Source organism: Aspergillus melleus (genome assembly GCF_016097325.1).
Source record: "Aspergillus melleus strain CBS 546.65 chromosome Unknown contig2, whole genome shotgun sequence".
NCBI lineage: Eukaryota > Fungi > Ascomycota > Eurotiomycetes > Eurotiales > Aspergillaceae > Aspergillus > Aspergillus melleus.
The window spans coordinates 437,886-1,505,346 of record NW_025763371.1 but is presented as its reverse complement, the minus strand read 5'-3'; the positions used below and the strand labels follow the sequence as shown (position 1 = coordinate 1,505,346).

Here is a 1,067,461-nt window from a genome sequence, read left to right as displayed (position 1 = left end):
AATAATGCGAAGACTCCCTGTCCTACAACACCAATGCCATAAGCTTATGTTAGTCCGGGCTTTCCTCCTGAAACGGTTGCCGCATGCTCGATGGTGAGCTTACAGCTCTCCCCGGCCATGGCACGTTGTACAGCCCCTCGACCTAAGCATCGTGAGGTTTCATCTGCCCATTGATCGACATCAAATGACCAAATTTTTTACTTTGCGCATTGTCTTCCTAGTTCTAGATCAAGTCCATGAAAAAGGCCTATGCATTCCCCTACTGACTGTTTATGCAGGCCTCACGCCAGTGGGCTGTGAGCCTGAGAAAGAACGTCGGCCCCCGTCGGCCCCAACGAGCTTGGACTTCCCTGTCCACATTTCGGATACGACGGGAAACGAGCGTGAATCCTCACTGAGGGAAATAGGCAATATCCTCGGTTCTATCAAAAAGCCGCAAGATATCTCGGCCGAGAAGTTCGAAGCTTTCAATCTGAGGGTAGAGCATGATGTCCCTGCCTCGGCTATCGTACGGCAGGATATCCCCAACTCCTCCCCCCTGCTGCCGTGGGAGGACGACTCCCCAAACCCGTCGCCGTCAACAGACGATGGGTCCCCTATCTTACTGGAAAACGGTAACCCGTATCCGCCGAAGGAGAGATTCGAGGTGCTGAAGGACGAGCTGCTTCTTGACAACGACGATGCCTTCCGAGAGGTTGGCAGGCTACCTCCGCGGGATGGCCGCCAAAGGGTCCGGGTGACGCAGGCGAGAAAGTTCTGGATGGGGTTGGAACGCATGTCGCAATATTGGGATACGAGTTTAGATCGCTACTACGAACGTCCTGCAACACCTCGAAGCAGCACCCCACAGACAGGTCCCGAGGATGCTATGCAAACAGATAGCAAGGTGCCGCCACCCCAGGCCGAGGACCAGACGGGCACAGAAATGAACCTTGACAATCAATCCAATGGCAATGACCTGAAAGACGGACAAGCGGAACTCGTGACGATGTATCAAGGCCGACGTATCGGAACTGGTCATGAGATGCCCGAAGATGTTCGCGAGGAGACGATTCGAGCGTTGACCGAAATGGCCGCTTGGCCCTTCGGGTGCCAGGTAGCCCTTCCCATCATGCCTCCGCGACTCACCCTCGGTACGCTTCTTTTCCCCATTCGGCAGACCTTTGAGGTTGCCAGATCTCCCAAGGATCGACAATTGGCCCGAAGCGGCGTCATGGAAGGGCCTCTACTTGCAGCCCAGTGCCGACCCGAAACCTCCTTTCGAGCACCGCAAGAAGCCGCGGGGTCAGGAATTGGGGAGGTGTGCGATCTCTTTCGAGAGCTAGGAAGCATGCTTCTAGCCGCCCAAGAGCGACTGCGCCAGGGAGCGGTTGAAGTCAAGCCCGGCGAGGGGAAATGGTGGACGATGACCCCCCGGTGGGGTGGCGCCTTCAACGACGTTGTGGGTGACAGTGGCAACTTTAGCCACGGCGAGGATACACCAGCCCTAGACGCCGGCAATTCTCGCAAACGATCGAAATACGACCATCCATTCTTTGCGGCCCGAAGACCAAACGGTGCACGCCGACTGAGCAACGCCGAGAGGTGGAGACTCGTTCAACCAGGGCCTAGTCTTTGGGACCGACGGATGAGGTATATTCAAATCGGGAAGAGCCAGGACAGCGCTTTTGACGATGTAAGTCATTGTGAGAAGGTATCCGCAGAACGACTTGACTAACCCGAAGCGTCATTGAACAGATCTACATGCTCTCCTCGATAAACCACCATCTTGCCATCCTGCATTTGCGCGTGCATCGTCGGTACATTGAGGTCTTGACAACAGGCGACAGCGACTTCCCTCCAGACTCCGATACAGAAGATCAACCGTGGTATGTCCTTAAGATGCGGCGGACCAAATGGTACGATTTGTTCGATGCTCAGGAGCGCCTGGAGGTATTCAAGGGAATATGGACCATATTCCATTACATGCTTCGTCGGCCTTGAGATTATTTGCTGTCACCCTATCTAGCATCTTTGTCTTTTCAGCCAGTTTGTCGCAATGAAAGACTTGTTATATAAACTGGTATTCCCATTTATGTTATTCACATTCTGATCACCCGTACAGACAAGCTGGGTCGTCGAAGCAGTTGAAGTATATAGACAGAGGATTACGACTCGCACAGCAGTCAGATGAAAGATTTATTGAAATTGCATATATAAAGACTACGCCGCGTAGACTTCAGCTTGCTTGCTCGCAAATCAGCTGTTACAGGACTCGGGACTCTTTAATCCACAACACGAGACTCGGAAATCATTTCAAGGTTCTATCTTTCTTCTTGCCTCCGTGCTCCAGCTGTCCTTACCCCTACTTATATCAATAGACCATCACTACCATAGACGATCAAAACCAATGCACAAACAAACAATCTACCCCTATCCAACCAACCCATAAACCATCCCAGCCCCTTTCCAGCATACACTCGGATGGGATGACGGCCAATCAACCGCCCTCCTAAGCGCCATGCATCCCGTCCCTTCCCTCCCTTCAAACCCGCCCCTTTCTCATCCCTTCCGATGGCCAGATCGTGACGCCATGATTGGCAAATCGACAGAACGACGTTTTTGATCTAATCCCAACCCAGTAGACAGATGTGTTTCTCCACACGAATCCTTCCCTCCTTTTCCCTCAACATTGGAGAGTAAATCGACCAGTCGATTAGGTATAGGTAGCCTCCTCGACCTGAATCTCTGGTTTAGAATATTGAGGCCCTTACGTGCAGGAGCTGCCTAGTTTTCTGGGATTTCCGCCACAATAGAATATTCGTGTGGATATTATATCCGTATTCTTCTCTGCATGGGCAGGGAAGTGCCACATTCATTGTGGAAGCCTCCCACCTTTCCCTGTCATTTCCCCTGTCGGTCTCGTTTGCAATTCTGTTCCGTTTACACTACCTTATTTCATCGTACCGGCTGGCTTACCTACACCGGAGTAACTACCTACTTAGGTTGTCCATAGAGCAACCAACCCATGTAGGCAGAGTCATGCGCGTGGAGGGTCCAAGCTCCAGCTCTATCCACCTTCCTCCCGAAAGAGCCCATTCATTCTTTACAGTATACACAGACATAACTACATCGTACACGTTATACAAACGGCAAGCCGCCCTAACCGACCTACGGAGGTAGTAGCAGATGCTGTCAGAGGGTACGCACGTATGAACTTCATCCTAAGGCGTAGGTCAGGTCGTACAGAAATCCGTGGACACCCCAGCCGCCAAAGCCGAGGGAAACGCCCACTTCCTTCCTCTCTCTCTTCTCCCTGCTTCGACGTGGAGTGCATATGTGTATGTGCGTGTATACCTGGTACATACATACATACATGCATAAGATACATACGTGGATACGTACACGGCGGCGGCGACGGCGGGGGCTGCGTTTGCAGTTGTGGGTTTCCATGGATGTCTCGGTGTGGCCGGTGCCTGTCTAGGTAGCTACGGAGTACGGAGTACATGTCTTGCTGCTTCTGATTCTTTGGGTTGGTGGAGATGTGTCAATGTCACTACCTATTCAGCTAGTGACACAGACAATCGGGCATATGGTATGGATTTGTTCGGTTGGATACTTGGGATACTTACATGTCTATATGGAATGCCTGGTAGACACCTACTCCGTACTTAGGTAGTGTTTTGTTTGTATTGCCCTTCCCCTTTGTGTTCTGTCTATGGGTATTGTGAGATACGTAGATACCCACAGCAATATCCTATTCAGTATTAGCAACAATGAAGTACATACGTACAGACATCTCAGGTCGGTTAGGTAGGTAGGTAGCAGACACCTACCCTACAGAGTATCCTCTAGTGTACCGTAGACAGTCATCAATTAGTTAACCACTATGATAATACCTGCTCCTGACCAGCCTCACTTTCTCCAATCGATCATCTCCCATCCCTGGAGCAGATGAAATAGAAGACACCTACCTAACCTACCAACCAAGCAACCAACCAGGACCGTATCCAGACCAAAACAGCAATGTTGAACGCAGATTGGCGAAACCTCCCCAGCGAACAGACCCCGAAACCAACCAGTCAGGATGCTCCGTGCAGTGAGGCTCCCCAAGGTTTTCTGATCATCCCCCCGGGACGGGCGTCTGTGCGTGGGGATAGACATTGACAGATACTGTATCTAGAGAGATAGGCAGACATACAAATACAGGAGAGGACAGAAAAAAAAGAAAATATATCCATGCACTGTAGTTAGCTAGGCAGTGCGGAGATGATATCCGACCTTAGGCAAGATAAACGAAAGCCGTAGAGAGGGAAAGAGGGGGCGGAAAACGCAAGAAACATGGAAGCGACCAACAAAAAACAAGGCGGGAGAAATTATTCGATATGGCTGCCTTGCATCGACTTGGCTCCACTATACATCCACACATAGCATAGCTTTCTCATATACCCCGTATATGAACAAGGTATGATGGCTGACACGGGAGAATATTGATGGGGTAGCTACTGTCTAGGTAGCTATTTGCTGTTTTAGGTCTGACTGACTACCTACACACTACACAGTACGTATTCGTCTACTTTTGATTTACTGTATGTAGATAATATTCACTCGGTAGATCCAGACCTAGTAGTTACTTCACCACACAGGTATATCTAGTAAGATCATCTTCCAGATAAATCTCTCTAGAGAAAACGATTATGGAGATTCCCGTCCGAAAGGCTCGACCGTTCATCGGGATTGCTGATCAGGGGAAGCGGACGGAATCCACAAGACCGGGAGAGGTACTTTTGCAAGAGGGACGATGCCCAACCCAGTAAATGCTTGACGACGGTCTGGTTGGTCTTGAATGTCAGACAACGGGGAGTCCGAGTGACCATCCTGTTTGCAATCTCTCTTTTTTTTTCTTCAGCCGGATGGATATTCCAGACCAATCTATCGCTCTGAAGACATGACTTAAATAGGCATGTCGGTCTGCACATCACTCACGTCTTCAGGAAGTGTTTCATCAGGCTAACTTTCAATCACTCACTCGTATAACACCCCCCGTCCGCCTAACTACTAATGAATACTACCTACTACCTACGATCCGTACCGACCACCCAGCACGCTATCCGAGCCCTCCTCCAAGCCCGTGTCTTCTGCCTGAACGGTGCGCAAATGAACCATTAGGCAAACAACGTCCTCCGTATTCCACGACACCAAGAGACTAGATAGGTAGGTAGGCTCGGGACGCTTTCCTTCACCTGCCTGCTGATGCTGATCGATTCCCCCTCTCGTGTCCTGTCCTCAATTGACGAGCGCGACAATGGGTAACAATAATGTGTGTAACTCCCCATGTAACTATCTATCTACTTTGGTATTGTACCTACTGTACTCTGTACATGCACGGATTGCTAATTATTCGGTCATTTGGAATACTACCCTATTACCCAACCAAACACAAAGTTGCATCTTTGGGTGCAAAAAAACTTCTTACATCGGGCTTTTTGCAGGTCTCGGTACCAGAGAATTATATGGTCTTTCCTTGCACCTATCTACATAGTACAGGATGTATCCATGGATGCATGTGTGTGTATAGTAGGTACATACTGTGTACGTACTCGGTATGTATGTCCCTAGAATGTTCGCTATCCGGACCTTATAAGTCGAAGTGATGTACGGGTATGTATATGTACATGACATGTGTCAATGTCAATTTCCACCAGTGTATCTATCGCGTTCGTACATGCATAGACAGCCATATATAACAATATGATTATGAGACATAGACCTAGATGAAGGACTGGTCGACTGCGCGGTAAGTGGTATACTACACATAGAATGCCAGAGTGTCAAATATTCAAATAATAGATCAATACCACCAAGAAAACCATTGTGGAGCGAACAACGACCACACTGCATATGACATGAGAATCGCCAGCTCTGGTATGTGAAAGTCGATCCAACGAAGCCTACTATAGGAGCATGGCTCTCCACTCGAGTCTAGCGCCATCGCGGACATGTTCGGTGTGGAGGAAGCCCTAGATCAATGGACACTGAACAGTAATCGTAATCCAGGCAATTAATTAAAAGGGGCGGGAGCGGAGCAACGAGTCAAGAGGCAGAGAAGAGAGGAGAACGAAAAGGAAAGGAGATTAATTGAGGTTCCAGATCAATGGAAATGTGATAGATCCAGTGGCATCCCGGGAAACGCCACGGGAGAGCAGAACAGACACACTGAGAGCGAGTGAGAGAGGAAGAGAACTCGGACTTACCTTCACTTTTGGTATCGCGGCAGGCAAAAAGGTGTCATGCATTTTGCCTTAGTGGGCTTTTTCTACTTGCTTCTCCCGTTTGCCATGCAATGATAAGGCAAGTAACGAAGTACGACTCCATACGGAGTACTAATGACCAAGATAAAAATAAATCGACAGGGTAGGTTCTCCGTACTCCGTACGGATACGGAGTTATACAGAATAAGAAAAAGAAAAATAGATAAATGGAAGAAAAAAAAAAAAAAAAGGAAAGGAAATGAAAAGCACAATGTTGCCGAATGACAATAGCCAAATTGTGGTCAGCCCGCGTGTTCGGCCCCAACAGACCAGATATTGGCCCTTTCATTTCTCGTTTTCTCTCCGCTCAACGAGCTGTTCGTCAGGGGGGTGGAAGCCATACCGAGAAGCCTCCCGATCCCGTCAACCAGGCCCATGGGTACGGACGGTATGGAAGTTAGAATCCTAACTTCGCATTGACCTGGGGGTCAAGAATAATTTTTGACTTTACTCCGCGTATGCAAGCGGAGGATGATAATTTGATGGGGAAGATTTGTCCGTCTGGGCCTCCTTCCACTCTGTCTGGGTAGGATCGACTCTGCCACAGAGCTGCTCTTGGGTGAGAGTAACAGCGTCAAGAGAAGGGCAGCCGCAAGGGAAAGAGCGACCGTAGGAATAGATGGAGAATTCCACTGTCTCAATCCTGACCACGACAACTTTGTATGGCCGCCATCTCTCTCCTCTGTTTCTGTTTATGTTTCCGGTTCAATCTGGATGGATCGGAGAGATTAAATTCGGTATTCTACTTAAAGGATGAGAACGCAGAAAACATAGAGCTTCACCCTATATCAGGCTAGGTTGTATGCAGGAGGCCCTCCAACCACAGCTAGTGCTTGCATCTGCAGAGAGGAGAATCACCACCCTTGGCGGATTGAAGATTCGGCGAAGAAGAGAGTTTCGGGTCATTTGGACCTGCAACTGGGGTTACATCAGTTATGTATGTAGTTATGGGTTGTAGCACCCAGACAAATATCGATTATGTATGTTTTGATAGCCCTAGCAACTCCTGTTTCAGCTCTCTTAGCACCCTATCTTAGTGCTTGCGCCCTTGATCGTATGATCCTCCAACTTATGTAATTCTGGCACACGAGCCAACATATTCAATCTAATTATCTTTTTTCAATTGCGTAGCACATTTGACGCAGTGCGACTCTCGAGGCTGCACTACACATGCCGGTTGCAAGATCATAAGGTCTGTTCCTGGCTGACTGGCGATATACTGTGTTATGGTTTGGACGGTAGACGCATTTATAGAGTACACATGAGTAAATTGAATCTTTGCTCGCACAGATTTTACGTGGTGGGGTCTGTGCAAGGAGTTGCCTAAGGGATTGATTAGACTTTGAATACTGAAACGACTAACGTAGACACAAATGGTGTGTATCGTTTCTCTTGATAAAGTGCCTGTGGATACTCTGGAGCAGTACGGAGTACAGAGTACATCGTAGACAAAGAGTTCTTCAAGCACCCAGAATATCACTTGAAAATAAAATGAGTTCGGCCGAGCATATCTTCAATATCATGCTGTCAAGACACGCCGACCACGTGGGTATTACACGCATTAGTTGTGGTGGCATATACCTGTTACAATACCGATGTTATGATATCATAAACTTGGACGACGACGTTGATCAACCACCGCGGGAATATCAACAAGCAAAAGGGATGGGCGCAATGAATATCTTTACCTGGGAGAGAAGGTATATGCACAATGTAAAGAGAAGGCCTTGAGTTTTACAAGAGCATATCGCAAAAACATCTCTGATGTCATCGTATTCTCCTCGTATTAATTATTCTCCTCGTATTAATCATTGGTTTGGAGTGTTGGATTGAAAGCAACAATCAAAGACAATATAACCGCAAGGCAACTGGAATCATTCGGGAAGTATGCATCCCGTTTACTTAGTCTAGAAATACCAGAAACCAAAAGGTCTAATATCGCAGGATGCTAACCAGATAAACAAGGCAACTGATGAACCCCCTCTCAATGAACCCCCTCCAACAACTTAGTTCAAAGTAGTGCCTCGGAGTTTGAATATTCCTTCCTGTTTGAGATATCACTCGCATCCGACTGATGTAACTAATTGCCACTTCATATTAAATTAGGTGGCATTCCATAACCCGGAGAGCCCATAACCGCGCCTTATTTCCCAGCGAAATTCCCCGAAATTGTCAGCCTCACTTTCTATTGAGGGAAAGGAGGGAGGCTTTCACCCGCGCAGTCACAGTAGAATTATGATCCGCCAGCGTACCACCCCCTCGGAGTCACAGGGCGGGCGGTCCCGCTGTCAGGCCCTCCCATGCCAGAACCAATACGGGGGATGACCTACCTGCGGTTGCTATCAGCTGCTCCGTCAATCATTCTTATTTATTGGTATGAGCATGCGTACTCCGCACTATGTAACTTGATGCGATATCACTTCACATTGTATACTGTGCCATAAGACGACCAGATCTCGGCCCCTGACACTTAAGGATCTCAGAATGGTGAAGATTACGAAGACAAAAGCCCCATGACTGTGACCATGAGCTCTGGAATTGATCTACATCGTCCTCGTGATGACTTGGGGTTCAATGCTCCATTCCAGTAGTTATTGGCTGGGGTTCAGCAGTAGCACCAATGTCCTTGGCTGGTAACCGAATAAGCCATCCCGTATATCCAGTTCAACGTCTGGTAGGTTATATAGATTTCATTGTCTGAGACTAATAACAAGATCCAGGAGATATTCAAACAGCGATGGCACCCATTTAGAGTCCAGATACACTACACCTACGGCCTTGCCACCGACAACGACAACGACGTAAGGACTCCGTGCCTAGGGGTTTCAAAACAATAGAGTTAAAGAAGCGTGTCAGGCGATCTGTAAGAACTGCCAATCATGTTACTTCGCCATGACCCTTTCTGAAAGGGGCAGGGCAACCTTTGGAGGGAGTACCTCCGTTGTCACCGTCCAGGAATGTGGTTCTTGTGCAACCCACTGTATCACTTTCAAGGACTGGCCATTTATCGACAGGGCTATCCCTTGCATCGAGTGCTTGTTCATAGCATCAGCCCACATACATCACGCGCAGGAAGCTTTGGCAGTAGAAATCACCCACCTTGCAGGGGGGAGAGAGAGGGAGGGGGCTATACACTCTTAAGGTGGAGGGAGGGATTTTGGGGAGGGGAGAGGGACTTTGCTTACTCCGTACAAAAACAAAAGAAGCCTACCTACCATTCTCATCACAATTCAAGCCAATTAATTCGTGTAACTACAGTATCCGCAAGGATTAGGCATCCAGATGGATGATAAGGGAGGAAACCATTTAGTTACTCAGTAAATTGGCGCATTTCTACACCGTCTAATCACCATAACTATAATTGTCCTTTAGTCTCACCTAACTAAACGCGAGATCTAACAAACACGCTGCCATCCAACCGAATCAAGGGGTCGCTCCAAAAAGACGGGAACGTGAAAAAGTTAGATTTGCGGATCAAACCAACATAACATACCGAATAGGATCTTGGTGAGCTCTCGCAAATGGGGTGGGAAGGATGGAATCTATTGGCGGTGTTCGTAAAATCGAAAACATAAAAAATAGGTGTAGGATTTCCCCACCCGGGCAGCCTACTCCGTAGTAGGTACTCCGTTGTAGGTACTCCGTTACCTGGATAATACCGCAATGGACTTGTGGCCGGAGTACCTAGGTACGGTACCCAGCTGGGTATTGTAGATGACTGGATGTATAGAAAATAACCATCCCTGTTCTCCCGTTATTCTATCATACAACGCAACGATTTGACGACTTCCCCCCCACACTTTACGCCATTGGAGTACAGGGTCCTCAACTCCTCAGCAGTTAAATGTGATAAAGGCCGCCCGGAGAAAGCATGTCACTTGGAAGTTTTGCTGATCAAACCGCGAACATGTACGTACATGGATCCCGCCCCTCCCTACCGTAGTTTTGTTTTTTTTTTTTCCCCCGAAGACCGAGAAAATTCCAGCCAAACTTTTGAGACTTGTGGGAACTGGAAGGAAGTGATTGATAGTCGGCGCTTGCAACGGAGAACAGCGTAAGCCGCTTACCTACACCTAAGAATCAGATCCTCTTCTCATCCCCACTAATAATTGTCTTCGGGCTCTGGTCACGATTTACCATGTTCCACTTCCATCGGTATATATCGGTATTTTGAAACCTCCTCACCGTAGGAATTCCGTGGATAGCTTGGCTCCAAACTCTACTCCGTCGGCGTAAGGTGCTCACGGCTCAGCCAAATGCTACCTCGCGTCCGCCAGTGGGTAATCACTAATCAGCAAACCGAGCTATTTTGGTAAGAATTAAAGATGTTTCTGACGAAAAGAAATCATGGAATTTATTTTGGACCACACTGTTCGGAGTACTCACCTGGACTGTTCTGTTCAGAGGGGAATTACTTCTAACCGCCCACTTTGTTATCTGGGGACTCTTTTTTTTTTTCAAATCGGTAGACTCGTGATTTCCTTTGTCCCACACAAGTTCCGTTGGAATGTCGCCGCCCGGAACGCGAGGGATGCCGGCTTGTAAATCATTCCCGGAATTTGTCACCATGTACCGTGTTAAGGTATCGGGTTACCGTACACAGTATTCCATTGTACACGATACGTATTTGTCTCTGATGATACGGAGTAGGGACCTAATAATGGGATAATGGTGGACATGTAGGTACTTCGTACATACTAATCAAATATCAACGAGCACAAATCAAGAGTTCTATATATATATACCCGGAAGTTTATATCGGCGTCAATGTCATACTGAATGGTAGGGCAGTACGATCCAAGTATCAAGGGTGCTCCCGTCACTTACCATACGTTGACCTACCATGGACAGCCCGGCAGTTGATCCTGAATTCTACCTGGCTCCGGCTTGGTACAGATGAATCTGGAACCAGGGAACAGCTGGCGGCTGTGGAGTTTGATGTATGTCACTTTCTACGTGTATAATCTGTATGTATGTAAATAGATAACAGGGATATCTGAATAGATGATCTCACCTTCCCCCCCTCTTTCATGCCTTAACTAGTGGGGAGGGTTTAACCTGAGGCTTATCCTTTTTGAAGAGACTATTACCAAATGATCTACTCTAGTATTGAGGCGAGAGTAAACTTAACCTTGAGAAAGAGAGGGAGTTCCATCGATTCAAGCAGCGGTGGGGAATATACTATTTGATTTCTGAGGATTTTGATAGTTAACGTTTGGTATCCCGTTTACCTACATATCTCCGCCTTTTTGAGGATGCGCTTGCCCCCCCCCTTCCCACCCCCAACAGCTTTCTATGCTGTATGCAGAAAGCTATGTCGGCGGGCTGTGATTTGCTGCAGAGCACATATTCATCGGGTATGTACGGCGTAGGTCTGTTTAGCCTGGGGGGGTGGGAAAGCCATGACCCATGGTCCAAAACCAAGGGAAAGACCTCGGGATTCTCACCGTCTTCTTTGTTTCGCGCCAATCTCCGTCGCGATTTCCAGGATCTTGATATTTTAGTATGACCTACTTTCGAGCTAGGCAGCTGGCTACTGATCCGTATCTATCCTGAAGATTTGCTCTCTGATGTAGGCTGATTCGTCGATCTTTGATCGGGCTCTTTGAATCGGAACTGATTCATCCCCGTGGTGGCATCTGGTTGTACTCCGTAGTTGGATCCTTCTAGCACTGGACAATATGCCTGACGACAGTCAACTACCGGTTAAGAGGAGAGCGAAGAGATACAAGGTCAACCGCCCCTGTCCATAACATGCCAGGTTAAACTGGGCCGCTATGCAAATGGGCGCCCAACCTGCCTAAGCACTGGCGCTGAGAGGCTGAATCTGTAGACAGCAAGCATGGCCTGAGCATGTCAGAATCTGTCGGTTTCCGCGCATTCGTCCAGTCAGGTGTTTTGTTTGCCGTGATTGCCTGGGGATGAATCATGGTTGTATATTTTCTTTATCCATATCCATAAATTCTGTTCGGCTTGAGAGTCCTTGTATTTGATTGTGTATATGGTCTGTATATATATATCTATTTCACCCACCGGTTTGTTTAATTATGTATGTAACCCGCCTCTCGGCAGTTGATACTGCTGTATTTTCCAATAGGAGGGAGGGATGTAGATATGTTTCATGTCCTCCCTAATGGTGCACCTCATCTCCACGGTGTTTGACATCAGAGACTCGGCAGCGTCTCTCTATCTATGGTCCGACGTCCTGACCGTCGACCGACCAGATTACCCCTCCTGATTTTGGGCACCGACCACTCCCTGATCAATAAATCTCACTTATCCCATCCGAGAACACCATCGGTCAGGATCCAACAGCAACCACCTGCTATCTGCCAACGGTGCATCCTCCGTCAATGAAATTGGGGTAGTGGAAATTTGTGTGACACCGTTATCCCACTTATCTGCCTACACCGAGTCCGGAGGCACTCGCCCCCCCCCCCCCCCCCTCCCTCTCTCCACGATAAACCAAACCATTAACCAACCCATGTGGCACTTGGAAAATCCAAAGGATGGAGCGAATTGCGGGACCCCGTTGACAGAATTGGAAACTGGAGTCGGTAATAAAAAGCTTCCCAGGATCGCTCGTTTTTCGATTTTCTTCCATTTCTTCCACCGCCCTTCTGGCTTTTTTTTTTTGAGATCGCTCCGAATTATTACCCTCGTCGTTAATATCGCCATCTTTTTTCTGCTTCTCAAATCCTTTTCAGCCCGTCCCGGCACGGCTGCCATCTTGGCTCCACTGCTGGGTTTCTTTGGTTTTCGGTTTATTGATCATTGATTCTTATTCAGTTATTTTTTGTTTAATTTTAATTTCTATCATTTTTTTCCAGATATCTTTTGACACTATTCCGTAAGGTCACCTTACCGACAGTGTACGGTACAGCATAGACCAGTGTATTGAAAAGCGGAACCCACACCGAAATCTAAGGTCAGAAGAAGGAACGAAGCCCAAACAAAAGAGCCGGGTAAAATAAAACGATCTGTCAATTCGTGGCTTGTGTTAACTCCTGCAAACCAGGATCCCGGTTCAGGGTGGCAGGTCTCTCTCTCTCTCTCTCTGTCCATCAATCAATCTGTCAGAAGGAGGCGCGCGTCAAACCAAGACAGAGCGAAGACGTCGAAGAACGACCAGAAACCGGGAAAGAGATCCCAACGCATTTCTTTCCCATCATCATAACTCTAACTTATACGGATGCCTCTTAGAAAAAAATAACTAGAGAGACAAACAGAGCGAGAAGGAAAAGGAAGTATCGGAAAAGCAACTATCCATTCATACTAGTATTAGATCGGGTACGACCAAATTCCCTCTCCTTCCCACGGCCGAATCCCTCCACCAGCAGGGGGTAAAAAAATCGAAGGAAAAAAAAAAAAAAAGAAAAAAAAGAAAAAGACAGAAGAGAAAGAAAAGAGGACAGAGCAAGTAAGTGTGAGAAAAAAGAGGGGCAAACCCGGCATTTCATCGTCCACGATCAAATCAATAATCATCACAATCACACGCTTTTTTGTTTGTTGTCTGTGTGTTGCTTTCTTTTCTTCCTGCCTCCTTCCCCCTTTCCTTCTTTCCTTGTTTTCATTTCTTGAATTTTTCGATCGATGTTCACGGTGGTTGTCCATCCTTCATCCTTCCTGCGAGCATTTCATCATCCGACCAACCTCCCCGCCCTTTCACTTTCAGTACTCCGATAGTAACGAGACGGAATTTTACCACTACTCACGGCCTAGATATACGTGCTCTGATTATTGGATTTGATTTATTACTCTTGTTCTATTTCTTTTCTTTTTTTCTTCTTCCACGCGATCCCAACTCGGGAAAGCACTGCTAGTATTTACCTTTTCCTTTCTATTATTCCACTGTCTATCTGTCCCTCTTGACCTGGGAGCCCGTCTCCATTTCCCCGGCGCGAGCTCATGACCTGCTTTGATTTCTCCCCCCATTTCTCTCTCTAATAAACCGAGAAGGCCCTTTCTAGGCTTTCTTTGACTTTCCCACCGTTCGATCTACCTTTGGCACCAGGCGACCCGACAGCTTGGCTTAGCTATCTCCCCCCAATTGATCGGAAAACAAAAAACAAGTGCCAATCGCGCGTCTTGTTTTATTTGACAGCATCGTTACCAACGTATCCAACCGGTGTTTGGTGCCGATACAGCGTACGTACTACCTTGACCTACTACCTCTTTCTTTTTCCTTCAACACGATGCACCATTATTATGACTGATGGGTTATGATCATTATTATACATTCTGTATCATTTACTACCTGACTCCTTACCCCCAATTGCGCGCCTCGTTCCCCTGATTTGATTTCCAACGAACCATGTTTAATCTGTGATTTATTGCCTCTTTGCCTCCCCCTGGTTTGACTTGCTTCCCTGTGCGCTTTTTTTTTTTTTTTTTTTTTCCCTCTCCCTTCTTTTGGGTTTCGGTGTTTCAAGAAGAAGAGCAGGCAGGAACCAAACAACAAAATTTCAGCAGGCCAGAACGACTGGAACCCAGGATTACCGCTACTCGCTAGGTTCAAAGTCGGGCGTGTCCACTTCAGCGATTTTAGTAGCTGTGCGGATCTCCTGCTCTGTTTTTCTCGCCTCCCTCTCTCTGCCAGAGTTACCTTTACCTGCCTAGTGCTCCGAGCTTCGTCCTGATACCCGCCCTAATATTACTTCGTACCGTCGCCTTGGGATTCTCGTTTGCATTAGCTTTCTCCTTTATTTCCGCTGCTGTCACCCTCCCCTCCTCTGTCATTCCTGGACCTCTTTGATTTTTTTATTTTATTTTTGTTATTATTTGTATTTCTTTCCCTGTTGATTTTCCTTTATGACTTCTGGTACCCCGAGCTGGCGGATCGCTCCGTCTTGTGCCGCCTACCGCTGACTCCTTTCAACGATAGCCAACTAATTATTGGAAAGCTACCGGTCCGTGGCCTTTGTCAGGCACCTTTTCCTGGCCGATCCCTCTCGCCCCTCTTTGTGTGACGCAACAAGGAGAATCTACTAAACGTCTCTCCGTTCCCCGACAGGCCACGCAAAAAGCAAAATTACCACTGAAAAAATAGGAGCCAGACAAAGAAGTTGCAAGTGGCGAGGTCGTTGTTCAATTTCCCCGCGCCCCGAGGCTAAAGCTGTTTACCGCTTTGGGTATTTCTCGTGAAGGTGAACGATTCTAGGTTCTGTTCGCCGTCGCACGCCCAAAACCAACCGGGACCGCCTGCCGCGTTCTCTGAGGACATCACCATGTCCACATGATTGCATGACTCTCCCGCCGAATCGAATGTCTACTGCGCACTTGCGACGAGCTGGAGTTCCTGATCGTAGCCGCGGACTCTCGATCATGGAAATCAGTGCAACGGACGACAAACCGACCCCCATGCCCGCATATTCCGGTCCTGCGCCACCGATGCATCATCGCATACCCCATCCCGACGGCGGACATGGTCCGCCGAGCGACTCGGTCATGTATGAAGCCCCTCCGTGGCGCCCTTATCCGGCCTCCTTCGAAGGTCGACGAACCTCCAACGCCCCCCAGCCTCCGTTGCCGCCTCCTGGGTACCCTGTCCACCCAAATCGCGAGCTGCCACAGCTCCCTCCGGAAGTCCCATATAACCGACAAGGAAGCCTGCCCGGCGCATTCCACACCATCTCCGACGCGCACCCGCCGCCGCATCCACCCTACCGCCCCATGAATGGAACGCCGCACGAGGCGGCTTCTCATTCCGCGCCCCCTGACTATCGGCCTCGTATGTCTTTTCCGCCGCCAGAAAGCCAAACCAACGGCGACCCGCCACCTCCGCCTCCGCCTCCGCACTCTCTTCCTCCGGCTCAGTATGGGACCCCCGTCCCGCCGCACATATCGCATACTCCCGCGCCGTATGATCCCGCTTATTACCAGAACCAGGCTTATGGACGTCAGCGCAAGGCTGCTAGAGCTCAACAGGTAGATTTCTTCACCTATTCTGGACATGTGTTCATTGCGATACCGATCGCGAGAAACAAAAACCCTCAAACAGAGATGACTAACAATGTGTGTTTTCGCAAATTGAGAAGGCGTGTGATCAATGCCGAGCCCGAAAAGCAAAATGTGATGAGGGACGACCGGCGTGCAGCCATTGCAAGGAGAATAACATGATCTGTGTCTATAAAGAAGTCCCGCCGCATAAGTAGGTGGCCCAGACACTCTTGCTCGCCTTCCGGAGAGGTGCTAACGGTACCAAATTAGACAAGAAAAGAGCACGCAGATGCTAATAGACAGACTTGCACATCTTGAGGACATTATTTACGAGAAGACGGATATCATACAGAAGGTTCAAGTGGAGCATGGGAACCAACTTACGCAAATCATCAAGAACTTCCCGCGGGAACCCAAAGTGAAGATGAACAAAGAGTCCCAGAAGCCGACGGTCCAACATTTACTGAAGCAGGACAGCTCGATGACCCAGCAGGAGTCGGCACCGAAGGAGGAAAGTGTCCCCGTGCCCGTGGGACAAGAGTTGACTTCGAGTGAGACCACGGAAGCGGGTACGGTCACTGTAACCACACAGGAAACGCTGGAACCCGGGGAGGATGGCGAACTTTCGATCCCAGTTGAACACACGACTGCGGCGCATAAGCTACTGATGTGGCCGTCAATCAAGGAGCTCCTTCTTCCGAGGGAGTATGATGAAGATTACGTGATGAGGCTGGAGGAAAAGCGAGGATTGATTCGTGTTTACGGTCGGGGAGAAGGCGACGACACGAGCGACGACGTGGGTCCATTCCCGCCGCCCACGAGGCCGGACTACAGCCCCGAAGAGCACCATACGCAGACCGCGCCGACCAGCGGTCCCTGGGGAGTAGGCGCTACGCCGCCTCCCACCCGACTCCCGGACAACGGCCTTGACGAGAGTGGTTTTCTGACTACGGATCCGGAAACGCTGCGGCGGTACCATCGCAGCTATATGGACCACATTCACAGGCTCCACCCGTTTCTCAACCAGAGCGAGCTGGACGCAAAGATCGGGCAATTCATCAAAACCTACTGCCCACGATCCGCCTCGGATTCGCCGTCTGTTCTGAGCAACAGCACTGCCGGGGACATACCCAGAGGAGCAAAGCGCAAACGCTCCTGTGAGAACTTGCAAGGTGCGGCGTGTGATATGCAATCCCCAACGGGCAGCAAGACTGGGCGGATTTACGGCCGCCGCATTGAGAGATCTGTTGGCAATGCCATCATCCTGCTCGTTTTTGCGATCGGGAGTATTTGTGAGGTCTCAATCGTTCCTGGACCCGTGATGGATGACCCGGTGGACTTCCGGAAGGAACGCATCCCCGGGCCCACGACTCGAAGTGTTCAATCTCCTGCAGGGTCCGATTCCATTCTACAGACCCAAGGCAACGTCTACGCTCCCAGGGGACGCGCATTTCCATCCCCGTCGGTGATAGACGGTCGGAAATCCGCATCGGGGCGATCAGGCTATATGGACACCCGCAACCTGAGGAACCTGGATGTTATCCCGGGCTTGGCGTATTATGCTTATGCCACCCAAATCATCGGCAGCCTTCAAGGTGCCAATGGACTGTTTCATGTCCAAGCAGCTTTACTCGCCGGTCTCTATGCCGGTCAATTGGCACATCCGTTCCAGAGTCACGGATGGATCTATCAAGCCGCTCGAGCTTGCCAAGTTCTTGTCCGAACGTAAGTTGGATGAAGAATTTGCCCGCAAGAGACCCTCTAACGCGTTGATGTAGGAAACGGTATGAGCAATTGGAAGATGGCCCCATGAAAGATCTCTATGATTTTGCATACTGGACTTGTTTGCAGCTGGAAAGGTATGCGAGTGCGAATGTTTGCCGGGTCCATCGGGAAATGCTAACTATAACCCCAACATCTCAGCGATATATTAGCGGAACTCGATCTTCCAGCCAGCGGCATATCTCGTTCCGAGGCCCGCATATCTTTGCCCAAGGGTCTTTTCACACTTTCTCTTCCCAATGAGATTTCTGCACCAAGCACCATGATGATGTTCTTCTACTCTGCTCAGATTCATCTCAGGAAAGTTCTTAATCGAGTTCATACGGATCTGTATAAGGTTGAAAGTAAGAATTTCCCGCCCAAATCATTTTTTCTTTCATGTTGGTGATGGCACTAATAAATGGTCCGAAGAACAAGGTCAGAACCGCTGGTCTTCCAACGTGCAAGAGATTCTGAGTATGAATCTTGAGCTCTGGCGGACAAGCCTGCCTGATATTATGAAATGGAAGGACAATGACCCACCTCCAAAGGAGATCAACGTCGCTCGCATGCGAGCGAAGTATTACGGCGCACGATACATCATCCACCGACCCCTCCTCTACCACGCTCTGCATTATGCCGCCGCAAGCCCTGACTCGCTCCCGCCAGTAGACTCACCTACTGCACCCCCCTTATCGGGTTCCAAGTCCCAACAGGTCTCGCCGTCGATGACACACAGTCAGCGTGCCTCAAATATGGTGCGCCTCGGTAGTGATTTAGGCACCATGGGTCGGAATTCTGTTTCTTCTGCGCCAGGTAGAAGCATCACTTACCGTGATCTGCCGACCAAGCTGCGAAGAGCTTGTAAAGTGTGTGTCGACTCCGCCATTCTGAGTACGGAAGCTTTTGATGGCATTGAGGGTCGTCCAGTTGTGACAAACATTTTTGGAACCGCACACGCGTATGTTATATCTCACTTTTGTTGAGTCCGATAATCTGCTAACATTTCTGTTACTCTAGCCAATTCGGCAATATGTTGGTCTTGTCCGCTACGTACATGTCGAACCTCACCGAGCTTGTTGATCGGAATGACCTGGAGCGACTTCTCAAGCGAACGATCGCGTTTCTCCTGCAAAGTCGCTACATCTCACCCAGTCTACGCGCTGATGCGCGAATATTGACCGAAATATACGAGAAGATATTTGGTGAGCCGGTAGGAAGCTTCTCAAGTGTGGACTAGGTTGCTTTCAAATATATAATGCACCCGTTTCCCTGCCTGTGTCCCAGGCCAGGCCGCATTGTAACTCCCTGCCTTCGGCTGACTTCATACCTCAGAAGCAAGCTAAGGCCGGGGTAGTTCTTTAATATATGGCTTTCGTCTCCTTGCAGGCATACGTCATGACGATCGCTCCTCTACTTCCGATAGTCCTGTCTTTTTATTTTTTTGAAAGGCTGAACAGCTCTCTTGAACAGATATCTTGCCCTTACATCTCATACGGTCGCATGGGGGCTCCTTGATTTTGCTTTTTGTTTGTTTGCTGAAATATCACCTGCATTCTGGGGGGTTGAGCATCTGATATGTTTTGTTGTGCATAAGGGAGGAAATGGTGGCTTTTTCTGATCGAAATCTGTCTGTTAGTTTTCATTTTCTGGGGTTTTGCTTGATTTTGCACTCGGTACTAAACTTGCTGTCTTTTTTGGACTGGGAGTTGAATTGGCGTTTATTATATCTCGTTGGTTTTAGCGGACCAGGCATCTGGGCGTGGGAGGTAATCTTTCGTTGCATTTACTGTGGACCACGGAGAATGGCCTCCTTTCTTACATTTTCGAGGCGTTCAAATTGGATGGCTGTACAGTGGCCGTCTAGGCCTTAAGAGCGGTGTCTTGAAATTGTTTCATTTCTTTGTCTCCTGAATGTAGACCATGAGTGCTATTGCTTCCCTCAATACATGGTAGCAAACCCAATGAATTGAAACGGTCATTATTTTTGGTTATGCACGGGCTTTTGGGGATGTGAAAATGCAGGGGCTGCTGCATTGGCAATGGCACTAACTAAAGCAGTGACGGAACAAAGGGGGTTTGGATCCGTCAATCATTGCTATTTCCCTCCCCCAGTCAGCCTCGGTTGCCCATGATTCCGTCCGTGCCTTTTCCCCGCAAATGGGGTTCGGATGAGGCTGCCCTGTGAACCTTGAACCATCTTTATAAAGCCGACCCTCTCTGGAAGGGGAATCAAGTGGTCGACTTTGGCGGAACCTGGTTCTTATTCTCCACTACACTTGCATAAACCTCCCCACGCGCGTGTAGACGAAATGGCTCCCGGGGCGCTTCGCCTCTCTCGAGAAGGTAAGTACAGTCGGTACCTTTGGCGCTCTCTTCACCACACGCTAGGTTTTGGCCAGACCCGCTAAACTTCACCCCGGACAGGGTTTACCGCTGATGTGACCGGCAAATTTATCCAGCGAACGCTGCTGAGCCCCTGGAAGACGGTGCCCCTGATCCTGCTGGCATATTATACGGCCAAAGGCAAAGAGATCGCTCGGAACCACCCGCGAAGCCTCCAGGTCCTCCAACTGCTTGCCTCGCTTGCGGTCCTCCGTCGCATCAACGCATGGGTCAATCGGCGCGTTTTGAACAATGGCACTTCGGACCGGTACTACTGGAATCGCGAAGTGGTGGTGTTGACGGGCGGTAGCAACGGAATCGGCAAACAGGTAGCCATTCTGCTAGGACATCGCGGGATCAAAGTCGCCGTGCTCGATATCAATCCGCCCGAAGACGAGCTCCCTCCTACGGTCCGCTACCACCAGTGCGATATCACCTCACCGGCGGCGATCGCAGAGGCAGCGACCAAGATCCGCACCACGATGGGCGACCCGACCGTCCTGATCAACAACGCTGGTTTGTGCAGCGGCCGTACCATCCTCAACAGTACCGAGGCGCAGACTCGTCTGCAGTTCGACGTCAACACGCTGGCGCACTACTGGCTGGCCCGCGAGTTCTTGCCCGCCATGGTCCAGCGCAACCACGGCATGGTGGTCACCGTGGCCTCGCAGGCGGGATACACCGTTACGCCGAACATGGTGGACTACTCGGCCACGAAGGCGGCGGCCATCGCGTTTCATGAAGGGCTGGGCGCGGAGCTGGTGACGAGGTATCAGGCGCCGCGGGTCCGCACCGTGCTTATCACCCAGGGCTTCACTAAGACGGCGTTCATCAAGGACCTGACTCCTGAGGATACGTGGTTGAATCCGCTACTGCATCCCGAGACGGTCGCTGAGGAGATCGTGAATCAGGTTCTCACCGGCTCGAGTGGACATGTTGTCGTGCCGGGGTCGAGTGGATGGTTGGCGAAGAATCTTCGTGGATTTCCATTGTGGTTTCAGCATCTGTTGAGATTGCGGTTGGAGCGCCTGATGCGGACTTCTGATTAGTTGGGGGAATTGGTGCTTAGGCTTTTGTACCTGGAAATTTCACTTTTGCTGGGGATCTGGATCTGGGGGAAATTGTGCCTGGTACCATACTTGCCTGGTATTTGTATCCATAATTTGGTTCTAGCGTTTTACTTGGTTTGACTCTTAATGCGGATCTGAGGATCGCGGATGGGGTGTTCTTTTCTGCATCGAATCACAATTTTGCTTCAAGATAGTCGAATCATGCGTAAGATGCACGATGCTGCAATTGGCACCTCCGGCGTACATAATTCAATCAGCGTGAAGGTCCAGACAGATCGACCGACCGACTCGGAGGGAATCCTGAGGCCTCCCATTCGTCCAACTGGCTGGCGGGACCCGGCAAGCATGTCTTGTTGAGCCACATCATCATCCATCACACATGGCCGACAGCTCGGGAGGGGGTGCCGGTGATTGAGCTCTGACGACAGATAGATTGAATTCAGATTGAGTAGATTGAATCATGACTGCCTAGTAAGTAATCCTTAGTGAGTACGGAGTACATAGTAGTGAATAATATCTACCTAGGAGAGGGGGGCTGGCTGGTCATGGCCAGTCCAGTCCAGCCTCTTGTGTTTGTTTTGCTTGCCCTCTCGACGGCACGTGCGGCCCCACCGCCTCACCGCGACTTTTTTTCTTTCTTCATCTTCAATTTCCGTCGCATTCCTCATCGTCGCCTTTTTTTCCCCGACCGAAGGGTTGCTTGTTGTCCATCCCCATCTGATCTGGAACCATTCCCTGCATCTTGTTCATCTTCCATTTTTGCATCTTTCTTCTTTGATACCCCACATTCCTCATCAATATTGCTTATTTTTAATTCCCTTCCCTTCCCTCCTCCCCACCTCCATTGATTGATTCCCCGCCGTCCTGCCACGGAATAAATCTGAACTCATACCTGGGCCATCCTTGCCTCAGGCGCTAAGGTCACTGGATCGCCCTAGCGGCCGATTGTCTGGAGCAACCAAACTAAAAGTTGGGGCCCTCCGATTCCCGAGTGAGAAGGAACCACGGTTCAGCTCCGTCGTTGTTTACTGCGCTTTGCCGCCCAGCAAAAACAACTCGTTCCACGGGCTGAGCTGAACCTGACGGCCACTTTATTCTTGCTTGCCTTGCCTACCTTAGTGGTCCCATCCTCTTTCAGCCGTCCCTTCTCTCTCTCTCTCTCTCACACACTTCTCTTTCTCTCCCTGTCTCTTGTTCATATCCTCCCCTCCACTCTCATAAGTATTATCTTAATTCTCTGATTCTACTGTATTTTATTTCGCTCCTTTTGTTTATTACATCTTATTCCCCATTGTTTTCCTTTCCCAGGTTATTTCCCCCCCCTTCCATACTGTCTAATATTTAGGTTTTGCGGATTCTATCTCCTTCGCTTCGCCCCAGATTCCGCGATTGACATTCCACATGTCCGTCTGAATCGCTAGAGCATTGCTCGGATCGCTCTCTGCCCATCATGTTCAAGGCTCTCATGGGCGGGAACCGCTCCTCCTCCGATGTGCGCAGCAACTCGAGCTCCAAGAGCAAGAGCCGTCGCAGGACCAACTCGAAGGGTTCAACAGTGAGCCGCAAGTCCTCACGGGGTGACGACCGTGACCGTGGCTTGGGCGACCTGTCGGCGTATCCGTCTTCGAGTAGCCGGAGTCGGCGCAATGCATCGAGTGTCGCCGGCGAATCCGTCGCCTCGAGCTATGCGACGGCCGAACCGGGTGTTTCGGGCGACCCCGATCCCCTTCTTATCGAACGAGCCCCTAGACGCCGCGATTACGATGACTCCGACCGCCGCGACCGATACCGCGATGATTACGACGAAGTGGAGGATGGACCACGCAGGCGCAATCGGGCGCGCTCACCGAGCCGAGAGCGTGAACGCCCTAGAACAAGCCGATACAGTGAAGACAATGATGACCATGACGACGGTAACGATGATTACGATGATAGTAGGCGCAATCCTCGCCGAACCCGGTCGGGCGATGCGTATTATCCGCCTGTCTCGGGTGCACCCGATATGACATCTCCTCACCTGCCTCAATTTCCGCCGCAATTCCACAATGCGAGTCCCGATAGTCCGTTGGTGTCCTCTCCCCATGCGCCCGGAAACTACGACCCTCATGTCCAACAACAATTTCCCGGCCAGTTTCCGGCATACGTGCCAGAGCCTTACAGCCCGCCCAATCCCGCAGGCGAAGCAGCAGATTACTACGGTGACCAGGGCCAATCGGTCGCGCACCAGCCCGGTGTCCGGCCAAAACCTCCGCTAGTCGCTTCTCATGACCAGGCGCATTTGATGACCGCGTCGCCAACCGCCAATCCACCGCCGGAGCCGAGTAGTATGGGACAAGTCGGCGCTGCCGCTGGCTATTATACTGACGATGTTCCCGATACCGCCGCCGCTGAACAACCCAGCAGCTCATCTGCCCCTGCACCAAAGCCGCCCCGACCGTCCAAGCCATCTATACACACTTCCGGGCCAGCAGCTGCCGCCGCTACGTATGGAGTAGGAGAGGTACTGCACGATAGCAGTGCTTCTTCGTCGCCTGTCCACGTTGAATCGCCAACCTCAATTCATGATCCGCCGGCTGCTGGTAATTCCCAGAAGCCCCCGCATTCCCATGGTATGGGTGCTTCGTTTGGCGCAGCCGCAGCGGGTGCAGCGGCCGGCTACGCGATGGCTTCCCATCACCATTCGTCTAGTGCCGACCACACCTCCCAATATACCATGCAAAATTATGAGGAGCTCTCTCCAAATCCCACGGGGCAGCCTGGTCCGTCCATCTACCCGCCCTATTCGAATGCGCCCGCATATGCGGCTGGTGGTGCTGCACTGGCTGGGTACGCCACTGATCCCTCGCATCCTCATCATGCTGCGATCTACCATAGCCCTCCGCTACACGGCGGAGAGCTGGCCTTCCAACGGCCTCAGCGCGGCCCCATGGACAAGTTTATCGATTTTTGGCGTGATCCCGAAGGCGTGGGCATGTTCGAAGACTACACAGAGGCAATCGGAGTCTGTAAATATTGTTTTGAACCCGGTACAACCTCGCGTGACGCACCTCGCAAGCATCATTATAAAGCACGCCGCAATTCTGGAGATCGATACAGTAACGGGTCTCGGGTTGATAAACTGATTCGGTACGGGTCTTCCGATGACGAGAGCCGACGACGCAAGAAATCTTCGAGAAACTCATGGCTGCCTGGGGTGCTTGCTGGCTACGGAGTCAAGTCGCTCTTCAACAACAAAGATTTTGATGATACTTATAGCGTTCGATCTGGCCGCGTAATCTCGTCGCATGACACTGAGAGTGTTTCAACCGCACGCAAGAGCCAGACCTCACGAGGGGTTTACAGGCGCTCGTCGCGGAGCCGATCTGGAGATCGCTCCCATCGCTCTCACCGGAGCTATCATACGGACTCGAAAGTTGGTAAAGGCGAGATGCTTCGAATTAGGTCTCGCTCTCGCTCGCGCTCGCGCTCTTCATCGCGAACCCACAGTCACTCTGCTCTCAGGGACGCTGCTCTGGGTGCTGCAGTAGGTACGGCAGCCGTGTCAGTAGCAAAGTCTCGCCACAGAAGCAGCAGCCGAAGTCGATCACCGCGCAAAGCGCGCAGCAGAACCTCTTCTTCATCCGACTCCTCTGTTCTAAACATCTCGGGGCCTCCTGAAAAGCCCGCGGCCAGTGGTATTGGCTCATTCTTTTCTGCGTCTTCGGAAAACCGCAAGAAGCGCCGCACGAAAAAGCAAGGCAGCATCTTCTCTTTCAAAAACAATTCGTCTTCCTCCTCACTCGATGCCGATCTGGCTTTTGGAAACGGGTACTCGAAATTGCCGCCTGGTAAATCAAAGAAAAAGAAGAGCAAGAAGGACAAAAAAGACCTCGAAGCGAGACTTCTCGGGATGGGTGCAGTTGCAACTGCCCTTGTGGCAGCTCGCAAACACCACCGCCGACCAGGTGAAATCCTCGCTGGCAAAGACTCTCGCTCAGGTCGCTCGGACTATACCTCTTCCGCTTCCAATGATGAGGGATGGGAGGACCTAGACTCGGGTGACCAGTCTCCCGCAAGTGTCAGTTCGGGGCTTGCTTTTGGTGGAGATGACTCCCATTCTTCAGATTCTGGGAAGTCTATCTGGGGCTGGAGGTGGGGAAGCAAGAAGGGTAAGAAGAAGGCGAAGAAGAGGTCTGACTCGAAGGACGACCATCTGCCAAGTGCTGCTGCCCTGGGCGCTGGTGCTCTAGGAACAGCCGCACTTGCTTCGGCCTACTCCAAGAGTGGTAGAACGACCAGCCAGGACGCCATCAGCAGTACTGGGAGTCTTCAGCATGTAGCTCCAGTCCCCACCAGCGACCCGTCCCGGTTTGATGCCATCAGGGTATCGTCGATACCCCCCGCCCAGCCAACTTTTGTGCGCCCGGGACCTATACCTCTTCAACAACCCCAACCTGTGACACCGGTCTCTCAAGCGGTATACACCTCACAAGGCGAGCCGATTCATGCGTACAGTGCACCCGCGACCGGAGACCTCGCATTCGCAGGGGCACCTTTTGCTCCATATGAACAGCAGCCGCCCGAAACATTCAAAAAAGGACCGTGGAGTCAGGGGGGCCCTCCGTATCCCGATGATAGAGATGAGCCTATCATTAGACCGCCTCGACGAAGTGACTCTTCTCCCGTGTTTCCCACGGAGTCTCTAGAAGGGTCTCAGATTTCCGCGCTGAAGCGTCGATCCACTACTAAAGACCAGGCGTCGGTCTCGTTTGACCTGACACAGGAACAGGAGGACAAGGAGCGACGTGCGGATCGGCTCGACAGGTTGAGGCGCAACGCTGAGTACGATGGAGGCGTCCAACTTATTGACCGAGAAAGTGACATGGGGTCGTCGCGGGATTATGATTGCCGTTCTAGACGCAATAAACAACGGGATTCTGAATCAGTCCGGGACGATGGCTACAACGACGATCGAAGAGACTATGAGCGGGACCCTCCAAAGAGCTCGGACTCCTCGTCATGGATCGGCCCAGCAGCAGTAGGTGCCGTAAGCGCCGCGGCGGCAGTATCGGCACTCTCCAGCAGAGCTTCCCATGACGATTCCTCAGAGACGAGTCGACGCAGTGAGGAGCGCCGAGAGAAACGTCGAGCACAAAGACGCGGCGCGTCTGAGCCCGGCTCGACCGTTTCAAGTGCACCTATGTCTGACGTCGCTGACGATCGCTCGTTCTCGCCACATGAGGCAGAACATATCAAAACTTCCGCTTTCCGCGATGTGTATCGTCGTAAACAGTCGGTCCACGACGACTACGCGCAGTTCTTCGCCCCCGAAGTGCAACGCTACAGCCCTGATACATACCATCGCCGCGAGCCTACCTCCATGCCTACAATCATAGAAGTAGAGCCGACTAACCAGCGTGTCCGCACGCTGAGCGAAGGCCCGCATCCAGAATATGACAATCTGCCTTGGCCCGTACCGACTCTCAAGCTTATTGAACCCACACCACCGCAAAGCTTAAGCGGATCCGTTAGAGACCTCGCATCGCCGGTCATGTCAACTCCTGAGATCATCGAGGCAGAAAGCCCACCAGAGCGACCTACAACAGGCTCAAGGGTCTCTTGGGGCGAACATGAGATGCACGAGTACGAGGTTCCTTCTACGTCTTCCGATCACGAGTCTGTCGATCATGATCTTCCAAGCCGAAGTAGATCGAGTCGGAAAGATGATCTTGGTGATGAAGAACTGAGCCGAAATATCAGAGACGCCTCGCCCAAGAATACCTCCAGCAACGTCGAAGGTGATATCGATTTTGCCGCAACGGTGGCTGCGGCCACTGCAGCTGCGGGCTTCGATCCTTCACTCGTGACAGATGATCCGACCTATCACACGCGGTCGTCACCCCCTGGATCGGGGATCCAATTCGTTTCCCCTTGGACTCGGGCGCCTGTTGAACCCAGAGAGCCGCATGGGTTTGTCGAAGGCGAAGTGGAGACACCGGATGATAGGCGGAGGGATGGGTCGCCGCCAAGACAATTCATGGACAATGAACCACTTTTTTCAGAGCCTGAGCCCGTCACTCGGGAAAAGGATGTAATCTACGAGAACAAACCTCGATCGACTATTGCACAAGAGGTCATTGAGCAACTGGGGGGGCGTCGCGATGACCGTCGTAGATCTCAATCTCCCCCAGACGAGGCCCTTTCTATGCCAGGTGGATTCGGTCAGGAGGATTCACCTATTAGGCGCTCGCATGATATGCCCAAGGACGGTTTCCAATCGACACCTGCAGACTTTGAGACTCCGACACACTCACGATCCCGGTCTAGTACCGACGATTTGAAGCTGCAGGAAGATGACACTGCATCTTTAGCCGATAACGGCTCCGAAGGGAAAAAGAAACGGCGCAAGAGGCGCTCCAAGCGAGACACCGATGACTTCGAAGATTCTGCTTCTGTGACATCCTCGCCGGCCAGAATTGGGGAAAGCCGTGACAAATCCAGAAGCACAGACGAGAAGACGGAAAAGAAGCCGGGCAGCTTCTTAAGCAGTATCTTCGGCTCTAAAGTGTCTGAGCCAGTAGACAGCACAGGATCCTCTTCTTCAGATAGACGCACGTCTCGTGAAGTCCAATCGGATATCGGAACCCGGTCATCGGAGAGGTCGAGACATCGGCGGAAGGACAAGTCTTCTAGCCGTCGCAGCTCTAGCCGTGCCGATACACTAGAGGGTGACTCTGCTGATGAGGACAGTACGGTTGCGGAAAAGGAGAACATTAACGTCGAAGGCTACAAGTCGAGCAGACAGCGAAGGGAAGAACGCCGGCGGCAAAGACACGAGGGCATTCTGGAATCTGGTAACGGAAGGGGAGATGAGAAGGTATAGTTTTAGCTGTTTTTCATTTTTTTCTTTCTTCTGTAAACTTTGTGTGGTTTGCCTGATCTGATCTATTCCCGGACTTTGATGATTTGTGAATATTTTATATGACTCATGTACTAAATGCTTTATTGCTTCTATTTTTCTCCGTACAGGCCCGAGATTCATCTGAAGACAACGATGAAGAAACCAGAGGTCTGGGGCTAGATCTTCTAGAGCAGCGGTCAAGAAGCCGTTCAGAATCGCTTCCTCTATCAGCCAAGACCTTCGACCTGGAACCCAAATCGCAGAGTAGACCAACATCTCCTGAATTGGCCCAAAGACAGGGCGAGAACGAAGATCTCTTTGCATCGCAATCGGTCGTGTCGCGCTCGAATGATTCGCCTACTGCAGTGCCCCTGCATTTCCGCCGGCCCCCAACCTCCCCGGGTCTCTCGCGTTCACCTTCTGCCAATTTCCCGATAGCCCCGTCTCCTGGATCTCCGACTCAAACGCGCCCGCGCCGGCCCAACTCAACCGAGTTCAGAACCTCGCGCGAGATCCGCCCGCTGTGGCTCGTGGAGCGCCATGGTTCCAGCAAAGTAGAAGCACAGCCCGATGAGCCCTTGCCTTCGCTCCCATCCAGCAAGAGCTCGTCCGCGAACGCATCGGTCGAGGACCTAACTGCTCTGTCAGATGAGAAGAGCTGGGAGATGCTTGACTACAGTCACTATGTCCACGGCGCACCTCAGGCTCGAGGCTTCGACCAGACCTCTCCTGCAACGCACGCAGGGGAGAACAACATCCATCACGATTTCCTCGGTTCTCAGGAAGGGACACCCACCGCGGCAACTTTCGGCCAAACCAGTGCCCCCTCTTCAGCCAAGAAGAGCAAACCCAAGTACGAATTCCACTCCCCGTCGGAACTCCTCCAAGATCCTAGTGTATATGGCGAATTGCCGCCATCCCCGACGATGGGATCCCTACCTTCGGCCGAAGGCTCTGCGGTTGGGATGAAGAAGGAAGATGAACATCGACCTTCGACTCCGGAGAACAAATCTTTCGATATACCGGAAACAGCACAGTCGACTCCTACTCAACGCAAGACCGCTCCGCTGGCGGAGCCTGCGGAGTCGTCAAAGGGAATGGGCATCGCTGGCGCTGTTGGCGCTGTAGTCACTGCTGCAGTTGGATTAGATAGACATGCACCATCTGGTCTATCAGGGAAGAACGACGAAGCGATTGCAGAAAGGAAGGAGGCGGATAAATCGCTGTCGAACGGCGAAGATACCGCGCAGACCCATGATACTCTTTCGCGTGATCTTCCGCCAGGCTCTTTTCCATTGGACAAGGGCCTTGAAGCGTCTCAGCCTGCATTGAGTGCTCAGGACGGTTCGAAAGAAGTTGTTGATCCCGCCGACTCACCTGTTGCAGGACCTACCGATGAAAAGCGTGAAATCGCCAATGAAACTACGACGGCTGAGCCGGGTAGAGAATCAATGGCAGATGAGCACTTTGCGGTTGGTGACGACAAAGCAGCGGAAGAAAAGAGAGACCAGGCATCTGAAGAGATCAAGCCAATTGGGGAAGGCCCTGAAGTTCAAAAGGAGTCAAGAGATCTTGCTGCTACCGACAAAGCGAAGGAACCCGAAGCCAGTGCCGTTCCAGATACAGTGAAAGACATTTCTCGGGAACCTTTCCAAGACGAGTCGGATGTCTTTGGACCCTCAACTGCTGAGCGAAGCGCGGAACCGGTACCTGAAGCCACGCCTCAAGAAGAAAGCGACATTGTTCAGACACAACCGGAAGAACTAACTGCTGAAGCTGCCGCACCGGTCTTATCGAAGAAGCAAAAGAAGAAAGAGCGGAAGAACAAGAAGAAGGCGGGGTCGAATGAACTTGAACCCGTTCTTCCTATCGAGGAATCAACGCCTGTGGAAACCCCTTCTGCTCTAGATCAACCAACCCCTGTGGAAACCGAGAAGCCCGAGGCGGCCGCGAAGCCAGAAGAATCACTTTCTCAAGAGCCTGCACCGGAAACCGTTCCTAATGATTTTGAAGCCAGTCGTTCGTTAGAGCCTGAAGTGCTACCGGCTGCGGACGCTGAAGGAACATCTGCCGAGACAACCGAAACCGCAGTGTCTTCTAAGAAGTCGAAGCGTGACAAGAAGAAGAAAAAGAAGAGCAAGAGCTCTGCTGCGGAAGAGGTTCCTGAGGAACCGACTACCATCGAGTCTACGCAGCCTTCAGTCGAGACCCCAACTGATGACAATGACTTCAGATCGGCTGAGGAGAGCACGGAGCAAAATGTGGAGGAGTCGCCAGTCCAAGACATTTTTGAAGATTCTCAGGAACATCTTTCCCCTACCACTCGGGGGCTAGATGAAATTACTCCAGAAGTTACTGACAGCGTCGCGCATGAAGCCTCGAACCTACCCGAGCAGCGTCCTCTGGAAGCAACAGAGACTAAAGAAGAAGACAAGGGACTGTCGGAAACCCCAGAGCAGCTACAGGGCCTGACGACTGAGCCTACCTTCGCCCAAGAGGAATCTCCAGAATCCATTCAAGCCACTGGCGAGAACGCTGCAGATGACCCAACTGCGGAGCAGAGTAAAACGCTCCCTGGTCAGCTCGAGGCAACCGACGCAGTCCCCACCGCCGATACTTCAGAGGTAGTCTCAGCGCAGGCAGATTCGACCGCGCCAGAGCCAATTGAAGAAGGGAAAGCAGAGAAACTCGAGGAGAAGGAAACGGAAATTCCTACCGACCAGGCAGCAGAGCCAGCAACAGTCGATGTACAAACTCAGGATATTGAGCCAAGCACAGTTGTCGAGGACGACCAGACGCGCGAAATTCAGGACAATGCCACCGACAAGAGCGTTGCCGAGCCACTCGAAGAGGCCGGAGCCACAGCTGCGCCTTCAGAGCCTGTGCTCGAGGGAACTGCCGAGGCTGCCGTTACCGGTGATGGTGAAACCGACGTGAAGGGATCAGGAGAGACGCACCCGCAAAGCGAGGAAACTTCTCAGGATCTAACAAAGCCCGAGGATCCAACTCCTGAGGGCCATGCTTCGACAATGGAATCTCAGGCAATAGACCAGAACGAAGCTACACCGAAAGAGAGCCCTGAAGAAGTAGCCGAAGAAACCCCCAAGAAGAAGGGCAAGAAGAACAAGAAGAAGCGCAAGTCTACCGTCTCATCGTCCGACCCTCCAGCTGAGCTGGAGAACGAGTCCGAGGCAGCCAAACCCGAGGAGTCTGCCCCCGAGCAAGAAGCCACTGAGACTGCTTCCCCGGCGCAACCCGATGACCAAGACCCCACAGCTGTTGCTGAAAGCCAGGATGTTCGCGAGGAGCAGCCCTCTGAACCAAAAGAGGAAGACGCCGTGCCCGAAGCAATGGAGAGCGAGACAATTATCCCGGTGGTGAAAATTCCGAGCCTTGACGCCAATGATGCCGAGCAGCCCATGCCCGTTCTCGAGGAGAAGCCGGCCGAACCTGAATCTATGCCTGAACCCGAGTCGCAGCCCCTGTCCCAGCCCGAAGTGGAAGAAGAGAAGGAGAAGGAGCCGACGGGCAAAAAGGGCAAGAAAAAGAAGTCGAAGAAGAAGAGTATCGCTGCCGTGCCGGACGAGACCGAGGCTGCACCTGAGCCCTCTCCGGACAGTGCTGTCGCTGATGTTTCCAAGGATGTGGAGGCAAGCGCTTCTCCTGAATCTATTGTACCCGGGAATAACCAAGAACTTGCTCAAGAGAAGACAACAGCCGAAAGCGAGCCTGCTTTGGAAACTACCGATATATCTAAAGATGTGGATCTAGGTGATTCTCTCGAAGCCAATGTTCCCGGGGACAGCCAAGAGCCAGCCCAAGATAAGCCCGTGGAAGCTGAGCCATCGGCCGAGACAGCTGTAGAGGGCACAAAAGACATCGAGGACCAACCTGAAGAGTCTAAACCTGAGTCCCTGGAGCAGCCTCAAGAACAATCTACGGAACAACCCCTGGGGCAACCGACTGAAGAGCCCCTCGAACAACCCAAGGAGTCCGAGCCAGCCGAATCCGAAGTCCCCATGACCGCCGCTCAAAGAAAGAAGGCGAAGAAACAGAAGAAAAAGAAGGATCGCCAATCTGCTTCCCTAGAGGAGGCGGGCACGGAGACGACTCCCATTGAGGTCTCTGCAGAAACAGACCCTAGTTCTACTGCAGAGCCGCCTACAGGGACTCAAGAGTCTGAAGATGCCCGGGTTGTTTCCGAGGAGGCGCCAGTCGTGGATGACAAGCAAGAGAAGCAGGTGGAGGACATTGCGCCTACTACAGAAGACTCGGAAGGTCCACGGGCTGTTTCAGATGACCTACCTAAATCAGATGACAAGGTTATGCAGCCGGATGGGGAGATGCAGGGAATTGCGGAATCGAACATCCCAACTGAGGAGTCTATTCCGTCTACTGAGCCTCTGCCTCAGCCCGAGCATGAGCAGCAAGAATCCGCAGGTACTACTCACGAGGCTACGCCTACGACCTTGCCTACGGATGACCAAGAGAGTTTCCAACCTGCACAGGAACAACCTACAGAGGAAGCAGCTGCTGTAGAGACCCAGGAGCCGATTTCAGTGCCCGAAGAGTCCCCGGAGACTGTGACTCAACCTGCCGATATCGACCCCAAGGATGAGGATGTTGCAGTCGGTGCTGAAAAGGACGAGCGTACAAAGTCGGACCCCGATGAGATTGCGGAAGGGGTATCCAAGGACGTTGTGTCGCCCGCTCAGGAACTCCTCGAGGGAGAGACACAGGAGGAGCCTGTCAAAGAGCCAGCAACTCAAGAGGGAGCTGCCAAGGAAGAGCCAGTCAATGAATCAGCCCTGGAAAAACCCGTGCAAGATTCCGCACGAGCGGTCTCAGAAAAAGTCAAGGACGAGCCGGTCGTGGATGAACACGCACAACAAGAGCCCGCACAGCAGGCAACACAGTCGGAAGAGTTGAAGGAGGAGACAGCTCAAGAACATACTCCAACCGATATTGATCCGATCAGTACGGAAGCTTCCTCCGAGCAAGTCGAAGGCCAAGACAACACCACTACCACTGAAAAGAACGTCCCTGAATCTGCGCCAGAGGAGATCCAGTCTGAGCCTTCTACAAAGTCTAAGAAGTCCAAGAAAAAGAAGAAGAAGTCTCAGTCTGGTCAGGCCACCCTTGAAGAGGTCAAGGAGTCCGTGGCTGAGGAGCCAGTGGCAGAGGAACCGGCGGCAGAGGAACCAGTTCAAGTGGAGCCATCAGAAAAAGAACCAGAGAAGGAGCAGCAGGTGCAAGAACCAGCTCCCGAAACTTCTGAACAGACCCAAGTCGACCCGATCAGCACCGAAGACTCCGAAAAGGTGCCAGGCGAAGAAGATACCGCTCCTGTTGACACGGAGAAGGGCATCACTGTAGCTACACCTGAAGACACTCAGCCCGACGACACCCCTGCGACTTCCAAGAAGTCAAAGAAAAAGAAGAAGAAGTCAAAATCGGGACAGGCTACACCGGATGAAGTCAATGAGTTAACGCAAGAGGAACCGGTGAACGAGAAGCAGGAGGCAGTTCAAGAGCCAGTTCAAGAGCCAGTTCAAGAGCCAGTTCAAGAGCCAGTTCAAGAGCCAGTAAATGAGGTCGTTCAGGAGCAGCTCCCAGCTGACCTGACCAGCGCATCCGAGCAGGCCCAACGCGAAGATGCCCTTCCTGCCGAGGAAAACGACACGGCAACCACACCTGCGGAGACCCAACCTGAAACCCCACCTATGTCCAAGAAAGAGAAGAAAAAGAGAAAGAAGAAGTCTCAATCAGGACAGACTACTCCTATAAGCGAGGTTGCCCCAGAGGTTGCCCCAGAGGCCTCATCTGATGCAAAGCAGGAGTCCTCCGATACCCCTGAAGACAAGCAAGATCCTCCTGTCTCTGATACACAGGAACCCGCGCCTGAGGAGCTACACGAATCGGCGCAGGAACCCACGGTCGATGAGCGTCAAGCTGATGAAGCCAAGACCAAGGAGGTACCCACGGTCGAAGATTTCAAAACTGAAGAACCTAAGGCCGACGAATTCAAGACTGAGGAGAAGCCCAAGGCAGAGGAGCCAAAGCTCGAGGAGCTCAATACCAAAGAGGAGCCCAAGGCCGAAGACGAGACGCCAATTGAGTCTGAGCCGATAGACCTAGCAACTCCGACCAATTGGCAACCTCTCCCCGAGCCAACAGAGTCTACCCCTGTTTCCGAGTCCACTGAGGGACCCCAGCCTTCCACTTCCAAGAAAAAGAAGAAGGACAAGAAGAAGAAGCGTCAGTCAACTTCAGTTGATGAGAGTCTCCCTTCTCCTACGACCGAACAAACAAGCGAAACTCTGTCTGAGAAGCCACTCGAATCCGAACCCGCTCTTGAACCTTCACAGGAGATATCTTCCACTGATGTCGAAAAGTCTGAAGAGAAGGTGGTGCCTGAAGATCTTACTCAAGAGTCAAATGGCGATGACACCAATCCTGCAGAGTCCGCGGGCATTGAAGAGACCGCTAAGACCCCAGAAGTCGTCGAATCTCAAGAGACTGTGGAGACTGCTGAAGCTGTTCCGGAACCTCAAGAAGGATCTTCTAAGAAGAAGAAGAAAGACAAAAAGAAACGCAAGTCCGTTAGCTTTGCCACTGAGGAGCCATTAACGCAAGAACCTGAGCAGTCTACATCCGAGGTCATAGAGCCAGTTACTGCGACCGTTGGCTCTTCAGGCACGCCCGTTGAACATGACCTCGGGGATTCTCTCCAGCAACCGAGCCAAGAGAGTCAGGATGGTGCGCCTACGGATGAACCTCGCCAGAAGGAGTCCCTGTCTACTGAGTCCACGCAAGAGACTCTCGCCGCCTGCGAGTTGGAGAATGAGAAGCCCAGCGAGGTCTCCACTCCACAAGAAGAGCAACCTCAATTGCAAGCCGACTCTACACCCGAGGAGTTAGGGCACGCCACGGAGTCTTCTGAGCCCGTCCACGTACCAATCGAGGAAAAGGTACCTGCAGAAGAAACCACTGGTGCTACGGCAAAAGAATATCCCCTCGGTGATGCTGAGGTATTCCTTAAGCCTGATCATGAGAAGACAGAAACAGACTTTGTCTCTTCGGATGAAACTCAACAACAGCCCGACGCTGAAACTCCTGCTGAGCAGACTACTCCTGAAACAGTGCCCCAGGCTGCAGAAAACGGTGTCGATGAAGTGACCGAGACTCCTAAATCCAAGAAGTCGAAGAAAAAGAAGAAGAAGGCTTCTGAAGTAAGCGAAGAAGCTCCTGCAGAGACTCCAGAATCTAGCAGCAAAAAGGCTCCGGTGGAAACGGAGAAGGTCCCTGATACCCCGACTTCCGAAGATGTCGCCGAGCCTGCCGCGGATCCAGTTATAGAACCTGTTGCGGAGCCCGTTGCGGAGCCCTTTGCTGAGCCCGTTGCTGAGCCCGTTGCTGAGCCCGTTGCTGAGACTGTCGCAGAGCAGGTCGCGGAGCCTGTGACCGAGCCTGAGAAGCCAGAGGACAATGAATTCGCAAACATGTCTGCCAAGGAAAAAAGAAAGGCTAAAAAGAAGAAGAAGGCTTCGGCAGTAATCGAAGAAGCTCCCACAGAAATTCCAGAACCCAGCAGCGAAAACACTCCGGCGGAAACGGAGAAAATTCCTGATACCCTGGCCTACGAAGAGATCACCGCAGAACCCGCTATAGAGCCTGCCACGGAATCTGCTGCGGAATCAACCGCTGAGCCCGTCGCTGAACCTAAAAAGCCAGAGGATGATGAGTTCGCAAACATGTCCGCCAAGGAAAAGAGGAAAGCCAAAAAGAAGAAGAAGGCTTTAGGAGTCGCAGAGGCTCCAGAGCCTAGCAGTGAAAATACTCCGGTAGAAACGGAAAAGGTTCCTGATACACCGGCAGACGAGGAGATTACCCCTGAGCCTGTCGCTGAGCCTGTCGCTGAGCCTGTCGCTGAGCCTGTCGCTGAGCCTGTCGCTGAGCCTGTCGCTGAGCCTGTCGTTGAGCCTGTCGCTGAGCCTGTCGCTGAGCCTGTCGCTGAGCCTGTCGCTGAGCCTGTCACTGAGCCTGTCACTGAGCCTGTCACTGAGCCTATCAATGAGGCCGAAAAGTCAGAGGATGAATTCGCAAACATGTCCGCCAAGGAAAAAAAGAAGGCCAAAAAGAAGAAGAAGCGGCAGTCGAAAAGTATAGATGTGGGAAATGATGGGAGTGCGCGAGAAACAAGCGAAGTCGAGACTCCTGCCGAAGTTGAACATTCAGACCCTTCTCTTGAGACGGCAACTGCACCTGCTGAAGATGACGGTAAACACAATCAGTCCCACGACACCGGCGTACACGGCAAGAACGATAAAGATCTGACTTGGACTGATGACAAAGTATCTTCGCAGGTAGAGCAACGGCCACCGACTCCACCCGCTGATAGTCCCCAGCCCGTGCCTGAACCCAACGATCCCGATTTGTCATTTGCGTTGCCCAGTGTTGAGGGAAAGATTGCTGATCATGATGATACGGGTGAACAAATCCAAGCGTTCACAGGAAACGAAGAGGAAAGTGGTCAGGGAGGGCAGACAATCGAATCTAAAATGTCTGCCGAGGGCTTCGAAAACAACGCCACCCAAACGACTGATGCGGTAGCACCTACGCATGAGGAGGCAGATGGACCTATACCTGAGCCTACAGTTACGGGGAAGTCTGAAGAACAACCGAAATTAGAAACTTCCGATCAACTATCGGCGGGGGAAGCTGTGCAGGAAGAAAAGCTGGATACGATTGAGACACTACCCATCACTGGCGAAAAGGAAGACGATTCAGTGGCTATCCCAGCCCCGAAGGTTCAAGAAGATGTTGTTCTCGAGCCTACCGGTGATAAATCTGTGGGTGAAACGGAAGCGACAAGCGAGACCGCCCCGCCAGACACTGATGCGCTTGAATCCGCCGTGCCGTCAAGAAAGTTGAGTAAGAAGGAGCGGAAGAAGAAACAGCGCGAGGCGCAGAAGGAAGCAGACTTGTCTAAGGAATCGGACACGCAGGGTCTTCCCGAGGTCAAGAACCACTCGGCTGCTTCGGTTGCTCCTGACACCGGTGACGGTGCAGAGACATTGCCTGAAGCCTCCATGCAGGAACCAAGAGAAGGGTTAATTTCACAGGAGCACGTCGAGGACCAGCACGCCTCTGTTGAGGATACGCTTCTCTCCGCCGGTGATCAGCCAATTAATCCGCGGGCTTCCGAGGGCAAGGAAGATACGGAGACATTGTCCGAAGCTCCCGTACAGGAAGCCAGGGAGGAGCACGTCGAGGAAGCATCTAAGCCAACTTCTACAGAAATGGAGCTTCCCTCCTCCGATGCCCAGACAATCGATTCAACGGCTTCTGATGGCATCAAGGATACGGAAACATTGCCTCAAGCGCCTGGGCCGAAGCTGGACCAAGAGAAGCACCTAGAAGTACAGCCTGACTTTGCAGAGAGCAAGGTGGAACCCGAAGCGGTCACGGAGGCACCTGAGACGGTTGCAAATGAAGTACCTTTAGACTCAAACACTCCTACCGCTGCCGAGGTACCTCGCGAGGGTCATATGAAAAACAATCTGGCTCCAGAGCCTACAGAGATGGAGATCCTTCCCGAGAACAACAATGATGACTCCGGGGCCGTGACTTCATATAAGGGGAAGAGCGAAGAGAACGAGACTGCTCAGGAGGGAACAAGGGAGCTTCCTCAGATCGAAGATGCGTTAGCACAGGCCGAAACTGCAATTGACGAGGGAAAGACCATGCAAATTGAGACGGGATTCGCCGAGCACATGCAGTCACCTGAGGCGGACCGTGGGTTACTCTCCGAAGAGAAACAACCCACCCAGGACGAGACAATCACTGCACCTGAAGTGGCATCTAGTGAGCAGCCACAGCCAATTACGGATAACCAGCTTCCCGAAGAAAGTGCCCCGTCGGAGCCGTTAAGTCGAAAGGAGTCTAAGAAAAAGAAGAAGAAGGCGAAGAAAGACAGCAAGAAACACTCTGAGGATGTTCCTCCTCCTTCTACTCCTGTTCCTGCTGAAACCAAGGAAACCGCGGCAGAGACAAATACGACGGCGGCATCTCCTGAAACCGACCTGCCTCTCGAAGAACCAGGGCCGGAACCAAAGGAGATATCTGAACGCGAAGTGCCCTTAGAGGGTGCGGTGGAGCCTCAAGATTCTACGCCGATATTTGAATCAGTTCCTGTTGAGGCACCTCTTCAAACAGACGAAAAAGCTCAAGAGGTGGCCGCAATTACTCCAGATCAAACCGTTCAGGATCCCATGGAAGAGCAGCAAGAGGCGTCTCGAGAAGACGACAGACTGGAAGATGACGAAAAGCGTGTGCCAGCAGAGAGTGAAGCTGCTGGAAAGGGCAATCTCCATGCCGTTGAAGAACATGTAGTTGGTGATGATTCTAAGAACATCGAACCTGCAGAGTCTCTCTCTAGGAAGCAGTCGAAAAAGGATAAGAGAAAGGCGAAGAAGAAGGCCAAGCAAGAGGTTGGGGAGACAGCGCCACAGTCGGAGCAAGTTCCAGAAGCTCTTCCGGAACCCATTGAAGAGCAACAGCCTAAGCCCGAACCCGAGGTAGTTCCAGTGGCTCCTAAAGGCCTTACCGAAGAGCAGCCTGAGCCTAAACTCAACCCAGAGGGCATGGGGGAACCAACCGAAGAACCGCCTGACGCCACTGAAACAGCCATGGAGGGCTCAGAGGAACAGCCAACTGTTCAGCCTGTACCTGAGTATGAACCGGCCCTTAGGTCTCCACGGGACATTATCGAAGAGCAGCCTACCGTCGAGAAAGCGCTTGTGGAGGATGCGAAGCCCGAGGAAGCAGAACAGCCCGAGCCTGAGACAGTTGTGGAGACTACGAAAGAACTCACTGAAGAACAACCTGCCGTCCCGGAAACAGTATTAGATGAGAAGTCCCAGGAAGCAGGACGCTCTGAGCCCGAGGCAGCTGTGGAGGCTACTTGGGAGATTGTTCAAGAGTACGAAACGCCGAAGGATTCGGGGAAGATGAGGGATGAGCAACCGGAGCCCGAAGCGGCTCTGGATGCTACGAAAGAACTTAGTGGAGAGCAGCCTGCCGTTCCGGAAACAGCGGCAGAGGAAAAGTCACAGGAGGCAGAACAGGCCCAGCTTGATTCAGCCTCAGAGGCCCCCAAAGAAACTGTCGAAGGTCAACCTGCCACCACGGAGACACCAACTCAGGATCCGGGGCTAGGATCTATCGAGGATAACAACCTGGATGAGAACCCTCCTTCGAGGACATTGTCTAAGAAAGAGAAGAAAAAGAAGCGCAAGACAAACCATAGCCAGGAGGCCAATTCATCGGAGATTGGTGTTCCCAGCGAGCCTGCGACCGATCTCGTCTCTAAACTATTCCGTGCACCGGAAGAATCGGAGGTTTCAGACCCCCGATACTATGCCCTTGATGATGACTTTTTGCCGTCCATTGATTGGGAGAAAGGTAAGATCGATTCCAACGAACCATCTCCCCAGTCGTCGCCTGAGACTCGAGCTTCTGTTCCATTTGAGCCAGGCATTGCTGAATTCGACGAATCTGCTATTCCAGAAGGTCTAACCGTACGAGTAGACAACTTGGCCGCTAAAAGGGGAATGAGGGAAGCGCCAAGGGATTTGGGACATGAAGCGATGAGCTCGATCCCAGAAAAGCGAAGCAAGAAAGATCTTGATGTTTTACCACACAAGCACCCCAAAGTCACAAGCGTGTTCCCCGATCTTGAACGAGGCTCATTCCAACTTCCCCCACCCATCCAATTGTCCCAGCCAGTAAAAGATGAGGCCGAGGATGAGACCATCGCCCACAAGCAGGTCTCGGAGGCGTCCATTCCCACTGCCGACGACAAAGTTAGCGGTCACGCCCAGGATTATATCACCTCCCGGGAGCCACAGATCGAAAGTGTGGATCGTGAGCTCTCGGAGGGCCCTACACTCGACGATCGTCAATCCACTGCCATTGAAAGGCCCTCCGTTGAAGTCGAGACCGAGCAATCAGGCCAGAAAGCCGAAGAAAGCTCTCGTTCAATTGCGACGCAACCCTCGATCGAGAAGAACCTTGGCGCTGTGGAAACCAAACAGCCCGAAGGAGACATTTCAGATCCGTTCGCCAGCAGCGAAACTCCTTTGTTTGCACCGAAGCCCGTCCACGAGATCCCTTCCTCTATCTTCGGTCCCACCGATGTAGAGCGACGACTTCCTAGCCCTGAAACCTGCGAGCTTCGACGCAGTCCATCCATTCATGGGCGGCCCAACCATCCTCCCCGATCATGGTCTCTGGAGGATACTGCTCCCATTACAGACCCTAGAACAACGTCGCCTTCCGGCTTCGGTGGGCAACTAGGAACCAGCAAGGACATGGGGTCCCCTCCTCGGACCCCCTTACAGACCATTACTGAGCAAGAGCCAGGGGAAGGCAGCCGGGGCAGGGGCACCACAGGCCCTGAGGGCGGCACGCCTCGTCTGGAGATAAAGCCCGAGCATATCCTCCCCCGACCTGAGACTCCGGTGCGCAAGTTTACAGACAACGCGCTATCCCGCCAGGCGTGGCCTACGCCAGAGAAAGGTACGCCTACCAGCGAAGATGGAGGGGATGTCGCCGTGAGAAAACCGCGACAGGCGGGCAAGAAATTCTCGGCGGAAATCCTACAGACTCCGGAGCAAGGCATGCCGATCCTGAGGCCCACCGACAGCGTGAACAGCCTTCGGAGCGCGCAGAGCCAGCGATCGCTGCGACGAATGAACCGAAGCACTAGCGGCGATTTGCGGGCGGCGGCCAACCAACCGGCGGGAAGTCCCCAACCTCCCGCAGCCGCTTCGCCCCCTCTTCCGTCCGACGTGAACTTCGAGCGCATCGCTTCCTCTTCTTCCTACGACCCCGTCACGGACAAGGGCAAACGCCCCCTGCGAACCATGACGGATGTCTATGTAAGCCTTTCTCTAAAAATCTCTCCCCACAGATCTATTAGTCCGTTCTCAAAATGATGATCATCAACGATGCTGACTTTTTTTGTTTATTTAGGAGGGATGGGGGGAGACGCCGAGCTCACCCCGGTCGCCTAGCCGACCGCCCAGCGTCCGGCACCGTCGCAGCATGCAACACCTCCAAGAACTCGAATCTCGTCTCGATCAACTCGTCTCGGAAAATCGCCTTCTCATAGCTGCGCGTGAATCGGCCGAGGAAAAATTGCAGAAAACCAGTGTCGCTCGTCGCAGGAGCGACCGTGCCCTCGATACACGCGATGCTGACCTGCGGGACAGGGAAGCTGAGGTGGAACAGCTCAGGAGCTCGGTGGACTGGCTTCAGAAGGAAGTCTCTCGATTGAATCAGGAAAATGAAGGGCTGAACTCCTCCAATTCTCACCTCGTTGCCCTCCATGCGACCGAGATTCAGACGGTGCGAGAATCATCCGTTCGCGAACTGGACGACTTGCGCCTACAAAACAGACAGCTGTCGAAGAACATGCAAGACAAGATACGACAAGAAGTCGATGCTGCATTGGCTCAGAAAAACATGGAACTGCGCCGACTACGTGAGGAGCTCGAAAATGCGCGCGACAAAGTGAAAGAGCTACAGCAACAGATCGCCGCCTCGATGAACGAAAACGTCCTGGTCTTCCGCGACGAAGACTACTTCGATGCCGCCTGTCAGAAGCTGTGCGGCCACGTGCAACAATGGGTACTACGATTCTCCAAGCACTCCGACCATCGCCGCTGCCGCAAGCTTGGTGACCTACAAGACGAGAAGATTGCCGACCGCTTTGACAATGCTATCCTGGACGGCTCGGATGTCGACGCGTACCTTGCCGACCGGGTACGACGGCGCGACGTATTTATGTCGGTTGTAATGACAATGGTGTGGGAGTTTGTCTTCACGCGATATCTATTCGGCATGGATCGGGAACAGCGACAAAAGCTCAAGTCTCTGGAGAAACAATTGACGGAGGTTGGTCAGCGCGGCGCCATTCACCGATGGCGTGCCACCACCCTCACTCTCCTGTCGAAGCGTCCCACCTTTTCCCGCCAGCGCGACAACGACACCGAAGCTGTCGCGTTGGAGATCTTCGATACCTTGTCGCGTCTACTGCCCCCGCCCACGAACGTGGAATCTCAACTCCTTGACTCGCTACGCAAGGTGCTCCGGGTGGCAGTCAATTTGTCCATTGAGATGCGCACGCAGCTCGCCGAATATATCATGCTGCCTCCGCTGCAACCCGAGTACGACACGAACGGCGACCTCGCCCGACAAGTCTTCTTCAATGCATCTCTCATGAATGAGCGCAGCGGGGAGACCACTTCGAACGAGGAATTGGAATCCCAACAGGCCGTGGTCCGGGTTGTCCTGTTCCCCCTCGTGGTGAAGAAGGGCAATGATACGGGCGACGGCGAAGACGAAGTAGTCGTCTGTCCAGCACAAGTGCTTACTGCGCGCCCATTTAAAGACAAAAGGGTGTCAAAGATGATGAGTGGGGACCGCATGTCCCTAGATGCCAACAAATCCGTCCACAGTGTCGCCCCGTCATCTAATTTAGACATGAGCAATGTGATCTGAGGCGTCACACTCGGATCATGAATATGACATGTCAACGGGACTGCACTGACAGTTGTTGGTGTCTTGTGTTTTTCTTTTTGATTTCATTCTCCTTTTCTTCAGACTGGAGTGGTAATGGACCATGACCAAAATACGGATCACAAAAATTTACTGGGTAATGGGTAATTCTGCGAGGTAAAGGGCCTACGGGTCTCTGTTGTTGTTTTTTGGTTTTCATTGTGTTCTATTAACGATGCTTATGATGATGTCAACATCTAGAATTGATGATGTGACGGCCCTATCTATCATTTTGTTGATTGGGATTTGCATGTACATGAGATATGATTTTCAGGTCTATTTTCCTTGTCTGTTATTGTTTTTTGAGGAACGATGATCGGGGATGAAATGTTCATAATTGTTGCTGCCTGTATGTAGCATGTACCGATACCAAATTTTATTAGTTCTCATGGCTGTCTCGGCGCGTACCTGTACTCCGCAGTCGTACCAAATCGCTAGGGCGAGACCTTCCCTTATCGCCCGGCGGTGACCTCATCAGCAGCCTGAGGCAGGTGCCCCACGAGTGATGATGACAGGATTCCGTCCTTCCCTTCCTTCCTTCCTTTCTTTCTGCTCTTCTCCTGATGCCCGCAGCGTTGAATCATTCGCTAAGTCCTGACCGATCTTTCTCCTGAACCGGTCTTTGATCCTCCCCAATCCAATAGCCGCCGTTTTAGCTCTTGCAGCTCCCGCCTTACCTTCAGTCTTACCGACTCCTTTCCCGCTAGCTCGGGTTTCAAACCATCGCTCACGGTCAGTTCCTTGATTCTCGTTAGTGTCTCCGATGTCCCAGACTCTACTACCAGCTCGCCACGCACATTCGGCCGGCTAGCTGCGACTCTTCGCCCTGCAACTCGATGAATTGTCCGTGACAATGCTGAAGTCTGCTTCCTTCGACCTCCTGCAGCTACATGGACGTTAGGACAACACTTTACCCCTTTTCGCCCTCTCATGTGTATCTTTTTCCCGTGTTTTCTTTTTACTTGCTATCTTTGATGCGTCCCTTTTTGGGCTGCCACCAGCAAGCAGCGTGTACCGGGGCTGTGTGAGATAAGCGATTTGGACCTCGATCCTTCTATCAATAATCGTGCATATTATTGGTCTTATTTCCCCGGTTTTTCGCATTTATTTTTATCTATTCCAACATGCCCCCATCGCCATCCACTCCTAAAATTCCCTCCTCCAATGGTCGCTCGAGCGGACAACGACCACCCAGCACGCGCGATTCAGCCAACTCCGGAGCTGGCAATTCGGAGAGACGGCAGGATTTCCCTACGGGATCTACCGTGACTACTGGTAAATCATCCAAGCGAAAGAAGAATCGTCATCGAAAACGTCGGAATCGTCGACAATCGTTTCTTGGTCCCGAGGAACCGTCTTCTGTCGTTGCTTCTGCTTCCGTCCCCGATACGGAGGGTTTGGCCCCAATGGCCACGGATCAGACCAAGTCGCGGGCGGCTCTTCCGTTCTACAAGCTGGGCCGAGATTTAAGCAGTACAAGCTTGGAGAGCGAGGCCTTGTTGGATCATCGGTATGTTTTAACTTCTGGGGGTTCGATGCTTGGTCGTATGCGGGGCCCCATGGCTAATTTCTGTCCTTGTGACGCTTGTGCAGGAACCAACCTTTGATGCGGCCTCGCAGAGACAGTCGCCTGGCTCAATCGTTTCGTCCCGGAACTTCGTTGACTGGATACCACCCTGGCGATTCCAACACTCGTTTCCCACTGTCGAGTGCTTTGCTGGGGGGCGAGGATAGCGATGGCGCAGAGGCGGTGGACGATCGGACACCATTGATAAGGCCCGTCTCGGAACACAAGCCGAATCTACCGCGATATGGGACCGATTCGAAGTCGAGTCCGTTCTCCTTTCGCCAGAGAAGGAAGTCTAATGGCACAACATCCTCCCGATGCTCTCCCCGTGCCCTTACGAGTCCAGCGTTCCCCGAGGCGGATCGCGAATATGATATCAACAACCCGCCGTCGATACCGACAACGCCGAAAATCGGTCCCGAGCTTGGCTACGACGATGCTGTGGTGACGGGGACGGAGTTTGGTTTTCCGATGGCTGCATCCATCGACCACCGCAGGGATTCCATGCACCGGCCTCATGATATGGTCATTGATATGGATGATAGCAACCGCAGACAGGGTACCCCGCCTTCGCCTCATTCACCGCAGGATGCCCGTCGACGACGAACTCTCGCGCCCGAAGAGGACGTTTGCTTCCCGGTCGAGGAGGCATCTGAGCTGGCTGAGGAGGATGGCTTAAGAATGTCTCGCGATGAGCGTCGGAGGCGGCGGCGGCGAGAGTGGCCCGATCTATCCGTTCTGGAGGAATGGAGTCGTGAGGAGAAAGAGGACCGCACGGGTGACTTTCGCACGAAGAAGATCAGCGAGCCTATGCTTATCGAGGGCCGCCTGCGCCCTCAATATCGACTATGGCGGCGTGATGAAGACGATGTCCCGTACCGCTTCACCTACTTCAATGAGGAGTTTCACAGCACGATACATGCCCAGACGATCTCGGAACTGGTTCAGCCTGGGGGTAGCTTCCGAGAGCTTTTCATTCCCAACCCACCCGAACTAGAGGATTCATCCGATGAGGAAGAGGAAGAAGAGCCTGAGCACCATGTTACTGGGGAGAATACGGCGGCCGCCAACATCAACAACCTTCATGCCGCTGGCGAAGGGGAACGGCTGCCACCCACTAATGGCACCAATCATGACAGCGTAAATGATCGGAAGCAAGTGCCTCGGGCCTCCATTATCAGTGAAGCGGTCTCGGAAGCACGCACATCAGCGGATGTGTCGCCGGCGCGCCGGCCGCCCTTGGTAGCCCCTCCCAAACCGAAGCGCTACGGACCTCGACCAACATTCTGGCTCGACGTTCTCTCTCCGACGGACGCAGAAATGCGCGTGATCGCAAAGGCATTTGGCATCCACGCGCTCACCGCCGAGGATATCATGATGCAGGAGGCTCGCGAAAAGGTTGAACTGTTCCGCAACTACTATTTCGTCAATTACCGAACTTTTGAACAGGACGTCAATAGCGAAAATTATCTGCAGCCAGTCAACATGTACGTGGTCGTGTTCCGTGATGGCATCATTTCTTTCCACTTCTCGCAGACTCCCCACCCGGCCAACGTGCGGCGACGCATCCGACAGTTGATGGACTACTTGATCCTCAGCTCCGATTGGATTTCGTACGCTTTGATCGACGACATCACCGACGTTTTTGGTCCTCTGATTCAGTCCATCGAGGACGAGGTCGACGAGATTGACGAGATGATCATGAAGATGCATTCGGCAGTGCCTGGGTCCGGGTCCAACGAGAAAGAAGAATCCAGCGGTGATGAATCTAATACGGTAGCGCCGGGTGAGATGCTGCGACGAGTCGGGGTGTGCCGCAAGAAAGTGATGGGAATGTACCGATTGCTGAGCAATAAGGCCGATGTCGTCAAGGGCTTTGCCAAGCGATGCAACGAGCAGTGGGAGGTTGCTCCCAAATCGGAGATTGGTCTCTATTTGGGTGATATTCAGGACCACATCATGACCATGACCAGTAGTCTGACCTACTACGAAACGTATGTTTCTCTCAATGACCTGAAACTTGCGGTGATGCATACTTACTAAATCCAATTTCCAGGCTTTTGTCACGTGCTCACTCCAACTATTTGGCGCAAATCAATATCTTGATGAACGAGCGCCAGGAACAGACCGCCGATGTGCTTGGCAAGCTGACCGTTCTGGGAACGATCGTGTTGCCGTTGAACATCATCTGCGGTATGTGGGGGATGAACGTCAAGGTCCCGGGGCAGGATGTGGATAGTTTAACGTGGTTTTGGTCTAGTAAGAACTTCTTTTCCTTTTTTTTTTTTTTTTCTTCCTTGTTCACAACGTGCCCTATATCGTGATGCTAACGAACCATGTGTCTAGTTACGGCGGGAATCGTGCTCTTTGCCTTTATATCATTCCTTATTGCGAAGCGAGTCTACAAGATTGTATAGATTTCTGTGTGGTCTTTGGACGATCCATCTCGACGACTATGTTCATATACCCCCTACCTTACTTTTGCTGTTGCTTTATATGTATGTACCTTTTTCGTATACTTGCTCTGTACGTTGGTTGCTTGCTGTGGATTGGAGTGGCTTGGTTTAGACTTGCTGTTTCGTGTACACAAATAAGGAATGGTGATTGGTGGTCTCTCTTAAGCGAGATTGCTTACACCTTGATAGCTATCAATAAGAGCAGGATTTGGCGAGATTCCTTCCCCTTTAAGATGAGGTCATTGTGATGACGCTGACGGAGCGTAACGGAGAGACGTAATGACGTGACGAGGTATGACCGGAGATGCCACCTCTGAAGAGCGTAATATTACCGTATTTGGGTCACAGCCGGTACCCGCGGCATTTCCCACCCAGTTCCCTGCCTTCTGCCTGCCTTCTTCCGCTTCTCTTCTCCCTCTCTTGATCATTTCCCACCTTTTCTCATCTTCATCCATCCTCGTTTTGTTAATCTGAAGCCCACTCTGTCTCCAGCGTTCGTTGCCTGACGACAGGGAAAGGGAATTTTCCCGCCTGTGCGCAGACCCCCCAAGAGATCTTGACGTGGGCCGCTGTCATTGGACCTTAACCTCCCTCCCCTGAAGCACCTACCCTACCACTACTCCGTAAAGTATTCCACTGGGATCGCCGGTTACCGACTCTTTCCTCGACTTTCCTAACCGTTGTCCGTCTTGATATTCCTTGCATCTTGCTCCTTCCGTCTACTGGACCGTTTCATCCACCGCCAATCTTCCCACGAGAAGACAAGAATTCAACCTTGCTCGGTCGTTCCACCCTCGTCGCACATCTTCGATCGGCAGCGCTCTGGTCCTCGTTGGCTAACCGGCGCTGGGCGTGGGTGTTCTAGACGTTCCATTCCCCCGTCGCCTGATCAAGTTATGTGCCCTATTGCGTCCACCTCTCTGGCTTCGGTCTATCTACATTTGGATTCCTACCTGGCTGCTGCTGCTGCTGCTTTCCTCTCCCTCGCGCGATCAGATATTCTCCTCCCTTGATATCTGCCCTGCAGCATGTGGCCGTCCTCTATTCGTCCTTCGACTTTGTCATTCGTGTAACGTGTTTCTGTGCAACGGATGATCATTTGGGTTTCTAGCGCGTCGACCGCTTACCTGTCTCTATCCGGGATCTCCTGACGCCGCTTTTCGCCTTTTTATTTCCCTTTACATTTTTTTTATTGCCTTGCTTTCTAGGCAGATCCTTTGCCCTCGGCCTCTGCCCCATTTGGGCCTTGAGCGTATTGGCTTTTGCCCGGGGATTCCTCTCTTCCTTCAGGAAGAAGAAAAAAAAAATTTATCTACGGAAAGGCTGAGGGGAGAAATCTTCCTCTTTTCACTTCCTCTATCCCGGTACCCTCTCGGATCTTCTGACTTCCTCTCAGTCCTGTCCACAAAGGTGCTGACTCGACCGAGACCATGGCAGCGGAGTCCGAGAGGTCGCCTTACCCCAATGGTCACTCTGGTGGATCCAGAGTGGCCCAAAACGATGAGGCTGCATCAACTGCATCCCGGCGGTCTGCCAGCGGAAGTGACATGAAAGAACTGCCACGTTCAACCTTTAACCCTCAGACTCAAGCCACCATTACATCTCAGTTGCCTAAATTATCACCTGGCTTCTCCGCTCCCCCTTCCGCCACGAATTCGACCTTCTCCTCCCGCGAGTCCTCTCCGGTTCGATCCGCACATCGCCCCAGCAACTCGACTTCAAAATCCCGTGTCTCCTCCCGGTCACGCAAAGGCAGTCAGGATCGCAGTCCCGTACGATCCAATACCACAAGTCAACCTGCTGGAACGGGTGCCCCTCCATCCGCGTCCGCTGTACAAAAGGCGCCGCCCAAGCCTATTGTTCTCAACCCTACTCCCAATGTCGAACCGTCGGCCGATGTACTCAACCCGGAAAAGCCTACCATGCCTCTATGGGCCGCCTCTCGACGACCGGAGCAAGAGACTCATCTTGCCAATACTTCCAGCAAACGATCGATCCTCCTGCCCCCCGATGACCCTGCGATAAAGCCCGACCGGAGCGCTCCCCGCGCCGTGAACAGAAACAATGGACCCGTTTCTGCCCTCGAGACTGTTCAGGAAATGGCCAGCGACCAGTCGACTCCGTCCACGGACACGATCTTGAATCAACCTTTCCCGGAAGAGCCTCGACTGCAGATAATCGACGAAGATCCGACCACCCCGAAAGGCCCCAAGCCGAATGTCGAAAGTGGCAGCGAGAGTGGAGGGAATAAAAGCTCGGAGCATGTTGGTGAGAGCCGCCGGCGTGCTTCGTCGGGACCTAAAGGATCAGAGACTATCATGCCGAAACGCTCAACCACGTCGCTGAGTGGCGCTCGCAACAAGCCGGCAGATGGATCCGTTCGCAATATGATTGTCGAGACCGAGACGGTCAGCTCCATTCCTCAAGTCTCCTTGGGCGTTGTGACCGGCGATCGAGGCGGCTCCGGCCGTGTCGACCCCGGTACTCTGCGCATGAAACCCAGCACAGAGACGATTCGTCCGAAGAAGGAGAAGAAAAGGGCTCGCAAGCCTGCCGCTCTCTCAAGTGGCGCTGCGTCTTCCAAGGCTGACATTTTTGAAGCCAAGGTCGCCAGCGCCGTGGATGAGGCCGATGTGTCCGACTCGGATGAAACCTTTGTCTACGAGTCCAACCCTCCGGATCCATATCCTGCCCGACAGCCCCGATATCACTCGCGGACCCCCAGTACAACTTCCATGGCTAGCCAGGTCGATCAATTAGCCGGTCGTAGCCGTGCTGCAGGCCTGCGAGACGGCAACCATAGCGTAACGGGGAAGCGAAGCATGAAATTCACCAACAATGCTTACGCTGGTAGCGCCGATGGGGATGCCGGTGAAGAAAGCGGTCGCAGTCACTCTAGAGTCGATGCCAGCGGATCACATACTCCCCGCCATCACCATATTGGGCGATACGGACGCAACAACATCTACCCGTCCCTCTTCGATCATGAGTCGTCGCCGTTTTCCCAACATCACGGTCATGTCAAATCTCCTCGCCACTTCATGGGGAGTGGGATGCGGCAGACACGCCACCCCAGCTCCCGAGGAGTTCCCAACTATCGTACTATCTCCAACTCGAAAAAGGCGGGTGAAATCTACGGATACGACTTCGATGCGGAAGGTGCCGACGACGAACGGACTCCTCTGGTAGGGTCTCCCCGTTTGGCGCGGAGCCGCCATGGTAACCGACGACCCAACAGCGCGAGTCTGCGACAGATGGAGTACATGCAGCAACGCCAGCGCAACTGGTTCTCGCGATACGGTGCCTGCGTTGTCATTGGTCTTTTGCTATTAGTTGTCATTGGAGGCGCCACCTCGTTTATCGTTGCCATCACTAAGCCGCTCCTAGACGTCGAGGTCCTTGCCATTCAGAACGTGCTCGCATCGGAGCAGGAAATCATGCTAGACCTCAACGTGCAAGCAGTAAATCCGAACCTCTTCCCCGTGGCAATCGACGACGTGGACATCAACATCTTCGCCAAAAGCCGATTTGTGGGTACGGACAAATTCTGGCGCGATCATGGTTCCGACGGCAGTCAATTTCCGCGGATCGAGGAGAGCAAGAAACGGTCAGAATTGGCACGTCTGGCACGTTGCTCAGGTAGCGGTGCGGCGGATTGTCTGGTGAATGAGACTCGCTCGGACGATCCAGTCATGCACACTCGCGATGGCGTTGACAAGGGAACGGATCCTATACCAAGCGATCCCGCTGGCGATCCTCAGACGATGCTGCTCGGTCGTGTATTCCGCTTCGACTCTCCTCTGACATTTGAAGCGTCACCGTGGAATCATTCGCCGTCCGTTTCTCAAGGGCAAATCCGCCTTGCTCGACCCGGAAACAAGACCGAAGAAGGCGGCACGGAACGATGGGAGCGGGTTCTGCAGCATCAGTTTGATTTGATCGTTCGCGGTGTTGTCAAATATCAGCTGCCTTTGAGTTCCCGACTCCATTCGGCCTCGGTCAGTTCCAGCGTCAAAGTAACACCGGACAGCAACGGCAATGATCCTGAGGATGGCGATAATCCGAACCCTTCTCCTGGTGGGAACGAAACTGCCAGTATCTCCACAACGAGACTGTATCGCCGAGACCTCCCAAGGCCTCGTCGACTGGAGATCCGACAATCAGCGATAGAGTCTGTACGAGCACGGCTTGGGATGGCTGGACGAGCTTTTACGGCTTGATTATACGTCACATCCCCTTACCCCTTTTGATTGCACCTACTTCTTATTCTCCCTATTTTTGGTAATATCTCTTTTTTGACCTTGGGTATTAGATCATTCTTGGTCTACCTTTTGTCAGTCTCGGCATCCATCTTCGCCCCCCTTACACATTCTTCCCGTCATGGTTCTAACAATTGGATCATGCGGTTGTATATTGATTGGTTTCTGTTACATTACTTTGGGCAGTTTCTCGGATGGAATTGCAGGATTGGTTAGAATCCGTCAGTCAGTTGATCTCTGCGATTTACATGATCGGTCCTCCTATTCAGATACTGTCTTTTTTTACCTCTTTCTATCCCTCTTTTGCCTTCGTTATATTTGCTTTCTTTTCCCCTCCTTGAACTACCCGAACGACGTGACGATGATTTGACATTCTACTTTATGAAACGGGCTGCAACAAAAAGCGCACAACGGAGAAACGGCACATCTTTTTTTCCTAAAAAGACACTTTGATTCAGGGTATGCATTAGCACGGCGCTTTCTTACACACTTTTTTATCATTTATTTCTTCAATTTCTGGATGATGGTTTGACCTTTTTGCGTCGTTCTTGAAACTTTCTGTTCAACTTAGAGGATGCATACATACCCTGGATGGGACTATTAGTAAGGGGTGCACTTGTTCCTGGGATCTCGGGGAGATTCATGATTGCTTGGATAGCGAGACCTATGCCACTGATTAACCAATGGTCTAGATGACTTTCTGATGGCTTTTTCTTATTCCGTCTCAGATTGGTGATGTCATTATGGGCTGATGCGCTAGCTGCGCTGGATTGATTCCTGCCTTTTCTTTTCTTATTACTTTTTCTTATGACTCCATTGATTTCTTTCTACGCCTAGATTTCCAGTCAACCTGATCTGGCTATGTATGTATTTCTTTTTATGTCTTGTACATAATTCTTTTGGCTTTGTATCATGTCATAATATTTAACTTTGGTTTCAAGATTTTGGGGTCTAAGAAACGGTCTTTGTTTTGTTGAACAGAATAGATCGAGAAATAGTAGGTATATTTCGATTTATACATAGTAACCGGCATGTGTATCTTGAGATAGACATTTAGAATCATAAAGATAACTTGGATGTACTACTTCCCTCAACTCTATTTTATACCGTTCATCCATTCAATGGTCCAACTACTCTGGTGGCCATTTCACTATACTATCCTTGTCTACATGAGATCGACAGATTTAATCAGTAGTTGACATTCATTCAATCTAATCAAAGAAAAGAAATAACATCACATCATAAATAGTTCATGAGTAGAAAATCATAAAAGAGCATAACAGATCAGCACATTTCAAATCATCATTAGGGTCATCAATGAATCAAAAGTCAAAGCAATATTTCAAACAAACCAGGTGGATAGAGGACTGAGTATCGTTCTTCCAATTTATCCTCCTCATATTCCATGGGGGATTCCATGAAAAGACCAAAAAAAGCAGAAAGAAACTCCCACCCAATTGAGAGCCGAAACACGAAAAATAAATAAACGAATATCTCGAAGTTGCCGAGAATTCCAGAGGAAATCCGAAAAGGGAGAATGGGAAAAATCAAGCATAAACCTTATCACCGAACCGTTTCAGAAGATCCTCGAATCGATCCGCTAACGGGTTGTCTCCGCGCTGAGGCAGGAGTCGTCCGTGAGAGTCGAAGCGATCGGGGAGGTCAATGGTCGCGTCAGAGTCGTTTTCGGGGCTATGGGTCTTTTTCTCGTCTTCCGGGGCAACATAGTGTTTGTGGCTGTGAATATGGCTACGGCTGTGGTCATGGGTATAAATGTCTGCGGGTCTGTATCCATGTGCATGCCGGAAATCATGGCCCTCGCTAGGTCTAGGTCGTGAAGAATGAGGTGCAGATGAAGAATGGCGACGTTGAGAAGGACGACGATGAACATGGCTTCTCCCACTGAGTGAATCGATGGTCGAGTCGCTGTCGTCGGATTCATAGCCCGGATCCATGGGCCGGGCAGTTTCAGGATGCAGGTCGAACGCAACGGACTTGGGCTGGGGTGGCTGACTGCGCGCGCGTGATCTCCGTCTCCTACCGGCGCGCGGAGTGCTCATTGGGGAACGTGGGTTTAGACCTGGATGATGCGGGTTAGCTGGTTTTGTGATCTGCGCGAATCTGGTCGCTCGTTTGTGTCCCTGCACCCACCATCGTATGCGTGTGATCGGGCATTAGGAGGGGAATTATTCCGTGCGGCACTCACATTCTCATCTGCTCTTCGGGGTCGCGGGGCGTAGGGCTCGGGTGCCGGGGGAGCATAACCGTATGGCTGCACAGGCGGCACCGCTCCGGGGGGTGGTGGATAGTCGGCCGGGTTGTATGGTGCCGCAGTCTCAGCCTGGCGGGGAGCAGAGCCTGGGGGTGGCGGGAAGTAATTGCTGTTGGGGTAATATTGATTGTCAATTGGCGGAGGAGCTGTCGAAGGCGAAGGCGAGTAGGGCTCATGACGATAAGGGTCTTCATATGAGTCTCTTTCATCGAATCCTAGATCGAGACCCAGTTAGTGACCATAAATCCTGGCAGGGAGAGGATATGGCTTACTCGGCCTCTCCCTGCTTCTCTCCCTACTTCTTTCCCTGCTCCTCTCCTTGTCCTTGCGATCCTTGCGGTGCGAGGAATACTTGTGAGCGGCATAGCCGACTCCGGTGGCAGCCAGGGCTGCTTCAGCGAGATCACGAGAGCGACTGCGGAGCCCGCCGCCGTCCTTCTTTCTTCTCCTATGTGAGTCGGAATCAGAGCTGCTGAATCGTCCGCGGCTGCGGCTGCGGCTGCGACTACGGTCTCGTCCACGGTGTCTTGAGCCGAAACCCGCTGCTCCGCTAGCCACTGGGTCAGATGCGTCGGAATAGTATCCATGGGAGCTCACGGGACGACCATAGTAATGGGCCGCGGGAATGCTTCCATGCACCGGGTCTTCGCCGTACTCGATTAGGCCAGCCGAGTCCCTAGCAGGGTCGGGGTAGAAGTCGGAGGGCGCCCTGCTGCGGGATCTTGATCTAGAACGTCGGCGTTCTCGATGTCTCGATTCGCCTCTTCCTTCTTCCTCTTCTTTCTTCTTGTCCCTCTGTTTTTCATACAGTCCCGTGGCAGCAGCCGTTCCCAAGCCGGCTGCCACAACCGGGAGAGCTTTTCTCAATCTGCTATGAGACTGAGACCGTGCGTGGCGGCCAGAGCGCGAATGGCTGCGAGCCCTTTCCACCAATCCAGCTACCGCTGCACCGGCCAGCCCAGCACCTGCCATATGTTTTCTCCGCTGCGACTCGCTACGATTCTCGGCGTCGGGCGCTCCCCTGGACCGCACAGAATCAGAACGGCGGTGTCGAGATCGACTGCGTCTCCCGTCCTTCTCCTTTTCCTTATTCGAATACTGTTTGGCCAAGGCCACGGCACCAGCAATGGCGGCCGCTCCAAGACCCAGTTCTGTGAATGTTCGGGCGCGGGAGCGCGAGTGGGAACGGCTGCGGCTGCGGCGGGAATGGCTGTAACTGTGGTGATGATGGCGATGGTGGGAGCGAGAGCTGCGGTCGTCGTCGAACGAGTGGGCGCGGTGTCGGCTCTTGCTGCGATAGTAGTCTCTGGCGCGAGAGGCCGCATTCACGGCAACGGCACCCAACGCACCGGCGCCAACATCACGACCGACACGACCCAGACCACCAGACACCTCTTCTCCTCCCTTCTTGCGACGACTCCGGAGTAACTCTGCGGCGCCCACTCCGACCAGTGCACCCTCGGCCAAATGTCGTCGATGGTGCGGGTGGTCGTCGACTTCACGGGTCTCTTTGCGGATGTAGACCATACTGTCATCGCTGCTGTAGTCCTGATCATCGCGTCGACGGGTTGCTTGAGAGACCGAATCGCTGGGACTTAGCTCCCGACGGAGGCGACGGTCATCATCATACTCGCGAACACGGCGATGATAGTAGTAACCGGGGTCGCGATCCACCTCGGAACGGTGGACAATTTCATAGTCAGACTCACGGGGCGGTGCATAGACGGGGGCTCGAGCTGCATGATACTTAATGGCTTGTCCTTTTGTGCGACGAGGTACAGATAATATACTTACGTTCATAGTAGTCTCTCTCGGAACGATAGTCATAACCACCGCGTGAGTCGTAGTCGACGTCACGCTCGTAGCGTTGCACCATGACGGGTTCTTCTCGTTCAGCGGGCCGCCGAACTACCAATTCGCGGTCACCGGTAATGGGGTCTTCGCGACGATATAGCGAGTCCCTCTCGCGTCGATCGTCCTCGGGGGGTATGACGTAACGCTTGATGGTAACAGGCGAGGAACGAGGTTCGTCCCAATCGCGGTCTCGTTCACGCTCTTTGTAGATGTATGACATGAGGAAATGAAATCGGAAGCGGGGGGAAGTTAAGAGGAATAGTTTCGAGAGAATGAGAAGAATCGAACAAAGAAAGGTGGAGAGGAGATCAAGCTGAAACTTGGGGGAAAGAAACAGGAGGAGGGATGGTGGAAAAGGTAGGAGAAAAAGGGAAGTGGGGTAGAAAAGTGAGAGCAAGGCTGAGGCTGTGACGAAGGCAACGAGCAATTGATCGACTAGTGGTGGGATGGGTGGGGAGGCGATGGAAGAAGATTCGAGTTGATCGAGTCAACAGGAATAGGAAGTCGATGGCAAACAGATGGAAAAAGAAAGGATAGAAAAAGAAAAGAAAGGAGGGGCAGAAGTACAGCTCTTGTCCGACCGGATGATACGGATGCTTGACCCGCGTGGCTGAACAACTCTTCTAATGAAAGAAAGAGAGAAGCGAAGCGAAGAGAAGAAAGGAAGAAGATTGCGGAGACTTACAAGGTACGAGGTGGTTTTCTCCAGCCAGAAAGGCCACGTGAATCTCGTGACGAAGAGGTTCAATTCTTTTCTTTTTGATTTTCCCACTCGCGCAACGGCAGATCCTCGACAGCAGTCAGAATGCAAGTCATACAAAGACCTCCGGCCTCTCTGCAGGGCAGATCCTTTATCTTTCCAATAGGAAGAAATCCCCTCGATGCAACGGGACAAGAGCTATTTATGCTACCTAATGATGACCTCATGGGGTCACGGATACAAAGAAAATGAGGCAGTGCAAAGGGTGCCCCGTTTTGCCCGTCTCTATGGCCTCGAACTTTGTTTCCCGTTGGGCACTGATGTTGATTCTCTACTTGTTCTTATGTCGCGAGTCTGGAACGAGTGGAGATCGTTTCCATGGAATCCGCACTCTGTTCCGTCCGCCGACCATGGATGGAGCCTGATATCTCAACGACCCCGGAGTACCTGGTATTGTTCTGTGTTAACATTATTGGCAATCGATCCACAGCTTACTTCTGAGTATTGACTCCCTTGGGTGCAATACATAAAGTACCATGTCTCATGGATGATTCACCCCGCCATCCTTGATTCAATCTGTGGTCGACGTCGTACCTCAGCTTGTGCAAGCTTCCTTCCCTGATTTTTTCTTCTTCTTTCGGCCTTCTGCCTCAAACGTGAGAGGAAAAGCAAAAAGCAAAAAAAAAAAAAGAGAGGAAACCCCCTTGACAAGCACATACGGTGTGTGTAGCACCCTCATATCAAACCCACACTGTGTCATACCTGCCAGACCATGCCAATTCCCCACTATTGTTGGACAACTTTCGCCACCCTGCAGCGCCAGCAGCATGCAAGGCGCGTCTAAGCCACCCTCGGAGTAACTATCTTTTTCTAGAATCATTCGGTCGACGCTTGGAAACATGTCTCAAGCCTTGTTTTGCTTCCTAATTCCCGCTGGGCCGTCCTATGCCGTATCTGGGCCAAGGCTCTGGGTGCTTTGGGCTCGAATGGTTGAGGCTAGGGATGTTCTGGCTCGGGACGGCCATCAGGTAATCATATAGGAAGAAAGAAGTCTCCGATTTGATGGATGTAGGAAGGAGGTCTTCTAAGGAAGGGCATGGTGGCAAACGGTGAAATGCTTGGCACTAGCACCTGAGGCATCTACAGGAACTCGTTGCCTGAATATTCTGGCCTTAATTATGTTGCCTCAGGTGGAAATCGGAATGGTCGATCTATAGTTATTTACTCCATACGATTAGATGCAAGCACGAGCATCAACGTTAAATATCTAATTCTGATGGTTTTTTGGTCCCAGCCGATCGATTCAATTCCATCCTCATCCCTCCACCTCCTTCACCCGAGGCTTCGTATCTCCGTCATCCCCTTCATCCTCATCAACAACACACCCATCCACCCCACGATCTTCCGGCGCGATCACCTTGTCGCCGAACGATGCCGCGATCTCTTCGAGTGTCTTGCGCTTCGTCTCCCTAAAAATCAAATATCAGATCAGTAAACTTCATCCCACCATGAACTCCAATGCAATGGATATGTTTGGTGCAACGTACGGGAAATAAAAGTACGCCACGACCAAGAAAAAGAGCGAGCAGGCCACGAATACATAATAGTAGTTCTCGTGGATGTTGGCGAAGGCGCTGGGTCCTGCTTCGGTGACTATAGTTTTGGTTCTTTAGTTAAAATTCATTTCACTTTTGGGTAATCGGAGGGACTTACTTGCGACGTTCACGATAAAGTGCGAAGCTGCTGCCAGACCCATGACCTTGCTGCGCAGAGCGATGGGTAGGACTTCGGCACCGTAGAGCCAGGTAGTGCTGTTAAGCATGCCGTCTATATCACAGTTTTATACTGCGTTAGCCCAATGTACATACTGAGCTCGATAGGGAGGACATACAGTAAGCCACCACGAAAAGATAGATCCCCAGAATGGCGAACCCCTTCCCGACTCTATTGTCCGTGTTTTGGTACACACGTTGCATGACGGCGGCGTAGATTTCGACGACTACGATGCCGGCGAGACCGGAGATAAGCATCCTGGTTTTGAGTTTCCGTTAGTCTAGAGAGGGGTATGAGGACGAGGGAATGCTAACTTTCGACGTCCCCATTGATCAGTCAGGTACTTTGTCGTGAGACTGTTGACGAGGAAGGCCACGGTGCCGTAGACCGCTGCTAGGGCTAGAATGGTGTGGGAATCAATACCCAGGGACTTGTATAAGATTGCTGTGGTTTGTTAGTCACTGGCTATGTTAGACGTTGATGGATGAACAAGTGACGACGCACTTTGGTAATACTAGATCACCCCGTGTTACCATTATCCAGCAAGTTCTCTACCCCAGAAGACCTACCTGAATCACATTCACACCAGTCAGACTGGTCATCGTCTGAACGGCAATCGACCTAAAAGATTTTAATATTAGCCTTCTCCATCCCAAACGGTCCCCTAACCCAATTCCGACAAACTCACACCAGCACTCGATGTCGAAACAACCTGAAAATCTCGCGATACGACGTAATCTCCCTCTCTTTCTCATACTCGATCTGAGCCAACATGACCTCAAATTCCCGATGCACCTCATCCGACTGCAAGTCCCTCCGGATCCGCTTAAACTCGTTGCGCGCCTGCTCGACCTTCCCGCTTCGGATCAGGTGGCGCGGCGAATTAGGCATGAAACTGATCAGCCCGAAAAACATAATGACACCCCAGGGAATCTGGATGCCCAGGGGCAGTCTCCACTGTACGGGGCCGTAGGGGGCATAGCTGCAGGCGTACCCGACCCAGTTGGATGCCATGGTGCCGAAGGAGATGCCACAGCCAGAGATGCCGCCGATTAGGCCGCGGATTTGCGGATCGGATATTTCGCTGAGGTAGATCGGTACGGTGGAAACCATTCCCCTGTTGGATCTGTTAACTGGGGCTCCTTTTATCTCAACCTTTCCTTCCTAGCCTCCAGCTGCATGCATGGTCAAGGAACTCACCCCACAGCATAACCCGCCAGTACACGACCAGCGAGAAACATGCCGATGTTGACCGATGCCGTCTGGATAACGGTTCCAATGGTAACAATCACACACATCAACTCCATGAACCGCAAGCGACCCAGTTTATCACCAATCGCCGTCTGTGTCAACGCCCCGACAGCTTCGCCTGCAATGTAAACGGCGACCACCTGCACCAAGTGGATCAACATCAGCTCGGTTTCGACAAGACAACTCCGCCAACCCGGCTCGAACTGGACTTACAGCTCCGGTCAAACCCTCGGAAGGTTTATCCATGTAATCGATCCAACTTTGGTGCGCGATAGCTGCCAATAACCGGTTAGACGGATTTGAAAAAAAGACCCGCCCGGTCTGACTTTCAAACGACAAAACAGCTCGTTTCACATCATCGCATGTACTTACTTGTCGTCGCGATACCGGTATCGAATCCCTGTCTCCGTTAGAACGACTACCTTCGCATCACCAGGAAAGTCCAGCCCCCCAGAATCGACCGAAAGGCAAATCTCTTACAAAAAGAAACGTGCCGATAGCGGCAAAGAACGCAACGCCGTAGGAATACCAGGCAGTCATGATTGCGAACCGTAGACCGAGAAAGCGACTCGAAACCGTGCCAGGCTCAACTCACGCAATGACCAAAGACGGGCTGGCACCGAGTATTTATAATCTTGCCGTAGCCGTATATATTCGCACGGAAACGTGCATATCACACCGTCTACACCATAGAGCACCACAGTGACTTAATCTGCGGGACCAGTCCGACAGGACAAGCCGAGGGAGCGTGACGAGAGACAAGCAAGCCACTCGGAGAAGGGCCGACCTTCAACCCCGGTGTCCATTAGGGGGTGATGAAGAGACGACGATCCTGGGGAAAGCGATGTCCGTAGCTGGCAATCCCGGGGGAATCTCCACCGAGGCTGCAGGAAGAGAGTTGTCTGTCTGGTGGTTACCCCGCAGCAGTCTTGGTTCAGTCTCGTATCAACGGATCATCGAGTCGAATATTGATAGATGGCCAGATGTTTGATTCGTGGGGGTGGATCTTATTTATCGGGCATGATCTAGCACATTCAAGGAGTTATCTGACAGGATATACTATGGTCCATGATTCAATGATCATTAGTGTCTAGTAGGTAGTCGGCAAGAAGGTACCGTACAAACTCACGTGAATTGACAAGGTCATTAAATAGTCAAAGAGCTTTAGCAGACACACAAGGCTGATTAATCGGCCAATACTGCTGGGATCTAATACTGCTAGAAGCCTTGGCTCCAGGATGTACTACTAGCACCTGAAGGGAATAGTGTGGGGAGACAAGTCAAGTAACCCTTGACACTGCCAGTCAAGCATAAACCACTTTGACCAGTCCGATAAGAACATACACCAGCTACAGGCTAGATAAGACAGCCATGACACAGAGCTTACTCGTTCAATCCGGGAATTCAATTCGTGAAGAGACTCATAAACTAGGAGCCATATGCTTTCTTTGGTATTTTTTTTCTTGAGTATGAAATCCTATTTCATTTATCCATTGCCGAAGTCGTATGCCCTCCGCCGGAGCAGCTGCCTGTGCAACAGGAAACCCAGAGCCGAACAAGAAAAACGCTAATTTAGAAAACAAGAGCAGCACCCTTGGTCTTCTTGTCGCCACTGTGGAATCACGATCATTAGCATCGGCAACTTCTAATAAAGTGATCTTTGGGGGGAAACGTACCCAAGCTCGAAGTGCTTGCAACGCTTCAGAGAGAGCTGCTTCTTGGCCTTGCAGGCAGTGCACTCCAGACGCAAGACGATCTTCTTGGTGGTCTTGGCCTTCTTGTGGAAGACGGGCTTGGTCTGACCACCGTAACCGCTCTGCTTCCGGTCGTAACGACGCTTACCCTGGGCGGACAGCGAGGCCTATAGAAATTCACACCATGAGTTATATGTCGCGGGACCAAACATCGGGGTCGGGCGCATTCACCTTTCCAGCCTTGTACTGGGTAACCTTGTGCTGCTGGTGCTTGTGGCAGTCCTTGGACTTGCAGTACGTCCGGCGGGTTTTCGGAACGTTGACCTGGTTGCAAGAAATCACTGATCAGTGTCTGCTTTTGAAAGCATTCGTCCATATGCTTGCAGCCTTTTTCCCCTGGTCTTCGAGTCCCGTCCATCGGAGAAAAATGTCGACTGGTAAAGTTCAGTGTCGGGGTAGTTCGTTGCAAGGTGAAGTCGCTGAATGCAGATCAAGATTCTCGATGACGATGGCGTTCGGGTGTTTGAAAGAAAAATCTTAATATGCGATCGCACTTTCCTTAGGTCGTTGGTATGTCGTATCGAGATGTTGCTCTTTAAACCAAACGCCCAGCGTCGTCGATTCATCGCTTTCTTTTCTTTCAAATTGAAAGCGGATTCGTGGCTGATCGTTCGATTGCATCGGTATTTTCGATATCCCTCTCATCATGCTGGTCGTTTGCCCGAACAATTATCTCTCGGCCCCCCCCATCGCATCCCCGATTGTTCGACCACATTTTTCTCCAAAGTCCGGAATTCCAGTAGAAAAAAAGCTGCAAGCATAAATGACAACGAGGATCAATATCTTACCATTTTGACTGACTTGGCCGGATCGGAAGGTGCTGGTCGATGGATGTCTCTTGTCGGGGAAGAGCAAGTCGGTTGGCCGTGGGTTGTGGGATTTCGTTCGCTTAGACCCTATTTCGGTGGGCGCTAACCCGATCTGGTGTGTCGCGCCAAGACTGCCCGTTAGTGCCCCAGGCATCACAGGGCTCGCTAGTCATCGAATACGTCAACGGAGTTGCAAGTCTAGGTCTATCTTAGTGTCTAGCGGTCTTCTGGTTATCAGACATTCTTCTCATATCAAAACCCCTTCCCCTCAAACACCTTCTCTCCTCCCCCATACCACGACATCCCCTTCTTGAACACCAACCCTATCTCCTGTCCAACGACCCAGTCCCCCTCCGCCGGAGCATGTCCATCCTTCTCGCGCGACCAATATCTCTCCCGCAATTTCTCGTTGATCTGCTCGATCCTCTCCACCAATTCCGCCACACGCTCTCCATCAACACCTCGTTCCGCATCCGTCCCCGATCCCTCCCTTAGAAACCCCTCCTGTGTGATAAATCTCGCAATGGTGATATGCGCCGAGGGAACTACATACCTCGAGGCCGGAGATATGCCTGTCGCCGCCACACTGTTACAGAGATCCCGTCGCAGGTGGTGATAGGTATACTCGTTATCCGCGGCCGTGACAAAACTCAAGGCCATTGCGGACGCATCGTAGCTGACAATCGGGTTGATCAACCGCGTCCGATGATGAAAAGCGTAGTCCGCCAGCTCTGGAAGCGCGCCGGTCGCCTGGATTCGAGTCACCAGGCTCTCAATCTCCTCCTCGGTTCGTCCGGGGGCTATCTCCAGCGTCGTCATGTGCAAATGGTCTGCCGGGGCAAACCACATCGCTAGTTAAGGATCAGTATCTAGCCCAGCCCCTCGTAGAATTGCCCACACCAAATCCGACGCACTACCTAGCCGCTGCATGAAGCGCCCCGCTCAAAGAAAGACAGGGAAAAGGGAAGGAAGAAAACTAACACGGCGCAATATCGCGGATATCCCCCTGAATCTCTGCCACCAAGTCGCGAATATGCTGTGGCGGCAAAGCCGAGATATTGAGATTGTGTCGGGGATCAACGAAGTTTTCGCTGTCCGAACCAGCTGCTTCCGTCTCCTGCGCGTGCAACTTTCGTAGAATCTCGTCGGTCTGCCATCCGTTGAAGTCTCGGCTCAGGAGGGTGGTCTTGAACCGTTCGTTTCTAGTCCGGCGGTGGGTTTCGTATCGGCTTTGGATTTCATTCTGGAGTGGTTTGCTGTTTAATTGGGGGGTGTCTATCTGAGTTATGAGACGTTCAGGGGTAAAGTACCGGGTCATTTTGGCATTCTAGAATGAGTTGGTCAAATGGGTTGGCTGTTGGGGCTGTCATGTTGAAATTGTAATTGTAGTTGCTATGTCTATGATGTAGCGGAATGTTCAGGGAATTGAATAGATGCAATGGCTAGATTGAATCCCTGATGCGAATGAGAACATAAGACGGGGCCATCCGTGATATATAAATAGAAGGCGCTTGGAGCCGGTTACGGGCAACATGGAATATCGAAGGCAACGACAAAAGATGAAGCAGGAAAGTGTATAAAACTGTCTCAACGCTCTCAGTCCTCATCCAGAAATCATATCTTTCCCTAAATTATAGAATTCTTGAGAGAATCAAGCCGTACAGCAGGGTCATTAAAGCACAGCAAAGCAAGTGAATGATTGAAGCGCCCCACCAAGTTCAACCCCGCTACGGCGAAGCTTTCCGTCACTGACCATCCCCGTCCGTTCCCAGTTTAACTGCCTTTCTGCTCCCTCTACTATTCTCATACTACTCGACTACCTATCCATTCAACATTCTCTCCGTCTCAGTGACTCCTGCTCAAGATGTTGATCAAGTAAATTTTGCCTCCTTTCACATACCCCTTGCATACCCCGCTTGAAAAAGCAACTGTGACTGACTGGTATCTTCCAATGACGCAGAGTTCGCACCCTCACCGGCAAGGAGATCGAGTTGGACATCGAGCCTGATTACAAGGTACCTACACACCTACCTACACATCCTACCTCCACCTGTCTCGTGGCTCGACGGAGGCTACACTGCGTATCGGAACCGTCGACGTGCTGGGAACTCCGGACGCAACGCAAGGCTGGACGAGACGATCGCAGCGCCCAACCCGACTCTCGACGACCTGAAAACCCAACGTACTAAATGATCTCCAACTCTAGGTGTCCCGGATAAAGGAGCGTGTCGAAGAGAAAGAGGGTATTCCTCCGGTCCAGCAGCGCCTGATCTTCGGCGGAAAGCAAATGTACGTGACATGACTTGACGTGATGTGATCCTTCTCGGCGAGCTCATGCGGGGGCCCTTTCCTACCAACCCGAAGACACTTGACCGGGTCTTATTCGATCTCCGCTAACACCGATAACCAGGGCCGACGACAAAACCGCTTCAGAATATAACCTGGAAGGTGGCGCGACGCTACATCTCGTCCTTGCTCTTCGCGGTGGCTCCGATCTGTAATTTACCTCCTACCAACCAACCAACAAACCGACCTACCTACGACCCTTGACTCGATTCCTCGACGGCGATACCAATCGCAAGCAATAGAACCGAAACAAAAGGGTGTCGGATGTTAGGTAGTCAATGACCAGGAAAATGAGGTTTGGAAAACGGAGAAATTAACTCAACTCGTCTCGTCTCTTTTGAGAAAAGGTAGTGGTGGATGCGATGCAGCTATAGAGAGAGAGAGAGCTCTTTCGTCTCGCGCAGTAGTTATACCCGATGAGCTGCGTGTGTGCGCGTGCGTGCAAGGAAATGGCCTTACCCCTTGAACTTTTCGGGCTGGTTTCCTGACTATTTGATTTCCTTTCTTTTCATTACTCTTTACTCTCTCCTACCCATATCCTCTACCTAGGCATGCTTTATGTTGCATAAGTCTCTCTTGAAGTTATTAACACTATTAGTTGTGCTATACCAATGCAGTAACGACAATTCATTTGGAAGAAGTTATGAATGAATTTAAGGTGTAGAGTAGTCAATAGGGGGTAATCTATTTTGAGAGACGAATACTCCAATGTAACAAGAGTGAAAGACCCATTTCTCATAGTGTGCCCGACAGTTGATAACACAATGAGAAGATAAGTATTCCCGTTCACACGTAAACATCTATTGATAAAAAACCCCGACCATAAACCTCACGGTCAATTTTGATTTACATTGACAAGAAACCTCGTTCTATTGAACACAGACCATATGTATGAGGATAACTATTCCCTAAAGTTAATGATAATAATGATAGTAATGATCAAGAAACAAACAAATAAGAAGACAATGCCGTCATAGCTTCCTTCGTTTTGGTTGAACGAAGACACTAGGAGGCGGTCTTTTCCGAAGGGGCGCAGGGCGTGGAGTTTGTTCTGGAGGAGTGTTGGGCTGGCTAGGTGCAGCTCTAGCTGCACCAAGGGGACTGGACACCACTGACTTGGTCGGAGAACTCGTCGCCCCCGACAAATGTTCAGAGTCAATCGAGGGTGGAGGTCTCGACGTATTTGGTAGGGCAGGGCGGGTTCTTGTAGAAGACGCTTCTGTTTCCGCTCTAGGCGTAGCAGGTCCTGGGGTATGCGAGGTTGACCGTTGCCCCGAGGCTATTGCTCGTAGCCTTGCCTCCTTTTCTTGCAAGGCCGGAGGTACAGCGAGGCTGGCGGCGGGTGTGCTATGAAGCCCCGATCGACCCGGCGCTCTCAAGGCTGGAGTCGCAGGTGCCTTTCGACGAGTAGCAGGCGGGCCCGCTACTGGCCTATGCTCCTCGATCAACGAGCGTGGCGCTTGCCTGACCTGTGAAGCCCGATTATTGAGTTGTTTCGTAGGGACGGCGAGCACACTATTCCGCTTCGTTGCGGTGAATATGCTATTTTTCTTCTTGCCCTCTGGTCGCGGGGGCCGCGCAAAGGGGCTGATAGATGTCCCCGTGAAGACAGGACCAATGCCACCCATTTTCCGGTCATGCGAAGCGTAGCGCTGCCTGGCCGTTGGTTTTTCGCGATGCCGCCGCTCCACCAATTTGGCGCTGTGCTTGGCTCGCTCCGAGCTGATCCCGTCGAGGGCCATCTTCAAGTTGCGGGCATCCTCATCCACAGCTCTTTGTACCTGCTCTCGGAGGTCGCAGTATAGATCGTAGGAACACTCGGACGACGACTTGGGGAGTTCGTATTGGTCCCATTTCGGTATATCACGTTTGATAAACTCGTACCATAGTTCGCCGTCGTCATCGAGGATATGGGGGGATTGCGATTCTATTAATCTCTATGTTAAGGGAAGGTGGTTAGCGAGCGATACTAAACAAGGGTGCGGAGAGGCGACAAACCAATCGTTCAGGACTTTCAATCTTTACAAGAAAAGGGCGGGCAAGAACATAAGGGATGTTGCCTATATCGCTTAGATCTGAAGTGAATATTAAAGTCAGTGGTAGGCATCGAGGGAAGGAGTTGGGGGTGTACTGACACTTCACGTTTCTGATAGCAGTCGCCGTGCAGAGCTGTCGGAGGGACGGCGCCGGCATTGTCGAGATTCAGAACACAAACCCAACAACAACGGTGACATGGATGATTCAAAGCAGCATATTGGGGATATAGTCGCAAGTGAATTCAGACTTAATAGCGGCATGTGATATGGCCTCCAGCGTTGAGACGGGTTCATCGGGTTTAAATACACAATGTGGTCAATGATGAATGGAGAAGAATGAATAGAGGGAGGCGGATGACGCCAATCACCTGATTTTACTGTTAAATTGGCTGGTGGATCTTCCCGCTGGACGGTGCCTAATCGACGGATGAACTACGGAGTACTCCATACACAGTACGGACTGCTACTTACTACTATTTCTCATCATGATAGAGAGGGTCACTCCGTCTATTTTTCGAAGCAAATAATCATCAATAGTTCGCCAATAACCGCCACGCCGGAAAGCAACAACACTGAAATTAATGAGAAAAAAAAAGAAAGGAACGAAAATAGCCACGAGCGCATCGCACACTGCCATCCATAGGACTCGAGTCAATCAGTTCGCTTGATTCGAGCCAACTGTGGAGCCGACTGAGTGCTCATGAGAGCGCCCCTTGACTGCTTTGGCGTTGTGACCCGTTGACATGGCCCTTGGGCGGCATTTGGGCTAACCATGATGGAGGGCTAATCCCAGTCTGATCATGGATGGTACTGAGCAGAGGCGGAAGGCTCTGCATAATGTTTTGGATAGATCCCAACCCTTCGCCGGGCTCGTCTGTCTTGCCTAAAATGAAGGATTAGTGATGACTAACGATGAAATGCAGGGTCGAGTTTATGTGCATGCATTGGAGTGCTAACCTCCCGTAGTCCAAGTGGTGATTTTGGGTTGAAGGCCATTAATAGCAGCGCCATTTGCTTTGGCCAGCTTCTCATACGTGCCCGTTTCCAGCATGCGGTATTGCAAGAAGGCCTGAGGTCCCCCAAGGACGTTGACAAGAGACCCGTAAGCTTTGGACATCTCCATGATTCCTTCAGCCTCACGTTTCTGCTGGTAGAAGGCTGCGTCGGCATCCTGCTTTTGGCGATAAACTAGAGCAAGGGTCAGCTAGCTTGGTTGTATTTGGGAAATGAATCATACAGGCCGCATCTGCTTCTATCTTCTGCCTGTACAAGCGCGCATCGGCTGCCTTCTGCTCCGTGTAAAATGAAGCATCTGCTTTTTCCTGAGCAGATTCACGTTCAACTTTGCTTTTCGTCACTTGATCAGCTCTAAGACGCTCGAGCTCGGTTTCGGCACGCGTGCTCTCGACCTTTTTCTTCAACTCTGCATCTCTCGCCTCCGTCTCGCGCTGTGCTACGATCTGAGCAAGCTTGACACTTGTGTCCAGTTCTGTCTGACGATTCTTGAGCTCCGAATCTGCCTTGGCCTTTTCGGCTTTTCGTTTGGTTTCCAGAACGGCAGTGTCTGCGTCGATCTTGGAGATCTCTTGCTTCGTTCTTCCTTTCTTTTCGGCCTCTCCTATCTCACCCCTCATCCGTGCCTCGGCAACGTCGATCTTGGCCTGGTTGAGGGCTCCTTCATGGGCTTTTCGGCTCAGAAACGCAAAGTATTCGCTGCCGGGCGTATCTTGGAGCTCCTTGACGTTGGCGTTGTAACTGGCACTCTATCAGCACAGATCTATGACAGCTGCGACGGGTAATCACTTACATCTTCAAGCCGAACTGTTTCAGCTCCTTCTGGACATTATCAATGACTGCCCGGCGAAATATTAGCAAAGACTTGGAAAGTACTCAAATCAGCACAGACCATTGTTCTTGAAAACCAGTCTCTCCTTGAAGATCTCCTCCATCGTCATGCTGGAGACAATAACACGAGTCTCGCCTTCAATGATTCCCTTGACGATGTCCTGCACGTGGTCTTTTCTCTCCTGGGAATTAATATTCTCCCTCCTGGCCATATTGTGCTCCTCCGTGCTCCCGGACAGAAGCAGCGCATACTTCCTCAGAGCCTCGTGGTCATTTTCGGGCCCAATGGTGAATACTGCTGGTAGGGCAAACTGGAGTTTTTCGACGGTCATCGCTTGAAGGTTAAGCGAGAAATCGAAAGGCGCTACCGAGAACCTTGCGCACTATGAGAAGAGAAGCGTCAGCCAGAACCATAACTCCTATCTGATTAAAGGCAAAGTGGAAGTGCAGACATACCCGCTGCCATGGCATCACGATGGCTTTTTTGGCGATGCGAATATCATCGATCCCGGCTCCCGTGAGCACGAGATACTCGCTTGGTCGAGCGATCGCATACCTGAATCAAATGTCAGCCACGAACATCTCAATACTGCCATCTCAGCAACATACCGCATTTTGGCTTCTAGTGATAAATAGGCCAAGTACTAGAATATATGATAGATGGTTGACGGAAAGTACGAGCCATCACGGAGCAAAAGCGCCCATTTATACCTACGAACTCATCGAAAAAGTCAAACCCCATGTCATGGGATACTGTAGGCGTCACAATGTCGGCATCCATCGCCGGGCAAAAGCGCTTACCCAAACAAGACGTAATAAATGAAAAAGCAGAGTCATGATACCCTCCCGTAAAGAGAAAAGATCAAACATACCTTACCATCCAGAGGAACGAACGCCTCTGCAAACGACGGACGGGGCAATGCTCCTACGCCCGACGGGGAGCCTTGGATGGAAGAGGCTGTGGCTAGGCAAAATGCCTCGTTCCTGTCCTCCGTAGGCAAACGCAAATGGGAGGCTATGCTACGGCGAGGCTGAAGAAAGTATAAAATGTAAAAGTACTCCGTAAAGGAGACCGAATTACCCGATGAGTAGAACATGCCATCATTTTGGATATCGGAACGTGAAGATCATGGTTGGCTCCGATTGGTTCTTGGACTATGGTGTCTGGAGCTTTGTTTCTTGAGTAGTTTTCACGTTGTGTGATATTTTTCTTTCTTTTTGCTCTCTCTTGTTTTAGGTCTTACTTCCGAGCCAGGTGCGTCTCGTATAAGTCACCTGGTACCTAAGTGAGACCGAAACATTTCCTTATAAGGGGACTTAGAAGTGTAAGTACTTCGCAGCACTTCATAGGTCAAAAAGGGATAAGGAAGACCAAAGAGATAAATAAGATCACGAGAGAGATGATACATTATCTCGCTCCAAGACTTTCCAAAGAAGGGTCGCTGTGAACTGATTATTCCAACTGCTACTGGGCGCTGGGATGTGAGACCGCATCGCCTAGTCTATCAGACCTCCTTTAGCTCATTGGATTTGTGATCCTCGTATCTGGGCCAGCTCCCTTGTACTGCATAAATTGGCGCATCGATTGTCATGGCCGATGTATGCCAGACGATGGGCTCATAACATGAGTGAGGCTATTCAAAAGGATTTATTTCAATCATGTTTACCTGCATCCAGATTGTGAATCTTTTTTACAAGCTTCCAATCCAGTTGATTCCATTGTATAGTCTTGAATTTGACCGCTGATTGGGCACCTGGATGATTATCACGTGTAGCTGACCCACTAAAGCAAACGGTGCAAAATGTCCCTTTTTGGATAGCAGCATCATGTCTAATCGATAGTGGAGGGGCCGCGGGGAGCTTTCAACTCTTTGATTCTGCTAGTTGTCAAACACCTCAGTCAATTCCAACATTTGCGCACTCATCTGAATCACACATTAAACTCTCTACCAGACCGAGCAGAGCCATCCTTTGGTATGTATTGAAAGCACCGATCTCTACAAATCCCCACCACCTTCATATGTCACCTGGAGGGGCTGTAGTTGCCGCATAGGCTCCCCGTGTCTCGCTTCAATGGATTTACAATGCCATCAAAGGTGTCATGTTTTAAAGACCTTCCTGTGCTGTGTCTTTGCCTTCTATTCTTTATTTGTGGACGAAAATATCCCCTATATAAACATGACATCATCCTTTCCTCATCTCATCCCTCCTCTACCTTTGACCTCATTTCCCTATACTGATCGTCTCTCTCACACAAGATCACCATGGCACCCCGTTCTCAGCTAGAGATCACCACGCAGTCCGTCCTGCGCCTGGTCAAGGAAGAAGCGTCCTACCACAACGAGCTGAAAGAGCAAACCAACCGCATCCAGCGCCTAGAGACCCAAGAGAACACCGGCGACGAGAACCAGGAATACACGCTGCGACAAGAGGTATGTGTCTGTTGGGCAACTCTGATTGCAACGCGCCCGCCGCCCTTCATGGTTGGAGAACATGGACATGGGCATGGCTAATCGGGGCTTTACTAAACAGCGTCTCGCGCTCGAGGAGACCAAGAAGGTTCTGCCTACGCTGAAGCAGAAGATCGATGATTCGATAGCCAAGTTGGAGTCTCTGCTGGTGAGTCGCATAAGGAAAAGAAAGGCTGGGTGGGTGGGGATGTTTGCCGGAGATTGGGCTAACGATTTATGCTTCATTAGACCGAGGAGGGCCAGAAGGGTGCGGAGAGCAATGTCGAGCTTATCAATGCTGGGAAGGAGGCTATTGCTAAGGCTAGAACTGCGGAGCGGGAGATTGCTTGAGTTTGAGCTTGAGAATGTGTGAAAAGGAGCTGATAGTTGAGTACAATGAGTATTTCGATTCATGAAAATGTAATCTGTTGCTTTGAGACCATAGTCAAATAGATAATTCCGTTTCTCCTAGAAACCAAGTAATAAGAAAATAAAAGAGCAAACTCAAAGATGCCCTCGCTCACATAGTCAACGCCGCTTAGCCTAACTCCTTGCTCTATGGATTGATTTTGGTTAGTGCACCCCATGGCCCCTTTACGTCATGTCCATTCGGTCAGCGTTACGGTCATCCGGGACCTCTTCCCCCTCTTCCAATTCATCCGCTCGATCGGCATCTTCGTCGGCGGTGACTTCGCCTTCATCCACCATGGTAGCATCTTCTTTGTCGGGGGACTGTTTCTTCTCGTCATCCGCAGTCGTAACTTGCCGCAACGGCGACGCCGCGCCCGTTGTGGCGGAATATTTCTCGGCTTGAAGACCCGCGGCAGGTGAGCGAGCGGTGTCATCCTGGCCCTGTTGAGAGGGCGTGACGCTATCGCCGTCTGGCCGCGGAGTGTTAGCACCACTGGACTTGCCCTTTGACGGCACGTCCGCGTCATCCCCATCCTCGTCTTCCTGCATGCCCTCCCTGCGCTCCACTTCCTCTTTCTCGTCGCGAATCAGTCGTCGCAGCTGCATGCCCTCGTCGACGATGCGGCCAAACTGCTCCCTTCGCTCCGCCCACGTCGTAGCGTAGTCCTTACTCTCCTTCTCCAAGTCGGTGATCTCCGCCTGCAGCTTCTGCAGATTCGCCTGCTGATCCTCCCGCGGCTTCAAGAGCCGGTTGCTCGTGATTCGCTCGGCCAGCTCGTCGTAGCTTTTGCGCAAAGCCAGCAGACGCTGTGCTTCTTCTAGCTGGACACGCAAGTCTGCCGTGTTCTCCCGCACGGATTGCATGGTGGCGAGGATGCGCAGTTTCTCGGCGGCGTAGCGTTCACGTTCCTTCTCGTTGCTCGTGAGCAGGAACTGGATGCGGGCAATGCTTCCTTCGAAGGCGGCGAAATCCAACGTGACGTCCTCGCGGAAATGGCGCCATTCGTCCAGCCGTTTCTGCTTCTCTGCCTCGGTCGTTGCGGCCGCGCTGCTGGCATCGTCGTCGGTTCCTTCGGGAGGCGGGGTGGGAGGGAGTGTCGCATTGGAGACCACGAGCGATTCGGGATTGAGAAGACGCTTGGAGACACGTTTAAAGGGTTTCTCTTCGACGTTTAGAAGACGCGACTTGTGGAGGGTATCTGGAAGGGGTTAGTGAGGTGAGACGAAGAGTGGAGGGAAAATTCCAGCCTGACCTTCCTCTGGTTGATCGAGTAAGCCATAAGACGCCATCTTTGCTTGGGGAAACCAGGCAGCCAGGGTTGATTAATTTTTTTTTTATTATTAGTATGATTATTTCTCAAATGCACAATTATAAACTCCGAGGGATCAAGGGAGAACAAGAGCCCATCAGTCGGTGCTTTGCTTCGGTCGCCGAGGAGGGAAAGGGTGGCTTTCGAAAAAGGCCGATGCGAGCGGTCTGGGGAGCAATTTGGCGCTAGGCGGAACCAGGTCTTGGAGAACGTGATCTCCCTCCCCTTCTCTCCGCAGCCTTTCTCAGTCCGAATTTCTTTTTTTTAATCTTTCATTTTAATTTTCTTATTTACTTCTTTCTGTGATAGGGGGTTGGATCTTTCTCAATTGTCCGTGGTCGCCCGGCTCTTACTACCGTTCCAATCAATACGCACAGTCCTTCTGGTGTTTACCTCTCGGAGCTCAATCGCTTTCCCTTTCTCTCTTTCTCTCTCCCTGACTTGTTTTCTTTTTGGTTACCAAGGCGTCCTTGCTGTCGGTCGTTGCACTAAACCAGCGATGCCAATTGCTCCTTTCCACCCTGTATGCTTGGGCGGCGTTCCATTTGAACTCAGCTCTAGGGGTAGGGAGTCATCGTGTGCATGACGCCACGTCGTTCTTCTACACCCACCCTCGACGCAACTTGCCCAACCCCTACCAACTAGTTAGTTTAATTATGACTTACTGATGGCATCTACGCCCACGATCGACTCGCTCGCTTGTCCTGTTCCGTGGCGTCTTCCCCCCTTTCTGTTATGGCGGAAATGTACTCGGGCCTCCATGTGGGCCAGCGGTTCGGCTCCTTGGAGGAGTTCAAGGCTTTGGTACGAAGTATATCTGTCCGACAGCACTGGGAGCTCCGAGTGACGCGGAGCAATAAGAAGAGCGTGGTAATAGGGTGTCGATCGTCAGCCAATTGCTTCTTCCGCGTCGTGTGCCGGGCGAACAAGAACGCAACCTATATCAGCAGCCTTCAAGACAGTCATAGCTGTCGGCGCAATGCGACCTCTACCCCTAAAACACCAGTTCGCTCGGAGGTCTCGCACGTTCGATTTCTCCTAACCGAGATCCCCAAGCTGTTCGACATGAGGAACAACATCAAGGCCCAGGAGGTCGTCGACGCCGTCAAGCGCTATCATGGATACGAGATCTCCACGAGACAAGCCCAGCGGGCTCTCATCCGACTAGAACAGCAGCAGTCACAGACCCAGGAAGAGAGGGCCAACACCCTCGACTCCAGCGGCGATGACCAGCCGGACCTTCAAGCCGCGTCCGAAGAGCAGGCCGAGGGTTCGACGTACAGCGGTCTTTCCGGACAGAGATGGCTCCCGGACAGTATCCAGAACAGCCTCATGGAGCCGAGTAACCCGGATCTTCAAGCTTCGCAGCTTCCTGGAGAGACATTGCAACCGCATCATCCCCATATCCAACACCAGCACCATTCGGTTCAGCACCCGTCGGGCCTCCACTCGCAGGGGCAACCGTCTCCCGGCTTCTCCGTTCATCACCACCCGACAGCCACCTCTCATCAGTCTGCCTTTGGAGTGCCGACCTCCAATCAACCATCCACCCCGCAAACCGCACACCCCAAGCCTCAGCGACGATACTCCAGCGGCGGCCACCCGGCCGCGGCGCAACTAGTCCTGACTAACTTCAAAATCGAATTCACCTGCACCACGTGCGGCGCTCTAAACCAGAGCTTCTTCCCTAATCACGGCAACGTCACCGGCGGGAACTATCTGCCTCAGCACGCCGTATCAAACACGGCCGGCGCAGCAGACGTAGCCGGGCCACCTAGAGAAACCGTTCCGGGTAATGCGGGACATGAACGTGTTGACGATACGCACGGGTTCGGAGTCGACACGACGGGCGGAGCGCGAGGAGTACAATCATCCCCATGGGCCCCCGGGAGTCTGGAAGTCCCTATGCCGTCTGCACACAGCTAGTTCACGTAGATATTTCCATTAGACGGTTTCTGACTGGCTGACTAGATGTTGGGGGTCGATGTGAAAGAAGTTTTTATTTTCTTTTCCTTTCTTTTCTTTTTATTCAGCCGCAGCTACATACATGTTAGGATGACCTGAGTTCTAGAACCACATCTTATTTATTCTCCGAAGTGGCTTTGGTGCCGACGCCTCCTGGCGTAGGATTGTAGGCCCTAGTAACCAATGGGATCATAGTGGTTACAGCTGTCAGATAAGATTCCCCTGTCTAACCATCCAGTTAACTTAGATATAATGGCTTATAAGGGGCTCCCTACGGTGTATTCCGCAGTCAAAGAATTCATTCCTCAATGTCGGACCTCCGATGTCGATCGCCGACCGCTGACGTTCCGCCCGGTGAAGATGCCGCTGCTACACGTGACCGCGTGCTCGGAATTAATCCGACGCACAGTTGAGGGCTGTTTGCCACCAATGACCTTAGCAAGTGACTACTGAGTTCTCCATACTTACATGACTCTTGCTAATTCATCGGACCCCCCGAACCAGAGTCCGTCGGCACCTGCGCCGATATCTTTGTAAGAAAGACATCACTGGGAGAAAAACCTGCTGTTCCTCCCTGCAGGATGTGCCTGGCAACTGAGAGGCATGCGGCAATTGTCTTATCTAGATGGTTTTGCAATTATTTTTTCTGTGACTTGAAGAGATTGGGTATCGATTAGGGCTGCTACACTGAATTTAGCATTCGGTTCGTCTTGACAGGTACTCGCCTGTAGTTATCTCGAATCTTCCTATGTTCACATCACCAAGGCGGATATCGACCTGGTTCATAGGATGAACCGGCAGCAAGCTGCAGAGAAGGCATTGCATGACCAGACAAACATCCTTCCCAAGGGTCAGCTGCTGGTTGTCTTCGCGGGTCTCGCCTGCTCCCTGCTCATCACGTTCGTGGATCAAAATGGCATCAGCGTCACGCTTCCCACGATCGCCAAGGATCTTGATGCCCAGAACACGATCTCCTGGGCGGGCACCTCCTCGCTCATCGCCAACACCATGTTCACGGTGCTATACGGCCGTCTGTCAGACATCTTCGGCCGCAAGATTGTGTACCTGTTCGCGCTGGCGCTGCTCTGCATCGCCGACCTACTGTGCGGTCTGTCCCAGAACGCGGCCATGTTCTACGTCTTTCGAGGCCTGGCCGGTGTAGCAGGCGGCGGCGTGACGTCGCTCACCATGATCATTGTGTCGGACGTGGTGTCGCTGCGAGAACGAGGCAAGTACCAAGGTATTCTGGGTGCGTCGCTGGGACTGGGGAATGTAATCGGCCCGTTCATCGCGGCCGCGTTCATCATGAAGTCGACGTGGCGAGGGTTCTTCTGGCTGATCTCGCCGCTGTCGGCCTGCTCGATCGTTGTGGGCTACTTTCTAATCCCGAATAATACGCGCAAAGACGGCCTTCGGGAGAACCTGCGCCGGATTGACTTCTTCGGCATCATCGCGTCCTCGGTCGGTATCATCTTCTTGCTGATTCCCATCTCTGGCGGCGGGTCCTATTTTGAATGGAACTCGCCAATGGTGATTAGTATGCTGGTGATCGGCGGCTGCTCTTTAATTGCATTTATTTTCATCGAATGGAAAGTGGCGATACTGCCCATGCTTCCTGGTATGTTATTCCCTGTACCTATTTCTGGCACTGTACGGTTGGCTTACGTTTAGGCAGTGGTGTTTTTCAAGAATAAAGTCATCTGCGCTCTTTTCCTGCAAAGTTTCCTGCTCGGCGCGGTGTATCAATCCTACCTCTACTATTTGCCGCTTTACTACCAGAATGCCCGCCAGTGGTCGCCTGTCATATCTGCCGCATTGACATGCCCCCTTGTCATCTGCCAGTCGCTCGTATCCATTCTGTCCGGCCAGTATATCTCCCGACGCAAGCGCTACGGCGAGGTCATCTGGGGTGGATTCGGATTTTGGACCCTGTAAGTACCTAGTCAATACATCAGACTCCGTCAACCCTAACCACCAATCCAGCGGCGCCGGCCTCATCCTCCTCTTCGACCCGACCACCAACCCAGGCGTCATCGCCGTCATCGTCGCCATCGTCGGCATTGGCGTCGGCGGCGTCTTCCAACCAACCCTCGTGGCCTTCCAAGCGCACTGCACCAAATCGCAACGCGCCGTCGTCATCTCCGACCGCAACTTCTTCCGCTGCCTCGGCGGTGCCTGTGGACTCGCCGTCTCCGCGGCCCTGTTGCAGGCGACGCTCAAGTCGAACCTGCCGAGTGGGTTCGAGCATCTGGCTCATTCGACGTACTCGTTGCCGGCGCGAGAGGGCGTCTCGGATGCAGACTGGTCGCAGATCTTGAATGCTTATGCGAAGGCGTCGCGGAGCGTGTTTATTCTGCAGGTGCCGCTTATCGGGGTGTGTTTTATCGCTTGTCTACTGATTCGGGATCGGGGGTTGGAGAGGCCGAAAGAGCCTGGGGAGGAAGAGGAAGAGAAGAAGGATCGAGAGGGGGCGCAGGTGCCTGAGAATCGTGTCGAGGGACAGGAACTGCGGCCGTCTGATCCTGAAACAGGTGATCAAGGGCCTGCACGCCCTCAGAGGCCAGGGTTGGATCCGGAGAAGCATGCTTCGCCCGGAGGGGGACGCGTTCAATTGGGTCTGACCGCCGCTGACCGGACTGCAACAACTTAGACTCTAGACGTCACTTCGAAAATCACATATAAAAAGCAATACTATTTAGCATATTATCTCGAACATTCTACATACACCTCCAAATCTAGTAAATGATAGCGTCCGTGACACGCGATACCCTTATCGATAAGCCGGCCCGATGCGTCTTGGCGCATCCACCAATCTCCCTCCATCTTCCATCTCCATCCCATTCCATCCTATCCCATCCCAATCCATCTCTCTCGCAATACCTCATAAAACTCTCTTCCCATCAATCCATCGAAATGATGGACCCCAGAAATCTCCAATGCAATGGACATCCCTGAATCAACGCCCCGAACCAGCGCCTCGCCCTCCCGAGACCATAATCCCCGAAAGCGCGGCCGAACCGCCTGCACGCGCTGCAAAACGAGAAAGCAGAAAGTATGAGCCCTCACCCGGCTCTAAGACTAAATAGCAATTGCTGAGAATTGCCAGTGCGATAATGACTATCCTGTCTGCTCGAACTGCCATAAGGCGGGCGCCGTGTGCGATAAGGACTCGGTGAGACAGGACACTGCGCAGCAGAACGAGTGGGTTGCTTCATCGTCTCTGTTGTTCGATTTGCAGGCTGAGTATAGGACAGGTACACGCATGCGCTGGAACAGCGGATCAAGGATCTCGAATCCCAGTTAATTTCCAAGCAACTCGGGGCGAATGGCACTGCGACCAATGTAGCGCCCGCGGAGACACCGCCGCTTTTCCCGGCCCGGAATGCAGAGAGCGCGCAGCCGGGCCTCAGTCCCGCCACGGGCATCGACCACAATGCCGTCGGCGAGCTGGTCGGGTTTCTGGCGCTGAACTCCTACGAGGCGCCGGCGTATGTGGGCTCGAGCTCGGGGTTGTCGTTGGCGGCGAATCTGGGCGAGATGGTGCAGGCGACGGTGTGGAATCAGGTTCTGACGCCGTCGCGGGGACAGCAGAATCCGTTGAATTTTTCGGGGGGTGTGTCAGGGGGAGGAGGCGCTTCGGCGAACGGGCCGCGGGGTGTAGGGGGTCAGTCGCGGTCGCTGAGAATGGAGGATTTGATTGCGAAGAGTACGGAGCCGCCGAATGATGAGATGGGAGCTCGTATCCTGCAGGCATATTTGAGGCGGTTGCATGTGCGGTATACGTTTCTGGATCGGCGTGAGTTGTGGAGGCTGCACGAGGATCGGTTTCGGCTTTCTAAGACGAAACGCGAGGAGCTTTCGCAGGCGGAGAGATTCGGGCTTTTCAAATTGTATCTGGTGTATGCAATTGGGGCGACGACTTTGGATCTGAGTGAGAAGTACACTTATGTTCCACCAGAGGTATGTTTCCTATGCAAAGGGAGAGGGCAGTGCTAATCTATATTCGTAGCGATTTTACATGACTGCCCTGCAGCAAGTCCCCACGATGTGCGAAGCCCGATCCATCGAAAACATCGAAGCCATGACCCTCCTGGTGGTATATCATCTGCGATCCGCCTCCAGCCAGGGGGTTTGGTACATGGTTGGACTGGCGATGCGCACGGCCATCGATCTCGGACTGCACCGAAAGGCCAACGAGACCAACCTCGACCCGATCACCGCGCAGATGAGACGTCGGCTGTTTTGGACGGTCTACTACCTCGAGCGGGTCGTGTCCATGTCGCTCGGCCGTCCGTTCAGCATCGCAGACCGACACATCGATCTGCCCCTACCTTTAGATGTTGACGACGACGTGCGCGACCCAGCCCTTTTGTCTACCAGCAGCAGCACCTCGCCGGCACCGCCCAACCGTAACACCACCCTCACCTTCGCCATCTACCTCATCCAACTGCGCCGCATCGACTCCAAAATCCAACACAAGATCTACCGCGCTGACCGGCCACTCCACTCCCTCCGCTCCAAGATGGACTCCCTCTTCCTGGAGCTCGAACAGTGGAAAGAATCCGCCCTTCTGCGCTTCCACGGCCCCGACCTCGACTATCCCATGCTCCACTACAACCGCGCGCTCCGCCTCCTCATCCAGCCCTTCCTCCCCTCCCTCCCCCTCACAGACCCATACTATCACGTCTGCCTGCGCGCCGCCGGCAACATCTGCAAAACGCACAAGCGACTCCACCAGACGCTCGAATACGGACATTCCTTCCTCGCCGTGCAGACAGTCTTCATGGCCGGCATCACACTGCTGTACGCGCTGTGGACGCACGCCCACGACGTCTGGTCCGTGCAAATGAGCAACGACATCCGCGCATGCTCGACGGTGCTCTTCGTAATGAGCGAGCGCGCCGTCTGGGTCAAGAAGTACCGCGATGCGTTTGAGCTGCTGGTCAACGCCGCCATGGAGAAGTTGGAAGTCAACGATCCGAGTCGGAAGATCGGGATGGCGGAGTTGATGACGGCTCAGCACTCGGGGGGTCTTTCCACGAACCCATACCTCTCTTCGTCTCCTACGCCGGGACTATTCCAACATCCGTACCCGAACTTGAACCAAACCTCGACATCCACCTCCACCTCTCACTCTACAGGCCTTGCCCCAGCCCCGTCTTCTTCCAACCTAAATCCCAATCCATACCCCAACCCCAACTCCGGAATCGCAGCAACCATAGACCAACATCAACAACACCTTAACGCCAACCCCAACCCAGGGAAACCAGCAAACCCAGGAAATCCCACAGACACGCAAAACCACGGCATGCGCATGGCCTTCCAACTCGCCCCATGGATCGACCTCGAAGAAGACAGCCCGTTCTGGATGCCGGACTTTGAGACCCTGGAGAGTTTATCCGGGAATTTGGATTTCTGGAATGTGGGGGCCCCGGGACCTTTTGAGCCGTGATCATAGCCATAATTCCTATTTTGGGTGAGGGGCTGGGGGGGTTATTGTAGATAGAGTAGAGTGGAGGATGGGGTTAGTTGGAGATGGTAGATATGGGGTAGTGTATAAAGGGGTGGAGTTAGATGGTGTGACATTTAATGAAATTGGAACTTGTATATACATACAACCTCTCTCTCTCTCTCTCTCTGAGTATTTGTGAATGTTTGTAAAACCTACCCCAGAATAGACTTATAGTTATAGTCAGTTACTAAATAGAATGATTCCTTCGGTCTGATCCCGTTAACCCGATGCTCTAGCGATAAGTTGATGGAATAAGATGGCAAGAAGCATATCATAGGTAACATAGCATAGCATGTAACATTCAATAATTAAGTATTTAACATCCAGTCCAGTCCAGTCCAGTCCAGTCCAAGCACAGAAATAAGATTAAAAACAAAACAAGAGAGACAAAAGATACAGTTTTCATATCGTCGTATCATATCAAATCAGATCAGATCAAACTAACCAAAATCAGAATCATGTCAATAGAGAACACAGCCCAAAAGGACACTTCCGTCCCAGATCACCGTCTCGGAACATCAAAGATATCATTCCGCCATGTCCGTCCTAGTCGTTGAGTTTCGTCCCCGTCTTCAATCGCCTCCTGGGCCCGGAGCGCTTCCTCGTGCCACACCTTCGCCAGACTCCCCGGGGTATAGACGCCCTTGAAGACGCCGTGGCCCGGCGCGTCCAGAGCGATGCGGGTTTCCACGTCCGACACGGGCTTCAAGCGAGCGAGGATGGCCCGCACCAGACTGGCCAGGTCGCGGGGATTGGCGATCTGAGCGGCGCGCAGGCGTTCCCGGGCGAAGACCAGCTCGCGGTTCAGGGTAAATGCAGCCTGGACGATCTGTTCGGCGATTTTCTTTTCCAGAACCCGTCGGAACATGTGCTTGAGGAAAGGCTTGGTCAGCCAGAGAAGGAAGCGCCATCGGCTGCGGTGGACCGTGTAGTTCAGCTTGTGGATGACGACGCGCACGCCGCGCAGGGTGAAGATCTGCTCGAGCCGTTCGCGGCCGACTTCGATGTCTAGCGAGATGTCGACGCCTCGGCGGTCGAGGAAGAAGCTGGCGATGCCTTCGTCTTTGAAGAGGCAGAACGGGCCGGTGTGCGTGCGCAGCCAGTATCCGAATTCCGCGGCGCTGATGTTGAGGCCCATGACGGTGGCGGTGAAGGTGGTCTTGAGGTCGGTCTCGGTCCGTTTCGAGTGTCGCTTCAGGATGTCGATGTCGTTGCGCGTGGTGACATGCATGCGATAGGGAAGGAAAGAAGAGTATTGGACCCCGTGGCCCGGCTCCAGGATCAAGTTCTCCAGCAGAAGATCAAGTTCCGGCGCTGAGATCTCCAGCCGTGGGATTGGGATGTACTGGAGGTGGCGGAGGACGATAGGGAAGAGTACCTCGAGAATATCCACCGGCAATCGGCTTTTCTGGTCCTGATAGCCGGTCCATGCGTCCTTGTAGATTTTGCTGGTGACATCCACCAGCTTAGACACCGAGGTATCCTCCGGGACTGTTCGCAGCGTCCGTTTGGCCTGCACCAGGAAGGCATCCACATCCTGGCGCAAACTAGACCCCGCGCCCACTTGCTTAGACTTGCCTTCCAGCTCGCTGATCTTCTCTGAAGCACTGTCGAAAAATTCAGGGTTCGTCAGCATCTCCTGGATAGAGTACCCAATTTCCGACATCAACTTCTCGAACTCGGGATCTTTGTTCGCATGCTGCAGCACTTGGGAGAAGTCCTGCTCCAGCACCTTCCACTCCTCAGCGTCGCCAAACGACCGAAGCAACACCCAGAACTTCTCCATCGCCTCCTTGAGATCCGCGTTGATGTCCACCTCCTCCTCGGCGGTGGTGACCACATCGGCGGCCGCATTGGCATAGATCGCGGCATACCGATTCACCAGCGGCCCTAGCGCGGCGACGGAATCCGTATAGTCTGGTCTTTTTCGCAGCGTCAAGACGGCCTGTTTCAGCCGATAGAACAGCGTGTCTTTCTCCCGTTCGCCGAGATGCTGTTTGGCGCTATCAACGGCGTCCCTGCCGGTCCGCACCACCCCACGGCCGGTGGCATCGACGACTTCTTCCGCCTCGTGGCGCAAGTCCTCCTTGGTCGGCGCACGACCCTCGTCTGCGCCTGCTTCCTGCACAGCCTGGACATCATTCTCCGACGGTTTCAGCTGCTCGCCCACCTGCTGCGAGGCATTGGACAACGAGAACGCCGTGTCCGAGAAAATTTGTCGACCGACGGTGGTCAGATCATCGACGAAAAGCCGGAAATCGGCATTGGTCAGCAGGAGCTGTCCAATGGTTCGAAGACTATCATACGCTGCATCCTTGTCAGCCGGGGGTCACAATCACAGAATATCCCCACCCGTCGGGAAGCATATACCGGCCTTGGTGTCCGCCCTCGCCTTCACCTGCGCCGCATGTTGCGAGATATGACTCGGGTCTAGGGAGGCGCGCGATCGGGCCAGATGCCACAGAAACTCCTGCAGCTGGTCGGAGCCGTTCTTGTCCCGCAGGAGCTCGATGAATACCTGGATCCAGAGACGGCAATCCCGAATCAATTGGCGACCGACGGAGCCGATCTCCTGAGACCGCGGGTTGAGAATGTCGGAGGCCAATAGGGTGCGCAGGTTGGCGATGACTTGGTCGGTCGACGGCATGTAGCCCTCCGAAAGGGCGCGGAGCATCTGATAGGAGTGTAGTTTCTGATGCAGGCGGCGCTGGAGGGTCGTGTCCTCCTCGTAGCGAGGGAGGAGCGGCTCGGTCTCCCCGTGCGGCATGGTGGGCGATGGGCCGACCGTTGACGTGGCTATCTGGCTGGACTGGTTTCTGGAGGGTGTGATGCCCGATGGTGGATGGGTTGTCCGAAGGGAAAGGAGAGAACCACGGTCATGAAGGAGGAGAGGGACAGGGAAAGCGGAGGCCGTTGGAATGGCATGTCATGGAGGGCGGCTAACTGCTTTGAGCCTCTTCGTTGGCATCGTCCTTCACTCTTGCGTCACCCCCGCCGCTTTTACATCAGGTGATCTTATCTACAGAATGATAATAATAGAACGATTGTCTGATCAGAGTTGATGCTACCAGCATCACCCGATCTACAGGGCGATGGTATCTACGGAGTACGTTTCAAGCTCCAGGATCAATGCATTCAATTGAGTCAATGGACCGATCCATCTCACGACTTCAGATCACCAGATGAACAGTAACTACTAAGTTAGCTGTGATAACTAATTGACCCCGAAACAATTGATTGAGTCTACCCTCTTCTTCCCTGGCTCTGGGCCATCTTGATGATCGACGTGTGACGTCAGAACGTCGACTCGACGCCTGAGAGGTCAGGCATCCTCGAAACAGCAGATTACCCGGAATGGACTAGCGCATATCATATTCCAATCTATTCTGGCTCAAGTTTGAAGATATTCGACTGAATGAATACTGCCTTGCTCTATTTCGGTCCACTGGTCCAGCCATCCAAGATAAAGAGCGAGCCAGCCGCGATGAGAACGCCGTGAAGGGACTAATGAGCTCAGCCCGCAGACAAAACGCAGCCGTTGAGGACCACAATCTGAAAAACTCTGACATATCTACAGAGTAGGATCATTAAGGGAATCGAAAACAGGAAAATCATACAGACATATACCCAATAAATAAGATAGTCGAGACGTTCTGGACTCCATAAGACGAACCAACCATCCTGCACGTCACATGGATGTGGAGACTTTCGCGATGCGGCGTACAGTACTCCGAACAGTCCACATCCCAGCCCTGCCAGCCCTGCGCGGTCCAATTATTCCATTGCAAAATTTAAAATCCGGGGGTGGCTCAAGGTCCCCATAACCTATCCCATTAATGTCGCTCGATGGGAACTATCCCCCTTGAGGTTTGAAGGGTTAAACGGCTCACCCCTGAGTGTGGGAAAGAAAGGGAAAATCCGGGGAGAGCTACTTACCTCCTACGATCAAGTGGCTTTTCATTCCTTCGGATCAGTCAGAACTCAAGTCTGACAGTGGTTTAGACTTTGATGGGCTTTTGGTGTGACTCGCTTTTTTTTTTCGTTCTCATTCCCAACGCATTTTCTGCTGGGGAGGTTGGTCTTGGTTATGACTCTGAATACGCAGTGTTATCCAGCACAGGTCGGAAGGAACTCGGTGTCAGGGACCGATTGCAGATTGATCGACTAGGCCTTGGAAGGGCTTGGACCTCCTCCAGTTCCGAATCTACCTCGTCCTGCAGGGGTGCTGGACTGTACACCGTACACAGAGTCACAGTATGTACATGTTGCCCGCGTGAGGAATTCGCCGGATACGGTATTCTCCTGCGGATGCACATACTGTGAAAGGAGAAAAGATACGAGGGACAGGGGGGGAATGAATCATAATCACAATCATCATGGCTGCCTAGGTTGAGTAGAAAGTACTCGTACGCCCTTCCTTCCTATGTGCTCCGTAGGACAGCTCCCCAGGGCAACGATCAGCAATTCAGGCCGCGACCAAGCTTTCCTGTGATCCATGCAGTGCATGAATTGGGTGAAACTCCGGGGGAAGGTTCAAGGAACGGAGGAGATCGGAATGGACTACGGAATGGACTACGGAGACTGGAGTACAGGTTGAATGCTCGGGGGTGGATAAAGGAGCTCGTATAGAGGGGGAACTATGCAGTATGGAGTATGGGATAGGATGGGATGGAGTGTACGGAGTAGTCCGCAGCACTACGTGTAGATCCGACTAGACTCTTCAATGAATGGAGTAGATGACATGACATGACATGACGTGTGTATACTGTACGAGTATACAGTAGACTTTAGCGAAGAGGTCTAGAAAATACTCTGTATATCTGAGTACTCTAATTCCCGATCGACACAAAGAAGGGGCGGTAAGCGCAAAGATGAGGCCCAAGTATGAGGGCTACTCCGTATATTCCATCCCCCTTGACGAGGTGCATAAATGACTCAACGTGGCGGCGGGATTTTGTTGGTGTATCTCTTTATCTATTTTTAATCTATTGACCCTTTTCGTGTTATTATTATGTTCTTCAATCCTGACTAATCGGTACTTTCTGATCGCAAAGGCTGGACCGTTCCAAACCCCGATCCATCACTAATCACGACTTAACGAACTAACGACGGAGGGTAACGCCGAAACCAGCCCTAAGTCTGACTCGGCCGTCGCGACGGTCAGGTAGGAATGGCAGATAGTTGATTAATATTATCGTCTGGGCGTTGGTCGAGCGAAGCTACGGAGCAGCTAGGGGAGGTTGACTCCATCCGAAGGCTCCATCGGCCGGGCCCGATCGGCGCGGAGGCATCGTGGTTTCGGCTGTCATTGGACCAGGGCTTTGCTATTTGGAGAGGTTTTGGAGAGGTTCCGACGAAATGAAACACGGCGAGGGACTAGGACATTTGGGAAAATGTCGCAACTGAATTCCTAGTTCCCACAGGGAGTTGCACACAGATGTACAGACATGCTCGGAGTATGCAGGTAGGTAACTAGGTATGTACCTGTAGGACTCGGTCAGGGGATGCAAGGCACACTGGTGTACATTACGGAGTACAGACTACAGACTGCAGACTACAGACACGGTAAATGCCTCAAAAGTGCAACAGGTCGCGTGTCTACCGACTCTGAGAGACAGTAACTACCTGAGATAGGATTAATAACGAGGCAGCCGACGCTGAGTCAAGAACCCGAACTCGGCCAGCCTCCGGGCCGCGCTGACTGTGCGGGGACGCGATGAAGAATCTCTCAGCTGGAAAAAACCGTCTGGAACCCTTCCTCTCGCAGTTTAGTCTATCTAGCAGCTCTGGCTAAGCCTAATTGCTGCCACATGAGACCGGCTCCACCGAAGGGTCCCTCTAAGTGACTAGTCTAAGTAGTCTTACCTCCGTAGTGAGAGTTCCCTTGCAATGTTTGGTACTGCTCCACCGTCCGCCAGAAGGAAAGAACGGATTACAAAAAGAAAAGATGATCGGGATGTTATATCGGATGCTGCCCGCGGAGACTTTTTTTTTTCTTTTCTTTTTTCTCTTCTAGAGAGTGCGACGGGATAAGAATTCATAGTACGACGAGAGACGGAGTCCGGAGTATATGATTTGATTCTGGTTTTGGGGTGATTCTCTCAACGAGAAAGAAGTACTGTACTAGTAATAACCAGTAAACTGTGAAGAAAAAGAAATATCTCGCTTACTTCGCTCAACAAAAATTAAATCGAAAACCAAACAAGGGGCAGGATGTGTTCAAATGGCAATTCTCAACAAAACAGTAAGAATAGGCACCACGGAGTACTCATACTTCACAATCACCAATAGACGGACGAGAATCAATCCAATTCCAATTGATTTCCAATAAATTCAAAATGCAATAAAAAAAATCCCCCACTGGACAGATCAAGTCCCATTAATTGCGATATCTCTCGTACTCCGTGCTACACGGTAGTTATCGTCCTGGTGTCAACGAAAATTGCCTCACTCTCCGATCCGCAATCCTGTTGTGATTCTCGACTTTCTTGTCTTTGCCTGGTATTTGCTGACGATTCATTTGATTTTATTTTTTCTCTTTCAGGTTTTTTTTATTATTTTCATTTCTTTTTCTATTTCCAATCTCTCCGCATTTGTCGCATTTCGCTTTCGCCTCTCGGAGAGTCTCCCGTTTTTTCTCGCCTTTTTCTCCACACGGCAGTCCAAAAATCGTTTCGTCCATTGTCCACTTTCCTCCCCAATTTCCCAAAAAGCTTCGTATCCCATTCCCACCGTGACTCGGTCGAAACGGTTCGCTGCCATGTAACCGCCGCCCCCGATATCCACCGTCCCAACCCCGATGCCTCTGACTGGCTCCTTACTCCCCGACTCTTCCCGATCGCTGAGCCATCGTCTTCCTCCTTCCCATCCACAGCCTGGCTCTTTAGTCCTGGCGACGACCTCGTTGGAGATCACAACGGGTGCTGCGTTCTGACCGTCGGAATGTGGTGGATTCGTGCTCAGGGGGGTTCGATGTTAGTGCGCCTACATAAAATCAGACTGCCACCTGTGGCCTCGAGATCTTTTTCTTCTACAATTCTCTCTTCATCCCTCTCGACTGCTTCTACTTCTTCTTCTTCTTCTTGTACTTCATCTCGTTCTATCACCTCGTCTACCTCTTCCTCTTCATTCGGAATTCGTTCTAAATCCGGTTTGGACGTCCCCCAGCTTGCCACCATGGCTCGTTATCCCGCGCAACAAGGCCGGCCGGTCCACGCGACCCCTAACGTGAGCCACGCTGCTCCAGTGTACGTTCAATTCTTTGCCAGACATTGTCTACCCTATCTTTATGATTGTCTATGAATGATGCTGATTCAATTGGTCCACGTAGGGAGTCGAATTACGATACCGCCAACCCTCCCTACATTCGCAAGTATCTCCGCACCTACGGTCTGACTCCCCCGCGTGCGGAGTCCTACGAGGTTCAGAAGACGCGCTGTTCGTATACCCGCCACCACCACAATATCCAGTCCGGAACTAATTTCCTGGCAGGTCTGGCTCAGTTGGCCCTGAAGCAGTCGCCCATCGATAAATTTCTCTACCTGAGTACCCTCCGCAAGAACAATGTGCACCTGTTCTACCGTCTCGTGACGGATCACCTGAGGGTATGGCAACATGAATACCAATTTGGAGAAAATAATTCTAAATGAAAACAGGAATTGACTCCCCTCATCTACACCCCCGTGGTGGGTGAAGCTTGTCAGAGATGGTCCGAGATCTACCAGCAGCCAGAGGGTAAGTTTTTAGCAACCCTTGTCAACAGCTTTCCCCATTCCCCACCCTTCCGAAAACTTGGCGTGCTAATCTCGGAAATCACAGGCATGTACCTGAGCTGGGAAGATCGCGGCAATCTGGCCGCCGTCATTGCCAACTGGCCGCAGCCCAATGTGGAGATCACATGCATCACCGATGGCTCCCGAATTCTTGGCCTGGGTGATCTTGGCGTCGGAGGCATGGGAATCCCCATTGGCAAGTTGGCCCTGTACACTGCATGTGCCGGCATTCGTCCCGAGGCCACCCTGCCTCTGACCCTGGATCTGGGTACCAGCAACAAGACTCTCCGGGAAGACCCGCTCTACATGGGTAGCCGTCGTGACAAGGTCACCCCCGAGCAGGAGCTGGAGTTCATGGATGAGTTGATGACCGCTCTCACCGAGCGCTGGCCCGGTATTGTCATCCAGTTCGAGGATTTCAAGAACCCCTTCCCCGCTCTGGAGCGTTACCGTGACATCTACACCTGCTTCAACGACGACATCCAGGGCACTGGTGCCGTCATCCTCGGCGGTGTTATCAACGCCGTCAAGCGCTCGGGTCTTCCCTGCAAGGAGCACCGTGCCGTTTTCTTCGGTGCGGGAAGTGCCGGCGTGGGTGTTGCCAAGCAGATCGTGGACTTCTTCGTGCGCGAAGGTATGACCGAGGATGAGGCCCGTGCTTGCTTCTACCTCGTCGACACCAAGGGTCTCGTCACCCTGGACCGCGGTGACAAGCTCGCCGATCACAAGGTGTACTTTGCCCGGTCGGACAACCAGGGCCAGCAGTGGAAGAGCCTCGAGGAGGTCGTTGACCACGTGAAGCCCACCATCCTGATGGGTCTGTCGACCCAGGGCGGCGTCTTCACCCCCCAGATCCTGGGCAAGATGGCCGAGTGGAACACCAGCCCCATCATCTTCCCTCTGTCTAACCCCTCCTCCAAGTCGGAGTGTGACTACGAGAGCGCCGTCGTCAACACGGACGGCCGTGCCCTCTTCGCCTCCGGTTCCCCCTTCCAGCCCATGTCGTTCACCAACTCGGCCGGCGAGACCCGCACCTACTACCCCGGCCAGGGCAACAACATGTACGTCTTCCCTGGTATCGGTATGGGTACCATTCTGTCCAAGGCCGTCAAGGTCACCGACAGCATGATCTACGCTTCTGGCGAGGCCCTGTCTCAGGCTCTTACCGCGGAGGAGATCGAACGGGGTCTTCTCTACCCCGACCTGACCCGCATCCGCTCCGTCAGCGTGGTGGTGGCCCGCAAGGTCATCCGCGCGGCCCAGGAGGACAAGGTGGACCGCGAGACACCCCTCCGCGCCATGACGGACGAGGCCCTGGACGCCTGGATCAAGGCCCGCATGTACGATCCCCACACCGAGGTGCTGGCTCTGGAGCGGGAGGTCGGCGCTCTGCTGTCCAGCATTGGACCTGCTTCTTTCGCTCTGAACGCACTGTCGAGCGAGGAGGACAAGAACGCTAAGCTGTAAGCTTAATGATCCAGCGTTCTTTCGTTTATTTTGGTCACATTTCTTTGGTCAGCCACATATGCCTTCCGTTCTGTTTCTTGAAGCGTTTCTCTTGCCCTGTTGGAAGAAAGACCCGATGTTTTTTTCACCCAGTTATACCCCGTTCTTTTTTCGGAATCTGCAAATATTCTTTAATTGGCCAAAAGCTTCCTCCGTCCGATGCAGAACCAGGTTTTGGTTCTAGATGGTTTAGATGGGCGGATTGGAATTAGCAATTTAGATGAATCAATGAATCTCGGATTTTCACTCACTACACTTGCCTTTTAGTAAGCACTTGTGTCTACAATATTGATTACTATACAATCTAGATGTGGAGTAAACGGAGAGACTCAAATCGCCGGCCGACCACAAAATAAACTCTGCAGCTCGCAACGCTTGTCCTTTTGAGTCAAGTTTGATGGCTCAAGTCTTGTCAACTCTCCCTTACATTGACTAGTTTGGCCGATCGTCTCCACTAGGTTCGGTGCCGAGGTTTCTCTCTCCGCTACCCCCGAACATATCTATATAGGTTCTGTCTGCAAGACTATAGAATTCTTTCTACTCACTTTCATTATACAGGAAGGTACTGATATACACATCATTGAGAAACCAAAATGCCGTCGCCATTGACTGAACCGGTGAGACTCCCCTGCGGATTGGTGTTTCCGAATCGACTGGTCAAGGTATGTATGCTGCATCCATTGTTTCAACTAGAAGAGCCTGGCTAATGCAGATACCTGTAGGCTGCTATGGCTGAGATGCTCGCCGACAGGAATACCAACCTCCCGACGCCGGATCTTGTCGAGGCGTATCATAAATGGGGACAGGGTGGATGGGGAGGTCTTTTGACCGGTTCGTCTCCATGCCATTTACTTCACACACACACACACACACACACACACACCCACCCACCCACCAAAAACCTCAACTGACAAAAACGAGATTAGGAAACGTCCAAGTCGACATCTCCCACCTCGGCACGCCCTTCGACCCATCCCTCCCCGCCGACCCCTACACTTCCAAACACGCCAACACCGACCTCATCAATTCCTACTCCCGCATCGCCCAAGCCGCCCAAGAACACTCCAGCACGCCATGCATCGTGCAACTCTGCCACCCGGGACGCCAGTCTTTCCGAGGCGCCGGCCACCGCGGCCTCTGCGCGCCGACGATCGCGCCGAGTGCGATCCCCCTGACGATGGGCGACGGGTACCTGGAACGGCTGGTGAGTTGGGTCACGTTTCCGGCGCCGAGGGAGATGAGTAGCGCGGATATCGAGGCGGTTACGGCGCGGTTTGTGGATGCTGCGAGGGTGATGGCAGATGCGGGGTTTGCGGGGGTTGAGTTGCATGGGGCGCATGGGTATTTGATTGGTAGGTTTGATTTCCTTCCTCAGGTTTGGGGTGAGAGGGAGAGATGCATGATTGGCTAACTGAAGTTCTATAGATCAGTTTCTTAACTCTAAGGTCTGCCCCTCATCTACATCCATATCTACAAATAACCTAACAACTAACAAACTATGTTCATCAAGACAAACCACAGAACAGACGCCTACGGCGGCTCCGCCACAAACCGCGCCAAATTCATACTCGACATCATCGCGCAGATCCGCGCCGTCGTGCCGTCTTCCTTCTGCGTCGGCATCAAGTTGAACTCAGCGGACCATGACCACGACGACCCGGGAGCTTTCGAAGACACCATGACACAGATCGGACTGCTCGTGGACGCGGGGATTGATTTCTTGGAGATCTCGGGGGGGAGTTATTCGGATCCAAAAGTTAGTATTTCCCTTCCATTATACATCATCCAATTAATCCGTTATCATCTATCATTCACACTTCTTATCTGATCTATCTATCCATTTACTCTTCTACCCTACCTCTTCCCCCATGTATATTCATACCTACCTACCTACCCACCTTCCCAACCCCAAACCTACTAACAAAAAAAAAAAAAAAAAACCAGATGATGGGCACCGATTCATCCCCCCAAACACAACCCTCAAGCACCAAAAACCGCGAAGCCTTCTTCCTCACCTTCTCCCACGAAACCCGCAACCGCCACCCCACCCTCACCCTCCTCCTAACCGGCGGTTTCCGCACGCGCGCCGGCGCCGAAGCCGCACTATCCCAGAACGCCTGCGACCTGATCGGCATCGGACGACCGGCGGCCATCGCGCCGCATTTCCCGGCCTTGATGCTAGACGAAGCGACGGGGGCGGATGAGGCGGGGTTGACGCTGGGGAGGGTCAGGGATCAGTATCAGGGGGGTTGGGTTGGGAGGATGGTTGGGAAGGTTGTGGGGGTTGTGCTTGGGGGGATGGTGAAGGGGGTGGGGGCGGGGATGGAGAGTGTAAGTTTTTCCTTCCTTTTCTTTCTCTTTTCATTTCATTCCTTTCTCTTTATTCGAAGGGAGATGGTTCTGTCGTTGCGTGGCTGCTTTCAACTCTATGTTTGGATTGGTGAGCTGATATGAGATGATCTGTTCTGATGATTATAGGCGTATTATTCAGGGCAGATTGCTAGGATGGCGAGGGGGTTGAAGACGGTTGTGCCTGGGTTATGAGAGCTTTTCTTGTTGTTCAGCGTGATATGGTATTAGGATTTGTTTGCGGGGTGTTTGCCAGGTACAGTACATAGGTCATTATTCCTAGTATTTGACTCAGTTTTGGGGAATTGTGTGTGTGTAGTTAGTCTAGCTAGAGAGGTTTTATCAAGGAACTGATATAGATACACCCACAACCCCATTCTACGTACTCCGTAGTCAGCCACCGATCCCGGGAACAGATTAACCGGACAGAGAGAGGGTCGTAGCTCGTCGTGGTCAGAAAGAATCATAAATTTATTATACATCTATACTTGGTTCTGTATGACAACTAGATACTTCGTACCTATTTAGAGCCTCTTAGCGATCGATTAGAGTTACTAACTATAGAATAAATCTTAAGATAGTAAAGCGATGTAAAACTACATTTGTTTAATATGTCTTAGGGGTGCAGACTTGCTGAATTTTTCTATAGAAATAACCGCTTTCTAAAAAGGGACTTACTTTCGAAGCAGCGGCTGTTCCGTTGACCGGTTCCCTGGAAAGTCACATGGCAAGGGCATCGAAGGAGGAATGCAATACCGGCCTCTTGTCGATCCAGGTCCTCATTTCGGCTCTCAAGGTACTTAGGCATTACTTTAGGGGTTATTATCGTCCGACAAACTCGAACTGGAGCAACCCAACTAACGCATGGAGACATCAAACCAAGGAAAGACGATGAAGGAAGTCGATTCTAACTATCTATATTCAAGTGATTAAAGATCATAACTCGTCCTTCTCGGCGTGTGCATGTGCATGTGCAGGCCGGTTCCCATCCGCCGCGAGATCGACTCCGATCTTCTTCCTCCATTTCTGCCATAGAGCAAAGAACTCCTTCTCCATGCCGGACTCCATCTGATCCGGCAGGATGACGGTGTACTCGACGTAGAGATTGCCCGGAACGTCATCGTCCTCGTCGGATTGATCGTGGAGATGACCCTCCGAGTACGGCGGCATGCCCTGTCCCACAACGGTCTCGACGGAGAGCGGCTGAACGACCTGGCCCCGGGGACGGGAGAGGTGCACGACGTGACCGTCGAGATGCGTGATGTTGCGCGACCAATCGCCCATCCAGGCCTCGCGCAGCGAGAGAGCCTCTTTCCAGAACAGATCGCGACCCTTGCGCCGGAAAAAGGTACCGTCAGTGCGCTGCTCCTCGGACTTGCCCAGCTCGGGCTCCCGCTCCTCCAGCACCAGCACCAGGTCACCGGCGATCCAATCGGGGCTCTCGTCAGCCTCGTTCTCGAACACGATCTTCTGCCCCTTATCCATGCCCGGCTCGACGGTAAAAGCGGTCTCGACGTCGCGCCGCACCACCCGGTGTCCCCCACACACGCCACACGGCTTCTTCACCATCTTCCCCTGTCCGCCGCACTTGTCGCACTGCATCTGCACCTGCTGGAACATGCCCGGCGCGAGCATATGTTTCTGGATATACGCGCCCCGCCCGGAACACTTGTCGCACGTGATGACCCCCTTGTCCGCGGACCCCGTGCCCTCGCAGGCGTCGCAGATCTGCTGCTTCTCGAGCACGATCTCGACCTCGCGGCCATTGTAGAAGTCGCGCAGGGGCAGGCCTACGCGGAACTCCATGTCCGGGCCGCGACGGTGGCCCGGCGCGTGGCCGAAGTGTCCGCCGCCGCCGAAGAATCGTGAGAAGAGGTCGAATGGGTCGTGTGCTTGTCGCCCGGCCGTGCCGCCGGACCGGTGCTGCTCGATGCCTTCGTGGCCGTATTGGTCGTAGATCTTGCGTGTCGTGGCGGTGGAGAGCACGTCGTAGGCGTCGGCGATTTCGACGAATTTTTCGCGCGCCGTTTCATCGCCTCTGTTGTGGTCACGTCAGTCGTCAGTCGGACGGGTCGTGTCCGTCGATCGAGGATGGATGGAATTGAACGTACGGGTTCTTATCCGGATGATACTTCTTGCTCAACGTGCGATACGCCCGCTTGATGTCCCTTTCGGAGGCGGATTTATCCAACCCTAGGATCTTGTAGTAATCCTCGGCCGCGAGGACCTGCAGCAGACATACTGCGAGGACGAGGAAAAGACAGAGAAGACGCATTGTGAGGGTGTAAGCTGCGGACCATGCGCTGTCGCAGGTCCGATATCAGTCGGAGATAGTATTCGTTCTTATTAGGTGTTCGAGAATGGTGATCAACAATAAACGAGGAACGGTAGATAGATAGTTGTGCTATGACAATCGCAAGTCGCAAACGTCGCAAATAAGGTATGGTATAACACCGAGACCGATTTATGGCAGCTGTTGAGATCGGAATGAGGACATTCGAGTGACTCGAGATCAGCCAAGATCTCAAGTTGTGTAAGGAAGCTGCCGCAGGATAGATGTTGCCAGTCAGGCCGGTAGTATATTCGCCTGGATAAGTAAACGATGGGTCTCGCATAGGTGGCCTACGGAGGTGGGTTTTTCCGGTCACGTGTGTAGATCTGTGGTGAGGAGTACTGAGTGGTGCAGGGTAAATGCGTGCGTTACTTTTTCTGAAGATATTGTACCCTGCTTATCACAGTATATCCAGAGCGATAGCTGCTCTCAGAGTATTTTAGATCTACCAATATAGACAAAGGAATTGTAGAAACAGAAGCCAGCGATCGGGACCAACCTACATCGTAGGTGCTCCATTTCACCGCCTACCCGCCAAGCCAATAACCCCGGCAGAATACCGACACCGATCCACCGCCCATCGCAATTTTATCTTCATTTTCATTATCTCCGTCCTCATTCATCCAGTGCAGTACAGCGCAGAATCCCCCCCTCAACACCGCCAAAATGGTCCGACAACTCAAACATCACGAGAAAAAGTACCCCTCCCTCCTTCCTCAACCACTCTTCCCAGATCCCAACCCCCATCCCACATCCAAACCATCTGATTATTCTAACCAAAAAACCACAGACTCCTCCGCAAACACAACTTCGAAACCTACAAATCCGACAACGACCACCGCGAAACCACCATCCGCGCCCGCTACTACCTCCAACACCCCCTCGACTACAAAAAATACAACTCGCTCTGCGGCTCCCTGCGCCAACTCGCCCACAAGCTGTCCCAGCTGGACCCGAGCTCGGACCCGCTGCGCAAGAAGATCGAAGCCGAGATGCTGGATAAGTTGTGGCGGATGGGGATCTTGAAACAGAGTCGGGAGCAGGGGGCCGGGCTGTCGCGGGTTGAGAGGGAGGTTACGGTTTCGGCGTTTTGTAGGAGACGGTTGGGGGTTGTTATGGCGCGGAATGGGATGGTGGAGAATATTAAGACGGTGTGTCCCCCTCTCTCTTCCCTCTCCCCTCTTTCTCTTTATCCTTTCCTACCAGGTTCTTTTCTGGTTAAGTTGCGCGCGTCGTATTCTCTTCCCTTCCGTTTGACCTTGACTTCAAGTTCAAGATGGATAAGAGAAACGAAACTGAGCCGGGCAAGAGAAAAATATGTCAAAGTGGAAAAGCTAACAAAATCTAGGCCGTCACATTCATCGAACAAGGCCATGTACGTGTCGGCACGGAAGTCGTCACAGACTCGGCGTTCCTGGTCACCCGGAACATGGAGGACTATGTCACCTGGGTGGACAGCAGCAAGATCAAGCGGAATATCATGCAGTATCGGGATAAGCTGGATGATTTCGATATGTTGTGATTTGGTTTCATTTCGTCTTTATCATCTTGTTAAGGTACCCGAACTGGGGTGTCTTCACTGCGTCTTAAGTTGCTGGACTTGAGGGTCTTGGTGTGGTCTTGCTTGTCTGTGTGTCAAGTTCTAGATTAGGACGACATTTGTTTAGACTTGCATTTTATGTTATTGACCAGTGGTGGTGGTGGTGGTGTGGATATGCACGTGGGGAAGCTGTTCTCTTGATATACCCTATCTTTCAGATTTATTTATTTGCTGGGTCTGGTTCTGTATATGATGATGTCGGCGTTTTGTTTCTATCTTTTTTAGGGGTTGATTTTAGTATAGATTAAAAAAGTTTATTACCTTTTGACACATTCTACGACATATACGCGCACGCACTTTCTGGTTCATGTAAAGATCACAAGTCAAAAAGGTCAGTCTATTGCAATTTTCAGGGGTATCATAATTTGAAATCACGGAGCCAACCCAATCCAACAACCGAAAACCCAGCCGGTCGGTCACTCACTTTGTCCACTTCCTCTGTTTGTCGTCTCGTCCACGAGGTTTTGTATTTGCATACCTCTCTCTAGGAAGGTAGGCAGGCAGGTTGGTGGTGTGCTCAACACACAAACACATCCCATCCATCCGTCATCTATCAGCCAGCTGTTCTATCCAGCAGAGCAGTCATCCATATTCTTTCTGGGGAAGACTGTCTGGAAGCCCCAGGCTTCATCTTTTTCGTGTGGTGTTCCTTTGTCGCTAGGCTATTCTCGCCGGCGCCGAATAGCCTGCTCTATCGTGTCCTCCCGAATTACGATATCCAAGTCCATCCTCCAATCAAGTAGAATCACTTCGTGACCGCCCCATCCCACCGACAAGTTTCCTCTTCAGCTTCAATCCGCGCATAGATCCGACCGTCCTCTCCGAGTGAGGGACTTCATCCGGTAAATCCATCCGGAAGCGACGCACACTACCATCGTAGTTCCCCTTGCCGTCTTTCTCCTCGAAGAACGGGGTACGGTCGTCGCCGCCGAACCGGGCCCAGCGCGGTGCGACGCGACGCCAGAACCCGCGCACGCCACTGCTGGCGCGGTCGATTTTCTTGTACTCGCGGCGGCGAGTCGACGGGGAGGTCCAGTCGATGACGGTGGCGGAGGGGTGGATGGGGATCGGGGAGATAGGATCCGAGTCGGACGGGGTGAAGGCGGAGCAGATGCGGAGAGGCGGGGGAAAGTGTGGGCGCTGAGAAGTGCTGGTCATGGAGTTAAGGATTGGAGAGAGAGGTGGCGTGCTGAGGTCTGAGTAGGCGCGCACGGTGCGGGGAGGTGTCGGCATGGTTGCAGTGGAGGAGGATGGCGACGGTGCGCTGCCTTCGCTGTCCCTGACTCGACCGTTGTTCTGGAAGAGGCGACAAGACTCGCGGTGCAGGGCGAGGAGGTTCTGGCGTCTGGTTTCGGGGTCGCTGGGACTAGGATGCGAGGACGGGGTGAGAGAAGAGGTCGTCACCGCGCGGCGGTGCGAATGGAGAGAGCCAGGACGGCTGCTGGGCGGAGCAGAGCGTCGCGTGCTGCGCGAGGCGGAACGGACATGTTGGGAGGGAGTGGTCGAGGCAGGCGAAGGAGGCGAGGCAGTTCGCTTTCGCTTCGGAGTGCGATGTTTGGCAGACGCAGGCGAGGAAGTTGTTGCTGGCGCTTCTAGTTCGACGGACGGCACTTCCTCCACCGTCTCCATTGTTGGAGATGAGGGCTCGATGACGGCGAGGTCCGGGGCGGTCTCCATCGGAAGTTCAGTAACGTGCAGCATGGTATCTTTGGCACCCATGATATTCAAAGCAGAGATGGATTGCGAAGCAAGATCGACTTCGACAGTAGAAAAGGTCGACGAGACATCTCCGAGATTTGTAGTTGTTCTAGGTGGAGACGACGCAAGGGTAGTGGGAGGAACTATACGCAGCGGGCGGTTATGGCTGCTATTAATATGAACCCCCTGAGGTGGAGCATTGTCACAGTAGGCGCCGTGAAGAGAATGGCCGGAGCATGTGGAGGCAGCAGCCATCAGGAGGGACTGAACAGGAGAATGATTCACTCGGACCCAAGCATTCACATGCTCGAGTGGCTGCTCGAATGCCTGAAGACAGCGAAGCCGGTCAGAAGAGCGAATAATTGGCGGAGATCAGCCGACCAGGAGAAGCGGGAGGGATATGAATAATAGATAACAATAATAACAATAAAGGTAAGGATAGCGATGATCAATCAATCTTTAGGGGAGTCGAAGGAGGGGAATCGAGGGGGTTTAAATGAATACGATCGATAAGATTAGGGTTCCGAAGAGGGGAGGAGGCCAGAAGGAGCAGGCAGTCGGCACCAAGTACGGAGTAAACAAGGACAAGGAAATGAAGACGGTGATTGATTCTTTGTGGAGGGTGGGGAGGATTTTCAAAGACGAGGTATTCTTAGTGGACAAAAGGAAGGCAAAGATGGAAATAAAAGAAAGAAAGACGAGGCAAGGGAACGAGAGACAAGCACGAATGACCGGTCAGGTGGACGAGTCTGGAGGGCATCGGACATGCCTTTTAAAGTGGCCAAGGGATGGTGTGATGATCGATCCTGCGTCTCACCGACTGGGGGGAATCATTCAGTTAGTTTTTCTCAACAGTAGTGCTAACTACGTACTGTGTAGACTCGCACTTTAGTTGACTTTTCCGTCGATTTAGCGGTGGTTTAGCAATTTAGCGTTCTACACCGACAGACGATGGAGAAGCCCCTCCGGCTGGTCTGGACCGATTCAGCAGGGATTGACCACCATGTCAAATTCGACTGAAGTTGGAAGAAGGCCATCAAACCGGTTCTCCCTGTCTCCCTGTCTTCCCTGTCTTACTCCGAGGACTGGAGGACTGCCCCTGCATTGAGGCGAGTCTAGATCGCCCGTGCCTGCAGCCGGCCAGGCACTCGATGCCTGAGGCAGGAACATCGATCCTCAGTTTCTGGAATTCATTCAGAGTCTCAGGATGGGCTGGTGAATATCCCCTCATCTGAGCGAACGCGATCGGGCCTTCGAGAAAACGCGAAGGAAGACCAAAGTCAAAAAGGAAGGATCACTTGCAGAGGCCAAGAGGGTCACTGACAAGAAGAACCTAAGGCACCCACCTTCCCCAATCCGGTAGTCTCCAGAGGCACGCCCCGCCAGCCTCGCCGTGACTGGTCGATTGGGTTGACCGCCAGTTTCCAGGCGGGAAAGCGGTAACTTCCGAGTCTAGTGGCTGCTTAACTTCTTAGTTGGGATATCTAACAATGAGTACTCCGTATCCTGAGAATGTATGAGCTCCTCTCTCTCTACTGACTACTCCGGAGCTGACCTCACCGGACGAGTTACACACCAGATTGACCACCAGACCAGGTAACACCCAGTCATGTGCTCGGAGATGTTCACCATGCCGTATGACGGGTCAGAATTACACAACTTTTCCCGCGTCGGATTCTCCTTCCTCTTTCCTTCTTTCTTTTTTGGATCTCAGGAGAAAGTAGAAGAAAGAGTTCGAAGTACACAGCGCAATCATTTACACATACTCACTTTTCTTAATGTGATTATCCTCCCAGCTAAATGTCAATTGCCCAGGTAGATCCTTGTTTCCATGGTACTCGACGTTGCGACAATATTGGGTCGGCGGCCACGCGAGTATGACGTACGGAACCCCTTCGGCTTCCTCAGGCGCACCTGGCTCGACGTTCGGCACGTGCTGATCGGACCGTGGTCTGTACGTTCATGCAGCTATCCTTGTCGGCAGCCGAGATATATCTGTATGGAAGTACACAGATTCGGTCAGGTTTTGGGCGGATGAGCTGTCGACAGAGAATGGGATTGCTGACACCGCGTTGACACGACGGTGGTGGATGGTAGGGCTGTACTACGGTCACTCTCAGCCCTAGAAAGCTTAATGAGCTAGCCCTAAACAGAATCAAGGCCTTCATTGTCCTGCGGCTCTCTATTCCGTAGTGATGGTGACTGACTCCTGGGTTGATCTACGTTCGGGCAGGGTAGCATTTTGCAGTTGCAGGTCTTGACTGTTGCTGCCTAGTTGCATGCTACCCTACCCTTAGTCTGACGACACTCTTACCGCAGAAGATGCTATATCAAGAGTGGCCAAAGCTTGCCAGTCACCCACCCCCAAAGAGCAAATGCTACGGAACTGTTATGCAATTTTGACGAGATGCCTAGTCCTTCAATGGGACGATGGAAAAGGATGACATGGTGGAAGATGTGAGTCACAGTGTACATCTCCTTTGTACCTAGGTTGCATCGAAGAGCTTCATCCTAGATATCAAATGCTGTAGAGTAGGCGTTTGCTCGGCTCCTCATGCCATTCTGCTCTTCTGCAGTACGGGAGCTAGTCTCTCTATACTTCCTCACATAGACCCTTTCTCTAGGCACTCAAGCTCGATTCTCGAGCATCCCGTCACGACAGCTAATCCCCTGACTCACCCCGAAGTATAACTGCTTCATCAGACTTCGACCTGCTCCAATCCAGTGAATCTCACCAGCAGGCGACTACTAAACCAAACTTGACGGGGCCCTTTCCCCGGAAGCTCCCTCGCGCTCCAATCCGCGCTCCCATTCCCTCCCAGCGCTTCACCCCCAACCACGGAACTTTTTATTCACCACCATCATTCACGACAACATCGCTCGTCATCCTAAACTAGAGCATAACAATTTGCTATACAATTCTCATGCTCTTTTCGCCACCGAATGACTCCTCGCTTGCTGCTAGCGCCGTTCCCTCCCCTATAAATTCCTTCCCTCTCTCCCCCGTCTCCCTCCTCTTCTTTCCTTCGTCAACTCCCCTCCCTCGTAGCCCAGCTGCAGGGAGAGTTGCGACAGAGGATGCATCAGGGCAACCAGATGCATCCCTCTTGTCAGCTTGGTCGACCTGCTCTTTTCTGTTCTTTTGACTTGTCTTATTTCTTTCCTTGCTGTTTGCATTGCTAGCATCTTTCCCTTCTGCTGCTTCTGCTGCTTCTTCTGCTTCTTCTGCTTCTTCTGCTTCTTCTGCTTCTTCTGCTTCTTCTGCTTCTTCTGCTTCTTCTGCTTCTTCTGCTTCTTCTGCTTCTTCTGCTTCTTCTGCTTCTTCTGCTTCTTCTGCTTCTTCTGCTTCTTCTGCTTCTTCTGCTTCTTCTGCTTCTTCTGCTTCTTCTGCTTCTTCTGCTTCTTCTGCTTCTTCTGCTTCTTCTGCTTCTTCTGCTTCTTCTGCTTCTTCTGCTTCTTCTGCTTCTCTTCTTCTTCTGTAGCTGCTGCTGCCTAGCCTTATTCCTTTCCTTGCTGTTCGCATTACCAGCACCTGCTTTTCTTCTTCCCTTTGACTTGTCTTATCTCTTTCCTTGCTGTCTGTTCCACACATCGATCATTTGATCAACCAGAAAAACACAGAAAAAACAATAGGGCGGGTTACGGATGGGCACTTCTCTTTCCTTCTTTCTCTTTCTTTTTCTTCCACTGCACAGAAAAAACGATAGGGCGGGTTTCGGATGGGTTTTTTCTTTCCCTTTTCACACTACACTGCACATTCCTCTTCCCCTTCACAGAAAAAAAAAAAGAAGAAGAAAAGAGAAAAAGCATAGGGCGGGTTTCGGATGGGCATATTCCTTTCTTCTTCTTCATTACACTGCACAGAAAAAACAATAGGGCGGGTTTCGGATGGCACTTCCCCTTTCACACTGCACTGCACACATTCCCCTTTCCCCCTTCCCCTTCTTCAGCCCCAGACTCACTACGAGGAGGTGGCATTTCGGGACACACCCAGCTGACGTTTGTTTTTCTACCTTACCAAGAATCACAATTTCCAGGTCCCAAGGTTGGGCGGTTGGGAACGGGCCTGGGTTATCAGACCCCCGTGATGAGCTTGTTGCTCTTTACGGCCTCTGATAACGAACTTCAGTTATGAGCTGGAGTGAAACTGGTGAGTCTTTTGTCTTTTGTCTTTGTTTTGACTTGGGTTGGATGTGGCTGACTTTTGCTTGCTGGGGGGGTAGGGGAGGGAGTGGGATGGGGATAGAGGGGGGTTTCTTTTTGTTCTGTGCTTCCTGTTCTCTGTTGCCTGTCTGATTTCAATTGTCCTCATCACAAGCTGTTGTTTCCTTTTGTTTGTCATTTTTGTTGATGGTGAACTGCATCGGTGAACTGGAACGGTGTCCTGACCTGGAGAGCATGGCAAGACAAGGCATGGCATGGATAGCCTGGATAGCCTGGATGACATGGAGGACATGGAGGACATGGAGGACATGGAGAGCAAGCCAAGGAAGACAAGGCCAAGCAAGGACATGTACAAGGCTAGACAACGAGACACTTCATCTTTCTTCAATCCCATCGTAGCTGAGCTTGAGTGTAGATGATATAAATAGAGTATGGTACGGGTACGGAGAATAACAGACAAAGCAGAGTTGTGTATAGAGAAGGGAGAGGAGGAAGAATAGAGTGGAGTAGATGATTCCACAAAGCAAACCCCTTAAGGTGTAGTTGTAGCTTATAGGTCCCTGATTTCACTTCCTTCCCGGGTCTTTATCCTATTCGGTTTTTCTCGGCTCTGGTCCATATTCTTTATTTATCTACTGTTTCTATTACTATTGTCATTGTCTGGCCCTTTACTCTCAGTCTCACGAGTCTAGCGTCTCGAACTATTCTCTCCCCCCTCCCTTTCTTTCTTCATTCAATTATCCTCTCACTAAAACTTCACCCTAACAGCAGAGGATTTCATACTTCGGTCTACATCCCGACCATGCAGCGGTCCGACCCAGTTAACGTTGAAGGAGAGTGCATGCGAAACCTACGAATTCGATGAGAATTGTCGTTCTATCGAATCATTGCATGTACCATACATGCGGCCACCTCGGAGAGATAATGAGATAATCAATATCAATCGAAACCCGTGTACGAGACTACAGAGGTAAGTGAATAGTTAAGCAGCTAGACGGAAGTTCACACGTGCATTAATTTCTACTATCCTTCCATTCCATATCCGCTCATTTTACTATACAGCAACCTCCCAACGAACAGCTACCGTCCAAACCGCTCAGGGCAAAGGGGAATCAAACACACCAAACGTCAAATGAGTCACTTCCCGCATCAGGAACCAGCAGCTACCACTTCAACGGTCTATACTTGGGTATATAGGACGTCGGAATGACATGGTTCGAAGCGTTCCTCAAAACTGGAACTACAATTCCCAACATCGACCTTCTCCACCGGGTTCTTGATTTCGGGGCAGACCCTAATACTCTCTACCCTGGCGTCTCTGTCTGGACACCCTTTCTCTCCTCAATGGTAGACTGGTTGCATATGGGATTTAACACTTCCGCTATCAAAAAGCAAGCATACCTACTTGTACTTCGGATGATGATTAATAAGAGGTGCGGTGCTGGTTTTCCCCGCTCTCCTAGACTTCGAGCGATGGTCCCTCTCAATTGTACCGATTTAGATACTTTTCAGAAATCAAAAAGCACGACCGATGGCAAGGGAAATCGCCAACAGTTGAGCAGGCCGTGACTGGGCTATCGCAGCCGTAATTATGCTGTCACCGATCTTCTCGAGAACTTTTTCGGGTTTCATTAGGGTCCAGATTGTTGAGGACTTAATTTTGCACTCGCGAAGCAGGGACTCCGCTCTCCGTACTAACCCGAGTTTTTCCATTTCCATGGCCTTGGGGGATGGAAATCTACGTTTGTTGTGTAGATTCCGGGTTGTATAGGTACATGCATACCCATGGATTTAGTTTATACGCACTGCATCTATCCAGAGAAGGTAAGAAGGAGAAGGGAAGGGGGTCATTTATTTAGGGGAGTTTGTGTTCTTCTAGGGTGGGTTGTAGTTAGATCGGTTTATTTCATACATTCATTCATCCATTATATATCAGACCATGTTAGGAGGAATTGGTGCCGTGGGTTATAGTTTCGTAACGAGGATAAAATGGAAAGACATAGGCAGGATAGAAAAATATCAACAAGTCTCCAACAAATAAGACATCCAAAGCAAATCACAACGAATATACAAACTCGCTATTCTCGCGATCGGTCAGGTCCAGCCATCTAGAATCAGTTGCAATTATCAGTCAGTAGCTGTATCTGTATCTGTATCCAAATCCCCATGCATCTGAACCCAAATATGTACGCATGGATATGTTGCAGATCGACAGAAGACTCCAATTGACAAGTCCAAGTCGATCAAACAAGACAACAGGGATAGGGCTAGGGCCAGTGACAGATAGGGAAAAGGGAAGGGAAACATACTCTTGATTCTCCAACCTGACGTACTCCGGACTCGCGCGGACGCGAGCCTTCCGCTCATTCTCCTTCTTATACCACCACCAGATAAAACCAAGCAGGATGAGGCAAACGCCCCAGCAGACGATGATGGTGATTTCGGCGGGGACGTAGCGCGGGGCGTCTTCTGGGCGGAAGACTTGGGGGCCTATTTCATCTCCCCATATATTGGGGTGAATGTTAGATAGGAAAACGTTTAAGATGAGAATGTATGGAAGTCTGGGAGCGCGAAGATAGGAGGAGAAAGGGACAGACGCACCGATGATATTCCCCGCACAATATCCAATAAGGTAGAATGCAGCGACTGTAGTTTTCTTTGTATAACCCGCGACATTGGACGAGATCATCGAAAGAAGCGCAACGAACGGCGTAGGACTAGCTTGCGTCATGTAGTACCCGATCAGACGGCCGACGTTGTTATCCAACGGCAGCGCGACGATGAGGACCATTCCGACGATGGCGGCGATCATGCCACCGAAGCTGCAGAGGATGCGTTGGTTGGTGATCTGGCCGATGTAGCCGTTTAGCAGGAGAGCGACGATCTCGACGGCGCCGCCGGGGGTGCCGTAGAGGAGGCTTTGTTTTTCGGTGTAGCCGAAGCTGGTGATCTAGTTTCCATTATGTTTAGATGGGAGATGAAGAGAGTTTAGGGAAAGACTGACCAGTTGGTTGAAGAAGTTGGTGATGCCGCCGTTGGGAATGTTGGCTATGATGGCAAAGAAGAAGAATGCCCAGGTCATGGGGTCCAGGATCGACTCTTTGACCTGGTAGAGCTTGAAGTGCTTGTTGCCGATGCCTTGCTGGTTGATGCGCACGCGGGCGATGGCGAGAATGCGATCTTCCTGTTTGAGCCAGCGGCAGTTTAGCTGGCTGTCTGGGACGATCCAGAGAAAGATGACCCCGAGGGTCACCGTGAGGAGACCGGTTACGAGGAAGACGATCTTCCATGGCTCGATGGCGGAGCCGTGTCTCTCGGTGCCGACTGCAATGCCATATGCCACGAAACCACCTAGGATTTGTCCCCAGCCGTTGAAACTAAACCATATGTTGACCCGACTGCCTTGTTCTTGTTTGGTATACCACTGAGGTTTGTCAGTGGGTGATCAGGGAAATGATCAGGAAGACAATAAAGATTAGACAAACCTGCGAAGTCAACAAAGCAAACCCCGGCGTGACGGAGGCTTCAAAAACACCCAGAAAGAAGCTAGAATCATCTGGTCAGAAAGAATTGTGCACTCAAGTCCAACCAACTCACCGAATAGCAACCGCCCCAGGAAAGTTATGAACCGCAGCAAAGCAGCAAAGGATCGAACCCCAGATGATGATACACGCCGCCGAGTACTTCCCCAGCGGAAGAAGCTGGAGCAGTCGATTCGTCGGATATTCCCACGCCAAGTACCCTGGTTTCTGTCAGTCTCGTCCATCATCTATTGTTGACTGCACCCAAACTGACCGAAGTAGAACAAACTGCCCAGCCACTGGTACTGATCGCCTTCTAATCCCAAATCTGGCTTGAGGCCCATGACACTGGCGTAGGAGAGCGTTGTTTCTAGAAGATAAACCATCGATTAGTATAGACCCCCCACGCTAGAAGACAAAACTCACTATCCAGATAGTTCATGCCATATACGAAACACATGATCGGCATCATATGCCAGTCGATAATCCGCAGCAGCCGTTTGTTCGTCTCCGCGTCTAACGTGATCGATTCACCTTGGAGCTCCTGGATAGCTTTCATCGCCTCGTCGGCATCATGCGCATGTTTCTCCAGCGAGGGGTCGACATTCTTCTTCATGTCTACCGCCACGTCCTCGGCCGTGGGACCTGTCGCTTTCTCTTCCGTCATAGTCTGTGCTTTACGCTGAAACAGCGTCTTCAATAATTATCAAGGCCAAAGAGGGGGGAAAGATAACGCAGTCGGCGCGTCACGATCTCATAAGTAGGGAAGAAGGAGACAGGAAGAGCCGGCAGACCGCAATTTGAGGGACAGTTGGCCAGGATTTTAAGAAGATACGCTCACTGGCCGCATGGCATCATAGCGGAATACAGCGGAATTAACCAACGAGCTGCCTGATCAGGCCTCGTCTGCATGCGAAGGAACACACGCCTCCTCCCGATAAGCAGCTGATATCTGGGGTAGACCGAACTAAAGGCCCTAGTGCAGGCAAGCTTATCGACGGGGACCAATATACTTGCGAATCGGGGCGACACTGATCCACTCATCCTGCGGGCGACAAGGATGGCAGGGACAGCAGCAGAGTGAGGGGAAAGAGGCCAAAGTAAGCGATGAGGAGAAACCCACGCCACGACGGCTTATCCATTGGAGATAAATTGGCCGGATGGGAGGATAACTCCACCAGATGAGTATCTAGGTTTTTGCCGACGGGGCGAATGACGGTCGACGTGCTTCCTTCCCTATCAGGTCCGAGTTTGGTTTCTCCTCGGTTTGACAATGCCAAGGGAGCTTGCGATCCTGGACTGTCGATCAGGCTGACGGTTGGCTTTGCGGGGAGGCTTGTCTGGTGGCACAGGACTCAGAAGACAGACTGTCCAAGACAAGTGGACTACGTGGATTGGTCTGGTTTATCCTTCGTGAGGTTAAATTTCCGATGGGAAACCATCACTCGGTGCCAGATGTATATCCGACGTCTCCTGTTGAGGTCAAAATGTTCAATGTTCAAGATATCGTTATCTCGTTATCATCTTATCGGTGACTAAATATTTATCATCTCATGCAGGCCAAAATAGCTGCTCTGCATGACGGCTGTTATCTCTCTAGCCGAGCTCATCAGCCCATACTCACTGCCCGAGAGATCCATCCAGATAATCACCGAACTTCATATCACCCCCAACTATTTATATCAAACCAACCCCACTAATTACCCCCAACACGCGCCAAGTACGCCTTCCACCCCTCCTCCTGATAACGCTTGGCCGCCTCCACCGGATCATCCGCCTTGTAGATACCCCGACCCGCGATAATGAAATCCGCCCCGCGACCAACCGCCGACTCAGGAGTCTGATACTGCTGTCCCAACTTATCCCCCTTCGACGACAGATTCACACCCGTCGTAAACACCACGAAATCCTCCCCGTCCACGGGCGCGCTATTCTCCGACACGACCTCCCCCAACGCCCTCGTCGACACGAACCCCATCACGAACTCCTTGTACTTCCGCGCGTAGTCGACCGACGCGGTCGTGTAGGCGCCTGTCGCCAGGGACCCCTTGGAGGTCATCTCGGCGAGGATGAGCAGTCCGCGGCCCTCCGCGGCGTAAGGGAAGTCCGAGGCGGCGGCGGTCTGGGCCAGGGCCTCGACGATGCCTTCGCCGGGCAGGACGCTGCAGTTGATGATGTGGGCCCATTCGGAGATGCGGAGGGTGCCGCGGTGGTACTGTTTCTGGACGGTGTTGCCGATGTCGATGAATTTGCGGTCTTCGAAGATCAGGAAGTTGTGTTTCTCCGAGAGGGCCTTGAGTCCCGTGATGGTTTCTTCGCTGAAGTCGGAGAGGATGTCGATGTGGGTTTTGATGACGGCGATGTAGGGACCGAGGCCTGAATTTCGGTTATGTCAGTCTAATGGTATTCTTCGCTTCATAGGACGTTGTGAAATGGCAACGCAAGGACATACGGTCGGCTAGATCCAGCAACTCCTTGGTGGTCGTCACGTCGGCGGACACCGTGACGTTGGACTTCTTGGCCTCAGCGACCTCGAAGAGCTTCTTGGCCAGCGCATTGGGGTGCTTGCTGGCCCGCTCGGAGTATGTCAATTGCGACTTGGAAGACATGTCAATATCGGATGGAGGGGTAATGCGGGGTGTGGAGATGGAGGAAAGATGTAGCTGGGGTAGTGGATTTCGTAGTATCCCAGTGATATGTCTCTGAGATCAATGATATGATATTATAAGAGAAAATAAGACAGTCCAATCGAAACGCTCCTGAAATGTCCAGAGTATCTCGTCGGCAAAAAATATCAAGCGTCAATGGAGGGGAAGCACCAGCCACAGCGGCCGAGTGTGGGTCAGCCACATGATCGACCGCCAACGCCAGCCTGACCGCCTTGAGCAGGACGACTCCGCAAACCTCGATCGCAAGAAAAACAGTCAAACAAGCTGTAGCATCTTCAATCACCCCTTACAGCCGCAAAAATCATGCTAACGTAATGTTGAGTACACCGCTAGATAGCTAGTAGATCTGTTTCTATACCTCTATATTTATCTGCACGGAATTGACGTTTTGACAGGGCCAGTGGCATCCAAAGATTGGTGCCCATACAAATTCTGTTATTCTCGGACAGCCAAAAAGCCATGTGAAATCTGTGGTTTTTTATACTTTTAGTCACATGACTGTACTTTCTTGACGGGCACAGGACAGCACCTGACCGTCAGCGCTGCCGAGGTTATCCCAGGTATGAGGAGCACCATGTAACCATGTAAGATATGTAGATTGTAGAGTAATGTATGATTCACAGCACCAAGATTAACGAAGGAACCACTCCACATATGACATGAACAATAAACAAAGCCACCATTTTAGCCCTACCGAAACAGCCATCCTAATAGGTAATATTGTACATTTGGCCGTAATTTCCTCGAAACTTTACCTACCTACAACCCGACAAGTACATCTACCAAGAAATCAAATCCTTCGCGACCCCGAAAACAGTCAATCCCCAGAGAATACCCTGAATGGGCCAGAACCACGACCCCAGGTACCGTCCCTGACCCTGCGGTTTACCCGAGTAGACGTATCCGTAGAGGAAGAGACCGCGGCAGACCGTCCACGCCGCGCCGAGGCCTGTCGCCAGCTGGGGGTATTTCAGTCCTGCGACCAGGATGAAGAGCATGGCTTGTGTTGCGTTCTCGAGGAAGTTCGAGTGGGCGCGTTGGGCGCAGTTGAATTGTTCGGCTTTGGGCTGGATGGGGGAGAGGTTAGTTATGTTGGTTTGGTCTGGGGGTTGGTTTCTTTTGTTTGCTTGGTGTGGGGGCTGAGGGTCCGTGTAGCCCGGAGGTACGGAGTACTCCGTATGGTGATAGGCAATGTAACTGCAGAGAGCATGGGGTACGGAGTAGACAGATCATACATTCTCCTTGCATTGTTCCACGGTCGCGTAAGTGTGCGGGTACGGCACCTTGGCCGGCTTCCGAAGACTGGTGACCACGTTGCCGTGAACGAAGCCCATGATAGGGATGGCACCGAGGGCGATGGCAATGGCAGCGCTGCATTCCATTAGAAAGAGAACCAAAAGCCGTGCAATTGAGGCATACTCACCCGTAGTTGTCGGGGACGGTCAGAGTAGTAACCATTGTGATTGCTGTGACAGTGCTGTGGAGGATATAAGATGGTGGGTGGACTGTATGTAAAACTGCAATTGCAATTGAGGTATATTTGAATATGTAAATGTATGAGTAAAGAGAGAGATCAATGCAATTTATATCAATCGCAGTTGGAGTTCTGTTAGATGAATGGAGAAAGATCTCCGCTTACGTCACGGTTCTCGGAATCCGGGGAAAGCAGTTCCAGTCGGAACGGGGGCTTTCCGCGGCCCGGTAGGTATGCTTTTTGCTGTGCCTGAGTTGATCAAACATTGACTAATGCCTCGTGTTGAGTTAAATGCGTTCGTGGACAGTGCTGCCTAATAGTAGGAAAGAGAATCTGATGGAACTTGTAGGCAAAAGAACACGTTGCAATTGAATCCGCCAATCTATGCGTGTATATATCTGCGAGGTAGGTTGAAACGATCAGCCACCCATGCAACACTTCCAGACAAAGGCCTGCTACAAACCACTAATCTAATGCCCTGATAACAGCCCTGAAATCTATGCCCAAACCACCCATTACATCCTACTCACACTGCCGTATTTCGCCTGCCAGGCAAAGAAGTACAGCAGTGCCCCCAGAGGCTGCCCTACAAGGCAAAAACTCACCCAGAAGATGGAGTTCCCGATAACCTTACCCAGTGGATCCTTCATCTTCTCCATTGGAGCGGTGATGGCGATCAGTGGCAGCTGAAACAACATCCCGGCAAGTGCGACGCCTAGACGTGGTCAGTAAGAGTAACATGTGACAGCCCCCTTTTTAGATTGACCTAGAAACAGTTCCACTTACCAATGACATTGTGGGTGGGAATGCCCACAAGTAATTCATGTAAAAGAGCGGAGAGCGTAAAGACAACCACGCTTGCCGCAAAAGGACTGTACCCCCTTCCAACCATGGGAGAAAACACGTGTCGCTTCATGAAGAGGTACACAGGCCGGTTCCATGACCGCCAGTAAGCACCAAGACTCGAGCTGTTCCACCAATCCGTGTAGAACTCGCGGTCGCCAAATCGCATAATCTCCGCCAATGCATTCAAGAAAGACTGGAAAAGGGCGAAGAACCCAGCAAGCCAGATGACGAGAGAGATCGTGGACAGTTTCATGACCCGCTCCAGAATTGACGCGATATCCATCACGGCGATCTTTTCAATCGAGTTTCGAAGTACCGGGGCAGCATACTGGGCGGAGAGAAGCCAGATAAACACGGAGAGGCCGACGAATTCGAACATACGTTTGGCGACAAAGGACCAGCGGATGCGCGGCGACCGGGGATAGACCGGCTGGTAGACCAATGTCGGTGCGAGCCAAAAGTACGTCAGGTTGCCCAGAGTGATGTTCCTGGGATAGGGAAGGGATGAGTATAAATCGGGGATGGCCGACTCCGCCGACGGATGGAGCATCGCCTCGCGGAGGTCGCGGTTGGTGAAGGCATAGGACCAATTTTTGAGCGCAACGATGAGCGCGTGGACTTCGCAGACGGTGCCAATTCCGGGATGATGGATGTAGTAGTAGACGACAAAGCTGGTCACGGCGAGATTAAGTAGAGCGTTCACGATATGGAAGAATAATGCAAATCGCCAGATGGTGCGAAACGCGCGCTGGTCTCGCTCGTCTCCGTCGGCTGACCCGTCCTTCTTCTTTCGTCCGACGGTCTGCTTAGCTCGTCCAGCGGCAGCCAATTCAAGAACGTAGGCGATGAACAATTGGCAGGGGACCAATGAGAAGAGCATGGTGCCCAGCACGACATCCTGTTTTCGATAATCGTGGCATTTGATACAAATGAGAACTCCGTACTATTCGGAGATCGGGATTAGCCTGGAACTCCACGAACCGACCTCCAGGGCACTCACTTTCATGAAGTTTTCAATAATCAATCGAAGGTTCATCGCCACTGGTCGGGGAGAGTAAGTGTAAGTTTTCGGTGCGGAAAGACAGGGATAGGTCTCCTACCTAGAACGATGACCATGAGGTTCCGGAACCCTAGGAAGCTGGTCGAGGCATCGGAATCACGACTCAGGCTCGAATGTCGCACCTCCGAGTGATACGCTGCGACATGGCGATATTTACTTCTTCTCTTCCCTTTACTACCCTTGGAGCTCTCGGTGGTCACGGAAGAAGCGTCGGGACGAACAGAAGTGCCGTTCACGGGTTTGGAGTATGAAACCCCACTGCTCGAGGCATTATCATCGTGAGGGGACGCAGACGTCTTGAGTTCACTCATTGTCGTACATGTACGTCCTAAAGACCGACGTGCCCAGGTCAATGGTAATTGTAATCAACTCCGTGGCGCGGAATAGAAATACCCACGGCCACCAGGCGACAGCTCACGATCTAGCTGATTCTCGACTCAATTGCGGAGATAGCTCGGAAGATAGGACAGGAATCCCTCGGGGCAGACCTCGGTCGGGGCACTCATGACAAGAAAGGATTACGAAAAGGGGGAAGAGAGGGGAGAGGGGAAGGGGGGGGGGGAAGTGAGCAGGTAATTATAGCATAAAAAGCCAACAAAACGACGGCGGGGTTGGCACGTAGCGCATTGTAACGGCGAAGGAGCAAAGGCCTCGACAAGAATGACCGGGGGGTGGGAAGGTTGTTTGATGCGCGCCGTTTGGCACTAAGCATCATTGGGCAACTGATGACCGCCCGCCCGGCCCAGCTCAATATTCTTGCCGACCTCAAAGAAACCCAGCATCAATGCTAGGTCCCTTTTGTTTGACCTGCATGCACGCCATGTCCACTTCGTTTTAGCGACTCTTTGGACCATTCTACGCGTGTCTCATTTGTCTAATCTCTTCGCCACTATCTCCCTCACCCCCGTCTCCCCTGTCATGATCGCAAACCTCTCGGAATCCCCCGTTAACTACGTTCCCTCCCTTGTGATTTGAATACGAGAGACCCGGCTTTGTTGCGATGGCCTATTACGACGAATCGGGCGGTGATGCCCCGCCATATTCAAGGTCGCAAAAGACTTTTGAAGGTGGAATGGCAGGCCCGCGACGACCCAGTATGTTTTTCTCTGTCTGTTTTTGCGGTGGTGAAATCACCGCCGTCCTATGGTTTCTGCCGATGATAAACTAACCGATCTTCCAGGACTGGTCACGGATTATAGCTCCTCGCTCGTACAATGGATGCGTACACGACGACCGCACTACACGGGAGGTCATCGGATGGAGGTAGAAAGGCCGAGTGCGAGCTATGTGGTAGATGTAAGTTGAGACCGCGTTCTGTTGACACGGCTGCTTGACCAAAGACTAACCGCCTGGCTTCCCTCAGATGCTCCCCCCATTAGCGCGCGTTCATTCCCCGGCAGACACCATTCCCGTGCGCCATCTACATCAATCTATTGGAAAGTCGAAAAAGCCGATCACCGTCGTGCGATGGACTCCGGAAGGCAGGCGTCTTTTGACGGGTGGACATACCGGAGAGTTTATGCTGTGGAATGGAACGGCCTTCAACTTTGAGACGGTGATGGATGTATGTTTTCCATGTGACTACATGCGACGAGGATCGCCTCATGCTGATCGCGAGATAGGCTCATTACGATCAACTGCAAGCGGGAGTGACTTCTTTGTCATGGTCTCACAGCCATGATTGGCTGATTTCCGGAGGACAAAAAGGTGATGTGAAATACTGGCGACCGAACTTTAACAACGTCGAAACCATCGACGATGCGCACCATGATGCCGTTCGAGACCTGGCATGGTCTCCTAGCGACAGCAAATTTCTCACGGCCTCCGACGATACGACCTTGAAGATCTTCGACTTTACCTCTCGAACGGCCGACACTGTCCTTACCGGCCATAACTGGGATGTCAAGTCCTGCGATTGGCATCCCACCAAGGGATTGCTGGTTTCGGGGTCTAAAGACCACCAGGTTAAGTTCTGGGATCCCCGCACGACAAGATGTTTGACCACCCTGCACAGCCATAAGAATACAGTCACCGCAACGAGGTTCTCGCCGGTCAACAGCAATCTTTTGGCAACGTCGTCGCGTGACCAGACGGCAAGGATCTTCGATCTACGTATGATGCGAGACATCTGCATTCTTCGAGGCCATGAGAAGCCGGTCTCGTCTCTCACATGGCATCCTATTCACGCTACGCTCGTGTCGACGGGCAGTGAGGACGGATCCCTGTACCATTGGTTGCTTGACGAGCCAAATATGCCTTCGGGACAAGCGCCCACGGTCGCACCGTACGACAGCACCGATCCTGCGAACACGCCCGCGCAAGTAATTCACCCGGCCCACAAGGTCCAATATGCGCATGGCGCAACGATTTGGTCATTGGACTGGCATCCGCTCGGACATATACTTGCGTCCGGTTCTAAAGATAATTTCACGCGGTTCTGGTCGCGGACTAGACCTGGCGAGACTAGCTACATGAAAGACAGGTTTCATATCGGAGAAGATGCCGCGGAGGCTCAAGGCACATGGAACCGGGGTTTTGGAAAGCGACAGATGCGGGAAGAGGAAGAGCAGGAAATGCAGGACGAAGCCGAAAGCTTGGTCGATCAGCGGAAACCTGCCGGCTCATTTCTGCCCGGGATACAAAGCGCACCTCCGGGCAGCGGGCCCCAGCAGAACGGGCCTGCGCCATTGTTGCCCGGCATTGGCGCCCCCCAACCGCCGCCGCCGCAGGGAATGCCAGCCGGGATGCCTCAGATGGATCCTGGCCGTCTGGCCGCCCTGCTCTCTACCCAGCAACCGCCTCAAGCAAACAATTTCCCACCAGGCGCTGGTATGCCTGGGTTCAGTATGCCTCCCGGTATGCCGGGAACGCCACCTGTGAATGTCGACCTCGCCGAGCTACAAAAGCAGCTGATGTCTCAAGGCGTCTCTTTGCCCCCGAATTTCCCACCTGCAAACTTTGGCCCGATTCCTCCGTCCATGGGCCCTGGAGGCCTTCCTGGGTTGGGTGGTGGTATGCCGGATAATGGATATGGCAGGTGATTTCTTTCGAGTATCTGTTCGATCTTACTGAAAATTTGTTTGGAGATATCGGCGTAGATATAGGTAGCTTTTCGCGGGATTTGCTTTTTTTCTGCATGGATTTCAAGAGCACCGGGTTCTTCACTGGATGTATTTTAACTCGGATATTTTAAGGATCTCAAGCCTATACAATAGTACAGACCAGCTGTGGTTGGCTTTATCCCCGAAGAAATGCGCGTTTGCTGAGAGAACCGGTGGCGGCAAGGCTGCGATATTTTGTTCGTTGTCATACAATACTCATAGCCCTCCTTGCATAGGGAAACTAGACAGTATCAAGACCAAAACATTAATCCCACCCCAGATGATGGGTATCCAAGTCGACATTCGAAAGTTGCCAGCTTCGTAGACACTACCTAGACTGGAAAACGGATTAATGCTCCTTTCCTGAAGCACAGCCAAAAGGACCAAGACTTACACAAGACCGATGATGCTTCCAGCCATCAGCGCCTCCAAGCCCGCGATAGCAACATAAATGATCGGAACGGCCAGGCAGATCCGCCAATTCCGGCCTTGCATCAATAGCGCAAAAGCAGCGACCAATATGTGGCTGGCTGCGTAGAAAATCAAGGTCCAGTATAGTGTGAAGCGCCAGATGTCGCGGGTATAGTACAGGTAGTAAGCGACACCATTGCGACGGGGAAAGGGATCGTAGAGCGATGGGAACGGAGGCGTTTGATAATTGATGGGGACACGGTTGTTGGCCATGAGCTTTTGACAGGCGTGTTCTTGCCTTGTCAACTGGGGTCACGGTTGTACGAAGTGGGATGAGGAATCATGATATCCCGGATGTTGGAGGGTAAACAATAAAGTGCTGTACCGGATGTCAAGGCCAGACTTGAGGCATTGAGCGGAGGAGCTACCAGCTAGCTAGTTGTTTGCAGTGTTTGCAATCTTGTTATCATTTCCGGATTAACCTCGGCAGGTGATCTGGGGTTCTCCGCGGCAAGTCGTTCTATTAGACTTCCGTCTGTCCTACGGTCTTTTGGTCGCCTCCCATGCGCCATCGTTTGGTTGCTTGTTTAAACGTTGCATTCTAAAGATGGCGACCGAGCGTTCTCTCGGCGCCCTGTTGCGGTCGCTTCAGTCGCCATCCGATCTCCAAGATGCCTTTGCGTGAGATAACCAGCCCAGCCCCCGGCCGCAGCTCAGCCATCTCGACTGACCATCTCCCATCAGATTGCTTCCCACGGCGACCGGACTTCTGTACACCCTTGCGAATCCCTTAAATCTGAGTCTCCTGTCGTCACAGTTGCTTGCGGCACCCGCGATATGGGACCACGCGGTCGATCTACACGCTTGCCGGAAGATCCTCAGCGTCTTCAATACAGCTGCCATCGCGTTCGTGCAGAATGAGACATCTGACGACCCGAGGATACCTTATGTCAAGCCCAAGAAGATCGAGCGGGATGCGTGGGTGAAAGCCGTTGTCAGTGGAGCGGATGACAAGTCGCCGCGATGGCGACACGTGCTACTGATCGGGGGACTCTTGCTGGGCTTCGAAGGTCAGAACAGACAGGGGCTATCGTGGAATGTCCGAAAGAAGGTGGAAATGGCGCTTGTGACGGCTGCGCAGCTGGCGCTGGAAGAATTGAATCCCGACAATGAAATCGAGGGTCTTTGCATCACCATGGTCCTGAATTATTCCTTTGAATTGCTCTCGGATTACGAACGGACGATGATCAACTATGACCGCTTGCTCCCTGTGCTGATGCAGAGTGTCTATTCGTCCTCGGAGGGTCTCGAGGGGGGTTACTTCCTGGGCACGGTGGACAAGGACATTGTGGAGGCGGCCGGAAAACGATTCCAATGGCCGGAGCACTCTATCACCTTCGCTCGTGTCACCGCAATCTCATCCAGTCCGCTTGTGTCTGCGCTGGGTCCGCTGTCCCGGCTTATCTCACATGCAATTGAGAATGTCCGTGATCCAGGCCTGGTGGCCCGATCTGTCGATCATCTTGCGGATTTCGTCCGTACCTTGATGGTGCAGTGGCGCCAGAATAAGTTGTCAGAGGTTGATCGAGCAGAGGAGGCCGAGTTTTTGGATGCCGAGTCTCTGAAAACTACGATCCCGAGCCTGTGGAAATTGCTCCGGAATTGCTTGTACTCCGTTGTGATTGTGCTTCGAGCCGTTCTCGGACGGGTGCTCAATGATCATGTGTTGGCAGCTAATAGAAGTAAGCACCCACATATTTTATGCTTAATGCTTTGAGCCGAACTCCGTTGCTGATTGATCAGGTGCACCGTTTCTGTCTATGCAATCTCTCCACATCCTCCGGAATCTCTACTTTATCTCTTCGCGCATCGGCCCGAATGCCTCTTCTCAGCACATGTTTGTGACTTTGACCGCGGTGGATATTCTCGCACAGTACCCCGATATTGCCGAGAATTTCCTCAAAAGCATCAAGCCGAATGAACTAGGCCAGATCCCCGCCCATCCACTTGAACGGTGCCTTGATCTGTATTTCCTCAACACAGCCGAACTGTTCACCCCTATCCTGTCGCCAAAGTTCAGCGAGGACCTCCTCATTTGCGCCGCAGTTCCATACCTCCCCGCCGGTGGGAACAACCATCTTCTTGAGATCTTTGAAGCGGCGCACAGCGTGGTTCTCGCCGTGTTTGCGATCCCAGATAACGCCAGCGTAGCAGCCTCGCATCTACCATTCTACATCGACAACCTCTTTGCCGTAAGCCCAACACAGCCCCCTTCCCCGAATCCCCACAACTAACAACTCTCCAGGTCTTCCCGGACAACCTCTCCATCCGCCAATTCCGCCTCGCCTTCAAAACCGTCCTCCAAGTCACCGCACCCCCATCCCCCATCGCAAACAAACAACCTCTCCTCCCATCCATCCTCCTCGAAGTCCTCCACGACCGCGCCCTCCACGCATCCACCAACGTCCTCCCCCAGCCCTCCTCAACCACTACCCCCCTCGACATGGAACGCCCCCCACCTCCCCTCTCCGAACAAGCCGCCCTCACCCTCTCCCTGATCGACGGCCTCTGCTTCCTCCGCGTCGAAGACCTCCAGGAATGGCTCCCTCTCACAGCATCCCTCATCAACGTCATCCCTGACGCCGAAATGCGCGCCGCCTGCGTCGAACGGTTCTGGGAGGCCCTGAGTAGCGGCGAGATGGACGTCGAGAGGGCCCATTACTGCGTTACGTGGTGGAGTACGTTGGGGGGTCGGGAATTGGTGCTTTTTGGTCCTGAGGGCGCTGCGGTGGATGGGTCTGCGCAGGATGATCCCCAGGGCGCGTTTATGAGTGGTGCTGTTGGGGGTGTTGCGCCGGAGAGTAAACTCTAGGCTGGATGGGGGTTACCTAAGTACGTAGGTATCTGAGTCCGTGAAGGGTGTGGTGTGATTGAATGAGCGATCGAGTGGTTGATTCGAGTGGGTTTGTTGATCTTGGGGTTTGTTTTGCTTTTAGAGCGATCTTCTTTCTTTCAAGATGTGATGTTGATACCAGGTGTGAGTTATTCGATTTTCGTGTATATAGGTAATGTTACTAGGTTTACACCTTGAGTATATCCAGGTTCCGAGTCCATATTTACTCCGTTTATTGAAGGGGTTTGAAACTTAGGTAGACGGTCCCCGCGTACATGCTTTTTGATTTATTCTACAACCATGCTAGGTATCTAGCTAGCTATTATCGACCGGTAAAATGTCCGTCTGTTCAATTTACATATTTTGTAGAGGCCCTAGGCACCCCGTACCCAGACCTAGATATTTTCTCACCAGATTCCAGGGATCCCTACAGTGGATCTCTTCTTATACTGTACGTATTCGTCCCCGAAGAAGGCAATCAGGAATCGTTCCTCTCCTGGACAAAAGCAGGATCGTTAGCATGCGCGTATAGCTATTACCTCAACCGCACTTCGATATGGCAAATCCAAGGCCAAAGAAGGGAAACGTACTCTGAATGCGACTATGAAAGAACTTCCACAACACGACAAAATACCCCACGAAGCAGACGACATTCCCCAGCACGAGCTGGGTACCGAGTCCCCACCAAAAGAACCCGAAGTAGCTGGGATGACGCAGGACCGCGTACACGCCGTGCGTGACCAGCATGTGTCCGTTCTTGCGCTCCACCTGGACCGTGTGGTTGAAGTTACTCCCCGCTTGGGCCATGGCGAGCGTGCGGATCGTCTGGCCGACGGCCATGAAGAGGAGGCCTAGGACGAGCTGGATCTTGAGGCCGCCGAGGGCGGCGACGGGGCCGGACCAAGTGAAGTAGCTCTCGCGTGGGTAAAAGAAGTATGCGAGGAGGCATTCGAGGGCGGCGGAGGTGTGGGCGATGTTGTAGGCCCAGCCGTTGGAGGAGAGGAGGAAGGCGGAGACGGAGGCGTAGCGCGTGTTGTGGGCGGCGGTGACGTGGTATTCGAGGAAGTGGAAGACGCAGAGCGAGGCGAGGAAGAAGGGGACGCGCCAGAGGGGCGTGTCGGAGAAGAGGCGCAGCGTGAGGGTCAGCGAGGCGGAGAGCCCGAGGGTGGTGCCGATGAGAAAGGCGCGCAGGGAGATGCCAGCCAGCGACTTTTTGCCGCCGGGGTAGTTGGAGGCGTCGAGGGGTGGTGAGTTGGAGGACATGTTTTCGGCTGCGGGTGGTGGTGTTGTTGTTGTGTTTGGTCGTGGGGGACGCCAGGTGGGGGGTTCGTCGGCGGCGACGTGAGAGGTGGTGGTGGATGAGGAGCTGAATTCGGGGGACGAGGACATTGTTCTAGGATGGTTAGGAATAGGGGGGTTCTTTTGGTGTCGTGGTGTTTGTTGGATTTGGGGGTGTTTTTCTGTTCGGGGATGAGGAAAGGGGAGGATGGGAGGGAAGAAGAAGTAAAGATTGAATGCTAGGAGCGTGTCATTGCCAATGTGCAAAATGTGCAGACGATTGATCCGAAGAGACAGCTCGACCAAGCGTCCTCGCAAGGGTGGAGGAACAATAGGCACCAGCGGGGAGAAGAATCAACTCCGACGGATTGTATTGTTTGATCGTCACGGGATTCCTCCGCGGTCTCCACCCTGCTGACTCATTCGCTCTTTGTTGTTTCCCCGCATTCAATGTTACTGATCGTAAGCATACATTCATATCAACTTTACGTAGATAGTCGGAGCTCGAAATGACGTCTAGCAACCCCTCTGTCCCGACCGAGAGAGACAAGATGCTCCGGGGTGAGCTCTACTGCGCCTTCACCCCGGACTTGATCGCCGCGCGGGCTCGCTGTAGCCGTGCGACTCGCCGGTTCAACAGCGCGGGGGATGTCTCTCGTCGGCGGCTGGCCGAGCTCTGGAAAGAGTGAGTACGATGGCAACGGTAAGCAAGAGCAGCGCTCTCTTGTCTATACCATCTGTCTACATCTGTCTCACTTTGACCTTATCCCCTGCGGGTGCCGATGCAGCCTACTAACATGACGCCGGCAGTGTTACGGAGGATCAAACCCCTCTGCCGCCCCCGAAGGAGGACCCCGCCGAGGACGACGCTCTCTTGGAGCAAGAGCCATGGATCGAGCCCCCAGTTCGAATCGACTACGGATTCAACGTGCGAGTCGGCGAAGGGGTTTTCATCAACTCAAACTGTGTGATTCTTGACACTTGTCCGGTGACTATCGGAGCGCGCACCCTGTTCGGCCCCAACGTGCACTTGTACAGCGGGACTCATCCGTTGGATCCGGAGCTGCGCAACGGCACCAAGGGCCCCGAGATGGGAGCAGACGTTGTGATCGGCGAGGATTGCTGGCTAGGGGGCAACGTCACGGTCCTTCCGGGGGTGACGATCGGGAAAGGCGCGGTTATTGGGGCGGGAAGCGTGGTCACCAAGGTAGTCCTTTCAGACTGACTCTTGCATACAGTGTGCTGACGGAGAGATCTAGGATGTTCCTGCCTTCCACGTGGCTGCGGGCAATCCGGCAAGAGTACTTCGCAAGATTGAGACGGCGATGAAGGAATAATAAGAACGACGTATAGAAGTAGAAGACATATATCTTCTGTCTCCTTTTCTTCATTGTCTTGAGTAATGCTACCCAGGTCCCGACATCAGCTCCGCCAATCAGCATATACGCATAAAATGAATTAATAGTTCCTGTAATTCTGGATGCGGCGATTCGTATTCAACTTTGCTTTGCTTTGTTGTCTAGGGCAAGATGGTGCCGGTTCCATGGATTTAGTTCCAGACACCCCTTTGAGTAGCGGGGGAGGAGCAGAAAAGACGTAGAGAGGCTCCCAATATCGAACACAGAATGCCGGGAAGGTACGTTAGTTAAATGCAGGATGAGCGGATGGACAGCGATTGAATGCAGGATGAGCGGATGGACAGCGATTGAATGCAGGATAGCTGCATTCAAGGGTTTGGCACGAACACGCTAGAAGGCGTGGAAGGTTGAAGTGGAGTTTGGGCGGAGGTTTTAAGGTTGAGGGGAAAATCATCAACTACTCCGTAGTGAGGTATTATGTCATGCCGGTCTAGAATGGCGACCACTACGGAGTACTAGAGAGTAAGAGTAGAGAGTCGAGACACTTGATGTCTGTCAGGATAATTCTAATCTAGCAAGTTTTGTTCATGTGGGAAATAGATAGGACGGACTGAGTGGTGGCGCTTCATAGCTAACTCCCATCCCTTAGGCTGGATCGCAAAGACTATACTCATTCCTTTTTTTTTTCTTTTTACCAATTATTTATTATTTGACATAGTATAGATCTACTGATCTATTGTGATGATTCTATTGGGCTGGATTTCCCCGTCAATTTCCCGCGTGGGAGAATTGGAATCATAGCGACATCCTGCATTGATTATGAATCAGACTTGCTGGATGTTAGTTGAAGGACTGGTATTCAACCCTAATATTAAGAAATTATTCAAGGCGGACTATGCCAGCCATGCCGGGGAAACAAATACTTGATAACTGAATGACCGAAATTCCTGGTAGCGCCGCGGCATCAGCGTGCAGAACCAACCAACGGGCGGACGCGACTCCACCGCAACGTCAGAGCTTCACTTCTTAAAGATTGGGAAAAGCTCAGCTCAACCAACTCTTTCTTCCCCCCTCACGTCCCTTCAGGAACCTTGCCTTGCCTGACCTTCGCGGAGTCCAGACTCACCGACTGCTGCAGCTCCTCTGGTCGCAGCTGCCTTCCTGATCTCCGACTGGTCCCCACAACCACCTTTCTCTCCTTCCTTCTCACTTCTCACTTCTTGCTTCCTCTTTTCTTTTCTTGTGACAACCCTGCGTTTGCTTCTTCTTCTTCTTCTTCCCTTTCCACTGCCCCTTCCTGCATCGCTCGTGCTCCTGCTTTCCTCACCCACATCACTCTTGCCCTTTCAATTTCTTGTTGCAAATCCTCACCTCCGACCGCTTTTCCGGTCACATTTTTTTTTTTTATTTCATTTTATTTTTCTTAATTTACTAGCCTCAACTGTACTCTCCTTCCCTTTTCTACCTATATTCCGCGCAGGTAAATATATTTATCTATCTTCTTTTTCTTCTGTTCAGGTGGTCCGCTCCGAGGAAAGGACCAGGGAGAAAATGTCATGGCCGCTGCCCCGCTAGAGAGCTCTAGCACCACCCCGCCTGACGTTAAATCAATCGACTCGACGCGTTCCCCCGGCGATCCCATGGAAGATAACGACCCTCACTCTACCCGGAAACGCCCTCGTCTTGACAGCGGAAGTGGCATTCGAGAGAACTGGTCTTCCGATAAGACCGACCCTGCTCGCATGTCCGACCAGGCGTCGGACGCTCCTGCTGCCGCCGAGCGCGAAGCTCTGGCGTCAACCCGCCCGGCCAGCAGGGTCACAATCAACGTCAAATCCCCAACCACGACTACCGTCCCGGCCGACGATATGGCCTCCGTTTCCGCCGTCCCCGAAGATCCCCCCGCCGCGCAACCCGACCCGACCGGCCCCTCGCAAACCGCTGAAGATGCCGGAACCCACGCTTCCAAGGCCATCTCGTTATCGTCGTCCCCTGCGCAGAGCCCGGAGATTGAGGTGGCGGAGTTGGAGGATATGGACCAGGACCCCAACACCTCAAATTGGAAGCCACTGGGGGAGGCGCTGGGAGACGGGGACGTTGTACAGCTACAGGACCAACCTCCGTTGACGGAGACCTTCCCTAAACTCCGTCCTGACCATGACATTCGCGACAACTTGGAAGAAATTTGTACCATCATCGAGAAGGGTAAGGGAGCCGAAACGCTGATAGTCCCCGGTAGCATTCGATTTCATCTAATCAAACAATCTCGCAGGGCCTCCACACAACGTGACTGTTTTTCTGGCGGCAAAGGCTTGGCTCGACGACGTTGCGACCAATTTGGACCAGTTGACCTACGAGGTCTTGGTGGTGGATCGTGACTTTTGGGAGGAACTTCCTAGCCTAGTGGAAAGCTTGTTACGCAGAGTGTGAGTGAAGCTGTTGCATTTGCTCTTTTCTCTTTAACGATGGAGCTTCTTTGAGTAACACCTCGACTTATAGACAGGATCTCCCCGCCGATGAAGGCCAAGGGCCCTGGGTTTGTCTGGAAGAGTTCTTCCTTAGTTTTGCTCGCCTCGCGCTACATTTGATCACAATGGATGCACTGGTGCTGGACCAATTCATCGAAGACACGGAGCTCCGCGTGGCGACAGAATTGATCTCGAGAACCTATGTGTCGGCATTGTGTTGGATGGTACAGATCAACAACATCCCTCTCTACCGTACCATGGAAAGAATCTATGGCGCAGAGGTTCCGAACATGGTAGCGCGCATCAGCGATCAGATTGCCTCCCCTCCTCTCGACTACGTGCAGCGCATGTCCGATTTTGCCTCGCGCATCCTAACTCTGATTCCTCGATGGCCTCAACTCGCATCTCCCTTGGCGTCAGCTGTCGCCCTCGTTCATAGCATTGTCGAATCGGGGAACGAGCGTCGGAAGTGGGGAGCAGATGATGCCGTTATCCACTCTAGCGCCTACGTGCACATCCTTCAAGCGGCCTACAGTACGATCCAGTCCGTAGACGAAAGGTACCAAGACGGAATCACCAAGAAATCTCCTTGGGTAACTAGTGATATTAGCGAGGCGTTGCTCCAACACATTGCGGGCGTGTATCTCACTGCTTCCTTGCGAATCCCTGCCATCGCGCAGCAGATGGCCAGAGATCTTGAAATCGACGTCCCGGAAACTGCAATGGCTGAGGAACGCGCTTTCATCATACATTATGCCTGGAAGTTTGCGGCCCTGAAAAAGCACATCATGGATGGTCGTATGGAGATAAGGGTCCAAGGGGTCGAGGCCATGCAATCGAGCCTTGTTTCGGTGTGGAGACGGTATATCCAACATGATCCGTCGGGGATGGAGAATCCCGTTGTCCAGTACCTCGTGCGGTTCCTGAGAGAGCATCAGATCGTCGAGTATTTGGTTGGAATCGACTCTCATCCTCAATTGATCAGTAGAAGCGGAAACATCGTCGGCTTCTTGATTGTTACCGGCACGTACGCTGATTCGGACACGGATACCATCTGGACGGCCGCGAGAGAGAGCCCGGACCCCAGAACCGTATCGGAGATCTTGGGCATGCTCATTCGAACATTCCACATGCATCTGTCCGCCTCTCCATCCCTAATTTACCTGTGCTCGAAGCTGCTCGATCTTCCGCTAGCTCGCTTCGATGCGCGGATGGTAGAGTTCTGCGAACAGCTGCTCCATCACATACGCGAAAAGCATACGGAAAGGCACCCATTATTGGATGCGCCGCATGTGGACGTCATCCCGCTACGTTTGTGTGTACGTCTGATCCGCGAGAGCGCAGCGGCCGCGGATTTCTCCGTGGAGCACAAGGCCCTGTTGCAGAAATTTGCAAGCTCCCAGCTGCGCTTGATTATGGATGCCGGACTCAGTGACGCGGATAAAATGGAGACGTATGAACGATGCATCCAGGACATCGCCGAGATGAACGATTTTGCAGTGGGAAGTATTCAGGCGCTGGGCGCCCTCCTCCCGAGCTACGATTCCCGCGAGATCCACCAGCTGGCCACCGAGTTCGACCTGATCCGCCTGGTGTTCAACAACATCGTCCGTGCGGTGGACCAGAACGGCACCGACTTTCTACAGGATTCATTTGCAAAGACCGCCTTCGTTTCGCGCATTAATTTGCTGAATCGCATTATCGACCAGGTCGCAGAGCTTATCACACCCGATCTTGCCGACTTGTTGTGGCAGGATGTGTTCATGTCCAAGAAGCTTTCGCAGCAGGGGAGACGCGCCTTTTGGGACATGCTCTCGAGTCTCACGAGACAAAGCGCCAAGCCGAATCCGTTCATCGAGCGCTGCATCCACGAGTACCTTCCAGGGCTCTCGCCTAGCGAGGGCTGCTTCCCCGAGATTCTTCTGTTTGCGAAGCACACCATCAGCTACGAAGTTCGCTTCAACCCCCCACCCATTGCGGGTGAGAATGAGGTTGTCTCGATTCCGGGCATAGACCGCATATGGCGTTTCATTTTGACGTCTCCCCCGGGCTCCATTGAAACTGACGCGACCAACTTTGCTATTGAGGTCTACCTGGATCATAACATCATCCACCGGTCACCCCGATCGGCCGTCGAGGCTACGCACATTGCCCTAGTGGACCGCTGTGTGGAACAGCTGAAGTCTGCGGCGTCCAGTCTAAAGTCCACGCCTCGCGATGATACCAATGGCGTGGAGGAGACGGGCAAGGAACCAGGGGTGGAAGTTTCCAAGCCGGACCTTCCGGCTGAAGAGCTGAGATTCAGTCGCTCACTTCTCTTTCTGCGCCAGTTCTTGCAGGGGCTTCGAAGCCGGCCCCAGTACAGTCCCCCGCAAAATTCGCCGCCGGGGTTACCGGACAGGCCGGTGAAAGGCGAACCGATCAGCCTCCGATATCAAGCTTTTGACGGTAGTGCGCAGTCCAAAGTTCGTTGTTTGCAGATTGGGGATCTCTCGACTGCGTCGGAGCTTTACGATCAATTTGCGCAGTTGACTGGCTTCTCTAAGATGAATATCATCTTTAGTGGACGTAGAGTTGACCTGCTTGAGAAGCCCGAGTCAAGCATCCGCGAACTAAGACTCAATGCTGGATTAGTGCTTATCCGTCGTCATCCGGATAGCCGGGAGGCAACATCGCGGGGAGGACGGCGCCAATCCTTGACGTCTGTTGACTCCGAAGTGCTCAAGCATTTTGATGATCTCTATGACCTTCTCAGTCTACCCGACAACTTGGCTCGGGAAATATACGACTTTCTTATGGTGTTTCCCCCACAGGAGAGGGTTCTCCAGTTGGTCAAGTCCACCTCCAACACCGAAGACGATATGTTCCCTATGGACAAACCATATAACTTCCTCTATTCAACGAATGCCCTCATGATCTGTCTGAGAGAGGAGAATGTCGAGGTTAGTTGGATTTCAATTCATTCATGTAGGCCGCTTTTCCTCGCTGACACGATTCAAAAACAGTCATCGCCAAATCAGACATTCGTGTCCCATAGTATTCATGTCTTGGTCGCCGCCTTAACACGCCCCGATATGCGCGAGTCTCTGGAGGACCATCCGAGACTTCTGTTCGTGACAACCCTCGTCGAATGCCTTGGCCAGGCGCTGCTAGGTAAGGCCCCTTTCTTCTATTTGCCCTGGGAACAATCTAACAGCCTATGTTTTATTCCTAGCGAAACACCCCGTGGCAGATGAACCATCGCCGATCCCAAATGCAGTGGCGCTAGTCCAACAATTGCGGCATCTAATGGAAATTGGACGCAAGATGAACGAGTCCCAACTCCCAGGAAACACTAGACAAAAGTTGATATGCTACTCATTCGACAGTTTACTCGAAGCCTCTGCACGCGACCATGAGTTTTGGGACGTGGTTAAACAACAAGTGCAGTTCTCTGAGCTGCTGTTTTCGCTCCTCCTCGAAGAGAGCCACCCGCCGATTCGGAAATGCATCAGAGAGACCATCAATGCTGCCATTATCTACTCCAAATCTTCCAAAAAACAGGCTAAACCCTTGGATACCGACGCCCTTGAAGCGCGCGATGATTCTCCCCTCGAAAGCCCGGTTAGAGTCGATATTCTGGCAACCATCTGGGATGCCTTTTTGCAGAACTTTTCACGTACTTTGGAATACGTACACCAGTCCCCGGAGTTCTTCGAAGTGGCCACCGAGGTATTTTTCCCAGTTGCCGAGAAGTCCCCGGGTGACCTCATCCTTGGCGAATATCTCAGGCAATGGAGTGACATCATGTTCAGCCATCCGGCCAAGGAGCTCGTTGGCCGTGAATTGATAGACAATGTAATCCATGGCTTCATCCGTCTAATCCGGCTGTGCCTTGAGGCGGCCAGTGTACACGGTATCCGAGTGGACACGCTCAACTTAGCCGAGGATTTGTTCGACAAATATCTATTCCCTGACCTGTCGTCGTCCCCATCGTCAAACCAGGCAATTGTTCCTCGAACGCCTGTCCTGCACCCGCACACTCGCCAGGAGCTCTACACTGTCATTATCTTGCTCTGCGGCCAAGAAGAGAACTACATTAGAATTCTCGACCGCATGGACGAGATCATTCCCCAGGGCTATACTTTCTCGGCTAATTGGGCTTACGACCGCTACAAGATGATCCGGTCACCGGAAGGGTATGCTGGGCTCAAGAACCTGTCCAACACCTGCTACATGAACTCTCTCCTGAGTCAACTCTTTATGAACGTGGGCTTCCGTGACTTTATGATGCAGCTCCGCCTAGGAAATCCGGAGTCGTCACAGAGACTATTGGATGAGACGAAGAAGGTCTTTGGCTATATGCAGGAAACATGGCTTAAGAGTGTCGACCCGCAAGGCCTGGTGGACTCTATCTGCACGTACGACAACGAACCGGTCGATGTTACTGTGCAGATGGACGTTGATGAATTTTATAACTTATTGTTCGACCGGTGGGAGGCTCAGATATCGGACCCGCGGGACAAGAAAACGTTCCGGTCGTTTTACGGCGGCCAGCTAGTCCAGCAAATCAAATCTAAAGAGTGCCCTCATATCTCGGAACGCCTAGAACCTTTCTCTGCCATTCAGTGCGATATCAAGGGAAAGGCGAGCCTCGAGGAAAGTCTCCAGGCTTATGTGGAAGGAGAGATCATGCAGGGAGACAATAAGTATTCTTGCACTTCCTGTGGGCGACACGTCGATGCCGTCAAGAGGGCTTGCCTGAAAGAAGTGCCCGACAACCTCATCTTCCACCTCAAGCGGTTCGACTTCGATATGGTTTCGATGCTCCGCAGTAAAATCAACGACGAGTTTCATTTTCCTGAGCGGGTGGACATGAGTCCTTTCAAAGTTGAATACCTTTCCGAGCAGGACCCTGAAGTGAAGGAGGATATCTTCGAGCTGGTCGGTGTTTTGGTTCATAGTGGCACGGCCGAGTCTGGCCACTATTACTCCTATATCCGCGAAAGACCTGCAGCTGCTGGCACTGGTGGCTCGTGGGTGGAGTTCAACGACTCGGAAGTCAGTCGATTTGATCCTAAACGGATCCCAGACCAATGTTTTGGAGGTTACAACGACAATGCCAACCACACCGCCATGGGCCAAGTGCGTTACTGCAAGGCCTGGAACGCTTACATGCTCTTCTATCAGCGCGTGTCGGATGCCGAGTCGGCCAGATCGGAATACCAGCCCATAACAGAGCAGTATCCCGTGCGCGTGCAGCTCCCTGTGCCACTTGCGAATCACATCACGATGGAAAATGAGATCTTCATTCGGACATATTGCCTGATGGACCCGCCTTACGTCACGTTTGTCCGATACTTGCTTTTGGAGCTGCCAAAGGTTCAGTCTAAGCAGGGGGATTCTTCTAATATAGACCGGAAGGCCATTTTCATTGTGATGGATACACTGGAGCAGCTGGTGTCGAGAGCGAAGGAGCCAGTGGGATTGGATCTGATCATGAATCAGATCGGCCGATCGATTGAAGAGATTCCCAGAACGGCCTACAGGATCCTCCAGTGGGTGGTACATCGACCAGCGGGCATCCGCAACCTGTTGAGGAGCCCCCATGCTTCTGTTCGCAACAGCTCAGTCAGAATTTTCATCTGTGCCCTCTCCAAATTGCAGAGGCTTGCTATCAATAATGACGCGGAACCTGAGAGTCTCGAGAGCCAGAAGTGGCGCGTGCGATATTTGGATGGCGTCGAAAACGTGGTCGCTACGCTCGAAGGCGCTTGGGCGACACTGCATACGATGTTCCGAGCCTGGGACGATTACTTTGAGTTTTTGTTGCTCCTTGCAAATTTGGGGACCGAGGAAGCGGGAATGGTCCTCAATTACGGGTTCCTACTCAAGTCTTTGGAAATTTTGTGGATTGACCTAGAAGACACGAAGCGACTCAAGCGCCAGTACCTTGGTTACTTTAAGCTCGTGGAGAAGGGCCGGAGATTCTCCCACAGAAAGATGATGGATCTTCTGGCCTCGTTGCTGACGCGCATTGATTTCCATGCTCCGCCCACCCCTGATGACGAGCGACGGGTCTTGCCCGAAGGCACCTACCATCTGACCGTCTCGGAAAATGATCTCCTCCGATCTGTTGGGAGAAACGACGAGCTATCTATCCTGAAAAGGATTCTTCACTCATATAGTAACCCTCTAGCATGTCGAAACATCGTCGGCCTACTGTTGGATGCCGAACCCCAGGCCGGCCTGCTCGATCCCATCTGTAAGGTCCTCGAGGATGGCCTTCGCGTCGCCCCGGCCGACCTTTGCACGCCATTCTTGGAGGCGACCCTGACCTTCTGTCGACGCGGTCCTGATGAAGACCGAATTGCCGCCATGATTGACTATGTTGCAAAGGGGCTTGACTCCATCAATGATCGCGGCGGCAAAGAGCACCTCGCCTTTTTCAGGAGTGTCATGGTCTGCAGCAACGACCGACTCGGCCTTGACGAGCGGTGGTTCCTCTCTCATCTGATCAATAGAATTCCCGATTGGGCTCCGACGTTGCTCATGTTTCCGGACAGAACCGTGAGAAACATGACGATGGAAATATTACGTGGCATCCTATTTACGAGGGAAAATGTAGGCGAGGATGACTGGCAGTCACGCCATGCCCAGGTTGCTAGAGATCTGGTCTCGTCTAGTGTGGACAGGTTAAGAAATCTATACATGGGTGCTCATGACACGGGTCTCGAAACAAAGCTCCTGGAGACGATGAAAGCCGTCATGGACCACTGCTTGGCCACCTATTTTGACGACAGTGAAGAGGATCAGCAGGCTATTGAACAGGCTCGCAGTATGTTCCCCCAGCCAGTTGATGCATGGATTCTTATCAGCTAACACGGGCTCCTAGTGGTGTTGGCGGCTGTCGAGGATTTAGCAGTCGATGTTCCCGAGGAGCTAGGATCGGGTAAGTTTCCCCTTTTTCCCCTCCCCCCCCCCCCCCCCCCCCCCTTTTTTTCTTACCTTTCCTTCCGTCTAATTCCACTCCTGCGGGCCACCCAGAGTCTGACGTACCTTCTGCAGAGGAATGGGAAGACAATTCCGTCGTGAGCGATTCGGAAATGGGAATGGCAGGCTCTCCCTAGGTCAACAACCCCCCAACCGGTGAATCTACGAAACGAAAAGTAAAGAAGCAAGACACCGTGATTGTATCACATATGAGAAACGACTTGATGATCAAAACTCCCCTATTTCTGTTATCTGTTGGCTGCGCCCAATGTCCCTGCATCGGTTGGCGTTTCCGTTGCCTCTGTTAGACATCTATCAGTTCTGTTGCTGGTCTTGCTCACGTTCTTGCATGGAATAGAAGGCTACCCGCTGTAGCAGGGCAGGACTTTTACTCAATAGATTGATTTATTGGTTGTTTTCCTTCTCTGCAGCGTTATTTCATAGCTATAATACAGGATGAAGCAATATCCGTGTTGACAGGCCAAGGTAGCCCTTGCATTATTCTCTCTTGACCGTCATCCTTTCCAGTTCTTCGTGTAAACCGAAAAATGTAGGCGTTTGTATGCATGAAACACATGATATGCCAAACATTTCACCGTTTATTTTAGATAGGCAACAGTGAAAGACCTCGTTTCTTCCTGCATCAATCAATCAATCAACAAACCAACCCAGTACTGATTGATAGAGGGTACTTTCCATCATCGATTCGATCACCGCGGTGCGTGAAGCCCTTAGAGCTGCAGAGCTTCTACATATAGTCCTATAGGGAAAGATCGAGAAGAAACTTATAAGAATCTCTCACTATACTCGGTATGGAGATAGTAAGAGCCCTATACCGCAAGTCGAAGCGCGCGTTAACCTAAGCGGCCGGCTACACCACCCACCAACAGGGACGAGGCCATCGCCTACCTGAGCAACCCTCTCCCACCTGGATTTCGGCGAGTGCCTACAGCTCACCGGGCTCTACCCCTATCCCCTTACCCTCTACTCTCTTAATTATCGCTCTGCAAATCCTCCGCTCTACCCTCTCTCTCCGCCACCCAGCCATACGTAGGGCATAGGTGATGCATACACCACCGACGGCCACGCGCACGCAATAATATGTATAAAGTATTAAGAATAATATTTTTGAATTTCTGTATAAGAATATACTGCCCGTATCTATAGTCTGGTGACTCTAGCGTGGCCCTGCAATCAATGGGAGCCAAAATAGAGTATAATTGAATGGCACAGATGCCTTCCTTTCGTGCTTCATATATGAGATTCGGTCCTTGGCGCCAGCGCCCAATTGCGGCTTTGGGAGATCCTGGTGAGAGACTTGATATGCGTATCCGGTTGCCATCAAACATCCTCGAATTCCTCCTCGTCATCCTCATCCGACTCCTCTTTCTTGACTTCCGGTTCCACCTTGATCTTCTTCGCCGCCGGGCCGTCCTCGAACGCCGTAGTCGACGGTGTAGCAGACGCTGTCGGCACACCACTCGTCCCCGAATCCGCATCCAACTCACGCTTGATCCCCGGGGCTGACGGAACACTCGTCGGGCCTCCGTTTCCTAGACTCCCGCTGCCGACCGCCGGAGACGCCGTCTCGCTGGCCGACACGCCCACGTCCTCGAACTCGTCGAACTCATCCGAGTCTTCGTCCACGCTGCTTGCGTCCTCCTGGGCCTGCAGGGCCCGCTCGCGCTCCATCTCAGCGTAGTATGCAGCCAATTTATCGTCCAGCGCATCGACAGCGGGCTTCTGCTCGTCGTCTTCGTCCTTGATCTCGGACTTGATAGCCACTCCGCCTTCGGATTTGATGGTGCCCCCGCCCGCCGCAGGGCCCGTCGACACCGTCGAATGCGTATGCCACACCGGCAGAGCATTCTGTTTCTCAACGGCCGCCTTCCGCGCCACCTCCTCCGCCTGCTCCGCGGCACTCTTCTCTTCGGAAGACGTCAACGAGATCTCCAACGCCCCCGCATCCGTCTTCGTATTGCCTCGCACCGCCTCCGTCTTCGACGGCACGACCACAGCCGCGCGCGTCGGATTAATCGCCTGATTCCGCACCACATCGACCTTATGATCCCACGCGGTATCGAAATCATTCGGCGGAATCTCCACCGAATCGATCTGCTTCAGCAGCTTCAACATCGCATCCAACTGCGCCATCAATTTACTATTCTTCTCATGTCCCGTCCGATCGATCCCCTCCGTGCCTTTCACATCCTCGGTCCGTTCCAAAATCGCCCCGCAGTTCTGACACTCGAAGCCCTCTTCGCTGTAGAGGCTCAGCACGTCCAGTTCCGTCCATTCGGCCCCGCAGCGCAGGCAAACGTATTCTTTGCGTTCTTCGCTGGGCGTGTATTGCGCTTTTATGGTCGCTGTGAGTCGGGACACTTTGTATTTTATGGCGTCGATTACCGGGTGAAGGGGGATGTAGTAGTATTCGCGGTTGACGGGGCGCGTGGAGCCGTCGCGAATTTCGGCGCGGGTGTTTCTATCCCAAGGGGGGTGTTGTTAGTTTTGGTTGGATTGGGAAAGGTAAAGCAAGCATACACAGAAATCAATCTGTCTTCGCGCAACTTGGCGCATAACTTTCGGAGATCTTTCTGTTGCATGCCCAGTAGGAAAGCGAGGTCTTCGACGTGGAGACTATTCGGTATATTAAATTAGAGCTTCGTTTAACCTGCAGACAAGGAGGAAGGGAAACACCTACACAGAATGAATAAACAGCGCATCGACAACCAGGATGTGGCGCGTTTCGTAGAACGCGCGCGCCACGCTGCGGATGAGGGTATTTGCGAGATCCATGTTGACTTTGCCTGTCTGTGTTGCTTGGTGATTTTTAGATAGCGGTTGGCACCGTTGGTTCGATCTCCGTCCAGGTCTCAAGGGAAACGGTTATGCGATGAAATAAGGGAGGCGTATGCGGTGTTGGTGTGAGGTCTATATCGGGTTCTGGTTGTAGAGAAGAATTGGTTGGTGGTTGGCTTTTCGGCGCGATTGCGATTGCGATTTCGATGCTTGTTCCGTCTGAGCTTACTTTAGCTCGAGATGAGCTGCATGGCTTTTTTTATACGGGAGGAGTGGTTCGCTGGAATTATAGAGTAATAGATGGAGTATCCCAGTTCGTGAATTGAGTCTTCGACAGAGGTAAGACAGCGACGGGACGAAAGAACGGATAAAGTGAAGGACAAAGCAATGAAGGAATGAAAGAAGTGAAGAGATCCGGAGCGGGTTTGTTGCCTGAGGCTGAAGAGCTTGGCAGCCTGAGGCTAGAGGTGTGCAGGACAGACTAGCCTTTTTGGGAATAACGTGGGATGAAGGGACTAGGCCGGATGGGGTTAGGGTGCGGCGACAACGGGTGGGGTTATTCCGATGTCGTGCCCTAATTTGCATGACGGACTTTCAACGATTGGGTTGATTTTGGGTTTGGAATGGGTTAATGTTTTATGATTTACAGATGCTGTTATCGTGGGTTGCTTCTCTGTTTATATGTGTGTTTTTACGGCAGTGGAACCCTCATATTGAGTATCTGGTTGATGTTCTGGATTTGCAATCCGGTGGGATCTGGAACCATAAAGCCACCGCCTACTTCTACTCGTAACGCTTGTCTGACTTGAGCTTTGAACAAACTCGACATTCAAGAGGATCAACCTAGCTTACGGTCTGCATCCACCCAACCCGGCAAATACCATTGGTTACTCTGCTGAATCCCTCTAGTGGAGCTTCAAACGTCCTTCCGGAGACAACATTGGTTCCAGCAATCTCCGTGAATCTTATCTGAACAATCCATCCACCTCGACTGCCATCCAACCAACACAATCAACTTACCTCCTACATCCTCCAAAATGGCCTCCCGCGATGCCCTCACTTTCTCCGAATCCGACCGTACATTCCTAACCCCCCACCTTCCCCCTGATCACGAAGACCCCAAACCCTCCTCCCCCCTCCCCTTCACAACCCTCACCTTCGCAACCTCCCTGGACTCCTCCCTCGCGCTCTCCCCAGGCACCCGCACCACGCTCTCTGGTCCACAGTCCAAAGCCATGACCCACTACCTACGCTCCCGCCACGACGCCATTCTCATCGGCGTCGGCACCGCCATCGCCGACAACCCGGGCCTGAACTGCCGCATCGCCGGAGTCGGCGGATACGGCGGCGAGGGACTGACCGGCCAACCACGGCCCATCGTCATCGATCCTACCGCGCGCTGGGACTTCACAGTGGAATCGAAGATCTTGGCCCTTGCGCGCGCCAAGCAAGGTCTGGCGCCGTTCATTATCACAGGAACGCATGCCCCTCCTCCTTTGTCTGAGAAGAAAGCGTTACTAGAGCGTCATGGGGGGAAGTACATCGCGCTGGATGTTAGCGTGGTCAATGCGCCTTCCAACGAGGACGACAACGATGACGACGAGATGGGAACCCGACGACCGACACATCGCATCGACTGGACGGCACTGTTGAGGTGTCTGCGCGAGCAGGGTCTACGGAGCGTCATGATCGAAGGGGGCGGGTCGATTATCAACTCGTTACTGGAGCCGCGGACGCAGCACCTGATTGACTCAGTGGTGGTGACGATTGCGCCGACGTGGTTGGGTCGTGGCGGGGTCGTGGTTTCGCCGGAAAGGAGGGTTGATGGGCATGGGGCGGTGATCCCGGTATCTAGGTTGACAGATGTCAAGTGGTATCCGCTCGGCGAGGATGTAGTGCTTTGTGGGAGGATTAAGGGGGAGTGATTAGAGAGGTTTGGTTATGAGTTGAGGTTGGGGTTTTTGGCAGGGTGGTTAGTTTATGGGGTATGTTGTTATAGTCGTGGAGATAATGAGATCGACAAATTTATATAATTGCGAGGGAATATGTGATGAGGAGAATGAATGGACTTTTTATACAATGGCGTATGGTTAATGCTGGTGGTTGTTGTTGCTGAAGTATAGCAGGGTCGAGATGTTGACTTTGTCATTAAGCTTATGACGCGGGGAAGAACTGTACAGTGTGCATGTGCTGTAAACAGTATCTATGACATCCTAGATTCCGCTGCTAAAGTCGGTGATATCTGATCCTCCTGTCATACTTTTTTGTAAATTGCAGACCCACCTGGAATTGCCTATCTTGCTCCACTTTAAGAAACATTCGGACATCCGATGACCGGGATTGAAGTGAGATGTACTGTACCTACGACGACACCACGCAGTCAATTGCCATTCTCTGTACAACGCAACAGAATTGGCAAGATTCACGTCGATAATAGATATAGAAAAAAAATTCAAGATCGACCATCTTATCAGCGCCATGAAGAAACTAATCATGCATGAGGACCTTCGGCGCTCGCTTAGGGCCCGCACGTGAGTGACTAATGCAAAGCCTTGGACTGGACGGAACGACGACCCCGCCATGCTGCTGTCTATAAATTATGGAATTTCGGAACTTCTCGTCGCAAAGGCCCTCTGCACAATGATCGGTATTTCCCGATAATCGGATTCGTTGAGGTCATGGCCGGCCGTGCGGACAAATGCACCACTCTGGTCCAGTCTCTTCCCGCCTCTTCAGTCGAAGAGGCTGAATTGTCGTTCCAGTTTAGTAAAGAGGAGCACACCCAGGGCTTTTGGGTGGCTCTTCGACGCCACTGGCCGGCAGTCGCTTGGGGTCTGTTTATGAATCTGGTATGCATGGCCCTGGAACTGGACGTGGATCATGGAACTGACATCGTCGAGTAGGCGACTATCCTGAAAGGTATCGATGGCGGCGTCGTCAAAGGCCTGGTCGGTCTCGACACTTTCAAAGAGACCTACGGATATCAGTACAAAGGCACCTACATTATCGCCGCGCAGTGGCTGTCCGCCTTCCAGTATGCCAATCTGCTGGGTGCGATCGTGGGCGCTCTCTGCTCCGGGTTCGCCTACGATCGCTTCGGTCCGCGCTGGATGATCGCAGCCTGCTCGGTGCTGTCCATTGCATTTATCTTCATTCAATTCTTCAGCCATACCCCGGCCCAGCTGTTTGTCGGCCAACTCGTCAACGGCGCCATCATCGCCTTTTACCCGATCTGTGCGTCGGCATACGTCGGCGAAGTCACGCCGCTCGTGCTTCGGGGCTTCGCGGCTACCATGACAAATTTGGCCTTTTCTATAGGCTCGCTGATCGCATCCGGGATTCTCAAGGGCACTGAGTCCATGCAAAGCACCTTGGCGTATAAGATCCCCATTGCGACGCAATGGGCGTTGCCCTGCATCATGCTATTCCTAGTCGGGTTCTGTCCCGACCCACCGTACTGGCTCTGCCGCAAGGGCCGAGATGATGCGGCCGCGGCATCGTTGCAGCGGCTGACTACGCGAGGGGTGGATGTGTCGCGCAAGTTGGCGCACATTCGAGAGACGCTGCGACTGGAGGAGAGTTTCCAGGGAGACCGGCCACACTACCTCGAGTGTTTCCGGGGACCTAATCGCCGGCGACTCCTCATCTGTGTAATGGCATATAGCATGCAGGCGTTCACCGGAAATGTGTTCTTCATCAACTACGCCGTGCACTTCATGGAAGTCGCGGGCCTCGATTCGTCCGACGCCTTTTCCATGAACCTGGGGCTCACGGGCATCGGATTCCTGGGGACGTGTATCTCCTGGCCGTTATTGTCGTACGTGGGGCGTCGCATCATGTACATCTTCGGCTGTTCGACGTTAGCGATCCTATTGTTCATCATCGGGGCGGTTGATCTCGCCCCGCGAGATACGCAGACGACATGGGCGCAGTGTGGCATCATGCTCGTCTGTACGCTGGTGTACGATGTCAGTCTCGGGCCTTTCTGCTACGTGCTGCTGGCGGAAGTGTCATCGGCGCGTCTGCGCGGCTTCACGATTGCGCTGGCCACCGTCAGCTGTTTCGTGTGGTCGGTGGTGTTCGCCGTGGTGATTCCGTACGCCATGAACGAAGATCAAGGGGACTGGAGAGGCAAGATAGGCTTTCTCTTCGCCGGCACGAGCGTCCTCTGCGCCGTGTATTGCTTCTGCTGCATGCCCGAGACGAAAGGCCGGACATTTGAGGAGCTGGATATCTTGTTTGAACGGAAGGTGCCGAGTCGGCGGTTTCAGTCGTATAAGATTGACTTGGATGTCGACGGGAGAAGACTTGAGGAGTAGATTGTAGATATCATCTCGGTCGATGTACATACAGAACAGGCACATATGAATCTATCCCTAGCGATGAGGTAGACATTTAATGAACATACCTTTAGTAGGTAGTTGATATAGTAATGTACTGGGGATACCGTACCAAATGTATTATACCTGCCAGATTTCCGGATCCCCGGTACGGTATGGTAACGCAAGTGCCGACGGATTCGGCCCGGTATCGGCGGTAGTGGCGGCCAATCAGGGCGAGGCTAAAGCAAGAAAAAAGAGTCATCGGCAGCAGAACGAACTCGCTCGCTTTTCCTCTCTCTTTGTGCACTCAACATTGCTGGGAAATCATGGTGAGGCAACTTGTTTGGCAGCGGGCGACCGCCTCTCAGAGGGTATGTTGGCGTGGACATGGCTCCTTCCCTTCCAATCCGTTCTCTGGCCCCTGGCTAACCCTGCAATCTTGAAGCTGGCCCCGAAATGTCTCTCCCCACAGCGACTGTTTGGCCGCCGTGGTCTGGCCACGGAGGCCTCCTCCGCCGCCGCTTCCTCCCGGATGCCCCCGTACCCCAGGATCGTGCGCAACTTGGAAGAAGTACGACGAGTCCTGGGTGCCTCTCGCACCCTCACCCTCGCAGAGAAGATTTTGTACGCCCATCTTGCCAACCCGGAGGAGTCCCTGTTGACGGGCACGGAGAATGGACGCGACATTCGTGGCAAGGCCAATTTGAAATTGAAGCCCGATCGCGTTGCTATGCAGGATGCGTCTGCCCAGATGGCCCTGCTGCAGTTCATGTCGTGCGGTCTGCCTTCGACCGCCGTCCCTGCCAGTATTCATTGCGACCATATGATTGTGGGAGAGCGCGGTGCCGATACGGATTTGCCCGAGTCGATCAAGGGCAACAGCGAGGTGTTCGATTTCCTGGAGAGTGCCGCCAAGCGGTACGGCATTGAGTTCTGGCCTCCCGGTGCCGGTATCATCCACCAGAGCGTGCTTGAGAACTATGCCGCCCCCGGATTGATGATGCTGGGGACCGACAGTCACACCCCCAACGCGGGCGGTCTGGGGGCTATTGCCATCGGTGTCGGTGGTGCAGATGCTGTCGATGCGCTGGTGGATGCGCCCTGGGAGCTGAAGGCGCCGCGCGTCTTGGGAGTGCGACTGGAGGGCAAGCTGAACGGCTGGGCCGCGCCCAAGGACATTATCCTGCACCTCGCCGGTAAATTGACCGTGCGTGGTGGCACGGGTTTCGTGATCGAGTACCACGGTCCCGGCGTGGAGACGCTGAGCTGCACGGGCATGGCGACCATCTGTAACATGGGCGCCGAAGTGGGCGCGACCACGTCGGTGTTCCCCTTCTCCCCCAGCATGGTCCCTTACCTGCAGGCAACGCACCGCGGCGACGTGGCCCAGGCGGCCTCGGCCATCGCTGCTTCGGGCCCTCAGAACCTGCTCCGGGCGGATACTGGCGCCGAGTACGACCAGCTGATCACTATCGACCTGTCGACTCTTGAGCCTCACATCAATGGTCCCTTCACCCCGGACCTGTCCGTGCCGCTGTCCGCCTTTGCCGACACCGTCCGCGAGAAACAGTGGCCCGAGACGTTCGGCGCCGGTCTGATCGGCAGCTGCACGAACAGCTCCTACGAGGACATGACCCGTGCCGAACACCTCGTCAAGCAGGCCTCCGCCGCCGGACTCCAGCCCGCAGCCGATTTCTTTATCACCCCCGGTAGTGAGCAGATCCGCGCCACTTTGGACCGGGACCAGACGCTCTCGACCTTTACCAAGGCTGGTGGCACCGTGCTGGCCAATGCCTGCGGTCCCTGCATCGGACAGTGGAAGCGTACGGACGGTGTGTCCAAGGGCGAAGACAACGCCATCTTCACCTCGTACAACCGCAATTTCCCCGGCCGTAACGACGGCAACCGCCGCACCATGAACTTCCTGGCCTCGCCGGAACTCGTCACCGCGCTCGCGTACTCCGGCAAGACCACTTTCAACCCTATGACTGACAGCTTGAAGACGCCCTCCGGCGAGGAATTCCGCTTCCAGCCCCCGTCCGGTCACTCCCTGCCCGGTGAAGGGTTCGCCGACGGCAACCCGTCCTTCCAACCGACCGCCGCCGTGCCCGATGCCAGTTGCGAGGTCATCGTCTCGCCCACCTCGGACCGCCTGGCGCTGCTCGAGCCCTTCGCCCCTTTCCCCGAGGGCGAGCTCTCGGGTCTCAAGGTCCTGTACAAGGTGCGCGGGCAGTGCACCACGGACACGATCTCCGCCGCGGGCCCCTGGCTTAAATACAAGGGCCACCTGCCCAATATCTCGGCCAACACGCTCATCGGCGCCGTGAACGCCGCCACCGGCGAGACCAACGTTGCCTACGACGACGCCGGCAAGCAGCACGGCATCCCCGAGCTGGCCGAGCAGTGGAAGTCGCAGGGTCTCGAATGGCTCGTCGTCGCGGAAGAGAACTATGGCGAGGGCAGTGCCCGCGAGCACGCCGCCCTGCAGCCCCGCTACCTCGGCGGCCGCATCATCGTGGCCAAGAGCTTCGCGCGCATCCACGAAACCAACCTCAAGAAGCAGGGTGTGGTTCCCCTCACCTTCGCCAACCCGTCTGACTATGAGCTCATCGACGCCTGTGACTCTGTCGACACCATCGGCTTATACGACGTCCTGAAGGCCGGCGGCAAGGGCGAGATCCAGCTACGCGTGCAGAAGAAGAGCACCGGCGAGACGGTGCAGATCCCTGTGCGCCACACGCTGAGCCCGGATCAATGTGCATTCGTCCTGGCGGGAAGTGCGTTGAATCTGTTGGCACAGAAGGCAGGACAAAACTAGAACGGCGTCTCTGGGGCTTTCGTGTCGCGTGGGAGACTTGTAAATAGAATTTTTCATTTGGCATCGTGTAATTGTAGCAAAAAGAGCTTTCTTCATTCTGTGTCTTTCTTCCTCATCTCTCTCTCACCTCTCTCTCACCTCTCTCTCACCTCTCTCTCACCTCTCTCTCACCTCTCTCTCACCTCTCTCTCACCTCTCTCTCACCTCTCTCTCACCTCTCTCTCACCTCTCCCTCATCTCTTCCTCAGTCTTGTGGCTGCTCTCTTCGTAAGGCTGTTAGAAATGATGGAATGAACGAGGTTGTAAGAGGATGCAATGGTTTGGGACAATGACCAGCGAGATCACGTGGCAGAGACAACCACCCGCTCACCTCAGATGGCTCACTACAAGGAACTTCCCAATCTGTGCAGAAACTCCTTCTGTCAATCCAGTCACTTGTCGGGGTGGTCCCATGCATGGTTCAGCAGACAATTGCATCACCAGGAGCGGCCTGTCATTGGTCCTCTGCGACCTTACGGAATAGGGCATGACGGCTTCCCTTACCATCAAGGGAAATCCCGACTGTCGCCATGCTTTACATGAAAGTGCCCGTATACAAGTGGCGTTGGAAGGATCACGATAGACGAACAGCCCGCATATAACGAGGCACGAATCCAGACATCACGCAGACATCGCTCCTCATCCTTCAATCTGGAGAGCAAATCAGAAGCTACAGCACTTAGACAACTACAATGTCTTCCCGCGGATTCCACAATCTCCCTGTGGAACTCGCCTTGGGATGTGTGCGGTTCATGGACCCTGTCAGTATCAGCAGGTTCTCGCGGATCTGCAAGAGTCTGTACCATGTTTTGCATGATAAAAGACAGGAGGCAGCAAAGGAGTTTGCTTTACTCCCCACAGGACGTGCCCCAAGATGCCCCGAAATGCCAGAGTTTCAGAATTGGCGCTTTACCCAGCGTTGGTTCACTCACCCAAAGCCGTCCGAATCACATGTCGAAATGGCCATTATTGAGAACCGCATGGACTCCCTACGAGCGTTTCTAGCTGCAGGAGTCGACCCGAACTCTTTCGGCACCGGCGGACGTCGCTTGCTAGGTACGGCTATTTGGTATGGCCGACTTGACGCTATGAGTGTGCTTTTCGAGTATAAGGTTGACATAGACCTACTCCTATATCAGGACCCTCCAGAGGGGACCTTGAATATCTCGAGTGCTATACGCTACGCTTGCGCCTATGGAATGTGTAGTATCGGTATTCATATTAGCTGGGAAGAAGAGTTTGATTATGAAATTGATCTTATATCGCCACTTCTTCATGCGGGGTGTAAACTTGATGCTATAGGCTATGAAGCGATACGTGAGAGGCGTGATCTCTGCCAAATTCTACAATTATCAATCGACCATGGATTCATGCTAGAGAATTTAGTTCTAGAGGACTCGGATTTGTTATATCCAGCCGGCGTGGGTTATCCTTCCCTCAATTGTGCTTTCCTCGGCTTTGCCCATGATCTGACGGGTCAGGAAGTTTCTCCAGTCGATAGGATAAGTTGTCTGACTCAACTTCTCGCAAGGCAGCCTCAACTATTAACTGACGAACTATACAAAGCCACCGGCGACTATACCCTCCTTCATGGTTGTATAACAGGGAGTATTTGGGAGGGTGTGTTAGCCCTACTAGAGAGCGGCGCCGAGGTCGGCAAGTCTTGCCCCTGTTTGGATTTTGAGGGAAATGAATTAGAGGTAGTGGAGTTTTTGGAAGTCTACTTGGCGGCACGGAGATCGTCTGAAGATGTGAAACTCATATACCGGGAAGTGGAGCTGCTGGAGGATCTGAAGATAAAGTCTCGCCTCGAAATGAGGCTCCAGTTGACTTATTACAGTTTTTAAGGGCAGGGTTTGACAGATAACAAGGAAAGCCACCTGGTTATGGAATGAATTTGGCTCAGGCTTGTTCATTCGATCTATATGTTGTGTTTCTTCATCCCCTGTTCTCTTTGTTCTTCGGGCTTTTGTAAAGCTCGTCATTCAGTTATGACTGAATGAGCTCCGAGCATCACCCACAGATATAGGAATGCCCGATATAACGACCACTCTTCCAAGGATGTATGGGGCCAACTACCGGCTGGGACTAAGGACCGAGTAGGCCCCCGTTGCCTACAAGAAGGAGCGGTCTTGAATCCTGATTTTGTCGAGCGAGAGGGATCGGAGGCGGACTCGGGGTCAGAGTGGGAGGATAAGGCACCCTAAGGAGGCGAGCGGAAGGCGCTAGAAGTGATAGACACCTGGGCCGCACCCTATCCCATACCTCCGGGGTTCGTGGCAGCCAGAGCTCCGCAATAACCCAAGGAGGAGTGATCTGGCACGGTTCGATTTCATGTCTACGGCACCTGGCGGCAAACGGCACCTCCGCGGCGTTGATATACACCACCGGTTTAGTTTAGGCCCCTGCCGAAATCAAAAACAATTCTTGCTGCAAGGCTCTTCATTCAGTTGCCTGTTTCTACCCTTTGGGTTTCCTTTGTTTCCTTCTCGGTTGAGCCGGTCGATTTTCTCCATTTTCCCGGGGGCTCGACATCTGGTGCTAGTCGACTCGTGCTCGGTTTTGCTGCAAGACTGGTACCGGATACCGAGTGACTTGCAGAAAGTTGTTGCTAGGGTCGGGACGAAAGCCGCGGGCGATTGCTCTGTGAAGCGCAGATTTCAACGCTTCCAGGTGGCCCCGGTAGCGAGTTCCCTCCAGGACCTCTAAGGAGACCTCAAACCACTGTACACCCAAAAGCTCCGGTCGTGTAGGGGCATAGCCCAGGAATCTTCGACGTTCACCAGGTATTTCCAGTTCCCTACAGACTTGACGTAGGATTTCGTTATAGATATATATGTTACCATGGCCCGAGTCTGTATGGATACGGATATAAAGGGTGGCGCGGTGCTGGAAACGGCTATAGCTCACGAGTCAGTTGGAACTGTTTTGGCTCATCTGGAAACAGGACGTGCTAACTTTGGATAGTCGTACTGTCTATTTCTAGAAGGACTCATCGTGAATCAGGGTCGGGATAGTTTTCGTTTAGATAGATGGAAGATATCTGGAGGGCGATCGAAGGTTGAAGGTGGCTGATGAGGGAAAGAAACTGAAGCCGGGGGAACTGAAGGCAGTGGTATGTCCAGAGCACCTGTGGAAAAGCCTACCCTGGCTAAGGCAAACCACCAAACATCTCGCTAAAAGTCTCCAGACAAAAAGAATATCCCATGGAGTTTGATCCTTCCAGCACGCAGGAATAGTGGCTTCCCTTCCTTGGTTAGTTGGTAATTTATCATTTAGTTTCTAGCAACCTTATTTGATTGGTTTGGTCGCTCTGGATTGATTGCCCATACAAACGGCATTATTAGAACATTTTTGTTCCATCGTGACTATCATGCGCACTAGACAAAGTTATGGCCCTCATTAGCAAGCAGCCGGGCACGTGTAAGGAACATAAACCATTGAACGTAGGTATGTATTAGCAAAGAATAAGCTGCATGGGATGCAGCAGCTGGGTGTGGGCAGAAGCCCCTATTTATGATACTGCCTACTACCAACATGACTGCCAGGAATCGGGAGATTCCTGGCGGGAAGTTCCATACGGAGGGATCCTACCGGCAAGTTCCTGGGAACAAGCCGGAAGGTTCCTGACAGCACGAGAGAAGACCAGACGGGGCTTGGTAGACTAAACCATTCTACATTCATGGAGCAATGTAACTCCAAAAGCTTATAATTTGATGATATATGGACCTTTTTCTAAGCTTAGTTACAAAAGAGTCTGTTTATTCAACAAAAAGATTCATGCAATAGGTTTGACAGTACTTGCCCTGTCTCTTGTAATTTGAAAACTCAAAATACTAACTACATCTTAATAGTCTTACAGTAGCTTTCATTACCAAGCTAGTCTAGATCATCCAATTTCCGTGTTGACCTTCACAATGAGATTGATCGTTGAGAGAAAAATGATCTGCAAGCCTGCGGCTGCAGTAGGGTCGGTGCCATGTGGCACACTAGAGCCAATTCGGTCCGGCAAAAGTCAGCCCTCAGCCTTACTAAGAAGCTTAAACAAACCACTGCCAAACACAGCATCGAACGTTCTTGTTTCTTTCTTTTTCTTCCATTTTTTTTTAGAAAAAAAAATAATAATCTAACACTTTTGTGGAACGGTGCACTTCTTTTACATTATGGATTGGGAATACAGCTGTCGATTGATGTGTTTCCTGGTGTCCAAATACAGATCACCTTGATATATTTGTAGTTGTATCACTTCAGATAAACTAGATACGAAAGGAAAAAGCAAACAGCCAATAAACAATTAGTTTGTTTAAGTACCTACTACTACCTGCACTGTGTAGTGTCAGGCTGCCAGCACTGAAGCTGGCGGTGGGGAGACTGATGCCATCTGCCGAAAGCATTTGCCGTGTGCTTGGATGACGTCAGTCAACATGGCCCGTCGGGAAACGATTCAAGTGTACACAGCTCACGCGAGTTCGATTTTGAACACGCGTGAGTTCACCCCACTTTTTCCCGCTTCGACTCGCGCGAGTTCATGCTTATTAAGCAGAACGACTCGCGCGAAATTTTTGAATTTAGATTTCATGTATTTAATTAGTATTTTTTAAGTATCTTAATCACTATTTAAGTACTATCTAGCTACTTCCCAACTACTTCCCAACTACTTAAGAATATATAAGATATTCTCTAAAGAACCCTAATAATCCCTAAAGAACCCTACTACCCTACTACCCTACCCTACGTAATCCCTAATTACCCTACGTAATTCCTAATATATACTCTACAAGTACTTGCTAAGTACTTGGAAACTGTTTTCTAAGTACTTTCTATACTAAGTAGTTAGTAACTACTTACTAAGTACTTGTAAAATGTTGAAAAAGTTCGCGCGAGTCGAAATTTTGAGACTCTCGGGTGTGGGTCACGTGATCCACTAGCGCCATTTTCGACTCGCGGCACTAAAAAACGGGCCTATCCGAGCTGCAACCTGACGATTCAACGCTCAATACTCTGCTGTAGGACTATGAGGTTGTATATGGGTTATTCACCAGTGTCTGGAGATAGATAGACGAAGCAAGCAAAAGAGCGCAACTAATCATATTCTTATATTGAAGCGACAATCGTTAGTCGGCAGGGTAAGCAACTGAAATAAGATAGTGATTCCGGCTTGTCCCGCCCGGATAAAAGCATAGTCCAACTCCAACCACAAACAACGATGCTGCCGTGGACGGTACGGGGAAGCCAGAGACTAGAGACCCTGCACTGTCTGCACATATATAGCGGCACCCGAAGAGCGTTACTCAAATCCCCGACTTTCAATATCCCACGATTCTCAACCCAAAACCCCGGACTGAAAATGCGTCTCCCATACGCCCCCACCGAACCTGCCTCTCCGGACGCGGACACGGCCGATATTTACGCCCGCATTGCTGCCCGCCGCCATCCCCGCCCGCTCATTCCCCTCGATCTGTCGCTCCTGCACTCACCACCCGTCGCGGACGGCTGGAACAGCTTCCTCGGTGCCATCCGCACGCGTACGATCATCGATCAAGGGTTGCTAGAACTGGCTGTGTGTCGCGTGGCGGTTCTCACGAATGCCGTTTACGAATGGAACGCCCACGCCCCGCTCGCTCTACGCGGGGGGATCCGGCCTGAGGAGCTGCAGGCCGTGCGTACGCTGTCTTCGGTGGCTGTCGGCACATCAGAAGAGCTGGCCGCTAGTATTGAGTCCCTGGGGCGGAGTTCGTTGACTACGCGGCAGCGTGCTATCGTTCAGTACGCAGATGAGATGACCCAGACGGTGCGGGTGCAGGACGCCACGTTTGCGCGTTTGCAGGACGAGGGGTTTTCGGATCGAGAGATCGTCGAATTGACGACAGGCATCGCGGGTTATAATTGCGTGAGTCGCGTGTTGGTGGCTCTCGATGTCGGAGAGAATAACGGACGCGAAATGAAGAGTGTGGATGAGCTAGTGGCCCAACTAGGCCGTTGATTCGGGCGTTTACTTCCACGGTCAGAACTATCGGACGTCAGTTACAAATCTCATGGTCAGGACGCTTCCAGTTTTACGAAAGGAATTTATGATGCAGCGAGCGAGACAAAAGACATTGGCAGTAAATTGTGTTACAAAGCTAAAAATAAATTGGTGAATTCGCACGTGAGCGCTCGGTCACCTGTGCAGTGTGATGCTTTTAGCACGAGGGGCACCGCCGCACTCATAAGTAGCCAGCATGGTATGATGATCCAGAGCCATAATCCCCGGCCAGTGGCTGGCATGCGGGCAGATGACAGTCGGTCGAGTCCAAGCGATCTGGCCGTTTTGTGGGGGTCCGGCAAAGACCACCTTGATGGCCGCGTGCTTGGTCCATTGAACTTGGGCCGAGTCCTCGTCGGTCATGAAGATCACCGCCAAGGATCCATCAGCAAACGAGGCAATTTGGGGAGATCCCGCATTGTGGCCCCGAGGAGGCACGTACACTTGATGCCGATGGCCCCAGGTGTACCCGTCGTCGTAGGAAATGAGCGCCTCCAGACAAAACGTGCCAGTGGTTGTCGTCTCAAATACCATAACCAAGGCTTCCCTCCCGTTGTCAAATGTTGGGGCAATCCCATTCATGCCATCCCGGAACAGATCCTTTTCCCCATGAAGGCATTGAGGGGGAGACCACGTCGCCCCCTGATCGAATGACCGCACTAGCATGGTGCACTGGTTGTTATGCGCAAACTCTTGCGAGTAGGTCAACTGCACCTCGCCTTGTCGACCCAGACGCATGAAAGGCTCCCAAATTCCAAGGGGAGCGCGCTTTTCGGCGGCCTGCGATACAAAGCGCCAGTGTCGACCGCCGTCTGTGGAACGACAAACCGTGATGCGGAAATGCGTTGGGCCGTTTGGCCCCCGGTCGTGGTTCCGAAACGCTGCTAACACGGTTGATGGAGCCACTTCCAGCAGGAACATGTTATCAACGTCTCCTTCACCCTGCGTGACTTCCCCGATATCCTCAAATGTCCGACCGCCATCAACGCTCTTGGAAACGCAGAGAATCCGCCGCTTGCCCTCGAAACGTGTAAAGGATCCCAGGATCGATCCGTCACTCAGACAGGCAAGACGGGGATACGTCCCGCGCGGATGAGGTGATAGAATGCGCTCATCGTTGTTGATGACCCGGTTGCCAGACAAACGATACTCCTGATGCGAAGGTTGAGGGTGAGGGGTCGATTGAGGAGGATGCTGATGTTGCTGCTCGTCCAAGCCGAGTGTTTTGAGAATTTTTTGACCGAAATGTCCGGGCATGATGAAATGGACGAAGAATAGTCGATTTAGAGTTGACTGTCGAGACGGGGAAGGATAAGGCAAGTAGAGAAGTAGAAATCGACCAGTCCAGAGTACGGAAAAGGTAAATAAAGATGGGGTGGGGTGGGGTGACGTCAGCCTGCGGAATGTTGCTGCCTGAGGACATGAGCTTATATAATTCACGTTCTCATGCCAAGCTTTAGCGGCTCGGGCGGTCAACTATGCTTAAGAGTTTACAACTATACCTTCATGTTGTCTAATACGCAAACTTCGCTCATGTGTATCTCATCGATTCTACTGGCCGTTATGGAGGCATAAATTTGATAGATAGACCCCATAGAGAGATGTCCAGCCCGGCTTCGCGGACACGCGAGTAGATCGATTCTCTATATACAAACTCGGGACGGAAGGTTAACCTCCCTCCTCACCACCGTCCGGAATGTTGGCCTCATTATCAGAATCCGCCTCGACTATAGCCAAAGCTTCCCGCTGGGATTTGCGACCTGCTTGATCGTCCTCTTTGCGAACTTCAGCTGAGCCCTGCTGTATAGGCTTCGCGGCTGTAATGCCACCGGATGTGATGTAGAGGAATTCTTCCTGAGGAAAGTGATCGACATGGTTGAAGAAAGACGAGAAGCTATAGACTCGGTTAGCCAGGTCTAGACGAGAACGAATTCGAGTAGCTCCAACTTACGCATTAGACTCTTCCTCCTCACGGAAGATTCGGTCATAAATCTCGCGCTGCTTGAACTCGCCAATTTCCTTGGCATAGTTGTCGAAGTTGATGTGCTGTTTGTTTGTTTCACTAGCCTTTTTGTTATACACATCAAAGACCGGACGTTCTAGTAGAAGACCCAGACCAGGAGCTTTGGGAATCGCGATCTTCGTGGGGCCATAGCTATCCACGATGCGCTGAGGGTCACAGCCGCATCGTACAATCAAGGCGACCATGGCGACCATTTTGCGGATTTGATGCATCATGAAGCTTTGACCGTGTACCTTCAAGCTGAGCCATTCGGTGCCGTTGATTATGACAGGATTGGGGTCGACCTTGAATGATTTAATGTGACGTTTGGCGGAGGGGTCGCTGTGCATCTTTTGGATGGTGTAATTGTAGAAATTCCTTGTGCCGACATACTTGTCTAAAGTTTCTTGTATGCGGGCCATACGAGCGGCAGGAATGCGATAAGCCCGCTTGGCTGTGTTGTATGCTGCCTTGACAGCCTTGACGGTCTCATAGATCTCTTTTCTCTGAGCTTCCTGGGCCTCATCAAGTTCCATATTTTGGCCCTGCTCGTCTGGGTTTTCTGTTGCTGTAGACATCTCGGGGTTGGTGCCATTCTCAGGTGTCCCAGTCGACTGCGTAGCATCCTTATCAACTGACTGGGCCTCAGCAGATTTTTCTTCGTCAAAATACAGCGCCTTTTGCACGAGTTTACGAATGTCCTCGTTGACCTTTTCGAGAATAGGTCGAACGTGCTTCTCATCGGTCTCAGCCCAGTAGTCTGCCACTTCCGCCTGGCGAGTGGCCAATCCCTCCAAATCTCCGTATTTCTCGGCGATTTCCGATACTTTCTTTCCGAGGTAGGTACTGGGATGTGGCGGCAGGAAGCAATAGGACGGGATGAGATATTCGTAAATTCGGGAGTCGCACATTTGGTAACTGCTGAACGATTTGTTCGCAACTAGAATGTCCCAGATGCGAATCTGCGAGCTGAGCTGCTCGTTGATTTTTTGAACCGTAGCCGGACCCTCCAGAATCATCTTCAGCGAGACGATGTTACCGGCAGCATGGACGCCCTTGTCTGTGCGCGCGCATCGAACCAATGACGATTTCTTCGGGTCCGCGGCGTTCGCTTTAGAGATGGCCCCGGCAGCCACAAAGGCGGCGAAAAGCTCTCCTTCGATGGTTTTCTCGGTATCGCTCCTAGTAAAAAGGGGGAACATGTGAGTCGCGATATGATTGAGAGGAGAATAAGAAGGAACGCGCGAAATCCATACAATTGCATGCCCTTGTAGCCTGTTCCGGAGTACCCCAATAGCACGGCAACCTTCTTTTTCGGGCGACGTTGCTCATTGTCGATGTCTTCCTGGGAGAAATGGGTGGCATAAACCGGGGTTTTAACGTCCTCGCCATTCTCGATTTTCCGTCGTTTAGCCTCGACCTGCTGTTCGTTTCGCGCTCTCTTGTCTATTGTTTGCCGGCTTGCTTGGTTAGCTCCAGGCGGTCGCAATTGGATTCTTCTGCATCAACATACCTCCACTCTGCCCTTCCCATATTCCTCTTCTTAGGCTTTCGATCAGCTTCTCCGGATCCTCCAGCTCTTCCTTCGTTATTGTCCATGGCGACCGTGGGCCTCGTTGCCAATATTGACGACAGGACGGGATATGTCGTTGCAAATGCGCAGCAAGGATAGATGGGCGGCGACAATTTTGCCCTGCAAAGATTCTGTGCTTGCAAGAGCTGTGAATACCGGCCGAATATTGACGCAAGAAGACGGACGGGGGCATAGTCGCTCTCCACTTTTGGGGATTTTTTTTTTCTTTTCTTCTCCTCTTTTTTTCGTCCTAGTGTTCTAACCCGATGAAGGAGCGGTGTGACCTTTCTGCCACTTCATCTAATCGGTGCTTAGGTGCCTCAGGCATGGTTTTGCGGGACAACGAATAATGATAGTAGTATTCACTCCAAGATTCATTGGAAACGTGTCTCAGCCAACAATTCATGCAGCATATGGATTACCTCTTGTCTAGCTTTGTATTAATCTTAAGCACCAAATAATAATATCATGATACCTTCTCTCCGACAGGCCAGTGTGATCTGCCCGCCAGAGCTTGGCTGTTCCGGCGTCTTTCAGCTAAGTCAAATCTGCGTGGATATGGCAGTGCTAACTCATTATCAGCAGTCAATCAATCGAGATCAAAGTCCTTGACGCTACGGTGATCATCGTTGAATACTGCCATCTTGCACTCGTCCTTGTCCCCCTAGCCAAGCCTGCATCACAGGGATAACGGCGCAGCAGCTCGTTATTGTTTGCTACTATTTGGGAACACCGAAAGATCAGCCATCTCCATGACCGAGCAAGTAAGCGACCTGAGATTGGCCGAGACCCACCGCTGGTTCAAAAGTACGTACGAAGTAGCACGAGTGCCGTGACAAGGCTAGCCACAAAGTGGGGAAGACTTGGGATTATCTCAGGCAAATTAGAAGGAGAATAGGAAACCTAGCAGCCAGTACCACCTTGGGTAGTAGTACATCAAGGCCTAGGGGCCCTCTCTTTGTGAGCACCTTCAACTATTGGTTGTGTGGTTACGTCCCGGTTGGGAGTCATTTTTGGGCATGCGGAAAACCTCCAAATCAAGTGGTTGAGGGAGGGGAGGGAGCGAGCTTCCATGTATCTGTCCCACAAAGCCTGCACACCCTCACCAGTCCTCCTGAGATGCGACTATGCTCACGGAATCCGACCGAATCTATCTGCTAGAAGCCGTCAGCAGTGCCCAAGGAATTCCTCCAACACTGCATTCGACTTGCAAAGTTCCGTCAACCAGATCATGATCCCGCTTCATATCGGGATAGGTGCAGATGGAGTATGCAAGTGATACTGCTCCTCTCATGGCGTCAGCCGGGGAGAATAGTCACTCAGTTCGGAAACCCCTCGCTCGCAGAAATTCGAAGATTTAATGGCGCATCCACAACTTCGTCACGTTGTAAGAGCCTGGAGGGAAATGCGTAAAATGAGTATCATAAGAGGAACGGCAACTGCAATGACACCTGAAGTGGTATGAATGGTTGATGAGCTCTCTTTTGTGGCCGTCGACAGTTTCGGTGTCTCCTACAATGCACTCATCCACGGTTTCATCGTCTGGTTGTGGAAGATCCTGGTATCTTCATAAGAACTGGTGTTTCGCACCTTTTTGACCGCGAGATCCTGGTTCGAAAATAAAAGATATTTCAATCAAACTAATTGTAGAATTATTGCTATAGATAGATTACCATTAGGATAATTACTTTTTCATAAGGTTCTTGATCAGTTTTGTTGCTGCATCTGTCTTTGATCACTACATGAGTCTCCATACCGTACGATCAAACCCTCCAGCCATCTCTGGACATTATCTGACAGTGAAAATAGGGGCCCGGTCTTGTTATGCTCGGTGGACTCTATTGAAGCAGAGACCTCGAGGAATGCATGGTCTTCACACACATTAAAGTATTCTGCGTGGCCGTACTTGTCCATGCAATCAATGCATAAATCAACGTCTGGGCAAGTTTTGCAAACAAATCGAGGACCCTCAATCCGATCGATATGCTGAATGTTACAGGCCACTTCGTGATGTACAGATCCGTCTTCGACCGGTGGCGATATTTGTTGCCGGAAGCTCATGAGAGCCCCGTCCAGATCTTCTAAAAACATCAGGCAGTGGCCCAATCCATGAAAGTAAATAGGGTCCTTGCTTGACTTTGAACTCAAGATCCTCTTCGACAAGTCACACACAGATTGCTTTAAGGCACTCGCTTGGATCTCCTGAGGAGTGGGCGCATGCGAAGAACAGATTTCCTTGAATATGTCGGGTTGATTTTGAGGATCAGCACGAAGCCAGTCGACACTACTTCTTCCGTACCCGTCCAGGGTGTGAGGGTCTGCGCCCCGTCTGAAGAGAAGTTCGGCCATATCCAGGTGTTTATAATGAATGGCCCCATGGATGGGGGACTTCCCAAAGCAATCCTTTTCATTGATCAAAATATCGACCCTCTTCAAACGTTCAACAAGGTGAAACTTCCCGCACTCTGCCATAAGATGGAGTGCATTTCGGTCATACCTGTCACATCTGGAAGGGTCCGCGCCATGCTGGAACAGAATCCGCACAATTTCATCGCTTGAAAGCTCTATAGCAGCTTGGAGAGGAGATTGGTACTCCTCTATTGTGGTGGGATTGGCTTCCACGCCGTCTTTCAACAATGACTTGACAACTTCGTATTTTTGGCGTCGAACAGCTTCGAGCAGGGCGCTATCCCTCTGGACTTTGGTCATGGCACCCGAGCTTAAGAGGAGCTTGACTACCTGGTCATGTCCCCACCTTGCCGCTTCCATTAAGGCGCTTGGGGCTGCTTCGTCTGGCAAAGCTTCACCCAGGTTGACCCCCTCTAGCAGAAGCCACTTGATAAAACGGACTTGCCCATGCTGCGCGGCGTACGTCAGAGGCGTTTCGTTGTATTTGTTTCTGGCCCGGAGGTCTGCCCCTGCCCTCGAGAGCACACCGGCAACCCCCTCATGTCCTCCTATAGCGGCATAGTGCAACGCAGTGTCTCCCTTATCGTCCTTCGTGCTAACCTGCGCACCCCTGGAGATAAGGCCTTCGACCATCTTAACGAGATTTGCAGCGGAGGCCTCATGTAAAAGAGTACTTCCCGGGCGCGTATATACCCACGAATTTCCGTAAATCTTCTGATGTATACTCAACCATTGGTCCATCATCTTCTGCAGGGCCTTGGTTTCGTCCTCTAGATTCGTAGACTGGTCGGCCATGGCCTTTTCCGCGTGGTAAAAAAGATTGTTGGCGCTATACTCTATGAGAGGGATTTCCTCCAAGAGCTCCTCTCTCTCATATCGTTCCAGTCGTATTTGGCCAACTTCTGTGACCAGATAATTCAAGCACGACCGATAAAGTGTTAGGTGGTGTTCGGGTTGGAGGTCGTGGCTTCTTTCAATCGCAGATCTGGGGACTGCTCGAGCCGCCAACTGATCGAGGCCTTGCGTCATGACGAAATCCTTGACGGTCTGGTGGATGGGTCGGACAAAGTCTTGGTCTCCCGGAATGATTTCCAGTAGACCCCCGGACCATGCATTGATCTTTGAAGCCATCAGCCGGTTATCTTTCACAAGTCTGCAAGGTTCATTCCCTATGCTTCCCTGAGGTGTGAAGACGGCGCGACTTGAAGCCATTGCATACCGCAGCTCTGTCACAGACAGGGGTTGTTCAGCCAGAAAAACCCATTGGAATAGCACCAATGAATCGACCAAGTAACTCTCATCGATTACGGACTCAAGGATATAACCATAGGTATCTGCCAGCTCCCTGGGAGCCTGCCCTAGCCAAAGGTAGACCTCTTCCAAGCACTGGCCATCTCTGACCCGTTTTTTCACTAAGGGCACAATGAGGTCGACCCAGAGAAACACGCCATGGGCCATTTCAGTCAAGTTCAGAGCCAGGTTTTGCCACGCGTCTTGGTCTTTGGGGTAATTGTGGTCCACAAAACTCTTCCACCCGAGGCGGTCGTTTATGAAAAGCGCGATGTCGTGGCCATTATGGGCCTCCATGTGAATCTCAAGCCCCGGGGAATCAGATAATACGGGATAGTGACAGGAAGAGATACAGAACTTTGCTTTGGCATCAACTGCAGCGAGCTCTTCCTCTAGCTGATTGAAATACGTCACGAGCTCAGACGCAGATTTTTCTCCTGCCTCATCCAGTGCGTCTACGATGATTGTCACCGGTTTGCGCTGGGCGGAAGCGACAATTGCTTCCCGGAAATACCGTTCTAGCTCCGGCTGTTTCCATTCCCAGTTCTGCTTTCGGGCACCGACTGCGCTACCCTTTTGCAGATAAACCTGTCGCATCATATCGCAGACGTAGGAATCCTCGCGACACAATTGGGCTAGCAGGGACCGAAGCATGCCCAGTGGTGTACGCTGGAGTGCTTGGCCTCGAGCATTGAAAAAGAAATTGAGAATGACCCTCTCCTCGCGTGGTGTATGTTGCGGTCTGTCCCACAGAAAAGCCATCAATATGGGCTTCCCGGACCCCGGCTTTCCCTTGATCCACAAAACACCCCGAGTCTGCTTTTTCCAGCTCTGGAAAACATCCTGTTCTATGATCCATTCACAAGTGCCCCTGTGTGGGCGTCGAATGCTATGGTGGGTCTCGTGCATTTCTGCAAATGCGAGTGATCTTAGAAGATCTGTGGTGAATCGTTAGACCTGTGTTCCGCAGCACAAAAGTGATCACTCTGACTGACCGTTTGCATCGTCCCTTGTAGGTGCAGATGTGCTGGACATTGGAGAGGAGCTTATATTGACCACGACTGGCCCATGGAACGTCTGTGCACCCCCTTGATTCAAGACGAGTGTCTTCTCGTTGGTGAAGGTTGCACCAGCTGGTCCTCGTTTCTCCATGATGCGAGGGGGGTAAAAGATGCGAAGGAAGCTACACGGGGCGTGGTTCTGGCTGGGTCGGTCGCAAACGTGTCGCGGACTCGCAGCTAAGTCAGTCTGGTCTGTGTCAGGGGTTGAAGATCAGAGAGGGGGGGGGACGGCTCTTTTGCACCTTCACGTATTTTTGTAGCCAATCTCTGGGGTCTTTCGCTCAATCCCTGAAAGCTTCCTTCCTCTTCTAAACGAGATCTCTAGAACAGGTCTTCGGCGGAAGATTTGGTGGACTGCCTCAAGCATGAAGGTTTCCCATATCAAAAACTTACTTCTGGATTACGGAAACGACATCATCCATCATTAATACTCCACGTGTCATTCCTTCGTTATTAGCTACAGCCTTAGGAAAAATCTGCAATCTAAGAAGCAAACAGATTGCCCAACCGTCCCACACGAATTTGGGATACCATGGTAGACAACAAGTTACAGCGGCGCAGCATCTGGTGGTACAAACCGGGATGCTCATAGCAATTGGCTGGATGGCCCGATCTATATGCCAGTTGCCGCTTCAGAGCGGGTGAGCGAAGACTGCCATTTGCTCGTGGCACCACTTGTCTAGAGATGAACGTCGTCAGCCCAAGTTCAGAGACACCAGTCTTGTCCAGACCGGTCTTTTCTTGTCTCACTCGGGACAGACGTCTTTCTACTACCACACCCTGTACGATGAAAATGTCCGAATGACCATGTTTTGGACTGGTAACCAATGGATTTGGCTCTGGGATGTATTTTCCCCCTCATACGCCGGTTCTTTCGGCACAGTGGATGCGTTATACGGGGCAAATTCATAGATTTATCAAGCACTCAAGCACCGGGGCAGACATACCGGGCCTCCGATTCGTCAAACGCGACGAAGACACCAAAATAATTCGGACGTCGATGCTAAATCCTTCGTGTACCAGAAGTCGGGCACTCAAGCATTTAAAGCGAGTCCTGATCGCTTGAGAATTTCTACGTCTCCAAACACCACCATCTGCCAAACCACCACCACAACACTGCGAAGCAGATCTACCGTGATTAAAACACATGGACCCACGTGACTTTCATATCGCAATCATTTGCGCAGTGGATCCTGAATTTCGGTCAGCGTTAGCGTTATTCGATGAGGAATGGGGCGACTGCGGCAAGGCCGATGGTGACCGAAACACCTACCGGACGGGAAAAATCGGTCAGCATCCCGTTGTTATTCTGCCCTCTTCTGCGATAGGTAAAGTAGATGCGGCGAGCGCAGCTGCGAGCATATCCTCCAGCTTTCCCAATATTAATGTTTGCTTTCTTGTCGGTATCTGCGGCGGCGTTCCCAAGCCAAAGCAGGGTTCGGAGATCTTTCTGGGGGATGTTGTCATCAGTAACGGCATCGTTCAACTTGATTTTGGGCGGCTAGTCGGAAATCATATCGTCCGTAAGGATACCCTCCTGGATGTCCCTGGACGTCCATGTGGGCCCGTGCGGATGTTTCTCAAAGTGATCGAACAATGAAAGAACGCCCCGAGTTCGAAAGATCGATATCTGCGTGCATGCAAGCCCTCCACAGCAAAGCTCCCATGACGGAAATTGAACCGCCGGGGGAGGATGAAGCGTACCCCGCGAGCCATCGGCACATGCACCGCTATCCTCCCGCCGCCTGCTCGACGTGCGCAAGATGCAGAGAGTCAACTGACCTTCTTCCCTGTGAAAGGTCAATGGAGCAGTCTTGCGAAGAACTCCAGTGCAAAGTAGGGACAGAACCACGCTCACCTCGTCCCGAAAGAGTCAGAGCGGTGCATATAGGGCTCTTCGGAAGTAGTGACCAGGTAATCAGATCAGGAGAGTACCGCGATGCATTTGCGGACAGCCATGGCATCCTCGCCTATGAGATGGAGGCGCTCGGAGTCTGGGATTCTATCCCAACAATCATCGTCAAGGGCGTTTGTGACTACGCCGACAGTCACAAAAACAAGAACTGGCAGAACTTTGCCGCTTGCAGGGCCGCTGCTTGCGTCAAAACTATGATTCCCATGTGGAATAAGACGAGGTCAGATGAGGAATCAAGCCACGTAAGTAAACCTGAGGGATCTCCTATTTTATTTCACCTGTTCCTGAAGCCTCATTGTTCATCGGATAGTTGCTAACAGAGAGAAGCCAGGGGGAGGGTATTCTTTTAGTAATACCAATTCCCGCATTTTTAATCAGGGCGGCAATGCCAGCTTTTCTGGCTTTTTTGACCTCAATATGCAATAATTTTCCCTTTTCTCTTTCCCCATTTCCCCAATCATACTATGTGATAGTCTTACCTTCCTGTTGTTGCCCATTCAATTGCCAAAGCTCGGGCCTGAATCTTCATACTGATTGCTCAATACCTCTTCATCAAACTTCATAAGCAATTCAATTTGTAGAACTAGTAACAATGCACGATAACTGTAAAAGCGTACGACTGGACCCTTACAACAAAACGACTAACCAGCTATGGAAGCAACCACAGCCCGTTTCGATTGAACATAGTCGGCTTTGCTCGAATTGGGCACGCACTGGAAATGAAACAGAAAGTTGGATCTGTAGTGGTCCTGATTTTACTTTGCGTTCCTATTATAATTGCAACTCCCTCTTCCCTGCAGTACATCTAATCGTGAATTCGAATCACAAGAAAGCGCGTGTGGTTCAGAGATACCAAAAGCCAGCGGGGGAAGGACATAAAGGACATACCAACGCCGGTCTCCGGCCACGACAAGTCTCAGTTATCGTTAGAAATTCATTGCGAGACGTCTAGCCGTCATTTTCAGTACTTCTCCCTGAATCTGTCTTTCATAATTCGCTCCGTTCGGACGCTCGCGCGAGAGTTTGTCAGTCATGACACAAATATCCTCTGCGTCGGGTTGGAAGGCCGGATGTTCGAGAATCATCCTTGCGGTTTCAATATCAGCGCGAACAAAAGCGGCTATCAGCGGTTTTTCAACCTTTCCCGAGTACGACATGCTAGCAGTGTTGAGGTCGACTTGGGGGTGCGCCAAAAGTTTCACTATGATAGTGCGCCTGATGCTGTCAGTCTCGCGAATACGTGCGGGGTTTGCCTTCCAGCCATGGATTTCGTGCCCTCGTCTAAGATCAATGGCGTCTTGTAGCTCTCCACCACGTAGGTCAATTCCTCGGTCGAGGAAGTAAATGGCGTTCCTCGGCTCAATGGGACTTGCCAGAACGTATTTGAGGACTGTTCCGTAGCGATCATCGCAGCTATTGAGAAGCTCCGGCCACTTTTCCAAGATCATATCACCTAAACACACGGTGAGCAAGTCGACGTTGGATGCCGAAAGAGCGTAGAGAACTGATAGGTCCCCATAATCAGTTCGAATCCTTTTGAAATTGGAACCATTCGCCAGTGCCTGTTCCAGGTGTTTCGCGGGATTCTGGTGGTCAAAAAGCCATCTCCAAAGCTCGATACCCTCGGCCTTGGCTCCTGCGTTAAGCAGTGGTTCGATCATGCAATTGCTGGGGCCCGTATAGCGAACTGCATAATGAAGCGGGGTTGTGCACCAATACCAGCACCCACCGCATGGATCAGCCCCATACTCGAGCAACAGCTTGGCGGCGTCTACCCGTTGATACATTAGCGCCTCAGAGAGTAGCGGCAATCGATTGGGAGTCATCAAAGAGGGACTCATTCCAGCTTCCAGAAACCCTCGGAGAGCACCAACGCGCCCCCTATCAATGGCTATTTTCATCGGCGATGTAAGGGGCAAGAAAGTCTTTTTACCAACATAACTAAAGTCCGTGCATAAAAGTTGCCCTTCTTGTATTCTTCTGTCGTGCTCGGGGCCTGTTGGAGACCAAGCAAACTCCCGTGCTCTCTCCTTAAGAATATCTCTCAAGACCACGGTGAGGCTCTTGCAAGTGCGAGAGAATCGGCTGATAGATATGTGATCCATGTAATCGACACACATCAAAAGGAGCTCAACTGGAAATTTGAAGATAGCCCCTTTTTGATACGGAACTTCCGCTCCCTCTGGATACTCAGAATGTGGCGACATGAGGGCAGATCTTTGCAATCTGATACAACGAGGCTAGTTACTGCACCAACACACGTTCCTCCTGTCTTCTCGCCCTCTTTATATACCCATCTTCGAGGCAATGGAAGTCCCCTTCAAATTTGACATCCAAATCGCGTGACCCTGTATTCTGCACCGAGACCCGAGGATTCCCGCTGTCGGCGTCAACATTTGGAACCGCGATGTTCATGATTTGATGAAAAGCAGTGCTCTTCCCTCTTGGGCCCTAGACCGAAGATGACGGACCATCGGATTATCGGCTTTGCTGTAACTGATATGTGTCCCTATTTTTTGTTATTGACGGAACCTACCTGATAGATAGTTTGACGCTCTTTGTCTCCCAAGGAACCTCTCTATCTATAGAAAAAGTGCATATTATAGTTAACTACACGGTGTAGTTAGACCAGCCTTGGCGATGACTAAACAGGACTCATACCCCGCCATCGCACACTGACCAGCGCTGCTATCCTTCACTGTCTCCTCTTCTCATCATCATCCTCTCCTCTCTCTTATACATCGGTGTCTATAGCTCACGTGATTATCCTCTCTACGGGTATACTCCAGATAGGATTTCCCGACTTTGATGGCGATGACTTCACCCGCCCACGCATCGGCTATGTTGTCGGCAGTTCGTCGGCCTTGAACTGATCCGGGGAAGTGCAACCACCAAAACGATCTCTCTTTATTGTAATTACTCGGTCAATCTCTTCCTCGTCTTCCCAGACTCGATCCAGGCTCTGCTCTACTGTTCTCTGAACGAAACTTCCTACATTGTCTACCAGGTAGAACGAAACATCATGGCGACCCCCGGCCTTCTCTATGTGACGATGCACCCCCGCGATTCGCTTCCCGCGGCCCAGTTCCACGACTGGTACAACTCCGAACACGGTCCCTTGCGTTTGCGCCTGCCATTCGTTACCAATGGCTTCCGTTATCGAGCCACCGATGGCCTGGAGCCCGAATGGGTAGCACTCTATGATATTACGGACATGGTTGAGCTGACCCGCGAGACCTACCTGGCTCTCCGTGGGGACGGCATCAAGACCCCGCGCGAGAAAGCCACCATGGCCCAGATCGCCGTCGATCGTCGCCTATACGACCTTCTCGATGATCAAAAAGTCTCCGACTACCAGCCCCTCGAAACTCAACCCGATTCCTCTTCCGCCGGCTCCGTCCTCGTTGCCATCTCGCTGACCGTGCCTGCCGACGCCGCCAAAGAGGGCGAACTGAACCGCTGGTACCGCGAAGAACACATCCCAATGCTGGCCCGCGTGCCCGGCTGGCGGCGCACTCGTCGCTTCGTCACCGCCGCCATCGATCCCAACGCCCCCCGAGAATTCCTGGCCCTACACGAGTACAGCGCAACTAATGGGCTGGGAGGACCTGAACACAAGGCCAGCATGGATACCCCCTGGCACCATCGCCTCATGAACGAGGCGGTGACCGACAAGAAACGCCGCGTATACCAATGGACCTACACCTTTGGCCCGGCACCTCGCGAGCTCTCGTCTCTCGCCTCCCCCGATGTGGGCGGACCTTGGGCCTCCAACGACGGTCGCACGCGCACCTTACCGTCGACCTCCCGCCCGGCTGTCGAATCTTTCGTCACCACCCCCGACGGCGTAGACCTTCCTTACCGTCTCGAAGGAAGTACGGACCCGCAGAGCCCGGTGATCGTGCTTAGTAACTCGATCCTGGTCGACTACACCATCTGGGACGGCTTCGTCGACGCCTTCTTTGCCAACCCTAAGAACCAGTCTTTCCGCATCCTCCGCTACCTCACGCGGGGCCGTCTCCAGGAATGCGGCACGGCTCCCGTCAACATCGACCTCCTCGCGTCGGACATCATTGCGCTCCTCGATGCCCTGCGCATCCCCGCCGCCACGCTCATCGGCGTGAGTCTCGGCGGCGTGACGGTGCTCAACACCGCCCTGCTCCACCCCTCCCGCATCACCCGATTCATCGCCTGCGACACCAACAGCGCCGCGCCCGAATCCAACCGCAAAGCGTGGAATGACCGCGCTGCGCTGGCTGAAAGCGACCGCGCCGTGTCGTCTACCACGGGGGAGCCGATCATCGGCGAACAGCTGGCCGAAGCCACCACGCGGCGCTGGTTCGTCTCGGAATCATACACCACGCAGCCCGCGGTGCCGGCCCGCGTCAAGGAAATCGTCCGCACCAACAGCCTGCACGGCTTCCGCACCGCCATGCAGGCGCTGTGCGCGTATGACGTGCGCGACCGCATGGCCGAGGCCCAGGTTCCCGGTCTCTTCGTGGCCGGAGAAGGCGACGGCGTCCTGCCGCAGACGATGCAGCAGATGGCCAAGGACTTGAAGGGCGACGCGGAGCTGAAGGTGATTCCCAAGGCGGGACATTTGCCGATGGTCGAGCAGCCGAGTGCGTTTGCTGAGGTGGTGAATGGGTTTTTACATGCTTAGTTCGATAAGATTGATTGATTGATTTATGGACTCGATTTATTATTCTTTCTTTACATCCTTTCGGTCTTCGGAGGTTATTTATATCCCTGTAGATCCTCTCGTAGTTCCGACCACCATCATACAGTTCGTCCTAGGCTCAAAGTCCGTTATATATACCTACCCGTCCACCATTATATCTATCTCGCCACGAAACCTCCTTAACCGTCCCAAATTAACCGTAAGAAAAGTCCCTTGAATATACTCCATATAGTCCATTCGGTTGCCAGGACAACCACGACACCCGCCACCAGATACAGCCAAAATATATCCGAGTGCAGCCAGGCCCGTCAGGCACAACTACTCCGTAATGGCCTATCTACCACCTACCTACGTATGTACGTACGACAAAAGTGAGTAGATCATCCCCACCTGCCCACATCATCCACGAATTGAAGAAGGGGTAGTAAATCAGTACATTCATCCATGAATCCGTACAGAAAAATATACTATACGCAGATACCCAGGTAACATTAATGTTTTGCCGAAACTTTGGACATAGGTAGAGAGCAACGAAGACCGAGATATATATGTACATAAACATGAAAGATAACCAAACGGAGCCGAGCATGAGTCTCACCCCTGTACAAGGATACCCACGGTGGACAACTACATTCGAAACCAGTTCAGATCTCAGGAAAGAGAAATCCTAGCCTCTCAGAAAGGATAATACAAGAACGAGAGCAGGACTAGAGTTCAAGAAAACAATTGAATTATTGACTCAGGAAAGAAAGAAAAGGCGCTATGTATCATTAATGTACGACAGAATTCCAAGGGACAATCAACGGCAAGGCTAGGGACGACGACGAAAAAGAAAGAGAAAGAGAAGAAGAGCATGCTGTGGATGCGCAAGAGAGATGAAGAACAAAGAAAAAACAAAGATAGAAGGGACAACGCGGGAAAAGCTGACAATTGTACATCAACGTCGCAAGTAGAAGGGAAATGAGTTAAAACATCAAGGAGCGAGCCTTGTTGCGCCGAGCATCCGCGCTGCGAACTTCGGGCTGGGACTGGGTGTGGCGGTGACGAGGCCGCGACGAGGCGGGCGGACCCGGAACGCGGGAGGCGGAGGAAGGCGGAGGCGGAGGCGCGTCTTTGCGTGGGGGCGGAGGTCCGCCTAGGGACGATGTCGACGTCGACGCCTCCGGCTCCCGCCGTGCCTTGACGCTGCGTTCATGCTTCAGCACGAAATCGGTCCATGGCTTCGTCTGATTGCTGCCGCCCGAGCCTTTGCCTACAGCATCGGCTAGCACTTTCATCCATCCGTCCTTTTCGGCTGCGCTGTCGGCATAGAAGTCAATCACCTCGCCGTTGCCGAAGCGAATCCGGAATCCCTCCTCCACAAACATGTATCCCTCCTCTTCTTCGGCGAAGGCGGATTTGCGGCGTCCACCACCGCGCGTGGTCGTCTCCTTCTGGGTCAACGAAGACCGGTCGTCAATAAGCTTTGCGGCTTTCGACAAGTTGATCGTGGCACGAGGCTGTCGCGTGGTCTCGTGGAACGCGGTGAGTTTGGACCCCTGAAGCTTAAAGAAACGACGCCGCCAGTACTGTGTGTCGCACAAAAATGTTAGTCACAACGTCCAGCCTGAGGGGTGAGGGTCACACAGGGGCAAAGGAACTTACCGGACAATCTCCTCCCTGTTGGGAAAGGAACCCTTCGTAGCTGCGAGCCGAGACACTTTCGGCATCTCGCATTTCCCGGATACAAGCGTTCATGCTCTTGGGCATGTCGTCGTCCTTGGTGCCCTTGGGGCGGGGAACAAACAGTAGCTGCAGCTCCAACTTGCCGATCTTGTAAGGCGGTCGACGCTGAGATGCCGAGCTGGCGGTGCTCTTTTTGCTCTTGACGCTACTCGGCTGCTCCTCAACCGCCCATTCGTTGAAGCAGGCGATATCGACGGTGTACGGTCGCCCGAAAGCATGTTTTTCGTGGTCGCTGAGAGCGACGTATGCGCGAGCAAAGCTGCCGTCCCGGGCGATGAGACTCCTTAATCGATCCCACACCCCGGCGTTGGCATCTTTGCCCTTTTGTTGCTGCGAGGCCAGCTGCTGCTTCATATCAAGCTCCTTACGCTTCCGGGGCGACGCGAAAACTCGACTAAACGTCGATGCCTTTTGCCGGGTTGGCGAGGCCTGAGGGGCCGGCTCCGGGGTGCGGAAGCGCTCGTCATCAACCTTCATCTGCAGAGTAAGCTGGAATTCGAGATCATTCTGGACGATGAGTTCGAATTCTTGTCCGATCGGAGCGGACTTTCCGAGTTCCAGCCACGCTGTGGTCACGCAGTGCAACCCGTTGTCCAATGTCAGAGAGAAATACGATCGCTCGCCTGCCATTTGAGTTAGTTGGTGCATATGGGCAAAGGGTTGAGGACACCTACCTCGCGGAACTGGCAGATCCAGGTACTTCAGGCCGACGACCTTAACAAAAAGACGACCGCGCTCTTCGCCTTCTTCCAAGGCTCCGTTTAGTGCAGGCTCGCTTTCTTCGATAGTGGCGGGCGTCTCTTGAACGTTACTCTGCTGTCCGGGGAGAGGAGGCACGGGGCCTGAGACGGGCTTCTTGCGAATGGCGCTCGAGGAAGTGCGGATGCTTGAACGCCGGGGCTGACCATTCCAAGGGACCGTCGTCCACGTCTGCTGGCTTGCTTTGCGCGGGGAGGGTGCGGGGGATCTGGCGGCACGGGCATCGCTGGGACCTTCGGCGGGGACAGGGGCAGGCTCTTCTTCGGGGCGACTGCTGGCGATGATCACCTTGGTGTTCTGTCGCATGAGATAGCCTCTCTGTTTGGGGGGTCGGGGGTCAGCAAATGAAACATGGGGTTCTTGGGCCTGGGGAGGTCTCGTTGCACGAGAATACAATTGGGACAGGGACAGCTCAAACGCAACCTTTTGGGTTTCGATCACTCGATCGAATTCTTTATCCAGGCCAAAACCAAGGCTCTCCTCCTGGATGCTGAACGGGATATCTAACTGCATCAGGCTACTCTGTCGCTGGGCAGCCTCCTTGGGTGCTTGGGGAGCGGCGAGGAGTCCTTCGGAGGGGGGATTGTTTTCGGACGGGTCAGCTTCCTGCTGCTGGGTGTGAGTGTGGTGAGGCATCGGTGGAATATGTTGCCCGCTGACTTGACGTCGGGTAGCGGCCATCGAGTCGACGTCCGCGGGGGTCAACGAGGGCCGTGTTTTGAGTCCGGCTCCGTGGGCCTTGATGGTTGCAACAGGGTCGGGGATAGCTTCGTCGGCGGGTGATACGTCGCGATCACTCTCATCGCCATTCATGGGATGTCTAATAACAGAGTCAGGGGTGGATGGCTCCGACACCTGATCATGGTCATCCTCAGGAGTCCTAGGCCGTTGAAGAGACTCTCGGAGAGCTGCCATCTTGGGTGCGCAATCAGCCTCGTTGGGGGTCAAGTCCTGGTGCTCTGGGCTTGCTGTCTTGTTTTCAGTCTGCTCGTTGCGTTCCCCTGGGACAGGGGTCGACTGTCCGTCAGATTGCGACCCGCGTGACTGAGTGAAGTCTTCAGGGGTTTGACTCGAGTATTTGTTCTCGCCATCAAGGACATGCTTGTCCTGCAAACTCTTAAAGGACGAGTCCTTGGAGGGAACATTTTCATAATAGTCGGGTATGTCATAAAGGTCATGGTCGGGTTCTTCTTGTTTGACAATAACGCTGTTAGTGTCGTCGTCATCATCATAGTCGTTATCGTTTTCAAGCGACGGAATTGGAACGTCGGGGTCATAATGCATGTATTCTTCGTTGTCGGACTCGATCTGCGAGGACGTTTCGAACGAGTCGTCCATAAAGCTCTCGCTCTTCCGGAGATCTCTCAAAATCGAATCGCGAGAGATGTGAGGCGGCGAGTATCTCCCCGACGCATCCTCTGCAGTTTCTTCATTCTCCTGATTTTCGGTCTCCTCATTGTCCTTTTTCTCCACGTGTTCAGCCTGGGGCTCCACCACGTTGGAGTGTCGCTCGTCATCTTCCTCAATCTGGGGCTGCTGCTGCTGCTGCTCCTCATCATGACCTTTACGTTCATTTTCCTGAATCATCATTAATCGGAGTCTGTCCTCCAGCGACATGGAAGGGTGGCTCAGGTCCGTGATGTCAGACTTGCTGTAGGTAGCTGGGCCAGGAGGGGGAGGCAGACCCCGTTGACTACCGCCGCCACTACCACGCTCAAATGCAGCGGCCAGTTTACCGGGAGACGAAGGGCGCGGGGAGAACGACGTCCGACCTGCAGCGGGCAACGGTGGTAACGGTCGGCGCTCCTCGTTCGAGTCTATGGACTCGACACGGGCATGGGTTGCTGGCAACTCCTGGCGCGATGACGGCCGCACATCACCACTCTCGCTCTCGTCCTCCGTGAAGGGGTCCTCGTCTTCTTTCACCAAGTCCTCGTTCGCGTTGGCTGGGCTCATGTAGCGCCAATCCTCGGGCAGCACGACGGGGGTCTTTTCGAGGTCCTCCAACGAGGCATCGAAGCTATCATCGCGGTCCATGGATGATTCACGGTCGAAACTGATATCGGCCTCGTCCTCTTCGGAGTCATAGCTGCCGTCGCGCGATCCTGATGCGATCGAGGATGGATCGGGGGTAGTCATCTCATATTCATTGACCTGAGGTGGCGCAGCATCGAACGTCACGCTCTTCTGGTATCGATTGTCGAAGTCCGACCAAATCTCGTTCTCCGGATCGAAGCCCATATCTTTAACACCGAAGCGGCTCGCTCTAGATAAGGAGGACTTGGCCGGGGGCACTTGATCCTTGCTAGGCGATGGTGGTCGGGGCCCAATCTGCTGGGCAGCATCTCGATCATGGGCTCCCTGCGATTGCTTCTGCGGCGACTTGCTCGTGGACAATGGTCGCTGGGGCACGTAAACCTGGGCGGGATCGTACTCTTGATTGTGGTCACGGAACATGTGGCTGTTCTTGACGCGCGACTGCCGCTTGAGATTCTCGAGAGAGGGCCGCTTTGACGGAGTAAAAGATGACTCCGGGTCATAAGGTGCCTGATTCTCCGAGCTCCTGTGGAAAGGAGAGCCAGATTCGCGACCTTGCCAGAAGAGACGCGGTGAAGCAGGGGCGTCGTAGGGCGACGACTCAATGTTTCTCGTTGCCTGCGTGGATCTCGTTAGTCAAGATGGTCTTTGTCTGCGCGTAAGCGACAGGGGAGTGATGCTCACTTTCATGGTTTGATTCCAGATCGGTGAATTTCTCCTTTGAGCCATGGGACTCACTTCTGATAATGGCCGCTGGCCGGGTCCAGAACTCATGTTGAGATTCGGGAGACGAGAAGAAATTTACAAACACAAAGACAAAGAAAACACACCGCTAGAGACGGAAAATAATTAGCACAGCTCGTTTCATCATCGCACAAGGATCGAAGTCCGTGGGCTCTTTCTCCCCACCCCCTTACTGGAATGTTGCGCATTACCTGTTTGGGATAAACAACAACAACAGAAGTTGAATGGAAAATTCGATGCGAAAAATGCCCGAAGAATTGAAGTCCCCAAAGTCAATCGGGGCAATTGGATGTGCGGAGGGGAAAAAGCAGCTCGTTCAGATCATCAGACAGAGGAAAACGGATACGTCACAAGAGGCAGATCATCTACAACGATGACCGATTCGTCAAGAATGTCTCTCTTTGTTTGGACCTGGTTTCACAGGATACAAGTGCGACAAAAGCGAAAGAATGTAGAAGGTAAAGAGAAGAAAAGGGAAAAGAGCAAATGGGAATACAACGAAGGGGAAGGAGGGTCAACAGCACGCCGTCCACCACCGGAGCGGAAACCAAGACAAAGGGGAGAAACAAACGAGGAACGGGACGTAAGGGACGGGGGGGGAGGAGGGAGGGAAGAGAAGAGGAAGGATGTTAAGTAAGTGCCGGGCGTGTGCGTCAGTTGAAACCCGTGGGCGCGTAGAAACCGGATGCCAGGCGACTGGAGCTGGCGATGGAGACAAGCGACGATGTTGACATTCGCCGGCGGGAGTCTCCATAGCAACCGCTTCCGCTCGAGGGCCTCGATGCCTGGGTGCCTGCCCGCTCAGGCCCCATCGCGGCTGCGGCTCCGATCGCTTTAGTCCCGGGTAGGCTTAGCGCGATGATCGCCCGCCAGCGTCACTTTTTCCGCTTTTTCTTTTCGGCTGCCAACTTTCTGGCCTTCTCCAGTTGCCATCCACCACCTGCCCTCCCACCCTTCTGTGGCATCATGAATCGATTCGGCAAGCTGTCTTTACAGCTGCCTCCTTCGGTATGCCTTTTCTGTCAGAGTCGAAATGCCTTCCTCCCGTCCGCTCTCGGCGCTCAGTCCGTTCGCACCATGGCTGGCGGTCGCCTCCGCCGCAGAGAAGTTGCCCGTAAAGCGCTGTCTGCCGATGTGGCCAAACCTTCCTTGAAACAGGATCGATCCAGGAACGAAAAACGTGGCCCCTTCGCCGGAATGAATCAGACCGAGGCTCGCTTTCGTGATGCTCCTCGACCGCGATCCGCCGCCGCCGTAAAACGCTCGGGGGAGCCCGAAAGCAAGAACCAGAAAAGCGACAGCCCGCTATACAAAGCCCTGAAGATGCAAACCACGTTGACTCCGATGACATACGGCCGTCGGACGGCGATCAAAGCGAAGCTCGCTGAGATCACCAGTTTCGACCAATTCCCTCTGCTGCCCGTTGTTCGACACTCGATTTTTTCCCAGGCCCTACCGGGTCTACTTGACGTCACTCCGACCCCGATTCAACGTTTGGCGATACCTGAGCTTCTTAAGGAAACGGAGGACGACGGCAAATCACGACGTAAGAACGATCTCGAGGCGCAATACGACCAATACCTTCTCGCCGCGGAGACCGGGTCCGGAAAGACTCTGGCCTACCTGGTCCCCTTGATCGATGCCGTCAAGCGCCTGGAGGCGGAAGATAAAGAGACCGAGAAGCTTGAGCAGGAGAAACAGGCGAAAGAAAGAGAGGAGCGGTTGAAGAAGCAGGCCTTCGACATCGAGCCCGAGCTTCCTCCGCTTTCAAATGCCGGCAGACCTCGCGCGATCATACTCGTGCCCACGGCTGAACTAGTGGCGCAAGTGGGCGTCAAAGTCAAGGCATTCGCGCACACAGTCAAATATCGCTCGGGCATGATCTCATCGAACCTGTCGCCCCGCCGGATCAAAAACATCCTGTTCAACCCGGATGGGATCGATATCCTCGTCACCACCCCTCACCTTCTCGGATCCATCGCCAAGACCGAACCCTACGTGCTCAGCCGCGTCAGCCATTTGGTCCTCGACGAGGCCGACTCGCTGATGGACCGGTCTTTCCTGCCGACCACCTCGGATATCATTAGCAAGACGGCGCCGTCACTGCGCAAACTCATACTGTGCTCAGCCACCATCCCTCGCAGTCTCGACAACCTTCTGCGGAAGCGCTACCCGGACATCAAGCGGCTTACCACGCCCCAACTACATGCCATCCCGCGTCGCGTGCAACTCGGAGTAGTGGATATTCAGAAGGACCCCTACCGCGGCAACCGCAGTCTAGCCTGCGCGGACGTGATCTGGTCCATCGGCAAGGCCGGCGACAGCGAGCCTGTCGGACCATTCGCGTCGTACATGGAGCCGAACGTCAAGAAGATCCTTGTCTTTGTCAACGAGCGCGAGGAAGCCGATGAGGTGGCCGAGTTCCTCCGATCCAAGGGCATCGACGCTCAATCGCTCTCTCGCGATTCCAGCGCCCGCCAGCAGGAGGAGACTCTCGCCGAGTTCACCGAAACGCCCCCGCCCCCGAGCCCGGAGGAGATCATGCTCGCTCAGAAGCGCCGCCGCGAGGAGAACGCCATCCCCTTCGAAATGCCGCGGTCCCCCACGTCGGACCGAAGCCGCCGTCTGCCCAACACCAAAGTTCTCGTCACCACGGACATTGCGTCCCGCGGTATTGACACTCTCGCGGTCAAGACCGTCATCCTGTACCATGTTCCTCACACGACCATCGACTTTATCCACCGTCTCGGACGTCTGGGGCGGATGGGCAAGCGTGGTCGTGGAATCGTTCTCGTGGGGAAGAAGGACCGCAAGGATGTGGTGAAGGAGGTGCGCGAGGGTATGTTCCGCGGACAGGCTTTGATTTAGCGATTGCATATAGAGCACGCACGAGATCAAGTGTCGTCAGGGAAGGACATGCCTCTTATGTCTGCATTTCATGTACAACAGATATCATATCGATGTATATTATCTATCATTCTGTATAATAAACGACGAACCCAGCAGTATAGACATTCAATCTAACCATCGTATATAAATCCCATCCGCCGCGGAGGAGATGCCGTTCGCAACCAGGCGCCGCGCACATGGAATTGAAACGTCATGGCTTGATGAGATTGCTCGATTCTTTAATGAGCGGAATGGAGGCAGGCAGTAGGCTTCTGAATGATTTCAAGACTGTTCTGGAGGGAAAGAGACTGCTGCAGTTACTCAAGGCCCCGGGATTCCATCATCCAACCCGCTATATATAGTGCCATACAAACTTGGGCTGAACTCACCCACCTGTCGACCCTCGGTGACATTTATACTTTTGTTGGAACTAGAGGTATAGGAAACAGTAAAACTGATGTAGAACTTGATGAATGGATGATAGACATGTCTACTTCTTATGCAGATACTGGTTGCTTTTCTGCGTCGGCCTACCCACCAACCCCAACAAACACCTCCAATCATCGAGATAAGAACCCTCCCACCAGTTCCCCCCCCAAAAAATCAAACAGGAACCCTTCCCCCCATCCCCCTCCAAAACGCACATCTCTCCTTCAATCCGTTCAACTTCACATTCTCGAACCCCGTCTCCCTCACCACGAACTCCGACTCCGGTCCTGATCCCCGCAACTTCAACAACCCTGGCACGTCCTCTGCTGTTACCTTGTGCGCGTTTGGATCCCCCGTTTGAATAAAACTTGCGAATGCGCCTGCGTAACCGTCATAGACGAGGGGGTTTGTTTGCTGGATTGGGTTGAGGCGATTCCACTATTTTTGGGGTTATTTGTTAGTTAGAGCGCGCGCGCACACATATACACACGGCGAAGTAGGCAAGAAAAAAGAAGGAGAAGGACGGCGAAAGAAGGCAGAACAACATACATAAATCGTATCACTAGCATGCTTCGCCGGCGCGATCGTATACTCGGCCAAGTAACCCTTCTCGCCTGCCGCGTTGGCAATCCAATACGCCGGACAAGCGAGGACGAGATCCCGATAGACGAGGCCGGCGCGGACGAGAGTGGAGTTATAATTTGTCAGAGTTTCGGTGGTCCCAGTGGGCGGGTAATAGATTGATTCGAGACGGTGGATGTCTCTTGGAGTGAGGTCGGGGAGGAAGTCATTGAGCCAGGTCGAGAATGCAGTGGTGTTGGACTGGGCGTCTGCGGTGCTGAGACCCGGGGGTAGGAAGTTCTCGCCCTCGTGGGTGTTGTAGACGCCGAAGATCGAAGAGGTGGGAAGGCGCGAGGTAGAGGTTGCTTGGGAGAGAGAGTCAACGAGGAACGAGCCGTCGATAACAGGCGCCCAGGTGTATGAGGATGTGGTCCATTGGTGGGAAGCGCTGATAGTGAGGCTGGCGTCGCGGATGGTCTGGACGTCAACGGATTTGATGCAAGAGAGTGAGTCTTTCGCGGTAGCGCAGCCGGTCAGGTTGACGAATGTGTCGTAGATTTCTTCAGCCTCGGGGTCATTGTAGCGGTAGGTTTTAGGCCAGAAGGGCGAGCTGGCGAGGGCTTTGGAGAAGAGCTTCGGGTTCCCGTGGCGGCCGTTGGCAAGGACTTGCGCGACGACGGACCCTGCGCCTGCGGACTGGCCCCAAATCGTCACATTGTGGGGATCGCCGCCGAAGTGGTGGATGTGCGATTGGACCCATTTCAAGACGAATTGTTGATCGAGGAGGCCTGGGTTGAGGTCGGCAGTGGGGGAGTCTTTGATGGCTGTTCCGGGTAGGAAGCCAAACGCGTTGACGCGGTAGTTGGGGTAGATGACGACATAGTCGTTGAGGTTGGTCACGTTGAGGACGGGGTAGGAGGATGGAGGGAGGGTGAAGGAGGCGCTGCCTTGGATGAAAGCGCCGCCGTAGAAGACGACGAGGACGGGCCTACGCGCAGATGAAGGATTCCAAGGCCGCGAGAAGAGACCGAGGTAGAGACAGTCTTCGGAGCCGTTGACGGTGCGCTGAGGGCACATGTCGAAGTCTTGGTCCGTGTTGTAGATGCCATTGGATATGCGCTGGGGTGGCTGAGGCGCTCGAAAGCGGTTGATTCCTGTCGGAGGGCGGGCATATGGGATCTTGCGGAAGTATGAAAGACTGTAGGTTGCATCGTACTTGCCTTGGAAGGCTCCGTAGTCCAAACGGATCAAGGGATCGTTGTAGGCGCTGACAGGTGAAATGATGCAGAGCAAGCTGAGTGCCTGCAGAGTGAGGGAGAAGAGCCGCATGTTTATAAAGGCCGATCTTCACCCCCCTGGGGGATTGCAGGGAAGGCCAAAGCCAAAGCCAAAGCCATGATTTTATAAGTTGAATCAGTTAACACCAAGTCTGGGGATCGGGATGATACTGACCGAGATTTAGATTGAGATTGCACCGGTCCGGCCAAGCGAGGACTGCGATTGGTGCAGTTATAAATTCTCCATGGTGAAGGATGACAGAAGGAGAGAATGTGGAGACTGGAGATGGAGAAAGCGGGGGAGAAGCAGCAACAAGACTGGCATTTCTTCATGGCACATACAAATACACTCCGGGAACCTGGTTGCCATGAGCAGGGTGCTCTATATGCAGAATACCCAGGAAGGGACCAGAAAAGAAGAGAAAAAAAAAGATAGACCAACAGGCATTTATTACTCCCTTCGCAACCATGCCAATGACCCAAAACCCAACCCGAGCACAAGAAACGCCCTCCAAAGTGTACAAAGAAAAGGGTGATGAAGGTGTACAAAACGGAAAAGAAAACCCCATAGAATGCTCCCCTCTTCCAAACTCCTAGCTCGACAATCCGCCATTACGTACGAAACAAGAATGAAGAAAGAAAATCCAACCGATGATACAGAGTGTGAAAATCATTACATGGTCATGCGAAGCGAGCGAGTCCGTCGTCGGCTCGCGCGAGTGTTGCGACGGTGCTCCTCGCACGTCTCGCTGTCCTCGGTCTCCGTGCGAGGCTCTGACAGCTCCGGCGTCGGGGTGATTCCAAAGCTCACTCCGCGGTCCTTGCGGGAGACGCGCGCCTCTTCTTCGGGATAGAGGAATCGATGCACAGTGCGATGATCCATCACGCGTTCCTCGTCATCGGACGGTCCCTCGCGCTCTGTCTTGGGCCAGCGGAACCCGTATAGCATCGAGTGGCGCTCGCAACGAGGGCATTCGCGACGGGTGAGATACGAGTTGGGCTGTACAAACCATGCATTGCATGTATGGCAATCTACCCACCGATCGTAGGCCTGCGCGAGTAGCTTGGAGGTTTTGGTGTAGTCACCAGGAACGCGGGCTCGACGTGAATCGGCCTCCACGGACGGAACGACGGCGTGCCTACCCCTCGAGCGTCTCGAGCCTTTCGTCCGCTCGACCACGGTGCCTAGCTTTTCGTCTAGCTCCAGCGAGTCAGACAGATCGGACAGTGCGTCGTTGTCGCTACCCCTACGCAGACGTTCCTTCTCGGGTAGCTCCGGACCGGGCTCAACAGTCGCCGTCGGTGTCGACATCGGCATCGGGTCGTCAGGTTCGCGAGGCGAAACTTCGATAGTTTCCTCCACTTTAATCTTGACCTCACATACCGACGTCGCGGTTGTTGAAGTCGAGGAGCCGTGCGATTCGCTGGCCTCCAGCGAGGACGAAGGCGATTCACAACCGGCCACAGCAGGGGGTGGAGGCAACCCGGTGGTTTCTACATTGATTTTGTGTTCCGAAACGATTTTCATTACGGTTGTGGAGTCCGCCGCCGCGACTTCGACAGGGGGCAGTGCTGATGGTAATTCCGTGGAACAAGGCAGCGCGACACCATTCTGAGCAGATTGATCCGACGTCGAGTCCACCGTCGTCGGCTCTACCGTAGTGGTGATTTCAGTCAGCGACACTTCGGATCGCAATTTGGAACTTTGCGGCATGAATTTGGCACGCTTGCGAGGGGTGGACGAAGGCGAGGTGTCCTGGTCCGGATCGGCCCCCTGTTTGCGTTTCCTGGGCGAGCAGTGGCTGTCCAACGATAGCGCGTCGTCGGGCAAGGCTGGCGTCGACGCGGGGCTCGAGTCCTCGGAATCGACATGCGGCGACCACCCATTGCGAACGGCTCGCTCGCACGTCAGACAGAGACATTCGCAGTTGTCAATCCCAAAGTAGTCGTCGCCGTAAGACACTGTGATTTCTTCTCCGATGTAGATATCGCGCGTAGCTACCACCAACATGCCCTCGGAACCACGAGTGACCAGTCGCCCGTTCGCATTACAGTCATGGTTGGCAAACCGAGCCGGTCCCAGGAAGAAGGAGGGGGTTTTGCGTCGGCTCGACATCACGATGCTAAAGTCCTTTCTCTTCAAATCCAGGTCCTGCTCTTCCTCGCGAGTGACGGGGACCAGCGTCCCGCCGAGATATTTAATCTCCTCGCCCTGCTTGATGAACTTGCGGGCGCATATGGCCGCTTCGTGTTCGGTGATCGTGTAGCGATTGGTGGTCATGACCTCGAATGGCGAGTCCGGGAGGTACATGTGGATGTACTTGCGTAGGTGTCGACGAAACCATTCCTTCTCGCGGTCGCTCGAGAGCTTCGCCAGATACTTCTTGAGACCGGAAGTGGACAGCAGCTGCCGTTCCGCCTTCACGGTGTCCTTGGCGACAATGACATCGTGGAGGATGATGCGGGCGATATCATCTTCGACGATCCCGCGGATGGGGTTGTATTTGGTTCGATTCTTGCGCGTGTTCGTCCAGAAGTAGGCCTGTCCTCGTGATCCGTCAGACGCGGTGAATATTCAAACACATTGAAATTCAGAACATACCCGATCCACCAGCGCATCGGTCGCAACGTCGTCGTAGCTGGCCAACTTCGCAAGCGTAAGACGGTCGCGCCGCTCAACGGACGGACTATCTCTCGCTTTTGAAGGCGGCATGTCACTCTCGTGTCAAATTCCGATTCCTCATTCAATGGTTGTTCGGTTTCTGTCGGACCCAATCGTCCAAATTGCCCCGACTGCAAGTGACGAATCTAAGGCTAAAAGGGAGACAATGGGCGGAAGAGCAAGGCCGCAGAAGGACTCGATCTATCGGAAAATAGAGAAAGGGACCCTAAAAAAGGAATGTGAACGACCAGCTAGACAAAAACTGGAGCAAGCAGGGTCAGACCACGTAACATTATGGTACGAAAAGAAAAAAGAAAAAAGAGGGAGTGAAGAGCGACACAAAAGAAAGAAAAACCCCCTGAGGGAAATTAGCGCGCACCAGAGAGGAACAAGAGATATCCAAGGCGCAAGTGCAGAGAGGATGAGCTGCCGCAGCGCCTCCGTCTGGGGTCGGCGCTCGGCGAAACCTTTCCCGTCCGCCTTTGCTGGTTTTCTTTCCGACTCTCACTTCCCGGTGATCCCTTTGGTTCGGGTTTGGCTCATGCGATCAAGATGATTCAACTAAAGGTATGTCTTAATTGAGATGTCCTTCGAATCCTTTGGTTTTTGTTCTCACTAACGCGTTGGTTTCCCTCTTAGACGTTGCTAAACTGTATCGACAACTCCGGTGCTGCGGTTGTCGAATGCGTGAATGTCCTGAAGAAGGAGCGAGCTGCCACTGTTGGTGCGTATTTTCGGTCCAATCAATTGATTCACTAGCGCCGTCTAATCGATTTACTCGTGTCGGTGTTCCAGGCGATAAAATCGTGGTGGTGGTCCAGAAACAGCGAAACTTCGGTCCCGACACCGCGCAGAGCAGTGGTATTGCGAACAAGGTCCGTCGAGGAGATATTCGGCATGCCGTGATCGTCCGAGCAGCCAAGGAGACGCAACGATCCGATGGCTCCCTGGTCAAGTTTGACGACAACGCCTGTGTGTTGGTGAACAAATCTGGTGACCCGATCGGAACGCGAATGAACGGTCAGTGATGCGCAACCCTTCCCTCTCTATATATTGTTACTGACCGGGTTGACAGGAGTCGTGGCTACGGAACTACGAGGAAAGCAGTGGTCTAAGATCTTGTCGTTGGCGCCGATGCATGTATAAATATCCCCCATGAAAGCGAATCGTTTATTACACATATCTAGTCTGTATCAATAGAAATATTTCCTTTTCCCCTTGCCCCTGCAAAACCTTCAATCGCAATAAAATAAACTCCAGGACTATGCAACAAGATATAATTGGGTATCGGACATCACGGTGGTGATAAGACATCAAGAATCAAACGAAGACATTACCGCAGGAACAGCAGACGTAGTAAAGTTTCTAGACGACACGTTAGTCAAGTTAATCTTCTGTTGGCTCGGCATATGCAAGCTCACCATTCCGGTTTCCGCAGATCGCTGCTGGGACTGGAAGAAGACCGCTTCTTTTTCGTGGCAGGTCGGGCATTCCTTGTTGGACCGGGGAAGCTAAAGTCGTAGAAAAAAAAGAGCATGTTAGCCACGGAAATTGCAAGCAATTCTCTCCATGACGCGACATCGGGCTTGGCCCGCTCCTTTTAAACCGGCAAAACCTCCTCCTGGTCATCTTCAAACCACGCATCTTCAGGGGCCTCTCCACAGACAAAACATGTGATTTCTTCTCCGCAGTGGGTGCAGAAACCAGGGAGACAAACCGTAGGATCAGATCCCACATCCTGAGTCACACCAGCGGTGTCTCCGACTTGGGTATTCAGCTTGTTCTGATAGACGCAGTACGAGGTGGCGGGCTCTCCGACGTGGCAGGTTCGGCAGGTGAACATCAACTGGTTGTTGACACGGTCCTCTTTCGGGTAAAGTAAGTTGGAACTGGGAGTCGTTAGCAAGGGATCCGGCGTAGGATTCAAGATGGGAAATACACACCATTCGCGACAGAACCGAAAATGAACTTGCTCGGCGGCCTTTGTCTCGCCACCGGCAGACGGAGATGGACTGGCAGACATTTCGCGGAGGTCTGACAGGTGGATATGAGGAAATAAGAGGGGGAGATCAGTGAAAGGCAAAGGTGAAATGGTAGTAAAGTAATCCGAGCAACAAAAGAAGAGGCAAGAAGCGGCGCTGCAGAAGCGATGGAAGTTCAAAGAAGTCCGCACGCTAAGCCCCATCGGGCAGCACAGCGGCGACCGGCGTCATCACGGGGATGTTTGTGCAGTTGGCCCTGTTTGCATGGTTGGCAGACTGTCCCTCCCCCGCAATTCTTCTCCATGTCGTCGGACTCGTGTTTCTCCCCTCTTGGCACTTTGCATTCATCATAGAACTCACTGCCTGTTGAGAGACTCGTGCAATTGCATTCTGTCTGCTTTCTGTCACATTTCTTTGTCTCCCCGTTCCTTTGTACCCACATCATCATCACCATGGTTTGTGTTCCCGCAACTCTGTGAAACTGAACAATGCTTATTCATGGAGCTTGATATAGGTAGAGACAGGTCTTCCAGCCGGATGGGAGGTCCGCCACTCCAACTCCAAGAACCTCCCTTACTACTTCAACCCGTCGATTAAAGAGTCTCGCTGGGAACCGCCCGCCGGCACGGACACCGAAACCCTCAAAGTCTACATGGCAAACTACCACAGCGGCCCCGCAGGTCGGCCTGACGGTGTCAGCCAGGGCGAGGGGAAGATCCGCTGCAGCCATCTTCTCGTGAAGCACAGAGACAGCAGACGACCTAGCAGTTGGCGCGAGGCGGAGATCACTCGGTCCAAGGAGGAAGCTATCGAGATTCTTCGGGGCCACGAGCAGCGCATTCAGTCGGGCGAAGCGACTTTGGGAGATATTGCGATGTCGGAATCGGATTGCAGCAGTGCCCGGAAGAGGGGCGATTTGTATGTTCTGGACTTGCAAAAAAAAATAATTTTGTAGCGATGAAACTAACCCTGCTGCAGGGGCTTTTTCGGACGCGGCGAGATGCAGAAGGAATTCGAAGATGCGGCTTTCGCCTTGCAGCCGGGCCAGGTCAGCGGTATTGTGGAGACGGCTTCTGGCGCGCATCTTATTGAACGGTATGCTATCTGTGCAGAAGTCTTGATTTCAGTGCTAATCCAATTGAGTACAGCGTCCAGTAAACTTGAACTTACGGATATTATGCATACTAAATATGAGATTAGAAACTTGGAATAAATTTGTCAATTCATCCCTGTTTTCCTTTTGCTAGAAGCAGTCAATGATATCTGAATGAGCAGTTCAGCCCAACAATCATTACATACCATCCAACTACAAGCCAATGATGATGATTGCATTATACTCGAATATCAGTTCCCTGATAAGGCCCTTACCGAGTTACTAACGGCCAGAAGGCCGCAGCAGAACTAGTAAAGAAATAAATATACCTTCTCATTACATTAAGGTAAAGCTGCTTCGACACCCTGAATACAGAGCGCCTAGGCCTCTCTTCCCTCGGCAGCTCGCGTGTGCAGGCGACTGTTGCGGCATAAATGCCAAGGTATTACTTCCCTACTACTGCACCGCTGCAGTCATGCAGATCGCTTACCACCTGTTCTGAGGGGTCTTCAACCGCTCTGCTGCACCCCCGCGAGGGAACTATTGTCGCTATCGGTGTCAATATGGCCGCGGTTGTTGTTTTCGCTGCTCGATCCCGGATCCGAGCGCCAATCTATCTCCTCCTCTTGCGTGTCGCCAGCCCGAGCATCCTCAGAAATTGGAGGCGGGGGCAGCAGGTAGGTCAAACAACGATTGCAGGAGGAGCTCGGCCATCCTGACTACATGTTTCTCCTGCGTCAGTGCGGCTTTCATGTCCCGAGGGCACCATGTCTTCTTCCTGGGGTCCTGCCGCGCCTGACACCAGAGAACGATGTGCTCCACCGACTCGGGCCCCCTTTTGCAGCTCGGACATCGGTACAGTACAACAAGCCAATGACTCTGCATTTGGTGTATCAACAAGCTGTATCTTTCACATTGCAGAAATTCCAGACCAGTCTTGTGGGATCTGTGTGAACAACCAACTAGTAGGAGTAGTATTAATACCCTTTCAGCGTGCCTAACTACGCCGGCTATGCTGGCGGAGGCCGTCCTACCCACCTGACCTAGCCCTATACACACCAAACTCCAACCAGTGAGACCTCTATAGAGCGAACAGGCACCCTGGTGGCTGGCCTCTGAAAGAACACAGAAGGCTCAAAAAGCAAGAACTCAGGCGCAAAACTGGCTTAAACAGCAAGATAAAGGGTGCACGATGGCTCTTGGCATCTATAGAGGACCTAACAAGGAGTGTATGGGGTGCTGTGCCAGCCGGTTGTCCGGCTGGCTGCGTGTACCGTATACTGAACTATCTTCTATCTCAATACTCATTGCCCAAGTCAGATGCTTCACCTTCTACCGGTAGGCGTGTGTGTTTGCCTTTGACTGCTTGTTACCCCCAACGCCTCATACCTGAAGATCCTCCAATATCCACGCCTCAAACACCTTTATACACAACAAACAAAAAGCCCTCCATCTACCAACCCACAATGTTCTGCCCAAACTGCCATCCCAATCACATCTACGTCGAAGCCTCCATCCCCATGACACGCTTTCAAATCAACGAAATCCACGTCGCGATGGCCTCAGACCCAAAGTTCCTCAGCCTGACAACCTTCGACCAAGCACAACTCAAGCTCGCCCAGCATCTCAGCGCGATTCTTCCACATGAGTGCCGTCATTCATTCAAGGCATGCCGCATCGCCGCCCTGAAAGCCTATGCCGGGTTCGTAAAACTCACTGATCTCCCCTCTCTTCGCTACATGGCCATGTGTCCGCAGGATGAAGGCGCCGATGACGCCGATGAAATCGACTCCAGAGCTCACGCTGGCGCTGGCGCTGACAATCCATACGAGACAGGCGCACGGTCTCCGGTCGCAAGTTCTAGGAAGACGGGCGAACGAGCTCTTGGATCAGCTTCTCTGTGCCGATGCACTTTTGTACATAGACCCTCAATCGAGAATAAGGCTATTACGAGAAGGATAATAGACTGCTAACATCCTGGATAGCGCAGTGAGAGTAGGCAGTGTTTACCTGGCGGTGATAGGGCTTCTTTCACACCTGACGTTGCTGTTGTGCAACAATGGTTGTATCGTCAGGTATCCCTAAGTAGCTGATTCTCATTTGTGCCTCCCTAGGTCCGGTGCTTTGAACACAGGTCAGACGGAGAGAGATCTAGGTAGGTACATCCATAGAAAAAAAAACAATAGCTATCATGTTCATGTCAACAAGGAAACTGTATATGATTTCAAGGAATTGCTTTAGTAAAATGTGAATCTACTCAAAGAGCCACATGGAATCGTTCATTCATGGCCGGTATCCAAATCTAGATTGGTTGCAATCCTTTTGATCTCAACCTCAACAATCACTAGTTCGCTTGATATGAAACCTGTTTTCTTTCCAGATGTAAAGCAGCACAACATCATAGACCTCAATGTAGAAATCACCACCTAAGGACCTTTTCCAAACTGTGCAACACACCTTACACCAGTGCGATATCTTCCACCACAGAGCTGACTGCATCATAGCTCGAGAAGCTACCTAGAACGGGGTCAGTAAGTGATCATTTATACCCTCACAAAGAGCACTCACCTCTATCACCATCATCACCCTCCTCACCACCCTCGCCCTCCCTCTCAGAAGCCTGCAACAAACCCATCATTCTCTCGGCCCCTTCAATCCTCTCCAGAATAGCCTGATTCAACTCATCCACAACTTCATCCCACTGCGGCAACACCACATTCTTCAAATCCGCCTCCCATTTCTCATTCTCCGCCAAGAACCTCTCCTCCCAGAACTGTCTCCACATGCGAATGTTCATCTCCCCCATCTCTGATTTCCGAGTTGTCTCATCCAAGTTCTTCTTCGCTTTCACATATGATTCGTAAACGCCTGTGATGTACCGGTCCACCTCATCCTGGAACTCATCCACATATGTCTCGTACGCGGACTGATTCACCGTGAAGGAGAGTACCTCGGGGGGTATCTTGGGCGGGTGGATGACGGCTAGGGCGCCTTGGTGATGAAGAGCGGGCCAGTTGAGGAGGTGGTCGATAGAGGCGCAGTGTAGAGAGAACGTGGAGAAGGAAGCACGGACAGGAGAGATGCCGGGCTGTTCTGGTTCGCATCCAGCTTGTGTTTCGTGTTGTCAAGGACTCCATGGTCCATGGAGGGCAAGGATCCAGACCTGCGTTTCTTGTTCACACCGTAATCGTCATTTACGGTGCGGTATATCCCAGGGGACGCAAAAGACATGGGTTCGGGCCACTGATATGAGTTAGTTCAGCCATGCAGAAATGAGTTGTAGTAGAGGTATAGGGACTTGCTGACCTAGCTCATTGGGGCCATGCCGGAGGTGGTGCTGATACATCGCCCTCGGGGATGAAGCGAGGTCGGACGAGTGTTCGAACCCCAGTATACTGACATTGAGGGAGGATCTTTGACCGGGAGAGTTGCATATGAACATGGTTAGCCAGTCCAACTGCTGGATGTGGATACTCTCACCTTGAATGATACTTCATGGAGTTTCCCAAGCCCGGCCCAACCACCCATCCATCAGGCAAGGGTTGCGATAAAAAATAATAATAAAAGCAAATAATAAAAGCAAACAATAAAAGCCAATTTTTTTTTTGGTTTTTTTTTTTTCATATTCTTTTTTTGTTTTTTGATAGTAATACGGGACAGATCGCGAAGTGCTGGACATCGAGACACCATGGCATCAACGGGAATGATCCACCGGACTACAGGCCCCTATGGCTCCTGCAACCGCCTTCACAGGTGAGAGACGATGTCCGCCGGAATACAGGCCCCTATGGCTCCTGTAACCGCCTTAATCGAAAGCACATCTTGGCTGTCCAACCGCAATGAACTCATCCAACGTTGAGAAGCATCAGCTCCTCTGCCGTCGGACCACTCAGCGACGGTCTGTTGACCACCCGAGGTGCAAGCACCCCGGGTGTTTGAGGTTGGCCGCGTGCAGCTCGCTCCCTCCATTTAGACCACTCTGCCGCTCCGGAGATGGCCACCCCAACCCACCGCGCGTGGGCCGGATGGTAGTAAAGGTGCCTCAGCACTGGAAAACGACGAAAGAACATAAATGGCATGATTTCGCGACTTCGATATGGGGAGAAAAAGAAGAGAACTTTCTTGGGGCATACGATCTTCATTTTGTCACTCCCTTAATCTCTATATGGAAGGCGCGGCGTTAAGTTCAAAGACGGCAGGTGGCAGGCAAAGGGTAGGAAAGGTAGGAAGGGTCGTGTTGTCAAGTATCTGGAAGAAGCCAAGTGAATTGGCTTTCGTAGAGATAGAAAGAATGGTATTCCACAGCTATCGATTGTAATCCTTTCCTACGCCTGTTGAAGACAGTTTCATCATATAGCAGGACATCCGAGCGAGTCCAGGTGGCGTGAGGTCAGAAACGACCAAGTGATACCTTATTGCGTGGTGCTCGCTTTGACTGTATTGCCTTGTCTAAGAAGTGGAGGAGATGCGGAGGCGCAATGATAAGTACACATTATATCATTGCTGATAATGCTTGGTCTCTTTGTTTATGTCTTCATACTATCTCAATCGGACTGTTATATAGCAATACATTCTTGCGAAGTCTTTGCTTTTTCTTTTCCCCCATAAATTGCGTATTAAATGGAAGGAACTTTCCAAACGGGCTACTAGGGTTCTACGTCATAATAATATAGATCATCTCCATGTAGAATAATCCTAAACATACGGGCAATTATTGATAACAGACACCCCTTTAGACGCTGACACTATGGGGACAAGAGGAGTGCAATTTCTGTTCGAATGAATTCTATTTCCATCGTCCGACCACTTCGGCTGGCAAGACGAGGGGAAGAAAGGAACCATTTGCCGCGTCATCGAAAGCTGCCTAGACTGAATTTCTTGCATAAAAGAGCACAAAATGTCTCGAAATAACCAGTCCATTTCCTCGTTAAACAAGCAATATGAAAGCAATATGAAATCAAAAGCATCCCTTTCTTCCTTCCTTCAGGTTATCACTGGAACCAGCCATACTTTCCTGACATACCTAAGTTGGATCCTTGCCTCTTGGAGACGTCCTAGAAGTCATCAAGCCCGCATCCTCTGTCTCTCTGATACCCATTCGCAGCAATGCCCCGTTCCAGACGGCGACATGAGCCAGACCGGCAGCGCGGCCGACATCCAAGAAACAATCAATTGGTTGAACACCCTGCCGCATAGACATAAGGTCGTGGTAATGGTATTGGTAGTGGTTGAGGACGAGAGATGCGTAGTCTTGAAGAGGAATAAGAAAGTAGAGTCTATTCCTTCTTGCGCTGTTCTTCATCCTTAGCGATTTTTAGCTGCGCTAATTGTTCTTCGAGAAGGCTTATTCTTTGAAAGCTCTCACTCATGTCGCTCGAAAGAAGCACCTGGTGAAGTATAATTATAGTAGGCAATAGAAATCTTGGTGGGTTTGGAAGAGGCATTCTGAAAGTAGTGAAGTAGTGAAGTAGTCAGGTAGTAAGTGTGTGATAAGAAAGATATAGCAGTCTCCTTATATAGAGCTTCAGGAGATAAAAGTGAGAAGAGGTACGTGAGTCTCCAACACGAGAGCGCAGCAGCCTAGGACTAGGAGAGAGGATATGTAAAAACTAGCGTCGGATGGTAATGGGAGAATTATTTTATAGTATGAGTCATTTATATTTGCGTAATGATGATGCCGGAACCCAGGCCAGGCAACTAAGGTAGATTAAACAATGTTGGAGAAATCTTTCGCTGGCTTCTATATTAGAGATAGATTCATCTTATAGAGAGATAGAGGAATTCAAGTATTTCTATCCAGATTAAGCGCAGCTATATAAACCTCTGTCTATCAGATTAAGAGCCACAGAGCTCAGTAATAGCTTTATTTAATTATAATCCTTGTCCTTCAGGTAATCTATGAGCCATTCTGCTATCCATTTCTTACCGAGAGGACCATTTTACTAATCCCTTCTACAATTCGAGTCTCTGAGAAAACTGTTTGACGTGATTCAAAGCCTTTCTCGGATGGGTCGTCTTTGCATGAGATCCTTGAAGTTGAAGACTCTCAAATGGATATTGATGTAGACTACAGTGTATGTATATTGGAAATTCCGTCCAATTCTCGTCGCTTTGAAAGCTTTCTTCGGAAAGCAGCCGCTAGAGACGAGGTTGGAGCACAGGGGAGGAGGGCATGGCCCGGCCACCCAGGCGAGGGGCCACCGGCGATGAACTTGCACTTCTACGCAGTGGCGGTGACTAGTAAGCCTTCGGGTGAAGCCAAGACGAGTTCAAGTTTTATCTTCCTTTTCACTTTACTCCAGTTGCCACATCCCCTCTGTGCCGCTCATAATTGAAGGAGGTCAAGGCGGGCTCGGTTTCATGCCCGGAGATGATAAATACCAGGGGTCAGTTGTACGGAAGATGGGGATTGATACTGAATCTGTGAGAAGTTATTAGATCGTGGAGTGATTTTCGGATGTTTTCAGCTTTTCTAGAATGTATCCGACAACAAACACCCTCGGATATCTCACCACATGTACCTGAAACCCAGTAAACAAAGCAAAGACATAGAGCCCAGTACTCAATCCAACAAATCCAATCTAGATGTCACAATCTGATAAGATATCATCATTACCATCTTCACTATCATCCTCCACTTTCACAGAATCCAGCTTTAAGCTCCATGATTTTGGAGTACTATTGTCCATCTCCACAGCAGTCCTTTGACTAAACGCAGGATGGTCACTCTTAAGACCCCGACTCTGACAAACATACCCCATTGGCGTGTGAGAATATTCCCTTCCCTTCCTGGTCACGGACAGCCATTCTTGAAGGAAAGCGAGGAATTTATCATCCCTGGTCGTTGAAGTTTCACGTTGCATGGCGCCCTGTGTAGGACTCTCTCTCTCCAAGCCACTGTGGTGAGCCGAATCTTGTCCCAGGTAATCTAGAATCTCCACATATTCATCATACGAAAAGAAGAGACGGCCAGACAGAAGTCCAAGCTCGATTTTGAGGCTGGTAGGGAATGTGTGACCCTTGGGTAAGGTGGGATATGCGTAGAAATCCAGAGAGTTGAAATGAAGCATGCTTTTGGCGGATGGCGCGGCGTATACTAAGAGGTGCGTGGGCGAGAGTTGCATCGGCGAGCGATGTTGGGCTCTGATGATTGAGAGCACGCGCTCCGCTTCCTCAGGGATCAGGATCATGGCGGTGGATGTGCTCGGGGCCCAGAGTATCCAGTGGACAGGGCGCTGGTAACAGGTTAGTCTAAGATATACGAAATATTGCGTGGTAAGCTATTTTGTTGTGGTGCATACCAGGAAATCCTCACGCCAGCGGTTTCCTTTCCGAAGCAGGATTGTCTTTGTGAATTCGTCTGAGATGAAAAGCCTTGATTGCTGTTCAATCCGCAGGCCGTGTTTCTTGCCCAGTGTTGTTCTTCTGAGCGCCGTGAACGCCGCCTCATGGCCGGCTGTTCTTCTGAGATGACCCGTTAGTGCAAATGTTTCGATGGATTCATGTAATCCGGGAAAGCTGTAGTGTGGAAGACGAGTAGGTCGTTGGATTTCTCGAACTTCTTCAACGTGCAACATGCATTCGCGTTCCTGCTCAACTTCAGCAAACGCTAAAGCTAAAGTAGACGCAGTAGCCGAGAACTCATCATGACCGAGGCGTTGGTTATCAAGATCCAGACCGAACTTCGCAATTGCTGGATACATGTATTGATCGCTCGTGAAGGTGTTGAGCTTTGGTCTGGGTCTGTAAATCTCTTCCAACGAATGTTCCTCTTTTTGCAGCAAGGTATTAAGAAGCGTCTTTCGGTGCTCTGTGTTCGTTAGAAACTTGTCGTTCACGAAAGCGGCATTGGTCCGGCGACAGAAATCGTATCCCTGCGCCAGATACAGTGATTTAAGCTGCTGCTGGTGGCAACAGGTTTGCTCGAGAAGCCATGCAACCACGTCAGCCGAGTCAATTGCATCTGTGGAGCACTTTCGACGCAGATCCAAGATGCTCTGGTGAACCTCGGGCGCAGAAATAAATACTACAGACTGCGAGGTCCCTAACTGACGGAGCCTCATTGCAGCTTGCACTGTATGGTCCTTGGTCTGACCCAAACTCAACGTCAGCGCTCCGCGTGAAGACGGCGGAAATTTCAAATCCGTCCCTCTTGTATGCGCCTCGTCCAGAAACACAAGACATCCATCAAGGTCATTCGCGAAAGAAGAAGCGAGCAGCGGCACCTCTTTGTAATTACGATCTATTACCCAGGGCTTGCTGCCCCGGTCAAAGTACACCGCGGCAGGGGCTCTGTAATCAATCTCCAGCCATTTTCGCGCAAGAGATTGATTATCGAGCTCCAGAATATGCGCACCGGCATCAATGAGAATGCGAATATTCATATGGAAGAGCTTGCGGATAAATTCTTCCTCTGAGAGATGTTTGCCATTCTTATGAGCGGCCACATCATAAGATCGATTTCGGGGATGCAGCAGATAGGAAAGGACCTCCGCATTTGTGTGGGATAATGCAGCAAGGTCGTTCTGTTTAATTGTTAGTGGAAGCAGGAAACGATCGTCATTTGTTCCGCTGAACCCCGTTGTGAGCATCTTCGATCCTGCCTCCTGTGTTGGGAACATTGGGATATCCCAACCGGACAACTGGAGTCTCTGAGAGAACTGTTTGGCGTGAACGGGAAAGACACAATGATCCAGGAAGTAGTTGATGACGATCACCCCATATCGAAGATAGGTCCAGATCTCTCGGACCTGCATATCATCGTCAATGCTGATCAGATTCCAGTGCCTCAGGGAGTCGGGAAGGCTTTGCGCATAAGCTCCCCACCGGTCGTATTCTCCTGATGGATCGTCAGATTGTGACAAACTGTGCAAGCATTGATGCAGCTGGTCGACTGATAACCCGTCATAATAGAAGGCTAAACAGGTCAGCAGAATAGCTACATCGGGATGTCCCCATTCGGCTTGCTCAGAAGGAACCCCTTTGGCATGGAATGGAACAGCGATTGGGCTCCGGGCTGGGTGTAGACCATATTGCACGTTCCACCGTTTCTTCAAACACAGGAGTAGAGTCTCGTGGCATATCATTCCGCGAAGCAGATGCAAGTTCTTAAGTGCGACGGGGTTGTCACTGAAGATCTGCACCGCATCTTCACATACCGATTGCTCGGCCTTAGCATTGCACATAAACTCCTTTACGGCCCTTTGATCGGGTGGCTGAATGGACGGCAGGATGTTGGTTTTACCAGAGCACAGATCACTGACTAGCTTTGTGTACAAAGCTTCCTCCACATCCGAGCGTAGAATATAGATGAGTGGGAAGCCACCGTTAGGGCGTCTCACTACATCGATGCTTCCTGGGAAATTCCTCTCAAGGTCCGCTAGTTGCTCTTCAACCATCCCTAATAAGGCGTGGGCCATTCTCCATCGATGTGGATGACCATCCAAAGTCAGCTGAGATCCACTGGGGTAAATCAGCTGTGTTTTAGGAGCCAACGAGAGATCGGATTCGTCTATGACGTCTCGGCAAACGCGTCTCAACCAAGAGTCCGTAGGTAAGATAGCACCAGCGGACTTGAGCTTGGAGTCTGAAAGGCATTGGAACCCACTCAGCCTGAATGAAAGAAAATGTTCGGGAAGCGTCAAAATGATCCCTGATTTCTGTAATATCTCTTCGTGAAGCAGCCGGTACTCTTGGATTGTTGCTGGCTCAACTGGAGACTTTCGGGTAAAAGGGATATGGAGCACCTCACGGCCCACCAAATCTCCAAGCCTGGATTGAATGGTTTGTGCTGTCTGTAATAGAAGAGACTTTGGAACTATCAGGCGCCCAAGGGTTTTTCCGTTGCCGAGGACGCACAGAGCCATAGGCATGACCACTGATGTTTTACCTAGATATATAGAATGGTCAATAATGAAAGGAATGTTTCCCAAACTAGAGAGTTCTCACCTTGGCCCATGTTCATCTGAAGCACGGAATTCGACCCTGACGCCGGCAGGATTGTGGCAAGTGCAACATCCACTTGCCTTTTTCGGATGAGAATGTTCCCATCGATTTCCATGAGCAGCCAGTCTGGATAGTCTTCCGGTTTCCAGTTTTCATGGCCGACATTCTCGTACTCATCCCTGGAGCGCTGAGAGTCGTTTTTCTTCATGGCATCGCAGATTCGAAGTAGCTGTTGGAATTGTGTGATTGACACACCATAATCCAGCAGCGCCTCCTTCATTTCAGGTCCAAAATATTGCTGACTAGAAGATCGTAGATGCTGGAGCATATTGACGGGAGTCATGCAAGGCCAGAGCTGTCCTGCGCAGAGCCACTTGTAACGCACATCAAACTTTGTGAATGAGTCAACTAAGGCTGAAAGCTGCTGCTCTACTGCATGTCGAACTTGGGGAACCTTCCCTTCCATCTTCTCAAGGCTAGTCAATTTTGCACTCGGACCCTGGTGCGCTTGATAGTCCTCTAAGGCCTCTACGCTCTTCTTCAAGTCGCAGGCATATGCTTGTTTTTCTTTAGACGGTGAAGCCACCATCTCGTCAACCAGTGCTTTGAGCGTCTGGATCTCGCGAGGGCCATTGACCATAGCTGCAAGTTTCGATATATCGGCCATCGAATGGGATGTGTCCGCGTCTGACTCGTTACGCCACAAATGCTCAGACGCCGAATTTGACCTGGTCTGTGTATCTGGTCCAGGTTTTGAAAGAAGATGTCCTAATGTCGGAACTGCTGATGTCCGAGGAAGGATCGGATATAGTTTTGCGGCATCAATACATCCAGGGATAGCAGTTTCAGAACCAGCTTGGTGCATGTCAAGCACCCTCTGGACATTGCCAAGATATCCTTCTAGCTCAAAGTTTCTGAAAAGACGCCTCCAGCCCCGGTTGATTGAGTCCAATGCACTTTGGGTATCAAAACATTTTATCCGAATCGGAGGACGGATAACGCTCCCGCAAGGCCACTGCTTCAGAATACCTTTGGCAAATTGGTGCGCCTCTTGCTGGAACAAGGCATAAAATTCCTCCAAGGTTGTAGAAGAATGTACCCTCTTTTCCTGGATTGCCTGCTGAAGTGTATCAGATGATATCTCAAAGGGGTGAATTTGGTTCTTGATAAACTGCAATGACGGTCTCCTTTTCAGCTCGATGTCAAAGTACTCTGCGTGCGCTGGGATGCGGCAATTGCGGAGGTCGTCATAAATGCAGATCGCAGCCAGTGTTCGCAGAAGATCCATATTCACGTTTTTTGAAAATGCAATCGTGGCAAGCTTGAACATCGTGCCATACTGTTCTTCGTTATATTGGTGGCATAGCTCGGTCAGCGGTCCCCATTCCTGGATCATGTCGACTTCGAGGACTTCGCTCAGCGATGACTTATTGAAAATCCCTGTACGACCCATGATCCAGGCCGCTTGATCAAAGAATTTTGCTAGCGACGATGGAACTTGAATATTTGATGGCCGGTGTACCAGATTATACACAATTTCGTAAACATTCTTTCTCCCAATATTCGGCTCACGCTGGTGGCGAGCAAAGTAAGATGCATCGACTGGCTGTGCTAATCCGTCGACGAGACAGTCACCTGGCTCAAAGTTTCGACGACGAAGATGGTTCCTATCTCTCAGGTAAGACACACCACCTGCCTCAAGCTGCAAATGATGACAACCATCCAAAGCAAAGGGTTTCAGCCGCTCTAACTGGGTCGCCACAGCCTCGATGATAGGACGATAGAGGTCACTTTGAATGGCCACAGTGAGATCTTTATCCCAAAGGACTTGTTGTTGGCGCTTCAAATGCTCGGGATAGTAAAATCGCTTGGCAGTAAGCCGCGCTAAAGAAATGAGAGGCGCAGTTTGAGACACCCCGACAGGGTTCCATGGCTTACTCAAGGCAGATGTCAGGCAGGCCAGAGCTTCTTCAGCTCCCGTACGCCCGGTGAGAGTGTCAGGTAGCGGAAAAGACGTAACTGCATGCAGCAAAGACTTAGTGTAAACCAGCAGTGGCTCTGGTTCACACTTCAACCGACCCAGTGTGCTATCAATCGAATATCGACCGTACCTACCCTCGTTCATGACATCAACCAAGACATGTGACCCATGCCGACGGTAGCGGAGGGTTCCAATAGGTACAACAATGCTCCGTTGCATGCGGTTGGAGGTCTCGCGCATAACAAGTTTGCTGCGCAATCCGTACCATGTACCGGCATCCTGGTCTGGATCAATTTCTGCGTGCAGTTGCTGGCATACTAGATAACCCCCGCCGTTAACGCTGAAATTCAAGTCCATCCGTTTCATTTCAACAGAGAGATTTCTCGACAGTGGCTGAGTAACTGTGATATTCTGTCGCTCTTCGAACCCTTCAAATATTTTTGACACCTGGCGAAAGAGTTTGCCATGGGGGTCGACAAGATGAGCGGTCCTACGAGAGGCCTGACGAGCGGAGAAGTCTATCACCCAATTGCCTCGGCGATTGAACCACCACATATGCTTCTTTGCTCGAATGTCGACCTCCTTCTTCTTCAAATTCAGCCAATGGAAACAATCGGATATTAGCGGCGCTGGGAGATCTGCTTGCGCCCCTTGCCCAAATTGATCTCTGTTGACTAGATGCAACACATTTCCTTTGACATATGCGCGGACAATTATTTCATTTTTGCTTCGACCGAAGTGGACAATATGGCCGCCTCTTGGCGCTGCAAGAGTGAATTCCATACCTCGCATGGCGGACGGAAATACCAAAAGATGCTCGTTCCCGAATAGCTCTTGCACAATCGGCGCACTGCGGTACTCTGGCGGAAGCTTGCCAACGGGCCTTCCGTCCACAAGAAGGTGACCATCTATTGGATGGTAGTGGATTATCTGGGACTGAAACAAATCTGTCTCGGTGATTCGCGATTGAATCCACCCACTCGACCCTGATACAACATCCCACTTGCTGTATGTTCTTTGACCACTGGTTGCACTGGGCCAAACTGCTTCAATAGCAAGTTCTATGCTTCTTGGGTTACGCATAATGCACGCGCGCAGCGTCGGGGTCATGGAGTATGTCATTCGAAAATCACGCACTAATATTGCCTGAGTTGTCGATGGAAGCTGGGCAGGATCTTGTAGGTTTTCCTGGATTGTTAGACATGCTGCAAGAAAGGTCTGCAAGTTGTTGGAGTCAAAGTCTTCAGCTTGTGGGTTTGAAAAGGTCCGTTTGCATATCAGCGCGGCTCGTAATGCGTACATACTTAGCCTGTCAGCTGCTTCAGTAGTAACTCCGCTTTGGATCTCGTGACGTAGATTCTGAGTCCATGTCACAGTGATATGCCGGACCTTGTGTAAAAGTCGAAGACCTTCGGTTTCAACGGACTTCGGCCCAAGATTGAGGATGCGTAGAATCAACGTTAGCAACATATCCATACAAAATGATTCGCGCCAGTTATTAGAGATCCTGTTGAGAATATTCTCCGTTTGGGTCGTCAGCTGATGACAGAAGTCGGCCTCTTCAAACACTTGGTGCACTAAACGCAAAGGTCCCTTGGATGGGTCTGGCCCAGCCTGTAATGCTACATAATTCACAAGGTACATTGTCGCCTCGAGACTAAAATTGAGATTCGACGAGCCAAGTTCACGCATAAGTGAGAACCACCTAGTCGCCTGCTCTCTCAGGAGGCTTTGGCACGCAGTGTATTCGTGCACCGTAAGATTGACAGGGCACTCGTTTTGCCTAGTCATTATCTCATATGAAGACCGATTCCCGGCAGTCGCCGCAAAACTGGGATCGCCCTGGACATTCAAAAGAGCTAGGATAGAAGGGTCTGGGGAGAAGTGATGAGCAAAAGTCACTCTTTCTGGTAGTTCAGTAGCCCATTGGCTCTCGCTTGTGTCGTAATAATAAAAGTCCGGACCAAAAGGCAGTAATACCTGCTTGCGGGAGACTGGAAGGGCGGAACCTTTGTAGTGTGAAACAAGGAAGGACTTTGTTTTTGAAGCCAAGTGAAATTTCAGCGCTTTGTGCTGATTGTATGGCACTAATGATTTATATTGACGCAATAGCCCTCTGCATGGAGGGCCTTTGGATACCACGTTATGCTCAGGCCTCCCGAAGCTGCTCAAGATCCTCCAAGTCGTGTCACGATATGCTGCTAATTCAGCTGGCATAGCAAGCTCAAAAAGAATCGCTCTTTGGTGTACGCAGGATGAAGGTGTATTCCCCTTAGGTAAGAAGTCTTCGTGTGCAGAGATTGTCAACTTTTTCCGCTCCTTCTTGGCTTTACAATGAGAGCAAAGGCTTCGTCTCTGTCCATGTTCCCGTGTACATGGTAACAGAACCTGCGTAGACAGGAAGGAGTAACTCTCATTAACTTTCTTAAGCTCGGTTTCTTTCAACTGCCGGGCGTGCTGGGAGGCTTGTTCTATTTCATGCCGTAGCTTGCCAAGGCGATCTTTGTCGGGAGAAAGCCGTACATACTGGTCCGAAAAGCCTCCTGGACCAGGATCCGAGAAGATTGTGACAGACTTAAACCGTGACTGATTCTCACGTTTCATAAGATACTGCTGGATCATTTGCAAACGAACCAGGTCCTCTCGAGAGGCAAGCTGCAACACGTCCAGTAATCCCGGCTGGAGCCCAGAGCTATACTCCGCCAATAGGGGAAATTGTCGCACGGCATTCATGTCCATCATAACCCACAGTTCAAAGAGATCAACCATCATCACGCTTTTTTCCTCAACGTTGTTTTCAAGCAAATTAGACACAGTGTCAAGATAGGAGTCTATCCAAGCCGCAAATTGTATACAGCTTGTTTTCTTGTCGCGTGGCACGGTCCATTCGGTTTGTAATTGATGCTGTAACTTATGCAATGCGTAGTAGCGCTGTGAGAACAGTTGATAGTCCGGGTTGACAAGCCCTGGTAGGCGGTTTGCAATCGTTTTTGGATTCGGTAACGGTCTCTTTTTTAGCGGTGACTGAAGAATATCCCTCAAGTGGTCATAGCTGTTTGGAAGTTGGAGGCACATATCATCTCTATCTGCCCGGAGTGGCAGGGAGGGTAAGCGCCTTTGAGTAGAGTCTTTGAATTTCTTCCATTCTTCCTCCATAGCTAAGGTGGCGCTCTTGATCATTATCGAAAATTGCGGAGAGCAGATATATAGCAGCTGGGTGTAAGTACCGCACGATATCCTGCATCGGTCGGCTTCCAGTTTGCTGAGACGTCGACAAAGCTTGGCCCGAAGAAAGTGACAGGATTCAACTGGCAAAACTCCGGTTACGTTTTGAAGAAGACGAGCGTGCATCATGGCAATAAAGATCTTGTAGTATGCCCTGCCTTTATCGCTTCCATACACAAAGTAGAGCAACCTCTGGATACAAACCCGTATGACCAAGTAGAACGGGCTTCGTCGCCATGGAAGATAAGCATTGTTCCAACAAACGTCATCACGAATTCTCTTTCGAAGGACCGGCGAGGCATGTTGTGATCCATGTGCTTCCAACAGTGACATGAGCATCTCAGTGATGAGGTGCGGGGTAGCGGTATTTCGACGTTCGACAACGGACTTCCCTGCTTTTCTTGACTTCGCTGCAAAACGCTCGATCAACTCTTCACTAGCCTGCTCGAGAAAGGCTGCTAGAGATTCCTGGAAGGACGTGTTCCGGAACACCTGTAGCGGAATCGTGACAGCGTTGCCAGGATAATCGCATTCTAAAGCACCGGTGCAGGCGAGCACACTGTCAGGGGCAGGCGACACTTCAAAGGACTCCAGGACAACTTCTTGCGTGCTTTGATCTCGTTCACTTCGGTTGTATGTCAGCATAACGGCTATTTATCAACGAAGCGGAATACTGACTCGCGGACAGGGAGGAACAAAAGTCCAGCATTCTGCTCAGTAATATGTAATATCAGAGCTGTCCCCTCCTCTATCGCTCCAAATGCATTCATCAGCCTGCATCGGTCGACGTGGCCGTCTTCGTGGATTGACCTGCATCGATTTAGCGATCTTTTGATGAGCTCCCACGCATTCTGGCACTCATCCAGTGAAAGAAGTGCTTCCGCAGCCTCGATGACATGGCAGATAATTCCACTGTTTACCAGGCCTACGTCCTTATCGCTGTGGTCAGGAAGACGAGGCGGTAGCACAATATGGTTGAAAACTTCCTCCAACATGCTTGCGGTCGAGCCTGACATCGTGTGACTAGATAGAAAACATATGAAGATACTGATAGAAGATGGGTATAATTCAGTGGCACTTTTGTGAAAGAAAAAGGCGAAGAGGAAGGGTCCTAGGGAAGGGTGCCTGAAGGATGAAGGGGCTGCGTTAGGCGCAGGTGAGACGTTGGCGGCAATACGCCAGTACCCCACCGGCTGAGCCACCGCAGCGACCAGGATAAACAAAAAAGAGAGTCCAGTGAATAGAATGAACCTCCCTATATTTATCATCAAGGCTTTTCTTGCTTTGCGATTACTCTCACTCCTTGTAAGGGAGCTCAAATGTTTCAGCTCAAGAAGGATCTTGTATGACTCTTTGTCAGGTGACTATCGTGGATTATATCATTGTGACCACCGATTCTCTCAAATGGTGATATGCCCTCATCCTTTGCAGCCGTAATACTAACCCTCAGAGTTCATCCTCTGGGGAGTCGAGCACCCGTGGATTACCCGGGCTTAGAACTATATCCAAATATTGTTATACTGACTAGGCGAAATGGGGTGGCATCGTTCAGAAAGTCCAGTGTCTAGCATTTCTGTATAGGGACATTCGTCATGGTGACAGAACCACTATAGCTGAGTCACACTCGTGCTAATGGGCCGATTTCTCTCTTTTCCGTCTGTCTGGAAGTCTTTCTCTATTGTTCTCCTCCTATATTGCATTTCTATCTTCATACACCCAAAACAGAAATGGCTTCTCTAACCACGATGCTCTCTTCTCTGGCCGACTGGCTCACCCAGGAACCAGAGCCCAGCATCTTGCAAATCCCCAACGAAATTCTATTGATGATTCTTTCTCAACTCCCACTTCCGTCGCAAGCCTGTCTAGCACTGAGCTGCAAGACACTATACCATCTCCTATCTCCCCTCATCTTCCAACACAAGAGCCTCGCCTGGCCAAAGCTTTTAGCTTCGAGGACATTCGACATCCCCATGGCTCAAATCTCTCTACCACGAAATCAACTTCTCCTGCAGCTGGAAAACGATCGTTGGCTTTACTGTTCGAGGTGTTTCAAGCTTCACCCACGCGGCGCATTCACCTGGTATTGGCGTTCAGCCCATTCCGCATTCAGGAGATGCAACCACATGGCGTCAGTGGTCGATCTGTGTCCTTGCATCGCGTTGACTCTCTCCGACATAGAGCAACTTGCCACCTGGCTGCAGACAGGAACCCTAAATCATAAGACGCGCTCCAGCGAGGCATTCCAGCTTCAGGATCAAGGTGGATCACGCGAGCTTCACCATTACTGTTCGATAACAGACCATGCGGACGTATCAGTGAACCTCCTCAGGGTGAAGTTGGACCTGTGGAACGATCATATATACGCCAGGTTGAGATATCAAATACACATGCAAACTGAGGCGTCAGTCGCCCGAGAAACTCGCTCCTATACTGGACCAGCGCGTGCTCAGATGGAACCTATATTTGTCTGTCCGCACCTTGATCTCGTCAATTATATACATATCTTGTCTAAGTCAGTAAAAACCGTAAGCTTCTTGCATTCTTATTGATTGTTGATTGCTGATTGTTTATGAATAATTCTGTTGTTTTATTTCAACAAAACTCGTTCTCGTTGTGATGATAATAATAATAGCTTTTTTTTAATCATTTTTGAATATTTTGCCGTTTTATTTTATCAAATCCTTTATTTTCTGTTTTGATAACGTGTTGATTTTTTATTAATTGTTTGTTATAATATTTTAATTGTTTATTTAAGTCTTTTTATGTTATATTTGTGTTTCTTTTTTTGTGAAAAAAGATTAATGTTATGATTTTTTATTTTTATTGTTATTTTTTTTTCAAATTCTGCGTTTAAATTTGATATGCAATTTATTTTTCTATTTTTTTTTATTATTTTTTTACAACAATTAATATTTGTTTATTCATTTTATATATATTTTTGTTTTTATTAATCATTTTTTAATTAATAAATTAATAATATATCTTTATATTTAAGTCATACAAAGCTTGCAGAACTTTTATAATTTAAATATAGATTTTTTTAAATAATTATCGATAACAATGAAATCTTTTTTAATAAAAATATTCATATTAAGAAAAATCTTTTTATTTAAATATTCATTTTTATATTGAATAATTATAAATTGATTTTATATTTTATTTTAATTAATTTTTTTTATTTGTTTTTTATAATTTTAAAATTATCCGTGCGAGATTTTTTGACTTAAAATATAAGATTTTGAAATTAAATGTGATTAATAAATCAATTAATAAAAAAATTATTCTATTTTTTAATAAATATCATATTTAATTAAATAATCTGTTTTTTGTGTCTCATATTAACAAGAATGAAAATAATAATTATGGGAATAATAATGATAAAGATAATAATAATAATAATAATAAAAATGATAAATGTGATAATATTAATATAAAATATTATATTTTTATTGAATAAACATATATTAATTATTGTTTTGTTTTTTTTTTTTTTTTTAAATTGAATCTGTTCATTTTTTTTGTGATTTTAATTTTTGTGTTTTTGAATGATTTAATTAATATATTTTTGTTTTTATAACATTTGTTTTATTTTTTGTTTTGCTAACACGCATATTTAGAATGTTGTTATTTTGATTTAATTTTTTTTTTGTTTGTTGCTTTTATTTTGATTTGTTTTTTTTATCATTTTTAATTATTATTGCATTTATTTAAAGAAATGATTCATTATCTCTTTTGAAATCTTTCAATATTCATATTTAAATTTTTTATATCTTTATTTTCATTTTTTTTCATTAATATAAAATGTTGTTAATAATCAATAAATTGTTGTATTATATTTTCATTGATCTATCTTATATTGATATTGTTTTTATTTATATAAAAATGTTTGATTTATCGATATGCATATTATTTTCTTTTTATAATAATAATCACATTCTTTGTTGTCACGGTGCGAATCTAAGGATGATTACCGCATCTATTAGCGTGATCACCTGACTCTACAACCTCCTATCTATGGCAGTTTGGAGGGCTTGGCAGGGATGACTAAAGCACTGAATTACGTGATCTCCACGGATTCGATTGAAGGTCTTGATTTTCTAACTATGCGATACAGCTCGTATTTATGCAATCCCTAGAGCTTCAAAATGATGATCAATCAACTCAACAGGAAGAAGCAATTATGTTGAATAATTGACTGGTCGATTATTTCGGCTGAGCAAGGCGATGAAATGCCGGCTTAGTCAACTCCCGCGGCCACACTATCTTACCGCTGCCCCAAGATCCTGTTGTAGCTCTCCGAGCTACGTCTTGTCTATCAGCCTGTATATAGCTTGATCTTGTAGCAATTGAGTACCTGATATTTAGGAACCTGTCGGCCTGCCTGCCCACCTGTCATCAGCTCTACCACCCCCACCAGTCCGCACCTTGACACTACATAGCTCCCACTCATAGAGCTGGTGTTGATCCGACATGTCTGAAATCCCGAAACCCCCGTCCTTGCCTGAAGGCCCCGAACAATTCGCTCAGCATGTCGCCGAACACGCTGAGAAGTGATATCTATATTGCGAACAAATCTACGGATTTGCCATCAATGCGGACGCTGAGCGAACCCGTCTTCAGAAGAATATAACGATTGTCACAGCTGTTACTTTTTACCAGGCCCAGCAGAATGTAAATCTGAACTCACGATTAATCGAGGCCACGGCTATCCAGAAGATTCTGATAAAGGAATGCGATTAAGTCATTCAAACTGCTACTCCTGGAATTAGCACCCCGGACCAGACCCCTGAATTTGTTATTAAGGAACTTTCAGCTGCTCCGATGGGAGCGCCTGCGTCGATTAATCCCGGATCTTTCGCCTTCGCCTGTCTTTTTAAACGTCTGCCCGATCCTGACAAGTTTGAAAATGTTCGATCAGATCTTTGTCGTTTTGTTTCCCAGATTAAAGAGAAGATGACCATGAACCGTGACCGTTTTCCGACTCTCGAGACCCGCATGATCTATGTTATTAACCGTTTAAAAGAACTACCCTACGCCCAAATCCTATCGTACATCAAAGAGGGAGTCTGCCAGTTGAACAATTATACTGACATCCTGGACATACTGGACAGGGCCTATGGCGATCCCAATCGTGTTTGTAACGTCTGTAACGCTCTCTTTGCTCTAAGACAAAAGAACCAGGAGTTTTCCATCTTTTTTGTCGAATTCCAATGTCTAATCATGGAAAGTGAGATGGCCGAAGACGGTCTCGCAACATTATTAGAACATGTGATTAATCAAAAATTAAAGAATATGCTACTTCATCACGAACCTTTCGCCGGTTCTTATATCGATCTCGTCCTCTTTCTGCAAAAATTAGAGAATTGCCGGATCCAATATGCCCGCATCCGGCCATGGAGACCTACATCGACTAAAAACCTAAAGAATCGATCACTCGCTGATTTCTCTAAGAGTCTTTTGCGAAAGGCTTCCCCAGATATCTTTAGAAATCAACCAACTTCTCCTGATCTCAAACCTATGGATCTATCGCTATCCTGCCGTCGATCATTTAGCCCGCGTGGTTCTATCTGTTGTGATCGTGGGAAATGCTTCCGATGCGGCTCAAACAAACATTTAATTAGAGATTGCCCCGAATCTGATAATCGCATTCGTTGGATCAATTACATTAACTATTCGGATGCCCCGCGAGCAATCTCTTTTTCTCGGAAATTATCTTTCTCGACATCCTTTCCTTACCGCACCCCCGGGAATCTACCCCAATCGCCCCCGTTACATGCCCCCCAGTCCCGGACGGAGTTTCAGCCCGAACGCCTGTACTCACCCGACCCGAACGAGCAGTTAAAAGGAGTCTGCCTGATCTAAGTCGCGATCAGACAGACGAACCCGCGCAATTCTATCGAATATCCAAGACTGCTGCTAAAGGGATTCTAATCGAAGAGAAATTCCGAAAGAACGACTTACTGGTTACCGCTATAACACTAAACCCAGGCGAGAACGAGATCGCTAGTTACGCCTTATTAAACACCGGCTGCTCCATGTCCCGCGCAATGGATAATAATTGGGCCGAGGCTCACCACTTCACTCTGCATCCCCTGAAGAGACCCAAGCCGCTAGTGGGCTTTGACAGTACAAAAAGTGAAGTCGACAAGATTATCCACTACACATATATGACTCTGAAGATACACGACTATGTTGAAAAAGATATCCCGTTCTTGATTACACAACTAGCCCACTTTCCGGTAATAATCAGCCTACCGTGATTTAAACTACACGACCCACGGGTGAGCTTCGCTGAACACACTCTTCAGTTTATCAGTCTGTACTGTCAGAAACACTGCAACGTTCCAGGACATCCTGAAAAGATCCGAGCGCTACACGATGTTCCAGTCTGAGCCCGTTCCGAGAACCTGAAAGCCCCTGTAATCCTACGCCATAAAGACATCTATCAAATATCGCTTAACGTCTGCGCTGCGTACGCCCGCTGAGGAGACCAGATCTACATCACGACGGTGGAACAAATTAATCTTGCTATTGAAGACATATCGGATATATCTGAGCCTAAGTTATCTGAAGAATTCAAAGACTTTATAGACGTTTTCTTTCCTAAAGAAACGAAAAAACTATCATCACATCAAGATTACGACCACACCATTACTCTGGAACCAGAAAAGAAACCCCCGTTCGGCCCGCTCTACAGCATGTCAAGAGAAGAGTTGACAGCCCTTAGAGAATGGCTACTAGAAAATCTACGAAAAGACTTCATCCGCCCTAACTCCTCACCCGCCGCATCTTCTGTTCTATTCGTTAAAAAATCAGATGGAAGCCTGCGTTTCTGTGTGGGTTATCGTACCCTAAATGCGATTACTGTTAAAAACCGCTATCCACTCCTGCTCGTGAAGGAAACCCTGAATAACCTGAAAGAAATGCGCTATTTTACTAAGATCGATATTGTCAACGCATTTAATAATCTCCGTGTTAAGAAAAAGCAAGAATGGCTGACAGCCTTCCGCACACGTATGGGACTCTACAAATCTCTAATAATGCTGTTTGGCTTAACAGGAGCACCTGAGACCTTCCAACGCTATATCAACAACGTTTTACGCGATTATTTCGATATTTTTTGTACCGCTTATCTTGACAATATCCTAATTTACAGTCGCACCCGTTCTGAACATACTGAACATGTCTGACGCGTTTTCGCGAGATTGCGGGACGCGGACCTGTATGGAAAATTATCAAAGTGTGAATTTGCAGTATCGGAAACAAAGTTCCTGGGCCTAATTATTGACTGTAACGGTATCCGAATGGATCCCGATAAGATAAAGATTGTAATAAATTGGCTCACGCCCGTCTGCGTGATCGATGTGCAAGCCTTCTTAGGGTTTAACAATTTCTATTGACGATTTATTCGAGACTTCTCTAAAATTATTGCACTGTTGGTCGCCCTGACTAAGAAGGATACGTTATGGAAATAGACACCCGTCTGCCAGATAGCTATAGACACCCTGAAAAGGCTTTTACAGACTCCCCTATACTGCAACCATTTGACTGGACCCGATCTGTGATCCTAGAGACCGACGCGTCTGATTATGTGTCTGCCGGAATAATATCTCAATATGGTGAAGATGGTATACTACATCCAGTCGCCTTCTTTTCTAAGAAACATTCGCCCGCCGAGTGTAACTATGAGATCTACGATAAAGAACTACTCGCTATTATTCGCTGCTTTGAAGAATGGCGCCTAGAACTTGAAAGATCCCCATCCCCGATCCAAATTATCTCTAATCATCGCAATCTGGAATACTTTACGTCCACTAAGCTTCTAAACCGCCGCCAAGCCCGATGGTCCGAGTTCCTCTCCCGCTTTGATTTCAAGATTGTCTACCGGCCTGAAAAATATGGAACGAAACCCAACAGCCTGACCAGAAGGTCAGAGAATCTCCCTAAAGAGGGGGATGAGCGCCTGTTACACCAAAGCCAGACTGTCCTAAAACGCGAAAATTTCGACCTGTCTGACCCGCCTGAACCAACTAGCCCGCCTGAATCGATAAACCCGCCCGAACCAAACCGACCCCGGTCAAAATCATCAGAAAAACTCCCTGCTTTGATGGCTCCGGTTACCCGATCCTGTAAAAGAATTAGTTTCGAGGATGAACAAGATCTGCAACTACCACCCGAAATTCAGACCAACTTAAGAGATGCCTACGAAAGAGACAATCTAATCCGTGAAATCCAGAAAGCCCTAGCCACGGGAAAAGACCGCCACCCGAAAATCACTCTAGCCGCCTGTGAGAGACGAAGCAGTTTCTTATTCTACGAGAACCGCTTATGGATCCCAGATAACGAACAGTTAAAAGCCGATCTAACCCGACTAGCCCACGACAAGCCCGCTTCCGGACATTCTGGGAGAAGCCGAACCTACAAACTACTATTCCGAGAATATTACTGGTCTAATATGTACCGCTACGTGGTTCAATGGGTCCAGAACTGCCGTATATGCCGTCGTACTATCCCGTCGCGAGAAGTGAGACAAGGCATTCTAAAGTCCCTACCAGTACCTGAACGTGCGAGGCAAGATGTGTCCATGGACTTCATTATCCACCTCCCTATGAGCCAGGGCTACGATGCCATACTCGTGGTGGTGGACCGACTAATTAAGATGAAACATCTGATCTTGTGTAATGCGACAGTTAATGCTCAAAACGTGGCGATGATGTATACCCAATATATCTGGAAACTACATGGCCTATCCCGAACCGTTATATCAGATAGAGGGTCCCAGTTCGTTGCTGAATTCTGGAAACATCTAATTAAACGCCTTAATATAACAAACAAGCTGTCGACCGCATACTATCCCGAGACAGACGGCCAGACTGAGCGTGTGAACGCTATGATAGAGCAATATCTGCGAGCCTACGTGAACTATTTACAAGATGACTGGAACGTCTGGTTCCCGTTAGCCGAGTTCGCATTAAACGACACATACTCAGATATTATCAAGATCACTCCGTTCTTCGCAAACTACAGTTTTCACCCCCGCATAGGCTTTGAACCGATGCTTGCAGAAGATCATCATGTACAGAACCGATCTGCTATCCGAGACGCTGAACAGTTCGTTATCAGAATGCAAGCTATTACTGAATTCGCTCGCGCGGAAATGGCAGCCGCTTAAGCTCGACATGCTGAACAGGCGGACCGGAAACGCCGTCCTGTCAAAAAGTTTAGAGAGAACCAACTGATATGGTTAAACGTCCGATATATCAAGACCCTGCGTTCCAGCAAGAAACTCGACTGGAATACGCTAGGCCCGTATCGAATCGAAAAAGTCATCAATCCGCATGCCTATCGCCTAGAACTACCGCCCAGCATGAAGATCCATCCCGTGTTTAATGTTAGCCTGCTCATACCCGCTAGCCAGAATCCCCTATCAGGTCAAATCCAACCTCTCCCGTCACACGTGGAGGTCGAAGAGCTCGAAGAATGGAAGATAGAAGATATTCTCGATTCCTTTTGGGACCGCCGAAGGCGCGGCCGTCCCCGTCTGATATATATTGTGAAATGGATAGGATATCTAGATCCAACCGCAGAACCCGCAGAATATCTAAAACACGCAGAGCAGATTGTCCGCAACTACCACCGCAGATACCCGGATAAGCCTGGCCCCCGACGGCCTTGACGGAGCTCGGCCATAGAAAGGGGACGTACTGTCACGGTGCGAATCTAAGGATGATTACCGCATCTACTAGCGTGATCACATGACTCTACAACCTCCTATCTTACCGCTGCCCCAAGATCCTGTTGTAGCTCTCCGAGCTACGTCTTGTCTATCAGCCTGTATATAGCTTGACCCTGTAGCAATCGAGTACCTGATATTTAGGAACCTGTCGGCCTGCCTGCCCACCTGCCATCAGCTCTACCACCCCCGCCAGCCCGCACCTTGACAAAACTTTTGTTTTATTAATAATTTTTGTTCTATCAATAGACTTTTTACATTAAAATTTTGCGCGAATTAATATTTTTAATTTTCTTATTTGATATTTTTTAATCATTCTTGTTCCATTTATGATTTTTGAATCTATTATTCAATTTGTTTTATTTATTTTGTAATTTATCGTTCGCATAAATTTTTCAATCTGTTATATATGCGATATTTGATGTGATTTTATTATTATTAATGTTACGACACCAACACCAGTCACTTAGGTGAGGGCGGCTACGCTAGGCAGAACATCGGGCAAACAACAATCAATTAAGTCCCGCAACAAAGAGATACCCATTGTTTATCTCAATGCTCAGTGAACATACTCTGAGCATTAGATCAAGAACGGCAAGAATGTTAGGAATCATGATATGTATGTATTTATGCGTATTTGAGTTTTTATACGCACTGCATGTGATTACATAATATATAGATAAACAATATATGATTATAATTTATATATCAATATATCTTTTATTAGTTATGAAGAGTTCAAAGAGAAGAAATATAAAAACATTTATTATTACATATTTAAAATAATTTTTGTTTAGTTTTTTGCGTTTAATACAATTATTATTTTTGATAATTACGAAAGTTACATTATTAATATGATTCGTTTATATTTTATCACAAAAAAATATATATATTAATCTGATTTTATTTTTATTTTAATTATTTAGAGATTTTTCAATCATTGAGTTAATTTATTGAAATTTAGATTTAAATTTTAAACATAATTTTTAATTATTTAAAAATAACAATGTTTTTTGAATAAATATTATTTATTTTTAAGATTAATCAGATTGATCATCAGAGATTTGAATTATATTTTAATAGTATAATATAATATAATTTAAACAGATTTTAGGATTTGATATATTGAACATTAAATTAATATAAATTAAATCTAAACAATATGTTGATCATTTTGAACAATAACAAAATTTTTCAATCTTTATTGGAAGAATTAGATTAAAATCAGAAACAAACAACAATTATATATAATTTTGAAGATATAATTGATCAATTATAATAGTAAATTATAATTTTAAAAAATTATTTGATTGTCAAATCAATCAAGATTAGATTATTTGAAATATTCGATAATATTAAATCTAAATTATAAGTTTTTACAATTCAATTAAATATGTATTTTTAAATGAATTGTGAAAAATTAACGCATGAAACAAATAAAAATTTTTTTGCATTAATTTATTTTATTTGTTTAATGTTCGATTGATTTGAATCTTTTATTAAAAATTATTAAAAAAAAATAAAGATTATTAAAATAATAATATTAAAAAGTTTTTCATTAATTATAACAAATTCAAAAAATGTTTTTAAATGATATTTAGAAATATCAATGTATTGTGAAATGTAGAATAAAGATTGTGATAATTTAAATAAAACAATTTAATTGTTAAATATGTATCGAAATTTTAACAAATTATATTTCATTTGGATTGGAATGATAACGTTTATATTACATGATTTGAAAAAGATTTAAAAAGTGAAGTTTAAAAGAAATTGATTTAAATAAAAAGATCAAATATATTCAATAAAATAATTGAATAAACAATCAAGATTGATAATAAATTTTATAATTTTAATAATTGAAAAAGAAAAAATCGATTCGGAATACAATTTCAAAAAAATTTAAGAATGAATAATTATTATATTAACAATAGATGATTAATATAATTAAGAAATCAAAAATATAACTATTTTTATGATTTATAATCAATAAAATTTAACATTATCGATAAATGACAACAGAATTTATTAAAAGACAAGATTGAATGTTAATAAAAAAAATAATTATATTTTAATTATGAAAAAATAGAACATATGTTTTGACAATGTAAGATTTCAAAAAAATAAAATAATAAAAATAAATAAAATAATTAAAAAAAATTTTGAATTATAAAAGAATTCAATAAATCAATTATTAATGTTTGAAAAATATATGATTTAAATAAATTGTCAATATTCGCATTATGGATAATTTAGACATTATACAATAAAGAAAAAATATTTAAAAAAAGTGAATTTAAAGAGAATAATTAATGTGTAAGATTAGCATATGATATTCATGAATTATTGAACAATATGAAAGAAATCAAAGATTTAAATTTAGTATAATTGTTTATAAAGAAAACAAGAAAGTTTTCTAATGCAATATATTATAATGATGATTGATTGAAAAAATAATTTCAAAATTTACAAATATCGGACAACAACAATTATGATTAATTTATTGAATAGAAGATAAATGAAATTTTTAAATTTATTAACAACAAGTTAGATTCAATGAATAATGATTTAATCTTAATGTTAAAAAATTTTGATTTTTTGAATAAACAATACAAAATTCAATGAATTAATTGTAATCTCAATACGGAAGAATTTCACGAAATATCTGAATTGTTTGATAAAATTTTTTATAAAATTACATTTGATTAAAACAACATTGGCAGCATTGATTTGAAAAATAATTAAACAATTAAAAATGTTTTTAATTATAATCAAATGAAAAATGAAATTTTTAATTTGAAAAATAACATTGCAATCAATCAACATGTCATTTAATTGATATAAATAATTGAAAAAAAATAATCAATAAATCAATTGATTTAAAGATTGAAAAAAAATTTAATATAATTTATCAAAGAATTGCAAAACATTTTTGCACAATGTTTATATTAAAAGTTAGATTGTTAAGATTTACGAGTAAAAAATTGGAAAATATATTATTTGAAATATGCGAATCACAAAATTAGATATAAAACATGTAATTAATAAAATTACAATTATAATCAAATTATTATTATAAAAAACAATGTTATCGAATATATTAAATTATTATATAAATGCTGAAAAAATAATTGCGAATATTTATATTAAAAAACACATTTAAAATATTATTATATTTCATGGATTGTATGTTATAATGAAGACTATAATTATTCAATATATAAAATATTAAAAACAATTATTTAAAAATATTAAAACTTAGAGAAATAACAATGTTTCTGCAAAAAGTCCAAATGTATTTATATTAGATATTTAATTCATCTAAAATATGACACACAACATTAAAAAAAATGTTATAAAAACTATTGTTCAATGCATTATAACATTAAATTAAAACAATATTTTTTACAACAATCACAAAGATTACACAAATCTCATTAAGTAATAAATTTATCAATAATAATTTAAAAAAGATTACATTTAAAATTGATAGTTAAGATTTTGAATCAGAATGTTCGAATTATAATGGACTTTGAAACAATAAACAACTTTATAAATCTAAGATTTCAAAAAAGACTGAAAATCTTAGAAATTACAAAAACAAAACTAAAATCTATTTCAAAATTAAATAACAAATTATTGAAAAAAAATTTCACAATTAAATTGAGATTGGTATTCATAATTGTAAAGAATTATTTCAAATATATAAATTTTGATGTAATATTTTTAAAATAATATGATATAATGTTAGAAATTTTATAGTTTGAAAATTACAATTCAGAAATTAATTAAAAAACAGAAAATCTTTAATTCACATGATGTGAACGTCTATGAAAAAGTCAAATGTTGAAAATATTTGAGATTAAATGACACATTTAAAGTAACAATTGTTAGAATTAATGTTAAAAGATTACAAAATAAATCTATAAATATATTGATTAATAATAATGAATATGATGTTGTAAATGTAATTATAACAATAATCGATTTTATCAATAAAAAATGATTAATACAATTATTTGATTGAACATTAAACACAAAAGAATAATATATTTAAACAATAATTATTGTTGAATATCATGTAGATTTTTATAAAAAGATCGAATCATAACAAATGATCGATATTATAGATTTAATAATTAATGAAAACTTAAGCAAATTATCGCGTGAATATGAAAGATTTCAGAAATTTTTCGAACAATCAAAAAAATTTGAATTATTAAAGCATGACAAGTACAATCATCATATTTTAATTAAGAATAAAAACAAAATTATAACGTAATCCACAAGCGAGCTGCGAATCTAAGCGAGCTGCGAATTTTCAATCAAAACTCCACCCTCTTTATTCAACGCGTCATATCTTCAACACCAAATACAACATGCCTCCTTCTAAAGAATCACGTATTCAAATGGCTGTTTCAGCTTATCGAAAGGGCCAAATTAAATCGGTATTACGCGCTGCGCAGGTTTTTGCGATCTCTGAAAGTACTCTACGCAATCGACTCAACGGTGCAACACCACGATCAGAAACACGCGCCAATAATCATAAACTTACTCAGTTTGAAGAAGAAACGATTCTTAAGCAATTACTAGATGCAGATATGCGAGGATTTCCAATGCGGCCCGAATTCTTACGCGAAATAGCAGGAATCCTACTTCGCGCGCGTCTTCGAAATCCTACAGCAAATGTTGGTTCTAACTGGCCATATAATTTCACCAAACGTCATCCTCAACTACGCACACGATATAATAGACGAATTACATATCAACGTGCAAAACAAGAGGATCCAAAGGTTATAATACCATGGTTTCAACTGGTCCACAAGACTATTCAAGAACACGGCATACACGAGAACGATATCTGGAATTTTGATGAAACTGGCTTTGCAATGGGGCTCTGCTCAACTGCTAAAGTAATTACCGCAGTGGAGCGTAGTGAGCGACCACGCAAGGTTATTCAGGGTAATCGTGAATGGGTTACAATCATCGAAACAGTCAGCTCAAACGGCGTACATATACCACCCATTCTTATACTGAAAGGGACCCAACAACAAGCTGCTTGGTTCCAAGAACCTAAGCTTGCTGGAGACTGGTGGATTGCAACAAGTCAAAATGGCTGGACTACCGATGAAATAGGTCTTCTTTGGCTAAAAAATGTCTTTGAACCCTCTTCCAGGCGTTATATGACTGGTGCAAAACGCCTACTCATTCTGGATGGCCATAGTAGTCATTTGACTGCTAAATTCGACGATTTTTGCAAACAAAATGCAATAATATGTCTTTGCATGCCTGCCCACGCTTCACACCTTCTTCAACCGCTTGATGTGGGTGTTTTTGGCCCGCTTAAACGCGCATATGGAAAGCTGCTTGAGGGACGTATGGTTGCGGGTAATAACCATATTGATAAAGAAGACTTTTTATCGCTTTATCCAGACGCCCGGGCTCAAGTATTTACTCCTACGAATATCTGCAGTGGCTTTGCAGGAGCAGGACTTAAACCACTTGATCAAGAACGAGTTCTTTCGAAGCTTACCTTTCGACTACATACACCTACACCTGCACCGTCACTAGTTGAAGGATCAATTTCTTCTGCTTTCCAGACTCCACAGAATACTCGTCAGCTAGATCGAGAGATACGCAGCTTACAGAACAGCCTTAGTGCTAAACGAAAGCTTTCTAGTAGCCCAATTGCTCATATTCAACATCTTGAAAAGGCTGCTCAAATGGCGATGCAAACCAACCTTCTTTTACAGCAAGAAATCAAGTCTCTACGAGCCGAAAACGAGCGAAAATACAAAAAGAAAGCAAGAAGACGTGCTCTACTAGGAGAGAATACTCTTTTATCTGTACAAGAAGGCCAAAATCGCGTTCAGCAGCTGGATATGCAGTTTAATGAGCAGTCTGAGGAATCTACTCCGGTGCCTCGTCGACGAGCTCCTGCCCGCTGTAGTGGCTGTGGAATAGTAGGACATACTATACGAAATTGTCCTAGTAAATAGCTACTTTTTCATATATTTAGTTAGTCAAATCTAATGGAGTTAGTGGTTAAATAGCTTCAAGTAGTGGTTGCATTGATTGAAAATTCGCAGCTCGCTTAGATTCGCAGCTCGCTTGTGGATTACGTTATGCAAAAAGATTTATTTAATATCAAAAAAAATTATAAATTTTACTCATTGACAATTTGGGTTTACCAAATGGCTGCCACTTTCGGCCTCGGTCGACGCCTCTTTCGGCCGTCATTTGGTAACACGTGACCTTGTCCTGCCCACACACTTCCATCCTCACTATCACCACGCACTAATCAAACTCGCTCTTAGCGCCCTACCACCGTGGACATTTCATCGATCAAGTTGTGATCTTTCAGTCTTGTCCTTCCAACCAGAAGCTGTATAAAAGAGCCGAGGATGGCTTCACTTCACCCCTTTAAATGGGCCTGGGCTCCGGCCAGGCCACGGGGATACCAACTCATTTAACGTGGCCCCCTTTTTCCAGATTTGTTCTTTTTCTATTATCCTTCCATCAGGATCCATCTGCCCAACTTATAATCTTTAAGAAGCTCATTTTTTTGTCTTAAGGCCTTTTCTTGCACCTGCAAGAATTCATTTCACTCTTTAATACTCGCGCCACTAGATTTTATGATGTCGTTTCCCGCTTCTTCATTCTCATAAATCCCGTGCCTTTCATTTAGATATCCGTCCCTCTTTTTCTGTGAACACAACGATGAAGCGTACCCGTGTGCGACAGAATCGTTTTTTTCTGACAGGGAGTGACAGCAGTGAGAACGATATTGCCGGTAGCAGCACTGACTTGAACGAGCAGTGGGATGTCTTTTATGGGACAGATGTGAATGAGCCAGATGTCAACGAACTGAATAATCGCCCGAGTTCATGAAAATGCCTTCGGTCGGATAAGAACCATGTTGTTTTGAAGCCAAATATATCCAATGATGAAAATGAATTCAGTAACGATCTCTTTGATGACACTAAAATCGATCTTTGTGAGATCGACGAGGATTTTGACAAAGTAAAAGACATCATTGAATGACGGGAGCGGATTGAATCTCGATGGAAATAGTCAGTGACATAGACCGAATGTTATCTTTGCTGTTTTCTGCTAATGCAGACATAGATATTGTAACAGCAAAATCAGGTTTGAGTTTAATGTGTAAAAATGATGGGATCCTAAAAAGGCTCTACATCAAACATCGAACAACAACCTATATCGATTCTTGGGCTGGTCTCTCAAACTCGAGCGAGAAAAGGACGATCGATATAATAAGAACATATACAAATCTAGCTCGTTGAACATTGACTGAAAAAATCTTTGTAAGTATTACCAAAAACTGATCAAGATTAAAATCGACGACAAAGATGGGTCAAAAATGCGGAAAGTTAGTAGCATAAATCATTATTTTTTTTATTTGTTTGATTATCTTGTTTAACCGTCCAATTTATAGGGTATTAAGTACTTGGTTGTAGAACATGGATTAGATATGTAATTGAAAAAGAAAACGCCAGTTTACATAGAAGATATCGGTTCATTGAATGAAATGATTCTCTTGATTCAGCAAAAGAAATGTTATCTTAGATTTTAACGTGTCCAAGTCTGTATTTTTAATTTGTTGGGTCTGTTCATTGTACATTGCAGAAATGTCTTATTGAGTTTTCAATTCAAAAATCTACAAATCTTGTTGCAGAAGGATCCTCGCAACAGATTTTCTATCCCTTTGATTAAACTGACATTAGATAGATGTAAAAAGTTTCTTGGACTGATTAAATTGCAAGAACATTGTCTTTATTTTTTTTTTTATTTTACAAACTTCAAATCTTTCTGAATCCGCCAACACGAGTTTAACTAGATAATATGGATTAATTGACAATAAGATTACATTTGCATTCTTTGAAGTGGTTTATGGATCATCTTTGGTGATATGTTCCCATACGTTATTATTCGGAGTCTTATTTCATGCCAAGGCATTCCGAAATAATTTGATATTAAAGGCCCAGCTGTGGAAGCTTTTTGTTAATAAAGATTGCCAACAGTTCCTTGTGTTTTTGGATCGGAAGAAGGCGGATTGGTATATCTTTTGCAAAACAGAATTGATCAAAGAGATTTCAAACATTCAGCGGACCCAATCCATGTCGAAGTCTGCCATATCCAGTCTACTGGTCATGTTTGGGGAGATTCGCGGATGGCTCAGGGCATTTCATGTCCATTAATTCCGGTACGGAGGTGGAAAAGTGATTAATGAAAGTGATAAGCAACCTTTTTCATATTATCACTTTTCAGAGTCCTTTTCGTTGTTGACATTTAATTTCAGGATGAATTAGCAAGAAATAACATATGTTGATTATGAAGCACATTAGTTTCCGGACTTTTTTTAATTATTATCATTTTTTGGAGATCGACATAAACATGATTTGGATTATCTGTGGCTTTGATCCAGACGTGGAATTGATGCGGGCTGTCACGCGCCAGAATTGTTGACAAGACCCACGACATCTGAGATATTTAACGGAGCAGCAGAAGGCACAGATAAAAGATCATTTTGAATTGGAAGAAGCCCGCCGAAAGTTAAACGATATTGATGTTCAATATAATAAGATCTAGTGATTAGATCTGTTCGCTCGGATCGAGAAATAAAAGAAAAAAATGAAAAATACACGAAAACGATTGTTGAAGACATTGCGGCATCAGATCTAAGAGAACTTTGATAAAAAACAGACATTCCTGGATATTGAGGCGCAGCTGTCTGGCACTACAATTAAGGAGAAGAAAGAGGACAAATCGTTTGAGAATGCAATATCTTTTTCTCAGCTACATCTTTTACAATGTCTTTTATTCTATCCGATCTCCAACTCGTTGAAGGATGAATGGAATCGGCGTGATGCAGCTGCGGATGCTGTAATGCAATATTGTGACATCTTTGAAGGAGGCTCTTTGAGAGACCGGCCCAGGCGAGAAGTTCCGACCTTCATTGCATCGGATAAACCCATTGTTCACCTTCATAATGCACCCCAAGTTCAAAACAATGTTAGCGCATGTGAAGTTGAACCCTTTATTGTACACAGGAAGCTGTCGCGTGCTACTAAGGAATACTTGGAGAATTCGGAACAATTAAAGGCCTGCTTTTAATGCTTTGCGAATAAGAAGCTACCTGATAAGGTTTGTTTCTAGATGTTTCATGATACTGACTGTGTTATGCGCCACTTTGATGCCATTCATCTGAAAAAAGAGCCGCTCAAGTGCAACTAGTGTGAAATGTCCTTGTTGCATAAAATGACATTTCAATGCCACGCGATTGATCAGCATTAGATGCTCAGTTGCTGGCGTCAGCCGGATTCGGAGATTTGAACGGGATAACAACGACTTGACACTGTCTGACTTGTGCTTTATGAGATTCTAAACCCTGCAATTATCCATAATACATTCCTGTTCCAGTTTACTGGTCGAGGACTTTTTAATAAAATGTATCCACCCCCCGCCATAAAAGAAATGCCACTATTGTCTAGGAACCCTAAAACTACAATGTGTAGAAAGCTGAGTTTCTGAACACGTTAGCTTTAAACAATGTCCTTACTTTCATTCAGGAAGTCGTTGAGGCTGACAAGCTCTGCTCTTTGTTGTCTAAGTATGCGAAAACCAAGTGGAATGCTTCCTCGATGGTCTTCTAGATTGCAATCTAATTTATTTTCGTGAACCCAAATCCTTTCTGAAGTCCCCCCTATCGCAGGAACGTTAATGAGTGTCGTTCAATGTCTGTTAAAATGGATCATGCGAACAAAAGGGAGAAGATAACGAATCTGCTTTATTGCTAGATTACCATTCTTCTATCCAAGATAGTTAGATTCAGGGGATTATAGTCTGGAAGTCTATTGTGTTTGGAATACTATTTCATTTGAAAGCGCATGATTCATACCTTAGCACGTTCATTTTCATGTCTTGGGCATGCAAGTTATTGCGACTATGAAAAAGGTTCGTAAAGATCTACATTTCTATGCTCTGCGCACCTCTGCGACCACGAAAACGTGCGTAAAGTGAAAATTATGTTTTTAATATCAAATTGGATCTTACTTTCTGAAAATTGAAGTTCATATGACAGTCTAAATTTGAATCTAATTGAAATCATCTCATACCGCGATAGCGATTCTAGCCAAATTGACAAATCTTTTTTAACATGCGAAAAAACTGCATTCGGCAATAATCAAGAATAGGAAGAGCCTTGCTAGATCATACAGAAACATTTCGAGAGTACATCACAAAAACACAAAAAATATTTGGCCGTCAAAAGCTTTAATGAAGGTTTTTTATATTATACACAATCGCATTTATTAAAACATAAATATTGAAAACTGACCCACGCAATCGGCTTGACATTTTAAAAGCAATAATTGCTCTCTTAAATAATCCAAATAGGCATCAAAAACTGTACAAGTACTAATTGACCTTTTTCATTTAAGCTTTCCATCGGAGGTATCCATGTCAAGTTCCTTTGTCATTCTATTTAACACGTTTTTCAAATCATTTACGATGCGGCAAATGGCAGAGTTGAATGAGTCCGGATTCCTTTTTTGGAAATGATCCATTAACATAAGAAGTATACCGAAAAGTGAATGGAGTTGCCAAGACTATTCAAATTGTATAAGGCTTGACTGGTTATTTAATCATTCTTCTGTTAGAGTTTGAAAAGCTTGGATAAAAATAAGCAATATGTTGTACAGACTCGACCGATCACTCTGAAAGCCTACCCAATAGACCGTGCGCATCTCATCATGAAAAAGATGCAGGTCCTGCAAAAAGAATGCTGCCTGGACTTGCCGCGGGAGTACTAAGCCACAGGCTATCTCGTGGCTTGCATCGCATAATCGTCTATTTCCATAATTTCAGATGTGCTCAGTCGCCGTACAGACCGGTGAGAATGTTTCTGGTATGTCTAGCTGTGCTAAGCATATTTGGAGGAATTTTCGAGACTCTTTTGATGCGCGATTTGGTTCCTTCACAGCATATGCGGCCAGCTTTATCAAAACGCCCATAGCAGAAAGCTCAGGAATATCTGTACCCCTAATAGTGTGATGCAAGTCCTGCATTACACGATAAGGATTTTAGAAATTCGCCGTAGAGACGATGGTCAACATTGACATGGTAAGTCGTATTCCAATTCCCTCGAGAAACTTGGATGGATTGATATTTTCAAGAAAGACCGCGGATAGTTGACGACCAAGTAATTGAAAAGTATGTTGGTTTATATGGTAGCTTGCAACCCCGGATAGTCGATCAGACAAAAGTTTGACTGTTTCAAGCAATAGGCCTGGGATGGCTTCGATAAGATCCCTGGGAGTCTGTCAATAAACTGCTATTATGCAGCTGCCTGCGGTGAACCTACTGTATATTTTCACACATCTTATTTCTCAGCTAGGAGAAAGAATGTTCGATTTTGAGTCTAGAATTGGGATGCCTAGCTATCTTTATATGCTTTTGCTTCATTGTGAGACTTTTCACAACCGAAATTAAAATACGCAAGGCCGGCAAAAGCTAGATCCAAGAAAACCAGCCTCCTTTTCTCTTGATGCCTATGCACGCACTAGACCAGGGCTGGCATATATTTGATTCCAGGTAATGAACCCCTTTTTCTTCTGTTCGTTTCCGTCCACTGATGAGTAGTGGAATCTGGTCAGATGGCCACACCGATCATTCCTAGATAATATACCCTAATTTCTATCCACACATAGACTGGCCTTGCAAAATGGCGCTCCTGACTGCTCCATGCCAGCATATGAGGATGTTTCCTTCTTTTTCTGGTCACCGGTTGTGAAATTTAGAATAAACTGTTAAACTCTGCTTCGAATATAAGTAATTTCATTTCACTGTTTTTGTCTCTTTTTTTTTTCTTTTTCTTTTTTTCAACTCGGTACTGCTATTAAATCAATAAAATAATCAAAGGCGCCCCCTGAACCAGATGACTATATCAAGATATAGTATTTAACCAAAACCCAGATATTAATGCACCCCATGCCTTTTTTTAAGAAGTGTGTTAGTGGCATATCCACGGGACGATAGAAGGAGGATAACTTTCCACAAAGTTTATCTCCAGAACTGTATCAAGTGAACTAAGCGGACGGTTGGTTCATCGTCTTCATTATAGCCTAGTTCTTCTAAGAAAGACGCCGCTTCAATGACTCGTGTTTCGGGCCATGTATATTCCCAGATCATCAACCGTGGTTTTGTTGGAATGGTGGCGAACGAAACCTGCGACTTGTTACGGACATTTCAACAGCATGTCCCTGTCTTTGTGCCATCTCTACCTCATTCTCTCACCTTGAACGGTCGCTATCTTTTCTTGGGCGCTTCCATGGCACGATGCCGTTGTTCTAACTATGATAAATTTAACCAATTGCAGATAGTTCGATGGTCTTGAGATGGTCAAACCATTCAATAATATCATCCTGACTGCGGAGATGAAAGGCTTATTGGATTATATTGGGGAGATCTCCTAGTTTTTAATATTTACAGAACGCGTCTTAGCTTGCCCTGTCCTTAAGTTATGTAAGTGGAACGAGCATCTTATCCACGCACACTCGAGTATTCGCATCACAACCCTGTTGCCTGAATTTCCAAGAGACAGACTAGTCGTATTTTCTTTATTTGAGAGCCAAGGAGGCCAGGCCCTACGGCTAGTGCATCTAGGAGTGGTCTTCGCCCGAACAGTCTAGATTTTAGGTGCCAAGAGCGAAGGCTGCGTGACGTTCCCCGACACTATTCCGAAATTTGTACCGTTTTAATGCAGCCAAAAAACTATCATTTAAATGCACCTAAATTGGTATCAAATGTGTGCACAAGACTAAAGTAATACAGTCATTCGTTGCCTGTAAACATTTTCTTGGTTCAGAAAAATTGGATATCGATGATCTTGTTTTCTAGCTAATAAGCGTCAAATAATTCGGTCACGTCTGTATGGGACTTGAACTAATGAGCGCCATCCTAACTTACAACAAAGAAACCGTGGGAATAGATTCATACTTGGGGCCAGGAAAGCCTGAAAGAACTGAACAGCTAAATGTCATTCGCCTCACGCGCTCTCAGAAGGGGGGCGCTGGCTTTCTCGCCATAAACCTGGTTCCTGGTGGCTATATCTGGTAAAAAGGGCGGGCCATGGTTGTCTAGCACCAACGCCAAATTCACGCTTCCGAACAGCCTGTCCAGCACTGTGACTAAGTATGTCCAGCCTACCGTTGAAAACTATTCTACTCACCGCCGAAGCCAAGACCCTTGGGACCAGCACTCGCTTCTCGTTTCCCTCTTGATCTAGACAGGCCAGCGGACGTGTCAGCGCGTACGCTTATGCACCAACCTCCAGGTTGAAGGCCGTCCAGCACTCTCCCCTACGATGATACACGCGTCATGTCCATAATACTAAATAACACACTCCACCGAAAAATGAAAATCCCCTAAGCTTGTAATCTTTCCGCCACGGATGGACAAAGAACAGCAAAGGAAACTGTTAGCCCTGGTGATCTCGAAATCACCCTGATCAAGGAATGGATAAATCATTTTCCAACTCCGTTGCCAAGCTAATAGCGTGTGCTATTCATTGTAAGGTCGTTGGCCAAGGACACGAAAGCCTTTCGTCTTGAAAGGACGATAAATGGCACCTGTGCAGTTCAATTAAAACATATTTCCTGTACTACCTGGCTATATACACCCTAGGTCAGAAGTAGTATCGACAAAGTCCTAATGCCAACTCACCCTAAACTGTATCTGGCGAATTTCAGATAGACATTTACACAGCGAAATATCAGTTAACTACGAACAAATGCGCTATTGTTAACAGGGCATGGGCAGATGTGGACAGAACTCGATAATGAATATTGAGTCCTGAAGCGCCTCTTTGTCTGACAGGGTCCGTAGACCAATGATAGGCGTGGAATCGATCGGCGGCTGAATACGTGCGTGATAGGCCATTTACAGTTTGCATGCCGCCAGCTCAGATAGTAGGCCAATGCGTTCAGCCGTTCGTACTTTCGTGTTGGGGCAGACATCTTGGCAAAGGCCTCACATGTCGATGATCACGCTAATGCATTGGATGTCACTTTCACGCATCGGATCGTCTTATTTTGTGGCAGATTTGCTTGCCAGCAGCCAATGATGAACGGCTTTAGATAAGTGTTGTAGAGGGCAGAATAGTCGCGCTGCACTGGAAGCCCATGCGGTAATATCTGGCCAGGTCTTCTAGACAGGGTTCCCCGCTTGCTTCGGCGATTTTGACAAAGATTGGATCCAGAGCGTCTCTCCTGTCAGCAAAATAAAACCAGACGACTAGCTGATTGTTCTCTAGGTAACGTAATCGGACAGCGAACCGCCGCGACACCGAACCGCCGTTTCTCACTATAACTACCACTATAAAAATTGGAACTCTATAATTTATGTGAAATAGAAGATTTTCTTTCGAAGACTATTTCAGCTATATAAATTAAATATATTTTACATTAAAACAGATAAAATAATCCAAAGGTTACTTGGTTTTATAGAAAGTAAACTTCATATTACAATATTTAATTTCCGAATGCGATAGTTCTTATACTTGAATATGGAAGTATTTTATATTGTAATGAGAATAAAAAGAGACTATTAAAATTGTATTTTTTATAAAGTCTTGATAGAATGATTAAATATAATATAATTTATTATTTTATTCTTATTATTTATCAATATCTATATCTGTTGTAAATTTTCAATTTTTATAGTGGTAGTTATAGTGAGAAACGGCGGTTCGGTGTCGCGGCGGTTCGCTGTCCGATTACGTTATCCGTGACATCGGATTACTGATCAGTAATATCCGATCACCACGGCTACAGAGCTAATGCAAGGCATATACAGATGCACCAAAATACGAAATAATAAGACCCAACCAGCGGGATTGCATTCCACGTCCTTTGCATAAGCGAAGTTACTGTATCGTAATATAGCATCCTTGCCGAGAATGGTAACAGACGAGGCTCTAGGACCTGTAATGCTGCATTTTTCTAACAAGACTCCCTGTATATCTCAGCGATTGGATAGTGTAATTTGGTGCTCAGACCTTATCCATGGTACAGGCGGTCTTGAAATTCCTCTGACTTTCAGACACATGACTATTGTTTCCCAGCCCCACTGCCAAGAGCTTAGCGCGAGCCGATTATCTGAGTAATTTTCGAAACAATACAGTCTGTATTTGTCGGTAACTGTTGAGACAGTTTGGTTGTCTATTACGTGAGATTCTTACACATAACGTTTTCAACCACCGAGCGGTCTAAACCCCCGAGCGGTCCGTTTTCTTCCGCACCCCCATCTAAATCGACCTTTAAAACCACCAACGCTATTAGAATTGATTAATTAAAATACATGAAATAATAGCTATTTACTAGGGCAATTCCGAATTGTATGTCCGATTGTTCCACATCAACTACAGCGTTGCGGAGCTCGTCGACGAGGCGCCGGAGTAGATTCCGCAGACTGCTCATTAAGCTGCGTGTTAAGCTGCTGAACGCGATTTTCACCTTTTTGGACATTAAGAAGGCGGTCATTTCCTATTTCAGCACGTTTTCTTGCCTTTTTCTGGCGTTGTCGTCCATTTTCAGCACGTATAGCCCTAATTTCTTGCTCTAAAAGTAGCTGGGTTTGCATTGCCATTTGCGCCGCTTTCTCAAGATGTTGAATATGCGCAATAGGACTGCTAGAAAGCTGCCGCTTTCTATTAAGGCTGTTCTGCAGGCTTCGAACCTTTCGATCTAGCTGGCGAGTATTCTGCGGAGTCTGAAAAGCAGAAGAAATTGAGCCTTCAACTAGTGGTGGTGTAGGCGTACGTAGTTGAAAGGTAAGCGTAGAGAGAACATGCTCTGGATTAAGCGGCTTAAGTCCTGTTCCTCTAAAACCGCTGCAGATATTAGATGAAGTAAAGACTTCCTTGTGTGCATCTAGATATAGCGATAGAAAGTCTTCTTTATCAATATGATTGTTGCCGACTTTCATACGATGTTCAAGAAGCTTTCCGTACGCTCTCTTAAGCGGACTAAAGACACCCACATCAAGCGGTTGAAGAAGATGCGAAGCATGGGCAGGCATGCAGAGACAGATTATTGCATGCTGCTTGCAGAAATTATCGAATTCAGCAGTTAGATGGCTGCTATGGCCGTCAAAAATAAGTAATCGCTTAACACCAATCATATAGCGCTTAGAAAGCGGTTCAAAGACATTTTTCAACCAAAGAAGGCCTATTTCATCAGTCGTCCAGCCATTCTGACTAGTAGAAATCCACCAGTCGCGAGGAAGCTTAGATTCTTGGAACCAGGCAGCCTGTTGGACGCTTGCTTTCAATATAATAACTGGCGGTAGATATACATCTTTTGACCCGATTGTCTCGATAACTGTGGCCCATTCACGATTGCCTTGAATAACTCTGCGCGGCCGCTCGCTTCGCTCAACTGCAGTAATCACTTTTGAAGTAGAGCAGAGTCCCATTGCAAAGCCAGTCTCGTCGAAGTTCCAGATATCGTCTTCATGTATGCCGTGTTCTTGAATAGTTGCTTGTACAGTCTCAAACCACGGTTTTATAACCTTTGGATCTTCCTGCTTTGCGCGCTGATAAGTAATACGTCTAGTATATCGCGTACGAAGCTCAGAATGACGCTTAACGAATTTATAAGGCCAGTTGATTCCGAGGGCTGCAGACATGTCTTGTAGGCGATTATCAAGCAATACCTGAGCCATTCCACGCAGAAATTCGGGCCGAATTGGGAATCCTCGCTTCTCTGCATCTAGTAATTGCTTTAAAAGCAATTGCTCTTCGATTTCGGTCAGTTTGTGGCCATTAGCGCGTGTTTCCGATCGTGGTTTGATTCCATTAAGCCGTCGCAGTAAAGTCGTTTTTGAAACACTAAATAGATCTGCCGTACGCGTTTTTGATCGAATTTTTTTTGATTTAGAGGCAGATACTGCCATCTGAATTCGACTCTCCTTAGAAAGATGCATTTCCGATGATAGTGGTGGAAAAAAGACGCGTCGAAGTTGAAGTTCTGAATTAGATAGGGGGTGGTGGAGAAAACGGACCGCTCGGGGGTTTAGACCGCTCGGTGGTTGAAAACGTTAACCTCGGGCCAGGAGAGTTCCAGCACATGGGACAAAAGCAGTCACATGACTTGAGTACCGGAAAAGCAGGGCGAGTCAACGGCTTTTTTCGCTGCTCTCTAGAAGTATCGGTGCTTTGCCACCACCTACTGAAGGGTTCCGAACTATCGCGAAAATCCTGGTAATTCTATAGATAGTTATATGAAGCCCCGGTCTCCCTTACCCTTCTTTTGAAAAGAGAGTTGAATATAAGAGAGCTAGAAATGCAGTCCACAACAGGATACCTCACATGATTGAGAACGCAATTATGGCAACTCTGCCGCTCCTGCTACCAAATGCAATCGTGCTGTTTTTAACCGTTGACGATGAAGGATAGTAACTTGGAGGTAGCCATAGCTCTCTTTGACCCTGAATAGTAACCCATCGATCTGCTCTCAGAGATACCTCTGCCACCTTCTCGGAGGAAGTTGAGAAGCTTTCATAGCAGTTTCGGATATCAAAAGCTCCTATGTTTGTAATCAGTAGTGGCAGGTGCTCTGAAAATCTAACGTCGGTAGCAACATTGCCAGTGCTTATATCATGCTTGAGAGCGCCCGTGGCTGTATCCCACAGCTTGATGATGCTGTCGAGCGAGGCAGATGCCAGCAGCTGGCCGTCGCCTGCGAAGGCGACCGAGTAAACCTCGTCAGAATGGCCCTCCAGTGTATGCTTGAGAGCGCCCGTAGTTGTATCCCACAGCTTGATGGTATTATCATACGAGCCAGATGCCAGCAGCTGGCCGTCGCCTGTGAAGGCGACTGAGGTAACCGAGTCAGAATGGCTCTCCAGTGTATGCTTGAGAGCGCCCGTGGCCGTATCCCATAGCTTAATGGTGTTATCATACGAGCCGGATGCCAGCAGCTGGCTATCGCCTGCGAAGGCGACCGAGGTAATCCAGCCAAAATGGCTCTTCAATGTATGCTTAAGAGCGCCCGTAACTGTATTCCACAGCTTGATAGTATTATCATACGAGCCAGATGCCAGTAGCTGGCCGTCGCCTGCGAAGGCGACCGAGGTAACCGAGTCAGAATGGCCCTCTAGTGTATACTTGAGAGTGCCCGTGGTTGCATTCCACAGCTTAATAGTGTTATCATCTGAGCCGGATGCCAGCAGCTGGCCGTCATCTGCGAAGGCGACTGAGTAAACCCAGTCAGAATAGCTCTTCAATGTATGCTTAAGAGCGCCCGTGACTGTATCCCATAGCTTGATAGTGTTATCGCGCGAGCCGGATGCCAGCAGCTGGCCGTCGCCTGCGAAGGCGATCGAGTAAACCCAGTCAGAATGGCCCTCTAGTGTATACTTGAGAGCGCCCGTGGCCGCATCCCACAGCTTAATGGTGTTGTCGTGCGAGCCGGATGCCAGCAGCTGGCCATTGCCTGCGAAGGCGACCGAGGTAACCGATTCAGAATGGCCCTCCAGTGTTTGCATCTCTGGATCCCAATACTCTTCTACCTTTGGACCTCTGCATAACCAAGCAGGAAGTTCCTTCTTAAAGATTTCTCTGATCAACGCTTTATGTGGTGCGAAAATTAGGCCAGAGCTGTACAGTTGCAGTGGTACCGTATCAACAATTCGTGCGGATTTTAGGATAAATCTGCGTGCATCTAATATGAAGACATGCATCTCATTACTGGATTTATCCTAGATTTTCCACCATTGTTAGTCGGTCAGCTGCCACTAGCTAGTTTATTACTCACTTTGGTCAGTTGGAGCAATGAATTCACTGCAACTATGGCTTCAGGTATCATCCCCATAATGCCCATGGCTTCAAACCAATGAAGCAAGTGTTTTTTCAGGAATGTGAGCACTTTGTCAAGGATTCTGGCTGGTGCTGGGCTTTGAGATAGATGGTAAACCCAGTAACGACAGGCGTACTGAAGGGCGGGTGGAAGAAATCTTGCTATAGAATCAGGGTGGATTTCTGTTCGGCTGGTCCCATAGCTTGGCATTTCGCATATATTTTTTTTGAGATAACGGCCCATAACAGTAAGACATTGGCTGGCTAAGAGCTCGTGCTTTGCCTTTTTATCCACCCAAAATTGAGACGTGGCCACTTGGTCTTTTGTACGATCATCCACCAGATAATCATGGAAGGACAAATGCAGGGTCCGTATAGGGAGTTTTGCATCGCTGGGTATAGACAGGACTGAATGAAATAAATCCAGATGAGCGCTGATTTGACGTTCTAGACGAGTACGAAGTTCCAGATGAATGCTGGAATTGTGTTCTGGTGTGTCAAGCAACAGCTCCGCAAGAGAGTTCAATGAGAGCGGAGTAGCAAGAAGAATGCTTACACCAATGATTCTCTGAAACTCTTCAATCAGCTTAGTCCTGTCCGTAGCATCCTGGACAAGGAGTTGGTTCAGAACCGGTCGGTATGTGTCATCCATCTTTGATCCTGTAGAACCAGTAGAAAATTCCCGAAGCCGCTTATCCGGGTCAAAATGCCTATCCGCCACGAAACGACACACCGTGGCTGCAAAGATAAAGAGCGGACAAGCCATCATTGTTAAGGCTTCGATTCTTTCCTCTCCAGGCCAGCCAGGGGAGAGAGCATGCCGGCGCTTCTGCTGTATTTTGGAGAATTCTTCTCTGAGATATAAGGCGATATCATGTTTGATCACATCTTCATCCAGATTTTGCAGGGTAGTATTCTGGTACTTGCTCTTATCGATCTGATCAAACCCACAACGGATGGGTATCTCCGGCCGGCTGGTTAGGAAGAATCGGATTGCCATATTTGTTGCCGTCTCAATCTCGGGTAGAAGGTCGAGAATGATCTCCACGTCTTCCTCTGGTTCGCATTCGTCGAGGGCGTCGATAACAATCACGGTGAAATTCATGGCTTCACCATGATTGGTAGCGCGTAATGGCTGCAACATGAGCTTATTAAACTGCTCTCGAAGCGATTTTCCTGGAATCGTAGGATCTTCTCCAAGAGCTTTTTGGATTCCGGGGACCATCTGAGGTATGTGGACTGCCAATTGCTTGACTATTGTTGAGAAAAACTTTGCAGCTGAGCCCCGATCTCCCTCGCCCCTCTTGAAAAAGAAACTTGCCCCGAGGATGCCATCCTCTTTAAAAGTTCGGGCTACCGTCCTTGCAATGGTGGACTTGCCAGTGCCTGCCATTCCACTCAGCCAGAATATATGTCTATCACTGAATCTTCCCCAGTCCTGCACCTGCTGAAGCAATTCTATCCGCGTTCCAGGTAGGCATTTATCCTCATGCTGGTCCTCGAAGGAGTCAAAAAATGCACCCTTGGCAAAAGGGAGGTTTAACATATTAACTGCATCGCGCACTTTTTGGATATCCACAGTTAACTGATCGAGGTGATTTAGAATAGCCTCTGCTTCCCTTTTCCGGTGTAAATGCTGGTCCAGGACCAGCCACTGATACAAGTGGGATTCCTCTTCCTTGATCGAGGCCTTGAGCTGCGTAAGTGACTGGCTGGTTATAGCTGTTATACTCTTCACAATGTCCTTTCCCTTGTTAGACTGTTGTACTCTCCGTACTTCGACGGAGTATCGCAGTATTGCCACGTACACCCGGACGATCGATTGCTCCTTTTCGACATTTGCTATGACGGGATCTCTATCCCCATAAAACTGTTCTTCGATGAAGGCACAACGAGTCAACAGATCCGCCAGATATCCCGACGAGTCAAATAGAGCCCCCTGGAGGTCTGTGTGATTCTTAGCCATCTAAGTCATTAGCTGATTGTCTGGCTTCATTGATGCAAGGACCATACCGTCAATCCAAGAGAGACTATTGCCCAAGCACTGGAAGCGTACCCGGTCGGATCAAATTTCGCAATATTACTGACAACGTCTTGAAAAGACAGGGCCGAATTTAATATTTTGTGGACTGTAGCCCGAATGCCATCCTTTATCCCCCTCTCCCTGTACTGCGCCTCTGTCGCCTTGACTACCTCGTCCAATATCTCTTTCGTTCGCGCATCGCTGGCGTCCTGAGGCTTGATTCCGGTCGCCGGGAAGAGTGTTGCTACACTGTTCGGGTCGCTCTCTGTTAACTCGTCGTACGCCATCTGCGAAAGGCCCTTTGCGTTGTGGTCGTGGATTTTGAAAATATCATTTTTGGGGTTGCCAGGGCCACTCTTTGCGTCTGGATCCGCCGTGACGTTTGAAGTACTTGGTTTTGGGGCAGTTAAATGCGTATCTTTGTCTCTTTTCCGCCTCTTGAAAACAGTCTTCAAGTGTCCTAACAAACCATGCGTCTTATTTTGGACGTAATCCGCAGAAGTGTCCATAGTTGAACCGGTGGAATTGATTTGTAATGAGACTTGGTCGCAGGACTGCGTAGGGAAGTTCGCTGAAAAAATGAGTGAGACAGAAAGAGGAGAAAGGGGCATAGCTAATCTGGTTATTTTTGGAAAAACTATTGGTCAAGACAGGGCAGCGGGCTTCAGCCAGCCATTGGCCGCAGAGAGGCCAGTGTTGACACCGCATACTTGTTTACTTTTTCTCTAGCTGACGTTCGGGGTCATCCTTGGGACTTGAATAACTTCCGACGGTGAAACCTAGTTGAAATCGGAAGTTGAACAATGAAAATTTTTACACGTGAATGTTCGTGCAGCTCCCTTAAGTCTGAGAGGAGGGGAGCTGGTCTAAATTTTCACCTCCGGTGGTTTCCCAAATTACGTGGTTACTGTACCAGCGCCCATGTCCCCGCCAGGATTAGGCTCGGGGCGAAGAAGCCTAGTCTCCGGGGAGGGGTCACCAACAACATTGTCCAAACAGAGCGAGCCACGATCGAGGTTCAGCAGTCTGGCTGGCAGATTGCTGCACGTGACATAACGTAAGCGTAATCCAACCTCCGGAGTCATCATCGGGCCGTGCTGATGATCACGAGCTTCGTTCCGCAAACACCACGTAGCAGTTGCGCTCCCTACCACAGAGCTTCATTCCATATTAATCGAAGATGCCGGCACATCTGAAATCCCAGCAACTCGAACAGATTTAGCATATGATGAGAACGGGTCGTCAAAGAGAGTTGAAATCGCCTTTGCCACTGGTTGTAGCAAGCAAGCCGTAACATATATATCCGCCAGAACACCCCGGGACGGCGTTGGACACCCTCAAAGTATCACGCCCTCAATGCTTAAAACCATCCTGGAACGCTTGAAGGAAAGCTAACTCTATATCTGGATAAATTAGTAATTGTTATATACGATAATTTTGGAAGGCGCGTAACCAGAGTCTAAGCAGGACACTTGTACACTCAGAAGGGTGTCCTCCTATCTCGAGTCTTTCAACGCTCAACTGATTCCCGTATGCTTGAGGATTTCATTAAGCAACTCCTCCACTGCAATAACCGACCCCTCCGGAAACCTGCGGGATCGCGCCCTTAGCGCGATCCCGCCAGCCAAACGGCCAGACGGGCCATACGGCCAATTTTAATGCTTGAAGCTATTCAAACTCGAATATCTCAACGAATATTGAAGCTATTGAAATAAAAATAAATACAAATGAAACCTCTATTCCTCCGCTTTCCGACGCACTTTTCGAATTTTCTTTTGAATGATTCCTCGCTCCAAACACGCGTCAATAAGTTCGGGAAGCACTTGAGCATATTTTCGCTTCCACTTCTTTTTTTCATTGCTAATATCGATATTCATCTCTCGGCGCTTCATTGACTGCATAGAATGACTTGATACAACTCCTCCAGAGCGAAGACGACGTTTAGAAGCCTTTGCACGCTCTGCACGTTGTCTAGAGGGCTCTGTATAGCGTCGTACCTCTTCCTGCATGGTCTCTGCATACGAGACTAATTGAGTTGCTCCATTAATGATCTTATTCAGACCATCATGTAAGAATGAAGGCTCAATATCATGTAAATGAAGAATCTTATTCTGCAATATTTTGAAGCGCTCAACCGTTTTTGGTGTACTGCCAACTGACATGATATCATGACTGCTAGGCGTTGAAGGAGTTGCTGGCCGCGCAGGTTCAGCAAGATGATCAAGAACGATTGCTGGATTGAATGGCGATATTCCCGTTTCTTTGAAGCCATGCCGGATAGTCGTTTTCTTAAGAGTTTTGGTGCGAATCGTCGAAAGAGCATGTAAAAACTCATTTTTGTTGAAATGACCACATCCCGAATATGTTGCATTGAGTACTGCTTCGGAATGCCAGTGCTTCATTGCATGAAATACACCAACGTCAAGAGGCTGTAGAATATGGCTTGAATGAGGCGGAAGAAAGAATAGAATAATATTGTGATTCTCGCAGAATTCAACAAACTCTTTCTTACAATGAGATTCGAAGCCGTCACAAATAAGCAGTGTATATTGACCTTTTCGCTTATTTTTAATGTCACGCCAAAAGTTTTGAATCCATTGAAAGCCTAATTCATCTGTCATGAAGCCATTTTCGGACGTAGCGATATAGTATTGACCTTCAATAGTGGTGACGTCAAACCATCCTTGAATGATACTATTCCCGCGTAGAATAATGAGTGGCGGAGCGCTCCATCCACCGGTTGAAATAGCTTCAACTACCGTGATCGATTCTCGCTCGGAAGAGATACCAATATAAGGCTTATCTCCAGGAAGATCTCGAGTAACTACCCATTGATCTCTGCCCATTCCTATACGGAAGCCTGTCTCATCAAAGTTCCATATATCATCTTGTATAATCCCGTTGATTTCGATGACCTTTTTCAACGATTCAAACCAAGCAGCGATATTGGTTTTATCTTGAGCTTGTTTTCGCTCGATTTCAATTGCTCGAAAGCGTTGTTTTTTGTATTGAGGATGGCGTTTAAGCCAGCGTTGAAGCCAGTGTTCTCCTACTACCGGCGGAGGAGTTGTTGAATCGGTATGAGACCTTTTTAGAATGACATTGGCTGCATTCACGATCATTCGAGGCAATGGACGAACGAGATAGCCTTCTAAAGTGTTTAAATATTGACAGAGAGCTTTATCTTCCTCTGAATTCAACTTCAAGTTGGTGGGTGCTCGCTGAACAAGAGAGACTCTACCCTTCCATCTTGCATCGAGAGTTCGTCGATTGAGGTTAAATTCTCGCGCAGTTTTTGAGACATTCGGTTTTTTTTGATTGCGTAACGCGCTGATAGCTGCGAGGATTCTATCTTCAACTTCCTGATTGAATTTGGCCATGTTGTGGTGGAATAATGACGCGTTGAAGTAGGAGGGTGCAATTATTGAAGAAATTGGCCGTATGGCCCGTCTGGCCGTTTGGCTGGCGGGATCGCGCTAAGGGCGCGATCCCGCAGGTTTCCGGAGGGGTCGGTTAACTGGTCAGAGCCAAGTCCGTAATTATCATGGATCATGCATCCTTCCACTGTACAGAGCGGGTTGAACAGGGTGCTTGAGTGCGGGAGTTAAGCTGCTATATCTACCACCCTACTCTCCAGATCTCAACCCCATTTAGCTGAGCTTAAGTAATTCATCAAGCGGGAGTATGAGTACGAAGGAAACCTAGGTCAAGGTTTCGACGCTTTTCTTGAATGGTGTGTTGGAGTTGTTGGTTCAAGGGTGCAGAGTGCTTAAGGCCATTCTCAGCATGCAGGTGTGCTCGTAGATGAATGTATACAGCATTTCTCGGCTGTACCACACATACAGGAAGATAGACTATGGAGAATAAAGGCAACCCAGTTGTCTATTTTATTAATCCGACTCCCTACTATCCACATAACATTAAAAGCTGTTTACCCAGTATCTAATATGTATTTCTGACGAATCGACGAGCAATACCCCATTTCACTCCCTGATTCATGCAGTATGTCACTTAATTGGTCGATCTGGCCCAGGTCTAACCTATCAGTTAGAGCCGCGTCACGCGTCGCGAAATTCATCCTTTTACGACTCATTCTCAAGTTGTGACTGTTGCCAGTTACAGTGGGCTTGGACATTGGCGACACGAAAACCTGTTATTTTAAGTCGCGAAGCCTTGGTTGCACAAACGGACGTATCTTTCGAAGTGGGTGGCGACAATGGCATACCCTGCTGTTTCAATTTCTTGCCAGCAAGAAACTTATGATCCCATTCGAGAAGCTGTTTCTCAATATCAGGCCAGTCAATATCTGTCTTATCAAACTTTCGAGTCACACCGAGGAACTGTCACCACAATGGACGTGTCGTCTACTATAATTTTTTTATGTGGCTATTTGAGGCATAGCTTCTCTTTAAATTTTGGTTAGAGGAACAGTCTCCAATAAAACTCAGGGGTAAGAACCAGATCTTGCTCTGTATCTTTGATCACAATCTTTGTGTTGAGAGTAACCTTCCACTCAATTTAATATTGACTACAGGCTGGTGGGCCCTCATCATACGCCTCTCCTTCAAACCAGTCTCCGTACCGTACTTGATCACCTGACGCACATTTTCCCATTGAACCGTAGCCTGCAAGTGGGGAACTAAATTTTCGAGAGGCCCGTTCTCTCGTAATAGTCTCAAGTTGGCGGCCTCGCAGGACGGGTGGGGTGGTAAATATATATCTCAGCTCGCCCAAGGGTAGAGGCTGTCAGTGAAACGTCGCATTTTGGTTATATAGACTTTCTCCTCCCCTGCATTTTCAATTCGATTGACAAAGCTGTTTATTGTCGGATTAGATAGGCTCCGGTATCGTCTTGGAATTGGTACTTACAATGAACCATCCTGGGCTCGGCGAACACGATATGCCTCATGCGGAACCGTCTTCATATCTGGCTCACTAATCATATCCTTCTCCAGATCAAGGACGATATGAAAACTTTTCTGCTTCATGCTTGGGTCTTGGAAAGGCTCAATGTGGGGCTGGTGGAGGCGCTTGGTAAGTTCGTCCGGACGACGACCCACAGACTCGAGATAGGCTATAATAGCACGGTCGAATTCCGTCGGATGGCAGGAAATGAACTCATCCACACGCAGCCGTAGAATGATTCGCTTAGGGTGTCTTTCTTCCTCACCGACATGGGTTGCCAGTGTCGAAGCTGCTTGGTCGGGTCCATTGTGGACCATGACTTCTGTATGAGTTCAAAAATGAATATGGAGAGCGCAGAATTGTTCGAAGTTCAGACACGAGTCCTTGATGATGTATGTGGTCTAGTTCACGTCCCTGTTTCCCCACCGTCATTTAACGGTGAGGTGAATTTGCAGATCCTTGCGTCATATAATGTGCTGTCGTGCCCGTGAAGGTGGGATGATGTAGGTGGCCAAGTTCCACGTCTTTGTTTCGCCCTCTGTTCCCGGTCACGTGAACGTGCCACCGTCGATCCGTATGTCATATGATGTGCTGTTATACCCCTGAAGGCGGGGTTGCGCTCCACCTCGAATACCCACTTCACCCACGTTGCTCAATCACAACCGAAATGTGTGAACAGCTTTGCATGCGTTTCGCCGACTGTGGTCATTTATATGCCTATGACTACCAAAGATGCCGTCAGGCTCTCGCTCGTCCAAACCAGACGCTCTGTGTTCCTACTTCGGGAAACTTGAGAGATCTTCCAAGAGTTCTTGATGTGCGTGACAGAGATCTTGTTGGCCTGTGCCCCATGTGCACGCGCTTTTCCCCTCCGAGTTCCGAGCATTCCCATGAGGGCTGAGCCCTCCCTAAACGTGAGAAGACGAGTGTTCATTCTACACAATTAGACTGAGAGTTAATATACATCCTAGGCGCTAGCCGCTAATACTGAATCTACATATACTTTATGATTCTATAATTTGACACATGTGACCTTTCATTGAACTGTGCAAGTTGAGATTTTTCTGCACGTAGATGGATGTTAGGGATCTACAACTGGAACCCGATATTTTAGCTACGAAGTGAAGGTGCAATATGGCAAATGAATTATATTTCCGAGATACCCCAGTCATCTTTCCGGCGCGTGGATAGAAGGGTCATCGTGTAAGTCTATTGTGTGCCACAGTAGATTGAAAACCTGCTTTAATTCGTGAACCTACTCCGTTCTGCAGAGAAGAATCCGCCCCTGGGGTTATATATTTGGCATTCGGAGGCAGGCACCCACTGCCCGGACTCTGCGAATTGAACCGGGATGCCAATGAGTGAGGAAGGGTTAAATAAATCTCCTGTTCGGTATCCTTCGTCGGCACGGTACTACACAAAACTTCCACCCGCAATGGTCTACCTACAGTTTTATCTCATTTCCATGGTCCTCGGCACAATTGTCGGGTATGTAACGATCTGCCCATCTTAATTACTGTAACATAGCTGACTTCTTTTTAAGGACCTCCAACGCATCATATAGCCTTCTAACCGCAGTCCCCTCGGTACCCAATTACCTTGTCGATGTGTCCTATCGCGATGACGGACAATTGGAATTTACGCCGAACGAACTTCGGGGGGTGACAGCGGGCGCATTGCTCCTTTTTGAAGCCCCTCCGAATGCACCCTTCTATCTGCATGAAACCCCTTATGGCCCATCAGACGATACATGCAAGGTGCACAGTAGCTTTACGGGCCAAGCGGTTACTTTGGAGAGATGTGTCGCTCCACAGGCTTCTGCGGCTTATTTCGCTTGCCCTGCGCTGCTAGATACCTGCGTTTGTGATGGACGATCCTTGTTCCTTCTAAATCCAGGCCCAGATCTAGACCGGGCAGGCATCCAAAGCCACAAGATCATGCCCGGGCCTGCGGCGCCGTCTTCTAGTTATAACAACGGCCATTACACGGGCTTGTACCCTTCTACAACGAGTTCTATATTCTACCAATCTGTTAACCCGATGTCGCCCCGCCCCCCAAGCCCGTTTCCTGGAGGGACTGTACAGGAATGCGATTAATAAAAGGACCGCAGCCACTCGCTAACATTCTGTATGGAATTCTTGCTAAATTGCCAATGTACCAAAGTTATTAGGGAGAAAGCGATAAAACATGCTACGGTTTCACGCTCGGGCTTGCTGTAGGGAAAATATTAGCAGTGATTGAAAACTGGGCCAGTCTGTTTAGACTTATTTACACACGACCGCGACTGTGTTAAAGTTGTATGGGAACTATTTTGGACTGAATTATGTAGTATCACTGGGTAGCTAGCCGACGATTATGGCTTATGAACTCACTGAGCATCGCCTGCGGGTTGATAGTTCATTTCTGAAAATCGCACACCCTGGTGTGCATGACGCCGCACCGCATCCCGCACAGAATTCCGCAAGCTATCCACCGCAGCAACTGTCGAAGTTTAGCACTGACCCATAGATATAGTATGTACACGTACCCATCACTAGCAACTGGTCTTGCGCTGACCTCCTGTTTGATGATCGTGTCAACCAAACACCAGACACTTCTCCCAAAACAATGATTTGCGAGTCCGGTATGCCAGTGTAGAAACAAACTCGATTATTGTTTCCAAATGACAATTGATTGTGTCCAAATCTCGTCTTCACATAAATCGAAATAGCCAAAATCTAAGATCAACGTCAGTGGCCAGATAGTACCTTAAAAAGCAAAGACCTCACGAACATAACCTTTTTCCACAATATCATCTTTCAAGATATCGTTCAATGATTCCTCGACAATCTTAATTTCGTCAATCATATCAACCTACCACACCAAGTGAAATCGACAAACCTGCGAAATGCAGATAAAATGGCCGCGGATGATCTTCTTCGAGTACGGTATCGCATCAGCAATTCCGAACCCACTGACTACTATCAGGATGCCTCCAAAGCGGTCAACCGGCTTACTGATTCCGTGTGAACCGCTGAATAAAACTAGAAACACCATCGATTTGTCCACAGTCATGGAAGCGTAGCGACTAAACTGGGCAATCAAACCACCGCGAGACTGAACAAGAAGCTCCATGGAATCCCGTCGAACATCAGACCAGAACACGACCGTAAAAAGATGAGTTTGTGCCCACGAAAGAAGGCTGATTGACAATATCCATATATTAATGTATTGTCCGGCTTCTACTCTGATCGATCGCGATAAAACAACGCGGAATCGACAGACAATCATGTCTCTATTATCACCTCTGGTCACAAAGAATGACACAACAGCCTTGAAACAGCCTAGATCTGTAAACAACCCGTTATTATATAAGATGATCCCCAGCTGAATTATGGAAATGAGCCCGAATGTTCCCGCGGCAGCCAGAAGATATAGCTTTGGGTAATAGCCGCGCGATGGAATATGTTGCCAAATGCTGTAAACAAAGAGCAGCGCGTGAGCTTGATGCGTCCGGAGAAAGAGCTCATATGACCATTGATGGAACCACGGGATGAAAAGTAGAATAAGGACACCTAGCGCCAGGGCCCCCTACTGACTATTAGTGAAGATGCAATTCCCTCAGCGAGGAAGCGTACAATTAACGCCCACAGACTGTGGGAGTTGTCGAGTGAGAGCGCGGATCTCTGCGTGACCGTAAGTGCATGGAAGAGAACCAAGGCAGCTATTGTCCAACTCGTCGCTCGATGCGCTCCACGGCATGTCTCCCGCGTAATGCCGAGTAAATCAGCAAGATGACTTAGGTGCATGGCGGATAAAGGAAAGACGAGGTTGGCTGTAGCCAGTTCTCCTGCCAGACGGCCCGCGTCAACCAGCTTCCTTGAGCGGAATAGAAGAAGAAAGATATTTGTTCCCAAGTAAAGAACATGAACGAGAACACCCGCTCGTGTCCACGGACCCCATATCCGGTGCCTGCGGACGAGAAAAGGTAGCGTTAGGCGCTGGAAGACAAGCGCGGAAAGCAGATGAATCCCATCGGTGATAATAGCGACAGCCTGGCTGACCCAGTGGACAATAGAAACAGTCCGTAATAGGAACAGAGTTATCATTAGAGCGTAAATCGCAACGGCGTAAATCGCTGATATATTCATTATTTGCACAGCCCTAGATGGACCAGGATTTGATTCGATCTCGATCGAGCGCAATTAAAGCAGGAGGGTATGGACTGTAGTTTTGGCCGAAGAGTCACTCCCACCCTTCTGAGGGGGCGCTCAACAAGTATCATGGAATTAATACGCACTCACCTTTCTTCAGGGGCCCACTAGGCTAGATTGAGCGGCCAAATCATGGAGTTGACGTGAGTTATGAACCCATTTCCTATCGCCTTCCCCAGCGGACAGTCCCAATAGGATGACACGCTCCTTTCTGAGGCCCTTCAGGCCATGCCAAGAACGCAGATAATAGATACTGCATCTCTTCTTATAAATGGAAATGTGAACTTCTTGTGTCGTTGGTACCCCTCTTTGAATACTATGTCCACACTGACACCAGGCAACATGTTCGTCGGTGCAGTATCCCAAGAACCATTGGCCATTCGGACGCGGCATACTCTTCCCGAAAATGCCCTGGTAAGAACAGGTCAGGCGCTGCCTTCGGTTGAAAATGGCATTTCCGAGTCCACTATGAGTGGGAGCTCCCGTGGAATAGGGCACCCCAAGGCTGAGGAGATACATAAAAGAATCGTGAGCTCTACTTCCGTTGCTCATCCGTCCGAGCTGCCTCAAGCCCAAGCGGCCTCCTTTGCTGACACCCATGAATACAATTCCCCCCCTGGACACCCTGACGGCCACGAAGTGATCAGCGAAACAGACTCTGCCAGCAGTATCTACAACGCGACGTTACGGAGCAGAGAGAACGAGACAGTAGATCCTGGCACTAATCAATGATCACCATCCATTTCTTTTAATAATTCCGCTTTCAGGCCCCGCTATCGCAACCACAATCACTCCAAAGAGGCAATTCATCTTCGTCAGTCATGGAAGGCCACTCCTCGTCGTGCTGGCAACCTCGAAGAAGACACCACTACGCTGGTTTGTTTAAGCGGCGGGCATTCCTAAAACGCCCCAGCGATGGCGGAAGTGATATCCTGGTCCCTTCGGCTGAAGACGGAAGGGGGGGATATAAAGAAAACCTCTGGGGAAGCGGTACGGCAGCTTCGACGGGGAAATTATCGACATCGTGATATTTATCGTACCTGCTCGGATACTGAGAGCGATTGTTCCCGGAAGCCGTAAGAGAATTACGTCCTCGACAGAAGAACGAAGTCACTTTGGTGGAGTGTGGGTTTGTCCAGGATCGATTTTGCTGAAGACAAGTTGCAATACCAGGGTACTGTAGACAGTTCATTGAGAATTCTAGCAAGACGACTTCAAAGAAAGCGCCGCACATCCTGCCGTTGAGCGATTCATGTTCCTTTATGGAGACAGTACTGTACAGCACTTAGAATGAAACAAAGTCGAACGGCTCCATTAACTCCTTGATATATACTTTACCGCAACTTGGGCGTAGCTCCTTGAAGGGCTCTGACAATTTTGGCTCATGCTGCTATACCTCGCATCACGGCGTACCATGGCCTGCCAGGTGGAAGCTTCCACAATAGTGTACTGTCTCCATCGGTTTTAAAATCGGTTGTACCGTCGGGTGTGAAATGTAGTCTAGGCACGGAGCTTACAACCCCAGGATGTCATGAACACAAGGGACTTCGCTTCGCCTTCTAGGGACCTAGGTCACATGTAACATGAGTCGCGGATCTAGCTCTGACCAGGCAGATGGCACGGAAAATGGTCGCGTTCGTGGGCGCCTTAATATAAATACACCGATTACTCTTGCTCGTTTGGAACTTAGCCATCGTTTCTATCCACTCAACAGTGTTAGAATTTAGCTAGCGAAAATGCCCCCGACCGTTTCGTTTGAAAAGGACAAACCGCTTCCCGATTCAGGCAGTGAAACCTCAGTATAGTCACTTCCCATGTTCATGATACAGCCGTCTCTTGAACAATATCACATGGACCTGCATGAGCGAGTCAGTCCAATTATTGCTCAGCTATTCAACGCCACACCGGCCGAAAAGCCTTCTCTCCTAACCAAGATAGACTCAGCCAACAACGATTTGCATCAAATGAACGGTGAACGCTCGCTTGCTGAAGATATGGGTACAATCGACATTGGCATGTTCTTGTATTCATGAAAGCATGAGAACACCGACGAGACTTTGTCGCAATTCTGTACAAGGCATGGCTACCCAATTAACTGGACACAGCGGCCACCGATGGGAGGGCGTAAATATCAAACACAGGACCTCAAAGACCTGAAAAAACATTACTGAAGACTACCTGACATTCTTCTATCCGCCATCTGACAACTGCAGAAAACAAAAATAACTGAATATACAATACAAAAATAAGAAATGATCCTCTTGGAACTAGAAAATGAGTTTAACATATACCCTGATCCATCCTCTGAACAAGAAATCCGTCCTCTCCGGTCCCAGCCCCTATTAAACCTTTATTGTGAACTGACCAATTACTTAGCGACTGGAAATCAAGAACGCTACAAGAAGAAAAGGGAGACTCTTAGAAGAAAGTGCGCCCTAAATGAATACCCAGACACGTGGATTCCGGGACCATACAACAATGAAAAGCAGACGGCATGAGTGCAGAGCACAATTTTACCGGTGATAGTCAGGACCTATTGTACCCCCACAGCGACTGCTTCCATCGCCAGGGCACCACTCATCAAATACGATACACAGGTCGAAGAGGTTGAATATAAAATGATGTCATAGAAAAGAATATTCAGATCGTTTGGAATTAGCCTGTAGACATTCAGCTCTCGTAGAGTAGCTGCATTACACTCAGATCGGTTGCTATTATCGTCTGCAAAGAAACGTGTTTTGAGTCCAGAAATGGAAACATAAGCAAGATGGCAATTTCAGTGCAATACGTGGACTAAGAAAACAGGGCCTTTCCCTTTTCCATACGTTGAGTATGGCCAAATTCCCAGTCACCATGAAGGGGAAAATGGAAAGAAAAGTCATGCGTATGTAGCGCGAGGCCGACCCGTGCCCAAGCTGTTGGTTGGGCATGGTGCGTTCAATCCCTGCTGCAACATTGCAAGCCCTGCGGGTGCAAGTTCATCGACAGTATTCTCAGATAGAACAACGCCCACATAGGAATTGAAGTTGTACACTCCGCAAATGCAAGTGTTGACAATGTCCTTGAGACTGATGTCACTCTGTACCGTCTTGCCGTTGCGCGCAAATGAGAATTTCTGCTGGCCCACCCCCATGGGCACCGTAAAGGAACTGACCCCGGCCCGGACTTCAAACTTCTGGTTGTTCTACCCCAAAATGACTTCTACCATCGCCGAAAACTTGAACAAAGACACTACAAAGACTTGGTCCTGCATAATCTCCCAACCATTCGAACGGTCGCGAAAGAAATTGCCAGTGCTATTGTCAAGACTCCCGCGCATGATAAAATCCGTATTGTTACAGTTTAATGTCCGCGACATGAATCGATACCAATAAACAAGCTTCTCATCTTCGATATGGCTATCGACAGCCCTGTCACCGGCTTTATAAACGAAAATAAAGGGCTTAGACATCTGCAGCCAGCCCCCATGTGACCTGGGAGTAACAAACATATCAGAATTCTCCCCATCCATGACGGTGTCACAAAAATGCTCACATATCCATAACCCATTCCGATGCACCATCATCCGTGTGAGAAGATGCTAGTGATCCAATATAATGCGATTCTCCGTAATCATTCCAGATAATGATTTCGATGAAGCGAGGACCAAGATTCAAGATATCCTTCCACCGCGTGTACCACAAAAGATCACTGAGAAACACCCAATTCTTGCTATAAGACACCTCGCTTCCAAAATGAGTAAAGAACCATCCCGAAACGGCTGGTACAGTCAGCCCGGAAAATGACATAGCTTAAATAAAGCCGAAACTCACGCACAACATACAACTTGCCCTTGAGCGCATCGATATACATCATATCACCCTCAGCGACAGAGATATTATGCCCCGGAGTCAACACCTTGTTGTTGCCATTATTGTCCCAAGCCATCCAGTTCAATACACCATCTATGATATTGAAGCATCCCTGATTCGGATAAAAATTGAAAACAAAGAACACTTCCAAGCCGACCGCAGATTTCATTTGGCCAATATCAAGACCGTCGCCAGCAAACGAAGACGCAAAGATCTTACCATCAACCCTGAACTGCGCAAACAGGCTAATGTACTATCTGATCTTCTGGCCAACGGCCGTCGCCTGCCCAACATTGTATCAATTAAAGTCAAAAAAAATAAAAACCTTCATGTTATTCCGAAAGACTGATTCGTATGCCAAATTCAGCTGCTGATCAATGTAAAGATCTATGCCAATGTTTAACGCAAAAGCATCGATACCCAATGCTTTTGCGCGCTTCATGTCGTCGTCATAATCAGCCACGCTGTTGCGATTGCTGCAGATGCCAATCTGCGGTTTTGATGTTAGCTGGTATACCCCTTAAGGCCTTAACTGTCTATAATGACAACCTACCATGAAGTGGCAGAATACAAGACGATCAATGGCCGTCGCAAGTGATCCATTCTTCGGCACCTGAATGGCGACGGCTATTACCGGGAGTATCACAAGTATAAATGGGATGAATTTAGACAGCATAATACTGAATTCGTAGTCAAGACCTTCGTCCGGGGTACGCTTCAATCACAGTAATAATGATGAGCACTAATATCAAATGGCCTTACAGAGACCAATGCGACATTATATATAATAAGTCAGAGAGGGCCCAAGGCTAATATGAAAATACATCTACACCTACTGTGAGTAGTACACGGTACGTAGGTAATCATTCACACAAAGAAAAACCTTATGTTGATACATGCAGTCTGTCCGATTAGCCTGTCGCTCTCACACGGGACGATATGATTCTGAAACAAAGAGATAGGAAGATGAAAAAAAAAAAAAAAAAAAAAAAAAAAAAAACAGGAATTCCTAGCATGCCATTAACATACCCTGAGCCGCCCAAAGTTTGCGGGTCCCTAAACCGAGTTCTAAGCGATAAATGAATAGTCATCTCCGATGATGAGCATAAAAGGCTGCAATTCGGACCACAAGAAAATATAACCATAGGTATAATGATTCCTCACGCGGCACGTATTGTTGACACTGCCTACCGGATCTAATAAATCCCCGCACCGCCTTTGAATGGAATAGGTGTTCTATGCACAGGTATTAATATCTTCCTCAAAATCTATGTTGAGACAGATCTCATGGCTGATTTTTAACAACATCACATACGAAATTGCAGAGGAAGATCGATGAAACGCCCTGATGAGACAACCTCGAGCAGTGAGCAGCCGACACGCTGCATGTAATATCCTTCACGTCAGACAGATGGGCTATGTTGGATATTGTCTCATTTTGCCGTGCTAGTCCATAATCAATAGAACAGACGGGTTCCCAGGACTTTCAACTAGTTAGCATACAGATGCCGAGATTCATATTCGCTAAAAATACCTGCGCTCTCTTCGAGTGTCGATTTCCTCTGTCATATTTGATTGCTGGGAATGTGGGAACATTCAACACCTTTAGTGATTAGATCACACCTCCACATACGGCGCATTTTGTTTTATCCTACCATCTTTTCAATGCTGGGATCAAATACGATGGGAGATCCCTCCTGCGCACGTGCCTAAAGATATCAGGCTGTGTGATGAAGGCGCAAATTAACCACTTACTGCCATCACGAGAATGGAAAGGATAATGGTTAATCCTATCATCGCGCTGCGACGTCAAAAGCGTTAGAAATAAAGGGTTCGGGTTCCCAGATCGTTCTCCTATTCGGTAGTTCTCTCTGCGTATAGAATAGTTTTAGGAAGACGTTCCCAATCAAGTCTTAGGCTTGTTAGGACCGAGTCTCAAAGGAAGCCAGTCGTGGTAGATTGTAAGCAAATCTCTTGATTCGATAGATACCAAGGATTCACTTTGCACAAGAAGTCAATGGAAATTGCTTATATAGTGCCTCGCAAGTATTTTAGCACAATATCCAGTTTGGGATTCATGCGCTCTTTTCCACGAACCTACAATCCCCATGGCGGTCCATCTTAGTGGCAAAGGCTACCATAACACGTATCCATATCAATATATATAAACAAGGACACAATCATCTTGTGCACGATGCTTTATCCTTGGGAAGTCCAGTCAACACTATCCAGAAGATATTACGATGTCGATGTCAAGCCATGACATTAGAAAACGGGAGCTAGCCTGGTATACGCGACCGAGCTATCACACAAGTTGCTTTCATGATGTATATGCGATGTGCCGACCGCCAAAACCTGATCTGAAACCGAATCCTCATTACCAGCCTACTGATCCCAGGCACCTGCCCACATTAGGACAGCTACTGCCGCATGCTGCAATTTCGTCCTCTTATAGATGGGCCCGAATTGCGTAACAAGCCATTTGAACCTAACACTGTTACCACAGGGGTTAAAATCCTCTAAGGAGCCGGAAGGCTAGCAGCCAAAACTCGCTTCCCTTCAGATAAAGCGGACCCTTTTCCGGTAGACTGTGGGCTTCTGTATCGAGCTGCCTTTCCGGTAGATTTTCAGATCACACGACCTGCATTCACTACGCGCCAGTAGATCCTGCGGGCTAGTGACAGCACAGCCAAAGGAATCCAGCCCTTGTCTCTCGAGCAGCCAGCCCAAGGATGTCGGAAACCCAGCTACGGGCCTTGCATTGTGACCATCGAACTGAATAAAGAAGGAAATCTAGATTTCCGGATTGTTGACGGCCAGACGAACCGGAACGCGGTATCGAGCACAATGTAGACAAATGGCGTCATCGTATGGCAATATATTGAACACCTCGCCATCCAGAATATACGACGAGGCCCGAGGATGAAGCCTTCTCAAGATAGAAACAAAGATCCTACCCTGTACACGGCACCTGATTGTCCCTATGCAATGATACCGTCCATTTTCCCAACGGGGAGCCGACAATAACTTCAGAAAGAGACTGACGAGGAGGACCGAGATCAAGGCCGGTGACACCTGATCTGCAGCGATCTTGTCAACAAGACTGACCATCCATCGCATCTGCGCGAATACATTTGAAAACGACTCCTGGCCAGGGAAGGTGATGTTGAGTCAGTGATAGTCTTTCTTCCTTGCTGGATGGATTTGATTCAGAAAGTCTTCCCAGGCCTGCTCGGCGTCCGTGGACGCCACAAACGCGTTGTATAGACGGAACGCAAACCCTCAGATCCAGATCAAACGCGTGTGACCGCCACGTGATACATGCCTGAAAAAGCAACCTGTGCCGAGAAAAACAAAGCAGACAGGCTCCGATCTCGCCGACCACATGAACCTGGTCTCGAAGCGGCAGAACGTGAACGGGTTATCGAACTTGGAGCCGCCATATTCACAGTTCCCGATGCCCGCTAGCTGAATGGGCGAAAAGAGACTGAGATGGGTCAGTTCGTGTTCGAGACGTGAGGCGGAAGGGATCTGACGCAGGGACAGCAGTAATCGCTCGTGCACTATTGAATGAATCAGAACCGTTCTGCAGAACTCATTCGACAAACGCGAAAGTCAGAACCAACCATTGCCATAATTTTGGGTCCTGGCTCAGATTCGTAGGCAGATGTACTTGATAGATCCCTAAACAGAAGACTGTTATCTAACGTGCGGTCACCGAAAGCATCAAACCCACCTTGATCAGCTACCGCTCGCGTCCTTCAATGATTGACCAGCAGCACCGGGCGCTTGCCTGCGACTGTTACTACCGCCACTTTCACCCCTGATACCGACTGCACATCAAACATACGTGTTTCGGAGTCGAACTGCTCTTGCAGAAGCTCGTCTCACTTTTTCGCACTGTACCATCCGCCAGTCCACCAGCATTTAACCGCACGGAAGAACCTTTCCCAATACGATAGGGGCGATGGTTCCTGGAAGAACCGTTCCATCATGTACAAAAACCCTTGCGCACATTCGCCAACGGAACAATGCTGATGGAAAATCTTCAAGACTACAATACCACCTGTCGATCGTCAATGCTTGCTGACAGGCGCGATGTTCGTTGCGGGGACGGGAGGGAAAAACAACCCACCTGATCGCGTGCCAAAAGCAACGTCAAATAGATTCGATAAAGGACATTCCGGGCCGACTTGCCGTTGGAGACAATCCAGGAAACGCAGAGAAATGAAGCCGCGAACGCCACCGCCATCCACGGCAATTGCTCACACACAGCCCATCGAGGGCAGCACGTTGACGATGTTCCCACAAGGCCTTTGGCAGATGATGCAGTCCCGGATCAGGTACTAGTATTCCCCCCCTTCAACAGGCACCCCATACCCGGCGACACATGTATCGCAATAAGCGTGTTCACACGAAAGCGGATGCTGCGGGGGACGCAATAGACATGCGAGGCAGGTTTGGCAAGAAACAACGCCTAAAAAAATATCGGTCATTCGAGCAAGGTTTGCTTCATGGATCCTGCGTGACGGCTCTTGGTCAAGTAAAAGCTGGCGATAGAACCCAATTAACTGGTACTCCACCAGCTGCCATCGTAAAGTTGGCGCGGCGGAGACGCTGAACGCCTCCCCACATAATTTACGGTAGAGCGAGTCAAAAACCGCCGCTGTATTAAAGTCTAAAAGACAAAGTCGATTAGCGTATGTTGGGTGCGGATACGGTCACGAATATGTTCTGACAGTGCGCTCCAGAGCGGTACGCGTCGACCAGAAACGCGGACGCGATTACCGTGGCCCGACTCTCTGCGTTCCAACCGCACGTCAGATTCATGAAATCTACCAAATGTGACAGTGGATCACATTCGTCCACCGTACCCCCCCGTGCTCCCCGAACGAAGTCGAACGGTACATCCGGCGCGCGGCAGACATGCTGCAGTACCCGATGAAATAAGCTGTCCAAATGCGCTGCCGAAAACAGATATTCATCTTCACATCGTTGATTCTGGCTGCCTTCAAGTCCTTCGTTTATTCCGTCTTGTAGAATCCTATTCTGGACGGCACCCGCGTCTGCATCATCATACCACGCTAAATGCACAACCCTTGATGTACAGAAAACGTCGAAGATATCCAAGCTGTAATAGTCGAAATCGTACTTCATGAATATATCCTGCGTGATGCTCGCGCTGTCTTCGACAATGGCCAGAATCCATAACTGATAATCTAGACTGGATCCCTTTCGCGAGAACCTTGCCCATGTCGCCAACACGGTCTGTACCGCGTGCGCGCCACCCACATCGTCCGCGAAGATGCAGATAACATCAGCAAACAGGCTAAAGACACGAGAAAGTATGATATCATGAATGTAACACGCCAGGTCCGATGCCCAGAGAACAATAAATTTCTCGCTAAACGGAACATCATCGTCTTCGTCCTCCAAGAGTATGGTGTTGGGATCACAATCTGCAAATAAAACAGGATAGTCGCCGAACCAGGTGCTGTTATCCACCCGGAGGTGGAGATTTGGCCTTTGAGATGTGATAATATTGGCTATGAAAAGATGCCTGAGAGCAGCATGCATGCGGTGCTCGCCCAGAAAAAGCACAAGGCTCGAGAATTGCGTCTCGGGTGAAGTGAGATGTTTCTTTATACTACTCAGGAGCCTTTCGTGCTGAACAAATGTACCCGTGGCTCGGCTGACAAGCCTGATCCAGATGACGTCGGGCTCTGCAGCCATGGTGCTTGCCATTGCGACACGGTCAAGGTTGGGGATCTTGCATGTTATCTTATATCGCCCGCATCATGTATCCCATCAGCGAGGGTTTGGCAGACTGGACTAAGCCTCGAAAACCAGGCACTCTAACTTGTTGCGCCCGTCTACACAAGCCCCACCGTCCCGGCTTGCTTAGCTTTCGGCGCGTAAAGTCCGGTTTAATGCCTATCTCGAGACCTCGCTCCCATTCGTCCACGCAGAGAACGAATCGTTTTACACTCTTCATATTCCCAACACCGCCATGGAGAAATAGGCCGTACATCATATCGGATACTTCCCTGCTTGCACTTCGCAAATCGATAATTGCTAGTTCGATTGCAGGGACCAGCCAGACGCTCTATTTCACCGTGAAAGCAGCGACAGAGATATAGAATTATCGAACAAATCTTCCGATCGGCCGGGCACACCAAGTTCATTCGAATACCATATCCTTCTTCAGGGTGGACACAGCTCCGCAACGGACCTGTCCCCCCGTGAGCTCCAGCGGACAAAGAATGAGCGTCTCACCGAGCGCGAGAAATACCATCGAGCTCTTTCCAACAAGTCTGTTTTGCAAACGAAAAATACATGGCTTCGAGAGATCCACAACTCTGCTACAGCTCTCCAACAAAATACAATAAAGCGTGCGACAGAATTACTCTGTCGCGGTGCGGAGGAGATCCAAAACACTCTTGTGCAATTTTATATACTCTTTGAGACTACAAACTCTGGCCATCGGTCTAACAGCCTCATAACGCCCGAGTTTGATGCGATTGCAGAACTTAGGCCCGCTTTTGAGACATATCGAAAGGGACTTGATAGAATACATAACGCGCGCTGGATGTTAGAAGATGGCGAAAGAACCTTCGCTTCCCAGATTCAAGAATCAAATGCCAACTATGAAAGGTTTTTTGGAATAAATGACAGGTAGTGGCTTGCTTTTATCAACCCAATATTCCGACATGTCCTAGAAAGTGCCATACGTAACGTACGTCGATAATCGTCGCCATGACGCGTCTGCTTCTCAATCAAAGTTTTCACTCGCCGCAGGCTTCGCCTCCAGGACGTCTGTACCAGGCCTACCCCCTTTCTAATCCAGCCACCATTTGATACCGGTGAGGCGGCCCTCGTCCGGATCAAAGAGCTCCGAGAAGAAGTGACGCGAAATATCAATCGAGGTCAAGGAACAGCCCATGCACTTGTCGACCACCCTCCCGGTCTTGACCATACCTCTGTAACTGATGGTCAGAGCACGTCCGCAATCGTGATCTTTCATAAACAGATGTGACAATGCCGCAACATTCTCAGACAAGCCATCGTTGGTCCAGCCGCAGCTGCCAGGGTTATCCGAAGAAGTGACAGTATCATAAAAGATCACATCATCAAAGCAGGGAGCATCCTTATTGCAAATCAGACCGTATCCGCTACGGACTGCAGTGGTGTGCGATGACGGGGTTGCCAGATCCACAGTAATCTCTATAGTCTCTATAGTGGTGGATATATTAAGCGAACCGGCGTTCGTTGTCGGGATAACATCTGGAGCATTAGAATGCAATAATACCACATTGGGAGGCCTGTTCAGAATATATGTTTTATTGCACGAGCTCGTACTCGGAAGAAAGGACTGATGTTGATAATTGACGCGAGATAAGGCTTTGACGAATCGAAACATTCTGAAACTCTTTGAAGATTCTAATGTTTTTCTTGTCGGCTGCAATAGTGATTGCAATTTTACCTTTCCAGTTCTGATGAGCAAGGTTGACCCCACTCCTCTTCAATAACGCTGTCAAAAATCGATATTGATCCGCTCGAATGGCTTGCATGAGCGATATATATCTCAATAATGTTTCACAGTCCAAGTCCAGTTGGGGTATTTGAAGCAGCCTGATTGCGAAAACTTCTTCCTCACAGAGTAGCGCTGTTAGAAGCGGAACAGGGGCCTTTGAACCTCCACGGTTGAAATCCACGCGGTCGGTGATTGAGAAGATATCAAAGATCTGCGTATCACTCTTCGATGCGGCAAGAATGAGCGGGAAATATCCTGTGTCTTCAGAGCCCAGATTGGAATTAACCCTGACATCCGCAAGTAGTAATTTCACCACGCCGTAGAACCGGCCTTTCACTGCAATATATAATGGTGTCTGGCCATGGTTGTCGCCCAAATTAGGGTTGATATCGCTATGCGCTAATAATGGACTCACCAGCGACAGACGACCTTTCCCGGCGGTGTATAATAAAGGCGTCTAACCACAAAAATCGGTTACGTTGGGATTCACGTGTTGTTGACAAAGTATAATTTTTAACATGTCGTAATGCCCCTTTCGACACGCTATATGGAGCGCATTTAAACCATTCTCGTCTATCACATTCACGTTCACTCGCCGAAGTTGAAAAAAGAATGCCGCCAACGGTACATTTCCGCGCTCAACAACCCAAAGAAACGCAGAGCTCTGCTGGTAATCGATGTTGAATTGATATAGTCTTGACTGAAGCAGCTCATATAACCAATGGCAAGTTTGCATCAGTGCGCATATGTCCTTTACGTGATCTAGTCCCTGAACTATCTCGAGTACAAGCTCATTCGGCAAATATCGGAATGTCATAATGACTGGATTTGGAATGGAAAGCAAGATAATGCCATAGAAGACAAGCATGAACCTAAATAAGTGTCAGGTCACGAGAAGTACTTCCGTGGATAATAAAGTTGCAGTTTATAAATATGACGATCTCATAACTCCCGTAAATCATGGAATGGGTGTAGTCCTCGGACTCCGAGCTGGCTAGCCCTGCGATGCAACAATTCTCATAATCAAACCACAGACAGCTACACCTAGCGCAGCTATAATGTGACATCTAATCTGTAACAACTTCCCACGATATGATATCCCGCCAGGGTGACATAAGGCACAGTACAGCTTCTCCGTTGTGACCAAAGGTCAGAAAATAATTCCCAGATGCAGTTTTGCTAGGAGGGACCGAGGCCTCCGTCTCACTATCCAGGAGAAAGTCACCAGAACCACACCTTCAAAATCATCGCTGTTAGATATTTGGGGCTCTCAGCCCATCTCACCCCGGATCCAGAACCTGATCAGAGACATGAAAGTCTTCTACCGTCATATGCCCAACTGGTTGGTTGGTTGATTTCATTTACCCTGGCCCATCGAATCAGAAGCGATGAGCAGACTACCATAACTATATATACCCCTGTATGTACTGTGCCGCTTCCCAAAACGAACTTCGAGCCTCGCCAAGGCCTATCGTGGTCTAATTGCTCTTTGGCTGCCCCCGTGGCGCGCGGCTACGGAACCGTTGCGATGCTTCTGCAAAGCCCAGCACTGCTTCGATCGTACTGACGCGCGGGACCGTATCTACTTGCCTTGTCCTACCTTGGTCGCTGCCGGGTATCCAATGGAGGTGGAGCGTAATTCCCCTGGCTCTGGCTTCGCTGGCTGCCCGTAGGGCGATACGGATAATTCGTTGTGTTAGAATGTTCCCCAGACTCTGTAGCACTTGAAGAGTGGATACGCTGTCGCAAAGAGTTGCTGACAATGGGTGTCGATTCGATCTTTGGCGTCTGCCACTTAGTTCTGCCGCGTGGGTCGATCACTGACCTGCGGGTCCGACTTGAGTCTGGCGATGCTCGGTGATCTCTATATTGTTGTTGAGAGCTACAGCAGTGGGGCCTAGGTGACCGTGACGGACAGACGCATTTGAATAGGCGACGATATCAGAGTCAATTCTTATGTTCACTGAATTCATTTCGCCCTTTCTCGGTCCTATTGATTTCGATTTGTTTGAACTCGGGGGATCTGGGGGAAGCAGCTTTCGAACGATCTTTTCCGGTCTGTCCAGTCTTTCTAGCCGCATTCTCTTCAGAGCTTCTGCAAGGGGAAACCTAGAGAATGTGCTGTCCGTGTCAGTTATGGCATTCCGTGCAGGGTCATGGAGGCGGAGATGGGTGGGGAGAACATTCGCCTCTGCCTCTAGCGTCGCGGTTGCTAACGTCTTGGAGACGGGGAGAATGCATATCTGTGCGGGTCACTCAACTGGCCCTAGCAATCGCAGCTGGGTTTTATCGCGGGAAGGGTCGTGCCAGATGGTCGATGGGTAGTCTAGTACTGGGACCACACATACTCGGTATATCTCTCTCATCTGCTCAGGCCGTAGCTGCCTGAGTCCGCTGAGGGCGATGGTGACTTTCGTTGCTCGTTTAACCACCTGCTGCAAATGCTCCTACCACTTCCAGGGGCCGTGCCGATTCGGATGGCTCAATCTTCTTAGTATTCATGAAAATGTTCCCTTTCTGTTGCTGACCTTCCTTTCCGGTACAGTGTAGAAGTTCCGTTTTCTCGGCCGTTATATATGCGAAGGATGGCTTCAGACTGGATCTTCGAAGTTTGCCTGTGCTGATGGCCCCGCTCGCCACCGGAAGTGGTCATCCATGAAGGCCGATGCACCTCCGTGGAGGTCGACCGGTTGGTCCACCAGATCAGAGTTGAAGAATGTAAATAGGGTTGGAGACAGCAGCGATCTGTGTCCGCATTCGGCATTTTCCGGAGATGTCACATTAGTTGAGAATGTCAAATCCAATACTGGTAAACGGTCACTCATTAAGCTAGCGATCCAGTCCGTGCGGCCGCCGGAACGCGCTTATATTATAAGCGAGCTTCAAGACCGACCTTGGTGACTCCGTTAAAGGCACAATATGCTAAGAGAGATACTCCAACGTAGATAAGGTAGGGTTGGGTACAAGATGCCTCGCAGAACACTAATGTCCTATAGACCGTGCGGATCGAACGACGAAAAGATTAAGTGATCAATGTGCGCTTCCTGCCCGCCCCCGGACGACAGTAGTTCACATCAGTGTAAAGTAGTGAGTGCATTGCAGTCGTCTATGCTTACTCAATGAGAGAATTCATATCAACTACGCGGCCTTCTACTGTGAATGCGGAAAATATTAACATACTGAGCGGATATTGCCATTGCGGCATTAACTCACTCCATGACGGAAAATCGCTCAAATCTTGGGGATGGACGTCATAGTGGTCCATCGCGCAGTCTAGATCCATTCTTGTGAGATACACACGGATTTTGACACCGTGTGTAAACACACCGTGTGACTCTATTGACCGGCCAATAGGCTATCGTCCTGAGATTCGAGTAAACGTCATAGCGGTCTATCGCGCAGTCTAGATCCATTCTTGTGAGATACACACGGGTGTTGACACCGTGTGTATACACAAGTGTGTAAACACTCTGTGACTCTATTGACCGACCAATAGGCCATTGTCCTGAGGTTCGAGCAAATGTCATAGCAGTCTATCGTCCCGTCTAGAAACTCTAGATCCGTTCTTGTGAAATACACACGAGCGGCCCCTGCCCAGCGGCTGAAACGTCCACGTGTGTATACGCAGCTATGTGCGCCCGACAACTCTCCAATGGAACGAGCTGGACTTTGTAAAACAAGTTATTTGGCGGCTCTAAAACCGTAAAAGAGGCTTGGGACAAGGCGGATTCATCTGTAATGTGGGCTGGAATCACTTCTAGCGTCCATTTTTCTCTGTCTGCATTAGCATGTCTTAGTGAGATTCCGTCCTCATATGGTTAGTCCTTTCTTGGCACTATTGGTCTGTATATCTTAGTGCTTGCCTAACCTTTACAAGAGTGGAAAAGAAAGACAGTAATAGATATCGATGCCACTTCCGGATCGCTTGTACAGAAAGAAAAGGCGCTTCGCCTTCTGTCCTTTTGCCTAGCAGCCACGATGTCCCAAGCAGGCTTGGGATTTGGTGCTTCGACGTACTATATAGTCCCTTCTATATATATCATCATTCAGTGGGGAGGATCCAGTCAGTAGTCGCACATAATCCCTTAGTTCACCCAACGTACATATCGGAGATTCTACCGGCCAAGGATCGTTAACTGCGTACCTAAGGAGACCAAAAAAATAAATCGAGCGTTCTCCATCGATCTACAGTACGTATGCTTCTACGCAGCTAGAACCACGCGTATATACCTGCATGAGTTGAGGATATAAATGCGCTTAGAATATCTGGCAGAGGGAGGGCCTATGACTACACCCTTAACTCCTACGAAAAGTATGATAAATTCCCTATTGATTGGCATACTGTATCTAGTTTATGAGACATTAATCTCCGCAGCTGACTTCCACGTTCCGATTATTACACAAGACTTACATATCCCCTATTGTCTCAGACTAGCCCTTCTTGCCAAATGTCTGACGATGACCGGAAAGAGTCACCTAGTTATCCAGTGGTCCACGGCGAAAAACTAAAGGTCTGATGGAAGACATCTTGCTTCGGTAACATACTAGAACTGAATAAGCGATTTCTTCGAGGCGAAACCCACAATTCGCCCTACTGTATCGGCGATTTGAATGAAACAAGAGCAATGATACCGGGATTACTTGCTCTGAACGACAAGAAGCTCCTTACGAACGGATGTGAACCATATATAGATAAGGTGACGCAAGGGTATGCTGCCGAGGACGACGGCATCTAGTATCATTGTCGCCAACTGCCTGTGGTTGAATTTATCATGTCATCAGAGGACAACCCAGACAAATTGTTTGAGGAACTTAAAAGAGCTCGACAGACCGAGAGCATCGAGGTCTACGTACGCGAGATATAGCACCTAGATCGGGTCAAGGCGGGCGCTTGCACAAAAGAGATAACTATTGATAAAATCTGTCTCTCAGATTCGAGAAAGACTCTGGAGGAATCATCTTGGCACGATTTTGCGAGCGTGCACGCAGCACCTGGTCCGGATGAGGACTTCAGTCTGTACCCAGCGGTTAAAGCGGTAGATCCGTGGTCATTTGTTATCATCGGAACCTCTTGGGAGAAGGAAATCTACCTCCCCGGTCTACTCCTAAAGGCTCTTGAAAATACCACTCCAGACTGATCATGTTGTATTTATTCAACTTTGCAGATTACTCCCGTTTGCGCGAGAATGTCCGACAGGTACAATGGATAGAGGCCTGTTTAACAATTGAAATATAGGAGTTGCGAAAGCTACAAGAGTGGGAACTTGCTTTGTTTCTTGTTGCCTTTGCCCAGTTGATTTCGTACACTCCATGCATGCCGATGTGACAGATGGAAATAATGGCGAGGGAATTCAGGACTCATAGAATGTAATAAGCATATATACTTGGACGCTCAGAATTGGCATTAATGATGGTTGGATGGGTTCATACACTTGACCCCTTGACTGTTGGCGATATACGGGGAGCTACTACCGCTAACTATCTTTCCTAACCGGACATGTAGCCTGATGTGGCCTCCGCGCCGCGATTCCCTTCCTGGCAGCCCCCTTGTCACGCGACTTCAAAGCCTATCGTATGCTTCTGTAAAAAACAGCATAGCCGGAAGACTGGCTTTTGTGCAGATTCTTCCGAGGCGCCTGAGCATGACCGTAGCGTCATTGATTCCGTCCCCTATGTCCTTGCGTGGGTTCTATCTCAGGGCCCGCAATCTTGGACAGTCTATCGGTACATGCACCACCGTTTCTATGGCCCCACATTCGTATTTAGTGCTCTTCGTTAAATATCAAATCGTCGAAGGAAAACGCCGTTATTGTAATGTCGGACCTCCTTCGATGTGTCACACATACGGGCTTGTCATTGAACTTTCACCACAGTCTGTTGTTAAAAAGGAGGAAGCGACATAACTCGTCATAATGACGATGAAGGCATTCTGAAAGTGTCCGCGGAAGAGAGGCATCAAAAGAACCAACTCGAAACATTCGAGGATGGGCTTGGCCGTTGAACCTGTCAGAGAACACCATACTCTCTGCGGATTTCATCAAGACTTGGACTGCCCGCATAGGGATTTACGACCGAGGCTACTTTAAATCCTCGGGAATTCCCCAATCGGCTGCTCTAATCTCTTCGCACGAACACCCTGAACCCGCTGAATCCAACATTACTAATCTCATCCCAACACAAATCCCTAAACGTTCCATGCAAAACGACTGTATACTTTTACAAGAGAATACATTGGTTGTTTATTCTCCTGCCAAACCCGTATACATATCCCCACTGTTGGCTTTGGTGTTTCCCTGACAGGTTCAACCACGACCGCCACCATGTCCGCTTCGTGAGCAAGTCTATTAGGCGACGGTAGGTTGTGATTGTTAGCTGGCGAATGGACTCACGGGTGGATTGCCTGTCATGGAGCTTCACAGAATATATGTCCCTCGTATGGCAACAGGTCGATTGGACCCTTTCCATGTTCAATACTTCTAATGCGCCTGCCTTTACTGTTTGCTGGCGGCGATAGCAAGGGAATAGAGGATTGGGAGCACTGTACTAGGATCCACCTTCAAATATCTGGCGACTAAATCTCTTATTGTAGGTATAACACTACCGCAGTCACAAATAGTCTATAATACAGCCGAAATGCTCTCAATCAGGGATCCAGCCACTGCAGGATCCTTAGGACTCCCACATGCCTCGCAGGTTTCCCCTCTCGACTTCCTATTCGCATTCCAATGTATCGGAGACAGGCTCGTATTAAGGACAGGCTCAATGTCATGGGCCGCTGTGAGTAGCCTACCCATCCCATTTGGAGAGAGGTGGGCAGTCAAGGCGCCACATTGGCCGAACGATAGGTTTTTGCCTGGGTCACCTGAATACATTGGAAGCGTGTCTTGCTTCCTGGAACGGAAGTTTTCGATCCACCTTTCTCCGAGGCGGCGTCCCTGCTTCAACCCCCAACCACATAGAAACCCCCGATAGTTAATGACGCCCAGTGGGCCAGGTAATATTGGCGAATTCGGGAATTGATATTCCCCGGCTCGCTAACCGCCCCTTCTGTCCTCTCGCCTTCGGCAGGGTCCAAAGTATAGTGCACCTCAGAACAAGCGACCCTCAAAGATGCGATCTCCTTGGTTCACCATCCGCTGTATCAAGCGGTCTGGAACTTCTTGGCCCAATTCACTGCCTTCTCCATCTTCTCCATCTGTCCCTTCATCTCCTTCATCTGTTTCTCATGTACGTAGAGCACGTTGACGACTTCGGACTGACTAAGAGGTTCCGTAGCTTCTCTGATATTCGATATTTGCTTGGGCATTCGGACCATCGGTCGCTCGAAGTCGGTCCTAGTATTACCGCTGCTCCCCCTCACTTCGTTGAGGGGTTCTTGGCCATTCTCCTCGAAGAACTCCACAATATCATGATCCGCGTCCTTACCGTTCCGAAGTTTACGATATTCGATTCGTGTGAGCAGCGGCTTGTCAATCTTGACCAAACTCCCGTCTTTCAACTGATCCGCCAGTAATGGCATCACCCAAATCTATGGGGCACGCTGTTTCTTCCCCCCATGCCCTTCGTCATTCTTGCCGCGTGGACGCACAAAGACGGCCTCTAACCTCTGCCACCGGACCCTGTCGTTCTTTCCAGCCTTTCTCAACTCCTTTTTGCCGTCCCAATTTAGATATTCATCCCTCACCGTATACCCTATCTGACTAACAGATCTTAGCTCGCCGATCAGAGCTCCACTATCCGATAGAATTGCAAATACGTATGCGTGGCTGGCGAACGCGTCCCATTCCTCATCCATTAGCTGCCGTCCAAATTCATTTTCCCTTTTTGCTTTATCGCCAAAGTGGCGAATTATGTGTTTGTAGCCACATATAATCTCTCCGGCTCTTGTGGTTGGGACTTTATAACCCGCTGCACCGGCTTTTGTCCCAGGCCCTGCAGTCACAGCTATAGTGTCCGCGGCTCCTGTGGGTGGGGCTTCACCAATCACTGCATCTGTCCCAGGTTCCGAGCTAGCCTTTCTGCTTCTCCTTGCAAATGGAGCTCTCATTGCCCAAGAGAGAGGGTAGTGATTTGTCTCAAGGAAGTCCTCTAGCTGGAGGTGGAGCTCGTGATCAGCTTGACTATCCGGCATGATGGAAGCCAATTGATTGTAGAAACCGATGAGCTCGTCCCATGATCCCATTTGCTGGTTTGAATTGAACCAGGTTTGAAGCCGGACGTCCAGGTCTCGCACTTTGGCTTTGGCTTCTTTGTTTTTGGGATCACTCTTTAAGACATGGATGTAAGGATCGGCCATTGCACCGAAGGCCACAAAGACCGCCTCGTCAGACTCTCGAAGATTCCAATCCCTTGACCATCCGTCGTACCGTCTCTAACATTCAAAGGTAACCAAAGCTTCTGTATATCTGCACTTTTCGAGCATGTCTTGTGGGTTTTCAAGTAACCTTTCGTGGCAGGCAATAATGCATCTGACTACATCGCGTAGATATTCGACATTGAGATTGAAAGCTTTCTTCTGACGCTGGATTTTCATTTGATACGCCAATAATTGTTGAAATACCTCCTCGTTTTCCGGATCAGCCAAAAATTCTTTGACCTTGTCGAACGCATCTTGATAATGTTTCATTATACCCTTCAATGCTTCTCGCATCGTACTATCGCCAAGGCGGGTTTCAATCTGACGCAATACACCTTGTATATGTACTTTCTTCTGGTCATCCTCAGATAACGCCGACTCATCGTTTTCATCGCCGCGGTAATACAACTCATCTATATCCATGACTTCGCCGGGCTCGTATCCGGGCATAGATGTCTCTAGATTCTTGAGTTCGAAGAAAGCTGTCCAAACCTCTTCGGCACCTGTCAGTATCAGATGGCTACACTTGTGCACAAGCTCTTACTTTCATATGCCTCTTCTGCTTTAAAGACTTGTTCTTGTGGACCATGCCGCGCTGGATAAAGTATTTTGGCCAAAGAATCCAGTGCAGTCTTCTTTTCTCTCTCACTCGCTGTTCTTGAAACCCCTAAGATGCGTTCGTAGTCTAAACCATCGCACCGTAATAAAGTCTCGATGGTTTTCCCGGCAATATCTGTTGTTGTTGTTGTTGCTGCTGACTTGGACTGTTTACCAACTCGATACTGGGACCCTTGGCGGTTAGACTGATTATCCCCCGTCCTCGGTTTTCCAGTACTTTTCTTGTTTTGAGCCATGACAGTCTCTTGTGCGGTTTGTCTCAAATGGCCGCTCCAGGAATTTCAGAGATAGAATTTGGCCGAAGGGTGGCTCGGCTGGTCTTATATAAATTATAGCACCGGCAAGTAAAAAGTATATCTCATGGAGAGAGGTGGACATGAGCTTCGTAATACTGGCGGCGAAGTGTTAATGAACATCATACTTGGCTAACGTGCCGTTAGCCAAAGTGTGGATTAATTGGGATCAGGTATTGAGGCAGCCGGAGTCTCGAGCCACGGTAGGCTTGGGGAGTACGCTCAATCACGCCCCTAAAATGTTGCTCCAGGAGACTGGTTTTTTCAGGGTTGTTTTATTTTTCCGCAGTGCCATGATTTTGTGCTTCGCCATTGTTTTATGTGGTATGCAAGCTTAATGGAATTAGTGAAGATGCTAGTCCTAAGGCATTCGAGGTATTCCAGATATTTCTATATTAATATCGATAGGACGCCTTCATCCGGTACTATACATTATTCTACTACTTGAATAGATGACTAAATCTCTAACTGAGTACTAGATCGCTACGAGAGTAGTGAATCCGGCTAGGCGAGTTCTCCATGGTTCGTTTGTTTAAGGAAAGCCATTTAAAAGGTCTACGCCTTTATGCTGGTTAGTTCTATAGCAAGTGACTTCTAGATTGGGATATGATTTAAGTATCTCGTGGTGTCATACATTGCTGCCTTCCAGGGTTTTCCTTCCCTGGCTCGGTTAAAGATCTAAGTATCTCTAGTGCGTCTTTTACGTTATGCAGATCTCTCTGAAGGAAGAAATAGAGCAGGATCGCTTGCGTCCGTGTTCCGCACATATTTGTTGCCATTTTCGGCACCGATGGTTGACCTCTACGTGTTGTTTTCAGGTTATGGACTGAGTCAGTGTTTCGGAGTATGACGCTGGCTGCAGGCCGAGGGTATATTTCTCGACCGGCATTGCCGTTGCCTCAGTAAGTCTTGCAACTGCCTTATGTAGCGCTGACCTTGTTCACACTTCTTTCCCTAAGCTCATCCGTTCGAGCACCTCATTGCCAATCCGGTTCCGGTCGGACCGGTCAAAGGCTTTTCTTGCTGGAACATGGCTTTGCGCTGGGTCTTTATGTTTCATTTGGAGTGTGCGGTGCTTTAATCTGTGACCATTATAGTAGAGACTAGAGATAGCTTCTAACGAAGTCGGTCCCGTAGGTCTGCCACGTCCCTCAAGGTAGACAGCGGTGTAAGGCGTGGGATTGGAAGTAAATCAGCTCACTTGCTTCTTTAACAAACCGTAATCGCACGTGATTGCCAAAAGTTCCGATTATATAGTGCTTGTTGATCTTCACTGACTCTGGAGAATACTGGTTATTGTATTGTGGACGGCTGTTAGAGCTGCTTTTGCATACGTACCTTCGGATGCATATGGCGGAATTGGTGGGAGGTAGACTGAGAAGAGACGAATTTGGGAGTTGGCTAACTAGATCCTAACTACCGTTAGGTCTGGATGATCGTAGGGATCTGTTAGTGTGAGGTGGCTGAGGCTCTCCGGCCAACGTAAAATAGGTTGCGGAATCGGCCCGTTTCGCCCCCAAAGGGGGTCGATACATGGGTTTAGTCCTCGGATTGCGTTGATCTTTTTCGTCCATAAACGCTCGATATTTTTCCAACTTCTGATGACTGTCCAAGGTCACATCATACCCTAATAACTAGTAATTGTTCGGGGATTCAGCTCGCGAGTGGACGATATGATAGGGTTTTGTATTTGTTGTATATCTTACGTTAATGAATTAACAGTAGATCTTGCTCTGGGATTGGACGAAATCCGCAAACCGACGTACGCCATTAGGCTACCTCTGCACCTAGAGCACTTCTGGGGAAAGGGTTACTCCTTGCTTTGGGAAGAAAACGTTGGTCGCCGTTCTTCTTAGACGTAGCCACCCCACAACTCTTCGCACCATTCCGCAGCATTCCTGCTACAGTAGCACCCATATAGATGTAGGTGTGCTCTGAAACATCTTTGCTCCGCGGTCTTTCGGGATTTGCCACCGCACTGTTTGAAGGAAGAGAGTCGGCCGTGTGCCCTATCGTGTAGGAATCAGATGGAGGAATCGTTAAAAATAATTCACTGGCGGGTACAAAAATCTTTGACCATTTTTGTAAAGTGAATGCTTCACAATACCTGATCCGTTTGGTGCATCCCCGGTCAATGAGGGAGAAAATGCCGTTCAGCTTAATGGTCTGCCCGGGCGATTAAGGTACCCAATTTCCGAGGCCTTGAAGGGTTCACAGAAGTGTCAGGTCGGAATACCACAGCATCACATTGTGTTTTGAAGCTCAGCTTAGAACATACATCACCAACCACAAACGCTACAAGACAATCTAGGTGCCCACTACCTGTTTGACCTTCGGCCCGAAGACCATAATATAGGCGATTGGTATAAGAAGACACGCCAGACCGTCTTTGAATTGCCATGTACCGGAACAAAAGTAAAGAAAAACTCCGAAAGCATTATGTTGATTGCCAATGTCTATCGCCAACCCGCTGTGACCTATCAGCACACAGCAATGGAAATTCGCTGGCATTTGTCAAGATTCTGACTTGCGTGAAGCCATGCCCTAAAAGAGGGACAAAATACAAGTGGCTGTAAGAGCGATACGGTCCCCAACCAGGTGCCGATCTGAAAACTAATAGCAGATGTTTAGGGTAGAGAGCTTCCAATCAGGTGTAAATTCCATGCTATCAAAAACCGATTGCCACGAAGGACTGACAGTAGTGACCAGTTAGTGCTGCTGGCTCCGACCCGGGAATGCTGGCAGGTTTGAACGCACAAACCGTCTCTTGAGAATCTGATCAATTGGTGGTATCACCTGAAGACCGGTGTCAGGGTTGCTCGGGAGCGGCAATCTATTGACCGCTGCTAAAACTCCTCGACCGTCTGGCGTATCTTGTCCAGATACGAAGGCTGGAGGACCGGGGCTGACCAAACTTCCATTTGATGGCATCCAGGGAGTGCCTTCGTTGGCAGCACGCACGCTGTGTTGCTGGCCGGAGAGTCCATGATAACCGACAGAGCTGTTCCCTTCCACAGCGTGCTCGATGGAATCAACCGGGCCGTAATGATGGGGAGTGTCATCTTGTGGAGACTGGTTTCCCGGCAGCTGTGGAGTAGATGAATCGTTTGGTCTTGTGGGTTTCTGCGAATTATGACCCTTGTACGGTAGCTTTCTAAAGCAACTATCGCCTTAACAGAAGTATCAGCACTAGGATTACGCCCATAATGCCATTCGGCGAGTTGCGTCAAATTTAAAAAGGAAAAAGGGACATACATCTCGGAGACCGTCCGTCGCATACTGTGGTTCTGCGACGACAAGTAACACAACTCGCTCCAGCTCCTGTTCCCTGAGATGGAGCTCTAGGATTCTGAGAATGTTTGACCCGAGCAGTGGTTTTCGCTGAAGAAGACGTCGGCGATGCTTCTTGTTCCTTGTGAGCAGGTAATAAAGACGCTGGATCGTCGCGAGCTCCACAATCATTTTGAGTCGAACTCGCTGCATTCACGCCGCGAGGCAAACAATGCATATTAGTAGTAGGTGTTATCGACTCGACAACCACTTGCTGATGATCCGGCACCCGCGCTCTCGGGAGCTACTGCGGGGGCATTTAAACCACCTGAGTTGATCTGACAGTGTGAATTTGCCGGTGGAGCGGGTATAACGCTGTCTGCTCCACACACGCCCTGGAGTCGGTCGGATTTGTTTCCCTCTCGAGTATCGGTAGCGCAGTGTTGGATCGACTGTTGGTCTCTTCCTGACGATATTTCGTGGCTTGTGATCGGCTCGGGGTTCAGGACCCCGCTATCCGTTGGATCGAAATCTACCTCGGCCCTTGAAGCGCTGAGAGAAGGGCAATTGTTCCATAAAGGCCTTTCTTCCATGTCTCGAGGAGTTACTCCTGCTACGTGTGCGGTTCGGTGGGACTCTGTACATTCCTTCTCGGTGGTTCCATCCGTTGATGTTCTCGGACTGCTGACGCCTCTGAGAGGAGCCAGAAATGGAACGGAAGATCTGAGTTCAGAATCGGACGCCAGTGAGAATGGATCGATGCGGCCGGGTATGGCAACAGGAGCGGATTTAATGGCCGTTGATGGTGGTAAGGAGTCACCGGGGGGCAGTTTCCGCTTCGAACCTCCACAACGGGTTCCATACCCATTTCGTGCCCGATAATTTGCGGTTACGATCGCACCAAAGGTTCGGAATCTACCAAAGTCCTGCTGGAATCTCGCCTCGACCTCATTCCTCGTTAGATGCTTGTGGTCCCGAAATCACCGAGGTAAACGATCCAGTTCCTCCGGCTCCCACGGATGCATAATGGAAGACGCTAACGAAAAATATCAGGTTGTTTTCATAACTAAGGTTTTCAGAAGTCCTGACTCACGCTTGCGTTTCCTAGCTCCTTTTGGTGTCGCCGGTTCAGGGGCCTCAGTAGTATTCTGCAGGCCTACATGATTCGATTGATCCTGGGTCCGATTGTTTTGAGGGTAGCCGGCACTAAGTTGCTTGAGACTCTCAAGCCTTTCGCCTATTTTTGTCCGGCATTTGTTGTTCAACTCGATGACTTTGCCCATGTTAATACGTAAGGTAAAGCATGGGGGCAGAGAAATGGCAAGAACAGCTGATGATTTGAAGCGGACACTTACTCTGTAAGGCAAGATTGTTCAAATTCAGTAAGAACCCCTGAACTGACCGCATCGTCTCTGCCTCAGACTGTACATCGCTTGGATATAAGCGTGGATTAATGAGCTTTTGGGGAAGGCCAGACTCGATAAAGTTGTGGTTTGCTTCCGACATCCGAACTAATACTCTGCGTCCATCAAGTCGTAAGTAATAATAGCCATCTTCCCGACGCGTTGACTTATACGAAGGAGCGAGAATCACATCGAGCCAGCAAATACTATTGTCGACTTCCCCTTCATCGTCTTTCATAAGTTGAAGTTGGCCAAATAATTGGTCAATCTTCCCTGTCATAGAGTCACTCGCTAGAGGAATCCTAAAATGACGCGCAACGCTATTATCGCCGTCGATAACAGCTGCCAGTGACCGCGACAGCTCGAGTGTTAACTCCAGCCTTTGCTGTGTAGAAGAAAATTGACTGTGGAGCGCTTTCCCGCAATTTGTCAAAGCCGAACTGCAATCGACGTCTGAGACCTTTTCTTGACAGGGATTCATTTTAAACAAGATCTTCAAACAGGTGCGGTTTCCAGCGGAACGTGGAGAGTGGGAAGTCGGCTGGAGGAAGGTTGGGATTTAAATTAGTCCTCCAGAATCAGCCACTAAACGCCAGCACGACCATGGAATAGAGTTATTGAAAGTCTCAGATCAGCTTAACCGATGAGAAATCTCATGGCGCAGCGCCCTGGGTTGCCAAACCTGGACAGGATTGGTCCGGCCCCTCACTTTTGTCACTAGCAGGGATTACGATCCATCTCTTTGTTTCCAGGACGGTATATGAATGTTGGGCAGGCGAGGCTATCTGGGTGGTTATATTGCTCGGCACTCGATACCGACTTTATTGGGTATTTGGAAATAAATTGGAATCAATACTAAAGTCCACGAAATGTAATTTTGGTCTCCAGGCATTGGGTCGAGGTGTAGGTTGTTTGTAGCTCCCAACACACCGGCGAATGATAATTTATACACATATTTTGCTTCAACCTACGTGAAAAGGAGCTTGGGCACGCCACGTCCTCCCCTTGAGACAATTGTAGTGCAGTATTGCGTAATATATGGTAATGAAACAAGCATAAGCTGCGAGAGAAATAGATCAAATCCCCCTTCCATCCGTGGCAGAAAGTTTACACTTAGGGGATTTCGGTTTTTCGGTGGATGGTCTTATTTTAGTATCATGAATGTGACGCTTGTATCGTCGCAGGGGAGACCGCTGGACGGCCTTCAACCTGGAGGCTGGTGTATGAGCGTATGAGCGTATGTGCTGTCACGTCCGCTGACCTGCCTAGATCAAGAGGGAAACGAGAAGTGAGTGCGGGTCCCAAGGGTCTTGATCTTTAGCAGTGAATAGAATAGTTTTCAACGGTAGGTTGAGTATACTCAGTCACAGTGCTGCATAAGCTGTTCGACAGATAGCTCGTTTGCTACCACGATAAATGAGTTCTCTTTGCGGCGGTCAAGCCGATCTGAGGCAAGTGTGCCTTTCTCGTGAATTTCGCGTTGGCGCTAGGCAACCTGGGCCCGCACCTTTTACCAGATATAGCCATCAGGAACCAGGTTTATAGCGAGAAGGCCGGTGCTCCGCTTCTGAGAGTGCATAGGGCCAATAATATTTAACTTCTCTTTCAGGGTTCGTGGCTCTAACTAGGAAACTATCAGCACGATTTCTTTGTTGAAATTTATGGTGGCGTACATTAGTGCGAGTCTCACAGATGTGACCGAATTATGTGTCGCTTATTAGCTTGAAAACAAGATCATCGACACCCAATGTTCCTGAACCAGGTAAGATTCTAATAGCTGTGTTACTTCGTTCTGTGCACATATTTGAAGCTGATGTAGGTGCATTTAAATACACGGTCAGTTTTGAGGGTTGGGGTTTTCTAGAAATAACTAGTACTATTTTGTTATAAATAAACTTAACTATGTAATGGCATAAATAAAGATCAGCGCTGGTGTGTTCTTGAGACATACGTTCCGGTGAAGTCAATTCCTTGCGCGAAGATGGTCGTTTGGCTGCATCAAAACGGTACAATATTCGGAATAGAGTATGCAGCCTTCGCTCTTGGCACCTAAAATCTAGACTGTTCGGGCGAAGACCACTCCTTAGATGCACTAACCGCAGGGTCCGGCCTCCTTGGCTCTCATAAAGAGAAAATACAATTCGTCCATCTCGTGGCAATCCAGCAACAGGATTGTGATGCGGATACTCGAGTGTGTCTGGATAAGATGCTTGTTTAGTTTATATAACTTAAGGCTCAACAGGACAAGTTAAGCCGCATTCTGTAAATGTTAAAATCTAGGAGGTTCCCCCAGTATAATCCAATAAGACTTTCATCCCGCAGTTAGAATGACACTATTCCATGGTTCGACCCTTCCAAGACGATCGAACGATCTGCAATTGGCTAAATCTATCATAGTTAACCACAACGGGATCGTTCCATGGAAGCGCCCAAGGAAATATAGCGACCCGTCAAGGCGGGAGAGTGAGGTAGAGATGGCCCAAACAGAGGGACATGCTGTTGAAATGTCTTCAATAACTCGAAGGGCTTCCCTCATCGCCCTTCCAACAGAACTGCGCTTGATGATCTGGGAATATACATGGCCCGAACCGCGAGTCATTGAAGCGACGTCTGTCTTCGACGATCGAGGAGACGATGAATACGGTGAACCGACAATTCTGCGCCCGCTTGGTGGCCTTCATACAGTTCTGGAGATAGACTTTACTTCGAGAATCGTGGAATGCAGTTCCACCATTGAAGATTGTCCTCCTCCTATCGCCCTGCGGATATGTCACGAGTCCCGTATGCACACACTCAAACACTACATACCTATTCAACATCCAAGCTTTCCCGAGACCTCTTTCTACATGAACCTGCAGCGAGATCTTTTATGGCTCAGTAGCGATATGACAAGTGATTACGAACGCCTAGAGGAACTAGGTGCATCATACGGCCCAATGCTTGATAGCGTCCAGGCTCTCCTTGTCGAAGATACGGAATGGGAAATCTTTTGGGATCAAAATCAATCCACTTCGCCAATTCTGTCAATGTTCCCCGCTCTCCGAACTATTGTGCTCATGGCACTGGATTTTGAAGATGGTTCACCACTCCACCCGTCGGCACTTATTACGTATGATGCCGAGGAGTACCAGAAGCTTGCCGTTGAGTATCGACAGAAATATTCCACGTTCTGCAAGAGCATGAATATTGATACACCATTGAAGATCGAATATATAGACTGTCAAGGCAACTTCTATTAGGTCAAATAACAGCCAAAGTCTCAAGTCGTCGGACCTGGTGGTACGCTATTTGGAATTTCATTAAGCAGCATTCTCGTATGATAGAAGTTTGCAAGGAAATATCAAAGTCATTAATGAGGAGAAGCTTGTTCACTGATGGGGCGCACAGCATTCTTAATTGGCACAAACTGTAGAGTGGTTCGCAATGAATTCAACGGATACTTATGGTTAATCACTGTAGTACCGGAATACCATCGAATAGAACAGGAAGCTGCCCGGTTAGCTTGAGAGCAAATTGCCTGAACCTGGAATGCTTTAATATGAAACACAGCGGTTTTCATACCCGAAGATTGATTAAGCGATGAGCTCGTAGTCATATGTTGTGGCTCCAAAGCATCGGAACTTTGCGGTTTATCAAGGTTCAGATAGTAAAGACTCCAGATAGGCTGGCATGTGGCGGTTCCCCTCGTTCTTGAATTTATGATATTTAGAAACATTTCAAATGATGGGAGTCCTCATTCATGACCCCATTGAGGGACTCTCGTTTCTACCGTCACTAGTGAATATAGTATATAATATTCCGGCGGCTGAGCCTCACCTGATAGCAAAGGGTGACGTTAGATTATAAATATTTACCGTGCCTTCCCCTACGTATTCTATGTCCCCAATTGCAAGTTGCCTTTTGGGGAATCGTCAATGGCTAACACTGCGCCTGATGGCTTTCTGAATCCTATCGTCATTAATGATAGTAGCGCCGCCCAACCGCAAAAGACCCAACCGGCATTCTTTCACGCCCCAATCGACACACAAACAGAAGATGGATTCTCGGGAAATAATACGATTCCGAACACACCGTGCGATACCTCGTACAGAATTTATCAGGATGCCGGCAGAGAATACGGCAACCTGTCGATTCCTTGTACAGGTCCGATTGCTCTAACAGGCTGGATGGTGGAAGGCGTAGCTGCGTTGGTAAGTATTGTAACCTTATTTAGTTACTCAATTACTGACATTTTGATAAGCTTCGCATTGGTACCATTGTGGAAAGCGCGCTATTCTAGTGGGAGCCCGCAGGTATCAGAGACGCGATTGATGGATGGTAAGACGGTGCCTTCTGGTTTGTGCTACGGATAAGGCTAAGGAATTTTGTAGGCGCCCGGATTTCCCAGAATTCCATTATTATGTTGCCAATTGGGGCCAAGGACCTCGCAGGGCCGTAGTTGGTTGTGTGGCTTAAAAGCAACTGCCCAACGGCGACATGGTGTATGAAACTGAAGTGATTCTTGTAATCTGAATAACATCAGTGGAGAAAGCAATCTTACTGCAGGAGGATATTTCTAAACTCTCTGTGTCTTTTAAGCTCCATTGTGTCTCGTCCTTCTCGCGCTCAAGATAGCAGGCTTAGCCGCCCGTATTTCCAGTCTAGTAGAGTCAGAAACAGTACAAAGTACATTTGTTGGCTCACCAACAAGAATCAGCGATGTCGAGGACTCAAACCGAAAGAATGCAAGCGAGTGGTTGCAGTTAATATAATCTTCCGTTCGAACACAGCGTTTCACATTTCATACGTTATTGGAGCCTCCCTTGTATTTATCTGAGCAGCCGCTGGAATGCAGATATGGGTGGATACTGTTGGGTTCACTTGTACAATAAGAATGAAATCAAGTGCAATGAGCTTCTTTTAAATACATCCGAATACCTACACATTTTGACGGTCCTTTCTTTCTTCCCCTGAATCACTAAAGCCCAGTGACGCACCGCCAAACCTACTAGATCTACTCGTTATCGACGGAAAGTCCTAGCTCTTAACAGGCAGGTGTTTTGCACCCAAAAAGACTTGTTCTCAGATGGTTTCAGCAGGAAAACGCTCCAATCGGGTGATCTAAGCGCTACCAGTTTCCCTCAACATATTCGGGTCAAACGACAGCAACGAACCATTCTGCAGAAGGGATTCATTGCTTGTTTCCTCAAGCGGGTAAAGACCCCCGGGGGGTCTCATGCGGAGTAAAACACTTGGTAGGTTCCTATCCATGCATAAAAACATTTGGCGCTTTAAGCTCCACAGGAGCTCCCCTAAAATTGCTTTCTCAGCGATGGGCATGTCTCGATACGCGGTAGCACCGAATTTGCGCCTCCAGGGAGGGGGGCCGATAACAAGAGGAGGAATGAGGCATAGGATATTCGGGCTTTGGTGACCAGCGGCCTCCACCAGATTATCCCAGTAGACTCCTTTTTTATGTGCTGCAAGAACACCCTGGATCTCTGCAGACGTAGGCACTGCTTTTCCGGGCGGAATGGAACGGACGATGTCCTCCGAAATGGATTCCGAATATTTTTTCATCCGATACAACCTCCACTGGGCCAATCTCAGTCCTACCTTGGAGACGTGGCCTTCCTTGGAAAAGACCTGTAGCGCACGAAAGACCCCACCGGCCGTCTCTGCGTAACTCTCTGGTGGTGGAGATTGCGACCTTAACTCGCGCAGGCATTCTTTGAGCATTATCAGAGCCTGCGGTGAAGCGATACCGATTGCGAGTTGAAACAGTTCGGCGGCGCGCCGGAGACCCAATTGCTGATGTCCAGATCTGTGTGACTGGCTATTAGCCAACTGCTTTACTATTCTCCACAGTCTATCGCCGCACGCGTTCTCTGCGCCCATTCCCATATAAAAATCCTGGAGCGTCTGCTCATCATCAGGTAGGAGGAAAGGTTGCAGAGACACGCTGACATTCCAAGAACGGCTCACCGGGGTAGTGGCTTGGGCTGAAGAAATAGATGCCGGCGATGGTTCTTGTTCGTGATGAACGGGTAATAAAGCCATTTGGCCTGGATGGTCATGACACTTCGATAGGATTCTTCTGCAGTGGGGTCGAGCTCCGGTTACCTCAAAGCCATTTTGAATCGAACTCGCTGCATCCGATGATCCGGCACCTGCATTTAAACCACCTGAGTTGAGCTGATAGTGTGGATCTGCCGGCTGAGTGCTTGCAACACTATCTGTCTCATACGTGCCCTGGAAGTCTACGTCAGGCTTACTCCCCTCTTGAGTATGATCAGGACACGGTTGGGTCGACTGGTCGCGTCCTGATCGTCTGCCGTCCTTTGTGGTCTGCTTGGGGTTGAGGACAGCGCTAGCAGTTGGACCGAAATATTCTACTTCGGCTCTTGAAGTGTTAAGCGAGGAGAATACTTCTCGCAAGGGCCCTTCTGCCGTGTCTCCAGTAGTTACTGTTTCGAAGTGTGTGGTTTCGTGGGACGATTCGGTAGACTGCTCCTCAGTGGTTCCACTGTTCGATGTTCCCAGATTGCCGAGGCTTCTGACAGGAGCCAAAAAGGAAACGGAAGGTCTGGGACCTGAATCGGACGCCGATAAGAATGGCTCGATGCGGTCGGGTATTGTAACATGGGCGGATTCAATGGCCGTTGATGGTGATAGGGAATCATCGGAGTGGAGTTTCCGTTTCAAACCTACATGACGCGCTCCATGCCCATTTCTTGCCCGATATTGTGCGGTCGTGATCGCACCAAAAGTTCGAGATATACCAAAGTCCTTTTCGAATTTAGCCTCGACTTGTTCCTTCGTTAGATGCCTGTTATCCTGGAACCACCGGGGTAAACGATCCAGTTCCTCCGGCTCCCATGGAGGCATAATAGAAGGCGCTAACGAAAAATATCAGGTTGTTTTCATAACTAAGGTTTTCGGAAACGCTGACCTACGCTTGCGTTTTCGGACTCCTTTTGGTGTCGCCGGTTCTGGAGGCTCAGTAAACTGCAGGTCTACATGATTCGATTTATCGTGGATCTGCCGAGTGTTTGCAGAGTAGTTACCGGGAAGTTGTGTAAGAGCCCTAAGCCTTTGGCCCATTTTTGCGTGGCATTCGTTGTTCATGTCGATGACTACATCCAAATTGATATGTAAAGCTAAAAGCATGAGGTATAGCAACCGATGATTGAAGAGGATACTCACTCTGTGAGGCAAGTTCGTTTGAACTTAATAACAACCGCTCGACTAGCCGCGTCGTCTCTGCCTCGGATTGTAGATAGCTTGGATATGAGCATGGATTAATGAGCTTTTGGGGAAGGCCAGACTCGATAAAGTTGTAATCTGCTTCCGACACTCGAATCAATCCACTGCGTCCATCAAGCCGTAAGTAATAATAGCCATCTTCCCGACGCACTGGCTTATATGAAGGAGCGAGGATAATATCGAGCCAGCAAATACCATTGTCAATTTCCCTTTCATCGTCTTTTATAAGTTGAAGTTGGCCAAATAATTGGTCAATCTTTCCTGCCATAGAGTCACTAGCCAGAGGAACACCAAAATGTCGCGCAAGGCTATTATCGCCCTCGATAACAGCTACAAGTGACTGCGATAGCTCGAGTGTTAACTCCAGCCTTTGCTGCGTAGGAGAAAATTGAGCGCGGAGCGTTTTACCGCAATCCGCCAGGATCGAATTGCAACCGACATCTGAGACTTCTTGAAGACAGGAGTCAGGACAGGAGTCCATCTTCAAAAAGGTACAGTTGCCAATGAAACATGGAGAATGGGACGTCTACTGGAGAAGGGTTGAGGGGAGTGAGGTTTTAAATTAGCCCCCTAGAGAGCGACTAAACGCCAGCTCGACTAGGTACTCGAGTCATTCAAAGCCTCAGATCAGCGACGCCAATGAACGGTCTCATGGAGTGGCGCTGAGTGGGTCGCCAAGCCCAGACGCGATTGGTTCGGTCCGTCACCTTTCTCCCTGTCAAGGGTTGTGGCTCAATGCCTCCTGCGGGCACCAAACAGATAAAGGAATATGGCAGTTTGGAGGCTTGGCAGAGATGACTAAAGCACTGAATTACGTGATCTCCACGGATTCGATTGAAGGTCTTGATATTCTAACTATGCGATATAGCTCGTATTTATGCAATCCCTGGAGCTTCAAAATGATGATCAATCAACTCAACAGGAAGAAGCAATTATGTTGAATAATTGACTGGTCGATTATTTCGGCTGAGCAAGGCGATGAAATGCCGGCTTAGTCAACTCCCGCGGCCACAAGGAAACCCTTCCAGACCACAAAGTCTAACGCGTCCGTTAATGGATTGATCGTTCCGGACTAGTCCAGACATGGCTGAATTCGCTTCCGCTTCACCTGTTTCCAGCCAATTGAACTGCGCTAGGGCCGATAGATTTGGAAAACTAATATTATTGATCCAGGATCCTGTTAGAGGAGACAAAGAACGTGGGAAACGTACAGTGTAGACTACGGCTGCTAGTTTCCCGCGCCAGCCCATGACCAATTTTTACACATAATGTGCCTCACAGACAAAGGAATGCTTTTTACAGTATTGTTCCGGGTGGGATTTGAAAAAGGAAAAGGGGGTAGGGCTATGCGGTAATATCTATGGCGGGGTAGACACAGCCAAGCTGAAAGAAAATCTGTGGAAGGGCGAAGGCTTGGCAAGCAGAATGACTAAGGATCCGGATGGATTGGATCACTAAAACGGTCGAATGAAGTAATTGAATTGGCTATATCAAACGAGCGGATTGAAGGTGTTGAAGACCTCCTTTCTGGCTAGCTAAGAGGTCTATTTATAATGATAGAATCGCTTATTTTGACCGCTATTCTATAGCTTCATATTGCAATATTGCAGAATACGCAATACCGCAATTTCGCTGCCGAGCAAGGCGATGATCGTCTTAGTTAACGTAATCGGCACCCGAGCGAGCCACAACTGCTGCGAAGGAACCACCGAGAACGAGTCCAGGAGGCCACCCGGTCACCCCAGGGACTCTGGAAACTAGTTAAATGGGTAAAAAATCGAGAGCAGCGCCAATTATTTATCCCTCCGTTACGAGATGGGCAAGGACGGCTGAGACCAGAACTAGAAGATAAGATACGGCTGCTTAAAGACAGCTTCTTCCCATAAACCAAAGACGCGGACCTCTCTGACTTGCAGGAATACGACTACCCCACTCCGGTCGAATGGCCGCTGTTCATATAGTAAGAAGTACGGGCCACCATTAGGACGGTGGCCACACGGAAAGCCCCCGGTCTGGATGGCATATCTAACCTCGCCCTAAAGCTCCTGGGAGAAGTCCTTATGCCGATACTTACCCCCCTCTTCAACGCATGTATCGACTTGGGATATTGCCCACAGCACTTTCGGGTCGCAGAAACGGTGGCTCTCTGTAAACCCGGCAAGGAGGACTACATCCAGGTGAAGTCCTACCAGCCGGTCGCGCTGCTCAGCACACTCGGGAAGATTTTAGAAAAGGTAGTCGCCCGCCGGCTATCGGAGCTAGTGGAGAGGTATGCCCTGCTGCCCATAAACTATCTTGGCGGAAGAAAAGGTATCTCCACGAATCACGCGCTACACTGGCTGCTGGAGAAAATAAACGTGCAACACAAAGGCCAGGCAGAAAAGAAGATTGTCTTTATTCTCTCACTCGACGTATCAGGGGCCTTTAAGAATGTCTTTTATCTCTGGCTCGCATATAACCTCCGGAAACGAAGAGTCGACCCTCGAGTAGTCCGCTGGGTGACAAGTTTCCTCCGTGACCGGCAAACCACGATCCGACTCCCTGAAGCGACGTCCGAACTTATGAACGTTGAAACCGGCATCTTTTAAGGATCCCCGATGTCGCTGATACTGTACCTGTTCTTTAACGCGGACTTAATTGACACATACTGCTGCCCGACACGTCACACCGAGGCGGTTGGCTGGGTCGACAACGTGAACATTATTACCTGGAGCACATCTGCGGAAGAAAATTGCAAGAATCTCGAAATCATCTATGAAAGATGTAGAGAGTGGGAAATGAAACACGCGTCTTAATTCAACCCCGCCAAGTTCAGCCTCATTTACCTGGCGGATAAAACCATGAGAGATATGAACCTAAACATGTCGATCTGTCTAGACGGTAAGGAGGTGACTCCGGTCGCAAAGTGTAGAGTCCTTGGGCTCATCCTGGACAGTCGGCTTAACTGGAACAGCCACATGGATCACATCGAAGCCAAGACCACAAAGTCGCTGGCGGCACTCAACAGCCTAGGCGGCTTAATATGGGGAACCAGTTATCAAGGGCTCCGCCAGATCTACCAAGCCATCATTCTTCCGTAGATCACGTATGTAGCGTCGGTCTGGTTCGCACCGGCCGCAGCAGGAGACGGATATCGAATAAAGGCTATCCGAAAACTCGAGACTATTCAGAAAAAGGCGGCCCGGATTATCACGGGAGCGTTCCGTAATGTGTCCGGATCAGCACTAGATATCGAGGCATATCTCCTACCGCTCCGACTATATCTCGAGAGAATCATCACCGAGATATATCTCCGAATCCGAACGATACCCTTCCACAACACCCTCGAATAAATTTGAGACGAGGGCCTCTGGACGGGGTACCGTAACTATTAGAAGGACCTTCCCAGCCGATGGGGACCGTTAGAACGACACAAACATCGATGCGAGGGACTGTTAGGAACAGAGATCCTCCATTAGTTGGAAGGCCGACGACCCTACCTCACGCCGACCTGGTGGGCGCCACCAGAAACGCACATCCGGGAAGACGCAGAAGTTGCCCGTAGGGCCCATGACCATATCCTCTAACGCAACACCCGGACTCGTCTTTTACACAGACGGGAGCGCCATTAATGATAGAATAGGCTCGGCTGTGGTCTAGCATGAGTAAAGACAAACTAAACAAATATTTCTAGGCTGGAAAACGGAGGCCACGGTCTTCACAGTAGAGCTCGTGAGAATTTAAATGGCGATGCAGCTCGCACAATAATACGACAGCACCAATGTAATCATCTTTTCTGACAGCCAGGCAGCCATCAAGGCCATCACCGGCCCCCACCGTACAGGATAACAGATCCTCCAGATGATTATCAAGACATGTGAGAACTCCAGAAAAGAGAGATCCACGTTGCTATCCACTGGATCCCCGCGCACCAAGGGATCGAGGGCAACGAACTCGCGGACCAGGCTGCCAAGGAGGCCACGGGATGGAGACAGGTAACGGATACCCGAGGACGGACGAGGAAAACCGACACTGACATGACGGCTTCCCGTCTGGCCGACCTCAAACAGCCACTCTCGGTATTAAAGCGAAAGCTATAACAGCAAGCACATGGATAATAGGAGCGACAGTGGCAAGCGGACACCCGGAACCGAGCACTATTCCGGATCGTGAACACACCCACCAAGAAAACGGAGGAACTCCACGCCAGTCTGACCAAGCCCCTCTCAACAGTAGTCACCCAGATGCGAACCGGACATATCGGACTGCGACATTTCCTCTACAGCCGGAGAATCCCGGATATCGATAGCGGACATCCTCTTCGCGTGTCCGATGTTCCGGGAGGAACGACAGGCCTGGAGGCGAGAGGAGATATGGTCGTGCGATCTGAAGGCCGTCCTCACGGACGGGAAACGGGCGGCGGGAGCCGCTACATTCATGCTGGCGACCAAGCTCCTGGGCCAATTTAGGAGCGTTAACATAGAACGCTAGCGGAGCTTTGAGTCCCTAATCGTAGACGGAAGCACAAATAAGCAAGACAGAAGCGATGTACATAAGCCTGAGAGGGCCAGTTTAGTTAGGACACCTGCCGCATAGCTGCCTCAGGGGCGGCTGGGACGGTGAATGCTGACGTAACCTGAACATGAACCTGAACGGGGGGTGTGCCGGTAGAGGGTTCCACGCGGGGGAGCCTCAAGCCACGTTTCCCTTGCAGATCGCAAAGGCCGTTGGACATGCAGGCATCGTTTGTGTTGCAGCAATTCGAGGTCTCATCCTGGCGGCAAGGAACATCGGCTTTTGGCCTGAGTGCCGTCAAGGTTATAGCAAGGCCGGGTGGCTAGCACGGGCAGGGCCAGGGTCAGCCAGCACAGGAGCGCTGAAATGGAAATCATGATTAGACCTGCTGGCGGCAGGGACAGGAGCAGGACGCGGAGCCCCGCGTAGAAATCGACAGCGTGGGGCATCCTTTGATCTTCACGATGGGTCGACCTGCTACGTGGGGTCTAGTGCGATACTGGTCTTCTGCGACACTGCGACACTTCCACCAGATGGCGGCCTATCCGAGAAGGATGCGAGGGGAATCGGCCTCTTGTCCGCATTCTTGGCCGGGTTGTGGTCTGCCGTTCGGATGTTGATGTCGGTATTTGGATGCTAGGTACTACCGAGGCGGATGGTTAGTTGTTGACTATATATTGTGCATATAGTCTCGGGTCGTGAATTGCAGCATCTAAAATGCCCTCTCTTATCCAGCTGATTAACTTTGTCAGTCGCAAGTCATCTGTCACGGCCGAAAGTCTCAAGGATTACGAAGATCTTATCGTAACAGTCAAAGCAGATCTTGAGGCTCATCTTGAAACCATCGATGGAAAGCTTGAGCATATATTTCGGAAGACTGTTGCAGGACCCAACTCAGATGCATCTGAGCTACGTCTAATCGAAGAGGAACGACTAAGCACGGAAAAATGCCTGCAAATCTGTACCCAGTTGTCCAACCATATTAGCCAAATCCAGGCCACAAGTGAATCCGGTAACAGTGCTCCCGGACCGCTCGATTTCCATTCCTTGCCCGAAAGAGTCACGAGCGAGAGTTTATAGGACTGTAAAAAGAGATTGACTCTCACTGCTGCGAAGCTTGAAGGACACATGAAGGATCTCATGGACAAATTATTGGCAAAATCACGAGTGAATATGTTATCCGACGAGGAACTTGCCGACCTTGCTAGGCTGCGAGAAGAGTGGAAGACAGCCCGTCAGTGCATGGATATCTGCTCCAGGGCAGACGATCACTTAAAGAAGAATATCAGCAAGATTGATAATTATGCCACCGGTGACGCCGTACAATTCATGATTTCGACAAACGACACAATTATCCACAGTAAAAATCAAGGAATCAATTGGAGATCGAGACAGATTGAAGGCCATCTTAGCGATGTTTCTCTCCAACAATTATCAAGAGATTTTACAAGTATCAACCTAAGAAATACTCTGCGCCCTTCTTCACAAGACAGCCCGCCGTACACTCCTAATGACGAAATATTAAGCGAAACCACCTCCGAATTTAAAAAACGATATGAACAAGGTTTCCGACTCTTGTCTAAATCTTCTCAGAACATACCTATTAATGTGACCGCTGGCGTGAAGGGGCGAAGAAATTCACCGAAAAAATAAGATAACTAGAGCTGCCGATTAGCTGAATTCTGCTTCTTTTTATCAGGTCCATCTTTCTTTCTAGCCCTTAGTATATATCATCGTCGCTTCCATTTCAAAAATAATTCAATGACACTTCTGATGACTCTACACAATGATAATTTTACGTTTACATTATTAGAGCTGTGTGCTGCTAGATCTGTCTCAACAGCAATAATATCTTTTTGTAAAAACAGCCTGTTTCGCGAAGAAAACTGTCTGTATGATGAGATCTACCTTAGCTCTATCCCTTATTGATACCCATATCTTTAGACATCTTTTTAATCGTCTGAGCTAACTCTTTATTGGAGTCCTCAAGGACGCCTACTCTTTCCGTCAGGTTGTTAAGGAGAGCGTGTATCATTTTTTCCCGTTGAAGAGAACCCTCAAGTATAGGCTTCTGGCCTTTTAACCCTTGATGTACCTCTTTCCATAGCTCATATATGGACGGGGACTCTTTATCGTCTTACATTGAAGGCGAATGGCTACCACGTCGCGTCAATGTTCTATCTCGCAGGAATAGACCGGGATCTTATAACAAATTTAGATGAGCGTCATGGAAACGTATAAAATTATGTTGACCCGAGAGTGCTTTTATACCGAATTAAAGGTATCTTGAGCTTTGTGCAATCTTTTTAAGTAATCGGAGGCCGCCATGACGGATTTCGTATTGTCGAGGTTCTTTGTAGGCATGGGAAAATCTATAGAAGGTGAAAATGAAGAGGTGATCATTTGACATAAAAGATGGATTCCAACTGTATATAGGACTACCGATGCTTTAGACCAAAGGACCATTAGAACACATTAAATAGAAGCAGATGATGCTGTCGATTGTCTCTCAAAGGCATTTCTTTGGCCTTGCTGTCATCGCACAATCCATAACGTGTGACTTCGTGTTTCAAACGCCCATCCGCGCGAAAATATGCGCGAACCAGTTCTTTTTGTCTCACAGCATCGTTTGTAGCCGTTTTGGGGTAGGTCTCGCTAGGGACTAGTGTAACTAGTCCATGACAGCCTCTTCAAAAGGTAGCATCGCCTAATCGCCTAGGTTAGCCCGATAGCTAGCAGAACAAAAATCCCTATGTAGCACGCTACACTTCGTCACTGTCACTGGTCAACGTGAGTCGTCAATTCTAATTTCTTTGTTGTTTAGGCGGCATCCATATTTTCCCCTTGGGGGGGGAGGGGGCGGTGGGGAAAGAAAGCCAGGCCGAGTGTGTTCTGACCCAAACACTACAAAACATTTAGACGGCGACCCTCATTTCACTTACGTCAACCTACATTAATTAAAATAGCCAGGTTTAATCATTCTAGATTCATTTACCCTGAACCGTCGCCAAAGCGATATGCAGGTAACCACGACAACAAATCTATGTGCGTATAGCTGAGTGTATCAGTCCTTGAAAACCATTACAGGGCTTTTCAGGTACATGCTCAGATTATCCTACGTGGTGACGCCTCTTTTGAGTCTAGCCCAGTCTCGACTGCACGAGCCCGCGACGCACCGCCTGGTTAACACCTCGTTTCTTTTGATCTTCCCAGCAGACGTGTTGCGCTATCGAATCTACACCGACCATAATTTATGACAGTTAAGCCGTTTGTTTTTGGACCAAGACCTGAAGACTGAGAACCCAGCATTATTTAACTTTTTCAATATGCTTTCTTTCATCCGTGAAACTATACAAGTTTCCGGTTACGTCTATTTGCCCGGCCACATGAATTTTAGGATAGTCTCACCCGCTTTCTCATAGGTCGGCAATCTAATTCGGAACGATAAAATTCAATAATCCGAAATCGTTCTAGCATTGCACAGGATACTATCCGCTTAAATATCCTGACGGAAGAATTTAAGACAATGTACTACATTACTAGATACTAAGATATTGGATGTGAATTTTTTCGATTGGCATGCCTCTGCAGGCCGTAAGTCTCCGGCCTCATGAAAGAAATAAATTTTGTCTGAGTCGATCGTTCCAAGAAACACTAGAACCATCTAGCCCGGTACTTGGAAGAGAATCCAACAGATATCTGCCTCGTGCGCCACTTCCTTCTAGAGACATGTAGTTCCTTTGCTGATAGCAATATACCCATACGCAGCACAAGTGATCTTGAATGACGGCCCGGTTGCTACACAGTCTTCTATAGATATACAGTTGTCGATATAATTATCAAGCTGCTACTTAAAACTGCTTGGCAAAAAACTGGGTGATGATAAGATGCCGACCGTCATCTTTCCTTTTCTGATGGAGTGTTACATTCGAGCAATACTTATCCAGCAGGCCGCCCTGCTGCAGGCCAAGTAATCATAGTTGTTATAAAATCGTGCGCAATAGTGTTTGCTCTGATCGCTTGTAACATGTCCAGAGCCTGTTTGGCGTACTGATCGTTATACGAATGAGGATAAGGAAGACAAGGCCATTTGAACGGAGCGACGCTTCTACTCTTTAGCGCTGAATCTTTATTAGAATCCGAAGAATTGTCACGAAGGCTTAGATCCGAAATTGCCCCCCATTGAGCTTGAGATCGAGTTGACGGTCGACGTCTTCCTGCAGGGCTATCAATGGAGATGGCGCAAACTTCGAATCAGTGCGGTCGGAGCTAGTATATACAGACGAAGCATATTGTTCATCTAGAATATTGGAACGTTCATGATCGAGACTTATTGCCCTTGCCGGAACTATCTTGAGCGCATTATTTCGCCGCCTCTGGCCAGTAACCGCGAATCGGAGCTCATCAGACAGAGGCATAACACTCGAGCAATACTTTTTCATTTTTTCTAAAAGCTGTGATCGTCCTCGGGATTGACTTCCTTCCATGTTGAGCTCGCAGTGATAATACAAAGTGGTCGGGTCATTAAGGGACTCGCAATAGAACCACCGCCATTCCGTTTGTCAAATAAGAATATTCGAGTTTTTTCTGGATTATCACCTGGATATTCTTGGACTAACATCGAGCCCCTTAGCCGGGTTGCATTGTATCTCAATTTTTTTTATTTTTTTGTAAGGGCGGAGTTGGGTCTAACGACTTCTTCCTATAAACGCATCGGTCGCTGTCCAGGCTAAGGTTATCGACCGTTATAAGAAAAGTTCTCGAATCATCACTAATACGGCGTATACAATATTGGTTCGGTCTCTAGCGGCGGGAGGTCGTCGATTCGTTTGGTTGGGATAGGTCAACCTGATCGGGGTTAGAGGCATTAGCATGATTGTTAAAGCTACATCTAAGTGGGGATCACCTTGAGCGGCAGGTTTAGCGTTCAAATATTTCTGAGGTGAAGTTCAGATCAGACATCATCTAATGGATTTGAAAAAGTATAGACGCAACAGATCGAGGGAGGCAGACTTGGGGCATACTTATGGATTTCCAGCTTTGGTTGCCGAAATGCTCAGGAGTGGATTGACAGGACCCATGACTTATCGATGTCCACTTTGAGTCTTGCGCAGGTGGTCGATGTTCGGGGAAAGTATTTAACCGAACTGGCACCTCGAACCCGATCTCACAGGGATGCCAGTCAATTTATGGTCACAATGATTAATCCAGCACGAACATCTAGTGAATGTTCTCCACCCTCGAAAAATAGTGCTGTTGCGAATACGAATATTCGCAAGTATTAATGTTTAAATTAGTGATAGTTGTATTGATTGTCTTAAGTATCTGTTTTCTGTAGAGGCGGGAAATCTGATATATACTTGTTCCCATTTCCTGCAGCAAGGCTCAGTCACCACGACACTCGACACAGCAACCCTGATTCTCAACAGATCCTGCGAATAATATTCGCAGTTTTTAATCTCAACCAAAAAATCTTACATATAATTCTCCGCTACGAATATCCGTAACAGCCCTAATTATCCTCGCCAGTAGAGATTCAAAAGGTGTTGACCGGGTTTACGTTCTACCATAGTCTTATCTACTTATATAATAGGTAAACGTGTTCCTGGCCTGACTATCATGGGCTCCCCAGTGTGAGTACGGCCGCTTTGTTGCTCGTTAGTAGCGTGATTATGTATAGTTTCAGTACTGGTAGCGTCTTTAGTGCGTGTTCCATTGCTGCCAGCTCTTTCGAATATGAGTTCTACTCCAATCTTACGTTGAATGTACCGGGAAAAGCCTTGCCTTTAATTTCGGCAATTATACTTGAGCGGCGGCTTCTGGATGAATTCCACCACATTCTATCACCTTATTCCGTGCTGAGTTATTAACTGTAATCTGTATAAATCTACCGATCTCTATCTATGACTCTAAAGTTTCCCCCATATTGATTTACACTCATTACTTCTATAGTGCTAATGTAAATGGATTAATAGTTTTAAGTATTTTCATCTTTATATTTCTTAATGCGCGTGCCACCTAATGCCGCAGAACGGACAGCGACGAGCAGTAAAATCTTCGAGCCGTGTTTCTGCGGAGCGAATTAGTTTCTAATAAGATGTGGATGTCTGTCCACATCTTCAACGCCCGTTTCCAGAACCGGCTTTGTGCAGTGACAATGTGAGTTTCTGCTTCTGCCATACTAATTGCGACAGTGAGGAACATTCCCACAATCGCTTGAACTCTTACCCTTTAAACCCGATTGATGTGTCCGATTGCCTTGTCTTTGAAAGCGTGCCACTAGGCATTAGAGGCATAGTCCACCACTGGGGTAACGGTCAAGTCTGACTGTGAGATTATCACTGCCGAGAGCTATTTGCTCGTTCAACAATAATATCCTCAGAATCTCATGTACAATCAGCCCTATAGTTCAACAGCCAGCTCTGAATTATTCTGCCAGTTCAATCAAGGTCGATTGTCTAGCGACCCTCACGTTGTATCCAATGCTTCATCATAGCCTATCTCAGCAGATTCATGTTCTGACATGGCGTCACAGTGCAAAAATGATGCTCTACAACGCTTTCAGTCCTCTTGTGCGCCCCGTAGAATAGCTTTCATCCGATCATACAATCCTGAGTCTTCCTTCGTCCATCTCCTTCCATTAGGAAAGACCACCTTGCGAAGTGTTTTGATGCATGAAATCAGCGGCTGATAGTACTCTGTGAAATACTCATTCGCGGATCTTACGAAGTCCGCTTCATCCGATATCTCGCCTTTCTTCATGCCAGCTAACTCGTCCATATCCACAAAGTTCCACTTGTCAAACCTTGCAACGACTCGTCCTTTACCTGGCCCCTCATAGTGGATGCATATCCAAAAGATCACCCAGAAGAATGATTCAAGATCATGCATGAAAGAATACTTCTCGCCCAGAAGTGAGCCAATTGCCATAAAGGCCCTCGTACCAGTCTTTCCATCTGCCCCAGAAACACCATCCCGCTTCTCTCTGACCGCCAGATCAAGGTCAATCAAGAATGATAGCCATAAAGGGTTCTCTTTATCCTCGTTTATCATGAGGTTGTTGACTGAGATATCTCGATGAAGGATCCCTGCTTGTTGCAAAGACTGATGCCCTGCAATACAGCCTTCTAACGCAGCAAGCAGGGCCTGGCGAGTGCTTGCCTTGTAAATCGGTTCCCCATAGTCATGCAGGATGACACGCCGATGAACTCGATTTGGCAATGTGTTGCTGGATGCTTTGGTAGAAGATGCCGAACAAGATCGCTTATTAGGTGGCAGAGAGGCACCTGTTTGACTAGAAGAGCGTTTCACACCGGACCTGCCGCTGTTCCGACCCCTTCGCGGTGCATCAGCTACATCTGTACCACTCGAGAGAGCCAATCGGTTCGGTCGATAATTGCTCGCGGTCCTGATGTCCAAGCAGATAACAGTTCTCCATGGGTTGTCTGGCCAAACCGCCATCACATAATTACTTGTCAACGGTGCCGTAATGCTCATAAGGATGATGTTCTCATATTATCAAAGTTAACCACACACTCACAGGGCATCCATCGTTGAGCACCGCGGTCATGAGGGACTTCGAAAACCATGAGCCCTTTCTTTTTGGCATATAAATTCCACCTGTTCTTCGCTTGATCTCTACTCAGAGGCAATAGGATTCATCTCATACTGTATAGTAACCAGACACCATTCTATTCTTTTTCTTTTCTATAACACCCGAGGAAATGAAAACAAAAAATTCCCCAAACGGAAGCAAGGAAAAAAAAACCTCTGCCTTAAAGAAGTCTATGCGGCAAAAAAGGGATCGACGGATGAAGGGCATGATGAGAAACGCCTCTCAATACAGCAAGCTGTGTGGAGCGGATGTTTGTCTCGGTATCCGACTAAGGGATTCTGGCCGAGTATACACGTTGCTAGCTGACCCGAGCGGATTTTGGTCCCATCTTGAGTCACCATTGGTATGAGCTCAATTTTACGTGGCAATACCAATACTAAAGTCCTACAGGAAAGATATTATCCCACGCCAATTCGGAGAACTGCTTAGCACTGCGAGAATTTGCACAATGCTTAACGAAGCAAATATGAAAGATGCGAGAAGGGCTCCTCCTCGTCATGGGCATAGATCCGTTTTCTTCTGCCACGCCATAGTGTCATAGGAATCTAAGTGTGTTTACGTCTCACAAATGAAGAATGATTTTAAGACCGGAAATCCCACGAACCCCAGAACCGCTTAGTATGCTCGACCCTCACTAATTGCGTAAGACCTGTCAATGCGTACTGGACGCATCGACGAGGGACATGTAAGGGCAGGCCTCTGGCATTGCAAAATAGATCGTAGTTTGTAGAGTTTCCAGCTGTTTCTAGATACACAAGCTATAAAATCACGTTAGGCCACTCAATGAACAAAAGAACATCGACTTTCAGATACTTGCGCTGTCAGCTCTTTGGGTAATTCAGTGGTATATTGTATGTATTACGTGCCCTCTAATGCCCAGGTTGACCGAGTATTTCTTAAGCGCTGAAGGGTATGATTAAGATAATTATGGGTTAACGTTCTTGCCCGCCACCCTGTGCACACAGCGGGCGAATAGACTTTACCGTGGGATCTTCCTTTGGCCCTTCAGTTGAACCTGGTCTTCTCTGGTTTTTCTGGGACTCAGGTAAGAGAAAACCCATGAGAAGTTATATGAGGCTCTCCTAGATCTCCAATATACTGTTGGAGACGAAAATTTTCCGTGCATCCGCATCAACCTGCCTTACAAGAAGCGTCTGCCCGTACCTGGCTCAATGCCCTCGGCAGGACCTCAAGTCCGCTGTCATTGGCCAGCATTACTCCTTTCTCCACTTTGGAGTCGACAAACTTCTGGAAACTCGCAGGTACCCATGGAAGCAGCAATTTATATATGGACTGGACAAATGAGAAAATAGAGGGAATATTTACGCTCTGTATTCAGCATCTCGGCCCAACTCTTTGAGTGCTTGCCGACTTGATTCGTAAGTCATGGATTTGCGACGGCATTTTTTTGTCTCTTCGATCTCCTGGTGCTCATAGAAGAGACAGACTTAGCAGCGGCCATTGCGAACTGTAGCCTTGCTCTTTGAGTTGCTAAGGGTCGGAATTAATCTTGATAAAACTGAGATCGGTATTGTTCGTATAAACATTGATATCTCAATCAGGGAAGGCATGAGAAAATGGTATTGCTGAAAATATTAGGTAGAAGATTGGCCTTTGTACATGCTCTGTTCATTGAAAGAAAGACGATAGTGATCATTTGCAGGCACCAACTAGGTGTAGCAATGGTGAAAGTCACAGCAGATTTGCAAATCCTGCTCAAATACGCCATAAGCTTTGGTCGGGGATCAACGTAAAGATCATATATTTGCGGGTTATAATTCCAAATAGGTGAGTTGGTCAACCAGAAAATATAGGAAAATACGGCCCAGTGGGCCCACTTATCGTTGCGTGGTCAACTACGGTAAGTCGACCGTTGAACAGGGTGTTTTGTGGTTGAACATGGCCATTTGAATTGGATGCCCGCAAGTTTTTGCTCGTGTACTACATGAGTAATATATTACAAAAAGATAATTTAGTAGAGATTGCTTAAGGTACCGTATCAAAAATACATCGTCATACCTTACTGGGGTAGTCAACTATCCATTTGCGTTCATCGGCCTGTCCAAACATTCTCACTTCACCAGGTTTCTATCACCCGACCGTGGCAATCTTTGCCCGCTTTGCGTTGATTAAAGCTTTATGCAAATAGCCAACCATTTTCTACACCTTTGATGTTCAATCAGATTATCACTTGATCATGCAGACAACCCACTATGCATAAGCAAATAATAGGAACAGGTAGTTTGATTCGGAGACATCCAAGCATAAACGCCAAGCGGTCAGGAGCGCCTTCTATTCATCTCCGCGAAACGGTCAGACTATTTATTTCACCCTTCCTCGGCCGTCTAGCCGATTCGTTCCCTTTTCTGTCTTCCACTTGGAAGCTAACGCACCAGATGTCCAATTGGAATTCTCAGTCGAACCATGCCCCGGGCCCTTCGTTTAAGAGACTTAAAGCGCTTCGAGAGGTACTAGAAACGCGCCCTCGACAGGTCGATCAACTATCGAACCAGCTACGCGCAGGTTGGTCCGTCGAAGAGCCTGCCGATCCCGGAGAATATCAATGGTTCGATAGCGTTCAAAACGAGGGAAATGAGGTTGTCAATCAAGTGAACGATGTCGGAGATCATCAGGGGGAGTTCTCGTTACTCCTGAAAGAGTATAGCTTCCCTAGACCTCGACAAAACCCGTCATGGGTCCAAGGTCAGGACCCATACCCGTTTATGACCTGAAGTCCTCTTATCTGCCTAATTCAGTGGAAGAGCCCATGGGAACCTGAACAGACCTACCTGCAAAGTATAACTGGGAACAAACTGGGCGAGAATAAGGATGATGGCCCACGATGAAAAGAACCTCCGGGAGTCAGAATATTTCATTTTGCTCTTTTGGGTCGGTTTCAAGTAGAAAGGAGACAATTTGGGGCGATAACGCGGAACGGTATTTTCGCTGGTCTTCACGCCACTTTAATAGGATTTCCTTGAAGTCACGGGCAAAAAGGTGGCCTGGGTTGAAAGCTCCAAGATCCGCGTTCTCTTTTGAAACACGTGTGCGTGTATATGTATGTGTGTGTGCGCGTTTACGCTTGAAATAAATCGCCATTTAGTTGCCCTCCAGTGTTCTCTTCTCCCGGACCTTTTGCGCTGAGCAGGCGTTGAATGGCACTTCATTGCTATCGATCCGGGACTTATAAATCAATCCATTTTTATGGAGGCTGTGGTGAGAAATGAACAGCATTGTTGGCAAATCTGTCGAGATCATGCAAAAAATAGAGGGTTATCTTGACGAAATATGAGCGTTTAGTATTCTGCGGGGGAGTGACGACCAAGCAATGTAATTTCCAGTAAGCTTCAGTGCGTATGTGTTTAAAGTTGGTTGAGCTTTTGCTGTACTGTGTTCCAAATCCCAAACCTGTTCGCGTGAACCTGCTATTTCGTTCTGCTGCTTAGGTATCGGTTTGGCGACCGAGGATAACAAAGCACGGTTGGGTCCAACGATCCCATTCAACATTACCTAACTGATTTACACACACTGGTAAGCTCATCCGATCGATAGGTTTAACCATTAACTTGTAGCCGGTATCAATAACCTGAGGATAGCTGGAAACCCCAACATTGCCCTCCCCTTAATCAATCATTATTACTTTTTTCCTTCAAGGGAAAGGAAGACCATTTCCATTTAATGTCCCGATGGCTATGGCATGCGATCATTTGTACGAACAAAGTCAGCTGGACAGAAGGTGCCTGAAGTGCTGAAATCAACCCCATTGGAATACTCAAACCATACTTGGAGCTTGGATTGTTGACTGGTCCATGAACTACTATTTTGAACTACTGGCACTCTCATCCCATCTTTGGGCATCGAATCTGATGGATTTGTTGGCATTAATAGGTGGCATGACAGTGAAGAGCAATTCCCAAAATCTTACTCGCACCGCTTTAGGTTGGGAAATAAACCCAGCAAATTTAGCATGCAGGGCTCCGGCGCTCCGTGGCAAAATATGCGTATCTCTTGGACAAATTGCAGCGACACGCCTAAGGGTTGGAAAGGTTTCATCGCCGGTAGGTCTCTGCGCTGATTTCAACTTGTCGAAAGAGAGTCCCGGCAACGCTGCTCTGTAAAATCTTGGAGGTATTAAACAACGCCCATAGATCGCAGTTCTTTAGCTATTAAGAAATATTGGAGGATGGCACCTTCGAAAGGTTCAGCGTCACATCCCAATCATCCACCTTTCGGTACGGCAAAGCCACAGAGCAGGCGCGAGAGCAGATTGGCGCGGTCACACTTTACGTTGGGGATGGCGAGACTGTGAGCAGCTTCTTCGAAGATGTTCAGACGCGGATCCGCAAGTTGCACAAATTTTCTCTGGGCTCCAGGCCAGCGCAGCCACAGATAGACGATATTAAGGTGACTCGGCTAGTGCACGACATCCTTCAGCCCGCAGCACTCGATGTAATTCACGAAAGAGAGGGGCGAGATCGCTCTATGAATGCGACGCAGACATATTCTATCTTTATTATTTATATCAAACGCTCGAGGACACGGCGTATCTCGCTCGAGCCGACGAGTATTGCGTCATGAGTTCCTATCGACTTTTGCACTTGATATATGAATAGTAGGTGTGGTTCGTTGGAGCAACGTTGCAATATCAGGATGATACAATAGCACATTTATAATTCTATGGGCGCTTGCTTTGTTAGGAGCTGGTATGTACACGACCTCTGTTAAGCATGTAATGCAGAGTAATATCTTCACCAAGGGTGAAACCGACCGGGCTAGAAGCGATCGCGCTGGCGCAGCTCAGTCCTTTAGGGACAGAAAGAGCTGATCTCGCAACAAAGTCACAGGGCTCATCGTATCATTCCCATTTAAGCGATCATCCAGCCTCATGACACATTCACATCGAGCCTGGAGCACTCCTTGCAAGACCTGATCCTCTCCATATCCTACTTTTGTCGCAATATGCCTTGTAGGTTTCACCCCGACAGTCAACACCAACCCAGCAATATCAAGGGCCGCGTTCCCGATGCCAATATCTGCCCAATCGAGGATCCCAGTGATCCGGCCGCTTTGGGAATTCACGAGGAAATGTTCGCCTTTGATGTCGTTGTGAACCAGCATCGGCTGGTATTCTGAAGATAGGTGCTGTATCTTCTCCAACATGGTGGTTTTCCTCTCCAGGAACCCGTCTATGGGGCCTTCACTTTCGATATCCTTCGCAGTTATTTGTCCCCGCTCTACCAGCCTCGCCCATGCTTTGATCGCAGACTCTCTGTGAGCCTTCAAATCGGGGTATTTAACCGAAGGAATTTTCATCCCCAGCCTTTCCTCTAACCCTCCCACGTCGACACCCTTCAACACAGAAAGAAAATCCTCCAGCCCTTGCACAGTCAACTCGGAAACAGGAGCGTGTTGCAAGTCCGACCCTTGGAGCTTGGTTTCAAGCGAAGCTAAATAGTTCCCATCATTGCTCAGCGTCCATGTTCCGATAGACCGTGGGATGACATGTTCATCTAGACAGCGAGCTCGATACTGGTCTCGGATGAACCTGCGCAGTGAGATATCACGGGTTTGCATCTCTTGGCCATTGTAGGAGCGGGAACCATCTTCGCGCGGCTTGGTGACTCGGACTATGTATTCGGGCTGGGAGTCTATGAGGAAAATCATGTGGTCATCGCCTTCGATGGTGGGCTGACGAATCAGGGATATAGAGTCCGGAGAGGATTGTAGGGCTATCGCTATGCATTCTTCCAGTCTGGAGATTGGGAATGGAAGAGTGTCGTGCATGATCAACCAGTTGTATTTGCTTTTGTAGCTTGTAGAGTAGAAGGAGAATTGGAAGTGGGTGGTATATTATATTTATATCCTTCTCGTGTGGGGCTTGGCTTGGACGTCGGGGTCCCAAAAGAGTATACGAGACGGATCTACTAGACTCGCACATGAAACCAATGAGCTAATAAACAAATTCATTGTCATAGGTAGACACGAAATAGCCTATACTATTGCTACTGAAGTGACTAAAGTCCAAAAGGGCCAAGTTCGGTGCCGTTTTTACTGCACAGCTTTCAACACCGGAACCATCAATGGGAGAAACATGAGAACGATAACAAAAGCAAGAAAATGAAAATGAAAATCAGAAAGCCAGTCTAAATCCACATGAGCGTCATATCCATAATGAGCCTCACTTGGTAGCAGCAAATATATCGAAATGGAGTTTTCCTTTAACCTCATTTGCCAACCGCTGGCCTGTGCTTAATCTAAACATCCATTGAGAGGCAGGACGGCCAGTGGAATAACGCCGGAGGAGGTGGTCTCTGGTTATCGTAGACCTTGGTTAGAAGTGAAAAATATAACGCCACAACGTGTACTGGGCAATGAATATTACGTTATATAGCAATGAGAGCCTTGTTTCTATGTGCCCAAGTATTATTATTTTAATTGTTAGACCCAGTTGCTTACAGTGGTTTACCAATAGTTGGATGCTGCACTTTATGTTAATGCTTCCTGCATATCATTTTTCCCATGTGCCGTGTTGGTTCAATTCTAGCGCCCTGCATGTATGTGTTGGTGTATTTTGGTCCGGAGCGATTCAGGCGCACACAGAGAGTGAAGGCTTGAAAACCAAATGCAAATAAAAGAAACGCTAGAGGTTATAGGTACCCACTCAATTCTCTGATTTGACCTCAGTTATTATAAGCGGTGAACGTTGACATGAAGACGCCGTCAGGTTAAGCCGGTTTAGCCTCGACCTTCAGCTATTCTGGAGTTGACCCATTTGAGGTGGTTCGATGCTCCAGCAGTGTCCCGCACTGGGCCCATGTCCAACCACCGGTGATATGGCTCCACGTCGATGTCCATGAGTCGGAGCTCATCGGTCATCTTTGGCTGAACGATCGCCCTCACCTGGTCGCGGATAGTCTGTCGAGCACACACTGCAGACGAGCGATTAGTTAGTATGGCTTGAACGGGAGCAACCAACATGGGCTCGATCGTCTATAAATGGAAAGGAAAAGTTCATCACCCAGCGTAAATCAACAAGCAGCCAGCGTTTTGTATCTGCCCTCAGTAAATAACAAACACTTGCCCAGTATCAAACTGTTCTGCGGAAAACCCCCTGCGGTGTGTTTTGTACCAGATGCCATGGTTTACTGAAAGTCGAACCGTGGTGTCCTTAGCTTACAGACGGCAACAATAAAAAGCTCTATAGGGCCTCCGCATTACGAGTCTACTCCGTCTTCCTTTGCAAAATATTGCATCCACACGACATTGATCTCCATTAAACATCTAGCTGTCTGTTTTGTGTCGTTTACGCCCTTTAATCAGCTAAAGATGAGGACTTTACAAAAATCAGATAAGAAATCCATCCGTCAGAAAACGGATCGGCGGAAGAAAGGTCTGATGAAGAAAGCATTAGAATACAGTAAGATCTGTGGAGCCGATGTTTTTGTTGGGGTCAGGTTAAAAGGATCGGGCCGACTCTATATCTTGCTTGCTGAAACTTCGGGGTTCTGGTCTCCCTTGGTCTCGCAATTCGTGGGTTCATGTGGCCCGGAACTACCTCCAACCACTAACGATTGTAGGACTCGTATTATCCAACGCCCATCCACCAAACAGATAAAGATTTTGATGCGATTTCTGAAAGCAAGACGACTACCCTTCCAGATTCCTCTGAAAAAGGGGCTGATACAATGAGAACATAAAGAAACGGTTCATCGAATGATTCTCTGACTTGTGGTGAATATATATTTGCCTAGGTTTGGTCGGATGGTTTCCTGTATATAGTCTAAAGAAAGCTCGCATTTTTTTTGCCCACTATATATCAATTATTACGAAGGTGGGCTATAATTGCAAGTATTAAGATCTACTCTGGAAAGAGGCATATTGGATGTCGTGATATCTAATTGTAACTCTTGCTCGAGCGTTGATACTTAACTGCTGTATATTTGCTCAGCCTCCTCTGTTTCCTCCTGTTGTACGGTTCCAAATTGCTGAAATGGGGCATATGTCAGCTGACAGCAGCGGTCGGCCAAAGCGATAGCCCGTGTTATAACATCATAACGTATATGAATGTGGAAGGTCTAAAAGGGCAGACTTTAGACTTGAACTATCTTGCTACAGGAGGTATGATGCGCAGTAAAAAAAATAGAAATGATTATTTGAGATTAACCGTGGGTCTTCCTTCACATTCCAGCTTTTTAGACCAGGGTGAGGCTAGTATGCTACGGCTGACACCACCAACCAGCGAATCTACGGTGTCTCGTTCCTTTTCATAAAACCTTCTCGTGCAGATTCCGCTGACTGATGCAAAAAATATTGCTCCTCGTGAGGAGCTGCTCGAATGATCTCCTCAAAAGGCGCAATGTGCCTTGTAGCCCTGACTGAGACCCTCCACGACCACCGTGGCTCGGCTATATCCTCACCGAACAGCTCCCAGTGGAGTTGCACATTAGCAGGACCACCGGGTTGTGAAACTCGCATCTGGTTTAGCGTCCCAGTAACCCGCGAGTAATCTAGCCAGAGTCTCTGGTCGGGGCCACGGATCCCCCACTGTGGCTCGAAATCCCGCGAAAAGCGAATACTTCCAGAAAATACTCCTAGAAAGTCGCCTTCACGCAGCGGAATGAGAGGACGCACAGAAAGGAATCTATCATCACTAGGTGTAAGAAGTATAAAGATAGACTTATCTCTTTCGTCTTCCAGGAGTGATCTGCCACCGAATGCAACTCCGAGGTTGTCGGGCGACACCGCTCTAGCCTCGGCTGTCTGCCTGAAGCTACGTTCTTCATCAACGCATATTTTATATTTAATTTTATAATTCGCATATTTCAAATAATATGTTTTTTAATTTTTTGTTATAAATCCCAACAAATTAATTTCTAATATAAATATTATATAAAAATGTTTTATAATTTTTTGATAAATCATACTGGATTTCTTTCTAATCTTTAAATTAATTAATTCATTTATTGTTTTTTTTTTGATTTTTTATATTAATTAAATGACATATTAATTAATTATAATGTTATCTTTTAAATTAAAGGCTTTGTTTTTCGTTTAATTATAATTAAAAACATTTTTAATTGTTTGATCATTTTCTAAATTAATATTGTCAATGTTATCTTGATCAAATGTGATTTTATAAAAAATTTCATCAAATGTTTCAGATATTTTGTAAAATCTTTTTGTATTAAAATTATAATCAATCTATTAAATTTCATATTATTTATTTAAAAGATTAAAATTTCTTGACATTATAATCAAATCACAATTTATTAGATCTGATTTGTTGTCGATAAATTTGAAAAATTTATTTGTTTTTTGTTTAATAAATTAATTATAATTGTTATTTTTTAATGTTTGTGAGTTTTAGAATTGTTTTTTTAATTAATTATCATTGTAATGTGCTGCATTGAAGAATTTTTTTGTTTTTTTTATAAATAATTTATAATAAATTTAAATCTTTATTTTTTTTATATTGTTCAACAATTTATAAATATTGTATATTAATCTTATATATTAATTGTTTTTTTTAGATTTATTTTTTTGAATGTCTTTTCTTTGTCGTGTAATATCTAGATTATTCATAATACAGATGTTAGCAATTTATTCAAATTATATGTTTTTTGAATATTAACAATTAGTTCATTGAATTCTTTTATGATTCAAAATTCTTTTTAATTGTTTTGTTTATTTTTGTTGTTTTGTTTTTTTAAGATTTTGCATTGTCAAAATATGTGTTTTGTTTTTTTGCAATTAAAATATAATTATTTTTTTATTAATATTTAATTTTAGTTTTTAATAAATTTTGTTGTTGTTTATTGATAATGTCGAATTTTATTAATTATAAATTATAAAGATTGCTGTATTCTTAATTTTTTAATTATATTAATTGTTTATTATTAACATGGTAATTATCCATTTTTAGATTTTTTTAAAATTGTATTTCAAATCGATTTTTTTTTAAATGTTAAAATCATAAAATTGATTGTTAATGTCAGGGTGCGGGCTGGCGGGGGTGGTAGAGCTGATGGCAGGTAGGCAGACAGGCAGGCAGGTCCTTAGATATCAGGTACTCGATTGCTACAGGGTCAAGCTATATACAGGCTGATAGACAAGACGTAGCTCGAAGAGCTACAACAGGATCTTGGGATAGCGGGGAGATAGGAGGTGACGTGGTCATGTGATCACACTAGTGGGTGCCTGGGGTTATGGCCCGAGGGCCAATACCGCTATCGCCCCTGGGCCAAAACTCTTAGGATTCGCACCGTGACAGTTAATCTTGATTATTTATTCAATTATTTTATTAAATATATTTGATTTTTTTATTCAAATCAATTTTTTTTAAATTTTATTTTTTAGATTTTTTTTTGAATTGTGCGATATAAACGTCATTATTTTAATTTAAATAAAATATAATTTGTTAAAATTTCAATATATATTTAATAATTAAATCGTTTTGCTTAAATTGTTATAATTTTCGTTTTATATTTCGCAATGCGTCAATATTTTTAAATGTTGTTTGAAAATGTTTTTTGAATTTATTATAATTGATAAAAATTTTTTAATATTATTATTTTGATAATTTTCATTCTTTTCTGATAATTTTTAATAAAAAATTCAAATCAATTAAATGCTAAATCAATAAAATAAATTAATATGAAAAAATTTTTATTTATTTTATGCGTCAATTTTTCATGATTTATTTGAAAATACATGTTTAATTAAATTATGAAAATTTGTAATTTAGATCTGATATTATTGAATGTTTTAGATAATTTGATTTTGATTAATTTAACAGTTAAATAATTTTTCAAAATTATGATTTGTTGTTGTAATTGATCAATTATGTTTTTGAAATTATATATAATTGTTGTTTGTTTTTGATTTTGATTTGATTTTTTTGATGAAAATTAAAAAATTTTTATTTAAAATGATTGACATGTTGTTTAAACTCAATTTATATTAATTTGACATTTAATGTGTTAAATTTTAAAATTTGTTTAAGTTATGTTGTATTGCATTGTTGAAATATAATTTAGATTTTTAATGATCAATCCGATTAATTTTAAAAATAGATAATATTTATTTGAAGAATATTATTGCTCTTGAATGATTGAAAATTATGTTTAAAACTCAAATCTAGATTTTAATAAATTAATTTGATGATTGAAAGATCTTTAAATAATTAAAATAAAATTAAAATTAAATTGATATGTATATTTTTTTATGATAGAATGTGAACGAATTGTATTAAGAATATAATTTTTGTAATTATTAAAGACAGTGATTGTATTGAATGCGAAAAATTAAATAAGAATTATTTTAAATATATAATAATAAATATTTTTATATTTTTTTTGAGTCTTTTATAATTGATAGAGAATATAATAATATACAAATTATGATTGTATATTATTTATTTATATATCATATAATCACGTGTAATGTATGTAGAAACCCAAATATGCATAAATATATATGTATTATAATTTTTAGTATCTTTGTCATTTTTGGTTTAATATTTAAGATATGCTTATTGAGCATTGAGATGAACAGCGGGCATCTCTTTGTTACAGGGCTTGGTTGGTTGTCATTTGCCCGGTGTTCTGTCTAGCGTAGCCACCCTCACCTAAGTGACTGGTATTGGTGTCGTAACAGTAGATAGATCATCATCAGAATAATCAATCTTCAATTCATGAAGTTCTTGATCACCTTTACTGCTTCTAGTACCCAGTATTCCAACAAATAATAATTAACATGTTGTTATCAAATAATATTAATTAGATATAATATATATTATGCAAAATCTGTTTTTGGATTTTATTAAAAAAATTAAATTAGATAATCTTTGCATTATTTTTTTTTTGTTTTTGTGTTTCATTGATGATTGTTTAGAGTGTTTTTACGAATTTATTATGTAATGAAAAAGATATTGTATTATTTTAATTTTTTTATGAAGTCTTTATAATAACAATTGGATAGATGATTTTGTTTATTTTATGATAAGATTATTTGATTGATTATTTACATGAGCCCGCACGAATGCACGGGCCTAAATGCTTGTATCATATACCATGAGAATTACCGATTGGACCGACCGTGTACCAAGTGCTTTACAAAAGTGACCTACTTCACGGGTGACGACCCCGATATTGAAATGTGCGTTTCGCGAGATCTAGGAGATATCAATCGACTTCTCGCCTACGCGTGGATCATGATCTCCGGGCGTGGTATATTAAGAATGGCGTGAAACTTGACGACGAGCCTTTTGAGCCAACGCCGGAAGCCCTTGAGAGATGGTATGGTAGTGACGGTGTAGAGGATAGATCTTCCTGGAGGTTCGAAAGAAGATGGCAAGTATATCAATTGCTCTCTATCTTTTGGAATGATATCCCCCCCACACACCAATGGGTAGAATGAGGTGAAACACCGGTTCTTCAAAATATCCCGATTGTGTCGGTCCAGGTTACTTGATTATTTTGATCATATAGTTATGCTAGCTCGTTCGAATTCAAAGATTTTGCTATAATTGATGAATCTGCCGAAGCTACGTGCAAGAGTGCGTCTCCAAGAACGTAAAAGAAGGTATGATCATCAGATTGTTGTAGACGTTATAGGATTCTACCTGAAGGGCAAGCAGCCAAGGGCGAAGCCCTTGGTTCCCTTTATGTATGGATGCAACAGCAGAAAGTTATTTATCTGTTTAGATTATATCGTTGGAGAGGCCTCTCTACATCTAGAACTTTCATGATGGTCAATTAGTTTTGGTTGACATGGCTACCAAGATGTGTACTCGGGAGGCTATCTACTGTTGTACAGATAGAGTCCAAACTCAGTCAAGTCTTGCTCACGTACTATATGCTAGTAACTAACTGGTAGGTAGGCAGTAGATAGGAGACCTGTGATAGAGATAGAACCACAATAATAATCATAAAAATGAAAACGCAGAAGGGGGTATTATTGGATTGGACTGAACAAGACAAACAAAAAGATACAAGGAACCAGGAAAGGAAAGGGTTTCCTATCGGCTCGTTCATAGGTCATTCATATAAACGTGAAGCAAAATTAGACCAGGGGTAATATTTTGTAGGAAAGGAAGGTGGATGAGCATGTGGTATATGTTCTTCCCGCATAGGGGACAAGGTAAGTAAGTACTTGGCGAAGTAAGGAGAGATATGGATCGAAGGAGCGAGTAGGTATGTCCAAGTCCTCACGCAATTTGTCTTTCTAGACTGCGTGGTTGGGTCAATATAGGCGGCATGCCCCGATACGGGACCTCTCGTAGACCACGACTGGTATTGACAGGCCCCATGCTGGGATCGTCGATGCGGAGTCGCCCGATGTCAACGGGAATCTGATCCGGGAGTGGAAGGGGATTGCGGTAGCGCGGGTTCTGAGGCTCCAGGGTGTTCGAATGAGGCATGGCGTAGGCAAGCGACCCATCTGGGCCCCCTGGGAGGGCAACGTAGGATGCGTTGAGAGTGCGCGCGATATCCTCGAGGAGGACCTCCATGGGCGCTATATAGGCCGTGTGGCTTTTGTCGGACCAGGCTAGAACGTGGCCACAGACACGGCCGGTCGACCGCTCGAAGACCCATGCGCCTGAATCGCCGGGGACTAAAGCAAGACGAGTTAGCATGTGGTTGCTTGGATAAATGACCAGAGTGCGTAGTGAACTGTGGTGTGCTTACTTACCCCCGAAATTCCCATCCACACAAAAGCTCGTCGAGAAGGTCTGTCGACCGTGCAGCTTGACGATTGTCATTGCCCGTGAGATCTGTCCCGTTTGCAGGCCGCTCGTTCGACCGCAACAGTGCACATTTAAGCCGCCGATATCTTCTAACCGTGCAATGTCATTCAAGTAGATGACTTCGCCTTGGGGAAGTGGACTGCGGTCACCGTATCGTCGCCTGGATGCATTCGGCCTGGATGCTGACGCTTTGTCATAAACAATGTTGCGAACATCGATCCGATCTTCGTTGATTTTGATCAATGCCCAATCAATCTCGTGTTTAATCCCTTTTCGTGTCCAACGTCGAACACCAGATGACGCATGAACGAACCCGAAAGAGTGAGAGGCCAAGTGTTCATCGTCGCGGTCTTCGGGAGATGGAAAGAAGTCTTCTCGAACATCATCAATCGCGGGCTGCGTGACGAATAAAGGTGGCTCATCGCCGGGTTCGATGCCCGCCGTGTCACCGATGGATGCTGCATCCTCATCTTCGTACTCGTCGTCGTCAAGCCCGAACGCGTCCTCGTCCGATGAATAGCCCTCCGACAGGCAGAACTCCTCGTAATTCCCATCTAAGGAATGCCCATCTCCGTCCTCATCTTCCGAGATTTCAAATTCAAGGTCGAAATCAGACGGCCCTTCCTCATCAGCCCAGCTGTACATGAATTCCGCATCTTGCGGACCTGACGGTTGCGGCCAATTACCAGCCGACCGCAAAGGCCCGCCAGAGTCTTCATCCTCATCCTCCTGGTCACTGGGTGCTTCGAGCATGTGGTGAACGGTCATCCCATAGGGCATGCCATCTACCAGTATGGCGCCACCGTATGTCACCGGAGGCAGATGCTCCTCGTTCAGGAATGCCCCCATGGATGCGCCGCACAGAGGCCGTTGCTGATGACAAGGGTTTGGGTCTTGGTAAGAAGGGCCATGCGGGTCTGCTCTCTCCGGTCCAGTCTTCGCCGGCCTGCGGCGCTTCTTGCGTGGGACTTTGGACCGTTGGATGTCGCCCCGGAGCACAAGAAGATCCCAATCTTCGCTCTCCAGCGGGAAATACTTCTTTAACGCCGCACGGACCTTCTTTGCGCTAGCGCAAGTCACACAGATCGTGGTCCGAGCGTTTTCCGGCGCATCGCCGGTCATCATGAGAGTAACACCACACGATTCGGAGGAGTCTTTCAAGATTTTCTGTAGGAGCTTTCGGAGTCGGGGAAGCATCTGGAAATTCCACACATTCAGATGTTCCTGTGGGATTTCAACGTTGGTGAGCTTTTTGAAAGTTCTTTTACGAGTTTGTGGCTCGTCGAGACCCATTTTGCCTCGAAGAGCCTTCATGTCGGCATGGGGCAATATGGGAAATGGCTCCGCAATAGGAACGGATTGGGTATGCGCGGGTTCAAATTCTCTCATTGCCGCTTTCGAATCCTGCACGTCAGGTCTAGGAACAAGAGCAAGGGGCAGGCAATCATCCAGCTCGTCGGCATTCGGCGCCGAAAATAGATCAATTCGGCAGCAGGACCAGGCGATCTTGGACATGGTGTAGATGAAATTCATCGAGAACGAAAAGATGCTGTCGGGCTCGGAGAGATCCAGCACTGGGTAGTGGAAGGTTTGAGGCACTCGTAGATTCAGGTCGTCGAAAGGCTGCGTGGAGAGGTGGAAGTTCGGCGCATCTAGACATAGCTGCACCACGTGAAGGTAGGCACTGCCGCATTTGGGGCCCAGTTTCTGCAGGTAGACGTTCTCGATCCTCTGCTTGAACATGGAGTTGTTGTACTTCATCTTCCACAGGCGGCTTACAGGCGCCCACAATCCGATTTCCATCAAGACCAGGCCCAGCGAGTACAGGTCGTAAGCCCAGGCAGCATCGTCCTCAAGTGACCGCTTGTCGTCGGGATGACGGTACATACTTGACGACAAAGGTTCGGGCGTAGACCCGTTAGCAGAAAATTGCGCGAAAGACGTCAGGTAGGGGTGTTGAAGGTTCTCCGTTAGGCTAACTTCGTCGTTGTTAGAGTTCGTCAGTCCCGGAAAGATGAGAACGTTGCTGCTATTGATGTTGCCGTGCACCAGATTCTGGCTCCTTAATTGGAGTACGGCCATCAGTAGGTCGTAGGCCAAACGGAACCTCGTTTCCAGATTGGGAATCTGGTTATCTTCTTTGGTCTGGAATAGAGACACCAGTTGCTTCGGTTTCAGACCCTGCAACAGATCGGTGGGGTTGCGAAGGAACGGGAAATAGTCCATTGGCATCTGGTAGATGAAAGCATAGCGGGAGTTGGGCATGTCAATATAATAACCCAGGAACTTCAACAAACCCAGGTGAGAAACCCGCGCATTCTGAACCAGCTGGTCGAGGGTCTGGTTGACGTGATCAAGACGTTTGTTACTGGGGACCGCGACAGCGCCCGACGACTCCAGAATCATGGGTGTGAATTCAACGAGAATAGTGGCTGTCGAGTCCTTGGAACCGCGCAAAAATGGAGATGCCGAGGTCTTGATGCGACCAATAGCGCGAGAATTAGTGGAAGCGGCGACCATTTCATACGGCGGAGGGCTGTTGTCGTGGGATGCACCAGAGAGCTGCAGCGCCGAGCGATCGATGAGGTAGTTCTGCGAGTTCTCCAGCCTTGGCTTATCCAGATTATGGGTGGGGTAGGGCGAGTATTCGAAGGGGTCTTGTTTCGTGGTGGAGCTAGCATACATCTGCTTCGAGTCGTAGGAAGGACCGTGATAGGATTTGGAGTCCGTGGTAGGTGTTTGGGAGGCGGAGTACTGCCGCGACCAGCCCGACTGCCCACTGGAGGCCATAGTGCGCCGCGAACGAGACAGGTCATAGAGTGTATCAATGCAAGAGGTCAAGTCGGAGAGCAGGGTCTTCGATCGATTGATATCCTCGTTGGTCCAGTGCGTCTTGACCGGCAGACGGCTCAGGGCATCTTTCGCATCCTTGTCGGCTCGGCCACCTTTGGGCGGTAGGAGGTCGGAGGTTCCCGTGTGCTGCAAGCGTTCGGCTTCGTTGAGGAGTTCTTGAATTGACGACATAACACTGGCAACGACGTCGCTGAAGCCAGCCTGGGTCAGCGACTCGTCGATATCGTTCGGCTGGGCTGCGCTAGCATCGCTCCAGTCGAGACCCCATGCCAACAGTCGGTCTCGCTGGGTTCTGAAATTCCGGTGGAGGGTGACTAATTCGGGGTCGTCGACAGCCTTGGACGCGGTGGTGACGCTCTCACACGATGTTTTGGTGTCGGTATACATCTTGGTGAGGCGTCGCTGGAGGTAGGACCCCCCATGATGACGGAGAACGGACATCTTGGCGCGCAAGAGTGCGAACGGGGATCAAGATGAGTCGATATTAGCGGGGATTGGGGATCATTTCAATCGAGTGGGACGAAATGAGCACCGAAATCAGGGGGAATACATGATCTGGGGCAGGGGGGGGGAAGAAAGAGAATGAATTAGAAGCGAAGTCTGCAGAGCGCGGTGTTAGTCCATCGGCGAGAGAGTGATAAGAGGGGCAAAAAGGCGACGGGAGGAATAAGAATAGAAAGGCCGGTGGGCAAGGAATTCTGTTGCCTAACCAATAGGGAGTGGCGAGTGAAGCAAAGCCTCATCTGCCAAGCCACACCTCCGCGCCGCCTTGGCACGGTCACGTGGCAGGCAGCCGCGATTCGGCGATAGTCGTTTGCTGATTGGTCGTACCGGCAGAGGGCACGTGCATTGGCCCCGCCTGGCTGCAGGCTGACTCAGCGGTGCCTTGCTCGTTGCGAGCTTAAACGGCTGAAAGGGTTAGACTGAAAGCATTAAAAACATTAAAAGTATTGAAGATTAATGAGTAAATACTTCATGATCCTGCGTCGAGGCTGAGTTGCGAGAACGAACACGACGGATTCCTGATCTTCTAACCAACATGCAGCCATTCATTATTATTGTCCTCTACTCGGCCCGATACCTCCAATGCTACTGTGTACGTAGGCTTCACCATTTCTGCGAAAATCTCGCACGGGATTCCACTCTGTAGTAGGCAGAAAGAAACTTCATCAGGCAACCACCATTTACCTTCGATCGCTAGATCCCGCTAACTCCAACGATCTACGTAATTTGAAGGATCTGCTTTGAATTTCTTTTATTTATCTTTGGTTTTTCTTCTTAAACATTCTGTTCATGAATCATCATAATAAAATAGATAAATAATAATAATAATAATGTTCACAATCGTTTGCGACGAGTACGTTAAAAGAAACAAGACCAAACAACCAAAATGTTGCTACAAGTGTTTTGAATTACCACTCCTGCGTGCCTCTCTTGTACCTCATCAAGTCGCAACCCATTTATCCCGTAATGACCTGTCGAGGCACGCCGACATCCCTTGCGCGTTTCTCTCGGAAATTATGGAGACGCTCCCCAATCAAATAGACATCGTCTCGAATGTTGACTCGCCAGATCTCCACCTGTCGACGAACAAGATAAGCCAGCCAAAGCAGTAGGCTCATGAACAACGTCGCCGGGTACGCATAGCGGTAAACTTTAGACTGCACCTCGGGGGCCGAGTGGAACATGCTCGCGTTCAAGATGAATCCTAAACAGAGGGGCAAAGACACCGCAACAGCTGCGAGAAGCGTGATTGGGAGCAACAATGCCCGCGTGGCAAGGTTCACGTTGGGTTTCAACCAGCTGTCCCGGAAGATGCCGTTCAGGGCGGCCGCAGGGCGAGAGGCTGAATTCCACAGAACAAATTTGACTGCCATTTGAACATAGAGCACCCCTAGCGTCCAGTCCTGCACGAAGTGGATGACATGGGCCTGGGTACCGCCCAAGTATGTGTGCACTGGGACCAGCACATAAAGCTCCACCACCAGAGCGAACAGGGACGGCAGCACCACGGAGAAGGCCGTGAAAATGTAGATGAGACGAAGACCGTTCATGGCTACATTGGTTAATCCGAGGCAGGCCTGTCGAGGGGACTGCAAATACGGGCCCAGGCGGTCTTTGACCGAGGCAGCACGGTTCTTGCAGTACCAGGCAACAAACACCACCCCGCCGACTATACAGATACCAATCGAAAAGGCATATATGTCGTTCAGTGGCCGGTTGGGGAAATATGACGACATCAACTTGCGTCCAACAATCAGTGGGATAATGGTGGTGCCTACGCCAGTGGCAGCTGCAAATACCCAAATCAAGAGGATGAAGGCGGCAATCCTGCTTCGGAAGAACGGAGGGACGTAAACCTTCGTGAACATGTCATTTTTTCGGCCATGCAGACCCTCATCCACGTCGGTGGCCCCGTCAACCCGCTCGTTCGATTCGGATACTTCCAAGAAAACCTGGCTGCCTTTGGGAATGCGGACCTGGTCGGAAGCGGGGGCACGAACGAATCTCCCGTCTCGAGCAAAATAGACGTCCGTAGTCTTGTCAGCTGCCGCCTTCTGGTCGTCCTTATTAGTATGCACAGGCTCCGTAGTGTCCCCTTTGGCTAGCGTTAACTTTTGCCACCATGTTCGCCGCACATGATATCCTTCTTCGTCAATTTGTCTGTCGCCGAAGAAGAACTCAGTCAGGCGCAAGAAGCGGGCACATTTGTGGAACCACCAATTGTAGAGGCCGTGTAGGCCGTCGGAAGGTTTGATGGAGCGAATTGCAAGCGGCATGACGAAATTGTAGAACAGCAGGTCAACCGGGAACTCAAGGACCGGAATAGTGGCAGACCAGTGGATCGGTAAAATCCCGTCGAAGGCAAAGGACAGCCCCCACACAACACCTCCAAGACAGACGATCACCAGAGCACCATAAACCAAGGCACTGAATGCGATCTTGCGTAGTTGGGTGGTGATGTTGCGCTCCAGCACGTCACGCACGGGATGGAAGGTCGGGTCATCCGGATCGCGAATGAAATCTGGACCAAGTTAGTCATTTCCACGCTGAGAATAGAATAGGCAGCACTTACACAACACACCACTCCTCATGATCTTTCGGCACATGGCAACGAAAAGAGCAAAGTGGAACATGTAGCAGGTGCCGATGAACCAATGGACGAAGAGCGAAGTGAGGGGCGATGAGGAGGTGAATTCAATTCGGGAGGTAATGGATGCGCCTTCGAAAAGAGGCAATAATGCAATGTCTAGCAAGGATCCACAATAAAGGGGGAAGACAATCATCTCAATTCCGATTATGAGGATTACTTTCATAACTCCCCCGGCTTGATTGAGTACCTCGGCAATGATGCCTTCAACCCTCTGTCCTCGAGCCACACCAGAGATCAGAGCAGTAGCACGTAGGTAGAGAAGGCCCAGGGCCGAGACAAGAAGATATCCCATGACGATGGCAATGACACGATCTTGGGTATCCCACACAGCGAGATCAGTATCGAGGGTTATACTAGCTGCCGGTGGCAGGCCCATCATGTTGGCTTTGAACCACTTTGTGCCATTGAAGGACAGCGGGATGCGTTCCATGAAATGTTTGATTTGATACTGAGTTTGAAGCAACCAACCATTTAGATCAAGGGACTCACGATCAAACGCAAAGGCACCAATGACCCCGTGGGAGACCAATCGAAGTGGCATATCATGCAATACAAACCTGACCACGACGACAATGGATCGTAGGAGGGCGGCAATCCGTGCTTGGTGAATTTTCAAGGCTTGGTGAGAGAGAACGGAAAACATAGGAACATCCGCTTCATGAAATACGAAAAATGCGCTAGCAACATTCTTCAATCGGTGGCTGCTAGCATCAATGAGCGAAAGCGAGGCGCTGGTGATGGATTTGGTGTGTGGGATCCAGTCTCCGATAGGCAACAGAGCACCGAGAGGGCTAAGGAACACCTTGCATAGAAGAGTGACCCAGTACATGACATAGCCCAGGCTACCAATTAATGTATCGAGCGTAACATCGGCGAAAACTGATACGGCAGTCATTGGCACACCAAAGACAAGCTGTATGGGGTTTGCTAGGAGAACAAGCGCAATTTTTCCCCACAGGTAGGGGAGCCAGATTCCAATTGCCACGGTAAACGAGATCAGGAGGGCACTGAAGACACCGTTTTGCAGGAGACCAAAGATCGGACCGTGCATACCAATAAGCTCAAGTATTCCTTCCAGGTCGTCGCCGTCCTCAATAGCTTCAATATCGTTTGGATCGAGTCCGGCATCCGCAAGGAGACCTTGGTTATCCTGTGCAGCATTGTTGATGGCGCGTTGATTGTTTTGCACGGGCACAAAAGGCGGTTCCAAGGCGGGGTCTTCAATTATATGCTCTCCATCTTCATGCGGAGGTTCTTCAGCCGGTTCATCTGGAGTGATATCGGCCCAAAACCAATCGAGAACTCGAGTAGCCATCGCTTTGGGAGGAGTAGGAACAGCCGGGTTGTCATTGGGAACCGATGACGGGGCGCTTTCCGGTATGTCGCCCGCCCTATCGGCAAAAGAATCATTGGCCCCGAAAGGTTCGGCTGGAACAGGGGCTGGAGCAACAGCTACAACAGGGGTAGCGACAGGAGCTTCATGGACATAAGGTTCGCCATCGTAGGCTTGGGTGGGATTGATATCATCCTCAGGCTGGCCCAAAGCATTTGATCCCGGATCTGGAAAGTTGAAAGCGAAAGGACTCTGTGATCGCTCTGTGTGGTCAGAACCCTCAGGTTCTGGGTTGAATGAGTTTGAAGCATCCCAATGCGTTGTGTAATCCTCCGGCCGTTCATATCCATATGCCGGCTGAGAGGATTCCGAGATCACAGGCTGCGGGTCATACGTGTGTGCATCATATGCATCCGTGCCGGGAGCCATCTCATTCCGTTGCGTCGCCGTTCCACGGCCAAAGAAGTCAGGAGGTCGATTTTGGCGCAAGTTGGTCATCGCAGTCACGATCCAGTCCAATTCTACCTCCCGGTTCTCTTCTCTGATGAGCCTAAGGACCTGTTCAGGATCACCCTGAGCGCGCGACCACAAGTCCCGAAAAATATCAGTACCGGGCCAGACCTGACCTATCTGGGAATACTGTTGTCCCGTTGAAGGATCGACATCTTCACCATAATCGTTGCCGTCGTAATGCTGGGTACTAAAATCTTCGGCGGCTTCTGGGTGGGCCAAATTATCATCTCGGATGAATGTATGGCCATGGAAGGGCCTTGGGCTCTCCTGGGGAGGTGCTACCCCGTCTGCGTCATCGAACCCACGGGCATTTCCCTGTAGTCCTGCTTCTTCCTGTTCTAGAGCAGGCTGCTGACCGGGTATCGGTCTATCTTCGTTTTGATTTGGACGATTATTAGCGATTAACTGGACAGCCGCCTCCCGTTCCCCTTCCGCGATGTTGGCCGTTGGTTGCTGTTGAACCACCCACTCCCGGATCAAAAATATCAGTATGCAGGAGACCACAACTAAGATAGTAATGAGTTGTCCTTCCAATGTGTCGATCAGAATGTTGTTGAATGTGGGAGATGGCGTTAGAGAGTTGAGGAATTTAACGTCGGAAAGCCATGAGGAGCGCCGGGGTTTGGACAGCCCAAGAGTAGCGTTCGATGATGCCGCGTCCGAATGGCCAGCCCCCGACGACATCGCGGGGAAGAAAAGGCTCGAAAAAGCGTTCTTGATCAAGCTGAACATCAAAGGTTCACCAGATGAGAAACCAAACATTGACGGTACCGGCGCCGAAGCATCACTCGAGCCTGGCAAGATAGCAGCCGGCACTGCGGACGCCGTACCGGCCGCTCCACTGCTGAGCGAACCGGTTACACCTTCCACGGAATGAGAACCATGGCCAGGGACGGATCCTTGACGAGGCATATCACTCCCTGACCAACGGCCATCTGCCAACCAGAAGAGAGCCCGCCAAATTGCCCTCATCGACCACGGCAGCCATCCAAGCCAAACAAACGCGACAAGGACGAACCGAAACCATGTCACCATTGTCCGAAAGCTATGTATGAAGAGCTGCTTCATGAACAGCGGCGCGGGGAGATTTCGAGGCATGTTCGGGTCGTACAGTTTGGTAAATCGGAACGGCGTTTTACACAGCTCGCAATGCTTCTTCTGGGAATGCGACAGCCACTCAACCAAGCAGGCCTGGTGGACAAACTTGATGCTGCCACTGCATTTGCACGGATAGAAGAGCTGCTCTTCCTCCGTCCCTTCCCCGCGACATATTCTGCAAGTATCTGGATCCTCGACGTCCCTCCCCTTTCCTTTGGTGTTGGTAGCATAGGCCGGATCATTCATCAGGTCTGGAAAAGACGCCGTGCCCGAGTAGTCCGGGAATTGATGTTCTGGACCCTCCATGTTGACGACAACGTCGTTCGACGGTCCGATCGTCTTCAGTAGTGATAGCCAGATGTCATGTTCATAGAACCGCAGAGGGCGCGACTTTCGATATAAGGGGCACGTGAGTCGAGCACAACGGTGTTTCCGCAGGTAGTTCCGTTTTAAAGCAAGACGCCGCTGGTCGTGAAGTTCAAGGTGAAGACTTTCTGAAGTCGACCGTAACCAACTTGTGGCAAGTTGCCCAGGTTGATAACAGTTATGGAAACAACCGTCGAAATGTGGTTCAGGTCAAAGAGCGCGATGACTCAGCTGGAATGACCTCGCCCCGTCACTGACACGTGACATTACCGTACGGTGTACAGCGGCGGAATTACCGCGGATTCGGCGCAGAAATTGAGAATATTCTGCGTATTCTGCGTATTCTGCGTATTGAGAACGGAGGGGCGCCACTTGCAGCCATGAGGTCACCGATCGAAGCAGGAAAAACGCAATGCATCATCTTTCCCTCCTTAGTTGGTGCCGCCAGCTGCAGGGGATGCAACTGGACGAGTCTGCTGTAGTAGTTATTTAGGGCTCCTCCTGTCATACATAGTTCTCCCTGATTTACATTCTTTCGACCCAAGGGGTATTTCTTGTGCACAACTTCTGGGAGAAAGCTTTTGCTTGAAAAAATTAATGAAAAAATAATAATAAAAATAAAAATAAAAATAAAAGTTCGTGCCAAGACTTTCAAGGTTGCATAGTCGCGTGTGGTGTCCCTTCGAATACTCCCGCGGCCTCTCTTCTTGCTCCGTTGCGAACCCGCTTACAACCGACCAACCCTCGGCCAGTGAGTCTCACCGCATTCTTTGTGCCTACTGAGGCCTTTATGAGTGCCATGCTTCGAGGGCTATTCAAATCATAAAGCATCTTCTAATCAGTGTCATCAGATTCGAGACACGACGCGAGCTAGGACTGACTAGCCTGACGGAGCATCGCCCCGGTCAGTATGACCACCACCGTCGACGATGCGCGCCCCGCGGAGGCCGTCGAAAAAAGTGCTGGCACTCATGAGAACCGCGTGAACTCTACACGGAGAAGTCCTCTCCGGTGGACCCTCGGGGTGTTCGTGCGGTATGTTCGATACTTCATATGATTTTTTTGTTCGCGATGTCGGACTGACCAACTCTTGCTTTCTAGCCTGTGTATCTGGTATGCGCTACTGACTCCTATCTTCCGATGCCCGTCTCATCTGTCCGAACTGAACGAATCCTCCCCGCGAGTTTGCAAACCATACCTGGTCGCTCGGTCCTACGTTGAGCCCCATATTACTCCCTACTACAATGCCTACGGCGCACCTTATGTCGAACTTGCCCGCCCCTACGCGCGCACGGTAAATGAAAAGGTCTACACTCCCGCCGCAAATGTTGGCAGATGGGGTTATGACAAGTACGGCGCCCCGGCTTTGGACCAGGCTCAGCAGTTCACTCAACAGCAGTGGGAGAGACAGGTTGTTCCCCACTTGCAGTCCGCCCAGGATAGTGCGACTAGTTTGTACAAGGCTAATGTCGCACCCCACGTTGAGAGGGTGGAAATCGCGCTGTCGCCGTATTATCAGAAAACCAACGCCGCTTTCAGCTCGGTGCTCCAGGGATATGTGTTACCCTTCTGCGCCCAGTCAAGGCCATTCATCGGCAAGACCTACACTTCTGGTCAGGATATACTCACAACTACTGTTATGCCTTATGCGCAAACCACCTGGTCTTCTGTGATCTACTTTGCGAACAGCTCATTATGGCCGAAGATTACGGGCCTCTATTCGGAGAATGTCGAGCCTCAGCTAGTGAAAATTGGGCAGAGACTGGCTAGCTACCGTGAGGGGAAACGACTACGACAGGTTGTGGATGACGTTGATAAGTGAGTTTTTTACATGTGGTATTGTGTATGCTCAATTGGCTAATCTTTGTGATTTGGTAGTTCTTCAGACCAGCCCGAATCAACCACATCGTCCGTTCAGCAAGTCGAGTCGCCAGTTACAACTACCGCGTCAGAGACTCCGTCGGAATCAAAGGTTCTTTCTCCCACCGAACTAGCAGCGCAAACTCGTGAAAAAATTGAATCCGATCTTCGTACATGGCAGCAAAAATTCGCCGTTGCCGCCGACAAAGGCCTGGAGGATCTGGAAGAGCGCGTCAAGACGATTGTTGACAGCTATATAGAGAGTGGAGCGAAAGGCCACGGGGAAAGCCTTTTCATAGCCTTGGAAGAAGTTGTGCAGCATGAACTGGCTGAGGTCAAGCAACGTATCACCTCGTTAACCACTCCTCTGCCCGTTGAAGAGGCCCCCGAAGAGGAGGAAGTGGCCCAGGCAAAGCTTTCGGCGGACATCAAGGAAGCTGCAATTGCCATCCGTGATCGCGCTCAGGCGCTCCGCCAGTGGCATAGGACGTTCGACGAAGAGATTGAGCGTCGAGTCTCTGATGCCGTGAAGACCACCCTAGCCGTGTTAGACAGTGTCCGCGACTTGGGACTTCAAGAGATTGGGATCCGCTGGGCCTGGATGGATGGGGTCACTTACAAGGATTGGGAAAAATACCATGCCCTCAAGGCACAGTTTGATGACTGGAGGGCTCAGTTCCGCGCCGTCGGCCTGCAACACATCAAGGTGGAGGAGGCTAGAGTGCTGTCGGACGACATTTTGGGCCGCGGAATGGATGCCGCTGAAAGCGCTGCAAAAGAACTGGCCCGGCTCAAGGACGTTGGCAAGTGGAAAATTGCCGCTCGTGAAGTGAGTGAAGATTTTGAGACACGGTCTGACCCGCCACCCGCTCTTCCCAAACGCAACGCAACCTCCGATGAGATTCCGGGAGAGCAAATTCTTGATCATCACGACGCCGAAGATCGTGATGCCGGTGCTACGAGCTCTTACACCGAGGAGCAGGATATAGGCCTGGACGACGCGCCTCTTTCCGATGATCTGGATTCTGCGAGTTCATCCGAACACAGTTTCCAGCCGACGTCGGGCGACAAAGATGAAGTTCCGAGCGCGAATGAGCAAACCCACGATGCAGGGCATGCCGAGCGGCCGTCTTGGGGCGTTTCTGCGGCTGATGTTGAAACAAGCACCGACGAGCCGAGTATTGACGAACCTATTGAAATGTTACACGGCATTTTAAATGCCGCCGATGAGCAAGTCCCTGTCAAACAAGTCAGCGAATCTCAGGCTCCTGCCCCGTCTGAAGCGTCAGCTCAGCCCGCTCCCAGCCACGCAGCGATTGACGATCTTGTCTCTCAACTACTTGACGGCAAGGATTCTTCTTATGCCGAAGAAGTTATCAAACGGTTGCAAGCTATCTATGGTAAATCGTCTCCAGCTGTTGCATCACCGACTGGTGCCGATGGAACCGACAGGACTACACCCACGGAACCGTCCACGCCTGCGACGGAGACCCCTGTAGTTGTGGATGTTGTTGAGGATGCTATTGATACCACGCAGACCGGCATTCAGGAGGAATCGATTGAGTCTGGGCATCCCGAGGTTTCCGAGGAGGACTCTTCATTCTCCGAGTCGCAAACCGAGGATGTATCCAGCGATGCGAACGAAAACACCAGCAAGGAAGATCTATAATCGCCAACATCGAAAAGCAAGATATCTTTTTTTTCTGGATTTGATACTGCTTCAATTGTCTAATCTAGCTACCTTTACATGCGTGATATCCCCAGTCGCACTTTTCTGGTTTCAATGTTCTGAGAATGCCCACGACCATGCTTATTCCCCATATAGTTTACCACGAGCACGTCACGATATACCATGTTGCCTTGATCCGTTTTTCTGTTCTTTTTTCTGTTTGCTCCTCCTTTCTAACTGCTATTTCTCCCACTCTATCTGTTGTCCTGTATCTTAGTTATCTCAAAAGAACACATATCTCATATTCCAAAGACAAAGTATTACGAATATCTGCATTCAGTAACCAACGTGTCCTAAAATATCTAACATTTTATGCTCCCGCTTTATACCTACTCATCGGTACTGCACTCGTCCTCCGCGCTTCTCCATCTTCTTCTGCCTCTTGCTCTCAGCCCCAGCAGGCTCGGCATCACCGGCACCGCCCATTCCGGCAAATCCGCTCTTCATCCCGGTGACAGTGGTATATGCAAGCCACACCGAGTACAGTGGAATGACGGTCCACAGCCACCAACCCCGATCGCCAAACACGCAGACGGCGCCAATACAGCCCCAGGTCCAGTACAAGACATCCCACATGTACTCCGTCAGCCCCGCAGCGCCTAGATCCTCCCCAGGCGAGCGCAGAGATCCGTCGGCGGCGTTGAATTGCGGACGACCCAATCGGTCGAGGTAGAATTCGATGGCGAGCGTCGGGCAGGCCAGTAGATAGTACGGGGTCATGGAGCGAGGACGGTTAAAGGTCCAGTGGAGAATGAGGAAGACGGCATGTAGACCGACGGTTATGATGTGGGTGCGCAGTAAAAGGGAGGCATTACGCGCGGCGAGGGTTTTGGCTGCTTTCTGGGAGAGAGTGAGCTAGTTGCATCATGGAGTTCTTGATTAAGTGTGTTTCGCGGGTCCAGAGTGAGAGGGAACAACACAAGACAAGATAGAAGCAAGACTAACCTGAGCCATGGTGTCTGTCAGGGAGCAAGATAAAGAGGGGGTATGAAGCCTAGACACAAGTAACTTATGAGAACTCCGTAAGTTCAACGTGGGCAGAGTGAGAGCACTGAAGCAGCGGCCGCTTAGGGAATGGCGTTGCCCACCACAACGGGACAAGCGCCCGCACCCTTCACCAGCCACTCACGGGACTACCGAACAGTTGACGGGCCAAAACATCGACAAAGAGACAAGTCGTGACGACAGTCTGCATCGCCTGCTCTATCGCACCCTGCATCTTGTCCCCCCTCCCCCTACGGCTTCCTGACAAGCTCTGTTGTGTGCTCTTGGTCCCTGTCCCCACTCTCTTCTGTCATCCTCGATATGCAATTTGTCTTTCTCTGAGCTCCTGCTTGGCCCAAAGGGGCGTCACGAGCCCGCCCGCATCGATCGATCGTTCGCTCCCCTAGACAAGACAAGCCCTGATTAGATTCACGGTCGCCTCCTCCGTCCGTTTCAGATTGGGAACCAGTGTACGGGAAGGAAAGGAAGCAATAAATAATTCTCGTGAAAGGGGTATTTTGACCAGCTATCTTTCACCGGATTGGGACCTTTTTCTCTTGCAGTTTTCTCGCCGCCATCGCGCTTTCCTCACCTTCGTCTCGCGGTACCTTCCAGAAAGTCAGACGAAAGAACACAAGACCCGACTTGCGATTTATTCACCTGATGCGTCTCCCATGCTGAGAAGTCTTGGATCTTTCGACTTTTTTGACCAGCTCATCTTCCCAACGCTTTCCGTTCTTGGATCTTTTTCACATTCCTTGTCCCCGAGGAGGGCAAACGACACCGCTTCTTGCTCTCGGACCCTGCGAATCTTTCCTCGGAGACCAAATCCTTTCCAGCTTTATCCGCGACCATGTCGCCATCTACATCTCACATCTCGAGCCAGCTGCGGCAACTAATATACTACCATTTGGACAACAACCTAATACGCACTGCCTTGTTTCTCGCCGGTCGTCTACACGCGTACGAGCCACGAACGTCGGAAGCCTCATATCTACTCGCTCTATGCCATCTGTTGAATGGTCAAGTGAAATCGGCGTTGGATTACAGCAGGAATTTCGGATCGCGGGGTACTCACTTAGGCTGTTCCTATGTCTACGCGCAAGCCTGCTTGGATCTGGGGAAAGAGCTGGACGGAATCACGGCGCTGGAACGGAGCAAGAGCCTATGGGCTTCGAAAAACCATTGGAGTAAGCTTCTGGAGTCGCTTTACGAACAATCTGCTCTCGGCGCGATGCCTATTCTGCTCATTCAAGACTAACTTTCGTTCTTCTTGAAATTTTAGACAAGCACAATGAAACGCGCAGACAACATTTACCGGACGCAGCTGCAGTAATGTGCTTGCTGGGTAAACTGTGGTACGCGCATAAAGAGAACAACAAGGCGGTAGACTGTTATGTCGAGGCTTTAAGGTTGAATCCGTTTATGTGGGATGCATTTATGGGCTTATGTGAAACTGGTGAGCTTTGACGCCGGGGGAGTGCAATCGCAATGACTGACTGGAATTCGAAGGTGTCAACGTCCGTGTTCCTAACATCTACAAACTAAACTCCGATCTGCTCGCGGTAGTCACTTCCTCTATGCAAGAGGACGCCGATCTTGCCACCTCCGATAAAGCCACCCCTGCAGCCGGCCCGCTGCAATCGCAGGCAAATACGAATTCAACCATGGACCCGTTTACAGCTGCAACGTCCCGAGCCGACTCGAATCTTACGCACGGGAGCTCTGTTTTATGGGAGAAGTTAAACGGAAGTACGGTCAGCGTGGTTTCCACAGGAGCATCGGCGCCGATAGTACATGAAGGGACGGAAACGCCGGGAGGCCAAAGCAGTGAATCTGACGAGTTCCGCATCGGTCATGGCGCGGGGAATACGGACGCCCCGATGGAGCCGCCCCTTGCTCCCGCACGGAAGAATCGCACGATTCAGTCAGTAGGTGCCGATCATGGAATGGACCCGCCTCCCAAGATGAAACCCACGGGTATCAGGCAAAGAACAAGGACGAAGCCGGAATCGGAAGAGCACGTAGCCACCCAGACAGAGAAGGAAACCGTCCCCAGTTCGCGAGTCGGGGACCGCAAACGCACAGTTTCTGGTCAGGTCGCTCACTCCTCAACGTCACAGCCCACCGAGCCGGGGGCCCCGCAGCGCCGCAGCGTACGGCTTTTCAATCAGATCAAGCCGACAACAAGCAAATTCTCGGGGACGGCGCTAGGCATGAAAGACGGCCGCGAGCTGAAGAAGGTCAAAGCCACCGGAGCGAAGGGGCGTAGTACAACGGCGCCGACCATGGGTCGCGTGGTCAGCGGCAGTAGGAAGCCGGCCGGTGACATTCATGACAGTGACGGTCGAGAACACCGAACCACTTCCACACATGGCGGGACCCAGCATGCATCGTCTCGCACCGCCGCGCTTGAAAAGTCCAAGTCGATAGAGGCCCTCACGTGGCTGCTAGAACTGTTTGCCAAGTTAGCCTCCGGACATTTCGCCCTGACTCGGTACAGGTGCTCCGAGTCCATCCAGATCTTCAACGCGCTTTCGCAAGGTCAACGCGAGACGCCGTGGGTTCTTTCACAGATTGGTCGCGCGTACTACGAACAAGCAATGTACTCCGACGCCGAGAAATACTTCGTCCGGGTGCGCACAATGGTGCCGTCCCGCCTGGAAGATATGGAGATCTACTCTACCGTCCTGTGGCATTTGAAGAATGACGTCGAATTAGCATATCTGGCGCATGAACTGATGGATGTTGATCGCCTGTCACCCCAGGCATGGTGTGCGATTGGTAACTCCTTCTCCCACCAACGGGATCATGACCAAGCGTTGAAGTGCTTCAAGCGGGCCACTCAATTAGATCCTCAATTCGCATATGGGTTCACCCTACAGGGACACGAGTATGTCGCCAACGAGGAATACGACAAGGCACTCGATGCGTACCGACATGGCATCAGTGCCGACAACAGGCACTATAATGCGTGGTACGGCTTGGCAACGGTATACGATAAGATGGGCAAACTCGATTTCGCCGAACAACACTTCCGCAATGCGGCCACGATCAACCCCACCAATGCCGTGCTGATCTGCTGCATCGGTCTCGTGTTGGAAAAGATGAACAATCCCCGGGGTGCACTGACCCAGTATGGACGAGCTTGCGTGTTAGCGCCGCACTCTGTGCTCGCCCGATTCCGCAAGGCTCGCGTGTGCATGAAGCTCCACGAGCTGAAATCCGCTCTGACGGAACTGAAGATTCTCAAAGACATGGCGCCGGACGAGCCTAATGTGCATTACCTCCTGGGCAAACTCTACAAGATGCTGCACGACAAGGGGAACGCCATCAAACACTTTACGACGGCTTTGAATCTTGATCCCAAGGTAAGGGTACCCGAATAATTTGCGACAATCGTCCACCTTGCTAACTTTTGATGTTGTTACAGGCGGCACAGTATATTAAGGACGCCATGGAGTCCCTGGATGACGATGAAGAGGACGATGAAGATATGGCATGATTTGGTTTTCTCATGCATTTCCGTCTTCCGGGGAACTCATTATACTCATGACGGCTGGCGTTCCTTGTCTGTACTTTTTTTTCTTACTTTTTTGGTTTCATATTCTTCTGATTTTGGCTGGATTCCTTTCCTGGGTGTCCATTTACGCACGCATCAGCATTCTCCGGGCGTTAGCTGGCTGGTTGGGTAGAGGGTGCATATTTGCTGTGCATCCAGCTCTCGAGGACTCGAGGCACATTGATTCTGTATATTAGCGTGGGTTGGCATTGTCGTAGCAGGGCATTTGGCTGCATATGAGAGACGAGAAGGCCGGGCGACGGAAGTTATGAACATATGGTCTGTTGGACCGGGCACTTTCGCATAAAGCAAATCCATCGATATTGATATTGATATAACTGTTGAACGTTGCCTCAGGCATGCATGTTGAGTGACGTAGGGCCACCTTCTTCCTCGGTTGGGGACGTCGCGGCAAAGGCGGTGAGGCGCCCAACAACCACCGGGGCGAAGAAAATCCCGTCTACGCTGCTCTTCTTCTTGCGTATCTTTATTGCCGGCTGCCCCGTCCTCTCTCCCATTTCCTTCTTTGTCTCTTTTCCCTTGTCATGACCCAGCGTCCCTGGTGAATCACCGTTGTGATCATCCCCGAGCGTCTGCCGCCTGACCGCATCATTCACGGGTTCTCCGAGGCACATCAGAAGGCACCAGTAAGAAGCTCCTCCCCTTTCCCCGTATTTAATGGATTCTCTAACCCCGGACCCCAGCTGGAGAAACTCACTCCCTAAATTCGATCCTTCCCTTGCCTTCTCCCTCTCTTTTCGCCTCGTCATGTCGGTCTTCTCATACATCGCCTCGGGCATCAGCTCGTTTGTCGTCGTCACGCTGTCCCTCTTCGCCATCGGCCAGAAGGTTCCCCGCGCCGCGTTCGTCGCTCGCTGCCTGGCTGCCTACGGCTCGCTTCTCCTCTGCGCGACGTACGGAGTCATCGCTTCGATTATCCTGCGTCTTGTCGGCTACGGCCGAGTCTCCCAATGGGCCACCGCGCGCAGCTTCAAGTGGGTCATGCGCTGCACCACCGGCGTGCAGTTCAAGATCGTCTCCGGCAACGAACACCTCTCCACCCGGCCCGCTGTCTTCATTTCCAACCACCAGTCAGAGCTGGACGTGCTCATGCTAGGCGCCGTCTTCCCGCCCTACTGCAGCGTCACGGCCAAGAAATCCTTGCGCCATGTGCCCGTCCTGGGGTGGTTCATGGCCCTCTCCCGTACCGTCTTCATTGACCGTGCCAACCGCGAGACGGCCGTCAAGGCCTTTGATAGCGCCGCCGATGAAATGCGCACCCACCGTCAGAGCGTCTTCATCTTCCCCGAGGGCACGAGAAGCTACTCCGACGACCCGGAGATGTTGCCGTTCAAGAAGGGTGCGTTCCATCTCGCCGTGAAGGCTGGTGTGCCGATCGTTCCTGTCGTGGTGGAGAGCTACTCGCATATTCTGTCGCCTCGGAATATGCGATTCAATGCGGGCACCATCGATATCAAGGGTATGTTTTTACTTCCATGTCCTCGCTTGCTCCAGTACACGCAGAAATCCAACTGACATAACTCCAGTCCTTCCCCCAATCAGCACCGAAGGCTTGACCCCCGCCGACGTCGACGACCTGACCAAATCGACTCAACAATCGATGCTCAAGACCCTCCTCGCGATGTCGCAAAAGGATAAGACGCAAGACGAAATCAACGGCACCGCCAAGGCTACTTCCTCCGCGGTTGAGATCTAGACGGTCTACACACAGTCCTTATCGTTAGGACTTCGTTTACTCGGCGAGTATCATTTCAATACGACACCCATTCGCAGTCCGGGTTGTGCACATTGTCTTTACCACGACATTCATATCCGTATTCATATATCATCCTTCACTCCTTCCTTCCTTCCTTCCCTCTTTCTTGAACGACGGCTCCGGCTCCCTAAATACCTGCACGTGTGAACCGGTCGAAGAGACCACGCGAAATGAGATATGAATTGCATCTTGGCATTTTTATTTCCTTCTCTCTGCTCCTATTTCATATCCTCTCTTTCCCTGCCGTCTCGTACCGAGTACTCAGTCTTAGGACAGCCTACTCCTCCTTGCTTTTTATCACCTTGATCCTAAACTCGAGAATTAATTCCCATAAACTACACCATTCTTCGTCTGCAGACAGGCAGGTAGGCAAGCAGGCAGACGAGCAGACAGACAAACTGAACAACTGAACCCAGAAACACAGAAAACCAGAAACCAGAAAAAGACAGATAAATTAGAATAATCAGACCCCTTGCCTCGAAAGATCAAATACAGGCTTCTCTTTCTTGCTCTTGCTAGATATAGACCGTGAAGAATTATTCATAGATGGAAGGAGTGGAGTCGTGGAGTTCGAACTCTTTTTACTCTATTTGTACTTCATATATGGGTCTGCGTCCATTGATGTAGGAGGGAAGAGGGGCTAGTTTGGATTGTCTAGCTATAGAAATTATATATAAAAATGGTATTGGGATTCTTTCTCGTTTTATTTTGTTTTATTCTCCTATGTGAGCAGGGTTAGGATTCTAGTGAGATGCTTTCTTAACTTATTTGTGGGGCTTGTTTGGGTCTTGGTGACGCTATCCGCGATATATCGGGCATCTATACAGATGAGTATACCCGTGTTCAACTCGACTCACCCAACACCTAAATAACTGAAACGCCAAATCTACTCACGCCAAACAGCTACACCTCCCTAACGCACAATCCCTCACATCCCGCTCAACTTCAATCTCCTGCATCGCCAACCACCTCCCCTCCTCATCCCCACCATCCCCACCATTAGCACCAGCAGCACCAACACCCGCTCCCCTCGTCGCGGTGGCAATTAGATAATCCTCCTGAAAAGCAAGCACCTCTATCCTGACACCCTCCACCTTCTTCCCATCCAACCACGTCTGCACACCTGTATACGGACCATTCCAACACCCCCCCTCTCCACGCGTGGCCGCCGCGGGATCCAAAACCTTAACATCAGTAAACTCCAACGACCTCAACCACGGCGCCAGCAGCGCTTCCCCTGTCATTTTGATATACGCCTCCTTAAGAGCCCAGTACGTGTAGAACAGACGGTAGCCGTAGGCGACGCGCTGTGCGTCCGTGGTGTTCTGGTGCGCCGGGATGCCATGCAGGGATTTGATGGTGAAGAGTTCGCGCGCGGAGAACACTTCGCTGAAGATGTCCACGAAGGAGGTGAATTCGGAGATGCTAGTTGGTGGGGGCTGAGAGCGCGTGTTCCGTCGTTCGTTGACGCAGGTGATGTCGATGCCTACTTCGGGGGTGTTTCCTCCGGGGTGGGACTGCGTGGAGGGGGAGGGGGTGATGGTGGCCTCTAGGGCTGGGGCGAGGGTGGGGATGGTTGTCCCTGCGAGCGCGACGAGGGAGGCTTGATGGCTGACGTTAAATTCGATGGCGGGGATGGGTTTACCGGTGTTTGCGGTGGTGTCGGCGTCCGGGATGAAGCAGGGTCGTTTGTGCGGTGCCGGGGTACGGCTGATCTTCACTTTTGACCAGGGGATGCGGCATGCGCGGTGGATGAAGAGGTACTTGAGTAGGTAGGAGGCTAGGGACATGTGTCTGTCGCGCAGGTGGTAGAAGCGTTTGACGGTTTCCTGGTCGTCGGGTTGTAGGGTCTCGAGGAGGGGGAGGATCGAGATGGTGGATGTAAGTGGCCGAGTGTCGATGTACCATCTGGTAAGGGGGTGGTGGGCTTCATGTTGTTCTGTCGCCATTGTGTTTATCGTATGTGGGTGGGAATTGGAGATGGGGAGGTGGTGTTTGCGGTGCCGTGGATATAATGCGGGGTTAAGGGTGATGAGAGGAGATATGTTTCCGGTCTGGTCATCGGCTCATTATTGGGAGAATCAGCGGTGAAGCGTCCGAAGGAGAAGCGCAATTCTGTCGACAAGAGACTGCAATTGGATGCAGGATGGATTCTTACATGGAAGAAGTAGGAAGTCAGCCAACACAAGCATAACCATAACAGGCAGCAGACAGACATGTGACTTATCCACCGGAAAACCTTATCAGTGCGGGGCAGCACGTGCCGATAGGACAGGAACAATGTTGATCCAGTTACATAAGCAGGCCTATTTAGATGCTCTTCGGCCAGTCGGAGTGGCCAATTCGTGACTCAGTCGGACAATTCAATTCTACGAGTGTCAATGAGCATCACCGTCGGGGTTCTCGCCTTACAAGGCGCTTTCTACGAGCATGTCCAGCTGCTGAAACAGGCAGCGACTGATCTGGCATCCTCGTCGCAATGGGAGTTCATCGAAGTGCGAACCCCGCCGGAGTTGGAGAGATGCGACGCTCTGATCCTGCCTGGTGGCGAGAGCACCACTATGTCCCTGGTCGCCGCCCGGTCGAATCTCCTGGAGCCGTTGAGAGAGTTTGTGAAGTATGTCGCATCGTTCCCTTCATCTGATCCATAGAGGTCTGTTGGACTGACAGGACACTCTCCGGTAGGGTTCATCGCAAACCGACTTGGGGCACCTGCGCTGGTCTGATCCTGCTCGCCGAGTCTGCTAATCGGACGAAGAAAGGAGGCCAGGAACTGATTGGTGGTCTTGATGTGCGCGTGAATCGGAACCATTTCGGCCGGCAGACAGAGAGTTTCCAAGCACCGTTGGATCTCCCGTTCTTGGATCCTTCGGGTCCTCAATCCTCTTTCCCGGCCGTCTTCATCCGTGCGCCGGTGGTAGAGAAGATTCTACCGCACCAGGAAGGCGTGCAGGTGGACGAAATCCAGCGAGACGAAACGGTGGTAGCACCTTCGAAGCACGCCAAGGATGCTGCAGCTCGAGACGCAGTGGCCACCGATGTTGAGATCTTGGCCACTCTTCCGGGCAGAGCTGCCAAGTTGGCCAGCGAGGGCAGAAACATCGATGCAGAAAAGGAGGCCGGAGATATCATCGCTGTCCGACAGGGCAACGTCTTCGGAACGAGCTTCCATCCCGAGCTCACCGGCGATGCCAGAATCCATTCATGGTGGCTGCGCCAAGTGGAGGATTCCATCCGGCGTCGACACAAGTTAGAACAGTGTTAATACCCTGCATTTACTCTTTGCACGAGTTGTGCATCTGGGAGACGTTGAGCGGTCTGGATTAAGCTTTTGTTTGATGCGCCAATTGTTTGATAGAATAGATATGATGCAAACGCCGTACATGCGCCACTTGAAATAGAAAGCGTTCCCACTTCACCTACCTTGCCCGTACTCCTCTTCCTCTCGTTGTCGTTGGTCGTCGGCATATGCCCGACCGTAGCCTCCGCGGCCCGGGTCGTATTCTTCTCTGTACTCATCACGGACCTGTCCACCAGACTTGCCCCGACTAGAGCAGCGTTAGAAGTCACTCTGTCTGAATGGAAGAGAGATCCAACATACCCATACTGCCGGCCCTCTTCAAACCCAGGGTCTAGATCCGTCCGGATGATTCTCTCGTCGAGCTTGGTACCTCCAACGTATTTCAAACAATCCAAAGCATCTTGATGGGTGTAGTACTCCACAAAGCAGAATCCACAGGGCGTTTTGTTGAATCGGTCGAGGCCCATCACGAGCCGTTTAACTTCACCGCATCTATGATGGTGTATTAGCGCATGCAGGTAACCCGCGAAACGAGGACAAGGGTGTCTCACTTCGAGAAAAGTTCATGAATCTGCTCCTCGGTCGTATAGAACGAACTTGAAACGGTTAGCGACAAAGCCACGGGGAATCGGGGCCGAAGAAGAACTTACAGATTACCGACATAGAGCGTTGTCGCACCTCTGAGCTTGGCATTGGGATCCTCCTGCTCCTCCTGTTCTTCCTGGTATCTGCGCTTCTTCTGCAAGCCGAAACAAGTCAATGGCTGAGGTCAAACGGCTGGTAGCCAATTGGGAGGTGCAGCTTGGGTGGATACCGACCTTTCCAACGTAATAGGCACTGGGGCGATCCAGCCTGTCCACCGTGTTGTAGAGTAACGTGCTCATGTTGTGTGTAGGGGATTCAGCTGACTGATCAGTGAGTGGCAGGGACCGTCTGAAGGGAGGATGAGTGTTTGGCAGAGCTTCACTCGGGGAACGCAAGGAAACTTGCGCCGCTCTTGGCGGGCGCTCGGACCAGCTTCCCGCCAAAATTTCCCCGAAGCTCCTCTCTGTCTTTGTCCCTTGTCGCTGCTCGCCTTTGGGACCATCTCTCTCTTGAATCCCGCACACTCCAGGGCAGTAATGAGCTCGTCCTAATCATATCGACACAATGCCAAAAGTCATCAGCTATACCCCCCCTTGGCTCTCGCGCCCCTCCCCCGGCGCTTCGCTCTTTGCCGACACAGCTACCAAAGGCGTCGAGACCACCTCCCAGAAGCTTCGAAAGGATTTCGACTACACCGGACCTTCGCGCACCTTGGCTCAGCGAGGCAATGAGGTCTTCGCGGTTGTCAACAACCGCATCCGCTGGTCCGACCTGACGCGATTGAAGGACCAGTGGCAACAGCAAACAAGGTCCCAGGAAAAGACAGATTCCAGTCGCGATGTACACTACAGGGTATGGGAACGTACATCTTTTGTTTGATTTGAAATGGGCCTAAAATATGTTAATGGTGACATTTGTAGGAGCTATTGGTCCCTGTCTACGACAACATTCGCCAGCTTATTCCCTCCCCGGACGGCGTCTTTCTAGCGGTTGTGGCAGACCACACTGTTTACATCGTCGTGCTCCCGGATCCGTCGCATCTCTCCGGCACTGACAGCAACCCTATCCGTGTGAAATACTACCAGCTTGGTCCGACGACGCATGTCATCCCGGAGTCGCCTGTCGCATCCGCGCTCTGGCATCCACTTGGCGCAAACAGTACTTCGGCCGCCTGCATTGTGACCGTCACAGTAGATGCGGCGGTGCGGGTCTGGGAATTGGACCGAAACGACCATTGGTCTTTTGACCGTCCCTCTCTTGCGATCGACCTGCGAAAGCTGGTGGATGGCACTTCGTCCGACCAGGATTTCGCTCCCTCGGGTTTCGGGAAGAACAAGGGGTTTTCTGCCGACTACGTCGATATGGAAGTGGCATCTGCTTGCTTTGGCGGTAGCGGCAGTGAGAAGGAAGATGCTTGGGCGCCGATGACCTTGTGGATCGCCATGAAGCCCGGAGATCTCTACGCCCTGTGCCCTTTGCTTCCGTCGAAATGGAGGGCGCCTGCCACCACTGTTCCTTCGCTATCCGCAGATATCATCCCGAAATTGGCAGCATCGCAAGAAGATCCTTCCGAAGCCGAGGATGAGCTCGTGGCATGTCAGCAGCAGTATGACTGGCTGGCAGAAATCGACAATCAGGACCCGTTACACGTTCAATCCGATCCAGAAACCGGAGCATCGTCTGAAATCCTCACTCGACCCGCCAATCCCAGCGCCATTCCTAGGTTGCAGGGACCTTTCCGTATCGATACCGGCGATGAGGTTGAGGATTTGGACCTCTGCGATATCCTTGTGACCGCGTCTAAACTCGACACTGATACGCTCATGAAGGGTGAAGACGTTGACCTTGCGTTAGATGACAATGGAGATGAAAAGTTGTCAGCCACCATAATCTGTCTATCGACCGGAAGTGGTAGGGTCCATATCTGTCTGGAACTCGATGGCGTGGAGGGACAATGGCTCCCAAGAGCCAAAAAGAACGCATTCCGAACGCCAACCTCCGACCCGTCTGACTTGCTCTTGGTGGAGTCTTTGGACACCGTCAAGGGAGGGCAAGCATCAATCAAAAACTGGCCCACATTTACGCGGGATGCTCACTCGCCATACAGCTTTTTTGTTACCAACGAAAAGAATGTCGTGTTCCTTTCGCTTTCTTCCTGGGTGCAGAGGCTGGAAGCAGAGCTTGCATCCGAGGACACGTCAGGCTCGGCCTTCCGCCTGGAGGTTCTCTGCGAAGGCACGGTGTCGTTGAGGGAGCAGATCCTTGAACTAGATGGAGTGCACGGTGGCGCCACAGAACAAGCACACCACTTCCCGTCTTCCCTTGTGTATGATGATTACGGCCTTGGTTACCTATTACTTACCTACCACACATCCCACCCCTACGCCGCTGTCATGGATGCTCCGGTGGTTTCCCTACCATCGGTGGCTGATCGACGACCGTTTGATCTGACAGACCACACCCCTTGGTCTCCTGTCTTCCCACCTCGACGACCCCCTTACCAGGTTCCCGCTGTCTTCTACTCGGAGTCTCCATTGGAGTTCTTTGTTGATAAGCACGTTCCTCACCGCGAGCGTGTTCATCTGAAAGAACAGGTCCGTCTGTCTCCGGCAACCTTGGACATCGTGGCTGCCGCCCATAGAATCTTGTCTGCTCACACGAATGCTCTCGAACGAGCGGCGTCGGATCTGTTCCGTCGCTGTGAAAGGTTGCAGGGAGAGATGCGGGACCAGCTGAAACAATTCGCCCACACCGCCCAACAGATCAAGGAGGTTTCAAGTAAGGATGCCGAAAAACGCAATGGAGAATCCCGGAACGAAGCCCTCGATAAGCGGATGCAGGCTGCAAAGGACCGACAGGAACAGCTCGTGAAGCGATACGAAGCTTTGCGTACCCGAGTTCTTCGGTCAGGCGGTCGACCACTTAGCGAGAAGGAGAAATCGTGGGTCTCTGAGGTCCAGACGCTTTCCGAATCTTTCGAGAGTGCTCCGTCTGAAAGTCGGGAGAATGGCCAGCAAATAACTCAACGAATTGATTCTGTAAGTTGAAACCGTTATATTCGGGTAAACATGCTAATTGTAACTACAGGTCAAAGATCTTGCAAGCGATCTCGTGGCTGATGCCAAATCCATCGCGGCCAAGACTCCGGTGTCGGTTGACCCTGGAAGCCCAGCGTCTCCAGGTGGTTCGCAGCCGAGAGTGCCGCATAGACTCCAGCGCGCCAAGGTGGCCGATGCCATGCAGATGGTGGAACTCGAGTGAGTATTATGACAACTATGTCAACTATGTTGAATGTCACGGTAAATGCTAATGGTATTTTACAGATCTGCTATGATTGATGCAATCACATCGCGATTGGGACGATTGAATGCCAGCGTTTGATACATACTTGTTTGATTTAGGCTTTGCCTATGAGTTACTATAAGAAGTCAGAATAAGAATTGTGGAAGTACGATATCACTTCATTGAACTAGCTCTGTTTCTTAGGATAAGTAGATGTTCCCGCCGTACTGAACGAGCACCGAAAACGAGAAGAAAGAGAAAAGAAGAACCACAGAGTTCAAATTCCCTCATAATAATCCTCGCCATACAACATCTTCAACTTCTCCACTTCCGCCTCTCTCCGCTCCTCCTTTCTCTGCTGGAGAGCCGCCAAAGTTATGGCAGCAGGAGGATAACAATCCCTCGAAACGTCCACCCCAAAGTCGAGTTCTGGAAGCCCTGCCTTGTCTTTCTTCTTGTCGGGACTCTCCTCGTCCTCTTCTTCCCCTTCTTCATCTGAATATTCAGATTTTTCAGATTCTTCAGAATGGCTTTGACCTTGATCCTTTTCCATTCCCTCTTCTTCCTCATCCCCATCCTCTTCCTTCAATCCCTCATCCACTTCCTCAACGTCAATATCCAACTTCTTCAATAGACCCCACCACCGAACCTGTCCCCCAGCGTTCGTAAAACACTCAAGACAAAGACTGTCTTCCTCGGCAATCTTCATTTTGTTGTGTGAGGGGCACGACTCGCCTAGCTCGCAGACCATAGGTGCCTTGGATACGATGCATCCGCAGAGGGTGTATTTGGTGGTTTGGGAGTTGCACATCTTGGGCTGTGGTGAGTTGTAAGTGATGTAAGTGGGTGGGTAGGGTGATGTGGCCAGGATGGGGGCTTGTATAGGTAAGTTAGGTAAGTAGGGGGAGTAGGCTAGGTAGGTATGTAGTAGGGAGTAGGGAGTAGTGCTGTTTTGGGAGTATGTAAATGTATGTGGGCGTTGGGTATGTGCTCTTCAAGTACTAGGGATCAGGACTACGTAGGTCAAATGGTAAATGGGAGAGAGAAACAAAGAATAGGACAATGGCATTGTATTTGTTTCTTGTCTCAAAGAGGATATGTGGGATATTGTCGCGTACGAGGGTGGGTTTCTCCAGTGTGTGTGATATTGGCATTGGCCTCTCGTTGATTCTCTTGATTGGGGCTCGGGAGGCTTCTATTTAGGCGCAATGCGAGGAGACTGTAACAGTGGGCAAGGTGCAGGTCAGGTTCCAAAGGAGATTATACCAAGATGTATATGTAAGTAGATATAGATATAGGCGTGATGGGGAGGCTATTAGTGACATGAGCACTTGGAAATTGCTCAGTCTAGACATGGTAGGCGTTCTAGTGGCCTGAGATAACTAGATATATGCAAAAGTCAATGATGTTCGTCTGGAGTAAAAGTCGGACTCCTATTACTAGTACCCTGTCAGCAGGTCCCCATTGGGTGTGGAAACAAATGATAGCGAACTACGGTAGCTAAGTTTCTTTCTAATGTATCAGTATTTGATCACCAAGTGGGCCGAACCACCAGACGATTGTGCCACATCGGGGGAGTTTTTGCACTTGATCGTGTTCCGTGCTAAGCTCAGGGCGATGGGTCTCGGTTCGGACATCCTTGATATAGTTCTTTCCATCGAAGGTACCGTGTTCGATCAACGTAGGCCTTTGAACCTCCTGTGTCAAGTCACGGTCCCAACGTATCTGCCCAAGCGATTCAATATGATCGTCACTGTAGAACAAGAGGAGACCCAGATAAGGGCAATGTGGCCGATCCCGGTCCTTGCAGACCTGTACCTTGATAAGGCCTTTAAGTGAGGCTCTTGTAACGTACCAGCACCTTGGCCTTATCTCTTGGCTGGGAGGGAGCGTTGGAGGTTGGATGTCCATATCCATAGGCGGCGATTCCAGAGCATTTCTGAGATGCAGGCCACTGCAGGTCACTCCAAATTCTGTGATATATTTGGAGTCTGGATCAAGTCCATCATGGAAGACCCCCGAAATAGCACCATCGTCATCGTTAACCAAATTACAAAACTTGTATTGGTTTATGCTTTCGCCCAGAGGCCGAGGCCCAAACGTGACGGTTCTTGCTAGAGATGTTCGAATCTGTCTTGTCAGACATAGAAGAGATATTTTAGAGCGTACACTTACAACCAAGACAGGCTTTGACGCTTTAACGTTTCCGAAAGTGAACCTCCTGATCCAAGCTGATGTAATATATTCACTTTCGTTCAATGGGAAGTATATCCAATACTTATGGCTTTGAGGCGCACGCTTATACATTATGTGAATAAACTCCCATAATGCTTTGGAATCCTTTGAGAAACCGTGAAGTCCAACCATCTGATCATTAGTACAGCAAGCAAGAAGACCTTGGACATGGGTATCGAGCTTTATGTAGTGTAGTCGAGCGTTATATCGAGCGTGGTGGCAGTTGCTTATTCGGAAACTCGGGATAATAGGTGAGCTCCAGATCCTATATGTAGAAGATGGGTTGTCTGGGACAAGCTTGATCCCTTTTATAAAAAGTCCCTAGCTGAGTTAGCGGTTATATGCGCATGAATAGCTGGTATACATACATTGTATTTGACATCGATATTCAGTTGGGAGCCTTTAACTTCATGGATTTCATACCAAGGTGACCCATCCGATGATGGATTAGAATCACAACCGACAAATTGTATTTCGCGTAGGCCGATAAAGTCAACTGACAGAACTACCTTCACAACCTTATCAGGCAGCTCTATCCATGATTGGTCGGAGATGCTTATTGGCTTTTTGAGGGGTTCAGTGCCGAGTCTCGATAGATAAGGAATGCCCCTATAAGTGATTCTGGAAATCCACAGTTTTCGTGTTATAGTGAGTCTTGCGCATGGTATTTCATAACTGACACGCAGCTGTTCAATCAATCGGCGAGTTTCTCCAAGCAAAATCAAATACCAACACGGAGCGACCAACTCGGAGATCATGATTCTCAGTTCAAGCGGTAATTGGCAAAGCAAATCCTGTCTGAAACTGTCCTGAATGATGCCACTGGTATATTTGCTACTAAGACCTTCCCAAGCCGAATCTGTTTCTCCATTGTCCTCATATGTAGTTTTATAAGAGGGTTTGGTTGTCTCTGCAAACCTCCTTAGATCTTCGAGGGTAGGTTTCTCGCCGGGCTCGTAGGTTCCCTGTAGGATGTCGTAGCAGCTTTTATGAAACCAAACTAGAGGATATGGTGAAAGCGAACAGTCAACACATGGTATTTTACACACAGTGGCTTCCAGCAGCTTTTCGGTCAAATCTGGCAATCGGTTAGATGGGCACAGATCATTGCAAAGGGAGGGCGAACCAAGGATATGATCTCCCGCGGTAGGGCGTTGCCTGCAAAGGAGACATGGAGTCTGTCGTAGGTGAACTTTCTGTTTGCACAAATTTGGAGGAGAATGTAACTGGAGCTCCTTTGATATCACCATGGCTATTTGCGAAGGGATAGAGTGTGTTACCGAGTACTTTCGGGCCACTAGAAGGGAGACCCGTCGTCCCTCAGCCCCAGCCCCAGGCCCAGCCTGTAGACTACGGCGGGCCATAGCCGCCACGCCGCAACAAAAAAAATAATGTATGGTTTCTCGCGATTTTGTTCCAAGTAAATAAATAATAAATATAATATACTGTAGCAAATTTATCATTCTCCTAACTACCTACAAGCACACCCGCGAAAGAACTAATATGGGGATCCCGTAGGGATTCCGCTATCCAACCTGCCATATCTAGTACTATGCTACGTTGGAACAAGCTCACCCACTATGAACCCAACAGCGTCCAATGACACCTCTGTAAGGACAAATAGTAGATCATCAACTCTCTCACATAAGCCATAAAGACCAACATAAATCCCATAGGGATTGCACCATCCAACCTACTATCTATAGTACTATACAAACTTGGAGCAAACTCACCCATCTCTCAACCCTCATAGTCGCGATAACGGGTGCCCTTAAGACTCCGGTATCAACCTCTACCTACAGCCCGCGCGCAATACAACTTAATTCAAATATTATTCAATTATATTACTTCAATATTACTTAAATTAAGCAATCTCACTGGATGTAGAGTGCCTACGTGGTAATAGAGGTTGCAGAAGGTGCTCGCTCTACTATACGGAACCAACTGATCCCGATCTGATCAGATAAGATAACAAACACGTGCCCCGCTAAGCCAAAACGTCATCAAGAGCACCTCAACTCAAACCGCCAACTTCCATCCGCGCCTCATTGAGTCAATTTTCTCTTTTCAGCCGCTATCTTGTCTTTGTTATAACATACGAGCGGCCTTCCAGACAATTCGACACCGTGGCTCCTCTCCGCCCCACCACCACCATCCTGCGACGACTCGCCCTTCTGAATCCCCAGCTATCTCGAGTTCCAAGCGCAAGCCCTCTTTCAACATCAACAATGCCCTCCCCTGCTCCCTGGCGCTCCCCATTCGAATCCCACCTCAACACCAACTCCTCCACCTCATTCACACTCTCCACGATCGCCTTCGACACCCAAAACCGACCCGTCCCGCGCGCCCGAACCTGCGAATTCCGCGGCTTCTGGCCCACCCCCAAACTCCACCCTAGCGCCATCGACGCCCTCAACGACCAAGATGTCGGTCTGAACCCCTCTGTCTGCGTCAGCGACTGTATCTCCGCGACGACGGATGTCCGGATGGAGAAGGTCGAGCAGCTGCGCGCGTCGGGCGGGGTGGTCGAGTGTGTGTTCTGGCTGGCGGACGTGAAGACGCAGTGGCGGGTTCGTGGGACTGCGCATATCATTGGGGATCCGGAGGGTGGGGAAGAGGAAGATGAGGCGAGGAAGAAGGTGCTTGAGGTTTCGGAATTTACCGGGGATGCGAAGGGGTGGGATGTTGAGAGGCAGGTGACGGCTTATTTTGCGAATCATTCGCCGGTTATGAGAGGTTTGTTCTTTCCCCCCCCCCATCCTATATGGCTTTCTATTTTTTGGTCAAGGCGGTCTACGTTATACTGGATATGTCGATACTAATAGTATTCCTTCAATTGACAGGATCATTCAAAAACCCAACCCCCGGTCAACCCAAACCCAAATCAAACGCGGAGCAGGAAGAATCCAAACTCGGCCAGAAAGTGACCCAGCTGGATGACCCCGCCGCGCGGGCGAATTTCCGCGTCATGGTAATTGCGCCAAACGAGGTAGAAAGTCTGAATATTGAAACGATGGAGCGCAAGAAGTGGACGTTGGAAGGCGGAGTGCAGTCGCAGAAAACATGGAAAGAGGTGGAGTTGTGGCCGTAGACAGACATTAATCAGTGGATTGGGGGAGGGTGGCTGGTGAGGTAGAGATTCTCTATATTTGGGAGGGAGCATGTATGGGGGCAGGTCAGTATGATCTGTTTGCAGATAGTTTGTAACCTAGAAAGAAACAAACAAAAGACATAATAGAATTATTTGACTAGTGCCCTTGTCTCTCTTTGTTATGGTCTCCAGTGAAGGAAAGAATCGCCAGACAACAACAAGCCACCTTTATGGGACGCCGGTTTCTACGGTTGACATGCTGTGAATAAAGAAAATCGTTTCCTTAGAAACAAACAAGCACAAATCCATTGCTTTCAATCATTATTTCAAAGAAAACAGTGCCTTTCATTCATATTTTCCTGTGTGTTCTTTTTATCTGACTTACCATTTTGCCTCTGTCTCCCGGTCTATATAAGGTACTTACCGGGACTTGCCTTTCGTCGCCAACTCTGTGGGAAACGACTATTCTCCAGAGACTTCTGCACCCGCCGCACATACGTTGAGCGTATCTTTAGTAGAGTTGCGAGTTTTTGGTATTTTCAGTTTATCTTCACTTTCATCTCATTTTATTCTCATTCTCTGTCGTGAGAGTTTTTGTCGCGTTTTGGAATCTTTTGAAGAGCGTTGGGACTTTTTGGATATCCACACATTGCCTCCCGATCTATTACTCGATCACAGCACTGGACGAGAGCAACGAACACAAGCTACCTCAGTGTCAGAGTTGTGTATGAAGTCATGAGTGACCAAGAATACCAGGTAAGTATCACCCAGCAGGAGTTTGATACTCTTATCCAACCAGTCAATCTACTGACCAACCGCTTCACAGTCCGCGTCGGAAGACGTCCCCCCCTCGACCCAGCCCAACCCCGCAACCCAAACATCAGAATCCGAGGACAGGCCCAGAACCAGAAAGGCCAGCAAAACGCCCCTACCGACAATCGCCGAAGAGGAAACCGAAGAGAATCCCGGCCTGCAAGATGTGACTTCTGGCGACAACGAGGTAAGCGCTGGATATGCTTAAACGTCCCCTGTTAGTAGTCTCATCTGTAAATTAATCTTATGTCTTCTAGACGGCCAACGCGTCCGAGTCTGTCGTGCTTAGATTGGGCCGTGCGTGCTCCCCATGTAGGAAGAAGAAGACCAGGTGTAAACATCGTGTTGGGATCAGTGAAGATAACGAAGGTAAACCAATCCCTAGGAAATTTCGTTCCGTGCCTGTGACCAAATAAGCTGACTCTATCAGTCTCTCTAGGACCAACCACTCCCCCGAAAACGCGCAAACGCAAAGCCGAGGTTGTCCCAGAAAAGGAAGCAGAAGAACAGGTAGAGCCAGAGCCTCAGACCAAGGTGAAAAAGATTAAGCTTACTCTAAGCAAGAACAAGGACAAAGGCAAAGACCCAACTGAGGAAGCGGCAGAGTCAGCCACAGCCACTAAAAGAACCCGTGGAAGGCCTCGAAAGCGTCCCGTCGAGGAGATGGCTGCCGGGGAGAACGAAGACAGCAATCCCCCGGCGGTCAAGCGGCCCAAGGATAACAGATCGCAGGAGCAGACAGTGTCTGCTGAGTCTGGCGAGGCATCAACAGCTCCCGCCCGGAGGAAAAACACTGCCTTGAGAAACATGGAGGACGCGGCGAGTCTGTCTTACTTTCGGGTGATGATGCGCGAGGCAGAAAGAAAACTTGAAGATGTTGAGAACAGGTTGGAGACGTCCAAGAAAGGATTCCAGGAGGCCCTGGAATTATTTGATAGGGCCAAGCAAAGTTTTCGGGAGGCCAAGGGGGTGATGGACGCCATTGAAGCGAAATATGTGAATGGCGAGTGATCAATGGAGACATAATACATACATTAGAAGATAGAGATCTTCCTATTCCCTGTTAAAGTAGAGGAAATCGGAAAAGCACACCGAAAAACAGCGTTATAAGATCTTTATCAAATCATAAGATTTATTGTAGTGTCGATCCCACACATACAGTAGACAGTATCTCAAGGCAGCTGCATGTCAGGTGTGGGTGACATTTTCCTGCAGAGGCACTGGCCTACAAAGTACGACCCTTACGGCGCAGTGTAACGCGGCCGCTATGTTTGCTCGCCGAGAAAGGGCAGGTCGTTCGTTTGTCTGTCTTATAATTGTTCCGAGCGGATAAACGATGACTGCTACGATTTCACGAGCAAAATCCCGATGCTCGTGAAATGGCATCAGCTGATTGATTGATCGACTGACATCGAAGCAGCCGTATCCCTGTTGCCTCGCAGTGTCCTACCGAAAATGTGGATGTGCAAAAGCAAATAAGTCGGCAAATCACTTAGTTCATGCGAAAAGGGCAGTTCTGAGTTCTGACTCGCCAGCAGACGAGTCGACAGGTGGTGGGTCGCAACGGAAATATCAATTCAATATCCAATATCCACTCTCACCGAGGATTCTGGAGGGTGGAAAACATTTCTGACGGTTCTTTTGTTCTTTAAATTAAAGAGTGACAGCGCGGCCTCTCATTGATCGTTCGCAATGTTCCAAAAAGGCAATAAACCTGCAACCACGGGCTGTCCGACGATCGGGCCCAGGGTGAACTCCACCAGCTTAGACCGTCCCCGTCTTAGCTCTGACCGTCGCAAGGCCACCTCCGAGCGAGTCCGTAGGACACCAATCAATGAGAATCAAGAATTCCGAACGGCAAGATTTATCCTTCGTCTACTCCGTAGTCCGTATGTTATGCTTAGATATTCCCGTGGATGCATCGCCTAGCTTCTTAGGTGACGTGCCCTCTTCTGGGTCTTTTCCAATGAGCAGTGCGGATGGCGCGGGAGGACCGTTACGTGTCAAGCCCGTTCTGGGGCAAGAGACCGTTTGGGATGCAGGTATTTCCTGTCTGTTTGTCACAATGACGGGGAAGGGGGGTTGTCGATCGTTGAATTCTTCAAGAATCAGGAAATCAGGATGCGGAGAGGCCGAGAGAGTATCGAGAAGATGGAGCAGGCTCATCCAGTTGCCTCGTCCGAGCGCAGCCGGCCGTTGGTTCGAGGACAGCTTGTGCGATGTAGGTCGTTGCCCTCGAGGAGGTCATCTTGCTGAGAAGTGAGAAGTCTGAGCAAACGGAGGGTGGTGTGATAAACAGGAATATACAGAAGCACTGACCGGTTCGAAGCAATCAAACACACCGCTTCTTTGCGACGCATCGACCAGGATGAGGGATTGAACGAAGCGAGCGCCGAGGACGATCGAGTGACTTCCCAACCAGGAAAGTAAAGATTACGGTACGGTAATTCCCGGGCTTCTCGTAATTTTCCCTCCTTTCCTTTCCTTTCGCCCCGGTCGCTCCTCAGCCCTTTTTTCTCTCTTCCTCCGTCATTCTTTGCTCTTTGTTTCTTTCTCTTCTCCCCCTTTGTTTTTACCCTCCTTTCTCCTCTTTAGTTTTCTTTCGTATTTACCTCTCCCACGACCCCTCCCCTTCGTGGTTCACCCCCTGAGAACTTCCATCGGCATTCCACGATTTCACTCTCTAGCGACCCGAATTGGGTTTGGGATGCCGCTACTACTAGTCACTGCGGACTAGATCACCGACTCCGTACTCCGTATACCCTGATCACTTTACAGACGACTCTACGACAACACGACCCCCTTTCGGATCTAAGAGATCCCACCTGAACATATATTCCATCTTTACAACTTATCGTAATTCGGACGACGACCGGAACGCAGAAGAATTCGAAATTCTGAGACATGCCGGCCGGTCCCATGGACGCTTTGGGGGCCTTTTCCCATCTCTCGGAAAATTTACCTCAATGGATCACGCGATTGTCTGAGCTGGCCACCTACACCGCCGCCAAACATGCCGAATATGCCGAGGACTTCAAGAAACATGCCGTGGTGAGGCCACGCCGTCGCAAGAACAGCTCGATCTACTCCATTCGCACCGACGAGTGCGTGCAAGATGGCCCGACTCCAGCGGCCGCCGACTCGAAAAACATTGCTTCGCGAATTCCCCGAAAGCGCGGGACTGACGAGGCCTCGATCGAGGATGACGACCGGTATTCGTATGTGAGCCCACGACACAACCTGATCATCCAGTATGACGGCCACACCCAGAAGTCTTTGGAGGAAATGGTACGACACATTGGAACGGCGAGGAACAACATCCGTCGGGGCCGCATGTCGCAGCTCCCGCTGGCGGGCTTTAGCAGCGGCGCGGGCTCATTCGGACGGAGCGCACGGCGGAATGAAGCACCGCGATTAATGTCCTCGACGGCGGATGCTTCAGAAGATCAACTGCTTTCGAACATTCGCAGTGCCCGAGCTCGAAACCCGCCCGGGCCTTCAAGCATGACAAATCCGACTCCGAAAGACTCCTCCTTCGATATCGCGGAGAAACATCTGGAGATCGCCCACAGCATGTGTGAAACGGCAGCCTATCAGGTTCTGCGCTCGGGTGATTGCTCGAGTCAGCTGGGTAGCGTTGAAGATAAATTCAAGAGCTTACTGGATCTGGCCAACAAGGAGGTCAAACGTCTCAAGGCTGAACAGAGCAACACAGAGTCTGAAGATGAAGCGGAAGCAGAAGCAGAAGAGCTTGCGCCGGTCGAGCCGATCAAGACCGAAGACCGACCTCCCGCCTTCAGCGGAGAGATCGAGGTCGACGACGGTTCTGCGTCTGTCGAGTCATTGGACCTGACGACTTTCCGAGCCACCCGGCTGAGGCGCTGCTAGAGATGACAGCGTCACGTCCGATACCGTCCACCGAAGGATTATTTTTAGCCTTTTCATACCCATATATCCCCTTTCACACTGAATTTAGCGTTGCAGAGAATTGGTTTACAGTCCTTCATCAACATCAATCATCTGACCACGAAAAAGCGTTTCTTTTTCTATGGGTCGGCGGCGAATTTTCTCTTCGACTTTTGCAGATTTGGGTTTAGCGAACGATACCTTGGTCACTTTGATCACTCCATTCATTGCATTCCATTTTCTTCCTGTCCATTCTTGTGCGTTATATGATTTCCTCTCCTTGACTGGGTTGACTGTTCCTGTCTCTTCATATCCCTGATGAGTACTTACGTTGTTGGCATTATCTGATTGAAGAGCATGGCGTTGGCGTTATCTTGTTCCAATTTCTTCTTTACCTAGCCATTTGAGCGGGTCATCTCACATCTGTCGATATTGAATATATTATCTATATCATAATATACTGCATCTCTCCATCTCTGTCTACATCCACAATGACATCTATCTAAAAGCACGAACCGAGGTCCAATTCCCGCCGTCACCTGACCCTCCGTCCCGGTATCCACCGCGGTAACTTACCCGTAAGATTACATCCCGACTCCACTCTCGGGGACCAGATTAGTCCCCTAGACGGCCCTGAGTGGTCGCTTACCCCGCGAGGTCCCCGAAGGCCGTCGGGGACGTGCCCCGCTTGTCTGCAGCGTTGCTTGCATGGGTCCGGTCGAGACTCGGTGCGAGGTGGAGTCGGGATGGACTGGGTGCGGTTTCATCTATACTCCGTAGATATGGAAGTATGCGTACTTTAGGTATCTCCTAGTCAATTAATTGGGTAGGTAGTATTGATGACATTGAGTAATTCGTGCTCATGGGTGTGTAGGACTAGGGGGACTGGGTATGGTTGGTTGGTTGTAGCGGGTCGGGCCTTCTGCGGATAGAAATAAAGTTAGGTTTGGCTAAGCGGGTTAGTCTCACTGTCTCAGTTTTAGTTGGAGTGGAATTGAAATGAAGTGAAGTTGAGGTCGGGTTTTGCACTTGGTGATGATGTGTTGCTGTATAGCTTGGAGTGGCGCAAGGCTTTTCTCTCGCAGCCTGCTGTGCTGGCACGATATATATTTTGGAGTAGTTTGGATTTGTGCTGCAAGAGAGTATCAGCTCTCGATGTTGACGCCAATCAGAGGGAAGACTGAAAGTCGACCTATGCATCTAGATAGGTAATGAGCTTCGTTCGTTTTTTGAGGGAAATATCAAATAAAGAATAGTGTGAGAATTTGAATGGTATACTCAGCATCGACTCATTAACCCCTCCATTCACAGCTCTCTCTCTCTCTCTCTCTCTCTCTCTCTCTCTCTCTCCTCGTTGCGGGAATACAACGCCGAGAAGATCGAGTATCTCTGACATGCAAGCCGTTTGTCTGTGAATGTGATGTACAGACGAATGTGTGCTGGGATTCTGAGAAGATAGCCACAAGAGTATAACTGATGGTCCCGGACGAAGACCATAGAAACTTCTATTGCTACTGCGGATGTTGAATTGCGTTTGTGGAAGCTCGGGAAATCTGTTCTGCATCTATTGATCACTGATCAGTATTGGATTGAAAAGAGACTGGAAGGTCCATAAACTCCGTAGCTTGAAATTCTCTAAACATGATGAACCAACTGATCCAGAAGAGGGTTAGGGATGGCTGACAAGAATGTAAAAGCGATCAATTTGAGCAATTGCGGTCTCTAGGAGAGGTAGAGAGATGCGGGAATTGGTCGTGGAGGAAGACTATCTGATCGGTGACGGGAGAAGCCGGCCTCAGTGACTTTGGCTATCATTGCAGTCATGGTGGGACATGCTACCGGGAAATGCAATCTGCACTCCAGCTTCAACTGCGCTATGACGTCTGCTCGGGGCTACCGATGAAAAACGGACTGAGTCGACCTGATCTCTGCATATTACCTGACCGTCCCTTGACCGTGCCATCAAGTCGAACGTACCGACACCACAGTAGGATAGGAGTTTGTTCAACAACAAACCCCTCACTCAAGTCGCTGGATACTCAAACAAGGCAGGCACATCAAACGGAGCAGAGAACCCCGGTTGTGCATACTTCCTGTGTGTATACTTCCTGTCAATCATCCTCAAGCATACCCCAAAAGACACCGGTATGAATCTGTACAAGCAAGCAAGTAGGGATTACCACGCGATTAGCCGAGCTCAGTTTGTAACCCATCTGGCCAAGGATGGATCCAGTACGTACTTATATTAAAAGCCCGATGGACGGTGGACCTCGGAATCCCACCTCCGATGGGGCGAGATTTCACTCGCAACCGAGATCGTCGTTAATGGAGACAGGCTGTGCAGATCGAATGGCCGGACAATAGACGGAACTGAAATATCAAAGCGGAGAAAAAAAAAGAAGCTAAGCCAGTCGGTGTAGAGATGGAATCGGGATTGGCGGGACCAGAATCCGTTGGATACCCAGGTGAGCTGGGCCTGGGGGTCACTTCGAGGTACAGGAGAATGTGTATCTGGATCGGAGATAGAGGTTGCCGCGGCTCCGAGTCTTGATATATGCGTTTTGACTGTGAGAAGGTTCAGCAGGTTGAAAACCGTGTCATGTCGGTAGGGCAGAAACATTGGACGTTGTTGTGGAGTGAAATGGGATGGATGTTCCTTTCGGAGGTTTGAAGGAATTCTAATCAAGACTGCCGACTGACCGAAACCGAAACAGGAAATCTTGATGACTTAATGCACGACTACGGTAGAGGCTAAAGGACAATTCTACGAGCATCAACGAAACAGATCTGCTCCACTACAAGTGAATGCTACGGTCTTCATTCTTCAGCAACGGCTGCATTCAGAGTCTAGGGCTAGATCAGCCTATGTTACTCTAAGGTGGCGACTCTTCTCTTCCACGGTTGGAGTCCATCGATCATGTCGTGAGCCGTTGACGAGGTTCGTCCTCCAAAGAGATGAGATCGCTCGGGCAAGTTGAACCGTCGATCTGACCACCGTCGAACTCAATTCACGCACTGAAGTCCAACGCATTCTAGCCTCAAAAGAAGCAATCATGCCTACAGCTATAGCAGAGCTGATCGGAGCTTTCGGATCAATGGCACCACGGTAATGTACCTGAGGGTAAGGACACCAGCATGGCTAGAACTATTCGGACAGACACAAACCAACAGAAAAGCTAGCCCGTGCTTTGAACACCAAGTAAGCACAAGGTAAGCAGCAGCAACAGTGCCCAAATTCTCACCAAACGCACCGTTCCGTCGAAGCCTCTCAGCGTCATCAAGGTCGATGATCCACCGTCCAGACCATCCCACGGCTAGATAAGACCAGAAAACATGAACCTCGGGCGAGGTTTGCGCAGATATACGTACCTCCCTCAAAGTTCCCATCTAGTCTGGGGTTCACACCGGGGACTTGCATTATTGGACCAAGCGCAAGGAAGGGAGGGGGACAAATGGGTGTCTAAATATCTGATCTGAGATATTCGTGGTACCCCTTAGAAAAGAAACGCCGTTGTCCGTGTTGGCTGGATATGTCCTACCGTGGCCCTGGCCTGGAGTTCCGATTCAATGCTGGTGAACTAAGCCGATGCTTTGACCCGTACCGTTTGATTCTCAATTGTCCATCTATAAGGCCGGGATGGAGTGGTACAGCATCTGGTGCTGCCTAGAGGTGCTGTCCGTGGCTTGGCTGGAATTGATTTGAGCAGAGATCCGCGGTGGTGGCGAGATAGGCGACGTTTGTTCGAAACGAACAAAAAAGCTTTTTTCATGAATTGAAAGAGATGGAGAATGGTATGAAGGAGGAAGAGAGTCGGTCTGGTACGATGGGTTAGACCGCCATCGACCCCGTGCGCTTTAAAACTGGCGGGACAAGGCATTCTGCCGTTGTTTCTTCCCTCGTCATCATCCATTCAAGCTGTCTTCACAATGGCCTGTGCTGCCTCCCCACTCTATTTTTATCGCCCACCGCAAGAACAGAATCCCCGTCTGCCAAATCGTATCAGATCACTGACGTTTAGGTTTCCATGCATCCGATTGCAGTGCATTCTGGACCGGAGAGATGGGAGGGGGGCTTGCGTGGATCGTCCCTCCCAACTGACTGGGATCTAGGGATTCCGATGACCGGTTTAGGTACCGTGATAGGCGTCGTTATTCTCCATGCCTTCCCTGATACATAAGTATAATGGAAGATACGTGGACATCGCTGGTCGCTGGTCTCGTTGGCTTCGGCGGGTTTCAATTCCTCGCGGACAGTTTGGATTCTCCTGGCCATTGGCTCCGTTGAGGATTGTCGGAGAAAATTGTGCCCAACGGACTCTTTTCTGACTATGGCATCGTGAGTCTCCTTTCCCTGTCATGCTTAGGCTTTCCCAGTCTGACTCTGTCAGCAGAGCATGCACTACGGCCAAACGACCCCCAAAGCTCCGGGCGGCCTGCAACGAGTGTCACGCGGCCAAGGCGAGTGATTTTAGGTCTTCAAGCTTATTCTCCCTGCCTAACTTTTGTCGTAGGTTCGTTGCTCGGGTGAAAAGTCGGGATGCCAACGGTGTGCCAATCTGGGATTGGTCTGTATCTTCTCCATCTCGAGAATCGGCAAAGTCCCGGGGAAGCGAAGCAAAGCAAATCGAGCGGCGGCGGCAGCAGCAGCTCTGGCGGCCTCCTCGTCTTCATCAACGCTTAACTCAGCTTCATCAACGTCTCTTCCCTCGCCCACGAACCTGATCCCGCCGAACGAAGCTTTGCATTCATTCCGATCTCTACAACATCCAGAAGATGAGACTAACGTCTCTCGACCACCACCCCCGGTTACGGTCTTGACAGGGTTTCCTCGAGAACCTTCCTCCATGATCACCCCGGTACATGACTATACCAGCAACATCCCATTCTACGCCGGCGATGATGTCCATCCTGAGCCCGTTCCTCTACCGGATGCTCTTCCATCCAATGCACCCTATATCTTACCCACCAACGTCGACATCGGTCTTTCCGATCTCAATCAACTCTCTTGGACTGCAGAGCTCGATCAACTGAGCGCCTATGGTCTACCAACCCCAGGCCTCGAGATCCCTAGCATAGCCAAAGCCCCACCTTTGCCCTTCAGCGATCGGGAAATAAACCATGCGCAAGCCCAAAATTTAACCCACACCCAGACTCAGGAATGGGATCTTGACTCCGGTAGCAACACCAGCAGTGTTGATCCCCGTCGAACCAGCATAACTTCGATCCGCGCGCCCATCACACCTCCAGACTACAATGTTCTTGACGACCCAATCCCGTCCAAATCTCACATGCGTCCCCTTGATCCCCTCAGCAGCTCTGCGTACCTACAGCTCCTCCACGACATCGAGCAGACCACTGCTCTCGGTCACACACATACGGTGGACTCCGTCCTCGCAGCCAACCAACGCTACCTTAGCACGTTGCTCCGTATGACGGAAACCCCTGGCTTCGAGTACGGCTACGACACGCACCTCCTATTCACTGTGGCGTTGAGGAAAATCATTGCGCTATTCACTGCGGGGTATCGCGATTTCGTGATGCGTATGGAGGGGCCGGAGACTTGTCACATAAACGGCACCAACAACTACCCTAATAGCCACAACAGCAGCAACAATGTGGCCACAGGTATTAATGGCAGCGGCAGTATTGGTGTCGAGCGACTCATCCGCTTCGGAGTTTTTGAAATTGATCTCGTTGAGCAAAAGGCCATCTGTCGCAGTATCCTTCTGCGAGAGTTGAAGCGTGCAAGACTCTGTCTCATGCGACTGGTCGATGTTTTGGAGAGGGATAGTGGTGGATGCGGTGGTGCTGGACGCCACGAGGGAATGTGTGAGGAGATGAGTCGGCGGCTGGATTTATTGGTTGGGTCGTTGGAGGGAGAGTAGGTCTTTTCCCGCGGACATAGCATCTTATTCTCCCTTTGCCTTTTCCCAGTGTCTCTTGATTCAGGCAATCTCACGTTATTTCTGGGTGGCCTCTCAATGCTGGACCATCTATCTCTGCTTTATATTTGACAATTCTTATTCTTGGGCTGCATTTTCTGTTCTAGCTTTTATTTTTCTGTCTTCTCCTTTTCCCTTCATTATCCTCAAGCACTCTGCATCCCCTACATCAAAAAGATCTAATAGTTTAGGAAGTGGACCATGCTCACGAAGATACGCTAAACACACAACAAAAATGATTAGGTAGTTATACATGATATATGACAGGCTCGATACTAAATTCAATCCGTTGAGTCAACAAATTCAGTCTCCCTACGTACGTACATTCTCAATGTAAGTGGCGAGAAGAATCCTATCCGTGCTAAGATTAAATCGAGTGGCGTAGTACCCACCTACCCACCTACCCATCTATGATCTGAGTAACAAGACAGAGAAAAATAGAGAAAAGGTGCGTTGTCCATGTCCGATTAACATTGCATCGAGTTCGGTTGACGTGTATTCCCTCTCCTCCTTCGAGCTTTACCATTCCATCCCTCGGCGGCCGAAGGGAGGCATATATCCATTGTAGTGCACCATGGCAGTATGTAGGTATACGTATGCGGGTATACCCAGGCGCAGTATGTACCTCTACCTACTCGGTAAGTAGATTGAAGAAAGGCCTAGATGGGGCTGGGGTGTGGTATGATGTCGTCTTGGCTTTTAGGGTCTGGATTGATCGATAAGTTGATCCCTCTCACACACTCACACACACACACACTCTCTCTCTCTCCATATGTGTGTATGTTTGATTCGAGTGTGATGGAGGACGTGGAAACGAGATAAAGATTGACCGTAAAACGTGCCAAGTTCCGCTTAATATCTCAAATGAAGGATAGGGACCTCGATATAAACGGAGGAAGGGAAAAAAAAACAGTATCTGAGTCCTATGGAAGCCCTACCACCGAGATGCGCAGTAGGCCTCGGTCCTTACACGTATGTAAAATCTACTGCATTCGCATAATTTGGATCTGGAGCTTTCTTCTTACAAGGTATAGTCGATGTGCCCCCTCCTAGACCCCGACCCAGACATATGTCAGTACAGTTGGAATCAAAAAGCCGAACCAACAGGCTCCGCGGCCGTAAACTAGATGTAAAAGACCAAATGAGAATACGGTCTCTATCAGTTAATAAAGGGAAAATATTCAGCCAAATATAGATGCAGCAAAAGCGACACGGTGGTGGCAGCAATGGTAACTAAGGACTGGGTGGCACAGAGTGAGAATATTCGCATTTACCGATAGAGTACTAGTCTCATCAAAGTTCCATTTATCTCGATCTTCGAGCCTGTGGGCTTCATTGATGAGGTTTGATGGTTATACTACAGGTGCACGACCACAGGATCCCCTCCCCCTCTTGATGGTCTGCTTCCATAATCTCCCGTTTCTTATCGAAGTACTCAGAATCTCACTTCATGAAACGATATGGCCAATAGTCTGAGACTTGGTGGTGGATTTGAACGATCTATATGATTCCGCTCAAGGATAGGATCTCATTGGCAACCTTCCGAGCCCCGTGGTGACCCAACCGGGCGTTTATAACATCAAAAAGATCGATTCCAGGATAGGACGCCTCCCAATCAAGTGATTGCCGTGTATGTTGCCGCGCTGAATTACTCGCTTTTCCATGGATTCGGCGGTAGGGGCGATAATAGAATACAATAAATTGTGGCAAGATTTCACCGACACTGCCGTCTTTGTTTCACCTCTTTTTTCTTGCCCCGTCATATTTGGGCACAGCAATTAGTATAACCTCTTGCTCACTTGCGGAGGTCAATTGCAGCATTATGATAGTGGAAATGGCTTCAAATATAATCCATACACGGTTTTTGCACTGAGATGGAGCAGAGCAGAGAAGCCGAAGAGATGGGTAATGCGTATGAATTGTTTGCATATCAATGAATTTAGTGGTTACTTGGCTGTAGTGGCAGTAAAAGGTGCACAGAAATATACCTGTCATTTTCGTGGTGAGCTGAAGTGCTGGGATCAGCGCGAGTCTTATGCAAGATTTGTTGTCAAGTCACATGGTGTGCGAGTCAAGCTGAAAACCTTCAAAGATGTCCAACATCAGCACAGGCCTTGCAGCCAGTATCCAAAACCCAAATGCACAATGCTCAAGAAATTGCGCAAAATACTTTGTTGCTCCGCAGGGGACACAGAATATGGCGTGGAAGAATGCATTCGTCCTATTCGCGTGTCCCAAAATGGTAATAGCGAAGCTGAACTCAAAGCCATCTCTAAAGAAGAGGTACAACCAGATGACAGCAAGATCGCGGACAAAGCCGACGGCAAGGCGACAACCGAAACCACTGGCAAGGCATCTTCTACCAACACGGAACACGCCGATGGAACGGTCGACACGATTGTGAAATGCAATACGAGGGGGTCTCTCTGGAAAAGAGCCTTTGACGAACTGGACGACGATCGCAAAAGGCACCTTCCCCAAGAAGACGAAATAAAGTCCCCAAAACAAGCGATTCAAGAGGTTATAAGCAAGACGGAAGAGAGCTTCAAAAAATACAACAGTGGAGGATTCAAGATCAAGACCCAAAGCGGAAAAGAGGTCAACGTTCGTGATATGACCAAGAACATACTCAACTCAGCAATGCACTGTTCCGACATAGTCAAAGGGATCGTGGCTTTTGATGCTACTAGCTACGGTCAGTTCTCTTATATCCCGGGTAGAATCAGTTGTTATTAACGATAAACATAGCATCGAGTGCATGGACGATCATCTCTTTCGGATTAGGGGTAAACATGGCGCCGTTCCTACGCAGTAAGATAGGCAGGGCTAACTCATCGTGCAGATGGTCAAGAACTATCAAGATCAGCAAGAAGCAATCTATGAATCCTCTGCCTTTCTTGCAAACATCCTCGCCCGATATTCCATACTAGAGAGTCTCTATCTCAAGGGCCAGCTTCAGACGCAAGACGCCATTGTAAGGGTGTATAAAGCTATTCTCGAATACGCCTCAGAGGTAAACAAGCGCCAGGAAGCGAGTAGGATGAGTATGTAGTCTGCCTCTTTCCACTCAGTTTACCTGATACTTACGTCGGCCTAGAAAACATTGTGAATGGCATATTTCCCGTCTCCGACACACAACTGACAACGCTGAAATCTACTGTGAAGGAACAAGACCAGACAGTTCGGGATTGGAGTGTAGTCGAAGACAAGCTAGGTGAGATCAATATTTTACCCCCTTTCATACCTCTGTCAAATTCTTTTACATTCCTCTGGGAAAAGGACACCTCTTTGCTAATCATAACACGGTAAAGCTCAAACTGAGCTGGCTGAAAAAGCGTTGACCAGAATAGAAAATACTTTCCAAAACACCGAGACTATTAAATACGAAGTTGATGGTAAAGTAACTTTCTCCACCCAGGCCATCACTTCTGGCTCTCCTAGGGACAAAAAGACAGAGATTATTGGACTGGCTCTCCACCACACGGTATTCACAGACACAGAACGACAACCAAGATATTCGATCAGACCAGACTGGTGATTGGTTGCTGTCTTCAAATGAGTATCTCCGGTGGAAAGCCACTCCTGGAGAGACTCTCTGGCTGCATGGGCCTGGTAAGTCAAGTCAAACTAAGGGAAAGAACTGCACTAATAGATCGAAAATAGCGGGTTGTGGGAAGTCGATTCTATGGTAAGTAATATGCCAGGGAATTTAACTCCACTAACTAGTTTCAGCTCCACCGTGATAAAGGACCTCATCCATAGCTGCGATGTCGACAACTCGAAAAAATGCGCATACTGGTACTTCCAATTCAGCAACCAAGAAACACAAGATGTCAAACAGATGACAAGATCAATCATTAGACAGCTTGTATCTGAGGGAATTCCGGCATCACTTTTTAATTTGTGGAAAACGCATGATGGCCCCAATCGTGATCCAGACCAAGAAAAGCTGCTGTCAATTTTTGACGAGGTCCTTAGCAGTATCACAGCCAACAGCACATATATTGTATTGGATGCACTTGACGAGTATCCCGAACAGAAAAACTATGGAAGGAGACCATTGTTCACAGTATTCGAGCAGCTTATGAAACATGACCACAAGGTTCATTTACTTGTCAAAAGTCGGTTTCAAGAAGACATTGAATTGCAGCTACATGGAGAAACAAGACTAGATCTTGGACAAAGGATTAACGAAGATGTGGAGAGGTTTATCCGCAAAGCACTTGAGAAGGAAAAGTTCACCATCTTGTCTCAAACAGTGAAAGACCAGATTGTGCAGAGACTACTAGAGACAGAGGAGCGGTGAGTGGCTGTGCCCTTGACATAGGTCTCATATTAATTTAATCTCATTTCTAGACGCTTTCGATGGGCTGACTTGCAATTGCAAGAACTGAACGACTGCACGAATGAGGAACAGATTCTTGAAGCACTTAATGCAGTCCCTCAGACACCGGAAGAAAATTATCAAAGGGTCCTTGAGAAAGTATCAAAGCGACATGAGAAGAATGTTCGTTCAATTCTCACTTGGCTGAGCTATGCAGTTGTACCTCTTGATCTGAAGACTGTTGCCCAAGTGGTCCATTTCCTAAATCCTGAAGACGTTGTGAAAGTCTGTACTACCTCTCTTGTTACACGCAGCGAGTCTGGCAGAACTATTAAACTCGCCCACTTCTCTGTCAAGGAATTCCTAACTGCTCAAGATACTAATCACCCGAGTCACTGGTGGCAGCTGAGCGAAATTGAAGGGCATCCAAGCATAGCAACTCGCGCTCTCGAGGATATGCTTGAGAAAACCGAACCTCTTACCGAAGAATGCTTACACACTCTTCCATTATTTTGCTATGCCGCAAAGCATTGGGTTGAGCACTTCCATAAGCTCAGTGACTCTGCTACCGAACCCACAATCCTGACAAAAGACGTGTTTTCTCTGTTTGAACGTCGTATAGTACGAGAACTGGTCTAACATGACCCTGCCATTGGGAAGACCTGGTATGAAGCCGAAACTTCCCCTCTACTTGGCCTCTCAACTCGGGCTAGGCCAACTGCTATTCTAATGACACCGGGGTTGGTACGTACAATCGCTGAGAATAGTGATATCAATCCTTTTATGGCTGTTTTCATCTTGAAAGAACTTGGATCTGGAATTCCATTAGATGAAGACGTCCCATTGACCTTTGCAATGGTTGCTCCATTAGAGGTATTGGAAACACACTTCCACGTTCGTGGAAGTGAAATGGCAATTCAAGAGCGGTTGTTGAGCCTTGCAGGCCGGCATAATGACAATCCGACTGTTTCTCCTTCTTATGGACAAAAAGAGCGCCAGGTGTGGAAATCACCCGGAAGATTCTGTTCAGCATCGCAAAGGGGCGTACGGGCTTGACATCCCTAGACTTTCTCTTTGAACAGTGTCATAATGAATGTTTCCTTGATGAAGATTGCATTTGCACTGTCGCAAGAAACTTGGGAAAAGGAATGAGCTTGATGAAAATGCTTCTGGAAAAGCGGGAAACGGGACGTGTTGCCTTGGATGTCACAGAGGCCGTTCTGGTGGCGGGTGCCTTCAAATGGGTCGATTTGAGAGCGACGATAACGGGGAATCCAATGTTCCCATCACAGAAAGAATACTATGCTCAGCAGCAGCAAACCAGACGTTTGAAGCCATTGAATACCTGCAGGCTACTAGAGAAGGTGAATAAAATGATGGTAAAGTAGCATAGGTAAGGTACATACATAGAGAAAGTAGGGTAGGTAGGATAAGAAGGAACTGCGTGCCCATATCACAGAAATAGAAGAGATCCTGTATTCAAAGGTAGTAGAAGTATTCGCTTCCAGTAGAGTAATCGAATTTAAGCTATCGTAAGATCATCAACCCGCTTCTGTTCTAAAGGCGTACCTACAGAACAGCCCTGCCGGACAAGAAATCCACCACATCCTGCAATCCTTCCCACGCCTTCTTCTCCGCATCTCCCTCGCCATTCCCATTTCCATTCCCATCTTTAATATCGCCCAATTCCTCCAACAGAACCCTACTTCCTCTGATCCCGATCCGCGCGACTCCCTCCCCATCAATACCCACAGGTCGACCAGCCCATCCCTCAAGGAACTCCATACATTTAACAGCCAACCGGAACGCCCTGATACGATCAATCGGGGAGACCTTCCCGCCCTGTTGGAAATGTCCCGGCACGACGCCCTTCGCCTCAAACCGTCCATGAGCCTCGTCTTGAATGATCCGCGCGATCATGTCGGTGCTGTATTGCGGGGAGGTGTTTTCAGTGCGAATGATCAGTTTGCCGGCTCGGGGCGCGCCGTGCTCATTTGCGAATTGGGAGCGGAGGTACGAGATATCGTTGGAGAGGCGATCGAGGGTGACTGGGTTTGTGGGTGTGTAGACAGTCATGGCGCCGGCGGTCAGGGCGGCTGCTGTGGCGAGGTATGCGGAGTTGGGTTCTTGTTCCGGAAGGGACACGCCGGAGCCTTGGGCTTCGACGACGAACACGCGGCGCCGAGACGAGGAAGCAGATTGTCGGAGGACGTCGCAGAAGTAGACGAGGGTGTTGAGACTGGTGTCGCAGCCGAGACTGTACTCGGTTCCGGGGACGTTGTTGGCCATGCTGGCGGGGAGGAGGATCATGGGAATGCGGAAGGATGGGTAGGTGGATCTGGCGGCGCGGAGTTGGTGGATTGCAGCGTGGGCTTCGGGGCCGCCGATGACGAGAAGGGCGTCGAAGGAGTGCGATTCGAAGCAACGTGCGGTGGTGGGTAGGTCAGCATCGGGCAGGCCGATGTTCGTGCCGATATCTGAGCCGCCGTCGGTGATCCAGTCTTCGCAGTCTTCCCAACGTAGGACTCGCACGCTGGAGACGGGCGTGTCGGCGTGGTGACGACAGAGACCAGGGAAGCCATTGTGGATAGCGATGGGAGTGTGTCCTTTGGTCAGGCAGTAGGCAACGGCAGCGCGCGTGGCGGCGTTCATGCCAGCGGCGGGATTTCCGACGTGAACGATGGCGATGCGCATCCTCTGTCAAATGATCAGTATAGACGGTCAGAGGGTGGGGAGAGATGACGTACCTTCTCCTCTGGCAGCATCGTACGCGGATGATCTGCCGTGCTCAGTCGTCGATATGCCCGGTGATGTTCCATGAACTCGGGATCTCGCAGCTGCATCGCTTTGTCAAAGTCCTTTGCCTGCAGACTCGCATTGGCCTCTTTAGTGAGAGCCACCGTCTCAGCCAACGAGGAGGTTTTAATCCGCGCCTCCTGAATTGTCACGACTGGCGACGGAGAGTCGGGCGTCATATCAAGCACCGCTTTGACGGCCTCAATGCCCTGCAGGGTGGCGAGCCAACGGTCGTAGGCGCAGGGACTGCCACCGCGCTGAATATGACCAAGCACGGTAACACGCGTGTCGAGATCCAACCGGCTACTGAGGACGTTTTTGACCATTTCGGAGGAAATGCGCTGCAAATTATGATCCTGGGCACCTTCAGCCATGATGACAATGGTGCGTCGTTTGCCACGGTTTCGATTCTGCGACACGTTAGCCCTAAACCCCTGCTTGACGCCTCATCTCAGTTTATTGTAACCGAAAAGAGAAGACGAACCTTCATAATAATCTCACACATATCGTCCTCCCAGCCCTGCCTCGGTGGTCTCTCCGGAATAAACAACCAATCGGCCCCGGTAGCAATAGCGGCCATGAGCGCCAACCATCCACAATGCCTACCCATCACCTCAATCACAAATCCCCTGCGATGGGAGCTCGCCGTATCAAAGACATCATCCACGGCCTCGCAGATCCTCGTCAACGCCGAATAACAACCGATCGTAGCATCCGTGCCCGAAAAATCATTATCAATGGAACCCAACAGACCCACGACACTTAGATTCTCATGACCCTTGACCTGCTCAGGTTCCAATTCGCCCTCCTCCACTAGTTCGGCCAGTAGACCCGACCACTCGCCGCGAAAGACATCTGCTCCTGTTAAGCTGCCGTCTCCGCCGCAGATCACCAGCGCGTCGATCGCGTTGAGAATCAGGTTCTTGGCTGCCTGTAGACGCCCCTCGCGCTGCATGAAGGGTTTGCATCGCACAGATCCGATCAAGGTGCCTCCTCGGGGGAGGTAACCGCGCACGTCTTCCCAGACGAGAGGGTGAATGCTAGCGGGTCCACCGGTGATTAGGCCGTCGTAGCCTTCGTGGATGGCGTAGGGGGTGCAGGAGAAGCGGATGGCGGTGCGGACGACGGCGCGGATGGCGGCGTTCATGCCGGGGGCATCGCCGCCGGAGGTGAGGATACCGATATTACGGGTGGGCATGATGGCTTGGAGGATTAATACTTGTAGAGAAGACAAAAGATGGTGTGAGAGATGTAAAAGATTGAGAAAGGTAGATAAAAGGTTAAGGAAAGGGAAGGTGTAGGGAAATACAAGGAGTGATGATGAAACAAAGTGATGAAAGTGAAAATGGAAATTCCCAGCTTTTATTCACTCGACAGCCTTGGGCGTCATACCTGCCCAGAAAGATCACCTGCAGCTGTCAAAGAACGGATGGGCTGATGCCGCCGATTGTCCGACGCGTGGCGGAATTCGGGTCTCGTTATAGGTTGCCGGTGCTGGGATGCTCGGTTGGAAGTGGGAAAGAGGAGAATTAACAAAGAATATCAGGATATTGAAGTGGTGATGTGATGCGATGCGATGCGATCTTATCATCGGATCAGACAATGCTGACGTAGGTCGGATCTACAGCAGGACGAACATTCTGTCGACTCTAAGACACCATCTACAAAAGGGTTTCATCATCAATAATTTAGGTACAGGTCATCGGAACACGGCCAACTTACATACTAACCCCATCGGACCATCAGCAAGCAAACAATGCCTTCATTCAGACAATCGATCGGTCTTCTTTTGACCTGTTAGGATGCATACAGTTGACCAAAATATACGTGTCAACAAGACTCCCAAAGATGGCAGAGATATCACAAAAGAACGTAAATCCACACACTGCCAAAACGCCATGGAGATCCCCTTTCATTCAACGCCAACAACACCCTCATTTCAAATCAATCAGTCCAACATCAATCAACTAACTCGCCAATCTCCAGATTCACAGCCTTCATCCCCCTCCGCACCGCTCCCACCCCACAAAGTCGATTATACCACGCCGTCAACTCCGTAAACCGCTCCAGATCGATGTCGAGGGATCCAGCGGCCGCGACGGCTGGGAAGTGAATTAGATCCGCCAGGGTGCTGTTGCATCAAATGGTCAGCTTCACCTAGTCATTTCCCTCGAACCTCAGGGAAAGAGCTGAAAGACTCACCATTTCCTCCCCACCAAATACCCCCCGCTCTTCCGATCCTGCAACCGTCCTTCCATTAGGAGGTACAGGTGTAACATCTTCCGCACTACCTGCACCCGACTCTCCCGGGCTTGTGCATCGTCCGATGGCGAGGAGCGTCGTGTCTGTGCCTTCCGTTGGGCCTGTGCCTGTGCCGGCGTCTTGGACCGCTCAGACAAAAGTCCCACCCAGCCCTGGATCTCCGCGGCTTCTTTGGTCCCGTTCCTGTAGGAGATGGCTCTCTGTTCTTTGTCGTACTGGGCGACGAGGTACGACGCGATCGAGACGACGTCGCTCAGACCGATTTGTGCCCCGTTGGAATGGGTGTCCGTTAGATGAGGAACTTGAGGGACGTGACTGTCTGTGAGGTGTAGTTCATATGGGAGTCTATATCCTAGGTCAGTCCTAATGAGATGTGATGTGATGGGCTGGATGGGCCCTGTTTACCGTAGCTCCTCCAGCAGGATGGCGATCACGGCGGAATCGTGCGAGCGTGGACGCGCTTCGAGCGTGATTAAGCTGGGTCGATCGGGGAAGACGTTCATGGTGAACAACAAGTACCTTAGAATAGGTAGCAAGTATAGGTATTCAGTTTCTGAGGAGACTAGAGCGGACTAGATAGAAATGAAGCGATGGGTGTCGATCGAGTATGATTCACAAGGCTAAGTCCTGGAATAAGGATCCGAGTGACTTCATCATTTATCATTGCTTAGTGCATAGTGCTTAGTTTATCTGCATTGTCTGAGTCAAAGTTAGTAGACGGTAAAAGTCAGGACATGGAAATTTCCACGTCCAGGACCATGGGTAAGGAGTCTTTAGTGTAACCTACCGGAGGAAAGATCGAGGAAATCGTAGAGAGTTATACGTTGACTCAGTCACTGTTTAAAATCAAAAACGTCGACGAGAGATATAGAGCTGACCGCAAGGATGGTTCCGTGTGCCTGTGCCTGCGCCACTTCAGATCACATTGGCGGATCGTCTGATCGGGATCGGCCTGGTTGAGGTTTCGGTGCCTACCGTGGCACGCCTGGGAGGGGCGGCGCGGATCTCCGCACCGAGTAGGTGCGATAGATTGTAGATTGTTTGATGATACATTAAGTCCTTCCAGAAGGCGTATTTCAAATAGTATACCTTTAGATCTATATCCAGCGAGTATGACCCAAAATTGAAAACTGGCAGATAGAGTGAATATCTGACAGTCTGAGAGAAAACAACTAATTAGAACCAGTTTCAATTTGGTATGTTGATAGTAACATATATCACTTTGCAGTAACTGCCAAGGGAAACACTCTGCGATTATCTCTTTACTAGTTGCTCCGTACTCTAGCAGAGTGCCATTAATATACATCCGATCTCAGTTCAAATTAGGGCTTTTCTGTTGCTATGCTAGTCGTGAACGAACCTAGGTGCCTTACGACTCAGAGCTCATTTCAATAACAGTAGGATATAGGTAGAAGTCCCAGTGAGACAAGGAAAAAAGAAGACGAGAAGAAACAACAATATCCCTCGAGTATACTGACTGATGGTTTCTGATGTGGGTTCCTCAGGCAACAGCCTAACCCCAAACTAACACGTGACTCACCGCCCACCGCCCTCCAAGATTTTTGCCACCGCCCAGTCTCCCTACCAATCAGCACGCCGAGAAAAATGAAAAAAAGCCCTCCGGCGGCCCAAATAATCCTTATCGAGAGATTCCCATCCAATCTTTCCAACTCCGCAACCTTCACATTTCTGAGGAAAGCCCGCCACCATGCCTCAGAACGAATACGTCGAGAGATGGCAGAAGCTGCACGGAAAGCGGTACGCATCAATCCCTTTCTTCCATTACCTCTACCTGATGGCTGACGTCTAACCCACCACAGATTTGACGCCGACGAGAAGGCTCGCAAGAAGCAGGCCCGTGAAGGCCACAAGGCCTCTAAGGATGCACAGAACCTGCGCGGTCTGCGGGCCAAGCTGCACCAGCAGCAGCGCCACAAGGAGAAGATCCAGATGCGCAAGCGCATCAAGGCCCAGGAGGAGAAGAACGTCAAGTCCAACACCGAAGCCGCCGATTTGTCGTCCGCCGTGCCGCACTACCTGCTCGACCGCTCCGAGGCCACCAACGCCAAGGCCCTGTCCTCCGCCATCAAGGACAAGCGTAACGAGAAGGCCGCCAAGTTCGCCGTGCCCATTCCTAAAGTGCGCGGTATCTCGGAGGAGGAGATGTTCAAGGTGGTGAACACAGGAAAGAAGACCCATAAGAAGGCGTGGAAGCGGATGATCACGAAACCCACTTTCGTCGGTCAGGATTTCACGAGACAGAATGTGAAATACGAGCGATTCATCCGGTATGGCTTGTCGATCGGATTCGTGATGGATGATGATGGATGATGACGGCTGACTTTCTTCCTAGACCCATGGGTTTGCGTTACAAGAAGGCCAATGTCACCCACCCCAAGCTCGGCGTTACGATTCAGGTCCCTATCCTCAATGTCCAGAAGAACCCCAACAACCCGCTGTACACTCGTCTTGGAGTTTTGAGTCGGGGTACCATCATCGAAGTCAACGTCAGTGACCTGGGAATGGTCACTACGTCAGGCAAGGTGGTTTGGGGTAAATGGGCACAGGTTACCAGTAAGTGTGTCGTCTGAATGTCGATGGCGAAAGCTAATTGTGTGTTAGACAACCCCGAGAACGACGGTTGCGTGAATGCGTAAGTCATCCATCTTTTACTTTCCGGGGCATCCCACTAACGGACGCAGGGTTCTTCTTGTTTAAAATATGGATAGCGATTTGATTTTACTGGCAGGGCTTCTGACGGATACCTTTGTTATTGTTCGGTTTTTAGACGCATTGAGTTCAAATAAAATTTGATAATTCTCGCCATTGCTTTTACTACGACCAGCCTCCGGAAGGCTACTTGAGACACCATTCCAATGGGATAGCTTGTTATCGTACTTTCGTAGCAAGGTGGTTGTTATCTGGAGGGGCCTCGTGTAGCAATTGGGCGTTGATATTCCTGAATCAAGACAATTGCTGCCGTGTTCGGACGTCAAGGGACCAAAGTTCTCAGCGGAGGGATGATCCCCGCATTCCATCCACTCTACTCCGTACATCCTCCGTATCCTTGTCCAGGAATATATTGAGAGGATTCAAATCCCGCCTCGTCGACAACTGAAACCAGAAACGGTGCAGATCATCAATCAGGATCGACTTCAACTAGAATCAACCTTGCTTTGGGCGCCGACAGCGCATAGCATGAATTAGAACCCGCGATGCACGCTGCATGGCTTGTGGGTCACGGCTTGCTACCCACCACCGAAATTGACATTGAGGCCACTCTCCGGCGACCGTCCCTGCGATGTCGATGTACATCGGTACATTGCCTTCCGATGACTGGTTTAGAATCCCTCGGGCCCCGGAGAGGTACAAGCAGTAGCTTGCTTCCCCGAGTGGCGAGACAGAGCTCAGTCCTCCTCGGGTTACGAACAATGTGCGGGGAAGGACGATGCGCGGTGTCATGGCGAGTCTAGATTCGTTGGTGGCTATCAGGCCTGGATGATGCGATCTTTCTTGATAATGGATCTTGATCATAATCAAATACTCCGTATACTGGATATTGATTCCTACCTTCACTGATAGTGATGCTGACAAAGCCAGGGCAATGGACGCGTGACAGTCCACGTGTGATGAGGAATGAAGATCCATGGTTCAAAACTCTTGATTCCCATTGCCATGCCATCAACACGGAGATAGTGTCAGAGTCAGACCGGTCGTGCTGCAACAGCCCAAGTCCTGATGGCCAACGGGGATCTTCATCAGATGATGTGCTTTTAGCGCCCCCCGATGAGCGGGTCATCTGCCTGCACCCCAAGATGCACTATTCTTCGCATTGTTCGTCTGCCATCTTAATCCCGGACTAGTCTCCAACTCCTTTAATACTGCCCCTCTTTGTTGATTCTCATTTTATCTTTCCGTCTTTCCCTCATCCCACTCCCCCTTTTGTTCAGTCTCGAGGGTCATCGTCCTCGACTCTTCAACTTCGGGCTCTCCTCGCTATTGGAGAATTGCGGGGAATCTGTCTGTATCATTCATTGCGGTCGGACTTTTGCTTGCCCATCACATCACCACTCCTTTCTGATCTGTCTGTCCGACTGTTTTCTCATCTGGAGATGAGAAATGTTTGTCGGTGCGTGATTGTTTAGGCCCCTTTAGGCTGCCGAGGACCGTCCTAACACAAGGTCATAGCGCGTTGGATTTAAACTCCGAGGCAACCCCGACTTTCGTCACCGCCATCTCTAAAAAATAATATCATGCCTCGCTCGATTTCCTCCTATTTCCCGCACCTCCCTCCGGACGAGGACCAAAATTCCGCTGACCCTCCGGATCGTCCTATGTCCGCCTCGCGAACCGCTCCGCCCTCCCCTGCGGCTTTCCGACGAAGCCACAGCCTTCTGTCCGAGTCCCATACCCAGTATGAATCGCTCGATACGCCGCTGGAGGTCGGGGAGACTACTAGTCTGTTAGGGAAGCAGCAGGAAGGACGCAAAGGAGCTCTGCGACGGTCTTATACCAATCTATCCGGCGGTTCCGGCACTGACATTCCGTTTCGACATTCGCTGCTAGCCGGGAGTTTGCGTCGATCCCGACATCATAGCCGCGCCAATTCGCAGAATATTCGATTCAGTCGGCGGAGTAGTCTGGATGGAGAACACGCGGATAGTCTCGCTGCGTCGGCGAAAGATGGCATGACGGCGTCGTTTCTGGACGAACGCACCTGGTACGATCAGTTCACCTCCACGGACTGGGTGCATGACAGCATCGCCGACGGCGCTCGTCTGCGCGAATTGCGCAGGCGGAAGGACATTCGGGGTCGACTCTTAGCATGGTTCGACGGGGCTCAGGGCTGGATTCTGGTGGCTCTTATCGGCTGCATAACAGCGGCTATCGCGTACTTTGTGGACGTTACAGAGGACTTTGTTTTTGATCTGAAAGAGGGCTTTTGCACGACGCGGTGGTTCCACAGTCGGCAGAGCTGCTGTCTCGACGAGTCGGATTGTGCGGCATGGCGGTCATGGTCGAGGATGCTTCGACCGTCGCGGACGGAAAGTCAGGGCGTGGACTTTGCCATGTTCGTGTTTTGGGTGCTCCTCTTGTCTATGATCTCTTGCTCTCTGACTTTGCTTACCAAAACGGTGGTTCCCTCGTCCGTCTCGTTGACGACGTTGGACGAGGATCTCGGGGCTGCCTCGTCGCGCGGAACAAAGCGCAACGCGGAGGACTCGCCTGAGTCGGAAGACCGGCCACAGTCTTACTATCCGATTCGCACTCGTCCCGACATGGTCTACTACTCCGCCGCCGGTAGCGGGGTGGCCGAGGTGAAGGTCATCAACAGTGGCTTTGTGCTGCACGGCTACCTCGGCTTCAAGACGCTGGTGATCAAAACTATTGCGCTTGTGTTCAGCGTCTCATCTGGTCTGAGTCTCGGCAAGGAGGGTCCCTACGTACATATCGCCACGTGCGTGGGGAATATCTGCTGTCGATTGTTTGCCAAGTACAGTCACAATGACGGGAAGCGACGAGAGGTGCTGAGTGCGAGCGCTGCAGGCGGCGTGGCTGTTGCGTTTGGAGCTCCTATCGGTGGTGTTCTGTTCAGTCTCGAGGAAGTTAGCTACTACTTCCCGCCCAAGACTCTGTTCAGAACCTTCTTCTGCTGTATTGCGGCGACGCTGTCTCTCAAGTTTCTGAACCCCTATGGCACGGGTAAGGTTGTTCTCTTCGAGGTGCGGTACCTCGGGGACTGGGAACTCTTCGAGATGGCCATCTTCATCTTGCTGGGCGTGATGGGAGGCGTCTTGGGCGCTCTCTTCATCAAGGCATCTAGTTTTTGGGCACGATCCTTCCGCCGAATCCCCATCATCAAGCGGCGGCCAATGCTCGAGGTAATGCTCGTAGCGCTGCTCACCGGAGTGACCAGCTTCTGGAACCGGTATACCAAGCTGCCCGTTTCGGAGCTTCTGTTCGAGCTGGCCAGTCCGTGTAAGCGTGAATCCACATCGCGCACGGGGCTGTGTCCGGGCGAGGATGGCATCGGCGAGATCATCAGCTATCTTTCCGTGGCGTTTGTTATCAAGAGCATTCTCACCGTGGTGACCTTCGGGATCAAGGCTCCGGCGGGAATTTACGTGCCGTCGATGGTTGTTGGCGGCCTCATGGGACGCATTGTCGGCCATGTTGCACAGTACCTGGTGGTGAAGTATCCCAGCTTTTTCCTCTTCGGGTCCTCCTGTCCCGCCACCTCGGGCATGGAATCCTGCGTGACCCCGGGCGTATACGCTATGGTGGCTGCGGGAGCCACGATGTGCGGTGTGACCCGGTTGTCGGTGACCTTGGCTGTGATCCTGTTCGAACTGACCGGCAGTCTGGACCATGTGCTGCCTTTCTCGATTGCCGTTTTGTGCGCCAAGTGGACAGCGGATGCGATCGAGCCGCGCAGCATCTACGTACGTACTCCGATATCTTGAGGCAGGATGAATACTGACTTCAGCAGGATCTTCTCACCGACATGAACTCCTACCCGTTCTTGGACAACAAGATCCAAGTGATGTCCGACGCAGCATTAGGGGATATCGTCCGGCCGGTCCGCAAGAGCCGGGTGATCGATATTTCCGACTCCCCATTCGTCCCCGCCACGGAGCTTCGCTCGAAACTGCAGAACCTGCTCGTAGCAGGCGAACTGGACAGCGGTCTTCCCATCCTACGCGACAACATTCTCACGGGGCTGATTCCGGCTCCAGAGCTTGAGTTCGCCTTGGATGATCTCGAGGACGAGGATAATACGCTGTGTCTGATGGCGCTGGATGCGTCTTCGGTTCTGTCGGACGGCGAAGGAGACGAGACGGATCATGTGGATTTTGGGCAATATATTGACCCTGTAGGTCTCCCCTTCCCATGTCTAGTGTGTGTCATTCAATACTGACCTGCTTTCCAGGCACCTATCTCTCTTGACATCCACTCTCCGATTGACCTTGTATATCAATGCTTTGCCAAGCTGGGGCTGCGGTATCTGTGCGTTCTTCAGAACGGACAATACGCTGGCCTGGTGCATAAGAAGGCGTTCGTGAAGTTCATGAAACAGAACGAGTGATAGCCTGATATCGCTTTTGGCTCTATTGTTCTTGGCTTGTAAATTGTGGCCCTGAACTTTGGTCTGTTCATATTCCTCTTCTGGTGGTGGTAAGGTATGCATATTTTGACGCTGCTATTCCCAGCTCGCATATATTTTGTTTCATTGCGTTTCTATCTTTCTTTCTTTCTTATACCATACTTGTTGGTGTATATTAGCCTGGCCTAGCTTGTCTTCTTGTTTTGAGCGATTGCATTACTTGTCCATTGGATGGACTGATAGCTTATTAGAAAGAGTTGGTTTTATTGCCGAATGCATAGACTATTTACAGTGAACGTGAGCCCTATTACCAGTAGACAGGTTTTTCCCTACACCCCATCCTCCCATTCCACCCTCCCTGGTCATCTCACAACCCAGTGCATTCAATTCCTAGATAAAAGAAACTAAACCCTCTCATACCCAACCATCCGAACCCTCACATCCCCCTCCTCCTTCCACTCCCCAGTAACCTCCTCGCCCACCCACGCGCTCACTTCCTCCGCACCAACCTTCCTCCAGCCCCTCTCCTCCTCCAATTCCTCGTCCACAGGGAAGAACGTATCGCAGTCGAACGTCTCCCCCGGGTTCAACTTCTCCACGTTCGTCATCACGATCCGCACCGGTTGCGTCGCGGGGAGGTCCAGCGCCGAGGCATAGATCTCTGCACCGCCGATGATATACACGTGGCCGAGTTCGGGGAGGCCGGTTGTCGAGGGAGGTTGGGCGAGGGTTTCGAGTGCTTGGGGGAGGGAGGTGGAGATGTGCGCGGAGGTTTGTTTGCCGGGTTGCTCTTCCTTGTTTTCCGAGGTGTTGGCTTGCGATCCGGACTGTGCTTGTCCCTGTCCATCTGCCTGTCCCTGTACTTCTGCCTGTTGCTTCTTCTGCTCCAGCTGCTCCCTCTCCTTATTTAACTTCCTCTCCAAGTCCCCCCTCACCCTCTCCCCAAGCCCACCTTTGCCTCCCTCCCCACCCGTCGAAAGAATCACACTCAACCTCTTCCCCAACGGTCTCAACCCCGCCGGAACGGAGTCATACGTCTTCCGTCCCATGACGATCGCGTTCGTGGACCCTGGGATAGAAGCGGGTGGACGCGTCGTGACGCGCGCGAAGAATGACATGTCGGTTTTGATGCGTGGCCAAGGGAGGGTGCCGTTGAGGCCGATACCGAGACGTGTCTTGGCGGGGTTGGAGGCGGAGGAAGAGGGGATTGGGGTTGTTGCGACGATGAGCGTTAGGGGGTTTTGTTTCCCTAGGAGGGGTGGGTGCGTGGGTGGTGATGGGGGCATTTTGCTTTTGGTCTTTTGGTGGTGGTGGTGGTGGTTGTTAAGAGCTGGTTTACCCAGTGAAGAGTATTGTATATAGATGTTGGTTGTGGGTGTGGGTGTTCAGATAGCTAGGTTCGTTGGTTGGTTCGTAGTTCGAGGAATGGAGGATGGAGAGAGAAGGTGAAGTTGAGATTGCGATAGATATGATGACTGACTTGCCCCGCCGCGGAGTTACAATAACCATGGGTTTTCAATGTCATTTACCAATCCCAATTCCCAACAGATACACAAATAAAAATCTAACAGAAACGCCAATCGCAATCTCAACCGAATTGCTTAATCAAATGCACTAATCATAATACACCATCCACCCAACCAGACCCATATCTAAAGAAGAACCAGTCTAACGCCATCCCCAAAACACCTCGCCAGGAGCCAAATCAACCAATCAGCCCAATATACATACAAAATACAACCCATTCCCTCAAAAAGAACACCCATAGCCTACGCAGGTATAAACCCAGCAAGATAAAGACTACTTCGCAGCCTTCAACAACCCGCCATCCTCAACAGCCTTCTGAATCGCATCCGCGTCTTGCTCTAGCTTCTCCCGACGTTTCACATCCGCCTCGTCTTCACCAAGCGTGTCCAGTTTCCCAAAAAGCCATGTTTCTTTCATCGTGCGGGTCAGGGAGAGGATGTCTTCTGCGGCGCGGACCTGTTGTTTCACCGGGGGTTGTGAGCTGGGTTGCGTTCGTCTTTCGTTTGGGTGGAGTTGGTTAAATTGGCAAGGAGCAGTATAGGCAGGGCAGAGATAGTTAGGCTAGTTAGTTGGTGGTAAACGCACTAGAGCTGTGGATTCGACATCAAGCTGGTAAGTTTCGACGGCGGTGGATGTGTGGCTTGTGCTTTCGACCTGGATGGTTGGTTCTGTTAGTATCTCTACATGCATCGGTCTATCTTCCCGTGCCCAAATTGATCGGTCAAATAACTGACAAGGAAATACGTACAGTAGCTGTCGCCATGATATTTTCGAATCGCTGCAGTAATTGCGATACGTCGGTGTTGATGCGGTCTAACGAGTTGTTTAGTACGTTTGCCGTTGTCGGTCGATTCCGAGGGAGCAGGCGGGGATGGTTCAGGTAGCGTACTGTGCAATGCTTTCGATGACGGTTGAGAGTCCATGTTATCGATCTTGTCCAGCAATTTTTCCTGATTGACTCGGTGGTTTGGTGAATTGATGGACAATGCAAGAGGGATTGTCGGTCGGTGGTCGGCTGGTGAGGGCGGGCGGTGGAGAGGAGGGGATGTTTTGCCGGCAATTTGGAGTCGGTGGGATGGTTTGGAGGTTATTTCACGACTACAAAGCTATGTTTATACTTGTACAGGCCATTTTGGAGGTAAGTCCGCTACATCAATGATCTAGGTACAAATCGACAAGCATTATGTCTGGGGCTACAGCCCCGGCATCCTGAAGCACCTCTGTTGGGCATAGCCATGCTCGAGATAGGCAAGCAGATGCGTTCACTTGAGCTGTTTATAAGTTTGCCCCGATGCTATGGTTCTGGGAGGGACTCAGCCTTCGAGAAAGTCCGCCCTGTTGAAATTTGTCTTCCTAAGAATGCGCTCGAGAAGTAGTATTGAAGTGTAGTTAGATAGCAGCGGCAACTCGCAATCTACCGGACATATTTGGACTATACTTCATTAGTAGACATCCATTTAGATTGCTCAGTCAACTTACCATAAAGCGCTTGTGAAAGTCAGATCGCAGCAAGTCCTAGAAGTCATTAGCTCAAGATCGTGTCAGCAGTTCCAGCGCACGTACGTTGACAAATTCCTTGTTGCCCTTGTTCTCGGTCCCCCGAGCTTGGTTCTTGAAAACGACGTCATCGTCCCATCTCCGCTTCAAGTTGAAGTCCTGGGCGTTCAGCAGGGGATTGCCTCGCGCAATATCCACCTCCCGCTGCTCCTCCTCCTCAGCGGCGCGTTCTTGTTCCTAGAAACCGTAAGCGACAATCTCGTCATCTCTCACGCGATACATACCTCTTTCTCTTTCTGCTGCTGTCGCTCTTTTTTGATCTTCTCCAGCTCTCGCATTAACTCGGCAGCCTCGTCCTCGTCGTCATCACTAGAGCCAGTCAGCGAATTCCTTCATACGCGAACGACCAACTAACCTGTCATCATCACTACTGTCTTCTTCTGACCCGTCCGAATCTGCATCAATATCTCGCGTTTCTTCTAATATTCGCCGCCGTTTCGCTTCCGGGTCTTCTTCCTCTAGTCCCTCTTCACTGGTCGGCGCTCCTTCTAGCTGACGTTTCGGCGCGGCATTCTCAAGGGCGGGCGTATCGACAGGGACACCGTTCTTCTTAGCGAAGTGAGCGGCTTCGGCCTGGAGCAGTTCGGCGCGCAGGTCGCGTTGCTGGGATTCGTTTTCGCCGCCTTGTCCGAGTTGTCTGGAAGTTGTTAGCTAGTTCGGCGGAGGAAGTGTGCAACATACCGAGTCTTTAGGTGCGTGTGCGCCGGGAGAAGTCGCTGGTGGTATGCCGGGCCGCGGAGGGCCTCTTTCCCTTGCGCCTGTAATTGTGGTCAGTCGACGCAGCGATGAACGGAGTCAGCGAACATACGGGATCAAATGTGGGTCTGTGGGCTGATGGAATATTAGCGCATGATGCAAATGACCGAGATCTGGAACTTCATACCGGTAGTCATGGTGGCTGTAGTCTGTGGTAGCAGAGAAGCCGAGAATCGAGACTGAATGAACGGTCCTGGCAGATCACTCACACCGCCTTGGTTTATTGCCCCTTGCCTAGTTAGAGAAAGCTGATCACGTGCAGACCTGCAGCCAAGCTCTACACTAGTCCGTCTTGGGCAAGCGGTCGGTCATAGCCAACCTGCCTTCTCATGGCTCACCGCCTGAGTTGTCCCATCTCTAATTGGCGGACACCCCAATTTCCGGGAACAACGATAACCCGCTTTATGACGCCGCCGCGGAGGAGCAAAAATCCCAAGTCGCAACACTCAAGATCAAAGTCCCCGCCGGGGCCGATTCCGCCTCAATCATGAACAAAGAAGCACCGCTCTCCATTTCTGAGCGCGATTTCATCGTCAATGCTCTGCGCGAAAATGTGAGACTGGACGGCCGCCATCTCGACCAGTTCCGTTCTTTGAGCGTTTCCTTTGGCGAGGAGTACGGACATGTGAAGGTGCAGCTTGGCAAGACGAGGTTGATCGTGCGTATCTCCTCGGAAGTTACAAAACCTCACGATGACCGTCCCTTCGATGGGACCTTTACCATCGCCCTGGAGCTGACTGCAATGGGCTCCCCGGCTTGGGATAATGGCCGGTAAGCTACCTACATGCTCCTGTCCTGGATGCCCAGACGAACTTCTTCCTTGTTCCGGCTTTACATTGTGCACTCCCGCAATATTGATGGCGTCGCTCATGATTTCTAGGCAAGGAGATCTCGAAACCTACGTTACGAATGTCCTCGACCGAGTTGTCCGCCACTCGAACGCCCTCGATACGGAATCGCTATGCATCCTCAAAGGTGTGAGTTGCTGGGGCGTTCGCGCGGACGTCCACATCACCGACTACGATGGAAACCTGATTGATGCGGCCTGCATCGGCGTTATGGCGGGACTGCAGCATTTCCGTCGTCCCGATGCGGTGGTGAAGGACGGCCAAGTGATCGTCTACGGACTCGACGAACGGGTTCCGGTTCCTCTGAACATCACGCACAAGCCGCTCTCCGTCACATTCCATACATTCGACGAGGGCAAGGTGGTGATCGTAGACGCCACGCGGAAGGAAGAACAAGCGTCGGAAGCGGACGTCATCATCGGTATGAACGGCGCCGGCGACGTCTGCTTCTTGTCCAAATTCTCCGGCTCGCCCGTGGAAGCGATGGTGTTCGTCAAGAAAACCGATTTGGCGCTGGAGAAGGTCAAGGAGATCAACGCGATCGTCGACAAGGCTCTTCAGGCCGATCTTGCGAAACGGGCCAAGGGCGGTCTCGCGGAGCAATCCCGCGCAGAGAATGATCGGTGAGCAGTTTTTGGTGAACAGGGGATGGAATAGTAGAGAAAATCGATTTAAGCAATTGATGTATGATAACCAATAATGCGCAATGACTGGATCTGAGGGTCGAAACCGACAGAGTCTAGACACTCAACATCGAATCCTTCTTTCACAAATCTGAAACCACGAGGCCTTGTGGTCTCCTTTGTTTGGCGTGCGGCAGTTCTAGACGGGCATTCAGGCCAGTTCCGAAGGACGTCATAACTGCACGAGATTCCATTATCGGACGATCCAGACGTCTCCTGCCATTACGGTGTAAAAAGATCTTCTAGATGCCCTCCAGATTTATAAATTAATTCCAGCGATAATAGAGATCTCCACCCTTCCGCTCTCTAAAAATACCCCAAAGCTAAGAAAGCCAAACCGCGACACCCCAGCCACAGACGGAGATCCATAAATCAGCACCGCCCGGACTCGTTAGTGCCAAAACGCATCTCCCCCCCGAAGGCAGTCAGAATTCATCCTTCCCTTCCTCTCCTGTTGGCCCCGATAATATTCTCTCCCTTTTCTTTTCTGCTTTTCTGACCTTTTTCTCCCGCGCATTAATATTCACCGTCCTCGTGCTCCCACATCCCCCCCCTCCCTCTCCTCCCCCCTATCAATGCTCCAGGGGCATTCCATCGCTTTGACGGTGTCTATCCGCCCCCATCATCATGGCCAGCGGTAGGCCTCCAGGACTTCATCCAGCCGCTGGCCGCGATGACGATCTGCTGCAGCTGGAGGAACCAACTCCCTTGTATAATCCGGGACAGGGCCCACCGGTCAACGATGAACACTTGTTGCGACAATTCAACATCAACGACTCCGATGAACCTCAACCGCGACCTTCCGTCTCCTACGATAGTTTCGTCGGCGGCAGCGGCGGACATCAACCGCCGCCGCATCTCCAGCAGCAACACCCCGGCGCCCGTGCGATGACCTCCGCGCACCCTCCCGTCCAGTCGGGAGCCTACATGACCGATCCGTATATGGGAACCGACGTCTCGAGGACCTATTCGCAGACTTCCGGGCTGAGCAACTACCGTCGCTATTCCGTTGACGACTACGAGGACGACCATGGATACTACAACATGGACGATGGGGACGACCCCTTACACTCCAGCCATCGCGTACGGCAAGCCACCGAGCGGAATAGCATTCTGGGCCTGGGAGGCGGGCTGATGGGCCGAGCAAAGCACATGCTGGGCATGGCTCCCGAATACTCGGAGATGGATCTCCCGCTGACGGAGCACGGCGCGAGGGCGGCTCGCATCGACAGCGCTGACCCGGACGAAACGAACGCGGCCGCTGCTCCCCGGTCCAAGAAGCCCAAGAAGCCCAGCTTCAAGTTTGGCTTTGGCCGCGGTAAGGTCGACCCGTCTACGCTGGGCCCTCGCATGATCGTGTTAAATAATCCTCCGGCCAACGCGGTGCACAAATTCGTCGACAACCACGTGTCCACGGCCAAATACAATATCATCACCTTCCTGCCGAAGTTCCTCTACGAGCAGTTCTCCAAATACGCCAACCTGTTTTTCTTGTTTACGGCTGTTCTGCAGCAGATCCCGAACGTGTCTCCGACCAATCGATACACCACCATCGGTCCGCTGTTGATTGTGTTGCTCGTCTCCGCTATCAAAGAACTCGTCGAAGATTATAAGCGGAGGACGTCAGACAAGAGTCTGAACTACTCGAAAACTCAGGTGCTGAAAGGGTCTGCGTTCCACGATACGAAATGGATTGATGTAGCGGTGGGCGATATTGTCCGGGTGGAGTCCGAACAGCCTTTCCCGGCCGATCTGGTGCTCTTGGCATCTTCAGAACCGGAAGGGTTGTGCTATATCGAGACGGCCAATCTGGACGGAGAGACCAATCTGAAAATCAAGCAGGCCATTCCCGAAACCGCCCACCTCGTAAGTCCGGCCGACCTCAGCCGACTGAGCGGCCGCGTTCGCTCCGAACAACCGAACAGCAGTCTCTACACCTACGAGGCGACGTTGACCATGCACGCCGGAGGGGGAGAGAAGGAGCTTCCTCTAGCTCCGGATCAGCTTCTTCTGCGAGGTGCGACGCTGCGAAACACGCCGTGGGTGCACGGAATCGTTGTCTTCACCGGTCACGAAACGAAACTGATGCGCAATGCAACGGCAACTCCGATCAAGCGGACCGCGGTCGAGCGCATGGTCAACGTCCAGATTTTGATGCTGGTCGGCATTCTGATCGCTCTTTCTGTGATTAGTTCCGTGGGTGACCTGATCATCCGGCAGACCCAGGCCGACCGACTTCAGTATCTGGCCTACGGCAGCGTCAACCCGGTGAAGCAATTTGTACTCGATATTTTCACCTACTGGGTTCTCTACTCGAATCTTGTTCCCATTTCGCTTTTCGTGACGATAGAGATCGTCAAGTATGCACAGGCGTTCTTGATCAATTCCGATATGGATATTTACTACGACAAAACCGACACTCCGGCAACCTGTCGAACGTCTTCACTGGTCGAGGAATTGGGCCAGATCGAGTATATCTTCTCCGACAAGACGGGCACACTGACCTGCAACATGATGGAGTTCAAGCAGTGCACGATCGGTGGGATTCAATACGGCGAGGATATTCCAGAAGACCGACGAGCCACAGTCGAAGACGGCGTCGAAGTCGGAGTCCACAACTTCAAACAACTGCGCGATAACCTGCAGTCCCATCGGACCAGGGACGCGATGCACCACTTCCTGACTCTACTTGCTACATGTCATACCGTCATCCCAGAGCGAAACGACGAAAAGCCGGGCGAGATCAAGTATCAGGCCGCGTCTCCAGACGAGGGAGCTCTGGTTGAGGGTGCTGCCCAGCTTGGTTATCAATTCACCAACCGAAAGCCGCGATCGGTGCTCATCACCGTGGGTGGTCAGGAGTATGAGTATGAGCTCCTTGCTGTCTGCGAATTTAACTCCACCCGAAAGCGAATGTCAACGATTTTCCGCTGCCCCGATGGCAAGGTCCGTATCTATACGAAAGGTGCCGACACGGTCATCCTGGAGCGTCTGAATTCAGATAATCCCATCGTTGAAGCAACCTTGCAACATCTGGAAGACTATGCCTCGGAGGGTCTTCGAACTCTGTGTTTGGCCATGCGTGAGATTCCGGAGGAGGAGTTCCAGCAGTGGTACCAGATCTACGACAAGGCGTCAACGACGGTCGGCGGCAACCGGGCAGATGAGCTGGACAAGGCGTCAGAGCTAATCGAGAAGGACTTCTACCTGCTGGGCGCCACGGCTATCGAGGATCGTCTGCAGGATGGGGTTCCGGATACCATACACACGTTGCAGACTGCTGGAATCAAGGTCTGGGTTTTGACTGGTGACCGACAGGAAACGGCTATCAATATTGGCATGTCGTGCAAGCTGATCTCGGAAGATATGACCCTTTTGGTTATCAACGAGGAAACAGCGCAAGCTACGAGGGACAACATAACTAAGAAACTGCAGGCCGTTCAAAGCCAGGCAGCCTCCGGGGAAACCGAACCGTTGGCCCTTGTGATTGACGGACGGTCCTTAACTTTTGCTTTGGAGAAGGATATGGAGAAGCTGTTCTTGGACTTGGCGGTTCAGTGTAAGGCAGTGGTTTGCTGGTAAGTCTCACGTTCCATCTCGGTAGGAAAATTCTAACTCTTTTAGTCGTGTTTCTCCCCTTCAAAAGGCTCTGGTGGTCAAGCTGGTCAAGCGTCATCTCAAGTCGCTACTGCTTGCTATTGGTGATGGCGCCAACGACGTGTCTATGATCCAGGCCGCTCATGTCGGCGTCGGTATCAGTGGTGTCGAGGGTCTTCAAGCCGCTCGGTCCGCCGATGTGTCGATTGCCCAGTTCCGCTTCCTTCGCAAACTGCTTCTGGTGCATGGCGCGTGGAGTTATCATCGTATCAGTCGGGTTATTCTGTACTCGTTCTACAAGAACATTGCGCTCTATATGACCCAGTTTTGGGTATGTCAGGCACTTTCTTATCGTTTGCCGTTTACTAACGAGTACAGTACTCTTTCCAAAACGCGTTCTCCGGTGAAGTCATCTACGAATCATGGACTCTTTCCTTCTATAACGTCTTCTTCACCGTGCTCCCTCCGTTTGCCATGGGCATCTGCGACCAGTTTATTTCTGCCCGATTGTTAGATCGATATCCCCAACTGTACCAGCTTGGACAGAAAGGGATGTTCTTCAAGAGGCACAGTTTCTGGTCGTGGGTTCTGAACGGTTTCTACCATTCGCTGCTACTCTACATCGTCTCCGAATTGATCTACTACTCGGATCTGCCCCAAGCGGACGGTATGGTCTCCGGCCACTGGGTCTGGGGTTCAGCTCTGTACACAGCCGTGTTGGCGACTGTGCTTGGCAAGGCTGCGCTGATCACCAACATTTGGACGAAGTACACGTTTATCGCCATCCCAGGCTCCATGGTCATCTGGTTGGCGTTCCTGCCGGCGTACGGGTACGCCGCGCCGGCCATCGGCTTCTCGACCGAATACTACGGTACGATCCCGCGGCTGTTCAAATCTCCCGTCTTCTACCTCATGGTGGTGGTGCTACCTTGTGTTTGCCTCCTGCGTGACTACGCCTGGAAATACGCCAAACGGATGTACTACCCGCAGCACTACCATCACGTGCAGGAGATCCAGAAATATAATGTCCAGGACTACCGGCCGCGCATGGAGCAGTTCCAGAAGGCAATTCGCAAGGTCCGGCAGGTGCAGCGCATGCGCAAGCAGCGTGGGTATGCATTCAGTCAGGCCGACGAGGGCGGGCAGCAGATGCGCGTTGTCAACGCTTACGATACCACGAGGGGAAGAGGTAGATATGGTGAAATGACTAGTTCCAGGGCCCTGGTTTAATGATTTCTTTTTCTGTGTGATTATTGTTCTAACATTTTTTTTTGACCTTTTAACCTTGAACCTTCCATTCTTCGATCTTCTGTCTCTGTCTCTTGCTCTTGAGCTAACCCCTGACTGAGCCTTGATTCCGACTTTGATCCAATCTATGTTATCATGTGTATTAGTTCGCTTGCTTGTTGCTATTATGCCTAACCTGCTGTTGCATTTCTGGCGGTGATTCGTTGATTGATTGACTCGATTGATTGAGTATTTACTTATTCATTTCTTCTTGTTGGTTGTTGGGCGGATTGATTTGATTTTATATCTGAATCTATATCTGATCCGATTGGATTGGATGGGATTTGTGACCTTTGTTTGATTTTTTTATATTCCGAATATCTATATGAATGAAGTCAATGTGAAAAATACGTTTTATCTCAACTTTGAACTCTTATCATACATCTTCGTGGTGGATTTGGGGGTTATGATTGGTTCTGAGTGAATTTAACTTGGTCTACATGTGTTTGGTTACGAAGAGGAATCCTATGTGAATAGGTCATCTGGGGTGAATTTAGGACTTTATGATATGATAAACTATGAATAGGAAAGCCAGATGCGCAGTCCTTGGTGTAGGCATTTGGATGCCTGAGGCAAGATTTCAAACATGTCACCAATTACCTTCTAGATAGGCAACACCATAGGAAACCTCATCTCTTCCTATATCGATCAATCAACCAATTCAGTATTAATCATAATCGTTCTAAACCACTGCGGTATACCTAGTCCCTGAAACGTCTACACTTGGTCGGTGGAAATTAGCAAGAACCACACGGAAGATTATATATAGAGAGCACGGCCGGAGAATTATGCGACATCAAAACTTTCTGCGCGAAGCACACCTTTAAATTGTCGAAAGCAGGGCCTTATTATAGTTACCGAAGTCTAAAAGTACATTCGAAAACGAAGTGAGTTTATAGACATCTAGTTACGCGATGGGGTGTAGATGTTCTTGTTGCCTGAGGTTTCAATCTGCCAAGCGTTCACCGTTTGCCTAAAGAAGGTCCTCTTCTCCCTCATCAACCGTCTACTTGATCAGCTCATCTCGTTGGGATAGTTGAATACATTCAATTGTTTATCCTCAACAGTTTCGTATCTCGCCGATATCTTACAAATCTGGTGACACCCATCGTCTGAGTCAGATGGAGAACCGTTTGAGCAGATTACAAGGATCGACATGAGTCGTCTCTCACCTGAGAGCAATCGGAACGGTAGGGCAAGGATTTGATTTTCTTTCAACTTCAGATTTACTACTTTTTGGCTGGTTATTGAACAGACAAGCGGGGCTAGTGTCACTGAACGTCCTTTAGCTTAAGGGAACAACCAAGCAGAAGCACTTTCAATCAATTTTCCTTCCACAAACAACTTTTGCAATGGCCAAGCCGGCATACAAAACACTCCACATAACGGGAGGGTCTTGTCTGGCTTTCGAAAGCCCAACGCACCTGCAAAACATCACATAGAAAACCCATCGCCTGGACCCTACAGCTCAGCCCACCGATCCTTCCGGACCTTCACTTGGATAGGGTCCCGAAACTTAGTGAACATGTGCTCCACCCATTCCACGCTCCTTTCGTCGGTCTGGAAGAGCTCGAGATCAAAGCGCAGGAAAAGATGCGCGATGAAGCTGTGGATCTCATTCAAAGCGAGACTTAACGAGCGGTGTCAGCTGTATGGAACAGAGAAGAAAAAGGGGTTTCTACGGAAGATTGAGATTGATTACGTACTATTGTCCGATGCAAGAGCGAGTTCCTCTGCTGAACGGGTTCCACCACTCGGTGAGCTTAGTGCCTTGCTCTCCGAGCCATCGCTCCGGTTTGAAGCTTTCTGGGTCCGGGAAGATGTCGGGGTTGTGGTGCAAACTTTGGAGACTGTGGGATACGATGGTCTGAACCCAGGCCGGGGATGTTAGCATGGGTGAGTGGGATATGAACAAGGGGGAGGGAAACATACACCGCCAGGAAGGAAATAGGGGCCCACTTGAACACCCTCAGGAGGGACTTCGCGAGGCAGCGGACCAGGAGTGGGAGTGAATAGACGCATCGTCTCTTTGATCACGGCGCTCTAGGAAAAAGAACAGTTAACCGGGCACATGGGACAGAGAAGAGCCAGAGAACATACGAGCCACGGCAGTCTCAAGATGGCCTGAATATCGAAATCATCCTTGATAATGGATGAAGCTGCGTCGAGCTCCTCGCGCAAGCGCTGGAAGACACCGGGGTACTTCAGGACGGTGTAGGTGACGGCTTCGATGGTGAAGCCGGTGGTATCGCTGCCGCCCACGATGAAAGCGCATCCCTCATCGACCATGGCCGCCGCATCTGGGGGCTTGTAACCTTTCTTGGGGTTCGGTCTCAGCAGCAATTCGAAGATAAATCCGGCGCCCTCGGTGTACTCCTCCTGGGAGCGGTTTTGGTTTTTGCGTTCTTCGATCAGTTCGTTGACGCAGTCCAAGGCTTTCTAGATGGAGTCAGTTTGAATACAGGGTCCATTTTAGCGGACGAAAAATTTTACCTCACGGAGATCAAAGTATCCCGGCATGAGCTGTTTTGATAGGCCACCCGGAAGGTTGGTGAGCAACCATCTCCAGGCGGGAATGTGTTTCACTATTTCTCCAGGTTAGACGGATTTATTCCCAGTGACAGCAGAAAAACTCATACCCATGTGGAATTGGCTCATAAATGCCGACAGATCTCGCAGCACGATTGGCTCCTCGTCAAGAGAGCCAATGAGGCCCAAGGGCCGACCAAAGGTCACTTCAGATACGACGTCGACCTGGCCATTGGTCAGTGAGAAGGTCATTCCAGCGAGGAGAGACAGGACGAACGGTCAGAGACTTCGCATGGCGGGGCACGATGATGGCCATTCCCTTGCGCCCGCGAGCCGCAATGTCATCCATTGATCCACGAGTATGTCGAAGAATCGTCGGGGTGAACGAGGCCAAGGACTTCGGGGAGAAACCCGGGTTCATGGCGGCACGGTGACGGTGGTGGGTTTTAGGATCCCACTCCGATCCGATGGCACTGGATAAGCCGAACGCATGATAGAAGCAACGAGCTTTTCGAAACGGAGATCCGATGGCGAAGAGCCTGCTAAAGTCAGCATTGTGCCCACGATCTCAGAAAAGGGGGTAGCCGCTTACTTCTTGTAGAACTCAGGGTCGTTGACGTGGACATGGTTGGGTGACACCCGGATAATAGACGAATCTGGGCCAAATCAGCTTCTACCAAGAGTCAAACCGACTTCACATCATACTATAAGATTTGTGCCAGTCGTCCCAATAGTGAATGTACGTTCCATTGCGGATGACATCAAAGTAAAACTCATACCACGAGGTCAAGCCGGCGAACCAGAGGCCAGGGACATTGCGGAGTGGGTGCAGCACGGTGTTCTTGAGCACCACATGCAGCGAGACGGCAATCGTGGTCGCGAAAACCGCCCCGAGGACCAAGGTAGAAGGGGAATGGGCGTGGATGAAGTCATCTACGGCCGTGACGACCCGCGCTGCCGGACCGGAATCCTGGGAGGCGTTTTGCGCCATGAAGTGGTTGACGACGTGCCGTTGAAGGAACGCCATGTTGCAAACTAGGCAGCCGAGAAAGTAACTTGGCTGTTACTCTTGTCCCTGCACCGGATCAGAGTGCTGTTTCGGTTTATATCTACATTAATATTCCATCTTACGTGCATCCATAATGCAAGGGATGAGACCGCCAGGCCACCACCAGCGCGCTGCAATTGGGGCTGGGACGTCAGGGTCGGATTCCCAATTTGGTTGGAAGGAAACATGAATGCTGCAGTGATATGTTGTAACCAAGGACTAGGGGCCAGGAGACGCTAGAAAACCGTGCCTGGAAATGCCAACGACAAGGACATGCATGGGCGCCGGTGCTCGTCATGGCACGAAACCACTCGCAAGCGTGGGGAAGGATGTTTTTGACCAAAGGGGGTGCTTCCATGATCGACCATGGCTCCTTTATGCATGTTTCTGGCCAAGGGTGCTTCTAATTGGCCACCAGAGCAACTGCAAGGCAGCCCCGACTCTCCCAGCTGATCTGGGAAAAGCAATATCCACCCCGAACCACACTTGGAAGGCTGTCTGCAAGGCGTCAACCTCTCTCCCTATGCACGCCACCGTGCTTACCCCACTGATGAGCATATCCCTGATGTTGAGGGTGGTACTGGTGTTGTTGCCACGGCGGCAACATTCCTGGCTCGGGGTCTCGCATGCCTCAAAAATGGATTATCCCCTGCTGTCGGTGCCCCATCGCCATTTTCCTAATGGTATTCTATAATTATAATCTGTGCATTGATTTTCAGTGCTTGGTTTCTCATTTTTCTTCCCTGCTGAGCGAGTGGTTTGGCTCGAGAGCCGTGATATTTATGTGCCTTGATCCTCCAGGCCGCATAAGCGCTGCGCGAAATAGTCTCGGCCTTTCCTCACCTTGCGTTATCAGACAAGATCATCTGCTGGATCGAGGCTTGGTTTCTGTTCGCTGGTTCTGGCCTTTGCTTTCGGCTCTCTGTTATTATTTTTTGTTCGTAATTGTTTGCCCCCTCTGTCCCACGAGCAGTTGACTGGTATGTTATGCGCCTGTGACCGGGCCTCCCGCAATAGTGTGATCGAGAACACGTTTCCTGAGGCCCAAGCCTAGCTCTAACTTTTCGGTGAGCTATACCTATCGCCATGGGTGCCCGAAAGCATGCCGAAGTTTCCACGGATGATATTGGGTTGTTGACCTTGGGGCGTTCGTCCCAGTCGGAGGAGCCCACGGGTAATGGCTCGACGCTGTCCAGGGGCTCGGGTGAGACAGAACGACGAGAAGACCCCGAAGGCCAGGCACAAGATAGGGATGAGCGGATGTCAAACCAACAGGTCACGCAACTCGCTCGCACGTTCTCCGTCCAGTCGAAACACCAGACCGTGGAGGGTTTGAACAGCAACGACTCTCGACTGGACCCCTTTAGCCCGGACTTCGATGCCAAACGCTGGGCAAGAGCCTTCTACCAGACGCGACACGATGGGGAGGGTGGAACTTTGCGACGCGTTGCTGGATTCGCCGCAAGACACTTGGAGGTTGGAGGTTACGGAGTTGGGATCGACTACCAGATGAGCGTGGGAAACGCACCTTTGAAGCTATTGTCAACGCTCACGAACTCCATTCGGAAGCACGTAACTACGGCTCAGCGAGTGAGCATTCTGCGCGATGTCGATGCCTTGGTTTTGCCAGGTGAACAGCTCTGTGTTCTGGGCCCGCCAGGATCTGGGTGCTCAACTTTCCTGAAATCCATTGCCGGCGATACCTATGGCCTTGAGGTGGCCCCGACGTCCTACATAAACTATCACGGCATCACGGCGCGACAGATGTCCCATGAGTTCCGCGGAGAAGCAACGTACACTGCAGAGGTTGATCATCACCTGCCGGAACTCACTGTTGGCGACACATTGTATTTTGCGGCCCTCGCCCGCGCTCCTCGCATCATTCCTGGAGGAATGAGTCGCGTGGATTACGCCCGCCACCAGCGCGATGTTATCATGGCAATGTTCGGTATTAGCCATACGATGAACACGAAAGTGGGTAACGACTTCGTGCGTGGCGTCAGTGGAGGTGAAAGAAAACGAGTCACGATCGCCGAAGCAGCATTGAGCTACGCGCCGCTGCAATGCTGGGATAACAGTACGCGTGGCCTGGATAGCGCCAACGCCGTGGAGTTTTGCAAAACCCTGCGGACGCAAAGTGATGTCTTTGGCATCACGTCATGCGTGGCCATCTATCAGGCACCGCAAGCTGCCTATGACTTGTTCGACAAGGTCACCGTGTTCTATGAAGGCAGGCAGATTTATTTCGGCAGAGCTTCTGACGCCAAAGCCTACTTCGAGCGTCTCGGATTCCAGTGCCCTGAATCTCAAACTACCCCGGACTTCCTGACCTCGATGACTAGTCCTTCAGAGCGCATCGCTCGACCTGGAATGGAGGAGGCTGTGCCCCGTTCTCCTGACGAATTCGCCGACCTTTGGAAGAATAGCAAGGAGTATAAAAAGCTGCTGGATGAGATCGAGCAATTCGCTACTGAGCATCCGTACAACAGTAATGATCTCCAGGACTTCTCCCGGTCCATGAAAGACGACAAGTCGCGATTGCAGCGCAAGAAGTCCCCATATACCATCTCATACTGGGAACAGGTTCGCCTCTGCTTGTGGCGAGGCATGGTCCTGACCAAGTCCTCGATCTCGGTGCCTATCAGCATGCTCATTATCAATTCGATCCAGATTTTACTTGTGTCCAGTCTGTACTACAACCTCCCAGCGGACACTTCGTCTTTCTTCCTCCGTGGCTCATTCATCTTTATCATGGTTCTGCTCAACACATTCACCTGTATGCTTGAGATCATGACCCTATATGCCAAGCGAGACACGGTCGAGAAGCATAATCGGTACGCGTTTTACCATCCCAGCGCCGAGGCCCTAGCGGCCATGGTAATCGACCTGCCTTACAAGATCTCTCTGTCAATCTGTATGAATATTGTCGGTTACTTCATGGCCAACCTTCGTCGCGAGCCGGGAGCGTTCTTTTTCTATCTATTGATATCATTTTCGTGCATGATGTGTCTGTCTATGGTCTTCCGCCTGCTAGGCTCGATGACCAAGACTGTTGCTCAGGCTATGGTTCCTGCCTCACTCGTGATTCTCGCCATTACCCTATACACCGGCTTTGCAATCCCAATTTCCCATATGCGAGGGTGGGCATCGTGGATCCGTTGGATCAATCCGGTTGCCTACGCATTCGAAGCTCTGATCACGAATGAATTCCACGATCGCGAGTTTGCCTGTGCCCTATCAGCTTTTGTTCCAGCAGGCCCCGGGTACGAGAACACCCCTAGGTCGCTCCAGACCTGCAATGCGAAAGGCTCCTTGCCCGGTAGTACAACGGTGAGCGGCACCGCGTTTTACGAGACTTCCTACTCGTATAACTATGCGCACCGCTGGCGCAACTGGGCTATAATCATCGCGTTTACGGTGTTGTTTGCCGCCGTCCACTTGGGATTGTCTGACTTGATTGCGGCACAACGCTCGAAGGGAGAAGTTTTGGTGCTGCCACGAGACAAGGCCAAAAAGAAGGGCCGCAGTCGCAAAGGCGACCTGGAGCACATGGCCACTGGCGATGAGCGAATCGGTCACTCTGAAGAAACTGGGCACTCGGCACATGTACAAAAGCAAACCTCTGTGTTCCACTGGGAAAACGTATGCTACGATATCACCATTAAAGGCGAGCCTCGACGAATCCTCGATAACGTTGATGGATGGATCAAACCTGGGACGTTGACTGCACTCATGGTAAGAAGCATACATCCTCCATTCCAGCCATACCCCTCAGACCCCGCCACTGAGTCGCAGCGTTAAAGCTGGATATACTGACGTAAGACAAACTAGGGGGTGTCCGGAGCGGGCAAAACGACGTTGCTGGATGTGCTCGCCGACCGTGTATCTACCGGAGTTATCACCGGTGATATGCTGGTTGACGGCCGCCAGCGTGATGAATCCTTCCAGAGAAAAACCGGCTACGTTCAACAGCAGGACCTTCATCTACATACGTCGACTGTCCGTGAAGCTCTGCAATTCAGCGCGTTACTACGACAGCCTCGAAATCACACTCGCCAGGAAAAGCTCGACTACGTTGAACAGGTTCTCTCCTTGTTGGAAATGCACGATTATGCGGATGCCGTCGTAGGCATTCCGGGCGAAGGACTGAATGTCGAGCAACGCAAGCGTCTGACAATCGGAGTAGAATTGGTCGCCCGACCCAAGTTGCTGATCTTCCTCGATGAGCCTACTTCTGGTCTGGACAGTCAAACATCGTGGTCGATCTGCAATCTGATGGAAAAGTTAACGAACAGCGGCCAGGCAATCCTCTGCACCATCCACCAGCCCTCTGCCATGCTTTTCCAGCGGTTTGACCGGTTGCTGCTCCTTGGCAAGGGCGGAAAAACGATGTACTTTGGAGACATCGGTAAGAACTCAGCCACGCTTCTGGACTATTTCGCTCGTAACGGGGGTCACCCATGCCCACCAGAGGCGAACCCGGCCGAATATATGTTGGAGGTCATTGGGGCCGCCCCGGGGACGCACACCAAGGTCGACTGGCACTCGGCGTGGCGTAATAGCCCCGAGTATGAAGAGGTACAGCGTGAATTGGGTCGGCTGCGACACTCGCCTAACCGAGAGTCTGCGATGCTGGATTCGCAAGACAAGTCCAACTACCAGGAGTTCGCCGCCCCAATGTCGACTCAATTCCTGGTGGTCTGCCATCGTGTTTTCCAGCAGTATTGGCGATCGCCAGGCTACATCTATGCCAAAGCCGAGCTGGTTATCGTTTCGGTATGTGACTGCCACCCGCTTTCGTATTTCACTTTCATTTCACTAACCACGTAATCATTCCAGGCATTATTCATCGGGTTCTCTTTCTTCATGGGAGAGAACACCCAACAGGGCCTGCAGAATCAGATGTTTGGTGTCTTCATTGTCCTGATTGTCCTGATGCAGTTGATCTTCCAGACGCTGCCCTCCTTCGTGACACAGCGAACATTGTACGAAGCCCGCGAGCGCCAGTCCAAGACATATGCCTGGCAGGCTTTTGTTCTGAGCAATATGTTTGTTGAATTAGTCTGGGCCATGGTGAGATTAACTCTGCCTTACAGCAGGCGCTTATGTTGCTAACCATCTGTCCCTCTAGTTTCTATCAGTCTTCACCTTCCTGTGCTGGTACTACCCTCTTGGTTGCTATCGCAATGCTGAACTCACGGGTGCGGTGCATTCGCGCAGTACTCTTATCTTCTTGCTCATCTGGGTGACATTCATCTGGGCCAGCACCTTTGGCAACATGCTTATCTCAGGACTCGACACAGTTGACCTGGCCTCGTCTATGTCTACATTCCTTGTCTTCCTCTGCTACAGCTTCTGCGGGCTGCTCGTCTCCCCAACCGCAATGCCGGGCTTCTGGATCTGGATGTACCGCGTGAACCCTTTCACCTACCTGGCCACCGGGTTTCTCTCAACCAGTCTTGGCCGGGCGCCCATGCATTGCGATAACAATGAATACCAAATCATCCGCATCCCGCCCAACCAGACCTGCGGGGTGTACATGCGTGACTATCTCGATAGCAATGGCGGCTCGATCTCTGACCCGAATGCAACTAGTCAGTGTCAGTACTGCCAGTACACCCAGACGGACCAGTTCCTTGCTACTTTTGGTGCCCATTTCTCGGAGCGGTGGATGGACTTTGGGCTTCTCTTGGTGTATGCCGCGTTCAACGCGTTCATGGCCGTCTTTTTGTACTGGGCCCTGCGAGTTCCTAAACGCAAGAAGAGGAAGACTGCATAGGTCGTTGGAACTGGGTATTGCTGGGCTTTAGGACGGGTATTTCTGTTGGACAAAGGTGTAGACTGTTTCGAATATCGAGGAGGGGCAGTAGGTAGATCGATTGAGTTGTAATACTATTTTGCTTTTTTATTTTCATCCAATGATTCTGTCTCCATATATGTGCGCTACATGGCCTGGAATTATACAATATTCAAGTTAACGAATGGAAGAACATGATCTTTGCACACTGTTCAAAGGAGAAGGCTGCCTTCTTGTATGGGGAAAAGGCTTGTCGGTCTACATCTCAACACTATACTGCCCGAAATTTTACACAAATCCAATCCAGCATCCAATATTCTGCCATCTTGAGCTCTTCTGCCTCCTAAAGAACAACATGCTTTTCAAAGAAAGAGGTTCGTCTTCTTGTCTTTATCAAAGCTTTCACCCGCACACCAAATTGAGTAAGACAGACTGTAGGAGACTAAAAGCCTGAGGCATTCTGCCAAGAAATTCGCCGGTTGCACCTCATCGAAGGCCTCGATCCTTTTCAATTTCATCATGACTTTTGACCAGAGCATCCACTCGTTCATTCACGTTCATCCTTTTTATCGTCTTCGACCACTACGGCGAGCTGCCAACGCCTAAAACGTCTACATGAATTAACTCCAAAATCCAAACAGCGGCCATGTGGAGCTCTTCCTGACGAACGTCGTGCTTGTCAAGCAAAGAGGAAACCAACTTGGCTCCTTGGTAAATGCATCCATGAGGCAGGGGTTGTTTATGCTTTGACACCCCTGCCTCTCTGGACTAGCGGTGTCGCCATACCAGGTTGTGAAGACCGGCACCGGCAATCTTCGGACCTGAAGTCGCCCTCCATCCCTTCCATCTTAGAGCCCGTAAGGGGGAACGTGCCCTTCCCGCACGAGTCTACGGGCCGCCAGGAGTATCCCTGGATGAATGACAAGCATTTAAACGAGGGACGTCAAGTCGGCACAGCCAAAACAGGCATTGTCCAGCAGTTGCTGTGGGCACGGCTGGCTGATCATGGTAGTTCTTGTTAGCGGCAAGGGCTCCAGGTAGGGGGCGATCACGCCCGATGAGAATCGGCACGTTCCTCAACTCTGTTCTGTGGATACTAACTCCGGAACTGTCAGTGCTTCTGGTGCAATATTAGCAAAAGAGATGACAATCAAGGAGAGAATGCGATAAAGCGAGGGATGGGCCAGCTTCCCAACAACGGATTATGTCGATCAATGGAGCTTAGACTTGAAGTCATGTAACCTCATGAGCTTTCACTCTGCTTTCGGAAGCTAGTGAGGTCTAGCTAATCCTTGGCTTGTGCATTCCAGCTGAGTTTGATGCAAGGCGTTGCATTCTCCTTACGGTTACCCTCAGACTGCACCGCGTCGATGTATAATCCTGATCGGACATACTGCCGAGTCATCCAGCAGGTACTCGTTGCGATGAAGAATCTGCCTGCTCTTATAAAGTTATCTTCATATATCGCTACTTCTTCACGAGGGGGGTGTTTACTAACAACATACCCTGTTTATTCATCTTAATGCAAGTCGAGAGGCGCAGAAGCCACCATTCCCGCCATCCGACACGCAGCAGCCACTATACACACAATGTCCTCATGGCAGGACCCATGCCTTTTTCCTATCCTCGCGGCAGATGCTGCGCGCGACGGCTCTTGCAGTTGCTCCGAAGTCGAACTAGACGACGCAATACTTGAATTAGAGCTTCGCAACCGAGAGATCGCGGAGTTGCTCCCACTTGTCAGGGCTTCCTGGTCATTGGTTCTGAACAAGTTTTGTGAAGTGGACCAAGTGAGCTTTGGACTTAACCTGAACGCCGGAAACATTCGCAGTGGCGCCTCAGCCGAAAGGACAGGTGCCTGTCATGACGCATCATGCGCGAGCGTTTCGATTACACCGGAGACGACTTTGGACGAATTGAACCGCGGCGCGAACTCTCGAACCCTCCCGATCCCCTCCCAGAGCAGAGAACTGTTCAACACCTCCTTGAATATCGTGATTACAAAGCCATGTGTGATATCGGACCTCTTGTCCCTAGCACGACCTACAGGCGAAAACGAAACGAACCCTCCCCCGGACTATGTCCTGCAATTTCAAGTGAAAATACATCAAGACACCATCGAACTTGGCTTGAGGTATGAGACACATGTTTTATCCGAAAAGCAGGCGCACGATGTCGCCAGCACTATTCAACATGCTATGATATGTCTTATCAGGGCGCCAGGACACACCGTTGGGCAAACGAGCTTGACTAGTAAGCGCAACCACGACGACATAGCGCGCTGGAACGATGCCACAATATCCGAATCTCGCAGGTTAATCCACGAGATCATTTACGAGCGATGCACGGAGGCCCCGTCGAGTCTAGCCGTGCGATCATGGGATGGCGACCTCTCATACCGGGAGTTGGATTCGATATCGGATCGAATCGCGGCCCATTTGGCCAGTCTCGGAGTTGTCGCAGGTGTTTTCGTTCCCGTCTGCTATGAGAAGTCCAAATGGTTTGTGGTGGCAGCTCTGGCGGTGCTGAAGACAGGTGGTTGCTACGTGCCCCTCGACCCATCCAGTCCAATCAAACGATTACATGGCATCATTCACGAAGTGAAGGCGAATATTATCCTGACCTCGAGCAAGACGGCGGAACTTCTTCACGAAGTGGCAGACTGCGCACTCATTCTCAACGAGACAACCTTCGCTAGTTTGCCAAATCTCAGACTTGAACTCCCCCAACCGACCCCCGGTAGCGCCCCAGGATACGCCCTTTTTACGTCAGGAAGCACCGGTGTACCAAAAGGGTGCCTGGTGAGCCATGTGGCGTTTGCCAGTGTGGCCTCATCCCATAGTGAGGCCCTTGGGATAGAACGGGATAGTGGGGTTCTTCAGTTCGCATCCGTCGGCTTTGGTATGGGCCTAATCGAGATCTTCTGTACCCTTACCACAGGGGGAACCATTTGCATCCCATCGGATAGCGAACGAAACGCCGATCTCGTTGGAGCTATCAACAGGCTCCAAGCTACATGGGCCATCCTGACACCGTCGGTAATCCAGACTATCAACCACTTGGAGGTCCAATGCCTTCGTACACTGGCAGTCGCAGGCGAGCCGCTCCCACGTAGTCTTGTCCCTGTCTGGGCAGCTCGGGTTCAGCTTATCCAAGCCTATGGGCTCACGGAATGGGCCGGCATCTGCGCCGTCTCCAGCGCTCTTGCCCCGTCAACTGGCAATACCAACATCGGTCGCCCTCCCAATGCGCGCTTTTGGCTTGTGGAGCCAGGAGACCCCCAGAAGCTTGTACCTGTTGGTGCAGTAGGTGAGCTGCTCCTGGAGGGTCCTTGCCTGGCCTATGGATATCTCAACCAGCCCGAGCAAACGGCGCGGGGATTCATTCCTCCACCGTCCTGGCGCAAGACCTTTCAATCTCCACTTGCTTCACAGCGCCTCTATCGAACAGGCGACCTTTTGCGATACCGGGAAGATGGGTGTTGCGACTACATCGGCAGGACGGGGACGCAAGTCAAGATTCGTGGCCAACGCGTAGAGCTAGGCGAGGTAGAGTATCATACTAGGCAGCATTTCGAACAGGCCAAGACCGTGATCGCGGAGATGATTCTCCCTAAAGGCGACAAGACTCCCAGCTTGGTGGCCTTTGTCTGCTTGCGCCCAAAAGACGCCCCCGTCAACGATGTCCCATACATGGCGCCGCCGTCGGACTCCTTTCGAGCCAGTGCCCAAGCAGCCCACGCGTCGCTATCTCCTATCCTGCCGCGCTACATGCTGCCTGACCTGTATGTAGAGATGACCCGGATCCCCCTGACCGTCAGCGGTAAGATAAGTCGCAAAGATCTGCGTCAAATGGGCGGCGAAAAAACAAGAGAAGAACTGAACATGTACCTGGCCGAGCGGAAGGAGACTCGAATGCCGCAAACCCAGTTGCAGCGCCTGCTGCATGAAGTTTTCGCGAAAGCTCTCAACAAGGATCCTGCTTCTGTCGGTATCGACGACAACTTCTTTCGGCTAGGAGGAGACTCTATTATCGGAATGCAAGCCTGTGCCTTGTGCCGCAAACAAAAAGTCACTCTCACCATTCAGGATATCTTTCGGCACAGGACGATAGCGGAACTGTCCAAGCACATCCGAGTCAAAGACGCAGGCCAAGCACCCGAGCTAGATGCAGTGAACCTATCGGCTGCTCAGAAGGCATTCCTGTATTCCAACAATCCCGACAACCGCAATAGGGCCAACCAGCAGCTGGTACTCCGGCTCAGTGGCTCCGCAGATGTCGACACGGTCCGTTACGCAGTGTCGGATCTAGTCGAACGGCATGCTAGTCTACGGAGCCGGTTCCGTCTAGACTCCCAGGGCAACTGGACGCAACACACGCAAAAGCACGGATCCATGGCGTTCGGGTTCCGCGCGGAACTGATTCCGGATATCACAGCCATTCCCGATCTCATTGCAGAAATGGAAGCCAGCCTCAGTATTGAGAACGGACCGCTTTTCACAGCTGCTCTGACAGAGTCCGATAACCGTGACCGCCATATCGTTCTTGTCGCCCACTGCCTCGTCGTCGACAAGCCGTCCTGGGCGACCATCTGCGGGGACCTGGAAATGGTGCTGGAGGGCCAAGCGCAATCACTCGACTCGACGCCTTCTTTCCGATCATGGTGCCAGACACAAAAGGAGCAATCGCCAGCCTTGGACTTACTACGACACGCTGCCAACGCTCATGATGGCTTGGATTCTGTCGACGACACCGTATGGCAAGCCAAGCTTGACCTGGACGAACAGCTGACTCAGACGCTGGTGGGTAAAGCTAACCACGCCTTTCGTACTCAACCGGTCGACATCTTTCACGGTGCACTACGTCACGCTTGCGGCAAGATCCCGGACGCACCGGCTACGGCATACTTCCTCGAGATCCCAAGTCGTGGAACCTCCGATGTGGAGACGTCAAACATGGTCGGATGGCTCAGCACAATCATTCCAGCGAATGTCATGATGGGTAGTGGGAATCAGGATATAGTCGACGTGATCCGAGGGGCAAAGGACGCTCGCGTGCGCAAAGTGGTGTCTCAGCATGACGGGGACAAGCGCGATTTGAACAACGACCAGGGCCCCCAGCCTCTGACCGTCCTGCTGAGGTTTGACGCTGGCGACCCTTTGGCGGGGTGGCAAGGAAAGACCCTGGAGCGAGAGGATCTCTTTGGCAACGACATCGGCGTGTCAGCGTCTCCTCTGGCGAAGCTCGAAATCGTTATAGGTATGGTGCAGGGCAAAGTGCGACTGACCTTCCGCTCACAACTCCCCGCGCTGTTCACGACTGTCGAGCAGTGGGTTGCCCAGCTGGACGCCTCGTTGCTGGAGGCGGCGGTCAAATTGGTCAACAGCGACAGCGGATATACTCTGGCTGACCTCGCACTACCATCCTTGAGCTATGAGAAGCTGCAGGAGGCACTTCCATGCGCCCCGATGCAACAAGGAATTCTCCTTTCACAGGCACGGGATCCCAAGACGTATCAGATTCAATCGATCTGGAAGGCAACCCCTGCGCGCTCTCTTCCGGCTGAGCAGATGTTGTGGCGCTTCCGGGATGCCTGGAGACAAGTTGTGGAACGACATGGCTTACTCCGCACGGTGCTGGTGGAGAGTCAGCTCAACGAGGGAGGCTTTGATCAGGTTGTCCTTAAATCAATCGCTCCGAGGGTCGATGGCATCTGCTTGCCTCGAGGCGATCCCTTCGCTGTCGTGCTCCGGCGTAACCTGGAGGCTGAATTTACCGCGGAGGAGCCACCCCATAAGCTGACGATCTGCGTCACAGGGCACTCTATCTACCTGGGCCTCAGTATCAGTCATGCACTTGTTGACGCGTCGTCAATTTCCATTTTAATGCGCGATTTGGGTCTCGCGTATGACGGATGCCTTCCCAAGGGACAAGGCCCGTATTATGGTAAATATCTTTCCTATCTTCAGGGGTTGGAGATCGACCAGTCCGCGAAGTTTTGGGCCAGCTATCTCGAAGATATCAGTCCCTGCGTGCTTCCACATCTCGATTATTGGAGTCCTGCGGTGGAGTATAAACGGGAGCTGAAGACTGTAGAGTTTGAGATGGCCCTGGTTGAAGACTTGGAACGGTTTTGCGCTCAGGAAGGCGTCACAATTTCCAATGTGTTCCAACTTGCTTGGGCCTTGGTGCTCCGCTGTTATGCGGAAACAGATGATGTCTGCTTTGGATATCTCGCTGCTGGTCGCGATATTCCGGTTGAAGGCGTGGAGGATGCGGTGGGACCTTATATCAACATGATGATTACACGGGTTCAGTTCGGAAGCGGCCAGACTCTCAGGGAAGAACTACGGAAGACTTTGAATAACTTCATTGAGAGCTGTGCTCACCAGCATGTGCCGCTCAGCCAAATCCTCGGTTCCTTGAACCTAGCAGGGCCATTGTTCAATACGATTATCTCGTTGCGAAGGCCGTCTTCCCATGGAGTGACGAGTGCGTCGTCACTGCAGTTAGATAATATCTATGAGATTGATCCCACGGAGGTAGGTACCTTGTTCGACTTCATCTGGTTTTAATCGCTAACCGGTGGGCTTCACTGAACAGTTTGATCTTGCTGCCAACGTCCATGTATCTCCGAAGACGGTCCACGTTTCGATATCTCACTGGACCTCCACATTGTCGACGGAACAAGCGCAAAATTTCGCATTTACCCTGCAGAAGGCCCTAAGCACTATTCTCAGCCACGTCGATTGTGCCCCAGAGCAGCTCGACCTCTTTAGCGAGCAAAACCATGCTCTTGTCCAAAGGCTAAATTCTCAAGCGCCTGGGCGAGTAGCCGATTGTGCACACCATCTGTTCAGTCGACAGGCTGAAGCTCAGCCCCAAGCTCCGGCTGTCTGCGCTTGGGATGGCGACCTCACGTATAGCGAGCTCGATCGTCTTTCGTCCCTGCTCGCCACAGGTCTAGCTCAGCACGGAGTAGGGCCCGAGACGTTTGTTCCTATCCACTGTGAACGATCAAAATGGGTCTTGGTGGCCATCATGGCCATCGCGAAGGCTGGGGCAGCATTCGTTCTGCTCGATCCATCCCACCCCCCGAGTCGACTGCGTGCGATCTGCGACGACGCACGAGCAGCGACAATCATCTCCTCCGAGACTCTGTTCCCCATTAGTGAACAACTCGTGCCATCTGTGATGGTGGTCGGGAACAACGCCGCCAACGTAACTGCCTTTGCTGCTCCAGCTGTTCCCGATACGAGCGTTCGGCCATCCAATGCTCTATACGCTGTCTTCACGTCCGGTTCCACTGGTAACCCTAAGGGAGTTGTTATCGAGCATTCCACGTTCTGCACCAGTGCGCAGGCCCATGGAGGGATCATCGCCCTCGGGCCAACATCTCGTGTCCTGTCGTTCTCATCCTTCGCGTTTGACGTGTGCATTGCCGAGCTGCTGACCACACTTTGTTACGGTGGCTGCGTATGCGTCCCTTCAGAGGACGAGCGCCTCAATGACTTGTCTGGCGCGATCAACCGCCTGAGGGCCAACACCGCTTGTATCACTCCCACGGTCCTTCGGATCCTTGACGCCAAACAGGTCCCCAGTCTGCGCACCGTCGTCCTTGCCGGAGAACCTATTGCCCAGGCCGACGTCGACGCCTGGGCCGAGCAAGCGACCTTGATGAACGCGTTTGGGCCGGCGGAGTGCTGCATCTACTGCGTCATACAACCGAACATCGATTCTCACTCCGACCCGCGGAACATCGGGTACGGTGCAAACTGTCTCCCGTGGGTGGTGGACCCGAATGACCACGATCGACTCGCTCCGGTAGGCACTGTGGGCGAACTGCTGATCGAGGGGCCATTAGTGGCGCGCGAGTATCTGCACCAGCCTGAAAAGACCGCGGAAGCATTCATACAACCTCCGGAATGGCGCTCCAGCTTCCCGGTCCGTCAGGCCGGCCGGCTCTACAAGACCGGTGACCTGGTCCGATACGGCCCCAAGGGTACCTTGCGCTTCGTGGGACGAAAGGGTACGCAGGTCAAGATCCACGGACAGCGGCTGGAGCTGGCCGACGTGGAGCACCATCTCCGACAACATGTTGGGCAGTCTATCGATGTGCTAGTCGACGTAGTACCCTTCGACGGCCGCGTCGACCATCCGACCCTGACTGCGTTCTTCAAACCCCGTCACGGCCAGGGTTCCGGCGGCCTGTCGGCATTCATGGCTGATCTTCCGTCCATGGTTTCGAGCCTGAAAGCCCGCCTCCGGAGCTCTCTGCCTCAGTACATGGTGCCCATGGCGTATATCCCACTCGAGAACTTTGCCGTCGGCAAGACACACAAGACCGACCGAACCAAGCTGCGTCAGTTGGCCATTGAGATGCGACAGAAGGAGGTTGCCACCGGGGGCCGCGAGGAGAAGCGGCCACCACGCACAGAAGCAGAGCGAAAGCTGCAGAACCTGGTGGCGACGGTGTTGAATCTTCCCACGGACCGCGTTGGGCTCGACGACAACTTCTTCATGCTCGGCGGTGATTCGGCCTACGCCGTTAGACTCGTTTCCCTCGCACGGCAAGAGGAGCTGCAGCTGTCAGTAAAGGACATTCTACGGCAGCCCCTACTAAAGGATCTCGTCGCCCACGAAGAAGACAACGCTACGTCTCCCTCTACTTCACCTAATGCTGACGACGAGGCGACTGAAGTGCCCACTGCCGCGGCGCCGTCCCCCTACGGGCTTCTGAATGTCGATGACACTGACGCGTTCATTGACAAGGTCGTCGCACCCAAGATGGGCGTACCCGCCGAGCAAATCCAGGATGTCCTTCCCACCACCGACTTCCAGGCCGAGTGCATCCTCGACTGGCCCTTGACCTATTTCCTCGTCACCATGCACGGTGCCCTCGACAAGGCGCGCCTTCGAGCCGCTTGTCAGTCCCTAGTTGAACGGCATGAGATCTACCGTACAGGCTATGTTCGTGACGGACCGCATGTCCGGCAGGTGGTGCTGAAGCAGATGCCCGTGCCACTCTTCGAGTATACCGGGAATCCTGAGGACGACCTGGACGCTCTCTGTGAGACCGTATGCCGCGCAGACTCCCGTCGTGGCCTACCTCTGGGCCACGTTCCCACGCAATTCACTCTATTCTCTCACGGCGATCCGAACTACCACATTCTCGCGCTGCGCTTCTCTCACGCCCAATACGACGGGTTCTGTTTGCCCTTGATTTTCAAGGATCTGGCGGCCTTATACGAGGACAGTGGCTCTCTCGGTCCCGTGACTAATTTCTCGACCTATATCCACCATCTCGCATCACAGGGGACCTCTGACGCTCAGACCTTCTGGCAACAGACTTTGAAGGGCTGTTCGCCTCCCACGAGTCTCCGCCACCTGTCCATGGGCACACCCGACCATGATCGCCAGGATTCGCTTGTCGAACTCACGCGTGAAGTTGGCGCTCCCACCCCGCCCGCCACCATCACTATCGCCAGCTTGATGAAGAGTGCCACGGCGCTGCTCTTAATGCGCCTGACCAGCGAGACCGATCTGGTCTTCGGCCAGGTCGTCAGCGGACGCAACACGCCTCTCGCCGGCGTCGAAAGTATCCTCGGAGTCTGCGCCAACATCGTCCCGGTGCGCGTGCAAAGCCACGCGAAATGGACGGTGCTGGATCTCCTCCAGAGCGTCCAGGCACAGCACATCGACGCGCTGGACCACGAAACGCTCGGTCTCGGTGCGATCCAAAGGAATTGTACCGCGTGGCAGGAGGGCACGAAGCTAGGTTGTTTAATCCAGCATCAGAACCTGGACCTGAAGCCCGAGTTCTCGCTGGGTGGGGTAGAGTGCACGACGCGTATCTTTGGCGGCGAGTTCAAGCGCGAATTCTTGCATATCTGCACGCTGCCTCGCGGGAACCGCCTCGTGGTTCAGCTCTTCGCTCCGGAGGGTCTGCTGCGTCCGGAGGCTTGTCAGAGGGTGTTGGATCAGCTGTGTGATACGGCGGCGTGGTTGGCGAGCCACCCTCATCATTTGTTGACGGAGTGTCCTAATTCTGTTCTTGCTAATTAGCATCAGCCTTTCCTTGTTTTGCCATCTCTTTTTTCTTCGTCCAGTTCTCTCAATGTTTCGACTTTCTCGGGGTATCGGGGCTTCGCCCAGCTTGGATTATCTATTTCATAGACATAGTAATAATGAAGGAGTTATGGTTGACGTTATAGAATTTTGACACAACTATCCTAATGTACAATACGATCGTACCCAGGCAAGGCAGGTGCGTCATTGCACCTGTCTACAGTTAATGCAACAATTCCCCTGGATAATTTACTATGAAAAAACATAGATATATAGGCGCTTCTAACTTAACAGACATATACATACCCTGTTCCGCGTCCTGTTGTATAGAGACAAAGTAGCAACGACCGCTTCCAAAGGGAGCAAACAGCAGGCAACGAGGAACATGAGGAGCAAGGGAGTCATCGGAGGGTAATCATCAGGAGATGACATGGCTTCAACTTGCAATGAAAAAACTGCCGGACTTACAGCTTGACTTTCTCAAAGTCAGAAGATTTACTCTATCAGCTAGCCTGCGTCTGTTCTCACGGACTTGGAATATGGTCAGAATTAATGGTGGAATTTATAACGGTAATATCATGGAGGTGATAGTCGATAATGAGGATAGCTTACGGTTCGGGCCATTAAAGCTGGCTCTATGAGCTCTAGTATATTGTCTACAAGAAAAGACGAAAGAAAAAGTAATAAGGAAAAGAAAGAAATCCTAAGGCCCATTATACCTAGGAAACTGGTAAGAGAAGACACAAAATAGCAAACCTTGCGCTGAAATATTTGGAAGAAACGGAGCCATGACACAGCCAATTCATAAAACAAGCAAAAAGGCAACACAGAAGGATCTTTTTCCATACTCTCTATCCACGTCTTCCCCGTTATCAGAAGGCACTTGATCGAAGATCTGCAAGGGTATGACCAGGCTGGGAGTATTCATCCAACTGCCTTATACATCTCTCCCGTGGGTACTAATCCCGTTGGCGGAAGGTTCGGATGGGGGATGTATTCCTGCTTGATGGAAATACAACAGGGGCATTCGGACGTGCAGTGGCCATAAACTCCACTTGCCTCCGCGGCCCCAAAATGTTCCAAGGGTCGATTATAGACCAACAAGGGCTTTTCACAGCACTTACATTCCCTACCGCAACATCCACCCAAATCGGCACATCTGGTACGATCTACAAACCCAAGCATAGGAACGCCCATGTCGGTCTCTGCGGTCACAGAAAAGCACGACGCACTGCGTCCATATATTGCTAGACGTGTCGTCAATCATATTGAGAAGCTTCGAGTTGCCTTCCTAGAATGCGGCCGTCAGCGTCCGAATTTCGTTGGTCCAGTCGGCGTCCGATAGCCCGCAAATAGTGCTATAGTCGGGAGGCGCCTCCTGGGGGGAGGAGTCATGGTGCGCTTCCTTGGGTTCCACCGAGGGGAGTTGCATCAAACGACGTCGCCGCTGTAGGGTTGCATGGCCACGGTTTCTTTCGTCGTTGTAGGGTTTGACCCATTCCTCCATAGCCTTGTCATGGGTCTCTTTGGTTTCGGACTGTACATCGTATCTCTTCCGCCTTTGGAGAATTCACGCTCGCATTTGGGCTGGCGCTTCCAACTCAAAAGACCCATCGTGTTTCAGTAAGGAAAACACAGTCTGAAATCCTGACTTGCACTCTAGGTTGTTCTGCCGTTGGCTGAACTGATCTCTGAGTCGTCGATGATGTTGTCGGTCACGGCCTGAGGTGTCAGAGGGTTATTCTTACTATTTTCTTTCCTTTGTTTCTCCTTGTCATTATCATCATGTTTTTCTTGTCTCTTATCACTGTCATCTTTCCTCCGTTTTATCTTTCCTGACCTTGGCTCTCTCGATCCTTTCCTCTGTTCTTGACTATCACTATCGACCTTCCTTCCTCTGAGGAGGGTGGGCGGGCGTTCATATCTTATTTCCTGTATACCTCCTTCTGTATTACTACAGGGTTGGTGTTGTACATAGAGAAATGTCTCGTTTTCTATCACCATCGCATTGCTTTTGTTCTTGGCGATTTTCAGAAAGCGGGCTGCGAGGTGCTGCAGTTGGACTGATAGAATCACTATCTCGCACCATCCGGGCAATCGAATGTATGAAAGATAGCCAGACTAGCTTATATGTGATTTTAAAATGAGCACCTCCCCTCTGGTCCAATCCACGTCCCACTGCCCACAATGCCCTCAAAAACCAATCTCTCTCTCTCCTCCCACGTCCTGCCCTTGGCCTCTAGTTCTAGAACTCTCCCTTTGCCGTCTCGCTCACGGACCCCGCTAGACTCGAACTTCCAGTTGTGTCGCTTCTTCGCCAGACGACGCAGATCGCGCTCGAAAGTCGTGTCGCCGGTCCAGCCCAGGACAGCGCATCCGATGCTACGCCAGGGAGAGACAATGATATCGACGCGATGGTGGGTGTTAGTATTCTTCTTCTTCGTATCTTCGGTAGGTGCCTCAGCAGGGCTCGCAGGAAGAGGATCCTGCCAGACCACCAGTGCTTTATCCAAAGTATCAAAATGGCGAGCTCCGTCAACAGCGTCACCCCGATACGGCAAGGCCTGTTGATCGCGATCTGAGGTCGAGAGGTTCAAATGCAACGTGTGTGTAATGAAGCGCTCCGATTCCAAACTCCCCAGCACATCGACGATCAAATCCTTGGTGACAGACTCGTCTCGATGCGTGAGGATGACGTCGACATCGCCGCATTTCTCTTTCCCGCGACGGTATCCCCCCACGATTATACATTCAACACCGACGCCGTCGTATTGCGCGTGTGGACGGACTCGGTTCGCGTGGCGCTGGATGATGGATGCGATGGTTTCGACTTGTGAGCGCGTCATGCCGAGTAGGAACTCGTCGTAGTATTTTACGCCGATTTGTTGCACGCGGGAGAGTCCGTTCCAGCCGTGGAGGATTATGTCGTCGAGATCGCGCCATTGGCGCGTGTAGTAGAAGTCTCGGGCGGTTTTGGGACCTACACCCCAGATTTGAGAGAAGGTGTGGAGGGTACGGAGGGTGGGGTCCTTGTCGAGGTCAGAAGCGGCGACGAGGGAGCCCGAGGAGCTGGATTGGTATTCGGAGAAGAGGTGCGCGATCTTAGCGTCGCAGCCGGGTAGGGAGAGGATTTCCGACGCGCGCCGGAACTTGTATGGGTATGCTGCGATGGCGGCGATGGAGGTGCTATAGGCGCGCACGCCGATCTCGTCAAGGGTGAGTTGGCGGATTTGGCGGATCTTGAGGAGTTGGTGGATGAAGGCTTCGTTTGGGGGGTGCAGGGGGGAACGCCGTTGGCAGGCGTAGGGGAGGCGGTTGAGGACCCAGTCTGGGGGTGGTGGGAGGGTGGTTTTGTCTTCTTCGGCTTCGGAGGTGGTCGTGCGGTGGAGTTTGGGTGGTGGGTGAGGTGGTATAGAGGGGTCTTGTCGTGCTCGTTGGAGGATGCTTGTTGGTTTGGTGATTGGTGGTGGTGGTGGTGGTCGTGCTTCTGCTGGACGAGAAACCTTGCGAGCTTGGTATATCTGGTATGGATGCATAGGGAGGAGGGTGTTGGTGGCGATACATTCATCGAGCCAGGCTAATTTAACGACCCGAATAGTGTTTGGATCTGCCTTTGCCCTTTCCGCTGAAGGAATAGTCGACTCGGACTCCGGTCTCTGTAAATGCTTCTCAACCCGATGTCCTTCCATCCCGTCCTCCTCGCTCTCCGTCTCGGTATCCATCTCGTTCGTAGCACCGCTCATAGTAGAGGGCAACCCACTCGACACATCTCCCCCAGACACCCTCGCTCTTTTCGCCGGCGGCTCTTCCCCTTTCCCATCCCTCGTCCCATCAGATGTAGATGAACGAGAAGCAGGAACCTCCTCAGTCCACACCCCTCTAGCCCTCAACTCCAACGCCGCCCTCTTACCATGACTCAGTCGTCCGAGAACAAGACCCGCCTCGGAGATGTCATACGTTAGATGAGCGGCGCCGCGCACCAGATGATCTTCGATCTGGTGGAGTGCGTCGAGGGATAGATTGGTTGGGAGGACGAAGATGGGAGGGAGATATTGTAGGTGCAGGGGCGGTTGCGATCCGGCTTCTGTTTGGCTTTGAGATTGAAGTTGCGGTTGGGTTTGGGTTTGCGTCTGAGTGTCAGAGCTGATTTGTGACGCTGCCTGTGCTGGCTGTGAGATTTGATGGGTTGAAGATGCCGTGGCCATTTTGTCACTGCCAGTCCATAGATCGTGATAGTGAATGTATATATAGTCGTAAGATATTCATATAGAGTATATTTATAAACGCAGGCCAAGTTGACAAGAATAGGCCTGCTAGAGAAATAGTTTTGAACCCTGAGGATATGACTCTAGATAGAACATGTCGGATTCTGCTAGCTCCACGATAGAGTCTAGCTGGTCTTGGGTCCACTTATCCAAGAAAGAAGCAAATGATCAACCTGCAGAATCTGTCATTTCAAAAATCCCAGAAAATCGTAAACCACCTGACTAACCTTTATCTTTGAGATAAACCTAAAGATGAATCACTCATCACGCTTGAACTCCAATTCACGATGAGTCGGTCCTATGAACATGATGGCAGTTGCTCCGTGTGTCAACGGTTCGCTCGTCAAGGTAATCGTAGACTGAGCTAATATGGTATGGAGTGACGGAGATCGACCCTCGAGGTCGGAATCGATTTCGTGTTCGGATTGTTTGATGGAAAATGACGTCACGTCACCCACTAAATACCTCAATGAGTAACTATTCATGCCTGAGGTGTCGTATATCATATCAATGGATTGTTCTTGGCATCCGTATTTCATATCTAACAATGTATGGATGAAGTTATCGATTTTATTGGATTGGGTTTCGCTGCTGCGTCGCTATAATCTAGGTTAATCCTCAGCAGTAAGCTCGGATTTGGCTTGTCCTAGGAGGTATTGTCGTGATTCCATGATACATAGAGTAAATAAGTTGATGGCCTCGTCGGCGGTAGCATGTATATCTCTTAGGCATGGCTTGACTAGATGGGACTCCTTTGATTCGGTATGTTTTGGTTCTCTGGTTAGTAGTTAGCATTTATCTAGTATCGAACGAGTCTCGTATATATGGGGATTGGAAGGAAACAACCTGGGTCTACTTAATAAATCAAGGTATAACTTAGATTGAGACTATGTCACCATAACTACCAAACCGGAGTTCGAATCACCATCCGTTATAGATCCGAATGTACCACACTCACGGCCAAACACGGTACCCTTCTTTAAACTAAGCACATCCAATCACCCCTAAGCCGGCCCATCATTCCTCTCCGCAACCGCAACTCTCGTCTGTCCCTTCGCCTTCCCATCCACAGCTCCATAGTTCGCCCCGACCGAAGCCCCCCTCTCCTCGTTCAAAATCGGGGTATCAGGTCTCAACCGCCCCTCATCGTGACCATCACCATGGCCATGGCCTTGTTCATCCGCCACAAACGTCTTCCCATGCCGTCTGGCAATCCATCTTCTCCACGGCTTATACACAAACACACTCAGGGTTCCGAAAATGAGGAAACATCCACAGATGCCTCCGCCGATGGCATCATAGTAATCGCCGGCTGTTTGAACGCCGTCCCAGAATCGACCCGTCGGTTCCGCGACGTTCAAGACGAGCGTCAGCAGCTGGATGATGCCGATCACGATGGCAACGATCACGGTCAGCGTGGTCAGTACGATCGAGTAGTATAGGAAGGCGATGGGGTCGCGGTGGTTTTGGGATTCGACTTCCTCGGGCTGGGAGTCGGTTTCGGGGATGCCTTCTTCTAACAGTGGCGAGGATGCGCTTTCGCGCTTGGGCGGGAGGAAGTTTGTCGCCGGTTGGATGTACAAGGAGAGCATGAGGGCTCCGTCAGTGGTGTCGAGGAGACACATTCCGGCTGGCCGGTTTGTTAATGGATTTCGCTCCTAGAGATATGGAGGATGGAGGATGGCGGAGGATACATACCAGTGAAAAGAATCGGGAAGATAAGAATAACCCAGAAATCAGTCCCGCGGGCCGCTTCAATCGACGAGATTCCCAAAAGAGCAATCTCAGAGGACGTGTCGAAGCCAAGACCGAACAGGATTCCAAGCGGATACATTTTCCACGGACTAGCCATGATCATCAGCTCTGTCTTGTATTTGGGTATGTATGCCTCCACTCACCGATCAATCAATTTGAACATGCGCTTCAACACCGAGAATAAAACACCCCCGCCCTCGATCTTCCACGCCTCATCTTCCTGACCCTCGGGAAGATCCAGCACTTTCTGCATCTGCTTGTACAGCTTATACAGAATGTACCCGTTCATCAGACCCAGGAGGATCAAGAAGGCGGCGCTGACCGACGTGCCGATGATACCGCCGACGGTGCTGAAGCTGTCGAAGCGCGAGGACACGGCTGCGGCGGTGGCGGCGACTACGATGGATGTGATGATGACGATTCTATTGATGTTTAGTGTCAGGTTTGTATCACCCATTGCATGTCGAATGACACTTACGTCGAGTGTCCGAGAGAAAAGAACGTGCCGACAGTGACAGGGCGCTGGCCAGTTGCCAGCAGTCTCCGAGTCATCAGGTCGATGGCCTATGCAATCGTTAGTCTCACTATCAACTATTCAGTCCATCCCATGAAGAGCAACTCACCGAAATATGATCCGCATCAAACGCATGTCTCAAACCAAGGGTATACGAAAGCACGGCATTCGAAACCAACGACCTAACACCTCCATAATTAGCCCTATCTCCCAGCAAAGAACCTTCCTAAACATACGGATAATAACGCTACATTCAAATTAGCCCAATCCACTCCCATAACCAACCAACCAAGTAATTTCAAAAAAGAACATACCAACAAAATCGCCGCGGCAATCCAAACCACCACATTCATCAACGCCACAAACAAGATCACCGCGATCGCGCGCAACGGGATCTTCCGAATCCCTGGCATACGATTATGCGAGCGCTCAGCATGTCTGATCAGGGCCCTGGGCGACCATTTCGTCTTGGTGTCGGCCGGGCGGGAAGGATGCGGGGATGTCGGGTCGTCCGGGGAGGACTCGAGGATGGTGGCGGAGTTTCGCATGGGTATTCAAATATAGTGATCTAGCAATTAATGATTATGTTGTATGTAGATGAAAGAAATGACGAAGTTGAGGATAAGAGATGGCGTGATGTGCAAATTGACAGCGATTAGGAGTCGTTGTCAATATTGGAGATTGTAGAGGAGCGAGGGGCTCTTTTTTTTTCTTCCTGGCGGGGAGCACAACGATAAGAGATAAGGATGACCAATATCTATCGATTAATGTGAGTTGGATAAATCAAAAAATCCCAACCCATCAGATGGTCCGTCGGGCACTATGGAGTATTAAGAATTTATAAATTAATTCGGTGGTGCTGGAAAAGCTTGTCTTAGCACCGCCGTGAGGAGGCCGACGTCGTCTTGATGGCCGTCGGCATCGGCGAGGGGGTTCCCTTGCTTGCAGTGGTCTACGGTGTAGCACTATGCGTTTGCGGTAAAGGACTATGTTATAAGTCATTATTCATTATCATTATCATTATCATTATCATCACTCATGTCCCTCTACAAGGGATGTAACTATATACTACCAAGACAAAATCTTCTCCGTCTGTTGGAGTCGGCATCTTTGTGCCTCTGGACTCTGGATATTTTCAATCCTCGCCTGATGCTTCCTGTCGGGGCAGTTCGCCGACTGGACGACGCAGCCCCACCTGTCGGCAACGACCTCTCAGATATTGTCGATGCTGCAGGACGCTATACTGAGAACGTCTACCCGACGTCGCCGTGGGTCCTGGCGCGGTGGATCGCTCGGGGCCCCGTCGGACTGTGGAATAATGTGAATTATAAAGAGAAAATGCCCGCCGCAGGTCTGGCTGTCGAGTGCCGACTGCATGTGATTCGGCATCATTCGACAGAGTAACCCACGAGATAGGTTACCCAAAACCGGCAGTCATGTCATCCAAACCATGAATCAAGCTGCTGCCAGCACGGTCGGCGAAGGCGTCCACTTCGTCACGGTCGGCTTCATGTGTCGGAAATCCGTCCCGACCAGCATGTTCCACTCGTTTCGCGTGATGGGCGTCACGTCCGACGCGGACTGCGGCGTCTTGGGGCCTCGTTTGGTCGGCATGCGTGATCGTGGCGGGCCCGCCTCGCGAGGAGAGCGGATGGCGCCGCGCAGGGGAGATTTACGCACCGGTCGCGTTGTGGAGGTTGGTTTGGCGGGCAGCGGCTTGTTGGCGGGGGCTGGCTTTACGGGAAGAATCTTGATGGCAGGGGTAGTAGTAGTTGTGGTCGATGTCGTGGCCGGCTTTATGCATTCAACTTCAGGAACGGACTGCATCACCGGCTTCATGGCAGCGCCTTTGCCCATCCGCGATGCCGACCTTTTCTTCGACACCGGGGCCCTCGTCGCCGTCTGCTCGGCAACACCACCCCTCTCAGGCAGCACGATGCCCTCGACGCCAAAGCTCTTCCGATAGACGTCCGCGATGTGCATCAGCAACTCGTCCCGCACGTCGAGCTGCTCGTACACGCGATGAAAGAATGCCTTGCTGAACGGCCGGCCCTGGAAGTCTTGGATGGTACGATGCAGCAGACTGACGCACGAACCGACATACTCTTCCTCGACGTGCGGGCCCCTCGAGGACAGCATGCACAGTCGGCGCTTGAACGTATAGATGCGGTCGACGTTCAGCAGGGTGAGACCCTCGCGACTGAAGACGACCTCGTTCTGCATGATGGATTGCTGGATGAGGTATTCGTTGGTGTGGCGCTCGTACTGGGCGCGGGCCAGCGCGTCGGTCCAGCTGGCTCCCAGGGAGAATTTGGCGGCGCCCTTGGCGACGGTGCGGTGCACGATCCGCAGGGAGATCGGGTCCAGAGGACTGATGGGGATGACCATTAGGTCGGATGGTGCGCCGGTGGGGTAGGGCTTTCCGCGGCCGACGAGCAGCGTGACGTGCATCATTTTCTGTTGTAGTTTGCGGGAGATGTATTCGAGGGCTGGCAGGCTGGAGGCCGGCAAAGTCTCCGAGTCGAAGGTGAAGTCTGGGGAGAGCGGCGGAGAGATCATGTCGGGGGTGAGGGTGCGTGTTGATGAGGAAGCAGAGGATGAAGGAGATGGGGGGGAGTTGGGGACGTAGAGAGCTGTAGGACGGGGGAGACGGATGACGCCCATGGTGACGGTGTATAGGAGTGATCAATATGAAGATGAAGACAGATAAAATGTGGTATGAGTGTGGTGGTGAACCACAACAACAACAACAACCCAGGATACACTGGTCGTTGAAGAAGTAGAAAGATCAGGATGGAGAGGAATGAGTCGAGATAAATAGATCCGTTCATCACACCATCCCGAATGCTGGGCAGCTGGAAGAGGAAGAAGAGAAAAGAGGGGAACCCAGCCAAATTAGCAGCTGCAGGACGTTCTAATCATAGCAAAATAGGGCTCTCCACATCCCAGTTACCACCAATAGCCCTTGTCCCGACAGAGTGGAAGCCAATGCCTCCCCTGGATATAAATACCTTTAAGCGCCGACGTCTGCCATCTCCTGCATATCACACCCCGTCATTGGCCAATGTGACCACCAAAATAGCATCAATTAAGACCAAGTCGATCCCTAATTTCCCTCCACTCCCCTCCACCGAGGACACGGAGAAACGGACCTCCACCACGGAGTCACTGGAATTTGCCCTCTTTTCGACCCATACAACACCCCCTGTTTATCGCCCACCCCCGCTTCTTGCAGCCCGCGTCCCGTCGTCAGGCATGACCTAGCGTTGCGTGCCATGTCATGTTCAGCCTTGCATCGCAAAATAGGAGGGGAGGGACTGGTCCCCAAACGCCCGCCATAAGCACTTATTCCGAACTATTGAATCTCTGCATAGATTGCGCGCTTGATCGGGGATTTTGACAGGCGGCTTTGACCAGCTCCGTTCGGGCCGGCGGTCGAAGATGGCTCGATTGGGCTTCTGGATTCCTAGGATTTCTTTGTGTTCTGCTGGATTCTGACAGGTGTCGGTCCAGACTGTGGCCGTTGGACTCTCGTGGGCGATCGAGCTGAACGTTGAGCGGGGGAGGGATTTATTTATCTGCGCGTGAAGAACCGACTATTGGATTTCGGCGGTAGATTTGCGCGGTCTGATTCGTTTGGCTTTAAGGATGTCTTGATTTTGAGGATTTCAGTGGTTGACCCGTTGCGTTGGTATGTAGACGTGTTCACGTTGGATGGGTATTCATGATTCATGGCAATGGCACATATGAGGGATTTTGATCCATCGGATGACCGTCTACAGCAGAGCCGGAGATACCAATCGTGTGATCAATTTGCAGCGGTTGCATCTATTGACACCCAGATCAGCCTCACAACCTAACAAAGCCACCATCCTATGGGATGCATATCCATCGTATCAACGAGGCCAGGACATCCACAAACCAAACCCAAGGTCGATGCCGATACAGAGCACCCTGCTATCGTTCACGAGCCTCCATTACCTAGCGTATACTGCACTGACTGTACACCCCGCGCAACGTTCAAGTGTGGGGGCCGAATCACCGCTAGGAAAGATACTCCAGTGGGCAACAGATAGACCGACATAGTCTAACCCATGTGGGAATAGGAGACTAGGAGTGCTATGGATGGAGATGGGTGTGCCCCATCTCCCCTTTCTTCCTCTACCGAGCCCGCTCGGCTATTACCCTGCTTTTGTTATTCAATCGCCTCCTCCCTGGTCCTCTCCTACCTTCTAATCGGCTTATGTGTCTCATACAGCCGTACAGAGGAGGTTTTACGCAAGCGAATATTCTACAAATTTCCCCAGACATTCAGATACCAATCTAGACCTAGGTCTGAGAGGATAGACGTGTGGTCGGTTGTTACCTGGATACAGCGCTTTCAGAGAAATAAGACTAGACATGTTGCAGTTTTTCCAAATCTGTGAATCGTGACAGGTGGGGGGAACATCGAACAGGTCTAGAGTGATAAGCAAATGTAGCTACATGTCTCCACCGTTCTTCCCTACTACACATATTTTTCCGATACATCATTCGGGGAAGTTCGAGAGCCCATAGAATATCCATGTGCAAGTCATAGTAGGTTGAATATACAAGTTTGAGTGGGCACTTGAGATAGTTTGAAGTTCAAGCTATTTAGTAGTCGTAGATACGAACTGACGAAGACTTAAAGTCGTTCCTGCAGGTTTCTAACTTGGCTCACTTGAGTTCACCTAACGGGTCTCCCCTCGGGCAGGGGGGCTCGGTCGATAATGGCCGACAGAATCCGCTCGTACAGTCCAGGGCATATACCTAGCCCACTTGGTAGGACGGGGTAGTACGGAGTAATCACTTAATCAGTGAACCTATCTAGCCCAATGGATCGGGTCAGTGTCACCAAAGACACCCCTTCTCTCCGTTCTAGCTTGCTTCTAAGTATGTACCTAGCCTAGGTCCTAGGCTAGCCTGGTTTGAATGTCAATGTGATGATATCGGGGTCGAGCTGTCGAGTACGCCTAGCCTCTACGAGAGTTCCCCATCACCTGCGCCGCCAGTGGTGCATGATGGGGTGCTTCTAGAAGGGAGGAGGAAGAGGATAGCGGGCAGGGGAAAGGAATGGGGAGAAGTCAGATGCGGCTTGTACTATTTCACGAATGAAGAGTTGTGTGAGGGTGTGAAAGGCAATAAATCTCCGAGGACGGAGAACGTGGCATTGAAGGGATGCAGGACTTCGGCTGAGTAGGACAGGTCTCACCAAGGTGCAGGGAGGTTTAATATCCATGTGTTCCTGGGTCTGGGACACATGGAAAGATGCCCATGCCAGAGATCCGTGCAACCAGAGACCGTTGTCACGCGAGGATGCAGGGAGCGTCTGACCTTACCGCATCCAGCACCGGAGCGCTGAGTAGCTCCGGTGCATCTGGCCTGATAGACTGGCATCCCCGAGATAACGGACCCAATCATCAGTCAAACTTTCGACCGCAGATGTATCTTCCTGGAAAATAAGACTTGGCAATCTCCTGACACGCGCGAATCCCGCTCCTACTAGCATTCCGCCTGCCCTCCTATTGGGCGGAGTCTTATCGGGTGTTCGTTCGACTGTTGTTGTCCCATTCACCTTGTTTAGACAATGACCTGATATCAGGGCTACGAAAGGAGAAAAAAGCTCTCGGATCCGGTAGCTGCCGAGAAACTGACGATATCAGGATATCTCAGTTCTCCTCCTCCTTCCAGGGTTATCCACCGGCAGGCGGCATTGAGCCGATAAGAATCCGGGGGAAAGCGGATTCCATTACCTAACGAATTCCCCGGGAGTCACGGTCTAAGTAATATAGCCCGACTCCCCACTTATGTCGTGCGAATCCTTTGGGAGGCAGGGCCGGGTTGAGGGGGAGTCTTGGGATATATAGTTACGGCGTCGGGGAGGGGATCACGAAGTCAAATTGCTGATTTCCTCCGAATCGGTCGGAGAATTCTCACGGGTTGTAAGGGAAAATGCAGCGACAGAACAACTTCCAGCACTTCCACATGGCCGAAGGGTTCTAGAAAACCCCCTGGACAACCGAGGAGATAAGCGGTGCGTGCTGATTGGCAGGCTGGGGGTGACGAGATAAACCCCGTGATAGCGGTCTTGGCATGGCCCAAGTAGGGGAGGGTTGCATTGGCCGGGCAGCCATCGCCGCCACGGTGACAGCCAAGCCGCGCCAAGACCACCAGGACCCCCGTCCCCATTGGTTTGGCTTCTGCGGGGGTGGCCGCGAAGGTTTTCCCCTTCGCTTTGCGTCGGCTTCGTCGTGCTTATTTTCGAAGGCAGGTGTGCAGCAGAGAGAGAGAACCAGAGTGGAAGTTGGCGAGAATACCTTGGTCGGACTCTGTCCCTGGACTCCCTGGACAGTACCTAAGGTACTACCTACGGAGGTCCAACGCCGGAACCTTGGGGCGGTTCTTACCCCGGATAACAGCCAGTTTCCGTGACTAACAGCAAAGGCTAATCTCGACCCAAGCCTTTCGCTTTCCCCGGGTGGGTCTTTGACTAAAGTAGGTAACTGAAGTAACTACTCCGTAGACAGGCCTCCCCTTCCATGGAAGTCGGGCATCCGGGCCAAGCCTCTCCGCCTCTTTCCTTCTGAATCCAATGGTCGCATGGCAATTATCTTTTCTGGCCCCTGCAGTCTAAAAGTCTGACCGTGTAGTTTACCTCCTTCCAGGCTCCCACCATTCCCACTCCGGCCAAGTCACCATCGACTCTGCCGTCCGTATACGGGGAGGGGCAAATCATACCGACCCTGTCGAGCTAACTGTTAGTCCACCGGTGGCTAATCATCATTTCGGAATTCTGATGGTGTAATTGTCCCATTTCACACGTTGTCGTGATAGCTTCCCCGCTTATCTCACGGTAGAATTATCATTCCAATTATTTTATCTTTATTTGCCATCCGCATGCTGCCTCCCGACGCCTAAATACTCCTCCCCTCCCCGTTACCTGCAACCCCATAATTTTTTCTCCGTCCTCTTCCCTCTTCCTCCTTCTCCTCTGTCTATCCTGTCGCTCCCTCCCATTCTAACTGCTCCGAGTTCGAAGGAAGTGCTTCCATCCCGTCGCCAACCGACGGTAGAGCGTGCCTGCCTGTCTGCGCACGCGAGTCGCTTCTTTCTTCCCTCCCGCAGTTGGCTGTGAAATCGTAGTCTGCGCACTATGGGAGTGATGGACTACAAGAATGACGGGCTCTCTACGGAGATGCCCATCAAAAATGAACTGTCCGCGACGGAGGAGGGCACGATGACCCACGGTCACAATACCAGCCTTCACCGCGACCTCAAAGCCCGTCACATTACGATGATTGGTACGCTCCCGCTTTAGGTCTCCGCGTCGACGAGCGATTAAACTAACTCTCCGCAGCCATTGGTGGCGCTATTGGTACTGGTCTGATTATCGGAACGGGTTCGGCTCTGGCAAAGGCTGGCGTATGTGCAGTCCCGACGAGAAAGACAATCGAATGAGCTGACTCCGTATACCTAGCCCGCTTCCATCCTCATCTCCTACTCCGTCGTCGGTTTCGTCGTTTACCTCGTCATGTGCGGTCTCGGTGAGATGGCCTCTTGGCTACCTCTTCCTTCGGGCTTCACTGGTTATGCCACGCGTTTCGTTGATCCTGCCATGGGTTTTGCTATTGGTTACACGTACGTTCCCTGTTTTGGGGCTTTCTACTCTTGATGTTGCAAGAAAGCCTTACTAACTACCCACCTCGGTAGATACTGGTTTAAATATATAATCGTCACGCCAAATCAGTTAACAGCCGGCGCGTTGGTCATACAGTATTGGATAGATGCAGAAAGGGTCAATCCCGGCGTATGGATCACGGTGTTCCTTGTGTGCATCGTCTGCATCAACTACTTCGGAGTCAAGTTCTTCGGAGAGTTTGAATTCTGGTTGTCCTCCTTCAAAGTCATCGTCATTCTCGGCCTGATTCTGCTGTCCTTCATCCTGATGCTCGGAGGAGGCCCCGACCATGACCGTAAAGGTTTCCGCTACTGGAAGGAGCCCGGCGCGTTCAACACCTACATCGACGATGGCGCGGCCGGCCGATTCTACGCCTTCTGGGCCACCATGGTCTCTGCCACCTTCGCCTACCTCGGTACCGAGTTGGTCGGTGTGACCGTCGGCGAGGCGCAGAATCCTCGCAAGACCATCCCCCGCGCTATCAAGTTGACCTTCTACCGGATCGTCGTCTTCTACGTGGTCAGCGTCCTGCTCGTGGGCACGCTCGTCCCGTACAACTCCGATGAACTCATTTTCGCCGCCAAGCAGAGCAACTCGGCGGCCGCCTCTCCCTTTGTTGTGGCCATCCAGCTGGCCAAGATCCCCGTCCTCCCTCACATCCTGAATGCCTGCATTCTGCTCTTCGTCTTCTCCGCCGCCAACTCCGATCTATACATCGCCACTCGTACTATCTACGGTCTCGCGAAGGAGGGCAAGGCGCCCGCCCTCCTCGCCCGCACCGACAAGCGCGGTGTGCCCGTCATTGCGCTCGGCCTGTGCTCCGCCATCGCCTGTCTCGCCTACATGAATGTGTCTAGCGACTCCAAGACTGTGTTCGGCTACTTTGTCGACCTGGTCACCATCTTCGGTCTGCTGACCTGGGTTTCGCTGCTCGTCACGCACATCTATTTCGTGCGGGCCCGCAAGGCCCAGCGCGTCCCGGAATCGGACCTTGCCTACAAGGCTCCGTTCGGCGTCATCGGATCCTACGGCGCCCTTGCCTTCTGCATCCTCATCTGCTTTACCAAGAGCTACGACGTCTTCACCTACAACGAGGAATGGGGCCACTTCAACTACAAGAAGTTCATCACCGCCTACCTCGGTATCCCACTTTACCTGATTCTCATCTTCGGCTACAAGTTCACTACCGGCTCCAAGGGCGTCAACCCGCATGAGGCCGACCTCTGGACCGGCAAGGAGGAGATCGACCGCGAGGAACAGGAGTTTCTGGCCTGGAAGGCGGCTCACGAGGAGCAGCATGCCGGTGCGAACTGGTTCTATCGGAAGTTCGTATCGTGGCTGTTCTAGGGAGTTGGATGACAGTGATGATATATGTATCTTATATGTTATGCTTGGTAATGTGATGTCTCACGAACTGTGGTTCTTATCTTCATTTCCTTTTCTGGGTTTCGGATAGATGACGCGTAGTTGAGAGAATGTAGATCTAGATTCTAATGTTAGGTAGCAAAGTAAGAAAAAATGAGGGGAAGAGGAGTGAGCAGGCGAGGAGGATAACCCCAAACAGATAAATTACATACCTACTTACCATGGAACAAGCAACCTCATTAAGTCGGTCATTTACCTATAGACCCGACCACCTAGTTACAAGATTATGTTTAGTTAAAAGGGCCACGATACGATGTTGGTGGAAAGAAAGAACATGGAAGAAGAAAGGCCAATTATACCTAGGGAAATAGGCCTTGTGTCGTATCAAAGTCATATCGTCAATTTCGTTCGTCCCAATCTAACCTATCCTATCCTATCCTAACGTAACCTAACCTAACTAGCTAATTCAATGCATGCTTGTATATCCAGAAACATAGATGAAAACACGAGATGTCAAAATCATGAATGAGCATCAGCAAACAAATGACGAGAGAGCGCACGCAAGATATAAAGAGAGACGGAGAGATGTTACAAAGTTCACGCAATTAGGTTGTTTAAAGGTCAAAGGTCCCAAGAATGAGGTTCCTCGGTCCAGTCAACAAGTTCCCAATCTTCCTCTTCGTCTTCCGCGTCGACAGCCTGGACGGGCGAGATCCCCGCATCTGAACCGTCCGTCGGAGCGGGGTTCTCGTCCTCTGGTTCGTCCGGATTCTCAAGGTCAATATCCTGGAAGAACTCCTGGCTTGCGACTTTCTCGCCCGCGAGGAATTCGCCGAGCTTGAGAACCACGTTGTACGTCTCCTTGCCTGTGGGGATGATGTACGTGGACGGAAGGAGGAAGCCGTAGCTGCCTCGGTCGCGTAGCTTGATCTGATAGGCGTACGTGGCGTGGAGTTGGTGGTAGAACCAGTCGAGGGCGCTGCCGCCGGAACTGCCTCCGACGGGGAAGAAGCTTTTCAGCGCCCCGCGGTCCATGGGCGTGACGGTCCCTTCGCAGGCGGAGGTGACGTCGTAGACCTCATGGGTGGTTTGTCGGATGATCTTGGCGAGGCCCAGACCGAGCTCCTCGAGACTCTCCAGCGTGGGCGGCACGGAGGAGCAGGAGAAGGAGAAAGGGTAGAGGATCTGCTGCGAGTAGGAGTGGAGATCCAGGAAGCCGACGATCTTGACATTGTTGGTTTCGGTCTCGTTAAGAGCCCATTGGGCCAATTGCTGCGCCTCCGTCGCCTCAAAGGGCTCGTCGCCCGCGTAGGTCTCCGAGCAGGGATTGGAGCGTGTGGGCTCGCCGTCCCATTCGAAGCTCCATGCCCGGTCTAGGTCAATGCCTGGGCAGAATCGCAGGCTTGTCGGCTGTCGATTCTTCCGCCAGAGACGGTCGGATTCCCACGTGTAGACGTATCCGTCCGGGTTGATGGTGGGAACGAGCACCCAATCATACTCCTCTAGTAGGCTAGTGACCGCAGGCGACTTGCCGAATCGGGTGATTAGGTTGTATGCGACGTAGGTCACTGTGGACGTACTGATCCATTCGCGCGCGTGGCTTCCGCCTGTGATGATCACGGTCTTCCGAGGCTTGGAGGAGCCATCACCGCGACCAGACCCGAGCCGGAAAGCGGGGATATCGCGGCCTTCGTGCGACACCCCGACGCTGATCAGCTGAGCGTGCGACGAGAACATGGATGCCATCAACCGCATCCAGGGAGCAATCACCGACAACGGCTGGTAGTCCTGGAAGAATATATCCCCCACCTGCGACGAGTGCCGGGATGATCCCAATCCGGCCGGATGCTCGAGTCCGATCGGTTGCCGACTGGGGTACGAGGTGTAAATCATTTCGGCCAGGTTATCAATGAGAGGTGTATAAGCGGTCCGAAGGGAGTCTGGCAATAGGCCCAGCAAAGACGGAATCTATCGAAGAATCACAACACATTAGGGCCGAGTTCCAAAACGCATGTGATCACAATCGAGACCTGAACTCACCACATCTTCTGCCAGACGGATGTCGACAAATTCCGGCGTCGACGCCCATACATCGAGAAAGAGAATTTCAGTGGCCTGGGCCAAGGCCTCGGCTTCCTGTGTATCGCGCAAGTAGAATCGAAGGACGATGTCGCTGCCATAGCGGGCCAGCACTCGGGACGGGGGCGTGCGGTCGCGCGAGGCATCCTTGAAGGCGGAGCGAGGGGAGCTGGGTTTCGGAAGCCCCCAGATGGATTCAATGACCCAGTCTCGAAGTCGGATCCATGGCCGACGAGGGCTAGATGGTTGCGACAACAGTCGGACGGGTTCGATGGGTGGCGGTGGAGTGATGCTGGAGCCGGCGGGGACGGCGGAGACGATGGAGAAGAGGGTGGTCGATGCGACCAGAACAAGGAGGAGGGAGAGAAGTTGACGCATTGTCCAATTGTGATCGCCGATGTACTAAGTTAGCATAGTTCTGAAATGAAAGAAAGATTTCCTTGAAAAGGAAAAGGACAAGAGGTGTGTGAAAGGTGAGAGAGAAGTGAAGGGAAGAGAGGATGCGGCCGTTGGGGATGCGGAGGTTGACTCGATGGTGCCTCAGGCAGAAGCCTGCGCTGGACGCCGGAAATGGCAGCCTCAGTCCTCCGGTGTACAGCGTAGGTAGTAAGTATCATTATTCGGTCGGAATACAACTGCCGTTGCCAACACGAGAATATTGTGCATATTAAGATCATGGACACTTTTCCCTGGCCAGGGTTACCCTGCACGATCAGTATACTCTACAGGTATATATTCCGGACTCACTTCCATATCGCATCGACCAGTCTCATCCCCTCCCATCAATCCACCGAGGTACCAAGCCAGTACTCCGTATCAACCCCAAAGATCAACATTCAACGTGAACGATTCATAAATCATAACTCATCATATTATTAAGACCGATCGATCCATCTGTCAATGAGCCTCTCATCCCCCACCGGCTCCACTTTCGATTAAGTTTCCGGCCCTTCTGGAACGTCGTCGCCGACTTGCCTTCGCTCCCTGCCATCCTCGTCTTCTGGCTCGGCTGACGACGCAGGCAAGGAGCCCTTGCAACCATTTCTCCAATGTTCCAGGTACTCTGAAGCTGCAAAGGTTCTGGCCAAGTGCCTGTCTTTCCAACCCGTCGGTCTTACGCGTCGGATATCTCCGCCGTGCAGGTTAAGCGCGCTTGTCATTTTTTTTATGAAGCGAACATCAAGTCGGACAGGCCGGAGAGGGGTACACCGTACGAAAAAGGGTCAAGGGTTGATGTGACTGTGACTGGTTATCGACATGGTTTGTGGCAAGTCGCAGACCCCTGCTGTTATATGTAGGGATTATATATTAGGCTTCCACACTTGCAGGCGGGCAACCAGTGCTCACTAACGCAGTCGATCTTCGATATCCTGGAAGGGCCGATGACTTACTCCGTATGTTCGATGGATGGCTGCGTGAATGTCTGAATGAAATCAAGATTCCACCGAGTGAGATCATCGTCCCCAGGAAATTTGGCTGCCTGGGGCAGGAACGGGTTAGTCATCGCCGGACTGTTTAGCATCCTGGAGATCTATTCCTGGAACTTGGATGTCAATAAATAATAACGATTCAAGAGAGACAACGGAAAATATCAATTTGGTGGAATCTCGCCGAATGAGCGTAACCACCGTAAAAGTGTACAAGTGTAGCGAGTGGTGGTGCGTAAGAACAAGAAAAAAAGAAAAAAAAAAGGCCCAGCCAAGTCGCGAAACACGTGCTCGTCATCCGTCATCGTCGCACTTCCTGTTCGCTTTCTTGGCCGTTGCGCTCCTCTTCTCCATCCCGCCGCTCTTTTCCTTTCGTTCTTTTGGTATCATCAATCATCCCACTCTTCTGCTTCTCTCCCTAATAGTTCTGGTTTTTTTCTTTCTCTATTCCCTCCGTGGATTCTCTCACCTCGGACGCTTGAGTCTCCCCGTATCTCTTGGCCTTTTTCCTTTTTTCACTTTTTTCCCTGGACCCCGGTGTTTCATAAACACCATTCGTCAGCCGTTCTGCAATCAATCTCTTCCCTCCATCTACTCCAGATGGAAATGTAAAAGAATAGTTTCTTCATTTTCTGGCTCCTGCTTCTCATCTGGACAAGCCGAAATATTCACGATTTACTCTTTGTTGATGATCGACCCCTACCGTCCCCCTTTTTAAATCGCGCCTCCACCTCCCATCGGTGTCCGTTCTTTCGCTCGCCGCCTTGCGACTGGCCTCCCTCCCTCCACCAGTTCGATCGCAATGCCAATTGATTCCAATTAAGGGTGACGCCTTCAGAGAACCCTCTCGCCCCCCTGGAATCCGTCCCGAACGGGAATCGCCCCGACCTCTTTCGCATCTCTGTCGTCCCCCTCCCCTCCCCACTCGGCGAGAACAAAACCCATCCCTTCCCCTGGATCTACCCTGGAGTCAAAATAATACACCGTCATATCAATCGCTCGGTGTCGGTTGCATCCCTTGTCGAATGGGTTACACTTGGGGAACACAACAGACCTTCTCTCTGCAGTCCTTTCCTTAACCCTCCTAGTCATGCATTGGAAAGGGCTACGGATTGGTACCTCGGACGGCATCGACAAAAGACGAAGCCTACTTGAGCCCCAATCGCAATCCCGGCACAGTGAACAATTGCCTCGTCCGACGCTTTCGACTTCCAACCTTGCTCCCAGAAGATCCGAATCCGCCCCTCGTTCTCCGTCGCTGGTCGGTCCGGATGAGGGTCATGAGACGGATAATGATGGGTCGCAGCTTGCCGCAACTCGTTCTCATAACTTACCGGCCCCCACACCGAGAGTTCGAACAGGGTTGGCCCCTGGTGATAATTCGAGCTGGCGAAGGAATCGATTCAGTTTTATGAGGCTGCGTCATGCGTCCGATCCGCAGCTCTCGCAAACATATGCAAAGGGAGAGGAGGATGTTCCTCCCGTCCCGTCACTACCCCGTAAGATCGATCGCCGTTTAGTTTCTCAGAGGGTTTGCGATGCTAATCATTGGTTGCGTGACATAGCCCCGACCATCATCACCACGGCACCTACGAGCCACGAAGTAGACCAACCTATCAAACGCACCAAGACCAAGTTCAAGTTTTTCTCCGATTCTAAGAAGCCGTCCGTCGAAGAACTCCCTGCACAGCAGCCTAAGCAACAGCCGGATTCGAATGAGAAGCCCCGGCATGCCTCTAACGGGTCGACCGAGACCCAGCGGGCGGATCCCGCTCTGTCGACGTCTCAGACCAACAACAATGAAGAACCCGGGCGGTTATCGACGACGTCCATTCGCAGTAGTCGCGATCAGACGAACGACTCCCAGCGCTCTTCGGTGACGGACGCGCGGTTCTCCGAGTCCTCTCGTTCCGACCAGAGCCTCGGCGATCACGTTTCAAACCGCGAGTCAACCGCGTCCTCCGTCAGCAAGCGATTTCGGATGCCACGCTTGAAACGCAACCGCAACCCGCTTTTCCCCTTGCCCCCGAAGCCCACCGCAGCGCAATTTGCGGCTCAGGACAGATCCGTACCCAAACCTGACAATTCCGACGAACCCGATCATGTTTCGCCGCTTCCTTCTCCATCCCGGTCCTCGGTGGGCGTTGCGCCGGCGCGACCTGGCTTGCCCCGGAAGGACTCCGCTAACTCGACGCACTCCCTCCGCTCGACCCCCTCTAATGCCAGCCGAAACAAAGCTACCACCCGAGCGAGATCGTCAACTCTCGATTCTTTGGCCAACGCGCAGGATGGCGGACGTCTGTCCCCTCATCTCAGCGCATCTGGGCGGACCTCTACCTCTACGAGCGGGCGGAAGAGTTTCGGTGATATCTTTAACATCACGCAGCGACTGAGGCAGAATTCCGAGCCGCCTTTTCCTCGGAACGGATCGCCCGGTGCAAATGGGTCGGGGACACCGCCGGCGAAGCCCAGCCCTCCCTCTTATCCCGAGAGACAGGAAAATGATACGCCCGCGACGTATCTGGCCCGACTTGAGGAGACCGTCTCGAAAAGTGTGATTGCCGGAGTGTTGGCCCAGTCAAACGATGAATTCTACAAGACCGCTCTACGAAAGTACATGCGAAGTTTCTCATTCTTTGGTGATCCCATCGATATGGCAATCCGCAAACTTTTGATGGAGGTGGAATTGCCGAAAGAAACGCAGCAAATAGACCGTTTTCTCCAGAGCTTCGCTGACCGGTATCACGAGTGTAACCCAGGGATTTTTGCCTCAACCGGTAGGTCATGCTTCTTCCCCTCTTTATGCACGTGTAACTAAATTCTTGCGCAGATCAAGCCTATTTCATCGCTTTTTCTATCCTGATCCTGCATACGGATGTGTTCAACAAAAACAACAAACGGAAGATGCAAAAACCTGACTATGTCAAGAATTGTCGAGGTGAAGGGCTTGCAGAAGATATTCTGGAGTGTTTCTACGAGAACATCTCTTACACCCCTTTCATCCACATTGAAGATGGTAATGCGACTGGGCGCAATCTCTCGAAACCCCGACGAACTCTATTGAAAACGGCCAGCTCCGACCATCTTTCTCGGGTTTCTCGCGAACCCGTTGACCCTTACACTCTGATCATGGACGGCAAGTTAGATTCCCTACGACCCAGCCTCAAGGACGTCATGAATCTGGACGACACCTACCGCTGCGACGGCACGGAAGGACCGCCTGACATGAACGCGCTGCATCATGCTTTTGCCAAATCCGGTATCCTACAGATCTTGTCTCCGCGATCGCGGCCAGATGCTTTCATGCCGGCCAGCATGGAGAACCCGGCCGACTCCAATCCGGGCTTGGTGGACATCAAGGTGGCCAAGGTTGGGTTGCTCTGGCGAAAGGATCCCAAGAAGAAGAGGGCCCGATCGCCCTGGCAGGAATGGGGCGCGCTTCTGACCCTTTCGCAACTCTATCTTTTCAGAGACGTCACTTGGATCAAATCCTTGATGGCTCAGCACGAGGCTCATCACAAGGACGGGCCCCGGCGCGCGGTCGTATTTAGGCCTCCTCTAACGGATTTCAAACCCGACGGCATCATGTCGACGGATAGTGCGGTGTCTCTGCTGGACACTGGCTACAAGAAGCACAAACACGCCTTTGTCTTCGTGCGCCACAATGCCTTGGAGGAAGTTTTCTTGGCTAACACTGAAGGGGACATGAATGATTGGCTGGCCAAACTCAATTATGCCTCAACATTCCGGACGACCGGAGTACGGACACAGGGCATGATCGCTACGAACTATGAAGCCCAGCGAAACCGAATGAGCCGCAGAGGCTCGTCGGATTCTGCTAAATCCCATTTCTCGGCCGATCGTGAACCGCCGTCGCCTAACCCTGATACTGATGTCTCCCGAGACGTGGTTTTAGCCCGCAGGCATCTGATCCGACAAAGAATTCGTGAAGCCAATGAAAAGCTGTTTGTTGCTCAACGCCAGCTGGATGATCTTCTGCGGAACGCGAGACATCTCCAGGTTCTGACGCCAGTGCACGCCCGAGCCCGCGAACACGTCATCATGGCGGCCGGGCGCATGGCTGCGAAACTCAAATGGGTGAGACAGGATATCTGGCGGACCAAGTGTTACAGGGAGGTCCTTGTTCGGGACCTGGGTGAAGATCTTGAGGACGAAAAGCCGCGGCCGCCGCCCCTGGATCCCAAAGCGTTGCATTTACAGATCCCTACCACCAATGTCGTGCCATCAACGCCGGATTTGAACGAGAGAACTCCAACCGAGAAGCTAGCATCTCCTGTGGATGATGTTGTGGTGGCTTCACCGTTGGGGACCGAGACAGCGGTAGTGGCCGAGAGTCCTACGGCGTCCGCCCATACGATTCCCGTGCCACAATCGCCGCCGACGCAGCAGCAGCAGCAGGCGCCAGCCACCGAAACTCGCAGGCCGAGTGTTCCGGTGTCTATTACCTCGTCCGAGATCGCTCCTCGGGCCGGTCGACGACTCTCTGCGGACAACTCGAAAGACCGGGCAGAGTCCTGGTCACCGGCGCCGACTAATAGGCTGGAGCGTGAAGCTTCCGTGCTTAGCGCTACCAGCAGATTGGATGTTGCCAGCCTGGGATCGCGGACTTCGAAGCTCACCGCTCCCGGCAGCTTCGAAGAGGGTGAAGAGCGTCTGCTTCGCGAGACGGGACTGTTGGACGTCAATGGCTCTCCCCAGTCCCGAAAGCCATCCTCGGTCATTGGCTTTGAAGGTGATCTCGAACCTACACACGAAGAAGCACACCAACAGGACGGCTCGTCTTCTCAGGCCGGAGGAGAGAGGATGGGACGAGTCCGTCGCAGTCTGCATCGTACTCTCCGCGATTCTTCCAGCGGTCGTGGAAACTATCCCCGGAGCAAGAAATCCCGCGACTCTGCATCTAGTATGGCTGCGCTTGAAGACGAGCACCATCGACCCAAGGAAGGAAGCGGCCGGGGAGAAGGTCTATCACGGAAATCAGCCAGCTTCACGGTGCATGGCAAGAAGGCATCCATCGTGACATTTGGGTCTGAGTGGCAGAACATGCCACCGGAGGAGCGTCTCAAGTTGCGCAAGCCTACGCCCTCTGATGAGCCGAGAGCGCGCGAAGCAGGGCTCGGTAGCAGTGCCGACTCGATCATGTCGGAGCCTACGCATCTCGCGGATGTTGAGTCTCAGCGTAGTCCCAGCACGGCCACGCGTAAGAGTTTCCAGACGGCGGAGGAGCCAGAGGCAGAAGAAGACCCGAAGGAAGCGGCCGGTCGACTCTACGGAGGAATCAAAGCCAAGAGTGATGACGCTCTTGGAATGGAATCCAATCTCCCCGAGCCGACGAGCGCAGCGTCCTCGCTTTTTTCCCCCATCTCGCCCTTCCGAGAGGCAGCCAGCGCCCCGAATGAAGAGCGAGTGCCACCGCACTCGAGCATGGACGGGAATCCCACCGTCGACGAGAACACGCCACAAAAGATGCCCCCGAGTTCACCGGAACAGGCAGTCAATGCATGATATACCCATTCTCTGTTTCATTCTTTATCTTTCACGTAGCTAACAAAATCGGGTTTTTCTCATTTATGACGTTATACCCCTTGTTTTTCCCCTGTCGTGTTATTGTCTCATTGCGGGGCCTTTTCTCATTTAGAATAGCGGGTTACGGAATGTGATGATTGCATTGGTTAGCGTATGGTTTTAGAATATTGTCGGTGCAATGGAAGTGGAGTTTTTCTTATTGAGTCCGGAACAGAAGGAGTGTTAGTTTTATAGATTGGGGCCAAATCGAGCCAGCTTAGCCTGTTTGGGCCTCAGGCTCGCAAGCCCACCCCGGATGGGTTAGCTGCCCTGGAGATCCACTGTATACATCGCTTTCTGAATTCTTTAAGTTGGTTCTGTCCAGTCTCTTTCTCTACTGTCTCCTGTCTACTACGCTATCCAATATGACGGAATCACGGGCTACGACGACTGCGCGTTCTTCCAAGAGACGTCGTTGGACTCGAGAGGCGAAGCTGTCACATCAATCTCCATCATCGGTATTGTCCAGTCCAAATTGCTTGAGAACATTTCTAACCAGATCATCGATTAGCCATTATCTCCTTTCCAATCGATCTCACCATATCTCCGCAAATGGAAGGAAACGTCCCTCCAACATACCTGGCTCAGTCCCCTGTGCCTCTGTCTGGCAATTGTATCCCTCTACCGTCTCAACCCTACGCAGAGTAATCCTCTGCACGCATGTCTCTTCCCCTCCTATATGGTTCCAAGCACTGCACCGGAACATTCAGAGTCTATCCACTCCTGGGACAGCCAGATCCAATATGCCAAAGGCTCCACAGACATCATATTCGTGTCCTTCTACACCATCGTCTTCACCTTTACCCGCGAACTCCTCATCTCATCTCTCCTCCCTCTCCTAGCCGAACGCGCAGGGATCGCCTCGCCTAGCAAACAGGCCCGGTTCAGCGAACAGCTCTACACAGCCTTATACACGTTCGTCTCGACTCTACTCGGCATGTACCTTCTCATCGACACCGGGATCCTAAGCCTCCTGTTCACGCCTACTCTCCAGTCCTTGCCATCCGCCATCATGAACATGCGCCTGAATACCGAAATCATGTATCAGGACTATCCGCACCTCACGCACTCACTTCTCTTCAAAGCGTACTACCTCCTCCAGGCGAGCTTCTGGGCCCAGCAAATGCTCGTGCTGGTGTTGGGGCTGGAGGTCCCTCGACGGGATTTCAAGGAATTGGTGATGCATCATTTCGTCACGGTGGGGTTGATTGCGTTGAGTTGGCGGTTCCATTTTACGTATCTCGGGTTGCTGGTGTTTGTGACTCATGATGGGAGTGACTTTTTCCTTGCTGTGAGTCTGCCTTGTTTCGCATGATGCCTATCCTTTTGGCACTACCCCAACATCAACTCTCATCCGCAAGTCTCAACCGAACACAAAAGCGAAATCCAATGAAGCTAACGAATACCCCAAACCCAGACCTCCAAACTCCTCAACTACCTCAACAACCCCCTCCAAATCCCCTACTTCATCCTCTTCACGCTCGTCTGGATCCAAACGCGCCACGTGACTAATCTACGCGCACTATACTCCCTTCTCACGGACTTCCAAACCACAGGACCATGGGGTCTCAATTGGGAGCGGCAGGAGTATAAATGCCGGATTAGCCAGGTCATTACGTTTGTGTTGTTGGCTGCGTTGCAGGGGTTGAATCTCGTTTGGCTTTCTTGGATACTGAGAACGGGATGGCGGTTTTTGAGCTCTGGGGGTGAGGTTATTAGAGATGATAGGGAGGGGGATGAGGACTGAGCGGTAGGTCAGGGTTTGGGGGGGTTCATTTCTACTTTGTATTTGTATGGGTTTTTAATACATAGAATTTTAATTTGAAAATAGAGAGATGTTTGGCTACATTCTTGAATGCTTCCTCTCGGGCTATCATTGGGCTTCCCGGTTTCCCCCTTGTTACCGTTTCTAACCACCAGAATAGAAGGCACGACGAACCTGGCCGCGCGATGCGCTCTGCAACTGACAATTCTACTCTGTACCTAGGTTTTGCAGCTCCTCGACCGACGGGCTGTGTCGTCTATCGAAGTCCGCTTCCAGCTGGCGTCTTTTCATGCGCCTCATTTTACGTCTAAACGCGGAATCGTGTCGGGTAGGGAATGGCTGGTCATGTCTGGAGGGTCCAGGGAGAAGAGTAATTAGGAGCGAGATGATTGAGTTACTCTAGAACCGTGAGCTCCTTCGATAAAATGTAATGACACCATGACGGTCTTGGTGGCAAAAGGGCCTGTTCAGGGGTAGAAAGGTCGAGGCTCGATGATTATAGAAGACACAAAGAACTATGCTAGTTGTACGCAAGCTTTTGGTCTTTCTTTTCAAAGTTTGCGATGCTCTAGCTGACTACTAATGCTGGTATCTTGTACCTAAAGAGCTGACTTTTATTCCGACATATGTCTGTCGACTGCTTTTGCTATTGAATTGTCTGATTATTCTTGAATTATTAAAATGCTCATATGACCAGCCCTGGGAAAGTGCAGCGTAAGGATATGCAAAAATGATACTTTACTGTAGGGCTTGTCTCTTGTTCACCTGGACATCTTAAATCTAATACCATTTGATTGTCTGGTACATTTTCGAAGTATTGAAATTTTCCTATCTAGGCACTCTAAATATGTACAATATGTAATAACCGATATCAGATCTAGTGTGCTGCGGCTAATCCCCCCTGCATTTTGCTCACTGCTATCCTTGAACAAGCACAACACTTAATGGCTTAGTCGTTTAGGCACCGCAGTACAACACGCAGGCAGTCGACGCCGAGAAAGCCGTTCACCCAATCCCATGCAATATTCTCAGGTGTGATGTGCTGTGTTTATCTTTTTTCTCCTACCCTTTCCCCTTTCTATTCTTCCCTTCTTGACTATCTTTCCTTTACACGTCCTCTTTCGCCTTCTCGTGCGCATGAACACCACTCTTCCTCCAGTCCCTTTTGTTATTCAATCTGGTAAGTGTCTGGTTGATATTATACTCTACAGTTTCTCACTTCTATACTGTGCATGATTTCTTTGTGCTCTGCTTTTCTGTGAATTGTGGTGTTGTTGTGACTCCGAACCGGTGATGAAGGAAGCTGTGTCTAACTCATCCGACCAACAACCCACTCACTCACTCATTTTCTCTCAATTTTACTTAGAACGTCTGCCATTCAAAGCTAACAAGCTACTAATCTAATCAGCTACACAGAAAAACATCAAATCCAAAAAAGCAATGACTGATAAGCCCAGAAAATGGGAGCCGGCTCGCCGCCAGAGTCGCCGGGTGCTCTCGTCGTTAGGTCTCAGACCGTCACGTGAGTCCATCACCATCTCCTTTGTTTTGCTTCATTTTCTCGCACGTTTGTGTGCTTGTGTGCTTTTTTGTATGTCTGTTGTGCTCTTTTGAATGTGATCTGTCTATTATATAATGATTCTGTGTGTTTTGTTTTCGTCTTCTGGGCTTCTTGTTTTGATGCTTTGATGCTCTTCCCTTTTCCTGTTCAGTACATGAGCAAAATACATACTACCTACCTGCATGACACCCACATGCTGGACATCAAATTCCCAAAGAGATATCAACATTAGGTATATATCAAAGCTAACCATCCCTATATTCTAGCTGGTCAACAACCCCCCAACCCCGAAGATCGAACCACGCCTCCACACACCGCCGCGGCCGGTATCATGGCTGCATTGAACTATGCCTCTGAGTCGAGAGCTGTCACGATTCCTGAGATCGAGTCTATGCCAGCGTCGGAATCGACATTGACATTGACATCGGCATCGTCCTCAGCTGCGGCGTCAGAGTCTTTAGGTGCTACTGCTGCTGATGCTCCTGCTGTTGTTGCTGTTGCTGCTCCATCTACTGGGCCAACAACCATCAGCGGTGCTGTATCGTCTTCAAGTGCGCCTATTGCTACTAGTTTATTGTCGTTGCCGTTTTTTACTTCTTCTGTTTCTTCTGCTTCTGCACCTTTTTTCGCGTCTATTGGATCATCAGAGAGAGGAGGTTCTGTTGTTGCTTCGAGTGCGCCTGCTCGTGCTGCTACTCCTGCGTCTGCGTCAATGTCTACGACTACCCCGACCGCAAGGTTTACATTCGTTTCGTCTACTTCTACTTCTACACCTAGCATGTCAGAGAGTGATGTTTTCTCGTCTTTGCCAACAGTTTCTGTCCCTGTTCGTGTCCGTTCCCGTCTCCCTGCTACTTCTACTTCTACATCTACCTCACACACCACTACCAACACCCCCACTCCTATTACCATCGCCACAAACCCCATTCCCTCAACCGCAACCGCAACTCCCACCTCCATCGCAAGTGCAGCTACAAGTGCAAGCATAACCGCCCCCCTCCAACCCATCAACCCCTTCTACCGTCCCCGACAACGCTCCCTCTCGTTCTACGACGCAAGCACCTCCGAAGACGCCGCGCTGCCTCAGAATCGCCATCTCGTGCAGAGCCAGATCCACGGGGGTGTTGGATCGTCGAGGTATGTCGCTGCAATTAGGGATGCGGCGTTGGGGGTTTCGGAGGAGGAGGAATCGGAGTCTGAAAGGGAGTCGGAATCTGAAACGTCGGAGGAGGAGTTGATCAGGAGGAGGCTTCCTTTTCGTCGAAGTGAGAGGGAGGGGTCTGCGTTTGGTCGGGATCCGTTTTTCTTTGCGACGCAGAGGCATACGGGTTCTGGTGCTGCTGTTGTGGGTTTCTCTTCTTCGGTGTTGGGTTTGGCTTCGGCTTCGGCTTCGGCTGGGGTGGTTGGGTCGTCTGTGTCTGCGTCTGCGTCTTTGCCTTCTCAAAGACAGGCGAAGACTTCTGCTTCGGTACAGAAAAGTACCTCCTACCCGTTCCGCTCTGAGGACCTCGATGCGGCGTATCGTCGTGCGTCATTCGGTTCCGGCTTCAACTCCTCGATTGATTCGCACGTGCACTCCGGCGGTGAGTCGCCGTTGAAGGGGATTTTGAAGAGACGATACGCGGCGCCGTCGAAGAGCCCTTCTGCACGTGAGAAGAGGGTGAGTTTCATGGAAGGTTCTGGAGCGGGTGAGGATGAGGGGGATGTGTTTGGTGATGATAATGAGGGTTTGCCTAGGGAGGTGGTGGAGTTTGTGGGGAAGTTGGTTGAAGATGAGGATGTGGGTGAGGGTGAGGTTGGTGGTGAGGTCGCTGCTACTGCTGTGGTGGATGAGGTGGGTGCTGAGAGTGATACTGTTTCTGTTACTGTGAGGAAAGATGGTGGTGATGATGTTGTTGGCGAGAAGTCATCGGATAGTGGGAACTGAAGTCTCTTTGCAAGCTGCAGGCTGCATGTGTAATGGGTGTGCTTCTCGAACTAGTTTCCAGATTGGAGGGGAAGATGACGTGGAAATGAACTGTTCTGGATTTGAAAGTGATAATATGACTGGGTCATATTAAGAGTATTAGTGAAGACCTGATCTGGCGCATTCAAGATGATCGCACTTGAAAGTAGATGTGAAGCCATGGAAGGCTAGGATTTCTGAGGCGGAAGGTCCCGTCAAAATTCTCGTTATTCTGAGGCATACCGTGATTATCCAGGATAATGAATAGTCGTAACGTGCTTAAAAGAAACCACTTTGCACAAAGCTCTCATCATGCATTTAACCATCATATGGCCATTACAAAGGACTACCTCCACTGTCCTCGCCATATCGATTTCTTTCCTTTCTCACGAGTGTACCTTTGTCAGAAGTACTTTGTTCTCCACTGAAGGGAATACCACTGGAACGGCTCTCTGGGGTATTGAACATCCCTCAACAAACATACATACCTCGACTCAAGCCTCAGCCAAAATGGACTCGGCTCCCGCAAGCAGCTCCTCTGCTTCTAATCTGCCCCCTAAAGGAACTTCCCCAATCAAAAAGAAGCACCTACCTTTGCGTCGTCGCTGCAAGGCTCCATGCACATGTCCTCTTCGCACGATGCCCTCCAATCCTGAGACCGAATTCGAGCAGCTCCTAAGCCGCGATAGACAAGTGCGTGTCCCTACATTCGAGGAAGATATCGAGAAGGGACCTAGTATGAACAATACCGGAATGGGGTTGATCGCGAGAAAAGCCATCCCTTCGGGCAGCGTCGTGTTCTCCGAAAAGGTATTGTGCATGGACACCAAGGAATCAATGACGAACCGAGACCTCAAAGATGTCGAAGGAGTGCTGAATCGGTTGACCAAAGACATGGGTCCCGAATGGTATTCCAAGTTCCTCGAGATGGGTGCCGGCTATGAGCCTAGTGATCATGTCGATGAGGATGCAGAGATAGGACAAAGAGCCGGAGGAGTGCATACACATATCTGGTACAAGCACCAGATGTGGGCGAAGGTGGATGACCAGCTTGCAGGCTTGTTGGGGCTGAAGCTTGCGTGGTTGAATCATTCGTGCCTGCCAAATTGTACACTGACTCTGGTCAAAAGGTATCCTTATCGAGGCAGCGAGAAGGCAGCTGTGGCAAAAGGGGGCGACTTTTTGATGCCAGAAGAACCGGTGGTGACATGTGTTGTGGTGAAAGCCCTCAGAGACATTGCCAAAGACGAAGAACTTACCATTTCCTACTTCCGGATTCGAGGCGCGCAGATGCAGAGAAATTTGACGGCTGGTGTGGCTGGCCCATTCTCCTGCGCCTGTTACTGGTGTTCGCACCCGGCCCACATAGTCGAAATGACGTATGAGTTGCAGCAAGATGTTGATATTCTGTTGAGTTGTCCTCGAATCATCAAGCAGCGGCCAGCAGTGTTATTCCAAGCGGTGCGCGATCTTATGATCAATCTAGACTTGATTCGAAACCGTGACGCCTACATCGCGCAGGTCTGGGCGCACTGTGCTGTAGTTGCCGGGTTCCATTCAGACATTGCACGCGCCACCGTCTTTCTAAACAAAGCGATGACAATAATTCGAGCCCTGCGCCCTGCTCAAGATCCGTTTCGGCGATGGTATACTCGCTGGCGACATCACCTTGAGGAAATGCCAGGATACGGGGCCTCATCCTGGGGCCTGTCATCCGAGGACGAAGGCATCTCCTTGTCCGAGAACCTCGACATTCTATTCATGGTCGTCGCCGAGCCAGACGAATACCTGCGCGTGGGACAATATCACCGCCTCACCGGCACCATGAAGGCGCGAATCGGACCGAGGGTAGGTAAGGCCACCTTCTTTGTGAGTCCTGACGAGGATTCTGATGAGACATGCGAGGACCACAATTGGGAAGCTTTCCCAGAAACGTATCTCCGGTCCCCTGAGACGGCCATGGGTACCAAGCGGAATGAGAGAGTAACTGAGGTGATAAAGCTGCTCGAGGAACAATTCAAGGCGCCTTCCGAGGATCCCCGGAACTGCCGGAAGTTCGATGAAGAAATGAGGCAGCTGTATCTGAGCTTTGCGGAAGACCGCCCTCATTTGGTTTCCGAACGGTCAAAATATGATACCGGCGCCATGGGACTGGAATCACTAGATGACAGTTGGAATATGGACGAAGTATCGGATACGGGTTCGGTATCAAACCATAACGCCCTATAATCAAGAACGCAAGATGCAGAAGAAGAAGAAGAAGAAGAAGAAGAGTAAGAAGAAGAGCAAGGGCAAGAAGGCTCCGATCGAGACCGATGAAACTAAAGGCAATTAATTAGTTGATCTTGCCAGTGACTCTCTACCTCGCGATGAGATGAGCCCCATGAGCTTCACCATGAGTGTTCCGCATTGCCGATGATGTATAACTCTGTCAGTTTTACATTTTGATAATAATTGGTTTGGCTGTCCAGCCGTAGAATAATGAAGTAGAAAGTAGACAAGAGGACGAACGGAGAAAGAAAGGCGGAGATGATTATGTCATTCCAACATTTTCTCCAACGCCGAATCTCGAGTCCTTCGAGTTTACCTTACTTCCTAACACGCTTCAATGCAATCCATTTTCTGCAATTCCTCACTCCCAACTCTCTAAATCCTCAGATAAAACCCCTTCCATTTCTATAAACCTACCCAACCGACCATCCATGCCATAAACCCAACCTCACCTAAAAGAATGGCCCACTCCAAACGCAACACCTCCCTCCCACACTTCACCTCCTACGAGCGCGGCCTCCTACGCGCATCATGGGGCACACAACGCGGCGTCATCGGCCGCGACTCGTTCCTCCCCTTCGCCTCGTGCCGACTGTGTCTGCACCCGGCGCGCGCCCCCGTCGTCGCGTGCGCCACGAACGGCGACCTCTTCTGTCGCGAATGCGCCATCAACGACCTCCTCGCGCAACGGCAGGAGATCAAACGACTCGAGAAGCAGCGCGACGACGCGAAGAAACGGCTAGCGGAGGACGAGGAGCGCACGCTTGAGGAGGCCAAAGAGCGCGATCTGCGAGACTTCGAACTTGTTAGTATGGGCCTGGAGGCGGGGAAGAAGGGCCCTGGGACGGGGACGGAGAGAGATAAAGATGGGGCGGGGAAGAAGAGGAAGGCAGAGGAGGCGGAGCGGGCGGTTGCTGCGTTCAAGGCGCGCGAGGTCGAGGTGGATGGAAAGCGGAAGAAGGTGTTCGAGTTGGATGAGAAGGAGATGGCGAGGGTTGCGAGGGAGGAACAGGAGCGGTTGAAGGAGGAGTTGAAGAAAGAGAAGGTTGGTCTTTGATATAACAGGCCTGGTCTAACTCTCTCGATCTGAGAGCTGGCCTGGCTGCTGGATGTGTTGGCTAACGGACGGCTTGAATACAGTCGGAAACGAGTAAATCGGCATTGCCCTCCTTCTGGGTTCCCTCGTTAACGCCGACGACGGATCCCAACGAAATCGCCGCCAATAAAGCCGTCAAACTGACCCCGATCTGTCCGGCGTCGACGGACTCCAACCGCCACGCCTATTCGCTCAAGTCGCTGGTCGACGTGCACTTCACGGAAGAGAAAACGGACGACGGCACGTTAGCCCGTGTATGTCCGAGCTGCAAGAAGACGCTTACGAATGGATTGAAGGCGATGCGTATGTTCTATCGGTACTCCTTTGCGAGATAAGGATCATTCACTGACCATTAAACAGTAACGAAACCCTGCGGTCATGTTATTTGTCAACCGTGCGTCACGAAATTCATGACACCTCACGATGCGCCGGATCCCCATGCTACGAAGGAAGAACAGGAGCAGACTGCCGCGCTTCATGGGCGGATTCTTTGCTACGTCTGTGAAACGGACGTCACGGAATCGAAAGGGAAAGACGAATCCGGGACGGGGAAGAAGAAGAAGAAAGATAAGGAAGGCATCCGCCCTGGTTTGGTGGAGGTGAGCTCGGAGGGAACGGGTTTTGCTGGGCGTGGAGGAAACGTTGCAACCAAGACGGGCGTTGCGTTCCAATGTTGAACTCGGAGACCTTATGGAAAGTGTGTAGAAGATATGGATGGCAAAGCCAAGTCTATAGAAACAGTTATGTATAGGTACAATGTCTGACGCAAGCGAGTCTACAAACGCCACGACGGATAAAAATATAAACCGAACGAAAGTTAAAACCCCGAAACGAAGGCCCGTCCATCATAAGCAGATGCCCTCGTTCCTCCCCCCAGACTACTCCAACCCTCTCACAACTATTTAGTTCCGCTTGGAAGCATTGTTGAACTCCCGAATAGTCACCTCGCACTTCACCTCCTGGCACAGCTTCTTCCGACGGCTAGGCTCCAGCTTGGCTGCAAACTCCAGTCCACTCGCGCGCTCCACGGCCTCCAACGGCACCTCGAACTCGGCCAATCGCTTCTCATTGGGAATGCGAGCATTCGGCAAGACAAACGCACCCAGCGCAACCTTTCCGGCGGCCGAAGCCGGACCCTCCTCTGCGTAGATCACCTTGTAGAAGTGCGTGGGCACGGCCACATTGGGCGGAGAGCCAATGACTTCATAAGAAACGCGCCACTTGCCGTCGGCGTCACGCTGGGGCAGATACAGAGGGCCGGTCACGACGCGCACGGACGGGTACTTCTTGGCCAAATTACGGCAGAAGTCCTCGAAGTGAGCCCAGTAGTCGCGGTTGAATCCCTCGCCGACCTGCGGGCACATGTTGGTCAGAGCAAACGTGGCGTCCATAGCACCCTGCGACCATTTGGCATCAGCGGCGGGCACCTGGTGTCCTCGATCGTAGCCGGAACGGAAGTAGTCGGACAGTTTCGCGCGGAAAGCGGCCGGGATGGTGGTATCTTCGTAGAAGGTGCTGTGCTTGCGATCCGCATTCTTGAGAGCGAGCGATGCGGGCGTGATGTGTTCAGCGACCCAGGAGGGATTGCGCGTGCGACGGTCGTAGGCGCCGGCCAGCGTGAGTGATATGAGGGTGTCGGCTACCGGGCCGGGGAAGCCATATTGGTAGATGCCGGACGGGTCGACGGGGGAGCCGCCGGAGGGTTTAGGAGCGAGAGAAGGCGGCGCAGGTTGCGAGGCGGGGGTTCTCGTAGAAGTGAGAGGAGTTGGCGGAGGGAGTTGTTGCTGATGTTGCTGTTGAGGTTGAGGGGGTTGAGGGCGAGCGGAATAGACCAGGGCTGTCAAGCCAGCTCCTGTGGCCGCACTGGCCGCAGCGATGGCGGCGAAGGTGGCCTTGGACATGGCGAAGGAGAATGAGAGAGGAGTAGGAGGAAGGGAGGGGAGGAGAGGCGGAGAGGCGGAGAGAAGAGAGGAAGTGGAGATGAGGGAGGTTGAAGAAGCAGAAGAGAATAAAAAGAAAGAAATGCCAAACAGAGCAACTCCGAGGCTCGTCCAATCAGGTGACCGGATCCGAACTCCACTCCACTTGAAGAAGTATACAGCCTGAGATCATGGAGAATTCTTCCATCCCGATGTAAAAGATCAATCAGGTTCGAGGCTGGGCAATATATAACCACTCTCTAGCCAGAATTCCAATCATGGAACGTAAATATCATCTGGTGACCTGTGCAGCTGAGCCATTCAGATGATCAGTATTCTTGGCATTGTTGCACCGTCTGGCCCTCCATGGCCAATTGGACAGTATAAACTAGAAAGTCTCCCGCCTGAGCGAACTCGGAGGGAAGAATGTTCTGATCAATACTGGACTGATTAATTGATTGATAGGAAGAATCGAGACCTCCATCCTTAGAATAAGCAAACGGCGAAATGCTTGGCATCTTGCCTCAGGCATCCAGACGCCTTCAACTTTTACATATCCAGAGGTCACTAAATCCAGCGATAAGTCAATTGACGCCATGACTGAACTGGGATGTACCTCGGTGTAGGTACGGAGAACTCCCCATATCCAAATGTTCAGTATTGACTATTGAGTCCCTTCGGGGCACTCCATACTTAGGGCTGCAGTTGGCCGTCGACCAGTCAGAAGGCAGGCATTTCCACAACATGAGAAACAAAGACATGGCCAAGACAAGACCAAGGGTATCATGATCCTTTGACTGTGATTCACAATCGATCAATGTTCAATGAACCTATGCAGAAAGGGAGATGTTCTAAAGCATCCCAGCTAGTCTGAGATGCCCGCCGAGACGCTCCACTCATGAGATCATGGGATTTTCCCCCAAGGTTCTCACGCCTTTCTTCTCCGCCTTTTCCTTCTCGCCGCTTATCTCCTTCGCGGCTCCCCCGGTCCTCTCTCTCTCTTCCTCTCTCTTCTCCACCTCTCCCACTTTCCCCTTCTATCATGGCAGCCAGCAATGATCTCCGGGGCTGGGTTATGAGCGCCGTCTCCGGCGTTGGTCAGTCTTCCTCACTCAATGCCAGTTCCGGCGCCACCATGCTAACTCACATTCCAGCTTGCGTTCTAGGTTCCTCCGTCATATGTATCGATGTAATTCTCCGCCATTTCTCTCACCGCAAGAACTTCCAGATTGTGAGCCACAATGGTTTTTTATCGGCTTCGCTGGGTCTCAGTGCCGGCGTCATGGTACCGCCCCTAATTCGAGCTTCTAGTCTGATCGATGCAAGCCGCTAATAATCGCCCCAGCTCTTTACCTCTCTTTATAGCATGCTTCCCACCTCCCTCAAATACCTGACGCGTGCCGGATTGGCTCCCTCGCCCGCCGCATATACGTTGATTGGTCTCTTCCTGGCCGGTGTCATCATAATCCGCTTTCTTTCGGCCTTCCTCCATCATTATATTCCCTCCCACGTCGTGGATTGTGCCCACTCCCACGAGCCACACCCCGCTTCCGATCTCGAACATGGTCACCATGACCACCACGAAGGTCACTCACATCCTCCGGGAACAACCGAAGGGTCAACGGAACGTACACCTCTGCTGACTCGACCGCACAAAAATACGACCATTGTCCCGCTAGCTCGCTCCGAGGAAGAGGCCGAGCGAACCGTGTTCCGTGAATCGTGGCGCGGCCGGCTGGTCCGGCGCGTAAGTCGCCTGGTGGGTGGTGTCAAGGCACAATGCGATGAGTATGGTCCGTGTTATGGGATCTCGCAAGCTTGTGGGCATGAATGCTCGAAAACTCTTGTTGGTCCGGGCGACGAAGGCCTCCGCCCCGCCATCCCGCGCTCCGTCTCCGTTCCCGTGCAGCAAGATGCGGAACGATTGGTTTTTGCAGCCACCGATCTACCGGACTCGCAACAGATGCCGAAGCACAAGGCTAACACGGCTTCGTCGTCTTCCTCGCATACCGGGTTTCCCGAAGGTGACGCAGACGCAGAGGACGCCGTCAAGTCGCAGCCGGTCGGAAGCGGTCAGCACCATCACCACGTGCCCCAGAACGCATTCCTCTCCATCGGTCTCCAGACGTCGGTGGCCATTGCCTTGCATAAACTACCCGAGGGCTTTATCACGTATGCCACCAACCATGCCAGTCCCTCTCTTGGTCTCACGGTGTTTCTCGCCCTCTTCATCCATAACATCAGCGAAGGGTTTGCCATGGCGTTGCCGCTGTACCTTGCTCTTCACTCGCGAGGAAAGGCCATGTTTTGGTCTAGTCTTCTCGGCGGCATCAGTCAGCCAGCCGGCGCTGCGCTCGCCGCGCTTTGGATTTGGGGTTCTCGTCATACTGGCGGGCCCGGTGACGACGGCTCCGGTCCATCCTGGGGGGTGTACGGAGGCATGTTTGCGGCGACGGCCGGTGTCATGACCTCGGTAGCCTTGCAATTATTCAGCGAAGGTCTCGCGTTAACTCATCGTCGCGAAATGTGCATCGGATTTGCCATCGGAGGGATGGGTCTCATGGGCCTCAGTTTCGCCTTGACCGCATAGACTTTTACTACCTGGGATCGTGCGGCGTTTCATTGGGTATATGTTTTTTTTTTTTTCTCTCTTTTGCTTATTCACTTCTGTGCGATTGGAATAGCTCGCAGGCCGACATAGAATTCGCCAAGGAAAAACGGTAGCATTCTGAGGAGTTTTTATTACTATATTCTTCCAACGAGTCACGACTGCTTTCGGGGAAATACCACTGTCACTAGAATCGCCATGATCAATTATTTTCAGCAGCCAATATCTTGTGTTAGACTGGTCTATATACATATTACTATATTTGCTCAATTGGGCTGTTCTGAGCCGTCTCCTGGTATTTTCATATGGTACACCCTGAACAGAGCGCCGCACACCAAATGCAGTAACTGAAACCACCTGTTGAAACAAGTAGATCATGAAGATGCGCCCCCTTTGGCGGCCGCCTCTCGTTCCCTCTTTCTCGCCAGGTATCGCTCCTTGGCACTCGAAACGTCGGTCGCCGTCTTCTGGCTGCGGCTGCGCTCGGCGATTTCCTTCTGTCTGGCCGCCTCGGCCTCTTCTTCCTGCCGGGCCTGCGCCTCCAGTTGCGCGGCGATCATCTCCGTCTGGCGCGCGCGCTGACCAGCCCGGCCGCCCGACTGCTGGCCGGAGTCGAATCTTGGTCGAGCCGCCGGACGAGCCGTCTTCGCGGCGGCAGCCTCGCCCTGCACCTTCGGTTTCGGCGCCACGTTCAGACCGGCAGATAGCAACTGTCGCTTATCAACCACCTGGCCCTCCTCGTTCACCGCGATGCGCGCGCCCCGTTCATTCAGCTCAGCCGCCTTCTGCGCCTCCGTCTTCTCCTTGCTCTCAGTCTCCGTCTCTGCCGGCACCTCACCCGCCTGCACCTTCCGAGCCGTCTCCTCCGCCGCCTTCACGGCGGCCTCGTGCCGCTCTTCGCCCCGTGACAACACATCCCGATAGAACCCAATCATGCCGGACCCACCGTTCTGCCTCCGTCGTTCCTCCTCCTGTCTCTCCCGCTCCGCTTCCTCCTCCTCCACCTTCCGCAGTTCCTCCTGCTGCGCCTTATACGCCGACGTCACGAACTTCTCCTTGTCCGCGAACTCGTCGCCCTCGGCCTCGCGCTCCTTCGCGAGCAATCGGTCCCGAGCCCGTAGCTGATCCCGCTTACGGATCTCCGCGCTGCGCAGCAAACTCGTCATGTACCGCGGTACGTCGCCGGATCCTTGCTCCGCGGCTTTGCTCTTCTCCGGCTTGGCGTGGAGGCTCTCGTACACGGCGTCGTAGGAGTATATCGAGGGATCGAGCTCTGAGGCTTCCTGGGCGTGTTTGCGACTGCTGTGAAGGGCCGATAGGTTCGTGTAGGCCTTTGTGTCATTTTTCTGGGTCTGTCCTTTCGCGGTGTTCAAGCCATATGATCCGCTTCCCGGTCCGCCAATCCCTAATTGTTCCTCATCATTCCCACCGTCTTCATCTTCGTCGTCGTCGTCCGCAAATATCGACTTTTTGCTGAGAGGCTTCACGTTCGGTTTTCCGCTCCCGCTGGCGCCATTGAACGGTACTTTTCGTTTCGGCGGTGGTGGTTGCGAGGATGTGCTGGATTTGGGTTTGATGCTTAGTCCTGATGGGGCTGGTTTTGTGGGGGCTGGCTCATCGTCGAGGCCCCCGATTGTGCCGATTTCTATCGCGCCATCTTGGTTTTGCGTTGTCTCGTCGGAGTCGGAGTCGTCGAAAATTGTCTTCTTGCGCTTTTGGCCGAGTGCGCCGGGGGGTTTTTTGTTGGGGAGGTTGAGGCCGTAGGTGGATTTTGGCGGGGGCATAGTTTGTCAATCAAGGGGAGTTTGATGGGAGGGTTGAATGCGTGGGTAAGGAGGTGGTGAGAGGTGAATGGTTGTACAGTAGATGGTCCACGGCAGACGGACGGAGAAAGATGCGGTTCGAGAGCAGAGGAGCTGCCATTATCTTATCGCCACGTGATACAGCGCATCTCTATGCAAACTGTCCAAACAAACCAAACATCGAATATCTCCGGAGACAATCTGGAGTAGAGGATACATACTCCGACAACATACAACACGGCCTCACTCTCCTCCTGCGTTAATCGCACCACAACACCAACTCTTCTCCACATTCGACCCCCTTATCGACTACCGAATCCTGGCAGAACCACATCACACCGAACCAGAATCGAGCAGAGCAGAAAGCACGGCCTAGATCAGGCAGAACACCAACAATGTCCTACTACTTCACCATCCTCTCCCCCACCGACGTCCCGCTCTTCAACCTCGCCTTCGGCACCTCCAAGAGTGGCGGCGACGGGATCGCGCGCTTCCGATTCCCAGATACAGCGCAGTACATGAACCAGTTCATCATCCACTCTAGTCTGGATATACTGGAGGAGGCGCAGTGGATGAACGCGAACATGTACGTCTTTACATACATACCTCCCCCTCTTCCCTCCACACTCTCCCCCTTCCACCTGAAAAATCTACCACTCCAATCCACGCTCCACACTCCAAATCTAACCGTCCCCAACAAAATAGGTACCTAAAACACATCGACACCTACCCCCCCTCCAGCGCCTACATAACCGCCTTCCTAACCCCCTCCGGCGCCCGCTTCCTCCTCCTACACCAACCGCCCCAACTCCCCTCCACCTCCGGCCCCGGCGGCTCCAGCACCAACAACACCTCCTCCTCCCTCCTCGGCTCCTCGTTCTCCTCCTCCGGCATCGGCAGCGGAACCTCCTCGCGGGCCTCGGCCTCCAGCATCGCTGCGAACCCGACGTCCCCGCAGACCGAGGAGGCCGTGCGCCAGTTCATGAACGAGGTGTATGAGAATTATGTGAAGACGGTTATGAGTCCGTTTTATCGGCAGGGAGGGGAGATTAAGTCGCCTGTTTTCAGGGGGAGGGTTGTGGGGGCTGGGAGGAAGTGGCTTTAGTCTCCCTACCTACCTCTCCTTGTCTTTTTTTTTAGGGAAAGAAAATTAGGGTTCTGTGAAGGGGGATAGTTATTTGGTGGGTTGGTTGAGTGAGATAGGATGGGATCAGATATGATGGAGTGTAGATTGATGGGTTGGACATTGCCAGGTGGAAAGAGGCTGTATATGCATACATATTGTTTGCTTGTCTTTGAGCGTATGGCGTTGGGTTGGTACATTACTTCAGAATACTTTACAATTTACTTGTTCGACTAGATAAAGTAAAACATGATAAACAAAGATCGTTTCGTTCATTCTCGTAATGTCTTGTCGCGTCCGAGGTCCTTGAGTAACGTTAACTAGCTAATTGTCTAGACAATTAAATGACGGCTTCAAAAAGTATAAAATGAACGCTGCTCTAATCACTCCCTTCAAGTCGCTGAATGTGCAGATCAAACAAGAAATCGAAGAAAAACAAAAGATATGTCTGCTCAATAAAGTCCAATGCCAAAGTCATGCTTCCTCTCTCGTCTCGCCTCGTCTCGGCCCATAACTTCATGGGTCCCATATGCTCATTCCAATTCACAAGATAGGTCACTAAACAGTCATCTGCGGAGCCAGCTTCTTCACAGTGACGGATTTAAAGTTTTCCACGGCTGTAATCACATCTTCCATCTTGGCCACCGCGCCAAAGATCCCGCCCTCCATCTTCACCGACTCCATCGTGCTGACGTGCAGGCTGGGATCGGTGGCCGCCGTGCCGTCGTCTAGAACGACACAGTCGAAGCCGCGGTCGTTCGCTTCTCGCATGGTAGTGGAAACACAAACGTCCGTACTAACGCCGACAATGACTAGATTCTTGATGCCTTTATTTCGCAGCAGAAGTTCAAAGTCGGTGTGCGCGAATGCGCCCCGTCCCGGTTTGTCGATGACCGGTTCCCCGGGAATCGGATACAATTCGTCGACGGTATCGTGGCCAACCTCTCCCCGGATGAGAAGACGACCGAGAGGGCCGGGCGAGCCGATTCCCAGTCCGGAAGCATTGTTTCGTGATCGGTAGGCTTCTCTGCTGGAAAGCGTGGAAAGATCGGGTCGGTGGCCTAGTGGGTCAGCAGTTGCTCTCGGTGTCAGACAGGCGGAACGTACCCTCGCGAGTGTGGTAGACCGGGAACCCGGACGCACGGAATATTGATAAAAGATGCTGAAGTTTGACGATTAGTGCCTGGGTTGCTGAGATGTCGTAGCCCTGGTATTCCAGGTATCCACCCGGCGAGCAGACTGCGATGAGTTAGTATGATCCAACCGATGAAGATAGTGGGCACTGACAATCCTTCTGCATGTCTACAATCACCAAGGCGGTCGTATATGGCGTTAAAGTGGCATCATGTGGCCAGTCATAAGGTACGGCGGCAATCTGACCCTTCCGGACCTTGTGATGAGGAACTTGCCGCGGCTTCTCAATCACCGGACCATGGTTGTGCGTCGGATTCAAGACGGTCAACGTCCAAATGCCAGGAGTTCCTGCTGCAACTAGCATGAACGGGCAGTCCATCAGCCGGGACGTTCGCCGCCGTTTTCGAGTCTCTTCCGTCAGTCCGTTCCGAGGACGATAATGCCCACCCCGATCGCATCGAAGCCACACTTTGGCCGTGCGACCCGGTTTCTTTTCGGTGGGGGTACTGGAAGATTTGACGACGACATTATATCCATGTGCTTTGCCGTGTGTCTGGACTGCTGCCAGTAGAGATGCCCTTGATGTTATGGTCAGTGGAAGCATATGAATTCGTGGAGAAAAACATCTTAAATACAGATATGATTTAATGGAGCTGGCAGGCACGCCAAGAAATCGAGCTAGGCAACTTACTTGTCAGGATACGTCCCTTCCGGAGGGGGAATCAGTTGCATGGACATCTCCGGGATGTCCTGAAGATCGCTCGGCGCATCGAGATTCAGATCGGTGGGGTCAGCCATTGCGATCAAGTCGAGTGGATCTCCACTTGGAAAGACAAAAGAGGTCTGAATCGGGCATCAGCATGAGGGACTTCAGTCCAAGTCATCGCGACAGGTGCAGGTAGAAAAATGAGGATAAATCAATCGAATCCATCAAACACCAAGACAGTATAGATCCATAAGATCCATAAGTGCGTGGAAGCAATCTACTTTCCAAACTGTAGAACCCAAATATTGTGCTGTGAACCGGGGATCCTATTGTGCGTGGACATAGGAGGAAGACCAGCGACGCCCAAGCCAGCGTCGGGAAGGCGGATCTCCCTCCAACCACGATGAGGAGGGGGAGGGGAAGGATAGACGATCGCAGAGAGCGAACTTCCAAGGAACGGGAGACAAACGGCTGCAAGAGCACTGACAGGGGGACCAGGAAACAAGCATCAACTTACAGGAGGAACAGGCGATCCGACAACGATCAGAGAAGGCCAAACATGGACGACGGGCGAGTCACTCACAGCGGCTCCTCGGAAGACGCACAGCGCAGGCGGTGAGCACGAGCCTCCAGGAGCCCGTGTGTCAGCTGTCACTAGACCCCGTTGGGCTTAGCTGTATGGATATCGTTATGACGACGGTGTAAGGGAAAGTGGTACCTCTGAGGTACGAGTCCCGCCTATCGTCTTACGGTTGGTGCCTAAGTGCCCTGCCCGAACCCAGCCCTGTTCCCGTATGTAACAGTCACAGTCAGGTACCTGAAGTTCAAGGCTGCTTGTTTGTTCCCGTGGACACCGGCCCATCATAGTTTGCATCACTAACTTACTCCCTCTCTCTTCCTTCCACACCCCCCCATCAACATCCCACAACAACTGACCCATCCTGGCCCCTCTGTGAGGGACTGTTTGGTTCTCTCTCTAGGTAAGTCATATCGCAAAGAGTATTGGTCTTATTCAAAGTCCTCTACTCTTTCTTTTTTCTCCCTTTTCTTTTTTGTTTGTTCTCCTTGGCCTGGTCCTCTGGTTCAAGTCCACGCTTGCGTCGCGATCCCGACTTATCTGCGACACCGCCTCCCCTTGGGAGATTCCACCCCCCTCCACCACGACCACCACCTGTTCACGCACGGTTACTTGAACTCTATCCCCGGTGGATAGTTCTCCTGGGGAATCTCTGGGTCACGCTTTCAACCCTTTCTGCGGATTAGGTTGACGGCGCGCGCAAAGTTCCCCCCTTCTTCCGGCGGTGACGATCTCCCAACGTGGTCCTCTCAAACGTGTCTCTCTCCCTCGCCGGCGTCGGTGCCCGGCACGGCAACAATGCCCTCAGCCGACGTCTCGTCCTCTTCCGCGAAACCCAATGGTACCAGCTCGAGCCGTGAAGAGCTGGCATACTACAAGGCGCAATATGAACAACTCGAATCGGAGTTGTCGGAGTTCCAGGCCTCCAGTCGGGAGTTGGAGGCGGAGCTGGAAAAGGACATCGAGGCATCGGAGAAGCGCGAGCGACAACTGAAGGAGAAGGTGGATGTCATGAAGTATCAGGTGGAGGAATGGAAGGTATGTTTCGCCTTACCCTCATTTCTTGTCTCGCTCTGTCAGGGCAAATTGCGCCGCTCGTAGACCTATCTCGGCTAATATTTGTTTATATCTAGTCCAAATACAAGCAGTCCAAGTCGGAGGGCGACGCCGCCCAGAATCGCCTACAGAAAGAAATCACCTCGTTGCGCGATGTCAATCGAACCCTTCAGCTGAAGTTACGAGACATCGAAGTTGCGAATGATGATTACGAACGCCAGGCTCGCCATACCACTTCATCCCTGGAGGATCTGGAGTTCAAGTACAACATGGCCATCGAAAGAGGAGTCCTCCTGGAGGAGGAAATCAAGACGGGAGAACAGGAGCGAGAAGATCTCCGTATTCAGAATCAACGCCTCCTCAGTGATCTATCGGAGCAGAGGATCGAAACCGAAATCGTCCAGGAGAAGCTCCGCAATATGGACATGAATGGCGGCCGCCGCAGAAAACCCGCTCCATTGGGCCGCAGTCCGTCCACGCCGCAGACTCCCGAGATCTTCGATCGCTCCCCGTCGACATCCATCGTGTCTTCGCCTTTGTTTGCCACGCCTCCGATGAAATCGTCGCTGATCTCCGCCGCTGCGACTCCCCCCTCGCCACCCATTTCCGAGTCGTCCATCAGCATGCGCAAGTCCATCACTGCAACACCTGGCTTCCCTTTCCAACGGGCTTCGGCTTCCGAACTTGGGTCTCGGTCGTTGCATGGATCCAGGACGCAGAGATACAACTCTCACTCTTACTCCAATCACAACGGCAACACGAACAGCCATCACAATACCAATCACTCTCGTGCAACTTCCTTTGCTTTTAGCACTGGCCGCAATAACTCGTCGATCACCTCCCGTCCCGGTCTACCGAAAGCGAACACGGCCGCCACTCGATCGGCGGCTGGAGGACTCCCCAAGTCGGGATCTTTGTGCCAGATCCGCGGCCTGATCGGCAAGATGCAAAAGCTGGAAGAGAGGGTCCAATCGGCCAAATCCAAGCTACCGCCACCCTCAAGCTCCCCATCTCGGGCCTCGTCGCGCTCGGGATCGGTGGTGGGCGAAAGTCCCGTCGCTTCTACTATTACGGCTCGCAGAAACTCCCGCAAGCGATTGAGCGGCAGCAGCTTCAACTCCTCGGTTCACGGCGACAGCGCCTCGTCCTATATGACGCACAATCGACCTTCTCTTAGCGCTCGGACTCAGGGCGACAGCCGACCTAGTAGCCGCACGAGCTACTCTAGCTCTTTCAGCCAGAGTACCCACCCAAGTATCACGCCGTCCAACCGTCCCGAAAGTCGCCAGAGTCGCACCAAGACGCCGCTCGGACATTATTCGACCAACCCGACTACGGAAAGTCGGCGACCTCGGTCTTCCCTCAGCAACCCGTCGGCTCATGGTGCTCCTGTCAACGGAATGGCTCACATTGACGAAGACGAGGATCTGGCGTTCCGCATGTCTGTGCGGGCTAAGATTAGTGAGGCTCGCGAGACCCGTCTCGGCTCGTTCTCCTCTTCCCCCACCACCCCTACTACGAATGGAATTAACGGGGTAAATGGGGTGAATGGCATCAATGGGCTGAAGAAGCGCACTCCCAGTGGAATCTCCGCCATCCCAGCACCTCGAAGCCTTCGGGCCAATAGCGGGCTGGAACGGGGAAAAATCAACATGGGGCCGCTATCCGAGCCGCAACCCCAGGCCCAAGACTTGGGCGAAACGTTCTAAACGTTTTCGATGTGCCTCATTCTATATTTCATCCACCCCACAGAATAAGGCTTTGCTTTTACTGTCTTCCCTTTTACGACGTTCACGGCTGGTACGCGGGTATCTTTTTCGCACTTCAACTTCATACCATATTCAGATTGCTATCTTTCTTGTCATTCCTTGCATTCCCACCATTTTTCTTTCTGTTTCTTTTGATTACCCCTTTTGCAAAGCTCATTGTATTTGTTTGAAACGCTTCAGTTCTGAGGACCGGGGCATCTATTATTGGAGGACTGTTATTCGGGAAACGGGTTGTTCATAGAATTTGGGAGAAATCGTTCCCCTTCTTCTTCTGGGCGCTGTCGTGTGTTTTCTGCTTCGATATCGATAATCGTCATACCTACCTAGTCTGTACAATCAGGTTTTCGGCGGACGGCGGAGTTGGCGAATGTGTCTGGTCTATTTACATGGCGCATCGATTGTGTTGTTCCGGCCGGGGGTCCTTCAGATGAGTTCCCCATCGGCGTCCAAGCTGTTACTCAGCAAATGTCACATTTTCTTTTCTTTTTTCGCCTTTTTTTTTGGTTGTCTACTCTTAGACCCTGTTGTGTTTGTTGCCTTTAGGCGTTGCACAATAGCCAGTATACAATTTCGTGGCTTGGGTTCTAGAAGTCGTGGTTGGCTGCTACAACGGGATATGATCTGATTTGATAGGTTACTATGGTGAATATATGCTTCAATCTGTCTTTTAATTTCTGGATGTAGCATTCTGTAGTTTCTGATGCTTGCTTGGCAGACGTAAAAGCTGACAATCACAGCTCGGAGTCCCCATGAACGAGATTCTTGTCATTTTCACGAATACCGCCACCTACCAGATAGTGTCATGGTTCTGATACATATGTCGCATGTAGTTGCATCCACTGACCAATACGTTTAAGCCGTCTGTCCGTGGGCCAGGGCCCAATGGGCGCTTTCAGCACTTCTTCATGTACACCTGAGAACCCACGTTGTCCGTCTTTTCTGCCAGTTGTTCAACCACCCGGTCTAATATGTTGGAACGCTTGGCGGAAGAGACAATCCCAATCAGAGATCGCACCGATCATATGGCGTTGAACGTAATCGAACAGCTCTGTGTTGGGATATGGCAGACGTCTTATTGAAATTGCGGCCACCGCCCGTGACCCCGGCGGCAAAAACACACAGGCCTCCATTCCTACTACCTCTACTTCCTTCTCTTTCTCTCCTTTGACCACTTTCTCGAACCCAGATATCACATTTATTCCATCAAGATGTCTCTTCCTGTTCCCCCAGAGCTTCCTCAGCGTACGGAAATGCGCAAAGCCCTACATAGCCTCATCAACCATATTGCCTCCCTATCTCCCGTTGATGAGATCAAAATACCCTCGAAGATCGACCAGCTTCGATTTGAGCCTATGGTCCTGGATGAAAATTCCGAAAATAGGCCATCCTTCTTGGCTCCACTGCCTGCATCCCTCTTGATTGATCCAGATGAGCATCACGACAGGAAATATGGCATGGAATACGTTACCTTCGATTCTTTGCCCGAAGATTCGAATGACCCGAAGATCTGCGCACGCGCGATTGACAATTACTTCTCTCATTATGCCTGGCATTGTTCCTATGACATTCCTAAGGAAGACCTCGTCTGGTCTTCAGTGAAGTAAGCCTTAATGTCCACGTGATGGACTTTCCATTTGATGCTGACTCGAGCTGTTAGCGTTGGTGAGGGCCCCTATGTCAACCTATATCGATATGAGTATCCTGAGTTTGGACCAACATGGGTTGAACAGGTCCAAAAGGGACCTTATTCACACGCGAACGCCACAATCTACAACGACCTGAATGCCAATGATGGGAGTATCCTCCAGGGCGAGCTGCTTTTCGCCTTACGTCTCATCATGGCCCAAATGCGAAGGGCCCGCTTCATCGATCATATGGTAACACCCGTGAGTACTCCTTCCACTTCCCACACCCAGCCCAGGAGCTCAGGTATCAACCGTCGACATGATAGATTATCGTCTTTTCATTCATGGGCCCTCAGCATGCTCGCGTTATTGAAGCCTACATGGATGGCCATACTGTCGTGGTACGCCCTACCAAGCTGTATGACCTTCGTACCAAAGACGAGGCAGCCTTGAAGACATTGGCTCAGTGGTACTTTTCAAAGCCACTTAAGCCCACGGGATCTTCCCAGTAGATCTGGTTTGTCTTGTTTCCTTTTGTTCAGGGAGCGCTGGAGTTGAGAAGGGATGTTGAATTATTACGGTTTGGCGTTTTGGTTCTTTTGGTTTGGGTGACTGGTTATTTATGGATTGAAAATATCTTGTTATCGCTACAGTTTTTACTTGTGAATAATACCCCAATGAGCAATATGACTTTTGATCTCTGCAACGCTCGACAGCTACACTCCGTCGTGCATTGGCTGTTGTTTCTTTCTTCTTGAAACAAAGGCCAAGACCCCGCTTACACCGTCGTCGCACCATCTCTATCTATTAAAGTTCAACCAGTTGAAGTAGCAGTTTTCTTACTGCTTTCGTTAGTTCATTGGCCTCTGCAGTGGCTTGGCTCTTCTGACAGCTAAAATCTTCGAGATCTGTCTTTTCTTCGGATAGATCCTGCTGCGCTGCAGGGAACATCTCCAACGATATTGGCTAATAGCTGAGTCAATGTCCCAATATCATCCACTAATGTGAAGCGATTGATCAGGCAGCGTCTAAGATTGCCATCCTTGTCCTGTACGACCAGAATTCCGTCCGAGGCGTATAGAACAATCGCAAATTCTGGACCAATCTTTCCACTATTTTCTTCCTTTTGCATAATCGATGCCATAGTGCTGAGTCTCACAGCCTTCTCCATACAGAAGATCGGATACTCTCTCAATGCCACGAGCAATGGGCAAATGTCTTGATTTCTCGCAGCATACATGCTTTGCGGTGGCGTTTTCGTTGCTAATAGCAGGACGGTTAGGAGACCATCTGGGCTACAAGTATGTCCTTTTTGTGGGTTAGATCTGGATGGCTATCTGGTTCTTGATTAGCGGGTTCGCATACAATATTGTGCTCTGTATCTTCGCCCAAGCCATGACAGACATCAGCAATGGCATTCTCGTTCCCAAATTATTTGCATTTCTCGCGCGCTTTTGACTATTGTGCAGTATTCAATTGTGATTGGGCTGGGCGTTGTAAAGACTGTTGAGTGAGAAATAAATTGAAGTAGAAAAAAAATTATATGTGGATATTGTAGAACATAATGACTTAAATTGGGCTTGCAAAGGCTGTATGTTTGATAGTTGTTGCGTTTGTGAGAGAAGAGGTTTGAGGGGAGCAGAGATGAAGAGAAAGGTGTGCAGGAATAAATGATGGTTGATCTGTTTTAGATGTGATATATTCCTTGATTCGGAGGATAAAAAGAGAGCGTTTCCGAGGTTGTATATCTGAGTTTTTGTTTTTTTCTGGGGGGGTGGGGTGAAAGGCGCTTCTTAGATAGGGATATGTGCTTCATCCATAAGGGTATATACAGTGACGGATTAGCAGTCAATAGACCGCAGAGAGTTAGTTTACGGGTTTATCCATAGCAGGGATTTTGCACATAGATATAGGATTCAAGTGATGAATCTTATGACATAACAAACAACACCAGCTGTACTACTCCAGGTCTGTCTAAAATTGCTATCCAATATTGGAAAGTGGAATATGAACTTAAAATTGACTCACCGACGAAGTGCAGGAATGCAATGAAGGCCAGAAAGTCCAGTAATCAAAGTAGAATTAGAATCAGCCATGTCAAAACTGAAAAGTATCCGATAAACATCCACAATGTTAGAAGATAAGAAGATCGCTCCATTTACAGACCATGGCAAAGACCTAGATGCCATACTACACAACACCGCAGAGATCTTTGTTTCGGACTATAATCAGTATATTCACTTATATGCTTATTGTTAATCTTTGCATTTATAGAATCCGAATGCTCATTTCCACTTACTATGTAGTCTTGCCAAGAGTATATGTCTCCTGGAGTCTTGGTTACAATATGGCTTGTTTTGCACCACGCGGCAATGACGATAAATTAATGATGGCATAGGTATCATGCTTTCTGTTGAATCTGGAAGGAATTTCAGGACGGTAATCGGGCGTGCGTTCAGGGTTTCCCAGTCCGGTAGCTACAGGGGAGCGACTGCTCGAAGCATCGATTACACGGCTGGGAGCCATCACAGCGGACCTTGCGCATCCGACAGCACTCACAGGCGCGGGAAATACGAGTCAGGGCCCGGGCGACCTCGCCTTGGACCCGCGGAGGCGCTTCCATTTGGTATGTATCCCTGGTGGCGGAGTTGTCAGATGTATATCCGTGCGTGATAACAGACAGTCAAGATGCTACGAGGAGAGAAAGCAGACCGCTGAGTCAGAAGAAGGGTCTAGAGTCCGCTCTCGGAGTTGCGGAATTATCGTCCAGAATTACAAGAACAACGTCATGGAAGAGCATAGAATGGGCAAATCTTTGATAAGCTCTAACATCTCTCTATACCTGGGACCGGAATACACCCAGGCTCCAGATAGTGCAAAGTATAGAGCTGTTTCTTCTTTATCAATGTGCAATAAGTTCATTGCGCTGCCTATATCTTTGTGGTACTTCTCATCGTCACGTAAATTCTTCATCATAACTCCATGTCTTCAATCTGCTCATGTCTCTCGTTCTTCGCTGATATACAACATGGACAGGAAGATCACCAGGACCTGCCTTGTTCCCTACATGTGAAATCCGAATGATATCTCATTCGATTGAAAAAGAAGAAGAAGAAGAAAAAAAAAATAAAAATAAAAACCGAGTTCCTAACATCTGTGTTGATCTTGTAGATATGCTTGATTCTACAAGAAATCCTACAAGAAATTCATAAACTCAACAAATCTTGACCTATTCAAGGTACAGCACTCATAAGGTTAGTATAAGATGCTACTTTACTTAAAGGTCTAAACTTCTAGATTTCATGTGTTGTGTTAATTTCTTCTTCCCACAACACTTGTTATTTTACAAGGTAACTATGCTTAGTAGAATTAGTAATTATCATGAATCTTTCAAGGAAATCATCATTAAGAGAACATATATTAGGTTTTGCTTTGCCGAAGCAACTGGATTGTTACATTCATGATGGAGTATTGTATTAGGTGCATAAATCTTAGGTGTAGCAAGAATTTCATCTTCAAGAAGACAATTATTCACATATACTCTGTTAGGCTCACCGTATCCTTTCTGCATATGATCAAATCTACTCCAATATGTGCTCTCTGCCCACCCGTACACCTCTGGCCAGAGGTCAACGCCTACCCTATTCCTGCTTAGCCCCTTGTATCGGTTTCTGTTTCCGATGGGTGAAGATCTCCTGGCTCGGAGGTGAGATATCGTCAAAAAGCGCGGCTTCGACCAAAACTATTCCTGGAAACTCTAGGCTCTTGGTGGAAACGGGGCTGGTCGGAGATCCAAATCAATACGAGACAAAAGAGAACAAACCAGGGAAGAAAAGGAAGGAGAATTACCTGTGGCAATTTCCGCAGAATTGTCGCTAAGGTTGTACCATGATTTGGTTCTCTATATCTATTGGGGAAAGGAAGATCGGGACAAAGGGATAGTATGTGACGAACTTGAACACGAACACGGTTTCCACTCATGGTATGCGAGCCTGCGAATGTTTTGAGCGCGTTGGATTCGTTTACTTGGAAATCGGCCTCATTAACGACGTAATTGATTGAGGCTCCTCGAGTGGTGGTTAGCTGGTTAAAAACCTGGGTGGGGGGTTGTTTGACGAACTTTTCGTTGGTCTTTGTTGCTACTTTGGCTTTATAGGGTTAAGGTGAAGGAAGCAGCTGAAGAAAAGGTTTGGTAGAATGGGGGAGGGAGAAAATCCCATTATCCTCCATTTCGGCACCAATTGGCTTATGCTAGAGTTACGGCAAGTCCGCTTTCACTGAATAGATATAGGCGCTACGTTGTTGTGTAAGTCATCATAGAAGAACACAATTCTGTCTTTGGTATCACAGCTGGCTGGGGTGTATAGATATAAACGTGTGTTGGAAAAAGCCCCGAGGGCGAACAGCCTATAGAGATCTCTACTACGCTCGGTGTAGAGAGCATTGAGAAGATGTACGTCCCTGAAGGTTATGCTCTATCTTGGTAGTTGAGATAGTTGAATTAATTCACTCGATCGGCTTCGGTAGCTATCTCGTAGAGCGTTTACAGTTTTTATGTTGTTGTATTCAAATGCGTACCCTCATCTCAATTATATATGTCTACTTTGGCCCCAACAACAATATATAGCGACGACAAGTGATAAAATATATATCAAGCCACCAGCGTCTGCCGACGAGGGATGCTCCCTACGTCAAGTCTTCTTATCGGAACGAAGGAATTTGCCTGTTTAGGTAGTTTGGATTACGGAATGGGGGACCAAAAGTAATCAGACTGCCACTAGTAATATTCACAGCCAAGCAGAAAGATTTTGTAAAGTAATATAACTTTTATGTGATATATCATATTATTCTATATCTAATTGAGTAATGGTTCATATTATAAAGCTATGTAAAGCCTCCACTAAGCCAAAAATGCTTATTCCGGTAGTAAATTCAATCATTTTAGGTGAATATTATGTTATAATCAAAGGCATTAATATACCCTGAAAGAGTATCTTTATATGAGGCATCATATATATAAAACACTCTTTACCAACTCTTTCTGCTTGGCCGTGAATATTACTAGTGGCAGTCCGATTACTTTTGGTCCCCACCTCCGTACTTTCACGGTACAGAGTAAGCGTGCAGTAGTAGGTAAGGTAGCCTGATAGTTCTAGGTATCTACGCCAACAACAAACTCGAAGAGCTGCTGCTCCCTTTTGGCTTCTAGGCTTTCTAGTGACAATCCTGACTAGGCAAACTATCAATGATCCCCGCATTGCTCGCAACCATCCCAGAGCATCTCCACTCTATTGTTCAGTGTTGGACCGCCTGTTGTAATTTGTACGGAGTATGGCCTCGCTTGCCCGATGTGGTTTAGTGCCAGGTTACCGTAGTCAGCGGTCTTCGAGACCATCAATTCAGCGCACTCTACTCCGTACACCTCTGCAAGTTCATCAACTACCAATGATGACAATGAATACTCTATTCCAAGTGCAAAAACTGAGTCGTAACCGGAAGCTCGGAACGGCAGATGTGCGAGAAAACTGGAGTCTGGAATTTCCCGTTGCAAATTGCTGAGGTCGATCCGCCCAACGGGGCAACGGCCACTTTTTCTAGAATCTCGAGGCGCCCGCGGATTGGCCGGAGACGGAGGGAAATGGAGTTTGGTTGAGCCTTCATTCCACTCTTTGGAATATCCAGGAGGTTCCAGGTACGGACTCAGACTCATTTTGAGGTCTGCTCTGGTCTGGGGGTCATTGGGCTACGATGGCGTTAGGTATCTAACCATCTATATCTGACAGCGCGGTCGGGTCAGTCATTAATGATCATCGTCTTACTCGTGTCGGCGGGTCACGGCGAGTTTTTTTATTTTTTGTTATTTTTGACCGGAGGGTTTTGTTGATTTATTCTGTGAAATGGTGCATGCTGACAGACTAGACCGTAATGCACTGCTTCCTTTTCAAGTTAATTATTATGATCATAGGCTGTTCTTCTTTTGTTCAGATACCCCTGACAAGAAATCCATGAGGTTCTGTCATCTTCGACAAGGCAATCTTCTGTGGGTTCGTCTCCTGCCAAGTAGGGGACACCGTCGATCGCGGAGGGTTTTGGGAGAGGTGATATTGCGATGGTCGGTGTTTCGGACCGAAAGGCTGAAAAGGGTTCCAAGCCTTATGAATTAGTACTCCGTACATATTATTACGGAGAGCTGAACAAGAGGGATTTGAAGAAAGGGTGGATCAGTATCCAGAGCCATCCATTTCAGGAGTTGGGGATATCTCTACTCTTTATAGAGGCAAGATGGAAAAAGTCCCGGAGTAATCCATGCGGAGTTTTAGACGGAACCTTTTTTCTTTTTTTTTTCTTTGGTTTGTTGTCTTCAAGTTGAGATCTTCCCCGACGGGATTAATTAAAGACCAAGACACTCATAGGCCCGTGGGAAGATTAGCTCTCTTCCTGCGTAGCGCTCCGATTACCGAAGGGGACATTTGGCCAGGCCAGTGCAGCCGATAGGGCCATTAGTATGGCTAACCTCCTTTTCCGGACGGAACCAAGTTCGCAGGAACGAGTTACCGATACGGTGAGAGTGAAGGGACCGGCAGTTCGTCGAGGGTGGGAATGGGGCCAAAGACCACGTCCCAACTCCCCGTGAATGTTGACCCAAAGGGCCAAAAGTGGTGGGAAAGAAAGTGGGAAATGGACGTCAGCGGGGCCCAACAACCTGTCTCACCGCCTTCCGTTTTGCCGATTGAGAAGAAGTTGGGGATTTTTCATCTTGGCTTGTGTACGTACTGTACTGTGTAGTTGCTGGATACTTGCAATCCGTCAATTATAATATTGATCATATTATAGTACTATGTAGCAATTGTAACATCTTCTCCTATCTAGATCTCCTAGAGTATATAATCATACCATTATAATATGATAATATGATAATATCCAGATAATACTGTATCTTCAGATCCCACTAGCGCCCGCATCGATGGTGGCCACCCCTTTCGGGACTAGCGCTCGGTGACATTTCCGCCTTGCCCGGTCTTGCTTGTCCGCTTTGGTCGGTCTGTCTGTCTGCGCTGTCCCTGCCGACTCCATTCGATCTGCTTTTCTTCTCTTCTTCTCCCATTCGGTCTCTGCTTCTTTTCTTCTTCTTTTTTCTTTTCCTTCTTGCTTCACAAACTCCAGTTTGCTGACCTCTCCTCCCTCTCTCTCTAAAACAGCTGGGGTAATTCCTCTCTTCCTAGCCCCCACTTCTTCCCGTTCTTACGACTTAGATAATTCCTCCTGACACCGTGTGAACCACGACTTGGAGAAGGTCTCGTTTCTGCCTCTTCTCTTCACCTTCCTGCTCCTTTTCTCTCTTGTCTATTCTTCTCTTAGACTTGTATCACTACGAGCGAGACGATTCTTTCTTTGCGACTTCATCTCTCCTCTCATACGTCACTAATTCTCTTCTCGGCTTTTTTTTCTCTTCTCACCCCGATTACCAACTTTTTATTATACGAGAAGTTTATGATATTCTAATTGATCGATTCAATCATGGCCTCTGCCAACGGTTCCGCCAACGGGCACGGCACCTCGAAGCCCGAAATCCCCTCACATTTCATCGGTGGCAACCACCTCGACGCCGCGCCGCCGAGTAGCGTCAAGGATTTCGTGGCCAAGCACGATGGCCACTCCGTCATCAGTTCCGTAAGTTTGCTCGCCCCTGGGCCTGAGCCTAATGTACTTTTTGATCACATTGTGGAGATCTAACTCAATCGTCCCTCGCAGGTCCTCATTGCCAACAACGGTATTGCCGCAGTAAAAGAAATCCGTTCCGTACGAAAATGGGCCTACGAAACGTTTGGCAACGAGCGTGCCATCCAATTCACAGTCATGGCCACTCCCGAAGATTTGCACGCCAACGCGGACTACATTCGGATGGCGGATCAGTATGTCGAGGTATGTACTGTGTTTGCGGTCATGGCCTGATACATAATTGCTGATATTAGCTGGTTCTAGGTGCCCGGTGGTACGAATAACAACAACTACGCCAACGTTGAGTTGATCGTGGATGTTGCCGAGCGAATGGATGTCCACGCCGTGTGGGCTGGATGGGGTCACGCTTCGGAAAACCCTCGACTTCCCGAATCCTTGGCTGCCTCGCCCAAGAAGATCATCTTCATCGGTCCCCCCTCGTCTGCCATGCGCTCGCTTGGTGACAAGATCTCCTCGACGATCGTTGCCCAGCACGCTGGCGTCCCTTGTATTCCCTGGTCCGGAACGGGCGTCGACGATGTGGAGATCGACAAGCATGGTATCGTCACCGTCAAGGACGAGATCTACAACAAGGGTTGCACCTTCTCGCCCGAGGAGGGTCTGGTCAAGGCCAAGGAGATTGGTTTCCCTGTCATGATCAAGGCCTCCGAAGGTGGTGGTGGTAAGGGTATCCGTAAGGTCGAGAAGGAAGAGGACTTCATCAGTCTGTACAACGCCGCCGCCAACGAAATCCCCGGTTCGCCCATCTTCATCATGAAGCTCGCCGGTAACGCTCGTCACCTGGAAGTCCAGCTGCTGGCCGATCAGTACGGCAACAACATCTCTCTGTTCGGCAGAGATTGCTCGGTCCAACGACGACACCAGAAGATTATCGAGGAGGCTCCCGTGACGATCGCTAAGCCCATCACCTTCCAAGCCATGGAGAAGGCCGCCGTGAGCCTGGGTCGCCTGGTCGGTTACGTGTCTGCCGGTACCGTCGAGTACCTGTACTCGCACGCCGACGACAAGTTCTACTTCCTGGAACTGAACCCCCGTCTCCAGGTCGAGCACCCCACCACCGAGATGGTGTCGGGCGTCAACCTGCCCGCTGCTCAGCTTCAGATTGCCATGGGTATCCCCCTGCATCGCATCCGTGACATTCGTCTCCTCTACGGCGTTGACCCCAACACCTCCTCCGAAATTGACTTCGACTTCTCCAACGAGGAGAGCTTTAAGGTCCAGCGTCGTCCCCAGCCCAAGGGTCACACGACCGCTTGCCGTATCACCTCCGAAGATCCCGGCGAGGGATTCAAGCCCTCCAGCGGTACCATGCACGAGCTGAATTTCCGTAGTTCGTCCAACGTCTGGGGTTACTTCTCCGTCGGTACGTCCGGAGGTATCCACAACTTCTCGGACAGTCAGTTCGGTCACATTTTCGCCTACGGTGAGAACCGTTCCGCTTCCCGGAAGCACATGGTTATCGCACTGAAGGAACTGAGCATTCGTGGTGATTTCCGTACCACCATCGAGTACTTGATCAAGCTGCTGGAGACGCCCGCCTTCGAGGACAACACCATCACGACCGGCTGGCTCGATCAGCTTATCTCCAACAAGCTGACCGCCGAGCGTCCTAACACCGTAGTCGCCGTTCTCTGCGGAGCTGTCACCAAGGCTCACCAGGCCAGTGAGGCCGGCATGGAGGAATACCGCAAGGGTCTCGAGAAGGGTCAGGTTCCTTCCAAGGACGTCCTGAAGACCGTCTTCCCCGTGGATTTCATCTACGAGGGCCAGCGGTACAAGTTCACCGCCACGCGGGCCTCTCTGGACAGCTACCACCTGTTCATCAACGGCTCCAAGTGCTCCGTGGGTGTCCGTGCCCTGGCTGACGGTGGTCTGCTCGTTCTTCTGAACGGCCGCAGCCACAACGTCTACTGGAAGGAGGAGGCGGCTGCCATCCGTATCAGTGTGGACGGCAAGACGTGCTTATTGGAGCAGGAGAATGACCCGACGCAGCTTCGCTCGCCCTCTCCCGGTAAGCTCGTCAAGTTCACGGTGGAGACTGGTGACCACGTTCGCGCCGGTCAGGCCTACGCCGAGGTCGAGGTGATGAAGATGTACATGCCTCTGATCGCGCAGGAAGATGGTGTCGTTCAGTTGATCAAGCAGCCTGGTGCTACGCTGGAGGCCGGTGATATCCTCGGTATCCTGGCTCTGGATGACCCGTCCCGTGTTAAGCACGCCCAGCCCTTCACTGGCCAGCTTCCCGACTTGGGTCCTCCCCAGGTTGTCGGTAACAAGCCCCCACAGCGGTTCTTCCTTCTGCACAGCATTCTGGAGAACATCCTGCGAGGATTCGACAACCAGGTCATCATGGGATCTACCCTCAAGGAGCTCGTGGAGGTGCTTCGCAACCCGGAGTTGCCCTACGGCGAGTGGAACGCCCAGTCGTCTGCCTTGCATTCTCGTATGCCCCAGAGACTGGACTCCCAGCTTCAGAACGTTGTCGACCGCGCCCGGTCTCGCAAGGCTGAGTTCCCCGCCAAGCAGCTGCAGAAGACCATCTCCCGATTCATCGAGGAGAACGTCAACCCCGCCGACGGTGAAATCTTGAAGACCACCCTGCTGCCCCTGTTGCAGGTGATCAACAAGTACATGGACGGCCTGAAGACCCATGAATTCAACGTCTTCATCGGCCTGCTGGAGCAGTACTACGAGGTGGAGAAGCTCTTCGGTGCCCGCAACGCCCGTGACGAGGACGCTATTCTCAAGTTGCGTGACGAGAACAAGGACGACATCACCAGCGTTGTCCAGAAGGTCCTCTCTCATAGCCGTATCGGGTCCAAGAACAACCTCATCCTCGCCATCTTGGCTATGTACCGCCCCAACCAGCCCGGTGTCGGCAACGTCGGCAAGCACTTCAAGCCTATCCTCAAGAAGTTGACGGAGCTCGAGTCGCGCTCTGCTGCTAAGGTCACCCTGAAGGCCCGTGAAGTGCTCATCCAGTGCGCCCTTCCTTCTCTGGAGGAGCGTCTGTCCCAGATGGAGCTCATCCTGCGCTCTTCCGTCGTCGAGTCCCAGTACGGCGAGACTGGTTGGGATCACCGGGAGCCCGACTTCTCGGTCCTGAAGGAGGTCGTTGACTCCAAGTACACCGTCTTCGACGTGCTGCCGCGCTTCTTCGTCCACCAAGACGCCTGGGTGACTCTGGCCGCCCTCGAGGTCTATGTTCGCCGTGCGTACCGCGCGTACACCCTGAAGAGCATTCAGTACAGCGCTGCCGGCGAGCAGCCCTTGCTTTCGTGGGACTTCACTCTCGACAAGCTCGGCCAGCCCGAATTCGGCCCCGTTTCGTCGACGCAGCCCTCGGCCCCCAGCACCCCGACCACTGAGGCCCACAACCCCCTGACGAGAATCAACTCCATCAGCGACATGTCGTATCTGGTCAGCCCTGGCAGCGGTGATACCCGGAAGGGTGTCATCCTGCCCATCCAGTATCTGGAGGATGCCGAGGAGTTCCTTCCCCGGGCTCTCGAGATGTTCCCCCGCACTGGAAAGGCCAAGAAGCCCGCCGACGGCCTCATCGCCGACCTGGAGGGCAAGCGTCGCCCTACGGTCCGCACCGAGGCTGACAGCGAGCTGACCGGTGTTCTCAACATCGCCATCCGTGACGTTGAGGATATGGACGACAACCAGATCGTCGCTCAGATCAACGGTCTTCTCGCCGATGTCAAGGAGGAGCTGCTCGCCCGTCGCGTTCGTCGCGTGACGTTCATCTGTGGTAAGAACGGTATCTACCCCGGCTACTACACCTTCCGTGGACCCCTCTACCAGGAGGATGAGAGCATTCGTCACAGCGAGCCCGCTCTGGCCTTCCAGTTGGAACTTAGCCGCCTGTCGAAATTCCGCATCAAGCCCGTCTTCACGGAGAACCGGAACATCCACGTGTACGAGGCCATCGGCAAGGGCCCCGAGAACGACAAGGCCGTCGACAAGCGCTACTTCGTCCGTGCCGTCGTGCGTCCAGGTCGCCTGCGTGACGACATCCCCACGGCTGAGTATCTGATCTCGGAGGCCGACCGGTTGATGAACGACATTCTCGATGCCCTGGAGATCATTGGCAACAACAACTCTGATCTGAACCACATCTTCATCAACTTCTCCCCCGTGTTCAACCTGCAGCCCAAGGACGTGGAGGAGGCCCTGGCCGGATTCTTGGACCGCTTCGGCCGTCGTTTGTGGCGCCTGCGTGTGACCGGTGCCGAAATCCGCATTCTGTGCACCGACCCTGCCACCGGACTGCCCTACCCTCTGCGGGTGATCATCACCAACACTTACGGTTTCATCATCCAGGTGGAGCTGTACATTGAGAAGAAGTCCGAGAAGGGCGAGTATATCTTCCAGAGCATCGGCGGCACCAACAAGCTCGGCTCCATGCACCTGCGCCCCGTAGCCACCCCCTACCCCACCAAGGAATGGCTCCAGCCCAAGCGTTACAAGGCCCACCTCATGGGTACCCAGTACGTGTACGACTTCCCCGAGCTCTTCCGCCAGGCCTTCCAGAACAGCTGGACCAGCGCCATCGCCAAGGTTCCCTCGCTGGCCGAGCGTCGTCCTCCCGTGGGCGAGTGCATTGACTACACCGAACTTGTCCTCGATGACACCGACAACTTGGTCGAGATCCAGAGAGGCCCCGGCACCAACACTCACGGTATGGTGGGATGGCTCGTGACCGCTCGTACTCCTGAGTACCCCCGTGGCCGTCGCTTCATCATCGTGGCCAACGACATCACCTTCCAGATCGGTTCGTTCGGTCCTCTGGAAGACCGATTCTTCAACAAGTGTACCGAACTGGCCCGCAAGCTCGGTATCCCTCGCATCTACCTCTCTGCCAACTCCGGTGCCCGTATCGGTATGGCCGACGAGCTCATCCCCTACTTCTCGGTTGCCTGGAACAACCCCGAGAAGCCCGAGGCCGGCTTCAAGTACCTGTACTTGACCCCTGAGGTCAAGCAGCAGTTTGACGCCAGCCGCAAGAACGAGGTCATCACCGAGCAGATCTTCGACGAGGGCGAGGAGCGCCACAAGATCACCACCGTCATCGGTGCCAAGGACGGACTGGGTGTCGAGTGTCTGAAGGGATCCGGTCTCATTGCCGGTGCCACCTCCAAGGCCTACGAAGACATCTTCACCATTACCTTGGTCACTTGCCGATCCGTCGGTATCGGTGCCTACCTGGTCCGCCTGGGACAGCGTGCCATCCAGGTTGAGGGCCAGCCCATCATCCTGACTGGTGCCCCTGCCATCAACAAGCTGCTGGGTCGTGAGGTCTACACCTCCAACCTGCAGCTCGGTGGCACCCAGATCATGTACAAGAACGGTGTTTCTCACATGACCGCCAACGATGACTTTGAGGGTGTGCAGAAGATCGTCGAGTGGATGGCTTTCGTTCCCGAGAGCAAGGGCAGCCCCAGCCCTGTCCGTCCCTGGTCCGACACCTGGGATCGGGACGTTGCCTACTACCCTCCTCCCAAGCAGACCTATGACCCCAGATGGCTCATCAACGGTAAGGAGGACGAGGAAGGCTTCCTGCCCGGTCTGTTCGACGCCAACTCCTTCGAGGAGGCTCTCGGTGGATGGGCTCGCTCCGTCGTTGTTGGTCGTGCTCGCTTGGGTGGTATCCCTATGGGTGTCATTGCTGTCGAGACTCGCTCTGTCGAGAACGTCACCCCTGCCGACCCTGCCAACCCTGACTCCATGGAGATGATCAGCACCGAGGCCGGTGGCGTGTGGTACCCCAACTCCGCCTACAAGACCGCCCAGGCTCTCCGTGACTTCAACAACGGTGAGCAGCTGCCTGTGATGATCCTCGCCAACTGGAGAGGTTTCTCTGGTGGACAGCGTGACATGTACAACGAGGTCCTCAAGTACGGATCGTACATCGTCGACGCGTTGGTCAAGTACGAGCAGCCCGTCTTCGTCTACATCCCGCCCTTCGGTGAGCTCCGTGGTGGTTCGTGGGTTGTCATCGACCCCACCATCAACCCCGACCAGATGGAGATGTACGCCGACGAGGATGCCCGTGGTGGTGTTCTCGAGCCCGAGGGTATCGTCGGCATCAAGTATCGCCGTGACAAGCAGCTGGATACCATGGCTCGTCTGGACCCCACCTACGGCGAGCTGCGTCGCTCCCTGGAGGATACGTCCCTCAGCAAGGAGCAGCTCTCCGAGATCAAGACTCGCATGGCCGCCCGCGAGGAGCAGCTCCTGCCCGTCTACACGCAGATCGCCCTGCAGTTCGCTGACCTCCACGATCGCGCCGGCCGTATGCAGGCCAAGAACACCATCCGCCGTCCTCTCACCTGGAAGAACGCCCGTCGCTTCTTCTACTGGCGTCTGCGCCGCCGTCTCAGCGAGGAGCTCATTGTCAAGCGCATGGTCGCCGCCGTGCCCTCTCCCGACTACCGCGAGGGCAGCGGCGCCGTCCCCACCCCCGCTCCTACTGGTCGTCTGACCGACACCACCGAGTCTGCCCGCGCCGCGCACCTCCGTATGCTGCGCTCATGGACTGGTCTGCTGGAAGACGAGCTGGAGAACGACGACCAGCGCGTTGCCACCTGGTTCGAGGAGAACAAGACCCTCATCCAGGACAAGGTCGAGGCGCTGCAGACCGAGCGCGTGGCATCGGATGTTGCCCAGCTATTGATCAGCGACAAGGACGGTGGTCTGAAGGGTGTGAAGCAGGTGTTGAGCATGCTTCCTGTCGAGGAGAAGGAAGCCGTTCTCAAGCTTTTGGGATCGTCTTAGATCTGTTGATTTCTTTTATTCTTTTGACAATACCCAAGTCAGAGAGAGGGGGGACTTTCAAAGAAGAGTGTTCAATTTTGGACGGAAAAACTATTTCATTCTATTACATTTTTTTCATCTTATACCTTGATTTTTCATTCAAGTTTTCCGGGTTCGGATGGAACAGCTGGTTCGGTTCTGGTTTTGTTTACACTGATTGATGCATTGTCTATGTCATGTTAATGTCTTTTTTGTCTTTTGTTCATTATACACGGTGGTTTCTTTATGTTTTTCTTGTAATTAAGCATTCATCTATTCAATTGATTGAGAGATTATATTATATTCATTTTCTGGCAGTCCCTCGTTTTGATTGGATATTACTTTACTTGTAGTAAATGTTTGTACGCAAGTCGGAGATAAGACTTCCGTTCTTAGGTACTGCATACCTTTCCTGACCTAGTCATTGCTACATACAATAGAGAGAGCAGGGAAGCAGGACTGGCCTGCCTAAGTTGCCTCACTGTAGAGTGGTATCTAGTGTGTCATGATCGATGCAGTCTGATACGGATAAGGAACTGTTTGCTCTCGATGCAATAACATCATCGATACCGAGCGAATCGACTCACCTGTCGCAATACAATATCATATATCATCTACACTGTGACCGACAGAGCAACCCTCCAATGTGACCTGACCCCTCGAGTCGACGTCTGTGGACCTGTGGGCCTTGTAGTTTGCCAACCCCGGAATCCCAATAAGGAGAATAGAATCGATCGTGGCGCGGCTCTCTCGCTGCTCTTCTATAAACTGAGATATGCACCCAGCCAACTAGCCAGCCAGCCACAGCCGGACTGACGCTGCAAAAAAAACTTATAGACCGGGGGTTCACAGAAGCAGCGACGGATCGCGCGGATTAGTATACAAGGGTGGCCCGGCTGTATAGTCCGCAACGAAGGGCGGGAAGCTACCGATCCCGTTATCGTTGTGTGCGCGCGCGACGTCCCGATTCACCTTGTTTTGCGCGGGCTGGTTCGCCGCATATGCGTGGACGGTCTCGGCTTGACCGAGCGAGCCGGACAATCGCCACAGGGAGGTTGTTTTGTTCGGGTAGATGGCCCGTGGCAGGGTCGTAGGCTGGGTTTTGAGATGTCCAGGACTAGGAAGATGCGGGTTTGCCAGCGCTGCTTGGCGAGGAGGGTCATCTTGGGTAGGTGTTGCTGCTGGTGGTTGCGGTTGTTGTTGTTGATGTTGTTGCTGGGTGGTGATGGTGGGTCCTGGATGAGATGGTACTTCTGAAGGACTTGGTAACTAGGCTAGGGGGAGTAATGTTTCTTCCGAAGCAGACCATGATTGCTCCCAGTGGGCATTTTTGTGGGAGATGATGATGAGAACACGGAGTGGTTGATGTCGGTTCTTCTCTACCATCTGGGCGTCTGATGGGGTGTTATCTTTACTCCTATATGTAGTGGGTTTACGATGAACTCACGTTCTAAAGCTTGACTTTGAGGACTATAAAGCGCGTCTGGGTAGCTAGGCTGTGTTTTGATGCTTGGTGTGGTTGTCTCTTTACCTACAGGTATGTACATTCGTACACCTCCTTGGATGTAGTTGACATGGACTCGGCACCGGATTTAATGAAAATCCGTCCGCGTCTCACTTTGTTCTCATAGTCAATCGGAATCATCCAAACATAAGCAAGCATCGGCAAATAGCCAAACCATCCATGAAGTGCACATTGTCGAATGATAAAATATAGTAATAAAAAATCAGACCAAAACACCATATAACCCCCATACAGCTTTTCTTTAATACTCTTCACCAGAACCAGCGAACCCGGTCCCAGCTCCGCATCTTCCCCAAACTTCAGCGAAGTATCGACTCATCACATCTGCATCTGCGCATCCTCCTCATCGTAGCCCACATCGAACGCACCCCCAGGTATCCGGCCCTCGTTCAGCTCTTTCTCCAACCTCGAGATCTCCTGTAAGCTCCTCGCCTCGCGGATCAGCTTCTCAACTCGCTTCCGCTCTTGCTCGGTCAGTTGCACCCGCACCGCCTTGTCGGCAGGGGCCCGGTCTGCAGGACCGCCCGAGGGAACATCGAAGGTGCGCGACTTGATTCCGATGATCTTGGATGCCAGGGCGGAGGGCTCTTCAGCGGTTCCGAATAGTTCCTTGGCTTTTTCGCGCTCGGCCTCTTTCACTTTCTGGTAGTCGAGGAAACGCACGCTGGGGAGTCGCCAGATCACCCAGTATCGGTAGTTCTGTGGGATGTTAGTATACGAGAGTCGAGCCAATAGTATCGGGGACTTCGCATCCAGGGATTTGTTTGTGGGTGTGCGCGCAAGAATAGGATGTATACCTCTTTCCTCGTAATTGGGTTCTCCAACAACACCAGATGCGTCAACTTGGACAAGTTGCGCAACGGGTCCAGATCGGCCAACTCCGTCACGTTATTCGAGTGCAGCACCAACGTGCTCAGATTCGGGATCGAGGAAGCTAGCGTCGGCTGGATCTGCTTGATACGGTTGCGCGCGAGGAGAAGCGTGTGAAGGCGGGGGAAGAAGGGGAAGTTTCCGAGCGAGGAAATGCTGTTATCTGTGAGGTCGATTGCATCTTGTTCCTGTTACCTCGTCAGTTAATCATTCCTGCTTCAGATCCTCCCGGGAAAGAAGGACGCAATGCAAGATCAACATACCCTGGCAATACCCAAGTTCTCAATAGCGGGTATCTTGTGTCCTATAACGGCGCAAACCACAAAACGATATCAATCCAGCTCTTTTTCAAAAGTGTAGTATCTGTCCTTTTCAGGCCCTTATGTAAAACGCACCTCGGAGATCTAGCTCTCGATCCTTCAATGGGTTGATGTACGAGAGGGAATTCTGGATGAGTTCGACGGTCAATCGCATGGTGGCGTGTGGGTGGGGTGTTCTATTGGGGTATCATGCAAAGTAAGAAATGTAAATAAGAGGCAGGAATAGACGATCCGTAAAGACAGGACCGGATCGAGCAAGTTCAACAGAGCAAAGACAACGGATGATAAAATGAAGCTGGAGCTCTTTGCGCACGCCCAATCGTCGGAGCCGCAATTCTCCCAGGATTTTGCCCGGGCGGTGAGAGTATCAGTCAGCGGCTGTCACGTGCTTTTGCCGCAGGTATCCAGAAGCGGTAAAGCGTGCTTTGCTACTGACTAGACCCAGAAAGGCTAGACTGATTTGTATAGTAGACATAAACCAACAGCCTCCAGCCCATCTTCGATTCTTCACATCCTTGCGCAGGTCTCTACTTCACGGCTCCAATTTCAGTCTCATTCACTAAATTCTTCTATTCATGACACTTAATGGCATAACAAAGATTATAGGTCTATTTGTAAGCATCAACCAAGTCGCCAATTCATAGTGTGAGTTACTCTTGGCCTGGATCCATCTGACGATATAAGCATGAGACTCTTCTAGCAATGATTACTATATAGAGGTACTATTTGGGATCAATCACCAATAAGGAATCTTCCCATTTAAAAAGCGGGTTCCAATTCTCAAATTGGCCTCGAATACCCCCAACATAACGACACCAGGAGGAAACTCCATATCATCGCAGCTTAAGAACTTTACTTTCTTGCCAGGACCTAGCACCATGCCTCAGGTAATCTCCAATCTCCAGCTCTCCAAAGCTACTCAATCCATAACCTGTCTACACATCAAACTCCCAATCATATTATTCATGCCCTCCATATTCAGATCATCAAATGCACCACGCATGTCCGACCGCATCGGGCTACCTACACAATTAGAGTTCCTGGGACATATCAGTAACATGAATCAAACGCCGAGAATAAATTGTCTATCATACCCCCACGCAGTGCAAGAATACCCATCATTCACCATCATGGACGAGATAGTGTTGTTCCTAGAAGTAGAAGGGCGGTTCAGCTTGGGTTACTTATTCGGTTTTGTCTGCAAGGTAGACAACTGATCTACCTACCATTCATTTCCAGGTGGGAACTCTACGCACTTGTTCAAGTCACATAGACCCATTTTGTCGCCGGTGCGGTTGGTTTCTTGCCAGATGGTGACCTTGTATAAATATACTATGTCAGATCATGTCTGAGAATATGCAGGGGAATCGAATGGGAAGAAGCAGGTGGATCTTAAAGTGGAGCTCTTGGGTAATGAGGCAGACATCCACTTACAACATCAACTTCCTGTCCGTCGTGTATGAAAATCGGTCGAGCTGAGGCGGCCATGGCGAAAAGCGCAAGCAGGCTGGCTGCGGCGTGGATGGAGAGCATCTCGTCAGAGGGTGTGGTGTTTGTATGGGGGTATGGGCAGAACTAAACACAAAATCCTATGAATGGAATGAGAAAATAACGAAGGAGAATGGACAGTTGTCATGAGCTTCTTATGGAGCGAATGCCTGGAAACATTCTCTTGTACAAAATCTTCCGAAATATAAATTTTCTGCTATACTCGCATTTGGTACTACAATTATCGTAATCTCGGTGTCAATAAGAGATATCATCCATGATGCAATTGCAGTATTGTCCAAGTAGACGGTAGTGTAACCTTCCCCGGACCGGGAGGTTGAATTGTCATGCAAAAGCAAGTTTCACGGCATGATAATCGAAGGATAATATAAGTCTCATGATCAATCCTCTACCCGGAATCTAGACATCGGATTTGAATGAAGGTTGGAATTCTATATTGTCAGTAGTACTGAGTCCTATCAGATCTCGGTCACCGAAATGGTTAAAGTAAAAAGCAACGGATGCCGACATCAGAATATATGTATGACCTTGGGGGGTGGGGGTTGTCTTCCTAAACCAGCAGTTCTATGCTAGACAATTGATAGCGCTAGTGTTCGAGTCAAGTATCCAGTACATCCACCTCTAGAACTTTGCCCAAGCCATGGCCAGAACGGGCACGTTACTGTGTTCTCGTACTCAATGAGTGGAGTAGACAGTCAAGGGCTATTCCATAATACGTAGGTTTTAGTATGATCTCTACAAACCATCTAAATTAATTAATACTCTATGCTCAAGTCTTCCTTGTGTGTGGGTGGGGGTTGGCAGACATACCAAGGGCCGCAAGGTACGTAAAGAAAAGCAGTAAGGGGTTATGGATATCCCTGGTGTAGAAATTGTACCTAAATTTAGGGCTAAACATTGTTGTGAGGATCACTGTTCCTTACAGTTACGAGTCAATGTTCTGAGGATATTTGGAGAGCCCACCCTTGCTTTAAAGTCTTGGCTTGAGAGCTTTTATCTCTGAATATAATACAAGCCGAAACAGACTGGACTACGCAGTAGTCTGAGTTCTATGGTCTCATTTCATCAATTAAAGGGTCGGTTTTGATGGCTGCCAGAGATTTTGGGCCCTCGACTTCCTCGTTCTGGTTTGCGGGAATTTCAAGGCTCTGGTTGTAGGCCAGCTTGGATTCATAAATGATGCAGCTGAGAATGAAATGACGTCTGATATTCCCACAGTCTAGGTGTGTTGCGGCATTTTGCATAACAATTCAAAACGCAGCTTATCGGATACATCTAATTCGCTTCGCATCCGAACTGTTTTATCAATGAGCACGAGTAAATAATTGAGACCTCGTATGGCATTTAGATTGATTATCCACTGTCTCAAATCAGCTTTCACAATGCAGGGGACTCACAGTAACAACCAAAAGCATGTGAGATCATCACTATACAGACAGCGACGCCAGGTTCATGCAGACTGCAGCTCTGCAGGAGCTGTTATCTCCCACCAATAAGCCACTCCTCAAGGCGCGCAGAGCTAAACTCCCCAGGGATGCTCGATCCGGGGTTCAGCTCTAGACCAATAGTAACCCGTCACAGAATCCCTATCTTATCAGGGCTCGTGATGATCGCCCGCTATGGATGATAACCGCGCGAAAGGGTTGAAGTTGGTTATATTCGGGGTTCTTGGCTCTCTATGATAAGGTGGAATGAGATCAGTTTTGCGAATGCATGTCGGAATGGACTCCACCAAGATATTGCAGTTCAGCCCTGGGCGGAGGAGGGGGGGTAGATAAAGGTGATGGAGATCGTGTTCATTCAATCGAAAGGGTGTCGATCAGCTTCGCGATCCTCCTCGAGAGCAACGCTGCGATTTCTTTCGTTCTCGCGAGTAATTCCACCAGCAAATCGCCATGTCCGAGGTGAGTGGTTTTGCACATAGTTCCTCAGGATGTGTAACTTACACATTGTGAATAGCCAGTGTTCAATGCCTCCATGGCGCAGGGCGGCAATCCAAAGGAGATCGACGTGAACGCTCAATATTCAGGATTCGAGTACAACTACGTCTATATCCTCGCATGCACCTTCATAGTCTTCCTCATCCTTCCCGGCATCTCGCTGCTCTACGCCGGCCTCGCTCGCAGAAAGTCGGCACTAGCATTCCTCTTCCAGGCATTTATGATCCTTGCGATGTAAGCGTCCTTTCGCAGAAGCGTATCAAGTCAAAATACTGATCGCAGGGTAGAACCACATTTCAGTGGTTATTCTGGGGATATTCTCTGACATACTCTCGCGATGGAGGCCCCTTCATCGGCACGTTGCAGAATTTCGGACTGAGGAACGTCATGGTGGCACCCTCTCCTGGGTCAGCGGTGCTCCCGGAAATTGTGTTCTGCTTGTTCCAACTTCTTTTTTGTGCCTGCACGGTAAGTCCTTTTACTTTGTTGATGCAGCGACACCTATTCATTGATATATGCAGGTGATGATCGTCGCAGGCGGTGCCTTTGAGCGAGGACGCATCCTCCCATCATTGATCTTCGGCTTCTGCTGGGCGACCATTGTTTACTGTCCCTTGGCCCGGTGGACATGGAGCGAGCACGGATGGCTATACAACCTTCCCGCGATCGACTTCGCCGGTGGTGGTCCCGTCCACATCGCGTCGGGCTGTTCCGCGTTGGCATACGCCATCGTGCTCGGAAAGCGGAAACATTATGGCGATCCGTCGCTGCGGAAGCCGCACAACACCACGCTGGTATTTCTGGGCACCGTACTGCTATGGACAGGATGGCTTGGCTTTAATGTATGTAATCCACATGCATGTTCTTTCTACCACAGGGGCTGATCAAAGACAGGGAGGGTCGAGCCTTAACGCTAGTATGCGTGCGATGATGGCTGTCTTCAACACTAACACCGCCGCGTGCATGGGTATCCTAGGGTGGGTCCTAGTCGACATGGTTAAGCACAAGGGAAAGTTTTCCGTCATGGGAGCTTGTGAGGGCGCGATTGCCGGGCTGGTTGGAATCACTCCAGCTGCGGGCTGCGTGTCCATCTGGCTGGCGGCCTGCATTGGATTCGTCACCGGCATCGTGTGCTCCCTGCTGCAAGACATCAACGACTGGATGGGCATCGACGAGGGGATGGACGTCTTCAAACTGCACGGAATTGGCGGTATGGTGGGAGCCTTTCTCACGGGGATTTTTGCAAGCGATTCGATCTCGTCGCTCGACGGCTCTTCTCTGGCGAGCGGAGGCATCGACGGCAACGGGGCGCAAGTGGGAAGACAACTGGCCGAGATCTGTGCCATCTCGGGCTACTCGTTCACCGTGTCCTGCATTCTACTGCTGATCCTCAAATACATTCCCGGGCTGCATCTGCGGGTGGACGAGGCATCGGAGATGGTGGGGCTCGATCGAGCGCAGTTCTTTGACGAACAGATTGGCGACTGGTCCATGACGCCGGAGCACAGCACCCCAACCCTGTTGGGAGTGTCGACAGAGCCATCCGAGTCCAAGGATGAGCAGATCGGGTCACGGGAGACGAAAGCAGGTGACATCTAGAGTTAACATAGAAAGAGTCACGTCATGCCTCATTGCGTACGGTGAATAGCTTGGGATCCGTCATCCCACATCCGATAGCGCGATATGGTCTCGGCTGACCTCGCCTATAGTAATAGCAATTATAAGGATACCACGATATCTTATCTTCTCCGATTCGTTACCGATGAGTTGTGCTCAAGAATCTCCTTCCGTATGCTACAGACAAGTATAAACGTGGTGGATGGCGTCATGGTCGACCGAGCGCGGTGGTTTACTGACCAACAGCTGCAGTCGACCTGCATGAAGCTAAAGGGGGGATGACGAATGCACCAAGCTTGGCTGGGAGTGTTTTGGTCGCACGGCAGCAGAATATTTTATTTATTTTTGTTATTCAATATTTAATTTTATTAGCTGCAGTTGCCAATCTGGTTTGGCTTGGCACCTGCGCCAATCAAAGGACGGGAGGGACCCAACTTGCATGGGCTCTGGACTCTGGAGGACCCGAAGCTTACGTCAATACGACCAGGGTATGCCCCCATTTGGACTTTTTTTTTTTTTTTTTTTAGTTACTTTTGCCTTTTCCCTCTTTAATGGTTTTTCTGGTGGCGGCGTTCTTATCGCGGCCCTATCAAAACCCTTTCCATTCTATTATTATTTCAATTTCAAGACATCGGCTGTCTTCTGATCTAGGGACAACCTGCCCACTTGCAGCCCGTAGGGCAAAGGGTTAATCTGGTCGGAATGCCGATCGCGAGGTCGATGGCAGATGGTGCGACTGACACGGGCTGGACCGTCGACTGAATTCAGGTGTACACTACTGAGTAAGTTATAACTAGGAACTATTGACTACGAAAGTTCAGGGGCATTTGGTCTCTCCAGATTCAGGGAGGATTCAGGATTCTAGACTTTCTGACGGGGTACCGCGCCGAGTTCCTTTGGTTTAATGAAAGTGGATTGAAGAAGGGCGTCGATATTGCCAATGTTACCCCGACTTATCTACATCCTGGTAAGAGGTCCCGCCCCGGGTGTAACTAAGCCTGGTTTGTCCTAGCCCGGTACTGTCACTGCCCGGTATCATTTCGTGTACTTATTTTAGTAGTATACAACGATCCGACAGACAAGATGTAGGAATCCTTTGCGAACGCAACTTGACTTGGAAAAACCAAAGTTGGTAAATATGCCAGATAGATATCTCATTCTGACAACTTTTCCGACTTAAATAGCTCCCCCCCCTGGCAGTCTGTCCACGCCAAGGCAGAAGTCACCATATCATCTCCGGTAATTTACCCGTGTAAAGGGTCCGTAAGCAGGATAAAACCAGACCCTCCCGTGGGTTGCGCGCTTTACCACATGCGGCATGAGCCATGCCTTAGGCTCCCCGCTGTCGCGTCCATTGCTGTCGCCATCCGCTGCCGTCCGTTTTCTCGTCTTATCTTTATTCAACTGTCACTTTTCCTTTCTCTCTTTCCCTCCTCCCCTCCGCCTCCGCATTCTCCCTCTTCCTCCCGCCCCGTACAGCGAGGTACCACGCTACCGTCGTTGCTGACAGTAAAAGGGTCCTCATCGTGCTTTGGCTTCTTTCCTTTTCTCCCTGCTGTGTCTTATCTTGCTCCCTTGAGCAAGGCCATTCGTTTGGATCCAACCTCTCCCCTCCTCGCCGCCCCCAACCTCGCATTCCTCCCCCGACAACTCGTCTTCGCCGTTGCAGAACCGTTTCTGATCTCGACACTGGCAATTGATAAAACTGATCGCTACCCTTCCACTCGCTCAACTCGTCTGTCCGGTGGTCATGCTCATCGGTAAAATACAATAATCATAATCTTTAATATCCTTCCCAATGGGCAAATGTAACCAGACCTTCCCCTTTTGCGCTCAGCCTTGTCAATGCTGACCTCTCTTTAATAGGGCATTATGGAGTTGTCCTGGACGCAGGATCGTCTGTAAGTTAGACAAAATTAGTCTGTCGGTCGTCTTCTAACCCCTTGCGATAGGGGACTCGAGTACATGTTTATCGCTGGTTGAACAACAACGTTGCGCGAAAAGAGGCCGATGCGAAAGACCTCAAGTCTCTGCCGGAAATCAAAACAAAATCTGACTGGACCAAGAAAATACGACCTGGTAAGATCGGGCACATGGTACGGGGGAGAGCGGGAATGCGCCGATTTTCTAACACAGTGGTCATCAGGAGTATCGTCTTTCGCTGATCGCCCCGAAGAAGTCGGACCTGAACACCTCGCGGAACTCTTGGAACACGCTAGCAAGATTGTGCCGGAAGATGCTATCAAGGAAACGCCTATCTTCCTTCTCGCCACCGCGGGAATGCGACTACTCCCCGACGTGAAACGAAACCTACTATTGGATCAGATCTGCTCGTACGCCCGCGCCAACTCCGACTTCATGCTACCCGACTGCGACGTTCATATCCAAGTGATTCCGGGGGTGACAGAGGGTCTCTACGGATGGGTGGCATCCAATTATCTGCTAGGAAGCTTCGACGCCCCTGAAAAGCATGATCATGGAAAGGGCCATCACACGTACGGTTTCCTAGACATGGGAGGCGCATCAGCGCAGATTGCATTTGCGCCAAACGCCACTGAGAGCAAGAAGCATGCGAACGACCTGACGCTGCTGCGTTTGCGCAATGTCGACGGATCGGACCAAGAGCACCGGGTCTTCGTCACTTCTTGGCTTGAGTTTGGAGTGCGGGAGGCTCGTCGACGTTATCTGGAGTCGCTTCAGGCAGCCAGCGCAGTCGATACTATCAAGGAGCTCCCCGACCCATGTCTGCCAGCCGGACTGCGAACCACTCTTGAGGGACAGACGATATCGACAGAAGAAGCGAAGGCGGCGGAAAAGTATCTACTAGGAACCGGAAAGTTTGATGAATGTCTTCGACAGACTTTCCCGTTACTAGACAAGGATGCCCCGTGTCCTGATGCTCCCTGTCTCCTACACGGAGTCCATGTTCCAGCCATTGACTTTGACGTGAATCATTTTATCGGCATCAGCGAATACTGGCATACGACGCACGACATCTTCGAAATGGGACACAAGGACAAAACGTACGACTTTAATACCTATCAAGACCGCGTCCTAGCGTTTTGCTCGCAAGATTGGAGCACTATCGAGGACGGCATCATCCAGCATAAGTGGGGAAAAAAGCTGGATATCGACAAGGCTCATGAGCTCTGCTTCAAGGCATCGTGGATCATCAACGTGCTGCACGATGGGATTGGAGTTCCCCGTGTGGGACTCGAGGATACAACAGGGTCTGGTCACAACGGAACGGAAGAAGTCATTCAAAAGGGCCAAGACAAGGGCTACCTTGATCCTTTCCAGGCAGTGAACAAGATTGACTCGACCGAAGTTAGTTGGACTTTGGGAAAGATGGTTCTGTACGCATCGTCACAGGTGCCTGTGGAGACGGAAGAATTCCTGCCTGTTGGATTTGGAAGCAACGTTGCCGGCGTTCCCAACGATTTCCAGTACCCGAGTGCTGAGTTGATGCCCACGCCTCAGGGCCCTCACAACACCTCGTGGCATGATGCCTTGTTCGAAGAAGCCTCCTCTCGCAGGGCTCCAGGTTTTATTCTGTTCTTGCTAATCGTTGTCATGGCGTTATTCTTCCTTTGTGGGCGGAGCCGTCGCCTGCGAGTATACCACAAGATTAACACTTGCCTCCACCGTCGCGGTCCATCGCATCCGAACCATCCCAAGAAGCGAAAGTTTTTCGGTGGCAAGCTACCGTTCTTTGGCGGTCCGCGCAGCCCTTCATACGAGCGTGTCCTCGAAGACGGCGCCCACGAATTCGACCTCGGAGCCACCCACTCTGGCCGAAGCTCCTTGGACGACAGCCGTTCCTCTGACGCCGGTTCGGGCTTCATGCCACCCAAACGAGCCGCCAGTTGGGGCAGCAGCACGCCCAGCCTGAAGTTCGGCCTGGATAACTCATCCACGGGGACCATCGGTCTCGGGATTACGGCGGGGTCTGCAATGGATCGAGCGGGTTTGGTCGTGAGGACGGAGAGTCGAGATCATCTGGCCCCGATAGCATTGGGACCTACGACTAACGGCCGCCGTTCACGAACTGGCAGTCCTTCTCGATCTCACCCACTTCGATCACCAATCACGACCCCTTTGACGCAAGATTAATGCCTTATATAATGATTTTCTTTTCCTTATTCCCATGCATTTCACGAGGAGTTATATTCATTTTTTTTGGCGCCAGGAACTCATTGGCGAGGGACAGTTGACGTCAGACACGTGGCTATTTTAAAGTCCTCCAGCTGTCTCGACCATTATTCTTCATTGTTTGAATGATTATTGATGAGCCACCACCTCAGCTGCATGTTACTCTGGAGTTCCATGCCCTGACTGACTGACTGGTTGACTCATCATTATCCCCTTTTCCCCCCATTTCCCCTACATTGACATCCGACCTTTTTGCTTCCCCCCGGAGTCAATTGTTTCCCTGTTTCAAGATATATACGTTTAATGATGTTGTATGTATCATAGACTTACTTCTTTTGTGTCTCGAATTTGACCCTTCACTTGGTAGCCTGCTGGTTTTCCGGATTGGATGAACTGAGTTCAGGTGAAGAGATGAAATAAATATGAATATTGGATTAAAAATAATCTTCTAGTAGTATCATTTTGTAGAGATTGTAAGGGAAGATAAAGCGTAGAAGTATATTAAACTAGTCAACGAGGTTTATTATCTATGTATACAAATACACCTTCACTATAAGTAGTAACCATGGTATAGTTAATTAAACAGTAATAGGCGACAGGGGTATGAATATATAATGTATGAATGAACTGAAACAAAAAAGTAGGGTATACACAAAAGACACAGAAAAAAAACCACAAAATCAGCAAAACAAGCACCCTCCACGCAGGCACGTAGGATATACGGCAGGCAGGTACATACATACCATATGCATGAAATCGGAAATCCAAAGCACAATAATATGCCTTCCATACCTTTTGCCTTGAGTGCGTATGGTATGCAATATGTATTGTAGGAATGGGATATTACAACTTCGCCCCCGACCCTGTCGTAATATCCTTTCTTCGTTTCTGTCGCGACGACACGTCCACGCTATCTTCTGGGTTCGGGCTCGCCGCGCTCTGGAATAGGATGCGGCCGACGGCGTCAGACATGATGAGGACGCGGGAGGATACGGTTGCACCGTCGCGGCGGTTTTTGCTGTGGGTGGGGCGTTAGCAAATCCTGTTGAGAATCTGTTTTTTTGGTCGGGTTGGAAAAGAAAAGGAAAGGAGTTGAAATAAATTAAAAGAGACAGAAGATGAAAAGAAAGGGTAACGGGAAGTGAAGGAAAAGGGGAGGATAACTCACCCCTCACGTCTAGATTGAGCAATCAACTCCGTAAAGTCCCATAGACGCCCCCGGGCCAGGAGCTTCCCCGTGGCGGGGTCTCGTTCCGGAGTCCATTCCGGAGCGATGCGCATGACGGGGGCGGCGCGGGATTCTTTGCCCCGGACGACGTGGATGATGCCTTCTTCAGCGAAGCGCTGGTAAGAGTTCTTGAGGGTTTCTTTGTTGACGGCTTCAAAGTAGGAGAGGTCGCCTTGGTGGTAGAGGGTTTTGCCGAGCTGGTGGGTTGTTAGTTTATAGGCGTTATTTAAGGGGGTAGTGAAAGGGTGAGGGAAGAGAAAGGCATACAAGTTGGGCGTTATCTTGTGCTTTTTTCAGGTCAATCCAGATTTCTTTCGGTCCGTCGAGAGGAGGGGTAAGTCCTAGGAGAGATACGGTGCCGAGCCAGGATGCTTCGATGAAGGGCCAGATGAGGAAGCAGTAGAAGTCGTAGTTCTCTCTTCCGCATTTGCGTTCAGATTCGCTCAGCTCGACGTACAGAGGTGTTCCTGAGGGTTCGCGGGTGACTGTGATGACGTCGTCTTTTTCGAGTCCTTGAATCGTACGCTCCAGGTTGGTGGTCAATCCCTCCGGGGGGAAGATGAATTCGCCACGGAAGAGCTGGCAGGGTTAGCAGAGTCTGGATGTTTGTGTCGTGGAACATACCTGGGACAAGAAGGAAACTTGGCTTAGGAGATCCGAGTAGGTAATGCGTTGGTAGGAGGGACCGCCGCCCTGCTTGATCCGGGTGTACATGGCTGCGGAGACCAATGCCTCCGTGATAAACAGGTGGATGGTCATGTTGCGGTAGAAGGAGAGTTGAAAGCGGTCGACAGCATAGTAGGTGGGTTCCACCAGGCCATCGATTTCGCCCACAATCTGATGTCCCAATACTTCGATTGCGCGGTCAACGACCACTTCCGTCGGATATCGGTAGAAATGTGCCACTCGGCCTCCTTTCGCGCGAACCCGCTCGCAGAGCCATTCGACTCGTCGCACCAGTTCTCCCTTGCCGACTCCACGCCCGCGAAGCGTCAACAGGACAGTTCCCACCAGGGCAGTAGGCATCATGACAGACACGTCGTTGATATCGGAAAGGACTCGGTAACCCAAGGTACGAAGTATCCGGCCCCGTTCCTTTTGGTTCAATTGTGTGCCACCGTTGGGACCGATCTGGTTCGGCAACCGGGTTAATTGCTGGCCAATGAATTCTTTGAGACTCCACGGCTCGTGGAAACGGACATCCACCCGTCCTAGTTGCAGCGACAGGACCGAGGATGCGGAGAGGAAATCAGCAAGGTTCTCTTTGGGTTTCGGCTGACCGAGCAGTTCACTGATATATGACCTAGAAGATGTCAATATCAGCAAGACAGGTGAAGAAGTAGTGACTTACTCGGTCTCAATGACCTTGTCGTACTGCGTACTGACAGGACAGATTATCGTGTCGTCTACACGCCCAGATATAACGCTGTCTAAAATAAAACTGAGGATTCCAAACTTCGGGGACAACAGCTTTCCAGTCCTAGATCTTCCACCTTCGATGAAACACTCGAAATTGAACCCTTCCTGCAGAAGCGTGTCGATATACGCCTGAACAACAGTATGATACAACGGATCGTTTCCGAAACTTCTCCGAATCCACATGGCCCCTGCAATAGTCAGCAAGAGTACACTCCACCCCGCAGTCAACCATACCTGCGTGCTGCAAAAATGGCCCCAACATGGGGATATTGAGGTTGTCGCCGGCCACAACCACGGGCAAACCAATTCCCAGACGATAACAAATCAGTTGGAGGGAAACGTAGTCCACGTGGGACTTATGACACGGTAAAAAGACGATGGACTGCTTCTTCCTGGCGGCCTCCTCGGCGACCGATCTTAACCGCAGCACTTCCTCACTCGACACATGGATTCCTAGCAGTAACAAATCAGCAACCGACCACCTAGAACACCGACCGACACCAACCTTGATGGTACGCGCGCGTAAGCAGCTGCGTACACAAATAATACGCGCCGCGAATGAACCGCTTGCTCTCCATCTTGCAGATCATATTATCCAGCATCGAATCCACCACTTCTTTCAAATTACTCTCGAGCTCATTCCGGCGCTGCACTCTGCGCTTATCCAGCGGCCCCTCTTGAGCCTGTAGTAGCCCTTCCTTCTCTTCGACCGCCAGTCGTACTTCGGCTAGTTCCGTGACCTTCCCGCGCAGCATCGGACTCGCTAAGATGTTCGCCTTCATGCGCTCCGAGAATCCATTGTAGAAGATCGGTTGGCCGATCACATCGTCGTAGGCGCGCCACCCGGTCCCGGACATGTAGAGGCTCACTTCGCGCAGGAAGTCGAACGGATTCTCGCGAAAGCGCGCCATGTGGTGCACGAGATTGCGCTCGGTGATCTGGTCATCTTGGGGCTCCGGTCCGCCGGTGAATCCGCTCGGGTGGATGGTGAGCTGGTTGCCGACTATCTCGAGGTCCGGGGCCGACTGTTCGACCGGGGGCTTTTCCGACGGCATCGTGGTCGGCTGGGTGGCGGCAAACGAACGGGGAGTTGAGTAGGAAGGGTGGAAGCAGGAAAGGTGGTCGTCAGTCAGGGCAGACGGGGAGGAGATCGAGGGCCATTGATGGGGGATGGGTGAGAGGTCTAAGCCGGTAGGGGTAGGGAGTAGAATCAAGGTCGTAGTCAACTGAGGGGAAACATGGCGATCAACGTTCCCAACAAAACGTACGATCATCCCCGGCTTTTTCCCCGGACGGAGCCTCGGTTGGAGTCACGTGGGTCGCCCTGTATCTGGTATCTGGTATTTTACCCGTCTCGGTATCCGTAGAATCAACCATGCCCGATCGGGTAATCAGCATAAAGATTGCATCGTCCTTTTTCACTTCTCCCTTTGGGGGCCGAGTTTCTGCTGCCACCTTCAGATTTTGGGGGTTTGATGACAATAAACCACAGGTAAGGCTCTATGCCCTTGCTCACCACTTCTTCCATTCTGAACAATTCCCTTTGTCCCCATTTACCTTCCTTTTCTCCTAACATAAAAACAATACTAAACATTCACCAGAAAACCAAAAACCAATATGAAACTGAGCGCAGCAGCAATCCCCCTAATCCTAGCCAGCTCGGCTCAGGCCTATGAATACCAGCAACAAGCCTGTTACCGCCGTCTAGGAGATGACATGCGCGCCGACAACACATTCACCTTCCAGACGCCCTATCTCTGTATGAGACGATGCGGAAACCTGGGTCTGAACTATGCGGCTCTTCGAGGCGTGGAATGCTTCTGTGGCAGCGAAAAACCACTCGAAAAGTACGAGATTTCCTTGGATAACTGTGATACTCCATGTGCGGGATGGGCGAAAGAGATTTGTAAGTTCATACACTACGCCATCTAGGAAAGGACTACTCTGGATGGATTACAGAGGGGAGTATGATCTTAGACATTCCAGCTGACAATTCAATAGGTGGCGGCTATAAGGCTTGGTCTCTGTACAGCTTGGATAGTGATCTAGATCTCTCTTCGTCTATGACTGCACCGAGCAGTACTGAGATCACTAGCAGCTCGACCTCAGGGACTCAGTCTACGGCTGCATCTGAATTGGACGCTGTGACTACAAGCTCCGCCGGGGTGTCAAACTCTGCATCTATGTCTTTGTCGCCCGCGGAATCTACAAAGATTATGTTCAGCGCATCGTCACAGGTGGCGTCGACGGCTTCCATGACACCATCAAGTTATTCACCAAGCGTTCTAGGCAGTAGCTCATTGACTGCCGTGACTCCTACTTCCTCCACCTCCGGGGCAAACCGCAGATACAGCTTTTTGTTTTAGAAGCTGGCTGGAGTCGAGGTGACCGGGGTTTCCTTCGAGTTTTTTCTGAACTGATATATATAATAGCCGCCAAGCAAGAACCAGGCTTGTTCTATAGAGATAGCATGTATATACCGTTTCAGTCAAGTAGATAATATTTCTCACGCGAAGAAAAATCCAGAGCAGTCATTAGTCTTCATCCTGTAGAAGTCGTCGTTAGAAAGAAGGATGCATGCAACGAAAAGATGTAAACACAATGCAAAATTACAGAACAAAACATACCGTACATGCCACGACTTATCACCACGTGACCTTATCAGCTGACCGAGCTTTCCGGCTGCGCCCAAAGCGGCGCTGTTTGCTCTGCGCAGTGCAAACATCAAAGCAGCAAACAGCAAACCGTTGAGAGTTTCCACGGAGACTTTCGACTCTCCTTTTCTCTCTACAAGAATCACGATGTTTCGCTGGACGAGGGCCTTTTCAAGTATGATCCCCGATTCAATTCTACTCAGGCCACCCACACCATCTGATCCATTCCCTTCCACCCCCTCCCACTCCCCTCCATTGAACCCAATAAACCCAATCCATCAAATCTAACATATCCAAAAGCCACCACCTCGCGCCTCACTACAAAACAACCTACCATGGCCTCCACCATCGCCTCCTCCTCGTCCACCTCCCCCTCCATCCAAGTCTTCCGCGACCCGTCCCCCCTCCGCCAATGGCGTCGCCAACTCCTCCTCTCCAATAAATCCCTCGGCTTCGTGCCCACCATGGGCGCTCTGCACGAAGGCCACCTCTCGCTGATGCGCCAAGCCGCCGCCGAGAACACCGACATCCTCGTCAGCATCTACGTGAACCCGACACAGTTCGGCGTCTCCGAGGATCTATCCAGCTACCCGCGCACATGGGACAGCGACGTCGCGAAACTACAAGCCCTCAATGCCGAACTCGACGCCCAAAGCAAGAGCGGGGGCCGAGTGACGGCGATTCTCGCGCCGACTAGTCACGTTATGTATCCGAGTTTACCGCCCACATCGGAGATTGACGGCGATGGGTCGTTTGTCACGATTACCCCCATTTCGAGACGGCTCGAGGGCGCGTCCCGGCCGGTGTTCTTTCGGGGCGTGGCGACGGTGTGCATGAAGTTGTTTAATATTGCGGGGGCGGATCGCGCGTATTTCGGACAGAAGGACGTGCAGCAGACGGTGGTGATTAAGCGCATGGTGAAGGATTTTCATGTCGATACGGAGATTCGCATTGGGGAGACCGTGAGGGAGGTGGATGGGTTGGCGATGAGTTCGAGGAATGTGTATCTTGGCGAGAGGAGGAGGGGTGTTGGGTTGGTGTTGTATCGGGCGTTGAGGGCCGCTGAGGAGGCGTATGGCTCTGGGAAGCTGGGGAGGGGGGAGATTCTGGAAGCGGCGAATCAAGTGACGAGGAGGGTGCTAGCGGAGCAGCAGGCTCTGGCGCCGGAGGAGAGAGCGCTCTACGAGGTGGATTATATCTCGTTGGCTGATCCGGAGAGTCTGGATGAGCTGGAGGTGGTGGATCCGGCCAAGGGGGCGATTCTGAGCGGCGCGATCAAGATGGCACCGTTGGAAGCGTCCAAGGAGGGTGAGGATTGCGGGCTAGGCGATGGGAAGGTGCCGGTCAGGTTGATTGACAATTTGATCATGAAGCCTCGCTCTACTTAGTGGACCAGTCTATGGTCGTGTACAAAATAGACACATAATAATACCCAAGTTCAAACCGCCATTCCTTGTCGATATCTGTCATATCACTGTATAGTTCACATACCAAAAAGGAAATTAGGGCAGAATGCCAGGGCTCGGAAGCAAACCGGCCCGGCAGAAATTTCCCGTCTTGCCAGCCTGAGGCCTCAGGCCCAGGCCCGTAAAAAAAAGTTACTCCAGCGCCGAGCATCTACAAACACCACCTCCCCATTTCCCCTTCCCCTTCCCCCGTTCCTTATATATAACCAAGGAAGGAAAGGAAACCGAAGAATCACAATGGCCGACGACGGCCTCCTCCTCAACTTCTCCCTCCCGGGAGACAACGACTTCTCGAAACCCGAACCCAAGCTAAAAGGCGGCACCTGGAAGGACCGACTCAGCGCGAAGAAGAAAGCGCAGCATCGCGCAAAGAAGCCGCGCGATGGCGATGACTCGAACGCGCACGGCGACCGCCCGGTGCGCAATCCCAATCGCATCCAGGTGAATCCCGGATCCCGACCGCAGAAACGACAGCGTACCGATGGGGGATTTGAGTCGGGGAAGCCGCAGGGACACGGACACGGGCAGAAGGGACAGCACAACCAGCACCCACGACAGTTTATTTCCTCGCTATTCTCGAAGAACCCGGAGTCGCAGAACGTGGATGCCGAGGAAAACGCCCAGAACCAGGAGGCAGTGGAGGACGCCAAGCCGACGAATGCGCCGCTGATCGATGGACTTGATACCTTTACGAATCTGGGACTGTCGCCGACTCTGGCGGCGCATTTGCTTACGAAACTGGAATTGAAGGCGCCGACGGCGATTCAGAAGGCGTCGATATCGCAGCTGCTGAAGGACGAGGACAGCGATGCCTTTATCCAGGCGGAGACCGGTTCCGGAAAGACGTTGGCTTATTTACTGCCCTTGGTGCAGCGGATCATGGCACTCTCGCAGTCCCAGAAGAAGCGGACGGCGAGCCAGGCGGAGGAGGGCGAAGCGGACGGAAACGTGCACCGCGACAGTGGGCTGTTTGCGATCATTCTGGCGCCGACGCGCGAGCTGTGTAAGCAGATTTCGGTGGTGCTGGAGGGGCTGTTGCGGTGCGCGCATTGGATCGTGGCAGGGACGGTGATCGGAGGAGAGAAGAAGAAGTCGGAGAAGGCGCGGTTGCGGAAGGGGTTGAATATCCTGGTGGCGACGCCCGGTCGGTTGGCGGATCATTTGGACAACACGCAGGTGCTGGATGTTAGTAATGTGCGGTGGTTGGTGCTCGATGAGGGAGATCGATTGATGGAGTTGGGCTTCGAGCAGGAGCTACAGGGCATCATCCAGAAACTGGACGCGCGACAACGACCCAGTCGCATCCCCGGAGTTCCGACGAAGCGGACGACGATTCTTTGCTCGGCTACGTTGAAGATGAACGTGCAAAAGCTGGGTGAGATCAGTCTGAAGGATGCGATTCACGTCAAGGCCGATCCCGCCGACGAGGACGGAGATGTCAAGAAGGACGACAAGGACGAGGCCTTCCGGGTGCCGGCGCAGCTGAAGCAATCCTACGCGATTACGCCGGCCAAGCTGAGACTGGTTACACTTACGGCTTTCTTGAAACGGACATTCATGCGAAAGGGCTCGGTCATGAAGGCCATTGTGTTCGTCACCTGCGCGGACTCCGTGGATTTCCATTTCGAGCTATTCACAAGGAACCATTACTCCCGTAAGGACGCCAAAAAAGAAAGCGAGTCCAGCGAAAAGGACGACGAAGATGAAGACGAAGACAAAGACGACAACGACAACGACACCACCAAAGAGAAACTCTCCCCCCACGGCACGATCGCCCCCGCCACTGCCTTCTCGACCAAATCCAATCCCGTCACTCTGCACAAGCTGCACGGTTCTCTCCCCCAGCACGTCCGAACCTCCACCCTCACCTCGTTCGCGCGTAGCCGCGACCCCTCCGTCCTGATCTGTACCGACGTCGCCTCGCGAGGTCTGGATCTCCCCAACGTCGACCTCGTCGTGGAATACGACCCTGCCTTTAGCGCCGACGACCACACACACCGAATTGGTCGAACGGCGCGTCTCGGCCGCGACGGCCGCGCCCTCGTTTTCCTGATGCCCGGCTGCGAGGAGAACTACGTGGAGGTGTTGAAGCGCGGATACCGCGACGGTGGCAAGGCGCTGACCCGCACCACAGCCGAGGATATCATCAAGCGTGGATTCAGCGGCAACATCCAATCCGAGAGCAAGAACTGGGAGGAAAAAGCCACCGACTTCCAGATGGACATTGAGCGTTGGGCGCTCGATAACCCGGAGTATCTGGAGATGGCGCGTCGGGCGTATCAATCGCATATTCGTGCATATGCCACCCATATCGCCAATGAGCGGAGCATGTTCAATATCAAGGAGCTGCATCTGGGTCATTTGGCCAAGGCATTTGCGTTGCGGGATCGGCCCAGCAAGATTAATGTGCCGGGTCTAAGGCCGGGACAGGAGGACACGAAGAAGGATTTCAAGGCGGAGCGGAAGACGGCCTCCGCTGGGAAGAAGAGGAAGGCTGGTGGTGCCGGTGGCCGGGATGATGACGACGATGTCGCTCGCTCTCAGGATACGGCCAGCGCGGCGCGCATCATGAGAGCCAAGGTGAAGGAGCAGATGGCGGGTGCTAATGAATTCAACCTGGCTTGATCGATTCAGGTGCCTGGTGGGTGGAATCGGTTGGGTTGGGTTATTAGTTTTGACTTGTACATGTACATAGGTTATAGCATTTGACGACGCCTCCCCAAAAAGCAATTTCTTCTTTCGTTCAATAGATGTCCCATAATGAGATCTTCCCATCTTTAGACCCGGCCGCTAACCAGTGTGTTTTCTGTACTTTCTGATTTCTCTGCTGCTGGACAGTCGCAAGGGAGAATTCTGTGCGTTTGATCAGTTCACCTGTGGAAATGTTGTCGTCACTCTGTATCCCTGCCTCCGACTCTGATATCTGCTCCCTAGAACGATCTAGAGCGCTAGCGGCCTCGACATGCGCAAACGCCACCGCATAACACCCGTCTTTATGCCATTTCAAAACAGCCACCTCCTTCATCGTCTTGCACGAATACACCCGCACCCTGGAATCCCACCCCGCCGTAGCGAAGATCTTTCCGTCATCCCGGATCCGAAGACCCTGCTGGCCTGCATGTTTCGTGTTCACCGTCTTGAGCGCTCTCTCGGAGGGTTCTCCAGCAGCACCGGCAATAGTACCAGCACCATCCCGCCCGGGAACAGGATATTTCACAAGCATCGCATCCGCCCCCGATGAGAGAACATATCCCCCTGTCTTTGAGACATCGATCGACAATGCCGGTTGCGTGTGAATGCGCGATACATATAGCGTTTCCCAGTCCCATTTTCGATTCCACGGCTCTGTACTCGTGTCTCGATCTTTTAGAACCCCGCGACATCTGAACACCATCACGTGTCCGTCCTCATAGCCGGACGCTACGTTGACGTCGCCTTTCGTGGAATCCCTAAATAGCTCCACGGCCATCACCATCCCGGGCTTGATGCCTGCTGGGGGCGGAATCGTACAGACTCGTCGTTCGAGCGGGAGATGGAAGATGTCCACTGCGCCGGAGTCGAGGGCGTTTGGGGCCGCTAGGAGACGAGTAACGGCTTTATCTGTAGAAGTAGTAGGGGGTACTTCCTCGCTGCCTGGAGGTGTTGTGTCTGTCCCTAATTCTTCGTGTACTCCTGAATGCGTCCGCGCACGGCGTCCCTCATTTGAGCCATCCCCCAAAGACGAGGGAAAAGGACCATCCACGAACAAGATCGAAAACGCACAGAAATTCAACGCGTTGACCGGTAGCGAATGAACCATCCATGGCTGGCTCCCGCTCTGTCCCTGGGTTCCTGATTCTGTTTGCACATCAACAGGGAGAGTCTTCTGCATGACCGCCTCGTCTTGTGGTCGGATCTTCCACATGCGAAGTCTATGGTCTCGGCCGTGGCTGGTGTGTTGTTAGCATATCCCTTATCCATTCTCAAACATAACATTCAGAGACAGAAAATCAAACATGGAGAAATATGGCGATAACAGACATGGGAAAAAAATACCTATAAACCTGCACCCCCTCCCCATCTACCCAGAACGCCCTGACCTGAAGAATCGCCCCCTCATGACCCTTCCATACCGCGACGGGGCGTTTCGAAACCAAGTCCCAGACAACGATCCATCCGTCTGCGTCCGCGGAGATCAGACGGAGATTGGACTGGAAAATGTGGAGGCTGTGGATGGCGGATGCGTGGCCGCGGAGAATGTATGTTGGTGTTAGGGGGGGATGATTCATTGGATCTTTTTCGTTATTGGTAGCGAGGAGTAATGAATTGCAGGTGGGTAGTTTACACAAGGGGAATAGAGGTAGGGAGAGGAGGGCTGAGTTTCTGGTTATTTGATAGTTTGATATTGGAGTGGAAGAGATGGAGGATAGATGGATGGAAGCAGACGGGAAGAAGATCTTAAGAGGCGGATGTCTTGGCATTGCTTTGCGGGTCGTGCTACTACTGCATACCAGCCAGATGTACAAGGGCAAAGCGTTTAAGATATTTACATTGGGGCACTTTGGACTATCTGTAATCCATCTGATGCCATTCTTTGCGGTTGTTATTAATTTGTTGGCTTTCTAAGTCCGGATATCTAGTAAATACTAAGTTATGCCCGGTCAACATTTCTCAGTCTATCATCACCCTCAGGAAATTCAGAAACACATACATTATGGTATCTTAGCTATACAAGACAAAAAGCCCAAACGCCACCCATGACATCCATATTTTATATATACAGACAAGAATTTTAAACTCATCTCCCACATCACTGCTCCCGCGGCTTAACATAAAACCCCTGATACGGATGATTCTCCATCTCGAAATCCGCGAAAGCGAGAAGTGGGTTCGACACGACCGCAGGATGCATTTTTAAGATCGATGACGACGGATCCGGATCCGGGTTGAATGCGTGATCGCCGAAGAGACTGTCGACTTCGACTCCGACGGCGACGTCGTGGCCATGGCTATGAGGATGCAGGGTCCAGCCCCACGCCTCTTGTAGCTCGTCTTTGAGGTGCTCGACGCGGCACCCAGTCTCCTTGATGCGGTCGATTGTGTTGAGGATTTCGTCCTGCGCGTCTCGCGTGGCGAGGCAGGATGCGGCGATGAAGAGGAAACGGGTGCAGAGGGTGGAGATACCGCTGATACAGGGCCTATAGGTTAATTGAATTCTGGGAGAAGGGTGGAGAGAGGGAGAGACGTACCGATCTTTGGTATGTGCTACGATCCCGCATATATCGTGCGCGTGACTCTGCTGTAGGCTCTGCATCTCGGGACTGAATTCGGATTCGAGCGGATGGATCTTTGTCAACAAGATGCGAGCGGTATGGTAGAAGAGTCGCGCGATGATGGACGATCGCTTGATGAGCCTAGGCATTACTGATGAGAAAGACAAGTTCCAAATCCTATAAAAGAATCACGTACCATATCTCCGGGAACACGGATTTCGAATTCGTCTGCCACGGCTGCAGGTAGCCAAGCGGCGTCATGGAACGTGGCACGGCATTTGCCCACTGGTCGCACCACTCATTATACACGCACCAGTCCCGATACCATTGGTCGATCTGCGCAGTCGAGTGATCTAGACCATGGACGTGCGAGAAGGTCGACCGGAAGTTCGTGACCTTCGCGCAGATGTAGACCATGCGATGGGTCCAGAGTTCCTCGTTCCCCGCCACGCTGGGCTGCGTTTGCTCCATGTTCATGTCGACGCCCCAGGTGTCCGGGTCCCAGGCTAATGTCCAATTGAAGTGTAGACAGCTGAGTAGCTCCATGCTGACGTTCAGCCAGAAGCATGCCCCGCCGAGACCTGGGCTTGTTGCGTCCCATCGACATTCCTTGATTAGGGCCCTTGCGCCGGCGATGTGGTTCATGCCGTGGACTGATATCATCGACCTGGAGGTCATCGATTCGTAGATATTCAATATGACAGCCGCCGTCGCACACAGGACAGAGTCGCGATCTGGATCCTGCAACAACCCTAAAAGATCCTGTGATGCCAAGTCATGGAAATACGAGGCCTTCCCCTCGCCATACGAAGGGTTGACCTGGAACAGATGGCGAGCACCACAGGCCATGAACGCCTTGAGAAGCATCGGTTCCTCCAGCGCATGAAACGGCAGGATATTCGTAAACTTTGAAGGTTAGCAAATGAAGCCTAGACCAGCCTAACCGACTTACATGCTTCATTTCATCCATCGCATCCATCCACGGCCCCACCTCCTCGACAAACGTCTGCACCAAAAACACCTCCTCCGGGTTACTCAGACAGGCATTACTAGGTCCCACTCGCCCCTGCTTCGCCGATTTGAAGGGCGCAAAAGACGCTCTCCGATCGGGCAGCAACTGAGGCGTCGAAATCGAACGCCCATTCGGCGAGTAACCGAGTCCATCAGACTGACCCATCCCCGAGCCTGATCTCCCCGAAACCCCCGTCGTATTATACCGCGAGGACAACGGCGGACTCACAAGACTCCCCGAGTCCAACTGCGGTTCCACCATTGGGGGAGGATATCTTTCAAACCCGCCCACATACTCCGACGCTATATGTCTCGACTCATCCCGGAACGTGACCCGATGTCCCGGAGACGGGGTTAAGTCATGAGGCGGCGCGACGACCTGCGTGTCGATGAAATTAAGCCTCACGCCGCGGCGACATACGCGGCCTGACTTCCGACAGTTCTGGCACCGATGCAGCGCCTCGTCGCATTTCAGGTGCCGCTCGCGACAGGTCAGACAGCCGGTGCGCACGCGTCGGGACTTCCTGATCACGGCCTCGCGGCGCCGTCGTCGCGGGGTGTCGCTTCCGGGGGTGCGTGACGCGCTCAACGACCCGCTGTTGGGTGTCGGGATGTCGTCTTCCTCGCCCTCGCGAGTATTGCTGTCACCTGGGGGATTGTCCGATAACGAGACGTTGTCGTTCGATGTTTCTAGGCCGAGGATGTCCCCTGCGCCGAGCAGGTCTGTGGCGATGTCTAGATCCAAGGCGGGGAAGATGTGGTCTTCCACGGCAGACGTCATGGTGGAATACACCAGCCTGTCCTCGGACGATAAGATACCCGGAACCGCGAGTCTCTTGGTTTTATGCCTCGCAATCAGCCCTTTAAGCTATGATGCTTGCGCATCTTGACGACCGGGGATGTCCTATCTGTCGCAAGAAGCTCCGATGACTGGGTGGGAGATCCGTGTACGTAGGAAGGAAGAGTCGGAAAGGAATCGAAGGAGGAATAGCGACGAGAAGAAACAATGGGAGTATAGCGTTTAATCGATGCGCTCATTGAAGGACGACAATGGGGGTCGAAAGCTGGAAAAAGTCCGGTTAGCACGGCTGCAGGGATGCTACGTTTGGCGGAACAGTATCACCAACAGACTCACTTACAGGTATCAAAGACAGTATGTGTCAATCGGCGCCTTGAGATCCAACGGAGCGAAGTGCAGAAGAGGCTGTTGAATGTCCGATAAGCAAAATCGAGACGAGTCGTCGAGTTGCGCGGGGAATCCCGATGCCGGCCGGCTAAACCCGGAAGAGTCTAGCGGCTCTCATCGGATCTGATAAAGATACTATTGAACGTGGCTATAGTTGTTTTCAATGTGATACATAACTTTTCTCATTCAATAGTGTATATACATCGTAGTCATTCTTGATAAAGTCATGGCCGAAAATATCTCAAACTTTTGTCTAGATCGTATAAGATCTTGTATGTCTCATGCAAAACGCTGCAAATGAATGCCCTTGCCGCACTACTAGTGCCTACTGGGAGAACCGAAGAAAGCTACCACTTACAGTAAGCATATCATGTAAAATAACAGACAGTGCGCAGGGAACACCAGTCGGCTAATTAAGCCTTACTGCCCAATCGAGGCAACCGGAGTCGAAAGTGCATGAGGAGCATCATTGCGCCCCAGAGTGCCGCAGACCCGAAAGTTACACGAAGGGCGGCGGCATACGCTCCAATCACTGCACATTTGTTAGAAAATGTGACTCACACGCCTCATCCATGCAAGGGATTCCAGGTAACAATGAGAAACAAACTTACCTTCTTGCTGGTGGGTCGGGTCCAGCGTGGCTACGGCCTGGACGGACTTGCGCACAAGGAAGATGATGTGGTCTTTCTCCGGTCCGGTGACCATGCGCTCGAGATGGTAGACCAAAGTGTTCTGGAAGATCCAGCTGCTGGTGGCAACGCCCATCACGGATCCTAGGTTCCGCCATAAGCCCAGCGTTGTCGTCGCCACGGCCTGCTCGTCGGGCTCGCTGGTCGCGAGCACGGATACCATCAACGACGGAAAGGAGAACCCTTGCCCGAGACTGCAGAGGGCAACGCAGATCATGGCAATCCCATTGGGCGTGCCTATACCCATGGAAGCCGCTGCGCAACCGCCAAGGAAAAGAAAGACGTCTCCAATAATCACCGTCGGCTTCAGGCGTTTCGACCAGGTGATCAAAAAGCCAGTCGAGACGCTAGACACGGTGACGGCAAGAGTGGCCGCCACTAGCCTCAGTCCCGACTCCGTCGGGGTCGCCAGCTTGACGGCCTGGAAATACAGGGGGGCATTGAATACCATCGTGTTGACTGCGATGGATCCGAAAAAGTTTCCAAAGATAAGGTTCGCGCGAGGCTGCCTCGACAGGAATGAGATCGGCATGACCGCGCGCTCCACGTTGCGTTCGTAGCGCACAAAGACGGCGGCCAAGACCATAGCCATGACCAAGGACGTGATCACGACGGGATGCGTCCAGCTGTACACGTTGCCGCCCAGGTTGAGACCCATAATCAACGCCGTGACCCCGAGGACCAAGATCAACGAACCCACCAGGTCAAGTTGCTTGATCAACTGCCGGAACGACTTGCGTTCGGCTCTGGCCGTCTTCACGCCCAGGTCGGCCGGGGTGGTCCACGCTGCGACGATAAAGTAGACGAAGATAAAGGGCAGTTGGACGTAGAACGCACCTCTCCATCCTACCTGATCGCACAGATATCCACCGAAGGCGAGACCCAAGCAGCCCCCAACCCCGAGGAACAGGTTGATGTAGGACTGGTAAACCCCGCGATATTCGATGCGGACCAAGTCACTGGACAGGATCATTCCCATGGAGAATACACCGCCGGCTCCAAGCCCGCAAAAGGCGCGGGCTGCGATGAAGCTCCCGATACTCTGGGCGGACCCGCACCAGGCGGTGGTAAGAAAGAAGATGGCGATCGCGAACAAATACACGGGCTTCCGGCCGAACGTATCGGAGATCCGTCCGAACAGAGGCAGGAACGCAGTCGACGTCAACAGGAACGCCGTGGACAACCACGAGGCTGCGTTCGAAGCGTGAAAATGCGAGGTAATCACTGGGTGACTGGACGCCATCAAGGTTGAGTCAAAGAACCCTATGACATAACCCAGTAAGATGCCCGAGAAGATCAGCCAAAACCTCACCGGCGAAACATTCATGAAACGCGATGCATAGCCGGTGCTTTCCTTCGAGGCACCCCCCTCTGGATCAGTCGGTGCTGGCTTCGTGAATGAAGGGATGCGCTCGAGATTGGGTTCGATTTCTAAGCCTTGAGGGAGCGAATTGACCCGAGAGAGACTGAGGAGAGTGGGGTCATCGTCCGACGACAATACGGTGGACGATCCATTATCTGTCGCGTCGTTGACTTCGCCAGAATATGAGGGTAAATCGGGAGAATTATTGTTTAGGAGCGGGGTTGTCTCATTAATAGCAGCGCCCCGAGGCTCCCGTGAGGTTCCTGGCATTCCTGAGCTGTGGAATGGAGGGAGGGAGGTGTTGGTGGAAGGGATCAGAGGAGAAGGTAAGGGAAGTGAAAGATTTTTATGGCTAAATAATCACCCGAGTCAGGAGAAACTCGCCAGAAATTAAACAACCCAAAGCAATGAGTCTCCAAAACTTTTGTATCCTGTCTCACCCAACAGGACAAGAACAAGAAGAAAGCAAAGAGATTTATAGAGCGACGAAGATATACCGACAGAAGGACGCTAATGCAGCGTACTGGAGTATGACTCGATTCCACTGCGACGATATTTGCGGATCCACTTGCTGTGGTTTTGCCGTGGGGGAAATCAGCGTCCCTAGCATGATCATTATTAAACAATAAATCTTGTAATGATTCATTCAGCTAACTGGATCGAAACTCTCATAATTGCTCATCCTTTTCTTAATCTGAAAACCTCATATAAATCAATCATCCAGGTTCACAAAACCCAGAAAGATGAAAAAAACCCCCCAACCTCAACCCCTCTCCCTCTCCTCACAGACCAGGCACTAAGCAGGACGCTAAGAAGCCACCTGCCATTCAGCCCACCGCGAGATTAAAGAGTAATGCTGCATCGGACGTGGATTTGGTCCAACCACGCGCGCTTCCCGTAGAAATGTGAATCCACATCGCTGATTGATCAGAACAAGCTAACATTGTGTCATCGGACCTAGAGCCCTCGCATGCAGCTTACTGCCTCGTTTGGAGGATAACGCGGATGTGAACCGGGAGACCTTTTCTGGAGTGTTGGGATGGGTCATCGGACTGATTTTTTTTTCTTTTTCTGGGTTTTGCTTGCGTTTGTTTTTTTTTGAGTGATCACAGCTTGATTGAAGGGGAACCTCTCTCGAGATGAAGGGTTGGGGAAGTCAGGTGATCTTTTTCTTTTCAGCTCTTTCTATTTATGCACCTTTGCTGGTGAGTATAGGAGCTTAGCTAGCAAGGATGATTAAGGGTTAGCAGAAGGATCTAAATTCAATCTCGAATTCCTGGCCGTAGGGGTTCATTTAGCTTAGGCGCCTCAACGAGCCTCAAGATTGGTCGCAGCCATGAGGGCTTTTGGCGCTTTTGCTACATAAAGCTTGTTAAGGGGGTACTATCAATAAAACCTTTTTATTAGTACGGAGTATTCACGTGGTAGTTCTGCATTATACGCCGATGCATTCTATAAGTCCTATAATCTTCATCAAAATCTGTCATGAGCATCGAACCGCTTAAAAGCCGCTCGGTAACAGCTGCCATGCATCTAGCCAGTTATTTCGTCGTGGAAGTCTCCCCAATTACATAGCCTCCCTTGTCCGAAGACTCTACCGTTTCATCTTTTACAACACCCTGCTCTTCATCTTGAACATCGCGGGGTGCCGTCTTATCGTGTTCAATTGGGTTATGGTTCTTAACAACCCACCAGGTAGGGAACACCGCGAGACCTGAGATAACAAGGATTAGCACATGCTGTAGCTAGTGGAGGCGTTGAGAGAGATAAACATACCCAGGAGGATCGTGTTAATTGCAAGAGGAACCCTTCCTCCATGCCAGTTGCGCGTGTTGATGCCGAAGGAGATGGCCTGGGAGAAACTTTCCTGGCCGCGGAGAATGCCAGAGAAACGAGCTAGAGATGGTTAGAAGGTGGCAATGTAAGTTGATGAGGAACGATCATACATAGTTCGGAAATGTTATCCGTCATGGTGGACAAAAGATAGTAAAGCCAATTCTGCAGGGCCTGTTGACTGAAGTCTATAATTCAAGGATTAGATTTGTTGCATGGGTAAGGGCTGAGGAGACATACACCATAGCATAATGACAAAAAATCCCTCTACAAAACCCTTGTCAGCCCAGTCGTAGGACGGAGGATTGGCAGTATATTTTTCTTGGATGACCCAGGCGTAGACCCAAGCGATGATGTGAATGATGATCACATAGTAGAAACTAGAGGTTTGTTAGATTTTGAGGATTTGGATCGGTATTCTGGCTCCTACCCAAACGTGATGCGCTTCTTAATTGACAACCCCTTGTAATCCAGGAATCGACTGATTATCCCCGAGGAGATAAGGTTGGAGAAATTGCCTTGTATTAGATCAGCCAAGGGCTTGCATGTGATATTGAACGGTAGATAAGATAGTACTCACTGACAAATCCAATCAAAGCGCGAGCTCGGACGCCAAAGTAGTAAGTTTGAAAGTCTTGCGTTGGGTTAGCAGATCGAATCAACAGATAAACACGAAGACGTACTTGACGAGTACTGATTGAAGTACGCTGCCCAGAATACCGGTAACAGCAAGGCGACCTATATGCAAAATACCGTTAGCCAAATGACCAGGCATCCGAGATAGATCAAAGTTTACTTCTTTGCGGCGCGAGAGTTTCCACAGCTCCAGCATCTCCGCACGCCACGAGTCCTGAACAACGATTTTCACTTTACTTCCGTCGCTCCGCTGAACCTTTTCAGGTGGTGATAGAAAAATTGCTAGGGGAGTTGCGAGACATTGCAAGGCGACGAATATGAGGTATGACTCTGCGAACAAATTAGCCTACATGTTCTTCTGTTCGGATCTGCAATAGGTTGAACATACGTGAGCCGACTTTGCCCTTGCTCTTGGCATCAGCGGAGCTGTCCCAGGTTAGCAGATAGACTCGAGGTTTTTGCGGTTTCACGGTGAAAAGCTCACTGGTTCAGAGCAAGAAGAATGGCTCCGCCAACCAAGGGGCCACCGGTGCGGAACCAGAGCCAGATGCTATCCAAATCAGCCACATTCGTACTTGACAGAGCATTCTTGGAGCTTGAGTTTAACTCACTTCATATATCTGCCTCGTTTGCCTGGCTCTGGATACCCCAGAGCTACAGCACCTTCGGAAGCCCAGAAAAGACCCGCTCTGGCTTGGTAAGTCTATGCTCATGATCTTCGGCCGAAATTGTGATCACTTACGATAATCCGCATGCAACGGATCCAAGCAGCACGAACCACACATTTCCCTGGTATCAATGTTAGGAAGTCTGAGATGCGCCATCGGAGGGGGGTTTTTACATAGCGATTGTTCGTATACAAGGCAGCCCTGGAAGATGAAACGTTAGCGACCTATCACAAGACCTTGGCCTCGACTCCAAAAGGCACTGAGTAAACGTACGAATAGATCGGATATCCAACCGCTCCTAGTAGAAGTGTCCAGTTCAATCCAATCCGATTCGCTATGGGGCCGCCAAAAAGACATAGAAAGCCCACTAACAAAAGCACATTAGTCCGGTTTCAAACGTTTGCGTAGAGCATTGAGTGCAATAGAAGCCGAATCAGAAGCTTCACCGAGACTTACTGAGACCAAACACCAGCGCATTGGCGGCATTAATCAAATACGGCGATTGCGCACCGCCCGCACCCAAGGAATTCATGGCATTCCACAGACCCGGGGCCATAAAGCCCACTCCTCCGATGATAAATGCATTGAAAAGCGTGCTGTGATACCATACTTTCTTTTCATTGTGTTCCGGCGCATTGTCGGATGAGACCGAGACGGAAGCTTGTTGGCCAGCCATGACGAACCTTAATCTTTTGGGCCGGATAGACTGATAGAGCGATCCTCGGGATGGATTTCGCGTGGTGGCCGACGGTTGAAGGATCCAAATCTTCGGCAAGGAGTACCCATGATTGTTATATTGCCTTTGTCCTTCTTTTGAATTTTCTGCTGGTCAAGGCCTCATCCATGCGACAAATTGCGTGCTTAGGAGTATCTCGCGATAGCGTGCTATTTTCCATGTTACTATGACAGATCGTCGACAGCCCCAAGACTGTAGCAATCGCCAAGGGCCAATCATGATGGTGTCGGTTAAATTGTGTGGGGATTAAAAGGTCTTGAACGTTCGGGCTGGTCCGCCGTGACTCGGTTCGCCTCGCACTAGAGATACACTGGCCCTACGGAGCATGGCCGGAGTGGGAATCGACCAGTTCTGCGGGAAAGAATCCACCTGGTATCATGATTCTCTAGATTAGATGGTTTGATGAAGTGGCAAGAAATTCTCTTCGACTTCTCGTGATGTCTGGTGCTCAGACAAATCTTGGAGAGAAATTAAATGAAGAAGGTCGACTCGTGATGAGAATTCGGCCTTCCTCCGGCCAGACTCACTCCACGTGATCCTGCACTGTCCTGATCTATATCTGTGGAGAGCCTCAGGCAGAGCTCCAGCATTTGTTTCGCTGGGAACATACGATGGCAATGGGATGGACTGGTTCCAAAACTCTAATCTTCTTTGAAAACCGTGTTTTCCTCGTGTTGAGAAGCGGAGAATGATATGCATAAGGTATTCTTTTGTTTCGATGAATGACATAAAACGAAAGATTCAAAGTAAAGAGGTATGTATAGACGGGAAGTTGATTTAGATCCATTTATTCGCAAGGTGGGATGCAATAAATCAGAAGAAATGGGGGGAAGATGAAGAAGGCAAAACAGACAAAGAAGCTCTACCCGGCAATGGCTTGAGAACTCCGAGAGACCTGCTTCCTAGACTTGGAAAGTTACATATTAAATTCATTGGCGAGCCTGATTCCACTTGCACTTGAACAATTAATTCAGGCGCATGTGTGGACTCGGCCGGGCTCAAAGACTTGACCCAGTCTCTCATAACAATTGGGTATGCTTGGGAATCCGGACTCTAGAGGGAAGGTCCAACGAGAGAGGACTGAATGCAGGAATATACAATATAATTCATTGTGTGCGACCCAAGAATGCCTAACCTGATGCGTTCGGATTCTTTGTGTTCATCCGGTCCTCTTAGAGTCCGTGCTGTGAGAACTAAGCTATAACTATGATGCTTTAAAAGCTTGATAGGTCTCTTTGTGACATTCTGGGGGAGATTCTCACTTAAAAGCAGCTTCTTACTATTTTTTCCAACATTCACTACAGAGGCCTTGACAGAGGATGAGGTATAAATAGACCTGCATGCTCCTGTGCTCTCCGTCTACAATCCAAACCAATCCTATCCTCTCTTCCCAAAGAATTGAGAACAGTTCCACTCTGCAAGAGTTTACGCTATCAAAATGCCTCTTCAACTTCCCAAGTATCATTACAAGAAGGAAGATGGTTTAGTTAAGCCTGCGACCGATGTTTCACATATCCTTCGATCGAATGGCGTTCCTTGCGTCTTATATGGGATCGGACGGTACCTGGAACTGCTAGGACGAGAAGAAGGGGAAAATAAGGACGTTGAATTTCTCATTCCGGATGAGTATATGGATAAAGCGATTGAGGTGCTGCGCGCCTTGGGGCCCGACGACACCCAGATTGACGAGACCCAGGAGGAGTTGGATTACGAGAGCCTAAAGACATTTTTATGCTGTAACCGCCAACCTAATTACAGATTTTGGTATCGAGGCACCGCTCAAGATAAAGAGACGGGACATGACCACCTCCTGCACATCGGTCTATTTTTGCAGTCTCAATATCTATGGTGGTTGCCATCCAATTCAATCCTGCTAGCGGATAAGGGCTATTATGGGTCCCAATACATGCTGGCAAGTGATCCTGGGCTGCCCGGTTACCCACCGTACCGTCAAACCCGCTTCAGCCCGATAGACCCGCCGGTCCTAATGCTGACTCCTACTGCCTATGTGGAATCTCTCATCTATCAACATGCCCGAGACAGTGAGCTGTTGGGCCCAGATGCCGACCTATCGTCCGCAAAGTCCAACTGTGTCTTGCCATGGATCCACGAGTCGGTCCCGCTTCTTAAAGATGACCCCCTCCTGGATATCACCAATTTCGATCGCTTCGATGAATATATCAAGCCGTTGTGGATGTGTTACAATGCTGCGACTGAAGCGGAAGATTACGATGAGTATCACAAGCGTACAAAGAGGTTGGGCAAAAAGCTCGCTAAAGAGGGAAAGCTCCCAAAGATGCCGGAGTCATGGACCTACAAACCAGGATTCTAGTTTTAGATCGCCTACTTGACTCAATCATTAGTTGGGGCTCACCAAGTCACACGGGGAGTTCTCAACATCTCTTTAGCGCGCTCTTTTGGCTACCTAGAAAATTGACCTTCCTTAGGTAGCTTGGATATGGGAGAAAATATACAAAGAGAAGATAGAAGATGACAAAAAAAACATTTGAAACAGGATTGCAAAATAAAAAAAAAAGAAAAGAAAGAAAAAGAAAAAGTACAAAGGTTGAGAACCCAAAGAAAAAACCGAAAGTATGAAGTTCTACCCAGTTGAGATATTTATAATCACGTCACCGCGGTTGCTCACCAAGTCTTCAACACCTTTCCCGTTCTTCCTTAGACTGAGTAGAAACCCTACAAATAAACAAGTAGAGAATACAAAGGCGGCAACAAGTATGTCTCTGTAGAAGGGGGGAGAGAGGGCAGGCGCAGAGGTCCGTGTAGAGGTGCGACCTGAGTCGGAAGAAGGCGCACGGCTAGATGCACAGGCGGAGCCACGGTAGGAGCCACGGTAGGAGCCACGGTAGGAGCCACGGTAGGAGCCACGGTAGGAGCCACGGTAGGAGCCACGGTAGGAGCCACGGTAGGAGCCACGGTAGGAGCCACGACTGGGGCCACCGGCAAAGGCCGGGGACTTAGAGAGATTAGATAGGACGTGAATAGGAGTGGTGGTAACGGAGGGATCTGCAAGCGGAGCGATAGTAAGCGCGTGTGATATAGAGGAAGCCAGGGATGATTTCGGGGTGGCCACTGCCAGGTACCGAGCCTGCGAAAATTCCTGGCGAACTTCTGCCTCTCCCGTCTCTTGATATTCACGATGGATGCTTGTTGAGGTTCTTCTTGGAACTGAGGCTTGAGGGATTGTGCCTTGGAGGTTTGGTATATAGTCTCCTTTCGCGGGGAAGTCGACGTTACCATTCTGGTCCGGTGGCAGGACCGATTTGTACGGCACAAAACGAATCCGCGTCCTTCTGCCGCCGTGCGAGAGTTTGGAGTGTCCCGGTGCATATGTAGCATATTTAGAGCGAATTCGATGCATAGCCTCTTCGAGGGGTCGTGTTGATCCCTCAATTTCGACGAGGATATCGATGGTCTATGGGAAGCTGTCAGCATTTGACCGCGTTCAGGTGGGGGTTCGGGTATTCTACTTGAGGTTCCTCACTCGATATCCTCGACCCCGTAAGGGCGTCATGCCCTACAAGGGCCACCCTCACCCTCGCAAGATCTGGTAAGTGTTCGAACGCGTTGCGCGTTGCCTCGTTTTTGGTTTTAAATTTTTGGTACTTGTAAAGTACCTGGAGGTCTTTCGCCAACTCATTTATGATAGCGTGGAGTGGCATGTTTGTAAAGGAAGTACGGACAGATGTGAAAGTGTGCATGGTATTATATGAGATGATTGTTCACTGTTGATTCCTGGATAGTTCCGCGAGCTCGACCTTGGCTTTATAAAAATTATCTGGAGCACCAAGCTCTCGTTATGTTTCTCGTTTCCTGTGCGATATTTCAGTGTCTGTTCATGCCCGATCTCGTGGCAGACATGGCTTGGTGTGATGGCCCTTCAAACTTTACTTGTCTTCCAGAACCTCCACCCTCACGAGTGACTTCTAGACTTGAACGAGTTGACCGCTCTTTTTCTTGTTAGCTTCACGAGGTTTTGACTCCAATGATTCATCCAAGGTGTAATAGATCGGACGGGTGTCTCATTGGAAGATAGTCATCACGAATGGTAAACCGGGTTGAGTTCTTGATGTCTCAACTTCACTCCGTCATCTACACCGCTTCATGAATCACCACCTCCACTGACGAATGTTTCAACGAGATTGAATTAGTGTGTACGTCTTGCTTTTGGACAAGCTCTCCAATTTGGGACTGATGTGCTCACCTGTTTCTTATTCTAGCCATTTTGATTGAGAGCTTTTGGTTGGAGGTCTCGCTATGTCTCGCCGTGGGATACACGTCTCTGGGATCCCGACCAGGGAAAACCTAGATTGAGTCGATCGGATCGGAGGCAATTGAAAAGTCACCGAGCCACGTAGACTTTCCGGCGTTAGTCAGATGGCTTTGGCCCTATGCCATACCTATGTCGTCTCTGAGATCGAAAGAGCATCCAGCGAGCATCATTGGGAAGAAGATGGGGAAAACGATCGGTAAATGACATCTGGTCAATATGGGTGAGACCATCTCACATCTAGCAGGCGAAAGCGGATGTAACATCCGCCCACCTAAACGCTTGCTATCCTGTGTATACGAAGCGCCAAGACCTCTATCCTTGCTGAAATACGGCGTTTCTTGTCGGACTTGCAGTTCGACTTCCAGGGAGCTGAGTTCACTTCAGTCTTTCGGGGCTTGACATCGCTAAGCAAGGGCAAGGTCAGTCCATCCGTGTGTGAGACCCCGGTTGATTTAGGAGTATAATACAGACCGATATAGTCATGCAACCCAACGAAATTGTTCCGACACATTGAATTCCCGAGACCAGTTGAAGGGAAACGAAGGATACGTATTTCTCGCAGAAACATGCCCATTCAATGATGAAGATGGGATGAGAACCTCCTTCGGTGAGCGGGAAAATCACATCTTAGGACCTTCTCTGCCGGTGAACCGCTAGAAAGAGCTTTTTGATAGACGGAGAAGGTAGATAAAGACACAAAGCAACTAGTTTGACGTTCCTGTCATATTGCAGCCAAGGCTACATTGCAGATCAGGGGAACGTGTGGGCATGCCTGCGAGTAGTCAATTCTTTAGGGCTGATGAAGCGGGCTAACAAGGCAAGGCCCTCCATCAGGTAGGTAAGCCTCATCTCACTTCCAGGGCCCAAGTAGCAAGGCAAATAGACGGCCGCCATGCAGATGAAACAAATACCCCAACAGATTGAGCGGTGAAGTTGTCAGACTTGCACTGGTCGTCACTGAGACGGGGCATGTAGTTGCGTGATGACTAACCAGGGCAGTGGCGGGGCTGATCAGCGATCGCCTCCGAATTACTCTCGATAAAGAGGCGAAGTATTCCGAATGATTCACACCTTCCACGTTACCGGTTCGGATACGGGAGTGCGTTGGCTGTACACCGTTCTTTCCTTCCCATTGTCTCACTATGGCCCCTCTCCGAATTGCCATCTTGGAATGCGACACCCCAGTAGATAAAATCAACACGAAATATGGCGGCTACTTTGGGGTCTTCTCATCGCTCCTCCGCGCCAGTGCCGAAGCTTTGGATCGACCAGACCGGCTGGACCCGGCCTCTGGTCTCGAACTCACGCGCTGGGACGTGGTGACCGCTCAAGAGTACCCCAACCCAGAGGATGTAGATGCGCTTCTGTTGACGGGATCGAGTGGGTGCTTTCTGACCTCGCGTGTGGCGTGGCTTCCAGACTCCAAGCTAATAGGCCATCCCAGAACACAACTCCTATGACAGCGATCCCTGGATCCTCAAGCTTGTCGAATACACCAAATCCGCTCTTCAAGATAACCGCATCAAGATTCTGGGAATCTGCTTCGGGCATCAGATCATCGGACGTGCGCTAGGAGTCAAGGTCGGTCGGAGTGATGCCGGCTGGGAAATTGCCGTTTGCGACATGGACCTGACCGAGCAGGGCAAGAAGCTGTTTGGCAAGGACAAACTCGTAAAGACCGAGACCCCATCCCTTGTCTCATATTACCGTGGGCGAATGAGCTGACAATGCGTGTCTTCCAAATTTAGCGCATCCAACAAATGCATCAGGATATCGTCTCGGAATTCCCCCCTGGTGTCATTTCTCTGGGCTCATCACCCCGATGTGCGGTGCAGGGCATGTATCTGCCCGGTCGGTTTGTCACCGTCCAGGGCCATCCCGAGTTCACCGAGGAGATCGTCACCGAGATTGTCACACTGCGGGGCAAGGCGGGGGTTTTCTCCAAGGAGCAGGCCGAGGACGCCTTGGAGAGAGCGAAGAATGAGCATGACGGGGTTGCGATTGGTGCGACCTTTTTGAACTTTTTGCTTGAGGAATAGGCTATAGGCCAGGGCGTTGAACAGTCCAACAGAGGACAACGGATAGCGGCAAGGATGTATATAATAATCTGCCGCCTCTGTCCTGATTTACGTGTTTAGGCGATAGATTGATGAATTATATAGATGAGATAACGCTTTAGATGTATATACCATAAATGCTCCTATGATGCTTGCGCTTCAAAGCTCATTTCCGGGACAGGCAACAAACGAGATGACAGACAGAATGAAACAAAGTATACAGTGCAACGAGCCAAACCAAACAAAATATACCCACAAATGCATCGGGACATCCAAAATCCCACAAAGTACACCTATAACGAGCCCAAATAGTCCTCGGTCGACAACCCATCACCCGGACGCACTGGGATCCTCACGTTCCAGAAACGTCGGATCCATATCAATCTTGCGCTCAAACTTCGCCCACCAATCGCGGAACGACTTCAGCGGCACGACATCCTGATCTGACGACGCAAAGCTCGCCAGGAAGTTGAACGCATTGCCGATGATGCGCTGCGCCAGCACCTTCGTCGTCACCTCTTTCTGCTGCCTCGTCTGTCGCACAAGGTCTGTTGACGGGCCCGCGCCCGAGCTCTCCGCCTCCAGCGCAGCCAGCTGCGGCGCAACCGTCTGCACCGGCTCGATCGAAATCCCTAACGTCACCATTCCTGTCGTGCCCGGTGCTGCGCCCCCTGCCGTACCCGCTGCGCCTGCGTCCAGCATCTCGTCTTCCTCCTGGGCCTCTGTGCGACGGGGCTGCGACGGCGGCGGCTGCACTTTGAAAACGGATGAGGGCTTCTCGTTCGCGAGCGCGCCGATGAAACGGAACTCGGGCCCTGTGGGCGGAGGGTTGGCGTCGGGGAATTGCACGTAGATGGCGGCTGCGCTGTCCTGGGGCAGGACGGTGCCGGGGAGGAAGAACACGACGAGTTCCGTAAAGGAAGGCTCCAGGGGGAAGGTGAAGGCGAACTTGGTGGCTTGGCCGTTGGGCTGTGCGTCGACTGCGACGATGTCGGTGAGACAGGGTCTGCCAGGGACGATGACGGAGAACATGGCGGAGATTTTCTGTCAGGCGGGGAGAAAGAGGGGGTGGAGGGGAAGAAAGGAGATCAGAGGAATGCGAGTCGACTCAATGGCATATATTGCGTATAGTGTAGGAGGAATATGGTAGTGTCAAAGGTCTATAGCCAAGGCGATTTAGCGTGAAAGGTATAAGAAGCAGACGAGCAGCAATAAAGGCCGGGAAGCTATCTAGAATTTCGATGATGGAATCCGGCAGAAAGAAAGCCGGCAGTGACGAAATGGAAATGCCCTTATCGATAAGGGTTGGTGGGCCTGAGCGGCAAGGCGTCCTTCCCGTTGCGGCTGGAGGGGTGCAGATGGATTTACTTCTGTATATATTGCGCTGTCCATAGGGTCCCAGCATTTGCATTCTCTCTCTCTTTTTCTTTTCAATTCCTCTCTCTCGCTCATATACCGACAAGATGGTGAAGTCGAATCTCGACCTGATCAACGAATGCGACAAGTAACTCTCTCTTCTCTCTATCCCTGTCACCCCTCCTCTCCATGTGAAGCCATTTACCTATCTAATCCCATTGACACCCCCAAATAGATTTCCATACCACCAAGATGACCCAGCCTTCTACGCCACCCACATGAAAAATTTCTACCAATTCCGCGTAAACGGCTGCGATGCTGTTCTCGGATACATCGTCAAGTCCGTCGCGGAGAAATTCTACTGGCCCGAAGACAGCTGGGCCGTGGACTCAACCCAGCAAACCGTTACCCTGACCACGCCAGTCGACGCGACCCCAGCCCAACGCACACAGCTCGTCGCCAAGACACTCGACGAGGCCGTCAAGCGCGACACCTTCCAGATCCTCAAGGGTTGGCGCAACGAGATGTACCCCGTGTTCGGCCCGGGGGGCCAGTTCCTGCTCGAGATGGAGCGCTCCGCGAGTCCGCTGTTCGGCATCGTATCGTACGGCATTCACTGTACCTGCTATGTGGAGGATGAGCAGGGCCTCCGGATCTGGGTGCCCAGACGCTCGCGCACCAAGCAGACGTATCCCGCCATGTTGGATAATACCGTGGCGGGCGGGATGAGCACCGGCGAGAAACCGTACGAGTGTCTGGTGCGCGAGGCCATGGAGGAGGCGTCCCTGCCGGAGGACGTTGTCCGGGCGAACGCGACGGCCGCCGGATGTGTCTCGTATATCTATGTGCGGGACCCGCGCGCGGGCGGGGAAACAGATCTCTCGCAGCCTGAGGTGGAGTACGTTTACGATATCAAGCTCGGGACGGAGGTTGTTCCCAAGCCCTGCGATGATGAGGTCGAGGCGTTTTATCTATACACGGTGGACGAGACGAAGAAGGCGTTGGCGAATGGCGAGTTCAAGCCGAATTGCGCGGTGGTGTTGATCGATTTCTTCATCCGCCACGGCATTCTGACGGCCGAAAACGAGCCTGATTTTCTGGAGATCGTAGCGAAGATGCATCGCCGGTTGGAGTTTCCCACGGCATCTCACTTTGTGAAATGAGCTACAGCTACCCTTCGCGACGATACATTATCACCGTACAGCGGATTCGCATTTTAAGAGAAAGATTTGATATTCTATTTCATGGGTTTTTTTTTTGTGTTTACCCAGCCAGTCACCAATCGAACGCCGACGCTGCAACCAAATCATCCAACCAATGTGCACTTTGTTTCTTGTTTTTGTCTTTCGGGAGGGCCTTTTGTTTGGTATGGTCCCAGGGACCAGGATCTTCAAAAGAGGGCAGTTTTCATAGATGTCCAAGTATCGAATATAACGGATTATTCACAGCAGCACGGACATTTGCCTTTCTATTTCTTCATGAGCAGATACACGTAGTCGATTCTCAAAGGCGCCAGCTTCTTGTAGGGTCCTTCAAGGTAAAGCAACAATCCACCGAAGGAAATGAACACGGCCCTATATCAACCGAGGCGGAATGAATCAGCACAGCTCACATTTCCTTTTTCACGAGGATGGAATGGGGAGGGACGAAATGCGCCCTCCGCGCCAACCACCACGGTGCAGTGCAGTCCAAACTTACATATTTCCGGCCGTCGAACCCTCCTCAAACCGATAGACCTTACCGTGGCAGACATAGTCGTAGTCGTTGGCCAGGGTCTGCTCGCCCATTCCGACATCCCTCCAGCCCGTCTTTGTGCCGCTGTCTTCCTTACCGTCGAGGGAGAGCGTCGACGCCAGAGCCATCGATACGGACTCGCCGACCACACAGGGGTACAGTTCGGAGTTGACATCGAGCGTGAAGCTGGTGGCCGTGTCGGACGAGGTGCAGGTCAGTCGGGCAACGCGGTCGTATTTCTGCGAGTTGATCCCGGTGATCGTGAAGGTGTCTTCGAAGAGGAGTGGGTCCGACATGGTTGCGACCGCGGAGTGTATGGATTTAGTGAATCGATCGGGTGGGTGTGTTAAGAAGGTAAGGAGAGTCCGTCCGGCAGAGAGGCGCTAAATGAGGGAGGAAATGGACGCCGTAACGATGGCTAGGTCGGAGAGAGTGGTGGACAAGAGATTGATTGATGCTGGGAACGGGGAAAGGAAAAGACAAAGCCGCAGCTTTTTTTTCTGCTTGCTTTTTGGCTCACCGCCGCTTTTACTGCCGCCCGCAGGAAAGTCCGCCGCCCGCCTGCCCCGCAGCACATCCTGGAAAAAAAGACAAAAAGTATCGCGAGACTGTCAACTTTCCAATTCGTGAACAAGAGTTCAAAATGTCCTTTCGCAAGAGAAATATAGGTCTTTCGACCGGCGCGGATCGTCAGAATCCCGCCGCGCCTCCGCAGCAAGCCGCAAATACGCCGGAATCGAGTCCCGGTATTCGACCCTCGCCCGACGATGGACGACCAACTACTTCGACAGGCGCGCCATCGCTGGATAATCTTCTCGCTGGACATGGTGGTCTTCCGATAGGAAAGACATTATTGATCGAGGAGAACGGGACTACGGATTTCGCGGGCGCATTGCTACGATATTATGCGGCGGAAGGTGTTGTGCAGGATCAGAAAGTTCACGTTGTCGGAATGCCCGAGCAATGGGGTAGAAGTCTCCCGGGTCTGATTGGGCCTGCAGAGGCCGCCGATGATAAGCAGGATAAACGCAAAGGGGAGCGGATGAAGATTGCCTGGAGATATGAACGATTGGGCGAATTTGGGACTGGAGTGGCCGGATCAAGAGGTATGGATCACACTCATCCCAATGGTTTGGCGAAAGGCCTTTGTACTAACGGGAACAGCCCCTGCTGCGCCTTCGGGGGATCAAAGTCAAGCACAGAACGGAAGTCAGGCCGAGCAGCCGGCATTTTGCCACGCCTTCGATCTCACCAAGCGTCTGACCCATCCGGGTATCACAAACATCACCTATATCCCGCTAGCGCCGTCCAATGAACCCTTGTTTGTCTCAGTTCACAAGCGTCTCCAGGCTGCCATCGCCCAGAGTCCGCCCAACACTGTTCACCGCATTATCCTGCCGTCCTTGCTCAATCCCACGATATACCCGCCGGAAGTCTGCCAGCCTGAGAATCTCTTGCCTTTCCTTCATTCCCTCAAAGCTCTGTTGAGCTCACCCACAGTGCGCGCGACAGCCATGATCACAATCCCGCTATCCTTGTTCCCGCGATCTTCCGGTCTTGTCCGATGGATGGAACTATTGAGCGACGGAGTTATCGAGTTGTGTCCTTTCCCTCATTCGGCAGACGCCCTTGCGACTTCGGGAGCTGCGACAGCGCATGAGGAACCACCGCAGGGCATGCTCAAGGTACACCGGTTGCCCGTGCTACATGAACGTGGCGGAGGAAGCGATCAAAACATTGGCCAGGACTGGGCGTTTACATTGAGTCGGAAAAGGTTCGAGGTTAAACCGTTCAGTCTACCGCCGGCTGAAGGAGACAAGGAAGCGCAGGACGGAGGTGCAGCGGGCGGAATGCCGAAGAAAGCGGATCTCGAGTTCTGAATTCTGAAAGAAACGCCATTACGAATGTAGAAAAAGGCATCGATCATTCTTCGCGGTCAGATTCCACCAGGTTCTCGAGCTCGATTTGTTCGGACATCGCAGGCCCAGACGAGGCCATCGTGCGAAGGTAATCCCTTCCATATGCGTCGGAGTCGGGTCTCATTCTGGGGAATTGGGAGCGAAACCGACTTCCGAGACACGACGATAACGCCAGCCACACTGGTCGACAGGGTTAACCAAACACTCGCGGTATTGGATGGGGTCAAAGCTACCTACCCAAGAGTAGTAGAACAGGTGCAAAGAACACTAGGAAGAGCAACAGAAAGAAGTTCATGGCGGCTGCAAAGGCTGCTGTCGAGCTGGGAGTAGATAGAAGGTGTGAAATAACATCCAGGTTCAGACGGTCTTCTTCCCGTAGCTCCGCTCGTGTTGCCTCAGGCAGCCAGTTGATCCGTGCAGATGACCCGTCCAAAGAGGCATAGCGCCGGCCCGCCAGGGCTTCTTTTTCTTCAGCTTCGCCCACCGAATTTTCTCTTCCTCTTTCACCTTCATCATCTCAATCGACACCAGCTCTTGGTTTGCTCGACAATCCAGAGCTTTTTTTATCCTGTGATGTCGCCTTGTACTTAATGGTAAGCTTGCATTTTTCCTTTTGTCTTGATGTACCAGCTCTTGCATGATTATATAACTACTATAATCTGTCAATCCCCTGAAGCTCATTTATATATCTCCATAACGAGCATACGTGATTGAGAAACGTATTGAAAATGATTTGCATTATATTCCTGGTCTTGATGTGAAAGCTATATTTGTGAAGCTCAAGCTAACGTCGATCATGGTTACAGATTTGCTACTAGTCTTTGACCTCGTGTCCCCTTTAAAATGAATTCGGAGCCCTCCCTTCCTATTCCGATCTCGTATATCGCCGGGAAATACTTTCTCTTCTCCATTGATGCTGTCACGTATTTGAGACGGGAGCATCATGTTTGCGGAGTCCTGTCCGGCACTCTGCCGCAGATCCCCCAGCAAAATGTCTTCTTGGGGTTACCCCTGGAGCTGATGCCCGAGGAGGCAAGGTTACTGGTGGAGAAAGGTGTAGCTTGCATTGTAGACGAGGTAAACGCTCAGAAGCAGGGAATGAAGGCCCTCATGGAAGAAGACCGCAAGAAGTACCTGCATGATCTAGAATCCCAAGGTCTCAAAGCCATGCAGCTGCAGAATAGTCGCAAAGAACAACAAAGAGAGCAGTCCCTGCAGAAAATAGCTGCCAAGAAGGCGAAGAAGGCCGCTGAGAAAGCTTCTGCCGGTGATAAACCTGAGGAGCCAATTGTTGATTTCTTTGCCGATAATCAAAAGTCCGAACCTAGTGAGACCTCGTCAAATGTTTCAAGCACTCCCGATCTTGCCCTGGGAATAACTCCTCCGACATCCTACCCACCGCTTCCGTCGAAGCCGGCTGCTGAGCATTTAATGCCGCTTCCACAAGTGCCTTCGTCCTATCCCTTGTTTGCTCATCTACATTCGGAGGGGTACTTCCTCTCCCCGGGTCTTCGATTCGGTTGTCAGTACCTTGCCTACCCGGGTGATTCTTTGCGCTTCCATTCCCACTTCTTGGTCGTCTCCACGGAATGGGACCAGGAGTTTGACTTGATGGACCTTGTTGCTGGTGGCCGTCTGGGTACTGGTGTCAAGAAAGGGTTCCTCATCGGCGGTGCTGAGAAGAAGGATAATGCACTTGATGGGGAGAGTGACAATGTCAGGACCTTCAGTCTTGAGTGGGCTGGAATGTGAGATGAGGCCAAGGTATACTTGAGTTTGGGTTACCTGCAGCCTGTCACTCCGTTAGAGTATCATATCCGCACATTTTTCCTGCCACGGCCTACTCCCTTAGGGACTCGTGTCATGGCAATGAAGACGAAACGCATGAGTTACGATCACGGCGCTCCCCGGTGCGGTTATCAGGCGTGATACATCAAGCGCCACCGCCTATGAGGGTCCCTGTCGCTTCGAGTCACAGGATTGGATAGTTCAGCCCGACGTGGCTAGGCTGATCTGCTTCGCCAGTTGCTACTATCTGTCTAAGACATACTTCCGGGTGCCACATCCGCATTGCACGAAGAATGGCTTATTCTGGACTTTCCGTACCAAATATGAAGAATATAATTTGTATCTAGAATATACAACAAACGGCCTATCGGGTTTGTTATGGCTTTAAGAATCATCTTGAAAATTATCCGCACAATCAGTAGTGACCGCTTGAGGAGGAAGCGTCGATGGCGCGGTAGGTATGTGGGATGCTATCTGGCTTGTTGCCAGTGGCTATCAGGCAGGCTTGCCGACGAAATAAGCGAGTTCCCAGTAGGAAAAGCTGTTCAGGCACAAACTGTCACGACCAGTGCCACTCTGCTCAGCGCTCAAGGCTCATACCAGGCGCGCTCTGTTCGGCACATACACCATACAGAGTATGTCGGCCCGAGCCTGAGAAGATCAAATGTGTGACCCTGCAGTGTCATTTTCCCTTGGTCTTTCTATGATAGCATGGAAAAACTCGTCTCTGTATCCTCGTAAGGATCAAGATGTTCTCATCATCCAATAGCAACTGAACGTGAACGACCGCGAGTCACTCAAAGATACTCCACATTGCGCCATTTGAACTTCTTATTTGCGCGATCGACAGGTCGGTTCAGGAATTGGCTTCCGTGCAATTCAAACGTGAGCTCCTTCTTTTCGGCGCTGGGTTCATTCTTCTGGGTGTCGGGCTCGGGGGCGCCAGACTGCGACTGCGACCCTGGCAACGGCACCGTAAACCGAAATATCGTCTGTTCTTTCGGGATGGCTGTACATAAATCGTTAGTCAACCTATGATCGCAAAAATCTCCCTCGGTCCAAATCACCCGCAAGAACAGTGCTCCTATATGGAAAGAAAAGGAGATAAGAACAACACAAAAACTCACTCTTAACCACATCCCCCTCCATAACAATCACAAACGTAAACTTCGTATCCCTCACCACAATCCCCTTCATACCCACCCTCCCCTGACTCCGACTCCGAACCACCTGCACCTCTGCGCCATGAAAATCCGCACTCGCCAACTTACTCCCATGCGACAGCGGCGTAACCGCCCCGGCATCCCTCCTCGCACCACCACCCCCTTCCTCCTTTAAATCCAATATCTCCTGCATATACCCGACCCAAAGCTCATGCAGACCCTTAAACACCGCATATTTGCACTCTTCCGCAGGAAGGTCGAAGATACCTGACGCGCGCTTCTCGCGTGCCGACAGCGCCCGGGGCTTCTGTTTGCGCAGGAAGTATTCTTTCTTGCGGAGTCGGTGGTGGCGACGACGGTTGCGGTTATCGGCCGGGGTGGGCGATGTAGGGCGTAGGTAGAGGGGCTTTTGTTTTATGCGGTCGGTGAAGAGGTCGGAGGCTGTGTCTGGGGAGTGCGCGCGGGAGAGGAGCGTTTCGGCGATGTGGGTTTTGCGGGGTTTTGGTGTTGTTGCTGTTGTTGGGGTGGACATTTTTAGGGAGAGGAGTTGTTGTTCAGAATGTAGTTGTAGTTGTTAAGGGGTCATGGGTTTGGAAAGGACAGAGGAGGGTTGATTATTGGAGAGGGGAGAATTGCGATGATGTCGGAGTTGGAGAAATTTGTTATCGCGATAAGGAAGGATCACATGGTCGGGCTGCCCTAATTCCCGGTCAATGTCTCATGTAGGATAGAACGCCGACCGGTTATTAAGACTCAAAGCTGTAACAAATGGAAGAGACTAATATTTTCCGTTTTAGTAGTTGAAAAGGGCATGCGAAGTTAGTAGGAATCCAGTCATTAGGTAGCACAAAATGGTATCTTCGGCAAAACGTCAGGAAGATCGCTTTATATATTTGCCCTGAGGCGACTATAATCCACCTTCCCCCGACAATATTACATCGGGCAATACCAAAAATGACCGGTTAACTTAGTATTCTAAAACTTCCCGATAGATCATTTATGGAAGCCCTGAAAATATCTCCAAACTCTGCTCTCTTAAGGTCGATGTTCGTGGAAGGATGTGTGCCAAATGTGTTAACTAGCATTAGCATACCTTCCTAAGGTCTATGTGATCAAGAAGTCGTCCCTGACTTCCATGATACTATAAAAAAAACAGAGCCTGCTCTCTGGCCAGGTCTGCACGATTTTCTTTAGGATGAACTGCTTCCATATGCCTTTCTCAGTGAGTACATCGCGAACATACGGGGAATCGACTTTCAACTTCTTAAAACCCTCAGTGGCTAAACTTCGTGAAATATTCAACCGTAGTCCTCAAGACAAATTCCTTTGTGATGATCTCTAACCGAGAAATATATTGATATCTAGATAACAAGACAGAGTGCTTTGGGCTAACGTTGATTCTGCCTAAACCTCCTTGGAAAGCCTCCCTCAGGACAAGAGCAGGGTGTCAACCAAGAAGATGGGACTATAAATTACTTCGTTGACGCTTTGCTAGATCTAGACTTCCTTTTCTTGACATTTTCAAGAGGCATCTGCTCATTGAATCCTCGGACTTCCAAGACGTCATTATCATTAAGCAATCGAGGGGTGACAGCTACGGTGTGGGAGACTGAAAGGCTTTCCTCTCAAGGCGACGAATCAGATCATCTTGGATTTACAGCTAATATAAAAGGACAACCTGTATATTTTGATTAGGCTTCCTACTAACGAATTCATGTAAGACTTCTACGGGCTGTTTCGGTTCTTTTTGCTACTCACCTAACACCTGTCTCAGCCAGGAGACTGACACCGAGACAACGCTAATCTTAAAGGCAACTCTAATCTGCACAATGGCCCCTGATTCAGAAAAAGAAAATTCAAAGACAAGGTCTTGGAAACGAAGTCAATCTTCTCGGAAACCTAATCTGGAGTTCATCATCGGGATCAAGGCTTCACTGAAGCCATGCCCCAGAAAAGTCAACCTTAAATCAACACGAGTCTGGGGAAGGCATAAAGTTAAAGCTTATCGGAACGACGTCCCACATCCACTTGTATGGCTGAACTACAAACCTTGGCGACAACTTTCTGCGTGTTACTCCAGAAGTGAGCCGACTCGAGTCGATGGAAATTGAAATAATCCCATGTTGACCAAGCAAAAGTTTCCAACAAACCCAAAACATTGATGGTCTTACGGCACCAGCTTGAAAGGTCAAGCTGCCTAAAAATGACAGTTGTGGGGGACAAGATCACTGTTATCAACTCACTTGGCATCCTGGAAACAGAAAAGTGAATGCCACTTGATGAGGTCATCGCCTTTCATCGCTAAACTGATTCTCTCTTTCCCATCATCCATCTTCTCTTTCTACCAACAGTCCCTTGCGTAACACCAAGCCGTTCACTACACCTACAACCCTACCATATGCATGCAACAAAGCAGTTCTCTTGTCACAAGTGGTGAATACTTAACACATTCTCACTCCACGTTCATTCCAACACAGAACACAGCAAACCAACCCAAGAACTCACCAACCAACAGCACCCTATAATGTCGACTCCTACTAATACTGCATTCAGCAACGCACCTCTTCATCCCGAATAAAGCTTTGACACTTTGCTTGTGTTACTCCACTCTCTCCGGCTTGCTCAGCTGCACCTCAGCCATAAATTCACTTCCATGCCCTGCACACCTCCGTCTCACACAATTCGACCCATACCTTCAGATATCTTGGCATCACCGGTGGTTTTCATTTCTCGCCAATGTCTCAACACAAGTGCTTGAGAATTCACTGGCCCCTACAGGGGGCCAACACTGCTGTGTTTCAAGACTTGGCCGTTCACTACATCGTGGGAATGATGCTTTACCTACTCTTCAGTCTGCTCTACCCTCTTTCACCTCTAGAGAAACATCAACGCTCTACTCTAGCCCTTCGAAAACCAAGACAGACTTCGCTCGGACTTGGGATCCAAATAGACAAGATGCGGTCTCCGACGAGCTCCTACGGCTCTCCTCGAACACCCTCTACCCCTTCATTCCACTCGAAGTCCTTATTCTCCCCAGGTTCCAGTCCTTTGTCGACTCCACCAAGCAGTCCGATTATATCCATTCAAACGCCGCCTAGCTCGCCGTTACAGCCGGAAGATTACGACCTCAAAGACCGGATATCCGATGGTATGTGTCATATCTCCCAGAGGATATACGACGATGACTGACAGGCAAACCAGACGAACTTCCATCGATTCCTCTCTTCCATAGCGCGGAGCATGTATTCCAAGAGATCGAATACAGACGACACAGTTTCTTTGCGGCAATCAAAGAGCTAGTGACTCCATTGCTCGGGGAAGACAACAATATAAAACATTTTGCGAATCTTGTCCGCGGCAAGAACGCAAACCTAGTACCGGTCGGACCAGTTAGACATCCTGCTGGGTGAGTAGAAATCAGAGCGCTGTAATTGATTCCCGAGGCTGACTATACGCCAGTGTCCAAGCAATACTCAAGCCTCACCAACGTCACGGACTCGATTTCCTCGTCTACCTCCGACAAAACGGCATCGGCGGTATCCTCGCGGATGACATGGGACTCGGAAAGACCATCCAGACACTTGCACTGTTTCAGCATGTGAAAGAACAAGCCGATTTGATGAGCCCTGAGCCAGCTCCCTTTCTGGTGGTTTGCCCTTTGAGCGTCATGAAGACCTGGCTGACCGAGATTCGGAAATGGACTCCTGGACTGACGGTGATCAAGTTCCATGGCACGGCTGAAGAAAGAGAGAAGATCAAGACTCTCGTCAGGCGGGAGAGAAACTCTATAAAGGGCATTTCTGCTGCGGCTGACATTGTGATCACGTCTTACGAGACCCTCATTTCCGATATTGTTTGGTTCCAGCGTGCCTTTTACTGGAAGTACGTTGTGCTTGACGAGGGTCACAGGATCAAGAATGGACATTCCAAACGGGCTCAGATGTTAGCTCGAGTGCGGGCGGAATTCAAGTTAGTCTTAACTGGGTACGTCATTCAAGCTCTATCATGCTTCTATGGTTATACTGACAAGACTTGCCTTAGAACTCCTATCCAGAACAACCTTAGGGAACTGTGGTCGATTTTCAACTGGTTGTATCCCGACGTGTTTGTCCCATCAACTGAAGATATCTTTAACGATGCATTCTCATTGAATGAGGGCAGGTTTGATCGCTCATTTCTCGAAGATATCAAACGGTTCCTGAACTTGGTAATGATTCGACGAAACAAAGATTCGCCGGCCCTGAACCTCAATATACCTCCCAAATCAGAGACCATTATCTCAGTCCCACTGTCGACCTTACAGCATTCTTGGTATCTCAGAATCTTGACCGGTGCGGGGGCTCTCCTTGACGGGGAAGAGAAATCTTCGTTTATGAACAGTATCCACAAACTCAGGCAGGCGGAGGGCCTAGATGAATGCGAAGAAGACACTGGCAATGGCGTCTCAGTCCCACCAACCTCTCAGCTTGGACACAAAACAGAGAAACAAAAGATCCGCATTCTCGATAACATCCTGATGGAACTGCGAAAGGTACGCCGGTCTAAATTCAAGCTTCAATTGCAGTTCTAAAATTTCCAGTGCTCGATTCACCCTTACCTCTTGGACGACGCGATACCGGAAGATTACGCACTTGGCAGCCATATAGTAGAAAATTCCGGAAAGTTCGTCGTCCTGCGAAAGTTTCTACAACAATTCGTGATCACAGAACGTAAGAAAGTGGTCATCTTCTCGGGCTTCGAGCAAGCCTTGAACCTCTGTGAAGATGTCCTGTCTATGATCGTGGCCGATGGCCAAAATGTGAAGCACGTTCGGCTGGACGGAAGAACACCCAGTGCCATGCGGAACCTGTCCATGTACCTTTTCCAGAATGATGCCCGGTACATGGTATTCTTTGTTTCCATCCGAGCCGGCGGCGAGGGTCTGAATCTGATCAGCTCGTCCACTGTATTGTTCCTCGACGAAGACTGGAACCCACAGGTAATGAAGCAGGCCGAATCACGCGTCCACCGCATTGGTCAGACTCAGCCAGTTCAGATCTTTCGTATTCAAGCAAAGGGCACAGTCGAGGAGCAGATGACGCGACGTTTGGTCAAGAAGGCGTATCTAGCAGAAACAATCACAGGGAACACGGATGTCGAGCCGTATACCCCAGTCAAGGCGATCGGATTTGGTGACGGCTTTCAGCACCAGCATCGCTCAACGGCCTTGCGCGACACTTTGTCTGGTCTGTTTGGCGACATGATTTCCAGCACTGTGAAACCTTCATTCTTGAAAGACCTGAACACATATGGCTGGAAAGACCTTGTCGAGTTATGCGCGGTTACTGAGAACGAGCATCCCCAGTCCTCTATTCCTCAGACCTCTATTACAATCGATGAAGAAAGGGCATGGATGGAACGATCCGCCCGCGTCAGAACCAACATCTTTAACGGTGAGGCTGTCGACACCAGCGGCAGGTCATTTTCGGTGTACAAAGAGACTATCCCTCTGGACCTCTGCCGCGCTGACAGGAGGATCGGAAAAGAACGCACGGTCATGATTGATGGGTTCGCTGTCGCAAAGGACAGCATAATCGACAGTGCCCCCTTGTCTCCGGGTGGTAAGAGCCCAAGCACTGAGAAGGAGGAAGAGCGCAGCTCAGCTGCCAAAATGTCTCACGAACTCGTAAGTCGAATAATTTCGTCATGTTAGTCGAGCAGCTAGATAACGTTTTCAGACCTGCTTTTCATGCCGCGGTTCTAATCCCATCAACTGCGCCGTCTGTCCACGTGCATTCCACGAGGAATGCCTTCAGAAGATTGATCGACTTGAATGGACGATCAACAAAGTCGTCTGTCCTCATCACTCTTGCTGGGAATGCGGCAAGAAGGCGGCGCAAGCGGGAGGTCTGTTGTACCCATGTTCAGGTTGCGAGAAAGCCTACTGTGAAGATTGTTTGAACTGGGGTCAGACCAGATTTGTTGGAAATAACTCTGTCTATGAGTCCCTCGGCTATTGCTCACGCAGCGTGTTCTATATCGAATGCGTGGCATGCATGTTGAGGAAGAAGAGATACTTGGTTCGTGCGTCTAGCGGTGCGGGAAAGCGCCCTCGCCGTTATCAGTGATCGTGACATTGTATGGAGGCCCGTGTGGATAGCAGTGATGACGTCTTGGTATGACTTTGAATTGGCAAACACTCTGTGAGTGGAAGTCGAGCTACAGTTGGCCATTGGTAAGATGACATTGTTAAGTGTCGGATAGGGTCAGGAACCTGCACATGTTATGCTATCGTTTCTGCATAATTAGTCCCGTTGGACTCTTAATGAGATCGAAGCCTGGAGCTTATTCGGTTGCATTTCCTTTGGCCCTTTGTCCGTATTAAATTTTCTTCATATCCACCTATCCCGATTATGCTCAACAGAATCGCATCTCAACACTCTCGTTGCCAGGGATTACAGAACACGAAATCCCTCCAACGCCACTGACATCAACCCTATCATTCGAATACCACAGCAACCCGCATTAGCCGCCGATGCACGAGAGCAAACCAATAACGATTGCATCCACTACGGCGGAATAGTCGGTTGCCTTACGGAGTAGACCGGCGATCCTTTCGCCTTCTGCCTTCTGCCTTCTTGACTCGCGCGTCTTGGATTGTAACCTCGGGGTTTGGTCCTGATCACCTTGGCCAGCCAAGATAGACAAGAGACAGCGGGCCGAGGAATCCGTCATCCTGCTCCTGCAACCAACGGAGGAGTTAGCTGGGTAGACTAGATCCTTCTGTATCTAGCCGATTTTAAGGCACTAAGGGTGTTGGTTTCTAGGCGTTGTTGGTTGGTTATGTATTTGAATAGGTATTGTGCAGTGCTGTAGTGCAGGGGTTTGTTCTCTCTGAATTGTGTTTTACTTTTTGGCCACTTTGGCAGGATCGCCACCCTGGTATCAATCACCTGGGATTTGAATTCACCAGTAAACAGTAACGAATCTCGGTCTAAGTTAGCTGTATTACTGGGGTTTCTTTCCAAGGAATTAGTGTGTTTTTGCGCCTTATGAGGATTAGTAGCACCATACTTTGGACCTTCCTCCTTGGGAAATCGTATGCTACGGGGTCTTTTCGTATGCTACGGGGCCTTTTCGTATGCTACGGGGTCTTTGGTAAATATGCCTGCATCGATGTCTTTGAGTGGGATATATCTAGAATTCTCTCTTCTTCACATCTGTTTAATAAGCGCGCAAGGTCTGAAACATGATTCAAATTGCTGCAGGGAACTGATTCACGCGAATCCCCAGACTGCCTTGCATGAAAATGCCACAGCTTATTTGACTATCACAGTGCTGATGCTGAAAAGGGTGTATTCGTTGGTTAGAAAGTTTCCCCGGGCCGTGTAAGCCAATTATTTCGTTCGGGAGGTAGAGATAAAGAGTTCTGATCATATGGTTAAGAAAGAACCTTTGGACGCTTTGATTCTTTAACGCTCTGGAAAGAGTCCGAACTTATACCAATCGCGGATATGAATTAAAAGCTGTTGCATCCCTTGATGCCCTCTCAGAACCCCGGAAGGGGTGCCAGAGCATTCCAAAGCATGGCAGCTGCCACCACCTTGCTTGGTTTGATTGATTTGAGAGCCCCTTGCATGGCCTCAGATAATCCTCATCAATATTCGTAGAACATACAGCGCGTAGAAGATCACATCGTGACTGTACTTCCTTCCTTAATGTCCACTATGGTGCGTTATCACAATATTCTGATCTTTTCGTGCCATCAGGAATCAAGATACTATTGACTACTTGAGATTAAAGTGCATTAGCTAGAACGAACCAACGAGTTATGTGTGGCTGCTTCGTAATGAGGTTTAAGCCTTTTGAACATCCAAGCTAGGGATGAGGCAGGAACGCGCAAGGAAATCCAGACCGGCATCGGTGTACTCACTGTTAAGCTCCTCACATTCCAGCGATGAAAACAAACCTTATCAAGTTAAGACACATCTCAGCTGATCTCGTTTGTGTCAAGAATGCCACTCAGAATTAATTAGACATAAATACCAACCACTTGCTGTCCCATCACTGCCGTGCAAACCCCCCAAAACAAGACCTCAACCCTTGAAACCAGCAAGACATCATAAACAGTCACTTCTACCTAAAGCATTACACCCCATTTCAAACCATCCACAATGAAATCCACCCTCGCAATCACCCTCCTCGCAGCCCTCACCGGCCAAGCCTACTCAGCCAGCTTCCGTCTCGGCCTCCGCAATAGCGACTACATCGCTGCCCCGGAAACACCCAGCGACGCCGAAACCCCATCCGTCGTCTTCTACACCCCCGGCGAAATCCCCGCCGAGCAAGAAGAATGGCAATTCCAGCTGCCCGAGGAGAACTCGGACACCGAAGTCCTAATCCAGCACGTCCAGACCGAGAAATACATCCAATGCAGCCCGGAAGATGCCGCATGCGTATTGACTGACAACGGAACTTCTTTTACGGCGTATAATGCTGATTTCGAGAATGGGGTGTTCAGGGTCGGGGTGGACTTTGGACAGGGGCAGGAAAATTGGGTGCTGGAGGCGGGTGATGTTTTGCATTTGGCAGAGCCGGCGGAGGAGGTTGATGCGCAGTGGTTTACTTTCAATGTGGAGGAGGAAGAGGAGTAGTTCTTTTTCATGGATCTTGATCGGATGGTTGAGTTGGTTATTCGAGGGAAGGACGGGGATATGGGGTTGTGTGGTTAGGAAGGGTTTCCTGGAAAGTAATTTACTACATTTAATCCTGTCGAGAGCAATTATCTTGATTTGTTTATTATTGTTCTTCCTGGACAGAAGATGCACAAGTAAAGCTAAGCTGTTGTAGCCTGACGTGTTCCAGAGTCAACACTTCCACGGACCTGGAAGCCCAAACAAGCATGATATCCTTTGGAAGAGAAAGGATCAGCAACACAAACATCATGTCAAAACACATAATGGACCAGACAATCCACATCTATTGTGTAGACGCAGACTCCGCCAAGAGCTCTCATATACCCATCTACTCGCCTTCGCCCAAATCCACCAAAATGCAACTTGAGGATCACATTTGGCAGCAAAACAATGAAATGGCCATCGCCACCCAATCCGTCCAGCAAACCCAGTAAGTATAATCCGAACATGATATCAACAGCCCTCATGGAACCAAGGCACCAAGGCGGGCGGGTCCCGGACCGGACCGGAAAGTGGGTAGGCGGATGCGTCCCACGGCACGGTTGCGCCGGATATTGGCCTGACCATATTCACCGTACATGCCTGTTCAGTGGTTTGATCCTCTTGCTGTTTTCTTCCTCATGCATAGTAAATCATATGCAGAGGCACGAGAAGGGTTATTGGCGCTATCTATCTCTGGTTTGGATTATGACAGGGAGGATGCGGTATGACGACCTTCTTGCTTTAAGATGGTACTTTTTACGGTTTTTGTTAAGTAATTGTTCTCTGGCCTTGTGTCCATGTCTAAATATCTTCATATTCATACTTGGTCAGTGAGGGTAGGGAGGGGTGTTCTATCTATTGTCTTTGCTCAGTCAACACCTGTTCTGTATATCCGGAGACTTGGCCATGTGTATTCAGCAGTTAGTACAAACTATCACCCCACTACGGAGGTGTAACAAGTGCATGCATCGTATTCATGCACATACGTATAGGTCTAACTATCTATGAATTTAGTCTGTCACTCAAGCTCGACTACATAACTAATTAAAATAACCCAACCTGTACATGTACAGCGCCACAGCTACTTACATACACAGCACGTACGTACATGTACATCCGTATATGTATTTGTTCATAACCCCTGTGGCATATCACATCTATACCAACATACGGAGTCCTGTACGAGACAGAGAAACCCCACCGGGGAAAGTCCGAATCGGATCCACCCATCACCCTTGGATAGTCGGAGAGAGTGCCGTAACAGGCAGGAGACTAACAACGGGATAGAGGCGTTGGTCTGTTAGTTCCTTGGCGATTTACTCCTTGGGGGAATCTTGATAGAAGATGTAAATACCACAGGAAGCTAGTGTTTGGATTTGTACTGTTTTGATCTGTGTATTACAGAGAATGTCTCATGGAAAGTCTGTTAATTGTACTACTATTATCATCAATATAGTTCTCATTACAATATGTATTGTTAGCTTTATGGAAGGAAAGGTTTCTGTTAAGGAGTGGTCACGGCGTTCATCAGAGCTACGGTGTATATTTGAGGCTCTACTTTAGTTCTGAATAAGTAGATCGATTGATCGTACTGAGTGTACGTAGGGAGCAGAGGTCTTCTGAGGTTGCGCACATCTAATTATGACTATGAAAACGCTGGAATCGGCGAAAACGAATGGCAGCTTCCATCTTACGCATTTCAAACGCACACCCATAACCGAGCTGGACCATACGGTATTAACATCTTGCACTTCAGGTACAGATAAAGTCGATAGAAAAGAGAATGTCTCTAGAGCCCCCGCCGGATAGTTATCCCGACTATAGGGAGCGAGAAAACAACGACTGCTGTCTCCCGAAACATCCATTTGAAGTAATGGCTCATAGTTCTATTCTATATGCCATACAATATGATGGCAAGCATGCATTTCTACAATCACAGAGTATAGTTTGCCTGCGAAGTCCAAAGATTTCTCAATTCCACCCCATTCTAAAGTAACCAACGTAGAGTTCAACAATTGAATGCACACATCTCCCACCATCCACCATCCACCATCTACCCATCATCAACCACCCCAACATCATCCCATCCATCTACCTACCTCCTCTACTACAAAAACCCCCTAATAACCCCCTCCGTCCACCCCCACAACCTCCCCCCCAGATCCCCATCCCCCGCCCCCCTCCTCAACCTCTCCTCCCTCCCAACCGGCACATAAAACCCCCCACTCTTTATCCCCGCCTCCGCCACCGCAGCAGCCCACACCGAATTCCAAGCCCCCTGCTCCCTATCCAGAAACCTCCCCAACGTCGTCGCATACACAAACGCCCTATCACCCCACGACAGCGAATGAATAAGATCCGTGTCCACGACCCCCGGATGGATCGCCACCGTCGTGATATCCGGGTATCGGCGGGCTAGTTCGCGCGCGTAGAGGATGTTGGCGAGTTTGCTTTGCCCGTAGCGCGTCCAGGGGGAAAGGATTAGGTATGGGGAACGGTTTTCCTGGGGGGTGGTTAGGGTGGGGAAGGCTATGCCCGCGCGGGGGTGGAAGAGGTAGCCCGTGGAGGTGAGGAGGATGATTCGCGGTTTGTTGCCGGTCGGATCGATACCGGTTGGGCTTGGGCTTGAGGTGGAGGAGGCTGCGGCTGAGGCTGTAGAGCGCATACGAGGGAGAAAGGATTGGATGAGAAGCGCGTGCCCGAGATGGTTCGTTGCGAACTGGATTTCGTAGCCGTCTTTGCTGATGCCGGGAGGCGTGGCCATGATGCCGGCGTTGCAGATGAGGATGTCTAGTTGAGATTCCTGGGCGAGGAAGGTCTGGGCTGCGGTTTTCACCGAAGAGAGGTCGGCGAGGTCGCAGGGTATGAAGGTGATGGTTGTGCTGGGGTTAGTTTCCTGCACTTGCTTGATTGCAGAACTGGCGGATTGGGCGTTACGGCCGCTGATGTAGATATGTGATGCCTTTTTGGACGCTAGGTGGAGGGCTGTTGCTGCGCCGATACCTGCGGTTCCTGGGAGGGATTAGAAGTGGTCATAATCAGTGGTCATGGTCTGGGTTGGATAGTGGGGGTAAATGCAGGAGTAGTTATCTGGAATCTATACGATCCTTGCTCCAAGGACCTACCTCCTGTGATAAAGATAATCTTCCCTGTTACATCAGGAACGTCCGTTGCAGGGTCAAATGATAAACCGGTCATCGTGACAGTAGACAACCGAGAGCAAGAAGCTACCACATCAAGGGAAAAAAAAAAAAAAAAAAAAAAAAAAAAAAAAAAAAAAAACTTACAGGAAACTAACCTACCTCCACAGAACCCCCGCTGCTTAAATAGCATTCCAAAGTCCTCTTATCAGACCGCCGCCTAATTCTCAACCAGCCTATTTCACAAGACAGCTTTCACGAAGGACTTCTTAGGGCTCCTTGAATCATCGGATTGGATGCGTCGGAATTGAGAGCTGCTGATTGGCTGGATATCGGGGCCGCGCTATTCCGCGGCGGGATTAGCGAGGATCAGCTGCCTCAGACACCGAGGGTTTATGCCGGTAGCCAAAGAGGTCGAAGTATAGATTTTGGTAGTTGGTTGCCTATTGGTAGTAAGCAATTTTGATTCTAGAGGAGTCTGTGATGTTTTACTGCTTGGTCAGCTTAGTAGCTTACTCGAATATCAATGGACTATTACCATCCACCAAAAGATCCGGGAATTGTCTTCTATGCTATCGGCGCATTTCTCGGAGAACAGATCAAATTGGCATTCGTGGGTATTAGAACCGATTCAGTAACACGAGTATAGATCCTAGAGCAGCTCGTTAGTACAAGCTCCCTAATAATCGGTAAGCCAGCTGGATATTCAAGCACAATACCAAAGCAGGCATGTAAGTTTTCAGAAGCGAGCGATTCTTCAACCACCAGGGAGAATATTTGGTGCATGAGAAGCATGAAGAAATATTATATGAGGTTGAAGTGACGGATTTCTGATGAAGTGCCGCGTGTGGAGATCCGGTCATGGCGCAAAACAATATCCATGGCATGCTACAATATGCGTTCTGTATCTTGCGTTCGAACAAGGATCATTATCAATAAGTGTGGACCTAAAGTAGATAGATACAGTGAGGTAAAGAGCAATACTCCCATTCTCTACTATGTTATCAGTGATTGTCGGGTTTTGAGAAAAGGAGGCTATGTCAATACAAAGTACGAGGATACAGTCTCCAAGGTATTAGAGCGTTATTCAGAATCTGCAATTGTCTACTGTCCACTGATTGAGTTAGATGCAGCATTCCAGTATATACGTTTTGCAATCCTATGTCATTTTAACAGTTCGATGCGTTGATTTTGAACCACCAAGAACTGAGATCACAATTCACCGCGAAACATAAAACCCGGTATAGGTTACATCAAGCACTAACTAACCGAGAGAACCAAAACAAAACAAGAACAAAGATAAAAAAAAAGGGAACGGAATAGGTCCAAACTACAAAGGTAGGTTGAAAACTACAGTCCCCTTACCCCAACCAACCCAGCAAGCACACTACCTAATCCCATACCTGCTAGTTAGTTAGTTACACAAAGGGCCCCCTTTGATCTAATCACCAACTCCGAATCAATGGACCGCATCCGCAGAACCAAAAAAGAAACTCGAAATTAGAATAGGATTAGTACGACGGAGACAGGAATCCAGTCAGTATCCACATCCTCCCGGGCCCGAGTCTCCGCCGACCCGGTGGTCTGGGTTCGGGTTCGACATGTCCATTCCGTTATTATTGTCTAGACTCGAGTGTCCACATTCCACGCTATGCCATGCCATGTTGTGCCATGTGCTAGGGGCTAGGGGCTAGGGGCTAACTACTGTAGGGGGTTAGTTTGCTGTCTCACAGTGTAGGTATCCACTATTCACTTGGGAGTAGGGATCCTACCTACTTTGTAACTGTAAGTGTGTAGAAGGGAGTTTATTTCTCCCTAGTCTTATGCTCTACCTAGGTTGTAACTATTAATGAGGGGGTACTTGATATGGAGTACTCGTGGGTAGATATTACTAGGTATGCAGGAGGTATGCTCGCTGTACTCAGTAGGATAGTATTTCGAACTTAGGCCTGAAGAAGAGTAAAACCTGCTTATACTACACCTACACTACACCCATACTCTACGGTAGAACGAGCAACATGACCATGAACTAAGCGGTGAATATTTAACGAAAGAACCACCGTTCTTATATATAGTAACCAAAATTTGTTCAACTGCATCACCAACAATCACTTGATGAAAAGCAAAAAGATAAGTCCGGTCAACAAACCCACCTAACTAAAAAGAAGCACGAGTCGAATCGCAACCTCAACTCGAAACCAGCTATTCAGTTGCAAGCCTCAAACTGGCCAGTCGTTCTTCAACCTTTCGGAATATCTCCGGGTCTGGTTCCGGTTTGACGCGTTTGGGTCTGTCAAAGAATACAGTTAGCATGCGAAGTTATATAAATCATTGAACTGGATGTTACGAAATAGAAGAAAGAAACGTACGGTTCACGTATAGTCTCCGCGCATCTCTCCTGTCCGCAAATCGCGCAGATATCCTGTCCAGACCGGTAGACGGTCGAACACTGGTGACAGGTGTACCTGACTCTGCGGCGCGGTTTTTTCCAAGTCCGTGGGGGAAGCTCCACAGGTGGTTCGACATCTCCGGGGTAGCCGTCGGGGTATTTGTCTAGTTTGGGCCTGAAGATGTGTTAGTTTTTGCCGCCCTTTTGGGTAGAATGTGTGTATGAGATGACAGGAATGAACGACATACGGATCTCTCGGACATTTCTTGCACCGAACATGGTCACAACCAGCGCATTGCTTCGATCCCGCAACAAACAGCTTATCGCAGCGATGACAGGTCCGTCGCACGCGCTGCATCACCGGCTTCCGCACCAAATCCTGGCCGCCAGTGCGCGACGGGATCCTCAGCACGTACTCATTGCGATTACCATCGTTAATCTGCTTCGGCCGGGACGGGTTCCCAAGCTGGCTCTGGTGCTGCAGCGGCGCTTTACCGGAGACAACACCCTTGCCCTTCTGCGCCATGAGTTTCCGGAACGCGGTCTCCGGGTTCTCCTTAGTCCTCGGGGGCGGGTGGCGCGGACAACTCTTGCACCGGGTGTGCTGGCAATTGACGCAGACTCTGTCGGATCCGAAGGGAGTCTGGCAGCGGTGGCAGCTCCGGCGCACGCGCATGCGGATGGGTTTCGCGACGCGCTGGACAGTGTCGGTGGGTTTCAAGTCGTCGTCGTTCAGGGAGAGGCCGTGCTTGGCGAAGAGGGCGCGGGTGCGCGCTTCCTGGATGGCGCTCCAGTGGGAGACGACGATGGGTTGGTCGGCGGGGGGCGTTGCGGCCGGGGTGGGCTTTGGGGCCGGAGTAGTCACGGTGGGCTTGGGGGTTGCGGTAGGTCTAGATGGAGAGAGGGTGAGCCGACTGTTCAGACCGTTCGAAGTGGAGTGTCATATCAACTATGAAATATTTATCAAACGTACCCCGCAACTTGTTTGGCCTCTCCAGATTCGGCCTTTCCCTCCACGTTCGACGGAGAACCAGATCCGGATTTCGCGGTCGAACTTCTCCGGAAAACCGTTCTCATACGCTTGATATACTTGGATAGACCCTCCGGCTTGGCCTCGCCGGGCGGGTTGGATTGGTGTGCAGTAGACATGTTTCCTTTCGAGTCTGCTGTCTATAGAGCCGAATAAAACCGATAAGTGGAGGCGCAAGGACGAGCGAAAAGTGGTTGTGGCGTTTAGAGAGATATTCGAAAATCGACTGGTTTGTCTTTAGAGGAGAAGGATAGAAATTCGAATGTTGGTAGCTCAAAAATTGTTATATAGAGATTGGTTCATATCAATCGCTGGTACGGTGCGTATCGGAAGTTAGGTGGATGGTGGCGCTTGAGGACTCGAGATCGGATATACGGACGATAAATAATTGGTCTGATAGATTTTTCCGATAAATCAGAACTCGACAAGAGACGGGCACGAAAAGACGTTCGAGGAGGCCAGTCGAGGGACCGAGGGTGGCAGTTATAGTTCGTCAGGGCAGGTCGCACGGGACGTACGCCGAAACCAGAGAGTTGGGACCAAACCCAGCGAGACGGTGAGGGCCAAAGCAAGAAAATTAAAAAGGCAACACGCAGGGAACCCGTCAGAGTGGGTGCTCCGGCTGATTGGTGGACTGGCGGTCAGATCACTGTCGGTATCCACTGAAGGAATCAACTGCAGCGGCAGAGGATCAGACAAGAGAGAGAGAGAAAAAAAGAACAAAGGCCTGGTGGACGGGGCGAGAGCGCGAGGCCAACGATAAATAGAAGTCGATTAGGCTTTCTGGGGGGACGAGCAAGAGGGGGGTCGCTGGTGGGTATGGAGACTAAAGGGAGTGGCACATGGGTCATGATTTTATTTTATTTTCTTTGATTTGATTTTCTTTTCTTTTTTATTTCATTTTCATTTTCTATTCTTTTGTTACATTATACTGAGGAAATCAGTATAATTGGGGTATTACTAACCCCGGTTAGTAGACCGATACTGTTAGAATTAAGGGGAAGACAACCGGGATGGACAATCCATAACAACCATTGGACATTTCCCAAGCATCTCGATTGAATATTAACCGACATCTTTCCTCACGTTACATTAAGAAATCTCTTCGAATCAACCGGGTCCGAATCCTTCGTTTTCCAGGAATGTCTTGGAGTGAAATACAGGAAAGGAATCCAAGATGAGGCCAGTAATTAGCCGCAGGATAATTAGACTTCCTGAATAATCTCTTGATAATCAGACTATCCGTATGGAGTACTGTAAGTGAGAATAATAATGAATGATAAATTGTCCAACCGTACCGTGGGAAGCGCATGGAACGATCCGTGCGGAACGAGTGACGGTTTCCAGTCTTTCACAGTCTTCGGTACTCCGGGTGGGGAACCAAATTAATATTTTTTTTTATAATAGATCATATGCATTGTGAAATACCAATTGAAGGAAATACCACCAACCCGGTGGAGTTAGGCGAACCGATGCGACGGGACTAAAGTGAAGTGGCTGTCCCGCTCCGGAAGCATCGCCGATGCCAGAATGGGACCAGACTTTGGCCGGCGAACTTCCCCTCGATCGTCATTTCGAGATCGAGGAAGACTTCAAAGGACTATACGTGACTCCTTTAAAAGAACATTGTATGATCCTGTCCATTGTCCAGGTGGAAACCGGCACTCGGTTCTTCAGAACACCCCCTCTGTCGGTGTTCTTATCCCGGTCCAACGCCGCTGGGACCGGGACCTACATGGGTGGAAGTCGCTAATTTAGTCTGCAGATGAATCCCTGTCTAGGTGTTCTGTGTTCTGTGTTATGTACAGTATGTACACAGGTGTATGTATGTCATGAAAGACGGAGTAGCGGTATTTGACTCGGTTGGCATGGATCGTGCAGGCGATGGAGATGCTCATCATTCGCAATGATTCAGGCAAACGGTTATCCCCCGGCTCGTACGAGGTCATCGTTTGATCACCGTTTGTCGGGCAGCCTTGACCGATCGACAGACTGTGTGCATCTCATCTGCATCAGATGATTGCAGCGAGGAGTTCATGAGCATAAAGAAAGACGGGGACGGATAGACCATCCTGACATCCGAAGATTTCGTCATCCTGCAGTGCCGTTTCCTGGAAATCTCCCTAACAATCCGGATTTCAGTTTCTCGTACAGAAATCAATCAGGTGGCCACACATTGGCACATAAAGTAGACACTAACGGCGGGTTAGCCCGGGCGCTTCCTGAGGGATGAAAATAGCATTAGCCTGACAGGACGGATTAGCATCCTGGATTCGGCGACCCCGGGGGCTGGATCCGTGGATACTCAGAAGTCAGAATCATTACGTTCCAACGGGTAACTGCCAGCGAAGTGTTGCATGGATGCATGGCTTGATTCACGACCACGCGTTGGAAGACGTACCGGCATGGCGGCCGGGAAGGGGGGAGGGGGTTTTCCACTTTGGTGGATTCCTGGATTTACTCCTGACCATCACGTCTATTATTGACAACTATCAAGCACTGACAGTCTCGGCCGTCTATCAATAACCCGTGCCTTAATATCGGATGTGCTTGATTCGTATGGTGCCTCCCTTTTTTTCCCTACTCCTTTACAATCAAAGGGCACACCGACCACGATCGCACTGGCGCCGGACGCGACTAAAACCCGACGTAAGCGGTTAGACCAGGCCATGCACGATGCACGACACGAAAGGAGGGGAAGAAAAGGAATAAAAGAAAGGAAAGAAACAGCAGGTCAACCACGCAACCCGGAGAAACCGCAACGGCTTCATGCAGGACGGGTTGCGGATTCCACTCGACGGTATGGAGTAGTCATTTTTCGTTTTCTTTTCAGTTGTATTTTCTATGGCTATTGTATTATTCTCACTAGTTATGAATATTATGATTACCATTCCTGCTCGACAGTGGACCTGCCTACCTTACCTTCCCCTCCCTCGTACATACACCGGTAAATCCAAAAGTACCACGCCCACCTCACTCAATTAACGAAATTCGATGCTTCGTTCTAGAGTCGCCCGTCTCATGCAGGCTGACGAGAGCGTCAGAGAAATTCTACCTACCGGCTTCGTCGACGCCCTTCCCCTCTTTCCCTCGTCCCCACTGGTTGCTGCTGTTAGTTGTTGGGTCGGTTTAACGGGTTGGATAATAGTATTTGGGACCGTTCTGGCTTCATGCGTGTTTAGTGCCGTTGGTAGTAGTATTATCATTATTCTTCCAGTCATTTTGTTTTTGTCCATGCATGGGGCGGTTGCACTGCGTACCCCTGACCAGGCAGACATTGAGATTAAGACAAAAGAGGCGTATGGTTGATAAGGAGGTGGGATGGTATTCTCTCGTAAATTCTAGTCCCTCTGTTGACGGGGTAGCTTGAGGATCGGATTCATTGGGTTCCGAATTAACCCCTCTAGCAGTCGATCTAGACCAAAGTGAAGCGACAAAATCACCAGACAGAATAGAGGGAATTGAAGAGACAAGTCAACCCAGCCCGTCAACCCCACTGGTGGAGTCGCTGCCAACGACGAAGTAAAAAGTAAAACCGAAGGTCCCAAAGCCAGTGGTCAGTGCCTGAGGTGCCGAGCGCAACTGGAGATGTCGTCAGTCAATCTACGGAGTATGTAGGCACTAGGCAGACGCAGTCTCGGACCCTTTCCCAGTCTCTACTACTAAACCTCGGAACCCAGCGTCCCGATCTCCGGCATTAGTCACTGGGACTCAGAATCTGCCAGGTGTCAACGACGCTGCAGATGTCGAACGGAAAGCTTGGAACTCCTACCCGAACGGGTCTTAGTCGTGACGATTGTCGAGTCTTCTGCCCCTATGGAGTAAGGGAGTTCCACTGTGGGGTTTGTTGATCCAGAGACCTGAGTACGGAGTACGCTTGGACGGTGGATTTGGGCCGCGGTTGTTGTTTGAGGCGTGGACTGGCTATCGTGCTGGGATCCACGGTGGATGTGGTTCGACTGTTCTAGACGGGAATGGACTATTTGATTGTCATGGGTTGTTTTGGTTTTGTTTGGTGGTTTGATCATTTGCTTGGTAGTTACTCCGTACTTGCGAACCTGTGTGCGGACAACACATGCTGTCCACTCGGTATGAACACCATTTGATTGCAGTTGTGGAAGAAGATTAGGGGTAGTTTTTGGTTGTACTAAGGAATCTGTTCATACGAAGCCCAGAGTTATATCATCCCCCATACATTTTGAATTATGCTGTATTCTATCTATATCCAGTCATTCAACTCGTCCAATGCCTCTACAGTGTACCGAAGAGAACCATCATCCATTCATCCCAAGAGCTAAAAAAGCACCATTCAATTCCTCGTCTTCCACGCATGAACCACTTGTCCAAGTAAGCTCACAACTGTTCACTCATTTCATCGTTGCGTTTCTTTTCCCCATCGCCTTTCAGACCCGGTAACCGCTTATAAATCGGACTCTGCTCTTCAATCTACTTTTTCGTGTCTTCTCCGTTCTTCCCCGTGGCTATCATGCCGGTGATTAAACGGATCGATATGGACTGGCATACGCACATTTCACCTGCGATAATAGGTGCTCCTACTGTTCCAATGAACTTCGCATTTCCTCTGACCTGCAAATGACAGAAGCTTTGTGTTTCCCGTGCAGCTTCTTCCATGCTCAATCCAAATTTTATTTATTCCATCAGCTCACCAACCTCAGACTCCGTCTCGCCAATGGATAAAACAACAAACCGCCCCTCGACTCTATCATCGTTTGCACTGATATGACCAGCATCTCGAAAGGACCTATCTTAGGTCCAGCATCTTCTGCATTCAGCTCAGACGGTAACCTAGATATCGATCACGATCAACAGGAGTATCTCACTTCTTTTCGTCCTCGTTCACTAATACGCATACCGATGGAGTAGAGCTTCGATCTTAACATGTCATGGTGTGTTTGATCTTATGCGTTGCTTCCTCCTCCTCTTCCCCTTCCCCCTCGATTATGTTCAATAGGTAGGTTCCCAGCGCCCACGTCATATCCTACAATACAAGGAAGCTATAGTACAGTTCGAGAAAAATAACAGATCCCTCAGATATAATTATATATGTGTTTTTTTGTGAGTTCATTTACCACTCAGTCGGTCGATACGAGTAAGTGCTCCATACCCATGGATTGGATTGAATCCGGGGTATATCTGTCCTAAATACCTAGTCTATCTACCTAGTTGTATCAACAAAATACGAAGACCGGTCTATGGCTATGAAACGAGATGATGTGTCTGTGTCTTGTGTACACCTCAGAGAATTCATAGCCGTACACAAACACCCACCGATGTGATGAATCTATACTTCCGTGTTCTAACCCAATCTGCTCACTCATATGGATATCTCTGAATGCCTAGAAGCTACCTACGCAACCTTCCTAACTCGCCATTTCGTGTCTGACAACCCGGGACCTCAGCTAGATCACCTTATCAGGATAGCGATTCCAGTTTAGAGGCTCAGGATGGATTTTTCTCCCTTGGTCTTCTCATCTAGGTGCTACCTGTTCCTCATCCCCGGAAGATCCTATCTTATCCAGATACTTGGTCAATAGAAAAGGGATAACTAGGTTAGCATAGACCTAGAACTAGTACTGTCGGTAAAGAACTGGCGGAATGCCTTAGTCTGGCGTAGGTACCAAATCTATATATCAATTTGTAATCTGTACGGTGGATATGTTCTACATTACCGAGAGATGGTTGTTAGGTGTACGTCGATGGATCATGCAGCCCATTCGGGAGGCAAAAGACCAAGTGATTAGGAAAAGCTACCTAGAGAGTGCGGGATACGGGATATAATGCCATCCTTACCGTAGTACTCCTCGGAACCTAAGGGGTTTGATGGACTAGGTACCTAGTATCTACTGATTGACCTTCAGGGCTATCCTGCTTATCTTGGACCCATTGAGGGGTCATGATACAGTTTTTCTCGTGTCTTCCAGTCCCGGGATGAATGAGGTGACTAGAGATGGTCTTAGTTATACTCATCCGTATGGAAATGGACTCTCATACTATTGGGAAGGTATGTATAGATCAACATCTAGGTAGGTATACCAACCAATCCTAAGCAATATAGGTAAACAGATACCCTACGCACCCGTGATAAACTCCCTAGACATTCCAAATACAATGCCTACCATTCTAGTTCCATCCTCCTCGCCCAATACCAAGCAAAACCAAACAATCGCTATATTCCCTAGTTAACCCTATAACATAACAACATAGCAAAGAAATCCCGTACCACCCAGCCATCCTATGCATCTATACCACCCAATCCAAGGCTCAATCTACAAAATAATCAAACTATCTAATCCTCACTCTGCAACTTCGCCTCAATCCCAATGATCTCGTCCTCGTCCACCACCTCAATCACGCGGTTCACCTCGGCCACATTCCGCATCAGCTCGACGGCGCCGGCGTACATCATGCGTGCGGTTGGGTTGCAGTTCACGGGGAGGTAGTATAGAAGGACGTAGGGGACTGCGAGACGGCCGGAGGCCTGTAATTCCATAATTATCAGTGAACAAGATCCTTGGTTGTGAGAGAATAGATGAGGTCGGTTATTGGGATGTGGAGACATCGATAAAGGCTCTTCGACGTATTTACATGGCTTGTCAACCAAGTAGAGAGGGGGCGTCATACCAAAGTCAACGGATAACTAAGAAGAACAAACCGCGGCGAAGACTCGGGGAGTTCATCGACTAGGTCTTCCATTTTCGTGTAGACTTCGCCATCTTCGGGACGGATTTCTTGGTTTTTGCTGTCGATTGTGTCTGTTTGTTTTTTGGGTGTCATTAGCTATTCTGTTCCGTGTTCTTGATGCGTGGGTTCTCGTTGGTTTGGTTGGGAGGTCGTGGGGAGGTCGTGGTAGAGTATGTGTAGGTCTGGGTATAGGTCTGAGGCTAGCTCTGCGCAGGCGGGGTTTCTGTATCCATGTGTAGACCTTGCGGAATCGCTGGTAATGCAGGTATAAAACCCCAGAAAGTCGAACTCCACGGAACGACCGAAGACGGAGGAAGCAGGGAGGCGTACAAATAATAGCTTTCGGATCTTTAGCTCGAGACGTGCCGAGACGGAACTTGCGTAGTTGCTCCTTCGTCTCTGGGGAGAAGGAATATAATCGGGATTCAGACTGTAGTGGCAATTTTAGTGTTAGCTACAGCGACCGAAAGATCAGGTATGGGTATGAGCATGGCATGAACGATGCGCAGGAATGCTGGTGACGGCATAAATGCGATGCGATGCGGGGCATAGGACAGGCGGGTTAAACAGACCATGATGTTTCCAGGTCCTCTATTTCCGGGGGAAGGGGGTATATGGTAGAGGTATATCTCTTCCGACAAATATACGTCTTCAAACACAGTAAGAAAAACGTAATCAAGTCGCGTGGACAACACCCGAAAACGAACGACACAAGAATGAGAAAGAGAGAGAGGAAAAAGTGATCAAACGACGACACCGACAGCGACGCCAAATTTCCCCACTTCCGCTTCCGCCCATCAAGCCAAACCAAACCAAATCCATCCAATTCATCCGCTTTCCCTTCCGCCTTTTCTCCCTTCTCTCCCCTCTACCTCTACCTCCACCTCCGTCTTCTCATCTCTCCTCCAACCAGCTCATCACTTCCCATCTCTCCCCCCTCCCTTTCTCCTAACCACCATATGTTCAGTCGTCTCAACCAACTCACCCGTCATCTTTCCCGCCCGACGCTAAACACCGCCTTCACCGCGACCGCGACCGCAACCGCAGTCCCCGCCTCGGTAGTCTCGCCCTTTCGCAACCCGTTTCCGAAAATGACATCATCCGCGGTGCAGAACAGTCGGAAGACGATACATACGGCCGCGTGTCTGATTATTGGGGATGAGGTGTTGGGTGGAAAGGTATGTCTTTTTTCCATCTATCCCTCTTTTTCTGTTTTTCGTTAGGGGAGTTGGTTAGAGAATGTTCCTTTGGGGAAGTCAGGTGTGTGAGTGAGTGTCTGGCTAATGCGATTCTAGACCATCGATACGAATTCCGCCTTCCTGGCCAAGTACTGCTTCTCGCTTGGGATTCAGCTCAAGCGGGTGGAAGTGATTGCCGATGATGAGAGCGAGATTATCGAGGCTGTGCGGAGGATGAGCCATAACTATGATTTCGTGGTGACTAGTGGTGGGATTGGGCCGACGTAAGTGCTTTACCTTTGCATTCCGCTTGATGTGCATTGATCTTGGCTGGTCAATCACCCACGCAACGGAAAGCTAACCAACTTACCTACAGTCACGACGACATCACCTACGAATCAATCGCCAAAGCCTTCAACCTGAAACTGAAACTCCACCAACAAGCCTTCGAGCGAATGAAGAAGCTCTCCAAGCCTCATCCCATGCAACCCCAATTCGACTGGGACACTCCCTCGCCCAACCTCACCGCGAAACTGCGCATGGTCGAGATCCCCCACGACAGCAGCCTCCCCGAGGAACAGCAGGCGGTGTTCGTGGCCGAGGACATGTGGGTGCCGATTGCCATTGTGAACGGCAATGTGCACATTCTCCCTGGCGTGCCTCGTCTGTTTGAACGACTGCTCGAGCACCTGAAGCCGTCCCTGCTGCCGCGCCTGACTAACCCCGAGGGCAAGGGCATTTACCGGTACTTGATCAGTACGCCACTTCCGGAGAGCACGGTGGCGCCGTATCTGACGGACCTGGCTACGCGCACTGCTTCCCGGGGTATCAAGGTTGGCAGCTATCCTCGGTGGGGCAAGAAGCGCAACACGGTCACGTTGGTCGGAACCGACAAGGAGTTCATGGATTCGTTGGTCGCGGAGGTCGAGCAGAACGTGCAGGGCAAGAAGGTGGCCCAGGAGGATGAGCTTGACCCGCCCTCCGACACGGAGGAAGGCAAGCCGAAGGAGTATTCTCAGTGATTGCATATACATATCTTGTGACTTTAGATTAGAGCACAATACCATTTTGTTGAGCTGTGCCTACCTGTCCGTGAATAACAGCAAACCACTAGGCATTAGTCGTACGGCGACCACATCTCATTCAAGTGGATCTGACGATTAGTAGCATATTCGGCTATTTCTTCCAAAACAGTAAAATTAACCAATATCTTCAAGAAGTGTATACAAGAAACACAAAAACCCGATCCTCGATGCATGCGTGAAATGAGGGTAGACAGGATAAAATCGCAAAATGACGTCGATTCGAGCAGAACATCAAATGCATTGCGTATCCCGACAGATTGTCTGCCAGCCGAATGAATGTGTTGAAGGGAAGGAAAGAAGCACGCTTCGGCGATGGAAACCAGAGAAATAAGAGATAAAATAAAAATTATGATCCAGATCACAAGATAGATTGATACATGGCTGGAAATGACGGACAAGAAAAAAAATATGACGTTTGACAGTCCTTGAATACCCAAATGAAGTCCGGACCATGACAATAGCGTTGTACCTATATGATTGCACAAAATTCTATTGACAGGCTCATTCATCCCCCCCGGGCAGGGGATTATCAAGAACAATCTCTCCCAAAAATAAAAACAATCAAAAACTGAAGAAACAAAGGGGGAATCGAACGTTCATGGAGACGATGATAGCATTAGGGTGGGAGGGAGAATTTCGGTGGTGGAAGAAAAAGCAGACATCATCTGAGAAGCGAGCCTCGTGTGGTATAAAGTCACAATCCAAGAAATAACGCGTCGACAACTCACAATCAGGTTCCGACGATCAGACATGTTTCCCGTCGGTCGTCTCTCTTTAGAGTCGAAGGTTAGAAATCATTTTGTGGTTTTCTTCTCTCGTGTTTCCTTCTCTTATTCATGGGTTCTTTGGGTTATCCTTTCGTATGCTCGACTTTGTTTGTGCGCGCGCCTTGTAAAATCCTATGGTATTAAGTTCAACGCCCGGTTCCTCCCCAATTACATAACAATACACTTTCCACAGCAGCCGGCGTTGTCGCCGGGCTCGCTCACGTCCATCTTGCCTTCGGGGGCGCGGGAACCGAATGCGCCCGAGCCTGATGGGTACGACGACATCTCTTTGTTGTAGCGACGGATCTCACGGACAAGGTCGTAGAAGGCGTTTTCAACATTGATACGGGATTTCGCCGACGTTTCAATGAATTTGCAGCCGAATTGACGAGCCAAAGCTTCGCCCTCTGTAGACGCGGACAACTGTCAGCTCTGCATCGGTTTGGGGAGAGGATGGAATAAGTCTGAGCCCATCCCCTTAATCAACCCACCTTGTTCCGTCACAGCCCGCTCCTTCTCTAGATCACACTTGTTTCCAACGACGATGATAGGGAAGTAGTCCTTGTCCTTCACGCGGAGAATTTGTTGCTGGAAGGTCATAATTTCTTCGAAGGATTGGCGGGATGTTATCGAGTAGACCAGAAGGAAACCTTCTCCGGTTCGCATGTACTGTTCACGCATTGCCGAGTATTCTTCCTGTCCGGCCGTATCCAACACGTCCAACAAAGCGACCTCATCGTCGATAACACACTGCTTGCGGTAGGAATCTGTTTGCGGGACACGGGTCTAAATAAGCCGGTGATCTTAAGAGCACGAGAAAGCCGGTCGGTAGCGCCCACCTTCGATTGTCGGGTCATATTCATCCACGAAGTGACTCTGGATTAATTGAATCGTCAAGCAAGACTTTCCGACACCACCACCTCCAACGACCACCAACTTATATTCTCGTAGAAACTAAAGATGCCATCCGACCGTAAGTTAATTGATTCCTGTCGATTCGCGAGATGGATAAGGTTCATTCAAGGACGGGGGAATGGATGGGAAATGTCCGGAAGGGCGGGATTGCAGTAAGGGAAAGGGGAAGACCGAGGACGGAAAAACGAGGCGTAAGAGAAGCGACGGGCTTACCTTTGAAGCCATAACGACGGACTCTTATCCTGAGACACGTTCAGTTTGAAAGGAAAAAGGGAAATAAGAAACGGTGATCGGAAGCGATCCCAACGAGAACACAAAAAAAAAGACGACAGCGGGTCGAGAGAGCAGTAGTCAGGCAGATAACCAAGTAGTACGGAGTAGCAAGCAAGCAAGCAAAGCACAAATTTCTTTTGCGGTAGGGTCGAAAGGTCGGGGCCCAGGTCCTCGGGAGTTTCGCGCGAAAACAAAAAGAAAAAAAAATTAAAAAAGAAAAAGGCGCCTAACTAAAGGGCGAAAGTCCACAGCAACGGCGGGTCAAGTTAGCGACTTAGGCCAAGCTTAAAGAAGCGGACGGGGGGAGGGAGAGAGTCGGTGGTGGGAGGATCAGGGGGGGGGGGGGGTTCGTGGAACTTTGCAGGCGGGCGGGAATTGAAGACGAGTCGGCAAGCTGCACCTCTTTCTTGCTTTCTTTTTCTTTTTGCTTTTCTCTGTTACCTTGCTGTCGAGACTAGAAGTAGAATGTCGGAGCTGCTTCTTCTTCTTTACCCAAAAGCGTCTAGGGGAGGAAGAAAAAGCGGGTTAACAAGAACTGCTCCGAAACAAAACAGACCAAACGGGGGGGGGGAGAAGACAGAAGGGAAAATCGGGAGTGGAGCAAAGAGAGGGGAAAGGGGGGAGTTGGTGTTGCGGATGGAATGATGATTAAGGGGGAGGACTGGAGTGGAAGTGGAGAGAGAGACTTACAGAAAGGAGCAGAGTGAGTACGGAGTACGAATAGTTCAGTTAAGAAAGATGAGGAAGAGGGGAAAGAGCAATGGACTGCCGCCTGAGAACAATCAAATCATTCTCTTCATTATCGCAAATAAGGGGTTCCCTGACTAAGAGTGCGTGGCAGTAGTCCGTGCATCCGCGTGGCGGTTGCTTTATTTTATCTTATTCCTTCATTTCATTTGATTGCATTAATCAATTTAATCTGTTTGGGACCCGCCCTGAGGACAAATACCTGAACAGAGTACAGTACGGAGTACTTCAGGTGAATACATTCCAGAGAGATGCAAGAATTGCCCACATCCTGGTGAAGTTGTACTGGTCTGACAAAGATCATCAGCTCTTGAAAAGAAATCACACCAGACAGTCATATGAAAGGTGGAAGGATAAAAGGAAAATCCCCAATCCCACCAAAGAGGTGGATTGGCCTGGAAAAGGGGGCCAATCCTCCCCGATTATTTGCCAACCTCCTTTCAATGCCAGCCCTCCCAGATTAATCTTCAATTCAGTTCCACTTCTTAGCGTGCTGTTGATAAGGCTTCTCCCCCTCTGGGTCCCCCTTTCTTCCCCTGGAACCGTTTGTCACATCCGACTGCGGTGTACGAGTACGCAGGTGAGCAAACCAATCACTTGCTCATGCACGGTGGGTTCAATCAGTTTAACTCTACTACCGAGTATGCAGGTTGAAGCCTTGAGCCACCCTCGGAGGAAGCAATCAACTTGGGAATAGCAACAATGAACGCCGATCGCGCCTCTACCGTAGGGGCATTGGCCGTCGGCTTCATTTATTTTGATTAATCGTCATCCGAACCAATTCGCATAGCCATATTAATTTTCATCATGGTCGGATAATCGCTATCGATTGGTGCTAGGTTGGAAAGCAACCAGATTTTGACTCGGTGCCCTTCCACTCACGCCATTCGATCATGATAATCAACAATGATAGAAAACCCCTGTGGCCGTTACTCGATGCTTCCAGAAACGAAAGAAGCGAAGTTGACAGCCCCGTTCCACCGGCACTTACATCATTTTCCCTGATACTCTTGACGGATCATACCTGAACCTTGTCCATAATCCCTTCTCCGTACTCCGTAATCCCAATGTCCAGCTCCAGCATATCACACGGGGACAGGCCCTGGATCGCGTGAATGTCGCGTTGCGGCTAAAGTTGTTAGTCCACGATCTAAGGCCCAGGAGAGTTTTCGGTTCCCCACGCCTCCACTTCCCAATGATAAATGGTCTGATCCCTTGCGCTTTCAACCACGGCGCTGTCCGATTTCGATCGTCATTGGCCTTAACGAAAGGGATGGTCGCCATCAATTCGATTTGTCCTGTTGTGCCTGTCATGGAGGTTTGGAGACCACGCCCCAATGTGATCTATATCAACCTTAAACCCGACGCAGTCTTCACAGCCTCCGGAACTTCTTCACTCGGCTTTCGTCCATAGGAATCTGTCCTGTTGCATCATCGTACATCCGCCCTAGGATTATTGCATTGTTCCCGCGGATCTTTCTATATTGGGTTCTTTAGAGCACTCAGTGCCACGCAGCCACACACTGGGAGGTGTTATCTAAGCGTTAGCAGATCTTGGACATACGGAGTACGGATAGAAAGGGCAATCTTCCGAGACCAACAGTTTCTGCCCCCGGGCGATTTCTCCATTGGCGTATGCCAACTTACCTTCCTTCCTGAAATGCTGAAAGAATGCTGATCACGGAGAAATGTTCCTATGTTTTCAACTCGGCTAACACCGTCACTACTAGATACTCCGTAGATGTCTGCATTGACCGTCCAGTCCAGCCACCATGCAATATACACATATGACATTGACGCGAAGCCGTCTACCCTTTTCCGATACCTGAAACCCTCGAACCAACTCTCATCCAAACTTGCTAACCGTGAAACCTGGAACGCCAAAACCCAACTCGAATTCCCGTTGGTTTTCCAGAGGGACGATCCTCTCGTTTTAGGCAAAGCGGCTGCGATGCCTTTCTTGGCGTCTAGCTGTGCGTGGCTTTTACAGCAGACAAATTATAATAGTATTATCGTCGTATTAATCTTAATGGCCATATTAATGTTTAATTCGCTTTCCGCAGGAACCCATCTAGCATCCGATCAGCCGTGTTTCTTGCTTCTTTCGGGCTTTTGCCCTTGGAACTAAACTACGGACTAGCTTTCACCACCGCGTCCATCATCAGCCCAGCTTTTTTTTTTTTTTACTGGTAAATTTCCTTGCCATCTTGGATTCTTCCACGGAGTACGGAGTACTTTGATGCGTTCTTTCTTTACACAGTTGGTATAGCCACCAGGGCCTATCCATGTCTCTTACAGTAGATTAACTAATTCATATCGATGACATCAGACATCTGTCCGAAGGTTTGACATATAGTGGTGCCTTGCTACGGAGGGCTCTCTAGGTCTCCACAGGAAGTATATCCGTTGGTTCTGTCTACTTTACTCGAACTATTCATTCTTTCTGTGTGGTTTGTTCGCATACACAATTCCCAGATGGAATAGACAGTTTGGATATGACGTAGTTCACAGCCTTCCTCGGAGTATGCATCTCCTAAACAAGATATCTCTACAGATTGAGATTACCCCAAAATTGAACCCGCCATACCGTCAATCAACCCCCACTCCATGGGAAGTTAACTCGCAGTTGTAGGATGATAACCAAATGACCTAAGAACTCGGTTACCTACCTAAGTTCAGCAGCTTCTAGAAGTCCAGAACCGATTTCCCCGAGAACCCCAACCCAAAACCCAAATCTTGCAAACCCTATCAGAGCTTTTCCAGAATATTCCGGTCCATGGTTCAAAGATCTCAAAAATCTAAACTCGACGCCTCGATACGAGTTGCTCGTCTGTTCTGTTTGGAGCGGAAGATTCGCTCCGTTTGGGGTACCGGGGGAGGTGAGGGAATTCTTGTGCTGGGGTTATAGAGTAGAGGGTGAAATGGAAGTTACTTCGTGAGTTTGTGGTAATAGTGGTGGTCACGCCCATTGATTTGGTTTCTATACGGAGTAGTTGGGACTAGATATCTGATCTGATCAATAGATTCCCTAATTAGCGTTACTTGGGCCGTATACCATCTGGTGTTCAACATAAGAATACCATACATATCGCCACGAGCCCTACATTTAGACTGCGTACTTTCTTATCTGTTTGACAGGCCCGGATGCACCATGCACCACGCGCTATCATATCACCTTTTAGGTGTGATTGCCCGTGCATCGGGTGACGTGCTGGTACGGGTGTCAACTGTCGGTTTGATGTCGAGTCGTGGAGGATGGTTAGTGGCTACTATTTAGAGAAAACGTGCTACGTGGGCGGGGGTTAAATTGACCTACATGCAGGATGTGCGTATGTAGGTGTGTACGATATTCTTGTTTGACATACACATCGGGTGATTGTCTCAGCTTGATTTGGTTGGGTTGCGGGATTTGCAATATAATATGATGCAATGTGATACATTATTCATGGCCAAGTTTCCTGTCTAAATGGTGGGTTCTACGTGAATTGTTTATATAGGTGCCTATTTTCGGTCAGATATTGGCTACAGCCTAGATTTAAGACCGTTTGTGCACAGCGGTAGGGGAGGCCTAGGAACGGTTAGTACGACTTTTCGCAAACGCTGAATGACATGGGTATGCCAGTGTAGAGATCTACTGACCTGATGGCTGGGGAAGATCAGAGTGTCAGCGATCACGACGTTTTCGCGGCGGCCGGCAGCGAAGACAACGACTTCGGCGATGTCGTCGGGTGTGAGGGGCTCGCAGCCTCTGCAAATGTTGTTAGTTTCGGTTTCAAGTTGACAGGGAGAAAGGCTCCGAAGGGGTCTCACGCATAGACTGCATCAGCCTTGCTCTTATCACCGTAGAATCGAACAACCGAGAACTCCTACACAACCAGCCCCATTAGCCTCTAGTCCTAATCCGAGAGGTTAGAGAAATCAATGTCTTACCGTCTCCACCTGCCCCGGGTCGATCTCGATGATGCGGATCCTCGACGCGATCAGCTCCTTTCGCAGCGCGTCCGTGAAGGCCCGGATCGCCGCCTTGGTGGCGCAGTAGATGCTGCCTCCGGGGTAGGCCTCGCGGCCAGCAATGCTGCCGATGTTGATGATGTCACCACGGCCTCCGTCGCTGCGCTTCTGGAAAATCGGCAGGATGGCCTGGGTCATGTTGATCAGGCCGTTGACGTTGGTAGTGAACATGGTGTCGATATCCTCGGTGGCAATCTCAGGAGCCCTGGCGACGCCTTTGACGAGCCCACTATGTCGTTCTGTTAGTTGCGAAGCGATCTAGTACTAGATCAGGGTTGGACGTACGCATTGTTAACCAGAACGTCAATCTCCTGGAAATCGGCCGGCAGCGACGACACAAAGCTCTTGATCTCCTCGGGGTTGCTGACGTCCAACTTCACAGGCAGAACCTTAACACCCTCACCAACCTCCTGCGTGATATCCTGCGCCAGCTGGTTCAGGGACTCGAGACGTCGCGCCGTCACGATCAGCTTGAGGTTCTTGGGCGAGGTGCGCGCGAACTCGAGCGCGGTGCTGCGACCGATTCCCGACGATGCGCCGGTGACGAGGATCGTCTTGCCTTCGAGGCGCTTTGCCATTGCGGTGGCCATTGAGCGTCTGAGAAATGCCGGTTCGCGGAACGGGTTGGGGTTCGTTCGAGGGAATGCGGAGTGTAGGATTCCGAGAGGAGATGGGGAGACGAAGCGCGGGAGGAGTCTAATTGAATTGAAACTCGCTCGGAGGAATTTCATAAAGTAGATTGAATTGGGATTCTAGGAGAGACAAGAGCTAAACAAAAAAGATCAAAATTCCCGCGGATTCGAGGGGTCGTGGATACAGTCTTTTATATCATAGGCAGGCGATGACGTGCGGGGAAACTCTTGCTGTGATTCGGCTTCGGCGCAGCGGGGCTCCTGCTCCTGTCGGCTGAAGGTTTGCCCGATCGGACTCTTTTCCGAATGGTTGTCAGGACCGAAGTATAGAGCATCGGTAGTATTCAAGTGCATCCTTTAGTTTGTCATTACGTACTGATGTAGGATAGTTTGACTGATAATGTAACATCGTTGAAGGGCTTATAGAATAGGAACGTGTCTAGGGCGAGAGCTTGGGGCCGAAATATATAATTGCACAGATATACCGCTCAGTAGACTTCCAGATCCCTGAAGTTTTGTTTGATGTTGTTTTCTTTAAAATAGGGCAGTACTTGTTGAGCGAACATGCCAAATTAGAATCTTCACGGAATCCTGTTACGATATAAGACCACAGGAAGACTGCATCAGGAACATCTACACTACCAGGAGCTTCAGGGTCTATATCCCATCTTTAGAACCTCGTCATCAGGAAATCCATGTATCTCATGAGGTATGCAACAACTATGAAAATGGGACTGCAGAAGGTCCAGAAAAAGACAATTTTGGGACCGTCTCTGCACTGAAGACAATGAACTGGTTGACAAGACCGTAAGACCCGCACGTGAGAGAAAGATTAAATGCCTTGCAAGGCTCAAATACTTGAACAACCAAGTGTATGGGGATTTCGCTTTGTGATGACCTCGAGTAAATTGCCTTAAACGTATTAGGACAAAAGCTCCTGTCTCGAGAACAAAGTGACCACCACCTGCAACTAGTACAACAAAGCCACAAACAAAGCCACTGTTTCCAGGGCATCGTCTCAGTCTACAAATGTAAATTATTCTACAAATAGAATTTGAACCAAGACTATTGTAAGTTATGCTATAGCGAAAGGTTATGGCTTTGGAATGTTGCATCACCATAGGATATCACCCACTGTCAAGATAGAACTGTGGCCATACAATCTGCATCTAGTAGCTTCCTACCGGCAGCTTCGTTTATACCAATCATGTTAGACCTCAGTAGAGACATTTTTCCCTAGAGCCAGGAAGACAGTATCTGATACTGCATACGTAGCCACTCCCTAGACATACATCACCTGGCACATCTAGCTGGTGACCTGAGGCAGAACGTTCCTGTAGCTGCTCCCAGTAGACATCGTCAGGTCCAATCAGAAGAGACAGCAGACACCTCCCCTGGAAACTTCCACCATCTCCAGATTCCATCGACCGGAAGGTTCCTGGAAGTAATTGCGGCCTCAAGATCTCTTCTGGAGGCGTATCCACATAAATACGGTCTCCTCCCCCCCTCAGCTCCTACGGTTCTCTTTCTCACTCTTTCTTCTCATCCATGAGAATAGCTTCATAGTGCTTCTACCAGCTTGAAAGCAGTGACGATTCTTTTATCGTGCATGAAGCATTCCAGCCCTTTTGTGCATTAATATCAATACATCAACCACTACATTGAAGCTTATTATTATGTTGTCTCTCTCAAAATCCAACCTCCTTTCGGCTGACGAGTTGTTCAACTACTTCGTCTTCCCTCAGATCCTCTACACCCTGTCCAAGGTATTTTGAACAAGTCGCTTAGTTCTATCTATCGTCAGCTTGATCAACCTAACTTCGTTTTTCAGGACATCACTCCACCCTACTACTCCTTGAAGGCCAACTTCGGCGTCCAAACGCTCGCATACGTTATCATCGGGTTTATATATACACGTCTTGTTGGCAAATTGATTGAGGTATTTTGAATTTTGCTCTGGGCCTGTTATATTGTCGATTCCATTGATCTAACATCATTTCCAGGCGTCCCAAGACCTCAGACATCCCCCTGAGTTGGACGAAGAAGAAACCATGACTACTCACCGCTCGAAACACGTTGAAAGCAAATGGGACGTGGTGATCAAAGTCGATGTCATTGAAGATGAGGATTTCGTGGTTATTCCGTCAAACGTGGCCGTCCTTGAGGATGAAATTGAAGATGAGGGTTTCGTTCTTGTCTCGCCGGACGTGGTAGCTGTCGATGACATTGACATGGTGAAGGAGCCTGTTGCCATCCCTGGGGATGTCGTTGAAGATGGAGGATTCGTCATTGTTCCGCCGAAGGAAGTCACCCTTGTCGATGAAATTGAAGATGAGGGTTTCGTTCTTGTCTCGCCGGACGAGGAGGCTGTTGATGAAAATGATATGGTGGAGGAGCCCGTTGCCATCCATCTTACTTCTGAAGTCTGGGACATCACCCTCGCTCTGATGGAAGACTTGGGGGTCGAGTCTGCGTTTGAAGTCATCTATAAAAACGGATACGTGCATCAGCAGACACAGGCTGACTTCAACGAGGTGGAGAACGCTTCTCCCTCTACTCCTGAGGTAGAGAATACTTCTTCATCTGCTGTTGAGGAAGAGAAAATTTCTCCCTCTGCTACTGAGGTAGAGAATGCGTCTCCCTCCACTACTGAGGTAGTGAGCGAGGGCAATGATAGCGACGTCGAGTGGGCCTTTCTAAATGCTTCTTCATCAACTGACTCTGTGGCATACGGGGTCACCGAAAACGACAGCGGTGTCAACTGGGTCCGCGGCGACGATGGCAAGGTAAAGGGGGTGGAGTATATAAGCATCCCCTCTACTTTGTACAGTGATCGCGTCCAGGGCCTGAGAACCTATTGCGTCCCCGGCTTTTCCCCAAACGCGGCACAAATCCGGTTGCTGATTAACTTCACAATCAAGCTGATGGATGATGTCAACCGCGCGAAGGATATTAATGGGGAACTTTGTGGCTTCGTCAACGAGCTCCTGGACAAGGACCAGATTGAGGAAGAGTCACAGACGGACCTGGAGGATTCAGAGTCAGTGCCCCCAATTGTCCCCCCCTCTACCTTCCACCTCTCGGAAGCCGAGAAGGTCTTCGATCTGATGGAAGGGAGCCCGGATGAGTCCGACTATGAAGTCGTTGACCCCGGGTCCGTTACTCAACTGACCAACTCGGAGGAGGGTGCGGAGACTGGGGATTCTGACTCTGCCGCTGTCGATGCCACCGTGTTTAAACCTGGGTGGCATATTGTGGGACCCGAGAGGACGGGGATTTCAACTTCTCCCTCTGAGGTCGAGGCGACAGACGATGTCGCTGACGCCGACTGGGAAATCCTGAGTGACACGAAGATGGACGACCAGGAAGACGGTGCGGATGAGGTAGGTGACACACTTACTGCTACTGCTGCTAACAAGGACGATAGATTTGGATTTGTCCACGTCCAAAACCAAGCGGCGGTAGGCCTACTTCTTCGTCTCGACCAGGCAGTCGACGTCGAGCAAGAGGAGGAGGTACAGGAAGAAAAAGAGGAGGAGCAGGAGAATGAGGAGCGCCTAAAAGATCTCCTCCGTCCATCTGCCTTTGACTGGGCAGACGAAAATGACGGCGACGACGAAGAGACCGTCGTCGCGCGGGATGAGAGTGGCTTTCCTAGAGGTAGGCTCTATAACTTTATCCCTGACACCGAGAATGTCACAATGAACCAGAGGCTGATATCAACAGGCTCGAATGGTTCCGCGGAAATTCAAGCTACTACCTCTTCTGGAGATGGCGGTGATGACGAAACTGCGAGAAGCTTTCTGGAGCAGGAGGTCCACCACTATAACTGGTATGGGGCCCCTGTTCTGGGGAAAAGCGGCACGCCCCCAGAAGTTTCCCTCCTTGTTCAGTCTGTGGCTTCCAAAGATCTGGGACGCAGCGACAAGTACCGCTTCTGGTCTATCATGCACAGGGCCAACCTTTTCATCGACCCCGTCATTGTCATGCTAGAGGAGGGGGACAAGCTCCAGGACAACTTTGGAAGCGTCAAGGAGCTTGTGAGCTACGCAGCCGGCCGGACATTCAAGTTCTACTCCCCGTATGGTGCGTGGGTTGCAGACCCTCAAGAGAAAGGCTCGATTGCTGTCGACGAACAAAGGGAAGATGTTGACACGAATGAGAGAAACATCGTCAGCAATGGACGCCTGGGCTGCAAACTTGAATGCTGCCCATCATACGGCCTGGAGAGGAAGTTGCGTTCTCGGCGACAGGACTTTCGGGTCAGGGCCCAAAATTATAAGCCCTCGCCACTGAGGCAGATTATGACGGTGGACGATCTGTCTCCGAAAGAAGGTGAGACAGCGACTGTGCCATTTCAGACTCCGGTGTGGAATGTCCCGCTAACTTGCCATGCTACAGCAGTGACCACGAATCCGCTCGTGGTCTCCATCGATGAGGAGTCCCAGCAGGGGGACTCAAACGCCGAGCAGTCCGTCCTCAGCTCACCAACGGACAACCACTCGGACTCCGATTCCGACTGGGAGGAGATAGAGGTGTCCGATGAGCTGAGGAACATCGCTCTGGGGAGCAAAAAGCCCAGAGGTAAAGTTCCCGAGCCACAGACATCCCTCGATTTCAAAGAAACCTGGGCTGACATTTCGAGAAAGGACTGTTCACTAAATGATCCAGACCCAGTTGAGTCGCATGTCGCGACATTAATTGAGTTGCCGAAGTCTGGCTCTTTGAGCATGGGCTGGATCAAAGACTTCATACCATGGTGCCCAGAACCGTACCGCGCATTGGACGGTCTGGGTCATAAGAAATTGGGACTCTGTCCCAATGTGCAGGTCACCGTCTACCCAGTACTACTTGACGCGGAGCCCTTTCCTGCTCCTGATGCAGAGTATGTTGGGAATGACGGAGACTTTCCAACGTCGCTGTACTCCCGCGAGATCGACGAGGTACGACATCCTGACGATTGTGAGCTGTCGGACAGCTCAGACATCGACAGTCTATCGTCGGACACCTTTCCACTCAACGTCGATACCTATCACTCGATCGTGGCGGACGAATTCAACGCCTCCTTCGACGGCGATGGAAGGATGGCCTCCCGCGAGAGCCTTTCTCTAATCCCCGGTCCTGGCCCTAGTACCCTGCAGCTATCTTCTTCGCTAGAAGATCCAGCTGATGTGCCGCTCCCTCCGCCGCCGAACCAGCGACGTAACTTTCCCAAGAGGCGAACACGCAGAGCCCGAGCCTATATCAGACGGCCCGCGGCTCTTCGGCACAGGGTAGCCCCTCTCCGCACGACGCTGCCTCTGAGGCGATCCCTCTCCACGATGGCCAACACAAATAAAAGATGCCACTGTCGGAAGAAAATGTCGTTGCCAGACGAGCCTGCAGTGCCTGAGCCTGTTCCCTCAAATTCAGGTTCCGAATGCACGTTCCCGGCAGACTACGACTCCTTCAGCCAGTTGGGGATAAGGCCACCGAGGAGACGGTTCAGCCCTTTGGTTATTCTTGAGAAATGCATATTCATAGCTCGAAATGGAGCTCGTGCACTTTTCAGGAGGACCAATGAGGAGCGTGAACTGGAGGAGGAAAATGGCAGGAAGGCGAGGAGAAAGTTGACGAAGCGGAGGAAGTAGCGACGTGATGGGAGGAAGATATGATTGTGGAGGAACTGGGGAATGAACTCCCCAAATGATTTGAAGTCTTGCTTATCTTTCCTTTTTCTTCTGTCTCGTGTTGTAATAGTTTGTTGTTTTGATCCTTTGTCGTTTTTCCTTATTACATTGTACCATATTTTGGGTATTTTTGCATATCTCTGCTTTTCATCTACCACTGACTCCCTATCTTTACCAATATCCTTCTTCTGTGTCCTTCCACAAGTTTCAGAATAAGAGCCCATCTATCACAAAGCTCAAATAACCTTCTGAAACTCATGAACATGCGCCACCTACCGCCACATCACCTCCTTGGTCTCGATAAGTCGCATACATTGAGTCAATGAGGATCTGAGGAGGAGGAAGGAGTTGAACACCTCGTCAGCCGATAAGGGATTGAATTTTGAAAGGGACAACATAAAAGCAAACTTCAATGTGATGGATGTATTGATATCAACAAAAAAGAGCTACAATTCTTCATGCATGATGAAAAGCATCGTCACTGCTTTCAAGCTGGTAGAAGCACTCCAGCTCTTCTGTTATTGATACCAATACATCCAGGCTGAAGCTTATTCTGGTTATATCTTGTCTTTTTCATCATCCATTCGCATCTCCGTGATCGAGTTGTTCAACTACTTCCTCTTCCCCCAGATCCTCATTACTTGGACAATCTAGTCTTGGTGAAGCAATGATGTGGCGCGCGGTAGCCTGGTCCAGGTATTGTGGGAGGAGTCGTGAAGGTAGAGATGGCTGGTGGTCCACTGGCGATGATAGCGGATAGGTGCAGAGCAAAAAAAAAAGTTAAAAGGGAAAAAGCAAGAAAAAAAAAATAGTGATAACTAATTTAATATTCGATGAAAAACGAATTCCAGAAGCGTGTGATTTAATTATATAGTACGGAGTAGCTCAGCCTATGTGTAGAACATCCTATTCTTACAAGAAGGGCTGATACACATTGTCTAAATATTCGAATCGAGTGTCTCAATCATCAATAGTACCATCGTCATTACGGGGTAGACAGGGACCTGAATCATTAAATTGGAAGAGTTATCCCGAAAAAACAATCGATGACATTTTTATAGTTGACGATGCAGCCGTCACGAGGGCAGCGGGCATGTGATCGTCAGGGGCAAAACCCAGCAAAATCCATTTCTCTTTCTGCATTCTTCTCGTCTCCACCAACGGATCGTCGCTACTAGTCTTGACAGCAGTCAGCGCTACGCTATGATTATGGGTTAGGTTTATGACACCTCGAAGGATCGTCCGTCAAACTACGGTGTACTCTTTCCCATAATCCCGAACAAGCTGACATTCTGTGATCCGCTATCCCAGAAACCTGGAATTGCTTATTGCCCCCACGCAAGGAGGCGCCGTAGAGGGGTCAAAATTAGCAATGACGTATACAATAGACTTGTACTTCTGGACTCCCTATTGCTCCTTTGCTGGGAGCATCGAGAGCATGCACAATCACGGGGCCAGCTGCAGGGATAGATATCGAATCGAACTATCGGGAACTACAATCTACTTACTGCAAGAACAGGAAATATTTGCGTCAACAAGCCTTAGATGCATAGATTTATTGAGCCCTCGACTCCAATAGGGGCGTTCGTACCACGCGGCTGGGACAAGAGCCCTGCATTCTTATTGATCGCCTTGCGAAACAATAGTGTGTCTGCATTCCTACGCTATTCCTGCATGTCGTGTTCGTGTTCGGCTTCGACTCTCGTCCCTCTTTGTGTCCCCCTCGTCTCCTTATACTTGCATGCGCTATGTATGAAAATTTCCGGTTGGTCTGGATCGGATCATCTCCCCGGACTCGTGGAAGGTGTCCTCGAGGCTCTATCTTGTCTGATCGGGATTTGTGATAGGCTCAAGGCGACTAGGTACTAGAGCTAATTTGCTTTGCAATGATTGAATCATGCGGAAGATTTCTACCACCTGTTATGTGGTTTCCGTGCACTGACTTATCTAGAAGTCCGCAGTCAAGATGGCTTCGGTCTACCTCTGCTTTCTCGCTTTGTCGGGAGACTTTTGTGTGAGCAACGTAAGTCTAGTCTTGACGATTACCGTGACACCGTCTGGAGATCACGAAAACATACAAGATCTATGCCTAAAATATGTTAAGCCAATTTTGCCTCTCATTGATGATCGGCACCGTGAAAGCACTCATCCACGTGGTTGATCAACGCGACCTCAGAGGTTCAGGTAGCAAAAGCAAAACGCAACTACCGTGTGGCGCCGTTAGATTGTGCAAAAGATGGCAAGTGCGGATTGCCAAGAAACCAGTCGGCACCGTCAAACCGTCTATCGATCCTCGGATCTTTTCAAAAGTCCTGTCGTGTCGATCACTATTCGAGCCTACTCCGGTGGGAGATTTTCACCTCGTGCCAGGTTATATTTGTCGCAAAATGAGTGCAGAGTAGGAGATTTCTCGCTCAAAAGACATTAGATAGTTGCTCTACAACTACTGTCAAGTTAGGTTCACCGGAAGTCAAATGTTGAGCATGCTTGAGTTCATCATTGACTTTGTGAGAACTTTCGGCAAACTCGGGGCACGCATATCCGCCCTTTTGGACCGATGAAAATCCGAGCAGTCACTGACTACGTTTCAGCAACTACTCGAGACTTGTCTGAGGCGCCTCAGCCATGAATAATGGCATTTAGTCCGTCAATAATCCCGTTTTGGACCCACCGCCACTCCTGATATTGACATCGTCATGTTCACCGAATGTTCACGGAGTATGGCAGACAATGATTGATAATCTCAAGGGGAGGGGACCGTGCGATCAGACTTGCACTATGTGTTAGTTGCCCAACTAACCTGCTCTTTCGGTACGAACTCTCGTTTACTAGAACGCTCTTGGAAGTCCGAGGAGGCTTAAGCCGGAATACCCACTGAGCATTCTCGTGGCACGATAGCTTCATCAAGTCGAAACTTTGTGCGGATCTACTGTTCGTCATCACAAGAGAGAGCCTCCCACGATTCGTGCTCAGGACTATTGGGGCTTCGGGAGCGACTCGAGAATTCATCAAAATCTCGTTGTTGTGTGAACCTCATCCACAGCTCTTTTATTGAATTAATTTACTTGCTCAGGGGTGAAGTCGCCCACTCAGCCTTTCTTAAAAAGGAATAAGAAGAAAAGAAAATGCTTTGCACTTTTCATGCGAACTGATTCAAACACGACGGTGAAAGTTGCAACCGGCTCTACGGTGGAGCAAAGACAGCCGAATCATAAGCTTCAGCACTGCCGACGGATCCGCAATGTGCCGCCAGACATTCGAGCGCCATTCTTGACAGGGGAATTCTAGCAGAAGACAGGAGCAGCGTTCCATGGAACCACTACTGTCCATCGCCGAAACGAGGCATAGTTGACACGACGTTGATGCCAATCACTTGCACCCACCTCGCCCACGACGCATGTGGAGACCAAGTACCCTCAGGTCATACTTTCCCCTATTGCAAAGAATTAGCAGCCACTCAGCAAGCGAGACTGAAAATGAACTGTCAATGCGCGGAGAGCTTCTTCTGCTTTTAACAAGAGTTCATGCACTATTGAAATACTAGCAACTCTTGGGTTTGGGGTAGCGGGCAGTGGAAAATATAACAAGACCCATCCTTCGAGAGACCGACAATCCACCAACTACTTGACTAACCCCAGGTCCAGTTGCAAGCCTCGATGCTATCTTGTACCAAAAGTAGCTGCTAACCCAGGCTTGGGTTTGAGTAGTCAGAAGACTGTACTTCTACGCGGAGGGACGGTCACCCCACTGTCTATATCGAAGGACATCCTTGGAGGCACTCCGAGTTGTTGCAATCAAGTCACTCCTCAGAATGGAGGACGATTTTCGCCATATGATTTTCCCCAGGGCTGCAGGCGATGGCGCCGGTCGAGGGCAAAGAGCCTTGGTGGTCACGGCCGTCTTGACAGCAATCGCCGCCGTCACTGTCGCGATGCGATTCTTAGCTCGAATTGGACTGATGAAAATTACTGGTCGTGAAGACTGGACAATTCTTCTTTCTCTGGTCAGAGCACCTTGTCAGATCAATTTGTTGCCTAAGTCCTTGCTAATTTATGAGCAGGTATTCTCCATTATCTACCTCGGTCTAGTAGCATCCGGTCAGTCTCTGAACTTCTATACTTCTATAATCAGATCTAACCAGCCACAGAAACGCACTTTGGCCTCGGAAGACACTCAAGCGATCTTTCTACGTATGAGAATCAACAACAATTAAAAGTAACCTCTCCCCAAAACTCCACCTACCACTTCTCCACTAACATCCCCTCAGCGCCTATGGGCTGCCATCCCCATGTATAACGCCAGTCTGGCCTGCACGAAGTTCTCCATTCTCTTCCAATATCTGCGCATCTTCCCAGGCCACAGCTTCCGCATCGCCTGCTACATCACGATGGTCATCGTGGCGATCTACTCCACCTGGGCCATCGTCAGCGGCTACGTCAACTGCGTCCCAGTGGCCCGGTTCTGGAACCACGAAATCCCAGGCTCCTGTCTCAGCTTCGAGGCCGTGTGGTTCTTCAACGCATCCATGAACATCGCTACCGATCTAGCCTTGCTCATCATGCCGATGCCTCTCCTCTCTCATCTGCAGCTTCCGCGCATACAGAAACTTGCGCTCATGGCTGTTTTTGCTATCGGCGGATTGTACGTATATCACAGCCCCACTGCTCACAATTCACCATCCAATCCATGATCCAACTTCCCAATACCTTTTATCATACTAACAAACCCGAACAGAGTCGTCATAACCAGCATCCTCCGCCTCTCTAGCCTCCGCAAAGTAGCCAAAAGCCCAGACACATCCTACAGCAACGTCGCCGCCGCCTACTGGACCGCCGCCGAATGCAACGTCGCCATCATCTGCGCCTGTCTCCCCTTTCTACGTCCCATAGTTAGCCGCATCTTCCCGAAGCTGCTCTCCACGCAGAGCTACAATACCCCGTACTCGCGCGGGCGGACACTCACGACGCTCACTAAGTCCAAGGCTCAGGGGCCGAAGATGGCGCTTTATTCGCAGGATCGGGACTTGGGGCTGTGTACGATTGATGTCGATGTACAGGGTCCGGCTCCGGCCCAGGGCTATGGCAGAGGGAGCGGGGAGGGGAGTAGTAGTGCTGGTGGAGGGGGGATAGAAGTTAGGACTGAGATGACGCAGCAGAGTACGGTTCATGGGGAGGAGACGAGTCAGAGGAGGTTAGTTATGGATGTATGACTTTTGGGTTTGGGTTTGGTTTTGGGCTGGCTTTTGTCTGGTTTGAATTCTTGCGCTTCTTATTCTTCGCTTTTTTCATCCGGTAGTGTATATAATCTCTCTTTAGCACAGTAGTATATATGATGACCGCGGCATTATAAACATCTCATTCTGCATATTTGCCACGAACTTAGTACTATAGGCCATACCTCGGTGACTAGTATGCGATTACTTCAACTTTCCGTCCTTTCCTTTTCATGAGATAAGCACCTGGCATTACAAGAAGCAAGACCAGTTGAGTTCGTGCAGAAAACACATGACCAAAGGTGCTTAATAAGCAATGTAGCCCCGATGACCTGGGAACGTCTGTTCGGGGTCTTGCTACAAGTAACCAATGTTCTGTCCCCGCAATTGTCATTTCCTCTACCCACTAGAAGAAATTGAGTGTTTGTTTTTTTTTTTTTTTTTTTTTTATGATGGGAAGTATTATACGAGCTTCTCGCAACATTTGCCTTTCCTTTCCTCATCATCAAATCTCCACAGTTGTTTTGCACTCAACCCCTTGTTCTCCACGCCTGTTTTCATCTCGCTTGCAAAGTAGTACACGCAAATTGTCGCATCCCACGGTAATGTTCTCGTCGCAATGGTCATCAACCCCTAGAATATTTCCAAGTTCTGGTTACAACGCGATTGACCCGTCATTTGAGATCGAGGAAGAGACTTTGCCAAGTTACCAACCGACCAAATATTACCCAGTGCAACAAGGCTAGGTGCTCAACGATAGGTACCAAGTACTTGCTAAGTTGGGCTATGGAGTGACGTCTACTGTATGGTTTGGCAAGGATCTATAGTTAGTACGACCAATCTGTCCCAGTGATGATCAAGCAGGTTTTAATGACTGGTTACAACCAGTGACTCTAACTACGTTGCTTTGAAAGTATACGTCACGGATAATCGGGAAACAAACCATGAGCTGAAGATCTACGAACGTATGAACTCCGTGTCAACAAGACACCCTGGCAAAAGGTTCATTCGCCAGCTCCTTGATCATTTTTCCATCCAAGGGTCTCATGGCCGTCATATTTGCCTTGTACATGAACCCCTGGGAATCAGCGCAGGTGAACTCTTGCGACGGATTCCCGGTCAAGCGATGACGCTGGAAGATTTGAAGCCTTGCATCAGGCAACTACTTCTGGTTCTAGACTATCTACATTCTGTCTCTAATGTGGTCCACACAGGTAAATTTACATTTGTCGGCGATTGGAAATGTACCGCTGACGACAATCAAGACCTTCAACTTAAGAACCTGCTCCTCCCAGCACCTGACGAGGAAGCCCTTTCACGTTTTGAAGAAGAAGCAGTCAAGGCACCGTCAGCCAGAAAAGTGCTAAAGGACCGGACCGTCTACGAATCGTCAAGATTCCCAGCGAGTGACGGCATACCCCTACTTAGTGACTTTGGCGAAGCTCGACTTGGCGACCAGGAGCACAGTGAAGATATTATGCCCAACGTCTACAGGGCCCCGGGGATTATTCTCAGGATGCAGTGGGATTATAAAGTAGACACCTGGAATGTTGCCATGGTTGTACGTGCTGTCATTCTTTCGACAGATGCCTCGTTTGCTCTGGGCTGTCCGACCTTTACTAACTCGTATCAACAAAGGCATGGGATATTGTTTGTTAACATACTCTCATTGATGGTAGAAACCCGGATGGCATTTTTGATGATCGGGTCCATCTTGCAGAGCTGGTTGCGCTTCTGGGCCCTCCATCATCCGAGTTTCGCGACGCGAGCAAACTCAGTTCGGTATTCTGGGACAAATCGGGTATGATCCTGGCGTTTATCCGCTCGAGAGGACTATCTGCTAATACCTTCAACTCAAAGGAAACTGGGACCGTTCGGCTCCCCTCCCCAATATCAATCTAGAGACCCTAGCCGCCAAAATCCGTGGGGAGGACAAGCAGGGATTCCTGCGATGGCTCCGAAAGGCCCTGCAATGGAATCCGAAAGACAGGCCTACAGCGACAGAGCTTCTCTTAGATGAATGGATGATGAAGGGGCTCAACCTACCTGGTCCTAAAGCAAGAATTTGAAGGGATCGTATGCGGTTCTCTTTGGGTGCGACTTACATGTAATGAAGACTACTATTAAGACTATGATGTAGTGTCTCTATCCCGGTGAGTACTGAGGTAGGTCCCCTAATCTTCTCATCTGACCAACGATGAAGAATGCTTCTAGGTGTTTCCTGAAGGTGCTGTATGTGGCCATCGACCGGATTTGAACTCCCGCGGCGTACGCGAAACTTCTATCGCCAGGAAGTGAGTCACACCGCACTGTGCATACTTGAGGGAAGTCAGTTCTCTTGTCGCTCGGCTGCTAAATTTCCCAATACCTTAGCCCAATAACAGAAAGACAATAACTTGTACACGTATCGTGTCTCTCCTATAGGGTTTCATCTTCATCATGGCCCATAACGTTGCCGAGTTTAAAGTCCCCGTTGAATATGTAGGGCCCACTCTTGAAGAAATCGCAGCTAGCAATGGATCCGACGGGGCGCGATGGTCAACTGTGACAGTTGGAGTCTGTGATGAAATAGAGAAACCTGTAAGGAAGTCTAATGATCAAAAGCAGACATGAACTCATCCATTCCTAAGATCCACGAGTCACTGCGATGGAGATCAAGTAATGTTTCTTTCTCGCTTCGTCCTTCCTTCCTCTCTTCCTCTCTTTCCTCCTTTTCTTTCTTTCTTTTTAAATACTTACCTTCAACCCAGACCCCACCTCAAGCTAACTGTACTCTACCTACCCCACAGAAGCTCCAAAGCGCATCGCTCCTCCAGAGACAAAAACGACAACCAAAACGTGATAACGGTAGGATTCGAGACTCACCAAGGCATACACGCTGGCTCAGTGCATGTCCACCTCGACGGCATTTTCCGATTCTTCCCATCACTTGCCGGTAGAGGCCTCCACAAGAAAAGACGCAATAGAGGCATACGCGCTGTAGTCGAAGGGTTCATCTCTACTGAAGGCGAGCCGGAACGGATAGGGGGAGGAGGAGGAGGAGGAGGAGGAGGAGGAGGAGGAGGAGGAGGAGAAAAAGCACACCGCAAGACCAAACCTTTTCTCCCCGTAGCAGGGCAATGCATCCAGATACCTTGGCTTCAGGGCCAGTTGTCAGAATGACTCGGATCAACTGTCTTTGCAGCTACTTTTCTTGCAAGACTAACTTGCCGGAATCTCGCCTCGCTAGATAACTTGATCACTATAAACTGTTCTCGGCATCTTGCTGGGCTATGCAGCGGATTCCTTGCGTGAGACATGGCTGGTAGGGCGGGGTGGGTCTTGATTGATTCAACAGATTCAGCGCTTCCAATATCGCGGCTTGGAGGCGGTGGCAGAGAGCTCTGCTTGGCTTCAAACCTGCCTAAAGAGGGAATAGAAACACGTCGGCAGCCATCCATGATTGAGGTTCCGGGCTTCTAACCCGTAGGGATTTGAAGGTTTCAGGGAGGCTCCTGAAGAAGAAGGTTTAGTGAATTGCTCGAAAGACCTAAAACGCTTACAATATCCATCCCTAATTCCTTAAAAAAATCTTTTGCAATTTGGCTGCATGCGTACTTGGCTATCAGGAATCTTTTTGGGAAAGCAGATAAATGCTAGCTCATCACGACTTGAAAAGTGGCAAGGAAACCCAACCCATAACCGCATTTCTCCCTCCACATCCCTTCAATCTGGACACCCACGCGGCATCGAGTTTGCTGTGCGCCGGACAGCGCCCAAGCAGGTCGAGGTTCTCGAGCGAGACCTTGAGCTTTGCATCATCCAGGTTGACGGCGAGCCTCGCAATCCGCCGCGCTGACGACGGGTCGAGCCGGCCCCGGGGAGGGGGCAGGGCTAGCGGGGTACCACGACATTTGTAGCTTGACTTGGCCTCTCGGCCTAGCTCAATGCTACCTCGGGCTGACTTCGCTGCAAATATATAGAAAATAATGATTTGGTACGAGGTATCGATGATGAGTCGCCTGGGCAGGTTGGACCTGGAGAGAACATCTTGATCAAAGACAAGAAACTCCCAGGAAGTGACATAATTAAAGTTGTTCAGTTGGACGGCTTGACGGGGCCTGCGGGGGTACAGAGACTCGAACGTGTAACCCCCCCTCTTAGGCACTTACAGCCCCTGTCCTGCAGACGCCGGCTTCGCCGGCTGCCTCTTCCACCTGCGGGCCTCGCGGTAAGCCGTCATTCCCTCCAATAAATCCACTTGCATTCCACCACCGGTTTTAATATTCGTACTGCGCCTCCATGTCGAAGCACCTGAGCCAGCCATTTCACGACTCCAGTCGCTTCTCATCACACAACCGCGTCTCCCGCCAGTGGCAGGCGTCTTCGCCGTTCGTCGACCTACACGTGTACATCTTGATCCAAAGCCCGCCATGTCCCCTGCGCGTAGAACACTTGGCAATACTAGCGATTTCTTCGTCTTCGACGCCAAGCAGGAAGAAAACGACGATTGACATTGACGTTCCAAGGAACAAGGGAATACTAGAAAACAGCAAACGTTCCTAGTGTTTCCTAGGAACCAAGGGAATGAGCAGCGTTCCTAAAGTTCCTAAAGGGATAAAGAGAGTATAATAAGTAATGCGTAAAAACCAAACTCTCCGACCAGGCTCTTGGTAGACCGAGTCAATCTCCTTGTTTAGCCAGGTAAAGTCTGCGCGATGTGCGTCTTGGTGGGATTCAAGAGACCAATCGTGGGTGCTGTAGAAATCATTAAGACCAAAGCTAGCGTTCTCCACTTGGTTTTGAGCGGCGTGGGAGAGTAATATGCAGCTAAGGATTGTAGCGAGTTTGATCAAACACAATCAGTTTCCCAAGTACCTCGTCACCCGGACGTGCGCTATGGATCTACTCTCCAGAATTCTCTTAGCTTTTGTTTCGGCCCAACTGCTATGGTACGGCTCGTGATTGCCCAGGACCAATAAGACGAATCGGAAAGCTGTTGACTGCTTATAAAGGAAGTTGAAGCAGACCATATCTTTGACGTAACCCACTTCGCCGAGCAAGGCTAAAAAAGGCGCCCTTGGGGTGATGCTAAAGATGTCATAGGCTGATGGAGCCTCCAGGTGGAAGCCATATTAACGTAATTCACGGTCGATCCGCCCACACAGTTAGTCAGCCCACCCCAATAACTACCACACCATACAAAATACTATTATAGCTCAACCACTTTATATCTAGAGGCTCTGGAACTTAATATATACACTTATAATATGTATCTAGTATACATGTATTGCAGCTGATATAAAAAGGAAGTGGAGAATAGGGCGCCTGAGGCAGAAATCCTGCTGTCGCAACCCAGGATGTAGTGGGCCCCTATCTGGCATTCTAATGGGGTCAAGATGAATTTGGTTAATACAAAACAATCGGCAATCTAGATAATTCATATTCCATATCCGAGGACTGAATTCCGACACATGTAACATCAATCTCGAGGACTCTCGATCTCCAGCTTCATCCACCCAACAAACCAGCCACCACGCTAAACCGTAATATTGCTCATAATATTATCACCAACCGAAGAACCGCTTGGCCATAGGGAGACTTGAATGTAGCCATGAAATTGGATCGTGTGTCGCCATAAGATGTGCTTGGTATCCCTTTTCAAGGGTCTCGAGATCAAGATATCCTGGCCCGGTAGGCAGCTAGTTTGTCATTAGAACGAACTTAACAAGAAAACTTGTGTCCAATAATACCCAATGTCCAGTGCGTGCCCATTCGGCGTTGTTGTACGAGGTTACCCAGGTGCTTCTAGTGTTCTCTTTATCAACGGTTGGGGGGAAGCTTGGGCTGTGGATGTCGATCTCGTTTCTCTAGTAGCATGGTTTCAGCGGATTTGGCCTAACGGGAAAAAGATCAAGCCGTACCTCGAGATTCAAAGAAGGAGCTATGGCGAGAGAAGCTACGCCAGTAAAGGCAGTAATAAAGACATACCTCTTCATCTTAGAGTAGTGTACGGTAGAAAATGCAGTATGTTCCTTTTGCGCGGTTAATGAGACTTGCCGGAAGCAAGCGTGAGTCAGGGAAGTGAAAAGATAATATATGTTTATAAATGTATGGGGGTTCCTCTCCCCCTCCTCCCCAAAATACGCGCACAGGCCGCTTGAATGAATAACTGTAGTCCGAGGCTGCATACAAAGATCCTGCACTGACTAGCTGGCATGACATATAATTTCAAAGATATGCTTCTTCAGGAAATCGATATTCATGGGAGTCACTTTAGGAGGTTATTGCCAGTGATCCCACATAAATAGGGGGCTCAGTCATGAGATAGACTTTGACCAGATAAAAGGTAAGGACGGCTTTGCTGAGGTGAAAATTAACCGCGGGGAGCAAACAATGCCATAAAGACGCAGACACGAATGTGATATAGTATGTGAGGCCAAAGCTAAAGATGACATATGAAGGCTGACGGATGTCACCAGACCTATGGAATAAGTGATCAAATGTGACGTGTGCAAGGGGTCTGGAAGAGAGTAGACGCCGCCCCCTGCAGATGTCAGCGAACCGCCAGTGACGTTAACTAACCAACTACTGATATAACTAGTTAAGGAGTTATTTAGTTTCCCAACCGATTGACTGTACTGAACCTCTTCAAGATTCAGTCATGTTCTTACCAGGAATGTACTGAGTTGCTTCTGTCATGATTCATCTTCGATTCGTTGGCTATCGACAGCCCTACTACACTGACAAGTAGTTTCTTTACATTAAAAACTGCCACCCATGCCCTGCTACAGCCGCCTGGAAACAGTAAGTGGTTCTTAGGTAGAGACGATCAGCTTAATCAATGTTGGCTCAGGATTATCAAAGCCTAATAAGGCAGGTTTACTAAGTGGGTCGTGAGAAACGCAGGCCAGGTGTCGTACCTTTATTGTACAAGTTAGACTGCGGGGTAGACTCATACCTGCCTTTACTGCGTAGAGCTCCTATACATATTCCAGTTATCCCTTCGAGTGACAGAAAATGAAACAGGAAAGCTAATCACCTGCATGTGACATTCGGCATTTTCCTTGGACAGTTAATCAGAATGGACGCCAGCGGAATTGAAGAGCTTGGGAAGGTAAACCCGTCCTACCGAGCGCGCATCGGCATGATGTGTCTCCACACTGCTCTATTCTGCTCTGCTGTCCTTTTGAATTTATGGGCTCTCCGTGGGCTAAACACATGCTTACCACAACCTGTGTCTAGCGAAGGAGGAGATCAGAGGGGCACCCTGGGTAACTGTCAGCAACCTCCTTCTCCGATGTCACTTCTTTTATATCCATACTAATAAAGCGGGAAGACCCTTTACCACAGCTAACGACGACTGCCCCCCTGAAATTCGAGGCTGAGCTCTTCTCTACCTCCATATATAAAGGTCAGCCTCGTAAAGAGCTTGATGAAGCTTGGGAGAAGCTAGTTGATCGTATGTTATGCGCGTTCGGAGATCACATGTGTCATTTGAACTCAGCTTACAAGTGAGTGCAGACCCCATGATCTTAGTGGACTATAGAACACTGCAAGCATTTGATGCTACGACAAAGCCCACCAAGGGTTCTTATAATCATTACTACGCAACGGTTGAAGTTTTTCATCATCTGCATTGCTTGGATATAACTCGAAAGTTCATTTGGAGAGACCACTATAACCACGTTGATACTTTTCGAGACCCACCTGAGCTTGTGTGGAAACATGTTGGTAAGTTCAATCAACCGCGCTCGCGACCGTTGTAACTGCTTCCTAACGAGCGCAATATACCAGATCACTGTATAGATTTGCTACGGCAGGTGCTTATGTGCAATAGTGCCACCGGACTGCTCTTCTACACCGATTATGACAACGGGCAACCCGAAGCTCGCGTCTCGACAACGCATATGTGTAGAAACTTCTCACAAATATCTGAGTGGGTATGGGAGCACAATTCTGAGCTTGGCATATATGCAGAAACAGTGTTGAGAAATGACAGGTGATGACGATGGCGGTTTGGAGTACGTGAACAGATGAAAGCTTGAGGATACACGATCCAAATTGAATTGTGTACAAACCTCAAAATCGAGGGAATCTATCGAGTATTTGACACGCACCAGCAGTCAGCTCCAGACAGTAGAGAATCCCACAGAATCAAGCTGAACAGGTGTTTGTACTCGATTCTGCAGTGATCTCTTCGCCACATATATGCAGTCAATATGCAGTATGCCTGCGTTCAATATCAATAAAGTGGACAGATGGATTTTTGAATTGAGGGCATGCCGACCGAGGTGCTGAGAAAGGCATCAAATATATTTGATGTCTTATCAAACATCCTCAACAAACAGAACACCATGGGAACTTGACAGGTGTTTGTAACTTCCACAACACACCATGTTCCATGTAAATGGAAGTAGCATAGTTACCAGAGTCTCGACCCAGAGGCCAGGGTCTATCAGGGAAAAGAAAAATATATAGGATACCCAATGTGGAACTCCTGAGATATATAACAACTATAAGTTAGCAAATATTCCTAACCTAAATATCAATATAAGCACCCCACGGTATGATATGTCCCCAATGCAAGCCCCGATCAAGGAGAATACGTGTAAGATCCCCAACCGAGGGGGTCGTCAGTGACCAATGTGTCTTCGTCTAGCTCCTCCATGAGCCGTCTGTTCCATGCCCATTGCTGGATATTCGCGAAATTTCGACAGCTATGCACGACCTCATTCACGGGCTTCATTCTGGAATGAAGAGATGTACGTGCATAAGTTATAGGAGTAATGTCACTACTGCACTACAGCCGTCATTATTGGCAGTTAATTTCCAGACCAAATATTTGCGGTACATTATAGAAGGATATAAGGACAAACATACCATTATACCCTGCCGGAGTATATCAACACAGTGATCAATATGTTCTATGCCCTGCAGATCATCTTGGTTCGTCATGTCGACATCCCCATAAATGCCCTTCCGGATCACGTTCTAGAAATTACGCCTCACGTTAGTCCAGGGTGCGATATACAGTAATCTTGAGGGTCCACTTACTTACCAAGCAGTGAAGTTGATGAAATACAGAGAGTTGGATAACATATCCCCCAGCCCGACCTGGGATAGGAAGAGTTTTGTTCTCCATTAGCCGCGCTTCATCTGTCTGTATCCTGGAGATCCCGACTACACGGTGGTTTGTTGTGAGTAGAACCTAGAATGAAGATAAGTAACAAACCTACAGTTATAGAGATCAACCCAGAGCTTGTTATTCTCATCCGAAGGTGGCCCTTGGAACGGGGATCTTTCGATACCAAATCCACTTGAGAATACAACCCGTTCAAAGCTAATAGCAGATAAAGCTGGGGCTAGTTTGTTCGGAGCTTTGTCAATTGTTTGCAGTGGTAAACCACAAGAAAATACATGGACGTGTTTCGATACTTACAATAAGTCAATATTCGGTTGGGCGCAGTATTTGAAAGGAAGACTTTTCCCAGTAAGAGGATGTTGAGAGTTAGAGAGAACAGAAAGGCAATTGTTATTATGGCTGGTCGACGGAGTGTGCGTTTCAAAGATTTCCGATGGTGAGAGTCATGCCGGCCGCCATCTTGAGCAATGCTCCCTGTTAATATGTCATCCGAACTCAGATTTCTGAGGCGAACATATTGTGCGCTCCAAGACATAATCTCTGCTTTATATATCAGTCTCGTTGGACTTCGACGTTTCTCTTTCCCTGAAGACAGACCGATGACAAATGCCGAAAGAGGACTTCGAGAATGAGGCTAATGATTTTGGTGATCGGGTGATATATATCCTTGATTCACAGTCGTCTCAGCTGACATGGTGCATACCATAAAATTGATAATAGATAAACCTCACGATTGCCATGAGCTCATAGCCTTGTGTTATCCATGTCCTATTGACCCTCTACCCACCATGATTAGGCACCCGCCCACCATGATTAGGCACTGATTCACCATGATTGGGCACTCACGGATAAAGATCCACAGTACTCTTGACTATTATCTATCACGTGTATCATCTATCACATGTTAATGGTGAGGCTCCGCGAAGGGATCCGTGAATTCTGACTTCTTTTCACTCTATATCTCCTCCTAAAAAGGTATCAGACTGCCCTGCTTGAACCTAGTATTTGTACTTCCACTGCTTTCTTCACTGTATCAGACACGGCGTAGGCACATATTTCAACTTCTCGTCACCATGGCGGAGGTTCTGGGTATCCTAGGGAGCAGCATCGCAGTCACTCAGTTGGCTAGTGGAGTTGTCGGCGGGATCCCGAAGCTTCGCCAGCTCTGGCGAGAATTCCGGGATCTACCTCGAGACATTGATGATACTTTGGAGGAATTGGAGATACTTGGTCAGTCATTGTTGGTCATTCAAAACTCCGTTAAGTCAAATGCAGCCAATGCTGCAAGTGCAACGATCGTTGAGAGAAGCCTGGAATTCTGTCAAACCGCCACCAAAGATCTTGACAAGCTCATGATGGATCTGCGTATTGAGAATCAATCTACTTCTGTCAAGAGGCAGAAGATCAAACTTCAAGCTATTATGCAGAAATCAGAGATCCATGATGTCCGGGAACGCCTTCAACGTGCTGTCAGGTACCTCAATCTAGCCGTTAATTGTTACTCCATGTCAGTACTCTTTCTTCCCTGATTGAATTAACTTTTGCTAATGTTTGTTCATTCAACAGGACAGTGCAGTCTCAACAGTGTACCACAATAGCCCATGCACCATCTCACCCCCTCAAATGCCAGCCGACCAATTCAGACAAGTCTACTTCGACCGGTGCCACAAACCCTGGTGCGACAAAAATTGTGTCGCTAAGAAACGGACATCTGCGACAAAGCCACAGGTCCCTAGGCTTCGCCACGGTCGTGAAAACTAAAACAGTTAAGTTTCCCCTATGGGGGCAGCGATCAAAAACTGGCCAAGAAAGTGAAGGCGATACATACGAAGAATGGAGGTTGATACCGATGGCTTGGCTCAGACTCGACGGCATTTGCATGAGCCGGGCTACATCGTTAGGGAAATGGCAATACTCTCTGAAAGCAATAAGAGTTCTAGAGAGTGACTCTGAAATCTTTAAAATGTGCGCGAACGGAGAGGTCGGACAAATTATTCAGTTACTGCGGAGTAAGGTCGCCACCTTAGCTGATACCAACGAGCGAGGAGAAACGTTGCTGCACGTAAGTGGAAGATCACCCCGCACAATGTGATGAAACTACCTTACCAGATGCGTTTGAAAACAGATTTCAGCGTTATACAACCAGCCTCGAATGACTCGGTGGCTCCTAGAACAAGGTGCTGATGTTGATGCCTGGACAAATAATGGAATGTAAGGCACCTTCGGGACAGTACATATCTTTAGACTGACCATTATAGGACTCCGCTGCATTATGCCTCATTGGCCTATTACAACAAATCAGGATGCTATGACACTATTAAGTCTCTTATAGCAGATGGAGGTGCCGACATCACAATAGACATGGGTGGTGAGCCTCTCAGTACTGCTGTACACGTCTTCCATGGTCCACTGGAAGCCTTCAAATACATTACAAATGCTATGCATGGCGTCTATGAGATCATGGATTACACATTAGCCTGGCAATGTGGCAATTGCTATGGAGAACAGCCAACTTCCTACGTGAGGTCAGCTTTTGACAAGTCATCAATTTCCCCTGAGCGAGCCCTCCTTGTCGACGAACAATGTGGTACTCAGCGGACTCTCTTGCACGCGGTCGCCGCAAACCTGGCTGACTCGGTAATCGTGCCTTTCGACGCAGGTGATACCTTGCACATTCTCAAGTTACTCCTTGATGTTCACGTCGATTTACATCCTCGAGATAAATATGGCGCAACACCCTTGGACTATCTCTGTTATGGAACACATCATTTCGTTGGCACGATCAACGAAGAGAAATATGAGTTGGCCGTGCATCAATGGCTCCAGATGTTACATTCTCGGGGCTTGGACCTACACGAATATGCAAAGCAAGAGGCTCGACTGCATCCAAATGGAAACCTGATACACTGTCGGCAAATTAGAAAGGGAGTTAGGCGGAAAATTCTGTTTAGATACGGGGACATGAGCGACAACCTGGAAATCAGTGTCAAGGACAAGAGAGAAGACGCTCCTCTCGAAGAGTTGATCCCAGGGAGCTGGCCTGACGTTGACAATGATGGTCGTGATATCATAGACCATAGCGAAACAACTCCAGGCTGGGATCTAGTATTTGAACCGTTAGTCTCAGGCGGTGTGGAGTGATATCTGATTCTTCGACGTCCAAGCCGTCCTTTGGTTTGATCTTTTAACAGTGTTCCTGTGGTTTGGCGCCTTACCTATCGTGCACCCAGAACGTTTGATCTAGCTTCTTTGCAGCAAATAGTCCACATTGCAGGCTTTAATATACCCACACCGTTTCTTCTTGGATATCATTAAAGTAAATTTTGACCTTTGTGGGACCCTGGGAACAGGGCATGGACTACTTTGCACCCAAAGAGGAAAGTACGGCACTGCACTCAATGAGGCATCTTTGGGAGGAAATGAAAGGGTGGTCCAGACGCTACTAGATTGAGGCGTCGATGCCAATATTGAAGATAAAGAACTCGGCCCTCGTTATTGTATCAAACCTGTCTAGTGACAATCACTCTCAGTTTAGGTTGGACGGTGAGGACTCAACATCGATCTCTGGATATCCCATTTCAAGAATTCTACACACCTACCATTGCTGGTGCTATATTCAAGTGGGGGTATAGTATGCTCCGCCGTTAAGCGTAGACTTGGCTTCGATTTCCTCCGCGAGACCGCGTCTCTGCCCCGGGTATAGTTTGCAAAGTCACCCGGGTTCTGAAGTCGCTGCTCTGCCTCCGTCTCGGAGGGTATTGGCCAGAGAGGGATTGGTTACGTGTTGAAGCTCCAAGGCGTAGTGTTAGGCGGGGTAGATGTGCCTTTCTGTTTGTTGCAGGATGCGGTGTGAGGTGATTGCGTCGTTGATGAGACGTCGACTTTCGTTTCTGTTTTCTTTCAGGTTGACGGATAGCTCGCACCGACTCGTGCGGACACGAATGAGCTTTTTCATGGAAAGAAAGTCTGTCAATGGAGCTGTATCAAGACGCAGTAGAAGCGATGCAGCTTGGATCTGTCCTTTTCGTCTGGAGAACACTTCCTTCGAAGGAGAAATGACCGCCAGTTTTCTTGCGATGTTGTGCAGCTTCGACCATGTTGCGGACCTGGTTGAATGGCTGCTCCCCTACCTTCCCTCGGTCCTGATACTCTCGTATCCTGCTGCGGAGGGCCAATATGCTATCCCAGCATGGCTTGGAGCTTTTCCCAATAATATTACTCATCAATGACACTTGATGGGCAGGCGAGCCATCAAGTCGGATTTTGATTGCACCTGGGATTACCACTGCGCCGAGCTTTTTGCGGCTTTGTTGCAACCCAGACAAGATGACGGGTATTTCTTGTGCGAGTGGCACGTATTGCTGATTCACGTACAATATGAGCTTTTGATAGCCTGGTTTAAGTGAGCGATGACCAAATCAAAGAAGCCTGAAATCCTACCTTCACAGAGTACTCATCCTTCCTGGAGGAAGGATCGACGGTTCTCTTCTTGATGCCCTTTTGCCCTTGGACAAGCGCTTGTTCCTATCGATAGTCAGCCACGGACAATTCTGGTATTATGTAGTGAAGGCCGCGTCCATACTTTCCAACAGCCATATGTGCCACTTTAGCCTATCTTGCAATTGTCGAAGACAGCCAAGTATAGAACACCACGCTGGGGGTAGTCGGTACTCTTGACGCTACTGGGTCGACGGGATGGGAGTCCATCTGGCCGTCCATGCTCTCAATCGTCAAGAAATGTCCACATTGGGGACAGATGCAGGGGTTCTCTGTCAGGTCAATCTCCTGGTATGTTTGGCCTAAGATAAAATCCACTGGAGTCTCTTTGATTTCATCGGATCCGCAGGTCTGGTAGTATGTCTCGGAGGGACAGATCTCGCCGCGCACGGATGGGCATTGGTGGCCGCACGGCAAATACTGATTACAGCGTAACGAGCAAAGAATGTGACCACATGGTGCGGCACAAGGCATTGTGTATGTGCTGCGCGGACATGAAAATAGACATCGGGAAACTGCATAGGGAGCACAGTGTTCGGAGCATTTCTGGGGACATTCCGAATGGCCACATTCCACAGTACAAGGTGCAGCACAAGCTGGGCAATGGGCCTGTCCCATGGCATTTGGCGCTGCAAACATGAGAACAGATGGAGTACAGGACGGCAAAATCTATGATGGTTAGAAAGACAGATACGATGAACTTCATAATGGGGCTTCTCACTTTCTGGCCATCGCACGCGGACGAAAGCCCATTTCTCGGTTTCTTCGTACACCTCGCTGGCAAGAGAATGGAACAAGAGAAAAGGCAAGGTAGGTGTCAATACTAAGGGGGTGAGATAGTAGTAAAGAGAGTAAAGTAAGGCAAGATGAAAATGAGAGTAAGAATCGCTACTCGTGGAAGGAAAGATGTCCTCTTGTAGAGCACACGGGAGAGAGAGAGAGAGAGAGAGAGAGAGAGAGAGGTGAGGGAGTGAAGGTGAGCAGCAGACGACGAGAACCTCACTTGGTATTCACTGCGTGGGACAAGAGGAAAGAAATACGGCGATGGAGGTCGATCGTTCGAACATCTCTTCCATTATCGCCTCATCATGCTCAGTTCTAGATACTATGGTAGTGGATCAAAGTACGCCTAGGAGCCAGCTACAGTAGTTATCCAGGCTTCAATCTCGAAGGGTGTCAGTAAAGCGTGAATGAACATATCGCAGCGTTCTTCTTACCCAGCGGGAAAGACATACAAGCCAGCCGCTACGCTACAAGACATACCTTCCTGGCATCATTCGGGATGGGTATTCCGCGGGCTTTACAATGGGCAAATTGACCAGACCAGTAACTTGAATTACTTACACATACCGAGATCTATTTGCCTATCCTGCCATACCATGGCTGAAATCCCGAGTCACAAACACCTTGCAGTCTAATACACGCGCCGATTCCGAAAAGAAATGGAATGTGAAAGTTCAATCCTCACAGAGCAGTGTGTGATTAATGAGAAGAGAACGAAACAGACAAAACCAAGCAAAAAGCCACCCTGATTCAAACAAATCTCTTTTCTGATATAAATAAGGAAAACCCGCTTATCCCGCCAGCGCTTCAAAGCATCAATAAATATAAGTAGACAAATGGAGAGGAAAGGAAAAAGAATGGAACAACTTTTTTCCCTTGCAAATCTTGCAACACCCCCGTGAAATCAATCGTCGAGCGTGACTTTGAAGATAAAAATAGTGGTATCTCAGAAGGTTGACTATCGGCGCCGGGTGTACAAATCAAGCAAATCAAGGCAACGAGGAGCGTAGTTCATGATTTCGGAGGTATTATTGCCGTCCGAGTTCTGCCAATTCTCGCTCTTTCGCACGCAGCATTTCCCGCATCTCTTCGGCTTCCCGTTGTAGTTTAGCGCGGCGATCCTCTTGGAACCTATCCAATTCGGTCACGCTAGGAAGCGGCTGGGAGTGGGAAGGCGCCAGTGGGGGCTGATGGGGATGTTGCTGTTGACGACTAAGAGCGGCGAGAGACGGGTCTAGGCGGGACTCGTCGTGGGCACCGGAGGGGTTGAGAATGGAAGAGATGGAGCTCAATCGAGCCGGGGGAGAGGGGTTGATCGAGGACATTATCGGGGGAAGCTGATTGGAGCCGGATTCCAGAGTGGTTGGGATTGCGACAGCCTCGGCCGATGAGGCAGTTTCGGCGAGCGTGCGTTTCTTGGGATTGGCAGGATTGGGGGAAAGCGAGCGACGACCGAATTGCGGCACGGGCGAATGACTCGGCGCCAAACGGTCCGGCTCCAACAGTCGAGGTGGGGGTGGGTGGTGTGGTAACGACACCGTGCCCGAACTGAATCCGGTGAAGTCAACGGGTGGTGGTGCGAATCCAAACGGCCGGTGAGCGTGCGGCGACACTCGGTCGGGCATGTGGCCGTAGTGGTCCATCGGTTCGCTGCTATAGTATCGATAATGGTCTTCGTGGCCGTGAGCCAGAGCGGCAGGCGACGCTTCGGGGGATGCGGAGGAGCCATTCGACGAGTGCGTCGCGCCCGTCGGAGACGATTCGCGCAAGGCCGGAACAACCCGCTTCCGCCGCTTGATGATGGTCTTCTTCATCGTCGTGGGCCTGTAGCATCCGTGTAATTTGTAATAGAGACCTGCTTAGCGTTAGGGTAATCTCCTTGATACACAACAAAATTTGACTGGAAACAAAAATTGAAATTGGAAGCCGCGGGCAAGGGGAACGTACCACATGCGTTGCAGATGGGATGACCATTTTCGTCCCGCCTCCAGAGAGGCGTCACGGTGGTGCCACAATTTTGACAAGACACCAGCATATTCCCATCTGCTGCCGTAGGTGTCCCATTCTTAACTGGAACATCCGGCTCTGGTAAAGGCACCGCCTTTTCGGCGGGTGGGTTGGGGGCGCGATTCCAGGCATGTACTGGGACAGTCCCTCGGGGTGTCGACTTGTAGACCCGATTGTTGTAGGCAGGGCATCCGTCGCAGCCCTCAGCACCACCGGTGCCGTTACAGCTACCTCCGCCAGGACACGATCCCGATGAACCATGGCATCCTCCTCCCTCGCTCGGTGCGGGAGGTTGGTCCGGCGGCAGATTCGAGGGAGTTCCAGTCGGCTGCACGCCAGCTTCCGGGCTCGTCTGGACACGGTTACGTTTCGTCGGGCGGGCGACATTTCGTGCTTTCAAGTAGAGGCCACAGGCGTTGCAAATCATCGCACCCGTCGGTGATCGTCGCCATAACGGAGTACTCTTTGTCCCGCAATTACTAGATTGTGTCAGTTTTCCATCCGCTGCTATATCCAGTGGTCAAGACCAACCTGCAGGAATGTCCTAGAAAAGAAGTATCCTTCTGGGATTTGGGCGACGACGATAGTTTGTCCGAGGCCGCTGCGTTCACCTCGGCGGACGCGTATCCGGAGTTATCTACCCGGCTATCCATCTCAGGTCGACCACGAATCGGATCGGCTTCGAAGCTTTGAGCCCGGGTATCATCTCGCGGCCGTTCGACAGGGTGTTCCCGACCAGCTTGGGCCGACGAGATCAGCTGTTGGGCAGCGTCTAGATCCTCCGCCGACGGGTGTCGCGCAACGACATCGGGGTTTCGAGGGAGCGATCGCACCGTTTCCATCTGCGGAATGGATGCTAACATTTCCACGTAGTCTGTCGGAAAGGGAGAGGCCCTTGGTAATTCTCTTCCACTACCTCCCAACGAGGAAAGGCAAAGAGGGGAGGGGCCGACGGTGAAGGAGACGGCGAGGGTCCCGGAGATAAGGGTAGGATGAGTCGAGATGGACGGTCGAAATCAAGGGGAAAGCGCGTTGTGAGAGGAAGGCGTCGCACCACAGTCGAAAGTTGTAATGTATGGTATCACAAAGTCAAAAGTCGGTCAAGATGACGGTGCAGGAGAAAAAGAAAAGAAAAGGACTAGGAGAGTGTCTGGCCGGAAGGGCGAACGGTAGGTAGATGCAGCTAGTGAGACTCCAAACCCAACCAGGCGGAGCCGGGGAAGAGGGACGATGATCCCTGACAGCGGACCAGAGATACCGGGGCGGAGTAGAGTTGGAGAAAATTTCCAGCGGCCAAGAAAGAAAAATCGAAAGAATTTTAAAAAGAGGGTCAACTAGCAGAAGCGTAGATTTAATGGTCACGGATCTGGCGTAGGGTGTTGCGTTTGTTTCGCGAGGCTGCAAAGGTGGCGATGCGATCGTGAGGTTTAGGCAGACACGCTGGAAGGAATAGGTGATCAGTGGGGAAAGAGAAAAGAGAAAAGAACCGAAACGAGGATTCCAGTCAAGAAAATACAGATTCAAGAATGATGAAGTAGGAGAGAAGGACGAACAGATCAGGGGAAGGGAAAGCGAGCAGGAGATAAGGTGGGTTAGGGGGACCAAGAGGCGGACGAAGGACAAGAAAGATCGACGGCGATCAATCAAGCGACGGGATGTCGGATCAGATATGATGTGGAGGACGGGAACGAAGGGTGAGACGAGACGGTATGGTGTATGCGTGGTTGGGAAAAAAAAGGAAAAGGGAAGGAAAGGACAACAGGGAGAGGGATGGATTGAGTTGAGGGATCGATCGGGGAGATGTGATTGATTTGATAGCGATTCGAAGGCATGGAAGGGCGGCGAAGACAAGTGGGTAACAATGATGATGATGACTGGGTCCGACCGGAGGGATCTCTCATATGCGCATGGCGGCTTACCAGATGTCACTCATGTCGAACTCGTATAAGAGGCTGTCCGCATTCCCAGCGTGTTGGTTTATCGAAGGCAGTGCTCGTTATCGATCTCCCAGGGGGATCTACAACCGGGGTGTGTTGCGTTCTAAAGTTAAGGTCCCTTTGTTTCTGCTGAATCTTGCCTCTTTCGGTCCAATTTGGCTCGGGTTCTTTTTAATTTCGAAAATTTAGTTCTGTTTTTCCCTTCTTTTGCCCCTGCAGTTCAATAGTGTCAAACTTAAGGGATGGTTGGGATGAGTCGGGCTGGGGGAGTCAGTCAATCCGGTAAGGTTGAGGGAGAAGGCAGAAGAGAGAAGTCCCTGGCGAACTCTGAATTTTCCTTTGCTCTGACATCAACAGATTCATCCTCCATTCTCTTTTTTTTCCCATCCTTCTTCCTTCTTCTTTCCTCCCCAGATCGTATCATCCGGATCCACCGCTGCCTCATCCGGTCTAGTCGGCCGGGTCCGGTGGATGCACGCTTTGCCCTTTGTGGACTTAGCGCGTCTGTGCTCAAATAAGCCCGTTTCTCGCGTCCCCGATTGGCTGAGAGCCCGTCGCTCCTCATGTCAGCGGCATTTCAGTGGCGATAATTGGCTGACACGGTGCCTTCCATCACGGTCGTCGCCTTCGGTTGCATTTCTAATCGCCGCCCGATGACTGAACAATCTTACGATCTCCACTTTCGATGACTTTCCCTTCGGCTTGCTTGGACCGACCCGACGCCGCCTTGCTGCTTCCGGTAATTCTACTGGTTTTTGTGCTAATTTTTAGTCACTTCAGAGCGGGTGGCCGGTGAGTTGAGTGGCCATTTCTGCCTGGCTGGGCTAGACTCGTTCAGCGTCCACCGCTTCCTCGGAGGTTAGACTTTTGTTATCTCCTAGCCAGCTGCCGTTTGATCTATCGTCCCGCTGATTGGATGGTGCGCCGTGGCGTGCTGCGCCCTTTTGATTTCCTCTTTTTTTTTTTTTTTTTTTTTTTCCCCTCGGCCGCTGATTATCTCTGCGTGATTATTATTGAACAGGGGTCCGCCACTCGGCACTTTGTACTTATTGCTGTACTGTACAGGCGTCAACGCAAACTTTACCGTCTGCAGTCTTCCATATTCTTTATCATTTAATAGGGGTGGCTTGCTATTATCGATCTCATGCACTCACCATTCTTGCTGTACAACCTTCACTAGCATTCCATGAGTAGAGTAGGTATTACGGTCCTACATAACACTACCTACCTTCTTGTACTAAGGCAACTAACTAATCAACTCGGATACTCTGCCGTCGGCATCCGGACTAAAAAGTACCGTTGTTCTTCTCGGCCTGGGAAAAGAAGCAAGTCGCGCAAAGTACCACTCTTACTCCTTCAGGCGCAGCCTTACTGTATCTCCCTAGGTAGGTTGATTATGACTGCTACGTCATTTGATCTGAACACTGCGATACCACTCATTCAATAACCATCAAAGCTACGCCTCATTTCATAAGTAGGTACAGAATAATTTACTCATCATCTCTATGAAATAACTAGTCCCTTCGTATCCGTACCCCTGTCTCATCTAGACCAGGCAGTCACATAAACAAACCCCAACTCCGGATACCGATGCCGATAATTATCATGATTATCTCGCTTAGAGATGAGGGCGACGTATACGCAGTAGAATTGGATGTTGGCCCCATACTACCTAACTACCTGGCTAGCTAGGTCTCCCATCATCCTACCATACCATGCCTCTTTTTTGCTCTAGGATCCGAATTCCCGTACGGACTACGGACACCGCGCCTTAACCTCGGGGAATCCCTCGTACGACCGATCCAGTCAGTTTTCTTGAATTTGTTATCTCCGAGACGGAGACTCCGAGGTCTGTTGGTTTTGTAGGTATCAACATCATTTGCTTGATAGTTAATGAATCTGACTACTCCGTTGTTGTCTAATCCCCGGATCCGAAGGGTATTGTTGAGTATGTAGCACGGGACAGTTATCACCGATGGAATCTGATCTGATTACCGGGTGCTCGTGATGCATTGTGGCGTGTGGCGTGACCACCGACACCTTCTACCTCACCTAGGCAGGAGACCTACGTCCTTCCAATCATGTACCTACCTATACTATGTAATAATAATATGTACCCATAATTCATCATCGCCGCCATGATTGGCTTCGGGTCCGGTTCTGGGCATAGGTAAGGTAAGGTAGGTGGCAGGTGTCTACTCCGTAGATCCAAGACCAAGAAATTAGACTAATGCAGTTTGATTGGAAGGTCGATGTGATCAGTCAACCGCAAACCTAATCAATCAGTCAATCTATCAATCCATAGTAATCAATCAATCAGTCAATCGGTCAATCATGCCACGCGGCCGGATCGAATGGGAGGATACCTACCGTGGCACCTGCGCGGTGGAAATTATTACTTACCTTACTAACTAATAATTACCACGGAAATGGCCCTGTTTAAGGAATAATGCCTACTATGTAGATGCCTGATGGAAATGCCAGAGAAATAGATAGTCTCGTTCTTTGTTTAGCTACTGTCTGCCAGATCAGACCAGATCACAGGTGCTTAGGTCTTATATTACAAGAATCTTTCATTGAAATTGCAACATTGTGGAATCATATCAAATCAAATCGAATCTGCCACGCCACTTGGGGTCGGGAGGAAAGAATTAAATAAGAAAGAAAGAAAAGCAAGAAAAGGGCTTTCCCTTTTCTAGCGAAAGAAAAAGAAAAAGAGAATATAGAAAAAATGTAAAACTATTCCAAAGAAGAAAAATCAACCCACCACCCCAACAGAGACAGCAGATCATCTCGGGAAATCAAATGAAATCGCCAAACACAGTGCAGTCAGTGCATTGTCCGTTGCCAACACACTCATTTTTTTCTGTTTCGCTTCAAGTCTGATCCGTGATCGCTCGGATACCATCGTATAGATTTTCATCGCACTCGTACATCGTCGTCCATTGCTGAAATCATCGCTTTCGGCTAATGGTTCTTATGCTTCTCCTTCCATCTTTTGTATTTCTCCTGTCACCATCAACCTATCTTCTTTTCATATCGGCCGTTGTTGCGGAGGAGATCATGACGTAAGATCAACAGATGATACGTCCCGATCAACCCCCCTGTCAATCCCCTGTCAATACAGACCCAACGGATCAAAATCGCATTTAGATCTGCTCAGCACCCCAGGCCTGGTCGGTCTCGCGCATGTTCGAGGGAGGCTCGATGGAGGGAACGAATTCCAGAGCAAGGTAACCGACACCGATGAATCCGACGATGGAACCGGCAATGTACCGCAACACGTGGTCGTGCAGGAGAATCGATCCGACGAAGATGTAGACTTTTCCACCCCAGCCAGTCAGCAAAACCGAGTGACATAACACGGCGAGAACAGAAAACAGGGAACCACTTACAAACACCTCGGCCAAGGAACGAGAACAGGAAGGACGCATAGCGGTAGACATAGTCAGGGACGTTGGGCAGGAATTCCAGCCCACCGATCACTAAGGCAGGGAATCGTCAGTCTCGTCGTGTTGTCCATTCTATCTAACCAGTCCGGTGTCGACATAGTACTCACGGAGTCCGAAGATAATCACATAAGCTCCTACGATGATGGAGCCCAAGGACGGAGGGAAGAATTGGGCGATTCCGCCCAACACCATGATCACGCCGACGGCGATGTTGATGATCCGGCTGTTATTGGTTAGCTGTGCGTTCCATCGTCCGTGTGATCATCAACGCGCTATCGGTCTCACGGGGTATTTCGTACAAGATGTTAGAGAGATCCATGTTGATGGTTGTCGGAGTAGACAAAGATTCCGCAGGTTATGCAATCGATTTCCGTCGGAGGGTGTAAACAAGGTATGTGCGGAAGGCTAAACGGTTGGTATGAGTTCTGAGTAAAGGCAAGCGTTAGGAAACCATGTATCTATGATGAATCGACTCTTGGTCCGGCTGGCGGTCGAAGAAAGTCGCAGGCTGGGAATCTCGTAGCCTGAGCTGAGCTGAGCTGCGTGGACCACCACGAAGCACCGGAAGTCGCGTGACAGGCGAGGGCTCGATTGGCTGGCAGACGGCTTTAGACAGGGGAAGGGGATGGAATTCACCTTGCAGAATAAAGCTTCTGAGCAAGCAAAGAGCAGGGAGAAAGTGCGGAAAATGAAGGAGATGAGAGGCTCAAGCATCCAGTTGCTGCGCCGTCGCAAGCAGCGGGTCTGCCAAGAACGTCCGCGGATGACTCAGCGGGCCCGGCACTCGTCTGAACGCGTGGAAACTGGAGAGACATCGGGCATGTGTGCTATGGAAGCATCTAGGAGTTTATTTACTGTTCTCGGGACAAGACAAGGAAGACGGCTATGAGATCGCTGGTTGCTATTTTTATCCCGAGCTATGATGTATCAACAGAAGGATTCCAGCTTCCCCGGACAGGGCTGGAGATGTGATACACTTCGGATTACACCCGCGTTACCTGACCTCCCTGCTATTCCGACAGCACCTACCACAGGTGTAGTAGACTGTTTACACCAACAGCTCCCCCTGTCTCTTCTCCAATCTCGCAACGGACAACCCGTTGGCTAGTCGGCTCATCTTCACCGAGTCCTTCTCCAGCTCCGTGTAGATAGCATCCAAATCCGTGCCGAGTCCCACCTGATCGGCCGTTTTCAGGCTTCGTGTGTCGACGAACGGGGCAATGGAAGGCCATACGCTCTGGACATTGTTGAAGAAGAGTTCGACTCCAAGATCGCCCAGTCCTTTGATCTCCTTGATCAACTCGCGCGTTTTGGCTCGGTCATGATGTGCCTCTTCCCAGAGGTTGTTCAAGTCTCCATCTATTTCTTGAGTTAGCAACGATGCCTGATGTCTCGTAGTACGACAAACACATACCATATCGTTCATCCACGAAATGTGCCAAATCCCCAAGATTCGTCGCCCCCTGCTCCCTGTACCGATTGTATCCCCCGTCCCTCAGCACCGCCGTTCTCTCTTCCCAGCTACTCTCCCCTAGCTTGTGGATATCGTGATACCCAACCTCGATGAGCTTGTTGATGGCCCGCTGCGATAGATCATGTGAGATCGGCCGTGACTTCAACATAGCATCGATGACCATCGCGAGGACCGTTTCCGCAGACGCCGTGAGGGGTTCTTTGGCTATAGATGTGCCGTCAAGGGGTGTTCGTCCCAGCTGATCGATGGCTTTTTGTACTTTGGGGTGTTGCTTGTCCGTTGCCTCTTCCTCCTCTTCTCCCTCCCCTTCTTCTTCCCCTTCCTCGTCTCGTTCTTCGTCATTCTCCTGCTCATCAGGTTCGACGTCTTCGTCTTGGTCCACCTCATCGACTTCCTCTTCCTCTTCCTCGTCTCCTACTGCATCTGCATCGTTCTCATCGAACTCACCCGTCTCGTCTTCTTCGTCGAAATCGTCCTCCTCGGCTGTGGGTGCTGCCGCTGGAGCCTGTTTCGCTGCTTTGGCAGGCGGCTGATCCTCTTCCCCTGCTTGGTCCTTACTCTCCGCGGCTTGTCTTTTCGTGGTAGAGAGATACTCGAGATCGCGGTCGTTGCGTTTGCGTTTGAAAGCGGCGGTGCTTTCGTCGGTTTCTGGGTATTCCTCTACTTTGGGGGATTTGTATTTCATTTTGTCGGGTTTTGAATCTGGTGATACTGAGAATAGACAATTGCGCGGATTTGGTAAGGCTTTGGGTGTAGATGGTTTGATGGGAGTATGATAAGTCCGGGGGTGTTGTGACTTATGAGGTACAAAGGTAGTAGTAGAGGTGGTGACGTCGTCATGATGAAGATATCAGTTCCGCGTTGGGGGTGCAGATTATTGGTCAAGGCGCCTGGACCTGACTCTATCAGGTATTTGCTTATTAGTCTTATTTATTTTCATTAGCTCATTCAGCCTTGTCTGGGCCGGTCGGCATGTCTACGTACGGTGTACCCTCTACATGCTATGTACTACTCTGTACGACAGCCCTAAAGCCTACAGCTTAGCGCGTCCTCTCCGCTGCCTCAGCACCTCGCCGGCCAATTTAACTGCCTCGGCCGCGCACCCGTACGAAGCCTGGTATCCGAATCCTCCATGGCCGTAGTTATGCACGACAGCAACCCCGTCGATCTTATCGGCTTCTATGCGCGGGCCGCCGTCCCGAAGGGGCCGCAGACCGACCCCATGCCGAATGATATCCAACCCCTCGATGCCCTGTCCCTCGCGCACAAGCTCCGGCCGCAGCGCAATGGCCCGCTTCATGATCCGCACCGCCAGGTTCGGATCCGGTAGCGGATCCCACTGATCTTTCTGATACGATCCGCCGATGACGGTCCCGCCGCCCGCCGCCCTTGTCATCATGTAGACGAGCTCGTCGTGCGCGTCGTCACACCCGGAGATCGAGACCATCGCGCCGGGGTCGTTCCGCACGACGACGATCTGTCCGCGGCCCGGGTGCAGCGTGTCGTCGTTAACGCCGCCGAGCTTTTTGGACGACAGCCCCGTGCAGTTGATTACTAGGTCGGCCTTTTGGCCGCTGTGGTGGGCGTCTGCGGCCTCGGTGATGTGTTTAAGCACGCCACGTTTGAAGACCGTGCCGTTTTTGCGGCATTGGCCAACTAGCCATGGGAGGTAGACTGCTGTGTTGATGCAGACGGAGGTGAAGGTGGATGCATTGTCCACTCCGGGGGCGAGTTGGTCGGAGGGAATGCTTCGGAACTGGAATGGGTGAGTACTGTTCTGGGTCAATGCAGCTGCGGTAGGAGGGCGCGTACATTGGGCACGACATCTTTATACCAGGGTTCTTTCTCCGTCAGTTCGGCAAACCACGTTCCCGTAGGTGTCTGACGATCTTTTTGACGATTGTTCACGATTGTGTCTATTATTCTGTGTCAGAATTGATGCTTGAGAGCCAGTTGAATGCATAAACGAATGGGTGTACCTTGGAAATGGACTCCAGCATCCAAGTGGTTCTCCGCCAGATCTTTCAGGGCCGGCCAGGTCTCTCGCTCCCAACGGGCGTGGGCGCTTCCAGGGACTCCAACTCTGCAACTGGTTAGCTTCGAACGTTCCTGTCCAACGAATTCAGCCATACGGAAGGTAATTGGCGCCCGCCCAGGGAGAGCAGTATTCGATATCGTAGTCGCCGGGCATGTGCTTGGCGACCACGGTGATGGAATTGGATGCATCCTTGGATAAGAGATATGCGGTGGTGAGTCCGGAGACTCCGGCGCTATGAGTATGTCAATTGGACGGTCAATTGCAGGGGGGAGTGAATCGACCTACCCCAGGATGACGATATTATTCTGGGTAGCCATATTGAGTGGCTGGAATGGATCTACGTAGATTGGGCGGGATGGATAATGCGGGATAGTGAATGATCACCTCGTCGAGGGAGCAGAATGGAGAAGAGAGAAACATTGAGACGGTCAAGGCGAGATGTCAGGCCATTTAACACGAGGCAGGGATGATTTCCGCCGGGGAAGATAAGAGACGGCCGGCGGATGAGGGGAGGAATGAGGGGGCTGGTCTTTGTCTCCCCGGATTGCGGAGTATCGACGGGTATCTTTCGGAGAGTTACAGTACGGTATTTATTACGGGTTAGTCAGTGGTATTTAAAAATTACGTAACTATCTACAACTTTACGGTGTCAGTGTAAAAAGGTATAGATCACAATGACTTTGTCTGCCCGACTCGTCCAAAGAGATCGACCTCGGCCGGTGAATATCCCAGCACCTCGTGGATCATGTAGGACAGACCAGAGAACTGCCCTCCCAACTCCAGGTACTCCAGGTAACCCACGAAAATCGAGTCTCGTCATCGTCGGGCGTCACTCACGTGGCCGCTGCCAATCAGGTGCGCGCGATCGACTGACCGCCTCGCGTAGTCGCGTGTGCACAACCTCAGGCAGGCATCGGCAGAAGATCCCCGATTCTCTTTCTCTTCATTCCATTTCCAGTTTCCACCCCCGTCTGCTGCTCGCTCTTTAGACCTGCTTTCTCTCTTTCTTCCCTCTCCTTCTCCCTCACTCCCCCCCCTCTCCCCTCTTTCTCATTCCGTTCTCCTCTCTTCTTCTATTCCTCTCCTCTCTGTATCTTCTTGCCCTTCGTTCTGCTCTCTGCTCGACGAAGCTCTTGTTCTTTTTTACTTCCTCTCGGTCTTCCATACAAATGCGGGCCTTTCGTCGGGCAGAGCTACGTTCCAATCATGGCGGATGTTCCCAACGGTGGCAGAATCGTGCCCATTGTCTCACCGGCCCGTCAGCAGCGTTACTCCCTTCCCTCGCCTCCTGCTGAGCTGGACGAGGTCCAGCATTCTCAGCAAATTCCGCAATTAACTCAATCCAATCCGCCGAGATCCATGCGTCCGAAGCCCGAGGACGCGGCGTCTCTGAAACTCCCGTGTCTCAACGAATTAGGGCTGTATGCTCTGCCCACCGAGGGTGACGGTAAGCATTTCCCTTTGTCCCTTGATTGGACCGGTGTCTGCATGCACAAGCCATGAGTTTGCAATGGTTCCACTACTCCGGATCGCCTGGTTCCTGACCCTCAATGGTAGGCAATTGTCTCTACTACGCGCTCTCCGATCAACTTTACGGTGACTTCTCCCACGCCGACCCAATTCGCGTCCGTCTGGCCGATCACATCGCCGCCAATCGGGACTACTTCATGAGCTTTATAGCCGCCGTGGGTGGGGAGCGTCGGGCTCCTCGACGTGCAGCTGCGTCGGCTGCCAGACATGCGTGTCGGTCCTCTTCCTCCGCTAGTCCGGCACCGGTCTCGGTGTCTGCCAAGGACAAAGAGCGCAGCTTCGATTCGAAGGTGGCCGAGTCGCGGAAACGGGGTGTCTGGGGAGGAGCGGAGGAGATTCAGGCATTCTGTCAGTCGTTCAAAAAGGACGTCAATGTCTATACTATGTACGGGATCCAGAACTTTCGCGACGTCCATGCTCCTGACGAGGAAGAGCGGGAAACGGTCCATATTGCTTTTCACGTGAGTCTGCCTATAGTTCTCTGCCTACCGGCTGTTCTGACCTGTCTAGGACTTTCATCATTATTCTTCAGTACGGCATACGCATGGTCCCCACGAGGGCCTGCCGCAGATTCCCAAATATGATAAAGAACTCGAAAAAGAGGCATCTGCTGCGGCGAGTACCGTCGTAGACTTGGCCAGTCCGTGGAAGATCTCGGCTATTCAGGAGGGTCTCGGGGGGAAGTATGATCGGGACGCCATCGTGGAAATGCTTCAACAGTGTCGAGGCAATATCGATAGAGCCTTTACAAATTTACTTGGGGAAGGTAGCACTACCAGCACACAGCCGGCGGAGTCAACAGCTTCCCGGGCGATCATGAAATCGCGTCTTCAACCATCTACCTCTTCCCGGTCATCGTCGCCCTTTAGCACGGGGAGCAAACGCTCTGCCGATGACAGTGACTCGGAGGAAAACCCTCGCCCAGCCGTTCGGCGCAGTCGAGCCCGTGAGCAAAAGAGACGGATTCTGCCCGACGTCACGGTGGGGATCGCCTTCAGGGACGATCAAAACGATCTCGTCTCCCTCCGCCTGCGAGTTAGTCCAGATGCGGTCGCAGAGAAGACGATAACCAAGCAGAACACTGACGGAGAGGCCTCGACGGAGGCCGAAAAAGAAAAACCACGGCCTGTTGTCAAAGAGAAGAAACCCAAGGCTAAACCTAAGCCTGCGGTCCCGGATGAGATCTCCAGTCAGCCGAGTGAATCCAACGAAGGACCCAAACCACGACGCAGCCAGCGCATCTCGCGAAGTCGCAACCCTCCTCAAGCGGCTTAACTTACAACATCACTAACATTTTCCCCATCCTTTCCCTCCTTCTTTGGATGAATTTCGTCACGTATACGAATGTCACGACCACCTCATACACTTTGGCTTCCAGTTTCTGGGTGCATTGCAAAGCGCGTTGGGAGTTATTTATTCTTTCTGTTTACCCGCTTTAGACTTGGGTTGCTTATTCTTCTTCTCTTAGCGAACAAGCGGTTGATTTCATTTACAAGATATTTTTCTATGAAGGATGATATCAGCGACCTTACGACCTTTCATTTGACCTATCTACTTCCGGTGCCTTACTATACCTTACTCTCTTTTGTGTTTTCCCGGTTTTCCGGGGGTTCCCGCTTCTCCTACCATTTAAAAAGGCGTTTGAATCACAGGGTTGCATGCATCGATTCGACATGACCTGCATTGGGAGGCATTCCTGCATCAAAAAAAGTAAAACCAATTTTGTTGGGTGGTTTTATTTTGCTCTTCTATATTTTTTGAGATCTAAATTTCTTTTCCCAGGAGGAAAAGGAACTCGACAGGTTCATGTTATTCAACGTTGGTCGTTCGACATGATCCTGTCTTTCTCGGGTACTGGTTTCTGGACTTGTCGAGGGTTTCACCTGGATAGATAAGCATTCCCGGTATCTGGTATAGAGATGAATCAACAATACTTGCTGGCTGATAGTCAGTAGATGATCTACGGTTCTAGTCTTCAAGAGGCATGTGCCTTGGCTTCATTTTATAATGCCCTTTCGTCGGGGTATTAGTCTGAGAAACGGACGATGTCTTTCATTCACATCCTGGATGATTGAGCACTGGTCCAGCAGCACCATCTTGAGTAGTCCATTCTTTGTTCCAATCAGAACACCTTCCTGCAGTTAGTAAACGGCTATTCCAACAGCATCGATCGAGGCGGTGAGATATCTAAACGTTCCACCATGCCTTCCTTCCCCTTACGACCACCTCATGGTCACCAGATAGTCCATTGCATATACTTCTTTCCTACCTGCCAGACTACGTCCTAGCTATCCTCTCTGCCCACCACGAAAACACTTAACCTGGAAAGGCAACACTAGCATGCCAACATTGGAACCTTAGGGCCGTCGTTCTAATGAACTAATTGGGGGCCAAATACGACAACAAATCATTTCTCCATAACCAACTCGTATAGTCCGCAGCAACGGCGTGCTCGCCTCCGAATCCCGCTCCCGGTAACTTTCAGCCTTGTGCTTATCACGAGCTAACGCGAACTATAAATTCCCGGCCCTTCCATCTTTGTTGCGACATTCTGTTCTTCCCAATTCAACCATCTGCAACTCAATACCCGCATACTACACACAACATGGCGGACGTCGAATTCATTGGGCTCTCCACCAAGCCCGGAGCGAAGCTAAGCTATACCTTCCAAACACCTGAAGCTAAAGCTACCACCACCACCTCATCCACTCCACCCACGCTCATCGTCTTCCTCAACGGCCTCGGCCTCCCCCAGACTTCCTGGCGGCCCGTGATCACAGAGTTGACCACCCTCCGCCAAAGCAAAGGTCTCCCGGTTCCATCCTTCCTCACCTACGACCGCTTCGGCCAGGACCAAACCACCGATCGAGACCCCCAGGACGCCATCGCCGAAGATCCCTCGCATGGCCATGACTGCCTCTCCGCCGTGCACGACCTCCACCAACTTCTTGTCCAGCTGATCCCGATCAAACTGGGTCTCCCTTCCCCAGACCAAGAACCAGACTCGATCCGCCTCATCTTCGTTGCCAACTCCCTCGGCTGCGCCCTCGCGCGTCTCTACGCCGCCGAATACCCCGGCACTGTCTCCGCTCTAATTCTCCTCGACAGCATCCTCGCCAATTCCGACTTCGTCTCCGTCTTCCCAGACCCAGACGCCCCTGACTTCTCCCCAACTCAACACCTCCCCCAAGGCGTAGACATCGACACCGAAACCCTCCGTACCGTCCGCGCCACAACAGCGCGTATCCTCCACCCCAGCGTCCCGAACAAAGAATCCATCTCTCGCAAGAACCTTGCCACCCTCCTCCCCTTCGCCTCGGAGCCCAAACTCACCGGCCCTGCGTCCCAAGGCGGATATCCCTACGTCACGGTCCTTGGGCATGACTTTGACGTGTTTGCCGCGGAGTCGACGAGGATGGGCCTTCCTGAGGTGTTTTCGAATAGCTTTCTGAATCCGGCCTGGGAGAGGTATAACCAGGGGTTGGTGGGGATTACGGAGAGGGAGTATGCGAGAGGGCCGGTTCGGGTGGCCGGGGCGGGACATTTCATTCAGAAGGATCAGCCGGGGACCGTGGCGGGGGAGGTCGAGGGGGTTCTAGGGAGGTTGGAGGGGGTTTAGGTTGAGGGTTTCGCGATTTAGGTGCTTTGTCTGTCTGTCTAATGAATCAACTATATATGTCTATAGGATGGGTGTGTAGTTAGACTAGGGTAGGTGTTTCTAGGTCATGATTATACATACATAGATACGTATGTATGTATATGCCTAAATGTGTCGGAGTATCTAGCACAGCTGAGGATTTACTGTTCTGATTGCCGCCGCTGTAGCGAGGGTACTCAGGACCTACTCATATATCGCATGTTAAAATGAAAACGAGGATGAGATGCCTCCTGAATGTAACAACCCGTGGTTTTCAACACCGTTCATCACCCTGGAGTTGAAGGGCATCACGCGCCTCTATGACAAGGACTAGGTAAGTCCGCAGGGTCATAGCCAACATAGGTAACTTCTGGCTAACGGCTTCTGCAGCTATGTAGCGAGTGTTTCGTCCAATTCTGGAGGCAGCGACTCATGTCATCTAAATTCCCCAAAGATGAGCTTACAGATTACCTGAGATTGGATGGACGAGAAACTGACTGAAAACTGGATACACAAGCAGACACAGGGCCACTCACCCAATAGGCGACACAGGACTACTCACGTGTAGAACATGCAGTTTCAATGTCTATCCTCAGATCCATGTCCGTGAGTCATAGCCAGAATACTAAGGCACGTGATCTCTAGGGCTTCTTATCAGCCGCCCCTACCTACCTTCCTACTTACCTTCCTACTTAACTTCCATATCAACCAGCTCAGCTACCCATCCGCTCCATCTCGATGGCTTCTTCCGAGCATTACTTGTCCTCGTCAACCACAGCTCGCGCCCTCCCCAATGGATGGCCCCGCATAACTAAATGCAGTCCAGTCCGAGACCTCGGTCCTGGAACCATGGATTATGAGCGTTGTGCAGCTTTACACAATGAGCTCCTAACCAGGGCTGTCAAAGGACAAGGCGGCGAAATGCCCTCCAAGCCCTCAACCTGGTGGGAAGCCCAAGCGCCTTCTGAGGAAGTTGCCAACAGTCTCCACCCGTCTTTGATAGAGTTCCTGAAGCGTGCTTGGGATGAGGATGTGCTATCTCCTTACTTTAGGCTCTTTGTCTTTCTTGGTGCGTTGAAGCTTCCTAATAACTTGCGGGATCAAGAGGCTACTAGGCATGAATGGGAGGATGAGGAGGGAAGGCTTGTCAAACTCTATGAGTCTAGTCACTACCGAAACGCAGATGATGAGGGTGTTTTGTATGGCTTGATTCCGTCAAACTATCCCATGACTGACTTGGAGGCAAGGCGAGCTGACTTGTTGATTAGCTTTGACCAGACGACTCTAAAAGCAACTTTCATTGAAGATACTTATGACACCAGGTTTATTACCAGGCAAGAATGGAGCTGGATGCCTTTGGAGGTGATTCTAGATTCATATCTTCAGATGCTTGACGAAGAAAAGGCGCAGGTAGTTTCCAAGGATCAGGCAAAATTACTAAAGATGGACTTCCTACATGGGTTCATGGAACCCTGGATAATCCATCAGTACACAAAAGCGGACCTAGAAAGGGCTACCACTGCTTTCAAGCGTCTTGTGAGAGTAATCGAATCTCGAATCCCGCACAGAGATGATTCCACCAGTATCATTAATTTACCGTGGCATGATCCAGCAACGTTCGAGGACCAGAGTGTTATCCCCCCCTCATCATTCGCCCACGAGTTCTTACGATCTATCTCCGACTACAGCGTCCGATTTCACTACGTCGCACCGGGGATCCGATTCCCCACCGTCGCCGAATTTCAGGACCAACCCATCACGGACTTTATTACATCGCCGCATAACCACCTCGGCCAGTACCCTGGCAACTGCCCTCTCCGGTTCCTCCAGATTGACGACGCAGAGTATCCTCAGCCAGTAGCGCATGGTAAGTATCTCGGCCTTAACAATATCACTGCCGGATTCTACATCTCTCGCGTTGTGGAGACATGGCCACTATTCTGGAGTAACGGATGTCGACTTCTACTACCCTTTGCGATTGGAGGTTTGGGATGGGCTCGACTCTCGAATGGAGAACCATTTGGATTAGACGACTTCGAGTATATGGAGGAATACCCAAAGCCTCGTAATGTTCATGGGGACTTGTATCAGGCTGGGACTTCAAATGGTATTACGAACAGGCATCCAGTGCAGATAGACAAGGTGCTGAACAACTGGGCTGATCGGGTGGAGAGGGGCGATTGGGAAGTGAATGGGGATGGGGTCGCGGGGGGGATTGACAAGTTTCGAGAGGCGGACACGGAGGCGCATTGGCAGAAGTATTGGATTCCACCGTCCTGGTAAGGGTTGCATGTAGGACAGACCGGATATATCTCCATATTTATACATGTACAGCGCATTACTAACCAGGTATTTTACTAGCTATAAAACTTAAGAGTAGAGTATGCATTCCCCTCCTACCTATCGCCATTGCTATATTTATCTGAGAGACGGGCTATCACAAATCTGGACGAGACCAATTCTTCTAGACTCTGTCTTTCCTCAAACTCGACAACTTAGCCCTGAATTATTGGGCTTATTTGTACCAAGCACAGAGCGCACGGCTAGTCCATCTCTTAGGGAAAGCTGTCAACTTGGCTAGAAAATCAAGTACATATGTATGTAGGAAGTACTAGATTTTCCCCCATATCTTGTAGTTCTATAGTACTTGCCTGCTGCTCATCTCGTGTTTGGTTTGGTTTCATGGAAACATAGTAGGTTATCTGAGCACACTTTGAGTAGTCTGAGGCAATCATTGAACACGGGCGCTCGTTTCAGATGACAACGCCCGAATGCACCGGTCTATGTGCAATCGACAGACACGGCAAAGTATACAATCAACCCGGTCCAGAGCATCACTGCGGCATCTTTCCTATGGACCCTTCCTCCGTACCACGCCACTTCCACACAACCCCTGTCCCCGTCACTATTCAACCCCAGCCAACCTACTCAGTCGATTATTCCGATCCCCCATCAAGGCCAACCCAACCCCCACTTCTTCCCGCTGCAGGGGGCAATAAATGGGACCGGTGACTAAGCGGAAAGAGTCTATAAGAGTTCCTTCGGACCCCTGGGACCTGAATTGTTTTTTCAAACTCAACTTCTACATTCCACATTCCATTCTGCCCATTTTGGAGGCTTGCCATGGGCGCCCGGGAATTCCTCAGCGACGTCGAAAACGGCGTGGTGCCTGTCAACAGCCACAGTCAATTGTTACGTATTGCATGGATCTATCTGGATGAGCCGCTATGGAATGGTCAGGGTGTATTTGATGTTATCGAGAAGCTGCACACGCACGGGTGGTCATTCGGTGAGGGCGAGTTGAGATTCAATCGGTTAGTTAACTGCTACCCACTTAAAAATACTATACTAATCTTGACATTAGCACCCTAGATATGTTCTACTTAGCCCAGATCGCTGCAGCTCTCTATACCACTGTCCATAGCTCTTCTGAGCAAATTGACGGCATCTTCGATACTTTGGACGGATTCAATACGTTCTACGCTGAGCACCATGCACTCCTGCATTCTTCCGTCTGGCGTGAATATTATTCGGAGTCATTTTTAAAACAGAATACTACAGCCCGCTTCTACTGTCTTCCTAATCTTCAAGATCTACCGAACTCAAACAACCCGCTGGATCTACCGATTCGCGAACAATCTCACGTCGGCGGTGGTCCACATATCACGAAACTTCCTCGCTGGGCCTATAATGTTGCACGCACATTTTTTAGACAACATTTGCTTCCGCTCGCAACTCTCACCGACATAGCCCTCCGCACACTCGAGACAACAATTAATCGCCAGCGTAAGACGCACTCTAATGTGCGGCCCTACTCAGAAACGCAGGCGCGCTTCTGGCTGGAGTATATGTTGCCCCCACACCTTAACGCATCTCCACACCTTAACGCACGCACCAGAACTGAGGCGCCGTGTCCAACATGGTGGAAGAAAAATCGCTTCGGGATACTTGCAGCTCAGGGTTATTACGATATGTATGAGTGGGATAAGACGTACTCGGTACAGCGGTGGGAGACAAGCTGGGAGCAGAAGGGAGTTGTTGAGCCGGATGTGGAGAATGGCGTGAGAAAAAGCGAGATAATATACTGTGGACAACCGGATGGCGGGATCTCGGCGTATGCGTGGTTGAGGGGATGGGATGGGGAGCTCGGCAGTGAGGAGGAGATCGAGTTTTTGGCTGCTGTTGCAGTAGAGGAAACAGTGGGTGTGGGGGAGCAGCTAGATAACTTGGACCTTGCAGTGCGGTCACATATACTACTCGGGGTGATGCGGGCTGCGGTGAAAACTGGACAGGAAAGAGAAGATCTTCTTCGGGAGCTGGAGACGGGGATGGTGCAAAGTGGTCGAATTAAGGAGGACAGAGTCAGATTGTGGTTAATGGAGGCCTTGAAGATTATAGAAACATATGTGGGGATATGGAAGGGAGCGTGGCCTAACGCAGAGGAGAGACGAAAGATGCTAAAGCACATCTTGATGGAAAATGGGCAGCTTTTTGCAAGATGGAAGCCTTCGCCACATTTGAAAGAGTTTAGTTTTGTGCTAACTCCGCCGGTATATCAGGGTTAATTAGGGCTGCGGATGATCCTTTGTACAAGAATGTTAAACCGCATTGGCAACAACAGGAACCGACCAGAGACTGCCGAGATGAAGTAGAGCTGGCTAGTACTTTTTCTCTCGTCGATTTCACAGGTCCTCACATGCTAGTTGTGACCTGGATGGCTTTGAGCAGGATTTACCATGTTCTTTGCTCACAGTGAGTGTAGGTAGCTATTAAAGCATTGGTTTATGCCTATGCCCCGAGGGCCTTCTTCCGCAGTTACTGCCCAGATAGGGCTTTCTCTAGAGCACTTCCCCTCTAGATTGTATCCATTACTCACCAGAGTAATCTTTGTTTACTATAACTATGTAAAAGTAAGTACATCCGACCACAGGGTATGGAAAACAGGGCTTCCCGTCCGCTCAGCCGTACTTAGGCCACATGCCGTCCAGTTAGAAGTTGGGTGGGTGACCACCAATCTTCTGATTTTAGCTCAGCGCTCTTGCAGCTTTACTCCAGGCTACTCTGGGTAGGGATTACGGTTATAGTCTTCAAAATGCTACTTAAAACCTATATTCTAGGCAGCCAATAAAGATCATTTCAACTCTTAATGGCTTTTCGCACAGAGCAACGCATTATGCTGTCCCAAACTTCTCCACCGTGAATATGTAAAGTGTTTTTTTCATGCGGCTTGCCTGGGGATCGTTTTGTTCTGATGACGCATTTTGGCTTAACCTTTTGGCTGGACATCGGCCAATTATCTATAACCTCTTCAAAAAGAATGAAAGACAATCTCACCACGGTCCGGACGCTTGACTGATACGCGTCGAGCCACCGAGCCGCGTATATAAAATTCTATAGCTACATACTAGCGGAATGTTCTATTGCGCGCAAATAATCATGTATGATGATTGGAAGACAGCTGTAATTAAAGAAAACTGAACAGACAATGAGCATTTCTGACAAAATCTTAGTTTCGCTTTATCTTGTTCCTACGTTCCGGCAATTATTTAAGATTGTAGTGGTTAATGATATTCTACTGTGAATTGCGCGGATATTTGGAATAACTTACTATGCACACGAAATCTTCATGTCCTTCCTTTGATTACTAGATATTATATTTAATTGGTCCTTTCCTGCCAGCATGATTAATGCTTCCAATTTTATCCATTATTTGCAAAGAACCCATACCTTCTCGTTAGTTATTTGGCACGGGATATAGTATGTACTTGAATAAATGTAGAAATATTCCAGACAAAGCAGGAGAGAAGTCTGCTAATTGTAACTTTAGCATATTTGTTCTCTTGTCCTAGAACCAGAAGGCAGCATCACTTATCCTTTTTGAAAGCTACAAACATCCTACTTCTCGATAACATGCTTATAGACTAAAGCCAACCATCTCATGAACTTGAATTTTAGTTCTGCTTTATTTCCCAATATCCGAAAATGTAAATATCAAATGCTTAACAATATGGCTACAAAGATAACCTCGCCTATCCGGTAAATTGCGCATCTATTTATCATCCGAGAGACAAGATTATAAAATCTGTAATCTATCACAGAGAAAGATCAAGAAATAAGCTAATTATTAGTTAAATATATATTAAACAAATATTCTCAAGACTACAACTGACTTTACACGGTCGATTAGAATAAATTGCATATCAGTAACATAGCCACCCAAACTATCTGCAATTTAAAAACACTCCACAATGCTACTGTTAAAAATGGATAGCTTTACACGTGCAAAAAAAAGAATTAATTAATAAACGGTTAAATAATCAAGCTTGTTGCTATCTTACCTGATCAGTTATCTTAACTGTATTCCTGCCAAAAATATAATTATTATATAAAATAGACTTTCCTTTGACTGGGCGACGCGTCTCACATAAACATGTAATTATTAGATGCATACATACAGTACATATTGCTACCGGACCAAAAGCGCTGTACTATATACTGTAGTACAGATGGCTAGTAGATATACAATTCAGTTTCAGACATACATGCACTTCAAGATGCTAGGGGTTGTTTATCATTGCAGATGTGCTTTGGTTTGGAGTATTGTCTGTCTACCTTGTCTACCTATCTACCTGTCTGCCTGTCTGCTCGTCTGCTGGTCTGCTGGTCTACTGGCTTAGCTTCTACTTGTGTAGTAACTATTCAAACGAGAGATTAGGTCGAGACGAGGACGAGGCAGATATGACCTAGGCTACTTGATTACAGTTTTTTATCCTACGGAACTCCAGATAGGCATCTGGACTTGACTACCTAGATAATATGCTTCGCTGTGCGAACACGTACTGATTACTGACCGCAAGATTAGATAGACATTGGGGTTGATGGCACGTTTACTTCTTTTTATCGATATCACCCATTTTGACGAATGTGTGGCCGTATCTTATTCTATAATATTCCATACTACAACTATACCTCCCTTCTGGAATACAGACTCATCTAATACGCTTCCATATAAAGAATAGAAAATGATATAAGGTATATAATTCATAAATACATATCACGCACGTCCGTACAATACAGACATGCAATCAAGAAATAATATGACATGCCTACATGAGGTGTCATGTTCGGTCTATGGAAGTTCAGGTTCTATAGAACACAAATGAGAGGGGTAGACAGGGTGGTAACCCAGGAAGGACAGAGCGTTGATTCTTCTTCATTTCTCCTGGTAGGGGTGGTATGGGTCCCGGAGAGAGGCAACGAGCTACCTTGCTTCTTGCTGCTAAGTAAACCCGAGTGAGGTGTCGTGTACACCTGAGACATACTGTCAAGGGGTAGTCAGAATATCAAGGTTGGGCGGTCTTGATCTTGCAGATGATATAGTAGGCGGACGCCACTGCAATTGACATGAATTGCTTCGGGTTTGTATACCATTAGGCTAATGCGCCTTGGATGTTGTTTGTAATCAAGATACCTCCCACCGCTCATGTTAGGGTCGATCCACGAGAATACGTCGGGTCCGGTCGTAGACGCACACCCGGGGAATAGCACAGATTATAAAGCTCGTCAACATACGTGTTGGATGCCATTTCACCGGCAACCACGGTGGTATGCGACGCATGTCTTCCCAGGGTAGACTCGAGGGTAGGTTCCGCCAGCTTCGCAACATCAACCTTGACTTCTCGGCGGACCATGATCTCCGGCGTCATGGTTTTATCAGCGAGAGACTCCTGTGAAATACTGCGGGCTTCCGAATCGGCTTGTTTGCGTTTCCAGAATTGAAGGCCGGATCGAGAGGACGGCGGGACTTGGGTGATGTCGGATTCCGTGGCCGAACTGGACCGGACGTTCGAGTAGAAAAGCTCCTGGCCGAGTTCTTTGGCGAATCCACCCGAGTCGGCAACCCCGTCGTTCACTTGCTGTTGCACACGGAACAGTCGTAGAGGGGTGAAGGCGTAATCCGGGTTCGAGACCTGTGTGTCCAGCGACCCGACGACGCAGAACGGCAGGATCACGCAGTTCTGTGCATCGTCGATGCCGGATCCGCGGCAGGGCGCGATGAGTGGGCGTGCCGAGAACTTGGACGCGGCGTTGACGTCGGGGGGAAGGGCGGAAGACATGTCTGACATGGCTCGTATCAATTGCTGGCGGAACTCGTCCACTTCCAAGTAGGATCGGGCAGTATCGGACTTTAGCCAATCTAAGCATGTGGAGATAGCCCATCCTTCCATATGCGCGATCAATTCCAAGTGCTGGATTTGAAGTCGTTTGGTCTGCAACGATATCGACGGCAGTGGATTCCCGGTTCCCTTTGCGGTGAGAACTTCAAAGTGGTCGTGGATCGTAGGACGCATAACGAAGGAAACCAGGTGGACACCCGGCTCAAAGTTCCGGCTAGAGGTAGCATAGTCGCGCATATCGCGTAGATGATTGCCCAAAATGCTGGTAGGGACATGCATCCGACGAGCCAAGATCGAGGTCACGTTCTCGATTGTGGTGAACCGGAAACCTGCCGAGGCCATGCGCGAGGCTTCCTGTTTCTTCAGCTGACGCACGGTGAACAGTAGCTGACCCTTGCCGGCCCGCAGCCGCGAATATCCCATAGCCCGAGAGAAGCGCGAGTACGGAGCAGTGGTGGCCAGGACATCATCGTAGAGCATACCCAGAGCCGGCAACGGCTGTCGGACTTCATCAGCAAGATCTTGGGCAGCCACGCAGAAGTGGCGCTTGAACAAATCGTCAAAGTTCGACTGCAATTCTGTATCATTATCAGAGACAACGCCCTTTGAGATGTAGTGTTCCATCATCGCTTCATCCGATTCGATGCGACCTCTCATGAAAGGAATGACATCCTTAACCAACTGCCAATTCCTACTCGCTCGGAAGGCCCAGAGAAAGGCTGGGTGTGTTCGGGTCAGATCGTCGTCGTTGAATGTCTAGATGTCGAAGCATATCAGTATACGAACCTTAAAAGAGTAAAGGTATACGTACTCTACCGATGTAGCGGTCCACGATTTTCCGGCTGGGGAGATGAGCGTGCGGCGTTACCATGACTCGGCCTTCAGGATCGAAGAAAGCACACGTCAAAACCAACTGCTGAGCGCGAGATCTCGATCTCCTGTGGCTTCCACCAGCAGCAATGGCACATGCGGACAACACACCGCAAGCAGCACAGGCCTACATTAGTCAGTAAAATCCCAGGATACACGGCCAAGCGACTAACCAGAACAGAGCAGATGATCACGGTCTGACTTCGAGACAACTGTCCGCCATGCTTGATATTTTCATCGTGTCCCTTGTACGTCGTACCAACGGCGGCCGTCCAGTGCATCCCCGAGACCGCGGCAGCAAGAAAACATCCACAGAGCCCACGTCTCCACCAACTATCCGTCCAGGTCGCTCTCCATCGGAAGAAAACACCGAGAGCTGCGGTGCTAGCAAAAACGGCAATGATGGCGGCGCCAGCGATGTTCGCAGCCTCGTAAGAGCAACTGTAGTTGGCGATACCCAATTGACCGACATAATGCATACCACAGACCGAGCCGCCGGTCAGTACACCGCCCGTGAGAATTCGAATGTATCCTGCTTTTTCGCTGGCACCGATAACGTAGAAGGCTGTGAGAAGGACAACCACCGGCAATACGAAGGAGACGCCCGTGAATTTCATGCTATAGAGGATCTGAAGGTCGGAGGCCCCATCGCCAAGGACAATCGCTCGGTTCCCGATAAAATGCATGCACCAGATTCCAATGCCGCCCATGGTGATCGAGGATGTGAGTAGGAGATACCTAGAGTGCAAGGTCAGATGTGGCCTCTCTTCTTGCAGTCGTGTAGTCATACCAGTTATACAAACCGGCCCTTGATGTCCGTCGATGGAGAAGTTCCAACGTGGTGGTGCATCCCATCGTGCTGACTACATAGGACAGAAAGATGTAGCCAGCGAGGTATGTCACGCCAACGTTTGCCGCATATTCGCGGCTGTCTGCATTCGACATTTTGCGAATGAGATATGAATAAGCGCCTCAAGATGTCGGCAAGGTCATCGAGGTTATTGTAAAGAACCTATCGAAAAAAGAGTGTTCAAACGCATCGGTATCCGAAAGGGCCACCAAACTACAGGGCTAGAAACGAGAGGATGCACAAGAAAGCAAGAGTAATGGAAAAGACTGAAGACCAGGAATTAAGGTTGATACATAAGCAGGACCCGATCGGCCACGCGGAGGGCCTGATAATAATAATAAATAATGGTAATACTCCAAGGCCCTAAGGGTGAACTAAGACTCCTTGCAGCCCCTGGTCGAAGGCTCCTCCGAGTTCCAAGGGTATAATATAGCGGCGGCTGATAATTGGAAGAAAAGACGAGGGGAAGGCTAGTCCGTCGCCGTCTGCCTCGGGTGCCGATTGGACTCCTATATACCTTGGTTCAGTTATGTACGTTAATTTATCAGGGCGCGCTTAAGCAGAGACATTTAGTCCGGTTTCACGGGCCACTAGAGGAGCCACGAGGGGTGGAAGTCACTGGAATGAGTCGAATGAAGTCCGTCAGCTGTGGACAGCCGGGTCAGATTGGATCTACGGAGTATAGATCAGAGATCGTAGTTGGGTACCAGGGAACGATGGGGCAAAAGGCACTGGCAATTCAGATTCCAGTCCAGCCCGACTTGCGGGAAAAGGACCCAGAAGGTATGGATTGGTTGGTCAGAGTCACATTTGGTTCCTTTTTTTTTTTTCCTTGTCCGGTGGATAACAATCAAACACATTCTCCGTGTCCAGAAAGATGGGTCTGGGCCATAAGCATCTGGCGTATCGACGTTAGCGGATGGCCTTCTCGAACGCGCTAACCCAAAACTCAGCTGCGCCGCAGCATTCTTTATTAATTGTCGCTCTTCTCCGATGCCTTAGTGTTCTTTGTTCAGTGTTCAGCCGAGGATGGCAATGAAACTCGATCAGATTGAGCGTAAACAATCCCAAACAGGAATGGCCTTCAGAAAAGGTTTTATTTTTTTTTTCTCGGAACAACGATGGCAAAGAGCGGATGAAGGTGGGATCCCAAACGCTGGGAACCCTACTGGGTCATGGCCCTGGTGGGGTTATCGGCTGTCGGGCCATAACCATGGTTGATACGTAATTGTTTGGTATTCATTTCGTTCCTCGTTGGAACGACAGTTAGGAACCAGCAAAGTCAATTGATGCCTCTGACTGAACAATTGCCGGAATCGACACTGATTGACGGCATTTCACACAAATGTTTGCCACTTGAAACTCTGGTATGGACTGAAATTGAGTCACTCGGACGGGCAGACATGTGGTAAGAGGGGAAAAGGTTAGCCTGACTCGTTAGTGCACGCCTTCAGTGTTTAGGCGGTTTAGCACCGCAACGCAGGCGAAACTCTACCGGAGGAGTTCGCTGAGTCGCCCAGGTGAGTGACAATCAAGCGAGATCATAAGACTCTTGGACCAGGTGAGACACTGATTAATTAAACCGCCGCGGCGATGGGTGGAGTCAAGAAAAACAAGCAGACCACATTGCCAGGAAGGAAGAATTCCGAGGACGTGGGACGTGGGAGAGACGCAATCTTTCTCGCACGAGGAAAAACGGAGTTGGCTCCAGTCCGATCGGGATCTCCGCTAGCCCGATCTGGTTAGACCGGATGGAGGCCGGTGAACCTCGCTTGTCAGTCGAGTTGATTCTTTCTGTGTACTCCGTAAGGTGTAGACTGTAGTGTCCTCCGGACTCCGGTCAGTGGTCACCTCGTATTCCTCTATCGCTACCAGGTTCTTCTAACCCCAAGCGTCAAGTCTCCAGCAAGGTTCTCGTGCCTGCAGAAGCCACGCTGCATCTCATTCGGTGGTGTTTCCGGGCTCGTTCCTGCCCATGCCTCGGTAGACTTGTGTGTAGTAAAAGGAGCAAAGTCTCTTCATCCCCGTCCTTGGCTGACCAGGTCTCAGGAGTCAAATCCAGATGTCAGCGAGCATCTCCGGACCTACTTGCATATGACGAAACCACGCAGGATCACTAACGCCAGAGGACCTCCAAGAATAGAAAGGGACCCCAATCAGCCAGACCAAGCTCTCCATCCTGCTGATTGGGATATGACGGGCGAAATCCTTGCATACAGACTCGATCGTCATACTTCCCCATACTACGTACTCAGGGGAAAGCAGAGACTAGGGCGAAATAAAAAGCATCAATAAACAAACACAAGGAAGCGGGACAAGATCCCTGTCACCCCAGCGCCACCTCATTTAATTCAAACCAACGAATCAGACTATTTCAGTATAGATTTAGGATCTCACGTGTGACTGCAGTGCAAGCCACATATACAGCATAATTGATGAGTCAATTAACAAATCACAATGTGCATTGTCATGATTCCCCATCTCTTCGCATATGATTTTCATTCTCCGTTTGATCTACCTTCCCTCAGACTGTAAGGCACAGAAATAGGAGACCTTACTCCAGATAAATTCCTCGTGCTAAACGGCAACCACCTAATTGACGCCCGGAACGCTCGGTCTCGACTCTTGACTAGTGTAAGTCCGTCTGCCAATCCCATCCCGGTCCCTTGGGTCCCGTTAATATTAATTAATCTAATTGTCGACGCAGTCAGCAGCATGTTCCAGTTCCGACAGGGGGAAGCTCTCCTTTTCCCAGTCAGCCGGGTTTAATATCCGTAGCATATGAAATTCGTATTCACGATGGTCAATATACTACGGAGTAGTATGAGTATCCTTATAGTTGAACTCAACTAGTAGACTAACTACGCCGTAGTGAAGTCAGCCAGGGTGTAAATTAATTAATCAATGAACTTCCGGAATGAGTAAATGTACAACTGTGATTATGCAACAGAATCATCGACCACGAGTTAATAACACCCAATCTCTGGACTCAATCGACAATCAAAAACCCATAGCTGCGGCTGTGGCTACGGGTAACGGAACACACGGGAAATGGAGCATGGGCGCTCAATCAAAGATCTACACACCAGGCTGAGCTGAATTATGGAGTCCAGTATACGTCGCCATTGCGTGTGGGTGGTTAAGTGTGGACTGGAATTCCGAATGAAATTCGGATGAAGTCAATTAATCTATTTGAATATTTCCATTATATCATCATAAGTAAGTCTCGGCGCAAGCGAGGACAAACGGAGCCCTATCATTCGCCCAGTCCAACAGTTCACAAGCCGTCTATCAAATCCTTTCGATCGATCCGAGATCTCGTCCCCGAGTCTTCTCCGGCCCGGAGGAATCTAACTGTCTAAGTCACCACTTAAGTTGACTTAACACGACCAAGACAGGACCCAGTTGCGATCATCGTAAGCACTTGCCACCTTAGCCTCTCGTAGTCAGTCTAGCGGTTTAGTTTCCAGTAGATAGGGGGGCAGACTAACTGATCCGGGTAATTATCTAGCATTTGACTGCTTTGACAGTTGACATATAGCTACGAAACAACTGACACTAAACGGTAAACGCCGACAGGGGATCGTGTCAAGTCCCCTGGGCCCTGTCAGTTGGGATCAGTGATGCGCGGATGTGGAGTGGAGAGCGTCGATCGGAATATAATTATACTGAAGTCGTTGTAACGTAGTATTCGACTCGCTCTAATGTGACTATTTCTCATAGCTTTGGTATGGTTTTGAAGGCTATAGATGGGTATACCCCTATCCTCGGGAAACTCGGACGCAGTGTACTGTGAAGGTATGCTCAGGAGGTGCAGCAGGGCGCAACGCCGCAATTGCCTGTGCACCCAGCTAGCCACCTCATGTACATCCCTACATACGGGGTATACACTGTACGTACGTGGCCAATAAACTAGTCCATCCATTCTGCTGGCGACTTGCATTTGCATTGCAGGTCAGGGTGCAGTGCCCTCCATCAATTGTGCCGACCGCCAATGCTCCGTGGCCTAGGAAATGCCAATGGGTACTCAGTATGCATGATTGTGGGTATGCTGTCGCCTCTGTTGTAGCCGAGAGCTAGGGTTCAGCTGGTGATTGATTGCGCTGGAGATTTTTAATTTAAGGCAAGTGGGGTGGATGGGATACGACCATAATGCAACTGAGTTCCGTGGTATTTTGTTATCGCTAGTGAATACTTGCACTGCATTAAACTAACATGAATTCCGAGGTTATCATTATAGCTGCTGTGTGCTCTGAACTGTGGAAGCTGTAGATCATGGCGAAAAAATCTAGGTCGTTGTGTGACCTTGCATGCTGTACTAGACCAGATGGACATTGTGCATCTAAAACATACTTCCTTCTCTATAGTATGGAATCGTCTATCTGTAGACCCTTCGCTTAAGCCACTTGATTCGATATTCAAGGTACGTTCGTGTACGATCTTATCAAGATTTTCATTTCCATACCACACAACCACCGAGCACATCAGACCGAGAGTCTACCTAGACTTGACGCTTCGGTTGATATACCTTACAAATTAACAGTCGAGTCAAACCGCTCGTAAGAACAGGGAAATGTCAAAAAATATCACATGGGTCGGTCGTCCCTCTTCACATGTCAACGACACTCGCTATTCTCGCAATATACAGGCCGCCGCATCGGTAGAAACAGGATCCAGCAATCTCGTCGGAGCAAGGCTCTATTTGTTCGACTTAGCATACTCTGAGGATTGGAGCTCCAGGGTTGAAAGCTATGCGCGTGAGATTTTTACTACGTTTTAAAAACGTGGCTGGACGCAGATTCTTGGCCGGCAGAATCCCAGTGCCAGCGGCAAGGGGTGAACGGGTGATAGCTGTCAGTCTTATGGCTAGTTCCGTCAATTGTCATTTTTCTCCCTATATCTTAGATGTTATGGATCTTCCATAATGAAACGGCTACTTTCTTCGCGTTCTGGTTTTTGCCTCTCCCAAAGATTATCGTCTTTTACTGTTCCTATCCAAAAACAAAAGTCACTACTTCACCTCAACCAACTCCATCGCACATTCTATGCCAGTGCGTTCCACTCAAAGACGCATAGCAATGACTCTACACCCCAACATATATACGAACCTCTAGAAGGCATAGAGAGACTTGAAAACTACCGACCAGGAGGCTATCACCCGATACAAATCGGCGATCAGTTTCAAGGCCGTTATCAAATTGTCCACAAGCTCGGCCACGGTTCCTATTCCACCATGTGGCTTGCACGCGATATCCAGTCCAAGAAATACGTCGCCGTGAAAGTCTGTACGGCGGATTCGAAACCACGAGAAGTCGGTGTCCTGTCGGATCTTAGGACTAGCTCGCGGTGTTGCTCTGGTCAACCCTTAGGCAAAACCATGATCCCCTCAATCACAGACCAGTTCAGCATTTCAGGTCCAAATGGTACCCATGATTGCTACGTAGGAGCTCTAGGGAGAGCTAGTCTCGCGGGTTTAAAAGACGGATCATGGATCCGTTTGTTTCGACCGGATGTTGCCCGCGTATTAGCTGCGCAACTAGTTCTCGCTGTCGAATATATCCACGCTCAAGGATGTGTGCACGGGGATCTTCATCTAGGGAATATTCTCCTCGAAATGCCTCCTGGATTCGACCAGCTCTCCGTCGAGAATCTTTACAAGGAATATGGAGAACCAGAACTAGACCCAGTGATTCATTTAGATGGAAAGCCGCTTCCACCTAATATACCATCCCACGGCGTTGTGCCCGTCTGGCTCGGAAAAGCAAGCGAGGACATCACTCTCGCAGAAGCTAAACTCCTCATCACAGATTTCGGCGAAGCGTTTTCCCCGTCCAAAGAATCACAGTACGAATATCGCACTCCCCTGATCCTCCGCCCTCCGGAGGCCCGATTCGAACCTGAATCGCCCCTCTCTTTCCCATCGGATATCTGGACCCTCGCGTGCTCTATCTGGACTCTTATCGCCCAGAGACCGTTGTTCGAGGGTTTCATGGCTACTCAGGATGACATGACCTGCGAACATGTTGATACTCTGGGTATTTTGCCGCGTGAGTGGTGGGGGAGATGGGATGCGCGGCATGATCGATTCACCGAGGATGGCACGCCCATTAACAGGAATCCGTACCGATCATGGGACGATCGGTTTGAGGATAGTGTGCAGCAGCCGAGACGAGAGTGTGGGATGGTAACGTTTGATGAGGAGGAGAGAGATGCTGTTTCGAAGATGTTACGGGCCATGCTCGCTTTTAGGCCTGAGGATCGGATTACGGCGAGGCAGGTTCTTGATGAGGAGTGGATGGTTAAATGGGCCTTGCCTCTGTATTATGACTCTCGACGTAAAGAGAGGTGGTGATGTTCTGCTCGGTTGAATCAAGGGGACGTGCTATACACAATACCCAGTCCAGGCTGCGTCCATGCGAGGGAACGGACCCACAAGGGCACGCTCATCTTGAAGAGGAAGAATGTGCCTTAGAGTGAACTACTACGAACACAGGTAGTACCAGTATCCTAAGAAACATCTCCTCCCAGTTCTTTCTATTCCTTGCGTTATTTCCTACCTAAACTAGGAGTAAGTGTACTATTCAAGTTTAGATCTATTTACTTTCTCAAAGACAATTCTCAAATTCTGTATTGGCTATATCAATCTCTATGCCTATTCTCTTCTAGACATTTCTAGCAAAACAAAACACCCTGCTAACCTTAAGGTACCTAGTAAACTTCAGAATCCCCAGAAATCCTCTAGTACTGGTTACACACCTCTCAGGATAATCAGAGCGATATACACTATCTATCCATCAGAACTATTCTCGACTCTAGATCTATCTATATAATCTTATCTGAAACTCTCGATGCAAATCACTACTGCAGTAGCAAAGTCTACACATACCTGATTAACATGATATTATTCAATAAGAAAGATCATACTACCGCTTCTCGCCACTCGTCTGATCTAGCCCCACGCAGAAACTAATACGATATGATATGATGTGTGCATGCAGATATCTGCATGATCGACCCCTGTCTGAGCTGGTCTGGTGATCTGATCTATGAATAGATATCTTTATTGCCTGCAGGTGGGCGTAAGAGGCACCTTTAATGGTATGTCCCGATGGTCATCATTTGTTGTCATATGATACCTTTCATCTATCTACTATAGCGTCTACAGTGGAATGCTACACTTGTAGCATTACAAAACCAAAAAGATAACACAACAACGTCACCAGTGGCACCGATCATGAGATCCATCTATTCATCAACAAGGATACAGAAAACGTGAAAGAAAAAGGTCCGGTTCAATTAGGCACAGATGATATCTTCAATCGTTTCATTCAGCAAAACACACAAGATACATTATCGATTGATATTGCTGTTCAACAATTCCACCACCCTCAAACAAAAACACGAAGAATACACAGATATCCCAATTTACGCAATCAAGCTCTTAATACCGGCCTCCAGGGCAGGGGGGTTGGCGCCAACGACGTCAGAGACCTTCTGGCCCTTGTTGAAGAGCATGAAGGTGGGCATGGCGCGGACACCGAGCTCGGCGGCAACCCCGGACAGCTGGTCGACGTCGATCTTGTAGAACTTGGCCTGGGGGTAGGCCTCGCTGAACTGGGCGAGCTTGGGCGCGATGGCCTTGCAGGGTCCGCACCATTCGGCGAAGCAGTCGAGGACGACGAGGTCCTGGGATTCGAGGACCTTCTCCTTGAACTCGGCCTCGCTGTTTTGGATTGGGTTAGTTATTGGTTTTGAAGGAGGGGGGTGATTTGTTTGATAATGGGATGTGGAAAGGGTGGTGAGGGAGAATGGTTAAGAGCGATGTGGAGGGTTAAGAAGGGAGAATCCTCGATATGTGAGAGAAAAGTCAAACATACGTAGTGATATCGACAACGTTTCCGCCAGCCATTTTAGCAGATGAAGGTGAGAATCGAACGGTAGGAGTAGAAGAGAACGAGCGTCCGAATTGGTGGTACGCGGAGAGGGAAGACCGAGGAGTTGATGCGATTGAAGCTCTGGACAAAGATCTAGCAGAGAAGGAAGAGGAAAGGCGGGACGGATTAAAACTATGGAAAGTCGCGAAAGATGATTAGCTCGAAATGAGGGGCAGCGAAGGAGGGGCACAAATTGGAATTTATAACGAATTGCCGGAATGACGTTGTCGTTGTGTTGCCGGGCTGAGTAATCCGTCCGACCGCGCAGTGCAAGTTGCAAACACAGGCGTTGGCTGGACTCAAAAGGAGGGCTTAGAGCTTACCAAGATGCTCGGGTGAGACGGAGCAGATTAGTGGTGGACTGATTTGTCAATCGGATGGAATGCATCTTTTTTTTTCTTGTCTGTCTGTCTGGTCTATGTTACAAAGCGGCTGACTGGCTGGAAAAAGAGGCAAGAAGAGTGAGCTGACAGAGGAAGAAGCCGAGAGAACAACGTTCGGGCGGTGACCGGAAGATGCTGGCAACGTAAAAGCGGCGAATGGCGTGCTCCCGTGCTTATGAAGCAGTCGGGTCTGGATCTCGGCGATTGACTCGGTGATTGCTTCGGTTTTGGTGCCTCAGGCAGGAAAGGTCCCGGCCAGCTATGGTCGCCTGAGGCATCAAGACATGGTCTTACGATCTCTTCTGGCAGATGACCTGGCTACCTTTCGTAGGTACTCATTCAGACTCATCAAGATTAGCCAACTTACAACTCACGTCTAATACATACTACACTGCGATACTACTGCATAATGGCAGAAATATGTCCATTGAATTGAAGAAAATGAGAATGCTCCAAGTCTATCGAGAGAATAATTTTCATCCAGAACGCTGGACACCTAGAGCCGTTGCAATAGGCACTGCAAGCTTCATCCAAACTTCCGCTGATATGGGGGTATCAACAAACACAAGAACTAACAAAGTCCACCAACACTAAATCCACTAAGCAGGAATATGGGGTGCTTAGTTCGCATTGGAGCATTCAAGAAATACAAGGGTGGCATTATCCAGTACCACCGAAAGGGGTTCAAAGCCATATAAAAGGGGGGTTCTCGGGGAGGGGGTTCTTCGAACATATGAAAAGAGTGTGACAAAGGAAAGTGGTAGATCAAAAGAGTGACTGGGGGTATATACTTCGAAACGCATATTAAATATCTAAGATAGAATCGGAGGGGCTCAGAATCTGAAAGGTGGTCGGTGAATGTTCCAGCACATCACAACAGGATCCCGAAAAGGGGCTGTCCTTCCGGTGTTCAAAGGCACAGCCCGGTTCTTAGCACCAGCTCAGCGGTGTTCAATGGCCATGTCCGCTGTCATAGCCGTCTTCTTTGGCGAAATGGTACTCGGCGGAATGCTCCTCGATCGGACTGAATTCCTCGTCCGCAATGACGGAGTTGAGGATCCCTTCGTTCGATTTCGGTCGGATTGCAGGAGTCACGAGAACTGGCCGCCGCGCAACATGGTCGTGCCAATTCTCCTCCGACGCTGCCGGTGCCTGAACCATGTCGAAATCATGGTCGGGTTCGCTGACCACATGGCTGGCTCGGGGTGGCTCGTCGTTAATGGTACTGAATTTGACCAATTCCTCGCCGTTGTTGGCAGCCTCGTCTTCTTTCGGTCCTTCGCTCCCTTCATCCAACCTTCTCCTGGATGAACTTAAGCTCGGACGAACCGGGTTGCTCGTTCTTTGCGAAATGCGGCGTAGGAATTGCCCGGACATCCATGATCCTTCGGAATCGATCGAGGCCAGCGACTGTGACAAGGGTACATTTTCTGCGTCGCCTTCCATGCTCTCGCCGGTCCAAGAATGGTGATGGTTTCCGTTGGCATCCGGTAGGTCCACGTCAGACCCGGGAATAGGGTATCGCGAAACCATGGACGGTTCATGTTCGTCGAGTTGATCAGCGGGCTCTTCGGGGATGTCCGGTGACTGAAGGCGAGAGTCGGGAGGGGAGAGTGGCTCATCTCCAAAATGTTCGGTGAACTTGGACTGAGAGCGCTTGATTGTACCCGAATGTAGGAATGTCTTGGGAGGCACGTAGGGTGGCGGTCCAGATGACTGGGTGGAAACCTTGAAAAATGATTCGTGCGAGGTGTTGTTAGAAATTTCTGATCGTTGATCGTGGAATCGTTCACGGTATCTTCGCTTGAGACGTGAACTGCCCCGTCGGAAAATCGACGATATCGTGTTCATCCGACCATTGCCGTGGTCGGACAGGCGTCGTTCTGAGTCGACAGTTCGGGATAAATCAGAGGTAGATTCCCGACCCATGCCGTTGACCTGGGATGAAGACGGACTATGCAAAGTACTTCGCGACATGCCCATTTCCTGAGACGGAGCAAAGCTGCGGCGCATGGCCAACTTCGGCTCCCGAATAGAGCTGTCGTCAATATTGCCAATGACATTGACACTTTCGGTGGATTCACGGACGTTGCGACGAGCATCCTTGGAAGCATCCCGCAACCATGAGCCGGCAGGGTCGGCAGACTGGACGGATGTCATTTCGTGGGCTTTGGACGCATCATCTTCGCCTGCACGATCGGTTTCAACGTGATTCTCGGCACCTGGCCGGCCTCGCTGAACCTGAGCACTGTCCTCCTTTTCGTCCTGGTGAACACGAGCCGCAGATTCACGCTCCGCTTCCAATCTTTGCCGCTCAGCGGTACGTTGGAGTTTACGTTGAAGTCTCTCCTGGTCTTCGATTTGTTTTCTTTCCTTTCGTCGACGATCTCTTTCCAGCAGCTCCCTCAAGGCGCCGGCATCCAGATCATCGGCCAGTCTATCCACTCTTTTCTTCGAGTAGGCATTTTCCTCCGCAACAGAGACGGCCGGTGTCTTTTCCTTCCGGGTTGACCCCTCGGATGTTTTCTGGCTCTTGGCGGTCGGAACTCGAGGGGCTTCGACGTATCGGATGACGGGACGCGGGGTCCAAGCACTGAGCCCGTTTACTTTGAAGGTGTAGGAGTCCGCAAAATCGGAGAGCGACGACGCGGAGTCACGAAGGGAGAGGCTGAGTTCGGATTGCTGTCGATCAGATCGTCGACTATGAGTCCTCGGAGGTCGACGGGTGTCGACCGAGAGGTTGTCTCCGGATTGCTGGTAGGAACGGTGGGGAATATCAATCGGCGAGGAAGCCATCAGACGGATTTCTCGCTCTCTGGCGATCTCGTAGGCCTTTCGCTTGCTCAGCTTTTTCTTCAGGACCGCGGGACCATTCTCGGCACGTTTCGATTTCACCAGCGACATCGAGGGGTGGTCTTGACCGACGGTCGAGCGAGAGGCATGACCATCGTGACGGTAGCCTGTCCGGGAGGCCTGATCCCGTGCGTCTCTCATGGAGGCAGCCTGCTCGTGGTCTGACGTAGGTGCAGGGAGGCGATGAGGCTGAAAAGGGGGCGAAGTCTCACTCAAGGAAGTCGAGAGGTCGCCCACGGGGTTAGAGTGTCGGTTTTTTTGCCGCTTCGATTGCTTGCGTGAAGGTTTTCTCCCCAGTTTAGTGGTATCCAAGCTATGACGTTGTTCCTGCGACAAGCGGGCATCCTCGACAGCGCCATTATCCAACTGGATGGTATGTCGCTTACTTTTCCGACCAAATGGCCATATCGCCATGACGTCCGCTCACATACACCCGCGCACAAAGTCTAAGGTGAACAGAGCTGAATTCGGATGTGTGAAGGGGGCGCGGGTGACTGAAGTCATGGGTGGGAGGAAAAGATTAAAAAAGACGAAGTGGCGCGGGCACGAGACCGGGTGAAGTGTGGGAGCCCGAAGTCAAGCTTCTTAAGAACAATAAGAGAAACCTCAGCAAGCTAGCGAGCAAGCCAGCGAGCTAAAAAGGATTAATAGAAGATAGGAGTCGGGATAAGGTGCTCGAGAGTCGAAGTCGAGACCTGGTAAGGCGATAGTTTGAGAAGCTAGACAGCAAAACCAAAACAAGATTTTAAAAAACGGTAAGAGGGAATAGCGTTTGGAGTACGGAGGGAAGTAGTAAGGATCCCCAGGTGCTGAGAGGGACCGGGGCAGAGGAACTATTGGTTTAGAACGAACGGATGGAAGAAGTAGTTTAGGAGGACTATCAAGTTGGTGGTGAGACTCCAAGCCACACACCACATGGAGTGGCAAACCAACAGAGTTCTCGGTAGGTAGATGGATTATAACCCCGGATGCCTAAGAAAATTAAACGAAAGGAACCCCAAGGGGGAAGAAAGAGAAAAGGAAGGAAAGGAGAAAAACGAGGAGAGGAGAGAAGGATGAAAAAGAGAAGAAAAAAAAGGGAAAAGGGAAGAAAAAGAAAAAGGGAGACAGCAGCAGCGAGCGCAAGAGTAGAAGTGAGCCCGACAAAACAGACCCAAACCCCCAATACCCAAAGGAGTCAAGTCAGAAGGAGGCCGTGAGCGAGGGACTGGCCTGGTGAACTAGAATTATTAGTCCACTAAGGAGGGACTGCGAGGGCCGAGACAAACAAACCGCCCTTTTTTTCTGGGTCACTCAACCAGGGGATCTGCTCTGCTGGTTACACCGTGACTGCCCCCGGGCCCGGCCGTCAACCACCTGAACCAGAAAATCTGAATTTCTCTGGTTTATTTTGGCTTGTTTTGTTTTGTTTTGATTTGGATTTGGATTTGGCTGGGTCATATGGGGTTGTTCTGGCTGTACAGGACATTTACGGAGTCCTGTCGACCTACCTATGTACGGCGCATACAAAATGACTAAAGTGTCTCTCAAAACGGTCCCAATCGGTTGATATGCATGTTCCCGCTTTCTGTCTCTTTTTGGGGGAATGAATCAGAAAGCGTAAGTAAAATAGATTAAATTTAAGCAATCTACGTTCGAGGGTAAGGTACCTATCGACTCTACGAGTGGAAATTAGCCAGAACACAATCAACGCAGATATAATCTACAGAAAAAAGAGGACGTAGATACTCAGAGTGAATCAAAATATAAATGATAAAATGATAAAACATAAAATTAAAAGATAAAAAATCTTCAACGGTGGGGGAAAGGGAAAAGTCGCCCACCGACTGCCAGATTGAAGCCCAATCCCATTGTTACCGCCGACTGGGGCCAGCCATTATTGGTACCTGCCTTAGGGGACCGCCGATAGGTGTAATCGCCGTGACTATCGACGCTGCCGCGCTCCACTCCGCCATCTTTAGAAACATCGCGCCGTGGGCAACTTTGCGCCGGTCTTACCGTTTGGTACCGCTAGCTCACGGGGCAGTTCCACTTGGTGGGATAGCGTGTTTTCAGTATTACCGTGGTATATTGTAGTCTGTAAATAATGGGAGTTTCTTGGCACAGCCTCGATAGGAAAACTATTATGGTCGACTATCTACGGAGTACGGTAGAGTGAGCATCGAGCACATACTGCCCTCGTTCTGGAGAACTATCACCGGAGAGTGATAGTATGTATGTACTAGGTACTGTACTAAAAAGTCAGGATCACCGAATGCCAACTGTCAAGATTCGCTCTCTCGTCAGCCCGACAGCGACGGAAGTCCTCGGTAGCCAGACAAGCAAGCAACCTGCTTGGCCGATACATATCTACGGGCGCATATAGTTACCTACTGTGCACGGTGTAAGATGTAAGTTGCAACAGGGTGCTACTGCTAGAGAAGTCATGACCGTCAATCGCAGAACCCTCAATCTCAATCTGTCTGCAGCAGACCTCGTCAACCCCAAAAACCCCATGAGTTACAGTCGTTCCTTTCCCCTCCGCAATGCAATCCCATTTAGAATTCTCCTGCAGGGGCCGCCCGAGCCATACGGCCCTGGGCACTCTCGCAGCATCTCTCGCCGACCCGGTTGCCATAGCCTATGGGTGCCCTGGCTCTCCGGGCCCATGCTACTACCGCATATGCTGATTATTATCTCTCGGCGGCCATGATCTCATCGGAATTGATCACCACTAGAGTCTTCGATCTGGTCGGTACAACTGTATATCTGTGTACACAGTGTCTCGTACCTATGTATGTGTATGTATACCAACTCGTATGCAGCCCCAGAGCCCGGGCGGAGACAGTCCCAGAGTCTCTCAGGCACCAAAAAGATGACGATGGGCGATGATGTCAGTGGATCTCTGCAGGATTCAGCGTGATTGGGCAGTGGATATGAGGAATTGAAAGACGGGCAAATCATAGGCAGAAGGAATGTTTCTGGTGGGGGGGAAAGTTGTCTGAAGCATGGGATCCATTATCCGTAACGCTAAATCTTAGTCTCGCTTACGCTGGGACGGCAGGGCAGACAAGACAGGCACAAGCAACATTAACAATTCCTTTGGAATCAAACAACAATGACGAACACGGAGATGATCTTTTCTGGATTGAGGTTGATTTAAGATCTGCCTGAGAGGCTGAGATTGTACGCAGTACACAGTAGGTAGATACGTACGTTGAATGAACCGGTCCCATGGCAAGATGACCACGGTCAATGTGTTATCCCTTCCCAAGGAACAAATCGGAGCTGTGAGAGCTTCCAGTCCCATGCGTCCAGCAGCACTCCAGCTCCTCCCGTCCCTCGTCCATCTCACGCTTTCCTGACAGCAATTGACAGGTCCAATGCGCATGGACCAGACGGTGCAGAATCCTGCGCCTATCGATGACATTGTAACGGTCGACTCGTCCAGGTCGGGTGGGGCTTTGTTTTGATCAACTAAATCCTCAGGACCCAAGGTTCAGAACGCCAAAGGGGAGACACTCAGACACTGCTTCGAGCCTTCAACTGCTTTCTCGGACTGGGCTTTCAGCACCAAACCCCGTCGATCCTCCCAAGGGCCCCAGGGCATGATATCCCTGGGTAAGAATGTGTCAGTCTACGTCGGTCTGGACGTCCATCGAACACTCCCGAGTGGAGATGGACTCGGAAGAGATTTTTTATTTTTTTTTTTTTATTTTGTTTCTGTGATTCCCACCATCGGTCTTAGTAATTGTTAATTAAACACTCAACGCCTGGTTTCTCCCCCTCTCCTCGACAAGAGTAGCGTGCCTACTTGCCTCCACAGGCCCAGTCCGGGACTGAATTCCCGCATCTCTTCTTCGTTAAACCCACCCGCGGGAGGGGTCATTTCCTTCCTTGCAGATTTTATCATTTTGAGTGGACTCCCATTGCAGTAGGTATGTTAGAGCACGAAGTACTGTCTGTTGTTGTTGACAAAGGAGCCAAGAGGAAAGAAAGCAAGCCATCAAAGACGGCCCCGTTTTCCAGAAATACCGAAACCAGCCCGTCCAGCGCCATGGGACAATTTACCCGAGTTGTCAGTCCTGAACCACATTTCTCTGGACGTTATCATTGGCGTGTTGTCGAGCCCCAGATCTCCAGCAGACTACGTACGACTGTTAGTATGGGTCTCTGGGTTCCCGTTTCCGACATTACCGCCGACGCTGGGATCTCTTCTCTCATGTCGGTCAAGTCAGGTCCTTGAGATTAAATGTCTCTCATTTCACCTGTGCGGTGCGGATGAATGTACATCTGTCCTGCGCATTCCTATCCCAACAGGGAGAAAAGAGGGGGTCCAGTCAACGACGATTCCGGTGAATACGGGAGGGCGCACTGTTGAGTAACCCGGGCGGATTTGAAGTGCCGGAACTCATTCAATCAATCACCACTGACCGGCGATAATCAGTGGATCGTCTGTTCCTGCATCTAATTTACCACACTGATCCCGACCAGATCTCAATCTCGTGAGGGGGATGGTCTTATGAAAGTGAAACATCAGACAAGTCGTGGAGGGGGAAACGGGGGCATGCTAATGGTGGTTTTTGGTGGTCCTTGCATGGACGAAGCAGGTACATCCTGATTCTGAGTCCCTGTTCCCTTCAGACGGGTTCCTATCCGGAAGGGATTCGGCCGCCGTTCATGAGCACTCAGGCACAACGTCAGGCACGGCGGCAATTGGCGAGTAACGCCGTAGAGATCGAGGGGAAATTGGTCCAAACGTGATACCCGAGAGGAGGGGAAGTTGCACATTTTCATCTCGATACAGAGATCTTTTATGCACGTCATCTCCAAGGTAGATTAGAGCGACGGAGGCTGCCCTGTATGCATTGTATGTATTGTATGTATATTGTGTAATTCGACAGGTCTTTCCTCTTTCGGATTCTTTATTTCTCTTCCACGCAGGACAGATACAGCTGTGTCCCCCGTAAGACATGGTACCTGTGATCATCGCTGCTGATAGGCGGTTTAATTTCTTTTGATCAAAGTCGATCCAAGCCGGTGGGTCTAATGTCAGCGAGCGTATCGGCCTTGTATCTTCAATAATACACGCCCTGGATTCGCCGTAACTAAAAGCAGGTACATACATAACACCGTACTCAGTCCCTGGGCTTGCCAGGAACATAAACTTAAGGCTAAGAGAGCCGACCAAGTTTATTAATATTAGATTAAGATTAGAGATTGTCGCCGGAGAAAGACTTCTATCTTACTGCGATCGGTCGGAATCGATCGATACGAAGTAGATGGTCCGTGAAGAAGTCTTAGCAAGTAATCCCGAGGTCCTACTCCAGCGTCCAGGCCTATGCACTTGCACCTATCTAACAGTACCTAGGTAACTACGGCTCACTGGACCCATTACCATATAGACCAAAGTACCGTTTTCCCCCACGACCAGCAGCGAGGGGTCGACCGAAGGATTGGTCACTTAGGAGATGATTTGGTATGTGCATCGATTCATACATATGTATACATGCATACTCCGGATACCATCCATCCATTCATAAAAACTGGTTCACGTACATATGTACAGCAGGTGGAAAAATTGCCTGCACCTAACATGATTACCTGTCATATACCACGCAGTGAGTGCAGACCAACAGACTGTCGCCAGGTCTAACTACCTAACTACTTCAAGATTGGTGGTAATTCGGCAAAGATAACAACCGACAGCAGACAGGGCGAATGATTCCTATTATTACGGACTACTGTACAGTACTTACCGATAGGATAAATCAACATGACCTGTCTTCCGACGAACATCACCCTACTACTGTACACATCCTAGTAGTCCCTGCTGCACAGTACATTGGTGGCTCGGGTTACCTGCAGCTGCTGTGGCGCTAGACGCTTTCGCATGGGGCCTAGAACTGGCAACGGAGCGTTGTAAGGCACCACGTTTGGTTTGCGTTGGCAGTGGTCGAGTAGAAAATTATTCGGTCATGGAGGACGGACAGTACAGTAGAACCATTATGTTGGCTATCTACTGTGCTTTCTCCGTTTCGAACTATTAACTTTAACCCGAATTATTAAGTAGATTTGGAAGAGTTCAGTTTGGTTGTTCAATTCGTGATGGGTGGTTGTTTTCCGTCCTGGGATTCACTTTCTTTCTTGAACTTAGACACGCACTTACTCCGAACTGTGTCTTGGCTTTCTCTTTTGTGGCTTTTGAGTTATTTCATACATCCCAACGGTTTTTCTGTTTTGTCTTTGTTTTCTTTGGGCTTTTCCCTCCCGACTTCGATTTACTAAATTCCAAATTTCTACTGTACGAACTAACTTAGTGTAGTTCAATCCTTCCTTCCCTTCTCTCTCTATCTCCTCGTTAACAAACAAAGACCGCAAGTCTTTCCGAATGAGATAAAGAGAAACAAAACTACCGACGGACATCTACAGTCTGAATTAACTTTCCTCCGACACAAGGCCAATGATCAACTCCGATTCCATCATCCGTTCTACACCTACGGAGGACTAGTCACTGGATTTATCCAGTATACATCAACGCCAAGCCAACACCCATTGAATTAGGCGGTTGTTGGCAAACGGGAAAAGCAGAGGGGAGAAAAGACAGCGTCGGCCCAAAGGATGCCCGAAAGCGCGGTACTGGTTGTCCTCAGATGGATCGGTGGGTTGGGTTCTGACAGGATATGATAACTATTCATGTGGGTAAAGCAGAAGGAAAATAACTATGTAGAAGCAGCAGCAGCAGCAACAGGACAAGAAAGCAAATGAACGCCAGAAATAACTAACTCCAACAACGAAAAGTGCACACTTATTGAATCGAATAAATCGTACGGATACAATCCTAGCAAAAATCTCGACTCGATCTATCATTAGTGTTCTGGTCCTTATTTCTCAGTCCCCTCGCCAGGTACATTATGTACAAAGGACCCATACAGAAGTATGCATCTCGGTTGTTAGTCTCTCGACCACGTCCAGACACGCAAGATTACCGAATGTAGCGAGAGAATAAAGAGAAAGACACAGAGGGCAAAAACCCCTGTCAACAGCTGCAGTGCTCCGTACAAACTACTCCCTAAGTAGATATAACTACTCCGTAGAAGGGCACCTAGAGCTGACCCATCCCAGCGCATTAATTTTAACATTTACCGAGTCGAGCGTTTCCGGAGTCGGTTTGGTTCCTTTTCCAGAACGCGGTATCGGCGACTCACGTGGCGACTGAGAAGTCTCTTAATCGACCACGAGTCATGGGTTTTGTCGTTGTTGTTGTTGTTGTTGCCGCTGTCGTCTGTGTTTTCTCCGCTGCCGGATGCAGGGCGGCGAGATGTATTGTGATTGTGTCCGCCAGGTGGATAGTACTGGTTTCGTCCGGATCGGAGGGCAGTGGTCAATGACTCTGAGCCCATTATCTCCTGGATCAGAATCCCTGGTTTCTTGGAGACCAAGAAAATCGAGGTACGGAGTAGAGTGGTAGGTAATAATAAAAAGAGATAATAATGATTTTCCTTTTCCTTTTCCTTTCGGTTCTTAGTTTATGATGTATCTGTATGTGCCTCCGCTTAAGGGTGGGTTTAATGCTGACGAATAGGTCCAGAACACAACTGGATCGATAAAGAATAGATTGGTATGACTTGTTTTCTCTGTTATTTTTTTTATTATTATTTCTTTTGCGAAGGACTTAGATACTAAGGTAGAGGATCGGGATTTCGTCGGCGAACCAGGGTATCGTCGGGTGGAATAATCAGTCGGTTGTAAACGGAGCGGAGATACGGAGGAGGTACTTGGTGTGGCCTGTGGGGTGTTCTTGGTCGGACTGATCCAGATGAAACACAATCACTGGACAGCGATGAGACAAGGTGCCAGGATTATGCCAGAGACAGTAAGAGTCGAAATCGGAACGAAGAACCGGTATAGTAGCAGCAGAGAATGCGTGTTGTGTAGGTAGTGTTGTGGAGGGTGTTTTTTTCTGCTTGGCCTTGACTGACTACGTGTACAGGTACTTCACCAACCACTGTTTACTATTATTGTTGTTGACTTGGGTCTTAGTTGACTACGGCGTACCATGGTTCAGGAGTAGGATGCCAATGCGAAGTTTGGTCCATCTCGGGGCTCTCGGAGGGGCTGTGAAACGGCTCGCCTTCCAGAATCCCGCCTCAGGCCGATCACGGGTCTTGACTGGTTCTTTGGCGAGATCCCGTGAGCAGCACGTGCCTGGTCTCGTGATTGATGGTCAGGTGGGAGTTGGGTCTAGTTGAGAATCATGAGGAGATCCGAGTATCTTGTTAAGCGTTCCGGTCTCGCTCCAAACTGCGGAAACGGCTGACGGCAGATGTGACATCGGATAAAACATCGCCAAATCAATGACAATGAGTTCAATATGACCTAAGGTTGCAGCAGGGAACCCCTCACTGGAGCACGATGGAGTCATGGAGGCAAATTCTTTGCTCTCACCGCATGGGATCTGATAAGGCGATCAACACACCGCCAGATCGGTTGGCCACTCCTACTACCTACTCCACAAGTAAAGAGGATCGGGCAAGAGATCACAAGAGAAGCATCAGGCAGAGAATGGAAGTACTCTGATTGATTTTGGCTAGAGTTGGTACTTAGTACCTAAGGGAAGTCCACAGTTCAATTGACCAATTCCCATACTCTTAGGACTACCTTGAGTAGATCTTCCTGGCCTCGCATTGGAATTTGAAGTACTACGGCACATACATAATAGACAGTAAGCACGGTAGATCCAACAGTCATAGATACATCACTCTTTCATCAACGAAGATCCCTCATTCCAGAGAGATCCAATCAATCATAGTGTCAACCGTACATCAGGCGGGACGAAGAGAAAGAAAATCTCCTCCAGAGCCAAAAGAAACCCCGCATCTTCCATTCCTTCCCCTTCCGATCTCCGTGCAGGGATGTACGAGAAAAATCCAAATTGTCGACACGGATGTCCTCCCGTTGCTACCTGATCAGTTCAGGGACGGGATATCCTTATGCATGTTGACTCAACACCCCCGGGGAATTTCCAATTGTTCACTCGTATTTCCTGGGTGTCATTTAAGCCCGCTCCATCCCTACCTTTGCCCTGAGGGTGCCTTTTTCTTTTTTCTTGGTTCTGGTACTGGCTTGAGTTTATATCTACTACTACCGCTTGCTTACTATATTTACTGTCTGGCTGCCTTTGCTTGGATTGAACATATTGATGATTTGAATGACTCTCACTCAACCTTCCATCGTACCTTTATGAGATAAGCGGACTATATCCCTGAACACAGAACTAGGATAAGAATTATGGATGCTCTCTGGCTATTCGTCGCTTTCGGCTACCTCCTCCTCTACGCCTTCGCCTCGCTGCAGCCAATCCAGCCCGTCATCATTCATCTCGGGCTCATTGCAAACTGAAACCGTCTGATTCAGTCTCCGTCCCTGGATTGGTTCTCGGAGGATAAGACAAACAGAATGGTTTCTTTTCTGGGTTCGAATGACAAGTGTTGATACTTGCGGCCGGAGTTTCAGGAGGTCCTCGAATCCAACATTCCGCTGACGTATTGGATGTCGGGTTTACTCCTGTCTACTGAGATTGACGGGCTCGTTCCTCTCTGGGTGTTCGTTGATCGGAATCGCTCGCTTATTATACTTCCTGATACAACCTGAGTGGTGGTCGGATACTGACGCGCTTGATGGCTCTTACGTCACGTCACTGTGTCTGTTGCTTTCTTTGATTGTTGGCTGGTTGCTTGCCGATTGCAGTCGCTCGTTTGATTGCCGCGATCGAATCCTGTGGATGGTACATATCCAATGTGTGGATGGATAGGCTGGGGGTTCTATCTAGACCTTTTCTATGCGAAAAAGCTCGGCCGTCGCTCTTTTTTATATGATGTGGGAGGCTAGATGACCTCGGATTCTGCATTTCTCGCCGGTGATTACGGCTGGGTCGTTTGAGAAAAATGGGGAAGGGCTATATTGGGGAATCCACGTGCATATATTGGCTGGACTCCGGGTTAATGGGTTTACAAAAGTTCATGATGATTGATGATTGATGATTAACGATACATGATCTGACGATTATGATGTTTAAGTCGAATGCGAATATGAAATGGCGTTAATAGGGTTTGGACATCGACGAAGGAATATACGAATATACCATGATGCGACGAGTTTCTTTTTGCTCATTCTTCATATATTCTGAATAGTGACATTTCAGACATTTGCGATAGACTAGAATCGTTTCTCGCTCCCCTTGTCTGCGGCAAGGTATCTATCCTGTTGGCTGAATACCAAAGCCAACATCGCTTCCAGCTGACGCCCGTCTCATAGTAGATAGGGATGGTGACCTCATCGAAATATCTGGCTGATCGGCCGATCATATAACCAACTGAATGGCAACGGTCTGATGTAACCAAGCAAGATCACCAAGGTCAAGACGCTGGCGCTAGCAATTACGATAGCGCGGTTCTGGACCGGCCGGCTTGAGTATTCGTATTCTTCTTCCTTCAGAGTGCCTCGGTTCATTCACAGATCCAAATGCCTTAATGCTAACAGAAGCCCTCGGTGTGGGTATTATTTTTAGTACTCAAACGCCATTTTCCCCTCTATCAACCTCGCAGCAACTAATGCCGAAGTTCGCAATCGTAAAAGACAACCCTTTAAAACCAGATTTTGATGAGCTCTTCACTAACGGCACTGGGAGTCAGAACGCCACTGTCGGTGATCAACGCAGAGATCAGATGAGGCGGCGTGTAGTCGACCACTTCGGAGCTGTGCGCCAGTTGCTGCTTGTCGCCGTCGGTGATCTCCTCCTCGGTCTTGAAGTCAATCACGTGTTGGTCGATAGGCAGATCATATTGTCCCAGGGGGTAGAGGCGGACGAATTTGTGGCTCTCTGCCACGACGTAGAAGGGCTTGCCCATGGCCTTGGCCAGGAGTCCGATCTGATACGTTCCCATGCGCGACACGATGCCGCCGTTCTCGACCACACCCTCCGCACCCACGATGACGGTGTCGGTCTTCCCTAGAGAGTACGCCACGGCCGACTCGGGGATCGTGGAGACAGGCACGCCCTTTTCCCGCAACGCCCGCACCGTCTCCATGCCCTCGGGTTCCGCCGCGTCAGAAAGCACGTAGATCACGCGGAACCGAACGGCCGATGGCCCGCCCTTGTCGTCGGCAGCTTGCTGCAGCAGCGAGGCGACGACTCGTGAGCCTCCGTTCGTCAACACGGTGCTGCCATCGCGCACGAAACCCCGGCCGAACCCGGCGATCTTGTCTCGGCTCTCCTTTGCGCGTCGGATGAACAGCCGGCCGTTCGAGAGGAGATGGGCGCGGATGGCGTTGAAGTCGCCCGCCGGTCCGAGCTGGCCCGGTCTTTGGAGGGTCGTGATAAGGTATCGTTGGAACAGATCGGTTCCGGCGGACAGTCCAATGGGGTTGGGGATCGATTTCTTGAGGTGCGCGGTGGACTTTTCCAGCAGGTCGAGTGTCTCTGATATCGTGGATGAGGGCGAGTGTGTGAGGAGCAGGACCAGCGCTTCGATGGCCGCGATTGGCATCGTCAGGTCCGGGTCTGAGCGAAGCAATTCATTGTATGTTGCAACAATGCTGGGAATGGGATTAGCAGACATGATAGAAGCGAATATCATCGCGAAGAAACGTACTCGAATGGCTTGTTAGCCGGCGTCGAGCTTGAGTCGGCAGCGGCCATAGTGAAATCTAGCGGACCAGAAAGCTCTTAATGGAGAACAAGGGGCCTTTCGTTGAGCAGACGTAAATCTATATCGCAGTCACCGCGCCGCAAAAGAGTCATCGAAAAGAGACCGTGGAGTGGATGTTTGCACCGTTTGCATTGGCTGCCCCTCCCGAACAGCGCTAGTCCGCTTCCGGTTGCCATGCGAGAGGCCGTTGCGGTAAACAATCATCATAACATTGAGCCGATCAAGCAGAGGCCCCTCACCGTTTACGAGTGTCCTCCCTCTCCGTTCATCTTCGCAATATTTTCTATTTCTGCTGTCGCGATCGAATTTACATAAGGAAATGGCGTACAGCCATCGAATGAGCCAACAATTCCATGGCTCCCAGCAGCACAGCAGGGGCGGCGGTCGAAAGAAGGAGGATGAGAACGATGCCTTAATGCGCCTGGTGGGTTGCTTCTCCATGCGCGCACTCGATCTATCGGCCGTACTAACTGTAATTATAGCCCGACAAGGAAATCGCAGGATGTATCAATGATATCGGCATTCCTTTCACCGCCGCAGACCTGGTCAAGCCCAACCCGCAACAGATTCAACAGGTTTTCGAATGGTTTGCGAAGATTGTCATGAATATTACCCGGGATACGGTGGAGCCTGGGATGCGCGTCGCAGCGGAGGACGTTGGTGGTGACTATCCAGATATCGTGCCTACCGAAACGCGCAATCTGATGGGATTTTTTGCGAGCTTGCGGCGGTTGATGATGGAGGTATGTATGCTTAATGCTGGGGCGATGCTTCTACTCGAAGGCATCCGTTACCTGACTTTTGCTAACTCGATCTCTTGAACACAGTGTGGGGTGCACGACTTCACCTTTACAGACATGACAAAGCCCACGCACGACCGACTAGTCAAGATCTTTTCGTACCTCATCAACTTCGTCAGATTTCGCGAGTCCCAAAACGCCGTTGTGGAGGAACACTTGAACAAGTCCGACAAGATCAAGACACGCATCGAGACTCTCTACGAAGAGAACCAGGAAATGGGACGACATCTAGACGAGATGCGGCGCAACCTAAAGGCCAACGAGGCCCAAGTGAAGGAGAAAGTCCGACGAAACGACGAGCTCAAGGCGCGACTACTCGAATTAAGACGCAATCAGGAACGAGTCGCCGATACACTGGAACGGGTCAAGACAGACAAGGGGAAACGGCAAGCAACTTTGGAAGAAAAGACGGAGAAGGTCGTCCGCACTCGGCAGGAGGTGGAAAAGCTACGTCCTTACGTTATGGAAAGCCCGGGTACCCTCCAGGCTACTTTGACCGACCTTTCGGAGAATCTGCTGCGCGAAAAGGCCCAGATCGATGCGATGGAGAAGAGAGCGAGAGCGCTGCAAACCTCGTCGGATACATTTACGGTTGTAAGCAATGATGTGCAGGCTTGCATCAAACTTCTCGAGGACATATCCGTGGAGCTGCAGAAGGAGGAGGAAGAGGAATCGCGAGCGTCTCGGAACAAGGAAGCGATTTCTGACCGAGGTAATAATGTGAGAGAGGTGGAGCAAACGGAGAAGTTGCTTCAGCGACAGCTGGCGCGGTGGAACGAGAGGATCGAAACTCTCCGGAAGAATGCCCAAGAAAAGGCAGATGCGGCACAAGCCCGTATGGAGGAGCTACGGAATGTCCAGAAGCAACTCCGTGAAGAACGCGCAGAAAAGCAGCGTGATATGGAGAGAAGAAGAATCAAGATCGAACAGATCGAGAAGAAGGTACGGTCAACCCCATTCCTCTTTCAAGCTGGTTCGTATGTGGCTAACGTCTACTTAGATGGTCGATCTCAAGGAGAACATCGAGAATGAAATCCAGAGCGCCCATGATGAATATCTGAAGCTGGAATCGCACATCAAGCTTTATATCACCGACATGGAGAAGTGTCTATGAGTATGGTGTTTTCATTGGTACATACAATTCAGGAGTTTACGGTTGGCTCTAGGATACCCGGGTGATTAAGGCTCATATATGACAGAGTTTCCTTGTTTCTAATTTCGTCATTGTCATGATATTCTACACATCCAGACTATCTGTAGTAGTCGAGTTCCTCGGATCGCTGAATTCGAACCACCGCTGTGCTATGTGTCTCACAGGAACATTCTGTCCGCCCCAGGTACTTTCGTCTCTCCCGGTTCGCACGGAGCTGTTGAGCAGCGGCACATGAGCATCCCATAATGTCAGGCCGCTGTTGTCAGGACGTGTAACATCTTGGCATTCACAGAGTACAAGGTCCGCTGCCTCGCGCGCAGCAGTCTCGACCACAGCGGCAAACGTTCTGGACAGTCCTTGGGCGGAAAATTCAGAGGTGGAATGATGTAAAGCCAACGGGTCAAGAATCGCCAATAAAGGCCGACACGACTGTTGCTCTCCGACAGCAACTGTGTCCTGTCCGGCAATATCGTTAAAATGCAGCACAGAGAGGTAGGCACGAAGATGCTCCAGGGTCGGACAATAGGCCACTTTGGTCCGCGAGGACCTGGAGAGCAACCCAAGAGTTTTGGTGAACAATGGGCAGCTATCAAGGGTCTGGGTGCGTACGGTCGCGAACACTCGTCTGGAAAATTCACTTCTTCCCGAGCAGATAATTAGGAGAGTTGCGGTGTCCTTGTTGTCGAGAATGTACGGTAGAAAATCCAATACTTGGTCTTCGAGATATATTTGGGGCACGGCGTCCATGACCCATAATTTGTAAGAGGTCAGTTGTCTGTAAATGATGGGTTAGGATAAAGTGTCACTGTCAGTCACGTTCATTAGAGGCTCGTGGAGCAGCAGCAAACAAGCTGGGCGGTGGATGTAGGAAGAGAAATGGACTGCGGGGAGGCTCGCCAGGCATAACTAAGTATCGCGTCACCTGCCCGCCATCTGCCAAGCTCCCTTCTTCCTGACTTCAGGAAATCGTGACCCCCCTTCCTCCGCCCAAATTCGTGTGCGCGCCCCTCCAAGGGCCTTCGGGGTAAAATGGAGACTATTTCTAGAATCTCCTCGATGCTGGAAACAGGTAAAATAAGCCCCGAGAGCCCGGCGTTTTCTGTGATCGTGTTCAACTGGCTGACGATATGCGTGCACAGCTCGAGAACTCACCCTCGAAGCAGCGCAGTCGGCAGCCAACAGTCGAGGGCCGAGTACCGGCCATTCGTCTCGAAACCTGAGTGCATCTCATATTAAGAAACTGCTCGACAGCCGCAGTGACCGGGAAGTCCTGGATGGTATGCGAAGGGTTATCACGGTAAGAACCCGCCAGTCCGGTACACCGGGATCAATGCGCTTGCTAACAAACATCCTCAATTCCTGGATTAGTTGATGTACCGCTCCGAACCTTCCGTTCCCTTCTTCTCAGCAGTCGTCAAGAATGTGGCCAATGCAAGCTTCGAGGTCAAGAAATTGGTCTACATTTATCTGGTTCACCATGCCGAGACGGAGCCCGACCTTGCGCTGTTGTCCATCAACACAATTCAGAAGTCGCTCACGGACCAGAATCCCCAGGTTCGCGCAATGGCGCTTCGTACAATGTCTGGAATTCGCGTGCCGGTTATCAGTCAGATTGTCTCCCTTGCGATCAAAAGAGGCTGTGGTGACATGAGTCCGCATGTGCGCAAAGCGGCGGCGTTGGCTATTCCCAAATGCTACCGTCTGGACCCAAGTACCCTGCCGCAGTTGACCGGCTATGTATCTACTCTGCTGGGGGACACACAGTACTTTGTGGCTGGCCCAGCTGTCACTGCATTCTTGGAAGTGTGCCCGGATAGGATTGACCTCATCCACCCGCACTACCGCAGCCTGGTCAAAAAGCTGGTGGACATGGACGAGTGGAGCCAAATCGCAACTTTGCGCCTTCTGACATTCTATGCCCGCAGATGCTTTCCTCAGAAGATCCAGAAGGGCAAAAAGCCGGTGTCGAAAGGGTTCTACGATGATGAGGAGGCAGAGGGCGGCGAGGAGTATGAGGTTCCGTACATTGACCCCGACCTGGAGCTTTTATTCCGAGCTTGCAAGCTACTCTTGCATAATCGTAACTCTGCGGTTGTCGTGAGTGTCGTCCGTTGCTTCCTTTACCTAGCGCCTGCCGATTACCTCTCCGCCACTGTTGGACCGTTGGTCGCCCTCCTTCGGAGTCCTCAGGATATCCAGCACATTGCACTGTACAACATTGTCGCTGTTGTTTTGCGCCAGCCCAAGCCTTTCACAAGATACATTGCGCACTTTTTGGTCCGTGCCACGGATCCACTTCATATCTGGCGCCTCAAGCTAGAAATACTCACGATCCTTTTCCCCCACTGCGGGCTACACCTCAAGGGTATTATAGTCAGCGATCTGCAGCATTTCTCCCAGAGCTCAGACCCGGCCCTTGTGCGTGAGAGCCTTCGCGCGATTGGGCGCTGTGCCCAAAGCGACCCTAGTACGGCAGACCAGTGTTTACAGATCCTCCTTAGCCAGATCACGAGCCTCGACGACAATCTTGTCTCGGAGTCATTGACCGTGATCAGACATCTGATCCAGCAAGACCCCGCATCGCATGAGCAAACCGTTATTCAGCTGGTAAAGCATCTGGGACTGACCAACAACCCGGACGCAAGGGCGACTATCGTGTGGCTAGTGGGAGAATTCGCCGGAGCTGAGCCGGAGAAAAACATCGCACCAGATGTCCTGCGGATTTTGGTGAAAAACTTTGCCAACGAAGAGGAAGCCGTGAAGCAGCAGCTCGTTCTCTTAGGTGCCAGAGTATATCTGCACCACCTTCTCCGTAACCCTCCCAAAGAGGAACCTCAACCAGAAACCAAGGCCCAGCCAGAGTCTCAACCGGAGTATCCCAACGAATGGAATGACAAAGCCGACGAAGGGGAGGGGGAAGCACAAACAGACAACCAAGGGGCTGAAGGAAGCAGCCAGCCTGAGAAACCGGCCGAGCAGGAAGAAGACCAAATTACTCTCCTTTGGCGATACATTCTGCTCCTTGCTAGATATGACACTTCCTACGACCTGCGGGACCGTGCGCGATTATACAAGGCACTCCTCGGCTCGCCATCCTCGACCCAGCTCGCCAACCTACTCCTCCTCGCGCCGAAGCCGGTTCCTCACGTTCCCAGTCCCTCGGAAACTCGCAAAGACCTACTCATCGGCTCCTCGACATTGGTCATCGGGCCGGATGCCGGCATTCACGGTTTGAAGGGCTATGAGAACATCCCTGACTGGGTACAAGCGGGAGAAGAGCCTGACCCTAGCCTCCGCGCTGTTGACGTGAGACCGAATACAGCGGAACGAGCATCCATGACTGCGGGCGAACGACTTGACAAGGCCCTCAAAGAACATCAAAACAACGCTGCACAGTCAAGCAAGGGGCCGAACGGCCGCGTACAGGGCGCAGCTTCAGCGGCCTCCAAAAACAAGACCCTTGATCAATGGCTAGAGGACGAAGAAACGGAGACCGAGACGGAAACGGAAACTGAAGAGGAATCAGGGTCGGAGGAAGAGGTGACGGATTCTGGAGAGGAGACTGAGGAGGAAGAAACTGAGGAAGAAGAGACCGACTCAGATGATGGGGAGGAGGACAGACAACTCCTTACCCAGCGAGGTGATACCCGCATTCAGGGTTCCTCGAAGGACGTGTTCTAACGTTCATATAAATGCGTATATCTTGCTTGAACTAGACCCCCAAATCCAGAATAGAACTTCGTCTCCGTCCTAATCCAACATGAAGTATACTGTAGATCTTGATAAGCGATGATTGTCGCAACGGGCGGTCTGACGCGGCAGAACAGGCACCTCCGCGGCCCAAAGAAGCGACACTCGGCGCTCTCAATCTTGGGATGGCCTCCGTATTCCTGTTGCTCGTGTTTTTCAACTCCTCATCCTTCCATGGATCGGCAGCGAACATTGACCCGATACTAGCGTTCTACCACCGAAGTATCTCCAATCGTCTCTGATCGGTGTCCGTCGTGTCATTCTGGTCTGGCCTTGCGCTGCACGGGTTCCGTCCGCGTTGCCCACTTCACTTTCTCGTGGTTTTGTCGGTCACGATGCGAATTACTGCAGGAACTTCTCAGACAGACATATCCCTTTTCGAACCGGCCCGCACTAATTTCGCCTTCTATCGTCCTCCTCTCCGTGTTTATTGATTGTGTTTCCTTGAGGGGGTGTGCACATTAGCATCAGCATCAGCATCAGCGTCACCGTCATCTCGGCACTCGGCATCCGCGATTTATTTTTCTTCATTCTTACCCGTGTACCAATTATAAACGAATTCACTGGGGTGTTGTGTACCTATCGGCTTGGTCTTGGTCCACAATGCCTGGGTTACCAGGTAGGTTGTTTCATTTCCGGGATTCCTGTGTTGGAGTCGGTCTGTGGACAGGGCAGGGGGCTGACCATACCGCAGCTAGTATCGACCTGGACGAGTGTATCGAGAGGCTCTATAGGAAAGAGCTGCTGGCGGACTCGGTGATCGAGGCAATATGTGCCAAAGCGAAGGAACTGTTAATGAAAGAGAGCAATGTGGTCCACATTGCGGCACCGGTCACGGTGGTTGGAGATATTCACGGGCAGTTCTTCGATATGATCGAGATCTTTAAGATTGGCGGGTTCTGTCCGAACACGAATTATTTGTTTCTGGGTATGTTGGACGTGTTTACTCGATGTCTCTTCTCGCGCAGAGACATGTGTTAGACCGGGGTTATATGCCGCGGGGAATGAACAGTACTGACTCTCGATCCCACGCACACAGGCGATTATGTCGATCGCGGACTCTTCAGCGTCGAAACAATCTCCCTCCTCGTCTGCCTCAAGCTCCGATACCCGCACCGCGTGCACCTGATCCGCGGTAACCACGAGTCCCGCGGCGTCACGCAATCCTACGGCTTCTACACGGAATGTGCCCGGAAATACGGCAACGCCAACGTCTGGCACTACTTCACCGACATGTTCGACTTCCTAACCCTCAGCGTGGTCATCAACGACCAGATCTTCTGCGTCCACGGCGGCCTCTCCCCCTCGATCCACTCCATCGACCAGATCAAAATCATCGACCGCTTCCGCGAAATCCCCCACGAAGGCCCCATGGCCGATCTCGTCTGGTCCGACCCGGACACCGAACGCGACGAGTTCTCCCTCTCGCCCCGCGGCGCCGGGTATACCTTCGGCGCGCAGGTCGTGCGCAAGTTCCTCGAGGTCAACAGCATGTCGCATATCTTGCGCGCCCACCAGCTCTGCCAGGAGGGGTACCAGGTCCTGTACGATGATCGGCTGAGTACCGTCTGGAGTGCCCCCAACTACTGCTACCGCTGCGGTAACCTCGCCAGTGTCCTGGAAGTGAGTGATACCGGCGAGCGGTTCTTTAACATCTTCGACGCGGCGCCCGAGAACGATATCCATCGGGGAGAGCAACAGGCGCAGCAGAACAAGGACGGTCAGAGCCCGGTGATCGATTACTTTTTGTGATACCCTTTTTTTTGCCCTTGCATTTACGTTTCATCTTTTATTCATTTATGTTTCCATTTCATTTTTTTCTTCCACCTCTGATTTAGGTTCGTGCAATGTTTGGAGTTTGGTAAATGTAAAGAACGCATTTATAGATGGCATTGAGATGGGGTTGTTCAAAGAGAAAGACAACATCTATCTCACTATGACAGAGAACGCTTTTATACCAAGCAGCATGGAAGATGCCGGATGGCTCCTATACAGACTTATCTATGCATTATTTACAGACATTTGAGATGATGACGATGATGAACATCTAGTTATTTGATTGGATTCCATTTCGCGGATTTCACACATCTGTGCTAGAACAAGCGTGGTATATATGTAGGATAGATGTAACAGGTAGGAAAGCAGGAAAAGTAAATAAAATATGATTCAAATATGTAATATAATTGCAAGGAATCAAGTCCAACGCTTGTAAATTTTGAAAAACAAAACGAATATGCTGTTCATAATTATATTCATAGTTTCGTACGCAGCACCGAGACCATTATCAGCGTTTTTTCTTGCTTTGTCGTCTACCAGTCCTTGGAGATGTCAAACGACCATTCGAATTGCAGGTGGTTGGTGTTGTCGTCGTCCAGGAACTTCGAGACCGCGTTGTAATGGCCACGAGCCAGCATACCCGACGGCGCCTCTTCGGGGTGGACTGGTGGTTTGGTAAGCCAAGTGCCCCGAAGTGATAGGGAGTCAACCTTACATTTCTTCTCATATACCGGCTTATCGGCGGTGTTAGGGGCATAACTTCCCTATAGGTTGAAAAGTGTAAGTTAGCTTGGATCTGCTCCCTCCCACTACCTCCTGGATGAGGGGGAAACCGGTGTTGATATCCACATACCAGCATCTCCTCGTCCTTGCTAACCCGGACTCCCTTCCGCTTGACAACCTGCAGGTACTTCAGACCGCTCAGGACCTCGTGGTGCACCTGGAACACGACCTTGATGCGGAACGTGGCGCCCTCCTTGATAGTGAACGGTTGGTTCTTGAGGTTGTCGAGCGCACCGGGCGCGGACAACTCGATCACCACATCCGGTCGTCCCTCGACTTCCAGAGCCAGACTCTTGATGATACATTTCCGCGGGTCGTTGGGGTCACCGATGGGCGTGCCGGTGGCTAGGCCCAGCGAGGCCTTCCATCGGTTCAGGGCTTCGTCGTCCTTGTCTAGAGGTGGGAGAGAAGTTAGTATGGGATGTTGGAGATGTTCTCATTATATATGGTACTTGGGGTCTGCGGGGTGGAGGTAAGGGGGGAGGAGCAAGCAAGTAAACCCCACGGGATTGGTTTCCCCCAGCTTCGGTGCAGATTGGAATTCCCACGGACGGGTAGGATACATGACACATGGGTATGCATGAACGAAGCCAGGGAGGAGGGGAGGCGGAGGATCCACATCCACATTCTCACATACCAAGGTTCTGATATTCCTCAATGGTCTTCTTCTCGCCGACCTTGAAACCCTCAGTGGTGGAGGCCACGAGATCTTCATCGTGTTCGGTCATTGTGGTGATTGATGGCTCGTGGGGAGAGTCAAAGGGGGGAAGGCGTGATAATTTTGAGGTGTTTGGCGGGGTACCTGATCTGCCTTTTTTTTTCCAACGGTTAATTTAGTTATCCGTGCCTTACTTCCCGGGGATTGGGATACTAGTAGGAATCGATCGCCAAGATCGAGGGGTGATAACGGGGGGATCGAGGCAGAGGGAGGGGATGGGACAGTAGGATGCAGGAGGGTCAATCCACTTACCAGGGGCTAGTCAATTTGACAAAAGGATTGGTAATAGGAGAAGAGTAGGAAAGGAGGAGAAGGGGAAGGAGAAGGAAGAGGAAGAAGAAGAAGAATAGCAGGTCGATACCTAAGAATAATGGCTGACACCACCTACTAAGAGGGGTGGGTTGTTTTGGCTCGGGGAAAGTTTGTTATTCGTCCGTTTGACTCGTCGGTGGGGATGTCCCGCGACAGGCGGTGAACAGAGAGTTGGATAGTAGTTCCTAGGGATGGTAGGTAGACTGGAAGAGGGAGAGCGTGATATGGAGGGACATGGACGATCTAGAATGGGAATTGGGGGAAATGGAAGGTATCCAGGAAGTCGTGTTCTGGTGGTGCACGGAGTATACTAAACAAACAGGAGGCCGTTGAGCTCGAGACCAGATCTCCCGGTTCTAGTGGGGCCAAACATTGGTGCAGTGCGTACGGAGTACTCCGTATAGGATGCAGTTCGATGGAGTAGTAGCAGTGCGACATCCGGTCCGTGGCTGCATAGAGAGAAGAGAGGAAGAGAAACTGCGTCATGAAGTATGGAAGAAGTTCTGGGGGAAAGTCCACAATATAGATATGGACACGTGATATATATGTACATACTACCTTCCCGTAGAGCTGTCGGTGTTGACAACTTATTCTATCGTAACTTCATTCCCTCGGGTTGGTAGTTCATACCCAGACAACTCTCCTATGATAATGATTAATTATTCAAGTTGCTATATAGCATCCATACCGTGCGTCCTATTTTCTCCTCTGAATGAGTGTTAGATTGGGAAGTGGTATATACGGGGTACAGCAAGTAAATGCTCTTGTGTTAGACATGTTCAGTGAATCATACAGCAGACATCTATATCTGATGTAGTAGATGCAATGATGGGCATACAAATATATGGAGTATCTATCACTCAGAAATGTGAAGTGATGGATCAACTATCGAGAATCAACCCGTCACGGGGCCAACCGGATTTCCCGCCAGATTCCCAAGGCGCCACGGCATCAATACCGATACGATACCGGGGACGGGCCCCGCGATGCAGATACTTTCCACATTGAGCAGGTACTGTGGAGACCTGCGACATTCTGACTCGTTTCAATTGACACACGGAGATCATCTCGGACTAGTGCAGTACAGCCTGGTGTACGGTATGGTCACCGACTCTTAAACGGCCCTCGCCCACCCCAAGTTTCCGATGGAATGATTTATGATTATTATTTTCCTCCCTTACGAACCGCCCGGTACTTCCCTTATCAGAGAGTCGTCTCGGTTTGTCTACGACTCGATTTTGCTTTATCTTCTGGTCGCGGCTCTGTCGTCCATCCATCTGAGGCATCATCCCCATTCAATCGCCTTACCATCGTCCACCTTCCCCCCCCTCTCTTGGGTGGCGACGTTCTCTTCTTCCCTCAAACCTCAAAGCTTCCTGCAAAGCCGCCAGAGACGCGCCTGCAACGTGGCCGACGGTTTGGCGTCGCATCCTACTACAACCTCCCCCCCGGAGCAGATATTTATAATCATCATATCCGATACCTGCCCCCTATAATCTAGCCCCATTAATCCATATCAACCATTCAATCACCATGGTGCGATCGCTCCCCAAGAAAAACAACCCGCTCATCCTCGCCGCCGAGGCGCCTGCCTGTAAGTTCAACATCTTTCCCTTCGTCGCGCGAGGCTCAAGCTGCGCATTGCACCGCCGATCTTGCAAACCTAGGGTTGCGCCGGACTAACGCGTTGCCTCTCTTGCGATCGCAGACGAGGAGCTTCTGGTGCGTCGCCGCTTGGGCAAAACAAACCTTGCCGTAAAGCCCACCCAGGTCGGCACGTCGAATGCGACCAAGCCCGAGAACCTTGGGCCATTTGAATATGCCCACTTGCGCGCTCCCTTGCCCAAGGACCTCAAGGGCTCCGAAATCTTCCCCTCGCACACGCCCCAGCAGCACCCGGAAACGTATTTTCTGATGGTAAGTCGCCTGACCTTTGCAATGCCCTTTCCGTCAATGCATCGCGCGAATCAAGAATTAACTGGAGATACCCTTTCTGTTGAATAGCGTCGGAGCAAGGATGGCTTTGTTAGTGCCACGGGAATGTTCAAAATTGCCTTCCCTTGGGCGCGTTTGGATGAAGAACGGACTGAGCGCGAATATCTGAAATCTCGCGAGGAGACAAGCGAAGACGAAATTGCTGGAAACGTGTGGATCTCACCTATCCTTGGTAAGCGCTATTTCTCATGCTGAGCGACATCGAGTGTGATTCTAACTCCTTCCTCCAGCCCTGGAGCTTGCCAGAGAGTATCAGATGTATGACTGGGTTCGTGCCCTGTTGGATCCCACGGATATCGTGCAAAGCCCGTCCAGCGCAAAGAAACAGATCACGCCACCTCCCCGATTTGACCTGCCGCCTATTGGCACCCCGCCCCAGCTTTCGGCTCCGTCGTTCCGGACCCGAAGCCGCCGATCTGCTTCCCCCAGCAAGAGGGTTGGTTCCCCGCGCAAGGCTAGACAAACCAAGGCCATGAAGGAAGCTTCCGCAGCTGCCACTATTGAAGCCAACGCAAGTCTCCAATCGTCACTCGATGCCACGGCGGACCCAGAGCCACTGAATGGTATTATCCAGCCTAGCGTTGAGGTCGACGAGAAGCTGGTTCTCAGCCCCGCCAAATCGGCAGTCACCCCCAAAAGGCCTATGGCCACGCCCAGAATGAAGAAGTCTTCTGCTAAGCCTTCTCGGCGTACGGAAGAACCTGTAGAGGAGAAGGTCAAGGTCGAGATCAAAGCCAACGCCGATGTGGATGCCGACGCAGGTGATGATGGCAAGGATGTCCAAACCGCCCAGACCACCGTCTCAGTCGAGATGCCTATCAGTCTCCCTGAGGCTCCTTCAGCAGAGGATACCGAAAAGATGATCGCCCAAGCAAAGGAGATGGTCCAGGAGGCCGTCAAGCAAACAACAGAGCAGGAACCTGCGGAATCATCGGCAGCAGCGGCAGCAGCCAAGAAGCGCAAGACTGATGCCCTTAGCGAGGACGAAGAGGACGAGGAGACCAAGGCCGCCTCTTCCCAACGCGCAAAGAGGGCTAAGGTTCTTGAGGAGAGACTGAAGCGTGAGCGTGTGAGGAACCGTGCTCTTGTTGGCGTCACGGCTGCTTTTGCATTTGCGTTAGTATTTTCCTTGCCTGCTTGGGACGCCCTTCAAGATGCTAACCTGTTTGTTTAGGGCCTCTATTCCCTACTTTTTCTAAATCTGACCGCCTGACATGAAGACATCACCAACCCCCTCTACCCAACAACCCAGTCCACTTCCCCTCTATCTCCCTCTATACCAGTCCAGTGGACGTTGAATACCTTTTTCTTTTCTCTTTTTGAAATGTGTACACCGTATCTACTTACCCTACCGATTATTTATTCCTATTATCCCCTATGTCGACCCTTCTCTTGGCCAAGTTCTTGTTCCCTGAGTGCCTATTGTCGAAAGCATGCTGTCCCTATGCTGATTCTTGATGTACCGTATTGCCATTTCTACACCTTTTCTTTTTTTTTAATTCCTGCCTTTGGTTTCGGGGAGGGATGCACAGTCTTAAGGAGGAATGAGTGGCATCGTCGATGATTGTGGTTGGAGGTCCTGGAGATCGTGAACGAAAACCTCGATTCTCATTCCGTTCCTTTGATGTGCAGTCCTCTTTCTTTTTCTTTTCATCCTGGATACCTGATATACGTTTTTCATAATCGTGTGACCCATTTCGTTTTCTCAACTATCGTTCAAATCCCATCGTTAGGGTTCTACTTTCGACGACGGCGTGGATAGGGGCTTGGGCCTTTGGGAGGAGAATCCGGTGTGGTCAGGTAGAAAATTCAATTGATAGGATAGTCAAATAAGTTCGTGACAAGTTTCATAATCACGTAGACAGTAATTTGGTTTCCTTTCACCTGCTTTGAACTGCGGAGTTCCTTTGTCCGGAAGGAAAACTCGGGTGCAAACAAACCAAACACCGTCATCTCGAAGCTCCCCTCCGAGCGCAATCTCTCTTTGATCTGCTGCCTCGACATTCCCTTCCTTCCCCAGAAATGCAATGTCTCTCCCGGGATTAGACCTCACGCAGCCGTCGGTGGATAGGGAATTCGCCCCTGCCCCGCCGACGCAGATCAGCCTGTCCAAGGGCTCGGAATGGCGGTTTGAAGTCGCATTCGGCACGATCGTTCGAGTCAAGGTGAGTTACTCTACAACGCGACACCCCCTCTTTTCTCTCCATCCCGTGAAAGTTTGGGCCAAATGACTGACTTATCCTCGAATCTCGAATTGGAGGGCGAATGGTAGCTCCTCGCCGGCAATGCAGAACTCTTTGGCACCGAACTAGCTACCTCGCAGACGTATACCTTCTCCGGAACCAAAGCCGCGATTTACACATGGCACGGCTGCACACTCGAAGTCAGCGCGGGGGATACGATTACGTCTCTGGACGGACTGCCGTCGGCCGGCGTGAACGGCACGACTGCCCCCGGGCACGGCGCGGGCGGCTGTCAGAGCGAGTACGTCGCGGAGGAGACGCCGATGGTGGAATATGCCAACGTGCACTTTGCGCTGGAGACGCTGCGCCAGGAGGCCAAGGCTGAGGGAAGAGATGGACCGCGCGTCTTGATCTTGGGTCCTGAGGATGCGGGCAAGACCAGTCTGGCGAAGATCTTGACGGCCTATTCGACTAAGGTTGGACGGCAGCCGATCGTCGTCAACCTGGACCCGACGGAGGGCATGCTGAGTGTGCCTGGGACCTTGACGGCCACGGCCTTCCGCACTATGATTGACGTCGAGGAGGGTTGGGGGAGTAGTCCCATGTCTGGGCCGAGTGCTGTGCCGGTCAAGTTGCCGCTGGTTTACTTCTATCCGATGCAGAACCCGTTGGAGGATGAGGGGTCGATCTATAAGCCGATTGTGTCGCGGTTGGCGCTCTCGGTCACCGCGAGGATGGCGGAGGACGAGGATGCTCGTGAGACGGGCATCATTGTGGACACGCCGGGTCTGTTCAGTCAGAGTAAGGCCGGTAGTGTCGAGATGATTAACCATATTGTGACGGAGTTTGCAAGTATGTTTGCCCCTTCTATTGAAAGCAAATGCGGTTGCTGATTATGTTCACCTTGTCTAGTCACTACGATTCTCGTCATCGGCTCGGAACGCCTGTACAGCATCATGATGAAGAATTACGATAACAAACCCAGCGCCAGCGCCTCGGCTGCTGCGTCGGACGAGCGCATTTCCGTCGTGAAGCTATCGAAATCCGGCGGGTGTGTCGACCGCGATGCTGCCTTCATGAAGGGCGTCCGCGAATCCCAGATTCGAACCTATTTCTTCGGCAATCCCATTCCCTCGACGGCGTCGGCTGCCCTGTCGGTCTCGGCGTCGTCGACCACCAACGTCACGCTCTCCCCACACGCACAGCAACTGGACTACGACTCTCTGGGTATCTACAACTACACCATCGCATCCCTCGAAGAAGACGAAGACGAGTATGATCCCGCCTCGTTCGGCGCCAACGATTCCTTCCTCCCCGGCGGCAGCAACGACACGGAGACCAGCGCGGTGCCCCAGTCGCAGGACGAAAACGCTGCGCCGTTGCTTGGCGTGATCTCGTCCACCGAGACAGCGCCGCAGCCGTCCGCTGCGACGACGATGGTGCCTTTGAAGAAGACCCTGCCACCGGCACCGAGTACCCTGGCCAACTCTCTTCTCGCCATCACGCATGCCCCGCCCACGGCGACTCCGGCGGAGATTCGGGATAGTAGCATCATGGGATTCTTGTATGTGGCAGACGTGGACAGCGAGAAGGGCAAGATTCGGGTTCTGGCACCCGTGGGAGGACGAGTACCTCCGCGGGCGATTGTCTGGGGGAAAGGATGGCCCGAAGAGGTGGTGGGATTGGTTGGATAGGGAGTCTTGCCTCTTTTTTCTTTGCTTTTCTTTTCTTTTCTTTTTATCTCTACCCCCTTCGTATATAGATGTTTCGAGTGTGGATCATGGAGTTATGGGAATGGGCATATTTTACCGTTCTGTTATGCAATGAGACGTGCTGAATCAGACCACGCTATAGATTTAGTCTGTCGAATTCCGGCCTCCCTATGGAGTATTACTTGGACAAGCTGAGTGCAGCAGGCCATAGAAGGATTCTCGTGACATGACGAATCAGCCCTCCTGAACGAGGTTTCACTCCTCGCGTCTTGGCAGTTGGCTAGGATGTCGGGCGAAATGGCACTGCCACTAGGGCAAAGAGGTGTAATCCGTAAATAGTTAAAGCCCGACATGACCTCGACCGTACTCCGTAGTCTTAAAAGATCGATCTTCTCGAAAAAGTACTTCATTTTAAGTTAACCCAAATACCTAAACAACAAACAAACAAACCAGCCAACCCCGGGAATCGGAATCACCTGACACGGCGTGATCCCCTCATCTCTTTTGACTCTTCTGTGGATTTCCTCCTTTGACTTCCCCAGCCTCTACTCCATCCGGGGTAGATTCCTACCAATGCCATTAGCCTGGCTCCGCAATCTCTTCTCTCGGTCCTCGGACTCTTCTCAAAGACGGAAACGATCCAAACGATCGCATAGCCAACGAGTGCGAGACCGCGAGCGTGAACTGCGGCGACAACGACAAGGCTCGAATAAGTTCTACACTTGGGGTGGGAATATTGTTGTTGTGTGGTGATTGCAGTCAGATCATAACATACGGATAGGGTACGGGTCACGGAATCAAAACTAGAAAGTGATGAGTTGAGTTGAGGATTGAGGTTGCTCGAACCACATTTGGGAATTTATGGGGTTGAGTGAAGGTGGGTACTGATTTATCTGGAACTCTAACTTATCGCCGATCTTGGAGTTACAGTACAACTAACCTCTTTGATCGCTATCTAGCTGCATTGAACTGTCGATTCTCATCGTTCAACTTCAACATACCATGCTCTACCAATCCATCCTCCTTCTTCCTCGTCCTCAATCAACCTAATCACCAATCAACAAGAAAACCAACAAATCAATGCAATGCTTCTCCGTCTCCCCCGCCGCAAACTCCGCCGCCTCCTAATCATGCTCCTCCCTTTCCTCCTCACCCTCCTCCTCCTCACCCCTCTCTACATCATCTACAAGCCTCCGAACCTCCTCATCCGATACTTCCAGCACCGCTGGCCCGACGTCCTCTTCCACGTCCCTCCTCCCCATCACCATGACCACGCGAACCCCAACCCCAACACCCCCACGGACACCCACTCCAAACCCGAGAAACTAATCGCCCTCACAATCGACGACGCCCCATCCCCCTACACCCTCGAGATCCAAGACCTCCTCACCCGCCACTCCGCCCACGCCACCTTCTTCCTCATCGGCTCGCAGATCCCCTCGCGCGAAGAAACCCTACACTCGCTCCTCCGCGCCGGCCACGAACTCGCCAACCACGCTATGCGCGACGAGCCCTCGCGCGCCCTGTCCCCGTCCGACCTGGAATCCCAGATCCTGTCCGTGCAGGACTCGATCCGCGCTGCGTATTCGGCCGTCGGGGCCCGCGAACCGTCTCCCCCTGGTGGGGGACGGTATTTCCGACCTGGGTCCGGGTTCTTTAGTGCGGTTATGAGGGATGTGGTGAGGAGGCTTGGGTTTCGGATTGTGTTGGGGAGTGTGTATCCGCATGATGCGCAGGTGAGCTGGCCGTGGGTCAATGCGAGACATATTTTGAGTATGGTGAGGGAGGGGAGTATAATCGTTTGTCATGATCGGAGGGAGTGGACGGTTCCGATGCTTGGGGTTGTTTTGCCGGAGTTGAGGAGAAGGGGGTATAGGGTTGTTACGGTTAGTGAGTTGTTGAGTGCTAAGGGTGGTATACATTCTGGTGATGAGATTGGGGAAGGGGCGGGAGGAGGGATGATTAGGTTATGAAGAAGGGTTGTGGTTGTAATTGTTTATTGGGTAATCTATATATACTGTGTTATATTTTCTGGTCTAGGAGATCTATTCTTTTGTTATAGGTGTTATGGTTACGGATATGGTCTGGTATATACGATCGATCTTGGGTTTCACGTCAACTTTCTTGTACATACATCTACCGTCTAGCGAGTTCTATATCCAATCCAACTGGTGGTACACCGGTACATTTTGCATTGCGAAAGCACAAGAACACAGAGCAGACATCAGGCAAACAGAACAGGAACTGAGAAGAGAAAGAGAAAGAGAAAAGACGACCATAGAGATAGGAAATGCAAAGAGGACAGAAAATGCAAGAGACGCAAGAAAGAAAATGCCTGAAAGGAAAACACAACCAACGCAAAAAATGCAAATGCAAGACAAACCGATGCAAGAGACATAAGGAAAATGCAAAACCGGAAATGCCCATCAATAAGTCGCCAGCAACTTATTCTCCCAAACATTAACAATGAAGATAATGCATCCTGTTTCCTGCCATATCCATCTATTGTATGTAAGTTTTGCCATATCCATATGTTCAAGTCCAGGTACCAGCCAGGCAAGCTGGCGCCTACTCCCAAGCTTTCCACTCCTCGAGGTTCTTCCTCAACTCCATCTCGCACTCATAGCCGCGCGCCTCGTCATCCAACAATTCTTCCTGTCGGTCGCGGAATCGTTGCTCCGCGTCGAACCGTCGCAGCGCGACCAGCTTCAGATACATCAGGTCGTCGCGCTGCACAGCATCGCGGAACTTGGTGCGCATGCGCGGCGAGTACAGCTGACAGCTGGCTTCGCGGCACCGGGAAGGCCCATCACCCGGGGGCAGACGCGTGAGGGTCGAGAACTTGCGCGCAATCGGCTGGTTGGCCTTGACGAGCGGCCAGACGACATCATCATAACAATCTTCACACACCGTCAGCTCCGGGAGCTGCGGGATGTAGTGCCAGGTGTTGAGGATTAGGCGGTCGCGGCGGCAGTCGCGGAGCACGACCTTGCGGCGGGCGTAGGCCATGAAGTCGCTGAGGTCGGGCTGCGAGGTCCATTCTTTCTCGGACCGGTTGGCCGCGATGTCCAGGTAGTCGATGTAGCGGACGAAGCGCGGGCTGTCGGTCACGAAATCGCAGACGCGGGCTTGCGTGGCCGTGCTGCGTTTGAAGGTGTTCCGGTGAGGAGGCATCAATGTCCTCAAGTTCTTGACGCACGCGGAGCAGACGTTGAATTTCGGAAGAAAGAGTCCCGTGTCTGGGTCGACGACGCGGTACCAGTGCTGTTCGCTGACGATGCGGCCCGGACATGGTTTGCTGCCTGATGACCGGCTCCGCGTGATCTGCTGGAGGAGATCAAGATGGTCCAGCTGTTTCTTGATGGTTTGCATCCAGGCAAGTCGCGTCCATGGCTCGCTCATGGAGCAACGGATCAAGTCGCTGCGGGGTCGGGGGTTCCCGAGGACAAAGGCGTCGCGGAATCTGGACTTGCGCATCTGTTTCATGCACGAAGGGCAGATGTTCAAATGTGTCATTCCTCGGATAGTGAACCAGTCTTGGTAACCGGCCACCGGAACGGACCTAGGGCATGGCAGCAGACAGGATCCATCTTTGTTGGGAGAGGGTGGGCGAACAGCGCCTTGGGGGGAATTGCTGCGAGAGGATTGTAGTTGCTGGACAATATCCGGTTCGACCTTCCGGTGGCACGAGGGAGGCTTGAGCGCTTCCTCAAAAAAGGACACTGTGCGTCTGGTGGTCCCATGGCCAGTTGGCACCGCATCAGTAGAGTGAGATCGCTGTTCTTGGCCGATAACAGCCAAGGGGGGACGAGGTGGCCGAGGTGGTCCGTTCACCACTGCTGGAGTAACAGTGGAAAACGATGTCGAAAAAGGATCCTGCTCGGCACTGCGTGGGCGAGAAAGTTTTGGCGAGGGTTTCGGCGAGGCTGATGCAGGACGCGACGGAACTTTTTGTACAGGGAGCTCGATTTTGCGTTCGATGAGCTTGGTGGGCTTGGCAGATTTGACAGCCGACAAAGGAACGGATGGCTTCTGCACATTGCTGGGTGCCGTGCTTTTGGTATCACGTTGTTCCTGTCGCTGTCTCAGCTTCTCCTCCAGTCTTTCGGCCAGGGTGGGCGTGTTCGGAGCGTCCACAACAGTCTTCAGGTTTGTGGAGGCCCGGAGAGGTTCCGGACGCTTCGTCTTGGTCTTCTGCTTGGCTGAGTTGGAGTCAGAGACATAACCCGAGGGAGAACTGGGTCGCGGCGTGTCGGTAGCCGAGCGTCTCAAGGGCCGCATGGATTTGACACTTTCTGATCGCCGAGGGGTGGATGACGAGGCAGGCTCAGAGTGCTGTCCACTACGGCTGTTGGCCCGGGAAAGACCCTTCCGTGGTGTGGGAGGAGATTCCTTGGGCCTTGCAGGAACGGCTTCCTTGGGGGTCCGAGAGCTCCTGGAACTGGGGTCGCATTGGCGAGAGGAAGACCTCGAAGTCGTACTGGTGGTGCTTTGGGGGCCATGTCCTGAGTGGGACGTGGTTCTCCTCGGGGAAGGGCCTGGGGGAAGGGCCTTCTGAGATGTCGGTGGCGCCGAAAAGGGCGACGGACCAAAAGGGAAGTTATTCAGGTTGAGTTTGCTGCTAAGATGGTGAGGAATCGAGAATTGAGGGAAATCCGTGGGCGGCGTTGGCGGCCCTGCGCTGTCGTCCGATGAACTGACTTCCCGGCCGAACTCCTCCACGATCAAGGTCTCCTCCGAGTAACAAAACACGTCCATGATCACAGGGTATTGATCGATGGTTCCTCTGGCACACACTCCTTCGACTCCGGGGTTTTCTCCAAGGTTGGATAGTCCGTCCCACTCACGGGAGAGGGAGGCAACTTCGTCTTCTACAGACGGCAAAGGGGGCCACTGAGGCTTTTGGCGCCAAAAGGGCATGACTGGATCACACAATGTATCTCTCAAAGAGAAGAAAAACCAAATCAAGAAGATAAAACGGGTTGCTGCTAAGGTCCAATGGGTCCAAAAGGGGAACGAGAAGTGGTTCCTCTATGTTATGCGACAACAGCTATCCTGTTGCAATGGCACGGCAAATTAGAGTCACTTTCCTGGCTGCTGTTGGCATGTTATACCCGTCGTGTCAAACTCACTCGGGAGTTTTCAAGGAAGCAATCAATGGCAGAGCACAGACAACCAGCGTCGGGGACAATGAATCCAATTGGTTGAGCAGGTTAGATAGAGTACAAGCAGTTGTAGTCAAGAGTCGGGCAAGAGACAAGAATAGAAAAGTGGAAAGGCCGCCAGGGTCCTTCGGAAAGCTATTAGATATTAATTAAGGAACCAAAAAGATTAACGACAAGAAATTCTCTGTTATACAAGTAGGGATAGAGCAGGAGCTAGGACGCGGGCGTGGGAAGGCGTATATAAATCCCAATGAAAACCTGGTCGGGCAGCGCCTCCTATGGTGGAGGCCCTATCAGGGCATGGGGCCTGAAGGGTTGGGCGTTAAGAGGCGACGAATCAGGCCATGCAAGATGAAACACGGCGACCATGGCCAGACGTTGAACATGAAAACGAATGGCTATCCGAAGGCCAAGTCAACAGGCACAGAAAATCGGAACGTGATGATCCTGGCCAGAAGATATCGCCGCCTGCAATAGGTGACGTTGTCGGTTAGTAGGCACCGACTGAATCCACAAAATGTCTCTGAGCCCCTTGGGAAAGGCAATTTGACCAGTGATCATCGGCCGAAAATAATACTGCGAGTCTGCGAGAGAGGGGAACAGACAACTGTGGAGAGACTGCGCAGAGGGGGGCAACGACAATGTGGAGGATTGGATCGAGACAGTTGTCCGCGGCAAGACTATAGGCATAGAATGGCGGCCAGACGAGGCTGTGTGGAGTAAGGGAGCGCCTCGACTTTTTCTTAACGCCATCGTCGACATCTTGCAGTGATTGGGCTCCCTGGACTACAGAAATTTTGTCCACAGCGATGCATGTCGATCTGGTCGTTAGTGGGATGAGCTGGAAGTAGATTTGCTGAAGGGAAGAAGAGATGAAGCTCTTCGTCTCCGTCGGTGGGTCATGGGACCGGCTAACCTCTTCGGGAATAACCCTAGGCCGGTTTATGCAGTCGCTATTTAGGAGTATGTAGTACCACGATGTATACTTCGCAGAATTATATGATGGGCATACATGGATGGGTCGAGCCATATCCCGAGAGGAAAATCTGGGCTAGCAGTGCCGATCGTCGACTGATGCAGCCGTCCACTTGACTTGGCAAAGGTAAGATGCGATATTGGCTAGGATTGGTAGAGTAATTTTACTCATTCTCGATGGAATGTGTAGCAACGAATCTTTCTAATAGTAAAGAATGAATATTGTATACGTAATAGCATTTTCCCTCTTTGATCCAACTTGATGCTACCAAAAGTGGCGAAATAACACTAAGCCATCCGTATACTTACCATGCTGGAACATGTGCGGAAAACAAGATTCGTATGCAAAAGGCCTAGCCAAATGAAAGGTGATTTTCAATTTATTCAGTCATAAGACCCACATCAGACAATTATCACTAGAACTTCAGGTAGTCGAGACCAGTCTAAATGTACAGGTCGCGGCCATGTTTCTTGACTCCCCAGCCATCCAATTTTCTTAACTTTATCATCAGTACTAAACTTAGATTTTTGCATCCAAGAAAGATTGAAAACAATCCTACACGGGGATAGGAGGAGTCTAGAAGATCGGAAATGCATGTATGCTGCAGCAGAGGAGTCAATTGATTGGCGTTGCTGCACGCTCTCGAGCCCCGCGCGTGCTGCGGCACGTTCGAATAAACGCCCGAAAGAACGCTTTGTCTCAGCAGGAACTTCCTGACAGGCATTGCTTGGTGAACGTTGGTTGCCCCTTCGACTCGGCGGCTAGACCATATCGACCGTCTGTAGGTCAGATTTCTATGCACAAATCAGTGGCGGGATGTGTGGTAGCTTACACTTCAGGCCCGAGAAGGCCTAGAAGGCGGTTGGAAATCAGCAGCAAGTCTCCGAGTCTCCCCGTCAGATTCTCTTTACTATCTCTCATCGATACCAGCCTCCTCAGTCTGGCCACCGTGGCCACCCAAATGCCTTCGTTGCAAAACAACATCGGCTTCCTCAATACACTACAGTCGGTGAAACCACACAGCCCGGAAGGAGCTGTCCAATACGTCTGGCAGGCAATAGTGACGGAGTGGTCTCCTGGCCGCGATGGCTACAAATGGGTCTTCAAGCCTGCTACACCCGGTGAAAGTAATCTGCCCAATGTCACCGTCTACCAGATCAAACCCTTGCAAAATGCAAAGGAGTGGGACGAGCGCCAGATCTTGCGAGTGGAATGCAAGCCCCCATCCAGCGAAGAGTGGCACAGCACCATCGCAACAGAGCTCAATGGCAAAAGACTGTTTGGGGCAGTTGCTGTTGGCAAGAAAGTGAGGTTCTACCAATTCGGACGAGGACCATCCGGCCAAGCGGTCGTGCAACTTCACCAAGACACCCTCGATATGGACGACTCAGATGATATCGTACAGATTGAGACATGGATGGATTATATCAAGATGAATGCGTGGCAGTGGAGTGGCTGCTAGGTGGCCAGGGCCGGGTTTTCAAGCGAATTGATTCTGTTTATTACGTATGGTTGTATTGATGCACTTTCAAGCACATAAGCCAAAGCAATCCTGTATCGAAAGTCTCGCATAGTACCATGCCACCAGATAGCATCACCTTTACGGCGAATTTGAACCACCGCGACAGCAGAATAGCTAAGCGAATACAGGCGTCTGCTTGACCAGGCCGGAGTGATATCTTATGTTCCCAGCATCGGATATGATTCGAATCAGGTACCTACGCTTCGATGCACAGGGTATCCTGGCTAGTTGGTCCGCCGGGGTTGCCTAGGAGGCAATGACTATGACGACGATGCGGTTGCAGCTGCTTCAGCAGGTGATGATGACGGTGGTGAGTTGGCTGACATGAGATGGACATCGCAGCTGAATGACGGCATATGAGTCAGTTGTGAAACGCAGTAGAAAAAGCAACGATGGCAGGCAGGATGACAGGGGAAGGAGAGGCAGAATGAGTTGGATCGAATCGAGGGAGACCAAATGTCTGTGCTTCATAATTCATAAGGGCGAGATTATGCGGGGTAGTGACTCAGCTGTGCCTGATTCCGATGTCCGACACTCCGACAACTCCGATTCCGATCGGATGTCCGCCGATGATGGCGTCATTTCCGATGGACCTTTGAATACAGCGAGAGTAACTAAAGACCAGAAAGGTGGATTAATAAACAAACCAGTGTGTTCTGGACCATATGGGAGACTGCGGAATAAGTCCGCAGACCATTGATAATGTACAACGCTCATCTATCCTGTGGGTGGTCCGGTTACCAATGTCTAGATGGAATGCGGGGATGGAGACAGTAGATGAACTCAACATGCGATAAGTCGATAACACGCGAACTGGCCTTAGTAATGTTAAGCCCCCCATCATAAATCCAAAGATCCAAGGAATATCCTTCATCCACATCTCCCTCACCACTTCCTCGGGCAATAACAATTACCCGCCATCCCCTCCGCATGTCTCGCAATCGCATTTTAACTTCGTCGTCCCACCTAGCCTCCCTCGTCCGTCCATCACTTTCCACCACAGCTTCTCCTCCCAGCGCTGCTCGTCTGTCTGCAATCACCTCACATCTCCGTCCATCCCCCCTCTCCCAACCATCTCAAACCCGCAGAATGTCCACCCCCTCGACCATGAAAGCCGTCATTGCCGAGAAAACCGGCGGCCCCGAGGTCCTCGAATTCAAACCAGACCACCCCGTCCCCACGCCCAAGGAGGGCCAACTGCTCGTCAAGAACAACATCTCCGGCGTGAACTACATCGACACCTACTTCCGCACGGGGCTCTACCAATCCCCCAAGCCCGAGATCCTGGGCCGCGAAGGCGCCGGCACCGTCGCGGCCATCGGACCCGGTCCGAACCCCTTCAACTTCAAAGTCGGCGATCGCGTCGCCTGGCTCACGACCGGCGGGTATGCGGCGTACACGGCTGTCCCTGCGGATCGGACGGTGCGGATCCCCGACGGCATTAGCGATGAGGATGTCATTGCGTCGTTTCTGAGCGGTATGACGGTGCTCTCGTTTAGTCGGGAGACGTATGCTGTGCAGAAGGGCGATTGGGTGCTTTTGCATGCGGCGGCTGGCGGGGCCGGGTTTCTTATGACGCAGCTGCTTAAGACGGTTGGGGCGAAGGTCATTGGCACTGCGGGCGGGCCGGAGAAGGTGGCGTTGGTGAAGAGCTTGGGTGCGGATGTGGTTATCGATTACCGGAGCGAGGAAGGCAAGGACTGGGTGAAGATTGTGAAGGAGGTGACTGGGGGTCAGGGTGTCGATGTTGTGTATGATTCTGTTGGAAAGGATACGTGGGAGGGAAGCTTGGAGGCTGTCAAGCGGAAGGGTACGATTGTTTGGTTTGGCAATGCTAGTGGCCCGGTGCCTCCTATTGCTCTGCCGTAAGTTTGATATGCTCTGTGTTTGACTAACGGGGACAAAGATGGCTAATGGTATCTAGGAAACTCTCCCCTAAGTGCGTCAAGATCGCGCGCCCGACTTTGTTCGGATATATCGAGACTCGGGAGGAACTAGAGTATTACGTGAATGAGCTGTTCACTCTGCTCAAGTCCGGTCAGCTCAAGGTTAAGATTCACAAGGTTTATCCGTTGGAGCAGGTGGCTCAGGCCCATCGCGATCTTGAAGGTCGCAAGACGACAGGCAAGCTTTTGTTGAAACACGAATAGAGAGCTTGTAGTATAGGATTAAGTGTCAAATGTATGGCATTGTACGACATGTGAAAACACCAATGTGATTTGATCTTGAAGATCATCGGAACTGCATGCTATCAATCTGTAAACTACCAACCTTGGCCCAAAGCGTAGCTCACATGGTCGCCTCGACATTTCCTGCATTCCCGCCGTTGATTTTGCCAGAATATTTGCCAGCACCCTCGCCAGCATCTTCGTCATCCTCGTCATCCTCTCCGGCCGTCAGATCCCTTGGTTTCTTCCATCCCAGCATGAGATCGTTGCAAAGAACCGTGTAGATTGAACTGTAGGTGGTCTGAATATCCTCGAAGAAATGCAACCCGCAGTTCAGCTCCCACACCGAAGTAATCACTCTCATTCCAGGATAGCAATGCTTGAGCAAATTCTCCTCCAGAAAGAACTCAAACTCAGGCATCTGTATGTTGCCGCTCTCCCACTCCAGAAGTTCCTCGGGGCTCAGATCATACATCGGCTTGCCGGGATCAAAATATGCTCTAGCAGTTAGTCTTCCGACAGGGTGCAGATCGGGAGCGTACTCCTGATAGAATGTCTTGACGTCAGTCTCAATAGGAAATATGGCCGTGATTTCAAACCCGTGGATATCTTCAACGAGCAGTGCACGAAGTTCGTTGTCGTTTGCAAGGTCTCGGAATCGCCGTGCCTGTTCGTTGGAGCCAGCACCAGCCAGAGCGAACTTGACCACTTTACGAGCAATATCTTTGGTCATCCGCACGCCTTTATCTTTTGGATTCTTCCACTTGTCATCTTCGACGTAATGATTATAGAGAAAGCCTCCAAAGAGGGTGGAACAGGCCGCGTTGAAGTCACCAGGTGCCTTGGCTGTGAATTGCTGGTTTTCCCAGAGCTCCTTAGACGCAATATCACACGACTTCCTGGCCGCGTCGATATTTTCCTTGTACTCCGAGCAGACATCATGGTAGAGAAGATAGGACAAGAAGTTGCGGATCGTGACTGTTGCCAGTTTGACCATTTCTTCGGTTTCGGGGTTGAAGAAATATGGGAAGTAAGAAGTCCTGCAGTTGGTTGTTAGTCGATGGTTTCTACTTGACTCGTTGAGACAGTCGGCCTTACAAGTAGCCTCTGACCACAGCATCAAAGTCAACAGGCAAGTTCAGCTTGTCGTTGTCGATGCTTGTTTGAGCCCTGGTGACCAGAATCTGCTCTTTGTCCATTTCCTTCATGTCCTGTTCATCCACGCCGGCAAACATATTAGGGCCGACTTCCACGCCACCGTATGATAAATACTTCATAAAAACATGGCGTCGGTCACTCTCAATGCGGCGGTTCTTCATGTAGCGCAGGAGGGCATCTTCGATCCGACTAGGCTGTATTAGCGAGTGACAGCAATAAGAGTTGTGCATTGGAAAAGACATGCGGCTTACTGAATGAGTGGTCGCGAACTTTGACAAGTCTGATTAGATGATAGTTCTGCATGTAGCCAGGTTTGTTATTTACTCACGAATCATAGATACTCTTCTCTTCTTCAAATTGCTCCGGTGTCATAGGCGCGTCGGCCGAGTATTCCTCAAACCCAGTAGGCTTGTTCTACAACGTGTTAACCAGATTCAAGGCTGGATAATGCAATTCAGATAGAACTTACTAATCCACGTTTGCTCTTGGGCTTTCTTTTGGTCTTCTTTTTCTTCTTTGGTTCCATCAGATCCACGATAGCGGTCATCCGGTCGTCTTCATTTTCATTGTTTGCCGCAGAGTCATCAGGCTTGGGAGTCAAAGTTGCCACAGACTTGTCAGCTGGGGATGTCGAGCCAGGCTCCTTGCCATCTTTGATGTAGGCAGGACAGCCGGAAAGATCTTTGGGCATGCCCGGGGGCTCCATGGCTGAGACTTGAATGATGATGATGATGATGGTAGGAAGGAGTAGGATGAGATACAACAGCTGCTGTAGTCGATAAGACTGTTCTGGTCAAGGTAAATCTCGAGCGGATGAATGAAGAGTGAGGAGTGTCTGCCCCCGTCGGCATTCACTGGAGTCACGTTACTGGGGAATGGGAGGGTGGCTTCGTTTGCTCGTTCCGTTTGCGCCCTGCAGCTACCCTATGAACATGCAAAGCAAGGATATGTTTGATGTAGTGAGGACTGGACGCTGTATGATCAAGAAACTCTTCTTCTTTCTTTTGCATTTGAATATCGTCCTTATCTCTTGGGCCGTCTGAAGTCTATACCTAACCCGGTATACATGACAGGAATCCCTAACATGTGTAATTTCTCATCTAGCCTCACGTATAAGGATAGTTGATCATGAGCTGAGTGAGCCTTTAGAGAATTAAGTGTCACCTCAAAAGCCAATTCGCCTCCAGAAGTTCCCTCTGTCTCCATGTGAATAGGTCGTTCAATTGTCATAATCAGCTTTTGCCCCAAACGTCTGCCCGCCATTCTTCAGGTAGGCAATCTCTGCCTCCGTGGGTGTCCTGCCTAACGGCTTGTTTCGATGCGGGTAACGACCAAAGCGTTCAATCAAGCCAGCGTGATTCACTTCTTCCTCAGTACATCTTTTGATATAATCGCGTATCGTGTCTGGCTGCTGGGAGAAAACCCGGTAACAATCCTCAGTCTCGGGGTCCATTGAAGAATTTTTCCCATTTCGGATCAACTCCTCAGCGTCATTCGACATCTTCTCATACTGGCGCATGGCTAAATTATGCGTTTCCAGGTTCTCGGTATGCATCAAGGGCAGGTAAAACCAAAGTCGATAGGCCAATTGGTATTTGATCGGCCGCGAGTCCGGAACGCCATGCTTGATGGCTTGCAAGGCAAGCTCGGATGCCAGCGGGTCAAACTTGGTGAAGACTACGGCCGACTGCAAGTCCCGGTAGCAGTTCCGAGACATCTGGTCTAGCAACAACAGAGTACTGAGCCAGTCCAGAGGGGACGTGAGATTGAGAGCGGTTCGAAGCTCTGTTGCGGTCACATTTGCTTCCCGAATGGCCTCAAGAGCTGGCAGAAATTGTCGTCTTGAAATTGGTCAGATTGGGTCTCGGATCATTGGTATTGGAGAGCGAATTGAACATACGTGCACAGCTTATCGAATTCCGTGTCTCTACTGAACCAGCGGGCCATGTCGCTCTGTCCCGGCAGAACCGGGCTTGCCCCGGGCTTTTGACGCTGGAACCAGAAATCCAGCACGCTCTCCCGGAAGGAAGGTGTTACGATCCGGGTGAACTGGGAAAGTCGGGACATGGTTGTGGTAGCAGCACAATGAAGCAATCGGGAGGCGCGAGTTGAAAGTCAAGGGATGAAGTGCCTACTAGTTAGTTACCTAGTAGTCCACTCTTTCTGCATGGGGATCACATGACGCTGCGGCTCGAGGCACCTCTCATTGCACTCGAGCCTCGATGTGAGAGCCGAAGAAGATAGAATGCGTGAGATGGATTCAAGATATCTTGATTACCCCTCCGGCTGGGAGCTGCAATCTACTGACTTTCGTCGATGTTTTGACAAGCATTTGCATCGAACGGGAGACCACAGTGGACCCCGTCTCATCCGTATAGGCAACGACATCACCTTCCAGGATATTGATGGATCATTATTTAACTTCGCCAGGAGATCAAAAAGGAAAATATTTGCGTGGCAGAGTTGATTGAGATATTAACGACCGAAATATATAGATAGTCCCTGAGAACGAAACATGCATTCCGCAACAAGAATGGAGTATTCTTGCAGGGGGTAACCGTAAATATAGAATCAAGAAGAAAAAAGAATAAAGAAAAGGAAAAGGAAAAAGACGAAGGATTCTAATGACAATGATTCTAGTAGGTTCATTCAACATGGGACATTTAGATCAAGGATGCCTATAATAGAGGAGGTATATCTAGGTAGTTGTTCCAGTTCCACAAGGCTGACGGCCCCGTCAGATTTGTCTCCTTTCCCCCATCTTCTTTGCGCCAAACCCCGAACACAACCAAGCACCCCTGCTTTGTCTTTCCTTGAGTGTTTGCTTCGCTTGCTGCGTATTTGCTTTTCGCATTCTGTTCCTTTTCTTTTCTGATCCACGTCTGTTCGTCAGCTCGACCTCTCCTTTTCGTCTTTATCGCGGACTCGAACGGAATGCCGTACTAGCCTCGGCCGGTCTCACTTGGAAACGCTCAATTCATCATCTGTCCCTCCAGAATCATGACAACGTCATCGTCTAGATCGGAGAGTGCCAACCCTCCCAAGCTGGATAACGATAGCTTTGTCGCTTTCGACCATGCTGCCGCCGGACAGTAAGTTTTTTGACCTCGCACACCCACCCTCGGAGCAGCTCCTGGTGGCAGCTTCGCAATGCTATCCGCATGCGACCCAATTCTTTCGCATTCTACTATACTTGAGAATCAACCTGCTCTTACTGCAAGTACTGACGCGAGCTTTCCTAGCGACGGCGTTCGCTGCACGCCCTCCGGCTTCCTGATCGCGAAGCCTTGCACCCCCGAAGAGGTCGCTTTCTACGAATCCAGCGCCCTCCATCCTACTTTTCGGGACTTCATGCCCACCTTCATGGGCACCCTGTCATCGGCTGACCAGCAGCAACCGCTCGCCATCGCCGCCTCCCAGCAAGGCGGCGCTGTCGTGCTGCCCGGATCGGATTCCTCGTCGACGACAAACACCCCTGCGACTACCGAGCCGTCCACCGCTCCGTCCGCGGCGTCAGACCCCACGGAACAGGGACAAACATGGGTACCATCTGGAGGGAAAAAACTGGACACCGGTCTCTCGATCGTGCTGGAGAATGTGGCGTCCGGGTTCGTGCGTCCAAATGTTTTGGATGTGAAGCTCGGCGCGCGATTGTGGGCGGACGATGCGCCCCCTGCGAAGCGCACTAAACTCGATGCGGTGTCCAAGGATACTACGAGCTCTAGCCTTGGATTCCGAATCGCCGGGATGAAGGTGTGGACTGGTGTGAATGGGGAGACTGATGCGGGGAGCAAGACGGATCCGTATGACGTGCGCCACGAGGGGTCCGAGGGTGCCAAGGGTGAGATTATCGAGAAGGACGGCTATAAACGCTACGATAAGTGGTACGGGCGATCGTTCAGCCAGGAAAACGTGAAGGAAGGTTTCGAGTCGTTCCTCGCTGGTGCGAAGGCTGGGACTATCGATCGCTCTAAGTTCCTGGCTAAGCGATTGGCTGATGAATTGAGGCGCGTGCAGCAGGTCATCGAGGCCGAGGAAAGCCGCATGTACTCATCGAGCGTGTTGATTGTCTACGAGGGAGATCCTACGGCGATGGAAAATGCGCTGGAAGAAGAGAAGAAAGCCCAGGAGCGGGGACCGGAAGAGTCCGAGTCCGAGGATGAGGAGTTCGAACTCGAACTCCAGGAAGATGGGTCTTACCAGGTGGTAGACCTACCTACTGGGCCAGGCGGTGCACCGCAGCAGGTCAATGCCATCAACATCAGCATTGATCCGGAAACCGCTCAGCTGGGTGATCTGGGGGAGGACGAGGATGAGGAAGACCCACCCAAGGTGCATGACCTGCGCCTGATTGACTTTGCGCATGCTAGCTGGACCCCTGGCCAGGGACCGGACGAGAACGTACTCAAGGGCATCCGGAGTCTGGTCAAATTATTCGACGAGTTGGCAGTCGAATAAGTCAACTACTGTACTACTACTCATCTATCCAACAAGTCGCTGGCGACTGTTACATTTGTCAATTTGTCATTTCATATAGCATGGCCATATATTTCTGTATTTGAAGTTTTCTTAGCCGCAGTTTATTCCTATTTGTCAATCAGAAATCAGTACAAACTGTTTGTCTTATCTCGCAGTTGCGTCTTCCATACCCTTCAATCTCCCCGATCTCCAAGACTCGCTTAGTCATCCGATCTTCCGCCCTGACACAATTTGGCCGAACATCATCACAACCAGAGCACCCGTTCGTCGAAGCAGCAGCGCAACCCGTCAAAATGATTCCCACTCTTGCCCGGCTCGGCCGTTCCGTCTGGAAGGGTAAGTCTTCTTTATACATCCAAATTGATACGCCCAAAAGCTAACATGAACTCCCTCTAGGCCCGAACATTGTCCCGTACGTCTATCTACCTACCCATCCCGACCCGACAAGAATCTCCGATCCCCGGATGACAATAAAACCCCATGCATGACATGACCTACTCAATCTCAATCCCGAGAGAAAGGTCATAAACCAAAGGGAAAGAAACAAAACTGACATGGACACTACGCTCTAGTCTCCCCCTCCCCGCCAAACTGCCTCCTCCCCCAGGCACGCCGCCCATCCGGACTCAGAAACGCGCCGCCACCATCTTGCCCAATTTCGTGGGGTTGAAGTTCGCAGTCCATAATGGAAAGAATTATCAGGATGTTTTCATCACGGAGGAGATGGTCGGGAGGAAATTGGGTGAATATGCGCCGTATGTGTGATCTTTTCTTTTGGTTTTAGGTTTTGGGGGTTTGAGAGGAGGTTTCGTCTTTATTTTTTTTGCCCCGGTCTGGCTTTTTTTGCACCCCGGGCAGAGAACAAGAGGAAAGACGAATGTAGTCAGGGAGAGAGGGAGGCAGATAGCGAGAGGAAAATGAATAATGAAATAGCTTGGCTAACACGAAAGGGCATCTAGGACTCGCAAGCGTTTCACCTACAAGTTGACGAAGAACAAATAAATTCGTGCGTTTACGTCGATTTGCCTCGTTCGGGCTTTGGTATCTGTCTGTCTGTCTGCCTGCCTGTCTCTCTATGGGCTCCTAGGGTACTACTAGCTGCCCGTCAGTCGGCAAGTCTACGCGCACCGAAGGGCACTGCATCCGGGGTATTTTCTTTCGATGCATGGAAAAAGAGATCAGTCAGGGCGAATGGGCTTTCAGACTAGGAGTCTAGAAACTCCATGCTTTCGACTTGACTCAACTCGACTTGCTGCTTTTTGATTGTCCCCACTGGCGTTTCCTTACCTTATATCATATCATTGTGTATATCTACCTTACCTTTTGGTCCTGTTGCATATGTAAGATTAGTTCATTGCGGAGTTTATATTTACTGGTATCTATCTTTTCAAAAAGTCTACTCAAGAAAACGGAGGATATGAGAGTGAGATATTTTCGTTATATTTGTATCCAATCGCCGCAGTAATGTCATATCGACTAAAGAAAAATCCATAATAAAGCAAACGTAAGATGGTTTTAAGACCCAACTGTAGGATATCATTTGTCCTCGACCCCGTATTTACGCCTGAAGATAGTGCATATAAAACCAAGAAATGAACGCAAAAAGGGAAAAAAAGAGTAGTAAACGCCGCGCCGCTCTCCTCCCCGTATGTCGCCACGAGCGGTGCGGCGATGAAAAAAATCCTCCAAAGACGGGTATATCCATCTCTCTCTAGAATAGAAGACGTTTTGAAAAGAAGATTCAGTCGATTTGATCGGGCTCTACCCGATCAAATCTCATGGGTAGCGTCATTATAGCATGATGGGGAATGGCATGTAGATGATCCCCGTGAATAGTCAAGGCAGCGTTCACTCATGCAGGGTGACCAGATAACATGCTGCGGCGTATGTGCTTTGGAAGATGGTTTACCGGTAGAACTCTCCTCTCTTAACGCTCACTCCGTATTCAGAAACTGCCATCCCCAGATCTTCCATGGTGAGCACCGTCCGCCCTTGGCCTGAGCCGCCGGACCCGCCGCCTCCAAAACCAGGTCGCTGGATCCCCAGATGTGTACCGGCTTTGCCTTTGCTGGCTTCGGCAGAGACGCCCGCCGCAGCACCTGCTGCGCCGGCGCCGGCGGCGCCTGCGGGCATGCCAAGTCCAGACGCGGCGTTGAGACTGCCCATGGGGTTGCTGGCGGAGGAGCTGTTGGAGGCGCGGATACGCGCGTATTGGTACGAGTCGGCGGCAATGTCGGCGATGAACTTTTGTGTGGCGAGGGCAAGGAGACGGGCGAGGTGAGGAGGGGTTTGGTTTGGACCGTTGCCTGGTGGTGGGAGACCGGCGAGGGTGAGGTAGTGAGCTGTTACGGCGTCGGGGATCTGTTTGGGGTTTAGTATAATGTGAGAAAGAAGTGAAGAGAGACACGAGAAAGACGATGTAAAGAAACGAAAAGTTCCAACGAAAAAAAGGGTCGTCTTACGATCGGCGCATATTCATCCATCTTGCCTAGGAATTCGCGCAGGCTGGTCTCTTTCTTGCCCGGCGCCGTCGCGGCAAGGGCATCGACTGAGTCGGCGGTCTGAACTGGATTTCCCAGCGGGATGTCCTCATCTCCGTCGGGTGCGTTGGCCATGTTGATATTATTGTCCGCGGTACTGTTAGCTACTCCGCCGATTTCGATATCTTGGTCGATGGAGGCATCCAGGGCGGTGTTCTCGGTGTCGGGTTCTTGCTTGGGCACGACCGTCGCCTCTGAGTTGGTTCCCAATTGTCCCGCAGCTGCTGTAGTCGATGAAGAGGGGGGTTCTTGCGATGCAGTCTGCGATGCAACTGGTGGAGGTTGCGACGAGGATGGCACAGGAGGTTGTGATGACGATGGATCAGACATGGTTGGTTGTGAGAGGAGAACAAAGCAAGGGAGGGGAGGACCAAGCGACCGAATCAAGAAAGGGACAAAAGCAAATAATTACAAAAAGGTACAAAAAGCCGGGTTGGACAATGGGTGAGTTGGCAATCAAGGGTCCTTTGTGGCCTCGGGGTGCAGTTGGACGGAGGTAGTGAAGAGCGCCGTAGTTGTACCGCCGTTGTACCTCGACCGAGTCCGTGGTCGGCCCGATTTTTCAGGTGTCTGCCAACCGGATGTTCCCAACAGCCAAGTACTGTACTACTGCGTCTACGAAATCGGTAGATCATAGCGTAAAAAAATTTGGTAGGATAGTTATTTCCCCTTAGAATACATGTGCAGACAACCCTTTCACGTAGAAAACCGATTATCCTACAGCCCTTTATCTTACAGAAACAATTGGTATTATCGCGCCCGATCCCCAGGGCCTTTGCAAGACGATCGTCAAGCAGAGGCAGAAGTCCCTTCTTGTCGAGAGGATCAAGTCCTGAACACCCAGGGACCACAAAGAGTAAAAGGAAAACGCCATGAACGAGAACAAAGATAGACAATTGCAAAGAGATTGCCACAAGAGAGAGCCACCCCACCATCACCGTGACTATTGTCCGACGTGCATACTGGGATCGATGTGATCCTGATGGTGGTGGTGCTGATGCTGATGCTGATGCTGTCCGAACTGATCTCCGTGAACTTCTTGACTGAGAGTTTGCATCAGGTTCTGCTCGGCGGTCTGGTCAAATGTCGAATGAACATGATGATGGTGGTGATGATGACTGTTAGGATCAGGAGCCAGACCGGGCGAAGCGGACATAGCATCGTGACCGTGACCCATTGCGACCTGCTGGGAATGCGCTCCGGCAAGTGCCATCATTCCTTTAATGCCCTCGACATGAGCCTTGTCCTCTTCGCCTTGCTTCTTCTGTCGTTCCCGGGCCTCGCGTTTCGCGGCCTGAGCGGGAGCCCGAGTCTTGAGCTCACCAGTGACAAACTTCAGGTAGTAAGGAACCTCGATTCCACTTTTGAGGAAGAAAAGCTTTAGATTGCGTGCCTTGTCCTTGAGCTGCACTTGATTGCGATCTTTCAAGGCTTCACTGATGGTACCGCCAGGTCCGAACATGGCGAGGATCTGACTCCAATGAGGTCCTTTGACCCTATCAAGTCCTGCCATGAGGGCATTTTCTTCTTCGGTGGTCCAAGGCCGACGCTGACTCGGGAGACCGGATTTGCGACTGCTTGGGGATGACTTTGCCGACGCTGCCATGCGGGCGCGTTCGTAGAGGACCTGCGTTGGCTGAGATTGTGAATAGTGGGGGATGCCAGGCATATATCCATGATTGGCTGCGGCTGAGCTAGGCCGTCCGGGAACAGACATGGGGGCAGTTTGGTGAGTAAAATGTTGGAAGTTCTGCTGGAGAGGACTCTGTTGAAAGGTGAGCTGCGTCGGCGCTTGCTGGTATCCCGAGGGCGTGGGACTCGGTTGGTAGTGGTGTTGTTGAGGAACTTGCTGAGGGGGAAGTTGGTTCGTTGGCTGCGCGGCTGAGTATCCATGAGGGACTGGCGTGCCTTGGTGCGAACCGTGCTGCGACACTGGCTGTTGCTGAGGTTGTGGGTGTTGGGGCTGCTGAGTCGAGTTTTGTGGCGGCTGCTGGGACTGCTGTTGCGGCTGGTTCTGGGCCGGCTGCTGGGGCTGCGCGTTCTGCTGCTGGCTCTGCTGCTGAGATCGTCTCAATCCGTGACCCTGCAAGGCAATCTGTGCTGCCCGAGCCGCACGAGCCACGAGATCGCCATGCATATTTCGGTCGACGGGGACATCCGGGGTCTGCGATGCGACAGGAAATTGGCCTTGAAGAGGTGCGTTGGAGGTCTCTGGCGCATCTCCACTGGACGAGGATGGTTGTCGACCCTTGGTAATCTTCTGTACGACGGCTTAGCACAAGTTATCCAGCCCGAGGGCAAATGATAGAGACACGAACCTGCTGGTTGCTAATGGCATCAAAGTTCTTGGTGATGTAAGAGCTCAGATCCCTGAGAAAATCCTCCCAATGGTATTTGTCAGGTAGGGCCCTCATAGCCTCTTCGTTGTTGATGTCGTTGAGAAGGATATCACGACGCGACCCAGCGCGCTTCACGAAATCAGTTTCACTTGGGGCAGGCTGCCGCGTGCCGGGGCGTCTGTCGAGAAGACGTTGCTCCAAGTCATCGGGAAACAGCTCGTACAAAATCTCGGTTCTCGATCGTTCTTCATTGTTCATAGAGGCAATGAAGGCTTGCGTCTTGAGTTCGAGGAAGAGAGCACCCTGTACCTTGAGCAAGCGCCCGCCTTCTGGAACGAAGACATCAAGGAAGTTGTCGTTTAATTCCGAAAAGCCGATTTCCTGTGTGCCGAAGATGCTGGAGACAAACGATGCCAGATTAGCCTTCCTGATGATGTCGACTTGCGAAGACTCCGTAAGTTCCAGTTCGGTTGCCGACAGGAATGATCTCTTTGATGAGTAAACCTTCTTTGTATGATCGAAAAGGGAGCGCATGGTTGCATAGGCCTGGCCATTTTCCGACTCCGGCTCCGAAACGAAGGAGGTGATGTCTTGATAGGTCGATTTCGCCAACAGCGACAGAATTTGGGTCGACTAGGGGGCATCGTTAGACCGAAGCAATACTTGAAAGAGCTCTTGGAGCCAAGACTTACCAGGTTGTCCAGGATAGGTAGACTCTGGGTCTTCAGATGCGAGTTTGCTTTCACGAATACCATGCCCTTGGGCGTTGACTGGTCGGGACTGTCGGCCAGCTGCTGCTGGCCGAGAACACATTGCTCCTCCACCCGTTCAGCATGATTCATGATGTTCGAGATCACTGTTGCCATGTCTGTGTCAATATCCTGGCTTGCCTCCGGTGCCACAGCGGCTTCTGCAGAGCTGTCGATCTGACCATGTTTGTCATCTTGATGCTCCACCGTGTCAACCACGCCCGGCCCCAGAGCCGATGCCAATTCTTCTTCAATTTGATTCCCTGGAATCTGATCGGATAGTCCAGGTTGCGATGGGGGGAGAACGAGGTCGTCCGGTTGATCGGACTCTAGGCGCCGTTTCTTGGAGGCGCGAGGAGACACGGAGCCGTCATTGTCGTCGAGAGGGTGCGACAATTTCGGAGAGACTGCAATCAATCGAGTCAGTAATACAAGACTTTGTATCATGCAAAGAACATGACAGTGGTCTCAGGAGACAGAAGACAAGTAAAGACAATGGTCTTTGTATGCTCCTCTGGCTGCTAGGGTCGGGTGGCAGGGGGCGGCAGCAGACGGGCTCATCGTAGCACGCATGGACTGACCAGGATCCTCTTTTAGGGGAAAGGGAGAGGCCGGAAGCTCAGAAGACTCCTTTGGATCATTAACAGGAGCTGGGACTCCCGAGTCCGCCATGTTATGGACGGTCAAGAGGGTAAGAGCAGGGTGTTGGCTTCCAAGAGCAGAAATGAGGGCTTAGGGGTAGGGCGCAGGCGTAGGGCTTTGCGAGGTGATGAGACGGAAGGACGGCGTGACAGATTTTTCGCCGGGCGGAGAAAAATTGGAGACACTCAGGCAATACGACGGCAAAACGCCCTAAGCCTGCCAAGTGATCGCATTCAGGGGTCTGTGTTGGTTGAATAAGAAGAATCAATGTGCCAAAGTATATCTCTAGAGGTCATCTCATGGCCAAAATTCCACAGAGATTCTCCGTTACTGGCAACTTGCAACTTGCAACTTAAGCTTACACCTTCATTTTCTGGCAGCGATTAGTCACCTGAGATCACGTGCACCTAGCTATGTATTACAGGGTTACTCAAACAGGCAAAGCGCCGTCTCGCCGGGAAGAAATGCCTGAGGACGCAGGTGTCATTCTCGTAGACGAACATCCTGACGACGGGCGCCGGATCTTTCTTCCTGAAAGAAATTTTCATCTTGTGAAAGTCAACTCTATGCTACACCCTGCCAAGTTGAGTTTCTATCGTGTGTACAGCACTAACAGTAGTATACCTGTCTCGGTGGCCGCTTTCAGGTGCAATGCTACCTACGGTCACGTCTACACGTCATAGACCGTCTATCGATAGAGCGAAAACTACTATAGACCGACGTGCTCCAAGAGTATGTAGATAATTGTTCCTGGATTCTCACCCTGGCAGGGAACGAACATGCGCGGGCTCCATTTCCGAGCTACTCACCATGAATTGCATCGTCCCCCAGAATTTCAAAGCATGAGGCATTGATACTGGTCCTTAGGAACGTTCTGAACGAATTAATCTGTTGAAGAATATTTACCTGAGGCTAGAACCCTACTTTTATCAGGACCATGCTTGGAGGGTAGCATTGCCCTACTGGTTCCTGGTCCCCGGTTGTTCCAACGCAAAAATATAGTAGTTATGTCGTCACGTCGCAACCCAGCCAAACGGAAATCGAGTCTAGACGCCGGTGGAATCTTAATTTTGACGTTTGCAGACGACGTCTTCCTGCCTGTCGTCTGCTTTATATCTTGGTTCTGCTGGCTATTACCGGCATACAAGTTGCTGCTTTCTTTCTAGCAACCTTCGACGTTTATTGATTGTCAGCTGGCAATACAAGCATTCTGACTGTATGTGTTGAAATATCTGGCGGACAGGAAACAATCATGGTAGTATCCCGTGCCTACACCCTTGTCTTTGCTGTTGCGCTGCTTGCAGCTGCCTCAGCTCAGGATCTCAAAGAGCATGTTTGGGGAGTTTTCGCCTTTACTGTCCATGGAGACAGTATACCGGCAGTTATGCCGCAACGACCTAGAACACTGACCCCATATGGCGCCAATACTCTATATGCAGCAGGGTCCGCTTTCCGAAACCGCTATGTTGCACTTCGGGGCAATGAGAGCAGCCCGAGTACAAGAATCCAAAACTTATCGCCGTACGTGCTCGACGTTGGCGAGGTTGAAGTTCTATCGACTACCAGTCCATCTGATATCGCCTCCGCCCAGGCTTTCATGCAAGGACTCTATCCTCCTCTCAACGAGTCCTACAGCGGCACATATGTTGAGTTCTCATACCAATTGGCCAATGGATCTACGGCCACTGCTCCTTTGAAGGGGTATCAATACCCTCGCATTGAGGCCTTGAGCAATGAGGACCCGCAGTCGCTGACGGTGGATGGTCGATCCTCTTGTCTCATGCATCAAATAGCAGATATTGAATATCAAACCAGTCCCGAGGCTCAGGAGTTTGTGCAAAACTACAGAGGAACATACGAAGTCCTTTACAACCAAGTCTTGTCCGGGTGGTTTGACCCGGCTTCAGTCAACTACATCAACGCCAAAGATATTTCCGAGTTTCTCGATTATCAGTATGTCCACAACGAGTCTGTGTTAGACACCCTGAGCCGCGACGATATCGAACTTGCTCGATTATATGCAGACCAATATGTTTTCGCAACGAATGGCAATACGTCTACTACGTCAGTTATTGGGAGCAGTGATATCCGCACCATCGCTGGGCGCACTCTAGCTGACAGCATTTTGGACGCCTTTGACAATAATATCCACGATCGCGGTACCGACGGGAAGATGAAATTGGTCTTTGGTGACTATGAACCGGTCGTTGCTCTCACGTCTCTGTTGCAGCTGCAATCGGCCCAGAATGACAACATCTCTTCCCGGCCTGATCTTGGGAGCTCAATAATTCTGGAGCTATACAGCCTGGAAAGCGCGGCCAACCCGACGTATCCCGACCAGTCTCAGCTTTATGTACGGTTCGTCATGCGCAACGGTATTGACACCCCCGAATTTAGGGTTTATCCCCTTTTCGGGCACAGTCCCAGCAACAGTGCCATCCCCTATACGGAGTTCCAAGCGGAGCTGAAAAAGTTCGCCTTGGGATCAACTCGGGAATGGTGCCTTCAATGCGCCTCGGAGGCACCATTTTGTTCTGGGGCACTTGAACGGACGCAAGACTCACCATCTACCAACCACGGCAAAGGCCTACGTCCTGCCGTTGCCGGTGTCATTGGCGCAGTTGTCACCCTCGCTACTTTGGCGATCATTGGCATCGTTGGATTCCTGATCTTCGGTTGCCGAACCAAGCGCTTCAACAGATCGACTCTCAAGGGGTTCAAAGGGAACAGCAAAATGGCAAGTGATCCTGATATCGCGTTTAAATCCCCCACATGGGAGGATGTCAAGACCCCCAACGACCAAGATCCTCAGAATCCGGGGGCCACTGGCCCTATTGTGAGAGGGCACGAGCGTTCAGGCAGCTGGGAATTAAAGGACCAAAATGGAGGCAATCCTGCCGACCGTGCCCATGGCGATGACTCGGTGTCCCCCTTTGACGATGAGAATGAAGAAGAATGGCGTACCCATAGTGCTTTGCAGGCAGTTACGGCTCATGAGCATGTCTGAGTGTTAATCGTGGGAGTGGTGCATGATTGATGATTTTCGTTCTTCTTAGGCTATAATGCTCCTACTAATTCACTAATTGAATTTCCTTTGTTACAACATTGTCTCCGCTTTAAACTCCTTGCCCTGAAGTGTTCTGGATCTAATTGAACGCTTCACTGCTCGGCACCCGCCATCACTGACTGGTGCGCACCTGCCGCATTGGGGTGACGACATCGTTGCCGGTACCAACGATGCGATTTGGGTCAAGTGTTCATCTTCTCTCTCCTCCCCTCTTTCTTCTCTCATCTCTCACTCTGCCAATCTTTCATCTTTCCTGTCTCCTTTGTCCTATCATCAATACCCACCTGTCATCACTCCGGTATTGACCAAACGCAATGTCACACATGAAGAGATACGACATTCCAACTCTACTGGGGATGTGTCACAATGGCAGTATCCCCTTGGAGAGGTTTAGTGGTCCAGCGCTGGAGAGTGCGTGTCTCCCCACTTTCAACGCGTAGAGTCAACATCAACTTACTGACTTTACTTCATCTGGCCCAGACAATCTGGTCCGCCTGCAAGCTCGAAGCACAAACCCCCTCTCGGAACAGCCTGTCAATCAACCCAGGACTGTACCTGACTCTCCATGCCCAGGGGCGGCCATTTCGGGCATGCAGCCCTTGCCTCATCCTCCTCCCCATACTCCGCTCCAGTCTTTTCGACCGATCTTGAGCCAGGGCAGTGACGGGTTCCAGCAATTTGTAAAAGCTCATACCTCCCCGAAGCATCAGCGTGTTACTGCTGGTGGCCGCATTGTGCCGATGGAGCCACAGCTTGCTGCTCCAGACTTTGGCTTGCCACGAGCGGATGAAACTGAGGGTAGAAAGGATGAACCGACTAGCACTGAAAACACCCCCACACAGGCAATGCACACGAACCTTGCCGCTGGTGGTAAATTGAAAACACCATATGTGACCCCGGTGGATTTGCCAGACATTTATCAGCAGCCGAATGCTACTAATGACCAGAGTCAACCCCAGCCCCCAGGATACGACTCGGGATACGCCCCGGTGTTCCCACCAGTGGCCCCGATTCCGGGTATGTTCCTGCAACCTCGAATGCCTGTTGAATATAAGAATCAGCAGTACGCCCCCCGAGCGGAGTATCTATCTCAGCCATATTATCAAGCAGTGCTCCCAGAACCTCACATGCATGGGGTCGACACTCCTATTTGGTACCCTAATGCGAATCCCGTGATGAACGCACAAGGTCCTGCGACTCCTTTGCCTGCAGTCATCCAGCCTTACAACCCTGCTACAGCAGTCCCAGGCTATATAGCTGGTTATCATCATCAGACTGCCATGGCGCCTTCAACCCTCGGCCAGTACCCCCAATATCCAGCACTTTTCGATACGCGCTATGTGAACTCGGCATCCCAGTTAAATCCAGATACACCGAAGACAGCCCAACCCATCACTCTGAGCCAAACTCCCGTACTTACCGGGCCTTCCATCGCCGAGATGCCCAGTCGCAAATCTTTCGAGGAAGCCAGGAAGCGACATGATCTCCTTTCCGGGCAACTATCTCGTCTGGACAGATACACTGCTCTGCATTCGTGGGAGATTGACCCTGAATCGAAGCAATTATTTGTGCAGCAGCGCATGTCTTTGGTGAAAGAATTAGACACGCTCCGCCTGTACAGGGAGCAGCTGGATGCCATTTATGGCTCAAATATGGGCGTTTCAAGCGTCAAAAGAGAAGCCGTTCCTGTTTACCAAACCCGACCTAAGTCAAGTAGACTGGACAAATCAGCAAGCAATCGTGCTCCTGGGCCCCTCCCCTTGTCTTCATCTAGTTCACTGTCTGCTGGTCCAGGTTGGACCAACCCTGGTCCTCTCATTGTGCCCCCAATTCATCAAGCGCATGAGTCTCTTGAACAGCCGTTCTTGAATCAGGGCATGAAGACCGTGAAAAATTTGGCTGACACTGTCGGGCCGAGGAGTATGCTGTCCGGATGTGAGTCACTGACAGAGTCTAATCTTCTCTACAACGAGCACATTCGCCAGGCTGATTTTGCTCCTGTCAAACGGGCCCTGCGTGCGCAAACAACCAAAGCAGCCTTCCCTGAAGGCCCCGGACGTGGAGCGGTACAGCCGGACGGAACTTCGAGGCTTCAAAAGCTTTATAATAAGATCGAAGCGGCTAGCACTCGGCATGAACCAGTTAGCGGGCTACTCCGAGAATTATCTGTCGTGACTGCTGGACTCATCAACGACGGCAGCAAGAGAGATGATGGGGCAACGCCACGGATCTTTGGAAGACGCGCTCCATTGACCCCATTGACCATCGACCGCACCAGCGCAGGGTTCTCGGCCAAAAATGTCCCGGATTATGTTCCTGAAAATTCCCGTGGCATGCAGCACATTAGGAGATTCTGGGAATCAGAACCGTCTCCCGAGATTCCTAGCAAGAAGCTCAGGGATGTTTCTCCTTCTCCTGAGACGGATGATGAAAGCCATAGCAGAGGCCCCTCGTCGCACGTATCCACAACGGATTCATGGACTACAGTCCATAAAAGCGAGCAAGTTTACCTAACCATAAAATACTTGATATTTCCAGAACATACACTGACGACCGCAGTCAACGTGACTTCGGCAGGGATTCACTCAGCAACGAGCACCACGGAAGACGCCTTGATTCGATCTGGAAAAGGTAAAAGAATACAATTGATCCCTTTTCTTTTTATGTTTAAGCAGACATGGCCTGTATAGCTGGCTGACACAACGCAATAGTCGGCCTGGGGATCGCCTCCATAATTTCGAAACGCGACTGACGGGAAACACTAATGTCAGCAGCGGCGCTAGCTGGAGCAAGAAAGCTGGCGCGAAAATGAAATCAATCTCCGTCATTCAGAGGCCATCTGCCCCAAGAGATGCCCCGACTAAAGGCTTCGTGGCTCCCTTTGATGGGGCTGGCGACGTACCCAACCTGGATTGTCCCCTCTCAGGGAACAGTGTCGGTCAAGAACGGGAGCAGGCTCAGGAGCCGTGGTACCAAAAGAAAGAGCGTACCAAGGCCAATTATGCAGTCGTGCGTGACTTCCTTAAGCGCGTTGAAACTGAGGAGGCGAACATGGTTTATGACTATCGCATGACCGGACCGGGATCTTGGTGGTAGACCTTGATTCTTTTGTTGGCCTCCCTCCCTTTATTTGTCTCTTATGAACTCGCCGACCTCCCCTTTCTCTTCTCTTTATATTCTTTCCACCTCCCCTTCCCCCGTTTTGTACATGGCTCACATACTCCAGGGTGGAAGGCACGGGTGAACACCAAATTGGAGGTGGTCAATAGGGCGGTTGGGTTGGCAGGGATTTGGCGCTTCGGTTAAAACTAGGATGTTTTCTTCCGCTCCTCGAGTTACAGGTTCTTTCTTGACCATTTGGCACAGCCTAGGGCGATTGGAGGTGGACCTGTCTCTTTTGAATGTCACTTCATGGAAGTCTGGCATGCTTTTCATTTTTGATCCGGCCGGGTGAGGAAATTAGCAGTCATAGGTACCCCCATTACCTGAGTTCTTAATGGGCCTGGAAATATGATTTAGTTCCCGTCAAAAACCTAGTTGAAGATGTTCATCTTCGCTCCCCAGAATCAGTAGAGTTCAACACAGGAAAGAGGGTGACGTCTCACATCTGGACCTTGTCGCTCGATCTCCTGCAAGGGGTGAGAGTTCTGCAACCCATCAGATTACGTTGACTCAGCGGATTCTCAACAGTTCGCGGGTAAGTGCATGTTTGTCTTCTTGGCCCAGTAAGGCTCATGGAGAGGGCGCATTCCTCCAAGTCCAAGCCAAAGTCGTACATGGGATTTGGAATACGCCAAGTTGCTGTACCGACGAACTAGACTCTTGGTGGCTGCAGAGTGGCTGCAGCAAGCGGTGAACCCTTCGACTGCCAGGAAACCAGGTCTTTGCATCGGCGTTGAAACTCTTCGCCCGATGTGTACTATACTGCGTATGCAACTGTCTACGGAGCGCGGGTCCGCTCTCGTAGATCATCATACGATTCACGAGTGAAGTACTCCATACTGCAGGCAGTATGTAGATTCCTGAGAAATAGACATAAGACCTGGAAGCGCGATCTTCGTTATCCGTTGCCAGCTAATATATTAACGCGCAAAAGAGCAGATTCTTTTAGAAGCGACGGATCCACTAGGTTGGGCCTCTGTTGTGCCAGTTGTATACCTTGTTTGAGGAACTTGAGGCGCAGTCTACCATGCAGGTAAACTGAGTACCACGTCACTCCACAGGTAGGAAGTGAATACCAGACAGGCAAGGTGGTCTTGATGCACTCTGTTGTACTCTGTTGCATCTTGCTACCGAACCTGGGCGGTTTGAAGGGAGGTATTTGTAATGGCTGACCAAGAAACAGAACAGGGCAAGAATGAATTTGTTGGATCATCCTGGGAGGGGAGCTGTCATGCGATCCATGGTCTGGGAAGAACTTAGATTTAAAATTCAGGACAGAATTCAGGGCCAAATCTCCGACGGCAACTCGAAAGAGGCGAAGAACAAAAATCGAAGAAGGGCCCTGCTTGGAGGGCTGGAAGGAGCAAGTAGCGCGGATGTCACTCTACCTTGCATTGTTAGCCGTTGGACGGGCCACTGGCGTACCCGATACCAGACGGTACCTCGCAAGGCCCGGAACGCTTGACTAAGCCTGGAATTCCTCCACGTCTCCACTTTCGCCTCCCCGTCGCTCTTCTTCTCCCTCTTCTCTCTCTCCCTCTTTCTCTTCCTTTTTCCCTTCGCTTGCCTGTCCCTGTTTCATCCAATTTGCCTTCGTTATCTTTCTCGTGTCTCGCGTGGAGAATTTGCTTTGGTCTGTGAATTCTCACGTCTTTCTTTCTCTTTGTCCTTGCGTCCCTGATCGCAGTGGCTCCGACGGCTCGTTCCCTCCATGCCCCCATTCGTCCCCGAGCGGATGTCCCTTTAATTCCAGCCCAGCACCGCCTCCTCGCCTCCCCGCGGCCTTTCGGTCCGCCCTGCTGCTAGCCAGCCCCGTTTCTTCTCTCGCCGTAACCCGAATCAACGCCTTCTATCCTTCTCTTTCTCGTGTTCTTTCAAACGGATCGACGCCATCCCTCCACGGTTTCTGGTGCAAGTTCCAGTGATCGACAGGCATGACGCAGCTTTTCGCCTCGAGCCCGTCCAATGTGACAAACGAAAAACGTGGGAATTTTTCCGGTCTCTCCATGGCGTCCAAGAAGCACCCCGGCGAGTCTAGCCATTTACCGACGAAGATCAAGAACTTCTTTCGTATCAACAGCTCCGGCAACAATTCGTCCCACCAAAGCCATCACCACAGCGGCGAGCGGGACCGCGACAGTTCGTCCCCCGCCGCCAAACTCGATACCAAATCTGCTTTTAGACAATCCCGATTCCTGCCTACTATTGGTCGCAATCGCTCAACCACCGTCGCGAGTGAGGGCAACCCGCTGGACGAGGGAGTCTCTCCTACCGCGACGGCGAATCCGTATTTCGTCCATCAAGGGCAGCCCTCTTTGCAACATCGCATTGAAGGCTCCGACCCCTCTTCGCCTCCGGACACCCCCGAATTGCAAGTGGACGGCGTCTCCGCTGCCGAGCAGGCTACCACCGCCAATAAGGAGGAATTAGCACGAAAGCTTCGTCGCGTCGCTTCTGCACCGAACGCGCAAGGTCTTTTTGCACGGGATGAAGCCGAGCGGCCCCAGACCGCTGAGCTAGGAAAGGAACCTTTGGTGGAGCAGGCGGGTGCTGTTGACTCGCAGGTCAGCCTGCCAGGGGACAAGGAACTGAATCTTGCCGTGCCCACACTTGGCGCTGATAGCAAGCTTCCTACCCCCGGTCAAATCCGTGACGCGGTTGCTTTCCGCCGGACGTATAGCTCCAACTCGATTAAGATCCGCAACGTGGAAGTCGGACCAAGCAGCTTTGACAAGGTCAAGCTGATCGGTAAGGGTGATGTTGGTAAGGTATACCTTGTCCGTGAAAAGAAGTCGAGCCGACTATATGCCATGAAAGGTACGTTCATCAGGCACAGGACGGGAATGTTTTATTTAAAATGGGATGAATACTGACAACACCGCAGTCCTGAGTAAGAAGGAGATGATCAAGCGCAACAAAATCAAGCGGGCCTTGGCCGAGCAGGAGATTCTCGCCACGAGTAATCACCCATTCATCGTCACTCTCTATCACTCTTTCCAGTCTGAAGATTATCTTTATCTGTGTATGGAATATTGCAGCGGTGGCGAATTCTTCCGAGGTACGTGTGGCACTGAAGATTCAACACAAAATCATCCACTAACCCGTATTCCTCCACTGTAGCGCTGCAAACGCGTCCGGGGAAATGCATTTCGGAAGACGCCGCGCGATTCTACGCCGCGGAAGTTACCGCCGCTCTCGAGTATCTCCATCTGATGGGATTCATCTATCGTGATTTGAAACCAGAGAGTATGTCCATTTCAATGAGATGCCATTTTGGGAGCCGTGCTAATCGTGAACCTGTAGATATCCTTCTTCATCAGTCGGGTCACATCATGTTGTCGGATTTTGATCTTTCTAAGCAGTCTGGTCCAGGCGGAGCGCCCACGATGATCCCAGGACGTAGCGGCAGCTCGACGACATCTTTGCCCACTATTGACACCAAATCTTGCATTGCTGATTTCCGAACCAATTCGTTTGTCGGTACGGAAGAGTACATTGCTCCCGAGGTCATCAAAGGGTGCGGGCATACTAGCGCCGTCGACTGGTGGACGCTTGGCATCCTGATCTACGAGATGCTTTACGGAACCACGCCATTCAAGGGCAAGAACCGGAATGGCACATTTGGCAATATCCTGCGTGACGATGTACAGTTCCCCGAACACGCAGGGGCTCAACAAATATCGAAGTAAGTCCTCACCCAACTTCTGCTATGTACAGATGGCTAACCGTGCAAAAGCACCTGCAAATCCTTGATTCGCAAGCTCTTGATCAAAGATGAGACGAAGCGTCTTGGGGCCCGAGCGGGAGCCTCTGATGTCAAGACGCATCCCTTCTTCCGGCAAACGCAATGGGCCCTTATCCGCCACATGAAACCACCGATGATCCCCAACCAGGGTCGTGCAACGGACACACTCAACTTCCGTAATGTCAAGGAAAGTGCCAGTGTTGACATCGGAGGGAACAACCCCACCAAGATGAAGGGTGTCCCGATGGACTCTGGCCTTGCCACCCCCAACGGCGAAATCTCCGACCCGTTTGAGGAATTCAACAGCGTTACCCTTCACCATGACGGGGATATGTAAATGCGTTGAATCATGAAGCTGACGACTATATCTCTTTTTCTTTTTCTTTGCGAGACTGTTCGAGCGCTCTCTGTATCGCATGCAGCTCAGTTACGACGATGATGCGAGAAGATCTTTGTATCCGAAAGCAACAATATCCTTACTGCTATCACCTGGAGTATTGGGAGCTTAGAGTGTTTATTGGGTTTGATTCTATTTATGTCCTTATCTTTTTCCCTCTCTGATTATGTCACTTTTATGCCAGCTCTGGCTTTCTATATTGCTGTTGACTATTCAAGGTGGCCGAGTGTGTCCTCAAAACCACTCCACTCATGGGATAATTTTCGGGGTTCGTTTTGCTTTCATTGCAGCACTATACACGACCTCTGTGCTTGCTGTTTCAATTGTTGTTTGTGACTGCACTTGTTTTTCTACTGTCATTATTGCAGAAGACGGCGTTTGCGATTTCGGACTTGTTTGTCATGCTGTCTTTTGTTGACCATCCAGCGATGATGAACCAAGACAGCATAAGGGTTTCCTCTGGGGATATTGTTTGATATTATTTCGTCGTTGAAAAGATCGGGGCTTTGGATGCCTGGTCTTGTTGACAGGCCCGGTGCTTGTGGACTTGGAACTATAACAACTATACTTTGTGGTTCCCAGTATCTTATAAATAAATTGTAGATAGACCTTGATCTCTATTAATATACGTAGAGATAGAGATTAATTGATTGACTTTGATTACTTGAAAGAACCATGGTCTCTATCACAACAAACGATCAAAATGCGTGGACGAACCTCCGACGGAGACGCCGCAACCCAAACAAACAACCTGCCACTTCCACCTCCGATTCCTCCTCATTCATACCCACCGAACCACCCTCGACTTAACTCCCTCCGCTCAATCGCAGCATCCATCGCATCCCTCAATCTCATTCAGCCCAAACCACTCTAGCAAAAGTCACAAAACAATGTCGACCCCCCTCTCCGACGACCCCGCAGCAACCGCCACGCCGCCGCGGGATTCCTCCGTGTCTGAAAACCCGCTCCTGCGCGCGTCGAACCCCCTCGTCTCCGATCTCGAGCAGGAGGTGCTGGACGAGTATACGAGGTTATTAGGGAATGTGAATAAGGTGTGTCCTCTTCCTTTCCTCCCCTCCTCTACAATCAATATCCCAATCCCCACCTACAAATGAACGCAATCGCACACCAACCGTTTCCTTCAACAAGAACCGCTCGAACTAACCAAAAAAATAAAAAATGTAGCTCTCCGATAAACTCGCCGACCTCTCAGGCGACCCTTCCTCGCTAACACTCGACGGACTGCGCCACCTCGAACGCAAGACCGCGACCGTGTGCACGTTGCTCAAAGCAAGCGTTTACAGTATTGTGTTGCAGCAACAGATCTTTAATGAGAGTGAAGAGCAGCAGCAACAACAACAGCAACAGCAGGAGCAGGAGGAGGCGTATCACGATGGGGACGTCGAGATGGGTTATGATGATCAGTATCAGCAGGGTGGGATGATGTATGAGGGGGATGATGTTAGTTTTTGAGGGTTATACTTGATCTTTGTTTGGGTTGGGTTGATTTTAACTACACATGTTTTGGGGAGGAGGGTGTTTGGATTGGTTAGAGGTGTTTGGGGGTGTTTATTTTCTGTTTGTTTAAATTGATGGGGACTTCATGTTCTTGATACTTCTGTTCTATGCTGGATATGGAGATATACCCTTGGTCTGGAGTTGAGATACCATGTCTGGCTGGCCCTGTTCCTATTCAAATGATGCATAATATGACAATGAATCTTTGCAAATACAAATACATATCTCGGTTCGGACGAAAAGAAGAAAAAAATCCAAAATTATATACACAGCTCTAACGCAAAAGACATGATTCGCACATGTCGCTGAACTGTGCCTTCGTAGTCGTACAGTCAGTCAGTCAGTCGATTCTGTGCGTGAGGATGACCGTCCAATTCACTAGTTTGACATAACCCGATCAGGCATGTCCGGAGTAGTAGACCTTGCGCACGTCCACCAGCTTCTTTCCGCGGGCTCGGGCAATCTCTTCCGGATCGCGCTGGCTCATCAGGGCCTGGTAGGCAGCCTTCACCGTGTTCATGGGGTTTCGCGAACGACCGACACGCGCGGCCATATCCTGGATACCGGCGACGCGGCACATTTCGAAGATCAGATGCTGGCAGCGGAGACCGAAGCCTTCATAAATTAGGATTAGTCAAGTATGCTTCAATGTGGGAAGAGTGTAAACTCACCAGGGGGTCTAGTCATCAACTGCAGCTCGGTAGCTCCCACCTTGCCCTTCACGTCACCAAAGATAGTTCGGTTCTCGTACCGTGGGATGGGCTGCATGTTTCGGATGGCCCGGTATTGAGACTGGGTTTGGGCGTCACTCGCTTCATCGGACTTGGCCTCGCCAACTCCCAAGAGACCATTGGCGTTACCGGCGACGGAGAGAACATAGATACTTCGGATCTTACCCAGACGAGTCTGGTTGGTGACGGAGTGTTGGACAAGAATCTTCGTTTTTAACCCCCGGATCTCCCCCGGAGAGTAGCCGGTGGACAGCACCAGGTTCTTCAAAGCATCCGTCATGCTATCGGACTCCTTGTTCTGAGACCCCGGCCTTTCCAATTCAAAGATCTTCGGGCGCTCATCGGGCTTCTCGCTCGTCAAGGTCTCTCCGGGCTGAAAAAAATCGGGGACCAGCGCACTGTGGGGGTTCAATTCGTTCTCCTCCTTGCCCTTGGTCACCCGGAGGGTCTCCAGGAACTTCACCCATTCCCCCACGTTGACATTGTCGGGCATTTCGGCAAAGTATTGGGCAAAGTCCTTCGCGAAGTCATCGTCGTTCTTGAGGGCCACGTTGTAGTCGGAGTGAGACTTGGGTGCGCGGACGTGTCTGTCCACGCCGGGCTCGATGACTGAGAGATCATCCAGGTAACGGAGCGTCATGGGATCGCGACGCACGCCAAACTGGTCCGCCATGTCCTTGGGGTCAATGGCGGCTTCACCGGCCTCCACGGCGGCCATCTGCTCGGGGGTGTACTCCTCCGATAGGGCCTTCTTTTCCTCCTCCGAGTACGGCTGGAAGTCCTCCGGCTTCAGTCCACGTTTGATCTCCTGCAGGGTCTTTCCTTCCGTAGGCGGTTCATTATTGGAGATTCCGGGTTTGCGATCGGAGAATTGAGCCGGCGAGAGGTGGAATTGGCGACGAGGCACGCGAGAGACGGGGGTGGCAGCGCGGGAGAAGCTGCAGAACAGACATCTGGCCGGACGAGCGAAGCTCATGATGAGAAAAAAAAGAAAGCTCTCTGGCCCGCAGAGGCCACTGGAGAGCAGAACCGACGAAGAGGAGGAGAATGAGGGTATGTGGGGGGGAGAAGAAGACGAAAGGGAGACGGCGATTGTATTGAAATGAAGGTGAAGGAAGAAGAGAAAGTCGGAAAGTTCCTGATGAATTCTCGGCGGCCCGCTCGACCAATCCCCGCCCGCCTTTTTCCTCTCACTCATCTTTTTCTTCTTTTCCTCTCCCTCTTTCTCGTCCTTCCTTCTTCCCCTCTACTCTCGATTTGCGCCCTTTTCCCTCTTCGTTTCTACATGTTCCGGAAGCCTTTACTCTTCGCCTGTAGAACCAATTGGTCTCGATTCTCTCCTCAGATACGCCGTCTCTCTCACGTCAGTGCTCCCTCTCCTCGACCCTCACATGCGCAACGATTCCCCGCGAACATAATGCCGCACGCTCCCAAGAAACCCAACCAGGGTGGAAGACGCAGCAAGAAGCCTCGGACGGAGAAGAACAACAAGAGCAGTGGCCATGACGAGGTTCTCCAAACCGACATCGACCAACTTTTGCGCAAGAACAAGCCGGAGACTGGAGTCGCTGCCGACTCTGCAGCGGAGACAGCGCAACCGACGCTCCCAGAAGCCTTCACCGAGATCGAAGTGACCGTCGCAGAGCTGTCATCTACGGGTGACGGTCTTGCCTTGTCGGAGAATGCCGACCATGTCTACGTTGTGCCTTTCTCCGTGCCCGGCGACAAGGTACTGGTGAAGGTGGTGCGACACTTCGAGTCTCAGTCCTACAGCTTGACGGACTTTGTCAAGGTCATTGAACCGGGTCCCACGCGCGACGATTCCCTTATTGGATGCCAATATTTCGGCAAATGTTCCGGCTGTCAGCTCCAGATGATGTCGTACGAGGACCAGCTGGCCCACAAGAAGCGCATCGTGGAGAAGGCGTACGCCAACTTCTCCGGCCTCATCCCGGAGTTGATCCCCGCCATTGGCGAGACGTTCCCCTCTCCTCTGCGCTATGGATATCGCACAAAGCTCACACCGCATTTCGCTGCTCCTGCCGGAAACTCGAGGCGACAGAAGGGACCCGGACAACCTCACACCGAAGTGCCGCCGATCGGCTTCACCTACAAGAACCGACGCCTGGATCTCGACATCGAGGATTGCCCGCTGGGAACCGACATCGTTCGCAAGGGTCTCAAGAGCGAGAGGAAGAGGGTCGCGGACAACATTGGACACTATACTAAAGGCGCAACGCTCCTAATGCGCGAGTCGACTACTCGCATCCCCAAGGACCAAGCCGACACCGCAGCCGAACCCAGCGCCGAAGAAAAGAACCAAAGCGACAAAGATTCGGGAGACGTGATCCGCGTGGAGCACGACGACTACATCGAGGAGAAGCGCTGCGTGACAGACAACAACGCGACCTCGATCGAGTACGTCGACGACTATATGTTCACCAACAAAGCCGGCGCCTTCTTCCAAAACAACAACTCCATCCTCTCCGGCTTCACCGACTACATCCGCCAACAATCCCTGCCCCCTCACACCCAAGACGCCTCCAAACCCCTCAAATACCTCCTCGACGCTTACTCCGGCTCCGGCCTCTTCACCATCACCCTCTCCACCATCTTCAAATCCAGCCTGGGCGTCGACGTCGCCGGCGACTCCATCGCCTCTGCCCGCGATAACGCCCGCGCCAACAACCTCCCCAACACCGGTTTCGCCGCCGCCGACGCCGCCACCCTCTTCAAAGACGTCCCCTACCCTCCCGACCAGACCCTCCTTGTCATCGATCCCCCGCGCAAGGGCTGCAGCGAAGACTTCCTGCGCCAGTTCCTCGCCTTCGGTCCCCGGCGCGTCGTCTACGTTAGTTGTAACGTGCACACCCAGGCTCGTGACGTCGCGGTCATGGTGCAGGGCGACGACGCGAAGAAGGTCCGCTACGAGATTGAGAGTATCCGCGGATTCGACTTTTTCCCGCAGACGGGTCACGTCGAGGGTGTGGCTATTCTGAATAAGGTGGATATGTAAAATATATTGAGCATTTTGCGGAGTTGGTTAGACGAAAAGCAATCGGGATCCATTTTTGGTATATTATATGCTCACCTGGCATATTATAATTGGCCCTGGCATGAATATATCGGTTTAGCTACAGACGGGTTAATTCATACCTTCAATAACACTAGTATACTTCTTTTGTTATCTGAGTGGGAACTCTAGATTGAGGAGATTGAGAAAACATACGTTATGAATTCCAATTCTCCTTCCAGTCTAACTACTCCCGATGCTATGTAGATACTAAACCCCATGATATCAACCTAAGCGAGGTTTGTTTTCGACACCCGTAAAAAGAAACTTAAAGGAACAAGTATACTATGGACACGGACTAAAAGAAAGGGGGTGTAGCTAGTGAAGAGAATAAGAAGACAGATATTCCTTGGACAAAGACGGATTTCTTATCTTAGGACTTGCAGGGTTTTTACGAACTGCCCGGGCCACCAAGGAGAGCGAATCGCCGGACAATGCTGGGGCCTATCTCGTCGTATTCGGCCTTGGTGTGGCAGTAGCTTCGGAATTCGGGCGTCTGGCCCAGCAAGCTTCCTCCGAACCACGGACCGTGTCTCTGTCTCTTGTGCGTCACGACGGCCACGTCCAAGCCACCGCTTCGCGCTCCTCCGCTGCGTGCCTCCGAGGCCCGGATGCGCGCGTCCACCAGGTGCCGGATATCACGCTGTAAGCGTCGGCCGAAGTCCTTGTATAGCGTGGATCCTCCGGACAGGACGATGTTCTTATACAGACCTCTCCGAACGTCGATGGGGGAGGACTGGATGACGCCGTCGACAACGGTTGGCAGGGGGGTCAGGAAGTCGGAGGAGTAGATTTCGGGGTTAAAGAAGATCTCGGGGGCCAGGAAACGCTCGTAGCCGACGTCGATGCTCACGCTGCGGCCGTTGGGCGAGGTCACGGTGTGCTTGAGGAGACGGTCCGGCTCGCGGTCGTACCGGGCGAATTCCTTGACGATGTCAGGGGAGACGTAGCAGTATTCCTCCTTAACCTTCTCGGCCGTCTTCAAACTACTGTCGGGCTCGCCTCGGTCACGCAGCAGGCTCTGTACGAAATAGGTGATGTCTCGACCGGCAATCGGTATACTCTTGATGGAAGACCCGATGACGTAGCCTTCGGCGACGGGAATAACGTGGGTGACACCGTCACCGGAATCGATGACGGTTCCGGTGAGCGACCGGTCGGTCACCTTGGAGGAGGTCCACGAGGCGGCGAGCGCAAGCACAGCTTGGACGGCAATGTAGAGACCGGCGCAGTTGAATGACTCGAACATGATTTCCGCAGTGTTCTCACGGTTCTCGGGGGGGTTAAGGGGCTAGTCAGAGTTACATTCGTTAGTAAAATCCTTTGTCGCGCTCTTTCTGTCTCTTATCCTCCTGGCAAACCGGGTGAGTGAGATGCAAGCGCGAGCTTACCGGTTCGGTGAGAAGGAAGTAGTGATCCTCGGGCTCGACGCGCAAGTACTTGAAGATCGAGTTCGACCAGAACCGTTCCATCGCATCCCAGTTCTCGATCTGACCGTGTCGGATGGGGTAGTTGATGCCATAGCCAGGCCCATTGGCGGCAGCCAGAGCTTCGTCACCGATGAAGAAATCCAGGTCTTCCGTGCCACGCTTTGAGGACAGGTGTGAGCCGGCTCCACCACCTCCGGCCAAGAACGATGGTTTGTTTGCGACAGCCGGTCTGGTCGCGCCTCCGGAGCTACCGGGGCCACCCTTGCTAGCAATTGCCGTGGGGAAGACGAACGAGGGCGAGTCGTTACCGGCGAAACCTGGGGTTGGGTTGTCAGCCTAAAGCGGTTCGGTCGAGTTGGAACGAGCGTCGGGGGGCGTCAACTAAGGCTCACCGAGCTTGGAATAACCAGTTCCGCTGAGAAGAAGGATTCGTGTTAGCAGGAGAGAAAGTATGAGGAGTATATATCAAGTGAGGGTAGACAGGTCAGACGTACTTGTCCATGACAACGGCCGGGGTTTGGGACGCCATGACGGATGAGCTGGAGCGCACACGCACACACTTCCCCTATCTTCGCAAGTGAGAGAATTCGAGAGACTAGGAGCTGCAGAAGGGAGAGTAATTGGACCAATATAGGGTAGTTCGCAGAGTACCAGCAGGAACCCCTGGGGAATTAAAGGAATAGGAGAAAGAGGAATGACGGAGGAGGAGGGGAGGCGGGCAGGCAGTCGTCAGTAAGTCGGGATGCACTACGGAGGTTCCGCTCTCCAGCTCAGCCCGTAAGTTACCGGTACCTTTGGGTACAGACCAGTACCGTACCGTAATTCTTAGTAAGCATTATTTCTATATCAGGCCAAGGCAGGGACGAACAATGCACAGAAACCTTGAGAACAACAATTGATTAATTGATCAAGATCCTTCGACCTTGGCGCCTTCTATGCATTATCTGGTGAGTTTTCGGCAAACAGAGCAAGTGTTCAAAGACTCTGTTGGGAGCTATGAATATGCGGCGTAAATACATGTAAGTACATCCACGGGGCTTATACTACAGTGCGTTTTTTAATCATTCGGGCAGCAAAAGCTCCGGAGGCAGTTCAAACAAGGACGACAACATGGGGTTGCTTTGCCATGGATCGTAGCCCAAAAGGCCGTTAAACACGCCGGCTCCGGGCGTTGAGCCAGCACCCCCATTTAGACCAAGTGCCTCGGCGGGCCCAGAAGATTGACTCCTTTGTTCGGCGTTTGCTGCCTGCTTCTCCAGCCGTCTCGACGAGAGATTATCGAACAGTTGCATAATCCATGGACTAGGGTCCCAGCACTCGCAAGACTCGTGGAGCACCATCTGGCAATTGGTGAGCGCAGCCCGACCAAGCTGTGCCAATAATTTGTTCGGGCTCTTGAGCTTCGTATAGAAGACGGCCTGCGCCAGGAAAATACTATGGAAGAATTCGTGAGGCATGCCGAGTATGGTTGATTTAGTGACGACTGCGCACGCCACGGTTGATATGTTCTGCGCCGCAATGGCCATAATCTCCTCGATGTCGCCGTGGCTGTTTCGGAGGTCGACACTCGGAATGCGACCTAAATAGAGCATAATGAGATGATGGTTGTATTGAACGGAGAGAGTCATGGAAAAGGGATTCGAATGGTCTGGTACATCCTCTTGCCACGTCAAGGTTGGAGGCAGTTCCCCCCGCCACTGATATAGCCTTGACTGAAGTATGTCTGGCGTGGACGGTGAGCGTCTTCCAGGATAGAAGCGGCTGATAACAATATCGCGCAGGACAATTGAGAGTTTGGCAATCTCGATTTGATAACGGGCATAGTTTTGACGGAAAGGGCTTTCCAGAAAGTCCGACGTCATTGCGTCGTGGGCGAAATCCTCTATCGTCAGCATTTCTGTATCAGATTGATCCAGCTCGATGCGAAATGGTCGGCCCACCAATGAGCTACAGGCGCTGTCTCGAGTCACCAAGATCCACCATAAGCGCCTCAGGAGACTTTTGTCTTGGGACTGCATATTAGTCGTGGCGACCGACCGATGGATTCCCAAGGCTTCGGCAATAGTGACAGCCGTACTGATCCAGGAATAAAAGTTCCAGTAGTTGTTGGGGCCTCCACCCCAGAAAGACATCAAGATGGCGCTCTGGAGGATGACAATCTTATTTATCTCATACCCGGAATCAAAGAGAGCCTTCACCTTCTTGTAGTAGAAGAAGCGAGCATCTCGTCGGGATAGAAAACCGGCACGGTGCAACACGGCCGAAGGGCACACTGTAGCTGCAATGAAGCAAATAGAATGTAGCAAGATCAATGGCATATCCCCATTCGAGTGCTGCTGCATGAACTCATGCCGATTCACGATTGGGTAGATGGGATACACGCGGTCCAGAAAAACGCCCATAAACGCGTCCAAGTGGACTTTATCGGGATACTCGAAAACGCCCTTGATTCGCAGGAACTCTAAATCCTCGGGCAGAATATGTGTCGTCTGGTTCTGATTCAACATGTCTGAGCGTCGCTCACAACAGGGGAACGGCGGTCCTGGATAATGCAGCTTTGGACGACCACCCTCGTTCAGATCATTTAGAACGATGGTTAAGGGGAAGGACTCCCCTAGGTAGGTGATGGAACATTTGTCTACAAACTCCTTACCATCCTTTCGGCTATTGAGGAAATGATCAAACATCGACGACCAGGAGATATCTCGATAATTTGAAGCAACGTCCTCGGAGCCGACTGGCGATTGTTGAGAGGGCGAATCAGTGGCTAGTGCCGAGCTGTGAGAAGCTGAGCTCTGAATGCATCCTGGTGAAGGTGCACAAGTCATCTGGGCTTTCGGCGCATTGGTATGATGCTGGCTGTTCTCGGAACCTGGCACCGCAGGGTTGCTTAGCGGTTCAGCGTCGGGAGAAGCCTGATGATGTGACACATTGTCCACAGGAGAAGGAGCAATTGTCGCTGCTGTTTCAGGAATTCGAAGCGATCTGGTCGTGCCAGTGCCCTCTGGGGTGGAATGAGTTGGAGGTTCGAGGTCAACACTTCCAGCACCTGTCCCTGTCAAGCCCTCTGCTGGAGGTTGGCTCTCTGCGGCATCCGAGACATGTCCTTTGCGGATATATGTCCCTCGCCTTGACTCGCGGAGGACGCACTCGGTATTATCATTCTGCACACAATTGGTGCACGGCATGTGGTGCACGGCATCACATTTGATGCGTTTCTGGTTGCACCGTTTACATGCCTTGCCCGCCCGGACACGCGGCCGAGCGGACTTGCTTTTGACTTTCCGTCCCTGTTGCATCCACTTGGACTCTGTGGGATTGCTCTGAGGTGTGAAAATCACCGCCATGTCGTTTCACGTCGCTCGCATTGACAAACGGGGGTTATAAAGCCGGCAACGAGGGGGATTTGTCTATTTGTCATCACATATACCCGAGGTTTACAACCGAGCATAGTTATCGCTTTAGTCTTTCTAGAACAACAAGCGAGTCCAACTGTTGATGCTCAATGACCTCATTACCTTGAGATTATGTCTATACCCCGCTCTCATTGTCATCAGAGGCTTGGTTTTCTCGATCAATGGAAAGTCAGGTCATTATCACCTGTCAACTTGGTAGCAGGGATCTAGTCGTATAACCGGACGCATGGCTCGCTCCGGTGAGCCTGGAACGATTTTCTAGGACTTGCTGTGGGTAGGCTGGAACATATTAAGCCCTTCAAAAGCTCCTATGTGAGGAGACGGTCGATGTAAAGCACACTGCTGTATTTCATCAATCCTAGCGAACAACATGGCGGAAACACCCCAGCACACAATGATCGCCCTTCGGTACTATGGACCAAAGGACCTGAGGCTTGAGCAGATCCCCTCCCGGTATGCGGTTTTACCTAGCGAGGTATTTCTCTTTAGTCTTCTTCTCTGATATCCACAGCGCATGCCGCCCCAACGAAGTTCGCGTCAAGATTGCGTATTGTGGAATCTGCGGTTCTGACATTCACGAATATCTCGGAGGGCCTATATTCCCGCCCAAGGCCGGAGAGACAAACCCATGGACAGGCGAGAGTTTGCCCGTGACACTAGGCCATGAGTTCTCCGGAGTGATTGTCGAGCTGGGATCCGCCGTGAACGGTCTTCAAGTCGGCTCCAGGGTTTCGGTGAACCCAGCACTCGATGACCGGCATTACGAAGTCGAACCCTGCACAATTTGCCAACTCGGAAAGCACAACATTTGCAAACGATATGCCTCGTATGGAATGAGTGCCGACGGCGGCGGCTTCGCGTCGGAGATCGTAGTTCACGCCATCAGCTGCATCCCCCTTCCAGAGTCTGTCTCTCTCCAGGTCGGCGCACTTCTGGAGCCCCTCGCAGTCGCCTGGCACTCCATTCGACTCTCAGAATTCCAACCCAGACAGACAGCCGTGGTATTGGGGGCAGGCCCGATCGGCTTGGCGATCGTGATGCTTCTCCGAGTATGGGGCGCCGGCCACATTGTTGTGAGCGAGACAACGCCGTCCCGCAAGCGAATGGCAATGCACTTCGGGGCAGATACCGTGGTCAATCCTGCAGACGCGACTGAGCAGGACCGAGTGCTATTGGCAGTGCGCGAGGTTAATGCGGACGGGGTTGACGTGGCCTTCGATGCCACCGGACTTCAGGCCACATTGGACACTGCGATTGCGGCTATCCGGCCGGGAGGGACTGTGTTCAACGTAGCAATCCATGAAAGACCTCTGCAGCTGAATCTCAATAAGCTTGTCTGTTTTGAAAAGCGACTGATCGGTGGCATCTGCTACACTCGGGATGACTTTGCCGGAGTACTTCAAGCGCTTGTATCTGGCAAGGTCCCTGCCCAGGATATGATCACATCCATTGTCCCATTGAGCGAGGTGGTCCAGAGGGGGTTCCTGGAATTAATCAACCACAAGGCGGCTCATGTGAAGATTCTTGTTGAGCCTAGCAGGTTTCGAGCGCACATTTGACACAGAAAGAGCACAGACGATCCCACTCAATTCCTAGCCCTTTAAAGGCCTTCGCTGCCAATTTACTGTCGGTTTCCATTCATCTAGGGCATTCTGTACACCGCAAGAGTAAAGTCATATACCTAACTACACATAACGGATGGAGATTCTTAACATATGATATTTAAAATCACCGCGTACAGGCCTAAGATTGTATCTCTCCTCATGTCAGAGCCATCAAGGAAGCGCATGGGTAAGCGGGTTGGCCTGAAGGGCGCGGCTGTTTACCTCTTGAGTGAGGCCAGTGCATATATGACGGGGGCAGAGATGCTGATTACCGACGGTCTTCACGCAGGTCAGGGGAAATAGCTTGTCCCTTGCACTTTTAGACTAGGCAACTTGTAACGCTCTTAGATGCATAAAGCCGGTGAGGAACTCGTAGTAACTAGTCTTGCTATTGTCAAAATTGGGATAGTCAGTTCGCAATGGAGTCAACACATACAGCCGGAAGGAATTGGCTCCCTCACTTCTATAAGAAAGATGATAGGGTCCTAAAACGGTAAAGACTATTGGCCTTGAAAGAATTGAGCTTCTCAATCCTTGAACAATCATTCTGCCAAACCGTTTTCATAACCATGGCTGCGAATACCCATTTAGCTGCTGTTCTACACGGTGCACACGACATATGCCTACAACAGCGCATTACCACCCATCCCGGTCCAGATGAGGTTCAGGTCCGAATTCGAGCAACTGGAATCTGTGGAACCGACATGCACTATTACCACAGCGGCAAGAACGGCATGTTCGTGGTGCGCCAGCCACTTATTCTCGGTCATGAGGCCTCCGGGGAAATCGCAGCCGTGGGCAGCAACGTCACCCAAGGGTTTCAAATCAGCGATCGCGTCGTGATCGAGCCCCAGCAACCGTGTAGGAGCTGTGACCTCTGCAACTCCGGCTCCTACAACATATGCCCACATTTGAAATTCACGGGTTCCGCCAGCGTGCAACCCCCGATCCAGGGGTCTCTCCAACAGCTATATAACCACCCGGCCCTCTTCGTACACAAGATTCCCGACGCCATTTCCTTTGAGGAGGGAGCCCTCCTGGAACCTTTGTCTGTCGCCCTGCATGCCGTCCGCCGGTCAGGGTTGAAAATAGGCCATTCAGTGCTTGTATTGGGCGCAGGCGCTATCGGCTTGCTGTGTGCCAGCTTGGCTCGGGCTGCTGGTGCTTCCCGTGTGGGCATCGTGGATATTAGTCAGTCGCGTCTAGATTTTGCCATGGGAAGGGATGGATCGCAAAGTGCTATAGCGACGGAATCATACCGCATTGATCCCTCGACGGTTGATGATGTGAAGGAGGGCTTCGCTAGCCATATCGCGAAAGATATACTAGTCTGACGGGCTTGGGGCAGCTGATATTGTGTTTGAGTGTACTGGTGTAGAGTCCTGCTGCAACATTGGTATCAACTGCGCGGCGCCTGGAGGAAAAGTGGTTCTTGTGGGAATGGGTAGCCCTACCCAGAGCCTGCAAGTAGGGGTCGCTGCCGCTCGAGAGGTTGACTTGCTGACAGTGTGGAGATATGCGAACACCTTTCAGGCCGCCATTAACCTGGTTCAGACCGGCCAGGTGCATCTTTGTCCCTTGATAACGCACACCTTTGACCTCTCAGATGTGGCGAAGGCTCTAGAGCTTACGTTGGCCAAACCAGCAGACCTTATCAAGTGTGTGATTACTGCCTGAATGGAAAATGATAGAAGAACAATGACAATTACTTCAAAGCAGCTAAGCTTGTCGACTTACAATTCATGGCTTATTTTCTCTACTTCGGATGACGAAAGATGGGGGCAGTGGTAGAAGGGCCGGTAAAAGGTAGATCTGTCGCTTCTTTAGGTGCCTTCCTGGGAAGCTATACTTTATTCCAGTTACGTAGGAACGGAAACAATATATGTGTATACTTACAGAAAGGTATGATGAAAATTGCCTCCGTGCAGTTGGTGTCTCATGTCGATGAATAGTCCTCAACTTCGTAGGAAAGAAAAAGCGTAGAAGACAAAAGGTGCATGTCACCTGCACCTAATCTACCTAGATTCGATTCAGAGGCTGCTATATCTCTGTGATATATGGCTCGTGAAGGCTAGCAATATACATGTCGAAGCTCTTCCACCATGCACGTTAGTAGCTCTATCTTTCTCAAATGTTGCTACGAAACTTCCTCTAATCAACACATAAGGAAGATTATATATGGGGTATTTCAGCGACGCTACTTCAGAGGAGTCAACAATACACCTCTAAACTACGATTCCGGATAGACGAAAAAGATATAAGGACATGCATTGGTTTCCATTTACTGTCCCAGCATAGAGAGGGGTTGCTGGCTGTACGTCAACTATTCTCCAATCCCCAGTCACGAGGGAATACCTGTCCCTCTAGGCAAAGTCGCCTCAAGTAGCTCGCAAACCGAGCCTGGCAGCTTCAGCATGGATGATGTCGGGAACCTCGTCCTCTAGAGTTCGTTCCTTCGGTTGCCAGCCCAAAGTCTTGCGAGCACGAACAGCCCTGCCTCGCGAGTTCCATCCCCAGCTGGCAGCCTCAAATCCGGCCGGCGATTTGACAGCCTCGTCAAGGGACCACTGTTTGCACGTAGGCCTTTTCGGGGTGTAACCCAGGCTGAAGCTTTTTTCGCCAATGTATTTCGAAAGTTCACCCCATACATGTTCCCCGTTTTCACACAGAAAGTAGCCCTTGGCACCCCAGATTTCCTTGTCATCCTTCTTGGAGGGATCAAGAGCTGCATCAACAAGAGCCTCCAACAGCCTGCTCAAATCGGCGACGTGCACGTTATTCCAGCGAGCCAGGCCCTTTCCGATCAGAGGGTAGTACTTTTGCTTCAGGATGAACGAGGCCAACTCGTATGCCTGGCGTCCTCTGCCCGAACCTGGGCCTCGTCCTTGGCCATATATAGTAGGAGGGCAGACGATGACTGTCTTGACACTTGCGGCATTTCGGATACCAGTCTTCAGGACGATCTCATCCACATTCCTATGGAATGCTGCCGAGGGGAGGTTCGTCAACTCGTCTACTCCATCGTCATCGTTGAACACTTTCTCGTCATGTTCGCCGAACACCTTGCGGACATCCGAATCGAAGTATGTCAGAATCCCCGTTCCTCCGGTGTGTAGCCAGAATCCGGGGCGATCGACACTGTGGCCATCGACCATCCCCTTGGCAATCGCGTTGGCCGCACCAACATGATCGGATGAATCCGCCGTGTCTAGTCTCAGGATTAGTCGATGGAAGGTTAAAGCCACGCTGGACAAGGACGGGGAACCATACGGATCACGATATCTGCCCAAGAAGCCTCAGCTGTGATCTTGTCGACATCGTCCAAGTCACCAATAACGGTCCGCAGAGCCGGGTACTTCTCGCGAGCCTGCTGCGCTTTTTCTTCACTCCGAATCAATGCTGAGAATTCAAAATCCTGATGGGAGTTCTGAATCAAGTGGAATGCGTCACCTCCAATATATCCGGTGATTCCGGTCACAAACACTTTGGTGGGCATTGTTAAGATCGATCTGGGTCGTGCGAGGGAAACGATTTCAATTGAAGGATGATGATTGAGATGAGATTCAAGTGTGCGGTTTCGTTCCTTTTAAAGGGCACTGAAGACACCGCGGGACTGGATTAGAAAGACATCAATTGCTTAGAAATGCATCTTTCTTCTGGACTTTGGCCTCATATATCCGTCCGCTCTTCTCGCGCAGCATGTAACCGGTCTTTTGTAGCCGGCTACATGAAGGTCAGGAAACACCAAGAATGAGGGGTATAATTGAAGCTCTCGGCCCGGATGAGTTGGGGTTTCTGTTCTTGATATTTTCCTTTTCAATCTACATGCAAGTAAAGAGGCTGTCCCTACAAAATGTCCATAACACATATTGTGATGCTGCAGTTCAAGCCAAGCGTTTCGTCAGTCGATGTTGAAGAGGTCTGCACCCTAATTGTCCAGAATGCTTTCTTCTCTATTCTTAGGAAAGGAAGGACAAGGAAGAGAGAAGAGAGTATACCGAATCGCTTGGCTAATATCGATTCTCAGGCTTGCCAACGGATGCTGGGCTTGAAGCAGGGCTGTCTGCATCCCCAAACGGAGAAACCTTACATCAAGTCCCTTACAGGAGGCAAAGACATTTCCCTCGATGGTCTTCAGGTACTCTCACCTCAATCGCTGATATTCTATTATGCCACTTATTGAATTTCCGGGTATAGCATGGATATAGCCACTCCTTCGTGGCTATATTTGAGAATCTAGCCGATAGAGATTATTACTCTCAGAAGGACCCTCATCATGCAATATTTGCTCAGGATCTTGGGGCAATTGTCCAGAATGTACACGTACTCTATTTTGCTTGTTAGTCTGCAGGGCACCGGGTCAATCAATGCTGCGAGCATACATAGCCGGCTTATTGGGAGTAAAGGATTGGAGATATTTGACGACCTGAGGAATTTGTCAGCGCGAAATAGTTCATTGGATGATCAATCTCCCCCAGGCTTTGTATATAAGAGGATATAATAGTGTCGTAACGCACTGCCCATCAATCATACAGCCTCCGAGATCATTCAACCAATCTCAACTCCTTCAGCAGTCCACCATCTGAGTCTATAGATGGCGAGGGCTCTTAAGTGAATTCGGTAATGCAGTTGGCACGAAAAGGTGTCTTTCAGTGAATTTTTCATCATGTCTAGTAGTATCTTTAGAGTCGGTCTTCACTGCGTACGGCTACAGACTGTTCCGGAATTAGCTCTATTCACGTCCAGAGATCAGGCTGCGCTATTCAGGAAGAAAGATAAGTTAATTGAATGTCAAGGCTACTCAGTGAGCTTGACTACGAATAATACATTCAACAAGACTGTAGGCGACAGTTATGTACTCAGCATAGCTAAGCAACGGAAGTCGAGACAAGATGCTTTGAACCAAGTATACCTCCCAAAACCATGCCCGCCATAGCCATCGCCATCAATGACAATGATTGAAGCGGGCTCATCGGCCGGCGACCGGTGTCGCCTACAAAGTTGAAATCCTCCCACATGGGCCAGTATAGTTGATACCAGAACTTCCATGTGTTGTCGGGGTAGTTCGTCGTATTGCGTCCGTTGGCGTCCAAGTTCCAGTTAGAGCAGCCAGCGGACCAAACCATTGTCTTCAGCTTTGCTTGAACAGTATTGGCATCGCGCACCTCGGCGGCCTCTTTCACATCGATTGCTGCAAAGTGGCCGCTGAGAATAGGCTGGAAAATAGTCCTCACTATATACTCCACTTGGACTTCGTTCGCGTAAATGACCGAGTTGTGGGCCGGGAACGCGTTGGGACCGAAGACGATCCCAAAGTTAGGGAATCCCGATACCATGGAGGACTTGTATGCTTGTGCGCCGCGAGTGGTCTTCCAGTGTTCGTTGAGTGATATGTGTCGGCCATGGATTTCCATAGGGGAAAGAAACTCTTGGATCTTGAAACCCGTACTGAGAACGACAGCATCAACGAAAATCTCCCGCTTGGGTGTTCGGAGACCATTTTCAAAGAACTCCGCGATAGGCTCTGTTGTGAGTTCGATATTATCCTTGTGAAGACATTCAAGGTAGCCTGGATCGAAGATGCGACGCTTGCAGCCGAGTGGGAATTTGGGGATCAGGATATCGTGATATCTGTTGGGAGCATTCTCTTTCATATAATTAATTGCGGCCTTTGCTGTCCTCTCGCGCTGTGCAATCAATTCCTCCGAGTCCGACATGTAGAGGGAATGCAAGCGATCCGTATCCTTCCAAAGCTTGAAGCGATATAGGCGACCAAGTAGAGGGATGTTTGCGAAGCACCACTTCTCAAAAGCAGTGAACTCGCGGTTGGTCCTGTCAGTCACCCACTGAGGCGATCTTTGAAACTGATAAACCTTTTTGGCGACTCGAACGACATGGGGGACTAGTTGAGCAGCTGAGCACCCGTTACCAACCACCGCAACTGTCTTCCCTTTGAGGTCAAAGCCGTGATTCCAGCGGGCAGAGTGCCAGATTTCGCCTTCGAAGATCTCATGGTTCGGGATGTCACAATCCTTGGGAGTCGAAATCGTCCCCACACATGACACCAGAATCTCTGCCTCTTTCCAGAAGGTGTGTTTCGTCTGGACATCTCGAAGTTGCACTCGCCACCCGGCACACGATTCCACCCAGTGGGCCTGGATTACCTCGATATTACAGACGACATGGGGCCGGATACCAAATTTATCGACCGTGCTATTCAGGTATTCCAAGATCTCTGGCTGTTCGGCGAAACGTTTCGACCAGTTGGGATTCGGGTTGAAGGAGAATGAATAGAGGTGAGAATCGACATCACAACCGACACCGGGATAGGTATTGAGGTGCCAGGTGCCACCGAGCTCGGGCTCCCTTTCATAGATGATGAAATTATTGAAATGGAGATCCTTTTTGAGGCGGGCAGAGAGTGCGATACCTGCCACTCCGCACCCGATGATGATGGCTTTGGGCTCGTTCTTTGACATTTTGTCGTACGATTCGACAACAGGGAAGTATACTTGGTCAAGGCCGGACTACTTGGGTACCTTACTTTATAGTATTACATACTATTAGTGCTATCGCGTTGTTCCAGGTCCAAATTGCAGTATCTTGTTGGTCCATACCAGCATATAGCCGGCGGGTATATGCCACGCAGCTGCTCTGATTGCCGGATGTCTATGGATATTAGCAAGATCATGATGCTCTAATATATCAATAACGCTCATTTCAGTGATGAACAGCTATATTCATTGATAAACCTTTCCTATCAGTTTCGAAAATGACCATCCAGACCACCATGACCGAGAATGAACCCCATCCGACAAAGAACGCTATTTCGAACAATGACCAAGCCATTCGAGATCTGCGAAAAATGATCATAGACTGCTGCCGCCAGAACGGGGGCGGTCACGGAGGCTCAGCCATTGGCATGGTTCCCCTTGCTGTCGCTCTTTGGCGTCATACGATGAAATTCAGTCCCTCAAACCCAAATTGGTTCAACCGAGATCGCTTTGTCTTGTCCAATGGGCATGCCGCTATACTACTTTATACCATGCTATATACCAGCGGGTATGCTGACATGACTGTCGACGAGTTGAAGCTGTACGCCAGCGCCAAAAGCCCGGGAAAAGACGGCCAATGGAAGTCAACGCTGTGCCATGGTCACCCTGAAAGACAAGTGCCCGGAATTGAGGTCACCACCGGGCCCCTTGGTCAGGGTATTGCCAATGCAGTTGGGCTGGCCATCGCATCGAAGCATCTGGCAACGCAGTTCAACAAGCCAGGCTATGAAATCATCACGTCGAGGATATACTGCACCACCGGTGACGGTTGTCTGCAAGAAGGTGTCGCGCAAGAGGCCATGGCCATCGCCGGTCATCTTGGACTTGACAACCTCGTTCTATGTTACGACAACAATCAGGTCACCTGTGATGGACCTCTTTCTTGGATTGTCTCTGAGGATACCAACGGCAAAATGCGCGCACTGGGCTGGACTGTCATCGATGTTTGGAATGGGGACAGTTCGGTTGACGAGATTCTGGCCGCTTTGCAACTGGCTCAGAGGAGCACCTCGAAGCCCGTCTTCGTTAATATCCGGACAACCATTGGGTATGGAACTGCAACCGCTGGTACCGCGAAGTCGCATCACGGAACTTACTCTGATGAAGACGTTGCGCTGTATGCGAATGGAGACGGAGCCGCGCAGACGCATACCCTCTCCGATCAGACCATCGAATTCTTCTCCCAGCTGGTAGATCAAGGAAATGTCTTTGAAGCAGAATGGAATAGTCTTGTGACTTCTTACGCTCAAAGGTACCCCGAAGAGGCTGGAAAGTTACGGAAACGCATGACATGCGAGTTGAACGTCCAGGATCTTTTTCAACGGATGAACACACCTCTTGATCCGCAGGCTACAAGGCAGTTTAATGGGTACGTCTTCAACACTTTAATGGACAACATTCCCCAGATGCTCGCCGGGGGTGCCGACCTGTGGAATTCCAACCAGATGGGAGACCAGCAAAGTCGAATCCTTGACCAGCATCACTTTAACGGCCGTGTTATTCGCTATGGCATTCGTGAGCACTCCATGGCTGCTATTTCCAACGGCCTGGCAGCCTTCAGCCCCGGTGCCTTTCTTCCTGTCACTGCCACCTTCCTCATGTTCTATCTGTACGCAGCTCCGGGAGTACGAATGGGTGCGCTCAGCAACCTGAAAGTGATTCACGTCGCGACACACGACTCTATTGGCGAAGGACAGAACGGTCCGACTCATCAGCCAGTTGAGGTGGATTCATTGTTTCGTGCTATGCCCAATCTTCTATATCTCCGTCCGGCTGATGAGGAAGAGGTAATCGGGGCCTGGATGTGTGCCCTGGACATTACGGATCAACCTAGCATTATCTCTCTGGCGCGAGACCCTCCGGGGGTCAGAATTACGGCTACCAGCCGTGATAGAGTGACTCGGGGCGGCTACGTTGTCTTGGAGAATGAAGATGCTCAAGTTACTCTGGTTTCCTGCGGCTCCGAGCTGCAATTTGCCTACGGCGCTGCGCACAAGCTGAGCAAAATTGGTATCTTGACTCGAGTCGTTAGCATGCCATGCCTCGGTCTGTTTGAGAAGCAGCCAGAGGATTACCAAAATACCGTTCTATCAACGAGCCGGCACATCATCTCGGTTGAAGCCTATGTTTCGACAATTTGGGCCCGGATATGCACTGCCTCAATTTCAATGGACTCCTTCGGGTACTCTGGAGCCGGAGCCGCCAACTTTCAGAGGTTTGGGCTCGACAGTGATGGAATTGTTCGCAAGGTGCAGAACCACATTATTACTGCCATGAATAATCCTAGAATTGCTGCACGCCGATGGGTCCGGCTGCAGTAGTTCTCATAGCCCGGCTTTATGTATCAATTTATCCAGAATATTTATCCGTGACTTGGAGTACAAGAGAAATATAATGATGCTTTTTGGTAGATCACATACATTGAGTGTAGGGGCGCGCCTCGATTGGAGATCGTACACGTAATTCGCCATTATAAATCTGCGTATAGATCGACATATACACACTGTTGTCACCTTAGGAGACCAATTCCATATCGTTCTGCCATGGTCTTGGCTCATGAAGGCTTGCACCTCGATTAGCTGGTTATTTGGTTGGTTGGGTCAAGGCATGTCACTGGTTATATGGCATTCACTTGTACGGTGTTGCATATACCCATATACTACGAACATGTTCAAGCACCTCTCCCTATGATACATTATTTCAATTGCCCCTGCTAGTCAACCTTTTGCTGAGCAGAGCCCGTACAGAATGGGAACTCTACTTCAAAACAAAGTCATCGTCGTGACCGGAAGTTCGTCCGGGATTGGTAGGGAGATAGCAGCACGATGCGCTCAGCAGGGAGCAATAATGGTTCTGCACCATCTGGGTACTCCTTCAACCGAGCGAGAAGCCCGTTCACTGCACGAGGAACTTCCAAGCGACCCCATTCTTGACGGCAAACTCACCTCTCATCTCGTTATCGGCGCCGATCTGACAGCCGACGCTTCGCCCGACATGCTCATCAACAAGACCGTTTCCGCATTCGGCCGAATCGATGCCCTTGTCAACAATGCCGGGATCTGTCAGTTTGCGCAGGCTGACACGGTCACCAAGTCGCTGCTCCAAACCCACATGGACGTCAACTATACCGCCGCCTATCTGTTGACCCGGGCTGCGTCGCAACAGATGGTCCATCAGGGCTCAGGGGGCAGTGTTGTATCCATCTCTTCGATCACGGCCCTTCTTGGATCTGCACGGCTCACCCACTACGCACCGACCAAAGCGGCCCTCCTTGCGATGTCAAAATCATTTGCCGTTGAATATGGTGCCCACGGGATTCGATACAATTGTGTTCTTCCGGGGACGGTCCACACGACCATGAACAGGGAGGATTTGGCAGTCAATGGAAAGAAAGAATTGTTGGAGAGTCGAGTGCCGTTGGGCAGACTGGGATATCCTGGCGATCTTGCCGGTGCAGTTACGTTCTTTGCCAGCGATATGTCTGCTTATATCTCGGGACAGGACATCGTGGTGGATGGGGGAGCATCGATCAACTATCAGTGAAACACCACGCAGACCCCAGCCTGGAATTCGAGACCCTATTCTATATATATATTTTGCTACCCTGATGGGGCGTGTAAGCTGGGAGATCTCCAAGTAAACAATGACTAGCATAACTATGAACAACTACCTATAAACAGTCCTAGTGGGGAATCGTATTACCGTATCGTATCGTACCAGACTGGAGTGTATTACGATACTGAGCTACACCGAAATGGGATAGCGTCGAGGAGTTCACGTGCTGTCACCTGAGCAGCAGCGCCCAATCGAGTAACCGCAGCGAAGTAAATCCATCTTCTTCTTCTTCTTCTTCTTCTTCTTCTTCTTCTATCGGTTCCCCCGTTGTTCCTTCTGTCTTTTCGCCTTCTTTACCGGACAACTGGTTGATTCGACTGTCGCCGAGGCCCAAAGAGGCAGTTGCCCTGGCATCTGGCTGATGTGTGGGAAGGTACAGACAGGTACTGCAGTCGACCACTCATTCACTTGGCTCCGTCTGCATATTCTCTCTTCACCCACGAAATATCAGTTATCCTATTCATCCTCCTGTTGCTCCCTAGTATTCTCTTTTCCTATGCCCCCCGGTGCGCGGTCTTTCTCTGTCTCGGTCGTTTCCTCGAAACTTGCAAATCCGATATCCATACATACTCTAGACTTTTTGTCTTGTTGACGCCTGTCTTTAGCACGATCTATCTGTTGTTTGATCCAGATCCAGATCATTCGCCACTCTTTTTGTATTGTTTCATCCAAGATAATCTTCTGTTCTTCCAAAACAAATCGCCTGAATCCTGAGTGAAGAAGAGAATCGTCCCGCCGAAGGCAATGTTTGTACACTCGACTATGCCAGCCGTTCGATCTGAGTGAATGACAAGAACTGTTCCATCCCTGCCATCATCAGTGTTCAAGTGTACTAAAGCAGTGTCGAAGGCCCCCAGCTCTTGTCAACTTTCACAGCGCTTTGAATCCCCGCGCGCCGACCTTGCGGCTTCGTCGACGGTCCCCTCAACCCATCATGAATCCCAACACGTCTGCCATTTTTGTCCATGCTGGAGCCGGCTTCCATAGCCTGCACAATGAAAAAGCCCATCTTGAAACATGTGAGAAGTAAGTACTTGTCGCCAGAATTTCTTAGAGGCCTCTTTGTCGGCAACCTTACATCACTCGCCTCAACTAACCTCGCATAGTGCATCTCATGTAGCAATGACTATCTTGAAGAGCGGCGGCTCTGCCGTCGATGCTGTGGAGATCGCGATCATGATGCTTGAAGATTCAGAAATTACAAATGCTGGATATGGGAGCAATTTGACCATCGATGGCGCCGTCGAGTGTGATGCTACCGTTGTAAATCACCACGGGAGTAGCGGCGCAGCGGGCGCAGTTCCTAGTGAGCTCCCTCCCCACTCGTCTTTCCCGTCTGCGCATTTTGCAAGGCTAAAGTTATGAAAGATGTCAAAAATCCCATCTCGCTTGCTCGGGTTATCTTGGACGCTTCGTCAAAACCATTGTCATTGCAGCGAGTGCCTCCTAACTTCCTTGTCGGCCAAGGCGCCACCGATTTTGCTTATGAAAACCGACTGGTTGTCCTTCCCGATGACGGCCTAGTATCTCCAGCGGCACGAGAGAGATGGCTTCGCTGGCAACAAGATTTGGCCTCAACCGAAGCAGTCGACAGACAACACCATGGTCACCACCAGAACGATCGTTTCAAGTCATGGATTCGTCGACCAGTTCACTTTCACCCAGCCCAGCTACTTTCGCCTCATAACGGCACACATCCACATTCTGACGTCAACAATGACCCTAGTCTTCCACCAAACTTCTCGACCTCCAGATTCAGAGGCTTTGGTGTCACTCCGCCAGCAGACTCGAATACGCCCTCTTCGGAGTCGTCCCGGACCAGGGATGGCGAGTATATAGATGGCATGTTTGCAAGGCCTGAGCAAGCCCCTGTCGACGCACCAGCAGAGGCATCCGCCACATCTGAAACGGAGCCAACTATGGAAGTAGACCCGACATCGCAAACACCTGACACAAAAGTGGACCCTAATAAACACAACGCAATCGCGCTTGATCCTACCATGGACCGGATTAATGACACTGTCGGCGCGATAGCAATTGACCGCCATGGCAACATTGCAGCAGGCTCGTCATCTGGTGGCATAGCGATGAAGCATCGGGGTCGAATCGGGCCTGCAGCGCTGTTGGGAATAGGCACCTCTGTTATCCCAGTGGATCCCAGCGATCCCGATAAAACCACTGTCGCCGTTGTTACGTCGGGAACCGGAGAGCATATTGCCACCACTATGGCCGCCAGTACCTGTGCCTCGCGCGTCTACTACAGTCAACGGAAATGCGACGATGGCGACTTTGAAGAAGTGACCGAGGAAGAAGCTGTGAGGGGGATGATAGTATCCGACTTTATGGGTATGTGGCTTTGTTCTCCGGCTGTGAAGAGCGGCGGTTGCTAACTTGTCTAGACCACCCCGGCGTAAAAGGCAGTCATTGCCAGGGTGCCATTGGAGTGATGGCAGTAAAAAAGACAATCGACGGCGCGTTCCTTTACTTTGGCCATAACACCGACTCTTTCGTGAGTAGCCTTTTTATTTCTCTCTTTGCAGGCTTGGTAACTAAACACCGTTTTCCAGGCCCTTGCATCCATGGGCAGCGACGACAAGAAGCCGACCTCCGTCATGTCTCGCAGTAATGGAAATGGCAGCATCGCCCAAGGTGGTCGTGCATATCGCTGGAGAAGGTAGAAACACAACCAAGCTTTCACTGGTGAAAGCTGGCAGTACTAATCTCTGCGGCTCATAGATACAAAGTGGCCGAGTCATCGACGTAAACAGTCGAGTTGACGTAAGTCTTATTGAAGTTTACCTAGCCGGATCTAGCCTTCAATTGTCCAATGTCCTCTGTTTATTTATGTTCGCTAATTTCTGACTTCCTAACCAACAGCTAAAAGTTTGCGTGGTACCAGTCCATCGCAAGGTATCACATCGTAATGACCAACTTCTCAATGGGCAGTGCAAGTTCAACTGTCTCTGTACCACCACCACTTTGTTTTTTTGCTGTCCACGATGAGCCGGGTTGCATCCATGCCAGGGACCGAGGACGATTCACGAACTCACATCTATCCAGCACGACCGGCCTTTATTTGAAGCGGAATCAGGACGGACTGTAATGTCGCTCTGTTGTCCCCGATAGCCCCTTCCACCAAGCAGAGTTCTCCGGGTTTCCGAATGGACATTCTAGAAAGACGGACAGTGACCACCCCCAAGAAATGTAAATCAAGATGGCTGAGTTGCCTCGCTTCCTCGCATGGATCCGGTCTTTACATAACTCTCTGAATTAGATAAGACGTGGAAGGACAGAATGGGGTGTCGTCAAGGCGGTAGTTAGCGGCCCGGTCCACGTCGTTGTATGAACCTAGGATACCAATAGACGGAAATCAGTCTCCTTGAGTCGATATACTCCTGTTGTAATCGTGTAGAAGTATTGGGCTTATTCGACTCCAGCCAAAATGTTGCGACCTTCCCCCTGAAGGCGTATAGAGGCACAGCCGTCTCTGACACCAAAGCTGATGTACCATGATCCCGTCCAATGCCATCGCCTTACTGTTATGTACGGCTGACTTTCCTTTCCAACAGCCACCAAAGGGCCAAAGTCCAAGTCCAAATCCTCAGATCAGGGTCCCGGCGTCGGTGTCGGTGTCGGCGTCCCCGTCACAGACCCAGACGGCGCACTCGCGCCCCTCACCTTCTTCTTCTTAACCTTCTTCCTCGCAATCAACGCCGGCTTATTCCCATACTCGCCCATCTCCAACTGCGTCCCACACGTCAAACACGCGCCGCCCTCCGGCGGCTCACAGAATATACTCAAGCAGATCGAGCACACAAACCCGACGTCCACGACCTTCCGGTGGCAGAAACACGCCGCCCGGAAGTCCACGTCTACACGACTCGGTAGCACCAGGTGTCGCCGGGAGCGCTGGTCTGGTAGAAACGCCATCATTAGGTACTGGAGTAATCCTTGCGGGGAGGTGAGGGACATGTATGCGCCCTTTGTGGCGTCGGACGCTTGTTGTAGGAATACGGCGTCGCCGCGCAATTTGCACACGTCAATGGGGATGTGCAGGCGTTGGCACGCGAAGATCCCGTTCATGATCGGGATGTATTGGTGCGCGGCGTCCGACGCCCCGCTGACGGATATGATGAGGATGCGGGATTGGAGGCCCCCTTCCGGAGTGTCGTTCGTCGTGTTGCCGGAGGCTGCGCCGCCGCTGTTGGGGTCGCCGGCCGTCGAGGTGTCTCCGCCGTGGGCTTCGGACCAGGCGATGCTGCGGCGGTTGATGTGGCTGAGGGCCAGCGTGAGTGCGCCGGCCATCATGGTCGCGGAGGTGGATTTGATGTCGGTGGCGGAGGTCGAGGACATCAGGGCGTGCAGGTTCCGGGTGACTTGTTCTTCGACGATGCGGAAGGGTCGGTATTTATTGACTTGGGCGGTTGGTGCGGAGGTTCCGTTCTTCTTGCTGTCTTTGTCCATGGTGATGTCCCCATCGCTGTCCTTGTGCTTGGCGTTGTCCGGGGAGGAAGGATTCTCGCGGGGATAGAGCCATGTTGCTTTTTGGCTGTGGGATGCGACCACGGCGACTTCGTTGGCGTAGTTGCATGCTAGGTGGGCGTTCAGGAAGACGAGCACGTTGGCGATGGCTTTGGAGAGGGGGAGTTCGTTCTCGAGGAGGGCCCAGGCGTGCGGGTTTGTGTCGAAGATGACGGTGAGGAGGGAGGGGGCGGGGTCTGATGGAGATGTCGTTAGTCGGTGGTTCGGTTCAGGTCTCTGGTAATACAGAGAGAGGTTTGAGAGAGGGGAGGGAAGCCTTGCCTTGGGCACTGGTTCCGTAGTGCTCGGTGGCGTCGACGGAGTTCATTTTTATTTCTCTTCTAATGGTTGCTCCGGTTTTGTATTAAGGATACCGGTTAAAAATAATAGCTGCAAGGTGATCTGAAGAATGTATCCAAAAAGAAATGGAGGGGAGATAAAGACAATGGCGAGGGCGGAATGCGGAGAAGAATTTCAAGAAGCTTGGTTATGTCATTGCATAGTCAGGGATTGGGGGATTGAGATAGAGTAGAAAGAATAGACAGGTTGATGGCTTGACTGGCTCTCAGATCTAGTCGACTGTATCAGTGGCTTGTCCCGGGGTTTGCTTGTGAAATAAGGCAAAGACGAGTGAAGAGTGAAGCTTGAGCAAGCTATACTGACGATCATCCGTGCACGTGATTAAAGCCTGAGAAATCAGGCAGAGACCGCCATCCGCCAAATGACGCCCTACGGGTTTAGAGTCCTAACGATGGATCAGGATAATACTAATTCAAGTATCTGCATTGTGCAACATTGCCGGTTGTTAAAACCAGCCTCTATCAGCTAAACTAAAACTATCCCCAAGTGTAGGTAGAATTTCATGCTCGCGCAAAGAATGTGATCAAGAACCATAAGCCAAGCAAATCAAAGGAACGTCGGGTTTTGCAATGAATCATCAAAAGTATCCACTGTTGCGAGATCCAATGTTGAAGGTCTCAGGATACATGACACCATCTCTACAAAAGCGATTCCGGCTTGATGCTTAGGTGGTTATCTTGCACTTCAGCCTGGTTCAGCACCGGGATCTTCAAGGACTGATTCATAGGGTCGGTAGTGGGCTGAGCGAGCGGACTGGGCTGAGGAGTAACGGCCGGGGTATCTTTGTTCTGATGCTCCGTGAGTCCCTTCCGAATCGCTAGAACCGAGTCCACGATGACAGCATCAATGCCCTCGGCCACTTGGAGCTGTTTGCACAGTTAGCATTGCTTGGATCAATATACAGCTCTGGTAATACTAACCTTAACGTTGGCTGGTTCATTGTTGATCGCTCCGTACGACACGCAAACCAGACCGGATTCCTTCACCACTCGCACCAATCGAGGGCAGAGGACCAAAGCCTCGGCTTGAGTCACAACGCCAAGCAGGTTCCAGCGAGAGGCGAACCGAACGGCTTCTTGGAGGCTACTGGCCCGAATATCACCGGCCGGGGTGGATCCGGAGTCCGTCAGGAACAGGACGGGGATGGAGGGCTGCTTAAAAGACAGCAAGAGACAAATGTCCGGGTTAAAACTGGAGAAGATCATGTTGCGGCCCTGTCCCAGATCGTAAACCAGGCGGAGAACCGTGTCGACAAACGAATTCAACTCCACCGCATAGGTGTCCATCTCTTCATCCTCGCTCTCGAAGAGCATGGGGTACTCTGGCGATCCCAGTCAGATCGTCTTGTAACCGTCCTTTAAGGGGGTGGTGTAAACTCACTCAGTTCGATATTGAACCCAACGGACTTGGGCAGCTTCTTGAACAGCTCCTCCAACGTGGCAAACGGCGCCTGGATGTGGTTACCGCGGCTATTCCCTTTGAAACCCTTCTTCTTGAAGTCACGCGTATGCTTGATCTTCTCGTTCAATTCCGAGGGGTCGTATTCGGAGCCGCCGACGGACATGGAGCGCTGGCGCGTGTTCACGTCCTTCCCCAAAACGTCGGCCGTTTGTCCCCTGTCACCCAGCTGGAGGAACTGTTCCAAAGTCAAAGTGTGCACGGGTGCATCGATACCGGTCTCGCTGACGAGGAAATCATGGTAGATCACAGGGACATGATCCTTGGTCAGTTGCACATCGAATTCCACGTAGGACGCGCCCAGATTGGCCGCGGCAATGAAAGACTGGATCGTATTCTCTCCGAGTTGTAGTGAGTTGTGGTTGGCAAAATTCTTACCCAGCCCACGATGACCGATTACCATAGTTGAGCTCATACTCTTCCAATACGTTTGGTCACCAGTAATGGACATGTTGGGATGCTGGAAAGGGGTGATGATCAAGAAGTTGAAGGTGACGGTGCCAATGATTTCCAATGTGTTGGCGGCGATGATAGGAACCGTCGAGTCACCCTTCAGATTGATGCGATGGGATCCAACGGTGGGCTTGATACTGGACAACAATGCAACGCCGCGTCCCACGACCTTGTCTTTCGAACCAGCGTAGGTAGGAATCAGATCAAAGACCAGCCTGACCTTGGCTGCGTCTGCGGCGTGGAAAACCATGGGCTCGGTGGAGACGTTGTCTTGCACAGGGAGATCAATAATCTCGGGCTCTCCGTGGGCTCCACTGGCCGAAACCACAAGGGACAGCGCTGTGTCCAGCTGAGTCGAATGCGCATTCTCCATCGGAATACGGTCCAGGTTGACGGATGCGATAGGGTTACGGGTATCCATCGTCCCCAGACTAACCAGGATCATGGCTTCATCGGTGAGATACCGGTGTCCAAAAGACTTAATAGGCTCAGAGCCCCGCGAACTAGAACTCCCCGCGGGGATCTGAGTGTTGGATCTCCGGTCCGCCAGGGAGGAGGGCGGGGGAGAGTGAGAAGATGACGGCGAGGTAGAACGCGTGGGAACTGGGATCGCGGGCTCGGCATCGTTGACTTCCGGCTCAGGCGTAACTTCTGCAAGGCGCCGAGCGACGGCAAGGTGACCTCGCAGCGCCGCATGTTCCTTGGCTGTCCACCCGGAGGAATCGGGTTTCTCCAAATCGGCACCGGCTTCGATCAGCAAGTCCACCACGGCGAGTGCGTCGTCGACGCAAGCAATGAACAGCGGGGTCCATGAATACGTGTGTTCCGCGAGTTCAGTATTGGCCTTCTGCTCGTGGTTGCCGTCCAGCAGAATCTTGGCACACTCATGATGGCCGAAGCGGGCTGCCACATGGAGAGCGGTTTCGCCCTGTTCGTCCTGGTAGTTGATATCCACCCCGGCATCCACCAACAGTCGGACGATATCGACAAAGTTCGCCTTGGTAGCGAGGGCAAGCACCGCGCTCGATCGGGACACCCGCTTACGGATAGTGATCTTCTTCTCCTTCTGTCCTGGCAGGTTTTCGGCATCCAGAAGGGCCCGGGTTGTGAGGGGGTGGCCGCCCACTACACTCAAATGGAGAGGCGCCCAGCCGTCATTGTCTTGCCACGAGGGCCCGTCAATACCTCCACTGACGTCGAACATACCCCAGGCTTGCAGGTGCTCGATGATGACCTCGCAAACAACCCTGAACCCGTACTGAGCGGCGTAATGCAACGGCGTCCGGCCCGAGAGGTCCTTCGCCAGGAGAGCGGATCGCTGCGAGCTTTGGAGCTGGTCCAGGAGATGCTGCAAAAGCGACACGGACGGGTCAGAGCGTTCGAGATGCTGCGGGAAATCCGCCTCCTTCACCACGGAGCGTGGGGGTTGGAGCGTCGGCAAGGCAGCGGGAGTGATGTAGTTGGACGTCTCCAAGGGGAAGTCTAGCACCATCGAAGCGGACTGTTCCGAGTCGGTGGTAGATTGCGCGCGACCGATCGAGATCACTAGTCGGTGAATGCAATTGCGCTTGTTGATATCGTCATCCTCGACAAGGCTGTCAATCCGACCCAGAAGGCTCGAAATACAGGACTTGGCGCGGTAATAAATGGATCGCTGCAGGAGACTCTTGAGAACTTTAGGGAAGATGCCCTCTCCGCTGTCGTCCGCGGCCGACTTGAGCGTCTCCAGCAATTCTAGCATTACATGCGTGTCGTCCTTGCGGAGGGCGTCGTCGACCGCAATCAGCAGGCTGGCCGGCAGGTTCAGATTAGGACGAGCGGGACCTCTCTTCAGAGACAGCGAGGAGTGGGTGGAGCTAGCATCGTCGTTGACCTTTTGCTCACCCAGTACGGATAGCCAGTCGTTAATTCGCTTCAATGACTCGGAGATCCGGGCATTTGAGGCAAAGGGGGCGGGGTCCACCTTGGTCTCGACATAGGTCTGTTGCGCATGCGAGCCCACCTTCTTGTCCAGTTTCTTGGTGATTTTGATAAACCCGCGACGGTTGACCTCGCCGTACCACTGCAATTTGCGCAGCTGTCCGCGCAACTCCAGCAAGGCAGCCAAAAGGTCCTCCACCTCCTCGGCGTCCAAACGGTGGCCGACATCCAAAGAATGGCCATACCGCTCGTCCAGCAGCTTCAGGCGGCGCGCAAAATCCGAATATTTCTTATTGTAGAAGTAATCCACATCCTCGAGATTTCGATCGAGGGAGTAAAAGAATCCTGGGGAAGGAAAAAAACCAAGTCAGGAAAACGGCCCTGGGGCCGCGCACACGCAGAAAATCAAAACACAGAAAAGTCAAGGCTCACCGGCGAGGTCTGCCTCATGACCAGCCTTCACATTCTCTGCCGCCGATTTAATAAGTTTTTTCAGGGCCTTGTACTTGATGTAGGACGCGCTCCACTCGGGAACGACGTTCCGGGGTAGATTGCGGCCGAATTTCATCCTGACGGCTCAACTGCTCTTTATCTGCAAGGAGGAATTGACTGTAACGGGTATTTGATGACGTTTCTCTGTATCAGCTTCCGTTCTCACGGGGTAGGTTGTATCGAATTGTATGACAACGAGTCGCAACTTGTTCTCTCCACCGACCACGCCGACGATTTATGGACAGGGTGAAGTCTAGATGGACGAGCGTAGGCGAGTAGGAGGAAGGGAAGAGGAAATGGACAATTGCAGAGTCGAATAAAGCAGCGCCATGTGTTGATTGAAGACGGAGGTCAAGAACAAAGAGTGCCGGGTTCGACAGTGGTCTTCCTTTCTGGGTTCGGATTTCAAAATCACCCCAATGTGGCGCAAAGGACACTAAAAGAAAATCGTAGGGCGTTCAGTGATGTACACTACAGGCGTGCCGTCACCGGGGGGCGGGCGGAATGGGAGGGATTTAGTTCGGGACTAGAAGTAGACAATAATGGAGAGCGTCAGCACGTGGCAGCCCGAGGATCGACGGACAAAGGAAGAGCAAATTGCGGTGAGAATCACCGATTCCAAAAGGGAAAAGGGGGTCATCGGACCTGCAGAGAAAAGTGTGAGAGAGGAAGAAAGAAGGATTCCCAAAAAAAGAACAGAAGACAGGAGTAAAAGCAAAGGCAGCGGAGGCAGACGGAGGAAGTACACCGTATGGAGAAGAACTTTGACGAAGGTTTGGAGTGGAGCCTACAGGAGGCAGGAAGTGCGACAGACCTTCCACATTCCAGTTCTTCCAGACTTGCAGCGTGCACCTTCCAGGCAGGAGAACCTCCCCGTCGGGGAATTCGTGACTGGTTGGGAAGGACCGACTGGATCTGGTGGCGAGTCGCTGCTCGGCGTGGACGGCGGACGGTCTCTGATTTGTCCGCGACCTGGGCGGATTCCGCGGTCGATCTGTCCAGGAGTAGAAGAAAAAGGAAGAAAGAAAATAGAACAAAAAAAAGACGATGGAGCTGAAAAGAGAAGAAGAAATGAAAAATGAGACGGAGCGACAGGAAAACTCGGTCAGATAAGAAATCCCAATCCGTGAGGTCACAAGCTCCCCCCGACTCCCATCCCACTCGGCTTCATCATCACAGACTCCACGGCGGGATTGGTCCACTCCCTCAAGGGTGAGTGCTGAGTGGACGCTACCGACAGTAGTCATCCTGCCTGCATCCGTTGGCTCGGACGCTCAGGTTCTGCTCCGACTCGACTGGTCTCGCATGCACTGGTCAATCCTTTCCCTATTCTTTCGCGGTTGAGCTGAGAAGTCTAGATCGGTTGGGGGTTTTAGTCTGGCCCCGATGCAGGAGGGAGGGATTGGCGGAGGTTACATGGCGGAGATCATTGGATACTCGACCGCTTTGCGTCTGGAGAGGCTCTTCTCGAGGAGAACGGTGGATTTCGTAGTACAGAACGATTATATCCGGCGTGGTGGAGTACCACATACCTCAAAGTTATGGCGTAGTACGGAGTAGATAGTAAGTAGGTAGTAGGTAGTAGAATGTCGGGATATTTCCTAAGGACAAGGGACCCTGTCACCTGACGGGGGGCACTGCAAGGCGTGATGCAGCTCCATTGACTATTTCGTACATCGGTACAGATCATAGATACTATAGATAAAATCATGTCACCCCCTTCAAGCCATGGCTAACGTCTCCCCCAACCACCGTCGACCATCGGGGGACCCGAGCATCCCGGACGGACTGGGCGACTGGGCGACTGGTGAGTGGCGAGCATCCCCGCTTCCTCTGACGTCGACGTCGTCACGTTGCATCCGGAATTGGCCATTGGAAGTGTGCATCTCATTCATCGTCAATATTGTTCATCCGACACTAGTAGCTAGTCATGTTCTATGCAGATGAGCCCGTGTATTCCTTGTATCATATACCCCTAAGAAAGAAGAAAGGAAAAAATATCCGGAATAAAACAAAATTCAAAATTAAGACCACGCCCTCGTAGAATATAAAAGCAAAACAAGTTAAGCGATCTGAGCGATAGAAAAGACGCCGAAGAAGACAGCAATAAACACCGGCTGAACGAATCCCATCCCGGGTCCCAAAAAGCCCAAGCAACGCTAATAGATCTGAAAGACGAAAGAAAAAAAGAAGAAGAGAGTAAGAAAGAAAAGTCATGAGCCCCTACTCGACCAAAGGTTTCAAGGCTTCCACACCCGTCTGCAGGATCGTAGTGTTTGAGGTCTTCTTAAGCACGTTGGTGAGCGTCTCTACGCCGCCAGCGCTCTTCACAGCCTCCTTGGCCCGCCGCCCGATATCTCCCGAGGCGATGCAGGTCAGGTTGCGCAAACAGGCGACACCGCGATGCACCAGACTCTCGTCGTCTTCCTGACACAGCCCCAACAGCAGCTGAATTCCGCGCGGTCGGTCGACAACGCCCGCGATGGCCGCATCAAACTCGGTCAACATGGCGAGTCCACCTCCGGCGGCCCGTCGGGTCGCGTCATCGTCGGCATCGGTGAGAGCCAGGAGAATATGCAGACGCTGCGCCGCTCGCTTGGAACCGTCGGCGAACTTGACGATGCCGGACTCGCAGGTCATGAGATTGCACACCAGTTCGCAAGCGGCCCGCTGAATGGGCGGGCTGTTCGAGAGAAGAAGATCCTCCACGACCGGCCACGTCTGGCGGACAATGGCATCGGGGACGGCTTCGTCGGGGTACGAGGCCAGATTGGTGAGGGCGAGCAGGCTCTCAAACACAGGCAGGAGATCGCGGGGTTGCTCGGCTGTGAGACTGGTGGTTTCGGGCGACACCAGCAGGGATGCCAATGGGCGAATAGCCGAGGTCACCTGAGGGAAGCCGGAGGAGGGGAAAACGTGAGAAGGGTTGACCGAGATCAGAATTCGTGCGAGTGCGTGCGATCCATTCTGCAGGGCCTCGCTAGAGATTGCGCCGGTGCTCCCTTGTCGAGGCGCCCCTAGTTGAAGCAGCAGCTTGATGGCTCCTTTCTGAGCCAGGGTCCCTCGCGACTTGCGGTCCCGGGATAAGGAAAGCAGGATTTTGCTGACCAGCCCCTGGATCGAGGGCAGCGCGGTTTTCCCGCAGTCCACGAGAAGAGGCATGATGCCCGCGGTGACGACGGCGTTGCAGCGAGCCACGACGTGCTCGTCATCGTCCAGCGGATCCGGACCCGACCGGACTTTGGGAGAAGCCTCTGCGTACGACTTCAGCTGGGACATCTTCTTCTGATCTTCGGAGAGGTTGGGAAGGAACTGCGTGAGGTTCACGATGATCATCAGGCCCCCGTAGAGCACCGACGAGTCGGACAAGTTCTTCTGCAGAGTGCTGATGAGATCTCGCAGGAAAGCTGGGTCTGTGGCCAGTTGCTCCTTGACGGCGGGTTTGACGGACGAGTATGCCAACCCCTCAACCACGTTCTGTATGTTTTCACCCTTGTGTCTCGACATCAGTCCCTTGAATCGATCAACCAGCTCCGAAACCTTGCTTTCTTCCTCCTGGACCTTACCGTTCGCCTCCGACCCATCCTTTTCGGACGTCCGGATCTTAGCCAACACCACCGCCGCCAACTCGGAAGTCTGGTCATCGCCATTCGTCAAGGTATGAGAGAGCCAGTCCGAGAGGTTCTTGGCAATGGCTTCCCGACATGGTTTGTTGATGCAGGCGGCATTCAGCAGTTCCAGTAACGAGACCTCCAATTTCCGACGCTTGGCGTCCCGGGCGGCCGTGGGCGTTAACGCAGGCATGAAACCTTCGGATAAGAAGAGGGAGGCGGCGACGTTGGGAACGACGGGGAACACGGCGGCTGTGGCGGAGAAAGCGATGACGATGTCATCATTCCGGGCTTTGCTGACTTTGGCGGAGATGAGCTGCGAGAAACTCTTCTCCCCGGTCTCCCCGGCAGCTTCCAGATACTTCACGGTGGCCAGCGTCGCTTGACTCCGGAGCTCCAGCGGTAGGCGATTGTCCAGCGACGACAGAATCACCTCCAGGCCCTCGTCATCCACCAGATCCTGCAGTTTCTCTGCGTCGACGGCCAGCAGCCGCGCGATGCCCTTGAGCGACCGACCGTCGAGATCGTGGCCCGACTCCATCAGCTTGGCGATGAACAGCTGGAAAAGTTCCCGCTCGCAGTGCAACCGCGTCTCCTCCGACGGCCAGACGCCGTGATCCAAAACCACCGTATCCAGACACACCGCGGCATTATCGCCCCGATCGTAGAGTTCGTCGAAGAACGTCGTCACCGAGACCTGCAGCTGGTCGGAGAAGTGTTGGCGCACGGTGGCGCTCTGACGCACCAGGCCGGCGATGATCTCATCCTGCCGCGAAGATAAGGCATGCGCGCGCTGGGCCAGTAAGAGTTTGGCACATTCCAGCGCAACGCCCTCTGGGGGCTTCAGGCCGTCGGTGCGGAGGTACAGGGCGGCGTCTTTGCCGGCATCTTCCTCGCCGCGGGTGACGTATCGACGGCACAGGTCGAGCAGGTGGTGGCCGTTTTCCTCCTCTTGCTGGATTTTCAGGAATGCATCTTTGACGGTCGGGTTTTCCGGGGCGAGAGACAGAGCTTCTCGGAGATTTCGCGAAGCGGCCTGTGCATGACCTCCGACAAGCGGAGATTCGATTAGATCGGTCATGAACAAAGAGAAGGGGAACAAGAGAGAACAAGAATCTCAAGGGAAATAACGACAGAAACGAAACGAAACGAAAGGGGGAGGTCGAGGAGGGAGCCATATCTATACGAAAGAAGAAAAAAAAGAAGAAGACATACCTCGCGATGACCGGCATCTACCAATTCAATAGCCTCCCTTGTCAGGTGTACAGCGCGTTCGTCACCAGTTGAGTGAACCATTTCAGGCTTTGCGGGGAGAGGAGTGGAAAGCGAGAACGCGATAGCGAGCAGGCGGGGGGAAAGAAGAAGGGAAAGGAAAGAATCAAAGAGAAAAACGGAGGGTTTGTGGATAAGACGATCTAAAAGAGTGGGAACGGGGAAAGTGGGCGACAGTTGGAGATTGGATTGGAGAATGATGGAGATAAGTGGAAGCGCTGGACTTATCGGGAGGCCGACGAAAGTAAGAAGAATTAATGACTTAATAACTTAATGGTCGATGCTGTCACTGTCAGTCTCGCCGAACAAACGACGAGGGCAAGAAAGGTCCGATAACGCAAGAAACCAAAAGAAAAAGAGGAAGAAAGGGGGAATGAAATAAAATATAGATGATGATCGGCTTCTTGTTCGGATGTATATTTTTTTTTTCCTTTTTGCTTACCCGTTTGCTTATCCTTTTTTTTTTATTCTCGAAATATATCAATAGATCAATGATACAAAAGCCAAAATAAACGATCCAACCGACCGGGATTAAAATTAAAGGAGGTGATTGATAAGTGGGAGCGTCACTGCATCATCGACTGCTGACCGCACGGAGATCCGACACTCGGCACACTCTCTCTCTCTACTCCCTTACTGTCGGCTGTTTAACTCCGTTCTTCATACTTCTCTACTTACGGAGTACTACAAACTCCCAACTGAACCCTGAACGAAAAAGTAAAAGATCACAATAAGAATACTCGTGATCAAGCACTGATCCAGTCAGATATCCCCGGTCGGTCAAGATCAACCAAAAAGACCTGAGCGTCCTCCCACGGGACAGAGATAAGTCTTCCCTGACCGGAGAAGGAGGCTTTTCAAGATACACCAACCACCTCCGTCCACCGCATCACGTTGCTTCATTCTGAATTTTCCCAATCTTCTTCCCCCCACACGGACAAGTCCTGCGGCCTCTCTAGCTTGGTCGAACTATTGGATGTTTCGCGCAGGGACCAAGACCCCTTCGGATCCGCACCGGTCTCGGGTCCGTCACTTCAGTAGTCTAGTCTTCCCCGGTCTGGCTCTCCCTGCGGTTGAGGACTCGGTGTACGTCCAGACTCCGGCGAGAGGGAGCCTTGGTGGTACATACGACTCCTAGTCTCCTCCCAATTCCACCATCGCCCTCCGTGTCCCGCCTTGGCGAGTGATGCAGAATCGTTCTGGCGAGCGAGGCGCGTTCCCACTTAGCTGCGGCGGATTGCTTTCCGACTGGTTCATCTCGCGGCCTCACCTGACATGCTGCTCTGCTTATCTTACTGACCTTACTGACCTTACTCCGTACTTCCTGTAGATCCATTGTAGGAGTAGAGTACGTACGTACGTGCATCAACCGGACTTGGCGCTGGGATTCTCCTCCTGCGCATGTTCCACCGTCCCGGGTATATGGAAACTACCCAAGTAAGTACGACCCTCACGTATGTCGGTCCAGAAAAAGAAAAAGAACAAGAAAGAAAGAAAGAAAACCAGCAATCACCGCTTCACATGGACTGATGATGCCTCGCATGGACCCACGTATGCAAATTGCTCTCTTGTTTAATGCGTGGCTCGTTCTGGGTTTCACTTTTCTTGCTTTTGCTTCGCGCTTGGATGCCTTGAAACGTCATCGCGGATCTCACGCTTCGGTCGTTGCTTCTTCGTTTTTTTCTTCTCTCGACATTCTTTGCCACTTCTACTTATCTCCTGCCTTATTGTGTTTCGCCTCAAACTCTCAACAAACTTCTTTTTGACCCGTGTACGACGGTAATCCCACGGCCAAGCCCCCGTTGTCCACCGCCAAGGCGTTTTAGCCTCGCTTACATCAAACATCCCTCCTTGATGCTTGAGTGTAGATCACTCATACCCACCCTAACCCGTCGCACGCCCGAGTTGCTGTTTTTGCTAGGCTGCGATTTGGGGCGACCGCTGCTGTCAGCGCCGGGCGAATCGGCCCTCGCTCCGCTCATCACAGGAGCAATAAGCCCGGTGGCCGACGACTCCGCGGGGCTTTCCAAGGCAAAGACCTCGACCATCCACTCATACCACACTTTCCGGTCGTCGGTTTGCCGGTACATGGTGACGACAACCTCGCCGTTTTCAGGCACGTTAAGAGGGCTCTACATGGCCAGAGTTAGCCTTGTTCCCGTTTTCATCCGGGGGGGCATCCGGGGGGATTCTTGCTTACCTTAAGCGGAAAGTAGATAGGGAACCAACTGATCATGTTGGCACTCTTGCTGTCCATGGTCACGGGGTTTGTGGACAGCTCTACGTCCCGGTACAAGACGGTCTCGAAGTATCCCGCCAGGCCGTGGCAAACGCCTCGGTTTTGAATGGGGAAGGCCAACCGTGTTCGCCGCACGTTGTGTGCATTCGAGATAGTTGACGAGAACGGGGATTGAGGTGGGATGTGCTTGTTAGGATGGGAGAATGACCACGCTGTTTGCACAAACGGGGTCGGAGTTTCGGACCCTGGAAGGGTCGCGATAGATGACCGAACGTTGCTGGCATTGCTGTTGGCCAGGTTACTGTTCATGATGCTAGCAGCGGACGGCTGATTTGCCGAAAGGAAGTCGACGGCATGCAACATCACCACATACGGGGTCTCGGGCGCCGCGGGATTGGAGACTGTTTGGTGCATGACATCGGCATGAAGCTTAGGCGCCGAGATAGGCGTGAAATGGGCCGTGTACGAGGCCGGAATAGAGATACCGTGCACAGGATTGATTAGGTGGGTAATGCCATCCAGGCATTCAGGAGAGAGTTCGTTGTCACCGAATGAGCCCAAGAGCTCGGAGACTACGATATCAATCGTAGTATAGGCGAGCTCGGGCGCGGTCGGCTTGGCCTCGGTTTCGGGGGCTTGTGACGTGTTCGAGTCATAGAGGTAAGAGTCCTGGATGCCCAGAGATTGCCCAACCGGGGCTGGGTTCTGTGGCGCAAGCTCTTTCTTCTCTACTCGGGGTCCTTTCCAGCTACGCATATCGGACTGGACAAGGGTAGCCTTTCCGCCCCAGAGGTTCTGGTTGTGGCGCTGGAGAAGCACAAATGCGTTGGGATTCTTTTCAACCACCCACAGGTCGATGTCAACGCCCGTTTCGGCACTTGCTTTGAGCGCTCGAGTAACCAAAGGCCCTCGACCGGCACCCACTACCGCCAGAACCACTCGACCGTCCGGGTTTGAAGTTGGTTTTTTCTGCGTTGCCCAGTCGCTCAAAGCTTTGGCAATAGCCCTCTCGTACCATTCGTATTTGATGGGATCCTTCTCAAAAACTTCATAGGTGATACTCTCCAGATTGACGGTCAATGGCTGCAGCGGAGCTTGTAGGTAGTCCTGATAGCCAACTCCAAATCTTTCCAGAGCGCTTCGTGAAGGCTGCCGATTTTGAAGATTCCTAATGTAGGACAAATGAGGCGTGGGATCATAGTGTTTCTTGTTCGAAACTGCAGCCTGCGTCAGGCTCGGGTATTCGGAGCCGGGCACGTTCGCAACAAACGACTCATCTGCTTCCACTCCTGGGATGGGCCCAACATCGCAGAGAAGTATCCAGGGAGGTGTACGAAGACGCATAAACCGAGCAATCAGAGCTTGATGTCCCTTGGACAAGACAGGATAGCCCTTCTGGTTCTTGATGAAAGAGTTTGCGTCGATAGTGAGCATGTGGACTGGCTCAGAATGCCACCGAGTTTGGACCGACATCGGCGGGAGGTATTTTGGCAAGGAAAGCGCTAACGATAGTGTCTTAGCAGCAATATATCGAAGCCAAAGAGGGGCTCAAACAAGCACAGTAAAGGCAAGAAAGGGGAATCCTTACCTACGAAAAGTCTCGAATGGTATCTAGAAATTCTCCTGATGGTGTCCCAGGCGTCCCATGTTCCAAACGGATCCACGCTCGGGGATGCTGCTCCGGGGAAGCCTTCAAGATACTCAGCGCGGGGTTTCAAGTCGCCTATCTCATCTACTTCCAGGTCGGGGTTGTCAACGGTCCGCAACCAAATGTGGAACTGAATGTAAGGACCAAGATTGATTGCATCTTGGATTGCTCGAGCATAATACACCACGCCTTCCGAGTGCATGCTCCCATGATGCAATTTTGGCCCAGGAACCAAAAGGTATCCAATACCGACAAAGGCTGCATAGGCCACTTCCAACATGAACACCTGGCGAGATATGTCCGCAACCAACGGATCGGGAGAACACAAGTCAATCCAAGAGCTAGTAGCTCCCACCAATTGGGACATCGCATCATTTGGAGTCAAATGAGTATCCGACGGCCCTAGAGGTGGGATAACCAGGGGCTGCGTGTTCGCCGTGGTACCCAGAGTGCCATGAGCATCAGGAGACACCGCCTGAGTGTTGGACAGATGAGAGGAAAGCAAGCCTAAAACCCGGGATTGGAAGTGGGAGGTAGTTATCGGGGTCGTAAGCATATCATACTAGGAAAAGAGTTGTTAGCACTTCAATAGTAACAATAGAGTAACAATGGGGGCAGAGCAATTCATACACTACTCTCATGAGCTGCCTGCACTACCTCGGCAGTAATTGTTTCTGTGCGCTTGCTCTCATGCTGTCCAACGCAGAAACTGATACCGACGTCGTCAGGGTTGTAGTCCATCTTGTAAACACGACAAGCGACTTGTCAGTATAATCAAGCGAGATGGAAATCAAACAACCCCCTTCTACACAGTAGGTTCCAAAGAAAGATAACCGCCGGAGCTATTTGGAAACTATTTCCCAAACAGATGGATCGTGGATCGAGAACTCTGTAAATTAATCAGAGCGGTTAGAGTGGGCTGTTGTTAACACGGATGATCTGCGTGCAGAATTAGTTCCGGTTAGGTTGAAAACAATGGAATGATCAACCCGGTTACTGGCTCCCACACATCATCAGACAGAGACCATCCGAGGAGACAGAAGGGGGAAAGGAAAAAGGGTTCAGGGAGCAGGAAGCTGTAGGACGAAGGAACAGCCGCCCCCTCACTCGCGCGATGAAACCGCTCCGAAAGTAGCGTCCCTTGCGCTTTTCCGTGGGGTTTGGGCCGGCAGAATCCAGAGGGCGGTGAAATGTAGTGGCAGCAACTGTGGCGATAGGCGGCGGACCTGCCATATCGGGAACAGCTTTTTTTTTTCTTCGCTCACCGTTGTCTGCGGAGAAACACCCTCGTCCCGAACAACCCTCATAAGCCATCTTGTCGGGTTTCGATCATTTCCCTCTCTCCATTCTCTTCCCTGGCAAAACGTCATGGTTGACCGACGTTCAGACTCTGAGGACGGCTCGCGTGCTAAGCGTCAGAAAATGGACAGGACCGGCACGGATCCCAAGGACAATCCGTACCTGGCTCACATGTATGCGGACTCGTCCTCCAACGGTGGCTCTCACTCATGGACCGATGGCACTTTAGACAAGGACTCCCCCTTCGCCAAGGTGACGAGACATCAGACGACCGCTGCCCAGGCGAAGAAGATTGAGGATGGCGATATCAACCCTTTCAACAACCGACCCTTCAGCAGCAAGTACTTGTCGATCCTGCAGACCCGTCGCGATCTCCCCGTTCATGCGCAGAGGTATGTGTTTTGAAGTCCTTCAACCCCCACTCCGATCGCTAACCATGTCTTTTGTATAGAGATGAATTCCTGCAGCTGTATCAGCAATCCCAAATCCTGGTCTTCGTCGGTGAAACCGGTTCCGGAAAAACCACACAGATCCCTCAGTTCGTTCTCTTCGATGATTTGCCACAGTCGCAGCGCAAAATGGTTGCCTGTACCCAGCCTCGTCGTGTGGCCGCGATGTCAGTCGCCCAGCGTGTCGCTGCTGAGATGGATGTCACTCTGGGTGAGGAAGTGGGTTACAGTATTCGTTTCGAGGACATGACCAGTCCCAAGACGGTCCTCAAGTACATGACCGATGGTATGCTTCTGCGGGAAGCCATGAACGATCACAACCTCAACCGATACAGCACGATCATTCTTGACGAAGCTCACGAAAGAACCATGGCGACGGATGTTTTGATGGGTCTTCTCAAGGAAGTCGTCCTGCGCCGGCCGGACCTGAAGATTATTATCATGTCTGCCACTTTGGATGCGCAGAAGTTCCAGCGCTATTTCAACGATGCTCCTCTGCTTGCAGTCCCCGGTCGTACTCACCCTGTTGAGATCTTTTACACCCCCGAACCCGAACAAGATTATGTGGAGGCTGCCGTCCGGACAGTCCTCCAAATCCACGCGACTGAACCAGAAGGTGATATTCTGCTGTTCTTGACCGGTGAAGAAGAGATTGAGGATGCTGCGCGCAAAATCTCCCTAGAGGTAGACGAAATGATGAGAGAAGTCGATGCTGGACCGTTGAAGACCTACCCTCTGTACGGCAGTCTTCCGCCACACATGCAACAGCGCATCTTCGACCCAGCCCCAGGACCCCGTCGTCCCGGAGGTCGCCCTGGCCGCAAATGTATCGTCTCGACCAACATCGCCGAAACCTCGCTGACCATCGATGGTATCGTATACGTCGTCGACCCCGGTTTCTCCAAGCAGAAGATCTACAACCCCCGGATTCGTGTCGAATCTCTCCTGGTGTCTCCTATCTCCAAGGCATCTGCACAGCAACGTGCCGGTCGTGCCGGTCGTACACGCCCCGGAAAATGCTTCCGCCTGTATACCGAAGGTGCCTTCAAGAAGGAGTTGATCGACCAGACCTATCCCGAAATTTTGCGTTCTAACCTTTCATCGACCGTCCTGGAGTTGAAAAAGCTCGGTATCGATGACTTGGTTCACTTCGATCTGATGGACCCTCCGGCTCCCGAGACGCTTATGCGAGCTTTGGAAGAACTGAACTACTTAGCGTGTCTCGACGACGATGGAAACCTGACCCAGCTTGGACGCCTGGCGTCCGAGTTTCCTCTGGATCCTGCCCTCGCCGTCATGCTGATCAGTTCGCCCGAATTCTACTGCTCCAATGAGATTCTTTCCATCACTGCCCTGCTTTCTGTCCCGCAGGTGTTCGTGAGACCTGCTTCTCAGCGAAAGCGGGCCGACGAAATGAAGAACCTCTTCGCTCACCCCGACGGCGATCATCTTTCTCTCCTCAACGTTTACCACGCTTTCAAGAGCCCTGATGCGCAGGAAAACCTGAAGCAGTGGTGCCACGACCACTTCCTGTCCCTGCGTTCCCTCCAGTCGGCGGACAACGTGCGTATGCAACTCCTGCGGATCATGGAGCGCGAGGAACTCGAGATGGTGTCGACTCCTTTCGAGGACAAGAAGTATTACGAGAACATTCGGCGCGCACTGTGCGCTGGATTCTTCATGCAGGTCGCCAGGAAGGAGGCTCAGGGCAAGAATATGTATACCACCATCAAAGACCACCAGAACGTTCTCCTCCACCCCTCGACCGTGCTGGGCCACGAGGCCGAATGGGTTCTGTACAACGAATTCGTCCTCACCACCAAGAACTACATCAGAACTGTCACCGCTGTCAAGCCCGAATGGCTCATTGTAAGTCTTGGCTTTCCCCCCTTCAACCCTAATATCACAGCCGGCTAACCTATTCGCTACTTCTAGGACATTGCCCCAACCTATTACGACATCAATTCTTTCCCCAAGGGCGACATTCGCTCTTCTTTGCTTCGTGCCGCGGAGAGATTGACCCGAAAGGAGAAAATGCGTTCTGATTCCTCGAGACGACGATAGATTTTCTTTATTCCCTTTTTTTTTTTATTTCCAGGTTTAATGAATGCATAGATTTGTTTTGTTTTCTCCCCCCGTTTCCATTGTTGCACCGTTCTCAGATTAGAACACTTCTTTTATCACTTTGGCAGTTTGAGATCAAAATACCATTTATGGACGGTCCTTTTTCTCTTTCCCATCTACCTCTTCTTTTCCTTTTCTGTGCCGCTGGCGGAGGGTTGTAGATCTGGTTTATTTTCTATATCTTGGTGGTATATACTTCAAGGTCTGGTGTTGGGAATGGTGCATTACAAAAGGGTATACTGCCATTCTAAGGCAGGTCTATCTTACTACTACTATCTTACTATCCTTCAAGTCGAAAGATATGTCGGAAGGAGTAAGTTCTAGAGCATCCAGAAGTTTAATATGAAGTTCGATTCGTAATAATGTACAGTTCGGTCCAGTATATTAACAGCGCAGAAAGTGATAATCGATCGATAAAGCCCGTACAAACTCCCAATCACGCCTGCCAATGTTCCCTTGTTATCCGACAAAATGCATTTTATGCGCTCCATGATCACAAGCCTCCGACATACGGTGGACGCGTCATGGCGGAGATCTCCCAAACAAGTCCAGTTCTATGATTTCAAATATTCGATAGTTATGTGGGCTGGCGATTCAGGGGGGCAGGTTTTTGTTGTCGAGAGCTGGGTCTTCAGCTGTCCTAGATCGGTTGCAGAGGATACTTGTTCGGGTGCAGCCGTTGGGTTTTTGGACGCGGTTTGTGTCAATTCAAAGACCATTCTTTTCAACTGGGATACCTCATCTTTGAGGCTGGAGATCTCCCGTTGGTGCGCTTGCGCGATGTTCTGAGAATACGAAGAGGATGACGTTTGGCCATCCACATCAGGTGCTTGCGAGGTGGATTGGTTCTCTCGCTGGCCAGTCAATACTGCCTGCTTGTACTCTGTCCGGGAACCAGAGACCGCAGCTGAGAGCACTTGCTGGGCATAGGTTTCCGACAGCTTCTGCCACCGGTGTGCAGATTCGGGATCGGGCTCAACGAGACCGTTCAGCTTGTCAGAAATAGTGTTGACGAAGGCATGAGATTTTTCACAGGTAGGTTTCTTCGACATATCTGCTGATGAGGTGTCCCTTGCTTCTCCCCATCGTTTGTAATCAAGGTCTGCGGGGAAAATCAAGTCTTTTTGCTTCATGGCAAACTGCCAGTCAAATCCACTGTTCACGGCACCAGCAATAAGAGCCTCGGACATGTCATATGCTTCGCATTGATCGCAGAAGCGCACCATGAGCGAGATAAGTCGCTCGAGTTGAGATTCCGAGTGTTCGGTGGAAGAGACTATGAAGGCCAATGCTCTTTTCATGGTCTGTAGACCCTGTGGCCAATCCCTCCGGTTGGCATAGAATTTGAGGTAGGCATTGAGAGTAGGGAAACTGTCCATGTACCCTACAGATCTGGCATATGAAAGATACGCATTGGCTCGGTCAGGCTGGTCCAAATTTAGGCATCCCAGTATTAGTGTGGAAAAAACGACAGCGTTGGTAGAGCTTAACGGAGGAATCGTAATGTCAACGCCATTAACCACATGTCGTTTGTAGAGACCAAGCTTTCCTAGTTCGACCGGAAAGTTCTCCCCCCGGAGCATGTCCAGGAACATTTCCCAACCTCTCAGGTTCTTGGATTTGTAGTTGTGACTGAGTATGGCGAGAACCAAAGAAGAGTTCAGTGGGAACTTGTTAGGCAATATTGCCTTCAGAACCAGTTCGCTCAAGTCAGTTTGGCGAGTCCTTGTGAACGCCAAGAGCATATACTTTAGTCCCAGTACTACTCGATCCGGATCAAGAGCGTGGCTTAGACTGTGCGCCAGCTTGATAAGAAGTTCATCAAGGGATGTAACCCCGCACAAGTAATTCTCAACATCCTTTCGAATCCGTCGATCCACATCCGAGAATTTGTACTCGTCAACCAAGTCGTTGCGCGGGATAAGATCCTCAAAGTTGGCTCTCCTCCTCGTCTTAAGTTTATACATCCTGTGTCTAAGTTTGTGCAGTTCGGAGAGAAGCTGTTGGGTGCGTAGTCCAGGCGGTGATCGACCAATATCGGGCGCGGCTCGAAGGCCCAGATAGTCGTGGGCGATTGTAGGGCGCAACATGAACCGGAGTGCTAGCTGCCTCAAAGCGATTATACGTATAGCCTTCATGCGGGCTTTGTCCTTTGCAAGCCATTTCGGTATCGTATTCTTCTGATGATAAAACCCTCGTTCGTCTCGGCCCAAGGGTGATTCTCTAGGGTCTGTGGTTGTATCCATGTCCTGCATCCCTACTGGAAGCACAAATAAATCATCAGGGGTATCGTCGTCAAGAGCGCTTCCTAAGGACTCGCGTGGGATAACTGTATCCCAGGTCCCTTCAGAGGACAATTCCGAGTGCAAATTCGTGTTCTCTTTGACTGTATCCGGACCGAGGCTATCATCCATTTCCGATTCCGCGTTGAGATCCCCTCGTAAACTTTCTGCGGCCGTTTCAGTGTGGTAAGAGCGAAGCGAGAGTTGCCCTGGGCGTCTTGAGAATATCTCGGGGGTCATCTGAAAGGGACGAGACTGCCGTGCGTGAAACGTTGCGTTGAAGAGTCTAGGTTTTTGCCGTGACGCGAGAGCCTCTAGGAGTCGCCGTTCCTCGTCCATCAGCTCGTTGACCTCCTCCTTCACCGCAGCTATTTTTTCCTTCCATTCCAGACGGCGTTGGTCCTTGCCTTGAGCATCCACCAATGCGGCTGCGGCGAAGATGCTGGTGTACAACGCTGTCACCGAGTTTCCGATCCTCAGACGACGTTTGCTGGCGGCCGATGCTGTCCGAGATGCTAGTCCCCCAGAGCTGGTGCTCAGGCAAGAGACGCATCCACAGGTCGACTGCGCCTGGGCGGCGCGGGACCAAAGGCGTAGCATTATCGGGACATCTGCCTTCGCGAGAATCCGAACGGTGGGTGAGATTGGTTGTCGGACTCCGAGAACGCCCCTAGAAGGGTCAATGGCCTGTGCAAGGGTGGTGGGCGTAACTTCGAGGCAGGAGGGGACGGTGGGAAGGAGCGGGTGAGAAGCATCGGCGTCGGCAAAAGTCGTAAGATCCCGCCGTGCAAACGCTGCAAACGTCCGCGGCCCCAGCTTATCTCCAGTCACTACGGAGTACTAGTCTATATCGAAAGCTGCCCCCATGTCACCACTTGGTTAGTTCTTGCTGACATCTGTTTACACGTTTTCTCTTCTTCAAGAATTTGATATTCCTCTGGCCTCGTTTTATCGTTCTATCTCTTGTTTATCATCCGAATTGATCATGCTTGTTCGCTCGGTCACCCTCATTAGCGCGCTGCTTACCCTCGGTGGCAGCTTCGCAAATGCCCACGGGTCTCACTCGAGTGACCAGCCTCCTTCCTCGGACTGGGCGACGCGACACATGCAAGGTATGGCACCTTCGTACACATTAAACCGTGTGCGACAAAGCCGACGGAGCGCAAGACCATGCTAATAAGACCGAATCACCAGAGGAGCACCATGTTGATAATTTCGATGCGTCGTCCTTTTTCATACTCCACGATTACGACAGCTCCGGAGTTTGGACGGCGGAAGAAGTCCGCAAAACATACGGTCTCGACGATGAATCAAACGCGGGCGTAAGCGAAGAGCGCAAACAACAGGCCGTCCGGGAGGTATTCGGTCTTTTTGATCCCACCAACACCGGGGTCATCAGCTCAGACAACTGGATGCGCCTCATCGCGGAGGGAACTCGGCTCCCCGATTTCGGATTCGGGCCGGGCCATCACGGCGACATCGAGTACGAATATGAGATCCATCACTTCGAGAAGTACCACGGAGACGATGCGACGGTGGACGAGCTCACGCACCCGGAGGATATTGAGCACTTCCAGCGTCATGACGAGGAGGATCTCGCCGCGGAGAGGCTCGAGAAACTGGAGAGCATGGCGATCGTCGAGGCAAACATTCCCCAGAAATTCCTTAAACAGGCATAGAGTGGTGTTTTTGTTTCTGTTGGTGTATATATGTTCTGCCGGCTTTCGTTGATCCTCCATTCGCTGACCTTCTGTCCGAAATGATGACACGTGTGATCTATGTACATTAGGAACGTATTGATGCGATATGATTATTCTTCAGGATCCCGCCGCTGGGAAGGTGTACCCAAGGCATATTTCCCAGTGCCCTCATACTGATGTTTGCAGGTTAGGTTCGGAGGATGGCAACCGCATGTCAAAGACACAATGCATGACTCCCGGTGCATAGGTCTTGACTTGTTCGACGTGTCGGCAGTCCACAGCTACCTCGGGGATGTCAAGTACTTGCGCTCGCAATCTCCCCAGCTCTTTGATGATCTCTTGGCTTTTCTCTTCGATTTGCTGGACATCCACATTCTCGTGTACATGGACCCAGCCATCTTTCCCAGAGTCAATCATCTTGCAAGCGCTGCTCCAAGCCGCAGACGATGAGGGCAGGAGACCGAGATTCACATGTCGAATGCTGTTCCAAGATTGTCGAGCACTCATAAGCTCTTTCACCTCCATCAGAATATCAGCCGCGAACCTGTTGTCCCCATGAAAGATGACCACTTTATCCGAATCCCGAAGATTCTCAACCAACTCGGGAATAGGTTCGCTCAGACTCCCATCCTCTCGAACTCGCACTACCTTGCATCCCCATCCATTCTCGACGCAACCCCTTCGCAAACCCTCCACCGACCACCCATTAATCTCCCATCCCCACACCCGCCTGACTCCTCGTTTCAGATACGAGAAAACAAAGTATCCAATGCCCGCATACATATCCACCACACTGATATCCCCAATCCCATCCCCCCTCAACGAGCTCTCATCAAGACCCTCAAACGCCCCTCCATGGCCCAATATCCGCGCCTTCTCCGTGATATTCCCCCTCGAGAACATCGTATACAGCGGCGCCCAGATCTGAACAATCCCATGATTCTGCACCGTTCGCACCCAAAACGCCCGCCGTAGATCCTCCTCGCCAGGCTGTCCCATCTCGTCATCTCCTGAAGGAAGGGCCCCAAAATCCCCATAAAGAGGCACCAACCCCACCGGACTCCTCATTTTATTCTCCTGCCCTTGCACATCCGTCAACGCAATTGGCGCGTTGATCGCAACATGCGTCACACCCAGTGCACTAAACGCGTTCGCTATCGACGCGTACAGGACAGTTCTGTCCTCCTCGCTGAGCGATTGATACAGCGCGCTCCAGACAGGGGGCGTGCTCAGCGCATTCACAGGTAAAAGCAACATGGGCTCGTAGACGGTATATCGTTTCGGTAATGTAGGCAGTAACGTCTCTAACGAAATCCCGTGGTCTGAGAGTACGGATGGCGCGATGTGTGTTGTCAAGTAGGCGTGGATTCCTTTTTGGAGGGGATTCATGTTTTTGGGGGCTCGTTTGCCCGGGTAGAGCTTGCTCTTGGGGGTTTGGGGAGCAGAGGATGAGCTTGTGGCTCGATTTGGGCTCATTGTATCTTGATCCATTGTGCTGGTTGTTCTTGGTTTTCAAGGTTCATGTATCTTGGGATGCTTGATCAGTTGAGAAATCAACGAGTTCCGGGGCACGTTTGCATTCCTCGATCCGGCTCTGATAGGCGGATATATAATGGGCAAGCCGATACTGCTATAGCGAGGGTTACTCTGATCTGAGCACAATGCACGATCATCAACGTATTACATACATTGTTTCGGGAACTTTTCAGATCTTGTGGTCTTCACTGCCTATCTCGGGTTTAGGTGCGGTTATTTATATTTATCCACTTCCCCCCGTCCACCAAGGTATCGTGTCATGTGACCTATAGTGCGGATTTGGATGAATGAGCATATCACAGTAGATCAGGGTTAAACGGCCCAACAATCACTACAGACAGTGAAAATGCTGTATTTATTATTAGAGTGAGTTTGCGGATACTATAGCCTACGGAAAATAAGATCCTGTTAAAAATCCAGTTGAGATCGGTAGATCGTAAGACTGGGGAATAAGTAAACTATTATTATCGTTCGAGATCTGCATGGGGTCGAGAAGGGCCTTTGAAAAAAAAATTGTTAAAACAACCGCCACCAAACGTAGTGTGCGAAGGACACCGCAGAAAAAGTGCAAGAAAGAAGACCGTCGCTGGCAGCAATAAATATATAAGTGTTGAGATATATCATAACGAGCGTAAGCGCTAAATGAGCAGCATCAAGAAAGATGTTCAATAGTCCGCGACAGAATACCCAAGCCTGTCGTTGGAATCGAGGACCCTGTCATTCTCAATTAGCATTTGGTATGGGACCGAGTAGAAAAAAGAACTCACGAGTATTGTTTTGTCAGAGTACCCTCGCCTCCTTTGGAAAGATCAATGCTAAAAACGTAAAAGTTGCCATCGCTAGTCACGACCATGACCTGAGGCATGTTGCTACTCATGGCAACAACGCTTCTGAGCGGACCAGCGGTTCCGTTCGCCCCGGGCCCTTGATTCGATTTGGGGAGCTTAATCCAGGCAAAATCCCGCGCCGGTTCCCACATTTCACTCACTCCCTTGGGGAGATAACCTCCTACCCTAGCAGCAAATGAACTGCCAACATTTTGTGAAGTCCGACGAATCATACCCATGAGGGTCCCATTATGCTTCCTGGATGGCATTTCTGAGGACTCCCCATCTCCAGGCAGGTCGTCTGCATCCGGAGAATTCCCAAGCGAGCTTTGACTCAGAGCCCTTTCCCGACTCGTAGGAGAGGATGATGTAGGCGAGCCCTCCGAATTTTGGCTTTGGTGACTCAGCTTAAACAAGTGTATCGTTTCCGTCGAAGAAGATACGCATAGGAGAGTGGACGTTGTGTTGAAGGACATGCTGTAGATGCGGGAAGGTATCGAGCCTCGTCGAAATTGATAGAGCTTGTGGCCATCCGGAACGGAGAACACTCGAATGATAGTTCCTTTGTCCGACGCCGTAGCGATAAGGGTGCCGTCGCCGTTCAGCGTGATACACGCGAGCGGTGACCGATGTGCTTCAACAACATTGATGGCTTCCAGCTTCACAGTATCAAAAATCATGACTTCGCCGCTTGTCGGAGAGACGTGTGTGGTTCCGGGAGGAGCATGAGACGGAGGGCTGAACGATGAGGTCGGTGCTTTTTGAGGAAGCGGGTATGCGAGGTAGCAGTTGTCGGAGGACGGAGAAAGAGCGCAGATCGCTACTGAGCGTCAACATTGTCTTGGTGCTTTCCCAGAGCACGTATGGAAAGCTTACCGTTGGGATTCGGCGACGTCTCAATAGCATAAAGTAGCTTCATGGTCTGAATGTCATATAGGTAGATCTGATCCTCCAAAACAATCACAAGTCGCTTCCGGTTTAACTTGACAGCTAGGACAGTAGTTGGGAACGTCAACTCGCATATCGTAGATTGGCGCTATAAAGACCGCAGAGATGGAAAAGGTCAGCATATATTGGACGGTGAAGCGAAGTAACATAGTTCCTTCTGTTGCGTTGCACACAAGGCTGCGCAGGGATGTTGGGACGAACCTTGGTGTTTGTAATCTGGAGGCGACGCGGCGACAATATGAGCGCAACAAGAGACGTCGAGAACAGCATCTCTATAATTGCGATGTTCCCTTCCTTCGTTTCGTAGCTTTTGGCGAACGGTTCCGTCGTGAAGATTCGAAAGCCTTTCGCGGTTGCTGGAAGATGTCAGCCGGACATACACAACCCAAGAAAGTCGACCAAGAGGTGCGTTCTTACCTACAGCCAAATAGCTGTAGTCCTGGTTGAAAGTGACGTAGTTCATTGCCATTTTGTCTGCAGCAGATCACTTGGATCTATGATGTCGTCCTAAGGGCCCTGTTCCTCCAAACACCCCTTGCAACCTCGAGGAGCTCCGTGGTAATATATTTTATCGAGAACGAGACGGTATGGGTTGGGTGGGAGAAGGAAAAAAAAGGGAGATCCCTCGATAGGTCTAACAGAGGATACCGAAAATGAATAGACGCCTCGGGCAACCCCGAGTTGAATAAGCTAGCAGTGGAGGGGTCAAACTGGACCCTATCACAGGACCGTTTCCGTCACCAAGGGCCCCTACCGTGCATAACCCAGCGCCCAGAGAAATTTGTGATAATCCTGACGAATAGATATCACATGCAGTACATGCGCATAGGCGACGATAGGACAAAAGAGGCCGAGGGGAGTGGCTAAAGGAAGCGGAGCATCTGGGGGATCGCTGAACCGCAGTTCGTTGCTGTTGCCGCGGTCGGCGGCAGGCGCGACAAGCGAGACTGGGCGCTCGGGCCACACCTTGATTAGGTAGCCCGCAGTGCGGCCGGCCGGCTGTAGGGGAAAAATTAATTGAGACTATTCCTATCTGCGTCCTGCGCTCAATACCCCGCGGAAACCCCTCCGACTCTCAGAAAACAACACAGATTCCGCCATGGTCTCTGCAAAGAACCCAGCCATGGCTGGTGTCAATTCCAAGGCGGAAAAGGAAGCAGACTTGGTGATGGGGGTAAGTTGTCAATGCTTTGAGCTAATGCCATTGCGCGCATAATTGCGGTGCTAACGACGTGCCTGTCTTTTCGGGCGTCGACATTGATAGACGAACAATAGCAGTATCGTATCTAAACGAAGCGTCGAGATGTCCTACTATCCCAAGCCGCATTTCTTCCGGTATTTCGTGAAGAAGCCCCAGAGGCGGTCACCTTTGATCAATCGTGGTTACTGGCTTCGTATGCACGCCATGGCAGAGACTGTACGACAATTCATGAGAGAGCCCTCGGATAGACCCAAATTTGTCTTGAATCTTGGATGTGGATTGTGAGTCGTAGTCTGGTCTCCAAAAGTGGAGGTAACAACAAGTACTGGGCCGCCTGCTAAGATGGAATACCGTAGTGATCCCCTGCCCTTCATGCTCCTCAGCGCCGAAAAGTCGCTGTGTAGGGATACGACATTCGTGGATATCGATTATGAGAAACTCATGATCAATAAGAAGACGGCCCTTCGACAAACAGGCGAGATTACGGAACTACTCGCGGGTGTAGAATTTCTACCAGATGATAGCGATATACAGATTCGCAGCAAAGACTACGTCGCAGTAGGTTGCGACTTGAAGAACCTAACTAAACTAGACCGTGTTCTAAAGACCCAAATATTGCCCTCCGAATGTTCGGTCCTTTTTCTCGCCGAAGTTTCTTTAACATACATGGATGTTAAATCCGCGAATGCGGTGGTCAATTGGGCGTCGAAATTAAGTGATGGTTAGATCTGTCTCTTCCCTCAGGATGCATGCCCATACCAGAGGGTTGCTAATTGATAGTATACAGACTCCCAGTTTTGCATTTTGGAGCAGTTCTTCCCTGATGGACCAGACCACCCGTTCGCGTCGACCATGATGAAGCACTTCAAGAAACTTGGTGCACCACTTTACTCTATTAACGAGTATCCATCGCTGGGTGAGCAGGAACAGCGTTTCAAGAGCGCTGGTTGGTTGCAAGCACATGCGAGAACTCTTTGGGATCTGTGGTCGGACGACGATTTCGTAGACAGTTCCCTGCGGATGTCATTGGATGCAGTTGAACCATTCGATGAATGGGAGGAGTTTGCATTGTTCGCATCCCACTATTTCCTTCTCCGTGCTTCTACAAGACCGACAGGGACGAATCATAGCCCAGAAAAGAAGCCAATGACGCAGGCAAGCCTTTCTAGCCAGTACAGACTTCTTCCCAATTGTCCCGCCAGGGCAGGTCAACGGAGATTCGGGGCTTTAATACCGGATAGTGGCTCTTCTGTTGGCCATCACTCTGGATTGGGCCGTCAAACGCGACTTGCAACAACTGATTTATACGCCAATTCGACGGAGATTCCCAGCCCCGAAAAGCCCTTCCCCCCTCGAGATGTCTCCGCAAGGATGTGTCACACCGCGACCGGTCTGAGCAATGGTGACTGCCTGCTTGTGGGCGGTCGAATGTCACCCGCGAAGAGCCTCGAGGATTGTTGGTTTAGACAAGGGAACCAATGGCGTCAAGTCGAAAACTTGCCATCGGGCCGATTCAGACACAGTGCTGTCAAGGTCAGCCCGGGATCTGATTGTGTTCTCGTTTATGGTGGTAAGACCAGCAACGGCACGGTCTTGAATGACTGGCTGCTTTGGAGCAATAACGGGGAGGGGTGGAAACAGATTGATTGCAAGGAACCTTGCCTAAAGCCACGGTTTGGAGCAAGTTTGGCAAGCATTGATGACTGCTCCGGTGTTATTTTTGGTGGAATAGGGCAAGATGGAACGGTGCTTCAAGACTTTTGGACCTGGAAGCTACTCGAACGAAGCGATGGCTCCTTTCTTTTGGAACTCAACGACCAGACTAAAGTCCTTCAAGGAACCGCGCCTTTGTTCAAGTATATCCATCGGTTTGGGGCCACGGCCAACACCTCTCCATGGGGCCTATTAATCGTCGGTGGTATCATCCCAGAACAAACGGTCCCACTTGACATGGAAATCATGCTTCTCGACCTAAAGCAGGTGGCAAACTTCCTTGATGGTCGGTCATCCTGGAGCCCTAGTGTTCTGTCAGCGATCGGGCTTGGGGCCGAATTCGAGGGGCCGCGACCTCTCCTAACAGGTCATGTATCATATGCTGCTGAGCCTAGCGAAGTTGTTATCCTAGGAGGCGGAGCAGTGTGCTTTTCGTTTGGGACATTCTGGACTGAGGGGACTTGGAGCTTGAGAGCCATAGATTCGGCAAGCAAGAACGAATGGACCATGGTGCCCGAAATCATTCAATCCAACCAAATCGCACCACCCATCTCTCAACCTTCTGGCTCCCCACATGGAAACTACAAGTCCGAGGAAACCATCACGGTGATTCCTCGCGTCCGAGTGCAAAACGCCGCACAGTTCCAACAGATACTGGCTGACAGCAAACCCGTCATCATCGAAGGATCTGATATTGGGCCGTGCACTGATCTTTGGACACAAGAGTACTTGACAAATGCCGTGGGTAAGAACCGTGAAGTAAGTTAAACTAGCCACCCCGGGACTATGGCGGCGTGACTTGCGTGTTAAGAGTGTTCCGTCAGGTGGTGGTGCATGAAGCTCAGTCCGAAAATATGAGCTTTCAGACCAAGAACTTTGCCTACACAACGAAGTCATTCGGCAGGTTTCTGGATGAGGTGCACGCCGGTGGTCGCCAGTATCTTCGAAGCATCTCTGCTGAGCAACCAACAAAGCTCCCTGCCAACCTAGCGGCTGATTTCCCAAATTTGAAAAACGATTTCCACCTGCCGGAGGCACTCGCTGTGGTTACGGAGAATGCACACAGCTCTCCTCTGAGGATCTCCGGGCCCGTCACCCTGTGGCTCCATTATGATGTGAGTTAGAAAAGAATGGAAAAGACAACGCAACGTGGGGAGTATTGACGCCAGATTAGGTGATGGCCAATGTTCTATGCCAAGTACGTGGTGAGAAACGATTGATCCTTTTCCCGCCACAGGACGTGCAACATCTATCCGTGCCGGCTGGGGCCTCGAGCTCAACTGTCAACATTTTCCAAAACTCGAACGATGGGACAATTGCGTCAATTCCACACACCTCGCCACACGAGGCAAAGCTGGGCTGCGGTGACATCCTCTTCCTTCCTCCACTGTGGCTTCATACAGCATCACCGACTGGCCAAGTCAGCGTCGCCGTGAATGTTTTCTTCCGTAATCTTTCGAAAGGCTATGCTGCTGGACGGGATGTGTACGGGAATCGCGACCTGCAAGCCTATGAGAAAGCAAGAGTCGACCTCCAAAAGATGGAACGGTCTTTTGAGGGACTTCCAACAGATATGGCGCGGTTCTACCTTCTCAGGCTCGCACAAGAATTGAAGGAAATTGCCGAGAAATAACCGAATCCGAGTCCCTGCAGGATTGGTGCGATGCAAGTCGAGGTTGCAGGAGTCTGTTGTCAGCCATCGATTTCGTGAAGTATGTCCCAAGGTGGCGCATGTGCAGTGTGAGTTCAGCGGTTGCCAGGTAGCCAGAAACCTGGGCAGGAAATTGGGCTTGTTTGACCAGCGCACGGGATGATCATTTGGGCTATGCGAGTTGATTGCATGCAGTGCGAAGCCCGACCACTTTAGAACTTGCAGGCTACTCACAGCCCTGCAAGCGAGACAAAAAGGGGGACAGCAAAACATGCCCCCCACACATATAGCACAAAAGAGAAATTTTAGAAACAGTTGGGAGAAATTTGCGAGTCGACACGATGATGAACACGTTGAGCAGCAAACTGTTAGCCGAACTGTTGACGATCGAATATGAAGCCTAATAAGGAGCCACGGAAGCGCGGGACTCAAGTCCTATGTTATCAGTGCAACATTGAAGGTGTCGGCGAAATGAGCCCTTGTTTATCCAGCCTGGCGTATAGTGCAATTGTGTACAGTACCACTTAGGTTAGAGCGCCACTCGAGTAACCAGCTATCCAACAAATAATAATTGACTTCGGCGGAAAACGCTGTGGCCGCCGATCCGGGGTTCGGGCCAAGGGTGCAACCATTGTCATTCACATTGATTATCGATCAAATAGGAAGTGATCGTGCCCCCTGGGTATCAAAAATCAGCGCATACATCGGACATGTGGCCTTGATTGCAGATCAGACGTTGGGAAAGCACAGGAAGGCAAGTTGATTGTTTATAGAAGTACGTAATAAGGAAAGAACTTAACTATTTGGGAAGGAACGAGGAGGAAATTGTAGGTGGGACGAACTAAATAACTAGCGGCTCGGGAATCCAACAATTCGTGGTCCGATCAATCCATGTCATCGTCATTCCAGTGATGGATCCAAGGGACCGGCAAACGCATGACTTCGAAGGAACCATGGAGCCGTGCGATCAACCGTTGCCGTCGGAGATAACGAAAAAGGCAAAAAGAAGGGTGGAAATGGATTGGCACCACAATTGGGAAAGTGTGTGTGTGTGTGTGTTTGAGAGAGAGGGAGGGAGAGAGGGATGCCCCTACTGCGTTTGGCACTAGTGCGGCACCAGAGGAGGGCTGGCCCAAGCGCTCATTCGTCCAGATAACCGGTTTGCTTTCGTTGCCCCGGGAGTGTTGGCGTCAAGACTTCCGGCCTTCGTCCAAGGGGAGACCTCATGTGGAGACGCTGCCCGAAATCAAGGATAGAGGGAAGATAGAAGATGTACCTGGGAAAGGCACCCGCAGATTGTCCCACGGAGTGTAGACTGGACAGTGTAAGGGCAACTTCACCCCATTCAAAAAAAAAAGAGGAATGAAACATCAACCAGAAATCAAACATATGTAAAAAGAAATGAAAAAAAAAACATCCAATCAAGGGATCCAGTCCCTATCAAATCCCAGCACGAGCCACAGGCAGTCCCGGCAGCCCACTTGGTGATCCAAGGCAGCTTAGTCGGCTCGTTAGTTCGTGACTGACCTGCTTTACCCCTCCCCACCCCCGTACTTCGTTGCCCTCCCTCCAAACATCTCCATCGATCAACCTGCTGCTTTACACGAGGTCCGACTACCACCTGCCATACTTAGTCCCGCCCTATTATCATTCATTTTTCTCCTGTCTCCTCATTGCCAGCTTACCGTTCCTTCGCTCCGCAATCTCGTTGCTGAGGAGTATTAAGCCGCCGTGTCCCCCCTTCCCTTATCGCTGTGGGGTTTATCTACGGTGGGTATACACGCCAGAAGCTAAAACGGGTCTCCTACGTAATGACTCCTTTCGCTTTGAGCCTTTGAGGGACGCTTGCTATTTTCCAATTCACTTGCTAATCATTCCCTACTCTTCAGGTTGTTCGGGGTTCTTCAAGTGTTTCTGCTGTCTGCAACTCGAGTACGTTCTCCCCCCCTTGAGATGCGGCGAACACTGCCGTCCTTCTTGTCCCCGGAACTCCGACAGATACTAACGAGCAATAGTTGATAGGCATTGCATGCGCATGTTGATACACTCACGTTAAAAGAGACTCATGGTTCGGATAAAGTGCGTTTGATCAACGCTCCGTCTAAAATCGGTGTTCATACAACTTTTTCGGAATTACGTTACATATTCTCTGCACAATCGATATTCGAGGACACAGGCACTACCAACATGGCGACCGTTGTGGTGCAGCAGCAAACGCTGCGACATTCGACACCTCCACCAACGGGAATCTCCCCGGCATTGAGTCTAAACAGAAACCCGTCCCCGATACCTAACAAGCACCTGCCAGTTTGCCCAACTGGTCCATCCCCTATCACCTCCCAGACCTCATCTCCGGCGGCTAGAATCGAGAATGGCGATCAGACATCTTCGCTGCTCTATCCGCCAAGTGCTTTCGTGCAGATCTCGGAATCGCCTCGCTTCTATGCCCTTGAGCCGCAAGCTCTGGCTGCTGCCCTTGAATACTGCGCTTCTCTGCCGCTGCCGGATCCCAGTCTAGTCTTTCCGTGGTTGCACGGACTTCACCCCGAGAACCATTTGCAGTTGGGGTTCTTCACTAATCGAAAGCGTTCTCTTCGACGTACCCCAAACTGTTGGCGTGGCATTACCATCGTGAAAGTTGGGGGCGATTTGAGTAGAGCTAGGCTCAAGGGAGCCGTGTCGCCTGAGGAGGTTCTCGCGCCGTCGGGTTTCGAATTCATCCCCGTCGACCCCCGCGAGGGGTTTTCAGTGCGAAACTTTCAGATACAAACTGCCAAGCTGGCACCATTGTCTGATATTGTTGTCTACGGCGATGAGGGTGTCAGTTACAGGCAGCTGCTGGATGCCGCTGAGCAATTCGTAACCGCCCAGACCCGCTGGAGGGAACAGAATGACCCTAATCATACATTACCAGTGTATAATACATTTGTCCTCTCTTGTTAGTCTCAGCACCTACCCAAAGGGTTTACGCGCATTTGCTAAACAGCCAATTAGGCCCATTCTCAGAGATTGAGCAGTCGACGCCAAATTTGGTCGCCGTCAATTCCCGAGGCCAGCTAACCGGGCAAATCATGGATTTCTGTGAGTTACGACATTGATTCGTTCCATTTGTGATGTCTAATAGATCATAGTTCAATGGGAACGACTGGAAATGTGTGAAATGTCGCGTGCTTCAGAATTCTCGCCCAATGTTTGGCAAGGACCGACTCCGGATTATTTGTTGAGACCTGGTTCCTGCGAGCCTACAACTGGCGACAAGTTCGACCTTTTGGTTGAGACGAGCGATCATGCGAGCATCCCAGGTCCACGATATTTAGCTCGACTAAACAAACAGCTTAATGATGGTCCCCAGCGGCTGGAATTTCCTTCATCCGGGTCCATTTTGCTTCCGGCAGGAGAAAACAGGGAGGTGGATGACCTTGTGAGCACGATTCGATGGATTTACTATCTGGCAAATCCAGAAGGGCCGGCGCATCAAACCGATTCCGATGGGGACATTCATATGACCACCCATGCGAAGGGATCTCGCCGGGTTCTTATGCATTGCCCAGATGGCTATACCGAGAGTTCTTTGTTGGTTATCGCATACCTAATGTTCGCAGAAGGCATACCAGCGCATGATGCTTGGCTTAGACTCCATCGCGACAAGAAGCGCAACTTCTTTGCCTATCCCTCTGATGTCACATTCTTGACCAATGTGGAGTCCAGGTTGTTGCGCGAGAGTCCAGCAACGCGATCCCACAACTTGACTATCACTCCTGCTCCTGCTTGGTTCGACCACTGTGATGGCTCCCTTCCGAGCCGCATTTTGCCATACATGTACCTGGGTAACCTGGCCCATGCTAATAACCCAGAAATGCTATGGCAACTTGGCATTCGACGCGTACTGAGTATCGGTGAATCCGTTACCTGGAACGAATCAGAAATCGCCAAGATTGGCGCAGAAAACATCATGCACATCAATCGGGTCCAAGACAACGGCATAGATCCATTGACGCAGGAATTTGATCGGTGTCTAGAGTTCATTCGTTAGTATCCCAGCATATGATCGATTCATCTATAGGATGGAAAATGACTTATTGTTTCTTGTTTCTTCAGGCAAAGGAAAGTCTGACGGTGCAGCTACGTTGGTGCACTGTCGAGTGGGAGTTTCGCGATCCGCCACCATTTGCATCGCTGAAGTTATGGCTTCTCTGCATCTATCCTTCCCCCGAGCATAGTGAGTTCATCTGCTCCTCGGAAGGAGATAAATACTAATGTACTTTTTTAGTTGCTTTGTTCGAGCAAGACGGCTCAATGTTATCATTCAGCCCCATTTGCGTTTCGTGTAAGTGATTTCTGGCTCTGGATGACCCCCTCCTTCAGAATCCTTTTTAGCGGCATCCGACTGACGCTTCTATTCAGCTACGAACTCCTCAAATGGGAAGAATTACAGCTACGCAAGAACAACAAACATGTAAAGCGAGAGCTTGAATGGGCGACCGTGGCTCGCGAAATTGCGCTCATGAACAAACCCTACTCGAGGTAGCTGCAAGCCAATACCTACCAAAATCTTTTGGCATATTCTCTCATCCATGGCCACCAAAAAGCCAGGGATGACTTGTCTTACATACAACATTCCACTATTTGACGCAACAGACCATTTCGTGACGACAATAAACAACAAGGATACCATGAGCAACGAACGGGTACGACCGGATGAATAATGAGCACTTGTTTCTTTCTTTAACTTTTTTTCTTTTGGCGTTCGAAGATTTCGATTTATGGTGATTCTCTCATTACGCAAGTTTGACGGATCGATCTTTTTTTTTTTTTTTTTTTTATTCTTCTCATCTGGTTTTGGGGCGTTTTACGGTCTGATCTTTGTACTGGGATTCTTTCGTATCTAGGCATCCATCTTCTTCGTCAACTGGACTGACTTGACCGACTTTGACTGATTGAATAGTACGGTTCGATTTGGCCTCGTGGACTTCGAATCATCTTTTTTCTGATGTTTAGTAGGAATATCTGTTTTACGATGTATAATCTCGTGATTTTCTTAAAAGATCTGTTAGTTCCTTTTCTCGGTCGATCCCTATTCGTACTCTTTGCCATCTCGTGTACATGGTCCATTCGTTTTCTGTTCTCATAGAACATGCTAGTTACATGTTGATTTTATCCTCGTTGGTATGTTTGCTTTGCGGTATTGGATGAGGTAAATCGTTATCAGATAGGCTTTTTTTTCGACGGTGGGTTCGTAGTATAAAACTTTGGTGAAGCACCTTTCGTCACAAGTAAACATATAGCCAGCGCTCGACGCTCTCCCACCACATAAATAAATATTGCTACAATGTTCATTCCAGGATTTTCCCTTGACTTGAAGAGGACAAAAATGGTATCGAAACTGAGTTTATCACTTAACATCGCTCAAACACCCGATACAAACCCTTTAGATCCGCCACCTCGACAACGCCCCGAAGAAGGCGCGTCGTGGCAACCAGACGACCTCGAAGCGCTGGAAACACTACATGCTCCAACATGTGAGCTATTTGCTGTCGACGGTGCTTGATAGACTCATCCTCTTCCTGAAGGTTCTGGGGGGTTGCATTCTCATCGGTTGTCCCTGTTGCTGTTGTTGAAGTCTGCGGTGCCTGGGGCGGAGGAGTAGGCAATTGCTCCGGCGTGTAGAAAGCGGCGAGTTCACGAAGGAAAGTGCGGAAACATTCGCCTTCGTTGGACCAGTCGACGTAGGGTCCCAAGCGGAGGAGGAAACGTGGTAGTTTACCTAATGACGGCAGGTATCCTTTTAGTAACAGAGGGATGGTGAGGAGGTCGCCGTGCTCTGAGATCTGGAGGGAGAAATACTCGTTGAGCATTTCTCGCCGCTCTATGAGTGTGTTTGCGACCATGTCTGGCGCGTTGGTGAATATGTCGTTCGCCTCTTGTTCGCGTTCGCGACTGGGGTTCTTTTTCTGACGTGCGGCTTGGTGTTCATGTTCCTCGCGTTCGGTGCTCGCAGCGATTCGCAGTAGATCAATGAGCTTTGGTGCTGGGTCTAGCTTGATGACGCCGAAATTGCCGAAATCAGTAAGGCCGACTTGGTAGAAGAACTCGCTACAGAACATCCCGTAGTCGATTAGGTAAAGTTTGACGCCGGATTGTACAGCCGCAATGCGGCGTCGTTCATCAACTAGTCCGACATAGGTGTGGGAAGCGATGGTTTCGGTCAGGTTGTTGTGCATTGTATTGCGCACATTGGCTCGTAGTGTTTTCACGGTTGTTAACGCGATCCGGATTGGCTCTCGGCCAGTCCTTTCGTATTGTAGTCCCTCATCGAGGACACTAGGCGAGATGTTTTCTGCATCTGTGGCTTGATGAATTGCCGGTGTCAGCATGGAGGTAATCTTCCGAACCTTAGAATCTGTTCGGACAAGGTTGTGCTCATATGGCTTTTTCGTCGTTGAGGGTGTCTTAGGGACCGAGCCGCCAGCTTCCGTAGATGCATCGCCTTGACCTGAAGGATCGATAGATCTGATCCCCGGCAGAAGAGTCTGTGTCAAGAACGTTCGGCTTGAGTCTACTTGGGCCAGTTTTGATCTGATTTCATTGCAGATGGATTCGATAATCTCGTCCTCGTTCAGGAAATTCACCTCTCGCTTTGTGGGGTGTACGTTGACATCCACTCGCTGTGGCTCAATTTCTAGGTCGATGTAGACGAAAGGATGACCGCCTTTTGGCAGGAAGCTCGCGTAGGTCTGTTCAACAGCTCGCTTTACAGCGGTAGATTCAACAGCACGGTGGTTGATGAAGAGAAGAATCGTGGTTCGTTTGACGTGGTAATTTGCGTTGGTGACAAGGCCAGATGCCTGGAATCCCAATTTGCTATCCTCAACTTTGAATTCGACAAGTTCGTTGGCCACGGCACTCCCATGAATTTGACGGATTCGGTCCGTCGTATTTGCAACGGCTGGCGTTGATATGCTTACGCCTGAATCCCCGTGTTTGCGGCAAGAAAACGCGACTCCGGCGCAGTGAACTGCGTAGCGACCGACAACATCGAGGATTTTGGCATACTCTTCACTCGCTGACCGGAATGCTCGGCGTCTCGTTGGGACATTGTAGAACAGATCCTCAACCTGTTTACTGTAAGCTCACCGCATTGAGTTCTCGAAGCTTTTATTCAACTTACGGTGATCTGCGTTCCGCCTCGTCCAGCTGTAGCTTTCGGTGCTTCGCTTTGTCCCGGTTTAGCAGGGACCAGGTGTCCATCGCCATAATGTGCCCTCCATGCACAGCTTGAGCCGGCAGTTTTGGTGGTCACAGTAAGGTGGGCAATGTGGCTTATACTGGCCAGTGCCTCACCGCGAAATCCGTACGTACCAATGGATGAGAGGTCCTCGAACTGCTTTAATTTGGAGGTTGTAAATCTCTCACAAAGAATGGGGAGATCCTCGCGCTGTACGGTGTTATTAGTGACACCAACCAAAAATCCAATATAGGGTCTCACATCTATGCCTTGACCATTGTCAGTAATTTGCAGTAGTTTGAGTCCACCGTCCTTGACCAAGATCTCGACGGACGTAGAACCAGCATCAACAGCATTTTCGATAAGCTCTTTCAAAGCATGCATAGGTGCCACGATGATTTCTCCGGCTGCGATTTTGTTCACAACATCGGGATCGAGGGCCTAATTGCTGGTGAGCCAAAATTCCGGGACCGATGGGAATCACAGTCGTCAACAAACCTTGATCCGCTTGGGCTTCGTTGAAGCCTCAATGTCTTCGGCCGCCCGCTTCGTTCCCCGAGGTCCTGGGCTATCTATGTCCATACCGGACTCCATGGTATTGTTAACACCGGGTCGATATTGGCTGAATTTATTCTGTCTGCTTGAGTTGTGTGGTAATCAAGCACTTGGCCCAGTTAACATGACGTCCAGAGCCACAGAGTTGGTTATCTCGTTTATGGGAATGCTCCAGAGTATCGATCAAACGAAAAGGCAGGACGCCAGACGCGGAAAGTTGGAGCGGTGGAGCCCCGTGACTTGATCGATGCGCGACGGAAGCCGATAAGCCGGCGATAAGGAGGCATGGCATGCTTAACTCCTTCCTTCGTTCAGCCACGCGCTGAATCCCCTCCCTCGCGTTTGCAAATGTCGTTCTCATCCTTCTTAGCTCTTTTGGGGCTGACGTCCTTATGCTGCAACCATGTTATCATCCAAGAGGCAATTCCTGGCCGATGAAGAGCTCGGGAAGAAGGACGACGATCATCGACCGCGAGCGAACCGACAACCGCTTTGGTTATCAAAGCAATGGAAGCCCCCTCGCCGGCGCCGGTTCCTTTGGGCGTTTCTTGTCTTATGCCTGATATATGTATTCCTCAGAAATATGCCTACCGACATTGCTTCTGCAGCCAAACGATTCAACCCACACCTCTCACAGGAGCGTCCGAAACCACAGAGCGCAGCGTCGTCCTTTTCTCCTCAGAAGCCTCCCCCACGAGACGAGTCTGTGATGGAAGCCAAAACTGAATTCTACTACGATGGAGAAATTAGGCTCATCTCTTTGGCAAAGACGCTGCAACGTTTCCAAAATTCCCAGAGTCGCTATGGAAAAGCAGCCAGCAGCGTTGTCATCTTTGGCGGCGCAAGTCTCAAAGCTGTGTCTGACCTGCTGCCTCTCGCTTGCCGTATGGCACACCAACAAATCAATGAAGTTCATTTCGTTCTCATGGGAAGGGATGCTGTATCAGTCGAGACAATACAGCACCTAAATGGCATAACCGATGAGGACTGTCGGATTAATTGGCATGGTTTGTCTAGACTATGCGAATACCTGCGATAACCGAAGTGCTAATAGTTGCTCGTGTAGATGCTCGGCCGGACTATGCGCAATGGTCTACTGACTCCCGCATGCAGGGAGCTGTCACGCGTGCTCTAGGTTACTTGCAATTCAACCTTCATCCGCAGGTTATGATAACCCAAGGGGTGACGCTAGAGGACTCTTTTTTCTCCAAAGGGGTGGGGCTGGCGACTCAAAGGCATGGCCTTCCTCATATTGCACTTCCTAGATATTCTAGGGACTTGATGTGGATCTCACTCCTGAGCAGTAATGCTCTCCGAGGTAATGATTCAATTGTCTGTGAAAATGACCGAGTGGATTTCGTGCTTACTTATCTACAGCCTGGAACCAAATACAGATTGAGATCTTAATTCAAGCTCCTTCGGAGTCCTCTGGGTCTGTGATCAGGCTGCTTAGCTCTTTGGAAGAAGCTGACTACCTTGGATCAACACCCAGTTTGACAATCGAACTTCCACAACATGTAGACCCACGGCTCCTCCAGTACCTACGAAAAATGAAGTGGCCCTTCACACCGAGTAAGGTAACAATTCGTCGGCATATCCTACCACATACTCTGAAGCCGGCGGAGGCCTCCTTGAAAACTGTAGAGGCTTTTTATCCTAGAGATCCGAACACGTCGCATGTCCTCATGCTTTCCCCACAGACGGAGCTGTCAGCGTCTTTCTACCACTTTCTAAAATACGCTATACTAAATTATAGACACTCAAGTGCTACGGTACGCTCTGCCCAAAATCTATTTGGGATCTCACTTGAGCTTCCCTCATCGCTTCCCACAAATGGAGAGCCGTTCAGGCCACCACGGAGTGAAGTTACCTTCACGGATGATGACAATAGAGACACACTTCCTTTGTCACTCTGGCAGGCTCCGAATAGCAATGCGGCATTGTATTTCGGCGATAAGTGGGTGGAGCTTCATTCTTTCCTTTCAAAACGTCTTTACATTCAGGATTCTGCAGTCCAGGAGTTCCCACAGCAAAAGATCATCTCAAAGAAATATCCGGCTGTGATGGAATATCTTCTCGAGCTTATACGCGCAAATGGATATTACGTGCTTTACCCAGCTTTTGAAGTCAGCGGACCTGCACTGGCCACGGTTCATAACGAATTGTACCACGCCCCGGAAGAATTCACGACGCATGTCTCATCAGAGCTGCCTGATGCTGAAAGGATGGACAACAATGTGATTCAACCACCCAAAGAGAGCGTGGAGAAACCAGTGAGTCGAGCTCCCACATTGATGCCTCTCTTGGACCAATTCTCAATGAGCCTGCCTGCGATCGAAAACATGCCCTTGCTGTCATACGCGGGCCATGAAATATCTCGCGCAGACTGGAACCAAAATACTAGAGATTATATACGAGACGTTAGGATTCGCCATGGAGGCTGTTCAACCCAAGCCCCTGTAGATGCAAACTCAGTGTCACTGTTTTGCATGGATGAAAAGACCGGGGACGATTAGTCTGAACGTGTCGCATTTATCTTAATACTATATATGCTAGGGCAATTTTCACACACTGGCGGTTCCATGCTTTTCTATAGTGTTCAGTTGAATAGTAACTCGGAGAAAACCGAAGACTAGGGGATGACCAGACTGAGACGTGGGAATCAAATTTCTGCTCCCGATTCCTTAAAGCGCTGCAATCTGTTCAATATCCAACCGTAAATTTCCCGAGTATATTAGAAATCGGCCTCAGGGCATCGCATTAATCAACAGCGTCACCGTCATCGTCGCAGCTGATTTCTTGGCATGGCCCGTTACATAAGCAGGCGGAAGCTCCACAAGGAGCGCAACAACGCCCGAGCGGCGACGGGCGAGAGCTCTCTGCTTCCATCAACAAGCTTATGATTCATTCCCGGCTCCATCACTTGGTGCATAGAGTCTCATTCTAATCGCTTTCCCGCCATCTCGATACCCCGCCTCTTTCTTTCTTTCCCCCATTCTTCCCCCGGTTTCCGATCTCTTTCAAGGACCTACTCGCCAGATACCCGTCAGAAATGGCGAAAGAAGGCGAGCGGTCAGCTCCCGTTGACAAGGGAAAGGGCAAGGTTGATGATGTGAAGGATTTGGCTGGAGGAAAGAAGCCTCAGGAGGAAGAAAAGCCACAGGCAGATGGCAAGAAGAAGGATGAGGAGCCCCAAGAAGGTGAGAGCGTGCCTTGCCCATTCCATGTCCACTGCAACTTCCGGGCATTTTGAGGCGTTGCTGACGTGTGGAACTCTTCCAGAGGAACTGAGTGAGGAGGACCAGCAACTGAAAAATGAGCTTGAAATGCTCGTTGAGAGGTTAAAGGTACGATTTAGGCGCTTAATCCCATGGCATGGCGATGGATCGATGACGTTAACCCTTCTCTTCTATCTAGGAACCCGATACGTCGCTGTACGGCCCCGCCTTGGACGCCATCAAGACTTTTATCAAGACCTCGACTTCTTCTATGACTGCGGTTCCCAAGCCTCTCAAGTTCTTACGACCATACTACGATGACCTCACGGCCCTTTATGACAGCTGGCAGACCGGCTCCGTCAAGGTGGGATTTTTCGCTTACAAATGATTCAGTAGATAGGCTAATCGTGGAATTGATTTGAATAATAGGAGTCGTTGGCGGATATGCTGTCGGTTCTTGGAATGACCTACGGCGACGAAGAGAAACTCGAGACGCTCAAGTACCGTCTTCTGACGAAATCGGAAGACCTCGGCTCCTGGGGCCACGAATACATCCGTCACCTCGCCTTGGAAATTGGTCAGGAATACCAGAATCGATTGAACGCCGAGAAGGATGTGCAGGACCTCATTGACCTCGCGCTGTCTCTGGTCCCGTACTTCTTGAGCCACAACGCCGAAGCCGATGCTGTTGACCTTCTGAGTGAGCTGGAGATCATCGAAGAAATCCCCCGCTTCTTGGACGAGAACACATATTCGCGCGTTTGCCTGTACATGGTCTCTATGGTCAACCTCCTGACGTATCCCGAGGACCAACAATTTCTCCGCACCGCCCACGAGATCTATGTCCGCTACAACGAACTCACCAAGGCCATCGTCCTCGCCATTCGCCTGAACGACACCGAACTTATTAAGAGCGATCTCAACGCCACATCGGACCGGTCGCTCAAGAAGCAAATGGCGTTCTTGGTCGCTAGACAGCAAATATCGCTTGACATGCCGGAAGAGGAGGAGGATGAATCCTTCATGGAGAGTCTGAACAACACCTCGATTCCGAACCACTTCAAGTCGCTTGGAAAGGAGCTCAACATTCTCGACCCGAAAATGCCCGAGGATATCTACAAGACGCATCTTGAGTCTAGTCGTGGTGCCGGCCTCACAAATGTCGACTCCGCAAGACACAATCTCGCCAGCGCCTTCGTTAACGCTTTCGCCAACTCCGGCTTCGGTAACGATAAGATGATGCTCGTGGAAGGCGATAAGGGCCCGTGGGTTTGGAAGACAAAGGATGACGGAATGCTGTCCACGACGGCGTCGATGGGTATGCTCTTGCACCGAGATCCCGAAGTTGGTCTGGACAAGATCGACAAGTATACATATGCCTCGGAGGAGCAGATCAAGGCCGGTGCGCTCTTGGGTATTGGTCTCATCAACTCGGGTGTCCGTCTGGATTCCGATCCAGCTCTGGCTATCTTGAGCGATCCCGAGAACCTTGAGTCTAAGAGCGTGCCCATGCGAGTCGCTTCCATCATGGGTCTCGGCTTGGCTTATGCTGGCTCCAATAAGGAAGAGCTCCTTGATGCTCTGCTTCCTATTGTTGAGGATGTCTCGCTCGACATGCAGCTCTCTGCTATGGCAGCTGTCTCTTTGGGTCTTGTTTTTGTGGGTTCCTCAAACCACCAAGTTAGCGAGGCCATCGCCACGACGTTGATGGACGAGGAGCGACAGAAGCACCTCAAGGACAAGTGGACTCGTTTCATGGCCCTTGGTCTGGCACTGCTGTACTTCGGCCGTCAAGAAGAAGTCGATGTTATCCTTGATATCCTGAAGGCTGTCGATCACCCCATGGCCAAGCCCACTTCCGTTCTAGCATCTGTCTGCGCGTGGGCGGGAACTGGCACGGTGTTGAAGCTGCAGGAGCTCCTTCACATCTGCAACGACATCATTGAAGACAATGACGAGAATAAGGGAGATGAGCTAGTCCAGTCGTACGCGGTCTTGGGCCTGTCGCTGATTGCTATGGGAGAGGAAGTTGGCCAAGATATGATTCTCCGTCAATTCGGCCACCTTATGCACTACGGCGCCAGCAACATCCGCAAGGCAGTTCCCCTTGCCATGGGCTTGATCTCGCCCAGCAACCCTCAAATGAAGGTTTATGATACGCTATCCAGGTACAGCCATGACAACGACAACGACGTTGCTATCAACGCGATCTTTGCCATGGGTCTGTGTGGTGCCGGTACTAACAATGCTCGTCTGGCACAGCTGCTCCGACAGCTGGCGAGCTACTACCATCGCGACCAAAACTCGCTGTTCATGGTCCGCATTGCCCAAGGTCTTCTGCACATGGGCAAGGGCACGATGACGCTCAACCCCTTCCACACAGATCGCCAGGTTCTGTCCCGCGTATCAGCTGCGGGCCTGCTCACCGTTCTGGTGTCTATGATTGATGCTAAGCAGTTCGTCCTTGATGAGCATCATTACCTCCTTTACTTCCTCATCACCGCCATGTACCCACGATTCCTCGTGACACTCGACGAGGACCTGCAGCCTCTCACAGTGAATGTTCGTGTTGGACAGGCTGTGGATGTTGTCGGACAGGCCGGACGCCCCAAGACGATCACTGGCTGGCAAACGCAAAGTACTCCGGTCCTTCTGGCGTACGGCGAGAGAGCTGAGCTTGAAGACGAACAGTACATCCCCCTCAGCAGCACATTGGAAGGCTTAGTCATTTTGCGCAAGGTAAGCTTCTCTTTTCTTACTCGATAACCTGATCAGAAGACTAACATGCATTTCTAGAATCCTAACTATGAGGCTCCTGCTTAAATGTGATGATATCTTTAGATCTAGTTTTGATTGATAGGATTGAGAGTGCAAGGAGGCTCGCATGGGTATGGGTAGATCTAATGTATTTCCGATCGAGTCCAAAACAACGTGCACTACAATCTATAGTATGATAAGTTCAACCGATGACCCCATTCTCTTCGCTTGGGTCGTATCTTGCTCCGGGACCTTGGGAGCTGTAGAGAGGCCGAGATGGCCGAATCAGGAAACTAGGGCATAGGGCACCCCGCCCATATCTTTTTCCCGCATCGACTTGTTGCGCGCCACGACATCCAGCATCAGCCCTCTATTCAACAGGCTGCTCTTATTCTTTATATTTACAATAACAGAGCGCATATCACCATGAAGCTCGACCCTAAGGCCATCCGGTATCTCACTACCGAGGATTTCCGCGTGCTCTCAGCCGTACGCCGCTCCGAACCCCGCCATATGCTTGGATCATTGCATACGGCCCGATGGCTAACCTAAGAATCTTTTCTCTAGGTGGAAACCGGAAGTCGGAATCACGAAGTCGTCCCGACCCCGTTGATCGCGCAGATCTCCGGCCTTCGAGGCGGAAGCGGAGTGAACCGAGCCATTTCGAACCTGGCCAAGACGAACCTAATCGCGAAGGTGAAAAATGCCAAATGTAAGCGCAGACAAGTCTACGAGACCTACGAAGCGGCATGCTAATGCTGGGGTCTTTACTCGTGTTCTAGATGATGGCTACCGACTTACCTACGGCGGACTTGATTACCTCGCGCTCAACGCCCACCAAAAGAACAAATGCGTCTACTCTGTCGGAAACCAGATCGGAGTCGGCAAGGAGTCGGATATCGTCGTGGTCGCAAACCACCAGGGAACGCAGCGCATCTTGAAAATTCACCGATTGGGCCGTATTTCGTTCCGATCGGTCAAGACGAACCGGGATTACTTGCGCAACCGAAGCACGGGATCGTGGATGTACATGTCGCGACTGGCAGCGATGAAGGAATACGCGTTCATGAAGGCTCTTCGAGAGAATGGGTTTTCTGTCCCGGAACCGATTTCGCAGAACCGTCACACCATCGTTATGGGCTTGATTGATGCTTTCCCTCTCCGACAGATCGCGAAGGTCCCTCGGCCCGCGCAATTATACTCGGAGCTGATGGATATGATCTTGCAGCTGGCGCGGTATGGACTGATTCATGGAGATTTCAACGAGTTCAACCTTCTGATCAAGGAGGAAGTGGATCCCGAGGCAAAGGGTAAAGCCCCCGAAGGAGAGGAGGATGACGAAAACATCAAGCTCACTCCGGTGTTGATTGATTTCCCACAAATGGTGTCGGTAGACCACGTCAATGCGGAGATGTACTTCGATCGAGACGTGGAATGCGTCAAGCGGTTTTTCAAGCGAAAGTTCCATTTCGTCAGCGACGAGCCAGGCCCGTTCTTCGCCGACGCCAAGAAACAATTGCGGAAAAATCCTGGAAAGCGATTGGACGTGGACGTCGAAGCGTCTGGATTCTCCAAGAAGATGGCTCGCGAGCTGGAGGCATACATGAAGGAAGTGGGTGCCGACGGTGGTGAGGGTAGCAAGGATGAAGAAAACGACAGCGAACACGAGGATGAGGGTGAGGATGAGGAAGAGGATCATTCGCAAGCAGACTCCGACGGTGAGGCTGTCGGTGAGAAGAGCGTAACAGAAGAACCGAAGGAGCCTCAAGCAGACGAAGTCCATGACAGTGCGCAAAAGCTAGAAAAGTTGCAGGTGTCGGAGTAGGAGCACCGGGACGGAAAAAAATAATTTGTTGAATGATAATGACATGATGAGCGAATATAGACTTTAATTTCTTTTTCTTGTCGATTATTCTCCTCGAATTCTATTTAAAAACCTTCCGTACGACGTATAAAGTGGATGATAGATTGTAGATAGTTGATAGTTGATAGTATGCTGCCCAGGCACAGTAACCGGTACGGCACGTGGTGCGGCCACCCGCGCAATTTTGCTCAAAAGTTCCGCCGAGCATCCATCCGATATTCCAAGCAATCCTCATTTTCTACTCCAAACCCAACCCACGACCTCCCCGGCACTTTTCTCTTCGCTCCATCCACTCAATTCACCATCGCGGTGACCCAGGAGCCAAAATGGTCCGTCAATTCTCCAAGTTCCCCAAGAAGCCCGCCGACTGGGTGTCTCCTTCGGCGCCGCTGTCCATGCGGAAGCAAGTCTTCCTGTAAGTTCACGATATCTGCGCACTCCATACAGACACTTCCCCCCTCTCTTCCGCCCTTTCTTTCCAGCCATGAAAACCCCACTAACAATGCCATATCATCCAGTCCCGACTTCACAATCGCCCTCATCCGCACGCCCTACCTCCCCCCCCGATACGCCTCCTTCTACGTGCCGTTGAACTTCAACAAGCTCGACATCCGCGACTACCTCCAGCGTCTGTATGGCGTCGACGTGCTCAGCGTGCGCAGCTATGTCGAGCAGCAGAAGGTCACCCGTCTTAAACCCCAGGACCGGTTCGGGTACGGAAAGTGGAGGAGACCCATGTCGAAGAAGAAGATGACTGTGGAGATGAAGCAGCCGTTCGTGTGGCCGGAGGCTCCGAAGGATATGGCATCGTATGTTTTTTTTCCCCCATTCTCACTTTTTTCCTGTTGTTGTGCTTGGGCCCGTCCGGACTTAGTCATGCGTTGGCTGGTTATTCGGGTCGATGTGACTTACTTGAGACGGGATGGGATTCTACCATGCATCACCCTCTACATCGAACCAAACGAGCCAAATTCGAAAACTAACAACCACCCGAAAAAACAGATGGGAAAACGACCAATTCCACAAAGCCGCGAAATACCAGAAGCAGATCCAAGACGAGCAACGACCAGAGGCCGGCACTAAGGCCGACGAGTCCGCGCGCGAGGCCTGGGACGCAGAAGCGAAGAAGCTGCTGGACGGCTCGAAATCCTGGCGGCCGACTTGGCGCGCCCTGGGCCTGAGCTATGATCGTCCGGCCTTCGGGGTATCAAAGAAGGGAGGCGAGGGTGCTGAGACTTCGACGCCTAGCTCGTAATGTGTAAGGATTGATGGTGATGGCTGAGGGGGCTGGACTTGGGGGGTTAGATTAGAAAAAGCGGATTGATTGGAACCGTTTCTTTGGGTTTGGGTGTTGAATCTATGGTGAACCAATCTTCGGTGGGCTTTCTGGTTCATATTTTCTTTTCCCTGTTGTGTTAATTGTTGACAATGTATTATATTCCATGTCTCATATAAATAAAGACTTGTATTGAAAATCAGATATCAGAGTCACGGTCTGAGCTCAATTCATTGAAGCAACAGGGTAAAAAGCTATTTACAGCCATTCAGACTGATGCCAGTTACATGCAGCCGGTAATTATATGCACGTACTGGAATGGACACCAGATCAATGGGTTCGTTCCATCATACGCCATGCAAAATCCAAAATCCAAAGGCAATTGCGCTGCGCTGAAAGAAGGACGGGAGAAGTTACAAACAGAAAAGCACGAGTACACAACTGAGGGCAATTTATGAAACGGACGAGGGAATGTAAAAGGTCAGTAAGATAAGACAAAATCACAGGCGGCTCTCAACGAAGTTCACGTGGTGTTGGCCGGGCCAGTGAGCATCAGGCCACACCTGTTGAATGGCCTCCCAAATATGCCTGTCATCGGGTTAGTTTCTATCAAATTGGAAAGAATAGAGTCAAGCGGGTAACTTACTTGACATAGATGATCTCAAGACCATCGCTGACTTCCTGCGGAACGTCCTTGACATCCTTGCGGTTCTGGTAGGGCAAGAGAACGGTCTTGACGCCTGCACGCAGCGCCCCGATAAGCTTCTCCTTGATACCGCCGACAGGCATGACCCTTCCGCGAAGCGAGACCTCTCCGGTCATGGCAAGCTGCGGCGGAACAGCCTTGCCGGCGAACAACGAGATCAAACCAATCGTGTGTGCGAGTCCGGCAGACGGGCCGTCCTTCGGGATGGCTCCCGACGGACAGTGGACATGCAGACTCCGGCTCTTCATGATATCCTCATTAGGGTCGGGAGTCAGACCGAGCTCGTACGAGTGTGCCTTGACCCATGTGAGAGCCACTTCGACACTCTCCTTCAGGACGTCGCCCAGCTTTCCGGTAAGCTGTACACGGCCGTTTCCTGGCATGTCCGCAACCTCGATGAACAAGATACTGCCTTGACCCCCGGTGGAATAGGCGACAAGGCCGGTGACAACACCCGGACGGCCATGCTTCTCGGCAATTTCTTCATCAAACCGCTCGATTCCGAGGATCTCTTCCAGATCGTCCATAGTGACGACAGGATTGTATGTATCGATGCGGCCGGCGTCTCCCGCATCTGCATACTGAACGGCCTTATAGCGGCAGATCGAGCCAAGCTCACGTTCCAGGTTGCGTACTCCGGACTCGCGGGTGTAGGAAGTAATCGTTTTGTCGATAACGTCATCGGAAAGGACCACCTGGCCGTCGGAGAGTCCGTTGGACCTCACTTGCTTAGGAATCAGATGTCTCTTGGAGATGTGTCGTTTCTCGACAGTAGTGTATCCAGAGAGCGAAATGGTCTCCATACGGTCAAGCAACGGGGCGGGAATAGTATCAAGGGAGTTGGCGGTGGCAATGAAGAGCACCTTACTCAAATCAATGGGAATGTTGATATAATGATCGGAGAATGAGTGGTTCTGTTCGGGGTCCAACACTTCGAGCATGGCTGCGGATGGGTCGCCCTGGAAGTTTGCACCGCCGACTTTGTCGATTTCGTCGAGTAGGAACACCGGGTTTGCGACGCCCACTTTCTTCAAACCGCCGACGACCAAGCCCGGCATGGCCGCAACGTAAGTCCTCCGGTGACCTCGAATCTCAGCTTCATCTCGGACGCCACCAAGAGAGATTCTGTGAAACTTGCGCCCCAGCGAAGTGGCCACGGATCTTGCGAGACTCGTCTTTCCGGTACCGGGAGGCCCAACAAGCAACAGAATGGGCGACTTATCAGTCATGCGTCTGGACTTCAGAAGATGCAGTTTCGCTTCGACAGCGACACGGTCTGCCTCCGATAGGGTCGGGGGTGCCTTCTCAACGTCTCCGCCGTCCGCCTCCTCAAGGTCCTTGGACAATGCTGCAATTTGGCGTTCAACATCCTGGTTAGTTGACTGCTTGAGTCTCAGCACAGCCAAGTACTCAAGAAGTCTCTTCTTGATCTTTTCCAGTCCGTAATGATCATCATCCAGCTGCTGTCTGGCCTTCTTCAGAGTCTCGGGTCCAAGCTGGTCCTCGGTGACTTTCGTCCATGGGATGTCCGCGATGTTCTCCAGGTATGTCCGGCAGACCCCGTATTCGGCGTTGGCCGGGTTCATCTTCCGAAGACGCCGCAGCTCTTTATCGGCAATCTTCCTAGCCTCGGGGCTAAGCTCGGCGTCCTGCAGCTTCTGCTGGAGTTCGTCAACTTCGTTCGTCTCCTTCTCATCACTGTCTCCGTTCCTCGCGCTCGCGGTTCCAGGGTGCGTCAGGCCGGAAAGACCAGCCATAGCTCGCCTCGCCAGAAGCTCGCGGTCACGTGGATCAATCTGGTTGATATCAAACCCTCCGGGAGGGAAGCTGTTCGTCGAGAAAGTGGTCACTTTGACGGTGCTCTTGATGTTCTGGACCTGTCTGCTGAGCATATCGACAACTCTTTCCAACCGGGTTCTCAGATCCAACGATGACAGAACCCGGAGCTTTTCTTCAAAGCTTGCATCAGCAATGTCGGCCATGAAGTCGGCAAGTCTGCCGGCCTGAGAGAGATCGGTCTTGGAGATGAACAACTCGAATTTCCGAGCAATCAGAGGCGACAGGCGGGTTGACGGAGAAGGCAGTAGGGAGGAAAGGCGTAGTAGAGTAAGAAGTTCACGAGAAAGCTGCCTTAACTGTTGGAACGACTCGACGGTTTCTGTGTCGTTTGTGGTGGAGTCTGCCGGAGTCAGTACGCGCCGAGGACACCGAATGACGAAGAACAGACAGAGAAAATGCACGAACCTTTATCATCATACAGGATGGCCTCTGCTTCAAAGAAGGGTCTCTCCCGAGTGACCCGCCTGATAGTGAACCGCTGGACACCTTGCACCACGAGCGACGCTTCAGAATAGGCGCGACGCTGAACCCCGACCACCTTTCCGACGGTACCATATCGGAAGAGGTCTTCCTTCCTAGCCTGACCTGCATCAACCATATCATATTCCTCCTTCTTCTCATCATCCAGACTTCCGTCGTCGATGAGATGTTGCCCATCCTTACTTAGGAACGGAGAGCCAAGTGGAACACATCCGAACGCGATGGTGTTGCCATCCCGCTTTCCCGGGGGAGTCCGATCCAAAAGAGTCGAGAGGAGATTGGACAGATCCGGCCGATTGGCGACGGGAATGCGAAGGGTCGCGCCCGGGAGCAGGACCGAGCCCTTGGGAAGCGGCACCAAAGATAGTTTGGTCGTCCTGGCGTTGTTGGAGCCCATTTCAGCCTATCACGCCTCTGCGAGTGGGTGATAATCGGCTGGAATAAAGAGGGAAGATGATTAGTAAATTAATGATGAGTTGACGTGATGGATGTGGAAGAGTATCCGGGGAAATGGAGAACGGGGGGAGTGGGAGGGAGGAGACGGCAGTTATAAGATTAAGTGGTGACCGGGGGGAGAAGGGAAGGAAAGGTTCCAGAACCCCATAGATGAGGCGACTCCGGGGGAGGCGATCGCAGAGAGATAAGCGGTCTTTGCTCCTTCTTGCTCGTCCCGATGCCGAGGTTCGCTGGCGCTACGTCAGTCCGCCCGCTCCGTCAGGCCGTTACGCCGCTGTCATTTAGGCACGCCGCAGGATGCTGCAGGGGATATTCCGAGAGAAGAGGTCTAGAAGAATTGCAATCTTCCGAGTAACTCAAATATCATCCAAAAAATAAATAAATCACCTGTCAACACCCTTTCATGTCGACATCAGTCCGGCCAGCGCTGGCCATCCCGTGATCGCAGGCGTCCTCCGTACCGGTAATTTACCGGCGTCGTATGACAAATTGAGCGTCGCTCCGTCCGGACTTTGGCTTGGACTCCCTTCCACTGCGCTGGTTGCGACTGCATACCATATTAATATTGGCTTGCAACCAATAATCTATTTCATTTCTATTCCTCGCTCCCCGATCTCTCCTCCTCCCGGTCATTTCGTCCGCCTTGTCTCCTCGTCATCATGACTGCTACCCCGCCTACATCCACCGCCAACCCCTCATCGCGGAAAACTTTCACCATCGGAACGCGCAAGTCGAAACTTGCTCTGTCCCAGACCGATTTGGTCCAGGATGCGCTCCAGACAATCTGGCCCGATTACACTTTCAATATCCATTCGCAGGAGACCGCGGGTGACCAGAACACGACCATCGCCCTCCGCGAGTTCACGACTAAGAACCTATGGACGCAAGAGCTGGAGGAGCTGCTAATCGCCGGGAAAGTGGACTTCATCGTTCACTCCCTGAAAGGTTCGTGTTGCAGACTCATCATCCTGGAGATCATAGATTAATGCTTATGGATTGAATGTCGTTAGATGTGCCTACCCTTTTGCCCGATTCCTGCACCCTAGGCCCCACCTTGAAGCGCGAGGACAGCAGAGACGTTCTAGTGATGAAGAAGGGCCTGCCGAACATGAGTCTGGCCGACATGCCCGCAGGCTCTGTGGTCGGTACCTCCTCCATCCGCCGCACCGCGCAATTGGCTCGACGATACCCTCACCTGAAGATCATGGACGTGCGTGGCAACATCGGCACGCGGCTGGCGAAGCTGGACGCGGAAGACGGCCCGTTCACGTGTATCATTCTGGCCGCCGCCGGTCTGCTCCGACTCGACCTGCATGACCGCATTTCCCAGTATCTGGATTCGAAGAACGGTGGCATGCTGTATGCTGTTGGACAGGGTGCGTTGGGTATCGAGATCCGGAAGGATGACCAGACCTTGCATGAGATGTTGAAACAGATCGGTGATATGGACGCCACATATGCCTGTTGGGCTGAGCGGAGCTTGTTGCGAACGCTCGAGGGTGGCTGCAGCGCTCCGCTGGGCGTCGAAACCGAGTGGGTTCAGCTGCCCGACGGATCCAGGAAACTCAGAATGCGGTCTATTGTGGTCAGCGTGGACGGCAAGGAAGATGCGGAGGTTGAAGTCGACGGTACTGTCGACTCGGCAGAGTCTGCGGAAGAGTTTGGTGTACTGGTAGCCAAGGAATTGGTGGCCAAGGGCGCAGGGAAGATTTTGGATGACATCCAACGCAACAAACAGACATCTGCCTAAGTTGCTCATATTACAAGAGATATGATCTGGACATTGACGAAATATCAAAGGAGGTGCTGGTCTTCTCCTCAATGTATAGATAAGAGGACCATGGTTTAGATGAATACCCGTACAAGAAAAAAAAATTAAACATTCCGTTCAAAGTCAGACTATCTACCATAGGTTCTCTCCTGTAGTGCTGTAGACTCAATTGAAGCCTTCATATGGCGGTCCCGATGTCTACGCTCTGAAAGCTATCTGTTGCTCGACAGTCACAACGATACTTTGCCCGAAACTCCGATGCCCCGGTATGTTCCAGGACGCCCAGCGCTTTCTCACTCGCCTTGATTTTTGCATAACGCCCAGATGAGGCTGTTCCTTCGGCGATCACAGCATCATGTATGATCACAGCAGCCAGAACGCCGACAGGGCTCCCATCGACAGAGGGTATCTCACCGGCCTTCAGACAATAGTTGGTGCAACCGAATTCGTTCGTCAATCGGTTATGCAAGAACGTCTGCGCCATGTCAGCTTAGTACCAGATAGAAGAAACGGAAAGCCACTGAATTGGCCTTCAAGGTGCCAAGGAAGCTTACCGTAGGGTGCTTGTTGGCAAAAGTGTCATAGATTGTCATGTCCTGGAAGTAAGGCTTGATATAACGCTGGAAGAATTCCTCTATCACCTCGAAATTGAAACTTGAGTCTACAAACGCAGCTCCTAGGTACGATTCAACCATGTCGGGAAGGCACTAACATGACAGTTTAGCAAAGGAAACGACACGGCAGTGGATATATCCATACCTTGGGTGGATCTTTGGTAAGAATCCAATAATCTACTGCTCCCTCACTTTCGTTTTCTGCAGTTTGGATCTCCTCCGCGTAGTGGGTAATTTGCGACTGCAAGGGATTGCTGAAATGTTTCAGGTGCGTATGAAGCCCGAGCTTGACCGCAAGAGCACCAAGGAATTTGTTCGATACCATTGCCATCTGTGTAATAAGACATGGTCAGAACTTCCACGTAATACCTTCTGGTTTGTCAACCTACTTTATGCTCTGTGAGCCATTGAGGGTCTCTATCAGGGAATCGGTGAAATATGTCCTCCACACACACCATATCCAGCAGTGAGTCGCCTAAGAATTCAAGTCTTTGGTAACAAGGTACTTTGGCCCACGCTGAAGGGTAGGACGGATGAGTAAAGGCCGAATGCAAGAGTCGTGGATACTCAAAGCTATAGCCCAGTTTCTTCTGTATCCTCTGGCTGAGATCAAGTTCGAATCCATCGGGTTGTTGGGCTTGATATCGGGGAATAGTGTATGACGCGACGTAATCTTTCCAGCATGATTGTCTGTGGTCTACACTATCGACCAAGGCGCTCACTGCTTTCACGGCGACATCAAATCGATGCTCGTAGCCACCGGAGAGCAATGAAGCGCCGATAACCGCCTCGCAAACATCTGCAATTGTCTTCTCCCCAAGTGCATGCTTGCTCTCGGAAGAGACCTTTCTGCTGTGATCTTTACCTTGTAGAAGGCTGAGGCCATCAGGGTACCATGTGTGCCTTGGGAATCAACCATCAGCTTCACTCTCTTGATCAAGATTTAGTTAAATACCTTGAAAATCCTCGGCTGCGGATGTACTGGTAGAGTTCCAGTTTCTTCGCCGAATTAAAAAGATTTTTGTTGCATACAAGGCACATACGATTCACGTGATAGTCATACTCGTCGTCGTCAGGATTCTGTGTGAATAGTGATATGGAGGTAGCCATCTTAAGAAAACAGTCGCCCAGGAATTCGAGGCGCTCGTAGTTCTTTCCCATACCTCTTTGGACATGAATCTGCCGGGCTCGATGTTCCTCCGTGTTGTCAGAGTCCTTGGTGAACGCTTCCAGAGCTAGCCCTGGGTCTACAACCAGCTCTAGCTTCTCGCAGGCCTCGAGAGCAACTAAACATGCCTCCATCCTGCTTACAATTGCAGGGAAAGCCAGACAGGAGGCAGCGGTTGGTGCCGAAATCTAACATATCAGTATCCCATCAATAAAGTATAAATGGCTGTTTCATGGAGCTCACCGCGGAGATCTTCAACGGTTCAATGCAGATGACACATCGAATTTCGATATCCCTCTCTTTTTCTGTAATTTTGTCCAAGAGGTTTCGCCGGAGACGTACCAACTCTGCTCTCACGACGGGTTGATCCCACTTACACTTAGAAAGGAATAAAGCTCGTGAGTTCTTTGAGAGGCTCAGTGTATAGTCCATGATACTTTTCATGTTTCTGCGGCGTGGCACGAAGGTTGGTGGCGGACTCGATGGAGACAATGTCTCCTCAATGGCTAAACTGAAGTATCTATATCGCCCATCCCATTTATCATACACGAAGCGATTGAGCAAGAGCTTCGGGTCGGGGTTCTCAGGAAGCAAAATCTCCTCGTTTTCACTTACGAAAGATAATGCATCCCAATCAATTGGGTTCAGATCACCAACACTCCCTGCCACGTCTTTTGCTGGAGCAAGCCAGTACGGAAGCTTCTCTGTCTCTCGTGCATATACTTTGTGAAACACGTCTTGGAAAACACGAAGTGTAAATGTTGTTAACAACTCCACATCTTCAAGAGAAACAGGCACGGCTTGCTGGGGCGCGAAATAGACTATAGTTTCAATATCCTCGTCTAGAAAGATCGAGAAGGAAGGACACTTCGGCATTCTCTGCCGGGTCAGAAACACAATACCCGCATGCTCTTTGGAAAGAGTCTTTGAAGGGGCTAAGGTCAGGACCGTGGCGTAAAGCTGATCCGGTATGGTTCCTTTCTGCGTCCAAAGCGAAGGTTTTGACAGCATGGCATATTGGTTTGTGTGCTTGGACGTGATTGCCAACTTCGCATTTCTCATTGCAGGTAATCGCTTGTGGTATATTGAGTTGAAATGTTCATCAATAAGTTTGTGTCTTCGAAGCATAATGCAAGTATCGAAAGCTGCAGACTGCTTTGCGGTTGATTTCTTCGTTTCGGGGCTGCCTGTGAGCCCTCGAATTGGTGATTTTTCCGGGAGAATGACCTCGCAAACAAAGGTACTATTCATGGGAAGGACGACATAGGTTGCCTGGGCGAGGATGTCCTTTTCATATTGCTAAGGCGTAACCTTGTCAGTAAGCCAGCAACTCCGAAGATATAAGACGTACCAAAGAGCTAGCATAGCGAGCTAGTACAGCAACCGATGAATGATAGGTTAACTTTGCCCCGGTTGTTCTGATGGTGTACGTTCGCTTTCCCTCTTCTTTCTCAAGGATCGACTCTGGGTCTGGGTCGTTGCCATACAATTTGCGGTCCTCGGGGAGAGTCTCACAGAAGCTTTGCATGATTTTTTCAGCTTCCTGAGTCTCTTTCAGAAGTGTTTCGTGAGTAGTGTTCCATTTTTCAATCATGACCGCGTAAGTCGATTGATAATGGCGTGCACGCCCCCGACTCTGTACATACTGAATGAGTGTGTTGTACAAGTCGAATCTGACAACTAGATTGCAATCCGGAATATCGAGTCCTTCTTCTGCCACAGAAGTAGCAAACAGGCAGTTTATCTCTCCGCTCCTGAACTTAACCAGCGCAAGGAATTGTTGTCGGAAAGTCACATTCATGCCTGCCACATCACCAGACCTCACCCCTATGAGGACACCAGGTCGAATGAATGGGATCTCCAATTTGGTGAAAAGCTCAAACAGCATCCTGGCTGTGTAGCGTTTTTTTGTAAACACTATGCACTTCGTCTCCGCCGAGCGACCAAAGCATGCTTTCAGTTCATCACATAGGAGCTGTACTTTTGGACTCAATTCACCCGGGAAACTGGGGCTTCCAAATGTGTGTTTCTTCACGATCTCACTGGCTTCTTTAATCCGCGAGATTTCCTTGTATGCAGTTTCCGGAATTTGGGACGAGCCACCTGATTGTAGCAACTTATTGACTGTGTTCTCGAGTTTCGGCAGTACATCATCAGCCAATGCATGTATCCATGCTTGGTCTGAGCACCATTTCCCAAGCTCGGAGCTTGCTAGGCGAGCAAACCTAAATATCTTTTCCAGCGCTGCCATGTCGCCGAAGCTGTCTTCCATTGTTTTATACAACATGGTTGCAAATGGCGCTCCCGGCCTATCGTAGGCCCAAACCTTTTCCACTGGTCGACTGATAACTTGCCTTAACAGATCTGGTTTTGATGTGGTAGCTATCTTGCTGTCCAGGAGTGTCTCGAGGGACCTGCAATACCGTTAGTCGGTATTGTCCAAACATCGAGATGCAGAACCTACACCGCGGCGTCTATGATATCACCCTTGGTGTCAATAGGTGAAGCAGTCATTCCAAAGATTCTAGGCCGCCGCATGGGATCTGCTCTGAGATATGATTCCCGAATGATCCTGGAAAAGAGTCAGAACTGAGTCAGTGCACCGAATAAAATCACGAACCGCGCGTAGGGGTGATCCTTCTTTGTGTGGTGTGCTTCATCAAAGATGAGCAGGTTTATCTGGTCCATTTTGATATAGGAGTTTAGCAAGCATTGGTTCAAGATCTCAGCCGTACAGACTATCACCATGTTTTTTTCGAAGTGCTCGTCCCAGGTTTGTTTGCTCCATAGGTCCACCCCCATGGCCCCGAAGAAGTGAGCTATATTCTGATCTATGTTATTGCGCAAAACTGCAGCCTGTTGAAATGCGAGTGTAACGCTGTCCACCTACCGATAAGTCAGGATACATGCGATTTGAATGTTGGATGTTAAAGAAGAGAAATAGAAAGAATACCAGAAAGAACGATATCCGATGTGACTTTCCAGCAGCGCGGTCAATCAGCTCGTCATGTATGATGTGCTTCAGCAATAGCACTGCTATCAACGTCTTCCCAGATCCTTAACTGCCATCAGTGTCTTGTATGTGAAAAGCTGGGATGCGCAGACATACCAGTGTCAAGAACGGCAATGGTATTCTGTGACTTGGCCCTTTCGAAAAGCTCCACCTGGTATTCTCTTGGGTCTAAGAGCCCGGCTCCGAGGTCTTGCTTCGCTATCAAGTGAGCAGTGGAGAGCTCGGCATCCGGCAAATTCGGGATCGCGGATTTGGTTACTTCGGTCGTGTCTTCTTCCACTCGTTGAGAAAGTCTATATGACTGTTAATACCTCCCGAACTCTTCCAAGAAGCTTTAGCTTACAAGGCCTCGAATTTCGCATTTTGGAGCTTCCGACGCTGAGAGATATGTTGATGACTGGGCGCATTTTCATCGCTGTCATTGTGCGATTCATCCGAAGAACTATCATCTTTCTCAGCCACTCCATCAGAAATAATGGGAAGTTCTCCAGAGAAGAGTGGTGCTTGGGCTTCAGGCTGCTGCGGTTCAGGGAGTCCTATTGCGTCAAACGACTCAGAGGATGGCGTAGTTGCCTCCATGATGAAGGCAACCCAGATGAGCTTCTTCGACAATATGAGGTGTGGCTCAGAGTTATCTGCTCATATGAGTATGAAGCGATGAGAGAAGTGAGGGACATGAATGACACAAAGTCAGAGGAGATGGGAGAATAGTCACAAAGTGAGGTGAATGAGGGTGGCAGGAGCATTCACAGACCATTGCAAACGCTTGGTCCCTGCGGTGAAACAATACTTTACTAGATGAGACTTGATTCCCATTTTCGAATGGGTTAAAAAAAACATCAAAGTGTATTGTCTTATTCTTAGCTATCATATGAGCTCGCTGCAACGAGTTATCCTACCGTCCAAAGGGAGGCAAGAGCGAACGAAGACGGAGATATATATCTACATCTCTCCCCGAGTCTAGACAACTGCCGAAGCGATCATGGCGGGGCGTGCGGGGCGGATCCAACATTTCTGCGCCAGCTGAATTTCTCCAACGGAGCTTGTCCCTTGCAACCATCCCGGGAATAACCATCGAATTGACTATGGAACAGCCCCAGAACCTGAGATCCCTGTTCAACGAGGCCAAGGCGGAGAAAACCGCTCTGGAGGTTCGCCCTGACACCAACACCGACCAGTATCGCAATGATGTCAGTGCGACGATAGCCAAATTCGAGGAATGCCACCGCCTCGTTAGCTTGCTATCTTTGTTCAGTTCGAACGAACCGCTGGAGGATATTACGACAGGAGATCTGCAGTGAGTATCAGCAATAACCTAACCTCATATTCACGTGCCGAACTAATTCCATCGCCGTGTATAGGTACCTGACGGTTGATTATCATCTTGCCGACCTTCTCCAAAGATCTTACAGCTCCGACCGCGAAGCGAGCCTTCGACGTGCACTGCATCAATATGAGCAATACCTTGCGCGATTGGATAATTACGAATTACTTAATGACAACAACAAAAAGCTATACGAACGATATGCCGAGAACCCGTCTTCCTTTTCCCTGACTCCCGTCAACGATGCTGCCACCAGAAGAGAAGTCAAGATCACACGGTTCAGGGAGGAGAAAGAGCTGAAACAAAGACTTGAGGTTGGATTCAACATATTCTTAGGAGCCTTGAGATTTACTGACGTTGTCTCAAGTACTTATCGAATAACCGAAGCCAACTTCAGAATGACGACGACGACGTTCGGCAGCTTTACCTTGCGGAAATCCACCTGTATATCCACCAGACCTTCCAGTCACTAGATCTCATCTCCCAGGAGATTTCCATGCTATCGAGTGTACGCAACATGGCGCCCAACCCGGATCAAACCCAGCGAGACGACCCTAGAAGCCGAAACAATGCAGACCGTTCAACCTACTCAGATAGACTGGACCCTCCGATATCTCAACTTCTACAAGGAGGCAAGTTTGGGCCAATCTTAAGCAAGGAAGGGAAGCCAATGCAGCCATTCACGTTGCTGGATCGCCGCTCTCAACTCCAGCAGGGAGTCTTCCGCCCGAGCCATAACTTGCCCACGATGACGATTGATGAATATCTCGACGAAGAGAAGAGACGAGGCAACTTTGTTCAAGGTGGAGAAAGCTCGGGGATTCAGCCAGAAGTTGACGAGGATGATTTCGATCGGGCCGACGAAGAAACGATGAAGGCAAGAGCCTGGGATGAATATAAGGAAGCAAACCCCAGAGGGTCTGGAAATACCTTGAACAGGGGGTAACGATGCACATAACGAGAATCATAGCATTGTCTCATGTTTGAGTATTATGAAACGAGTATCCCTCGCTTAATGCAGACCCGAAGCCATACATGCCACGTACATTTCCCCCCTCAATACATTTTAGAAAGCACCCAGCAAAATCTAGGTATTCATACTTCGGGAGATGGAAGTCTGCATGTGTTCAAACAGCCCTGGTTAGGACTTTCTCGGGTAGGGGATGGGAGTTTGCCCAAGTGATGTCACCTAATTTAGGTGGATATATTATGGTAGTTTATGATGATGCAGTAATCCAATATGAAGTAATATCAAACCTTTCATGTAGCCTGGAACGTACAGAATCAACCACGGACAAGGCTCAGTTATAGCGTTAGGTACCTCATGGCCATGGAGCCGCATGCTGAATGTAGGTAGAGAGAGGAAGTTCATGCCAGGGACCGGCACGGGAGCGACGCTGAGGGAGCCGTGGACCGCCAGCCCATTGTCTGACGCTAGTCCTGGATAGGAATAGCGCAGCTGCCCCCTGAAGTAGACAGAGAAACGCGTCCGCTGCGTCGGACACCGATTTATCGACCAAGAGTAAAGACAGAGTGCAACAAAGGGACATAGACTATGACTTTCTGACTTGCGACCGGTCCTTTCATTTACTACTCCTTTTAATTTGCATATATTCCCCACTTTTTCTTCTCTCTGTTTTCTACTCCGTATTCCCTCCCGCCTGTTCGAGAATCCGTCAACCGAGCGAACGTCGCGACCGCTGTGCTTGCTGTCAACATCGCAACAAGCTCTTTCCCTCCCCCTTTCCTCTCCATGAACGATATCGGTCGCCCCCTATAAGTTATCGCAAAGATGGAGATCGCCTCTCACGGGGTCTCGAACGGCGTTTCAACGCCGACCCAAGCCTCCCTGGTAGATTCGAGCGCCGTCATACATTTTCTGGTTGAAGTGTTGCAAGTGACCTTGGGAGCTCTGAGAATCGAGCTCGAAGGCGCTGGTAGCTTGTTATCCAAGGAAAAGTATGAAGAAACAGTACAGAGATGTACGCGGTTCGCATCGGAGTCTCAGATGGCTCTTTATGTGCAGAAGGATATTGTCGGATCGGAGGTGACCAACGGCGCGGATGACGGTGAAGGTAGGTTTTGATTCTGATGGCCCTGTTCAAACATTGAAAAGAGAGTATGGTTAATCAGTTGTAGTATCGTCGACCCAGTATGTGTATAACCTCTCCACCGAGATCTCCTCGTCCTCTACCACGGTCGCATCGGTCGCCTTCATTAAACGCCCGGCCTCCATCGATCCTACGCTTCCGATCTCCTCTCAAATCCAGGTGATGAACCTTCCGGGCCTGGCATCACTCAACACCCAAGCGCCGCAGGGTGGCTCTTTGTCTCCGTATGAGATCCTACATTTGCTGGTTCACCATGGTCTTAGCCCCTACTTTGAAGCCTATGCCCGAAACCAAGATGCCATGGGTGGTCTGAAACCGAGGACGGACACAGAGGTGAAAACCGGTGTTCCGGGGACGAAGAAGAAATTTGCGGAACTGGAGCTGGGTCTATTGCATTTGCAGCAGAATGTTGAAATTCCGGCCTTGAACCTGCCTCTGCACGAGGTAGTCCAAGCCGCACTTGCGGAGGCGGAACGACGACGAACAAGGCCTTCTGTGGAGTTGGTCGACCCGAAGGTACTCGAGAGCAGCACCTTTATCAACAGCATCCAAAACAACGTGAATGCCTGGATCCGGTCTATCCAAACCATCACGAAAATGTCCCGTGATGCCGACAGCGGATCGGCAGCGCAAGAAATCAACTTCTGGTTGTCGATGGAAACTGCTCTTGAAGGAATCGAAAATCAGCTGCGCGGCGATGGCGTGCAGTTGACCATGGATATCCTTCGCCATGCAAAGCGATACCAGGCGACTCTTAGTTTTGTGGCCGACACTGGTTTGCGCGAGGCAACAGACTTGGTCCAGAAGTACAACCAGCTGATGCGAGATTTCCCACTGGATGAGCTCTTGTCTGCAACTACTTTGCAGAAGGTGCAAGAATCTTTGAGTCTGATATTCAACCACCTCAACAAAAAGTTGAAGATTTGCCCCTATCCGATCAAGCGAGCTCTTGCACTTGTGGAAGCCATCTCGGGAGACCTCGACACCCAAATCCATACGCTGCTGCATGGTAAAACCATCTTGCATCTGGAGTACCGTGAGTTCCGTGCCTTGATGAAGACTGCTGGCGCTATATGGAGGACTTGGGATGAGAATCTCAAAGAATTCACCAACGTTGCCCGAGACTCCACAAGACGTCGAAACGAAAAATTCATCCCGATTAAGATTACCGCGCGTCACGAGAAGACCCAGGAGCGACTGAAATATATCAATACATTCCGCGTTAATCACGAGCAACTTCAGAGAACTATTGTGAATGTTTTAGGTCCAAGCACTTCATCCTCAGCGGAAGCTGCCGCCGGAGCTGGCTCTGATGGCGCTGTCGTCGTCGAGGAGATTGGAGACGTGGATGCTGTCGAAGAAGTTGCAGAGGCGTACGCTGCCTTGAAGAACGTGGATGTGCTCGATGTCTCTGAAGAGGGCACCGAGCAGTGGATCAAGGAAGAGATCGCGTACAATGAGCGGACTTCCCGTGTTGAGAACTCTATTATTGCACGCCTCAGAGATCGTCTTGCGACAGCAAAGAATGCCAATGAGATGTTCCGCGTTTTCTCCAAATTCAATGCCCTCCTGGTGCGCCCCAAGGTCAGGGGTGCCATCGTGGAGTACCAGACTCAGCTCATTGAGAACGTCAAACAAGATATCTCAGCATTGCATGAACGATTTAAGCAACAGTATGCTCACTCCGAGGCACACGCGATGGCGCAACTACGGGATCTCCCTCCAGTTTCTGGTGCCATCGTGTGGGCACGCCAGATAGAACGCCAGCTCGATGGGTACATGCGCAAAGTTGAAAACGTGCTCGGAGAAGATTGGCATCTCCATGCTGAAGGTGAAAAACTTGATAGCGAGGCGAAAATGTTCCGAAAGAAACTGGACACTCGCCCTGTCTTCGAGTCGTGGTTGCATGATGTGCAGAGACGCCATATCACGATCTCTGGCCGACTGTTTAACGTCGTCCGCAACCGTGCTGCGGGTAACACCTTGGAGCTCACAGTCAATTTTGATGCCCAAGTTATTGCTTTGTTCAAAGAAGTGAGAAACCTGATCTGGCTTAACTTCCAGGTCCCTCATGCCGTCAGCAACATATCGAAGGAAGCCAAACGGGTTTACCCGTACGCTATCAGCCTTATGGAGAGTGTACGCACGTTACTCCAAACGAATCGTTCAATTCTTGGCATGACCGATGTTTCCATCCTGCTGAATGGCTATGTTAATGATGCTCAAGGCATGATTGTGAAGGGTGTCCCCCTCAGATGGGAATCATTCGTCCACTCATACGAGCTCCATGTCAAACAGTCGGCGTTAGCCAACGGTGCCATCGACTCTGCCATCCCGGGCCGAGGAGAAAGCAAACATGTTCAGTTTGTCCGCGAATTCGCTGGGTCAGCGTCTGTTCTTCAATCTAAGACGGCTGTCTTGACAGCAATCAACGAGAATATCCAAAAGGCAATTCATGAATTGAAGACATGTCCTTATGACTCTTCCGCTTTCAAACAACGCTTGGATTCAATTCAGGTTGCCGTTGATAAGCTAAATTTGGAGAATTATGTTAACCTCGGATATTGGGTTGCCAACCTGAACCAGAAAATCGAATCTATTCTGAGCGACCGTCTTCACCGCGCGATTCGGGAGTGGATCAATTCTTTCCAGGAGGCAAAGGATGGCCAGTCCAACTTGCAGATGATGAACGGTAGAAACCATCTTTCTACTGGCGAACCAGAAGGACCGGCTTACAATATTGAATTCTCGGAACTTGTTCATGAAATATCTATGCGCAATCAAGTTCTTCACCTTGACCCACCTTTGCAATTCGCTCGAGCGAGCTGGTTCTCGCAGTTTGATAACTGGCTGGGTGTCGTTTGCAACCTCGAGAAGATCAAAGCGTCCCGATACCAAATCTCCATCGATATCCAAAAGGTTCACCTGTCTGAAGCGTGCTTTGCGATCCTTCCGCAGCACTGTACAAATGAGCTCAGTCAGGTTTACAATGCTATTGACGTCAGACTGAAAGAGGTATCGGAGTATGTTGACAAGTGGCTGCAGTTCCAGTCATTGTGGGATCTACGTTCCGAGCAGGTTTATGACATCTTGGGTGACGATTTGTCTCAGTGGCTTCAACTGCTCCAAGAGATCCGGAAGAGCCGAGCCACGTTTGATACCTCCGAAGTCAGCCGTTCCTTTGGTAACATCAAAATCGATTACGAGCAGGTGCAGACCAGGGTCAACGCAAAGTATGACCAATGGCAACATGAAATCCTTCTCAAGTTCGGATCCAAGCTAGGAGGCCGTATGCGAGAGGTTCACTCTGAAATCGCCTCGGCGCGTCGTGACCTGGAAGGACAGACTTTGGAAGCTGCCTCCACTGCCCATGCCGTTTCATTTATCACAATCGTCCAGCAGTGCAAGCGGAAAGCCAAGGTCTGGGAGCCGGAAGTCGATCTCTTCCGCCAAGGCCAGGCTACACTTGCACGTCAGCGTTACCAATTCCCGAGCGACTGGCTCCATGTGGAGAATGTTGATGGCGAATGGGCAGCCTTGAATGAGCTGCTTGTCCGAAAGAGCAAGATTGTACAAGACCAAACAGAGGGCTTGCGGGCGAAGATTGCAGCCGAAGACAAAGTCATCGGAGACAAAATTGCTGAAGTCATTTCCCAGTGGAATGAAGAAAAGCCCGTATCTGGAACTATACCCCCTGACGAGGCGTCTCGTACTCTGAGCTCGTTCCAGTCACGTCTTGAGGCTCTTCAATCTGAGTTTGAGATGGTATCTAAAGCCAAAGAAGCTCTTGACCTCCCAGCAAGTGTAGAGTCCTCTTTGCCAGCAATCTTGGAGGAGGTGCAGGACTTTATGTCCGTGTGGGCGGCTTTATCCACGATTTGGAAGAGCTTGAATGATCTCAGGGACGGGTTGTGGACGAGTGTACAACCCCGGAAACTTCGCCAGTCCATCGATGGTCTAATCAAAATGACCAAGGAAATGCCTAGCAGAATGCGCCAGTACGCTGCTTTCGAGCATATCCAGAATGTCCTCCGAAAGTTGCTCAAAGTGAACCCGTTGCTTTCTGACATGAAGTCCGAAGCTGTTCGGGAACGACACTGGCAGAAGATCTACAAGTCGCTCAAGCCAGGCCAAAGGTTCTCTCTCGTTTCGCTCACCCTTGGGGATGTGTGGGATCTACAACTCACCTCCAGTGAGCCCGTGATTCGCGGCATCATTGCCCAGGCCCAAGGTGAAATGGCATTGGAAGAATTCCTGAAGTCGGTCCGCGAGACTTGGCAGAACTATTCCCTCGACCTTGTTAACTATCAGAATAAGTGTCGCCTGATTCGCGGCTTTGACGATTTGTTTGCGAAATGTAGCGAGAACCTTAATTCTTTGCAGGCAATGAGGCATTCGCCATACTATAAAGAGTTTGAAGAAGAGGCTTCATCTTGGGAAGACAAGCTCAATCGTGTGCATGTCCTCTTTGACGTGTGGATCGATGTTCAAAGACAGTGGGTTTACTTGGAAGGCGTATTCACCGGAAATGCCGACATCAAGCACCTTCTTCCTCTTGAATCAAGCCGCTTCCAAAACATCAACTCTGAGTTCTTTGCCGTGATGAAGAAGGTCTATAAGTCTCCTTTCGTGCTCGATGTGCTTGCAATCAACGGTGTGCAAAAGTCGCTGGAGCGACTGGCCGAGCTGCTGAACAAGATCCAGAAGGCCTTGGGCGAGTATTTGGAGCGAGAGCGTATTTCTTTCCCTCGATTCTACTTCGTTGGTGACGAAGATCTCCTTGAGATCATCGGCAACAGTAACGATATCTTCCGTGTGGCAAAACACTTCAAGAAGATGTTTGCCGGTCTATCGGGTGTTCTCATGGATGACGAGACTAACATTACCGGCTTTACTTCTAAAGAAGGAGAGGAGGTTCGACTGAAGAAGGAAGTTAACCTTCTCAAGACTCCTAGGATCAACGACTGGCTTAGTGCCCTGGAGAGCAACATGAAATTGACATTAGCTGAACTTGTTGCTGAAGCTGTGGAGCAATTCGAGCCTCTCTATCATGCCTCCGAGATCGACAGCACTGCTTTCAATGACTTCCTTGCCCAATACCCGGCCCAAATTGTTGTCCTTGCCTGCCAGGTGGTATGGACTAGTGCCGTGCAGAAATCCCTAGAAAACGAGGGCTCGAATCTTCCCGCATTGTTTGACGCGCAAGTGCGAGTCCTGGACTTGCTCGCTGCCACTGTCCTTGGAGAGTTGGACTCGATTACCAGAAAGAAGTGTGAACATATGATCACTGAATTCGTGCACCAGCGTGATGTTATTTCCAAACTCATCACCTACAATGCCTCGACGCCCATGCACTACTTCTGGCTACTGCAGATGCGCTACGTGTATAACCCCGAAGGCGACTTTATTCAGCGGCTCTATGTTCATATGGCCAACGCTAAGCTGCACTATGGATTCGAGTACCTCGGAGTGCCCGAGCGCCTTGTTCGTACGCCACTGACTGACCGTTGTTTCTTGACACTCACACAAGCTCTGTGTCAACGATTGGGTGGTTCACCCTATGGTCCAGCTGGTACCGGAAAAACAGAATCCGTGAAGGCTTTGGGTCTCCAACTTGGCCGCTTTACGCTTGTCTTCTGTTGTGATGACACGTTTGATTACCAGGCCATGGGCCGAATCTTTTTAGGTATCTGTCAAGTTGGAGCATGGGGCTGTTTCGACGAATTTAACCGTCTTGAAGAGAGAATCTTGTCTGCTGTCTCTCAACAAATCCAAAACATCCAGATTGGGTTGAAGAACGTAGAATCCGATGACAAGGCCCAAATCGAGCTTGTCGGAAGACGACTCAGTGTTAACCCCAACACTGGTATCTTCATTACCATGAACCCTGGCTACGCAGGTCGTTCTAACTTGCCCGACAACCTGAAGAAGCTTTTCAGGAGCGTTGCGATGTCCAAGCCCGACAAGGAGCTTATCGCAGAGGTCATGCTATTCTCGCAAGGTTTCAAGCAAGCCAAGCGTTTGTCGACACAGACAGTGCCTTTCTTCGATCATTGCTCTTCGAAACTGACAAAGCAGGCTCACTACGACTTCGGTCTGCGTGCCTTGAAGAGTGTTCTGGTTAGTTCCGGAGGTCTCAAGCGTGCCCGCATCGCCAACGCAGAGGGTGAATTAGGCCCAGATGAGATTGTCGAACCGCAGATCATCGTTCAGAGTCTCCGGGAGACAATCGCTCCTAAACTGGTACGCGAAGATGTTGATCAAATGCTTGAGATTCAACAAGAAGTGTTCGCTGGGGTGGAGTACGTACCGGCGAATTACGAGAAGCTCACGGCGGCCATCCGTGAAATTGCCCACGAGCAGCATTATGTCGACAGCGAGATGTGGATCACCAAGGCCCTACAACTCTACCAAATCCAGACTATCCACCATGGTGTCATGATGGTCGGCAAGTCCGGAGCTGGTAAATCGGCTGCTTGGAAGATTCTTCTCCAAGCGCTGCAGCGAATCGAAGGGGTTGAAGGTGTTTCTCATATCATCGACTCGAAGGTTATGTCCAAGGAGGCACTCTACGGTAGCCTGGATAGCACTACGAGAGAATGGACGGACGGACTATTTACCGGTATCCTCAGGAAGATTGTTGATAACCTTCGAGGTGAAGACTCGAAGCGACACTGGATCGTGTTTGACGGTGATGTTGATCCCGAGTGGGTTGAAAACCTGAACAGTGTTCTCGATGACAACAAGCTCTTAACCCTTCCCAACGGTGAGCGTCTGAACCTGCCACCCAATGTCCGAATCATGTTCGAAGTGGAGAGTCTCAAGTATGCCACACTGGCAACCGTCAGTCGTTGTGGTATGGTGTGGTTTAACGATGACACCGTCACGCCCTCAATGATGATCTCCAACTATGTTGAGTCGCTCAAGACACGCACTTTTGAAGATTTGGACGATGACAGCGCCCCCGCTGGCCAAGCTGCTATCAAGACCCAAGATGCACAAGAAATGGTGTCTGGCATATTCAAGCACCTTCTTCAGACCGACGGGCTCATCCTTAAATCTCTTGAGGAAGCGAAGAAGTACAACCACATCATGGAATTCACCGATATCCGTGCTCTCAACACCTTGTTCAGTTTATTGAACAAGACCTGCAGGAATGTCCTCGAGTACAACGTCCAACACATTGATTTCCCACTGGACTCGGAGCAAATTGAATCTTACATTTCCAAGAAGTTGCTTCTTGCCCTTGTCTGGTCCTTTACGGGTGACTGCCCTCTGGGAGATCGTCAATCATTCGGCGGGTTTGTTTCTGCTCTAACCACGACCGACTTGCCGCCTGACGGTGTCTCATCTCTCATCGATTACGATGTCACTCTACCGAGGGCAGAGTGGACAAGCTGGCAATCACAGGTTCCCTCTATTGAGATCAACACTCACTCCATCACACAGACCGACGTTGTGGTTCCCACGGTGGATACGGTTCGTCATGAAGATGTGCTGTACTCATGGCTGGCAGAACATAAGCCACTGCTGCTTTGCGGTCCTCCAGGTTCTGGTAAAACCATGACCTTGTTTGCTGCTCTTCGGAAGCTCCCGAACATGGAGGTTGTCGGTCTTAACTTCTCCAGCGCCACGACCCCTGACCTTCTCATCAAGACATTTGAGCAATACTGCGAGTACAAAAAGACACTGAACGGTGTTGTTATGTCTCCTAATCAGATCGGTCGCTGGCTGGTTATTTTCTGCGATGAAATTAACCTTCCAGCACCTGACCATTACGGAACCCAGCGCGCTATTGCCTTCTTGCGTCAACTTGTTGAGCAGAATGGTTTCTGGAGAACTTCTGACAAGACCTGGGTTACTTTGGACCGCATCCAGTTCGTCGGTGCTTGTAATCCTCCTACCGACGCTGGACGTACGCCCCTTGCCGAGAGATTCTTGCGTCACTCTCCTTTGGTCATGGTTGACTACCCTGGAGAGCTCTCGCTCACACAGATCTACGGAACCTTCAACTCGGCGGTGCTGAAGATCCTTCCCTTGCTGCGTGGCTACTCCGACTCCCTCACCAAAGCTATGGTGCAATTCTACTTGGAGTCTCAATCTAGGTTTACCGCCAAGATCCAACCTCACTATGTGTACTCACCCCGTGAACTCACTCGATGGGTCCGTGGTGTGTACGAGGCGATCAAACCTCTTGAGAGCCTCTCGGTCGAGGGCCTGGTCCGAATTTGGGCACACGAAGCCTTGCGTCTTTTCCAGGATCGACTTGTTGCGGAAGAAGAGAGAAACTGGACCGGCGATGCGGTGCGACGCATTGCACTTGAGCACTTCCCGAACATGGACGCGGAAGAAGCCTTGAAGGGCCCAATTTTGTTCTCGAACTGGTTGTCTAAGAACTATGTCCCCGTGGAACAAGAGCGACTGCGCGACTTCGTCAAGGCCCGACTCAGGACTTTCTGCGAAGAAGAGGTTGACGTTCCTCTTGTGCTGTTTAATGATGTCCTCGAGCATGCTCTTCGCATTGACCGAGTCTTCCGCCAGCCTCAGGGTCACCTCATTCTCATTGGTGTCAGTGGTAGTGGTAAGACCACTTTGTCCCGTTTTGTTGCCTGGATGAACGGGTTGAAGGTCTTCCAAATCAAGGTGCACGGAAAATACTCATCGGAAGACTTCGATGATGATCTCAGAACCGTCCTTCGCCGAGCAGGCTGTAAGGGAGAGAAGATCTGCTTCATCATGGACGAGTCCAACGTTCTTGATTCTGGTTTCCTTGAACGGATGAATACTCTTCTTGCCAACGCCGAAGTTCCTGGCTTGTTTGAAGGAGATGAATTCTCGTCCTTGATGACTGCATGTAAGGAAGGTGCACAGCGCCAGGGTCTTCTTCTCGATACCCAAGAAGAACTCTACAAGTGGTTCACGCAGCAGATTGTGAAGAACCTGCACGTTGTGTTTACCATGAACCCTCCCGAGGAAGGCCTGTCGTCAAAGGCGGCCACAAGTCCTGCGTTGTTCAACAGATGCGTTCTCAACTGGATGGGCGACTGGTCTGACCAGGCTCTCTTCCAGGTCGGCTCTGAACTGACACAGTCGATTGACTTGGACAAGGCAAACTTTGTTGCTCCAGATAGCATCCCTGTGGCATACCGAGAATTGAACCTTCCGGCATCCCATCGAGAGGCTGTGGTCAACTCGATGGTCTACATTCATTACTCTTTGCAAAGGTTCAACGGGCGCCTCCAGAAACAGCAAGGCAAAACCACATTCCTTACACCTCGCCATTACCTCGATTTCGTTGCCCATTATGTGAAGCTTTTCAACGAAAAGCGCGAGGATCTAGAGGAACAGCAACGACACTTGAATGTGGGTCTGGAGAAGCTGAGGGATACTGTCGTTAAAGTTCGCGACCTGGGTGGTAGTCTCGACCAAAAGAAACTACAGCTCGAGAAGAAAGACAAGGAGGCGAACGAAAAGCTCAAGCGCATGGTCGCTGACCAGCAAGAAGCCGAACAGCGGAAAGCAGTCTCTCTAGAAGTCTCGGCGGCACTTGAAAAACAGGAGAAGGAGGTAGCGGAGCGAACGGAGGTTGTCCGTAACGACCTCGCTCGTGCCGAACCTGCTGTTCTAGAAGCCCAGAAGAGTGTCAGCAACATCAAACGTCAGCATCTCACCGAAGTCCGATCGATGGGTAATCCTCCGGCCAGTGTTCGTCTTGCGCTGGAGGCAGTGTGCACGTTGCTGGGCCACAGAGTGGACAGCTGGAAAACTATTCAGGGTATCGTGCGAAAGGATGATTTCATTGCCAGCATTGTCAATTACGACAACGAGAAACAGATGACAAGAGCCCATCGGAACAAGATGCAGAACGAATTCATCTCGAAGGAGGACTTCACCTATGAGCGAGTTAACAGAGCAAGCAAAGCCTGCGGTCCTTTGGTTCAATGGGTTGAGGCTCAGGTGAACTATTCGGCGATCCTGGACCGTGTTGGACCTCTACGTGAGGAAGTTGAGGAGCTCGAGGACCGTGCACAGCAGACTAAGGCCGAAGGGCAAGCCATCTTGAACACTATCCAGGACCTCGAGAGCAGCATTGCTACCTACAAAGAAGAATATGCCGCCCTTATCAGTGAAACCCAAGCCATCAAGACGGAAATGTCGCGGGTCCAGTTCAAGGTTGACCGAAGTCTGCGTTTGCTTGACAGTCTGTCGTCTGAGCGTACCAGATGGGAAGAGGGTAGCAAATCTTTCGAGACACAAATCAGCACCCTTGTTGGCGACGTTCTGATTGCAGCGGCGTTCCTCGCCTACGCCGGTCTTTACGACCAACAATTCCGCAAGGCCATGATTGACGACTGGGCCAATCATTTGGTGCAGTCTGGCATCACATTCAAGCCGCATAACCCCATCACCGAATACTTGTCGAATGCCGATGAACGCTTGACTTGGCAAGACCACTCCCTTCCGGTTGATGACCTCTGCACGGAGAATGCCATCATCCTCAAGAGATACAACAGATATCCGCTGATCATTGATCCCTCTGGTCGGGTCACGGAATTCTTGCAGAAGGAAAGCACGGACAGGAAGCTCACTGTCACTAGCTTCTTGGACGACTCATTCGTCAAGCAACTGGAGAGTGCTCTCCGATTCGGAAACCCAATTCTGATTCAAGACGCCGAGCACCTGGACCCCATTCTCAGCCACGTCCTTAACAAGGAGTACCAGAAAACCGGAGGCCGTGTTCTTATCCAATTGGGCAAGCAAGAGATTGACTTCTCGCCATCATTCAGACTTTTCTTGTCAACCCGAGATCCGTCCGCAGCTTTCCCGCCGGACGTCTGCAGTAGAACAACATTTGTCAACTTTACTGTTACCCAGAGCAGTTTGCAAACGCAGTCGCTCAACGAGGTCCTGAAATTTGAGCGACCCGATGTGGACGCCCGGCGCAACGACTTGGTGAAACTGCAAGGAGAATTCAAGGTTCACCTTCGTCAACTGGAGAAGAGGCTTCTCCAAGCCTTGAATGAGTCTCGTGGTAACATTCTCGATGACGATAACGTCATTGAGACTCTCGAGACCCTGAAGAAGGAAGCCGCCGAGATCTCCAAGAAGATGGTTGAAACCGAGGGAGTTATGACAGAGGTGGAGAGCATCACTCTCAACTACAACATTATTGCCCGTTCTTGCAGTGCCGTATTCGCCGTACTGGAACAGCTTCATCACATCAATCACTTCTATCAATTCTCCCTTCAGTACTTCACCGACATTTTCAGCTCGGTCCTCTACCAGAACAAGCGCCTTGCCCAGGAGAAGGATCATAACGCTCGAGTGCAGATCATCCTCCGTGATCTGTTCGTTACAACTTACCAGCGGACTTCCTTGGGCTTGGTCCAAAAGGACCGCATCACGTTCGCTATGCTCCTGGCGCAAGCCTCTCCTTTCCCTATGGACAAAGACATCCTCGACACCATCCTGGATGAGTCAACGGAGAGCGTGGACCTCTCGACGTCACCTGAACTGAAGGAGCAAGTGACGAATAGGGTTTCCAATATGTCCATGTTCAAGTCTTACTTCCCTGCAGTGACCCCGGAGCAATGGGAGCAGTTCTTCACAGAAGAGCTTGCCGAAAATTCGGTCCCCCCACTATGGGAAGAAAGCACAGAGCCAGTCAACAGACTGCTCCGATCATTGCTGCTCGTCAAATTGTGCAGAATGGACAGATTTGTGCCAACGGCAGAACGCTTCATCGAGGCTGTGTTTGGTCGCGAACTGTTCGAAGGCAGCTCCGATCTCAAGGACATTGTTGACCAAGTCACCGCAACCACTCCTATCGCCCTTAGCTCCAGTCCTGGCTTCGATGCCAGTTACAAGGTGGATGCTCTTGTTGAACGGGTGCAAGCCACCTGCTCCAACCTTGCCATGGGTTCCAACGAAGGTATCGAGACTGCCGACAAAGCCATCAGCAGCGCTGCAACTGCAGGCACTTGGGTCCTGGTCAAGAACGTGCATTTGGCACCATCTTGGCTGCAAAGTCTAGAGAAGAGGTTGGAATCTCTCAAGCCTCACGAGGACTTCCGTCTCTTCCTTGCCATGGAATCCAGCCCTAAGATTCCCGTCAATCTGATCCGTGCCTCTCGTGTACTCATGTATGAGCAACCTGCCGGTGTGCGCGCCAACATGAAGGACTCTCTGTCTTCGCTCTCGACGCGGGCTGGCAAACCACCCGTGGAGAAGGCGCGTGTGTACCTGCTCCTCTGCTTCTTGCATGCCGTTCTCCAGGAACGACTTCGTTACGCACCCAGTCTTGGCTGGAAGGGATTCTGGGAGTTCAATGACAGCGACGTAAGTTATCCGCATCCCTGTTCCAGCCCTTCTACGACGACCAAGAGAGCTAACTTGATTCTAATCTTATAGTACGAGTGCTGTGCCTTCATCATTGATCATTGGGTTGATGTGGTCGCCCAGGGCCGATCCAACGTGGCGCCTCAGAAGCTTCCCTGGGACATGATCCGTACTCTCGTTACCGAGACATACGGTGGTAAAGTCGACGACTACGGTGATTTCAAGCAGCTCGAGAACCTGGTCCATAGCTTCCTCACCCCCGCAGCTTTCGAGGATGACTACAAACTGGTCTCCGGCGTTGAAAACGACGAATGCCTGACTTTGCCCGGACAGACCGGTATCCGCGACTTCGGGGAATGGGTCAACCGACTGCCTGAGAGAGAACCGCCGACGTACCTGGGTCTACCGGCCAACGCAGAGAAACTGTTACTGGTTGGGCATGGAAACAAAATGGTGTCGGATCTGGCTAGGGTCACGGAGCTGTTGGACGAGGGAGAACAGTTGATGATTGATGCTTAGTTTGTGGGAGCTTACTTTTCTACACTTGTGTTTTGTATTTATTTTTCCATCTTTCTATTGCACTTATTTGTTTGTCGAAATCTTTGTTAGAGCAGGACATACATACATGTGTATACTTATTGAAGCCGCTGGCGGATTTGCTTTACGTCAATATCTTTGTATGAATGTATGATTTCGTTGATCTAGATTTCTAGTACAATGCTTCCTTCCTTTCGGGTTCCGTATCTCAGTTCTTGCTCGCTCTTTCATATCTCTACATATCATAGAACCGGAAGAGGGGCAATATGTTGATCAAATAGATAGATCTGAACATTCAGTCGCGGATATTTCAACTCCCTCACAACACCAAGGTAGAATCCAACCTTTATCTCTGTTCCTGCATACATACTTGGTTTTCTCGCCAGCTCGAAGGCTTTCCGTTTTAATGCTCATTCCTCGGCACTTTTTGCTCACTGAATAGATCTAAACACACTTTAAATACGCTCTAAGCAACCTGAGACAATCATTAAACACAAAATAAACAAAAGACTAAATATTTTGAATAAATAATCGTTATAGCTAAATATAAATTAATATAAAAAATCTGCCTTTCTGCTGAAAATGCCTGACCGGTGTTGACCACCCACTGCCGAAAGGGTGGTCCGCAGGATCCCGGAGGCCACGGATATAACTATATCTCGTTCTACTTTATTAGAGATATATATCTCTATTCAATTTTCTTCATTCTTTATATCATTCATTTTTCTTACAATAGATCTAATACCATTCTATATTTTTGTTTGCGCCAAGCATTTCCAGAGAAAACTATTAAAGACTTATAATTATAATTTATGTTATGCGTTGTTTCTCGCGCTTTAAGTAGCTAAGATGCTTGCTTATATGGGTTATATTGAACAAGCCATCAAGGTGCGGGCTGGTGCGAGTGGTAAAGCTGATGGTGGTGGTGGGCAGACAGGTAGATAATTCACTACAGGGAGACGAGATATAAAGGGAGTACTCCGTAGTTTTGTTGGGGTTGCCTCACGTGATGACCACACCTATCTCACTAAGGCGCATCTGCCTCATGGGAGTCCACTACTTACCTCTGGTGGTAGCTCATCATCTCTCACGCAATCAAGATTCCATTTCTTTTTCCCACCTTCCCTCTGTACATAGAAACTACTGCAATATACAGACACATTGCCTCTCTATTAGAGAGCGCGGATGGGGCCTTATCTGACGTTACAGTCAAAGACCGCAATGACAGGTGACCCATTACGGCCAAACCACAGTCTCCTCTCTCCCTCTCGACTGCGCGAGGTCACCAATAAAGGGATAATAATGAAACTTTGTGGATTAACTTGATTAGGTAAATTGCAGGTATTGTCTCATAGACTGACTTGATTGGGTGGAACGCAGATATTGTCTTCTTATACAGTCACTTGCTAGGATGCACACCACCAAAAGGGGATCAGGAGTAATACCCAACACCTCGGAGTTGGGAATTATGTTGGTCGCACTGTTTCCGTCCTACAGAGTCAGATTGTGTGTGATCTTCACCCTTGCTTATGGAGTAACTTGGTCAGGTCTTGTTAGAGCGCCGCACTCACGCACGCCGCCAAAAGGGGACCAATACTTTACATCATAGCAAAGCTTGACAGCGTAAGGTCGAGAATAGACTCCCCCGCTCCAAGCAACGGAATCATCAGTCCTCACTTAATAATTCACTACGCAGACCATCGTGGTTTAATTATACTCCCGCGTATCCTCAACCCTCAGTTTCCCTAGTGCATAACAGAGCTTAACCTCGAGCACTCTGACTGTCCTCTCCATCGTGGAAGCTTTCAGATAGTAAAAGGTTCAAAATTTAACATGCTCTGGAAAGAAATCATCCTGGAACTTAAGGCCACCGGCGTCGGAGTGGAAGGACCTGAGCGCCGTATTTCCAACTCTTGGCTTGCTATTGCGCAGCAACAGGCTCGCACCAACGCCGAAGACACTGAAAAAGAGCCACCCCAAATCCATCGTTTCCCCCACAAATTACATCCAGGTGAGTCGCGAGACCCCACCCTCCATCCAGTCATTGACCTCTTGTGCAGATGATCTTCCTGTTCTCGACGTGCCAGCTGATGTTCAATCCGTTGCCGGCCGACTACTTGGGGAGGCTGACTACGGGCTTCCCAGGTATCTCGTGGTTCCTCCAACAAACCAGAAGAGTGGGTCTGCGAAGTATTACGAGGGTACCTTGCTGGGCATTGGGCCCCCTGTATGCTCCGGCCGGGCCGAAGACTTCAACTCCTTAAACAGCTGTTCCAGTCTAGTATACTGGGCAGTGATGGGTGGAAGGCCTTTGGCAAACCCATCCACGCTTGAGAAGACTGCGCTCGGACTCGGAGTAAGTGGCTGGCCGGACTTCGAGGAGAGTTCGCCCCATTTACATGTAGCTGGGGTCAAACGTTGGCTGGCGCAGAAAGCCGGACCAGTTCTGGAGACCTTCCGCGCTTGTCCTCGATCCCTTAAGTTCAATGCTGGCTGGCACCGGTTCCTCCCACTCGGCCGCGAAGCTGCTGAGAGGGTTGTCAGCCAATGCTTGGTTAATCTCACTTGTAATTACGCCGCTTTTACGGCTCCACCTGCAGCACAGGCGGACGTGCGACACCTTGTCTCTCTGAATTTTATAGCTGCCGAGTTCGCTCTCGCTTCCGATCCCGGGATGCTCCCTGTCCCCGCTTTCTTCGAAAACGCATGCATTAGGTCTCTGGTAACACTGTTTCACTCGAAGGCCCCCTTAATAGAGCTGCTGCTGGCTCACCAAGCTTATATCTGCATACCCGAGTCTGCTGGCCCACTATTGACTACCCCTCCTACCTGGGAAGACGCCATTGCGTGCAGGCAGCTGGATGGGGGGCATTTGATGTCCGGTGACCTACTTTTCCAGGTCCTGCACCCTTCGTTGGGAGATTCTTCCTACGGCGTGGTGTCTGCAGCATGCCAGGTAGCGACGTATTTGAACGACGTCCACGGCCTTGGGGGGGATGCCGCTTGTCAGGAAAGCGTAAATTTGCTCATCTCCGCGCGTGTTCTTGGGCAACATCTGTGCGCTTCGGGATTGGTAAGCGGATGCCTTGGAGACCTCTCTTATCTCCTGGGTGCACTAGGGCAACTGGACCCTGCCTTGCGGAACCATGTCCTGGCAATCTGGGCGTACGGGTATGCGCTCAATATCTGCTGCGTCAGGTACGGCACCGTTGAGCTAGCCCTCAGGGTGCCCGAGGCACCGAGACTCGAACCTGTGCGCCTCAATGCACGTTTGGGACCTACGGATGGTTTTGTACTCTCTAGAAGTGCTCTCCTCGGCCGGATTGGCGAGCTCGCTGGCGATGCACCTCTACCCGAGGTGGCGGACCTGGTTAATGGTGCGCAGGCGCAGATGGTGCTCACGGACGCGCTTGCAAGAGCGTATCGTGGAGACTACACTTCGCTCTGGGCTATTGTATTCTGTACCCTGGAAGGTGGTGTTTTTGACCGTATAGCCCTGGCGATAGATTCTGCGTGCCCCAGCAATGTCGATCCAATCTGCCCCTGCTGCCAGGTTGCGTGTGCGGATATGTCCCCAGAACAAGTCTGATCATTGGTCATAACGTCTCTTAACTGCAGGAAATATTTGTTTCGCACTTCAGGGCATCAAGACTAAGCCATACAAACGGTGACGCAAGGGGTTACAGTCCATTAAAGCCCTTTGACTTTGGCGGTATTTAATGGGAATCAATGTGTCCAGCTTTGATCTTCTTAGGATTGGGGGAAGGGCAGGGGGTTCCCAGATAAAAATAGTAAAAAAAGAAAATTATCTACAAAATGGGCACCCGCAAGACGGTTACAAACATGATATCTGTGTATATTCCATCCAATGAAGGCTTTGAAGACTGCGGAACTATTTGCCGCACCAAAAAGTGAAGTTCGTGTCATCGGCTGTCTTGGGCTATCGAAGTGTTTACATTACTTGCATTTTCTACCCTCCTCCGGGATTAAGATGGCCACCCCTTTTATGACTCTTTTTTGTTGGGAGATGCACTCACGGCATACAGCTCGAGACTGTCTAAACGAGATCTCCAAATACCTTCTCAGTACAGAAGCACTCAAAACGCGTCTCCTGTGTTACCATAGCCGGGAATATATGTCTGCTTGGCCGTATTCGATAGGATTGTGTTAACAGGCATGTATTGCCATATCAGGGAATAATAAGAAAGATTGGTACTTCTTTGACTTTCTTCTGACATACAAAACCCAACAAGAATGAGAGTTCATAGACATGCTCACTACCAAGTCCAAATCTCATACTTGAACGACACTCCTCTGGCAATCCCACCAAGAGCAAACCCACAAATTCTGAAAAGATTCAAATCACAATCAAGACATCGTCACACATGTCCGAAACCATACAGTGTGTATCCCATCTACATATACCGTGTTAGCTATAGCTACATATCAGATCGAAATGTCATGAGCCTGCCGCGCAGATCCACGTGAAAAGAACTTGACAAGGACCGAGACAAGGGATGAACATACTCGATTGAGCGCCCAGACGACCTGATAGGAGTACCCTTGAGTGTCAGATCTCTTCTGTGCATCCATATTCCGGGAGATGAGTGGATGGACTCACGTCTCTCGTATTCACGACCTTTCGAGGGTTCCTTTTCGAGCCGGACTCCACCACGAGAACTACATGCTTCAGGATCTGGCGCTCTTAGTACAACTCATCACGGTCACGCTTGCACAAGTGTCCCATATAAGATAGAGAGGGTCTGAGATATATGTCAAACTCACCTCATGCAAGCGATCTCGTACCGCAATCCGGATTTCATTGTAGACGTCCTTCTTGATGCGAACGATTCCTCCACGACGGGCAAGACGACTATCCGGATGGAAGCGGAAAAAGGACTCGACGTTAGAATTGTATCGTGAGATGATCTCGGATGCGTGGAGTGTTTGAAGTACCGAATTGCAGGGCGTGCTGGATGTCGTTAGAGCTTGTTTTCTCCTTGATCAAGGCGACGATGCGAGAGTGTAGAGGAAGGACTCACTGATACCCATGATGTTGTCACGTAGTTTCCTGCGTAGATGTTAGTACTAGGATGTCCGGGGATAGAGGAGCATTTGAGGAGCGGGTTACTTCTGCGGTCGGCGCCTGGGAACAAACAGGGAACGTGCTGAACACATTTTGGGGAGGAGCTTGGGGTCCATTGGTTCAGTGGTGGGGAGTATCCAAAGAGAGTTAGAAAGACTGTTGGGGAAAGAATGGTTTTATTCTTTTGTGTCTCGGAAGTTGAAGGTGGACGAGGAGGAGACTGAAAGACTGCTGGCATGGTTTTATTTGAGGACTGTAGAGTGGCTGGCGTTGGTAGGTAGAGTAGTGATGACTGCTGAAAGTGAATGAAATAACACCAGAGTGACCAGCCACAGGTGAAACAACACTAACACAAGGCTGGTGTGTGTAAGTGAAGGGAGAGAAAAGCGAAAGTGTAGGTAGTATATTCAATAAGTGACATTATTTCTTATATTTGTAATTATTAAAGGTCAAGGTCTGCGTTGCATATCAATGATGTGAGGAAAGGAAATATATCGAAGATCTCAAAAGAAAAAGAAAACGCCATGGACAAGTCCCCGAAAATCGTGGTCTATGTACGTCGAATCATTCAGGAGATGAAGGTGGCCTCGGCGAACAGGGTTCCCTCCTCGGCAACTTCGTTATCGCCAATCTTCACCTTGAGGGTGAGTTTCTCTTGCGGCGCATACTGTTTGCTCATTAGTACGGATGACTTGGTGAAGATGCGGTGAGAGTGAAGCCTTACCTGGAAGATATACGGCCGCGTTCCAGCGACACTTCCTGCAATGGACTTGATGAAACCGGGAACCTCGGCCATCACGTCGATACGGTCCAGTCTCTTACCGACCGGGCCCTCCAGATGGGCGGAAACCTCCTTTCCATCCTTGGACTTGCCGTCCCACACCCACTTGATGGATTTGGGCTCAGGCCACTCGCTTTCGGGGTCCTGAGTGATCTCGGTGTGGGTCGCTGAGTTGTCGACGCCGGCGTAGACGATCTCTCCATCCTTGACAATGGCACCAACATTGACCACGGTCGATCCGTACGACGGCGGCGTGGTGTATTCCATCATGACGGCGGTGTACGAAGGAGTCTGGAAGTTGACAAAGTTCCAGCGGGCAGCTGTTACATGGGTCAGGATCATCCGGCTCCGACAGATAGTGATTTTGTTTTGATATGGGAGGGCTGCTTACCAGCATGGTGAGGCTTCATGCCCTGAAGACCTTGAATGAACATGCCCCGGCCTTTCATGTCGTAGGTTTGCTCCTTGGTAGTAATGCTTCCCTCGACGGTGCAGCGAGGCCAGAAAGCGTGGCGCATAGAACCCCAAGGGTTCGCGGGGTCCGTGCCGAAGTAGGAAGTACCGTCCTTGCCGATCACGAAGCCCGGGGTGTTGCGGGTGAACGTAATGTTAACCAAGCAATCTTCGTTCACGGCAGACTTGAGGATGTAAGCATCTCCTTCCTCGCTGAGGGTTAGAGAAATGTTGTCGCCCCAGAAGGCAAGCATGCTCTCGTCGAACATGAAGTTGGACAAGGGATCGGAGTACCAGCCGTGAGGGCCATCTCCCTTGACGTTAAAGATTTTGCAGTTGAACTGCGCGGTCGTATGGATGCCTCTGCAACGAGCGAATCCATGTTAGACAAATCGAATTCCCGGAACGATGATGATAGGGCTTCCAAGCGGAAGGCACTCACACGATGTTGCTGTAAATTATCTGGACGAAGACCAGGGCGCCGTTGTCGGCCATGATGTAGAAAGTCTGAGTTTCGACATTGGTGTACTGGTAGGCCCGCCAGCGCAGATCGTTCTTGGTGAGCTCGGTATAGGGGACCTCTTGCGCCTGCTTGGCGACAGACTGGATGGCCTCCGGGCCATAGATCGGTTCTTGCGTACCGGCGACGCTTGCGAGACTAGATGCGTGAGGGCAGTAGTTAGCACAATCGAATTTACGGGCATCAACTCAACAGCAGACATGGGATAAGCGTACGTCGACTTGAGCCAATTCATGACGGGCAAATAAGATAGGTTGTGGTGGGAGAAGGAAACAGGAGAGAAGAGAAAGTCGTAAAGGGAAAGGGAAAGGAAATCGATAGCGCGTGGGGTCACGGGGGGATCGCTCGGAAGTACTAGAGAAGGAAGAGGACGAGAGAAGGACGAAGCAAGCTTGATGTCGGACAACCAACCACAACAAGACCGTCTAAAACAAGGACCGTGGTGATCGGGCGATATCGATGAGCTCAGCAATGGCGGTCGAGAGAGCAGCAGCAGCAACAGCAGCGAGGGTGAAGCCGCCGGAATGAAAGAATGACGTCCGCCAACAGCTCGATTCGCTTGCCTGACACGGCAAGTAACTCCGGCCCCGCGCGCCTTTCCCGATCCAGCTCGGCCCGTGCAAAAACACCTTTCCGCTGCTCTCTTCTCCCGTGACTACATTGCTATATTGTATCCCTCTCTTATAATCAATCCCCCCTCCGCATCTCACCATGGCGAAGAAAGCGTTGGCCAAGGATCAGATCGTCAAGCTCATCGTGGGCGCTGGCCAGGCCAGCCCCAGTCCCCCGGTCGGTCCGGCCCTGGGTAGTAAAGGTGTGAAGAGTATGGACTTTTGCAAGGTGAGTTGATCGAAACGCATGGGAAGAAGAGGACATCCTTGCTCATTGCGCATTGGAATAGGAATTCAATGCTCGTACTGCCCACATCAACCCCGGCGTCCCGGTTCCTGCGCGCGTCACCGTCCGCCCCGATCGCTCTTTTACTTTCGACCTCCGCACGCCGACAACCACCTGGCTGTTGCTACAAGCTGCCAATGTGGAACCTCGAAAGAACCGCATCCGCGGCGCCATGAACCCCGGCCACGAGACCGTGGGCAAAATCTCACTGAAACATGTGTATGAGATCGCCACCATCAAGCAATCCGAGACGCGACTGTCGGGACTGAGCCTGGAGGGACTGTGTAAGAGCATTCTTGCCCAGGCCAAGTCCATTGGCATCCAGGTTGTGCCATAGAGCAGTACAGCCGAGGGCGAATTGTGATACCGAATCCGAGTGTAATATGTATATGAGTCCGACTACTCTTGCACGGCTGCAGCAGCCTACAGTCCTGGAGTCACGACAATGGCGTTTAGGGATGGTTCTGTCACCAATTGTATTATAGGGAATTGCATGTGATATAGAAAGCGTTTACAAAATACCCGCAGCTTCTGCTTGACGTGGATCACTGCTTTCTTGTCTGCCATTGGGATTGAGCCTTTTCAGTAGATGAAACTAAGTATTGAGTACGCCGCACTGTGTAAGTGCAGCTCCGTACGCAAATATCATCTCGATCCCTGATTACGGGGCGTTCAGGGTCTAGAATGATTAGTCACGAAGAAGAAAGGGGCCATGACGGGGACGGGGCTGAATATCATTCAGGGACCAAGGCAGGGGGGAATTGATGACGAGGCAGAAGCATAATTATAACCGGAAGGGGGGAATTAAAACTGGATCCAATATTGAGCCGCTCGGGATCATCCGTCCCCAGTCCAAGGGGCATTTTTCAGGGAAACTTATCGATGGCAGGTCTGTTCCATGCCGGGGACCATCTTTGGCAGGGAGGAAACAGTTGACGCAGTCATGGCATGCACATGTACTACGTAACCTTTGTCTTGAACACCGTAGAATGCCTAGGAGGTGAAGGCCTGGATGGACGCTTTGTGCACCTCTGAGACCCGAGGGCCCCGGCTGCTTGTCGACGAGGTCGACGATGAGACCCATTTACTTGGCGAGTATGAGGGCTATGCATCTCCACGCAATCCTTCAATAATTGCAAGCTTGGCGGCAGAGTGTCTCACGGGCGTGGTGCCCACATTCTCGAAGGGCTGAGTCCGAAGGATTTGAGGATCTGAGAGCAGGCCGGAGCGAGGTGTAAATGCCGGAGTGGTCATCCAGAGAGTCTTGCATGAAGCCGTGAACAGACTACTGCTGTAGTTAACGGGAGACAGCTCTTCGTAAGAAGGAATGGAAGATCTCCAGACTAGCCGAATGCGGCCTAGCGAACTCGATCACGGGCGATTCCCAAAGCGGCAGGCCATTCGGGGGAGGTTCCACTCCCCACCCCCGAAATGTCATCATGACATTGAGGTTTTTCCCTCTGTTTCTGCATCTTCATTGTCTTTATCATCATCACGGTAAAAATTAGGTAAAGTGGGCGGTAGTGTTGACTTGGCGAGCAAGGTCTTGTCTTGTCCATGTCTGAAGTATGACTCCGAATTGCCGGAGATCGCGCCCAATGACGAACGAATCAGGCGGGTGGGCGCCGATGACCATCCCCTCTGCATCATGATGCATGCGCCAAAGGAAATCCAGAAGAATCTAGCGGCCCTGCTGGTCGGGAAGCCATCGATCCGAGAATCTGGAGGGTCGTCTGCCAATTCTGTTCGCGGACGGACGGACTCGACGGTACCGGTAGCCTTTTCCCGGCTGATAAACCGCACTCGTGCTGAGTAGTCATAGTCATGGCCACGTCCCCTCTGGATAGTCCTCTTCTTCCATCGGCCATTCCGTCGCATGCATGGAACAACCCGGTTCGAAGGCGCCAAGCATGGAGAGAGAGAAGTTTAGTCACGCAGTCTCCGGCATCCATCCCCGTACCCTACAGGATACTTTATAGGAAAACCGGAAGTACATGCTAGTACTACGGAGTACCTACTCCGCACTATCGAGAAGGGAACGATGGAGACAAGTGTAGGGACTTTCTCCGACGGGTTCCGAGCACACCGATCGGCTCCAATCTCAGTCTTTCCCTCGAGCACAAGGAAGTTTAACTGGTGACGGAGTTGGTAAAGTAGTTATTGCTTAAGGAGGGGGACATTCTTCCGAACTGGTCAAAGACGTTATTAATAATTATTCAATAATAATGAAAACTAACTAATGATAATGGGGTTCCTCCTTTCTTGGCCGCCCGTGAAATTTCCCTTTGGGGATCAAAGAGGAGAAACAAAAAGGCTCTGTCTGAATGATTCAGTCTTGCCGTCTGTGCAGTTATTGTTCTGGAAGTTCAAAGACACGGCCAGCAATGCATGGGTTCATACTGTATAGTTCATACTTTCATAGTCTCCCCTTTAGACCCTTCCCCCCTCCCTTCTCCATGTCCCCCGTATAGTAATAGTATTAGTATTAGTATCTAGTTAGCACTTAGCAAGATGCAGCAGTAATTCTAGCCCTATCAGAATGACGACGGTCCAGCCCAAGCCCACCGTGGAACCGCTGGAGTGAACTAGTCTTAATCCTCCTCCGTGGCCGCCCGTTTCCCTTCTCCAACCATCCCGCCGCTCTTGCTTTCTCTTTCTCTCTCTCCTCTCTTCCTTTCTCTCTCTAAACTACTCCGTACTAACTACGTAGTAGGTTGTTTTGCCTACTGCCTTAGTCGAGTGGACCTCTCTCCCCTCTCTCTTCTTATCTTACTCTGCTTCTTTCTTTCCCCTCTCCCCTCCCCCCCCCCAGAGTTCTCTTCAACTTTCCGTAATCTATTTTTTTTTGTTCTTCTCTGCTTTCTCTTCTTCTTCCTCGTTCTCTTCATTCCATACTTCCGTTACTCTTTTGATAGTATTTTTGGATGGCCCCCAATCCCGACCGTCTCTTAACATACTACCTGCCGGTGGAAGCTCCGTGAGTAACGACGACCGACGCCTCCCCCGTCTTGCATACGAAATTCCTCCGCGCATTTCCATTTCGTCCCACGAGGTTGTTCCCGGCTGCAGCTTCCAAGCAACAGCCACCCTTTCGACGTCACCAATCTTCCAAAACTCAGTCACCTCCGGCCATTTGGCAATCCTCACCCTGACCATTCTCTTTGGAATACGTTTCGATCTTTCTTCTCGTTTCTCGTTTTTGTTGTCGGTCTCGCCAACCAGGTTGTGGAGGGGTATGCGTCCCGCAACGTGGTTTTGATGATTATGACGTCTGAAACGACCGGTTCTGCCCACGCAAAGATGGATTCTGGTGTGCCACGCTCTGCCGCCTCGGAACGTATTCATGCTCTAACGCACTTCTCTTCCTCAGGATCTAACCCTACCTACAACCCCGCCCAAGTTCCTACCCAGCCGGGCACGGATATCTCCGACCAGGACAACAAGTCCAAGATGCAGCCGAGTCAGGTTCGGTTCTCGTCGGTAACCGAAGAAATCGAGCCTTCGGATCCATCGGCATCTGCCCAGTCCGCTGGGAACCAGCCCCAGCCCGCCGACAGTCAGAAACAGCAGGATGAGGAATTACGGTCGCTAGCTGCCAGTCTCCAGCGGTCTCAACTGCAAGAATCGCGGCTGGGGAAATTCTCATTTGACCCGGTTTCTCTCCCGTCCTCAAGAGTATGCTTTCGCCCACGCCGCGGAATGACCATCCACTCATTCCGCCCCCGCACTTGTCAGATATTATGAAAAGCTAATCCCCTTGTCTGTTACTTCCCTCATAGGTTGCATCCCGAGAATCGAGCGATCGCAGCGCGAGAGAACCCAATGGATCCGGTTTGCCGTCTCCCCATGCCTCTCCACCGGTGTCAACGATGCAGTCTCCGCCTCTTACCCCCGCGGCCACCCATTCTCGTGAACCCAAAACTAATGACACTGCTTCGACGTCGAACGCGACAGACCGAGGACCTACCCCGCACTCTACGGCGATGACTCCAGAGACTTCCCCGCCTACGAGCGCGTCTGCGAAAAGCAAGGCTCCTCAGAGCGCGCCGACATCGCGGCCCGGTTCCACCGAGCAACTGTCGAAACAAGGCAATGTATCGCAGACGTCATCCCACCCTTTGAATGCCTCCAAGCATCGTGCGCAGTTTTTCATCGGCCCCGAAGGTGGCTCCCAGGAAGAAAGTCCCCCGGTCACCCCGCGAGATTCTGAAAACTTCACGCCGCCGGGTGCCATCACGCCCGTCGGGGAGCCGAATGATCCCTATGCCCGCAGCAAGCGACCGCCGCAATCCAAGAATCTCGGCCAACTCGACCAGAGATTCATCTTCGGAGGCCGGGATCTGAGACGTCGGGGACAAAATTCGGCAACGTTCCCTCTCCCTCGCCCCGGGACGCCGCGATCGGCCAGCGCCAGCGACCTCAAGGCCAGCGAGAAGCGCAGTGGCTTCTTCGGCAGCAAGAAGGACGCGCGCCAGCAGGAGCCGGAAGGCAAGCACCATGGCCACATGGCGGAGCTGAAGCGGTTCTTCAAAATGGGTCACAAACACAAGCGGAACGATTCTCCCTCCTCGCTCCCCAAGAGGTCGAGTCGCGGCTCCGGAAAGAACACCCCGTACCAGATGGCCCCGGACAACGTGCCCTTTGCTGATGATCATGGCCTCAACTCCAAATACGGTAAACTGGGGAAGGTCCTTGGGTCCGGGGCGGGCGGCTCCGTGCGGCTGCTCAAACGTAACAGTGACGGCGTGACTTTTGCCGTGAAGCAATTTAGAGAACGCCACTCGTGGGAGACGTTGAAGGAATACTCGAAAAAGGTGACCGCGGAATTTTGCATCGGGTCAACTCTCCATCACGGCAACATCATCGAGACGCTTGATATTATACAGGAAGGAAGTCATTGGTATGAGGTCATGGAGTACGCTCCGTTTGACTTGTTTGCTATTGTCATGACCGGGAAAATGGTGAAGGACGAAGTGGCATGCGCCTTCAAGCAGATCCTGAGCGGAGTGGCCTATCTACACGGCATGGGCCTGGCCCACCGCGACTTGAAATTAGATAATGTGGTTGTCAACGAACACGGTATCATGAAGCTCATCGATTTTGGAAGCGCCGTTGTCTTTCGGTATCCCTTCGAGAACGATATCGTTTCTGCATCCGGTAAGTACCCCATCCATGTCTTTCGGAGAATTAGGGGGACCCTGAGCTTACGCAAACTTCAGGTATCGTCGGATCCGATCCATATCTCGCCCCCGAAGTATACGATGAGAAGAAATATGACCCTCGCCCCACGGATATTTGGTCCCTGGCTATCATCTTCTGCTGCATGACTCTGCGTCGATTCCCCTGGAAGCAACCTCGCGTTAGTGACAATTCCTACCGGCTCTTTGTCTCCACGCCAACTCCGGGCACTCCGGTCCCGGATGCGGATCCAAGGCGCCATCGGATTTCACGATCGACCCCCGATCTCCCCTCGTCCGCTCGCGATAACCAACAATCTCAATCCGCCGAGAACAAAAACGCCGAGAAGAAGCCCGCAGCGCCTGACCAACAGAACGGGCAGCAGGAGTCGTCTAAAGATCAGGCCAAGACAAGCTCCCACGAAGATAACAACTGCCCTGAGAGTCCGCAGGACGACAAGAGCACAAAGACCACTTCGAATCAGAAACATAATAAACCGACGCGCACAACAAGCAAAGAGGCCCCTCCGCTTCCTGCGTCGGCCCAGTCCTCGGGCCAACGTCAGGAAGTCATCAAGGGTCCTTGGCGTCTTTTGCGACTTCTACCGCGTGAGAGCCGGTACATCATTGGTCGCATGCTCAAGGTGAGCGTGAAGGATCGTGCAAGCCTCGATGATGTCTTGACAGATGAGTGGGTTCGAAACATCAAGGCGTGCCAGCAAGAAGTATCCGGCGAAGTGATCAAAGCTCCCGGCCACACCCACATTCTCGAACCTCCTTCTTCAAGCGTCCCCGTGGCCAGCAAGGCCAAATAATCGGGCCATTCGCGGTCCTGTCTATAATTCTACGTGCGATGTCCAGACTCTGAGATATTTGTATTGTCGTCAGCCCTTCTTTTTGGGAGTGTCTTGGGCTGTTAATATAATCATTGCTCCTTTCCCCTTTGATTCCCTTTGGATGCAAGAGCTTCTCTCCTTACTAGCTCTCTGTTCAGCATCATGAACATTCTACTTATCCTTATCTTTCTGCTCGTTTCACTATCTTTTTGCTTCCAGTGAACCTCGACCATCAAACTCGAGTACCCTTTTTCTTTCTTTCCTTCGTGTGTGCTACTTACTTTTATAGTACGGTGGAAGAAGTAGCGACACTTGTCTAACAACACTTCTTTACCTTCTTTTTTATGCCCCTCTTTGTTCTTAATATGGGCGTTGTGGTCACTGTTTCATGGGAAGGGGCTGCGCAGACGGATCCACCCTTTTCCCTCGCGATTAGAGGGTTGGCTACTAGATTTCTATCGATTATTGGGCCCTCATATTTCCCTTACATCTTCTGCTTCAATCAACGTGTGGGGTCTATTCTTTTCCTTTTTGTGTTTCAAGGCCAGCTTTGTACGGTGTGGCCATTTTCTCCATTTGCTTCTGATCGTATTCACCCTTAGTAGGTAGCTTGGTAGATATTATAAACCCATGGACAAATGAACAAGCATATGTTGTACTCCGTAGCTCGCAGAGTTCCTCTGACGTAAGGTGTCGATGCGGAGATAGCGGAGTTTGGGGGCCGCAGCGGTAATCGGAATCCATCAAAAAAAAGCTGCCCCGGCGACCTCAGCGCATTTTGTCATTCCATCCCCACTTCCTCCTTCAGCCCTCCTCCACTTCCTGTCATATCAATTCTGGGCTGGCCCTCCCCTGGTACATTCCTGTATACATACAGGCACACATCCGAGAGATTGACCACCTGCTGGGATCTTAATTAGGTAGATACGTCATTGTCACGACTCCCTACAACCTCGCCTACCCTACCTACGATGGCCCAGCCCTCCGACTCGGAGCCATTGGTCTCCCTGTGGACCAGATCCCTACTTGTTAGCTGGAATTCCCCCCCCCCCCCCCCCTGGCATACGCCTAGCTATGCACATAAGGATTCTTGACTGACGCTGTTGGGGGCCATGATTTAGTCGGGCGCAGTAGCCGGTCTCACCGTTGACTGCTCTTTGTACCCCTTGGATACCATCAAAACGCGCCTTCAGAAAGCCCGACTCCATGCGCCGTCGGCCCCAGCTCCTAGCCTGTCCCTGAAGCAAACCATCCGCGGAATCTACGCCGGCCTTCCCTCCGTCCTCTTCGGCTCCGCCCCCTCCGCGGCCTCCTTCTTCATCGTCTACGATGGCGTTAAACGCTCGCTCCTGACCTCCTCGACTTCGGAAGCTCCGTCCCGCACCCATGTTATCCTCACACATTCACTCGCCTCCTCGATGGGAGAAGTCGCCGCCTGCGCCGTCCGCGTGCCCACGGAGGTGGTGAAGCAGCGCGCCCAGGCAGGTCTCTTCGGCGGCTCCAGTCTGCTCGCGCTGAAGGACATTCTCGCTCTGCGACATCCGGACCCGACCGGCGGTGCCAAGCGCGGCTACGGACAAGTCCTTCGGGAGCTGTACCGCGGCGCGGGGATCACCATCGCGCGCGAGATCCCCTTCACCGTCCTGCAGTTCACCATGTGGGAGTCGATGAAGGAGGCGTACGCCAAGCGCTCGCAGGGGCAGTCCGGAGGCCAGATCCCGGCCGCCACGAGCGCTATGTTCGGTAGCGTTGCCGGTGCCATCTCGGCAGGGCTGACGACGCCGTTGGACGTCATCAAGACGCGAGTCATGCTGGCTCGCCGGGGTGATGGTGCGGCTGGGGAGGAAGGTGCTCGCGTGCGCATCAAGGACGTGGTGCAGGATATCTCCAAGGAAGGGATGGGGGCTTTCTGGAGAGGTATTGGCCCACGCGTGGCTTGGATTGGTATCGGGGGTGCGGTGTTCCTGGGCAGCTACCAATGGGCTTGGAATACCCTGGAAAGAAAGGATCAATCGGAGCAGTAGATTTCTGTCAATTAATTCGCTGGTATTGCTATAGAGGTATATATAGGCTAGACAAATTTGTACATTATGCCGTGAGATGATCATAAATCGTGCAATTTGGCTGCGTCCGACTACAAAAAACAAACTAAACAATCCCATACTTCATTCCTTCCGACGCATCCATTTCAGCTCCCGCACCTGTTCCGGAGTCAACAACTCCTCCATCATTTCCGCCGTCAAGAAATCGTGGTCTGCAAATTCGAAACCCGGAACAACGGTCTGTGATGCATGCACGAGTGGGTCAGTCAAACGTCGACTATGCATGATTAGCACCTAACAATCATAAGTATAACGAACCTCACTAATCAACAAACCCTCAGTCTCGCCCGCGTCGGAATCCGGCAACAAATAGCTCGACTTGAACTTGCCCCCTTCCACGATCCACTGCAGTCGCTCACCCTCCTCGAGGCGATGACCCACCACGAACGACTCGACGGGCGCCTTTCCTCCGTGACGAGCGGCCTGATCGGCGTGGATGATGACGTAGCGACCCCGTCCGCGATGGAGTGTATGCACGGTGCGACTGGCATTGCGATGGAATGCCCCCAGCGGAGAGGACGGCGTTAGCATGTAGTAGATGGTGGTGCTGGCTGCTCGCGTCGCATCGTCGTCCGTCTCGACGGTAGGGTTCAGGTTGGCATGGCGATGGGGGTTGGGGATTCGGAGCTGGCTGCGATCTGTTTCCACGAAGTAGCCGCCTTCCGGGTGGATTTGGAGGTTCAGCGTTTGGATGGTCTTCTGGATAGTGGGAGAGTCGGCGATGTTGTTGGGTGATGTTTGTGATGATGGGGGTTTGTAGTATGGCTTGATGTCACTGATGGGAATGTCCATCTCTGGGGAATCTGGGTCCTTGTTTACTGTTTCCAAGTGATCGAAATGACAGTCTCTGTTGATTTGAAAACATTCGATTTCTTCTCGACAAGAGGAACCGTTCGTAAGCACGCTTGTGGTGTCTGAAGGATGAGATGGATAGGAAGCCGGCATGGTGTAACCAGGTTCCTGTCAGCCTTTTAAATCGGTCACAGGCGCAAATGATATCAGTCATTTGCCCGGTTTTTCAGGAACATGGAGGGTGGAGTATCACCCAGGGCAATTTTTGGTTTCTTTGGGGTATTGGAGAACCAGTCTTTGCAATGGCTTGCGGCGCACATCGAGAAGCCTGGCGGAACTATGATGGGTCGGTAGAAACTAGAGAGGTCGTATTTCGGGGATGGTGCATACTCTTATAAACATTACATAGATGAAATGGAAGAAAAGCAATCTCCGAGAAATGAACACAACGGATGCAGGTAACCAAGAGGCGTGCCTGGCGTGGCGTTGGGCCAAGTCTCTCGCTCCTCCAGCTAGCATCGGAAGCGTCCATCCTCCAATCCTCCTTTTAGTTGCTCGCTTTTCCCCTCTTCCTCCTTCCTCCTCCTCTTCCACTTCCTCCCCGCTTCTCCTTGTACTTCCTACTGCTATTTCTACGTCTACTTTCTGATACCTTCGTGTTTTATTTCTTCACTTTCCTGCTGGAATCGCATCCGTCGGCCGTATATATAAGTCGTGTGCTCGGTCTGGCCGAGGAATGTCTCCGTGAGCGATCGCCGCCCACTTGGTAGCCTCCGCATTATCCTCCGCACTGGCGCCTCGTTCACTTTCCTCGGGGTAGAAACCACGCGGCATGGCTCGAAAACCAAGTCACCAGAGGGTCACCTACGGTAGGCTTTTTATCTTCTGCGCGTGCAGCTGCCTTGTCGCAGACACTTGGCTGACAGTCTGTCTGCTTCACTTTCCCCAGTTCTTCCTCTGCCCGACGCTCCGGGCGGCCATCGACTAGGAGTGAATGGCCTGACCATTGACCCTGATAACTCTATCCTGTGAGCCTCCTCCGTCCCCCTTTTTCTCGGTGCGTGGCGCCAGTCTAGAGAGCATGCACCCTTCGGCTGTAGGCGACGAGCGTAGCGCATCTCCGTTCCCCTCCGCGTCGCCCTCGTTGCAGTTTCTGACCACCGTCGCCCCCAACTCAGGTACTCCGCTGGTCGCGACGGTGTTGTGTGCTCGTGGGATCTCAATTTACCTCTTTCGAACTCTTCGGTATCATCGGTCTCGAACGCGAAGCCTCCGCCGACGGCGTTTCGGAACCAAGTCCAGGCACACAGTCACTGGATCAACGACATCGTCCTCACCCAGAATAATTCCGCACTGGTCTCCGCTTCCTCTGACACGACCGTGAGATTGTGGCGACCGCACTCCGACTCGACTGAGGTGCCCGACCCTATTGGGAAACATGCGGATTACGTCAAGGCCCTGGCCACCCCGGATAGCCGTTCGAATTGGGTCGCATCGGGCGGTCTCGATCATAAGCTCAAACTGTGGGATCTGAACGGCGGCGGCGAGATACTGAATATCGATGTTTGCGGCGACGATCGTACAGCCAAGGGCTCGGTCTATGCCTTAGGGGCTGTGTCTTCTGTCCTCGCCAGCGGCGGGCCCGAGAGCGTGGTCAGAATCTGGGATCCGAAGTCTGGCAAATTGATCACCAAATTCGTCGGCCATACCGACAACATTCGCGACATCTTGATCAACCAGGATGGTGATACGGTTATGACGGCGTCGTCCGACCAAACGATTAAGATCTGGTCCCTCACGGCAGGAAGGTGTATGCACACCTTAACGATGCACAACGACAGTGTCTGGTCCTTATACTCTAATCACCCGCAGTTGTCCGTCTTCTACTCGAGTGACCGATCCGGCTTGGTCGCCAAAACAGACACCCGGCATTCTTCGGATATTGAGCAGGGAATTTCCATCGCGGCCTTGCAGGAACACGAGGGCGTGGTCAACGTCGTGGCCGCTGGCGACTACATCTGGACTGCGACCCCGAAGTCAAGTATCAACCGGTGGAACGACATCGATACCACAGCCGAAATCGACTCTCCGAGAGAGCGGGAGGCTGCGCCTGCGAAAGATGAAAAGGAGTCTGCGGCGAGGGAACGGGTAAAGAAGATTCCGTACGAGTCGGTTCTACAGCTTTCCAACACCTCAATGTTTCCCAAATCTCGGGTCCCGGAGGGAGTGGTGCCTCGGTCAATGGCGAATGGGCAACCGCCTTCGCCAGGTTCCGACATGGAAGATGAACTGGAGCTTACTATTCCCGTGTACTCTCTGCCCGACGACACAATAGAGGGCCAGCATGGCTTAATCAAGCACTTCTTCTTGAATGACCGGAAGCGAACATTAACCCAGGACTCCGCTGGGGAAGTGGTCCTCTGGGATCTTCTCAAGGTAAACTCCCGAGTCGGTCATTATGTTATCGCATGTCAATCTAATTTTGTTTCCAGTGCGTGCCGATCCAGTCATTCGGCAAGCGTCACATGGACGATGTCGCGTCTGAGATCAACACAAACGAGAGTATTGCTCACTGGTGCACAATCGATATCCGGACCGGTCGACTTTCCGTGATACTGGAACCTGGCCGGTGTTTTGATGCTGAGGTCTACGCGGATGAAGCCGATTTATCGGATTATTCACAGATCCGCGAGGACCAAAGAAGTACGATTGCCGACCCTTCCCTCTTCCGTTTGGAAATTGTCGTAAAGGCTTTGCTAACCACCATATAGTCAATCTGGGTAAATGGATTCTCCGGTGGCTTTTTGCGCCTTTGGTTGAGGAAGAGATACAGCGAGATGCCCAGTATCGCGCCACTGCGATGGCAAAGGCCGAAGAACTGGCTAAACAGAACATGAATGCCACGGCACCCATGGACATTCCGACCATAGATGGGTCAAGAAGCTTTGGCACATCTCTGGATCCTTCAATGTCCTCCCTGCGCCAGGGATACGACACCCTAGGCAGTCCCACAACGCCTGGGTTTGGCATCGGGTTTGCCAATAGCCCTGGCTCATTCGCCGCGACTCCGATGTTCAATCAGAGTAGCTCTCAGAACAATAGCAATCATTTCGGCACGTCTCCTGGCGAGCTGTCCGATTATACGACGTCTCAGCAAGCTGCTGATCCTACAAGAAGCTCAATGTCCGATAAGTCTAGTGACTACTTCTCTTCGCCCCGATTGCAAGGTCTACCGCCCTTGGATGTTGACCGGGCGCTGTCGACAACGCCCGGGGAGCCAACGCCAACAGCCCTTCCTCAGTCACCAGCGGAGCCTGACAAGGAGGAACGCAAGAGAGGTGGCTCGCTGTTCGGAAAGAAGTTCCGCATGGATTTCCCCAAGAAGCTTGGCCGAACTTCGTCGGAAGTCAAGCCGCAGATCCAAGAGGAAAAGGTAGAAGAGTCGGATAAGTCTTCCGTCAAGGAGGAGAAGGTGTTTGAGAACAACCTCAGTGGCTTCATTGACCGCATCCGTCATGAATATGAAGAGTCATTGTCTGCCAATTCTACACAGGATCTAGCCTCGGCTTTCTCGCCAAGCCACGAGAGCGAAACCCCGGCATTGGCTATTCCTTCGCGCACTGCGGTATTCATCCAGGAGGAATCGGGTGATACAGCCGTGGCTTCAGATCTTTATCGCGGAAGTGTCGGTCGAATCAGCCAGGAGGTCGACAAACTTGAGAAGTCGATACCTCTGTGGCTTGCCGACCTGCTACTCAAGGTCTGTATCATCATGTCTTACCGTTTAAAGACTGCGCCTAACAGCTGCCACAGAACCAAGTTCCTTTCAAGGAACCTATTAAGATTGCCTTCACGTTGAAGCCATACGATGATTTGTTGCCGCCCGTGGTCAAGCCCGATGTGTACGTATAAGGTCGATTCTATCTTTTGATGCCTGGCGACTGACAGCCTCCGTTTTCTCATCAGGAACACCGCCAACGGTAATACGACAAACAATTCTCGCCTGAACGCCAACCGAATGCTCCGGGCCAAAAAGATCCTTGCTTATATAGCGGAACGAATTGATCCGCCCAATCCCGACGAGCCGGAGGATAACCCACTGAAGCCGGAAGAGTATCTGGAGCTGTACTGTCAAAAGACGGTTAGTTCCTTCAGACCTCGCTATTTCACTCAAGCCGCTTGCTGACCTGCCATCGTCTAGCTTCTACCCCCGAATATGACTCTTGCGACCATGCGTGCCCACATCTGGCGATCATCGGGTGACATGATCCTTTACTACAAGGCCAACGGAAAGAAGGAAATCCGAAACCCTGAGGCTGGAAGAGACAACGACCAAAACCGGCAGGCTTCTGAGGGCGGGTTGACTCCCCAACGACTCGGTGAACCGGGCAGTTTGACCAACGGAGAGGGCAAGATTGCGCCCCCAGGAAGTATTCATTCTCTGACCGCGTCTGGTTCTGCATCGGCTTCTATTAGTAACTCCTGAGTTGTATCTTCCCAGGAGGATTTCATTCTTTGTGACATTATTTTTATTTCTTGTGGCGATATGGCCGGCGGCCAGTTGTGTGATATATCAGTCTAGTCTAGTACAGTACATACATTTGAAAATGGTGAGTTGACCAGATGGCAAAATTTGGGCAAGTCTGCCGAGAGGCAAGAATTGTGACGTATGAAATAAAGACGTAGATGAGGACCTAGAAGATGGTTGTTGATCTTCTGGTTGTTGCATGATAACTGTTGTACGGGCAAAAGCTTGGCAGATTGCCACCTCAGGCATTCACGCTTCCCATAAAGTCAGCTCCCACCGGGTCCACCTCCCCATCTCCCCTCGTCCTTTTCCTCCGACAATTAACCCCCCAATCAATGGCAGGACCATGTTGCCTGCGCGAGCGATCACTACCCCTCAATTTCTCGAAAGTTTTCAGCGAGCATGGCTCGAGTCGCGAGCTCCACGGGCAGAGCGGAGACGCAAGACCCGTCTACCTCGTCGGATAGGTATGCATCCTATGCCCCAGTAGTTCGGATATCCTCATCTAATCAATCAATAGGTCTGGCAATTAGCGGCGGGGCCGACTCTATGGCTCTAGCATATCTTTGTCGGCAATGGGAAAAGACTCATCGCAGCGACGATGTAGCCGTCACGGCGTTCGTGGTTGACCATAAAGCGCGAGCTGAAAGCACGCGGGAAGCTGCTACGGTGACTGGCTGGCTTAATGAGCTGGGTATGTATGATGCATTCTGCGTCTGATAAATCTATAGGCAATAACCTGATGGTTTGGGAATCGTCACTGACTGGAATTCAAGGTATCAGAACCCAAGTTCTGGAACTCTCATGGGGCCAGGGCACGCTGTCTCAACCCCCCGCCCAGGTATCTGCTTTTGAGACGCATGCTCGACGACTGCGGTTTCAAGCGCTTGGAACGGCGTGTAGAGACCATGGAATTGAGGCTCTGCTGATGGGTCATCATCAAGACGATAATGTCGAGACCGTGCTCTGGAGACTCTGTTCCGGGGCTAGGGGTGCAGGGCTTGCTGGCATACCGTCGGTGAATCCTATCCCAGAATGCCACGGTCTTTTCGGAGTAGCTGAAAGTGGAGCATCGGTTACTCTGCAAGGTCTACTCTCTCCATCTCAACCAGGGACAAGCGAACAGTCCGAATCAGCAGACGACAAGAGCTTTGCGTCTCGGCGTGTGCCTATGTCCACAGGCGGGATCTTCATCTGCCGTCCACTTCTGTCTTTTCCCAAAGCCAGTCTCCTGACAACTTGTCATGACAATCACGTTCCATATGTCTCTGATCCGACCAATTTCGACCCCACTCTCACCCCTCGGAACGCCATCCGGAGTCTCCTTTCTTCGAATAGACTCCCGCGCGCCCTTCAGACGCCGTCGGTTCTGTCTCTGATACAGAAAAGCCAAGATCTCGTACGAGATACTGCAGACCTCTCAAAAAAGCTTCTCCAGAAGTGCCAGATACTAAATATGAACCTCGCGACTGGCACGACGACGGTTCAATTCCCGTTGTCCTTAGGAGCTCTCAACCGCAAGCTAGACCAAAGCAAAATCCATCAACTCCAATCCACGACCCTTCGACGCATCACGGATCTCCTCGCTCCATTTCCCGATAATCACTTCCCTCTACGCAGCTACGAAGGCTTTACGTCCCTTGTCTTTCCTCCATATGCTGTCTCCACTCCAAAGAGACAGACATTCACACTTGGGGGTGTGATGTTCTCACCTGTCGATCGCTCTAAGCATGCACTAGCTGACAACAAGTCCCATACTCCCGGATCCTCATCAACAGCTACTACTAACCAAACCGATACCCACACCTGCAATCCTAATTCTACTAATTTTAAGGACATCCAAAACAACAACATCTGGTTTCTTTCCCGCCAACCATTCATAAAAAACCGTCTGCCTACACACCATCTCTGCCTTCCACTTCCACTTCCACTTCCAGTCTCATCTCTATCTCAATCTCAATCCTCACCCGCCATCCGCGATCAGACTCCCCTAAACACCAACAAAGACTCCCGTGAACCAGAAGACGGGGAAGAAACAAACCACACAAACCCCACCCCCTGGATCCTCTGGGACAACCGCTACTGGATACGCGTGTCCGTGTCAGCAATACCACCCCAGACCGAAACCATCGACACCCCTATGCCAGAAACCCGGTCCAAAGCCACGGAATACAACTACCAAGGGGGAGAGAACGTCAACCTCCCGCTCATGATTCGACCCTTACTTAAATCCGATATTGAGTTTATTCGTCAAATTTCTTCTTCTCCCTCTCCTCCTTCTTCTAATCCCTCCACGTCCCCAAACTCTAATATCAAGGACATCAAGGAAAACAAACCGCTAGACCAGTTTCTCAAACGACTCGCAAAGGAAGCACCAGGACAGAGCCGATTTACATTACCGGTGGTAGTGATCTCGAAGGAGTTTTTTGAAGGCCTGGAGAAGGATATACCGGTGGCGTTGCCGACGATGGACCAGTGGGTTCCTGGGATAGAGGAGATGATGAGGACTCGATGTGCCATGGAGGGGTTGAAGGTACAGTGGGAGTGGATGTATAAGAAGGTGGATATTGAGCCTCTGGAATTGATGGGTGGGTTGGTGGAGTTGGAGAAAGAAGACTCCGACTCCTTGAGCTAGCTAGGTGGTTCTTGTTATTATTTTACACACAAAGAAAATAATAAAAAGGAATAAAGAAGTGAATGTGTAAGTGACATGAAGGAAATGCGATAAAGAGGCACGCTACTCCAGTGCTAAGTGGATGCGATCAAAATCTGCCCAATTGAACCCCATTGAATGCATTCAAGAAAACCAAAGGGAAAAAAGAGAGAAAGAAAAAGGGCTACACAGTATGTTGCAATGTGATACAAGAATGAAGAGAAAAAGGTAGGAAGGAAGGAATGGCCCTATCAACACCAGTAACCAGAATGTTATGATATGACAGGACGGAATTCTCCAAGAGAAATGATCACCCTTCATCAAGGGTTGCATAGACGCCAAAATGAGCGGTAAAAGAACACCATCAATAGAGGCCAGAAAAGAAATAAGTCAAGGAAAATAAAGGAAGGTCCTCATGTTTCAGTGATATGCGTATACTCATGTCCAATCCAGAAATTGCCGAAGGAACGGAGTTCGAGATTTCATTCACTCGCCTTCAGCAGAGCCACGGCGGCTTGTTGGGCCCGTAGGCCGGCGACCTCTCGCTTGAGCCGGAAGTTCTCCTTCTTTAATCTCCCGATATCGTCTAATGCCGACGACAGCTGGGATTTAATGGCATCTTCGGCATTGCCGGTCCGCACCTCTTTCGAGATTTTGCTCAGCTCCGAGTTGAATCGATCATACAGGGCCTCGTTCTCGGCGCTGGCCTCCCGATACAGCTCGTCAAGCTTTTTGGCGCGCTTCTCGCTGACCACTAGGGAGGACTCCAAGTCCTTCTCGATGGATGTCGTACGGCCATTGAACTCTCCAGAGAGCGATTCGAATTTCCTCTCGAGATCCTGAACTCGTGAGAGAAGGGCTGCGCTTGCATCGGGTGCAAACGGGTCACCTAGCAATCGACTGCTTTCCTCTGCCCGGGGGCCAAGCCTTAACGCTCGTAATTCGTCGCCGATAAGATCCAACTCATCTTTCAACCCAAGCTGCGCAGTAGCCTGGCTCCTCTTTTCGTTTTGCAGGCGATCTCGGAGCTGTTCAAGAAAGGAATTAGAAACGCACTTCATGAGAGACCACTGTACATACGAGAAAGGGGAACGATTACCTTCTGTGGGCTTTGCATCCGCAGCTTTTGCGGTTTCTGGGGAGATGATGAACTCGTCGGGCGCTTCGTGTCAGATCCGTTCACAGGAACTGCTCGCTCTTTCAAGCCGGGGTGCCTTGAGGATGGTATGCTGGTAGCTCGTGATCGTCTTTTGAGTTCTCCCGTCGGCGACATTTTCCGGGGAGACCGTTCCGTCTGCGACAGCTTGGGGTCGATGTTTTCTTTTCGACTAGGGGTAACGGGGCGTGTCGGAGATCGCCGACTGGGTGAGGTCAATCGGACAGGGGAGCTACTCTTTGCAGGCGACGTGCTCCGAACCGTAGATCCGGAACCGTGGCTGGTTGGCGGCCGGTCTTGCTTTGTTGGAGTCATGCTTTCGGCTTGGGCGAGATTGCTAGATGATGCTGGAGTCGTCGGCCTCTGTGCCTGACCTGGAGACACACCGGAAGCATCACTTGAGGCTGTCCCCGGTCTCAAATCTGACAAAGAGCTCCGTCTCTTCCGGCGCACTTTCACCACTCCGTTTGTTGATATACCCCGAATCGACGACAAGGATGCTGTCTCTTCCTGGGAACTACCTGGTCGTCGGATGTTTTCTTGAGAGAGGGAGGCTCCCGTTCGATCACGAGAGCCGGGACGTAGCAAATGAGCCAAGCTAGTGTCAACATCGATCGATTTTGAACGCAGCAATGAGTTTCTTGGGGTGCTGGCCTCGGAGTCATTAGAGCCTTTGCTTTTACTGAGTGTTCGCAAGATCGACGAGACCTTGCTCTCTCCTTCAATCTTGGAATTTTCTCGATGCAGGCCAAAGCCGAATCGCTTGCGAAAGGAGGACGCGTTGGAGTTCATAGACCCGGCGGTTTGCGAAACGGACTGCGTCTGATCGCAGCTCAAAGCCCCCTCCACCGAGGCACCACCGGGGATGAACTCGTCAAAAAGATTGTCGAAGTCATCAACCAATCGGTCCAGCAAAGAAATATGTTGCATCGGGTCCCCCTCAACCGTCAGGACCTCGGCAAAGGCCGCAGTTAAAGCTCCTCGGTCACCGTCGTTCCCAGAGGCATCAAGCAGTTCGGCCAGTAATCGCACCAAGGAGGCCAATGCACGACGATTTTGTGGACTCATGTCCGCTAGGAACTTTCGGAAGTTTTCATCAAAATCCCGAGGAAACATGGTGTCGAATTGACTCTGGAGGAGTTTCATCGAGGATGGCTCCAGGACTGGTCCCATCTGCTCCCGCCAGGCGTTTCCCATGAAAGTCTCAAAGGCCACGAAGAGGGTGTCTACAGGCACCTCGGCCGCCATCTGGATCCTCCCAGGATCTTCTAGCAACACATTGTAGAGCTCATTGACCGCGGAACGATCGACATTGTCCCTCGCCCGAAGGGTACGGCCCACGATGTTGCCACTGCGAGACTGGAGAGCAAGAACGTAGGCGGCGAATGCTTGCTCGAGCACGCTGAATGGGCTTTCCGTCTCTTTCGAGGGAGATGCGCTAACCATGGAAATCTTGCTCGGTGTTTCCTCTCTCTTGTCCTCCTTTGCCGGGAAAACAGAAGGCAAGGTATTGGAGCGCGACATATTACCGCGGGGTGGCGGCATCTTGGGAAATTCGCCCAGCAACGTTGCAGAGGTGGGTGTTTTGGAGTTTGACGTGTGCGTCTCCTTTGATTGACTCCCGCCCAGAAGACTCGAAAGCAATTTGGTCGGGGACGGAGGTCTAAACCCACGGGGCGTCTTCAGCTGCGGCATGATATAGCCGGCCAGATAGCGAAGGATCTCAAAGTTGGAGTGGACGATGGATTCGGTCATGGTCCGATTTTGAGGGCCATGTAAAGGCAAAAGGACGTTGAGGACTACAAACGGTCAGCAAACAACTGGACGCACATCGAGAGCTGGTGCTCTAGATACTTACGACGTTTGGAGAGCACGGGCACGAAACTATCCGCCGTGACGATATCTGAGGATGCGGTGCCGACTATGGTGTCTATGTCCACTCGAAATTGGTCTTCACCCGACACGGATATCCCGACAATCACCTCTAGATCCGACGAATCCAATATTTGCCTGCTCGTGGCCCTCGAGGTGTCAAACACAACCCTGATTTTGGACATGCCGACCCGGTTTGTCAGCGACCCAGCTCCATCTTCCTTGCTTTCTTCCTCGAATACACACGCCAAGATGCCGAGATTCCCAACAGTACCCGTAGGGCTGCGCAGGGACCATTTGCCGTTCTCCCTTTCGGACTCGGTAAACCGACCGGCAATCTTCGCCTTGACAATGTCTTCGATGACGCGAACGGCGCGGCCCTCGTGAGTCGAAGTCAGCTCCAGGGCCAGAAGATCCACCGTCGTATTCTGGGTGGGTTTCGATTTGGCGGCTGTAGGAGCGAGAAACAAGATGCGCCCACAGCTAGATTGAGTGCAACGCACGGTGTGAAGATCGTACACTTGCACAACGCGGATTTCATTGGGAGGCAGCGATCCCGAAGGGCCACTGGTGGCAGATGCAGCGTTATCCAACTCGGCCAGCAAGCCTCGCGCCATGATTTTGCTACCCGCAGCCTTCGCCAACAACACCAGGCAATTCTTGTATACCAGCATGATTCCAGGATTTGGATCCAATGACGGAGGATCCACATGGTAAGGGGGGGACAGCTCATTAAAATCGACCGCTGTAATCAATCGACTCGAGGGCAATATCGTGGACGGCCAACCGTCCACCAACTCCTTCAGTCGGCGAAAACTGAGGTCGTGGTTTGTTGACGAAGAGTCATCCAGGGCGCAGATGTCGTTGATGACGTCTCGGGCTTTCAAAAACGGACGGATGGCCGGGTGAACCAAGGGGAGACTTTTCATCATGGTGTCTATTAACAGACTGTACCGGGGCAGGCGCTGCACGGGCTCCATGAGTAAGGATCGAAGCATCTGCTCTCCGGTGTCATGCACGCGCTTGGAGAAACTGGACTGCTTATCCTTCATGAAAGAATTCAGCACCTGGGTGAAGCTGTTATGAGCATTCATGTAATCTGCGTAGGGCTCCGAGAACCGAGGAAACCAGTCCAGCAGCGCATTGGCCAATACCACCGCCCCAACCGGATCATCTCGGTCCTCTTTTGACGGGGTGCGTTGTGACATGGACGAAGACAGCTCGGTATCCCTGGTCATATCCTCGATCGCTTCCCTCTCTGTCTCCTCGAGGACCTGGCGGATCACCTCCAGGAATCCCATGTTGACTTCGAGAATCGCGTTTAGACAAGGTGGGAAGAGTTTGGCCAGGTCTGATTCGGTCGGACTTGTGCTGGATGACCCTCTTCCTTGAGCCTTTATGCGAAATTCCTCCGCTACATTGCGTACCAGAGTAAAGAGCTTGTTCACATATCTTTCCTCTGTATCCACAAACTCGCACATAGTTAAACGGAATGCCTGTTTCTGGCTTGTCGAGAAGACGCGGGATCGATTCACCTTCGTAGGCTGGGACGGGGCTCGCTTTAGTCGCGATGTCGGCAAGAACACGGGTTTCCCCAGCGATTGAACGAGTGATGAATACTGGCCGTACAGAGTGTCGGGAGGGTCCTCCATGTCAGCTAGATCGTCCAGTTCGTCCTCGCCCGGTCGCTGCGGCGGTTGAATGATTCCCGGGGGAAACACGACGTCGAGATCCACCCAAGGGACCTTGCGCTCCTGGAATGCACCGCGGATGTCGCGCACGATATCGGCCGTATATTCCACCTTTGTCATGCGGTTTGCCAGGTCGGCGGCATGCATCTCGTCGAAGAGTTTGGGAATCTGCCCCCCCGGTCTGCCAGCACGCGCGAAGGCATGCAGGCAGTCCTTGGCGGGCTCAGACAAGTCGGCGAAATATTTCAACATCCCGACAGCTAGACCACGACATACTACGTCGCCTTGTTTCTCGCGGGGGAGGTGATTGACGGCGGCGTACAACGGGGCGGCGGGGGAGACGGTGATGCGCGGATAGCTCTGAAAGCCGGCGGGGGTCAGGACATGCGCCTGAATGCGCGAGCTGCTGACGGTGGCATTTGCGGTCGCGACGGGGCCATAGAAAACGAAGACGGAGGACAGATAGGGATCGGAGGCCTGGTAGAGAGCGAGTTGTTCCAACGGCAGGTCCGACGGGGCGCTTGTCACGGTCGCCATCGTGGCGGAAGCAGCGAGGCTGGCGCGCAACCGGGGGAAATCAATATGGAGATACCGACGGAGGAAACCAAGAAGCTAACCAATCAATGCTGCACCAAACTGAAACAAAGACAAAGGGGTGGAGAATAAGATAAGAAAGGTATGAAAAGAACAATCGGTGGATTACACAAAAGAAAGGAAAAGAACGACGAGCGAGCGATGGGAAAGTTGCACACGCAAAGGCCACTGATACTCTAGAAAGAGACACGAGGGAGCGACTGCGCCGAAGGCATAATACTCATCGGGAACAAGGATAAGAAAACAGGCGAATAGCGAAAGACGGTCCTCATGCAGTCGACGGAGGAAGGATAGGAAACCCCTCCATGGGAAGAGTCCAGAGAGATGACTGATGGCGGAGAGAGCGAGAGCGAGAGACGCGTTGAGGTTCCCTGGGGACAACCCGGGAGGGCGAATCACTGGAGCATGAATGAGTTGTTTCGGAGGGGGGGAAAGATGAAGAGGGCGAGTGGGGACTGCAGCCGGGATTAATGATGATTGTTGTGGTGGTTGATCGGTGGTTGTTGTGGTGAAAGAAGGATGGGGATGACTGCAGATGATTTGCGCGGCGCATCCAGTCGACGAGACCAATGCTGCATGTGGACGAGGGGGCAACCAAGTGGGGGGGATGAACAACTCGGGTTGACGTCCTTGCGGGAGGATTTCTTTATCTTCGTATTTTCTTACGTCTACTTATCATGGCTCCATTATAGTCGGAGATCAGATCGCTTCTATAAAACCCGATGCGACTTCTGTTCGATGGGTACTTCCTCCGATGTACCTGACCGCAGAACTGGCGATGCACAAGTACCCCGGGCTCATGTACACCTGAACAACTACATTCAAAACGTCGGAACCATGGATGCGATCTGGAGATCCCGATCCCGACCCAGATCCCTGGCAGGGGCTGTGAATACGGAGTCATGGACTCGTGCACCGATATCCCGACTGATGGGTCCATGAAACTCCTGGTCATGACTCCAGTCCACGAGGAGGTGCGTTGTTGGACTTCGTTGTCCCCGTGCAAAAGTACGTGACGGCGTAAGGCATGAGGTGATGTTTCTGTTTCCCCTGCAGATTTCAAACCTCCGAGCTGCCGGCAGACAAATAGGATGGTAGTTCTTGGTAGAAACTATTACGCAGCAGTAGGGCTCTGGTCAATCCGACATGCCGAGATGGAATAACTACTGGAAGTCCCTTGCTCCGGACTGGACTGTATACAAAGTACTGTACTACGATAGCGCGAGGGAAGGTCCAAGTCACTCGCAAGTACCTCTGCCAGCCAAATGGCCGCGTGGAGGTACCGCCGAGTGACTTGGCACGGATGAGTCAGCCATCCCGGGAGCAAACAGGCCAAACTGGCAGCAGAACAGCTGTTGTTCTTCCGCTCGCCGTTCGTCTTCCTTCCTTCGCTGCGTCGCCTCGTCTCTCTTTGCTTATTCCTCCTCTCTCTTTCTTCGTGGTTTCCTCAATCCAGGGCCATGTTCTAATCTTGCTCTGTTGTCGGGCAGTCTTACATCCCCTCACCCCCCTCCCTCTCTCTAATCCCTAGTCTCTCTCCGTCATGTCGTCCGCCTCCCTTCCTATCGCCGTCGACCCCGTCGCTTTGGTGACTACAGAATGTATCACTGTCACGTCGGCTATGCGCAAACATGCCCGCTGGGCTCATTCTTCCGTTTCCGCCATTCTAGGCCAAGCTACCGGCTCCCGCGTCTACGACCGTGATACCTCCGCCCCTCCGAGTCCCCGCAATGGCACGTCGACGTCTCGTTCCGCATCCCGGGCCCCCGCCCTCGATGATGATCATACTCTGGCCAATCGATGGGGCTTGAGAGGCAAGAAAGGCAAGAGCATGCAGGACAACCCCCTCATCTCGGCCTTCACTCGATTACGGAGTGATCTGAAGGGTTGCAAAGACATCCGCACCTTCGATGCTCCCTCTCTACTACATCCGTTCCTCCAGGTCGTCCGCTCCTCGTCCACCTCCGCCGCAATCACCTCGCTCGCCTTGGTGGCCCTGACCAAGATCTTCTCCTATAACATCATTGGTCGGGACTCCCCTCGGCTCTCCATGGCCATGCAACTCTTATCCGCCGCAATCACCCACTGTCGATTCGAAGCCAGTGACTCCGCCGCCGATGAAATCGTCCTGTTGAGGATTCTGAAATTGATGGAAGGCGTTTTGTCTCGCCCGGAGGGTGAACTGCTTGGCGACGAGAGTGTGTGTGAAATGATGGAAACCGGGTTAAGCATGTGCTGTCAGGTCCGCCTGTCGGAGGTCTTGAGGAGGTCCGCGGAAATGGCCATGGTCAATATGTGTCAAGTGATATTCATGCGACTGTCCCACCTCGAGATTGCGGAATCCTCCGAGGAGATTCCCGCGCTTTCCATTGCGGGAGGCGACCAGCCGACCAATTTCAAGATGGACCCTTCTGTCGACGGAGATACCGTGACCTCGCAGCATCCGTCCGCCATGGGCTCGGATACCGCCGTTCCGGAGCGCGAACGCGGTAGCAGGGAGGAGACTCCGGAACAAACCCCCAACGGCAGTGCCGTCGCCGCTCCCCCCAACCCGCAGGACGACGTTGGGGACGACGTCGCGCCTTACTCCCTGGCCTCTATTCGGGAACTTTTCCGGGTACTGATTGACCTGTTGGACCCCCACAACCACCAACACACCGACCCCATGAGGGTCATGGCACTGAGGATCATTGACGTTGCGTTGGAAGTTGCGGGTCCGGATATTAGCAGGCACCCTAGTTTGGCGTCTTTGGCTCAAAACGACCTCTGCCGCCACTTGTTCCAATTGGTGCGATCAGAGAATCTGTCGATTCTGAGTGAGTCGCTGAGAGTGGCGGGCACCCTGCTTCTAACTTGTCGCTCCGTGCTCAAGCTCCAGCAGGAGCTGTATCTGTCTTATCTGGTCGCTTGCCTCCATCCTCGGGTAGAAATACCCAAGGAGCCCGGTATTAACCCGGCCCTTTACGACGGGGTGCCACAAGCGCCCAAATTAGTGAAACCTCCTCCGTCTCAGTCCAACAGTGGCAGATCCACGCCTGTTCCCGTGAAAGATCGGCAGAAATTGGGCTTGGAAGGGGGCTCCCGGAAGCCGGAGACGCGAGAAGCCATGGTCGAAAGCATCGCCGTGCTGGCGCGGATTCCAAGCTTCATGATAGAGCTGTTTATCAACTACGATTGCGAGGTGGACCGTGCCGACCTATGCGAGGACTTAATCGGACTTCTCTCTCGTAGCGCGTTCCCCGACTCCGCCACGTGGAGCACGACCAATGTGCCCCCGCTATGTCTGGACGCACTGCTGGGCTACATTCAATTTGTGTACGATCGAATGGACGACGAGCCTGTGCAGGCCGGCTTTCCTGCACGGGAGGATTTGAAGACCCAGCGCAAAACCAAGAAAATCATCATCGCCGGCGCACAAAAGTTCAACGAAGATCCGAAAGCCGGTATTGCCTACTTGGCTGCTCACGGTATTATTGATAACCCTGACGATCCTGTTCTGGTGGCCAGATTCCTCAAAGGAACCACCCGACTGTCTAAGAAGGTTCTAGGCGAGTTTATTTCCAAGCGATCCAACGAAGCGCTCCTGGAAGCATTTGTCGATCTTTTCGATTTTTCGGGGAAGACTGTGGTCAACGCTCTTCGCGACCTCCTCGGTGCCTTCCGCTTGCCTGGCGAATCCCCGCTCATTGAGCGCATCATCACGACATTCACGGATAAATTCATCGAGAAAGCGCATCCCCCAGGTGTCGCTGATAAAGATTCCCTGTTTGTCCTGACATACGGCATCATCATGCTTAATACAGACCTGTACAACTCTAATATTAAAGCCCAAAACCGCATGTCTTACAATGACTTCGCGCGAAACCTGCGCGGTGTAAACGCTGGGCAAGATTTCGCGCCTGAGTTTTTGCAGGACATCTACGATTCTATCAAGCAGAACGAGATCATTCTGCCGGATGAGCACGACAACAAGCATGCGTTCGACTTCGCCTGGCGAGAGCTCTTGTTGAAGTCCTCCTCAGCTGGCGAGCTTGTTGTAGGCGAGACCAACATCTACGATGCGGAGATGTTCGAAGCCACTTGGAGACCTGTGATCGCTACCCTTTCGTATGTCTTCATGTCCGCCTCGGATGATGCTGTTTACTCCCGAGTGGTCCAGGGATTCGACCAGTGCGCTCAAATCGCTGCCCGGTACATGCTGACAGAGGCTTTTGACCGAATCCTCTTCTCTCTTTCGTCCATCAGCACACTTGCCACTCAAAATCCCCCAAGCACTGCCCTCAATACGGAGGTGCAAGCTGGAAAGAAGAGTGTTATGGTCAGTGAGCTTGCTGTGAAATTCGGAAGAGACTTCAGAGCCCAGCTGGCCACGGTGGTTCTTTTCCGAGTTTTGGCAGGTAACGAATCCGCTGTTCAAAAGAGCTGGACATATATTGTCCGCATCCTCAACAATCTCTTCATCAATTCCCTCACTCCTCCGTTCGATACCAGCCTGAATTCCGAACTTGAGATACCCCCTATTCCACTGCAGCTGCCGTCGCAGGTTGTGGACCGTGAAGGACGTGGAAACGAGACTGGATTGCTGTCTGCCTTCACGTCCTATCTGTCCAGCTATGCCGCCGATGATCCTCCGGAGCCATCTGATGAAGAACTTGACAACACTTTGTGCACCGTGGACTGCGTTACCGCATGTTCCATCAACGATATATTGACCAATATCAAGTTAGTTAACTCATCGCTCTCTCTTAACCGAATTCTAAGTAACATTTCTAGGTCTCTTCCCTTGGAATCCGTGTCGCTTGTGGTAGAGTCTCTATTGTCACAGTTGCCCGAGGAGTCCGCACCGGCAGTTATTGTCGTGAAGCCCGAGAGACCGTCTCCCGCGTCGAGGGCAAATGGCAAAGCTGATGCCAGCCAGTCGAAATATGACCCTGGAATGATGTATCTTTTGGAGCTGGCGACCATCATCACCCTCCGAGACGATGAAACATTAGAGGCCTTGGGCGAGCGACTTTTGACTTCGCTGCAAGCGTTTATTCGGGATGCTCGGAACCTCCATTCGCTGGCCTTGTCGCGCATCATTTATTATTTGTTGAATCTGTTGCGACTCAGCCATGTATGTGAATCTTTCCCCAGTCGTAAACAGCCTTTGAAACTTGCTAACTTTCTGCTAGGATCATTCATTCATGCGTGTGCCTGTTGTTCTGCATGGCATCTCCGGATTTGATCAAGACATATTGGAAAACGTTGCCATACCCACTGTCAAGGGACTCACCCGATGCATTTCGCACGGGGGCCTTTTGCGTAATGAGGTCACTGTTTCCCCTGATTTCTGGTCAATCTTGCAAAGACTCCATCAACATAAGGAAGCAGGGCCATTGGTGTTTGACCTCCTCCAACATGTTATTGACTCCTCGCCGCCTATCATTACCGCAGACAATTACGAGTCAGCAGTCGCCCTTGCGAATGACTTTGTTAGCGCTGGTAGCGTGGGGTCCATTGACGAACGTCAAAAGGACGCGGTCTCACGGCGCTCCAAGGGCGTTAAACAGCCCAGATCAAGGTCCGTTCTGCATTCAGTATCCCTCGTTCCTGTCATCATGTATTAACACATTAGCCGGATAGTGAGAACGAGGTTGTTTCCCGAGCCTTGAAGGCGATTAGTCTCATCTACCAACTCACCGGACGAGTTCCAAGTCTGATCAAGCAGTCTCACCTTGAAGACAATGAAGGTCTGTACAAGCTGTCTTTTCGCCCTAAAGCGCCGACTGTCTGACTAATGTGGCTTACAACAAACAGCTTGGTCAGCCTACTGGTCTCCTATCTTCCTTTCATTGACCGCCCAATGCATTAATCCCTGCCGAGATATCCGGCACAATGCCATTTCAACCCTGCAGCGGTCGCTTCTCTCTGTCGAGATGAATTCCACCGACAGCAAGGAGTGGACCGCCATCTTCGATCAAGTGCTGTTCCCGCTCGTTTTCCGACTGTTGAAGCCGGAAGTCTACCATTCAGACCCTGTTGGAATGAGCGAGACCCGCGTACAGGCGGCCATTTTGGTCTGTAAGATCTTCTTGCGTTATCTGGATCAGCTTCCGAATCATGATGGCATGCTGGAACTTTGGCTCAAGATTCTGGACATCCTGGACCGGATGGTCAACAGTGGCCAAGGCGATAGTTTGGTATGTGTTTACTCAACCCTCATTATCCCATCAGCCAAACCATGTGCAAAGACTTGCAATGCTAACTATACCTACAGGAGGAGGCAATCCCTGAGAGTCTCAAGAACATTCTATTGGTCATGGCCGACGGAGGATATTTGGTGCCACCATCTCAAGACGCCACCAAAGAGACGATCTGGACTGAAACCAAGAAGCGCTTGGACAGATTCCTCCCAGACTTGTTCAAAGAGATCTTCCCGGATGTCTCAAACGAAAAGCCGCCAGTTTCTACCGTCACGTCTCCCGACCCATCATCAGCCGCTGAATCAGCAACTGAACCTCCCTATGACGAGAAGGTCAAGGAAGAACAGACTCTTCCCGATCCCCCAGCTCCGGAAGCAGACGCTGGAGATGAGAAGACCGAAGAGCAGCCAAATGAATCCTAAACCCAAAGAAACATCCTCTAGAGCGCCTTTTCTTGTTTCTATCTACCTCTTGAGCATTTATCCCGTTGGGAATCTGATGTCTTTTTGCGACCAACTATACATAACATGTAAATATCATGATGCTTTTGTTTCTTGTTGCCCCTGTTGGAACACCACTAGCGCGCACTGTGTCTTTTTTTTGTACTTTCCACCTTTGTTACGGTTAGATTCCTGCTTGATCCGGTGCTAGCCAACCAGCCCACCTTTATGCATTTTCTCTTTTTGGGCAGCATTTTCCCTTATTCACGATACACAAACATCAACCGTTCAACGCTTGGGAGTTTTCTGCATACCATATCCGTTCGTGTAATTGTAGAGTATAATGGTTTAGCGAAGCGAGACCCTTTCTCCAACGTATTCGCCATCCATTACAGATCATGTTTGTTTGCTTGCTATACCTATTTACAGATAACTGCGCAAGCAGTGTATGGCACAGTACATCACACGGAGTATAGTTAGTTAATTAACTATGTTCATTTATACAGATATGTCGAATTGGAAATTGGAAGGTATCACGATAGATAGAAATCACATTGCCATTGCCATTGCCATCCCGACTGGCCTGGATTGGATTTGGATTGTAGGTAGAGGAAAGAAAACCAAGTTGCATAGTGAAAAAAAAAAAAAAAAAAAAAAAGGAAAAGTAAACAAAGGAAAGATGACAAGATGCGAATGTAGTACATTAAAAGATAAAAGACGACGACAGAGTCTCCAACCAGTCTTGAATAGGAATGGATGACATCGAAAACAAGATCACGGCACGGGCAGGTCAAGCAGATAGATCGATATTTGTTACAGAGTGGAAGAATGGGAATAAACAAAAGGAGTGACATTTCATGCGTAATTGGTGAGGAGCGGTGGAACTTATCAAATGATAAGAATGAGAAAATGAGATGGAGAGGAGGGAAAACGCTGGGGTGAGTTTTGACTGATGAGAGGAAAGATAAGGCAGATGAAAAGAGAAAACTATAATCGATTGAACGCGTTGTCCATTTTTTTTTCTTCTCTTCTATCTCTCTCTTTTGTATTTTCTTATTCAGCATCCATATCATCATCAAGGTCAATAGCGTCCGGGTTGACCGGAGCAGCAGGCGGTTCTTGACCAGCGGGAGGAGGCCGGTTGCCACCTTCGGGCCCAGTGCTGGCAGCAACGAAGCCCACAGGGGCACGAGCTTGTCGTTCCAGGGCTGCCATGGCGTCAGCGCGCTCGGCGGCACCTGCGTCGCCATCCTGTCCATCTTCGTTTGCTTTGTCGCCGTCTTGCGGCTGTTGCTGGCCGCGAGCAATCGCTTGCGAGGCGATGAAGTTGACATCCGTGCTGTTGTTGGATAGTGGTTAGCCATTGATGCTGCTTTAGTCTTGGGGAAAGAATGATTAACATACTTGTACTGTGCTTGAACGCTTCGCTTGATGCGGAGCATCTCCTTGAAAGTATCTTCGTTTCCGTGTTGCACTTCGAACGCTTCCCATTTCTGCCAGAAACCGGCGTTGGTGCGAGGATCGCAAAATTGGGAGGCGTGGCCGTAGATAGCACGGGCCCGGTCGATTTCGCCGAGTCTCCGTTCCATCTCGGCAAACTTGAGGCACATCTCCTTGGCTTCCTGGTCCGGCAGAGCCGCGATGGCACGCTCGTAGATAGGTCTCGTGGAGGTCAAGCCGAAGTTCGAGGCCGACTTCGTGATGTAGAACTCGAACATCTCAAATCTATCTTCGTCGGATACCGCGCGCGTAGCACGCTCGTAGATTCTCATGGCATGTCGGGCCAATCCACGTTCCTCTTCCAGGTTGCCGTACATCAGGTAGAGAGGCTTGGCGAACTTGGGGGGGCATCCATCCAGGGCCTGTTCGAAAAGATCCCTTAGTCTCTCGATTCCGATCTTGCGGTCGACTGCCTTGGTCAAATAAAGGTTCCACAATTCGAACGCAACGGGATAGCTGAACAGGTCCAAGCCCCGTTCGTAGACCTTGAAGGAATCCTCGAAGTACTTGTTTTCCTCCAGGAGGTTGGCGTAGTTGACAACGGTCTGAGGGGTGGCGATACGCAGCTCGAAAATCCTCTCGTACACCTGCTTCGTCTCTTCCAGCGAAGCAACACTTTCCACGAGATCGACGTAAAAGCTCCATAGTTTCCAACTCTTGTGAACTCGTTGCTGAGGCGATAGCGTTTCGTCAAAGTAGTCGACGGTGGATTTCTTCGGTGCTTGCGTTGCCTTGGCCATCACCTCAACAGCCTTGTCGAAGTTCTCGCCCCGAAGTTCCATTTCCGCCCACTCACACCACAACTCCGCGAGCTCAGCCACGGATTTGAAGGGAACCTTGACGGCCTTTTCAAGAATGATTCTGGCCGTATCAAAATCGCCGCCAGACTCGTAAAACTTGGCGTAGTTGACCCACAATTCCGAGAATTTGCCATGGGCCTTTTTAGGGTTAATGGCCGCGATAGCTGCCGTGTAGGTCTGAACGATTTCGTGTTTATTGTCGCCCCACAATGCAACCCTCTTTTCCCATTCAATGACGTTGTTGGGATTCTGTCTGAGTAGCACGTCGTTAACAAGGAACGGTCGTCGGTCCATTAATTGTTCGAATCGAAGCATTCGTAGGTCAAGATCGAAATCCGCATCCTCGTCGGACTGGCCGTTGTCAGCGCGGGTTGCCGCCGATTCCATAAGGTTCCCGATAATCGACTCTTCGAATTCAACATAGGAGTCGAAGATCAACGTGAAATCTCGAACCGTCATGACGGTGACGATACCCTCTTCGAAGACGTCTCTCGCTTTCTCGAAATTACCCTTGGTGATCCAGTATGTCGCCAATCCAGCCCACAATTTACCGCGCTGATCAGCAAACCGTTCGATGCCGCTGCGGAGGATGGCGTCCACATCGATTCCAACGTGTAAACCGGTTTCGATCTGCTTTGCTTTCGACACTAGCAAGTCCACCATCTCGGTCCACAGCTGGAAGTTGCTCTTTCCTTCCTTCGATTGGAATCGGGGGTTGTCCAGGATCTCCATGTACCTCTTCACGGCCTCCGTGTACTGGCCCATCTCGACGAGTAGCTCGATGTACTCTTCAGCATTCTCCGGATGGATTTGCATATAACGAGACCAAATCTTGACGGCGGTTTGACCGGAAGCAGACCGAGCGAACGGCTTGTAGAGTCTCCAAATGCGATTGTGTTGAGTGATGGGAAGGGCCCTCAATGCACGGTCGAAGGTCCTCCGGGTCTGCGTCACGAGGGGCTGCTGGAGCAAGAAAGAGAGATACATCTCCCATATCCGCGGCATTTTGTTGAGCAGGATCAGGGCGCGTTCGAAAAGCGCGTTGACTTTTAAAAATTCGGCCCGGTACACAGTCGGGTTCCGGCCTCGTAAATGGTTCGTACGGAATTCAAGATACTGCAATATATAAGCAGATGAACGTGACGACAATTCTTGTTGAAGAAAAAAAAAATACCATCTTCCATAGTTTGTAGGACCTGGGGAGTTGTTTGCACGCGCGCTCCATTACCTAGAGAGAAAGATGCGAGATCAGCCAGAGATTCGATTGCAAACCAATGCGCCACCAGGGAGACTCACAAAAGCTTGCTCATAGAGCGTGCCATGTTGCTGCTTATATTCGACATAAGCAAGCCACGGTTTGACATTGTGCGGATCGCGAAGCAAATCTTGCTCATAAACCGTGTCCTGATCAGCCTATAATTGCATCTCACGATTAGCCCGCACCACCTCATAATCAAATGGCCAAATTACTTACGATCAGATAAAGATCGGGCCCAGAGGCCGTTGTTCGGTCCATCTGTGCGTGTTGCCGGTGGGATCTCGGGGGCAAGAGTGTCCCTGGCATTTCGCCACTCAGTCGAGCGGGATCAGCTCACACGGTGAACACGAAGTCGGGTAGAGAAGGTGCACCGCATGAACCGGGGGGTGCAGGGGGCTTTTCTTGTTGTTCGCGCTGGACAAGATGGAGGATACCCGCTGAAGGACCGTTCAGAGATGAGGTCGCACTGCACGTGACGCCTTGTCATGCGGACTCACGGACCCCCAGTTGGTCCGAGCGCCCTCCATTATCGCGGGCCGCCGCATCGTCATGTCCGCCCAGTCGCTTCGCTATCGTGGCCCCCTCTGCTTTCCATTTGATCGTCTCGCCTACGTCTATCAATCATGTCGGGTGCCGTGGTATGCTTGCGCCCTCGGCTCCATCTCTGCTGCTAAATTCAGGTCAGAACTAATGTCTGCGCGGTTGTCTAGGGCCGTGAGGCTGTCTTCCCGACTCGTCAATCGCTGGGGTTGATGAAGGGTAAGCTGAAGGGCGCTGAAATTGGTCACAGCTTGTTAAAGAGAAAGAGTGAAGCATTGACAAAGTACGTTCGTTATCGCCAATCATACTATTTCAAACACCGATATGCTGACGTTACGTGCACTCTAGGCGATTCCGCGGTACGATAGCTCCTGAATCCATGAGTTCCCCCGGCATTACCCCGACACTAACGTGGGAGGGTAGAGATCACTCGCCGTATCGATGAAGCGAAACAGAAGATGGGACGGGTCATGCAGATTGCTGCCTTTTCTCTAGCGGAAGTTAGCTACGCCGTCGGAGGCGATATCGGTTACCAGATCCAAGAGTCCGCCAAGCAGGCTCGATTCCGCGTCCGGACCAAACAAGAGAACGTGTCTGGTGTCCTATTACCTCATTTCGAGAGCTTCACGGAGGACTCTATCAACGACTTTGGTCTCACCGGTCTTGGAAAAGGTGGTCAGCAGGTGCAACGATGTCGGGAAACCTACGCCAGGGCGGTAGAGACACTGGTTGAACTTGCGAGTCTACAGGTATGAAGGGCTATGGTATACGGTGCCATGCGACTTACCCTTGGCTAATCATCTTGGATTAGACTGCATTCGTTATTCTGGACGAGGTGATCAAGGTTGTCAACCGAAGAGGTAAGTAGTTGGCCGTTCCTGTGAACTTCTGCTCATTAACTAACTCCGATTATAGTCAACGCCATGTAAGACAGGCCATCCCCGGGCCATAGTGTTTATCTCTAACCCAGGCATCTAGTGAGCACGTCATTATTCCCCGTACAGAAAACACCATCAAATGTGGGTATCCTCCCGACCTCATGCTCATTACTCCGATTAACGCAATACTAGACATCAACTCCGAGCTGGACGAGCTGGACAGAGAAGAATTCTACCGACTCAAGAAGGTCTCGGGCAAGAAACAGCGCGACAACGCTGCTGCGGACGCCGAGATCATGGCTGCGAGAGAAAGAGAAGCAGCGAAGCAGCTAACAGAGGGCAGGCCTAAAAAAGAAGAGGAAACACCCGATGCCCCGGACGTTCTTGGGGAGCAAGAAGACGCAGATGTCATTTTCTAAAGGCGAATATCTTCTCGTGCATTTCCTTATACCGTCTCATGTAACTAGTATACTCGTTTTCTAGCATGCAGCTGTCTTTTATTTCTTGGTATCATTCATAAGCTATTTTTTTTTCGAACTCTTTTTTCTCTCTTACAAGTGTTGTGCTAGGGTACAAAGAGTAGAAGACGAGGCAAGCACAATTACACCGCCATGAGAAACAATTCGTACATTTCTCTGCAAATTCTAATCGAAATTCCAGACATGAAAAGAATAAAAACCCCACCCCAACGCCATGAAAAGCCCAAGACAATCCATTACTGTCTCTGGTACGTGACCCGAATAGGCTTGCCATTCTCTCCCATCGGCATACCCGAAGTCGCCTCCTTCGCGCTGATCGCTCCGGACTCGCTCTCGTACTCGACGAACGCAATCCCCTTGCGACCCGGCACCAGTCGGACTTCCTGGAACCCCTCGAAGCGACCAAACACGGCGGTGAGGCTGTCCTGGTCCGCGGTGTCGGGCAAGTCCCGCAGGAAGAGGATCTTGTTCGGAGGCAGGTACTCGTCGGGGATGACGGTCGTGGCGGCCCCGCTGGTGGGCTTGAGACCGGCTCCTTTGGCGGTTTTGGCAGGGCGCGTGGATTCGGGGCCGACAGGGGGTCGTTTGAGTTTCTTTTGAGCTTCGAGGGCTTCGTGGGCTTGTTTGCGTTCTGGCGTGGGGGTTGCAGTTAGTAAACACATTCACGCTGGTAGACCGGAGAATAGCCCCGGGGTCTTGGGGCTCGAGCTCAAAAGTGAGACCGTAGCCAACAGAGCATAAGACCATAATTAAAGGAAAAGAAAAGCGCACCTTTCTCAGCTAGCCGCCTCCGCTTATGAACCTCAAGCTCCTCATTCCCTCCTTCCCGCAAAACCGTAGCGTCACTCCTTGTCTTCGCATAGTCCAGAACCATAGGCTTATCGAAGAGATCGAAGCCGTTGATTTCGTCGATCGCGCGGGTGGCGGATTCCACGTCGTCGAACACAATGAACGCCTGGCCCTTGGCCTTCAGGTTGGTCTTCGCGACGATCTCGATGATGTTGCCATATTCCGAGAAGATCTCGTCCAGTGCGACCTTCAGTTGGTCAATTTTGATTCGTTCTTCCAGGTTACGAACCTAGATAGCCCGGCAGTGTGGTTAGTGAGCGTTCACGGCGCAGTCTGGGAGTGTAATCTTTTGCGGAGGTTGGCGATGGGACATACATAAACTCTGTCAGAATAGGGTAGTTAGCTTGAGGGAGGCTCTGTAAAAGCGAAAGAGGAAGCTGGAGGAAACTCACGTATTGTTAGGGGGGATGCTTCCCGTGGACGCTGGTACGGCCGCCATGATTTGCGACTTGTCGGGGTTGTGATCAATTGAGTCGGTAACTGTCTTGAAGGAGCTACGGGACTTCAATGAGGAGAGGAATGAGCTGTAGATTAGAAACAAAGATATGACGACAAAGTTTACCAGCCTTTACAAGTAACTAGCATCATTGGTCTAGTGGTAGAATTCGTCGTTGCCATCGACGAGGCCCGTGTTCGATTCACGGATGATGCATTTCTTTTTTGCGCTTTGCTTTTTGCCCTTCACTACAAATTGCATCAGCCTGTCAACCCAATTATTAGTAAGTCTTAAAGTTGGTTTTCGGGTTTGGGTTTCCCCCTATTTCTTTGTATCTCCTCTTTAATCCTCATCTGTTAGACAGAACCAATGCTGTACGTATTCGCATACACAAACGGCTATAGTTAAAACATCTACAACCCCCAAGTCTCCCGCAACGCTCCTACAAGGCCCTTCAACTCTTTGGGCTGCCTCATCCAATCCTCATACTTGACCTTGTCCAGCTCGGTTTCCATATACAAGTATTCCGCAATGTTACTTCGAACCTGTATAGCGTCAGCATAGTCCCGGTCACCCAGCAAAGCAGAAAGAAGCCTACCCTTGGGAAAGGATGCAAAAGCATGCCCGTCATCTTCTTGAGCGCTTCAGTGCGCAATGGCTCCAATCGACATAGACACGCGTACACTCTGATCGCTGCTTCTAGTCTTGCGATATTAGAGGTTTTGAAATGGGCCTTTTGTACAAGGACGAACAGTTTCCTGAAACTGTGGAGTTGTGTTGATCATTAGTCAATGGGTGTCTGGTGAGGTGTGAGATAAACTAGAATGGAATGGAACTGACCTGGGCTCGGAATCGGCAGGGATTGAAGAGATATAGCCATCTAACAGGAACGCGAGTAGCTCGATTACCGGTATAGCATAACGGTCATCTTGAAGGTTGTCACTCAATATAACCAAAAGATCTTTTATGACAGAAACCACTGCGATGGGCAGTTCTTCCGCCCCCCGGTTGTTAATCCATTCAACCAAGGCTGAACGCGAAGAGCGAATAAGTCCCTCGGCTCCGGCGACGGCGGAAGTTGCAATACCCTGGAGGATCGGGACACGCAACCACTCGACTGCTTCCAGATCGAGGAGCTGTAGGAAATAGTCCGGCGAGGACACATGGCTGAAATGTTCGTATCGTCTAGTTTGTGTCAGCATAGAGATCTCATCGCTTGTCCATACTATGGAAATTCACACCTTTTCAATTGTGGAAACTCATCGGTTGATTCCCAGAAACTCTGCAGACATAGCCAGGCTTGAAGGCGAACTTTATCCAGCTTTTCGGCTGCTAATCGGCAGAGACATCCGATGATGTTCTGGACGTGCGAGTCATGAATTGTGAATTTCGAGTTCTTCTGAAGGAGAATATGTGCTGATTGAATTGCCTCTAGCCGAATTTGAGAGCCAATATCACCGCGTCTATCTGTAGTATAGTCATCCAAGAAGCTAATCACATGTTCTGAGATGGCATCCGTTTCGTCTGTTTCATGGTCAGCCACTTTCTATCCGGAACTGTGGATTTGCATACCTAAATATGGAAGAACACCTGTAGTCAAGCTCTTCACAGCCATTACTCGCTTTTCAATCAATTCGTCTTTCTCGGTGCATCGCAACAACTCCTCCACAATCGACTGCCTCAACTCGCTCCTTACATCAAGGTGCTTGAAAATAGCACCCAGAACTGAGATTTGGCCGCGGCCAGTTGGTAATTTCCGAGTGGTGCCGATGTGCGAAAACCAGCCTTGAATTATTTCTTCCTGTCTTGTTGGAGTCAAGAGAGGGAATATCCCAGATACCGATGGAGAGGAATTCTCGATGGCAATGTCTTCGCCTCGAGAAACGCAGAGCAGAAGAGTTTCAAGGGCTTTATCGAGCACGTCGGCGGACGGTTGTGGAACTTTTGGCACCGTCTCTTGTGACACTGAACGAGAGAGAGAAGAGATCAGACATGCTGCCGCTTCAGCTGTCAATTCAGGACGTGAGATTTGGAGCGTCAGGTCCTTCTTGGTAGGGCCGGCTGGAGAGTTAAATATGTTCCAGATTTCCTCTAGTTGGAGCACAACATCTGCTGCCTCAGTGCCATCCTCCGAGTTCTCACGACAGGTATTGAAGGCTTCAACCGTCGCAGAAAGTGCTAGCAAACAGCCGTGCCTCCCCTCAACATCGCTGTGTGGAAGGTTCGTAAATTTGGTGATCAATCGCTGAAGCACAATCTTAAGTGACTTGTAAGAGTTCTGGGTGCTCAGGTTCCCGATGGCTTTTGCTGCCTGCCTCCTAGATTCGGCGTCTGGTGATCCAATGCCTCTCCAGTGCATCAGCGATTCAATCAGAGGGCTCCAATAATGGTGGCTCAGGTCGGCAGTAGCTTTTGCGACATCATTCATGGCCCTTGAGCGACGAGCCACGGCGTGATAATCAACCACTTGAACCAGCGGGATTCCCTCGGAAATGGTATTAGGATGCCGTCCAATAAGTTCCTGTAAGGCAGCGGATGCACCTCTCCGAATATTTCCAGACGGATCCACACAAGCAGCACATACTAGCTCTATGGCCAGCATCTGCAGGATGTTCGTTTCATCCTGGGCTGTAGATGTGTTGATTGTCTGCGGTTTCAAAGCGAGCAGTTCCTGGGTTGTGTACTTCCGAGATATGGCCCAGATTCCAAAGCAAGAGGCATCTCGTACACCAGTGCCCACGGAGCTTCCGGTCGATGACCTTTGTTCAAATTCAAGTCCAGAAATCAGAGGTTGGAGCACTTCGGGAAGTTGATGAGTGGGCGGGGCACGACGAAATAGGAGATGGCCCAGCGTAAGTATCAGGCCTTGCCATCGCTGAGCATCCACTGCGCTCAGGTTTCGTTTCAATTTGTTGGTCCCAAACATCCGGGCTTCTAACGGGGTCACGATCGTACCATCCGGCTTCTCATATAGAATATTCTCCTCCAACGAACCGGTGACGGCCTCAATGACCTCTGCCGCCATATCCGAGTCAAGCTTCAGCGTTATTATACTCAAGGCCTTGCTTGCAGCAAACCGCACGGGGGTATCTTTATCAGCCAAAGCCACCAAGAAATGATCGATTGCATCTTCCAGAATTGAAGAGAATTGGTCATCCGAAAGTGGACTGTCTGCCCTTTCACTCAAGGACAAGGCCATGACCGTCACTGAGCGAAGAATTTTAATAATAATTTTCCTCGCCAGCGCAGAGGACTTGATAATCTCAGATACATCTGACGTTCCCTGTGCAACGAGCAGGGTCTTTTGGAAGACCGGTACGATAAGTGGAGCAAAGTCTTCCACTTGGCCGGAGGCCCCAAGACGCGCAAGAAAAGACAGTACACCGATACAGGTGTAGACAGTAGGAGGCTCAGGTCTGTCCGCAGGCTCAATCATAGAAAATGCCCAATCTGTAAGATACGTCAAGAGTCCTAGGGACTGCATGTCCCCTCGAAGCACCAAGCGTGCGAGAAGCGCAGTGGCGGCCTCTCGCTCTTTCCCGGGAACGTTCACATAATTCAGGGACACCGAGAGGATGGACTTTGCAATTGCCGGCGTCTGGGGTGACAGGGGTCTGAGCTGGCCTAGATTATCATATGGAACCGGAAGATCATCCGATGACATCGATGACAGATCAAAGGGAGCCAGCAGCAAGTGGGAGAGCCAAATCAACATGACATAGCGCTCTTCCCAGATAAGTCGTCGCGAATTATCGTCGGCAGAGCTCTCCAATGCATCATCTTGGCAGATTGCGTCCCATTCAATAAACGCTCGTAGTAAAGGGTCAAGGTATTTCGGCTCATTGCTTAAAAATCGACTGATCACCTTGACCCCGCGGACCTTACAGAATGTGTAAAGAAGCCGACAGATCGCCCTTGGCAGGGGGTAGACAACCTGCTGCTGTTGGGAGTTTGCTGGTTTTAGGGCATATTGGTCGCGATGCTTGACCAAGTATGCTAAGAACGCATCAACCAAGGAGGGCAACACTATTTGGAGGTGTGGATCCAGTAACTGCGGCCATTCTTGAAAAGGCTCTAACTGTAGCGAGCATGGTCATTAGCAAGCTGGGACCGTTTTTGAATAGCCCAGTCGGCATTTTAATGACGATGAAGTGATGCTCTCAACTCACGAGGCTAACGAGTCTCTCTGTTTTCGAGGCATGCGTCCATCTCCGCGGGACTCGGATTTCACCCTGTTCGGAAGCGCGGGTTTTCCAAAGCAGAGATGGCAATTTGTCCGAGAATTCCTTCACGAGATCGCCGGATGCGCGCTGGAGCTTGATTTCGCGGTCATCTGCTGCGTCCATGATGGGACTCTGAGTCTAGATGGGATGAAGGCAGCGACTGGTTCAGATGGCGGGGATTCGGTCAACGTTGAACCCGGTCATGTGACCTGTATAGCTTCTCACGTCTGGAGGCGACAAGTCAGGTTCATCTCTAGTGCTTGGTTATTAAATGTTTTTTCTACACTCTCTAGCATTATAATATTTCCTTATCGTTGAGAGATGACGTTTCCACGCCAGCGTCGGGCTTAGTGGAAGACTTTTCCGAAAATGAACGCAACAATATATTCTGGCACAGTAGGACCCTATGTTTATATTCTCTAATATCCATGAATGATCACCAAACGACCAGCTAAACTAGTATCAACTAAGCTCAATGATTAAAGATCCACATCTGGGCCTACATCCATTTCCTCTCCCTCCAAAAGCTTTCTATATCCAGCCACGCCATCCTCCGCCAACTGCAGCATATTACGGCGGATATGCATGACCGTGATCGCGATAGCAAGAGAGTTCCACACATCCTGGCCTCTTTCTCCCAGATCAAACTGACACATAAAGGTGCTATCTGAGTTCTCGCTTTCGATCGTCGGATCCGAATTGCGAGTGAGAATGACAACTGTCGGACCAGAGACAATGAATCCGATAAATATGGGATATTTTCGTCGAGAAGAATCGCCGTTCCGGGTGGCATCTGCAGAAGGCGCGCCTAGGACTTCCTGATACTGTCTGACAAGATGATGCAGGCGTCGATCAAGTCTCTTTAAAGTTTCCATGATGCCTTCTCGTTGGGCGTAGATAGCGTGGAGAGGGACCGCATCCTTCGAAATGCAGACTTTGGCATCACGCATAGCCCATCGGATATAGTTGTGGATGGAATTTCTTATCAGAGACTCCGGTTTCTTTCGCAAAATCTTGCAGTCTCTGACACGTCCTCCTAAACCGAATAGGGTAGCCAGTGATTTGATTGCTAGGAGAAGTAGAAACATGTTATTCATAAGGACCAGACTAGGTAGGACTCGGTCACCGACTTACCATAAAACTCAGAGGCCCCGGATATCTGCAGGATTGGTTCAAATCCAAGACCCGGCTCAGGGAATAAAGAAATTGGGAGCGTTGGAAAGTCGAATTTCCAATGACTCGGGAGAGCGGGCTCGAAACCACGCATCGACAGTCTGAAGAAAAGATCCTGCTCGGCTTCATTGTAGATATTCTCCGGTAAATTGATAGCGTCAGTCCAGCGTCTAGCCTTCTCTGTGGAGAAATCAAAGACAACCTCCGATTTTTCATTTGCTGTAATGTGAACCGAGTCGTCTGAGTCGTCCTCCTCGTCACTTTGGGGTACGAATGCGGTTTCGTCATCCTCGTGTGCGATGCTCCTCCTTTTGAGCCTTGAGTTATCCCAGCCCCCATGGAAAGTATCATGTTCATGAGGTACGTCAAATCTGATTGTGGTTCTCGAGGAAGTACCCTCGATACTGGAAATCGGAATATCAACGTCCATTTCGCTGTCAGAGCTGGTCCTTCTCTTCTTGAATGCTGGCTTAGGCTCAGGAGTGATCGGTTCATCCTCCATTCCATCTGAATCGTCATCGTAGGTTTCAAGCGCAAAGGATCGATCTTGAGCCTTTTTCTTAGGCATTTTCCGCCTCAGCGTGCCAGGAGCGGCTTCTGTCATGGCGTGACTTTTATCTGGAATACCAACCAGGAGCGACTGCGACGCTCCCTTCCTTTTGGGTATGCGGATGACTTCATCGTCTGTATCACTGTCTCCGTTAGGACGGCGATCGTTGGTATCTAATAGAGGATAAGCGTCTGCTAGTCCATTTGGCGCTTGCGAGGAAGACTGATACATATTTTCACATGTGGTTTGGACGAAGGAACGAAGGAACGGGGACCGAAAAAGTGATGGAAGAACCGAGAAGACCCAAGATATCGAGTATTCAATAAACAGAACGAGATTGAGGAGTCGATTCACCCGAGGCAGACGTAGACGATCGATTGTGGTGGGTGGACACAAAGAAGTGAGATCGAGGACTCCCCTAGTCCTCGAATCAGTAGTTCAAAGCTCATTCTTGGATTACAGCCAGGGCATTTCTGTTAGTCCTATCCTCATCTTCTAGCCCCGCTCTTTGTTGTGACCGAAAGGGTGGTTGGCACTGCACAAAGAACCTCTCAAAATAGACGCGGAGCAGGTGGCAAGTGAATGACAATGAAGCGCAGGAGCCAAACTTTGGGCATATATTTGGAACAAAGGGGTTACGAAGGTACAGAAATGGTATCAGTGAATCAGAAGGAACTCAAGCAGTGTGCTTATGGCATGAGAAGTTGGGAGCAGAAGTGCATTCCGAAAAAGGAATTAGTTAAACCGTCCAAGGCAATGAAACGAGCAGCGTAAAATGCTGGACACAACAGAAGAGAAAACGGACCGCCCCCAGAAACCAGCCCTATCCATTTCATTTCATCTACAGTCGCAAAGACGGCAAGCTCTCCAAACTCTCAAGGGTATGTGAAACAACATTTGCAACCAGTGCTACATACAGCTGGCAACGATCAAAAGGACAGGTGAACGCAGGATCCCGAATTGCACAGCGAACAGATGTAAACATTAAACGCAGTCTAAAGCAGACTGTTCCCGATAACAATAAATTGAATCAAGCGAAGTCCGCAGTGTACGAGAAGCCACGGAACTCTTCCTGCATGGCTTGAGAGAGGACTGAAAACGTAGGCGTTAGCATGTTAATAGACCTTCTGGCAGTTCAACATTGTCTTACCTGACTGCACCGGGGTAAGAACCGGTGTAACGCTGGTAAATTCCTGATCGAAGTTGCTCGTATCGGTCGGGCTGGAGATGGTCGGCATGAATGGCGGGGGAACACGCTTGTGATAGATATCATCCCAGTTGATATTCCGGAAGAAGGCATGGGACATGACCTCCTGCGCATCGGTTGGTCCCGATCCAAGTCGCAGCTCTGGCTCGCGGGTGAGCAGCTTCTGAAGGATAGACACCGAGTCCCGAGGCATGTGGATGGGGTATAGCGGTTCATCTGCCAGAATAGCATCGTAAATTTCGTCCTCGTCTTCACCGCGGAAGGGCGATTGCTGGAGAAGCATCTGGTAGATGAGCACGCCAAAGGCCCACCAATCAACCGCTCGGCCATATTTCTTGTCCAAGAGAATCTTTGCGGGACGTTAGTAACTGTGGTCGGTCTATGACAGACAGATCAGAAGCGACGGGACATACCTCGGGTGCCATGAACTCAGGGGTACCACAGAATGTGCTTGTGGTCGCTCCATACCACATGTTCTCCTTGCAAAGACCGTAATCAGCGATTCTGATATGGCCGTCCAGGGTCATCAGAATGTTATCAAGCTTCAAGTCACGGTAAATGACACCGTTCTCGTGGAAGTATTTGAGTGCCAGCAAAACTTCGGCAGCGTAGAACCTACAGAACGTGATGTTAGTTTCTTCTCGGCACCGGACCCGAAGTGAAAGATGGAAGGCTTCTGGAGACATACTGTGCCCGTTTCAGGCCGAACTGGCCACGCTGAATGTGCAGCATCAGATCACCACCACTGATGTACTCCATGACGAAATAAACACGAGTCTCAGTCTGGAAACAAGCGTGAAGGTTGAGAAGGAAAGGATGGCGCTCCTTGTTGGCGATCAAGAAGACGCGCTTCTCCGACTTGGTGCTTTCCACTTCGTCATTCTCAATGATGAATTCCTTCTTCAACACCTTGATGGCATAAAGTTTCTTGGTGCTCTTGGTTTCCGCCAGCATTACTTTTCCGAAATTACCTTTACCCAAAACAGCCAAGAAATTGAAGTGGTCCAGTCCAATTCTGGTTTTTGGTACTTGCGGCTGAATGTCTTCCTTCACAGCCATCTGCTGTTGCTGCATTACAGGGATAGGCTGCTGCTGCTGGGCCATGCCATAAGGCGACGTTACCACCTGTTGTTGCTGCTGCTGCATCGCTTGAGGTGGCGGCATGCCCTGCTGGTAGGAAGCGTACGCCGCAGGGTCATAATGAGCATGCGGAGGCGGTTGAGGTTGCACAGGTCGAGTATCAACTGGAAAACCAAACGTCAACTTTGTGTCATTTGCTGCGATAAGGGAATTGTGGGTGAACATACCTGGTGACTGCTGGGGCGAACGGAGACCGCTTGCCACGGCGGCGGCGGCGGCAGCAGGACTGTTGGAAGACGAGGTTCTCGGGGGCATCTGTTGACGCTGGGCGGCAGTTGGTGACTGCGGGGGCATATAAGAGTTAGTGGCAGCGCTAACAGCTTCGGCGGAGGGCTGTCTCTGAGGGGCCCCGTAAGGGCTCTCGACAGGTTTCTGAGGGTAGGCAAGAGCGGCATTGTCCGTCGAGGCCTGCGGCGGGCCTCCTGATCGAAGGGTGCGGCCACTAAGACCGGAACTAACTGAGGCGGATTTGTTGTGATTCTTGGCTCGAATCAGGGTTTCCAGAATCTGGTTGGCTGCTTCCATGGACATGCCACAGAAATCAGGTACAAGATGGGTACAATTGGCATGGCACGTAAGGCCACATTCTACATGAAAGGTAGGGTGCGTCAGCGTGTCTGATAGGTCCATTTCTCCAAAGAATCATACCTGAGCATCGTTTGGCGCTTTTGCGCCCAAAGGGCAGCAAGTACCCGCAGTGACAACACCAGTTGGCGGAGATGTTGGCAAAGCCCTCGAAACGATGTGGAATGCGGTGATTGATTTTCTCCTCGTCGGGATCCGTCTCGTAGTTGGCCTTGCTGATACACTTGGTGACAACCTTGGGGTAGCATTTCTTGTGACAAGTATACTTGCAATCAGCACACTGCATACCGGCAGCGTACTTCAAAAAGTCACCACAAAGCGCACAGCGCATGATGTTGTAGAACTGCTGCGTGACAAACTTGTGTCCTTGCTTCTCGTGCACCTCTTCCTTCTTCTGACGAACCGCACCTTGACGATTCAGGCCAATGTCGAATGGCCGGCGATCCTTCAACTGCTTGGCTATAGCGTCTGTCAGCACCATCCAACTGCGCGGAGATGTGTAAACGTAGAAGGAACCTACCGAAGCTCAGCGACAACTGAATCCGCCCAACAGGCTCCAGCGCAAACCAAGCATCGACCATCACAGAGCCACCGCCAGGTGCGCCGGGAGGAGCACCTCCGTAACCTTGGCCCGGGGCACCGGGGCCTGGAGCATGAGACGAGCCCATCTGTCCGGCCGTATCGGGCCGTCCAGGCGTGCTACCGTCCTCCATCTTATCGGCAGAAACCCAGCCGGATGTATTGAATTCGGTCTCAATTTTCTTGCGACGCATTTCCTCGGCGATATCAGAAATGCGCACCCACAGCATACCGATCGGAGTTGGTCTATCGCCCGACTTGTCATATACAGTAAGCTCGATCTCATTGGCCTTGTCGATATCGATATTGAAGATCTCATCTTGCCATCTGTCGGTTCGAGTAGCTTTCGTACGGGCTTTGATGGCATCTTCAACCTTCATGACCACGAATGTCTCGGGCCCTCGGGAGAATCTGGAGCCAGCGGCATGATCCACATCCTTCACGGCAACGATTCGCATGGTCAATAAACCGGTGAGGGGCTTGCGCAAGTTCGGCGTGCTTAAACTTTCATCTGCTCGAAATGAAACCCGGGGGATGTGGATTAGCTACTGGCATGATGGCGACTTTTAGAACGAGAGCTGAGGGAGGACTTACCGTCGGGAGTGTCTGAGGACTCGATGTCGACGTGAAGATCTTCATATCGCTTCAGGGCCTGCTTCAATAATTGGATCTTCTGATTACTCTCGATTCGCCGACCCTCGGCGTCGGCGCGGCTCTTCCTGTCGCCCTCATCCTGATAGAGGCGAACCATTTTCTCAATACCAGCCTTGTATTGCTTCTCCACGCTCAGCTTAAATTCAAGCTGGGACAACATGAGCTGGATCTTGGGTCCAAGGTATTGAGTGTCGTATTTGATCAGATCTTTGAGCAACGCACACAGCATAGGTTAGACAACTGTACACTGAACCACTCTGCCTTTCACCGTCGGAAATAGTCTTACCAAGCTTCGTATAATTAGGACGGGCCTTGGGCACGGGGGCGAAGGGTCGAGGGTCTTTGAAGGGAGCGCCCGCCGGCATGGAGCCGGCTCCTCCGTGCGGATACGCGGCCGACGACTCTCCATACTCGTCCTGCTCGTCGTAGTCCTTGGGAGGAGGAGCCGGGCCTGAATCAGGACCGGGCGGGAGACGCTTTTCCGTAGGGGAGCCGCCGTCATTCTCGATGCGGCGAATCTGCAACTCCCTCATCTTCTCCTCCAGGTAGGCAATGTTCTTCCGACCATCGCGAATGTTTGCGTCGACTCGTTGTTGCACCAAAGGGTTATCGGTCGACTGTCGCATATTAGAGGCCGCGGTGATCAAGGCCTTCTCCCGCTCGATCTTGCGGTAGACCGAGGCGATGAGGTCGTCCCCGTCCATGATGAAGAAGGTTGGGGTTCAGCGGCGGCGGCGAGAGGGAGGGGAAGAGGGAGAGGGAGGGGGGAGACAATGCGAGCCGTAGAAATCCCCGAGCCAGCAGCAGAGAAGAGCAACCCCAAAGGAATCAATAGAGCCAGCCGAAAGAGACCGTGGGGGGAGGGGTGGTCGTCGCGGGGCTCTTGTTGACAGATGCAGGAAGAGAGGGGGGGAAATGATGGATCGATCGATCGCAACGGGAACTGTCAACGTTAATTAATTAATGCCACTCGGGAAATGGTGAGACAAAATCCCCGTCCTCACTTCGTCTTCCGAGCCTTCTTTCCTGCAGCGTCTCCGATTCAAATTCCCAGAACTTCAAGAGGCAGGAAATCAGGACGAGAAATTAAATAGGTAAAAGAACGCACCCACGGTAAAAAGATCAGTCGGCGGTGGTTTGTTGCTACGTTGCTACCGCCCACAAATCCTCGCCTTCAGGCACGATGGTCGGTCTGAATGAAGTTATGAACCGAAGAATGTGAAATTCATTTACTTCCTGGGTTAGAATGACCAGACAATTTCAATCCGGAGAATTGTCTAGCGAAGGGGAACAGCGACAGAGCGAAAAGACAAGCAGGAAGTCGTTGGGGTTTGGAAATGCAGTTCTGGTCGTGGCGATACAAAGGCAAGGCGGGGCTCTATCAACAATTCATTACTCTTCATCTCGCAAGGCGTTATTATTACTCCTACGCTGCTCGACTGGAAGAGAGCCAGCGCAGCAGGTCTTCTAACATTGGCCCAGCTGCTTACAGCACTTCAATCAACCGAAACTGTTCCTCAGCAGAGGCAAGGACAGTCTGGGCCTGGAAGCTACGATCTTTCCCTTCCCTTCTCCAAAGCTGGCAGCATTCTTTCGGCTTATGACTAGATCGGAGACGCCGTCTCTGTCGCCTTTGTGGATCGGCTCCTGACTCCTGCTTATCCCTACAGCACGGCAGTGTTCAGCAGGCTCTTGCCTCAAACGATGCAAATGTCGCGTTTGAGGTGTCTCAGTGCGATGAGCAATATGAATCGGATGTCCGTCTTGTTCTCATCACTTTCAATTCCCTGACTCTTCACGAAGGCCAGGCGAAGGCAGATACAAGAGATGGATGAGACCTATTCCCATGCAGAATACAAACTTACGATGCCATTCCACCTAGGTGAGCAATCGATGCAGACCGCAAAGACATCTTGCGCCAACTAGCAATTCGTAAAAGGTCATTGACGCACCACATGACCTTGGAAAGGGCCGGAGAGAAGCGAGATGACTCCAAATCCCTCAGTAGCTACAGCAAGGGGGCCAAGCAGATATCCCTTGCGTACTGATTTCATCATCAACTCAGCTGGCTGGCTCAGGGAACCCAGCGCATTCAATGTCACGGAATACATCGGGCCAGGTCTCATGAGACCCGCGCTATCAACCATGTCTTCGGCAACGCGATGGCGAAGCTGCAAGGGCGGTATCTTTTGATCCCGTGCTCTCAGGAACAGCCTAGAAAGGAGTGCGTTTGGAGATAAGCAGCCAGACAATTGAATCGCGTTGGGTCCAGCGTGCGTATGAGGATCTACGGAATCGCTCGTTAGCGGGACCATCCATTTGCAAGTAATCTATATGGGAACTGAATGTGAGCAGAGAAAAAGAGGAAAAGAGACGGAAGGGAAGTAGTGAGGCCTCAATGAAAAGATGACGATAGGAGATATAGAGAAGCAAAGGCCGAGACCTCATATTGACAGAGGCTGCCTATCTGGGAAGGCGGCGGGTACCACAAGGTTACTGGAAAGGGAAAGGTCACCTCCACTCGGCGTCGGATTTTATTTTATTTTATTCTAATTGTATTCTACCTTGGTATCCTCCTCTCCGCTTCCATCAAAAACCTACCAAGTGACTCCCTCGATTTCATTCGGCACGTTCGCCGCAACCTGTATCCCACCGGCTCTCTTCCTCTCGATTCACCTTCGGATTAAATCATGGCCCCACCTCGACGCAAAATGCTGGCTACCGCGGAGGAGACGATGACCCCGCCAGACGAGCTCCTACCCGGACAACTGATCGCGCGAGCCATCAAAGCCGCGGGCAATAACCTCTATGCGGTGGAATTACCTTCGAAAGATTCAATTCTCGTCGAACTACCCTCCCGGTTTCGTTCCACCATCTGGATTAAGCGGGGATCCTACGTGGTGATCGACACCAATGCTCTGGAGGGCCGAGACAACAAGATCAGCGGCGAGATTATTAACATTGTTCGCGATGAAAAAGCCTGGCGCAAAGCTCCCTACTGGTAAGATCGCGTGGTTCCTCCGGTTTCGGACGCCTCCTGACCTCATCGTGCAGGCCGAAAGAATTCGTTAGGCAAGAGACTTGGGTATCATCAGATGATGAGGACGATTCCAACGTGGGCAAATTGCCCCCGTCAGATGACTCGGATGCATGATTCAACGCCCCGACCAATGGCTGGAGGGAGATATTCCCAATCAAAGAACATTCTCTACTGAGTGGCAACGCGGTCCTCGTATTAGTTCACATGCTCTTTCCCGCCAGCCTTGGGCTTTATGCCACCGAATGCATTTGAGCGATTCACAAGCACGCCGAAGACCTGGACGGCAAGGGAAAAGATGACAACCAGCGAGCTTGAGTTTGTGCTGGGGAAGGTATTCCAGGCCCATTCCTGAAGCGCCCATAGGGCGTATAAGATAACCGGATGGATACCCGCGCGCCAAAGAAGAAAGGGCGTCGCCCAGGAAATATAGGCAAAGAACTGGTAATGAAGAGACCTCGCGCACAACAGTCCGATTGCGAGGGAGGTCAGCAACACAGTGGTCACAAAGGGCCGGGAAAGCGGTGTTCCACGGTGACGTCCTTGAAGCACTGTTCGCAGGAAGTTAGGGAGGTTCGAGCCCGATGGTTTTAACCAAGCCGCAGCTGCAAACACGCATAGCAAGAACATGTGCAAGGCTAGCAATGCTAGGGAAAACCTTTTAGATAAGAATGCCTCTTCACCCACGAACCTCCAATTGACCGTCCATTTAAACATAAACTGTCTGGTCAGTTCAAAGGCCCGCGAGAGATACCCGATAGGGTTAGTCTGCAAGAAAGGTATAGCGAGTAGAATCTGGATTGCCGTCAGTTCACCGGATACATGTCTCCTACACGCTACGCCGTCGAGAGTATACCTGCACAAGCAAAGCCAAAACCCCAAGCCGGAGGCTGGGCAGAAGGGACAAGTTGAGCACCGCCAGCACCGCAATTGCCGGAGCAAGAAGCAGCAGGGTCATTTTGACAGCCACTCCCGTAGACCAAACAATCACTCCGGACGTCCACTTCTTATTCTGGAACAAAAGTATAGCCACCCACATCGTGAAAGCCGCCAGACCATCGTTGAACAGACGCAGAACGAAGACGCTATGAAGCCGCTTGGACAAGATAAGCAGGGGGAAGAGGTACGGAGGAGCCCCCGACTGTCTGTAACATAGCATTACGACCGCCAAGGTAGCGATGTAGAGGACGGCGAACAGGCTCTGGCCGAAGAGAATGTCGCGACCTTCATCGGTCAGATGGTAGAGTATCGTGTAGCTGTACACATGCGCGGCGGGATAAACGAGCGGTCCGGTCGATCCTTTGATGAGGGTATAGTCGCGCTCTCCAGAAATATACAGGGATATTTGCTGCATGTACGTAGTCCAATCAATCTCAGTGTCTGATATGCAGAGCGCAGCGATTAGCGTATTGTTCGGGACAGACATGCGGCGAAGGGTCTCGGAGATAGAGAGAACTCACATGGGATTCTCCAGATGATCAGAGCGCAGAGGAAGACATCGCCTAGGATGAGAAGCGGGGCGATCCATTTTGTATGGCGCGGGTTCACGAGAAGATCGCGAACACAATGATTCCAGTCCATTGTCGGTGTTGGCAGGTCGGAAGCTCGAGCTGTTGTGCTGGACGAGCTCGGCAGGTGGCCTTCCCGCCGGAGAGCCAATGACATCTGTCCCGTTGCGGCTTAGCGCACAGTGGCCGTCGGGATGGCCTGAGGTGTGCAATCATCATAATGGCTTCGGGGGAACAGGATGGCTGTTGTTGGATAACACAGGGCAGGCAAACTTCATGGTAAAGGAGATCAATGTCTCCGGGATTCATTCAGTGTACATACATAGCCCTAGCACTATCCATCATCGTTTCTAATACACTATCTATCCGTACATGGGTATATGGCTGGCATGGGATGGTATCTCGCGACGCGACAAGATTCCAATCGCAGCTGCCCTATCCAGCCGTCAAACAGCCTCGAAAGGTCTCTCCGAAACATATTCAGACACATCCTTCCCAATTGTCCATTCCTAGCGCCCTATGACTTAACTCCTCCGTCCCTAAACAACCGATTATTGTCCCTCACTCCCCGGAGGCTGATGATGCAATTGTGTATCTTTTCGAGGCGGAAAACCGAGTAGTTCACCGATCACACCGCCAGGTTTCGGGACAGGACATTCCCTCCCAGCCTTAGCCAACCGCTCTGCTTCTTCTTCGAGTTGTAGGAACGTCGACACCTCGTCATCGGGCGTGGGTTGTGTGGAGGGTACCGTTTTCTCATCAAGATCAGGAGCGGTCTCCTTGCGTCTCCTTCGTCGAATTCTCTGAATTGGTTGTCCATCCTCATTGACAGTCATTTGGGAATCGGCCAGGGTGCGACGCGGGGCTGGACAGGGGAAAACATGCGGTATGCCGACAACGAAGAGGGAGGCCAGGAGGGTAGCGGCGAAGAGGGAGGAGGTTGACCGCGACCGAGGATGAAGATGTGGCGGCATATTGAACGATTGATGAGAGAACAGGGGGGACTCGGGACTTTTTGCGGGGTGGTGGCTCGTCACGTCGACATGGGAGGGTTGGGTTTCTTTTCGCTGCGCCAGGATTCATCAGCCAGGGTTAAAGCCACATGGTCAGCACCAACACTCACCAGTCGTAACAGTCAATACTCAGAATAAGGAATTGGAGGGGATTCAGCGCAAGGACCAGAAAGACAAGCGGGACCCAGCCATGGCCTCGATGGGACGACGGGAAGGCCGGCGACGTTTCTCACCAGAAAGAATTCGGCCGGGGCTTGGCGATCAGATCTAATCTTATCTCGAGACCCCGTGATTGGGCGGTGGATGGGCGCGCGCAAAGCCCGGCGAGTTGACAGCGCGAAAAGAACCTCGTCTGCTCTCCTCCGCATCCCTCGCCTTCCCTCCCTCTTTTCTTTCCCCCCTCTCTTCTCCCCCGGGTGGCGCTTCTGATGAGAAAAATGTCTGTCCTTCTTCAGCTCACATAGTGGTTTTTGTTTTCGTTCGTTCCTGGGTCTCCCAGGCCTAATCCCTTCGATTGCCTTCCTCCCCTCCCCCTTCTCCATCCTTTTTGCCGCTGTCAGGACCCGCCGATCAGCGTAGACGAAGCTGTCTAATTTCATTTCCTACATACTTTCGCTAAATCACAATGAGCGACCTTGACCAGTAATAACCCAGACTCTGAATCCCCCTGGGTGTCCCGAGCTGACTACGATTATCTACTCTGCAGGGCGATCGCGCAGCTACGCGCCTGTCGATTGATACCCGAGACGCAAGTGCGAGAGCTCTGCTACAAGGCGCGAGAATTGTTGATAGAAGAGGGAAATGTTGTCAGCGTGGACGCCCCAGTCACCATCTGCGGAGACATCCATGGGCAGTTCCACGATCTCATGGAACTCTTCCGCGTCGGCGGAGACGTCCCCGACACCAACTACTTATTCATGGGTGACTTCGTCGATCGCGGCTTTTATTCCCTAGAATCCTTCCTCCTCCTTCTTTGCCTCAAAGTGCGCTACCCGGATCGCATGACCCTGATTCGAGGAAACCACGAATCCCGCCAGATCACAACAGTTTACGGCTTCTACGACGAGTGTATCCGCAAGTATGGCAGCGCCAATGTATGGCGGTACTGCTGTGAGGTGTTCGATTATCTGGCGCTCGGTGCTCTCGTCCTTGGCGCGAGTTCGGAACTGGAGCCTTCGGGCCCCATGGTGGACTCGACTCAATCGACCATGCCCCTCGACGACGGGGAGCTGGAGACCGAGGTGTTGAACTCGAAGGGGGAGGTTACAATGAGCACCTATCGGCAGAGACAGCGCGCATCGTCCGACGCGTCCACAGATTCCAGGAATATTTCGCCCCCAAGAGATATCTCGGCCGCCCCTGGCCAAGCACCGCTCCGAGCCGGGGCCCCCGGTACCGGCGCGTCCGGGGATGGCGCTGGCAGCCTGTCCAACAAAACAGGTGCCGTCCTGTGTGTGCACGGCGGGCTCTCGCCGCTCATCGACACGGTCGACAAGATCCGTCTGATCGACCGAAAGCAGGAGGTACCCCACGAAGGCGCCATGTGCGATTTGTTATGGTCCGACCCCGATGAAATCGACGGCTGGGGACTGAGTCCGCGTGGTGCCGGATTCTTGTTTGGCGGGGACATCGTGAAACAATTTAACTACAAGAACGATCTGTCGCTGGTTGCGCGTGCTCACCAGCTCGTGATGGAGGGGTACAAGGAAATGTTCGACGGTGGGATCGTCACCGTCTGGTCCGCCCCGAACTACTGCTACCGCTGCGGAAACGTCGCCGCGATCCTGGAACTCGGCGAGGACACCAGCAGCGGCGGCACCGTCACCAGAAGCAACGGAGACTACGGCCGAAGCAACGGCGTTTTGACGACCGAGAAGCTCGGCATGAGAAGCCCCGGAAGAAGATACAGGGTCTTTGAGGCCGCCGCGCAGGACACTAGAGGCATGCCGGCGAAGAAACCCGTTGCTGATTATTTCCTGGTAAGAGTTCACCCTTCTTGAACCCGACTTCATATGTGTTCTATCCACTAACCTTCTACCTTCGTCCCAGTGATACCATAATGTGCACATCTCTTTTCTCTCCCTCTCCACCACCTTCTCATCTTCTCTGCGCCCCGTACTCCTACCCTACGCCCTCCCTCTATCCCTCTTTCCTCCCTCCCGATTTTTTTGGTGCTTATATAGGCCATTGGCACCCACGGACTTTTTACCTCAACTCTCTCCAAGACCCCGAGACCCCAAAGTGATGATCTATCTAGATATGTGTTCGTTCGTGTATTCATTCTCCAAGTCGATAATTAGTCGGAGTTATTAGCTTCTGCGTTGTTTCATACTTGAGCCGAGATTTTCGCTAGTTAGTGCAATGCATTGATGATTACATTAGTCGACATCCCAGTGTTTTCAATCTTATCTAGCTTGATTTTTCTTCTCTCTAACCCCCCCCCCCCCCCCCCTTTTCCCTTTTAAAGCAGCTGCTCAGGTCGATTGATTTACCTCGGTTTGGAATCGAGAATTGATCGTATCTAGCCTGAGTTGCGAGTCTTTTGGCTATAAATGAGTACAGTAAATAGGTGGTAAGGAACAAGGTAAGGAATATAAGTAACATCTACAACGAAAGCATCCAGAAACCACACGAGCATATGGAAATCTCCTAGGATATAGAAATAATACCACAACATACACCAATCTGTCAAATAATGCAACAGGAAGAAAGTAAGCCAGAGGTAATGACCAAAAAAAATATTTAGAGGTGAAAGAATTAGAAAAAGATCGTTGTACATGAATTGATTCGCTTTCCTGGGTTTCGTTTTGTCTTTTCCTTTGAGGACAGGATAGAAGAGGGGGGACGGTTGGAGAATTAGGAAGGGGAGGGGGGGGGGGGGGGGGGTGGAAGAGGTCTGCTGCCCGTGATTAACATCATTTAATCCATAAGCTTCACGAAGTCATATCATAATACAGTTTTCTCTCGAGATCCTCCTCGACTATTGTTGGAAATTGTTGGGGAAACCAATGTTGCTGTACCCAGGGCCTTGGTCGGGCCGCACCATGCCAGGGGACATTCCGATGGGGTAGCTGACCGGTTGCACTGGCTGCACTGGTGGCACTGATTGTACTGGTTGAGCTTGTTGTACTGGTTGTGCTTGATGTGCTTGATGTGCTGGAGGGACTTGAAGGGCTTGATGTGGATGATGTGCCTGCGGTGGTGGCCGAGAGGTATGACTGCCAGGGTCTGACGGTTGTCTGGGGTTCGGAACATAGTTCTCGAAACGCGGATCTGATGACGGCCCGGTGAACCCTGGATTCCAGCTCTGGTTCCAGTTCCCCATTGCTAGGTGCAAAGCGTTTGGATCGCGTGACCACCAGTCTTGACTTTCTTCCACTAGGTTTTCTGGAGTGTCAAAGCTAGTAGGAGATGAGTCTGCGCTGGGAGGGATGCCTTGCCCCGACCCCATGGCGCCAACGTGTGGTTCGTTCGAGCTATACCAAGCGTCGTGCTGGGATAGTGGGACAGGCTGCAACGGGCCATAAGCATGTGGTAATGGTCTCAAATATGTTGGTTCTGGGAGTGGTACATCTGTTCGAGCAATCTGAGCGCTGGCGGCCCGATGGGCTGTGCGCATAGCTGAGACAGTGTCCGCCATCGATACCCCGGCAGGGTATCCAGAGGTTGCCGTCCCCGTCGAGGATTGGGGAGCCGAAACAGAGAGTCCGCCGTGCTCATTCATAGACGCAATCCTCTCCTCAGGCGACGTTAATGGGTGTGCGGTGGCCGCGGGTGGCGGAGCTACAGGAGAGGGTATGTCGGAATTGGATGGAGACGAGGCCTGATCCCATGACCCCCAAGAGCCCCATTTTTCATGCGTCTGCTCGAATATGATCGCAGCCTCGTTAGGGGGTGTTACCTGCCACTTATTGGCAGATATTTCAAGGATTCGCAGTGTACGTCTGGCGCAAAGCCAGCTCTCGCCCATCTCCTCCAGGTGCCGGAGACCATGAACAAAATCTCTCTGAGCGGTCTTTTCAGGCATGTTAAGCAAGTGAATAGTACAAGCTGTGTGTGCGATATAAACCGCAATGTTGCAAATTTGCTTGAAGCCGTATGTGCGTTTGTAAACTCGGAGCAACTTGGAAATAGCAGAGGCGGCCTGGGTGCATAATTTCCGAGGCGAAGCATGAGCGGGAAGAGGGGAGGTGGCTCTCGTGTATTTGAGGAAGGGTCGATATAGGTGTATAAAAAGTAGTTGGTAGAACATGCTGCATGACTGTTAGCTCTCGACGTCCTGAATGATAATCGGCAAGGCAATGAATGACATACTGCATGAGAAGTGCCTGGGGAAGCTGCCCTTCCTTTGGCTCCAACTCCGTCGGCAAATCACGTTTCCAAGCTACCAACTTCGTATGAATATCGGAGAGCTTTTTTAATTCGGCCTGTTTGGAAAGAGGCCGTTCCCTAGGCGTCGGATCGTAGAAGAATATAAGCACATTTCCACTGAGTTCACACAGTTTGGAAATTTGCAACGCCACCGTCCTCGTTCGGGATGGTTGCGCAGTTTCACGAATCGCTCCTGTGTCAGTGTAGGAAGACCAGAGTCCAGCTTCCTCGTTGGGCAGAGTTTCCATCTTTGGGATGCTCACACTGGATGTCGGCAACTGGGGTTGACGGCCAAGGTAATTGGACCAGCACCTATGTGTAAAGCGAGGTTAGACAGGAACTCAACAACCATTAAACCGCTGGGAGTGGTAGGGGTGACAAACTTGTCAATGAGGAAGCAGCCCCAGAATGTGACTCGCCGCGCATCGAGTTCCTCTTCGTCAAGGTTGCGTGCTCCAAAGGTGGCCGAGTCGAAATTTAGGCCCAAATCCAACGCCATGCGAAAGCTCATTCCACTGTAAACCCAGCCCTTGCCTTCGCGCCCGCACCCCGCCTCTCGGACAGACATGAGGGCGAGAGCTTGAACCGTACAGAGTTTGGCGTTGACGTGTTCGTCGTTCTCAAGGATCAGCCGCTTAGCCTCCTTGAAGAAATGGTCTCCCGCCGTCGCCGAGTTCTCGGGGTCTTCTCGCACTCCATTCCAGGTGCTAAAATGGCAGCCTAGGGCCAGCATCGCATTGACTAACAAGGACGAGCAATATTGGCTGGAAACTCCGCGAACATAATCCCGATAGAAGAGATCCTTGGAAAGCGTGGTGAAAAAGGGGTAGTGCCATGTAAAGTACATGGTCAAGAGGTGGCTGATCAGCTGCTCGTCGCTGGTTACTCTGGTCCATTTGGTGACAGACCGATCTTGTGTCTGATCTAGCTCACTGTCATCGACAGATGGGTTGAACTCGTACAGCTCGGAGCCGGGCGGCAAGAAGATCAAATTCGAGGTGCCACCGATAAGCTTGCGAGAGCCATCCAGCATCAACTCACTCATCTTGCCCGCCAACTCGGATTCAAACTGATCTGCTGGTGACGGGGCATCATCCCCACCAGACACGGCATCCCCATTGGTCGCTATTGAATCTTTCTGCTCGCCTATGATCGAATGGGCCACGTCCTCCAAGTTGTCGCAAGCGCGAATTTGTCGCACCAGCTCAAAGGCGTCCTCCTCTTCGTAGTTCAGCAAAGCCTGAATCAGAGTCACGAGCGTTGTATTTTTGATTCTTAACGCGTCGGTGTCCTTCTTATACACGCCCTTCCGGCGGTGATCGGAATTGGGGTCGTAGACACCTGGGAATTGCATTAACTAAGACGGACTCAACGGCATGTCACCGGAGAAAGGCAGAACGTACACGTCGTATGGTAAACGGAGGAGCAGGCTGCGCAGCTCGGTAGGTTGCCGTCGCACTGGAAGCATATGTCAGACATGGGCGATCAAACCGAAAGGGGTCAGGATCCATTTACTTTGGACTTCCTCCTTCGACAAGCGATACAAGCTGTGCTGACACAACGTCTTTTCGATGTCGGACCCTCATTCGGGTTTGGCGTCTGACTTCTCGTCGACGACTTCCCTCGCGAGGGTTTGTATGCAGCCCCCGGGTCCAGCCCCGGGGTGTTCTCCGCCGATGTTTCCTCCATCACTGTCCAGTTCGCCGATAAACGTTCGAAGAAAGTCCGGGTTTAGAACGAAGCATGCTTATGGGGAAAGCGCCCGAGCGAATGAGTTGAACGAAAGCCCGCGGCGACTTTTTTGCGACAAGTAGGCGCGAGACGACGCATAGACTACGATATCGACTGCATTGGGTCTAAGATGATGACAGGCACATTAGTTACTGGGGCGCACGGCGGCTATAGGGAGGGGCAGCCGGGGGGGTCATTACTGACACAGTTGCATAGAACGCATACATGAGAGGACGACGGAGTCACTAAACCTCAATGCTTGGACAGGCTACGAGCATGAACCAGCGAATGGGATCGGAATCGAATATCAAACCTGTTCCCCAGAACTTCGATGACCCGCTAAGTGGAGGCGGGGGGAGCCGCTGATGATGATAGAGGAATGGCGAGGAGCCGTTCAGCGCGGGCCAGAAGGCGATAAGAAGCCGGATTATCAGGCCGGTGATTGGGCAACGGTGACGAGGCAATCTAAAGCACGAAGCCCAGCATACAGCAAGCTGTAGGTACACTGGGGTAAACTTTGAAGATCTCCTGGCAGGCTGGCAGCACCTTTCCGGTGGGTTATTTTGGTTGGAAGACAAATCTCCCGCGGGCGAGAACCGCCCAGTGTGGCTGACTAAGCGACGGCGCCTGAGGACAAGTACGGAGTCATTCTTATGATATTATAGGGAATTATTCATGATTCCGGGCTCTACATATCATACACACAGGTATCTGGAAGGACAACATAGTTTGGTCTGAGAAATGATAGGTTGGATTCAAACTATCCAACGCACCTCGGACAAGCTGCATTATCACTCCACTCCATCCACTTGACAAACAGAAGGGTCTACTTCTGAAGAGTACTAACTAACTAGTTGATTGTTTGGGTTAGAACCAACAGTTCTACTCCGTACTCTGTAAAATGGACACTCATGTATGCTTGACCTTGTACAAAGTGCTGTGTACAGAGGTAAACCCTAACACTAGAGGAATAGGGCAAACTTATCAAAGAGAAATTCCGTTACCGCTTTTTCCGACACAAATCCATGGAAGTGAAGACAAAACTCGGCCAGCGATTGATAATGCCGGATGGGTCCCTCTTCCACCGCCTACTGTTCCTGCCCATTGTTACCCAACCCAAGAAGGTAAGTGAGGTAAGGCATTGTACTGCCCGCGATAAACGAAGAGCCCTTACCTACACCGTAAGGACGGAGCTGACCGCCTCCCAGCCACGCCGTCCTCCGTCGTACACCGCCTGTCATTCCTGATTGATGCCGGGACCCAATTTATCGTAAAATTATTATTATTATCTTATTCGTCTTCCTTTTCTTATCGACGCTTTTAGCTTTCCTTCCTTTCCCAATCCTCCCACCCAACTTTACAACTCTTGAGGTCATTCTTCGCCCCCCTCCCGCCTGACCTTCGTTCTTGGTTCCTTTCTTCTTTTCCTTCTTCTACTCTTCTCCTCACGCTCCCTCTTCCTTTTTTCCTTGATCCCCGTTGTCCGTTATCCCGTCCATTACTAGTTAGTTATCCTTTATCCGCCGACTCGCGTGCCTGCATACGCATCCGGGCGGCTTCCCGCATTGGGTCCTCTTTGGGCTTCCGCTGGTCTGGGATCGACTGCCAACACATCTGCTCCATCATCTATTGCTTATTTATTCCGTTTCCTCCCCGGGGGAAGTCTTCCGTCTAAGACGTCTTCTTCTCTCTTCTTCGCTCTCTTTACCATCCATGTATCTCGTCCAGACCCTTGATCAGAGTGCCTCATCAGGCCTAGGCCGTCTTATCAGTGCTACTATCACGACTACTACGACTACTCCCTCTACCACGACCGGCAGCATACCGTATTATGATCACATTCTGTAAAGATGATGCTTCCTAGGGCTTTTCTTTTCACCTCCGTGCCGCCGTCGAATCCTTCCTGGAAGCATGGCAAGCGAAATCAACCCTCGTCCAAGTCCGCCGCGGACTTCGTCACCCTCCCAGGCGTCTCCGGTCTCGATTTTCCCGATAAGGAAGCGTCGGAAGCGATGCAGACCAGCCCGGTTATCATCCCTCCCAAACGCGCTCCTCGCACCGCATTGGCACGTCCTGAGACGGGCAACAAACCCCCGCGGACTCCTAGAAACTCAAAGACAGTCCGCAGACCTTCGTCGCTCGCCTCGATTCTGGAAGCCACGGCGATCCCAGTTCCCCGACGCAAGTGGTCGTCATCGACCCGGGAGTCTCGCAAATTACCCCGAGGCGACCATGTGCAGGATTTCAGCCGATTGTTGATGGACGGGGTGGAGGAGAATGGGAACACCGCGCTCGACCTCCTCCTCAGCCCTCCCGACGAGAATGATCGATCGATAGAAAGCGACTGTGGCAGCGAGACGCCGTCATTCTCTGGTCGCTCTCTATCTCTCGAATCCACTCCGACGCTAGATCATGACATAGAGTCGCCGTCAAGCTACTCGCTGTCACTCACTCCTTCGCGCAGTCCCTCGGAGCGACGATATCGTCACTGGTCGCAATGCGAGGATTGCGCATTTGACCATCCTTTACTAGATAACGAGCCTTCTGAAATCGAGGAGGCCATCGTTGAACCGCAGTTGACGTCTGCGGATTCGAGCTGCTCAAAGTCTCCAACGCCCTCATCCCGGTCATTTCCACGCTTCGGATCTACATTCAAGTCGAACCTAACGGCTTCGCTGCGGGCCATTAAATCTGCGGCCCAAACAGTGTCCACCTTCGCCTCGCCGTCGGTCCAACCCGACGACTTCCTGACACGATCCTTATTTACGATTACCCCTGAGATGACGGACGACCGTCGGCCTCCGCCCATGAAGGAGCCGCCGCCGCCGGCACTACGACGCTACCTCAACCCGATCACCGCCTCGCCTGCGGAGATGTATGCCTATCACGACCACCCGCATGAATCGCTTGATCCCCGAAACTGCCCCGTCTCCGTTCAGATGCAGACGTATCATCGTTCCAGCAAACGAGGCAGCCGGAAGAGCGGTTTTCATCTCATTGGCTCGGAGGGTCGCGACCGACAATTCCATCCGTTCGATCCAGAGGTTCCCCCGATGACACGTCAGCGTGAGCCCCGAGAGAACAGCGATTTTCTGCGCATGGTCGTCCTAGAAATGAACATGCGACGCAGCGGCAAGCTCCGGGATGACATCCCGACTCGGGCTCGCGGGTGCCTTCCGCCTCGGAAGGGACACCAGACCCGTTTCACGCCTTACGATGACTACGAAAAAATAGAAGAGAATTCTATTCCGTCTAGATGGGTCGGGATTTCTGCAGTCTAAACACGGTTCCCTGGAACAATTCTTTTTTCGTGGGAACCCGACTTTTGTCTTCTTTTTACGATCTCTTTCTTCGGCCCCTTATTCTAACTTTTTCAAATTGTCTTTTGCTTTTTCTTCTTCTTTCTGTTCTATCTTCTGTACATATTTGGTCCTTGTTCTTTTTTCTTTTCTTTTCATTTAACTGGTCCCAAGCATAGAAGAGCCAAGAGAAGCGGGCGCAAGGCGTTATTTTCGGGGAACTGCAAGAGGAACATCCATGGGAGTTGGAAACATTCTTCTTTATTGCTTCCTTACATCACCTATCTTACTAGCGGCCAGGGGGCACTGCCAAGCAACAACAATGCAATACATCGTCATGATTACAGACCCTTCATCCTTTCCTCTTCCGCCCGGGGCAACTCAGAACACCATCGATCTAGTCCTTTATGGTCGTTCTTTCATGTACACAAGAACTTTCTGGGAAGACCGCTCTACAATACAGCAATATCGCCTGGATACGGAGTATAGCCAGCAGATAACTGTAAACAATCGGGTAGGCATATATGGGCCTTTCAAAAGGAATGAATTGATTGGATAGTGTGGGAATTCAGTGTCCCGATAAACCAAGCTTGCATCTCCGTTTATTGCGCAAAGACAAACAGCAGTAACTAGCCTTTTTAGTTACCCCTCCTGCCCCCCTCTCAAAAAAAATTGGTTAACGACAGCTGCAGGATTCGAACCTGCGCACTCGAAAGTACGCGCTGACTTTTGAAGTAAACAGTATACTAGTCAATACTGTGATGAGGTTAGTGACGGACGAGCAATGGATATTTCGAAGGGAAACGTACGCAGGCGCGCGCCTTAACCACTCGGCCAAACTGTCAAGGTTGATAAAGCACAGAAATTGTGTGCATCTTAGCCATTTTCCCATGAGTCTTCATGAAATATACAGGCATATTTTGTAGGAATTCTGAGGTGCCAGGGGTAGGCTGCCAAAGAGGAGGAAAGAGGAAATCGAGAGGAGACCTCGACGATCTGTTACTTTCCAAATTAAATCTCCTATGATGTACACTGACGATCAGGGGAATGTCATACCGCAAGCGAGGAAGAAGAGCAGACAAGAGCCCTCTGAATGATCAGGCAATTCAGCTAGACATCACTTGGAGACAGGTTATACAACCAAGTCATCCATCTCTTTATGTCCTCTTTCCTCGGCAATTGCTGTACTTTATCGTGATAACTTCGCAGGCAATCTCAGCAACGTAATCTTTCCCTATGTCTATACTGAACTTTTACCTCGTGTTTCTACAGCTTGGGTACTAGGTAACTATTAGGAGCACGCTTGACAACCAAACTGAACGTAGATATGAACCCACAATTTTTTCAGCTGTTTGGACGCATTCGGTCACAGTATGATCTCTTTTCCAACGACTATCAACATATCCTCTCGTTCTCTCCTCATGCGGATACCCGGACGACTATAGAAGTGTACATATACAACTATAGAAGAGAAGAGTATTCTATTTAACTATACAGTATTTTTTTTATTGAACAATTTGGCGAACAATCCATATATACGGTTTCTCTCTGACAACAAATGAGATCATCACGGGAGTCTAAGACTTTAGAGAAAGAAGGCTCGTTGATTCATTGCTGAATAGAATATTAGAAATGTATGTACGGTACACCCAGACACCAATCCCCAAGTTATACTATATATACAGAACGTAACATAACAGAACGTAACATAACCGAGCCAAGCATATCTAGCGAGCATCCGGATAATCTAGAATGCCCGGGGAATGACCGGAGCTGATGAAGGAGTGGCATCGGGAGTCGGCGTGGGATTGTAGATGGCTGGGGTAGACGTAGGGGCCACTGGAAGAGACGGCGTCGTCCTGGTTTTAGGGCGACGGGTCTTCTTCGAAGTGGTGCTGGTGCTGCTGGTGTCGTCTTTGGTCGAAGTAGAGGACGTGGTGGTGCTCTCATCCTTCTTAGTGGTACTGTTGCTGTCTTTAGTAGAGGTGGGAGCAGCCTCCGTGGTCTTCTTGCAATCCTTGTCTGTGATAGAGTGGACGAGTCAGTTAGAATTCTCGACATATCGATGGTTTTCGAAGCAGGACTTACCGTCGCGCTTGCACTTGTCGTCATCCTTCTTATCATCATCCTTCTTGTCGTCCTTCTTGTCGTCCTTCTTGGGATTGCTGCGTCTCTCCTTGCAAAGACTCTTCTTCTTCTGGAAGCACCCCTTGCTGGTTCCCATGTCATCCGTGGCATCGTTCAATTTGCCGAAAATCGAACCCATCAGGTCGAAGTTCCAGTCGGGGACGTCACATGCCTCTCCGACCCAGTTATCGAAGAAAGAGGCCGCGTCCAACGAATTATCGACGAAGGTTTTGGCGCCCTCGACGGCCCTTCTGACACCATTGATCGCTTGACCGCCAGGCACAGCATTGATACCGATCTCGGCAATCGTCTCGAGACTCGACAAGAAGACAGCGCAGATAATGTTGTCCAAGCGCGAAAGGCCCTCCAGCACCGGCTCGATAAGAGGTAGATAGTCCTGGGGGTTTCCGCAGAGACAGTCGCCCGGGAAGTATTTGTTACCGTCGTCGTCGTGGCCGAAGAGTGTTGGGTCTACGTCGTCCCAGTTCGTCACGGGCGTGCGGCACTGTGGTTGAATCAGTCAGTCACCATCGTGTTGGGTAGAACGGTGTCCTTCGACGCGTTAGGATAGAGGGATTGAAGCGGGACTTACACCCATCCCCTCGTTGTCCTCATGCTCGGGGCACCATGTCTTGCACGGTTGAACAGACTTGTCAAGGGGTCCACCGTCGACATAAACGTAACACCATCCCGTGGTTGCAAAATGCGCCAGCACCTCCTTATCGGAGTTCTGACCGTTGACGGCCGGGAGGAGGCCTCCCAAAAGCAGAAGAGGCAATATGGAAAGCATCGTAGTCTAGATGCTGTGAAGAGATGAAACAGAAGACTTGTGGGACTACCTCAGTAACTTCAGGATCGGTTACTAGGTCGATTATCTGTGTGTATTAGAAAATTTGATTTTTTCATCGAGAATATGAGGATCCAGACTCCCTTATAAAGCCTGTTTACTCTTCACGCTATGGATCACAACTCTGACTGCGGCCCTGTGGGTATTCCTCTGGAATGATTGACTTCTGGAAAGGCCCCCAAAGTCAGCAGCTAAAGACCTTGGCTGTCCATCTCCTGACGGTCGGGAAGGCACACAGACATCTAGATTCATTTGAGCCCCCACCGAAGGATAACGGTCCGCCAATATAGAATGGTTTCCCAGCTGGCTACCGATTCCGACTGGAGATTGAGACTTGGCACAGGATGAAACATCCAGTAAATATGGAGACGACATCGTCTACGGTGCTTAGTAGTTTCAGCCTTGCCAAAATCAAGAGAAAAAGATGGATATAATAAAGGAGAAAGAGAAAGCAAAAGACCAGTAAAACGTACGGTGTACAGGCGACAATTTCCTCAAATCCAATCCAGCGACTGACCCTGCCGATCAGTATCGACTTTCAGTTTAGGCTTCAGTTTAGGCCCCTTGACAACTCGTGTATGCGGGTCGTGGGAGGTTTTAGTGATCAGCCTTCTCAGCCTACAACGCCCGTTCCTTGCAGCCGGTGCGGTATCATGTTTCTGGCCTTGAGATTTCATGGTGCCTTGTCTTGGATACTGCCATCCCCTTGTTGAAACTTCAAAGTCTAAAAGTCTAGTCTCACCTAAGATTTATTTCCTGCTCATTGTGACCTGTGTGGTGGTCTATTAGATGATTCCTTTCCTTATTCATCCCCACAATTTGGCCCCTTTGGAGCGCTGCACCGGATCTAGTCCGAGTTATTAATACGCCTCGAGCTGAACTGTGCAATTGATTGCCTTATTGCAGTTGACCCGTGGCCGAGATTTTGACATGATCTACCGGTTTTTCGAGCCCCTGAATCAGTTTTCCCTGATTTATGCGTAGCGTGGTCTGCACGATGAATCCTTAGGATTTCTTCAACTTCATCCTAGGTTGCCAGTTCTTCCAGGGGCTCCAACTTAGAAGATTGATCTTTCAGCCTGCATTTCTCTGTGGTTTTGTCTCTTTTTTCGAAATGAATTATGCAGCTCGGTATTACTCTTTTTTCTTGGAGATTCAAAGGTCCAAGGACTCTTCTTCGGTAGCTGAAAGATCGGGACCATAAATGGCGACAGACTGTGATGTACCGAATCAAGAATTCACGGATCATCAATCGATACCTACTACAGCAGGGCCCCTAGGCTCGTTCGACAGTGCACGACAGTTCCGATTCGCATACCCGTTCCTGTCCGACGATGCGCGAAACCGCAGAGATGCAGCAGGCCGATCGCAAAGGGCCTGCAGTAGCTCGTCATTCTGCGTCGGCTATCACGATCCCTGTCGGTTCGTTTCCAAACTGCAAGTTTCATGAGACATGTCCGAGTACCCTTGACGAGGGACTTGTTGATCTTGAACTACCGACATGCGTGGCAGTTATTGTCGAACGTTACTATATAGATACTAAATAGACTTCGCAGGACGCCGTGGCAAGAGGGTCGCCTGACCTGCCTTAAAGCTTAGGCAGTCCCGAACGTGTATATTTAGCCGACCTCTATCCGTCCTTACTACTACTGTTTCCCCGTTCCTTCAACAATCAAGAAGAAAGGGGGGAAAAAAAGAGAGAGAAGATACAGAAAAACAGGGGGAATAATTCACGGCAGTCAGATGCAATTTATTTCGCAGCAGAATAGATTACCTGCATCTAACCTCGGAGCAAATATAATCTAATATCGCTCGCTAAAGCCGGCCTGGCGAATTACCCGAACAACTACACAGAGGCCTTTTCGTCATGGAACCTGCCCCGGCGCATTGGCCAATCAGTCGGGCTTCCCCGGGCCTTCTTTAGACAGTCTTTTAGGCACTAAGGCCACTAAGGACTAGCCTCGTGGTCCCCCGGCCAAGGGCCAAACCGGCCTGTTTCCCCCGCTTCCTGTTCATGGAGTTGTTCCTGCTCGACCGAGACAGTCACAGATGGGTCGTCCCCATCAACTAGCGAGCCACTTCTCCGTCTGGCGTGACAAACTTTGCTCTTCCCGTTGCTTTGCTGCCTCCCGCTGCGCCTCCTTATTCCTCCTTGCATCCTGTCGAATGCTTGAAATGTCGGAAGGATTCTACGTGGCCATGTCGACGATACTAATACTCTAATCATCATGATGATCGTGCTACACATCCGATCGTGATATACTTCTCGAGCTCTGGCAGGGATTTTCCCTTTCTGTCCCTTTTTCCTTTCCTCATGCGATTCTCGCTGCCATGCCAACTTCCTCTGTCCAACATCCCCAGAATCGATCGTCCATGAGACGCCATGTCGCCGGAGAGGAGCGATGCGGGCTTAGGTATGATTACAAACTAGATCCCTGTGTTCTGTTCTACAGGGGGAAAGCGCAGTAAAAAGGCAAAGCTCTGGGGGGCGTCGAAATTAACCGCGACATTCATATAGAAGTTGCAAGCCGCCATGAAGCCGATGAGACACATCCTGAGGGCCCTACCGACGATGACCGTGACGCACAGCCTAATTCGGTCTCCACCGGTCAAACGAAGTGCTCAATCTGTCAGAGTACCTTCAGGCGGCCCGAGCACCTGAAGCGACACTTTCGTAGTCACACCAAAGAGAAGCCTTTCGAATGCGCGCAATGCGGCCGGCACTTTTCGCGAACGTATGACTCCTTTCTGAATCATCAATTGACCGGTTGACCTGACAGTTCTTCGGACGCCCCAGTGACACTCTTCACCGCCATGAATTGAGCCACCATACCTTGGGTACCGACGGTGGAAAGGACCGTACGCATCGGATCACAGTCAAGACTTTTCGAGCATGTTTCAAATGTGCGGTAGCAAGAGTTCGTTGTAGCGGGGGCTCCCCGTGTGTCCGTTGCGAAAACCGATCTCTCGAATGTCAGTATCCAACGGAGAGGCGGTCTAAGGTAAAGGCGCGGAAGGATGCGCCCGCCGATGGGGCCCTGGACAAGGACAGCCGTTCATCAATACATGCTTTCAACGCCGCACCTTCGAGGATGGAAGAAGATGTTTCTCACAGCCAGACTGGACCGAGCTCTTCACATCGACCTCCCGAGTACCAGGTCGGTCAGTTTCAACTGCAACTTCCAAATATAAATGGCCCCAGCCCGTCCTCCAGTGTACCGGCCGAACGCAACTCATATGGCTTTTCCAGAATACAGCAAAACGACATCCAAAATACCCGGAGACCTTCTCATGCCGAAAGCCTGAGCCTGGCGAGTGAATCAGCAGACGGCCGCCGCTTTTCCTTACAGTCGTACCCCGCGCTCGAGGTCCAGCGCGCATACCCACAGTTACCCATATCAGAAGATCGAAGTACACTTTCGGATGGTCATAGGCTACCACCCAGCTCTCACATGGGCAGTTTTCCGTCGGGAGTGACAAGCTCCACGCCCCATGTGGATATCACGGCAGCAGGTACCAGTTCGCAGGTACCGCTGGGCTTCGCGCCCTCTTTCCTGGACCAGTCAATGTTTTCTACAATTAATTGGCTACCAAGTGATTTGCTGCAAGATACTCCCAATGAAAGGCCCGCTGCGTCATCGCATTCGTTGCAATCGGCGGGCCTCGATAACCCTTGGGGTCGAACGCCATGGCCACCTCCCGGCATCAACCTGAATAACAGCTCAGCCCTACCTGAGAATGTCACCCAATCACCGATGAGAAATGTACCCCTAAGACCAGTCATGGCAAACAGTGAAAACTTTAGACAGGATACCGGTCATTCGTCTTCACTATCAACATCTATATCATCAACACCATCAAACTTGGAGTCCAGTGCCACCAAGCGCTTGGCAGATCGCCACATAGATGATGATGGCGCTAGGCTGTCAAAGTACAGGCGGAGACAGGATTCCTGGGATGTACATGATGCGGAGCTTGCCGACATCATAACTCGATCACAGCAGACTGGAGATGCACTGGGGTTTTCTTTCCCTGTGCTCGAAGAAACGGATATCTTCTCTGCCGTCGAACCTGCTGTTTCTGATTATCTGATCGAACCCTCCACATACGATAACATTCGTGGGTGTTTCACAGAACTGTGTTGCTCAAAGAATATTCTGTACCAAAAATTCGAGTCTGAGCGATTTCCTGCCTCGAATGAGCTCTCCATCTTCATTCAACAATACTTTGATTCTTTCCATCCAGTGTATCCTATTCTTCACGCCCCTACTTTCGATCCGAACAAATGCCATTGGCTACTGACCCTAGCAGTGTCGGCAATAGGATGCCATCTTGCGGACTCGGCTGTACAAGAGGCGTCTAGTGCAGCATTTCATGAATTTCTCCGGCGAGCAATCACCGTGGAGGTAGGACTCTCGCAATGCGATATGCAGTAATCACATGATAGCTAACGATTCACATGGTAGAAGGAGAAAAGCTGCGCCAACCAGACTCCTTTTTGGCTTATTCAAGCATCAACACTCAACCATATTGGATTGCTTCACGGCAGTAATGAACGTGCCAGACGAACCGCACTTAGTAACTTCGGGAGTTTAGTTGATCTCGCAACTAAGGAGGAGTTATTGAGTTCCTCGACCCAGTCGGGACTCTTCTCAATGGGGGACCCCGTGGAGCAGCAATGGGCTATTTGGATTGAGGATGAGTTGAAAAGACGGACAGGCTACTCTATCTGGGTAGGAGTGATCCATGATACCCGCCAAACCACCGCGAGGTCCTAACATACCACAGCTTTTGGACTGTACACTCACGTACCATTTTGACGCCCGTCCATCACTTTCTTTGGACGATGGCCTAGCTCCCCTTCCCTCGCATGAAAGCCTTTGGCAAGCGAAATCGGCCGGAATCTGGAAACAGATGTATGATAAGGCTTTGGGTATGTACATTGCCCTGGTGCCACAATGTTTATCTAATTGTTTGTTCGTCCAGGTCGAGGAAGCTTTTCCCTCTACGATGCCGTCCTAATAATGTACATTGAAAAGAGACTGGTCCCTAGTATGGGAGAGTTCAGTCACATTCTCCTGATCCACGCACTCTATCATCGAATGTGGGAGGTTGGTGACTACTTCCGTCGCCCCTTGTCATTCTGGAACCCGACCGCAAAGAAACAATCGCGAGAAGCGGCAATTCCAACGGGATCTGTGTGGCTCCCGGGCATCCCTTCGTATTCAAAGTGGCGGAATAGTGCCTGCGACTGCCTAGACATCCTTCATTGGACGGCAAACAGTATTACCGCCAAGGCAGGAGGATTTGAGCATCCGACCGTTCTGCACCTTCATGAAGCCCGGATTGTGCTCCTCGCTCCCTTTCATGAAATACGATCCTTGGCCACCTCCCTAGCGACGGGAAAGGTTCACTGGAATGAGAGGCAACAAGCAATTGAGTGGCATTACATACAGCGGTGGATCAAGCACGACCAATACAAAGCGCGCCTTGCGGTTATCCATGCGGGTACATCTCTGTGGCATATCCAAAGATATTCGACTAATGCGTTCCACGAGCCTGTGGCCGCCTTCCTTGCGATCCTCACTCTCTGGGCCTACGGACTCTGTCATCCCCAGGTGTGGCCTGAAGCAGGTGGCTCTTATGCCGGATCGATGCGCAGACCGTCTAACGAGCCGAATTCCGTTCAGCTGGATCGCCCTTGCGACGACGAATTGGTTCAAATGTTCGTTCGTGAGGGCCAGGTCATGAGAGGAAACATTACTGGCGTGGGGGATATTTGCGGTCCTGATGGACCGAAGAGGATCTTGCGGGCCGGGTGCGCGATTCTTGCGGGCATCAATTCGTGGGGGATATCAAAGCAATTCATGGTGACATTGGCCAAACTCGCCGAGGCGATGTCACAGCAGGCCAGCGTGGTAAATTAGTGAATAGACCTAATGTTTATTACTGATTTTATGTTGTTCATATATACTTCACAAGCATTTTGGACCATACTTAATATGGTAAACCAAGCGCACGCCTAGAACAAGTGCACGTATAGAGTATGCATACATGTAGAGAGAATACACGCATAGAGCAAGCATAGTAGCAAGCATAAGTATAGAGCAAGCGCACACAGAAAGAAAGAATAAGAAAGAGCGGAACTATCCGAGCGTGCATAGACCACAACAACCAATAATTAAGTGCAGAGTAAACTGTTCCTTCTTCACGGAGTACACCGTCTATCTAATGGATCTTCAAGGCGCCATTCCCAAAAGGGCGGAGTGATGTCACATGGCCGGCCGCTATCTTATCGATGCCTGCTGCAGCCTAGTGTTGCGCATCTTGAAGCCACCGAGTACAAATATCGCATATCGCCCATCGAGTCTTGTTCTGGGTCTCTCACTGATATGATTGACCCGCCTCTCAATACTCGATTGCCTGTTCTCCAGGGGTGACCTTCAGTATAAATGGATTCGGACGAAGTGATGGAGCGCGATGACACCAAACATGAGCCCGACCTGGATGAAAAGTAATTCCTCAGCTGTGTTACTGCCAGTACCCTCCTGACGAACAACTGACTAACCATGCGCAATTCATTTATATTATAGATTTCCCAACCGACCGCGAAACCATGCCTCCACGCTCCCATTCCACGAGCTCTTCCAATCCCTGTTCAACCCTCTAAGTGAGATCAAAAAGAAACCCGCCGGGGCCGCGGGGCCGCGTCGAAAAGCCGGCCCTCATGGCCAGTCCGCGGCGAACCTCAACCCCCTGGAACGACGACGCGATGTCATCGAGCGGTTTATCTCGCGGTGGCGCAAGGACGTCGGCGATGACATATACCCTGCGTTCCGGCTGGTACTTCCGGACAAGGACCGCGATCGAGCGATGTACGGGATCAAGGAGAAGGCGATCGGCAAGATGCTGGTGAAGATCATGAAGATCGACAAGAACTCCGAGGACGGGTTTAATCTCCTGAATTGGAAACTGCCGGGACAGGCAACCGCGTCGAGCATGGCGGGCGATTTCGCGGGACGATGCTACGATGTGATTTCGAAGCGGCCGATGCGGACGGAGGTCGGGAATATGACGATCGAGGAGGTGAACGAACGGCTGGACCAGCTCTCGGCGGCGTCCAAGGAGGAGGATCAGCAGCCGATCCTGGCGGAGTTTTATCGCCGCATGAACCCCGAAGAGCTCATGTGGTTGATCCGTATCATTCTCCGGCAGATGAAGGTCGGCGCGACAGAGCGGACCTTGTTCAATGTCTGGCACCCGGATGCGGAGAACCTGTACAGTATCTCCAGCAGTCTTCGGCGCGTGTGTTGGGAACTGCATGATCCCAATATACGATTGGACGCTGAAGATAGGGGCATTGCGTTGATGCAGTGTTACCAGCCACAACTGGCTCAATTCCAGATGCATTCGCTAGATCGGATGATCAGTCGAATGAAGCCGACCGAGGAGGATCCGGTGTTCTGGATTGAGGAAAAGCTTGATGGGGAGCGCATGCAGTTGCACATGGACTCTGACGGTTCAGTCCCGGGAGGAAGGAAATTCGGCTTCTGGTCAAGAAAGGCGAAGGATTACACATATCTCTATGGTAATGGTATACACGACGAGAACGGGGCCTTGACAAGACACCTGGCCGATGCATTTGCCGACGGTGTCAACAGTGTGATATTGGACGGCGAGATGATCACCTGGGATCCCGAGCAAGATGCGCCGGCGCCGTTTGGCACCCTCAAGACAGCCGCGTTGGCTGAGCAAAGGAATCCGTTCTCGAACGGAGCCCGGCCACTGTTCCGCATCTTCGATATTTTATATCTCAATGGACGGGACATAACGCGGTATACGCTTCGTGACCGTCGTAATGCGTTACAGAAGTGTATCAAACCTGTCCATCGCAGGTTTGAGATCCACCCCTACGAGGAAGCGACCGGCAAGGCCGAAATTGAAACAGCGCTCAGGAAAGTCGTCGCGGAAGCTTCTGAGGGCCTGGTGCTCAAGAATCCCCGATCACCCTATCGCCTGAACGAAAGACACGACGACTGGATGAAAGTCAAGCCGGAGTACATGACCGAATTTGGAGAGTCGCTGGATCTTGTTGTCATCGGGGGTTACTACGGAAGTGGCCATCGGGGCGGTGCTCTCGCAAGCTTCCTGTGTGGGTTACGAGCCGACGGGGCCAGTTCATCCCAAGGCGCGAGTCCGACGAAGTGCTACTCGTTCTGTAAAGTTGGCGGGGGGTTCAACGCCACCGATTATGCCAACATCCGGCACCATACGGGCGGCAAATGGACCGACTGGAATCCTAAAAAGCCGCCGACGACGTACATCGAGTTAGCAGGCGGCGATGCTCAATATGAGCGTCCTGATATGTGGATCAAACCGGAAGACTCGGTTGTCCTGTGTGTGAAAGCGGCCTCGGTCTCCATCAGTGATCAATTCCGAATCGGGCTGACGCTGCGTTTTCCTCGGTTCAAAAAGCTGCGGATGGACAAGGACTGGAAGAGTGCCCTTTCTGTGCAAGAGTTTCTGGATCTCAAATCCAACGTCGAACAGGAACACCAGGAGAAGGTGTTTGACGTTGACAATTCACGGCGGAAGCGAACCAAAAAAGCTACTAAAAAGCCGATTGCCATTGCCGGGTATGATGAGAAGGAGGCAGAAGCCAAGTATGCCGTGCCATCTGGAGAGGTCTTCAAGGGGCTCAATTTTTGTATGTTGCGTGTCCATCTGCTTTTTTGGTCGCTTTCCGCTAACAGGGACTAGACATTCTGACGGATTCAAATACCCGGGACAAGAAGACCAAATCGGAGTTGGAGCAGCTGGTCAAGGCCAACGGGGCCAGTTTCTTTCAGAAAGACAGCGCCGCTCCAAACACTATATGCGTCGCGGATAGAAGTAAGAAGAATATAACGTCCCAGAGCGCAGCAGCAGACTGACACTTGAGCAGGAACGGTCAAGGTAGCTGCCGTGCAGAAAAAGAATACCAATATAGTCCGCCCATCGTGGATCCTGGATTGCATCCACCAAAGTGTGGTTGATGCAGGACTTCCGGACTTCCTTCTTCCGCTAGAGCCGCGGTTGGTGTTTCTCTTCACCGTGACGGACTATCTGCTAAATCATATCTAGACACATGTTCCACGCCACCTCTGAGAAGCAAGAAGAAATTTCTGGTAATGTTGATCGATTCAATGATAGCTATTGTCGCGATGTAAATCGCGAAGAACTTAGCGAGGTAGATATCAAACCAACGAGTCGACATGTCCAAGGGCTCACAAGACGTTAGATCCTGGAACAAATGACCAAAGACCACGCATTCGACCTCCCCACAGACACCAACGCCGTAGAAAAGCTCCACGAAAGCATCCAGGGAAGTGTGGATTCCGGATGGGAGATGCCGTGCGGATGGCTATTCAAAAACCTGATATTCCACTTCCACTCGACCGACCAAGATAACGAGAGTCATCCATATCGCCTCCAGCTGGCAAAAAGCACAGCGAGATTTGCAGGCGCAAGCGTTGCAGACTCCTCCGACGATCGGACCATCACACACATCATTGTGGACTCGACTACCCCGGCCTCAGAAATCCGTCTGATTCGAGAATCACTGGCGACGACGCACCGCACGAAACTGCCTCACGTCGTCACGGTCAAGTGGATCGAAGAAAGCTGGAAGCAACACACCCTTTTGGATGAAGAAAGTAAGTCATTGGCTTCTGGAAGTATACACACCGGCGACGATCTTTCTAATCCCATTGAATGATTACAGGGTTTCCTCCTAGTATGACCCCCTCATCCTCCTCTACCTAGGGCCAGCGGGGAAAAGAGAACAAAAAGAAGAAATCAGGAATATCCACGTCAAACCCCGATCAATCAATCACCACCTACTCCTGATAGTAAGGTACTGTAGTATAGTATAGTTTAGTTAATCTTGCCTATACAATACAATATACAAACATACCCCACACCCCACCCCCTCAAATAAATCAATCAGCACCGATATGACAGGCCAGTCTACGATCCCTTATCAGCATCTGCAACCCTGCCCAAATACGGCGTCCCATGCCACCAGGGACCAGAATCATCAGGACCGTCCAGAAAAAGAAACCCTAGAGTTGTATCTTACCTAGGTGACCGCGAGTCGTGTCGGGGAGGGGGTGTCAGAGTCACAGTCTGTGTGATCTACTCCGTGGGCTATCATGGCTATCGCTTACTCCTCTGGGTCATGGGGATTATTTCTTTCGGTAGGTGGGCAATGACTACCCGTCGTTTTCCGGATACTACATATTGTAATGTCTATCTATTCATCGTGGTACTAAGTATTGTACATGCCTATCTATAGAATAGGTAATGGATCGGATGCCTTTCCGACACATCCAGGTTCCTCTCCCAAATAGGTAAATTAACCACCTTTCGATCTGTACAATCGTACAGCCATACAACATGACACAGTTAAGTAAGAACTAGTAACTACAGTAGATCAACCGGCAACGGATTCCACATCGCTTGATCTTTTTCAGATCCCTATGTGACGAGAATTATATGGACTATTATCGAACAGACAGTTTGGCCGAGTGGTTAAGGCGCGCGCCTGCGTACGTTCTCTTATCTACTCTACGGAGTACCCATTATCCTAGCTTTTCCACTAACATTATCACAGTATTCGTTGTCCCAACAATAATAGTCAGCGCGTACTCTCGAGTGCGCAGGTTCGAATCCTGCAGCTGTCGTTATCTTTCTCTTTTTTTGTGTACTCCATTCAATCCCACACATGGCATATAGGATGATGTGCATAGCGCGATGATTGAAAATGAACATTTCTCGATCCTCTACTCTGTAAACAGTTGCTTGTCTCCCACATAGAAAACGTTCGCCAGCTGAAGAAACACGAAGATAATACTTGGCAGCTTGCACCTCAGGGGCAGGACAAGATAGGTAATATGAGGCTTTTATCTGGCAGCACCGACGACCTAACTTGAGAATGATTAGCTACTCAAAAAGTCTTCCTATATCTATGAAAATACTGTAACTCTTCGGCTTCACGATGGTAATCAAAGCCAAGCAATCCCACCTAGCCGGACCATTTTACCCACTCAGGGAAAGAGATATTCCCAATAAGCAAGTTCTAGCAATGTACAATAATACTAGGCAAGGTACTTGTAGCTGGCACATCATTATCTACTTCCTCCTTTCTAGGCCCAAGGACAATGTTCAGCTAGATTCTGATGTCTTTCACAACCTGACAGTTTGGCCGAGTGGTTAAGGCGCACGCCTGCGTACGTCACCTTTCTTCATATCCCCTTCCCACAACCTAACTAACATCTTCATAGTATTCCTCTAAGTTAGCGTGTACTTTCGAGTGCGCAGGTTCGAATCCTGCAGCTGTCGATTACCTTTCAACATTTTTTGCTTTATACAAACACACACCCCCTTTACGTTGTGGGCTTCCACCATCTACTGCCTGTTGCCCTGTCCTCACCAGCAGACAAATTGGCCAAGGAATCGGGGTGCATGTGTTAAGTCGTTTGGCAGTGGCAATGGCAGCGGCAGCGCTAATTGAATGCGGTAAAGCGTTCCCGCTTCCCAGTATTTAAAAATGAAGTTGCTGGCAGCTGCAAAACAATTTCCGATTATTTAATCAAGTCCCAAAAATAATCCCGAAATCCTATTAACGTATTTCACAAGCGAACGTGACACACAAACGAACGTGACACCGCCCGCAACTTAGACGCGTTGGAAAACCTCACCTAATTCAACCATCAACCATGCCTCCAAAAACGCGTCAAAATTCAAAAAAATTAGCAGAACGGGAAGACAGAATCAAACTTGCTATTGCTGCTTTGAAAAATCAAGAAATTCGCAGTATTCGTGAAGCTGCGCGTGTTTTTCATATTTGCCATAAAACTCTCAATCGTCGACTTAGCGGAAGAACTTCGCGCTCAGAAATACGCGCCAACAATCATAAAATGACTCAAAATGAAGAGGAATCGCTTGTACAATGGATTCTATTGTTAGATCGACGTGGAGCTCCTCCTAAGCCATCAAATGCACGAAAAATGGCTAATATTCTTCTTGCTGGCCGCGGTACTACATTTATTTAATTAGTTGGAGTGAACTGGATTATTAACTTTATTAAATGCCGTTCTAAAGTAAAATCCTGCTTTTCTCGACGATATGATTATCGACGCGTTAAATGCGAAAATCTTAAAGTGATGAAAGAGTGGTTTGATCGCGTACAAATCATTATAATGCAACATGGGATCGCACAGGAGGATATCTACAATTTCGACGAAATTGGCTTCGCTATGGGCCTAATATCTAATGCTCGAGTACTTATTAGAGCTGATTATTATGGCAAAGCGCGTGTTGTACAGTCAGGCAATCGGGAATGGATTATTTCGATTGAATGTATTAACTCTACTGGTTGGGTGCTTCCTCCGTGTGTTATCTTCAAAGGGAAGGTTCATATAGAAGGTTGGTATGAAAAATCAAAGCTTTTACTGGATATCAGGCTTGAAGTTAGTCCTAATGGATGGACTTTTAATGAGATAAGCCTTCGCTGGTTAAAATATCTTTTTATTTTTATGATTATTCACCGTACGATTGAGAAATACTGCCTTTTAATTATGGACGGCCATGACAGTCATCTCTTACTTCAATTCGATCAATTATGCAGTGAAAATAATATTATTTTTATTTGCATGTCTCCGCATTCTTTCAACAATCTCCAGCCTCTAGATGTGGGCTGCTTTCGAGGTCTAAAAGGCACGTACGGCGATCTAGTGAAGCAAAAGACAAATCTAGGAGTCAGACATATTACAAAGTTTGATTTTCTAAAGATGTTTGCAACGGTCCGTGATCTTGCTTTTACAGTAGAGCCTATTCAGAACAGTTTTGCAGTTATTGACTTGATTCTTTTCAATTCAGATAGAATGTTTAGCAAGTTGAATATTCAATTAAAGATCTTTACTTCTTCAGGCAGTCGATCAACTGATTCAACGCCTAAAACACTTTACACAACTAAATAGTTGGAAAAGCAAGCTTCTGCAGCAAAGAGATTGCTTAAAGAACGCGCTCATAGTCCTTTACCTTTGATAGAAGCGCGATTGGACAAGATCATTAAAGGTCATGAATTGACGCTTAATGAGTTTCTTTTTGCAAAGGAAGAAATACGCAAACATTGTGCTAATAATGAATGGGAAAGCGAAAGACAGAACAAGTCTACTAGACAATTAGCTATAGAAAAGGACTCATCACTTTGAGAAGGCCTAAAGCGATTTCAGCACGAGAATGAGGTTGATGAAGATCAAAATACGTTTTTCATAGATCCAACGCTTTTTGCAATTGGACCGCGCGTACGAGCGCCATCGCGCTGCAGCGATTGTCATAATCTAAGACATAAGCGATTGTAATGTCCTAATCGAGTTTCCAATTAATTTTTAAATAGAAATCTGATTGTTTGGTTGATAAAGGCTATAGTATCTACTCTATAGACAGGAATTGGCTGGCGGTGTCACGTTCGTTTGTGTGGCACGTTCGCTTGTGAAATACGTTACTACTACTACATCGTACGGAGTACTCCTACTACTACTAGTTACAGTAATGCTATACTATATAGATAGAATTTGAGATATAGAGAATATATATTTCGCTTACTATATAAAGTAGTATAAAGTAGTAAATCCTATATGTAAATACAACATTCCTTTATATACAGCGTATGTATAAGAGAGAGATATATATGAGCAGACAGTACAGCAGAGTAGTACGGTAGTGGTGGTAGTAGTGGTAGGAGTAGCACTCTAGTAAATCGAGCGAATTGCCAGGCTCCAGAGGTTGCCGGCGAGGATTGACCATGACAGGCATTATTTTACATACCGTGGCAGCCGGCGATATTACCGCATTCGGTTGCCAGGGACTCGCCTGAACTCTATATGGAAGACTGCCACTGCCACTGCCAGCAACTTAACAGCTCTATTCATTCGTTCGCTCTTTACACCTAAGCCCCACACAAGCTGGTTAGTAGTTGGTTGATTTCATGCCTTTGCCTTCTGATTCACTCTTGTTTATATTTTACTCAAATCGGACAGTTTGGCCGAGTGGTTAAGGCGCACGCCTGCGTACGTCTCCCTCTTTGAATCCCCTTCCCACAACTCAACTAACATGTCCATAGTATTCCTCTAAGTTAGCGTGTACTTTCGAGTGCGCAGGTTCGAATCCTGCAGCTGTCGACTTCTTTTTTTTTGAATTATCATTCATTCGCTCTTTACCTTTTCTCCAAGATAATCAACGACCAAGTACCTCAAAGTAAGTATGTATAATTAAACATGCGCAAATTCGTTTGCAGCTATCAGTTAACTAGGTTTTCCCCCTCTCCCCCCCTTATTTATTCAGATCAATAATATAATTTTTATCTTAGTACGGAGTATATCCCCTGATCCTTCCGCGATAATGCTTATTAAGCCTCTTGCCTCTCCCCATTGTTAGTTAACCAACTAGTTAACTAAACTAAGGTTCTAAGTACTCTGAGCAATCCTTCTTTCTTCTTACCAGTCAACACTGAACACTCCGCACCTGAACTAGTTCGCTACTCCATCATGGTTTGATTCCAATCTCGTGCCTCAAACCCATCCTTTTATGAATTAGACGAGCCACGTGGCTCGTCCTTACCTAAGCGCCGACCCGAACTTTCGACCGCAGCAGACCCCTTCCCCGTTAATGGCAAGCTCAACTTCCGGTCTAGACCCGCGGCCAGCTGCTCATTTGTCGCGCAATAATGCCAATCACTCCCTGACAGCTCTTCAAGGTGCCGTCAATGCGTTCCATGGGAGTCCGTCAAGAGGTGTTTCACCCGCCGCTATCCATAGAACCGCCATGCCCATGGATACCAGCCGTGGCCCTGAGCCTCATTCCGAGGCCGATACGCCTGAAATCGGCTCTGTAAAGGACAAGATCGGGAGGTTCGCGGCACAGTCACAACCTCCCAATTTGCAAACCACGCCCGAGAGAAATCAGATCAACAAGACGATCACCAAACAACGGTCTATGCATCAGATCGCCGCTCAGCTTGCTGCGGAGAAGTCCGCGATGGCAAGCGAAAAGAGAAACCCTTCTCCGGCGCCTAGTATGCGTTCGATGCAGCATGTGAATAGGGTCTCGACTATGCCCCGCAACCAAAATCAACACGTGGACTTGCTGACGGGGGACTCTATGGACGACCTGACGACAAGCACCAGTTCTACGCCAAGTATCTCGGCAGATGAGCAAGGCTTGCCGTCCAGAACCGGTTCTATTCAACGAAAACCAATAGGGGAGACATCTCCTGCAGTGCCTGAGCCCATACAGACGGCTGTAGCAAAGCCCCGTCCCGTTCCGCCGGTGCCACGGAAACCTCGATTAGCCACTGGAGGGCTGAATGTGACCGACACCGCTCTTCCTATCCGGCACCAAACGCGGACTCCCGAGCCGCCTTTAAGCTCCCGTGCATCGGTTCGCTCCAAGGCTTCATCTACCCTTTCCGATGAGAAAGCGCCTCCACTTCCTGCGCGACCAGGCACTTGGTCAAACCAGGGACCGAGAGACCATCGAAAGCTCCTAGATACCCGTGACCCTCCAAGACGACCAATGAGTCCCGGCATGGCATCTGTATCTGGTCGCTCGCTCAACACCAGCAGCTCGAGTCTACTCGATATGGACGAAGAAGCCCTGTCGGATGCTATAGTCGCGTCGTCGTTGGCCTCCAGCCGGGCACCACCACCCAGGAAAGTTCCACCCACCCCTCCACCGCAGCGCCGGCCAAGGTCGCGTTCAATCTTACGCCTGCAGCACTCGGGCAGGAGTGAACATTCGATCTCCTCCAGCCCCCCGGGCACTATGCGGCATACACTCCGCGATGCGGCCAAGTCCGACGACGAGGAGGCACATACTCAGCGGCACAGGAAGCATCTTGTTCGTAAGCATCCCCACAAGCACCACGAAGGGGATCGAAAACGGTGGCGGAGCGAAATCACGGAAAAGGAGCGGAAACGGTACGAGGGCGTCTGGGCTGCCAACAAGGGGTTATACGTGACCCCGTCCCTATTGGATCAGCAAACAGCACAGCAGGATCAAGCGTCTGACGGATATCCCGCAAACGCGTCAGACATGGTGGTCAACGTCGTGGTTCGCGACATCTGGTCGCGCAGCCGCTTACCGGCCGTCAATTTGGAGCAGATCTGGGATCTCGTCGATCACCAGAAGATAGGCATCTTGAAGCGGGACGAGTTTGTCGTGGGGATGTGGTTGATCGATCAACAACTGAAGGGCCATAAGCTGCCTCCCAAGGTGCCCGACAGCGTTTGGTACAGTGTGAGGCGCGTGCCCGGCGTGACGTTATCGCAGCAAAGCCTCATATAGCGGTGGATCCTGATCTGGTTTTTTCTCCTTTACAGCCCCTACTGCAGTGCGGTATCTATCCATAGTCGAAGTCTATTGAACTCAAAATCATGAGATTTGGAATTCATCAGCAGCGGTACGGAGTATATAGAACATAATGGTCGAACTATGCCCCACCCCTCTCCACCGCTCCTTGCTCAGATGTCCACGGCGACGCGAATGGCTTCAGATTTGCCATGAGGATTATCGCTCACCTTGCCGCCCTACCCCTAAAACTGAAGTGCACCCATTGACCGCCTTTTCTGTCTTCCTTGTGGACCGGGTCCCTTGGAAATGTTGGCAACTGCGATCGGTCTGATGATGCAAGATAATGTATACATTAACTAGATGATGATAGAGATCGCAGTGAGGTGAGCGAATTGAGTGCCCAACGCCCCGAGCAGACTGCCATGTTTCCATAGCCCTGACACCCATGTACACACAATGCAAGGTGCTGGATCAGGTGGGATCAGCATCTGGTCGAACTGTCCGTGGCTGGATCCGGATGAAAAGCCAGTCCACTCACAATGCATCGATTAATTAAATACCGGCCCGCCTTGCCACAGGCCGTTGGTCCAGAATAGGAAGATGGGCTGCGAACGCGATCACCCCAACGTACATGTATGTATGTATGTGCAATGCTGGAAGAGAACAGGTGCAGAATAGTACAGTAATAACTAATAATTAGCTCAACGACAGACAGCCCCCAATGCACATGACCGTTATGTATCATATCGATCACCATCGTAGGGAGGGGCTTTTTTTTCCCCTTAACGTCACACCTGCGTGGCGCTTCTCAAGGCTTGCGGCTATCTGGAGGAGGTGCTGTCTTTCCGTTGGGCCGATCATATGTATGTATTGGCCTTCTGATTGATTGATTGATTGATTGATAGATAGATGGATGAGGCAGGGATAGCCAGCCGGCACAGTTCGGCATTGTTGAATGCACCGTTGCTTTACTGGTCATGTCTTACTTCGATCTGCGTCCCTTCCCCAAGCCTTTCTTAAGCCTTCCTCAAGCCCTAGTCTAGCCCTAGGCAGGCGGACAAGCTAACGGAGCAAATCGTGTAGACCCCTGGTCGAGGACCATGGCAGTATCCGTGCCGATCCGGGAATAGAATAAGAAAAGACCAATGAGGGATTGATCAGCCCTGCATTCCAGGAGACTAGAAACCGAGTGAAAGAATGACCTTCGTGAATGGGGCCTCCCTATTGCTCTGGCGGACGTCGAAAGTACCGCCCAGGACGATGAATACTTATACTAGATTGACTGATCTGATCTCGATCGAAAAAAAAGCCCCACCCTGTTTCTTAGTATAGTTTCAGAGTTCAGACCGAACGACGTCGTCCATGGTTCATGCGGCCATTCCTGTACTTTTGTCGGACGAGCTAAGAGGGGGAACGGCGCATGTCTCGTCTCATCCTTACTTTGTAGGTGAAGCTACATATGTGAGTCTTGCTTACCCCCTTACCCGAAGGATTCTTTTGGTTCTGCTTTTTTTTTTCTTTTCTTTTTTCTTTTTTCTTTTTCTCCTTTTCTTTCTTATTCGCATTCCCCACTCCGAGTGTTCCAGGATTTGGAATTCTGACAAGGCAATCTCTCCGGATCTCGGGTAAATAGCTCTGGCAGATTAAGCCAGTCAGCGACCACACGTCATGTCGAGGTCCGAACTGGTAGAGAACTAGATATTGACTGGGAAGTGGAGTCTGCCGTCGGAATCGAGTACGAAAGTGGACGGGAGAAGCCAAGGGCTGAACTTTAACGAGGAGTGTCACCATGGACTCGTCCGATAGCTGGGAGGGGAACGACGGGCTCACGGCCGGCGCATTCTCGACGGTGGCGCGACGATCACGTGATCGCAACGTGACCGGGTCCGCAAGATCCCGCGCAGCCGAAAAGGGCAGGAGCCAAAGATGCAGGAGGGCAGACGATCCGGAAGGGAAGTAGACAGACTGGAGAGGAGAAACTCCTAGTGCTCTGGTGCTGTGGTGCTGTAGTGCTGTAGTGCCCAAAATCAGGGCTATCCCACTATTATAGATACCGGATATGTAGGCGTATTCCTGTAGGCTGTAGACGTGTAGTTTAGTCGATGTAGAAGTATGCAGTCGATCAAAGGAATCGTGCAACGCTAAGCCGATCTTCCAGCCCCGAGGGGTGACTAATCCGGCGCCACATTCGCGCTTTGCCTGACTGAAGCAAATCCCGGCCGTCCGTCTTTCGGGATTTGCTTTTGATTGACGATGGATGATTAAGCCCGCGCTTCCCTCCCCAGCTTTCTCTATCGCCTCTGTATATCAGACCACTTCCTCGGCATTCTCGTTCTTTTGTTCCCTCATTTCCCGTTAATTGAGGGGAAGAAAGTGAGTGTGAAAGAAGAAGTTCAGAAAAAAAATTGTTTCAAAAAGGTCGAAAAAAAACCAAAAAAAAAGGAGAGAGAGAAAGTGTGAGGATTTCAACGGGCTTGCTTCCTCCCCCCGATTTTCCTGGCAATACAACAGGAAGAGAGAGAGACACAGAGAGAGAGAGAGAGTGAGTGAGAGAGAACTCCTCCGTCTCCGTCTTGTACGTTCTTGCGCTCTGTAGTAATGCGCCATTGGAGCGTCTAACTCGGTGGAGGAAGCCGACGGTAGCACGCTCGTTCTTGTTCGCAGATTGCATGACCGACAAAAGTAGCCCAAGACAACTTTCGCCATGGTGCTGGGCACTTTCTCAAGTTCCTATGACAGTGGAGTCACCACGACAGTTACACAGCCCAAGATGGCCAGGACGACTGTCGTGCGCAAGAAGTTTGCCAAACCGCCCGTCAAGGTAGCCTGTCTGTCCTGGTAAGTCTTTTTCGTATCTATTGATCGCACTTTGCGACCCTCTCTTTTTCTACTCGGCGAAGCTGACGGTGATGGCATTCATACAGTCGAGCGTCACGGACACGCTGTGACGGACAAGATCCATGCTCAAACGTAGGTCGTTCTTTCTTTTTTCTGTCTACTCCCTGGCCTTTAAACACTACACTTCCCTGCTGGCCGTGTCTGTCAATGGTCTGTGCCATGCACTATCATATTCCCCATTGGCTTCTCCCTCACTTACGCTCTCTCCCTTCGAACCCCTTTAAGAACTATATGCTGAGGAATTTACCTCCTATGTGTGAAGTGTCTTGGCAAGAAGAAAAAATGTTCTTACTTGCCCAGCAAGCGCGGTGGTCCGAGGAAGAAGAAAAGGCCGTCCATTCCTACAGACGTACTCGTTCAACAGGATGACACGTCGGACTCGACTATTCCACCCTCTTCGACCGGCTTTGACGATTGTACGTGAACGATCAACATGTCCAATACAGCTTCCATGTCGCTAACCTGAGATACTAGCCCCGGGAATGTTTGGTCAAATCGATGTGCTTTCCATTCCAGGTGCGGGCCTGAGAAGTTTGGATTTCACTTCCGATGTCCACAACATGTTTGCCGATCTGTTTGTCCCGAACGAAACGCCTAGTTGTCATGCTCAAATGGAGCCGACACCTTCGCCATCTAGTGTCTCGTCACCATCCTTGGTCAGGGCTTACGCCCATGAACACGATATGTGAGTTCTTCAATGGATTTGCCCTTCGTTTTGTCTAATACTTGATCAGACTCAACGCCTACTATTTCTTCATCCATCCCTATTTCCCTATCCTTCCCCCAAGAGTGTTGTCTCCATCCCCCGACAGCCCAATGGAAGGGGCTGGATCATATTCTGATTCTCCATCCGAAGAACCTGTCTTGATATACAAGCCACGCTCTCCTCTCAGTCTTGCACTGTCTGCCATACTGGCCCTGGTCCCACATCCGAATGATATGGAGCCGTCGTCTCCGATTTCTGTCATCCGTCGCAGGGCCTACGCCCATACCTTTGCACAATTGGCCAATGCTAGCATTGAGGCGGATTGCGAGCTTCAGGCGTCTTCCACGGACCCCTCTCAGGCCCTGTCGGGAGATCGGCCGACAGTTGACCGCGAGCCTTTCCACCCTCGGACGCCCGTGGAACTTGAAAGCGTCCTCGCTCTCTTGGTTCTTTCCATCTACGAATATACCCAGCGGGGCAATCTTCTAAAAATGCGCTACCGTGCCGGTCAAGCATTGGCAATCGCATTGGATATGTCTCTTCACGCCTTGGGAGAGGAGCATGATGAATTTGCGGAGGCGCGGAGGAGAGCGTGGTGGATGACGGTATGAACGATCGCAGTCAATCTCAGACGCAATGGCTAACCTTGAGATTTCGCAGTATTATTGTGTTTTGCAAGGATCCATTGTTAGCACAACGGTAAGCCGCCTACTTCGCTTCATTCTGAACTAATTCTTTGGCGATTCAGCTGCTAATACAAAAGTTCAACAGCCGCTTTCGATCGTAGCCAATGATCCGCAATTCGTAACACCTTATCCGCGATTCTCTGCGGATCCAGATGTGCGTTTCCCTGCTGTCATCCGACGTGGATTCTAAATTCAGAGATAACATTCTAACAATTCCACAGGGATGGTCCGTCCTAATGCAAGCTCAACAAGTACTTGTCTCGGCGACTCAGTATATCATCGACCTGAACAAATGCATCGCAACCAGGACCAATATGCATTACATCTATGAACGCATGCGACAGCTTGATGCTTGGGCTAGTTCTGCGCTGGCGCAGTCCAATTTGCTCCCCATCGTTCCTCAATCTGTAAACCGTGGCGGTGATATTGAATACTCCATAGCCCAAAGTATTCGTGCAATCTCGCGCATTAAGATATCCAGGTGGGCTTCCTAGACGATCAAGCGGCTCAAGGATTTGGCTAACCTTGGACCAGCGCACAAATCAAAATTCATCGCTTCAGGGCGTTCTCGGACATTCCCATCTTCATCAAGAAACATTGCGATCTTACCGCAGCCAACGCCGGCAACGCGGCCCCAGGAAACCAAACCAAGCAGAGCAAGGCCGCCAGCGGGATCAACACCATCGGGTGCTCATGTGGAGGATTGGAACCACTTCAGCAGCCTCCAAGCGAACTTACGCCCTCATCAATGTCCTCGGCGTCATCGGATTACAACTCGATGTCGCAGTATTCATTCACAAACGGGTTCCCTTACAGCTCTCAACACTCGGCCAAGATATGCCTTCGAGCAGCTCTGCTGATCTCGCACATGTTCCAGAGCTTACCGCTACCACGGCCACTGAGCGAAGGGGGCAAAGGCATGCAATTAATGCCACAAAATGAACTACCGCGAACCATGCCATCGTTTGCTTGCTGCTTGATGCAGGGCAGCTATGCCATGTTGATGATCTTCTACAAAGCACGAGTCGAGAAGCAGATGTCACCGGATTATGACAACAAATCCATGGACAATCCCTCTGATCGACTCATCGAGGAGATCCGCCAGGGTCTAGAACGCATCATTGCGACTGTGTCCAATTACGCGATTGCATTCGAGGCGTTGGACGGCATGAGAGGTGAGTCTCACTTCCCTTGATATTGATTCGACTCCGCTGACATTAGGTCTTTACAGATGAAATCGAAGGTGCATATCACACGGCGTTTCCAGAAGCGTAGAGTTTCTTCACTCTTTCCTCCTATTCTCACTTTCGCTTCTTCTATTCTTCATTTCTCCTTCTTCCTTTTCTTCTTTCCCCTTTTATATAATATGGCTTTTTATATTTCTCTCCTGCCAAGGATTTACATTTATATAGTATCGCTTTCAAATCAGGGTATCGGACAAAGGACAGATATATCGGATCGGATCGGACTGGACTGGACTGGGTTTAACAATGGACAAAGGGAATTCATACCCAAAAGCAAATACAATATACCCTTCTCTCACTCTTTCTGCCTTGCAACTTCCCCCATATTTCGTTGTCTACTGGCTATCGAAACATGTCCAAACAATCTGTTTCACATCTCAATGGCAATCTTTTTAACGACTGAAATGGTCATGATTTTTTTTTTACCCCCTCGCATCCCCTCGTTTCTTTCTTTTCTTTATCTTCTTTCTTTACGGGTTGCGGAAGGAAGGTGTTACTTATCTATCTATCCACTGCGCATTCTTTCTTTGTATCTATGTACAATTATCATGTTGTATTTGGATCTACCCCTGGAGTTTCGGCCGATAGAACAGCACCAATCGATCTATGTATGGGGTTTCGTTTCCTCTCGTTTTCATCGAACGGTTTTTATTGAGTAGGAGATGTATAGTCAGTTCATACAGGGTAGATGGGAATGAGGCGAAAGGAACATTGCAATTCACTTGGGAAAGGAAAAGAAAGAGAGAGAAAAGAAGTTGATTTGTCTATTGACCGTAAATTGTAGCCTGTATTTAGTACAAGTATATTGACATGAAAGCAAAGCAACGAAAAGTGCACACGTGACCGAGTGAAAAGGAAGTAAATTATATCTAAAGCTTCGATCGTATTCCTTCCAAGCGGAACTTGACGTCTTTCAAGACCTTGCTGGTGGGTTTCCACTCGTCGAACTGTCGGAGGAGCTGCATAGTCTCGTCGTAGAGTTCGCGGCGCACAAACTCTTCTTCGAGGAGTCCGCGCATGGCGAAGGGGAGGATGTACGGGTTTACTTGGGATGAGGGGAGGCTGCGTCGGATATCTAGGGTTGCACCTTGGACGTTGGATGTTTCGAGGGCGAATTCGATGGCCAATCTGGTTTGATGTTAGAGAAAGGAAATTGGTGCACGAAGGGGATGCTTTAGTTTAATATGAGTTGACTTACCGATAGACGGCCTCGTCGTCGTAGAGTCGAGAATGACCCTCGCCGCTATATAAACTGCCGGCGAGTGGAGAGCTCAATTCGCGGATGAGACCGTGGTCTGGGAGGCCCAGGTTCCGGAGTTTCAGAGCAAATCCAACCAGATGCGAAACGCTGTTGAGACTCGTTAGACGGTGGCTGGATTCGAGGTGGTATGATGACTTACAAACTTGGTGCATGGACTCGACCGTCGACGAACACTGCCCGATAGATATACGGATGAGTTACGGGTGAGAACAAGGACGACTAGAAAGGGAATAATCAGCCCATATATTCCTAATTCCAATAACAAATCAGGTCTTACCTCAAGAGAGACCAGCTGGTCGTCGATGCTGCCGATGTAAGATATCCGGACACCAAAATTTAGGCAAGCCTTGAGGGCCGCTTCATATTCCTTAGAAACGTCGCTGTAAGGTAACGCAAAGTCGAACAGTTCTCCCGCAGATCCACTAATCCATCGCGATCGATATTCGGAGAAAGGACCCATGTTGACGCCGGCCATGGCACAGATGCTCACCCGAGCAGCATTGATACATCCGAAAGAGATCAACTTGGCCACCAGCATAATTGTCACGGGTACCCCTTGACTGTGGCAGGCAAACATGATAAAATCAGCGTTCCTGATTTCTTCCATCCAATTCAGTAGCAGCTTCCAGAGGAGATCCACCCGTTCAAAGATGCGGCCTTCGCCTTCCAAGGCTACCTTTTCAATGCTACATGTGTATCCGTGATCGTCGACCCATTTCTGGATAGCGTCTGCTGCCATGTTCGAAAACCTGACCGACGTCCCTGTTGGCTGACCAAGAACACTCCGAATCAACGGCATAGGAAAATACCCATGTATCCCGACAGCCAGAGCTCTCTTGATATGTGGTGTATCCCGGGTCATGTAAACATGTTTATTGTTCGATTCCCTGCTGTAACTTAGGAAACGTCCGATCGACTGGAGGAGGCTTGGCCTTTCCTGCAAAGCGAATGTTTCTTTAAAGCGTGGCAGAACCTGGTTAGGCAGAATTTTCTGCAGCTGTTTGGACGCAGCAGCCTCCGGGACACTTGGCGTTGAGGCGTTGAGTCTAGGCTCTGGCTCCGGCACGGCTGGTTCAGTTGCCGCAGAACTGCCTTTCGAGGGTTTGATCTTGACCGTCCCTTTCTTTGAAACCTCTATTCTCTGCTCTGCCTCTGATTCAGTGGCATTGGGCTTCGGAATGGGCGGATCTTGCTTTGTAGCTTCCACCGAAACCGCTTCTTGCGGGTTTGTTTGCGTTGAGCCTTGTGAGGTGTCTCGAAACCAAAACGACCACCCGGATGGTTTTATATTTTTAGCGGATGACTCAGTAGAGAGTGCATCTGGTTGTTCCGATTCTCCGGACTTGTCAATTTCTTGGTCCGTCGTAGGTGCTGGATGAGTAACTGAAGGAGCGGTCTCATCACTTGTAGTAGGGTGATCATCTCCGGCAGCTTCAACGGCTTCTACACCCTTGGGTGGTGGAGGCACACCGTACCACATCTGGAACCAGGACCGTTTCTGGGAATTACCTGTGATCTCTGAAGTCTCAGGGACGTTGTCTGGATTTGTTGGCTCTTGTTCGGTGAGCGTGACGTTGTCCTCTTTAGGGGGTGGGCTCTCGGTGGATGGAGTGGCCGATGTCTCGGTCGTTGGATCAGCTGCAGGACCCTGTTCGGTTGTCGCCGGCCTGTAGAACCATGAAAGCCAACCACTGGGCTGCGTATTTTCCGATGGGGGTTGATTTGGCTCTGCAGTATCAGGATCTGTAGTATTATCGCTGGGGACTTCGGCTGCTGTCTTCGATTGCTCTTTGTTGTTGTCCTCTGGCGCGTCTGAATCTTTATCGTTCAATGTCTCTTTGTTTACCGACTCGGAGGTTGAGCCAGCAGCAGGGTCTGCTGGAGAGTCCACCGCTGGCGTGGAGGTAGAACCATCGGAGGCAATGTTAATTTTGGTTGTGGTAGCGTCGGCGGGCAGGGATCGGCTTGACGCGCCCGCCTTCCTCGTGAGTTGAAGAGATGGATTGCGATGTTGTTTGAGGGAATCGAGCTGGGGGGTCGATGAGGATGTGATGTTCGACGCTACGTTCTGCGCGACGGAAATGCTCTCACGGGCAACCTCGGTAACCGGGGCCGCTTTGGATGATCTAGAAACGGCGGGCCAAACACCGGGGTACCAGTTCTATTGAAAACCCCTTATTAGTCATAAACACATGAAGCATCCATCGACAAGTGCCCGGAGGTAATATTCTATCGTTCTCAAGTCCCGGTCTGGTTTACCCAGAGAGATGGGTAGATACCACTTACAACGCCTCCTTGCTTTTGTAGATTGGAGCGTCCGTTGCCCGCGGGAGATAAGGCCCCATCATCGTTCGACATCTGGGAGTCCGCGCCTGACGGGCTGGGTTTTACTCTCTTTCGAGATCCCGTGGGCGCCATGGAAGAAAGGAAGAGAACATTACTTGCGAGCGAGCAAACCAACAGGAAGGCAGAAGGTGGCAGAATAATAAAGTCTAGGAGGGGAGAGATGAGAGCCAAGTCAGCGTCAAAGACGATCGATCGATCAACGTTGATGTCACGTCACATGCCGCCGCCCCCGCTGACCGCCTTTTGCTGCCTGAGGCTTCAAGATGTGGCGGTGCAGGGCGCCAGAAAGGGGAAATTTTTCTTGCGGGCGGTGTGGAGCCGTCGCCGATAACTTTTTTTTTCTGCGCTCGTACCAACCATCACTATAACCACTCCGGATTACTTCTCGTCCATTGATCTGGTTCTGGGGTCAGTCACCCTTTACCATAAGACACAATGGCGATCCAGAAGAAGGTATGCAATCTCGTTCTATATCGAAATTCTTCTGAAAAAGACTCATCGCTGACCCTATATACAGCATGGTAAAGGTCGTTTGGATAAGTGGTACCGCCTTGCCAAAGAGAAAGGATATCGAGCTCGTGCTGCGTTCAAGTTGGTTCAACTGAACAAGAAGTATGGCTTTTTGGAAAAGAGTAAAGTCCTTCTGGATCTTTGCGCTGCGCCCGGTGTAAGTTTATACTCTTTCTCTTTCTTTTGGCCCGGAGGAAATTGTTATGCTAACAGCAGTACTAGTCTTGGTGTCAAGTAGCTGCAGAATGCATGCCTGCGCAGAGTATTATCGTCGGTGTTGATCTCGCCCCCATTAAACCCATCCCTCGAGTGATCAGTTTCCAAAGCGACATCACAACGGAAAAATGTCGCGCTACGATTCGATCGCATCTGAAACACTGGAAGGCGGATACGGTTCTCCATGACGGTGCGCCCAACGTCGGTACGGCCTGGGTTCAAGATGCGTTCTCTCAGGCGGAGCTGGTGTTGCAATCTATGAAACTGGCTACCGAGTTCTTGGCTGAGGGCGGTACTTTCGTCACCAAGGTCTTCCGATCGAAAGACTACAACCCTCTTCTGTGGGTTTTCAAGCAGTTGTTCACCTCCGTAGAGGCCACGAAACCCCCTTCTTCCCGAAACGTCTCTGCCGAAATTTTTGTCGTCTGCCGCGGCTTCAAGGCTCCAAAGCGTCTCGATCCGAAGTTCCTCGACCCCAAGCATGTGTTCGCCGAATTGGCCGATCCCACTCCCAATAACGAGGCGAAGGTGTTCAACCCCGAAAAGAAGAAGCGTAAGAGAGAGGGTTACGAGGAGGGCGACTACACCCAGTACAAGGAAATTCCAGTCACCGACTTCATCAACACCACGGATCCGATCGCTATCTTGGGAACATGCAATAAACTCAGTTTCTCAGAACCGCCTGGCGGGGATATTGGCCTGGCTACAATCAACCGACTTGAAGAAACAACGGAAGAAATCAAGGTCTGCTGCGAGGATCTAAAGGTGCTGGGTAAGAAGGAATTCCGCAACCTGCTCCGATGGCGTCTAAAGGTTCGCGAGAAGTTCGGTCTCATTGTGAGGAAGGGTCAGCATAAGAAAGAAGAGCCTCAGGAAGAAGTGGCTGAAATTGCCCCAATGGACGATGAACTGGCGATCCAAGAAGATTTGCAACGACTTCGCGACAAGGAGAGTGCAAGGACCAAGAAGGAGCGAAGGAAGGAAAACGAAAAGAAGCGCAAGGAGATTCTCCGCATGCAGATGCATATGACGACTCCTATGGATATCGGTATGGAGCAGCTGGGTCCCCTTGGTGAGGATGCCACCTTTTCGCTGAGGCGCGCCCAGAGAGGAGGGGTCACGGACGAACTTACCTCCGGCAAAGAGGCGTCGGTGGAGAGTGATAGCGAAGACTCTGAATCCGAGCCCGAAGATGACGACAGCGACGAGGAAGGTGATCTATTAGAGAGGGAGCTCGACTCTATGTACGAGCAATACCAAGAGCGCAAGGAGGATGGAGATTCGAAACTGAAAGCCAAGAAGGCCCGCAAGCAGTACGAGGCCGACGAGTGGGAGGGAATTTCGGATTCGGACAAGGAGGGAGATTCGGATGAGGAATCTGACTCCGGGGCGCCTACTACAAACGGAGAGTCTTCGAAGGGTGGAGCCCTCTCCAACAACGCCGCCATGTTCTTCGACCAAGACATCTTCCAAGGACTGGAGGATGTTGAGGACGAAGACGAAGACGAGGATGAGGATGAGGACGCGCAAGCCGTTGTTGAATTGCAGAAGCAAAACACCAAACAAAAGAGCAACGACACTGTCTCGGAGAAAAAGACCGCCAAGGACAAGAAGACGAAGGCGAAAAAGACGGATGATTTCTCGGATGATGACGATGAGGACGATGAGCCCGCGGACCTGGGAGAGGACCCAAGGAAGCAGAATGGTCAGCTCGGTAGGCATTCAACCGCATTCCATTCATGATCTCTTGTCACTAACATTCTATGCGCAGACATCGATATCATCACCGCGGAAGCTATGTCATTGGCTCATCAGATGGCCACCGGCGAGAAGAAGTCCCAGGACGTGATCGACGATGGTTATAACCGGCTTGCGTTCCGGGACGTTGACGGTCTTCCCGACTGGTTCCTCGACGACGAGACCAAGCACAGCCAAGCGAACAAGCCCATCAGCAAGGCAGCGGCTGCCGCCATCAAGGAGAAACTGCGTGCTATCAATGCCCGACCGATCAAGAAGGTGATGGAGGCCAAGGGTCGCAAGAAGTTCAAGGCTGCACAGAGGCTAGAGAAGCTGCGGAAGAAGTCCGCACTGATTGCCGAGGACGAAGGACTCAGCGAGCGAGACAAGTCGCAGACCATCTCCAGGCTGATGAGCCGGGCCACCAAGAAGAAGCCCAAGCAGCAAGTGAAGCTGGTTGTTGCCAAGGGAAACAACAGGGGTATCTCTGGTCGTCCCAAGGGAGTCAAGGGCAAGTACAAGATTGTGGATTCTCGTATGAAGAAGGATATTCGGGCGCAGAAGCGACTTGCGGCGAAGAAGAAATAAAGGGGGGATTGGACCAAGCCTTGTTGATCACCGACGGACGGATGGATGGATGTATGTATAGGCTCTCAACAGTTGATACCCACACGGAGGGTGCATTCTCCACGGTGTTTTATAAATTTCTATATATATATGGCCAGTCTGTTAGGATGTGTTCTCTGTAGTTCCTAAATGTAAAGCATGCGCCACAACGGAGGGGCGCCAAGCCACACGGCTCACTCGATCGTCGACGGCGCCTGCATTTCATTGGCCGACTCGGACTCTCTTGTCCGCCGGTCTTTTTCAGCTTCCCTCGTTCGCTTCGTATTTCTTCCTTCTCCTTCGCTTCTCCCGTACATTCATTACTTTTGCGACCTGCGCCGTTAGGTCTTCGTGCCTTCGTGCGTTTGTTTTATACTTATTGCCTTTTAGTACATATTTCGCATCGAGTCTTTTTAGCCTGCCCGCCTTGTTCATAGATTTTGCCACGCGTCTCCGTATCGGTCACTATACTTCCCCCCCGCCGCCGCCGCCAGATTGCGCTGCCCTGACCCTCCTCCATGGGATTTTTCGACCACCTCCAGAAGGGAGGAGCGTTCTCGTTACAACCGAAGAAACCTCAGATTCGCAAAGTCGTTCAAACGCGCCCTGCCCCTCCGTCGAGATCCACCTCCCTCACTCCCGCCAGTTCGTCGCGAATCTCACCGGTCGAGAAATCGAGAAAAGCACGCACTTCCGAGAGCAGGTCAGTATCGAGGGACCCCGATCTTGCCTCGAAACGACGGGTTGGGACTCCCCGACAAATCCGCAAGCGACCAACGCCAGAGCAACGACTGTCCAGCGATGAGGATGAGAGCGACACCGACGCCTCTTTCGAGGTGCGCAAACGTGCCCGTACAGGTGACAGCGCGGAGCCAGACTTCGAGAGGCGAGTGCGCTCGTTAAAAGCATTTTCTGAGGATCATGTGAAGTCGCTGCCTATGGTCCACGCGGCGGACATCACCTCGATCCAGAAGGCGGGGAATTTTAAGCCGGCTTTTGGCGAGAAAGTCCAGTCTACGGAGATTTCACTACAATATCCTAGTGCATCTCCTAAAGAAAGGTAAGAGACCGTAGTAGCTGGCAGGTATCATACAGCTCCCTGGGCTTTGCTGACGAGCTTCTCCTTTTCCTAGATACAACCTCGTGGTACCTCGCGACAACGATGACTTCAAGCCCATCGACGATATATTCTCGGTTGTCGATATCGTGTCCCAGACCCATATTCCCGAAGATGAAGCGGACGAGTTCAACAACGAGTCGACCGGAATCAAACGGAGGTTGCGGCGAGCGTTGGCACAGGGTTCAGAGAAAGATTTTCGCCAAGTCGTGACGGATTATAACCACGCGATAGAACGGTTGAGGCGCAGTGGCAGCATCGCGAAGAAGTTGGATTCGACGCATCGGTTGAATTTACCTCTTGTGGAGCGCATTCTCACTCAAATCTATTCGCGCACTGTTTCGCCCCGAGTCGAGTCCCTGCGTCAGTACGAGAATGGAACCGACAACGTCTACGGCGAACTGCTCCCCCGATTTATTAGCACGATTTTCAAGGAGACCGGCCTAAAATCGGGTCAGGTCTTTGTCGACCTAGGATCAGGCGTCGGCAACGTCGTCCTACAGGCGGCCTTGGAAATTGGCTGCGAAAGCTGGGGTTGCGAGATGATGCAGAATGCGTGCGACCTCGCCAATCTTCAGCAGTCCGAGTTCAAGGCTCGGTGCAGGCTTTGGGGAATTGCCCCCGGGAAAACGCACCTGGTATCCGGCGACTTCCTGCGAGAGCAGAGTATTATTGACGTCCTCAAGCGTGCGGACGTGATCTTGATTAACAACCAAGCATTTACCCCACAACTCAATAACGAATTGATCAACCACTTTTTGGATATGAAAGAGGGATGCCAGATCGTGTCGCTCAAGTCATTCGTCCCGGCCGGTCATAAGATCCAATCCCGGAATTTGAACTCCCCCATCAACCTCCTGAAAGTCAAGCAAAGGAACTATTGGTCCAACAGTGTAAGCTGGACGGATGTTGGTGGAACCTATTTCATCGCCACCAAAGATAGCTCCAGACTGAAGGCCTTTGTGGAAGATATGGGGTGATGCTCTCGACCACCCTTCCACTCTTCAAGAGCTCTGAAGCTCTTTTTACTCCATGTCAGACCGGGTTTTGATAATCCAGGTCTTTTCTGTACTTACTAGATGATCGTTTCTTCCTTTCTTTGACATTTCTTCCTGAAATACCACTTTGTTTAGAGAGTGTGGTTATTTCTTGTACAAACATGTGGGCATCACTACTAGGTATATAGCAAGCATAGTTGTTTAGCTCTTCCTTGATACAGGTTCTTCTTTGCATGTAGAAGATCCGTAGGGACCGTTTGCACTGTAACGGTCAAAGATGATGATTAAAAGGATGCTTTCTTGATCAATCCCAAATTGATCAATTGATCGATGTAGGAAGAAGCGAGGTCTTCCGCGCCTAACAAAGGTGCCCAAGGAGGAGCAAACGGCGAAATGCTTGGCAGATTGCCTCAGGCGTATTACCCACTCCTTTTCTGGGTTGCCATTTTAGCTTTCGCGCATTTCATTGCTAAGACGGTGATAACTGGGTTGTCATTCAGACTCGATGTGAATAAATCATGGGTATCATACATATTGTGCATAGAGATAATGAGAATAGATCAATGAATCTCATCAAGGGAAAGGAAGAAGATGTAAGAAAAATCTCACTCGAATGGAAGAAACCTGAGATCTAGGCTGACCCAGCAGATTATCAAGACCGTTAAGGTGGGTCAGTTTCATGAGAATCTGGAAGCATCATTCATAGCTTCTGCGTCCTTGTGCATCCGAGCCATCCAACGATCCACGAGGTGTTGGTTCTCCTCTTTCAGCTTGTCGGATCGCTCTTCGGCCATGTTCAACTGCAGGGTTAGGGATGCTAGTTCATCTTGGAAGTCCTGGAGAGATAACCCAAATTAGCGGTGCGCAAGGATGATCAAACACGGCAAGCGATGGCACCATACGTCTAGCAACTTCGCTTTGCCTCTAAGCTCCTCATCACGGTCCTTCAGGCGCAGCTGGAGGTGCGCGACCTTGTTCTCTAAACTTCCAATCCGTCGCGTATTCTGAGTGCTCTTCTTCCGCAGTTTCTCTAGCTCGACGGTTGTGCGGGTCAGCTGGTCTTGAAGCTCCGAGCGGGATCGTTGCGCCTCTGACAGCTCGGCTCGAGTCGTGGTCAGGATTTCTTGGAGGGAGTTTTCGGGGGACCTTGATGCGCGTTTTCTGGGATCTAGCGCAGGCGAGGAAGGTTGAGAGCCCTGGGCCCCGGGCGTGCCAGATACTGGGGCATTGTTCCCGGCGGTTGCGGTTTGGGCGGTCCGATCAGCAAGTTGGGTATCTAGCACGATAGCATTAGAAACTGATATGAGAAAGTCCACCAGCGGCTGAATCGAAATTCAAGACTTTCTCCAACACGCACATGCATTGTATAAAGCGAGTTTGGCTTTCTCTCGGTGGTCGCGAGCCGCCAAAGCGGCCAAGTACTCCTCTCTCCAGTGGGCCATTTGATAGTATAGTCGCGATAAGACGGAGCTTGTTAACCGGACAGCCTTTATCTCGCTATCCGGACAGCCCTCGGCCTTTTCAGGAAAGCGGTGTCCCCCGGACAGAGGCTAAGCTACCTTGAGAAAGCGGTCTTTAGGAAGCGCTACAGCAACCACGGAATGCTGCATTGATCAATTGTACGGACTAGTTTATCGATCAATTCGGTAAGTAACCTAGTAGGGTAAGCAGGCGGTAGGTAGATAGCCTAGGCCCGAATAGGAAATAGGGCCTGATCAATTCTATGCCATTTTCAAGCGATTCAGTGAGGCAGGTGGACAGGCAGGTAAGGGGCGTTTCCCGGGGCGGATCGGAAGGTCTTTTTTCCCGGTGCTTACTCACCCCTGCCGGCAGAATCAGGCTGTCCGGATAGGGAGATAAGGGCTGTCAAGCTCCCGATAAGACAAGGCGAGCGGTGGGAGCAAGCAGGACTCCGGAGCACCAACCATAGATGGAGAGAGGGCCAGAGCACAAAAAAGATCGACGAGAGCAAACACCGGAGACCGTATGAGACCCTCTTAGCGCTGGCAAACACGTAGGGACGAATAAGTGGCAGCGATGTTGATTATCTGGAATCGCCATCATTCACCGCCCGACCCACCGCCTGCATCATCGAAAGGCAGCGGACTCCCGTTAGCTTCCTGCTAGTTGAATGATCTAAACCTCTCCTACTTCATACCGCAAGACGTGATCCTCCACTGGTCTCATCTCACTCCACCTCGGCCCATACAAACTCTTCTGTTGCTATTCCGCTTACTCTGGAATAATTTCTGGTACTCGACTCAGCCACAGTCATGTCGGCACGGAAGAAGGTTTTATTGAAGGTAGGAATTGGCGATCTTGGATCCCGACCAATTTACCCGACGCATCTGCCCTCCCCTCTGGCCTGTATGTATGTCCAGTTTTGCTAACTCCCATCTCTGGCGCTTTAGGTGATTATCCTCGGTGACAGCGGCGTCGGAAAAACAAGTTTGATGAACCAATATGTGCGTAAACAAAGCAGTCAATCCTCGCAGTCCACGCTATCTCAACTAATACGTTCGGGCGGAACTAGGTCAACAAGAAATTCAGTGGAAGCTACAAGGCGACGATCGGAGCCGATTTCCTGACCAAGGAGGTCCTAGTAGATGATCGACTGGTTACGATGCAGGCATGTGTTCCCTCGCGCCGAACACCTTTGGGATACAACGAGAGCAGAGAACTAACCTTGTGACGGGTAGATCTGGGATACTGCGGGCCAAGAACGATTTCAGTCATTGGGAGTTGCATTCTATCGCGGAGCCGACTGCTGTGTCCTGGTTTATGATGTCAACAACTCCAAGAGTTTCGAGGCTCTCGACAGCTGGCGGGACGAGTTTCTCATTCAGGCGAGCCCTCGGGATCCTGAGAACTTTCCATTCGTAAGGCCCGCCCATTCTATGTTTTTTTGCGATCGGAAATTTTCTTTTCTGACGGTCGCATAGGTGGTGATTGGCAACAAGATCGATGTCGAAGAGAACAAGCGCATGATATCGTCGAAGCGCGCAATGACGTTTTGCCAATCCAAGGGCAACATCCCTTATTTCGAAACGAGTGCCAAGGAGGCCGTCAACGTGGAACAGGCATTTGAAGGTAGGCTTCTGGTTTCCACTTGACATGTCTGGGACGTTTTACTCATCTAACTCCAGTCATCGCTCGGAGTGCTCTCGCGCAGGAAGAAGCGGAGGAATTCAGCGGTGAATTCAGCGATCCGATCAATATCCATCTCGACGGTGATCGGGATGGATGCGCCTGTTGATACCCCGGTGACGCTCGTGACTTCTATTAAATGATTCATATTTCATGATAAGATCTGCCTGCTGTTCTGTTTGTTTGTAGAGAAGTTCCTCCCCCCGATACTGATCTGAGGTGCCTAAAGAAGGCCTCTCAGGGCCCGTCAGTGCTCTTCATATATAATCTTGGGGGTTTTTTCTGCGCATCCGCGTCTCTGTTTGTGTTTCTGTGTTGAGCTGTACGGGGATATTTGTTTACAGGTTCATGTTTTATTGTCCGATGATCCTTTTTTTTTGCTTTTCATAGTTTGCTTCCAACGTTAGCGTATTCATTCATTAGTATACTATCTAGGAGTCTGGAATAACCAATGCTTCAATTCTGTTTTCCCAGCGAAATCACTACGTTGTATCCAGTTCAGGGATCAAGCCTCGTTCCAAACAGATCAAGCAAATTGAATTAAGGATCATCAGCATGACCGACACCTCGTGCGGATCGAGCCATCTCGTGCTGCTTGGCGGTGTGGAGGAGGTGACCCTGCCTCTTATCGCCGATAACCACTTACCTGCCTACTAGTCGCCTCCGCGCCCTCCGCGCCCTCCGCGCTCCCATCCCTTGCATCCTGCGTGACCCTCCAGCATCACCTTGATCCGCTGGCCCCTTCGGAGTCTGCCGGCGTCCACTCCTCCTGTGCCCCATGATCGGTTATCAATCTCCACGAGCCACCTCGGGATCGTACGCTGCTCGTCTTTCTCGGTGAGCGGAGGCGGTAGAAACCTTCCCCGCTGCATCTCCGCCATTTCTATTCATCTAACAATCTCCGTCGCCTCGCTCTTATCGCATAAACTTGCCTCGAATATATTCCCATTGATGGACAGGAGCGCTGCCTCATGGATTCCGTTCCCAAACGCAGCGGCCCGGGGCTGAACGGTGTCGCAAGACGATCCCTCGGCATCGGTCTACTGCTGATAGTAGTGTTTCTGTGGACAGCGTCGAATTTCCTGGCTAGTGTATGTGTCTTGCCTTCTCGCTCCGGCCTCCAGCATGAAGACGGAAGAGGATGTCTTCTTTGCCACGTTGTGCGATGTTTTCGGTGTGACGGACTGACGTATCACTCTTGTGTCGCAGACTATCTTTGCCGACGATACATATTCCAAGCCGTTCTTTGTGACGTACATTAACACCTCGTTGTTTATTCTGCCACTCTTTACGATTATCTTCGGCCGCGTCTGGCGATTATGGCGCACGGGCAAGATATCCCGGATTCGCTCGTTCCGGAGTCTACTGCGACATCTAGACTCGCACGACCCCGAAGCCGAAACGCAGAGCATCCTTCATCATGATGCGCATCGAGACAGTGAAGACGCGCCCGACGATCCTGAGGCGTGGAATGCCGCCCGGCTGGCGCCGGAGGGGAAGTACCAAGAAGCCTCCAAGCTGGGCTTGAGGGCGACGGCGAAGCTGAGCTTCGAGTTCTGCATGCTATGGGTAAGAAGTGCGCTGTATGGCTTATCGGAGATACACATCCGCTAACATTGTCCCAGTTTCTTGTAAGTTGTCTCTGAGGCTGGAAACATCCCAAAGCGAGTTCCCGTCATCGTTCGACTAATCCCGACATTGTGTAACCAGGCCAATTATTTCGCCATGGCCTGTCTACAGTATACGACCGTAGGAAGTACTACCATTCTAACCTCAACGAGCGGTATGTGCCACATAAGATGAAACTGAAATGAAACTGAGATGAATTGAATGGCAAATGAATGGCACCTAACGCATAATCACAGGCGTATGGACCCTCATCTTCGGAGCCGTCATCGGAGTCGAGAAATTTACCGTCCGCAAACTCCTCGGCGTGGTCGCTTCATTGGTCGGCATCATGCTGATATCCCGTGTCGACTTATCTTCGTCTCCAGAGGTCCCACCAGCCGACAACAATGGCGGCAGCACGTTTCCCTCCAAGACCCCAGCCGAGATTGCCCTAGGCGACGCCATGGCGGGCTTCAGCGCCGTCATGTACGGCGTGTACACCATTGTCCTGAAGAAGCAGGTGGGCGACGAATCGCGCGTCAACATGCAGCTCTTCTTCGGGCTTGTCGGCCTCTTCAACATGTTCCTGCTGTGGCCGGGCTTCATCATCCTCCATTTCACTGGGATCGAGACCTTCGCGATGCCCGACACCGGCCGAGTATGGACTATCATCTGGGTATACATTTCTTCCCTCCACCTCTCTCTAAGACCTCCTCTCTTCACTCCTGTTCATGCCTTAATAACACTCGAATAAACAGACAAACTCCTTCGCCTCCCTCGCCTCAGACATCTGCTGGGCCTACGCCATGCTCCTAACCACGCCCCTCGTCGTCACCGTCGGTCTCAGCCTCACCATCCCGCTCTCCCTAGTTGGCCAGATCATCCTCCAAGGCCAGTACGCCAGCGGCCTATACTGGGTCGGCGCCACCATCGTCTTCCTCTCCTTTTTGATCGTGAACCACGAAAGCCAGGAGTCAGTTGCAGCGCAGTCGGAGGAGTCGTCTAGAGTGACTTATGATGCTCTTCCTGGTGATGAGGGACAATGAGGAGAGACACACTAAGAAAAAAAGATAGGGATCATGCTATATCTATATAGATAACAGGAAGAAAAAGAGAAAAGAAACAGGAGGTCGGTTGTGTGTTTATTTTGGTCCTGTGCTTGCAATAACCTGTCTCTCTCCACCTCCTACCTATTCATAAACCTACACCGTATGTATGTTTCTTACCATCGTTAGTAACTAGCTAGCATTTGGTTAGTTCATATATATTCACTCATTGTTATATGAGGGGAATGAAAGAATATGGAAGGTTTTCACGTGTTTCTCTAAACTCTACCACTGGCACTTATTGCACACTACCAATTAGATAGAAGATGTCTGCACGTCAACCCTGCTTCACAACAAACATTATAGAGTAGAAGAGTACAATACATAAATGCGTAGTAGATTACATGTTAGAAATAAGTATACACGTGGACCCTCAAAAAAAAAACAAAAGGGTAAAAATCCATACACATAATACAGAAAGGGGACAAGAGCCCTATAAAGAAGACATGCTCATATCAAAACGAATGGTCCGATCTGACCATGCCTGGAAAAACAGTTGCAAAATATTTGAGAATAGAATTAAACACTAGGGAATCCAATATCATCAACGTTAAGTCGCTAACATGGGACAAGAAAGAAAGAGAGAAAGAGACGAAGTAGTGTTAAGACTTAGGCTCGAATAAGAGACATGAAAGGAAGGGAAAAGGTTGAAATCAATATCATCAAGAATGGTGGGGTATGTATGTATGTATGTATATCATAAGCCAGAAGAGAATACTGGTCACAGAATGGGAAAGGAAAAGGATAGAGGTAGCTAGGTGGCTAGGTAAGCGAACGATTGGACGATAGACGATCGAGATTCCAAGAGAAAAAAAAAGAAAAGGAAGCATCTCGAAAGGATGTTTATAGCAGGAAGTATAGTAAAAGAAAGAGAGGTTAAGAGAATGGGCAAGAAAGTCCGTTGCTTCGGAACTCTTGTAATTGAACGGGTTGGAGGTACAGGGCGCTTATTACGCAGGGACACCGACAGCACCGGCAGGTGGCACGGGGTCTCGCTTCTTACGAGCCACAAGGATACTCTTGAGACAGCCGAGCCACTTGGTGAGCGATTCCTCGTCGGGGGCGCATAGACGGAAGGGCTTCTCTTCTGCGATGATCTGGAGGCAGTAATGTTTGGAGCGAGACAAGGGATCGATCTCGGCCGCATCAATCACCTGAGACATCGGGAGGATCTTCACGGCAGAATATTCCTAGAAACAACGAATGTCAGTCATTTTCATCATTCGGCAAGTGGATGGGGTCGCACATACCTGCTCATCCTTGTAGAAGCCAAGACTTTTCGGACGGAGGACCACCCAGAGCCGTTTCCATTGCCGCATAGTGCCCTTGATCCGAAGGCACTGAAGGTAGCCATTGCAAATGACCCTCTCCGGGTCGCGCAGAATCCCCGATTCGCTGTGTCGGCCGGTGTCTGGCGACAAGGGCGACTGGCCGGCAGGGGCAGAGACGGACAGGGTCTGAACCGGAGTTCGCGGTCTGGGGTTGATGCTAGAATTGCTCGTGGGTCCGTCGGACCACTCGGAGTACGACGTGATGTCGTTTCCGGGATAATCGAGCTGGTTGTCAAGGCGCTTGGATCGGTAACTCGACGAAAGCGCCCGTCCCAATTCGGGAGAACTCGCCCTGCCTATCATATCAAGGTCAGAATGATCGGTCGTGTCGTCAACGCGCGGACGATTCACCGCCACGGCGTTTCCTGGCTGCGACAGTGCCAAAAAAGCCTCATCTTCTTCGTCTGCGCGTGTTTCAGCGCGGATGCGCTGGATCCAAACGTCGGCCTCCTTGTCGGACGAGACCTGGAAGCGATAGTTCTTTGAGGGGGAGAAGACGCCGAAGACGTGCTGTCGGTTGGAACGGGGAGATCGGACGGGTGCGACCGCCGTCACCTCGGATAGGGTGATAGAGGCTCGGAGCCGAGTCGCTTCTTCGTCTTTGTATACGGACAGGAGGTTCGGTCGGAGAACGAGGTAGGCGGGTTTCCAGGATGCTCTAAAGGCCTAGAAGAAAGGGTTAGTCCAGGAAAGGCGCATTCACCAGGGAACCGGTGTGAACTCACATGCTTGTGCTTGACCCGGCGATTCACTCGCCCCGTCTTCAGCACTCGATCAAACTCGAAGCTCCCATTTTCGTTGACGGGCGAAAAAGTGTCAAGGTTCACATGGCCACTGCGATAGGTCGCAGGTGGAGCAGGGCGTGGGTGGGCGCTTTGTTGGACAGTGCCGTCGGGAAGTTGAATTGCCGGAGCTTTGGCGATCTCCGACATTGACGGGCACGAGGACGACAACGGCTGGGCCATCATGTCGCGTAGCTTCTATCGGGTGATAATCAAACCCAGAATCGTAGAAAATAAATGAGAGGCGCGGACTCAAGGCGAGAAGGACCTGCGCGATGCAGAAAATGGGCGTTTAAAGACTCCTGACCGCACCGCGCAAACACACATCGGGAAAGCTGTAGATAGCCGGGCGAGGGGAAGGAAGGACGAAGAATGTCGGAGGAGCAACGAAATAGAAGGCCCCCAGCAGAGGGACCGGGATGAGAAGGCAGAAATATTCAGATAGAACGTCGATATTGGAGTCCGAGTATGGAAGAGACGAAGATGACGAAGTAAGAAAGGTGCCAAGGAGAGATGAACGAGGTATGACGGCGAGGCTCTGGAGGGAGAAAAAAGAATTGGGGAACGAAGACTGAAAAAGGCCGAGAACGTGATGAAGAATGGAAAATGATCCACCGTCCTGTTTTATATTAATCTTTTTTTTTTCTCTGGCAATACCACGAAGCACTTCTCCTGTCACGGCAACATGTCGCCTGATGCGAGATTCGGGATGATTTCACGACTGCAGAGAAGCTTTGGAAGTCGATGGGATGAAAAGAAGACTGGTTTAGGGGGGTGATCGATGCTCCCCCCCTCTTTTTCACTTTCTTTCTCTCTGTCTCTTTCTCCCTCTCTCTCTCTCTCTCCTCGAATCCCCTTCGTGGAATCTCGTTATTTCCCTCGGCGCATGGACGTTGTTTCAAGGAGATCGTTCATCCCTTTTTATTTTAGTCTGGTTTTCTGTCCTCCGAGAGTGAAGATCCCTTCCACGCCTCTACTAGTTACAATTACTCTCGACCTTGTCCCAACTCCACGTGGTCTCCTTCGGTGGGATTCTAAACCGGAATTCAAGGAGCAGTGCGCAGTAGAATGTCTTGGTCCCTTGAATCTGAAATCTCTTCCTCCTGGAGACGTTGGACCCGATCGAAAAGGCTTGATCAAGGGTCTCGTCGTTCTTCTTCACGGCCGAGTCAACGTCTCCACCAAGCTAAAGATGCTAAGAATACTAAACGGTGCTAAACGATGCTAAGAAGGACAATTGCTCTGGACCATCCCCGAAAGTGGAAATTTTCAGCACTGACTGCTCCCTTTCTAGAAATGGGGGCAACGTGCATTATCGTCTCCTATTTCGAAGTTCGATGGAATAGGAATCTCAAGTTCTCAACCCCTTATGTAATGGACTGCATGTTTCTCCTCCGTACGTCGAGTCAAGGTCTCAAGTGCCAGCACTCCCAGGTGTGATGCACTGTAGTAACTACCCTCCGCCCGACGGCAGACTCGAATGGTGATGATTCAAGGTAGGGATACCTTCACCAACTGTCCATGTCTAAGGCCCCTTGTATGCATGTTTCGTGTACCTACATGCTGGACTCTTGGAAGCCGACTATGACTGTGACAGCATAACATGAATAATTCCAGTCCTCCAATCGTAGACCGGAACCAAGTGGATGCTGCATGAGAGCTTTCGTAATGCAGCAGCAGATGAATCTTGGTATCTCGGAGTAACGCAGATAAATCGATCAAGTAGATCCGGCGTGACTGAGACAGTCGCAGTCGCAGTCCATGGGACTTGTGCAGGCTACTGTTGGATAAGAATAGTAATGATGTTTGATTTTCTCTGCCCTACAAAAGGCCACCTTGACAGATCCGCCAGGGTCACGTGTGGGGGATCCCAGGGGTCTGGACAGCTCGTAAGGAATTACTGCCGGGTCCCTGGTATTATTCATTAGGTAAAGGAGTCCGTACTATTTTCGAAGAAAAGTTTTGGTGGGTGTCCATTATTTATATCCAGTGTAATCAGCAGTGATGCTCCTCGATCATCGTGGATGCACATCATCTTTGATCCTGCTCGAGCCATGAATACAGGACGGAGTAAGCCCTCTGTATGTGACCTTATCATGGTCAAAGGTCCCTTTTCAATAATGCGGTTAATCAAACCGATAGTGGTTGGAGCCAATAATAACATTAATAATAGTTATCCTTTGCTATTGGAAAAGCCACCCAAACAAGGCTACGGTGGTTGGACTGGCGTGGATTCATTCGTATCCTGGTAAATCCTGGTAACCAATTTACAATTTACCAGAGGGCGACTCAAGTCACTCAACGGTTGACATTAATCCTCCATTTCTAGGATCGCTCTGCTGGAGGGATCTTCCATTGCAGGGTCGAGCCGCGTCGTCGGTGGCCGGATTGGATTGACTTCCACCATCTGGCGGAGGACGTGTCCCGCAGCAATGATTATTATTATTATGAACTCCGTACCTTGGACCCAATGCACCGGCTGTAATTAATTTCGAGACCTACTTACAAAGGTGGTACTTGGTAGTTTGGAGGTATGTTGGTAGTCGTCCTCCGGAGTAGGTCTCTACGGAGTATGTTCAATTGTTCATAGATGCTTGTCATTCATGATCAAAAGATAAGACAAAACAGACATAGGTAGTATGTACTCCAGTCTCCGTAGGGGAGAAGCCGTCCTTCCCGACAGTAAAGTTACCCGTGACCGTGACCGAACGGCCGCTTGCGCCTCCTTGGCCTTGGCGAGACTTCCACTCATCCCCATCCCCAAAATATTCCTTTCGAGCCTTCATCTCCGTCGGTCGCCTCCCGCAATTCTCGATCTTCCCCTCCTCCCCCGGTTCTGTGATTGATGATCTCGTCCCGTGCCCCCCGTGCCTTTGGCTTCATTGCTTTGGACTTCAGTCCCCTGCGTTGCTCTCAACGCTTTTTCAACTAATTCGCTCTCTCAACCCGACTGAGAGCGAAAAAAAAAGGTTGGAGAGAGAGAGAGAGAGAGAGAGAAAGGAGGTGTTCCCTCCGGACACTCGTTTTATCTGATTCCTTTTTTCTTCCTTTCTTGTCTGGTCCTTTTCTAAAAGGACCTTTTACCTTTTTCATTTTCTTGATAATAATTGTCTATTATTCTTATCCTTTCTCACATATCGGGAACAACCTGTGGCTGGTTTCAAGACGGCGATCTCGGTTCCCATCATTGCTCGCGTGCCAACCGTTGGCCTAGATTCCTTCAGATTTCCCCTCAAGGCGATCGCGCTTTAACTGGGGCTGTCGTCTGATTTGGGAAGCGTTTCCCGACTACGTTGCCCGGTTCTTGACCCCGGTGTCGGTGTTCTTAAAATCTGCTTTGGACAAACACACTCTGGATACTCGCACCAATGGGCTTGAAGCAACGGATTTCGAAATGGCTGCCCTCTTCGCCGAGTCTACCGTTGGATGACTCGTCGCGCGAAAAGGGCCGCAACGTTTCTAGATTCGCCTTTTTCAAGCGGAGGATACGGCTGAAGGGCAACTCGTCGATTTCGATACCCCTGGGATTCGTGCTCCTATTCCCGTGTCTCGTCATCGTCCTTGTCCTGCTTCTCTTCGTCCGACATCCTGCCTCCCCCGGTGGCATCCTCATTCCAGCAGGCACGCCCCCGTCTATAAGGTTGGTTTGACCCCTGGATTTCCAAATGGATGAAGCGCCGTCGGCTAACCCATCCGCCTCTTTACCACAGAAAAATAAGCGAAAGGTACGACAAGGTCTTTGCGACGGGATGTCTCCCCGTGGAAAAGGAGGTGGAAGGCAAGCGAGCCAACGCCGCATTCGTCGTTCTTGCCAGAAATAAGGAGCTCGACGGCGTGATAGAATCGCTCAAATCCATCGAGAGACACTTCAACCGATGGTTCCACTACCCTTACGTGTTCTTGAACGACGGCGATTTCGACGATTCGTTCAAGGAGGGTGTGAAGAACTACACCAGTGCTCCCGTTGAATTTGGAAAGATCGATGACAGCATGTGGGGTTATCCCAAGTGGGTTAACGAAGAGGTGGCCAAGGAAGGCATCAGAAAGCAAGGTGATGCTGCTATCATGTATGGAGGAATGGAGAGCTACCATCACATGTGCCGATTCTATTCTGGGTGAGTATTGCCGATCGATCTGTCACACCTACGGCCGCTAACATTCGCAACAGACATTTCTACAAGCATCCTCTTCTGATGAAGTACGAGTGGTACTGGCGTCTGGAGCCCGAGATCAAGTATTTCTGTGATATTACTTAGTAAGAACAAATCGCCCCGTCCGATCCTTCCCCGCGTTACAGAAGGCGCTTTGCTTACACGCGTTCCAGTGACCCCTTTATCAAGATGGCTGAGGCCAACAAAACCTACGGATTCACCATTGCTGTCAAAGAACTGCGCGAGACCGTCCCCAACATCTTCCGTTACGCGTCAGCTTACAAGCGAAAGAACAATCTGAAGTCAAAGGGCCTGTGGGAGATGTTCCTTGAGAGAGACCCTGAGGAAGAACCCAAGCCTGAAGGGGAGAAGCAAGAAAAGCTTCCCGAGGAAATCCTGCAGAACGAACCCGGCGAGAACACCGTTCCTGACGTCGACCCGGAAGCCATGGAGGGCGAGAAATATAACATGTGCCATTTCTGGAGTAACTTTGAAATTGCGCGGTTGGATTGGTTCCGCAGCAAAGAGTATGAGGATTTCTTCGAGATGATGGACCGCAGTGGAGGGTTCTGGACCGAACGAGTACGTGCCCATTATTCTACCCCGATCTCCCCATCTATTCAAGATTGTTAACAACTTCGCAGTGGGGTGATGCGCCGATTCATTCCCTTGCCGCAGGTGCCCTCCTGTCCCCCGCCGATATCCACTATTTCCGTGACTTTGGTTACCGACACACCACCATTCAACATTGTCCCGCCAACGCTCCTGCCCGCCAACTGCCTCGGATCCCTTGGCTTGAAATGACCACGCAAGACGAGAAAGAGCGCTTCGAAGAGGATGAATACTGGGCCAACTCTGATCCGGTCAAGGAGAATGGTGTCGGCTGCAGATGTAGATGCGATACAGATATTGTGGATGTCGAGGGCAAGCAAGGCAGCTGTCTCGCTGAATGGGTGGAAGTTGCGGGAGGCTGGGCATCGCCCTAGACCGGGGGCAACTTTTCTTGATTGTTCGCTGTATAACTTTTGCCTCCTCGTTTACGTACCTATGTGTTCGACTATGAGCATTACCCGGGTCGCCCTTGGAGTTATTTGCTTGAGCCTGCATATTATGTTGGGCCGTGGGGTTCTGGACGGCGTTTTTCGGATCTGACGGCTTATATCGAAGACGGTGTGACCATTCTCATAAATATTGACAAATTCATCTAGCGTGCTTTGTGTGTTTCAATTTGGATTGCCGCGTTTCTCTCCAGAACAATATTCACTATCCGGAGGGAGGGGAAAATGGGAAAGGAAACCGTTGTTCGGCCACGAGGCGATTGTGAAGGGGTGCCAACGAAGTCTCTGCCCGCCATCCGGTCTTTATATACCCAGGATTGGCGTCGTTTTCTCTCCAGAGAACCTTCCGACCATGCCGAATGAATCGTCTCTACCGTCAATTGTCAGGGATGAGTGTTTCCAGCTCACCGTGCTTCCCGACATCTCTCCGGGCCCCGTCTTTGGTCTCTACCCCTTTGATTTTCAGAACATAGTCTGGTGATGATTTACGTTTTTGTGGTTGATCCAAGGGTCATAATTTGGACCGAGGTGGATGGATTTCTGAGCAGGATACACGACTGTGACTCGCTTGACCCTACGACAATTATTATAATTCCTTCCGCCTCTGTTTTCTCTTCTTTTTGATACTGCATTTCCTCCCATACTCGATTTTACACGAAATGTTTCCCCTCACATCTGTCTTTCTTACTCTATTCTAACCCCCCCTTCTTTTATTTCCCTCTATTATCCATTAAATTATCATGTCATGAAATGTACATATCCTTTCTCCCTTTCGAAGTTCTCGTGTATCTGGGTTCTCTGCCTTTCCCCATACCTTTTCTTACACATAACCCTATCAGTTCCAAACCACCGGTCCAGGAATGGTTGTTTATAGAGGATGAAATAATTTGACTCGTGTGAAGATCTGTACTCTATGCTCAAACTCCCTCTAACCTTGTAGAATCCGTAAGGGTCTTGAATGCCTGAGATTACAACCTACCAAGCATTCGCGATTTATCTACCCTGTGCAGGTTGCCATTCACACCAGTTGAAGTGGGTTCGGCGAGAGACTACTATGTATGCATGCGATCAGTGCACACAGGACAGTCACGAATCCCTCCGCACCTTGGTCAAACGAACTAGGATTCTGCTAGCGCAAGGAGGCCTGCAGATATCTTGTGCAGGTGTGTGGTATGCACGTGTACAGGGCCTACACATTCCTTTGGCTTTTGAGGAATGCACAATGAGGGGCAAAGGTTGCTGACGAGTTGATGGGTGAGTTGCATATTCTTGATTCTGTAGTCCGTGGGCGGACAGAGAGGGCGGTTGCTATATGTCAATGTTGTTTTTGCATCGTGCTTGCTGGATGTTGTTCCCTGGCATATCCCTAGAATTTACGCTTGGAGATTAAACCCCGGAAATTGTAGAAGAATCTGTATCTCTAGTCGCAAGACGTTAGTGCATTCGAAGACATATTCTACGAAGTTGATAAAAGTAGTTGTATCTAGTTAGATGAGGCCCTCTTCCCTTTGATAGAATCCTTAACGATCATTAATTTAATTAATTATTGTGGTCACCAAAACATTGAAGACATCATTCATACAGGAACATTGCAAGTCTCTAAGGGGAAGACCCCTCATGCCGAGTTCGATAAGATCATAAAGGGCCGGGGTGAAGTATAGGAAGACCCACCTCCAAGGATCTACGGGGTCCCACTTGCGGTATCACTATCTCGGACCTCCACGGAGTACAGTTAGCTCGATATCCTACTCGGCGTGGAATCCAGTTACCTACGAGAGATTAACCTGTAGAAAGTATCTCACGGCGTGATTTCCATGCGCCGGTACCTCCGTACCGCCTGACCGATGGACTCCGTCAGCTCGCGTCATGTGCCCCGCGTTTTCCCAGGGAGCTTCTCTGCCTGCTTCTTCTCTTATCTGCAATCCTCTCTCTGTCCCTCGTCTACTCTTCCATCGTCTCCATCTAAGGTCTCTGCTCCTCCCTAATTATCCATCAACTCGAACTCTCTACCCATCCTGCACCTTTTTGCCCCAACCTCGACACTCACCTCTCTACCCAACGCAGGCGGTTCTTCCATGGGAGCCCGAGGACTATCCCATAGGCCTATTCAGTAATCCCCGATCCACCTGCACCTGACTTTCTTACATTATTCCGCCCGGCACCGGCGCCGTCTTTCCTCTCCACACCGTCCGCCTCGTCATCGGGCACCCGCCTATTAGCCTGAACTAGTACCGTCGAGAAGGGCATTCCTTCGTCTCGGTGTAAGTCGACGAAAACACTACAACATACGGTAACGAAGGAGGTGAAAATTCCAGAGTTAACGTACTCTCCCACAGATATATATAATTTTTTTTTTCTAAATCAGATTTATTCTTTCTCGCTTCCGTCCTCGTCCGTTGTTGTTTCCCCGAGTCCCGAAGATCCGTAGGCTCTACATCATCGGGCTGGATCTACTTTCCCCTCATTTTCCGCTCCCATGACACTTACATTCCGACATGGCTGACTTTCAAGAGCCTCCTTCCAGACGCCCAGCTACGGTTTCCAACGCTTCCTATCTACGATATCCTACTTTGCCGCCCCTGAGCGGTTCTGTTGAAGAGTGGCTATCTCGCTCGCGGCCTATCACCATGACGTCAACTCCTCTGTCGGAGCAGCCTTCCAAATCGTTGAGCGAAAGCTGGGCCACTCTGAGCGCATCTGATATCCAGTCCGAGGACGGAGCTCGATCTGAACCTACCGATGCTGGATCCCTGATCTATCAGACTGGACCCGACGACGTTGCAAGTCTAGATGAACACTACAGCTGCAGCGAAACCGACGGCAACGACGAAAAACAATTCGAAGGCGACGACTCCGACTCCGACTCCGACTCCTCCAAGAGCAATATATCCGACTCTCAGGAACTGCCTCCTCTTTTCCGCCAGATTAGAGGCTCTATCGATGACAGCAACCTCACGGCGCAGACCGCCTTTCGTCCACCAGCCGAGTCTATTGAGTTCGCCGAGCCGGAAGAATGGCCTGCAGTCGAACGGGTGGAGCTGAAACACACGATCCGCGTCTTTGGGGGTACTGAAGCTGCAGAGGTGCAGCGTCAGCTGCCGTTCAATTTCGATGACTGCATTCTTACGGCTACCGTCCAGCAGACAATGACCAAGAGAAGCCTCGATACTGATAAACCCTTCCGTGTTCTGTATGTCGGCAGTCCCGAGTTTCGCAACATCATCCTCGACAAAATTGGCGATGTCCTCGTATCAAGCACCTGTAGCGGCTTTGAAAGCAGCTCCACGGAGTCCTCCCGGTACCATGTGGTCCCGACGTCATATGGCGTGGGAGCCATCCCTAACTTTGCGGAGTTGCTTCCGATCCACGTTCAGCTCATCGTCGATGAGTGTCTTGGAGCTTTGTCAGACAGTCACAGTGATGGTCTCAGTACAATCACTTTGAGTTTGAAGAATAGGCCCCCCAGTACCTCGTCATGGACGGGGCAGGAGTATTCCATCTCGTCTCCCTCCGAATGGACACTACCCGATGTTGCTATTATTTTCGTGTCCAAATTCGACACGCCTGCGAATATGGAGACGCAGAGACTGGCTCGTATTGCCATGGAGAGGCACGATATCCCGACTATGTTCATTTCCGAGCAGCCACTTTGGAAAACGGCCCAAGAGCCAATTCCGCTCAATTACAACAGTCTTCACATGTGCCTGGAATCCCGTCATCAGCTGACCGGAAAGACGACGGTGGTGCGACGGTACCCGATTGATCTGAAGACTTTTGAGAGCATTACTCCCGGCCAACTAAATCGAAACCTGGCCTCGTTGACAAGCAGCTACCCCAAACATTCCTGCAAAACCATCACTGGGGACCATCAACCTGACCAGAGCAAGTTATTCCTCGAGACAAAGAAGTACGCAATGCGCTTTTCTCCTCTTGCATACCTGGGTATGAAATATGGCTCGGTGCTGCCGTTGTGCCTTGTGGTTTTGACTCTCCTGTCTGCCATCATTACCGGTCTTTCCCCCTCCTATCTATTCAACAACCAGGAAAGCTCTGGGTTAAGTGTAGTCCCCAACACCAGTAACCCGCCAGCCCACGATCTGGGACAAACCTCCCTCTCGATCATGTCCCTGACATCCGCGGAAACTCAGTTTTCAGGGCCCCAGTCTCAGGGACAAGGACGACTAGAAGATCTTATTGAAGAGATGGGGCTCTCTTCGAGACAACTGGAAGGATCAGATGGCTTTGAGATCCAGGTAGTTGGGGACTGTCACTTGGTTATCAAGCCTCCACCGAAGACCCCCTCCAGTAAAAAGCAGCCTAAATTCGGCGTCCAAGTCTTCCGGCGTGAGAAGGCCTTGACTTACGAGCTTTCGAAGTTATTTGACGGCGTATACACCCTCAAATTGGATCGTGGTGATGCATACGGGATATTGGATGTCACGATAACCACCCATTCGAAGTCTCCCATCAATGAGACGATATCAGTAGATCTGGGGACGCCCTGGCTGAAGATTGCAAACTGGAAACGAGCAGCGCAGGTTATCACCTCCCAGCTGATGAGGGACTTTAGCACCGCGCACAACGGGTTTTCTGAGGCTTATGGCCGGCTCTTCACTGATATGCAGGTGTTGATGGGTGACGTGGTGAAAAGAGCGCACGTATTGCGTCAAGAAGCTGATGAGCTCCGGCGTGATTCATTTGGGCTGTCTCTGGAAACTCGCGACGTGGTTCTCTCCCGGTCAAAGCAGTTGTCGGAAGTCATCAAACGCAATGCTGTTCAGCCGTTCCTGGCAGCATCATCAGTATTGCAAGATCATACCAACAAAGTGAACCGAGAAGCAAAAGAGATGATGAGTGACACGTGGAAGAAGCTCAGTACTCATGCTCATGCTCATGGTTTCGACATTTTGGCATGGAAGGATCATGTGCGAAATGCGAGGAAGTGCAAGGCTTTGGACAAAGCTCAGAAGAAGGCAAAGGGTTTGATGCAACGAAAGAGATTGCCATCCCGCTGAAGTACAGCTATTCTCTTCTTCGGTCTTTTGACCTTTTACGACTGACGTTGTTTTCCCCTGTCTTCATTTTTGATGCCCCATGCTTTATCTTATATCATTTTGTTTCGTTTTTTCTTTCTACTTTTCTTTCTCTCCCCCTTTTTTGGGTTGGGGTAGGGTATTTCTCAGGCGAACAGGTCAGATCGTGATAAAAAAAGAAAGATAAGAATTTAAAAAAAAGGCCGCCACGAGGGCCCCAATTGAAGGGGATCTTGGGAGACATTGCTGGTTGAATGTAAGAAAAGGGAAGTCTGGGCAATTGCTACTCCTGTCATCAATAATACGTTTTTGCTTCTTTCCTTCCTTCCTTCTTTTAGTGGCCTGTGACGCGGAGCAAATGCAATAGTGGACGATGTTAATCTGCAGACTTTGGGTGGCACTACTAGTTAGTGGCCTAAGGCAAAGAACCTTCCCCCCACCTTCGTAGAACAAAAACAACCGCTCATATTTTCCCACTTCTCTTTCTAGACTCATCTTTCTCCCCCCCATCAAACATCTCACCCCGTCTTTTCCTCTAAAGGTACATCCCTTCGCATACCTCCGTGAACTCTATTTGAGGCACATCTAACCCTTTTTATCTCCCAGATCTCCATCTAATCCTATCACTATGTCCGACGTCGCTGAGACCAAACCTAACCCCGCCACCGGCGCTCCTGAGGCCGAGAAGCCCCAGGAGACCACCCCCGCCAACACCGAGGCCGAGAAGCCCGCCGAGGAGAAGTCTACGACTGAAGCCGCTGTCGACGCCGCTAAGGAGGCCACCACTAAGACCACCGACAGTGTTTTCTCTATGTTCGGCGGCGGCCCCAAGAAGGAGAAGAAGGAGGAGCCTGAGGATGCTAAGGATGAGCCCTCCGGCTCTTCTAAGGCGCAGAAGGGTGAAGATGAGGTGAGCATTTGATCTATTCTTTTTCCTTTGACTTTCTTATATCTGTTGGGTTTGCGTCCGCTACTTTTCCCTGTGGAGTGGGGTATCTGTTGATTTCTCGTCTTTTTGTTCTCTCTGCTCCCTTTTCCTTTCTTTGTTTTATCCCTACAGAAAGATTTGGAGGGGATGCTCGGGGCATATAAATGCGTCGAGACTATGTCTGTTAAACCTTGACTAACGCGTCTTGTAATACTAGGATGAGGCCCCCGAATCCCCTGAAGTTCACTTCGAGCCCGTCATCCGCCTGACCGAGAAGGTCGAAACCAAGACCAACGAAGAACTCGAGGAGCAGATGTTCAAGATGCGTGCCAAGCTCTTCCGATTCGATCGCGAAAGCAAGGAGTGGAAGGAGCGTGGTACCGGAGACGTTAGACTGCTCAAGCACAAGGAGAACCAGAAGACCCGTCTGGTCATGCGCCGAGACAAGACCCTCAAGGTCTGCGCCAACCACTACAGTATGTCTTGTCCTTTCAAGTTTTCTTATGATACGTTGATGCTAATAAGACAATCCAGTCGTTCCCGACATGGAGCTGAAGCCCAACGTTGGCAGCGACCGCAGCTGGGTTTGGAATGCCACTGCCGATGTCAGCGAGGGTGAGACGGAACCCCAGACTTTTGCTATCCGTTTCGCCAACAGCGAGAGTGAGTAATTCTGATATATAGCGACGATTACATGGCTAACCCGCTCGCAGACGCCAACCTGTTCAAGGAATCTTTCGAGAAGGCCCAGCAGGAGAACGAGAAGATTCTCTCCCAGCAGCAGTAAATCCGCGCGGTTCCGAAATAATGAGGATCATGCTCCGTTGGAGGTCTTCTTTTCATCTTTCTGAATACCTTGCGCTCCATCGGTCTGTTTCATGACCGTTCACGAATACATTATTATCCTTTTTCACCATACCATTCCCCTTCTCTCGATACACATTGCCCTATACATTCCTCCTGTCTGAATCCCATTACCCCCTGATTAATGAGCCCGGCGTGACCCGGATGTGAGCCAATTTGTGACGCTGGATCGACATCGATTTCTTCTCTCTTCCTATCGATTGTCGCTCCAGACGCACCTGGCCGTAGATAGATGTCCCTACCCCCGAATATACATGTTTAAATGCCCTATTACAGCTTTGATCTATGTATTGAGAGTTTTAAACCAATCTAAAATGATAGACTTGCTCTAAGTGTAATTCTCTGTTGGCCGACGTCGATGGTAAGGGGCAGTGAACAAGCGTGAAAAGCAATCGGAGAATCCCATGAACGAGAGATCGAAGTTGTGAAAGCAAGCAAATTTCCGGTGCATGTACGGATAAAAGTGGCGGACAAGCAGCTGGAAGTGCGTGAAGTCGGATCGCTTCATCTGCCGCGTAGAATCCCATCTTCTCTCTTCTCCCCCACTCCAGCTTCGCTCTCCGCCTCCCCGTCACTTCTGCCTCTCTCACCCACCAACTTGCGCTCCCCCATCTAGCTTGCCTTATCCCCTGTGATTTGCTTGTTTGCATATTTTCAAGCCTATAACCCTCCAAGGTAGCCCCCGCACTCAAGCTATTTTGATCGACGCACCAGCGGGTTCCGCCGACTAACGTCCCATCTTGCCTTACCAAGCAGTCGCGTTTCCTGGAGCTGCCTGGTTCCGACTGCGTCAATTTCCTCAATCAATTCACTTGTTTCCCAGTGAACGGGGCTAAAGTCTACAATCAAAATGCCTGATGTAAGTTTTGCTTGCCTGCCATCATCTATTGAGCTTGAACGCTGTCGCTCGACCGCGTGACGCACGTCTCTGGTTCACGATTTCTTTGCTTTCGCATGTTGCTAACGCGATCTCTCTTCCCTCTGCATCCAGGTCAAAAGGAATATCAGACTGGTCACAGAACAGCATGTCGTGTATGTTTCGAAAAGAGCTACCCCTGTACACCTTCACGCGCCTTTGTTCCATTGTTGACAGCCACCCACCTGCCCTTTCTCCCTTCCCTTCGCGACACGGACTCGGTTTCTCAACACGGTGGATGTCGCATGGCTTTACAATATGCCGCGCCATGTTAACAATACTCCAATCTGCTCTTGTCTATGATGGTAGGGGCATGGCGATAGATTTTACAAATGCTGACGGTTCGCGACCACAGGAACAAGGATTCGGGCGTTGAAGGGTTCCCTCTCCGAGCGTGGTCGATTGAGATCTACCTGCTCAATGAGCACGGTGAGCAGGTGCCTGCCAACGTCTTCGATAAGGTTGTGTACTCGTTGCATCCCAGTTTCGGTGATAGATATAAGCAGAGTTCGTTTTCCCTTTCCTTCTTCTCCCTCCTTTTTTCAGTCGCTTTTGCACTCTGTCGCCTCAATTGCGCCCATCTCCTGTCCTGAATTCTTCACGTGAGGTCTGTTGTTCGACAGATCTTGCTTTACGAACGACTGGGTTGAGAATGGGACAGACGATTGTTATATTCATATCGAGGACTCGTGCGCTGACGTGTAACCTACAACAGCCTTCAAGAACCCTCCCTTCAGGATTGCGGAGGAAGGATGGGGTGAGTTCGATATGCAGATCAGCTTGTTTGCAGACAAGGAACATTCCGTGCTACACGATCTCAACTTTGCCCAATCGCGCTACGAGTCGAAGCATTCTATCGTGAGTCACCAGATCCGCCCATATACTAGTGCTTGGATGGACAGTTACTCATTAGTGCAATTATTTGCCTTTTCTAGACGTTCAAAAACCCCAAGCCTGCTTTATTGGCTCTTCTCCGTGAATCGGGGCCTGTCCCTGGAGATGAAAATGGGGTGAAAACGAAGCGCTCGGCCGGAGCCGATGAAGGGTCTAAGAAGAAGAAGCGGACGGAGAAGAACGTAAGATATCCTCGATCCTGAAGGCCGCCGAGAAATTCCTTCTAATGATTCGTTGCGATGCAGGTCGACATGGATAAACTGGCCGACGGTCTCCAGAGACTTGGCGAAGATGACCTCCTCCAGGTGGTGCAGATGGTACACGACAACAAGGCACCAGACTCATATACCAAGAATGATGTCGAGCGTAAGTCTAAAACCATCCCTTTCTGTCATCTCCCCACTAACCGTCTCTCACAGAGGGAGAATTCCACGTCGACCTCTACACCCTACCAGACAGCTTAATCAAAATGCTGTGGGAATTCACGCAAGAAAAGGGAGCTCTGTAAGCGTTCGGGAGAAAAAAGGAAGGGCAATACAGCTTGGATATCTCGCATCGAAAACTCCAAACTCCTCTACCTATCTATCTTATCTATGTTTCTATGTTCACGCCTTTTTCTTTTTATGAAAACGTCGCTCTCCATAATACCTCCTTTTTCTCTGTCTATCTCCCCTTGTCCCTCCGTGTTCCTGGTCTGTTAAACTCTGTCCTCAATATCCTTTTCTGTGTTTCCTTTTTTTTTTGCCTCCATTAATATTTTCCTGCTCTCTGTGGAACTTCTCTATGTATCTTGATTTCAATCTTCTCGTTCCTGTTCTTTCTTTATCTCTCGAGTCTATCCACCCGTATCCTATCCTATGCCTCTATTCAGTAAGTAGTAAGTAGTCTCTAGATAATCTAGGTACTCTCCTAATTTCTTCCGATGATTCATTAATTAATTGTTCCATTTCCGGTTCCTCGAGCCCTGTCGAGTCTAGCCGACTATAGAATCGACTCGACTCGACTCAACTCAACTCGTACAACTTTTCTTTCATTTCCTCCAGTCTGAATGGACATGCATACACTACACGCACACGCATAACATCTTCCCTTTCAATACCAAAACCAAAAACATAGCAGCAACCCTAGGTTGACACCCCTGTTGATTTGAACTGAACGTACACTAAACCTGCATATCGCAAGTTCAACCAATCCACGAAATCAATTCGAATCAGGATTCCAAGGTTGGATCCAACATCTGTACGGAGGGAAAGGACGGTAGATAGTAGATACCTAGGATGGTAGGCCGGCAGGAAGGAAGGCAGGATGGAGACAAAGAGGTCTTGGCTTGGGTTTTACATTTTTTTTCTTTCTTTCCTTCTTCTTTTCTTTATGTTTTCTTTTCTTTATGTTTTCTTTTCTTTATGTTTTCTTTTCTTTATGTTTTCTTTGTTTTCTTCCCAGACTGGATAGGGTATCACTGCGTAGGAATGGAATAGGGTCAGATTAGCGGTTGAGCGATCTGTTAAAGGTATAGGATTTAAAGGGGATGGAATGACTATCTAGATAAGGAATAATCGGATAGAAATGCAGATGTAGAATAGGGGTATAAGCTACTTCGTCTCTATACAATCAGGATCTAAGTCTTGTCATTCAAGTAGAATAAGTCTGGATTATGAGACCTGAGAAGGAATATAGTTTGGAGATTCTCCGTAGTAGATAAGTAAGGCAGTAACAATGAACGAGTTGGATATCTCAAGTTCAACCATCAAACAGATTATAGACATAAAATCCCGATCAGTCAGGGAGACGTTAACCACAAGCCAAAAAACAGGAAAAAGAAAGACTGGTTGCCAAACCCCAACACCTGTATATCCATTCATATGCACCCCATGTAGCAGCCAAAAAGAGAGACAGATAAGAAACAAGAAAACCCTGACACAAATGAAAGATTGGGACGTAAAAAGTATAAAGATAAGACAGACCTCTAGCAATCAATACTAGAGATGAAACGAAGAGCCGAGCGCCCGCTGTGCTTCAATCTATGAAACATCTTGTTCCGGTGGAAAGAGAGGTATCAAATAGTTTGGTAGAGACTAGTGGATGATGAGGGAAAGATAGTTCACAGAACTCGATTCCTGTGGTTGGTTCCATGGTAAGCATGTGAAACATCAAACAATAGTCAAAAGTTTATCGGCCCACAGATGATGGAAAAGGGGCTGAAAGGGCAGGATTCACACTTACATTTTCAGAAGATCTTCCAAAGTGTCCGCAGTGCAGCTCTTTCCACGGGGGATCTGATGAGGGATCTCCACAATCGTAGCGAAAACATCTCCGCCTTTGTATGCCAGCAGGGCGGGAGCGCGGATGTGGTCCATCTCGGCAATTTCGTAGTGTAGCTTGACGAAGTGAACGGAGGGCTGGCGACGAGCAATTGTTTCTAGGCAGTCTTCCACTTGGGCGCTGGTTTTGGACTTGAGAAACAGTTAGTATGAAGACCCCTCTTTACACGGAGGCTATCCTGGATATTCAAGACACCAGGGGATGATGTCACGTACCTCGGGATCATAAACACACACGACCACTATCGTCTCCGACGGGACTTTCTCAATGGCATCAAGATATCCAACCGCATCAACCGTGTCCACCGATCCGTAGAACTTCCGGCGAGGACTCGGCCGTCGATGAGGGACCTGCCGCAATTCCGCCATGCGTGATTCGCGCCACCTGCGAAGAAACCGATCTTCATCTTCCTCGCTACCAGAACCGTCCGGGGGCGTCGAGTTCTGCAGTAGGGTTGCGTCATCGGTCACGGACTTGGGAGGACGCGAGTCGCCGAACAGGGTGCGACGGAAGGAGCCCTTGCGAGCGCGCTCAAAGGCCTGGGCATCGGCAATGACACCTTTCGGGCCGGTATTGGCATCGTAAACGATATTCGGGACATGGTAGGTACTTGTGCGAGACATGGTGGGATCGTGGTCTTCGTCGTCCGAGTACTGGGGTTGGTCGTTGGCGTCGTCGTCCGACTCGGAATTGGAGTCGCGGTCAGAGTTGTCACGGTCTTCAGGATGAGTGGAGTATCGCTCCCGACTGTTGAGGGCAAGGCGATTGAACTCGTCTTGTGCAGAGGACATGGTGAAAGAAAAGGAAACCCGAGGGGAAGGCGCGCGGGGGATAGGGCGAGCTTTTATAAAAGCCCAACGAAGACAGTTAATTGATTAGCTGGTATAATTAGAGTCGGGCTGATCTGCGTCAGGCAAAGAAAGGGTTGCCCTTTCTTTTTTCAGATTATTTTTTTTTTCTTCTCCGGTTCCAAGGAATAGGTTGCCAGCGAAGGAAGAGAGAAGGCAGAGAAAACCAAAAAAGAAAAAACCGGACTCGTATCAGAGATGACGACTCGCGGGGCCAAGCGGTTTCAGATGCTCTTTTAGTCTTCTCCTGAGAAGCGTCGATGGTGGGCTCGGAGGCGAGGAACTAATCCAGAGACGGTGAGTGGTACGGAGGCGATCGACTTGTTCCGGGGCTGAAAGTGGCGGGAGGTGAAACAATCGACCCGGAGGGAGGAGGAGGTGAAGCGACAAGCGTGGACGATCGTGGTGATGGGTGGTGGGAAAGTAAAAAAAAGAAGCGTGGAAGACGGACGGGGTGACCGAGGGGCAGAGGCAGGATCATCATCCCTTCGTCGGATCCTTCTCAAAAAGCAAAACCCCGTCTCTCGCGCTCTTTCGACTGGCCCCCCCTTTTCGTCCTAAACGGAAGTTGTTTTAGAAAGTGGAGGCCGTCTCAGCCACGCCGAGTGGGGTGGAAGACACGAAGAATCTTCCATGGTCCTCCCTGGCAAATGGAGCCATCAGAAACAAGGCTGTTCATTATGATGCTCGACGGACAAGCAAGACTTTTTGAAACTGCAAAGATCCACGGTCGAGAGTCGGTGAGAGTGAATTTGCTCGCTCTTACTCGGCCGGAGGATGCGGATGGAAAAGAAGACGAGGAGGGAAAAAGCAACGACGTCAGACAAGCGACTTCCCCGATGCGGCAACCACGTGTTTTCCTCGGCCCTTCTCCTGGTCTCGCAGTCGAGATTCTAGAATCGGCTGGATGCCGTGTCTTATCTACGGAGTACAGAGTACTATCTAGTATCTACTATTCACTGTCCGCCCTACGAAGACGGGGTGGTCTCATGACCTCATGCCTTGGTAGCGGACTAGAGACACTCAGCGATCGATCGATCGATGTCGCTTGTCGAGTCTACTCTCCCTTTCAGTCTCCGCACGACTACACTTACTTGTCGGGCTGTTTCATAGTTTCAATCTCATTTCCTCGCCAATGACATTGCCCCCCGGTATGCCGATCTGGAGGGTCCAATACGAGGGGGTGAAGATGACAGGTATACACTGAGTGGTGCAGACGTGGAGATGCGAAATTCAACTCGTCCACCTCGTTAGAGTTTGGGCACTGTCCCATCCTCAATCCTTCACGGACAACAAAGCAGAAAAAGCACAGGAAAGGGTGGAGCACACTGTCAAGGTCGGCGCATTCGATCCACCCGGATGGACAGCAGAAGGATGCATCGATAACTGGGGCTAATCCTCCTAGCATGGCGGTCTATAAATAATCTTCGACCTGTCGATTCATTGGGCTGCCGAACCAAAAATGAAAACGCATTATTCACTGATCGCTCTCACTCGACGTTTCCTCAAGCTAAAGAGAACGGGTCTTGCTCTCGCCCGCATTCTTAAGGTCAACTGCCGTGCCATGCAACGGTTCGCCCATGGGGCCGTGTCATGTCTCTGACATCCAGGAATGCCCGGTCATGCGAGTGATTACTTCTTCGGTCGTTTCACTTATTTCTCACCCAGCCGGGCAGATGTCATGTACCGAGAGAAGCGGGGGTTGTGAACTACTCGTGCTAAACTCAGTCAAAGGATCCTTCGTGAGATACTAATAATGGCACATATATCACTTTCAAAAGACAAGTCGGTTGATTAGTTGGGAAAGAAAAAGAAATCACAAATCGTCATGGCCTATCCGGAAACGTTCCCTCCCTTCCCATCGGCAGAAAAGACAAGAGGCAACAAATAAAAAAAAAGAACAGTTGGAAATCAATGCATCAAAAAGTGGCTTTCAAAAACAGGAATCAAATGATGATAATAGAAAAATGATGGGAAAAGAGAATGAGAAAAGAAGAAAAACGCTCCATTTCTTGGAGATGGGGGGAAATAAAATAGAAATAGAGAAGAGAAGAATTGACATGAAGGTAAAGGGGAGTGATGAGAAGGAAAAGGAAGATAACAAAGGAAAAGAAAGGAAAATGTATCTTGAGGCTCACAAGGGTGGAGCGTGAGATGCATCCAAATAACCACCCTGGCTCCATGGCTGGTGCTCAACTCTGCACCCATAACTACCTTGTCGCAGGACCACCACGCTCAGTCATCGAAGATTGTCGCTGTCTTGTCGTCTTGATCGCTGGATCCTTCTTTTAGGTTTTCTTTTTTCTTTTTCTTTTTCGGTAAACATTCAGACTCTGCACGTCCGCTCGGGGTTGTGCCGGAGTCTGACACAAGTGCCAATTACCCTGACTTCAGCTTCTGATTCATGACTCGGTTTCGAATCACTTCGCCTGCGTTTCCGAGATAGTACATATTATGGAAGATAAGGCGACCAACTGCTCCTCGGTAAATAAGATTATCGTACAATGGTGGACATTCGACGTATTGGTGTAAGGAAATGGAAGGAAACTCTCGATGAGGACATCGCAAAAGACAGGGACAGGGTATCTTTGCTTTTTTTTCTTTCGGATTTTCGGGTTTTTACCAGGCCCAGACCTTGAGCTGTATTGCGAATTATAGATTAGTGGGTCGCCGTGGATTGTTAGAGAGGGGCCGGTTATAAAACTGACCAGAGAATCCCAAGATCCAGTGCACAGACTGATGCCGTCATTGCTGACACCCAGGCAGCTTACACGGTTCTCGTGGCCACTGAGAGCACCGACCTTGTCGCCCCGGAGAACGTCCCACACCTTGATCAATGTCAGTCGTTGAAGCTGGACGATATGGAATCAAGCCAGATAGTGGAGAGGCTGAAGAGAGGGGGCGGGACGAGGCATACCTTGCACTCAAAGTCATCGTAACCCGCGAAGAGCAATCTACCGGAGACCGAGAAGGCAACAGACGTGATACCACACATTATTTGTTCGTTCTAGAAGAAGAAAAAAGCACCGTCAGTTTTCGCTTCCCTGTACACGCAAACGTGCATTAGCTTACCTGGTAGATGTTAAGTTCGCGGTCGGCGCGAATGTCGAACAGACGGCAGGAGGTGTCGTCGGAACCCGTGCCGAAAGCATTGCCGTCGGGGAAGAACTGGATGGCGTTGATATCTGATTCGTGGCCGGCGAAAGTCTGAACTGCCTTTCCGGTACGGATATCCCACAGTTTAGCGAACGCGTCGCAAGCGCCGGAGACGAAGATGTTCTGGTTGGTCGGGTTGATGCTGATGGACATGACGTCGCCCAGGTGATCCGCGAATTCAGTTACTTTCGAGCCCGATTCAATATCCCACAGCATACAGGTCATATCTCCCGACGAAGTGATGATGCGACGATCGTTGATAAAGCGACAGCAAGAAAGGTAACCCGAGTGGCCGGAAAGTTCGCGCGCGACCCGGGTAGGGCCCTCGTTGGCGGAGACGTTGTAAATCGAACAGATGTTATCCAAACCACCGCAAGCGACAAAGTTCCCGCTGGGAGAGTAAGCACAGGTCATGACCCATGACGACCGTAGCGGAATGGCATGTATTTTGTTGGTGGTGTAGGCGTCCCAGATGATGAGCTTTCCATCCTGCGAGGCAGAGACCAGGTGACGACGGTCGGTTGCCCAATGCATAGCGTAGATCTTGGCCAAGTGTCCCTTAAGCGTGCGTCGGGGCTTCATTGCGATTCGAGGCAGAGTTTCCGTTTGGCTCTGCGCGACCTGGCGAACTGTTGGATGGGAGTTAGCACATGCAGTTGGGCCAATGGAACGATCCGCGAGGACGCATTCGATGCCGCGTACAGGCCCCGAAGAGCCCCACGAAACACAAGGGAGGATTGCATACGAGTGGTGTCGGCCAATTCATCCTTTCTGCGCTTGATCTTGTCCTTCAGACCTTCGGCTTCGCGCCTGGCCGCGGTAATCTTGGCCTGCATCTGCTCGCCGCTCATATCGGCTGCCATCTTGACGAGTCGAGCCCCTGGAAGAGAATTGTTGACAAATTAAGAGAATACGGACGAGAGTCCGTATGAGAGGAAGGAGGGGGGGAGGGAGAGAAAAGAGAGAAAGGGAGAGGAGGTTGGGAAGAAAGTCGAGCCGGCGTCGTAATTATCCAGGGGACGAGGAAGACCGGGGGGGGGAGGGGAGGGGGGAGTAGGCGCGGGAAGCAGAAGGGCGGTGGGTGAGAACAGGAAGGAAGAAAGAAAGGAAAGAGAACGAGAGGAGAGAGGAAGAGAGAGAACGAGAAAGGGAAGGGGAGGGAAGGAGAAGGAGAGAGGAACGAGGAGGGGGGTTGATTGGGTGTGGAGCGAGCACGGCGGAAGCGACCGAGCGAGAGAGAGAAGAAAGTTTTGACTTTGACCCGGGGCAATCAATGGTGGTTCGGGCGTTTAAGCAGAGCTGGAACTGAGGGAGCAGCAGGAAGCAAATGCAGAAGCACTGGCAAGGCAGAGAGAGCAGTACCAGACAAAGCAGGGGCGGCGGATTTGGGTGGTGCTGCTGCAGAGAAGAGGAGAAAGAGAAAGCAGGAAAGACCGGAAGGAACGAGAAAGGGGCAGCTTCACCCGGAAAAAGATTAGGAGCCCCAAAAAACTAATCTAATTCTAATTCGCATCAAAGGACAGAGATTTTGCTGCTGACAACAATGACACTCCAGTTAATTCCGGTGAACAATTTCCTGTTTTTCCCTTTCTAATTCTTAATCTTAAGTCTTTTTTTCTGTCCCTCTTTGGTCATTTTGCACACAGACTGATAATTTGCATTTGCTTATTGTTGTTATTATTTTAATTATTGACCACCTACTCCCAACGGAGTACTCCGTACTAGTAACTAGCTAGGCACTCCCGACTTGCGCCCGGCAAGATCTGGAGTTCTACTCCGTACAGTCAACGAGGAGTGCATGGAGGAGTGATCATCCGTCAACACAGTTTGGAGGGTAAATACACCTACTCTTCAGTCAATTGAACGCTTTAAGGAGTGCTTTTAAGGGGAAAGAGGAGTTGCGGTGGGTTCGGCTGCCTCCGTCTGGTTGGTCCATCCGCCGTCCTGGCAGTGGGGGAAAACAGTGGGGGTTTTCCTTTAGTCCGCTCCTCTCTTCTCCAGCACTCCTTCCATCTACACAGTACAGTGTACACTGACGAAGAGAGAGGAAGAGTAGGTAATTTGTCAAGCTATACAGAGTATACAGATATCCCAGTCCGTGAGACTTCGAACGGGAGAGTATCCTCATCGGTCATCCCGTCTTCGTCCAGCCTCGGAGCTTCCGTACCCCGTCGGGACTCCCCCATCAGCACGGTCTCCCCTAAGAAAAGGCAAGAGGCGTCTCGGCAGCGATGCACGAGTCAAGCGCTGCATCGACCGTCATGACTTAAATGTAGCATTTGCAGTACGCATGCACCAATAAAAGCGCCGATAATTGTCCTGGTCGAACTCACGCATTTTCCTTGGGTTCTGCACAGTTGAGCCTGAACATGTCCTTTGCACTAGTTCCGTGTCCCGGCATCAACTAACTCGATAATTAAACAATATAAACTGATGAACTCGACGGACTTGCATCCCCCCTGTTACTAAACCTAATTCCTGGAATCCGATAAGCTTTCTTCTACCAAGCGTCTAGGGGTTGAATAACACCTTTAACTATCGACTCTGGAGGACTAGAAGGCCAGCCGAAGCGGAGCAAAGACTGCAGAAATTATGGAGAACCATTCTCCGGCTCGTCCGGTCTCATTTGCTCTCGGCTTGATTGTATGCTTTCGACAGTTTTCCAACATGAACGGTGCAACGTGCGGCCAGCCGAGGTCTACGCACTGTCTATGCAGGACATTCTACGGAGTACGCGCACGTACACCGTGTTATGTATGTTTTTCAGCTGCGGGCGCACACTTTCTTATTTCCATCTCACGGACTCCCAGTCCCAAGCCAATGGGAACTCCATCGATTTGTTGGTCAATAACGACTAGTCCGATTTCAGTGCGCGCCGCAGAATGAGGGGACGATTAGCGGTATATGACGCCATCTTATTACTGCATATCTACGTACGGGGTAGTATTAACTGGAAAACGGAGTACTATCTCCGTAGACGTTAATATTGCAGAACAAGGACACCACTCGACTGCATTCACCATCAAATTCATTATTACGTGGTGAGTACACTGTCCAGCGCCCATGCTGACCTCGTCCCCTCCCATTCGTGCAAGGCGCTCCCCCCCAAGTCGGCGATAGCTCCGTAAACTGCAAGATTGGGGCCAAATCGAGGCCGCCAACGTCAGTTCTACGGGCAGCGTCCACGGAGTCAGTCGTTGATATACAACCTGGGCATGCGGACGGAGGCAGCATTGGGCCGTGATTTGTGGATGGCCGTGGCCAGGAAGCGGGTCTCCGTCCGGCGGGAAATTGGCCATCCATCGACTAGTAAATACATGCAGCGGTAGTCGCTGGGTTTTTTCCCTTCTGGAGACATGGCGACTCCACTGCTAAGATGATCGCTTCAAACGGTGCCTGACTAGCTTGGTCGATGCTTTTCCCCTCTCTTGCAAGAGTTTTTGGTCTTTAGGCTTCTCCTGATGATTAATCTCTGTTAATTAGTTAGCCAACTACTTCGTACACCGTACATACAGTGTACGCAGTATATTTAGGGCTAGGGTCTTTGGTGATACTGATGCTATCTAGCCCAGAAGTACACTGTAATCGACACGATCCAAGTATATCTTAGTTCTTAATCCTTAAGATGCTTGGACGGCAACTCCTGGAGGATGTTCGGTAGATCCAACGCCCACCAGCGGCCAGCGGCCACCCCCAACCCCTGATCCCAAGTCCCAAACTGATTCCTGATTCAAAACGTGCTAACTTAACGGCTCGTGTCACCCAATTTTTTGGCAGTCAACGGGGGCCTTTGTCAACATGAAACCTGCGCCCGTGGAATAAGCGCGACGACTGACAACCCAATGTTCTAAACATAGATCCGAAACGTTCGAGAAAATTGGGATGCAGCTGTTCTCCGTACGGAGTAAACTGTACTTCAGCCTCAGTTTTAGCCGCCGGGCTGGGTTTGACTTTGCGGACTGTGATGGGTACTGTGTACTGTGTAAAGGTAGGTAGGTAGTTCTTTGTCCCTTGTTACAGTAGAAATCAATCAAGGCCCTTGCCCGCGCGCGTCCGACGGGGCTGGGCGGTTACTATTCTAAATATAGGTGGCTAAACCGAGAGAGTCTTGGGAGGTTGGAGGTTGGAATGCTGCAGACAGGGTACGGGGGAAGTTTAAACTACTCCGAGCCAGCGGAATCCGCCATGGGACATACATGCATGTAGGTAGGTAGTTACATATAGTAGGTACTAGATAGTATTGTACTCCGTATGTACCCCATACTCAACCATCCACGAAACAAAACGATTTCAAATCCATCCGGGAGGGAAAGACGCTTGGTTCGCGATGGGCGCCTAACGGGGTTGGCAGACTTGGCCTTGTCGGCTGCGCTCGCGCTTATGCTTTGCTTTATGTCCGGTGTCCGGGTTTCTTGTTTCTAATCATAGAACCAGTATTTATCCAGAAACTCCCAAGGTAATGTATGTCTGTGCGTCTGCAACTCGCCCTGCTTGATTTCTGCGCTGCCGTCATCGTCAGGGATCCCCTGCTGGTTGATTGATGGGTTGACGGCAGAAAAAGAAAAGACCGAGTCTGCTGATGAGGAGGAATATACCCGGGAACTAATGCTAATAATAATAATAAGTTACGGTGGTATGGCCGGTCAAGGTCCCTTTGTTGGTTTCCATTTTGGGCGATTCATCTCCGGCTGCGAGAAGGGATGGGTCATTATTAAGAATCAGAGATCGGAAAAGGAGATCTCTTAATCTCTCATACACTATACTCCATAGTGATGTCGGAAGTCTACCGAGTCCCGACGAAAACCCCAATATTCAATAATCAGTCAATAGGTCCGGATTGCAGCGACGATTGCGAGTAGTTCGCGAATGGTCAGATTAGCATCAACACTGGCCGACCGCAAAAGGCTTCATGTCCGAGAGGCTGTCCAGCAACTATTGCAATGATTTCATGGGCAGGGCCAACGGTGGGTTCTTGCCGTTGGTCTTTGCTTCTGGATCTACAGGCGACTCCGCCCGTCTAGGAAATCGAAGGACGCGTTTAATAAGAAGGGAAATCCACTATTTTGATTATCGTTATTGTGATAAACTCCGACAGAGTAGGAGGCAACCTTGGGGGTTGACTCGTTGAGTTTGGACGTCGAATTATGAGTGTACGAAAGAATTTAGATCGAGAAAAGGGGGTTAGTAATCCGAGGTCAGATCACGACGTCGGTGGCAATGGCTTCTCATGATTATTGATTATTTGACATCATCCGGGAGTTTGAAATGGAGTCAATTTTGAAAAGGGGATATGAGGGATTAGATTAGATCTCCCAACAGAATACAAATCGCCCGAATGAAGGCAGAAGGAAAGGCAACCGGTCATACCATCGAGGACCAACAGTCAGCAGAATCTTCTGACGGCGGCTCGGGTGGCGGGTAGGAATGAACCAGAAGGGCAGAAAGGGATTCTGCAAACGCGGTTAATGGAAATAGAAAATGGAAATGGAAATGGGAGGAAGAATGAGGGAAGAGACCGCTATCGACGAGACCTGTATAACAAATACTGTACGGGAGATTTCACGATGATGCTGGAAATCACAAGGAATTAATAATAAGAAGAAATTCTGCAGAGCCTGAGGCCGCCTGACGAGTAACTCCGCTTTCGCGCCTTTTCAGCCATTCCCGGCCCTCCTTCCCTCATTTCATCTCTCCGTTTCCTTCTTTCCCCTCCTTGTATATTCAACCGCTTGTTTTTTCTTTTTGGGAATTTTTGATTTGATCTTCTTTCTGTTCTGTTCTTACTGGGGACCTCCTGGGATCTGAAATTTGGATTCTGTTGATATTCTTGTACAGCACGCCCCCCGTCATCTTCAATCAGTCCCTCCCACCTCCCCCTCTTATCGACGCTGTCCTCTCATTCGTGAATCATCGTGGCCACCAGGCTCTGACCGACCGAGTGTCTTGGCCCGAACAAACCTCCCTTTCACGCCTCATCAGTTTGCATCCGTCTTCATCACTTCTCTCCCGCCAACTCGCGCTCGAGGATTCTTCCCCCCCTTGATCACTGCACCATCTCGGTCGGGTGCCCCATGATCTGCCGATAATTAACACGGACCCCTTTCAGGACGCTCTTCTCTCTCTTCCTCCTTTTCCTCTTTCTTTCCCGGTCACGTTGCCGACAGAATTCGATCTCGTTTTAGGGGCTGAGGTCAATCGGTCATCCTCGATCGAATCTTCATCTCCCTGATTCTTCTTTCCGACCGGCTTTTTTTTTCTTCCTTCTTTTTTCCCACATCGTAACGACTCGGAGTCTCATCCTCTCGCCCATCATGCGGGAGGTCAACTTCAGCATCCCTAATGTCAACAAGGCTTCTGTTAATATCACGACCACCCTCTATGACCGCCGTGCTCTCGATTGCACATCGACCCTGCCGCTGATAAATTCCCTCAACCACCTCGCCTACCTCACCACATCCTCCGCCCGCATTCGCGATATCCTCACCGTCGATGGCGGAATCGAGAGACTGGTCTGCATCCTCAAAGAAGGCCGCAGTCGAGATCTGATGGAGATGTGGAAGTGGAGCCTCGCTTTCCAGTGCGTTGTCAACATCGGAGTGCGGGGCTCGGAGAGTGTTCGAACGAGAGTCGTCGAGGCCGACATGGTCCCCGTCATTGCGACTATTCTTGACAATTATATCAAAGTGGTTGACAAGGCGCGCGCACGGGCGGACACCGAAACGCAGCGACACTCATCCAGGCATCATCCCAAAGCCGTGCCCGGCCCTAGCGATGCCGCCGGCCGGCCCTCTTTCCTTGACTCGTCGAACGTTGATCAACGTGCCTCTCGCCGCCAGGCCCCTCCGCCAAACATCGAAATCCCCCCGTTCTTCCAAGAGAATCAAGCGACCGACTCCAATGCCATGGACGTTACGTCCTCGCCTCGCATGCCGATGGCCTCTCCGCCGGAAAGGAATCGCCACACACAGGAAGTTCCCAGTCATAGGCCCAACGATGTCCGTCATCCGCACTCGGGTCACCGTCACCGGGCGATACAGCCCCTTGCCACCGCCTTGCCCGCCATGGATGCTGCCGACGGCTTCGGTCTGCGCCCGGTGCGTGACGCCGAAAGACTGCCCAGCATGCTCCCGAGCTTACACAACGGCCTCGCCTCGCAGCCCGATTCTCCAACTACCCCAAGCGGCCCGGCGCAGCCTCGCAGCGCTGCCCAGGTCAACGCTGCTAGACAACGGCCCGCCCTTAGACAGCAGGTATCGGCATCGGGCGAATCGGACGACGGAAATGGAGAAGGGTCTACCATGGAAGACGACACCGCTTCTGGGGAAGCGGCCGAGCCTATAATTGGTCTTCAGAATCAGATGGAAATCGATGAAGTTGGCGATCGGCAGGGCATGCTCGAAGGCGTTTCCAACGCCCATGACCTGACGGTAACTGATCCGTCCGAGGGACAAGAGGCCGAGACTTTCAATATCACCCATCGGTCTACCGTCGACGGCAGTATCATTAACAACGACACCACGCCGACGAATGGAGGATTAGGCTTGTCTCCGACGCAAGCCGTCAACAACGCCAACTCCCCTACTCTTGTTCCCAGCCCTTACTCTCTTTACTGGCGCGACCGATCGACCACTCAGAACGTCACCCAGAACGTCCTAACCACGATGCCCCGAGAGGAGGACGTCTTGATGTCCCTTCAACTCCTGGCATATGTGTCCAAGTATTGCAACCTCCGATCCTACTTCCAGCACTCCCACCTCGTTCCGAAACTGAAAGTCGACCGTGAACTCCACATTCTCGAGGAAGGTGCCTCGCCAATTGAGCCCGTCGAGGATGAGGACGAGTACCTTCTGCCCGACGACGTCAACATCTTTCCCCTCGTGGAGAAGTTCACGGTGCGGCATCACTCCAAGGACATGCAATACTGGGCCTGCGTGGTCATGCGCAACCTTTGCCGTAAGGACGAGTCCCGGGGTGGCATCCGGCAATGTGCATACTACAAGTGCGGCAAATGGGAGGAGTTCCAGCGTCAATTTGCAAAATGCCGCCGTTGCCGCCGCACCAAGTACTGCAGCAAAGATTGCCAAAAGGCTGCGTGGGTGTACCACCGTCACTGGTGCCACACCACGCCATGATATGAACGTACGAAACTGTTTAATTCTCCTAATGCATACTGGCTTGCATAGCGTCATATCTGCCATGTGTTTCTATTTCGCTTCTTCGATTCCTACGGTTTTACATCTACCAGTGCATGGCATTTCAGAACCTGGCGGCGTTCCTCTTCATCACAAAGATACCTTTTGTCGTCTCTTTTTCTTTTCTCGTTTTCTTCATCATATAGTGCAGTTCGTCCCTTTTTCATTCCTCCTTGACTTTTACCATTTAGCATCCGTTTACTTGCACATCTTCCGTTCTCATCATCTGATCATGGTTTTGTTTATCTTCTAATTTGTCCTATTAACGCGGGGCCCAGAGTCTGTCATCCTCCCTTTCTGGGTATACAGCCTTTGGCCATCATGAATATGCACACCTCATTGCAAATTACCATCTTATGTGATTTTCATTTCTTTTTCTGTTTGTTTCTTCTACCTGACATTGTACCCGCCTCCAGGATCCTATTGTCTTGACGTCGGATGATTCTCGTTTGTCAGTATCTGTTTGGCATACTCCTCCACACTCACAGTCCCTCTGGAGCGATTTCACTTGGTCTTTTGTCTCTTCTGTTTTTCGATATCCCATCATTGGCAATCCTTGGTCTTGGCCTTTTCTGTACGTGCCAGTGGATGGCATATCTTGTCTATTGATTCATCTGCAACCATATGCATAGTATCTGTTATTTATTTTTATATGTGACGAATTGAATACTCAGAGGGCCTGTTGGCCTTGTTATGTTTCAAGGCTTTCCTGCCGAAGTTCTTCCATCTAGATTATCATTCCCATCCAAGCATTCGAACGGACGTTCTGTTACGATTCTTCTTTCTTGAAGCCGTACGTTGCCTCCAATCGCGACTCCAGATGCTCAAAGGCTGTTAGCGCGCGTTTGCCTGGCTCCAATTTCCCGGCGCCACCCCCGAACCCGACTTTCTCGTCGTACACCCCCTGCTCTTCGCATTTCTTGCGATACGCAGTCACCACTTCGCTGGGAACGGGGACCAACTCCGTATTGTTCAGCGGATGGCAAAAGAACACGACACTATACCGATCACGGGGATTCGGACTCCGCTGCTCAGACAAGGGAAAAACGACTCGATGAACGGTCGACTTGAGCAGACCATCCGTCCAATAACTGAGTAGGTCACCGATATTGACTAGGATCGGCGGGAAGACGAACTCCTCCGTCGCCGAGCTCTCTGTGACGGCGGCGGTTTGTCCCGGCTGCACGGGCACAGGGGCCCAGGTCTTTTCGGGCGTCAGGATCTCGAGTCCCGGCTGTCCGGGACGCTGGAACAGGAGCGTGATACTGCTGTAGTCGGAATGGGCTCCTGCGCGCACGTCCTGGTCGTGCTTGTAGGAGGACGTCGCTGGGGAGAAGATCGATGGGTAGTAAAGATATCGCAGGATACTGCCCGTTGACCCTAGGCTGGGATCATGGCGGGTCGTGAAGAAATCGTCGGGGATCTAGAAACCGGCCTGGCAGTGAGCTCCTGTTACATACTTACATACTTGGGATCTTCCATCATCCGGAGCTGGGGATCGTTCTAGGCTACTTACCTGAAGACCAAGCGCCAGGAGCTTGAGGATCCGGTCGCAGGTTTTGTGGCATAGGTTTGCGAAATGGTCGATCTCGGACTCATGCGGTGCCAGCGATGGCGGCAGAGGTTGCTGGGCTTTGCCGTTCTTGAATTCGCCGAAGTTGAAGCCTCTGGATGAGGTGTTAGTTGGTCAGTGGGTCATTCGTTTCTTTTGGTAGAGATTCTCGCTTGGTCGTACTCTTTGAAATCTCCTGTCTGGATTGTAGATATGGTTAGTTATGTTAGGCTGAGAAGGTTAAAGGCTAAGAGGTCTCATCTATACTTACCCGCTGATGCTCCGGGTCCAAGGTTTCTACATGCATACCAGACCATCCCCGGTTCTAAACGCATACAGTCAGTCTACATCATCACCGTCGACAGAGTTAGCTTAGCTGAACACACATTCGGTTCGATCCGACAAGTCTCCTTTTCCTCTACCGGAGACATGAAGAACTCCTTTGACTATTGCATTCACCCGAGTTAGCGAAATACGTTCATTCCGTGGCAGATGCGCCCGATACGTCAACCAGGGAAGAGTAAGAATGAATGCCATACTAAACCAAAAGCCCTCTTCACATCTTCCGGGGCGAAATCCGTGCCCTTGCTGTTCACATAGAGGAATCCATACTTGGCCGCGGCGTCTAGCATCGCCTTTCCCACGGCGGGGTCGGAGGGGTTCGAAATGTCGATTATCGGTAGTTCGATGGGGGGTCCGGCCATGGTGGGTTCTTCCATTGTCGTTGTGAGTCAGAGACGATAACTACTCGATCAAGGGATGAGGGTGTTTATTGGATTATGTATCCAGAGATCTTGGAAAGCGAGTGGAAGAGAGGAGAGGAGGAAAGAGAGGAGATCGACATCCAGTCACATCTTGTCCATTAAATATCGGCAACCGTTAGGCCAGGTAGGTTCCTTATCGACCTCGCGTGGAGAAGTTCGGACCATGGGACCCTCCGTGGGATTCATGTCATTCTACTTTTTACCAAATGGATTCTCGTTATCGTCGGGGTCTTCTCCACCACACCGGTTCTGAAGAGTACTCCGTATAAAGGTAGATAGGACGGTGGGAATGGTGGTAGGATCGGGGGGTGCGTATACTTTCTGTGTAGGTGACTTGACGATGTTACCTGTTTTGGAAAGGACTGGATTATCTAGAGTAATGGGGACTGTTGCAATAATAATTGATCATGTCAGGTGCAATGAATCTAATTTATTTCTTCGTGTCCTTATTTGTTTACGTTGTCTGGTGTGTTCAGTATATGTTTAACTATAGCTACTAGGTACACATAACAACTTATACCTATGTATGCTATTTCTGGAGATAGTTGTAGGTAAACAACAATTGGCATGCATTGCGCAAAACAGTCTCCCGATCAAACCCTCGAGTCCGACCCATCTCTAGACAGTAAATGCGCAGAGGCGACGTTCGAAGGTGAAGTGGGACAAGAACAAACGGCCGCTCTTCCGCCGAATTGAATTTGACCCCCGTCACTCTTCCGCTTCGTCTCCTTCCAGCTTCACCTCATCCCACTTTGCATCTTTCTTTCCTTCCTTTCCTCTCCCTGTACTTACCCCCCTCCTCCGCCTCGCGCCTCCCCTTCTCTCCCTCGACCTCCACCCCCACTCTCGTACTTGAGCTACTTTCTATTCCTATCTCTCCCCCGTTATCGGGGCTCTCGATACCTGAAAAGTTGACCTCACTTTCCTAGCTCGAAGAATGCCGAGTAAGCTTCCTTTTGCTCCCTGAGCAAACCCCATCGGAATGCCATTAACTAACCCGCGTCCTTTTATCTCCAGTCCGTCTTTTGGATGAATGGGCCGCCCCCCGCACCCAATCCCTCCCTCTCTCTGTCCTCAAAGGGGCCGTCGTCGGTATCGATGCGTCGCACTACATTTCCCAGCACCTCCTCCAGCCCTCCACCCGCGAGCCTCTTCTGGTCGCGTTGGGTGGTTTCCCGTTCGCCCTGAAGACCAATATCGAAAGAGAGCTACAGACGCTGAAAGAACTGGGCGTTAGCTGTTTCTTCGTGTTCAATGGCCTGGACTTCGGCACGAAAGACCAGCGGCCTATCGTGCAGCCGGAATCGGCGCGGTCATTCGAGCAAGCTTGGGATCTCTACGACCAACAGCAGGCGGATCAGGTGGTCGATGCATTCAGTGGTGCTGGTAGGTTGCCGCGCGCCCTCTACCGCTGCGGGTGTGCTCCGCATGCGCTGACTGGCTTCGTCTTCACCCCCTCCTAGGCACTCCTCGACCGGAATCCCTCTACCGCTTTTTGCAACGCATCCTTCTCGCACATGGTATAAATTATATGGTGGCTCCCTATAATGCCGCGGCCCAGGTGAGATGACGATCTTTTTCATGGTTCCTACAATTGGGGAATGTGTTTCTGACGGCTCGCGTCCCTGCTCTAGCTCTCCCATCTGACCAAAGGCTCGAACCCACTGGTCGACGCAGTCTGGGGGCCGTCGGAAGTGTTACTTTTCGACATCGACAAATTGATTACCCGGGTTGATGCCGATCCGGCGCAGTTTTCCTTTCTCTCCAAACAAACGTGCCAGGACGACCTGGGCCGACTGAGCACCGAGCAGTTTATCGACTTTGGTCTCCTCCTAGGGTCTTCGTTCCTGTCAACATGCCCACTCTTCGAGAATTCGGCCTTTCCCGGTAAGGGCGCTACTCTTCGCGACGCCCTACAGCTGTTCAACACGACGGGACGAAGTGCGCTCGCTCTCTGCGCCCACTACGAGGAGGATCGCCGCATACAGGAGACTCGCTACACGGAGCGTTATAAGCGTGCATACATGTCCATCAAACACCATGTGATCATGGACGAGGAAGGCCGCGTCGGCCCGATGGATGCAGAGCACGCCCCCTCCGACGTGCATGAGCTGACCAGCCTACGGCTGCCGGAAGAGCTCTATTTCTACCTCTCTAGAGGCCTGCTGAGTGCCGACGTGCCGAACCATCTCACGTCTGGCGAGGTGCTGGTCTCGCAGCCGTTGGGCGTGGAAGACACTGAGATATATCGTCAGGTTGCGGGTACCACTCTCACTCCCATCCGGACGCAATCGATTGGATTGCTTTCAAACTCGCTCCATAGATTCTACCAGACCAAGGTCATCAACGTGCGGCCCTGGTACGACGATAAGGCCGACACAACGATCAACCTCAAGAGTCTTCCCTCAGTCAAGGATACAATCCAATCATGGAAAGTCCGCACCGATCAACTTCCGGAGGGTGTCAAGAAACTCCAAGTGAGTACAGTCCCACTCTTGATCAACCGTCATGACTAACCGAATACCTAGGCAACCTCTGGACCTTTCAAATTTGCTGTGCAAAGCTTGAAGGACTCGGAATTCGTTTCCAAATCTCTCTCGTCCAAAGACGTCCCTGTACGTTCTCTACCCAGCCTTGTTTTGTTTTTACTGGGCAACAAACAGGAGTACTGACGATCACCAGGCACTTTCGTCGCAGGATGAAATTTTCAGCAACGTTTTCTGGCGTTTCCTGCAACTTCGCGGTTATATCGACCAGAGTTCACATAAGCTAACTCCGTGGGGAGTTTGCCTGGAGCAGGCGCTCTCTGTTCTTGATCCCAACGATGCCCTGGAAGAGCCCACCTTCCTTGCCATTGAAATGCTTCGGCTTGGATTGATCAACTCGAAACATTGGTTCTCTCACGTGTCGGGAGGTCCCATGAGGGGAACCGGTAAGCGCAGCCCATTCCTTCTCCCCAGTCCACGGCGAATAACTTGAGCTCACTTGTAAACTCTAGATGAGGACAAGAATTTCAACATGCTGGTGTCCCGGATTGCGTGCATTGCCAAGTTGCAACACAAGAGCATCGGCTATTCCGGGCCACTAAGCAGGCAACTGCTGTGCTACCGCTCTCTGATCTCGGAGGTCCGCGCCGCGCTCAGGAGCCTGATCGAGGTCGTCTTGACCAGTCTGTTCCTTAGCGGACATGCCGACCGGGACCGGAATGACTGGAGTGAACTGAGTCTGAAGTAAGTGGAGTACAGCACGGACGATTACCGTGGCTCTTGCTAACCCGATGCAGGCTTCCATTCATCAATGACAATGACTGTGGCCTGGGCATTGCCGTCCGCACCTACCTGGATGACCTGCCTTTGCAGAACAACCCGACGTCGCCGGAGGCACGGGCTGAGGTCAAATCGAAGGGCAAGGATTGGTTCCAACACTGCGACAGTTTCGTCGGCAATCTGGACCGCGCCTTTAAACTATGGGATGCGGTAAGTAGTCGCTGGCCGACACCCTGCGGAGCCCACATTTACTGACATCAGAACTTCCCCACAGGTCTACAAGGGGACACAGAATGCCGGCAAAGACTTCAAGGACGGGCAGATGTTTGTGACTGCCAACCAGTGGCTGAGCGAGAGACGGTAAAGGAGGAACTGGGCATTGTACGGAGTAGAGTGGGCAAGTAATATGCAAATGCCAATAGGGCCTAGAACAAGCTCTGCCTCATTTATGCTAACATGTCTACTCGGAAATACCCTGCTGCCAATTCACTCATATAATATCATACAACATAGATTCCACGTCATGATAAGTTGTAGTAGTAGTAATAGTACGCTGATATATCATCTCGTTTCTAGATACCATCCAGACCAAAATCAAACAAAACCAAGGACAGAAACAACACAAATATCTACAGTTCGTCCTTGGTGGCCTCCTCGTCCTCCTTCTTTTCACCCAAGAAGCGACGCAGCACATTGCTACGCGAGATGAGATCATCGATCTTCTCGGGCGCCGAGCCGCCCTTGGCCAGGATCTTGCTCAACCGAGCAAACTCCTTGGTGGCGTACTCGTGGTTCTGGCTCAGCTTCTCGGCAACCTTGACATAGTACTGAGCGTACTTGTCCTGGAGGCCCTTGGCGACCTTCTTGACCTCCTTGACGAGCTCCTCGAAGCTCTCCGAGGACGTGTACTTGGCGACCAGGGAGTCCAGGGTGGGGATGGTGCCGGCCTTGTCGTCGAGTCCGCCGCCGACCGCACGGTGGGTGCCAGCCTTGGCGTTCAGGAACTCGAGGAAGGCCACCTCGGAGCGAGCCCCGGAGTAGGTCTCGCCTTCCGTGGAGCCCTTGGGGAAGAACTTGATCGTCGGGTAGCCGGTGACGCCCTGCTCCCTGGCGGTGGCGCGGCCGTTCTCGGCATCAGCGTCGACCTTGGCGATCACGACGTTGGACTCGAGGGCGAAGTCGTTGGCGAGGGTTTCCCAGGTAGGGGCGAGGTTCTTGCAGTCTATATTCCCAGGAAACCGTCAGTATCAAACAGAACAACGAGGGCATGTGTACAAAAACGCCCCCCACCAAAACCCATAGATGAACAAACAAAACAACAGGAATCTACTCACGTCCGCACCAAGGCGCCGTAAACGCAACCAGAACATCCTTCTCGCCACCGACAGTCGTCTTGAAGTTGGAGTCCGTCAGCATCTCAACCCTGCTGGGCTCCTTCTTCGGACCGCGAGGCTTAACACCCGTCTTCTCGGTGATGAAAGCCGACAGACTCTCGAGGTCCCGACCGCCGTTGTACTCGACGGGCTTGTCGCTCTTGCCGTCGAACCATTTCAGCGTCGGGAAGCCCTGGATACCGAAGCGCTTGCCGAGATCACGGTTCTCGTCCGCGTCCACCTTGCCCACGGTCACTTTGTCCTCGGCGTGGGCGAACGCCTGGGCCAGCTCCTCGTACACGGGGGCCAGGTTCTTGCAGTGGCCGCACCAGGGGGCGAAGAATTCAACCAGAGCGGGCTTGCCGGACTTGAGCACGACGTTGTCGAAGTTCTTGGGGATCAGATCTACCACCGCGGAGCTGGCCGTGACGATGCCGACCAGGAAGGCGAGGCAGCTGACGAGCAGGACGCTCAATCGAGCCATGGTGAGTAGGGCAGGGGGTATTGTTATTGAGGGTACGGTTCGGTTCAATGAAAGGGGATATATCGAGAAGCAGCTCTAGCCGGGGAGGGAGAGACGGAGGGTCAGGAGTACGCAGTACTTGCAGTGATTATTTATTCGACTGATTAATGCGCATGGAAGCTCCGGCGGAGGAAGGCGGCAAAATGTGGGGCGGAAGAGGACACTTGGTAACTCCCGGCTGAGTCATCCGATCTACAGATTCAGGTGTAACGGAGAGAAGTGTTAACACCTAAATAGTTTGCATATTCATTTCTCACCTTTTTATTTCTTTCTAGACTTATAATTTAGTCAACACATTCGTCGTTCTAATGTACCATTAGGTGCTGGGTGTGTAGTTTGTTGAGTCATTTGCTAAGATCTTTTCATGTATGCAACACGAGGACCTCTTCTATATCCTGTGGATGCCTGAGGCACAATGCACTAATTAGTGGGAACTCAATTTCCTTCTAACCAAAACCGGCCTAGACCAGAGGGTCACTTCCAGCGGAAGTATGAGATGTCGACTGTACTTCATCCTTATCATTCACTCCAGATAGAGTAAATAACCCCAAGAATCACGCCACCTTGGTGTAGCGGGAACAACTCTCACAGATGATAAAAAGTTTGATGAGCTTCTTGCCTCGGCTCGGACGAAGATGGACGCCTCTCAACTTCACCAACCCCAATTTCATTCGCCTACCCACAACTTAGGCAATCGAGGAAGAGACGATCCCGGGCTATGTGGCTGGTCGATACTATCCGACTCGAATCGGGGAGATTCTCCAGGACCGGTACCAAGTACTGGGGAAATTGGGGTTTGGAGCGAGCTCCACCGTCTGGCTTGCGCGTGATATGGAGTGAGTAGGAAGTAGACAGTTCCCTGGGAAGGGTTCCACGTCTGGGTTGAGTGCTCTAAGCTAATTAGAGACATAGCTATCGCCGTTATGTTACTCTTAAGATCTTCATCAGGTCGTCGTCAATGGGCCAGCAGCTGGACGACGAGCTTAATGTCTACAGACGTATCCAAGGGGCTTCGCGAAATCATCCTGGGCGTAGGTATGTTCGATCACTGCTGGACAGTTTTGATATCAGCGGACCTGAAGATGAACATCGATGTCTTGTGCATCCGCCGCTCTGGGAGAGTGTGTTGGATTTTCTACATCGTAACCCAGTGCGAAGACTGCCTCCGCCCATCGTAGCAGTTACTCTTCACCGTCTATTTCTTGCGTTAGATTATTTGCATAGCGAGTGCAAGATCATCCATACTGGTACCATATTCTAGGGTTTCTCAGCTGTCTATTGTTTCTTTGCTTACCCACATACTAGATATCAAAGCTGATAACCTCATGTTCGGCATCGACGATGATTCCGTTTTCCATGATTTCGAAGAGAACGAACTCCGGCACCCCTGTCCACGAAAGGAACTTGATGGAAGGACAATCTATACCTCCCGCGAACTCAAGATGCCTAAAGACATAGGCGCGCCTGTTCTCTGCGATTTTGGCTCGGCCGTGTTCGGAGATGAAGAGCACTCAGAAGATATTCAACCTAATATCTATCGAGCACCCGAAGTGATTTTACAAGTTCCGTGGACCTATAGCGTTGATATCTGGAATGCCGGATGTGTGGTAAGTAATTCGATATCCCTGATGTAAAGGCCTGGGGTTTATATGATCGTCAGATTTGGAATCTTTTCGAAGGAGGAGGTTTGTTTAGCGGCCAGGACCCTGAGTTCAAGGCTTATAGGAGTCGGGCTCATCTTGCCGAAATGATACGTCTTCTTGGTCCGCCGCCGAAAGGGTTACTTAGGCGCGGGAATCTGACGTCAAAGTTCTTTTCGGAGGAAGGTAATACATCTCTGTCCCTCTAATGATACGATCTAGATCGAGAGGCAAACACTAACCGTCGCTGACACTAGGTGATTTCTGTGCTGGAATTCCAGTGGGAGAACATACCCCGCTTGAACAAAGGGAAACCAGCCTCGAGGGAGAGGATAAGGAGAAGTTTCTCTGCCTTGTTCGAAAAATGCTGCAATGGGTGCCAGAGAAACGAAGTTCTGCTAAAGAGCTCGAACAGGACGAGTGGATTCAAGGGGAATTGCATAAATAGCTGTCTCCCCTTCAGGATGCATCACTGGTGACTCCGTGGTTGTGTTTTAACAGGAGGCCTGGACTCCAGATGCAAGCCCGCCATGTAGTTTGGAGAGATCTCCTAATCGATTTCTTCGTGATCCTGGAATGGCCAGAACAGGTCTACTGACTTGAAATCGTCCTCATCTTCTGCTTCAGCTAGCCACTCCGCCTTGAGCTCCTTGTTCGTCTCCATGACTGCTTCGTATGCTTCATGCCTGACCCATCCATCTTCTCCTAGGTCGTCCAAAAGAGACCGCCAATGCTCGAGTAATATCGTCGCCTTAAACCAGTCCTCTTCAACACGATATAATTCCTCACTTTCCTCTTTATCGAAAATAACCGGGCACGCGTTCTTCTCCGGATTGCTCTTCAACTGCTCCCAGCGCTCAGTAAGTCTAATGAGTGCTCCTTTCAGCGTAATTATATTGCCACTCCATTGGCGGCCAGCTCTGTCCACTGCATGTTGCCGAAGTGGCAGAAGGGGGTATCGAAGTGCCTCAAGATGGACTTTGTTATCCCGGCCGTTGAATATCACGTACAGATAGAACAGCATTCGCCGGCGATGAAGCTCTTTGGCTTTGGATTGCTCTTCGGGACCTAGGGAACTGTAATCGTCGGGCAGGGACGGCTTTTCCAAACTGGTGGGCGGCTCGGAGTCTGGATTCTCAAAGAGTGGCGGATTGCCCGCCGTGAGTAGCAACGGGAGAATGGAGCTATGTTGCCAGTCGACGATGCATGATACTTCACAAGAGTCCGACACAAATACGTTGGATGGGTTTAGATCTGGGCCGGTTAGAATCAGAGGGCCATGGATGTTAGCACTGGAGCTTACCTGTATGTCGCATGGTAGGCATGTTCATTGGGCTCTCCCGATCTTCAGGAAGAATGTACGGCGCCAGTGAGATAAACTTCTGTAGAAGATCGAGGTAGATCCCTGGGGAAATCGCCCCCTTGACGATATTGTTATGAGGGAAATCATTTCGCTGCGGCTTGCCACATCGACGGGTCCATTCGAACTCCCGACAGCCTACGCTTCGAACATATTCCCGATGGTCTCTCCCTACACACGGTCAAAAATTCCAGTTCGTCAGGTGTGACTGGGAGTAAAAGACTGACAAGGCCCGCGTTCCAAATCAAGGGAGGCGCGCTTTCCCCGCCAAAACGTATAATCCGCGGAAGGTCCTATACAAAACCGGGCTTGACTATCATCCTTATGTGGCGTTCGATAAATATCATGTTGGAGATGTGGATGTATAGAGTGTGTATAGTAGAGGCTGCCGTAAGATCCAAACGGGATTGAGAACAGCTTCCGTTCGATATCGACGTAGCTGGTCACTAACTGAACCCTTTCTTTCGGGGTAAGATCAAACCAGCGACGATCCAATGGCTGTCCAGGAGCCTTCTCCATGATGATATACTCGGTTCCCACGGCGTTGTTGCTTTGCGAGGAATAGGCGTAAACTTGCGGCACGGGTATACCTCTCGTCCGTAGAAAGTCAAGCGTCGCGACTTCGCTTTCGGTCGCCAGCTTCGTGGGGACGGTGACCGGGTAGGGAGTCTTGGCTATGACCTCGAAGCCATCGCTCATGGTGAGAACAAAGACCCTGTTGAAACCACCCTCTGCAAGTTTTTTGATTTGGAGGACGGCGTCCCTACCGACGCTGCTTGCGGCCACCGTTTTGAGCGCTTCAACGTCAAATTCAGCATATCGCTCTTCAAGGCGACGTTTTTCGTTGAATATGTAGCGCCCAGCCGTATAGGCGAAAAGGTCTTGATCTGGTCCCGTGGAGATGACGCACGGAACGGCCATTGTGGATAATGACTGCTTTGATGAACCGAAGGGATGAGTGCTGAGGTGTCTTCGATGCAACACAACAGCGCTCAGCCTCGATATCAACCTAGACGATATTGCAGGCCACAGCATGACAGTCCCTTTACAAGGAAGTTCCATAGAGTACTAATGGTCTCTGTGCCGGCGGTCTCTTGAGGATGATCGAGCCACGTGATTGGGATTAAGCATTGAATGCGACCTCATCATCTCTCACTCTCAAGAGACAGACATCTGTGTTTCGATGATGCAACTATAGATACTAATCATCATTAGCGTGGCCCGTATAATAGGAAAGAGAGGTGGATCTGGATGATTAGTTATTCTGAAACTGACTTTGCCCTACGAGGTGGAGCCAAACGAGGGAATAGATTGGGGACAGGCTGACAAATGGCTTTAGCTGTAGTTATGGTACCATCCCTTGTCACTGTCTTATTGGTCTATACAACGCTAAATTCTTCCTATTCTCATGATTAGAAATCCCGTATTATAAGACTGGTCTGTTTCATTTCCTCAATAGCGTGGAGCATGATGATGACACAATAAATGTCCTGATGGAATGAATGAGAAGGAAGTCATTTGTAATGTTTGCAGAGATAGATGATGACGGAAGTTATGTCGAAATGACTATATAAACAAGCCAATGTCTTAGACATCCACATAACCACAAGGAATACATTCAATCTCTTGTCCTTTGATTCAACAGACAGATTCGCTTGCAATATATCCTACTCCTTTCCGCCGCTGACATTTCATCACCATGCCTTCTTATCTCATCACCGGTGCATCTCGCGGAATCGGAGTAGGCATCTTCTTCCATGCCAATTGGAACCTTTACTAAGTAACCTCATCTGATAGTTCGAATTCCTGCGCCAACTTGCCGCCGACCCCAGCAATGTGGTCATCGGTCTCGTGCGCAACAAAGCGGCGACAGAAGAAAAAGTGTCCAAGGAGATCCCGGGGGGAAACGTTCATCTTGTGGAAGCGGATTTGACCGATTACGATGCACTCAAGGTTAGTCTTGTCTCTTGTTGAGAGCGATCAGTGATTAGCCCTGCTCACAATGGAAGTAGAGCGCCGTTGCGGAGGTCGAGAAAGTGACCAGCAGTCTAGACCATCTGGTTGCAAATGCCGCATGGGTATCTACCTGGTCGGCCTATGAAGGGATCGGTGATCTGTATGCTCTTCCTGATCTGCTCCCGAGAACTTCCTGCTGACGAGCTTGTGTACAGCGCCGCCAAATCGCCCAAACAGCTAGACGAGGATCTTCTAAATTCGATCCGCGTGAACGTCCTGGGCAACATCCACCTGTTCTCGCTGTTTCTGCCATTGATTAAGAAAGGTGACGCCAAGAAGGTGATCACCATCACGTCCGGAATGGCAGATATCGAATTCATCTCAGCCTTTGATATTGTCGCGGGAGCGCCGTATTCGATCAGCAAGGCGGCCATGAACGCAACCTATGCCAAGTTCAGTGCCCAATATAAAGAGGACGGGATCCTCTTCCTGGGCGTCAGCCCGGGACTGGTCGATACTGGTAGCTATGATAATCGTAAGTCTGCTCCCTCGCTCACTCCACTCGGCTTTACGATCCATGGAGACGAGACTGATTGACTGTATCGATAGAAACCCCGGAACAAGCGGCCGGTGCGGCCAAGATGGTTGGGAAGTTCGCGACCTATGCGCCTGGCTTCAAGGGTCCGATTACTCCTGGAGAGTCGGTTCGTGCGGTCCTCGAGACCATCCATAGGGCGGAGATCAGTAAGGGTTATGCCGGCGGGTTTGTTTCTCACTATGGAAACAAGCAGTGGCTCTAGATGGAAAGACGGTAGACGTACCTGGTCTGTTTATTGTATGGAGCAAGAATCGCACAGGAAGCCCAGGAGGCTGGTTATAATAATGTCGAGAAGACTCCAGGTAGTAATGAGGAAACACCAATGACGAGAACGTTCCACTGGCTCTAAAATTCCAAGCAGTATAAGTAATCAAATCTAAAAGATCAGCAATGAACCGACGAGAAATATCCAATAAATAATCTTAGGGTATCTTAAAAATGCCACATCTAAGGCCTCCAAATGCAAGAGTACCAAAAACGTCTTCTTTCCTCTGTACACGCATCACCTCCAACCAACCAAAAGCCTTCACATATATGTATCGCTAAAAAACATGACCAAGAAGTCTACACTTCCCGTGAGTTCGAGCTCGGTATTATTTACTTGGCAGGACTGGTCGGCCCGGCATCCGAGGCGCTGTGCATTGAGGCTTCAAGTTCGTCTAGTCGGCGGACCATTTCATCTACTGTAATCCACATTAGCACCTGATATACTGACTGTGCTAGTTTTATGTTATAAGAAAGACCGCATGGAGGAGTTGTGGGGGTTGCGCACGTTTTCCGAACATTTCCTGCGACACGTTGTCGAATTTATGCTGGAGTTGGTCTAGGAGGTCGTCGACCGCGGCGGTCAATTGGGTTTGCGCATCAGCATTCTAGCCATAAGAAAATATTAGCCATTCAGTTCCGTCTGTTTAGCACATTCGGAGCCGCGAAATGTTGCGAAGCATAGGGTGGCATGAATGCATGCATGCGGGGAGTTGCGAACCTGATCACTAGCAGGAGATGCGAGGGCTTCCGACGTGGAGGCGCGTTTAGATTCTTCGGCCATAATGAAGGAATGTGATCAAGTGAGCCAAATAAGAGGAAAGGTTAGCCGTATACTGCACGCTGCCAAGCCCACTGCGTCAGAAGGTGAAGACCAACAGCGACAATTCGACATGGAGGTAATAACTACTCGGTATCAACAGCGCAACAAGTCCGATAAGATCTCGGATCATCTGTTCTTCCCGTTTCCCGGGTCACTCTAACCGTATCTAGGCTAGTATCCTCTTATCATCTAATCTAACCAGATATAGACTAGCCGCATCCCAAAAAAATTCCCGTGCTTGTCGGAAGTCCGTAGCTGCTTCGAGCTTTCTCTCACTTTTTTTTTTCTCCGGTCATTTTCTCTTTCTGAAATCTCTAATTAATCACAGTCAAGGACTGATCTGATTTAGTCCATCCTTCAAAATGCCCAAGCGGAGTAAATTGCTTCAGGCGCTGGACGACCATCGCGGTCGCGACTACGACGCTGAGAAACAGAAGAAGCAAGTGAAGGCGGCGAACAAGAAGAAGGCTGCGAAGGGCGAGAAGGTCGAGGTATGATTTACTTTTTTCTGATCCTCTTTCTATGAGGCCGTGGGCGGTTTTGTGGCGACCCTTAAGACTAATTCATGCTGAAGGCCCAGCCCTCGAAATCGAAGTCTAAGAAACACGACGCCGAGAAGGCCGACCCCGAGGAGGAGAAGGAGGAGGATGAGTCCGAGAACGAGGAAGAGGAAGTGGAAGTGAAGGCCCCTGCTGAGGAAGACGACAAGAAGACCGGCGACAACGAAGACGACGAGGAGGAGGAAGAGGACGAAGAGGAAGACGAAGATATCCCGCTCTCCGACCTCTCCGACGACGAAAGAGAAGATGTGGTGCCGCATCAACGTCTCACAATCAACAACTCGGCTGCCATCAACACCTCCATCAAACGCATCTCCTTCATCACCCCTCAGACCCAGTTCTCCGAGCACAATTCCCTTGTCTCGCAAGAGCCCATCGAAGTCCCCGACCCCAACGACGACTTGAACCGCGAACTGGCCTTCTACAAGGTCTGCCAGGCGGCTGCCACGTCGGCGCGTGGTCTGCTGAAGAAGGAAGGTGTGCCGTTCACCCGTCCGGGCGATTACTTCGCGGAGATGATCAAGACGGACGAGCACATGGGCAAGATCAAGAAGAAGCTGTTCGACGAGGCGGCTGCGAAGAAGGCGGCGGCCGATGCGCGCAAACAGCGTGATCTGAAGAAGTTCGGAAAACAGGTGCAGGTGGCTAAGTTGCAGCAGAGACAGAAGGAGAAGCGTGAGACGTTGGATAAGATCACCGCTTTGAAGAAGAGTGAGTTACCCTTAACAGAATTTGCGGGACCATTAGGACTCCGATGCTAACGATATCTCTTTTCCCTACTCAGAGCGTAAGGATGATACCTCCGGCCCTACAGATGATACCAACAACCTGTTTGACGTTGCCATCGACGATTCGAACCAGCCCGGTAGCCGGAAGCGCGGCCGTGACGAGAACAGCGGTCCCTCGATGAAGCGTCAGAAGAAGAACGAGAAGTTTGGCTTCGGCGGCAAGAAGCGCTTTGCTAAGAGCGGCGATGCCGCTTCCAGTGGAGACATGCGCGACTTCTCGGTGAAGAAGATGAAGGGAGGCGCTAAGAGACCGGGCAAGAGCAAGAGAGCGGCCGCGAAGGGACGGGGTTGAGTGATTCCAATCGATTGACGTTTTGACTTTGACTTGTACTTATTCTCCTTACGTTATCTCTGCTTGTTCGGGTTTGGGAAATACAAAAAAGCTGGTTGTCTGGGCTCAAAAGAGAAGAAAGACAGCCTTGTTCTCATTTATTCAACTTTCCAGACCTTAGACCGCACGAATGATTGACACCTGGGGCTTCCGCGCGTGGATGTTCGGTGAAGAAGATGAAGGACGGTGCTAAGAGACTGGATAAGAGCAAGAGAGAGTATCACAATACGTCCCTACCTAGGGACGGACGCCCCTACTGCTGAACCGTGAGCACTCATGTTCGACACCATACTTCCTGGTAAGCCATATGATCGTTGCGCGAACATGCTCGTCGTCGCCGATATCGCATCGGAAATACCATCCTTTAGTGGCATGGCGAAATGCGGTTTCTGTGGCCGTTTCTGATGGTACGGGGCTGGATGTCAGCATTGAGTACATAACTGAGGCTAACGGACGGATATATGAATACTCCAAGGCTCTGCGAGAGGCTCATCCCGTCGATTGAGGGAAATCACGTCTCCGCCGCTTTCGATGATCGTGCGCGCTGCTTCCAATCCCCTTACGCCACCGCCACTAGTGACCTAGATAGATTGCATCAGCTTATTGTTGTATCGACAAACAAGAAAAAGGCGAAGGATATTTACTGAGAACCGTACGCTCCGGAAAAGATCCTTGATGGAACGATAGGCTTGAATGACTGGGGAGTCTAGCGGGTTTAGTAAGAAATGTTGAGAAACAATCAATGCTGATCTCTCATTATCATATCGTCTTGCAGTGATTGAATTGTAACAGGTATTTGCTCATACTTTTAGGGCCACTTCTTCGAGTGAGTGGGTATATCTATTATACAGAACTGGAATATTCCGATGAACCGACCTCAGTTATGACCCTCCTCGGCCGCCCGCTTCTTCTCCCACTGATCGAGGAAGCCCTTCACTTTAGGCCCCCACACTTCCTCGCCGGCCTCGAGGTCCCGGTACTCCAGGACCTTCTCGGGATCAAGCTCAAAGTCTCCCTGACGGGTTCGGATGAGAGAGCTCATAAGACCGCAGCTCCCGACGGCCCTTCCCAGGTCGTGGGCAAAAGTGCGGACGTAGAAGCCAGAGGTGACGGTCATGACGATCTTCACGGCGGCAGGCTGCGGTTGAGAGGCTTTCTCCTTCGTTTGCGCCGAACTGGCAGACTCTTCGGCGGCTTCCGGAGCGTCCGTCGATGTTTGCTCAGACGTGGTTACAGTCTCTTCTCCCTCGGCAGATACCTTCTGCTTCTTCGCAGGAGCAGCTTCTGCAGCCGGGCTAGCTGCACCATCGGCCGCGTCTTCTTTGGGGCTTTCGGCCGGAGGCGGGGACTTGCGCTTCGCCGACGAGGCATCCTGCTGCTCGGTCTGTCCGGTTGGTTCTACACCCTCGACGGGCGCGACGGCCGACATGGTGTCGTCCTGCGCCAGCAGTTTCTCCGCGACCTCTTTCTCCTCGGCAGCGGCCTCCACCTCCGGCCACTTATACTCATGCGTTCCAGGCTCGTACCATTCAACGATGCGCATCTCGTTCACCTCGACCGGCCGTTCCTTAATTTCAATGGGAATTTCCTTGCCCTCCCGCGCATATTGGTACATGGGCTTGCCCTGCACCTTTAGCGCCGAGAAGATAGGCGGCCGCTGCATGATCTTGCCGCGGAACTGATCCAGCGCCTTCTCCACCGCCTCCCGCGTGATATGCTCGTAGGGACCTCGCCGCACGATCTTTCCCAGCCGGTCGTAGGTGTCGGTCTCGGCTCCGAAAAGAATCACCGTCTCGTAGGACTTGGTGCACCCCAGGAAGTTGTTGAGGAACTTCGTACCCTTGCCTACGCCCGCTACCAGCACACCCGTCGCCATGGGGTCAAGGGTTCCTCCATGGCCGATCTTGACTTCCACCTTCTGCTGTCGACGACGCCTGCGTTGGAATTGACTCTCGCGCTCGCGTCGTTCTCGCTCGGTCGTGATCCAGGGCTCGAACAGTTTCGACGGGTTGAAATGGCGTTGAAGGTCACGGATGACACCGGCGGAGCTGACGTCTTGGGGCTTGTGAACCGCTGTTGCGAAGTTAGTCGGGATCCTTGTAGTTGTAGTGAAGCCGAGATGGCGAGCACCGCATACCAAAGACGCCCTCGTAGATCTTTTCTCCGGACATGGTGGTGCGAAAGAGTTTCAAGCCGCGCCGGAGTCCCATCTATCGCGATAGCAAGAGGAGGAGAAATATGGAGGGAGGAGACGAGCAGGACGAAATCAGGAAGAAGTCGAAGAAATGGAATCGCTGCAGGAAAAGACGAAGAAAAGTAGAACAACCAGACGTAATATTTATACAAGCGGGAACGTACCGGAGGATGTAATTTACCCGCCGGTAGTAGATAATGGAGCGATACGGCGTACGGCAGCGGTAATCGAGGCGATTCCTCTCGACCTTCTGCCTCGTCCCTCTTCCTCTTTCTCTTCTTCCAACGTCTCTTCTGATTCTCTCTGGATTCGTCTCCAAGATTTCATCTGATCCCCCCTCCCTCTCGTGTGTCGGTCACGGCACCATGCTGCCCCCGGCGACATGACATCGCGAGAAGATAGTGTTCTGGCCGCCAGAAACCCGTCTCTAACGGACGAGAACGATTGGGAAGAGTTCAGTCTCGCCGAGGTCAGAGTCCTGGTCCCCGGCAAATCGCGTTATGCCAACCTACTCGCGGCTTCCGAAGACAATCCGGTCCAGGTAACCGGAACCCTGGAGGAGGTGGAGGAAGAACAGGAGAAGCTAGGTACGTGCACTGCGATAGACCATATCTACCGGCCTAGCCTCCCCTCTTCTGGTCTTGACTAACTTGAGAAATGGTGGTCTAGTTCTCGATCCCGACTACTTAACGAAACGCATTGTTCTCGAGAATGTGACGCATTACGCCTACGGACAACATAATGACGGCGAGGTGGGATTCTGGGTCGCCGGGCGAGCCGGTTGGTTCTCCATCTCTCCTGCGAGGGGTTACCGGCCCATGTTCAATGATGTCGTCGAGGCCATCGATCTATTCTACTTCCTAGCCGATCGGCATCAATCCAAGCGTCGCAAGGGAAAGAACTGGAACCCCAGCGTCGAATATCTTTGCGAGGAGGTGAGTTTGTTCTACAATGGATGAGAAGCTTGCACATATGGCTGATGCGCGGAGTGGGGAGAGTTCAGTACGTGAATCATACTCATGGGATCTGCGAGGATGCCGACGATTCAGCCGAAGTTTTCTACAAACACCACACCTTTCTCCTATCCCGGATGCTGAAGGGCGAAGAAGGGGTTCAATGGACCAGCACCAGTATATTTGAGCATCTTTGCGAAAAGTTCCCGGTACGTTTCGTTCCCCTCCTCCTTCTGTATGCTCTGTCGATCCTAATTATTGAGCCCAGGAATCGTATGAACAGATCAAAACCCAGCAGGAACCACAACAAGAAGAAGACTCGGCCGGCGACGGCGCAAATGGAGAAGAAGTTAAAAAGGACAAGAAGAAGTCAGGAAAGAAGACCCACTCTCTGGATCCCACGGTGGTCCCCAAAGCCCAAGCAGATACGGTTTATCAGGTCATTTTGGATTTAAAGGAGGCAGGTCATTTGGCCAAGCGTCAGCTCAATCTCGATCTCGTGGCCTCAACTCTGGTAGAGCAGTATGAGGTTGACAGCGTAGAATATGCGCAAGACCTCATCGCGTCCAGAGCGGACATCGTCCTCGAGTTGATGGATGAAGCCAAGACGTCTAATTTCGACTGGTCCCGCAAGGCAATCTACCGGGAGCTGAAGTCTGCCTCCGAGAAGAATGGCCTAGAGCACGTGGCTCTGACTCCGTTGCGGCCTCGTTCTACGAAAGATGAGTCTCCCGAGGAAGATAGCGATGATGAAAAAGAGAATGAGAATGAGAACGAGAACGAGGAAGATCAGCCCAAGCAGCGGAAACGTCGAGTCCGGAAATCTGTTTTGCGACCCAAGAGCTCCGTCGCTACCAAGCAAACCGGCAAGCGAACGAGGAACGTTGCCACCGATCAAGAAGATGTATCCGACAACAACATGGATATCGTGGAGGATTTCGAAACCCCGAGCAAAGTCCGTGGTCACGATCTAGTCCGCGATCCTTTGTCCACTCGTGCAAAACGCCGAACCCGCTCCATCCTCTCCGACTCCGAATCGACCCTATTCCATAAAACGCCCTTACAAGAAACTCTCCAGAGCCGAAACACTTCCGTCTCCCTGGCCGACCAAGACGTATCTGACGCGGAAATACCCAACGGGGACGATGTATCGTCCGACACGTGGACGTGCCAAGTCCGAGGTTGCGATAAAGTCATCTACAAAAGCAGCACCAAACGAGGCAAAGAATTGATTCAGGATCACTCATTGGCGCATGCTGATGACACAAAGGCTAAAGTCGACCTGGTTTTCTCCGAGCAGCGCCTGAACATCGGCCTTAGCGTCGATCATCTTCTCAGTCATATTCAGGGCATGGGGACGCTGAGCGAGCTTCCAAATCTGAGCGGCCGAGCGGACGGAACGATCGAGACGAATGGGAATCATGACACCAACGGAATCGGGGCATAAATTGGCCGTGGCTATCGGGCCACGAAAGCAACTCAACATTCATTCCCTCCCTTCTTCCACTCACCCTGGGATGAGAAGTGGGTTGCAGTTTCCAAATTCTAGAAACGGAGTGCTACGAATAATGCTTAATTGGCACGGGTTAGAAAGACGGCGATTGCGCAGTCACGATAGTAGAGGTCAGGCGTCAGGATTGAGAGATGGCGTTGCGGTGACTATGGGAACTCATAATGGTGGCGATGTTATGGATTTGCTTTGCGACTTTTCGAATGATACCTATCTAGATGAATTCAAGAGAATTGACCAGTCAGTCCATGGGAAAGGATATATATGGGTAGTTATATCCATCAATTAGCTCGAACTATACAGAACATCCAGGCTCGGAAGTCCCAGATGTTATCCATTCGTTCGGTCTAGAGGTCAGGGAAGTCGAATAAATGAGAACGAGGCTGTCTTTCTCTTTTGAGCCCAGACAACCAGCTTTTTGTATTTTCCAAACCCGAACAAGCAGAGATAACGTAAGGAGAATGAGTATAAGTCAAAGTCAAAACGTCAATTGATTGAAATCACTTAATCCCGTCCCTTCGCGGCCGCTGAAAAGAGCTCTGCAGAGGGATATGATAGAACGGACGGTGGCATGACGTTAGAAGGTTTCACCTGCAATGGTCCGGAGCGGACTGTAAATACTTAATCTTGTTCTTTTTGTTTCTTACTTGACTATGAATACTGTTTTCGTTATATTTCATTCTATGATATGGGTCGCTTGTTGGAGCTAGTTGGCTGAGGTGATGCAAACACTTTGTGCTCTACATCTACACTGTTTATCAAAACTTTCCGAGTGACTCTGATAGGTATTGCGGATGGAGTAATGGCTGTGTCATTGCTAAGGTTTCATCAGTCATATAACCTCCTAACCTCCCAACCTCCTCAATCTTCCAACTAGGCCTCACAGTATTCATCCACAGAGATCAGAGATACAGGTCCCGTTTTAAGTTATCATTAATAACTTAACAGAATGCCTTGTATCCCGCCCAACGCTGGCCTTGAGTTCAGGGACAGTGACGATGATACTTCACTTCCTCCCTACCTCATACTTTTCCTTTTAATTTTTGCGCTTCTTGCCGGAGCTGACGGGAACCGCTCCCGGTAAAGTTACTCTCCTCGCTGTGAATCGATGCCAAAATTCGGGATATAATTTAGATTTTATATCTCTACTTGTGTCAAATAGAAACTAATATATGAGCTATAGGGAAGGCACTGATCAGACTAGCCACACAGCTAGTGATACTGACCAGGAGCTCGTATTATTAAATGATGATGTTATGAGCTCGGAGCTTCTCTACGAGGCGGAGCTTGAACAGGGGAATGAATATATGGAAGCTGGCAGAGATCCCCAACATATGGACTCTAGTGCTGAGTCTATCCAGAATTCTGCTATTCCCTAGACTGGTATTCCGGCTTTGATACTAGGTCTCTTATGTTCTGCTTGACATTTGATATGGCGTGAATTCCTGTTTCTTGAATGTCCCTTCCAGTTGTCTAGCCATTTTTATTCGCTGAGCGTTGAAACTTGCTATTATTGAAGTCCTTGATAGACAGTAACTGTAGGAAGCCTTATCTTCCTGGATATAGAATCTTCAACCAGCCACGTAAATATACATTCTCTTCACCTATATACTAGAGCTTATCCAACACGCTTTTCTAGCAAGGGGTAGAGGGCTTAGGGCTAGGGTTGTTACTATTCTTATTATTTCTATCATTATTTATTTTTTACTTACTGTTTCCACCTATCCTGTCAATCCAGTCACGTGAGCACGGGGCAGTATGCTATATCCACCCCCCTGTCTCTTTACATGTGCCGAGTAACAATCCTTCTGCTCTCCACGTCAATATGCCGCACACGCGACGCCTCCTCCGACAGGAAATCACCTTTTCAGCCGCCAAGGAGAATGAGTCGAACGTTCTACATCAGCTGGGATACTACGATCAACAAACCAATTTCTTCTCTCATCTAGATGCTAATCGTTCTTGGATCGAAAATGTTGTTGCGCACCATCTCGGGCTAAGCTCTACAATGTGCCACCTGGCAGGCCAGGAAGACTGGCTACACGGAAGCTTTAATGTCTGCATTCCTGTCGTCGTGCACGGCTGGAATAAAAAACGTGTTCTTCTTCGATTCCCCCTTCCGTACCGCGTTGGTGAAGCTTTTAGGCCTGGGAACTCTGACGAAAAGATCAAGTGCGAGGCGGGAACTTATGCATGGCTGCAAGGAAATTGCCCCGACGTACCAATTCCGCAGCTGTACGGCTTTGCCCTCTCCACTGGTGAGACTGTACGGAACGAAGCCTACCACTACCGCCGCCACTGTCCCAGCTAATGAAGTTAGTTCACTTTACTTGAAAACTTACCGCTCTTTACTCGATGGGTTCAAGTCCTTCGTCATCAGCTTTTGTCATGGCTTGGAGACACAGAGCTTTCGAAATATGTCCGCCACCAGCCTGCGGCAACCCCGGACAACGCCATTGGCACTGGCTATTTACTGGTTGAGTATATCGAAGAAAGACAAGGTACCATGCTTTCAAATACATGGGTACATGATAGACACAATGGCAAGCTTAGGGCCAATCTATTCCGCGATCTTTCTCGGATTTTTCTGAATATGAGTCGGATCCCTCTGCCCCGGATTGGTTCCTTCATTATTGATCTAGACGGATGCTTGAGATTAACGAACCGACCACTCTCAATTAAACTGCAACAGATGGAGAACGAAAAGATTCCTACGGATATAGACCGTGATTATACGTATTCAACAGTGGACTCTTATCTGGTGGACTTACTTGCACTTCACGATAATCGGTTTAGATATCAACCCAATGCTGTCAACAACCTCGGTGACTGTGTCCACCAACTGTCTACGCTGACTGCAATGCGATCCGTCTTTCAATCATTATTCAATCGAGCTTTTCGCCGAGGTCCGTTTGTTTACTGCCTGACTGATCTTCATCAAAGCAATATATTTGTGGACTCAGACTGGCATATCACCTGCCTAGTAGATCTGGAATGGGCCTGTTCGCGTCCAATTGAGATGATCCGTACCCCTCACTGGCTTACCGACAAAGGAGTGGATGAGTTAGTTTCAACAGAGTATGATGCGCCTCGAAGAGAATTCATGGCCATTCTGACGACCGAGGAGAAGACCATCAGTTCAACTACATTGACCCACAATACTCTGCCGTCTCTCTCGGCTGTCATGGATCAGACTTGGGCGACCGGAGCTTTCTGGTATACATTGGCACTATCAAGCCCTTCCGGCTTATTTAGCATTTTCAAAGAACATATCCGGCCCTTGTTCTGCACGGACTACATTGAGGAATTCAACTTGATCATGCCTTTCTTTTGGGAAAAGAATGTGGGCTATATCGCAGGCTCTAAACTCTCCGACAAAGAACAGTATGACGAGAATCTTCGGCAGGCTTTCGGGAACAATTCTGAGGACAGTTCTGGCTAGAACGTCATATATTTCGGGTGCTATTTCTTGATGGACCTTTCCTGGTCCTTCCTGTTCCCGCTGAATGCAGCCTGAATCGCGCCTCCTATAGCGCCCATTCCCCTCTCGGCCTGGTTTTCCTCTCTTTTCTTCCGGGCTGCCTGGCCCGAAGAGCTGAGTTGCTGGAGGGTTCTGACGTCGGCTCGGACTCCAACAAACTGCTTCCTCTCCTTTGTCTTGGTCGGATGACGTTTTGTCAGCCATCAGCGATAGTGGTGCTCAAAGGGGACTTGCGGAATACTAGGAATGAAGATCCAAATGGTAGATGCTGATAGTCCTGTTTTCTCTACGGGGCTCTTGACCGTGCATGCAAGATCACTAAACCACTTGGAAGTCAGGCTGTGTGACTATGCAGCAGGACCTATGGCTGGTGATGCAAGAGGGCGTAAGGATCGAAAGCCGCCACCTTCGAATTACAGAGATTTGTTGTTGTTTCCAAAGCGTGTGGGAAAATCGACGCGAGGCTACTAAGTACTGACTAATGGTCACTCAAGGAAAAATAGGTATTGATATAGTCGAGCGCCAACCCTCCTAGACGAGAGAATAAGCAGCGAAGTAGACTGCATGCCGTGTCACTTCCTTCTACACGGGACCTCGGCAGTATTATCCGGCATGGTCGGACTCTAAAGTGCAAAGCAGGCTCTCGATTTTGTATCAACCGTCTGAAATTATTGAAGTTAGGGCATGAGGACTTCACGTGAATCAGGTGACTCCGCATTTTTCTAGAATTAACGAAGGCCTCGTGGTTGTTTCCAGTTTGGTTTCATCTTTCTTCCATCTTCAACCTCAGATTTGACCACCAACCCGACTTCGTGCCAGTCTAACGCAGTAGGAAGCCTGACACAAGTGTCGTTGGTCGATATACTGTTTCAAATTGGTCTCATCTCAGCAGCTTGATACTAGAAAATATAGATTCTCCTGATGACTTCGCTCTCCATTGATTTACCAACCGCTAACCATGTCAGCGCCTGTGTGGTTAATCAGTCTGAGTCTACAATGCAAAAAGTATTTCCTTTTCGTGGTAAGCAAGATAGAGTCTTACTGTGATGTCTTCAACAGGATCGGGGGATACGTACTCTTCAGGACTTTGGTTCGTGGCCATCACTGTGAAGCCCAACATGGGATTCAATCAAAATGACGGCCCCCTGCTAAGAAAGATACCTGCCCAGAATCAATGAATAGGCTAATTTCACTTCCTTCGAACCAACAATTCGTTGTACACATTTGTTGTCTCATGATGAATGGTTGTGCGATATGGTCGGGAGGTAGATTAGGGGTCAATATGCTGTATCAAGGTATTAATTCAGCATTGGCAATCTAGGCTCGACAATGACGCATAAGCCATATGAATGCATATTCGGTTAACTAGTGGCCATGTCCATGGGGACCTTGGAACTTCTCCACTATATGTTTTCCGTTTCTGGACAGATCGCGAGGGTCTCCCCACCCTGATTAGCGTCCTCATTTGACGTGTTTGCCCCACTCGATGTTGATACCCCTTGAGTCCACTAGAAAGGTAAACGCTACGTAGTCATTGTTCACAGTCTTTTTTTTTCTTCCTCTTACGCCTGCTTGCAAATTCCGTGCCTTGAAAGCACAATACGTCATCTAACTTATTGTACTTGTCTAGTAAAAAGGACTAATGCTTATTGCATGTTTTCTCGAAGAGAACGGAGGGCACGATCCCCAGGTCTGAACTCGAATCAGGAGTCTTCTCTCCAACTCCAATACAGTGATGCGAAGTACTCACACATGGAGAACGAGTGCACATCAATAAGTAAAGGTCCCGAAAATGCATCAAAGTGTCTTAAAGCAGGCGAACATGCGACAGCCGATACCCCTACGCACTGACTTTCAAGGTGGAGCGGACCGGCATAGCTTCTCACAATTTTCTATTGGCAAGAATCTGCAGTAGGCTTCATACTACAAGCCCTCGTCGACCACACATGCCCTCCGGAGCTCAAATGGATCCTAGCGCACCAAGGGATCAGTGGAAACGAGATGGTGGACGAACATGCAAAGGAAGGTGCACGAGGACCTGAAGACTCGATGAACGCCTCGGAGCGTTCACCTGCATCAGAGACTGCAAACGGACGCCGCAATTTGATAGAAAGAAAAAAAAAAAAAAACTACGGTGGCACTACCAGAGAACAGCACCCAGCTCAGGGGTTCAGGGAGAAAGATATGTATGAGCGCTATTGCAGAATTGATTGCCCTTGAACCAACAATGATTTTCGACGAAAGAAAACCTAGATGCAAAATTCATGCAGTCCCAGGGACTTGGCTTGTTTGTTAAGTACGTAGCCCCAATGGTGTCCCCCAGAACCCATCTGGGGTCGTGCGGAAGACTACATGTCTCAGAGCGTCCTTTTTATGTACTCCAACACATGATCGGGTATGACTCTGTAACTTTCCAATCTTCCTCCTTAGACAAGATCCTCCAAACTTGCTTTCCTGTAGTCCTTAACTTCCCATAAGTCATCGGGAAGCATCTTCATCATTTCTCCCGTCCCCCAAATCTTGCGGCAATAGGCCGGCACAGCGAGATTACTCCCCTTGCTGATACAATCCTCAATCGTTCGATTGACTTCTTCCAAGCTTCGTGTCGCAATAGAGGGGCCTCTGCCGTGCTTCTCTTTCATGATCGCAGCAATTTCCATGCCTGTTGGTGCAAGTTCTGACAAGGTGATGGTCCTGTTCTGTATAGTGCGTATAGGTCTGGTAGTGAATATGTCGACGTACGCAGCTGCCACGTAGTCCTTGGTGCTACAAGGAATTAGTTTAATCAGACCAAAGGGATTATGTAGACGAGAAAGGGTCTCTGGGTAAAATGTTACGCACCACATAGTGACTTTTTCGCCAGCAGAGTTTCCGGTGTAGACCAATGTGTTATTCTGCAAATCAATACCCACTGCCCTATAATTTGTGGAAAGTCAGTTACGGATAAACATCCCGAGTAGTTGGTTGATGACTGACGGTGTACTTAAGGTGAATTCAGCGAAATTTCCTACATGGATAACGGAAGTTGGAATCCCAGCATCCTTAGAAGCCTTTTCGACTTTCGCTTTTGCAATCATACAGGGCATGCGCATTCCCTGCTCACAATATCGCAGGCAGAAATCCGAAGGGCAGAAAAGTTGGACATTAGTCCGAGGGATGGCTTTCACAAAGCCATACTGTCTGTCGGTTCCCTCGTCTCCAACAAGAGAGCTGAGAAATCAATTAGCATAGATTCGAAAAAGGTACGGATGCGCAGTAGGTCTGACTAACATCACAATGTCTATATCTTTCAAGGTATCAACCAAAGCGTCTTCAACAAGAACGTCGACTTCAATCTTTCTCACATGTTGGGGGAGATTGGAAGTATCCGAGCTAGGACGATGCAAAACAGTGATTGGAGCTCCCGAGGCAATTAGAGCAGCAACAACTCGTGAGCCAACAAATCCACGGTGACCATAGACAGCGATACGGTTAAAGGCCATGATTTTGAAAGACAAGAGACGTCTGGAAAGAATGTTCAATCGGTGTAGAAAGCTATTGGGATAGGACCGGCTTGAAAACTTATATCAAGATAAAGAAGTTCGAGCTCTGTAAATATGATCCTTTATAACTCACGACAAAAGAAACTGTGGATTTTAAGGAAATGAGCGTGAGTCACCTTCCCTGCCTTGTATAAGAGAAGTAAGCCGCCAACTTTGTCTGGGTTCGCAATTTGGCTCAAAGAGGAAGATAGCTTACCCCTAAGGGGAATACATTGGCCTTATCCCCCTAAAAGGCTAATTTTGTAGTGGAGTCATTTATCTAATGATCGTCGCTTCACAAGGGCACAGGAAGATATACACCATATATAACTTATCCACGTTATAAAGGTTTCCTATTTGGGCCATTTCGCGAGATTGTGGGACCCGTCTCTATTAGTCCGCGTTATATTTCCTCGGCTTAAGAGTTTCCACCAGTGTATCTTGTTTACGAGTGGGTTGTCATACAACCATGGAACTAGACCGGAGGTTCCATTATTCGGTAAACCGCCACCAAAATACGAAGATCTAATTTATCAAATCGCATCTGCAATGTATATGAGCATTATCGCTTATAATGATGTAACTTGACCAGATGGTCAAATCCATCTTCTCCATCCCGCACGACAAGTCGAAAGTTGAGGCTGGGGTCAACTTGGGCAAGTTTCCTCCGTAACACGTTGCACTCCTCAACAGGAGCCACACTGTCATCCCGTCCATGGAGTATCAAGACTCCACCGCGCGGAAAGCGGACTCCGCCGTCGACTCTTTCAAGCAGATAGGGACTAATGGGAGCTGCTAAGAAAAGCTGGCCTAGCTGGCCATGTTGGCATGCCGCAAACATTAACCGAAATCGATCGGCATCAACGGCGGCAGATACAATCACAGGCTCCTGTGTGATTGCCTCCTGTCTCTTAATCTTCTCTAGATACAATCTCAACGTGTCCGGTGAATAAACCGGCAGGTTGAACACAGGCCGTTCCTGGCCACTGCTGAAGTAAGGTGCTTTCGGATTGACCATAGAATAAACGGCATTGACCGCTCGAATCTCGTCTGGACCACTTAAAGCCATTTGTAAACTGAGATACCCTCCGACACTGTCGCCAATTATCATTATCTAGCTCAGATCGGCCTTCACGGTGCCGTTTGTTTCTTGCTATAGTAACATGGGAAGCGACTGATACAGCCATTGCCAGTGGTCCTCCACATCCTCAAGCACTCCCAGCACAGAAGACTCCGGCAACAGTCAGTAATTTAGAGAAACAATGATGGCCGAGTGTACCTGCGCTAGTTCGAGATACCACGTGCTAAAAGATGAAGAAAAGAGACTGTAGCCAGCAATAAGACCGCCATCGTAATAGCGAAGTAGAACTGGTCGAGGTACGGAGAGTAAGTGTTCCTGAGATGGATCAATTAGGCTCTTAGGATAGAGCACATGAAGACAATAGATAATGCTTCAAACCGCGACAAGTCAGCCGCACCCAAGATCAAGGCACTATTTTGATGATCTCATAGCTAAGTACATGCCGCGAGGGTCTTACAATTTATTTAGATAAGAAATTGAAAGTTTCATTTTCCAAAAGAATTTTTTAACTAATTCCAAGATAACTTTGTAACTAATTAAAATAAATTAGTGTGTGGACTTTTTAACAAAATCCGCATTGAATCCGCATCGAACCCTCTACGGTGCAGATTTCAATTTTTATACCTGAAATCTGCTGCGGGCGGGTCCTAAATAGGCAATCCCCGCCCGAACCCGCACCGAACCCAACTTTAACTGCACGCTCCTTTACCTTTTGGTGTTTCTTCCGCTCTGCCTATGGGTGTTGTTTCTCCTCTTTCTGTTCCTGACAATTGCCGCTATCGCTGCTTCCATTGGTGTCATATTGGTTGAATGATTGAAAGTTGAAGTTTTGAAGTTTATAAAGTTGGTGCAGGGCAAGCAATCACCTTTGCTCAACCGATCGATATTGATCGTACGATTATAGAGCTTAAAATCGTATGATTTTGCTCGTTTTATCATATATTCGAAGCCCCTGAGGTTGCATGAATATCGGCTTCTTTTTGCAATAGATAAGATGAAATATGATCATATAGATCAGCAGATAAGCCCATTTTTTGCCACAGAAATTCGTGCGTCAGGTGATCACGGGTCTTAGTAGGTAATCCACTTGCGATGCAGATTTTACCAGATTCCTCATCTCCAATGTCACTGTTCAACGCAAAGAACAACACACAAAGCCAACAGCTTACCTGACCAGACATGTACTTCCCCCGCTTACTCTTCAAACACGTGATGTTCAACTCTTCTTTAAATTCGAGCACGCAGCAAGAGCACAAGTCTCGGCCAGGTCGATCACGAAACAAAAGCAAATTGGGCTGTCGAGAATGCAAGGCAAAACGGGTCAAATGCGACGAGGCCTATCCGACGTGCAAGCGGTGTCAGCGTCAAGGTCTTGTCTGTTCGTCAGCTCCGCGGCTAACACAGTGGCAAGTCGAGACCCCATGGCTGTCACTGCAGCCTAAAACGCATGTCAATCCAAGACTATTACAGTATTGGCTAGAGAAAGTCAGTCAAGCGTCCGTTGTAGATCCTGAGAATAATCCGTTCTCTTTCCCTCTCTTGGAACACATTGCCCAATCGCCTGCACTTCTCCATGCTATCCAGTCAGTCAGTGCCAGCCATGAGCAGTACTTCCCGGCCAAGACTCCCATTCTGGCTCTTGAGGAACGTGGCAAAGCCATAGCTTGCCTTCGAAGAGAGATGAATACCATCCAGCGCACTCCTTACACACAGTTTCTGACCATTATGCTACTGGCCCTGACGCAAGTTGCTGGTTCCAACCCGAAGGATTATGGAAAGCAGCATTTATTTGGCGCCCGCGCCTTGATCAACAGTATGCTCCAAGACATATCTATGTCGACGACTAATGACCCTGTGATTCGACTCTGCCTGGGGATATATCTTTACTGGGACATGTGCAGTTCATTCTTGGTAGATCCATGTGAACAACAGGGTCTCAACTTATTGAACATATCCCTCATGGTACACAGGATGGGAGACTGGCACCATCCAATGTACGGAACATGTAGCCGACTACTCCTTATCATAGCAAATGTCGGACGATATTGCCGAAAGGTACATGATATGCCACAGAACCGCAACCCGACGCAAGAAGCCATGCTGGAGGCTCAGCTTAGTACCTGGGCGACGAGACCCCCAAATTCCGACCTGGGCCACTTATATGAAGCATTCCGCTACCATGGGCTTGTTTTCCTTTGTCGATCTCGTGCACATGCACGGAGAGGTTGTCCTATGGGTCTAGATGTGACTGAAGCACAAGAGTCCTTGATCCTACAGTACGCCAAAGAGACAGTCCGCCATCTGCTACTAATTCCTGGATGCTCGTACTCCCTTAATTTTCAATCTCTCCCTCTCCTCGCAGCCGGATCCGAGTTGACCGAATCGAATCATGTCCTGCGCGATGAAGTGCGTGGGAGACTGCGAGCCATCTATTCATTGAATCGCCTTCCCACAAATTTAATGGCCCTTCAACTCGTTGAAGAACTCTGGGATGCCCGAGACAGCGGTAACCCCTCATTCTGGCTATCACACACACTGCAGAAGGATTGGCGATTGCTTCTAACATGAGGCTTTACTTTGTCAGAACTGTGCTATTAGTCCTTTGGATGTACGCCCCACCCCCCTCTTCGACGGCTCATGAAATACTCTCCTAATCACCGTATTTAGCTTTCGTAGAGATACAAGATATATCTAGCTCGTAATGCTACCTTCGGGGAGAAAGAAAAGGCAAGCACAGATAGTCAGTAGTCATTGAACGCCATCGAGAGCATGAGCGACCGCACAATATTAGAAAGTCTTGTTTCCCCGAAACCCGGGCTCCTCTGTGCCGTGGAATCGGGGCCGTATCATCCTGCTAGCCTTCCGGATTTCTACAGAATGGCATCCCCTCTCATCGGCACTGGACAAAATTCGAAATCAACGCCATTCCCCACCCTTTTCACGGAACCATGTCTCGAGACGTATGTACCGGCAGAAAACCCAATCAAACCATCGATTTGATCCGTTATCTACAAGATGAGCAGACGGGCGAACAAGAGATTGATGCTCTTAATGCGCTAAAGTCGGAAATGGTCTTGCTCTTCAAGGATGATCCGAGATCGCTCTTTTGGAATGAAGCAATGCTGCTGTCCGAAGTCGTTAACAATAAAGAATTCAATGACCTTATCTATGGGTTTACAGTGGCTATCAGAGACGACAGGCCGATTGCTCCGGACTTACTGAGATACTTTGCAGGTTTTCTCGGGCATTGCATTTCGATCGTTACGAGAGGTTTGCAAGTTATGGGGCCTGTAGGCATGTTTGAGGATGGTTCTGATAGATCGCTTGTGGCTTTGCAGGAATGCCGTTATTTGCCCTCGGACTTAGTCCATACATTGTCATGAGGCCCATGGATTTGAAATCGTCAAGGATATTTTGAGGATGCAGGAATTACTTCCGCAGGATATCTTGAGCGGGATAGTTGATCACATTGAAGAGTCAAATGGCGAAGAGAGAGAAACCTGGGGAGGCATGTTGTCGGGACAAGGATCTTTGCCAGATTCGATCATTGAGTCTCTGGTTGCTCTTGCTGTGGAGGGCGGAAGGAACGCAAGTTTTATCCTGCGCCAGCTGGACAAAATACCTCTCCGTTTTTTGGAACGTTTGGCCGTACTTGTTTCTTCAAATAATCCCTTTCATGCGCTGTCTGGTGAGATGATATTGCGAAAGCACGCAAACCTCGAAAATATTCTCCCTCGCTTAGGGCGAGAGTACTGGGCAGATTTGTTTAGGATTCTTCTAGTTTATTCTGAGCAGGGCACATTCTGTTATTCTCAGGATCATTACGTTCATGTCGTTACGCCAGAGCTTTCTTGGAAGGTAAGTATTGAGAAGCCTGAGCAACGTCAGAAAATGGAGTTTGCGTTGGATGCTATACATAAATGCATCCAGGATGAAGTAGGCAATGCTTGGAGTGCTCTTCGACTTCCACTTTTGAATAGGAAACGTTATCTTTGATTTTCTTTTCAATGGATGCGGACCTGGATAGGACAAAACCTTCAGTATTAATGTTACTTCTGAGTTCAGGTGCACTGGCCCTTGGTGCCTAAACATTGATCTTAGAAACTGACTCTCTGCGATAGTACAACGTACAACTGTGGCCCCTTCCCTAGCAAATATCCAACCTGCCACTCTTCTTCGGCCTTCTCCCTCGTGAGCGAGCTGACCATATCCTGCGCAAGCAGGTGAAAACGAAGCCGTTCAACGAACGGGGTCCATTGCAAGCAAATCAAAATGCATTAACAAGAACTTTATGCTTTGGCGAAAAGACGTGGTGGCTGTCCTCCGGCTGATCAACACCGAATGGCCGCGGGATACTCGCGCTGACATGGACATCCATATAGTGCTCACCAACTGCGTCAGCGGCCGTTATTGCGCTGCTCCAGCAATGAGCACCACGGATGGACGGAGTCAATGGAACACACTGAGCCAAGGGTCTTTACAAGAAACCGCTTGTGTATACCTGCGAGAACAAGACATGAATTCTGGCAGATGCTGGACTGCGAACTGTATGCCGGTCTCCTGTTTCTTGTCTTCTGACTATTTGTCGTTGCGCGGTTGAGCATGTCCACTAAGGCCATCAATTGATCCAGTCAAATAAATGCGTAAACAACTTAGAAATTTATGGGTTTACTTGAGAGAAGAGCTACATTTCGTATATTTTGGCTTCCGGACCTTGCTCCACTGGCAGACCTGACTAGTCCCTCAAAGGGGTAAGCATCGAGAAAGTGATCTCAGATCAACTAACAGTCACTTTGAGCTAAAAAACTGATGTCTTTCAACAAGTACCAAGTACTTGCTTGATACGTTGTTGGTTGGCAAATGTTGACAAATCAAATAATAACTGGTCAGCGCATAATGTCACAATTTTTTTCAGGGAGAGGCAGAAGAGGCGACGGTCGATATTGTCCCGGGTGATGAGTGACGTCGCACAAAATTTATTTGATCAACAAAATAATGATTTCAGTTAAGGGATAATAATAGTTATCGACGGGAATTTTTCACTCCAAGCAAAGACAATCCCATGTATTCTCAATCTAGGTTCCTAACCTCCACTTTACTGATTAGATATGGTCAATGTATTTTCAAAAGTAGCAAGACTTACATGATGCTCAGCGACGATTCGTATGATCAGAAAAGTACAGACGCGATCTTTTGGTGCGAGCAACGGCGGGCCTTGCTAAGGAGGATGGAGGCTGATAAAAAGCACGAGAGGCATGTCCAATAGATTGATGTCCAGAGCTAGAGCTTGTTATCGATTGCGGAGGTAAATTTCTTTCGAGGTCGTTACGATCAGAAGAGAGCTTTCTTCTTCTTCTAGAATCAAAATTCCCAATTATTAGTATATTTCCATAGTGAAATAGAAGGAACTTTACCTGAAAAAAGAACTCAAAGCAAACAGATTGCTTATAACGGTGAAGATCCCTTTGACGAAATACCAAACAATCTCTAAAAAAAACCAGACCGTGCATATGAAAGCGACGACAACCATTCTCATGCCTTTGAACAGGACTGATGGCAGAGCATCGAGGAAGCCCTAAACCTTTTCTCACCAAACGAAGGACTGCGTCCAGAATGAGATGCGCAAGCACCCACAGTCTAATCAAGCGAAGATATTTCAATATGAGACGCCATCGTGTTCGTGATTGGGGTTTGGAGTTGCAATTTCGCACTGAAAGAATAGCTGTGGGTAGAGAGACTGTTAATGAAGATGTGAAAAGATTCGTGAGATAATTTGTTGTAAGAAGATTGCAGTGAAAGACGATCCGCAACTTCCCCATTCACCTTGACTTCCCGTCTCCGAAGTGGTGATGGGACCAGATGATTGCATTCACTGAGCATAAGGCCCAAGGAAAGAACGCCCTTTATGATCTTGGTCTCATGAAAGCGTGGAAAGAGAAACAGTCTCCGGCAAGTGCGTCTGTCCCCTATTTCTTCTAGAAGCTACTCTGTAGGTAGGTAGCTAGCATACTTGACCACCAACCGGTCCTGAGTCTGCCCCAACAAGCAAAAGCTGCTAGACACACCCACTGAAGACGTTGGATGGGTCCAGTGAGGTGTTTGTGATCATTGCACATGACGACAGTCTAAGGGATATTTTGCCGTTCTTTCCGAAGAGGACTACTGATTGGGATGGGGCTGGGTATAAGAGTTTAGGGAGGTGGAGGTTCTTGAGGGAACTTATGGGGGGGGGTGTTAAGGGGTGAGAATAGGGGGATGGTTGGTTGGGTGTGTAGCAGATAATTAGCAGTTTGCAAGATTGTTCTCCAGGGATGTGTGTTTTGGAGGCTATCAAGTTAACAGAATGAAGCCAGCATGTGTGAAATGCCGTGATACGTACGCTACGCTATATCTGATCTCAAAGTGCAAAGGTCACGCTTCGGGAAATGATCGACTTGCGTAGTATATACATACAATCCCAATCCAAGCACACAGACAAAAACACACAAGACTCCAGTGCCAGATACAGAGCCCCCGGAAATCATCACCAACACCAAAACCATGACGAACAAAGTCTAGGCCCTAGAAGTGGATCTATCACGCCACCGATGAATACAACCCAGAAGATAAAAAAAAAAGAGAGAAGAAAGAAGAAAGAAAATGAATTGATCTGCGTGGATCGAGAAGACCCGGACTTCCAGCCAGGACTGGTCGCTAGGATGCGTCATCCAGAGAAGAGAAGAATGCAAGGCCCGCCAGGGGGCAGAGACAGAAGGGCCGCGATGGGGACACCCGGATACAAAGGAAATCGTTTTTAGAGGGGTATACCGCTGAAAACAGAGAGGGAAATTAGATAGAAGGGAAGAGAATGAGAGGATGGAACGAAGGGAGATGGATGGCAAGAGAGAAGACCAGAAGCAAGATAAGGAGTCAATAGGAGAAAAAGATGGAAACTTAGAAAAGAATGTTGTATGTGGTGTTTTACGCAACAGCCGATTGATAAGTAGTGTGAGCCCCGACAAGAGCTAGAAGTACAGTCAGCCATCTCTCGTTCAGGCGATTTGGGTGGGACAAAGGGGTAAAGACTTACTTTGAAGGACAAAGGCCTGGCCCTGTCTTGATTCGCAGGCACATTGGAGGGTCCTTCCATCCAGGAAATCCAGCAGGATACTGTTGGGGAGTTCCTGACAGTCCTCGTCCGGGAGACAGGGCGTGCGGAATTCGCTCAGGTGATACCGCTTGATCATGTTGCGATTGCTGGAATCGGTGGTCCCCGGAGTCAGCACCAAGAATCCCTTGTCATCAATTCGAATGAAACGTCGTTTCCACAGTAAGGTGTCCGGAAACTGCACGTTGACCTCGCCGATATCCACCGCCTGAGGCGCCTCGACGGCAGCGTCGGATGTCTTAATTTCGGGGGCGCTCTCTTCCTCCTTCACCGGGGAACTCAAGGCACCGACCGAGCCCTTGCGGGAGTTCGACGTGATGGACGACATCCGGCGAAGTATCCGAGACGTGCGCGATTCCCGCTTGTCCTCGGGTGACGACGGCACGTCGGCGGAGCGGTCGTTGCGAGACGCCGATGAAATCGACAATCGGCTCTCCGAGCGTTGCATGGTAGGCGAAATAGACCGGGGCCCCGACCCGGCGGACGACGTCGACATGCTGCGCTTATCGGATGTGCTGGGGAGGGGAACCGACTCGGGGGGCGGGCTAGACGTCGCAGGCGATGGATCGGCAGGCTCGTGCTCGACGGTCAACTGACTGGGCTGGAGATTAAGGACGCCCGACTCTGTGGGGGTCCCATTCGTCTCGGCCGGCGACGAGTCGCGTACAATGCGGGCGGTGACGGAGACGGAGTTGGTGGTTCGTGGAGCACTGGCACTCGAGTCACGACGACGGAGGCTCGATGCCCGCGAGAAGGGTTCGGGTGAATACGATGCATGACGGGAGAGCGCGTCCGAGTGGCCGCCCACGGACACTGACGCCCGCTTGCGAAGCGTCTCGAAAGAAGTCGACGTAGACGGGACGGCCAGGTTCGGGGCGGAATGTGACGGGGCGTCGCGATTGCCGGAGAACTTCTCCAGCGCCTTGATGCGTTTGGAGATGCCCGAAGACACATTGATCTTCTTGGCGACCAGGACGGGGTTCGTAGCGCTGTCCATCTCCGCGTACGAGGTCGACACCGATCGACCGACGGCCAGCGCCTGTAAGTTGTTGGGAGATTGGCCACCGATAGCACTGGGGTTGGAGACGGCGCGAGAGTTCCTCCAGGCGTCCGGACTCGTCCGCTCGTTCCCGTTGTTCGAATATCCCGGCGACAGCGGGGATTTGCCGACGGAGATCGGCTTGGCTTCTTCCACTGTGGCGCTCTTCAGTTCTTCCATGAACGAATCATCCGAGAAGTTGTCGTCATCCGAGTAATCGGGGGTCGGAACCTGGATAGGTTCGAGGTGAGGCTTCCGTTTGTCCTTCCGGTGGATGGTTTCTTTTTGTTGCGCGATGGGGGGTTCAGGGGCTGCTGCGGTTAGGTCATGCTGCGGCTCGGGGGTCTCCGATGCGATGACGGTCGGGGGAATTTCAGGGATGGAGGGTGGCCGCGACGAACCAGGGGGCGGCGAGGGCGACGGCGAGGTCGGCAAAGGGAGGGACTGGGGTGGGATCGGTGATGCAGTCGAATCCCCTGTCGCGTCGTCGACCAGCGCACCGGAAATGACAGGGTTTTCGGCTGGTGGGGAAGGTGTAATAACTTCTTCTGGAGCCTTCAGGGATTCGGGCTCTGGTGGGACGTCGACGACGGCGCTAGGCGAGCCGGGGCCACTTTTAGCATCAAGCAGAGCCGGGTCAGCTTGGCCAGCGTCTGTTTCAGGTTGGCGGAGAGTAGTCTGTGCTTCTGGAGACGACTCCTTCGCCGAGATTTGGCTACGGTCGGTGGAGGGTTGCGTCGGAGAGGTAGGAGTAGGAGTGACAGTAGTAGATACCTGCTCGTCGGACGGATCCTCGTCGGCCTCCTGGGAGACGCTCTCCTTTATTTCCGTCGGCGCTGGCTCGGGGGTGGGCTGCCTTAAGAATAAGGGGGCCGTCTCCGCCCCAGGGGATTGCTCCATCGGCTCCGCAGCAAGAATAGGGGCTGGCCGAGGTTCCGCCAAAGGGGTAAGAGATCTGCTTGGCTCGATCACAGCCGGCTTTTCTTCATGCGTGTCATCGCCATTCGTACTGCCCTCTTGATTCTCCTTGTTTTCTTCACCGGGACTCGTCGTCGGCTGCTCCTTCTGCCGTTGCTGCCTTCCGCCGTCCGCGGTCTTGGGGAGCTTGGTATTATCCGCTCCTTGCGCCTTCTTTTCTAATTGCGTCCTGCGAAGCTGCAATGCCTTCATGAGCCTTTCCCTCTCCTGTGAGGTTCCTGACGAGAGAGCACTCAAGGATTTGGCTCCGGGAGACAGTTTGGGTCGGGAGATGGGCGTCGAAAGCGGAGGGACGAGTAACGGAGGAACGGGAGGGGCCTGTTTGCCGGGGGTGGCGGCGGCGGTGGTGTTGCCTTGCGACCGGGGCCGCGCGGTGGGCGGGCTGGTCTTCCGCAGCGACGACGATCGAATGCCGGCGGGCAAAGAGGCGACCGGCCGCTGCTGTTCGATGCTTCGAGACAAATTCCCTGCCGTGCGCGGTCGCCCGTTCACGCCCACCGAAGGGCGAGGGCCACGTTTGACCTTTTGGGGGTAGGTACCGGTCCGCTCCAGGTCTCGTAACGACGGCCTGGCGGACTGAGTGGATTTTCGTGATTCAGAAGGCGTCAGGGGATGGGGCAGATCCTCGCGGAAATTCCTCAGCGAGGATGCGCGCGAGGACGCCCGTTCGACATCGACACCCCGTTCGACGGACGCGGCGGGCTGCGCAACGTCATTCGCAGGGGTTTCGGGGTTCGTGACAACGGCCGCGGCGGGAGGTGGAGGCGGATCACTCTGGACAGGAGGAGGCTGCGCGTCCGAGGGCGCGGGAGGGGCCACGATCGTGGCATCCGACAATTGACTGAAAGATCTCTGTCGGGTGTTGCCGACGGGCGACTGCGCCGGCTCCGCATCCCGAGTAACGCTGGTTTCTTCTGCATCTTCCGCGATCTCCATCAGCCTGCGACGGCGGAGTGAGCTCGAGGAGGAGGTGATAGAACCTGAAGCAGTGTGAAGCAGACATGCGGACGACAAGGCGCTCTCGGTGAGTTGGGAGGATTGCGCCAGGGTGAAGACGGTATCGTGAGGCGAGAATTTATCCAGAATGGACTGGAACTGGACGGTGGTACGAGCTGCGCGCGGAGGCAGATCGCGTCAGCTGAGCACGAAGGAAGAGACAACCCAAGCAGAAGCATACCTTGGACGAGTCGAGACAGGCCCTCGGGCAGATAGCTTAATACTACCTTCCGGCGACGATACTGTAGAAAACCGTACAGGGGCGAGACCTCCTCGTAAGCGTCAATTGTGGTGCGGACTTCGGGGACGCCGCCCGTTCCTCGTTCGAACAGAGCGACTTCATCTCTGGCGATGTAATGAAGCAGGAACCTGAACGGTGCGCCGACAGACGAAGCACGTTAGCCCTTGCTTGCACAGTCCATGCAGATTATATGATGTGTTGGGGGGAACCAATTGCGGGGAACATTGGATCAGAACAAGCGCTGCGTGGAATCGAGGCGAAAGAGAAGGAGAAGGAGAAGGGGAAGGGGAAGGGGAAGAAGAAGGGAAACGATTGACAACGTACCATCCTCCCGCTTCACTCAAAGCAACCTGGTAGGCTTCTAAGACGGCGGGACTGTCTAACCCATTGAGAGACATGACGAGACGTGCATTGGAGGAGAAGGCGTCGATGGGAGATTTGCGCCGGGGGCGAAGGACCGAAGGAGGGGAAGAAGAGGAGGGGGGGGGAAAGGAATGAAGGGATGGAGGAGGTGAGCAGAAACGTGAGGCCTGATTGTTAGTCGATCGACTGATCAGAAAAAATGAACGAAATTAAGAAAAAGAAAAAAAAAAAAAAATTAAAGAACTGAAAAAGAAGGAGGTTCTCGCCGGGTCGGTCAGGGATAGAAGAAGACGACGGCGAGGAAGACGGGGGAAAGTGTTGAACAGGAACAGAACCATCCAGCGTTCCTGGTGATTGCTCCTCCTACGGCCCGAGATCTCCCCAGAGCGGACCCTAAAGAGCAAGCGGTGCAATGAGATCAATCAGGCCGATTGCAATTGATCATGATTGAATTCTTTCTCAGGAGTTGAATTCCGTCGGTGTCGGTTTCAGGGGTCCCTCTGGCTGGTGCGGGTCTGTTCGCCTTTAGACTCCGGCTCCACGTTCCTTTTTTTTTTTGTTTTTTCTTTTCTCTGCTCAATAGTTTACTGTTTAACTACGGAGTAGATTTCTTTTCTTATGTCTTGGCCAGAAAGAAGAATCTGATCTGATATTCTGGATTTCTTATTGATCCCTAGACTCTCATAGTTATACCCAGGACTTCTATATACAGCTTATGTAATCCATTGTCTGCTCTGAACTATTCCAAGCAGCATTTACTCCTGACAGTGCATACGGTGTACCTGGAAGAAAACCGACCTAGAACTGTATGACAGACTGCAATGCGATGACATCTACTGACGCTGGCGAGTTGCGACGGGGAGGTCTCCGCTCCGTCCTCGGCGACTCCCGATGCTCCTATCCAATGCCTATCGAACTACTACTACTATATAGGAGTCATGAGGTACCTTGATCTAGGAGGACGTCTTCTTCACTACTCATCTTAACACCCCTCTATCCCACTGCCTATCCCCCACCACCTCCGTCATGTCGTCCGGTCTCCCTCCTATCGCCTCGCTCCCCTCGCTCCCCGAGGCAGAGCGATTCCGGGTGCTGGACACTCTTTTCGAACCCTCGCCCGAGCTGCACACATTAATGGCCCCCGTCCTGGCCAACCAGTCCTTCTCGTCCTATGCCCGCCTGATTGACGCCGTCGGGGGTCGGATGTCCGCCCTCTCGGCCGCCAACTCCCCCACCGACCGATCCGTCCTGCTGGGCATCCTGGGATCCCATCCGCGACTGGGACGACCCAAGGCGGCTCCGGCCGAGCATCTGAGCGAACTGAGCAAGCAGGAACAGGCCCGCTTAAACGCGGGGACGGAGGAACTGGCGGAGAAGCTGGCGCACTTGAACGCCGAGTACGAGGAGAAGTTCCCGGGTCTGAGATTCGTGTAGGTGGACTAGCTACGAAGGGACGACGAACGACGGAGTGTAGGGGACTAACTTGCACCTTTCGATGTAGAACCTTTGTCAACGGGCGAAGTCGAGAGGAGATCATGCCGGAGATGCGCCGGAGGATCGATCGCGCGGATGCCGACCGGGAAGTCGAGGAGATTATCCAGGTAAGGGGTTATCATTGCATTCTTGATATACTTCGTCAGAGTCGGTGGAGTTGACCTTGTTTGATCTTGACGTAGGCAATGTGCGATATTGGCAAAGATCGCGCGCGGAAGTTGGAGAATTCGTCGCGGATGTGAGCGGATCTGCTGGCTACTCTTCCACTTCCGCGAAGTTCGATATACTACTACTATCTTGATGACGGAATATCATATTAAACTCGATCAGGACCAGGTAGTCCGTCGGGGAAAACCACAAAAATGCTGAATTCGGTAAAGGATAGCGTGGGATTACTCCGGTAGAAGATGGTTAATTAAGAGACGGACGAAGGATCGTTCGACGGGGGCATTTGAAACCGACAATCATCCGATTATAATTAGTGATGAGGGTCAAAAGTCCCTCTAATTGATGTCATCTTTTCTGATTTTCTCTTCTCTGATTATCTCCGAGTCTCCATAATCAAATCGAATCAAATCAAATCGCCTGCTTTGCCTCTTCTCCGGATCGTCCTTTTTTTCCCTGACTTTTCCTGTTCTTCGCCCGTCCTTTTCCTTTTCTTTTTTTTTTTCCCTTCTCCCCCTTCATCTCCTATCCCTTTCATTACTTTCTGCCTTTCTCTCTTCCCACCCTTCAACTCGGCCTTCGGATTACTCTCTCGCTCTCCCTCCCACATGCGCCGTCCTGCGCGTCGACTGGACCATGGCGGAGGGTTTGCGAGCGCCCAAGGAGACTGAGACCCGAGAGGCGTCCGGATCGCGCGCCTCGATCGTCCCTGCGATCGTCACCAGCTTTGCGACTTCGCCTTCCATTCCCGTCAACGGCGACGATGCCGCTACCCCCGTCAATCCCAAGGACGACCACAGTCCCGGTTCCGGGAAACCCGGCTTTTTGCGAACCTCGCAGTCGTTCCCCATCGGTACGTGCTCCGTCCTACCCCACGTGTCTCAACGGTCGCCCGTTCGGTGTTAATTTTGTGATTCTCGGGATAGGCTCGTTACCGTCGGACATCGCGTCCGCCTCCAGTGGGAATCCGCAAGATGCGCGGAGGAATTCTCGACCGGTCAACGGGAGGAATTCGGCCTCGTCGCCGACCGTTTACGAGACCAGCGCCGACGCCAGCGCCATCGATCCCCTGTCCCAAGTACGCCGAATCCCCCCCCTCCTTGGTATGACATCATCTATCCTGACCGTCCACTGACGGGTCGCGATCATAGCATATCATCAAGCGCACCAATACCCACAGGTCAATTCCCCTGAAATTACTCGGCAGAGCGTCCTATGAGGCGGAGGTCCGCGGCAGCCCCGACCATGCCAGCCCTGTCGAACAGGGTCCAACCCGGGGAGACACGGTGCTACCCCAGAAATCCGGCAAGGATAAGAAGTAAGTCGCCTGACGACCCGATTCCGAGGATTTCAATCCAGGCTGACTGATTTGTGACTTCCCGCACCCCCGCAGAAAAGGTGTCTCCTTCCTCAGTCGCATAATCGGGGGCAAGAAGAAGGGCCAATACCTCGAGGAGGAGGACGATGCGTCGGAACCGGATACTGCTCGAATGGACGCCGACACCGCCGCGCAACCGATCGGTTTCTTTCCTCGATTCCCTCGTCCGCCTAAATACATCCGTGTCCGCGCTCACTATAAGAAAGAAAAGACCTTCAACCGGGTCTTCGTGGCGCAGCAGCTAGAAGGGGCCGACGACGACTCGGCTCTCTCGGACAAGGATGCGCCCGCCTCTACGACGGGCACGCTGATCGGCAAGACCGCGGGGAAGGCCGTGTGGGCATTGGTCTTCTCCAATGACGGCAGGTATCTCGCGGCCGCCGGTCAGGATGGCAAAGTCCGCGTCTGGGCCGTGATCGCGTCGCCCGAGGATCGGCGTGAATTCGACGCCGAAGGCGACGACAGCCATGACGATGACGAGCCGCCCCCGCTGAAGGCTCCTGTGTTTAAACAGAAGCCGATCCAGGTGTACGAGGGGCACACAGGCAGTGTACTGGACCTGAGTTGGAGCAAGGTACGAGAACCCGCCTGCTGTTGCTGAACAACTTGCAGTTCTAACCCCCCGCTAGAACAACTTCCTTCTCTCCTCGTCGATGGACAAGACCGTTCGGCTTTGGCACGTCACCCGGCCAGAATGCCTCTGCTGCTTCCAGCACAGTGATTTCGTCACCTCGATCCAGTTCCACCCGCGCGACGACCGCTTCTTTTTGGCGGGATCCCTCGACACCAAGTTGCGCCTATGGAGCATTCCCGACAAAAGCGTGGCCTTCGTCGCGACGGCGCCGGACATGGTCACCTCGGTCGCCTTCACGCCGGATGGGCGACATTCGATCGCCGGCTGCCTCAATGGCATGTGCAACATCTACGAGACCGACGGCCTCAAGGCCATCGCGCAGATCCACGTCCGCTCGGCCCGGGGCCGCAACGCCAAGGGCAGTAAAATCACCGGAATCGACACGATGAGCGTCCCCGGCAGCGATGCTCACGGCGAGGTGAAGCTGCTCATCACCAGCAACGACTCGCGTATCCGGCTCTACAACTTCCGCGACCGCACCCTCGAGGCCAAGTTTCGCGGCAACGAGAACACTTGCAGTCAGATCCGGGCCTCGTTCAGTGACGACGGAAAGCACGTCATTTGTGGCAGTGAAGACCGCCGGGCGTATCTGTGGCCGACTGGTCCGTCGGACAAGGTGTCGGCCGACAAGCGCGCCGTGGAAGTCCTCGAGACGCAATCTGCGATGGTGACAGCGGCCGTGATGGCGCCGGCCAAGGTCAAGCAGACCCTCGGATTCTCGGAGGATCCGATCTATGACATCTGCAACCCGCCGCCGGTGACGCTGGTCAACCAGGCCGAGGCCGCGGGCAAAGAAAATGGACGCAGTAATCGCAACTCGGCCGCTAGCAGACTGGCCCAGGAATCCCCGACGTATCTCTCGCGGTCTACCCATCCCGACGGGAACATCATCGTCGTGGCGGATTATTCGGGGCAGATCAAGATCTTGCGACAGGACTGTGCCTACGACAAACGCCGCTACGACACTTGGGATACGCATTCCACCATCTCGCGACGGCTGCTGCGGCGCACCAACTCGGCCCGGCATAGTATTGCGTCGTCGATCGGGAAGGAGTCCTCGCACAAGACTCCATCAGAGCGCATCATCGCCTGGCGCAATTCCGTGATCGGCCATCACCGCGAAGGCTCCCGGCAGGGCACGCGAACGCGCACGCCGTCTCCGCACCGGTTCGCCGACATGTCGCGCCTGTCCAGCCCCAGACCCGGTGCCGATTCGCGCTCGGGATTCACCACCTCGCCGCCGCCCTCGGCTTACAAGTCCAGCATGGACCGCAGAACCTCAACCTCCGTGGAAAGTGCTCGGACCAGCGCCGACGCTACCGGAGGGGCCAACGGCGCGGCCAGGGCGGACGAGCCCAAGTTACCGGCGTCCGCGGCGTCGATGATTGCCCAGGGTCGAGACAAGGATAACCCGTTATGGCTGCAGGGCGACCACAGCTATGCCTTCTATAACCGAATCACGCAGGACGCGCTGGCCGCTCAACAACGAAGGCCACCGAGTCTGCTCAGTCCGAATCGGCTTTCCGCGTCGCACCGCAAAATCAGCACCGCGAGTGCCCTGAGCAGTGACTATGCGTCGTCCCACGGCGAGCCCGAGGAGGGGGATGTCCTCCGATGCGATACTTGCCAGGGCACTAACTTCCGCGCTACGAAGGGACGCAACGGCAAACAGAAACTGATCTGCGTGCGTTGTTCTCAGTCCATCAGTTAACTTTTCATGGGAGGTATATATTCGGGACGACATGGTCATTTCCCACCTTTCACTGTTTTCCTCCTTTTCTACTTTGCCTTCTGTCCAATATCGATTCATCATTCATTGGAGTTCGAGTTCGAGTTTTGTGCATACCGTTCGTTTCCATGTTTCTATTCATATCTGCATTGGGATGCGTCCATACGAAGTTGGGTTGTATGAAGATAAGATGACGAGGAACGGATTGTAATTACCTAGACATGTATAGTATGAATTTAATGATGATATGGTGGTTTTGACAATTCAGGGCGTGGCGAGCTTAAAAGATTGGGGGAAATGTCGTAGCCTAGAGGGTTTTGCATAGCCCAGATGTCTGAATGCTCCACCGGGTCTGGGCGTTTGGGTATCTTTACTTGCTACTTGCGTCGCGCCTACTATTTTACTTGGTATGTGGGTTCTACGGCATGAACTTGCGGCAAGGAGAAGAATCAATTGACCTAATACTTTCGTGCAAACAGAAATCAAAATCAAAATAGAGGCAAACAAATACTTCCGTGTGGCAGAGCGTGAACAGCAGACGGCCGGGACGAGACCGCCCAAAATCAGAAGGAGCAATCTAGAAAGCTTCGTGGTCTACACACGGGAAAGAAAGGAAACAGAAGTCTTGGGACTGCCTTCAGGTTCAACCACCATGACCCAACCCTCCAACTCCCTCGGACTAAAACCCGGCCTGGTTCGCCATCTCCAAAGCACGCCGGAGTCTGTCGGCACGAGTCTGTAGCTCGAATCTGAGACTGGCTGTAGCGAAATTTTCGCTTGCAATGTCTGCCAACTCGACGTCTGAAAGCTCGCTGATCAGTTCAGGAGATAGAATTCTCACAGGTCCTTTAGAACCCAGCAAGTAGCGCTCCGTGACCTGAAGGATGACATTATCAGAGAAACGCTTCAAGGCTACCTTATAGTAGGCCTTTAGGATGTCATGGATGTCAAAAACGGCTTGGTCTTCGTTGCTGAGATGAACGCGATTCATGATATCGCTGACGTCAGCCCATGAGCCATCTTAAAAATCCATGGATTGGAGTCTGCTGCGTACTCGCTGTTCTCGGATTGAAGAAAGGGTCTCCGCAAAATAGTGGTTCACGGTTTGCAAGATACCCTCTCTTTCGTCTTTGAGAATCTCCTGGAGGTATTCACTCGCGCGCTCAAACGCCGAGCTTTCACGGCCCTCGAGGCGCGATCCCAGCAGCCTTCTCAGCTCATATTCGCTGATGAGATCATCGAAGATCTGATCGTTGAACCCCTTGACGATACTTATTGCTCTTTCCAAGTAGGCTGAAGCGATTCTCTTCCATGGAGCAGACTGCTCACGGAACATACCTTCGAGAACAACCGGGTTGACGGTGCCAGGGAGTTCCACGCCTCGCGAGTCACAATACCGTTTACGAATCCAATTATAAATGCTCTCAGCGTTATCGTAGGTCTGAGGAAATTCCTCATCGATTGCATCTTCAACCGTTCGGAATGCCGTCGCATGCCCGTAAAAAGTCATGACATGAGCCAACGCTTCATTGAGCTGACGAATGCGCAATCGAAGTTTGAGCATGCTTCTGGGTGGCAGGCCTTGGGCATAGTTCCCGCTCAACGCCTTCGTCACTTCCGCTTGGTACTTCGACGCAATGTGCATCAGGACTTTTCTTTGGTCTGTAGGGGTCTGTCGGGACGGTCTCAACAGTTCAAGCTCGCTTTTGGTGCGTCGAGTGAGCTCTTCGATTTCTTTGACCATGGAAGGAAATTCGCCTCGGATATGATCATAGAGCAAATTGCCCAGGAAGTCTCTCAATTTCCCGATACCCACTCGATCTTTGCTCAGCTCGGTCCAGGGCGCCTTGGAGGCAAAGAAGATTTTCTCTTGGATGTGACGTTGAACGATTGTGACTCCATCGTGGATATCCTTTGTAGAGCGGTTCTTGACGGCGAACCAGCCATGGCGCAGCTTTTCGATCTCATTCCGGGCAATTCGGAGGACCTGTACGTATCTGTTACTACTGATCTTCTCTTCCAGGAAAGGTCTCAATTGCTTACTCCTTCTTCGTCGCCCCGTTCGAGGGTGTCGCACTTGGTGATTATACCAACGGTTCGAGCACCTTGGGGGTCTGCCGCGCGAGCCATCGAGAACCTATTCCTGTCAGAACTAGCAAAAGCTCTGGGCGGAAGGCATAACGTACACTTCTTGGTTTGCAAGGTTATTTTTTGCATCCAGCACAGCGCTAGACCTGGGGTTAGTCTACCTGCATCATTTACGGAGTCTATGGAAGCTCTTACAGTATGATCGTTCTTTTGTCGGTGATATAGTTTTGGGTCAACCCACGAATTATATCACTATCTTCCTTGGTCTGGTACTTTGTGGGATCTAACATAGTCAGCAGATATCATTGACTTATCGTTTGAATTTGCCTCTCACTATGGAATAGACCAGGAACATCGACGACGCTGAGATGCTGTTGATCAGGCCCGGAAAGTTCGATCTTCAAGATGCATCTGAGAACCGTTTCTCCAGGTTCTCCAGGTCTTTGTTGTTTGGCCCAGGGAGACCCATTTGTTGAGCAGCCTAAGCCGATCAGCTCACGCCCAGAGCAAGCAGTAGGAACGAGACTTATCCTTACTTCATCGAAGATCTGTGCGAACTCTGTAGGACCAAACGACTCTGTCTCAAGCTCCCGCGAAAAGCCCTGCAGCTGTTCTTTCAACTTCTCATCCGCTTGTGCCGTCGGCCCAGGGATGATGGTCACTTTGACTTTGGCCTCATTTCCGGGCGCCCGTCTGAGAACTATCTGCGTGGCGAAGCGCGTGCACAGATCGCTGTCGATGGGGAAAGACAAATCAGTCAATCCTTCAAGCAGCGAGGACTTTCCACTCGATTGATCCCCGACAACGACGAGCTTTGCGGTCGTTAGTGAGAGAGATTGAGTTGACGGGAAATGACCCGGCTCTTACCTAGGGAAGGGAGACGCTCTCGCTGACTCCAAGCTCGCGTAGTTTGTCGATGATGCCGAGAATCCGGATACGCTTTTCGTTGTCGAGGCTCTGTACACCTGCGAGCATGGATTGTTCCTTGTTTGCCATTTTGATGGTATATCTGGAGAAGATCTGCATATGGCTATCGTGCGAGATTGGGTAGAGTAGAGTAGATACACTCGTAGATGGACGATCTGGGTAGGAGTTCCCGCTGGCAAGGCTTTTTGTAAGGGATTGGAGGGGAGTGGAAAATTTTCTTGCTGTACTACATAGCCTTGATCTTGGATTGATTTCCATGTAAAAACCTGGCAAACAGACCACTATTCACTGATATTGATAGAGAGCGGCAGTTTTCGGGATCATAATTGGAACTTCTCATGCGATTGGATAGTTCGTTGAGCATCTGGATTTCGTCGAGCTCTCTTATAGGTGGTAGTAAACAACAGAGGTTTTCATTACTTTCCTACATTCACTGCCTAGGAATGGCCTTGGCCTTGACAAGGCAGCAGCACTACGTTCTCCTTGTTTCCTGTTTTCCCACTCTGGCACTTTTCTGTCAATTTATTCTAGTCTCCTCCTTTCATCTTCAAGAAAAGGAATCGGCGAGGGAACAGTGGAATGGCCAATAGAGTTAATGTTCATTAGCATATGTAGCCGGGGAGTATGTACAGTACATGCCCATAAAAGGTATTTATATATCCACAAGGCATACTCTTATTCCATCACTTCGTAATTAGGAGGCTTGACTGAATCTGTATAGTTTGGCAGGTTGCTTACAGAGAAAGAACCACTTGTGGCATCCTCTCTCGAAGCAAATTCCAGCACTGGGAGCGCAAAGAACGAAACAAAAGATTTCTTCCGAGGTCGACGATCCACCAGCCTCCCTGTCGCCTGATCAAAGGTATCCTCCCCGGTGACTATATCCAATCGCAGTCGATGGTTGACGCTGAGCCCGGCGGCTTCTTCGCAGGGTTCCAGCTCGTCTGTCGCGCCCGCACTCCTGGGTATGCTGACGTCGAATAGAATCTCGATCCTATCTCCCTTCTCTGTCATCCCTGGTGAATGACCCATCGGTTTCCAATTCCCCTTTCGCTTCCCTTCGCAAAGCTGGCGTATATGCTGACTCTGACAGCACTCCTCCTGACTCGAAGGACACGGCCCCTTGACTGTCTCTTCAACCATCCACTTGAGCTCCTTGATCACAGCATGTTTCACCTCCGTCTTCCGTACCCCTTCCGTGATGGTTCCATAGGCGACTAATTCCGCAGAATAGGCAGTCTTGATACCTTGGTCCACCGATTCCCGCGGCGTAATCCGCAGCTCCGTCGCGAATTCTTCGCCGGCAAAGTTTCGCGAGTGATGAGCCGTCTCAATATGTTGCGGAACAAGACACCGCTGGATCCGAATCGGTCGTATCGTATCTATTGACCTCCCCGAGGCCGAACGGGCGCTGGCTTTGATCGCATAAGAGAGTTTCCCGAGCATGGTGTCTGTCGAGGCTGGGAGGCTATGAGGGATCGGGATTGCAAAAGCGAAGTGCAAGTCCGTGGTGCCATGATCGTGGTTGTGTTCGATTTTCTCAGGGGCATGCCAGAGATTGCACTGCGTTAGGGTCTCTATATTGGCGCACACTGCGGGCTCATGGAAAGCACTGGACCGTTTTCGGATGGACCGTCTTCGTAGGATCTTTTGGAGTAGAAGGTCGTTTTTCTCGGTTGAGGAGGGTCGGTGTGTCTTGAATCCCACGGCTCGTGTGAGCGCTATACTGACGGTGCAGGCTTCTAGGGATTGGGCGTCAGGCGATGGTACTGTGATGGTCACTGATCCCATGATAGGGGGAGCGTAGGATTCCCCTCGAGACTCCACTAGGATGAACTGAGTAGCTGGAGCTGTCAACTGCACATCTTGGATTTCCATGACGTTCTAGTCTCGGTGTGGCCGGTCAAGGACTGGATATATGGTGTATAGCGTCACATATGAGTTGTATTTCGTGGAGGTCCGTCTGAGTTGAGGGAGCCCCAGGAATAAAGGCCCACGATCCACAAGGGTTTGGAATTCTTCCTTTTCCTTTTCCTTTTATCCCAAATAGCCTGCCCCCGAAACGATTGATAGGTTGGAGCCAAACCGCGAGATCTGTATTCTGGTGCCGTGCTGATACTCGATGGCGACGAGTTAGAGGCAGCTCTCGTCTTGCGAGCCGTCTTCCAGGACCGGGAATATTGAAAAGTCTGAACAAATATCGACTCATGATGTCTCAATTCTGTGTGGTTGCAAGATGACTAGGAGGGAGTACCTCGCGTCAGCTTCGATTACCTGAAGCCGATCCGCCAAGCGCCCAAACAGGCAGCCAAGCCGGGGAATTAAGCTTTGGATGTGGGTTCCTCCCGGCTTTCCGAGAGTTAATTCGCTTGGGGTTGGTATGGGCCCGCTATTTGCCCCTTTAGGTATTCTCTGTTTATCGCTAGGGCTCTCGCAGTGGGGGAGGGAGTACATGCCACATGGACGACTATCAAGTGGTCGAAGTACGCCGTACTTTCTACGGAACAGTGCCTAACAATCTAGGTCAACCTATAATGATTAATGTGCCCTGACCCAAACAGGGACCGTTATGGCCCCCGGAGAGCGGGGCACCAGAAGGCTCCAATCCACTACAAACTCCCCATATCAGATTTGTGTCCTCTTCCATCGTCAGTCCCTCCCTCCTGTTCTTGCCAGACCCTATCAGTGGGTGTCAGAATTCATACATCTACAGGCCTATTAAAAGGCCTGTTCTGGCACCAACCAACACAGAAAGTGAACAGGACACAATGTCCCCGATAATCCACCTAGTCCGACACGCCGAGGTGCGATCACCTCCAGCCCATCACTCCCCTTTCCTCCCCCTCCGGTCTGTCTCCCGTGACCGGTTTATAACCAAGTCCAGGGCGTTCATAATCTCGGCCACGCGTATTGGTCCTTAATCGACCCGCTCCTGACAGAAACCGGCCGGGGCCAGTGCCTCCGACTGAGGCAAGACTTCCCTAACCATGACAATGTCGAGCTCGTGGTTTCTTCCCCTCTATCTCGTGCCATCTTGACAGCCGCCGAGGGGTTTAAGCCGGTATCCCATAGCCAGCCTGCACGGCAGTTGGTGCTCCTGCCGGACTTGCAGGAGATCAGCGATTTCCCCTGTGATGTGGGGAGCGAAGTCGAGGAACTAAAAGCTAGGGCCCGCAATTGGGACGTTTCTATTGATTGGAGTTTTGTTCATGAGGGATGGACCAGTAAGGTGAGTAATACGCTATCCTCCCCCTGCAGTGGTGCTGCATGCTGTTCCGGGAAATCTACGTTATTTTAACCTGACCGGTCCACCCAACAGACTGGTCGGTATAAACCTGTCACCGAGAGCATTGAAGACCGAGCTCGAGCGGTCCGACAATGGTTGAATCAACGGCCGGAGAAGGAAATCGTGGTCGTCAGTCACGGCGCGTTTTTGCATTTCCTGACGGAAGACTGGGAAGACAGTTATACACATGAAGGTCTGTATGTGGCCCTTGAACTGAAAGGTTTCTGCTGACTGGTATCACATTATAGGAACCGGGTGGTCCAATGCCGAGTACCGGACGTATGTGCTTGAGCCGAAGACCAGTGGTGTGGATGATGTCTCCTTCGTTGAGACCGGCGAGTCCCGTCGCCGAAGGGGCAAAACGGATCCCGTGCCGGCTGAAGAGCAGGTCGGTTTGTATGTTATGGCTCTGCAGGAATGGGGACGACAGGGCTATTTACTGAGTGCTGAGGATAGAGGCACTGTGTCGAAGGACGGATGTATAGATGAAGTTGTCTATATAAATCAAGATTGATAGTTAGATGTTGGGTCCGGAGGGTGGCGGAGGCGGAGGTTAGAGCGAAAATTGTTTCCATCTCGGCGGGGTTCTAAAAGGGTTACCACAGAGGCAGTCGCTACTAGGCATTTTGGGCATGGAATTGAACCATTATTATAATATTACTCGTTGAATTGTTTCGGGGCCTAGCTGTTATTCGTCTATTTTGAACGGCATAGATGCCAAGATACCCTATCTGCAAATATCACCTACTGATATTTAGTAACGTATTTCACTACCGAGCGCCGCACCACCACCGAGCGCCGCACCCTGTATCCCATACTAAATCATAATTTTTAACCTCCAATATCTCAACCACTGTAGGCTATATTGTAGTCAGATACTGAGATAGGCTATATATAGATATATAGAATATATGTCTCCATTTTCGATACATATAAGCTAGCCTAGAAATAGTAATATCAGTTTAGAATAAATTACATAAAAATACAGCGTAATAAATTGTACTTCAAGCTATGTAAGTATATACCCTATAATATTCAAATATTAGAGTTGTATATATTGTTAAATCCTAACATTATAATATAAAGTATAGTATATAAGATTCGGTTGAGATATTGGAGGTCAAAAATGATGATTTAGTATGGGATACAGGGTGCGGCGCTCGGTGGTGGTGCGGCGCTCGGTAGTGAAATACGTTATATCTTCAGGGGCTGAGTCATACCTCCTCGGGTACTTCATCCGATATCAGTGGCTCCAAGGATGACTCTGGTCCCTTTGGCTTGACAAGATCAGCGCTCAGCATAGCTCTTCTTAGGCAGCAGGCCCCGCTAAGACCTTGATTTCCGCAGGGGTCTGACCCCATATAGCCTTTAAGGTGCTATCATAGAGCTGGGCGTTCCTATATCAGTGCAAGAGAAAAATTTCAATCCATTCCGTCTTGATTAGACGCCACAAGCCCTGGCGGTGGAACGCGGCTTCAGTCTCCGGCTGCCACCGGCACTTAGTTGGGGTGGCAGGACTATAGTGTAGGCGAGGAGCAAGCCGGTTTCTTGAGACAATTTGCATGCCATCACTAGAGCTCAAATCACCTGAGTATCAATGACGCAGTGTGACATGTTTGTGGCAACAATTATAGTGGCGATGTGAAATATGTGGGATCAAAATATGCCACGATTAGTATCCATGGCGGGGTTGATGGCAGGGATCGGATCCTCGGCCGGCGTCAGTTTGCGATTATTGAGAACTCGGGAGCATTCGGCATCTTATCTGTGGGAGTCCATCAACCAAATCAAGGTCAACTGAATCGCCAAAGTTCTCGCGGGTTCTTCGGAACTCTTCAGAAACCCCTCGCATGACAAGGCAGGCATACCCGACGAGATCGGCTCAGGCAGCCGACTCCCGTGACCGGGTGCTTCCCCGGCCTTGCATAGGTACTGATCCTCCCCGCTGTCGACCGTCCATCAGGAATCCAGACTATTGGCACAACATTCGCTCAATTCTCAACAAATCGAGGGCAGAGAGGAAATTGTTGAGCACGCATCACCTTCACCCCACAATATGCCTCGTCGAAAGCGTCCTCACGTTCCGAAAGTCAAAGGTATGCATGCCATGCACGGGATGGCTTACGGCAGGGATTCTGACCGCTGAGGATAGGTTGCTACGAATGCTCGCAGCGACGAATCAACTGCGATCGTACAGAACCGCAGTGCACCAAATGTACGTCCAAAGGAATCGTCTGTAGTGGTTTTGGCGTTCGATACCGATTCCGCGAAGAGGTCAGCACGCGAGGTAGTATTCGACGCCGCGGTGATAGGACTGATGGATTGTATGTTGCCCTGCCATACTTCAGGTTGATGCAAAGCTCACGGGAGAAGATACAGCAAGTTTTCAGCGCAGTCCCAAGATACTCAGCATGTCTCTTGCGCGACCTCATCCACCACGCCAGCAGACCCTGACAGCTATCTTACTCTCCTCGACACACACACGGGGCTAACAGACCACTACCCTACGGACGCCCTTGCCGCCATTGAGACAGCATACGTGTTTCCTCTTATGGATGGGCTTGACTTGGTGGCGCCACGGAGTGAATACCTGCTCACGTACTGTAAGCTCTGATACCCCGCGTCCACCTGAGAAACAGCAGATGGTAACCGCTCAAGTCTCTAACTATATTGCACCCCAAATGGTGGTCATGGATGACAGCTACAATGGATGGCGATGTTTTATTCTCCCATTTGCCTGCGCCGACGAGATGGTGATGGATGCCGTGTCCGCCGTGTCGGCCTTTCACATTTGCGAAAAAGGCGGCCGCCAACGCGATCATCGACCTGATAGACTGTATGCAAAAGTCATCTCGGGACTCCAAAGCAGGAGCCTTTTCAGGGATTGTGACTTGCAGACAAGACACTCGATCTTCCTCGCGATCATAGTTCTCCTGGTGGGTGTTATGGTCAACGGATCCTCCGATTTTCCCATCCTTTTCTACATGTTGCAGTCTGCGCTCGAGGCAGTCGGAGGGGAAGCCGGTCTTGGAGATGGCGAGTTGACGAGGTTTCTCATGCGTCAGATTCGCAAGTGAGTTTTGTTCTCTATTCTAATGCCCAAATCACGTTCGCTAACTGGACAGAATGCGAGTCTACGCAGCGCCATTACTCAGTCAAAAGGCCGGGGTGCAGACAATCCTGTCCTCTGCCCAGAAAAGCTTCGACTGCTTATACTTCAACTCCGGCTTGCATCCCGATCACCTATCGACGTTTGATCTTATTGTGGGTCTTCGGCAGCAAGCATATGACATCTACTTACAGCGAGCCATGCTGGGACGCCGAAGCCAACGACATGTGGAGCGCATCGGACGCTTCATAGATACCCTTCAATCACTTCCAGATGACGCTCCAGGCCAGCATACCCTTGTATGGCCATCGTTTATTGCAGCGTCGGAAAGCTGCACCCCCGAGCATCAACTCTTCTTCAAGCAATTCTTAGAGAACCAGTATCGTCTGAACGGTTTCTCTAATATCTTGAAGGCAATCGCGCTGCTGGAACGAATATGGACGGCGGATGATGGTGATACATGGCCTGCCTTGCTTCCTGAGTCACGATTATTTGTCATGTAGGTCTTGCTAACTTGTCTCTGCATCAATATGCATCAGGGTGTTTGAAGAATTCTTATTTAACGGAGAGTTTTGAATTATTTTCCTGTCAGCAAATTGAGCCTAGCATGTTTGTGTTGTTCATTGATGTCATCCATGTATGTACCTTAGAATGAGAATTATGTCGGTTATGATTGGTTATTGACCTACCTGTTTATTCCTGTTCTAGATGAAAATCATCGATTAGGGTTGTTCTCGATATTCTTTAGAGTACCATCGCCTGGTCAATCTGGCCGTCCATCTGTGACCTCATCTGATGTTGAGCCCTCCTCCGCAGATGACCGAGGTTGGCTCAGAATGTGCATATCATTCAATAATATGCTAATATCCTCGAACAGGTGAATTGGCTTACAAACTCGGTCGGATTGCCTTCTTTCAGAGACTCCGCGACCTCCCATCCCCCCGTCTCGCCCGAACATAAGGCGCCTTCCATGTAACCCTTCCACTCGCGGGCATGTTCCGTACCCACGAAATGCAGATTTCCCACCGGCTTGCCGGAAACGGCCGCGTACTCTATGAGATGGCCCAGAGCGGTTATCGGTACCAAAGCGCCCCGACTAAACTCCTCATGTTTCCAGATTTGCTCGAAGATCTCGATGGGTCGATGCACTTCCGAGTGCCGTCCCATATTGAAGATATTTGCCAGGTGATGCAGAACGGCAGCTCGTCGCTCATGTTGAGGTTGCTTGGTCCACTCCGGACCGCGATCGCCCTGCACGAAGCAGGTCAACGCGAACAGCCGTTTCTCGACGACGCTGGTATCTCGTCCGAGAGTAAGGGGGCCGCCTGTATAGCTCATGAAGAATCAGCTGTAGCCTAGTTCCCGCCACCAGGGCTTGTCGTACCATACGATCACTTTGTTGTAGTTTCCTAGGCAGGTGGCTTGGCTGACGGTCTGCACTGGGGTCGGGAGGGCCGGTGAGATGTTCAGTTCTCGGTACATGGTGCTTGGAATGGAGAGAATGCACTTCTTGCCAATGAATGTCCGGCCTGTTGTTGTGGTCACGCTGATGTGTGTTTTGTGGTCCTCGATGCTGAGCACTGGGCTGCTGAGGTGGATGTGGCTGGAGCCGACTAAGCGTGCTAGGCCGTGTGCGATGGACTGCGCCCCTATACGGAAAGTGAGCCTTCCATTGGAAAGGTTTCAGATAAGAAAGGATACAAGGGCTGCTGCACTAACCGTCATGAAAGCGAAGATAATTACCACCCGTTTCATCATCCGCGCGGACTGCCAGAAGCCCTGTGTTCCGTCGACAATAGTCGATGAAGAACGCGGCCGACTGCTGTGTCGACTTCACGCCGTGCATCGCCTTGGACCATAAGTTGACCATCTGGAGGGTTTTGGGCAGCGCGCCCAAGTTCCGGACGTATTGGTCTAGACTGAGATTGTCGTCTTCGCTGCAAGGTAGACCCGACTTCAGCGTTTCGGCCTGGACGTAGTCCCGTATATACTCGAGGTTTCTTTTCTCATCGGGTGTGAACTATGACCAGTGAGTGACTGCACTTCGGCCTTGCGTTGACTGTCACATACATCAGGGGTGATTCCAAAGGGGTATTCAATGCGGCCATTCTCGTTCAGCTGCATCACCGCACGCCCTGTTAGAGGCTGTGCTTGGGTTGCCAGGTTCAACTGCTTTGCGTAGGACCATATCCGAGGCTGCTTCTTCTCATTCACCCAGGCTGCTCCCAGGTCGGCTACTCCTCGACCGGAGGCCAGAGGGACACTCCAGACTTTGCCGCCGACGCCATCGCGGGCTTCGACGACAGCAACTGATAGTCCGGACTGTTGGGCCGTGCGTGCGGCTTGTAGGCCGCTGAGACCGGCGCCGATGATAACTACGTCGAACATACTAGGCTTAAATGGGCTCTTTCAGGGAGCATAGAAGGGGTTGATCTGGAATCTCGATCATGCTGTCGTGTGGGAGAAGACTTTATATTGGCGCAGCTATGAGAATGCGACCGTCAACTCGCTTTTCTGGCTATACGAGATGGGAACAATATGCGAGTCTGTTGTACATTTGCGATATACTCGTCATATACTTGCCGTATACAGCCATGAGGTGCAGGTGTATTATCATTCGGCCGGTCAGTACCCGGGGCTCTCATAAAGTTTCCTTTTTCGGATGAGTTGAAGCCGTTGCATTTTCGCCAAGACGAGAAGTTCTCGCCCTCACTGCTTCGTTTGATCAATGAAGGTTCTTCGGTTTTATTGATCGTAGAGCTCGACAAAACTCCAGAAACTGATAGTCCCTCCGGGTTGACCTGTAGAATAGTCAGCTGGACTAGAGTGAGAGCGGGGTTCAGCTTTGTGCTACCTATCGGGATCACCATAAGCATCAGCAATGACAATGAGCTTAGAAGCTAAACTGCCACTAATCTCATCAAAGCTCATGTCGTACATGTCCTTGGCAGACCGAATCCTGGCAGAGCGGAAAGCTCAAGTTGATGGCAGTCTTTCCCCGATTCGGTCGGTCGGCGGTCGGCCGGCTTTTCTCCCCGACTCCGAGCAGTTCCCCTCTTCCACCAAGTTCATCGGGACCGTGAACAACAATCATAATGAGTGGCAACCAGACACCCGATGGAAAAGAGCGCCCGACAAAGGCTGGAAATGACAGCGACGAGGAGGATGAGGATGTCTTTCACGATGCGCGGTTCCCCGCCGAGGAGGAAGCCGTGAGTTCAGTCCAGAATCTCTTCTCGCTCATGGCGTGTCCATTGACGCGTTGCTTTCCTGCCCAACCCATGCTAATACGATCTGCGACAACAGGAGCTGATCAAAGAATCCCATTCCATCAAAGCCGAAGCGAATCAACTCTTTACGGCCGCCTCCTACGACCAAGCGATCTCTTGCTACGACCGTGCCTTGGCCTCCTGTCCCAGCTATCTTGACTACGAAGTCGCCGTTCTCCGAAGTAACATGGCGGCATGTTACCTGAAGCTTGAGGATTGGAAGGCATCAGTGGACGCTGCGACTGCGTGTATCGACTGTTTGGATAGAGTGGTCCCGCCGTCGTCCACGACAGACACAACAAAAGGCACAAAGAAGAAGACCTCGGGCCACCAGCCGACCGACGAGGTCGTGGAGATAACCGGCGACGAGGAGGAAGAGCAGAAGGAGCTACAACGCCTGCAAGACCAAGATAAACGGAAACAGGATGTGATGCGGATCCGAGCGAAGGCGCTGATGCGACGCGCGCGGGCCAAATCTCAACTCGGCGGATGGGGCAATCTCCAAGGAGCCGAGGAAGACTATAAGCTATTGAATAGTCTGGATAACCTCCCTCCGGAGGATAAGCGGGTTGTTCAGCGGGCTCTGCGCGAGCTTCCCGAGAAGATCAACAAGGCACGGGAAACCGAGATGGCGGATATGATGGGGAAGCTTAAAGATGTGAGCTTTCTTTCTGAGATATCGCGGTGCTATGTAGGGGTTGCTAATCGCATTTATAGCTGGGCAACGGGATCCTCAAGCCGTTCGGGTTGTCCACGGATAACTTTAGATTTACGCAGGACCCCAAGACGGGGGGATACAACATGAATTTCCAGTCCTGAGCTGGCAGGAGTTTAGCTTGGCATTGTCATTCAGCATCTAGCTGCAGGGCGAAGATAGTATTCCATTCATCTCTCCTGCGCACTGGTTGGGATTCGTAAAACTAGAAGCATAACCTACTGCTCCGGAACGTGGTCTCCATCGGGTCAATAGATTTTGGCTTTCTGTGCCGAAGTCAGATGGAAAGTTTGATAACGCCTGCTCTGCGGGAGGCTTGCTGGCCAGGCCTTCAGTCGCATCCCTCTGAGCTCGTATCGGGGCTGAGGGGCATCCGCTGGTCCGGGGCTCCGGGGCTCCATCCCCACGCCGAGCTGGAGTCGCAGCTGACCTGACAGGCTGATAGTGACAGCGCTATTGTTCGGAGTACCGTTTATTCCCGGTATTCCGTCCTCCACGTTGGCCGGGAAAGTGGCGAAGGTCACCATTCCCCACAAGATCAACACCTAATTCATATAACGTGATCATTGATAAGTACCCTGTTTGAGAGTTTCCCAAATCCCGGCGCATCCTCTTACAAGCTTTCCCTCCTCGGGCCGATGGCTGATGCGGCTAGCGTCGCAATGATAGTCAGGCTTGGAAATTTCGAATAAGACTGGATCGATCCAGATTAGAGTATTATAGAGTCTTATAGAGTATTACTAATTGTCAATTTGAAACTTAAGACATGCAGTCTTACGGTGTACATACCGGGCCTTGTTCCGCATGTTCCGCCATCCAATCCACGGAAACTCTACTCCGCCTAACGGGGAGGCCCAGTATGGAGATATCCAATATCAGGCACTATTATGACCCGGAGTATGAACGACAGATCAGTTACAGTTACAGATTACCGTACCTTACGCGAACAGGTGAGACCGTGAGAATAATCAAGAATGGCCGGCCAGCAGGGGACAGCAGGACAAGCACAATGACCCGAAAGACCGAGGTCTCGACCGAGAAGATTAATCCCGATGCGGTAAGATTCCCGCCATATCCTCAGTTTTCTGCCTGGCAACCAGTGACCAGCTAGACTAGTTTCCGCTTGGCAAGACGGCGGTGGATGCGCTCCGCTTGTCTACGGGATCTGGTCGCAATTTGCAGAAAACGTTGAGATGGAGCTTGCCAAGCATACGGAGTTTACTGTGGTGTACAATGCTACTCAATAAACTACGAGACAGTAGGACAGAAACTGCGTCCACGTGGAGGCCGAGAAACCTTGGGAGGCGACCTTGGATAAGAGAAGTCGTCCATGATGCAATTGTTCACCCCCTCGGTATGCTTCTATGCACTAAGGTAGACTAGTTACAGTATACTAGTGAATACGGTCTCGTAACCTGCAGCGGGCAGACACCGAATGGTGGGGGACTGCACGCATTATTGGCTGGCATCACATCTCCTCCCCCCGCACGATCGTCTGGTGAAGCCGCTATCCTTTGGTGGTAACGTCACTCTGTACTCTGTAAATGCACACGATCGGGACAGCCACAAACCGTCGCTCGGAATTGCTCTGCATTCACCAATCACTCGATAGCTTCCTACCATTCCGAGGCACTTGGCCCCGCGTTACGTTCACCCGTACCTTACCTTACCTGCCTAGATTGAGGACCCTCCCCGGTGTTTCTCTTTCCCCCCTCTTCTGGGTCGAGGTTCCCAAGGTTACCTCTACCTTGGACCTTGAAATACCCTCCATTCGCCTCTCCTCTCCCCTCTTTCTTCTCTCGCTCTTTCCCTCCTTCTCCTATCTCTCCTTCTCCCCAATCCCCACTCATCTTTTTCATCATGGCCGATTTGTTCACCACTATCGAGACTCCTCTCGTCAAGTACGAGCAGCCTTTGGGACTGTATGTATCTTCACTTTCTTCTCGTCACGCTTCTCCCTGCCTGTCGCTCGGAAAACTAACCCCCTCTACAGGTTCATCAACAATGAGTTCGTCAAGGGCTCCGAGGGCAAGACCTTCGAAACCGTGAACCCCACCAACGAGAAGGTCATCACCTCCGTCCACGAGGCCACCGAGAAGGATGTCGACATTGCCGTCGCCGCCGCCCGCAAGGCCTTCGAGGAGACCTGGCGCCAGGTCACCCCCAACGAGCGCGGTCGCATGCTGGTCAAGCTGTCCGAGCTCATGGAGCGTGACATCGACACCCTGTCCGCCATTGAGGCCCTCGACAACGGTAAGGCCTTCACCATGGCCAAGGCCGACGTCGCCAACGCCGCCAACTGCATCCGCTACTACGGTGGATGGGCCGACAAGATCCACGGCCAGACCATCGACACCAACCCCGAGACCCTCGTCTACACTCGCCACGAGCCCATCGGTGTCTGTGGTCAGATCATTCCCTGGAACTTCCCCCTCCTCATGTGGGCCTGGAAGATTGGTCCCGCCATCGCCGCCGGTAACACCGTGCTCATCAAGACTGCCGAGCAGACTCCTCTCTCCGGTCTCTACGCCGCCAAGCTGATCAAGGAGGCTGGCTTCCCCCCTGGTGTCATCAACATCATCTCCGGTTTCGGCCGCGTCGCCGGTGCCGCCATCTCTAGCCACATGGACATCGACAAGGTCGCCTTCACGGGTTCCACCCTGGTCGGTCGTCAGGTCCTGCAGGCCGCGGCCAAGAGCAACCTCAAGAAGGTCACCCTCGAGCTGGGCGGCAAGTCCCCCAACATTGTCTTCAACGATGCCGACATCGACAATGCCATCTCCTGGTCCAACTTCGGTATCTTCTTCAACCACGGCCAGTGCTGCTGCGCCGGCTCCCGTATCCTGGTCCAGGAGGACATCCACGACAAGTTCGTCGCTCGCTTCAAGGAGCGTGCCGCTCAGAACAAGCTCGGAAACCCCTTCGACCAGGACACCTTCCAGGGTCCTCAGGTCTCCAAGCTCCAGTTCGACCGCATCATGGAGTACATCAACCACGGCAAGCAGTCCGGTGCCACCGTGGCCCACGGTGGTGAGCGCCACGGTGACGAGGGCTACTTCATCCAGCCCACCGTCTTCACCAACGTCACTAGCGACATGAAGATCTCGCAGGAGGAGATCTTTGGACCTGTCGTCACCGTCCAGAAGTTCAAGGACGAGGCTGAGGCTATCAAGATTGCTAACAGCACTGCCTACGGTCTCGCCGCCGCCGTCCACACCAAGAATGTCAACACTGCCATCCGCGTCTCCAACGCCCTGCGCGCCGGAACCGTCTGGATCAACAACTACAACCTCATCTCGTGGCAGGCTCCCTTCGGTGGCTTCAAGGAGTCCGGTATCGGCCGTGAGCTCGGCTCGTACGCCCTCGAGAACTACACCCAGATTAAGGCCGTGCACTACCGTCTGGGCGACGCTCTCTTTGCTTAAATGGCTTCATAATGACGTGATGAAAATAAGCGATTCACTTTTTTGTACCTGGTTATAGTTCCCAGGATTTGGGACGATGGTTGATGGATTTGGATTCTCATTGATCAATCATGTAAAAAAACAATTTGATACCAATTTTGACACTGTTCATCTTATATCTCGGGTAGTTGAGCTGGATTGCTTTGTCGTGTAGATGGATGTGTATGTTGGAGTTGTAGTTGTAGGTGTTCTGGGGTAAGCAAACGAAATGCTTGGTGTTTGCCTCAGGCATCAAAACGCTAACAGAGGAGTACAGCAGCGAGGGCGCGTACAGTGTCGATAGGCAACCCCGCCAACACGAGTAGCTATGTAATTCATAATTACTAACATCTACCACCTTGCTGCTCGGGTTGTAGGGAGTCGAATCAACCTCTACTCCTAACTACTCGGAGTAGCAGACGATCAATTACTCGGGGCACTGTGGTCCCAGGGAGACAAATCCACTCATCAAATCGAAATTAAAGATAACACCATGTCCAAACGACCAACTAAGAGTAGCTGGAAGAAAGGAATGGATGAGGAGGGTCTTCATTACCCCGAGCTATTGCTGTTGTAATTGTTCGGTTACAATAATGTTGGTGGTGATGGTGGGGTGAGGGGCCATGAGACAGATGAGGGCCCGGGTTCGGGGTAGCTTCTACCGAGATGAACTCGGGGTGGAAATGTACCGAAGTACTGGGTAGATTAGAGTTACTGTACATTACTACATACACCCCATGTTTTACTTTTGTTTGTAACGATCTGTATCTTCGAGAAGATACAGATCTTGAAAGTGGGGGGCTGTATGGACCTAGTAATTGTACTTATTCCTGAGATCTGAGATTCGAGGGTCTGCTGTGCGTGAAATCTGAATCGAGCAATCTGGTGGGGTGTTTTGACACTGGTACTAGGTAGGGGAGGAAGGATGGCTGTGGTGGTGGCATGATGCGGGCAGCTCTGCTGCGCATTACCCGATTGGGAGGGTACCTACTTTCTGACAACTCCGCCTTTGTTTACTTTACTATTTACCTACCTATCCCTGCTTTGTCCCTCGGGCGCAACACGCAACATTTGCCTTATGTCGTCTGTCGCCATGTATTCTTTGTATGGTTTCGGTTGTTGTACTGCGGATAGGAGGACTTGACTGAATGGGACGTGCTTGGAGGCATCTCTAGCGGTTGGGCGACGCTCGGGACACAGCTAGTTCTAGTTTTCTATACATATACACGCCTCTTCTAGTTGTTTGATTACCATGTAAAAGAGCGCCATGGCACATCTAACTGCTGCTTCATTCACTACATAAAGCACTGGCTTCTAACATTGATTCTAATCAATCAAACTCTAGTAGCCATACCAATCACCATACATCCGTCGGTCGATCCTTGACATCTACCTACCTACCTACCTACACCCTCCCCCCCCCCCCCCGTCCAGATTCATCAGCATTATCAGCATCCTGAACCCGACCCTGAAAATACTCAGCTGCACACCGCTCATTCGCCCGCCTAACAAACTCATCCCGATATTTCTTCGCCAGCTCCCTGCTATTGCGATACGCGGTTAGACCCTGTTGGTACGACTCCGGACTCCCGATTAACGAGTAATGCCCGACCTGGGTCATCACATAATCCGTCTGACGGGCTGGGTCCGCGTTGCTCGGGGCCCGGGTAGGATGGGTCACGTAGATGCCTAGAGTCCCGGCTTGGAATGTACATGTCATTGTGTAGGCGTGATTGTCGTAATCGGGGTCACGTTCACGATCGGAATCGTGAGTGTGAGTGTTAGGATGGGCATGGGCATGGGCATGGGCAGGGCCGGAGCCATCGCAATCGTGTAGTCGATCGCGCTCCTCGTGCGCATTCCCATATCGCTGCAGGGAATGCATGGCTCGAGCGCCCAGCGCGCCATCATACAAGGCCTGGAGACTTAGCGCGGCAGGCGAGCCATCTTTGCCGTTAACCTCGACGAAGAAAGTAGGCGCAATAGGGCGATCCCGGTCACTCCGACGGGTCGGGGTGATCTGGTCACTGAGCTGTTCGCGGGTACGAAGATTGAGCTGGATAGGCGGTGCGCCGTCGTAGAAATCAGGTTTAGCGTTGGCGAGGGTGCCGTCTGTCAGAGGCGCAAGGTTGGTGAATAGGTGATTGCCGCCAGCGTGAAAGGATAACGAGTATTGCGGGCCGTCAAGAATCGAAAGAACGTTTATGATTACCATCTGCTTATCGATGGCCCTGTTATTAGCGATGGTGGTTTCTTTATATTTCTTTCTCAGAGAATCTTCGGATAAGGCCAGAGACGGGTGAGGGACGCGTAAATGTCTTTGTATTTCGGCAAGATTCTCCGGCTTAGATAGCTCCGTACCGTCTGGGTAGAGGGCAGATGGTGGGAAGATACCATGGTCGATTAGATGAACTTCAAGGTCTGGGTCGTATACAGTTCTGCTTTCTCCGGTCTTTGTCGTAGTATGCGTTAGAGTTGAGCGCTTCGAGCTGGAGTTGGAGCTAGTAGAATCCATAGAATATTGATTGAAGTGGGTTGGTGCGGGATACTACGTAGAAGCAAGCCTACTTAGTATATATCTGCTCTATGATTTGGTGGAAGGATAGAACAGTGACCCACGTTTCTGATACCCGATAAATCTGGCCCTCCACGACGGGAAAGGTTTCTGATATTCTGTAAACAAGCTGTCGAGCAATCGCGCAAGAAGTCAGGAGCGAAGGTATAAAGATGAGATGAGGAGCTCTGGTTGGATATAAGGGTGGATTTCGTCGGTTAACTTCTCGTAACGCGCTCTTCGTTAACTATAGCTTTGTGAGCTTCTCCCAGAACAATGGAGGAGGATGGAACGGGCGACGCTTTCGGTTTCGGTTTCGTTGGCGATGCTGATGCTGGTTCTTGGAGGACGGCATATAGAGATTCTGTAAAGGTAGATTCTGTACAGATAGAGCAGCTGAAAAGAAGGGTACAGAGATTAAGAGAAAAGGTTTGGTGGTGGAAGGCGTTTTATAAAGCGCGTAGAATAAAGGGATACTATTTTTGTCAAACAAGCATGGTTGGCCATGTTCGGGTTACCTAGGACAAAGAGAGTAGCATCAACAAAACACCCCATAATTTGCGATGATATATTTCGATTATGAGCAAAACAATAATCGCAAGGAAGTTCTATTATTCCTAGGGAGACACAAACCCGACCTCGATGGATTATGGCAGGTACTGTATTTACAAAGCCATGGGGCCTTTTAGGTGGTCTAAGAAAAATAGAACAAGAAGTAAGACGCCAGAGAAAATTGGGTGTTGTTAAAAAAGAACCAAAAAAGAAATGATTTCAGATGTTGCGTCGGCCGGGAGTCGAACCCGGGTCCCTTGCTTGGAAGGCAAGGATGATAACCGTTACACTACCAACGCTTCTACTTGTTATTTGTTTAAGTCTATGGTGCTATAAGACAATGTTTTTGGAAATAGAAACAATTACAATTTATCTACAGAATCCCCCCTATATACACAACACATCTAAACTACAGTCTTGCCTGTATTTCCGCCCGATTCATCGCCTCCTCTTCCGTCCATCTCGGACCACGATACTCAGGCGTTGCCTCCTCGGCGACATGGCGATGCATATCGTACCTGATCCGGTTAGCTCGTCTCCAACATATATTCTCCGGGACCTGAGAAGGCACTCACTCGTTCATCTCTTCAATCGTCAACTTCTGATTCTCGTTCGCCACCTTATACCGCTGGCTCGTCTTCTGACTGGAGAAGCCAATCCGCTCCGAAATATTCTCCCTCGCGCGCGCACTCGCCGCCTGTACTCGACTGGCCCTCGTCTTTCGAATCTTCTCATACAAACCCAAACCGGCGCTGACGTTCTCCGTGTACGAATACGCCGGACTAAAGACGAGACCGAGCGCCGCCGCATCCTCGATCGCCTGACACGCGCCCTGGCTCTGGTCCGGAAGCATCGGATGCGCCGCGTCGCCGAGTAGACAGGTGCACCCCTTCTGCCAGTACGGGTAGGGCTGGTGCACGAACAGCCGCCAGGGCTTGATGTCCGTGGAGTTCCGGAACAGGGCTAGCAGCTTGGGGTCTAGATTGGGGAACGGTGCGAGAAGCTGCTCGCGTGACGCCTCGTAGTTCCAGCCCTCCTCGGCGTGGTCACTCAGCGCGGTCGGGAAGAAGCAGTAGAACGAGTGAATCTCGCCGTTTCGACACGGCGAGAACACGATCTTGTCGATCCCTTGTCCACCCCAGAACTCGATCGCGCTGTTCGGTGACATGTCAGTTAGTCCGAGGCGGCGGACTTCCGATGTCTCGATGACGCAGTGGTAACATGTTGATGTGGATTGTTTGCGCTCGGGGAGGATGCCGAGCGTGCGTCGGACGGCGGACTTAGAGGAAGATCTTGGTTAGCTGGCCGACCTGGAAGCCACATGAGCTACAAGTATGGGACTCACTCCGATTCCATCGGCGCCGACGATCAAGTCATGCTGAACGGTGACTTTGTTCTTGAAGGTGATCGTGCCGGTTTCATGATCGATCGATTCGCAAGCATGGTTCAATACCAGCTTCGCCGGCTCACCCTTCCCGGGACCAGTCGCCGACATCATCAGCATCTCATGCATGTTGACGCGATGAAACATGTTATATACCTGTCCGATTGCTTGATTAGCCCACTAAACTCCCTGACGTGGCCTTGTTGGTATGAGAGTGCATACATAACCCCATCGATCCTTATAGTCCGACAAATCATACACGTCCTGCACGTCGCCGGTCTCCCAGTCATGACGGATCAACTTCTGCAGAATCACCGGTTTTCCGATCCCAGTGTCAACACCCCATTCCTCGAGCCAGCGCGTACCGTTCGCCGCGCAACTGATCGACGCCCCGACTTCGCCGGCGTAGTCGGCTCGTTCGTAGACAGTGACTTTGTGGCCTGCTCTGCGAAGAGATGTCGCGGCAGCAAGACCTCCTATATCATGCGTCTTAACATTTCGAGTTCAAGTAGTGAGATGACCAAAAGGTGAGGCGAGAAGATAGTACATACCAATACCGCCACCGATGACGGCAACATTTAGTTGATGCCAGTGTCCGACCATGTTGTTATTTCAAGTGGTGAAATACTTCACTTTTGATTTCGCCGCAAATCCTGCAGATCTGAGGAAGTAGAAGTTCATCCAGGCAGCGAGAAAGCGTCTATATTTAAGTCATGCGACCAGGAAAACCCCTCTCGCGAGCTTATCAGTGCTCTCTTGTTTGAATGAAGTTTGTTTGGTGGCGGGTGGGTGCGCGGCCCGAGTCCATAGTAGCTAGGTGCGCGGCCCGCTGGTCGGGTATGTTCCTCTCTCCCGATAGTAACCGCCGATCTGTTCATCGCGCAGGGATCTTGATTGGTAGATGGCAATCATTTGGAGGAGAGGCGGGGCTGAGGGACGAGGATGGTGTGTAGATCTTTATCTTGGTCGGTGGTGGGTTTCAGGTACAGCGGAGGGGGACTTGGTCTGGTTAGATGGGTGTTTTATACGGATGAGCTAAATCTATTAGATATAGGTATCTATCTACAAGTACCGTCTATATACTAGAGATGAAAGCGTCAGTATGTGAAGATACACGCAAGGGAGTGCTCTACATTGAGTTTTGGGATACCCTAGCGGCACTCTTTAAAGGCTGTTGTCAATATTCTTCGGCCGCCTGCCGACTCACCTATCCCAGCCTACACTTCTGGAATGGCAAATGGTGAGCAATGCCAGTATTTGATCATGATAGTCTCAGGTCCCACGCCTAAACTAGCCACAGTAACCTGAATTGTTGAAAACAACGCACATGGCGCTGCAAAAGAAGCCGACGAAACTCTTGAACTTAGCACAATACTAGTATAGTATGAGGTCGATGTTCTCGTCTGTTACCATTAGCTTTTTTTTACCCCCGGTATCCCTCAATTAAAATTGAAAATGAGATTTGCATACCAATCAATGTCTCCCAGGGAATGTCCGGACTTGATTCCCCGCGCTTATCCCGGTAATACCACAGCTTCCTTAGCAAGTCCATGCCTTGCTGAACATTTACGAAGCCAAGGTTATCTATCATCCGCTGCAGCATGGTTTGTATTCGCTGCCTGTCGGTCCACTGCGTTGAGCAACAACCGGCCGTAAACAGTGGGAAGTAGAGAACGACTCCCAAACAGGGGCCGCTATGCATGTCGACGTGAGACAGGAGGTCCAAAATACGTCCCACGGTATTCTGTATTTCGTCAACTCCTGGGTTCAGTCGTCTCACCTGCAGTTGAACTTGTAGTATGGCTGCGTAGTGATAGGCTTCGTTGACGTGCGAGTACATCTGTCCACAGGTGGATGGTAGCCTGTAATTCTTATACATCGGGTTTTCCACGTCTTGTATCAGATGTACAGAAACCAGCTCTAATAGAGCGAAACAAGGCGAGTGCTTGTTGGAGATGTATTGGCTTCGGTCAATAAGGGTCCCGATCTTGCAGAGAATAGGGGCAATATCGACAGAGTAAGCTAAAAAGTCGTCAATGCCTGGTCTCGAGTTCTATCCGCCAGTTATACAAACAGCTGATTCGACACCATGGCTGAAGGAGGTCGTCTTGTTTCACTCGCTGGAGGGTTTGGGGTGATTGAAGAGTTGATGGAGATGACAACGTGGAATCGGTTGGGGATTCATGGCGTTGGGATTGTGGTGTTAAATATTAATGGGTTCTGGGATGGGCTTATAGGCTGGTTGCACCAGGCAGTTGAGCAGGGATTCATCAGCCCTGAGAATGGGTCCATTCTCGCAGTAACGCGCGATGTCTCTGAGGTTGTGTCAATGTTGTCGCAGTATCAAGGGAGCTCTGATCGGATGTTGCTGAACTGAGGTGACGAGTGAACAGTCACTGACGCCACAATTTAGTTTTTGTATCTGCCCAAGATAAGAATTGAAATCCGAAAGATTGAAGAATTGGTCAGTACTTGATATCTTATATGATGTTTTACATGTGTATCCCTAAATTAAATGACAGCTCTCTATCTAAGCACCTGTATTTGAAGTCCTTGATCCTTTCAGTGGATACTTTGATAGCTCCTTAGAAAGCTAGAAAAGGACAGGAAGAACCAGAAGTCATAATCGTATACAATTGCACATATGATGAATGGATAGAAAACATACTCTGAAGCAATATGCAACTTTGCATGAACCCTCGCTCAACGACTGATTGCTTCTCTAACTGTAAACCCGAACTTCTCTCCCCGATCCAAATACAGCACTTTCCCCTCCAATCCAGCCTTTACCACTTCCGCCTCAAAATCCTTAAGTGGACTCGCAAACACGTCATAATCATCATAATGGATCGGAATCGTCAAGTATGGCTGTATAAGCCGCATCATCTGCACCCCTTGTTTCGCATCCATCGTGACCATCAGCGCAAGTGGTCCAAGAGCCGGTGATGGCACCGTCGTCCCGCCTAGATGGGCCAACATGAGGTCAATGCGCTGGTTGGCGTACAGTTCTGGGATCCGCTTCAAGTCGTCGACCATCAATGTATCGCCCGTGATGTAGATCCTGTAACCGCAGACGAAATTATCTGCATTCTCGTCGTCGGAGCTGTCGGTACCGAGTTCGAGCATCCAGCCATTGGTTGGGGGAATCTGGAAATCATTTAGTTCTCGGTTATGAAGATATAGTTATAGATATCTTCAGGCTCTGAGACTAACAGCGTTCACGATTGCATTGAGACTTTCCACCACGGAATTGTCAGGTACGTGCTTCCCTGGCATGCCGGTTACGCGAAGTCGACGACGTCCTAACGAAGCACTGCCTCCGATGTCCACCATTGCTGATTCGAAATGGTCGAGAGCAGATATATTGGTGAATGAATTTCCAGCTTTATTGGTAAGTTGTGATTGCGCGTGGGGCGTCGTGATGATGGGCAGATCGCGCCGGAGCGAAGCTTCCACTTTTTGGTCAAAGTGGTCCCTGTGGAATATTAGAATTGGTCACGAGTTAGTAGCGAATTACGTACGCGTGGTAGTGAGATAACAGAACCAGGTCGATCCGAGGGAGGTCGTGGAGATCGACGGCTGGGTTGGTTCGTCGCGTGCTTGATACTCCAGGACCGAGATGAACATGGTCGCCGGCGTGCAGGAAATTAGGCTGGGAAGTATAAGCAGTTCTGGTGTGCGTATCGGACTGTGGCGAAGTATACTTACATCGGTCATCACTCGGATACCAGCCCACTCTCTGCTTCAATTAGATAGTATTCGCCATGACATAACGAGAGTACTGACAAGATAGTAGTCGCCGTGCCCACGAAATACAAAGAGGCATTTTCACTGTCGCTCCGAGACGGGTGATATTTGACTTCCTTTGGCGAAGGTAGATTATCTGGCGCCGTGCCTCCGCTAGGGAGGTCACGCGTCGCAGGCCGGTCGTCTTCAGGGTTGATCAGGATACGTTGCATGGCCATTATGATACTTTCTGGAATGTAATGCTGGCTATTGTGCTCTTTTGGGGGTTTATATCAAGCCTCCTGCTTAGGGGTCCGATAGAACGGACATCATCATTGCGGTGGCATGACGTCAGAAGCTGTTGGTTGAAAGTGTTAGGTAATGAGGACCCTTCATCATTAAGACTTAGATTCGTTGATTCATTTCTAGCTATTTGATTAGTCGCTGTAAGGCAGATCTGGAGAAGAACGCACTATAGATCGATGGCAGGAGTATGGAAAATTGGCATTTTAAGAAAAGAGAGCCCACATCTTCCTTGTCCTATGCCCTATCGTCCCTCTTCTAGTCTAGTTTCCGAGGGCTAAGATAGAACTACCAAGGGAGCATAATACACCATGGTTAGTGCTCCATGATGAATGGTTAGTGTCTAGAACTCCTTTTAGTAGAGGATATCTAAATGTGGAAGCCTGAGGTTGCACTCCGGCAAGTAATCGTGCCCAACCCCTCCGTACCCTCCAGTCGAAAGATTTCCTCAACAACCATCTTCTTCATCAGCTTACCATCCACTGTAGTCTTTATCCATCAGCACGTTCATAAATTATCGACATTTATGCAAGGCTTTCAGGCTGACAATCATCATACGATGCATGGTGTCAGATTCGGCACGTTTGCATGTCGAAATGCCGCCCTTCAGAGGGCCATTCGCCGACACGATTCGTGTCAGCTCGTGTCAACTCGCGCTGAGGCTTATACTAGGCCGTCTTCTGCCTAGCGTTGCCACAATATCTTCATATCTCCATATATGATAATATTTCCCCCTCAGCTGCTGCCCCTCGTCTTCTCCAGTCCATTCCACAGATTAACTCTTTTTCTTCTGCCTGCTGCAATAACTGTATCTAGCCGGTGACGAGTGAAAAACCTCGCCCATTGCCATCATGGAGAAGACCACGCAGTTTCAGGCAATATGGGACCAGGCCAAAGAAAGGTATCGAGCGCTGACGGACATTGACCTCGACGACCCCTCAGCACCGCATCCGGCCTCTACGGCGGACCTGGTGACCATTCTCGACACCCACAATCGCGAGTTCAAGCACTTTCGTGAGAAGCGCTCTCTGGTATTCGACTCCTTACAATCTGCCTGCAAACCGATCGAACTGGTGGGTAATCTGGCCGCCGGGGCCGCATCCATGGCCTTCCCGCCTAGTTCGCTTTGTTTCGGCGCCGCTATGTACCTCGTCAATGCCGCCCACGGCGTGTCGGCCTCCTATGACGCCATCGCTGACTTGTTCGTCACATTGAAAGACTTCTTAGTGCGCTTGCAGGTATATAACCGGGAAGACTTGCCGTCAGAGCTGCAGGCCAAGCTGGCGGAGATCCTAGCCACCTTGCTGGAGATCTTCGCGCGATCGACAAAGGTAGTCCGGGGCGGGTCCCTAGGCCGCGTTCTGCATTTTACCAAGAACATCCTTCTCGGTCGGGACGAGACACTGCAGGGGCTAGTGGGTAGACTAGAGAAACAATGCCAGAGTGAGCATCGGCTGGTGGGTGCCGAGACGCTGACAGAGTCAAAAAAGACTGGCAAAGCTGTGGCCGGCATCGCCATGACCGTGACTGAGACCAGCATGGCCGTGCAGGAGGGGAATTTCAAAATCGACGAAGTGAGTTTGGGTGTGCAGAGCATCTCCGTGGGACAGGAGGAGTTCCGCCAGGAGATGCGCGAGGATATCAAAGGCGTCATGGCGGCCATCATCTCGACCGGCGGGAATGGTACGAAGGACATACAAAACCAGGAGGCGATCAAGAAGATCCTTGAACCCTCGGTAAGCCCTTTGGATATCTATAATGACATTGCTAAGCGTCGGGTGCCGGGCACCGGCGACTGGATCCGCACAGAGCAGCTTTTCCGCGCCTGGACAGACCAAGAGAACCCTGTCTTGTGGGTGTCGGGCAACCCGGGCAGCGGCAAGAGCTTCCTATCGGAGAATATCATATCCTTCCTCCAGGAGATGCACCCGCAGGGAGTGAATCACCCGTCTCGGACGTCGATCGGCTATTTCTTCTTTAAGGACAGCAACCCGGAGACTCGGAGCTTCCACCGAGCCTTGCGTGACCTGGCTTATCAGATCTACCAGAATGATCCCCTCTATCAGAGATATATCCAACAGAACTGTCATTCTCCGCAAGACGTCAAAACTATCCAAAGCGCCTGGCGGACGCTGTTTCTCAACTATTTCGCCGACACCGCGGCCGGAGATGGTAGCGTTTTCCTCGTGTTTGACGGCGTGGACGAGGCTTTCCAGGAGGACCGACAGACCTTCTTAGGACTGTTATCTGACCTTCGACGTGTCGACCCGCATAGCACGAGGATTCATATCGTGTTAGTTGGTCGCCCGGAGATCTTTGACGACCTCGCTGATGCCCTGGACGCCTCGCTACCCACAATTCACGTGGATTGGCGCAAAAACAGCAGCGACATCGCCCATTATGTTGAAACCAGCATCAAGAAGTCCCGGGTGCTTAGCCGCGCCCCTAAAGCGTTACGCGACGAGATCGAGGAGACATTGACGCGGAACGCCCAGGGTATGTTTGTATGGGTCGATTTGATGTTGCGAGAGCTGAGCAAGAAGACTCGTGCTAGCAGCATCCGGGACGCCCTGACCAAAGCGCCTCGAGGGCTAGACCAGATGCTGCGCCATGTTTTGGAAAATTTTAGCACCTTACTGAGGGACGAAGAACCCGACGACTTGAACGAGATGCTGGCGTGGGTGACGTGCGCGCAGCGTCCCTTGACCCTAGGCGAGCTCGACACACTTCTTAAGATCCGCTCTGCTGAGGGTGACGGAGTATTCAATCTAGAAAACATGCTGCGCAAGCAATACGCCTCTTTTTTTACGCTTGTGCGCGAGGATGGGCTGACCACGGCAGACCTGCAAGGAGATGGCAGCAGCCTGTACAAGGCAGAGAGCGAGAGTATTGACGATGATGGTCTGGAGGACGTCGAAAATGAAACCGATTTTGACTCAAGCCCCACAACCACAAATGTCATCTTCTGTCATGCGTCCATCGGTGATTTCTTTCGCGACCCATCGCAAGGAAAGGTGTCTGCCGGAGAAGGCTGCACCCCCTTGGGCGTGCATATTGTTGAGGCCCGCGTGCACACGCTCAAGTTCTGTTTGGAAATGGTCTGCGGTCTCAGAGCGCCGCTCGATCCAGAAGACAGCGAGTCAATGGAGGCATACGCACTTAATGCGTGGGACGATCATCTTCTGCAGGCCGTCCCGGTCATCGAGCAGATCGCCCCGGTTGACAAGCAGAGCATTGCACAGCTACTCCTGCAGATGCTCAGGGATGAGGCGGTCACTAAGCGCTGGCTATCTCATAAGTCCTCCGACTTCGTCACTCGCGAGAACCTCGATCCCATAATTGCCTTCCTTACTGACCGTTCGGCTCGCGAGACGTTGGATGAGGAAACGTTGAATTGGCTTTTATTTGCTATTGAAAATCCTGGAGAGCTTTACAGATCGGCAGCAACGCTCAGTTCGAAGGAATGGCTGGGCAAGGATTATTGGGCCCCTGAGGTGTGCGTGAAGACTGTGCTGCAGGTGATTCGTTTGCTGGATCCAAAAGCTGAAGGCGAAGAGGAAGCTTCCAACAAGACAGCCACCGCCGAGGACGAAGAGGGAGCTTCGAGCGAGATACCCACCGTCGAAGAGATCAGTAGAGCCGCCGAATGGCTGCCCCTGGAGCAATCTGCCAATTGGCACCGCCGCCTAGCCATGTGTCTCCGGGCATACGGTCACCATCAAGCGTCTATCAATGAATTTGCTCGAGCCTTGGAGCTAGACGACAAGCTCTGGACTGCCCGTGAGGGCATGGCAAAAGCTTATATGGAGCAAAGGGATTATACAAAAGCCATCGAGCTGTTCAAGTACGATGAACTCTATGTGGAGGATTTGCTTGCCCAGGGCAAATGCAGCGAGGAGGAGGGATCGGATCGGGCGAACCCTGACAGTCTCAGTGACGCCTGCGAAGAAATAGCTGCCTGTTACCTTGCATTATCCGACCCGGAAAATGCCTTGCTATATTATCGCAAGGCGTTTGAAAACTCCAACCGGCGGTATTCAAATCTGCAATTCTGCGTGCAGCTTCTGGACGAACTGAACGATGAGAATTTCAACGAAATAATTACCCTGCTCAAGACCTTGGAAGATGATATTGAAGGCGACGACATAACGCGCATGACAGAATTCCTATTCTCTCCAAACTGGTCCCAGAATCCCTTTCTTCACACTTGCGTGGCGGCGGTTGCTCACAAGGCGGGTGAAATTGAATGGCTTGAAAATGCCTATCAGACGGCAATCAGCGCCGCTAAGCGCCGACGGTTGCCCGTGATTGCCCTGGCCTTGGACACCTTCCTGGCCGAAGTGTACTCCAAGTACAGTGACAAGGAGGATCAAGCCATGGATATCTGGAAACGCGTCATGAACTTCCCCGTTTTGTCAAGCGATGCCAGTCACCTGATCCGATACTACAAACGCAACGTTGAAAGCTCCTACGCGTACAATCTGTTCGCCAAAACCCTCAAAGAAGATGACCCCGCGGCTCGGGAGGTCCATATTCAAGCATTGGATGGCTTGGCCAAGCATACCGCAATGGCATTAGAGGAGAAGCCGGGTGACATCCTGGCTAATCAATCTGCCATGTATATGGGCGTCTGGCACCGTTTGCAGGGCCGTGACGACGAGGCGCGAATTTACTTCCGGCCGTACGTGAGGAGCAACCTGCAACTACTCTCGGATGACGACCCGGACAACGACCAATCGGCGTGGTTCGAATTGGCGCACGTGCTGGCTCGTGCTGGCCTGGACTCGTATGCTCGCGCTATTCTATACACACATCATAATGTAGTCAGCGAGGACGAGCTGTCCAGCCCCGTCGGCGACGACTCCAACGAGGACAACAATGTAAATGATGCCGCCGCATTGTCAGCCGCCCTAGAGAATCGCATGGCCACGGCGTGGCATATTGCAAGCGGAGATGGCGTTAGCGGAGTAGGCGTCTGGTACTGTGATGGATGTAGACGAAGCTGGGGGAACTGGACCGACGCACGTGTCTGCCGCTACTGCCAGGCAGACCTCTGCAGTGAGTGCTTCGGACGTATAGGGCAAGGTGACCTCGCCAAGGTCTGCCATGTCGATCATGACTGGCTGTACATCACAGCACCGGAAAAGGTGGCACAGCCGGGGAATATCTACTTCGAGAACCGGATGATGTCATTTGATGAGTTCAAGGCATTGCTGGCAGAACGTATCGGATGAGAAAGTGCCTCAATTTCGAGCTGAAGAGCTGATAGTTTGGTATATTGCAACTCTTTTTCTTTCTCTCTGGAAGAGGTTGGGCGGCTTTTGTAGAAGTGGTGGAGTTCGTAGACCTAGGCTTTATCTGGATTCATTAAGGCTGCTAGAAGGAGCCTAGTTAGATTATAGAATGAGAGTTTGATATTGAAGCACTCCTTGAGGTGCGGTAGAGAGCGCTTGAATTGCAGGAAATTCTCGAGGGCTGTAGAATCAATTAATCCACCAGTGACTCACATGAGTCTCAATCACCTAAATAGGTCAACAAAGCTTTGATCAACTGATTGAATCACGATTCGAGTAAATGCGTAACATAGAAGTCATCGATCACGGTAAGTTCCAGCTCCTCGTCTAGGGAGCTCGACTTTGTCTAGTGCCTTGATTGTTTTGAGAAGAGATCTGCTACTGCCACACCCCTCATGATTAGAGATTCCTTGCTAGTAGGCGGTAGTTACAAGAACTTCATGCCTGCTAAGGTAGTACTATTATGGTTCTTTCGAAATTATTCTAGAGTGCCTTTTACGTTTTTACATAGTTACTATCACTAGATAATAGAGATACATAGGTAGTATAAGCAAGACCCCGATTGTAGATTACTGCTGTATACTTAAATACCGCCCACTACTAATATAGGCATGTGGCATGAACGAAAGGGGTGTAGCGGTAGCAAGTCTCTTTGAAAGACTAAAAGGGGGTTTCCTCTATCTGCCAGAGCTAAAGGAATATTCCAGGACTCAACTGGAGTATATATACAAGCCGCTGACCATGGCGACATCCCGGGAAGACCACCTACCGCAGCCTAGCTGTCTCCCTGGCGAAGACCATGGTATAAGTAGTCGGCCATGTTTGGTATATAACGATCATTCGTCCGATGTTCAACCACTCCGAGTCAACTCGGAAATAGCCGTATGCACACACGGCAAGTCTCGATACCCAAATGTATAAGGTATCACATCTCCCTCGCTGGTGGTTGTGGTACGTATTTATTGCTCTGCCGGAAACTGCCAAATCCTTCGAAGAAGAGGTGCGCCAGGCCCTCTCGATACTCAGCCATTCACACCTCAAATTGCGGGGGTGGGGTCAGTTCGTATACGAGGATCTGAAATCAATCCCCACGGAGCGCAACGGCCCCTACGGTCTCATTGTGAAAGTTTATATCCACCCCGGGACATGCACGCACGGGGACCGCAAGGGTCGGAAGAGAGTCGAATATCAGGCTCTGAAGACCCTGGAGAGTCTCCTGGACGATGACCCCCCTCAACGACTTTTGGTCAATGTGGACCACAACTATGATTTCTCAGATTGACAGCTGCATTATACTTACTTTGTATATACTTATATAACCCATCGAACCGCACGGAAGCCGAAGTGATCCAAAGAAGAAAGAGAAGGAACAAACAGGGCAAACCAGGCGGCAAAGGTCTCCGGTGGGACAAACAATGCAAACATCTCAAACAACAAAGGTGTGACTTCATCCTCGCGCGAAACGTGGAACTGACAACGCTCCACCTCGCACCCCCAACCGGAAGCGGATGAAGTCTGATGAACGCCTCCCCAATTTTGAGACTTTTCTTTTCTTTTTGTAATTCTACCTTTCCTTTTTTAGAACCTTTGGACGCATGGAAATCCTTCCGGTGGATCTCAACGCAGAGTTGTCCCGAAATTTCCCCGGCACGATTGCACGCAGGATCCAGCGATCCCCTACACCGTATTCTCCTGGCCCACAAGAGGATCGGGTTCGGGATCGACCGCCCAACACCTTGATCCGACTGCGACGGGACTGCAGTTCCAGGAAACGCTCCAAAAGTCCAGACTCCTGATGTTTGAGACTTGATATCGACACCATTCGATAAGGTTCAACCGGCGATTTTGCACCGATCGGGCCAATAGGAGCTGACCTGCTTGCTCCCATCAGCGGCATAGCGTCGAGAGGTGATGGGGATGCCAGGACCCGTCGATCCTGTCTTTCAGGAGCTCGAGCGTTGCGCGATTCTCCTTTTGTCCTGATCTGCTGGCCCCCATCCCGCTATGTGCGGTGCGCTCGTGGCGCATGGGCCCGGAGATGTCAGGAATACAGGTTAGGGGTCAAAAGTAGAATGGTTGAACCGCTTGCTCCCAACGGTGGAGCCTAGTGTCGACAGGATGCCAGGGCCTGTCGATCCTCTCCAGGAGTTTGAGCGTTGCGCGATTTCATTCTGCCCTAGTCTGCTGCCCCCTCTCGCTATATGCAGTGTGCCCCATGGCGCATGGTTCCTCTGACAAATATACCACTGCACTAAAAAGGGCCAACCCCCTCAGCGAGGGTTATTCATGCATATCCACGCGGGCACAAGTCCGGGGATGTCAGAAAGAATACAGGTTACGAGTCATAGTAGAGTTAGAAAAGAGGCGCATGCATGGTGTTTGAGTGATTACGAGTTCACTAAATACAAAGAGACCGTGAAGCTCAATACCGAAGCCCATCTGAGACGACATTGCTGCCAAGTGGCCAGAGGGGTGGCTGCAGGACTTTGGGCGAAGGATATGCTACTGCATATGCGTCATACGGTCCTATCCACGCCGGGTAGTCCTCAACCCCCTCGAGCACAGAATTCGTCTCCGTCCCGTAGATCCTCACTTGCTCGATCTCCCGGCCGTTGGGGAAAGCTGCGGGCACAGTGTTTCTCTCGCACGGTACCTCGCGAGGATATGACGATGATGACAGCAAGGGATCAATGGCAGATGTCGCAACTCCGAGGCCAGCGGAATCAAAGCAAGTCGGCCACCGATATAACAAACCCCCGGGTTCATTCTCTGTTCCCGGGGAGTTAGGCATTGGCTGCGAGGAAAACCGACGATCCGAATGGCCAGGTCGCGACGTTGCAAAGCCATATCCACTTTCCGGCATGGCGTGCGTGTATCCGAAAGGCTGAACAGAAGAACCGGTGGCGGGAAAGCGAGGGGATTCCGAAGTTGCTAAAGCATGCAGTTCCTGCGAGGGTGAAGCAGAGGTTGACCCAGGGCAGAGAGAGTTGTGCGAGTGCGTCGCAATCTCCCTGCTAAGGGGTACTTCGTGCTGTGAGACAGATCTCTCGGGCGCAGTTTTGGCTTCACACGTCGACCCTTTGCTGGTAGACCACTTCTTGCGAGAGGGTTTAGTAACGTGCCATTTCTTCAGTCGACTCCTCAACTGGGTCTCGCTAGAACAAAAGCCGAATTAGCAAAGTCATTTCCCGTGACCGAAACTGGAATACACGGTCAGGCAAAATTATAAGGTACCTTGGATGGAAGTCCTTGCACTGCAGCGCCTTGATTACTTGCTTCAGGGGCCATTCCTCCTCTTCGTACAATTTGGTAATCAGCACGCGTTTGGTTTCCCATATCCTGGAGGGTATTGTGCTTTTCATCATGTCAAACGCGGCGTGCGAGTGCGACGGAGTCGATGGGCAGCTCCAATGGCCCCGTGTGCACTGGCGTTTTTATATACCTTTTCCCCTCTAGCTGACAAGCAACAGATGGCATGAATTAAACTTTGGCTGGAAATGAGACTCCGTGGCAAAACCGCCGTCCACGATCGAGAGACAACTAGTGTCGACGATGGAAACTCTATACCGTCTCTGTCTCCGCCGTTCGCTCTGGTTGGGACGTTGGGACCAAATCGCGTGTCGAGCTGATCCTTTGGCTAGCCATGAACTCCTTGCCCCGCATATCCAAATGAGTTCTGAAGGACCCTTTCCAAGGTTGCGACCGTGTGGTGGCAGTCGGTGCTAGTCAGGAGCTTACCACCGCGCTCGTGCTGCGTCCCAGCTTTTCAGCCAGTCCGCTCCTGGCGCACAAATGTCAATTTCATTTCCCTGAATTCCCTGAAAAATCCGTCGCAACGCCGCATTTGGGCCATCCCTACTGAAGCGGGTAGTAGATTGGCATTGCGGCGATGATCCAGGGGTCACTGAGTGCCCGCTCTTTGGTTCGGTCCAGCCCCGGGAGATCCTTTTTCAGTCTCGAGAGAGCGTGAATTGTTAGAAACGATTGCAGCAAGCATTCCCAGTCACGTTTTTGGGCGCTTGGCTGTTCTGTTCATAGCGCACACGTGCGGTCATTGTTGCCCAGATGCTAGTGTCAAGCAACGATCTTGATCTGCTATATGAATTGGGTGGTTCAGGGTTGAAGCCTTGGCATTGCCACCGTCCAAGAGACCGGGAGGAAACAAGATAGAGTCAATTCAGAGAGGATCGAGTCGCAACAACAAAGAAAACAGAATGACGATATAGAGGGGTCCTTCACGGCTTTATAAGAAGTCGTTGCTGCTCCCAATATTGCGTATTGCCGGCATCCGTTCCCTGTTGGGTAATGCCTCCGGGCCGCTGCGCTGAGGGACGGCTTTGCTTGATTCGTGGTTCCACCGTTTTCACATCATTACTAAGTCAGGTCAGTTCTCCGTCTCGAGGACAGTGCGTATGCCCTTGTTTCTCTGCATGTTCTCCAGATTGAAACCTCCGGGGCGGCTGAAGAGACGGATATGTCCACTACTATCTATGCCGTTCGGTGACCACAGCTGAAAGTATTCACTAGGTTATCGAAATGCACGCTTCTTCTCTCTTCGTGGTTAATGCTCGCTGCACACCACCTACCGCAGGAAATTGATGGAACGCCTCCATTCGATCTAGGGACCGCGTGGGCGTACACTGGACTACGACGCAGTCATTACACGCCCGCAGGCGGTCCGCTATCAGGCTTACTCTAGCAATCCCGCTTCGCTCAGTGGGACGAGGCAGACGAGGAGGAGGCTCCAGAATCCAGCATCTTCCTGGAAGGGCTCGATCTAACCGAGGGAAATAATCCTTACAAGGAGCTTCAGACAACCACCGGAGTCAGCCCCCACCCGTGGCGCTCACCTTCTATGAGAAATACCAAGATAGAACGGAGCGGAAGGAACATGTTTTATATTGCTTTTTGATTGTTAACTGCTTCGTAGGATTACAGCGCACTGACGCGAGAATCTGCTTATCGGGGAGGCGCCTGTATAATTTAAGCGTTTTATGAGATAGACTTCATCGGCTTAATAGAATGTCGATTAATAGATTGATATTCTCTCCTCTGTTTCTCTCCTCGGCCAATGATAGTTAGGTTATGTTCTGTATCTCATCTAACATATCTGTACTCCACCCATCCCTACTTACCATCCGCTAATCCTCAGAGACACCCAAAGACGAAGTGAAATCGAGCATGCAACCTAGACGACGACACATGTTGTCAAGTCAGCAAACCAACAATCAAGTTGTATGATCACGATAACCAAGCACGTAGTCATGTTTATTTTCAGACGATGTCGCTCTTCCAAAGCAAATAAAGGATGCGATCATTGTATAAGACCTCACATCGGCAAAATAGAATTTCGTCACAAAACCAAGGGGACAAGGAAGGAATTGGGGAGGGAGTGTGAGTGTGGCTTACTCTTTGAATGCAACCCATCGGTCATCGATCTTCCTCGGTTTCCCAGGGCTGTCTGGTTCGAGGAGGTAGGCAGATGGATGGTTGAGAAGGGGCACCAGCGCTTTGTTTTATATCTTGAGTTGGAGTCATAGGGAGCAAGTATACCTTGTCATTTGATATGAGTAACCCCTTGTCATCTCTCCAGTCGGACTCCTAATTGGGAACAGGTCCGTATCCTCCCACGAGGGACCCCAGCCCAGCCCCTGGGTCTCGTTGACGCAGGTTATTCAGATCCTTCGGGGTCTGCTGGTAGTTGGAGAAGGTCATCTCGATGGTTTCTTCTTACAGATTGAGAATAACACACGAAGGCTATTCTCTAGTAAATACATACAATTATCGTTCTACAATATGGATGCGATTAAGGCTGGTATACTCTACAATGGCACGGAAAGCGCCTGCAAGTTCTATGCGGTTACATCGACTGCGAATAGCATCCTACGGCAATGAAGAAGCAATATAAAAGAAAGTCAAGGACTAGTATTCTGAATACATACTCTGTATAGCAGAGTCATGTAGAATTCATTGTTGCTGGTATGTACATGTGCATCGACTTGCCATCTCCACATCTAGAAGATAGGGCCAGTGAAAACCACCGGGGTTGACCGACGTCAGTTAATGACAAGTCCAATCAAGTTACATTATTCCACTCCCTTGGGTTAGCTTGAATATTCTAATCTCGTGTGTATCATTCCTGATCGGAAATGACAAGAACTCCCTCATGGTCCATCATATCAGATCATTGTGAGTGACCATGAGTCATTCCTTGGCGCGGCCCACAGCCGATGGAAGTATAAAAAGTCCCAACGCCTCATAGGATAAAGTATTCTCAACAATAGTGATATCCTAGACACCGGATCCAGAAGGTACAGCATATCAATCTCAAAACAGTGATTTTTGACATATTCCACCCGGAAGTTAGACCCGGAACCCCTTGTCGACTACCGCGGTTTCTTTCGCCCAAGGTGACTGACTTGGTTCGCATACATCAACGTGCTACAAGAATCACAAGTGTCCTGTCATCTCCGGCTGTACATAGCGTTGATAAGCACTCCAATCAAGAGTTCTAACGAGAGATTGATGGTCAATCTCACTAAGCCTAAATTTGCGATCCAGTGGCAAGGTCAGGGAACGCACTCAGCATTGGGATATCGGACCTGACACGAGACGATTATAGGCTCTCCAGCTTACGGTATGGCCGAATCGCTTACCTATTATAGTTATCAGCAGTGAAAGTCCTCGTAGACGCTCCATTGCCTGTAGGAACGAACCTGCGGAGAAAGCCTTTTGGCCCCGGCCATGGTAAAATGATCGATGTGTACCTACGTAGAGCTTCAGTTTCTCGATATGTGGGTTCCACAATACTGCCTGTAATGTCTGCCCTTATTCCTGGGTTTATATTAGCACACTAGTGCAAGTCCGACCAGCGAAGGTTGCCTTGTTGCGGAGTTGAGAGCTAGCTCACATTAGCGCCGAATTGATGATCGCCCGGTTTACCACAAAAGAATCTGCCTGCAGCTCTACGAGGGTCTTGCATACGAGGTCTTTGGCGGTGAAGCCGAGGAGTCTTTTCGATGTAACCTGTTGAAACGAAAGGACTGCTAGCAGCCTGGCTCCCCGGATTACCCGATCGGGAAGCCCTAAATGCTTGTATGCAGCATTCAATGATCCATCGTTGTTGTATCGTGGAGACGGGGGGGAGAGAGCCCCAGTTTGTCCCATGGTTGTCAGTTCGCCTCTCGTCAGTATGCATCGCTATTTTTACTCGATGATGGACTGATTCGAAGCTAGAGAGTGGACCTGATATCGTCTTCTGCGGAGGACCCCGTAGCTACCTAGTGGGCTCGTCTGAGAAGTTCTGTTTTTTTCTAGTCAATTGTTTCTGCATTATATTCAAGGCATCTCCAACGGACTAATTCCTCTTCTTCTTCTTCTAAAGGTTTGGACTTTCACATTCATAATCATACTGCGGTTTGAACCTCCATCTCTGCAAAGCACTGCGCACGGGTCTTCAGAGAACAAGATACACGGAAGCATTGTCATGGCTACTTCGTTGTTCGGTCAGATAGCTGCCTGATGGGAGCGGGCTTATGATGGGGACGGATCCGCGAGTGGATGAGGGACATTGCGCTTCTAGGTGAGCTTTATGTTCAATCTCTCTCACTGTCTGAGTGGGTCGAGATAGAAGCTGGGTTGCTTATGATATGTTAAGGTCGCTTAGGCTTACTGGATTTTAAATTAATCACGTATATATGGTTTCTAAATTTGATCGAGATCCAAGTGTTATTCACTAGAAATAATAGCTCAAGTATAGTTCTAGGTTGATCATAGACAAAGAGACGAACATACGCCGTATGCATTGTCCCTCATAATCATCCTTGGAACCTACGCACTGTATTTTGGATCACACGTGCAAGTGCAACCTGGATAAGCTCAAATGAGCTGGTCATTCTCGGCTCCCCAGCACATTGAAATCAACTTCTTTCATTCCACGCGATTACGGATTGAAGCCGGTCCACTTTCCTATTTGGTTCACTCAGGCGCGTTTTCCCCAAAGCAAGTATTCCGTATAGGCAAAGGAGGTTGCAAGGTGGGTGAGCACCCAAAATTGTATGGCACTCACTATATGGCGGATTGGGTAGTGGAGTCCCTACAAAAGCCAATGGTCTTTTGGCTCATGTGATGCACACTACCACTACGCATTGCGGTACTTACACTCTAGGGGAGAATCCTGCATCGCTTGGCCAAAAATATCCCGATCCAATCAAGCAGAGATAGCAGGAAGACTACACCACGGGTGGACACATGGCCCCGGGTTACCCATTGTGGAAAGACGGTCGGTGTCGATAGAGCAGAGACGTCATTTTGGTGTCCACGACGACTGATGCATTGCTCTGGGCCGTCATCCATATCGGAGGGAAACATAAGGAGCGGATCCATTGTGATACCCTCTGTCAAGCTGTGGTGTCTGATCATGGTGGAATGGGTTGACACGATCAAGGAGCGAGCACATGCGAGTGCAGTTCACACCATCCAGAGCGGCATCCGTCCCCGCTTGGTTCGGCATTGCCTTGGGTATGGTCTGGCGATCAAAACAGATAATCAGGTAGGGGGGAAAACGTGGTGGGAGGGCGGATCAGACCACGGGTCTGGTTGGGTGCATGAGTGATCGCAGACATCAGGTACCGCGTTTTCTGATGGATACGACACGGTTGGCGCTCGAAACCAGGCAGAGGGGTAATTGCAACGAAGCAAAGGAAGACGGACGCATGGTTCGGAAGGCTCAAAACGGCGATAAGGCGCATGGATCCGATGACCAAGTCGAAGCTCGAGAGGTGGCTCGTCAATCAATCTAGCTTGGGCAGGAAGAGGTTTCGACTTTCGAGAGAGCGGATTTTCGTTCTTTTGACACAGCTCCAATCCTTGGGATAATGGCGGTCAGCATTGAATGACCAGGATTGATGCCGATTTTCCGCGGATTCTGGTTAGCGCCACTGGCGTTGTGGGGCGGCTTCGGTGGCGGTGAGGAAGTTTTCCCCGTCAGCCATTATTATCACGACGCCCGTCATGCGGAGTAGGGAAAAATCATGAATAAACATTCATGTATAGAAAATAAAACCAGAGTCGACCCAGCACGGAGCACAGAGCCCCTATTTGTGATGATCCAATCGAGTTTCAAGTGCTACCTGCCCAAGCTCCCACGTTAATATGGCCTTGTTCCTTCGTCACCTGAGGATCTGACATTGAAGTAGTGTTCCTGTACGGAGTACGTGTCTCCCTTCGAAGCTGTCGCCACCAAAATCCGGTGGTATGGGGCATCAACAGCTTGTCGCGATCGTCGGAATCTCCGGGTGATCGAGAAGCAGAGATAAGACGATGCCGGAGCTAGGGGAGTAGCTGCTGTGCACTATTTTCCAGAATGGCAGAATGTCTTCCGTTGCCGTCGATCTAAGATTTTAGTCTGTCATCTGACCCCATTTAGATTGAGTTGGCGTCCGAATCGAACGGTCCTTGCATCCTTCCAGGCTCTCGTAGTCGCATCGTGAGCTTCAATGAAGTGGTAACAAGAGAGTCCGACCGAGGAGAAGGTACGCGAAGGAAGAAGAGCCCGCCAAGCCCTCACGTGCCGGCGTCCCGTCAGGGGCAACAATTTGTTGTCTTGTTCCAGCTTTCCTTTGCCCATTTGCCATCCCTCCAGAAAGAATCTCCGGAATAAGCAAAAAAAAACAAAGATAAAAAAAAATGGACCCAACTCATCCACCGGTCCGGCATGATCTGGCACACGGAAACAGCTCCAACTTCAGTTGCCTCCCCGTGTTATATTTAATAATCATAAATATGGGTCAATGGCTCGACTCTCGACTGGATCGTCGCCCCCGCAAGAAGGTTTTTTCGCCTGTCAGCGACTCCTGTTCGTGCACGGCGTTGCCATCATCTCCGCTGTGGGCCCCCTCCAGCGTTATCTAATATTGGGACGATCGCCCTTCAAAGGGCCGTTTTCTCACCAGACTTCGGCTATTTGAATTGTTTCTTTCTCCTCATTGTCAACCTACTCCCCACTATTGTTCACTCTTTCGGTTTTCATCTGGCTTTCGTCATGGCCTTTGACTGCTATTGCGCCATCTGCGGCGTCGGGTTCTCGGGGATGCACATCGAGGCCCAGTCGGAAACGGCGATGGAGCGGCGGCGAAGATGGGTGGCCAAGAGAACTCGCGCCCTGCAGCTGGGCAAGGACTTCAACCAGGTTTCCCGCGAGGAAGGGAACGACGAACCGCCTATTCGCAGCTACGACCCGCGCATCGTCGGCACCGAGAAGATCGAATGGCTCTACAAAGCCCATTGTCTCGCCATGAACGAAGACTCGAAAGGAAAGGAAAAGTGAGTATGCCAGCAAGTTGTTAAGACGAGAACAATTACTCACCAGTCTCTCGCAGAGCGTTCATCTCGGGACCGGGATACTATGCTGATATGGTAAGTCTTCTTCAATTTCGTGGAGTGATGGACTTGAGAACTAACCAAATCACCGCAGGGAGAATTGGTGGTCAAGGCTGGACCTGGTAATTCGGATCGATCGTCTCAAGCAAACTGTCATACTCATTTTTTTTTCTTAGACTCCTCTCGACCCTTTCACCGAGACGTTTACGCATGGTACGGGCTCCCCCTTGGCCCCCTTCGTACATTTGACTTAGAGCGCTGGACTAACGTGCATGTGTCTTCTAGTTATTCCCACAGTACGGAAGAAGCCTCCGGACCCGTCCTCCCATTCCACCAGTGCTGCTTCGAAATTCTCACGCGAACCCTCACCGGATCGGACAACACTCAAGATCTCAACTTGGACGTCCTCTATCACATCATGAACACTTTGAGTAATGGATCGTCTTCTGCTCTGCAGCTGAGCTACGGAGACGACGTTAGTCGGGCTCAGGGCCGATACTGGGAATGCATTCCCGGTGCCGAGGCAAGCCATCTCGGGTCCAGCGTTCTGACGCGTCTCGAATTAACCAACTCTATAGTACTGCGCGACGCACCCCACGAACATCCCCAATCTGGACGTCTTCATCGAAAGCAGCATGACCACCCACGCCGGATTGAAACTCCCCTCCGAAGAAGTCACCGCTGGCGACCGAAACCCTACAAACCCGTTCGGTCGGCTTCCATTCGAGATCGTTGAGCGCATCTGTCTCTACCTGCCGGGTGAATCTCTGAAAGCTTTGACACAGGCTTCGCTGAGTATCCAGTTGCTCACGCAGGACAACTTCTTCTGGAAGCGTTTTATGCAGTGGGATATGCCTTGGTTTTGGGAATTGCAGACGAGTCAGACCCAGAAGAAGGCTCCGGAGGATCTCAACTACAAGCGGCTATACCTGTGGTTGGATAACATGACGACGCCTCGGTACGGCATGGACGATCTGAGCGTGATTGGCGTTGCAAACCGCCGACGTATCTGGGGCGTTTGTGAGCAGCTGGCACCGCAGTATCATAAGGGACTAAACCAAACATCTGGCGAATTGCCGCGGTGGGGCGTGTGTTGATTGGGCAGCCAGGTAAGAAAGGCCAAATTCGCGATCGCTGAGTTTGTTTCTAACAGATTTCTGTCAAGTGTCCTCACCGAATTAGTCCCTTCTACAGTTTGCAGTTCTTCTTTTATCTGCGAAGAGACCTCGTTTGACTTGGTCCAGAGTGGAAATCTGTGAGCCCTCTCCCGCACGTGACCCCGATTGTACTTGATTGCTAAACATCGCGACCAGATATATACCAAGTTTCTGCATGAGTAGCGATCTCGATTTTACATAGCGTTATAGCCTTTTGGCTTGCTTCGGCTTGCAGCGGTGTTTTTAGAGGTGATTTTAATCCATATATCGATAGACTATTAGACATCATCGGCAGCGAATCATCAATTCTCATTTTGGCTCACTTGGGCTACCCATTGACTATATTTGATCTACCCACTACACCGTAGAAATACTATGGCCTAAATTAGGTAACCAATGTGTGCATGTTTGCAATGTTCGACTATATGCACGCATTTACTCGTTCTATAGGAGCATTGTTAACAAGACATCATAGCACTGCCACCAAGCATACTGGATGTTATCCTATTGAATGATCGGCTCTGACACCTTTAAAGTTTACGATCCTCGTCAATAGTGTTATCCCTTGCCTAGAGTTATACCCTTGAAAATGGTCGTACTCCCGCCTTTCTCCGAAATAAGATCATTCAATCACTTCCAGCTTTGAGGGTTTTTTTTTTTTTTTTTTTTTGTCTTTCAACACCGTCAAGGGTTCCAATAAAGTCTACAACAAAGAGAGAATGGTGGTTAATAATCTATAAATAGCTGGTTTATTTAACAATGCTACGGAAAAAATTATGTTCTAATAAACGGCATCGGTCTCAGGATCTACCAATTACTCGAAATCTGTATTTTTATATTGTACTGCTTGGGGGGGTTGGTTGAAATCATCTTATTATCGCCCTCTTCAAGCTCCTAGCTTCATGATTTATACCATCTCTTTGTAAATAAATAAGCTAGATGAATGATATTGACGTTGCGGTTAAAGTTGGGCCGGTAGACATCAACCTTGTTCAAATCATGTGTAACCTTGAGCAATGCTGTCGAGTTGCGCGGACCGAGCCTTATTGATATTTAAGTTCATGATACAAAATGCCAGCGAGGAGCATTGTAGCTACTTCGCATGAATGTACACCGAGTAGATACCTATGGCAGACCAACCTCCCGGGAGCGTGGATCTCCGAGCCGAGAAGGCAGGCTTAGCGCGGGCTGACTGATCGGATCTGGGCTCTGGTCGACCGTCGATCAAAACATTGTCCGGTGTGTGGGCCGCGCGTTGTGCATCCTCCGTTCCCCACGGCCTTAGGAAGTCGCCGTTGCTGAAAAAGTCCCTGGGTGATTCTGTTCAGACTCCAGACTCGAGACGGCAGGGCGTGTTCAGAGGGCGCAAGCTACGCATCGTCCCGATTTCTTCTAATGTCCTCGCAATAGAGCCTTTCTTATCTCCCGACTGGGATCGGTGAGACTCTTTGTCTCTCTCTCTCTTTCTCTCTGTGTCTATCCGGTTTGCGCGGATCCCCCCGGATAATATGACTGCCACTCCAGAGAGCGCGGAGACATTGAAGCCATCATCTCTGGTTTCATGCATCAGATTCCTGGCGCGATATCGATGGCAGTTCCTGGCTGCTTATCTCATAGTCCTGAGTTTGCTCATTGGGACATTGATGCCCACGTTCAAAGGCAATGATGTGAGAGTATTGAAAGGTCGGTGCTTCTCCAGCTAGTCGAGATGCTTAGCTAACAGGTCATAGGAAACAAGCTGTACCAGCCGGCTTTGGAGGACTATGAGAAATCACTGGTCCTCGCCAAGTCTCGCTCCGAAGACATTTCGTGGGCGTACAATCTCTCCTCGGAGTAAGTTCCGTTGCCGTGCGCCAGACTTCAAACACCGCTAATAACTCAGTTGGGGCGTGTATATCTACACATCCGATAGAGAACCCGGCTTCCGTACCACCCCGGCCAACAAAGGCCGCGAGGGCATGTCCTATCTCACTCACATCATCGACAATTACGACGATCTGACGAACATCACCGTTTTCATGCACGGAGCAGCCTCCCAATGGCACAATGACCTGGAGGACAACTCCCACTCGTCGTTCCTCTTGTCAAAACTGCGAATGGACGCGGTCACCCGCAAAGGCTATACCAATCTTCGCTGTCAGTCGCGTCCGGGCTGTCCTGTGGCAATGCGCCCCTCGGATCCGAAGTTCACATCCATGGATGACGTAGTGTATACGAATTTCACCTCGATCTATACCGAGTTGTTTGATCTACCCAAGGAACAGGTTCCGAGTGAAGTGGGGGGCATTTGCTGCGGTCAGTTTGCCCTCACGAAGAAGCGCATTCGGCAGCGACCTCGAGAGGAGTACATCCGCATGCGGGACTGGGCTATTTCAACCCCCCTCGATAACTTCACCGTGGGCTCGGTGTTTGAGATGTTATGGCATCTTATCTTTCTGGAGAATTCGGTGTCGTATGTTCTCTTTCTTATTCCTTCCTGGTGGATAGTCCAACTAACACGTACAATAGATGCCCCGATCCGAAACAATGTTATTGTGACCTTTACGGCGTTTGTGACGACTAAATTTGTACTTATGACAATAGACCACCTTCACGTTCATCATGAGCAAACCTGACCCCATGCGATAGAATTAATGATCGAATCTTACCACTTCATACAACTTCATAACAATAATAATCACTTCCAGGACACTCGTACTCATCTATTTCGCCTTCTTGTGCAGGTTCGATCGCTCTTCCCGGAGACCTTGGTGTCTTTTCTCAAAAAGACAATCTCGTGCAACCAGAGCTAGTCGTGCTCCGGTCGGGTCGAGAAAAGCTCCGTCTTGCAATCCTCAAGTGTCGTTAAAATTCATTCAAACGTTGATTGAGCATGGGGATGTCACTTCCGCATAATACCGGGGTAATTAGTTGACGGGTCGACGGATTCGGAAAGGACGCTGGTGGTTTAAATCCCCGTGATCTTTGTTTCGGCCGAGGAAATAGGTTCCTTGGGATACTCGGTGAGTTGAGTATAACAGGTTGGATGGCGCGTGTCGTGTCCGAGCGCTATGGTCTAAGAGTCGAGGTGTCGATAGACCGGTGTGAAGCGAGCGGATTTGTGACGGTTGTCAATTGCAGTAAGTTGAATACCTTGGACAACATGAATCTTGGTACCGTATTCGCTGGCTATTCAATCTCGCATGTCTCTGCCTATTGCCAATCCCAATTGACTAGCTCAAAAGCAGTGTCGAGAAACAAGCGGTCTGCAGCATATGAATTGCATTGCATCAACGGTCAGAGTTCACGTCTCTTCAGTCAACAAGCCCAATTTCCTCCTCGCCGCCACTTCCTCTGCAGATATGGGTTTCCCTTCGATTTTATCGACCCGGTTCCCTTCCCACATGATCATACCGCCAGCGGCCATCGCCACGACGCAGGCTAAGCCGATGAAGAGACCGGTCGTCCAGGGAGGGCGCACATGGCGATTCATGCCCCACATGCACCCGGCCAGACAGCCCTGCAGAATCGTATTCCAGATCATATTGTGCACGACGAACGTCATCTTCCACGACGCCGTCGCAGGCGCATACACGCCGGTCAACGGCGGCTTGGGGGCCTTGCTCGGAGGGATGGGGGTCAACACCGCCTCGGTCTCACCTCTCTCTAGATCCGCCCGAGGCAGTCGGAACCAATTTGCATGGGCGGCAGCTAATCGAGCGAGGGCGTCATTGCGACGGCTCTGGGTGCGGCCAAACCGCCAGAAACACCACCAGTAGAGGTCCCGGAGACGGAAGGGAGCGAGGCCGAACCCCGTCACGCAGAAAAGACCGTTGAGGATCTGCGAGTCGATCTCGATCCAGATCCGACGAGGCGAGTTGATATCGTCGCATGTGGGATGGCACATGGCCGGCGCGGCATTACACATCAGTAGGAACAGCATCCCGCCCCAGGCAACCACATTCAGCATGTATACTGTGATCAGAAAGCCGGTCGGAGTGATGGCCCATCGACTGAAACGCTTCAAGGCGACGGTGCATTTGATGGTCCCTGGGAGAGGAGGCTGTTTCTGAGCGCCCTCCACGGTAAGCATTCGATTCGAATCGGCTGAGCTGACGTTGGAGACTCTGGGAGAGAGAGGATTGAGCGAGGGTGATGGCATCATGGCTGTCTCGGCCGCGGCCTCTGCCTCAGTTGGGAGAGGCGGATCTTTGTTGACGGATAAATACATGGTCGTTCAACCGAATAGCTAGCTTTGCTTTGCGTTTTCATCGTCTGCGTAACAGACCGACAATGCATGGTTTATTTATAAAAGACGGCGTCTGCCAATGCTGTCGCCTTGGAGATCTCTGCGAAGTGGAACCTTTTTTTTTTTTTTTTGCCACTAGATTGCTGGTTGAGGTAGCGTTTAATAGATCTCCAAAAAAAAGTTAGACCATCTCGACCAGTCGAAAAATTGATAGTTCGCGATGATCGCCCTTCGTTGGGTCGTATTTCGTTTTATTGAACCCTTTGGGTTAGTCTCCCGCGGCCATGTCTGAGGCTTCGTATTCGCTCCGCATACTCTTTCTATCAAAGTCAGAATCTTGGGGCTGGGCATCGTTATGCATAATCGTCTTTCCTGGCTTGATCGTACCGATCTCCGATATGCGAAGTCACAGGAAGCAAACCGTGAACTATAGCAGTATGTACGGGGTACCAGGGCAGGGCTTCTCGGGCGCAAAACCATCATTTGCCCCCAATCCGCATTCCGTGTATGGCTGCAGAGCTCGAGAATATTGGTGCTCGAATGTACAGTAGGTGCATGCGACAAAAATTAGGTTTGGGGGTGGTTTTTACTCGTCGAGTGAAAGAGAGAAAAAAAAGACGGATATAGCATGTCCTAGTTTCGATCTAGGGTCCTAAGCGGGTTGTTAGTTTACTGTGTTTAATGCCAAGAATAGAAAGTAGACGTACCTCCGGGTTATGAGCCCGGCGCTCTTCCCCTGAGCTAACATGCTGGGATTATTAAGCTTTATGAAAAAAAGGGTTATATAAAGACTTACAAAAAGCAGAGGTTTTATAGATAGAGGATCTCAGTTTGAGGCACCTACCCCCGCCAGAACAAGTTGATGCCTACAACATAGAGAGTACTGACCGCCACTTCCTATAGAGTTCTCATATACTCTGTAGAATCAGCTGGGAGTGAAGAAATATTACCATACAATCTTTGTTAGAGATTTGGCAACTAATAGCGGATAATCAGTATCCCATTGATGTATTTAACTCACTACACAAGGAACTACGGCCACGTTTTCACGCTGCTTCACTCCCCCGAATTATTGAAATATCATCCAGACTATTTACCAGTTGACTTATAATTACTGTTTGAAAGGAAAGTCTAGACTAAATGGTAGTAAAATTGAGAGACGCAGTCCTAGCCTCGACTGTAAACTAATCATACCGCTGCCTATCTGCGGCGTGTTGGTGAAAACTCGGAACGGAGAAGTAGGAAATATAAAACTTTGGCAGGAGGCAAAAAGCGGAGTCGCCTGAGTGCGGTAAACACAGAAAAATTAATCAGAATCACTATAATGGCTTGATCTTTGCGAAAACTAAGTGTCAAATCACATATCTAGGGACTAATATCAGCATTTAACAGTGGCGAGTTTTTATATATGCAAAAATTTAATCGCCGGCAACCATTCCCAGCATGTTAGCTCAGGGGAAGCGCGCCGGGCTCATAACCCGGAGGCCCCTAGCTAAACTAGGACATGCTAAAGTTTTGTTCTTGCCGTCTCTATCCCCATCCTTGTGTATGTGATCTCTACAATATAATATAACTAATTCAGGGTACTTGTATACTCATTGGAAAGATTCTTGCAGGCTGTGCCACTGTGGTACAGCGACGGTAGTGGCTTCGGCGGCCACGTACTAGCAGAGTCGGCAGTCAGCTTGCGAGTTACGAAAGGTCTGAAAGTTTATAGGTCACTAATTGACATAGAAAGTAATCCTATAGAGTACATATGAGTATGATAGGCAAGGCTGTCAGCTACGTAGCGAAAGTTAGAGTACAACGATGAACTAGTTGTTGATCGCTGCAACGATTTCCCAGGCCCAGTATATTGTCCCGCATAACTACTAACTTGACGGTCTAGAATATCAGTTTTCGAAAAGATAAGATAAGATTTAGGTGATTTCTCGAACATTGAGCCACCCATGAGCTATGAAATGACGAGATAATGTGAAACGGCAACTGCTGCGGAGGTTGGAGCCAAAGAAGGAATAGCGTGCCTTCTTGAAAAGGTCAATTGTCTCGAGGGCTCTGCTATTCACGGCAATACTCTCCGAGAGCCGGGCTTCCCAGTGCCAAGGCCTTGGCAAGGCACGGTCCCGTTGAGGCCGACTGGTTTCACCCGACAGTAGATGATCATAGTGGTCACGAAATCTATAGAGGGCATTTACACCGGCAGTGTTCATAATTCTGCTCACTTTGGACACCTTCACTCTAGAATGTAATTGGATCCGCTCCTATAGAGAAGAATGCTTAGTTAATGTCGCATACCATACTCTTGCATCATGACCACGTCTTGGATGGCCTCCAACAAGCCTTTCTAGTTGATGGAACGCATTGATATTCATTCTACCTACTCTGTACTCCGTAATTGATTAGAATAGAATCGCGTTATTTGAGAATGACCCATCCATCAACCACGTGGACCACGTAAACCCCAATGAATATTTGACCTTAATCCTACTCCATATTAGGGCCACATCCTTATGAGTCTATGATACGCTCAGAAAGTCTCAGACAGGTGACTTGAATAGCCCGTGAATTCATGCCTCCGAGAGGTACTTTACTCTGTAGTCCATAGGACACCGTACAGTACACCGTAGGGCTGACGTGGTATATTACCTATCTTGGTTAGCGCCTAATCCCAATCAGGCAATATGGTGAGTGCGGTGCCAAGAACGGCCCGAAGCCATTCATTTCATGCTTCAATTTCCATATCGCAAACAAACTCTGATCGTTCGCCTGCCGAGTGACCATTGATGACCGTGGATCCGGTTTTGAGAATGAAAGTCCTCAGGTATAAGAGTGGGCAGAGGCCCCTGCTTCGAAAAGAAGGATTCCCCAGTCAGTATTATCAATCGGTTCAATCCACCTTCTAGTTCCTGCCCATATCAAGCACAACATGCAGGCACCACATCACGCAGACAAATCGACCGGGGCCACCCGGACCTTTTCCATAGGTTCGGGACGAGGCCAAACCAACCCACTGGAATTACCACTCGACCAAGTCACCACCAATGCCAACCTCGAAGAGTATACCCGCGAAACCGCAGCTGGGGAGATTATCAAACCAATGCGCTCCTCGGCTACTGGCAAGATGGAGGACTGGAAGCTGGTCACATTCAAGATCGACGACCCCGAGAACCCAAAGAACTGGTCCAAGGCCTTCAAGTGGTATTGTACCATGGTTGTGTCATTCACGTGCTTCGTCGTTGCTTTTGCCAGTAGCGTTATTACCGCCGGTCTTGAGGGCCCCATGGAATCTTTTGGGGTCGCTCGCGAAGTGAGTCTTGTTGTCGTGACCGTATTTGTGATCGGCTTTGGAGTTGGTAAGTTTAGTTGTTTATGCCTTGCAGAATACATGAGCTAACTGTGCTTAGGCCCGATGGCATTCGCTCCCATGTCCGAAATGTTTGGTCGTCGACCTGTCTACGCCGTGACTCTCTTACTTGCCGTGATATTCGTGATTCCCTGCGCCGTGTCGAAGAACATCGGAACCCTTATCGTCTGTAGAGCTATTGATGGCATCGCTTTCAGTGCTCCTATGACCCTCGTTGGCGGTACCCTAGCGGACCTGTGGAAAAGCGAGGAGCGAGGTGTTCCTATGGCCGCTTTCTCGGCGAGTCCCTTCCTCGGGCCTGCCATTGGACCCCTTGCTGGCGGGTACCTGTTTGATGCATCCGGATGGAGATGGCTATATTGGCTGCAGTTGATCCTTGCCTTCGTCGCTTGGGTTCTCATCACGTTCACGGTCCCGGAAACCTACGGCCCGACGATCTTGAAGAAACGTGCCCAGAAGCTCAGGAAAACAGAGAATGACCCAAAATACGTGACGGAGACCGAAATCGACCCTTTGCCTATCGGGCAGAAACTACGGATTGTTCTGTTTCGGCCATTCCAGCTCCTGTTCTTGGAACCTATCGTTCTGTTCATCGCTATTTACATGTCCGTCCTGTACGGTCTGCTGTACATGTTCTTCGTCGCGTACGTTCATCCATGCAGTTCTCTTCCAGACGCATGATACTAACAACTCTATTTTAGCTACCCCATCGTCTACCAGTCTGGCAAAGAATGGAGCGCCGGCTCTACAGGCCTCATGTTCATCCCTCTCGCCATCGGTGTCCTCATGAGCGCCGCCTGCGCCCCTTTAGTTAACAAACACTACCTGGGCATCTACGAGCAGTATAATGGCAAACCGCCCGCCGAGAAGCGCTTGATTCCGATGATGCTTTCCTGCTGGCTGATCCCTATTGGACTGTTCATTTTCGCCTGGACATCCTACCCGCGCCTCCACTGGATCGGACCCGCCATCGGTGGCTGGCCTGTCGGATTCGGGTTCATTTTCTTGTATAACTCTGCGAACAACTACTTAGGTGAGTTGCCCGTCCCCAATATTTGATATCTATACCTGAATGACAATACTAACGCGAACCAGTGGATACGTACCAACATCAAGCTGCTTCCGCCCTTGCAGCCAAAACCTTCCTTCGCTCCATGTGGGGTGCGTCTACGGTTCTATTCACTGAGCAGATGTACGAAAGATTGGGATACCAATGGGCCAGCTCGTTGCTTGCGTTCATTGCGCTGGCTTGCTGTGCGATTCCCTTCGTTTTCTACTTCAAGGGTGAATCGATCCGCCGCTTCTCGAAGTTCGCGTTCAGTGATGACGAGGAGAAGGGGGGGAAGGCTTAGAATTGAATGAAGTATGAAGGGGCAAATCTTGGATGTATTGCTTGTTTTGTTGGATTTGCGGAATGTTAGATTTGCTTTTCTAGATAATAGATGCTATTTAATGTACATTAATCGAGTTAGTATGATACCATGAGAATTTACATAGGTTGCTCATTTGAGATGTCTGTATCAACTCTTGGTTAGTATGTTGTCCCTGTTGGTAGGCCCTATCAACGTAAAGACAAGGCAGATCCTCGCAATGCACCATTCAGCCCATCAAAACTGTGACCAACCGAGCTCCTCGGCTCCATCGCTAGCTACTAACGCTTAGTTTGGCGTGGTTTGGGGGCGGAATGGCCCGAGTTGAGTCCACTCGGTGGCAGCGGCCATGACTCCGCCGCCTCTCTCCCTCCCTTTAGACCCGCTTTTCATCATTATTCGTGCTAACGCCAGGATCAGGTTGCCTGTCTTTTCCTGACAGCCGAACACACTAACGGTGATGGTTGCTTGGACGGGCCGTTTCCTTGCCTTGCGCTTATGTCGATCAATAGTCGACTCAAGTGTCAACCCACTGTCGGCCTGTGCCTCGCGCGAGGGGCGTCTTCAATTATCCTCCTTTTCCATCGACCCCCCCCTGTTTGATTTGGTTTTGTCTTCTTCAGGCGCGAGTTCGATGACATCGTGGTTCGTTGATATTCGTTTCTTCAGCGGTCACTACGGGTGAAAGAGCTTGACAGTCCCCAGTCGAGATGGCTCCTCCTATGGTGACTACCGTGCGAGCAGTCGTTGCGACGGTGGCGGTTCTCACTTTGCTCGTTTGCAGCATGAGGGTATGATTATTCTGGGTTTGATTGATTCTGGCAGCTCAAATGTAGAGATGCTGACAATAGCTCATCTAGCTGTACCTGCGCAAATTTATCACCCGTGCGTTCGGACTTGATGACTGCCTTGTTATCTTGGCTATGGTAAGTGGCTTCAGGGCTGACTTTATTCAATGGGATCTAATATAGCGTCATAGATCTGTGTCCTGCTGTTTGCTGCCCTCTCAATCTATCTCACGTTCTTCGGCATCGGACGGCACATGGATACGGTGCCCGTGGAGCAACTCCCCACGATGCAATATGTAGGACAAGCTCGCTTAATCTTACAATACTTCTGAGCTGACTTTCTTCCTATTTAGGCGATCTATATCTCCCTCTGCACCTACCTTTTCGTCGCATCAGCCGTCAAAATCAGCCTACTCGTCTTCATCATGCGTGCATTCCCGACCAAACTCATCCGCTGGCTCGGCCTCAGTATCATCGGGTTTTTAGTCCTATTGACGATTTCAGGCGAGCTGCCGTTGATTCTGCAGTGCTCTCCCGTTCGTGCAGCATACGACAAGACGGTTCCAAATTATAAGTGTTTTTCCTCCGACACGCTGTTCGATATTGAAATGTACCAAGGCGTCCTCATGTTCGCCGTGGATCTTGCCATCTTCGCGCTTCCGATCCCAACTATTTGGAAGCTTCAAATGCCCCTGCAACGACGGTTGACTATTATTGGGTTGTTTGGTCTGGGTGAGTAGTGGGTTGCTCTATCTGATAAGAGTAAATGGATTAATGAATCGCATCTAGGTCTCGTCGCATGCGCTGCTGGTCTCGCACGTCTGCCAACCCTCGTATACCAGAAAGACGACACTGACTTTACCTGTATGTTTCCAACCCTTCTTCAATCTGCATACCTCCTAATGCAAACCTCCCCTCAGATTCCGGCGCCACTCCCCTGATCTGGATGAATGTCGAATTCGGACTGGCACTGATCACAGGCTCCCTACCATCCTTGCGCATTTTACTGAGAAAGATCCCGGGATTCAGTTCCTCACATAAAAGCGAGAGTAAAGAGCTCACGGGGGGCAACGCGAATGGACACTCTGGGTTCCAGCTTCGCGACCAGAAACGATGGACATCGAAGATAATCGGGAAGGGGCGAGACGATGTGGAGAGTCTGGCGAGCGAGAGTCAGGAGAGAATATTCAAGAACTAGCAGCTGTCACGCTGTGTACTTCATAGTGGGAATAAGACTTACTCAAGAACCAACGCCGTAATCATTATTTGCCGGCTATTTTACATTCTCCGCAAACTCCGTCGGTCCAATGTCCATGGCCTGACTCCTGAGTCCTGAGCAAGCGGAGTCTGGCCGAAGAATTCCGATTTCCTGCGGAATCGAAATGAATCAACCAGTCGGATCCACTTCGATACAGGCAGTTAGTTAGCTTCGCCGCTCGTTGGGGGCCAACTTGAAATCCGTGCCGAGCCGGTGGCAGCCAAGAGGAGCGAAGGAATTGTGTCAGACGAAAGTGGAGACAGGTGGATTTCGTCCTCATGAATTCCGTTGCAGACTTGCTGACAAGCACAGGCAAACGGTGCTATCCAGCCTACTCCTAATTTACTGCTAATTAGACTAGCCCTTGTCCTGTTATGCCAAGGCGAAGATGACCTCAACCCCTGCTCATTCTTCCCTCCCATGCATCCCACGGACTTCTTCAATCGCTTGTTCTCACCTCACTGTACTCGCTGCCCGCACCCATCACTTCCATAATGCCTGAATCAAACACACCTCCGCGCAAAACCGTCCTCATTACAGGCTGCAGCAATGGTGGCATCGGCTCGGCGCTAGTCGAAACGTTCCACGAGCGCGGCCTCCACGTCTTCGCGACCGCACGCACCCTCTCGAAGATGTCGCAGATCGAAAAGCTCCCCAATGTGACTCTCCTACAGCTTGACGTCTTGTCGCAATCCAGTATCGACGCGGCCGTTGAAGCCGTCACTGCCCAAACCGGCGGCAAACTCGACTACCTGATCAACAACTCCGGACAGTCCTGCATTCAACCCGCGTTAGAGACTTCCATTGAGCGCGCCAGGGAGATCCACGATGTCAACTTCTGGGGCACTGTCCGCGTCACGCACGCCTTCTCGCCGTTGGTTATCGCGTCCAAAGGAACCATCGCCAATGTCTGCTCTATTGCGGCGGTGTTGCATGTTGCTTGGGGTGGTGGGTTCTAGTTTCTTTTCTTCCGTCGACCTTCCCGCAAGATCCATTCCTCCCGCGCATCCAATTCCCCACCCTGATAGATCCTGCTGTCTCTAACTATGTGTTCGCAGCATTCTACAACTCCTCCAAAGCCGCCGTCCGCTCATACAGCGAAACACTTCGCGTCGAGCTGGCCCCTCTCGGTGTAAAAGTGATCACCGTGATGGCCGGCGTTGTCGGCACGAACATCTTTGAGAACCACCCCGAAGCAAATCTCTCCGACTCCTCGCCATGGAAACCTGCAGAGGACGTGATCCAAGGTCAGGCAGCCGGGTCAATGACCGAAGGAGCTATGCCGCGGTCGGTGTTTGCGCGCCACGTCGCGGACAGTGTACTTGGCGGCGCGACAGGGATGACTTGGGTGGGGAAGATGGCCTCATTCGCGTACTGGATTTCGGGATTCTTGCCGATTTGGATGCTGGTAAGTTAACTATTTGGCTCTTCATGTGGTTGAGTTAGGGGGTGCTAACTGGGTCGCGTCATACAGGATCGTATCATAATCTATTCGGGTGGGCTGGATCGGTGTTAAGTGTTTCGCTAGGTGGCTTCTGCGCTTGATGAGCTATGATATTAAACAGGTGGGTTGTCTAGATAAAGTAATGGACGAGATAAGGCGGCGCATGTATTGACTCCCATCAATTCATCGTTTCAAGCACTCCGTACTCTTGTCGATCACGCAGCCGGAGGGAAGTCCACAGGCTGTCAACCGGTGGACTCAATTTCCATATACATACATATGGCCTTTCGTCGATCGGGATGCTGATTCCGTCTGACCGCCCACAGGCTGGAAGATCAGGTGCTTGAATGCGAGTCACAATTCGTCACTGTAAACTGTAAAATCTCTTCCTCTCCTAGAAACCGCCACAAATCAACCGCACTACAGGAAATCTTGATTTGATCTACTTCTTCTTCAACCTGTCAAGATGGCTTCCCGGACCTCAGCGTCGGCACGTCAACCTCTCGGCATGGTCGAGCATTACCTCGACTCTGTCAATTCCGAGAGCACTATTAGCGATAGGTGTTCTCATTCTCAATGATTCGAAGAGAATTCGTAAAGATGATGAAGATCCATCGCCCAGGAAGCGAAGAAAGCAGGTCAAGGCGACCAGACAAGTTCTTCAGGCCTCCATATTGAGCGACTTGGTTAGACATAGTATATGGAAGGCTCTCTTTGGGACGTGCTCGCCGGGGATGAAGTGTCTGTATAGGACAAAGCACTCCTCACATCTATAACAAAGCACTAGTCCTAGTTTGGTAAGCCCGCCCCGCGAATCACGTGTCACTGAGCCTGGGTGAGTCAGCAGCCGATCGCAATGACTTCAGCAGCCGACAGCCGCTTGTCCCTGTCAAGCCTCGAAAAGCGAGATCTGCCGACATTTGTCCATCCGATCCCCGCTGCATCCCACTCTGCTCCTGCCGAAGCAATGTGCATGCTGCTGCTTACCACATGAGGTAGCCGAATCCTATTCGAATCGCTTCATTCTCGTTCTGCTTCGCTGTCTATGACCTCAACTACACACATGAGCCGGAGCACCATTCGCGCGGAAAAACTTCGGCACTGATATTATCCCCCTCGAATCGAACTCGATCCAATTTCTCCCAATGGCTTCTCCTTATCAATCGTCCATGTCGTTCTCGCCGTCGGTACCCGGCGCCGACATGACGGCTCGCGGTGCCGCGGGTGCAGGTTCCTCACGACCCATCTCCGAACTGCCGCAATCCCAAGTCGACGCGATCATCCGCACCAAACGAAAGGCCCGGGAGCCCAAGGCCTGTTACCCCTGTCACGCGCGAAAGGTCAAGTGCGATCGCAATCTTCCCTGCGATGGATGCGTTAAGCGAGACCACGCCGATATCTGCTCCTACGAACGCCCCTCCAAGAAACGAATCATGACGGGCTCCTCGGTCCCGCCGCCCGCCGCCACGACGTACAGCGATAGTCCCGTCGGAGGCACGACGCCTGGCGGAGTCCCGGAGCATATGGCAATGCCGCCCCAGCCTGACGGTGGCGTTCGTCTGAAACAGGAGCCTGGCACGACGCGACCCGTGCCTTCCGTGCCGTTGCCGTTGGGGCCCAGTGGTCGCGTGTCGGTGGCGCGCGAGGAGTGGGATAATGTGCGCGCCCGGTTGAAGGAGATGGAGCAGACGATCAGCAATCTTCGTGTGGGCCTGGAACGGGCGGAGGAGGGACAGGCGTCCAGCCTGGAGACTGGCAGCGTGCAAAGCGGGGATGCAAGTACCCGATCCAAGGCCGCTTCCCCGGAGCGAGAGGGGATCCATGCGGCCAATACCTTGGGCGAGGGCACCGTTCATCTGGGATCGAGGTCCGTTCTTGCATATATCCTGAACAACAAGTCGGGGTCCGACCAGTTACAGGCACTTCTGGAAGGCGGCATCTTGCCAAAACTGGGTCTTGACAATGAGTCGGCAACTTATCCGTTTGTTGATCTGTGGTCATCGGATATGTCAACTTTCGACATCAGTGCCGTTTGTAGTGCGCTGCCAGGTGACCAACAATGCAAAGAGTTAGTCTTCCTAAGGCTGAGTTTAGGGTTTGTATGGTAAGCTGACGTCCTGCCAGGTTCTTTTACTTTTACCGAGATATCGCCGGTGCTATTTATCCCGTGATCGAGGACACGGCTCTTTTCGAAATGAACCTCAGTCTCATGCTACAAAACCGCGCGTCAATTGGTGGGACGTACAGGGCCGATGATGATCAAGCACAGAAGCCGTTTGGTGTTTCGATTGCGTTCCTTGGCTTGTTGTTCGCCGTGTTGGCGTCCGGTTGTCAATCTTCTGATCTGCCCGGCAAGGAGAGAGAGTTGACTTCGCAAGTTTATGGTGAGGCATTTCTGATGCTGCGATTGATATTTTACTGACCAGACTAGTCTGCTGCTCCTATCAGTGTCTTCGAATGACGAACTTTTTGTCCCAGCCCACCATAGAAGCCATTCAGACACTGCTAGTTATTGGGAATGTGCTGTCTTATAATATGAACCCTGGAATTTCATATGTCCTGCTTGGTATGTACAATCTCCCTTATCCGTGACGGGGACTAATGAGAATAGGGATGACTCTTCGCATGGGGTTGGCTCTCGGTCTTCATGTCGAAACCAGTCGCTTCTCGCCGGTAGAGCGATACCGTAGACGACATGTTTGGTATGCACACGTTTTAAAAAACATAGTAAGACCGAACTAACGGATGTAGGTGGTCCATGGCTTGGCAGGACAGCCATTTTTCATTATCTTATGACCGACCGTCCACGACCGCCGTCAGTCAACCGGACATCGCCTCTCGTGGAGACTCGCGACCAGGGGATCTCTGCTATTTCGAAACCCTCTGCCGGATTATCGCCCTCGCTCTAGAAGTTGTCCGCGGCCGGATGCTAAACTCGCATTCTCAGATGAGCTTTAAAACGATTCAAACATACAAAGAACGGATACAACAAATCATGGTCGAAGCAAAGCCCTACCTACGGGATCCCAAATACTGCGTTACGCCGACGGAACATCTCGAACGCGTCGTCCTCAAGCTGCATTCCTCCTACTTCTCCTCCGAGCTCTGCCGGCCAGCGCTCAAATCCACCGCCGATGCTCACGATCCGGCCAGTTCCAGCATGCGCTCCGACTGCGTCGTCAATTTGATGACGACGGTCGAAGCCTACATTGAGATGCACTCCGTCAGCTCGCACGCGTCACGCTCCTGGATTGCGCTGCAACGCGCCATCAGCTCGATCTTCCTTCTGGCTGTCACTGAAGAGTCCAAAACTAACCCGCGCTTCTGGTCTCTTCTGCAACAAATCAAGATGATCATCGCCGAGCGCGCCAATACAGAATGCACATACGAATCGGTAGATCCCACCAACCCAACATCTGATCGCACTGCGTCGGCCTTTGGCACCACCGTTCCTGCCACCGCAACGATGGCCAGCGCTGGCACCAGTCCTGCCGCCTTCTCCGCCTCTCCTGCTTCGGCTGCTATCCCCGTCGACACGCAAACGCAATGGGCCAAACCGTTGACCAAGACTCTGCGGGCCTTGGAAAAACTCGAAGCGGCATTCAGTTCGCAGACTCATGGCCCCGCCAGTCACGGATCACCAGCATACCTCAACCCTGGCCCAGGCTCTATGAGCTCTCTCATTCCTCCTGTGTCGGCGATGACGCCTAGCGTCGGATCCCTGCCGCCTCCGACACCTGAGAGCTCGACCAGTGGCGAATGGTCCATTCCTAACATCTTGGACCGAGCGGCTGAATATATTCATCCACCTTTGTGGAGTTAGCATGGGACAGGTTTGGCATGGCGCTCTGGATGGATGGATGGCGTGGTATTTTTCGATTTATTCTCCGTTCTAATGACTTCTATGGTTGGGTTGGTTGGGTCGGTCTGGTCTGGTCATGGCAGGTACCGGGCACTTTTGGGAGTATAGTATATATATCATTTGGTTCTTGAATATTAGTAGGTTTTGCATCTGCATTATATTCTAATCTATATTATAGCTCAGAGCAACCCGACACGGTTCTAAAAATTATGTTAACGCTGCCGCACCGTGGTAAGAGAGATTATACAAAGAATAACTGCTGGCAGTTGAGGCACTTGGTATTTCTGTATGAACGCTTTTCCTATACAATACTTCGATATTCTGGGCATTTATTGCTTTTGAATGATTTCATCATTGGCAGATTGGGGGTGTATAGGTGTTTTGAATGCCTGAGGTTGCGACCTGCCAAGGAGGATCTTGTCTTCCTCATTGATCATCTCCAGGGTCGTCTTATCCAGTAGAAACGGTTGAATGCTTTCATTTAATCATCCTCGACAGTCATCTATCTCGCAGAACTCATGCACCCTTCAATAAAATAGAATATTGTAAAGGCAACCCTCAATGCAATCTCCATCCGAGCCCTCGGGATGTGGACATTTCCTCCCGACTCTAGGTACTCCCATCATATAAAGTCTTGTCCAGACCAACCCTCCGGTCTAGCGAACCTCAGATATTTTCGCAATCTATAAATATCATAACTTACAATTGACCCCATACCCCACCAAACCACCTAAACAACGGACAATCCCCACCATGACATCCCCCGACTACAGCCACCATTTCTCCATCCACAACCTTCCCTACGGCGTTGCTTCCTCCTCCACCCATCCCACCCCCCAATGCACAACGCGCCTTAAGAACACCGTTATCTTCCTCGGCGATCTCCAGCGCGACGGCTTCTTCTCCGCCATCCCTGATCTACTAGCCTTTGTTTTCGAGGAAGCGACATTGAACCGATACGCTGCGCTGCCGAAACGCGTGCATCACCATGTTCGAGAGACCCTGCAGTCCGTGCTAGCCTCGAAGGGAGTCGAAGGTTTGCCAGAGAGAAGTAGGGAGGATGTCGAGACCGTGAAGATGCATTTACCTATCGAGATTCCGAATTTCACAGGTATCCTATACCTTTTCCTCTATTCTGACTCTGGCTGGCTGGCTGCCCATCTTCCCTGTTTTCCCTGACCCAACTCCAAAGCAATAATGCGAGAAACTAACAACGACCGGAACAGACTTCTCCTGCAGTCTCAACCACGTCCAAAACGCCGGCCGCGCCATCCTCAACAACCCCACGCCCCCGCCGGGCTTCTTCCACTTCCCGATCGGCTATACCGGACGGGCCAGCAGCGTCGTGGTCTCAGGGACGCGGATCGCGAGACCCAAGGGACACATTCGAGACCGAACCAAGTCCCAACCAAACCCTGAAGCTTCCAATGGGGAATCAGAAAGAGAGAAACCCAACGACGACGTCATTTATGGCCCCTCAAGAGCACTAGACTATGAGCTTGAATTAGGGTTCGTGGTAGGTGCCCCGGTAGACGTGCATCAGGGCTTAGAGGCCAAAGATGCAGAAGAGTATCTGTTTGGGGTGGTGGTGGTGAATGATTGGAGTGGTATGTCTTGTCTTTTTTTTCGGAACCTCAACTCGGTATCACCTCTGACACCATGGCCTTAATACTACTAATAGCTCGAGACATCCAATCCCTCGAAATGGTGCCCCTCGGTCCCTTGAATGGAAAATCTTTCAACACCACCATCTCCCCGTGGATCGTGACGCTTGAAGCCCTGGCCCCGTTTCGCGCTGTCGGTCCTTCGCCTCGCGCGGAACTACCGCCGCATCTTCAGGATGCCGGGGCGTTCGGATACGATATTAGATTGAAGGTTGAGTTGGTGCATTCTGCTTCTTCGGCGGTTGGAAACGGGTTTGCCTCTACGTCTACGTCTGCGTCTGCGTCTACGAACGGGAACAGAAATGGAAAGGGGAGGGAGGAAGCCACGACGCATCTCAGTACCTCGAATGCCAAAGACTTATTCTGGTCCCCCAGACAGATGCTGGCGCATATGGCGAGTTCTGGGTGTGGAGTGAGGACCGGGGAGCTGTTGGGTACCGGGACGGTGAGCGGAACACAGGAAGGGGAGTATGGGTGTTTGTTGGAGATAACGGGGGGTGGGAAGAGCGCTGTTAGGTTGAACTCGGCCAGTGGGGCTGGTGATGGGGAAGGAGAGGAGAGGATGTTCTTGAAGGATGGAGACGTGGTGAGGATGGTTGGGTGGGCTGGCGAGGGGGTTGGGTTTGGGGAGTGTACTGGTGAGATTGTTTCTTCTGTTAATTAAGCGGTGCGGAGGGATGAAGATGATCATAGCGATTCTCTACAATAAGTTTCGTCCGCGAGGTAGGAGTTGGTCGCCCTTTCATATAGTTTCAAAACTGCTCGAAAAGGAAAGAAACAAACACCAAACTAGCAGCTATAGAGCCCACAAGCTTATTACCTAGAGACGTTCTACAAGGCAGGGGGTTGCCGAGAAGGGTCAAAGAATTGATTTCAAATATTCAACTAGATGAGTTGGTCAAGGTGATGGCTGATGAGGAGGAACAGGCTCTCCTTGGCAGATTGCAACCCGAGGCATTCGGAACACCTACATAACTCGTATCGATGGTTTGCCTTCTACAATATTCCATTTGATTGAAAGTGGGTTCATACCGCGCATGAACATGCTTAGGCTATTTGGTCATGTCATCGTCATCAATATCAGACCCCAAGTCGGATGATCTGCATCCGACAAACCAGACAGGCATTCTATATATAGCAGATTTTATACCATCCCCCGCGCACAATGTTCCATATTTTGGGTCGAATGCACAGGACAGAAACCCGGATTTGACAACCCAACTACGTCATGGTTTTGGCACTGGCACCCGCAGCCCTGCAGGCTTAAAGGGCTGATAGGCGTCGTTGACTCCCCGGACGTCGGGGCCTGAGACACCGGCGAGGCCAAGGACATCCCTGTCGCCTGCGCTTGTGGGATCAGAACCAGGGCCTTGGTTCTGGAGGCTCCGGAACCCAGCGTTTGCATGATCTGCGGGAGCGACGATTCTATCCATAATTAGACCCGCCGATGGTAAGAAGATCAGGCAAGGGTTATACAGACAACTCACCCGTAGCGACATAATATAATGCAGACGACGGATACTGGGTCTGATCCCAAGATTCCGAAGTGAACGGAACGTTCAGCTCGGCCACCGAATAATTGCTGAGTGCCGACGGCGACGACGACGACGACAGGTCCGGCCCGAAAAAATTAACCCCGGCCTCATAAAAACTATTCGTTATGGAGGGAGGCGACGAGTTGGCCGATTCGCTCTCCTTGGAGGTTTCGTACATGGACGACGGGGTCAAGGGTTGTGAGCAGATGACGGGTATAGCTCCCATGGAGCTGCTGCAGGTAGGACAGACGCCCGGGGGCGCGGGATAGTATGGATCGAAGTGGGCTGCGTTTTCTGAAGCCGGCGAAAGTGTCTTGCTCTCAACTTCAAACGGAGCGACAGGCTCCATTGATGAAGGACCCGGGTTTGGATATCCCCAGCCGTTGAGACTCGCGGCGGCCCTGAGTTCGCTGGCGATAACACGCTCTTGTAGTTTGGCGATGCGGTCGCGGATTTTGCGGCCTAAAGCAAACATCAAAATTCAGACCATGAACCGAGAGATAGTCTATTAACTTACGATGGTTTCGCTGTGAAAGCCGGTTCTGAAGTCTTCTTCTCTCGACGGGGTCTTGTTTTTGACCCGTCGAGTCGTTGGCTCGCTCGTCTTTTACCGAGTGGTTTCTCATTTTCGAAACGGCAGTTGACAGATTTTCTTGGTTCTCTTGTAGTGTCTTTGGTCGAGAGATGTTTGCTCCTTGGAATGAGAGATAATGAAAACCAATGACCTTTTCACCTCGAAAGACGCTTGTCAAATAGGTACGTCAGGGGCAGTGAAGAGTGGCGCTAGACTCAATGAATATTTCCACTCAGCAGCCTGACCCAACAATTGCCAGAGCTTTTTATAAAAGATCCGACACACGGTGGCTTATCTGATTCAAAGGTAGGATGCGCGCTGAACCCTGCACCGCGGTTACCATTCGCTCGTCAGCCGAATAGCCACCGAGTTTACAAGGTTGCGCAGCAGATGCTACCGCATCTCAAGGCAGACCTGATCGAGAAAGGATAGTCGGTATACGAACGGTATTGGAATACCCACGGACCTGGAACTTGCTCGGCTTGTACTATCTCCCTCCGCCGAGGTACTTCGACACGGTATCGACGTCCAAGGACAACTGCTTCTGTGCTCCGTGACCCCCGAAAGCCACGCGGTCCTGTAGTATCATTCTGGAGTACAGTTCGGTCCTCGAGTCTCCCCAAGTAGAGGTCGCACAGTCGACCCGTATGAGTGGCTCCTGAGGCTTAGATGGGCGATTGGAAAATCAAGCACAGACCTAGCGGCGGATCATTGTTTGAGCGATTCGCGATATTCCTGTCGGCTGGACAGTAGACACCCATGTAGGTATGTCGATCAAACACCCTGCAATGAAGGACCCTAGGCTAGGTAGGTCTGTTTGATCGGGGCTCTCGAACAAGCCCAACCAACCGCGGAGCGATGACCAGACAGCATTACTTTCTTTCCTCCCCGGCATGCAGGGATCAAAATTCGGAGCGTTGCTTTGGCGCGACCGTGCCGCCCAAGGGTCATCCGAGAAGTGAGGTTTGTGCATAACAGAAAAGCAATTTATGATAGTAGGTCAGGTATCGGGTGTCCACTAATTCCGTTCGGGGGAATCTCTCGCTTTGGAAGTCCTTGCACAAAGCTAGCTGAAAGCCATTCTTTTGCCTCCGACCCTCATTATCCGGGTCTTCCGTCTCCGAGCACCCAAATATAGGCCAAATTGGGAATGTCCGTCTGCCATGGACCAGGATGGAACAGGATAGCTTCAATGACATGCCAAAGGCAAGACAGTCGTTGATCTGATTGGCACCGGCGATAAACCTAGATGGATGAATGCTGCCATTACCCGCAGGCAATTTGTCAGGTTAATTCCAAAATGACAGAAGTGGCACTCCAAAGCGCGCACTGTCGGCCTCATTTACTTGAGCAAGCAGGAAGCTCGACCAATCCGGCTGCGGCAGGAATGGGATGCCGGTTTGGCGCGCTCCAATGGCAACAGACAGAGCGGAATTATTTTCTGGCTGCCTGTTTGCAATCTGTCCGTGGGGGCCGCAGGGTTAGAATTGGCACGCACAAACACGTCACGAGTAGGAAAAGCTCTGACCAAAGGTTTCAGCTAATGGATGACCCGCCCTCAGCGATCCGATGTGGCCCAGGGTTGGGATGGCAACTGGCCAGTCAGCCACCGCCAAGAGAGTGAAGCTGATGATAGATTCGGCGCGTACCGGGGGTGTGTCGCGTTGATGAATCGAGCCCAGCCTTTGTACGACCTATTGAACGATGGAAACTGCAGCTGGCGAGGATGGAGGATAGAGGGAGTGGGAAAGAACAAAGGAGGATGTATGCCTGTGGGCGGGGACCCCGTGACCAGCTAGCCCTGGGATTGGAAGCCAGACTCGTTGGAAAGACACAGAGAGGAATCGGGATTTGATTCAACTAGGCGGCAACGTCCTTCCTAGGGTAGCTAACTAGGTATTAGCTACGGAGTACTCTTACCAGAGTGTTCTCACCATTGGTTGTTGTCTGCCCCAGCGTTTTCTAGACCCTACTAACGCTTACGGCTCACCGTCCTTTTGGTGGTCAATTAAGGCAATTAATATCGCCAGACACTACGTCCTATACACATTGACTTCGTATGGCTTGAATGACAGATATTCTGCTCAAATTGAACGTTGGCATCAGGCAGCCAAATTCGGTGGATCAATGCGTGGTGCTTATAGCCCTAACTTCCTCGCCGTGAGAACAACACCTTCGACTGAAACCTACGAAGCATTCTGTAGAAATCAAATGTCTTTTTTTATTATCAAACGAGAACTAAGTTAGGGAAGTTCATCAAGCACTATCCTAGCCTTCCCACCTCTACGGTGCCCAATCCAAGCCCGCCATGCAGGCCATCCTCGACTCGGTGCTAAATCCACTTCCCTACCATCTGCTTTGTTATGGATCTCTCCTCGGCACGGAGATCTACCAGGTATCTAAACTCCTATTGCTGCGATCTCTTATCCGACCGAAACTTACCAAGGTCGATCGCTAGAGCTTCGTCAACACCAAGATTTGCTACCAAGCGCTGCCTATGCGCCAGTTCATCGTGCTCCAGAACCGCGTGTTTCCCACCTACTTCCGTTGCCAGGTGGGCTTGGTCTTGTTGACGGCCGTGACACGCCCCCCGTATAGCCTTGGCTCTTTTGAACAGCACCCATTGGATTCAATTCCATTGGCGATTATGCTGTTTACGGGCCTGTTGAATTGGTTTGTTTATGGTCCTCGAACGTCCAAGACTGCTGTTGTCCGAAGGTCCCTGCAAGGTAGGCTGCTTAGCGATTGAAAACCTGGCTGGCTTTGTTTGTATATTTATGTTAATGCTCACTCTGTTTTTGTTTACTAACTTTTGTCTCTCGGCTGCATTCCACTCCTTTCCAATCGCAGTTGTCCTGTTGTTGTCCATGAATCATGCTCAAAACCGTGCCTAACCTGTTGCCTCATCGCAGAACAAGCGAAAGACGAAAACAATACCCACCCTACAGATCCAGACAAGCTGTACCAGGTAAATCACAGGTTCTCGCGTAACCATGCCATGTCGATTCATCTGAATGCTATTGCGCTGGTTGCATCAATCTGGTACGCCTTTTCTCTCAGTTCCAGCATCACTAAGGGTCTGTAAATACCATGTGGACGGACGGATTTATTGGAAATACCTGGACTGTATGAGTATACTGCGGTTCATTTTATTTCTCCCTTGCTTTGACTCGCTCTCTACTCTGCAAATGAGCAATGTTTGCCATCTCTTAAACCTAGTTTCCTATTGGTGCCTGTCTCCTTCGACCGGGGAGTGCAGGTTGACATGGATATTGGGTGCATATATTCACTTCTCTATGTACTGTACATATTGGTGTTTCGTCGAGGTCTTCGAAGACTGAATGCATTTGAATTGTTCCCTATGATGCGTCTGCATTGTAGTTCTCATCTCTTTTCGATTGAGTTCGCAGGTATGCATAATAGTATTGTGTTCACTTTCTGGGCAATTTCTGTCCATGATGTTTGCTGTTTCATATCTAGTTTTTTGATAGACCACCCGGACGGTAGAGTAATTTGTTATTCCAAACTTAGAATAATCGATTGTCTTTGGATACACTGGTTCGTATACTTTCCATGTTGAATGTCTTTCCTAAATTGCAGATCCGTGAAGGTAGGCCTGTCATTCTTCGAATTATCTTTTTCTACTTGCGTTTCTACTCAGATCCTTACGAGCGAGAGACAGGAGACTCATTCATTCCTTTGTTTCCATTAAGAAATATGTGCGCGATAGATAATGCATCGCAGCTACGAGAAGCATACTACACACCTTACCATTCGGAGCCCAAGTGACCCAACTGTCACCGAATCACCTTCAATGACCTACGAGGGTTAAGCAGAGCAACGTCCAAAACAGTGTCGCATTGATCCCTCGTGAGCATTCTTTCGGCCATAAAATCAGCCAGAACCCACGAGTTAGTCTCGGAAAATGTACGTTGAGTGATTTTCTGGCTGCAATCGTCCGGCCGCCTTTAACGGTCGGAGATAACAAGTAGGTGGCTGTCATCAACACCATCACGGAAATAACAATTCGATGATGATTCCGTCTACAAAAGGGGCCTCTGATCCGGCACTGCAGTGTCATAATTATCATTGACCTTCTACAATTGTCTATTCCTTGTTCGCACTACAATAAATCATACGATGCCTCGCGTTTGGTTCATAACCGGCAGCTCTCGCGGCCTGGGACGCTGTATAGCCGAGGCAGCACTGGAATGCGGGGACGCCATCATCGCCACTGCTCGCAGCCCTGAGCAGCTCGCCGATCTGACAGAAAGATACGGTGACGAGAGAGTCCTCACTCTGCCCCTCGATGTGACCGACAACGAGAAAGTCATCCAAGCCGTCCATGCCGGACACCTGAAGTTCGGCCGCATCGACATCGTCATCAACAATGCCGGATACGCCAACACCGCCGCAGTTGAGGACATGAGTATCCTCGACTTCTGCGCACAGGTCGACGCCAACTTCTTCGGGGTCGTGTACGTTTCCAAGGCGGTGTTGCCGATCCTCCGCCTACAAGGGTCGGGGCATATCTTCCAAGTCTCCTCTCTGGGCGGACGCATCGGAGCTCCCGGGCTCTCGGCCTACCAGTCTGCTAAATGGGCCGTGGGCGGATTTTCTACCGTCCTGGCTCAGGAGCTTGCGCCGTTCGGGGTCAAAGTCACCGTTCTTGAACCGGGTGGCATCAGGACTGACTGGGCGGGATCGTCCATGACGATCCCTCAGGTCAGCGAACCATACCAGGCGACCGTGGGCACGTTTGCGGAGTATCTTCGCAAGTCATCGGGTAGCGAGCCCTCGTTGCCCGGTCGGATTGCAGATATCATTGTGAAAATTGCCGCGCAGGAGGAGCCTCCGTTGCGTCTGTTGGTTGGTCCTGATGCGGTGGAATATGCTGGCCAAGCAGCGGAGGCTCTAGCAGCGTCAGATGAGAAGTGGAGGGATGTGAGTCTTGCGTCGGTTTGAATAATCGAGGTAGATGGCGCTCAAGGGAAATAACGCCTTAATAGCAAGGACGCGGACCCCTTCCAGCGCGGCATAGACATTTACCAAAGTAAGGTGGATCGTCAACCTCAAGACAAAGACGACAAGTTACAGGCTGTTGAGGAATGGCATAAACATCGACTTAGACCGATAATAGAGATGAAGTTATTATTCTTGCAAGAGTGTTGTACATTACAGAAAAGTAAACAAGCGGAGGCGGAGACGCGCACGGACCTCAGCGACGCGGGCCATTATTTTGCCAACGGAAGAAAGTCGAAGTCGATCTGATCTTCTCTCCTTCACCACGCCTCGTCCCCTCCTTGCGCCTCGGACGTCTTCCCCGCGGAGCTTCTTTTCAGTCGTGGCTCCTGACTGCATCTTCTGAGATCCTCATTTATAGCCCATCCCTCCTGCACATGCCGTCGGAGGGGAGTCGCTCGTTTGTTTATTCCGCATCCACCTCCGTCGCCCCTCCCTCATGCCTCTGCCAACCCGTGGCTGCCAATATCCACTGAATCCAATTCCCTCGTTCTCCTTGACTCCCACACGCACTTGAGCAAACATGGACGGTTTTCTGCGCAACTGGCGGCAGGACGCATTAAACCGCGGCCAGTTCGACTCGGCCGTCTACATTGGCGACAAAGTCTTCGCCTTGACCAGTGAGGCTGCTCCCCGCGGCTCGTTTCCCTCCCATGCCGATTCTGACGATGTAAACTGGAAAGACAGCGACTCGGACGCTTTCTGGCTCGCCCAGGTCCATTTTTCAAATACTAATTATACCCGTGCCTTGGCCCTCCTGACCCGGAAAGACCTGATCTCGCGCAGTGCCGCGTGCCGATACCTGGCCGCTCATTGCTACATCAAACAGAATCACTTCGAACAAGCGCTCTCGGTGCTCGGCGATCATAATCCGACTCATCTCTTCCGCAGTAAAAACAGCCGTCGGAAAATACAACATGTCAACGGGCCAAATCGGATCGCCCTGCGAAATGGGAAGAATGCGGCGACGTCGCGCCTTGACCCGGGCGAGGACCGAGAACGGGATGAATACAATAACGTTCGGTTTGAGGCGGCCATGTGTTATCTGCGAGGGTTGTGCTTTGCGAAGCAGAATGCCTTTGACCGCGCACGCGACTGCTACAAAGATGCCGTGCGCATCGACGTGCAATGCTTCGAGGCCTTTGACCAGCTGATGAAAAACTCGCTCATGTCGCCGGCGGAGGAGCTGGAGTTTTTGGAATCGTTGGACTTCGACTCCGTGGGCTGTCCGGACGCGTCCATTGCGCAGGAGGCGGCTCATTTCACCAAGATGCTGTACACGACTCGGTTGTCGAAATACTCGTCCCCCTCGATCCTCTCCGACGCGACGGAAACTCTGTCGACACATTACAAGCTTGCCGACAATCCTGACATCCTTCTTTCGCGCGCCGAAGCCCTCTACACGCAATGCCGCTTTGCAGAGGCTCTGGAGCTTACTTCGTCGATCTTGTCCAACTCGGAATCTTCCACGGCTCTGACCACGGCCACCGCTCCCCACCTATCCGCGCAGAATCACTTGGGACACGCACCGGCGGTGTATCCTTTGCATTTGGCGTGTCTCTACGAAACCGGTGCTACAAACTCACTTTTTCTCCTATCGCATACGCTGGCCGACCACGCTCCGGAGGAGTCTTATACCTACCTCGCCATTGGGGTCTACTATCTGTCCGTCTCTAAAGTTGCCGAAGCACGGCGATTTTTCTCGAAAGCGTCGTTGTTGGATCCACACTCGGCACCGGCCTGGATCGGGTTTGCTCACACCTTTGCCGCTGAAGGGGAGCATGATCAGGCCATCGCTGCTTACAGCACGGCGGCTAGACTCTTCCAGGGCAGTCATCTACCGCAGCTCTTCCTTGGCATGCAGCATTTAGCCTTGAACAACATGTCGTTGGCCCACGAATACCTATGTGCCGCTTACGCAATGTCGACCGGGGCTCCGTCCGGCTCCGTCACCTCGATCACTGCGCTCCCGTCATCCACTGAAGGGCACTCCTTGGGCGGCGATCCTCTGGTTCTCAACGAATTGGGCGTTGTACTATACCACCAGAACCAACTGGAAAGCGCCATTGAGCTTTTCCGGCAGTCCCTTGCCCTGGCAACGTCGCTTCACTGCGAACCTGGCGCCTGGGTGGCTACGCGGGCCAACCTAGGCCATGCGCTACGCCGGATCGGTCGTTTTACGGAATCGCTGAACCAGTTCGACGAATGTCTCCGCATCGGAGCCGCCGGTGCGAGCATTGGATACAGTCCGTTCCTGGGGGGAAGTGGTGGCCATGCGTCTGGTGTTTCGGCGTCAGGAGTCGGGGGATACGAAGATCGCGGCCTCGTTGGATCTCTTCACACTGCACGCGGTCTTGTGTTGTTGGAGCTCGGTCGGACGATGGAGGCCGTGACGGCCCTCCACGAAGCCGTGCGTGTATTGGGTGCAAGTGGTGGCGGAGATGCTGCCGGTGGCGCTGGGATTGCCGGCACGCTTCTCTCCCGCGCTCTCGAGATCTGGGCGGTGGAAGGCCATGGGACCGATTCCACGCCGGAGAGCGGCCGGTCAGGATCCAGCCGGAGCTCCGCCCGCGCCTCGCGAGACAAGGGAAAGGGCAAGTCCGCGCGACGGCGAGTACCTACGGAGGAGTCCTACGCCGAGGAATGGACCGATGACGTTCCTCAGGTTGACTCGCAAACCATGCCCGGCGAATCGGCGACGCTGGAGAAGGTCGAAATGGAGCTAGACGACGAGGCGGACGGGCTCTTACGCCAGGCGATGGGTCGGACACGGGACGGACACAGTCGACGACCCGGCCGGACTCCAGAACTGGATCTAGATGATACACCGGCGGCCGCCGGAGGACGACATCGGGGATCACGCACGGTGCGAAGTAACGCGAGACATTGATGTGGTGGCTTGGTTAATTTGGGTTCACTGCAGGGCGTTTGGATGACTTATACCCTGGTTGGTTCATTGAAAAGCATGGCTGGCGTCGATTATTTTGATTAGCTTGAGCATGATATTTAGCATTTTTACTGCGAATATATCTTTCTTCCGGATTATTGACGGTTATTACACCTCGTAAGAAATCCCTGGGGTTTTATAAGACAGTGGACTTAATGGCGACAGAAACTCCTATGTTTGGATTGTGTGTGAATAACTTTGGTATCGTTTGGATCAACCATTACCCCTGTCGGCTAACTATAGACCTGATAGTCCTTCCGTCGGTATCCATGCGACCTAAATACAAAGAAGCACCATCCGGATGATCAAGATCGACAAGTCCATCGAGAGAAATTAATACTTCAATGTAAAAAGAATGACAAGACTATCGAGATATGCAGAGCATGGCGACTGAGTAGTGAGCATACATATCTCGTCTGTTCCTAGCCAGCACGAAATCAGACCCAGCTCTAGGCCCTGTTTGGATACTATTAGCTCTATCGAGCACCGAGGATCCAGACTCCACGTGCTCCACAAGCCAGTCTACTCGTTTGCGAATCCGGTTCATTCTGCACTTTTCGGCGAAAGACGTCGGCCACAAGCTGCTTCCACTCCGGATGCCGGCCATCTAGCTATGACGGCATCGAGAATCAAAGCTTCTTGAAATGGTGCGAACGACCCTCACTATCAATTGATACTGCCAGAGTTACATACATACAACCTTTGTGCTTTCCAAAGCAACGCAAATGTCCACTACAGCATCAACCCCAATGAAATAACCGCGGAAAGGATCAGACCAACATAACTCTGCTGGTCCCTGTATCCCGAACTCGTCTTGACCATGAGCTCAGGCTCGTAAGTCGGCTCCGAACTATCGATCGTTCCATTCCAACAGTAACTCTTGAAGCACTCGGTGCAAATATCCGGCAGAGTGGTACCCGTTCGCTCGGCGGAACGCGACAAGATAGCGCAGCCGACACATGACGACCAGCTAGCATCCTCTGTACCATTGGCACGAGTGGCGACGTTATACCCGTTCGTGATCATCGCATCGCGGTCCTCGGCGCTGTATGACAGGTCGAAGGTCGAGGTGTTTGAAAGGTGCGTATAGGGGGCATTAGGGAGGTAGACGACCAACTGCGCCGGTCCGGTCATGTTCTTGCTATCGCAGCCGAAGAACGTAGGTCGTTTGTTCAGGCCTAGATTGATGAAGGTGTTGGGGTCCGGGACTGCTGGGAATACAGTCCCGTTGCCGACGCCAGTCGAGTTGAGAGATCGTTCATATGTGCGCACTAAGGACTTGCCGGACGGCCAGCTGTGGATGTTGGATGTGGAATCCACGGCGAAGATCACGTCCACATGGCGCTCAGGTTGGATCAAGGGATGCAGTGGAATGTTCTGGCCGTCTTCGCCTCCGTCCACGATGCTCAGATGGGATCGATTGGCGATGGCCGGTGTCGTAGCGCTGTTTTGGTAGAATGGGTTTGGATAGTTGGCGATATCCTTGTTATCCTCTCCAAGATCCGTGAGAATATGTTCCGTGGCGGACTTGAAAATCTTGGGAATCTTTGTCTTGTTGAGGCGCAACAGTCCTTGGTTGAAGAGCGATGACGAGGTACCCATGATATAACCTGCATTATCAAGCCCTCGCACGCAAGACCCGTGGATATTTCCACCTTTAAAATCAGAGCCGAGATATTCCAATGGCGCGAAGCTGTAAATAGCAGGATCGAAGGTCCCAAACTCCCACGGGTTGACTTCATATACGGTGGAATTAGCCCCGATGATTAATTCACCAGGGTTTCGTCCGTCCGCAACCAGGAAGGGTAGAGGGATGCGGCCTTCTTGGAAGTTCCTCATCGAAGCAATCGATGACCAGGTATAATCAATCCCCCCGTCGCTGGCATTAATGAACTGATAAGACAATGCTCGGCCCCAATAATCCGTCAGAGAAGTCTCAAATCCCGCCTTTTTCTTGGTGTGTACTGCTTCCACGAGATTGGTCCAGTAATCGATCGTATTGAGCAATTGGAGATGCTTCACGTTCGGGCCTTCTAAAATGTTGTTACTCAGGTCCCAGGTCTTCTCGCTCGCTTGTAGGTCTCCTATCGTGGTGAAGTTGTTGATGTAGACAGACCCTACCAGCCATCCACCACCACTAAGCCCGTAAAGGTAAGTGGCAGACTGCAATAGGCCTCCTAGTTGTCAGGATGTAGTCGAGTTTGTGGTTCGACTGTCAAACGCCTTGAGAGCTCCAGCGCCGTTCAACATGGCGCGGTATCCACCACCAGATACGGCAATCCCTATGTTGGGGAGATTCGACGTGTTCTTAGACACTCGGTCGATATAGGCCGGGGCATCGAAGTTGGTCAGGTTCAAGCGGCCGAGCAGATCTTTCAGTGGTGACACAATCTCTTTCCGACGCGATTCGAGCCATTCGGTTTCATTCGGGGACAGTTTAGATGCGGTGCGGACTCGAGGCTTTACCACAGGGCAAGAGACGTTTGCAGGTGCGTATTCATTGGGGGCATTTGGTAAGGCGCGCCGATCAGGACTCACGGCAGCACTGGTAATACCAGCTCCGAGAAGGAGCAAGGGGCTCAATTTCATATCACAGAAGTTCAATCAAGAGGATGATGTGGTCCAGCAATATGTATGTAGTGAGTTAGTTTCAGGTTTTCACCACGGATTTATACATGTGAAGATTTTGCCCTATTCAGCCCTGTCAATGTTAGGGGAAACAGGCAGCCACCAAAACACATGACTTAGCCCTATAAATGGTTCTCTCTTTTCCGCACCTAGTGGATCCCAATAATGTGAAATGGTGAAGGCTAGGCCACCACATTCCATTGCCCCCCAATCCCCATCGGGCAGGTTGTGCCCTACGGTATCGGTGGAGAACCGAGGATCACAGTGGAGATTGGACTCGGTCCGTCGGTAACCCAAGTTTGATCTTCTCCGTTGAAGACCAACTTTCCGCCTTTTATCGTCAGGGCACGTGGCGCATTCTTATGATGGAGAGGATTGCGAGTCAGTTAGGTATAAAATGTCTGGTTTAATGACCGCATCGTCGGAGCCGTGGGAGCCCGGGTTTTATGAATATTAAAGTTTTTGCTGGCCCAAAGTGCTTGCGCATGAATGCAGTCTTGAATGACAGGCTTGTCGCTGGAGGGCCTCCCGGATGATCTGATGGAGTAAATGAGGCACTTTGGTATAGGCGGGAGGATTATGAGGAGGCATAGATTCTTGATTTATTAGTAACGGATGAATAGGTAGCTGGTGGTGGACCTGGGTCACGCCTTCCTCCGAAACTACATGCACGGCACCTGGTGGTAGTTAATACATTCTCCGTGGTTGTCCCATCGATCGCCTAATTGTACGCTCCAGATTAGATAGCGTCGCGAAAATCCAGCCTTGTGGCAGTGAGCTTGTCTGACCGGGGCTTTCTGAAGTTTTAACAAAATGCGCGGGTATTGAAGAAAAGAAGCACACCAGGTCGCGCAACTCGCTCCTGTGGTATACTCGCCCCGCTCAATGGATTTATGTTGAGTTAGCAGACCCTTTCCAATTCGGTCAAAGAGGCATACAACGCGAGTCTCCGTGCGCACAGTTCTTGGCTATCATTTATCGAAAAGAGGAATGGGCGAGCGGATTTGCTGTCCAAACGCAAAGAGTCCTTGCGCTCTAGGTCCCCGCCTTCAGGAAGAGAAGGGGACAATCCACTGTAGTCCTCCACCATGCTGCTACCGTCGAACACAGTGTGTCCTTGGAAGACTGGTAGACGGGGTACTTCTTCGTCCCACCCGATGCCTCGCCCACTTCGATCAGTGATTCGCAGTTATACTGGTGTCAAAACATAAATGTACTATATCACCTTACTGATGATAGAATCAAAAACATGTCTCACTTGAATTGGTAACGGGGGGCATGTCATGAGATAGTCAGACAATTTCTGTTGTAGGTTCACCGGGGCGTCATGGAGTAGCTTATAATGAATTTAGCTCAGTCCTCCTAACGCCTGAGAGGGAAGGAGATATTCCCATATCTGCTTTGACTCTGATACTAGTGAGAAGGTTGTGATAATCATGAGCATAAGACACTGGCAGTGCTCTGTCAGCTTACTGGTTCGACTATATCGCACGTTGACTGGCCAAGAAAGAGGGTCTCAGTGTGGCAAGGAATTGACGGCTTTGACTATTGATCTGGTCGGTCCAGTGAGGTAGGCTAGATTAGTACTCGTCGCGAGAGAGTCGATATCGCCTTGCGGTGGCTCCAAGCCTTGTTTTGGAGTAAATAGACCGCAATTAAAGACCCCCTGGGTCATAAGTCTTCCATTTGTCGGTATCGATATGCGAGTGACAGAGAGGCGAGTATAGTTGTTGATCCACGTCTTAGAGCAGCCAAGGAAGTGCGTGGATACTCCAGGCAACATGAACTTCAGTCATATCTGTGGTGTCGGATATGGCTATCCGAATACAAGCCTCTCTCCCCACAATAGAAACTCGGGCGAGCAGTTAGAAACCAAGACTCCACATGGCGGTATAGGTACTAGGTAAAGCTTGGCGACCCACCTTCGACGAGAATATGCATCAATGCCATGATAAAAAAGTTAAGCCCATTGAAGGGGACCACGATGACAATGGTGGCTTAGTTGAAGCTCTCTGTTCTCACTGATTCCTCGGGCCCTTGAATGAAGAGATAAACATTCGGGCCGTCATTTTTCCAAATCTGAATCGAGGTCGACAAAATCACCGAACTCCGCCAGATAACCCACCTTGCACTCCGTACTCACAGCCAACTCCTACCATGGCAGCAACTATCAAGTCAACAATTCTCGACACCGACAACTTCTTCCCCAGCATTTTGCAATCCCATGAAAAAAGTTGGATTCATCGCTTGCCCATCTAAGGTGCCCACTACTAACGATGACACAGAGGAGCTCACTCCCTGGATTTTTGAAAATGCCGACTTTGCCGATCTCTTCTGTATAGAACGCTGGCCCGAGGAAGATTCAACTGAATTCCAAAAATTCTTCCACCTCTTAAACTCGTATATCTCCGAGGCTAACCTCTTTGATGCCTCCCTCGCCGAGCCCGACATCCTTCAGGCATACTATCCCGACAGTCAACCGTACGATCCCGATAGCGTAGAGGCGGGCTTGCTGGAAGATGTGGTAGGGAGATCTGAGACCATAGCTCTTCCTAGGAGGAGCTGGGAATATTCAACACGAGAGGACTTTGCGCACCTGATGACGCTACAGGCACTCGTGCTGAGATTGCTAATAGAGAGTATTTATCGGAAGTTGAACCTGACAGCTCTTGAACCTCGACTTTAGTAAGTTTAAAATCCACTGTAACAAGGTTCAATACTAAATTTCAAAAGCTTTCCCGTATCTAAATACAGGCAGACATATCATATAGGCGGTCAAAAGTATGCAGCAAGACCTGATTGCGCTACTATGATTCGTGTTCAGAACCAATACCTTCCTATCTTATCTTTTACATGTGTATGTCGACACTCCCCAGTAGAGCCCTCGCCCCCCTTTCTAACTGTCGCCGCAGTGGTTTCACGATCAGACGTGGGGGGAGTTTCTTGGAGAGACTCTGAGTATCATGCTAGGACAGCTTGCATGCAATATGAAGCAAGGGCTATGTGATCAAGAGATATATGTTCTTGGGTTCTATAAAAGGCAAACCTTTATTGCACGCGGGTTCTTCACGAAGGACCAGTTATCTCGGGTCCATTCAGAAGGGTGTTCAGATGACGAAACCTTCAATATAGCTTTTACGCGAGGCTATGATCTGTCCTACAAGAAAGATTGGGACGAAGCTGTAGAGAGAATAGTAGGGTTGCTAAGATACCTCCTCAGTGGGAATGCACAAATAGGTAGCTTGCAGGCTTTTTTTGGTCAATCGTCAAGTTCTGTATGATAAACCGCTTCAATTCTCCATACAATGTGCTTTATGGGAGGTGATCTACACTCCTCCCTTGGCCGGTGAAGCTTCTCTTGCTGTTGAAACCGGACTGGCGCACGGGTATAGACTACATAATGGCAAAGCCCCGGCCCCCTCAGGCCTTTGGTGCTACCTGATTTGCTGACATGCAACAAAGATGCGCCCTTGACGCCTGCCTACCAAAAGACTGATTATATATTAAGCACTGCCTCCCTGCCATCAACATGTTATACGTTTATTTTAGAACCCCTCCCCCTCCCCCATCCCCTTCCAAACAACCCATCCATCTCCTCCAACGTCCTCCCCTGTCCTTCAGGCACACAAACCCACGTAAACAAACCAGCTCCTACTGCGAATCCCGCAAAGATGAATCCGACTTTACTGCCCAGCTCCGCCGGTTCGTAAACCATATAAGGCACACTGAACGAGACCCCAAACTGGATGAGCACGTTGAACAGCGCCCCCGTGGTGTAGGTGATATCGCAGAGCCGGGCGGTTGGCGTTTCGGCCGCCACGAGATGCGAGAGAGGCGCCCAGCCTAGAGAGAATCCGGCGCCGAAAATCGTGATGGTTGCTGTAATAGCGGTCTTGATGGCTTTGGTGAGGTGAGGGAGGGTGCCGAGGAGCATTAGTGGTCTATCGTCAGTTAGTTTCACACCGCAACTTATTCAAGTCAAATTTCAGGGCGAACAGGAATGATGGGGCAAGAATACACTCTCCCAACCCAATCCACCAATCCCATAGACAGCAGCACAACGACGATATTGATCCCCGAGTTGATGCACGACATACTGAACGGGTTCACGGCTCCCAGGGACTTCATGAATACAGTCCCATAGTTGCTAACGAAGTTCTGGCCCGTGAGCTGCAGAAACACGTTCGTCCCGATGGTGATCAACGTTCGTCGCAAATTGCTTCCTTGGAAGATCTCCTTGAATTGAGCACCAGATTGCTCGGCTTTTGTGGCGGTGATCGCTTCTTGAAGGTGTTGGAATTCGAGGCTGATTTGTTCAGCTGTGAAGCGGCCCTGGCGGAGGGAGTGAAGAGCCTGGTAGGCTTTCTCAGGTTGCGATTGGAGGAGGAGATGGCGTGGGGACTGTCCTTGTTAGTTACCCTGTCCTGTGCTTTCCTGTTCTACATATGATGGAAAGAGGTATATAGAGCAAGGCCCTCACCTCCGGAATAAACCACACCGCACAAGCCACCACGCTCGGAATAACATACAACAACCCTAACGGAATCCTCCACGAGCGATCCCCTTCCAAGTCACTCGTTCCGCGACAAATAACCGACATAGCCAGATGTCCAACCAGCAAGCCCGCCTGGTACGTACCGACCACGAAACCACGCACCTGGGCGGGGACAATCTCCGCCTGAAAAACCGGCACGACAGCCAGCTCCATCCCGATATAAATGTACGCGATGACTCTACCAGCCAACATCTGCGCCCTAGTATGCGCCGTGATGACGATCGTTGCGCCTACCAAGGCCCAGAGGCACATTGCGAACATGCTCATGCGGCGACCATATCGCTGACTGATGACACCGCCGAGAATCAGGCCTGCTGCAAATCCGATATAAGGGAGACTGTTGAGCAGTGCGAGATAGGTGGAACTTAGGACGTAGGTGTCGGATTGAGGATTGTAAACGCCGAATTTGCGCACGAAGGCGCTCATAGCTTGCGTGTTGCTGAAAGCGCCTTGGTCCAGGCCGAAGTTGACTTGAGACAGGGCGATGAGGGAACAGGAGGTGAAAAGAAGGGGGTTAAAGGAGGCAATGATACGGTTGTTCTTTAAGCTAAACATTATTGTAGATTGAAAGGGGGGTGGGTGGGAGATGATTTATGTTATAGAGAAGAGTCGAGTGGAGTTGTGAAACTCGGACAGGATGCATACCTATACTATAAGAATGGTTTAGCAACTTACTACATCTTTGGAGTGCTTGTCCATTGTGTTTTCCTTAATCTGAATTGCCCCAGGCTGAGAATCCAAATAGCATTGAATGCGCATCTACTGGGGCATTCCCAATTTAAGTGCTGATGGCGCAATCCAACGCCGACCAAACCATCGGGGAGCAGTCGCTTATCTCCCCGATGTCTCCATACTCCTCTCCTTCCTTCACATCTTAAATATTCATCTCTCCCTCGGTCACAAATGCCCTTGATTGCGCAATTCTTAACACCATCACAATATTCTCTCTCTAACTTCAAGAAAGTACGGAAAATTATAGGCCAAAATGCCCCGACCCAACTTCCTCATCATTGTCGCCGACGACCTGGGTTACAGCGACATATCTCCCTTCGGCTCAGAGATTAACACCCCGGCCTTGTCCTTTCTCGCTCAGACCGGGACTTGCCTGACGAACTTCCACGCCGCGTCGGCATGTTCGCCTACGCGATCAATGCTGTTCTCCGGCACAGACAACCACATCGCGGGACTGGGCCAGATGGCCGAACATATGCGGAACGCGAGCATCTATGAGAATCGCCCAGGGTATGAAGGATATTTGAATTTTCGTGTGGCTGCCCTGTCGGAGGTCCTGCAGGATGAAGGATATTTTACCACGATGGCGGGGAAGTGGTATGTTCATCTGGCTCTCATTCAAGCTTCACCTCACCTTTGCTTCACCTACGTGGTAGTAGCAACCTAGTCTAGTCCATATAGCATGGCTAACAGCCTATACCTCAAATCCCATTGATACAGGCACCTCGGCCTCTCCAAATCCACCTCTCCCAGCGCGCGCGGCTTCACAAAAAACCTGTCTTTCCTCCCCGGCTGCGGCAACCACTTCAACTACGAGCCGCAGCTCTCCCACCCAGGAGACGGGATCCTCGCGCCGATGAAGCCCGCGCACGACTTCTGGATGCGCGACGACGCCTTCATCGACCGGATTGCGGACCTACCATCCCCGTTCTATTCAACCACGACCTTCACAGACGCCTTGCTGGGGTCTCTCCGCTCTCGTCACGACAACCAGCCATTCTTCGCCTATCTCCCCTTCACGGCACCGCATTGGCCACTACAAGCACCGCGAGAAGTCATTGACAAATATCGCGGCATGTATGATGACGGACCGGGGGCTCTAAGACGACGGAGGCTGAGGGAGTTGGTTCGATTAGGCCGTGTAGACGGTAGTGTCTTGGATGGCCGGACGCAGGACCACGACCTCGATGCACAGTGGAATTCTCTAACCCAAGAAGAACAGGCTTCTTCATCCCGAAAGATGGAAATCTACGCCGCAATGGTCGACATCATCGACAGAAACATCCAGCGCGTAATCGACCACCTTGCGGGCACCGGCGAACTCGACAATACATTCACCTCTTCATGTCCGATAACGGCGCCGAGGGTGCAATGCTAGAGGCTTTACCCGTGATGGGGCCTAGCGGGTCCCTGTCTTCTATCATCGATAAATACTATGACAACTCGCTTGAGAACATGGGAAACGCGGACTCGTTTGTATGGTATGGACCAGCTTGGGCGAGCGCCGCGATGGCGCCGTCAAGGGGGTTCAAGACGTGGATTACCGAGGGAGGAATCAGATGTCCTTGTTTGGTTAGGTTTCCGGGCTTATTCACAGAGTCTGAGACTGGAGAACAGGGTAAGGAAAAGGTATCAGGCAGTGGACAGACAAACTCCTTCGCAACGGTGATGGATATCTTTCCAACAGTGCTAGAGCTGGCGGGAATAGAACTCCCGCACGGCAGGTTCCGAGGAAGGGATATTGTACCTGTGCGAGGATCGTCCTGGGTGTCGCATTTGTCTGGCCAGACGGGGAGTTTCCACGATGAGGACAAAAGAGAAGGGTATATCACGGGGTGGGAGTTGTTTGGTCTGCGGGCGATACGTCAGGGGCCGTGGAAGGCGTTGTTTATGGCTCCGCCGCGTGGGAAGGATCGATGGGAGCTGTACAATTTGGATCGAGATCCCGGAGAGCTGGACGATTGTGCGGAGACGGAGCCGGAGATACTGCAGAGGCTGATTGAGCATTGGGAGGTGTATTACGCAGAGACTGGCATGTTCGATCCTGAACAAGAGTTTCCCTATACGAAATGCTGAGATTGACATTGTATGCCTCGTCGACCAAATTCGATATTCTAGCTCGACATAAGCCCACAGCTAAGGCTTAGCAATTACATGCAAACCAGGGGCTCACAATCAACGGGGGTTTGGCTCAGGATTAGGATAGGGCTGGCGGTATATGTATGTCTATATGTCTACTGTGTATGCAAAAAAAGAGCAGTGAGCCCAAGAAACATACTTTAGCCGGGATTCGCTTACACGGGCCATCCAACCTCCTTGAGAGACCAATGTTGGGGGGAAGCAAGCATGACAAAGAGCAGACGTAAGAGCAGGCCTTCATGGAGAGAACGCTTGCAGAAACGCTTGATAAGACCAAACACTTAGTTGTCCACAAACGCTTCTAGAGCCAAGAGATCGCGGTCTATTGTAAATGAGCACGTCTTCTTCCACTGAACTCATAGCGCGGTGTCAATTGACACGATAGGTACCCAGTTATAAACCCCGAGTCTTGGATAGGCTCTAGCAGTCTGAACCGGAGCTAGAACGCAATGCTCCTTCATTGAATGCAGGGTATGATAACATGAAGGAATCAAAGCCCGAACTTTGATCGGATTCTGAGCGCCACTTACCTCGAGTAGCTGTCGAAGATATGTGACGACAACGGAGACTTTGTGCATACAATTCACACAAGCTTATCGATAACTTAAGCGGAGACTTTTCGACTAGTCCTGTAGATGCTTTCTGACAAATCGACATCCGGATAGCATCAAGAGACCGCATTACGCTTCTAAACAGCTGTTCACCAATCAATTGGGCCTATGCAACAGCCTCACGAGAGACCTTTTGGTGTCACTGACCCTGGTAAACTCTCGTGGACAATCTCTGGCTACAGGAGTTTGATTGCAAGTAGGCTTATACCGAGCGTAAGCCGTGGACCGAAAAGAAAAGATAAAGTCGGGGACTAATCTATAATTATAACATCTACCTTACCAACAACTATAACATTTATAAAGACATGATTCTGTCTTCAGCTAACTAATTAGCACAAAGGGGGTGTCGTGGTAAATATTCAGCATAGATAAGAGGGAGGGCGGAAAATGAAAGGCACGCCTTTTCCCCACAACATCGCACCTTCTTTACTTCTTTGCTTCTTCCCTCCTCCACTCCTGCGCCTTCTAACTAAGGGTTCTGATAACCTCCCCGTTGCTCCCCGACCATGTCAAAGCGAAGTCCGGAATTGCATTCGAATTCTAATCCACGGCATTCCAAACGATCCCGCGGCACGACTGCCTGCCATGCCTGTCGATCACGCAAGACGCGGTGCGACAACACCAGGCCAATCTGTGGGTTCTGTATCGAGCGCCAGATCCACTGTATATATCCTGACGCGCTTCCAGCAGAGCCTGAGTGAGTGTTCTGATTCTCTGTTATGTTGCGTACTGTAGCTGATGCAGTGCTCGTAGAGTGGACCCGACGAGCAAGGCGATCCTGCAACAACTGAGCCATATTACAGCTCTGCTTGAAGACAAAAAGAATGGCCATTCTGACCCAGAACTCAAACAACCTTCATCGGATTCTGTCAACGAGATACCTGAATACTCGCAATTGTTCTCCTGCGCACCGGAATCGACCCTCAAATGGCCTGTCTTCAAAGGCATTGTGAGCGATGCCGATTCCTCCATACATTCGATCTTGCTGGAATCGCAGAAGGAAGACAACAGGCCTGTATATGTGGAGGAAGACCCCGACCGCGTCAAAGATGACTTTGTCGAGCCCTGCATCAGTTTTCTATCCTCCGCCAACCGTCGGAATCCCATCGTCGACGCCGAACAACTCAAACGATCCGCACGCAAGGTAACAGAAGAAGGGCCTGGCTGGGATGCCTCGTCATGTCTGGTGGTAAGTGCTCGCGATGACGCCATACCTTGCATACTAAAAGTTCCAATTCCAGCTACTTGCCTGCGCTTTGTCTCATCTAAGTGACCCCTTTCAAAACAGGGTGATCTCAGACGGGCCGGACGCGTGTCCGCCATCCGACAAGCATGTGGGCGAAGCTTATTTGAATGAGGCCAAGAAGCGGTTCGGAATGCTGCATACCTCGCTGATCGACATTCAATGTTTCTTCCTAGCGTCACTCTATGAGAAATACGCCATTCGGCCGCTAGAGGCCTGGATCTGCATTCAGCAGGCGTCGTCCCGGTTGAAGCTTCGCTTGGCTTCTAGACAAGCACCGCTGGACAGTCATGATCGACATCTGGAGCAGAGGTTGTATTGGTCATTGATAAGAGCTGAACGGTAACTGGTACTATTCAATTACTAGTGCTGGACTGACTGTAGGAAATACAAGGGAGTTGCAGCTGGAGGTTCCGTTAGAAGCATCTGGTCTTGAGAACTGCAGATATCCAGATCCTTTTCCCGAGCCTTCGTTCAACGAGACTACGTCCTTGTATAGTCCGTCTAGCATCGGTGACGTCGAACAGGAAGCTCCTTCCGACGCATCAGCAAGAATTGAAGAAGAAAGAGGCTGGTTTTTCTATCTTGCCGAGATATCATTCCGACGCATATTCGACAGTATTGTCCTTTTACTTTACCAGGATAGCCCCCGGCGGTGGACGACCAATATCACCCGGTTAATAAGGCAATGCAAAGAGAGCGACGAGCAAATGTCTTTATGGTAAGTCGAGGAATCAGTAACACCGACACATGTTAATACAGCCAGGTTTGCCCACCTTCCACCCCCAATCCGGCCTACCACGCCGCCAACCAACGACCTATCCTTCTTTCTCCGCGGTCGATACCTGTCATCCAGGGAGAAGATCCATCGACCTTTAATCTACGTCGCACTTCACCATCCGGGATTACTTGATACCGAAACCAGCCAAGAAGCCGAAGAGTTGTTGTCTCTGGCCCAACAAAGCATAGACTTCTGCGCCGCTTTAATCCCCCATTATTCGGTTCACTTCCGACATGGTGGAACTTGGTTCGTGCTCCGCGGTTCATTTGAAGCGGCGCTGTTGATTTTGGGGGTCGTAGTCGGGAGCCATCGGAGTAGAGCAGCTCAGACGCCATGCTTGCAGCCCCCGGATGATTGATTTTGCCTGGTCAAACTGTCCTTGAAGACCCTACGCAAATGGGAAGACGAGTCGAAGGATGTAGAGATGATGAGGATAATGCTGGAGGGGATTTTGGGTCGTGTGTGTCGAAAGACCACACAATGTCCCAACACGACTCTCTACTAAATTCAATCGAAGACAGAGAGATTTAGAGCAGCCGTATTAGAGAACTATGATGACCATTAATTGTCGTAATAATATAATAAATTGGATTGGTCTTTTTCTGACACCAAAGACATCTAATAATAACTACTATCTATTATCCCGTTGTCGCTGATAGAAAAAAAGAAAACACCTTGGAAAACCTCGTTTCGTTGAATATAAATTAACTAATTCTCTGTATTAATTCAGTCATGCCTATCAGTTTATCATTGATTGTTCTTATCACATCGGTGGCCCCCTTAGCGCTCTGAACGTCTATGTGAATGAGGAGGTACCTCGGACACCCAGTTCCACTGACTTGATGAAGACCGTGGTAATCGTTTCTTTCAGGTACAAAAAAGAAAGAAAGAAAGCCCCTGGTGGGGATCGAACCCACAGCCTTAAGATCTCAATATAGCTGCAGAGATAGTTAGTAACGTGTTTGCTGTAAAGGGGTCCTTGGGAGTACTTGCAAGTCTTACGCGCTACCGATTGCGCCACAAGGGCCATAAGGGCCATTTGTGCCGATCTATACAGTAATGTGCCTGCCCCCCGAAATACTCTCCTGGTGATTTATAAATGCCAAGATTTAGTAGTACAGACGGAGTATACAACTAATATAGCCTTGGCGTTTTACCATCTACAGAAAAGGATTCTCATCAAGAGTTTAATTTAAACTTCCAGTAGCATTGAATGACAGCACCACTAGAAGCTAATCACCTATCTCACAATATGTTCTTGACATATATCGACGTATCCAAATGCTCAACCTCAAAAAGGTTTCACAAAGTTTCACCTCATAGTCAACCGTCCGTCCGTTGACAACCCCCGCCCCCAATGACAGTAAACAACCGACAAGATCTATATTCATAATCTCTTCATCATAAGTGTCATACTCTGATCCGTAAAACAGTTCTCGTTTACATGCTGAGTCTTAGGTCGCTCTTTACCTCCGGGGAATCGAAACTCGAACTCATAGAGAAGACGGGCCATGATCGGCTTAATCTCCGCAACGGCAAACTGCCTTCCAGCGCAGCCCTGGTTGCCGTAGCCGAAGGCAAGGTTGTTGGGATGGGGTTATGTCCGCCTTGTGCAGGTCTCGCTGGCCAGGAGAGGACATGCGCTTGCGGTAGTTGCGCATTGGATCGAACTCGAGCGGTTCGGGGTAAGATTTCGGGATCCATCGAGTGCTCGTAGTTGGCGAAGGCGAGCCGCGATCTGGCAGGGACACGCGTGCTATCTTTGAGTGTGATGTCCTGGTAAGCCAATCTTTGAGGATTGACTGATACCAAGGTAAACGAGTAAAGTCAGAGTGGCATTCAACAGGAGAACAGGGGGGAGGGAGGGAGGAAACCAACGAAGGAGAATAGGATTGTGTCGCTGGCTTCCACAAAGAAACTATAATAGGAGTTGGGTAGACCTGTGCATGGTCCTGCCGCCTCGAGATCTTACATCCCGAAACATTTGGCCCCAGAATTTCTGCGGGCTGGATCAATATGCATAACCCCTCTCGTTCACACTGCATGCACACACCTGCCGCTTATATGCAGGAGCTCGAAAGGCAGCGCCAATCTATGAACTAAAAAATATGGGTCACCGTTCGTCGTTATATCCTGATTAAGCCAATTCGCATGACCTAGAGCAAGGTCCAATCTGACCTTTCCCCAAAGTACGTGATGAAAAGGACTGATGAATACAGAGACACATTGGTCATGGTTACATTCGAGAGAAAATTGAAGCTAGGACTTGGCGGCCCCAAGTTGAATCAAACCGCACGAAACCCGATTACCCCGAGTATGGCCATTGCTGTGCATGACGGGATTTGAAGAAAACGAATGCGCGATCTTCATGGTGTGTGTGCAGCCCAACCCAACAAAGCTCTAGACTCGCTTTCCCTTTAGAACGGGGCTACAAAGCCCCTTATCCACTGCAAAGGGAGACATCGCTTAGACATTATTGCGTAAGAGGAAGCCTCCGTGCTGCAACTTTTGGAATACCCCCTCGGGGTCGTACTTGGCTGCAACGTCCTGCATCCTCTGAGTATTCTCGGCCCCGTAGCTGCCCAAAACCTTTTGAGAGGCTTGAGCAAAGCTCATGCACCTGTAGTCAAGTAAGAGTTGCCTTTCCTGGGCCAAACTCTGCACTCTTTCGAGCATCTTGTCCACAGCATTTTGCGCAGCGGTGTCGTCGCCGTCCTTGGGCCATTCACACGTAAACACCCACCCTTTGCGTCAAAGTTATGTTAGCTCTGGGGATACAGTATGGATTAATATGGACTTACAAATCTGTGGAGTGCTCTGGTGTCCCATAATATTCTCCTCACGCCTCTTGCCTTCCTGGACACCAGCCGTGCCCATTGGCTGGATGGTATAGTGAAGAATATGTTCAGCCGGAAGAGCGTTGCGAACCTCAGTCCAGTATTTATACACTTCATTGTAGAGCTCTTGCGAAATTTGGGTGGTGGCCGTGCAAATGGCTCGCCTATTATGCATTAACGACGAGCTGAGTGCATTCTATATTCTGCCCGCACTTACTTCCTGGTATCCTGGACATGGCCCATGGCCTCAGCAGAGTTCCATTTGTGACAGGAAGAACGGTCGTCAGCAGACTTTTGAGTTCGCGGAATTGTTGGAAGGCGACAGGTGGCTCGGCCGGAGTGTCTCCATAAAGCATGCCGACCGCGACAAAGCCATTGTTGTAATTGGTAAACAGTCCAATTTTGGGATCCTCTTCCATAGCCTTCTGAGCTGCCACTGTAGCTTTATTGATCGCAATATAGTCCCCGGGGTTTTAAGCATTGATAGTATACTGAACATGGATCAATGGGTGGGTCTCAAGGTCGAACCGCGTCACGATGCCTGTTCAAATGGTTAGGAAGCTCGGGTCTGCTAAATATCGCAATCCAGGTCAGACTGAGAATGAAGAATGCCACCTACCGAAGTTGGAGCCACCACCCTTCAGAGCGCGGTGGAGATCAGCGTTCTCATTTGCGTTTGCGTTAACCAGTCTGCCGTCGGCCAACAGGATCTGAAGGTTTTTAGTTGTGAGCTTTGTAGGAAGGCAAAATCAAAAGGAAAGCAAAATTCAAGCTTCACTCACTTCGAAGTTCTTCACGCCGTCTGCTCCGAGTCCATAGAGATTGGGCAAGGCTCCCATGCCTCCTGTTGTCAATTGTTAGCGCTACACCTCAAAGTGTGTACTTTTCCAACGCCAATACATACCTCCCAGCAGGAACCCTCCCAGTCCGACCTGCCGGTCTCGGCCTCCAATGGCTGACAAGTTGTGCTTCTCGAGCCAGGCATACACCTCGCCCCAAGTGCTTCCCGAACCAACTCGAGCGACGCCGTCCGATGTCAGCTCCTTGGACTGGAACTGACGCATGTCAAGCACGATTGCAGTTTCGTCTGCACTACTAAATCCAGCGTTTGGGTTGTGGCCGGTGGTGCGAATGGCGAACTTGGATCCTGTGCTTTTGACAATGTCCACCGCTTGAGTGAGCTCCTGGGAGCCTTTCAGATAGAGGTAACCGGCCGCGGGGGTCCAGCAGGTTTGGGACCAGGGAACTGCTACAGCTTCCTGGTACTTCGCCTCCACGTCCGGAGTCACCAACTGATCAGCAAAAGCAGTTCTCAACTGCTGCTTCGTTGCCGTGAGCCATTGTAGGTGTGAAAGCGTGCTGCAGGTTGAACTTGAGGAATGAGACCTTGGCAGGTGTCTTTTAAGAGCGGTAAATTGGTTGCGACTTGTCTTTTTGTTCAACCGATCTGACATCCGGACAAACATCGGCTTACTTAAAAGAAACCCCCTCAACGCATGCGCTCGTTCCAGGCAGAACACTGCCCCTCCTGTCTTATGATCCCCGTTTGCCCAGGCTGAGCAAACAAAGAAATGCATTGAGACCCCGCCTGGCGTCTGCGGGTGTTGCCCGAGGAGGTTAGCCGGTACCTAGTTATACAGATAGCCTCGCCATCACGAACACTAGCGCCGTGGGCTCCCAAGCTTTCAGGGCACTCGTGGATCATCGTTTCGCTAATGGGTACTTTGCTCAAACCTCTCACATAGAAACATCTTTTGGGACTGGTAGATTCTTTTGTTGGTTTTCTTTGTTAGTTTATTGGATACTTTACAAAGATGACTGCGTCAGGAATTGAAATTTCTATCCCGGTACATCTCAAGTGTTGATTCCAGCCAAGCGACCATAACAAGCCAGGTTGGTTGTCCAGTGCCTTCTCATTTCTCAGCATCAAAGGCAGTAGAACATTTATTGAACCAATTTGAAATCTTGCTCTTGGCCTCCCAGGGACGGATGGCGAAAAAGCAGCTCTGCTGTCTGAAGCCCGCAGCACACTCTCAGCCTTTGTTAGATTCGTGATGAACAAAGTATCAGTTGCATCAGCGCCAGAATCTCTACGCCTACGAGTATCGCATGATTTGTGAACTTTTCTCCTAGCACATATAACTCACGGTGAAGATAACACACGTCTCAGCACACACTACAAGGCAGCTGAAAAACCTCTTTTTTTTTTCCCGATGCAAACATATTATGAATGGGTGCGAACTACTTCGACAGATCACACAAGCTGTCCCTATTTATTTGAGCTTTTCCGGTGCCTGGTATCATCCTCAGTCTCTAACGGTGTCGACTGCTTCTCTGGGACACGGAATCAGTACCTCGCTCAAGATGTCTGTCGTCATTTGGCCACAATGTGCCGACAGTATAATGACTATGGATCCGTTTCCCGCGATCGGGAGGAGAACAATCTCAACAGTATCAATTTTCCGGGGTTGCAAGCGGGTTATACACAAGAAAAAGAGGAGATGTATGATGCCTGCAGCCAATGGAGCGACAATGCGAAGCAGTCACTGTTGGATATTGCCAACTATGAACGCGAGTGCCTGGAGCTTGCTGTAAGACGGCTGCAACCTGGAATTACAGAACCTGTTCGGAAGGCTTGGAAGGTCTTCCTTGACGTGACAGATGTCTACGGCCAGGTTTAGGTCGTCAAAGACATCAATTCTGGGTAGATGCTTGTTGGCCAAAAGGAAGTGCCACCGGACGCTGATGAGTATTATTCAAACAGTTGATTTGGGACGTCCTGTAAATCTGATTCCCCTCGCATACAGACTTCTTTGTCATTCTAACAGTGACGGCCTGGATTTATACGTATATTTTTTGTGTTCTTGGATAATCACTTGTCGCAGAAGATTACACCAAGAAGCCCGATCTTTGACGGAACACGTAATGTATCCTTTTTTTCTTCTCGCTCTCTAATGCAATGGTGACAATCTCCTTGGATGAAATCGAATCCACCTCTTCCGTCAAACATGGAAGCATGATTCGCCGAGGATGTAACAACAAAGTATTCCATATCTCAGACGCATTCGTCGCCAAAAAAAAGTGTCCAAAGGAGTAGGCGTTCGCTTCGATAGACGAAGCACGTAGACGGGGGCTGGGATCGTATTCTCATGAGCTGTTGCGTAGTCATAATAGGTATTGTTGAAGTCGGCTACGAAGTAAGAGTGCTTTCCGGGGTAGATATTCACAGCGAGGAAGCGGACTGGGTTAGATGGATGGTGTTTGTGGAGATGGTCTTGGATTGTGGAGACGAATGGAGATAGAGATTCTAGATAGTCTGCGGGGTGGAGGATGGAGTTTGGAGTGTCGCCGAGGATTCGGATTGCAGTTGACTCGGGAAGCCTTGATAGACAATCGTTGGGAAGGTCTGAGATGTGGCTGATAATGCGCTCGCGAGTTTGTTGCATTGATTCTTCCGTGGGGAGTGATGGTGCGTCGTAGAAGGGACGGACTCTGCGAATGAGATTTAAATAGAATCAATGCTATATAAATAATGAGGGAATTGGGGATGAAGTCGCGACAGGGATTGTAGTAACGAGTGATCAATAAGCCAGGTGGACGGTCCTATCAACCGATCAATATGCCCCATGGGGTTGAATTGGGAGTAGGGACCGGCCAGGTTCACGGAAGCTGTATCCGCCCGAGTCACATGAGTCAGTCATCCAAGGTTGCGTTTTTTCTGTTGTTTACGGGGCAAACATAAGCAGTATTAGGTTTGGGTCTACGTGTAGATAAGAGTAAGGTGACATAATCTCAAACACGGGTATATTTGTTCTGAGCAAGTATGTGATCAAGCGGTATGTGGACAACCTTCGGTCTAAGACACGGACAGGTAGATGGTGGTCAAAAGGAATCAGATAACAGAGAAGAAAACCGGGCACGCTCATCAGGTATCTCCAGGGAATAAGACCATTGAAATGAGAAAAAAAAAGAAAGAAAAGAAAAGCAAAGGGTATGCAAGGGCTTTGTACACCTGTTCGTGTAGATATGCGCTTAGACTCCCAACTCCAACTCCAACTCCAACTCCAGTACTATGCATGATGTTGTCTTCCCCCTCCGTCCATATGATTAGTTCAGTTAGATGTAATGTAAAAGGTAATTCGTTCAAGGCATGTGACCACCGGTGGCTTTAAATTCGAACATCATCTGGCTATCCAACAGGATGAACGACTCGTATCGTAGCCCTCGCTCGCGCTGGTAGATCTCCGACCAGACGGGCACGGTGCTGTTCCAGACGCTGGCGTACCCGTCGAAGAGGCTACGCCAGTAGCAGGCCTCGGCGGCCTTGGTTAAGTATCGATCGCGGAAGGTGCGCACGCTGTTGGCGGCGATGCGCTCGGCGCGGCTGGAGTCGTTCAGCAAGGGGCTCATCTTGTCGGACAAGTCACTAAAGTCGCGCTCCACTTCGACGTAGTTCTGGTTGGGGCCGTCGGGAACGAGCAGGTAGTGGTGGTGCTGGATGTATTGCAGTTTGTGGGCCACGATAACCGAGTTGCAGGCTTGGCGATATTTGAGAGAGCCGGAATACGAGCGACCTTGATAAGGATACGGTCAGTAACTTTTTTTTTCCGATTTCGCTCAAGCTGGACGGAAAAGGGGAAGAGTTGAACGTACCCTCCACATGCGCTATGAACATATATTGGCAATGATCTTCCATGCGCAGGATGTTGGTGCGGTCATCCCAATCCACCTGCTTGACGTCGCCCCACGGCTTATCCCGCGCCGCCTCCATCAGGGCGCGACGCAACTTGGGGGCAAAACTGGGTTTCCCACGCCACACTAGCTGGCGCTTCTTTTCGGGCCACGACAGGTCGGCTCGTTTAACGCGCTCCACAACCTGGTCAAACGGCCCGATGGAGTTCTGGATATTCTCCCACGCCCAGTAGCCAAAGTCAGGCATTAGCCAGACAGCCTCCTCGAAGGCGGACCGCGCCAGCACCCAAACCGGGTTCTCAGAGTCGGTGACGTCGTCGACCTTGTCCTCGACAGAGAAAACAAACTCGATGTCCGGGCGCGTGGCACGATCGGCGTCGGCGACCAGCGCGCGATGGATGGAACTCAAGACGGCGAGGATTTTGCGCCGATGATCCTCCGCTTTGGCACGCGCGGCCACCACATGTAATTCGCCGCGGTGGATGAAGGCCCGTGCCATGCCCCATTCCAGTCGAATCATGTCCAACTCCTCGGTCGACAGCGCGCCGTGCGATCGCCAGTACCTCACGGCGCGGGCGGTGTCCTCGAACAGACCGGGGAATGCGGCCTGGCATTGGTTGCGATCCAAGGCTTCGTTGTTACCATCGCGAGCGACTTGAAATTCCCAGAGGGACGACGGAGGTTGGGGTAGTGCCGTGGGCTGCGAGCAGGAGAGACAGCTGGAGCATTGAAAGGTGGTGGAGGTCTGGCATGCGCAGTGGCCGGCGGGGATGAGTTGAGTCAAGAGGGGGTGGATGTAGTCGCGATCGGAATTGACGCCATACCAGATGGCAGCGATGCAAAACGTGCTGAGAATACCGATGACGTAGAAGAGGTACAGAAAGTAACCTTGTCGTAGGCGCCAACGAGAGCAGCTGGGGAGCGCCATGAAGCAGAAAGGAAGGCCGAGGGCACGTCAATCCGGGAGGGGGATTGATTGCATCGTAGGATGGAGAGGAAAAAGGAGGGGAAAGAAGGGAAGAGGAAAAAAGAAAAGGAAAGGAGGGGAGAGAGAGAGAGAGAGAGAGAGAGATACAAAAGAGGGGATGGTAGCTAAGAGCTATCGCAGACCAGGCCGTAAATCAAGCGAGAGGGCAAACGGTCAGGGGTGTCTGGCCTGGGGCTGCGAATGACGCGGCGATCAGTTGCGACTTGCGTAGTCCCTTAAAGGAGGTTGAAACGTCTTCAAGCTTTGGTGGACCGTCTTGCTGCAAACCCAAATTAAGTGTTTTCGCGGCGCAATTTCCCGCCTTTCACTTCATTTCATTCTATTTTCTAGTTTTCCCTTTTGTCTGTCCTGGGGTTCCCCGTCAACAAACGGAGTAGTTTCTCCATCTCCATCCTCTTTGGCCCTCTTGAGGCTCAGCCACTCCCAGACGGGTTTGCAGTCCCACCTTCAAAGGGTCCAATTTGAACTGCCAGGTTTTTCCCGATGATCTGAATAACGCGTTGCCCGGTCTGATCGCGGTCGATCCTGCCTGATGGGGAGGAGACGATCCTTGCCAGTATATTCACTTTCATCTTCCTCTTCATCATCATCAGTTCCATGTGCCCTCATCCCCAAACATTCCTGGAATCAAGCGTTGGCAGGCGAAATAGACGCCACGCTAACCGGGCCAGGTACCCGAATCCTGAAACCAGGGTCCCCCGGTCGGAAACTGAATCCTTCCGCCTAATCTGACTGTTGTCACCATCAGATCAAGGCACCGTTCGGATCATTCTCATGAACTCTTCAATTCTCTGATTTGTGACAAACTGACAATATCCCTAGCGAAGTGTCCTGTACACCGTAGTCTTCCCCCTCCAGTCCCGCCCCAAGATCATCGACCCTGACGTAAAGATTGGGGGCCAAGCGCCAAGGGTTTTCACCCGCCCCACCTGCCAAGAGTTGGTCCTTTTATTTTAAGAATGATTTGCAGCCGCGTTCTCAGGGTCCACGCAATTGATTTGTCTCCCCGTCAAGGATTCAGATCTTTTGCCTCTTGGAGAGATCTCGCTAAACTTTCGGCGGTTGGCTTCTTGGCGGGACGGGCTGGATTTGGCTTGATGTCGGTTATTTCTGCCTGTTAAAATATGGTTAATCATGGTACTAGGCAGCAGTCAAAAAGGAAGACAAAGAAAACAAGAAAGAAACAAGCTTTTTTTCGATGCAGCGTTACATTCGTGAGTTGCTCCGATCAAAAGATCAAAGGATCCCAACTTCTCTTGAACTTGTCGGCTGTCCCCCCCTGAATCAGGTCTAGCGCACGGCCCGCGAATGGACGGACTCGATCGAGTGGTTCAGCCATGAGGGAGACAATTCATCAGTTTGCCAGTCAGACAGTTGAAAGAACCCCTTTCCGCACATCCAACGTTAGCAACCTTAGCCTGGACACCTGCACACACAGCCCCCCATCATGTAACCGTGGCGGTTGAATAGGCAAGTCTAGGCTGGAGACAGTAACACTCGAGGAGCACCCGAATTGAATTGAATGACAGGTGTCAACTGCCAGGTTTCGCATTTCAGTTTCCACTCTGCTTGATTCTTTCTCGGTATATACTTTGGTCCCGAGATTGCATCTTCCACCCGTTCTGATTATCGGTTCATTTCCAGCCACAGTCCAGTCCTTCATATCTACGCTGAGTTCGTTACTCAAGTCAAGTGGACAACGAAGGAAGGAAACCCGACCTACAGTACGGAGTAGTAGACAACACGATGAAAATAAAAAAAAGGACACTTCCTCTCCTAAAAGGAGACAGGCCGAGGAAAGAATCAAGAGCTGTCATAACAAAATATCCGCAGTCAACTGTGGCGCCAATAACCACCTGCCAGCTTACGAGGCCTGATTACCTCCCTGGTATCCAGCTTCCAATTCCATCTGCATTTCGCACATACTCCTCGGTTGATTACAGTAATTACCCCATAAACTAGTCCACTAGATAATGGATTATGGATTACGGATCCAGAAATGAAAAGAAATTGAGACACGTCGGACATTGGGTGGTCTGTGTTCGGCTACTTCAGTTTTCAATTCAGTGCTAACTTCTGAGGCAAGTAAGTCAGACGAACGACACTGCGTGAACTATTTATACCATTAACTAGTAGTACTACCTACTCCGTAATCCGTAGTCGCTGTGCTGCGCCAGAACTCTATTAGATGGTTGTCTCAGACAGGGTGGGTTGATTAGACACATTCTCATTTCGTTTCCAAATTGGTCAATGGTGAGACAAACACATCGCAGGATCGAATAAAAAGCAAAAACAACCCCTGAACTACTCCGTAGGCAGTTAGAGGTCCTGCACGGTAAGATCAGGTGGAGCGGATTCGAAAGTCTTGCCCTTAGCTTAAAATACTCTATTTTCTGACCCATACTGACTTGCAGTTGCAACCCCTGACTCTACACGTCGAAAGAGACTGCACTGGACAACTGCCATTCTATGCATATGCACATTCCGTTACTCTGTACAAGTGAAAAGAAAAGAAAGGGAAAGAAAGAAGAGAAAAGGAAAAAATGGAGAGAAACAAAACTCAAACAAAAGAAACAGCACACGCAATGCAATACAAAAACGCCGGCCGACCGACATGACATGACTTTGATCATTCCTCATTTTTGGTTCACCAATCATTCACAACCTGTTCACTGACATCCATTCATTTCCTACTGGTATTCCTCACCAATCTCTCATAACCTGACTGCTGTACACTCGCTGATTTTTCGTGGTTCAACTTTACTTACAATAGCCTGTTCTTCGTTTCATAGATTCCTCAAAAGCTCATTCGCTGACATGTTCTCCGAGCACAATACTGAACTGGCCTCCCGCCGAGGCGGAGACCAACCTCTTGCCGGCAATATGTTTACCGTCAAGAAGTGTAGGTAAGATGATTTCATCGGTGGACGATGGTTTGCCAGCCTGGCACTGGGCATTAAAGCCCCAAGAGTAAGCGTTTCCGTCTGCGGAAATCGCAAAAGAGTGATCGGTGCCGGCGGTGGCGTAGACGATGTTTTCCAAGGTGGGGATAGCCTGCGGCTGCACAGAGATGCGAGGTCTATCGCGGGAGTCATAGATGATCTTGTCCTGCGAGAGGACTTCGGGGTCATATCCCAGGGCCTTGTTCTCAATGCGACCCCAGGTGAAGCACTGGCCTGTCTGATCGACAGCGATGCTGTGGTCCTTGCCGCCGTGGATCTGAACGATCTTGGGAGTTTTGTTGAGACTTTTGACGCGGGTAGGATAGGGTATGATGGCGTCATTTTCGCCGGCGTTGGACGCGATGCCGACCTGGCCGAAGTTGTTGGAGCCCCAGCCGTACACGGCGCCGGTTTTGTGGACAGCGAAGGAGTGGTACATACCGGCACCGATATCGACCACGCCGCCAGGCAAGGCGCACTGGTCGGGAATAAGAGGGTGGACGTCACGCGAACGACTGGTTCGGCGGCGTCCGAGCTGGTACTGTTCGTTGCAGCCCCAGCTGTACACAGTGCCGGCTGAAGTCAAGGCCAACATGTGTTGCGCTCCTGCGGCGAGCTTGGTGACGTTCTTCAGTCCCGGGATCAGGAGGGGAGTGAGTTGTTTGAAATTGCTGTGGGGTGCAAACCCGATTTCTCCGTTGATGCCCTGTATTATCAGTCAGTATACCAGGCTCTCAGTTAAGGGGGCAATACGTACTCTAAATGTGCCCCATCCATAGACTAAGCCGTCGGTGGTCAGGGCGTAGGTAGCACTATCGGTCGCAGAAAGCTGCGCAAAGACAGTTCCCTTCGGAAAGAGGGAGGAGTCAACGGGGAGGGGTGTTGCTTCTTTCATGTTCAAGGTGACATCATCATCATCATCATCATCACTTTCGCTTTCTTCGATCTTCGCATCGGTCATGATTTCATCTTTCAAATCCTCCTTGGTATCTCTTCCAAGGGTGGCATCATCGTTCACTCCCCATGTCATAATTTTGTTGTCACAAGTCAAGGCTGCCGAGTGAATACCACCGACTACGAGCTGGACGACACCGACAGTCTCAGCTGCCAGGTTGGCGTTCAAAACGGGACGCGCAAACTCAGACTTGCGCCACAGGTTGCCGAGTCCAAGCTCGCCGTAGCAGTTGGTTCCACAGGCGTAGACATCGAACTTCTTCGAAGGCACGATGTTGAAAATGGTAGAAGACGCTGTACCACCATTAGTCAGACAGCTCAGCTCAGTCAGGTCCACGCCGATGAGATCATTCGGGAACTGACCTTTCTGGCGCTTCGGGCCCCTTGCAGGGGTTTCAGAGGCGGCCGCCGCTGCCGCTGGGGCCTTTCTCTTTCGGCCAATCGCGGCGTTTTTGGTGGTGGGCTTCGGGGCTGGTGGAGGGTTGGGGGCGCTCTTCTTGCGCAGTGAGGCGCGTCTCGCCATGTTGATGCTGGGTGGAGATTGTTGATAGGGAAAAGGTTTATTTTGAAGTGGGTTTGAATTTGGAAAAAAACAGATTTCACAAAGACAAATACTCTTGCTGCTGGGAAAAGCTTTGTGTTTTGATTGTGGGTAGAAGGAGAGAGTAAGAAAGGTGAGAGAAAGTGGGTGATTGTTTTGATTGGGAGGAAGGGCAGTTGTCAAGAAAGAACAAAGAGAACCTTTGGAAGGATCCCACGTCAGAGATCACCTGACAGACAAAGAATCAACAACGAATCTTGCAACATTCGTTTACATGAAAGATATAGGAAACAACGCCCGTATTCATGCTTCTACTTCATTGCTCACTTCACACCTAGGGGTGAATGATGACGGATTCATCCTTAAGACGGGTGATCTACAGTGAATCATAGTTCTTCCAATCTTGTGGAAACGGGTGTTTCCATTGAAACACCAGAGGTTCATTTGACTTTGATCATGAACCATCTAGAAGGTAGGTAGGCCCAGGAGGATTTGGTAGTCCTATTCCAGACAAGGTTATACATCAATGGAAGAATCTCACACGTCAAACAGTGTTGACAATGCCTTCGGACCTGTTTCTAAAGATGCATTGCAATTATTGACCAAGATGACAATAGAGAATTCTCATGTACCTCAATAAGTGCAATGAATAACTAGATTTAGATTTCGGAGAGTCATTCGATATCCAAATGAGTCAGAGGGGAGGTGTAGAGTGATGCGGACTGAATCTTCCGCCATAGTTCTAAAAGTCTTTGAAAGTATTTAGTAGACTGTATACACCAAAGTGCTAACTCCCTTATTTGTCAACTTTTGATCTGTCCAAGGAAGTTGTAACCTCTTTCTGAAAGCTCAACGATGGTCCCCGAAAGATTGCATGATCCCAGCGGCGCCTTGCGCACATGTACTCGCGGTGTTCACCATGCTATTAAAAAGTTCCTGGACCCACAGAAGTTTGATTTGTTGAAACTGACCGCAAAGTGAACATGCCGACTTGCAGACTTCCGCGGCATTTTCATGTCGGGGACGGTTGATTGTCCACTAGTAGGTATCCTGCAGAAATTCTCCTTTGCTTCTTACTTTAGACACACCGCAATATCGACCGAGCTAAAGGAAGACGGAGGATCATACGAAAGCAATGAAGCATCTCCGTATAAGTCTAACGGATATACGGAAAAGACCGGGAAGTACTGGAAAGCAAGGCTATGTGATATCAAGATTTCGGCATTAGTAGAAAGTCGGTTGAAATAAGCATCCCCTACATTTCTCCCTTCGTTGCTTTTTCTGAGTCTGATTCATAATATGGATGTCAGAATTGTTTTGTTTTGCCCGTCACTTTCAATGTGACATTGTAATGTGATATCGACAATGATCGACATGTATCAGTTCCCATCATCGAATGCTTTCCCACAATGTCAGTATAGAGAATCTGCAATTGTACGGAGTCAGACCCGCTAAGCCGGACATTGGCTTTGTCTAGTTTCACAAAATTCTTTCTAGATTTGAAACAAGGCTGCGTAATATAGGAGAGCTGGAATGTTTGTAAGTACGTCAAGCAGATTCGATCGGCGCAAGGGATACCGGCATTCAATTGAGCAGGTAAACAGGAATAGCTTAGTGATCGGCCAAAGACTATTGCCCATTTTCTCTGGTCCATTCTTTTACTTCCTCCACCAGGGAAATTCTATGATAAACCCCCCTCCCCTGGAACCCATCCAGGATCATTTCGAGAAGATTTTGTTATTACGATTTCGCTCATATATCGCCATGCATTCAACCGATGGCACCCAGGTCACGGTCTCGACGGTGCCCGAGCACGCGCGGGGACCGGACTACGAGCTTGGAGCAATTGAAGCGCCGATCGAATATGCCGAGGACTTATCGGACTATCCCGAAGGAGGACGACACGCTTGGTTGGTGGTGTTTGGCGTATGGTGCGCGCTCTTTCCGACCTTTGCGATGATGAACATCACCGGAATTCTGCAAGAATGGCTAGAAGACAACCAGTTGAAGGAACACTCCACGGCCAAAGTATCGTGGATCTTTAGCCTATACAACTGTCTGTTTTGGCTCGGCGGTATCCAAGTGGGTGCGAATGCCAATCCAATCCGTCGGTACAACCCTGTATGCATTCCATCTAATCATCATTGGCAGGACCGTTATTTGACTCCTACGGGCTGAAGTATACCTTTGTTCCGGGATGTGTCGGCATGTGCGCAGCTATAATGGCTTTGAGTGTCTCAGAAGGTACTGGTCTATATGCCCCAACACCCCCCAACACCCCCAGAGCCCCAATGCGCAATATACACAATAGTATACACGATATGCCCAAGATGCGCAATCTATATGACAGACGGAATTTTCCAAACTGCTTCGAATGCACGATATTTGCAAGATATTTCAACCAGTCCTTTGAGTTGCAGGCCTCAGGGCTTTGAGTGTTTCGAAGGCTACTGGTCAACATGCACAGAATACACACTCAACCATGATACAAAATAAGCTAACAACATCAAGAGTATTACCAATTTATACTTGGCTTTAGTATCCTGGGTGGGCTTTCCTCGTCAGCTATCTTGACCCCAAGCCTCGGAACGATCAACCACTGGTATCTCAAGCGCCGAGGATTCGCCACAGGGATAGCAACAACCTCCGGCGGCATTGGAAGCATCCTGTTTTCCGCTTTGATGGGCGAACTGCTCAAGAAGATCGGGTTTCCGTGGACGATACGAGTCCTCGGATTCATTTCCATCCTGTTCTTTGCCATCGGCCTGGTTCTTGTTCGAACCCGACTTCCTCCTAACAAGACTTCCGGTAGCACGATAGATGTGCGATGTCTCCGGGAACCAGTCTTCACGGTAGCCTCTGTTGCGGTCAGCTTCGCGGAGGTGGGTATGATGGTCGTGATCACCTATCTTCCATCCTATGCTTCCTCCCACGGGGTCACCGGTTCCCTGTCGTACAATCTCATGTCCATCTTCAGCGCCACGCTGATCTTCGGCCGAATCATTCCGGGACTGGTAGCCGACCACTGGGGCCGCTACAACGTCATGATCGTCACCGGCAGTGTGTGCATGCTCTTGGTCCTTGCATTGTGGATGAAAGCAGGAGAGGACACCGCCGCGATCGTGACTTTTGCGGCGTTGTTTGGGTTCTGGAGCAGTCCGGCAGTAGGATTGTCGCCGGTGTGTATAGCGCAGATCTCGCGGACCGAGGATTATGGGAAACGGTACGGAACGACGACGGCGATCTTCGGTCTGGCGATCTTGGTGTCCATTCCCGTTGCGGGGGAGATTTTGGGGGCGCAGAACCCTGGGATGTCAGGAGAGGAAACTGATTATTCGGGTCTGGTAATATTCTGTGGAGCTGCGTATGCCACGTCGACTGTGCTTTTGGTCGTGACTAAAATCATCAGCGTGGGTTGGAGCATTACTAGAGTATTCTGAGGGGAGGAGAAGATAGATGATAGATTGAGGGAAAGAAAGAGTGAAATAGAGAAAGAAAGGGAAATGCAGTGTAGTCACCGGAATACCAGTTCCCGAATGGCTAGTGAGCTAAAAGCCCGAAGAACCGATAAGTTAGCGCTCGTGAATCAAACTTACTCATTCATACACTGCCTTCGCAGAATTAGAGAGAGTATGGCAAACGCTTCATTGATAAGCTTATGAAACGTGCGCCGTGTGTTGCTGGGCGAGCTACAACCTGCTGGAAAGCCCATTCTGAAAAAGGATAATTCTGTGTTAGAGGATGAGGGCAATCTCTTGCGCGAAGCGACAGACAAAGGTGTGGTCAATGTGGCAAGGTACTACTATCATGAAACTGTTCATAGCAACACGAAGGTCGACGACATTCGCCACAATGTCCGAGGAGGACTGGATCTATCCCAGGCTACTGCAAAAGCAAGTAGTAGAACGCGAGCTGGCCCCACGAAAAGATCATCCAGCAGCATTGGTGCAGAGGTACCGCCCAGCAAGCGTGCTCGCCTATCCAGATACAACCCTGCAACGCAAAACAGGATTCATCGTCGTCATCATCCGCGATTATGGGACTCCTATCTATAAAGCAAAATCACGCGTTTCTATGCTATCTGCACTAGAATGTTGCTTAGATGGTAAGCCGCTCTTTCTTTTGCTAGGTTTTCTACTAACAGCAGCAGGTTATGAATCATTACGTTCAAAGACTGGACTCTTACAAGGTGATATTTCCGGGAATCTCATCATTAACGAAGATGGGGGCTCTTCATGGCCAGGCTTTTTAGTTGACTTAGACCTTGCTGTCAAAGAAAACAGAGATAGTTCCTCTGGGGCAAAGGCTAAGACAGGAACAAGAGCATTTATGGCCATAGGATTGCTTCGGGGAGAACAACACTCTTCCAGACATGACCTCGAGGCCCTTTTTTGGGTCCTATTCTGGATTTGTATTCACTACAAGGGTCCAAACGAAAGCGCTAGGGTTGTCGAAAGATTCGATATATGGAATTACGCGGACCCCGTGGAGCTCTCTGACCTCAAAACTGGCTTGATTCACATTGAAGGGAATTTCATCAAGCGGACGACGAAGTACTTTACCGAATTCTATCAGCCGCTTGTACCATGGGTCAACAGGTTGCGACGACAGGTTTTTCCTATGGATAAGCCATTGAAGAAGGACGACCCTGAGTTACATTCCAACATGAAGCAAATCCTTCCGGAAGCACAGGAGGCTCCGGAGGTTTTCGATGTCTGATATATTTATGTTTTGTTCTCATTGCCAGTGACCACCCACTTTATCATGTACCTACTATAGCGCACTTTTGCGGCTAGCCGGCAAACTAGTTCTGCGAAATTAGATTAAATTATAGTATGTTAGTATAATGATAGGTACCCTTTACCACTACCGATAAATAACTTCGTTGAGGATAGTATGTATGATCAAACTATGTACGCAATCGGGTTATGGAATTCAGCCAAGGCAGACTTTGGTCCGTCTGTTCGGTGAATGAAGTTGCATGTTTTCTTTTCTTCTGATAATTTAAGAGACTACAGTGAATAAAGAAGTTACGGGTGCGGGTCTACGTACCTGGCCTTTTCTCCCATTTCTCCCCCCGTTTCTCTCCTAATTCTCTCCCAGTCCTACTTTTCTCTTCCCTGACAACTGCCCACCGATAATATCGCTATTACCGAGTTTTCTATCTCTCAGATCTGACCCCATCCATCCATCGTTAATAACTCCCTCATTACTCCATCCAACGAAGGACAAAGAATCCCTACACCCGAGCGCCACCTTAACATCGCGTTCAATTTCCCATTGACAACAAACGAACTGCATAAGACGGTGCTATCAGGAATATATATACCGATGGTGTACAGCATGGGTGAATACGGTATGCCTGTCTATCCTCTATAGCTCATCCCAAACCGCCACTGACGGCGGAAATGACTTGCCCTTCGCCCTCTTCTAACAGCTGACCAGTCGAGGGCAATAAGGAAACAGGTTCCTGGCCTTCTCTCTGTGGAGACGTGACTATCAATCAGTCACTTACTGAAGCTCCGGTGTTTCCAGTGGCTTCGTTCATCAGATGGCTGTTCTCATCAAGTACAACACATACAACACACGACATAACAAAAGTCCATATTCAAGCTGAGCGACTAGGACCTTCTTTGATTAGTTCACATCCGGAGTGACTGACATGGAAAAACGCCATTTGCGTGGTCTGTCCGGGATAGTCGTAACAACAGGATCAGAGCCAATATTGAACAGGATATGTTCATGCAGATACCGGAAGCCCAGGATCTGAGCGTTGGAACTTGTGACACGGACTCATGGGTCCTAAGAGCCCAGAGCCCGATGCGTGGCACTTCTAGACATGCCCAAGCCTGGACGCCAATGGCACGACGTTTCGGTGAGTTGTCCTACAATCGAGGCACATTTCAACGGTCGATGCTGATTTTGAGCTTAGAGAATATACCGATACATAGTATGCCACTGATATCTCCAGCGACGATGCTTTGGTTAAGACCCCGCGCTGTTTACATCCGCTATTTCCTAGTAATACTAGTTTCTGAAAACCGCTTGCGTCTTGGTCCCTCTCAGAATGAGGAACTAATTCCTCAAGCTTGGGTTACCAAGACCTGGGTATCACATAACGGTAGCGCGGGATGCTTTCTTTATCAATCTCATGGCATTCTCTCGGATATCCCAAAACTGATCGACACGGAGATTGCCGTTGCTGAGGATCTCAAAGGCATTCGAGTGTCTGGAAGGAACGAGAACGATATGGAGATGTGGTCAATATCTCACTGCACTAGAAGGGTCAATCCTTCTTAGCGAAGGGCTTGTCGAAGTATATGCAGTGTCATATGCGTGATAATAGGAAGATACTTTGATGAACATCAGCGGAATGGACAAACCTTTGGTACGTTTTCATTCCTGTTTCAATCCTTCTCTCGTCCACTATTGATACCGTAATAGATGTGCACTTGCAATTCCTAGATAGTGAACATGGGAGTCTCGCCAGACGACAAGTATGCTCGCTTCTAGATACAATATTACAGCAATTGAACCTAGCCACCAAACGCCGTATACTTACAGACTAACCAGAGCCCTGCTTCAAGTCCTTTACCAAAGCCCTGTGACGATTTTCTGCTCCGTCTAGCCAAGGATTACATCGGCAGAATGAACGGCTGGACACCGGAATTATAAGGCTCCGCTTCCCTAGGCTCTTTCGAGGATCTTTGAGGATTGAGTGCTTTTTATTGCCAGTCAAGGCAGCTTCGACTTTACCGATTCGATGGGGAAGGTTACTGTTTTCTTTTGGGGATCATGATGGGAAACAGAGGGATGAGGAGTAGGCTGGCTTGAAGGACTGTTTTTGGAGAGAAAGTTTTTCGATAGATAATGAATCAATTAGGCAGACAAGGCTCTGAGAACTAACACAAAAACAGCAAATCCATTACAGTCCAGGTATCCCATATCTCATGTCAATAACAGGTATAATATAACGCAGGTATCACAGATTCCAGCCAAATTCAGTAACAGTATCAGTCTAGCCAACCCTTGGTCTCGGTCCCGTCACGGCGAAGAATTCCTGCGGCCGCACGCTGAACGCCCCGTTATAGTTGACGCCGCCGTTGGCCATGGTATACTTAGTGTCAGCGAACTCGAATTCCACGTCCTTCAGGATTGTGACGAGAGCCATGAATGACCATTCCCAGGCGTATTGCGTGCCGAAGCACTGGCGCTTGCCGTTGCCGAAGCCCTTCTTCACACCTGCTGGAAGCTGCTCGTATTTCTCGCCGAACATGCGCTCGGGCTTGAAGGCCTCGGGGTTCTCGAAGACGGCGGGGTCACGGTTCACGGCGGACAAGATGGCGATGAGGGGTTGCGTGCGGGGAACTTCGTATTCGCCGCCGGCGAGCAATACGGGGCCTTCGCCGGTGGGAAGGGGCTCGATGTTGAAGCCTGGAGCGACGCCGGAGAGACGGAAAGTCTCGCGCAGAATGGCTTCGCAATAGGGCAGGCGGGCGAGATGGTCGTGTTGGAGCTCGCCCGAGGGCCCGCCGACGACGTTGTCGATTTCCTCGCGCGCCTTGGTGATCTCGTCCGGGTTCTTCATCAGGTAGTACATGGCGAAGGCGATGAGGTTGGGAGCGGTGGCACTGCCGACGAAGATGTTGATGATTTCGTCTAGGACCTGGCTCTCCGTCAGGGATTTGCCGGTCTGGGGATCCTTGCCGTGCAGAAGGGCGTAGAGCATGTCCTTCTTATCGGTAGGGTTCTCTTGCCGGGTCGCGACGATACTGGCGCAGTAATCGCGCATGGTCTTAATGTCTTTGTCCCACTTGCTCTGGTGGAAAAGCCAGGTGAGGAACCTAGGACGAGCGGCACGCTTCATCGATTCTCTTGTGCAGCTATCCATGGCCTTGATGAGAGACGGTTCGGTGCCCTCCATGCAGTGAACTCGTTGGTCGAAGAAACACAGCATATTGGCAGCATGGTTCACTCGGTCCAAATCATTTGTCACGTTGACGCGCTGTCGAGGGTTGGCAGCCCACTTCCTGACTAGATCCTTGGACGTCTCCTGCATGCCCGAGAAGACATTTGCGACAGCCTCCGGCGAGACGAGCGGGGCCATGATTCGGTGTGCAATCCCCCAACTATCTTCATCATGGAATGCGGTGAAAAGACTGTCATGAACAAGATCGCGAATCTCGACAATCGGGCCGGTCACGCATTTTCGGAAGCGCTTCTCGTCACAGATCTCCTCCAGAAGGGCAGCGCCCGTCACGAACACAATATCTTTACCAAGGATGGTGATTTTGAAAATGGGACCTAACCAGAGACGAAGGACTTAGCCATCCGAAGGGAAGGGGATTAATCACCGAATGACTTACGATAATTGGTCGATAGTTTATTGAACGAGCCCCAGGGGTTGTTGCCATCGAGGTCAAAAAGGTTGCCGAGGATAGGCAGACCTTTGGGTTTGGGAATCGGGGTCGGCATAATGCTCCGGACAGGATAATAAGACAAATCAGAGCAAAGTTAAATCGAAGCCGAAAGCAACCAAGAGAGAAGGGAAGGGAAAGAGGGATCAAGGGGAGAAGACGGAGAGCGCAAACAGCGAGACCAGACAAATTTAAATTCCCACACCAGCAACATGCTGCTGCTGCTGCTATTGCTAGTTGTCTTTCATCATGCATGATTCCCCATTTCTCTTGCCCGTGCAACCACCCATCAGCTCCGCAACAATTGTGATTTGTGCTAAGGGCGCTCCCTTTGTGGCTGCAGATCTCGGCTCAGCTGAATCGCGCCGATTCAAGCGATGATCATTTCGATAGTCGGGCCATCTGGCTCCCTTGGGAGATCCACTTGGCGACTCTCAGTGGTCCCAAAGGAGGATCGATCATCGCACAGATCATGGTTCGTCTGGAGAGTGGGAGCTTCCTTGCTTGCGGTGGGCCCGACCAATGCCATTCAGAGTGGATCGATTGTCAGCATCGCGAGTCGCGATTTGAGTGCGAAAGGGAAATGAAGGGGGCTGGCGGTGAAAGGTTTTGATTTTGTCTGATCCGGGCTAGTCGGTGAAATTTAATTCGAGGATGAGAATCAATCCCCCACCGATGGCTGAGGATGGCGTCCCCAGCAAGTGGAGTTGTCAAGGTGGGTTTGCCGTAATCTTCAGGGAAGGAAGAATAGCCGATTGAGATGGGACTGGATGTTTTGTTCGATGATGGAACACGAAGCATCGCTACACTGGATGGGATCAAACAAAACCCATCAACTCTGGAGTCGACCTGAAGTCGATAACGAGGAAGGAGGTGAGCGCAGCGTGTCTACACTGTAGACAAGATGGAAAGAAGAACAAAGATTAGATAAGCCGCCCGGTGACCGCCAAGGAGCAAATCTGTAGTTAATACTTTCAGAGTGCTCAAGAGACAGGCTTGTTCGTATTCCATCTTCCCCGCCACACCTGTCTCATGCGCTGGCCTGGCAGAGTACGCGGCCTTCTCTCCCATAGAATCCTTATTATCAGCCAGCGCACTGAACACACTAGAGGTAGAAGATAATGACACATGCCAGATACCTTCTAGCGGGGCCCGTCTGCACTCCCGACGAAAGGGACATATGTCATACATCAGCGACTGGCATGGAGAATGTCGGTGGATGATGACAATAGGAACAAGCACGAGACTTCGTTGAATGTGATTACTCATCCCCTTCAGTAGATATTGTGTGCATTTCCTCTTTGGGTCGGGTATATCTATCCATTCCCCTGCCTTCCGTCATATGCCACGGCCAGAGACATATGAACGGAAGACTTACCCGAAATCCTAATTGATTCGATCCATGGACCGGAAAATCTCAAATATCACTCTCTCTGGGAATGGGGACAAGATCGTACGACGTGTGTGTAGCCTGGACTGTGCTTTTTGGTAGTTGGAGAGATGGTGTAGAAGGAGTTACTCGTTACTCTAGCTCTGGGTTAGGTGTTGTCATTATGAAGATATTGTAAATCCCCATGCCGCGTTCAAGTTGAAACCTATTCATAAAATTCTTATAACCTTATTATCATGCGGTCATTCCTAGATCATCATCAGCTTTTTCTTGGCTATATAAGAGTCAACCCATCCCCGAAACCTCTTCACACCCACTCAACCCCCCACGCCAGACATTCAAGTTTCTTTTCAAGGTAGCATAGCTTTTAATGTCCTACTCCGATTATTGTACCGTCATTGTGGACCTTGACAAGATGATTTCCATTACCATTTCGTCCGACACCGTTGCTGATTCTCTTTCGTATGATGAGCTCATACAAGCTATAACTGACCTCGCACGAGTCAAAGTCGAAGCCGAGAGATATTCGATGTGGTTGGTTGGAGTTATGGTCAAAATGCTTTGTTTCCTCTTCCTGTCCCCTCTTATCGTTGGCTTCTTCAAACCATTTATCGGTAAGACTATCCCGAAGTAAAATTCTAGCTTGAAAAACATCTGGATCCCTAGTGGATCTGATCCTTCTCGTGGAAAAAGAAACTCACATACAAGTTACAGAAGATGCTTCGACTGCATCAAAAACGACCGGGGCCAGCAACTCGAGCCGCGATACCAAACCACACCTCAGACAGATAACCGACCACAAGAACACTCGCCGAGATTCTCCCTGTGTGTGTCTGACTATGATAGGCAGAAATACTCCTTGCCCACAGCACAGATCATGATACAACCATGTCATTGCCTCCGCTGCTAGAGCCGAGCTCAGACAGAGCAACAACTATTGGGAAGCCCGCAGAGATATCGAGTGTGCGGGCTCCATTGCTGGGATAACCAAGGAATGGTAGAACGGCTATTTGCTTTCCCTAGTCCAGGGTTTTGGATCTAATACTGGGTCTATTGTTTTTGGCTTGATGTCTGATATGGCGTGAATCTCTGTTTCTTGAATGCTCCTCCTAGTAGCATACCAGATCTAGATATTTTATCTTGTGCTGGGGTTTAAAATTTCCGATTTTTTGAACTGCTTAATCTTTACGTAGATAGTAACTGTAGGCTCTGTGAGCTCTTAAAGACGTTTACTTTGGTTGATTCCGAAATATCCATCAATCATGTACTACACTGACTGAATCTGTTGGACTGGGCTCCGGAGGTGTAGATGTAGCGCACAGGGTGTTCGCAGCAGATTTTATAGATCTTTCTTCGCGAATACACCTTGTTAGTTAGCTGGCTGGTTGAAGAATCTTGGGGACTTATTAGAGACATCTGCGAATATTGAATGCTAAATCTGGTTAGATCAAAGGGGGAGAGACAAACAACAATATCTCGAACTTTGTCAGGCAGAATATGCAATGAATTGATGAACAGAACACTGATTAATATAACGAATCTATCTGCCGGCTCCGTCCTCTCCTTCAATCCACTGAACAGCCAGCTAAGTCTAACAAGCAACTTAAAGGGTAACATGAAATCGAACGAAAAAAGGTATCAATACTAGCATTAATGAGAGATTTTGGAAAGGAGAACACGACTAGAAGGCAGATCCATCAACTAGCGGCGCCACCTTATCCAAGAATAGGTTCTTGCGGAGCATGTGTACCAGGAAACCTGGAATCTTGAAGTTCCCTAGATGGCCGGTGCCTGTTTTGCGGCCGATTTGGAGACCGAGACCTATAGTGTATTGCATTAGTTAGTGGGACTTATCAACCAGGAAACCGATTATTCAAGATGGGTAGAGGAAAAATTGAATGGAGTAAGTCAAGAAAGATCAAAACAGGTGACAGATGAGGTAAGGGAGGGAATATATGAAGGACCTACCCTTCGGGCCCAGTTTGTACTCCACCGGCTGCTTCCCACCGAGCACCAAGACAATATTCTTTGCCAGGTGAGTCGACTGCTTATCAACGAACATGACCTGCGGGGGTTCGAGGTTCGAAACGTCCCCAATGGCAAATACGTTGGGTTGTCCGCTCACGCGGAACTGCTGGTCCACTTTCACGAAACCCTTGTCGTCAAGGTATGAGGCGGGGATATAGGAGCTGTTCGGCAGCACACCGTATGTGGGGATGTACATGTCCGTGAGTATCTTCTCGCCGGATGAGAGAGTGAGTTCAATTTGGCCGGAGGAAATGGGAGATGATGATACGACTTTCGTGGAGAGCTTCACTTCCACAGCGAGTCGATGGAGGATGTCGCTTGCGACTTTGGAGACGCTGGGGATCGCGGAGTCGAGGACTCGAGTGGCGGATGTGAGCTGAATTGTTTGTTGAAGTCAGTGTGTGTTGAGATCCTGTTGTGGAAGAGAGGGAAGTATACCAGGATGGTTCGCTTTTGTTTCCCATACTCGAACGCCAGCTCACCAGCCGTTTCGACGCCCGTGGGTCCGGCGCCGCCGATAACAATCGTCTTTGCCTTCCTCGCCTGCTCTTGGTAGCCATGCAGAGCTTCTCTAGTCTTCTCGGTGGTGTCGAGTGTCTTGAATGGGATGTCGCCGGCGGTGCGCGACCCAGTAGCGAGGACCAGGTAGTCGTAATCGAGTGTCCGCTCGCCGGATTCGTCTATGATCTCGACCGTCTTAGTTTCAAAGTCAAGACTCTGCGCGCGCCCGGTGATGATCTCATATTGGCTGTTCTTATACTGTTTGAAGCCCGCCGCGATGGGCAAGAATATTTTCTCATCGCTTATTTGGCCGGGGAGGATTGCCCGGGGGGCGGCGACGTTCCAATAGAAGTGAGTGTTAGGCGAGACGAGAGTGATCTTGACTGGACCGGCCTTCGCAGACTGTTTGAGAATGCGATGGGCAGTGCTGATCCCCGCGAAGGAGCCACCTAGGATGACGATCTTCTTCATTGGTCCGGTTGCCGGTGGAGGAAGCTCAGCGAAATAGTTGATAGTGAGAAAGTGAAAAACAGTAGTGAGACCATGTTGCACGATGCTGGCGAGCAGACGGAGAATATATACCATGATGAAGACTACAGGAGAGATGAAGAGTGACAAACGTCAGGAGAGAAAGTCAGTTATAAGTCCTGTCAAACAAGACAAATGCCTATGGGCCTATCTAGATCCCCGGTGCCTGAGGCTAATAGCGGCAGCCTGAAGGATCGGGCGCCAATCACGGTCCGTGACGCGGACTGCAGCCAATCAGCGGTCTGAGCGCCCACGAATCTGCCGCTGTCATAAACCAATGACAGGCCGGAGCGCCGAGACATGAACCTACAAGGAATCCAAAAGCGACGAGAGGCGCCGAAAAGTCTTCCTGCAACCACGGAAGTCTTGTTCCAAGTCTGTGTTTCACCACGAATGGTGCTGCTAAACGCGCCCGCGGCCAATGGCAGACAGCCTGCTGATTGATAGTGTCAATGACAAAGCACGCTGGCGCAATTGATGTGCGCCTGGCAACAATAAGTGGCGATGATAAATCATTCTTCTACCCCAAGAACGAGACCGGAATATTACTCAGGACATTATGCAATGCTTATTTACCCCTTTCAATCCATTTGTCAGCCCATTTGCTAATCATTCCGGGATGTCTTGAGATCCTTGATCTCTAAGATGCCCAACTTGGGCCGATCGACGGATACACAGGACTCAGTGAAGTAGAAGGTTGTTGGTTAGATCCAGAGTGCTTGCCCACGTGAGGCTGAGAGGGTCCGTTCTTTTCCTCCAAATCTCTTCTAGAATGGGTAAAACCTTCCCTCGATGCTCCAGCAGCGGATCCAGCAATATCGGCGACGAGAACACACTCCGGAAAAACTGCTCGTCTTCTGATCGGGCGACGGTGCCGATTACATACAGCGGCGCGACTAAGCTAGGTAACACATTGGGCGGAATCTGAGTTTGGAGGATCCGCATGACCTCTGAAATCGTCGGGCCTAATAGTTCCAAGGCCTGGAAATCGTGCGTGACAAGGTGGAGGTATATCGACGCCATGCAAGCAAACACATGGGTGACGAGGGTGCACGGGTCCAAGATAGCATTGAACATCTTCGAATTCCCGTCTGAGAGACTGAACCCTTCCAAGCCTCCTTGGGCCAGGCCACACTGGATATCCCGCTGAATATCGCCGATCGTCTGTTCAAATTCCGAGCAGAGAGCATTGCCGTGCTGCAAGGCCTGCACTTTATGCGCGTGCAGTGCAGAAATGCGACCTATCTGAACCATGGCCCAGTTTTTACAACCCATAATACCCTCGAGCTGAATCTGCGCATCCGGTCCGATCACAGTAGCATGGCAGGACAGCAATTCCGGTGCGGTTCCTGCCGTGATGGAAGAGATAATGTCCAGCCAAAGTATCGTGCCCGTCAGGAATCTGAAAGAAACCACCTGTTCTGTCACTACAGGCTCTCCTTCCGGTAGAGGGAGGTCGTCGTCTAAGATGTGCCTGGACCTTCCCTCCATTCCGAAACAACTGAAATGATGGCCATGAGCCGCTGAGACCATGTTCGTCGCTGCGCGAAGATGTACTTTCCATACATTCCCTTGTCCCGTGAACAGCTGTGCGAATGATCATTAGAATCTCACAACCTGTAAAGCAAAAAAGAAGATACCTCAAAGAACACCAGCTGGACGACCGAGGCCGCAATGCCCAACCCCTTACTTTTATCCAGAGACAGCATCTGCAAAGACAAACTGGCAGCTTTCAATGCCTGTTGAAACTCCTTTAGACAGATCTCCAAATGCTTCTCCTGCTCCACCAAACCAGCCACCTGACACGGGTGGTGGATGTTAAATATCATCTTCCGGCGATGGTAAGAACTGACCGCAAGAGTGGCATGGTAGAGAGGTTTTGTCCGAAGTAGTAGAGCTAGTAACCATCCTCGCCCTCCCTCAAAAGGGCCGGGTTTATACATTGGATGCTGTAGCGGGAAGACATTATCTAAGAAGTGCATCAACAAAACCGACTCGGTCGCCGATGATGGGAATATGGATTCCGCTATCGATTCATCCTGAGTGGTCTGGGACGCCGGAGAGCTCTATAAACACACATTAGAGAATTTCAATGGCACGAATGTCACACTCACATCCAGCGCAGTTAGCAGCACGTGAGCTGCCTCGTCCTGCGAAGAGCCATTATCCGAAGGGGGATTCACAACATGCGTGCCATTGGAGACAGGACTAGATGAGGAACTCTCCCCCGAGCCATTCATCGGCTTCGGTGCAATCTTAGCGACCGCACCAGATCGCCTCGGGAAGACCACGGGAACCTTGCGCCGAGACGTGCGCTTGACGGTCTGTTTGAGGTCATTGGCGACGGCGCGCTCCTGGTCACCATGATCCATCCACTCGGGCTTCGGGCCATACCCGTAGCATGGGATGGAAAGCGAATCACAAGTCGAGCAGTAGGGCCGGCCCTCGTCGCATTTTTTCTTGCGCAGGCGACACGTCCAACAGCCCTGCTTATTGCGGAGTAGAGCTTTCATGGTGACTGGATGGAGAATCTATCGGCGGGTCCGATAGGGTCTTAGCGATGCGATGTATGTGGATCGTTGCAGAGAGTACACCGTATGTGTTGGGGCTAGAGGGGTCAGTAATATGTCCGCATGGACATGTTCGGCATTTGACAGTGAAGCTACCTAGGTCGTTGGTAAGCTTGAGGGAATAAAGCCGGGGTGAGACTAAGCCAAGCCAAGCGTTCCGGTGGCGATGGATGAGCCTTTTAGTCAGCGGCATTGATAAGGATGGCAATCCCGGTAGTTAACGGTGGAATCCTACTAATTACAGTTCATTAGCCTGGTGATTTTCATTTCATATGGAAATTCCATACGTACATTGGAGGATAATCGTTCCTTTTATAGCATCACACTATCTCATCTACATGCAACCAGTATATAAACCACCCCATATGGATTAGTTAATGAGAAAGTCCTCTTTGCTGGGCATCTTTTAGATAATGAAAATATCGAGGCTGGCTGCGCTTCCTCAATATTTTCCCCCATTTTATCCATGGGAATACAGTGAGTGTATACCCAAATCCAATAAACGCAGCCAAAATAAAAGCGTTCTGATATTGCAAATCGAGCACCCAGGGGGTGAACCTGCGATTGTCAGCAGAATGCGTCGCAAGCTCTTAGATTCTAACACATACCCATAGGAACACGCGAAGAAAATGGTGTTTCGAATGATGATAACCGTAACAAGAGCCTCGGCTCCAAGTTCTGAATAGCAATCGATGCAATATGTGACCCATATCTGGGACCCGGCTGTCGTTATAAACGAGATGGTTCCCATTGCGAACACGAGTCCAAACCAGTGAATGCCATGGTATGCACCCACTCCCCAGAGAATGCATCCAAATGGCAGGAGCACTAGGCAAACAAGAAAAAGCCATAGTCGATGCTCTGCCTCCATGACACCTTTGTTTCGGCGCGCGAGTCGAATAACGAGCCGGTCTCCGAAAATACCAACATAGCCGGATCTAAAAAGGTCACCTTTAGTGGAATTTCAAAGGAAGAACGGTCAAGGAAGACTCACGCTAAGGTAGTTCCTATAAGAGGTGCGATGAAAGTAATCCCGACAGCTGCTGTGGAAAAGTTGTATGGCTCACCAGAGAACACGAGGGACTCGGTTGCATTTAGGATTGCCAGCCAGAGGATGTATACGCCGTAGGAGAAACCAGCATAAAATATCACAGGGAAGGAGAGGAAAATGATTGGTCTGATCATGCGTTGAGCAAGCTGATTCTTATGATGCAAATTCTCCACTTGGAATGGTAGGAGGCGACGCCAGTAGCTCTTATCTGGGATGATGGTTTGCCCACTTTGTTCTTCATTAGACCCAGCAGTAGAGCCACCAGATTTATCAGCTCCGCTACTTTTGTGAGTTTTTAAGGGGCTCTCAGAACAAGGCCCTAGGGTATGGGCTTCTCCTGTCGGCTCACGATGGTAGTTGGTTTCTTCCATAAAGAAGAAACAAAAGATAAACGTAAACCCACAGAAGATTGCGCACCAATACTTCGTCATTAGCATCATCCATAAGAAACAGGAGCTTCGAAACTCACAAATACCCAGCGCCAGCCCTGTCCCATGTTGATGAATCCCATGATCAGTGGTGCAATTCCATTGCTATACCCAAGAGCCAGGGCGTATACAGCCATATAGCGACCTCGTTCGTGGGTGAAGAACTACCGTGGCGATCAGAATAAAAATGACAGTCTTCTCAGAGGTACTCACCACATCAGAGACACTGATCTCCGGAAGTGACTCCATAGGAGATCCAAAGAAACCCTGCAGAATCTTTGCGGCAATCCATTGTCCATTTGACTTGGTATATGGCTGCCATATCATAATTCCCTACTGAGCTTAGCCAGTTGTTGTTGACTTAATGCTTTCACTTTCCGAGAACTCACTAATGTTCCAAGAAGAGTAATCAGATACACCGGACGCTTTCCATACTGGAGTGCAACCGCCTGCCAAAAGATACATCCCCAGCCCAGAAGCAGAAACTATACCAGGTCAGTATTATTTAGTGTGACGGATGGTTCAATTACCATGTACCCTGTCCCTGCATTGAGATTTCCCAAACTAAGGCCAGTGACACGCGAAAGGGGGTCCAAGGTTGAATAGAGGGAGGATGAGCATATGCCTATCACGAGAACGTAGCTGCCATTTTATGGTCAGCGATGAAATTCCACTCTTATGACATAGGACATCGCACATGGCCATACAAAACGCCGATAGCAATTTCCTCGGGCGTGACCAGTTCAATGGATCGCCTGGGTGAATAGACGGGCTGGGGACCAGGATAATGTCACGCTCACTGCCACTTCCATGCCTGCCCCGTATCTGCCCGTCTAAATCAACCAGGTGCACCGTTCCCGGTATATTTGATGGGGCTTCTGACTCCATAATGGTGTGAGTGGGTTATAGCTGCATGAAAATGCCGGTAAGAAGTGGATATATGGGGATGCAGATAGCTCCACTCCTGTCCTTTTATAGCTGACCCGGAGAGAAGAACTCCTGAGGTCATCAGTACAACGCGACACATAGCCGTGCATTCTTTGTGTCTTGGCGATTGTCGGGATTGGCGGATAGCAAATCATTGGAGATAAGGCTACGGTTAAAACGAGGTGACTGGCTATGTTTGATAATGCAGACAAAGACGATCTGACATCAAGATACATCTAATTGGTCACGGCTATGTGGATTTCAGAGTATTCCACGCACGGTAGATCTGGTTGATATGCCACGGTTTCTTATTCGGGCAGTTAACCCCAGACTCGGGAATGGCATACCCCGCATATTCCTTCCTACCCCGCAACCACGTTGATACGGCTTTGTTGTTGATTTGATTTGCGTTCCTGGGCACTTAAATCACCTTCCTACTTGGGTAAATCTGCTATCTAGTGTCTCATGGTGTGGATCTGGGGTTGATAAGTTCCAACTTCTCATTTGGGCAGTTGACTTCGACTCAGGAGTAGCATGGCAATGTCCTTCGTACCCCGCAACGATTTTGATACTACTTTGATGGTCTTGGGAATCAACGGATCTTCTGTCAAAATGCGTGGTCTCTCTTAATTTACCTTCCTACCTGAGTAATTGTGAGATCTCGGACTTAGCGCATGACCGATATAGAAAGAATGTCACGGCGAAGATCAGCACAAGAAGGCGGAAGAAGAATGGGCGCATACAGGTACAGCTATAAAGGCTTCCAAAAGCACAGTTCAGTCTTGAACTTGACTTCCAGACTACTGCTCATCTATTGTCAATAGATAGAACCCTTAGAGGACCTCTTTTGTATTTTTCTTCACTTTACTATTTTCACTACCTTTTCCCTTTCAATGGCATCCACACGCGAGATTCTGCCTGTTAGACCTCTGCTTCAAATTACTGAAGAGGAGGTTATAGGTTATGTTGACCCTTGGATAGCCTCACCCGGAGAAACGGTTGATGTGAAGGTGAGTCAGATATACAAGTTCACATTGAATGACAGCTTAGCTCCATAACATTGACAGGTCTCTTCTACGCAATCCAAACTCGAATATCAACTTGTGCGTCTACTCGCCGGTTTGGACATGCCCCATGCACCACCGGCACAGAAAGAGGTCATTGAAAACGGTCCCAAAGGTCAATGTAGCGGCCACTTCCAGGCCGCGCACCCTGGCTCTTATGCAGAAGTTCAGGCATGGATGCGTGAGCCTCTCATGAACAAGGCTGAAGGGATCCAGGTTGAGGCCTTTGTTCAGCCATGGATGCTCAACGCTCCCTATCTCCAGGCATTGGTGTCTACACTGGACGTCACAACCAAGTCGGGGTTCCTTGTAGCACTGAGCTCTGAAAATCACTTTGTGATTTGGATTGGAACTGGATCTAGCGTTGAAATTCTCTCTGTTCCTTTCAACCCTCGCTCTCAACGGTGGTTCCAATTTAAGCTCGTCATCCGTGGAGCCTCCGTCAATCTATCGGTCAACCATGTCGCAAACCATCTTGAAAAGATTCCAGACCATACAACCTTCGAAACCAAACTTACAACTTCGGCTCAACTGAATTCATGTACCCCTCTATTATTGGCAGCCACCCGTGCAGCAACACCCTCCCAGTATACTGACCGTCCGACGCACTTCTTCAACGGTCGACTCGATGGTCCGAGTTTGAAGGCACTTGGCCCACAAGATTGGGACCTTGCGAGATACGACTTCTCTATCGATATCTCCAGCGACGAAATTGTAGACATATCCGGATGCGGCTTGCATGGACGGCTGATAAACGCACCTACACGTGCTGTCCGAGGCCACGATTATGGCCATCATTCTGTCGGCACGGAGTGGACCACTGCTACCAGCGGTTTTGGGGCTATTCATTTTCACGAAGACGATCTGGACGACGCTGCTTGGGACACCAGCTTTCAGCTCACGATTCCACAGCATCTCCGCTCTGGGGCCTACGCAGTTGAAATCTGGGACGAAAAGCGCACACTTCATGATTATATTGTCTTCTTTGTGCGTCCAAAAGAGGTTCGGCCACAGGCTAAAACTGCTTTCGTTTTCTCAACCTTTACGTACCTGGCATACGGAAACGAGCACATGTACGACGAGACCAAGTCCACCCATATCTCTTTCCCGGAAGGAGTTCAGCTCCTGCGTTCAGACAATTACGACCGCATGGTCCGTCGCTCTGACCTTGGTCTCGCCATTTATGATCTTCACAGCGACGGATCTGGTGTTGTTTATAGCTCTTCAAAGCGGCCGCTGCTGAACATGCGACCTGACTATGTTCATTGGGGATTCGAGCGACCACGCGAGTTCTCCGCCGATTTGCTCATGGTTGGATTCTTAGAGAAGATACTAGGCGATGGGTATGATATTCTCACGGACCACGACCTGCATTTACGTGGGGTGTCGGCACTGGCCAACTATGACTGTGTCATCACCGGATCTCACCCGGAATACCCATCTATGGAATCTTTGGACGCCTACGAAGGGTTTGCAAAGCTCGGAAAATATCTGATGTACACTGGAGGAAACGGGTTCTATGTAAGAAGCCGTCTTTCATAATGCCTATCACAGCACTAACATGGCCTTTTCTTTTTAACAGTGGCGCTCAGCTACGGATCCCAACCGACCGCACCGCATGGAAGTCCGTCGTGCAGATGTCGGTGCGCGCACACATGAGCTCCCGGCTGGTGAGCGCTACCACTCTGTAAACGGTGGCGGGCTAGGAGGTCTGTGGCGATCACTGGGCCGCTCCCCTAACCTCTTGTTTGGAATCGGAAGCTGTGCATCCGGTAAGGGCCCCGGACGGCCTTTCATTCCAACGGCCGAAGCAACCAACAACTCAGCCTTCTCATGGCTGTGGAAGAACATGGACTCGTCCTCCCGACAACTCCTCGGTAAATGCGGACTCGCAGGCGGTGCAAGCGGCGACGAATTGGACCGGATGGATTTCTCCATCGGAACACCGAGCAACGCGGTGTTGCTGGCACGCAGTGAGAGACATGATGATCATTTCATGTTGTTCAACGAAGAGTTGATTTTTCCCATGATTGGGACCCTGGGGTCCGAGACCGAGCTTGTCAGGAGTGATATTGTCTATTATGAGACGAACGCAGGAGGAGCGGTGTTTAGTGTGGGAAGCATAAACTGGAACAACTCGCTGGCTTGGGATAATTATAGCAACGATATTGCTCAGTTCACGGAGAACGTTCTTCGGGAGTTTTTGAGGCGGGCACAGTCGACTGACTGCTGAAATTTGCAGTATCTGTATCAATCAGTCAAATCAATCCCAATTCTACTATTAACCCTCTACCGGCACACGCCCACATTACTATCCGGCTTGGTCAGCCACCGGTCCCGTCGTTCCTGCAGTAGGAATTAGAGAAACAGCTCGTTGTGGTCAGAAAAAAGCTCAGCGTGGTCAGGATTTGGCTTGGCATTTCTCTGACCACGCTGAACTCTGTCGATCCTGGGACCTCAGTGGTCACAGAATACTCTACCCACGATGAGCTTCGCATAAGTGCGGGTATTGTATAATAGAACTATGCACCCACCTTCTTAGGCACCACTACCACCACTACTGCTCCTACTGCCCCTAAGCACTACTAAACACTACTAAACACTACTAAGCACTCTACCTAGGTACTGGATGGTAGTGGCGCTTAGGAGCAGTAGGAGCAGTAGGAGCAGTAGGAGCAGTAGGAGCAGTAGGAGCAGTAGGAGCAGTAGGAGCAGTAGGAGCAGTAGAAGCAGTAGAAGCAGTAGGAGCAGTAGGGGTGGTAGTGGTGCTTAGGGGCATAGAGGGTATTTAGTCAGGAATTTTATAAAAAAATATCAGCATAGCTAGACAGATTTAAAAATGAAGTATCAGCGTAGATAAAAATTCTACTCACGCCGAGCTTTTTCCTACCCACGCACGCTAAGCTATAAGTCCGTAGAGGTTTCACTATCATATATACGCGTATCCAACACCATTTCTCACACAATCTCTTAATTATGGAGATTGAATTCTTATATCATGAAGGGAATTTATAACATTCCAGACTAAGTAGAGCGCTACATAGCTCTACATTCTATCACGAGCTTAGCAAAAGATAGATACACCTCTATCTACTAATATAAGAGGGTAGTAGATAGTCTACTCTCTCATATGAACCAAAGGACTAACATTAAATTTCCATGGGGCTCATTATCTAACCCGCTATATATAGTGCTGTACTACGTTAGGGCGAGCTTACCTATCTCTAGGCTTTTATAATCGCGGTAACGAGCGCCCTTGAGGCCCTAATAATAAGGAGCTTCTCGAGATCGCAAAAATACTACTAGGATTTCTAATCTTTCTAACGATATTATTAAGCGGTCTGCTTTATTAGTAAAAGAGCTATCCCTTCAAGATACTCCACCACCAGGACCGGTGACTAACTAAGCCAAATGGGCACGTAGGGATGGATGTGTGGATAGCCGGAGGGGTGTGCCGGTAGAGTGTTCCTTCTATTAACCTGATGATTCTGCGACGTGTCTGCTAATGCGGTGAACGAGAATTAAGGTTAGAAATTGAATCAGATAGATTGAGAGGATTGAATTATCTATGACAGATATGCATGCTCCGCGGGATAACTTCAACTCCCACTGTTGTCCAATATCACCACATAGGGTGCACGCCAGTATTTACCAATTCGTAGCCGCAAGAATATCAGCGGGACAGAATCGACCAATTCTGAGATATCAAGAAAGAAGGTAAACCCGAATACGCCCAACAGGAAATACCCTCGCAGGCCGTGAAAGGAGCCACATTTGGAGCTTTTATAGAACGAGGTATCTCGCAAGTGCTTAGAGTCCATGAGGTAGGTGAAGGACATGAAATATCTTATGCTATGATGTATGATGTATAGTATGTAAGGAATAGTTGTGAGCTGGTGACGAAGAACGATAAGGCTGTCAAGCATATGGAGCGAACATTGTTCGATTCGAATTTTTCGCGGACCAATTCCATGGTGATAGGTATTCTTGGGGCAGTGGAGATGGGGGAAGATCCTATGGACTGCAGGGACTTCGTAGGGTAGGTGCCCACGAGGTGTACATACGTGTACGACCCCGGATAGGTAGTATTAAACCGAGTAGTATGACCCGAGCTAAAGATATGACCTTGGTTGCTATTACGTCTGGAGAAGTAGGTGAGGCTATTCACAGATGACATGGTTGCCTAGTCGAGTAGGAATGGGGACGTCATCAAGATGGGCGTGTCGAGAACTTACTCATCCTAACATATTTTTCGGAACCACATCGCCGATTGTCTACCATGTTTATGGTACCATTTAAAAAGCAAATATGCTTCTCAAAATTGCTGACAAGACTCCATACCTAAGATATATTTTACCCACCACCTCCATAGTTCATTACAACAGCGAAAAGGAACTACATCTACATCAAGAGGAGCCTCAATTCAACGCATGTACATGCATACATAAAATTCCAACCTACCTACATATTCCAGTAACACTTGGTAGAACCTTACGTTGTAGGACGTAGGCCCGCCCCCTCCCCCCTTACGTCCGGAAGACGCCACCTACGATCCCCGAAAGCCAAATCCAGATTGGCTCGAGCATCGTTTCTCGATTCGTTTGTGTGTACTCCTTGTTGGCATCCCGAGAAGGGGGTGGATTATTGACTGGTCAGATTGTTTGTTTGACGGAGGGGCTGGTTCTGGTTATGGAGTTACAGACTGGAGTACCATCGTAGTGGTTAAGGTTGGGTTGGGTTGGGTTGGGTTGGGTTGGTTAGGCTACTATCCATCTCTCTATGTATCCATGATCTATTAATTGTCCGAGTTTATTTTCATTGTTTTTCTTCACTCCATTTTCTTGTGTTCTGGTGTTCTTCCGTTTGTGGCGGTAAGTCGGAGATAGAGTTCGGGTTATTGGGTTCTATCGATTTTCGTCGGAGTCGTTGTGTAACGTTTTCATCTGTGGGATTCCGTGTCCGCGTCCTTGCGTTTCTGGGAATAGAGGCTGTAGACATACGGGGTTATCCGTAGTTCTATTTGGGTTCGGTCCTTGCTTGCATGCATCGCCCTTTTTCTTATATTATTTGTTTTTTGTTCTTCTTTGAGGGAAGAAAATGTTTGAAGGGGTGGAAGGGGTTAGGAACTATGTAGTAGATAAGTGGGCGGTTACGGATACTTGCTCGAACTAGCTATTTATCTATCGAATTTAATCTATAATTCATATTGAATTGGTTGGCGTTTGGATGGTTGGGCAGGTATTTATCTAGAGGTGGGAAGATGATCACTGGAGGTGGAAAGGGCAAATCTGTTCTGACTAACTTATTCAGCTCCTCGTATGAAGAGATTCTAGACTGAGGACTCGGTGTCCTCGGATCTATTATTGGTTTAGATGTTCTTTTTTCGGACGGCTGGGGAGGGAAAGTTGAAAGCTGAAGGACGGGTCTTGAACTCCACTTATAGATTTCCAGCCCGAATAATGGCATGCCATTTTCCACTTTCCAGCATTCAGTGATCCACTCGGCGTGTGATTGTGACCGTGACGCAAATCCAATGTTCTGTCAAATTTATCCTTGGACGGAGTAGACGTGAAGCTCATCCCCGGGGCAGTATCTACATAGGGGCTAGTCTGAGCAGATCGACTGATAATCGAGTCAGACCGAAGTATCCAGAGCCTGTCAATTGAATTGACTTCAAAGTTCAAACTTGTCAGTTGTCGCTGTCCTGAAGTTGATGGCGCGGCCCACGGACCGTCTTGTCGGATCATCCTTTACCGATCTGGAGAGGTTGAGTGCCGACGGATGGGTCGGCTGTAGTGCGTACACGTAGCAAGTGGTTCCAGAGGATTGCTTGTGGCGAGTTGGTCTTGTTGGAGATGTATTCAATACTATGGATAGAACATAAACTAGCGATGTACTGTAGTATTAATTGTCCATTATCAGTCAGAAAATGAGGGCAACATAATTATACTACAGACGGGTCCTAGTGCCCTCGTGTACCCCCTAAAGTATCCTCGGGCGGGACAGGCGGAAAGTCCAACGGCTCGATGCGTTTAATTACGATCGGAAATTCGTGGAATTGGGCCAGTCTGGTAAGTTGACTTCCCCCCCCCCCCTTTTTTTTTCTGTTTGTTTTTGGAGGAATTGTTGTATGGTGCAGAGATAGCGATCGACAAGGTCGACTCATCTTTGGATTTGGGACAGACAGAGAGAATAGAACGGTTAGACCGGTAGAACCATAACTATCTGTAGACAGGAACCGTAAGGCACCCCGTGTGGCAGGCGAATGGATCATGCAATTCGACTAATTAAATTAAATTGGCCCGATCGCTGGTGGAGAAGGGCCAGGAACAAGACCGAGAATATGAGAGAGAATGCGAGAGAGAGAGGGCGAAACATCCACGTTCCAAGGTCCCTAAACCCTCACGTTCCAGTGGTTCGGTCTGGGCTGCATCTGCATCTGCATTCGATTTCTATTTCTATTTCTATTTCTATTTTCATTTGTTTTGTTTTGAACTTTGATTCGGCCTGCAGACCACTTTCAAACCGGAATCCAGCCGGTTTGTCTACATTGTTTGACGACAACGCCCTGGATGTCATGTCATGTCAATTCCCATCGGTGGTCCTCCATAGTTCATTCCTGCGGTGGGACCCGCTCGACAATCGAAGCACCGGCTGTATCACCATCCCAGTCAAGCTTCCCCATTCATACTGGCGTCGGAGAAGAAAGAAGAAATTGGCAATGGGGGGACCATGTTGAAACTTGAAACAGAAACCCGAGGCCACATGTCTGACTGGCTGCGTTCTCCAGTAGGTTATTTTAGAACTGGTCGGATTCCCGTCGCCTCGTCTATATTATTGATTCTTGAAGGTAGGACGGGGATTCTGGCAGCATGCAGGGTGGAGATTGAATGCACGTCTTCTGTACGGATACTCCGGGTTGTCGGACTCAGTCCCAGACAGACAAGGACCGAACTTGGTGGTAACACGGAGTTTGGGCCCATGTTTCCACTGCTGTCTGCTGTTCCCTTCCAGTAGGATCCATGCATGCAATTCTCCGTCAAAAGGCTCGATCCCTGGCTTTCATCCGCAACGAACCGTGGAACAGCAGGCCAAGGTTCCGGCGGTGCGGGCAGCCGTCCCTGTCCTGCATGGACTGGATAAAACGCTCAATAGTCTCATGAACGGGGATAGAGAGACAGACAAAGACAGAGAGCAGACAGCTCGCCATAACTAGAGAACTCCTTAGAAGGAGGAAGGGGAAGCCCAGCTTGCCGATCCGGGCCTAGGCCTGACTCCAATTTCCCCTGGCGTCGTTGCCAAACGACCAACCGTGGGATGGCGATGCTTTTCAGATGTTCTCCTCTCCTGTCTATTTTTAAGCCGCCCAATATTGGGGACATGCCTTTCTGGATCTCGGGGATTTGATGGTGAGACAGAAGTACGGTACAGATACTTACTGCATAGTTCTCACCCTGTAGAGTATTCTCTCTGTTTGTCCTGTAGGAGTATAAGAAGCGAGCGTTCCTGGATTAATTACGCCCCTCTTTTTAGCTTCCTCCACTTGAACAGCCTCCGGTTCGCTTGAACTTTGATGCCACCAATGAACTTTAGTGCGGGTTCAGGAGAACGTCCGGAGAGCATCGCGATAGCCTGAGTGAGAGCAGGAGTCTCTAACCCCAGACCTGTCAACGTTGCTTTTTTTTTTCTCTCTCTCTCTTTTCTTTTTCACCTTCTCTTACGTGGGTGTTGTCTTATACCTCTAACCGTTCCCTCCTGCCCTCTTCCCTCTTTCCTCTAATCTTTCTCTCTGATCTCTCCTTCTAATCCTAATCCCTCATTCCTTTCCCTCTCTTTGTCCTTTCTGTCTGACAAAATAGGGGATTTCCTCCCATTCTTCGCCGATTGCCGCCGGACGCCAATATCGTGCGACTCCCCCTAAAAAAAATCTCACCCAATTTGCAATCAGAGATTCAAACAAAAGCAGGGGAAATAAGAAAAAAAAAATCAAAACACACCAAGAAATAACACCAAAATCGAAAATTCTCCATTCTCCTCACTCCATCGATAGAAGAATTTCCACGACAAACAATAATTGACCGCATTCACCGCTGATGCCTTACTCTGCCTCCTCCATTCCTTGACCAACCATACCTGTCTAATTCCATACTTCCACGTCGATCCTTTCGCCCAAAACTGAGTTTGCGGCCAGATATCACATAAAAGGGTCATGACGGGCTCGCCGCCTGCGTCGCCTACGGGTGCCCCCCAGCGACCCTTCAGTGCCATCATGCGCACTCCGAGAAGCACCAGTCGCTTGAGCATGAGCTCCAAACAAGGCGGAGGGAGTCGCCATTCCGACGAGGATGGCAAGACTGCTGTTAAAGTTGGTATGTTCATATTCTCTATTTAGCTTTTTTTTTCCCGCTGTGTTTTGGTATCGAATGAGTATTTTCGTCGGCGAAACGTCCTACACCGCAACCGCGACTGCTACCACGACCACCTCTCCTTTTTCTTCTCCCCCCTTTTCTTTCGATTTTCAGATCGATCGCGGTAGCGGAGGAATTACATCTGCACGATCTCTCGTCGACAAATCACCATGTGCTGACTGACGCATCTACGTAGCCGTCCGTGTCCGACCGCCTCTGAGGCCCAACGACCCCGGCTACGAGTTGATCCCGCAACGTTTCCAAAAGTCGATGGTCCACGTCACCACGCCAACCAGCCTGGCAGTCGATGTCCCGCAGGGTCGCAAGCTATTCGTGTTCGATCGGGTATTCGCCGAGACGATAGATCAGGACGGCATTTGGGAGTATCTGAGCGACAGTGTCAATTCGTTCCTGCAGGGCTACAATGTCTCCATTCTGGCGTACGGCCAGTCCGGTGCCGGGAAATCCTACACCATGGGTACCTCGGGGCCGAATGAGCAGAACAAGTCGGAGGCGATGGGTACGTTGATATCTCTTTTCGGAGTGCTGTTCACAAGTCAGATTGGCTAATGGGATCCGGTGGCCTAGGAATCATCCCCCGTGCGGCGCAGCTTCTTTTCGAAAAATTGGACGGCCCCTCAAAACACAATCGCAACGGCTCGACGGGCCTTCGTACCCCGGCACGCTACTCGATCGGCTCGGCCTCGAGTTTCGGAAGACAGAGCATTGATAAGAATTGGCAGTTGAAGGCCACTTATGTGGAGGTAGGGAGATTTGAGCGATTGAGGCCAAACTGCGGTTTTGACTGACTGGCGCAGATTTACAATGAACAATTACGAGACCTTCTCCTGCCCGATTCAACCCCCGCGAACGACCGCAGCACCGTCACAATTCGCGAGGATACCAAGGGCCGCATCATCCTGACGGGCTTGCACCAGGTGAACATCAACTCGATTGAGGACCTCATGGGCGCATTGAACTTTGGTTCGTCAATCCGACAGACCGACTCGACCGCCATCAACGCCAAGTCGTCTCGTTCGCACGCCGTCTTCAGTTTGAATCTCGTTCAGCGGAAATCCTCCAACGGAATAGCCTCGCCCAAGGATAAGCGGATGTCAATGCCGGCAGACGGCTTCCCGGGCGCCGATGCGTCGGTCACCGTCGACAGTAAATTGCACTTTGTCGATCTGGCCGGTAGCGAGAGATTGAAGAACACCGGAGCGTCGGGAGAACGTGCCCGAGAGGGTATTTCCATCAACGCCGGTCTCGCGGCTTTGGGCAAGGTCATCTCGCAACTGTCGTCTCGTCAGGCGGGCTCGCACGTTTCCTATCGGGATTCGAAACTCACCCGTCTCCTGCAAGATTCGCTGGGCGGAAACGCCTACACCTATATGATTGCGTGCGTAACGCCAGCCGAGTTCCACCTGAGCGAAACGTTGAACACGGTACAATACGCGCAACGAGCCCGGGCCATCCAGAGTAAGCCCCGCATCCAGCAGATCGCGGATGAGAGCGACAAGCATGCGGTGATTGAGCGCTTGAAGGCGGAGGTGGCCTTCTTGCGGCAGCAGCTGCGAAATGTCGAGGACCATGACCGGCGCAACGCCGCCCCGCAGGAGCGCGGGGAGCGCCAGAACGAGAGGGAGATCGACCTTCAGAACCAGCTGCTGGATTCGCAGGAAAGCTACAACGCATTGAGCCAGCGCCACGCCAAACTGGTTGCCGAGCTGGCTAGAGATTCTGAACAACCGACCAACGCGGATCCCAACGATGTCGCCTCCGTGGTCGGCAAGAGCTCCGTTGAGAGACTGAAACGCTCCCATTCATTCGCCGAGTCTGTCGAGCAGGTTGTCCTGGAGTACGAGAAGACTATCCAAAGCCTGGAATCATCCCTGTCGAATACTCGTTCATCCTTGTCGGTGAGTGAAAGTACCCTTCTCGAGCGGGAAACGAAGTGCACCTACGTCGAGACGGTCAATGCGCAACTTCAAGCGCGCGTGCAGAAGCTGCTAGACCGGGAGACCAGCACCGAGACATACCTTCACGAGTTGGAATCCCGACTGGATGGCCAGTCTTCGGGCGAGGAAAAACAGGCGGCGATCGTGTCCGAGCTGCGGAAGGAGCTGGGCCGGGCCCGTGAAAGTGAAGCCAACTGCGAAGACTACATTTCCACGCTGGAAGAACGTCTGGCCGAAGCGGACCAGGACATGGAGCTCATGCAGCGAGAGGTGGAACGCTTGGAAAATGTCATCGAGCGCCAGCGCAGCCTAGGCAAGCTGGACAACCTTCTCTATGAACTTGATCACGTCCAGCCCAACGGAAATAAGGACGACGCGGACGCCGAAAACGGATCGCCCACCCCGGTTGTTAAAGGCGCCTACAACCCGCGCAAGAGGGCGACGTCGCTGGACGTGTTGACCGAGGCCGTTGAGACCGCCATCCCCGAATCGGACGAGGGACTGGTGGAGCCCATCCCAGAGATTGAGGAAGAGGACGCCACTGAGCCCGAACAGGCTGGGGCCGCAGGTGAGGACCTGAGGGTTCTGGAGAAGGCAACGAGCCATTTGACGCCCGATGGCAAGAGGCAAACCCCCAGTCCCACGCAGTCGAACGTCGTGGCCGACAAACTCGACACCGTTAGCCAGGAACTGTTCGATCTGCGTATGCAGCACGAGAACACGCTGAGCGACTACGAACTCCTCGAAACCAAATACGAAGAGGCGCTCAAGGCGCTGGCGAAGGCACAGCAAGACGCTGCCGACGAGGCTCGTCATCGTGCATCGAGCGTGCAACAGCTCGTCACCCCATCCACCACCACCGCGTCTCGTCCGGTGTCTTTTTTAGAAGAAAGCAGCAAGGCTCCCGATGCGAAGACTGGAACACAACACTCCTTCTCGCAATCACTCTCATCGGAATTGTCCTTGGTCGGGGAGCCTGCTGCTTCACAGGATACGTCTAATGCCAAGGCCCAGCCCGATTTGGAACAGAACCATGTTGATTCTCCCACGGGTGAGTCCACCGAAGAAACCTCGGCGGCTAGCCCTCAGGAGGTCGAGCACATGCGACAACTCCTGTCCGAACATCAAGAAGGTGTCACCATCATGACTCAAAAATACGCCGAACTGCAGAGCGAGCACGAAGACACTCTCAACCTTGTCGAGTCTCTGAAAGCCCAAATCCAGCGACCCAAGTCTACGTCCCCGCCCACCACGCCGGGATTCAAGTCGCCGGTCATCCGGAGGAAGACCAGCCAGAGTCTCATATCCACTGTTGACCGAGCCCAGCGTTCCTTGGCGGCTCTGCGCAACATTGCGAGCGAAGAATTCGAACAGCGACCGGATACGATGCAGAACTTCGAGGTTCACCTGGACTCGGCAATGCATGAGCTGTATACCCGCATGGAACGTATTCAGTCGCTGGAAGCCGAAAACCAGAGCGTGAAGAAGGAAATGGAGATGAAGTCGACTATCATCTCGGGCCTGACTCGCGAGCGATCTAGTTTGCAGGGGGGCGCTTCCTCGGTGGACATGGGCCTGGTGTCCCAGCTGCGCGATCAGGTTGTGCAGCAGGAGGGTGTCATCAACGAGCTAAAGGAGGCGCACGACACCCGACAGAAGGAGCTTCTTGCCGAGATCCAGGAGTTGAAGGATCTTCTTAAGACCCAAGAGGCTGCCGCTCGCTCTCAGGATGCCGGGGCTGAGGAGCAGTACCAGAAGATCAGCCTCCTCGAGGGCGAACTGGGCGAGTGGAAGAGCAAGCACCAGACTGCCGTGGAGTCTCTGCAGTCCTCTGAGCAGCAGCTCAGCGCCACGCTCACCGAGCTTAACAGTGCATTGGCGAATGTGGATGCCATGCGTTCTGAGCGGGCGGCTGCCGACGAGTCGTCTACCGCAGAGAAGGAGACCATCGCCCGGGAGTTGGACAGCGAGAGAGCCCGGCAGCAGGACATTGTGGAGAACCTCAAGCGTGATATCGAAGAGCACAAAGCGACTGCCGGCGTCCACGTGGCTAGAATCGCCTCGCTGGAAGAATCGCACAGCGCGGCCGAGAAACAGCTGTCGGAGCTCCTCGCAGCCAAGGATAATGAGAGCACCGAAGTTGGAGACCACCAGACCCGCATCTCCGAGCTGGAACGCGAAATTGACTCCCATCGATCTCTTGTCGAGTCTCACAAGAAGAACCTGGACGCTCTGCAGGAGTCTCACCGACACGAGTTAAGCGAGCTCGAAGCAAGGGCTGCCGCTGCCGCACAAGCGGGGTATGAATTGCAACTGGCGGAGAAGAATAAGGAGCATGACGAGGCCATGAAGACTCTGAGAACTGACATCGCCGAATCGCGCGACGAACTGGCCAAACTGCTCAAGATGGTTTCTGAACTCATCAACTCCGACGTCACGGCGGACAACATCGCCGACCAGATTCAAGACATCCTGACCCAGAAGCAGCACTTCTCCGACAAGTACGCCGAGCTGCTCGACACGAACGAAGATCTTCGCAAGCAACTGGAAGCCCAGGGCGGCGACTCCGGTCGCTTGGAGGAGCTAACCAAGAGCAATGAGGCCAAGGAAGCCAAGGTCAACGAGCTGGCTCTGTTGGTTGCTACCCTTGAAGACACCCTTCGCCAGAAGGACGACCAAGTCAAGAAGAAGGAAGCGCTTGTTGCTGAGATCACCGCCGAGAGGGAGAAGAGCGTCCGCCTTGTGGAAGAGCTCGAAGAGCAGATCACCAGCAGTTTCGATCAGCACCACAACCGTCTCTCCGTCATTCAGCAAGAGCGCGACCAGGCTTTGGAAGACGCCAAGGCCAAAATTGTCGTTCTGGAGAAGGATATCGAAACCTACCGGGTGCGGATCGAGCAACTTGAGGTAAGCTATACAATCATCCACGTCAGCTGAGGCACGTCACTAACCTACCCAGCTTCAAATCAAGAACACTTCGGAAAGTTCGCACGACCGCAGCAGCTCCATTACGTCGAACTTGCGAAAAAGCTCCTCAGCTACTTCTCTTCCTTCTCCGCCTCCTGCTATCCCACTACCGCCTCTTCCCACTATTGCTGCTGCTACGAACGGCAGCGTTTCACCCCCGAGCTCGCGCCATACTAGCAAGGAGCTGGTCAGTACTCAGGTTGTTGAGGATCAAGAGGCTCGGATCCGCACGATTGAGAAGCATCTCTATGCCGAAAAGCAGCTCACTGCGACACTAGAGGAAGCCCTCGGGGATCTTGAGGCGCAGAGCAACAAGGTCAAATCCGACTGCGAGGCCTGGAAAAAGAAGGCGTGGCAGTTGGAGGAGGAATTGGGTACCCTCAAGAAGGAACGCAACTCCCAGCGTCTTTCTCTCCAGGCCGTCGAAGAGGAGAGAAGTGCTCGTCGCGAGGCCGAAGCTGCTCGGGCACAGCTGGAAGAGCGTATGAACGCGCTCAACAAGAAGAAAAAGAAGAGCACTCTCAACTGTTTCTAGGCCGGCCATTCTTCGTCTTCTTTCTCTTCCTCTTTCTCGTTTTTCCACCTTATCCTTTATTCTCTCCCGCGTCTCCTCCCCCTTCTTTACCTTTCTCCTAAGACACGATGTTCAGCTTCTTTCCTGTATTATGAATTTGACGTCGATTCCCCCTTTTAGCTTCGTTGATACCTTTCTCTGTGTATTGCCCCTTTTATCGATTGTCTTGCGAATTGTTTATTCGTTTTCATCATGATTTTTGCATTATGACTTTTGCGTTTTGGTTTTTTGTTTTATGCGTGGCGGATTATTAGCCTTGGCTGATTATTGTGCTCTATGTACATTTTTACCCTATTACCCTGTCGTTTCCTCATCAAATGGTGCATATTCTTGCTCGGCCGAGTTCTAGAATTCCGGTCTGCTGTGACCATGTTATGGCATTGCTCTTTCGTTACTGAGTTTGAGTATATTGCGGATACCAATTGTTGATGTTAGTTTTGGTCTGATGCCGTGATAGAGTCGACGCGTACATACATATGACAATAGCTGGTTGATGTTAATGTCCTTGGTATTGTAATAAGACTTTTAAAAGCATTGTATATGATTCAACTAGAAATTGCTAGGAATGTTGGATCGTACTTCATAGTGGATGCGTCATCACATGACGTCTAGATAAGTTAGGCCGCGTGTCTCATTCACCTCCAGCTAGCTGCGGGTAAGTTAGCTCCCCAATTAAGTTATCTGTCACCAACACCAGCAAGAAATGCCCACCACCACCAATCCTCTTCCTCCCTGAACCAAAGGTCCTCAACACGATAGATACCTCACCAATTGATCGGCACAGGATGTCCGAGAAAAACCTCCCCCCCTCCAATGTAATCATCATCCACCCAGATCTCGGCATCGGCGGCGCCGAGCGCCTCATCATCGACGTCGCCCTGGCGCTACAGTCCCGCGGCCACCGCGTCACCATCTATACCTCGCACCGCGACACGGGGCATTGTTTTGAGGAGGCTCGGGATGGGACGCTTGATGTGCGCGTTCGTGGGAATACGGTCTTTCCGGCACATCTTGGGGGACGGTTTCATGTCTTCATGGCGATTTTGAGACAGTTGCATTTGACGGGGAGTGTTTTGGGGGAGTTGGCTGGGGGTAATATTAGGGTTGGAGGTGGGGATAAGGATAAGGATGAGGATAGCGATCGAGATACGATATTCATCGTGGATCAGGTTCCTGCTTGCGTGCCGTTTTTGAAGACACTTGGACCGAAGTACCAGTCTCCGTCTCCATCTCAGGAGCAGAAAGGTGCGAAATTCCGCCAGCGCATCCTCTTCTACTGCCACTTCCCCGATCAATTACTCGCCCGACGCAACGAAGGCGGCTCGCTTCTTCGGCTCGCGAAACTGCTCTATCGGTGTCCGTTTGACTGGTTCGAGGGGTGGGCGTTGAGCGCGTCGGATCGCGTCGTTGCGAATTCGCGGTTTACGCGCGGGGTCGTGAGTGAGGTTTTTGGGTTGCAGTCGTTGGGGGATGTTAGGGTTGTTTATCCTTGTGTTGATACGGATGCTGGAGGGGGTGCTAATGGGGATGGGGATGGAAAGGGAGGGAAAGGGGAGGAGAAGCTATGGGGTGGGAAGAAGATTCTCTTGAGTATTAATCGGTTCGAGAGGAAGAAGGATATGGCGTTGGCGGTGCGCGCGTATCATGGTCTTGGGGAGGAGAAGAGGAGGGGGACGAGGTTGGTAATTGCTGGTGAGTTTTCCTTTTACTCTCGTTCTGTTTGGCTTGTGTTGTGCTGGGCTTGGTGTCTGGATCTGGTGTATTGTTTTTTTCGACTGACTGATGTGGAATATAGGCGGTTACGACAACCGAGTCCAAGAGAATGTGCAGTATCACAAGGAACTGGATGAACTTGCCACTGGTCTGGGCCTACAGACGGCTACGTCGAAAACGGTCATATCTGCGCTTTCGATCCCCGACTCCATCGATGTTCTCTTTCTACTCTCCGTGCCGACCGCATTCCGCGATACGCTGCTCCTGCAGTCGAAACTGCTCCTCTACACGCCGATCAACGAGCACTTCGGCATTGTCCCTGTGGAGGCGATGCGCGCTGGGATCCCCGTCCTGGCATCCAACACCGGCGGTCCCCTAGAGACGATCGTCGAGGGCGAAACAGGCTGGCTCCGAGACGCCAAGGTGGATGCCGACTGGACCGCGGTGATGGACAATGTTCTGTACGGCATGGACCAGACGGAATTAGATCGCATGTCTGCCGCAGCAAAGAAGCGCGTGGAAAATGAGTTCTCGCTCACGGCGATGGGCGATAGTCTGGAGGAGGAAATCGGTGAGATGCTGGGTAGCGAACGTCGGCCGTTTGGCGGCTTCCAGCAGGTCTTTGTCATTCTGGCTGTGTTGGGTGTTGCGGTCGCGATGCTTCTGGCGATGGTTTTGAAAGTTCTCTGAGTAGTTTGTCTCTTCATATACCCCTTCTTTAGCAATTGTCATTTGTCAATTCTACTTGCTCCTGCACTATAATTCCAGTGTAGAAACCCAGATCACCACGTGACCTCGCGCTCACCTCGCGCGGTGACGTCGCGACTCGACACGTGCCTCACTCTCCCATCGCCAACATCCATCCCGATCTTCAATCCAAACAATCGCCCTTGGTGGGAAAATCGCCATGCCCGAGGTCATCGACCTTCTCTCCTCCACGCCTCCTCACCCACAAGACCGACCCCCTCAGCCCTCCCGCCGACCACCAGCAGCAGCGCCATCTCCTCTCCCTCCTCCCCCTCCGTCACTCCCCGCTCCCACTCCGACCATCAATGCCCGCTCGCACTTCATCCTCTCCTCCGACTTCGACACCTCCCCGATCGCATTCACAGATGACGTCGACACGAACATCGATGCGGCGAACCCATCAAAACGAAGACGTCTAAGCCAGGACTCGAACCCCGGCGACGGGAGTCCCAAGCCTACATCCCGATCTCCCCGACAGAGCAGCCCGTTCGCCCCGCCGCCTCCTCGTCCTCGTCGTTCTCCTCCTCCTTCTGATCCCTCTCGCAATCGGCTCTTCTTATTCTCAGATGAAGATTTCCTTCCGTCCCTCCCGGCCCTGTCTTCGGAGGGTCCGGGCCCAGAACAAGACCTAGATATAGATCCAGGCCCCGCGCCGAGGACGAATCGACCCATTATAGATCTTCCAGCGTGGAATGGCGAGTCGGATCCGATTGTTTTTACGTCTTCGGCGCCAGATAATGCGAGGGATAGGGCACGGGTGACGGGGACGAGGACGGGGACTATGACGGAAACCGTGACGATTGACGATGATGATGACGACGATGACGATTATGCTGCTACTGCTGCTGCTGCTGCTGCTGCTGGTGGTGGTGGTGGTGGTGGTGGCCGCGACAATAGCAATGCGCCTTTCTACCGAGACCGACGACTGGAACAAGATGATATCGAGCCGTTTAGCGATGAACTAGCGATCCCGGATTTGAATGAGTTATTGGCGATGACGACGACGACAACCACGGCGGGATCATCGCGGGACGTTACGTATAACGAACGAGGTCCGAATTTATCGAGTAGGACGGCGAATCTCCTGGCGAGTTTGGAGACTCGGTCGAAGACGGAGAAGTCGAATCCGGCAACAACGCGGGCAGGACAACAAGGCCGGGGGGGTGTGGTCGAGGCGGATGAGATCATGGATGAAGTGGCTGAGCCGCGGAGACCAGGACGGAAGAAGGCGGCGACCTCGACGACGAAACTTACCAGTGAGGAGAAAGATGCGCGCGCGCGAGAGCGAGAGACCGCAAAGGCGCAGCGCGAACAGGATCGACAGCAAGAGAAAGAGCGCAAGCAGAGACTCAAAGAGGCAAAGGCCCGCGACAAGCAGCTTGCGGCGGATATCGCGCAGGTCAATAAACTGAAGGTCGATAAGAAGGAGTCCACGCCGGAGATGATCGTCGATCTGGCGTCGAGTCTAGAGGGGACGAGTGTGGGCAATCAGACGGCGGAGTTCATGAGCAAGCTTGGTGTTGAATTGACCTTTTTAACGAGCGTCATGCCGAATGTTGTGCGCTGGAGACGAAAGGTAAAGGCAAGGTATAACGATGCTGCGGGCCACTGGGAGCCGTGTGCATTTCACATTCGTCAGGAAGATCAGGTACTTGTTCTTTTGACGGCGCAGGAATTTGTTGACATGGTTATCGCATCACCTGCATCGCAGTCTTCCGCGTCAACCGACCCACCGGTAGCAACAGCAATCACTCTAGAACAACACGTTCAACAGCTCAAAAGCGCCTACCCCGGCTGCAAACCCATCTACCTAATCGAAGGTCTCACCAGTTGGATGCGCAAGAACCAGAATTCCCGCAACAGAGCCTACGTCGCCGAAGTGCGTCGTCAAATGGAGCAGGAGACGGCTTCTCAGCAACCCTCCTCTCAGGCCCCCTCTCGAGGCCGGAAAAGAGCAGCAAATAAACCCGAAACCACGCCCCCGGTCGACGACGACACCGTGGAAGACGCCCTCCTCCAACTCCAAGTCACCCACTCCTGTCTAATCCACCACACCGCCGCCCCCGCGGAATCCGCTGAGTGGATCAAGAACTTCACAGAGCACGTCTCCACCGTCCCGTACCGACACGAGATGATGGAGGGCCGCGACGCTGCATTCTGTATGGACACGGGGCAGGTGAAGCCGGGGGATACCAAATCCGATACCTACGTCAAGATGCTGCAGGAAGTTCATCGCGTCACTGCTCCAATGGCGTATGGCATTGAAGTCCGGTATCCGAGTGTTGTGGATCTAGTGCAGGGTATGAGAAGAGGTGGTCCTGGTTTGTTGGAGGATGTGAAGGTATTCCCTTTCCCTTTCATACATACAGGCCTCCACCGTCGGAATGTATAATGGCTAACTCTATGATAGAAATCAGCCAACAAGAACGGCGCTCTCACCGATTCCCGCATCGGTCCGGCGGCGAGTAAACGATTGTATAAAGTTTTTATGGGACTTGATTCTTCGTCGACGGATATCTGATACCGGTTGCTTTCTCAACTTATCTCGTATTGTTTGCTTACTACCTTAGCGTCTTTGCTTCGCTTGCTTGGTTCTTTCTAGGGGTTTACTTCACTCATGATCTTGTATCTTTCTGGGGTTAGGTTGGTTGGTCTCGTTTTGATATTGCATATTGCATGCATTTCTAGGATATATGGGTAGACATTATTGGTCTTTTTCTTTCGTGGTTGGAGTTCTAGGTTCTGGGCAGATTATCTATCTCTTACACTACAGTATGTACATCTACTTTTACTCTAGTCAATCGGCACAAGCCATACCCTACACTTCATAGGATATATAAACCTGACATAACTCCATAAATCTTATACCCTATAAATCTAGACGTCTACACCTCAAGCAATTTATCAATCGGATAATGATCCACAAACCCTTCCTCCCCCTTCCCTTCACTACCATCCCACTCTCCCATCTTCTCCCTCGCCAATGCCTCCATCTCCAGCCGCTGCTCCTCACTCAACAACCCCATCCTCTGTTCCAACGAAGTAAAAGAACCGAAGAACCTCTCATCAAGAAACCCCCAGTAAACCTCATCAAACATGGAGCTATATCTCGCCGCCAGGCAGATCCAAAATAATCCCGTCCCTTCTCCTCCACCTTCTTCTTCTTCTCCTTCCCCTTCATTTTCTATCGAGCGCTGCATATATATACTCAGACGCTCCTCCTCTAATAGCTGGTTCTGTGCAATCAACACATCTTCTCTCTTCTTCAGAATTTCCAGAAATAACTTCAGTCTCGGCCTGTATCGGTTCAGAAAGAGATGTAAATCATCCTCCCAATCCTCCGGACTTTGAAGTAACAGCCACCACGGCGCTACAGTCGTGAACTCGGATGGTGCACCGTAGGTGAATTCCCAATCGATGACACCGGAGATTTTTCCTGTGCGGGTGTTTATGAGGACGTTGGAGGGGCGGAGGTCGTCGCAGTAGAGTTTGAAGCCTTCTTTTTGTTTTGGGGCGGAAGGATTGGAGGGGTCCCGGTTTTGGTTGAGGTGCAGGTGTAGTTTGTTAGTGACGATGTCGAGGAAGAGACATCGTGCGGTGTACTTTCGTCGACAGTCGGAGGCGCTGGTTGTACTGTTTCGTTGTTGGTGTTTTAGGTGGTGGAGGTGTTGTGTTGCTAGCTCTTGGAAGTATGAGATTGTTGGAGAAGAAGGAGTCGATGGCGATGTCGAGGAGTAGGAGAAGGTATGGCGTGGTGGAGGGAATACATGTTCCGGGATGTTAGCTGAGGCCATCAGTTCGTTCATGTTGAAGGTGAGTGGGCGTCGGGATATCGTGAAGGTATTGTTCTCATTCCCAGTGCCATTCCCCTTCCTCTCATTCTGGTTCAGCTTCCCAGTCTAAATCTCAACCTCCTCCAACGCACCAATCCCCTCAAACTCACACTTCGACAATTCAAGCACCACAGCCGCCATCTCCCGATACGCATGCCTCAATCCCGACTCCCCTCCCCGCATCGCACAGGTTCTCGATCTCTCAATAACTCCGATAAAGGCACGCCCTCAACAAACGACATCACGATGTACGGACCCGCCCAGCAGACTCCGTGCCCGAAGACCTCGGGCACTGGGATGGCGGTGTTCTGTCGGAGGTAGTGCATCGTGGAGACTTCGTTTTGGACTTTTTCGCGTCGCAGAATGACTCGGCCTAGGGCTGCGTAGCGGATTATTATATCTGGTTCTGCTTCTGCTTCTGCTTCTATTCCAGGGTGTGATTTCGATGGAGGATAGCGCACACGATAACAGATATTAAACGCGCCCGATTTCCAAAAACACGCCGAGACGGGTTTTGGTTTTCCGGGTCGGTGTTTCTGGGCGAGATTCATGGATAGGTGTTCTGGGACGGCTGGACCAGAGCTTTAGCCATGCGGCGGCTTTTTGGTCTTGGTTTTTTTCGGCGATGGGGTCGTATTCCATGGTTTTCGATTTTGGGGTTGGGAGTTCGGTTGTTAGATAAAAGAAGAGGGATAAGATGAGGGGAGGTATTTAGTGGATGGTTTTGGGTTGGGGATTCTGACTTGTCAATTTTGTCGCTAGTTTACATCGAGCTAGGTATAATTCCAGGCATATCTTTCCTTAAGGTAGTGCATGGACAGGGATAGGCATGGGCAAGAGAGGATGTATGTTTAATGTACTTTTTGGCATACTGTGATTCACTTCTTTGTCCGTTTTGTCCTGGTTGATGGGAGCCGGGCTTTCTCTTGTGTTGTTCTTTTCTTCGAGATTTAGATTTCAACCTGCCCTATTCAATATAACACTTACCCCGTGATTGCAGGTGCGAAATGTGTCAAACATCAACAAGTAGTTGCATTGCAGTCTAAGAAATCAGTAGTTTCATCGTGCGTATATGCCATACCATCCATGCCATCCTATCTTATACCACCTAAGTAAGAGCGAGTCAAACTCCAAAAACCCTAATATGAAAATCACTACGCCAATGAGCCAAGCCCAATTCCAAGTAGTCTATACTATGCATGTCAAAATCAAGATAAATCCCGAACCAGATGTACGATATACCAAAGGCTCTCCAAACCTGTCAGATCAAACGGCAATACCCTTCCGTCTCCACAATCGCCAGGCAATAGACCACGATGCGATGGCCACCCACACGCTCAAGGTACAGCCTACGGCCCAGAACCCAAAGCATCGCCAGCCGTGGCATTGCCCATCCGGGGACCCGTTCCCACCGTCCATGGCGTCTTGGTAGCCTCGTGAGTAGATGATACCCCAGGCGGCGGCACCGGCGGCAGGGACCATGGCCACGATGCCCCAGTTTGTGCCGAAGTTTTCGACGCCCCAGACAACCGAGATGATGATCGGGACGAGGGAGAAAGCGCTGCCATAACCAAGGCCGATCAAAGCGGTAGTTACGTGCGAGAGCTGCGGGTGGGAGACGAGCAGGGGCGACGAGAGGAGAAGGTAGCCAAGGGACAGAAGGAGGGCGGAAGGTAGGAGGAATGAGAGTCGTGAGAGAGTGAAGCGTCCGGATGACGACGATGGGCGGCCGTCTTCGATGGTTCCTGCAATGAGATGATTTGCCGGAGGGGCGAACAGGTCCGATAGGGACCCAGTGAGTAATCGGGCTAGGGTCGAGGTGAGCGCAACGTTAGTGACGTGTGTCGACGGAAGACCTGCTGGGGAGGGGACGTTTGGAGGGTTCGATTCCGGTGTCAACGTTTGGACGATAGTGCCCAGCTTGAGGCCCCAAGACGTTAGCATTGTACTTTCCTGAAAGGTAATCAAAGCAGCTTACATTGTTGATATATGCCTCACCCGGACCGGTAACCAAGAAGAACCCTAGTGCAAGGAACCACATAGTCTTGTCCTTGAGGAATACTTTGGTTTCGTAATTCAACAACCAGTCCTTCTTTCGGCGCTCCTCTTCCTCGCGCTCTTTCTCCAGCCGTGCAGCTTCCCGCTCTTCCTCGGACTGGTTCAATGTTCGCTCGTCGTCCGTTGTGTCGCCATCGCCTTGCCCGAAGGTTCCGTAAGCTGCCCTTACTTCATGTCGGGGCTGGAAGAACTCGCTCTGCTCCAACAGACCACTCCGCTCCAATTCGTCAACCGCCTCATCGATGTACTTATCCTCCTCATCCACGATTACCAATCCAAATGTGCCGACAATTCCAATGGCGAAAAGCAGTGCAGCTAGGAAGATAAAATACCGAAACACATTCACGTCCCCACGACTGCCATCCTCGAGCCATTCGCATAGCAGATATGTCCCCACCTGGCTCTGCCACATCCCACTGAGTCCAAACGCAGCGATAGGAACGGCGAGCATAATGCCTTTGTGCTTTCCTCGGCCGAAGTTCTTAGCGCAGGTCGTCACCGCACCCAGGTACATACAGCTCGTGGCCATTCCGATGGCCACAAATGCCAACACCATAATCCCAAACGGCCATCCCTGTCCGCCTTTCTCAACAGGAGGGCCACTCTTGTAGGTAAACGCTGCAAGAAGATAACCTGCGCCAAAGACCAATGCCGAAAACAAAGACAAAGGACGTGGCGAGTACCGATCACAGAGATATCCAAACAAGGGAACGGGGAGGTACATAGAAACCTCCGCGGCGATCGAGACTGCATTGACTTGGAGCTGCGTGTAATGAAGACGAGTGAGGAACAGAGGCCCATACAGCGAGAACGCAGTGATGCTCCCGGCTCCCAGGCTAAACCAACCCGCCATAGTCAATAGGCCAAATCCTCTGTGAGTAGTACAAACATGCAGTATGACTCACCAACTAATCACACCCAATACAAAGCTGCTAATCCGTACCACTTCCTTGGCCATCTTTCGTCGGTCTCGCTCAACAATCTCGTCGACCACATTGTTCAACAAGCCGTCTTCACCGTCGGAGAGACTCGAACCCGGTCGGGAGAGTTGATTATCGCGCTCAGCTCCATCAATTCCATCACCATGCCCATCCAGTAGCGGTCTATTCGTATCAAAATCACGCTTGTCTATCGATGCTCTATGTCGGCCATTGAATCCAGTCATGGCGTGTTGTTTGCTGGTGGAAGCTGCTCAACAGGACGAAAATAAAAGGGGACAGCGGCTTGGGCGATCCGGAGAGGAGCAACAAATATAAAACCAAGGTGTAATATAATTCGTCCAAAAGTGATCACCTGTAGTGAGCTGTTCTGGTGTCCACACTCCACAGTTAGCCACCTGGGTCGATCAGTTGACTGGTTGAGCTCCGGTGGTCGGCTCTCCGCTACGTCACTGAAGGGGCAGCGATGCCGGGGCGCTTGGAAGCGGTACGTCAACAAAGAATCGCGAAACGAAACTGAAAGTATCTTTAAAACAGACCCCCAAGACGCAAGAGACGCAAGAGACGCAAGACCAAGCAATAACCCGATAGGGACTGAGGAAAAGGTCAGGAAAGAAGGAGAGTTGATGGCAGCAGCCGGAGGAAACACACCGCTTATCACCGAGGCACGTGATGCTTATCGTGTCACGTCAGATGGCTGCCTCGCTGCCTGACTGCCTCATTACTGAACTAATCGGATCGAACATGAGCATATGAACAATTTACGAGAAATTAGCAATATCGGATTATTCGAATCTTCTCTGCCTAATGGTCTGCCCCATTTATGTACAACAAATCATGGTATGTCTGCCTTGATGAATATGAAGGGATCCAGGAAATCGGACAAGTTCCCCGGGAGGTATAATGTGTAAGGCGCGTCCGAGATAATAAGAAGCGAAAGAAACAGAACGGAAGCAAGAAAACAAATGCTCTCCACACGCATGCGCCAATCCTGCGGACTATGCTCCAGGCATGCAACAGAAATCGGCCGTGAGAGGAGCCGTATGCCATGATTAAATCGTTAGTATCGTATCATTTGACACCCTCAACAGAATTCCATCCCGGTCATTATAATGCCGTTGACATGGTTCAACGTCTGAAGGGCAGAGAATAACAGTTCAAGAAACAGAACAATAACGCCCAATCCGGTGCCATGCAATTTAGAAGCCGCATCCTGATCCGCAGGTGCGATGTTCGATCAGTGGGAATTGGAGCAAAGAATAAGAACAAAATCAAGCGACCGCTAACTCCAACAGCAAATAAGCAGGAAATACAGAAAGGAGAAAGAAAGAAAGATTAAATGAAAACAACGGAAAAGTAATGAAAGGTGGGAATGGGAGATGAAGAAAATCCTAGAGACTAGAAACTGACTTCGCCAGGATCACTCTCCATCACTCCTTCGTCCCAGTATCGATCTGTAGGGTTGTCGTGACCTGACACCTGGGACCTCAAGGCAATGGCCTCGCCTTCACCCCTCTCGATGAATTCGTCTTGGCTAACCTCCTTCATAATTCGTTGGAAGTACATCCGCAACGTGCGAAGTCCACGAAGGTAGCCGCGGTCAATATCATCCGGGTGCTTTGGCGGGCAAGGCGTATCCGGGGGGATTCCATCCTCACCCGTTACGCAATTTGCGAAATCGACAATCTTTAGTTGCACGTCAATGTTATTATGACCATCGTCCGTGGCCCGACGCTGGGGAGAATGTCGTTGACTGTCAACACGAGCATCACCGTCGGGCGTGTTTTGTTCACCATCATAGAGGATCAGAAGACTGCTGGCGTAAAGACGGTATCGCCGGAGTCGCCGGATCATGTTTTCCAGCGTGGCCAGCTTCTCCAAGATTACGGGGATCTTCCTTGCCACGCTTGTGTAACTACTGCCATCGTAAAGAAATCGCGTCAGAGCGTCTTGGAACTCTCGTCCGGATTTCAAATCTCGACCGAAGTATTTATCTTCAAAGGAGTACTCCTGCTTTTTCACATTCCAGGTCTGCATGCCGCAGAGTCGGACCCCAAGCTGCTGAGAAGTTGTGGACTGACATTTCCGTCGCTGAGACTTCTTCTTCTTCTCGTTCGCTTCGATGCCGTACTGACGAGTGCCCATCTTCAAATCCAGCACGCATGGCTTGTTCATGCCAGCAGTAAGATCTTCCAGCAAGAGGAAGAACTGGACTCTTTCGTCATTCCGAGTTTGGGCCTCTTTAGGGTTGGTGGGAAGCCGAAAGCGGTTGTCTTCTTTTCTTGCAACAGGGGTGATCTCTTTCGAAGGCGAAGGATCTCTCGGCTGGCTTGACAGATGCAAGATCCCATTGGTGCTATTTTTCGGGGTAGATGTTGGCGGCACTTTCGCATGGTAGGAAGGATCCACAGACGGCATCGAAGCATCACCCTCCATGGAGAATATACCATCCTCCTTATCGCCACCATACCCTTCATCTTCGAAAAACATCAGTTCTCCGCCGGTGCCACCATCGTTGGCAGGACTCATGCTCCCCCGTCTCTGCAAACCGCTGCCAGAATGGCGTCGTCTGACCTGGCGAGTCCGAGACACCGAGTTTGAGCGCGGCTGAGATTCTTCCGTTCGAACTTTCTCAAGACGGTTCTGATTCGAGTCTAGCGCGGTAGACGCCGACGAGGACAGACCTGGGCCATCGTTGGATTGTTTTGCAATGTCGATGGCTGCAGAACGCGGTGGTTCTGTGGGTACCGGTGCATTGCGACGGCTACTGGCGGTCTGGTCCTCCGAAAGATTCGCCCTTCGTCGGACACCATCCGAAGACGTTCTCGGCAACGCGAAATGGCCTCGAGCATGACGCCGGTGGTGGTGAATGGCAGGCGGACTGAAGACCTCTCGCAAGACTTGTTCCTGCAGCTTCCTATTCACAGTAGTAGCACCCCAGCTAATTTTAGGTTTCTTGATGGCCTGGATAGATGTCTCGTCATCTATAGAGCCACTCAGCAGTGTTCGATCGCCACCGATAGATCCGGCACCGTTTCTGGTAGACATCGTGCCGTCAGAGGTTTTCGGCCTCTGCGAGCGTGAAAAGAGATCGGCAGGAATGATGTGGCGGTTGTTCTCCAAAATCACCTTTGGAATGATTCCGGTTACCTGGCTTTGGCTGACAATGCGAGGTTGGTCCACGACATCCGGCACTCGCACTTCACTGACAGATAGAGATTCATTGCCCTTCACATCACTCGAATGGCTTGCGGCGCGTCCATTGGTGTCATTATGCTTGGTCTGGGTCTCCTGATCCGTCTTGCTGCGCTTCGGCATCTTGGAGAAAGTCACATTGAGTACACCAATATACCTTTAGACCATCGTTCATTAGTCATGTGTCACGTCGATCGCCGATAAAACAATAATGACAAAAGAAGCACTAACCTTGGTAGAAACATGAGCATTTCAGGATGTCGGCGTTCGATGCGCTCATAAAACTCATTTTCTCTGTTATTCAGCTGTTTACACACCGCACGCCTTGAGAACCGGAAGACAGTCGTGTGGCCACCCACTTGATGTCGGTAAGGCTTCAATTCCACTGCCCCGAGAGGAGCGCCGGAGTCATCCTTGCGGCGCGGGCGCGAAAACCGTTGGCGCTGAGTTGGTGTGGCTGTCGGTGTCATATCCGCATCATCCGTCACGCTCGACTCCTCATCCGGAGCAGACAATCCACCAGTATCTTCCAGAGACACATCCGATTCGCAGGATTCGGCGCTGCGTTCCGAAATCACACTAAGAGACTTTTCATTTAGTTCTTCTAGTGGCGGAGCCTGTATGTCTTGTAGATCGCCGTGCAGGTATTTACTCTCATTTTTAGATCGAAGAGATATATCAACATGATGGGCCTCCTGCTCGTCAGATACTTTATGTCTCTTGGGCACTAGAACGTGGCTACTCTTCGTCGGCACATCAAATGTTTCTATATCGTGTTGACCTTGCGGGAAGGGTTGCACTTGGTCAACTTCATCAGAAACAGTGACGCGTTCATGGGGGAAGTATACGGCCGACGAAATCTGTTCGTCTTCGTCGTCCTCGAACTGAGCCGAGCCACGTCGCTGTTCTTGATCGGTATCCGACAACGGCGAAAGACCGCTCAAAAGCGCAGGATTCTTAGAAGAGAGGTAGTCTCTGGCTCTTTCCGCGTACTGCGTGGGGATGCTGCTCGAGAACGAAGTACCGCGTGCACCGCCCGGAGTGAGATGGAAGTTTCGGATTTCCTCAAGCAAGCTGCGAGGGAGGGCTTTATGCGGACGTTTGGAAACATCGTCGACGGCAGACTGCTGCGAGTCTGATGCGATATCCGCAGTGGGAGTCATGATCGGAACGTCGGTGAACGACAGCTGGGACAGACTCTTGGAGCTGCGCAGGCCATGATCCTCTACTAATTGCGGGAGCTGGGGCTGCATGTCCGACCGTTCCAGAACAGGGCGCGGCTCCGAGTGCACGACCGCAACCTGTTTATCCTGCGACTCTGGCTGTTGCTCATCATGCTTTCTTCCTCGGTCTTCTCTTCGCTTGCGGTCCGGTGAAGTAGTATTCTCCTTGAATAACCCCAGATAATGACTTGACTTACGGCTGCGCACATGAGAAGCCGGCTCCGCATTGGCGAGGTTCGCCTCGATGGAGTGATCTACCCGACCACGCCGACTCCGGCTCGAACTTCGCTCGACTTTCACCTCGGGCACATGGTCCCCAGAGCCTTGTTCGGACGACTGCTGGGCAGCCGGGTCCCAGGTAGAGGCTGGGGAAGGATGGGTATCGAACGGGGGGACCATTGGTTGAGGCGAAAGTAGGGAGGCATCACTGAGAGAGGCAGAGATTAGACTGCGACGGGGCTGCGACCCCTCAACAGAGGGCTTGGCACCCGCGCCATCAGACGAAAACTTGCGAAGGGGTGATAGACTCTCCCAAACAGGAACCACTCGCGACTTTTCGTCCGCTATCTCGGAGCATTTCTCCGGACTTTGGTTGGGGCCGATCGCAGCTAAAGGTGAAGGATGCGAAGGGATCGCCGGCGGGAGCAATGGTGGCGAACGCAAAGAATGGTTTCTGCGGGCGTCAACTTCCATGTGGGAGCAGTCGACGAGACTACCATGGGGGAGAACCTTGGAAGAAGAAATGGCAGGAGCAGCAGACACATTTTCTGGTTCAAGGTTCAAATTGTTCGGCGGCTCATTGTTTATGTCCTCCACGGCCGGAAGTTGCGGTGTGGCGTTGGAATCGTTATCAGAGGGTAGATAATGGGTTGCGAAAATGCTATCTCGCTCAGACAACTGGGGGCTATGAGACAGATCCGGACGGGCGAGCTTTTCAGGCGAGGTGACCGACGACCTTTTTAGAGGGAAGGCAGACGACGGTTTGGCCCATTGACGAGCCGTAGGAGATTCGGCGCGGGACGGAGAGGGAGCTTGTTGGATATCTTCATGTATGAGCTGGTCTCGGGGGTGATGGTGGTGGTGGTGGTGGTGGTGGGTGTGGTTGTGGTTGTGGTTGTGGTGGCGCCGCTGCTTGCCATGGGGACGATCGGGCTCCCCAGAGCAATCATGTTGGGCAGATGCAGCAGGAGGTGTCACCAAGGAATCCGACAGGGTATTCTCTGACGCAGACGGAATTCTTGACATGGGGAGAACATTGGTCGGGGCTGCACGGGTGAGGGAAAGGGTCGCTTGAGGCCGAGAAGGGAGAGGCGTCGCAGGGAAGGTTATGGTTGGTGTTTCACCCAAAGGCGGAGGAGCAGGACTAAACAGGATCTGGCGTCACGGAATTAGCCAAGGAAATGGGCAAATCGAAAGATCAAGAAATCTTGGCCACGTTCCGGGGCAAGGGCAGCTTACAGGCTGGAGGTGAGTGCAGGGCGGCAGGATGACGGAGAGTTCTCAGAGGACGATGGGGAATGATGGATTGGGTTTAGACAGGTAGAATGATGTTATGGGACGGGGAGGGAGGGTCTGGGTAAGACTGCAAGATAGACCAGGCAGTGCAGGCAGAGAGGCCCCGACAAGGCAGTTCTAAATGCAGTTTAAAGCACTAGAGAAGTGGACGAGCAGTAACCGGGGGAGTTTAGTGGGAAGAGTGGAAAGGAGACTAAGAAGAAAAGCGTTTGGCTGAACCAGGAAGAAATGACGAGGATCGTCGTCACCGCCTTTGTGGGTATTGGAAGATGGGACTTAAGGGGGTTTTACCGTATCCTACGGAAGGGGGGGGGGGGGAAGGGAGGAGTTAAGAGTGATCAACAGGAGAAGGCCAAAGTCAAGAGTTAAATGGAAATATTCCAGACAATCGACACTGCATCATACTAATTTCTGCCGTCCTTGCAATATTTCCCCAAGGTGCACACAGGCAAAAACCATCGAAAAGCATCGAGGGAATCACAAAATTCAGATGAAGTCACGGGCCCAATAAGCGATCCTCATGACCGCCTGAAAAACGGGGCCGGTCACCTGCTGGCGGGCTAGACCAACCTGGTCTTTTACGCGGTGGATGCATCCATTCGGCTGGGTGTCCCCGTAATTCTTTCGTTAATCTAGAAAGATTCGATGGGGTTTCCGGGGTATCCAACGGAGTCCTCGGTAGTCTGATACTTATCATCCTGCAGTGTGAACTGTGATACAAATTCCCCCTACTGGAAAATTGGTCGATATCAGCATTATCGTGACGATCATTGTGTGATATTCTCCAGAATCATTGACCCAGCAGATACTCCGTGGATTCCGGAACTTCTTGGAGGCCTACTGTGCTCGCTTAGACAATTCTCATTTGTCTATCCGTAGGTGGTTATCTTTTTCTCACTGACCAAGGCCGAGATCTTAGACACCCACCTAACTGACAACGCGGTATTCCGTGCTGGACACCTACCTACATATGATCAATATCTTCTTTCCCCTTCGACCCCGGGGCCAGACTGGTCATCAAGAAATCGGACCTCTCGGAATGCACGGTGGTGCTGTACGACGCCGTGACTACCTATCCTATGTACCACTTTGTACGGAGTACGTACTCATAATGGCAGGTCGGGTACGTATACATCTGGAATGTTTCGATTCTTGGATCGGGAATTGATCCATTCCCCGTTCTGAGCGACCTACGTCGCGTTAAACTTTACGTGAAATCATCCGTCGTTTTACAAGTTCCTCGAGCGAGTTAGAGGTTTCGACGAAGCACGGAGTAAATACTCCATAGTTCGTTAATAGAGATTGGACTTCTGACGGTCTTCGTTGTACTATCAGCACCAGCTAGGTAACTATAGAAAGATAAGGAATCATACTCAGTACACCATGCACATTCAGCGGTCAATCAGGTAGGGACACCAGATAACAGCATCCCGGATGTCTCCAACGCGAGACAGATATATCGCAACCAGGAAAGGTATCATCCCTTTTCATCGTAACTCTTCCCCACTCACTTAACTACAGTCCCGTTTCTACCAATCAATGGACAACGTGACCGGCACGCTGGCCACGACCGGCTGATAAGAAGTTGTCAATAATCTTCGATATCAATGTCTCCTTTTGGTCACCGTAAAATATCGAAATCCTCCCCCCTTGCTTGAGATCTCCTATCTCTCTCCCTCCCTTTTTTCCTTTTTGTTTGTGCCGTGCATTTTTCCTTAAAACTTTCCGCTCAACTCCGTCAAACTAACTCCCTTCCTTGACTATTTAGGAAAGGTCAGCCCCGAGATTATTTTTTTGTATTTCTTATGGGCTCAGCCGGGGTGAGGTCATTAATCTCTCAAATCATAGATTGCCACGCCAGGCAGTATACAATATTCTACTCAAAGTTGTCCCTAAGGCCAGGTTGCCCCTTCCTCCCATTCACCTCTCTAAAAAGCTACTCTGCACTTTTACTTTCTCCTTTCTGTTCTGTTCTATCGCCTCTATTTTCTATTTGCCATTCTAATTATCATTTCGATTATCATCTTTTCTCTTTTCTGGTGATAGTATCCGTAGTCAAGTCAATCCTGCAGCCCAGTATCATCATCTACGCCGAGTTGGTGATCCATTACATCACACTGAATAGCCATACCACACCGACGGAGTATTTATCCTACACTTCCTAAAGCGAAGTGTCAAATCCAAGCAATGCAGCCATCTGCAGCCACACTGGCAACCACGCCTTGAGAACAGAGGCTGGGTGGGCGCTTGTAGTCTTATGATGCTACCCCTGCTAGTGCTCCTTTTCTTCTCTGGTTGCGTTAATTGTCTGTGTATGTACTTGATTGAGCCCAACTGTAGGATGGTCGCATTATCGCGGATCAAGTTTGAATACTTCCACCGATTGGATTGGCCAGTTGTAGGTCGTTTCGAAGGATCAATAAAATCATTTGAGCACAGGTCTTGTGAGAAGACTTGAAACTCTAGTCCATGTGCGCGGCTTGGTAAAGCTGTGTTCCGAGTTTACATCGACCCAATCTAGCATGTACTGTCAAGCGCTTAGCTGCTCCGCAAGTGCGGCATGTCTAGCATTATTTTCCCTCCCACATCCATCGACCGCCCAGGTCACTTCCATAATTCAATGAGTCTTCTTCTGCCATTCCTAGATTTCTAAATTCAACCATTGTCTTTTCTTTACCCTTTGTTTCTTAATCTGATTCCCTTTTGACTACAGAGTACATCCTGTGAGATCCTAGGGGGTTTCCCGCCCGAAAACTAATATATTTATCGAGGTAAGTGAAAGAGCTGAGGGGTAGAGTCCGTTTCATCAAGGATTAGTAGCTGAATCACAACCTAGCGTGAGGTGACATGCAATTGCCCCAGCAATGGCTGACAG

At 50.7% G+C, this 1,067,461-nt stretch overlaps 342 protein-coding genes and 6 non-coding genes across 361 annotated transcripts in view; 183 read left to right on the top strand and 165 right to left on the bottom strand.

The window, feature by feature from the left end:
- Positions 1–1,983, top strand: part of LDX57_003350 (uncharacterized protein) — a gene marked incomplete at both ends in the record, with an annotated part of 2,098 nt that extends 115 nt beyond the window's left edge. The window contains 2 exons of the mRNA XM_046084996.1: positions 279–1,675; positions 1,738–1,983. Of these exons, the coding sequence (XP_045940959.1) occupies positions 279–1,675; positions 1,738–1,983 (1,643 nt within the window). The remainder of the gene's footprint in view (positions 1–278; positions 1,676–1,737) is intronic.
- Positions 1,984–15,614: 13,631 nt separating this feature from the next.
- Positions 15,615–19,230, top strand: clcA (putative C6 finger domain protein; the record flags this gene model as incomplete). Its single annotated transcript, XM_046084995.1, has 7 exons — positions 15,615–16,217; positions 16,328–16,440; positions 16,500–17,954; positions 18,008–18,088; positions 18,153–18,355; positions 18,423–18,951; positions 19,011–19,230. 7 exons carry the CDS (start codon positions 15,615–15,617, stop codon positions 19,228–19,230), a joined length of 3,204 nt encoding a protein of 1,067 aa, XP_045940958.1.
- A 1,072-nt stretch (positions 19,231–20,302) lies between these two features.
- LDX57_003348 (short chain dehydrogenase/reductase family protein) lies at positions 20,303–21,424 on the top strand (the record flags this gene model as incomplete). The annotated part of the gene is made up of 2 exons (XM_046084994.1): positions 20,303–20,336; positions 20,418–21,424. 2 exons carry the CDS (start codon positions 20,303–20,305, stop codon positions 21,422–21,424), a joined length of 1,041 nt encoding a protein of 346 aa, XP_045940957.1.
- A 1,471-nt stretch (positions 21,425–22,895) lies between these two features.
- On the top strand, positions 22,896–28,307 carry LDX57_003347 (uncharacterized protein; the record flags this gene model as incomplete). Its single annotated transcript, XM_046084993.1, has 1 exon — positions 22,896–28,307. The coding sequence occupies one exon, from the start codon at positions 22,896–22,898 to the stop codon at positions 28,305–28,307; it is 5,412 nt and encodes a 1,803-aa protein (XP_045940956.1).
- A 3,047-nt stretch (positions 28,308–31,354) lies between these two features.
- Positions 31,355–42,893, top strand: LDX57_003346 (uncharacterized protein; the record flags this gene model as incomplete). Its single annotated transcript, XM_046084992.1, has 2 exons — positions 31,355–41,269; positions 41,364–42,893. The coding sequence occupies 2 exons, from the start codon at positions 31,355–31,357 to the stop codon at positions 42,891–42,893; spliced, it is 11,445 nt and encodes a 3,814-aa protein (XP_045940955.1).
- A 1,181-nt stretch (positions 42,894–44,074) lies between these two features.
- LDX57_003345 (uncharacterized protein) lies at positions 44,075–46,934 on the top strand (the record flags this gene model as incomplete). Its single annotated transcript, XM_046084991.1, has 4 exons — positions 44,075–44,460; positions 44,544–46,511; positions 46,574–46,776; positions 46,864–46,934. The coding sequence occupies 4 exons, from the start codon at positions 44,075–44,077 to the stop codon at positions 46,932–46,934; spliced, it is 2,628 nt and encodes an 875-aa protein (XP_045940954.1).
- A 1,469-nt stretch (positions 46,935–48,403) lies between these two features.
- Positions 48,404–51,193, top strand: VAC7 (putative phospholipid metabolism enzyme regulator; the record flags this gene model as incomplete). The annotated part of the gene is made up of 1 exon (XM_046084990.1): positions 48,404–51,193. One exon carries the CDS (start codon positions 48,404–48,406, stop codon positions 51,191–51,193), a length of 2,790 nt encoding a protein of 929 aa, XP_045940953.1.
- Positions 51,194–52,779: 1,586 nt separating this feature from the next.
- Positions 52,780–53,292, bottom strand: LDX57_003343 (uncharacterized protein; the record flags this gene model as incomplete). The annotated part of the gene is made up of 1 exon (XM_046084989.1): positions 52,780–53,292. One exon carries the CDS (start codon positions 53,290–53,292, stop codon positions 52,780–52,782), a length of 513 nt encoding a protein of 170 aa, XP_045940952.1.
- Positions 53,293–53,306: 14 nt separating this feature from the next.
- LDX57_003342 (DUF3824 domain-containing protein) lies at positions 53,307–55,578 on the bottom strand (the record flags this gene model as incomplete). The annotated part of the gene is made up of 4 exons (XM_046084988.1): positions 53,307–53,312; positions 53,439–53,719; positions 53,777–55,240; positions 55,299–55,578. The coding sequence occupies 4 exons, from the start codon at positions 55,576–55,578 to the stop codon at positions 53,307–53,309; spliced, it is 2,031 nt and encodes a 676-aa protein (XP_045940951.1).
- A 1,795-nt stretch (positions 55,579–57,373) lies between these two features.
- LDX57_003341 (uncharacterized protein) lies at positions 57,374–58,088 on the bottom strand (the record flags this gene model as incomplete). The annotated part of the gene is made up of 4 exons (XM_046084987.1): positions 57,374–57,527; positions 57,606–57,711; positions 57,772–57,885; positions 57,950–58,088. The coding sequence occupies 4 exons, from the start codon at positions 58,086–58,088 to the stop codon at positions 57,374–57,376; spliced, it is 513 nt and encodes a 170-aa protein (XP_045940950.1).
- Positions 58,089–58,515: 427 nt separating this feature from the next.
- Positions 58,516–59,328, bottom strand: LDX57_003340 (uncharacterized protein; the record flags this gene model as incomplete). Its single annotated transcript, XM_046084986.1, has 3 exons — positions 58,516–58,948; positions 59,032–59,222; positions 59,296–59,328. The coding sequence occupies 3 exons, from the start codon at positions 59,326–59,328 to the stop codon at positions 58,516–58,518; spliced, it is 657 nt and encodes a 218-aa protein (XP_045940949.1).
- A 1,326-nt stretch (positions 59,329–60,654) lies between these two features.
- Positions 60,655–61,627, bottom strand: RPL44 (60S ribosomal protein eL42; the record flags this gene model as incomplete). The annotated part of the gene is made up of 4 exons (XM_046084985.1): positions 60,655–60,694; positions 60,759–60,943; positions 61,008–61,100; positions 61,625–61,627. The coding sequence occupies 4 exons, from the start codon at positions 61,625–61,627 to the stop codon at positions 60,655–60,657; spliced, it is 321 nt and encodes a 106-aa protein (XP_045940948.1).
- Positions 61,628–61,897: 270 nt separating this feature from the next.
- On the bottom strand, positions 61,898–63,015 carry LDX57_003338 (uncharacterized protein; the record flags this gene model as incomplete). The annotated part of the gene is made up of 3 exons (XM_046084984.1): positions 61,898–62,496; positions 62,627–62,888; positions 62,956–63,015. The coding sequence occupies 3 exons, from the start codon at positions 63,013–63,015 to the stop codon at positions 61,898–61,900; spliced, it is 921 nt and encodes a 306-aa protein (XP_045940947.1).
- A 1,947-nt stretch (positions 63,016–64,962) lies between these two features.
- On the bottom strand, positions 64,963–66,184 carry LDX57_003337 (uncharacterized protein; the record flags this gene model as incomplete). Its single annotated transcript, XM_046084983.1, has 3 exons — positions 64,963–65,928; positions 65,990–66,066; positions 66,127–66,184. The coding sequence occupies 3 exons, from the start codon at positions 66,182–66,184 to the stop codon at positions 64,963–64,965; spliced, it is 1,101 nt and encodes a 366-aa protein (XP_045940946.1).
- Positions 66,185–66,490: 306 nt separating this feature from the next.
- Positions 66,491–68,502, bottom strand: LDX57_003336. 2 transcript variants are annotated; one of them, XM_046084981.1, is made up of 7 exons: positions 68,482–68,502; positions 68,329–68,428; positions 67,934–68,255; positions 67,835–67,880; positions 67,265–67,782; positions 66,985–67,215; positions 66,491–66,910 (listed from the first exon to the last, which is right to left on the bottom strand). In XM_046084981.1, the coding sequence occupies exons 1-7, from the start codon at positions 68,484–68,486 to the stop codon at positions 66,726–66,728; spliced, it is 1,407 nt and encodes a 468-aa protein (XP_045940944.1). In that variant the 5' UTR covers positions 68,487–68,502; the 3' UTR covers positions 66,491–66,725. The 2 variants fall into 2 exon arrangements, with proteins under 2 accessions (XP_045940944.1, XP_045940945.1); XM_046084982.1 differs by having other exon boundaries at positions 66,985–67,782.
- A 1,170-nt stretch (positions 68,503–69,672) lies between these two features.
- Positions 69,673–72,301, bottom strand: LDX57_003334 (uncharacterized protein). The gene is made up of 2 exons (XM_046084979.1): positions 71,987–72,301; positions 69,673–71,932 (listed from the first exon to the last, which is right to left on the bottom strand). The coding sequence occupies exons 1-2, from the start codon at positions 72,021–72,023 to the stop codon at positions 70,917–70,919; spliced, it is 1,053 nt and encodes a 350-aa protein (XP_045940942.1). The 5' UTR covers positions 72,024–72,301; the 3' UTR covers positions 69,673–70,916.
- LDX57_003335 (putative tubulin-specific chaperone Rbl2) lies at positions 70,137–70,673 on the top strand (the record flags this gene model as incomplete). The annotated part of the gene is made up of 3 exons (XM_046084980.1): positions 70,137–70,304; positions 70,405–70,491; positions 70,572–70,673. 3 exons carry the CDS (start codon positions 70,137–70,139, stop codon positions 70,671–70,673), a joined length of 357 nt encoding a protein of 118 aa, XP_045940943.1.
- A 486-nt stretch (positions 72,302–72,787) lies between the features above and the next one.
- LDX57_003333 (uncharacterized protein) lies at positions 72,788–73,969 on the top strand (the record flags this gene model as incomplete). The annotated part of the gene is made up of 1 exon (XM_046084978.1): positions 72,788–73,969. One exon carries the CDS (start codon positions 72,788–72,790, stop codon positions 73,967–73,969), a length of 1,182 nt encoding a protein of 393 aa, XP_045940941.1.
- An 828-nt stretch (positions 73,970–74,797) lies between these two features.
- Positions 74,798–76,658, top strand: LDX57_003332 (putative MFS transporter; the record flags this gene model as incomplete). The annotated part of the gene is made up of 3 exons (XM_046084977.1): positions 74,798–75,626; positions 75,684–75,939; positions 75,992–76,658. The coding sequence occupies 3 exons, from the start codon at positions 74,798–74,800 to the stop codon at positions 76,656–76,658; spliced, it is 1,752 nt and encodes a 583-aa protein (XP_045940940.1).
- Positions 76,659–77,545: 887 nt separating this feature from the next.
- LDX57_003331 (uncharacterized protein) lies at positions 77,546–78,004 on the top strand (the record flags this gene model as incomplete). Its single annotated transcript, XM_046084976.1, has 1 exon — positions 77,546–78,004. The coding sequence occupies one exon, from the start codon at positions 77,546–77,548 to the stop codon at positions 78,002–78,004; it is 459 nt and encodes a 152-aa protein (XP_045940939.1).
- Positions 78,005–78,053: 49 nt separating this feature from the next.
- LDX57_003330 (fungal specific transcription factor domain-containing protein) lies at positions 78,054–79,460 on the top strand (the record flags this gene model as incomplete). Its single annotated transcript, XM_046084975.1, has 1 exon — positions 78,054–79,460. The coding sequence occupies one exon, from the start codon at positions 78,054–78,056 to the stop codon at positions 79,458–79,460; it is 1,407 nt and encodes a 468-aa protein (XP_045940938.1).
- Positions 79,461–80,022: 562 nt separating this feature from the next.
- Positions 80,023–82,287, bottom strand: LDX57_003329 (uncharacterized protein; the record flags this gene model as incomplete). The annotated part of the gene is made up of 2 exons (XM_046084974.1): positions 80,023–81,827; positions 81,891–82,287. The coding sequence occupies 2 exons, from the start codon at positions 82,285–82,287 to the stop codon at positions 80,023–80,025; spliced, it is 2,202 nt and encodes a 733-aa protein (XP_045940937.1).
- Positions 82,288–86,027: 3,740 nt separating this feature from the next.
- LDX57_003328 (uncharacterized protein) lies at positions 86,028–89,046 on the top strand. Its single transcript, XM_046084973.1, has 5 exons — positions 86,028–86,767; positions 86,851–86,957; positions 87,012–87,124; positions 87,176–87,254; positions 87,339–89,046. Exons 1-5 carry the CDS (start codon positions 86,463–86,465, stop codon positions 88,757–88,759), a joined length of 2,025 nt encoding a protein of 674 aa, XP_045940936.1. The 5' UTR covers positions 86,028–86,462; the 3' UTR covers positions 88,760–89,046.
- A 345-nt stretch (positions 89,047–89,391) lies between these two features.
- On the top strand, positions 89,392–91,342 carry LDX57_003327 (uncharacterized protein; the record flags this gene model as incomplete). Its single annotated transcript, XM_046084972.1, has 7 exons — positions 89,392–89,460; positions 89,521–89,629; positions 89,725–90,150; positions 90,224–90,243; positions 90,309–90,554; positions 90,743–91,129; positions 91,277–91,342. The coding sequence occupies 7 exons, from the start codon at positions 89,392–89,394 to the stop codon at positions 91,340–91,342; spliced, it is 1,323 nt and encodes a 440-aa protein (XP_045940935.1).
- Positions 91,343–92,083: 741 nt separating this feature from the next.
- SCJ1 (putative DnaJ domain protein) lies at positions 92,084–93,422 on the bottom strand (the record flags this gene model as incomplete). Its single annotated transcript, XM_046084971.1, has 2 exons — positions 92,084–93,185; positions 93,259–93,422. The coding sequence occupies 2 exons, from the start codon at positions 93,420–93,422 to the stop codon at positions 92,084–92,086; spliced, it is 1,266 nt and encodes a 421-aa protein (XP_045940934.1).
- Positions 93,423–94,145: 723 nt separating this feature from the next.
- On the top strand, positions 94,146–95,001 carry imp3 (snoRNA-binding rRNA-processing protein IMP3; the record flags this gene model as incomplete). Its single annotated transcript, XM_046084970.1, has 3 exons — positions 94,146–94,177; positions 94,270–94,630; positions 94,828–95,001. 3 exons carry the CDS (start codon positions 94,146–94,148, stop codon positions 94,999–95,001), a joined length of 567 nt encoding a protein of 188 aa, XP_045940933.1.
- A 437-nt stretch (positions 95,002–95,438) lies between these two features.
- LDX57_003324 (uncharacterized protein) lies at positions 95,439–97,605 on the bottom strand. Its single transcript, XM_046084969.1, has one exon. The coding sequence runs from the start codon at positions 97,030–97,032 to the stop codon at positions 95,815–95,817; it is 1,218 nt and encodes a 405-aa protein (XP_045940932.1). The 5' UTR covers positions 97,033–97,605; the 3' UTR covers positions 95,439–95,814.
- A 2,151-nt stretch (positions 97,606–99,756) lies between these two features.
- Positions 99,757–100,755, bottom strand: LDX57_003323 (uncharacterized protein; the record flags this gene model as incomplete). The annotated part of the gene is made up of 2 exons (XM_046084968.1): positions 99,757–100,265; positions 100,740–100,755. 2 exons carry the CDS (start codon positions 100,753–100,755, stop codon positions 99,757–99,759), a joined length of 525 nt encoding a protein of 174 aa, XP_045940931.1.
- A 2,242-nt stretch (positions 100,756–102,997) lies between these two features.
- Positions 102,998–105,129, bottom strand: LDX57_003322 (allantoate permease family MFS transporter; the record flags this gene model as incomplete). The annotated part of the gene is made up of 8 exons (XM_046084967.1): positions 102,998–103,049; positions 103,251–103,431; positions 103,543–103,891; positions 103,946–104,365; positions 104,427–104,487; positions 104,539–104,683; positions 104,737–104,832; positions 104,889–105,129. The coding sequence occupies 8 exons, from the start codon at positions 105,127–105,129 to the stop codon at positions 102,998–103,000; spliced, it is 1,545 nt and encodes a 514-aa protein (XP_045940930.1).
- A 1,029-nt stretch (positions 105,130–106,158) lies between these two features.
- Positions 106,159–107,071, bottom strand: pyrG (orotidine-5'-phosphate decarboxylase pyrG; the record flags this gene model as incomplete). Its single annotated transcript, XM_046084966.1, has 2 exons — positions 106,159–106,838; positions 106,915–107,071. 2 exons carry the CDS (start codon positions 107,069–107,071, stop codon positions 106,159–106,161), a joined length of 837 nt encoding a protein of 278 aa, XP_045940929.1.
- A 691-nt stretch (positions 107,072–107,762) lies between these two features.
- On the bottom strand, positions 107,763–108,942 carry LDX57_003320 (MAPEG family protein). Its single transcript, XM_046084965.1, has 3 exons — positions 108,555–108,942; positions 108,367–108,502; positions 107,763–108,198 (listed from the first exon to the last, which is right to left on the bottom strand). Exons 1-3 carry the CDS (start codon positions 108,587–108,589, stop codon positions 107,911–107,913), a joined length of 459 nt encoding a protein of 152 aa, XP_045940928.1. The 5' UTR covers positions 108,590–108,942; the 3' UTR covers positions 107,763–107,910.
- Positions 108,943–109,120: 178 nt separating this feature from the next.
- Positions 109,121–110,822, bottom strand: LDX57_003319 (putative diacylglycerol O-acyltransferase (DgaT); the record flags this gene model as incomplete). Its single annotated transcript, XM_046084964.1, has 4 exons — positions 109,121–109,320; positions 109,392–110,394; positions 110,452–110,492; positions 110,552–110,822. The coding sequence occupies 4 exons, from the start codon at positions 110,820–110,822 to the stop codon at positions 109,121–109,123; spliced, it is 1,515 nt and encodes a 504-aa protein (XP_045940927.1).
- A 689-nt stretch (positions 110,823–111,511) lies between these two features.
- PFS2 (WD40 repeat domain-containing protein) lies at positions 111,512–113,552 on the top strand (the record flags this gene model as incomplete). Its single annotated transcript, XM_046084963.1, has 4 exons — positions 111,512–111,605; positions 111,692–111,807; positions 111,875–112,075; positions 112,134–113,552. The coding sequence occupies 4 exons, from the start codon at positions 111,512–111,514 to the stop codon at positions 113,550–113,552; spliced, it is 1,830 nt and encodes a 609-aa protein (XP_045940926.1).
- Positions 113,553–114,002: 450 nt separating this feature from the next.
- LDX57_003317 (uncharacterized protein) lies at positions 114,003–114,296 on the bottom strand (the record flags this gene model as incomplete). The annotated part of the gene is made up of 1 exon (XM_046084962.1): positions 114,003–114,296. One exon carries the CDS (start codon positions 114,294–114,296, stop codon positions 114,003–114,005), a length of 294 nt encoding a protein of 97 aa, XP_045940925.1.
- A 334-nt stretch (positions 114,297–114,630) lies between these two features.
- pex8 (putative peroxisomal membrane protein Pex17) lies at positions 114,631–116,895 on the top strand (the record flags this gene model as incomplete). Its single annotated transcript, XM_046084961.1, has 4 exons — positions 114,631–114,704; positions 114,768–115,765; positions 115,827–116,275; positions 116,329–116,895. 4 exons carry the CDS (start codon positions 114,631–114,633, stop codon positions 116,893–116,895), a joined length of 2,088 nt encoding a protein of 695 aa, XP_045940924.1.
- Positions 116,896–117,323: 428 nt separating this feature from the next.
- On the bottom strand, positions 117,324–118,575 carry STE14 (protein-S-isoprenylcysteine carboxyl O-methyltransferase; the record flags this gene model as incomplete). The annotated part of the gene is made up of 2 exons (XM_046084960.1): positions 117,507–118,575; positions 117,324–117,412 (listed from the first exon to the last, which is right to left on the bottom strand). Exons 1-2 carry the CDS (start codon positions 118,303–118,305, stop codon positions 117,324–117,326), a joined length of 888 nt encoding a protein of 295 aa, XP_045940923.1. The 5' UTR covers positions 118,306–118,575.
- A 128-nt stretch (positions 118,576–118,703) lies between these two features.
- LDX57_003314 (sugar O-acetyltransferase) lies at positions 118,704–119,531 on the top strand (the record flags this gene model as incomplete). Its single annotated transcript, XM_046084959.1, has 3 exons — positions 118,704–118,879; positions 119,005–119,401; positions 119,454–119,531. The coding sequence occupies 3 exons, from the start codon at positions 118,704–118,706 to the stop codon at positions 119,529–119,531; spliced, it is 651 nt and encodes a 216-aa protein (XP_045940922.1).
- A 1,577-nt stretch (positions 119,532–121,108) lies between these two features.
- LDX57_003313 (putative ubiquitin C-terminal hydrolase) lies at positions 121,109–129,129 on the top strand (the record flags this gene model as incomplete). The annotated part of the gene is made up of 6 exons (XM_046084958.1): positions 121,109–121,757; positions 121,825–121,978; positions 122,052–125,173; positions 125,235–128,837; positions 128,895–128,951; positions 129,068–129,129. 6 exons carry the CDS (start codon positions 121,109–121,111, stop codon positions 129,127–129,129), a joined length of 7,647 nt encoding a protein of 2,548 aa, XP_045940921.1.
- A 1,204-nt stretch (positions 129,130–130,333) lies between these two features.
- LDX57_003312 (uncharacterized protein) lies at positions 130,334–131,146 on the bottom strand (the record flags this gene model as incomplete). The annotated part of the gene is made up of 1 exon (XM_046084957.1): positions 130,334–131,146. The coding sequence occupies one exon, from the start codon at positions 131,144–131,146 to the stop codon at positions 130,334–130,336; it is 813 nt and encodes a 270-aa protein (XP_045940920.1).
- Positions 131,147–131,394: 248 nt separating this feature from the next.
- LDX57_003311 (uncharacterized protein) lies at positions 131,395–131,788 on the bottom strand (the record flags this gene model as incomplete). The annotated part of the gene is made up of 2 exons (XM_046084956.1): positions 131,395–131,629; positions 131,694–131,788. The coding sequence occupies 2 exons, from the start codon at positions 131,786–131,788 to the stop codon at positions 131,395–131,397; spliced, it is 330 nt and encodes a 109-aa protein (XP_045940919.1).
- Positions 131,789–132,396: 608 nt separating this feature from the next.
- On the top strand, positions 132,397–133,795 carry RIB7 (RibD family protein). The gene is made up of 2 exons (XM_046084955.1): positions 132,397–132,644; positions 132,701–133,795. Exon 2 carries the CDS (start codon positions 132,829–132,831, stop codon positions 133,714–133,716), a length of 888 nt encoding a protein of 295 aa, XP_045940918.1. The 5' UTR covers positions 132,397–132,644; positions 132,701–132,828; the 3' UTR covers positions 133,717–133,795.
- A 620-nt stretch (positions 133,796–134,415) lies between these two features.
- On the top strand, positions 134,416–136,168 carry LDX57_003309 (uncharacterized protein). Its single transcript, XM_046084954.1, has 2 exons — positions 134,416–134,640; positions 134,695–136,168. The coding sequence occupies exons 1-2, from the start codon at positions 134,470–134,472 to the stop codon at positions 136,108–136,110; spliced, it is 1,587 nt and encodes a 528-aa protein (XP_045940917.1). The 5' UTR covers positions 134,416–134,469; the 3' UTR covers positions 136,111–136,168.
- A 225-nt stretch (positions 136,169–136,393) lies between these two features.
- ACO2 (aconitate hydratase ACO2) lies at positions 136,394–139,017 on the top strand. The gene is made up of 2 exons (XM_046084953.1): positions 136,394–136,484; positions 136,559–139,017. Exons 1-2 carry the CDS (start codon positions 136,440–136,442, stop codon positions 138,929–138,931), a joined length of 2,418 nt encoding a protein of 805 aa, XP_045940916.1. The 5' UTR covers positions 136,394–136,439; the 3' UTR covers positions 138,932–139,017.
- A 5,300-nt stretch (positions 139,018–144,317) lies between these two features.
- Positions 144,318–144,953, top strand: LDX57_003307 (carboxymuconolactone decarboxylase family protein; the record flags this gene model as incomplete). The annotated part of the gene is made up of 1 exon (XM_046084952.1): positions 144,318–144,953. One exon carries the CDS (start codon positions 144,318–144,320, stop codon positions 144,951–144,953), a length of 636 nt encoding a protein of 211 aa, XP_045940915.1.
- A 177-nt stretch (positions 144,954–145,130) lies between these two features.
- On the bottom strand, positions 145,131–146,252 carry LDX57_003306 (sialidase family protein; the record flags this gene model as incomplete). The annotated part of the gene is made up of 1 exon (XM_046084951.1): positions 145,131–146,252. One exon carries the CDS (start codon positions 146,250–146,252, stop codon positions 145,131–145,133), a length of 1,122 nt encoding a protein of 373 aa, XP_045940914.1.
- Positions 146,253–146,483: 231 nt separating this feature from the next.
- On the bottom strand, positions 146,484–148,818 carry PUS1. Of its 2 annotated transcripts, none has more exons than XM_046084949.1 (4): positions 148,511–148,818; positions 148,254–148,457; positions 146,947–148,179; positions 146,484–146,889 (listed from the first exon to the last, which is right to left on the bottom strand). In XM_046084949.1, exons 1-4 carry the CDS (start codon positions 148,594–148,596, stop codon positions 146,664–146,666), a joined length of 1,749 nt encoding a protein of 582 aa, XP_045940913.1. In that variant the 5' UTR covers positions 148,597–148,818; the 3' UTR covers positions 146,484–146,663. The 2 variants fall into 2 exon arrangements, with proteins under 2 accessions (XP_045940913.1, XP_045940912.1); XM_046084950.1 differs by having other exon boundaries at positions 148,254–148,443.
- A 1,809-nt stretch (positions 148,819–150,627) lies between these two features.
- On the bottom strand, positions 150,628–153,421 carry LDX57_003304 (ankyrin repeat domain-containing protein; the record flags this gene model as incomplete). The annotated part of the gene is made up of 3 exons (XM_046084948.1): positions 150,628–150,651; positions 150,743–153,207; positions 153,265–153,421. The coding sequence occupies 3 exons, from the start codon at positions 153,419–153,421 to the stop codon at positions 150,628–150,630; spliced, it is 2,646 nt and encodes an 881-aa protein (XP_045940911.1).
- A 2,750-nt stretch (positions 153,422–156,171) lies between these two features.
- On the bottom strand, positions 156,172–157,146 carry LDX57_003303 (uncharacterized protein; the record flags this gene model as incomplete). The annotated part of the gene is made up of 1 exon (XM_046084947.1): positions 156,172–157,146. The coding sequence occupies one exon, from the start codon at positions 157,144–157,146 to the stop codon at positions 156,172–156,174; it is 975 nt and encodes a 324-aa protein (XP_045940910.1).
- Positions 157,147–158,267: 1,121 nt separating this feature from the next.
- Positions 158,268–159,908, top strand: LDX57_003302 (putative alpha/beta hydrolase; the record flags this gene model as incomplete). Its single annotated transcript, XM_046084946.1, has 1 exon — positions 158,268–159,908. The coding sequence occupies one exon, from the start codon at positions 158,268–158,270 to the stop codon at positions 159,906–159,908; it is 1,641 nt and encodes a 546-aa protein (XP_045940909.1).
- A 983-nt stretch (positions 159,909–160,891) lies between these two features.
- On the bottom strand, positions 160,892–165,137 carry bud4 (putative GTP binding protein (Bud4); the record flags this gene model as incomplete). The annotated part of the gene is made up of 5 exons (XM_046084945.1): positions 160,892–161,494; positions 161,571–162,274; positions 162,326–162,728; positions 162,834–165,065; positions 165,132–165,137. 5 exons carry the CDS (start codon positions 165,135–165,137, stop codon positions 160,892–160,894), a joined length of 3,948 nt encoding a protein of 1,315 aa, XP_045940908.1.
- Positions 165,138–166,157: 1,020 nt separating this feature from the next.
- On the top strand, positions 166,158–168,059 carry mrh4 (ATP-dependent RNA helicase MRH4; the record flags this gene model as incomplete). Its single annotated transcript, XM_046084944.1, has 1 exon — positions 166,158–168,059. The coding sequence occupies one exon, from the start codon at positions 166,158–166,160 to the stop codon at positions 168,057–168,059; it is 1,902 nt and encodes a 633-aa protein (XP_045940907.1).
- A 624-nt stretch (positions 168,060–168,683) lies between these two features.
- On the bottom strand, positions 168,684–170,399 carry LDX57_003299 (putative carboxylesterase; the record flags this gene model as incomplete). Its single annotated transcript, XM_046084943.1, has 2 exons — positions 168,684–168,947; positions 169,059–170,399. The coding sequence occupies 2 exons, from the start codon at positions 170,397–170,399 to the stop codon at positions 168,684–168,686; spliced, it is 1,605 nt and encodes a 534-aa protein (XP_045940906.1).
- Positions 170,400–171,020: 621 nt separating this feature from the next.
- Positions 171,021–173,060, bottom strand: set9 (SET domain-containing protein; the record flags this gene model as incomplete). Its single annotated transcript, XM_046084942.1, has 2 exons — positions 171,021–172,889; positions 172,950–173,060. 2 exons carry the CDS (start codon positions 173,058–173,060, stop codon positions 171,021–171,023), a joined length of 1,980 nt encoding a protein of 659 aa, XP_045940905.1.
- A 345-nt stretch (positions 173,061–173,405) lies between these two features.
- mrpl38 (mitochondrial 54S ribosomal protein uL14m) lies at positions 173,406–174,209 on the top strand. Its single transcript, XM_046084941.1, has 4 exons — positions 173,406–173,576; positions 173,649–173,733; positions 173,805–174,029; positions 174,085–174,209. Exons 1-4 carry the CDS (start codon positions 173,562–173,564, stop codon positions 174,153–174,155), a joined length of 396 nt encoding a protein of 131 aa, XP_045940904.1. The 5' UTR covers positions 173,406–173,561; the 3' UTR covers positions 174,156–174,209.
- Positions 174,210–174,609: 400 nt separating this feature from the next.
- On the bottom strand, positions 174,610–175,032 carry LDX57_003296 (DNA-directed RNA polymerase II core subunit RPB9; the record flags this gene model as incomplete). The annotated part of the gene is made up of 2 exons (XM_046084940.1): positions 174,610–174,898; positions 174,953–175,032. The coding sequence occupies 2 exons, from the start codon at positions 175,030–175,032 to the stop codon at positions 174,610–174,612; spliced, it is 369 nt and encodes a 122-aa protein (XP_045940903.1).
- A 242-nt stretch (positions 175,033–175,274) lies between these two features.
- pin1 (peptidylprolyl isomerase ESS1) lies at positions 175,275–176,304 on the top strand. The gene is made up of 4 exons (XM_046084939.1): positions 175,275–175,446; positions 175,506–175,909; positions 175,970–176,086; positions 176,140–176,304. The coding sequence occupies exons 1-4, from the start codon at positions 175,444–175,446 to the stop codon at positions 176,147–176,149; spliced, it is 534 nt and encodes a 177-aa protein (XP_045940902.1). The 5' UTR covers positions 175,275–175,443; the 3' UTR covers positions 176,150–176,304.
- A 733-nt stretch (positions 176,305–177,037) lies between these two features.
- On the top strand, positions 177,038–178,046 carry LDX57_003294 (uncharacterized protein; the record flags this gene model as incomplete). The annotated part of the gene is made up of 2 exons (XM_046084938.1): positions 177,038–177,786; positions 177,842–178,046. The coding sequence occupies exons 1-2, from the start codon at positions 177,551–177,553 to the stop codon at positions 178,044–178,046; spliced, it is 441 nt and encodes a 146-aa protein (XP_045940901.1). The 5' UTR covers positions 177,038–177,550.
- Positions 178,047–178,542: 496 nt separating this feature from the next.
- LDX57_003293 (uncharacterized protein) lies at positions 178,543–179,315 on the bottom strand (the record flags this gene model as incomplete). Its single annotated transcript, XM_046084937.1, has 3 exons — positions 178,543–178,601; positions 178,653–179,075; positions 179,138–179,315. The coding sequence occupies 3 exons, from the start codon at positions 179,313–179,315 to the stop codon at positions 178,543–178,545; spliced, it is 660 nt and encodes a 219-aa protein (XP_045940900.1).
- A 3,350-nt stretch (positions 179,316–182,665) lies between these two features.
- Positions 182,666–188,802, bottom strand: LDX57_003292 (DUF3638 and DUF3645 domain-containing protein; the record flags this gene model as incomplete). The annotated part of the gene is made up of 3 exons (XM_046084936.1): positions 182,666–183,319; positions 183,386–185,973; positions 186,033–188,802. The coding sequence occupies 3 exons, from the start codon at positions 188,800–188,802 to the stop codon at positions 182,666–182,668; spliced, it is 6,012 nt and encodes a 2,003-aa protein (XP_045940899.1).
- A 29,700-nt stretch (positions 188,803–218,502) lies between these two features.
- LDX57_003291 (WD40 repeat domain-containing protein) lies at positions 218,503–219,535 on the bottom strand (the record flags this gene model as incomplete). The annotated part of the gene is made up of 2 exons (XM_046084935.1): positions 218,503–218,574; positions 218,618–219,535. The coding sequence occupies 2 exons, from the start codon at positions 219,533–219,535 to the stop codon at positions 218,503–218,505; spliced, it is 990 nt and encodes a 329-aa protein (XP_045940898.1).
- Positions 219,536–220,292: 757 nt separating this feature from the next.
- On the bottom strand, positions 220,293–222,377 carry LDX57_003290 (ATP-binding protein; the record flags this gene model as incomplete). The annotated part of the gene is made up of 3 exons (XM_046084934.1): positions 220,293–220,334; positions 220,402–221,811; positions 221,859–222,377. The coding sequence occupies 3 exons, from the start codon at positions 222,375–222,377 to the stop codon at positions 220,293–220,295; spliced, it is 1,971 nt and encodes a 656-aa protein (XP_045940897.1).
- Positions 222,378–226,733: 4,356 nt separating this feature from the next.
- On the bottom strand, positions 226,734–227,090 carry LDX57_003289 (uncharacterized protein; the record flags this gene model as incomplete). Its single annotated transcript, XM_046084933.1, has 1 exon — positions 226,734–227,090. The coding sequence occupies one exon, from the start codon at positions 227,088–227,090 to the stop codon at positions 226,734–226,736; it is 357 nt and encodes a 118-aa protein (XP_045940896.1).
- A 6,754-nt stretch (positions 227,091–233,844) lies between these two features.
- LDX57_003288 (uncharacterized protein) lies at positions 233,845–234,099 on the bottom strand (the record flags this gene model as incomplete). The annotated part of the gene is made up of 1 exon (XM_046084932.1): positions 233,845–234,099. One exon carries the CDS (start codon positions 234,097–234,099, stop codon positions 233,845–233,847), a length of 255 nt encoding a protein of 84 aa, XP_045940895.1.
- Positions 234,100–234,150: 51 nt separating this feature from the next.
- Positions 234,151–234,893, bottom strand: LDX57_003287 (uncharacterized protein; the record flags this gene model as incomplete). Its single annotated transcript, XM_046084931.1, has 3 exons — positions 234,151–234,439; positions 234,501–234,726; positions 234,779–234,893. 3 exons carry the CDS (start codon positions 234,891–234,893, stop codon positions 234,151–234,153), a joined length of 630 nt encoding a protein of 209 aa, XP_045940894.1.
- A 4,619-nt stretch (positions 234,894–239,512) lies between these two features.
- Positions 239,513–240,562, bottom strand: LDX57_003286 (uncharacterized protein; the record flags this gene model as incomplete). The annotated part of the gene is made up of 1 exon (XM_046084930.1): positions 239,513–240,562. The coding sequence occupies one exon, from the start codon at positions 240,560–240,562 to the stop codon at positions 239,513–239,515; it is 1,050 nt and encodes a 349-aa protein (XP_045940893.1).
- An 8,930-nt stretch (positions 240,563–249,492) lies between these two features.
- LDX57_003285 (uncharacterized protein) lies at positions 249,493–251,157 on the bottom strand (the record flags this gene model as incomplete). Its single annotated transcript, XM_046084929.1, has 3 exons — positions 249,493–249,849; positions 250,057–250,722; positions 250,912–251,157. 3 exons carry the CDS (start codon positions 251,155–251,157, stop codon positions 249,493–249,495), a joined length of 1,269 nt encoding a protein of 422 aa, XP_045940892.1.
- A 3,170-nt stretch (positions 251,158–254,327) lies between these two features.
- LDX57_003284 (uncharacterized protein) lies at positions 254,328–255,080 on the bottom strand (the record flags this gene model as incomplete). Its single annotated transcript, XM_046084928.1, has 2 exons — positions 254,328–254,768; positions 254,874–255,080. 2 exons carry the CDS (start codon positions 255,078–255,080, stop codon positions 254,328–254,330), a joined length of 648 nt encoding a protein of 215 aa, XP_045940891.1.
- Positions 255,081–267,741: 12,661 nt separating this feature from the next.
- On the bottom strand, positions 267,742–267,954 carry LDX57_003283 (uncharacterized protein; the record flags this gene model as incomplete). Its single annotated transcript, XM_046084927.1, has 1 exon — positions 267,742–267,954. One exon carries the CDS (start codon positions 267,952–267,954, stop codon positions 267,742–267,744), a length of 213 nt encoding a protein of 70 aa, XP_045940890.1.
- A 793-nt stretch (positions 267,955–268,747) lies between these two features.
- On the top strand, positions 268,748–269,110 carry LDX57_003282 (uncharacterized protein; the record flags this gene model as incomplete). The annotated part of the gene is made up of 1 exon (XM_046084926.1): positions 268,748–269,110. The coding sequence occupies one exon, from the start codon at positions 268,748–268,750 to the stop codon at positions 269,108–269,110; it is 363 nt and encodes a 120-aa protein (XP_045940889.1).
- Positions 269,111–280,442: 11,332 nt separating this feature from the next.
- On the bottom strand, positions 280,443–281,429 carry LDX57_003281 (phosphotransferase family protein; the record flags this gene model as incomplete). Its single annotated transcript, XM_046084925.1, has 1 exon — positions 280,443–281,429. One exon carries the CDS (start codon positions 281,427–281,429, stop codon positions 280,443–280,445), a length of 987 nt encoding a protein of 328 aa, XP_045940888.1.
- Positions 281,430–287,789: 6,360 nt separating this feature from the next.
- LDX57_003280 (uncharacterized protein) lies at positions 287,790–292,874 on the bottom strand. The gene has a single exon (XM_046084924.1). The coding sequence runs from the start codon at positions 292,684–292,686 to the stop codon at positions 289,330–289,332; it is 3,357 nt and encodes a 1,118-aa protein (XP_045940887.1). The 5' UTR covers positions 292,687–292,874; the 3' UTR covers positions 287,790–289,329.
- Positions 292,875–293,705: 831 nt separating this feature from the next.
- On the bottom strand, positions 293,706–298,649 carry LDX57_003279 (E3 ubiquitin-protein ligase SSM4; the record flags this gene model as incomplete). Its single annotated transcript, XM_046084923.1, has 2 exons — positions 293,706–295,270; positions 295,322–298,649. The coding sequence occupies 2 exons, from the start codon at positions 298,647–298,649 to the stop codon at positions 293,706–293,708; spliced, it is 4,893 nt and encodes a 1,630-aa protein (XP_045940886.1).
- A 784-nt stretch (positions 298,650–299,433) lies between these two features.
- Positions 299,434–303,304, top strand: LDX57_003278 (uncharacterized protein). The gene is made up of 4 exons (XM_046084922.1): positions 299,434–299,460; positions 299,561–299,744; positions 299,811–300,527; positions 300,588–303,304. Exons 2-4 carry the CDS (start codon positions 299,620–299,622, stop codon positions 302,236–302,238), a joined length of 2,493 nt encoding a protein of 830 aa, XP_045940885.1. The 5' UTR covers positions 299,434–299,460; positions 299,561–299,619; the 3' UTR covers positions 302,239–303,304.
- On the bottom strand, positions 302,632–303,252 carry LDX57_003277 (SND2/TMEM208 family protein; the record flags this gene model as incomplete). The annotated part of the gene is made up of 2 exons (XM_046084921.1): positions 302,632–303,138; positions 303,244–303,252. The coding sequence occupies 2 exons, from the start codon at positions 303,250–303,252 to the stop codon at positions 302,632–302,634; spliced, it is 516 nt and encodes a 171-aa protein (XP_045940884.1).
- An 831-nt stretch (positions 303,305–304,135) lies between the features above and the next one.
- CDC27 (anaphase promoting complex subunit bimA) lies at positions 304,136–306,787 on the top strand (the record flags this gene model as incomplete). The annotated part of the gene is made up of 4 exons (XM_046084920.1): positions 304,136–304,472; positions 304,568–304,741; positions 304,795–306,653; positions 306,716–306,787. 4 exons carry the CDS (start codon positions 304,136–304,138, stop codon positions 306,785–306,787), a joined length of 2,442 nt encoding a protein of 813 aa, XP_045940883.1.
- Positions 306,788–307,612: 825 nt separating this feature from the next.
- Positions 307,613–308,561, top strand: SLC1 (1-acylglycerol-3-phosphate O-acyltransferase SLC1; the record flags this gene model as incomplete). Its single annotated transcript, XM_046084919.1, has 2 exons — positions 307,613–308,324; positions 308,392–308,561. 2 exons carry the CDS (start codon positions 307,613–307,615, stop codon positions 308,559–308,561), a joined length of 882 nt encoding a protein of 293 aa, XP_045940882.1.
- A 950-nt stretch (positions 308,562–309,511) lies between these two features.
- Positions 309,512–310,570, bottom strand: LDX57_003274 (4'-phosphopantetheinyl transferase family protein; the record flags this gene model as incomplete). Its single annotated transcript, XM_046084918.1, has 1 exon — positions 309,512–310,570. The coding sequence occupies one exon, from the start codon at positions 310,568–310,570 to the stop codon at positions 309,512–309,514; it is 1,059 nt and encodes a 352-aa protein (XP_045940881.1).
- A 211-nt stretch (positions 310,571–310,781) lies between these two features.
- Positions 310,782–312,026, top strand: SNO1 (pyridoxal 5'-phosphate synthase subunit PdxT). The gene is made up of 2 exons (XM_046084917.1): positions 310,782–311,238; positions 311,307–312,026. Exons 1-2 carry the CDS (start codon positions 311,003–311,005, stop codon positions 311,884–311,886), a joined length of 816 nt encoding a protein of 271 aa, XP_045940880.1. The 5' UTR covers positions 310,782–311,002; the 3' UTR covers positions 311,887–312,026.
- Positions 312,027–312,943, bottom strand: CBC2 (nuclear cap-binding protein subunit CBC2). Its single transcript, XM_046084916.1, has 5 exons — positions 312,741–312,943; positions 312,573–312,661; positions 312,474–312,518; positions 312,223–312,414; positions 312,027–312,169 (listed from the first exon to the last, which is right to left on the bottom strand). The coding sequence occupies exons 1-5, from the start codon at positions 312,804–312,806 to the stop codon at positions 312,037–312,039; spliced, it is 525 nt and encodes a 174-aa protein (XP_045940879.1). The 5' UTR covers positions 312,807–312,943; the 3' UTR covers positions 312,027–312,036.
- A 128-nt stretch (positions 312,944–313,071) lies between these two features.
- LDX57_003271 (uncharacterized protein) lies at positions 313,072–315,888 on the top strand (the record flags this gene model as incomplete). The annotated part of the gene is made up of 4 exons (XM_046084915.1): positions 313,072–313,359; positions 313,428–315,545; positions 315,595–315,764; positions 315,831–315,888. The coding sequence occupies 4 exons, from the start codon at positions 313,072–313,074 to the stop codon at positions 315,886–315,888; spliced, it is 2,634 nt and encodes an 877-aa protein (XP_045940878.1).
- A 138-nt stretch (positions 315,889–316,026) lies between these two features.
- On the bottom strand, positions 316,027–316,665 carry LDX57_003270 (uncharacterized protein). Its single transcript, XM_046084914.1, has one exon. It carries the CDS (start codon positions 316,598–316,600, stop codon positions 316,067–316,069), a length of 534 nt encoding a protein of 177 aa, XP_045940877.1. The 5' UTR covers positions 316,601–316,665; the 3' UTR covers positions 316,027–316,066.
- Positions 316,666–320,252: 3,587 nt separating this feature from the next.
- Positions 320,253–321,115, top strand: LDX57_003269 (uncharacterized protein; the record flags this gene model as incomplete). The annotated part of the gene is made up of 2 exons (XM_046084913.1): positions 320,253–320,760; positions 320,868–321,115. 2 exons carry the CDS (start codon positions 320,253–320,255, stop codon positions 321,113–321,115), a joined length of 756 nt encoding a protein of 251 aa, XP_045940876.1.
- Positions 321,116–322,591: 1,476 nt separating this feature from the next.
- On the top strand, positions 322,592–322,939 carry LDX57_003268 (uncharacterized protein; the record flags this gene model as incomplete). The annotated part of the gene is made up of 1 exon (XM_046084912.1): positions 322,592–322,939. One exon carries the CDS (start codon positions 322,592–322,594, stop codon positions 322,937–322,939), a length of 348 nt encoding a protein of 115 aa, XP_045940875.1.
- Positions 322,940–324,832: 1,893 nt separating this feature from the next.
- Positions 324,833–325,816, top strand: LDX57_003267 (uncharacterized protein; the record flags this gene model as incomplete). The annotated part of the gene is made up of 1 exon (XM_046084911.1): positions 324,833–325,816. One exon carries the CDS (start codon positions 324,833–324,835, stop codon positions 325,814–325,816), a length of 984 nt encoding a protein of 327 aa, XP_045940874.1.
- Positions 325,817–330,678: 4,862 nt separating this feature from the next.
- On the top strand, positions 330,679–331,719 carry LDX57_003266 (uncharacterized protein; the record flags this gene model as incomplete). Its single annotated transcript, XM_046084910.1, has 1 exon — positions 330,679–331,719. One exon carries the CDS (start codon positions 330,679–330,681, stop codon positions 331,717–331,719), a length of 1,041 nt encoding a protein of 346 aa, XP_045940873.1.
- A 2,202-nt stretch (positions 331,720–333,921) lies between these two features.
- On the top strand, positions 333,922–336,082 carry LDX57_003265 (ATP-binding protein; the record flags this gene model as incomplete). The annotated part of the gene is made up of 8 exons (XM_046084909.1): positions 333,922–334,471; positions 334,525–334,562; positions 334,619–334,820; positions 334,874–334,990; positions 335,088–335,171; positions 335,218–335,388; positions 335,440–335,464; positions 335,509–336,082. 8 exons carry the CDS (start codon positions 333,922–333,924, stop codon positions 336,080–336,082), a joined length of 1,761 nt encoding a protein of 586 aa, XP_045940872.1.
- Positions 336,083–337,669: 1,587 nt separating this feature from the next.
- On the bottom strand, positions 337,670–340,094 carry PFK1_2 (6-phosphofructokinase, alpha subunit; the record flags this gene model as incomplete). The annotated part of the gene is made up of 3 exons (XM_046084908.1): positions 337,670–338,797; positions 338,848–339,306; positions 339,381–340,094. The coding sequence occupies 3 exons, from the start codon at positions 340,092–340,094 to the stop codon at positions 337,670–337,672; spliced, it is 2,301 nt and encodes a 766-aa protein (XP_045940871.1).
- A 1,000-nt stretch (positions 340,095–341,094) lies between these two features.
- On the bottom strand, positions 341,095–341,661 carry LDX57_003263 (uncharacterized protein; the record flags this gene model as incomplete). Its single annotated transcript, XM_046084907.1, has 2 exons — positions 341,095–341,503; positions 341,564–341,661. 2 exons carry the CDS (start codon positions 341,659–341,661, stop codon positions 341,095–341,097), a joined length of 507 nt encoding a protein of 168 aa, XP_045940870.1.
- A 1,205-nt stretch (positions 341,662–342,866) lies between these two features.
- NSA2 (rRNA-processing protein NSA2) lies at positions 342,867–343,749 on the top strand (the record flags this gene model as incomplete). The annotated part of the gene is made up of 3 exons (XM_046084906.1): positions 342,867–342,916; positions 342,979–343,446; positions 343,512–343,749. 3 exons carry the CDS (start codon positions 342,867–342,869, stop codon positions 343,747–343,749), a joined length of 756 nt encoding a protein of 251 aa, XP_045940869.1.
- A 1,662-nt stretch (positions 343,750–345,411) lies between these two features.
- On the top strand, positions 345,412–348,077 carry LDX57_003261 (uncharacterized protein; the record flags this gene model as incomplete). The annotated part of the gene is made up of 2 exons (XM_046084905.1): positions 345,412–347,601; positions 347,649–348,077. 2 exons carry the CDS (start codon positions 345,412–345,414, stop codon positions 348,075–348,077), a joined length of 2,619 nt encoding a protein of 872 aa, XP_045940868.1.
- Positions 347,649–349,770, bottom strand: LDX57_003260 (dihydrofolate reductase). Its single transcript, XM_046084904.1, has one exon. It carries the CDS (start codon positions 349,547–349,549, stop codon positions 348,668–348,670), a length of 882 nt encoding a protein of 293 aa, XP_045940867.1. The 5' UTR covers positions 349,550–349,770; the 3' UTR covers positions 347,649–348,667.
- Positions 349,771–350,063: 293 nt separating this feature from the next.
- Positions 350,064–350,553, bottom strand: LDX57_003259 (RNA polymerase II mediator complex head subunit MED22; the record flags this gene model as incomplete). Its single annotated transcript, XM_046084903.1, has 3 exons — positions 350,064–350,246; positions 350,376–350,444; positions 350,539–350,553. The coding sequence occupies 3 exons, from the start codon at positions 350,551–350,553 to the stop codon at positions 350,064–350,066; spliced, it is 267 nt and encodes an 88-aa protein (XP_045940866.1).
- A 651-nt stretch (positions 350,554–351,204) lies between these two features.
- CWC15 (spliceosome-associated CWC15 family protein) lies at positions 351,205–352,240 on the bottom strand (the record flags this gene model as incomplete). The annotated part of the gene is made up of 8 exons (XM_046084902.1): positions 351,205–351,222; positions 351,270–351,305; positions 351,354–351,524; positions 351,572–351,656; positions 351,703–351,984; positions 352,029–352,105; positions 352,156–352,178; positions 352,231–352,240. 8 exons carry the CDS (start codon positions 352,238–352,240, stop codon positions 351,205–351,207), a joined length of 702 nt encoding a protein of 233 aa, XP_045940865.1.
- Positions 352,241–352,499: 259 nt separating this feature from the next.
- RRP45 (exosome non-catalytic core subunit RRP45) lies at positions 352,500–353,875 on the top strand. The gene is made up of 2 exons (XM_046084901.1): positions 352,500–352,874; positions 352,984–353,875. Exons 1-2 carry the CDS (start codon positions 352,591–352,593, stop codon positions 353,576–353,578), a joined length of 879 nt encoding a protein of 292 aa, XP_045940864.1. The 5' UTR covers positions 352,500–352,590; the 3' UTR covers positions 353,579–353,875.
- Positions 353,876–353,899: 24 nt separating this feature from the next.
- On the top strand, positions 353,900–358,872 carry DRS2 (aminophospholipid-translocating P4-type ATPase DRS2). Its single transcript, XM_046084900.1, has 3 exons — positions 353,900–357,212; positions 357,259–357,562; positions 357,610–358,872. The coding sequence occupies exons 1-3, from the start codon at positions 354,262–354,264 to the stop codon at positions 358,459–358,461; spliced, it is 4,107 nt and encodes a 1,368-aa protein (XP_045940863.1). The 5' UTR covers positions 353,900–354,261; the 3' UTR covers positions 358,462–358,872.
- Positions 358,873–359,979: 1,107 nt separating this feature from the next.
- LDX57_003255 (cytochrome P450) lies at positions 359,980–362,074 on the bottom strand (the record flags this gene model as incomplete). The annotated part of the gene is made up of 9 exons (XM_046084899.1): positions 359,980–360,148; positions 360,225–360,385; positions 360,451–360,561; positions 360,619–360,957; positions 361,012–361,103; positions 361,158–361,272; positions 361,325–361,586; positions 361,640–361,703; positions 361,753–362,074. 9 exons carry the CDS (start codon positions 362,072–362,074, stop codon positions 359,980–359,982), a joined length of 1,635 nt encoding a protein of 544 aa, XP_045940862.1.
- Positions 362,075–363,181: 1,107 nt separating this feature from the next.
- Positions 363,182–367,874, top strand: CDR1_3 (Multidrug resistance protein; the record flags this gene model as incomplete). Its single annotated transcript, XM_046084898.1, has 4 exons — positions 363,182–365,830; positions 365,927–366,871; positions 366,935–367,168; positions 367,227–367,874. 4 exons carry the CDS (start codon positions 363,182–363,184, stop codon positions 367,872–367,874), a joined length of 4,476 nt encoding a protein of 1,491 aa, XP_045940861.1.
- A 1,607-nt stretch (positions 367,875–369,481) lies between these two features.
- On the top strand, positions 369,482–377,957 carry LDX57_003253 (uncharacterized protein; the record flags this gene model as incomplete). The annotated part of the gene is made up of 2 exons (XM_046084897.1): positions 369,482–374,434; positions 374,496–377,957. The coding sequence occupies 2 exons, from the start codon at positions 369,482–369,484 to the stop codon at positions 377,955–377,957; spliced, it is 8,415 nt and encodes a 2,804-aa protein (XP_045940860.1).
- Positions 377,958–379,251: 1,294 nt separating this feature from the next.
- Positions 379,252–379,467, bottom strand: LDX57_003252 (uncharacterized protein; the record flags this gene model as incomplete). The annotated part of the gene is made up of 1 exon (XM_046084896.1): positions 379,252–379,467. The coding sequence occupies one exon, from the start codon at positions 379,465–379,467 to the stop codon at positions 379,252–379,254; it is 216 nt and encodes a 71-aa protein (XP_045940859.1).
- Positions 379,468–380,098: 631 nt separating this feature from the next.
- Positions 380,099–382,165, bottom strand: LDX57_003251 (uncharacterized protein; the record flags this gene model as incomplete). The annotated part of the gene is made up of 1 exon (XM_046084895.1): positions 380,099–382,165. One exon carries the CDS (start codon positions 382,163–382,165, stop codon positions 380,099–380,101), a length of 2,067 nt encoding a protein of 688 aa, XP_045940858.1.
- A 1,064-nt stretch (positions 382,166–383,229) lies between these two features.
- On the bottom strand, positions 383,230–385,042 carry LDX57_003250 (HoxN/HupN/NixA family nickel/cobalt transporter; the record flags this gene model as incomplete). Its single annotated transcript, XM_046084894.1, has 6 exons — positions 383,230–383,855; positions 383,924–384,069; positions 384,124–384,402; positions 384,459–384,544; positions 384,604–384,720; positions 384,809–385,042. The coding sequence occupies 6 exons, from the start codon at positions 385,040–385,042 to the stop codon at positions 383,230–383,232; spliced, it is 1,488 nt and encodes a 495-aa protein (XP_045940857.1).
- Positions 385,043–385,643: 601 nt separating this feature from the next.
- On the top strand, positions 385,644–385,898 carry LDX57_003249 (uncharacterized protein; the record flags this gene model as incomplete). Its single annotated transcript, XM_046084893.1, has 1 exon — positions 385,644–385,898. The coding sequence occupies one exon, from the start codon at positions 385,644–385,646 to the stop codon at positions 385,896–385,898; it is 255 nt and encodes an 84-aa protein (XP_045940856.1).
- A 51-nt stretch (positions 385,899–385,949) lies between these two features.
- Positions 385,950–387,158, bottom strand: LDX57_003248 (uncharacterized protein; the record flags this gene model as incomplete). Its single annotated transcript, XM_046084892.1, has 1 exon — positions 385,950–387,158. One exon carries the CDS (start codon positions 387,156–387,158, stop codon positions 385,950–385,952), a length of 1,209 nt encoding a protein of 402 aa, XP_045940855.1.
- Positions 387,159–391,668: 4,510 nt separating this feature from the next.
- On the top strand, positions 391,669–393,540 carry DIP5 (dicarboxylic amino acid permease agtA; the record flags this gene model as incomplete). Its single annotated transcript, XM_046084891.1, has 4 exons — positions 391,669–391,816; positions 391,873–391,937; positions 391,993–392,153; positions 392,226–393,540. The coding sequence occupies 4 exons, from the start codon at positions 391,669–391,671 to the stop codon at positions 393,538–393,540; spliced, it is 1,689 nt and encodes a 562-aa protein (XP_045940854.1).
- A 639-nt stretch (positions 393,541–394,179) lies between these two features.
- Positions 394,180–396,015, bottom strand: ECM14 (M14 family metallopeptidase; the record flags this gene model as incomplete). Its single annotated transcript, XM_046084890.1, has 2 exons — positions 394,180–395,526; positions 395,599–396,015. The coding sequence occupies 2 exons, from the start codon at positions 396,013–396,015 to the stop codon at positions 394,180–394,182; spliced, it is 1,764 nt and encodes a 587-aa protein (XP_045940853.1).
- Positions 396,016–398,154: 2,139 nt separating this feature from the next.
- LDX57_003245 (Arf family guanine nucleotide exchange factor SYT1) lies at positions 398,155–402,590 on the top strand (the record flags this gene model as incomplete). Its single annotated transcript, XM_046084889.1, has 3 exons — positions 398,155–398,563; positions 398,630–399,841; positions 399,895–402,590. 3 exons carry the CDS (start codon positions 398,155–398,157, stop codon positions 402,588–402,590), a joined length of 4,317 nt encoding a protein of 1,438 aa, XP_045940852.1.
- A 739-nt stretch (positions 402,591–403,329) lies between these two features.
- On the top strand, positions 403,330–404,397 carry LAG1_2 (sphingosine N-acyltransferase lag1; the record flags this gene model as incomplete). The annotated part of the gene is made up of 2 exons (XM_046084888.1): positions 403,330–403,941; positions 404,068–404,397. 2 exons carry the CDS (start codon positions 403,330–403,332, stop codon positions 404,395–404,397), a joined length of 942 nt encoding a protein of 313 aa, XP_045940851.1.
- Positions 404,398–405,855: 1,458 nt separating this feature from the next.
- LDX57_003243 (uncharacterized protein) lies at positions 405,856–407,903 on the top strand (the record flags this gene model as incomplete). Its single annotated transcript, XM_046084887.1, has 2 exons — positions 405,856–405,937; positions 406,243–407,903. The coding sequence occupies 2 exons, from the start codon at positions 405,856–405,858 to the stop codon at positions 407,901–407,903; spliced, it is 1,743 nt and encodes a 580-aa protein (XP_045940850.1).
- Positions 407,904–408,560: 657 nt separating this feature from the next.
- Positions 408,561–410,150, top strand: LDX57_003242 (SET domain-containing protein; the record flags this gene model as incomplete). The annotated part of the gene is made up of 1 exon (XM_046084886.1): positions 408,561–410,150. The coding sequence occupies one exon, from the start codon at positions 408,561–408,563 to the stop codon at positions 410,148–410,150; it is 1,590 nt and encodes a 529-aa protein (XP_045940849.1).
- Positions 410,151–410,652: 502 nt separating this feature from the next.
- LDX57_003241 (putative RING finger domain protein) lies at positions 410,653–411,965 on the top strand (the record flags this gene model as incomplete). The annotated part of the gene is made up of 3 exons (XM_046084885.1): positions 410,653–411,237; positions 411,333–411,591; positions 411,649–411,965. The coding sequence occupies 3 exons, from the start codon at positions 410,653–410,655 to the stop codon at positions 411,963–411,965; spliced, it is 1,161 nt and encodes a 386-aa protein (XP_045940848.1).
- Positions 411,966–412,190: 225 nt separating this feature from the next.
- Positions 412,191–413,189, bottom strand: NUC1_1 (DNA/RNA non-specific endonuclease; the record flags this gene model as incomplete). The annotated part of the gene is made up of 1 exon (XM_046084884.1): positions 412,191–413,189. The coding sequence occupies one exon, from the start codon at positions 413,187–413,189 to the stop codon at positions 412,191–412,193; it is 999 nt and encodes a 332-aa protein (XP_045940847.1).
- Positions 413,190–414,249: 1,060 nt separating this feature from the next.
- On the top strand, positions 414,250–415,797 carry ZRT3 (Zn(2+) transporter ZRT3; the record flags this gene model as incomplete). Its single annotated transcript, XM_046084883.1, has 3 exons — positions 414,250–414,304; positions 414,362–414,492; positions 414,553–415,797. 3 exons carry the CDS (start codon positions 414,250–414,252, stop codon positions 415,795–415,797), a joined length of 1,431 nt encoding a protein of 476 aa, XP_045940846.1.
- Positions 415,798–416,189: 392 nt separating this feature from the next.
- LDX57_003238 (splicing regulator NSRP1-like domain-containing protein) lies at positions 416,190–417,599 on the bottom strand (the record flags this gene model as incomplete). Its single annotated transcript, XM_046084882.1, has 1 exon — positions 416,190–417,599. The coding sequence occupies one exon, from the start codon at positions 417,597–417,599 to the stop codon at positions 416,190–416,192; it is 1,410 nt and encodes a 469-aa protein (XP_045940845.1).
- A 413-nt stretch (positions 417,600–418,012) lies between these two features.
- On the top strand, positions 418,013–418,985 carry TRS20 (TRAPP subunit TRS20; the record flags this gene model as incomplete). Its single annotated transcript, XM_046084881.1, has 2 exons — positions 418,013–418,203; positions 418,323–418,985. 2 exons carry the CDS (start codon positions 418,013–418,015, stop codon positions 418,720–418,722), a joined length of 591 nt encoding a protein of 196 aa, XP_045940844.1. The 3' UTR covers positions 418,723–418,985.
- On the bottom strand, positions 418,986–421,065 carry LDX57_003236 (cysteine hydrolase family protein). 2 transcript variants are annotated; one of them, XM_046084879.1, is made up of 4 exons: positions 420,566–421,065; positions 420,028–420,452; positions 419,848–419,979; positions 418,986–419,801 (listed from the first exon to the last, which is right to left on the bottom strand). In XM_046084879.1, exons 1-4 carry the CDS (start codon positions 420,670–420,672, stop codon positions 419,299–419,301), a joined length of 1,167 nt encoding a protein of 388 aa, XP_045940842.1. In that variant the 5' UTR covers positions 420,673–421,065; the 3' UTR covers positions 418,986–419,298. The 2 variants fall into 2 exon arrangements, with proteins under 2 accessions (XP_045940842.1, XP_045940843.1); XM_046084880.1 differs by having other exon boundaries at positions 420,028–421,065.
- Positions 421,066–421,955: 890 nt separating this feature from the next.
- Positions 421,956–423,922, top strand: nde1 (nuclear distribution protein NudE; the record flags this gene model as incomplete). Its single annotated transcript, XM_046084878.1, has 2 exons — positions 421,956–422,195; positions 422,291–423,922. The coding sequence occupies 2 exons, from the start codon at positions 421,956–421,958 to the stop codon at positions 423,920–423,922; spliced, it is 1,872 nt and encodes a 623-aa protein (XP_045940841.1).
- Positions 423,923–425,190: 1,268 nt separating this feature from the next.
- Positions 425,191–426,119, top strand: LDX57_003234 (uncharacterized protein; the record flags this gene model as incomplete). Its single annotated transcript, XM_046084877.1, has 3 exons — positions 425,191–425,582; positions 425,640–425,868; positions 425,934–426,119. The coding sequence occupies 3 exons, from the start codon at positions 425,191–425,193 to the stop codon at positions 426,117–426,119; spliced, it is 807 nt and encodes a 268-aa protein (XP_045940840.1).
- Positions 426,120–432,755: 6,636 nt separating this feature from the next.
- On the top strand, positions 432,756–440,461 carry ACC1 (acetyl-CoA carboxylase ACC1). Its single transcript, XM_046084876.1, has 3 exons — positions 432,756–433,278; positions 433,360–433,530; positions 433,591–440,461. The coding sequence occupies exons 1-3, from the start codon at positions 433,126–433,128 to the stop codon at positions 440,128–440,130; spliced, it is 6,864 nt and encodes a 2,287-aa protein (XP_045940839.1). The 5' UTR covers positions 432,756–433,125; the 3' UTR covers positions 440,131–440,461.
- Positions 440,462–441,991: 1,530 nt separating this feature from the next.
- On the bottom strand, positions 441,992–443,017 carry lea1 (U2 snRNP complex subunit LEA1; the record flags this gene model as incomplete). The annotated part of the gene is made up of 4 exons (XM_046084875.1): positions 441,992–442,372; positions 442,471–442,731; positions 442,807–442,847; positions 442,939–443,017. 4 exons carry the CDS (start codon positions 443,015–443,017, stop codon positions 441,992–441,994), a joined length of 762 nt encoding a protein of 253 aa, XP_045940838.1.
- Positions 443,018–446,267: 3,250 nt separating this feature from the next.
- On the top strand, positions 446,268–447,911 carry LDX57_003231 (ammonium transporter; the record flags this gene model as incomplete). The annotated part of the gene is made up of 5 exons (XM_046084874.1): positions 446,268–446,276; positions 446,332–446,546; positions 446,600–446,780; positions 446,834–447,154; positions 447,207–447,911. 5 exons carry the CDS (start codon positions 446,268–446,270, stop codon positions 447,909–447,911), a joined length of 1,431 nt encoding a protein of 476 aa, XP_045940837.1.
- A 1,816-nt stretch (positions 447,912–449,727) lies between these two features.
- On the top strand, positions 449,728–452,042 carry YND1 (putative nucleoside diphosphatase (Ynd1); the record flags this gene model as incomplete). Its single annotated transcript, XM_046084873.1, has 4 exons — positions 449,728–449,737; positions 449,796–449,830; positions 449,882–450,008; positions 450,076–452,042. The coding sequence occupies 4 exons, from the start codon at positions 449,728–449,730 to the stop codon at positions 452,040–452,042; spliced, it is 2,139 nt and encodes a 712-aa protein (XP_045940836.1).
- An 882-nt stretch (positions 452,043–452,924) lies between these two features.
- LDX57_003229 (lysophospholipid acyltransferase family protein) lies at positions 452,925–456,002 on the bottom strand (the record flags this gene model as incomplete). The annotated part of the gene is made up of 7 exons (XM_046084872.1): positions 452,925–453,099; positions 453,250–453,506; positions 453,577–453,888; positions 453,934–454,612; positions 454,661–454,916; positions 454,963–455,181; positions 455,234–456,002. 7 exons carry the CDS (start codon positions 456,000–456,002, stop codon positions 452,925–452,927), a joined length of 2,667 nt encoding a protein of 888 aa, XP_045940835.1.
- A 343-nt stretch (positions 456,003–456,345) lies between these two features.
- Positions 456,346–457,094, top strand: SLG1_1 (WSC domain-containing protein; the record flags this gene model as incomplete). Its single annotated transcript, XM_046084871.1, has 2 exons — positions 456,346–456,634; positions 456,730–457,094. 2 exons carry the CDS (start codon positions 456,346–456,348, stop codon positions 457,092–457,094), a joined length of 654 nt encoding a protein of 217 aa, XP_045940834.1.
- A 352-nt stretch (positions 457,095–457,446) lies between these two features.
- pan6 (pantoate--beta-alanine ligase PAN6) lies at positions 457,447–458,890 on the top strand. The gene is made up of 2 exons (XM_046084870.1): positions 457,447–457,557; positions 457,683–458,890. The coding sequence occupies exons 1-2, from the start codon at positions 457,530–457,532 to the stop codon at positions 458,768–458,770; spliced, it is 1,116 nt and encodes a 371-aa protein (XP_045940833.1). The 5' UTR covers positions 457,447–457,529; the 3' UTR covers positions 458,771–458,890.
- A 195-nt stretch (positions 458,891–459,085) lies between these two features.
- On the top strand, positions 459,086–461,473 carry dbp7 (putative ATP-dependent RNA helicase; the record flags this gene model as incomplete). Its single annotated transcript, XM_046084869.1, has 1 exon — positions 459,086–461,473. One exon carries the CDS (start codon positions 459,086–459,088, stop codon positions 461,471–461,473), a length of 2,388 nt encoding a protein of 795 aa, XP_045940832.1.
- A 118-nt stretch (positions 461,474–461,591) lies between these two features.
- On the bottom strand, positions 461,592–463,116 carry asa1 (WD40 repeat domain-containing protein; the record flags this gene model as incomplete). The annotated part of the gene is made up of 2 exons (XM_046084868.1): positions 461,592–462,777; positions 462,884–463,116. The coding sequence occupies 2 exons, from the start codon at positions 463,114–463,116 to the stop codon at positions 461,592–461,594; spliced, it is 1,419 nt and encodes a 472-aa protein (XP_045940831.1).
- A 521-nt stretch (positions 463,117–463,637) lies between these two features.
- LDX57_003224 (Zn(II)2Cys6 transcription factor) lies at positions 463,638–465,892 on the bottom strand (the record flags this gene model as incomplete). Its single annotated transcript, XM_046084867.1, has 4 exons — positions 463,638–464,013; positions 464,077–464,241; positions 464,297–465,006; positions 465,053–465,892. 4 exons carry the CDS (start codon positions 465,890–465,892, stop codon positions 463,638–463,640), a joined length of 2,091 nt encoding a protein of 696 aa, XP_045940830.1.
- A 577-nt stretch (positions 465,893–466,469) lies between these two features.
- Positions 466,470–468,781, bottom strand: LDX57_003223 (putative MFS multidrug transporter). Its single transcript, XM_046084866.1, has one exon. It carries the CDS (start codon positions 468,617–468,619, stop codon positions 466,841–466,843), a length of 1,779 nt encoding a protein of 592 aa, XP_045940829.1. The 5' UTR covers positions 468,620–468,781; the 3' UTR covers positions 466,470–466,840.
- A 985-nt stretch (positions 468,782–469,766) lies between these two features.
- LDX57_003222 (uncharacterized protein) lies at positions 469,767–470,576 on the bottom strand. Of its 2 annotated transcripts, XM_046084865.1 has the most exons (4): positions 470,423–470,576; positions 470,296–470,370; positions 470,126–470,245; positions 469,767–470,063 (listed from the first exon to the last, which is right to left on the bottom strand). In XM_046084865.1, the coding sequence occupies exons 1-4, from the start codon at positions 470,430–470,432 to the stop codon at positions 469,891–469,893; spliced, it is 378 nt and encodes a 125-aa protein (XP_045940827.1). In that variant the 5' UTR covers positions 470,433–470,576; the 3' UTR covers positions 469,767–469,890. The 2 variants fall into 2 exon arrangements, with proteins under 2 accessions (XP_045940827.1, XP_045940828.1); XM_046084864.1 differs by having other exon boundaries at positions 470,296–470,576.
- Positions 470,577–470,608: 32 nt separating this feature from the next.
- On the bottom strand, positions 470,609–472,162 carry LDX57_003221 (uncharacterized protein; the record flags this gene model as incomplete). The annotated part of the gene is made up of 11 exons (XM_046084863.1): positions 470,609–470,700; positions 470,763–470,816; positions 470,866–470,920; positions 470,979–471,148; positions 471,207–471,244; positions 471,303–471,368; positions 471,430–471,507; positions 471,561–471,607; positions 471,660–471,687; positions 471,760–471,853; positions 471,943–472,162. 11 exons carry the CDS (start codon positions 472,160–472,162, stop codon positions 470,609–470,611), a joined length of 942 nt encoding a protein of 313 aa, XP_045940826.1.
- Positions 472,163–473,660: 1,498 nt separating this feature from the next.
- On the top strand, positions 473,661–474,554 carry LDX57_003220 (uncharacterized protein; the record flags this gene model as incomplete). The annotated part of the gene is made up of 1 exon (XM_046084862.1): positions 473,661–474,554. The coding sequence occupies one exon, from the start codon at positions 473,661–473,663 to the stop codon at positions 474,552–474,554; it is 894 nt and encodes a 297-aa protein (XP_045940825.1).
- Positions 474,555–474,824: 270 nt separating this feature from the next.
- Positions 474,825–475,902, bottom strand: LDX57_003219 (uncharacterized protein; the record flags this gene model as incomplete). The annotated part of the gene is made up of 2 exons (XM_046084861.1): positions 474,825–475,655; positions 475,711–475,902. 2 exons carry the CDS (start codon positions 475,900–475,902, stop codon positions 474,825–474,827), a joined length of 1,023 nt encoding a protein of 340 aa, XP_045940824.1.
- Positions 475,903–477,655: 1,753 nt separating this feature from the next.
- Positions 477,656–478,552, top strand: LDX57_003218 (type 1 glutamine amidotransferase; the record flags this gene model as incomplete). Its single annotated transcript, XM_046084860.1, has 3 exons — positions 477,656–477,893; positions 477,958–478,184; positions 478,262–478,552. 3 exons carry the CDS (start codon positions 477,656–477,658, stop codon positions 478,550–478,552), a joined length of 756 nt encoding a protein of 251 aa, XP_045940823.1.
- Positions 478,553–478,900: 348 nt separating this feature from the next.
- On the bottom strand, positions 478,901–479,602 carry LDX57_003217 (OPI10 family protein; the record flags this gene model as incomplete). The annotated part of the gene is made up of 1 exon (XM_046084859.1): positions 478,901–479,602. One exon carries the CDS (start codon positions 479,600–479,602, stop codon positions 478,901–478,903), a length of 702 nt encoding a protein of 233 aa, XP_045940822.1.
- A 431-nt stretch (positions 479,603–480,033) lies between these two features.
- Positions 480,034–481,089, top strand: LDX57_003216 (thiamine pyrophosphokinase-related protein; the record flags this gene model as incomplete). Its single annotated transcript, XM_046084858.1, has 2 exons — positions 480,034–480,074; positions 480,162–481,089. 2 exons carry the CDS (start codon positions 480,034–480,036, stop codon positions 481,087–481,089), a joined length of 969 nt encoding a protein of 322 aa, XP_045940821.1.
- Positions 481,090–481,394: 305 nt separating this feature from the next.
- On the bottom strand, positions 481,395–481,956 carry RPB8 (DNA-directed RNA polymerase core subunit RPB8; the record flags this gene model as incomplete). The annotated part of the gene is made up of 2 exons (XM_046084857.1): positions 481,395–481,500; positions 481,625–481,956. 2 exons carry the CDS (start codon positions 481,954–481,956, stop codon positions 481,395–481,397), a joined length of 438 nt encoding a protein of 145 aa, XP_045940820.1.
- A 347-nt stretch (positions 481,957–482,303) lies between these two features.
- On the top strand, positions 482,304–483,540 carry ELP4 (elongator complex protein 4; the record flags this gene model as incomplete). Its single annotated transcript, XM_046084856.1, has 2 exons — positions 482,304–482,766; positions 482,825–483,540. The coding sequence occupies 2 exons, from the start codon at positions 482,304–482,306 to the stop codon at positions 483,538–483,540; spliced, it is 1,179 nt and encodes a 392-aa protein (XP_045940819.1).
- Positions 483,541–484,422: 882 nt separating this feature from the next.
- SEN34 (tRNA splicing endonuclease subunit SEN34) lies at positions 484,423–485,331 on the top strand (the record flags this gene model as incomplete). The annotated part of the gene is made up of 1 exon (XM_046084855.1): positions 484,423–485,331. One exon carries the CDS (start codon positions 484,423–484,425, stop codon positions 485,329–485,331), a length of 909 nt encoding a protein of 302 aa, XP_045940818.1.
- An 833-nt stretch (positions 485,332–486,164) lies between these two features.
- On the bottom strand, positions 486,165–487,062 carry LDX57_003212 (RNase P/RNase MRP complex subunit; the record flags this gene model as incomplete). Its single annotated transcript, XM_046084854.1, has 2 exons — positions 486,165–486,376; positions 486,495–487,062. 2 exons carry the CDS (start codon positions 487,060–487,062, stop codon positions 486,165–486,167), a joined length of 780 nt encoding a protein of 259 aa, XP_045940817.1.
- A 1,082-nt stretch (positions 487,063–488,144) lies between these two features.
- LDX57_003211 (putative nucleosome remodeling complex ATPase subunit (Snf2h)) lies at positions 488,145–492,222 on the top strand (the record flags this gene model as incomplete). Its single annotated transcript, XM_046084853.1, has 5 exons — positions 488,145–489,678; positions 489,732–489,936; positions 489,990–490,499; positions 490,572–491,061; positions 491,110–492,222. Exons 1-5 carry the CDS (start codon positions 489,267–489,269, stop codon positions 492,220–492,222), a joined length of 2,730 nt encoding a protein of 909 aa, XP_045940816.1. The 5' UTR covers positions 488,145–489,266.
- A 2,334-nt stretch (positions 492,223–494,556) lies between these two features.
- Positions 494,557–495,163, top strand: LDX57_003210 (uncharacterized protein; the record flags this gene model as incomplete). Its single annotated transcript, XM_046084852.1, has 1 exon — positions 494,557–495,163. Exon 1 carries the CDS (start codon positions 494,684–494,686, stop codon positions 495,161–495,163), a length of 480 nt encoding a protein of 159 aa, XP_045940815.1. The 5' UTR covers positions 494,557–494,683.
- Positions 495,164–495,468: 305 nt separating this feature from the next.
- LDX57_003209 (uncharacterized protein) lies at positions 495,469–495,639 on the top strand (the record flags this gene model as incomplete). Its single annotated transcript, XM_046084851.1, has 1 exon — positions 495,469–495,639. The coding sequence occupies one exon, from the start codon at positions 495,469–495,471 to the stop codon at positions 495,637–495,639; it is 171 nt and encodes a 56-aa protein (XP_045940814.1).
- A 1,655-nt stretch (positions 495,640–497,294) lies between these two features.
- Positions 497,295–498,407, bottom strand: LDX57_003208 (oxidoreductase, short-chain dehydrogenase/reductase family; the record flags this gene model as incomplete). The annotated part of the gene is made up of 2 exons (XM_046084850.1): positions 498,313–498,407; positions 497,295–498,199 (listed from the first exon to the last, which is right to left on the bottom strand). Exons 1-2 carry the CDS (start codon positions 498,383–498,385, stop codon positions 497,295–497,297), a joined length of 978 nt encoding a protein of 325 aa, XP_045940813.1. The 5' UTR covers positions 498,386–498,407.
- A 2,122-nt stretch (positions 498,408–500,529) lies between these two features.
- LDX57_003207 (uncharacterized protein) lies at positions 500,530–501,865 on the bottom strand (the record flags this gene model as incomplete). Its single annotated transcript, XM_046084849.1, has 4 exons — positions 500,530–500,617; positions 500,697–500,891; positions 500,965–501,606; positions 501,690–501,865. 4 exons carry the CDS (start codon positions 501,863–501,865, stop codon positions 500,530–500,532), a joined length of 1,101 nt encoding a protein of 366 aa, XP_045940812.1.
- A 6,188-nt stretch (positions 501,866–508,053) lies between these two features.
- On the bottom strand, positions 508,054–509,023 carry LDX57_003206 (GMF family protein; the record flags this gene model as incomplete). The annotated part of the gene is made up of 4 exons (XM_046084848.1): positions 508,054–508,245; positions 508,389–508,519; positions 508,779–508,878; positions 509,021–509,023. 4 exons carry the CDS (start codon positions 509,021–509,023, stop codon positions 508,054–508,056), a joined length of 426 nt encoding a protein of 141 aa, XP_045940811.1.
- A 384-nt stretch (positions 509,024–509,407) lies between these two features.
- Positions 509,408–510,648, top strand: LDX57_003205 (flavin adenine dinucleotide pyrophosphatase; the record flags this gene model as incomplete). The annotated part of the gene is made up of 3 exons (XM_046084847.1): positions 509,408–509,626; positions 509,744–509,910; positions 510,003–510,648. The coding sequence occupies 3 exons, from the start codon at positions 509,408–509,410 to the stop codon at positions 510,646–510,648; spliced, it is 1,032 nt and encodes a 343-aa protein (XP_045940810.1).
- A 998-nt stretch (positions 510,649–511,646) lies between these two features.
- ras1 (Ras family protein) lies at positions 511,647–512,618 on the bottom strand (the record flags this gene model as incomplete). The annotated part of the gene is made up of 4 exons (XM_046084846.1): positions 511,647–511,885; positions 511,970–512,245; positions 512,318–512,432; positions 512,607–512,618. 4 exons carry the CDS (start codon positions 512,616–512,618, stop codon positions 511,647–511,649), a joined length of 642 nt encoding a protein of 213 aa, XP_045940809.1.
- A 4,153-nt stretch (positions 512,619–516,771) lies between these two features.
- On the bottom strand, positions 516,772–518,441 carry LDX57_003203 (oxidoreductase, short chain dehydrogenase/reductase family). Its single transcript, XM_046084845.1, has 5 exons — positions 517,710–518,441; positions 517,344–517,653; positions 517,224–517,279; positions 517,053–517,161; positions 516,772–516,981 (listed from the first exon to the last, which is right to left on the bottom strand). Exons 1-5 carry the CDS (start codon positions 518,153–518,155, stop codon positions 516,949–516,951), a joined length of 954 nt encoding a protein of 317 aa, XP_045940808.1. The 5' UTR covers positions 518,156–518,441; the 3' UTR covers positions 516,772–516,948.
- Positions 518,442–519,732: 1,291 nt separating this feature from the next.
- LDX57_003202 (uncharacterized protein) lies at positions 519,733–523,807 on the top strand (the record flags this gene model as incomplete). The annotated part of the gene is made up of 6 exons (XM_046084844.1): positions 519,733–519,822; positions 519,888–519,995; positions 520,060–521,716; positions 521,783–522,391; positions 522,458–522,640; positions 522,728–523,807. 6 exons carry the CDS (start codon positions 519,733–519,735, stop codon positions 523,684–523,686), a joined length of 3,606 nt encoding a protein of 1,201 aa, XP_045940807.1. The 3' UTR covers positions 523,687–523,807.
- A 3,729-nt stretch (positions 523,808–527,536) lies between these two features.
- Positions 527,537–527,938, top strand: LDX57_003201 (uncharacterized protein; the record flags this gene model as incomplete). Its single annotated transcript, XM_046084843.1, has 1 exon — positions 527,537–527,938. One exon carries the CDS (start codon positions 527,537–527,539, stop codon positions 527,936–527,938), a length of 402 nt encoding a protein of 133 aa, XP_045940806.1.
- Positions 527,939–528,013: 75 nt separating this feature from the next.
- Positions 528,014–528,934, top strand: LDX57_003200 (PTH11-like integral membrane protein; the record flags this gene model as incomplete). Its single annotated transcript, XM_046084842.1, has 2 exons — positions 528,014–528,366; positions 528,460–528,934. The coding sequence occupies 2 exons, from the start codon at positions 528,014–528,016 to the stop codon at positions 528,932–528,934; spliced, it is 828 nt and encodes a 275-aa protein (XP_045940805.1).
- Positions 528,935–532,580: 3,646 nt separating this feature from the next.
- Positions 532,581–533,243, bottom strand: LDX57_003199 (uncharacterized protein; the record flags this gene model as incomplete). The annotated part of the gene is made up of 2 exons (XM_046084841.1): positions 532,581–533,037; positions 533,089–533,243. The coding sequence occupies 2 exons, from the start codon at positions 533,241–533,243 to the stop codon at positions 532,581–532,583; spliced, it is 612 nt and encodes a 203-aa protein (XP_045940804.1).
- A 5,891-nt stretch (positions 533,244–539,134) lies between these two features.
- Positions 539,135–539,659, top strand: LDX57_003198 (uncharacterized protein; the record flags this gene model as incomplete). The annotated part of the gene is made up of 2 exons (XM_046084840.1): positions 539,135–539,568; positions 539,638–539,659. The coding sequence occupies 2 exons, from the start codon at positions 539,135–539,137 to the stop codon at positions 539,657–539,659; spliced, it is 456 nt and encodes a 151-aa protein (XP_045940803.1).
- Positions 539,660–540,422: 763 nt separating this feature from the next.
- LDX57_003197 (uncharacterized protein) lies at positions 540,423–541,202 on the top strand (the record flags this gene model as incomplete). Its single annotated transcript, XM_046084839.1, has 1 exon — positions 540,423–541,202. One exon carries the CDS (start codon positions 540,423–540,425, stop codon positions 541,200–541,202), a length of 780 nt encoding a protein of 259 aa, XP_045940802.1.
- A 3,167-nt stretch (positions 541,203–544,369) lies between these two features.
- sreA (siderophore transcription factor SreA) lies at positions 544,370–546,190 on the bottom strand (the record flags this gene model as incomplete). The annotated part of the gene is made up of 3 exons (XM_046084838.1): positions 544,370–545,196; positions 545,289–545,827; positions 545,880–546,190. The coding sequence occupies 3 exons, from the start codon at positions 546,188–546,190 to the stop codon at positions 544,370–544,372; spliced, it is 1,677 nt and encodes a 558-aa protein (XP_045940801.1).
- A 4,244-nt stretch (positions 546,191–550,434) lies between these two features.
- LDX57_003195 (TVP15 family protein) lies at positions 550,435–551,056 on the bottom strand (the record flags this gene model as incomplete). Its single annotated transcript, XM_046084837.1, has 4 exons — positions 550,435–550,607; positions 550,681–550,770; positions 550,845–550,960; positions 551,037–551,056. The coding sequence occupies 4 exons, from the start codon at positions 551,054–551,056 to the stop codon at positions 550,435–550,437; spliced, it is 399 nt and encodes a 132-aa protein (XP_045940800.1).
- An 86-nt stretch (positions 551,057–551,142) lies between these two features.
- LDX57_003194 (uncharacterized protein) lies at positions 551,143–551,451 on the bottom strand (the record flags this gene model as incomplete). The annotated part of the gene is made up of 1 exon (XM_046084836.1): positions 551,143–551,451. The coding sequence occupies one exon, from the start codon at positions 551,449–551,451 to the stop codon at positions 551,143–551,145; it is 309 nt and encodes a 102-aa protein (XP_045940799.1).
- Positions 551,452–551,785: 334 nt separating this feature from the next.
- On the bottom strand, positions 551,786–552,896 carry LDX57_003193 (uncharacterized protein; the record flags this gene model as incomplete). The annotated part of the gene is made up of 2 exons (XM_046084835.1): positions 551,786–552,096; positions 552,152–552,896. 2 exons carry the CDS (start codon positions 552,894–552,896, stop codon positions 551,786–551,788), a joined length of 1,056 nt encoding a protein of 351 aa, XP_045940798.1.
- Positions 552,897–553,244: 348 nt separating this feature from the next.
- DAO1_1 (FAD-dependent oxidoreductase) lies at positions 553,245–554,566 on the bottom strand (the record flags this gene model as incomplete). Its single annotated transcript, XM_046084834.1, has 5 exons — positions 553,245–553,967; positions 554,024–554,127; positions 554,191–554,294; positions 554,344–554,481; positions 554,535–554,566. The coding sequence occupies 5 exons, from the start codon at positions 554,564–554,566 to the stop codon at positions 553,245–553,247; spliced, it is 1,101 nt and encodes a 366-aa protein (XP_045940797.1).
- Positions 554,567–555,455: 889 nt separating this feature from the next.
- Positions 555,456–557,054, top strand: LDX57_003191 (OTU domain-containing protein; the record flags this gene model as incomplete). The annotated part of the gene is made up of 3 exons (XM_046084833.1): positions 555,456–555,696; positions 555,807–556,240; positions 556,290–557,054. 3 exons carry the CDS (start codon positions 555,456–555,458, stop codon positions 557,052–557,054), a joined length of 1,440 nt encoding a protein of 479 aa, XP_045940796.1.
- Positions 557,055–558,081: 1,027 nt separating this feature from the next.
- LDX57_003190 (alpha/beta fold hydrolase) lies at positions 558,082–559,398 on the top strand (the record flags this gene model as incomplete). The annotated part of the gene is made up of 1 exon (XM_046084832.1): positions 558,082–559,398. The coding sequence occupies exon 1, from the start codon at positions 558,385–558,387 to the stop codon at positions 559,396–559,398; it is 1,014 nt and encodes a 337-aa protein (XP_045940795.1). The 5' UTR covers positions 558,082–558,384.
- Positions 559,399–560,337: 939 nt separating this feature from the next.
- LDX57_003189 (uncharacterized protein) lies at positions 560,338–561,699 on the top strand (the record flags this gene model as incomplete). Its single annotated transcript, XM_046084831.1, has 2 exons — positions 560,338–560,615; positions 560,685–561,699. The coding sequence occupies 2 exons, from the start codon at positions 560,338–560,340 to the stop codon at positions 561,697–561,699; spliced, it is 1,293 nt and encodes a 430-aa protein (XP_045940794.1).
- Positions 561,700–562,539: 840 nt separating this feature from the next.
- Positions 562,540–563,981, top strand: LDX57_003188 (uncharacterized protein; the record flags this gene model as incomplete). Its single annotated transcript, XM_046084830.1, has 2 exons — positions 562,540–562,730; positions 562,781–563,981. 2 exons carry the CDS (start codon positions 562,540–562,542, stop codon positions 563,979–563,981), a joined length of 1,392 nt encoding a protein of 463 aa, XP_045940793.1.
- A 2,916-nt stretch (positions 563,982–566,897) lies between these two features.
- Positions 566,898–569,408, bottom strand: LDX57_003187 (uncharacterized protein; the record flags this gene model as incomplete). Its single annotated transcript, XM_046084829.1, has 4 exons — positions 566,898–568,349; positions 568,405–568,590; positions 568,637–569,201; positions 569,254–569,408. 4 exons carry the CDS (start codon positions 569,406–569,408, stop codon positions 566,898–566,900), a joined length of 2,358 nt encoding a protein of 785 aa, XP_045940792.1.
- A 5,138-nt stretch (positions 569,409–574,546) lies between these two features.
- On the top strand, positions 574,547–575,665 carry LDX57_003186 (uncharacterized protein; the record flags this gene model as incomplete). Its single annotated transcript, XM_046084828.1, has 1 exon — positions 574,547–575,665. The coding sequence occupies one exon, from the start codon at positions 574,547–574,549 to the stop codon at positions 575,663–575,665; it is 1,119 nt and encodes a 372-aa protein (XP_045940791.1).
- Positions 575,666–576,738: 1,073 nt separating this feature from the next.
- Positions 576,739–577,404, bottom strand: TRX1 (thioredoxin family protein; the record flags this gene model as incomplete). The annotated part of the gene is made up of 2 exons (XM_046084827.1): positions 577,191–577,404; positions 576,739–577,036 (listed from the first exon to the last, which is right to left on the bottom strand). The coding sequence occupies exons 1-2, from the start codon at positions 577,220–577,222 to the stop codon at positions 576,739–576,741; spliced, it is 330 nt and encodes a 109-aa protein (XP_045940790.1). The 5' UTR covers positions 577,223–577,404.
- A 1,177-nt stretch (positions 577,405–578,581) lies between these two features.
- Positions 578,582–580,897, bottom strand: LDX57_003184 (uncharacterized protein; the record flags this gene model as incomplete). Its single annotated transcript, XM_046084826.1, has 1 exon — positions 578,582–580,897. The coding sequence occupies one exon, from the start codon at positions 580,895–580,897 to the stop codon at positions 578,582–578,584; it is 2,316 nt and encodes a 771-aa protein (XP_045940789.1).
- A 10,211-nt stretch (positions 580,898–591,108) lies between these two features.
- Positions 591,109–592,163, bottom strand: GCN3 (translation initiation factor eIF2B subunit alpha; the record flags this gene model as incomplete). Its single annotated transcript, XM_046084825.1, has 2 exons — positions 591,109–592,060; positions 592,117–592,163. The coding sequence occupies 2 exons, from the start codon at positions 592,161–592,163 to the stop codon at positions 591,109–591,111; spliced, it is 999 nt and encodes a 332-aa protein (XP_045940788.1).
- A 491-nt stretch (positions 592,164–592,654) lies between these two features.
- Positions 592,655–594,986, top strand: nuf2 (kinetochore-associated Ndc80 complex subunit NUF2). Its single transcript, XM_046084824.1, has 2 exons — positions 592,655–593,915; positions 593,974–594,986. Exons 1-2 carry the CDS (start codon positions 593,031–593,033, stop codon positions 594,085–594,087), a joined length of 999 nt encoding a protein of 332 aa, XP_045940787.1. The 5' UTR covers positions 592,655–593,030; the 3' UTR covers positions 594,088–594,986.
- LDX57_003181 (uncharacterized protein) lies at positions 594,211–594,873 on the bottom strand (the record flags this gene model as incomplete). Its single annotated transcript, XM_046084823.1, has 1 exon — positions 594,211–594,873. The coding sequence occupies one exon, from the start codon at positions 594,871–594,873 to the stop codon at positions 594,211–594,213; it is 663 nt and encodes a 220-aa protein (XP_045940786.1).
- A 196-nt stretch (positions 594,987–595,182) lies between the features above and the next one.
- Positions 595,183–597,807, top strand: APL6 (AP-3 complex subunit beta; the record flags this gene model as incomplete). Its single annotated transcript, XM_046084822.1, has 3 exons — positions 595,183–595,195; positions 595,266–595,423; positions 595,495–597,807. 3 exons carry the CDS (start codon positions 595,183–595,185, stop codon positions 597,805–597,807), a joined length of 2,484 nt encoding a protein of 827 aa, XP_045940785.1.
- A 672-nt stretch (positions 597,808–598,479) lies between these two features.
- On the top strand, positions 598,480–599,628 carry PPG1 (serine/threonine-protein phosphatase; the record flags this gene model as incomplete). Its single annotated transcript, XM_046084821.1, has 3 exons — positions 598,480–598,495; positions 598,571–598,804; positions 598,916–599,628. The coding sequence occupies 3 exons, from the start codon at positions 598,480–598,482 to the stop codon at positions 599,626–599,628; spliced, it is 963 nt and encodes a 320-aa protein (XP_045940784.1).
- Positions 599,629–600,185: 557 nt separating this feature from the next.
- On the bottom strand, positions 600,186–601,163 carry RDI1 (rho GDP-dissociation inhibitor; the record flags this gene model as incomplete). The annotated part of the gene is made up of 4 exons (XM_046084820.1): positions 600,186–600,316; positions 600,368–600,416; positions 600,506–600,828; positions 601,073–601,163. 4 exons carry the CDS (start codon positions 601,161–601,163, stop codon positions 600,186–600,188), a joined length of 594 nt encoding a protein of 197 aa, XP_045940783.1.
- A 1,452-nt stretch (positions 601,164–602,615) lies between these two features.
- Positions 602,616–602,966, top strand: LDX57_003177 (uncharacterized protein; the record flags this gene model as incomplete). The annotated part of the gene is made up of 1 exon (XM_046084819.1): positions 602,616–602,966. The coding sequence occupies one exon, from the start codon at positions 602,616–602,618 to the stop codon at positions 602,964–602,966; it is 351 nt and encodes a 116-aa protein (XP_045940782.1).
- Positions 602,967–602,998: 32 nt separating this feature from the next.
- On the top strand, positions 602,999–604,659 carry LDX57_003176 (uncharacterized protein; the record flags this gene model as incomplete). The annotated part of the gene is made up of 5 exons (XM_046084818.1): positions 602,999–603,059; positions 603,174–603,382; positions 603,470–603,632; positions 603,691–604,576; positions 604,635–604,659. 5 exons carry the CDS (start codon positions 602,999–603,001, stop codon positions 604,657–604,659), a joined length of 1,344 nt encoding a protein of 447 aa, XP_045940781.1.
- An 828-nt stretch (positions 604,660–605,487) lies between these two features.
- On the top strand, positions 605,488–607,337 carry CLP1 (cleavage polyadenylation factor subunit CLP1; the record flags this gene model as incomplete). The annotated part of the gene is made up of 3 exons (XM_046084817.1): positions 605,488–605,625; positions 605,733–606,495; positions 606,556–607,337. The coding sequence occupies 3 exons, from the start codon at positions 605,488–605,490 to the stop codon at positions 607,335–607,337; spliced, it is 1,683 nt and encodes a 560-aa protein (XP_045940780.1).
- Positions 607,338–608,485: 1,148 nt separating this feature from the next.
- Positions 608,486–609,328, top strand: LDX57_003174 (chitin deacetylase CDA4; the record flags this gene model as incomplete). The annotated part of the gene is made up of 1 exon (XM_046084816.1): positions 608,486–609,328. The coding sequence occupies one exon, from the start codon at positions 608,486–608,488 to the stop codon at positions 609,326–609,328; it is 843 nt and encodes a 280-aa protein (XP_045940779.1).
- A 595-nt stretch (positions 609,329–609,923) lies between these two features.
- LDX57_003173 (uncharacterized protein) lies at positions 609,924–612,275 on the bottom strand (the record flags this gene model as incomplete). Its single annotated transcript, XM_046084815.1, has 1 exon — positions 609,924–612,275. One exon carries the CDS (start codon positions 612,273–612,275, stop codon positions 609,924–609,926), a length of 2,352 nt encoding a protein of 783 aa, XP_045940778.1.
- Positions 612,276–614,457: 2,182 nt separating this feature from the next.
- Positions 614,458–614,958, top strand: LDX57_003172 (uncharacterized protein; the record flags this gene model as incomplete). Its single annotated transcript, XM_046084814.1, has 1 exon — positions 614,458–614,958. The coding sequence occupies one exon, from the start codon at positions 614,458–614,460 to the stop codon at positions 614,956–614,958; it is 501 nt and encodes a 166-aa protein (XP_045940777.1).
- Positions 614,959–616,125: 1,167 nt separating this feature from the next.
- Positions 616,126–617,168, top strand: ZTA1 (quinone oxidoreductase family protein; the record flags this gene model as incomplete). Its single annotated transcript, XM_046084813.1, has 2 exons — positions 616,126–616,883; positions 616,943–617,168. 2 exons carry the CDS (start codon positions 616,126–616,128, stop codon positions 617,166–617,168), a joined length of 984 nt encoding a protein of 327 aa, XP_045940776.1.
- A 139-nt stretch (positions 617,169–617,307) lies between these two features.
- Positions 617,308–619,050, bottom strand: LDX57_003170 (uncharacterized protein; the record flags this gene model as incomplete). Its single annotated transcript, XM_046084812.1, has 5 exons — positions 617,308–618,226; positions 618,285–618,533; positions 618,596–618,613; positions 618,673–618,758; positions 618,814–619,050. 5 exons carry the CDS (start codon positions 619,048–619,050, stop codon positions 617,308–617,310), a joined length of 1,509 nt encoding a protein of 502 aa, XP_045940775.1.
- Positions 619,051–619,563: 513 nt separating this feature from the next.
- Positions 619,564–620,411, bottom strand: LDX57_003169 (DUF924 family protein; the record flags this gene model as incomplete). The annotated part of the gene is made up of 2 exons (XM_046084811.1): positions 619,564–620,185; positions 620,245–620,411. The coding sequence occupies 2 exons, from the start codon at positions 620,409–620,411 to the stop codon at positions 619,564–619,566; spliced, it is 789 nt and encodes a 262-aa protein (XP_045940774.1).
- A 933-nt stretch (positions 620,412–621,344) lies between these two features.
- LDX57_003168 (inositol polyphosphate multikinase) lies at positions 621,345–622,802 on the top strand (the record flags this gene model as incomplete). The annotated part of the gene is made up of 2 exons (XM_046084810.1): positions 621,345–621,436; positions 621,587–622,802. 2 exons carry the CDS (start codon positions 621,345–621,347, stop codon positions 622,800–622,802), a joined length of 1,308 nt encoding a protein of 435 aa, XP_045940773.1.
- Positions 622,803–623,116: 314 nt separating this feature from the next.
- RSM19 (mitochondrial 37S ribosomal protein uS19m) lies at positions 623,117–623,588 on the top strand (the record flags this gene model as incomplete). The annotated part of the gene is made up of 3 exons (XM_046084809.1): positions 623,117–623,159; positions 623,220–623,235; positions 623,396–623,588. The coding sequence occupies 3 exons, from the start codon at positions 623,117–623,119 to the stop codon at positions 623,586–623,588; spliced, it is 252 nt and encodes an 83-aa protein (XP_045940772.1).
- A 1,140-nt stretch (positions 623,589–624,728) lies between these two features.
- On the bottom strand, positions 624,729–625,693 carry LDX57_003166 (putative TFIID and and SAGA complex TAF10 subunit; the record flags this gene model as incomplete). Its single annotated transcript, XM_046084808.1, has 2 exons — positions 624,729–625,184; positions 625,286–625,693. 2 exons carry the CDS (start codon positions 625,691–625,693, stop codon positions 624,729–624,731), a joined length of 864 nt encoding a protein of 287 aa, XP_045940771.1.
- A 613-nt stretch (positions 625,694–626,306) lies between these two features.
- TBF1 (putative MYB DNA binding protein (Tbf1)) lies at positions 626,307–629,123 on the bottom strand (the record flags this gene model as incomplete). Its single annotated transcript, XM_046084807.1, has 4 exons — positions 626,307–627,623; positions 627,682–628,335; positions 628,395–628,858; positions 629,033–629,123. The coding sequence occupies 4 exons, from the start codon at positions 629,121–629,123 to the stop codon at positions 626,307–626,309; spliced, it is 2,526 nt and encodes an 841-aa protein (XP_045940770.1).
- A 1,117-nt stretch (positions 629,124–630,240) lies between these two features.
- On the top strand, positions 630,241–632,100 carry LDX57_003164 (uncharacterized protein; the record flags this gene model as incomplete). Its single annotated transcript, XM_046084806.1, has 1 exon — positions 630,241–632,100. The coding sequence occupies exon 1, from the start codon at positions 630,346–630,348 to the stop codon at positions 632,098–632,100; it is 1,755 nt and encodes a 584-aa protein (XP_045940769.1). The 5' UTR covers positions 630,241–630,345.
- Positions 632,101–632,429: 329 nt separating this feature from the next.
- On the top strand, positions 632,430–634,912 carry LDX57_003163 (uncharacterized protein; the record flags this gene model as incomplete). Its single annotated transcript, XM_046084805.1, has 2 exons — positions 632,430–634,791; positions 634,872–634,912. Exons 1-2 carry the CDS (start codon positions 632,751–632,753, stop codon positions 634,910–634,912), a joined length of 2,082 nt encoding a protein of 693 aa, XP_045940768.1. The 5' UTR covers positions 632,430–632,750.
- A 56-nt stretch (positions 634,913–634,968) lies between these two features.
- Positions 634,969–635,429, top strand: LDX57_003162 (uncharacterized protein; the record flags this gene model as incomplete). The annotated part of the gene is made up of 2 exons (XM_046084804.1): positions 634,969–635,252; positions 635,387–635,429. The coding sequence occupies 2 exons, from the start codon at positions 634,969–634,971 to the stop codon at positions 635,427–635,429; spliced, it is 327 nt and encodes a 108-aa protein (XP_045940767.1).
- Positions 635,430–637,256: 1,827 nt separating this feature from the next.
- NRC2 (putative serine/threonine protein kinase (Nrc-2)) lies at positions 637,257–639,404 on the top strand (the record flags this gene model as incomplete). The annotated part of the gene is made up of 5 exons (XM_046084803.1): positions 637,257–638,139; positions 638,207–638,380; positions 638,443–638,568; positions 638,626–639,007; positions 639,059–639,404. The coding sequence occupies 5 exons, from the start codon at positions 637,257–637,259 to the stop codon at positions 639,402–639,404; spliced, it is 1,911 nt and encodes a 636-aa protein (XP_045940766.1).
- A 950-nt stretch (positions 639,405–640,354) lies between these two features.
- On the top strand, positions 640,355–640,937 carry LDX57_003160 (DASH complex subunit DAD3 family protein; the record flags this gene model as incomplete). The annotated part of the gene is made up of 2 exons (XM_046084802.1): positions 640,355–640,516; positions 640,650–640,937. The coding sequence occupies 2 exons, from the start codon at positions 640,355–640,357 to the stop codon at positions 640,935–640,937; spliced, it is 450 nt and encodes a 149-aa protein (XP_045940765.1).
- Positions 640,938–641,379: 442 nt separating this feature from the next.
- Positions 641,380–642,689, bottom strand: MRPS5 (mitochondrial 37S ribosomal protein uS5m; the record flags this gene model as incomplete). The annotated part of the gene is made up of 2 exons (XM_046084801.1): positions 641,380–641,597; positions 641,654–642,689. The coding sequence occupies 2 exons, from the start codon at positions 642,687–642,689 to the stop codon at positions 641,380–641,382; spliced, it is 1,254 nt and encodes a 417-aa protein (XP_045940764.1).
- Positions 642,690–643,130: 441 nt separating this feature from the next.
- Positions 643,131–644,729, top strand: TRM2 (tRNA (uracil(54)-C(5))-methyltransferase; the record flags this gene model as incomplete). The annotated part of the gene is made up of 1 exon (XM_046084800.1): positions 643,131–644,729. The coding sequence occupies one exon, from the start codon at positions 643,131–643,133 to the stop codon at positions 644,727–644,729; it is 1,599 nt and encodes a 532-aa protein (XP_045940763.1).
- A 448-nt stretch (positions 644,730–645,177) lies between these two features.
- Positions 645,178–647,084, bottom strand: ARP3 (actin-related protein 3; the record flags this gene model as incomplete). Its single annotated transcript, XM_046084799.1, has 3 exons — positions 646,711–647,084; positions 646,178–646,631; positions 645,178–646,077 (listed from the first exon to the last, which is right to left on the bottom strand). Exons 2-3 carry the CDS (start codon positions 646,256–646,258, stop codon positions 645,178–645,180), a joined length of 981 nt encoding a protein of 326 aa, XP_045940762.1. The 5' UTR covers positions 646,259–646,631; positions 646,711–647,084.
- Positions 647,085–647,277: 193 nt separating this feature from the next.
- LDX57_003156 (Zn(II)2Cys6 transcription factor) lies at positions 647,278–649,563 on the bottom strand (the record flags this gene model as incomplete). The annotated part of the gene is made up of 1 exon (XM_046084798.1): positions 647,278–649,563. One exon carries the CDS (start codon positions 649,561–649,563, stop codon positions 647,278–647,280), a length of 2,286 nt encoding a protein of 761 aa, XP_045940761.1.
- A 439-nt stretch (positions 649,564–650,002) lies between these two features.
- On the top strand, positions 650,003–651,191 carry LDX57_003155 (2,3-butanediol dehydrogenase; the record flags this gene model as incomplete). Its single annotated transcript, XM_046084797.1, has 2 exons — positions 650,003–650,085; positions 650,144–651,191. The coding sequence occupies 2 exons, from the start codon at positions 650,003–650,005 to the stop codon at positions 651,189–651,191; spliced, it is 1,131 nt and encodes a 376-aa protein (XP_045940760.1).
- A 614-nt stretch (positions 651,192–651,805) lies between these two features.
- On the top strand, positions 651,806–652,570 carry LDX57_003154 (uncharacterized protein; the record flags this gene model as incomplete). The annotated part of the gene is made up of 1 exon (XM_046084796.1): positions 651,806–652,570. The coding sequence occupies one exon, from the start codon at positions 651,806–651,808 to the stop codon at positions 652,568–652,570; it is 765 nt and encodes a 254-aa protein (XP_045940759.1).
- A 106-nt stretch (positions 652,571–652,676) lies between these two features.
- LDX57_003153 (uncharacterized protein) lies at positions 652,677–652,913 on the top strand (the record flags this gene model as incomplete). Its single annotated transcript, XM_046084795.1, has 1 exon — positions 652,677–652,913. The coding sequence occupies one exon, from the start codon at positions 652,677–652,679 to the stop codon at positions 652,911–652,913; it is 237 nt and encodes a 78-aa protein (XP_045940758.1).
- Positions 652,914–653,386: 473 nt separating this feature from the next.
- LDX57_003152 (uncharacterized protein) lies at positions 653,387–654,732 on the bottom strand (the record flags this gene model as incomplete). The annotated part of the gene is made up of 2 exons (XM_046084794.1): positions 653,387–654,444; positions 654,507–654,732. The coding sequence occupies 2 exons, from the start codon at positions 654,730–654,732 to the stop codon at positions 653,615–653,617; spliced, it is 1,056 nt and encodes a 351-aa protein (XP_045940757.1). The 3' UTR covers positions 653,387–653,614.
- A 1,015-nt stretch (positions 654,733–655,747) lies between these two features.
- Positions 655,748–657,715, bottom strand: LDX57_003151 (flavin-containing monooxygenase; the record flags this gene model as incomplete). Its single annotated transcript, XM_046084793.1, has 1 exon — positions 655,748–657,715. The coding sequence occupies one exon, from the start codon at positions 657,713–657,715 to the stop codon at positions 656,105–656,107; it is 1,611 nt and encodes a 536-aa protein (XP_045940756.1). The 3' UTR covers positions 655,748–656,104.
- A 58-nt stretch (positions 657,716–657,773) lies between these two features.
- On the top strand, positions 657,774–660,111 carry LDX57_003150 (uncharacterized protein; the record flags this gene model as incomplete). Its single annotated transcript, XM_046084792.1, has 1 exon — positions 657,774–660,111. The coding sequence occupies exon 1, from the start codon at positions 658,009–658,011 to the stop codon at positions 660,109–660,111; it is 2,103 nt and encodes a 700-aa protein (XP_045940755.1). The 5' UTR covers positions 657,774–658,008.
- Positions 660,112–660,637: 526 nt separating this feature from the next.
- LDX57_003149 (SDR family NAD(P)-dependent oxidoreductase) lies at positions 660,638–661,333 on the top strand (the record flags this gene model as incomplete). The annotated part of the gene is made up of 1 exon (XM_046084791.1): positions 660,638–661,333. The coding sequence occupies one exon, from the start codon at positions 660,638–660,640 to the stop codon at positions 661,331–661,333; it is 696 nt and encodes a 231-aa protein (XP_045940754.1).
- Positions 661,334–662,339: 1,006 nt separating this feature from the next.
- Positions 662,340–664,169, top strand: LDX57_003148 (threonine aspartase 1; the record flags this gene model as incomplete). Its single annotated transcript, XM_046084790.1, has 6 exons — positions 662,340–662,431; positions 662,512–662,711; positions 662,774–663,751; positions 663,805–663,914; positions 663,973–664,079; positions 664,142–664,169. 6 exons carry the CDS (start codon positions 662,340–662,342, stop codon positions 664,167–664,169), a joined length of 1,515 nt encoding a protein of 504 aa, XP_045940753.1.
- Positions 664,170–665,011: 842 nt separating this feature from the next.
- Positions 665,012–666,254, bottom strand: TFB4 (TFIIH/NER complex subunit TFB4; the record flags this gene model as incomplete). The annotated part of the gene is made up of 2 exons (XM_046084789.1): positions 665,012–666,123; positions 666,218–666,254. The coding sequence occupies 2 exons, from the start codon at positions 666,252–666,254 to the stop codon at positions 665,012–665,014; spliced, it is 1,149 nt and encodes a 382-aa protein (XP_045940752.1).
- A 670-nt stretch (positions 666,255–666,924) lies between these two features.
- GDE1_1 (glycerophosphocholine phosphodiesterase) lies at positions 666,925–670,685 on the bottom strand (the record flags this gene model as incomplete). Its single annotated transcript, XM_046084788.1, has 4 exons — positions 666,925–667,152; positions 667,207–667,607; positions 667,667–670,462; positions 670,550–670,685. The coding sequence occupies 4 exons, from the start codon at positions 670,683–670,685 to the stop codon at positions 666,925–666,927; spliced, it is 3,561 nt and encodes a 1,186-aa protein (XP_045940751.1).
- A 2,147-nt stretch (positions 670,686–672,832) lies between these two features.
- Positions 672,833–675,516, bottom strand: SHE4 (UNC45-central domain-containing protein; the record flags this gene model as incomplete). The annotated part of the gene is made up of 2 exons (XM_046084787.1): positions 672,833–675,256; positions 675,436–675,516. 2 exons carry the CDS (start codon positions 675,514–675,516, stop codon positions 672,833–672,835), a joined length of 2,505 nt encoding a protein of 834 aa, XP_045940750.1.
- Positions 675,517–677,324: 1,808 nt separating this feature from the next.
- LDX57_003144 (protein arginine N-methyltransferase) lies at positions 677,325–680,120 on the bottom strand (the record flags this gene model as incomplete). Its single annotated transcript, XM_046084786.1, has 4 exons — positions 677,325–677,624; positions 677,693–679,233; positions 679,320–679,941; positions 680,010–680,120. The coding sequence occupies 4 exons, from the start codon at positions 680,118–680,120 to the stop codon at positions 677,325–677,327; spliced, it is 2,574 nt and encodes an 857-aa protein (XP_045940749.1).
- Positions 680,121–680,747: 627 nt separating this feature from the next.
- On the top strand, positions 680,748–683,191 carry PRP43 (DEAH-box ATP-dependent RNA helicase PRP43; the record flags this gene model as incomplete). Its single annotated transcript, XM_046084785.1, has 3 exons — positions 680,748–681,070; positions 681,130–682,996; positions 683,063–683,191. The coding sequence occupies 3 exons, from the start codon at positions 680,748–680,750 to the stop codon at positions 683,189–683,191; spliced, it is 2,319 nt and encodes a 772-aa protein (XP_045940748.1).
- A 614-nt stretch (positions 683,192–683,805) lies between these two features.
- Positions 683,806–686,133, bottom strand: LDX57_003142 (uncharacterized protein; the record flags this gene model as incomplete). Its single annotated transcript, XM_046084784.1, has 1 exon — positions 683,806–686,133. The coding sequence occupies one exon, from the start codon at positions 686,131–686,133 to the stop codon at positions 683,806–683,808; it is 2,328 nt and encodes a 775-aa protein (XP_045940747.1).
- Positions 686,134–686,518: 385 nt separating this feature from the next.
- LDX57_003141 (nucleobindin SSP120) lies at positions 686,519–687,212 on the top strand (the record flags this gene model as incomplete). The annotated part of the gene is made up of 2 exons (XM_046084783.1): positions 686,519–686,645; positions 686,728–687,212. The coding sequence occupies 2 exons, from the start codon at positions 686,519–686,521 to the stop codon at positions 687,210–687,212; spliced, it is 612 nt and encodes a 203-aa protein (XP_045940746.1).
- A 189-nt stretch (positions 687,213–687,401) lies between these two features.
- On the bottom strand, positions 687,402–688,724 carry TRM12 (tRNA(Phe) (4-demethylwyosine(37)-C(7)) aminocarboxypropyltransferase; the record flags this gene model as incomplete). The annotated part of the gene is made up of 1 exon (XM_046084782.1): positions 687,402–688,724. The coding sequence occupies one exon, from the start codon at positions 688,722–688,724 to the stop codon at positions 687,402–687,404; it is 1,323 nt and encodes a 440-aa protein (XP_045940745.1).
- A 710-nt stretch (positions 688,725–689,434) lies between these two features.
- On the bottom strand, positions 689,435–691,013 carry ATG18 (phosphoinositide binding protein ATG18; the record flags this gene model as incomplete). The annotated part of the gene is made up of 5 exons (XM_046084781.1): positions 689,435–689,483; positions 689,537–690,416; positions 690,473–690,632; positions 690,746–690,900; positions 690,962–691,013. 5 exons carry the CDS (start codon positions 691,011–691,013, stop codon positions 689,435–689,437), a joined length of 1,296 nt encoding a protein of 431 aa, XP_045940744.1.
- A 630-nt stretch (positions 691,014–691,643) lies between these two features.
- PPM2_3 (tRNA methyltransferase ppm2) lies at positions 691,644–692,030 on the top strand (the record flags this gene model as incomplete). Its single annotated transcript, XM_046084780.1, has 2 exons — positions 691,644–691,718; positions 691,809–692,030. 2 exons carry the CDS (start codon positions 691,644–691,646, stop codon positions 692,028–692,030), a joined length of 297 nt encoding a protein of 98 aa, XP_045940743.1.
- Positions 692,031–692,597: 567 nt separating this feature from the next.
- Positions 692,598–694,226, top strand: PPM2_2 (tRNA methyltransferase PPM2; the record flags this gene model as incomplete). The annotated part of the gene is made up of 1 exon (XM_046084779.1): positions 692,598–694,226. One exon carries the CDS (start codon positions 692,598–692,600, stop codon positions 694,224–694,226), a length of 1,629 nt encoding a protein of 542 aa, XP_045940742.1.
- An 86-nt stretch (positions 694,227–694,312) lies between these two features.
- On the top strand, positions 694,313–695,091 carry PPM2_1 (cupin-like domain-containing protein; the record flags this gene model as incomplete). Its single annotated transcript, XM_046084778.1, has 2 exons — positions 694,313–694,573; positions 694,633–695,091. 2 exons carry the CDS (start codon positions 694,313–694,315, stop codon positions 695,089–695,091), a joined length of 720 nt encoding a protein of 239 aa, XP_045940741.1.
- Positions 695,092–697,296: 2,205 nt separating this feature from the next.
- On the top strand, positions 697,297–699,637 carry pps1 (tyrosine/serine/threonine protein phosphatase PPS1; the record flags this gene model as incomplete). Its single annotated transcript, XM_046084777.1, has 6 exons — positions 697,297–698,047; positions 698,104–698,190; positions 698,241–699,137; positions 699,208–699,328; positions 699,380–699,436; positions 699,514–699,637. 6 exons carry the CDS (start codon positions 697,297–697,299, stop codon positions 699,635–699,637), a joined length of 2,037 nt encoding a protein of 678 aa, XP_045940740.1.
- An 868-nt stretch (positions 699,638–700,505) lies between these two features.
- mlh1 (mismatch repair ATPase MLH1) lies at positions 700,506–702,928 on the bottom strand (the record flags this gene model as incomplete). Its single annotated transcript, XM_046084776.1, has 4 exons — positions 700,506–702,224; positions 702,278–702,544; positions 702,596–702,775; positions 702,833–702,928. 4 exons carry the CDS (start codon positions 702,926–702,928, stop codon positions 700,506–700,508), a joined length of 2,262 nt encoding a protein of 753 aa, XP_045940739.1.
- Positions 702,929–705,941: 3,013 nt separating this feature from the next.
- RPN1 (proteasome regulatory particle base subunit RPN1) lies at positions 705,942–708,930 on the top strand (the record flags this gene model as incomplete). The annotated part of the gene is made up of 5 exons (XM_046084775.1): positions 705,942–706,089; positions 706,172–706,236; positions 706,307–706,471; positions 706,537–708,846; positions 708,904–708,930. 5 exons carry the CDS (start codon positions 705,942–705,944, stop codon positions 708,928–708,930), a joined length of 2,715 nt encoding a protein of 904 aa, XP_045940738.1.
- Positions 708,931–709,290: 360 nt separating this feature from the next.
- Positions 709,291–710,689, top strand: rio2 (protein kinase RIO2; the record flags this gene model as incomplete). The annotated part of the gene is made up of 3 exons (XM_046084774.1): positions 709,291–709,353; positions 709,432–709,576; positions 709,647–710,689. The coding sequence occupies 3 exons, from the start codon at positions 709,291–709,293 to the stop codon at positions 710,687–710,689; spliced, it is 1,251 nt and encodes a 416-aa protein (XP_045940737.1).
- A 365-nt stretch (positions 710,690–711,054) lies between these two features.
- MRP20 (mitochondrial 54S ribosomal protein uL23m) lies at positions 711,055–711,983 on the top strand (the record flags this gene model as incomplete). The annotated part of the gene is made up of 3 exons (XM_046084773.1): positions 711,055–711,143; positions 711,247–711,537; positions 711,731–711,983. 3 exons carry the CDS (start codon positions 711,055–711,057, stop codon positions 711,981–711,983), a joined length of 633 nt encoding a protein of 210 aa, XP_045940736.1.
- Positions 711,984–712,504: 521 nt separating this feature from the next.
- Positions 712,505–715,426, bottom strand: LDX57_003130 (putative LON domain serine protease; the record flags this gene model as incomplete). Its single annotated transcript, XM_046084772.1, has 3 exons — positions 712,505–712,592; positions 712,651–714,889; positions 714,955–715,426. The coding sequence occupies 3 exons, from the start codon at positions 715,424–715,426 to the stop codon at positions 712,505–712,507; spliced, it is 2,799 nt and encodes a 932-aa protein (XP_045940735.1).
- A 718-nt stretch (positions 715,427–716,144) lies between these two features.
- Positions 716,145–717,235, top strand: LDX57_003129 (porphobilinogen deaminase; the record flags this gene model as incomplete). Its single annotated transcript, XM_046084771.1, has 2 exons — positions 716,145–716,430; positions 716,496–717,235. 2 exons carry the CDS (start codon positions 716,145–716,147, stop codon positions 717,233–717,235), a joined length of 1,026 nt encoding a protein of 341 aa, XP_045940734.1.
- A 156-nt stretch (positions 717,236–717,391) lies between these two features.
- dcl1_2 (ribonuclease III domain-containing protein) lies at positions 717,392–718,311 on the bottom strand. The gene is made up of 3 exons (XM_046084770.1): positions 718,016–718,311; positions 717,811–717,963; positions 717,392–717,731 (listed from the first exon to the last, which is right to left on the bottom strand). The coding sequence occupies exons 1-3, from the start codon at positions 718,199–718,201 to the stop codon at positions 717,435–717,437; spliced, it is 636 nt and encodes a 211-aa protein (XP_045940733.1). The 5' UTR covers positions 718,202–718,311; the 3' UTR covers positions 717,392–717,434.
- dcl1_1 (putative RNA helicase/RNAse III) lies at positions 718,304–722,630 on the bottom strand (the record flags this gene model as incomplete). The annotated part of the gene is made up of 8 exons (XM_046084769.1): positions 718,304–719,226; positions 719,282–720,337; positions 720,390–721,452; positions 721,503–721,610; positions 721,659–721,924; positions 721,992–722,095; positions 722,148–722,344; positions 722,395–722,630. 8 exons carry the CDS (start codon positions 722,628–722,630, stop codon positions 718,807–718,809), a joined length of 3,450 nt encoding a protein of 1,149 aa, XP_045940732.1. The 3' UTR covers positions 718,304–718,806.
- Positions 722,631–723,136: 506 nt separating this feature from the next.
- TAP42 (IGBP1/TAP42 family protein) lies at positions 723,137–724,321 on the top strand (the record flags this gene model as incomplete). The annotated part of the gene is made up of 3 exons (XM_046084768.1): positions 723,137–723,348; positions 723,413–723,689; positions 723,743–724,321. 3 exons carry the CDS (start codon positions 723,137–723,139, stop codon positions 724,319–724,321), a joined length of 1,068 nt encoding a protein of 355 aa, XP_045940731.1.
- Positions 724,322–725,167: 846 nt separating this feature from the next.
- Positions 725,168–738,516, top strand: DYN1 (dynein heavy chain; the record flags this gene model as incomplete). The annotated part of the gene is made up of 3 exons (XM_046084767.1): positions 725,168–725,450; positions 725,515–737,825; positions 737,898–738,516. The coding sequence occupies 3 exons, from the start codon at positions 725,168–725,170 to the stop codon at positions 738,342–738,344; spliced, it is 13,041 nt and encodes a 4,346-aa protein (XP_045940730.1). The 3' UTR covers positions 738,345–738,516.
- A 1,679-nt stretch (positions 738,517–740,195) lies between these two features.
- LDX57_003124 (uncharacterized protein) lies at positions 740,196–741,951 on the top strand (the record flags this gene model as incomplete). The annotated part of the gene is made up of 2 exons (XM_046084766.1): positions 740,196–740,373; positions 740,423–741,951. The coding sequence occupies 2 exons, from the start codon at positions 740,196–740,198 to the stop codon at positions 741,949–741,951; spliced, it is 1,707 nt and encodes a 568-aa protein (XP_045940729.1).
- A 649-nt stretch (positions 741,952–742,600) lies between these two features.
- On the bottom strand, positions 742,601–745,850 carry SVF1 (survival factor 1 family protein). Its single transcript, XM_046084765.1, has 6 exons — positions 745,418–745,850; positions 745,125–745,340; positions 744,621–745,045; positions 744,173–744,549; positions 743,405–744,115; positions 742,601–743,334 (listed from the first exon to the last, which is right to left on the bottom strand). Exons 1-5 carry the CDS (start codon positions 745,435–745,437, stop codon positions 744,017–744,019), a joined length of 1,137 nt encoding a protein of 378 aa, XP_045940728.1. The 5' UTR covers positions 745,438–745,850; the 3' UTR covers positions 742,601–743,334; positions 743,405–744,016.
- Positions 745,851–745,913: 63 nt separating this feature from the next.
- On the top strand, positions 745,914–746,436 carry MRPL19 (mitochondrial 54S ribosomal protein uL11m; the record flags this gene model as incomplete). The annotated part of the gene is made up of 2 exons (XM_046084764.1): positions 745,914–746,042; positions 746,104–746,436. 2 exons carry the CDS (start codon positions 745,914–745,916, stop codon positions 746,434–746,436), a joined length of 462 nt encoding a protein of 153 aa, XP_045940727.1.
- Positions 746,437–748,643: 2,207 nt separating this feature from the next.
- On the top strand, positions 748,644–752,758 carry HRK1. Of its 3 annotated transcripts, XM_046084761.1 has the most exons (3): positions 748,644–749,774; positions 749,879–751,256; positions 751,319–752,758. In XM_046084761.1, the coding sequence occupies exons 1-3, from the start codon at positions 749,358–749,360 to the stop codon at positions 752,089–752,091; spliced, it is 2,568 nt and encodes an 855-aa protein (XP_045940724.1). In that variant the 5' UTR covers positions 748,644–749,357; the 3' UTR covers positions 752,092–752,758. The 3 variants fall into 3 exon arrangements, with proteins under 3 accessions (XP_045940724.1, XP_045940726.1, XP_045940725.1); XM_046084763.1 differs by having other exon boundaries at positions 749,879–752,758; XM_046084762.1 differs by having other exon boundaries at positions 748,644–751,256.
- A 113-nt stretch (positions 752,759–752,871) lies between these two features.
- Positions 752,872–754,167, top strand: PET8 (putative mitochondrial carrier protein (Pet8)). The gene is made up of 2 exons (XM_046084760.1): positions 752,872–753,140; positions 753,234–754,167. Exons 1-2 carry the CDS (start codon positions 753,084–753,086, stop codon positions 754,134–754,136), a joined length of 960 nt encoding a protein of 319 aa, XP_045940723.1. The 5' UTR covers positions 752,872–753,083; the 3' UTR covers positions 754,137–754,167.
- On the bottom strand, positions 754,168–755,499 carry LDX57_003119 (cupin domain-containing protein). The gene has a single exon (XM_046084759.1). It carries the CDS (start codon positions 755,157–755,159, stop codon positions 754,449–754,451), a length of 711 nt encoding a protein of 236 aa, XP_045940722.1. The 5' UTR covers positions 755,160–755,499; the 3' UTR covers positions 754,168–754,448.
- A 72-nt stretch (positions 755,500–755,571) lies between these two features.
- LDX57_003118 lies at positions 755,572–759,705 on the top strand. 2 transcript variants are annotated; one of them, XM_046084757.1, is made up of 8 exons: positions 755,572–755,875; positions 755,956–756,034; positions 756,185–757,442; positions 757,499–757,709; positions 757,778–758,766; positions 758,820–758,908; positions 758,973–759,147; positions 759,208–759,705. In XM_046084757.1, exons 1-8 carry the CDS (start codon positions 755,839–755,841, stop codon positions 759,490–759,492), a joined length of 3,123 nt encoding a protein of 1,040 aa, XP_045940720.1. In that variant the 5' UTR covers positions 755,572–755,838; the 3' UTR covers positions 759,493–759,705. The 2 variants fall into 2 exon arrangements, with proteins under 2 accessions (XP_045940720.1, XP_045940721.1); XM_046084758.1 differs by having other exon boundaries at positions 755,572–757,442.
- A 378-nt stretch (positions 759,706–760,083) lies between these two features.
- Positions 760,084–762,169, top strand: LDX57_003117 (tRNA lysidine(34) synthetase; the record flags this gene model as incomplete). Its single annotated transcript, XM_046084756.1, has 2 exons — positions 760,084–760,228; positions 760,311–762,169. 2 exons carry the CDS (start codon positions 760,084–760,086, stop codon positions 762,167–762,169), a joined length of 2,004 nt encoding a protein of 667 aa, XP_045940719.1.
- LDX57_003116 (putative Rho guanyl nucleotide exchange factor) lies at positions 762,094–768,023 on the bottom strand. The gene is made up of 3 exons (XM_046084755.1): positions 765,202–768,023; positions 763,287–765,142; positions 762,094–763,215 (listed from the first exon to the last, which is right to left on the bottom strand). The coding sequence occupies exons 1-3, from the start codon at positions 767,441–767,443 to the stop codon at positions 762,670–762,672; spliced, it is 4,644 nt and encodes a 1,547-aa protein (XP_045940718.1). The 5' UTR covers positions 767,444–768,023; the 3' UTR covers positions 762,094–762,669.
- A 1,033-nt stretch (positions 768,024–769,056) lies between these two features.
- Positions 769,057–774,590, top strand: GEA2 (GDP/GTP exchange factor for ARF). 2 transcript variants are annotated; one of them, XM_046084753.1, is made up of 6 exons: positions 769,057–772,222; positions 772,274–772,616; positions 772,675–773,063; positions 773,126–773,232; positions 773,300–773,682; positions 773,760–774,590. In XM_046084753.1, exons 1-6 carry the CDS (start codon positions 769,122–769,124, stop codon positions 774,105–774,107), a joined length of 4,671 nt encoding a protein of 1,556 aa, XP_045940716.1. In that variant the 5' UTR covers positions 769,057–769,121; the 3' UTR covers positions 774,108–774,590. The 2 variants fall into 2 exon arrangements, with proteins under 2 accessions (XP_045940716.1, XP_045940717.1); XM_046084754.1 differs by having other exon boundaries at positions 772,675–773,682.
- Positions 774,591–775,178: 588 nt separating this feature from the next.
- On the bottom strand, positions 775,179–777,941 carry SYF1 (mRNA splicing protein SYF1; the record flags this gene model as incomplete). Its single annotated transcript, XM_046084752.1, has 5 exons — positions 775,179–775,464; positions 775,530–777,541; positions 777,600–777,653; positions 777,722–777,838; positions 777,900–777,941. The coding sequence occupies 5 exons, from the start codon at positions 777,939–777,941 to the stop codon at positions 775,179–775,181; spliced, it is 2,511 nt and encodes an 836-aa protein (XP_045940715.1).
- Positions 777,942–778,306: 365 nt separating this feature from the next.
- VMA8_2 (H(+)-transporting V1 sector ATPase subunit D) lies at positions 778,307–779,201 on the top strand (the record flags this gene model as incomplete). Its single annotated transcript, XM_046084751.1, has 6 exons — positions 778,307–778,321; positions 778,394–778,506; positions 778,572–778,582; positions 778,647–778,972; positions 779,035–779,083; positions 779,194–779,201. The coding sequence occupies 6 exons, from the start codon at positions 778,307–778,309 to the stop codon at positions 779,199–779,201; spliced, it is 522 nt and encodes a 173-aa protein (XP_045940714.1).
- Positions 779,202–779,262: 61 nt separating this feature from the next.
- Positions 779,263–779,520, top strand: VMA8_1 (H(+)-transporting V1 sector ATPase subunit D; the record flags this gene model as incomplete). Its single annotated transcript, XM_046084750.1, has 1 exon — positions 779,263–779,520. The coding sequence occupies one exon, from the start codon at positions 779,263–779,265 to the stop codon at positions 779,518–779,520; it is 258 nt and encodes an 85-aa protein (XP_045940713.1).
- Positions 779,521–779,816: 296 nt separating this feature from the next.
- Positions 779,817–780,868, bottom strand: LDX57_003111 (U1A/U2B'/SNF family RNA-binding protein; the record flags this gene model as incomplete). The annotated part of the gene is made up of 4 exons (XM_046084749.1): positions 779,817–780,211; positions 780,352–780,658; positions 780,745–780,751; positions 780,822–780,868. The coding sequence occupies 4 exons, from the start codon at positions 780,866–780,868 to the stop codon at positions 779,817–779,819; spliced, it is 756 nt and encodes a 251-aa protein (XP_045940712.1).
- Positions 780,869–781,010: 142 nt separating this feature from the next.
- On the top strand, positions 781,011–781,081 carry LDX57_003110. Its single transcript has one exon. It is a non-coding gene; the product is annotated as a tRNA-Gly (tRNA).
- A 197-nt stretch (positions 781,082–781,278) lies between these two features.
- Positions 781,279–784,580, bottom strand: LDX57_003109 (tubulin-specific chaperone D; the record flags this gene model as incomplete). The annotated part of the gene is made up of 5 exons (XM_046084748.1): positions 781,279–781,410; positions 781,464–781,629; positions 781,706–782,050; positions 782,107–782,389; positions 782,438–784,580. 5 exons carry the CDS (start codon positions 784,578–784,580, stop codon positions 781,279–781,281), a joined length of 3,069 nt encoding a protein of 1,022 aa, XP_045940711.1.
- Positions 784,581–785,025: 445 nt separating this feature from the next.
- Positions 785,026–785,211, bottom strand: LDX57_003108 (uncharacterized protein; the record flags this gene model as incomplete). Its single annotated transcript, XM_046084747.1, has 1 exon — positions 785,026–785,211. One exon carries the CDS (start codon positions 785,209–785,211, stop codon positions 785,026–785,028), a length of 186 nt encoding a protein of 61 aa, XP_045940710.1.
- Positions 785,212–785,567: 356 nt separating this feature from the next.
- Positions 785,568–786,038, bottom strand: LDX57_003107 (uncharacterized protein; the record flags this gene model as incomplete). The annotated part of the gene is made up of 1 exon (XM_046084746.1): positions 785,568–786,038. The coding sequence occupies one exon, from the start codon at positions 786,036–786,038 to the stop codon at positions 785,568–785,570; it is 471 nt and encodes a 156-aa protein (XP_045940709.1).
- Positions 786,039–786,181: 143 nt separating this feature from the next.
- LDX57_003106 (uncharacterized protein) lies at positions 786,182–786,865 on the bottom strand (the record flags this gene model as incomplete). The annotated part of the gene is made up of 1 exon (XM_046084745.1): positions 786,182–786,865. One exon carries the CDS (start codon positions 786,863–786,865, stop codon positions 786,182–786,184), a length of 684 nt encoding a protein of 227 aa, XP_045940708.1.
- A 976-nt stretch (positions 786,866–787,841) lies between these two features.
- Positions 787,842–788,211, bottom strand: PKC1_2 (Serine/threonine kinase; the record flags this gene model as incomplete). The annotated part of the gene is made up of 2 exons (XM_046084744.1): positions 787,842–787,903; positions 787,962–788,211. 2 exons carry the CDS (start codon positions 788,209–788,211, stop codon positions 787,842–787,844), a joined length of 312 nt encoding a protein of 103 aa, XP_045940707.1.
- Positions 788,212–788,332: 121 nt separating this feature from the next.
- PKC1_1 (Serine/threonine kinase) lies at positions 788,333–791,680 on the bottom strand (the record flags this gene model as incomplete). The annotated part of the gene is made up of 7 exons (XM_046084743.1): positions 788,333–788,633; positions 788,707–789,262; positions 789,326–789,745; positions 789,807–790,202; positions 790,264–790,833; positions 790,917–791,183; positions 791,263–791,680. 7 exons carry the CDS (start codon positions 791,678–791,680, stop codon positions 788,333–788,335), a joined length of 2,928 nt encoding a protein of 975 aa, XP_045940706.1.
- Positions 791,681–792,916: 1,236 nt separating this feature from the next.
- LDX57_003103 (uncharacterized protein) lies at positions 792,917–793,291 on the bottom strand (the record flags this gene model as incomplete). The annotated part of the gene is made up of 1 exon (XM_046084742.1): positions 792,917–793,291. The coding sequence occupies one exon, from the start codon at positions 793,289–793,291 to the stop codon at positions 792,917–792,919; it is 375 nt and encodes a 124-aa protein (XP_045940705.1).
- A 396-nt stretch (positions 793,292–793,687) lies between these two features.
- LDX57_003102 (putative eukaryotic translation initiation factor eIF1a-like protein) lies at positions 793,688–794,130 on the top strand (the record flags this gene model as incomplete). Its single annotated transcript, XM_046084741.1, has 2 exons — positions 793,688–793,977; positions 794,031–794,130. The coding sequence occupies 2 exons, from the start codon at positions 793,688–793,690 to the stop codon at positions 794,128–794,130; spliced, it is 390 nt and encodes a 129-aa protein (XP_045940704.1).
- An 81-nt stretch (positions 794,131–794,211) lies between these two features.
- Positions 794,212–795,594, bottom strand: alg3 (dolichyl-P-Man:Man(5)GlcNAc(2)-PP-dolichol alpha-1,3-mannosyltransferase; the record flags this gene model as incomplete). Its single annotated transcript, XM_046084740.1, has 3 exons — positions 794,212–794,808; positions 794,870–795,393; positions 795,474–795,594. The coding sequence occupies 3 exons, from the start codon at positions 795,592–795,594 to the stop codon at positions 794,212–794,214; spliced, it is 1,242 nt and encodes a 413-aa protein (XP_045940703.1).
- A 478-nt stretch (positions 795,595–796,072) lies between these two features.
- Positions 796,073–796,495, bottom strand: LDX57_003100 (uncharacterized protein; the record flags this gene model as incomplete). The annotated part of the gene is made up of 1 exon (XM_046084739.1): positions 796,073–796,495. The coding sequence occupies one exon, from the start codon at positions 796,493–796,495 to the stop codon at positions 796,073–796,075; it is 423 nt and encodes a 140-aa protein (XP_045940702.1).
- A 664-nt stretch (positions 796,496–797,159) lies between these two features.
- Positions 797,160–798,586, top strand: PPH3 (serine/threonine-protein phosphatase; the record flags this gene model as incomplete). Its single annotated transcript, XM_046084738.1, has 3 exons — positions 797,160–797,176; positions 797,241–798,513; positions 798,584–798,586. The coding sequence occupies 3 exons, from the start codon at positions 797,160–797,162 to the stop codon at positions 798,584–798,586; spliced, it is 1,293 nt and encodes a 430-aa protein (XP_045940701.1).
- Positions 798,587–799,514: 928 nt separating this feature from the next.
- LDX57_003098 (putative C6 transcription factor (NirA)) lies at positions 799,515–802,594 on the bottom strand (the record flags this gene model as incomplete). Its single annotated transcript, XM_046084737.1, has 5 exons — positions 799,515–800,787; positions 800,849–801,217; positions 801,289–802,246; positions 802,309–802,363; positions 802,421–802,594. 5 exons carry the CDS (start codon positions 802,592–802,594, stop codon positions 799,515–799,517), a joined length of 2,829 nt encoding a protein of 942 aa, XP_045940700.1.
- Positions 802,595–804,486: 1,892 nt separating this feature from the next.
- Positions 804,487–805,917, top strand: LDX57_003097 (uncharacterized protein; the record flags this gene model as incomplete). Its single annotated transcript, XM_046084736.1, has 1 exon — positions 804,487–805,917. The coding sequence occupies one exon, from the start codon at positions 804,487–804,489 to the stop codon at positions 805,915–805,917; it is 1,431 nt and encodes a 476-aa protein (XP_045940699.1).
- Positions 805,918–807,682: 1,765 nt separating this feature from the next.
- On the bottom strand, positions 807,683–808,852 carry LDX57_003096 (uncharacterized protein; the record flags this gene model as incomplete). Its single annotated transcript, XM_046084735.1, has 3 exons — positions 807,683–807,957; positions 808,024–808,567; positions 808,655–808,852. The coding sequence occupies 3 exons, from the start codon at positions 808,850–808,852 to the stop codon at positions 807,683–807,685; spliced, it is 1,017 nt and encodes a 338-aa protein (XP_045940698.1).
- A 3,135-nt stretch (positions 808,853–811,987) lies between these two features.
- On the top strand, positions 811,988–814,862 carry LDX57_003095 (putative C2H2 transcription factor). The gene is made up of 4 exons (XM_046084734.1): positions 811,988–813,315; positions 813,376–813,642; positions 813,698–813,842; positions 813,896–814,862. The coding sequence occupies exons 1-4, from the start codon at positions 812,002–812,004 to the stop codon at positions 814,834–814,836; spliced, it is 2,667 nt and encodes an 888-aa protein (XP_045940697.1). The 5' UTR covers positions 811,988–812,001; the 3' UTR covers positions 814,837–814,862.
- A 397-nt stretch (positions 814,863–815,259) lies between these two features.
- Positions 815,260–818,875, top strand: LIG4. Of its 3 annotated transcripts, XM_046084731.1 has the most exons (7): positions 815,260–815,423; positions 815,503–817,616; positions 817,670–817,801; positions 817,854–817,983; positions 818,033–818,138; positions 818,190–818,604; positions 818,673–818,875. In XM_046084731.1, exons 1-7 carry the CDS (start codon positions 815,362–815,364, stop codon positions 818,711–818,713), a joined length of 3,000 nt encoding a protein of 999 aa, XP_045940694.1. In that variant the 5' UTR covers positions 815,260–815,361; the 3' UTR covers positions 818,714–818,875. The 3 variants fall into 3 exon arrangements, with proteins under 3 accessions (XP_045940694.1, XP_045940695.1, XP_045940696.1); XM_046084733.1 differs by having other exon boundaries at positions 818,190–818,875; XM_046084732.1 differs by having other exon boundaries at positions 817,854–818,138.
- Positions 818,876–820,144: 1,269 nt separating this feature from the next.
- LDX57_003093 lies at positions 820,145–820,291 on the top strand. The gene has a single exon. It is a non-coding gene; the product is annotated as a tRNA-Arg (tRNA).
- Positions 820,292–822,988: 2,697 nt separating this feature from the next.
- On the top strand, positions 822,989–823,134 carry LDX57_003092. The gene has a single exon. It is a non-coding gene; the product is annotated as a tRNA-Arg (tRNA).
- A 487-nt stretch (positions 823,135–823,621) lies between these two features.
- On the top strand, positions 823,622–825,298 carry irs4 (the record flags this gene model as incomplete). Its single annotated transcript, XM_046084730.1, has 1 exon — positions 823,622–825,298. One exon carries the CDS (start codon positions 823,622–823,624, stop codon positions 825,296–825,298), a length of 1,677 nt encoding a protein of 558 aa, XP_045940693.1.
- A 3,843-nt stretch (positions 825,299–829,141) lies between these two features.
- LDX57_003090 (uncharacterized protein) lies at positions 829,142–830,869 on the top strand (the record flags this gene model as incomplete). The annotated part of the gene is made up of 6 exons (XM_046084729.1): positions 829,142–829,513; positions 829,569–829,607; positions 829,680–829,748; positions 829,816–830,075; positions 830,129–830,769; positions 830,826–830,869. 6 exons carry the CDS (start codon positions 829,142–829,144, stop codon positions 830,867–830,869), a joined length of 1,425 nt encoding a protein of 474 aa, XP_045940692.1.
- Positions 830,870–831,707: 838 nt separating this feature from the next.
- LDX57_003089 (uncharacterized protein) lies at positions 831,708–834,457 on the bottom strand (the record flags this gene model as incomplete). The annotated part of the gene is made up of 5 exons (XM_046084728.1): positions 831,708–831,966; positions 832,037–832,186; positions 832,239–832,318; positions 832,377–834,260; positions 834,386–834,457. The coding sequence occupies 5 exons, from the start codon at positions 834,455–834,457 to the stop codon at positions 831,708–831,710; spliced, it is 2,445 nt and encodes an 814-aa protein (XP_045940691.1).
- A 156-nt stretch (positions 834,458–834,613) lies between these two features.
- spb1 lies at positions 834,614–837,622 on the top strand. Of its 2 annotated transcripts, XM_046084726.1 has the most exons (4): positions 834,614–834,898; positions 834,963–835,112; positions 835,178–836,885; positions 836,943–837,622. In XM_046084726.1, exons 1-4 carry the CDS (start codon positions 834,881–834,883, stop codon positions 837,494–837,496), a joined length of 2,430 nt encoding a protein of 809 aa, XP_045940689.1. In that variant the 5' UTR covers positions 834,614–834,880; the 3' UTR covers positions 837,497–837,622. The 2 variants fall into 2 exon arrangements, with proteins under 2 accessions (XP_045940689.1, XP_045940690.1); XM_046084727.1 differs by having other exon boundaries at positions 834,614–836,885.
- Positions 837,623–837,794: 172 nt separating this feature from the next.
- dot1 (histone methyltransferase DOT1) lies at positions 837,795–839,842 on the top strand. The gene is made up of 2 exons (XM_046084725.1): positions 837,795–838,574; positions 838,648–839,842. The coding sequence occupies exons 1-2, from the start codon at positions 838,033–838,035 to the stop codon at positions 839,609–839,611; spliced, it is 1,506 nt and encodes a 501-aa protein (XP_045940688.1). The 5' UTR covers positions 837,795–838,032; the 3' UTR covers positions 839,612–839,842.
- A 641-nt stretch (positions 839,843–840,483) lies between these two features.
- On the bottom strand, positions 840,484–841,071 carry ATG16 (autophagy protein 16, interacts with Atg12p-Atg5p; the record flags this gene model as incomplete). Its single annotated transcript, XM_046084724.1, has 2 exons — positions 840,484–840,926; positions 840,987–841,071. 2 exons carry the CDS (start codon positions 841,069–841,071, stop codon positions 840,484–840,486), a joined length of 528 nt encoding a protein of 175 aa, XP_045940687.1.
- An 831-nt stretch (positions 841,072–841,902) lies between these two features.
- Positions 841,903–842,885, top strand: rab7 (Rab family GTPase YPT7; the record flags this gene model as incomplete). The annotated part of the gene is made up of 6 exons (XM_046084723.1): positions 841,903–841,932; positions 842,041–842,094; positions 842,163–842,258; positions 842,329–842,508; positions 842,572–842,719; positions 842,776–842,885. The coding sequence occupies 6 exons, from the start codon at positions 841,903–841,905 to the stop codon at positions 842,883–842,885; spliced, it is 618 nt and encodes a 205-aa protein (XP_045940686.1).
- Positions 842,886–843,747: 862 nt separating this feature from the next.
- On the top strand, positions 843,748–845,430 carry LDX57_003084 (DMT family transporter; the record flags this gene model as incomplete). The annotated part of the gene is made up of 6 exons (XM_046084722.1): positions 843,748–843,867; positions 843,986–844,345; positions 844,402–844,407; positions 844,487–844,559; positions 844,642–845,060; positions 845,143–845,430. 6 exons carry the CDS (start codon positions 843,748–843,750, stop codon positions 845,428–845,430), a joined length of 1,266 nt encoding a protein of 421 aa, XP_045940685.1.
- Positions 845,431–846,440: 1,010 nt separating this feature from the next.
- Positions 846,441–847,789, bottom strand: LDX57_003083 (PH domain-containing protein; the record flags this gene model as incomplete). The annotated part of the gene is made up of 3 exons (XM_046084721.1): positions 846,441–846,680; positions 846,741–847,487; positions 847,547–847,789. 3 exons carry the CDS (start codon positions 847,787–847,789, stop codon positions 846,441–846,443), a joined length of 1,230 nt encoding a protein of 409 aa, XP_045940684.1.
- Positions 847,790–850,971: 3,182 nt separating this feature from the next.
- Positions 850,972–851,253, top strand: omh4_3 (O-glycoside alpha-1,2-mannosyltransferase 4; the record flags this gene model as incomplete). The annotated part of the gene is made up of 1 exon (XM_046084720.1): positions 850,972–851,253. One exon carries the CDS (start codon positions 850,972–850,974, stop codon positions 851,251–851,253), a length of 282 nt encoding a protein of 93 aa, XP_045940683.1.
- A 19-nt stretch (positions 851,254–851,272) lies between these two features.
- omh4_2 (O-glycoside alpha-1,2-mannosyltransferase 4) lies at positions 851,273–851,722 on the top strand (the record flags this gene model as incomplete). Its single annotated transcript, XM_046084719.1, has 1 exon — positions 851,273–851,722. The coding sequence occupies one exon, from the start codon at positions 851,273–851,275 to the stop codon at positions 851,720–851,722; it is 450 nt and encodes a 149-aa protein (XP_045940682.1).
- A 221-nt stretch (positions 851,723–851,943) lies between these two features.
- omh4_1 (O-glycoside alpha-1,2-mannosyltransferase 4) lies at positions 851,944–852,740 on the top strand (the record flags this gene model as incomplete). Its single annotated transcript, XM_046084718.1, has 2 exons — positions 851,944–852,336; positions 852,399–852,740. The coding sequence occupies 2 exons, from the start codon at positions 851,944–851,946 to the stop codon at positions 852,738–852,740; spliced, it is 735 nt and encodes a 244-aa protein (XP_045940681.1).
- Positions 852,741–855,439: 2,699 nt separating this feature from the next.
- On the top strand, positions 855,440–857,827 carry LDX57_003079 (uncharacterized protein; the record flags this gene model as incomplete). Its single annotated transcript, XM_046084717.1, has 1 exon — positions 855,440–857,827. The coding sequence occupies one exon, from the start codon at positions 855,440–855,442 to the stop codon at positions 857,825–857,827; it is 2,388 nt and encodes a 795-aa protein (XP_045940680.1).
- Positions 857,828–858,473: 646 nt separating this feature from the next.
- Positions 858,474–859,560, top strand: sbp1 (Ran GTPase-binding protein YRB1; the record flags this gene model as incomplete). Its single annotated transcript, XM_046084716.1, has 4 exons — positions 858,474–858,755; positions 858,991–859,249; positions 859,308–859,436; positions 859,487–859,560. The coding sequence occupies 4 exons, from the start codon at positions 858,474–858,476 to the stop codon at positions 859,558–859,560; spliced, it is 744 nt and encodes a 247-aa protein (XP_045940679.1).
- A 927-nt stretch (positions 859,561–860,487) lies between these two features.
- On the top strand, positions 860,488–861,955 carry tfg3 (putative transcription initiation factor subunit (TAF30); the record flags this gene model as incomplete). The annotated part of the gene is made up of 7 exons (XM_046084715.1): positions 860,488–860,496; positions 860,629–860,669; positions 860,909–861,060; positions 861,269–861,411; positions 861,489–861,629; positions 861,693–861,813; positions 861,867–861,955. 7 exons carry the CDS (start codon positions 860,488–860,490, stop codon positions 861,953–861,955), a joined length of 696 nt encoding a protein of 231 aa, XP_045940678.1.
- A 1,987-nt stretch (positions 861,956–863,942) lies between these two features.
- Positions 863,943–864,560, bottom strand: LDX57_003076 (uncharacterized protein; the record flags this gene model as incomplete). The annotated part of the gene is made up of 1 exon (XM_046084714.1): positions 863,943–864,560. One exon carries the CDS (start codon positions 864,558–864,560, stop codon positions 863,943–863,945), a length of 618 nt encoding a protein of 205 aa, XP_045940677.1.
- A 2,676-nt stretch (positions 864,561–867,236) lies between these two features.
- Positions 867,237–868,636, bottom strand: STE4 (WD40 repeat domain-containing protein; the record flags this gene model as incomplete). Its single annotated transcript, XM_046084713.1, has 5 exons — positions 867,237–867,257; positions 867,326–867,445; positions 867,535–867,624; positions 867,690–868,402; positions 868,519–868,636. The coding sequence occupies 5 exons, from the start codon at positions 868,634–868,636 to the stop codon at positions 867,237–867,239; spliced, it is 1,062 nt and encodes a 353-aa protein (XP_045940676.1).
- A 5,448-nt stretch (positions 868,637–874,084) lies between these two features.
- Positions 874,085–875,905, top strand: samB (MYND-type zinc finger protein MUB1; the record flags this gene model as incomplete). The annotated part of the gene is made up of 1 exon (XM_046084712.1): positions 874,085–875,905. One exon carries the CDS (start codon positions 874,085–874,087, stop codon positions 875,903–875,905), a length of 1,821 nt encoding a protein of 606 aa, XP_045940675.1.
- Positions 875,906–876,734: 829 nt separating this feature from the next.
- Positions 876,735–878,236, bottom strand: LDX57_003073 (putative oxidoreductase, 2OG-Fe(II) oxygenase family; the record flags this gene model as incomplete). The annotated part of the gene is made up of 6 exons (XM_046084711.1): positions 876,735–877,388; positions 877,482–877,632; positions 877,701–877,717; positions 877,789–877,842; positions 877,904–877,963; positions 878,057–878,236. 6 exons carry the CDS (start codon positions 878,234–878,236, stop codon positions 876,735–876,737), a joined length of 1,116 nt encoding a protein of 371 aa, XP_045940674.1.
- Positions 878,237–879,218: 982 nt separating this feature from the next.
- LDX57_003072 (MKT1 family protein) lies at positions 879,219–881,911 on the top strand (the record flags this gene model as incomplete). The annotated part of the gene is made up of 9 exons (XM_046084710.1): positions 879,219–879,225; positions 879,299–879,667; positions 879,745–879,842; positions 879,916–880,758; positions 880,810–880,896; positions 880,964–881,213; positions 881,280–881,511; positions 881,565–881,757; positions 881,822–881,911. The coding sequence occupies 9 exons, from the start codon at positions 879,219–879,221 to the stop codon at positions 881,909–881,911; spliced, it is 2,169 nt and encodes a 722-aa protein (XP_045940673.1).
- Positions 881,912–882,176: 265 nt separating this feature from the next.
- LDX57_003071 (protein disulfide isomerase family protein) lies at positions 882,177–883,404 on the bottom strand (the record flags this gene model as incomplete). The annotated part of the gene is made up of 2 exons (XM_046084709.1): positions 882,177–882,769; positions 882,882–883,404. 2 exons carry the CDS (start codon positions 883,402–883,404, stop codon positions 882,177–882,179), a joined length of 1,116 nt encoding a protein of 371 aa, XP_045940672.1.
- Positions 883,405–884,401: 997 nt separating this feature from the next.
- Positions 884,402–885,077, top strand: LDX57_003070 (uncharacterized protein; the record flags this gene model as incomplete). Its single annotated transcript, XM_046084708.1, has 2 exons — positions 884,402–884,690; positions 884,749–885,077. The coding sequence occupies 2 exons, from the start codon at positions 884,402–884,404 to the stop codon at positions 885,075–885,077; spliced, it is 618 nt and encodes a 205-aa protein (XP_045940671.1).
- Positions 885,078–885,633: 556 nt separating this feature from the next.
- On the bottom strand, positions 885,634–886,107 carry LDX57_003069 (uncharacterized protein; the record flags this gene model as incomplete). Its single annotated transcript, XM_046084707.1, has 1 exon — positions 885,634–886,107. The coding sequence occupies one exon, from the start codon at positions 886,105–886,107 to the stop codon at positions 885,634–885,636; it is 474 nt and encodes a 157-aa protein (XP_045940670.1).
- A 534-nt stretch (positions 886,108–886,641) lies between these two features.
- LDX57_003068 (uncharacterized protein) lies at positions 886,642–887,364 on the bottom strand (the record flags this gene model as incomplete). The annotated part of the gene is made up of 1 exon (XM_046084706.1): positions 886,642–887,364. The coding sequence occupies one exon, from the start codon at positions 887,362–887,364 to the stop codon at positions 886,642–886,644; it is 723 nt and encodes a 240-aa protein (XP_045940669.1).
- Positions 887,365–888,142: 778 nt separating this feature from the next.
- Positions 888,143–889,199, top strand: LDX57_003067 (uncharacterized protein; the record flags this gene model as incomplete). Its single annotated transcript, XM_046084705.1, has 5 exons — positions 888,143–888,184; positions 888,241–888,396; positions 888,456–888,559; positions 888,615–888,934; positions 889,009–889,199. 5 exons carry the CDS (start codon positions 888,143–888,145, stop codon positions 889,197–889,199), a joined length of 813 nt encoding a protein of 270 aa, XP_045940668.1.
- Positions 889,200–889,594: 395 nt separating this feature from the next.
- LDX57_003066 (heat shock factor-binding 1 family protein) lies at positions 889,595–890,045 on the bottom strand (the record flags this gene model as incomplete). Its single annotated transcript, XM_046084704.1, has 3 exons — positions 889,595–889,680; positions 889,770–889,869; positions 889,983–890,045. The coding sequence occupies 3 exons, from the start codon at positions 890,043–890,045 to the stop codon at positions 889,595–889,597; spliced, it is 249 nt and encodes an 82-aa protein (XP_045940667.1).
- Positions 890,046–890,446: 401 nt separating this feature from the next.
- On the top strand, positions 890,447–891,724 carry ebp2 (EBP2 family rRNA-processing protein; the record flags this gene model as incomplete). The annotated part of the gene is made up of 3 exons (XM_046084703.1): positions 890,447–890,575; positions 890,659–891,355; positions 891,429–891,724. 3 exons carry the CDS (start codon positions 890,447–890,449, stop codon positions 891,722–891,724), a joined length of 1,122 nt encoding a protein of 373 aa, XP_045940666.1.
- A 916-nt stretch (positions 891,725–892,640) lies between these two features.
- Positions 892,641–893,934, bottom strand: PUS4 (pseudouridine synthase PUS4; the record flags this gene model as incomplete). The annotated part of the gene is made up of 2 exons (XM_046084702.1): positions 892,641–893,836; positions 893,901–893,934. 2 exons carry the CDS (start codon positions 893,932–893,934, stop codon positions 892,641–892,643), a joined length of 1,230 nt encoding a protein of 409 aa, XP_045940665.1.
- A 405-nt stretch (positions 893,935–894,339) lies between these two features.
- Positions 894,340–896,357, top strand: LDX57_003063 (uncharacterized protein; the record flags this gene model as incomplete). The annotated part of the gene is made up of 4 exons (XM_046084701.1): positions 894,340–894,544; positions 894,627–894,892; positions 894,961–895,119; positions 895,179–896,357. 4 exons carry the CDS (start codon positions 894,340–894,342, stop codon positions 896,355–896,357), a joined length of 1,809 nt encoding a protein of 602 aa, XP_045940664.1.
- Positions 896,358–898,245: 1,888 nt separating this feature from the next.
- On the top strand, positions 898,246–898,731 carry LDX57_003062 (uncharacterized protein; the record flags this gene model as incomplete). Its single annotated transcript, XM_046084700.1, has 1 exon — positions 898,246–898,731. The coding sequence occupies one exon, from the start codon at positions 898,246–898,248 to the stop codon at positions 898,729–898,731; it is 486 nt and encodes a 161-aa protein (XP_045940663.1).
- Positions 898,732–902,327: 3,596 nt separating this feature from the next.
- LDX57_003061 (uncharacterized protein) lies at positions 902,328–903,383 on the bottom strand (the record flags this gene model as incomplete). The annotated part of the gene is made up of 4 exons (XM_046084699.1): positions 902,328–902,667; positions 902,743–902,817; positions 902,878–903,111; positions 903,172–903,383. The coding sequence occupies 4 exons, from the start codon at positions 903,381–903,383 to the stop codon at positions 902,328–902,330; spliced, it is 861 nt and encodes a 286-aa protein (XP_045940662.1).
- Positions 903,384–910,915: 7,532 nt separating this feature from the next.
- LDX57_003060 (putative GPI-anchored cell surface glycoprotein) lies at positions 910,916–915,172 on the bottom strand. The gene has a single exon (XM_046084698.1). The coding sequence runs from the start codon at positions 914,601–914,603 to the stop codon at positions 911,535–911,537; it is 3,069 nt and encodes a 1,022-aa protein (XP_045940661.1). The 5' UTR covers positions 914,604–915,172; the 3' UTR covers positions 910,916–911,534.
- Positions 915,173–916,178: 1,006 nt separating this feature from the next.
- LDX57_003059 (2-oxo-4-hydroxy-4-carboxy-5-ureidoimidazoline decarboxylase) lies at positions 916,179–917,003 on the top strand (the record flags this gene model as incomplete). The annotated part of the gene is made up of 3 exons (XM_046084697.1): positions 916,179–916,697; positions 916,769–916,868; positions 916,944–917,003. Exons 1-3 carry the CDS (start codon positions 916,294–916,296, stop codon positions 917,001–917,003), a joined length of 564 nt encoding a protein of 187 aa, XP_045940660.1. The 5' UTR covers positions 916,179–916,293.
- A 559-nt stretch (positions 917,004–917,562) lies between these two features.
- LDX57_003058 (WD40 repeat domain-containing protein) lies at positions 917,563–920,649 on the top strand (the record flags this gene model as incomplete). Its single annotated transcript, XM_046084696.1, has 5 exons — positions 917,563–917,779; positions 917,853–918,004; positions 918,078–918,244; positions 918,320–918,878; positions 918,934–920,649. 5 exons carry the CDS (start codon positions 917,563–917,565, stop codon positions 920,647–920,649), a joined length of 2,811 nt encoding a protein of 936 aa, XP_045940659.1.
- Positions 920,650–921,346: 697 nt separating this feature from the next.
- Positions 921,347–921,658, bottom strand: LDX57_003057 (uncharacterized protein; the record flags this gene model as incomplete). Its single annotated transcript, XM_046084695.1, has 1 exon — positions 921,347–921,658. The coding sequence occupies one exon, from the start codon at positions 921,656–921,658 to the stop codon at positions 921,347–921,349; it is 312 nt and encodes a 103-aa protein (XP_045940658.1).
- Positions 921,659–921,688: 30 nt separating this feature from the next.
- LDX57_003056 (uncharacterized protein) lies at positions 921,689–922,797 on the bottom strand (the record flags this gene model as incomplete). Its single annotated transcript, XM_046084694.1, has 2 exons — positions 921,689–922,654; positions 922,711–922,797. 2 exons carry the CDS (start codon positions 922,795–922,797, stop codon positions 921,689–921,691), a joined length of 1,053 nt encoding a protein of 350 aa, XP_045940657.1.
- Positions 922,798–923,155: 358 nt separating this feature from the next.
- On the bottom strand, positions 923,156–923,751 carry LDX57_003055 (uncharacterized protein; the record flags this gene model as incomplete). The annotated part of the gene is made up of 3 exons (XM_046084693.1): positions 923,156–923,236; positions 923,292–923,567; positions 923,650–923,751. 3 exons carry the CDS (start codon positions 923,749–923,751, stop codon positions 923,156–923,158), a joined length of 459 nt encoding a protein of 152 aa, XP_045940656.1.
- A 606-nt stretch (positions 923,752–924,357) lies between these two features.
- On the bottom strand, positions 924,358–925,736 carry LDB19_1 (Endocytosis regulator; the record flags this gene model as incomplete). The annotated part of the gene is made up of 1 exon (XM_046084692.1): positions 924,358–925,736. Exon 1 carries the CDS (start codon positions 925,558–925,560, stop codon positions 924,358–924,360), a length of 1,203 nt encoding a protein of 400 aa, XP_045940655.1. The 5' UTR covers positions 925,561–925,736.
- Positions 925,737–926,450: 714 nt separating this feature from the next.
- Positions 926,451–927,482, top strand: LDX57_003053 (histidine phosphatase family protein; the record flags this gene model as incomplete). Its single annotated transcript, XM_046084691.1, has 4 exons — positions 926,451–926,486; positions 926,567–926,911; positions 927,002–927,161; positions 927,217–927,482. 4 exons carry the CDS (start codon positions 926,451–926,453, stop codon positions 927,480–927,482), a joined length of 807 nt encoding a protein of 268 aa, XP_045940654.1.
- Positions 927,483–928,722: 1,240 nt separating this feature from the next.
- LDX57_003052 lies at positions 928,723–930,756 on the top strand. 3 transcript variants are annotated; one of them, XM_046084688.1, is made up of 5 exons: positions 928,723–929,064; positions 929,121–929,292; positions 929,342–929,571; positions 929,627–930,041; positions 930,094–930,756. In XM_046084688.1, the coding sequence occupies exons 1-5, from the start codon at positions 929,025–929,027 to the stop codon at positions 930,578–930,580; spliced, it is 1,344 nt and encodes a 447-aa protein (XP_045940651.1). In that variant the 5' UTR covers positions 928,723–929,024; the 3' UTR covers positions 930,581–930,756. The 3 variants fall into 3 exon arrangements, with proteins under 3 accessions (XP_045940651.1, XP_045940652.1, XP_045940653.1); XM_046084690.1 differs by having other exon boundaries at positions 929,342–930,041; XM_046084689.1 differs by lacking the exons at positions 928,723–929,064; positions 929,121–929,292 and having other exon boundaries at positions 929,670–930,041.
- Positions 930,757–930,926: 170 nt separating this feature from the next.
- On the bottom strand, positions 930,927–932,465 carry LDX57_003051 (flavin monoamine oxidase family protein; the record flags this gene model as incomplete). The annotated part of the gene is made up of 4 exons (XM_046084687.1): positions 930,927–931,410; positions 931,462–931,726; positions 931,797–932,097; positions 932,148–932,465. 4 exons carry the CDS (start codon positions 932,463–932,465, stop codon positions 930,927–930,929), a joined length of 1,368 nt encoding a protein of 455 aa, XP_045940650.1.
- A 707-nt stretch (positions 932,466–933,172) lies between these two features.
- LDX57_003050 (uncharacterized protein) lies at positions 933,173–934,165 on the top strand (the record flags this gene model as incomplete). The annotated part of the gene is made up of 3 exons (XM_046084686.1): positions 933,173–933,289; positions 933,384–934,004; positions 934,064–934,165. The coding sequence occupies 3 exons, from the start codon at positions 933,173–933,175 to the stop codon at positions 934,163–934,165; spliced, it is 840 nt and encodes a 279-aa protein (XP_045940649.1).
- A 1,756-nt stretch (positions 934,166–935,921) lies between these two features.
- Positions 935,922–937,486, top strand: ALD5 (aldehyde dehydrogenase (NAD(P)(+)) ald5; the record flags this gene model as incomplete). Its single annotated transcript, XM_046084685.1, has 2 exons — positions 935,922–935,983; positions 936,055–937,486. 2 exons carry the CDS (start codon positions 935,922–935,924, stop codon positions 937,484–937,486), a joined length of 1,494 nt encoding a protein of 497 aa, XP_045940648.1.
- A 1,423-nt stretch (positions 937,487–938,909) lies between these two features.
- LDX57_003048 (uncharacterized protein) lies at positions 938,910–940,019 on the bottom strand (the record flags this gene model as incomplete). The annotated part of the gene is made up of 1 exon (XM_046084684.1): positions 938,910–940,019. The coding sequence occupies one exon, from the start codon at positions 940,017–940,019 to the stop codon at positions 938,910–938,912; it is 1,110 nt and encodes a 369-aa protein (XP_045940647.1).
- An 818-nt stretch (positions 940,020–940,837) lies between these two features.
- LDX57_003047 lies at positions 940,838–940,909 on the bottom strand. Its single transcript has one exon. It is a non-coding gene; the product is annotated as a tRNA-Gly (tRNA).
- A 110-nt stretch (positions 940,910–941,019) lies between these two features.
- Positions 941,020–942,597, bottom strand: LDX57_003046 (uncharacterized protein; the record flags this gene model as incomplete). The annotated part of the gene is made up of 5 exons (XM_046084683.1): positions 941,020–941,128; positions 941,186–941,889; positions 941,956–942,150; positions 942,217–942,470; positions 942,546–942,597. The coding sequence occupies 5 exons, from the start codon at positions 942,595–942,597 to the stop codon at positions 941,020–941,022; spliced, it is 1,314 nt and encodes a 437-aa protein (XP_045940646.1).
- Positions 942,598–944,697: 2,100 nt separating this feature from the next.
- LDX57_003045 (MBL fold metallo-hydrolase) lies at positions 944,698–945,959 on the bottom strand (the record flags this gene model as incomplete). The annotated part of the gene is made up of 5 exons (XM_046084682.1): positions 944,698–945,141; positions 945,208–945,469; positions 945,516–945,646; positions 945,703–945,733; positions 945,781–945,959. 5 exons carry the CDS (start codon positions 945,957–945,959, stop codon positions 944,698–944,700), a joined length of 1,047 nt encoding a protein of 348 aa, XP_045940645.1.
- A 915-nt stretch (positions 945,960–946,874) lies between these two features.
- Positions 946,875–951,257, top strand: LDX57_003044 (uncharacterized protein; the record flags this gene model as incomplete). Its single annotated transcript, XM_046084681.1, has 1 exon — positions 946,875–951,257. The coding sequence occupies one exon, from the start codon at positions 946,875–946,877 to the stop codon at positions 951,255–951,257; it is 4,383 nt and encodes a 1,460-aa protein (XP_045940644.1).
- Positions 951,258–952,230: 973 nt separating this feature from the next.
- On the top strand, positions 952,231–952,599 carry LDX57_003043 (uncharacterized protein; the record flags this gene model as incomplete). Its single annotated transcript, XM_046084680.1, has 1 exon — positions 952,231–952,599. One exon carries the CDS (start codon positions 952,231–952,233, stop codon positions 952,597–952,599), a length of 369 nt encoding a protein of 122 aa, XP_045940643.1.
- Positions 952,600–961,359: 8,760 nt separating this feature from the next.
- On the top strand, positions 961,360–961,644 carry LDX57_003042 (uncharacterized protein; the record flags this gene model as incomplete). Its single annotated transcript, XM_046084679.1, has 1 exon — positions 961,360–961,644. One exon carries the CDS (start codon positions 961,360–961,362, stop codon positions 961,642–961,644), a length of 285 nt encoding a protein of 94 aa, XP_045940642.1.
- Positions 961,645–962,115: 471 nt separating this feature from the next.
- LDX57_003041 (F-box protein) lies at positions 962,116–962,794 on the top strand (the record flags this gene model as incomplete). Its single annotated transcript, XM_046084678.1, has 2 exons — positions 962,116–962,220; positions 962,276–962,794. The coding sequence occupies 2 exons, from the start codon at positions 962,116–962,118 to the stop codon at positions 962,792–962,794; spliced, it is 624 nt and encodes a 207-aa protein (XP_045940641.1).
- Positions 962,795–964,362: 1,568 nt separating this feature from the next.
- Positions 964,363–965,417, top strand: LDX57_003040 (DUF3431 domain-containing protein; the record flags this gene model as incomplete). The annotated part of the gene is made up of 4 exons (XM_046084677.1): positions 964,363–964,537; positions 964,585–964,687; positions 964,737–965,306; positions 965,363–965,417. 4 exons carry the CDS (start codon positions 964,363–964,365, stop codon positions 965,415–965,417), a joined length of 903 nt encoding a protein of 300 aa, XP_045940640.1.
- A 720-nt stretch (positions 965,418–966,137) lies between these two features.
- LDX57_003039 (DUF2985 domain-containing protein) lies at positions 966,138–967,064 on the bottom strand (the record flags this gene model as incomplete). The annotated part of the gene is made up of 1 exon (XM_046084676.1): positions 966,138–967,064. One exon carries the CDS (start codon positions 967,062–967,064, stop codon positions 966,138–966,140), a length of 927 nt encoding a protein of 308 aa, XP_045940639.1.
- Positions 967,065–967,706: 642 nt separating this feature from the next.
- On the bottom strand, positions 967,707–967,833 carry LDX57_003038. Its single transcript has one exon. It is a non-coding gene; the product is annotated as a tRNA-Met (tRNA).
- A 2,175-nt stretch (positions 967,834–970,008) lies between these two features.
- NAG4_1 (MFS transporter) lies at positions 970,009–971,798 on the top strand (the record flags this gene model as incomplete). Its single annotated transcript, XM_046084675.1, has 4 exons — positions 970,009–970,435; positions 970,487–971,090; positions 971,148–971,479; positions 971,542–971,798. 4 exons carry the CDS (start codon positions 970,009–970,011, stop codon positions 971,796–971,798), a joined length of 1,620 nt encoding a protein of 539 aa, XP_045940638.1.
- Positions 971,799–972,526: 728 nt separating this feature from the next.
- On the top strand, positions 972,527–973,344 carry LDX57_003036 (uncharacterized protein; the record flags this gene model as incomplete). Its single annotated transcript, XM_046084674.1, has 4 exons — positions 972,527–972,607; positions 972,677–972,742; positions 972,796–972,900; positions 972,958–973,344. The coding sequence occupies 4 exons, from the start codon at positions 972,527–972,529 to the stop codon at positions 973,342–973,344; spliced, it is 639 nt and encodes a 212-aa protein (XP_045940637.1).
- Positions 973,345–973,354: 10 nt separating this feature from the next.
- LDX57_003035 (uncharacterized protein) lies at positions 973,355–974,091 on the bottom strand. The gene is made up of 2 exons (XM_046084673.1): positions 973,845–974,091; positions 973,355–973,763 (listed from the first exon to the last, which is right to left on the bottom strand). Exons 1-2 carry the CDS (start codon positions 973,865–973,867, stop codon positions 973,463–973,465), a joined length of 324 nt encoding a protein of 107 aa, XP_045940636.1. The 5' UTR covers positions 973,868–974,091; the 3' UTR covers positions 973,355–973,462.
- A 265-nt stretch (positions 974,092–974,356) lies between these two features.
- LDX57_003034 (SDR family oxidoreductase) lies at positions 974,357–975,378 on the top strand (the record flags this gene model as incomplete). Its single annotated transcript, XM_046084672.1, has 3 exons — positions 974,357–974,810; positions 974,921–975,270; positions 975,337–975,378. The coding sequence occupies 3 exons, from the start codon at positions 974,357–974,359 to the stop codon at positions 975,376–975,378; spliced, it is 846 nt and encodes a 281-aa protein (XP_045940635.1).
- Positions 975,379–976,205: 827 nt separating this feature from the next.
- On the top strand, positions 976,206–979,457 carry LDX57_003033 (putative C6 transcription factor). Its single transcript, XM_046084671.1, has 5 exons — positions 976,206–977,374; positions 977,431–977,690; positions 977,738–977,872; positions 977,918–978,008; positions 978,058–979,457. The coding sequence occupies exons 1-5, from the start codon at positions 976,452–976,454 to the stop codon at positions 979,127–979,129; spliced, it is 2,481 nt and encodes an 826-aa protein (XP_045940634.1). The 5' UTR covers positions 976,206–976,451; the 3' UTR covers positions 979,130–979,457.
- Positions 979,458–979,921: 464 nt separating this feature from the next.
- LDX57_003032 (fumarylacetoacetate hydrolase family protein) lies at positions 979,922–981,496 on the top strand (the record flags this gene model as incomplete). The annotated part of the gene is made up of 3 exons (XM_046084670.1): positions 979,922–980,279; positions 980,395–980,775; positions 980,850–981,496. The coding sequence occupies 3 exons, from the start codon at positions 979,922–979,924 to the stop codon at positions 981,494–981,496; spliced, it is 1,386 nt and encodes a 461-aa protein (XP_045940633.1).
- Positions 981,497–981,976: 480 nt separating this feature from the next.
- Positions 981,977–982,993, bottom strand: xanC (transcription factor xanC; the record flags this gene model as incomplete). The annotated part of the gene is made up of 3 exons (XM_046084669.1): positions 981,977–982,257; positions 982,320–982,829; positions 982,885–982,993. The coding sequence occupies 3 exons, from the start codon at positions 982,991–982,993 to the stop codon at positions 981,977–981,979; spliced, it is 900 nt and encodes a 299-aa protein (XP_045940632.1).
- A 2,256-nt stretch (positions 982,994–985,249) lies between these two features.
- LDX57_003030 (DUF4149 domain-containing protein) lies at positions 985,250–986,026 on the top strand (the record flags this gene model as incomplete). The annotated part of the gene is made up of 3 exons (XM_046084668.1): positions 985,250–985,336; positions 985,400–985,670; positions 985,854–986,026. 3 exons carry the CDS (start codon positions 985,250–985,252, stop codon positions 986,024–986,026), a joined length of 531 nt encoding a protein of 176 aa, XP_045940631.1.
- Positions 986,027–987,081: 1,055 nt separating this feature from the next.
- On the top strand, positions 987,082–987,906 carry BOA17 (Oxidoreductase boa17; the record flags this gene model as incomplete). Its single annotated transcript, XM_046084667.1, has 1 exon — positions 987,082–987,906. One exon carries the CDS (start codon positions 987,082–987,084, stop codon positions 987,904–987,906), a length of 825 nt encoding a protein of 274 aa, XP_045940630.1.
- A 580-nt stretch (positions 987,907–988,486) lies between these two features.
- Positions 988,487–990,853, top strand: cut9 (anaphase promoting complex subunit CDC16; the record flags this gene model as incomplete). The annotated part of the gene is made up of 1 exon (XM_046084666.1): positions 988,487–990,853. The coding sequence occupies one exon, from the start codon at positions 988,487–988,489 to the stop codon at positions 990,851–990,853; it is 2,367 nt and encodes a 788-aa protein (XP_045940629.1).
- Positions 990,854–991,642: 789 nt separating this feature from the next.
- On the bottom strand, positions 991,643–993,499 carry PLB1_2 (Lysophospholipase 1; the record flags this gene model as incomplete). The annotated part of the gene is made up of 2 exons (XM_046084665.1): positions 991,643–993,047; positions 993,132–993,499. The coding sequence occupies 2 exons, from the start codon at positions 993,497–993,499 to the stop codon at positions 991,643–991,645; spliced, it is 1,773 nt and encodes a 590-aa protein (XP_045940628.1).
- A 1,915-nt stretch (positions 993,500–995,414) lies between these two features.
- LDX57_003026 (uncharacterized protein) lies at positions 995,415–996,511 on the top strand. The gene is made up of 3 exons (XM_046084664.1): positions 995,415–995,771; positions 995,824–996,395; positions 996,451–996,511. Exons 1-2 carry the CDS (start codon positions 995,696–995,698, stop codon positions 996,222–996,224), a joined length of 477 nt encoding a protein of 158 aa, XP_045940627.1. The 5' UTR covers positions 995,415–995,695; the 3' UTR covers positions 996,225–996,395; positions 996,451–996,511.
- A 559-nt stretch (positions 996,512–997,070) lies between these two features.
- Positions 997,071–998,648, bottom strand: LDX57_003025 (uncharacterized protein; the record flags this gene model as incomplete). The annotated part of the gene is made up of 3 exons (XM_046084663.1): positions 997,071–997,479; positions 997,557–997,939; positions 998,019–998,648. The coding sequence occupies 3 exons, from the start codon at positions 998,646–998,648 to the stop codon at positions 997,071–997,073; spliced, it is 1,422 nt and encodes a 473-aa protein (XP_045940626.1).
- Positions 998,649–999,078: 430 nt separating this feature from the next.
- On the top strand, positions 999,079–1,000,203 carry LDX57_003024 (uncharacterized protein; the record flags this gene model as incomplete). Its single annotated transcript, XM_046084662.1, has 2 exons — positions 999,079–999,422; positions 999,546–1,000,203. 2 exons carry the CDS (start codon positions 999,079–999,081, stop codon positions 1,000,201–1,000,203), a joined length of 1,002 nt encoding a protein of 333 aa, XP_045940625.1.
- Positions 1,000,204–1,000,217: 14 nt separating this feature from the next.
- LDX57_003023 (uncharacterized protein) lies at positions 1,000,218–1,000,901 on the top strand (the record flags this gene model as incomplete). The annotated part of the gene is made up of 1 exon (XM_046084661.1): positions 1,000,218–1,000,901. One exon carries the CDS (start codon positions 1,000,218–1,000,220, stop codon positions 1,000,899–1,000,901), a length of 684 nt encoding a protein of 227 aa, XP_045940624.1.
- Positions 1,000,902–1,002,081: 1,180 nt separating this feature from the next.
- LDX57_003022 (uncharacterized protein) lies at positions 1,002,082–1,003,153 on the top strand (the record flags this gene model as incomplete). The annotated part of the gene is made up of 3 exons (XM_046084660.1): positions 1,002,082–1,002,272; positions 1,002,329–1,002,764; positions 1,002,817–1,003,153. Coding segments are annotated over 3 exons (964 nt in total), but the record flags the coding sequence as incomplete, so codon positions are not given.
- Positions 1,003,154–1,004,491: 1,338 nt separating this feature from the next.
- Positions 1,004,492–1,004,626, bottom strand: LDX57_003021. Its single transcript has one exon. It is a non-coding gene; the product is annotated as a tRNA-Ala (tRNA).
- Positions 1,004,627–1,006,065: 1,439 nt separating this feature from the next.
- Positions 1,006,066–1,006,855, bottom strand: LDX57_003020 (uncharacterized protein; the record flags this gene model as incomplete). The annotated part of the gene is made up of 3 exons (XM_046084659.1): positions 1,006,066–1,006,343; positions 1,006,401–1,006,600; positions 1,006,650–1,006,855. The coding sequence occupies 3 exons, from the start codon at positions 1,006,853–1,006,855 to the stop codon at positions 1,006,066–1,006,068; spliced, it is 684 nt and encodes a 227-aa protein (XP_045940622.1).
- A 54-nt stretch (positions 1,006,856–1,006,909) lies between these two features.
- On the bottom strand, positions 1,006,910–1,007,890 carry LDX57_003019 (FAD-binding oxidoreductase; the record flags this gene model as incomplete). The annotated part of the gene is made up of 4 exons (XM_046084658.1): positions 1,006,910–1,006,977; positions 1,007,056–1,007,146; positions 1,007,219–1,007,280; positions 1,007,341–1,007,890. The coding sequence occupies 4 exons, from the start codon at positions 1,007,888–1,007,890 to the stop codon at positions 1,006,910–1,006,912; spliced, it is 771 nt and encodes a 256-aa protein (XP_045940621.1).
- A 933-nt stretch (positions 1,007,891–1,008,823) lies between these two features.
- On the top strand, positions 1,008,824–1,009,117 carry LDX57_003018 (uncharacterized protein; the record flags this gene model as incomplete). The annotated part of the gene is made up of 1 exon (XM_046084657.1): positions 1,008,824–1,009,117. The coding sequence occupies one exon, from the start codon at positions 1,008,824–1,008,826 to the stop codon at positions 1,009,115–1,009,117; it is 294 nt and encodes a 97-aa protein (XP_045940620.1).
- A 1,104-nt stretch (positions 1,009,118–1,010,221) lies between these two features.
- Positions 1,010,222–1,012,180, bottom strand: LDX57_003017 (uncharacterized protein). The gene is made up of 2 exons (XM_046084656.1): positions 1,011,090–1,012,180; positions 1,010,222–1,011,010 (listed from the first exon to the last, which is right to left on the bottom strand). The coding sequence occupies exons 1-2, from the start codon at positions 1,012,054–1,012,056 to the stop codon at positions 1,010,580–1,010,582; spliced, it is 1,398 nt and encodes a 465-aa protein (XP_045940619.1). The 5' UTR covers positions 1,012,057–1,012,180; the 3' UTR covers positions 1,010,222–1,010,579.
- Positions 1,012,181–1,014,921: 2,741 nt separating this feature from the next.
- On the bottom strand, positions 1,014,922–1,016,535 carry LDX57_003016 (RCC1 domain-containing protein; the record flags this gene model as incomplete). Its single annotated transcript, XM_046084655.1, has 2 exons — positions 1,014,922–1,015,764; positions 1,015,816–1,016,535. 2 exons carry the CDS (start codon positions 1,016,533–1,016,535, stop codon positions 1,014,922–1,014,924), a joined length of 1,563 nt encoding a protein of 520 aa, XP_045940618.1.
- A 1,782-nt stretch (positions 1,016,536–1,018,317) lies between these two features.
- LDX57_003015 (uncharacterized protein) lies at positions 1,018,318–1,019,993 on the top strand (the record flags this gene model as incomplete). Its single annotated transcript, XM_046084654.1, has 2 exons — positions 1,018,318–1,018,660; positions 1,019,065–1,019,993. The coding sequence occupies 2 exons, from the start codon at positions 1,018,318–1,018,320 to the stop codon at positions 1,019,991–1,019,993; spliced, it is 1,272 nt and encodes a 423-aa protein (XP_045940617.1).
- An 889-nt stretch (positions 1,019,994–1,020,882) lies between these two features.
- On the top strand, positions 1,020,883–1,021,272 carry LDX57_003014 (uncharacterized protein; the record flags this gene model as incomplete). Its single annotated transcript, XM_046084653.1, has 1 exon — positions 1,020,883–1,021,272. The coding sequence occupies one exon, from the start codon at positions 1,020,883–1,020,885 to the stop codon at positions 1,021,270–1,021,272; it is 390 nt and encodes a 129-aa protein (XP_045940616.1).
- Positions 1,021,273–1,023,217: 1,945 nt separating this feature from the next.
- LDX57_003013 (putative cytochrome P450) lies at positions 1,023,218–1,025,820 on the bottom strand. The gene is made up of 2 exons (XM_046084652.1): positions 1,024,920–1,025,820; positions 1,023,218–1,024,857 (listed from the first exon to the last, which is right to left on the bottom strand). The coding sequence occupies exons 1-2, from the start codon at positions 1,025,026–1,025,028 to the stop codon at positions 1,023,572–1,023,574; spliced, it is 1,395 nt and encodes a 464-aa protein (XP_045940615.1). The 5' UTR covers positions 1,025,029–1,025,820; the 3' UTR covers positions 1,023,218–1,023,571.
- Positions 1,025,821–1,026,663: 843 nt separating this feature from the next.
- On the top strand, positions 1,026,664–1,027,323 carry LDX57_003012 (uncharacterized protein). Its single transcript, XM_046084651.1, has 2 exons — positions 1,026,664–1,026,974; positions 1,027,075–1,027,323. The coding sequence occupies exons 1-2, from the start codon at positions 1,026,731–1,026,733 to the stop codon at positions 1,027,239–1,027,241; spliced, it is 411 nt and encodes a 136-aa protein (XP_045940614.1). The 5' UTR covers positions 1,026,664–1,026,730; the 3' UTR covers positions 1,027,242–1,027,323.
- Positions 1,027,324–1,028,041: 718 nt separating this feature from the next.
- On the bottom strand, positions 1,028,042–1,029,474 carry LDX57_003011 (NAD(P)/FAD-dependent oxidoreductase; the record flags this gene model as incomplete). The annotated part of the gene is made up of 3 exons (XM_046084650.1): positions 1,028,042–1,028,181; positions 1,028,329–1,028,764; positions 1,028,827–1,029,474. The coding sequence occupies 3 exons, from the start codon at positions 1,029,472–1,029,474 to the stop codon at positions 1,028,042–1,028,044; spliced, it is 1,224 nt and encodes a 407-aa protein (XP_045940613.1).
- Positions 1,029,475–1,030,098: 624 nt separating this feature from the next.
- LDX57_003010 (Zn(II)2Cys6 transcription factor) lies at positions 1,030,099–1,031,930 on the bottom strand (the record flags this gene model as incomplete). The annotated part of the gene is made up of 3 exons (XM_046084649.1): positions 1,030,099–1,031,004; positions 1,031,058–1,031,483; positions 1,031,532–1,031,930. The coding sequence occupies 3 exons, from the start codon at positions 1,031,928–1,031,930 to the stop codon at positions 1,030,099–1,030,101; spliced, it is 1,731 nt and encodes a 576-aa protein (XP_045940612.1).
- A 3,590-nt stretch (positions 1,031,931–1,035,520) lies between these two features.
- On the top strand, positions 1,035,521–1,037,690 carry LDX57_003009 (N,N-dimethylformamidase beta subunit family domain-containing protein; the record flags this gene model as incomplete). Its single annotated transcript, XM_046084648.1, has 2 exons — positions 1,035,521–1,036,978; positions 1,037,040–1,037,690. 2 exons carry the CDS (start codon positions 1,035,521–1,035,523, stop codon positions 1,037,688–1,037,690), a joined length of 2,109 nt encoding a protein of 702 aa, XP_045940611.1.
- Positions 1,037,691–1,043,666: 5,976 nt separating this feature from the next.
- LDX57_003008 (kinesin family protein) lies at positions 1,043,667–1,049,325 on the top strand (the record flags this gene model as incomplete). The annotated part of the gene is made up of 5 exons (XM_046084647.1): positions 1,043,667–1,043,826; positions 1,044,062–1,044,385; positions 1,044,454–1,044,629; positions 1,044,684–1,048,730; positions 1,048,783–1,049,325. 5 exons carry the CDS (start codon positions 1,043,667–1,043,669, stop codon positions 1,049,323–1,049,325), a joined length of 5,250 nt encoding a protein of 1,749 aa, XP_045940610.1.
- An 824-nt stretch (positions 1,049,326–1,050,149) lies between these two features.
- ALG2 (GDP-Man:Man(1)GlcNAc(2)-PP-dolichol alpha-1,3-mannosyltransferase) lies at positions 1,050,150–1,051,767 on the top strand (the record flags this gene model as incomplete). Its single annotated transcript, XM_046084646.1, has 2 exons — positions 1,050,150–1,051,056; positions 1,051,160–1,051,767. 2 exons carry the CDS (start codon positions 1,050,150–1,050,152, stop codon positions 1,051,765–1,051,767), a joined length of 1,515 nt encoding a protein of 504 aa, XP_045940609.1.
- Positions 1,051,768–1,051,984: 217 nt separating this feature from the next.
- LDX57_003006 (uncharacterized protein) lies at positions 1,051,985–1,054,345 on the top strand (the record flags this gene model as incomplete). Its single annotated transcript, XM_046084645.1, has 2 exons — positions 1,051,985–1,054,165; positions 1,054,235–1,054,345. 2 exons carry the CDS (start codon positions 1,051,985–1,051,987, stop codon positions 1,054,343–1,054,345), a joined length of 2,292 nt encoding a protein of 763 aa, XP_045940608.1.
- A 364-nt stretch (positions 1,054,346–1,054,709) lies between these two features.
- On the bottom strand, positions 1,054,710–1,055,630 carry LDX57_003005 (uncharacterized protein; the record flags this gene model as incomplete). Its single annotated transcript, XM_046084644.1, has 1 exon — positions 1,054,710–1,055,630. One exon carries the CDS (start codon positions 1,055,628–1,055,630, stop codon positions 1,054,710–1,054,712), a length of 921 nt encoding a protein of 306 aa, XP_045940607.1.
- Positions 1,055,631–1,056,923: 1,293 nt separating this feature from the next.
- Positions 1,056,924–1,058,880, bottom strand: MCH1 (MFS transporter; the record flags this gene model as incomplete). Its single annotated transcript, XM_046084643.1, has 3 exons — positions 1,056,924–1,057,577; positions 1,057,636–1,058,551; positions 1,058,621–1,058,880. 3 exons carry the CDS (start codon positions 1,058,878–1,058,880, stop codon positions 1,056,924–1,056,926), a joined length of 1,830 nt encoding a protein of 609 aa, XP_045940606.1.
- A 1,171-nt stretch (positions 1,058,881–1,060,051) lies between these two features.
- Positions 1,060,052–1,064,316, bottom strand: KCS1 (inositol polyphosphate kinase KCS1; the record flags this gene model as incomplete). Its single annotated transcript, XM_046084642.1, has 2 exons — positions 1,060,052–1,062,005; positions 1,062,080–1,064,316. 2 exons carry the CDS (start codon positions 1,064,314–1,064,316, stop codon positions 1,060,052–1,060,054), a joined length of 4,191 nt encoding a protein of 1,396 aa, XP_045940605.1.
- Between the last annotated feature and the right edge of the window lie 3,145 nt (positions 1,064,317–1,067,461).

Coding starts and splice junctions, on each gene's coding strand:
- RRP45 (XM_046084901.1), top strand. CDS start 352,591: ATGAACAAAGAAGCACCGCTCTCCATTTCTGAGCGCGATTTCATCGTC. Junction 352,875..352,983: donor CCGGCTTGGGATAATGGCCG/GTAAGCTACCTA, acceptor CATGATTTCTAG/GCAAGGAGATCTCGAAACCT.
- LDX57_003026 (XM_046084664.1), top strand. CDS start 995,696: ATGGCAGCAACTATCAAGTCAACAATTCTCGACACCGACAACTTCTTC. Junction 995,772..995,823: donor TTTGCAATCCCATGAAAAAA/GTTGGATTCATC, acceptor ACGATGACACAG/AGGAGCTCACTCCCTGGATT.
- LIG4 (XM_046084733.1), top strand. CDS start 815,362: ATGGATTCGGACGAAGTGATGGAGCGCGATGACACCAAACATGAGCCC. Junction 815,424..815,502: donor GAGCCCGACCTGGATGAAAA/GTAATTCCTCAG, acceptor TTTATATTATAG/ATTTCCCAACCGACCGCGAA. Junction 817,984..818,032: donor CTTCTTCCGCTAGAGCCGCG/GTTGGTGTTTCT, acceptor AATCATATCTAG/ACACATGTTCCACGCCACCT.
- pin1 (XM_046084939.1), top strand. Junction 175,910..175,969: donor GCCCGGAAGAGGGGCGATTT/GTATGTTCTGGA, acceptor ACCCTGCTGCAG/GGGCTTTTTCGGACGCGGCG.
- ACO2 (XM_046084953.1), top strand. CDS start 136,440: ATGGTGAGGCAACTTGTTTGGCAGCGGGCGACCGCCTCTCAGAGG. Junction 136,485..136,558: donor GGGCGACCGCCTCTCAGAGG/GTATGTTGGCGT, acceptor GCAATCTTGAAG/CTGGCCCCGAAATGTCTCTC.
- dcl1_2 (XM_046084770.1), bottom strand. CDS start 718,201: ATGGCAATGGTATCGAACAAATTCCTTGGTGCTCTTGCGGTCAAGCTC. Junction 717,964..718,015: donor TTACCAAAGATCCACCCAAG/GTATGGATATAT, acceptor CTGTCATGTTAG/TGCCTTCCCGACATGGTTGA. Junction 717,732..717,810: donor TTGCCAACAAGCACCCTACG/GTAAGCTTCCTT, acceptor GACATGGCGCAG/ACGTTCTTGCATAACCGATT.
- DRS2 (XM_046084900.1), top strand. CDS start 354,262: ATGGCCAGCGGTAGGCCTCCAGGACTTCATCCAGCCGCTGGCCGCGAT. Junction 357,213..357,258: donor TGTAAGGCAGTGGTTTGCTG/GTAAGTCTCACG, acceptor TAACTCTTTTAG/TCGTGTTTCTCCCCTTCAAA. Junction 357,563..357,609: donor TCTATATGACCCAGTTTTGG/GTATGTCAGGCA, acceptor TAACGAGTACAG/TACTCTTTCCAAAACGCGTT.
- LDX57_003119 (XM_046084759.1), bottom strand. CDS start 755,159: ATGCCGGCTTCCTATCCATCTCATCCTTCAGACACCACAAGCGTGCTT.
- HRK1 (XM_046084761.1), top strand. CDS start 749,358: ATGATTATGACGTCTGAAACGACCGGTTCTGCCCACGCAAAGATGGAT. Junction 749,775..749,878: donor TTTCTCTCCCGTCCTCAAGA/GTATGCTTTCGC, acceptor CTTCCCTCATAG/GTTGCATCCCGAGAATCGAG. Junction 751,257..751,318: donor CGATATCGTTTCTGCATCCG/GTAAGTACCCCA, acceptor CGCAAACTTCAG/GTATCGTCGGATCCGATCCA.
- PET8 (XM_046084760.1), top strand. CDS start 753,084: ATGGCCCAGCCCTCCGACTCGGAGCCATTGGTCTCCCTGTGGACCAGA. Junction 753,141..753,233: donor TGTGGACCAGATCCCTACTT/GTTAGCTGGAAT, acceptor GCCATGATTTAG/TCGGGCGCAGTAGCCGGTCT.
- LDX57_003278 (XM_046084922.1), top strand. CDS start 299,620: ATGACCACCACCGTCGACGATGCGCGCCCCGCGGAGGCCGTCGAAAAA. Junction 299,745..299,810: donor ACCCTCGGGGTGTTCGTGCG/GTATGTTCGATA, acceptor CTTGCTTTCTAG/CCTGTGTATCTGGTATGCGC. Junction 300,528..300,587: donor GTTGTGGATGACGTTGATAA/GTGAGTTTTTTA, acceptor GTGATTTGGTAG/TTCTTCAGACCAGCCCGAAT.
- LDX57_003223 (XM_046084866.1), bottom strand. CDS start 468,619: ATGCCAGGAACCTCACGGGAGCCTCGGGGCGCTGCTATTAATGAGACA.
- ACC1 (XM_046084876.1), top strand. CDS start 433,126: ATGGCCTCTGCCAACGGTTCCGCCAACGGGCACGGCACCTCGAAGCCC. Junction 433,279..433,359: donor GCCACTCCGTCATCAGTTCC/GTAAGTTTGCTC, acceptor CGTCCCTCGCAG/GTCCTCATTGCCAACAACGG. Junction 433,531..433,590: donor TGGCGGATCAGTATGTCGAG/GTATGTACTGTG, acceptor AGCTGGTTCTAG/GTGCCCGGTGGTACGAATAA.
- SNO1 (XM_046084917.1), top strand. CDS start 311,003: ATGAGCATCACCGTCGGGGTTCTCGCCTTACAAGGCGCTTTCTACGAG. Junction 311,239..311,306: donor CCGTTGAGAGAGTTTGTGAA/GTATGTCGCATC, acceptor ACTCTCCGGTAG/GGTTCATCGCAAACCGACTT.
- LDX57_003222 (XM_046084865.1), bottom strand. Junction 470,246..470,295: donor GGATAACATTTCCGAACTAT/GTATGATCGTTC, acceptor AACCATCTCTAG/CTCGTTTCTCTGGCATTCTC. Junction 470,064..470,125: donor AATTAACACGATCCTCCTGG/GTATGTTTATCT, acceptor TTGTTATCTCAG/GTCTCGCGGTGTTCCCTACC.
- LDX57_003033 (XM_046084671.1), top strand. CDS start 976,452: ATGGCTTCTCCTTATCAATCGTCCATGTCGTTCTCGCCGTCGGTACCC. Junction 977,375..977,430: donor GGTGACCAACAATGCAAAGA/GTTAGTCTTCCT, acceptor ACGTCCTGCCAG/GTTCTTTTACTTTTACCGAG. Junction 978,009..978,057: donor TACCGTAGACGACATGTTTG/GTATGCACACGT, acceptor TAACGGATGTAG/GTGGTCCATGGCTTGGCAGG.
- LDX57_003116 (XM_046084755.1), bottom strand. CDS start 767,443: ATGGCGACCGTGACAAGCGCCCCGTCGGACCTGCCGTTGGAACAACTC. Junction 765,143..765,201: donor GCCCGTGCTCTCCAAACGTC/GTAAGTATCTAG, acceptor GACCGTTTGTAG/TCCTCAACGTCCTTTTGCCT. Junction 763,216..763,286: donor GGATGCAAAGCCCACAGAAG/GTAATCGTTCCC, acceptor TTTCTTGAACAG/CTCCGAGATCGCCTGCAAAA.
- LDX57_003017 (XM_046084656.1), bottom strand. CDS start 1,012,056: ATGGCGCTCCCCAGCTGCTCTCGTTGGCGCCTACGACAAGGTTACTTT. Junction 1,011,011..1,011,089: donor GTTCATAGCGCATGTGGAGG/GTACGTTCAACT, acceptor ATCCTTATCAAG/GTCGCTCGTATTCCGGCTCT.
- LDX57_003336 (XM_046084981.1), bottom strand. Junction 68,256..68,328: donor TCGTGATGCCATGGCAGCGG/GTATGTCTGCAC, acceptor CTCTTCTCATAG/TGCGCAAGGTTCTCGGTAGC. Junction 66,911..66,984: donor CACCACTTGGACTACGGGAG/GTTAGCACTCCA, acceptor CCTTCATTTTAG/GCAAGACAGACGAGCCCGGC.
- LDX57_003118 (XM_046084757.1), top strand. CDS start 755,839: ATGGCTCGAAAACCAAGTCACCAGAGGGTCACCTACG. Junction 755,876..755,955: donor TCACCAGAGGGTCACCTACG/GTAGGCTTTTTA, acceptor CACTTTCCCCAG/TTCTTCCTCTGCCCGACGCT. Junction 757,443..757,498: donor TCCTCTGGGATCTTCTCAAG/GTAAACTCCCGA, acceptor TTTTGTTTCCAG/TGCGTGCCGATCCAGTCATT.
- LDX57_003320 (XM_046084965.1), bottom strand. CDS start 108,589: ATGGTTACTACTCTGACCGTCCCCGACAACTACGG. Junction 108,503..108,554: donor ACCGTCCCCGACAACTACGG/GTGAGTATGCCT, acceptor AATGGAATGCAG/CGCTGCCATTGCCATCGCCC. Junction 108,199..108,366: donor TGGAACAATGCAAGGAGAAT/GTATGATCTGTC, acceptor TCCCCCATCCAG/CCCAAAGCCGAACAATTCAA.
- LDX57_003013 (XM_046084652.1), bottom strand. CDS start 1,025,028: ATGCCGACCCCGATTCCCAAACCCAAAGGTCTGCCTATCCTCGGCAAC. Junction 1,024,858..1,024,919: donor TAAACTATCGACCAATTATC/GTAAGTCATTCG, acceptor GTCTCTGGTTAG/GTCCCATTTTCAAAATCACC.
- LDX57_003012 (XM_046084651.1), top strand. CDS start 1,026,731: ATGTCCTACTCCGATTATTGTACCGTCATTGTGGACCTTGACAAGATG. Junction 1,026,975..1,027,074: donor CTTCTTCAAACCATTTATCG/GTAAGACTATCC, acceptor TACAAGTTACAG/AAGATGCTTCGACTGCATCA.
- LDX57_003270 (XM_046084914.1), bottom strand. CDS start 316,600: ATGTGCAACTCCCAAACCACCAAATACACCCTCTGCGGATGCATCGTA.
- pan6 (XM_046084870.1), top strand. CDS start 457,530: ATGTTTCGCTGGACGAGGGCCTTTTCAA. Junction 457,558..457,682: donor CTGGACGAGGGCCTTTTCAA/GTATGATCCCCG, acceptor CATATCCAAAAG/CCACCACCTCGCGCCTCACT.
- LDX57_003324 (XM_046084969.1), bottom strand. CDS start 97,032: ATGGCTGCTGCCTCCACATGCTCCGGCCATTCTCTTCACGGCGCCTAC.
- nuf2 (XM_046084824.1), top strand. CDS start 593,031: ATGACAAAGCCCACGCACGACCGACTAGTCAAGATCTTTTCGTACCTC. Junction 593,916..593,973: donor TCGAACAGATCGAGAAGAAG/GTACGGTCAACC, acceptor ACGTCTACTTAG/ATGGTCGATCTCAAGGAGAA.
- RIB7 (XM_046084955.1), top strand. CDS start 132,829: ATGGCCTCCCGCGATGCCCTCACTTTCTCCGAATCCGACCGTACATTC.
- spb1 (XM_046084726.1), top strand. Junction 835,113..835,177: donor ATCTTTGCGCTGCGCCCGGT/GTAAGTTTATAC, acceptor CAGCAGTACTAG/TCTTGGTGTCAAGTAGCTGC. Junction 836,886..836,942: donor GAAGCAGAATGGTCAGCTCG/GTAGGCATTCAA, acceptor TTCTATGCGCAG/ACATCGATATCATCACCGCG.
- LDX57_003236 (XM_046084879.1), bottom strand. CDS start 420,672: ATGGCTGACCCCACCGATCTGAATCTCGATGCGCCGAGCGATCTTCAG. Junction 419,980..420,027: donor TGTAGACATGCAGAAGGATT/GTCAGTGCCCAC, acceptor AACTCATCGCAG/TCTGCTCGCCGGGTGGATAC. Junction 419,802..419,847: donor GGTCTACCACACTCGCGAGG/GTACGTTCCGCC, acceptor CTGACCCACTAG/GCCACCGACCCGATCTTTCC.
- LDX57_003328 (XM_046084973.1), top strand. CDS start 86,463: ATGTGGTGGATTCGTGCTCAGGGGGGTTCGATGTTAGTGCGCCTACAT. Junction 86,768..86,850: donor GTGAGCCACGCTGCTCCAGT/GTACGTTCAATT, acceptor TGGTCCACGTAG/GGAGTCGAATTACGATACCG. Junction 87,125..87,175: donor TCGTGACGGATCACCTGAGG/GTATGGCAACAT, acceptor AAATGAAAACAG/GAATTGACTCCCCTCATCTA.
- LDX57_003260 (XM_046084904.1), bottom strand. CDS start 349,549: ATGCCCCCATCACCACCCACGCACCCACCCCTCCTAGGGAAACAAAAC.
- LDX57_003203 (XM_046084845.1), bottom strand. CDS start 518,155: ATGAAATTCCTCCGAGCGAGTTTCAATTCAATTAGACTCCTCCCGCGC. Junction 517,280..517,343: donor ACCCGGGGCAGGTGGAGACG/GTAAGACATTGA, acceptor CTGGTTGTGTAG/GAGTTCTCGGTTGTTCGATT. Junction 516,982..517,052: donor TGATCTTCCCCAGCCATCAG/GTCAGTAGATCT, acceptor AACCGTTCCTAG/GCCTCCCCTACCGCTGTGCA.
- GEA2 (XM_046084753.1), top strand. CDS start 769,122: ATGCGCAAACATGCCCGCTGGGCTCATTCTTCCGTTTCCGCCATTCTA. Junction 773,064..773,125: donor GTTAAACAGCCCAGATCAAG/GTCCGTTCTGCA, acceptor TTAGCCGGATAG/TGAGAACGAGGTTGTTTCCC. Junction 773,683..773,759: donor GTGGCCAAGGCGATAGTTTG/GTATGTGTTTAC, acceptor CTATACCTACAG/GAGGAGGCAATCCCTGAGAG.
- CBC2 (XM_046084916.1), bottom strand. CDS start 312,806: ATGAGCACGTTACTCTACAACACGGTGGACAGGCTGGATCGCCCCAGT. Junction 312,662..312,740: donor GTGCCTATTACGTTGGAAAG/GTCGGTATCCAC, acceptor TTCGGCTTGCAG/AAGAAGCGCAGATACCAGGA. Junction 312,519..312,572: donor ACGCTCTATGTCGGTAATCT/GTAAGTTCTTCT, acceptor AACCGTTTCAAG/TTCGTTCTATACGACCGAGG.
- LDX57_003052 (XM_046084688.1), top strand. CDS start 929,025: ATGCCTCGTCGAAAGCGTCCTCACGTTCCGAAAGTCAAAG. Junction 929,065..929,120: donor TCACGTTCCGAAAGTCAAAG/GTATGCATGCCA, acceptor CGCTGAGGATAG/GTTGCTACGAATGCTCGCAG. Junction 929,293..929,341: donor GGTGATAGGACTGATGGATT/GTATGTTGCCCT, acceptor TCACGGGAGAAG/ATACAGCAAGTTTTCAGCGC.
- LDX57_003334 (XM_046084979.1), bottom strand. CDS start 72,023: ATGGCGTCTTATGGCTTACTCGATCAACCAGAGGAAG. Junction 71,933..71,986: donor ACTCGATCAACCAGAGGAAG/GTCAGGCTGGAA, acceptor AACCCCTTCCAG/ATACCCTCCACAAGTCGCGT.
- LDX57_003095 (XM_046084734.1), top strand. CDS start 812,002: ATGGAAGAAGATGTTTCTCACAGCCAGACTGGACCGAGCTCTTCACAT. Junction 813,316..813,375: donor GGCGAGCAATCACCGTGGAG/GTAGGACTCTCG, acceptor TTCACATGGTAG/AAGGAGAAAAGCTGCGCCAA. Junction 813,843..813,895: donor GATGTATGATAAGGCTTTGG/GTATGTACATTG, acceptor TTGTTCGTCCAG/GTCGAGGAAGCTTTTCCCTC.
- LDX57_003035 (XM_046084673.1), bottom strand. CDS start 973,867: ATGATTACGGCGTTGGTTCTTGA. Junction 973,764..973,844: donor ATTACGGCGTTGGTTCTTGA/GTAAGTCTTATT, acceptor CTCGCTCGCCAG/ACTCTCCACATCGTCTCGCC.
- LDX57_003280 (XM_046084924.1), bottom strand. CDS start 292,686: ATGTCCGTTCTCCGTCATCATGGGGGGTCCTACCTCCAGCGACGCCTC.
- PUS1 (XM_046084950.1), bottom strand. CDS start 148,763: ATGCCCCCGTCCGTCTTCTTGCGTCAATATTCGGCCGGTATTCACAGC. Junction 148,180..148,253: donor GGCTACAAGGGCATGCAATT/GTATGGATTTCG, acceptor CCTTTTTACTAG/GAGCGATACCGAGAAAACCA. Junction 146,890..146,946: donor GAGGAGGAAGAGTCTAATGC/GTAAGTTGGAGC, acceptor CCGAGTCTATAG/CTTCTCGTCTTTCTTCAACC.
- mrpl38 (XM_046084941.1), top strand. Junction 173,734..173,804: donor GGAGCGAGCTGCCACTGTTG/GTGCGTATTTTC, acceptor TCGGTGTTCCAG/GCGATAAAATCGTGGTGGTG. Junction 174,030..174,084: donor GATCGGAACGCGAATGAACG/GTCAGTGATGCG, acceptor CCGGGTTGACAG/GAGTCGTGGCTACGGAACTA.
- LDX57_003060 (XM_046084698.1), bottom strand. CDS start 914,603: ATGGAGATCGCGGAAGATGCAGAAGAAACCAGCGTTACTCGGGATGCG.
- dot1 (XM_046084725.1), top strand. CDS start 838,033: ATGGGATTTTTCGACCACCTCCAGAAGGGAGGAGCGTTCTCGTTACAA. Junction 838,575..838,647: donor AGTGCATCTCCTAAAGAAAG/GTAAGAGACCGT, acceptor TCCTTTTCCTAG/ATACAACCTCGTGGTACCTC.
- SVF1 (XM_046084765.1), bottom strand. CDS start 745,437: ATGAATTGGCTCAAGTCGAC. Junction 745,341..745,417: donor ATGAATTGGCTCAAGTCGAC/GTACGCTTATCC, acceptor TCACGCATCTAG/TCTCGCAAGCGTCGCCGGTA. Junction 744,116..744,172: donor CGCGGCCGTATATCTTCCAG/GTAAGGCTTCAC, acceptor ATGAGCAAACAG/TATGCGCCGCAAGAGAAACT.
- LDX57_003309 (XM_046084954.1), top strand. CDS start 134,470: ATGGCCGGCCGTGCGGACAAATGCACCACTCTGGTCCAGTCTCTTCCC. Junction 134,641..134,694: donor GGGGTCTGTTTATGAATCTG/GTATGCATGGCC, acceptor ATCGTCGAGTAG/GCGACTATCCTGAAAGGTAT.